Consider the following 1,153,433-nt stretch of genomic DNA (forward strand, 5'->3'; position numbering starts at 1 on the left):
CAACAACAACAAACCACAGTGGCTGCTCCTTATTTGGTGAGTAGTTGATATCTGTGATGTCTTCACTGGGAATTGTGTCCTTTGGTGTTATGAAGTGTCCTTCTTTGTCTTGTTTAACGCCTTCGGGCCTAAATTCAGTTGGCAGATACAAGATGGTGATCCCTGGCTTCTTGCTTGGACCAGCTTGTTGTCCCTCCACCCATTCTTTTGCTATAATTGTAGATGGTCATTCTCTCTTTTGAAAGACTAACAGCTGTAGCAGCTAGGTTTCCTTACGTTAGCCCCAAACCATGCCTCAGGTGATGCTGTGTCCTGAGCTCAGGGTGCCCATACCTGGCTCCAGAGTGTGGGTGTCGGAGCTCCCACTCCCCCACTAAACGTGTAAATGCCTTGGAGCACGCCGAAGCTATGCTTCTTCCTTTGTTTTTAGCCATTTTGCGTCACCTTGCTGCGGGTGTCTTTCTCGTGACAGCCCAGCACTGAGCTTCCCTTTGTGAGCTGATCTGAAGGTCTTCTTTTACAGGTAAATTAAACCTATTAAACGTTTCATAATATAAGGGCTATGTTTGTTTTCGGATCTGTCGTATTGTTTTACGTTGTATTTACTTTGCGTGTTTGTCACGTTTACCGGTTCTTTCACAATGAGATATTTTGGGTACTTTAAAAATACCTGTATTACTATTCAGCAAAATATTTTTTATTTTGCTAAATTTTACTTTTGCTGATTTCCTTTATACCAGTGTATTTATGCAATGTCCTTAGTCCTCTTTTTCTCTTCTTCCATCTTTGCTATTTTATCAACTTTGTATCAGTGGTTCTCAGTAGAGGAACAGTGTGTGTGTGTGTGTGTGTGTGTGTGTGTATGAGAGAGAGTGTGTGTGTGTGTCAGTTTTGCTTCCCAGAGGACACCTGGCAATGTCTGGAAATATTTTTGGTTGTTTCACAGCTTGGGGAGAGGAGTTATAAGCATCTAGTGGGTAGAGAGCTGGGATGTTGCTAGGCATTGTATATTGCAAAGGACAGCCAAGTCCTACAACAAAAAACCATTCTGCCTAAAATGTCAGTATTTCCGAGTTTGAGAAATCCTTCTTTATATAGCATCATTTGAATCCCACCAATTATCTATGTTGTAGTCAATGTGTTCATTGAACATTCCCCTTTTCTTCCCTTTCTCTATAAGTTAAAGACTTTTAGTTCTAGAAAATTTTCCTAGAGTGTAATTATAAATATCATTTCTGTTCCATTTATTTATATTTCTTCCTTCAGGGATTCAGTACACATAAACTAGTTTGTTTTCTATACTTATCCTTTTATTTTTTAATTTTAGGTTTTAAATTTAATCTTTATTTTATATTGAAGTATAGTTGATTTACAATGTGTTAGTTTCGGGTGTACGGCAAAGTGAATCAGTTATGCAAATGCATATATCTATTTTTTTCAGATTCTTTTCCCATATAGGTGATTAAAAAATACCGAGGACCGTTTCCTGTGCTATAAAGTAGGTCCCTGTTGATTATCTATTTTATATATAGCAGTGTGTATGTGTTAACCCCAAACTCCTAATTTATCCCTTCTCCTTTTTACTTATTTGATTTTTATTTTCTGAAGTGCTGTAAGTTTCTTTCTGTATGCCTTTATTATACTGTCCTTCTGTGTCTATCATCCCTCGACACTTTGCAACTTGGGCTTAATTTCTTAATGGCCTTTTTCTCATTTTCTTTCTTTCTGTTACATGTCCATTTGTATTTCACGTTTTTGAACTTGTGTTGCACTGTAATATTTGCAGTTTGTTTAATTATATTTAATTAATATTGGAGTTTTCTTCCTACAACACAAGAGATGGCTCTACACATGAACATCACCAGATGGTCAACACTGAAATCAGATTGATTATAGTCTTTGCAGCCAAAGATGGAGAAGCTCTATACAGTCAGCAAAAACAAGACCAGGAGCTGACTGTGGCTCAGATCACGAACTCTTTACTACAAAATTCAGACTTACATTGAAGAAAGTAGGGAAAGCCACTAGACCATTCATCTATGACCTAAATCAAATCCCTTTCAATTATACAGTGGAAGTGACAAATAGATTCAAGGGATTAGATCTGATAGAGTGCTTGAAGCTCTATGGACAGAGGTTCGTGACACTGTACTGGAGGCAGTGATTGAAACCATCCCCAGGAAAAAGAAATGTGAAAGGCAAAATGGTTGTCTGAGGAGGCCTTACAAATAGCTGAGAAAAGGAGAGAAGCAGAGAAAAGAAGAGAAGCAAAAGGCAAAGGAGAAAAGGAAAGATATGCCCATCTGAATGCAGAGTTCCAAAGAATAGCAAGGAAGATAAAGGCTTCCTCAGTTATCAGTGTAAAGAAACAGAGGAAAACAATAGGATGGGAAAGACTAGCGATCCCCTCAAGAAAATTAGAGATACCAAGGGAACATCTCATGCAAAGATGGGCACAATAAAGGACAGAAACAGTATGGACCTAACAGAAGCAGAAGATATTAAGAAGAGGTAGCAAGAATACACAGAAGAACTGTACAAAAAAGATCTTCATGACCCAGATAATCATGATGGTGTGATCACTCACCTAGAGGCAGACATCCTGGAGTGAAAAGTCAAGTGGGCCTTAGGAAGCATCACTACGAACAAAGCTAGTGGAGGTGATGGAATGCTAAATGAGCTATTTCAAGTCCTAAAAGATGATGCAGTTAAAGTGCTGCACTCAATATGCCAGCAAATTTGGAAAACTCAGCAGTGGTCACAAGGTTGGAAAAGGTCAGTTTTTATTCCAATCCCAAAGAAAGGCAATGCCAAAGAATGCTCGAACTACTGCACAATTGTACTCATCTCACATGCTAGCAAATTAATGCTCAAAATTCTCCAAGTGAGGCTTCAATAGTACATGAACTAAGGACTTTCAGATCTTCATGCTGGATTTAGAAAAGGCAGAGGAACCAAACTGCCAATATCTATTGGATCATGGAATAAACAGGAGAATTGCAGAAAAAATCGACTTCTGCTTTATTGACTATGCCAAAGCCTTTGTGTGGATCACAACAAACTATGGAAAATTCTTAAAGAGATGGGAATACCAGACCACCTGACCTGCCTCCTGAGAAATCTATATGCAGGTCAGGAAGCAACAGTTAGAACTGGACATGGAACAATAGACTGGTTCCAAATAGGAAAAGGAGTACGTCAAGGCTGTGTATTGTCACCTTGCTTATTTAACTTATTTGCAGAGTACATCATACAAAATGCTGGGCTGGATGAAGCACAAGCTGGAATCAAGATTGCCGGGAGAAGTATCAGTAACCTCAGATCTGCAGATGACACCACCCTTATGGCAGAAAGTGAAGAGGAACCAAAGAGCCTCTTGTTGAAAGTGAAAGAAGAGAGTGAAAAAGCTGGCTTAAAACTCAACATTCAAAAAACAAAGATCACGGCATCTGGTCCCATCACTTCATGGCAAATAGATGGGGAAACAATGGAAATAGTGACAGACTTTATTTTCTTGGGCTCCAAAATCACTGCAGATGGTGACTGCAGCCATGAAATTTAAAGATGCTTGCTCCTTGGAAGAAAAGCTATGACAAACCTAGACAGCGTATTAAAAACCAGATATATTACTTTGCCAATAAAGGTACTTCTAGTCAAAGCTATGGTTTTCCCAGTAGTCATGTATGGATGTAAGAGTTGGATGATAAAGCTGAGAACTGAAGAACTGATGCTTTTGAGATGTGGTGTTGGAGAAGACACTTGAGAGTCCCTTGGACTGCAATGAGATCCAACCAGTCCATCCTAAAGGAAATCAGTCCAGGATATTCATTTGAAGGACTGATGCTGAAGCTGAAACTCCAGTACTTTGGCCAAATGATGCGAAGAGCTGACTCACTGGAAAAGACCTTTATGCTGGGAAAGACTGAAGGCAGGAGGAGAAGGGGATGACAGAGAATAAGATGGCTGGATGGCATCACTGACTCAATGGACATGAGTCTGAGCAAGCTCCTGGAGTTGGTGATGGACAGGGAGGCCTGGTGTGCTGCAGTCCATGGGGAGGCAAAGAGTGACATGACTGTGTAACTGCACTGAACTGAATCCTGGAATTTAAAAAATTATTTATTATTTATTTTTGGTTTTGCTGGGTCCTCGTTATAGTGTATGGGCTTCTTATTGAGGTGGCTCATTTTGTTGGGAAGCATTCTCCAGGGTGCCCAAGCAGTTACAACATATGTACTCACAGGCCGTAGAGTGTGGGCTGAGTAATTGTGGCACACCAGCTCAGTTGCCCCTTGACACGTGGAATCTTTCCGGACCAGCGACTGAACTCGTATCGCTCATATTGGCGGACAGAGTCTTAACCATTCGACCATCAGGGAAGTCCCTGGAATGTGTTTTAAAGAAGATTCTTCTTTGTTTTTCAGGGGAGTATTTTCATGAACTAAAATATTTTCCTACTTACTTTGTTTTGTTCTTATAGAAGCATTGTACACACATTTGGTGTCCTTTTTCTGTTCATGATAAAATTAGCATATAGGGTTTTTCTAGACCAGGAATAACAGGTGATCTTCTTGGAGAGAGGGATGGAGTGACTTGGGTTCTTAGTTCAATGGCATGCTCTTTGGTCAGAGTTAGGTGATCTTACAGGAACAGCACAGCTTGTCTCACAGGCATTGTCCCTTTACATACTCAGGCTTACGAAATCCTGTCCACGCGTGGTGTTTGGAAGTGTTCCTCATCCTAAAGGGTGTTTCGAAATTGTCTGCAATTAATCTTAGAGTGTTTCTATGCTGGGTGAATGTGTTCTTGAGACTTGGATGTAATACTTGCTCCTTTGCTTGCCCAGTTCCTAATCCAGCAGTTACCTGTGTTTTACAACAGTCCAATTCCTGACCCTGAACCCCAGCCAAGCTACCCGACATCCCTGATGGGAGGGCTGGTTCCCTGTGGCTGGAAGATAAAAACAAGGCATTACATTCCAGATGAAATGCCATTTTTCAGACTGGGAAAGTTCATGTAAGTCAGGTTTCTGAGGTGATTGGGGGATGAAGGGAGCCAAGACAGTGGGCATCGGGAACTGAAGGTAGTCTGGATGCATTTTCCATGAAAATGATGATGTGTAATGCAGTAAACCCACTACATACAAGTGCATTCTAAGAGCATGTTTGTAAATTCAGTTTGTTACGTCCAACAAAGCTAGCCTAGCTACCCAACAATCACCTATATAGTACAGTACTGTAATACGTTTATAATGCTTTTCACACAAATAACACATAAAAAACTAACAAACACAAAAATAAAGCAAACATTTTAAATCTTACAATACAGTACAACTGCTGGCATACAGGGGAATGTTTGTATCTTTCGAAGTTCAAAACATGAAGGTTCCATATGTGGGGGACTTACTGTATGCATGTAGAGGAGAATGCTAGTTTTTACTAGCCTTTACTTTCCTTCCTCATGTCTCTTTGGGTGGCTTTTGCTCCTGGATGACCCTCCTGATTTGGCCTTTCTCTGCTATAGATTCCTGCTGCCTAAGCCACCTGCCATTTAGACTGTGGTCCTTAGACCCTCACCTCCTCAGTCTAGACCAAGCCCCATCCCTGAAGGGGAGCAGCTTCTTTGTCCCCAGGATCCTGTCCTGAGCTGACCTGGGCATCACTATAATTAAAAACATTATTATTTATGTCACTGCTTACGTACACACACATATAAATATATATAAAGGCAGTTTATGGAGCAGGAGAAAGTATTTGCAAATCATATATCTGATAAGGGATTAATATCCAGAATATATAGAGAGTTACTACAACTCACCATCTCCTCACATCTCCTTGAGGTGTGAGGAGATATATATATGTATATATTTAAATATACACACACATACACATTTTCTTTATCCATTCATCCATCGATCCATCAGTGGGCTCTTATTTTCATACCTTGGCTATTGTGAATAATACTGAAACTCATGGGAGTAAAGGTATCTTTTTGAGACAGTGATTTCATTTTCTTTGGACATATAGAAATGGAATTTCTGGATGATATGGTAGTTTTATTTTTAATTTTTTGAGGAAGTTCCACACTGTTTTCCATAGGGGCTGCACCGTTTTATGTCTCATCAACAGTGCACAAGGATCCCAATTTCTCTAGATTCTTACCAACACGTATTTTCTCTTTTTTCTTTTGATTGTAGTTATGCTAATGGATGTGAGGTGGCTCTCACTGTGGTTCTGATTTGCATTTCCCTAATGATTAGTGATGCTGAACATCTTTTCCTCTGCATATTGGCCATTTTACATCTTCTTTGGAAAAATGTCTGTCAGGTCATTTGTGTGTTAGTCATTCAGTTGTGTCCAACTCTTTGTGACCCCATGGACGGTAGCCCGCTGGGATCCTCTATTCATGAAATTCTCCAGGCAAGAATACTGGAGTGGGTTGCCATTCTATTCTCTAGGAGATCTGCCTGAACCAGGGATTGTACCCAGGTCTCCTGTATTGCAGGCAGATTCTTTACCACCTGAGCCACCAGGGAAGCCCCAGTCCAGTCATTTGCCCACTTTCAAATCAGGTTATTTGTTTTTGTTGTTGAGTTGTAACTCTTTATATATTCTGGATATTAATCCCTTATCAGATATATGATTTGTGAATACTTTCTCCTGCTCCATAAATTGCCTTTATATTCTGTTTGTCCTTTGATGTTCAGAAGTTTTAAATTTTTATGAAGTCCAATTCATCTATTTTAGTTTGTTGCCTGTGGGTTTTTTTTTTTTTTTGCCATACTCTGCAGCTTGTGGGACCTCAGTTCCTAGACCAGGGATTGAACCTGGACCAAAACAGTGAAAACCTGGTATCCTAATCACTAGGCCACCAGGGAACTCCCTTACTATTTGTTGCCTGTACTTTTGGTGTCAGATCCAATAAATCATTGCCAAGTCCAATGTCACAAAGCTTTCCCATGTTTTCTTGTAAATATCATATAGTTTTAGGTTTTACATTTAGGTATTTGATCCATTCTGATTTAATTTTTGCATATGGTGCCTCCACTCTCACTTCTTCTGGGTGTTCCCAACATATACCAGAGGCAACACAATGTCATTTAAGAAAGAGATTTCCATATTTTTCCCTCTTGGCTTTTAGTTTCACATATGTCTTTCCTCTCCTTCCCAAACACTTGCCCCTAAGCCATGAAAAAGTCCATAAAAAATATAAGAAAACCAATGCAAAAATTTATATTTTATTTGAATTCAAAAAATTTAAAATTGCTTTCAAATTCAGGAAAGTACCATAATGCAGGACCCCAGGGGGAAGCCTCATATACAGAGACAGATAAATTAAATGTATATACTGCAGACAAGCCAAGAAGGTGTGTAGATTACATATTTACAGCACTTGATGTTTTCTGAAAACCATATTTATACATTTTTATTACATTTACAAAAAAGGCTTCCACTACCATTTACCTACAATAATGAAAAAAAATTTACACCTTTTTTTTTCTTTCTTTTTTGGTACTGTACAAACTGTGTATAATAAAAATATATCTCTGTACAAAAGATTTTTTTTGTTTGTTTTTGTTTTACTTTTTTTTTTTTTTTTAACCTCATGGGATGGCGGTGGGTACATGGTGTGAATGGCGGGTGAAGGGCCTATTCTGCCCTGGTTGCTTCCAAGCCTCTGGAGGTGGAGAGAAAATGCCAGAGGTGGGAACAGGGAATGCAGAGCAGAGTGCTGGGCGCCCCACCAGCATGTGCTCCGTGGGCATCTCCTGGGGCTTCACAAGGGGAGGGGCGGAGGCAGGGCTGGAGGAGGAGTCCACTGGTTGGTTTCCCAGGTGTGTAAGAAGTGGGGAGGGAGCAGCCAAAGAGCTTCCTGCGTTTGCTTCCAGAGAAAGAAAGAGATGAGCGTATGGGGGTGTGTGTCTGAACTGGACCTCTCTGGCCAAGCCCAGGGATGCTGTGATCCAAGAGCAGGTGCAGGCATCTGGGCTCCTGCCATTGGCAGTCGTAGTCACTTCAGTCCATTTACACGTGAGTCAGATCTCAGGGTTCCGACTCAGAATCTGCTTACACGCCAGGCGTCCCTCCTGTATGTTTCTGTCATTCCTGGGTTCGGTCTGTGATCTGAACTTCTGAGGCCAGCAGGTCACACATGCACAGGGGCTTGAGCCCATGGGGTCCTTCCCGAGGACAGAGACAGTGACTCTTAAGTGCCGCAGTTTGATTTCCAAACTCATTAGCTTCTCAGCAATACTTAAACAGAATTCATCAATGACCCAAGCACAATGAAACGCGAAGTAAATCAAACCTGCTTGCAAGCAGCTGGAGAGGATGTGCCTCATTCACTGCATTCTTTTGATTTAGGAGCTTCTAGGGCTTCTGTCTGCTATGATGAGGGGCTGCAGGGAGCCGAGGGGCCAGCAGCAGCTCCAGGAAGCCTGGGGTACCATCCTTGCCCTGATGCTGCCAAGATGGAGAGGATGGAATCCAGAGAGGACACATGGGGCCCCTGTCTGACCCACCAGCCCTGGCCACAGTTCCGCTTGGAGATTCACCCACTCTTACCCCCTTGGAGACCTGGGTTTCTGGCAGCTGGTGTAGTGGACTTTGGAACCAGACCCACACTTACTAACCATGTGGCTTACATTTCTTCACTTTCTGCCTTCTCATCCATCCAGAATACTATTTCTTACCCTCCCTGGTTGCTGTACAGTCTAGAAATGATCTGCATAAAGTGTCAGGTGCAGAGGAAAAACTCAGTCCCTGGAAGCCATTATTTTTGAACCCTGGGCTAGGTTTGCTCTCCTGTCCCTTCCAGCACCAATCTGATGCCTGCCTCCTGTCCCTGTCTGGGCTACGCTTGTTTCTCTTCTCTTTGTCAGTTACCAGCCAGACTTGACCTTGGGCTTCTGGCTGGCTTCCTGCTCTTACCTCCCCATGACAGGCCCTACTTTTTCACTGTTGCCTTTGACCTAGGAGGACTTTTGAATTCACTGGGTTTGGAACTCAATAAAATTATGTTAGGAAAAAAAATAAAAGAAACTGATTTCCAAACGATTTCTTCAGATCGTTTTCTGCCCTGGGGGTAATCCTTGCTGTCTTTCTGCAGTTGGTCTCTGGGTACAGACCGCCAGAGGATGCTAACATCTCCACTGCATCGTCTTTCCTCTTCTCTGCGTTTGTGGGGGAAGCAGGGGCATCCTTCACACGCATTTCACTTTTTGAAGCTTCTGTGGTCTCTTCCATAGAACTCACATAAAGGAGAGGTGTCTGTTAGTGTGCGTTCAGGACCTACACACACGTGCACACCCGCAACATCCTTTGCTCTTTTCAATCCACAACTTCCTTCCTCCGGCGGCAGCCCCTCTTCTTTTAGGGCCCCCAGTCAGGGCAGAGTGGGCGTCCTCTCCAGGGTGGCAGGGGCAGATGGCGGCAGGGCGAGGGCCCAAGTCCCAGTGGTAGCAGACACGGGTGGAGAGACAGACGAAGATGGGCACTGGGCACTGTGCCAGGGGAGCTTACTTCCTGTCCCCTGGAGAACTGGGTGCAAACACGTGGCACCAGGTTTGCAAAACAAGAGGGGCAGTGGGTGGGGGATGGGAGCAGAAAAAAGGTGGGAGGAGAGAGGCAAAGCAGAGAAGGAATAAAGGGGAAAGAAGGAAAACAATTAGTTGCCTTGATCTTTACCTTTGAAGATTTTTAATCTTCCTGAACTGAGGGTGGGGATACAGGCAGGAAATGTACACAGAAAAATGTGTATCTTCCTAATGTCACATTTTCCCCAGGCAGGGCCGACTTACCTGTCAGCCACAGGATGCCCCGTGCCTATGGAGCTGCTACTCTTTTAGGGGCCGAGAAAGATGTTTTTAACTTCTTTCAAAATCAGAAGGAAAAAAGTAAATATAATAATAATGGCCATGTAATAATAAATTTATGGGCTTCCCTGGTGGTTCAGATGGTAAAGTGTCTACCTGCAATGCGGGAGACCTGGGTTCGATTCCTGAGTTGGGAAGATCCCGTGGAGAAGGGAATGGCAACCCACTCCAGTACTCTTGCCTGGAAAATTCCATGGATGGAGGAGCCTGGTAGGTTACAGTCCATGGGATTGCAAAGAGTTGGACACGACTGAGCAACTTCACTCACTCAATAATAAATTCAGCCTGGATTATATTCATCTTTATAATAGTAAAGTATCATTTTTAATATGTTTTTTTAAGCAGAAGAAGGGGTCCCTGAAAGTGATAGCATGGCCCTGCCCTCTTGTTCTTACTTGCTGAACCTATGGACCTCGATGACTTCCCTGTGTGGGGTTTATTTAATTGCAGCCGTTCTTGTTGGGCATCATTTGAATTTATCACTTTGTCACTCAGGTGATGGGTATGTGTACCTGTGCCTATTCAGAGTGGTTTTTGGCAAATCGCCTCCCTGAGCCAAGCAGCACCTTCTCTGCTCCAGCTCTAGGTAGGCCAGGAGGGAGTGAAGGGACCTTGGCGGAAGCTGTGGCCTGAGGCCCTGGACGCCAGCGAGGGGCAGCGTGAGGGCTGCCTAGGCTTGGAGCCACCAACCCCAGAGGACCCAGAGGCGAAACCTCATGCACGCGGGCACCTGGGACCCAGCAGAGCGCCAGCTGTGAAGCAGAAGGTGAGGGCAAGGGTGTGTACGGGTCACCGGACATCCTTGTTCCTTTCTCTCTCTCCGTTATTCTAAGGCATCAACGTTTTTTCTTGGGACACTTGTATTTCTGTCTCACGGATTTTGTCAAGGGGTCAGAAATGAAGCCGACTATCATTTCTCATGTGCTTGTTGAAATATATGTTACAGATATTTGGAATCTGGGCTTCCATGTAGTTTGCAACCTCAATGAGGTAAGCCAATAGTCTTTTTAGTCCCCAGTGAAGAGGGAAAGCATATAATTTACCACCTAAGTTAGGACACTTTCAAGAGCAGAAGGGGATGATATTAATTATAATGTTGGAAAAATCAGCATAAACTGTCCTGCCCAAATTGCAACAACCCTACCAGTGAATATAACCTTTCTTTTTGTTTCTCATTGTAAACACTTTTTTTTATATAGTTGCTGGGATATTCTTGTTTCTTTTCTTTTCTGTTTAATAATTCTGCAACTCAAGGTTCAGAGTCACTACGGATCACCTGAGTCAACTACACACTGGCACTTGCCATGGGGACTTGCCGTCTCCCTCTGCAAGGATGAAATCACATGCTGCTGCAGCTGCTGATTTTCAGCACTCCCAGAAAAGAGTTCAGGGTGGAGAGCGGACATGAGGCCCTCTGTGCTCGAGGAAAGCTGGCAGGACAGGTCTTCAGATAGCTATTTTCAGAAGCTGATGTTATGAGCCCAATCCTTGTATCTCCTCATATCTAGAGAAGTACTGAAGTCCTTCATGGTGACATTTGCTCCTTGCAACTAGCAGAAGCTTCCTGAGACTAGTAGAAACACTCTGGAAAGACGTGTGCTTGATGGCTTGTATCCCCGCTTCACCAAGATCACATGAATACTGTCCTTCCCCCTCCACCTCTTTGGAGCAGTTCCTCAGAGCTATCTGAGGTGCTTTCTCCCAGGCTGCAGCCCTCATTTTGCCCCCAATAAAACTAACCCACAACTCTCACGTTGTGCATTTTCTTTGAGTTGACATCTGTAAGGCCTGATTTATGTCATCAGAGGGGATTTTGCTTTTTTCTTCTTTACATTTGTATGAGTGGGGGAAAAGGCAGGAAAAAGTAAAGATGGAGCAGAAAGGTGAAAACTCAGGACTAATTTGGATGTTTTAAAATGATCTCACTGGAAGAATTTATCTTCCTTCTTTACATATGTGTTTTGGTACAGAAAAACTCAATAAATTAATTATTTGTATTAACAGTTGCCTTTATATAGTCTGAGGATTCCCTGGTAGCTCAGCTGGTAAAGAATTTGCCTGCAATGCAGGAGACCCCGGTTCAATTCCTGGGTTGGGATGATCTACTGGAGAAGGGCTAGACTACTCACTCCAGTGCGCTTGGGCTTCCCTGGAAGCTCAGCTGGTAAAGAATCCACCTGCAATGTGGGAGACCTGGGTTCAGTCCCTGGGTTGGAAAGGTCCCCTGGAGAAGGGAAAGGCTACCCACTCCAGTGTTCTGGCCTGGAGAAGTCCATGGACTGCACCGTCCATAAGTTTGCAAAGAGTCAGACACGACTGAGGGACTTTCACTTCGCTTATAGATTCTGAAAATAATTTTTATTTCTTTATGTATAAGTTATATTAATACCTACACTTTTAAGCTTAGGCTTAAGCAACAGAAATGATCTACAGGAAAAAAGTGGACCCAGAGAGGGGCAGGGAGGGTCAAGGGCACCTGGCAGAGAGCTTAAGGCAGGGAGGTTTGAGGGCAGCAGCCCTGACTGTGTGTGTGGGCTGGGACTCTGGCTGAAGTGGTGAAAATCCTCAGGAAGTTGCTGTGAGGACGAAAGGGAGCGACACACATCAGGGGGGAGGCAGTCAGGGCTGGGTGGACACTTCACAATCCCTCTCACTAGTCTAGCTCCCTTGGCATTTCCAGTCCTGCCATTCCTGTCAGCCTACACGTTTCACCCTTGCCCACAGCGCCTGCCCCCTCCAGGGATGGCCCATCACAAATGCTGACACAGACGGGGGCCTGGAAGGGAGAGCTGTCCCCGGGCGAGGCTTTGGTTGATGACTCCTGTGCCCTGTTGGAACCCTACCTCTCTGGAGCCCTGGGACGCTTCTCTCCAGAGCTGGGTGTGCTAAGGTTGCAGAGGCACCTGAGAGAGGGCCCTGCCTCGCCCAGAAAGCAATGTCTGCGGAAGACGACATAGCACACCTCGTGGGGGCCCTTCCTGCAGGTTCTCAGCCCCCAGAGGAAGGGATATCAGTGAGAAGGGACACAGCGGGGAAAGAGGACGCCTTCCAGATTCATCAGCTCCTCCTGGTCAGGCGTCGGTGTGTGTGTGTGTGTGTGTGTGTGTGTGTGTGTGTGTGTGTGTGAAACAGTGTCCAGTGGACCCTTAGGAGCCTCCGTGTGTGTCTTCCCCTCTGTCTATGTAACGGGGGCCCATCTGTCTTGCTTAATGCCAGGTATGGTGTTGATCTGTCTATGATGTTCTAGGTGATGGTTAATTATCTATGCCAACCTGCCTAGGCTCTGGGGTCCAGCTGCTTGGTCAAACACCAGTCTAGCTGTTGCACTGAAGGAATTTTTTTTAGATATGGTTAACATTTAAATCAGTAGACTTGGAATAAAACAGATTACCCTCCATAATCTAGGTGGACCTCACCAATTAGTTGAAGGCCTTAAGAGAAAAGACTGTGGTCTCCTTTGAAAAGATGGAATTCTGCCTCTAGACTGCCTTTCTCAAGATCACAACTTCAACCCCTGATGTAATTTCCAGCCTGCCGACCTGCCATGTGGACTTGAGACTTGCTGGCCCCACAATCCTGTAAGTCAATTCCTGAAAATAAATTTTTCCTTCTTTATCTGTATCTATGTATACAATATAAACACTATATATATACATACACACAGACACACACACACACATCTTGAGACTTTATATATATATATATGGACATACATGTGCATATATTGTATATATATATGTCTCTCTCTCTCTCTCTGGAGAGTTCTGACTAATACACTTACTTGGGTATTTTGCTGAGCCCAGTGGCTAAGAGCACAGTCTTGGAGCCCCCTGCCTGGGACTGAATTCTGATCCTGCCATCCTACTTCTTGCTAGCTATGTGATCTTGGCCAAGTTAATTCCTTTCTCTGTGCCTCAGTTTTCCCATCTGTAAAGGGGGTGACAAGGGTCCCTGTCCCAGGCGTAGGGAGGTGCCAGCCTCAGTGGCTGGCACAGGGCAGTAGCGGGCACTCCATGCCCCTCATGCTGGACACGTCTACCGGGGTGCGGGGCTTACCGGCTGCCGGAGGCGGGGCTCTCGGTGGCGGCGGCGATGGCAGCCAGGCCTGGGGGCTATACCGCTGTACACACCGTGCTGACTGTGAACTCCGCCTCGGTGGCCATGATGTCTGTGGGCTGGATGTTGCGGTCGTACATCGGGTTCTCAAATGTGGCCCGAACGTTCGTGTTCTCGTGGCCAGCGTAGCCATTGAACGGAACTTTGGGTCTTCTCCTGGGAGTGAGGTAGAGCATGAACAAGCTGTCAAGAGAGACTCAGGGCTCTAAGGGGGAGAGGGAGGCTCTGGGGTGGGGCGGGGCACCCGCTGTGGGGCCCTCTCGTCCCTACCCCATACCTGTGCTTGTAGAGATAAAGCACGAAGCCGGCAATGATGAGGGCGATGAAAGGCACCAGGATGGCGGCTGCCACTGAGCTGCTGTTGGAAGCGAAGTGGCGGCCAATGGACTCCGGGTCTGACTCCAGCAGCCTGAGGTCTGCAAAGTCCCAGAGCAGAAACCTCAGGTCACAGACACGGTGGCCGCTGCTGGGAAGTGGGGTGCAGCTCGGGGTGCTGCCCAGGGCCCACCGGCTGCCTCCCCCCCAGACTGGGCCATCCCCTGGAGAAGGGTGGTCAGTCCGCACGTGCTGGTCAGGCCTGCGGAAGCCAGTCTGCTGGAGAATCTGAAACTGTGCCCCAGAGCCTTAAAAGAGCGCAGCCCCTTGGAAGTTTTCAAGCTTCTTTTGGCCCTAGAAGCCTTTTATCATGTGAAACCTTCCGAGGAAGCCACACTACAAGGCAGATGAAGGTGGGCCCGCTCTGGAGAGTGGGAGACGGGGGAGGAGGTGCTCAGGGCCTCCCCCTCCTCCCCGCTCCCCCGCTCTGACTGGGAGGCCTAGGAAGACCACTGTGAGAGTGCCCCACCGAATGAGGGGGCTGAGGCTCCCTCGGAGAGGGGCAGGGTCTCTCCGGCTTCATCGGTGGTGCAGTCAGAACGAGAACTCGGTCTCCTGGGTCACTCCAGCATATGAAGGGACTACCCTCAAGTCTTCACAAGGCTGCTGTATAGAAGGGCGAGAGTTTTCACTCCTGCAGCTAAGAGGGCAGAGCTGAGAGCAGCTCCAGGGGAGGCGTGGGGTGGAGTGGGAGCCGCAGGGAAGCAGCTTTCCGCTGAAGACCAGGAGGAGCTCTCTGAAGATCAGAGCTGAAAACACTGCACTGCCTCGGCAGATGGGGGTCCCGGGAGACTGGAGTGTCAGCATCCTGCGGGGGTACAGAGCTGACCCTCAAGCACTGGGGGCTGCTTCCTGTCTCCCCCTGCACTGCTTCCCAGGAGCCAGGACCCCTCTCCCTATTAGAGGCTCTGGGTCCAGGCCAATCTCAGGGGTGAGGATGCTTGACACTGATGACGTGTGGTGCAGGGTAAAGATGCTGGGGAGGAAGTAGGGAAGGATGCCTCCTTGACGCTCAATATTCTCATCTGTAAAACGGGGACAGGGAAACCACCCTTCCAGGGCTGAGATGCCCCTGTGAGCCCCACGTGGTCACAATGCTCGGGGTGGGCTCAGCAATGCTTCAGGGCTGGCCAGGTAGTGTTGAGGAGGGGCACATCTGAGGCCCAGTGTACCTGAAGCTGGGGGCTCTCAACTACACAGCTGAGCAGGAAACTGTTTGGCCGTGGTTGCCTGTATCATGTACTGTGCTTGTTTCCGAAGAGGTATGTCACAGCTTTTATCAAAATCTCAAAGATATCCCTGACCCTAGAGAGGCTAAGAACCAACCCCCCCAGACTGTTAAACTTCACCCATCCCCTGCCGTCCACGCCAACACACACATTTCCCCATCACACGCTCGAGCTCACACTCCAGGGACATGTGCTAGTTACCAAGTCTTTGAAAGCCGAACTGCCCGAAGCCTTGGCCCTTGACAGAGCCTTGGTAGACGAAGGTGCCTCCAGAGGACTCTGAGGAGACCTGTGAGGGTGGGCACAGAGAGGGTAATCTGGTTTATTAACACACATACGCGCATTCATGTGGCTCCTCACATTCCACCTACACAAACCCTGGAGGTGTGCCAGAAGGAGCCAGAGGTCTTGCCAGCCAGACCAGAGCTATGCCCACAGGTGCCTGCTGCCAAACACGCTGGCTGGCGACACCCGCCCCTTGTCACCCCCGGGGACATCGGCTCTCTGCCCACAGCCAGGCGAGGGAGAGGCGCTGGGGAGGGGGCAGGGCTCCGACTGCTTGTAGGAGGGAGGGAGATATTTTTACTTCTCCTGGTCCAGTCGCTGAATCTGTTGGTGCCTCAGTTTCTCATTTTAAAAAGGGAACAATAACAGTCCCTATGTCATAGGGTTGCTGCGAGATTGATATGAGTCAGTGTAGATAAAGCTGGGAAAGTGCTGCACTCAATCTGCCAGCAAATTTGGGAAACTCAGCAGTGGCCACAGGACTGGAAAAGGTCAGTTTTCATTCCAATCCCAAAGAAAGGCAATGCCAAAGAATGCTCAAACTACTGCACAATTGCACTCATCTCACACGCTAGTAAAGTAATGCTCAAAATTCTCCAAGCCAGGCTTCAGCAATATGTGAACCATGAACTTCCAGATGTTCAAGCTGGTTTTAGAAAAGGCAGAGGAACCAGAGATCAAATTGCCAACATCTGCTGGATCATCAAAAAAGCAAGAGAATTCCAGAAAAACATCTATTTCTGCTTTATTGACTATGCCAAAGCCTTTGACTGTGTGGATCACAATAAACTGTGGAAAGCTCTGAAAGAGATGGGAATACCAGACCACCTGACCTGCCTCTTGAGAAACCTGTATGCAGGTCAGGAAGCAACAGCTAGAACTGAACATGGAACAACAGACTGGTTCCAAATAGGAAAAGGAGTATGTCAAGGCTGTATATTGTCACCCTGCTTATTTAACTTCTATGCAGAGTACATCATGAGAAACGCTGGGCTGGATGAAGAACAAGCTGGAATCAAGACTGCTGGGAGAAATATCAATAACCTCAGATCTGCAGATGACACCACCCTTATGGCAGAAAGTGAAGAGGAGCTAAAAAGCCTCTTGATGAAAGTGAAAGAGGAGAGTGAAAAAGTTGGCTTAAAGCTCAACATTCAGAAAACAAAGATCATGGCATCTGATCCCATCACTTCATAGGAAATAGATGGGGAAACAGTGGAAACAGTGTCAGACTTTATTTTTGGAGGCTCCAAAATCACTGCAGATGGTGATTGCAGCCATGAAATTAAAAGACGCTTACTCCTTGGAAGAAAAGTTATGACCAACCTAGATAGCATATTCAAAAGCAGAGACATTACTTTGCCGACTAAGGTCCATCTAGTCAAGGCTATGGTTTTTCCAGTAGTCATGTATGGAGGTGAGAGTTGGACTGTGAAGAAAGCTGAGCACCGAAGAATTGATGCTTTTGAACTGTGGTGTTGGAGAAGACTCTTGAGAGTCCCTTGGACTGCAAGGAGATCCAACCAGTCCATTCTGAAGGAGATCAGCCCTGGGATTTCTTTGGAAGGAATGATGTTAAAGCTGAAGCTCCAGTACTTTGGCCACCTCATGCGAAGAGTTGACTCATTGGAAAAGACTCTGATGCTGGGAGAGATTGGGGGCAGGAGGAGAAGGGGACGACAGAGGATGTGATGGCTGGATGGCATCACTGACTCGATGGACGTGAGTCTGAGTGAACTCCGGGAGATGGTGATGGACAGGGAGGCCGGGCGTGCTGCAATTCATGGGGTCACAAAGAGTCGGACACGACTGAGCAACTGAACTGAACTGAACTAAATATAGACAAAATGCTTGGAACACTTAATAGGCTCTAGATATGTGTTAACTATTTTATTGTGAAAAAAAAAATGAGTTTTAGAACATTGTGGAACAAACCAAACCATGATGAAAACTTACTTTGCAGACTGAACATACTTTGGGGAGTTCATCCCTGTTCCAATACGCTATTAATTTTGGAGGCGGGTAGCTGGGGACATAACTGCTTCTGGCTCCCTCTGCACTTGGCTTCTGTGAGGCTTGTGTCCCAGACACAGACATGCAAACTCTGAGGATGTTTGTCCTACTGGCATCCCTTCTGACTCCCGCTCCATCCCCAGGTGCAGCCCTCTGTCCACTGCGCTCCAGGCTGACCTCCCCTCCTGTCCCCTCAGATACAGCCTGGGTGACACAGAAGTGGGTCCAATGGTTGGCTGTCATCCCAGGCAGCGGCTCTGGCGGTTCCCGGCCCTCCAGAGCACCCCTAACACCTATTCCCTGGCCTGCACTCCAGCTCCCAAGTTTGACCCTTGTTCTCTCGCCTCTGGCTGCTCTCCTCTCAGTATGGGGGAGTCTCTTGTCTTGGCACGGCAGCTGGACTTCTACTATTAAAGCCAGCCAGGACAAGGATACCCAAGGGCATCCACAGAATACTCTCGAGAATCCCCAGGAACTAACCCCATGTGGCAGCTCCAGGAGAACCCACTCGCTTCTCCTTTAGTGTTTATCAGCAAAGTCACTCAACCATCAGCCCTCTACCAGCTGGTCTTGGCCGTGAGGGTGCCCCCTGACTCAGCTCTCTGTTTCTCTGGCCTCAGGACCTCCTCCTCCTTCCCGCCCCTCCCCTTCTAGCTCAGTAACCCAAGACAGGGAAGCTGACAGAGTGACGGGTGACTGCTCCACACCCCTGCCTATGAAACTGAAAGGTCTGGGCAGAGAAGTATCCCCACAGACCTGGATTCCACCTGAAGAAGGCCCGTGCAAGGAACAAGTCTTTCCCACAAGGGGATTTGAGGAGCCACCTCCTTTCCCCAGGTCCTGGTGACTCAAGCTGTGCTGAACCACCCTCAAGGGTGTTTAGATCCTTAAGTGTGCGAAGATATTTAGTGTGTGCCTGGGACTCACCACCTTCTCCCAGCTCCCACCACCACCTCGTGACCTTCAACCTGCTTGACTTTACTCTTGGGCTGCCAACCTCCCATTTCTTCTGTTCTTTTCCTTTTTCATCTTTAGCCAGTTTTTTTTTTTTTTTAACTTCTTACTTTGTATTGGGGCATAGCCGATTAACAATGTTATGATTGTTTCAGGTGGACAGCAAAGGGACTCAGCCATACATATGCATGTATCCATTCTCCCCCAAGCTTCCTTCCCATCCAGGCTGCCACAGAGCATGGAGCAGAGTTCCCTGTGCTGGACAGTGGGTCCTTGTGGGTTATAATTCTGTTTTCTGCTCACACTTAAGAATCTATCTCACTCAGATACACCAACCTCTAGACTCAGCCTCCTGGCCCTTTTTGTCTTTTCACTTCACTAGCAGACGGGGACACCCTTGGTCCCAGTCCTGGCCCCATAGAAGCCCTCCTCCCAAGTCGCCATGTCGATCCTAAGAGTTTCCACCCACTTCGTCCCCCTCCTTCCGGCCAGGGACATGGGAATCAGTTACAGGGCAAGGAGGCAGGGAAGTCAAGGCCTGAGAGAGGTTTTGTTGAACTTACATGTCCATCTAAAGCCCAGTGATCATCTTTGAACTTATTCACAAAGATCTCCACAGGCCCTGTAATCTGGTAAACTTGAAGGAAGAGATGGAAATCTTCTTTCTTATAAATTCCTGGGAAGAGAAAGTTCAGAGGGTACACTTGAAAGATCCGGTAAATTTTCAAAACGCAAGTTTGTGGGTATGTGGGTGTGAGTGTCTGAGCAGGATTTTTTTTAAAATTTATTTATTTGCTTTTGGCTGTGTTGGGTTTCCGCTGCCTTTGGGGCTTTCCTCCAGCTGCTGTGAGTGGGGGCCACTCTCTAGTTGCCGTGCATGGGCCTCTCACTGCAGCGGCTTCTCTTGCAGCAGAGCATTCTTGGTGCACAGGCTTCAGGAGCTGTGGTTCCCAGGCTTGAGAACACAGGCTTAACAGTTGTGGCACGTGGGCTTCACTGCTCTGCGGCGTTTGAGATCCTCCTGGAGCAGGGATCAAAGCTGTGTTCCGGTGTTGGCAGGTGGATTCTTTACCACGGAGCCACCAGGGACGCCCCCAAGCAGGATTTCATGTGTAGATATTGCTATAAACATCCATGTATAACTGGAGTTAGGTAAGTGCAGTGCGGCCTATGAGTTTGTGTAGGCTGAAATGTGAGGATATGCAAGAATGTGCATATGTGTGCTAATAAACAACTGGATTACTGGTCTGTGGTTGTGTTCCTGTTTAGACATGTGTGCTTGAGAGTAAAGGGAATAGGGTTTTGTATATGGTAAGGGTCAGTTAACACATGGTGTGCTTATAATTCAGTGGGTGCAGGGAATACATGAGGGCACGTGTACCAGAGCGTGCAGATGTGTTTAGGACTCCGTTTTAGAGCAACTGAGTGAATGTGAACACTAGTTGTGTTTGCGTGTGCACGCATGAATGAGTGTGACGCATGCTGGGCTGTGTATCCACATGTACTCATGCTTCTATTGATCTGCCCATCTATTCAATAAACTCTTGCTTTCCAAGACATTTAGTTTTTCTGATTGTATAAAATTTGAAAATTGGGGAAATTCTGGCAAATGCAGAGATGCATGAAGAAAGAAAATTCATTCCTGGTCTCATTTCTGAGAAATAACCACTGTTAACCATATAGGTGTAATTACTTTCAATTTTCTTTCTTACGAATATATTTTTTTCCCATTAAAAACTGGAGTCAAATTTTAAATGCATTATAGTGGGTGTACTTTCTCCCAAATTGGCATAATATTTTATCCAGCAGACATACTATAATTAATATATCCATTTCTTTTGAGACAATTTTCTATTCCCAGGTGTTATGTTATACAATTAGCCCATTCTTTTTTCACAAATGTTTGATTCCCTCTATAACTATTTCTTCTGATAAAAATTCTTAGCACTGTAATTGATGGGTCCACTCATTTTCATGGCTCTTGATACAAACTGCCAAATTATTTTGTTCAACTACACGCTTTCATACTTGGACCAGTACTACCTTCACTGGACTAGCACCAACATTTATGGCTTAAACAAAGTGGAATAAGCGGAAAGTGACATTTTCTGCTTCTTTTGATTATTGCTAAAAATATTTTTCCATTTGTTTATTAACTGTACTTTGGCTTCTGGGAGTTATCTGCCTCTATTTTAGGTTCGGTTTTTAGGGATATCTGTCTATCTTTCTTTATTTGTAAGAGTTTTTTTTTTTTTCCTACTTTCAATTTACTAATGTTTGCCATCTAACCATTTACCTGTAGTCGGTGGTGCTTTTACCATGTAAACAAAGATGAGTGGACATTTCCTCTTCCCTGCCTACCAGACCAATCTAAGCCTTGCAGGACAGCGCAAGAAAGTGACTTTTGAGCGTGTACCCATCGCCCTCACCATCTGGCAGGTTTCCCACAGGTGGCCTGCACCTTACCAGACAAGTGCAGCTCCACGCCGCTGTGGTCAATCATGGTGGCGTTGACCTTGCTGTTGATGGCCTGGAAACCAGTCACCCTGAGCATGGCTGGCTGCTTCTTCCCCTGGTACTCATAGGCTCCTTTCCATAGGGAATTCTTGGCAAAAACATCCCCAGGAACTACAGGAGTTAAGAAACAGACGTGAGAGGGACTTTCACATGTGCTGGCAGAACTGAGGCCCCCTGATGACTGACCCCAGTTCACGCCCTTAGACTGTCTTCCCCAGCGTCTAACATGCCGGGGTGGGGCGGGGCTGGAGTGCTCTGATCTCCTTGTGATGCTGTGTGTCTCAGAGTGGATGGGTGGAGGGAAAGAGAGGCAGAGAGGAAGTGGATGGAGAAAAAGGAAAAAATCAAAGTGTGTGTTTGAGAGAGAGAAGGAGGGAGTGAATGAACTAGAACAGAGAAGGAGAACAAACAAGAGGGAAGGGGTTGAAAAGATGGAGAAACGGAAAAAGAGAGGAGAGAAAACCAGAGTTAGTATTAAGCTGTAGATAGGAACATGGACAAAGGCAGTCAGGCAGATATGGACTCTCACCCTGGCCTCTCCCTTATCGGTTGTTTGACCACGTGTAAGAGCCTCCACTTCCTCACCTGTGCAGGCCACACCTGTAGCTCTGCAAATGGGGGCCATCCCACTTACCTCATCAGGGGTTAAATGACTGTTAAAACATAAACGCATAAAATGAATGACAGCTACTAAAACTGCTATTTATCCTTACAGTAATTTTCTAAGGAGAGTATCATGAATCCTATTTTAATGAAAGGTCAACTGAAGCTCAAGAGGTGAAGGTTATTTGTCCAAGGACTCAGCTGGTCAGTGACCAAAACGGAACTTGAATTGAGCTTGATGCCAAATCTAATCCTTTTTTTGTATAACACACACACTAATATGGTAAATAAAAGAAAATGGTTCAAAAAAGGATATGATAAGTCTAGAATAATTTTGCATTAGGCCCCACCTGTAGTTCCGAGCCCATTCTGGACATCACACTTGGAAAGACACAATACCTGTCTTAAAAACATAACCCTTTCCAGCAACCCTTTCCTCCTTCAGCAGGACCTGCGTCTGTATGGCCACACACTGCCTGGACCTGTGCCAGGAGGGGTTGGGGCAGTCTGTGGCTCCAGAGCTTGAAGCTCTGGACATGTTTCTAGAAGGCTTTGGTCTTTCTTCTGGATGTGTTTTCTGTTTCCCGCAAGCTTACTTCCTCCTGAGGTCCGCCTGGGGTCGGGAGGTAGACGGGGAACTCTGTTGGGCTCTGTAGACTGCTTCCATGCCTTTCCACTGAGTACTCAGAAACTCATGTGCATGTTCCTGGGTAACCAGATGAAGGAAGCAACACCAGTTTCTTGAGCCAAAGCTCTAGACATACCAGAAGCTTGGGTGAGTGGAGGCTCCCGGGCAGTGTTGATGGGTCTCCCACTGGGCCGGACCTCTGCTGGGGAAAGAGAAGGGAAGGAGACAGGTTCAGCCTCTAGTCTCTGCTCTATTAGAAAAAACAAAGGCCACCTCACTGACATTAGGTCAATGGGGTCTTTGAAATCTTGGACTTATCCTCTCAGACCAGGTGGTGGACTACTTTGATGATGCTAGGGACCCCTCTCAGAATGATACGAAGAGTTAGGGATTTCCCTGGTATCCACTGGTAAGAGTCCATGCTCCCAATGTAGGAGGCCTGGGTTTGATCCCTGGTTGGGGAACGAGATTCCACATGAATGAAGAACAGGAGGAGGGAGGTCTGGGACTTCTTGGTGACCCTGAGGGATAGGTGAGTGGGTGCTGTTTTATCAAGGTTATGATATGCATATATGCATAATGCATTATTCTAGTTTAGTGGAACACAGAGTTTTTCTCTGTCTGATGATTAAGTATAACCCTTAAGTAAGTAAGTAAGTGTTAGTTGCCCAGTCGTGCCCTACTCTTTGCAACCCCATGGACTGAAGCCCACCAGGCTCTTCTGTCCAAGAGATTTTCCAGGCAAGGATACTGGAGTGGGTTGCCATTTCCTTCTCTAGGGGATCTTCCAGACCCAGGGATCGAACCCAGATCTCCTGCACTGCAGGCAGATTCGTTACCGACTGAGCTACAAGGGAAGCTATACCTAACACCTGGGGGGAGTGTTCAAGCTCAGGCAGAAAGATAAAACTTGGGATGGCTTCACTATGAGCTCTTTAGATTGCTCTGGTTTCATCTCCTAGACTCAACACCTCAGAAAATCAGAAGCAGATTTTCCAGCCTCTGGAAATAACACTTCTTTCTTTTCTTTGGCCCTCTCACTCAAGCTCAGTTGTCCCCTTTGGCCTCCCACCCTGGAGAGGTTCACCGAGGGGGCACACGCACCCAGGCAGATGGGTGGTTTGCCTGTCCAGCTGCCATCTGCTTTGCAGGTTCGGTGCTCGGAGCCGCCCTTGAGGGAGAAGCCTTCCTGGCAGGAATAGATGAGCGTATAGCCCATGGAGGGCAGGTCCAGCGCCCCAACGTTGGCATGGCTTGGTGTCTCCGGCTGCTTGCAGTGGTGGGCTGGATGAGAGGGAAGACACTGCTGGGTAGGGGGAGATTGGGGTCTCCAGGAGGCCTCTCCCCCGTGCCCCTGTTTCTCAGTGGAACAGCCCCATCCTTTCCCTTATGGCCCCCTTCATGGCCAGCATCCCCTCCCATACCCCACCCCAGCCTTGATGTCTATGCAAGTGGTCAAGACGGGAGGTCATGTGGATAATGACTAAGTTGACCCTGAGGGAACCCAGGTACTTTTCCTGAGGGAGAGGGAGTAATTACAGTCAAAAGCCTGAAATTTTCCATCCTGAGGGTGGGCCTTGTCACTGTTGGTATCTGCAGCCATGGGAAAGTTCTTTCTTTTTCTTTGCTAAGGCATAGGAATTGCCTCTGAATACCAGAAAGGCTTTTGTGCAGAAATATCTTCTGGGGGTGGGGGCCCCAAGGAGTAAGGACTACAAAGAGATCACTAGAGTCCCAAGAAGAAGTTGTGAGCTCCCTGTCACTCAGAGCATTCAAGCACATCCTGGAGGCCCAGGTCGGGGAGGTTATGAGCTGCTGAGAGGAGTTATCTGGGAGCACTCACGGACACAGTCGGGTGGCGTTCCGCTCCAGGTCAGGTTGGGGAGACATGTCCTGGAGGTGGAGCCCTGGAGCAGGTAACCTTTCTGACAACGGAAGAGCACGGTGCTTCCAACCTGTGGCCGGGATGGAGGTTCCCAGGATCACCTTCCATCCGGCGATGCTTCACACCCATCCCTCGACTGCTCACTTCCCCACCACCCTACTGCTACCCACCCTTCTGCTTCTCCGCCTGATTACATCTTACTTATCCCTTGAGGCAGCTTACATTATGCCTCTTCCTCAAGGCTTCCCCCAACTCCCTGGGCCAGGTCAACGCTCTTGCGGGATATAACTCAGTCTGCTACAATGGACCGAGTACCTGACTCAGAATCAGAAGACCCTGGCTGTGAGCTCTGGCATCCACTGGCTGCACGAAACTCTCTACATCTCAGCCCCTCTGGTGCAGACTTGGGATGAACGGCCCCGCCACAACTATAGTGGAATGTTGGGACGCACAAACATGGGGGTGGGTTTGGAAGCGTTTTCTAACATGTGAGGAACTCTGGGAAGTAGAATGTTACTGGGCATGTCTCTTCCCTCCATGAACCTATCAATTCTTTTCAGGACATGTTCCCTGTAGAGTCTAGAGCTGTGCTTTGTAAATATCCCAAGAGCAGAATTGCCACCCTCCCTGTCATCTCTCCCCCTGCTCCACCCTCACCCTCCACTAGCCCCTCACTGTCTGACTTGATATTCCCTGCAACCACCAGCTCCATCTCTCCATTTCCAATTCACGGGGCAGAATGCTGCCAGCTCAGCTACCTAAAGTGCATCTTGGATCACATTGCTTTCCAGCTCAAAACCCTCACATGTCTCTATGATGCCTGGGAGCAAATCAAACTCAAGGTGAAACTTAACTTCCATGGCCTGTCTCTATGCCCACTTTTGTATTTCATCACTTTATTCAACAAATGGCACCTCTCTACACCCAGCTGGGCAAATAAAAACCCTCAGGTCATTGTTGCTTCCTCCCTTTCCTTCAACCCCTCCATCCAATCCATCACTAAGTCTTCTTGGCTCTACCCCCTGATCCCTTTGAATCTCCACCTGATCCCTTTGAATCTCCACCTGATCCCTTTGAATCTCTGTAGGTCCACTATGTCCACTCTGCGTCCACTGTTGCTGCCCCCGCTCAGCTCAGTCCCACTCTCATCGTTCTCTCGAGATGCAGAAGTACTGTCCTTTCTAAGTTCTTCCATTCCTAACCCCTAATACCTCAGGGTCCTGAATGATAGTTCAAATGATGGGTCACGTTAAGTCCCTTTTAAATGGTTTCCCATGACATGGAGAATAAAATCCAAATGCTTATCATGGTCTCAAGGCCTGACCTGACCCAGTTCACGCCCCTCTCTTTTTAAAATTTATTAGGTGATATTTGGTGTGTAAGAAGAATATATGGCAAATATATAGACCTGAATCATCACAATAAAATGGACACTTTAAGTGGAGCCCACTACTCAACTTATGGGCTGGAACAGCATCAGTAAGGTTGTAACTATCTAGGTGTTCCTTCTCTGTCGTGTTGCTCGCCTCCCTCAGTGATAACCAGTCTCTTCAATTTTGTGTTTTTCATTTCCTTGCATCGTTAGAAAGTAATTCTATCAGATATGTGCATGTGTGCATGCTAAGTCTCTTCAGTCGTGTCCAACACTTTGTGACCCCATGGACCGCAGCCCACCAGGCTCCTCTCTCCATGGGATTCTCCCGGCAAGAAGACTGAAGTGGGTTGCCGTGTCTTCCTCCAGGGGATCTTTCCAATCCAGGGATCGAACCCATGTCTCTTGCCTCTCCTGCATTGGCAGGTGGGTTCTTTACCACTAGCGCCATCTGGGAAGCCCACTATCACACATGTGAACATATATATCTAAAGAGAGTAAGTTTTTCTTGGTTTCAGTATTCCTTGAAATAGTATCCTTTGACATTCAGCACTGTTTCTGAGATTCATCTGTGTTGTGTGATATGGTTCCTTCCTTCTCACTGCTGAGGGATGAACCATGCTGTGGCCACGCCATGGGTTTCCTCATTTCCTGGTAACATGTGTGAGAGTGTCTCCGGGGTTGGTTCCTATGACTGGGGCCTCTGGGTCACAGGATGCGTGAATATTTAGCTTCACAGGGCAGTGCCAAGTGAAGTGAAGGAGGTTTTCAAACCCAGGCTAGCACTTGGGCTTCACATCCTTCTCCTCTCTCGTTATCCTCTGGACCTGCTGGCGGCCCTGCTTTCTAGTCCCGCAACCTGCCCTGGGGCCGACTCTGCCAGGTACGCCCGCCCTTCTCACAAGGGCACCACAGTCCAAGCTCAGGAAACCTCTCCCCTCACTATACTTCCTAAAACAGCACCCCCACTTCCCCGCCACACCCCTGTGTACTGAGCCGCGTGCAGTGCTTGCTGGTTGCAGAAATGATCTTGCTTATTTATCATCACTAGCCCTTAGAGGCACTTGGCTTGTTTTGTTCTCACTGTATTCCTAGTGCCTAGAATAGTTTACAGCAGTAAGTATTTGTCAAACGTGGTCTTTGTGAATAAATGTCATTGCTTGGCTAGATCCTGACCTGCCATTTCCGGTGTGGTCCCTGATATTCCCCTGGGCACATCGGGGGCTCCTGCTCATTGTCCTGCCTTGAACATACCCCCTCCTTTCCTGCTTCCTTCTGCTCAGAGGGGCCCATCCAGGTCCAAATCCTTTCCTTTTGAAGCTCCCTCTGAGATGTGTCCCTGGAGCCTGTATCTGGCTGGGATGGGCCAGCCTCCCGTGTGGCACCTGCTTGCTCTGAGCACGGAGTCTGGGCCCCATTAGGGTATGGCTTCCCTGGGGACAGGAGGTTTACCTGTCTCACTAATTTCTGTATTCCTGTAAACACCCTGTCCCCATCACACAGGGCTACTGAGCAGTGTCTATGGAGCTACATGTGAATCCTGCTCTTCCACACCAGCTCCTCTGATTGGTGGAAACACCTGCCCATTTCTGCGGGTGGGGGGGGGGGAGAGGGGCTGCCATGCTGCATGGCTTAAAGAGACAGGCTGCTTCTCTCTTCAGGTTCCCATGTCTCGTCCACGCCCAGTGCTGTCCTGAGGAAGGCCCCTGGGTCCTCTGAGACTGACAGTGACCGGAAGGGACAGGAGGCACAGAGACCTGAGCTTGGTGGACCTCATTACCTGGTAGCCTTGGGAGCTGTTCTGTATCCCGAACTGCGGCATGCCGGGGTCCACACATGTGGTCAGTGTGGGGTCTGGATTGCAAAAACAAAGAAACAGACCACGGTCACAGAAACTTTGGTGGTCCCTGCACACCCTGAGAAGCAGACATGAGAAAGGGGATGGAGGCATGTCCCGATGACCCGGCCTTTTGGACTCTCCCCTCGAGTCACCCCCTAGCTGGCTATGATTCCCCGCAGCATTTGAACGCTGGCTACTTCACATCTTGTTTTAAGGAGCTCAGAGGAGCACTTGATCCGTTTTGCAGATGAGACAGGGAAGAAAATTCATCATCTTGGGCCCTAAAGAAGGTTGTCCACCAGCAGGGCCACCCTGCTCCCGGTCACCTCTCACCTATGCAGCTGGGCTGAGTACCACTCCACGTCCCATCTGACTGGCAGAACCTCCGTGGAGAGCCCACCAGCACCAGAGGGGGCTGGCAGGAGAAGGAGACAGACGACCTGTAGGAGAATCCTCGGTCCTCTCTCCTGCCTCGGGCTGGGACGCCAGGATCTCCACAGAACACAGCTGGGGAGAAGAGGGAGAGAGGCAGGTCCAAGTCGCTGTCTAGAGCTCAGTCTGCTCACCCCCCTTCACCGCCACCCAGTCACTGGTCTTTGCACTGCTCTCCTCCTGGCTCCCCTTGAACTCTGGCTGTGGAGAAGCCCTGCGTGAGCGCTGCACCTGCCTCAGTGCCGCTCTGTGGCTTCCTCTCCTTTCCAGATTCAAATGCTTATTAGTCATCATATCCACCTAAAGGAGTAACATTACAGGAAGTTCAGACCATCGAGTGAAAATAAACTCACCCGACTACCCACAGGTTTTGCATTTTTGTGCTCCTTCCCTTCTAGCGTTTGTCCAGCTGTGTGGAAACACGTGTGTGCCTGCAAACCCGTGTCCAGGTGCTGTTGACTTTGCTTTGTCGTCTTGCTATTCTGTCAACATGTCCCGTGTTTATGTCATTATTATCACTTACCGGCTACACAAATCTGCAGTGAGATGCTGTACAAAATGATTACAGCTGATCACAACCCTCTTCTTAGGCATTTTCTATTATTATAAAGTTTCATGTGGCTTTTGTTTAACTTGTATTATTTCCTTAGGAGAATTCTCTAGGAGTGAACTTATTATCTTTAAAGGTTTGAATGTGTTTGCAGCTTTTGACCTGTATTGCCCAATGTCCTTCCAAAGACTGTGCACTTACCCTACAGTAAGCAGGGTCTAAGAGTGTCCATTTCATTTGGATCAGCAGAGAGGATCTTAAAAAACTGACTATGGAAGTCAGAGTTCCCTAAGACATCACTTCAAGCCTGAGGAACATTCTTTGTGCTATGCTTGTGTGTGTGTATGTGTGTGTGTGTGTGTTTGTGTGTGTGTGTACACAGAGTTAAGAGGTTGGAAATCAGATGCAAAAATCAAATGGAAGCCTGGTCCTGGAATCTGGAGAGCCTGGATGGACCAATCAGAAGTCCATGAAAGGCTGAGCTGATCAAAAGTCCCCACATTCAGGAAGCAGCAACTCTTGGATGACAAAGAAAGGGCAGCCCAGTTCTGCTAAGAAGCAGTGTGATGCCAATTAAAATCTTGCTGCTGCTGCTAAGTCACTTCAGTCATGTCAGACTCTGGGTGATCCCATAGATGGCAGCCTACCAGGCTCCCTTGTCCCTGGGATTCTCCAGGCAAGAACACTGGAGTGGGTTGCCATTTTCTTCTCCAATGCATGAAAGGGAAAAGTAAAAGTGAAGTCATTCAGTCGTGTCCGACGCTTAGCGACCCCATGGACTGCAGCCTACCAGGCTCCTCCATCCATGGGATTTTCCAGGCAAGAGTACTGGAGTGGGGTGCCATTGCCTTCTCCGAATTAAAATCTTAGATATCTTAAAATCTTAGACATCTTTTAAAAACTTCTCAGGTTGGTAAATAATATCGGCCAAATCAATTGTTTATGAGGGTGTGAGTCAAGAAATAGTCTCATCAACTGCAGGTGGGAGTGTAAACAGGAACACTTTTTCTAGAAGACACTTCGGCAGCATGTATCAAGAACAGTGTGCTGCATGGCCCAGCATCCTCACTCCCAGGACTTTACCACAAGGGTAAAGAGATGCTCCTTTTGAAGCTGTTTATTGCAGAACTGTTTGTAACATGGTTAAACCGGAGAGATCCAAATTTATCACTGGTAGGTGAAGATTAAAATGGCGTGGCGTCTATAATAGAGGAATTTTTTAAAGCCATTAAAAAGGATGATGTATAGATTAGTACATATTGACAGAGCAAGGAGCTGATGGCCTGTCAATGAACATTAGTTGTGAACAGCATGATTCAATACCATTTACAGAAAATTGCGTATATACTGCTATACATGCAAAAATGCTTAGTGATTGTGTGGAAGTGTAATGACAAGCCTAACTGGTTATCTTTGGGAAGTGAGGGTTCAGATGATTCTTTCATTCTTCTTTGTATTTTCAGATATAGGACATTTTTAGAAATGATAACCATGATTCATTGTTTAAAAGCAATTTAGCTATTTCCCAAGAAAATGCAAGGTGTCCAGACTGAACCCGGAGACTTGCCATCCTCCTCATGTTTCCTGGAAGGGATGTCAAGGCCAAAAGGCTTAACCATAAAACTCATGCTGCCTGTCCTGGGTCAACTTTTACTGGCCTTCCTCTCTGCTTAAATTTCCCAAATTGAAGTAAAGTTTCAGAGGCCCCCAAACAGTGTCGTGAGTTATGTCGACAGTTTTCTGCAGCATTAGATAAATGCCAAGCAGAAAGAAAAAATAGGTCCTACCATTTGTCCAAAGCATGGGCACAGAGAAAACCTTCCAGAGCCCGATTATGGGGTAAGACATGAATAAGTGACCTGGAATCTCCTTCTCTAGGGGATGTGGTAAGAAACGAGCCCTGGAAAGGACTTGGGGCTCTTCAAGACATAATCAGGGCAGGTAGATAAGAAACGATCCTCTTGCTGGAAAATCACAAGTGTCCCAGGGCAGGGTCTCATCCTTAAAGTCAGGCATGTCTCTAGCACTGCCCCACCTGCCCACCTCTGACTCCATCTTTGGGTTCTATCCCATCCAGTTAACAGCTTTTCCAGTTAGGAAGCATCTCCCGTATCTGGTTTAATTTCCCTCCACTGTGACGCCACCCAGTGACCGGAGCCAGGGCTCAATGAAGATACTCTCACATTCTTCCTTTAAGATCCCTTCCTTTCTTAATAGTGATCTTTGACAAAGCTCCCTGATTTGGAGAGGGGAGCCTCATTCTATGCCTTCCAGCAGCAGAGTTCTGAGCAGGGAAGGAGAGGAGCAAGCAAATGGGTGCCCTGGAGGCCCCCTGTGAGCGACTTACGGAAACACTGAGGCAGCTCTCCAGTCCAGGACCCGTTCCCCTGGCAGGTGAGCACCGCGGGCAGGGAGAGCTGGTACCCCTCCAAGCAGGCGTACGTCACGCTTGAGCCCCACATGAAGTCGGATCCCACCACTTTCCCGTTGGGGATGAGCTGAGGCGGCTTGCACATGATAGCTGGGGGAGACCAAGGTAGGCCGAGTGCTGGGGCTGCCCTGGGGAACCAGGGCTGCCGTCGGCACTGAGGCAACTGGCCTTCCGGGAGCCCGGGCTCAGTGAGAGCAATCAGGAGCCACCCCTCTTCCCTTGGGAGCTTGGTCTCGTTGCACCTTCCAACCATGCGCTCTTCCCTGCACCACCCTGTCCTCCATGTTCAAGGCCCAGGACCTTCCCACTGCCTCCCTGCAGATGTTCAGGGACCACTCCCACCTCACACACCCCCAGATAAGACGTTAGGGCTCTGCTTCATCACCCCCTCCCTTCCAGGTGTTCAAAGCTTTTGTACCCGCTCCAGCCCTGCGTCCACACATCTGTAGCCCCCAGACACACCTTTGCAGACCGGCTTGGTGCCGTTCCACGTCCGGTCCTTGGTGCAGCTCAGCACAGACACCCTGTGCGACTCCATCATGTAGCCAGGGACGCACTGGTAGGTGACAGTTCTGTTGTACCTGAAGTCACTGCCCAGCCGGAGGCCGTTGGCTGGAACCCCAGGGTCGCCGCAGTTTATGACTAGGACGTGGAGACAGAGCCTCGTTCACTCCCAGCACAGACTCCTTCCTCCTTAGCATCCCAACACCATCCCGATCACTCCCCACGTTTGGGAAGGAAAACTGTTAGAGAAGGGATGTCGCGTCTCCTCCCAGGTTCCCAGTTGGGGTGCCGTTCATTCTAACTCCTCGCAGCCAAGTCTCCCTGAAAGGGCTGTCCTACACCCCCGTCCTTGCGGCACCATCCTCACACACCCCAGCAACTTGGGCTGGGAAACCCATCTTGTTCATGTAAAGCCCATTCCTCTAAGAGGAAGTATTCAGAGGGCTCCCTGCATAAATGAGGCTGGGGACCAGAGGGAGGGACGTTTCCAGGTTGAAGAGCCTAAGATGTGTTGATGGACCACATGATGGACCTAAGATGTGTTGATAAGACACTTTGTCTGCTGGGAAGGGCATCTTACTGACTGCTCTTCTACCCAGGAGGCCTCCGTCGGCCCGGTGGACGAGGAGCAGGGCCTTGTGACTGACACAGTGGTCATTTCTGTGTTACGGTACCAAGTGAGGGTGGGGATTGGTGAGCTCTGACCTCGGAACAACAGTGAAGCTGACAGGGGATTTCAGATGGAGCCTGGAAGCGCAGCTAGGACTCTGAAAGGGAGAATGTTGTATAAGATTCCCTTTTATAATCACTTCCTTCCATCTGGGCCCCACAGTGATTTGCTTTTCAAGGAAAAGGGTCTGGAGTTGCTCTTAGGAGAAGCAAGAAAGAGGAGCCAGGCTGGGGCGGGAATGGACTGAAGGGAGAAATGGAGCTAACAAAGATGACAGATGGCAGCAGCTTTAAGGTAGAAAGAGAATCAGGTTCAGCACTGGGGGTTTGCCCTAAAAGAGAAAAAGAAAGCCCCAGGAACTGGCTAGAGCCTGGAGAATAGCAATGACATATTTGGAAGCTCTCTTGAGCCTCACTTGTCTCATATGGGAAAGTAGAGCTAATAGTGGCTCAGTTGGTAAAGAATCCCCTTGCAACGCAGGAGACCTGGGTTCGATTCCTGGGTTGGGAAGATCCCCTGGAGAAAGGAAAGGCTACTCACTCCAGTATTGTGGCCTGGAGAATCCCATGGACTGTGTAGTCCATGGGGGCACAAAGAGTCAGACACGACGGAGTGAGTTTCACTTTCCTAGTTTCACAGGGGATTGCGATGAGCATCAAAAGATCCGAAAACAAAGCACTTTGCTCAGGGGCAGTCCCACAGAACGTGCTCAGTAAACGGAGGCGATCTGTATGATCCTCATTCTGGGTCACGTCCCTTAGCACCAGCCAGTCTTCCCAGTCTCTGGTAGACGGCCCTCTCCTCTGGTGTGGAGCAGCCCCACTGCCATGCAGCCCAGAGGCTCTCACCTGTGCACTCCGGATCACTGCCCGTCCAGGTGCCATTGACTGAGCAGTGCCGGCTAAGTAGGCCTGTGGCATAGTAGCCTTCCCGACACTCATAGACGATGGAGCTGGAGAAAACCAGGCCATCACTGAACAGGACTCGGGCATTGCTTGGAGTCCCAGGATTCCCGCAAGAGATCACTAGGAAGCCGAAAGAACACATTACTCATCAGAACAATGGCAGGCATCCCCTGGGGTTAGGCTAAGTCCTGCCCAGAGTGGAGGCCACAGGTTACATCAGAAGCCTGTGGATTGAAAGCATCCCTGTTGGGATGCTCCCATGTCTGATCATCTCACCCTCAGAAGGGGAGGAGAGACCTGGAGAGATTTTTAAAGATTTCTAAAAGTTAAAGACCGTGTCTGTTTGTTATCACACCTAAAGTTTTAAATGATTCCTTCGTATCACCAAATAGCCAAGCAGTGCTTAGGCTTCCTCAAGACTCTGTCTGTATCTCTTTTTTTAAATAGTTGATTTGTTTGAATCATAAAGGTCCACATATGACATTTGATTGGCATGTCTTTAAGACTCTGAATCCAGAGGTTACTGGATTACCCTCTCCTATAATTTATCTGTCACAGAAATCAGGGCATTTAACTGGTAGAACTTCCCGCTTTCTGGATTTTACTAACTTGGTGAACAAGGCATTGTTCAATATGCTCCTCTATCATTACCGCAGTCAAGTTCTACTTCTTGACAAAGGTACTTCGCAAGTGGTTTTGTGTTTTTCTTATCACATCACATTAGAGGCACAGAATATCTGGCTGCCTCCTTATTAATGATGTTGAGGCTGCTCAGTGGGTCACGTCTGCCTGCCTCATCTGGCATTATTAAGCTCCTATTAGTTGCCATTTAATGGTTTCAGTAGAGAGTAAACATTGTTGACCAGATTCATCAGGGGATAGAAATGGTATCATTTTAACTCTACAATTCTTTCTAAATTAAAAAATTTTAAATTATTTGTTTAACTTTTTATTTTATATTGCAGTGTAGTTGATTATCAATGTTGTGATAGTTTCAGGTGTAAAGCACAGTAATTCAGTTATTCAGACACATGTATCGATTCTTTTTCAAGTTTTTCCCCACTTAGGTTGCCACATAATATTGAGCAGAGTTTCCTGTGCTAGACAGTAGATCCCTGTTGATCAATTCCACAATTCTTTCTGCTTTAGCTCGGGTTCTTTAGTAAAGAACTTGCCCATCATCAAATATTTGCTTGCCCTGAAATAGAGTTCACACAGGAAGGTTGGACTAATGCTTGATTAAAAAAAAATCATATATGAGAATAATTAGTTGGTTCCCTAGCAAGCTCCAAAGGACAATCATTTGAATTCACAGATTTAAGTTTCTTTGTTATGTTGCCTTCTGTTGTCACTTTTATTTTTGTTGACATTCAAATTATCCCATCTCTGATGAATGGAAACCCTTTCAAGTTGGCTCCTGAGTTCCTCTGACATGACCCAGTTGTGTTTCGTAGATTCCTTGCTGGAGTGACAAGAGTTTCCATGTTAATTTTGTGTGTTTCCTGCCCCAGTCCTGGAATCAGTCATTTCCCTAAAGAGCTCTGGTTCCTTTTAATGGACAATGGATTTAAAACCTACAGTCTGGGCATTAAGGGTACTCACTGCTATGGAGCTGGTCATTGATTCTAGACTTACATTGGGAAAATAACTTTTCAGATTGAAAATACATTATGAGTTTATACTGATATTACAAAGCCAAGTTAAGAAGAGTTTTTCCTTAACTTTTTCAACTTTTATTTTAAAATCTTCGTTCTTAATGACAATAAATAATTTTAACTTGCTTTATCCATATAGAGTATGGTATTATATATGTAACAGTTTCAGAATTGTCACTCCAATTTGATTACCAGCAATATGATTGCTAAAACCATACAGTTTTAGAACCAGTTTAAGATTTCATTGCAGTTCTTTGTCCTTAGGATATATATACCATATTCAAATTTCATTTTTTCAAGTCAACTGAAATAATTCTCTGGGTTATTAAATCACCAGCTTGACACATAGTTAAGTTCATTTGTTTCCATTTTGATAGTTGATAGAGATTACTTGTTTCGAATTTTTCACTTAATTTTATTTTGTAAGTATGTATGATATTTACATGGTCCCATAGTCCCAAAATGATAAGAATAATTTTGCAGAGCAGATAAGCCCTAGTACCCATTGACTCAACAAGTATTGTGCTGCGTAGGTATTGGAAGTGCAGTGATCACCGAGCCATGACCCCTGCCTTGGAGGAGCCCAGTCTCTCTTAAGAACCTACCTATAAACAGATGAATTAAAATATGATGTGGCAAGTGCTACACTTGAAGGGAAAGAAGCACTAAGAAGGGAGTGGCTTACTGGGGCTGGAGATAAGAATTTGAGTAGAACCTTGAAAGGTAACTGGGAGCTTGTCAAGGGAAGTCACAAAGAGTTGTGTACATGTTACAGACACACACAACCTCATTCAACAAATACTTGCTTCCAGGTTGAAACTCTTAGCCACCTACTTTCTGTTCCCTGAACCCTCCTGACATGGTGACTGATTCCATCCTGGGGTCTGGGGGGCAAGAAAGGGAACCTGGTCACAGCGGATATGTGAGAATATAGTAAATTCTTTCCTTGCCAATACACTCATTATCACAAGCTTACTATGCCTCTTACTATGCCTACAAAATCCTATAAAAACTAACTTTGCACCCCTAGAAAAGCAGGACTTTGGAGAGACAAGTGGGAGAGGGCACTGACCCCATCTGTGTCATTTCCTGGGCAGGTGTCCCCGAACATGGGCCAGAGCATCTCCCCTTGCTCTCCAGGACCATGCCGCAATCTCAAGTCCGTGTAGCCCATTCTCTAACCACTGCCGTTTATTTCTTTAGCTCACTCCCTCTGAATTTGTTTCCTGGTGATTGGGACCTATAATCCAATGATCTTGTCACCTTTTCATAGCCTCTTACTCCACTGATGATCCTATTCCCTCCATCCCCAGCCTAGAGCCTAACATCCATCACAAATCACTGCTTTGTATATATCCTCCTCTCCCTTGCCACTTTCTTTATGCCTTAGTCACCTATGCTTAATTACTAGTTACCTAGTAAAACCCTAACTACACATAATGCTTCACCTACCCTGTGTCCAAAACTATGTAGCAAAAGGTGCTTGAACAAAAACCCAGACTAATGCTGACTGTCACTTGAAGTTAATGGCTCTTACCTTAATGAGCCCTTGGTGCTGCCGCCTGGTAATTATATATTTCCCTGTTTCTCTAGTCCATTCCCACTTCTCCCTAGCTAGATGATGACTGTATATTGTGTCTTTCCTCTGCCCCTACTGAGGCCATCCCAGGAACCATCATTAAGGGCTTATATTACTTGTAAAGTGTTTTGTAAAATTGGATTTTGTATTTTTTTTTTTGGCACTTTGGACATTTGTTTAATCTTAAACTGTAAGCTCCAGAGGGGAAAGTGTGTCTGGCTTGGCCACCACTGTGTCTCTAGCATATACTATGTCATTTGGCACATGGCTGTTGAATGAAACTACATGGAAACAAGTGAGAAAATATGCAAAACTTAATTTATCCTGTATCTTCCCTTCTGAGGTTAGGGTGGGGATTATGTTTGCCTTTGGATTACTAATGAGACGAACATGAACTCTCTGTTGATGCCCACTCATCACCTGGCCAAGGGTTTAAATGGGGCCTTTGATTTTATTTGTGCGGGTGAGGGCAGGCGCTAGGGAGCAGGAAAACAGGGGAAGACCTTGGGGCAGGCAAAGGGGGAGAAGCAGAATGTTCACATACATTACCTCCACACTCAGGCTGCACGCCGCTCCACGAGCCGTTGAGTTGACAAGTTCGTTCTGATGACCCCCGGAGCACGTGGCCAGCTTCACAGCTGAAACGCATTAGGCTGCCCGGGGCAAAGCTGTCCCCCAGACGGATGCCGTGGGCTGGGATGCCAGGGTCACCACAGACTCCTATGCTGGTTCCTATGGACCAGAACCAAAAAACCCCATTGTTTTTAGCAGAGAAGGAAAGAGTGGCAGAGTGGGAGAAAGACGTTGGAGCTCTGTTATGGGAAGCAGGGGGCCCTAAGAAAGAGGGCAGTGAGACCGTGTGTGTGCCTGAGTCACCTGAACAGGCTCCTGTCTGAGTACTCAGTGGCCAAATGACACATAGATCTGAGGTCACGCGTGAGGCCCTGGGGCCCGAACCACAAGGGAGGAAAGAAGGCAGACGGAAGCCTTTGTGCAAGAGGTCCTGCCTCCGTTCTTGGCTGATGCCAGTGTGGTCCAAGCTGACCTTCTCCCTTTCACCTCTTCCCCGCCATCCGCTGAGCCGGTACCCTCTCCATTCCCCGTTCCACTGTCTTAGCTCAGACGCTCAACATCTCTAGCTTGAACTTTACTGCAGGAGCCTTGTAACGAATATTCCCTTCTCTTAAACTCTCCCTCTAATCTATCCTTACTTTCTCTTTAAATCTTAACAATGAACAACCATAACTATTTGATTTTTGTTCTCTCCTACTGAAACACCTCCTCTGGCTTCCCACTGCTGAGAGAATAAAGTTCAAACTTCCAGCAGAGTTGTTGCTCAATAGTCAAGCTTGAATTTTGATCCTGGGCCTTTACCTGAGGCTTTCTTATTCACAGATTATGCAATACAGGTAAACTCTGGATTAAATATTTTTGATCTCTCATTTCATTCTTTCTTTGTCCTCTGACTCCTGCCACATTTCTGCATTTACCTGATTTGTGATCTTGTACAAACCCACCCAAGAGAGTTTTAAGGACCCAAGAGGTGAAGGAAGGTAAAGAACAGGAGATAAAGCTATCTACTATCTGTGGGAGCCAACTCATCTTAGGATGCAGAAATTCATGGGAGACACCACTAGATCAGACTTGGTCATGGTGAGCTTGAGGAAGGAGAAAGACAATTGAGGGCTAAATGGTAACTGCATGAGAAGATAGTTTCCAAGTGATGTGGAATGTATCTCCTCATGAATCCACGTGTGTAGGCATCAGTAGAAACGTCTATCTCAATGACCACATTTTGGGGCTTCCCTGGTGGCTCAGTGGTAAAGAATCTGCTTGTCAATGCAGGAGACGTGGGTTCAACTTCTGGGTCAGGAAGATCCCCTAGAGAAAAGAATGGCAACCCATTCCAGTACTCTTGCCTAGGAAATCCGGAGGAGCCTGGTGGGTTACAGTCCACAGGGCTGCAATGAGTCAGACATGACTTAGTGGCTAAAGAATAACCGCAGAGACGCATTTGGTTAGTCGGTATAAATAAGCACTTAAGCCATGTACCTCGTCATCTACTGCTGCTGTTATCTGCCTCTCAGCTTTGGGATTATTTCCTCTCCTAGTCTAGTTTCAGAATATAAAAATACTGCATAACCCCATGTTCCCCATTCTACTACCTACCAAGGAAGGGGGATTCACTCAGCCTTTCAAAAATATGAGAAAAGAGAGCCCCTCATATTTGGCCAGGTTTTCTTATCTTTTGACATTTTCCAGATGTAGTTCACACAACAGGCAGTACCGGGGCCGCTTGAAGGCAGTCCTGATGGTGAATCGCTCTGATTCCCTCCCTGGCTAGCTGGCCTCAGCTGGAGGCAGCACTACTGTACAACAGGCCCAAGGGTGGATTCTCTGGTCCTGGGCATTATCCGACAGAACAGCCTCCACTGAAGTGTTCAGCCTCGTTTCAACAATATAAGGAAGTCTGGCATAAAATACTGCACTATGGGGGCAGGCGGCGACTGTTGACTCTTTACTGAAGAGGTATGCCAGCAAGATGACGCTGCAGAGATGGGCAGTTAACTTCCCTCAGTGTGTCTCAGGTGCCAGAAATCTCGGCAAGTCCTCGATGGCCCAGAGACGTATGACTTCTGCTTTGCATCATCCGGGTGCACTGACTGCACTGAGTGAGGCTCGAAAATTGGACCTTTGAACTCCTGAATGTGTGTGTGTGTGTGTGTGTGTGTGTGTGTGTGTGTGTGTAGGACTGACAGGAGATGCTGCTGCAAAAGATATCTATAAGTCTCAGGAGTGGAAGAACTGCAGTCTGCTCACTAGGGCACACCTAGCGTTACTTCCTCATCACCTAGTCTTGTCATCTCTCACTTTCTTATCTAAGGTATTTAAGATTCATTCATTCCTCAGCCGCAGTATTTATGGAATAACTTCTAATCTTGTCCTCAGAAGTCTCCAGGAAAGGTCTGCCTGTGATTCTGGTCTCCTAAGTCTGTCATCCTTGAGGAAGACATGGGAAAATGGAGATTGCAACTGTTCTTCAGAATGTTCAGGATCAGAGATCAAACAGCTTCATGAAACACATTCGCCAATGAGTGGGGTTCGCGTTTTCTGAAGGTTCCTTTCTTGCTTCTTACTTTTTCATGTTCCCAAGTGTCAGCCTGTTTCCAGTCTCCCCTTGACCTGTGATGTGGCCGAGGAAAAGTCTCTTCTTCCACATGCAGGATGAGGACTTAGGAAGTCAAAAAATTATGAAATCTGACAAGGCTTTTCAGAGGTTTTGAAGCTCAGTGATGTAGCTTTGACAAGAATTATTTTTATATTTCTATAAGGTCATTTCCCAGCCTTTGCAAACATAACTTCAGAGAAGGATAATTACAAATTAGGAGAAAGGACTTTGGATTCTGGGCTTTGGGTCAGGAGACTTAACTGTGGTTAGTTACATATGCTAGTAAGTAGGAGATGCTGAAGGCTTTCTGGTTTCTTCTTCCCCTACCTCGTACTTCATTTTCCCATGGAGAACAAGGATCCCTAAATAGATAATATAGACCCTAAGGACACCATTAGCTTTGTGTCCTGTAAAAGTGTTTAGAGGGAGGAGCTTTATGTAAAACACCAAAGAGACTGGGGCAAATGCATGTTTGGATGGTATCTGGATGCAAAATGCATGCCTTTCCTTTTTGGAGCATTTCTTCCTCCTGGAATTTGCTCTGTGGATAATTCAGGAGGCCTCAATATACATGATCCTTGACTTTCCATGCCAGCCTCCCAAGACACTTCCAACAGAGGTCCAAACACACAGAAGTCTGGGGCCTGGCTAACTGGCTAAGGGAGTCCCAGTGGCTCATACACAGTCTTGTCAGTTCATGAACTGGGCAATTAATGAGATTAATAAGGGCGAGAGGCCAAAGTCTTGGGTTGTAACAGAGTGATGTGTCTATGATTGTCCTGGGCAGCCCACAATCCTTTGAAACAAATTCTCAGTGCTTCAGGAATTTCTCTTTTCTTAGGAGACCTAACTAATATCTGGTGGGTATTCTGGTACCATCACTTCATGGCAAATAGCTGGAGAAACAATGGAAACAGTGACAGACTTTCTTTCTTGGGCTCCAAAATCACTGCTGATGGTGACTGCAGCTATGAAACTAAAAGATGCTTGCTCCTTGGAAGAAAAGCATATTAAAGGGTAGAGACATTATTTTGCCAACAAAGGTCCATATAGTCAAAACCATGGTTTTTCCAGTAGTCATGTATGGATGTGAGAGTTGGACCATAAAGAAGGCCGAAAGCAGAAGAATTGCTGCTTTTGAACTGTGGTGCTGAAGAAGACTCTTGAGAGTCCCTTGGACTGCAAGGAGATCAAACCAGTCAACCCTAAAGGAAATCAACCCTGAATATTCATTGGAAGGACTGATGCTGAAGCTTTAATTCTTTGGCCACCTGATGTGAAGAGCTGACTCATTAGAAAAGACCCTGATGCTGGGAAAGATTGAGGGCAAGAGGAAAAGGGAATGACAGAGGACGAGATGGTTGGATGGTCAATGGACATGAGTTTGAGCAAGCTCTGGGAGATGGTGAAGGACAGGGAAGCCTGGCGTGCTGCAGTCCACGGGGTCACAAAGAGTCAGACACGACTGAGCGACTGAACAACAACATGCTGGCAGTGCCCTCAATTTTGGAAGACAGGCTCATCTGGGAATCTCAAACTGCAGGAGCAGATGCATGTCTTATGGGTGAGGAGAAGCCAAGGAGAAGCCTTCTATATGCAGGAGGAGAACGGGGTGACAGAGGATGAGATGGTTGGATGGCATCACTGACTCAATGGACGTGAGTTTAAGCAAACTCCGGGAGATAGTGAAGGACAGAGAAGCCTGGCGTGCTGCAGTCCATTGGGTCATAAACAATCGGACATGACTTAGCGACTGAACAACAGGATCCTTATGTCTCGAGGGCATCTGTGATGGGAAGGGGTAGGGGTTAATTTCAATGCCAAAGTGGGCTTCTTGAGAAGCGTCAAGCCACATGAACAGTTGCCCTCTTCGGGTGACATCCTGTGTGGGATCCCTTCTTGAGGCCAGGCAAGCTCACCCCAAAGAAGCGAAAGCTGTGGGGTGCTAATTGTTTTGCCTTGGTGGCTTTTGTCATTACTAGGACAATTCAATTTCAAATATTTTCATTCTTTTATGACATTATGGAGGAGTATCTGGAAATATGGACTTGGGAGCTCTGTCAATTCCCTACATTTGCTGTGCTGATTACCTCTCTCCATATCCCCACAGAAACTAACAAGAAAATAAATTCATTCACAGGAAAAGTCTGGGGACTGGTGTGTTAAAGCTGAAGAGGAGAACTGTATTCACTGGGCCAGGAAGGATACAGGACAGACAGAAGAAGTGATGATACAGAAAGGGAAGCAGGCTGGGGTCCAGGAGTCCCACACAGGGAAGGAGAGAGCACCGGAGTGGGTTTGGATCTGAGCCAACAACAGGAAGGCTTGGACTGTTCCTGGGACCTCATGGTAATAAGTGTCTGGAGAGGATTCTGGCCATAGGTGACCTCAGAAACCATATCTTCATTGGTTCTGCAATCTCTTGGCTGTCTCAGCTTGGCCAGAGTCTAAGGGCATGAAGCTGGGCTTGGACCATCAAGGGATGAAGTCCCGTTGGGACCTCTGAGAGCCATGCTCTCTGACTGGGAGGGATGGGTTCAGTTCATTTCAATTCATTTCAGTTCAGCCGTGCTCTCTGCCTGGGAGGGATGGGATGAAGGTCCAAAAGCTCTGCTTCCCACCCCTCCGTTTTACTCCCACCTTGGAGCTGCCCGCCTCCCACCAGCCAAGTGTTCCATTGAAACCCCTCCCCCACACCAGCCCCTTACCTGAGCAGTGCGGGAGGGAGCCAGTCCAGTGTCCATCCAGCCCACACATGCGGGTGGCGTTTCCCACCAGGGTCCGCTTGCCGGTGCAGCTGTAACGCACGACTGCCCCCACTGTATAGCTGTCCCCGGACATCTGGGAATGGGGCGGGGAGCCTGGATGGCCACAGGACACCACTGTGGGGAAGAGCAGACATCTCAGCAACTCTGCACCGGGATGGATCATCCTCACAGGACACACGCTAGGCTTTTCAAGACGACAGGAAGAAGCTGGGGTGTCTACTGAAGCAAACCTCCTGCTGGCTCACCCACACGGTATCAGCAAACACTGACTTCCCACCTCACTGTCCAGTTTTCCATGTCTGTGAACTGAAGAGCAACGTCTGTTGTTTTAAGAGTGGAGTGAGATAATGGGAACGAAACCACTCAGCACGTGGTAGGGATGCAATAATAGCCATTTCTTCTCTTTCTTGCCTCTTGTGCATACTAAGACGTCTCTGGCAGAAAGGTGGGATATACAGTATACACAGTCAGACCAAGAAAGACAAATTGCATATCATACTGCTTTTATGTGGAATCTAAAAGATGATATCAATGAACCTATTTACAAAACAGAAATTTCATCACAGATGTAGAAAACAAATGTATGGTTACCAGGGGGGAAACTGGGGGAGGGCATAAATGGGGAGATTGGTAGTGACATACACACATTACTATATATAAGACAGATAACTAACTACTGAATAGCACAGGGAACTCTCTTTGGTGCTCTGTAATGACCTATATGGAAACGGAGTCTAGAAGAGAATGGATACACGTACATACACATGGTGATTCACTTTGCTGTACACGTAAAGTAACACAACATTGTAAATCAACTACACTCCAATAAAAAAATTAATTAAAAAAAGCACAAACGGGCGATCTCTCCTCCTGGGGCTGTTGGGACTGGCCACAGGATCCAGAGTAAGGGCCAGTTATAGTCCTTTCCAACTGCATCTGACAACTGCCCTCGACCGTTGTCTCTAACTTGCCCTCTTTAGTTGCGAGCTCCCTTTTCTGAGACAGCAAACTATGACTGGAAACTAGTTATGAGGTTAGAGTGTAGCACTGAGGTGGACGGGCCAGGGCGGACAATGCTGTCAGTGTTGCCGGGTTTGCCTTCCTGTTGTTCTTCCATGGGCTGATCCCAGGCTCCTTCATTTACTCAGCACATATGTATTGTGTGCCTGTTATTTGCGAGGCACTGCTTTATGCATCTGCGAGAACAAAGTCCAAGCGCTCGTGGAGCTGATATCTAGTGGGGAAGTGAAAGAGTTAGTTTCTCAGTCGTGTCTGACTCTTTGCAACCCCACAGACTGCAGCCCACCAGGCTCCTCTGCCCATGGAATTCTCCAGGCAGAAATATTGGAGTGGGTAGCCATTCTGTTTTCCAGGGGATCTTCCCGATCTAGGGATTAAACCTGGGTCTCCTGCAATGCAGGCAGATTCTTTACTGTCTGAGCTACCAGGGAAGCCCTGTGGGGAAGAGAGACCAGGAATAAGAAAATACTAGGGGTTGCTATGAAGGAAAATAAAGCTGCATCAGGAAAGGGATGCTCAGAGGTGGGATGGGGGAACTGTTTATGAGTAGGGTGGTCAGGGAAGATCTCCCTGAGGAGGTGATATTTGAGCAGTGGTCTGAGTGAAAAGACCAGCCACGTGAGATCTGGGGAATAGTGTTCTGAGGGAAGGGACATCTAGTAGAAAAGCCCAGAGGATGAGCCTGGGGTGTTTGAGGAACAGCAGGAAAGCCAGGGTTGCTGGAACAGAATGAACAAGGAAAGAACAGAAGTGATACGGGTGGGGAGGTTGCTCGGAGCTAGATCATGGCATATATATTGGGCTTTATTACAAGCAGGATGGGACCCCTCCTGAAGTGATATGATCTGACTTACATTTTAACAAGATCATCCTGGCAACTGTGTGGAGAACATTCTAGGGCAGGGTGAGAAAGAGGGGCTGTTGCAGTAGTTAAAGAAGAGATGGTAGTGATTTGGGCGGACTAAACCTTGGGGTCTGGTATGTAAAGGGGAAGGATACGTACTGTGGTGGCCAAAGGGCTGACCGCCTGTGAACATGCCCCCCCCCCCCCCAACTCTCCGCATCCTGGCCCAGGCCTGCCACTCCCCACCCTCCCAGAGGCGGGGTCTCTTATTTCTTTCCTCCTTGAATCTGGGCTGGCCTGTGACTCGCTCTCATCAATGGAATGTAGTGGCATGAGGTTTTAGGAATTCTGAGCTCTGGCTTAAGAGATCTTTTAACTTCTTTTTCTCTAGGAATTCAACCTCCAAGTAAAGAAGATCAAGTCAGCCTGCTGGAGAGATGCCACTTGGCGGAGAAGAGCCAGCAGCAAGTCCTCTAACAGGCTGTTATCATTCAGCTGCTCAGTCGTGTCTGACTCTCTGCAACCCCATGGACTACAGCACGCCAGGACCCCCATGGGCTACAGCACGCCAGGCTTCCTTCCCTGTCCTTCATTGTCTCCTGGAGTTTGCACAAACAAACTCATGTCCATTGAGTCAGTGATGCTGTCCAACCATCTGATCCTCTGTCACTCTCTTTTCCTCCTGCCCTCAGTCTTTCCCAGCATCAGGGTCTTTTCCAGTGAGTCAGGTTGGTGGGGCCATTTTGGACCCTCCAGTCCTAACTGAACCACGGCGGCACAGGTGAGCCAGCTCTGCAGGGATGGTCCACTGTATGTGTCAGCTTGAGTAGGCCACAGGATGCCCAGATACTTGGCCCAGCATTATTCTGGGTGTATCTGTGAGGTTTCTGAATGAGACTAACATTGAACTGGTGGACTGAATAAGGCAGATTGCCCTCCTCAATGTGGGTGGGCCTCGTTCAGTCTCTTGAATGCCTGAATAGAACAAAACGGTGGAAAAAGGGAGAATTCTGCCTCTGTCTTCAGTCTGGGATGTCAATATTCTCCTGCCTTTGGACTCAGACTTGGATGGGAATTGACATCATTGGCTCTACCTACTTCTCAGCCTTCAAAGCCAGACTGGAACTACGCCATCTGCTCTCCTGGATTCACAGCTTGCCCAGGGCAGATCAGGGGGTTTCACAGCCTTCAAATTTGTACAAGCCAATTCCTTATCATATAACTATATATTTCTATCTGTATCTATGTCTATAAGAAATTGGCTCATATGATTAAAATATATATTACATATATATATTTAGAAATAGATATGTAGATGGCTCATGATTTCCTTAGACACAGAAATATAGATATAAATCTTATATAACTATATCTATGATAGATATAGATCTTATTACACATCTATCTATAAAATACATGTGTGTATGTATATATATATATATATCTCCTATTGGTTACTGGTTCTTTTTCTCTGGAGAACCCAGACTAATGAGATTGCTAAGCCTCGTCTAAATTCTTGACCTTTAGAATTGTGAGACAACAAAAACAAATGCTATTATAAGCTTTGAGATGGCTTATTACATAGCAATAGATAACTGATTCAGTGAGTTTCGAGGTTTATACTATCCGTTTCTTAAGACAACCTTACGAAGTAGGTGCCATTTTTTTTTTTTTAATCTCCACTTCCTGATGACACAAATGAGGCCTAGTAAGGCAAAGTAACTTACTGAAGGTCCTAAACCTAATCAGCGGTAGAATTAGTTCTTAAAACCTGGCAGGTTGATTCCAGAGGCCACACTCCTGAGCACTATAATTGACTCCCTTTTGCAGTGCTGTTTGGAGACTACCAGTGAATTCTCTCCTTGTGGAAGGAATGGAGTCCCTGATTATAATTTAAAAGATTCTATGACTTTATTAGAAGTGTTTGGATTTTAGAAATTGCCCAATTTTAACTCTCTAATGACATTCTAAATAAATTCTTTTTTAAATGGAAATACAAAACCACAATGACTGTAAGTATAGAGCTTAATGAAGTGTCACAAAGTGAATACACTCATGTAGCTACTGCCAAGATTAAGAAAAGCCCCCCCCAGTGCCTCAGAAGCCCCCTCTCGCCCTGTCCCTGTCCCTGCCTCGTTTCCTCCCTCCTCACATTAAACTACTCCCTTCACTTTGTACATCATTAATTAGTTTGCCTGTTCTTGACTCTTATTTAAATGAAATCGTTTAGTGTATATTCTGCTGTACTGGCTCTTTTCACTTAACATTATGTCTGTGACATTTGTCTGTGCTCTTTTGTAGCAACAGTTCATTATCATTGCTATGTATCAGGAATTGGCAAACATTTTCTTTGGACCCTTTAAGGGTCCAGGCAGTAATCATTTGAGGTCTCTGTTGCATATTCTTTTGACTGTTTGTCTGTTTTTTTGGTACAATATTTTAAAAAATATTTTAAAACCCTCCTAAGCTGAAGGGGATACAAAAATAGGACATAGGCTAGATTTGTCCCAGGAGCCAAAATTTGCTGACCTCTGCTATATAGTACCATTTGTGTTAGTTATGTATTGCTGTGTAACAAATTGCCCCAAAGCTTAGATGACAATAAACATTTATTTTGATGATATGGGTCAGGAATTTGAGAGTGGCTTAGCAGGTGGTCCTGACTCAGAATCCCCCATGAGGCTATAGCCAGAGAGACAACTGTGGCTGCATTAATCCGAAGGCCTGACTGGCTTCCCCCAGAGCGGCTGATCCAGGAAAGCCTGGTGGAGATGGCATTTATTTTATAACCTAGCTTTGTAAATCACACCACCTCACACAGACTAACCCTGGTACAAGTTAGCAATATTCTACATAAAGGTATGAATACCCAGAGGTGGGGGTCATTGGGGTCATCTTCAAGGTTGACTGTCACAGCACTATGGAGATGTCTATCACATTTTACCAGCTATTTCCTATTGATGGATGTTTGGGTTATTTCTAGTTTCGTACTCTTATGGATAATGCTGATAAGAACATTTCTGTTCATGTCTATTGGTGTACATACATACACATTTATATTGGCTATCCATAATGATTTTTGTAATAGCAACTGATTGCTTTTTATGATGTTCTTGTTTGGTTTTAAAATGTTTCTTTGGGGAATTTGAGGATAGTGTCAAATTATGGTAATATTGAGTAATCTCTGAAAAACCATATACAGTGCCTAAAATTATTTTTTCTTTTGTTACTGGCTTGATCTAGGCTAGTTGAATGTCTGTAAAATTAGCAACTAGAGTATACTCTATTGTTTTATTCCTTTCCCACGATTTGTTTGTTTAAAGCAGGAAGAAGTGAACAGTAATAATGCTTGGAGAAAAGAAAAATTAATGCCAGTACAATTTGGCTGCTGTGGATAAGAAAAAAAAAAAAAAGAAAAGGACATATGATATAACAATAAAGAGAAATGACTTTCATTTAAGGTATGTTTGCATAAAAACCTAAGAGGTGAAGAACAAAGACAAGGTGAATAGATATTGCTGCATTTCTCAGTTTGTCAATATAAAAAATGAATGTTTTCAATATTCATGCCATGTCCAAATGGGGTCTCTTTGGATCATTCCAGTTTCTGCAGTGGCTCTTTAGCTGCTTACTATGTATTAAGCTTAAATGTGTATATAAAAATAGGCAAGATAGATATTTGTTACTCCTAATAATAGCAGATTTCCCTGCATTACACAGAATAACAAGGGATTAAGAAAATACAAAATTGCAATTAAGCAAAAAGCAATAGTACAAATCAGGAATTCATGCTTGGGTGTGGACTATGCTGAGTCCCATGGCAAAATGAAAAGGATCCCCCACACTGGTTCTTAAATCCTAAGAATGAAATTTGTATGATTGGTCAGCCACCTCCAGAGCTTCCACTTTTTCTAAAGCATTTTATCAGGGAAACGGCATATAGCATAGGCCCAGATCATGCATTTCCCTTGGTACCTGCATATCCACACCAATTAAAGCAGTTTGCTGTCACCTGGAACGAACAGGTTGACTAGGGGATATGTATAGTCGTCCATAGTTTGCCACAACCCTATTCACAGGTAACTGGATCTTCTAGGAGAAGGCAATGGCAACCCACTCCAGTACTCTTGCCTGGAAAATCCCATGGATGGAGGAGCCTGGTGGGCTGCAGTCCATGGGGTCGCTAAGAGTTGGATACGACTGAGCGTCTTCACTTTCACTTTTCACTTTCATGCGCTGGAGAAGGAAATGGCAACCCACTCCAGTGTTCTTGCCTGGAGAATCCCAGGGATGGGGGAGCCTGGTGGGCTGCCGTTGATGGGGTCGCGCAGAGTCGGACACGACTGAAGCGACTTAGCAGCAGCAGCAGCAGTAGAAGTGCAGTTAGTCCACTAAAAATGTTATGATGACCATGAGACGTCAGTGAAAATGGTTTTACTGAGAGTCACCTGGGATCTAGAGCCCTACAGTCGGTGGAAGTTCCTCAGGGCTCGTGTTTCTGAAATAGTCTTACAAAATCAGCAAGCTCCAGGAGGTGGTGAAGGACAGGAAAGCCTGGCATGCTATATAGTCCATGGGGTCACAAAGAGTCAGACATGCCTGAGAGACTGAACAGCACCAAATCACAGGGAAAACATCTAGATTTCCTCTCATCAACAAGTGAATAGCCTAACTAGGTTCTGATGCTAGTATATCCCTTTACTGGGAATCTTGCTGAAATTCATATTTAGACTAAATGATAAACATGGTTGTCTTTGAATGGGGCCTGCCTTGGAAAAACCTGCACCTGCTCCAAAAAGAACAGTCTGTCCCTTGGTTTCCATGTCCTTAATAACAATATAATGTGGCAGGCTTACTAATTAGTGTAAGTAGAGTTTGCTTGCTATTTATGCATGCTAAGTTGCCTCAGTCATTCTGACTCTTTGTGGCCCCATGGACTGTAGACCACCAGGCTCCTCTGTCCATGGGATTCTCCAGACAAAAATACTGGAGTGGGTTGTCATGCCCTCCTCCAGGGGATCTTCCCAACCCAGGGATTAAACCCACGTCTCTTGCATCTCCTGCATTGACAGGCAGGTTCTTTACCATTAGTGCCAGTTTAGCACCTTTTAAATCCCAACAAGAAAAAGAAGTGACCATTGGCTTTCTGTAATAAATATATATATATATATCAGCAACTGCTGGGCATTAGCCATTTTCCTTTTGAGAGATAATGCCTAGCTTGTTTTTAGACTTTGGCTTCTGTCAGACTGAGACCCTGGTTCCTGATTCCCACAGATTAAGAGCAGTCAAAAGATCACAATGTAAACATAATAAAACAATGAGAAACAAATCACCAAGAGTGAGGACAATTGCAGAATTAGACTTGAAAAGAAAATGATATTGGAAGTATCAGATATAGAATATATAGTAAGTACATTTAATATGTTAAATATGAAAAAGGAACAAGTTAATATAGGAACCATACCCTATGGAGATAAGTAAGCAAATGTGAAAAAACAAATAATGCATTTGTTTCTCAAATGCAAAATAAATAATTGGAAACAGGAACTCAGTTAAACCTCAGCTTAGACCTAGCTAAAAAGATAATCACTGTATGGTAAAAAACAGACCTTGAGTAATTTATCAGAGATGGAAAATATGAATGAGAATTTCAAAGACAAAGAGAAAATCACAAGAAGATCTAATGCTGGGGTTCAGAAATAGTAAAGGAGGAGAATGAAGCGGGAGACAATGTCTACTGAAACAGTAGCTAAGAATTTTCCCAGATAGCAGAACAATCCAGGAAGTCTAATGAATCTTAAGAAGGGTAAACAAAATATTTAAACATAATGCAGGAAAATTCAGAATGCCAGCAAAAGAGAGAGACGCTTGAAGTCAGTGAGGGAGAAAAAAAATGGACTACCTAAAATAATTTAGACTTCAGAAGACTTATCACTAAAAATGAAAGTCAACAATAGTGCCAAAAGAAAATGTGTCAGCCTAGACCTTTGATCCAGCAAACTTATTATTTAATAATTAGGAAAAATTCAAAACACCAAAGAGAGAGAAAGACTTTACAAAGGAGTGAATGACTGACAGCTGGTTTTTCAACAGCAACAAAAGGGGTCAAAAGATAATTAGATTCCTTTAGTGGGCTAAAAAAAATAACTGCCAACTTGAATTTCTAAACATATCAAAAATTATCTTAAAAAATGAGAGACAAATAAATGTATCACAAAAACTGAGAATGTTTGCTAACAGCAGATCTTCACTAAATAAAATTCTAAAAGATGGTCTTCAAACTGCAGGAAAATAATCTCATATGGAAGGTGAAGACATGAGAAGGGGAATGAAGAGCAAAGGAAGTGACAAATAAGTGAGTAAATCTAAGTGAACAATAGCTGCAGAGAACAACAACAACACATTGTGGGTTTTAAAAATAAAATAAAGAAGTAAAAATAAACTAATAGGCAGAACAAACAGAAAACATAAAATAAGATGGTAGATTTAAAACTCATCAGTTCAGTTCAGGTCAGTCGCTCAGTCGTGTCTGACTCTTTGAGACCCCATGGACTGCAGCACGCCAGGCCTTCCTGTCCATCACCAACTCCTAGAGTTTACCCAAACTCATGTCCATTGAGTCGGTGATGCCATCCAACCACCTCATCCTCTCTTGCCCCCTTCTCCTCCCACCTTCAATCTTTCTCAGCATCAGAGTCTTTTCAAATGAGTCAGTTCTTCATCAGATGGCCAAAGTATTGGCGTTTCAGCACCCCACCCCCCATACACCAATAATCTGACCTATTTACAGTGATGAAAGCAAAGACTTTCAACCATGAAATCTATATCCAGCAAAGCTATCATTCAAACATGAAAGGGAATTTAAAATATTTCCAGAAAAACATAAACTGAGAAACTGTGTCAGCAGCAAACCTAGAAAGAAATTTTAAATGATAAAGAAATTCTAAAGGAAGTCTTTTAGGCTTGAAATGAAAGAACTTGAAGCCATGTGAAGAAATAAAGAACACTGGAAAAGGTAACCACATAACTAAATACATGATATAGCATAAGCATACTTTTTATCTGTAACTCTACTTTCTTCCTGCTTGAGAAACTGCATTAAGCAATAATTAGAAACCTTTGTTGATAAGCATACAATGTATAAAGAGGTAATTTGTGTAACAATAACAACAGAAAGGATATAGAGGCAATGGAGCTATATAAGGACAATGTTTTTGTATACAATTGAAATTCAGTTGGTATTAATCCAAACTATGCTGCTATAAGTTAAGATGTTAATTGTAATTTCCAGAGTAACTATTAAGAAGATAATTTAAAAAACATACACAGTGAAAGAAACAACAAACATTTAAAAAGGCACACTAAAAAACATCTATTTAATGCAAAAGAAGCCAGCAAGAGAAGAGAGGTCCAACAAAAAAGATACAAGATACATAGAAAACAAATAGCAAAATGGAATATATAAAACCTACCTTATCAATCATCACATTAAATGTCGATTAAACATGTGAAAGGCAGATATTAGCAAAGTGGATAAAAAACATGATTCAAGTACATTCTCTCTACAAATGACACACTTCAGAGCCAATGACACAAACAGACTGAGAATAAAAAAGTGGCAAAAAGATATATCATGGATATAATAACCAAAACATAGCTGGAGTTATCCTAATATCTAACATATTTTGCCTTGAAGACAAAAACTGTGGCTAGGCACAAGAAGAACATTCCATAGTATAAAAAGACATTCTATCAAGAAGATACACAATTATAAACATATATGCATCTAATAACATAGCCCCAAAATATATGCAGCAGAAACTAACAGAACTAAAGGGAGAAACAGACAAATCAGCAATAAGAGCAGGAGTCCCCAACACCTCACTTTAAATCATGGTTAGAACCACCAGAATATGGATAGATCAACAAGGAAATATAATAAACAATACTAGAAACCAACTAGACCTAACAATCATCTGTAGGGCACTCTGCCCAACAAGAGAAGAATAAACACTCTTCTCAAGTGCACATGAAACGTTATCTAGAATAAAGTGAAAGTGAAAGTGAAAGTCACTCAGTCATGCCCGACTCTTTGAGATCCCATGGACTGTATTCTCCAGGCCAGAATACTAGAATGGGTAGCCTTTCCCTTCTCCAGGATATCTTCCCAACCCAGGGATCGAACCCAGGTTTCCTGAATTACAGGTGGATTCTTTACCAGCTGAGCTATGAGGGAAGCCTCACCTATTTAGCGTAGACCATATGTTAATCCATAAAATAAATCTCCATAAACTTTAAAAGACTGAAATCATATCAAGCGCGTTTGGTAAGCAAAATGCAAATGAAACAAGAAATCAACAAAAGAAGGATATATGGAAATTAAACAACACTCTCCTAAATAATCAGTAAGTCAAAGAATAAATCAGGGGAGTGATTAGAAAATACTTTGAGGTGAAAAAAAATGAAAAAATAGCACACCCAAACTTAAGAGATACAGTGAAACAGTGCTTGGAGGGAAATTTATAATTGTAAATGCCTACATTAAAAAGAAGAAAAATCTCAAGTCAACAACCTAAACTTCCCCTCTAATAAACTAGAAAAAGAGAGCAAAATATACCCAAAGCAAATAGAAGAAAAGAAATTAAAAAAGCTAAAGCAAGGATAAACAAAATAGAGAAACAATAGAGAAAATAAAATCAAAAGTTGGTCCTTTGACAAGGTCAAGAAAATTGACAAATGTGTCTAGTCTGATGTGTGTGTGTGTAAGAGAGAGAGAGAGAAAGAGAGGGACATAGAGAGGGAGAGAGAGAGAGATACAGGGATGGGAGAAGAATCAAATTCTAAAACCAGGAATGAAAGTGGAGATGTTACTGCCACCTGAATTTACAAAAGCAAAACACATTATAGGAGAATATGATGAACATGAATGGTTATATACCAATAAATTAGATAAACTAAACAAAATGGAAAAATTTCTAGAAACACACAAACTACAGAAACCAACTCAAGAAGAAATGGAATATCTGAAAAGAATTATATCAAATAAATAGAATCAGTCAATAATAATAAAAAAAAAACTTTTAACAAAGAAAATCCAGGGCCAGATGATTTTACTGATGAAGTCTACGAAAATTTTGAAGAAGAAATAATACCAGTCTTTCTGAAACTATTCCCAAAAATAGAAGAAAAGGGACAGTTGCCAACTCATTCCATGAGGTCAGCATTGCCCTGATATCAAAGCCAAAGATATCATCAGGAAAGAAACCTACAGACCAATATTCCTTATGAATTCAGTTGCAAAAATCCTCAACAAAAATACTAGCAAACCAAATCCAGTAGCACATTAAAATGAATTTTACCGTGACCAAATGTGATTTGTTCTAAGAACACAAGCGTTGTTCAACACATGAAAATCAATCAATGTAATACACCATCCTAATTGAATGAGGGGGAAAAAAGCACCACATGATCATCTCAATAGATGTAGAAAAATCATTTTAAAAATTCCAACACCCTTTCATGGGAAAAATGTCCAACAAATTAGGAGTAGAAGGGAATTTCCTCAATCTGATAAAGGAAAGCTGCAAAAATCCCACAGCTAACATTATGCTCAATGGTGAAAGAGTGAAAGCTTTTTTCCAAAGGCTATTTTTATTTGCATTCTCTAAACACAAGAATCTCAGCTGCCACTGCTGTACACAGGTGGTGGTCCATTTCCAAGCCCAGATGATTCGTCAGTCATAAATGGGGCTGGATGGCCAGGGTGGGGTCCTCAGACAAGGGAAGTATGGGCAGGTGAGTAGGTGAACCAGCCTCCTACCATACCTAGAGGCACAGGGGCATAAGGAGATGCAGTCATCCCGACTGAGGGGCCAAAGTATGCATGAGCCACCACAGATAGGTGGACTGCAGAATGGCCCAACTCAACGCCCATCAGCCCCTCTGGACTGCATCTTCACCTCTCCTATTAGGAAACGGAGGCTCTCAAATCACACGGCTTGTTTAGGGGCAGAGCCAGAGTTCAAATCCAGGTCTGTCTGCCTCCAGGGTCTGTTGCATTTCTGCTTCAGTCCTTTAAAAAAGGGGGGTCATGTGATGTCTTTCTGGAAAATCAAGGAGGGAGTAAAACGGGAGACAGGTTTCCACCAGGCAGCCAGGACCCCTGAAGGAAGGGAGCCTTGGAGACTGAAGGGGTCAGTGACGGCATTAGAGAGGAAAGGGAGTAAGCCTGTGGCCAGGAGAGAGAGTGAGAACCGGTGGGCCATCAAACCCAACGTGTTAGATGCTCAGTCGTGTCCAACCCCGTGGACTGTAGCCCATCAGGCTTCTCTGTCCATGGGATTCTCCAGGCAAGAATACTGGAGTGGGTTGCCATTCTCTTCTCCAGGGGATCTTCCAGACTCAGGGATCAAACCCAGGTCTCCTGCATTGCAGGCAGATTCTTCACTGTCCGATTCACCAGGGAAGGGAAGAGTTGTACACTACTGAGCACACACACACACACACACACACACACACACACACCCCTAACCAAAAGGAGCCCAAGATGGGCTCTGACATCCAGAGAGCAGTTTGAGTGACCATCTCCGTGACCACACACACACACACACATACACACAGGAGGGCTGTCCTTTGACATGGACCATCCTGTCAGTGTGCTCGGGTGATCACTGTGAGTAAATGACGTCTACTTACAGAGACACTGCGGGCGGGGGCGATCCCATGTGCCATCTCCCTGGCAGCTGAGCACCGGGGTGCCCAGGAGGTAGAATCCGTGGGTGCACTGGTAAGACACAGTCGTGCCGTAGCTGAACCTGTGTGGGCCGCTGGCGTGGATCTGACGAACGCTGTTTTCTTGGTGCCCAGGATCTGTACAGTTGATGACTGCAATGGAATAGGATGATTAGATGCAGAGACCTAGACATGAGGATTTTTTTTTTTTTATGCTTTTAAATGGGAATTCAGAAGTCCAAACAGGAATGTATTCCCAGTAGAGCAAAATTTCCAGACCAAGAGAGGCTACACAAAGCAGATTCCCCTCAACTTGGCCACCTGGGTAAGGGATTCATCCTTCTGTGTCCAGCTAGAAAGCCTCCCCACCTCCTCCCAGACTGGTTAACCTCTCCCTCCTTGGTGGTCCTGGCATAAACCTCTATTGCTTGATGGTGTGTCAAACTTCTATCGATATGAATCCCTTGAGGGCAGGAATGCACCTGTCTGTGAACCCATCCCCAGCACAGTGTGTCTCCCACAGTGGAGCTGTGGAAAGGGGATGGGCTTCTCTAGAAACTATTTTAATCACGTTTACGAGTTTTTCAGGGGGAGATCAATTCTCGGGGATCAATTTGACTTTTAAATGCTGAAATGGTTCCAAAGCAGCTTATCAAAATCAGAGTGAGGTTTGAGAGTCATGCTAATACTGTTCATAACCCATGATGTGAACTTGGACTTTTGAAACACTTTCATATCTCTTGTTAACCTGAACCTCCTATGAGTTGTATGAGGCAGGCAGGGTCAGTACTTGAAACCTTTGATAAGCTTTTAAAGTGCGAGCTATTTTTAACTTCTGATGACCCTCTCTGAGGCTAAGAGAGGTTGGAGTCACAAAACAGGTAAGCTGCGTTTATTCACTCACGCTATTTACTGTGATATACTGAGTGTCAAGCCTCGTGCTGGGCAGTAAGGACACGACAGAATTTACAGTCTGGAGTGGGGTTTCTCCGCCTTGGCACTGTGGATATTTTGGGCTGACAATTATTTATGGTGGGGGCAGCTCTGCGCATTGTAGGATGTTTAACAGTGTCTCTGGCCTCTGCCCACTAGATGCTAATAGGAACTCTCCAGTTGTGGCAACCAAAGACATCTTTTGACATCTGTCCCCCGTTGGAATAGTGGAGCAGGAAAATCACACCCAGTTAAGAACTGCTGGTCTAGAGAGAAAGGGACAAACCAGCAATGCTACTGTTTGGTAAGTGCTCTGATGGGGCAGCAGAGAATGTTCTGGAAGCACAAAGCAGAGCCTCTAGCCCAGTGCATGTGGCAGGGCAGGAAAGTCTCCCCAGAAGGAGCAACCTTTAGGCTGGCTCTTGATGACTGGGTAGAAGTCACCTGGACAAAGAAATGGTGGGAGGGGACAGAGAAGAATGCATTTGAGGAAGCTGTGTCTGGTGCCCTGAGGGGCTTACAGGCACAGGGCACCTGTGAGGAAACAAAAGAGGCTCGGTGTGGCTGGGACCCAAGGCAGAGGTGAGGCTGGGGGCCACGCAAGTGGAGAAGAATGAGGCTGGATCAGAGGCGGACACGACTGGGCGACTGAACTGAACTGAACTGGATCAGAAGCCGGGCCAGGTCCCATGGGCCCGTAAACCAGCCAAGGAGACTATCATTACCCTAAGGGCAGTGACAAGTCTTAGGAGGTGTTTCAAACAGGGAGTGACTTGATCAGATTTGTGTTTTAGGCAGGACATTCCATCAGGAGAATGAGCTGGGGCTGGGGTGGGGAGCAGGACCAGGGGCCATGATTTCTAAGATTTTACCCCAGTCTTCTGTTTTCCAAGACTGGCTCTTGAGCACAGCACCCTGGGAAGGGGCTGGGGTTTGGGGAGCTGAAGTTACAGGACAGAACATGCCTGGGAGAGAGAGCACAGCTCTTGAGGAGAGGGGATCATGGGATAACCATAGCCCAAAGCATCAGTCTCAACGCCTTCCTCCCTGGAGAGGTGATGGAAGCGGGGCACAACACAAGGTCATGGCAATTTCCCCTGCACTCCCTGGATTCTCCTCTCATTCACAATGGCACCTTGAAGTGTTGAGCGGAATGTTATTTTAAGGTTAGCTGTGAATGTATCTTGATTGATTCTAAAGCATCATTTGAAAAATTTGGTCCTTTAATATCAACTACAAATAAATTGTGACACATTGCACAGCCAATCGCCATGCACCCTCAACACTGGAGGAGGAGCCATCAACCTAGGGAGTCTAAGCCCTCACCCCTTACAGCTGTGAAGACTTGATCAGCCTCCACACCAGGGCAGGGGTTGCTCCTGTTCAGCCAGAATGACCCTCCACTCAAATCTCAGCGAGCTTACCAGGCCACTCGTGGGCAGAGGCAGACGGCCCCAGGGCCCCTCGTCGCCGGGTGTGTGCACGTGTGCTTTGTTGCTAAGTTGTGTCCAATCTGGACTGCAGCCCACTGGGCTCCTCTGTCCATGGGATTCTCCAGACAAGAATACTGGAGTGGGTTGCCATTTCCTCCTCCAGGGGATCTTCCAGACCCAAAGATAGAACCCTCATTTCCTGCATCTCCTGCATTGGCAGGCAGATTCTTTACCGCTGAGCCCCCTGGGAAGCCCTTCATTGCTGCGAGAAGCCTGTAAAAGCTTCAGGAGCTATCTCCTAAAGTCTGGGTGGGACTGGAATATCCTCCATCTTGGGTCTGCCTCTTGAGTCTTTAGTTTCTTCTCTTCTCCTCATCTTCATCCCAACCCCTAGATTCTGCTTTTCATGTCTCATTTCAACCCTTCCTTTTTTTCCTTCATTAAGAATGGGGCTCTATATGATAATGATGAATTATCGGTTCTATGAAAAGTAAACAAAAGACTGCTTTCCATTTCTGTTTTGAAAGATGAAACTTCCTTCGCTTTCTTTCTATAACCAGCGAAGAATTTTGACATGGCTCTATCTTGGGGGAGAGAAATGCTCCATCTGTGACCCTTCTCTGCCCCAAGTCTTCCCTATTTGAGTCAATGTAGCACCAGGAAAGAGTCCCCTGACTTCCGCTCATGGGTCACAGACACAGGTGGCAGTGGGACTGGGGGTGGGGGGATCGGGGGGAGGAAGGGTGGCTCACTTCGACAGGTGGGCAGCACGTCGCTCCACTGCCCACTGGCCAGGCACTGGGATCGAGCAGCCCCCTCAGCCACATAGCCCGGGTTGCAAACAAACTTGACCACGTCGTTGAGGTTGAACTGGTTGCCCTGGGTGAGGCCGTTGATTGGGTTGCCTGGGTGTCCACAGGTAATTGCTGCAATCGAAACAGATGAGAGTTCAGCCCTCCTGTTGTTCCCCATCCCCAGTCTGTCCTCTCCTCACCTGACCTCTCTCATGCCCAGCAGCGAAGCACAGCCCTAGGTCTGACTTTGGTTTCTTTTGCTACACAACTCAGTTTTCGTGACGTCAGCATGGGGACAGTCCCTTTTCCTTGAAGGTGTGTCCACAGCGTGGACCGCTTGAGAGAAGTTGTTCCAGGACCATAGGGCATTAGGGCGTATCATCCTTCTCCTTCACCCAGGCAGCTGGTCCTGCTTCAGTTCCTCTCCCCGATCCCTTCAGCTACTCATCTCCATTCTTTGCCAGATACCCTGGCGACTACCCTTCCGAAGAGTCAGACTAGCCTAAGTTCCTGGGCCAGTCTTGATGGAGCCAGAGTCAGTACAAACCACGCCTGTGCGGAGGGACTGGTCACCCCGACAGACCAGCGGGCATTGGAGTTCTTCGGAGGGCACAGTCCCTCCCCTACTCCTTCCATGTGAAGGGAGTTCAGCTCGTGGACTTCCTGGCCTTTCCCTGTGCTCTCTTCTCTATCCTGCCTGGGGTAACCGGAAGTGACCCCTCTGTGCAGTTTGGGAAGGATGAAGGCTCAGCCCTGCCTTCCTCCTCTTGAGATGGGTAGCCTGCAGGCAGCGAGGCTCCCCACAAGCCTCCAGCAGAGGCAGGTTCTCCCCTGCCTTCCCTCCCCCTACAATGGAGTCACGCCCAACGCAGGGCAGTGCTGCTCTGACTGTGAGAATCTACCCCTCCTGGGATTTATTTAGCAAGTTCTGTTTGGCTCTCAATTTAAGCTACGGCTCCAACTGAGACTTTATCAGGAATGAGGGTGGTATTCTGGTGTCCACACATGACTCTGTTTCATTGTGTAACTGGTTCAGCCCTGGGCAGGGAAGGGGGAGAACACTTGGTGCTTACAGAGCTCAGGCTCACCTCCTCCTCTCAGGAGTGGAGTTCACTCCACCAGCGGTACTGGTCTCTTCGACTTTTCTTGAATGTACTAAACAATGTCCTGCCCCAGAGCCTTTGGACTAGCTTCCTCTTGGCTGAAACAGTCCTTGGCCTCTGCCCTCATATCCTCAGGTCTCCCCTCAAATGCCACCATAGCAGTGAGGCCTGCCATTACAACCAGATAAACGGCCACCCAGCACCGCCAAACCTTCTTGCCCTGCTTGCTTTTCTATACAGCGATCGCCCACTCTGAGCGCACTGCTTTACTCATTGCTAGTCTTTCTCCACCTGAATAGAAGCTCTCTGGGGCAGGGACTCTGTCCCCCTCCTTGCTGTATCTTCTGTGTCTGGACTGGTGCCTGACATATAGGAAGTTGTTGTTCAGTTGCTAAGTTGTGTCCAGCTCTTTCGTGAACCCATGGACTGTAGTTGGCCAGGCTCCAACTACATGGGATTTCCCACGTAAGAATATTGCAAGAAGTCCATGGGATTTCCCAGGCAAGAATATTGGAGCGGGTTGCCATTTCATTCTCCAGGAGATCTTCCAGACTCAGGGATCGAACCTGCGTCTCCCGCATTGGCAGGCGGATTCTTTACTGCTGAGCCACCAGGGACATACAGGAAGACCTTGATAAGTAATTTCAAAGTGAAAAAAAAAATGGCAGAGTGAACTAACAAATGAGTGAGTCATGAACGGATAGAGGCCTGGCTTTTGCTCTGTTTCTGAGTCCTTGGTTCTATTTACTATCTGCTCGGTACCTAGTCTCTTTGGGTGGAAATCTGACTTGATGCTTTTGAGGCCTCTCCCTTGGTTCTGGCTTTTCAGCTGTGAGAGGCTGAGGAACCATGAGGAATGCTTTCTTATCCTAACACTTGGATTTATGAGGACCTCACCCCAAACCCAGGGCTTCCCGGGTGGCTTAGTGGTAAAGAATGCTTAGTGCTAATGCAGGAGATGCAGAAGATGTATGTTTGATCCCTGGGTCAGGAAGATCCCCTGGAGGAGGAAATGGCAACCCACTCCAGTATTCTTGCCTGAAAAACCCCAGGGATGGAGGAGCGTGGCAGGCTATAGTTCCTGGGGTCGCAAAGAGTTGGACACAGCTTTGAGACTAAACAACAACATCCCAAACCCAAATGGTATGGATGGAGGTCAGGGAACAAGAATAAGTAGGGTCCAGATTTTGCTGTGGACACCTCTGCTGTCTCTCTGGGCCAGTTCTCTTTTATAGATCTCAACAGAAGTATCCTTGACTCTAGCAGAGAGAGCTGGGCAGAGCAGAAGACAGGCTGTTAATGGGCTACAGGGGTTCTGGACAGCCTGGCGTGGTGGGATGAGAATGGATGAGGAGGCCAGCAGACCGGATTTACAACTCAGCTGTGTTCTTTCCTTATTTTGGACACCTCACTCTGAGCTTCAGTTCCTATATCTGTAAAGTAAGAATTTCAATATGCATTGAACAGGGTTGCTTTGAAAACAGACCCATACTTTTGCTCTTCATTAAATATTTACTGGATGCCTTCTAAGTGCAAGGCACACTGCTATGCACACTGATGAAACGCGAGGAGCTCAGGAGCTCATTTCTCAGCCTATCAGGAGAGCAGGCAGGGGTGTCCACTGTCACATCACTGTGGCTGGTGCTGAAGCAGGCTTCCGGGATGGGCACCTACCCTCCACCCGGGAGGGAGTGGTTAAGGAGGGTCCCCAGAGAATGTGGCATACCCTCAGCTGGGTCTCAAGGCTGAGCAGGATTTTCCAAGTCAGTGAAGTGGTGAGAGAGTGGAGGGAAGCTTCAGAGGGCCTGTGAATGCCCTGAAATTATGTGCAAAATATGGGGTGTTTCTGATCAGCTTGGGAGATGCATTGTTCCCACCAGACTTACAAAGGGTCACGATCCACCTCCCCAAAGGCTAAAATACCTTTGTATAAAGGTGTTTAATAACTTTGAATAAAGTTAGAGAGGGCTGAGGGCTAAACCTTTGGGAGTAGTAACAGCTTTTGAACTGCAGATTGACCGAAATGCCAGCACAGGACACAGAGGGGTGGTCAGCAAAATTCACAGGAGGTGGGAGTGTCACAGGCCCATGGGGACAGTTCATGACTTATCAGATGTCCCAGGGAGCTCTGTTTCTCTGGAGAGCTCTGATGGACTCAGACACAAGGGGAGAAGGGGAATACACTGATGGGAAAGAGAGAGGGGTCCTGCTGGCCTGGGGCACTCAACTAGACCTTGAACACATGTGCCAGCAGACCCAAATTTCCTGAGGGCCGAGATCGTGGTACATTTAACTCATCTTTATGCACAACACCATACAAGCACCTGGCACAAAGTAGGTGCTAAGGAAAGGTTTGCTGGATTCGGTCTTATAGGCCGAGGTAAATTAACAGAAAAGGAAGATGCGCAGTTCAGAGGAGAGAACTGAAAACAGACTGAGCTCACGAAGAAGACAGAAGGGAAGGTGATCCAGAGACTCATGGAGTGATTAGCCTTGGGCTTGGAGAGACTTCTTGATAGGAGGTAAGGGTCAAGGGTGAAGGTAGAGAAGGACAGATGGACATGTGGGAGGGGAAGCAGGAAGCGGAAGGGGTTATTGTCTGATGGCTTCTGTTCTCTCTGCACAGTAGAAAGTGAGATTATATCATTAACTAAGAATTATTGGGGTCTATATGCTTTATTGCACTTAATCCTTACAACCCCGTGAGATAGGCACCATCATTATCCTTGTAGGAAAAAAGAGGTTCAGAGGGGTCTGGGGACTTGTCCAAGGGGCACAGTTTCTAAGTGACCCAGCTGAGTTCTGAACCTGGCTTCTCTGCTTTCAGGCCATCCTCACTATGTTTTAACTATCTGCTGAAAATATAGCAAATGTGTCTCTGAGTAGGTAGACTGTGGGTCTTCAGGAAGTAGGTGAGATTATGAAACAGCTGTGTGGGCAATAGACAAGGTCGCTGACTGAGGAAGTGGAGACAGGCAGCTGGAAAGTTCCGAGTCTAGCTGATATTGTAAAGCTTGAATTCATAGGTGATGGCATCTAACATGGTACCCGCCACCGAGCAATTGCTTGTAAATGTCCTGTTATTCTTGCCTTCCTACCCCAGGTACTTCTTAAATCTCTGTGCTTCAGGAGAGAATGGAGCTTGGTACAAAAGATCTTGGATTCAGTGATGTAGTAGGGCGGTGGTACATCGCCCACCACACCACCATCAGGGCCTCTTCACAACAGCAACAGCAGCATCTGACCAGTTCCCTGCATTCTCTCATTTAATCCTCGCAGTAGTCTCTGAGGTACCTGCTTTTCATAAGTTAGGAAACAGACCTAGTGAGGTAAGCTACCTCATCTAACATCACACAGCAACAGGCTATGTCGTGGTAGACCTGGAACTGGAACCCAGGCAAGCTAGGTCTGGGGTTCAAGTGTCCACCTGCTTGACTCTGCTGCCTTTCTGTATGGACCAGGCATAAAATTAAGTATCTTAGGTTCGGCAGACATCTTCCATGAATTCAGAATCCAGCATTCTCTGTTACTTGTAACTCAAACCTTTTCACATGTGTAATGTGCCAATTTCTTGAAGGCATCTGAATTTTCATTTCCTGGATAAAACCAAATATATTTTGTTTAGAGACATCTACAAGACTGACTAAATGTGATAGGTCTGGCTTTCTGTAAACCTAGTACTTAAGAAGCTATTAAGACTAATTTTCATGCATTGTTTATTAAGTCTATTTCACTATTCCATCTCATATAGGGAAAGCCAAGTGAAGAAGAATTAAAAACAAAAGCCTGCCTTACAAAACTTAAGACCAAAACACTGTACTTTACATAAAGGCTCACTTTATGGAACTTTAGAAAGTGAAAAATTTTCCAAATCACTTGCAGGCTAATTAGAATAACAGTGGCCATCTAAATCCAAAAATGCAGACTAATAAGAAGAAATAAAACCGCAGAGAGCCCAGGCCCGCAGCATAACTAGAAGACAGAAAATGCTACAAACTTTAAATTACATGTAAGTAGAAAAACAAACACTAAACCTGGGCAGAACTATTTCTCATGCTTCTGTTGCAAGGCTTAGCAGAGAGCAAGGCTGTATGGAAAGGAGATGAGAGAAGCAGGGGAATACTGATCCAGAGTCACTGCTAGAAAGAGAAGGCCCATCTTAAAGGTGAACATATTGAAAAATGACCCTGGTATGTCAGTGCACCAACTATAGGAAAGAACATAAATGTTTACAACCTTTTCTGAATACCAATACCAAAAGAAATGAAAAAAAGAGCCAAGCCAAGCAAAAAAAGCAAAGAAAACATGTCATACAGAGAAAAAATATTGTGTGTATTATATTTTATACATAATAATTAAACAAAATTAAAACTAAACATATAAATAATAATATATGTGAATGAATTTGACTAACCTATTAAGAGAAAAGGATTTTCAAATGGACTCAGAAGGCAAGGTCCAACTCTATGATATATACGAGAGGCCCATCTAATTTGAATGATTCAGAAAGGCTAAAATAAAGTGATGGTTAAAGGCATACCAGGCAAACGGGAGAAGGATGAAAGTAGACAGTGTAAGCCTAATGGTATTAGGTACAGTACAGTTCAAGCTAGAAAATATTAAGGTGATAATGAAGACATTTTTAAAGGCTAAAACCACAATTTTCAATGTAGATATAACAGTTATGAATATCCATGTGCCAAGTAACACGGCAATTATCCTTAGGTAACACAAACTATGGGAAATACAAGGAAAAGTAAATAGAAGAACACTAATATGAAGCCAGGCTTCAACAGTATATGAACTGTGGCTTCAACAGTACGTGAACTGTGAACTTCCAGATGTTTAAGCTGGATTTAGAAAAGGCAGAGGAACCAGAGATCAAATTGCCAACATCTGTTGGATCATCGAAAAAGCATCCAGAAAAACATATACTTCTACTTTATTAACTATGCCAAAGCTACTGTGTGGATCACAACAAACCGGAAAATTCTGAATGAGATGGGAATACCAGACCACCTTACTGCCTCCTGAGAAATCTGTATGCAGGTCAAGAAGCAACAGCTATAACCAGACATGGAACAACAGACTGGTTCCAAATCAGAAAAGGAATACATCATGGAGTATGTGATATTGTCACCCTGCTTATTAAACTTGTATGCAGAGTACATCTTGTGAAACACTGGGCTAGATGAAGCACAAACTAGGATCAAGACTTCTGGGAGAAATATCAGTAACCTCAGAGATGCAGATGACAACCACCCTTACGGCAGAAAGTGAAAAACTAAAGAATCTCTTGATGAAAGTGAAAGGTGGGAGTGAAAAAGTTGGCTTAAAACTCAATATTCAGAAAACTAAGATTGTGGCACCAAGTCCCATCATTCCATGGCAAACAGATGGGGAAACAATGGAAACAGTGACAAACTTTTTTTGGGGGGGGCTCCAAAATCACTGCAGATGGTGACTGCAGCCATGAAATTAAAAGATGCTTGCTCCTAGGAAGAAAAGCTATGACTAACCTAGATAGCATATTAAAAAACAGAGACATTACTTTGCCAGCAAAGGTCCATCTTCAGAGCTACGGTTTTTCCAGTAGTCATGTATGGATATGAGAGCTGAACCATAAAGAAAGCTGAGTGCTGAAGAATTGATGCTTTTGAACTGTGGTGTTGGAGAAGACTCTTGAGAGTCCCTTGGACTGCAAGAAGATCCAACCAGTCCATCCTAAAGGAGATCAGTCCTGAATATTCATCTGAAGGACTGATGCTGAAGCTGAAACTCCAATACTTTGGCCACTCATTGGAAAAGACCCTGATGCTGGGAAAGATTGAAGGCGGGAGGAGAAGGGGATGACAGACGATGAGATAGGTGGATGGCATCCCCGAGGCGATGGGCATGAGTTTGAGCAGGCTCTGGGAGTTGGTGATGGACAGCGAAACCTGGCGTGCTGCAGTCCATGGGGTCACAAAGAGTCAGACACGACTGAGCGACTGAACTGACTGAATAATATGAAACTTTAAAACACACCTCTCAGAACAAAACAGGTCAGGTAGACAAAAAATGAGCAAGCAAACATTAAGACATAAACAACAAAATCAATAAGGCATATCTTATGATTATATATAAAACTTTACACACTAATGCCCTTTTCTCTCAAATGCACATGGAACAGTCATAACAACTGGTCAAATATTAGGTCATAAAGGAAGCATCAGTAAATTCCATGAAGCAGAAATACTGTATATAGTGCAATAAATTAGAAATGAATACCAAAGTAAAAATCAAAACTCCCTTCCATCTGGAAATAAAAACCACACACTTTTATTTAAAGAAACTTCTAAGTGAAAGGGGAAATTAACATCAAAAGGACAGAATTTCTGATACATAATAAAACACTAATTTTTATAATCTGTGTGATATAATTAGAGCAGTGATCAGAAGAAATTTTATAGCCTTACATACTTATATCTATAATAGTCAATAAAAATAAAAGACTGAAAATAAATGAATGAGAATTCTAATTCACAAGCAAAAAAGTGAACCAAAAAGTTAAATGCAAGGAAGAAAATAATAGAGGTGGAAGTAATAACGATTCAGAAAACTGAAAACATAGACGTTAATGATTGTTATGAACAAAATACAGGAAATCGTCCCATTAACCTCATAGAGACAACGCAAGGGGAAGTCCATTTTGCACTTGAGCTGGTGACTAGGGAGAGTGGGCACCATACTTACGCACACAGAAAGGGGTCTTGCCCGACCAGTGATGATCCTGCTGGCAGATGCGCACAGACATGCCGATCAGGCGGAAGCCAGCATTGCACTGGTACACCACGCTGCCCCGGTAGCTGAAGTTCTCCCCATTGACGTGCCCATTGACAATGGGCTCAGGGGTCCCGCAGTGTCCGGCTTTGGTGAGATGTGAGAAGAGAGAGTAAATTGCACGGGAGAAATACAGAAAATGAGGTGAGGCTTGGTAGGGGGAGGGGGAGACAGGCACGATGGGGAAAAGGACCACCCATTGTTTTCCCCTCCTCCCCCGACAGTGGCATCCAGGAGTGACTTCAGGAATCCTAGACATGATAGAAAGTGTTGAAGATTGAAAGTGAAAGTTGCTCATTCGTGTCCGATTCTTTGAGACCCCGTGGACTATACAGTCCATGGCATTCTCCAGGCCAGAATACTAGAGTATTTTCCCTTTCTCTTCTCCAGGGGATCTTTCCAACTCAGGAATCAAACCCAGGTCTTCCACACTGCAGGCGGATTCTTTACCAGCTGAGCCACAAGAGAAGCCTAAGAATACTGGAGTGGGTAGCCTATCCCTTCTCCAGCGGATCTTCCTGCCCCAGGAATCGAACTGGGGTCTCCTGCATTGCAGGCAGATTCTCTACCAACTGAGCTGATTTGGGAATCCCACATCCCAAGTATGCAAACAGCTGATTCACACTGTTGGACAGCAGAGACCAAGACAGTATCGTAAAGCAGTTATACTCCAATTAAATTTTTTTTTAAAGCCCAGAAAAGAGCTGGATGTTAAAAACAAATCCCAAGGTTGCATTCCAAATAGCTAGCCATCTTGAACTTTAGTTACTGGATCTGTTCATGGGTGAGAAATGATTGCTCTTATGGCCCTGCCTCTGGGATCACCCCTCTTTTTCTCATCAGCATTTCTAGAGCATCTGCTATACGGAGGGCACTGTGGCCTACACTAAGGCACTCAAAACTTGGTTGTGCTGAAAATGACCAAGTGAGGACAGGTAAATTCATCCTTCTTTCTCCTTGAGTGGCAAGGAACACAGACAATATAAACCTAGGTGAGTTATTTTCAGTAAATGGGATTTGGGTGGAGTATGTTCCTAGTGTTTCCACTAGCATTTGCTCTGTTCTGTGTAGACATAACTCACAACTGTGTCTCTAACAGAGGCCTGAGACAGAGGCAGGGCGTTCACACAGAGCTGTTCACTTCAGAACACACCGTTCAATCTATGTTGCTGGGTCTGTGTAGCTGGGACCCTCCTTTGGCTTTGCAGGATCCAAGAAAGGAGTAAGAGAAGAGACAACTTTAGAATCTAAGGTTTAGGCAGGGAATGGATTGCCCATGGGAGAAATGGCAACTTTGACTTTTATAAGCCAGGTAAGTCTTTATGCTTTTGTCCTACATTGACATATTTTTGTCATGAAACAAGCTAATGGCAAAAAATACTTCTATATTATAATATATAATGCAGCACATATAATATAGTGTTTTTATAAAATATTTATATCTGTAAAATTTGCTGTGTGTGTAGTCGCTCAGTCACGTCTGACTCTTTGCGACCCCATGGACTGTAGTCCGCCAGACTCCTCTGTCCGTGGGATTCTCCCAGCAAAAATACTGGAGTGGGTTGCCATTTCCTTCTCCAAAAATTTGCCAATATATAATATAAATGCTATTTTAGATGTGTTGCAGGGATGTGTCTCTGTAAGTTTCCCTGGAGGTAAAGACTGGAACTTCACCCATCATACAAGAGCCAAGAAGAAGGGAGTATCTTTTTTGATCAGAATGAAAGTCCCACAACTCTCATCAGACCTGAAGTTTTCTCATTCTTTTGGATGCTCCAAGGGAAGCTAGTTCAGCATTTTGCTTATGGTAAATAGCATCTGACTCATTTGAAAAGACCCTGATGCTGGGAAACACTGAGGGCAGGAGGAGAAGGGGATGATAGAGGATGAGATGGTTGGATGGCACCACCGACTCAATGGACATGAGTTTGGGTAGACTCCGGGAGGTGGTGATGGACAGGGAGGCCTGGCATGCTGTGGTTCATGGGGTCGCAAAGAGTCGGACATGACTGAGTGACTGAACTGAACAGAAATACCCAATAGCTAGAGTTTAGGTTAAGCATTTTATAATCATAGGTAAAATAGTACTGTTTAAAGATTGGGATCTAGCTTTGGAAAGATCTAACTTGTCCTGGAAAGGGAAAAATGGATGGGAGAGGCCCCGGGGCGGTCACTTACCCAGGCAGTGGACTTCGGAGCCACTCCAGAGTCCGTTGGCCATGCACTCGCGCACCCTGGAGCCCACCAGCGTGTACCCGGAGTTGCAGGAGAAGATGGCCGTCGCTCCATAGACAGACAGGGTTCCGATGCGGTGCCCATTGGGCGGGATGGAGAGCTCTCCACAGGAGATGACTGCAAAGACCACAGAACGTCAGGAAGCCAGTCCCGAAAGACGGGACATGTGCTGCTTCTCATTAGCAAGAATAGTGACAAAAGGAAGATGGGTTCAACCTACTCTAATGGGACTCATGACCAGAATACGGGTCACCATGGTGACTGTTGTGCTATTACACTGCACCCGTGATTCTCAACAGGGCTGTCGCCAGAAGCACCCCCCGAGGAGCTTTTAAAATGTCAAGATCTGCGGTGCGCTCCTCGGTGTCCAGGGCGGATGGCGGGCACTCCCCCGTCCTCTCTGCTGAGCCAAGCAGCAGCCTCACAGTCCTGCTCCACAGAGCTCTGCAGACACCACTGGCTGCACTGAGACGTAAGCCCCTGTTTGTAATGAAGCTGTCCCATGCCTGTGACCTCTACTTGGTCACAAATACACCGCTGAGTCTGTACTCGGAGGGACAAAGGCCACAGTGTCTTGCATCATGGGTGTTGGGAAGATACCACTCCTCATACCCAGTCTCAAAGATGCCCTTGAGCACTGACAAGTGATGTCCTTCCGTCCCTTCACAAACATTTACTTCCTCTAACACACCCTTCTGACTGAGTAAACAGCATCAGTATATCCCTATGGGTGGGCGCTGTGCTGACCCACTCAGAGCCCCCTTGAGGACTGAAGGGCTTCTTTCTCCAGATTGTAGCTGCTGGGAAACATCCCTTTGGTGTGAGCCCTCTTCAGATGGCCTTGGTTAAAGAGTCCCCACATCCAAGGTCATGCTCTCTTCCTCGGGCAGAACCCAGAGTTCGGTGAGTGTGGAGGTATAAAGCCCCCCTGCCTTAACTTGTGGCAATTCTGAAGGGCTGCCCAGATAGAGAGCTCTTAGCTGGGTCAGCTGAGGCATCACCATCATCATCAGAGGCCACCTTCTCCATCTTCCCAGTCCTATTTCCTCCCCTCCCCTCCCCTTCCCATTCCTTTCCTCTTCCTCCTTCTCCTACCCTCCCCCTCCCTTCCTCAGAAGGTGATCCCAAGAGCACTGCCTAACAAATCTCCACCTTAGAGTCGCTTCCCAGAGACCGTGACCTCTGAAACTATCTCAAAGAACCAAAGAAAAGCAATGCACAGTGGAGAAGGAGAAACAGGCACCCTTAGGTGGCCTGTCCCTTGCACTCTATTCATTCCTCCCACACACACTTCCATTATAGGTCTCATCACACTTTGGTATCCTTGCTTCTTTATTTGTCTGCCTCTCCAGTAGACTCTAAACTCCTGGTGGGCAGGAACCACAAGCTTTTATCCTCATACCTCTACACCAGGTACCATATACTACCTGGCATGAAGGCTGAATAAATGAATTAGTGCATGCTCACCTGGACAGAGGCAGCTTTTTAATAAGACGACAAGAGGCTGAGAAGTGCTTCCTTAAAGGAGTAGGCCTCTCCCCAGCTCCTGGTTCTAGGTGAGTGTTCAAAAAGAGGTTCACTGCAATCCCTGGCTATACCCTACTCTTCCCCCTCCCGAATTAAGCCCACGTTATGAGACAGTTCGAGTTGGAGGCACTGTGCCAAACTTGCCCACCCTTTCCTCCTGGGCTTACTTTGGCAGGTGGGCATAGAGTTGTCGAGGCTCCATTTGCCATTGGCCTGGCAGTGGATGACCCTTTGGCCGGTGTAGTAGTAACCAGGGTCACAGATGAGCATCAGCTGGGCCTGGAACTGGTACTGCGTCTCGAAGATGAGCCTCCATCGACCGTGTTCCACACTGACGCTGCTGATGTCAGGACAGGTCACAGCTGGGGAGGTACGAAGCAGAAAGGAAGATTCATTCATTAATTGTGGACGACACAGGCAAGAGCCCAGCGATGGGGACTGGGGGACCATAATGCAGTCATGATGACTCTCAGAACCTTCAGGCCCAAGGCACGTGTGGTCTAGAATGAAGTGAGCTGGGTGGGGAACGTGGCAAGCAACTGGGGTGGCAGATCTGCCAAATTAAAAAAAAATAGGGGGGAGCTGGCACTCTGTTGGTTTTGATTGTGGATGTGAGACTGCAAATTCCAGGTGGTCAGATCTACCTTTTCCAAAGGAAGCTAGAGATAGGATTTTTATGTAAAAGTCTTCTGATTAAAAAATGTTAGAAAGAAATTCAAACTATTAATTTTATTTTTAATCACAGGGTAATTGCAATATTGTGATGGTTTTCGCCATACATCAACATGAATTGGCCATAAGGTTACAAAATATTTTTATAAAGCACTGCACAGGCCAAAGAGCCAAACCAGACTGGATAGCCCATTAGGCTGCCCACTAGCCTTCAAATACCTCTGTTGTTTTGGAGAAGGAAATGGCAACCTACTCCAATATTCTTGCCTGGAGAAGTACATGGACAGAGGAGTCTGGCAGGCTACAGTCCATGGGGTCACAAAGAGTCAGACACGACTGAGTGACTGTCACTCACCCGTTCTGTTGTTTTAGAGTCTTGCTATCAAAGGACATTCACGTCAATTTTCTAATACTTTTTCGATCTAAGAGGAAGCGGACCAGTCATCCTGAGGTTCTGTGATGGTTTATGGATACATCTCAGGGAACAGTGGTCTGTCGATGTTTTGAAGCAGTTTCAAACGGGAACGCAAATTGGTAGATAGAGATATCCATTTGTCTCAGATCTGAGTCCCAGCCTCTATGGGCATGTTTTTCCTATTTCGCTCACTCCTTGCAGGAATCTTTTCAGCTGCTTACCCAGTGCCCCCCACATACCCGCCTCCCCTACCCAAGCACTCACGGACACACTGCGGGGGGACGTTGCGATTGCTCCACAGGCCTGTCTCCAGACACTCTGCTGTGGCTTCAGCACCTGCCTGAAGATGGTAGCCTTCACTGCAGCTGTATACAGCCTTGGTCCCCACTGTGTACTCTTTGCCAAACACCATTCCATTCTTGGGGGCCTCAGGAAGCCCACAGGAAAGAGCTGGCAGAGGAGAAAAATGTCATGAGCCTGTCTGCTTCAGGATGGTGTTTCTGAGAACATAGTTTTATTTTTCCTCTCCCTTGAGGCCCTAGTAGAAAGATAGTAAAGAGTAATAAAAGGGAAAAGCCTCATAACAAAGAAGAAAATGAGAAGATCATCAGCAGAGGAGATGGAAAAATAAACTTTGGAAGATGAAATACAGATAGAAATGTGTCAGTGGGTTAAACGGAGTTGAGAAGCTGCAGCACAAAATATATACAGGAGGGAGCTATGACGTGAGACCAATTCTCCATCCCTTCACACAAATACAGTGGAGACGCAGCCAGGCAGCCATCTTCCAAACTAAATAGAGATGGTTTTAAACCGACTTAAGAAAAAAAAAAGAAAGGAAGGAAGGAAGGAAGAAAAAAAAAAGAAAAGAACTCCTTTGAGAGAATTGGGGATGCTCAAGTAGGAGCAGGTATCCCTGAGTAAGCTCTTTTAATTCTTAGATATAAAGGCTCCCACCCTCAAGGCTGACCCTCTGCCTGTGTATCTCTGCCATATACTCAGTTTGATAGGGACAGAGTAAAGAGACATTGACTATGCTAAAGCCTTTGACTGTGTGGATCACAACAAACTGTGGAAAATTCTTAAAGAGACGGGAATACCAGACCACCTCACCTGCTCCTGAGAAATCTACATGTGAGTCAAGAAGCAACAGTTAGAACCAGACATGGAACAATGGACTGTTTCAAAATTGGGAAAGGAATATGACAAGGCTCATATAGCCTATGACAAGGTATATTGTTACCCTACTTAATTAACTTATGTGCAGAGTATATCATGTGAAATGCTAGGCTGGATGACTCACAAGCTAGAATCAAGATTCCTGGGAGAAATATAAACAACCTTAGATATGCAGATGACGCTACTTTAATGACAGAAAACAAAGAGGAACTAGAAGCCTCTTGATGACGGTGAAAGAGAAGAGTGAAAAAACAGGCTTAAAACTCAACGTTCAAAAAACTAAGATCATGGCATCTGGTCCCATCAACTCAATGGCAAATAGATGGGGGGAAAGTGGAAGCAGTGATAGATTTTGTTTCTTTATTTTCTGCAGACAGTGATTGTAGCCATGAAATTAAAAGATGATTGCTCCTTGGGAGAAAAGCTATGACAGACATAGAGTATTGAAAAGTAGAAACCTCACTTTGCTGACAAAGGTCCATATAGTCAAAGCTATGGTTTTTCCAGTATTGTGTATGGATTGAGAGTTGGACCACAAAAAAGGCTCCGTACCGAAGATTCGATACTTTCAAATTGTGGCACTGGAGAAGACTCTTGAGAGTCCCTAGGACTGCAAGGAGATTAAACTAGTCAATCCTAAAGGAAATCGACCCTGAATATTCATTGGAAGGACTGATGCTTAAGCTGAAACTCCTATACTTTGGCCACCTGATGTGAAGAGCCAACTTACTGTAAGGACCCTGAGGCTGAGAATGATTGAGGGCAGAAGGAAAAGGGGGCAACAGAGGATAAGATGGTTGGATGGTGTCACCAACTGAATGGACCCGAGACTGAGTAAACTCCGGGAGATGGTGAAGGACAGGGAAGCCTGGCGTGCTGCAGTCCGTGGGGTTGCAAAGAGTCAGAGATGCCTTAGCGACGGAACACCACCAGCAAAAGGGACTAAGTAGGTGATTAAATAGTTAATCCCACTAGAGGACTGTAAGTAAAGAAAAACACATGGGAGGCTCCTGTAAGTTAGTGATCATTCGAGAAAGCAGGTTTGCTTATCCACAAAACCATGCAACAGGAGTGTAGAGCATGCCCCCAAACAATAAAACTGGAGGCATGAGACCCACGTCCTGCCCAGTGAGCTCAGTGAGTTAATGATTCCAAGGCCATGCTCCTCTGGGCACACTAAAACAAAAATATAAAGAAAAGGTGGCAGTATACTACAGCCTGAGATGATTTACCATTTTTAGTATAGATGAGTGCCTTTTTGTTCCTTTCCATTGTGCCATGACAGTCCCAGCTTGACCACGTAAGGACGAAAAAACTCCCCTGCTCACCATGGAGGAAGAGCTGATGATGGAAACGTGACATCTACTCAAGAATGAGGAAGAAGGTGATCTTCTCGCCCTCCCCACTTTCCCTTTCATTATAAAACTGTAGCCCACTAAGTTCTTGGGGCATGGCATCTTCTCACCTGCCTGCTTGTAAGCCTCACAAGCGTGCTATTCTAATAAGTCACTTCTTATCTATCACTTTGCCTCTCGCCAAATTCTTTCTGCAGAGACATGAAGAATCAGAGCTCCTTGGAGCCCCTATGAAATGCCACCTCAGTTCAGTTCAGTTCAGTTCAGTCGCTCAGTCGTGTCCGACTCTTTGCGACCCCATGAATCGCAGTACACCAGGCCTCCCTGTCCATCACCAACTCCCAGAGTTCACTCAGACTCACGTCCATCGAGTCAGTGATGCCATCCAGCCATCTCATCCTCTGTCTTCCCCTTCTCCTCCTGCCCCCAATCCCTCCCAGCATCAGAGTCTTTTCCCATGTGGCCAAAGTACTACCTAGTGGTTTTAAATTCAACTTCTTATTCCTGGGAGAGACCTAGTGGGCAAGGATGGCTGTATATAATAATAACAAAGGTAACTCACATCTTTGTCTGGAAAAATCAACCTTGCCTTTAAAATATGAGCAAACATCACTATACGTATGAAGAAAACCAGCAGCGTGAAAGAGATAAACAAAGATAAGATTGAAAATAGAAAAGTCTCCTTTAGGAAAAAGAGCTAACTCAGGTAACAGAAGACTTATAGTCTTTAAACCCCTGATTAGCAGGATCAGATGCTCTAGAGGGAGCTCAGGATGGAGACCAATGGGCTGCTGCCTCAGCCACTGAGGCCTCCCCAGCAGTGCACCATGAGGGGATCCCTGATGGGAAAGAACAGGATGCTGGCCCTAGATAGCTACTGAGAAAGTCAAGGTGACATAATAACATGAGAAGAGTGCTTTGAAAAGAGAACAAGCTGAAAGTAAGCAAGGAAGGGCCCTTTTAAGTTAAAAACACCATCAACAAAATAAGCATTAAAAAGGAGTGGCAAGTGAAGACAAAGATATGGTTGCCTGGCACATCTGGAAACACAGGATGTTGTGGCCATCAAATCATCCACTCCTCCACCACTACAGTCACCCCCAGGGGTGGGCTCTGAGGACACTCCTGATGGAGACAAATAGGCTGACCCCTCTGCCCCTGCAGCCACGCCAGCGGTGCACCCTGAGGGGATTCAGGATGGGAAAGAAGAGGATGCTGGCCCTAGATAGCTAAGGCGCGTATCAAAGGAATGATTTCAATGAGCCCTGACTTCTGCATCTTCCCATATATAGAAGGGCTTCCTTCACCTGCCAACGCAGGAGACACAAGAGGCAGGTGCAATCCCTGGGTCAGGAAGATACGCTGGAATAGGAAATGGCAACCCATTCTGGTATTCTCGCTTGGAAAATTCCATGGACAGAGGAGTCTGGCAGGCTACAGTCCATGGGGCACAAAGAGTCAGATGCAATTGAGCATGCACGTATATAAAAGAACGCTAAACTTATTAACCTGGGGTGCTTGGTTTTCTTTAATTAACAGTAATCTTTTGATGTTCTGACTACCTGGTTTTTATTGCAAAAACTCATATATTTCCTGGCTCCTCCCTTGCCTCTTCAGAACAGTCCCTCAGAGCTATCTGAAAGGCTGTCTTTTGAGCCTAAGTCTGCCGTATAAAACATAATTCTCAACTTTCAGGTTGTGAAATAAAATTCATATTTTATGACAAGAAAAATGTAAAAATTTTCTCAGCCCTCTGGCTTCCTCTCTCCCTCCCCATCAGTGTGCACAGTGATCTGCCTTATGCATCAATGAAACCTCCCCCACTGCTCAATAAAGAGCAACATTCTCCTAGCATCAACAAGTTGCTGTTGTTCAGTCACTAAATCACGTCCTACTCTTTGTAACCCCATGGACTGCAGCACGCCAGGCTTCCTTGTCCTTCATTATCTCCTGGAGTTTGCTCAGATTCATGTCCATTGAGTCGGTGATGCTATCTCATCATCTCATCCTCTGCTGCCCCCTTCTCCTTTTGCCTTCAATCTTTCCCAGTATCACTGTCTTTCCTAATGAGTTGGCTCTTCATATCAGGTGGCCAAAGTATTGGAGCTTCAGCTTCAGCATCACTCCTTCCAATGAATATTCAGGGTTGATTTTCTTTAGGACTGACTGGTTTGATTTCCTTGCAGTCCAAGGGACTCTCAAGAGTCTTCAACACCACAATTCGGAGGCACCAATTCTTCGGCACTCAGCCTTCTTTATGGTCCTACTTTCATGCCTGCACATGAGTACTTTGGAAAACCATAGCTTTGGTCCTACTGACCTTTGTTGGTAAAGTGATGTCTCCGCTTTTTGGAAAAAATCAGAGACAAACTATGCTATCTATGTTTGTCATAGCTTTCCTTCCAAGGAGCAAGCATCTTTTAATTTCATGGTTGCCATCACTGTCTGCAGTGATTTGGGAGCCCAGGAAAATAAAATATGTCACTACTTCCACCTTTTCCCCATCTATTTGCCATGAAGTGATGGGACCGTGAAGGTGACTGGTAAATTTTTCTTTCTTTTTTATAATGCAGTACACAATGCTGAGAATGTGGGAGGACAGACAACATGCTGCAGTGGAATTATAAGAGAAGAAAAACTTTCTGGGTAGCAAGGAGTGTCAAAAGCTGTAGACTTTAGATAGGTATGATTCAATAATCTCATTTCTGGGAATTTATTTTAAAGAGATAAATATGGATGTCCCCAAGGATGGAACTGTAAGGATTTAAACAGCAGCACTGCTTATAGCAGCAAAAAGTACGGAAGTTCAAATGACCAACAATAGGTTGATACTTGAACAAGTGAGTTTTTCTACAGTGCTACAGATCATTGCAAATATTGATAACAAAGTGTATTTAATCATGTAATAAATGCTAACAAAATATGAAGAGCTTTGTACACCAACAATACCATTTTTATCAATAATTTATGAAAGACCAAAGGAAATGTTAAACGTGGTGATTTCAATCGATGGGGTTATAGGTCTTTTATACTTTTCTTTTGCATTATCTATAGTTTTTTTTTTCCTTCAGATTTCTAGTCTGAATGTATATTGCTTTAAGAAAAAAAAAATACCACAAATGACCAAAAGCGATGCATGTGAACTGCCTGGTATGTATCAGGTGCTTCATCACTGACGATTTCGCAGGTGATGCTCACTGTTCATTCTGGTTCCCCTGGCCGCGCGTCTTCTGCTACCTGGCATGCTCCTTCAGACACCATCAGTTGTGTGGCATATTTTGTGATCTCTCTCGTTGTCTGTGGTTTTGCAAATGCTCTTGCTGTTGCCTAGAAAGCTTTCCTTGCCAGTGCCTGGCTCTTGACTTCTCTTGTTCTATGAGCCCAAGTGACCCCTCTCGTGGGAATTCCCTAGCTGTCGAGGAGCAGGTAGGTCCCCTCTTACTCCCCCAACCCTGTTTGCACTCCTGATACAGCACTTCCTTCCTTCTTGCATTTCTGTGCTACATATCTGTCTCCTTAAAGAAATCAGTCCTGAATATTCATTGGAAGGACAGATGCTGAAGTTGAAGCTCCAATACTCTGGCCACCTGATGGCAAGAGCCGACTCACTGGAAAAGACCCTAAGCTTGGAAAGATTGAAGGTGGGAGGAGAAGGGGGCGACAGAGGATGAGATGGTTAGACAGCATCACTGACTCACTGGCATGAATCTGAGAAAACCCCAGGAAAGAGTGAAGAACAGGGAAGCCTGGCATGCTGTAGTCCATGGCGTCACAAAGAGGACATGACTTATCAACTGCACAACAACAATCCATCTCCTTCTCTGCTCTGAAAACACCGAGGCTTTGTTTCACACATATGTATTATCTCTCGGGCTTCAGACATTACGGATCCTCAACACGTTTGCTGAAAGAATGAATTAATCATCCATGAGTAATTCCACATTTGGAAGTGACTGGTCCTGGGACAAGCCCAAGTTGTGGGTAGGACCCAAGCACCCTGTCACCTCTCTCCCACCAGCTTCTTACCTTGACAGAGAGGAATGGCCTCACTCCAAAGGTGGTAGCCCTGGGGGTGCCGGGTACAAATGGCCATGCTGTGTCCCACCAAGCGGTAGCCGGCATTGCAGCCGAAGTGGATGGAGCCTCCGGGCTGGGTGGTGGTCTGGCCCAGAAGGAAGCCGTGGAGGGGAGCCCTGGGTAGGCTGCAGTAGGAAGCTGCATGGCAAGATGAGGGTCAGGGACCACGTGCAGCGGGAAGACAGAGGTGGTCCTTCTTCATGCAGCCCCCCGCCCTCCACCCCCTCCCCCTTGCTTCTCCCCCTCCTTCCCATCTTCACCACTGCCAGGTGGACTGCTAGTTAGGAAGTCGATACAGAAAAGCAATCAGTCTAGGACAGCCAAAGAAAGGAAAAGAGAAGGGAAGAGAAGGAAGAGAAAGAGGGGAAAGGAGAGGGATGACAAGAGAAGAGAGAAAAAAAGAAAGTTCTGTGAAGCACTGGGTCGCCTCTGGGTCTGGAGGCAGCACAGGTTGTGCAGCTAAGTTCAGGCTCTCAAATCCTGCTAGGTCCCAAAGAGACACAGAAAACAATCTGATGTGGCTGGTTTCAGAAAGATGTGACTGCAGGGCTGAGGCCTCTGGAGTCAGGGCTGGGCTTGAGTTCCACTTCCCAACTTTCCACAGGTCTGTGATGTGAGACAAACCTCCCAGGCTCTTTTAGCCCCACTTTCCTCACCTGAACGTTGGGACTGGCAATGCCTTCCTCATAGGTTTTGGGATCATTTAAACGGGATCTTGTCTGTAAAGCCCCTAGCCTGGTGCAGGGCACTCTGTGCTCAGTAAATGGTCCGAGTCCTGCTTTCTGTTGTGTAGGGGGCTGGAGGGGGAGAGGCAGTTGTAGCAATCCAGGACGTGAAACCCACAGTCCTCATTTCCCCTTGACATACAATCTCAATTTATTTCATTCATTTATCCAACAGACAGACATCAAGTGTCTCTTATATGTCAGGTGCTATTCTAAGTGCTGGGAATATGACAGTGAAGAGAAGAGAGAAAGAGCCCAGCCTCAGAGACCCTGCAACACAAACCTCTGCCGGGGAGCCTCAAGGAGAAGTTCTGTGCGGCCAGGAAAGAGGCCTGACCAAAGAAGTGCAAAGGGCAAGCCCGTCCATCTGCTTTCAGCATCCCTGGCGTGGGCTAAGTCAGGACGGAGGTGCCAGGACCCTTCCTGTATCCGCTGGCCTCCTACGTGATTACATCCCTCTGCTGGTGAAACTGATGTTCTCAAACCTCCCCTTCCAAGGCAGACACCCTCCTTTGCTTCTGCTTTGCCAACTGTGTCCTGTTTATGTGGTACCTACAAGTCTACCTCAGTCACGAACAAGAATCTCAGTTATAAAATAAACTTAGTGATAGAGGCATGGGCAAATTACAAGATTCTCCTCTGTTTCCATTAAGGACTCATTGTTTCACCATGTAATTAATTCACTTTCTGCAGCGGCATATGCATTATAAGTGACTCATTACCCACAAACATGTGATTAATCTTTAAAAACATCAAGCCAAGGGGCAACTCCTTAATGACTTCTAGTTCAGGGGGTAGCAATCGGCACAGTGAAATGCTACTAAATTGCTTTATTTCTCTTTTGTGTTAGTAGCTGCTAGGAAATCAGCTTGAATCTCCCTGACATTATCTTAAGGTTTCTTTTCCACCAAGAAGAACTGAGACCAGAAGAGGCTGAGTGACTTGTTTAAACATCATTCAACTAGCGGGTGATGCAGCCCAACTAGCTGAAGGGTGTGAAGGGCCACCCTCCCTCTTGTGTGTATGCGGGGGGAAAGCAATTGGGGTCTACTTTGCAGAGGAAATGGACTCTGAGAAAGTAAAGCTCCTCCTCCTCCCAGGCTCCCTTCAGCTTTCCTGGCTGGCCCTCACCTGGAGCCATCCCTACTCAAGAGTTTCTTAAGATTTTTAGCTTTATATAGCAATAAAGCTAGACCAGCTAAGTTTGCGCTGGTCTTCCCAATGGGCAGCCTGTGCAAAGAGATGGACTGAGATAAGAGGCAACTCAGGCTATGTTTTGACATCCCTCCTAATCAATATTCTTTGAAAATTTGCCCAACATTTGTTTGGAACACAGGCCAAATGCAGTTTCCACGGTGGCTCAGATGGTAAAGAATCTACCTGCAATGTGGGAGACCCAGTGTGATCCCTGGGTGGGGAAGATCCCCTGGAGGAAGAGGACATGGCAAGCTACTCCAGTATTCCTGCCTGGAGAATCCCATGGACAGAGGAGTCTGATGGGCTACCGTCCATGGGGTCGCAGAGAGTTGGACACGGCTGAGCGACTTTCACTTTCTTTCAGGCCAAATGCAGCCAGGGAGAGAGTGCTGTGAGAGGACCAGCCCCTGGTGGAACTGGCTATGGTCTTAGGTCATTCATTTCTGCCCCCAAGCTCACAGAAGTGGCCAGCAGTTCAATGGATAAACTACGCTGCAACATAGGCAGCAGGCCGTTTTTCACATTTTCTTCCCAGTGATAGACAGTAGACCCTAGATGGGAGCTCAGTTAGCCTTGATTTTCTCTGCCTTATTACCTCTCTAAGGATAGTTTTGTGTCCTGGCAGATAGTTAGCTGGCACGGCCCTCAATCTGACTCTGCCTATGAGACGGGGCTCACAGAGCACAAGGGAGGCTCCTGGACTAGGAATACGGCCCACTGTTTGCTGCTTGTCTAATATCTGCCAGTTGGAGACCCACATCTTTAGGAATTTTCAGTTTTAAGGGACTTTTACTAACATTTCAACAGTGTTAGGGACAGGACCACCTACAGGCATTATCAGCTCATATACGATAAACTTATCTAAAAGCCACAGGTTGGCAGTGGGAGCAGCAAGAAGGAAGAGGTTAAAACTGGGGAGGTAGGGAGGGAGGAGGTGGGATGTCAAGGATGCTCTGCAGCTACAGGTGAGAGAGACTCAGCGGAGGAGAAAGGCTGCGGGTCTCCAGGCTCGTGGAGAAGCTGCACCGCAGTCGAGAATGTGGCCCACGGCTTATTGTTCTGGGCGAGAAACTTAAGGGGCTCAGGGGCTGCAGCCCTTCCCATGAGTCCTTATGTTTCACTCACCTGAATACCGAATCTTAAAGCCCTTCCGGTTGTAGGCATGGTCAGACGACCAGCGCAGGTAGACGGAGTTGCTCGAGCTGGTGACAACCAGGGGAGCCGAGTAATTCCCACTGAGGGCTTTCAGCAGAGGACTCTGTCCCGAGGGCCCTGCGGGAAGACGGTGGACACAGGGTCACAGACTATTGTGGTTACCAGAGATACTAACCTTGATGCCTTAAACATAACCGCCTTCCATTTCCCCCTCCTCAAGTGAAGACGTGAAGATTCGAGACCGTAACTCAGCACCATCATTGGTCTGTGCACTCCTCTCTCGCATCCACAGGCCTTGCAGGAGGATATCTTCCTCCTGAACCCTAAAGCAGGGATCGAAGAAGTCCCTGCCAACGCAGAGTGGTTGGCAGGTGAGATGACATCTATTTGCCATCCTGGGACCTGCCCAAGGTCAAGAGGCTGGTTAATGGAAGAGCTGGTTTTTAACTTGGGAACTTTTTCTACCTTACCATCTTACTTGGGCCTATTAAAAAACAGCTCAGGGCCTGCCAGATAGGAAAAAAAAAAAAAAAGAATGAATATATAGCAATAAAGCTAGAGGAAACATCAGGTCTCAGTGTCATAAATAACACAGCTCCCCAATATTGCTTCCCAGGGCTCTTCCAGAAGGGCCTCCCTCTTCTTTTTTTTTCCCACCTTAAATGCCTGGAAGTGCATTCCCAGAGGGCCGATTCAAGGGCTGCAGAGTACAAAGCTGGATAATACCAAACACAGGATTTATTATCCTGCAAAGAGCCCTGAGTGATAGTTCTCATATGCTGCTGAGACAGCGCTTGGGAGCGTGGGAAAAGTAATGGACCGTATTACACATAGGAAAGTCATCAGAACTGCTGTGACAGCTCTGAAGGAAAGGGTCAAAGGGCTCAGAGAAATGGCATGCTGGGATAGGTCTGCTGATTTAGACCAGAACACCCACCAGCTGACTGTGACCTTCAGAAGGATCTGGGGGACACATCGTTTCCTAAAGCAATAAGAAATGCACTGTGGAGCGGGTGAGGACCAGCATCATCAACAACCTGAGTAATAGCTATCCTCTGTAGGCAGAAACTGATGGGAGGAGATGCTGTCACAGAGCTGGGCTTCCCAGTATTGCTGCGAAGGACAGGAGTCTAAATGCAGAAGCCAGGTGGAAGCACTGAACAGTCAGGAGAAAGGCTGCAAAGTTGGGATGGCAACCAGGAGGGCCTGATCTATAGGCTCTATGGAGATGGCTCACAGAACGTGATGTTCCTCAGGGCAAGATAGATGGACAGCCAAAAACAAATGAACATCTGAACAAAACAGATCATGAATATATAACCAAAAGGGCATAGCAAGTTCCAATCACTGGAATAATTTGGAGACTTGAGCCAGAACACTTTGGCTGAAGGAGAGGCTGGGTCCTGATAAACAGGTCCTTGCAAAACACCACCAATGTATATAGTGCTTGATTCCCCAAGTCTTTATCCCAAAAGACCTACCACTAGTAATTCAGATAACTGAATACTGGAGAAAAGGGAATGTCTGGATATTTAGAAGACTTCTGTATACAGAGCATGTGAATTCGATGCTGCTACCTGCAACCCAAAATACTCTCAAGGCTCCTTTGTTACAACAGGGGTATATATGGCTAGGATTGGTAAGAAATGGAGTCTTGTTTCCGCAACTTAACCCCATGGAAGCCTCAACTGCAGTAGCTATGCCAGACATAGTAGCCTCATTAGAGTAGATTATTGTCACCTTGGTTATATGGAATGCAGGTACTGATCTAGCAAGGAATTCTTTTCTATACCCACCAGGAAGGAGAATCGTAAGCAATTTGCATTTACATGAAACAGACAACAGTATACATCCGTGTCTTGCCCCAGAGCTATGTTAATTCTCCTGCTCTGTCGTAACGTAGTAGGAAGGTATGTGGACCATCTGGACTTCCTGCAGCATACAGCTTATTGATTTACTATGTGGATGACATTGTATTAACTGGATCTGATGTGCCAGAAGGAACCACCAGTATAGATGCCTTTGCAAGACAGGTACTCCAGAGGGTGAGAGAGAAATCCTATAAAGAATCAGGTGAACTTATTAGGGTCCTATGGCCCAGGGCATGCTGAGACATTTCCTCCAAATTAAAGAGCAGGTTATTGCACCTTTACCCTCCTACCACCAAGAAAGAAGCACAGTGTTTGGTAGACTTCTTTTGGTTTTGGAGGCTGCATACTCTTCACTATGACCCATTTACTGGCTAGCATTCAAGGTGCCAGCTTTGCGTGGTGGCTAGATTTAAGGGAGGGTGTTATAGCAGGTCCAGGCTGCAATACCAGCAGCCCCACTGTTTGGATCATATAACTCATCAACTTCTATGGTACTGGAGTTTCTGTGGTAGAGAAGGACCTTGCATGGAACATCTGGAAAGTCCTAACTGGGAGGCTGTGTCATAGATTCCTAGGGTTTAAGCCAGTCGGTACTGTGTGCAGCGGGAAACGATTTAATTTACTTACCATCAAAGATCTCAAACTCATCATACTGCTTCTCACTGAGAAAGTACTCCACTGTGATGGAGATGTTATATTCGGGCTCCACTCTCACCAGCCAAGAGCAGACCTGGAATTGGGGATAGCTGCCAGGGTAGCTCTGACTCAGGATCACACCTGTGGAATCCGTCAGAAGCTCATTCGTTGGGCAGTGCACTTGGAGAAAGAAAGAGAAATACCAGGTATGTGGGATGAAGGTGGAACAAATGCCAACACAATGGCTCGTCCCTGGTGTAGAGGACAACCACTGGAAAGCCAGCCGGCATTTGAGTACATCAAGCAAAATTCCGACAGCCCTCATTAAACTGCTCCGTGGTGTGAGTTGGTCTCTGATTCCGTGTCAGTGCTGCTACACTGCTGAGACTCAGGCTTGGCCAGTTGGCTGGAATCACTTGTTAACTCACATGTGGGGATGATACATACATACAGACAACAATAAGGCAACCTCAAACCCAAGAGTTAACTGGATTTGATTTGTACAGAGTATAGGGCAGAGGTGAGCACATGGGATTTTAAGTCTAGTCACGGCTATGGTTGTTCCAGTAGTCATGTATGGATGTGAGAGTTGGACTACAAAGAAAGCTGAGCACTGAATAATTGATGCTTTTGAACTGTGGTGTTGGAGAAGACTCTTGAGAGTCCCTTAGACAGCAAGGAGATCCAATCAGTCCATCCTGAAGGAAATCAGTCCTGAATATTAATTGGAAGGACTGATGTGAAGCTCACGCTTCAATACTTTGGCCACCTGATGCAAAGAGCTGACTCATTTGAAAAGACTCTGATGCTGGGAAAGATTGAAGGCGGGAGGAGAAGGGGATGACAGAGGATTAGATGGTTGGATGGCATCAATGACTCAATGGACATGCGTTTGAGTAAACTCTGGGAGTTGGTGATGGACAGGGAGGCCTGGCATCCTGCAGTCCATGGGGTCGCAAAGAGTCGGACATGACTGAGCGACTGAGCTGAACTGAGCACCTGGATTTAGACTCCACCTCTGTCAATTACTACCTATGTGATCTTGAACAAATTCCTACCTTTCTGTGCAAATGCCTCTCCATTTCCAGCCCAGAAAGAGAACTTGTACCTTACAGTGCTGTTGTATTACACCAAATGTCATATATATACATATATATGTTATATAATTATATATTAAGATGATCTATTATATGATATACATTATATGATACTGTGTGATTTCATTATATATTAAGATTATAATATACTATAAATTATAGTATTAAACTAAACAATATATGTAAAGCATGAAACATATAGCCTCCATAAACTGTAGCAATGATGCCTGTGATTATACCAGGAACAGAAGCAAACAGCCTAGCATGTGGGATCTAGTTCCCTGACCAGGGATGGAACCTGGGCCCCTTCACTGGGAGTGTGGAGTCTTAGACACTGGCCCACCAGGGAAGTCCCATGAACTTCTTTTTAAATTCAGATTCTTAGAGAAATAATTTACGTACAATAAAATGCACAGTGATGCTTAGAAAGCATCACTACGAACAAAGCTAGTGGAGGTCATGGAATTCCAGTTGAGCTGTTTCAAATCCTGAAAGATGATGCTGTGAAAGTGCTGCACTCAATATGCCAGAAAATTTGGAAAACTCAGCAGTGGCCACAGGACTGGAAAAGGTCAGTTTTCATTCCAATTCCGAAGAAAGACAATGCCAAAGAATGCTCAAACTATCGCACAATTGCACTCATCTCACATGCTAGTAAAGTAATGCTCAAAATTCTCCAAGCCAGGCTTCAGCAATACGTGAACCGTGACCTCCCTGATGTTCAAGCTGGTTTTAGAAAAGGCAGAGGAACCAGAGATCAAATTGCCAACATCCGCTGGATCATGGAAAAAGCAAGAGAGTTCCAGAAAAACATCTATTTCTGCTTTATTGACTATGCCAAAGCCTTTGACTGTGTGGATCACAATCAACTGTGGAAAATTCTGAAAGAGATGGGAATACCAGACCCCCTAACCTGCCTCTTGAGAAATCTGTATGCAGGTCAGGAAGCAACAGTTAGAATTGGACATGGAACAACAGCCTGGTTCCAAATAGGAAAAGGAGTACGTCAAGGCTGTATATTGTCACCCTGCTTATTTAACTTATATGCAGAGTACATCATGAGAAATGCTGGGTTGGAAGAAACACAAGCTGGAATCAAGATTGCCAGGAGAAATATCAATAACCTCAGATATGCAGATGACACCAGCCTTATGGCAGAAAGTGAAGAGGAGCTAAAAAGCCTCTTGATGAAAGTGAAAGAGGAGAGCGAAAAAGTTGGCTTAAAGTTCAACATTCAGAAAACGAAGATCATGGCATCTGATCCCATCACTTCATGGGAAATAGATGGGGAAACAGTAGAAACAGTGTCAGACTTTATTTTTTTGGGCTCCAAAATTACTGCAGATGGTGACTGAAGCCATGAAATTAAAAGACGCTTACTCCCTGGAAGAAAAGTTATGACCAACCGAGATAGTATATTCAAAAGCAGAGACATTACTTTGCCGACTAAGGTCCGCCTAGTCAAGGCTATGGTTTTTCCTGCGGTCATGTATGGATGTGAGAGTTGGACTGTGAAGAAGGCTGAGCACCGAAGAATTGATGCTTTTGAACTGTGGTGTTGGAGAAGACTCTTGAGAGTCCCTTGGACTGCAAGGAGATCCAACCAGTCCATTTTGAAGGAGATCAGCCCTGGGATTTCTTTGGAAGGAATGATGCTAAAGCTGAAGCTCCAGTACTTTAGCCACCTCACGCGAACAGTTGACTCATTGGAAAAGACTCTGATTCTGGGAGGGATTGGGGCCAGGAGGAGAAGGGGACGACCGAGGATGAGATGGCTGGATGGCATCACGGACTCGATGGATGTGAGTCTGAGTGAACTCCGGGAGATGGTGATGGACAGTGATGCCTGGTGTGCTGCGATTCATGGGGTTGCAAAGAGTCGGACATGACTGAGTGACTGAACTGAACTGAAAATGCACAGATTTTAGGTACACAATTTGCATTTAGGCAAATGTATACACCTGTGTAACCACTACCACAATCAGAATATAGATTATTCCCATTGCCCCGGAAAGTTCTCTCCTTTTGCAAACAGTATGATGTGCCCCAATGCTCCAGGGAATCAATGGTGCTATTTCTATAAACATAGAGGAGTTTTGCTTATACCAGAGCTTCATGCGAATAGAATCATATATGTATTGCTTTTTTGTCTGGTTCCTTTTGCTAAATGTAATTTTTGTAGGAGTCGACTGATGCTGATCTATGTATCACCATTTCCTTTGTTTTTATTGCTCTCTAGCAATCATAGGACAATTTGCTTATCGATTCTACTGGGGAACATTGGGGTTGTTTCCAGTTTTGGATTATTACAAAATTAATATAAAAGTCTTATTATGGATATGGGTTTTCATTTCTCTTCAGTAAATAACTAGGAGTAGAATTGCCAGGTGATAGGGTAGATGCGTTTATCTTCAGAAGAAACTTCTATCAGTTTTCTAAAGTGACCATAAGATTTTATATCTCAACCAGCAATATATGAAAATTCTAATTGCTCCACATTTTTTCTAATGCTTTGTATTGTTAGTCTTAAATTTAAGCTATTCTGATGGGTGCATAGTAATATTTCATTATGGTTTAATTTGCATTTTCCTTGTGATTAATGATGTTGAGCATCTTTTCATATATTTATTGGCCATTATTTTATTTTACAAAGTGTCTGTTCAAGTCTCTTGTATATATTTTCATTGGATTGTCTTATTACTCAGTTGTAAAAAGTTCCTTACATAGTCTACATTAAAGGCATTTTTAAAAATATGCATACTCTGAATATATTCTCTTATTCTGTAGTTTGTCTTTATTTTTCACGTTCATTCCTCTTGGCTTTTCCTTCATGTGTTAATTTGCTTTATCATCTGCATATATACTTATATATTTCTCTTAATGAAATTAGCCTATTTGTCATTTTGAAATATCTCTATTTTTGGTAATATTTCTTGCTTGCAGTATTATTTGAAATTTCTTCATGTTTCTTATGTTTACCATTTTTATGACGTAGCTTTTTCTCTTCTTTCATATTTCATATCTATCTGGTATTTAAAGTGCAACTTTTGTGGCAAATAAATAATTACTTTAAAGCCTCTAAACTTTGGCATGGTGTTTTGCAACAAAAATTCATTTATATAACTGTATTATGCAAATAATATGTTAATCGCTTATTCTTGGTCATTGACAGAGATGTTGAAGTCTACCACCGTAACTGTGAATTTGTCTCTTTCTCCCTGTAATTCCATGAATTTTTCCTTTATATATTTCAATACTATTGTTAGGTACCTAGACATTTATGACTCTTACATAGTCTTGATAAATTATGTTATCAGCATGAAATATTCCTTTATTCCCTTTGATGCTTTCTGCCTTAAATTCCATTTTGTCTAAGATTAGTTTTGCTGCACCAGATTTTAGAGGTTAGTACTTGCTATCTATTTTTAAAAAATATTTTGTTTCAGATCAGGGATGAGTGATACTCTAGAGAGGCAAATGAAGATATTCAATTCTAAGTTCATGGAAAGCCTATAACTAGACTTTGAAATTTTTACCAATCTAAAAATCTCTGATCCCTAATTAGCAGTTTGATTCAATTGTATTTATCATGGTTGCACATATATTTGCACTTAGTTTTGCTATTTCATTTTTCAATTTTTGTTAACCATGGTTTTAAAAAAAATTTCTCCTTTAATGTTTCCTATTGGATTAACCATAGGGCTTCCCAGGTGGCTCGGTGGTAAAGAATCTGCCTACCAATGCAAGAGCGACAGGAGTTGCAGGTTCGATACTTGGGTCAGGAAGGTTCCTGGAGGAGGAAATGGCAGCCCACTCTGGTATTTGCCTGGGACAATCCCATGGACAGAGGAGCCTGGACGGCTGTAGCCCACAGGGTTGCAAAGAGTTGGACATGACTGAATTACTGAGATGCACGCATTGTATTAATCAAATTTTCTTTACTCTCATTATTTTTGATTATGGATTTAGAATTTATACATATTGTGGGCATACATAATTTAAGAAAACTATGTATAAATTTAAACATTGTATTTAAATGTATATATTTTTAATAATATACATGGTTAATCAATATTTATGATTTTCCTCAGCAAGAAAGGGTCCTTAACTCATTTTTTCTTTCTTCTAAATAGGTTCTCCAGTGTAATTTATTTGTCCAGTTGTCTTCTGAGTTTTTATTTTCTACAGTCTACATAAACATATTTACTTCTATATTTTACTGATTTCTTGTTAGTGTTGTTCAGTTGCTCAGTCGTGTCTGACTCTTTGTGACCCCATGAACTGCAGCAAGCAGTCCATGCAGGAACACTGATTTCTTAGCTCACTGTTAATTTTTATATCTGAATCATTCTACCTGTATTCATTTTCCTGCTGAACACACACACACACAAAAAGTATAAATTGGACTTCATCAAAATTAAAAACTTCTGTGCTTCAAGAACCCCATTAAGAAAGTGAAAAAACAATCCACAAAATAGGAAATAATTCTGAAAATCACACATGTGATTAAGGACTTGTATTTAGAATATATAGATAAATCTTACCACTCAATAATTAAACAGATAGTTGCTAAATGTGGTAGAGATTTCTGGGGTTTACCAATATCACGTTTTCTTTTATTTCCTGAGCATATAAAAAACTTCACTTTCCCTCCACGTGCCTATTTCTGGCCAATGAGATGTGAGTAGAACCATGTGTGGCACTTTGGGGCTGAGGCAGTGAAAAGCCCTATGGGAATGTCCATTTCTGTCTTCCTTTGCTGCAACGGAGGTTGGAAGAGCGGGCCTAGTTTTCAGACAGCAGCACAATATTCAGGCAGCCTGGATCATGGAGTTAGCAGCTCTATAAAGTTATCTGGACCACAGAAAATTTTTTGAAGAAGATATAAACTTTTGTTGTGTTAAGCCACTGAGATGTGGGGATTGCTTGACATTGAGTAATGCACTGAAGTGTATCCTTTAATTCTGCTTTTAGTAGGGCAGTAACTTTACTTAGTCCCTGTGTATCTGAAGATTTCATTAATTCATTCTCACTCTTGACTAGGTTTATCACTTCAGTTTACAATTGTATTTCCTGCTGCATTTTATCTTTTGGTAGGTATTATTTTTGATTCAATAGTGCTGAGTCTGATTTAGCTTTTATCCATGAAAAGATAAATATATATTTAAATATAATGCTTTCTCTTTATCCTTGACATTCTATAATTACACTGTGATGTTTTAGGCTTGAATTTCACCAAATTTTTTATGTTGCCATAGCAAGCCTTCAAGATAACAGAAAAATGTCTGATCCTTGTCAGAGGAGAGTAGGACTTCATTGGAAAGGCATTATCTGAGGCAGAAAAGAGAAGAATAAGCCGAAACGTAAAAGAAAGTTGTACAATGAAGTGGTTATGAATGGAAAATCATCTCGGTTGAGGGACTGGAAGATAACATAGTTAAGATGGCAGTGAGACCCAGACTGGCCCATTGATTCAACTCAGTCTCTATAAAAATCTCAGTTCGTTTCTTTGTAGATATTGACAAGTTGATCCTAAAATTGAGGAAATTCAGCAGACTCAGAATATCCAAAATAATCTTGAAAACGAAGAACAAAGTTGGAGAACTCACACTTTTGGATTTCAAAACGTGTGACCAAGCTACCGGAATCAAGATGGTGTAGTACTTGCATAATGATAGATTCAAGAGAATAGAATTGAGGATCAGGAAATAAAACTTTCAATTTACTTTTCTGTGTCCCTGGGGCTAGCATGGCATGGTGGATCAACTATACTCCAATAAAAATTGTCTTAAAACCCCAATTCATAGTCAATTGAATTTGACAGGGTGCCAAGACAATTCAATGGGGAAAGAATAATCTTTCCAGCAAGTGACGTCAGGACAATTAGATATCTATATGCAAAATCATCAAGTTGGACTCCTACCTCACACTATATATAAAAATGAACTCAAAACAGATAAAGTCCTAGATGTTAGAGCTAAAACTATAAACTCTTAGAGGAAAACATAGACGTCAATCTTCTGACCTTGGATTAGGCAATAGCTTCTCAGATATGACACAAAAAGGACAGGCACCAAGAGAAAAAATATATACACTGGACATCATCAAAATTAAAAACCTCTGTGCTCCTAAGAACACCACCAAGAAAGCAAAAAGACAACCCACAAAATGGGAAATGTTTTTTAAAAAATCACACATCTGATGAAGGACTTGCATCTAGAATATATATAAAAACTCCTACAACTCAATAATTAAACAGATAAAAAACAATCAAAGATGGGCAAAGGATCCGAACAGACTTTTCTCTGTGCAAATGAACAATAAGCACATGAAAAAATGCTGAACATCTTAGCCATCAGAATATACAAGTCAAAACAATAATGAGATACCCACTACACTCACTAGGATGGCTGTAATTAAAAAGACAGATAATAACAACAGAGAGGACACGGAAAGATTGAAATTCGCATACACTGCTGGTGGGAATGGAAAATGGTTCAGCCACGGTGGAGGATACTCTGGCAGTTCCTTAGAAGCTTAAACATAGAGTTACCAGTTACCATATGACTCAGCAATTCCACTCCTAGATGCATACCTAGGAGAAATGAAAACGTATGTTTCACACAATAACTTGTACATGAATGCTCGTAGCAGCATTATTTATAACAGCTACAAGCGGAAACAACTCAAATACCCATCATCAGTGAGTGTATAAACAAAACGTGGTACGTGTACAATGGAATGTGTGTGCTAAGTCACTTCAGTCGTGTCTGACTCTTTGCGACCCTATAGATTGTAGCCCACCAGGCTCCTCTGTCCGTGGGATTTTCCAGACGAGAATACTGCAGCGGGTTGTCATGCCCTCCTCCAGGGGATCTTCCCAACCCAAGGACTGAACCTGTGGCTCCTGCATTGCAGGCAGATTCTTTACCACTGAATCACGGAAGAACCCCACAGTGGACTATTACTGGGCGAAAAAAAGGAATGAAGCGCGGATACACGCTGCAACATGAATGAACTTTTAGAAGACTATATACTACATGAAAGAAGTCGGTCACAAAGGACCACACATTGTAGGAATCCATTTACACTAACCCAGAATAGGCAAATTCATAGAGATAGAAACTGGTTTGGTGATTGCCTAGATCTAAGGGGGCTGGAAAGAAATGGGAACTGACTTAACTGACTGAAGGGTTCTTTTTGCGGGGGGTGGGGAGGTGATTAAAATGTTCTAAAGTGGATTGTGACAATGGTGGCAAAACCCTGAAGGTGCTAAAAACCATTGATGCATACACTTAAAGTGGATGAGCTGCAAGGCATATGAGTTATACCCTGATAAAGCTGTTATTACAAAAAAGAGACTCCGAAGGGTCATACTTTGGGAAGCCAGCACGACACCAAGTCCCAGAGGAAAGCATGAGGCGGAGAATGGGGAGTAAAGCAGGAAGACTGGAGCCACGCAGACACAGAAACAGAGCCAGGGATGATGAGAAACTAGGGCTGGAGCTAATCAACGGTGAAGACTAAAGTTCACTGTAATCGGGGGCTGGTCATTCGGTATGTGGGTGGGTCAGCTCAACCGAAATAGATCCTGAATTTCGCAGTGTATCAGCAGCCTAATTCTGGGGCTTGTGGTCCCTCTCTTCCTGGCTAACGATCCATATTACAGATTCTCCCTACTCTCGTTTTCTTAGAGCTGGAGGAGAAGCCGACCTGCTTCTCCATAGGCTACTAACTATCTGTTGGTGGCAACAGCACTGGAAGAAGCAGCAGAACTAGAGACTCTAGTAACGGCCCGCACCGAGCTGTTACTGCGTGCCAGGCATAGTTCAAAGCGCTTTACACTGCTGACTCATGTATCCTCATAACAAGGCCATGGCATTAGTGATATCCTTATCCTTATTTTACCAGTGAGGCCCAGGACAGTCAGGTATCTTGCCCCAGGTCAGACGCCTCATGAGTGGAAGGTATTGTTCTGGGGTGTTAGCTGGGGTGACTTGGTGAAGCGCATCCACCTTCAGTCAAGTCACTCCACTGGAATAAAGACGACTGCGATCTCTTGGTTGCCTAGCTCAGCACACAGGGTTTTGGACACACCTGTACTCCAGTAAGGCAAGGTTGGTGTGTGAGACTCGACTCCCACCAGAGGTCCCATGACCTCCTTCCATTTCCAGGGAGTGTCAGTTAGGAAAAAGGAAGGAATTTCCCTGGCAGCCCAGTGATTAAGATTCTGCGGGGTGTGGGTTCAATCCCTCGTCAGGGAACTAAGATTCCCACCTACCTTCCAGCAAGGCCAAAATTAAAAAAAAAAAAGGCAAAAAGGACAGAAATAAACGAGGCCTCTATGGCCAATTCAAAGGCCTGGATCTAGAAGCAGAGCAGAGAACCTACCTGGAACACTCACTCACTCGTTCCAGCATTTGCCAAGTGACCTCTTACTTCACGGGCAGGGGCTGGGAATACAGAGAAAGGCAAACAGGGGCTCTGTTTGGGAGAAACTCCAAGGCACGGTTCACTGCGATTACCTTCACATATCGGGGGCGGCCCTTCAAACTGCAGGTACGTCCCAAGTTTGCAGGTCAGGATCTCATTCCCCACTAAGGTAAACCCAGGGAGGCACCGATAGCGTACGATGTCACCTGTCAAGGAAAGATCAATATGGGGATTTCCTGGAGAAGACTGGGCAGGGCTGACTGGCACCCCTTAGTGCCCATTTGAACCCACTTCCAGGCAAGATGATCAGCGGCGGGGTGTGTTCTGTTGAGTGAGCAACTAGCTCATTTCCAATCGAATGACACAGATGACCACGGCTCCCCTCTCGCAGCTCAGCCTTGCTGAGCCTAAGAATGGTCCACGTCCCAGGAACTTTTTATAGTGTCCTGTATGGACTTATTTCAAAAAACATCCTGACTTGAATCATGGAAGAAAATCTCTTTTCTAGCTCCTCTGGCTATGTATGGCTAAAAGAAAGAGTGACTGTATTTTGAGTGACCCTCAGTTGACAGACTGTCAACCCTTTTGCATTGAGTCTATTGTCTCTCTTCATGGACAGAAGAGAGAGATGAGCCCCACCGGCCAGAGCTGCCCCCCACCCCCGTCCCTCCTCCACAGCCCAGTCCTTGCTGGCGCGGGAGATGTTACCTATGTTGAATTCTTCATTCTCTGTGACAACTTCAGCATTGGGGAGGATGGTGGGAGGAGGGCATTTGGTGAGTGGATAAGCTGAAAAGACAAAGGCAGACAAGTTGATGTAAGAGCATCGCTCTTGGGACACACGGTCATTCATTAGTTCAGTGCCTCGTGTTTTCACTCCTCATCTGTCCACATAGCAGATGTTAACGAGTATTTATCTGCACACAGGAGAAAGTTAGCCAAGTACTATCTTGCTTACCTGCTGCCATCTTTTTGTTGGTTTGTTTGCTTTTGATGCAAAAACCAGGAACCAAAATATCAGGACTAATGATAAAGGAGAGAGGATATAAGAAGTTGGTGGCAGGGCCCAGTGCTGAAGGGAGGGGAGAGAAGCATTGCTGAACACCTACTGTATGTCACTATGTTGTAGGTCTGTATAGTCAAAGCTGCAGTCTTTCCAGCAGTCATGTACGGATGTGAGAGTTGGACCATAAAGAAGGCTGAGTGCTGAAGAATTGATGCTTTTGAATTGTGATGCTGGAGAAGAATCCTGAGAGTCCCTTGGACTGCAAAGAGATTAAACCAGTCAAGGACTGATGCTGAAGCTCCAATACTTTGGCCACCTGATGTGAAGAGCTGACTCATTGAAAAAGACCCTGATGCTGGGAAAAATTGAGGGCAAGAGGAGAAGGGGGCGGCAGAGGATGAGATGGTTAGCGAGTGTTACCAACTCAATGGATATGAACCTGAGCAAACTCCGGGAGATAGTGAAGGACAGGGAAGCCTGGCATGCTGCAGTCCATGGAGTCCCAAAGAGCTGGACATGACTTAGCGACGGAACAACAACAACTGTATCTCAGGCACGTTCATGCTCTGCCACCTTGAATTTTCACAATAGCAGATTCCCCTGTGAGCTGTTCTCACTCTACTCATGAGGAAGCTGAGATTCAGAAAGGTTCAGTTACTTCTCTAGGGTCACACAGGAAGTAAGTGGCACAGGCAGGGTTTGAACCCAGGTCTGGCTGCTCTCATATCCCATGTTCTTTCCACCAGTCACCACCTAAATGCTGCGTGTGGTCTAGGTGAGGGCCAGCACGACTGCTTATTTCCCTTTTGACCTTGGGCCAAGTGCTGTGGCTTCAGTGGATTTTCTAAGCCGACAAGCATCTCCCTCTGGGCAGAGACTGGCCTATGCATGGAGGGTATCACTGAGGCCAAGTTCAGCGTGGGCTTGTAACAAGGCTGCCTTTCATTATCTGGCACAGAGTTGAGCGCTGAGTGTGTTGGTTAGCTGCTGTTGCCACCACTATTGCTGTTATTCTCTCCGAATCACTTCAACTCCTGCTAGGTTTTGAAAAATAGTACTCTCGTTTTTTTTTGAAATTTACTGCTGGCACCACTTGCGTGCTCAGTCACTCGGTTGTGTCCGACTCTTTGCGACCCCATGGACTGTCAAGCTCTTCTATCCCTGGAATTGATACTGCACCATAAACATTAAAGGCATGTTGCAAACTTTTCAGCTTGAGATAGAAACTCTAGGCAGAAATATGGGCTAAATATGAAAGATATAGCCAGAAAGTGCTGGGGACAGTGTTAGGTGGCGGGGTGCCCTTCATGGTGAACATCATTCTAGGATGGCGTCACTCAGAGCCCGAGGCACCTGAAACACGAGTTCCAGATGCTCACAGGGCCTTCTGACATTCTGCCAATGCAAAAGTAAGCGGACAGTCCTTGCCTCACAGAACTTAAGAGCCAGCAGAGGAAACAGTCACTAAGTTTTGGTGGTCCCAGTGCAGGGGACACGGGTTCAATTCCTGGTCTGGGAAGATTCCACATGCTTCGGAGCAACTAGGTAAGTGCAAACCAGCTAATGACTGAGGCTAAGGGCTGCATACTGACGCCTGGGTGTCCCAGAGCCCAGGGCTCTCCAACGAGATAAGCCACCACAATGAGAAGCCCGCACCCCTCAACGAACAGTAGCCCGTGCTCACGGAAACTAGAGAAAGCTGGAGCACAGCAATGAAGACCCTGTGCAGCACCCACCCTGCCCAAAAGCTACAAATTGTAATCCTCGTCAACTTGACAGACAACAACCACTTCTTTTCTTTTAGTTGGCATTTGACAACTAGTTAGGCAATATTAATAGACTATTTGCATTTTTATTTTTAACTCTCTGTTCATGTCCTTTGTTTCTATTTTTCCTACAAATCTGAAAAACTCTATGTATATTCAGGTTGATCTTTGCCTATTAAGTGTATTTCCCAATTTATCATTTGCTCCTGATTTGTTTATGGCACTCTTCTGGTGTGTACAAGCATTCAATTTTTATTTAGCCAGTTCTCAGTGTTTTCCTTTGTAGAATTTTTTAAAAATTGATACCTTCCATTCTCAGCCTCATGCTTACCTTTAAAATATACCTTCTAAAACTTTCTAAGACACACTTTGCTTTCCCAGAAAAGAAAAAAAAAATCTTTAAAAGAAATCTCTGCCTAAGCACAGCCTGGGTATTTTATAGTTTGTGGTTATGGTTTGATAGACAATCAATTTCTCATTACATTTAAAAATTAATTTTTTTAAATTAAAAATTTCTGCTCAATGCATAAAGCTGGTGGAATACTTAAAAACAATAAAACAATAATTCTCCAAGTTCCACTACCTGGGTATAACCATTGCTAGCATTTTAGTGTATGACTTTGGATCTCTTACAGACAACTCTCCTCTCCCCACAAACACACACTGGATCAGCCATGTTATGACTACAGAACTCGAGGGCAGGGGGACATTCAAAACTCCTCTGTTTCCTTTTGTCTGCATCCCCTTGTTCCCCTGGGGGGTGAGGCACTGACACGGCTTAGTCTCCAGTACACGTTAACATGCCAATAGGTAAGCAGAGCCCTCAGCTCCAGCAGTAGACACAGTGGGTCATTCACTGTATGCTGAATTCTTTCCCACTGATTCTCTTGATACATTCTTCCTTGGGCTGAATTGGCCTTACCTCTGATACTTTTGGGGGTTTCCCAGGTGACTCAGTGGTAAAGAATCAGCCTGCCAATGCAGGAGACCCAAGAGACTTGGGTTCGATTCCTGGGTTGGGAAGACCCTGTGGAGTAGGAAGTGGCAACCCACTCCAGTATTCCTGCCTGGAAAATTCCGTGGACAGAGGAGCCTGCTGGACTACAGTCCATGGGGTCACAAGGAGCTGGACACGACTGAGCAACTGAGCATGCACACTGAAGCTTTTAAAGCCTAATTAGCTTAGAGAGAAACGTAGTTCACATGGTTCAGTTCATTTTACCTGATGACTCTGGGCTCTGCACTTGGATCTGGGGTCCAAGCCCAGCTGATATTAAAATGCCTTCCCTTGCCATTGTTCCTTGTATATATCTCTTTCTCAAGAAACTCACAAAGATGGGGTGGCTGAGATCTGTTAGGGATCCATAATCATTGCATCCTTTGGCCATACCACCATCTGAAAATGTTAGGGAAGTGTCAGCTGCTCAGCTGTGTCTGATTCTTTGCAACCCCATGAACTGTAGTCCGCCAGGCTCTTCTGTCCATGGGATTCTCCAGGCAAGAATACTGGAGTGGGTTGTCACTTCCTTCTCCAGGGGATCTTCCTGACCCAGGAATCGAAGCACAGGTCTCCTGCGTTGCAAACAAATTCTTTAGCACCTGAGCCACCAGGCAAGCCCACCATCATCTGAGCCTTCCCTCCACCAAAAATCATATGCTTTTTCAATCAAACAATAGAAAATAAACATTTCCCTTAATCAGTGATTGTATTCCACATGAATGATTTTAATGGCTGTATTTTCCTCTATTTGCATGTATGTATCATAATCTGTACACCCAATCTCCTATTACTTCACATTTGGATTGTTTCTAATTTACCTGTTACAAATAGCACTTCAAGGAATACCTTTATACACAAAATTTTGCACAGTTCTCAGAATTAGGATTGGTGGGTCCTAGATAATTGTTAATTAGGAACCCTGGGTGTAAGTAACACAAATCAGCTCAGGGTAGAAGAAGCCTCTCAAGAGATAAGTGAACCCAAGGGTGGCTTTGTACGCAGACTTCATAAAGGCAGAGGACAAGCAACTGTAGGCCCACCAGGAGTCCAGGAAACTTTCCTCTGTGTCTGTCGCAGTGGGTCTCCTTCTGTACGTAGGAGTTTTCTATTTCTCAGTCTCCATGGACGGTAGAAGACAGGCAACCCACTGCACTTAGCTTTATACCCTCCCTCTTCAGCAGACAAGTCCAGGTAGAAACAGAATCTCTCAGGTTCAATCTCGAGTTTCCGAGAGAGAGCATCTGGTTTCTCTCTGCTGGAATCAGGGCAGGTACCCACCTTTAGTTTCAGTTCCCGTTCCTGGGGTTGGGGCCGCATGTGGAGGGGAGTCATGATGTACAAATACAGCCGACAGATGCCCGCGTGAGTGGGGAAGTTAAGGAGAGCATTATGAGCTGTGGAGATACCTGAAAATGCCTTGACTGTGGCTAATCACATTGTATTAATCTTTTGGAATGTATTCTCAGACTTCCCACCACTAAGTGGGCTGCTCTCTGCAACCTCCACAATAGGATTATCATTTTTAAAGGATCATTACAGATTATTCTTTAATATGAAAGAATCCACTTTTTCTACTGAATGCTTTTGCTTTGAATTTTCTTTGATTGTTATTATTGTGGCTATAAAATATATCACCACCAGCTTTGATTTTAAAGCTGTCACACTGTCTTAGTTGTACTCCTGATACGGAAAGCTCTATTATAAAGTCTACTTATATTGTATTCAGCCTAATATAAGAGTCTTTGTGTTTTTAATAGGGAGTTGGGCTTTAATAAATTTGTATTTGTCATAATAATTGAACTTTTTTAAACTTGTGCTTATTCTGTGTTTTCTATAGCTTAGTTTCTACACAGCTCCCTTTGTTTTCTTCTTTTTATCTGTGAATTATGCTTTGCTTCATTTTGTTTTTTTTCTTTTAGCAATTTGGAAGTACTGTAGTTGAGCTTTAATTTATTGATGGCTAAAATATATACTTGGAATCCTTTTTCTAATTATAAAATCAATAACTGAATAATATCTATTGATTCCTCTACCATGGAAGATGAAGACATTTACTTTTTCTTCTCCCTCTTCTAAAAATATCTGGCATTTGTTAATATGAAATGATTACTTTTATACTTCTGGGAATTGTATTTGGATTGTTTTGAATCTATATTTTCAATTATTATTAGACCTAAATCTGTGATTAGTCAATTCATCCCATTTTATCTTTTTGTTTATACAGTTTCTCTATAGAGTTATTTATAGTTATCTCTATATTGAGTATTTTGTTCATCCTTCGTTGGGTAGCTGCATCCTCGAGTTAACAATTCAAACTGAGACTTTGGTTGACACTCATTTTAAGCTCTTGTATATCTCATTTTAAATTCTTGGATATCTGCAGATGACTATCTCTCGCTGCATATATGAAGCTCCCAACAATTTTTTTTTCTTGAACAACTCTAAAAATATCTTTCCTTCATTTTTTCTGGAATCGAAAATTTCTGGAATTTTCACGTAATCTGAGAATTGTTGATTTTGGCTTCTTGTAGTTTTCTCAGCCTGGGTTCCAGTAGCTTTCTTCTACCCTTCACCCTGATAAATTGGAAAACTTGCCAGGCTGGTTTTGATTTCTCCTGATACACAGTGAACTCTTTATCCTATATGCACATATTTTTCCTTAATCTCAGAAGAGTTTTATTTTATTATTTCTAGTCCATCCATCAGGTTCTTCTCCTCAGAAATGCTTCTTGTCAGTATGTTGGTTCTTTGGCCACTGGGTCTCTTTATTTGCCATCTTCTCCTTTCTCATCTTCAAGTCCTTGCCCTTTTCTCTCTTCATATGGCGCTTTTCCGGTTTGGCTCCCACATCTCTGAATTGTTTTTCTATAGCGTCAGTTCTGCTCTTTGCTGGTTCGTATGCCAGTGTAAAGTGTGCAATTGCATTTCTTTAAAACCTTTGTTTTTTATAGCTGGCTCCCCTCATAAATAAAACTTTTAATTTGTAACAATCACAAAGGTGTAGGAAAAGTTGGAATTATAGTTACAAAACTTTCTCCATGAACCAACTGAAAGTTAAGTGGCCAACATGACATCCCATAACCACAGAACAGTTCAGTGTGTGCTGCTGCTGCTGCTGCTGCTGAGTCGCTTCAGTCGTGTTCGACTCTGTGCGACCCCACAGACGGCAGCCCACCAGGCTCCACCATCCCTGGGATTCTTCAGGCAAGAACACTGGAGTGGGTTGCCATTTCCTTCTCCAATGCATGAAAGTGAAAAGTGAAAGTGAAGTCGCTCAGTAAGTGTCCGACTCTTCATGACCCCATGGACTACAGCCTACCAGGCTCCTCCGTTCATGGGATTTTCCAGGCAAGAGTATTGGAGTGGGTTGCCATTGCCTAGTTCAGTGTGTATTTCCTATAAATAAGCACATTCTCCCACACAATCACAATACAAGCACCAAAGGAGGAAATTAACACTGATAAGTTACTGCCATCTAATCCTTACATTCCATTCAGTTTCTACCACTTGTCTCAATAAAGTCCTTAATAGCTAATGCATCCAGTTCAGAAACATGCATTGCATTTCATTGTTATTTTTCTTAGTCTCCTTTAGACCAAAACAGTTCTAAAGTCTTGCCTTGACCTTCTTTGACTTTTACACTTTCGAAAATTATACACCAGCTAACTTCTAGTATGTAACACTGTTATTACATTATCCTCAGTTTAGGCTGGTCTGATTCCTCATGATTAGATTCAGGTTGTGCATCTTTACAAGGAAGTGATGGGTTCTTCTCATTGTATCCTAACAGGTGGGTATGATTTCCCCTTCTATTAATCTCTCAGCCAGATAAATCTTACTTGGAGTCCACATTACCTAGACTATTATGCTAGAAGTAGATGCTTTCTAAAATTTGCTTCTATTTCCCAACCTGTATGTTTCTAAGGGCATTTTTCTCTGCAATTCAAATCCTATTTTGTCATTTTTGAAAATACTGTAGCATATTGTCATAAGTCTCCTTAAGGTACTTTTCTTCTTTTTGGTTCTTCTATGAATAGAAATTTATTTAGGGCTAATGTTTGCCTATAAAAAGGCAAACATTCTTTCCCCTGCTCCATTCCCAGTTTCTACTCTTTGCAAGTCTGGCTCCTTCCTTTTCTTTAGTTCTTGTCTCAAATACCACCTCTTAAGACATGTTTCCCTCAATTATTCTACATGAAGTAGATTCTCTATGCTTTTGTTTGCTATCTTATCTGTTTCTTTCATAGCATGTTTTATAAATCACAAAGATTTTGTCTAAACTTGTTTATTCCCTCTCTTCTTGGGGGAAGAAAGCTGTATGCGGAACAGACATTTCGGAGAGCAGGAAGCACGCATAGTCAATGATGATAAGAAAGAATGCTTACCCTCATCATCAACAGAAAAGTGAAATGCTATTCACCAGGCTGGCAAAAATTTAAAGTTCAGTAAAACCCAGTGTTTGCAAGAATACAGTGCTACAGAAGCTCTATCTCCATGACAAGGAAGAGTGGGAGGTGTTAAAACTTTGTGAGGTCGATTTGGCCTTAGCTAGTGAAACTGAGTATGTGAATGCTTACAACCTCTCAATTCCACACAGGCATGTACCCTAGCGAAACTCTTGTTCATAAGAAGGAAAGTGCAACAATGCTCATATTGTTTGAAATAAAGTAATTTAAATGCCTATTAACAGTAGACTAGATAAACCACTATTTTCACACAATGGGATACTAGACAGCATTGAAAAGTGAACCTAATCTAGTCACATGCATCAGCATGAATTTCTAAAGCTTAATTTTGAATGAAAAAAAGCAGGTCACAGAAGAACACTTACAGAACAATTCTACTCACATAACAGAAAAACCATGCTAAATGAAACAATATATATTTTTGGAGACAAACACCTATGGAGTAAAATCATAGTGAAAAGCAATGAAAGATCAGCAGAAAATTTAGCAAAATTCATAACCCTGATTAACTCTGGGGGGTTGGGCAGGGGGCGTATTGGAGGTGGTGCACGGGGCTTCAAGAGCACTGGTGATCTTTTTTGCAGGCTCCGCTGTGGGTGTTCATCTTATTTTTCTTCTTTAAATACACACATGTATGTTACACACTTTTTACATATTGCTAATATTCTACAATTTTTCAAAAACCCAAGGAGTGGGTGGAAGGTGCCTTCTTGTTCACTTGGCCCCTTGCAAAGAGTATCTCCCACCTGAACCTGCTGGCCTGCGTTGATCCTCTCACCCAGGCCCTTGCCTGCTCCTCTAGCCTGTGAGGCCTTGGTCTGAGCTGGCACTGAAGGGTCTCATGTCTCATCTGAGGGCATCGGGGGCACAGTGGCCTGGACACACAGAGGAGCAAGGGATGCCCTGGGCAGACTTACTCAGGAGAACTCGGGAACAAGGACAGCCCAGGGCAGTGCTGGGCCTCCTTCACCTGTGCCTGGACCAGGCGGGGAGAAGAGACAGGAGCAGGGATAAGAAACCTGGCTTTAGGAGGAGGTGACTTCATACAGATCCTGTTACTCTCCAAATACAATAAGAATGATGATCATGACAGCGATGATGATGATTATTAAAACTGCCACTTGTTGAGTAACTTTGCTTTACACAAATTTTATTTCTTAATTGAATTTTTTGAGACCATTGTAGAGTCACATGCAATTGTAAGAAATAATACAAAGAGATCTCATGCATTGTTTCCCCAGTGATTCCTAATAGAGAACATCTTGCAAAACTACGGTATAATGTCACAGCTGGGGTATTGACCTTGATACCATCAAGATGCAGAACATTTCCATCACTGGAAGGGTCCCTCATGCCACTCTTTTATAGTAAAGACATCTACTTCCTTCCCATCCCTAACCCCTCCTTAGCCATGGCAACGACAAATCTGTCCTCTTTTCATATAATTTTTCAAATTTCAAAAATGTTGTCCAAAATTATATATGGTGCAAGAATCATAGAATGATGGTGCTGTTCAGTTGCCAAGTTGTGCTGCAACCCCATGGACTGCAGCACGCCAGGCTTCTCTGTCCTTCACCATCTCCTAGAGTTTGCCCAAGTCCATGTCCATTGAATTGGTGATGCCATCCAACCTTCTCATCCTTTGTCACCCTTTTCTCCTTCTGCCTTCAATTTTTCCTAGCATCAGGGTCTTTTCCAATGAGTCAACTATTCGCACCAGAGATCAAATTGCCAACAGTGAATGAAATTTAACAATACAAAGGAACAAAGTCCTATTACATGTAACCATCTCATGAGATGGTTAGATAGCATCACTGACTCAATGGACATGAATTTGTGTAAATTTCAAGAGATAATGAAGGATAGGGAAGCCTGGCATGCTACAGTCCATGGGGTCGTAGAACTGGACACATCTGAGTGACTGAACAACAATTAGTACATGTAATAACTTGGATTAATCTCCAGGATTATATTGAGTGAAGAAAAGTCTATTCCCAAACATTACACATTATTGAGTATCTTTAATACTCTCTGCCTAGAGCTAAGCATTCCCCTGCATGAGTTCATTTAACTCATTTAGGCACTGATAAGATTCCCATCTTGTGGGTAATGAAGTTGAGGCTCAGAAAAGTCAAATGACAGCCTCATGATCATGCAGCCAATATATGGCAGAGGTCTGAACCCAAGTCTATGATGCTGGAGTCCACACTCTATCAGTCTGTGGGCAAGTTCCATAGAGTCAAAATACCAGAGCCTTCAAAACTGGGGTCCTGGGGCTTCCCTGGTGGTCTAGTGGTTAAGAATTCACCTGTCAATGCAGGGGACATGGGTTCAATCTGTGGTCTGGGAAGATCCCACATGCTGAGGAGCAGTGAAGCCTGTTCATACAACTACTGAGTCAGCAATGAAGATAAGACAAAACCCAAAACCCTGGGTTCTGTTCATCGGGTGAGAGGTGTGCCCAACCAGGGGGGTGTGGGCATGACGGCAGACCGAGAGGGCAGGGTCTCACCACCATGTCATGCTCACCCGGGCCAACACTCCTGGGAATGGTGCCTGGAGCTGCCCGTGCTCTCAACAGTGTTGTTGCAGTCTCTTTCTGCCTCAATTTCATTACCTCTCCTGAGGACTTGGGGCTGAATGCATTCAAATTTCGATAAATACACGTGTGAGGTGTTAGCACCATGTGGTCTCACCCCAACAGCCAGTGCAGAGCTGCAAGGGCTGGGTTCTCCTCCCAGTTCTAGCCGTGTGGTTCTGGGCAAGCCCTCCTGCCTTCCTTGGCCCTCATTTCCTTGTTTATAAAGTGGGGGTAATAATAGCTGCCTTACTAACTCACAGGATCCTTAGAGGTCATGAACTCCAAGCCCTTGGTTCTGCAGGTGAAGAAACTGAGCTAGGGAGAGACCTACACAGGTCAGACACTTGGCCTGAGGTGGAGCCAGGAATAAAGTCAAGTCTTCCTGATTTCCAGTTCATATAGATGTAACGTTCTGCAAATCGTAAACATGGGGGCTTATTTCTTGGCTGGGCACAAGTCCATGGAGAACTTTCTATAAGTTTTCCTAAGCTGTGTCCACTGTAATAAAAATGAGGAAATACCTGGGACCATAATCTTGGACTTTTACAAGAAAATAGGCTGTTGATAAGGACAGACACACCTTTCACTGTTCATGCTCCTGTACTTGAATTTTCCCCAAGTTCTTTTGTGCACAGTACTTCCTGTGGGGTCAACAGAGGCTCTAGATACCTTTGGAGTGAGACCATTCTCTAGAATGTGCTGAGGGATGAGGTGGGGCACAGGTAAATAGGTAAAACAACCAGGGAGCTGATATGTGAAAGATGAATAAGAAGACTCACCCTGCTGCCTCTGAACTTGAACTTGGCCCCAAGGATCAGCCTTGTGGGCTTCTCCACCCTACTAGTGTGGCAGTGAAGGAAAACTCACATTTATGGAGCCCTGTGCTGGGAGCTCTCACATTGCTACAGCTGAATTCTCATAACCCTGGGGACACTGTAGGTTTTCCTGGTGGCTCAGATGGTAAAGAATCTGCCTGCAATGCAGGAGACCCAGATTCAGTCCGTGGGTTGGGAAGATTCCCCAGGAGAAGGGAATGGCTACCCACTCCAGTATTCTAGCCTGGAGAATCCCATGGACAGAGGAGCCTGGCAGGCTACAGTCTATGAAGTAGCAAAGAGTCAGACACAACTGAGCAAATAACTCTTTCTTTCTTCTGAGGATACTGAGATGGAGAAGCTATGCCACTCATCCCCAAACCCCAAACTGGCAAATGCAGGAGCCAGGAGGCAAGCCCAGCCTGGACTGAAAAGTCTGGCCCTCTTGTCCTTCCTGGACCAGGCTTTCATACTGACCAGAGAAAGCTACGGCGAAGATCCCGCCCATGGCTGACTCGTGGTGGAACTTGAGCAGGGCCTGGTTGGAGGAGCTGTGCATTGTCTTCTTGGCAAAGCTCCGGCTGAAGGCTCCAAGCTGTGGGGCTGTCTTCTGCGGCCCATCCCTGCAAGAGGAAAGAAGACCCTGCATGTCATGCGTCACCATGCCTGCCTGTTCTAGCTGGTGCATCAGTGGCCTTCAGTGAGCAAAGAGACACACCCTGTTGCCTTCCTGGGCCCAAGGATTTCTTCCCTGGAATTTCACCTAGTCCCTTCCATCTGATCTCAGCCATTGTCTGGAAACTCAGTGAGAAATCCATTCAGGGCAGTCAGGTGACAGTCACCCATCTCTGGGAATTTTGAGAACAGAATGCTACTATCTCCTGCTGATTCCCAGAAACTCCAAACAAAGGAATTTTTAAAAGATATCTTTGTTCAGAGATTCAGCGGTTTGGAAAAAACTGTCGAGGAAACTGTACTAACCGACTAGTAATTCACATTCACGTTTTAAAATTAACACAAGAAACTCTAACTGTAAAACTCAGAGCTGAGCTGTCCAACTTGGTAACCACTAGGCTACACATGACTATTTACATTTAAATTATTCAGAATTTAATCAATTTAAGAAATCAGCTCCTCAGCCACTCTAGTCACAATCAAGTGCTCAAGGGCCACATGTAGAGAGGGGCTATCATATTGGACTGCCCAGATATGGAACATTTCCATCACTGCAGACAGTTCTGAGGTCAGCACCAGCTCAGCATGAGTTGCCAGCAGGACTTCATTAAATCCCTCTGCACAGCTCTTGCCTTAGGCTGGGTAGCTTATCCGGTAAACGGAGAATTTTGGTTTGGACTCTGGAAATACTGAGAAAAGTCTACTCGCTGATCCAGATTCCCACACCCACTGGTATTTTGACTGACCCCCAGCAGAACTCCAGGTGGGGAACCTCACTGCCTTGCTAATCCTTTCCCATCAAGGAGTCAAAAAGGCTAATGGAAGCTGAGTTCTTATGCCACTATGTTTGAGACCCAGGAGGCTGACAGCCATTTAAAACTATCCAGCCCTTGGTTTTCTGGACTAACAGATGGGTGACCCAGCTGAGAGCCCAGCTCGAGCCCCTTTCCCTGCCGACCCGGCAGCTGGCCCTACCAGACGGTGATGAAGTCTCCAGAGGGCTCTGCCTGCAGCAGGCTGAGGTTGAGGCGGATGCCGTGACCGATGGGGACGGTGATCAGCCAGATGCAGTCCTGGGAGCTGGAGTAGGGACTGGGGAAACCCGGAGAGTACACCGTGCCATTGAAGGAGGTGATGTTCCCGCCGCAGGGGACTGCCAGGGAGAGGACACAGACACAGGAGTGCTCAGATCACCTGCCCCGTGGGAATTCAGGTGGCTTCCCGCAGCACGAATCCTCCTGCTCCAGGAGGCTGGGTGGGATGGGGAGAGGAGGCGGGGCCAAGGATGGCCGGGCCTGGCTTTCCCTGCTGTTTCCAACACATCCCGAGAGGCCCCCGATCTTCAGCACAGGTGCCTCTGTGGGCCTGTCTCAGCCCCGAACCCTCTTTTCTCTTTCTCATGAAAGAGACCTGTCCAGGTGGAAGAACACACCAGAGCTGCTGCCTCTCCTTCTGTAGGAACGCTAGAGTCAGGGCTTCACTACACTTACTGGGAAGGGGTAGAAAATTATGATGCTGTCTCTTTATCTTATTATTCTGAGATTCTTGGATTGGTACTTTTGACCTCGACTTAAGAGTTGTGGATTCTTGGGACTTTCCTGGTGATCCAGTGGTTAAAAATCTGCCTTCCAATGCAAGGAACACGAGTTTGATCCCTGGCGGGGGAATTAAGATCCCACATGCCACGGGGCAGCTACGCCCGTGTGCCATATCTACTGAAGTCTGTGGACTAGAGCCTGTGCTCCACAACAAGAGAAGCCACCACAATTAGAAGTGTGAGCACCACGACTAGAGACTCGCCCCTGCTCACCGCAACTAGAGAAAGCCTGTGCACAGCAACAAAGACCCAGAACAGTCAAAATAAATAGCTATCAAAAAAGCAATTGTAGTGAGGTTAAGGCTGGATTCAAATCATGGCTCAACCATTAACTTGACTAGATAGCTTCAGGTTAGTAGGGCAGTCTCTCTATCTTCACCTGAAAAATAGGACTAAGACCCTCTCCTCACAGGATAGTGGTTGACCATCAGATGAACTCATGCAGATAAGATGCTCAGCCAGTGAGGGCATGAGATGCTCACAGAGAGGGCCTCTGCTACACAGACATGCGCCTCTCCCCATCTTCTGTCTCCCCAGAGCAACACCCACTCTTAGACTCAGTCTGATCCAGGCTTTAGGCTGGGCTTCCCTGGTGTTTCAGATGGTAAAGAATCCGCCTGCAATGTGGGAGACCTGGGCTTGATCCCTGGGTTGGGAAGATCCCCTGGAGGAGGGCATGGCAACCTACTCCAGTATTCTTGCCTGGAGAATCCCCATGGACAGAGGAGCCTGGCGGGCTGAAGTCCATGGGGTTGCAAAGAGTCGGACAGGACTGAGCAACTAAGCACACACACAAGCACATAAAGAGTCCTGGAATTCTCCATGGTATTTGGACTTGGTCACCGTGGAGGAAAACGAGAGATTCTGGGCAAAATCCCCCTGGTCCAGAACAATGAGTGTATTGGCTAGTATGGGTCATCAATCAGATTTGTGGATAGGGGCAGACTGACCTGAGAAGAAAGCGTTCCAACACCTCCAAGCAGAGGCCAGGGCTCTGGGCTCTGGCGAATGTGAGCACATCCTGAAAGTAGTGCGCACGGGCATGCCATCCCTCCTCCATGGACCAAACCACCACTCGCTGCCAGATGCAGCCAGGGAAGACAAAGGACAGCAAGGACACCACGGCATGTGATTCTGATCTGTGGCATCACAATCTCCCGGGACACGGTGGAGTGTACCGGTGTGGCCTCACAATCTCCCGGGACACGGTGGAGTGTACCGGTGTCTCCCGCCTAGGGTGGCGTGCTGTCAACATGGAGTGTCAAGGGAACATTTTGTGGGGAGCCCCTTATCTGATCCTGGGGAGGGGGAGGGAGTCTTGGCAGAATTCACTTTTAGACTCAGACCTGAGGGATGACAAGGGCTACACAGGTAAGGCAGAACAGGAGAGCAACGTTCTATGAGGAGGGACCAGCATGTGCTCAGAACCAGGGGCAAGAGGGGAAAAAATGGAAAGCATTTCAGCTGAGCTGGAGCGAAGTGTGAGAGTGGAGAACACGGGGAGGTCAGCGGGGTCCAGGTCCCGAGGCACCGCGTGCGCTAGCTCCAGGGGGCTGGACAGTTACCCCAAGGGAGGTGGGGACAGCTTGCTAGCTTCTTAGCAGGGCCGTGTCTGGAGTACAGTAAGTTCCATACATATGGATGAGTTCCATTCAGAGTGGGCATTTGTGAGTCCAATTTGTTCATAAGTCCAACAAAGTTAGCCTGAGTACTCAACTAACACAACCGGCTATATAGCACTGTTCTGTAATAGGCTTATAATACTTTTCACACGTAATACACTAACTAAAATGTTAAAAACAAACAAATGCAAAAAATAAAGAGAACATGTTTAATCTTACAGTCTAGTACCTTGAAAAGCAAAATAGTACAGTACAACAGCTGGCACACAGGGGCTGGTGTTGAGTGAACAGGCAAGAAGAATTACTGCTGGGAGGAGGGAAGGGAGGAGGTGGGAGATGGTGGAGCTGAAGAATCGTCAGCCACAGGAGGTGGAGGGCAAGCGCAGTGTCACTCTTGCCGGCTGCTGATGGCACAGGTTCTGGCTCATTGCTGGAATTAGATGCACTTTCGCATTTTTGAAAGTTCGCCGCTGTACATGAATAGCTTCAAAGGCTCACCACCCTCCCCACACTGTGAAAAGTGGACTGAGGAACACAAGACTGAAGGCTGGGAGCCCAGTGATAGGCCTCATCTAAGTGACCTGGATTAGGGTGGAGGCAATGCATACGGACAAGTGGATGTATTTGAAGGTACAATTAGGATGTAGAATTAGCAAGACTCAGTGACTAGACAGGATAAGTGAGAGGCAGGCTGCCCAAACTGAGTAATGAATAACCAGGGGACTAGAGGGGCCTTTCACTCTAGTGAGGATTTCAACGTAATGGCAGAAAGAGGATGGCTTCCATTTTAAATACATTAGGATTTCGGTGCTTCTGGATAAGTGAAGATATTTAGTAAGGAGTTGAATGTACAGGTGAAGAATCGGCAACGAGATAAAGGTTGCAGACACAGATAGCATTTGGAGATGTGAGGGAAAGAAGAGAAGAGAGGTGGGAAATAACTTCAAAGAACAAAAACACTCAAGGGACAAAGAAAAAGATGACCAAAAAGTTGGCACAGGCAGAAAGATAATTGGAAATGCAAGAGAAAATGATGTCCTCGTCTAAGCTAAGGGAAGCGCTGTCTTAGGAGGAAGAAAGGTTCATGGCTAAAGATGTCTGATGGGGAAACTGCTCTTCCCTCTCCTGTGACGCCATAAAAAGGAGCAAAAAGGAAACAAAAGTCCACAATGAAGCTTGTCATAGAGAGGGTGGCCAGCCAACAATTCCAGAACGGTAGACTGATTATGCATGGGGATGATTTTGAAAATTTGAAAATCTAACTGGGAATTTAATAGTTTTAGCGGTTATGATCTTATATTCTAACACCAGAATAGCTCAGTTGTGCAAGCAAGGTGTCTTTATCTATGGAGAGTTAATACTTTTCCAACTCATGGATTTTGAACCAGTTACTGTGCTGGGCACTTGACATGTGCCATCTTGGAATCCTCTCAGCTCTTATGAAGAGAAGCCCCATCATACTAAGGAAGAAACTGGAGCTCAGAGAGGTGAAGCAGTTCAGAGGTAAAGCCTAGGGTGACCTGATTCCAGAGCCGGGGCACTTTCTCCTGAATCATACTGTCCTCCTGCTAAACCTTGCCCTTTCCAGACAAATCTCAGCTTCTCCTCAAGGAAAAGGAAGGGAAAATGGGACGGAGGTGTGTAGACAGGGATAGGGACAGCATGAGCTCCTGGTCCTCCTCCACCCTGATTCTGGTTAATGAAGGCCCAGGAAAGTATCCCCTGTAGCTCTCTGATATCCTCAACTCAGATCTCTCTAGGTTCACGCAGGAGAAGGGGAATAAGTTGGGAGGTATGAAGAGAGGAAGAAAACTTTTCTAGAAAGATGCTTTCTTCTCTTCTCCCTTTAGGAAAGCACCATGATTGACTCTCTACCCCTCAGCGTACCAGTGTCTTCACTTCTGACTGGGATATCTAGCCCATGAGGTTGGCTGTTCCCAAGGGCTGAGAATGTATTCCTTTGGCTTTGACCTGTGTCTCCTCCAGGTCCTCCCTAGTGTTGGCCCAGAGCTCAGTCCCATCCATATGAAAACATGATGGACAACGTTTGCTAGGATCTCCTAGCATGGGTGATCCCACGGAGCAGGCACGTGCGTGAACCCTGTCCCGAGAAAGAATCACCAGGACTGACTGAGGAACATACCTTCACACCTGGGCAGGGGGTGGTCCCAGTTCCGGTTGGTGCCATGTTGACACGTGAGGACAGGGTGGCCCATCAGCTGATACCCTGGGAGGCATTCGAAGGTCACTGACTGTCCAACATTGTAGCCAGCTCCCCGAACAATGCCGTTGGCAAAGGGTTCTGGGTCTGGACATTCTTGGAGTTCATATGCTGGGAAAGAGTAAGAAAGAAGGTTTTTTTTTTTTTAATTCTCTCTGGGCATTTTCTCCCCATCCAGGTGTGCCAGGGAACTGGCAGGTAGCACTAGTGATAAAGAATCTGCCTGCCAGTGCAGGAGACAGACGAGATGTGAGTTCTTATCCCTGAGTTGGGAAGATGCCCTGGAACAGGAAATGGCAACCAACTCCAGTATTCTTGCCTGGAATATCCCATGGACAGAGGAGCCTGGAAGGATACCATCCACGGGGTTGCAAAGAGTCAGATACCACGGAGCACACAGGCACACAGGGAGTTAGCAGAGTGCTGGAGAACCGAGGCAGGGACTCAGACAGGCCTTTGTCATTTTCTAGTTGTTGGCTCTGGCCAACTGACTTCAGTTCTGTATGCCTTTGTTTACTTACTTAGCAAACAGTTATTGTGAGAATCTGATAGGATGATACATGCACACAGCTCTTCACACAGTCCTGGCACCTGTTAAGAATGCAATAAGCATGCTGTCTGTTATTGCTGCTTTCATGGGAAAGGGCGGCCCATGGAAGACAAGGTTAGATGGAACCATCATTCCTTGAGCACCTCGCTGGGGCTCAGCATTGACTTTGGCTCTTTTCTGTTGCTTATTTCATTCAGTCCCGATAACAACCAAGATCACAAACACAGGGAGCAGTAAGATGAGCACTTGAGTGGGGTCCTTCTGACTCTGAGCAGTTAGAACCTCTCAAGAAGGAAGAAACACGGGAGTAAGCCCAGCCTGTGGCAAGGAGAGGAACTTTTCTGAGGGAATCGTTGGGTTAAAAGGAATGTGTGGGGACTCCCTGGGTGGTCCAGTGGTTAAGAGTTTGCCTTCCAATGCAGGGCGTGTGGATTCAATCCCTGGTCAGGCAGTTGGGATCCTACATGCCTCGTGGCCAAAAACAAACAAAAAAATGTAGGACAGAAGCAACATTATGACACATTCAACAAGAGACTTTTAAAATGGTCCACATTAAAAAAAAAACAATAAAATAATAGGAATGTGTGATATTCGTACAAGGGAGTCCCTCCAAAGAACAAGAAAGTTGCTTCCCTGAGAATGAGTGTACCTGCCTTGAAAGGAGAAGCCTTAATGGGAGCAGCTGAGCCAACAGGGAGAAGTCACTGAGGGGTTTGCTGAGCACACATCAGAGAGCCAGAGCCCTCAATTATTAATAATCGGATCCACAGGACAGTAATTGGACCCACTCAGCAGGGAATCAGCAGAGGGAGCGTTCCTACAGTGGGAATTCTTGGGGGGAGTGGTTGAGACCAATGAATGCTAGATGCAAGTCGGTGCTTCATCACGTGCGATAACAATGTAAAGAACGATGATCATGAAGCAGCCCCTTCGCGTGATGTGTTTCAGTGCCACGCAGGGAGGTCCCTGTGGGCAGAACTGGGCAGGTTTCACTGGGAAGTCATGAAGGTAGGACTCCCCTGGGGGCCCAGTGGTTAAGAATCCATCTGCCAATGCAGGTGACTTGGGTTTGATCCCTGGCCCAGGAAGAACGCACATCCCGGGGAGACAACCAAGCCTGCGCACTGCAACCACCGAGCCTGCATGCCACAGCTACTGAACCCTCGTGCCCTCAAGCCCGCGCTCTGCAACAGGAGAAGCCATGGCAATGAGAAGCCCACACAGAGATGCAGAGCAGCCCCCGCTCGATGCAACTAGAGAAGGCCTACGCAGAGCAACAAAGACTCACTGCAACCAAAAATGAACAAATAAAAATTTTAAATAAGCAGAAGTTTTCTTTCTTTCTTTTTTTTTTAAAGAAATCATCAAGGTAGTTGGGTGCGTTGAAAAATCGAGCAGTTCTGGAGAGACTGGGTGGGCTGGGCGGCCAAAGGGGCATGGCTCTGTCAGCAGAATCGGGTTTGGGCGATTTAGCAAGTCTTAGCAGAAGTGAGGAGCCTGTAGGAAGGTGACTGAAGGATGAGTGGGGCCTTTAAGGAGAAGTCTCAGTGGGAAGAGAGGGACCCAACGATGTGGGCGGACCTGAAGACCGAGGGCTGGTGAGAGGTCACGAGCAGCCTGGAGGAGAGGGGCTGGGTCTCTCACAGGAATCGTTTCCAGGGGAAGGAGCTGGCTTTTCACAAAAAGACACTGAAGTGAGGGCTCCGGGACCGCTTTTACAGGGAGAGGAGTCTCAGAGTCTCTTCCACCAGAGGAAGCTTCAGAGGGAGAGGTTGGGCCTTGAGGGAAGACAGGACCCCTGAGGAGTGGAGTCATTAACTTCCCCAGAAAAGGGTTCTGCGGGGAGAGGAGCAGTGGAGGCTACAATGGGAGCAGATAGTTTCAAACAAAGACACATATTTAAAAAATCAGCCACAATGAGGCCTAACATTCTGGAAAAAGGGCATTTTGCTACATTCTTAGAAACACAATCTCCTGAGAAATTTTAACGGAAACATTAAGCCTATCAGGCTAGGAGACCTGGCAGGAGTAGCTTGTGCTGCTACTAAAAACACTTAAGAGATATTTACCTGAAGAAGGAGAAAGAAAACTCCAGGTTAGGAAGTCCAGAGTGTCTAACAGGAGGGATTTTGAGGAAAAGTAAGGAGTTGTATTTCTTCCAAAGAAAGTCTGGGGACCACAAAGAGCTGGGACTGCTGGATACAAATGGCCTGAGTGGAGATGTAGGTCTTTTCATAAAAGAAAAACCTAGGGCGAGTGGTCAGGTGAAACTCCACGGGGCCAAGAACATGGGTCTAGGGGGCAGGGAGAATTATTTGGGCCTGACACATGGCGGGGGCCTCAGTGGGAGCAGCTGGGCCACCGGAACTGGAGACCACCTCATCCGGAGGATGGGCCATCTTGGAGGAGAAGCCACAGGGCAAGTTTCAGAGGCCACGTCTGAGTGGGGGCAGCCACCCTGACACCAAAGGTGGCCCCACAAGCCCTGTCAGGACTGTGGCAGCGGGCAGGTGCTGAGGAAGCAGCTGGGCCTGTGACCCAAGGGGAACATCCAGAAATGTGCGTGAGTCGGGGGAGCTGGCCCACCACAGAGTGGGCATTGCTGGGGCTCTCATACACTTGGGGCAACTCAGGTCAAGCTGCTGGTCCTCTGAAGGTGAGCTCGGGACCCCTCCTTCCTCTTTCCACCCTTCGCCCCTGCCTCAGGTTCTTTAGAGAACCCGGCCTCTGAACACGTGGAGCCTCAGTGCGAGTGACGTTAATGCAGAGTGCTGGCCCGTGTCTGGAAGCCTCAGGTGAAGCTCCTCAGAGAAGAAGGCTTGGTGAGTCTGGGAGGGGCTGAGGTCAAGGCTCCTACCTACTACTTCTGCAAGGAAGCAGGGCATCCGAGGAGTCTGCAGGACTCAGAGGGGCAGCTCTGATAAGGACAAAGTGGGCTTAACACACGGGAACGCAGGGAGCCTGTGTGCTCTCACCACCTGAGCTCCTGGGCAGGGTTGCGCCCGTCACAGGGCTGAAGCCAGTGCACGGGGAGGCCCCAGAGCACGGTCCCCACCACAACGGTGGCGTCATCAGACCCTGCATTCATCCCAGAGGAGGAGCTCAGGGAGAGCCCTTGGGCCCAACTGTGTTCACCTCAAATTCATGTAGAAGTTCTAACCCCCTGCCCCTCCCCCACTCCTCAGACGTGATCATATTTGGAGACAGGATCTTCACCTACCTTTACCTAAATTAAAATGAGGTCTTTAGTTAGGTAGTCTTAGCCGTGCCTGACTCTTTGAGACCCCATGGACTACTCTGCCAGCCTCCTCTGTCCATGAATTCTCCAGGCAAGAATACTGGAGTGGGTAGCCATTCCCTACTCCAGGGCATCTTCCCAAACCCAGGGATCGAGCCCAGGCCTTCTGCTTTGCAGGCAGTCTTTACCGTCTCTACATTTCCTGTTTTCACAAGAACACCGGTGATATTGGATTAGGGCCCACCCTAATGACCTCAGACAGCCAGGCAGAACGCCACGTGAGGATGAAGCCAGAGATGGGGGTGATGGTTCCACAAGCCGAGAAATGCCGACGGTCAGCAAACCGCCAGAAGCCGGGGGAGAGTAGGGAACATACTCCTCCTCGCAGCCCTTGGAAGGAGCCAGCCCTGCCCACCCCCGATCTCAGGGCTTCCAGGCTCCAAGACTGTGTGAGAGTAACTCTGCTCCTCAAGCCCCAGTCTGCGGTATACTGAGAGAGCTGACCTCGGAGACCAGTACACGTGAAGCCTGAGAGGCACCCTGGCCTCGCATGTGGGCCTGAGTCTCTCCTGGGATAGACTGTGGCCTTGAGACGTATGGTGACCACTGGACAGGCCTCACTGCCCGCCGGAGTTGTGCACCCTTCTTAGGCACAGGCTTGCCCAGGTAAGGCTGACCGCTGCCACGAGCCCATCCACAGCCCGCCGGGGCGGCGGGGGGAGGGGCGCAGTTGCATTACCGCCAGTGAAGTGGCATTTACTGGGAAAGAGGCTGGGGCTTCTCCCTGCTCCTCCCTTGGCATGAAGAGCCCAGCTCCTTCTCCTGAGGCATCCCAGGAAGGAGATGTCGGGCTGCCCCAGGGCCCTGGGTACAGCTGCCCAGGTGGGCACAGCTACACAGGCACAGGAGAAGTCTGAGCTGGGGCGGATGGGGCTCGATTCAGGAGGAGTGGGCCAACCATAGGACTCCAGCTGAGGACGGGGGAGCCGCGGGGAGTGTGGTCCAGCCTCACACAGGGAAGCCCTCAGCGGGAGGAAAGGGACCTACTCCTGTCTCATTGCGACGGCTCAGCGGGCGCTCCAGGACTGTTACCAGAATTCTTACTGGAAACCTCCATCGCATCACAGGACGAGCTTTGCGGGGTGTAACTGACACACAGGGGAGGCCCTGGAGGAGGAAGTGAGGCTTTGGAGGCCCCGGGGCAGGGGGTAGGGGGTGGTTGGAGGGGGAACTGATGGGTCACTTGCTCTGAGGAAGCTGCTGACTGTTGGGTCTGGAGCCGAGATGGCGCTTTGGGCTGCTGCCCTGGGAAGCTCTTGTCCAGGGGGTTTGATAGCCTCTGTGGGGCCAGAGAGACATGTCACAGCGGTCAGGCCTGCCTTCCACTACTTGGCCTCTGCTGGGTCCCTTCCTCCCCTACGTGGAAGGCTGGGAAGACAGGTGATGGTGGGTTAAGAGGCAGGGATGGATGGACCCTTCCTGTCCTCACCCTGATACTCCAGCTTGAATCCCGGCCGGTTCTGGGAGTGGTCGCTGTGGAAATAGACGGTGGTCTCGTGTGACGTGGAGAGCAGGGCGCTGGGAAGCTCACTCCCGCTGAATCTGCCCATCATGCGGCTGGTCTCGTAGGGGCCATTCCGGATTTCTATGAAGTCGTGGTTGGGCTCAGTGGAGAAGTTCAGGAACTGGATGTGAGCTCCTGGGAGCAAGACAAAGGCAGACAGTGCCCAAGCAATAGAGTCCTGCATCCGACGTGCTGACTCCTGAGAGCGTGCTGACTCCTGAGAGCATCACCTGCCAGAGCCCACGTGTCCCCACCACCGACTGCCCACCCTGTTACGGGTCCAGAACACACATGGAAAATCGCTGGTCAGCCCAGTCTCTCATCTTCAGGCAGGACTGAACTTAAAAGTGTATTATTCACTCAAAATGAAAGGCATCAGTCATATCAGAGCTCCACCCCCACTCTATTTTATTTCATGGAAAATGAAGTTCAGAGTCAACACCTGACTTAATTTGGGATTCGCATGTCTAGTATCAGTATAAGGGCAGCTTTGATAAAATAATGTTTTAACTGAAAAATACTACCACTTAAACACAACTACACCTGATCAAAAGACATGACCTTCAATACTAGTATTCTCTAGAACACTTACAATAATTCAGAAATTAGAAGACTACATCATCCCATTGGTTCTATTAAGATGCCAAGTGAAGTTTATACTTTGGGGTCTTATTAATCAAGATCTAACAACGCAACAGGTTAAATGGATTTCATTAGGATCTTAACTTACATCTAAATATATTCTTTGAAGAATAAGTGGGGGACTATTGATATCAATTGATTGATAAGATTTCTCAAAATTAGATTACTATTAAAAACGATATTGAAGAAATATATTTCTGAGCATAGGAAAATGTGCGCAAGGTTAACTGTAAAAATCTGACTGCAAAGTAGTGTGTCGCATTCAATTCTAACAGTGAATGGAAGACTGTTCACTGACTCACTAACAATGTTTATCGAGCATTTGCCATGCCCCAGGGCTGTGCTAGGGGAGCGTTACACAGGGGGGAACAAGGTCTTTACAGGGCCCTTGTCTTCATGATGGTGAGGTCTAAGCTGTAAGTGATGATCTCTGCATGGTGGGGCTACAGATACATTTTTATAATTTGCTCATCTATACATTCGAATTTGCTTAGAATAAGCGCATAGGAGTGAATATTTTGCATCTGATTGTTTAAATAAAGACTTGACATATACTGTTGAAGAGACCCTTCATATCTCCTGCCCTCTCCCACTGCTCTTCTCCCTACAGAGGCAGTCGGTCTCTTGAATGCAGAAGATATCCTTCCAGTTCATGTGTTTAGATTCCTAAATGTATATCTGATTTGTTTTAAACATCTGCACTTATTATTATATTATATATATAGTTTTGCAAGCTTAAATTCAGCATGTGTTTTTCAAGGTCTTCCCTTGTCAATGCAAAGATACAGTTCATTGATTTTTAACTACATATTAATTAATTCCATTTAATGAATTACCCAACCACACTATTCATTCTTCTATTAACACGTAGATATTTGCCAGATTACAGATAACTTGACACGGAGCACCTCTGCACATATCCGCGGAAGCTACAGTCTACCTCCCATGCGTCATCCCCACAGAGGTTGCTGGTCCATTGAAGGGGCTCTTTAAGGACGGGCTTCCCTTGTGGCTCAGCTGGATGCCAAATTTCTGAATTGCACTGCCTGACTGCCGCCATCTAGTGGCAGACGTTTGTAAATGCGGTGGTTTTTAAACACGAGACCAGGGCGCATTAGGGACTGTTTGGAATCCAACAGTAACTCGAAAGCAAGGGATCTGGTCTTCTGCGACTGGTCCCTGCAGGAGGCTGACTGCCTGGAGGACTTAAAGATAGAGGTCTCTGGTGGCTGAACATCAGGCCTTACAGAGAAAGTGATGTGCCTCCCACTTAAACTTCTGTTTTCCTTTGGTTGTGGTCCTGCCTCCATCCATCATCTGAGGTTCTTCTGGTTCATGTCTGATGCAGAGTTAGAGGGTCTCCCAGCTCCTCTTCCCTCAATATCTCAAAATCTGGAGTTCCCGAGGCTGCCAAAGTCATCATCACTTTGCAGCCTGATCATACACCTCCGGTTTCCTTCAGAAGATGGTACTTAATATAACTCTAACTACTGAGGGAAGATTTAGAGACATCCAAGCAGGTTGCTTTCTCTTGAAAGCCTCTTCTCATTCAGAAGACCCACTTTAGGATGAATAATAAAGGACAAAAGAGGTGGTCTTGACTTCTGGGGTCACAGACTGGGGGATCACAGGCCTGTGCAGGAGTGATCCCCTTGGGACATTTCATTCCTAGGCACAGAGCAATGACTTGGATGACCTATGTGTACAGCCTATAATTTCCACGTCAACACAAATTCTTTGTCTCTTCAACAGAAATATTAGGGGTTAAATTATATTCCCAGTGCACAACACATGAACCTTCAGTAATTAAATTTTGTACCCAGATCAGTGTCCTCTACATCCACCAACCTCCATGTCTACACACACACACACACACACACACACACACACACACACACACGACATTTCCCAACCTCTAAGGCCAGCCAGAATGTGAGTATAAAGAATGCAAACTCAATTTCACATTGACCTTGGCTCAATTTAATTAGGATGAGAAATTGGATATTGGAGTTAAAAGCCCAGGTTGAAGTCCGATCTCAGTAAAATAGATTGTCTTTTTCTTTTTTCAACCATCCCCAAGCAATTTCTCATTCCACATTCCTGGATATTAGCTCACTGCTCTAATGATAAAAATAATAATGGTAATCCCTGAAGTTTTTTCCCTACTTTATGTTCCCAAAGCACGTTCATCTCTACCATTCCTAATTGATCCTCTGGACTGCACAGGAGCTCAACAGCTGAGGAAGCAGAGAGGCAGAGAGCTGAACTGACTCGGCCAAGGTTATGCTGAGTGATGGCGGCAGACAGTTGCTCTAAGCCCAGAGGCCTGGGCGTGAAGACTTACCAAAGCCCACGGGCAGCGCTATTTTCCAGGAGCAGTCCATGTTGCTGGGGTAGTTGCCTGGGAAGCCGGGGCTCAAGATCACCCCCTCCATGTCGTCCACTGTTCCCCCACACTGCGCTGTGACCGTGAGACCAGATTGGGGGTTAGCACAGCAACGAGGCAAGAACAAGTCCACGCGGCATTTGGACTTTCCTAAGTTAATTTCCCTTTGAGAACCCAAGGGAACCTTTAATTCATCTCCCTAAAAAACTGCACACAAGAGAAAATGGAGTATTACATCCAGGAAGGGAAGAAGTATACCCTATGTCTGCCCTGCTGTCCACAAACCCAAGTTATGGATGCTTGACCTTGAGCATGCCCTTCAAAGGTCAGTTTCCTTAGTGAGGTCATGCAGCAAAAATGGTGTGCCCCAAGAGAAGTGGGACGGTCTCCTACAGGATTCCCCAAATCTCCCTCTTTTCACTGTCCAATCAGCTCTTCTGGGACTGGAAAACAGGAGGAAGGAAGGGGACAGACAGCGACATGTTAAGTCCCTGCTCTGTGCCGGCATCAGCCCAGGCTCTTACTTCACAGGGCTGGGTGGTCAGCAGAGGGCCCCGCCATGAGCCCACCCTTAGAACGCTGACATGTGCCCTGAGCCAAAGTGACTGTGAGCCAACCACAAGGGGCTGGGGCATCTGAATCTCCAATCAAAATGACTTCAGAGTCAGAGTCGCCTGAAGTTGCAGGGCTGGGGCACAGCTGCAGCCTGGCCAGTTCATGTGGATTCTTTTTTTTTTGGCTTAGAGGGTAAAGCGTTTTCCTGTACTTTGGGAGACCAGGGTTCAATCCCTGCATCGGGAAGATCCCCTGGAGAAGGAAATGGCAACCTGCTCTGGAAAATTCCATGGATGGAGTAGCCTCATAGTCTACAGTCCATGGGGTCGCAGAGTCGGACACGACTGAGCAACTTCACTTTTCAATTTGTTAGGAAAGGTTGTGTGTGCAGAAAGGGGTTAGCCCATCACGGAAGGCCAGAAGAAGGAGCCGAGGGGAGGAGTATGTGCCGGGTCTATGTGAACCCCTTCTTGGGAGAGGGTGGCTGGAGCACACAGATCTGAAGGGAACAGTGCTGCATGCAAAGCAGGGGCTCCAGCACTGGTCCCCCCACCCCAGCCCCGGTCCCAGTGCCAGCGCTCCCACTTCCTGGGTGATTGGGGCCAGCTCTAAGTTCCCCCGCCCCAAACCTCGAGACCTGGTTCCCTGCCCCTCCCCAGCACTTGTGTCGCAGGGTGGTTATAAGGTTACAACAGACAGGACTTCACTTCACTTGGGACAGGGCCTGGCATGCACAGTAAACCCTCAGCCCAGGGCGGCTGTGGGGCTCTGAGTGGTTCCCTGGGCAAGGCCCTTCGTCATACAGGATGGGGAAAAGGGTGGACCAGTCCCATTGCTGACTGCTCTGCAGACGAACAGGCCCTGCACCCTGGAGAGAGCACAGAAGGGCAGGGCCATGTGCTCCAAGGACATGCCCTTGGCTCACCTTGCTTCCCACTCCAAGTTTAGCCTTGCACTTGCCAGTTGGCGGGCATCAGGGCATCCTGGTTTCTCATTCCTCGCTCTGCCACTTTCTTTTGAATCCTAAAAACCTTAGTTTTCCTCTTTGCAAAACTGAGGGTGATGACCCCTGCCCTGAAGAGCTACAGTAACGAGACATATAACTCAGGGTCTGGCACTTGGCAGACCCTTGATAAACAGACATTCCCCTTGCCCCGACCTGACTAGACGCTTCTGAGCATGGAGACTCTGTCTTTCCTTGTACCCAGTGATCTCTTCGTCAGTACTCAGCACAGAAACCAAACCAAACCAAGTCCTCCTTCCACGGGGCATGCTCAGCCTTTCTCCATCAGTGTTTTCCATCTGTCTGTCCCATGAAAAGTCACAGAGGGAAGCCCCCCAAATGCCCAGAGGTTCCATATGGGGTTTGGGGTTATATGGAATCAGAATGGTCATCACCAGGTTTTGGAATGGACAAGCCGCTGCAAATATTTCATTTGGTGGACAAATGTTTCCAAAAGTCGTGAAAAGCCTGGGAGTTAAAGCTTACAAAAACCCTCAGTCTAAAGATCCCACCTTCGAGCAGACCTGCAATACCAAACTTCCCTCGGATTTGAACTTGATCCCAGTGGGATGTCCCTGAACTCAAACCCCTGGTAGAAATGGATTTGAGTGAACTGGAGAAGTAGGTGTTCTCTTACCAATACAGAGAGGCGGAGGGTAGTTCCAGCGCCGCACGGTCCCGGGCATGCAGGAGATGTGGGCATGGCCCTAGAGGAATCAGGAAGAGGGTGGGCCAGCTGCCCACACAGGCACAGCTGCATGTACAGGCTGGAGGAGGGGCTTGTTCTTAGGCTTTGGGCTAAGGAGCAAGATACATGATCCACCGGGGGTTGGGGAGAGAGGTAGAGGGAGAGAGCTGGGGAAGGACACTTATTAACAGCCATTACTAAAGAAATCTCATTACTAAAGGTTCCTCATGAGACTCCTTTAATTACTAGATTCTTTCATCGCCTTCAAAGAGGAATTAAGTTTTCCTAGAGTCTAATCAAACCGAAACTGCAGGGACACATGTGAGGCTGGCTTGTGCCAAACGGCCAAAGTCAGCACTCTGTCTCATGCATGAACAGCTCCAGGAGGGGACAACAGTCCCTGAGGGATCTGGGGAGCTTCCCTCTGTTCTGTGGCGACTGCAGCTCTGATGGGAGAAGGCTGGCTGATCCCCGCTCAGGGCGGGGATCAGTCCTGAGGGGGCGTCAACGGAAGGTACCTGGAGGGCATATCCCGGCTCACACTGGAAGGAGACCACATCGTTCACCAGGTAGCGCTCACCAGTCTTCACCCCATTGCTGGGCACAGCAGGTTCTGGACAACTGCTCAGGCCCACCGCTAGACCAGACAGAGACAGACGACAGGAGAACGGACAAGTCCGTCAGGCTGATGCACTAGCAGGCTGCAGGCAGTGCTGGCAGCGAGGAGAAGCTGCCTCCAAGCTGTGTCCTCTCTGCTTTCTCTCCTCCCAACCTCTAGGCCCGTGTTTCCCAAGCCTTTCACCTCCCAGCACGTGGGAAAAATCAGAATGTGTATATGGCACAGAGGCCCAACAGATCAAAGCCTCCTGGAGCAGGTGGGTGTCATCTGGGAGCTCTGACTGTGCCTCCAGGCTCAAAATGATACAACCCTGCTGTCACCCCAGGAAGTTTCTTCGTCTCTTCCCATGCAACTCCGTGGGCTTTTAAAAAGTGGATGTGATGCTTAGAAATGAAAGCTGCTTGGGCCTGAATCCACAGATCTCAGCATCTGGGACAAAAGATTTCAAGGACAGTATTAAAACAATCCTCAGAGTGAACTGGAAGTGCTTCATCTCAGCTGTCATCTTGTCTCTTTTTTTCTCCACTCTTTCCCACCCTCCAAGTAAAAGGAAACTCAGTATTTACTGAGGTGATCACAAGATAGTAACCTGAGACCTACTTACTGGAACGGAAGTGGTGGACAGAAGGAGGAGGAGGGGCAGAGGGAAAAAGAGAGGAAGCAAGAGCAAAAAGTGTGGTAGGAGAAAGATGGGATGGAGAGAAAGGTCGAGACAGAGAGAGAAAGATGGAAGGACACGGAGAAAGTTCCATTCTAATTTCTTTAATTGAAAGTCCATTCTAATTTCTTTACATGGCAGTGGTGAATTTTATTTAAGCCAAGTTTACAACAAAGGAAGACTTTTTTAAAAAAAATCGTAAGAAATTTATTACTTTTGAAAGCAGACTGGTCATTTCCATTTCAATGAAATACACATCAAATATGAGTCATAGCAATAGACAGGACTTTTGTATCCTGCAAAACCCTTTGCCTCTACAATAGCAGTTAACTCTTCCTTTCTGTACTCTCTTTGTAAATGATCTACAAAATGGAAATGCAACTACAGGGTCCTGGCTCCCAGGAATTTCAGTCTCCAAATACTAACGGAGACCTCTGATATCCCCTAGCTTCTTCCACTGTGAGAGGACAGTGCACGATAAACACCAGCTACTGAGAAAACCACCAGTTGTCTTGAACAACAACAGCAGAAAAAGAAAAAAGAAAATTTCAAAGAGGTGAATTTTTCCTGGGAATGAGGCAGTAGAATAAAAAAGAGATTTAGGAAAGAAGTCTCTCTTTGGAACAAGAAAGAAAAGAGAACATTCAAGGGAACATTAAAGGATTCAATTTTAAATATTGGATAAAGAAACAAAACTGGAGAGAACAGAGGAGAGAGGGTGAAAGGCAAAATGTAAATTATTCAAGAGCCTAGGATACTGCAGCCCACCAGGTGACTGAGGTCTGAGAGGTCCATGGGAGGAAGGTCTCAGAGGTCCCTGTCCTGTCCTCCACCCTGCAGGGGCTTGGCTTCCAGCAGCCCTGCACTTTCTGACCAGCTGACCATTTCAGTTCCTTCAGGTGATGAGCATCCTAGGATCTAGCCAATCCCCTCTCCACTACCTGGATGAGACGCATTTGTTCTGACACCAGCTGGGTGATGCTGACACCAGCTGGGTGAAGCAGCAAGTGGGGCTTCCATCTGTCCATCCTGTTCAGAGGGTCCAGTCAAATACCCCTTCCCCCATTTCTTCCTTCTCATCCCATACCTGAGTCAGGCGCTCCTTCTGTAGAGTCTCACCTGGCCAGGGCCGGCGCCCCTCTTCTGTACTCTCTTAGCCTATCAGGTCACACTACAATGACTGTCTCCATGTCCCTCTCCCCCTAGACTCTGCGCTTTGTGCTTGTTCATGTTCGTTCTGTGGGCGCCTACCACAGCGCATGCCACCTGGCAGGGGTCCCGTGTTTCTTCAGGACAGTCACCTCCCCTCCAGCTCCGGGGAGAACTGCTGCCCCTCCTGGGGACACCCCTGAGAGACCTGCAGCTCTCATGCCCTTCTCTGTCCACATGCCTGCCTCTCTCCCACGGACTCAGAAAGGACTCCTCTCTCTTGATCTTATGCAATCCTAGCAAAACCAGCATTGCACCTGGCACACTGTAAATATTCAGTAAGTATTTGTTGAATGAATGGGTGATAGACCCTGCTGCCAACCCATTCCTGCACCCGTGCAGAGGGGAAGGGCAGCCAGTCTCAGGATGAAAGCAGCCACCCCAGCAACCTCTGTCTTTGTTGCCCCACAAGGCACATCTGCAATCCTTTTTCGTTTTTAAAAATTAAAAAAATTAATACAATTTTAAAGGTTACTTTTCACTTCCAATTATTATGAAATATTGGGTCTATTCCCCGCGTTGTACAATACACCCTTGAGCCTATCTTATGCCCAGTAGTTTGCACCTCTCTCTCTCCCTGTAACCCTTTTCTTCAAGGGTTTTTAGTTGTGATCACTTAGGGATGCTGGAAGCCAGGACGTAAGGTTTTGAGGATGGAGGGAGAAATCTGATGGGAGGGGAGTAAAGTCTGCAACGAGAAGAGGACATTCAAGGACAGCTGCATCACTGACCAGAGCTTAGAGAGGCCAGTTTTTAGACTGGAGCACCTTACACCTCCATTATTCTCTAAATAATATCCCAGGCCCCTTCCATTCCTGTGGGGACTCAGAGGGAGCACACAGGTTTCTGCATAACAGACCCTTGGGTAAGAGCCCTGGCTTCACTGCTTCCTGGCTGTTTCTGACCTTCTCTGAGCTTGAGCATCCTCATTTAGGTCTGTGTGAGGCTTCAGCAGGGTAGAGAATACACAGCCCCAGAACAACCCCCGGTTCCTCGTGGGGAACTCAGGCCCTGTCAGTTCCCACCCTGAACCCTGCACACTCTGAGACTCTGGATTCTCACTTTTGTACTCCAAGTGGAAGCCGGCTGCAGACACACTGATGTCTGAGTAGAAATGCAGGTAGAGCTGGTTGGAGGTGCTATTCAGTAGGGCAGGCACGGTTGTTCCTGGGCAAGGAAACAGGGACCAATCAGGCTTAGCCTCTCCCACCCCTGGGCACCACCCCTATTGCAACCTGTTGAGGTTCTCATCCCAAGGTCCCCATGTGTCCCCAGCTATCAAACCCACTGAATGACAAGTTAGCTCCCCTCAGAGTGCTGGGTTTCTAATACCTACAGGAGGAGAGACTCTGAACAACTTCTGGCAAAAGAGCAGTGAGCACGCCACACGCCAGCAGCAGGTGGCCTCCTTCGGGGGCCTATAAGGTGGTCCCTGCCAGGTGTCTTCAAAGCGATTCTGACATGAGTTAATTCTCTGGGCCATCCAGGCACTGTAGACGGTCTACCTGGGGCATGTGACTCATTCCTAGATCTTGGCAACAGGGAGTTCTGGGGCCTACGAGGCCCAGATAAACTGCCCTGGCCTTTGGGCAAAATCATACACTACACTTAGAAGCCCACTGCTGGAATGGAAAATGGTGAGGCCACTCTGTCGGCAGTCCTTCAAAAAAATTACACACAGAATCTCCATACGACCCCGGATTTCCACTCCTAGGTATACATATACCTAAGAGACTCGAAAACATGTTCCCGTGGAAACTTGTATGTGAATGTCCACAGCAACATTATTCATAATTAGCCAATGAGTGGAAACAACCAAATGTCCTTCAGCTGGTGAATGGATGAATGAAATGTGGTCTATCCACACAGTGAAGGGTTGACCCTTGAAAACATTACACTGAATGAAAGAAGCCAGACCCAGAAGGCCATATATGGTAGGACTCCACTTAGATGAAATGTCTGAAACAAGCAAATCCATAGAGACAGAAGGTATGTTAGTGGTTGCCAGGGGGTGGTGGTGAGCAGGCCGATGGGGAGTGTGTACAGATAGGTACCTGGTTTCTTTTGGGGCTGATGAAAATGTTCTGGAATTGGATAGTGGTGATGGTTGTAGAACCTTGTGAATATACTAAAACCCACTAAATTGTACGCTTAAAAATGGTAAATTTTATGGCATATGAATCCCATTTCAATAATGATAATAATAATTCTACTGCCGCCCTGCGAGTCCAGGTCCCTGGAAGCCCCCATCTCACCTGAGAAACTCCCCAGCATGGTTACAGTGTTGTCTGCACCGTCAAACACTTCCAGGGAGTCCCAGTTCTGCTCTGTGACAAAACTGATGACTTGAATCTGGGAAGGCGGGGGGGAGTGAACTGCTGGTTAGGCAATCCTCTCTTCCCCACTCTCTTCCCCCTCCTCCTTTCAGCTACTGAGCACCTCGTCTGGATCACACTGTGCTGGGAACTTTGATAAAAGGAAGACGCAGTCCCTGTTTCCAAGGAGTTCATTGAGGGAGAGAGAGGTGGGATGGTTATGTGACAGTGGGGTGCTCTGTCAGGCAGAGAAGCGGGAAAGGACAGTCCAGGGCATAGGGCTACTTCGGGGCGACTGGCCTTCTCCTCACCTCTCTAGCACTCCTTGAGTTTCCTCACTGTCCTGTCTCCAGACATCCTGCAGCTGCGAGCCAGTAACCCACCCCTGGGTGGACCTGTCCACCGGGAGTCCCTGTGGTTTCTCTCCGTCGGCCTTGGGGCCTGTCCCCCTCCTCCCAGGAGCAGCAGCTGTCCAGGGGGTCTTCCACCTGCTCCATCCGCACCCACCAGTCTGACCCCGATTCCGCTGCTGCCTCGGGCTGCGGGCGCAACACCCCCGATGTGTGTGAGCGGGTGCCTGTCGGTTTGCGCCTTCCCCTCACCTGCAATGCCTCCTCTCCCAACTCCCCCCAAAATCTTAAGAACAGTACCCTTCAAGTCACCTGAAAAACACCTCCTGTGACTCCTCCCAGGCTTCACACTCCACCTCCAGGCCCACCTCCTCCTCTCGGTGGCTTCCCCGACGGCCCAGCCAGCCCCCACACCTCATCTTTCCTGAGCTGGGAGCTGTTGTGTTTTTCTGATTATGGGCCTCCACTGCGTCCCTGCCCTGAGGGGCTGGAGACAGGCTGCGAAGTTTCCCCCTGGCTCCTACCTGGATGCCAGCGCCTTCTGGGACCATGATCTTCCACACACAGTTGAGGCTGTTGAGGTAGGGCTCGGGGAAGCCGGGGGAAAGGATGGTGCCCCTTCGCTCCGTGAGGTTTCCGCCACAAGGCACTGGGAGAGAGGCAGCTTACATCTGGGTGGGTCCGCGGGGAGCAGACCCCGCCCAGGGCTTCCAGCCTCGCTGTGACTCCGCCCCTGCTGGCTCCGCCCACTTGCACAGCCCCGCCCCCCTTCCCTGGGTGGTCCCCCTACAGCCCTTCCTCAGGGACCTGGACTCTGGCCCGCCACCCCCACCCCCCCAACCCCGATCAGCGGCTCCCACTGCCCCTTCATACCCACTCACGGGACACGGGTTGACCTGGAAGGGGCCACCCGCTCTCTCAAGTTACCCTGGCAGGCAGAGCTCGTGTGTCTCGCTGGGTATTTGCTGGCCACCCTCTCCCCCAAGCCCTGGTTGTCCAGGACTCACCCACACACGTTGGTGCTGAGACATTCCACTGGGCCAAGGCCCCAGGAACGGGGAGGCACTCAATTTCTGGGGAGCCCTGCAGGGCATAGCCAGAGTTGCATTCGAAGCGGACGATGGCCCCCACCGAGAAGTCACTGCCCAGCCTCCGGCCGTAGCGGGGTTCTGGTACTGAGCTGCACTGCGTGGCGCTGGTTCGGGGCACCGCTGCAGGGAACAGGGGTGCTGAGGGGCAGGCCTCACCCCTCTAGAAACGGGTCCGGGGATGGACACATCGTGGGGCTGGAACAGGGTGGGACTCTGAGAGGCTCTGGGTGCTTTCCCTTAGGGCGGGGGTAGGGGGCTTTCTAGGATGAGGCCCATCTTCCTGAAATACAGTTGGACACACCAGGTAGCACAGCTTCTGGAAACTATGGAAAGCAGTAAGAGCCTCAGGCCCAGCCTTTAGGCCCAGTTATGCTCTTCGCCTTCCCAATGAAGCCCCTTGCCCGGTAGGGTCCGATGTCCCCTAAGACCTGCCCAGGGCCCTGCTCTCACAGACCTGAATTTCCCTTCCCCACCTAAAGGGGGCGATAGGACCTTGGACCGCCCCAGGCCCAGAAAGGGTGTCTCTGGGGCAGGATTACCCCTACACAGGGCAATGCAGGTCGTTCTGGGCAGTGGAATATACAGGACCTCACTTGGAACCTGAGCCCCAGGAGAGTGGACACTCTCCTCAGCAAAGAGAGGCTGGGGCCTGCAGGGGAAGGCTAGGCTGCTCTGAGACTTGGCCTTTCAGGGCCATAAGGAGGGGAACAGACACTGATTACCCACTTTGTGCCAGCTACTCTGTGATGTGACATGGTCACCCTGATTTTATAGGTGAGCAAACTGGGGCTCTGAGATGGGGAGTAGCTGATGCCCAGTTAGACAGTGCCAGGGCTGGGGTTCAAATCCATGTCCAGCTCACTCTGAAGCCCATGTTTTTCCTGGACCTTTATAGGCCTTGCAGGCAAAGCCATACTCCATGGGAGAAGGTCTAGGTAAGAGGCCTGGGCTGATCCTCGCAATGCCACAAGGACTGTGCCACACAATGGGGAGTGGGGGAGGGCACAAGTTAGCTTCCCTTCTCTGATTTCTCCCTTTATCCAACATGGAGTTGGGTTCAAGAATTATCCATATTGGATGTATAAAATTCAACAGTATTTCAGGGAATTGCCCCACAAACACCGTAAGAATGAGGCTCAGACTGGGGGGGGGGGGTCAAAGGTCCCTGTTCTCCTTGATCCCCGAAGATGGAGACTGCCTTCACACCTCCCACGTCACATCCTGCATACCTTGGTAAACAAAGTGGAAGCCTCTGGCTGGTACTTGGCCTTTGGCACTGAACTTAACAAGGACTTGATTGGAGGTGGCCAAGGGCAGCGATTCTCCTGCCAAGATAAGGGGTGAGGAGAAGAGGAAGATGGTGAGTCCAGCAGTCAGTTGGGCAGGTAATATCCAGGCCAGGACAGAAGTGCTACCCACATCCCACATAGCAACCCCTTCCACCTCCCAGGTCTTCCTGAAATAAAACCTCACATTTATACTGTACTTTAAGGTTTACAGAAAGCTTTCACATCTATGGTCTTATGTTGACCTATATCAATGCAAGGTTAGCACTCAGTACCCACAGTCTATAGATCAAGAAAGAAAAGTTCAGAAAGATCAAATGACCTGTTTAGAAAGGAGAAAGCTTCTAAAGACATGTTGACCCATAGGGATGGGGAGAATGGCCATTACCAAAGTGACTGGTGGTTTACTTAGAAAACTGATGTCAATCTGATAAAAACAAACAAGCAAAAAGGCCCCAGTTCTGGGAGGGAGGGTGATGTGATCATCAGAGAGCATCCCAGGCTTTTCCCAGATGCCCTGTGAAATGACTGATAACCAGAGCGATCATATAATTTATTGCTCACACTAGGGCACTTCTGAGAGTCAAAGGGCATGTTATTAATAATTATTATTCTGCAACAACCAAATGAAAGCTGGGACTATACCAGGCAAAGCAGGGTGTATTGTCACCCAACCGATAACACAGAAACTGGGGAAAGTCTGCCCAGGCACAGGAAGCTAAGGAAGCCCAGCAGCCTCTATATCAGAAGAAAAAGGTGTGTCTTCTGCTTGATGTGGTCCAGATGGACCTGCATCTGTGAGGTGGAGTCCAGCTCACCATCTGCTTCCTGTCGAAGCTCTTGGAGAAAGTGGGCTGATGGGCAATGGCAAGGCCACTCTGCATGCTGCCCCTCCACAACCTTAGGGACCCCTGGAAATGTCTGCTGACCCACCCTCAGAAGGGCTGTAAACAGAAAGCCAGGCTATATCTCTACTGCAGCGAGGTCTGACGTTGGAACCAGCGAAGGAGGCTTTGGAAGGCACATCTGGGGCCAGCTGTGCTTCCAGAAAGCCCATGTGATATTCTTGGTTGTGGGGATTAGAGACCCTTTTTCACAACACATTTAGATTTACAGAGGTCCCAGATGGCTGAGCCTAGGAGTTACTTCCCCAGCTAACTTCTGGCTGCCAAAGCAAAAAGAAACACTTGAAGAAAAGCTTTTCTTGATTTTCACCACCATCTCTAAGTCCTCCTTTCAATAAATGTGAGCAGAACAAACTCAACTTTTCCATACTCCCAGCTGGATATATGTGAAGTGAAAGTGTTGTCGTTCAGTCATGTTCAACTCTTTGTGACCCTCTGGACTATAGCCCACAAGTTTCCTCTGTCTATGAAATTCTCCATGCAAGAATACTGGAGTGGGTAGCCACTTCCTTCTCCCGAGGATCTTCCTGACCCAGGGAATGAACCTGGGTCTCCTGCATGGCAGGTGGATTCTTTACTGTCTGAGCCACCTGGTATATGTGGCGTAGGACCTCATAATCTCTCCCAGATCCTGTTTCAACTTTCAGTCCTAGACATAGAAATCTCCATCTCCAGGGATAAACACACAGTAAAATCCCTGAACATAAGAAAAGATTCCAAAGGTGTAAGGGAAGAGAACTCACAGAAGTCAAAGCAAGTATCTTTATGTGAACTACAACAAAGAACAGGTGAAAAATCTCAGAAGGTTTTCAATCGCGGTTGTCACAAGATGAAATTCTAGTATTGTATCTCTGAAAGTAGAGGAGGAAATGTGTCAAAGGTCAGATCTGAGATCAATAAAGCCCGCAAAGAGATGAAAGCACCAGCACAAAGAACTAGATTCTGCAGAAATCAAACAGAAAAGTGGAGGTTAAAGTTGGGAAATTCTTCCAGAATCCACAGAAAAAAGATGGAGAGATTAAACTAATGAGAGGAATGACAAGTTACATGGAAGAGATATGGGAAAAAAAATCTGATATGCATATATTAAGAATTCTAGAGAGAGACGATGAGAAATTGAAGGAGAACAAACAATTTAAGAAGGACGACAACATTCTCAGCTTAAGAAAGATTTGAGGTTTTAAGTGAAGCTGTTCACAAAGTGCTGGATCTAAGTAATGAAAAGCGATTTCCACCACAATGCATCCTAGTAGCCTTTTCAATTTTAAAAATAAAGAAAAATATGAAAGGTTTTTAAAAGAGAAAAACATGGATTGCCTACAAGGACAAAGAATTAGACTGGACATCAACTCATCCATAACATTAACTATGGGAATAAAGTAACCACTGTGGTTTTGAAATAAGTTGGTGACCCATAATTTGATTTATAATCAAGTTGTCATTTATATGATACATCAAAGGAAAGGCATTCTCATACATGCAAGGTGACAGAAAGTACTGCAGTCAGGAGCCTGACTTTTAAAAAATGAACAAAAGTAGGGAAACCAAAAGGCATCAGGGATAAAGACAACTAGCAAAATGTAGTTCAACCCAATTAATTATTGTTAGGAAGGTAACAGCACTAAATGCAAGTGGAGAAACTTGTTCCTGGGAAAGAAGTCCATAATTGGAACATAATTACTAACAACATTGATAAGGCACGAATATATCCACAAAATTTGGGAATTAGCTGTGGGTCAGGTATGAATGGAAGGGTGAAGAAGCAAAAGCAAAACAAACCAAACAAAACCCCAGAATGAACCAAACAAGGGTATCGCATGCTTCACTGATAAAACAAGGAAACTTCCTTTTAAAAGAAAAAGACTCGCAGAGAAAACGAGGAAAGATAAGTGAGGCAAACATATACAAACACGGAAGACAAGAAGATCGCACAATTGTGCTCACTGACATAGCAAGTGAAGTCGCTCAGTCGTGTCCGACTCTTTGTGACCCCATGGACTGTAGCCTACCAGGCTCCTCCGTCCAGGGGATTCTCCAGGCAAGAATACTGGAGTGGGTTGCCATTTCCTTCTCCAGGGGATCTTCCCGAACCCAGGGATCGAACCCAGGTCTCCCGCATTGGAGGCAGACGCTTTAACCTCTGAGCCACCAGGGAAGCCCTTCTCATTGACATATCAAGTAGAAAAACAAAAGGAAGACTGTTGAGTAGCGATCCTCAAGCTTTTCTTTTCCTCCCTGACAACCTTAGGGACAGGGACACAGTTCACTCCCATCATCACCAATGGCTTCTCATCAGTTTTTCTCTACATAAGAGACAATCTGAGGATATTGATATTAATGTATACAGGTCCTATACTTCTTTCTATTAATCATGTATCTATCTATCTATCCATCCATCCATCCATCTATCAATCATCTATGTCTAACTCTATTTCTATTTCCACTGGTTATTTACATCTCTATCCATCTCTCTTTCTATATCTATGTTTATCTATAGGCTTCATATGTATACCTATCTTTCTACCTGTACCTATACTATACTTCTGGAAAAGGCAATGACAGCTCACGCTAGTACTCTTGCCTGGAAAATCCCATGGACGGAGGAGCCTGGTAGGCTGCAGTCCATGGGGTTGCAAAGAGTCGGACATGGCTGAGCGACTTCACTTTCACTTTTCACTTGCATGCATTGGAGAAGGAAATGGCAACCCACTCTAGTGTTCTTGCCTGGAGAATCCCAGGGACTGTGGAGCCTGGTGGGCTGCCATCTATGGGGTCACACAGAGTTGGATACGGCTGAAGCAATTTAGCAGCAGCAGCATACTATACTTCTCTATCTATGGTTATACTTTTATCTATCATGAGATTCTGAAAGCAATCCCAATTTGCCTTCCAAATCCCTCCCTCCAAAATCCCGATTTACCTTCTTGGTTGAGTGTGTGTGTGTGGGGTTGTTTCATCTCATTGAAAACCACTAATATATTGGATTTGAATAATAAAACTGAGTAAGACTGATCTAATGGCTACTACAAAGCTTATTTAATCCTAACAGTAACTCTAAGAGTAGAATGTTTGCTTTCTTCACTTTACCCTTGAGGAAACTGATGCTCAGAGTGGCCAAGCACTATGACCACAGGCACTGACCAAGCAAGTGGGAAAGCAGGGAGCAGAGACCAGGAAGTGTGACCAAACCAGCCTACCCTAAAGGAAATCAGTCCTGAACATTCACTGGAAGGACTGATGCTGAAGATGAAGCTCCAATACTTTGGCCACCTGATGCGAAGAGCCGACTCACTGGAAAAGACCGTGATGCTGGGAAAGATTGAGGGCAGGAGAAGGGGATGACAGAGGATGAGATGGTTGGATGGCATCACCGACTAAACAGACATGAATTTGAACAAACTCTGGGTGATAGTGAAGGACAGGGAAGACTGGTGTGCTTCAGTTGATGGGGTCTCAAAGAGTTGGACAGGACTGAGTGACTGAACAACAACAAGAGGGTGACCGTAGAGCCTACGTTCACCCTTTCCCTCTCTGCGGACTTTCTACATGACAAAGAACACACATTCTTCTCAGATACTTAGGGAATTAAAAAGAATGCCTTTGGCTACTGAGATGACCTCATTTAATCTCTAGAGTAGGGCTTCCCTGGTGGCTCAGAGGGTAAAGTGTCTGCCTGCAATGTGGGAGATCTGGGTTCGATCCCTGGGTTGGGAAGATCCCCTGGAGAAGGAAATGGCAGCCCATTCAAGTATTCTTGCCTGGAAAATCCCATGGACAGAGAAGCCTGGTAGGCTACAGTCCATGGGGTTGCAAAGAGTCAGACACGACTAAGCAACTTCACTTTCAACCTCTAGAGTAGAAATGGTACAGGCTGGCAATAAAAATAGAAATTAACACAAATGTTTAAATGTAAAAACAATAATGTTCAAGTTCATGGGGGAAAAGAAGAGATATCCTTAAATAACTCTTGTGCAGAAAGAATAAATCATGATCACAGATTATTAGAGAGCAATGATGATGAAAACAGTACATATCAAAATTTATGGCGTGGAGCCAAAACTATGTCTAAATGTGAATATATATGCTGTAACCTAGACAGCATATTAAAAAGCGGAGACATTCCTTTGCCAACCAAGGTCCGTATAGTCAAAGCTATAGTTTTTCTAGTAGTCATGTATGGATGTGAGAGCTGGACTATAAAGAAAGCTGAGCACCAAAGAGTTGATGCTTTTGAACTGTGGTGTTGGAGTAGACTCTTGAGAGTCCCTTGGACTGCAAGGAGATCCAACCAGTCCATCCTAACAGATATCAGTCCTGAATATTCACTGGAAGGACTGATGCTGAAGCTGAAACTCCAATACTTTGGCCACCTGATGCAACCAACTGAGTCATTTGAAAAGACCCTGATGCTGGGAAAGATTGAAGATGGGAGGAGAAGGGGACGACAGAGGATGAGATGGTTTGATGGCATGACCGACTCAATGGACATGAGTTTGAGTAGGCTCTGGGAGTTGGTGATGGACAGGGAAGCCTGGCATGCTGCAGTCCAAGGGGTTGCAAAGAGTCGGACACGACTGAACTGAACTGAAGTGATATGTTGTAAACATGCTTCTTTATTACATGGAGAAAATAACAAACAAAACTCTCAATTCAGAGAGTTAGAACAAGAAGAACAAAATAATCTGAAGAGAAAAAAGGAGAGACTTTATGAAACAGGGGTCAATTAATTAGAAAACAAGTCTACAGAAGAATTGGCACGTATTAATAGAAGCAATAAAAAATCAAATGAAGCAAATAAAACAAAACAAACTAAACACTATAAAACCTCTGGTCCAGTTGAAAAAAAAAAGGGCAACAATGAATATAGCATTCAGTCTGTGGTGTTTGTTATTATTTTCCAATTAATTATCCTCTGCTTTTGTTTTATAATATTTCTCCTGTTTTTCTTCAGATTATTTTGTTCTTGTGTATAACCACTAATACAAAGGAGACTAAACATTATCATAGGATGTTATGTAAGCTATGGTGTTACATTTAAAATAATTATAAAATGGATTTATTTTTACTAACATGAAATATCCATGTTGATGTTAAGGTAATATACCTGATTAGACCAATAATCATGGGAGAAAAGAAAAGAAAAACCACTTAGAAGAGATAAAATAATGAGACAAATTCATTTGCAGATGGTATTGCTTCTTGCCTAGAGGACCCAGGAGAATCGTTTGGCAGTGTTAGCATAATTATGGAAGGGTCAATAACTTTACAAGATGAATATACGCCAAATACCAGTCTTTTAATATACCAGCAAAGACCAGTTAGAAAATATAACGGCAGGGGGGCAAGGGGAAGACTCATTTATAGTAGCAACAACAAATATTTCCATGAAATTTCTAGGTATAAAGTTAACAAAAAATGTATACTGCCAAAATGAAAATGATAGCACCTTTCCAGAGTTTTTTTTTTCTTTCAGAAGATAATAAATAGAGAGACATACCATATTCTCGATGGGAAATAGAGTTACTATTATGAAGATGAAGTTCTCCTCCAATTAATCTATAAGTTTATTAGAATTCTAATGAAAATTCTGATGCAATATTTCTAAAAGTTATTTGGAGGCAAAACTAAGTAAGAATAGCCAATAAAAATTCCAAACCAAGAATGATAATAGGAACTTACAGTACCATATGTTTAAAATTATAGTGTTAAGCATTATTATAATCTTATACCAATTAAAGATTTTTGATACTGATAGAAGAATAAACAGACATAGTGGAAATACATAAAAAGTTTAGAAACATACCTTCAACTTTATAAAAATATATGTAAATCTGGCACTTTGAAAATTCCATTAGGGAAACTGATTAAATTTGTAAGAATGTTGGTTAAATATTCCTCATTTCAAATAATAATAATAAATTCCAGAGGTATTAAAAGAAACAATGAAACTAAACAAGAAGTAAAAGAAAACATAGAGGAATATTTATTTAGTCATCAGAAAGGTGAAGGAGAAACTTATAAAAGATGGATTGATCTTTGACCATTGATAGATTTACATGGTAAATTTAGATTTTCTGACATTTAAACATACCCTGAAGAAAATTAAATGGCAAATGACAAACTGTAAGGGAAGGTTTTTTGTATCATATACTATAGCTGCTGCTGCTGCTGCTAAGTCGCTTCAGTCGTGTCCGACTCTGTGCGACCCCATAGACGGCAGCCCACCAGGCTCCCCCGTCCCTGGGATTCTCCAGGCAAGAACACTGGAGTGGGTTGCCATTTCCTTCTCCAGTGCATGAAAGTGAAAAATGAAAGTGAAGTCGCTCAGTCGTGTCCAACTCTTCGCGACCCTATGGACTGCAGCCCACCAGGCTCCTCCGTCCATGGGATTTTCCAGGCAAGAGTACTGGAGTGGGGTGCCATTGCCTTCTCCGACAAGAGGTTTATATGGCATGTAATATATATAGCTTATAATAATATGGAACTTTACTAAATAAATACTGAAATAAACAAATGCTAATAGAAAAATCAACAATAACTTACAAGTATATTCACAAATAAAAACCATATGGGCCAATAGTTACCTTATAAAAGGTTAACCTAACTAGTGGTTTTAAAAGGGCAAATTAAAAAATGAGATACCAATTTTACTTTTCAAAATGATGTTTTCATTTTCTTAATTACCTAGTTTTTGTGAGAATAAAACATGCCTTATACGTAGATGAACAAAGTGGCAAGAACTTTCAAGAGCGATATTTAACAATCTTTATAAAAAGCCTTAAAGATCACATATTTCCTTTAACTTAGCAATTCCAACTCTAGATATTCTAAGGTAACAGATGTATACAAAAATATATGTATACTATATTAAATTACTATTCATGAGAGTGAAAAATAAGAAACAATCTAAATGTTCAATAATAGAGAATTCATTACATAACTTTTACATAACCATGATAGACTATTATACAGCATTTAAAAATCCTATTATAGAGGAAAATAAAGAGGAATGCTCACAGTGAACATTTTAATAAAAGTATGTACATTTTTATGTTCAGTAAAAATGTAAAAGATGAAGTAGATATAAAGACTGGAAGGAGATACACTCCATCTTCTCAGCGGTTCTTTCTGGGTGGTTTTTATTTTAATCCTTTATGCAATTATTTTGCCTCTATAAGTTTTCCACAATGAAAATGCAACGTGTTTATAATTAGAAAAACATGTTGGGTCTCAATGCCAACCCACAGGGGAATGCTACACCACTTGGCGGGGGTCAGGGTTGGGGGTAGACACATCCTGGGGTGAAGGTACCCTCTGAAGCGCCTTTCTGTTTTTAAATTTTAATTGGAGGCTAATTACAATATTGTGGTGGTTTTGGCCATACATTGACATGAATCAGCCATGGGTGGACATGTGTTCCCCATCCTGAACCCCACTCCCACCTCCCTCCCCATCCCATCCCTCAGGGTCATCCCAGTGCACCAGCCCTGAGCGCCCTGTCTCATGCATCGAACCTGGACCGGTGATCTATTTCACATATGGTAATATACATGTTTCAATGCTATTCTCTCAAACCATCCCACCTTCGCCTTCTCCCACAGAGTCCAAAAGTCTGTTCTTTATATCGTATCTGTTTTGCCATCTCGCATATAGGGTCATGTTACCATCTTTCTAAATTCCATATATATGCGTTAATATACTGTATTGGTGTTTTTCTTTCTGACTTACTTCGCTCTGTATAATAGGCTCCAGTTTCATCCACCTCATTAGAACTGATTCAAATGCATTCTTTTTAATAGCTGAGTAACTGAAGCTCCTTTCTACGTGGGGATTTTAGCAGCCGACAGACACAAAGGGGTGGTTCCCCCTGCGGCCATGCCCCATTCCCCTCCATGTCCCTGCCCCACCCTCACTGACTGCCCAGCCCTGGGTTACCTGTGTGGGAGCCCGAGAGGGAGCTGAGGAGCCTAGAGTGCTGGTTGTGGCCGTCATGCACCTCCACCACGTCGTTGAGGGCCGTGTGGAAGAAGGCAAACTGTCCAAACACCACTGTGGAGCAGAGAGAGACATGGTGTGGAGATCTCGGGGGGAAGACGGGGCGGCCGTGCTCAGGGGTGGGGGAAGCCCTGGTGGGCTGGGGGCTGTGGACCAGGGGCAGGGCCGCCTCAGTGGAGCTTGTTGGTTCATGGGGGCTAACTGCTTGCTGAGCCTTTCCACTGGCTGATTAGACACGGGGCACAGGGACACGGGGAGCTGGGAAAGGCCCAACCAGAACTCTCCCACAGGGGTCGAGATGATAAGGTGGACTGCACCCAGCAGCCAGGCTAAACCCTATTGCTTTCTCAGGCTGCAGCAGCAGCTACTCTAGGACACGGAAGAGCTCTCCGTAACATCCCCGTATTCCAGGTTGATCTCAGGACCCCGTATTTTCCTTAATTTCTCCTTCAAAGATCTAGCCTCTGAGGGCACCCCCTGGCTACAAGATCCCCCACAGGTAACAGGAAAGCATCGCAGCCCTCTCTGAGGAAAGAGCAACTGTCATAGGTTAGGCAAACCTCTCTACCTCATGTCCCTCTGGCAGATCCAAGCAAAGAAGCAAAGTGACTTTTCTGAAGCTCCTACTGTGTGCCAGGTACCATGCTTGTGATGCATACGATCTTCTTGAATCCTGACTCTTCCAGATACCCAATTTTAAGCAAAGAAACGGAAGCTCAGAGTTCCACAAGGCCACTCAGCTAGCTCATGGGAGGGGGCTGAAAAGCTGGTGGACCATGGCCTTGAGGAGCCTCTTTTCAGGTTAAGACCTAAGGACCCTGCCATTTGATGGCTACTACAGGCTCTTTCCTCAATTATCGAATCTCTGCCAGTCACTGCTAGAGGGGCTGGGGCTGCTGACACTGTGGGGCCATGGGGGGCACAGCTCCATTTCAGACCCTGGTACATTCTGCTGGCACTTATCTCCCAGTTGGCCAGGTGCATCTGAGAGCGAGTACCAGGGTGAGTCCTTCTCTATTTTGGTTCAAGCCTTGAGCATGTAGGAAGTTGGGTGTGTGTGTACATGTGTGTTTGGTGTGTCGCATGTTGGGCAGGGAGGGACTTGGGCCATGGGATTGACTTCCTGGGGGGAAAAAAGGCATTTGCAATGATGAGTGTAGCAGTGAGTGGTGTTAGAGACTCTGAGCTCCCAACTCACGGGCAGAGGAGCAAGAGGGAAAGCCTGTTTCAGCATCCTGAAAATGGACACTGAGCAAGGGGCGATGGCAGAAGCATTTCCATGCTCTCTGCTATGGAGGTGAATGGGATGGGCAAGGTTCACACACTGTGCATTCTAGTGGGAAGAGGCAGTCAAAAATGAAAATAACAACTCTTAAGCAAATAGATAAACAAGGTAATTTCAGATAGCGTTGAATTTTAGAGGAAATGGGGAAAAAAATGGCAGACCACGGCAAGCCACTTTAGATAGGGGATCAAAGGACTCGGGCTTGGGACAAATATTTCAGGCCCAAGAGAAAAATCTGCACTTCATCCCTGGGCTTAGCATCACTGACAAAGAGAAGATGCTCAGGACAGGTCATGACCCCGCCTAGAACCAGCTCTTCAGGTACAGGTTTCAGCTCAGGGAGACTGCTCAGCCTGGGGCTGGGTGCCTACAAGGGCACGAGCTCTTTATTTCTGGAGAAATTCAAGTATACTCTGCAAGCCCACCTGTCAAGGACTAGGCACTGGGTGGCAGGTGGGATTGGAGAAACTTCCAGTACGTTCCTAGCTCTGATTTTGCAGGTCACAAGCTCCTGCCACACTAGTGTGTTGGGGAGCGGGTGTGTACACACAAATGCGCAGGTCCTGGCGTGGAGCTGGTGGTGCCAGATGGTGGGAGCTGTGAGTAGGTGAGGCTGGGAGTTTACAGAGGGCGGAAAACACGTCTCTCTAAGCTCTGCAGCTCTGGTTCCCAGCAGAGCGTGAGGCCCCTAGGAGGTGTTAAATTAGTGTTTAGTGAATGATCAGCCTTGCCCCGTGCTTACTCCATCCTGTCTCTTGGGAGTAAGCAGCCAGTTCTCTGCAGGATGGTCAGGACATACAGATGCCCTTTACCTTACCAATGCCAACCCTGTTTAGAAACGGTTGTTCCTCTTCCGACAAGCAGATTCAGGGAGAAACAGTCCAGCTGGTCACTGATTGCCCAGGTACAACCAGCTTGTGCCCCTCAAGAACTTCCTGAATCCTCCAGGGCTGTTGGACTCCTAACTAGCCACTGCCAACCAGGTGACAAGCCTGGCTTCTTTCTGCCTGGGTCTCTTGGGATCTGGGGGCTCTTCTATCTTTCTAGGGCACTGACCCGCTCCTCCAGTTTTTTTCTTGCTCATCCTACCAATTGCTGCTGGACCAGCTTCTGGCTTGCGGATGGACTAGCAGGATAACGTGGCACCCAGCTTCCTCCCCTGTACTTTCAAGCCCAGCTCCATCCCACTCCTTTTCTTCTTGCCCCACTGTCACTCCTGGGTTTCCAGGCAGCCTGGGTCTGCAGCACCTCTATTCATACCCAGGCTGTGCTAGGGAGGCCCAGGTGTACCCCCTTCTCTCTGTCTTAGCTGCTTCCTCTCTAATCACCCCATCCCTTGGTTCTAGTGGGTCTCACTAGCCTTCAGACTGCTCTGTTCGTTTCCCAATAGGAGCCATGCAGTTGAGAGTGGGATTGCGGTGCAACTGGGAAGCGCTTGAGAATTGGAAGCAGCTGGAAAACATAAACAAACACACAAAACAAATCCATACCATAGTCCTTGGGCACGGTGACAAAATACAGGCAGATCTGTCCACTGGTGTAGTTCTGAGGGTAGTTGGGGGACAAGACCACTCCATCTGAACCCACATACTGTCCCCCACAGGGGGCTGAAAGAGAAATCAGGTAGAGGCCAGGTGAGCGTGGGGGCCTCTCACCAGCTGTCCCCCTCTGTTCTTCTCACTCCCAGCCTGAGCTTCTGGCCTAGTGGGGATGCTCTGTGGCCCACAGCCACTAAGGTGGGGGAGGGAGCTCTGGGAACATTGCCTGGTCCTGCCCAGGCACATCCATCTCTGGCCTGGCACATGGCCTGAAACCCACCCTGATGCTATCAAGGGCCCTCCTGTGTGCCTGCCAGTCCTTGCCCTCTAACCAGTGATGCTGGCAATGGTCCCTGGAGGCACAGCCTTAGGGAACTCTTTAGGAACCTCTGCTGCTGCCAGTGGGACCCGGACATGGTTGTTTGCTGCCCCTGTCTGGGCCTGGGTAGTCAGTGTCTCCATGGCTAAGGAGTGGAGGCTTCCCCGAAATAGACACCTGGGGACAGATAGCTCATGTGACCCAGCCATGGTGCCCACTCCCACAAGGGGTGGACTGCAGAGCCAGCCCTTCTCACCTGGGCAAGGGGCCTCCTTACTTTTGCAATTTAAATGGCTGCCATGCCCCCATCGTTCTGGCACTCCACCTGCTCCCTCTCATCAGGGTCCCATGGCTAACACAGATGCCCATGGAATTAGCCCACCCCACTGGCCTTAGTTCTAACCATATGAACTCGCAGGGGTTTTCCCTAGGACGGGGAACAATCTCCGGGTCATTTTTAAACTCCCCTTCCCTGGTGTCTCAGTAAAGAATCTGCCTGCAATGCAGAAGAGTTGGGTTTGATCCCTGGTTTGGGAAGATCCCCTGGAGAAGGAAATGGCAATCCACTCCATTATTCTTGCCTGGGAAATCCTATGGATAGAGGAGCCTGGCAGGCTACAGTCCGTGGGTTTGCAAAGACTTGGACACGACTGAGCGACTGAGCACAGCACAGCGCAAGGACACTGTGTGATCTGAGAGAGACGCCACATTGACAGGGACTGGTACACCTGGTGAATCTCCAGCCTCTCTCATTCACAGTGAGCCCAGGGAGCCCTCCTATGAGGACCATGTCCCGCCTGCCCCTTCCCCTAGCCCCTCCCGCCTCCCTGTGCGTCCTCGCTGCCTCTGCCCCAGCCCCACGTTCCTCCACCTGTGCACACTGGCCGGGGATGGTTCCACACTGGCTTCCCATCAGGCCCCAGGATGCAGCTCAGGGTTGAGGAGCCCTCCACCTCGTAGCCCCCATGGCAGTAGTAGGTGATGGAGGAGCCCAGCTTCAGGTCGGACCCTACTCGCGTGCCGTTCTTGATGGAACCAGGATCGAAACACGACTCTCGTGGGTTTTCTGGAAAAAAGAAAAATAAACACATTTACACAGAGAGCTGGCTCATCAGTGGCCTAATTCCAGGGCACAGCACCTGTGGGGAGACCCTGACATGATTAGCCACGGAGGATATGGGGACTGGGGACTGACAGGTCTGTTCAGGTCTGGAAACCTCTCTAAATTTGGTGAAAAACTGGGACTGGAGAGTGAAATAATGCCATTTGCAGCAACACGTATAGACCTAGAGATGATCATACTAAGTAAAGTGATTCAGACAAAGATAAATGCCACACATATCACTTAGACGTCAAATCTAAGAAGGGACGCAAATACACTTGTTTACAAAACAGACCCACAGACTTTGAAAACAAATTTATGGTTACCAAAGGGGAGGCGTTAAGGGGGAGGGATACATTAGGAGTTGGGGATTAACAGATACCACCGCTACAACTAAAACAAGGGGATGGCAACCCACTCCAGTTCTTGTCTGGAGAATCTGCATGGACATAGGAGCCTAGCGGGCTGCAGTCCATGGGGTCACAGAGTCGGAAATGACTGAGCGACTAGGCACACTGTAGAGCACGGGGAACTCCACTCAATATTCTGTAATCACCTGTAGGGAAAAGAAGCTGCAAAGAACGGGTGTATGTGTACGCATATCTATCAGCTTGCTGTTCATCTGAAACCAAGACATACTGTAAAATCAACAGTGCGTGCATGCTCAGTCACTTCAGTCCTGTACGATTCTTTGCATCCCTATGGATTGTAGCCCACCAGTCTCCTCTGTCCGTGGGATTCTCCAGGCAAGAATACTGGAGTGGGTTGCTGCACTCACCTCCAGGAGATCTTCCTGACCCAGAGATCAAACCCACGTCTCTTATGTCTCCTGCATTGGCAGGTGGGTTCTTTACCATTAGCACCACCTGGGAAGCCCATAAATCAACTATATTCCAGTATAAAATAAAAAGTAAATTAAAAATTAAAAAAAAGAAAAGTAGGGCTAGAAGTCCTTTTGAAGAGTGAAATCTCCCTTCTCTCCACTTTCTTGCCCTAACCCTCCAAGGAGGGAGTTCCTGCCGCCATTTCGAGGCCCTCTCTCACCCCTGACTCACTGCTCTCAGGGGAGGCACACGCTGCTCTGACTGATGGGAACTGACACGCCGTGGTTCATATCTCCGTCGTGACCAGGTCACGATGGTGAAGGTCATCCCTTTGCTCAGCTTTGAGCCTTCACCATCTGCATGGAGCCTCCTGGTTTCTAGAAGCTTGCATTTGTGCCCAGATGATGGGATGGCCCAGCTCATTGTCTCTGCCGAGGGCTTAGGGTGGAGCAGTTCCAGACACCCTGCTAAGTTTAAACTCAGTGGGATCCAGAAAGTGGCCCCTTGCCTAACAGAGGGCCCCTCAGTGGCTTCCTCATATGCCCTGTGTTGCACCTCCTTGGCCCCACATCAAATCTGTCCTTCCCCAAAGCTTAGCGTCTCTGGCCAGGATGCAACTGCCTACTGGGTGACCCGTTTGTGAATTGCAGAGATACAGGGAAACATCACCAGGGCTTATACTTCATCTTTTCTTTTATAAATTCAGAGTGGGTCAAATATTATTTGAAGTTCAGAAAACTTAAGTAACTTGGAACCAAGTTCACACAGCTCATATGAGGCAGAAAAAGCTGTGGCACCCAAAATTCATTCCTCCCACCTGATCCTTTTAAGTAATGGAACCCAGGGTTTATCCAGAATATCAAGGCACCAGCTAAGATCCATGCCTTCCAGGCTCCCAGGCAGCTAGATCTGGTCAAGGAGTAGTAAACACACTCAGGTCAGATCACTGCCTCCCAAATCACTCAGAGTAAAAGCCCAATCCTTGCAAGTCTCCAAGGTCCTGCACATCCTGCCCCAATCATCCCTCTGTGACCCTGATTCCTATCGTCCCCTTGTTAACTTTGCTCCAATCACACTGGTCTCTAGGTGCATTCTCCCATCCTCCTGGCTCCCTTGTCACTTCTTGCACGACTTAGCTCAATATTGCCTTCTCAGTGACACTTCTCTGACCAACTCTTATTGTTTCTTTTTAATTTAAAAAAGTTTAAACAATTTTTGGCTGCGCCACATGACATAGAGGTTTGAACCCACATGCCTTGCAGTGGAAGCACAGAGTCTTAACCACTGCCAAGGAAGTCCCCTGGCCAGCTCTTCAAAATGTGATATTCCTCTCCCCAGCACTCCCCATCACCCTTCCCTGCTTTATTCTCTGCACTTCTCTGTTTTATTCTCAATACTATCTCATACACCATATAGTTACCTAATTTCTTTCTATCACCCTCCACTAGAATGTAGGTTCCAGGAAGGCAGTTTTCCAGTTTTGTTCACTGCTGTTGTCCAGTGCCTGGCATATGATAGGCACTCGATAAATATCTAAGTGGAGAAAACTCTTGAGAGTCCCTTGGACAGAAAGGAGATCAAATCAGTCAATCCTAAAGGAAATCAACCATGAATATTCATTGGAAGGACTGATGCTAAGCTGAAGCTCCAATACTTTGGCTACCTGATGTGAACAGCTGACTTTTTGGGAAAGACCCTGATGCTGGGAAAGACTGAGGGCAGGAGAAGGGGGTGACAGAGGGTGAGATGGTTGGATGGCATCACTGACTCAAGACACATGAGTTTGAGCAGCTCTGGGAGATAGTGAAGGACAGGGAAGCCTGGTGTGCTGCAGTCCATGGGGTTGCAAAGAGTTAGTTGGACACGACTTAGCAACTGAACAACAAAGTGGATACATGTGGGACTTCTGGAAAGACTGCTGAAGGGAAGGCGACTCAGCTAAGAGAATATTCATTGACCCTTCTTTCTTCCCTTCCTCCTTTGCACAGTTTGGAACTCAGATGTGGTGGATGGACCTCCAGTCGCCACCTTGGATCCTGAGATAACCTTGAGGAATGGAGCCACATAGCCATGATGCAGCAGAAAGACACAAGGAGCCTAGATGGAGACACTTCAACAGCTTTGGGTGAAAATCTTCAGATTTCTTTCACATAAGAAAAATCGACTTCTACCTCATATAAACAACTGTACTTCTGGGTAACTGCCACACCGGCATCCCCAGCTGGATATGACTGCTCAGAACATTACTCTATGTCAGAGAGTCCTTTCCTCCTTTCTGTGTGTGGCAAATTCCTACACTTTTCAACGCCATGCTCTCCTGAGCAAATGTCCTGAATGTTGCCTTCTTTCTGGCAGAATTTCATTTTTCTCTTCTTGATTATCTTGGTAGGTCGGGTAAGTGCATTTCTTTCCAGTGGGTTCTGAACTCCTAAAGGACAGGGATCCACCATCTATTCTTCTCATAACCCCGCAACTAGCACAGAACTTGGCACTAGGGCTGACTCTATTTGGCACATAATAGGAGCTTAATAAATGGATGCTGAGTTGGTTGGCTGAACACCTCCAGACTTAGAAAATCAACATCAATGAGCCAACTACAGACTCTCTTCTCTCACTGCTCACATGTCAGAGCAAGAAGAACTCATCATTCCAAGCATTGTCACATTAATAATAATGACAAGGCTAACAATAATGATGATAGCCTCTTACACAGGAATATCGTTTTGTAATTTTCAAAGCACTTTTCAATCTGTTATCTTGCTTGTACCTCACAATACCCTCTGCAATAGCGAGGGTCAGGTATGCTTCTGTTCCGGTTATAGATGAGGAATGTGGTGATCAAGAGGCTAAATGAGTTTTCCAAGCCATTCAACTATTAAGAGTTAATACCAAACTCAGGTCTTCGGGCTGCCAAACCAGAGCTCAGCTGTGAATGATAAAACTAAATGACTAAAGCATCATGACGATAATAACAAATAAGCCCCAAGCCCTCCAAAATGAGAAAATTAAAAGAACCAGATTCTTTTTGTCCTAATAGATAAGGCCTGTTTCCAAATGCAGTAACACAAAATATTGAAAATGACAACCCAAACAGTAAGGAACTGGTTTAAGAAAGTTGGATTAGAGCCATCCACTGAAATGTAAGCAACCTTTGGAAAGAATAGCAATCACTTCTTGGCCTTTTGGCTAAGGTCAAGTAGAAAAAAATAGCAAAAGTCTTTGAATACTGATATGGAAAGGCGCCCAAGATCTATTGTTGGGCAAAACCCAAAACAAAGCTCAAAAAAGAAAAGCCAAGCCATATTACAGATTATGTACAGTGTGACCCCCTATTCATATAGACAGGGATCTGTAAGCTGCAGTCCACTGACTCGCTACTGCCTGTTTTTGTAAATAAAGTTTTATTGGAACACAGCCACGCCCATTTGTTTACATAGTGTCTATGACTGTTTTAGCATTATAACAGCAGAACGGATAGTAGCAGAGGCCACCTGGCCTGGTAAACCTAAAATATTTACTCTCTGGTCCTTTACAGAAAAGTTTGCTGACCTCTGGTATAGAATTTATATTTCTTTATATATATATAATATCTGGAATGAGATAACAAGCCATTTATACTGGTACTTTAGGGAATGGTAGTATTGGGAGATGTTAAGTTTTTAGACGATATCTTAAATGCTTCTGTGTTAGTTGAATTTTTCTAATAAACGTGTTACTTTTCTTATATATTTATTTTTGTAGAGCATCTTACTTTTATTGTTTTAATTCATTATCCTTTCCACCATAAAACTATACCTCAATGTGTCCTCTATTAGTCATAAAATGGCATTAAGGGCACATAATCCAGACAGAATCTCTGGAAAACATAATTACCCTAATTTTAATGATTATTCCAAATAAGATTCTAAAAGAGAGCATACATTATTTTATTTTCCAGAAATATGACATTGCTGGATCAAAAAGTTAGAAGGATAACATATTGTACACGTGAGGCCTCTCCTTTCTGACTTGGAAAAGGTATAGAAATATTCAACGTATTAAAGACATCAATATTAGTTAATGATGATATGATAGATTATCACTGAGCTCTGATTTCAAAGTCAGTAATTTCTGTCTTCTCCTTTAAATAGTCTTTTTTTTTTTTTAGTTTTTTATTTTTTAAATTTTAAAATCTTTAATTCTTACTGCGTTCCCAAACAGTCTATTTGTCTTGCTATCCAGTGTTATAATAGTTATAAGGAATACTGTATTCATTATTTGAAAAATGTTTACACTTAGAAAAATCTGAAGAAAAACATGTGTTAAGTTGAAAGTAAGCGTAAATGAAGAGATCTTGAATTTAGAAAGACCAGGGCAGAGCTGAGTGGAGGGAGCAGATGCGGAAATCTGGTAGGAAAACCTAGGCTTACAGCGTTACTTTTAAGGGCTTGAAAGAGAAAATAGGTACTTTTTAGTACATTTTGGAAAAGCTGACTCATCCTGGCATTTCCTGAGTTGTTTCAGATTCTCTGACCCTTGCTTTGAGCTCTTCTTCCCTCTGTCTGGAACCCTTCTCCACTCCTGCTCTTACGCAGCGGGCTTCTTCTCAACCTTTAGGCCTCTTTTCGAGTTTCGTCTGCTTGGTGAGGCCGTCACCATTCTCCCCGTTTCTCTTTCTTACGGTAGTTTGTTCTTCCGTCACTTCTTATGCTTCTCGCTTCTTGTTCGCCTCCTCATTTATTGTCTGTTTCCTCACCTTCATGTTCCCCTCAGGTTGGGACTGTGACCCTTTTGCTCACCGCTGTGTCCTCTGCATACAGCGCAGGGCATGTCATGAAGCAGGAGTTTAATAAACATTTGTTGAGTGAAGGAATGTTTTCTAGACACGTGCATGGGTGTCCTAGCCTGTCCCGGCCCAAGAGGAAACCACCACACGTGCTGGAAGATGAGAATAAAGGTCCCTCCCAACCACCTTACTGGTTTTTCTGGTCTGGAAAGATACGAAACCTCCCTGGGACTTGTTTTTCAAAACTGTGTTCAAAAGGCAGGATTCTCATTCCATCTGCACCCTTCAAGCAGACGGTAAAACTACCCAGGAGGCTGCCTTCAGATGAGAAGTGCGCCAGAGCATGGGATAATAGAGACCCACAGCTGACACGACTGCATTCACAATCATCTCTTAGAAGGGCTGCCCAGAGATGACTAAGACAGCACAGCCACCTTCCGGGAGCAACTGAACAGAGACACCTACAATCCCAGCCCACCCACCCATCTTCGCCTTATATAGGTGGACCTCCAACATTCCACTGTAGTAGAAATGCCTGCGAGCTCAGGATGTGAACTCCACGGGGCCTGGACTTTGTTTTGTTCCTTGCTCTGTTCTCAGCCTCTGTAGCAGTGTCTAGCACATAGGTGGTGCTCAAAAAATACTCAGTGAGAAAATGAATCAAAATGCCTGATGGTCCCTTGCTCTTTATGCAAAAGCTTAATCCTATGACACCACTCAGGGGACCTCTGACTTAAACTTGTCAATCTGATGGTTCCTTTGGGATACAAACTGGGAAGTGATTCAAAGCCAAGAGGGAGCAGCCCTGCTGTCCTAGGAGAATGGAAAAGCAAAGAAAACTAACCTACAAAGAAAAGTGAAGTAGCAAATACTCAGAAAGGAGCAGGGAGCAGGCCGAGTGGTTCTGCAGATGGAGGAGGATCATCCTCGCATTCAACCTCCGATTCTCCCACCTTGACTGTAATCCCCTTGGGACATCACGCTTCCTGCCCTTGGGGCTCTTATATTTTAAAAATGTATTCCATTTTTGATGCTAAGTGAGAGTGAGTTTTTATTATCTATATTGTTAAAATACAGAATGCTCTTTAGCTTTAATCAGTTTGGCTGTTAGTTTTCTTTTTATAATAAAGTCTTTCTGTCTCAAGCTGGTTTAAGTGTTTTTATTTTTCACCTTTTTATAATAAATTACTCCTTTTTCTTTTTAATAGTTTCTTCATAGGAACTAAATCATCCCTCACTAAGATTGGACCAAATTGTTTTTGCTTTTCCCTTAGGAATTTGGCAGAAAATAAGGAAAGACTCCTGGTCTGTTCACCCTGGATCAAAGAGGGGTTGACTTGGGTCAGAGAGTGGTTTTCACTGCCCTAAGCCCAGCTGAGTCTGGCAACCTCTCTTGAGGTGGATGCTCACACCTCCCAAAGCAGAACCATTGAAACCACAGCTCCATGGAGACCCAGATCCTTAGCATTAGTGGAGCCCTGGATCTCTCTAAAAGATAGGATTCTGCCTTTGGACAGAGATGGCTTCTAGATAGATGCAGCCAACAATTCTTTTCCTAGGAATCCACACCTGCCTCAACGTGCAAGTCCTCTGTGGGCTACCAACTCAACCTAGGGTGTTCTACGGATTCTCAGAGTGTAGAGTATCTAAATTCTTTGCCAAGGACTGGAGAAGTATACAGGACACATGCATGCCACAAATCACAAATATTCATATATTTTAAATATATGTCCCATTCTACCAGGCTAGTTCAATGAACAAAGGTTCTGTCTTCCAGACAAAGGCAGACCAAATGAAATATCTATCACACAGGAGGAGAAAGGCAATGGGATGGAAGAGCAAAGATCAAAGTGTGTGCCAACTACTATTGAGCCCACTGCCAGGGGCTGTGCCGATTGACCAGTCCTTACAACAACCTCTTCATAGAGTACCACTGTCCCTCTCTGACAGACAAGGAAGTGATTCTCAGAGAAGTTAAGCAACTTGTTTAAGGCCGTATAGGTGATAAGTGATGGCAATCTCCCTTATATAGATATTGAACGTGAGGGGATATCATCAAGTTCTTGGGATCCGGTAGCAGAGTAGACCCATTCCAGGAACCCAGGGATATGGAGAAGGAGACCATGGGATCTCCCTGGGTTCCACCAAATGGGCTACCTGTGCAGAGGGCTGGGACATAGTAGAGAGGTGTCCAAATTTGAAGGACTGATGCTGAAGCTGAAACTACAGTACTTTGGCCACCTCATGTGAAGAGTTGACTCATTGGAAAAGACTCTGATGCTGGGAGGGGTTGGGGGCAGAAGGAGAAGGGGACGACAGAGGATGAGTTGGCTGGATGACATCACCGACTCGATGGAAGTGAGTCTGAGTGAACTCTGGGAGTTGGTGATGGACAGGGAGGCCTGGTGTGCTGTGACTCATGGGGTTGCAAAGAGTCGGACACGACTGAGCGACTGAACTGAACTGAACTGAACTGAATCTGAGAAGGAAGGAAGGAAGATCCAGGTCTCACCAGGTACCTCCCACCCCAAGTAGACACATTCGCTTGGCACTTGTACCATGGATCCTCATAAGGTGGTAGACGGTACATGGGGGGCTGTGTCTCCCCCCTTGCCCTTCCCCAGTAACTGGCCCCCTTTGGCTGCTTGGCAGGCTCGGGTGGCAGCTTGGAAGGCCCTATTCCCTGGAGCTTTGTTTTGTATCTGACGACCCTTCCAGATATGGTCTTAGGCCAACAGCTGAACAGGGCTTCTTTGGGAATGAGGACCTAGAAGTGTGGCTCTAGCACACAGATTTGTAGAGAAGACCTGGGGGAGAGGAGACCACAGCCAGGTTGTCATGACAAGGGGACCAGGGAGGAAGCTGAGGGAGTTTCTACCCTGTAGCCACTGAGCCCAGGGATGATGAAATGCAGTCATCTTATAAGAAGGTTGAAAATGGTGACATTTGGGGTAAAATTTTAGAATTGCTGCCACGTAGAAGACTCAGGTGGGACAAGCTAGACGCTGCTCTGATTGTTGCGAAGGCCTGGCTGGGGTGGCTCCAAGCGCCACATTTGTGTGACGTCTAGCTGTGCTCAGCCACTTGACAGGGAGCTTAACAGAAGGGGCAGCTGTGCAAGGTTTATGCAGCTGAGGATCAGGGAGCAGGAAGATCGAGGGTACTGATGAAAGTGTAACTAAAGGGATGAATAATAAAGGGTGGAGATGATGACACGGCAGGGAGGACAGTGGTGGGCGGAGCAACGGGGGTCCAGGCTGAACCTAAGACACGCCTCCGGCTAGCGCTCCACAACCTGTGACTGCGTTCGTTCTGACATCAGCATGTGGTGACTGAGGGCAGGAGGTTTACCGAATGGTGGTTATCGAGAGGAAGACAGGATGGCAGAGAATCCAGGCCAGTCCCACGAGGAAGGACGACCACAGGCAAAACTTTCTCTAACCTGTGCCCCAAGCACCTTCGAGAATTGTATCTGTCACACAGCAGGCGACTGAGACTTCCAAGGATTTCGGTGAGTCAGTGGATGCAGACTGCTCAGGACACTGCTGGCTGTTGGCAGACGACTAAGTTACCCACTATTATGATTAGGATTATTTGTGAGCTCGTGTGAACTATTCCCAGGAGTTGCCACACATATTTAATGAAGGGACACTTTAAAAGGTTGCTGAGGTCCCACATTAAACAAGTGGGGGACGTGAGCCAGGAACTTTTTAAATTTTAACTGGTACTGTGACCCCATTTGTACACACAGGCTGATGAGTCTGGTGGAACTTGGGTTACAGTAGCAATAACAAAATCCATCATCTCTAGAGTATCTACCGAGTACTTAGTCCATCCTGGGCACTATCTTCCTACATTTCATTTATATGTATAAAATATCTTTTAATTTAACCTTCTGCAACATATCTATTATGATTACCACTTTATAGCTGGAGGAATGGGTTCCGAGAGATAATATCTAACCAAGTTCACAAATTAAGCAAAAGATGGAGCTAGGATCTGGATAATGGGGCCTGGGATCATTAGAGAAAAAGAAAAGGTCAAAAAGAGAATAATGGAGTAGAAGAAAGTGAAGTACCCGAGAACCTGGAATGTGTCTCCTGCTGCTGCTACGACTGGAATATTACAGAATTTTTTCAAGGTGCCAGGCCCCAGACCTGGGCTTTCATGCATGGATTCGTCAAGGACGGTTCTGTGGGGTAGGAATCATCATTTGTAGATGCAGAAATAGTTTTGGAGAGGTTAAATAACTTGCTCCAGGCCATACACACTATTGACCCGGGGATTTTTGCAGAAACAAACACCTGTGGCTGGTGATTTGCTATGTAAATGCCGGGAAGGATTGAGGGCAGGAGGAGAATGGGGTGACAAAGGATGAGATGGCTGGATGGCATCATCAACTCAGCGGACTTGAGTTTGAGCAAACTCTGGGAGACAGTGAAAGGCAGGGAAGACTGGCAGGCTGCAGTTCATGGGGTTGCAAAGGGTCAGAAATGACTGAGCAACAGAAGGACAACAACAACAAGAGGTGAACATGGAAACAATCCAGTCAGTGACACTTGGGTAACAAAAGACATTCATGCATCTCCAGTCAATGAGTCCTTAAGGAGTAAACACGAGCCCTGTATCTGGTTGATCTGACGTCAATGCTCTTGCCCGAGCAGGGACCGAGGCCTGTGTCCATGAGCAGATTTTTATGCGAACACAGCCATTGCCCATTCCTTTCTGTTCCATCTTTGGCTGCTTTTGTGCTATAGTGGCATCAGTAGCACGGAGGAACTGTGATATAGACTGCATGGCTCACAAACTTGAACTATTTACTGTCTGGCCATTCAAGAAAAAAAAATCTGCTGACCTTGGCTCGACCCCCATACCCTTCAGCTTGCTTTCATTAATCCAAAAGCGGAATGAGAACAAAAGGATGGGATAGCTGGAGGGATAAGAAAATGTGATCAAAAGGTGTCATTCTGTAGTGACCTACAAGGGAGGAGAGTCTGATAGGGAATGGACCCACATATATGGGTGGCTGAATCACTTTGCTGTGCACCTGATATTAACACAACACTGTAAATCAACTGTACTCCAATATAAAATAAAAATTAGATGAAAAAAGTGTCAGAAAATGTCCGGTTTATGACAGGGTGCCAGAGGATGGCCAGAGAGCGGCCCTGGGACAGAGATCCAGGCACTGTGACCCCAGGACTCGGGTGGGCCCTGCGTTTATCCAGGAGGGTGGGAGGCTTTGGGGTAGAGAGGGAGACTGAGCCTCACATCAGAACCCTCAGCAAACACAGGGGCGTGGCCTTGAAGATGCCAGCTGACCGCTTGGGCTGAAGTTATGAGACCGAAGATCTAGACTCGACCCTCGTAGAAAAGAGAGTAAGTGGGAGTCGTGATGTCAAAAGCAGGTGCAGGAGGAAAGCGAGGCCCCTTTCCTCCTGGGCCTGGGGCAGCTGGGTGTGAGGGCCCCCCCGCCCCCAGGGCCACAGAAAGGCAGGGGCTCTGCAGGTGACAGCAGGCTCCCCGTGACCCCGTCCAACCTTCTCCTCGCCACACTACGCCTCCCCCATCCCTGGCCAGGTGTGGTTGGCCCTGCCCACGTCGTCTCTGCCTCCCCCGGCCCCTTACCGGTGTAGTCGATGACAAAGCCGGTGTTGCTCACTGAAGCATCGCTGCGGAAGGCAAGGAAGAGACTGTTGCTGCTGCTCTCGATGCGGCCGGGAAGCTGGGAGCCGTAGAAGCTTCCTATGAGGGGGCTGAGAGAGTCCCGTCCATCGTAGATATGGAGGAAGTCATAGCCAGGCTCCAAGTTAAAGCTGGGGAACAAACACATCCCGACCCCACCCCGCTGAGGTCACATAAAGGCTGGTACCCAGCCTCGGGCTCAACCACAGGACGGGCCCCCACACACAGCAGGTCCTCCAGCCCCCTGGTGCCCAGTCCCTGAGACCTCCTGGCGGGGATGGAAGGATGAACCCTGCCCCACCCCCACCCCCCCGCCCCGACCTCCCAATGAGAGAGAAGATGGACAAGGCAGGCTTGGACAGAGCCGCCAGATTCTAGCATCAGGGTTCAGAAAGCTGGAGCCAAAAGCCTAACACCCTCTTTTTTTAAAAAGGTGTTTTAAAAAATTGAACTATATTTGACATGGCATATAAATTTGAGGGGTACAACATGCTGATTGACTACATTTATATATTGTTATATGATTTCCTTTGTAGCGATAATTAGCACCTCTGTCATATCATATAATTATCGCTTCTCTTTAGTGGTTGGAATAATTAAGATCTAGCCTATTAGCAAGTTTGATGATTATAACACAACGTTGCTGTCTATATTCACTACACTGTGCACAGAAGGGAAAATCAGTTATCAGCTCTACACATCGAGGGGTCAGAACCCACAGAGCAGGCCCAGAAGCCAGGCCTCTTATATGCCTCTATTATTCTTTACACTGTCCTAAGCTGCACCTACTTTTCTGAGGGGTGAGAGGCACCCAGGGAGCCATTCACTGGCAGGAAGGGGCTCGCTCTCATGAAGGACCCTCGCTTCATTCATTCCCCCCATCCCCCAGCCAGTTTTCAGCTCACCCCATTCCTGGCTCCCCCAGGTGTGTCTCTTTCTAAGCAATCCTGACCCTGGTCTAGAAAAAAACAACAACCCATTTTACAAACCTTCTTAGCTTAGCAAATTGAAACTTAGAGTTCTTGAGTGTCATTTATCCTACTGAAATGGCTTGAGTGAAAATGAGGGGAAATACCAAGGACCGGCAAGAATGTGGAGCCGCTGGAATGCTCACCTCCTGCCGACGGGGGTGTGAATTGGTTCAACCGCTTGGGGAGACCGTCTTGCGGTATCTGCTAGACCAGAACCTGTGCCCGCCCTACAGTGCAGCACCTCCACTCTTAGGCGTACACCCAGCAAAGGCGACTGGTGCCAACCAAGATGCCAAGATGGAAACCACAGAAGTAAATGGGTTTGTGGAGAACAGCGGTCTGATGCCAACGTGTTCACAGCCCAGGGTTGGGATATTTAGATCCTCCACTTGGCTGGACTGAGAACCAAATGGTGCTTCTACCCTTTAAGGCATGGCAGAGACAGGAGGCCATTTACTATCTAGGACATAGGTGGGGAAGAGTGGGCAGAGAGACCGGGGGTCTGGGAGGGCTAGACGTGGAGTCACACACGCACTGGTCTCCCTCCTGCACAGCGCCCTCTCACACGGCTGTCAGTTGTAGGGTCACCCCCATGGCTGGGTGGGATGGCCTTCTCACCCCCATAGTTCAGTTGCTCCACCTGCTCTTTCAAAGGTCTCTGAGGAAGGGTTTGGGAGTGAGTCAGTTTGGATTCATTTCCAAAAGCCCTCCATCTGCCCCCGTGTCTCTGCAACCATGGGGTTTTATCTGAGCACCCCCAGTATGCCGGCCCCTGTGCAAGATGCCCAGGATGCAGGCATGTCAGACACCATCCCTTCTTCAAGATGGTTCTGGATTTGAAGGCAGTGACGGACGTGAAGACAACAAAGTCTAAAGTCTGTGCAGGCTAGTGGGAACACAGCGCCAAGCTCATCAGGGAGGATGTGAGGGAAGTTTGTGTTGGGGCATTAGAAGATCCTCAGTGACTGCACAAGGAGGAGAAAGGAAGTCACAGTGAGGGGATGAGCAGAAGCAAAGTCACGAAGTATGAAATAGTCTTGGCAACTGTGAGCAGCTCAGTCTGGCTGGAGCTCAGGGTTAGGACCGGGTTGAGGAACTGAGGGGAAAGGCAGGCCGGGGCCAGATGGTTTGGAATGAAACTCAAAAGACAGGACCAAAAATAAAAACCCCAAACAAACAACCCCTCCCCACCCCCAAATTAAAACCCCAAACAATGTCTCCCTCTTACAGAGAAGAGGAAGACTTTGAAGTATTAAAAAACAAGGGATATATTTGTTTCTTTCTTTGTTTTTAAATCGAGGTATACTTTATACATGCTGAAATTATCAGCTCTTAAGGATACCACTCCTTCAGTTTTGACACGTGTCTATCAAGACCCAAGGTTTTCACCATCCCCCAAAGTTCCCGGGCAGCGGGGGCGGGGGGTGCCTTCTCAATCAATCTTCCCCACCCCCAGAAGATACCACTGAACTGACTTTTTATCACTGTAGATTGGTTTTGCTGATTCTAAGACTTCATTTAAGTGGAATCATACATGATGTGCTCATGCGCGTCTGTCTTCTGTCGCTCAGTGCGATATTTCTGAGACTCATCCACGTCGCTGCACGGGTCGGTAGCTCATTTCCTTTTACTGCTGAGTAGTATATCATTGTGTGTTAAAATGGTAAACGAGGTGCATATTTCAGCGTTTTCTAGTGACAGCATCACTCCGACACCGAGCTAAAGATGAGATTGGCACAGAAGGCAAGCTGGGGCAGAGGAACCAGTTAGGAGCCTGTGGCAGTAATCTAGACAGGAAGCAGTAAGGGCATCAACCAAGACAGTAGCTGGGAGGATAGAGAAGAGGGGAAAGCTAAGGTTAACACAGCTGAGGCTCTATGCCTTGGCCACTAACAGAAGAAGCAGTGAAAATGGACAGTGTGGTCGCCCCCAATTTTCAGAATAGAGATCAGCCAGGGGGAGAAGCAAGGGGCTTAGTTCTGTATGTGTTGTGATCACGAAGCCTGCAGGTATCAGACAGAGACCGTTCAATAGTTGGCTATGGAGCCCGCAGCCCACAAGAGAGTCTGCATGGACGGCAGACTGGAGTCTCCAGTTTACAAGAGGTGAGTGAAGTGTTGGAGTGGACGAGCTTGTCCAGGGAGGAGGTGTGGCAGGCAGACAGAGGGGCCTGTGACAGAGCCTGGCCCAGGGCGAGGGGCATGAGAAATAATCCAGAAACTCGCAGAAGAAGCTGGAGAGCCAGAGGGGGTAAGTCCACAAAGCCAAGGGCAAAAGCAGGAGAAGGATGCAGGGAGTGATAAAGAGATGTGGTTGGACGAGGGTGGAAAGTGCAGCTTGGTCTGGCAGCCAAGAGCCAGGAGTTGCCAGTGGGAGCAGGGAGTCAGAAACCGGATGTCAGCGATTTGAGAGTGAACAAGAGGCGAGGAGAGGAGAGGAAAGCAGAGACAATTCTTGTGAAGAGTTTGCTTCTAAAAGAAACCAAGGAGATAGTGTTGGAGCTTGGCGGGGGAGTGGCTAAGAGATTCCTGGGCTGTTCCTAAACTGGGGAGGGTGGTAGAAGAAGCTGGTGAGAGCAGAGGGGGAGAATTCAGAAGAGCAGAGGCAAAACGACCCATTTCTGCATCTTGGCATCTTCAGAGGTTAAAAAAAAAAAAGAGAGAGAAATCAAGAATAATAGCTACTTTATAAATTATCATAAGGATTAAATAGGGCTTCCCAGCTGGCTCAGTGGTAAAGAATCTGCCTGTAATGCAGGAGACGTGGATTCGATCTCTGGGTTGGGAAGATCCCCCGGAGGAGGAAGTGGTAACCCCCTCCAGCATTCTTGCCTGGGAAATCCCATGGACAGAGGAGCCTGGCCGACTGCAGTCCTAAGGGTTGCAAAGAGTCAGACACGACTGAGTGGCTGAGCACAAGGATCGTATACGAGAATACTAGGTATGAAGCCACAGCGCACAGTGCCGGGCACACAGGAGATGTTCAGGGAATGCTGGTGTCTCTCCTCTTCTGGACCCCTTCACCTCCCCTGGAATGGAGTCCTGTTCACAGAGGCCCGATGTACGCTCATCTGGACCCAGGTCTGCACCCCGACCTACACTGAGCCCTCCGTTTCCCACCTGGGGGAAAGGTACATACATGTTAAATACCAGGGCGATGACATAGTCTGGAGAGACGGTCACCTTCCAGTCACACTCCTTGCCCGGCGGGTAGGGTTCCGGGTAATTTGGTGATAGGATGACTCCTGATGGTCCTGTCAGGTCTCCCCCGCAGGGAGCTGAGGAGAGAGGAAGACAAGGGTGAGGCTGTCCCTGGCACCTGGTCACCTTTCCACCAGCGCTGGAAGAGAGGGACTGTGTCTGATCGGCCTGTTAGAACTTGGTTCCGGGGGCTCAGGGGAGGGTGGCGTGCCATGGGGGTGAGGTCTCACGTTAAAGTGATGGAGCCGTTTGGAACTGGAGAAAGGAGGGGCTCGCACAACATTGTCAGAGCACTAAACGCCACCGAGATGTCCTTTTTTAATGGTTAATTCTATGTTATAGGGATTTCACCTCGCTAAGCTATTAAACAACAACATCAAAATACCTGGCTCTGCCACTTCCTGGCTGTGTGACCTCAGGGAGTTTATCTAACCTCTCTAGACCTCAGTGTTCCTCCTCTTTCGCAGAGGTAACACCTCTTTCATGGAGCGGTTGTAAAGATTTGGGAGGTGTCTGTGCAGGCACGTGGCATACTGGACCTCGTCCATGTATGAAGCCATTACTAGGCTTTCAGACATATGAAATACTCGGTCTCCTTTCAAGGCGGCAGATTCCACTTCCGGTTGAGCTTTATGGGTTATTTACCACTAATCCCAGTGCACTTGGTGTCAGGAGGAGCAGAAAACAACCATGTGTGTCTGCCAAGGGTGCCTGGGCACCTATGCTGCCAGCGCTCTTGGCACCTGCGTGGGGCTGCAGATACCTTCTAATTTTCTCAGCGGCCTTTGTCCAAGAGAGCATGTGCTCCTCCGTTGTATGGAAATATTACAAATCCCCAATTAGTCCACTGTGGTCCCCCTCCCCTGAGATGACAGGCCTTTCCAGCAGGTGGGGGAGGTGGGTGGGAAGGTGGCCGGGAATATAGCAAGCTGCTCATCCGGAGCCCTTGCGGGGGGCAAGTCCCAGATCCTGAATCTGGTTCTCCCCCAAAGGGCTGGGTTATTGGACCATAGCACGAGGCTCTGATAAAGTGAAGGTTGGGAGGTTGTATGGGGATGTTAACAGGAAAAGACGGCTGAGACTGCAGACATGGCTTGGTCTGAAAACCTCAGGGTACCACAAGGTTGGCGGTAGAGTAGGCAAGCAGTGAGCCTGCAGAAGGGCCAGGGCAGGATGTGGAGGTGGGAACTGAGGGTACATCCAGGACTGGACTTCAGAGCAGCCATTTGCTTGTCCCAGAACTAAGCTTTGCTGCCTCAGTGTAGCTTTTAAGAGGGGTGAGCCTAAAGGGCTGGATCAATCCCCAACGGGGTCTCTTTAAAAAATGGTAGGTCTTCAGATGAGGCCATTAAAGCCCTAATGTGGCTGAACAGAAAACCTGAGGGGTCATGAGTAGTGTGGGCTTTTTCTTGTGGGAAGTATTTCTCAAGTCCCAACTTGAGTACCAGACACACTCCAGCGGACACCTGTGGAAACACATTGGTACTGCCAGGAAGAGCAGAAAACTCTGCTCGGGGCAGTGGTCCCAGCTCCTGGGGCATCTTCCCAGTGCTCCCTCCGCTCGGGCAAGGGCTACCAGGCTCCACCGTCCTTCACAGCCCAGAGGTTCCTTCCCGTAAGTTTGCACAGATGAGGTGAATCTGCGTATTTCAAAACTGCTCCCCCTATTTTTCCACCAACCCCCCAAATGCTCTCAGTCTATTTGGGTTTGAGGCCTTGCTCTGCCCCAGCTCCCTGCGTGATGGCGCCCCAATATCAGGCAGTCAGGCATCTGCTTCCCACCCAGGACCCCGGCGTGGGCCTTGTCGCTCTTGGCCAGTTGTTCTCAAGGCTGTGGCTGGACTCCTGGGATGCCGCACCTGCAGGGTGGTCGGGTCCTGCCACTCGGGTGGGGCTGGTTGAGGGGCACAAAGTCCCCCTTCCCCTTCTGCTGCTGCTGCTGCTGCTGCTAAGTCGCTTCAGTAGTGTCCGACTCTGTGCAACCCCAGAGACGGCAGCCCACCAGGCTCCCCCGTCCCTGGGATTCTCTAGGCAAGAAAGCTGGAGTGGGTTGCCATTTCCTTCTCCAATGCATGAAAGTGAAAAGGGAAAGTGAAGTTGCTCAGTTGTGTCCGACTCCTAGCGACCCCATGGACTGCAGCCTACCAGGCTCCTCCATCCATGGGATTTGCCAGGCAAGAGTACTGGAGTGGGTTGCCATTGCCTTCTCCGCCTTTCCCTTCTAGGCCCAGGTATTGGCCAGGAGGACAGCTGAGCTGCTGGAGACTAAATGAAGCCTTGGCGACAAGCCAGGGGCACCCCATCCTGTCGAGTCGGTACTCAGGGCTGGGCTTGGGATGCCAAGCTGGACCCAGGAGCCAGGTCTCCCTTCCAACCCTGGGCACGGCCTCACTCTGGCCCTGTCCACTTCCCACTATGAGTTAGAGACAGAAGACAGGCTCTGCCCTCAGATCCAGGCTTGATCTTGTGAACCACCATGGCCAGGTGTGAGTCGGGGAGACAGGCACTGGTCACTCCAGGTGGCTGAAAAGTGGGCCAGCTGCATCGAGGGGTGAGAGCTGTGGAAAAGACCATTGACCTTGACATTATACAGTCCTGGGTTCAAATTTTGACCTGGCCTCCTCCGAGTTGTGACTTTGGGCAAAGCTATCCCACCTCCCTGAGCTCGTGTTTTCTTATCTATACAATAAAATTTAAAGAATAATGTCTATAAAGGCCTCTGACATACACAGTGTTTACTATGAACCAGGCATGGCTCTAAGCGCTTTATAGCATTAGCTTATTCAATTCTCCAAACAACCCCAGGAGCTGGGTACTATTATATTCCCTGCTTTACAGGGCAGGAAACTGAGGCATAGGGAGATGGTATGATATGTCTAAGGCCACACAGCCTGTCCTCGTGAAGCTGACTTGAACCAGGCAGCTGGAATCCAGAACCCAAGCTCTAAACTCACTGCACAGTGATTTCACTCATGAAAATGTAGCCACATCCACGGAGAAGGCGATGGCACCCCACTCCAGTACTTTTGCCTGGAAAATCCCATGGATGGAGGAGCCTGGTGGGCTGTGGTCCATGGGGTCGCGAAGAGTCGGACATGACTGAGCGACTTCGCTTTCACTTTTCACTTTCATGCATTGGAGAGGGAAATGGCAACCCACTCCAGTGTTCTTGCCTGGAGAATCCTAGGGATGGGGGAGCCTGGTGGGCTGCTGTCTATGGGGTCGCACAGAGTCGGACACGACTTAAGTGACTTAGCAGCAGCAGCAGCAGCAGCCACATCCAGCCCAGCGCCTATGGTGGGGAGGATGCTCACAAACGCTTGTTACCTTCCTTTGCTTCCTCCCTATAATGAAAGGGCATGAAGGCCAGCCAGACCCATCCTGGCAGACGGCCAAGGGAGCTGGAAATGAGGAGGGGCTTGTCATTTCCAGAAGAGGCAGACGCTCATTTAGTTGCGAGGAACATTTCCCCACGCCAAGCAGAGGAGAATGGGTAATGAAAGCCAAATTAACCTCTCTGCCCTGCCGGCTACACATGCACTGCTCTCGCCGGCTCAGCTCGGGGCCTCCCCCTGCTCCAGCCGGGGCAGCCTTGTGTCAGGACCCGCTTTTCCGAAAGACAAACTGAAGGAATCCCAGCCTGAGACAAGGCTGAATTTGGACGGCACCTCAGAGGTCGTCTGACCCCCTCATCCCCCTCGCCTCATTAGAATTCCCTCCACCAGATGGAAGTCTGGTTCGGGAAAGGGAAGGGAGTCCAAAAAACATGAAAGAAGGGAACAAAGAAGGGAAGGAAGGAGAGCGGAAGGAAGAAGGAGGAAGAGAGGGCGGAAGGAGAGAAGTGACTATTTCTTGAGGTCAGGGTTAGTGCTGCCCCACCCACAACGCCACGAGGGAAGTGTGTTTACCTTCACTTTACAGATGAGGAGACCGAGGGTCAGAGAGTTGAAGCAATTTCCCCGCAGCCACTGAACTAGTGAACAGCAAAGCCCCGAACCCCCCCGACCTGTCTTCTTCAATATCCTCTGCTCTCTCGCGGTGGATCGCAGCTGCGGTTGACAAGCGAGCGGGCTCTGAAACCCAGGCCTCGCCTTCCTGTCCACAGCACTTGCACTGAGCTCCTGCCACACACACCCATGTGAGTCCTCGCTGCCACCGAGGGTCAGCACCCAGTGCTCGCCATCAACGCCAGGCCGCAGGGCACGGCCGGCAAAGGCCAGTCCTCAGCTGCCTGGACAGCACCTCCCACTGAGGCTGCATGCAAAGAGGGGGCTGGGCATCACTGGGGTGGGCACTGCTGGGGAGCATCTCAGGAAGTCCCTGGAAACCACTCTGGGGTGGGCGTCAGCAGCGTGAAAGGCGTCGCGTTCAGACTGATGTGGGGGTGACTCTTGGCACTGCCGTATCCTGGCTCTGATTTGAGATAAGATATTCAAAGTTCCCAAGTTTCAGTTTCCTCTACTGTAAGATGAGGGGATGGTGCTCACTACAGAGAGCTGCAGGGAATGCTAAGTGAGGTTGGTGAGGAAACGTCCAGTATGGGGCTGCATGCAGGAAGGAGCCCACGACTCCTGGTCTCACCTACCATCCATTGGCGACACAGTACAGAGCTACACTCTGTGTTTTGCCTGAGGAAAAGAGCCATGTGGCCCTGGAATGTCTGTTTCTATAGATTTCTCTTTCTTTCCTGTCCTCCTCTCCTTTCAAGTTCCTTCCTCCTCCCAGCCTTCAGGAGCCAGAGAGCAGGACTGATTACTCAGGCCCCAACCTGCACGAGCTACGTGACCTTGGACACACTGCAGACCCTCCACTTCTTCATCTGTCGAGTAAGGAAATCTAAGGGTTAAGGACAGAGCTGGAGAAACAAAAGCCAGGTAAGCAATCATTTCCTTGTGAAGAAGAGCAAAGGTCTTCCCTTTACATCCAGGCCTGTGAGTGCCCTCCCAGTGCTTCAGGTAATAGAAGGGTCATTTCAGAACCTGGGGACCCTTGTTACCCGAGGTGACTCATGGTCCTCCTCCCAGTCTATATGGATTGGGCCAGGAGAAAAGGGACAAACAGAAAATTTGGGGACCATTTTGAAGTGGAAAGAATTTGTAGTGTGTAGAGTGTGAGTGAGGCTTCCCACGTAGTGCTAGTGGTAAAGAACTCGCCTGTAAATGCAAGAGACATAAAGTTTGATCCCTGGGTGGTAAAGATCTCCTGGAGGAGGGCACGGCAACCCATTCCAACATTCTTGCCTGGAGAATGCCATGGGCAGAGAAGCCTGGCAGGCTGCAGTCCATAAGGTCACAAAGAGTTAGATACGACTGAAGTGACTTAGCGCACACAGAACACGCACAGACACAGGGTGTGAGTGTATGACTGTGAGTGTGTGTGTGTGTGTGTGTCTGTACATATGCAGGCAAAGCAGAGTAAATGTGGAGGCTTCTGCAACTTTTAGCTATTCTGACTCTCCTGGACAGACTCCAAATGCAGCTGCCACTTGAGGGGCTGGGAGACCTGGAGGATACAAGTGGTGGGACCAGAAAGCGGGGGTCACACTGCAGTTGCTCCCTACCGATGCAGGTTGGCGGGCTGGGCTGCCAGAAGAATCTGTTCTCGATCTTCACGCAGCTGATCTCCGCGCTTCCCTGCAGCGCGTAGCCAGGGTCACACTGGAACACCGTGGAGTCGCCGGCTTCCCAACTGTCGCCGCTGCGGCTCCCATTCTGGGGGACCCCAGGGTCGTTGCAGGATGTTGCTGTGGACACTGGGAGAAGAAAACAGAGGAGAAAGTTGCCTAGGTGTCTGCCAGACAGCGAGGCTCCCAGCTCACCATGCTCACTGATGCCACATTTCCATCGCCAAGGTCTCTGCCAGAATTTCCATCGCCTCCTGCCAGTATCAGCAGCTGCAGCAGCAATGCCACCACCTCTGTTCTCACGCCCGTTCCTGCCACCTCCACCACTGCTCCTGCCCGTCACCTGTTCTACCCGTAACTTCACCATCACTATCATCCGTCTGTCATGAGACACTATGCTACGAGTTAAGCGTGACTGCCCTGCTACGGCAGTAGAACTGAGTTCAGTTTGATTTAACGACACAAGCCTTGTTACAGGGAGCTTTCCAATTCTGCAAAATGTCGCTAACATGGTCCGTATGAGGGAGTGACAAGGTAATTAAGAGTAAACTCTAATAATGCAATCAGAAAGGTCTGCAAGGGAGTTTGGGAGTTGGCCTGCCTGCACGCTGAGTCATGGTTGAGAAGATGCTGGAGTTACTAAGGTCAGACGAAGGTCATATTCTCCCTTGCATGGCAACCAACCCACCACTCATCAGACTGAAACAGAGAGAAATCTGGTGTTTACAGCAAGTGGCATGGTAGAGTTCAAAATAAACATTACTAGCTGGAATGTTTTAAAAATTCAATAGACCTAGGAATCTGGGAGATATTTGTAGCCTAATATCAGACAGCATAATATAGAGAAGCCCGTTTATTTTAAACGCAAACATCAAATAAATGATGGAAAGGAGGAGCAAATGAATAAAAGCATGACTGAAGGGATAAATGGACAAAATGCAGGTGAGAAAACACAGCAAAGGAAAGGGTATGAGACGAAGCCCAGAGAGAGGGTTCTGGGGCAGCTGCATCAGCCCCTGCTCCTCCAGGGTCCCCGCCTGTGTCCCAATGCATAGCCTGTGCTCGGCAGGCCCTGGGAATAGGGGACTCTGGGGCACGCAGGATCAATACAGTCATTGGCTTGGAGGTCATTTTTTCTCAGAAATTCTGGGAAAAATAACTTTTACATGAAAACAAACGAATTTATTATGGAATAAAATGTAAAATTCACAGTAGTTCTTTTTTCAAAGAAGATTTTAAAAATGTGGACCATTTTTTAAAGCCTTTATTGAATTTGTCACAATGCCGCTTCTGTTTTATGCTTTTTGGCCATGAAGCATGTGGGGTTTTAGCTCCTGGATCAGGGATCAAACCCACACCCCCTCTATTGGTAGGCAAAGTCTGAACTAACCACTGGGTCACCAGGGTAGTTCCCACATTAATTGTTAAGCAAACCAGGAGGCCTTAGAGAGAGTTTATGCTTTCTACATCCTCCAGATCTCCTGGGATATGCATCCACTCTCTTCTGTTACTCGGTGCAAAAGCCCAGGGCAACTGTACACACTGATATCATTAATTATAAGGTCTAGGATTGCATGGGAAGGTCCTGGAGTTGGAGTGTCTGACAGTACACAAAAAACTGAGGCCCACAGCCAAATCTGGCTGTGTGCCTGTTCTTACAAACAAAGTTTTACTGAAACACAGGGGTGCTCACTTGTAAACATGTTGTTTATGGCTGGTTTCATGCTCTGATGCCAGAGTTGAGTTGTTATGACAAAGATCACGTGGTCCACAAAGCCTGAAACATGTACCACCTGGACTTATACAGAAAAAGCTTGCCGACTCCTGGTTTACAGTACCTTAAAGTCTCCTCTTTCAAAAGCACATATTAAAACCTGTCCTTTTCTTTGATCCAGCTTTAATCATTAACACCCTCAATGATCTGCTATCGCTGTGTTTCAGCCACAGTTGTAAAATCTCCCTCCAGCACAGCCAGCTCAGTGCTCTCTCTCTCTCCGACATCCCCGCCCCCAGGGCCTTTGCACCTGCTGCCCCTTCTGCCTGGAACGCTCTTGCCATAGATTTTTCTATGCCAGCTCTGTCTTGTCATTCAGTTTTCAGCTCCAATATCCTCTCCTCAGACAGGCTTCTTTGATCACCTTCTTCTGGGCTTACCCTTTAACCCCTTTCCATCAAATTTGTCATATTACCATGCTGTGTTCCCTTCATAGCACAACCTGTAATCATCTTGCTAGTTCACATGTTTTCCTCTTTATTGTAGCTCATTGTGCATTACGATGGGAACAGAGACCTTGGCTGTTTTGCTTCTAGCTGTATCTCCAGGGCCTAGAGTGGTACCCGGCACACAGTGGTGTTCAGTAAATATTTCTTGGGTGAATAAATAAATGAACAAACCATCACCATCAGACACTTACTGAATTTATTTATAAAGCCAAACAAGAACCAATCTTCTCCCTTCCCAATTAAAAACAGACTTAGCTTTCAACTCCAGCTTTACAGCATATACATGTAAATGATTCTCTGGAAGAAAAATAGCTCACTGTTCTGATCATACAGGGGAGGCAATGGAGTGCGATGATTAAGGGCCTACGTTTCAGAATCAGACACAGGGAGTTTGACCCAGGCTCTTCTACTTATTAACTCTAGATGACTTTGTATGAGAAACCTCTCTGGTCCCCACAGCCCACATCTGCAACAACATGGATTAATGATGATGCCCGTGCTTTATGGGTTTTGTGAAAATTATAAGAGATAATGTCGCAGAGAGTTTAGGGTGGTGCTGGCTCTATAGGTGGCCATGATTATGCGTGCCTCTCCTTCAGGGCTCCCTCTCACCTTTTCTTCATTTTCACTTTCTCCCTTTAATGCTCCTGAATGTGAGCTGCTCAGCAAAGCCCCCAGGGAGAGGCTGGATCCATGTGGTGCAGACAGGATGTTAGATGTTACACAGTCGTGTTTACTCAATAAAGCCAAGCCTGCACTAATCATCCCTGGCATTTCTGTACAATCCCCTGTCAAACACACACGATAACGTTAACGTGGGGTTAGCCGTTCCCTCTTCCCTAGAGCAGTGCTGGTATTTGCTAAGTGATGACAGCTACAGGGAAGGTGACCTTTCCCAAACCTCGGGTATACCAGCAAGCCAGGCCAGGTTGGCATGGCCTTGCTGGAGCCTAGACCAGGTAGTTCTGCCCACTCCTCTCTTTGTGGACCTAAGTGATACTCAAGGTGACTTGCCTGTGTTAAGAGAAAGCCATCCATTGTTCATGTCTTCATGTACCCAGTGGTCCATTGAGTAGTGAGTGGGCTCCTGCTGCAGGAGTCTGATGAGGGGCACAAGGCGGCCCCCACCCCCTAAGAGCTTCCTGTGGGCTGGCAAGTAGGTGGCCAGGTCCCCAGCAAGGCCGAGTGCCTAGAATTGGCAATGTGCTGAAGAAATAGAAGTGCTGGGGGTCCAGGAGTGACAGCAATCTATTCTGAATGGGGAGCTCAGGAAGAAGCGGCATCTGAGATGAACCATGAAGGAGGAAGAGAGCGTCTATGAGCTGAGCAGTGCGTGAGAAAGTAGCTGGAACTGCTGGGTGAAGGCATGGCTCACGGCGCCCAGGGACTCCAGCCCACGTGGCAAGCCTGAAGACACGCTGGAGGTCAGATATCGCAAATCCGTGGGGGAAATCTGCCAGTACAGTGATGGGCCTTTTGTAAAACCATACCCATCAGCTTCAACACAGAGAAAATACATATCTGGCTTAATTATTCCTAATTCTCCTTTCCCCAGTGAATGGACTGAGCTGTCTCTTTAGCATTCCACTTGCCTTGCTACTGGGAGAGCTTTCTATGGCGTATGCCAGCAATCTCCAAAAGTTTGTTTCATGAAATGCTAGTCTTTTGAGATAGCCTTAGAAAAAGTCGCGCACGATTAAATATGTTTGAGAACTGTGGCCTGCCCGACACCTTCAGAGTTCATCTGCATTAGCAGAACAGATGTTCTCAGAGGCTCCAAATTACAGATAATCTCTTTAGGTCTGCCTCAACCTAAGCACCTTCCTGACATAATTTGATCAGGCAGACTTCCTTTTTCTGCAATACCAATGAACTGTCCATGGGCCTCATGGGGACAGATGTCGGGAAATGCTTATCTAAAACGACTCTTGTGGCCCCACAGTGGGACTCTAATCTTAGGTCAGTTTGGTGTTACTGGGTGATCACCAGGGGCCCTCCTCTCCCTGGATAAGTGGGTGCTGGCTTTCCAGTAAGAAGACTCCCAGTGAATCCCACAAGGAGCTATTTCTCATGAGGCTGGCAGCCGGCATGAATGTTCAGTGGGCAAATTACTGAGTACATAGAAACCTGGTCCTGGAGACCCTCATGTGTTCCAGCCCCCCACCCCACACTGCTAAATGCTGGTCTCCACGGGGAAGACAGATGCCTAAAAGAGCTGGAAATAGGCTCTGAAATGCCATTACAGTCTTACTGGTGCTAGAGAAATGCCCAACCACCCTTAGCTGATCTACCTACCAGGTGAGAAAGTGGAGGCAAAGCCACGGCCCAGGTGCCACACAGCCTTGCTCTGGCCATCACCATGGAAACCACCCCCTCACACCCACCGTGGAGTAAGGAGATGGTAATGAGACAGCTGCTGTATACTAAACATAAGTGTAGACACAGGCGGAGTCACCCGTGCAGGCAGGTGAGTGATGGAAGAGGCGCTTCAGAGGATACGAGATGATGCATCGCAGGAGAGGCAGGACCAGCACAGACGCGAGCTCTTATCGGGACTCGGATGTCTGAGCACTGCCCATTTTTGGTAGCTGTCTGTGATGCTCCTCCATCCTTGGCTACCACAGTACATAAGTAATTGAATTTAGATTACTCGTATTTGGCTCCCAGTCCCTGCTGAGACCTGCACTAAACTAAGAATCAGAGAGTGGGGTGTGTCAGGTCAGTTCTTCCGTGACTGCGCCCCAACCACTGTCAGCTTGTTCCTGCCCTGCCTCCCTCCACACACTCCAGGTTTCAGCCAAGGACAACCCTCGACATCTGGAGCCCATAATCCTGCCTCTGCTCCTCTCCACATGCCCTTCACACCCAAGATGCCCTTTTCTCTCTTACTCATCTGATAAGGACCCAGGAATCCTGCAAGTCCAACTCCACGGCAACTCTACACCCATGTCATAACTGACCACACTCTCCTTGAAATACTGTCTATTCTTCCGTAACTTTTACTCATCATTTGGGCCAGAGCTTGAGCATCGCCTTTCCTGGAACAGCTTCCTTGATGTTCCAAGGTGACCACCGTAGTTCACACTTCTCTCTCCACATACTCGTCGATTGGCATGTCAGTGTCTATTTGCCTGCCTGTCTTCCCTTTAGAGTAAGCTTGGCATGGGTGTTAGTACCAGCAATGCCCATAAACCAGGCACAGAGCAGATGCTCAACAAACTTCTTTACCCGAGCGGAGAGATGGTGGAAAGAGGGGACCCGAGGGAGGGGGACGGGGAGCCGAGGCAGGACTGATGGAGGCAGGTGGTGGAAGGTGGGCACAGACCTGAGAACTGAATGGCGAAACCCTGCTTGCTGGTGAAGAAGTCGGTGCTGAACTGCAAAACGACGGAGTTGAAGGTGCTCTGCAGGTCCTTGGGCAGGGCCGGGCCACTGAGCTCCTTCAGCAGGACCCCACTCTCCACCGGCCCATCCCAGATGCGCAGAACGTCGTGGACCTCCTCCGTGTCGAACACCAGGAAGTGGAGCCTGCATGGAGAGAAGAGGCAGGTGGTCACGCAGGGCTCAGCCCCTTCTTTTTAGTGGTTTCCGGTCAGGGCAAGTCATACACCGAAGAAAGACTTGCAGGAAGGAACAGGAAGCGGTGTCCGGCAGTTATGCTCTCAGCTTCCATCTAGACTGCTCTGCCCACTGGGGGTCACTAGAAACGGGGACAAGAACGAGGGAGGCTAGATTTTGTGCATCTGGTTTCTTATTATGGAGCCTCCTGTTTCCATCTCCTCAACTCTACACAGCAGTCCCCAGACCTCACTCCTGAGTCTAGTCTGGAAAGGGATGCTGAGAAGGCAAAGTCAGGGAAAAAACAAATACTCAGTCAAAATCCCAGCAGGTTATCTGTGGATATTGACAAACTGACTCTAAAGTTTATATGGGGAGGCAAAAGGCCTGGGAGAGCCAACACAGTATTGAAGAACAGGTCTGGGGAACTGACACTCCCAGACGTCAAGACTTGTCAGCGAGCTGCATTAATCAAGACAGTGTGATGTCAGTGACATACAGACAAATAGATCAAAAGCCCAGAAATAGACCCATATTAATGTAGTCAACTGATCCTTAACAAAGGAGCGAAGGCAATACAATGGAGCAGAGAGCGTCTTTTCAACAAATGGTGCTGGAACTATTGGACATCCACGTGTAGAAATAAATCTACACACAGACTTTATACCCTCCACAAAAATGAACTCAAATAGATCCCAGACCTAAATGTAAATGTAAAACTATAAAACTCGGAGAAGATCACATAGGAGAAAACTCAGATGACCTCGATTAAAATGATATAATATTAGATACAACACCAAAGACAAGGTCCATGAAGAAAGCAGGTGATAGGGTAGACTTCATTAAAATTAAACATTGCTGTTCTGCAAAAGATAACAAGCTGCCAAAATCCAAGGATGTTCAAGTTCTTCATACAGAATGGCCTAGTATTTGCATAGCACATCCTCCTGTGTGCTTTGAAAACTTTTAGATTACTTGCAATACTTAATACAATGTAAATGCCGTGTAAATAGTTGCCTGTGCAGGGCAAATTCAAGTTTGCATTTTGGAACTTTCTGGATTTTATTTTTTGTTCTTTTTTTTTTTTTACCATATTTTCCATTTGAGGTTGGTTGAATCTGTGGATCTTGAATATGTAGATATGGAGAGTCAAATGTATAAAACTTAACAGTAAGAAAACAAACAATATGATTAAAAATGGGCTAAACCTTACCAGATACCTCACCGAAAAAGATATATGAATAAAAATGGCAAATAAGCACATGAAAAGATGTTCTACATCACAGGTCATTGAAAAATGCAAATGAAGACAGAAGCAGTAAGACACCACTACACACCTATTAGAATGTCTAGAATCCAGAACACTGACAGACACTGATGAGGCTGTGGGGCAATGGGGACTCTCATCATTGCTGGTGGCAAGACAAAATGGTACAGCTTCTTGGGAAGATAGTTCAGCAGTTTCTTACAAAACTAAGCATACTCTTGCCGTATGATCTCTGGATTGCATTGTGCCCCTCAGTATTTACCCAAAGGAGTTGAAAATTGATTTCTACACAAAACCATGCACACTGTTGTTGGAGCAGCTTTATTCATAACTGCCAAAACCTGGAAGCAACCAGGACGTCCTTCAGTAGGTGAATGGGTAAATAAACTATGGCGATCCAGACAACAGCATAGTTTTCAGCCCTAAAAAGATATGAGCTATGAATCCATGAAAAGACATAGAGGAACCTTAAATGCATATTACTAAGTGAAAGAAGCCATTCTGAAAGGGCTACATATTGTATGATTCCAAATATAGAATACTCTGAAAAAGGCAAAACTATGGAAATAGCAAAAAGATCAGGGACTGCCGGAGGCTAGGTCAGGGAGAGGGGAAGAACTGGTGAGCACAGAGAATTTTTAGAGCAGTGGAAATACTCTTATGATACTATAATAGTGGATACATGTCATTACACATGTGTTCAAATGTTTAGAATAATGGGTATGAAGAGTGACCCCTAATGTCAGCGATGGACTTTGGGTGATAATAATGTGCCAGTGTAGGCTCATCAGTTGTAACAAATGCGCCGCTCTGATGGGGGATACTGATAACGGGAGAAGCTGTGCATGTGTGTGGCAGAGGGTCAGTGGGGAATCTCTGTATCTTCCTCTCAGTTTTTCTGTGAACCTCTGCATGCTCTGTTGCTCGGTCGTGTCTGACTCTCTGCGGCCCCATGGACTGCAGCCTACTAAGCTCTTCTGTCCGTGGGATTCTCTGAGCAAGAATACTGGAGTAAGTGCCACTTCCTTCTCCATGGGATCTTCCCATCCCAGAGGTTGAACTCTCATCCCCTGTGGCTCTTGCATTGGCAGGGAGATTCTTTACCACTCAAGCCGCCTGGAAGCCTAAACCTGCTCTAAAAATCTAAGTCTTAAAAAAAAGTGTGTGGTGGGGAGCAAAGGTCATAGGTAACGTTAGCACCTTTGGGAAGCTGGTCCAGATGCAGTGGGGGCAAGGGTGAGCCTACATCTTTGTATCCCAGAGTAAAACTTGGATACCAGCCTGTCTCTCTGTTTCTCTCTCCTAATCATTTTTTTTTAATTTGAAATAATTTTAGACTTACAAAAAAGTTGCAAAGATAACAGAATTCTTACAGACCCCTCACCAGCTCTGCCACTGTTAACATCTTACATTTCCCTGTGTACATTGTCACAACTAAGAAACCAACACAGGTACGTTACTGTGATCGCAACTCCAGGCTCGATCTGGACTTCAGCACTGGCACTGATGTCCTTCTGTTCCAGGATCCAATCCATTCATCACTGTTGGCGGTTTGGCTGCGAAGTTGCGTCTGACTCTTGCGACCCAGGGACTGCAGCCTGCCAGGCTCCTCTGTCCATGGGATTTCCCGGGCAAGAACACTGGAGTGGGTTGCTATTTCCTTTTCCAGAGGATCTTCCCAACCCAGGGATTGAACCTGGGTCTCTGCATTTGCTTATGGATTCTTTACCGCCGAGTCACCACAGATTCTCTCCACTTATCACTATATCTGTTTAAAACTGTCTTTTAAAATGATAAAAATATGACATGCTTGAGGCAGAAAAAGGCTAACAATATACAGATGTCCTGAATTTTTAAAAAGTCTCACATCAACCAATCTGTTCTCTAGAACTTTCCACGTGATTTTAGGTTTGCGGCACATTCTTCCAGATTTTTTTCAATGTGGATACATTCCCCCACCATGGGGACTATATTTTACATAGTTTCGTGTAACTTTCTTCACTTAATACTATATAATAGAGAGCTACATCTGCTTCATTTTTTTCCTATAGAAAGGTATATGGCTATATTTCACTATTTCGTATAATACTGCAAGGAACATACCCATCTTTATGCAGTGTTTAAGATTTCAGTTGGATTGTAGGAATAATTTGGGGGTGAATGGGTATATATTTAAAATTATTAATAAAAAACCTGATAAATTATTCTTTTAAGTAATTGTGTCAACTTACATTTCCACTGAACAGTGTTCATATGACTCTTCTCTCTAAACCTCCCCTTACAAACATCAGATATTACAATGTAAATATATTCTATATTAAAATACTTGCCCATCTGCTAAACTGAAATGGAATTGCACTAGAGTTTTAAATTTAGATAATTTAGTAAGGTTGCATCTCTTTGCATATAGTTATTGGTCATTTGTATATATTCACACCTCTTGTCCATCTTAATTGAGTTATTTGTTTTTATAAATTCTGTTCACACATTATAATTTCTAAATATTTATTATCCTTATATACATATATTCCTTTTTGTATATTTGTTGCTAACATTTTTTCCTAGCATCTGGTGTCCCCTTTTCCTTTAAATTTTGCTTGTGGTGTCCTTTATGGTATAGGAGTTACTCATTCTATGTAATCAAGTATGTTAATATTTTCCCTTAAGGATACTAAATGTCATGATAGGCTTGGGCAAACCCTCTTCTTCTCCCAATGATTAAAAAGCAAAACTTTAATATTTTCTCAAAAGTTGTATAGTTCAATTTTTCAGGGGTTATAGGTTCATGATTTTCCCAAATGGGCTACCTACTCAGAGTAACCTCTTCCATATTCTATCTAAATGCTCAGCTTACTTCCTTCTTAGTATTTGTTACAAACAAAGGTCTGTCTAGTCAAGGCTATGGTTTTTCCAGTGGTCATGTATGGACGTAAGAGTTGGACTGTGGAGAAAGTGAGCGCCGAAGAATTGATCCTTTTGAATTGTGGTGTTGGAGAAGACTCTTGAGAGTCCCTTGGACTGCAAGGAGGTCCAACCAGACCATCCTAAAGGAGATCAGTCCTGGGTGTTCATTGGAAGGCCTGATGCTAAAGCTGAAACTCCAATACTTTGGCCACCTCATGTGAAGAGTTGACTCATTAATGGGAAAAGACCCTGATGCTGGGAGGGGTTGGGGACAGGAGGAGAAGGGGACGACAGAGGATGAGATGGCTGGATGGCATCACCGACTTGATAGACATGAGTTTGAGTAAACTCTGGGAGTTAGTGATGGACAGTGAGGCCTGGCGTGCTGCGATTCATGAGGTCGCAAAGAGTTGGACACGACTGAGCGACTGAACTGGGCTGAACTAACCTTAGTTTGTTGATTTGTTCACCACCCCTCTTCCCAACAAGAACATGACTTTCGTGTGTGGGTCCTGTTCACCATGGTAGCCCCACTACCTGGGCTAGGTCTGACCCTTCCAAGGATGCTCACATGTACCTGAATGAAGAACACCTGTGACTGGGTATCCGGGCTAGCTCTCTCAGTGGGTTTGAAACCTGGACCATGTGGTCTGAGTCTAGACTCTTCTCCATTCCTGGGCTCCCTTCTTGGCCGAAACAGAATTCAACTTGAGGTACCTGGAGCACAGCTCCTTGGCTGACCTCAGTTTTCAGTCTCAATTTTGATAATTCTTACAAGGCAAGCTCCCCTTCATATTTCCTCCCCTGCTCAAATTTCTTAGCTAATTTCCCAGATTTACCCTTTCAAGTTTCTCCCAATCCCATGGATACTATCGTTGAAACTACACACATTTGTTGATGGATTTGGGTGAATTGCTGTCCTTACTTATTTTCCCAGCCGAGAACACTGTAGACGCCCTCACTTATTTAGGGCTTAGTTTATGTATTCTGGTCAGGCTTCACGGTTTTCCCCTTTGTACCCTTCCTCTTAAATTCATTTTTTCAGTTTTCAGCTCCATTGGGAGTAGAATCTAATTACCAGTTATGTATTTGTTGTTGGATATGTGTGTGTGTTTCTCGTGTAAGTTCCAGCAGGATTCAAGCTAGTTCTTGGATTTCCGAGATAAACCCTTTCATAGGTACAAGTGGAGCTTCCTCAGTACCAGAGCTGTGGGGATTTCTTCAATGGCCATGTTCTAGGCCCCTGGCAGGCCTCCCCTCCAAGGGCTTCTGACGGAGTGAAGACAGAGGGGCTTCTCTTCACGGTGTTTCACGGGCAACAGGTCAGCAGAATGGGGCCCCACACTTGACTGAATGGGAGAAGGAGCCCCCCAGCAGGCAGAGCAGACAAGTGTCCTCCCTGCTGTGCTGAGCTGCCCCTGGCTTCTCTGCTTCCTCCGTGGTCCGTGATGCCCTGGGAAATTGACACCACCCACCGGGGCAGACCGTGTGCTAGCCGTGTGGTACTGCTGCATGCTCTCAGGGAAGGGAGGTTCTCATGGACCAGGCATGTCAGGGGATGGAGGAGGAGATGAGGCTAGGAGTCTGGGTGACATGAAAGGGAGGGTGTCTTCTTTGGATGCAGTAACGCAAACAAGACCCAGAGGGGAGATTAAGGTGCCTGGGAAGAACGGGGACTCCCACACTGGACTTCCGGCGGGGTGAGGATGTCACGGGGACAGAGCTGGACTGAGAGGGACCCCAGGATTAGCTGGCAGAGTTTGGGTTTAATCCTTCTCTGGTTAGAGACCGACTGAGGTCCCTGAGGGTGAATAATGGAATGAATGAGTGAGTGAATTGAAGAATCAATAAATGAAGCCTCAGGGGGGCCAGATTGATGGGACGTGTGAAAGGAGAGACTATGGAGACTAAGCAGAAATGAAAGAAAATGTATTTATACTACAACCGCTGTGTCCAAGGCAGTTTCAGCTGATCCCATCTAGTCCTCACGGGTACCTTTACTTTGCAGGTAGCATCACATCCTCTTTAAAAATGAGAATACTGAGGTTCTGAGAAATTAAATAACTCACTCAAGGTCAAGGGCTGGTCAGAGAGCAAGCCAGAACCACATTCTATAATTACAGACCAGGTCAGAGCTTGGCACTTGCTCTCTTTCCCCCGACAACACCACCTGCACCTTCAGAAGGAAGAGGCTGTGCCGAAAGCCAGGCCTGGCCCCGTCGGTGATCAATAGTTTACATGTGAACCAGACATAAGGTTAAGGCGCTGATATGTAAGACCTGGAATTAAAAGTGCCAGTTCATTGCATTCAGCTTAACTGGTGTGATAATCAGACAAAGTCAAAGGCTTGGCATTGATGAGGTCAACAGAGGTGAGAGGAGGAGACCCGAGGCGGAGGAGGGGCCTGAGGTCCTTTGCAAGCAGAAGCCACGCTGCTTGGCAACGGAGAGGAGAAACTGAAGTTCCAGACCTCTTGCTGCTTTTGTTTATGTAAACACCTCCTGGATGCTGGGTGCTGGAAGATAAAGGCAAAGAGGACAGACAGGGTGTCCTCTTCTAGTTGTCTCTGGAAATAGGCAGTCCTCCCGCACACACACACAGCCCCACAGAACGGCTGATGGCACACGAAATGGAGGAAGCAGCGGAGCACCGAGTTAGAGTCATTGGGTTAGACAGGCTGGCCGGGAAGACCTCTCCAAGGAAGTGACATTTAAGGAAGAGGAAAGGCTCAAAGGGAGGCAGCCACGTGATGAGCTGGCCAGGGCAAGAGGTGGGAGGACGCTTTCAGTGGATAAAGGGCAGCATGGGCAAAGGCTCCGAAAGGGAAGCAGCTTGGAGCATCAGAGCAGCAGAAAGGCCATCGAGGCTGTCCCTGGCCCAGGAGAGGCAGGCAGAGGCCAGGTCTGCTGGGGCCTGTGGGTTGGAGAAAGTGTTAGATTTTATTCAGTGGATGAAGGAATGTCATGGAAGGATTTTAAGCGGAGGCCTTCCAAGGCCCCATTCACATTTGAAGATCACTCCTGTGGCTGAGCAAGAACAGCCTGGTAAGCGCACCATTGGATGCAGGGAAATTAGCTCAGGGGCTACTCCAGGTGCTGGTGACCTCTTTCATGATACATCCTTGAAGCTAGTCAGGGGCTTGGCCAAGCCAACCGCCTGTATTAAGACTCTTATTGAAGACATTTTTCATCCCATAGAAACCCAAGTCTAATAAAATGCTAATTAGAGGTTGTTATTGATAAGGGTACTTCTGGACCCAAGCAGACATTTGGGTTTGCCTAAGCAGTCCCCCTGCAGGTGACCATCCAGTCTCCTGGCTTCTTCCGTACTGAAAATCGTCTGGGGATCCCATGCCCACCAAGCTGTGGGAAGGTGATCCTTCATCTTGACACCTTGCCCGTTTGTGCACTTGTTTCTTTGGGCCTCAGACACAACACCCGGCACGGAAGAGGGAGGGGCGTGCACATCACGCTCTGGGCTGAGAGCTGCCAAACTGTGGAAGGCTGTGTCTTTGCCCTGGAGGCTGCCGCTGTTTATTGAAAGAGACACCCACAACATAATAATACATGCAGGAGGTGCTAAGTGCGTGGGATAAATAAAGTGCCATCGAAATAACCGGAGGAAGAAAAGAGCTGATCCTGTGCTGGAAATCTACGTGCCAAGTACTTTGTGCGTATTGTCTGACGTGCTCATGGCAAGCCTGCACGCTGGAGCCCGTTTTTTGCCGTCTTGCTGAAGCGGGAGCTAGAGTCCCCAGGGGTAAACTGGGATGACTTGCTGAGGGCCAGGGGTGCATCAAACAGCTCATAGTGTCAGAGGTGGTATTCACACCACGTCTGTCTGGTACCAAAGGCCTTTCGTTGTCTTCTCCTAATTGAGAGAGGCAAGGGAAACTTCAAGGAGGAGATGTCTTTGAAGCCGTTTTGGAGAAAGAAAAGCAAAGCACAGGGAAAGTGAGACAGGAAGATGACTGGGAGAGTGAGAGAGAACGGTGTCACAGAGGCAGACACACACAAGCTAGTAATTGGCCTTCCTGCACCCAGACGCTTCTCTGCCCTTTCAGTCCACCTTTTCGACCAGGGCCGGCTGGTTTTTCTGGACCGCGTATCTGACCAGTCATTCGCCTTTGCCTACAGAGTACAGGCAGGCTTCCTAGGGGGTAACTGCCTCCTCCCCTTCCTCTCAGTCTTCACGCATTTCTTTTCCTTCTCTGGCTCTGGGGACTTCCTGCTGCCCAGATGTTTCCAACACCTGCATGTTCCCTCACACCACCTGTAGTGGCTTGCATGGTCTCCCACCAAAAGACCTGTTCAAATGCCAATCCCCCGTCCCTGTTAATGTAACCTTATTTGGAAATAGGGTCTTTGTAAATGTCATCAACTTATGATCTGGAGTAGGATGGGACCTGAGTCCAGTGCCTGGTGCCTTTCTAAGAGAAAGGAGAGGGAGATTTAGAAACAGAGGCATCGAGGAGACGCAGGGATGACACCATGTGAAGATGGAGGCAGAGATCGGAGGGATGTGTCCACATGCCGAGGAAGGCCAAGCATCGCTGGCAGCTAACTACCAGGAGCTGGGAAGTGACACAGATCCTTTTCTAGACCTATCAGAGGCAGTGTGACCCGATGCACGCCTTGGTTTTGGACTTCTAGGCTCTAGAAGTGTTTGAAAATAAATTTCTGTTGTTGTTTAGTCTGTTACAGCAGCCCTAGTGAACTAATACACCATCTGACTAACGTGTCTTAGCAGAAACCCCACCTCCAGCCAGGGAGCTCTTCCACTGGCTTCTCCATATCCTCCCCGGGGCCCCAGTCTGGTGGGATGCTCCCTCCGTGTGCTCCTGTGTATCAGAGCCAGCCTGTCTTACTCACCTGTCTTGCTGAGTTCCTTACCTGTTGTGTTAGCGTCTCCTTCACATCTGTATCCTTAGTACCCAGGACCAGGCCTCATCTACACTAAGCTTCTGGTTTGGTTGAACTGATGAATTCAAGAATGAATGGCTCATCAGCGTTCAGAGACACCCACAGTTCAGCCAAACTCACCCACGGCCCTTGCTGTGTGTATCCCCTGATGAGGGGCAGCTTTGGTCCGGTATGCTAAGGAAGATAGTTCTTTCATTACAGGCTCCGACATCGCCCTTTACCACCCACATCCAGCCCCTGGAATCTCACAGCTATGTCTTTGGCATCCCGTCACCACCAAAGAGACAGGACCAACTGCATGGACCCTGGGCCAGAGCTGACTTTGTTTAGAACCAGGAGACACACAGAGGCTGCAGCCATGGTCTCACACTCTCCAAGTGCAGCTCTACAAGCCTTCTGACCGATACGCACACTTCCAGTCAACGGATAGCAGCTACTGGGTGCATATACATGCCGGGCACTGGTGATACAGGCAAGAACATGGCTTGTTTCTGCCCCTAAGTGTGGTGTGATAAGCACTATGGTACAGATAGGCAAAGAGAAGGCCCCTACCTCAGGCCGAGGGGTGAGGCAAGGCCCCTGGAGGAGGGAACAACTAGGCTGAGTCTTGCAAGATGAACAGGATGTGTCCAGAGAAGGGGTTGTCAAGGACTGTGACAGGAAAGGGAATGGTCAGGCAGAGAAGAGAGGCTGCTCAAGGACTTGGATGGGATGGGGAGAGGGGCACGCCCAGGACACTGCAAGTTCTCTGGGAAGACAAGAGCATGCGTGCAGGTGGGTGAGACCTGAGGCTGTGGGTTAGGACAAACCCACCCAGTGAGGAGGCAGTGTGAGCAGCACCCAGGGAAGGGGGTCCTGGAGATGCAGGGTGTTAAGGATGAACAGAGGAAGAGAAACCCATGAAGGTGACCCAGAATGAGGAGTGGAGGAGGTAGAAGGTAAACCAGAAAAAGGTACATCCCGGGGAGTCAGGAGAGGAGACAGTGTCAGGGCAGGACAATGCTGTCTGAGCTGTGAAAGAAGGCAAGGCAGGCATGGCCCCTGGGGTCCTGTAGAGAGGAGTTTCCATGGTGCTGGGGTAGGGCTGGGGGTAGGGACCTGGGAGCCCCGTTCCCACAAAGGAGGGCCTTTGGCATGCAGCCTGGGCCATCCTGAAAGCCGCCAAGTACACCAGCTCAGCTCACCAACCCCGCGGGTCTCTTTCCCATTCCCCTGGGGGCTGCCTGGAAACTGCTTGCTTTCTCTCTGGGGCTAGATCTTCATTTCCAATTGGCTGACACTCTTAACTCCAGGCTGCCAGGACTGCAGGACCAATCCCGTTCTGGGTTTTTTTTCCTATGGAGTCGCACTTTCCACCACAGTGTCCTGACAGCAGGTCCCCAGGTGAGGGGGTCCCCACCTGACCCCCACTCCCTCACCTCTGCCCACCAGTCTACCACTGAGACTCCCCCTGGGCTTTGTGGGTAAGGTTCATGACACTCAGCTTCAACCCCTGCCAGAACTTTCATCTCAAAAGCTAGGAGAGCATCGAATTGTCATTGTAGGAGGCTACTCTCCTCAGATGCTGTCTGCAGGCAAACTCGAGTCTGAACTTCAGCTCTCAGTTTCTGAAGCAAACTTGAAACAGTGGGCGTTTCTTGGGGACTTCCCACCTCCATCATTTGTATCCATCACATATTAGAAAGATGCATAAATGAGAAAAGACTAAAAAAAAAAATAATCACAGCATCTTTATGTTGATTTCACTTGCCGTCCAACTAGCCCCAGAATACAAAAAGGGTTTCGGGTGCTTTCAAGTCATCACCACTGCGTGAACTCAGTGGATGCTGTACCAAGAACAGTCATAACAGCGGGTTATCAGGGGAAAACAGCATGAGAAAGAACAGCTGCTGCAGGGGGAAGGGGGTCAGAAATCACTCCTGTCCCCAAATGAGAATGCAGCTTAAATGATCCTCAGTGACATTGGAAATTACAATAAGAAAATAATACTTGTTTTACAAAATGCCCCCCTCTGAGCTACGGCACTGCAAACCAACAATTAAACCATGATGATAATAGCAGACAATAATAATTAAAGCATTGTGCCATCCAAAGAGCAAAGGCTGAGAAGACAGACCAAAGCCCAAAGCATGCATTGGTGTCTAGAGCGAAATCAGAGGCCCTCCTTTCCTGCTGCCAGCTGGTCTTCAGCAGACACAAAGGTTCTTCTTTTGTTATTTTCCGAAGTGAAAGAACAGGGTTTAGGTCACTGAAGAAGCTGCAGTGACTGGTGTTCTGGGAGGTCAGGGCTGCGTGCAAATGCAGCACTTAAGCTACTGCCTCGTGTTTCACTCTTCCTTGCCAAGTAACCTTGGACTTGTTCTCTCGTCATCGTCACCCTGTAAATGAAGGCTCCGCGACTGCCCATCGTTAACCAGAACCTGCCCTGGAGGCGTCAGGGATTCTTTGAGGGCTGGAGCGTCTTTGTCCTTCTTGGAAGAAACGTTTTCCATGAAACGAAGTTCTGCTTTCTCAAGAGGCTCTAACAAAGTGGCTATGGAGTCAAAGACTTGGGTTCAGAGAGTTGATACTAGTACTTGAGAGTTAATTGAGTGACCTGGCAGAGCCTCAGTTTACTCCTCTGTAAAATGGCAGTAACATTATCATGAAGTACCTAGCACTGTCTGATATAAGCATAAAATCAAAAAATGGTAAAATCACCTCAAACAAATTCCAGTTTAGTTCTATTTATTTATTGGACGCCACTAAGAGAGATGCATTAAAGTCTTCTATGATTGTCAATTTCTTCCAGTTTTTCTGACAGATTTTGCTTTATGTTTTCTTGTTAGGTTAAGCGAAAGTATTAGTCGCTCAGAAGTGTCCGACTCTTTGCGATCCCATGGCCCGTAGCCCACCAGGCTCCTCTGTCTGTGGGGTTTTCCAGGCAAGAATACTGGAGTGGGTTGCCATTTCTTTCTCCATCTTATTAGGTTATTTGGTGCATAAAGATCCATGACTGTTGGCATAATTGTGGACTAAGCATTTTATCATATTTTATTCTGTGTGTGTGTATGTGTGTGTGTGTGTGCATGTGCGTGTGTCTCCTGCGTTAGCAGACAGATACTTTACCACTGAGCTACTAGGAAAGCCCTATATGTAGGCAGCCCCTGTCTGGGGTCCCCGTGTTATACAGCAACTTCTTTATTTATGCTTGTTTTCAGGCTATTCCTTTGCCTCAAATTTTACGTATTTTATATTTATTCTGTTCAGCGGCATCTTTCTCCTTTACGTAACTTGAGAATCTTTTTCTTACAACATGGAAGCTTAACTCGTGGGACCAGCTCATGGCTCCTTGCAGCTCCCTCCCTGCCCACAGGCTGGTCAGCAAACGCTCCCCATGTAACTGTAGAGGCTTCCTTTTCCTGGGTACCTTCCCCTTGGGGCCTGCCTCTGGGACACCCACACGTCAGTTTGCCCACTCCTTTGGCAGACTCTTAGCTCAGCATTTCAATCTCACACCCTGCTCTCCCCCCTGACCTTGCTTCTAGGCTGATCCTTCGATCGCTCCCCACTCTCTCCTCCCATTCCTGAGCTCCTGCAGCCTTGACCTCTCCAGGGACCGCCTCTTCTCTTCCCATCTCTCCTACCTCACATCGTGCAGTGGTCAGACGGGAGGGAATTCAGACTCATTATCAGAACTGATACGCTTGCTCTTTAAGCAGTGATGGTGTTATGTGTCCGTCGACTCATGCTTCTTCTTCCTGCTGGGCACACCTCTCTTATGATTAGGTGAGCTGGGAAATGTCTTCTGGTTAATGGGAAATGGAGGAAGAGCTGACTCTTAAACAAATTTGTTCCACTCTCTAATGCTTTTTCTTCCTTTGCTCCGTCGGCCAGATTTGAGGGTGCACTGGAGGATGGTGAGGCTGTCATGTGGAAGGAGCCTAGACCCTTGAATTACTCTGTGGAGGAGGCATCCCCGCCCACACATACCCACGGCCCTGCTCCCTGCATGGGATTGTGAAATGAGTGAAAAATGAACCCTAATTGTGTTAAAACACTGAGATCTGGGGGTTGTTTGTTACATCAACTAATTATTGGGCTTCCGTGGTGACTCAGATGGTAAAGAATCTGCCTGCAATGTGGGAGATCTGGTTCAATCCTCAGGTCTGGAAGATCCCCTGGAGAAGGGCATGGTAACCCACTCCAGTATTTTTGCCTGGAGAATTCCATGGACAGAAGACTGGTGGAGCTCAGTCCAACACTGAGATTTGCGGGTTATTTGTTACATCAGCTAACTATTACTGCTGACTAATACAGGTGTATTTCCATCATTCTATTTTACGCTTTTTGTTTATTATGTTTTCATGCTATTTCCTTTTTTCTTGGTAACATGTCTTGGTTTTCACACTTCCTTCAGAGATTTGCAAAATATACATTTTGTTTTCAATTCTACTTTAGGCATCTTTAAACATTTTCAAAATTATCCCTAAACTGGCATTTTCTCTAATTATCAAATTGAAGAAAAATAATACAACATTTAATTCTCCTTTATGTAAGACAAAAAGGCTAAAAAGACTTTACTTTCCTCTCTGATTTCCTCCACTATCAAACCACTAATAATACAAGCAGGGACTAGAGACTCAAATTAAATATCGTCTTTCATGGTCTTCAATTCTGAGTATAGTTTTTCCCTACTCATCTCTAGGCCAAAAATTACATCTGCTTTAGTTTCTCCTGCAGCTGCTGTAAGAAAGTACCATAAATGTGGTGACTTAATGGGAATCTGTTCTTTCACAGTTCTGGAGGCCAGAGGTTTGAAATCAGTACCACTATGCGGAAATAAAGGCTTCTCAGGTAGCGACAGTGGTAAAGAACCACTTGCCCATGCAGGAGATATGAGACGCAGGTTTGATTCCTGCGTTGGGAAGACCCCTGGAGTAAAGCATGGCAACCCACTCCAGTATTCTTGCCTGGAGAATCCCCATGGGCAGAGGAGCCTGGCGGGCTGCAGTCCATGGGGTCATGATCAAGCGACTTAGCACACATGCTGAGATCAAGGTGTCAGCAGGGTTGCACTCCCTCCAGTCTCTGGGGGAGAATCTGCTCTTTGCTTCTTTCAATTTCTGGTGGCTGTCAGCATTCCTTGGCCTGAGGCTGCATCATTCCAATCTCTGTGTCTGTCTGTCTTCACATCACCTTCTCCCCTGTGCATATAAAATATCCTCTGGTCCCTTCTTATAAGGATATATATGATTGCATCGAGGGCCCATCCAGATAACCCATGGTAATCTCCTCATCTCAAAACCCTTGATTTAACTACATCTTGCGCAGATCCTTTTTCTCAATGACGTAATGTTTATAGGCTCCAGGATTTAGGAACTGTTAACTTTGGCAGTCTGCTGCCTTGTCTTCACAAGTTTTTTCAACAACTAGGGTGGGCAATTTTCTGTCGCTCTTGGTCATATTATATCCTGGCTGAATCAGTGATTCCTCAAAGGCTTTGGCCTTTGATGTTACAGAGAAGAAACTTTGAGAGGGCTGGAATAGTTTTGACTGTTTGTTGTAAATGGCTGCTTTATCGGATGAGGGCTGATTGCGTGCATGCCTGTGTGGCTGTGTTTTGTCAAATGCTTGTAGCTATTTATTTTTATTTTTTTTGAAAAATAGAAGTGTTTAATTTTTCATCGAGTTGTATCTTACCCATTTTGCCTGGAACTCAGTGAGTCTTTTCGATTCACCAAGGATAAGAGGAGTTTGCTGTCATGTTGTGTTTCATTGCAACTTTCTGTTAATAGTTCCATTTGTTGATTACTCTTCATCTATGCTGCCTGGACTGTGCTCTGTCTTCAACATTCAGCAACTTTTCTTTCATTACTTCCCCACCTTCATCCATTTTCTCTGCAGTTTCAGAGAGATTCTCCAGCTTGTCGCCTATTTCAATGCCTCTATTTCTTATAAGACAAATACTGTGATTACAAATTTTAATTTTTATTGTGTATTTAGTTTCTTTTCATTCTTCACTTGTCTTTGTCACTGTCTTTCCAGCTCAGGAGCTTTCCTCCTCCATCTTGCCATTCATTTTCTGCTACTTCTCCTCCCTATTTCTGATGCTTAAACAAGAATATTATCTCGGACTTTCCCGGTGGCTCAGTGGTAAATAATCCACCTGCCAGATCAGAAGATGTGGGTTCAATCCCTGATCAGGGAAGATCCCACATGGCGTGGAGCACCTAAGCGCATGCACTACAAGGATTGAGCCTGTGCTTTAGAGCCTGGGAGCCACGACTACCGAGCCCACGTGCCTAGAGCCTCCGCTCTGCAATAAGAGAAGCCACGGCAATGAGAAGCCCGTGGACCAAAACTAGAAGGAAGCCTCTGCGTGCAGCAATTACAGGAAAGTGCACACAGCAACGAAGACTCAGCACAGCACCCCCACCCCCACCCCCCCGCCAAATACAGCATTATCTATACACCCATTTAAAATTTCTTCTGCCTCCTACGGTAAAATCTTTTCAGTGGAAAATGGTTCTCTTTTTAAAAGAATGGTATGTTTTAAGTGGCATCACAAGTTTTTAATTTAATTTAATTTTTGCTTATTTATTTCTTGAAAGGGAGAGATATATACTGGTCCAATGTGGCACACCAACAAGATTTGCATTTCTTTGGTTGAACTGTTTATTCTCTTCCTAAGAGATGCTGGAATTCATTTCTGGGCTTGTAAACTGGCAGTTAAATTGATGTATTCTGGCCAATTCAACTATTCAGTGAAGCTCAGCTGGATTATCATCTTTGGATAATTTGAAGTAGTTTGTATTTCTTTTTCCAGAGGTAACCTATGAGAAGCTAAATTGCCAGAGAGCATCACCATTCTGAAAGCTATATTTATACCTACCAGGTTACCTACATCCTCTCCTTCAAACACTTTTGAGCTCCTTTTGATTATTCCGTGGTTTGCTGAAACTGTAAATCTGACAAAGCAATACCCCATTGTGTTTGTGCTTATCTGTTCAGTTCCTTCAGGAGGTCAGCTCTTGCAGTGTGAGTACATGGACCTTCTCTGTTTAAGGTTTGACTTACTGTCCCCACATGAAAATAAACCTTCTGGAAGCTGCTAAACCAGCAGCCACGATTCCTGGCAAAAGCTGTGAACAGAAGCTTGACTTCTCATGCCTCTGCCTCCTTGGGGCCAGCTGCCCGCTTGTTGGGTAAAGGGAAACCACGCTGACCACAGTGGGGGATTGCTGCTCTCTGATTGATACGAAACTGCAGTGGGGGCATCTGGGCTTCAGGCACAGCCAGATGTTTCGTCTAGTCCAGCATCCTCCCAGGAAGACAAGCTCCACTGGGCAGCAGTAATGGGTAATCAAAACCATGGCCCCCTCTCTCAGTAATCCCACTGATTCATAACCAACAGCCAAGAACAGAGTTTCCAGGTTGCCCTGGCATTAATCATCAAGAAGCACATCCATAGTTAAAAATTAACAAACTAGGACTATTAGCCAAATAAGAACTTTATGACTAAATGGGCATTAAGAGCGGAAATCAGAGCTTCCAGGAACAAGGGGTTCCTCCATCCTCCAAGTGCCCCAGATCTCCTTATGGAAAGCATACCAGCAAAGGACTGTGTCTTATCCCTGCGTGCCTTCCCTTCTTAGAGCCAGCCACACAGAGCTCTCAGCCTCAACTTATACTCAGTTCTTCTGAGTGTAACCAGGACGCCTCGGATAGTTACACTCGATTCCTGCTTGGTTCTCCAGCTAATGCATCCTCCGCACTGCTGCCACTGAACCTCCAAAGTGGAGAGACTATCATGACCAGCAGAGGATGAGCTCTTTCAGAAGCAGCTGTGCACACCCACCCCTTCCTCTCTTTTACATGCCTGGAAGCGCTTTACTTCCACGCTGCATGGTGAACTACTACTGCTCTGTAATGTGTGGCTAGAATAGCACCTCCTCTCTGTAACACCTTGCCCCAAGCTGCCACCTGGAATTATGGACTGACCTTGTAAAGGCTTTCTATTGCGCTTGTACATACTTCTACATTAGCATTTATTTCATTATATAAGAATCTAAGTAGGCACTATAGGCAGGCTTACATGTATTCCATTTCCAAACCTCTCATCTGTCTTTACTATTAAAACTGTAAAAGCCAAACGAAACAGATTTCAGCCAGGCACGGCAAGTTCAGACTAACGAAATGTAGGACGGCACCTGTAGGTGGCGCAGAAGTAAAGAATCTGCCTGCCGATGCAGGGGAAGCCGCGCAGGAGGGTTTGACTCCTGGGTGGGGAAAATCCCCTGGGGTAGGGCAACCCACTCCAGTATTCTTGCCTGGAGAATGCCGTGGACAGAGGAGCCTCGTGGGCTACATACAGTCCAAGGGGTCGCAGAGTCAGACACGACTGAGCACGCATGCGCGCGCATGCCCGCACAGAAGAAAGTTCGCTCCCTTTGCTCTTCCCTCTTCTTTTAGACTGGAATGCAGACACAATAGCATCGTCAATGGACGTGAACCTGAGCAAACTCTGGGACATAGTGAAGGACAGGGAGGCCTGGCATGCTGTAGTCCATGGGATCGCCAAGAGTCGGATACCGGATACGACTGAACACCTGAACAACAGCCGCAGACACAATGCCTGGAGCTGCAGCGGCTGACTAGGTCACTATGAGAATGATCGCCTAGGGATGCAAGGGCAAGAAGAGAAGCAATGGCATCCTAAGCAGCTGCACTAGGTCTGGATGGGACCATCAGATGCTTTTTCCAGGAGAAAAGTGAACCCCCATCTGCTGAAGCCAGCTTTAGTCAGTTTTTCTATTTCCATTCTTAATAGAGAAATTTTCTATCTGTAAGATCGAGATCTTCAAGGGAAAAGACTGTTTCTTATTTATATTTATACCCTCAGCACCTGGCAGGATGCCCAGCACTGAGTAAATGTTCCAAGCTTCTAAATGAACTGAGTGTTGTTACTGTCTTCAGAATATTCCAGTAGCTCCTCATTATACTGAGAAAGCCATTCAGAGTTCTCATCTTGGCATTCAGGGTCCTGCAGAGAGCCCTCTTTACCCACACATCTTTATCTCCCCACATCCATCCACATCAGTCGAGTGCCCTTTCCTCCTTTGTGGACATCCCCTAATGTCACTCCCCTTCCCCTCCATTGGAATGTTTGCCTCTCCGCGTCCAAGCAAGCTCTGCTTGTCTTTCTTTTCTCCATTACTGAACTTGACTTGCAGTCAATTACAGCACTTGGCTTGTCTTCGAGGTACCAGTTTATTTGCCTGATTTCCCACTAGACTGTGAACCCCCAGCAGACAAGGACTGGCTGTTGTCTGGTCTTCGTGTTTCCCACTGCACGGCACCACACCGTCTGTGGCACAGAGAAGGTTCATAATGTCCTGCTGTGCTAAATGGAACCAAGCCAGGGTCAGAATGGTAGACCAGGGCCAGACGGGACGGGCTTGAAACCTGTACCACTGGGTTACCGTGAGACATTTGTCACTCCTGGGCCTCAGCGATCCCATCTATAAAACAGGGACCATCATAGCTGATCCAGAACCTGGTGTGCTGTAGAGACTGGAGACACATTAAGCAGAGGGGAGGATCAGGAGCAAAAAGGCTTTGCCTCCCTCTCCACTTGTCATCTGAGCTGGTCCACTGATTATAAAAAGGAAAGCTGGAACCCAACATTGCAATCTGAGAAGAGGCCCCACCCACGTGGGCTGAGCTTTCCGCCCTCTAGGCGCCGATGGCATACTTAGGGGTGACGTGCAGGCCGCAGCTCACAGGTCTGCTCTCCGGCGGTCAGCGGCCAGGCCTGGACAGAGTTCGTCAGCCAGCCTCTCCCGTTCTTGGCTCTCAGGGAGAAACATTCTGTCAAATGCCTCCCCCATCCTGTGCTCAGGGGCCGGTATGACCACCAGCCCACTCCTGTGCACATCCAGGAAGGGCCCACTTTCCTGCTTGGGTCAGCCTGACCATGAATCCCTGCAGCCACCTACAGGGTGTAGTTCCTCCTGGGCACTCCCGGAAAGGGACTCTCTTCTCCCAGCTTGCTGGGGTAAGGTGACGATGGATTCCTCTGGTCACCTCCAGCGCTTGGTTGAGGCAGGGGCAGGGTGAGGAGAGGCACCTTCAGGCCTCTGTCTGAGCCCCAGGGACAGTCTCATGGGCTGGCATACCCAAGGGAAAACCTGTGTGACACCCACCCCCACCAACAGCATGGCACCTGCCATCTGCGACTCTCAGGGGTGACCTGTGCTCCTATTGTGCCACCTGGGTCAAAAGCACAACCCCCCCCACCAGCCTATGGAGGGGGATTTTCTCCATATTTGGGATTTTTGCCCCAGGCACTATTCTAAGTGTTCGGACACATTAGCTCACTTCATTCCCAGAGGAGGCTTAGATGGTAGGTGCTATTTTAGTTGCCAAGTTACAGATAAGAGAACTGAGGCACAGGGTGCCTACTTGAAGGACTTCACAAGCTACAGCGCGAGTAAAGAGTGGTAGGTAGTTTGGTGGCCGAGTCTGGCTTTCTGCTGCAACTCGATACCAAATGCAAGACAACTGGGGGGACAACCGGGACATAAAGATAATCAGCTCTTCCAAGGAACGCAGCTGAATGATCAGCCCAGATGGCCCAACTGCAGAACGCAGCTGATGTAGGAAAAACAGGAGCCATTGTAAAACAAAACATAAATAATGTTCTCCGAGAGATGCAAGATGACAATACACTGATAAAAACAAAAGTGGGCTGTCAAGAGCAATCTGAAAACAGAAAGCGCACTTTTCTTGAAATAAAGATGGAAACAAAAACAAGATTTCCAAAAGAAAGAGGCAGGAATAACAGAATAAATACTGTTGAAAACAGAATTAATGGAAACACAAGATCACTGGCAGAATGAAAATGGGATAGAGATCTATCAAATCGCTAGAGGAGAAACAGAGCCAATTAAATCAAATCAGCTAACGATAGAAAGAGTTACAAATAAAACAATAAAAAAGCATTGTATATTTTGTTTGAAAGAAAGCATAATACATAGGATGTAAGGGAAATGTATAAAATCCTTTCTTTTAAAGGGTTTCTTTCTTTTCCCTTTCTTCAAATATACACAGAACACAAATAAGAAAAAAATTCAAAAAGTAACAAGGGCACAATGTAGTAAAAGTGGAATTGATTTACAAAATCGTACAAAATGTGTAACTTAATAACTTTGAAACATTGTTAAATACTCAGCTTATAAAGAAACCTAAACTGAAATTATAGACTAGACACAAAGCCAGATGAATAGTCTACATGGAAAAAAAACCTTCCTCAAAGAAAAATACACAAAGAACTTGAAGCAGCAAAAATAATTAAGTACCATTTTCTCCATTAAACAGGTAAACACTGTCCGGATCGACAGCATCAAGAGACGCAGAGCGGGGAAGCAGACTTCTGGCAGATATATACATTACTGTAATAGCTGGAGGGAAATTTGAGGTCATGCATAAACATTTGCCTCCTGAGAATCTATCCTAAGGAACTAATTGGACGACTGTTCAAAGATTCATGTGTAAGGGTGTTTACTGGAGTGAAAAAGTGAAAATATCCACTTTATCAATAGCAAAGTAGTTAAATAAATTATGGTTGTATAGACAATAGAATTCCCTATACCCATCAACCAGGATGGGGTCGATCTATATATATTGACATAATAAGATGATGATATGTGGGTAAATGGTAAAACAAAAAGCAAGCTACTGAGCCACTCGAAGAGGTGATCTTGTTTTAGCAAGCACGATTATTGCCTCTGCTCTCTGTATACATCGGCATACAAAATGCCTAAAAGGGGAAGTCAAACAAGAGGGTCTCAATGGCTCTCCTATGAAGGGTGTACGGAGAACAGAGTAAGATGATGGGGACTTTTGATTTCTACTCTGTAAACTTTATACTTTTTTAAAATGAGTATTTTGGGACTTCCCTAGCTGTCCAGTGCTTAAGACTTTGCCTTCCAATGCAGGGGGTTCAAGTTCAATCCCTGGTTGTTGAGCTAAGATCCCACAAGACTCATGGCCAGAAAACCAAAACATAAAACAGAAATAATGTAACAAACTCAATAAAGACTTTACAGAGTGGCCCACATAAAAAATCTTAATAAGTATCTCTTTTTTTTTAATATATAAACGTTCTATAAAGATATTTTCACTTAAAAAATAATGATGAAGCCTTGGGACTTCCCTGGTGGTCCAGTGGTTAAGAATTCACCTTCCAGTGCAGGGGACGGCATTCAATTCCTGGTCGAACTAAGATTCCAGATACCGCAGCTAAGCCAGCGCGCCACAGCTGCTGAGCCTGCGCACTCCAAAGCCCATGCACCAAAAACAAGAGATGCCCATGTGCCACATGAACACCCAGCACAGCTCCCCTAAAAGATAGTAATAATAAGGAAGTCTTCCTCTGAGTAAGGGCACAAACACCAAAGGGGCTGTTTGTGTCCGTCTAAAGGTGGTCTGCCTATGAATTCCCTTAACTTGGCTGCTGGTGGTTCCAGGGAGGGGTGGCGGGGTGTGGGGGTCAGTGAAGGAGAGAGGCGGCGAGGGACTGAGAGCAGGCGAGGGGACAGGCGTGGTGGATGCTGCAGACGCCTGGCTGGGACGGCAGGCTGGGCGGAGGAACGGCAGGAGGAAGGGAAAAGGGGACCATTGCTCCGTCCCCATCTTCCACCCGCTCTCAGTGCAGCTGGGAAGGAAGCCCTTCTCTTCTCTTCTCCTTTGAGGCTGTGAAGCACCAGGGAGCCTTTCCAATGGGGACTGAGGTCACATTTATCCTTTCCCAGCCATTCCCCACCTCGGCGTCCTCACACACCACCCCAGCAGGCCCCTTCTAGAGCTCCTGCTGTCTCTGGAGAGATTATTTCCTGTTTATCTGGATTCTCTCTTTTGGAGAGCTAGGAGAGGATCCTCTGGTCTTCCCCCCAGCCCAGCTCATGCCCGCCATTCCTCTGAGTGACAACAGTTCTCACGTCTGCCCAGAAAGCCCATCACTGATTTCTGGCGCTCTGCTTGCCAAACTCCGTGATCTCTCTGCTCTCCTTCCAGCCTCCTCCTAAACCTTAATACCTGGGAACTAACAATGCATGTCCTGGGGATGCTCAGGTTACAGTATCATGGAGGAGATGCACGCCCCAGTACTTAAGAAGCATCAGGATGTCTACAATTACCTTCGTGTGATTCAGCAAAAGCAAAAATGAGGACAGAAAGGAAAGAAAACAGAGAAAATCTGGTGGCATATTCACAGCAGCTGAATCCAGTGACAGGGACAGAGGTGCTCAGCAAACTGTTCTTTCGACTTTTCTATTTTATGAATTGTGTGCTACATAGCAAAAGTGAGGAAACAGAAGCCTCAATTTCCACATTTCTTGAGGAGAGTAAGACTGGCTGGTGCAACTCCTTGATGAAGGTCCCCTGAACTCATCCCTTCCTCTCCCCCATCGCCACTGGCGGGGTTCAGGCCTCCTCGCCCCAGTGACACTCTGGAGAGAGCCAGCCTCCTCCTCACTGGGCTCCCAGCCCCCGTCTGTCCCCTCTTCCACAGGCTGCCAGAATGGGACCACGGACCACAGCACCCATGGACCTCCACACCGGGCCACGTGCAGCCCGCTCCGCCAGCTTCATTCCCCTCCACAGCCCACCCCTCCACCCAAGTCTCTGGCCATGTGGACCCGTGCCCAGCCCCTTGAGTCCACCCACCATCCGGTCACCTCTTCTGCATAGTAGGCCCTTCTGTCCTGCCAGCCTTCCTCCTTGGCTACGGGACCACCTCCTCTCCACCTGACACCACTTACTCCAGTGTCACCGTTTCCAGGATGGGACCATGTCCAGACTCTGGCCTCCCGTCCTGCTGTTCAATCCCCTGCCCACTCCTCTACCACCTCTCACCACGTACACGCGCATCTCCTCTTTGGGACTCCAATACGCAATTCCTATTAGGCACAGATGCGGAAAGGATGCTATATTTTGAGGAAATATGTACAAAGTGCCGGACAGCATGCTGGACTTTTGTAACTATTCCCTCCACAGTCCTAGAGCACAAGCATTTTTGTTGCCATTTTACAGATGTGAAAACTCAGATTGAGAAAGGGAAGCGATGTGGAGTGAGACTGAAGTAGTAGGCAGACTCTCACTACCATCATAGAACCATGGTTAAATATTTACTGTGTTTCAAGCACTGTGCTGAGCACATGGCCTACAATGGCTAATTGGGGTTTCCTGTCCTGAGAAGCCAGTATTATAGCCCATATACCCCAGAAGGAAAGGAGGAGAGACTTACCCAAAGTCCTGCAAACGGTAAAGGGCAGAGCTGGGATTCAAGCCTGTGCCCTCAGCTACTGTGTGGTCACCGTGTCACCTCGGCCAGCGCCTCGTGTGAACTTGGATTGCAGCCCTGTGATGCTCAGGCTGGCCTTTTCTGGTTTTCCACAGGCTCTGGCCTGAGCCTGGGGTCATAGCGATGACTGTTTATCACAGGGGCCTTCAGGTGAGGTGGGCAGGGCCAGCCACTGGCTAGCGGACTGGTAAGGATGCTGGTGATGAGTCCCTTGAATGGCTGGCAGTGGTCAGTTTGCCGGCCCTGACACTTACCCAATGGTGCAGCCGGCATCAGCCTCGATGGTCCAGACGCAGTTGAGGTTGTGCTCGTACGGAGCTGGATACCCAGGGGACAGCACCTGCCCCAACACTTCTCCTCTCACTGTCCCTCCACACTCGGCTGAAAGAAATCCCAGAAGAGTGAGTTTCAGGGGGCGACCTGCGCTCACAGGGGCACCCCCTGGCTCCTCCTGCCTGTGTGCAGGGTCCCTCTTGTTTATCCCAGGTGGCTGAGCACAGCATAGAGGAAGGCTCTTGGATGAGACTTGTATCTGGGATCTACAAAAGACCCTATAAGTCAACAATGAAGAGACAAATAGCTTGGTTAAAAAGTGGGCAAAGCATTTGAACAGACATTTCTGCACAGAAAGTATACAAATGGCCTCTGAGCACATGAGAAGATGTGTAACATCACAGTCATTGGGGAAATGCCAATCAAAACCACAATGAGGCCCCACCTCACAGTCTCTAGGATGGCTGTAATCAAAAAGACAGACTAACTAATGTGTAGGTGAGGATGTGGAGACACTGGAACCCTCAGCTTCTGGTTTCCAGCTGGTGGGAACACAAAACGTTGCAGCTGCTTTGGAAAACAGTTTCCTAGATACCTGCTCAAAATGTTAGACATAGCTGCCCAAGGGAAAGTGAAAGTGTTAGTTGCTCAGGCATGTCTGACTCTTTGCGACCCCATGGACTGTAGCCCGCCAGGCTCTTCTGCCCATGGAACTCTCCAGCAAGAATATTGGAGTGGGTTGCCATTTCCTTCCACAGGGTATCTTCCCAACCCAGGGATTGAACCTGGGTCTCCTGCAGTACAGGCAGATTCTTTACAATCTGAGCCACCAGGGAAGCCCCAAAGCTACCTAATGACCCCAGCAGTTCCGCTGCTGCATACACACCCACGAGAAATGAAAATGTAAGTTCAAATGAGAATTTGTACACAAATGACCATATTATCATCATTCATAAAATCCCCGCCCCCCCAAAAAAGGGAAAAAACCCAATGTCCATCGACTGATGAACGGATTAACAAATAAGGTATATCCATAAAACAGAATATTATGTGTTCATAAGAAATAAAGAAGTACTGCCACACAGTACAACATGGATGAACAGAATGTTGAAAATATTAGCTAAGTTAAAGAAGGCAGGCACAAAAGGCCACATACTGTGTGTTTCTATTTATACAAAATATCTGGAACCGAAAAATTTACAGAGACAGAGAGCACGTTTGTGGTTGCCAAGGCCTGAAGAAGAGCAGGCAGTGGGGAGGGATTGCTAATGGGTTAGGGTTTCTTCTGGGGAGACAAGATAGTCAGGAATCAGATTGTGGTGATGGCTGTACAACCCCATGAATATACTAAAAGGCAACTAAATGGGCCAACTCTATGGTATGTGAAGTCTATCTCATTAAAGTTATTTTAAAAAGGTCCCTGGGGGTTTGGCTGATGGCCCACTCTATGAGCAAACTCCTTGAAGCTTCCTGGAGGATGTGCAGGAACTCAAATCTGGTCATTGACAAGAACTGGTCATTGACAAGATGTTGCATTCTTCCTCCCAGAGAACTTGTGGTCTAGAGGAGGAGATGGCCGCAGTGTATGCCCAGGGCCCCAACTGGGCCATGTTCATGCCAAGTGGTAGCACAGAGGTGGAGGTGACCAGTTTCCTCGAGGGCAGGGTCGGGAGAGGTGGGGCGGGTGGGAAGAGTGGAATGGAGAGGCCCTGGAAGAGGACACTGCTGACAGGGAAGAGCACCGCAAACCTCCTGGGGCTGTGAGACAGCACGGCGGCTTGAGAGACAGCATGTGGGATGGGGCATGGTGGGGAGACGGGGCTGAGGAGCTGGGCGAGCATCCTGCATGGAAGGGCATTGCACACTCGGCTGTTGCCCACTTCCTGTGTTAGGAGAAGAACCGCAGGGCTTATGCACATGAGTAGAGTCATCACTTTTACACAGTTGCCTATTAGAGAGAACACGCTGGGAGCAGTGTGCTGGAGCACAGAGGGGTGGACCTGGAGGCGGGGACCCAGTGAAGAGGTCCGCACTTGCCATCAGAGCAGCCCACTGGGTCAGAAGCGGGGACCCCCCAGCCTCCTTCCTCCCCATCGTCTAACCCGCCTCCGAGCCCCTGGGTCAGAAGCGGGGGACCCCCCAGCCTCCTTCCTCCCCATCGTCTAACCCGCCTCTGAGCCCCTGGGCCTGAACCTCTGTGATCCTTTCACACCTGACCCCCCGCCCCCATTGTTAAGAGTGGCGGCTCCGTCCCTTACCATCTCTGGGGGGACAGAGTCCCCAGCCCCCAGCAGTGCCACCAGAAGGATCCTTGTAAAATACAGAGTAGCCACATCCCTGCTTAGGTTAAACCCTCCTTCCCAGGGTGAAGTCCATACTGCTTAGGGGAACCCATTAAGCCCCCAGAGGGCTCCCTTTGGCCTTTCCTGGCCCTCTCCTGGCACCTCTTGGTCCAGTCAAGTATGACGAACTCCACAAGCCCAGGCACACTGAGCCTCTCCTTGGACTCGCAGCTTGACAGCATCTTCCGCATGAGACTCTCCCCGCCCCACGTGGAGCTGACATTGTCGTCTTTGGTGTCTCCATTATAACCTGAGCAGGATCTTATCATAGCCTATATATTGTCACCCTGCTTATTTAACTTCTATGAGTACAGAATATGAAATGCCAGGCTGGATGAGTCACAAGCTGGAATCAGGACTGCCAGGAGAAATAACAACAACCTCAGATATGTAGATGATACCACTCTAATGGCAGAAAGCAAAGAGGAACTAAAGAGCCTCTTGATGAAGGTGTAAGAGGACAGTGCAGAAGCTGGCTTAAAACTCAACATTCAGAAAACTAAGATCATGGCATCAGGTCCCATCAGTTTATAGCAATAGATAGAGAAAAAGTGGAAACAGTGACAGATATTATTTCCTTGGGCCCCCAAATCACTGCAGGTGGTGACTGCAGCCACGAAATGAAAAGATGCCTACTCCTTGGAAAGCTATGGCACACCTAGATAGCATATTAAAAAAACAAAGACATCACTTTGGCCACCTGATGAGTAGAGCCCATTCACTGGAAAAGACCCTGATGCTGGGAAGATTGAGGGCAGGAGGAGAAGGGGGTGAGAGAGGATGAGAAGTTTGGATGGCATCACCAACTCAATAGACATGAGTCTGAGCAAACTTCAGGAGACAGTGAAAGACAGGGAAGCCTACTGTGCTGCAGTCTATGGGGTCATAGATACAACTTAGCAACTGAACAACAATCTCCTTTACAAGACTATACACTCTCTGGCAGTAGGGATCTTGTATTACTTATCTTTGTACATCAAGTGCCCAGCATGGTGTTTGGCACATTATGTGCTCAGGTGCTCAGTCATGTCTGACTCTTTCTGTGACCCCATGGACTGTAGCCTGCCAGGCTTCTCTGTCCATGGAATTTTCTAGGCAAGAATACTGGAGTGGATTGCCATTTCCTTCTCCAGGGGATCTTCCCAACCCAGGAATTGAATCAGTGTCTCCTGCATTGCCAGGTGGGTTCTTTCTCACCAGTGCCACCTGGGAAGCCCTTGGCATCTTACAGATACTTTAACAAATGTTTGTTGAATGAATACATGGGAAGATAGAAGATCAAGTGAATGACAGAAGCTTATTGCTTTCCAGGCAAATGACTATGAAGGGTCTGAATCAAGGGAGCATGAGTCAAAATGAAGAGGAGACTTGCTGCAAAGCTTCTTAGGAGAGATCTGATTAAGCAAGACCTTAGAAGAGATAGGGTCAGGGCCACAAATGGGAGACTGACCTTCATCTGTTGCTACAAAGGACCCATGAAGCATCTCCTGGGCCCCATGGCTTGGCACGAGCCCACTAAGGCAGGGCAGGGGAGGGGTCCTTCTGCAGTGAGCCTGCTCAGGAGACTGGACCCTTTCTTTCAGCATCACTACCCTTGCGATGATGTTGGGATGGGTTATGCCAACCCAACTGAGAGATGCAGGGCTGACAAGCCTGGAACAGGGAGTAAGGTGTGGGTGGGAGGATGAGCTCAGAGGAAGCCTGTCCAGCTTCACAAGTAGCTCAAAGGGTGGGCAGGACATTATCCATGTTCTGGGCTGGAGCTTCCTTCCATATTCCTGATGGAGCAGCCCCTCCTGCATCCCAGAGCCACATGTTTGGAGGCAGCGGCACCAGGAGCATTTCCTCATGGACACAACTGCCTCTTTCCTCAGGGGTCACTTTATCTGGGGACTGGAAGGGGGCAGGGGCTGAGCCTGGGGGCCAGCATGAAGCAGATTTACCAACAAGACCACAAGACTCTGGTCTTCCTGATCTTCTCTCGGATCTCCATCCTAGAGCCCCAGCTGCTTCGTTTGGGCTGTAGCATCCACCATGGACCAAGAAACCATCTGCGTGTTGCCGCTGTAGCAGTCATTTCTGACAGGCCACGATCAAGTCCACACAATAGGACATATGCAAAAATGTCCACACACAATTCCAAACACACAGCCTCCCTCCCCTACGTGGTGCCTGAGGGAGTCTCAGTGCGGCAGGCCGCTGGAGGTTCAAAGTATAAATATTTTTCCAAGCACCGCTTGAGCAGATCCTCTAAGTTCCATCCGACTGGCAGATTAGATATTCAGAAGGACTTTATGGGGGAGACTTTCTGCAAAGCAAATAATTGCTTTGCAGTGTGAATCATCACCTCCTTCACATTTCGTTTGCTCTGGCTTGCCTATGGCCTCAGACAGTTGTCTGTTTATGCCTGTGTCTTCCTTTCTGGCCTGGGACCTGCTTTTCCTTGTATTCCCAGGGCCTGGCAGAGAGCCTGGCACACGAATGAAAGAAGGAGATAGAAACAGGGATGTAGGGAGAAAGGGACAAGGTGTGCCTGCACTTGAGCACAAAGAGAGAGGAAGACTCCAGAGGCCACTGTCCTGTTCTGTCCATAGTCAGGTTTAAAATCCTTGCCTTTAGACCCTCTGTTGTGTAACAGTGTCAAGATCCTGTTAACATACAGTTTTCTGGGTGGTGGTGGGGAGAGTATCACCCTTACCACCTTCCCCCCATGCTGGTTCACACCTCCAGCTTCACACTGGCTCAGGCTGGAATGTGCAACTCTTCTCCCTTCCCCTCTGGTGGGTGATGCTTACCCATCCTTTCAAGTCTCAATTAAAATATCACCTCCTAAGCACAACTTTCTTGTATTCCCTCCACCCTCTGGCACCTACTCTTGTTACAATGCTTATCTTGTATTGTGATCTGTTTTGGGTCTCTTCTCCTTGCAGGGGTGTGGGCTCTCCAAAGGCAGGAAGAATGCTTTATTCTTTCTTTTTTTCATTTCTCTGCTTCTGCACACACCCAGACATACACCTGCACCAATTCTGCCCCTTGGCACTCGGTAGGTGCTTACACGTCCTCCCGGTGGAGGATTTGCTTTTATAAGATCAGCCAGAGCTGCACAGCCATGCTGAGGTTGTGGGCCATGGGACAGGGAAAGGGATGAGGGAGAGGCCTGAGGATGCAGGACCAAGCGGCATGGTAGGACTCCTGCTCAGCAGGGAGGGTCATACACGCAGTGAGGTGGGTGGGCCAGACAGACAAAAGGACGAGCGTGACCTGTTCTCCACTTCTGCCTTGGACCAGGTTTCTCTTGTCCTGTGACATGTGGATGGAGCCTCCCAACAGCCTGTGTTGACATTCTGGAAGCACCACAGGGTTAAGAAGGCGCTAGTTCATCATCACATTCTTAAGTGTGACATGCATCTAGCTCATGATCTGAAACTTGAGGACAAGACAGATATTAATTCATCCTCCTACTTTCTCTTTTAGCATGTCCCCAGAAAAGGGAGCATGAACCCCATTTTGTCTATGGGGAAACTGAGGCCAAGAGTGAACTGGAGATTTATTTAGTCATGGTGTGGCAGGAACCCTTGGAACCAGGCAAAAAGTTCTTCTTCCTCTTAATTGACTCTCCCACCTCTCTGTTGTTACCAGGATTACGACTCTGAGAGCAAGACTTGGCCCTGGTGCCACTCACTAAATGTGTGATGGAGGCGAAACACCGCCTGGTGACTGTCGTGCAGGTGTGATGAGGTTGAGAGTGAGGGCGTGGGTGGCAGAGATGCAGGGCCAGTGATGGCTCCCATGAATAGGAGGGTTCAGACAGCCCCAAGGCCCTGGAGCATGGGGACCAATGAGGGACCCTTAGTGAGCCCAGAGCTTGGAACTCTGCATTAGGGGACAACCAAAGTGGTAAAAAACAAACAAACAAACAACCACCAGCCAAAGCAGGAGACATAAAAGATGTGAATTCGATCCCTGGGTTGGGAAGACCCCCTGGAGGAGGGCATGGCAACCCACTCCAGTGTTCTTGCCTGGAGAATCCCCATGAACAGAGGAGCCTGGCAGGCTGCAGTCCATGGGGTCGCAAAGAGTCGGACACGAAGGAAGTGGCTGAGTACGCACGAGGGGTCACCTGCAGAGCAAGAGGCCTCCTACCGACACAAGTGGGCAGGGGCTGGTCCCAGGCCCTGCGCTCCCCGCTCAGACACAGCAGCTCCTCACTGCCCCGCAGGCTGTACCCGGGGTCACAGCTGAAGGACACGGAGCTCCCAGCGAAATGGCCTCCATCATGAACCTTGTAGCCAAACTGGGGGGTTCCTGGGTCCTCACATTTGATGAGTTCAAAACCTGGGGAAAAGAGAAAAGAGTGAGCATGATAGGCCTGGCACAAACCACATCCTGCAGCCCATCCCCCCCATCCCAGAGTGTGCAGGTCCTTAAGAAAGCCACCGGCACGTGTCTTACAGAGCACTGCTTCGGGGCCACATGACTGTGCTCAGGTCAGGGTCTCTGTTTACAGAGTGTCCCCCCTTGCCTGCCACTGTATATGAACGACTTATTTCTTCCAGGACAGCTTTTAATAGTTTTCAGGTGTAGGGTCTGGATTTTCTGGGTTTTTCTGGTTTGTTTGTTTGAGCCATAGCATTTTGCTAGCAGGAGCTGCTTTTCCCACTTTGCTCCCTGAGACATTCTGATAGGAAATATGGAAAAGTCACTTTGCGTATATGTTTCACAGCTCAGCTTCATCCTGCTGAAGTATATACTCTATTGAATGAGCCTGGAGAAGGACACCTCTGTGAGCTTACACAGAGCTCCTCAGGCACAGTCACCTGGATCACCTCTTGTGTTTTATTCACAGGATTCCTTTAGGGACGAGTGACTATGCATTCCACAGCTGAGAATATTGACTGCGGAAGGTCACACAAATTGCCTCAAAGTCACCCAATCTCAGGTGACAGAGATGGAATTGGAAGGCAACTCTGTTTAATCCTCTTCCATCGATGTGCCTGCAGTGACAGGCACAGACCCCATGTCCAGGCAAGAGTCATTTTGGGTAGACTCATTGTGGGTTTTTTTTAGCACTTTTATAGAGGTATAACTTACATACCAAACACTTGCCCATCTACAGTGTACAGTGCAGTGTCTTCTCGTCTATTCAGAGTTACGCGACTCTCAGCACAATCTACTTTTAGACACTTGCATCACCCCAAACGGAAAATGAATTTTCCCCAACTTCTTCATCCCCAGGCAACTAACAATTTTCCTCCTATCTCTGTGGATTGGCCTATTCTGGACACTTCACATAAATGGATCATGCAGTACATATGTCTACACGTCCTGTGACGGGCTTCTTTCACTTAAAATCCTGTTTTCAAGGTTCAATCATGTTGTAGTATGGGTCAAAACCGGATCCTTTTCTATGGCCAAATAGTACCCCATGGTATGGATGGATATATCACATTTTACTTACCCACTCATCGGTTGATGGATACTCACTGGATTTTAAAGTAGCCTATAAAAAGCACATTTCTTTGTAGCAACTGGGCAAGTAGAAGCTCAAATCAATGAATAAAATAGCTGTGAAGCCAAAGAATGGAGATACCACCCCAAGTATTCTGTAGCTGTGGACAAACCTCGGGTGATTTTTCTTTTTGCAATCTCAGGAATAAGGGAGGGAGTTACAGTCAGGAAAAAAGGGAATCAACACTTGACTCTTCAAGGAGTGGTAAAAAAAGAACATAATTATACATTAGTGTTTGCATTTTTTACATCTGACTATAGCTGAACATTATTTTATAAATGTCATGATTAGGAGAGGCTATCTTTGGTTGATTTAATTAAAAGACTCAGCGCTTATTATTTTTAGTGAGTTAAAGGTGATGAGTGAGTAAAAGGTGTACTGTAACTCTGAGCTCAGCTAATCACGGGTGTAACCATGGAGCTGTATACCAAGTGGCAACCTATTCACATCACGGGCACAGGGTCTTAGGGGAAACAATCAGCTAATTGTGCACCAGTTAGAAAAAATCAAACCCACTAATTGACGGGTGACATCCCGGAGCCCAGCCTCCCAGTGTGCAGAACCAGGGAGAGTCCGATTTCATGGTCCACTCAGAAGTGAGAAAGACTTACTGGAAAAGTGCAGCTCAAAGCCCTTGCTGGTGTTCTCAGCATCAGTGATGAAATCAAGCCACAAACTGCTGGACGTGCTATTCAATGTCACCCCCAGCATCTCGGTGCGGCTGAACACCCCAAGCAGACGGGCAGAGTTGTTATTGCCATCGTAGACCTGGGCACAGGAGAGACCCCAACCCCATGTTATCAGCATGACCTTATCTGGAACATGAGCTCCCGAACCCACAGCCCACATTCCCAGAGTTCAGCACAGATAACAACTGTTAGAAGGGCACTGAGCTCCTGGATGCAAGGAAGACAGCAGAGTGGAGTTGGCCACCATGTGGTTATCAATCTGTCTCACCTTCACTTGGTACCAGTTTTGTGCTCAGCCTATCTTGGTGTGAATCCGATCTCTAGGAACTGGTTGCTGTTCTAACCTTTCCAGGGGAGTTCTGGTCTAGTTCCCCCAACTATGGCACCAGCTTACTCTTCAGCAGCTGGGGGAGGCCAGGTTGGGGCAGCCAGCCTGACTGCCCAAGCCAACTGTTTCTGCAGACACATAGGCTGCAAGCAGAGACATTACTTTGCCAACAAAGGTCCATCTAGTCAAGGCTATGGTTTTTCCAGTGGTCATGTATGGATGTGAGAGTTGGACTGTGAAGAAAGCTGAGTGCTGAAGAATTGATGCTTTTGAACTTTGGTGTTGGAGAAGACTCTTGAGAGTCCCTTGGACTGCAAGGAGATCCAACCAGTCCATCCTAAAGGAGATCAGTCCTGGGTGTTCATTGGAAGGACTGATGCTAAAGCTGAAACTCTAATACTTTGGCCACCTCATGTGAAGAGCTGACTCATTGGAAAAGACTCTGATGCTGGGAGAGATTGAGGGCAGGAGGAGAAGGGGATGACAGAGGATGAGATGGTTGGATGGCATCACCGACTTGATGGACATGAGTCTGAGTGAACTCTGGGAGTTGATGATGGAGAGGGAGGCCTGGCATGCTGTGATTCATGGGGTTGCAAAGAGTTGGACATGACTGAGCGACTGAAATGAACTGAACTGAACTGAGGCTGTAAGCATTTGGCATTTCTGCACTGCAAGATATGCTATCTTGATCTGAGACACCCAGGAGATGAGATAGCTGTCCTCCTCCCTAATCCCACCCTGGTAGCTCAGTGGTAAAGAATCTGCCTGCCAAAGCAGGAGACACAAGAGATGGGAGTTCGATCCCTGGGTTGGGAAGATCTCCTGGAGTAGGAAATGACAACCCACTCCAGTATTATTCTTACCTGAAAAATCCCGTGGACCGAAGAGCCTGGTGGGCTACAGTCCATGGGGCATCAAAGTCAGACACAGCTGAGAACACACGCACACTACCCCCACCCCACTGTGGCAGCGGCCTCGGTCTCACACTCTGCAGGACCAGGGCCCTGGGATCTGGCAGGATGGAGTTAAAATGTCCAGGGTGTCAGATGTCACATATCTTCCCATTCCCCAAACTCGGCCTCTGCCCCTTTCCCTCCTAAAATGAGGGCTCCAGCCAGGGCCTGCTGGGCTAGCCAGGGGTGGAATCATGCAGGCATCTGGTTTCCCTGACTCCCATCTGTCCCCTGAACTTCTGAGCACCAGCAAAGACAGCAGTCATCAGAATAATGAACTGGCTCCCCAGGTTCTGAGGTTGCCGCTCCTTTCCAGACAATTGTGCAAATAACAACAGAAGTTGTGATTGAGTGAAGGACCCCCTGGTGCTTTGGTAAATATCAAAGATGGGATCTATGGGTGGGTGATGAATATTTGTGCATGGCACAGGATGTGGTGCCAGCTGCCAGCAAATTGGAACAATATTTCCATCCTACTATTTATGAAGCAAAGCTTTCTAAAAGAAGTCATCCTTCAAGCTAACAGTGCTGTATATTACAGAGATTTGTTCAGGCCCCTGGGAGCCTCAAAAGTCTGTTTCCAGATCCTGTATGCAATTGCTTTATGTCATGGATAGACTGGGAGAATTCTGGAGTGCCAACAGATATAGAGATGACACCAATTCAAAGAGTTTTGCTCACTGTTACATCCAGATTGCTATAAAAATATTTTTACCCATTAACACATATATTTTCTAATTGACTGATCAAGGAATTAGTCATCAACATTTGCCAGCATCACAATCAGAGAGACAGCTAGTCACCATATGTTTCTTAATGGAAGACACCAATAACTATGGGGTCATTTTGTCAAAAGAAAAATTAAACCTGACTAAGATCAAGCTACTGTATCGAATTTCCAAGTTACAGGAAATATGGAGGACAGAGGAACATATAAAATGAATAAATTACAAATAAACAAACAAGTCACAAATAAATAACAAGTAAATTATTCCCAGGTGGCTCAGTGGTAAAGAATCTGCCTGCCAATGCAGGAGATGTGGGTTTGAGCTTCCTGGGTCAGGAAGATCCCCTGGAGGAGGAAATGGCAGCCCACTCCAGTATTCTTGCCTGGGAAATCCCATGGACAGAGGAGCCTGGCAGGCTACAGTCCACGGGGCACAAAAGAGTTGGACATAACTTAGTGGCTGAACAACAACAAAAAAAGAAGAGATGGAGGTAGAAATCTAAACACACAAAAAATACTTGAGGCAACTAATCTAGTGGGTAGATTTTATTTGGATCCTGATTCAAATAAAGTGCAAATTTAAAAACTATTATGATAATATTTAAAAAATTTAAAATATAATTATGAATTATATTTAAAAATATAATTGTTGGCATATCATTGTCCAGAATATGTGGAAAATTCCCTGGTACATAAGAAGCACCTAATAAATGTATGAAAGAAGTAAAAGGGTTAGTCACTCAGTTCAGTTCAGTTCAGTCGCTCAGTCGTGTCCAACTCTTTGCGATCCCATGAACCGCAGCACGCCAGGCCTCCCTGTCCATCACCAACTCCTGGAGTCCACCTGAACCCATGTCCATCGAGCCGGTGATGCCATCCAACCATCTCATCCTCTGGTGTCTCCTTCTCCTCCTGCCCTCAATCTTTCCCAGCATCAGGGTCTTTTCAAATGAGTCAGCTCTTCACATCAGGTGGCCAAAGGACCGGAGTTTCAGCTTCAACATCAGACCTTCCGATGTCACTCAGTTGTGTCCAACTCTTTGTGACCCCATGGACTGTAGCCAGCCAGGCTCCTCTGTTCATGGGATTCCCCAGGGAATAATACTAGAGTGGGCTGCCATTTCAAATAAATAATACAATAGCTTCTTTTAGTAATTTTGCCTTTAAATCCACCTGGAATTTTGGCATATGGTAAAAGATAAGATGGGCTCCCTAAGGGCCACCAGTGGTAAAGAACCTGTCTGCTAGTGCAGGAGACCTAAGAGACATGGTGTGATCCCTGGATCAGGAAGATCCCCTGGAGAATGGCTTGGCAACCCATTCCATTATTCTTGCCTAGAGAATCCCATGGACAGAGGAGCCTGGTGGGCTACAGTCCACAGGGTCACAAAGAGTTGGACACAACTAAAGCGACTTAGCATGCACAAAAGATAAGATACATTTTCTTCCTTGTTGATTAGCCATTTTTAACTAATTAACTCTGTAAATATTTCGCCCATTATCAACTTTAAAGCCACCTTTATCACATATATAGTTCAACAAATTTTGGGGGTCAACTTTTATGCTACCAAAGTTATTTCTTTGTCTATTCCTGCATGTGAGCTGGACTTCTGAGGTGGTGCTAGTGGTAAAGAACCTACCTGCTAATTCAGGAGACATAAGAGATACAGGTTCAATCCCTGGGTCAGGGAAATCCCCTGCATGAGGGTCTGGCAAGCCACTCTAGTATTCTTGCCTGGAGAATCCCATGGACAGAGGAGCCTGGCAGGCTACAGCCCAGTCAGACATGACTCAAGCGATTTAACACGCATGTACATGAGCTATACTGTTTTAATTATGATAGCTTTGTGATGTATTTAAATATTTAGTAGGGCAAGTCCCCTCTCATTTGTCTTCTTTTAACTTAAGAAATTCTTCTCTCATATTTATTCTTTTAGATAAACTCAAGAATTTTCTCAAATTAAGAAAAACAACAACTCTCCGTACTCCCCTCAAAAGACCCAAAATAATTTCTATAATTCTCACTGATTAACATTAAATATACGGATTGATAACAGAGAAAACATATATCTGCATGATATTAAGTCTTCCTATCCATATATATGACATCTGATTCCACTTAATAAAGTTGTCTTTTATATCTCTCAGTAAAGTCTGTACTTATTCCTGGGCACTTTAATATTTTTTATTGATTTTGGCATTTGGGTCTTTGTATGCATTTATTTCCTAACAGAATATTGCTTGTCCATAAGAAAATGGCTTTGATGGTCCAGTTCATCATTATATATAGGTGATGGATTTATCCCTGACAAATCTGAGAGAATCTGTACACAGCCAGTACATCTAACCTTCTTTTTTCTGTATTAGATGCTTCCACTTTTTTCAGCTTTATTGAGGTGTAATTGACAAATAAACTTGATTTTTAATATGCATGAAACCACTACATCTAATAAGACAGGTCAGCAAGATGGCTGCCTTCAAAATATGTCAAGTGGATCGTGTTTAGCACACAGTTACAATGTAACATTCCTACGAACATTGCCGCATGCATATCTGCTCACACACCTTTTCAAGTTTCTCTATGGCATACACGTAGAACTAGAATGGAGAAGCAGGTCACGCAGGGAAGATACATCTTCAACTTTGTTAGACACTGTCAGTCTGCTCTCCGAAGAGTACACCAATTTAATCTCTCTACCAGCAGCGTAGGGCAGCTTTCATTACTTTATATCTTGGCCAACACTTGCTCTTTCCAGGAACTCTAAAATTTTCCAATATGATGAGTGCGAAATGGTTTCTTGTTTTAATTTTTATGTCCCTGATTATCACCAAAGTGGAACATCTCTTTGCATGCTTCTCAATTCTTCACTCCTCTTCTGTGAATTGCCCGTTCATAGACTTTAGCCAGCCCTGAATATGAAACCTCCCTGCATTTATTTTAGTTTTATGTCCTTCAGAATAAAGTTTTATAATTTTCTCAGTTAATGTTATACGCGTTTGTTAGGCTTATTCCTAGGTGTCTGAGCAGTTTTTGTTTCTATTATGAGAACTCTTCCTCCTCTGTTATTACGTGTTTGAATCGGTTGTAGAAACATCAGTGGCTTTGCTAAATTGTCTTATTGGTTCTGATAATTTATTGGTCGGTTGTTTCGTATTTCCCAAATAAGAGACAATTAGGATATTCCGTTCTAATTGTTACGGTTCATGTGTTCTTTTCTTTGTCTAATTGTAGTGGCTTGGATCTGAATACTATTGATGGTAGCAGAACAGCTGCTCTTGTTCCTGACTTTACCGGTAATCCTTAGGAAGTTTTGTCATTAAGTATAATGTTTGCCACAGGTGTTGCTAGAAATTTTTTTTTATCTGATTGAGAAAGTTCTGTCCATAGCTTTATGAGATATTTTTGCAAATCATGAACAAGTACTGACTTTCATCACATGTTTTGGGATATGTTGGCAGGATCTTATATTTTTCTCTGCTAATCTGTTTATGGGCTTCCCAGGTGGTGTTAGCGGTAAAGAACCCGCCTGCCAACGTGGGAGGCATAAGAGATGCACGTTTGCTCTCTGGTGCTGGGAAGATTCTCTGGAGGAGGGCTGGCAACTCACTCCAGTGTTCTTGCCTGGAGAATCCCATGGACAGAGGAGCCTGGTGGGGTATAGCCCATAGGGTTGCAAAGAGTTGGACACGACTGAAGCAACTTAGCATGCAAATCTGTTACTAGAATAAAATTGCTGATATTTGACAGCCCTTGACCTACAAAAAAAGGTAATTTCACATGGGTTACCCAGTAAATAAAATTAGGAACTCTTCTAATATTGACACATTCTTATATTCCTGGAATCCATCCCATTTGGCTATTTTTGTTTTAATGTGCAGCTAGATCCAACATGATACTCTGTTAGGACTCCTGGTCTATGATCATAAGTGAAACTGGCCTCATACTTTATACTGTCCTTATTCAGTTTGATATAAGTATTTTCACTTGTCCCATTTAAATGGGTGGAGATATGAGTGCTAATTTTCCTCTTTTTGAGACAGTTTGATTATTGTAGGGGTTAATCGTTCCATGAAGTGTTCTGAGTTTATCTGTAAGACAGTCTAGGCCTGTGCACTTTGAGAGAGAATATGGGAGAATTCCCATGTTTTAAATGGCTATTGGTTTATTCCAATTTGTATTTTTTCCTGATATCAGTACTTTTTATCTATAAAAATTTTCCATCCCATTTAAGCTTTCTTAGTTTTTGGCTTATGCTTTTCCTAAGCATATTCAAAAACAGAGACATTACTTTGCCAACAAAGGTCCATCTAGTCAAGGCTATGGTTTTTCCAGTGTTCATGTATGGTTGTGAGAGTTGGACTGTCAAGAAAGCTGAGCGCCAAAGAATTGATGCTTTTGAACTGTGGTGTTGGAGAAGACTCTTGAGAGTGCCTTGGACTGCAAGGAGATCCAACCAGTCCATTCTAAAGGAGATCAGCCATGGGTGTTCTCTGGAAGGAATGATGCTAAAGCTGAAACTCCAGTACTTTGGCCACCTCATGAGAAGAGTTGACTCATTGGAAAAGACCCTGATGCTGGGAGGGATGGGGGCAGGAGGAGAAGGGGACGACCAAGGATGAGATGGCTAGATGGCATCACTGACTCGATGGATGTGAGTCTGAGTGAACTCCGGGAGTTGGTGATGGACAGGGAGGCCTGGCGTGCTGCGATTCATGGGGTCGCAAAGAGTCGGACACGACTGAGCGACTGAACTGAACTGAACTGAACTGAACCATTTTCTAATTGTTTTCATAATCTGTATCTTATCTATGACTATGTTTCTTTTTCATTATTAAAATTATACATTTGTGGCTTCTTTGTTCCTTGATCAGTCCGGCATACTCTGTCTAGAATTCTGTCTATTCTATTCTGTTTTTTTTTTTTTTTTTAGTTTTCTTTTTTCAGTCATTTTTCCTTTTATCTTTAAACATATCTTTCTTCTACTTTCTTTGGATTCATTCTATTATTCAAGTACCTAAATCCTTATTTATTTTTAATCTAGATGATATGCCAGAGAGTAACAGATGTATATTAAATCTTCTACAATGACGGTGACTTTATTAAAATTTTTTACATTTCTAGCAATTTTGATTTAATTTATTCATGCTATGTTATTTGGCACATAAAGTTTTACTGTGGATTGATTGTACATTTTATTAATATAAAAGAACTCTCTTTTTCATTTCATTATGAGATGAGTTCTCAAATTTATCTTATAATAAAGTGATTTCATTTTTCTGTGGTTTGCCATCTTCTGTTCATTGCCTCCATTCCATTTTTAATTGGGTGATCATGTTTTTCATCTCTGTTTAATCTTTCTTCATCTCAGATTGCCCTGTTTTCATTATTGCTTATTTTTGTGTCATAAATATAATATCCTCTCATATCCTGCTAAGAATACAAATTAGGAGCTTTTAAAGTATTTTTTTTTTCCTTTGTTGCTTACAGAGGGGGCGATTAAGTCTGACTCCTCAGACAGGTCCCGTCTTCTGATCTACTGAATGTTTGTACATATCTGGTTCATTTTCCTGTTGGCAAATCACCACAGGGGGAGAAGAAAGGGCAGTGGGAAGACTCAGTCATCTCTAAGGGGGAGAAGAAGAGCTGAGCCAGAAGAGGCCGTAACAGAGCAGAAGCCTCTCCTGGTACTAAAGCGCGTGTGTGTGAAGGAGTGCGCGCGCGTGTGTGTGTGTGACTGCGGCAGCCTCTTCTCTAATAAGCCTGCCCACTCTTGTCAGGTGCCAGCCAAGGCAGTGCTCTGCTTTATCCTGCTTGCCAAGGACAGCCAAATAAACTTCAGCATGTTGTGTTGTGAGGGAGCTTGGCTCTGGAGGTCTCTCTGGCCAAGCGCAGTTCCCAGAAGCACTAGTGGGATTGAGACCTGGCTCCTGCCAACAGTCCCCTGGTGTGTCCTTGGCTCCAGGCCGTGCTGCTCTGTGTGGCCTTCGATGCCTTTGTCCTTGAGGTTTCTAGCACTGCATCCACAGGAAAAACTTCACTTACGTGAAATACAATTTGATCAGGCCCTTTCTCAATCTGGACCCTCTTTGGCGAGTATTCCATTTGGCAAACATGTCTTTAAGTTGTATGTGAAAGGCACCCTTACCTAATTTCCCCTGTTTCATGTCCCTTTAGTCATTTTCATGGAAACCTACGTGTAGTTATATACATGAGCTTCCTGTGCCATCTTGAACCGGGAGTTGTCTTTCCACACTATGACACTGAGAGGCCCTTCCTGTCCTGCAGATATCAGAGGTCAAGATTTTGGTGGGAACCTATATAGGATTAATCAGGAAGTTCTGGGAGACAAGCTGGAGTATGTGCAGGGTGAGGCCTAAGAAACATTCAGTTATTAAAGGTAAGGAAAAGACCAGGAGAGGGGAGGGTCACAAGAGCCAGAAAACAGTCATTCCGCAGGTTAGAAATACGAGCGTCTATGACAGGTTTAGAGGGTTGATCAGACGCATGTGTTTGGGAGATGATGGGTCTCCTTGGGCAGGAAGGAGTCCAGGTACATGCTGGGGCTTCTTGGGAGGGTCAGGTGTGTCCTCGGGACTGGAAATATACCAATGTTCTGGCAGATTACACAGGGCAAGGGCAGGATGCTTCTGGGGGTGACTTGAGGTGCTGCTTCCTTTGCGTCAAGGGAGATCAGAGTGACAAGGGTAAACGGCCCTGCCGATGCAGCTGACGGCGGCTGCAGGTGGAGACTGTCATTGTGTGTTTCCTTTTGTTCCCACACCGCTCGTGTCCCAGGCTCTCCTTTGGGAGGGCAAGGGTTCTGAGGCAAAGAGTTAGAATGGGAAACCACATGACCTCCTGGGGCCCTGCCCTCTCCCTTCGCCAGACCCCCTTCTCTGTGGAAGCTCTGGTGGATACAAGATCATGTGACTAGTCCAGAGCCACAGTCCAGTCTCCTGAGGAGGACCCTACAGAGGCCTAGAAATGGGGGAAGAGGCTCTTCAGCAACAAGGTCAAACTCAGTATTAGAAGGCTGGTGGCAGGGTCCCTGGATAGGCGGCTACAGAGACCAAATCTGAAGTCTTGGGAAGATCTCTCCAAGAAGCACAGAAAATCAGCCCTTCTCTCCATAGCCCCGAAGAACCATCTGAGGTCCTGACGCCTGCCTGAGCCCTCCCTGACCTCTGGCCTGGGGATAATGCCCCAGGTCCCTTCCTTTTGACCTGAGTGCATTCAAATGTCTCCCTGTGGTCTATTAAGCTGCACCACTTGACCCTCAGGCAGAATCCAGACAGTGCAGTGGGGTATGCATGCCTGCTGACCATGTCTTAAGTGTGCCTCTGAGTCCAGACCCCCTGGAGAGGATGCTCGGGCCCTGATCAGGCTCCACATGACCTCCAGCCACCAAGGAAGGGACCCCTCTGCTGATCCCCGCAGGCCACATGCACAAAACTGCTGCTCACATTCCCTTCAAAACCTGAAAATTACGTTATGCCTCAAAAAGGCCTTTTCCTGCATGGTGAACAACAGCTTTTCTTTAAGATGTTCTCCGTATTGTCCAGCTTTCATCAATTCCATCTGGAGTGCTAGAGCGAGGAAGTCACCCTGGCCTTGCTGTGCCTGGGTGTGTTCTCCAAGGCTCTGCTGTAGGTGATGAAGAAATGAATGGAGGGCACTGAGGTCAGGGGGTGCCTGAAGACACCGCCCTTGGAAAGCACAGGGCCTGGGTATCGCTCACTTATGGGGAGAGGCACTCTGCTTTTCTGTGTCTGGGGAGCTCAGAGGTTGAAGAGCAGAGCTGAAGGGACCAATGATAGGGCCCCATTCCCTCCTGGGCCACTACCATATTCTGTTCTATTTCAGGCATATCTGGTCCCAGCTGGTCATCTCACAGTATGGCCTCTTGGATTTAAGAATAATTAGATAAGGTTGAAAAAAACCTTCCGAACACACAGACACACACATGCCCCAGACGGGAGGGTCAAGAGTATCATCTCTATATACAAAGCACAGTATACTCATATCTAGAGAGAGTCCTAAGGGGTGGGGATTGCTTAACGGTTTCTCTCTGGATTTTCTAGAGCTGTGACCTTTGGCTGTTGCTAAAGTCTAGACTTCTCTAGTTACAGGGAATAAAACTATTCTAGAACACGCACAAAAACAAAAGTTCTTAGCCTAGGATGAAAATGAACCTACTCCATGTGAGATTTTCCTTATAGTCCCTTTTAATAAGGTGGCTCTTTGACAAATTCTCCAGAGTCAAGGCTTTGGTTACACACATACACACATCATGTACTACTGGAAGTACACAGTTAACCACACACACACAAAGAAATGCAAGTCATATGTATGTTCAGCGTCTTAACAAGGCCCCCTCTATAAGCCTTTCTTTAGTCCAAGTCCTTTCACCTCTTTCTCTTATGGAGATCCTGAACTCACCTTCTTTAACCCCACTGCCACCTGTAGACCGCCACCATGGTGCACTGAAGCTGCTGAAACAGCCAAACCATTTACTGAAACATAAACTCAAAACATATACAGATGCGCCCACACAAAACACAAATATGCATAGACGCAGATCCCTCAGACCAAATACACACACAGACACAGATGCACACACATCAAGAAATGTACATATAAACATATGTATTTATGATTTCTTCTTATCCACATTGATGGTCAGAGTTCATAATGGAAAACCTGATCCACTGACCTGCTACCCCTACTCCATCACATACATATTTGAGAGCAGTTGGCTCCTAAGCAAACTCTAAATCCACGTTCTTTAGAATACATGCATTCTACCCTTCTCTCTTGGGTTCTCACTTCTCCCGGATGAGTGAGGACAATATCTTGGGACTCAAAGGGGAAGAAGAGAAGCTAAGTCCTTCGCACAGAGATAAATGGGCATGGTGACCACACTTTTGCAGCCCGTAATGTGTGTACACTGTGACATCTCTCAGTGTTACCTTGAGGACATCTCCTTCAGAGAGTTCAAATGCCTTGGCTTTGAGCTGAATTCCCTTCCCTGGCTGGGTCTGGATGGAGTAGATGCATTCGTGGTTGTTACTGTAGTTCACAGGAAAGTTGGGGGACAGCAGAGTGCCCTGAGTGCCCGTGACCGAATTCCCACACTCAGCTGGAAACGAAATCACAATAATAACAGATTAATGCCGGCCAGCTACATCCGGGATGCAACGCACAGCGCTGGGGAGCCTCAAAAGACGACAAGTCGCTTGCCTCTCTACCTGCCGACGCGCCTGCCCACCTGCCCATTTGTCTGCCTGTCTATAGGACTGCTAATCAACGTGTTTGTTTTTTTTTTTAACCCCAGACTACCTGTAGTTCTGCTTGGTCCCTTTACTTCTCTCCTTCAGTTTGTCTGTCTTTCTTCTTCAGGAACAGAAACGAACCCACCAGTCACCCTTTACTTTTAAAGTGTCATGAAGCAGCTACTCTCCCATCTGCCCATATAGTATCATAGCAACAGAAATGACCAAGGAGGGCATCAGGGGAAGCTGGGGGCCACCAAGTGAGGAGGGATGCAGCCTTTCCATATCAGAGGAGAGCAACCAAGAGGGGACGCATTTGAATAATAATCACTAGCATCTCCCAAGCTTTACAAAAAACGTTTCAGCCATTAATCACAAACTGATTATCATTCCTGTTTTAAATATAAAGACTCTGGTACTTAGCAGTTTAGATTGTCTCTCAATTCAAGAAGAGGAGGGGGCTGACAACTCAACCCTCTTGATCCTAGAATTTAGGGCCTCCGAGGCTCTGGAGAAAGGTTTGGCACAGACCCATGGAAACCCTGTTTCGTGCAACAGCTAATGAATTCACACCTTCCTCTCAAAATCTGTCTCTTCCTCCAGAATTAGTCATTCTTTCCCCATTGTTCCCATACCTTTATTTTTAGTTCTTGACTTGTTTGTTAACATTTCTCTCTCCTCCACTTCACTGTGGATGCTTCCGGACTTGGTCATATTTCTGCACCCTCAGCACCCACCCATTCACTTGGCGCTTGGGCAGGACAGGCAGCAGTGAGGAAAGGGGAGGTATCTCGGGGCAGGCGTGTGCTGAAAGACTCTGCAGTCGGCTCCCTAGGGGCTTCAATAATTAGGAAGCCACTTCCTAGGCTTCCCTGTGGCAGAGCATCTACCAGACTGCACCCTGATAGCTTGTTACTTGCCTGTACCCCCTACCCAAACAGTGAGTTACTTGAAGGTCAGGGTCATGCTTAATGAATCCATGAATTTACAAGGCTTGGCCCAGATAGTCTATAAAATAAATATTTGCCAAATAAATGAATGAATAAACATGGAGGACGCTGACCTCAGAGGATGGACAGCTCTAAAAATAATTAGATTCTGGAAGGATATAAATACACATCCAGATGGCAGGCCCATTATTTGTCTGGACATATAGGGAGTCTGGAGCAAGGCTTGAATCTCTGAAGTTGATGGTAGCAAGTCTACTTCCTCCAAACTACTCCTCAGCGTCCCTGTTCTAGGCACAGTCATTGGCTAGAAGGGCCCTGAGGTCAACCAAGGGGCTGCTGACCACACATTCAACTCTGCTTGTCTAAGCCGGGAGTATCCTAGGCCACAGCAGTGTGGAGGAAGCATGTGATGCAAGAAAACTCAGAGTGGAGCCTCTTGTGGGCTTAATTGTACCTTTGTGTGTTCTCTTGTCCCCAGGTCTGCTCCTTATGATCATGTTCCACCCACTAGTCCCTACTTTTTCATCCAGCCCTACTCCCTGGGTTCTTTTCATTTCAGGACCAGCTTCAGTTTCCTAAGACTTTTACCTTAATCATTACTGTGGACTGTGTGTTTGTGTCTCCCTGACAAATTCCTATGCTGAAGCCCAGATCCCCAGGTATGATGAGGTGAGAGCCCTCAGGATGGGGTCAGTGCAAGAGGAACAGCAGAGGAACTGAGCAGAGCCCACAATACAGCAAGAAGGCCGCTATCTGGCAGCCAAGCAGAGGGCCTCCACCTCACACTGAACCTGCTGGCACCCTCATCTGGAATTTGCTAGCTTCTGGATCTGGGAGTAAGAAATGTGCATCGTTGAGGCCACCCACATGCTGGTATTTTCTTACAGCAGCTCACAATGAAAAAGCCATTATCTCTCTTGGAGGAGAAATCTCACTTTGCAGGACTTTCATCTCAGCCTGTTTGCAAAGCGTTCAAACCTGCGTAATGAATGTCCTGGGCTGGGGCATAAAACTAAAGTGGGGGTGGTAGACAGGAACCCTGGGGGCCGCTGATACTTTAGGTGGATATTATTTCTAAAGTGTGGATATATTTTGGGTGCCCTCCGATGAAGGTGGGTATTTGGGCAGGGTGTGTTGAAGGATGTGCGTGTTTAGACATGTATTATTCCTCAGTCCCATCACGTGGGCAGCCCTCTGAAGCAGCTCTCCATCATCTCTGGGGTCACACGGTATTCCCTTCTGTCTAGGGAATGGCATGTGGTGCACTGGGATGAGCACAGACTTTAGACACAGACAGACCAGTTATGTCAACTCTCTGAACCACTGTCTCTTCATCTGCCTCCAGCTGGACAATAACAGCATCCACATAAAGCTAGAGAGGACTCGGCTATGAAATTTTATGATGAAAAGGGTGAATATGTGGGCTTCCCAGGTGGTGCTAGTGGTAAAGAACCTGCCTGGCAATGCAGAAGACATAAGAGATGAGGGTTCAATCCCTGGGTTGGGAAGATCCTCTGAAGGAGGGCATGGCAATCCACTCCAGTATTCTTGCCTGGAGAATCTCATGGTCAGAGGACCCTGGTGGGCTATGATTCATAGGGTCACAAAGAGTGGGACACAACTGAAGTGACTTGGCAGCAGCAGCAGGTGAGTGTATCGGAAGTGGTTTGCACCTGGCTGCAAATGTAACCACAGCCATGAAATTAGAAGACGCAAGCGCTCCTTGGAAGGAAAGCTATGACAAACCTAGACCATGTATTGAAAAGCAGAGATGTTACTTTGCCAACAAAGGTCCTCAGAGTCGAAGCTATGGTTTTTCCAACAGTCATGTACGGATGTGAGAGCTGGACCATAAAGAAGCTTGAACACCAAAGAATTGATGCTTTCGAATTGGGTTGCTGGAGAAGATGTCTGAGAGTCCCTTGGACTGCAAGATCAAACCAGTGAGTCCTAAAGGAAATCAACCCTGAAAGTTCATTGGAAGGACTGAGGCCGAAGCTGAAGTACCCATACTTTGGCCACTTGAGGCGAAGAGTTAAGTCTTTGGAAAAGACCCCGATGCTAGGAAAGATTGAGGGCAGCAGGAGAAGGGGGTGAAAGAGGATGAAATGATTAGGTAGCATCATCAACTCAATGGACATGAGTCTGAGCAAACTCCAGAAGATAGTGAAGGACAGGGAAGCCTGGTGTGCTGCAGTCCATGGGGTAGCAAATAGTTGGACATGACTTAGCAAACAACATAGTACCTAGTAGGCCCTCAACAAGTATTATTCCTTTCTCTTCCCATCTAACCCAATGAATCTGCATAGCTTATCTACTTTCACTTGGAGCCCTAACTGCCTGGGCTCTGGGACTGTCAGGAAGCCCATGAAGCTTCCTGGGAAGCAGGTGTTCATTGCCTGACATTCACAGCGCCCTCACTGTTCCTGATGCCTCTTGCTCACCACCTAGCTCCTGAGAGTTGGTTTTCATTACACGTGGGCCTTGGTATAGTTTGCCACTTCATTCCTGCCCCTGGCTTGCTGCACAAGAGCAAGGCTCTCTCCTCTGTCCCACATGCCAAACTCCTCAATAAGGAGGGAAAGGGGGCCAACAGCTTCAGACGGACCCCTCTGCCAAGGCCTTTTTCCAGGGCACCAGCGAGTGTCCAGGAGGTAGAGGGACATGGCGCTGGCTCCTGGGAGAGCTTCTGAAGTATTAAGGGAGGTGAGCAGATGCATTGAAAAGTGAAACACAAGCATAAATGAAAACAAATAAACATTCCAGAGAAACACAGTCATCTGTGCTGGCAAGCGCTGCAGCTGATTCAGGCATCTTCGACTTCTGCCATCCCATCAGAAGAGGTCTCATTAAGGGCAGGGGCATGTCATGTCCCTCAGTCTGGGGCACCCCGCAAGGTGGAGAGTTAGGGCTGCTCCATCACACGGGGCTCCCAAGGACAGGGTCATTCTGCAGAATGGGGTCCTCTGGGGTCAGGGCTGTCCCTTCTATCTCCAGTTTAGGGGACCCTGAGGTCAGGGGCTGCTGTGTTGCCCGCCACACCATGAATTAGAGCCCAGAGCTGTTTATCTCCTTCTCAGGGGGGCATGTTCCTGGCAAGCCATCCAATTTACACCTCTAGTGCACACGGCAACCGGGAGCACCTCCCGAGTGGGCATTCCCATGATGCCTCCAGCCTGAGGCTCTGCTGTGGGCCTGGCGGTAATTAGAGGTGATTATAATTGCTATGCAGTATTAATACATACAAAACAGAAGACAAATGGAATAATGAAAATATTGTGAGGTGCCATGAACAAACAGTAATTGGAATAATAAGTTACAGAATGAGTTTATGGAACGAGATCGATGAGGTGAGAGCTAAGGGCGTGAGCACGTCTGCGGTCCTGGATAATCGCATTCAGGAAAAACTCCCCTCAGAACCACTGAGCTGAAGACATTTTTCCAGAGAAGAAAAGAGCTGCTAGCAGCCAGGTTGAAACTGAACCTTCACAGTGGGAGCTACACGTGTGTCTGCACGTATGCACAGGTTAGGGTGGCCGGATGCTCTACGGCAGGGGTCCCCAGCCTCCAGGATCTAAGGCCTGATGGGCTGAGGTGGAGCTGATGTAATGATAATAAAGTGAACAACGAATGTAATGCATTTAAATCATCCTGAAACCATCTCCTGCACGTCAGTCAGTGGAGAAACTGTCTTCCACAAAACCGGTCCCTGGTGCCAAAAAGGTTGCAGACTGCTGCTCTGGGGGGGATGAATAAAATTTGAGATCACTTAATTGATCAAAAATGGGATTCTTCATCTATTTGTCTTAATGCTTCCCCTCTGAGATCGTGCAAGGGTGTTGGTTGTTGGTCATCGATAAATAAGGATTACAATGTTATTGGCCAAAGGATGATAATCATATGGCACCCTCCTGCTTGATGTAAACCATGCCTTCTAATCTGGAGTAAAACCTGTGAGCTGGGTACTGCTATCTCTGCTTTATAAATATAGAGAAGCTGGGGCCGATGGGATTGGGTGGCCTGCCCAAGATCCAGTGGCTGGTAAATGGCAGAGCAGAGAACTGACCTTGGGCCCATGTGATCGGCTGGCCCGAGCCCAGCCCATCTTGCCATCCTGTTTATGACGGTCTCCTCTAGAGCCCCCAGGGCTCTGTGGCATTGTCCCAGGCAAGGCTGACCTCATGGACCCTCAAGACGCCAACAGCTGCTTCAGTCAGTGCAGTGCTGTCTCGATCTGGTTGGTATTTTGGGTTTTCTTTAATATTGAACATGCGTTCCTAGTGGCTAACAGTGAGCATGGTAAGCACTCCACTGTGCCAGCCTGTGTCCATCTACCCCATGGTATGAGTATCGAGCAAGCAGCGCATGACCCTTATACACATGGGGCAGCCAGCAACTGCCCCAGCTCCCTGGAGTATCACCCCATTTCTCTGCACCCTTTGGGCCTAGGGCTCTGAAGAGTCTTCTCCCTGGCAAGGAGGCCGGCAGGGCCTGGGGTCATAGGGGTCCTGGTCTCAGCTCCCTCAGCTACCTCTTCCACCTCATTATCTACTGTTTTTCCCACCGCTCACTCCAGACTGGCCTGCAAGCTGTTCCTGAAGCAGTGAGCACCTCATGGCTCAGGGCCTTGGCACTTGGCCCCCTCGTCTCCCATGAAAGCCTTGGGATCTCCTTGGATGCCTTCAGATCCCTACTGTACATTGTTAACCCATCAGAGAAGCCTTTCCCAATCACTTTTTATAAACACTTCCCACACTTTCTGAGCTGACTTACTCTTTCTCTCTAACCCTCAACACTGCCTGCCACTACACATCCACGTGCTGGTAGCCCATCTCCCTCCACCAGAATGTGAGAGCAGGGGTGGAAAGGCTTCCTCGTGACGTTCAGTTTTATATTCCCAGCATCTAGAAGCATGTCTGACCTGCAATGGGTGCTCTAGAAATGAACTTAGCTCTTGCTTCCCTCTGCCCTCTGTCCTCCCCAGTTGAAAGGATGGAGCCTTTCTGGAAAGTCTCAAAAGCTAGCACACTCACTGAACTAGTAAAATCAGCCCTCTCTTCCACCATATGGGGACTCTTCATGGGCAAAGGTCATACCTCCTTCCCACAGGTCCACCCACGCCCCACCCAGATTTCCCTGCAAGAGGCATCCAGAAGCCATGGGGACGTGCGTTAAGGGTGGGAGTTGATGGTACGGAAGTTGATTTCATCCGAGTGCCTCCTGTGGACTCACTTTGCAAAGGTCAGCTGAAGCTACCAAACAGCCCATGAAGCAGGTGTTGGCTGCCATCCCTCCTGTACAGATAACGAGGCTGGAGCGGAAGGACGGTAGGCCACCCACCGAGGTCCCACTGCAGGTCACCGTGTGCTAAGACACTTCTCAAGCCCAGTCCCATTGGCCTCTTGGCCCATGTGTGTTCCACTACCTCACAGCAATTGACTAAAGTTCGGCCAACCCCCTTAGTGAAGCAAAATGAAAGCACGTGACCACCTACCAACACACCTTGGCAGAGGCGAACTCCACAGGCGCCGTCTGCCCCCCAGGCACGTGATGCGGGCCGTGCCCTCCAGGCGGTACCCGGGGAAGCAGGAGAAGGTCAAGGTGTCGCCTACGCCAAACTGCAAGCCCTTCCGGATGCTGTAGGCTGGGACCTCGGGCTCCTCGCAGGGTTCCAGGTCATACTCTGGAAGGGAGGCAAGAGAGCCGGGGTCAGAGACAGAGGAGGGGCACACAGACAAAGACGCCAGGGAGAAGAGGGCGAGAGAGGAGGACAGACAGAGGCACAGGATATGCAGGGATCCACGAAAGGCAAGGAGAGGAGAGAGAACTTGAGAGGGACAGAGGCAGGGGAGAACAGGCAGGTTGTGCTCTGGGCGGTCTGAGCGCTTCCCAGCCCGGAGGAGTGGGAGAGGGCACCGTGTTTCTGGAGGCTGGCTTCCCAGGGGGATTTATGAGGCTGACCTGTCCCTCCTCTAACCTTCATCTCCACATGAAGCCCAGCTTCAGGCCTGCAGACCCTCCTGCCCCTTTCTCCCTGGATACCGAGCCAATTCAATTCAATTCAGCCTGGTTCTAGAAGGGTCAGAATGGAAGACCCAGCCTAGGGCAATTTACATTTGGAAAAAGAACCTAAGAGCTGAATTTGGTTAAAGCTGTGCCTCAGGAGCACAGACACTTGAGGCAGATGGCAAGTGTGACGGAGCGGCGTTGCTGGACCAGGGACCAGCCTCTAGTGACTTTACGTCTCTAGCGATGACACAGAAGTACTTCTCTCCTTGTCCTCATGGGCAATGCCCTTCTGGGACACTGTACCCCAGGGCTCCGTGTGGTTGGAAAAAACAGACGGGATAAGGCAGATGGGGATGCCTCAGTGGTAACGAACCCTTCTGCCAATGCAGGGGCCACAGGAGATGTGGGTTCTATCCCTGGATGGGGGAGATCCCCTGGAGGAGGAAATGGCAACCCACTCCAGTATTCTTGCTTGGAGAATCCCATGGACAGAGGAGCCTTGCAGACTGCAGTCCTTAGGGTTGCAAAGAGTTGGACAAGACTGAAGTGACTTAGCATGCACACAGGCACAAGGCGGGCCGGCTGGATATGTCCCATCAGCCAGCACATGGCAGAAGGCATCTGCTGGAGGGACGTTGCGGGGCTGAGCTGGGCCACGTCCCATTTCCTAGAGGTCAGATATCTCTTGCACATCCCAGGAAAATCTACCAGCTACCTCTACTCCTGGATGGGAAGGAGGGTGCTCTGGGAGCAAGTGAAACGAGCCGCAAAGAAGCAAAGGGTCCTCTTTCCTCCCTGAATGCAAACTGAAAAGCTTTCGTTTCAGGATTCCTAAACACAGTGAAAATTATCCATCACTACTAAATTAGCGTTGGTGAAGCAGTCTCCGAATGAGACCAAAACACTCCAACGTGTTAATTTCCATCTCCCTTCTTTTTCTTTGTTTTTGGAAATTGCTGTGGTTGTGAAGTAGTGGAAGTGGAATCAGAAGAAGGATCTGGACTTGCTAGGGCTGCAAGGGACTTTGGTAAATGGCAGCCCACTCCAGTATTCTTGCCTGGAGAATCCCATGGACGGAGGAGCTTGGTGGGCTACAGTCCACGGGTCGCAAAGAGTCGGACACGACTGAGCGACTTCACTTTCACTTTCACTTCACTAGTTCCATCAGTTGGGCCGGTCACATTCAGAGAGAACCCTGAACACCTTCACAGAAGGAGATCCCCCCACAGATCTGCTAATTCCTTCCAACCCGCTATAAGCAATGTTCATCCTTGTATCTAAACACTACCTTCTGCCACATCACTGAGGTTCCCCTCCTAGAGGCTGGGGAGCGGACCAGCGCCACTTGCTGGCTGACAGTGGGGGTGGGGTGGAGGCACAGAGTGCCCTTTTGGCCTGAGGGACCCTCAAGTGCTGTACCTGAGAAGGTGATGTTGAAGCCTTCGTAGGACACAGAGAAATCGGAAATGAAGCGGACCTGGGCGGTGAAGTTGCCATAGAGACCGGCGCTGATGGGGGCCGGCAGCCGTGAGCCCGTCAGCTGGCGCAGGGGCTGGGTGAAGCTGCCATTCTCCGTGATGAGGAGGTAGTCGTGGCCGCTCTCCAGGTGGAAGGTGTGGAAAGTGAAGAACACACCTGCCGGGAGCCAGAGGGTCAGGGGACAACGGTGAGAGGGGGCCCAGCTGCACGCGGGGGTCTGCTGAGCATTCCCCATTTGTAAACATCTATTGGTGTGCAGAAGTCTAAGCAGCAACACGCAGAGGCCAAACTGACCGAAGGGCCCAGGTGAGCCGGACACCCTCTTGCCCACAGGCTCACTCAGGGAGGAGGACTCTGCTTCAGGCTTGTCCCAGTTTGAAAGGGAGATTTATGGTTAGGGCATTCATTCAATCAACAGGTTTTCGTATATTGTTGGGTGTTTCCTGGGCTAGGACTCAGGGCTAGGTGGGTGCAATGGGATAGAACCACCGTGCAGAGTGACCAACATTGTCATCAATATAGGTCAGACTGCATTGGGGGACAGAAGGGAAAGAGGGAAAGGCAGGATGGCCTCACTAAAGAGTATTTGTTTGGGGTCTTAAAAGGAGGCAGGGGAAGTAACCGGCTAAGAGTGGAGAGGGTGCCCCAGGCAGGGGACAGAGCTGCTGTGGAGTCCAGAGCTTGGTGAGCCGGGCCGCGCTGTTGGACGTACTCAGCTGGGAATATCCAGAAGAAGAGCTGGACACGTAGGCCCTCTGGGGCCAGACTGGATATTTTTTGAGAGCTGTTGAGGGCCTATCCTATCCAGAGTGTACCAGATTTCAGATTAGCAAGATGTTGGTGGCTTTGAGAAGGAGGAAGTGGAGTGAGGGGAGGCAGAGAGAGCAGTTAGAAGGATGTCAGCCATGCACTGAGAGGGGTGGATGGGGTCGGCCAAGCGGACAAAAGCAGGAAAGGGACGTGGGACACGGGAGGCGAGGTGGACACGGATCAGAGGCAACAGAGGCAATGGAGGAACCAAGGGGTGACAGGGAGGGTCTTGACCTGAAGGACAGTGATGTCTTTCGTGAGCCGGGGCTGGACACATAGGAAGAGGAGCAAGTGGTGGCAGGGTAATGACTTTGGCTTTGAACACTCTGCACGGTCAGCATTCAAGAAGCACCAGCTAGCAGGAGGGAACTGGACGTTCAGATTGGAGTTCAGGGTTAAGGTCGGACTACAGCAGTAGATCTGGCGGTCACTGGCAAACAGGTGCTAGCTGAACCCCCAAACACGAAGAGGAAGGGAGGTGGGCAGGGCAGTCATCAGAGAAGCGTAGATTGGAAGCCTGGGGGAAGCGGCATCACACAGAAGACGGGAGGAAGAGGAGCGGTCAGAGAGGGGCCAGGCAGCCATCTGAAAGGGAGAAGGGGGAGGGGCCATCCGCTGAGGGGGAGGGGCTGAGAGCACCCACTAATGAGAGTAAATTTCAGCCCTCAGTACGTGTCACTGTTCTGAGTTGCTCTGTAGTTGGCCCCTATCAGTGGGAAGGGAAGATACAACAGCATTTCATCCTGCTGCTAACCCTGCAACCTGGGTACGATTCTTCTCATCTCCATGTTACACCCGAGGAAACCGAGGCACAAAGCAATGAAATCATTCGTCCAAGGTCACCCAACCTGTAAGTGGGAAAGCTGGGTTCTGAACTGAGGCAATCTGGTGGCAGAGGCTGTGCAGTAAACCACCTCAGGATGCAGCTTCTCCTGCGATGAAAAGAGATTCGAAGGTGGGTGGGTGGCAGGGCAGGTGGTGGGAGGGGCCAGGAGGTGAGCAAGGTAATAGAGCAGCAAGGTCTTAGCACCTAGAGCAACGCTTCAATTTATCCAGACGGCAGCTGAGTTTGGGTGGACAGATGTACAATGCATGTCCGCCCACGAGCGAGTGTGCCTACGGGAATACACCCCATGGATGTGCCAGGGCAGGAACGCGGGGAGGCAAGGAATGCTGCGCCCACGTGCTGTTCAAAGTTCATGGACCTCGGCAGCCTGGGCATCGCCTGGGAGCTTGTCGGGAACGCAAAATCTCGGCCTCCACCTCAAACGTCCTGAATCAGCACTCGCATGCTAACAAGATCCTCCAAGAGATGTGGAGGTACATACAAGTGTGAGGACTACTTCTCTAGATATTCACTGATGTGTTCAGGATAAACGGTGGTTAGATGCAAGGTCTTCACGCTAAAGCATTTTAGCTGTTTTCACTACTTTGCCTCTCTGTTGATAGAAACTGGCGATGCAGAGGACTTGGGCTTCTACGGGCGGGGGTTGGGAGAACAGAACCCCGCAGAGGTGGCGGAAGCAGTTTGTAAGTGTCCTGTGCTCAGGCAGCTGACACGCATCCATGTATCTATTTACTCAGAGAAATAGAGCCTGGGCTTCCCTGGTGGTCCAGGGGTCAAGAATCTGCCTTGTAAGGCAAGGGAGGATAATCTGATTCCTAGTCCAGGAAGATCCCACATGCCGCACAGCACCTGAGCGCGTGTGCCGCAACTACTGAACCAATGCTCCAGAGCCCGAGAGCTGCAACTACTGAGCCCACATCCTACAACTACTGAAGTGTGCTCACCTAGAGCCGGGCTCCAGAGCAAGAGAAGCCGCGGCAATGAGAAGCCCACAGACTGTAACGAAGAGTAGCCCCCGCTTGCCACAACTAGAGAAAGTCTGCATGAGGCAACAAAGACCCATTACGACCAATAAATAGATCAATCTTAAAGAAAGAGAGAGATCTCGAGTGCCTGCTAAGTGCCAGATCTGTGCTAGGTACTGAGAAAGATCTCCCAGCCTGGTGGAGGAGACAGACACACCAGTAGTGAGATCCAGAGCGGGGGGCACAGAGGGAGAGCGGGTGACTGTGCCCCCGGGGTTGGGAAGGTGTCACAGCAGTCACAATCTGTGACATGAGGGGTGTAAGCACGCGTGAAGTCCCACAGGCACGTGTGCCTGCAGGAATCCCATACTCCTGACACGCAAACACATGTGCATACGAGAAGACCATTTTCCTTCTGCAGAGCTTGGCAAGAGGCTTGCTGGAACAGAGGGCTGCGTGGAGGCCGGGTCAGACACAGTAACAGGTGGAAACAGAGCTGAATTAAGCACTGTGCTTTCTGTTTTTCGAGCGTGCAAATACAACACCCCCAAAGGAGGAAACACTTGGCAGGCATCCTAAGGATGAGTAAACAGCGGAGATGAAACCTCTGGCTTTCCCAGCTGTGTTGACCGCTCGGGGCTCCTTCGGCCATTGTGTGAAAATGAAGACATTGTCACAGAAATAGAGAGGCAGTGTTGGAGTCTGACTCCAGATTTGGTGTGACAGATGCAGAGTGAAACGAGGACTCCACTGGAGTGAAGCGTGCAGAATCGTGTGAATCTCTCACTGGAGCCGAGAGAGCAGGGTGCTGGGAGAGGAGCGGGTCTGGAGGAAGGCGGCCCCAGACCCAAAGCTCATCTACCGGTGGAAAGGTCTGGGCTGCAAAAACATGTGCCGATTAATGTAGTCTGATGTTTTAAAAAGCAGTCTAATTTGAAAGTGTGAGATAATTATAATTTTCCAATTTGAAGATATGTGTATATATACATACACAGGAAGTCTCAGTACTTTTTAGTATATTCTGTACTTCTCCTTTGGAGAAGGAAATGGCAACCCACTCCAGTATTCTTGCTCGGAGAATCCCATGGACGGAGAAGCCTGGTAGGCTACAGTCCACGGGGTCGCAAAGAGTCGGACACAACTGAGCAACTTCACTTTTAGACCTCATTTATAAGATTTGTCATCCTAATTAATTTATCAATAATAATAAAAAAGCAGAGACATCACTTTGCCAACAAAGGGTGCAGACAAAGCTATGGTTTTTCCACTAATCATGTATAGATGTGAGAGTTGGACCATAAAGAAGGCTGAATACCAAAGAATTGATGCTTTCAAACTGTGGTGCTGGAGAAGACTCTTGAGAGAGTCCCTTGGAGAGCAAGGACATCAAATCAGTTGATGCTAAAGGAAATCAACCCTGAATATTCATTGGAAGGACTGATGCTGAAGCTGAAGCTCCAATACCTTGGCCACCTGATGCAAACAGCCGACTCACTGGAAAAGACCCTGTTGCTGGGAAAGATTGAGGGCATGAGGAGAAGGGGCGACAGAGGATGAGATGGTTGGATGGCATCACTGACTCAATGGACATGGGCTTGAGCAACTCTGGGAGACGGTGAAGGACAGGGAAGCCTGGTGTGCTGTAGTCCAAGAAGTCATGAAGAGCCAGACATGGTTTAGTGACTGAACAACAATGAAGATTTGAAAAAAGAAGGGTCTGGGCTAACATCGCTCTGTACCTGCAGTTCAGTTCAGTCGCTCAGTACCTTTAGGTGACATTCAGTCCCTGGAGAGAGGAGCCTTGGGGCAGCACGTGCAAAGCCCGCAGCACAGTGCCCAGCACACAGGAGGCATCCTCTGTGCTCAGTTCATCTGACTTCCTGATAGTCTCGTGGGCTTAAAGCTGTCAGTCCCGGGGTCTTAGCGAGGACATGTTATCTGGACTCCTGAACTGGCTCTTCCCTTGGGCTGGGCATGTGGCAAGTTGAACAATCCTGACTTTCACAGAGTTTTGAGTTCCCCAGTTGCACTTTTACTGGTGGGGAGCAATCAAGTGTCAGCAGCCTCACAGTTCTGTTAACTGAAGATACTGTTACAAGCAGAGCCTGAGGGGTGCCTGCCCTCTGGGAAGGGTCTGAGTTCAGTTTACTTCGATTCATAGAGCTATTTCTTGAGTTTCTTCTGTGCCAGCATCAAGCCAGCAGTGGGGAAAACAAGGCAGACATGTCTTTGGAAGAGCTGAGTCAGTCCGGGAGATGATGATGGAGATGCGAGTTCCGTACAGGCGGAGTGAAGACTGACATTGGAAAGGGAAGGATCACGTGGTGGCCCGTGGGAGGGAGCACCCCCTCAGACCCAGGGCTGAGGGCAGGGGGTCTGGAAGGCTCCTGAGAAGGATGAAGGAGCTGGCCGTACGAGGGGAATGCTGGAGATGGTGCGGGGAGAAGCAGTGTTACAGAAGAAAAGTGCCCCATTGTGCAAAGCTCTAGAATGGCGTCCCCCAACCCTTTTGGCACCAGGAACTGGTTTTGTGGTAGACAATTTCCCCACAGACCAGTGTAGGGATAGTTTGAGGCTGTTTCCAGTGCATTACATTTATTGTACATTTTACGTCTATTATTATTTTATCAGCTTCACCTCAGAGCATCAGGCATTAGATCCTAGAGCTTGGGGACCCCTGCTCTAGAGGGCAATGAAAGCCTAGGTACTGAAGGAAGTTCCATGTAGCTAGATCTTAGCTTTGTAGAGGGCTCACAAGGAGGCTGAGAAAGGTACATCCAGGGCCATAAGGAGCACACTAGCTATTTCACCATTTGGGGCTCAATGCTAAGGGCTTGGTGACGCTTTCCATGGTTCTAAGGAAGAAGTGACCTGGTTATACGCTAGCGACCTCTTGATGATCCCAGCTAATTCCTGTTCACCCTTGGAGACAGGCCTAAGTCTCCACTCCAGGACTCCTGCCTAACCCCTGGGCGAGCCTCCGATGCTTTCCTACCTCTGCCTGCTCTGTGCCAGCTTTGGGCACCATCTATTGAGAGGTCTCTCAGGCTGGATCTCTGCCTCTAAACCACAAGGCAGGCAATGCCACAGGGCTTGCTCCACTGTGTCTGTCTAGGACCCACAGTGAGCGCACTTGTTAAAAATTTGTTGAACTGTGTTGACTTCTAAGCAAAAACACACACAGAGGCACGGATGGACCTAGAGTCTGTCACACAGAGTGAAGTAAGTCAGAAAAAGAAAAACAATTATTGTGGATTAATGCATATGTGTGGTATCTAGAAAAACAGTACTGATGGGCCTATTTCCAGGGCAGGACTAGAGACGCAGACGTAGAGAATGGGCGTGCGGCCACAGAGAGGGACGGGGAGGGTGGGACGGACTGGGAGCTTAGGATCCACACATATACACCACCGTGTGCAAAGCAGAGAGCTAGTGGGAAGCCGCTGCACAGCGCAGGGGGCTCAGCTCAGCGCTCTGTGATGGCCTAGAGGGGTGGGTCGGGGAGCGCCAGGGAGATCTAAGAGGGAGGAATGTATGTGCACACTGAATTGATTCACTTCACTGTACAGCAGAAACTAACACACAGTGTAAAGCAATCATATTCCAAGAAAAATAATTGTTACAAAAAAGAAAGGCGGAGAGGAACATATACCCCTATAACTAGAGACATCAGACGCAGAGAGAATCAGGACTACAGGGGGTCGCTCCTCTAGGGATCACGGGGGGACTGCTATTCTCTCTCTCTTGATGCCCCAGAGTAGCTTCTGGCTCTGACAGTGGTCAACCCTGACCCAGGCGTGGTGGAGACAGCTCTGCAGGATGAACAAGGACACTGCCTCCACCATCCCTCTTCTCCTTGGGAACAACACCCTGGAGAGAAGGGGCCAGCCCCATCTCGCCCTGACTGCTGGGGGGTCCTGTCTTGGCCAAGAAGCCCCAGGCCATCTTAATCCTGGCTACATTAGGCCTACTGAAAAATGAAGTTGCTCAGTTGTGTCTGACTGTTTGCGACCCCATGGACTGTAGCCTGCTAGGCTCGTCCATCCATGGGATTTTCTAGGCAAGAATACTGGAGTGGTTTGCCATTTTCTTCTCCAGGGAATCTTCCTGACCCAGGGATTGAACCCAAGTCTCCCACACTGCAGGCAGACTTTACTATCAGCAAAGTGAAAGTTGCTCAGTCATGTCAGATTCTCTGCAACCCCAAGCACTATACAGTCCATGGAATTTTCCAGGCCAGAATACTGGAGTGGGCAGCCTTTCCCTTCTCCAGGGGGATCTTCCTGACCCAGGAATAAAACTGGGATCTCCTGCATTGCAGGTGGATTCTTTACCAACTGAGGTAAGGCAGCAAAATGGTTAAATAGATCCGGTGGGATTATATGTGACTTTTCTTTTAAAGATTTTTCTTTTTGACGTGGACCATTTTTCTAACATTCACTTAATTTGCCACAATGTTGCTTCTGTTCTATGCTTTGGTCTTTTTGGCCACCAGGCATGTGGAATCTTAGCTTCCTTACCAGGGATTGAACTCATGCTCCCTGCATTGGAAGGCAAAATCTTAACCATTAGACCACCTAGGAAGTCCTCCCCTTTTATTTAAGATTTTTTTTTTAAAATGTGGACCATTTTTATACTTAGTGACTATTTTTAAAAAATTTTCTTTTTAAATACCGATAGTATAGTTTACATGGGATATATATTTATTGTTCAAAATTAGTAAAAGGTCAAAAGATGAAAATAAGAGTGGACTAGTATTAACCTTTGGGGGTATAGCTTTTCAGGCTATTTTTTCTCGGTACATATCCTTGGTAATTTTTTAAAACTAAATATATTATTTTGGCAAACTTCTTTATTTAGTCAATAATGTATTACAGCCACTTGTAAAAATTTTAAAATATTCTTTCACACCATTCCTTTAGCTGCATGGTAAGTTTTCATTATTTGGCTATACCATACACTGACTTAATGTGTCCTTACTGATGAACATCTGAGTAGTTACTAGTTTTTCTTTTTCTTTTTTTTTAAATGAATAAAGTATTTTAGGGGATATCTTGGAGAAGGCAATGGCAACCCACTCTAGTCCTCTTGCCTGGAAAATCCCATGGATGGAGGAGCCTGGTAGGCTGTGGTCCATAGGGTCACGAAGAGTCTGACAGGACTGAGCGACTTCACTTTCACTTCTCACTTTCATGCGTTGAAGAAGGAAATGGCAACCCACTACAGTGTTCTTGCCTGGAGAATCCCAGGGACTCGGGAGCCTGGTGGGCTGCCGTCTATGGGGTCGCACAGAGTCAGACACAACTGTAGCGACTTAGCAGCAGCAGCAGCAGGGATATCTTTGTAGCTAAATCTTGATATAAAGTTTATTTATTTTCTTGAGATGATAAATTCCAAGAAGCAGAACTGCTGGGTCCAGAGCACATACATTCTTAAGGCTTTTGATTCACTGCTTAATCATCCTCTGGGAAGTTTGAATAGTTTCACACAACATCGGCATCAAAGAATAGCATGCCTGTCTCCACATGGTCCCCACACTGTTATGATATTCTCTGCTGACTTGAAAAGAGACATGGTATTTTGTTACTGGGTGAAGATGCACTTTTAAAATTGTTAGTGGGGTTGAGGTCTTTTCATTTGTATTTCTTCTGTTATGAAGTGCTAGTTGATAGCTTTGCTATATCAATAACCTCAGATAGGCAGATGACACTACCCTTATGGCAGAAAGCAAAGAGGGACTAAAGAGCCTCTTGATGAAGGTGAAAGAGGAGAGTGAAAAAGCTGGCTTAAAACTCAACATTCCAAAAATGAAGGCATCCAGTCCCATCACTTCATGGCAAATAGATGAGGAAACAATGGAAACAGTGACAGACTTTATTTTCTTGGGCTCCAAAATTGCTGTGTATGGTAACTGCAGCCATGAAATTACAAGATGTGTGCTCCTTGGAAGAAAGGCTATGACAAACCTGGACAGCATATTAAAAAGCAGAGACGTCACTTTGCCAACAAAGGTCCATATAGTTAAACTTATGGTTTTTCCAGTAGTCATGTCTGGAAGTGAGAGTTGGGCCATAAAGAAGGCTGAGAGCCAAAGAATTGATCTTTTGAGCTGCGGTGTTGGAGAAGACTCTTGAGAGTCCCTTGAACAGCAGAGATGAAACCAATCAATCCTAAAGGAAATCAACCCTGAATATTCATTGGAAGGACTGATGCTTAAGCTGAAGCTCTAATACTTTGGCCACCTGATGCGAAGAGCTGACTCATTTGAAAAGACTCTGATGTTGGGAAAGATTGAGGGTAGGAGGAGAAAGGGATGACAGAGGATGAGATGGTTGGATGGCATCACCAACTCAATGGACATGAGCTTGAGTAAACTCTGGGAGATGGTGAAGGACAGGGAAGCCTGGCATGTTGCAGTCCATGGCGTCATGAAGAGTTGGACACGACTGAGCAACTGAACAACAACAACAACCCAGACCTGTAGATCAGGTGTATTTTTCTCTTAAAAATTTTAAGAGCTCTTTTTAATATCAGGCTAGCAGAGAAGGCAATGGCACCCCACGCCAGTACTCTTGCCTGGAAAATCCCATGGACAGAGGAGCCTGGTAGGCTGCAGTCCATGGGATCGCTAAGAGTCGGACACGACTGAGCGACTTCACTTTCACTTTTCACTCTCATGCACTGGAGAAGGAAATGGCAACCCACTCCAGTGTTCTTGCCTGGAGAATCCCAGGGACAGGGGAGCCTGTGGGCTGCCGTCTATGGGGTCGCACAGAGTCGGACACGACTGAAGTGACTTAGCAGCAGCAGCAGCAGTGGTCCTTAGATGATTACATAGATTACAAATATTTTTGTTCATTAACTATTTAAATATTTTATATGAATATTTTAAATATTTATACACTTAGCTTTAAAAAAAAACAACCCTAAATCCATTTAAAGTGTTATTTAATCAAACATAACAGTCCATGCCTTTATGGAGTCTACTCTTGCTGCTGTTCTTCAAGTACATCCCACCTGAGGTTAGACTTTCATACCCTTCTATTACTAGAATTTGTGGTTAAATGTGTGAAGTATGATTTGGTTTTTTCTTGTTTCCAAATGGTTAAGCCCACGGTTTCAAAACCATTTATTAAAAAATCCATCCTCTCTTTAATGGATTGGAAATGACACATTAATCATACACTAAAAACTGTCTCTCTCTCACAAACACACATTCACACACGCACACACTTGCTCTCTCACACACACATGCACAAACACAGGGGAATCTATTTCTGGATCTTTATTCTCCCCCACTGATTTCTGTGTCCGTTCCTATATTTATACTGCATCATTAAAAGTATTTGAGCCCATAATAACATTTTAATATCTGGAACAGTTACTCTTCCTTTTAAGTTTTTTCTTGACTTTTTTACATTTAATTCTTCTAGATCAGAGGTTCTTATTTAAGGGCACGTATCACAGCAGTGAAGTGTCCTGCCTGGTTTCCACCTCCAAAGTAGAAAATCTAAACCTCTAGGGTAGGGTCTAACATTGGAGTAGTTGCCAAACTGCAGAGAACCTTGGCTCATGAACTTCAGAGGAAGCTTCTGAGGGTAGAAGTCATATCTGCCTGATTAGCGTATATTCCCAGCCCCAGCATCTACCACACAGGGGGCATTCAATCAATATTTGCTGAATAGAGACTGGCATAATGTGTCTCCCAGCCAAGGAACACTATGGACTGCTGGCAGTCACCAGATACTAGAAGAGAAGCAGGGGACAGTTTCTCACTTAGAGGCTCCAGGAGGAACCAGCTCCTTGATTCTGGATTTCTGGACTTCTGAACTGTGCAAAGAATAAATTTCTGTTGTTTTAAGCCTGCCTCCCCCCAGCAAAACCAAAACAAAAAATATTCGCTGAATAACAGAGTATATTAATTGATGTTTATTTATAGCCAGCATCTTACTTTGAACTTGGGCTCCCAAGGGTCATTTATGTCAGGGAAGGTGGAGCAAGAGGCCTGACTGGTGAAAGACATACCTAAAGACACTCATCTGAGGAACACTGTGAGTTCTGTGAGAGGAAGATGGCTCCAGACAGTATCTGAAGATTGGGTGTAAGGGGCAGGGAGCAGAAGCAGCCTACGTTCTGTCAGCACTCAGTATAAAGAGCTCAGTCTCAGGTTATCAGGAGGGGTCAGGCCGATCAGAAAACGAGAACAGGTAGCCCTCTGCTGAGTGGGCTGGCCACCTCTCTACCACCGGGGGTGTTTACCCAGAAGGTGTGCTGCCATCTTGTAATATAGAGAAGATTCCCTCATTAAGTAGGTTTTGAGAGCTGGTATTCTCTAAGATCTCTTGCAGAATGGAAATTTTTAGGTTTGAAAAATATTTGCTAGAGGATGAGTTCTGTGATTCGAAGAGACAGGAATGTTCTTAGAGTTTTCTGGTTGGTGAGAAAAATCCAGACTAAGCTCAGAGGTCACTGCAGAGGGGGAGCCTCGTGGAGGCCGTCGGATGTGGGGACTGTAGGGCCCTGGCCGCGTCGCATCCCAGTGCCTGCCATGGGCCTAAACACTCACCCTTGCCATGTGATGTTTCAATAATCCAGGTGCAGTTCAAGTTGTTGGGGTAGAAGTCCGGGAACCCTGGTGACAAGATGGTCCCACTGGAGCCTTGAATGAAGCCACCACAGAGAGCTGGAGAGGAGGGAGAGAGGACCCTGAAAGACTGAGGTGGCCCCGGGAGCTTCCCCCAGAATCCCCCTAGGATCCTAGCCCCTCTCTTGTTCGAACCTCCCACTCCTCACTGACAGAGGGTCTTGGAGTCCGTGCCTGGGTTTTCAGGGCAGAAAAGGCGCCTCTACTTTAGCGCCCCCTCCTGGTGAGGCTCACCTTCACAGCTGGGCAGGGCCCGGCTCCACTGGAAGTTGGGCTCACACTCCAGGGGCTCGCCGTCGCTCAGGGTGTAGCCCGAGTCGCAGCTGAAGGTCACCAGGGCACCCACGTAGAAGTCGTTCCCATGACGTTGCCCGTTGACGGGGATCCCTGGGTCCAGACAGTGGTCTGACTGCAGTGTGATAGCTGGAAAAGAGAGCCCACGGCTGGAACAGACAGTTCCCTGCAACCACAGGGGGACCCCAGTGACTCACAAAGGGAGGGAGAGAGAGTCCTAGCTGAGAGAAGGCTGGAGCTGTCATCCGCCCCCTCCGCAAATGTGGCTGTCGGTACTGGGTGAGGGTATCTGAAGACCCATCTGTCAGGGACAACCAGTTGGCTGCAATGATTCGTTTGCTCATCATCCATTCAGTAAACATCAGCGGAGAGACACACATGGCTTGGACACCATGCTAAGGGTTACAGATAGGATCACAGGTAAAAAAAACAACCCTCTTCCTGGTGCGCTCGGCCATAACTTTCTGCAGTGGTCTGCAAAGAACTCAATCAACAGTCTCTTTCAGAATGGATATGTGTATATGTATGGCTGAGTCCCTTTGCTGTTCACCTGAGACTATCGCAACATTGTTAATCGGCTACATCCCCATGCAAAAGAAAAAAGTTTAAAAAAATAAAATAAAATTGACTTTGTCTGATATTAATGCGGATATATCAGCTTTATCTTGACCAAAAAAAAAAAAAAAAATCTCTTTCAATTGAGGCACCAGCGATGAACGCAGGCGATGGGAGAGGGTGACGGAGAGTGAGATGACATCTCACTTCAGCATCACCATCCGTCAAGCACTCTGTTCCCAGGGTGCCCAGCATGCTGGTGCCCAGTCATCTGCACACAGAAGGGGACCTTTCATTCTTTCTGACATTGAGCTCTGAGAGATGCTGAGAGCAAGGAGGACCTCCTGAGGAGTGCAGCCTAACTGAGAACTGCCCTGGGGACATGGCAGAGCGGGTCCTCCTGCTGGAGCTCAGCCCTGAGTCCTCCCCGGCACCCAGCTGGCCCCATCACTGCCGCCCTGAGACTCACTCTCATAGCGGAGCTGGAAGCCGATGTCCGAGTGGCTCTTGTCGGTGGAGAAGAGGAGGTAGAGGTGGTTGCTGGTGCTGATGAGGAACTGGGGGACCTGGGTGCCGTGGTAAACCCCAATCAAGGGCGCCGAGTACGTTCTTCCATCTCGCACTTCCAGGGTGTCGTAGTTGACCTCGGTTTTAAATCTGCCGAAGATGGAGACGAAGACTTCTTCAGAAACCCAAGGCTTATTAATTTGCAAATGACAAGAGGCCCTGCTTGACCCAGGGCATCAGAACAACTGGGTTTTGGCAGGTTGGGGTATCTTAATATAATCTGAACACTTTCACTGGAGATGCGGGAGAACCCTCCCTACTGTGTTGAACCTTCCTCCTTCTTCTCCTGTGGTTGGACGCAGCTCTCCCAATCTTCTCTGCGGCCTGGGCAGTGATCCATCTTCAGAGCTAGAGGCACAGTGCCTTGGCTCAAGGGAGTCAGAATGTTCCAGGCCAGGGGTCAGCCAGCTACAGCCCCAGGGCCAAATCTGGTCTAGAGTCTGTTTTTGTATGGCCTAAGGGCCAAGAATGGTTTTTGCATTTATAAAGACTTTTTTTTTTTTTTTAAAGCAAAGACTATGCAACAGATATCTGTAAGTGTCCCAAAAAATCTAAAATATTTCCTGTGTGGCCCTTCACAGTAAAGTTTGCAACTGCTCTTCTGGGCCATGGAAGCTTTGTCTAGAAGAAGTTTACATTCATACTTGGGTGGCTGCTTTCCCCACCAGAGGGACACAACCAGGCTGGGAGTAGAAGTGGGCCACATGAGCAGGATTTGGGTCTGAGGTGAGGAAGATCACCTTCCCACACCGAAAATGTCAGGGTAATGGTCCTCAGATGCTAACAGTCCCCTACACAGCACAAACCCCACTTCTGAATCAAGGCCAAGAGCAAAGCCAGTGCAGCCTGTCCCTGCCCAGAGCATCTGCTCCAGTGCCCTCTGACCTTGTTGACCTTGCAGCATCGGTGCTGCTCCCCCACCCATCCCAGCTTCCCGGCCACCCCACAGCAGAGCTATCACCCCTCACCCCCACCGCCCAGGCTGTGGTTACAGGCACCTGTCGAAGGTGATTTTGATGGGGTAGCCTGGCTGGGCTTCGATCACCCAGGCACAGCTCAGGGCATCCTTGTAGAAGCCAGGCCAGCCAGGAGACAGGATGGTGCCACTGGGTGAAGTCAGATGACCGCCGCAGGGAGCTGGGGAAGAAGGGAGACAGGCAGTTTTCTTGGGGGAACAGTGAATAAAGAAAAGTCTCTCTATAAAATGTGTCTGCCAGCAAGTATTTTTTTTTTTTTCATTAATGGAGAATTACATAAACCATCTAAACTGTGAGTTCTGTCTTTTGGGACTTTTATGGAAATGTCCAGTTACATCACTTGGAATTTTATGAAGGGCTGGAGGGGAGGAATGAAAAGAATCCTTTAAACAAAGTCCTCTGCCATTCTAGAAGGGTTGAAGTACAGCTAATATTGGGTCATACTGGTTCTTTTTTTGTTCTTCACTCAATTATCAGGCCTCTGACAGAGGCCTGAGCCTGGCTCCCACCCTGCACACACAGCGCTGGCCCTGGACCGCGGTCGGAGCCCCAAGCTCAGCTCAGAGCCTCGCACAGTCCACTCCACCGTGAGTTCTCCAAGGGCGGGGGCCGTGTTATTTGTCTTGAACAACTCGGAGTCCCCAGCCCCTAGCCTCGTGCTTGGAAGATGGGTGTCACACTGAGTGACCGCTGCTTGAATGAATAAATGAGTGGATGGAAGCATGCTCCATCCAGGAGCATGTAAACCATGCAGGTAAACCACAGGCCCACAGGGTCCAGGCACACGTCACAGCTGGCTCTGAGCTTGCAAACCTGTCATCTCAGCCCCCAGTCTCTCTCCATCCGTCTTCCCACTCTCTCCCATCTTTCCCATCACTCCTGCCTTTTCCTGCCATCAGACCCTTGGCCCTGAGATGGTGATTAGAGCTAGTCCAGAGCTCCACCTTCAGGCCACATGGTTGGACTTCATGGTCCACCCTTTGGGTTAGGCAAGGTCACGTGACCGCCTTGACCAATCAATCGAGGGCAGAAATGATGTGTGTCATGTCCATGTGGGAACATGAAGAGCCAGCGTGGGATGTGCAGCTGTGCCTGTGAAAGTGAGGGTCTAGACGGAAGTGACCTTGAAGAGTAGAGTCCCATGACCCCATTACACATGTAGCCTGCGTAGCCTGTCTTTAAGCCACTGAGATTCTGGGTTTATCTGGTAGCACAGTCTAACATCAACCACCCTGATAAGACACCTCCCTCCCTGGGACCGATGATGAGGGTGTTGGTCACGACCAGCCCCAAAGCCGCTCCCACTGCCCCCATCGCGGCCACGGACTGAGCGTTACACGCTGAGCTTCAGGCTATGTCCACTCTTCACAAACACAAACACTTCTCTCTATCTTACAGCTAAGAAAGCGGAGCCTTAAGGAGATTGAGTAACTAGGCTTTGCTAACTAACTAGGATTAGCAAGTGGTAGAGCTTGGATTTAGACCTAGGAAGACAGCATAAATCCAGAGACTTTACCCTAAACCGCCTCCTCGTTTTAAAAGAAACTCTGCTTCCTTAGGCTCCCCTTACCATGGTGCTACCAGCTGCCAAAATGTGCTGAACAAGACTGGAAAGGAAAGGGGATAAAGAGCTACACAACACTCCTATCTTTGCAAGTTTTTGCAGATTTCCCCAAGTAGTCAAGACTCATAAAATAATAGCCAAATGTACCACAGCTTTCCTCTCTCAGTTCTAGAACCCTTCGGAGAAATTTAAAATAACCATCAGGCATTCTTCATAGTAAATTACATTAGAAAGTTCACTTAACAAAGAAGATAAAGAAGAAGAAGAATTATGAGGTTAATAGTAGACAACTCATACTGCTGATTTAGGATACTAACTGCTTTTACGTGTATTATCTTATTTAAATGTGCACACCATTCATGAAACCACCCCCATTTTACAGAGGAAAAACTGAGGCTAAGAGAGTAGGTCAAGAGCTAATAGAGTTAGAGCAGGAAAGTGAAAGTCGCTCAGCAGTTATGTCCGACTCTTTGCAACCTCATAGACTGTAGCCTGCCAGGCTCCTTTGTCCATGGAATTCTCCAGGCCGAAATACTGAAGTGGGTAGCTGTTTCCTTCTCCAGGGGATCTTCCCAACCCAGGAATCGAACCCAGGTCTCCCACATGGCAGGCAGATTCTTTACCAACTGAGCCACCAGTTAACTTCAAATTTTCTGTCTCCAAATTCCCCTGCAGCGCACAACAGCACGACAGCCGCAGCCAACTGGTATGAGCTCCCTGGAATTGAGTTTACTGTGTGTTGGGTTTAATGTGGATTATCCTCCTGACAACTGCAACACTAAAAGGTAGATAAAACCATTATTATCCTGATTTTATAGGCAGGGATTATTATCCCATTACCAGGCAGTTGAGGCTTGGAGAAAACAAGAAATTACACAGCACCTCTATCAAACGCTGAAAGAACAAATTGCCCATAGGTATTATTATTTCCTGGGTAACCCGTTTTCAAAACCCATCCATTCATGTCGCTGAAATGACTGTGTTGTCCTCTGCTTTCCCAATGGACTTGTGAGACCCCTTGGAGGAGGGGAGGGGCCTGCCTCCTGCTATATGCCTGGGTCCCCAGGCAGGTAATGAGTCTCAGGAGAGAGCGGGGACTCCCTCTTGGCTTACATTCATCACAGGCCCAGCCTCTTTGGTGGTTGGACTGTGACGTCCTCACTTGCTTTGCGGGAAGCCAGAGATCACAGAGCCACTATTGCCTGCCAGGGCCACTCTTGATTCAGTGGTACACATCAACAGAGCCCAACCTCCACTCGCCAGAGAGGGAAGCTCAAGCCTTTTCTTTGATGGTCACTATTTTGTTCTCTTTCTCTGCTATACTGTTTTATGACTTTGGCTAAGACCTCTCTTCTCTGCTTTAGGTGCTTGGCAAACAATCTCTCCATTCATTCAGTCTTTCATTCTCTCTAGTTCATCTTCATATCCCAAGGTGGCAGTTGCTAGGCAGGGAGAGGGAGGGGAGGATTCCTAAGTACAGTGTCTCTTTAACATTTCAGAAGATTTAAACCTCGCTCTTACCAAGAAAATACAAATCAAAACTACACTGAGAAATTATTTCTCATCCCTCAAGTAGGGAAAAGGCAAGGTCTGACAACACATGAAGTTGAGGGAAAGCAGGAATTCTAGTACTCTGCAGCTAGACACGCAAAAGAGCACAATCCCTAGGCAGGGAAATTTGGTAGCATCTAGCAAAATTCAGTCATTTATTCTCTCACCTAGCAACTCGACTTCTAGAACTCTATCTCAGAGATGTGTGTGTGTGTGTTAGTTTCTCAGTCAAGTCTGGATCTTTGCAACTCCACAGACTGTAGCCTGCCAGGCTCCTCCATCTACGGGATTTTCCAGGCAAGAATACTGGAGTGGATTGCCATTTCCTTCTCTAGGGGATCTCCTCGACTCAGGGATCAAACCTGGGTCTCCTACATTACAGGCAGACTCTTTACTGTCTGAGCCAACCATCCTAAAGATACACTGGCAAAAATATGAAAGGACATATATATGCACCAGGCTATGTAAGGCAGCACTATTTATAACAGCCAAAGAATGGAAACAAGCCCAAATGTTCAGTGATAGGGAGCTGACTGAATGAACTGGAGTAATCAACAAAAATGGACTATTTATGCAGTTATGAGACAAGAATGAGGAATATTATATGTAACATCATGGAGTAGTCCCCAGGATATTTTATTAAGTGAATAAAAGCAAGATACAGTGGTAAAAGCAAGGGTACAGTATGATTCCATTGGCCTAAGACAAGGGTAGGAGACACACACGCATTTACTCACATTAATGGTCAATGAAAGTGCAAAACCCAAAGACAAAAGATGACCTATGGATGGAGGGAGGGGGTTGGGGTAGAAAGGAAAGGGATTGAAGCTGGACTTTCTTAGAATATGCCTCCTTTTAGAGGTTTCACTTTGGAACTATGTCAATATTTTACATAAGTAAAAGACGACATATGTGGAATCTGGACAAATGGTACCGATGAACCTGTTTGCAGGACAGATAGAATAAAGATGCAGATGTAGAGAACAGATTGTGGATGGGGGGCAGGAAGGGGAGGGGATGATTTGTGAGATAGAAACTGACATATAAGCACTATCAGGTATAAAATAGTGGGAACCGGCAGTATAGTGCAGAGAGCTCAGCTTGGGGCTCTGTGGTGACCTAGGTGGGTGGGATGGGGGTTGGTAGGAGAAGGACTCAAGAAGGAGGGGATATAGATATGTATACATACAACTGATTCACTTCTTTGTACAGCAGGAACTAACACAACATTGGAAAGCAACTATACCACAATAAAAAGATTTAAGTTTGATAAGCTATTTCTCAAAACTTAACAGCAGTGTACAGTGAATGAACAGAATACTGTATCAGTTGGTAGCATAATTATACATAAAGAAACTAAAGAGATTTTTAAAACACAGTAATTTGATAGTCTATCCCTAGTAGGATGTAGAGACAAGAAGAATTGGAAGGAGAAGCACGAAAACAATTTTCAATAATCATACAGCTGTCTGCGGCATTGGTATCACAATTCTGAGACTCGGGTGTATATCAGGGGATGGGAAGCTATATTGGTGTTGGGAACTTGGATTACCAGCAAGAATGAACGGAGACACAGCTATGATATCAAGGAAGTTCAATGAAAAAGAAAAATGCACTTACATTTGAAATGAAATGAACCCATGATGCATTTTAGCATTTAAAAAATATTTCTTAGCTCTGTTTGTTGAAAAGGCTTAGAAACAAGGACCTACTCAATGGTAATAAGCACTGCCACTGCCCAGATTCTAAATATCATTTCTCACTAAAAGGAACCAGGACTCCTTGGAGAAATAGCTGATTATAGGTCAGCGACAGAAAATGTACAAGATGAGTTTGGGCCAATTTCAAAACGCTCCCTCTGGCCAACGGGACGATTTGAGTGTTGAGCAGAGTGGATTTAAATGCACACAGTACGTTTAAATCCTTTGGATTGCAATGATATTAAATTTTTTTCAACTTAGGAAGATGCTAGAGTCAACCCATTAAGATGAAAAGTGGTAAATAAAGGAAAATAATTAAGTATTTCTCCTGTCTATCCTTTATCAACTATACCTCAGGGTAACCAAATAGTTGGTGGGGGCAAGTTTTCTGTAAGTGTTTCTGCATATAACAGAAGAGATAAAATGCTACCATTTTGTAATCTCTAGGCTATGATCGTTGATGTCTCCTATTAATAATAATATCACCCAAAGAGTAACAACTAGACATTACATGCCTCTGATGGAGGCGCAGAGCTCTGCTTATAAAACATTTTGGCCAAAAACCAGAACCTGAATCTGATTAGGCTTCTAGATCTTACTGCCAACTAAAGGAAATGTAAGAGAGAGAGAGAGGATCATGTTAAACAGTCTCCTAGGGACATAATCACCAGAATTCAGACTGCAGGAGACTCCTCAGGGTAAACAACCTGCCTTCCTCAACAAAAATACCACAAGGGAGTGGGGCTGCCCCCTACAGAGGACTCGAGGTGCATCAGCCAATGGTAACGCATAAACCTCACCAGGGTTCTGACTTAAAATGCTGTGAAAGAAAGTTTAGATAGAGAATCAAGGAAACTTGATTGTATTAAATAACTAGCTCCATAATGTTGAAGATAATCGTATTGAAGTTCTGTTTTAGTGTTCTTTTCATCTATTAGAGATATACACTAAAGTGTTGTTGATTACATATTATGCCTGAAATTTGCTTCACAATAATCCCAGAGGAGGGTAATGGTGGGAGATGCTGGTAACTCTGGGATATGAGTGAAATGAAATAGGCCATGAGTTTATAATTGCTGCAGCTGGGTTATGGGCACATGGGGTTCACTATACTACTCTCTGTGTTTGAAATTTTCCATTAAAAATGTTAGGCTGATGACTTCCCTGATTTCCCAGTGGTAAGGAATCCTCTGTGCAAGGAGGGGACACAGGTTTGATCCCTGGCTGGGGAACTAAGATCCCACATGTTACATAGCAGTGAAACCCAGGCACTGCAGCTACCAAGCCTGAGCACCACAACCAGAGAGTCTGTGTGCCTCATTGAAAAGATCCTGTATGATGCAACCAAGATCCTGTGTGGTGCTGTAACTAAGATTCAATGCAGCCAAATAAACAAACAAAATAAAACTTAAAAAGAAAGAAGACAGCCCTTCTTCCTTTTAACAAAATGTTAGGCTGAAAAGAAGGATATGCACATAGGCACACACACATGCATACAAGGAAAAAACAAAAAAGAAAAGAAACGAGGAAAGGGTTCTGCCTTGAACAGGGAGAAGGATTCAGCAATAAGAGGGACCCAGTGCCTTATCCCAGTGCCCAGTACAGAGTAGGTGCTCAATACATTGTTGATGGAAGGAATACAATACTGCATTAGGACCCTGCAAAGTCATAGGTTGAAATCTTAACTCCCACGTGACTGGTTTTGGAGATGGGACTTGAAGGACACAATGACGGTGAAATGAGCTCACAAGGTTGGGCCCTGATCCAAAAGGACTGCTGTCCTTAGAAGGAGAAGGGAAGGAGTGCACGCACACAGAGAAAAAGGGCGCGTGAGGACAGAGCAAGACGGCGGCCATCTGCCAGCTAAGGAGAGAGGAGTCGGGAGAGAGCGGCCAGCCCTGCTGGCACCTTGATCTTGGACTTCCAGCAGCCAGAACCGTGAGAAAACACATTTCTGTTGTTTATATCACCTGGCTTGTGGTATGTTGCTATGGCAGCACGAGATGGCTAACACGCTGGGCTTCTGACGAGGGGCTGGGGTCCCCTGGGAGGGAGGCCCCACCTCTCCTGACCTCAGATGCTCTGGGGAGAAGAGCACCTGGGATGGGGATGAAGTAGAGGGACCCCAGAAACTCGGGCTCACTGAGCCCTCACAGGGCGCCAGCCGCCAAGCGATGTGCGCTCTGCTCTTCCTGGGTATTCACCCTCACAGCAGAGTTTAGGGTGGGTGCTGGTCTCAGCCTCATTTCCAAGTTGAGGAAATGGGAACAGAGGGCTTAGGTTAGTCTAGAAATACACAGCAGAATAGTGGCAGAGCCAGGATTTAAACTTGGGAAGTCTGGTTGGGTCTCCTTGCTGGACTCGCAAGGAGATCCGACCAGTCCATTCTAAAGGAGACGAGTCCTGGGTGTTCATTGGAAGGACTGATGCTGAGGCTGAAACTCCAATACTTTGGCCACCTCATGAGAAGAGTTGACTCATTGGAAAAGACCCTTATGCTGGGAGGGATTGGGGGCAGGAGGAGAAGGGGATGACAGAGGATGAGATGGCTGGATGGCATCACCGACTCGATGCACATGAGTTTGGGTGAACTCCAGGAGTTGGTGATGGACAGGGAGGCCTGGCGTGCTGTGATTCATGGGGTCGCAAAGAGTCGGACATGACTGAGCGACTGAACTGAACTGAACTGAACTGAGTTTGGCTCCAGAGCCTGCGTTTCTAACCATTGAGGGTGGACTCGAGAATGCCGACCCTGAGCACTGCCCTCACAGGGCTCTCCGTGTGACTCTCTAGAAGCCGTGGAAGCCTTTTCCTCGATTCCCTCCAACCCTGCCTCCCCATGGCCCCTGAATCCCTCACACTCATCCTCCACCATTCTGTGGTCAAACAAAAGGAGAGCGAACTCTGGAGTCAAACAGACTGCATTTGGTGGTTCAAAGCCATTGCTCTGGTATCAAAATATCTGGACTGGGATTCTCATCCTCCCGTTCACTGAGCTGTGTGGCCTTGGGCAAGTTCCGCGCCCACTCTGTGCTTCAGTTTGCTCAGTTGTGAAGTAAGGATCCTAACAGTGCCTCCCCCGTGGTTGTCAGGAGGACGTAACAGAACAGTGTTTGTAGAGCACCTGGCCTAGTATTTAGCGCATAATAACTGCTCAATTATTACTAGCTGGGCGATCTCAGGCAAGTCAGCTCACCTTGCTGCTGTGCAGATTCCTCATGCACAGAGAATGATAATCTTTCTCAACAAGAGTGGCGAGAAGATTTAATGAAACATTGTTAGAAACTCAATCACTACCCTCCTTCCTTAGAGGCCCAGATGACTTACCACCATCACTTAGTTTCCTCTTGTGGGAGTGGGGAGAACGAATTTTTCTTTTTTTTATAAGAAATTTTTTTTAAGTATAAAATGAACACATGAATTTTACATACAGATAGGAAAAAAAAAAAACGTAGACATGTCTACACAAAACTAATAGGCCATTTTGCTCGGGGATGTGGGCCTAGGAAATGAATATTTCCACTTTAACTTTATTGCACTCGTGTAGCATTTAAATTTTTTACAACCATCAAGTATGAGTTTAAACACGAAAATACATACTTACTGCAGATAATTTATCTCCTTTTCCCCCGTGCATGTCTTTTAAACAGCATATTTTTGAAAACCCAGTTTGAGAGTCTTCGTCTTCTAATAGGGAGTTTAAGTGCCTTTATTATCGTAACAGATAGGTCTGTCCTGCTGCTGCCATCTTTTATGCTGTCAGCTTACAACGCTTCCGTGTGTCTTGCTTTCTTTGTCTTTGCGATAGGCAATATGTTTCCTTTTGTTTTAATTTTCTACTGGGATATGGAAAGCAGAAAAGCTGCTTTTCATCCTGTTTGTAGGCGCTTTTAAGTCTTTTACAAACAAGTTTGAAATCACATTCTCTCTAGTCATATAACTCAAGAAAGATACAGTAACGGGGTAGCCAAGAACCTGGATTTGGATTCTGGTTCTCTCACTTACAAGCTGGAAGGACCCTGGGCAAGTGACTTAGCTTCTTTGTGCTTTAATGGGACAATTACAACACCTACTTCCTAGATTGGTACATGGCCAATATGAGGTGACACCTCTAAACACCTATCATAGTGCTGTAAGAATCGGTCCCTGCTTAAAAGAGAGAGGAAGAGATGAGTGTGCAGGTGAGAACCAGATGTTCCTTTGTGGCTGCTTCACTACTTGGAAGTCTTTCCTAGGAAATTTCTGATTTTAAACACACAGATCCCTTATGGCCTCTGTTCTGTAGATCAAGGGTCAGCAAATTACAGCCCAGGGACCAAAGCCGACCCCTTCATTTCTGTTTTGTCAAAGCTGCTTTCCCATAATGATGGCAGAGTTGAGCTGAGACCTTAGGGCCCTCAAAGCTGAAAACACTTCCTAGCTGGCCCTTTAAGACAAAGTTTGCCGACTGACTTCTGCTTTCTATCCGCCAGATGGTCGTCCTTCTTTCTAAATTTAGGAGAAGAAGCCATTTTCTCCCTTGTCCTATTACAGCCTCTCAAAAGCTAAGAGGCTCTCGGCATATATTAAAAGACTTTTTAAAAGACCATTAGCTTCCATGTTTAATTGTCCACAAGGTGGGGATACTTGATCAAAATCAAAACTAGAAAAAACGGAAAGACAAAGATGCTGGTTACAAAGCAGGGTTCTCCCAAGACTCAGCACAGGAGGGAAAAGTGCCAAGGAGGGCCAGATTCCAGGGGCTTCTTACCCGGTGTGCTCCACGGTTTCAAGTCCAGACCTGGCCAACCTAGGTGGTGTCCGGCTCTCACCCTGGCCCTCTGACCTGCTGCTCCCCAGGTCCCCGAAAACCATGGTGGCATCAAATGCCCATAATTCTAGGAAGACTGAGCAGACTCTCCCTGGTGCCAAGTCAGCCTCTTTCCACCAGAGTGCCCCTTATTTCTGGTTGCCCACTGTCCCCAACCCTAAGCGTTTCCCTCCCCAAGGACAGAATGAACAAGACAACTGTAATTTCAAAATTAAGACTCTGTGAAACAGTAATCCGCTTCAAGGTCCACGAATGAAGGCCGAGTTCTCTTGGGCATTCACCCGTGGTCTGGAGTAGCTCACTGCTCCAGCAGAACTGTGGTCTAGGAGCAGCTGATTCAGGAGAGTGAGTGGTGGAGAGAAGGCAGCCCCACTGGGACTGAGCCCCCACAGGCTCAGGGGTACTGGAGTCTGGGCTTCTGCCCCAGAACTCCCACAGTCTTGGTGGGGAAAGAGGACCAAGCCCCAGGGAACCAGTAAAGAAAATGTAGCCATGGTGAGGCCCAGTGTCTGACAGAGTTCTCTGCTGCTGGTTTAAGAGGAACAAGGGAACCAGGAGAGAAGAGAGACCAGGTGAACAGGAGACAGCAGGGAAGATGTCCTGGGCGAGACGGACCGGAGGAAAATTCAAGAGAGGAGGTTGAGGAGCACGATGGAGAATGAGGGGCCTAGCCTAAAGGGAAGGCAAGACCCCAGACCAACAAGCCCCCAGACCCTGGACTCTGTCTTGTTCCCAAAGACCATCATCAGACACTTGTGTTTATCCCCCTGCTGCCAGGGAGGGAGTTACCCAACCCATCAGGTCCACAGCTGGGTGGGGGCGAAGACAGGAGTTTCATGCTTCTCTGACACCAAAGCTTATACTGTTTCCAAAAGAGCTCACTCGCTGGGTAAAATGGCAGAGGGGGCATTGTGGACGGGGCTGGTGGGCTGTGAGGGCAGGACAGCACCTGTCTGCGTCATGAGCGGGACAGCACCTGGAAGGAGGAACCCACCACACGCTCCCCAAAGTGGACTGCTATTCTGCTGGGCCTGGTGAAGAAATGGTTAATTTCAGGTGAAAATCACACTCGCTGCCAACAATGACGGAGCACTGCCTTTCTGCTCATGACTACCCTGGGAGGGGGCTCCCCTTCTTAATTGCACTTTACAGATGGAGCAATTGAGGCACGGAGAAGTCAAGTCACTTGCCCCCCGGGGTGACTCAGTGGGTAAGTTTCAGGGAGAAGATACAAGGCAGTCTGATGAGAGTCAGGGCTCTGGAGGCCATTAGGGAGGCTCTAGCCTAGTTAAAAGGTCATTCATTCAGTCAGTGATTCATCAGCCAGTGTTGACTGAGCACCTAGCGGGTGTCAGACCATAATAAGCCAGCTGTGGGGATACAAGGCCGAGGAAGGTTCCCTAACCTCAGGGAGCTTACCAGCCAGCAGAAGCATGGCCAACACTAGGAGCTCAGCCTATGCTGGGAACTGCCCTTTACATGCGCATCTTACTATCTCCCCACTTTTTTTTCCAGCTGAAAATAAACAACAGAGATTCAGAGGGAAAAGGCAGCTTGCCATGGTTCCAGCGCAGGTCCTTCTGACCTGAAGGCCCCACCTTGATGCCAGACCCTCTGCTGCAGGCTCTGTGCTCTTGGGCATCTCCCTGCCCCCCGCCTGTCAGCTCTGGGGCTATGCTCCCTTTAAGGCACGCCCCATTCTTTGGGCTCCCGACCTTCCCTCTTGCTGGCTGGGGTGCTCAGAGTTGGGTCTGGGGACTGGGGATGGAGAGGTCCCTTAGGTCTCACCCTCTGTCCATCATGTGAGATGAGAGGAAGAAGCTTTCTGGCTCCCAGAAGGAAGGGGCCACAGCCCTTACCTCCTCCTTGGACACCATCACTGCTTTCAAGGACTCTGTGGGAGACACACTTTTCATCCGTTGTTCACAAGTATTTATCAAGGGCCTGTTCCGTGCCAGGTATTGTGCTTGATGCACAAGTCAAGAAGCTTTATTCATGTGTTCCATGACTGAAGCTGGGTAGACCAGATGGCTGCTCTCTGAAATGGAGTCAAAACCTGTCTGCGTGGCAAGGCAGGACTGAGGAGACACCACCACAATCCTGTGCCTGCGTCAAGCTGTGTTTTCTTTCTTTCTTTTTTTTTTTTTTTTCCTGGCTGGCCTGCCCCTAGCCTCTTGGAGATTGACTACAAAGATATCAAGGCAGTGTTTAACAGGGGCACCAAGGCCAAGCCTGGGAGACGTCCTAGGGAACTGAGGGAAACTAGCGTGTGGAGACAGAAAGAGTGGCAGGCATTTTGAAAGACATGCAGACTCACAGCACTGCCAGGCTGCTTCAGGCTGGTGGCGCTCCCTGGGCGGGAGCTGCAAGCAGGGCTCCTAACCACTGTGGTATTGAGAGCATTCCCAGTTGAAAGAAGAGGTGTTTTTTGATGCCTGACAGTCTAGATCCAGCGTTTCTCCAGTTTAATCTCTGGTTATAACTCAATTTTAGGTGCAATGTTGTTCTAGAAAGACTCGGCCAATCCAGGGTGAGGGTGAGAGGTTGGTCCCCAGTCCCGGGGGAGGAGGACCCCTGGGTTTCGGGCTGCTCGGTCCCCCCCTCCCCCCAGCGTCTCCGGCTCCAACTCCGCCCCCTCCCCCCCCTCCTGCCTGCAGGCACGCACCTTCGCACCGTAGCACCGCGCTGTTCCAGACCACACTGCCCTCCTTCAGGACACAGGTGATGGTCTCCGAGCCCTGAGTCCCGAGGAAGCCTTCGTCGCAGAGGAAAGAGATGGAGCTGCCCAGCTGGAGGCTGTCACCGAACCGCTTGCCATTCACTGGGACGCCAGGATCAGGGCACTCGTTGTGTCGGAAGGCTGTGAGGAGGAAGGTCAAGGATGTGATTAGACAGAGCTGGTGAGCAGATGGACTCCCAACCAAAAGAAGCTTCATTATGAAGGTCAACCCTAGACTTGCCCCGCTTCTCCAAGAGACTGGCATGCTGGGGGGAGAGCTGTCTGCCCTAGACCAAACTGGGTGTAAAGCAGGTCTTGTTGAACTTGATATCCTTCCTTCCTGAGCACCTAGTCCAACTTCATTCTAAAGCACACTTATAGGTCAGGCAGCGGGCTGTTTGTCCTGTCAGTTCATCAATATCAAATATCGATTCCGTGAAATAGGTATTATTACCCCACTTTACAGATGAAGAAACTGAGGCTCAACATGGTAAGGGAGTAGACCTGTGTCCTCAGTGTTGAATCCATTCTATGTGTCCCTAACTTCAGACAGTTAGGGGATCCCTTATGTTGCAGGTGAGCTGGACTCTAAATCCTGTGACAGTAATAGACATCGAGTACCATAAAGCACGTGCCCTGGGGTCAACGCTGTCTGAAGCCATTCCCTTCACTTTCTTGCCTCAGGCCGCCTCTCACTCCACCCACGTGGTTGATCATACAGTTGGCGAGTGGAGAGGAAAGAGAACGCTTGTGGGGTTAATCAAGTTCTGCCTGTTATTAGTTACATGGTTCTGAGCAACTGATATCATCTTTCTGAGCCTCTGTTTCCTGACCTATAAAATAGAGATCATCCTTCACTGGTCAGGTCATTCTGAGATAGCAGGAACGTGAAAGTCGGTTTGCATTCGCACGTGGAGAATGCTGGGTGCAGCACGTGACGGGTGGTGAGTCCTCTTAAATCTGGGTTCCCTTCTTTCTTCCTGTTCCCCACCTTCCTCCATCAGGGGTGCCCAGTTCTCACAGTCAGGTCTGAGGCTACACCCTATTTGCATCCTGGCTGTTTTAAGGACAGGGCCTCTCCAGTGAAGACCAGGCTCCACAGCTGCCTGGGCATGGGCCGTTTTAAAGAACTCAGTGTGGAGCCCTCTGAGATTCCCTAGTGACTGAAACATCTGCACAGTCAGAAACAGGAGCAGCCACGGAAGCTGTCAGATCATCTAGCTGGAGGCAGACCTGGCAGTCCTTCCTGTAGAGGCTGGGCTGCAGGAGCATCTGACATGGAGATGACCATGAGATCCCTGCTGAGCCCCGATGCAGTCCCCCTTCCCTCTGAAGTGCAATTTAAGTAAGCCTAGACTTCTGTCTCCCAAACTTTGCTTATCAGGAACTATGACCATGAGCTTGCCCTGACATTTAGAAAAAAGGGCTGGGGAGAAAAGTGGTGCGTGGGGCCCATAGTCCAGGCATTTGTCTACTCAGAACCCTATCAGTCACACACACACACACACACACACACACACACACACGTGTTCACACTGCACAGGGATATGGAGCTATCTCCAATGTCTCGGAGCAAATGCTCTACGTCAAAGAGTTAAGTACTGCCCAGTTTTGCCTGCGTCCCATTTCAATCTCAGCTTCCTGGCAGGTGAAAGGGGATGGATCTTAACCTAGGAAGCTGATGTCGTGGGGCTGGGTGTGGTGCCTGCAGGATTGCTCACAGAGTAGGTGCTCAGTAAACAGCAGTTACTGTCATCAGCGTTCAAAACACTCCACGTGGAACAAGGGTCAGTTTACTCTAAGGAGCTCTTGGGGTGGAAGCGGGATCTCTGAGCCTTGTTACAGGGACAAGGATTTCATGTTAGCGTGAAGGGAAGCCCTGAGAGCTCTCCAGCTGTGGAGAGTGCTGTCTGGGGGTGGGAAGCTTCCTGACACTGGGCACATTCCAACTGTGCCCAGATGATCGTTGTTGGGACGTGGCCAAGGAGACGCACACGCTGCGGGGGAGAACACTAGTTCATGAACACTTGCTCACGACTGTGGTTGCACTAGCTGCAACAGAATCATCTCAGAAGCCTGTGAAAAATGTAGATTCTACGGCCTCCTTCCTTAGACATTTTGACTCAGTAGGGCTGGAATGGGGCCCAGATTTTGTCCCTCAGACAGTAAGGAAATCAAACCAGTCCATCCTAAACAAAACCAACCCTTAATATTCATTGAAAGGACTGATGTTGAAGCTGAAACTCCAATACTTTGGCCACCTGATGTGAAGAGCTGACTCACTGGAAAAATGCCCTCATGCTGCAAAAGCCTGAGGATAGGAGGAGAAGGGGACGACAGGGTGAGACGGTTGGGTGGCAGCACCGACTCAATGGACATGAGTTTGAGCAAACTCTGGGAAACAGGGAAGTCTGGCATGCTGCAGTCCATGGGGTCACAAAGAGTCAGACACGACTCAGCGGCTGAAAAACAACAATCCAGCTCTGTCTGTGTAAATGCACAAAAAATTATCTGATGTTTGTAACAGTGTTCATCTCTGGGTGAGGGGGATCTGAGGTGGAGGTCAGCACTTCTTCCTTGAACTGGCCTGTTTTTGACTGTTGACATATTGGATGTGTATCACTTTTACATGGTGGAGGAATATTAGAGAGGAATGCAGGGTGAGAGTTTGATCCTCAGGTTAGGTTTGCTGTTTTCTGCCTCTTTCTCCCAAGAACTCAGGATTTGCTTCTCTCTTGGAAAGTGGGGACCTACTAGGATTTGGTTTTCCTTGGAGACTATGAGATTCTTGCCCTCCCCCCACCGCCCAGGTCCTCCATCAGTGTACCCATACTGCTTTGAGCCTGTAGGGTCCTTGGTCCTCCCCATCCTGGATAAGTAGGCTTCCCTGGGACAGCTCTTACTCATCTTCCCACTCCCACCAAGGGGAGGAAAGATCATTCAGCCGTTCATGAATCTTTCCACTCAATAAACATTTACTGATCCTCATGACCTACCAGACCCCATGCTGGGCAGAAGGGAGAGAGAGATAAGTAATACATATCCCTGTCTTTCCAGAGCTCAGGATCTCATGGGAAAGGGGGGATGAGGACAGATTGTCTGCAGCGCTAGACCGTGAAGACTGGGGAAGATAGGACTGGGCTGTTTCCTCCTGCTTACAGGTGATGGGAAGAAGAGTGCCCTGGGAGAGGTGCCCCTGAGAAGATGGACGGTCTCTAATCCAGTCCTGTGTCCCGAGGAAGGTGTTGAGGGAAACACCAGAGACGCATTCTAGCTTCAGTGGTCCCTTGGAGTCTGGGGTCTCCAAAGACCCCCCACTTGGCACCTATGGTCTTCAGCTCAGCTAGACTCTGGGGACAGGTGGGACAAGGAAGCAAGACCTCTATGCCAAGTAGGGCTGGGTGGAGATAAGTTCTATTAGGAAGTGCCAAAGGGACCAGCTCTGGGTGTGCTGCGCATCTGGGGCTGCTCTGGGAAAGGATCTGGTTAATTGCTCAGGGGGACCCAGCTTCAGCCCCCATCTGACAATTTTCCATTGGCCAAGTTCATCGGGTCTGGAGCTGATTCTACCCTGCTCAGCGCCTCTTGCTACCTCTGGCAGCTTGCTGTTTCCAGCGTCCAAACTTCTGCCTTCACCCCTAACCCTCTGAGGCACAGAAACGACAAGAATCGCTGCTTCAGTCTGCTTCTAGAGAAGGGCCCAGGGTTTAAACCAGAGGTGACAACTTTGGGACTGGGCCCGGGAGGAAACGCCCCCAAAGTGGGCTCGAATGAGTGTCAGAGCCAAACAGAAACACTGTTCCAGGCCCTTGTTTCTGATTTGACGGTGGGGATAGAAATTGGCAAAGCAAAGTGTGAGCGGCCTCATGGGGAATACGTGAAGTTGGCAGCAAGAAGGCGTCCAAGGACTTGGAGGAGGACAGCAGAGAGGCGTCAGTAACCAGGGGAAGACGGCGGGGCCCCTCCTGATTCTAGCTGGGCCTTCTAGGAGGGGGAGAGTGGGGAGGAGAAATGGAGCCCCAGGCTCCTTTCACATTACGTGGCACATCTATTAGAAATAAAGGCTCAAAAGTGAGTGAAGCCACAAAAAAGAGTGCTTTCTGTTTTTCTTGTCATTCTGGAGCCCCATGTCTGGCTTTGCAGTCCTTGGAACTGGTCCACCCACATCACCACTGGCCTATGCCCTGCACTGGACATCCTCAGAGGGACGGTCAGTGAGGGCCACAGGGCAGACTCACTGGTGAAGGTGATGTTGAAGCCTCTCTTCCCTGTGGAGTGGTCAGTCTGGAACTCGAGACGGGCCACGTGGCCACTGCTGGTAATGGAGGAGGGGAGCTGGTTTCCTGAGAAGGTGCCCAGGACAGGGGCCTCAGCCGTGGCCCCATCCTTGATGACCAGGAAGTCAAACTGAGGCTCTACGTCGATGTCATTGAAGGCCAAGTGGATGCGGCTCTCGGGCCGGGCGAGGATGAGCCAGACACAGTGGAGGTGGTTGCCGTAGTCCTCTGGGTAGTTGGGCGACAGGACGACCCCAGAGGGGCTGGTGAAGTTGAAGAAGCAGGAAACTGCAAGAGAAGAGCCGTGGAGGTCAGTGAGCATCCCTGGCGCTGTGCCCGGGCCACTGAGGGCAGGCAGGGGGGATGTCCTTAGTCTAAAAGCAATAGAGAGAAAAGGTGACTGGAGGGTTGGGCTGGACTGGCTGGGCTCTGAGCTCTAGGCAGCAGACGTGCTGGGTTGCATGCTGCGTGCAGTGCTGGGAAGGGTCCCTCTGGCACACTGTGGGCAAGGCAGAGTTGCTCTCCTCCTGGCCTTCCTGCCCTTGCGGTGAGCCCATCCCAGGAGTGTCTGCCTGCTCTCAGTCCCTCGTGTTGGGGAAAAACCACCATTTAAGTTGAAGTGGAGTCCCAGTGCCTGGTTCCTCTTAGCTGGTGGTGATCCCCTGAGTGGTAGCCAGGGTAGAGATAGTGCCACTCCATTTCTGTCCTTTAAACATTCTCGGTGGGGAAATGATTGTGCCCTGGGGATTCTGGCAACTGGGAAGCTACAAAACTATGCTAAGGAGGTGCCCAGTAGGCGCCATCTTTCAGAGACCAGAGCTTTGGAGGAAACTGGCAGAGAGAGGGAACAGCGCCTTATCTTGAAGCCCCACCTACTTTCCAAGGATCGACTCTTCTAAAAAATCTTGATTTTAAACCCTTGTCATGCCCGTAACTAACAGACTCTAAGAGTAAGCCTGAGGCAAAAGAAAGTGTCATAAATGGAAGCATAAACACTAAACCAATATTAAAAAGGAAAATAATAGCATGAAAAAAATGTTGCAACAAATATGCCAAAGAGCAACTCTCAATACTGAATTAGAGCTTTTGTAATTTATGCAAGAACATCACCAAGATGAGCAAAGACTATGCTCAGAGGATTCATATGAGAGAAAATAGAATTAATGTGAAAACGCAGTCCATTTCCCTAGGGGGAAAAATGAACAACTCATATTGCTGAGGCTTCATGGAAACTCATATGTATTTCTTGCCAGCTGCACAGTAAGGTTGATATAGTTCTTCTGGAAGGGAGTGAATGAGCTCTTATCAACAGCCACAAAACTATTCAAATAGTCTGACTCCATAATCTCCAGGACTTAATTCAAAAGAAAAGGAGCCACATGGACAAAGATGTTTACAGTGACATCATTTTATTATAGAGGAAAAAATGCGAGCAACCTACATGTCAGCCCAATACTGTGAGGTAAATTATAGCGTATAATGTGGTGCGGTTTGAATGCAATCATTAAAGTGATAAATATGATCCTGTAGAAGGAACAATGTTAAGCATTTTAAAGTCAAACAGTACATCATAAAATTATATGCACACTTTGGATTATAGCTAATAAATATTTACATATATATGGGTAAAGACTGGACATGAGCCCCCAAATAAAAACTGTATTAGGATGAAAGGTTTGGGGGTGATATTTTCCAATGTGAAAGCAATATTTGATATTTCTGATTGCAAAAATGATATATGGTCATTGAAACATTTCTAAATATGTAAAGTGTAAAGAAGGTAAAAACTAATATGGACAAAAATTTAAATGCCTTTATAGTGATGTTGGATATTAATAATATTGAAATTAAAGTATGATATTTGACTTATTAATTATAATGAAGTGAAAGTGAAAAATAATATTAAAATCATGTTTGCAAAATAAAAAATAACACAAAACAAAGGAACTGGCGATTCCTTCTGTTGAGTTTCTCCTTCCTTTCCCTGGCTACCCACCTTTCCCTTTTCTGCACTGGGTGTTACTTTTCCAACCTGCTACTCAAAGCCCTCCCATCAAATTTAGCAAAGTGAAACTGGTCCCTAGGACACATTCAGTCTCATTCCTGTAATCTCTGTATTTATAGGTATGGAAAGTTTGAGCCAAGGGGAGAGAAGGCCATAACCTCACTTAAAGATAAAAGACACTGCAGCTCACAGAGATTAGGTAACTTGCCAGGCTCACACAGCGAGTAGATGGTGGCAGCAAGTTCCAATCCATGCAAATCCTTGCTAGTTCAAATCCACCTGACTCCAGGGGCCAAGCCCTTAGCCACCCAGCAACACCGCCTCCCAGTATGAGAACAGTATTGCTCACAAGTCTAACAGATGAGTCCTTAAGGGTATTCTTAGAATCTGCTAAAGATCCGTTGACCCCAAGCATTATATCAGCCCTGAACTAGAAGCTCTAGGCTGGACACAGATGTCCCCCAACAGAGCTATCCCACCCATAGCTTTGTGGCAGTCCAGCTGGGAGCATAATACACATAATGAGGAATATGAAACCAATGGAGCCCGCTACCTGAAGACAGAGAGAGGGTAAAAACCACACGGCTTGCCTACTAGAAGAACAACATCAAGGTAGACCAAAAGCAAAGAAAAGCTCTACAATTTCAGAGGCACTGAAAGCATGAGCACACATGCATTTGCCGCAGAGGATTTAATTAATGCCTGCTGAGTCCCCATCCCCACTCCATCACGCTACCACATACTTTCCTTATACCCTTTATCCAGAGTTGCCAAGTGGTAAACCTCCAGGAGCACCACTTTTAGCAGCTCTATATGGTAGCTTATCCCATCACTCTTCAAAATGATCTTGTTCACTAGTTTCTTGATGTTTTGTCCTTCCCTCTCCCCAACACACACATATATACTCCGTGAGTGCAGAGATCTTGTCTGTTTGATTCCTCTGAATCCCCAGGGCTGCCACAATGCCTGGTACATTATCTGTGCTCAATCAATATTTGCTGAATGAATCAATGAGTATTTAATGGTTGATATCATCTAAAAATGGGTTTCCAGGGTGGCTCAGTGGTAAAGAATCCACCTGCCAAGCAGGAGATGCAGGTTTGATCCCCGCATTGGGAAAATCCCCTGGAGAAGAAAATGGCAACCCACTTCAGTATTCTTGCCTGGGAAATTCTATTGACAGAGGAGCCTGGTGGGCTACAAGTCCATGGAGCTGCAAAAGAGTCAGACATGACTGAGCAACTAAACCATCTGAAAAGATGGTGATGTGAGTATATATGCCTCATATCCCGATCCTGTTCCAAGTCCCAACCAAAAGAACTGACCAAAGTCTGTAAAGCGGACACCCGTGTCAGCTCTGGAAACAAGGAAAAAACACTATGCCGTGATCCTCAACACATTTCTGTTAGACACAGTGCAGATCTGTTCCTGGATAATTTAGAATAGAAAAGGGTATGACCAAGCCAAATTGTTAAACAGCAAAGACAACAGAAACTGCTGCCAGTATCAAAGACCTTGAAAAAATATATTATCCATATAATATATAAAAAAGAAAACACTTGAAGATGTTTTCTATCCAACCAAGAGATGAATCAAAATACAGAACTCGAGTATGGGAACGTTATGGTTAATAAAAAATGAAAAAAAATTGGCAATAAGCAAATAAAGCATATAGTAAATAATCTAAATAATTGCTATAAACATAGAAAATAGAATGCAAGTGTAGCAAATATTTGTTGGAAAAGAACATAAAAGATATTATTCCTGCCCAAACCCCAGGGTAAAGTAATGCAGATTATTCTGATGTAAAGCATAAAGTTTGAAGCAAGGAGATATGCTAATTTTCTCATTTTGCAAGAAGTTCTGTTATATGGTTTCTGTGGTTAATTACAGAAATATAGGTTAGAGCGTGTCTTTAAAGATGTTAAGTGTAATTAGTAATAGACTATAAAGTAGCTTATCTTCAAAATTGCCAAAGGGGAAAAAGCAAAGCAGTCAATTTAGCAAAAAAATGGAATTCAAAGGAAACAACAAGGAATCATAAAGAGGAGAAATGTAAAATAAGATGCTAAAAAGGGGGGGAAGAGGCAAAACATCATTTATGATAATAAATGTATACAGGTTAATCTATCTTAGAAAAATATAACCCTCATTTTGGGGAAAGATACACTTTAAAGAGACTCAGAACAGTCAAAAATAAGGAAAAGGGCCAAGATAGCTCAGACTTCAGATTAGAAGAGTGTTTCAGTCTACCAGTGCTCAGGCCCCAAGGGATCCTGTTTATTTGGTGATGGGCACCCAGTGCAACACAGGTGCTCAAAGCTCCCTGGGTAATCCCAAGGTGTAGCCGGGGTTTGAGAACTACTGGTGAAGGAAAATGCAAACTATAAAAAATTAGTTTTAATACTAGTATTAGACCCTTGGGGGTTATCATATCATAACAGGCTCTTAATGATCCCCCCCCCCGTTTTTTTTCAGGCCAAGAGACCCCTGAACAGCTATCAAAACATTTCCTTTCACACCTAGAGAGACAGAGGCGATAAACTGACAGATAGAGGTGACAAATAGAACAGAAACTTGGTCCTGAAAAGCTCAGCCTTCTATCCCAAGGGATAATTCAGACTTGTTGCAATAAATGCAGGAAAAAGGAGTGTGCAGAGTTCAACAAACGTCTAATCTCTCTCACTCTGGAAAATTAGGTTTACATGTTACATCAGAAGGTTTCTCTTGGAGAATTTTCTTCTCAGTGTGCCAAATGAGGATTAAAAAAGTGTATGGTGATTGGATCTCATCACTGTCAATCACCCAGGTAAAGGAGGGACGTGAAGTGCCTTCTCCCTTTGGAAGCAGTTACCAGGTTGTGCTCAAGAATCTTGACCTTGAATAAGCCTTTAAAAGGTTTGGACTTTCAAAAAATAATAAAGGTGGGAAACTCATTACCAAGTAGATGCATCATTTCTATGCTTAATATTGGATTATTATTTAATAGGACCTTGAGTAAGAAATAGAAGTTTTGTTGAAAAATGCGCTTTTACTCTCTTTTCTTTCGGTGTTGTCACTGCTAGTTTCAGTGCTTTTAAAATGATAATTCAATTACTAGAGACCCAGTGAGGCAAGACAAAAGCCAAAATCCAAAGGTGACATTTAAAAAATGGGTGATATGCACATTCCAAAATGAAGATATGACAGTTATGATACATTCGGCCCAAAGCACTGAAACAGACAAAATAAACCATTTTAGAAAACATAAGAGTTAGATAAAAAATACTAACCTGATGGCAAAAGTAAATAAAGATAAAAAAGATCTCTAGAATTCTATGAGTGGGTATATGTTAAATGAAACTTTGTGACCTGCAAACAAGGAACAGAACCTTCCTCACAAGTGCCCAAGGAATATTACAGAAATGACCTCTATACTGGGCCAGAAAGAACTCTCTGTAAATGCCTCTACAAAGCAAAAACTGCCAGGACCCATTTCTAGTCACAGTGCAAATAAACTAGAAATCAATAATAAAAGAATAAATAAAAATTCCTAGTCAGCTGAAAATGTATGAAATCCTTTCCTAAGTAAGTTCTTGAGTTCAAAAAGGAAACAAAGGCTATCAATCAATACAGATTACTTATAATAATGATAATGGTACTAGGCCAAAGCTGTGTTTAAGGGAAAATTAATAGCCTTATTCATTACTAAATAAAAAAGAAATAAGTGAAACGAGAGCTCAAACTAAAAACATGACAAAGAGAATAACCAAACAAGATTAAGGACAGAAGGGGGAATAAACTTAATAAAGATAAAAGCAGAGAAAAGTTAACCAAAGAGACCAGTAAAAGAAAAACTTCTCACTGGGGTCCTCAAGAAATAAAGAGAGAAGACATATATACATAGAGACTGGATAATAAAATTAAGGAGATATGCCAATTATAAAAGAATAGTATGTACAACACACTAATACAATGGAAATATTCACAAAACGCAGAATTTCCAAGGAAATCTTAAATTGAGGAGACCGAAAAATATTTAGGGAGTAGGTATTCTTAGGCCCAGAACTTTTAAATGTTAACCAAGCTGTAGTAGAAAAGCTACTTAATTAATCTTGATACAAATATTCCCATAAGATAGTATGTGATATACATGTTCACACTCACCTACTCACATATCGATACATCCACAGTGTAAACATAATCCTATATGCAAAGTGCTATCAAACCAAATTCAGCCCTAAAACACTAAACAAACATGAGCTATAATCAACAAGCCTTTATTGATAGGCAGAAAAGAAAACTAACAAATGAGACAAACTTTTTTTCTGGGTGACGAGTTCATATTGTTAAGATAAAGTGTTAGTTGCTCAGTAGTGCCCGACTCTTTGTGAGTCCATGGGCTGTAGCCTGCCAGGCTCCTCTGCCAATGGGATTCTCCAAGCAAGAATACTGGAGTGGGTTGCCATTCCCTTCTCCAGAGGAACTTCCCAACCCAGGGATCGAATCCAGGTCTCCTGCACTGCAGGCAGACTCTACCATCTGAGCCACCAGGGAAGCCGTGTTAAGATAAAAATTGTCTTCAAATCATTGTACAAATGTGACATTATTCCAGGCAAAATTTAAAGCAATTCCAGGCAAGATCCACGTTAATTTTTTTTCTGGAGTGATCGATCTGTTGGAATAAATAGGTAAAAAGATCCAGTCACTCCTTGAGAGAGACAAGGAAAAAACAGTATATGAGGTGGTAGCTGGCATTCTAAGATGTCATATGTCTTGACCCACCCAGCCTCACAATGGCTCTCTGAGATGAATATTATTATTATCCCATTTTATCCCATTAATTTTTTATCCCTTTAATATTATCCCATTAATATTATCCCATTTTAGAGATGTAGAAGCCAAGTTTGGTGGTCAAGTAACCTGCCCACTGTCACAAGACATGTAAGTGATGTAGCTAGGCTGTAAACCCAGGAAAGCTGGTTCTGGAGCCCAAGCTTTCAACCATATTACCTATTTTTTCCAGTGGCAGGGAGGTTTGTCAACTCAGATACTGAAACATACTACAAAGCTGCAATAACAACATCTGTATTGTTATCAAAAGAGAAATCGGTAAGAACCAAAAAAAAAAAAAAAAAAAAAAGAAAAAAAAGAAAAAGAAAATTCAGAAATGGACACAGACATCCAAAAATGTAGTATATGATAAAGGAGACTTTTTAAATTAGCAGGGCAAATGTTGCTTGATCAATAAGGGAGTCTTGGACAAATGGCTAACCAGTTGATGAAAAAATAAACCCACATTTCACTCAGCATACAACAGAAATACCAGAAGAAAATATAAGGAATATTTGCATAATCTCAGACGTGGGGCAGGAGTTGCTTAACATTATACTGAAGTTAGGAAATAGTATTTTAACTTACAGAAATGAAACCTTTTTGGATTTCAAAAATCACCAGGCTTTCCAGGGGGTATAGTGGTAAAGAATCTGCCTGCCAAGGCAGGAGACACAGGAGACACGAGTTCAATCCCTGGGTTGGGAAGATCCCCTCAGAGAAGGAGATGGCACCTCACTCCAGTATTCTTGCCTGGAGAGTTCCATGGATAAATCAGTTTGGAGGGCCAGTCCATGGACTCACAGAAGTTTAACAGTGAGGACCAAATGACAATCTCTTTAACAAGTGGTGCTGGGAAAACTGGTCAACCACTTGTAAAAGAATGAAACTAGAACACTTTTTTCTAATGCCATATGCAAAAATAAACTCAAAATGGATTAAAGATCTAAATGTAAGACCAGGAACTATAAAACTCCCAGAGGAAAACGGGCAAAACACTCTCCGACATAAATCACAGCAGGATCCTCTATGACCCACCTCCCAGAGTAATGGAAACAAAAGCAAAAATAAACAAATGGGATATAATTAAACTTACAAGCTTTTGTACAATGAAGGAAACTAGAAACAAGGTGAAAAGACAGCCTATGGAATGGGAGAAAATAATAGCAAACGGAGCAACTGACAAAGAATTAACCTCAAAAACATACAAGTAGCTCCTGCAGCTCAATTCCAGGAAAATAAACGACCCAATCAAAAAATGGGCCAAAGAACTAAACAGACATTTCTCCAAAGAAGACACACAGATGGCTAACAAACACATGAAAAGATGCTCAACGTCACTCATTATCAGAGAAATGCAAATCAAAACCACAATTAGGTACCATCTCACGCCAGTCAGAATGGCTGCTATCCAAAAGTCTACAAGCAATAAATGCTGGAGAGGGTGTGGAGAAAAGGGAACCCTCTTACAGTGTTGGTAGGAATGCAAATTAGTACAGCTACTATGGAGAACAGTGTGGAGATTCCTTAAAAACCTGGAAATAGAGCTGCCATATGACCCAGCAATCCCACTACTGGGCATACACACCGAGGAAACCAGAACTGAAAGAGACACGTGTACCCCAGTGTTCATCACAGCACTGTTTATAATAGTCAGGACATGGAAGCAACCTAGATGTCCATCAGCAGTTGAATGGATAAGAAAGCTGTGGGACATATACACAATGGAATATTACTCAGCCATTAAAAAGAATATATTTGAATTAGTTCTAATGAGGTGGATGAAACTGGAGCCTATTATACAGAGTGAAGTAAGCCAGAAAGAAAAACACCAATACAGTATATTAATGCATATGTATGGAATTTAGAAAGATGGTGACGATGACCCTATATGCAAGACAGCAAAAGAGACACAGATGTAAAGAACAGACTTTTGGACTCTGTGAGAGAAGGCGAGGGTGGGATGATTTGAGAGAATAGCACTGAAACACGTATATTATCATATGTGAAACAGATTGCCAGTCCAGGTTTGATGCATGAGACAAGGCACTCAGGGCTGGTGCACTGGGATGACCCTGAGGGATGGGATGGGGAAGGAGGTGGGAGGGGGGTTCAGGATGGGGAACACATGTACACATGTGGTGAATTCATGTCAATGTATGGCAAAACCACTACAATACTGTAAAGTAATTAGCCTCCAATTTAAATAAATTAGTAAAATAAAACAAATAAGAAAAAAAGGAAATACTGGCAAGTGAGTATAATCAAATATTTACTATGTTTAACATATGAGTGAAGTCGCTCAGTTGTGTCCAACACCTTGTGACTCCATGGACTGTAGCCTACCAGGCTCCTCCATTCATGGAATTTTCCAGGCAAGAGTACTGGAGTGGGTTGCCATTTCCTTCTCCAGGGGATCCTCTAGACCGGGTGATCGAAACTGAGTCTCCTGCATTGGAGGCGGACACTTTACCATCTGAGCCACCGGGGACGTCCTAACATACGAAGAACTACTCACACATTCAACGAAAAGATAAATGCTCAGAATAGAATTATAAGCTAAGGAAATTAAGAGACAAGGTTATCAAGTTGGCAAAGAAAAAACAGACAGCATGGAACATTGCAAAGCTGTCCATACAGATTACTTATAATAATGATAACAATACTAGGCCAAAGCTGTATTTAAGGGAAAATTAATAGCCTTATTCATTATTAAATAAAAAAGAAATACATGACATGAGCATTTAAACTAAAAACATGACAAAGAGAATAACCAAACAAGATTAAGCAGAGAAGGGAGAATAAACTTAATAAAGACAAAAGCAGAGAAAAGTTATGGGCAGGCCAGATGGAGACAGAGCAGTTGAAGGTAGGAGGGAAAACACAAGAGTGGTTTCCAGAAGCAGAGAAAGGCTAGCTGTTCTGAATAGAGTGGAGCCTCTGTGTAAAACCCATTGAGTTTTAGCAAAAGGAGGCTCATTAGTGACCTGGGTGAGAGCAGTTCCCAGGTGTGGTGGACACAGAGGTCAGAACGTATGTGGCAAGAAGGGACTGGGAAGTGAAGGGTGGCTACAGCAAGGGAAGACATCCCATCAAAGGGTCTGGAGGTGTTAAAGAACTTTACCTGTAAGAGAAGAGGGACCTGAAGAAATTCACATGTTGATGGGAAGGATGTGGCAGAAGGGGAGAGGCTTCTTTCACACGGAATAAAGAGGATGGGTGGCTAAGGCTCCCCATTCCCAATGCAGGGGACTGAGGTTCAATCCCTGGCTGGGGAACTAGATCCCACATGCTGTAACCAAAGGGTTCACACACTGCAACTATGACTTGGGTCAGTTAAATAAATAATAACTGAAATAAATATATATATATATATTTTAAAGAAGAGGATGGATTACAAGAGGCATAGATTCCTGAGAAAGCAGGAGGTGAGGGGGAATCAATAGCAAAATTTTTGAAATAGTGACTCATCGTGAAAGCAATATGGTGGGTCATGGTGCTAAAATAAAAGAAGAAAGGAAAAAACAAAAGGAAGAGAATGGAAAATACCTGAGTGCATTACAGGGTTAAAGGTAAATACTGTTTGTGAATCTGTTTCAATTATGTCCAGCGTGTGTGTGTGTGTGTGTGTGTGTGTGTGTGTGTGTGCGTGTGAATGTATTCCGTACTGCGTCTTACTGTTAGTTTAAAGGCGCTTGAATCCCTGATCTAGATCCCTGATCTAAAGCCTAAATGGGAAGTATAAGCTACAGGCACATTGGTTTTTTGATGGTAGAGAGGACAGAGCACCTCTGTATAAGATGTGGGAAGGTGAGAGGAAGGATGGGGATGGGATGGTGATGAGCTGCAGGCTTGGTGTCTTTTGAAATTTGGATTTTGAGCATGCTGCCTGCCAGGCAGAAGACAAGATGATCATTCTCCAGGGTAAGGTGAGGAGGTGGGCTGATCCCAGGATGGAGGAGGGTGGAGAAGGCTTGGCAGAGCTTCCACAGGGAAGAATAGAACAGACTGGCTTGAGGAACACAGATGGATGCCGGGCACTGTGCAGGCTTCATTGAGACTAGTGACCGTGAATGTGCAGCAGTGCCGATTTGCCTGGTTGGGCGATTTTCTCCAGCAGAGCTCACCCAAGCAGTAAAGGCCCAGTTAGATTGTTCTTGCTTCACTGTGCATCTCTGGACCAGTAAACTGAGGCATCCCTGCTGATGAACCAGAGCTGAGTGGGAGGCAGGGGCTTCACAAACCCACTAGTGAATTCCTTTCACTTCCTTCTGCTCAGAAGCTCAAGGTACAGTAGTTTTCATCGGAGTCATTTTGACATCTCTGGCACTGGAGCTGGTGAAAGTTATTAACTTCCTTTGGCCCTAGGCAGCTGGGCGAGGTCTTCAAGGTCACACACATGAGGCTGAAACTGGCTACCTATCTGGGCTCATCCTTATCGCAAACAAGATGAAGTTAGCGCTTGGTTTTCTCCTCGAGAAGAATCCTGAGAATGCTTTCTAGAAACTCACACGAGCATGCGCGAGTATGCGTGTCGAGTTAAGTCGTGTCTCACTCTTTGTGACCCTATGGACCGTGGCCCAGCAGGCTCCTCTGGCCCTGGGATTCTCCAGGCAAGAACACTGGAGTGGGTTGCCACGCCCTCCTCCAGGGGGTCTTCCCGACCCAGAGACTGAATCTGCACTGGCAAGTGGATACTTCACCCCTAGAGCCACCTGGTCAGCTCCTTAGAAACTCATATGCACACATTCCAAAAGGAGCATCAGACATAGAGGGATGACGCTGCCCGTGTATTTACTGAGCATGGACCATGTCCCCTTCGGTTAATATTTGATGTAAAGCCATGAATTGCGTTAAGTTGTTGCATTTCTTTGTTTTCTCCTATCCCCACCTCCTAGGCCGGCACGAGCACTGGCCCCCTGCACTATGTGAGTAGGGCCTTTGACAGAGCTGAGCCCTCTCTTGTTCCTGAAATGCTTCCCCTCTGTCTCCGATCACACCCACCCCAGGCTTTCCACTCCAGCTCCGACAGCCCCTTTGAATGACCTTGGAATGTCCTTACCAAGCTGGCATATTCACTGGGCATCTGCTGTGTGACAAAGACTAATTTAGACATGGTGGGGGAGGGGGTGGGTTACAAACCAGACAGATCGGCAAGTCCTCAGCCTCTTGAAGTCTGCATTCTAAATGGTAAGAAAGAACACACGGTGGAATGGGGGGAAGAGTGGATGGAGGGGGGATAGCTTGCTTTCAAGGCGGGGTCAGGGATGGCCCGTCTGAGGAAGCATCCTCTGAGATAAGGCCTGACGATACAGAGTCAGCCAGCCTAAGGGAAGATTGCTCCAGGTGGAGGCGATTGCAAGTCCAAAGGCCCTGAGGTGGGCACAGACTTGGTGACTGTGGTGGCGGGAGAGAAGGGAGGCCAACAGAGCAGGAGCAGGGTGAACCACGGAGCTAGGAGCACCAGACGAGCTGGAGAGGATGACGGGTCTTTTAGACCCAGGAAGAGGGGTCTGGATTTTATCAGAGCAAATTAAACTAAATATGGCCCAAATTGAGCTCCTAGTCTTCTTTCCCCAGCCTGGTTTTCCTAGAATCTTGCGTTTGGAACATTCCCTGGCATCAGGGAGTGACTCAGGCCTGCCCAGTTATGGGTTTTCCCTTGGCCCCATCTCACCCCATAGCACCTTCCTCATGCTCTCGCCTCCTAAACGACACTGGCAGCCCACGCCCGCCTGCGTGTTCAGACTTGGTGTGTAACTGTCTGACATGCTTCTCCACTGCAGATCCCACCAGCACCTCGGGTGCGTGTGCAGGACTGACCTCTTTATCTGTTTTCCTAAGCCTCCTTCATTCCCTATCACCATGAATGACAATGCCCAGTTGCTTAAGGGAAACATATCAACCCCTTTCCCTTGCTTCCAAATCCAGTCTGTAACTAGCTTCTGCTGATTCTCTCCCTTCACTGTCTCTTGAACTCGCCACATCCTCGTCACACCCTATTAAGGGAAGGTCTTCTTCCTACTGCAATAGCCAACTGGTTTTCTGTCTTTAAATCTCATTCTTTTTGAATCCATCCTACATGTTGGCTCCAGAATGGATTTTTGTAAATCACAAATTCTCAGGATGTTTCATCTTTGCTTGGAACTCTTGAAAGACTCCCTGTTGCACTGAGGATAAAGCCTGAACTTCTCTAAAGGGCACAAAAAGACCCCAACGACCAAAGGCCCTTGCCAACCTCTTTTATCTTTATTTTCTCACCTCCTACTGCCCATGACATTCCAGTCATATTGGACCACTGAAGTCCTGCAAATGTGCAAGTCAAATGCTAGGTCTTGCTCTGGCTATTTTTTTCTTTCTAGAGTGTTCTCTCCTTCTGTCCATCTGGAAAACTCTGTTAAGCATCTTTTCCATAGAGTGGTGTGGGCTCCCTCCCCCCATTTATGCTTGCTAGCTGCAGCCATAGAGTCTGTATGCCAGGATCATTCTGCTCAGAGCCCACTGTGGTCTGAATGTTTGAGTCCCGCCCCCCCCCCCCCCCAGATTCGTACACTGAAATCCTAATGCCCATGGGTGATGGTAGTAGCCAGCGAGGCCTTTGGGAGCTACTTCAATAGTGAGGATGGTGTTCTCATGAATGGATGCGGTCAATGCTTTATAAAAGAGGCTCCAGAGAGATCCCTGGTCCCTGTCCATCATGGAAGGATATAAGGAGAAGACTGAGACCAGCAGGAGGGCCAGGGGGAGGACCCTGGCACCCTGGTCTCAGAATTCCAGCTTCCAGAACTGTGAGCAACACGTTTTTGTGGTTTATAAGCTACCCAGTCTGTGGCATTTTACTAGAGCAGCCAGAAAGCACTAAGGCAGCACCCAAGCCAACCTTGACCATTACCCCACTGGCCTGAGAGGTGTAGAAACCCCACGTTAGGAGGCGCTGGCTGGCCAGGTATCCTTCAAACCAAAGCCTCTCTTATCCGTACCGTTTTGGCTTTGTCTTTATAATAAACCTGACACGAACATGATTAGTAATAACTATAATAAAACAGGAAACCAGTACTTACCAAGTATTTGCTATCTGATTGGTACTGTAGACACAATAGTGAATAAGACATATATTGTTTTAGGAAATTTACAGTGTCGTGAGGGCACAGGCAATCAACAAGTAAAAAAGCATTGCTTACTGTGCTCGAGTATATTCCCTGCCCTTCCTTGCTGCCTTATAGGCAGAGCCCTCTTGCCTACTCCATCGACTTTGGCCTGGTGACTTCGCCCCATGGAAGGTGAGAGGGCATGACATAGGGATGTTCAAGCAGACACCTCCAGAATGAGAGGCTATGTAGGGTTCCCCTGAGCCCTGCAGAGCTGCACCTGACCTACAGCCCTCATGGGATGCAGGTGAGAAATAAATCCATGTGGGATGCAAGTGAGAAATAAATATTTGTTGTTGTAATTCGTTGAGATTTTTGCACGGTTGATGCCATAGCAAAAGTTGACTCATACACTTAGGACAAGGGATGGAGAAATGGGAAAGTGAAGGATGGCTCTTCTGGATGGGGTAGTCAGAGAAAGCCTCTCTGAGGAGGTGACGGTGGTGATGAGAAGGATCCAGCTTCCTGAGGAGCATTCCAGCACGGTGAACCTCAGGTCGAAGGCACTGAGGTGGGAAAGAGCTGAGTACCCAGAGGTCTGCAAGAGGGCCAGGGCACCTGGGAATGGTGAGAGAGGGGAGGGGGCACGGATGATGGGAGAAGGAGAAAAGAGTCCGTCTCTGCACCTCTTAGATCTGTGGCTCAGAGACCACCTTCGGCATCCAGGGCGCTCAGCTGAGGCTCCATGCCTTTCTTGGCGTGGCGTCTGTCGGGTCATGGTTGGGGAGATCACAGAACATAATGCCCCAACTGGGACACTTTTGAGAACGAAAGATGGGAGCACTCAATAATTGCCTTAGGACGGAAGATGTAAACTGGGATGGTCCCAGGCAAATATGGATGGATGGTCATCCCACACGAGGCCTTTTACTTTCCTTCCACAAAAACATCTTTTATCCTGAGCAAGTAGTTCCTCATTCACAATCCAGTCCCTTCTGGAAGAAAATCTTAAACAAAAACTCAGCGGGAGGGCTCTGACAATGGCTAAACTCTTGTGTCCTGCGATTGGACCTTGACTGTAACCCCTTAGAGACTGGCTAGGTTCTTGGTATAAAGTGACTGCTTATCAGCACCAGGCCAACCTGTGGGAATTCCCTGCTGCCTAAAACTATCCTGTGTCGTGATTGACTTTTGCCACACCTATGGAAAAATGCCCACTCAAACCACTCCTAGAGCTTATTCTGGGGCTTAGATCCTCTTTAGACCTGCTCAGAGGTCCCTGCCAAGGCCAGGCTCTGAGCTGGAGGCTCATCCTGAGCTGATGACTGAGGATCTCCTATCACCAGCAGGCAGGACAGCTCTGGTCCCTGATGATCTCAAGTGTGAGGACGGCGCCTGCCCTGTACTCCTGGGAAGGAGCTCACTCTGCACTCCCCGGGCTCAGCTTTTACCCAGAAAAAAGACCATAAATTCTTAGGAAAGTATATGTAGACAGATCAAGTCCCTGGGCCCCCAAATTTGGGTTTGTCTGGTGTTGTGGAGGGGGAGAAGTTTCTGTACCTCACTTTCTACTTCCACATGTAGCAAAATTAAACTAATCACTCTGAAATCACACCTTGGTTGTGAGATGCATTACGATGAAGCTTCTGAAAGGCAAGGAGTGCAGTCCCGCGCCTAGGCACCCGGGTATTATACTACACATCAATTTTCGCTGAATTGGAAACAAGGGGCATGTCCCAGTGCTCCTGTTGGAGACCACATCTCCACAAAGGCCTCTGCTCAGCGTACCTGTGAGTCTCAACCAGCCTGCGGGGATGACAGCAGGGTCTCCCCACCTCTCCCCAGCATAGCCCAGTCCTCAAACCAGGGAGGCTCCAGACCAAAAGGTTTGCACTCTGATCCTCAGTAGTTCTTCACCTATTCTTCATTAATGTCATCAGCCAGACATGGCTATGAGCTGGCGAGAAGTCTGTGGGCATGACTAGCCCCAGAACCCAAGCCTTCCTATGAGTTCAGGAGAATGCAAGAAAGGGTATACTCTACATTCACAACAGCTCAGAAGGTGCTCCTGGGACCCTCTTGGAGAGCCCCACCAGCTTCTCCAGAGCATCTTCCCTCAGGGAGACTAGAGCTATCCATGGTCCTGGCCACTCTAAGCCCAGTCCTAACTGCAGACCAGCAGCCATTGCAAAGTGGAAAATCACACTTAGTGGACGTCCCTGGATCATAAGGAAGTGTACTCGGATCTTCTTCCAGGGGAATCCACAGTGATACAGGCGAGTTTATAGTTAGCCTGAGAGAGCTACCTTCAAGACCATGGTCGGAGCAGGTGGGGGTGCGTGCTTGACCTGTTTCCCTGAGTAAGATGTGAGTTAACGAGGTAGCCGAGGGGAGTAGTCCTGTCACCGAGCCCATCTCCGGAGACCCCCAAGATTGCCTTTGTTGCCAGGAAGGAAGGAAGGTCATTGTTCCCCCAAGAAGGGTAGCCCAAGGCTCTGCTTGAAGTCCAGTCCCTACAAAAGGCGAGCAGTGTCTTCCCCGAGAACACCCGCAACACCGAGAGCTTGATGGGGATGTGCTTCCAAGTGAGACGACAAGTCCGTCTAGAGGCTCACAGGTGGGGGAGGGTATTGGGAGAGCTTCGAGCCCCAGCCCCTGAGTCAGCAGCAGTGGAAACAGACCCTGATTAGAGAGGCTCTGGGTCTCTCCCATAGCTCTCTGAGAAGACATCACAGAGCACCGTGGAAAAGGCACAGTCTGCGCTGCTGCCTGGGGAATGCACTTGGTGCACACAGAAATTCAAACATTTTATAAAGGGGAAAGAACCTGTTTGCTCTGATCCCCAAACTGAAAGCTAAAGTGAGAAAAGCAGATATACCCACTTCCCCGGCCCCAACCCTCAAGGAGAGGTCACAATGCAGGATAAGACCCCTAAGGTTTAGTCAGTTTTACCAGCCCCCAGTATACCCAGGTGACTGTGGTGCCCAGATGCCTTGGCCCAGGACTCTTAGGTGTAGGAATACGGCCTTTGGTCTGGGCCTTGTTCTAAGCTGTTTTTGCAGTTTGGTTCTGGATAGATTCCTGGGTTTGACTGGGCTGAAATTTTGCCCATGATGCTCAGAAGAAATCTTCTGAGAATCTTCCAGTTGGAATGAATTTTTCTTCCTTACATACTGGCAGCACTTGGTGGCCACATCTCTAAATTGCAGTGGTTCAAAGATTGATTTACATAAAAGAATGTGCTTATCACACTCACTAGATCATGAGGTGCTGGAGGACAAGGACCACATGAGAATTATTTCCATCCCTGTCCTAGGGTCGAGCAGCACTGAGTCAGGTGTGGAGCAGGACCTCCCCTCCACATTTGCTGCATTCAGAGAAATGAAAGGCAGGTGACTGAAACACTGAGTTGTGATGTCACAATACTGAACTTTGCATCCCATTCCCCACCAGGATATCAACATGGAGGTCAACATTCCTTGAACCCCAGAAGGCCAACACCATCATAACCACCCACATTATGCCAGCCTCATAGCAACAACGTATGACCACAACATATGACCACATAAATTCTAAACCCATGCCCCAAGAGGCTGCCATCCTATCAGGGGACCAAGCCCCTCAGGAATGACCCCAAACACTCCTGTAAGCAATCAGCATGCAGAGGGTATTCCTTATTAGCGGGGTTTACTATTCTGATAAAGATCATCTAGGAAAATTTTAGAACAATAATTCCTGGCTCCCATCCCAGACCTGCTGAATCAGAATTTCTGGAGATGAGACCAAGATTCTCTATTTTTAAAAGCCTATGAGTGATTGTAATAATTAGCTGGGTTGGGATTCATTTTATATTGGGCAGGGCCACCAGAGATACCTTCTTCCCCCATAAAGTATCAATTTAAAAATAAAGGTAACAAGTGATGTTTGTGACCCACACTAGCCTGGTGGGAAAAGTGTAGATTTTACTTCTTTGGATGTGCTGGGTGCCTCCTTTGTGAGCCATCCCTGCCCATCCAGTCTTTGCCTGATGAGACCCTCCACCCCAACTCTCCAGTACACTGAATACCTTGGTTCTACAGGCTCAGTTCTTACAGCCAGATCCTGAGCCAAGCCCAGCCAAGGCTGACAGTCACAGGAAGTCCCATCCCCTCAAACATATGAGTATGGCTCCCCAGAGTCAGCATTTGGTGGGCTTGTGAAGAGCCTGGCACACCCACAGGTGCACAGAGCTTCCAGACCCTCCCCACCTGCCATCCCTGCCCTAGCATGCGTGCCCCAGCCCAGGGACTGGGCTGCTTTCCCGATTCGTGGTTTCCTCTCCAGTCCCTGCTGTGAGAGAAGCTCTTAATGAAAAGGCAGCCTCTTGCCCAGGCTGGGATGGCCTGCCTGGGTAGACGCTCTTCCCCTGGTGAGGACAAGAGGCTACCTTCCCCCATGAAGTATCTGCCTATTTAAGAACAACGGTTAACAAGCAATATAGGACCCACTCTAGCCTGGTGAGACAAGTGTTAAAGCTACTTCCTTGGATATTCTGATTGGAAATACTGGCAGGCCTCTTTATGAGCCATCTGTTCATCCAGGGTCAGTCCTCCCAGCCCCAGTCTCCCTCAACTCCAGGTTTCTCTCCCCAGGCTGCCCCTGTGGCCCCATCAGGCTTCACAGCCCTGACTTTAGTGCCCATTCCCCATTGCAGGAGCAGATACAGACCATTCCCACCTCCTGTCACTGCCAGGACTTTCTGCTCTGGAAAACGAACCCTTTGAGTTACTGCAGACCATCTACAGAGCAGGCACCCCCAGCTCCACCACAAGCTAGCACACGTCTTCAGTGTCCATGTGCTGGGGGACCGGGTAACAGAGGAAGGGGGCCTGAAACCATCTGGTTTCAACTTCTAGGAATTGGCCTGAAATTGACAAAGTTGGACCAAAGCAATCTCCAGGTTCTCTGTTACTCTTCCAGGGGCACATGAAGGTTCACCGGACCTTTATGGAAGCCCAGAGAAGTAAGAAGAACGTCGTATCAGCAGAGGGAGCTCACACCACCCTTATCGTGACCCCTACCCCGATTACAAGCAATTACCAGGAATATCATCTGTCATACTGACGCTGACACTTTCAAACCCCAGCTGATTCCAGTTCTCTCTGAACATTTGAAAGATGCAGTTTCCAAGGACTCTAGTTATCGTGATCATATTTTCTGGGATGAAGGAAAGGATGCTTGAAACTGCACTTGTCCTGGAAAACCTGGGGTTAAATATTTATGGGGAATGCGAGGATTCAGCCATGAAGAGCGAAACTGGGCATGCCTCACGTGTCAACAGGGCATTGCGGTTGAGGTGGGAGGGGAGTGAAAAAGCAGCTGCCTGTTTAAAAATACAGCTAGCAAGCGAAGTATGTGACCTATATGAAGAAAACCACAAAGCTGTTATATTTGGAAAAATGAAAGTAGATGAACAAAAGAGTGACGCATCGCGTTTCAGGATGGGAAGGCTGCGTACTATAAAAATGCCTATTTTCCTGAAGTTAATTTATAGTTTAATAGGAGCACACATACAAAATCCCAATAGGATTTTTTTTTACTATGACAAAATGATTCTAAAATTAATCTTGAACAGCAAACAGATGAGAATAACAATGAATATTCTGAAAGAGAAAATAATTAACGGAGGAAGGAGTAGTTTCCAGCTCTGCTAGATATTAGAACATATTATAAAACAACAATTAAAATTATTCAATACCGGTGCTAAGATAGAAATGAGCAGCGGAACAAAGCGGTGAGTCAAGAAACAGACTTAACTACATCCGAGGATTCAGAATGTGATAGAACAATTCATTTGCCTCAAATCAAAAGGGAAATGAATTACTTAATAAATTGTGTTGGAAAACTGTGTAATAGTTTGGACAATATCATACATTCATCTAAATAAACTCCAGATGGATTAACAAATTATATTAAAAAAATCAAATTACTGACAAATAACCAAAAATAGAACAGACTGTTCTTTCAGATCGGTGGCAGAATGATAACTCTGTCAGCTTTGAAAAGAAATCACAAATATCGAGAGATGTGTCTGCATAAATATGTAAAACAACTGTACAATGCAAACTAGCAAAACAGAAAGAAAGAAGAAAGAAGGCTGGAGACTGGGGAAAATATGTATGTCAAATGGAAAGAGCCTTCAAACTGAAAAGGAAAACACCAACGCGACACTCTCATAGCCACGTGTCAGGACAGACAGTTGCTACCCAAGGGCTGCAAACAGCAAATGCTCCAAGTCCCTGCGGGGCAGGGCTGCACCCAGGCCAGCTGGAGAAAGGCCAGGACCAGAGTCTTGTAATGAAATCCTGACACCTCGTGCTCCAACAGGGACATGCTTCCAGCCACACATACCCAGCAGTCTCTCTCTAGATCCTCCTCCATGGACCCTACCTCCCTTCTTTCTTTCACTCACTTTGGCAGCAGCCAACTCCTTTCGGAACCACTACACACCGAGTACGTAGAGACTGCGCGTGTGTGTGTGCACACTTGTGCATATGTGTGTCTATGGATCCAATGAACCTCCTCCTTTTGCAGAGCCCCAGACCCCCTGGCTTCTCTCAGAACCCAGTACTGCCATTAGAGTAGCTTTCTTCCCAGCAGGGCCCCCCCTCCATCCTCCCATCTTTGAGGCCCAACTATTCTAACAGCATTGATGAAAGTCTATGCTCTAGGAACAGACGGGTTGTTGCTCCCCTGTCACACACCTCCTGTGATGCCTGCCACATCACTGGACCTCAATGAATATGTGTCAGATAAAAGAACGAACCTTCAGGGGGCGGTTTCTAAACGCATCTGACTCACCAATGCTTTCTAGATGGAAAAGCAAACTTTGAACCGCAAGAGCCCACTTTAATTTACATAATTATGTCTATCTTCAAGTGAAAGCGGGCTCTTTGAGGTCAAGGGCTGTGCCCAGTTCACCTCTAGATTCGCAGCACTTATCATAACATTTGGCACTTCATGGAAGCTGACAAGGGTGTAAGTTGACAAGCTGAAAAGGCCACACAAGTACTTGAGATTTGGCGATGCTGGTAAAGATTGCAGGAGATACATGTGACCTATATGAAGAAAACTATAAAGTCGTTAATATTTAGGAAAATGGAGGGAGATGAACACACAGAGAAATCTATGCCATATTCCTGGATGGGAAGGACATGTGTTATACGAATCTTAGTCTTAACCTTCAAGCTTTCGTTACTGACATTATGACCTGGCAGAACATTTTGGGGGAATGATATGAGTATTTTTAAACGTTCCTACTCTGGCCCAACAACCTCATTTCTGGAAATTTACTCAAGGACAGAATTCAAGAAAAGATCTAAAAAGGTCATATGCTTGAGGATGGGGTTCCAGGTGGCTCAGCTGGGAAAGAATCTGCCTGCTAATGCAGGAGATGCAAAGGATGCAGGTTCTATCTCTGGATCAGGAAGATTCCCAGGAGAACGAGTGCCAACCTACTCCTGTGTTCTTGCCTGGAAAATTCCATGACAGAGGAGCCTGGTGGGTTATAGTCCCTGGGATCACAGAGTCAGACATGCCTGAGCACATGTGAGCACGCATGCTTGAGGGTGTTAAAAGCTTATAAAAAATAATTGAGCTATATGGCATTTCCCCCAGAGGATAATTGGCTAAGTCATGGTCCACTCACTAGACAGAATGTTCCATAGATTTTAAGACTGGTAAAGTACAAAAGACATGTCGTAACATGACAAGATACGCAATATAACATGAACTTCAAAAGACAGAATGCAAGACGGTATGTTCACTTTGATTAAAACCATATGAAATATGTGTGTGCCTGGGTAAAAATCAAAAAGGAATGGACAAATTGCCTTTGGTTGAAGGAAGTGAAATTAATATCTTATTTATTTAAACCTTTAAAATACTAGAGTATACCAAAAGCCTGTGCTGAGTAGAGGTCCTTGTACTCAAGATACTCCTTGAAAGAGTTACAGTACCTTGTATGGACATGGCATTAAGATCTCTCCCCTTCAGCCTGAGCAGGATCATTCCCAGAGGTGCCCCAGTTTAGAATTTTACCGGATCGGCCACACCTACTCATGCAGCTGGTTTGGTACATAGTAGGTGCTCAATACATCAAAATGGGTGGATAAATGGATGGGTAGGTAGAAAGAATGAGAAAAAAAGTAAAGATGAAAAAAGTGACTTCAACAAAGGTATATTGCAACCTGAATACTCTTCGGAAGGATTGATACTGAAGCTCTAATACTTTGGCCACCTGATGTGAACAGCTGAGTCACTGGAAAAGGCCCTGATGCTGGGAAAGATTGAGGGCAGGAGGAGAAGAGGGCAACAGAGGATGAGATGATTGGATGGGGTCATTGACTCAATGGACATAAACTCAGGCAAACTCTGGGAAACGGTGAGGGACAAGGAAGCCTGGCGAGCTGCAGCCCACGGGGTCGCGAGGAGTCGGACACGACTTGGTGACTGAACAAGCGCAAATACTGGTGTAGTCCCAACACGGGTCACGGATCTAGCCCTCGTGAATTTGTTTCACTCTTGTCAGTCTCTGTTACTTCATGACCACTGTTTGTTTCTCAGTCTGGACTAATGTTGTCGTCCTAAGCTTTCCATGTCCTTACTGACCTCTTGAATTCTGGAAATCTGGGGCAATAGAGAGAGTGTACATTTGGAACAGACGCCAATGCTGTCAGTTAACACTTCAAATTCCAACCCATCATCTAACGGTTCTATGACCTCTGAGCCTCGTTGAGCTTTGTTTTCATCTGTAAAATAAGACAGTAAATATTCCATGATGCTGTAGGGAAGAGTCCTATCTTCCCAATGACAAAACATGTAAGAAATATTGGCATCTTCCTTTGCCCCATGCTTCCTCACTGTCACGATTCAATAGTTTCTGATCATGACCTAATTTAAAATGCAAATACACAGATTTCATCATATTTAGAATCTGACAAGACTAGCTTATCCTATACTGGTGGTTCTCCATCCTGGGTGACTTCCCCCCCCCCCCCCAGAGGATACAGGCTATGTCTGGAGATGTATTTGGTTGTCACAATTAGTAGTGGAAGGGGTGTGTGTGCTTCTGGCTTCTAGTGGGTAGAAGACAGGAGGGGTGCAGCTAAAACATCCTAAAATGCACAAGAGCACCCCCCCATAAAAGAATTATCTGGCCCCAGATGTCAGTAGCGCTGAGGCTGAGAATCCCAATGATCTGAGGACTTAGTCCATTCTTCTGACCAGAAATCTGAGTGTGTGTGTGTGTGTGTGTGTGTGTGTGTGTGTGTGTGTCCATGTCCAGAGCGTGCACAGGGAGTGGTTGAGGGGAGTAACTCAGCGGAGAGAGGATGTGAGGGTGCTAGGAGAGGGCCATATTCTGCAGCATCCCTGTATGGAGCACCCTCCTTTACCTCCCAACCCTCCAGCCCCGTATCCTCTGTGACACTTTCCTTGAGCCCCTGAGGACCCACGTCTCCCTTCCCTGGTCTCTCAAGGACCGCTTGCTGATTTGTAACTCACACTGAATGCATCCCTGTGTATCCTCATTTCACACCTATGCCATATACATTAGGAACCGAGCAATTAGGATTCACGCCTTCTCGTGGTGGCTTACAAAATGGCCAAGGGAAGCCGGCATCTGCAAGGTCTTGGCATTCTCCTGGCGAAGGCTGTTTTGAAGCTTCTTCTGCAAGTGGCTGCTAATGGACCGATAATTGGTTTCCCGGCTTCCTTATGAGGTGTGAAGGGTTCTGCTAGCCTGTCAACAAAGCATCGCGTGTTGTGCAACCCACCATCAGTTATTTGTATCTTCCTTCTATTGTGTCTCTTGTTGTGGAGAAAGAAGGGGACAGGGTTATATGGGAGAGGCTCCCACATGGTGCTTTTGTAAGGAAGCCAGTGAAACAGGCCGAGTTTCTGGGAAGGTGAAGGGTGCTTGAAACCCGGGGGGCGCTTTCTCACCAGGACCCTGGGTTGAGTCCTGCAGGTGGAGCCCGGCACAGGGCAGACATGCAGTGAGAATACTGTTGAAGGGATGGGAAGTGCTATTGCTGCCGCCTGCTTTGGAGCAGCGATCCCTGGAGATGTGAATCAGCCAAGGAGGAGGAGCGCGGAAGAGAAAAGACGCCGGTTCCCTCTTTTCTTTCAGAATGCTTCTCACGGTGAGGAACCGAGATGAAAAAAAAGACCATCTACTGACCATCTACGACTGCGAAGGCAGCTCGCAAGCCAACATGATTCCAAAGTCCCTGCTCGCTGCAGAGAATGTTTTGGGACATGAAGGCAAGAGTGTACTTGTCTAGTCTCGGCAGGGCCATTCCCGAGTCAGTAACAGTTTTGAAGAAAATGTTGCAACAGAAGGACAATGCAAAGCTGTGCACTTCTCTGGACAAGTGCTCAAAGAAATCTGAGCCTTCAAAACACCCCCAACTTCAAGTCCTCTCCAAACCCTCAGAAGGAAAGAACGACATTGTTTGCTAAATATTGTGTTAATATTTACCGTGACTAACATGGAAAATTAGGGCACTGAAGCTGACATTTGCTAGAGGTGCTTTTCTGCATACATTTATGACCATATGATAAAGCAGAGACTGACTAGACTATTCTATATTGTTATAAATGCTTACAGATATTGTCCTTTTTTCTACGGATCACACACTATTATAGGATCACACATCTATTATAGGATCACACACTATATTATATATTTGATCTGGGGTCAGGAGGAGAATGCCACATTTTAACTTTATCCCTCGAAGAACGAGCTCTGTATAAATGACCCACTTTAGAAAGTGGTTTGCAAGTGTTCATGATGGAAAATGTGAGGACCGTCCGTGTCATAGTTGTCTTTTTCTGTAAATATGATCACAAAGGCTTAGAATTGGGGAGTACAATGCTGTAAGATAGATCAGCAAAGCAAACTTCAGAGAGAAGCTGCCCTGGTCAGAGCCAGGAAACTGAGCCAAGACTGACACAGGTCTCCAGATGCTGAATCCCTAATTCTCTCGGCGCACCCAGATCGTCTTAGTACCGTCTTTCACCATGAGTTAGACCGGGAGTTCCCTGAAGGCAAAGCCTGAGACCCAGGGATGCATCAGATTAGGGGCTGGGGTCTCAGTAGAAGCTGACAGATGGCACTCACTTGTGATCTTGCTCATGGTGCAAAGGCCTGGGGCCAGCACGTCCTCTCTGGCCTCCTCCACCAGAGCCAGCATCCCTGAGACTCCAGCCGTGTCTGCTACATCGAGACGATCAGAAAAACCTGAGTGGTGGCAGTACCTTGGGGATACCACCCCCCATCTCCCAGAATCATCTGGAAGAAGTGCCATCTTTCCCCCTCCCCCCATCCCCAGAGTGCCTGCTTCACAGTTCTCATCAATAAGCCTCAGGCTCCTCTTCCTTGTTTTAAACCACAGAGAGCACTGGCCTGTACCCGCCAGGACTCCTCTGCCCTCTGCTTCTTCTCAGCTGATTGTAAGCAGTGCTCAACATTCTGTCAGCTTTCCTCCTGGAAGCAGAGAGCCTGCTGAGCAGCACTGACTGAAGTTTTCAGAGAGATTTCCTGAAACTACTTCTAAGAGCCAAAAGGGCAAATAAATTCCTGGAGGGCTTGAGTGACAGACCCCCTCGCCTCCCGGAGGCAGCATTTCTCCCGGAGGCCTGCGTTTCTCAGTTTGTGGAGTAGGGAGCTTTATCCTGGTTCTGAGTTACTGGCTGGCTCTGAGGCACACTCCACTCCTGCCAGCTCTCTGCCCTAAAGTCTGACCCTTTCCAGTTCTCTCTGCTTTGTTTCTCCCAGATGGATTTCAGAGATGGAGCCCCCATGCTCCCTGGGACTCCTGCAGCCCAGACCTTTTGCCTTCTGAGGGCTTGACTCTGACAGGCTCTGCAGGGCTCCATTCGACCCTCCCATTCAGCCCTAGGCTCATCTCTGAACCTGCCCAGCCCTGGTCCCTGCTAACCTCCCCTGCCCCCTGCCTCACCCCCAGCTTCCAGGGTGCACGTTGTCAGCCACTATATTCTAACCACATCAGGCCAGAGATCCGTGACTGATTCCACACAATATATTTTTTAATAATTTGATTTGCTTAATGTGCATCTAAGAGCAATTTGATCTTTAAAAACCTCTGCAAGAATCTTTACATAAAACTCACAAGTCATAAAAAATGCTTTGCCAACTACACAAAGTGATTTTTTTCGTTGTTTGAGAAGTAGTCATTGTGGTATGACCCGGCTCAGCCATTCCCGAGCCAAACTCTCCATCATCACAGATATTCCTTATAGTCTCCCAGGTTACTCCTCTCCCCGCCACCAGGGGCCAACCTTGTCTGTGAGGCAGCACCTGAGAAACCCACTGAGAAGGGAGAAGAGAAGTCAGGCTGCCAGCCCTTCCCTGGGGAAAGCAGATTGTAAGAGACGGAGGGTGGCGGGGGTGAGCGTTGGGAGAAAAAGAGACGACAGCCCAGAGAAGGAGAACCTTTGATGCCTGAACAAAGACCAAGCCTGCTCCTTTACACACTGCCCCCTCACGCTAGCTGATTTCCCTGGGAGCCAGGACTTCAAGTATTATTTGCGCCGGAAAGCAAAGTCAGACCATCCCAGAGGAGGGAAGAAAAGAATCCTTGTTGTCCCCAGAGAACAGAGCACTCAACTCCAACCCCTTCTCCCAAAGATCAACAATTCAAAGACAGCTGGGTCCCAACCCCTCCCTACATCTGATGCAAGAGGAAGCAATTGGATGAAACCCGCATGTCCCGGCACGGCCATGGTATCCCACAGTACCCCCAGGCTGGCAGAGCGTCTAGAGTCTTACGAACTTTGCCAGCACCTTCCACCCTGACTCGACTGTGTGGTGTCACCGACAACTAGAATGGTGAGGAGGAAACGTCTGGGTTTGACAGTGTTTGCAAGGGTCACCAGGGAGAGGAAGGCGGTGTCGAAGAAGCCCCAGATGTCAAGAGCAGTCATGCTCAGAGCCACACCATCCACGTCACTGCCAGAAATGAGGACTCAGCCAGAGACGTTTCAAGAAAGAGAAGAAACCAGAGTGAAACTGTGGTTACAACCCTACGAGGTTCCCAAGGACAGGGCCCCCAGATAAGCTAGGACATGGGTCCCCGGCTTCTGAGTAGAAGCGACCCCCCTTCCTGCTCACTTACACACGCAGCCTGGCTTCTTAGCCGACCACTGGTTATTCTTTTGGCACGTGATTGCCTTCTGCCCCACCAGCTCAAAGGCAGGCTGGCACTCAAACTGGAGGGTGTCCCCGTGGCGGAACCGGGAGCCTTCCCGCCGGCCGTAGGCAGGTACGCCGGGATCTCCGCAGCTGCCCTGCTCGATCTCTGCAAGAGAGGAGAGGAGAGAACAGACAGACGTGGTGACTCCACACCGCCTGAGGCTGGGGCGCCACGCTGCACCTCCGCCACGAGGGCATGGCTCGGACAGACCCCGTGGGTGTCCGATGAGAAGCCCTGCAAAGTCCTGTTTAAAACAGCATCCTGGGAGGAATGGGCCCTCCGGCTCCGGGACTCTGCACCCATGAGGAGCCCTCCAGGTGCTTGGCTGTTTTCATTCTGGGAAGGTGGTTGTACGTTCCCTATGAGACACCGTCCTAGGGATTCACGGGTTCACAGGGTTTGGAGCCTTCTTTCCTGACTGGACTCTGCATTCAGATTATGCCTGTTCCCTGGTAGGTTTCAGGCTCAGTCCCTTCCTGAGCAGTGAAGGTAAGAACAAGAATGGGAGGGAGGCTGCCTTTGTGCACCCAGAGATGATGTGAGAATCAATATTCACTGCCTTCTGCCCTGGAAGCACTTTCACGAAGATATATTTTTAATTCTGTTTGAGACAGGAGCAGGTAAAATGGAAAAACACAGGACTCATCAGGTATGCTTCTAAAGTTCATGGGATCCAACAGTGGTGAGTCACACAGGCAGTGGGTGCCCCCAGACAGCTCTGGAGGTCTGGGCTCAGGGGCGTGATGGGTGGACGGCCTGGTGGAAGAGTCAGTCAGGACTGAGACACCCAGGGAAGTCCTCTGTCCTGGCCACGGCCCTGGAGTTTCCTCCAGAGTCGCCCCCCACTTCTCCAAGCTTGGTGCTGTGAGAGATGAAGAGCAGGAGCAGAGGAGGGGAGGCGGTGGGGAGGAGGAGCTCGGATCCCAGGGAGGAGGGCACCCCGCAGGAAGGACCCCGAGTCATGAAAGAAGTGAAAGATGGTGAGGCGAGGACCGTAGGAGTCCTGTGATTCAGGGGCCTGGGGTAGTGGGAGTGTTTGGACACCTTCCCAGGACTGTCAGGCCAAAGCGACCCTGCCTTTTCCGTGGGCACCGCTATGTGCTGTCGGAGTCACAGTCCCCAGCGTTGCTGTGCATGGCCTGACAGGGGTGATTCTGCAAAAAACTCTCTCGCCACAGCTGTTGGGTCCTGCGTGCAGATCAGGCGAGCCCCAGGCACTGCTGCCTTATCTGGACGGTGGCCGTGAACACTGCCACCGTCATGGTCCCCCTCCCCCAAGCCAGGGCCTCCAGCCCACTGCTGAGAGCAGGCAGAACAAGGTGCTCTTTCACTGGGATTGCGTTGAGTGTGTGTGTATGTGTGTGCAAGAGAGAGTCAGAGTGTGTGTGTATGTGTGAGAGAGCGTGTGTGTGTGTTAGAATCAAAGTGTGTATATGAGAAAGAGAGTCAGTGTGTATGAGAAAGTCATTGTGTGTGTGTGTGTGTGTGTGTGTGTGTGTGTGTGCATGTATGTGTGTGAGAGATAGATCTAAGTCAGACAGCTCTTGCTGTCCTTGGTTTCAGGGAAAAGAGGGTCTGTGTGACCAGGCATGAGGCCTGAGGACTCCAGTACGGGTCAGCTCGCCCTCCTCTCATCTCAGGCATGCCCCTGATGGCTCCCTCTGCACACGCTTGAAAGCACAAGCTAGCCCTCCCCTGAAGCCAGCTCTCCTGCCAGGCTTGGGGGAGCACGGCCATGGAGGTGCTCCCGGGAAGGTGGCCCCTCTGCTCCAGGTCGTGGAACCCCAGGAGACCTGAAGAAACGGAAGCAGGGGCCCCGAGACAAGCCAGCCTGGAGGAGTGAGCGGCGAGGCCCCCCTCCTCCCTGCGCTGTCCCCAGGCATGCTGTCTCAGGGACACGGGGCCTTGGCGAAGACTTTCACTGCGGGCCCTCTGAGAGCCGGAGGAAGTCACTCACGTGTGAAGACAGAGCTGGAACTCACTGTCTGGGAGGGGACCCAGGTGTGAGGCATCCTGGGGAGGCCCCGGTGTGCTGCAGAAGAGGTGAATGTGGGTCTGCCTGCCTGCGCCCCAGACCATACCAGCTAGTCTGGGGGTGTGATCAGCTGGAGAGAACAAGCATCCTGGGGGGAGGAGGGAAGTCACTCTGCTCTCTCCACTCTGAAGGCCTGGCCCCGTCCACAACCATTCCATTCTGGCTGCGGTCAGTGTGATCAGAAGCATAGAGTGAGCACCTACTATGTGCCAGTCTCTGTGCCAGACACTTGGGACCTGGACGTGGGCTCTGGTCCCAAAGACTAAACCGTCTGGACCAGGAAGCTAGTATTCGTGACACAGGTGCACACAGCTCACGCTGGGAAGGTGGGGCTGGAGATGGGGTGTGGGTGATGGGTGCAGAATTTCAGGGAGCAGCAGGCACTCAGCCATCTAGGCAAACATGATCTTAGTGCAGCGTCTTGATTTTTAGAAAATCAAGATTGATGCCTATAAATCAAATCCAACAGGAAGAGAGATACTAGAACTTAATAAAAAGACCAGACCTGACCAAGCACTTGATCACTCACCTTGCTTGCCTCATCCTAGTCCTGGGCATCAGAGTCACTATTGAATTTTTTTTTTAATTTGGATATTTTGCATTCATCTTGGTTTTTAAAGACTAAGAACAGTAAAATACTGAGCTGGCCAAAATTTTATTCACACTTCTCCATAAGAGGTTATGGAAAAACCTAACATGAATTTTTGGCCAATCCAACATTATTTATTGCTGAGTTCTTTGGTGCCCCCACGCCTCTCTCTTCTCAGCCCAGTCTCAGCCCAGGCATCAGGGGAGACTTCTTGGAGGAGGTGATGTCTAAGCTGAGGCCTGAAGTCTGTGCGGGAGCCAACAGGTAAAAAGAACAAGTGGGATTCGTTGCAGTAATATTCGCAACAGCCAAGACCTAGAAACAACCTACGTGACCACTGATGGATGAACGGATAAAGAAACTTCGGCATACATGCACATTGGGATGTTTTCAGCCACAAAGAAGGAAATTCTGCCGTTTGTGACGTGGATGGACCTTGTGGGCGTTATGCTAAGTGGAATAAGTCAGAGAAGGACACATGCCAGATGATCTCACTTATAAGTGGAATCTAAAAAAAAAAAAACTCACAGAAACAGCAGAATGATAATGATGGTTGTGGGTGGAGGGGTGGAAGTGTGGAAGTGGGGAAATGGGTACAGGTGTTTCAAAGACACAAAATTCCAAATATAAGATGAACGAGTCAGGGGAGGGGCCGCACAGCATGGTGATTCTGGTTAATGACACCGTTGTTGCATTCTTGTAAGTTACTAAGAGAGTGGATCTTAAAAGTCTTCAACACACACACACGTTGTAAGGTGATGCGTGATGGGTGTATTAACTAACCTTCCTGTGGTACTCCTTTCACAATATATGCACATATTTAATCAACACGTTGTTCACCTCAAATTGACACAATGTTAGATGTTAATTACATCTCAATAAAGTTGGGAAAAAGAGAAAGGCATTAGTGGGAGGGAGAGGAGAGGAAGGACCTTTCCTGTGCTGCAGGAGCCCAAGCAGAGGCACACAGGTCAGGCTGTTGGCAGGACTGCAACCCTAGCAGGGGCAGCAACTCATCCCTGTGATCACAACGGATCAGCAGTTCTGACGATGTGCTGGTGGCCGCTCGGAGCGCTTCACACACGGTTGACTCCTTTCATCCTTACAGTGCCGCTGTAAGCTAGGTACTACCACTCCCATCTTAAAGGCGAGGAAACCGCGGCACAGAGAGGTCATGCAATTACCCAAGGTCATATAGCCTGGAAATGGTGGATCTAAGGTCCAAACCCAGTTTGTACGGTTCCAGGGCTCTTAACCACCACGCCACATTGCCTTTCTATAAGTACGAGTACTTTCCACAAGGTGATGAGACGTGAGACGGGAAGAGGCAGGCAGGGCCAGCCCACAAAAGGGCCTGTGTGGCTGGCTGATGAGACTGGACTTCAGAGAGTAGGCAATGGCAGAGGGTGGGGACTCGGGAAAGGGTTTCATTTCACTAGGCATCTCATGATGTGGATTTTAAACGGTCACCCTGATTGCTGCCTGGAGAATGATCTGGGGGTAGTGATTCTGGAGGCAGGGAGATCACTCACTCACTCAACAAGCATTGGAGCGTCTACTTAGGGTGATCCTCTGCACTGGGCATTGGGGCTGGGCAGGGTGTGCAGAGCACATGGCAGACACAGGTCCTGCTGCCTGGAGCTTCCTTTCTAGAGGGAGGCTCCTGATCTCTGGGGGCTGTGTGGAAGTTTAGAAAGGAGTGGCCGCAGGGGAGTGGAAGGAGCTCACTGGTTACTGGCAGGAGGCTGAGTGTGACGACGGGGCCGGCACAGGGTGGGAGAAGGGGAAGATGATCCCCAGAGAGGAGATGACTAGAGAAGAAAGCGCTTCTTCAAAGAGAACAAATAGAGAGAAGTCAGGTGGCAACTTACGAGGACTGTGGACTTGAGGGGGCAGTGGAGCAGGGTTTTTAAGGTTGAATGAACCAGACTGTAATTACATGATGGGGAAGGGGAGAGAGGGAGAGACAGAGATGGAGAATATGACTGAGTGAGAGACACTGAATGGTCAGCTGAAATGGACAGTGACAGCGTGAGGTTCTGGAGAAGGCAGGAGGCCCGGGACCAGTGCATGCCTTAGAGATCAGGAAGCGCCCCTTCCCTCGTGACGCGGGGAGGGCAGAGGTGACCACAGCGACCTTTCAGGAAGGAGAGCAGGAGGCTGAAGGAGCTCTTGAGATGACACAGGCTCTACATTACAAGCGGAGGAGGAGGATGGGTCATGACGTTTGCTGAAGGCGGGGGACCGCGCATGGGGAACAGGAGGCAGCGCTGAGCAGAATGTCTGCCACAGTCCCCTGGAGAAGAGGATGCACGGCCATGGACCCCGGGTCCACGGAGGGGCTCAGCTCGTTTTCAGGGACACCCGTGAGCAGGGCTGTGTGGCTTGCCCCGGAGCCCTCGTATATTTGTTCACTTGCATGTGGAGAGAAGGAAGGGCAGTGGGCAGGGAGGTGAGGCTATTGATCGAAGCACAGCTGATGGGTGATGCCAGGGCCCAAGGCTGATGGTGGAAAGTCATGAACAGAGTAGGCGGGGGAGGGGATGGGGAATGGAGAAGCCAAGAGGAAGACACGAACGGAGTAGAGGGAGGAGGAAATGGAGGAGCGGGTGGAAGAGCAGAAGGTGAGGTGCAGAGAGCAAGGTCCTCACCCACAGGAGGTGAGGGGGCTGAGAAACAGAAAAGCCAGTGACGGTGAGACTCAGGATGGAGAGGAAGAGGCTGGTGACCTGGACGAGGAGGGAGTGAGCAGCAGAGGTGGAGACAACCGATTCAAAGCAGAAGGGTGTGCATGTAGGTGGAAGGCACGGGAGAGCAAGCACACGAGCCTGTCTCTCAGGGGTCTGCGGACAGGAGCTGCCCGCTCTGGAGAGGGCTCCTAGGACCGGTGACCTCGGCGGAAGTCAGGTTTAAGGGTGCATTTGGTGAAGAGGTCCCAGACATTGAAGAGAGGGAAGTGCAGGCTACAGAATCAGGATTGGGTGGGGAGAGAGGAAGAACAGAGGGGGTGGCTCGAGAGTGCCTTTTGGAAGACTGAGGGCCTGGGGGCTGGCCCTCAGACACCCCATGTCTTGATCTAGACCTTCCCTCCAAACCCAGGGTCAACCCCTGCTGGAAACACACGGGAACCAAGTCCCCATTGCCCTTCTGCCTGAAAAGGCATGTGAACCTGACCCTCCTGGCTGATGCCGACCAAATCTGAGGTTAGAGCCCAGAACTGAATCCCTAAGTCAAATTCTGACTTGGAGAAGATCATGCATGCAGATTCCTGTTATCTGGCTTAACAGAATTCTATTTTAAAAGTGTTTATCGTCTCCCTCCCTCCTTCTGCCGATCAGAAGTGAGCTGGCGAACACCAGATGTGAGCTTCAAAGATCCTCAGAATTCCATCTCCACCTGCGTATCCACTTTCCCTCTTCTCTGCTGTTTTATCCCTATCGTCTGTGATCAACCGTACCATCTTCTCCCCAGGTTTTCCCATTTCTAATACCAAATTGGAATCCTCTTTTATGACAGCATCTGTAGAAAAGGAGCTGCGTCTTGTGTCTCTATAAATTCACTATTTGATGAGCTCCAAGAAGGGAGCGCCACACAGAGGGAGAGGGGCGGTGAGTGTGAGCTAGGATTCATGGTCTTTCCAATGGGGTGGGACGCCATTCATGCCTTCATTGATTCACTGTCCCCTCGGCCTGGGCTACAGTGTCCTCTCCTCCCTGAGGTCCCAGGGCCCACTGCTCACGTGACAGACTTCAGCCTAAGACGGCACCTCCTCCGAGCTCTTTCCCTAACCAGGCTCCCGAGATGCCTAAGACGGCACCTCCTCCGAGCTCTTTCCCTAACCAGGCTCCTGAGATGCCTAGGACGGCACCTCCTCCGAGCTCTTTCCCTCACCAGGCTCCCGAGATGCCTCCCTTTTCCTTTGCTGTCTTTGCACTCTGGTCTTTCCTTTGCGCACTGATTTGTAAGTATCTCTTCAGTAGTTACTTTTCCAGACACCGCACATGTAGCAGGGAAAGAAAAGAGCAAAACCCTTCACCTTCCTGGAGCCTACTGTCTGTGGGGCATCAGGAACAAGCAGATTCACGTCACAGCCCCTTGGTGCCCCGCTGGCTGCCAGGTGGCCTCCTCGTGGCTCCTCTCCCCACCCCCTGGAACGTAAGCCCTGCAGAGGCAGGCATGGTTTATGCATTGTTGATCTCTTAGTACAGTGCCTGGAGAACAGAGCCCGCTGCTCAGTGTGTGAGCACAGCTGATATGTGTTGCACGGGAACGGTGCCAAATGCCAGGCTCAGTGCTAACGATGCAGAACTGCCTGACCCACGGCCCCCTGCCCCTGCCCACTCACAGTCAGGTGGGGCTAGAGATAGTCACAGTGTACACGTGGGATGCACCTTATCACACCACCCAAGCAGGTGTAGTAAGGCAGCTCCGACTCAGCCTGGGGCTGGGAGAAGCGGAAAGACTTTATGGAAGTTTCCCAGGCAGACAGGGGAATCAGCCCTTGCTGACCACTTCCTGGTGGTTCCTCTTTGCACCATCTGTTCTCCATCCCATCCCTCGTTGCCTCAGCCCACTTCTCCTAATTTCTCACCTGGGCATGTCATCAAGCAAAAACTGTTCCCTGCCCCTCCCCTGGACTCTGTACTCTGCAAAGCAGTGCGAGATCGCTAGTAACAAACATCTGATCATTAGTGTGCCCTGCTCATTGATTCTCCTGTGGTTTCCCATAACCCACAGATGAAAACCCTAACTTCTTAGCACGGCAGGATCTTTGCTAACCCCTCCCACCCTGGTTCCATCTTTGTCCATCTTCGACCTTGAGATTTAAACACCATAAAAAGGAGCCACCTGCAGGGAGGCAAAATAACGCCAGGATGACAAGCAGGGCTCTGAAGTCAGAAAGTCCTGGGTCTGTATCCTGGCTCTGACACTAAGGAGTAGGCCTTGGGTACCTTTCCTAATTCTCCCTGAGCCCTAGGTTTGTCACTTGTAATATGGAAATGGTAATAATAACAGCCACCTTGCAGCATTGTTTTGAGGATTAAATGAGTATAGGTATATCAGACAACTGTCAAAATGTCCAGCACGTGGCACGTAACCAGTAGCCAGGAGGGGTTTCCTCAAGGTCATTACTGGCCTGTTGCTGGCAGATTCCAGCCGGCTCACACAAGGCCCTAAGTTGGTACCTGCTGTCTGCTCGTCCTTAATGAACACCCCCTGCTTGTCTGTCAGACAAAGAATCTTCTTTCAGTGTCAGCTCAAGTGGTTCCCACTTGGGGATGTGCCCTTGAATCATTCAGGCAGACTTAGCTTGCCCTCTTGCTCTCTCTCTCTCTGTCACTCCCAGCCCCCCTTGGACAATTTATTTATTTCTTTATTTTGAAGAACAGAAGTTCAGTGTGGCAGGAAGTGAGGATGAAAAGAGATAAGCCTGGAGAGACAGACTGAGGAGACCATGAAGAGCCCAGATCGGCTCCTTACAACCAGAAATCCCACCCCTTCTGTTCTTTGTATCTTCAGAACCAAGCACAGTGCCATATGCATCCTGAGGGCTCCAGACCTGTTGTTCAACCAGCATAGTCTCCTGACAGGTGACCAGGACACCTTGGGTGCTTTAGACGACCTCTGGGCATGCCTGGATCCCATGGATTTCCTGGGAACCACGTCCCGCTCCACGTTTCTCCTGATGATGGGAAGGTCACAGTCAGGCAAGAGGCAGAGTGCGCCTGTCTGTGTGTCTCTGGGAATCTGGGCACGGTTCTCTGCACACAGTTGTCACAAATGGGATGGAGGTGTGGGTGGATGTGGTGCGTGACATTTGTCCCTCCCAGCTCCCTCCTCCATCACACTGTTACGGGTGTGTCCACAGGCTGAAGGACGCTGGGAAACGGGTGAATATGGTGAATACAGGTGAAGATAAACAAAGAATATCCAGGTTGCCCCATACTGTTTGCATCAGCCCCAAACTGGAGCTTGCCATCTGCAAAACCCCATATATTCAAAGAATATATTTCATTGGCAGACTGTTGTAGTTTAGTTGCTAAGTCATTTCTGACTCTCTGTGATCCCATGGACTGTAGCCCACCAGGCTCCTCTGTTTATGGGATTTCCCAGGGAAGAATACTGGAGTGGGTGGCCATTTCCTCCTCCAGGGGATCTTCCTAACCCAGGGATAGAACCCATGTCTCCTGCATTGGCAGGCAGATTCTTTACAGGGGAGCCACCAGGGAGGCCCCTGCTGGCAGATTACTTCCTGCCAAGTTTTAATGGGGCAATACCCTCTGCTGTTTACCACACCTAGCAAACCTCTGGGTCCTGGTGCCTGAGGAAGTGTTAAGGGTGCCATGGAAACTCAGTGAGCATCTTGGGACCATGCCTGATGTCATTCCTTGTTGAACCTGGAAAGTCTGGGCCTTTGAACTTGTGGGGGTAAAGCAAGAAGAGGGACAGGTCCCGAAAATTACAGACTTGGGGCTGAAAATGGCCACGGGCTTGGCACTCTGAAAAGGAAAGGCGGGGTCCAAAAAGGAGCAGAGTCAAGATGCTGGGCTGTCGCCCTCGGCCTCCTTTCAAGCTCAGCTCCAACGCCATCTCTTGCAGGGGCCCCCTGATGCTCCCGCCAGCATTCAGTTCTGGAGAAGGGGCTGAAGGCACCGCCTGCAGAGGGCTAGACTTGACCACCTCCTCCTGCTTGCTCTCAGACTTCATTCTGCGGAGGTTTCAGCTTCAGCCCTAGGCATGTGTCTGCTAAGTTAGCCTGTTCTCCCTTGGGGATGTCAGATCAACTGCTTTCCATCCTACAAGCAAGTTTTAGTTTCAGACATCATCTCCTCCAGGGAGTCTTCCCTGATGCCCTCGAGTATTGTTAGTGGCCCCTCCTGGCTACGTCCCATTTCCTCTGACTCGAGTGAAGACAGACTATGAATTGGGTGAAGGCACAGCTTGTCTTTTTACCCTTGTATTCCCTTGCAGTCTGAACAGTGCCTGTAACATAATAGGGGCCTAGATGATGCTCAATGCACAGATGACCTTATTTCCAATGTGAGTCCCCTGGACTATCTGGCATCCTTCCTACATGATTGCTACCGCCCTGATCCTCCTGATCTCTAGGGTCAAGGTCCCAGCTCCTTCCTCCTCTGGGCCAGTCTCCTAGATTCCCCATGAGGCCACCAGGTTCTAGGCTAAGTCAGGAGGCAAGGAGACTCCCAGATTGATGCTAAAACTTGTTAGCAAGTTGTATGTAATTTTATAATGTTTCTGGTAAGTGCTAATTGCCTGTTCCTTAAATATTTCTTGTTCTGCTTGGAAGCAGAGCATTTGCAACTGTGAATGCACTTCCTACAGCTGGCTGCCCTCATGGAGGGGGCCTGAGTTTCTAAGATCCAAGGATGTGGATATTGATGGAGTTGGAGGCTCCTCCCTCACCCCAACCTGGGATTGTGACAAACAGAACAAGAAGAATTTCTGGGAAATAAATCCCTCAACTTTTTCCACCCAGGGGCTTGAACTTTTAATGGGTGGGGATGATGATACTGTGGTACCACCTGCCTGCCCCAAGGAAGCTTCTCTCTACCTCAACTGGGGCACAAGCAGTATTGATGCTGATGGGGTCAGGTATACCTAGGGGAGGTTTCTGCCCTCAAATGCCCCATGCCACCTGTGGGAACATTTGTATCCCTGTCAACCTCCCATCCCTGAGCCAAGGTGTCTTGTCCTGTATGGAATTTCCTAAGAGTTGGGACAAAAGGAGGCTAAGATGGGGGTGGAGGTAATGCTGAAGCTTTGGGCCATGAGTGTAGGTTGGAGGGAGAGTTTCAGGACTGGGGAGGCAGAGGAGGGGAGCAGGCTTTTAAGCTGAGTGTTTCCTAAATGTTAGGCCCTATGCTGGTGGCGCAGTGGTAAAGAATCTACCTGCCGTTGCAGGAGGTGCAAAAGACGAGGGTTCGATCCCTGAGTCAGGAAGATCCCCTGGAGAAATGGCAACCCACTCCAGTGTTCTTGCCTGGAAAATTCCATGGGCAGAGGAGCCTGGCAGGTTACAGTCCAAAGGGATCACAAAGAATCAGACCTGAGTGGGCTACTGAGCATGGACGCGCGTGCGTGCAAGCACACACACACACACACACACACACACACACACATACACACACACACCCCACAGGCCCTATGCTGGGGGCATCACTGTATGGAGTTCTCTCAAGACTCCTGTGAGATGAATGCTTATCAGTCCTTCTTCACAGATGAGAAAGCTCAGGCTCAGGGAGGCTGATTGGCTGAAGGTCACACACACAGCCAGTGGCAGAACTCGATTGTAAACTGAGTTTGTCTGACCCCAGAGCCTATGGGGACAGTGGAGAATGTGGGCTCTTGGCACCTGAGTGCTGGGAGGTGGTAAAGCAGGCCAAAGGGAATTGAGAGGGTGTAGGGGAAGGGTGCCTGACTGTGCCAGGCCCTGGGCTAGGCCCTGTAGGACCGGATACATGAATAAACTGTCATCTGCCTAGAATGGGCTTTTATAGGAGCCAGCATTTGGCTTGGAATTATTATCACAGAGGGCCTTGGATGCCATGTGAATGAGTGTTCTTTATCCTGAAAGCAGTGAGAAGTTGTCATCTGGGACTTCCCAGGCGGTCCAGTGTTTAAGAATCTGTCTTGCAATGCAGGGCATATGGGTTTGACCCTCGGTCAGGGAACTAAGATCCTACATGCCGTGGAGCACCTAAGCCTGTGTTCCACAACTGCAGAATCCTCAAAGTGCAAGGAAAAATTCTGCATAATGCAACGAAGATCCCGTGCGCAGCACCTAAGACCCGATGGAGTCAAATAAGTAAATAAAAATTTTTTTTAAAGGGGTTTTTTTCTTTTTTTGTGTGTGTAGCAGGAACCATGCCAGATTTGGATTCTAGGAAGATCACTGAGCTGCCTGAGGCAGATGGCTGGGGCGGACGGAGAGGTGACGAAGGCCTCGCTCACATCCGTGACAGAGGAGCCAGGATGCTACAGAAGAACGGACAGAATCTGGGGACCGAGTCAGAGATGGGAGAAGGAGGAAGCGGAAATGAGGCTGCGTGATGGCGTGGATGATGGCACTGGGTGTGGAGATGGGGTGAAGGGGGTGTAGGCGTGGGGTGGAGATGGAGAGCTTGGCTTTGGATGGTGTTATTGGACTGAAAGCTCGTGTCTCCCCACATTCATATGTTGAAGTTCTAACCCCCAATGAGGCTGTATTTGGAGATGGGGCCTCTAAGGATGTAGTATAGGTTAAACAAGGTCATAGGGTGGGGCCCTGATCTGACAGGATTAGCGTCCTTGTGAGAAGAGACAGCAGAGAGCTTGCACTCTTCTTCCCCCTCCATAGGCACACATCCAGGAAAGGCCTTCTGAGGACACAGTGAGCAGTCACCTGCAAGCCAGAAAGACATCTGCAGCCATCTGAAGCCAGCCGGGACCAGAGCCTGTATCAGCTGGTGCCCTGACCTTGAACTTCCAGCCTTCAGAATCGTGACAAAATAGAGTTCTGTTATTTAGGCTCCCCAGTCTACGGGGTTTTGTTACGGCAGCCAGAACAGGCCTAAGCCGGATGTGTTGGGCTTGAGATGCCCGAAGGGGACGCTGCGGAAGATGCGTCACAGGTAGACTGATGTCTACTGGGGACCAGATCTGAAAGTCCCCAGGGTTCAGGCTAGGCTGAAGCCATGCGAGTAGATGTGATCAATGGTGGAAGGTTCTAGAAACAGGATGAAAGCCGAGGGCCTGAGAAGTGCCTGCCCCGAGGGAACCATGCAGGAGCTGAGAGGCAGCAGCCAGGGAGAAGGAGAGGACCCAGGAAGCTGCAGGGAGGGAAGCCCAGAGCAGATGGAGGGACCAGTCACACCAGGGTTCCAGGGAACGTGGCCACCCACCTCTTCCACAAAGAAGGCATTGACTCATCGTGAAGGTGTGAGACCCTCAAACACAAGGTCAAAGGTGGAAGGACAAGAAGGGAAAAGCAGGCCCATCCCAACATATAATCCTTCCTGGGCTCTTCTTCCTGCTGGACAAGTGCCAACTCTTTCTGAAACCTTGATTGAGGCCCTTGGAGACAAGGATCTGCCTTCTGCCACTTCTGCCTCCATAAGCTTCACCGTGGCCACCATGAATGACTTCCTCTCCCAGCCAGCTTAGGGAGTGAGGGGGAGGCAGGGACCCAGGACCAGGGCTATCTGAGGAAGCACGGGACCCCTGGGGGACAGGCAGGAAGACTTGTGTCCCTGCAGAGGAGGGTGTACCCCCAAGCGGAGGACAGTGCTCATCAGGGCCTTTCTCGGCCTCTGGGGCATGGCACCTCTGTGCTCCAGGCAATGTGCCAGGAGCCTTTAGTAATCTCATTTCACAACACTGCACAACAGTGTGATACGGTCGACTTTAAGGTTGCACATCTGGGGCTGTGCTGGGATTCACCAGCTCGGGTCCAAGTCCAGAGTCCGTTCTCTCTCCACAGAACCTACTCCCTCTGTACCCAGAACCTGGGTAGCTCCTGTGAGTTAGTGAGGTCTCTAGATGCCAGACTCTCTTCTCTCTTCCTACTTTGTCATGGTTCTGAGGAGAAGTCCTCCGGCCCACACTTAGTTTGCGATCAGCAGTCACATAGCATTATGTTTTTAGGTTAAGTCTACGTGCCCCTATTGTAACCTCAGCACCCAGCTTCATACAGGTCATGTATCAATTAATGCTGAGTGAAATGGACAAATGACCTCATCCAATCTCTAGTAACAAGGGACTGAGGCTCACGATCTGTGGCCCACTTGATTAGGGCAAAACTTTGGTTTCCATAAAGATTTTGTAAGGAATTGAAATTCTGCAACTTTGGAGGGCTCCTGGTATAAGAGGAAAATCATGGGCTTTGAAGCCAGAGAGACTGGGGTCGAATCTCAACTCTGCCAGATCTCACACTTCTGTATGACCCTGGGCAGGTCACTTACCCTCTGAGTCTCCAATTCCTCTTCTATAAAAGAGCAGCCATCATCATAGAGTTGCGATTATGGAATGAGATGAAGTGGTACTTTTCAAACTAGTGCTTAGCCACAAATCCCCTCTTAAAAGAGGGCTTAGAGGAGGAGATGGAGGTGGGGTCAGAGGCCTCCCTGCTGGGCATCCCCATCCCCACACGTGAGTGGCCCCCAAGGGATCTCAAGTCTTTGCCTGACACTGTTTGTGCAACAAACATTCAATGAGACAGTGAATGTTCAGCTTCTGTACATCACAGGCTCTCCACAAATGATGGGCCCCTTTCTTTTAAAAGGAAATCACACCAAATGAGCCCAATTCCCCTTTCCCACATAACAACCCTTCAGATATTTGGACACAGCTCTCAACTCTCCCCTGAGTTCACTTTTCCCTGAATAAGCATTCAGGGGGCTGTTAACCTCTCTCATGGGGTTTGACTTGAAGTCCTCTCCTTATTCATCTCAAGCTGGGGTCTCCACATCTCTGCCCATTTCTCTGATGCCTGATCAGAACAGAATCAAGAATCACTTACTCCCTGGGATAAATTCTAGTAGCCAATTTTTGAACTGTCAAACAGGACTTGATATTTCTCCCCATTTCATCTTATCCTGGTACTTTAGCCAACTGCTCCACCCTGTCGAGCTCTTTCTGCATGCTGTTTGCTGACTGTAGCGACCATCATCCATCTCAAACTCCTGCGACTTTGGTCTTAGTCAAGCCATGAATAAGATATGGAAAGATTTGGGAGTAAGATGGAAAGATCTGGGAAGGTGGATGGCACAGAATCATTCCTCCTCACCTTTGGTAACTGCTAACATCTACGCAACTTCCAAAATGGGGAAACCTAGAAACTTTGAGTCTAAATCCACTCCCATGTCCAAAGAAGTGAGTGGCAGAGCTTGGGCCTGAATCAAGGTCTCTTGATTTCTCGTCTGGGACTCTTTCCTGCAGATATATAACTTTCTGTGCCAGAAGAGCACATTCTTTTAACTACCTCTGTACTCACTCACTGCTGCTGCTGCTACTGCCGCTAAGTCGCTTCAGTCGTGTCCAGCTCTGTGCGACACCAGAGACGGCAGCCCACCAGGCTCCCCCGTCCCTGGGATTCTCCAGGCAAGAACACTGGAATAGGTTGCCATTTCCTTCTCCAATGCGTGAAAGTGAAAAGTAAAAATGAGGTTGCTCAGTCATGTCTGACTCAGCAATCTCATGGACTGCAGCCCACCAGGCTACTCCGTCCATGGGGTTTTCCAGGCAAGAGTACTGGAGTGGGGTGCCATCGCCTTCTCCAGTATTCACTCACTAGTCACTCGCTAACCACCTTATAATTTGCAACACTGTCCCCAATGGCCTGTTATTATCTCCATTTCACAGATGAAGAAACAGAGCCCTGGAGAGGCTAGAAAGGGACAGAATCAGGATTTGAACTTAGCACAGGTCACCCAGTAGGTGTTCTCTGTCTGCTGGTCTATCTCACTCAGAGGTGTGCTTCCTATGCTGAGGACAGTTCCTCTATCATCCTGACCCCAGTGGGCATCAAGGTGTGACAGTGTTCCTGCAGGAAATAAGGACTAGCCTGTTATGCGTTGAATCATGTTCTCCAGAAAAGTGTTGAATCCTTACCCCCTGGTCCCTGTGTATGTGACCTTCCTTGGAAATAGGGTCTTTGCAGAAGTAATCAAGTTAAGATGGTGAGTCCTTAATCCATTATGTCTGATGTCCCATGGGAAGAGCAGAGAGACTCTTGGGGATCTGCGACATGAGGGGCAGAGATTAGAATGATGCAGCTACAAGCTAAGGATTGCCGGCCACCACCAGAAGCCAGGAAGAAGCAAGGAAGGGGTCTACCTAGAATCTCACGGGGAGCATGGCCCTCCTGACATCTTGAGTTCAGACTTCCAGCCTCTAGAACTGTGACGGAATAAACTTCTGTTGTTGAAACCACCCAGCTGGTGGTGGTTTGTTAGGGCAGCCCTTAGGGGATGAATACGCTCCCTGTGTCCCAAGTGTGGTCACAGAGTCCAGTCCTCAGGAAGAGCCCTTGGTCCACAGGAGGTGTGAGGTACCCTGGGTGGAGTGGGAGCCCTTTGGGGTTGCTCCCCCTACAGGGTCCTGTGTGGGCTTCTCTGGTGGCTCAGCGGGTAAAGAATCTGCCTGCAATGCAGGGGATGTGGGTTTGATCCCTGGGTTGGGAAGATCCCCTAGAGGAGGGCATGGCAACCCACTCCAGTATTCTTGCCTGGAGAATCCCAAGGACAAAGGAGCCTGGTGGGCTATGGTCCGTGGGGTGGCCAAGAATTGAACACGACTGAAGCAACTCAGCATGCACGCACACACGCAGCATTCACAGGGTCCGCTGGAGAAGGACACCGTCTCTGAATGAGGTGGGGAAGGGTGCCCTCCTCCCCCACAACCGCCTCCTGTCTGGTAGTCACCTCGTCATTGTAGACTCACAACTCACTTTCTTGATAAAGCCTTTCTTGACACCCCAGAAAGGATGACCACCCCTTCTCTGTGCTCCCACTGGCTCTGTTGGCCATGATGATCTTGCTTTAATAATAGCTTATTTGTACAAGAAGCTCAGCTCCGTGCTCTGTGATGCCTAGGGGGTAGGATGGGGCTGGGGTGGGAGGGAGGTCCAAGAGGGAAGGGGATATATGTATGCGTATGGCTGACCCACTTCATTGTACAGCAGAAACTAGCACAACGCTATAAAGGAACTATAATGCAAATATATATCTCATTTGTTTTTCCCTCTGACCATGCAGGTCCTTTACGGGGAAGGTCTCGATCTGTTGCATCTGCTCCCTGAGTGCTAGTCTAGGGTCTGATACCTAACAAGGCCTTCTCAAAGACTTGGGGGTGTTGTGATGGGGATCTTTTTGTGGGGATCTGTGTCGGCAGTCATCTGCCATCAGGAGGTTTGACTGTATACAAAGGTGAATGATGGCGACAGTATCTCTTGGAGCCCAGACTGCTGTTCCTTTAGCGCCTATTCCCACCAAGCGATGAAGGTCACCTTCGTCTGCACCTCCTCAGGTCACCAATGGTGTGTGTCTGGCCCTAGCCCTGTGCATACAGTCACTCATCACCAGACAGCCAAATAGGGTAGCTTGGGAAGCTACTGTCTCCAGTCCAAAGATTTCAAAAACTAAAGTAAGGCTCAGAAACTTTATGAGGACTTGCAAAGGTCTACACAGGCCAGGTGTGAATCAGGGGTGGAACTGATGTTGCGCCTGGTGCTGTGAGCCAGCACTTTAAGTGACTGGCCCCAGATTATCCTCAAAACAGCCAAGGAGGCCCACTGGACCAAGGAAGAGGCTGGGGCTCAGAGAAGTTGAATAACATGTCTAAGGAGAGGAACCTAGTACAAGGCAGAGCCAGGATTCGAACCCAGGGTCTGCTGACTCCAAGAGACCCCAAGTGTCTGACTCATTGGCTCCCCCACGGCAGTCAGTTACCTTCATAAGAAGCCTTGAAGCCCAGGGAGCTGCCACTGCCATCCGTCTGGAAGAGGAGCCACATTTGATGGTTGGTGCTGACGATGAGATCTGGGACCGAAGTACCTGTCAGGCTGTCAGGAGAGAGAGATTTAGAGGTGTGAACCCACCGTGGAACCCCAACGGAAAGACTGTGTGACTGGCGGCATCTAAAGGAACATCGAGGATCCAGGGTCACTAGGGTGAATCCTGGGTCCCAGTGGTGCTGGCTCATGTGCTGGGAGACTCAGGACTGCTCCCCTCTGCACAGGCCGAGTTGCTTCTGCACCACGACTCCCCTCCCCAGACCCCTGGGCTCAGGGGAGATATCTGCGTCCTCACTTGCATAGGGAGGGATGGCTGGAGCCAGGTACCATCAAGGGGGTGTGTACATTCCCACAACCTCCCATCTTTCATGTGAACGGGACTGCAGGGAAGACACAGACAGAAACCCATTTCCCCAGTCGGAACCCAGCCACTCCTTTTAATGAAGCATCTCTTTCCACTCCAGCATCAGAAAGCGAGGCTTTAAGTGCAGCCCCCGCCTTGGGCAACACTCCTTTAGAAAAAACAAGTTTAGACATGGCGAGGATTCTGATTCAACTCGCATTCACCAGGTACCTACCCAAGCCAGACCATTTCCCTTCCATTATCTCATCTAGTGTCCCCACAGCCCAGCAAGGTAGGGGTTGTGTTACCCCCATTGTACAGATGAGAAGATGGAGGTACAAAATGGGCAGTAGCTTTCCCAAGGTCAGCCTGCTGGAGAGTGGCAGGGTCAGAGTCCACTGCGTAGGCTGGGGTACTCAGAAGAAACCTGACTTCCTTCTTCTGCTGAGACCAGACAAATCTCCAGCACAGATGGGGTGTGGGAGGCTAGGGAGGGGTGGTTAGATTAATGAGCTCTAATCTCTGCTCCACCATAGGGTCTCAAAACTTTAGAGGGGGCTGAGCTGATTGCAGAGAGATGATCGGTACAACATGAATGGGATAAAGCAGGGGTAGACTGCCTGGGATACACTAGCCTGGCCCATGTGCCATCCCTGGCCTGGGGACCCTGACATTCTTCAGTGAGTAAGGAATGACCCCAGGAGAGTGGTGAGTAAGGGAGAAGACAGGCTTCTGCTTTCCTTCCGCATGACCCTATGATGACAATGAGCAATCATTTTGCACTGTTTCCCTGAAGTTTTTTTAAATTTATTTTAATTAGAGGACAATCACTTCACAACACTGTGGTGGCCCCGCCACACACCGTTCCTGAGGTTTTGAACTTGACACTGGTCTAAAGAGATCTGAGGGTGGTGGGAGAGTCTCTGGGCTGCTGCAGAACTTGTTGGGATCTCATTCAAGCTAGACTGGTCCAGAGACCTGGGTGCAAGCCATGGACCTGCCATTCATTTGCTGTGGGACCCCGGGCAAGTGGCTGAGCCTCTCTGCACTTTTTCACTCCATATAAATGAGGGGTTGAATTGTATGATCCCCAGTCTTTTCAGCTCTGCTGTTCTAAGGTTTTCTCTATGACAAAGCACACTGGGGCATGAAGGAGACAGAGTGGAATCCTGGCATCTTGGGTACACTGAGCTGATGTATCACACAGGTCAGCACACCAGGGCAGGTGAGTGGTGGGGATGCACTGAGAAGAGGGGAGGTGTTGAGTGTGGTGGGTAAACTATATGACAACCTGATGGGGCCACAGAGAACCCAGATATCAGGCCAAACACAATTCTGGGTATTTCTATGAGGGTGTTTCTGGATGAGATTAGGATTTAAAGTAGAACTGAGTAAAGCAGATTGCCCTCCCCAGTGAAGGTGGGCCTCATCCAATCAGTTGAAGATCTGACTAGAACAAAAAGGTGTACTCTCTCCCAAGTAAAAGAGAATGCTTCCTGCCTGCCTGCCTTTCAGCTAGGACACTGTTCCCGCCCTGCACTTGAACTGAACCTCAGCTTTTCCTGGGTCTTGAGCCTGCTGGCCTTCGCTCTAGAACTCCATCATCAGCTCTTCTGGGTCTCCAGCTTGCTGACTCAGCCTGCAGGTCTTGGGACTTGTCAGTTCCCATTATCATATAATAAATCCTTTTCTTCATATGTGCATCCTATTGGTTGTTTCTTCAGAGAAGCCTGAATCCTGTTGGCTGTTTCTTTGGAGAAACCTGATTAGTACAGTGGAAAGCAGGCCGTGGGGAGGTTGCCCTTCAGGCTGGCATCCCATTCCTTTCTCTTAAGAGATTCTAAATCACCTAACATGTCACCTAACATGCCAGGGGACCTTATTCAACTACTCTAATAGGATCTTTCCTGGTAGATGTGGGGAAGGTATGAGAAGCACCCAGGACAGAATAGCTTCTGGACAAGTCAGATATTACAGAATGGTCATTTTTTGCTCAGCATTATGACCAGAGGGTGTTGGCTAGGAGGGTGTATGGCAATAGCATGGGTTACTATCCTTGACCAAAATCAAAAGACATGAACTCAAGCGCTAGTTCTGCCGCCAACCACCTTTGCACCCTTTGGGCCTCAGTTTCTCTACCTGTTAAATGGGATAACAGCACCTTCCTCACAGGGCTCCTGTGGGAATTAAATGAGATAACTGATGTGTCTGGGCACACAGTAGGCACCAAACGTATGTGAAATCTCCCCTCCTTCTTGGCAGGGGAGGTGGACGAGGTCAGGTCTGTCTATCTCTCTGACTCTGGGTCACACACACTGAATAGGAGCATACTCCTGCTTTTAAGTCAGGCTAATCATGGTGGACAGAGGAGTCAAATGGCCCCCGACAGCTGAGACCTGGTGTGATGAAACCCAGGACAGCCTGACACTATCCCCCACCTTGACTAGACCATGTCATTCTAACCTTTCTGGGCTCAGAATATGCGGTCACTATGTCCACGTGGTCCCAATTCCCGGAAACCATCCATTTCCCAGACAGTTCTGAGCATGCGGGGAAATTAGCAAAACACTTCCACTACCTCTGTCTGCAGTCGGGCCACCACAGATGTACATGGCCTTGAGGAAAAACTCCTGGTGGCAGAAGCAGGGTCTGCATAGACACACACAGCCAAGTGAAAGCCAGGCATACACGCCGAATCCCTATCACCCTGGCTCCCCAGGAGCCAGGGCGCATACCTTCCCTGGTCTTTCCTCCTGGGAAGTGCTCTGTTTTTCCTGGTAGGAGTAGAAAGCGATGGGCGGACTGCTGCTGAAGCCAGCAGCGCTGCAGGACACCTGTCCTGGCCATAGCAAGGTGGCAGGGAGTGTGGCAGGAAGACGCAGCGGGCCCATCCCCCTGCCCTCAGCAAAGGCACACGTGCCCCTGCCTTGCCCACCACATGCTCCGTGTCACTCACATGTAGAGCACCGTTTTCTGGTCCCCGTCCTGCCCGCCGTCCCCGACCGTCAGGGTGTCATAACCCCTCTCCAGGTCAAACTCCTCGAAGGCCAGCTTGATCACCTGCGGAGGGAGCAGGGATTAGGCAGCAGGCAGGGGCCACCGGGAGAGCCTTCCTCGGCCTTGAAGACAGCAAGAAGCTCCATGTCCCGACACTCAGAGCACCGTGACACCACCCCATGAAACCCTTCATCCACAGCGAGCACTTGTGGGCCACCTTTTAGAGTGGGAACTTTTTCTCTTCTGGGCCACACAGCCTCTGGGGTTCCCTGATGTTTTCCAAAGTGGATCACAGCACATCTGGCCAATTCTGGGGGCTGTCGTGGCAACCCCAGGCACATCTGGCCAACTGAGAGATGATTAGACTCTGCCTTCACGCTTTAATGCACAGAAATCCCTGCGGAATTGGTGGCAAATTTTCAGGCCACATGTGGAATCTCAGCTATGTGGTCCCCGGGGACCTGCAGAAGTTTCTCTCAGCCTCTCCTGTGCCCGCTTTTCCCCATGCACTTTGTCTATTTGTTGAATAAATGAATGCTCCAGGAAAGACATTTTGACAAGATTCTTCTCTCTTACTTGGTTTAGTCCTGCCTGCCACATGTATGTACTAAAGACCCACCACGTGCCAGCCTAGGAGGCAGGGTTTCAGTGGTCAGCACGACATGATCCCTGCTTTCGGTGAGGAGGGAGAGAGAAAAACAAACCGATAATCACAACCCCAGGTGACAGATGCTACTTGAAGCCGGCAGCTCACCCAGCCTGCGGTGAGGGGAGGAGAGGAGGCTGTTTGTGATGAGGATGGGGTAGGTCCTGAGAGTTCTGACAGCTCTGGAAGACTGTCAGGTCAAAAGGGGATGCTGGGAGAGGCAGGGGTCAGGTGCAGAAGGCCTGAGCTGTGGCTGAGATGGAACATTCCAGAACAAGCGCTCAGTGTCTATCAGTGCAGGTCTGGAAACTGAACATAGTGGCTGGGTGCCTCTCTCTGGGGGACAATGTGATTGGGCCTTCAGTGCAAGGAGGCGACCAGGAGCATCTAGAACTTGAGAAGGCTGCCTGCGGCCAGGTGCTCATAGCCTCCCCTGCCCCAGAGAGCTGCATTCATCTTGAGGGAGCAGCGGCAGGAGAGTGGTCCACAGTGGGTGACGGGGACACTCAGGTGTTGGAGGAGAACATTGGTCTGGCGGCTTGTGTGGAAACTGACACAGCAGCAGTGAAGCCCAGGTGGTGAGGATGGTTCCAGGCTTCAGGGGCAGTGAGGTGAGTGATGCAGCAGGGTGATGCAGATGGAAGAGAGAGTCAGGTCCTGGAGTGTTTAGGGTTTTATGACTGATGGATGTGGGCACTGAAGGAGGGGTGGTTTGGGATGACCCGCAAATTCCCGGCTGGGGCAGTTGGGGTGGTGGGTGGTGGTGCCATTCACGAAGACAGGACGCTCAGAGTCGTGTTGCCTAAGCGTCTCAGCTGGTCCTCTTTCTGTCTGTTTCAGTCTGGTTTCAATCTGAGGAAGATCTTCAGTCTCCCTGCAGGGAGGCTGAAAGTGCTTCTTTGTTTTCTCTTCTGCTACTCGAGGAGTAAAGAATTCCCGTGGATAGATTTTCCTATGGCTGTGCAGGCTTCTGCTGCCCAAATCAAACAGCGCAGCAGAGCCTCACCCCAGGGTGTTCTCAGGGTCCCAGGAAGGAAACCTCTGCTGTGCTTGTGTGTGAGCCCGGTACTGCCTGTGCAGGGCCCTCGGCACCGGGCCTGGGACCCATAGTGAGGAGCTGTAGACAGGACAGGGAGGAGGGGTAACGCTGGCTGGGAAGAGGCCACAGGAGGCTTCCTGGAGGACATGAAGCCCAGGCTGAGTTTGGGAGGTGGACTGGAGGAGTCCAATAAATGGAGAAGGAAGGGAAAGTGATCCAAGCAGAGAGAGGAGCAGGCGCAGAGGTGTGGGGTGCATGACTTGTCCAGAAACTCCGGGTGGATCTGGAGTTGCGTGGCTAAGAGGGAAGCAGAGGGTGGGGACATGAGACACGCAGGAGGAGCCGGATGAGGAAGCGCTGCCTGTCATATCACAGACTTGGGCTCTGTCCTCCAGTAAGAGATGTAAGTGAAGGTGTGGGGTGAGCTTTTTGTTTTAGGAGAAACAGCATTGAGGGCTGGTGGAAAATATCTGGGCTGTACAGAAGTGTGGGTAAAGGAGGATGTGGGCCTGCAGTGGTTGGGAGCTGTTGGAAAACAGGGGATGGAGGGACTAGAGGTCCTGACCTGGAGAAGAGAGACTCTAGGGCAGAGGCAGGAGCAGCAGAAGCAACCCTGCCTGGCCCCGTCCAAGGGCAGAAGGTGGAGACGAGAGGCACTGAAAACCAACCCTGTGACTGTCAGAACTGTCCCACAACAAAAAGGACTGTGTTCAGAGGTAGTGAGCACCCCAATCACTGGTGGTAAGTATCATGAGGAGGGGATCCTGCTTGGGACTCTCAGATAGTTTTAACAAAAATACTAGACCTTCCTGATAAAAATCCTCGTTGGCTATATGGACATGTATTCCAGGGAGCACTCTACAGTGAGTGGGGTAGCCTTTGTTATTGTTGTTTAGTTCCTAAGTTGTGTCTGACTCTTCTGTGATCCCATGGATGGTAGCCCACCAGGCTCCGCTATCCATGGGATTCTCCAGGCAAGAATACTGGAGTGAGGTGCCATTTCCTTCTCTATGGGATCTTCCCTACCCAGGGTGCGAACCCGCGTCTCCTGCATTGGCAGGCAGATTCTTTACCACTGAGCCACCTGGGAAACCTAGGGGGGAAGCCTTAGTCCCTGTAGCTTTCCCACCAAGTAGGCAAGCTCATTTCCCATATTCCCTGATGACCAATCATCATCGGATCGTCTGCTCAGGATGGAACCGGCTTCCTATCTCTTACTGTCTCTAATCCTGCCCTACAGAATGATGTTGCCATTTCCTAGCCTGGTACATAAGGAAGGACCCTTGGCTCCTGCTCCCTGCTGCCATCCCATCATACTGCCTATGTAGCATTCTCTCATACCAGCCCATTCATGACCCTGGCTTGCACAGTCCCCTCCCTCGCCCCCGGCTCTCCTAGCAATGTCTCCACATCCTTGAACTCTCGTCCAAGGGCTCCCCGATTGCCCTTCCTCTCCTTTTCATGTCAGGACTTACCTGCTGTACTGTGACTGAGCTGTTTACCTGGTCTCCCAGGTAAACTACTTCATGAACTTCCTGGAGGGCAGGGGCCAGTTCTCATGGCCTTTGACCTGCCAGAACCTGTCAGCGTGCCACGTACATGCCTGGCACTCAGACCACGCTGAATGGGAAAATACTTTTCAAACCTTCCCTCAGCCTCCAGCATGGATGGATCTCCAGGCTCTTGGGTGTCTCACAGGAGACACCATCTGGAACAAAGGTCGGCAGACTGTTCCTGTCGAGGGCTAGGTGATAAGTATTTGCACCTGAGCATCTTATATGAAGTCTGTTGCAACGACCCATCTTTGCTGCTGTAGCGTGGACACAGCCATGGCTGCGTATGTTTAGGCAGCATACACAGCCACGGTCCACGTACACTGACGTGTATGCCAATGAGCGTGGCTGTGTCCCGACAAAATTTAGTTTACGAAAATAAGCAACACACTGGATTTGGCTCAAAGGTGGTAGTTTCCAGACCCCTGGTCTAGGAGATTCTTTGAGATACTTAATCACAGTTTTTGATCATCTTCTTTTGAGATACTTCGTTAGCGCAAGAGCTGACACCTATAATGTGCTCGACTGTTCTGAGTATTTTACGAACATCAGCCTACTAAAGACTCAGGACAGCCATGGGCACTGTGAAGACCTCCATTTTACAAATGGGAAAGGCCAGGCGTAAAGACGTTAGGCAGCTCACCTAAGATCACACAGCTAAGTGGTAGACCTGGGACTCATCAGGCAGAGGCCAGGCCCTTACCACCCCACTCTACCATCTCATAGCCTCCCAGGGAGGCCTCAGGCCCATACGATAGGGGCCGTGACTTACCCTCTCAACCTTCCCTAAACTCCTTCTCTGGATCCCAGCAGCTCAGCCAACACTTGCTCATAAAATACTCTAAGGCTAGCTGTGCCTTCTGCAGACCCAGGGGCCTGGCCTCCGCAGGGAGAAATCAGGGTCCTGCCTGTACATTCTTGCCACCATCACCCCTTCTGGGAAGGCCCAGGTCACCAAGCCAGTGCCAAAACAGGGAGTATGTGATTACTACGTCCAGGATGGGAAAACATCGCCTTGCAGGCCAGAACCCAGCGCCATAAAATGTTTCACATCAGCGAGTAGAGCACCATTGATGTGAGCTGCATTTTAGAGCGCCTGACCCCAACGTGGAAGCTGATTACACCGAGCAGTCAGCACAAAACACTCAATGTTGAAGCCTTGGGATGGGCCCCCGGTGCGCAATGTGCCGGCGCTTTCATTTGTTTCCCTTTCTCTCTGGCCTTTGTTTAAAGATACGATCCTGTAATGATTCATTAACTAACATGCAGATGAGTGAAGCTGGCAAAGTGTCTTTCTAAGGCATCAGAGTGACAGCACATGAAACAGGCGTGATTAAAGAGGCACGTGTGTGCACGGCTCAGACACCCAATTTGCACCCATTAGATAAATGAATAGAAGAACCCTTTGCTAGGATGTAATTACTGAGCACTGAGCGCCCGCCATGTGCCGAGCACCGAGCTAGCTGCAGCCTGTAGGTTACCTCACTTGTCTGACGATGTGGAGCAGAATCTAAATGCCAAGGGCATGGTACAGATGGAGAGTGCTGGAGGATGGCAGAGGATGAAAGGCAGCCACACAGAGGAGGTGGGCGTGCTGGGCCCTGCAGGCAGAGAGGAGTGTGGGCTCCATCCTGGAGATGCTCGGGGAACGAGGACCAGCAAGGGCGGCTGGGGGGGTGAGGGGAGGAGACAGCAGCCTGGCTGAGTCTGCAGTTGGCTTTTGCCTGGCAGGCCAGAGCAGACAGCCTGGACTTGAGGGTGAAGATGGGGGGAGGCTGTCACTCAGCATGGAGGGAGGGGCTGGGGGCAGAAAGCCCTGCCAGGAGGCCGGTCCAGGATCCAGCAGCAGCAGGAGGGCTTCAGGGAACACAGCCAGCTGTGCTCACTGCAGGGTGGTGGAGGGAGTCGAGTCCTGGAGACTGCACCCCTCAGGACCTTGCTGTCTTTCCCAAGACCTGTGGCGGATGGGAGTGGAACCATGGAGGGTGCCCACCCTGGGCCCGGAGGACATTCCTTGCTTCCTGAGCATCATCCAGGACCAGCTAAAGACAGTCTTGTCAGCCTGTGCCCAAGGTTTCCGTGTGGCTGCAGAGGATCTGACCGCTCTTAGGCATGTTTTGGGAAGCGCCAAGAGATCTGGACTGAGATTGTTTTGTCCAGTGACTGCATTTCTATAACCGTCTCGTCTGCTGCCCACTCTTCACTCTGAACCCCAGACTCTGTGTCCCACGACCCTTTTAGAGTGAGGGTTGGGTAACCATGGCTCTTGGGTCAAATCAGGCCTGAGGCTTGGTTTTGTTTGGCACCTTGAGCTAAGATGTATTCTTACATGGGGAGGGAGGTGGGAGGGGGGTTCATGTTTGGGAACGCATGTAAGAATTAAAGATATTAAAATTTAAAAAATGAAAAAAAAATAAAATTAAAAATAAAATTAAAAAAAAATAAAGGGTTAAAAAATAAGTAAAGCACTACAAAGAAGGATGTGCAACAAAAACCTCACATAGTCCTCAAAGTCTGAAATATTTATGATTTAACTCTTTGCAGAAAGTTTGCTGACCTCTGACCTAGGGCAGTGGTTTTCCAACTGGGTTCTCAGGAACCCCAGGGATCCATAAAGATACTAAAGGGGGCACAAACAAAGGGGGGAAAAGACCAGAATGGCCTGGATCTTACTCCAACCAAAGCAGTTCCTTTGGATCTAGTTCATGGTTGGGATTCTGTGACAGACACAGATAATGGTTCACTCACTGTCCCTCCCACTGCTTAACATTCTTAATAGAATGCTGGCTGTTGAAATGTGGTAATGGACCTGGCTAAGTGCAGAGCTAAGGACAGGGAAGTGACAGGATTTGGGGCATAGGACATGAGCTGAGGAGTCCTCAGAGCATTTTCCCACCTTTCTCCTTGCTTTCCTGGAATACAGATGTGAGGACAGAGGCGGAGCAGCCTTTTTGTGATCATGAGGATAAGAGCAAAGAAAGGCAGAGGGGAAACTAGGAGGTGCTCAAGACACTGAGAAAACTGCTAAACCACTTCTGGAGTCTTCACTTCTGGACCCCTGGGACGTGGGGAAAATAATCTGTGTTTTGTGTAAGCTTCTGCGGAGCTTTCTGCTACTCACAGCCAATCACAACCTAATGACTGTGGGTTCTGAAGAAAGGCTTTTGTTACCACAGAAAAATTAATCAGCTCTTGACCCTCAGGATAAAGCTCAGTTTCTTGCATGGAAACCCTAGACTTTTCATGACCCGCTCTTGGCCCTTCCCACCTCGTCAGAGCCCCTCTGCAATCCTCTGCTCCGGGCCTGCTTCACTATTCCTCCTCAGAGCACCAGCTCCTGAGGGGTGACCTTGGTTTCCCCAACCCTCCGCCTTGGTGTCCTAATGCCGTGGGGCAGCCCGACTATTAGCTCCAAGAACGGAAGGTAATTCCCCTTCCTCAGGCATGGACTGCGTGGTGACTCCTGCAGGGGTCTTGCTGAGGGCCCAGGGAAGGGCTGGAGAACTGGTTCTTGGCAGCGGAGGAGGGGAGGTCGGTGGAAGGGCTGGCCTGAACCCTCAAGAGAGACCTCTCATGCAGAGAGGTCTTCAGCATCTTTGAGAAATGCTTTTGAGGAGTTTGGGTAAGAAAGCTCAAGGGCAAAGACTGAGAAGGCTCAGAGGTTGTGGGACTTTGGTCAGTACCTCAAATTGAATTTTGGTGGCTCTGAGAGTAGTAAGCCCTTTCATGTGTTCATTCACCCGTTGGTTGATGGATTTATTCAGCTGTTAATATGCCCTTGCCAAGTGCTAGGCTTTGAAGAAGCAACAGAGCCAAGACAAACATGAATACCACCCCAAGACCTCACAGTCTAGAAGAGACAGACGGGTAGATGGGGAACACAGTGCGGGGTGGGGGGTGCTGAAGTCAGGGCAGCTGGGGATGCAGGCACGAGGGGCACAAAGTCCCATCGAGATGAGGGAGCAGGCTTTGTCTTCACAGAGGAAGGCGCGTGGGGACCCGCAGCCAGCTCTAGGGGAAGGGGGATGCCAAGATACGCTGGGAAGTGAGGACAACTGTGGAGAGGAAAGGGATCCGGGTGAGGACCTGCAGGGACCTGAGCGGGTCCCTCTAGAGCCGCCCCCTCACGAGGAATGAGTTAGGGGGCGCTTAGGGAAAACCTCTCTGATCACCAGCTGGCATCCTGCATGGGGCCCAGCACAGAACACACAGGAGTAAATGTTTGCTGAGCGGATAAGTGAGTGAACAGTTGGGCCAGCACAGGGGTTCCTGACATTTGCACAAGAGAGTGACACCTGCCTGGAGAGTTCTTTCTCCGTTCTCCGGGTCTACAAACGGAACAGTGACACGGCTAATCCCCAAGGAGTGAGTAATCGAAGCACTCTTCTCTGCGGCTTCGAAGCTCATGAAATGCGCTTTCCTTTCCCTCTCCTCCCACCTCGCTCGTTCTCTCCTGCCTGCCTTTTACTTCTTTTCTAGCACAGGTGAATTAATGTCCTGGTCAAATGCACTGAGGATCGTTTGCAAATTGCCTCACATGGCCTGATTTCATACCGAGAAGCTGTGAAAGGAAGGCAGATGTATGTAGGCAGGGGGCACCGACTCAGGCCTGGGTTTCAGTTCCGACCATGAAAATTTCATCAGCCATGTTCTTTTGGAGGCTAAGCTGGAAGGTCCTAACAGGAGGAGGCTCTGGGGCCCAGCGTGGGTGGGGCCGTGCCTGAGGAGCTACCTGACCCAGGGACAGATCTCCTCCAGCACTTGGTAATGTATGCAGACACCTGTGGATCTCCTCCTCTGTACCGTGTGCTTTGCTAACTGCAGGAGAGAGAAACAGATACAGCTCCTGCTTTGGGGGCCCTCTCCTGAGCTATGGGGGAAAGAGATTCTAAACCCAGTGTAACGTCGCATGCACCAAACAAAAGAGGTTGATGAAGCGCTGGAGGGACAGAGGCAGCACTAAGACCTGGTGGGGTCTGGAAGGCTTCTCTGCAGAGCGGAAATCTGAGCTGTGTCTCAAGGGCGGATAGGAATTTGCATGGAGGAGAAGGGCAGATACTCTGGGATAGGATGTGCTGGACAGAGGTTTTAAAGGGCCAGCTGTGTCTATGATCCAGGAGCGCAGTATGGCTGAAGCCAGGATTGCCTGGGGAGAGGTGGGCAGCAGGGCCCTGTGTGCTTTGCTGGGACAGAAAGGGGTTGCTTTTTATCATACAAGCTGAGCTGGTCAGAACCACAGGGATGCTCTTTAAAAGTGTGAGTTCCAGGTTCTCATCTCACCTTCACTAATCAGACCTTTGAGGAAAGGATTTTGGAATTTATGTCTTCAAACTCTCTCCAGGTATTTCTGATGATCGACCAAATTTGGGAAATATTATTGTGGGCAGAATGACTGTAAATACTAAGATAGCGCAACCGGCAGAGGCAGGACTCCCGTTTCTCCAGACCATCCCAGTCCAAGCGAGACGGTGGAGCTGTGCGCGCAGCAGAGCGGGCCAGCCTCACTTGCTCTGAGCTGCCGCTCCTCTTCTCCCTGAATCTGCCCAACTTCCTGGAGGATGACGGGGTGGTGTTCGTTGCTTTATTCTTAGTTCACTGAGGAGAGACATACCCTTCACCGGCCTCTGCAATGAGAATGTCAGTTCTTGCTCCCACAGGGTAGAGCTGCTCAGCCCATCGCGCTCAGTCGAGGCTGGCATCGTGACACGGTTCTTGGCCATTGCCATGGCAGGTCATTGCTGGACCTTGTTTGGAGCTTCTGTTTGCCCTTGGAGGCCCTGGTCACTGGAACGTTCCCAGCTCCCTCTCAAGCTCAAAGGAGATGAAATGTCTACATATACACACAGGTGCCAGGGATGTGTAATCATTCCCTGATTATCAGGAGACCAAAGGGACGTGTGTCACACTAAGTTAACCTTAAAAATGCATCCCAATATAGGGTAGGTGCAGACAAATACTGCTTGATCTCATTTATGTGGGGTGCCTACAATAGCCAAATTCATAGAATCAGAAAGTACTCGGGTAGATAGATGTCAGCGGCCGGGCGTGGAGGGTGAGGAGCGGGAGTTGAAATGTAGAGTTTAATGGGGCCAGAGTTTCAGTTTGGGGAAGTGACAAATTTGGGAGATGGATGATGCTAAGTGATGCACAACCATGTGAATGTATTTACTGCCATTGAACTGTACAATATGATTAAATAATAATAAAACAAATATGATTAAAATAGTATATTTTATATTGTGTGACTTTTGCCACAATAAAAAAATTTTTTTAGAAGAGACATATGCCCTTTCCTACACATATTCTACAGGCAAAACTCTCAGCCCCTTTTCACGATGGCATTTTTCCTCACCTGCTCCTTGTGAAAGGAGCTGCTGCACTCTCAGTCCAATTTGCCTGTCACTCACTCCAGGTCCTTCACTCCCATCCTCTAATCCTACATCGTCACTCTCTTCCTCTGCGCTTGCTTTGCCCTCAGTCTACAACCACACTCAAAATTTCAATCTCCTAAACAATAAACATCGTAAGTAGCCCAGAGCTTTCTGTGCTCCCAACCTCCCTCACGTGCCCTTGCTACTTCCCTCCCTTTACCACAAAGTTGTCCAAAGGGCTGTCCACATGCCTGACCTCTATAGCAACCTGCTCCCCATCCACGCACTCCCCATCCACTTTTGCTCAGGTGGCCAAAGTATTGGAGTCTCAGCTTCAGCATCAGTCCTTCCAATGAATATTTAGGACTGATCTCCTTTAGGATGGACTGGTTGGATCTCCTTGCAGTCCAAGGGACTCTCACGAGTCTTCTCCAACACCACAGTTCAAAAGCATCAATTCTTCGGTGCTCAGCTTTCTTCACAGTCCAACTCTCACATCCATACATGACCACTGGAAAAACCATAGCTTTGACTACATGGACCTTTGTTGGCAAAGTAATGTCTCTGCTTTTTAATATGCTGCCCCACAAAGTGCCACTGAAAGATCTTCTTCCAAGGCTAAAGCCAACAGTCTCTTTCCAGTCCTTTTCCAACAAGATGTCTTTCAGCATCACCACTGTCAGACACATCCTGATTGGAAACCTCTTGCTTCTGCAACTCGATTCTCCTATCAGTGGCTCTTTCTCTGCTTCTTTCACTGGATCCCAGTTATCTGTAAGGATTGTGTTCCCAGACCCATTCTGAATCTTTGCTCTTTCCAAGAAGCGTTGTTCATTCCTTACGCTTGTTCCCTACTGCGTGTCGATGCAATGATACCCACATCTCTCTCCTGAACCCTGATTTATTCACTTTACAACCAGTGATTCCAAACGTCACTGGATGAAACACAGGCACTTCAGATGCACATGTTTCCCTCTTGACTGCTGCCAAGCTTGTTCTTCCTCTTGCATTTCCTTTGAAAGCCTCCTAATAGTCCAAGTGAGAAAACATGGAGTTGTCATGCATTTGGTCATTGAACAAATGTTTACTGAGTGTCTACTGTATGTCAGACACTATGGTGGTCAGTTGGGGGACAATGGTGAATGAGACCTCTCCTTCTCCCTCCTTCACACATCCAATCAGCCACCAAGTCCCATCTCATTCCCTAATGAGTGTGAAAGTCACTCAGTCATGTCTGACTCTTTGTGACCCCATGGACTGTATAGTCCATGGAATTCTCTAGGCCAGAATACTAGAGTGGGTAGCCTTTCCCTTCTCCAGGGGAATGTTTTCAACCCAGGGATCAAACCCAGGTCACCCTCATTGCAGGTGGATTCTTTACCAGGTTGAGCCTCAGGGGAAGCCCTCATTCCCCAGATTTCTCTTAAATCTGTCTTCCCCTCCATGTTTCCTAAGCCTTGGCTGATGACCCCGTTTTCCTTACTTGGGTAACTGCTTCAGCCTCCTAACTGGTCTCACTCCCTTCAATATCCCTCTCTAATATCTCCACTGCTGCCACAGTAATCTTTCAAAAATTCTTTCTGCTATTGCTCTGGTACAGAAGAAAGAGTGGCCCTCATCCTTCCCAAGGCTTATCCCACTTCTCCGGGTCCCAACCCCTCCCATCGACTCTGAGACCATGTTCCATCCAATTGGCACAGCACAGCTACTTAAGTTCATGGGCAATGGACCCAGAAAGACTGGCTTTAAAGCCCAGTGCTGCCACTTAATACTGATTATGTGCTGTGACCAAGTTTCCTAACCTTTGACTTGCCCATGATTCAGGTTTTTCATCCACCAAATGGGTATTTTAAAACTTAATTATTTGTGCTATGAAGAGAATGAAATAAAGTCATTTACACAGAAGGCCTCGCTCAGTTCTTGGCATATAATAGGCATAGAATAAGAGATAGCTATTACTGTTATCACAAATAGCCTAACACTTCTACTCTTAGAAATCTGTTTCAGAATAAAACCTAAGCCTCTCTGTCAAGCCTGTGGGCTCACCCTGATCTGGATCTTGCGGACTTTCCAGCCTCACCTTGATACAGGCATGTTGAGTTATTTTCAGTTCTAAGACACTGTCCCAAACCTCAGTGCCTCGGCACAGGTGTCTACTCTGATATCCTCATCCTTCAAGACCCTGTTCAAATGTCACCGCCTTTGTGCCAAGTTCCCCGGCCTTCCATTAGTGTGTCTTTTCTAGACTTCCCGTCACACTCTGGACACAACTCCATTAGCACTTGTCTGAACTCTAGCTTCATGTTTCTACCCATCCTCCTCTCCTGAGTGCACGTTCCTCAAGGGCAGAGATCATACCAACGATCAATGAATGAATAAATGCTAAGCTCATGAAACATACTGTGAATGTGGAAAGGCTGTGATTTTTGCTGAAGGAGAGGTCCCCAAGGTGACCAGACTGGCAGTCCTTGAATGCACTGAATCTCTCCTGTTGGCTGCTGAACAGCAGTAGGAATACACTATGCATTTTCTCTGCTGTTTGCAGGAAGGCAGCTCCTACCCTTCAGCCTCAGACTTTGAGTTTCTATACTTATACCCTCCTTTCTGCACTGTATGCTTCCTGGCTCTCCTCCTGGGTTGTGCCAGTGAGGCACCCCCTTCAGTCTTCCTGGGCTTCCCTAGCACTATCTGAAGCCCACTAAGAATGCATGAAGATCCCATGAAAAATGTCCTTCTGTATAACCTAACTCTGAGGCAGTGCCTTTCAGGGGGACTGGCTTCAGAAACCCAGGCTGGAGTGACCTCCTGCATGGCCTGTGGGGTGGTGACTAACATGGGGCCATTGACCTCCACACACTAGCCAAGGTTAGGTCTTCTGAGGGCAAATCAGACTGTTTCTCAAAAAATGTTCAGGACTTTCCTATGCTTCACCCTCTACCCCATCTTCAGATTCAAAAGCAAACATAGATAAGCATCTGGAGTTCTTTAACAATGCCCATGATATAGCCCTCTAGTCAGCAACTTAACAACTTCAAGGTCCTTCTTCTGGGTTAGCCTCCATTTCTACCCCTATGTGGCTGAAGCATCCTTCTCCACTGACTACGTTCATCCTCAGATGGTTTGATAAAATACAATTCTTCATTTGCAAAATGACTTGCAGAGGAAATCTGTCTCCAGTGTTCCACGTATTGTGATCCTAAGCACTTTTGAGCAAACAGTTTTAGAATGTTGAGTAAAATTTAAAAAGAAAAAGAAAGCTTTTTACAAGTTAATTAGTGTTATAAACTGAATTATATTGCCCTAAAACTCATATGTTGAAGCCCAAACCCTCAATATGACGATATTTAGAAATGGGACCTTTAGGAAGGTGACTAAGGTTAAATGAAGTCAAAGGATGGGGCCCTAATCCAGTGGGATTGGTGTCCTCAGAATAGAGGAGAAGATACCATAACATTTCTCTTTGCATGTACACAGAGAACACAGGAAGCCATGCTGAGAAGGAGGTCATCTGTGGGGTCATCTATGAGCTGGGAGTAGATCTCACCAGAAACCAAGTTTCCTGGCATCTTGATCATGGACCTCTAGCCTCTAGAACTGTGAGAGAATAAATGTCTCTTGTTAGAGCCACCCCATCTGTTATATTTTGTTACGGGAGCCCAAGAACACTAGGATGGCAAGAACTCTCAGAGTCTAAACCCCAGTGAATGTAGAGATGCAAAAGGTGATTTGGAGCATGAAGCACATTTTTAAAAACTGGTGAAGCAGAGCTTTGATTTTCAGGGTCTTGTGGAGAGGGGGGAGCAGGAGACAAAGGTCAGGGCCCCCCAAGGTTGGGAACTTCCGATGACATCCCCGAACAAGGTTGAACTGGTTAAAGTTGCACCCTTGGTGTGAGGTTGAGCTAGAAATAGGCCTCCTTCCTTCTCATACAGCTCTGCTAACCTCTGGGTAGATCTGAAGGCTGATTGTTTATTTCAGATTTTGACACTGAATGAAAGCAAATAGAAAACTTCCTCTGAGACTCTCTCCTGATAAATCTGTCTTCATATGGATTTGCAGCCTTCAGATTACTTGGGTGGTTTGAAACCTTCATACTGAGAATTCAGTCTGAAGAGGTTTCTGACTGTTAATGGCCCCAAGCACAGAACAGTAACAAATACACCAGTTTCTACCCAAATCTCAAAGAATTCCCCCACAGTTTATGATTCTAACCACATAGTCAAAAATTATACAACAAAGAAAGAAACATGATTCTGAGGGCAAGAGGTGAGAAACAGCTGGCAACAGAGTGAACCTTGCAAAGATTTCATATACTGAGATTAAGAGACATAGAATATAAAATAAACATGTATAATATCATGTGAATTGAATCGCCAGTCTATGTCTGACGCAGGATGCAGCATGCTTGGGGCTGGTGCATGGGGATGACCCAGAACGATGTTATGGGGAGGGAGGTGGGAGGGGGGTTCATGTTTGGGAATGCATGTAAGAATTAAAGATTTTAAAATTTAAAAAATAAAAAACTAAAAAATAAAAAAAATAAATGCCCTTAATATATTTAAATGACTTAAATATATGTAAGGAGCCAGAGACTATAAAATAAACTCAAAAGCAATCAAAAACACTAAATAGGCTTTCATAAATGCAAAATACTAAGATTTGAAATTAAAATGAATCTTCAGAGAATGAATTCAACAGAGGTTAGACATAACTGATCGAGAATTCTTGAACAGAATGAGAGAAAATGATAGACGTTAAGGAAAGAAGATAGAATGAGCCACATTAACTGCCTTGTCAGACTTCCAGAAGCAGAAAAGAGAATAAAGAGAGACAACAGTTGAAATGGCAATAGCTAAAAATTTTTCCAAACTGATGAAAGATGTCATCCATAGATTCAAGAAATTTAATGAAATCAAGTAGGATAAATACCAAAATATCCATAAGACATCTGATGATGAAACTGTAAAACACTAAAAACAAGTAGTAGGATAGAAAGAGATGAAAAAGTCTGAGTCATTTTATGAGGCTAGCAATATCTTGGGCTTCCCTGGTAGCTCAGAGGGTAAAGCGTCTGCCTGCAATGCAGGAGACCTGGGTTCAATCCCTGGGTCAGGAAGATCCTCTGGAGAAGGAAATGGCAACCCACTCCAGTACTCTTGCCTGGAAAATCCCATGGACAGAGAAGCCTGGTAGACTACAGTCCATGGGATCGCAAAGAGTCGGACATGACTGAGCAACTTCACTTTCATTTTAGCAATATCTTGATACAGAAATCTGGCAAGTGTGTGTGTGTGTGTGTGTGTGTGTGTGTGTGTGTGTAATGTACATAGAATATATTTTATTTTGTTAAATCTGTAATATATAACAAAACAGAAGCAAAATCACTATGTAAAATGCTAGCAATTCAAATATAGGTATATTTTAAAAATGATAATACTAAATGACCAGATTGGGTTTATCCCAGGAATACAGGGTTGGCTTAACATCAGAAAAATCAAAGTGGAGTTCACCACACAGGAGAATAAAGGAAAAAAATCCTATGATTATATTAATAGATGTAGAAAGATGCTCAATAAAAGTCAACATCCATTCACAATACAAGCTTTTAGTAAACTAGGATTAGAAAGGAACTGTAAATTAAAACAAAACTTCAGCAAACATCATACTTAATGGTGAAGAAGTAAAACAATCTGTTTGACATTGAACAAAGGCAAAAGTGCCTACCATCGTCACAATGATTTGACATTATACTGGAGATTCTAGGTAGAACATTGGGGCAAAAAAAAAAGGTTGATGAAAAGGTATAAGATTGAAAAAGAAGAAACAAAACCATCATTCTTTGCAGATTATGATTGTTTTATGTAGAATATGCTAAAAATTCATAGATAAATTACTATGGGATAGCTGAACATATAAAAATTAATTGCATATCTAACCACTATGCAAGAAACAGGTAGAAAACTAAATTTTAAAAGATATGATTTATAAAAGCAATAACAAAAATATCTAGAAATAAATGTATTATGAAATGTATAAGATTGATAATGAAAAAATTATACAAATTTATTGAAAGCTATTAAAGAAGCCCTAAGTAAAGATATACCACATTAAAAGACTGAAAGACTTGGAATCATAAAGGTACCAGTTCTTCTTCAATTTATCTGTATTTTTTGAATAATTAAAAATTCTAACAGGTTATTTTGTGGATCTTGGCAAGATACTTATCAAATTTATTAGCAAACAAAGGGTACTTCACAGGAAAAAGTACTAAATGAGGAAGATGGGAAAAAATGTACAGAGCAGTACAAAATGATACACGGCAATACAGAAAAACTTTAAGGACATAATTTTGGATAAAGCTAATTAAGACTATATATCAATACAACATGATTACGTTTACATGAAGTTCAAGTACCGGGAAGCTAAACATTGCATTTTGAGGGATACATACTTATGTGCTAACTATAAAGAAAAGCAAAGGAATAATAAAGTACACAGTTGAGGTAAATGGTGGCCTGAGGGTTAGGGAATGGAATGAGGTTACTGGGGGACAGATCACTAGGATATCTGTGGGGCTTTCTGTTTTCCCTTGAGCTGGGAGATGGCTACACAGTTGTGTCTTGTATTGACGTCCTTTATATTATATTTCACAAGTATGCTTTTGTATCAACTTGATATTTAATAGAAACAATTTCTAATAATTGTCTTCAGAAAATCTATGAGGACCAAGTTCTGGGTTTGAAATCCCTGGTAGAACAACGGTCTCCAACCCAGTCCTGCCCATAGGACACGACCCGCCCCGCCCTCCCTGCGAGCCTTACCTTGGCGGGGTTGAGTGCCGTGATGATCCACACACAGTGTGCGTTGTTGTCATACTGAATGGGGAAATTGGGGGAGGTGATGATACCCGAGGGGCCTCGAAGGTGGGCATCACACATGCGGGCTGCAGAGAGGAGACGGAAGACAAGCATTGTAGTTTAGATGAGGACCAGTTCCCATCCCCACCTACCAGCCCCGGCCCGGAAGAGCTTCAAGTCTGTACGTCGTATCCCAGATAAAACCTTCTACTTCCTATTTCCTTCCTCCATAGTTCCTAGTGGGCTCAAAAGTAGTCACAGTTCCCAGAGCACTGGGGGCAGGGGTAGACCCCACATGCCCTGGCCTGCTGCTCTCTAGGCAATGATGGACTTACATGGTCCAGCTCAGCAAGTCCCCTTGCCCGGAATCTACTGTGACCCAGCACCACATCTCTACTGAGAGGATGTGGACTAGTACTCCTCACCTTGACCTCAAGCTAAGCGGATCCCAGACACCTTCTCACCTGCTAAGCTTTTTCCTTCTGCTCTGCTGACCTTTCCGCATTTTCCCATGTGCTCTCAGGTCTGCTGAAGGAGAATCTCAGGGTGTCCTTGTCAAGGCCACCCCCACTAGGTATCAGAATGTCTGTGCCCAAGAACTCTGCAAGGCCCCTGGCTTAGCCTGGTGCCAGGCACCCGGAATGATTTCAGGGACAGTGAAGTACTTTCCCAACCCTTCCCCACATTTAGCATGTGCCTGAAATAGGCTTTTGACTGGAAGCATAAAGATTCAAGGTGAATTAGAAGAAGTGCTCTCCTCAAGTAGATATAAAGTGTTATCAATCACAGCTTAATTTAATTAAGCTCTTTAAAATAGCTTCTAAACTAATTAGATTAAGTAGTGATTGATACCAGTTAAGGTACTACATTGTATCTAGGTGTTTGCCTTCTTTAAAAACGCGTTCTTTAGTTCCAGCCACTTCATTCTTCAATGTTAGCACTCAGCTATTTTAATAAAAAGTTCTATGAGCCTGTTCTGTTGCTGCCCACATGGCAATTTATCCTAATTGTAGATAAAGTGCCTAACAGTAAAGAAATAGTGAGCAAACTCAACAAGCCTAAGTATATAAAATGAAAGTGGCGTCAAACCTGGTTTCCTCTGATGGGACAGCATATCCTAGAACTGCTCTCTGTGTGCGGACAGGGCCCTGATAAACCTTTCCCAGGAAACCCTTCCTAGGAGGGCCTGGGAAGGAAGCTCCCCAGTTCCCGGACATAATTAATCTCTTCTCATCTCACATACTCATTTCTGTGCTCATTCATTCCCACATACATTGAATGCCTATTAGAGGCCAGGCTGAGTGCGGGAAGAGAAAAATGTCTAAGGCACAATCCCTCTTCTCTAAAGAGCCGCTAGCAAGCGGAGAGAACAGATGTGAAAACACTTACAACTGAGCAGATTGAGTGTTGTTAGGGGGTTACTTGCAAGAGACCCTGGGTCAGAACTGCCCCTCCTGTTCTATGAGCTCACACACTCCAGTGGGGAAGTTCCTTCCGTCCTTCCGGTTACTCATCCCAGTCCTGAACCTGAAGGGTATTCCTCTTCATCCTGAGCTCAGATATTGTTTGAACCAATTTCTAGGGGAATCCCCTCCCCTACTCCTCCCTGTGCATCTGATTGCTTTGTAATTCTGTCTTGAGAAACACTGACATTCACTGGCTGGACTTGATACAACTCCACCTGAAGTCAGATTGGCATGGTGAGGAGACAGCAGGCTATGCATCTCGGGCTTGGCACTTCGGGTTTTGTTGGCTAAGCCTGAAGTGAAAGTTTAAGTGTCAGTTGCTCTGTCATGGCTGACTCTTTGCGACCCCGTGGACCGTAGCCTACCAGGTTCCTCTGCCCATGGAATTCTCCAAGCAAGAACACTGTAGTAGGGAGCCATTCCCTTCTCCAGGGGATCTTCCTGATCCAGGGATCAAACCCAGGTTTTCTGCATTGCAGGCAGATTTTTTACCGTCTGAGTCACCAGAGAAGTCCTGGTAAGTTAGAAAACCTCTCTGATTCTACTTCTTCACCTGTAAAATGGGACTAGTGATATTGACCCACTGAAGCATGATGAGGGTGAAATTCTATGAGATCTTGGATATGAAGGCTCACCCAGGACCTGGGACATTGTCAATATTTAACAAAGGGAAGCTGGGACGGTGGACTCAGATGCCATGTTCATTCCGTCTCACAATCTCCAAGATTTCCCAAGGCCGAGGATCTTTTATTCTACCTTTTGTGAAGTTTCTTTATAGGATTTTTTTCCCCCCACGACCACATTTGAGACTGACATCATCACTAAACAAATTAGAACAAGATAATCAAAATCAAAACTCTAATGCTAGCCCACCATTGCAAAGCGGGCCTGAGGTGTCAGAATGCTAGCCCTGCAGGGGATCCTTACAAGCCTCTACTGGTACCACATTACACCTCTTCCGGAGATTCAGGTTTTGCTGCCAAAAGCCCTCAGCTTCAAACTTAATTTATCTTGCACTTGTTTCCAAAAATTAGATGGTATTTGCAGTTTGTTGAAACGTGGTGAAGGTAATTAGGGAGAAGAGGTCAAAAAGCCATTTACCACTTTAAGGGCTTAGAGGGGTTTAATTAAAATATTATACTTGGCAGCTAGTTAGCATGGAGCACCTAAAAATAGATTCGGGATGAAGAATCAGCTTCTTTTCTCCTCTGCTGTCTGGGTAAGGTCGGGAGGTCTGCGGACAGACAGACTTCCCTCTGAGCAGCCAGCCCCTGGGATCCCACCAACAGATGGATAGTTCATTGCTGCAGCCTACATGGCCTGGCGAAATGGTAGATACTCAGACAGTGACTGAATAAATGAATAGACACCAGCTTATGTTTCTGTATTTGCCTTTTCCCACCAAATAAATGCCCTGCTGGATAACTTTCAGGAGGTTTTTTGGGACCTTCCAAGCCCAAGCTCTGTAGCCAATTCCATTGTTTCTCTGAACATCACTATACCATGGAGCAGGGGGCAGTGCTCCAGGGGACTTTAGGAAGAATAATTTAGACCCACAGCCATTGCTGGCATCAAAACAACTTGGTACCAAAAAGAAAACTGCTCTAGATGCAAGTGCCTCTGGTCTTTTATCTTCTCCACAAACCTTATTCCCAGCCTGCTCCATGCCGGCTTCACTACCTTCCCCTACTATCGACCTTCCCCCCCATCCTTTCCACAGCATTCTCTCTAGAACCACCTCCTGACCACCAGTCCTAGGGCAAACAAACTCTGTGTTGTAGCTGTAATGTCTTTAGGGGCCGCCTGCTTTAACTCTGCCTGGACTGAAGCCCGTCTTCCCCTTGCAGGTCCACCCACCACTTCCTCTGCAGCGCTCGGCGATGGAGGGTTTTCTTCTCCCTCTGGTGTTCCCTTCCACAGACAACTGCTAATGCCCCGGAGGACATTTTCTTTGACCTTCATCTGTATCTCACTCCACTGACACCAACTTTCTACCATCAGCTCCCTGTCTTCTCTTCCCAACTTGGATCTCATGGTCCACTGTTAGGATCATTTTCTCGCAAATCCATCTAAGTCCTTTAAATGGTTGCCCGGAAGACATCAATTGTGGATGAAGCTCTCCACCTACATCCTCCAGCCCTTCCCCAGTGCGGTCAAACTTTGCTGGAGAAAAATCACCTGAGTAGGAGGATGTCACTATGAATTCATGATCGCTCACCTCAGAGAGTTGTGGATATTGTCCAGCAACTCTGCCATTTAGCTCACTCCCCTACTCTGTTCAAAGCCCTTTCATGCATCTTGCATGTCCCTTTGACCTCTTGCCCTTCCCTCACCTCCCTTACACTCAAGTGATGACCTTGCTTCAGTTTTTGTGGGTGAACCAGAGGACATTTGGCAGGCGTGCCCTGTCTCTCATCCCTCAAGTCTGCAATCCCGTCTGCTTATGTTCTCTTCTTCTTCCTTTTGGTTCCAACGGAAGAATGGTTCCTTCACTTTTCAGAGGTCAGCCCCTCCTCCTGAGATCAGGTGCTCCTGCCGAAGACCAACCATGTTCCTACCATATCCGGAGCCTGCTGTTCTGGGACTGGGAGAGTCCACCTGTGAGATCTTAAACCCCATCACCTGGTTCCTCCTCCGGCTGCTTCCTCATCCAGCAGAGTAACTTTGGTCTCAACGCACCCCCTGGTGTCCTGAACCCTTTGTCTCTCCAGACTCCTGGCTCCCTCAGTTCTCCCCATCTCTCCACCCTCTCCTGACCCTTCCTCTCACTACTTAGTCTGGACCGCAAGACCCTCTCCAGCAGCTCCCACCACACTCTCCTGTCTGCCTTTGATGAATTCTATTGTCCGTCTTTATCCCTGATCCTGGGTGCCTCGGGGCTGCAGGAGAATGGTGGATTCGCAGACAAACTCATGAGTTGCCATCGTATCGGAAGCTTTGGTCCAAGTCCGCCCTCTCCCTTGCCTTTTTTCTGCTTCCTTGACTGTTCCTTACTGGCAACTCCAAGCACCCACCACTTAGTGGAGCCACTTAACCCCGGGGGCTGCCTTCAGGTTTTTGTTGTATTTGACCTTTCTAACGTGTCTGACCCTTCTGACTCTTCTGTCTCTGTGAACCTTACATTCATTGGCTCCCATGATGCCTCTGGCTCTTCTCCAGTACTCTGACTGATTCACCTTATCCAATAACTCCCTAAAAGTAGTTGTTTAAATCTGTGCAAAGAATATACAATATTTTGCATAGTTTTTTGCAAATTTTTTGTGAGTTCATAATGAGACCAATATGTGTTTTAGTTGCTCAGCTGTGTCTGACTCTTTGTGACCCCACGGACTGTGCCCGCCAGGCTTCTATGTCCATAGGATTCTACAGGCAAGAATACTGGAGAGGATTGCCATTTCCTTATCCAGAAGATCTTCCTGATCCAGGGATCAAACCCTGGTCTCCTGCATGGCAGGCAGCTCCATTTGAGCTATAGGAAAGTCTCTGAGATCAAAATAAAGGTTACCAGAAAGTGTGTGTAGGGGCAGTTGTTCTGTGCGATTCTATCTAGTGTGTTGACTCTGAATTGGTGTTCAGGTGAATTTTTCAAGTAGAAGTATGGGCCTTTGGTCAGCAGTGGAATTACAGTTCAAAAGATGAGCTTTGTGTCCTTGGGCAAGCTGGCAGACCATTCCAAGCTTGAACTAAACATAAAATATGGATATTACCTCTTTCCTTGTAAAGAAATTATGAAAAATGCTTATTGTACTGCTTCATACAAGTATAAATAACATAATAAATGGAATTTTTAAGCATTAGCATATATGTATGGGTCAGGGACGCAGGGAATAATGGGACATGTATTCTGGTGCAGTCAGTATATCACCCAGCAGAGAATAATGACAGAGGGGTGACATGCGGGAGGGGAGAGGGAAGGGGGGAAGAGAGGAGGGGAGGGGGATGAAGAAAGAATTCTGAACAACATTAACGTTTAAAGGGGAAGCCCAGGAAGCTGATCCAAAGAGAAAGACGATCACCTGTAATTTTCATGCATTTAATTCAACGTGTGCATACTGCTATATTTACAATGGATAACCAAGGACCTACTGTAGAGCACAGGGAACTCTGCTCAGTCTTACATGGCAGCCTGGAGGGGAGGGGAGTTTGGGGGAAAATGGATACATGTGTATGTATGGCTGAGTCCCTTCACTGTCCACCTGAAACTATCACAACATTGCTAATTGGCTATACTCCAACATAAAGTAAAAAGTTAAAGAAATAAATAAAATACTGGGTTCCTTATGTAAAACAAGTTTGACAAGCCCTATATTATAATACCTGTCTCTGGGCCTGAACTGAATTAGTATAATGGTATAACATCATTTCATGTTGTCCTCAGTCTCCTTTGGATGATCAAAATTTTCTAGTTGTCAACTGAGAAGCTTATTTCTTCTGGTCAAAGGGCAAGAAAAAAATAAGGCCTGTGAATTCTTAATTTCAAATTCCAAAATGAGGGCACAGTTCCACATTGTTCATTCATTTCAATCACTGATTCATTCAGGTTGTCCGCAAACATTTGCTGAGAACCTATCATTTGCCGAGCCCCATGTTTTAGTAGAATTAATTGTGTGGAAAATGAATGTTTAAAATCAAATCATATTTTAAATGCATTAGACAAAAAATAACATCACTATGTGTGGTGGTGAATCCTTTTCAGACTGTGGTCTTTTGGTAACCTGCTTATTAGTGGAACTATCATGGAATTCTGAGTCTTGTCCCTTTCTATTTTTAAAGTGGGTTTAACTTAAACTCTCCATTAAAAAAAAAAAAAACAAAAAACACTTGTAGAATAGTGAAAGTCAAAGTTGCTCAGTCGTGTCTGACTCTTTGCGATCCTACAAGGGAAATCCAAGAATACTGGAGTGGGTAGCCTATCCCTTTTCCAGCGGAGCTTCCTGACCCAGGAATTGAACTGGGGTCTCCTGCATTGCAGGCAGATTCTTCACCAACTGAGCGAAAGTAATTCTGAGTAGTAAAAAATAAGAGATTTTGAAAGAAAAATGTTCAAAACTGCCAAAATTAAAGGACTGCTGAATTTAAGATCTATCTCAGCCTTTGGTTTTCAGGGAGGACCAGGACAGATTGTCCAAGTCCAAACTCAGGAACCTCTGCCGCTTTCTTCCTCCCTCACAATGACCTTGGGAAAGAAAGCAGGAGAGAGCGACAGGAAGGTGAACATGCTCTGGAAGCCCCTCTCCACTACAGCTGGTGCTGGTCGCTTTCTGTAAAATGGCTCGTTTAAATCTGGCAAGCACTAGGCAAAGGAGGTTTTGTTTCCCCAGTTCACAAATGAGGGCCCTGTGGCTTCAAAACATGAAGAAACCTGCCCAGAGTCAGCAAGCTAACAGGTGGCAGAGCAGGGCTGTAAGATCAAAGCCAAGGTGGGCTTTCCTGGTGGCTCAGATGGTAAAGAATGCCCCTGCAATGCGGGAGAGCTGGATTCGATCCCTGGGTTGGGAAAATCCCCTGGAGAAGGGAACGGTGACCCACTCCAGTATTCTGGTCTGGAGAACTCCATGGACTGAATAGTCCATGGGGTTACAAAGAGTTGGACATGACTGAGTGACTTTCGTCTTCACTTTCACTTTCAAAGTCTGGTTGCCTCCCAAGGTGTGTGACTGGACAGGACGGTGGAGATCTGGGACCATAAGAAAGCTGGAGCCATGAGAGGCTGTGGGTGCACTCCAAGGCGTGGGGAAGCTACATCCCCAAACAAAAACTGAACAGGCATGCGCACAGACTCGCAGATCCGCTGGGTTCATTTCTAAATTAGGCCTTCCGTGTTCACTGCCACAGTAACGCTGTAAAGCAGTGCTCTATAGTCACTGCCTTTTATTTATTTTTTTAATTTTATTTTTAATTGAAGGATAATTGCTTTACAACATTGGTTTGGTTTCTGCCACACATCAACATGAATTAGCCATAGGTATACATATGTCCCCTTCCTCTTGAACTTCCCTCCCACCCTTTCCCACCCTTCCAGGTTGTTACAGAGCCCTGGACTGAGTTCCCCAAGTCGTACAGCAAATTTCCACTGGCTATCTATTTTACATACGGTAGTGTAGGTGCTTCCATCAGTCACTGCCTTTTAGCCAAAGCAAAGAGATTCAGAGGGGTGAAGAGATGGGCCCAAGGACACCCAGTTAAACAATGGAGATGACTGGATTTACACTCAGTTCTGTGTGGCTCTGTTTTCCGGGATTTTTCCCCACTTCCCAGGGATAGAGGATGGGATGGGAATGGATGTGACAAAGCTCAGCCTGATGCTTAGTCAATAATGCGGCAGAGAATGCAGAATCCAGTGGGTCAAAATCACTGGAGGGGCTTGACTGGGGCACACAACACATCTGGAGAAAAAGATGAGCATGTTACTCGACTGTGAACTTTCTTCTGAAACACCAGCCTTCCCCCACCCTGGGCTTCTGGGTGTAAACACCCAGCATTACTAAGAGAACAAGCTGCCTCCAATGAAAAGGTTTTGGGGAGAGATCAGATCCCACCACCGCCTGAAGGCACTGCTGTTCCGGCTCCTCAAAAGGAATTTGGAAATGACCAACTGGCAAAGCGTCCCTTGATCCTCAGACTTGATGATTCTATGCCTGTCTACTCGGCGGGTGTCTCGGTTCCCTGGAAACGGAGTGTTGTGCTATTCATATTTATTCAGTCATCATTCAACACATGCTACTGAGCACCTACTATGTGCCCAGTCCTTTTCTAGGCAGTGAACAAAACAGATGTCCTTGATCTGCAGAGACATTGCTCGAGCACAGGATGTTTGTTTTCTTGTCCAGCACTTCCCAATTCATAAAGTGTTTCCATATCCACAACTCCATTTGATCTTCACCTTAGTACAAGATGGGTTACCCTGGTAGGAGCCATGAGCTACGTTTACAAGTTTAAAAAAAAAAAAAAAGCCCAGGGAAAATAGGGGCTTTGCTGAATTGCCTGTGGCCAGCTGGTGGCAAAGCTGAGAGCAATACCCAAGAACTCTTCTTTTGTTTGAGTTTTTAGATAAAAATCAGCTAAGTGGAATTTTTGAAATAACTACAATCAGTCAGGGTGCAAGGCACACTATTAACGGTGGATTGCAGGCACCCCAAAGCTGAGTGGCCACGAGTACATCTAAGGTTTATTTGAGAGATTTCCATGACCCGCTTCCAGAGCTTGTTATCAACACAGTAAAAACAGTGGGTCTCAGCTCCAACTTGCCCACTGCTCAGGGGTGGCAGTGATCTAAGTTCTCATCCCAGACCCCATCTTGCCCTGCATGAATTTCATTTTCATGCATGAGCCTGGAGAGAGGCAAAGGATCTCCTTAAACTGGAAGGATTAGGAACGCAGTTTGAGCAGGCAGCACACTTTCTCTTCCAAGGGGGTATGCAAAGGAGTAACTGTTGTCCGTGCTCACAAACTCTAGAATGATTCCTTCCACTTGCACCCAGAACCCCTGAGTCCTGGTCATGTGTGCAAACAATGGAAGAAGAGAGATACATGCAGTGTGGGAAAAGAAAAGCTGTCTAGTGGAGCCCTGGGGAAAGAGGCCAGGGGCTTCTCTACCCTAGCAGCAGCTGCTGTCCTGCCCCAAAGAAGAAATACACCCAGGTCTGCTATTTTAAGATCATGTTGGGGAGGGGGACTCAGCCAGCCCAGATTTGGTGCTTGTGATTCCTGGGACGGCAAGACCCTTGAGAACAAGATGTTCAGGTGTGGGGCTAGAAGAATCCCACAGAGAGTAGCGTGAGGCCCTGGTGCGTGTTACTCCTGCAGAGATCAGAGGATTCTTTCAGAGGTGAAAGGTCTGCTTATTGCTGAGTATATGAAAAGAAACAAAGGCACTGAAAGAGAGGTTCAGGATGGCTATGTGCTCTACGGGAGGGATTCCAGGTGACATGATACACTCTGACTTCCCTTCGCATCTAGGTGTAGCTGTAATGTCTTGGTACAGTGGGCCAGGAGCCTGCTCACGTCTGACTGCCAACTAGACTGTCAGGTCCAGGCAAGGTAGGAACCATGCCTCTCTCCCCCATCTCTGTATACCCTGCTCCTCTATAGGCCTAAGGGGTACAAAGGAAGTGCTAAATAAATGTGTTGATTTCATTGGTCAATGGGTGTCGAACCTGGGGCCTGGACAGCAGTGAGAGGGAGGTAAGCCAGTCCAGATGAGAGCCAGGACCCTGGTATCGGGAGCTGGGCTCCATCCCTCACGCCCCACCCAGTTTGTTGGCCAGCCTCCCTTTCCAGGGACCTGCTTACCTCGGCACACTGGCCTGTGGTCGCTCCAGGCTGCAAACATGTCACTGACTTTCATACAGGTGATCCGCTTGGACCCTTGCAGGTCATAGCCCTCGTTGCAGGTGAACTGAACACTGGATCCTAACCTGGGAGACAAGGCATGTCCGTGAGCCCCACCCCTAGGCCTCCCAGGCCCACCCCTGAATCCTTCCTAGTTCCACGAAGAGCACCACGCCAAACTTAATTTCTCTCCTGGCCCTTGATCTCTGCTCCACCGTTTATCAGTTAAAACTTTCATTGGTGCTCTTCATCTCTTTTTTTTTTTTTGGACCATTTGCTTTTAGGATTGAGTTAAAGGTGACTTTGTGAGCAAAACAGCAGTCCTCTGAGATAAGCATCAATTAGGACAGCTAGGCATGGGTGGATGACACCCAGAAATCTTCACGAAACTGGACGATTATGAGAAGATGTCTTGTTAGTTAGAAACTTTACAAAAGGTACCATCTCAGTGCCCTGGGGTCTCTGAGATGATTGGCGGTGTGAGCTGCCTGCTGCCTCATCATCACTGATCGTGGTGGCCCTTCGTACCCTGGGTATAGGTCTGCCGGGTGACACTGGCAGTCTACAGCCCGCCCCTCTCCCTGAAGGTGCGGCACTATTCCCAGGATTGGACAAGAGAGAATGTTAAAGGTCAAAGCTCTTCTCCAGGACGTGTGCCCATATCCACATGGTCCCCGCTAGTCCATCTCCGGGAAGGCCAGCTCCTGTCTGACCCCTGAGCCAGGCCACCCGCCCTCCCCCCTTTCTACAATTAGAATGTTTCCAAACAGATCTTACCTGAAATCCGAGCCTAGTCTTTTGCCCCTTTCAGGTATGCCAGGGTCTGGACACATATTATGCCCTTGGGACACACCAACCTGAGTTACTACAAGGCAAAAAAACAGCACATACAGAGGTGGGTAATCACGGGAAGGCACCCGCTGGGGCCGTGTCTCAGGATGGGAGGTGGACGCAGAGACAGCAGGAGGCCCGGCTCTGCTCAGGCCTGCGGGGCTGCTGGGATCTACGGGGCTTGGGTTTCCTGAGTGTGCAGATGGGGAGCTGCTGTTGACAAATTCCTTTGGGAGCCAAGTCCAAGTGAAATTCATCAAGAGCATGTGGGCTCAGAGGCACCCCAACCCAACAACCACCCCATCCCTTTGCCCTAGACCAGCGACCAGAGGTGGACAGTCCACAGCCCCCGGTGACCTCCCCCATCCTTCCAATCTGCTGATGGCGACTCTAGATGAGATGAGTCCCCCAACCTTGCCCCCAATGGATAAATGACTTAAAGAAAGTTAAATAAAAGGTGGATGCGTGGTCAGAAACGGTAAAGAATGTAAGAGAAAGCTGCAGTCTGAAGTTCGAAGCAGAGACTTGAGCTAAAACACGGGAGAGAAGCCTGCTGAGAAACCTCTTCCCACCAGACAGTTCTCAACACAGAGTAAGTGGTAACCAGAGCATTCCCAGCCCAGAGCACTGAGGTGGCACCTGTGGCGGTTCTGGCAGGTGCTGCGATGCCTTCACGTTGCCAACACCAGAGTCCTGTTTTTAAAAAGCCACATGTGCGTCCTCTAGGCTAAAGGAGAAGCTTGGTCAAAGGCGGCAGATGCATACAAAACTCAGTTTTCTCCTGTCTCCAGTGGAGAAGGCAGAAACTCTCGGGCCCCTGCAGTCACTGTTCTTGAGATGCTGTGAGATGAGAACTCCCTCGCACCTCTGGAGTCCTGGCCTTCAATGACCAGGAACTGGAGTTCCAATCAAACCCTCGCCAAACCCACGATCAACACAACCACATCTAGGCTGATGGGGAGTCTGGAGCAATGCTCTCTGAGTTGGTCCATTATCCTCCCACCCACTCAATATCCCATCATATGAGCAATGTGCTCCATCACTCACCCACTCACTCCTACACATGGTACACAACACGCATTCAGTGAGCTCCTACTGTATACAAGACCCTACTTGGATATGGTGGGAGATGTCAATGTCAGGTATCAGATATGATCACTTCACTGTCTTCAAGGAGTTCCAAATCCAGTGAAGATATGAACTATGGAAAGAAACTACGGAACCACAGTGGGGAGGTAATGAAAGATGCAGCTACAAGGAAGTTCAGAGAGAGGACCTATCTCATATTCCTGAGAGAAGCATGGAAGGCTGCCTGGAGGAGGTGGCATTTAACATGGCTCTTCTGAGATAGTAGAATTTAGATACATGCTAACAAACAAATGGCATTTCAGGCAAACAGATGGGCCTGGGGAGCAAGGTGGAGACATGGAAACAGAATTGCAAGTTGTGCCAGAAAAGGAGGGAGGGTAGTGAATGGCCTGGAAGAGTGAAAGTGAGGTTACAGAGGTCAGACTTTGAAGGAACTTGAGTCTGATCCTAAAGAAGATAGGAAGAGACCTGAGTGGAGAAGGGCATTGTAAGAACTGGATTGCTCTGGATTGCTCAGGAGGAGGGCAGTTACTGAAAAATGAATTAGGAAGTTTTGTGTTTGTTCAGGTAAAGGACAGCAAGAACCTGATAGTGGGGACAGACGTGAAGTGATGGGAACGTCTGTGGCAAAGAAAGAGTTACCAGGGCTCACGGCAGAGTAGGGCATGGGGAGAGGGGCCAGGGGCCTCCCTGGCCTGGGAACCTGTGAGGATGCTCATGAGTGATGGAAGCGGGCAGGGGGAGTTCCACTTTTGACTCATTTGGTTTCATTTCAAGCCTGGTTTTGAAGCTCATTTTTACAGTTAGAAACCTGTTCGAATCTTCAGGTAGCCCAGGGCGTGGCTGGCCAAGGTAACCTCGGCGACTGGACGGACTGCGTGCTCAAGCCAGAGACCGGATGCCCTCCTGGTTGTGGGGCGATGAGCACAAGGCCTCCTGGGCAGCCTCCTTTTATCCAGCGTTCCACACTGCCAGATTAAAGCCAGTCACTGCCACTGGACGCTTGTCCCCTGCCCCCATCCCGTTCCCCACCAAACCTCTACTTCCAAAGCTTTTATATCCTCAGCTGAGCTGCATCACCATCCCCTCGGACCAGGACCCTTCAGGCTGGGCTGATACCATGGAAGTGTCATCTCCAAAAGCTGAGCAAGCCCCTGCCTCCTGGAGTCTCCTGTTTTGCAATTAGGAGAAAGGCAAGAGAAAGGATCTTGGATCCCCAGGGGGCAGGAGAGAGAGGGGAGCCCTGAGCGGTACTTGCTGGTTCATTTGCCGGCAAGCTGGCCTCACCACTGATCCATCCCTCCTGAGGGCTTCTGAGCTAAGTGTCCACATTCTTTAGGCCCTGTCTCCTCCACCCTGCACACCAGCCACTCTCCTCCCAAAGTCCCTGCTGCCTAGGAACCACACTCTACCTTCCAGCACATTCCAAACGCACTACAGGTTCTTGCCTCCTTCTCTCGCCCTCTCGTTCAGTACTGACACCACTCAGCGAGCAGAGCTGAGGCTGACAGATGAGGATGTGGCTGGATGGTAGAGCCGAGGTCACGGTGAAACCTACCCACCACACCACAACCCCTGACATGTGAAGGAAACCCCACTGCAACCCCTTTAATCAGCCAGCCCGAAATAAGGCTCAGGTGCCATGCGGGAAGTTGTGAGCCCAGCTGTGATCAGGCCCCTCCTTCCCACTGCACCCTCCCCCCCAACCAGTGCTCTCTCTCTTTCTGGGAGGACTAAGCAGGTGACAGCATCCCTATGTGAGCCTTCAAGGCTCCCCAGAAACAAGCAAACCCAAACCCCAGCCACCAGTTTACTGTCCAAATTACAGAGGCAAAAACTTTCCTCCTCTTTCCTGAGTTTCAGCCTCCCCCGCCTGCTGAAAACCAGCCCCTAGTGCTTGTAGCATGAATTTGTTGTTGGCTACAGAGAGAAAAGATGGGAAGGTGGTCTGTGCCCCGGTCTCTATGACGAGGAAGAAGCCACAACACACTCAGAAAGACAATGCCTCCCATCAAAAGGGAAGGAAGGCGCAGATGCGTGGTGGTGAGAACCAGCGGCCGGGGTTCAGGGTGCCCACAGTCTCTCCGATGAAGGCAGTAAGTAGGAGCTAGGAGATGTAGGTGTGGCCCACGCCTCCCCTGAAGTTCAGAACATCTGTCCACAGGGAATCTGGGCAGAACACAAAGGGCCAGGGCCCTGCACACACTCGGGGACCTGATCATGGCAGCTTAAGCCACACACCCATCCCCCTCTGCGAGAATCTCAGAAAGGAAAGCAGCACTTTGTTGAGAATGGTAATTTTTTAAAAGAGCTTTTGCATTATTTTATTAAAATAGGATTTCTTCATCTTTTGGAGGGAGTTTTGGGCTCCTCTGAGAACTAATGAAAACCACAGACCCTTCCCTGCCATCCCCAAATGCACCCACAACATCATACGTGATTTTCTTACGAGTTCATAGACCTCTTGAAGTCCTGGGTCAGGAACGCCCATCTCAGATCTAACACCATCCTTAGGGGGAAAGAGGGTAAAGTTTTGCTGCCCCATTTTACAGATGTGGAAACCAAGGCACTAGTTTAGTACCTGGGGTAACACAGTTACCCAAGGATACAACTGGGATAAAAACTTGCTCCCCAAATCAATTTCCTTAAAGTTTGCCTGTGGACTCAAGGCCTGCCTTGGTTCCTCTGGTCCTCTGTGGCTGCAGAAAGAGCTTATGCAGGCCCAGCCTGTGTCTCGAGTCTTCTCTGCCAACTCTTGATCTGACCCTCTGCCCCACCCCTCAGGCCCCTAGTCAAATGCAGAAGCAGGGCCTCCCAGCTGCCCTCTGCCACCCAGTCTCCTTGTGGCAGGCTGACCAGACACACTCATATCCAGGGGTGAGGAGTGGTGCCCATCTCCAATTGGAGGACTGGAAAGACTAGAGAAAAGTCACAGTCAGGCTCGGTGTCGTCAGGACACTGGGACCAAACTGCCTCTTCCCCTGCTCCCCACTGCCAAAGCACGGCGCTCTGGAACCACCCACGCCCGCTCTTTGCCTCTCTCCAGCAAGTACTTCTAGCATCATGGGAAAAGTGAGCATGTGGAGGTGAAAGAGAAATGGAGGGGTTCAGCAGGAAGCAGAGTAGAGAGAAAGAGAGGGAAAAGCAGACTGGGTGAAGGGAGAGGAAGGCAGAAGGAAGGAGGACAGTGGAGGTGGAAAGTGAGGGAGAGAGAGACAGGCATGAGACAAATAGGCAAAGGGAGGGAGGAGGCAGACCAGAAGGCCAGGCTCCGAGGCGCAAGGGAGGCTCCTCATCTCTACTTCCAGAATGAAAAAGGAGTGTTTCTTGGAAAAATCTGCTCTGCTTTCAAGTCCAGCCTCCTGGAGTGGCCCAGAATCTTCCAGCAAACCTTCCTATGCTCTAGATCAAAAGCCCCCTTAGCACAGGCTCTGATCAGGTTCTTCTGGGGTGACGACATTCCAGACCATTCCCCAGCATTGGACATCACCCTTTTGATCTTTCAAATACCAAAGGCAGGAGCATGTGCTCAAGGACAGAATCCACCCAGTGTCTAAGCAGAGAGCCCCCCCAGCACCGCCCCATCGGCTCAAGACGCCAAACCCCCACCCTCTAGTCCACACTTTGCCAGCCAGGTCCATAGACCATGGTGGGAGGTTCTAGGAATTCCCCTCTCTCCCCTTTCCAATCTTGCCTTGGGAGCTGGAATCAGGGCCCTGAAGCCTCCAGTATCCCAGCTGGCATTCACTGACTCCTAGACGAGGAGCCAGAAAAAGGATTGTTTTAGCAGGTGGAAGTGATTCAAAAGGAAAAATAAAGAAAGAAATGTAGCAGTAATGACTCCCTGGACTGTAGTTAGAATGGGAAGTGAGGGAGAAAGAAGAGGCGGGACGGGATGTGAAGGAGGAACTCGAGAAGACAAAGGGCAGGCCCCGGGGCTGCTCACTGGCCATGAGGTCAGTGTGCGCATGCGCAGACCCGGGCCGCGGGCAGCGGGGCTGAAACGACACCGGTTGCAGCAGCATCTGGCTTCCCCGCGGTCGCAGCGCCGGCGGGTCTGACCTCAAGCAAGAGGCTCAGCAAGGCGGACACTTACACACAGATGTCTTCTGGCTGTTGTCTTTGCTGGGCATCAGCTTCACACCTCGAGACTTCAACTCAATTTGCTTCTTGACTAGAAAAGAGGTGAACAAAAGAAAAATCAGGTTAAGTTTTCGTCTGGGACTGGGGATAGGTCCCTCTAGAATGGTCCCTCTCTTAGCTTGGGACATTCCATGATGGGTCACAGTCAGAAGCCTCTATGTGCAGAGATATGCCAAGGGTAGGGTTCAAGTGCAGCAGGGTCTCAAACATGGAGAAAGAGGTGCTATAGAGGCTGGCACTTTATAGCACCCTGGAGGCAGCCAGGGTGATCTACCTGCAAACTGGTAGTGAGCGACATGGGAAGCCCTGCAGCCTGCCCTCTGTAGCTCTGTTCAGCTGATCCAGTCTGACCAGTTTCTGAATCAGCCCTGGCCAGGTGTTACATTGGATTAGGTCCCCAAGTTGTCACCCTCGCTGTATCCACACCCATTGCAATGTGATGGAAAGAGGTGGAGTGTATTTCATCACCCCGTGACTTTGGGTTTGGTCATTATGGAGGCCTTGACATGTCCAAAGACTTGTAGGGTGCCTGACAGATTAGGCGTGCCGGCTTGAATCTTAGCCATCACTGGGAGGAGACGTGGCTGGCCCAGGAGCATGAGAACATGAGGAGCAGAGCCAGTCTGCCTGGCCAAGCCCAGCCCATAGCAGCCAACCTTGTGGGCAGGAGCAGCTGAGCCTGGGAGGTCACTGGATGGTTTCTGGCACAGGTGGTGGCCTGATGGATTGAATTGGTTTTGATCAAATACTGAGTCCAGTCCATAGCTCATCAGGACTTGGCCAAATAGCACACAAATAGCCCCAGAGCCAGAACTCCACAATTTCAAAGGTCATTCCTCTGAATCCATCAATCTCCTTTGGGTCTCAGTATCCCTGTGGACCCAAGGCATTCTACTGGTTACCCAGGGCTTCATCCTGTCCCTGATTATATGGCTTGGTTTTCTGCTGAATCCCAGACAACCCCCACCAGACAGCTCAGCTCTGCTCTGACTGGTACCAGCAGTGGAAACAACTGTGACCGTCACTTCCTACATACCAGGCCCTGGACTGAGGACCTTAGCACTTAAATCACTATCACTGACCTCTCTCTTTCTCTTGCGCCCATACATGATCTATCAGCAAACTTCCAAATACATCCCCAATGCAGCCTGCACATCTATCTCCCTGGTTCAGATCTCTGAGACGTTTCCTCTTGTTGCCACAGTCTTCCATCATCCACGCTTGCCCCCGTCTAATCTAGTCTCAACATGAGATCCAGAGGGATCTTGTTATAACAGAAGTCAGACCAAATTACATCTCTGCTCAAAACTCTTTAGGGACAACCCAACTCTTCTACAGTAAAAGCCAAAGTCTTTTAAAGGGCCTGCCTGGACTAATCGGCCCTCTCTGAGACCTCTCTGACCCCATCTTCCACCTCCATCACTCTTCTCCGGCTGCAAGTGCCCCACTGATGTTCCAATAATACAACAGCTGCTCGCTCCAGCCTGCCAGTTCCCTGGAAGGCTCTTCCCCAGATATCTTCATAACTTGCTCCCTTTTCTCCTTGAAGCCTCTGAAGCAAACACTACTTTCTCCTCGAGGCCTTCTTTGACCACTCACTTAAAACTATACCTCCAAACCCATCTCTCCCTATCCCCTTCCCTAAAGATAGGGACTTTATCCCTAACTTTCGGTCATACATATCATTTTCTTAGTGGGTTTTGTCACTCTACGTTGCAACGTAAGCTCCATGAAGGCAGAGATTTCTGTCTGTTTTGTTCATTTGTCCTCAATGCCTAGAACAGCGCCTTGTCCATACTGGGCCCTCAATAATCATTTCATTTGGTCCTTACATGTTTAACAACCCTAACCGGTAGTTATTATATATACTGGGTCGATAATAAAATTGGGGTGCACAGCGGTTTAAGTGACTTACTGTGGGTCACATAGCCAGGAGGCAGCTTTGCTCTTGGTGGGACCTCAGCATCTTCTCGTGTGACATGTTCCCAAAGTTATCCCAAGGGCATGGTCAATCTCTTTCAGCATCTGCCCCCTCCCCAGCTCAGCCCTTGGAGACTCAGGGATTCACTCTGCACCTGAGATAACATGGCAATACAGGAACTGAAGCCCGCAGTGTGGTGTGCAAAGCGGTCCATCTCCCTGCAGCCCCCACCCCCCTGCTCATCCCTGCTCTGCATATATTAAAAAGCTCCCCAGAGGTTGGTATCCCAGCTAGCTGCTGTCTAAGCTGAATGCCTGATAAAATTCAGTTACTACCACGGAGTCACCACTTCTCAACATGCATTCAAATTCTTTTTATAAATGTGCATTACTCTCCATGTGTATCCAGCAGGAAAATTTCCAATGAACACTAACGTAGGTCCATTATCAAACAGAGTGTATTAGCAGGGAAACATGCATTATTCAAGCCTAGCTAATAATGATGCAGCAAGGGAAAAATATCCTCTGATTCAGCATCCCTAAGAAAATAGGAGGGGCTCCCCAGGTGGCGCTAGTGGTAAAGAACCTGTCTGCCAACACAGGAGATGTAGGAGGCGCAGGTTTGATCCCTGGGTAGGGAATCCCCTGGAGGAGGGCATGGCAACCCACTCCAGTATTCTTGCCTGGAGAATCCCATGGACAGAGGAGCCTGGTGGGCTACAGTCCATGAGGTCACAAAGAGTCGGACACGAAGTGACTTAGCATGCACGCACACAGGAGAACAGAAGTGGTCCCAGCACTGGGCAGGGGTGGGGAGAGGGGTCTTTACGACAAAGGGCAGCCCGTCTGAGGGCAGGTCTGTAGAGATGGCTCAGGGCATCTGGTGAAGGAGGAGGAGGCAAGCCAGTCCTCCCATGCCCCTGGTTTCAGGTTCTAGTGTCCACTGGAGGAGGGGGAGCAGAAGGAAGCCAGAGCCCCGGGATGCCTTTCTCAGGAAAAACACTGCTTGAGTTTTCCTTGTAGCTGCTGAAGGGGGACCTTGAGATGCCGGTGGACATGAGGGGTGTCAAAGGGGGAGCCCTCTTCCTCTCTTCCCCAGGTTGCTTTGAGAAAGAGGCTCCTGCCCCTTCCCCACCTCCAGGCCCCAGAGGGCAACCTATGTCCATTCTGTCCACTGGTCCTCTCCAAGAAAGACTAACTGATACATCAGTGCTTATAGTCACTGGATGACACCATCACACCTTGCACCAGGGACTAACTCCACTCTTCCTCTCGTGTCTTGCTGCTCGCCACAGGTTGGAGTTTGTTAAAGCGATGGCAAGAACCTGTGAAGAAGGAATCTGAAAAGCTGGAGGGAGCTCCTTATACAAACTTTGGGACCCTCTGCCTGTCTGAGCCAGGTCTGAGAGGCTGGGTCACTCCCGCAGTCGGTGGGCCTCCCACGTAAGCTTGGGAAATGCAGGGGCCGCAGCTCTGTAGGCAGAGGATCCTCATACCAACAATACAACCTCTCAGAAAAAGTATGTCCAGGCCCAGCTGGCCCTGGCCCAGCCTCTGGGGAGGTGGCGCCTACAGGTGGCCCAAGCCATCGCCAGAACTGAAGAATGGGTCAGGAAAGTGACCTGGCTGGGGGATACCACTCGACCACGTCACCAGGGATCTTAGCCTCCAGAAACCGCCTCCATATGGTGGGGTCACAGTTTTGGGACAAGCCAAGGGAAGCAGGTACACCCTGGATTATAGACAGCTAATCTGTCTCAGCCTGACCAAGTGTGTGGTGGCTGACTGAATGAGCTAGCTGGACAGACGAGGGCAGACCTAGTGTGAAGGATAAGAGAACAAGGGCGCCCTTCTCTCTAGGTCTCCACTGCTGAACCAGAACCCAAAGGCAAAACAGCAAGGACCTGGAGAATTTCTGGGGTGCATTTGGTCTTGTTCGAACATTCATTCATTATAGCGCCCACTAGCGTAGCACCTATGACATTACACTGAAGCGCTGGTCTCAAGAGGATTCAGTCATCATTGGTGAAAGGGAGAGAAAGTGAGCCTGGGGCCGGCTCCTTGGTCCCAGCAACACTTGAACGCACAGCCCCCGTGCACACGTGCATGCCACACACCCATGTATATCCGTCTACAACCAGCGTACACACGAGAACACCTCTGTGCTCCTGAGTATGCGTGGCTGCAAACATTCACATACAAATATAATTCACACTTCTACCTGTGTTTGCACTGTTTGTGAACAGAGTCAGGACTCCCAAGAGAAAAGTGCTGGCTTTAACTGGTTGATGGAAATCTTGGTAGGTACATTCGTCTCCTCTGAATGATAATGACTGCAGGAGACTGCCAGGCTGCTCCATTCATCCTTTATATTCTGGTTAATTACTAGACATTTTTCCCGCTGTTGTAAAGGTTAGCGGGACACATGGTACACATTTAGCTAGAAGAATCTGGCAATACAAATGCCTCTCTAGTCGGCGGCATCAGTTATCGGCTGAACTAGGGGAGACAAGGACCTGCTGGGGAAGGAGACAGGGGAGGGTGCCCTAATCTGCCACCACGGCTCTAGGAACCCAGAAGTACATGGAATATACAGCTCCTCATTCCAGAGCATTCAGACTTCCCTGAACAATAGGGAGCCCCTGCACTCACCTGACCACTTGTCTTTCCCCAGCACCTGGCTGTCCTGCTGGCCGGCCCGTCCCTTCATCCACACTAAATCCAGCCCATTCAACCTCAGAAAATCTCTCCAATGTGTAGCCTTCTATCTTCTACGCCACTCCTGCCCTAAACACACCCTTTTCTGCTTGGTTTTTGTTCACTGAGTCACTGTCTCTAGCCCATCTTTAAAAAGGTTACTTAAAGATGGAAATCTGAGACTCCCCTGGTGGTCCACTGGCTAAGACTTTGCGCTCTCAATGCAGGGGACCTGGGTTTGATTCCTAGTCAGGGAACCAGATCCCACATGCAACAACTAAGAGTTCCTATGCTTGAGCTAAATCTCCTATGTGCTGCAACGAAGACCCAGCAGAGCCAAATAAATAAATAAACAAACATTTTAAAAAAATGTGGCCTGCTGACAGGCCATAATTTTTTTTTTTTATAATGGAAATTTGATCACCACTTTGGAAACTTGGGTGTGCGTGCTGTGTTCCACCTCTCCCTCCTCACGGAGGGCCTGCCTCGCTGCCTGGCCACCAGCGCCCTGCAAAAATGCTTTCAGTACTCTCTGTCCCTTGCTAGACCAAGCCAGGGTCTGGCACACTAGCTCTTCATCTCACGGAGATTCATGCCAGAGATACAAAATTTGGTGAAGATGCCTAAGGCCTAATGCGTCAAGGTGTAGACCTTTTAGCAGATGGGGAAATCCTTACTATGAAGAAGAGTGGGAAGAATGATCACAGAACAGGGCTGGGGACACCTCGAAGTCACAAAAGATGAGGTATCTGTTGCCAGGTCAACTGACTTAAAGGATATAAAACTATCACGTCAGATGTGATCGGGATGCTGCCAACACACAAATGAAGAAGCTGCGATGGCAAGACCAATGAGAGTGCATTGGCACGCTTGATTGCCATGGAAGGCTTTGAGATTAGCAAAGGTGCTAATCCGGTGGAAATCAGGAAAGGTGTGATGCTGCGTGTGGACACTGTAACTGTTGGGCTAAAGAAGCGGCCCAAACCTGTGATAAACCCTGGAGAGACTGCTCCATTTGCCACAATTTCTACAAATGGAGACAGAGACCAGCAACAGGATTTCTGCTGTAACCACAGAGGTTCAAAGGGCGTGCTTACAATAGAGGACAGGAAAACACTGAATGCTGAATTAGGAATTGAAGGCGCAAGAACTAAGATTACCTACCTCCTTCCTTGACTAATACATCAAAAGCTAAGAAACGGGGATTCCAGGATACTGGTGGCTTCCAGTGTCCAGTCCATCATGTTCACTTTGGAAGCTGCCAATGCCCAGTGAGTCTTTGGTTGCAATGACTGAAAATGCTCTCCGTACACTCATTTGAAATAGGAGGAAAGTTGACTTTGGGGTTATAACAGCCCAAGCTCCACGCTGGGCTGGCCATCAATGCCCTGCAGAAATGCTTTCAGTACTCACTGTCCTTTGCTAGACCAAGCCAGGGTCTGGCACACTGGCTCATCTCACCAAAATTAATGCCAAAGATACAAAATTTGGTGAAGATGCAAGCGAACTCTTATTTGGTGCATGTGGGATCTAGTTCCCTGACTAGGGATCGAACCCAGGCCCTCTGCACTGAGAGTGTAGAGTCTTAGCTCTGGACCACCAGGGGAGAACCAGATTTTCGTTTTTAAGTAATGAAGATCATGGCATCTGGTCTCATCACTTCGGCAAACAGATGAGGAAACAGTGGAAACAGTGACAGACTTCATTTTCTTGAGCTCCAAAATCACTGCAGATGGTGACTGCAGCTGTGAAATTAAAAGCCACTTGCTTCTTTGAAGAAAAGCTATGACCAACATAGACAGCGTATTAAAAAGCAGAGAAATACTTTGCCAACAAAGAAAGATTCATCTAGTCAAAGCTATGGTTTTTCCAGTAGCCATATATGGATATAAGTGTTGGACCATAAAGAAAGCTGAGCACTGAAGAATTGATGCTTTTGAAATGTGGTGTTGAAGAAGACTCTTGTGAGTCCTTTGGATAACAAGGAGATCAAACCAGTCAATCTTAAGGAATTCATCCTAAATATTCATTGGAAGGACTGATGCTGAAGCAGAAGCTCCAATACTTTGGCCACCCGATGTGAAGAACTGACTCATTTGAAAAGACCCTGATGCTGGGAAAGATTGAAGGCAGGGGGAAAACAGAGGATGAGATGGTTGGATGGTATCATTGACTCAATGGACATGAGTTTGAGCAAGCTCCAGAAGTTAGTGATGGATAGGGGGGTCGCTAAGAGTTGGACACGATTGAGTGGCTTCACTTTCACTTTTCACTTTCATGCATTGGAAGAGGAAATGGCAACCCATTCCAGTGTTCTTGCCTGGAGAATCCCAGGGATAGGGGAGCCTGGTGGGCTGCCGTCTATGGGGTTGCACAGAATCGGACACGACTAAAGCGACTCAGCAGCAGCAGTTGCAGCAGGGTAGCCTGGCATGCTGCAGTCCATGCGGTCACAAAGAGTTGGACATGACTGAGTGACTGAATTGAACTGAACCGAAGCTCCAAGGCTTGGTGTCATAGAATGAACCCAACAAAGCTGCTGCTACTGATGGTACAGGGTTTGGAAAATAAGCCAAACCCTCAGTCTTTAAGATGTTTTGCTTCATGACCTAGGAAAAGGTGGAGAGGTTATTGTGACCAAAGGTGATGCCACATTCTTGCAAGGAAAGGGTAGCAATATTCAAATTGAGAAACATATTTAAAGAGTCACTGAGCATTTAGAATGTTACTATTAGTGACCAGGAAAAAGAAAAACTAAGTGAGCATCTGGCAAAACTTCAGATGGAGTAACTCTGCCGAAGATTGCTGGAACAAGTGACGTGGAAGAGGATGAAAATAGTCCCAGATGCTCTGAATGCTGCGAGAGCTGCTGTTGACAAAGGCATCACCTGGGTGCTTTGCTTCAGTGCATTCCAGGCTTGGATTCACTGCTCCAGCTAAATGAAGAGCAAAAAACGTACCAAAATCATGAAAAGATCCCTCAAAACTCCGGCAATGACCACTGCTAAGAATGCAGGTGCTGAAGGATAATGGATAGTTGAGAAATTTTTGCAGATTCCCTCCAAAGCTGGGTGATTTTTAAAATATGGTGGGAAAGGAATCATCAACCCAACTTCGACTGTAAGTAGTGCTCTGTTGGGAGCTGCTGGTTCAGTTTCTTGGTTAACACACAAAACTCACCATGCTGCTGGAACTCCTAAAGTAGAGAAGGACTCTGGCATAGTAGAAGGGGGATGGCATCAGGGGTGGCCCATGGTTTATGGGTAACAGTGTAAGAGGGGACATGTTCTAATTCCTAGGGGAGTGCTTTGCTATTTAAAAAATTTTTAATTTTATATTGGAGTATAATTAACAATGTTATGTTAGTTTCCGGTACACAGCAAAGTGACTGTCTCACACACACACGTGTCTAACCCTGACCCTATTTTGTAGCACAAGGAACTCTGCTCAATACTCTGGAATAAGATAAATGGGAAAAGAACTTGAAAAAGAATAGATAAATGCTTTGCTATTAATAATGGGCTGTGTAGCCATCTTCATGAGTAACTTCCCAGAAGTCAGCTGGAGGAGATGACCGGAAGACGGATGTTTCAGGGAATCACTATGGCCACGGGTTATTGCTTTCAGTCGCCTTTGTGATGCTGTCGTTTCTCCCTGGAACATCCTTTCTCCTCTTCTCGTCCTGGCTCCATCTCGCTCAGAGGTTATCTTCTCTCTGTCTCTATGTCTCAGGGAGAAGGCAGTGCCCTCTCCAGGCTTCACTTGGACCTCTGCTGAAACCCTCATTACATGGCCCCATCAGATCTGGTTCTAGCAGTTTGGCGCGTGGGCTCCTAAGTCTGCATCCTGGGGCAGACACAGAGCCAGGCACATAGAAGGTTTCCAAGGAGTCTGATGACTGAGCGGATGAATGACCCACTGTAACAGAATTTGTGCTTTGAATTCACTTCTGGAAAAAGGAAGGCGTGGCATTTGAAGCCTGGTAAGGAGAGGGGGTGTCGCATATGTGTTCACACTCACTTTTCACTTTAGGCTCACTATTGATTGAACTCAGGAGCTTGGCTTTGTGAGTCCTCAGCCCCCGGGATCCTGAGATTCATGCTGAGGACCCCAGAGGCCTAAACTTGGAAATGAGGCCACCAAGGGTCTGGCAGCAGTTCAGAGGGCCGACAAGAATAGAGCAAATAAGTCGGATCATGGACCACGGGGTGCCGGAGGCACTGGCCCGGGACTGTGGATCAGTCACAAGCAAAAACTCAATGTGTGTATGTGAAAATCAGAAGCTTCAGCTTGTTTACCATAAAAAGCCTCCAGCATCTCAGAAAATGCCAGTTGTTCTCAAATGGAAATGTTTCTTGGGCAGACAGTTGAGACTCAGCACGGGACTTCTCGAGAGCAGAAAACCTCCCAGTCTCGCAGTCACTAGGCTGGACTTGAGAGAAGCAGTGGGAGGGACTGTGGGGCCAGGCTAGGATCTGGCTGCAGGGAGGTATCAGGTCAGAGCAACAGCAAGGGGAACATGTGAAAGCAGCCAGAGCCACCAGCTCGCTCTCACTGCTTGAGGGTTTCCCATAGAACAGGGGTCAAAGTGATGAATTGGGTAGGAAGCTTCAAGTTCCCATTTCAAGAGCGCCTGCCAAGTGTCAGGCATTTTACCAGGAGCTCCTTTAACTTCTAGTCACCTTGTGGGGTTAAAATGACTATTCCCTCTTCAGATGAGGAAAGCAACAGTGAAGGGGGCCGCCTTCCCTCCAGGGTAGCCCCTCACCCCTTGTGATCAGCGGCCACTGTGGGCATTTAAGAAAGGCTCTTCTCACTGTCATTCCTTGTAGGCTTAAAAAAAGAAAACCAAAACCAAAACACCCAAGGAAACAATGAGAAGGACTGGAAATATTCCTCACCTGGAGACAGATGGTTTGAAGACACAATCTCAGTGCTTTTCCAGAACAGGAAGGAATTTTATAGAACCTCAACTCTTGGGCTTGCCAAATACTTTAGGTAGAGGAACTTATTCTAACCTGCTTAGGTACATGCCTGCTACAAACAGATCAAAGAGAGACTGCTCTAGGTGAAGTTGGGGTGGAAATTCCACCTGCTCAGCCGTTTGCAAAACAGCTGCTGGGAGAACCCCATGGTCTCCAAGGAACCCACTTGGAAAGCCCATTCTTTTGACCCACTTCTCTCCTGCTACATGCATGGGAGGACTCATGCCTTAAGATGGGATTGGTGACCTCAGCCTCTAATTTGCCTGAAAGTTTTTACATCTTTTTCTCTAGCCAAGACCCTTCTTCTCTGAGCTACAGGTTGACAGAAAAGACAACTGTCTATGAGATAGTCTCCCAAACCCTGGCATCCCACACTACCTCAGAATCAATGCATCCCAAGCAAGCTCCGTCCCCCATCTGCCTCTGCCAGGGACCATCTTGGTTAATATTGTCATTTATTTCACTCACTTACTCAAGCTAAAAACCTAAGATTCATCTCTGACTCATTCATCTTCTTTCCCCCATCCCCTCTCACTCCCAAGCCTGACACATACTGAGTCCAGGGTGGCCGATCACAGAAGGAGCTCTTCTGGTCTATCTCCCCTCTCCATTTCCTACTGCTTCTGCCTAAACTCTGGATCTTCACTGTCATCATTTAAAAAAATTTTTTTTTGGCCATGCCATGAGGCATGCAGGATCTTAGTTCCCCTTTCAGGGTTTGAACGTGTTTCCCCTGCGTTGGGAGTGCAGAGTCTTCACCACTGGACCACCAGGTAAGTCTGTGTCAGCTTCTCATCGTCCAAAAATGCGTATCTGTCTCCCATTATTTTCATTCTAGAGCAAAGATTTTTCAAAAATGAAAATGTGATCATGTCTCCGCTCTTGTTAAAACTTCTGATCAACGTCTCACCACTATGGGGGGCTTCGCCCCATAGAGGTAAAGAATCTGCCTGCCAATGCAGGAGATACAAGGGAAGTGGGCTTGATCCCTGGGTCAGGAAGATCCCCTGGAGAAGGAAACGGCAACCCACTCCAGTATTCTTGCCTGGAGAATCCCATGGACAGAGAGGCCTGGCGGGCTACAGTCCACGGGGTCGCACAGGGTTGGATATGACTGAGCGCTGAGCACGAGCACAAGCACCACTCTGGGATGGAGCCCAGCTTCACGGCAGCTTTTTATGACCTGATGTGACTGCCTACCTCACTTTCCAGCCTCGTAACTCTAGCTGCCCATCGCCGTTCGTGACTGCAGACTTCACTCTAGGTCAGCAAATGTTTCCTGTAAAATGCCTCATCTCAGTTGCAAACTATCCAACTCCGGCAGCACTCAAGCAGTCATAGAAAATTTGTCTATTAATGAGCGTAGCTGAGTTCCAATAACCTTTCATTTATGGACACTAAAATTTGAATTTCATATAATTTTCATGTGTTATGAAATGTTCTTCAACTATTTATTTTTTTCTTCAACTATTTAAAAATGTGAGAACTCCCCTGGTGGTCCAGTGGTTCCAATATATGCTTCCAATACATGCTCCATGCTTCCAATACAGGGAGTGTGGGTTTGATCGCCGGGTCAGGGAACTAAGATCCTGTGTGCCACGTGGTATGGCCAGATTTAAAAAAAATAAAATAAAGTAAAAAGAAGCGTAAAACCCATTTTTACCTTGAAGACCACATGAAAACAAGCAGAGAGCTGAGCCTGGCCTGCAGGCTGTAGTTCGCTGACCTGTGCTATAGACACTCAGGTATTTGTGGTTCCGTAGACTTAGCACTTTCCTGTTGTCTTGCTTGAGCTCTACCTGGAAGGCTTTTTCCCATTGTCTGTCTGGCCTCTTTTTGAGACTCACACTGAAGTCTGGCTTTCCTTAAGTGTCTCCAACAACATGAACTGCTCCTTTATCCACTCCCAGAACCTTTCATCAGGCCTCGATTATAGCTCTTCTCATATAGCACAGAAGCGACAGACTCATGTCTGCCCCTCTCTTTAACCTGCTCTCTTTGAGAGCAGAGACTGGTCTGGTCATGTGGGTCCTTCTGTGCTATCATGCGGTAATGTCACAAGGGACACATTTCTCAAAAATGAAATGCGACTGCCCACCTTCCGACAGTCAGCTCCAGGCAGCACCAGCCTAGAACTCAGATCCTCTGCTACCACGTGGTTTTGGTTAGAATTGTGTGCAGCCATGAACAGCCCTAAATTCTGATGGGATTGAGACAAGAAGGGAATGCGTTGTGTTGTAGGTTCAGTTCAGTTCAGTCGCTCAGTCGTGTCCAGCTCTTTTGCGACCCCATGAATCACAGCACAGCAGGCCTCCCTGTCCATCACCAACTCCCGGAGTTCACTCAAACTCATGTCCATCGAGTCGGTGATGCCATCCAGCCATCTCATCCTCTGTTGTCCCCTTCTCCTCCTGCCCCCAATCCCTCCCAGCATTGGAGTCTTTTCCAATGAGTCAACTCTTCACATGAGGTGGCCAAAGTACTGGAGTTTCAGCTTTAGCATCAGTCCTTCCAATGAACACCCAGGACTGATCTCCTTTAGAATGGACTGGTTGGATCTCCTTGCAGTCCAAGGGACTCTCAAGAGTCTTCTCCAACACCACAGTTCAAAAGCATCAATTCTTCAGTTACATTTATTTATTTTAATTTTCTTATTGTTTCTCTGGGACAAAACCTCCACTGATAACAGGAGTTGGGAATTACTGGCTCTGAAGCGCCCTCCATCCCTTGAGATTCCAAGGCCATAAAGCCGAGCACGGGTGAAGCTGGTCCCACGCGGATGACTCCCTAGACCCATTCTTCTCTGCCCTGTCCTGTGCCCCAGAGCCGGACCTTTGTGGACAGCCAGAGAACAAGGAAGCCTCCCAGTCCAAGTGGCCAGCTGCCTAGGGTACAGAGTAGACCAGGGCAGGCCCTCTGTTCCCTTGTTCCTGGTTTCCTGTTGGGTTGGCAAGTGGGAAGCACAGCAGATGTGATGGAGGGAAGGGCAGGATCTGGTTAGTGACTCCTGGGGTGCCCTCCTGCACTGGTTACAGATTCCCAGCACCCCCTCCTGCCCTGGAGGTTGGCAGTGGTCAGTCTCCTCAGCTCTGCCAGGCAGCCCCTCTTCAATGGCTCCAGCTCCTGCTCCCCCTCCCCTGACTCTTCCCCTAGTGTGGTAAAGGCTGCTCGGCTGTTTATTCCCTGGGGACCTCATCATTGCTCTGGGTTCCTTTAATCTCACCCTCCTCTTTGTAGCTGGACCGTTCACTAAACCTTCAGTTACAGCCACGCAGGAAGTACGCTCCCGTCTCCTCCTAGACCCCTGACTGAAACCTACCTCTGCTATTCTTTGGGACTGAATTTACAAGTAGCAAAACTTAGAATGTTCTTTAGCGGCTCCAAAGTTTTTGCTCCTTTAGAGCAGTGGTTCTCACCTGGGGGTGATTTTGTGCTCGGGGGACATTTGGCAAAGTCTGGAGAATTTATGGTTGTCTTAACTCTGTGTGTGTGTGTGTGTGTGTGTGTGTGTGTATACACATACATGTGTGGGTGCTGCTGGCATCTAGCATCTTGTGGGTAGAGGCCAGGGACGCTGCTAAACTGCCTGCAGTGCCTGAGGCAGCCCCCTACCGGAGGGAATTATGCAGGCTACAATGTCGACAGTGCAGAGGCGGAGAAACCCTGCTCTACAACGTTGTCAATTAAGTCTCCAAATGATTGCTGTAGACCCTTGCACTATGTACGCACAGTCCGGAAAACACTAGAGAAATTTCCCAGGGGAGAATCATGTATTAATACAGGTGGCACACACCGCAGTGTATTAGCATGCCAGATCCAGATGAGCTTGGCTGGCATTCAAACCTGGGCTCCAACTTTCCATGGCTGAGACCCAGAGCCACCACGGAACCTTCTCTGCAGCTCTCAGTCCTCATCTGTAAGATGAGGCTGATAGTAGTACCTGCTTCACACAGCTGCTGTTAGAACTGAATAAACTAATATTTATTAAATGCCAAGTTCTTGAAACACTGGTACACTGGTGCATACCAACGTGCAAATCCTGTTCTGGGCTATGCTGTGGGAGGATAAGGGAGGACAGAGAGAGGATATGAAAGAGCCTACTTTTGAGAAGTTCATAACTAACACCATTTTTCAGACTATGGGTTGTTCCTTGCTACAGACTTGTGAAATCGATTTAAAAGTTACAACTAATACTAAAAATTGGAAAAGAAATTTTCAGGGTGCATCATACTTACTAAGGGTAAATAGCACCTGGTGACATTTTCCTTTTAGGTCTACAGATATATATGTGTGTCCAGGTTGTAATAGAAAAGATGTATTTTTTTTTTTTTTATGGTAGGATGAGATTAACAAAACAAAGTTTAAAAGCTACCAGTCAAATGAGAAAAGTGAGGCAACCATAGCCCCATAGGAGAAGGCCTTGTGATTTTGCAGAAAAACTCACATAGGCCTGTGAATGAATTTGAGCTTCATCACTGATATGCTGAAAAAGCAGAGACATCACTTTGCTGACAAAGGTCTACATAGTCAAAGCTATGGTTTTTTCAATAGTCATGTACGGATGAGAGAGTTGGACCATCAGTGAAGGACATGTGCCCAAGAACTGATGCTTCTGAACTGTGGTGCTGGAGAAGACTCTTGAGAGTCCCTTGAACAGCAAGGAGATCAAACCAGTCAATCCTAAAGGAAGTCAACCCTGAATATTCATTGGAAGGACTGATGCTGAAGCTGAAGCTCCAATACTTTGGCCACCTGATGTGAAGAACTGACTCATTGGGAAAGACCCTGATGCTGGGAAAGACTGAAGGCAGGAGGAGAAGGGGACGACAGAGGATGAAATGGTTGGATGGCATCATTGACTCAATGGCCATGAGTTTGAGTAGGCTCGGGGGTTGGTGAAGGACAGGGAAGCCTGGCATGCTGCAGTCCATGGGGTCACAAAGAGTCGGACACGACTGAGTGACTGAACAACAGCAGCTGATAGTCTGTGTGATCTGTGTGTGCGCAGGGCCTGGTGCAGGCCTGGTGCAGGGCCTGGTGCAGGCCTGGTGCAGGCCTGGTGCATGGCAGGCACGCAATGGATGCATGCTCCCGACCTTCTCGAGACTGCCTGGTCGGTGTTCTCATTGCCTGTTGTCTGGCAGCAAACCCTAAGCTATGACCAGGGCACATGGGTCCTCAGAAACTTGACTTATATAAGAAACACCTGGAACCTCTTTAATCAGATGAGACAACGACGTTCATTTCTGCTTCTCTGTTTTGGAAAACATGACAGGAAGAGTCGAAGAGGTGCTTCACTCCCACAAAAGCCCGACCTCAGGTACAGCAGAAAACAAACAAACAAAAATGTCTCGAAGAAAGTTCTTGGAGCCAGAGGTTGCGAAGCTTATCAAAGTTGGCTTCCTGTTCATTTTTTAAAAATAATTGCAAGGGAGTCCTGCTACCCAAGGCTAAGGATGAGGCTGTGTATAGAAGATTCAGATTCTAGAGGTCATGTTTCTGCTCCCAATGCTGCTTTTATCCCAGTTCCCAGCCTGAAAGCCTGGCCCTGGGGGCCCGTGCCCTGCCGGTGCCACGTCCGGGGTGGGCAGGGTGCTCAGTGTTCAGGCCGAAGCATCAGCGCCTCCGAGGTGGGGCATGGGAAAGACAGGCTGCCCGGCTCCTCCCCAGGAGTTGGGGCTCCCTCCTAACGGTGGTGTGGCCTTGATCACAGCACCCTCTTCGTCAGGCCTGTGTCCTATGCACACTGATTGAAACACGTACTCTCTCACTCCCAATATAGCCCACTCTTTATTCCTCAGGGCCTCTTACAGGGCCTCTACTTAATAGGTGGGCAAGACAAATTCACACTGAATCTATCAGTACCAGCTTCCGTTTTTAATTGGTGATTTTTGTTGTTTAGTCACTCCCTTGTGTCTGACTCTCTCGGGACCCCTTGGACTGTAGCCCACCAGGGTCCTCTGTCCATGGGATTTCCCAGGCAAGAATACTGGAGTGGGTTGCCATTTCCCCCTTCAGGGGCTCTTCCCTACCCAGGGATAGAACCTGCGTCTCCTATATTGGCAGGCAGATTCTTTACCACTGAGCCACCAGTGTGTGCACGCATGCTAAGCTGTTTCAGTTGTATCCCACTCTTTGCGACCCTATGGACTGTAGCCTTCCAGGTTTCTCTGTCCATGAGATTATCCAGGCAAGAATACTGGAGTGGGTTGCCATGCCCTCCTCCAGGGGATCTTCCTGACCCAGGGATCGAACTTGAGTCTGAGAAGCCCATAACTGGTAATAGCAATGGGTTAATGAGCAAGTTTGAAACCAATCCTTACGGTTTATCTCCATGGATAAATTCTGTGTATTTTGGACAAACTCAAGGTTGAAACAGAAGGTTGTCATCTACACCTATCATCCACTGGACTTTGCGATCTCCTGCAGGTGTGGAGGACTCCCTGCCTTAGGATTAATGCACTCCTTTTCATGGGCAACTCTCCTCTCAGAGTTCGGAAATTCATCACAGATGGAGCAGAAATCTGCTTACCTGCGGTTTCCACCTGCCATTTTGGGTCTGATCTCTTGCCCTCAGAAAGCTCTTCCCAGATTTGAGCATCTAAGCTGGAGAGCTCCCTAAAGTTTCACCTGTTGTTTGTCAAAAATTTGTGTCCTACATGAAATGAATGAGAGGTAAGATATGGGCAGCTCTCCTACTTTACCCTGAGGTAGGCTAAACTCTGCCAGTAGGAGGGTGGGCTCTGGATTCGAGCAGCAGGAGTTCAGATAGCCTTGGGAAACTGGTTTAATTTCTCTGAGCCTCGGCTCCCTTGTCCATCAAATGGAGATGGTGACAGTATTCGCTTCACAGGGTAATGACAAAGATTAAGTGAGACGATGCTGACCAAGTGCCAAGCACAGTGCCTGGCTCTCAGGAGGCCTCTGATATAAACTGTCAAGATTCCACTGGTCTGAAGAGGGGCGGCTCAGGGCACACAATTCTACACAATTCGAGAAGTGCCCTCCCTTGGGCAACAGAGCACAAGAGCAGATGCAGAGATGCTGAAATGCAGACCTCTGGGTCTGCAAGTAAGAGCAGGACCACAGAGGCAAGTACACCCAGTCTGGGGACATCTCTGCCGCTCGGCCCTACCTACCTTGGTACTGGGCACTGAAGCCGCGCTGGCGGTGGTTGCCATCCGATGTGAAGTGCAGCCGTAGCCAGTTCTTGCTGCTGATGACGGGGGCTGGGAGGCTGGCTCCAGTGAACCTGCGGGGACAGGAAGTGGGGGAGGGGGAGGTGAGGGACCACAGCTGGCTGAGACTGGGCACCCGGGAGTCTCTCCACTGCCCACATGTGCTGGGGCCTCTGCCCTGGCAGAAGGGAGGGCCATGCTGCCCCAGCCGTGCTACAGCAAGGAGCCTGGGACCTGGGTGGCTTGAGCTGGCTCCTCCAGGGCTTCTCTCCACTGCTGAGAGGCTGGGCACATGTGCTTTGTTGCTTAGTCATGTCTGACTCTTTGGGACCCCATGGACTGTAGCCCACCAGGCCTCTCTGTCCTTGGGATTTCCCAGGCAAGAATACTGGAGCAGGTAACCATTCCCTTCTCCAGGGTATCTTCCCAAGCCAGGGATCAAATCCGGTCTGCTGCATTGCAGGCAGATTCTTTACCACCTGAGCCACCAGGGAGATGCTGAGGGGAGGGGGCCGTGCTTCAGGCCAGGAGCAGAGGACTATTTCTCCCAGTGAGGTCTGGCCACCCCAGAGAGAGACCCAGCCCTCCAAGCAGAGGCCCACTGTTCCCCCAGCAGATGCCCACACACCCACCTCCAGCAGAGCTCCAGATGCCCCACCAAGTTCCAGCCCCAGACAGAGGACCAGCCCCAGCTCTCCAGGAGAGGTTCAGCCCGTGCCCCCACCATCCCCCCTGTACTCAGGGGCAGAGGTTCAACCTCCCCAAGTAAGCCCCTCAGGGCCTCCAAGAAGTCAGGAGAAAGGGCTCAGGCAGCCACTGTGTGCAGCATGCCCTTCCCAGGTGTGAGAGCCCATTTCGGGGTCACTCATTAGGCCCTGGGTGTCCTCTGCCTCCTGCCCCATCCCTGCTGCCTCCACAAGAGGCCTCCCCCCTGCCCCTCACTACCCCTCCCGCTTCCAGGCTGCCTCTCCTCCCTTAACGTAGCCCCCTCCGAGTTCTAGCCAGTCCGGCTCAGTGGGTCGACACCAGCATATGCCCCCCTGCTGCTGGTCACAGCCCAGCTGCACCCTGGGCCAGCTTTCACATCAATCAGATCTTTCCTTCTAGAGTCGCTCAGAGCTCAAGAACCTTCTGTGGTTCCCCAGTGTCCACATAAAACTGGCCTTCCAGACTTCCTATCCTGTCTCCTTCTTGAAAAGGAGAGGCTTACCACGGGAGGGTCCTCTCCCCTCGCCACACTCAGGCTAAGCCCCCAGTGCCCCTCCTCTCTCTGCTCATTCCCCCCGCCCCGCCCTGCACCCTGGGAGCACCCCCTTCTCTCCTGGACCCCACAGCCTCCAGCAGCCAAGAACCAGCATCTCCCTGTTCCTCCTCCCTGTGTCTGAATCAGGGACCAAACCTCCTGACACGTCCTCTTTGGTACCATCCCTTCTACCCTGCCCGAACACCCTGATCACACCTAAGCATTCCAAGCTTTCTCCTTCCCCATGTCTTTGCCCTTTCATTATTATTATTTATTTGGCTGTGCTGAGTCTAAGCTGCAGCATGCGGGACCTTCACTGAGTCATATGGGAATTTCCCTTGTGGCATGTGTGGGTTTAGAGTTGCCCCGAGGCATGTGGGATTTTAGTTCCCTGACCAAGGAGGAACCCACGTCCCCTGCACTGGAAGGTGGATTCTTAGTCACTGGACCAGCAGGGAATTCCCACGCCTTTGCTTTTTCTGCCTGGAATATACCCACGAGTAACCCTCTCCCCTGCACCAGCTGTGTCACCCGAGACGACTCTGGCACACCCGCAAATACCATGTCCCCACCCAGGAAGGTCTTTCCTACTCTCCTGGGCTCTGATACCACACAGATTTAGGTTCAGGTCCAGGTTTCACCACGTCCAATCAGCGTGACCAGGTACTCCATCTTTCTGAAGATGGAACGATAACACCAGCCTGGAGAGTCCACGGGAATAAGTGAGGGGACTTCCGGGCACAGGACCTAGCCCAGTGTTTGGCACGTATTAACTCAAAAAACATAATTCCCTTTCCCCTCCTCCATGATGCCACAGCAAGTTACTCAGATTCTAATTCCTTCATCCAGGTGTGTGTCTCCCTAGGATGACGCCTCCAAGAGGGCAGTGCAGACAGGTGGGTGGCTGGGTGGAGCGGGGGGAAGCTGGGGCTCTGGAGGGATTGGCTGTGTTATCTTATGAAAATTACTTACATTCTCTGCGACTTTATCTGTAAAATGAGGATAATAATCCCTCCCTGAAAGGGTTGCAAGGACTGAATGAGATAATACACAAAAAAGACTTTAGCACCATCTCCAGCAAACAGAAAGCTCTCGGTAAGTGGCAGCTGCTGTTTTATTCTCCATCACCTTTGTTCTTCATCTTTGTACTGAGCACCTAACACAACGCCTGACACAAGCAGGTGTGTTAGGATTCCAGCAGAAAACAGGTGGCTCGGTCATCTGAGAATAATTCTGGGTGAATGAATGTTCGCTTCACCATCAAGGATGGGGCAGTATTCTGAGGCTGGTAACAAGGGTATGGCTAACCCCTCAGAGACCTGGACAGAAATGGTGAGCCCTGAAGCTTAGAAAGGACCCAGATCTTTGGCCAGCTGGGACTACAGCCCATTTGCACAGATTCCCCCCAGGACGGAGCAAGGAATGAGTACCCGGAATTCACTCTCCTGCCTCCCCTCCTCCCATCTACTGCTGATGCTTCTGTTGATCTAGCACAATTGGAAGCCAGAGAGCAAGGAAGATTACTGATGTAGTCTGACAAGTAAGTCTTCCTAAGCATGGAACAGGGTAGAAAAGGCAGGGGAGATGATCTGGAGGCGTGAAAGGGAGAGAGATCCAGCAGTGGGTCTCCATAAATGTGTATTAAACAAAGGAACTAACCAAGGAGCCTCTCACCCTGAAAAACTGAGTTTTTACTATAATGAAAATGCTGACACACACCAAACTCCAGGAATATCACCCACACTGCTATAGTAAGAGCTATAACAGAAACCAATTACTGTATTTTACCAGATCCCATTTAAAATAGTTTATTACAGGCAGAGTCATTTAAGTTTACTAAGGAGCCACAAACAGTATTGTGGGTTTTTCCTTCCCCAGGCCAAATTCAATTCTATCTCAATGACAAAGCTTGGAGGCTATTTACATAAGGAAGTAGAAATAGGGAGAATTTACCTGAATAATTCAGAACCAAAGGCTGTTTATTGCAAAATGGAATAAGGGGAGAGTGCCGGGGTTCCAAGAGCAGGATGAGAGTAATGATCTGGGTTGTAACTGGAATACAGGAAGTCAGCGACTCTTCTCCAGCCCTGGGATCAGCTTTAACCCCCAACTGTACAGACAAGAGGAGCCTGAAGGGACATCACTCCCTCCCATTTCTCCCACATCTTCACCTGCTCCCAGGAATCTTATAGCTGTTCATTCTCAAGGCTTCAACTCGGGGCCCTGTGTATCTTTAGTCTGTTCTGCTCCTGCCTCCTAGGACATATATGCTTACTTGAGAGTTTTCTTGGTATCTATCAGAGAATTAGGGACTTAAATGTTGGAATTATCACATTAAACTTTGCCATTGCGATGGTGTCATGCCTTACTCAAAACTCTAATAAAAAAGAACTACTAACACCTACAACATGAAAGATGCTCAAAAGCATTATGCTGAATGAGAGAAGAGTATATAGGTATGAATCTGTTTATATGAAACTCTGGAAAAGACGAATCAACAGTGAGAGAAAGCACCTCAGTGGGTGCCCGAGTTGGGGGGGAGAGGATTGCCTGGGAAGGAATACAGGGAACATTCTAGGGTGCTGGAAATGGTTTTATATATAAGATGGTCTTGTCTTACATAATAAAATATGGTTCTATCTTGTATGATAAGACATGGTCTTACCTTATATTACAAGATGGTGGATATACGGCATGCACAGATTTGTCAAAGCCTCCAGAACAGTACATTTAAGATGGGTCATTTTTAAATTGCTTCCTGCAAAACCTGTCTGCAGGTCAAGAAGCAGACGTTAGAACCGGACATGGAACAATGGATTGGTTCCAAATTGGGAAAGGAGGACGTCAAGGCTGTATATTGTCACCCTGTTCATTTAACTTCTACGCAGAGTACATCATGAGAAATGCCAGGCTGGAGGATGAAGCACAAGCTGGAATCAAGATTGCTGGGAGAAATATCAATAAATTTAGATATGCAGATGACACCATCCTCATGGCAGAAAGCGAAGAGGAGCTAAAGAGCCTCTTGAAGAAGGTGAAAATGGAGAGTGAAAAAGCTAACTTAAAACTCAACATTCAAAAAATGAAGATCTTGGCATCCGTCCCATCACTTCATGGCAAACAGATGGGGAAACAATGGAAACAGTGTCAGACTTTATTTTCTTGGGCTCCAAAATTACTACAGATGGTGACTACAGCCATGAAATTAAAAGACACTTGCTCCTTGGAAGAAAAGTTATGACTAACCTAGACAGTATATTGAAAAATAGAGATGTTACCATGCCAAGAAAGGTTCCTAGAGTCAAGGCTATGGTTTTTCCAGGAGTCATGTATGGATGTGAGAGTTGGACCATAAAGAAGGCTGCACATCAAAGAATTGATGTTTTTGAACTGTGGTGTTGGAGAAGACTCTTGAGAGTCCCTTGGACTGCAAGAAGATCAAACCAATCAATTCTAAAGGAGATCAGTCCTAGGTGTTCACTGGAAGGACTGATGCTGAAGCTGAAACTCCAGTGTTTGACCACCTGATATGAAGAGCTGACTCATTAGAAAAGACCCTGATGCTGGGAAAGATTGAAGGCAGGAGGGGAAGGGAACGACAGAGGATGAGATGGTTGGATGGTATCATTGACTCAATGGACATGAGTCTGAGCAAGCTCCAGGAGATGGTGCTGGATGGGGTAGCTTGGCATGCTGCAGTCCATGGGGTTGTAAAGAGTCAGGCATAACTGAGTGACTGGACAACAATTTTTAATAAAAATTATACATTTTTTGTTGTTCTTCGATAGCCAACTTGTGTCCAACCCGTCGCAACCCCATGGATTGCAGCATGCCAGGCTTCCCTATGCATGCATTAAATTATGCACTAATAGAGTTAATTAGGGCTTCCCGGGTAGCTCAGATGGTAAAGAACCTGCCTGCCAATGTAGGAGGTATAAAAGATGTGGGTTCTTTCCCTGGGTCAGGAAGATCCCCTGGAGAAAGAAATGGCTACCCACTCCAGTATTCTTGCCTGGAGAATTCCATGGACAGAGGAGCCTTGTGGGCTACAGTCCATGGGGTCACAAAGAGTTGTACATGACTGAGTGACTCACACTTTCACTTTCAGAGTTAATTAAAATCAAACCTTCAATGGCTCTAATTCTTACAGCCAAAGGCTTCACCAGAGTCTCCAAGTCTTAAAAAGCCAGCGTGTCTTCACCTCTCCTTTCCTTGTTCCTTATTCCTCATAAAAGCCAGCGTGTCTCCTCTTTTCCTTATTGTTTATACTCTAGCCACAAGGGCCTCCAGGCTGCTCAAAACCGGCCACACCCACTCCTGCCTCGGGGCCTTTGCATGGGATCGTTTCTCTGCCCGCTGACTGGCTCTTCTCCCAGACTGCCATCTGGTTCACCCTCTCACTTCCTCAAAGCCTTGTATCAAATGTCACCTTCCCAGTGAAGTCTTCTTGGCCTGCCTTCCTTCTCTGAGTACGTCACACAGACAGATGTAGACACACACACACACACATAGACACACACACACATCACTGTGCACCCAAACAGAAGACCTTATGTGCACTGCTTTTTTTTTGTGCCTCTCTGCCTTTGTACAGGCGGCACAGTGGTAGAGAATCCACCCGCCAAAGCAGGAGATGTGGGCTTGATCCCTGGGTCAGGAAGATCCTCTGGAGAAGGAAATGGTAACCCACTCCAGTATTCTTGCCTGGAAAATTCGGGACAGAGGAGCCTGATGGGCTATAGTCCATGGGCTTGCAAAGAGCTGGACACAAAGAGCTGGCCTTTGTACCTGCTGCTGTCTGTGCCCTTTCCCGCTGCACCGCCTGGCTGCACAGAGCCGTTACGAAACTGGCACAAGTTCACACAGCTAGTAAGTAGCAGAAGTGGGATTCAAACTCATCTCAGACAGAGCCTCTGTACTCAGGGAAGGCAGTGGAATTGTTGAAGCCGAATTCCATTCTGTTCCTTTACTTTCCCTCCCTCCTCCCCGCCCAGGATCCTCTTTAATTTTGCTCCCTGTTAGAATCATAATTAAAGGAGAGAACACACAAAGAGAGATCCCCCCCCTTCAAATCTTTCTGTCCACATTAACTTCACCATGGGGGGCTTGGGGAATTCCAAGTTCACCCAGTAAATTGCTACCATAGTACAACATAAAATGTATTTAAGCAATTATGCTCAATTTTTTTTTTCTTTTTGGTAAATTGACTTCAGTTAAATGGGGCTTCATTAATGGAATCTTGCTTGGAGAGAATGAAAAAAAAAAAATCACTCCCTCTAATGTATGTAGTTGATTATGGAAAAAGTGGCTTTGAGTTCCTCAGCAGAAAGCTCTAGGTTGTGCTTCTGGTAATAGAGCTCAGAGCAAACTGCGTGGAAAGCATTTCTTCTTAAGAAGCTTCTCATACAGTCCGCATGTGGGGTGCTGAGAGACGCGCCCCACAAGATGACAACAGTAATCTGCAAGGAATTGCTGCCTAATTTTAAACTGAGAGGGAGGAAGATGAGGAGGTCTTGGTTTAAATCTCAGCATCCCTGAACACGGACAGCTTCAGGGGAACATCCATTCATTCATTTACTCACCAAGCACATACTGAGTACAAGGCACCGTGCTTGCCGGAGGTACCACTTGCACCACGGTTCCCTAGATACAGAAGTTCCTGCAAAGCCGGCTATCTACAAGGTTTGGCTTCACCGGCTCCTTCTCTGTGCAGCCTCTCTTCCTCGGTCAATAGTCTCTGGCTTCTGTGCTCCTAGCACACCTTCTGTGGGCTTTATCTCTTACCCAAGCTACGTGCACAGCCTGGATCTGATTCAGGCTTGAAGAATCTTTCCAGGCCACGCATAAACCACCCTTCTACTGCTCAGGCTGAGCGGGGAGAATGTGACATATGGGATGTGCTCTCTACTGCACTCCCAAGCCCTCTACCCTTCCCACCCGCTGTCTGCTCCCCTCCCTGGGGGATGGCGAGAACACCATGATGCAACCAGGGAACCCTTGTGGGAACGTCCTGGCGAAGGCAAAGGGCACCAAGGCCCTCCTTGGAGGCTGCTTCCCACTCCCCTGCCCGAGCTCCCTCTCACCTTTGAAGCAAGCCTTTATTGACTCAGCCCTGACATCCAGTCTCATCACAAATGATTTCCACATTGGTTTTTCTTTAGCCAAAAGCCTAGGACTCTTGCTGTATTGAGAAAAAAACCTTTTCCCAAGACAAATCCACGATGTTACTTATTTTCCAGGAACTAGGTGAATGCCTGGGGTGAGTACAAGTCCCTTTGGCTGCTGGAGTCCCCCAGCCTCTAGACTTGTCTTTGGACAGGGGCCGCTTGGCTTCCCCAGGCTCTGGATCCCAGCAGCGCCTGTCCCACCGTGGGTGCCCAGGCAGTTCTGAGACGCCTGAGCTACCCTATGAAGACTCAACTCCTGGATCCCTAACTATATGCCTGGGGGTTGTTTACTGTGCTCTGAACAACCCAAAGCTTCCCCTCCCCATCACTCCTGCTCCTCAGGGTTTCCTCTCCCGGTGGTCCCCACCGCACTCCCAGCCACCACACCCCGGCACCATCCCAACTCCTTCCACTCCTTCAGTCCCGTGGCCAACTGCGGCCACGTCTTTTCCCCCTTGTGACCGTATCATTCCTCACCCTCGCTACAGAGACAGCCTTCTGATGGGTCCTCTGCCCCCATCCATCTTCCATCCTCTGTGACGGCATCTGCTCAAGTAACTGCCTCACGGGAAACCCAAGGTCCACCGGCTCCAGGACAAGGGTCTGTCGCTCAGTCATGTCCGACTCTTTGCAATCCTGTGGACCTGCCAGGCTCCTCTGTCCATAGATTTCTCCAGGCAAGAATACTGAAGTGGGCTGCCATGTCCTTCTCCAGGGAGTCTTCCCAATCTAGGGATCAAACCCGGCTCTTCTGCACTGTGGGCAGATTCTTTACTGTCTGGCTCCAGGATAAAGCCTAACCTTTTTTATGTCTTCCTTCTTCCTTTTGTGACACCTACTTTGAGCTCCAGACACTTTCCAGTCTCTATGTCTTTGCATTTGCTGTTCCCTCTGCCTAGAATGCTGTTCCCTGCTGCCCCATCTGACTACCTGGGAAAATATCACTGATCTCCTAAACCTAACCAAATCCCTCCTGTGCTCTCCTCCCCCTCTCCCTGCCCCCATGGGAGCAGCAGTGCCCTGCGCGTTTCCCTCTGCACCTGGGACATGCCTCGCTGTTGTTCTGAGCACAGCAAATAGTAATCATCTTCTGACTCGATGACCACCTCGCTCACTCAGAGGCGAGCTCCACAAGCACCAGAGCAGAATTGTCTGCTCCATGTGTTCAGCAGCGCAGCAGAGTGCCTAGCACACGGAACAAACCAGTCCCCGAGAACCGGGCTGATAAGCTACGCTGAGCTGTCTCTTTTGTCAGTGAAGTTTCACTGGGTCACAAGCGGGCTCGTTCATTTACATATCATCTGCTTTCATGTTACAAAGGCAGTGCTGAGTTGTGACAGCAACTAGAATCCGCAATGCCCAAAATATTTATCTTGCCCTTTACAGAGTTTATGGACATTGACTGTAGAAGCCTTGCAAATGATGCATTTGGTTTATAAGAAATCATTTCTAAGTGCATACTAAGTCGCTTCAGTCGTGTCCAATTCTTTGCGACCCCGTGGACTGTAGCCCATCAGGCTCCTCTGTCCATGGGATTCTCCAGGCAAGAACACTGGAGTGGGTTGCCACGCCCTCCTCCAGGGGATCTTCCAGACCCAGGGATCAAACCCACGTCTCCTGTGTCTCCTGCATGACAGTTGGGTTCTTTACCACTAGTGCCACCTGGGAAGTGGGGGATAATAAAAGCATACTTTCATAGCTTAAACCTTTCATTACAGTATAAAGATACTTGAAGGTACATTTTTTTTTCCTTCGGCCAGTCCATGTAATGCCAGAGCAAGGTCTTTCGTTTGACCAGAGGTTTCTCCTTTATCTTATATAAACCCCACCCACAAGGCATCGCTCACCGGTTTCAATTTTGCCACCGCTCATCCAGTCTACACATATTTATGGGGCACCTGTGATGTGCCAGGCATTGTGCTAAGCCCCGGGAATGCAGCAGCGGGCAAGACAGGCCTGGCCCCCACCCTGATGGAATCGGTTCAGCGGCATGCTGTTCTCTCCCTCATTCACACCTAATATTTAGGAAGCAGTTCTTTTCAGAGCGTCTCCTTCATGGAACTATGCCAAAGCATTCAATTTAGTTTCTAGAGGCGCAACTCTACTTCCTTTCACACTCATATTTCATCAGTTTATGTGATGTTTAATTTAAGTCACATAATTACAATAACAAGTATGACTGGCACCAAGAGAGCTGGCAACGAACCTATCCGATTCTCAGAAAATCCCAGGCTCAGCTGGTGGGAGCGTCGGGTGTGCAGGCGTTGGAGGTGGGGGTGGGAGTCGGCCCTCAGGCAGCGGGTGCTTGGAGTGCCGTGGGGCCTCGAGGAGGAAGGTCTGTCAAGCCTGAGAGTGCCAGCAACCCCGGGAGCTGCCTGGGGGGAGAGGGTACAAGCACTTATGGCACAAGTTTTGTGAATGATTGAATGAATGAGAAAATCATGCAGATGGCAATCTCTTGCTTTCCACAGTGCGGTATCTTTTCTTTTTTTAAAAAATATTTGTTTTATTTATGTACTTGGCTGCACCAGGTCTTAGCTGTGGCATGCAGACTCTTAGACACTCTAGTTCCCTGACCAGGCCCCCTGCATTGGGGGTGTGGAATCTTAGCCACTGGACCACGAGGGAAGTCCGGGGGCATCTTTTTGAATGCTGTCCCCTTTGTGATCAAGAGAATGTGGTCAGCTAGTCTTTTGTGTTTGTTTTTGGCCACATGGAGAGGCAGATGGGATCGTCCCTGACCAGGGATGGATCCTGGGCCTCCTGAAGTGGAAGCGTGGCGCCCTAAACACTGGACAACCAGGGAATTCCCCGGAAACAGCTAGCCTCAGAACTCGGAGAATTTCAGAGGCCTCCCAGGCCCACTGCCTGGCAAGGCACAAATCCCAGCTCCAGCATTCTGGACACAGGGTCAGTCAAGGTCTGTTCTTAGTGTTTCTAAAGACCAAGAACTCACTTCCTGGCTAAACTCTCCCTGTCTACTTTGATGCACCCCCACTGTTTTTCTAGCTACTTCCTTTCGACGCACCCAGGGCCATCTTATAGCCACTGGCTCTAGGAAGCCTGGTGGGCTTCTCCTGGGTCTCTCATTTTCTCTTGCAAAGAATCCTTGCACTTTCTCCATCAGAGCGCTTGTCTCATCACACATCACACAAGAATCTGCTTCCCCACAAGGCTGCGAGCTCCCTGAAGACAGGAGCTATTTCCTTCTCACTTAGTTCTTCTCTCAGTACTTCGTGAGTGCCTGACACATGGGAAGGGCTCAGGAAATGCTGCTCACCGGAAAAAGGAACGCTTGACTCAATGACTGAAAGAATGAATGAGGTCCTGCTGGAGGAAGCAGCGGGCACAGGTGGGGAAAGCAGAGGAAAAGGCAGATGGGCAGGGAAGCCTGGGGACACTGGGGAGCGGCTCGGGGGCATGCAGGTTTCATCTTGGTCTCCCATGGAAATGTGCTGCTCCCTGTTCAGCCCCTCAGACCTCGCTGTGCTCTGCAGGCTCCTGGCAGCTGCTGGTACCTTTTGGGGAAGCTTTTCTCATGGTGACACGGCCCCGGTGCAGCAACAGTGGAGTTTGGTAATTGACGTGGGCAAATGTGCTCTCTTCCCCAGAAGCAACTCAATAAACTCGACAAATTACCAGGGTTCTTCCCTGCTCAGCTGACTGTGAGCTCCAGCGACCCACACAAACTACAGCAGGGAAATGCACTTCCTCCAGACGCTCCGCTCCCTGGAAGGCATGTGGCTGAGCCACCGAGGGCTGGGGGACAGGACCCCTGGCTGTGTTTGCTGCTGGGATGAGAGTGCCATCGCAACGGGCTGTGAGATGAGCGAGGAGCACACTGAGAACGTCCGGGGACTGGCTTGGGGTGTCAGTTCCTTCTACCCTTAGCTCAGCTGACCATTGGGCATGGCTTCCTGGTGAGGGTTCTCCTGCCTCTGGGGAGAGGCTGTGCCCTTGAGGCTAACGTGAACAGAATGGGGTTGGGTCTGGAGATGGGAAGTTGTGCTGGGTACCAAGATCCGGGCATGAGGGTTCATGGTGGATCCCCCACAGCTTCTCAGGGGATGCTCAACTCTCTTTTTCTGTCTCCAGCTCTAAATCAGGCAGCTCTACTCTTTTCTGAGTAGAAGCTTTGACGGTCAGTCTCCCTCCCTCGACCCACAGCTCCTGGAAGGGGCAGCCTCGTGGCCCTGGGCCATAGCTGGATGGATTGGGGGTGGCCATGTGACCCACACTGGACCGATCAGCTGTTGGGACTCTACACGCATGTTGGTTACAGAAGGCCCCACAGGCTTGGCTCTCCTGGTAGAGACTGGGGAAAAGCGTGTTCCAGCATCATCTCTCCCACCTCTGTTGCTGCCTCTCCCACCTCATTGCATCACTCTTATAAGATGTCCTAAGCCTCACACGTCTGCACGCCTCCATCCGCATGTGCTCTGGTCTGACTGGGACACAATCTAAGAGAAGTCTGGGCCCCGGCCCCCAAGGTGACCACTCCCTGCCCCCAGCTCAAGTCTCTGTTGCTGCAGATAGACCTGAGATCCAGCCTGGAGACCTGATGGCTCCCATACCCGAAGATGCTAAAGTCAGCTCCCACCAGGCTTGGCCCAGAAACAGGGCACCGGCTTCAGGAGCTTGGTGACCAAGGCGTGCTCACTTGCTACCTAGACCCTCCCTCCTTCCTGGTTCCAGTCTCCGTCTCTCCCTGTATTTGAATCTGGGCTCAACGGTTAAGTAGCTGTGAAATGTAGGCATGTGCTGGCAGTTCTCTGAGCCTCAGTTTCTCCATCTGTGCAATGGGATACCTGTGCTCTTGCATATAATGTGTCCAGGACTACTGACACACAGCAGGTATCTTGCAAATGGGAACTATTTTACTCCCTTGCTTAGATTCGAGAAGAGAGAAGATGGGGTCAGTGCCTTGAACCCGATACTCCAGAGAACACTGGGGGATTAAGCAGACCCCAGCACAGCCTGGCCTCATCTCCCTGGGGAATAAGGATGCCCGCATTTACTGTGGTGATAGCATGTGTAGGGCCACTCTGTGGCCCCCAGTGTCACCAGGACACTTGGCGGTCACCTCCCACCGCCACCTCCGGCAGCCCCAGCCTGGCCTCCATCAGCTCTGCCTCCTCAGCCTTGCCCAGCTTCTGCCTGTCACTGCAGACAGGACTTGGGAGAAGGGACCTGCCCTCATTCCAGGGAGGGAGGCAATGCCTGACTTCTGGAGGCCTCTGGGGATTACATTTGGATAATGCTTCTCATCCAGAGGCAATGTTTGCAGATAGCTGATGGAGGAGACTCCCACGCCAGCCTTTGCCTGCCACTCGACTGCCATTCTGAGTCTGAGCATCCTCAACGCTCCTTCTCCTCCTCCATGAGGCAGCTAGCCAGCCCCGCCTGATGGTTCAGCAGCTCTGAAGCCATAGCTGAGGGAGTGAGTGTCCCAGGTGGCTGGAGAATGGGTGGGCTAAACTGTCCTGGGGATTGTGATGCTAAGGTCAGCAAGGAAGCTATCCTAGAGTCAAATGAGCTGGATTCTCATTTTGCCACCACATGCATGGGCTCTGTGACCTAAAGGATGTTGCTTTCCCTCTCTGAGCCTCTCTTTCCCCAGGGTGCATCTTACAGTGCGACTGCGGTGATTAAGGTGACGCTCATAAACTCCTGCTGAGCCTCCAAGACACAGCAACCATCATTCGTGGCCAGGTCATACTTCCGTGCAGCAAGGGAACTAACATTTACTGAATCCAGCACAGTTTGGGGCAGAGTTAAGCATGTGGGCCCTGGAAGGCACTTAACTGGGTTCAAGTCTCAGCTCTACACTTCCCAGCTGTCTAACTCTGGGCTAGTAACTGACCTGCTTTGCGTCTCAGTCTCCCCATGTATTTAATATGGATAACAGCACCCTGCTCATAGAACTCTAGGTGGTCTACATGAGATAATGGGCTTACAAGCTCTCAGTACAGGATGCGGCATGTACTAAATGCTCAAGAAACATTCACTCTGATGGATGAGCCAAGAGGTGCCAATGCTGTCCATATACTCTCTGAACAGCAAACCAGAGACCCGGCCATGATGTAGAGTGCCGGGAGCCAGCGTGAGGAATTCCACCCGTGACAAGGTCATGCGGCAAGAGCTCTGATGGCAAGACTAATCAGACCTCAGGTTTTCCCCCTGGAATTTTCCTGAGCATCCACACCCCCCAAAATAAGAATCTGCCAGCCTCTGTACTCTGCTTTTCCACTCTTCTGATATTCTCTGGAAAAAGTCAACTCAGGGCTTTAGTCTTCTGCATTTGAAAGGGATGTTTCAGTTAAAACCCCCTCTGATAGCTCTCTAGCTTGCCTAACAGGTTCCCCAGACTTCTTACAGCCTGTGAATTGCTTACAGCCCCCAACTGCGACAGGCACAAAGCTTAAAAGCATCTTAAAGATACAGAGCCTTTTCTAAAGTTAAAAATCATATTGGTGACGGGTTTTCACCGTTGGTTCAAGGATTGCTGCCAGACCTCCATATTCTTTATCTTTTAGGCACTTGGAAGGATGCTACTCAATGTAAGCAGGATGTAGAAAAAGATACATAGTAGTTTTGATGTTAGCAACACTAGACTTTTGAATTAATTGCTTCTCTTTTGCTGTAAATCACTGTACTCCCTCTATTTGTTATAAGTTGTTGTATCTTTGCTGTGTAAGAATGTAACTTTATTTAGTGCTTTCTGAGAGTGGCACCAGACTTCGGGAAGATCAAAACAAATAAATCTTCTAGTTAACAAACCCTTATCAGAAAAAAGGTTGTAAAATGCTAATTGGCCCTTTTGGCTGGAAGATGATGTAAATTACCTAAGACTTGTGTATACAATTAGGTATGCAGAGAGAGAAGCCTGGTTTTGATAAGAGTCTGGACTGCTAACGCTGCACAACTTTGTGTTACCCATTGATCCCCATGTTTTATCAAAAGTATAAAAGGCCTTCTGAACAACAGGGGCCGGAGCTAGTTGCTGGACTGGTTTCCCCCATGTCTCTCTCTCTTTCCTCTCCTCTTCACTAATTTCAGGCTGAATTCCCATCTGGGGCACGGAGGCTCGCCAAGTCTACTTACTTGCCCTGGCTGTTAAGACCTGCGCGAAAGGGAGCCTAAGGTGAGGCACCCTTAGATATTCAAGCGAGCGCCGGTGGCCCAACGTAGATGGTGCAAATTCCTTGTCTGGAATTTTATTGGTCTTCCTCATAATCCAAGTTATTCAGCCCTCTTCCTCCACTTAATTCTCCTACTACACTATTTCTTCCTAATCTAATCTTATATTTCTTATATCAATCAATAAATAAGTTTTTCTCATGCCAACGCTGTCCACCCTTCGAATTCCCTGGATCCACTGGGGCTGGACCCCGGCAGTAGAGCAGACACAAGGAGACAGGGGAGAGGAAGGAGACAGGAAGGAAGCCTTGGAAATGGGGGAGGGAAGGGTTCCTGGGTTATATCACTCACCCCCATCACACCTAAGCTGATGCCTTATATTCATGGTTTCAAGCGGCCGAAGTCCAGACCAAATCAGACTGGGGCAGAGAAGAAATTACTGGGGGCTGTCGTCACACCGTAGCTGGCTCCAGGGATGGCAGATCCAACGACTCAGATGCCATGGGCCCCTCTTCCTGGGCCCATCTCTGCTGTACTCTGTCTGCTGGCTTCTTCCACTCTTGCAGACGGCAGACTAGAGGCTGGCACTACGGCCACAATTACCAGCTCCCTGATTTACCCTCCTGACTTCACCTCCAGAGAGATAATCTCTTCCCTTGGGTCCAGTTAGAACAAGCTCACTGGGAGCCTCTGAGTAGTCTAGCTGGGGAATGTGTCCACTCCTGGGGTCTGGGGCATGGGCTCCTGCTGGAACCCCCAGGACTGGTTTTGGGGACCACTCTCCCAAAGAAGGAGTGTGCTTGAAAGAAGGTAGCCAGGCACTGTGGCTGGAAGAGGCAGGGGCTTGGATGGAAACAGGGGCCAGGCTTCTTACTCCAGGTGTCAGGAAGGGCTTCTGTCAAGGCCAGCGAGAGGTACCCACAGCTGGCTGGGGGATTAACTCCCCAAAGTTGGTCTTGTTCTAGATCTCATCGTCTCCCCCTTTGCTGCATCCAGCCAAAGGTGAGCAGGGATGCCTGCCCCCACCACGCTGACCCTATTCTTACACCTGATCACCTGTCCCATTTCCTGTCCACATAGTCCACTGGGCTGGATGCTGACCCTGTACTTTGGCCAGCCTCGGCCCTGGGAAATGGACCCAGGCTCTGTGTGTACATGCAGATGCTGGTAGGGTTCAGCCATCTATGTCAGTCCACCTGCTGGACTCAGGGCATCCTATGACCTGGAGATAACCTCACCAGATGTGTCTGCAATAAGGATCCACCTGATGGGAAAAGTCTCCCTGAGCTCCGTAAGTGCTGAGATGTTGACACCTTCTCTTTCCACCTGCTCCCCTCCTGTAATACTTGGCCTTATTCCTTCCCAGCTCCGCCTTCTCCCTGGCCTCAAGGAAGTTCCTAGACCACCAGCAGAGGCTAAACACACAGACTTCAAACAAACTTGAGTGTGAGAACTGACTCTTCCTCTCATTGCTGTGAAATATGAATAGTTGCCAAGACAGTACAGAAATTTCCTGGACACCCCTCCCCCAGCTCCCCCTAATATGAGCATCTTACATAACTATGATCCATGTATCAACCTAAGAAACCAACATTATGAAGTATGCATGGGCATAATTTTCTCTCTGGGCTTTTGGAGGTGATCTACCTAAAGCATTATCATCATTTTTATTGAACTATCACAGTCACATATGATTGAGTAACATTGCTTGGCATGAGGTCAGCACCAAAGAGCCTAGATCTACCTACGACCCTGCCTCCTTCGCCATCTGGCTTCCAGGAAGTGGCAGATGCTTCTCTCTACCACCACCTTCCTTCCTGAAACATATCCGTCCCTCAAACATTGCTCATTAATCGCCATGAAAGCAGCAGTCACACTGCTCCAGCAACTCACAGCCACTGATTGAGGGTGTGTGTGTGTGTGTGTGTGTGTGTGTGTGTTGTGTGTGCGTGCACGTGTGTGCACATGAGTGGTGAGTGAATGAACTGAAAGACTGTAAGTGTGAATTAACTGGTAAGCCAATGAGTGAATTAGTGACTTAATGAGTCAGCCAGTGAGTGAAGAAGTGTGTAAAATTGAGTAGATCACGCTCCCTGCTCCCTCAACTAATCCAACCAGCAGTGGCATAAATTTCTCATCTTTATTAACACAAGCGGGGGTTAGAATAGCACCGGGATAGTTACGGACCTCTAGCTGGGCGCGAAAGATAACTGTGTTCATTTTCTAGTGCAGCTTTCACAGATCACTGCAGATTCAGTGGCTTGAAGCAACAGATTTATTTTCTGACGATTCTGGAAGTCAAAGTGGGCATCGCTGTGCCAAGGTCAAGGTGTCTGTGGGGCTGCACTCTCTCCGGAGGCTTTAGAGGTGAAATCTGTTGGCTTGCCTTTGCCAGCTTCTAGTAAGTCACCTTCGTTTCTCCTCCTGCAGTCTCTTTCCGTACCTTCAAAGCCACCGGTGCCGCCTCTTCAACTCTCTCTGACCCTCTACGTCTGTCATCGCATCTCGGTCTCTAACTCTGAAGCGCCTGCTTTCCTCTTACAAGGACCCATGTGATTACATCGGGCCCACACGGATAATCCAGGATAATCTTCCCATCCCCAAACCCTTAACATAATCCTATCTGCAAAGTTCCCTTTGCCATGTAAGGTAATGTATTCACAGGCTTTGGGGCTTAGGACATGGACCTCTTTGTGGAGCCAGTTTTCCATGTGCCACAGGTGCCTTGCTCAGAGGGCAAGAGCAGCATGGATCCTCACCCCCCAGGAGGAACCGCGGCAGGGGAGGCAGGAGAGCACATCACAGCAGTTACCACGTGCCTCTGCCAACTACTTTTTTGGGTTGCTGTTGTTGCGACCTGGGATTTTTTAAAGTTCCCCAAAGCTGAGGCTTGCCCCCAAATTTGAGAAACGCTGTGATGAGATCTGCCAGGAGCATACAACTGCTGCAAGTGAGGGTGAAAGGTGCTCCTAGGATTCCCGGAGAAGGATTAAGAACAGGGTGCCTCCACCGAGGAAACCAGAATCGAAAGAGACACATGTGCCCCAATGTTCATCGCAGCACTGTTTATAATAGCCAGGACATGGAAACAACCTAGATGTCCATCAGCAGATGAATGGATAAGAAAGCTGTGGTACATATACACAATGGAGTATTACTCAGCCCTTAAAAAGAATACATTTGAATCAGTTCTGATGAGATGGATGAAACTGGAGCCGATTATACAGAGTGAAGTAAGCCAGAAAGAAAAACACCAATACAGTATACTAACACATATATATGGAATTTAGAAAGATGGCAATGATGACCCTGTATGCAAGACAGCAAAAAAGACACAGATGTGTATAATGGACTTTTGGACTCAGAGGGAGAGGGAGAGGGTAGGATGATTTGGGAGAATGGCATTGTAACATGTATACTATCATGTAAGAATCGAATCGCCAGTCTATGTCCGACGCAGGATACAGCATGCTTGGGGCTGGTGCACGGTGATAACCCAGAGAGATGTTATGGGGAGGGAGGTGGGAGGGGGGTTCATGTTTGGGAATGCATGTACACCCATGGTGGAGTCATGTCAATGTATGGCAAAACCAATACAGTATTGTAAAGTAAAATAAAGTAAAAAAAAAAAAAAAAAAGAACAGGGTGCCTCAACCCTGGGCACACATTCCTATCAGCTGGGGAGATGAAACCGAACAGCAAAGACGGTACAGAAATGTCCTGTGTACCCCTCCCCCAGCTTCTCCCCAAACTCGCATCTTACATGAAACCATGGGCCATGTAGCAAAACCACATTGGTGCAGCGCTATTGGTTCAGTGGAAGACTTCATCCTCATCTCCCCCAGGTTTCCCACCAAGGCCTCCTTTTGCTCCAGGATCCAGTCCAGTATTTCTTGGGCACAGAGTCATCCTGTCTCAGGATCTCCTCTAGTCTGTCAGTTTCTCAAGCTTTCCTTGTTTTCTCAAGACTTTGACACTTTTGTACTGATCAAGTATTTTGCAGACAGACCTTTAATTTGGGTTTTGATATTTTCCTCCTGATTACACCAGGATTATGGATTTGGGGGAAGAATACCACTGGGTGAGATGCTTTTATCACATTGTAGAAGGCGGGTATAATAATCAGTTGGTCTATTACCAAGAGCCTTCAGGTGGATCCTTGGTCACTGGAGCATCTGCCCCCTTCCTCCACTATAAAGATGTCACCTGTCCCTGTCCATACACTACTGATTAGAAGCGAGTCCCAAGTCTTGCCCACACTGCACGGGAGGGGCCGTGTCAGACACGCTACACCCATCCTCTCAGTTAATCCTCACCTTGATCATTTCACTCCACATCCAGCCAAGACTCTAACAAGCCAGACTTGCCAAAAGTCCCCCAGCTGCTACGTGGCAAAGCTCGCGTTGGAGCTCGGTGTCTGTCTGGCTCCAGAGGCCATGCTCTTTCCACTTCATGTTATCACTGCTGAGTGAAGAGGCTCTCACAGCCTCAGGTGGGGGCTCCATCCCAGCCTGCCTACACAAGTGTTTTTCAAATCTATCCCTGGATTGTGACCCAATCACAAGATCAGACTGTGGGGTGCATTTTATTTTTATTTATTTATTTTTGGCCAGGCCACGTAGCATGCAAGAATTTCCCAACCAGGGATCAAACCTGTCTGCCCTGCATCGGAAGGCATAATGTCTTAGCTACTTGACGGCCAGGGAAGTCCCAGGGGTGCATTTTAGAAAAGAAAAGAAAGTACGGGAGATTACAAGAGTATAGAATGGAAGAGAAAAGAGTACATCACACATGTAACTAGTTTATTTTCATAAAACTTTTTTTTTTCCTGAAAACTTTATGTGCTCAGAGACTTTATAATGGGGGAAAAAATAGCACCCCTACCCCCACCTCCCACGCAGGGTGGTCACAAGGATGAAACGAGACGATGTAGGTGATGTGCTTAGAACAGAAGCACCCACTAGCGGCATTGTATGTGTGTGCATGAATGGGTCATGGTATAGAATACATCGGGATTCCCTTGTAGCTCAGTCAGTAAAGAACCTGCCTGTAGTGCAGGAGGCCCAGGTTCGATCCCTGGGTCGGGAAGATCCCCTGGAGAAGGAAATGGCAACCCACTCCAGTATTCATGCCTGGAAAATCTCATGGACAGAGGAGCCTGGTGGGCTGCAGTTCATGGGGTTGCAAAGAGTCGCATACGACTGAGCAACTAACGCTTACTTACTTATAGAATACATTTCCTATTGTAGACTGCAATCCAAAAGTCTGCAAATACTGCACTCACATCTCTAGACTGGAGTGGTCAGGCTGATGACCCTCAGCCCACACCGCCTGTGTTTGTGATGTTTTATGTGGGCACAGCCACTCATTCGTTTGGGTGTGGTCTCTGGCTCCTTTTGAGCTATGACGGCAGAGTTGAAAACTGACTTGCAACAGAAAATGTGTGGCCCATAAAGCCTGCACGTGGCCTCCAGAGCAGCGCCCCTGTCTGGAGGTCATCTCATAATACAAAGGACATTAGATACTTCTTCCTAAGCCACATGGCCTTGTCCTGCCTGCTCCTGGCTGGCACAGCAGCCCCTGCAGGCCCTTCTCCACTGTGGTACCGCCCAGCACACAGGCCTCCAGAGCTCCACACCCTTCTGCTTTGGAGGAATGCCTGCGCTTGCTTTATTTCTCCACCTCCACGGCTGTTTGCTGTCCACGTGGAAGGTTAGAAGCATGGCATACAGGTCAGGGGCCCAGCAGGCAACAGATGGCCACTCAAATCAGGATAATTTGAGGAGTGTTTAACAAAGCGGCTATTTACCAAGGGAAGGGCAAGGTGCTGGAAAGCCACAGGGGAGAGCAGAGGCCTCAGAGGCTAGTAAAGGTGGAGCTCTTACCCCCTCAGCTGGAGGGGGCAGGACAGGGAAGCTGGAAGGAGAGGGTCATTTAGAGAGGATGCTTAAGAGGAGTCAAGACTTGCAGCCCAGGGATGAGGTGCCAGCTCCAGGCAACCTTGCAGGGAGGGAGCCAGATCCCTCGGAGATCGCCTGTCGGGGTCCCATTGGCCAAACTGAAATGGAAGCCGGAGGGCGCAGGAGCCACTGATATGGTCCATATGGGTCAGCTTCCCAGGACACGCAGCAGGCAGGAAAGATGGAAAGGAACAAACCTCAGATACCCGTGCACACGGCATCAGTTGAGAAAGTCAGGTGCATTTACTCTTCCTGCGGCTCCACCAGACAAAGGAGTCCCCCGCTTCACCCAGCCAAGTCAGGAGTGTGGCCCCACCACCAAAGGCCACACTCCCTTCTCTTCCTAGATCTGCTGGGCTCTGGCAGACGGTTATCATGGGGCTGATGTTTCTAGATCTTAGCCTGATGGTGATGGGTGGAAGGTTGTGAACGGAGACAGAGATAAGCTGCTGGGGTCTTTGGTGCATCTGAGCTGAACCTGAGGAACATGTATGCACATTAGACAAGCTCTTCACAACCCATCCACTAAAGTCCAGCAAACAGATGAGCCAACCTCTAGCCTTGGGAGAAAGAATCAGAGTGGAAAAAAAGCTCCCTAGACTAAGAAGTGTCCCCAGAGTAACCTGTTCCCACAGGCCAGACCTCTCTGCCCCCACTGCTGGCCTGGATTGCTGGGGCTGGCATCTGGCATCCTACAGCCCTCCCACTCCAGCCACAAAATTACAGCAAGTCACTGGGATGGTGCTGCCTGGCCAGTAGAACACATTGACTCCACATTGCTGATCCCACAGATGAGACGTCACAGGCTTGGGAAGGGACTGGCTGAAGTAGCCCAACTATACCGTGTTGCAATTTCGGGCTAGGAATTAGGCTTGAAGACTCTAGTCAATTTTACATAAGATGGAACTTGCAGTCAGTCATGGAGTCCTGGGAAAAGTCTTGGCAAAAATCCAAAATGTGCTCTAGGGACCTCCCTAATGGTCCAGTGGTTAAGAATCTGCCTTCTAATGCAGGGGACTCAGGTTCAATCCCTGGCCGGGGGACTAAGATCCCACATGTTGTGGGGCAACTGAGCTCACACACCACAACTAGAAAGAGCCCACGCGCTGCAACTAAGACCGACACAGTCAAATAAAGAAATAAAAATAATTTAAAAAAATGTGGTGGTCTAGTCTGAGGCAAGTTTGTCAGGCTCAGCTGCTGAGGCCAGGCACCAGACCCCCGGCTGCCAAGGCTGCAGTATCTGGGCAGGCGCCATGCAGCACAGGCTTGAGCTGGGCTAATCGGTTCAGATCCAGACTCCAGCCTGTTAGTGGCTGTTCCACCTTAAATACGTTAATGTTTATGTTAATGAGGCTCAGTGTTCTAGCCCTGTAAACTCGTAAACTCGGTTCTATCAACAACCCCCGAATCATAGCAACTCCATGACCATTCAAGGAAGTACCCTGCAGTGTCCAAAGGTCAAGAAACAGCACTCTTCTTTTCTCTTCCCTCCAGTTGGAAGACGACTGGAATATTTGCAGCTTTTTTCCAAAACGCCAGAAGCTGACTAGGTTGAGTGTAGCTGCTAGAGCTTTGTGCTCTAACCCCAAGAAACGGGGACCCCTGGGATGAGAACAGGGAGCCTCCTGTTAGGCCAAGGATTTTCTATCTCATTTTCATGGGCTCTGGTGTAATATTAGTAAAACCTTAAGGCTCTCCTCCCTTCTTCCCCAATCCCCAACCCCATCCCCACCCAATTCATTTCAGAGAAAGGAAGAGTTCAGACTTAGAGGCCAAGTGCTTGGGTTTTATTTTAGGTAACTTTGCCCTGACAGGAACCGAGGCGCAGCTGTCATACCTGATTATTTTTAGAGTTACTACTAAACTCTTTGTATGGTAGGAGCTGCCCCTGTTCAAGGCAAATGGAAAAACTTCACATTTTATCATGACAGCTCTGGAGCCATCCACCTCCTCATGTTCATTATTTCCAGGCTGTCTTTGGAAAGGTTGAGGAGGCATCTTGACAACTGTACAGCGAGGAAGGCAGACCCTGTGGTTCGTTACTGCATCCAAAGGATGGAGAGCTCCCCACCTGAGCCCAGCACGCTGCCCCCAGGAAGCCAGGGAGAAAGACTGCAGGGGGCACGGTTGCTCTAGAGCCTTCCGTGGATAACCCATCATCTTCCATGGGAAGCGAATGTGACCTCCAAGTACCCAACCAATAAGAGCACCTGTATGCAAATGCCACCAGCACTGGCCTGGAGTGGCTGGCCTGTGAGTGATGTCACAGTCCCCTCTGACCCAACAATGCCACCACCACTGAAAAGGCTGACCCCTGCCCACAGCTCAGACAGACAGAAAATTTCACCGCCAGCAGAGCAGCTACTAAGTACTTCTGGAGTGTGGGGGACAAAGGTCTCTGCTGTTTAAATTACTGCGTCCAGAAAAGAAAATGAATTTATGAACATGGGAAAAAGAGATCACCTAAAGCCTAAGGCAAATGTCTCTTCTTACATCCACTTTTTGCTGAATTACAGAAACAAGTTCAAGGAGCAGCAGCCCAATACCTACCTTGGCTTTAAAGAGTTTTCTAGAAAGTGTTCGGAAAAATGGAGATCCATCTCAAAGCATGAAAAGGCCAAATATGAAGCCCTGGCCAAGCTCGACAAAGCCCGATACCAAGAAGAGATGATGAATTACCTAGGCAGGAGGAAGAAAAGGAGAAAGCGGGACCCCCACGCACCCAGACGGCCTCCATCGTCCTTCCTACTCTTCTGCCAAGACCATTACGCCCAGCTCAAGAGTGAGAACCCAAGCTGGTCAGTGGTACAGGTGGCCAAGGCCTCGGGGAAGATGTGGTCTGCAAAGACGGATGTAGACAAGCAGCCCTACGAACAAAGGGCAGCTCTCCTGAGAGCTAAGTACCGAGAGGAACTCAGCGTCTACCGTAATCAATTCAAGCCCCGGAAGACGCGCTTGCAAGAGTCGGCTACGAACCAGTGCAGAGGGCTCGAGCAAGCTGAGTCAGACACAACCGACGGATCCAACTAGAAATAAAGGGCCATTCCGTGGTATGCCTGTCTCTGGTCTTGTGTTCGGTGTTAGAGTGGCCACGGCTGCCACTTTGGGAAATGAGTGAGTGGCAAGGTGCAGTCGAGATTGGGGTTTGGGAACTGACCCTGGGAGGGGATGGCTGTGGGAGAAGCAGCTACAGTGTCTGAAGAGGTGTGTGGCCAGTGTTTGCTGCGCTTGGCTTGCAAAGGTGGGGTGGGGTTTGGGGGTCTCCAGGTGTACAGAAGCTAGGAGTCCTAGGGGTAGGAGCATCTGGGTCCCAAGTGGTTCTCCGGGGTAGAGGACCTTGCTCACAGAGTGCAGTGCCCAATCTCCAGACCTACTGCCCTCCTCACCAGGAGGGCAAAAGGGCCTGATGTCCAGGCCAGGTTTCCAATTCAGGCCCCAGCAGAGGATGGGAAACTGGAGTTTAGGTGGGCCTTAGGGGAGTCAGTGTCTGCAGGGATTCCAGAACTGGTCCTCCAGCAAGTCTTAGATACTATTTGTGGGCCAGGATGAGACCTCAGGGGTGGTCCCCATTCTGTTCACTAGGGTGAAGCTTGAGGTTGATTTTACAAAAATAGCTTATCTGACTCTGCCTGAGTACTATGAGCTGAAGAAAACCCTTTCCTTGACATTTTCATGGGCATCTACTGGGTGAATCTTCTGTGGACGCAAGCATAACCCACAGGGTGGACACTTGTTGCCTTTATGATCACTCAGAACCCTTTTCTTTTCCTCCTGCTCACAGCACACCACCTCCATCCTGATCAAGACTGGACACAGTGATTGGCTCACTGGTGGGCACATGATCCAAGTTGGTCCAATCAGAGCGGATCTCAGGACTTGTATAAGGAGTCCTAGGGGAGGATGCTGTCCTGGGGGCTGTAGGCAGTCATTTGCCTCATTCTTAGGCCAAAATGTTAGTCCCTTTGGCTTCTCTTTGAGTGAAGATAAGCCCATATGTTTTAGTTTTTATCTAAGATGGTATGAGTTAGGTTTTCTGCCACTTAATATGAGTCAAGACTGGTCCTTGAATACAAATGGGATTGCACTGTGTCTAACTGTATTTTCCAGGCGGCAATACACTGTGGGCAAAATTTCCTGCCAATCTAAGTTGATATGGGTTGTTTTGAAACGGTCCTTGACTTCTGATAGCAGAGACCACAAAACTGCTGCTTTTGTTGCCAGGTCATGCACGCAACAGACTTCCCTAATTCCACCTCTAACCCCTATTCCATGAGGGATTTGTATCTTTGTAACCTGCTGTTGTTTAAACTTTTACTCATGGAACAAAAGTAAAAATACATATTTTGGAATAGTCTTTTCAAACTGGGTCATTTCTCACCCTTTAGAGGGTAAGAAGTAACACGGTGGAGTGACTTAGAAATTCAGGGTCTGGAATCAGGCCGAATTATTTATGAAGGGCTCCCCTGGGCCAGACCCTGTGCTGGGGACCAGGTGGCCCAATGCACTCTACTGTTGAGTTCCTGCCTTCACGGGAGGGCTGGACACAGGCATAAACCCCAGGCCTGCAAGAGACTGCACAAAGAGCTAAGGGCGGCGGGACTGAGGACCACTACCAAGGCAAGTGCTGAAGTCTGCCCAGAGGAAGCAGCTTTCTCCTCCTCAGCAAACTTATACTCGGGCTGGCAAATTTTCCCATCCCCCCTTCCCATTCCCTAAGCTGCTGTTCCAACTTGGCTCTGCTCCCCCTCCAGCCCAACCTCCAGTGTCTCAGGAGACACCCTCATTTTCTGCTTCACTGGCAAAGTTGAGACTGTCAGTTTTCTTCTTTCTCAACTTGAAAGCCACAGCCATTGTTTCTCCTGGTCTTAAGCCTCATAGCAAGAACCTTCTTGCTTGCCTCTTCCCCTCCCTGCCTCGGGCCCTTGCTCCTCATTGTAAAGATGCTGACTCTCTAGCCTCTAGCTTTAGTGTCCTGACACAAGTGGTTTCGATCACTGGCAGGACCTTGGGCCAGTAAGTTCTCCCCCTTCTGTCTCAGATTTCTCATCTGCGCAAAGGGGATGATGCCTGCCTTGCAGGCGGTTTTAGCGATTAAATGATGTAATGCATGTAAAAGCATTTGGCATGGTCCTGAGCACACAATAGGTTCTGTGGCAGATCCTCTAGAGTGGCGGCTATTCCATGATTCCCCTCTCCTGGGGTTCATACCCTGGTGTGACCCCTTCCCATGAAATGTGGGCAGAACCTGCGACTTGCCTTTAACCAACAGAACCAGGGCAGAGAACATGGGATGTGACTTCTGAGATTATGCCATGGTATGTAAAATTCTATCCTGCGGGTTGATTTGCTCTAAAGATCTTCTTTGCTGGCTTGATGAAGCAAGTGGCCAAGCTGGGAAAGCCCGTGTGGCAACAGGCTGTGAGGAATCTCTAGGACCCGAAGGTGCCACAGACCAGCAGCCAGCAGAAAAATCAAGAGTCAAGAAACTAGTGCAGCAACCTCATGAACAGAGTAAGTGTATCCTTCCCCAGGTGAGCCTCCAGAGGAGAACTCAGCCCTGGCTGACACCTCGAGAACTTGCTTGGCCTTGTGAGATGTCAAGCAGTGGACCCAGCTAAGCTATTAGGAGATTCTGACCCACAGAAATGATGGCATAATGAATGTAGGATGTTTTAAGGCAACAAGTTTGCGGTAATTGGCTATACAGCAGCAGATAATCAACACAGTACTCATTAAATGACAGCCTCCTTGCATTCTAAAAGGAGCCATCTTTAACCTTCTTTCTCCTTCCAGCCTCCACCCTACTTGTTTAATTTCTTTTCCTTTGTTTCCAAACTCTTGAACGGGGAGGAGGGCCCCCCAGGGCTAATTAGATCCTGACCTGTACCACTCTGCTGTGGTTCCAGTTAGGCTGTCTCGTTTCCAGCCTGGTTTGTGGGCTCTTGGTGGGCAGTGGCTGTGCGGCCCACCACGGTCTTCTCTGGGAGGAAAGCCCCCGCAGAGCTGGGCCCCAGCCCTCATGCCACCCTGTTCTGCTTTCCTGTGTGATTAATTATGTGAATGAGGGTGGCCAAGTCAGAGCTTTGACAACGGCTTGCAGTACTCCTGCTGAAAACTAACTCTATTAACATTCCTTTATGAAAAAGCCGGCAGGAGGGTGTGAATCTGCTGGCTTCTAATGACTGGAATGGAATGACAGTGTAGGCAGGGAGGGTAGAGGGGGAGAAGTAGGGGGAGCCTGGGCCTAAGATTATGGGGGAGAGGAAAAGCAGACGGAAAGCCTGGTGTGGTGCTCGCATTCCCCTCAGACCCTCAAGGCTGGACTCATGTGCCCCTGCCCTCTGCCCTCAGGAAGAAGGAGACCAAATCTTTGGGCCCATGGCTGTCTAGATGCCTGAATCACTCCACTCTGAACCTTCTCTCCCAGAGCATTTTCGTTCATTTATTCAGCAAATATTCACATAAATCTTATGCCAGCGACATACCAGGAGCTATTCTAGTGCTAGAAGCAGCAGCATCCCTGATCTCTCATAAATATGTAAACAAGTCAACAAATAAACACACCAGGTCATTTTTTTTGAGAGTGTCAAATGCTCTGAAGAAAATAACCTAGGGTAATGAGATAAATCATGACAAGTGGGGTTGCGGCCACTTTAAATGGGTGTTCAGAGAAGATGACATCTGTGTTTGAGAGAGGAGATATATATATATATATCTACACACACACACACACATACACACACTTATGGCCGATTCGTGTTGCTGCCCAGCAGAAACCAATAAAACAATGCAAAGCAATTATCTTCTAATTAAAAATTTAAAAAATAAAGGACAAGAAGGAGCCAGGCTTGTCAGGGTCTTAGGGAAGAGCTCTTCAAGTAGAAGGACAGCAAGTGCAAAGATCCTGAGGCAGGAATGGGCTTGGCATATTGGACAGAAGGGAGGCTAGAATGACCAGAGGGGTGAGTGAGTGGGCAGATGCTGTTGGAGAGGGACAGGCCTTGGCAAGGAGTCTATGGTGAAACCTCAGTGCAAAGAGGAGTCAAAGAGGCTTTCCTGCTTCCATTCCACTTCTGGCTAAGTCATTCTGGAGCTTACCAAGTCCCACTAAGGGGATGCTGGTCCCTCCAAGGTCTGCAAGAGAAAGAGGCAAGGCCAGCACATGCCAAATGTATGGCACCCCTCCCTTTCATGAAGTGAAAGTCACTCAGTCATGTCCAGCTCTTTGCAACCCCATGGACTCCACAGTCCGTGGAATTCTCCAGGCCAGAACACTGGAGTGGGTAGCTGTTCCCTTCAGGAGCCTCCACCTGCTCCTCCTGGGAGAGTTCTCAGCTAAAAACCAAATGTGGAAGCTATGAAACTTCTCTCCTATGATTCATTTTCTCAGAGATGGGAGGAAGGGCAGACGAGGATGGCAAAACATTCTAGGGGAACACTGCTTCCTAGGGCTCAGATTTTCAGGTGGTGCAGCTCCGACTAGACCAGTGGTTCTCAGCTTTGAGCCTTCATCAGAATCACCCCAGACCTCATTCAGACACAGGATGCTGGGTCCCACCCCTAAAGTTTGAGTCCATTTTTCTGGGAGTGGGGCCTAACATGTGCATTTCTGTAAGTTTTCCGGTAATAGGATGCTGCTGGTCCCAGGATCACGGAGTTCTTTTCTCTCATGCAGCCCTGGCATTTACGCTGATGAGGAGGCATCACTGATCTGCCAAGTGAGTCTTAGAGGAAGGGCTGACCTGCTCTCCTCTCTTCTCCCCTACCTCCCTGTCCCACCCCTTCAACCCTGGCTGCAAAGTTTACTCAGGTCTCCTCTTCAACGGGTTCATCAGTAACAAAGGTGAGAGGCTAATCCTCATCTGTCTGTCTTCTTCATCTGCCAACTGATTCTGAACTTGGCAAAAGAATATGTATGGGTGTCGATGTGTACACAAATGTATGGGCTTCTCTGGTGGTGTAGCGGTAAAGAATCCACCTGCCCTGCAGAAGCTGCAGGAGACAGGAATTTGATCCCTGGGTCGGGAAGATCCCCTGGAGGAGGACATGGCAATCCATTCCAGTATGCTTTTCTAGAGAATTCCATGGGCACAGGAGCCTGGCAGGCTACAGTCCATAGGGTCGCAAAGAGTCAGACATGACTAAAGTGACATGACTAAAGTGACATGACTAAAGTGACTTACACGTGCATGCACACATATATACACATACATACATATAGATTGGGCTTCCCTCAAACCACAACAGAGAAGTTGATCCCAGTTGCAAACAATGATCAATTAGCACCTGGGCCACACAGAAGTATTGGGATCTTAGCATTAACTTCAGTCTTCACTAAAGCATCAGCTGCTTGGGGACCAAAAGGTCCAGTTTCTGGGCCTATGGGACTGAGGATCAAGTCTGTGGCCAGGGTGAGGTCACAGAGTGAAGTCACAAAGCACTGGCACCCTTCTGTCCTGTGCTGCACCTCTAGTCACAAACCCACAAACAATCAGAAACCCACAAACAACACCTGCACCTCTAGTCACAAACCCACAAACACCACCTGCACCTCTAGTCACAAACCCACAATCAGAAACCCACAGACCACACCTGCACCGCTAGTCACAAACCCCAAAACAATCACAAACCCACAAACACCACCTGCACCTCTAGTCACAAACCCACAAACGATACCTGGAGAATAAATGAAATGTCTGGGACACCGCTGTAAATGAAGCCTGGTATGTGACAAGTGCCCAGTGGATGGGGTTGCCTGCCCTGGTCTCTAATGAATGGCTTAAAGAAGGAGAGAACAAAACACAGAAGAGCTGCTCAGGCAAGAGAAAGAGCTCGGCTAAAGGCCAGAAGGGGGTCATGTGATCCTGCAAACTGGCCTTGGCCTCGGGTGGATCAGCAGCGATGCAGTGAGCACTCTCAGGCGGCCATCTGCTCATAAGGGTTGCCTTGTACCAGCCCCGCTCCTCTGCTGCCCTCTCCAGTTCCTGCACTGCCCCACTGGCTGAGAGGTGGCTGGACGGCGGGCGGTGGGGGGGTGGTTTCGGCGGCTGGGCGTCCCGACGGGAGGCTGGCGTGGCATAATCCAGCCACTGCCACCTTGCTAGTGCACTTTCGCCCACATTCAGCTCCTGAAGTGGTTCCCGGTGAGCCCTGCCTCTTCGCGTTCACACCCTTGTGTGATTCCTCCCTTTGAGTGTGGGCTGGACTGAGTGAGTCCCTTCTAATGAACAGAACAGGGAAAAAGTGATAGGATGTCACTTCTTCAGAAGGGACTAGACTATAAAAGACTCTCCTGGTCTCTCCTCTCTCTCTCTTTCTCGCTTACTTGAAGCAACTGACATGTTGAAAGCCACCCTGTAGAGAGGTCCACATGGCAAGGAATTCAGGGAGGCTTCTGGCCAGCGCCCAGCAAGGAACTGAAGCCCTCAATCAGACAACCTGCAAGGACCTGAATCCTGCCAGTAACTGAGTAAGCTTGGAAGTGGATCACTCCCCAGCTGCCATAGATACCTTTATTGCAACTTTGTGATTGGCCCAGCTAAGCTGTACCAGGGTCCTGACCCATAGAAATTGAGATAATGCATGTTGTTTTATGGCACTAAGGTTTGGAGTAAATTATTACAAACTGAAATAGATAATGAACACAGATTTTAGTGTCAAGAGAGAAGCAGTGTCATGAAAAATATCTCAGAAAGTGAGATGGCTTTGGAACCAGATGGTGGGCAGAGGCTGGGAGTATTCTGAAGAGCTTATTAGAGAAACCAGAACTTTGAGGATGCTGCTGGGAAAGGGTCAAAGGAAGTGAGGAACATCTTACTGGAAGCTGGAGAAAGGGGACCCTTGTTATGCAGTGAAGGAAACCTTGGCAACAATGTCATCTGCAGGGATATGGAAGGGCATGGGCCTCATCAACTTTGTGATCTGGCTTAAAGAGATAGCTAAGCAAAGGGGTGAAGGTACTACCTGGTTTCTTCTTGCTGGTTATGGAAACAGTGGCAGATTTTATTTTCTTGGGCTCCAAAATCACTGTGGATGGTTACCGCAGTCATGAAATTAAAAAAATCTTTGTTCCTTGGAAGAAAAGCTATGACAAACCTAGACAGCATATCAAAAAGCAGAGACATCACTTTGCCAACAAAGGTCTGTCTAGTCAAAGTTATGGCTTTTCCAGTAGTTGTGTATGGATGTGAGAGTTGGACCATAAAGAAAGCTGAGCACTAAAGAATTAATTTTCAAACTGTGGTTCTGGAGAAGATGCTTGGACAGAAAGGAGATCAAATCAGTCAATCCTAAAGGGAATCAACCCTGAACACTCATTGGAAGGACTGATGCTGAAGATCTAATACTTCGGCCACCCGATGCGAAGAGCCGACTCATTGAAAAAGACCCTGATGCTGGGAAAGATTGAGGGCAAGAGGAAAAGGGGTGATAGAAGATGAGATGGTTGGATGGAATCACCAAATCAACGGACATGAGTTTGAGCAAACTCCAGGAGACGGTGAAGGACAGAGAAGCCTGGTGTGCTGCAGTCCATGGGGTTGCAAAGAATCAGACACGACTGAGCAACTGAACAACAGCAATGTGAGAAGAGAGATAAAATGAGGGAAAGGTGGTGGGGAAGGAGCCAGATTTGATAGTTTGGAAAGCTCTCATCCTCCCAAGACAGCAAAGGATGCTAAAATTAAGAGATGGCTTTGAGCACTGTCAAGAAAAGGTGGTCTGGAGATAAAGCCAAGGGTGTGACTGTGCAACCTGTGGCTAAGATCTCAGGAAGATCAAAGGATTATAGTATTATTCAGCCTCACAAAGGCCCTTTAAAGAGATCAGGGTGGGCTTTACAGATTCTCAAGATCAAACAGTAGGGCCTCTGGGGAGAGTATTAGCGTTGTCCCTTGGCCATCAAATGGACACCCAAGGTAGAGAATTTCAGTTCAAAGACATTTGCAGTTGTGGTTTTTGTTGTAGTAGAGTGAATCTCAAAGAAATTTACAGAAGACCCACGAAATTTTGGAGAACACTGTCATCAGAAGTATCACTGTCAGATCGGAACAGAAAGGACAGAGAGGGTGCAAAATAAAAAGAGGTCATTGGGCTCCCCAAATTCTCAGCAGGAAGCCGGCTGAAGAAAAGCAAGCTTCAAACATACATTTCCTTTCATGAAGAAAACAGAAGGACGACTCAGAGGGAGAAACCAAAGGTAGAGCTGAATACTCTCAGATTTTGAAACTAATCAAGAAACTTCCAATATGTTCATTGGTGGATTTCAGAATTGTTATGGGCCAGGGACTTTTCTCTGCCTCACTTTCCCCTCTTGTGAGTAAGAATGTCCAAACCCATGGCCCTGTGCTTGTTCCACCACTGTGTGTCCCGTGTGTGGGGACAGAGAACTTGTCCATCTGGTTTTGCAAAGCTATAGCTCTAGACTAACAATATTCTAGGACCTGTACTTAAGGAACTACACCACATCCATCCATACCTGAACTTGATTTAGATGGTGCGATTCTGGACATTGAGCCAATGCTTTCATGGGATGAGGCTTTTGGGGCGCCTTGGGAAGGATTAACAGTATGTTGCATGTGGAAAGGCCATTAAATCATTGCAGGATGGGGGCAGCTTGCGGTAGGCAGCTTTCAGTTCAGTTCAGTCACTCAGTCGTGTCCAACTCTTTGTGACCCCATGAACTGCAGCACACCAGGCCTCCCTGTCCATCACCAACTCCTGGAGTTCACTCAAATTCATGTCCATCGCGTCTGTGACGCCATCCACCCATCTCATCCTTTGTCGTCCCCTTCTCCTCCTGCCTCCAATCCCTCCCAGCATCAGAGTCTTTTTCAATGAGTCAACTCTTCGCATCAGGTGGCCAAAGTACTGGAGTTTCATTCCTTCCAACGAAATCCCAGGGCTGATCTCCTTCAGAATGGACTGGTTGGATCTCTTCGCAGTCCAAGGGACTCTCAAGAGTCTTCTCCAACACCACAGCTCAAAAGCATCAATTCTTCGGCGCTCAGCTTTCTTCACAGTCCAACTCTCACATCCATACATGGCTACTAGAAAATCAATAGACTTAACTACACGGACCTTTGTTGGCAAAGTAATGTCTCTGCTTTTGAATATGCTATCTAGGTTGATCATAACTTTCCTTCCAAGGAGTAAGTGTCTTTTAATTTCATGGCTGCAATCACTATCTGCAGTGATTTTGGAGCCCAAAAAGATAAAATCTGACAGTGTTTCCACTGTTCCCCCATGCATTTCCCATGAAGCGATGGGAGCAGAGGCCATGATCTTTGTTTTCTGAAGGTTGAGCTTTAAGCCAGCTTTTTCACTCTCCTCTTTCACTTTCATCAAGAGGCTTTCTAGTTCCTCTTCACTTTCTGCCATAAGGGTGGTATCATCTGCATATCTGAGGTTACTGATATTTCTCCCGGCAATCTTGATTCCAGCTTGTGCTTCTTCCAGCCCAGAGTTTCTCATGTACTCTGCATATAAGTTAAATAAGCAGTGTGATAATATACAGCCTTGACGTACTCCTTTTCCTATTTGGAACTAGTCTGTTGTTCCATGTCCAGTTCTTTAGAAGTGACTAAACGATTTTTGTCTCCTGGCTTTCACACCCTTGTATAACCCTCTCCCCTTATGTCTATGTAGATTTCAGAGAAGACAGGGCTGGTCAATTGGAGGTACAGGTACACACCAGTTTTTTCCAAAGGAGGAGCTCAGTGCTTCTCATAAGTAGAATACAGCAAAAGTGATGGGCAGCTGATTCTGAGATTAGGTTATAAACGATCACGATTTCTGTCTTTCTCTGTCTTGGACTCCCTCTGATGAAGGCAAAAGCTGTGTTGAAAGCTGCTCTGTGGAAAGGAACTGAGGCACTCTCTGGTCAACAGCACTGGGGACATCAAAGTCCTTCAAACCACCCCGACAATAAGCTTGGAGCAAACCTTTTCCCCCAGCACAGCTTTGAGATGATCAGCACCCGGGAAGGCTCACTGTTGTGAGAATCTGGCTGAACCACACCCAGGCTCCTACCACACAGACAAGGGGAGATAAGAAACACGGCTTCAAGCGGTAAGCTTTGGGGTAATTCGTTACACAGGAAATAGATACTTAGTGCCCCCACCCCAAGGTCCTGTGCTACAACACTTCCTCCAGAAACACTCTCACACTCTCCTCAGGACCTTTGCACATGCTGCTCCAGGCTGAACTCCTCCTTCCTACCTTCGAGGTCTGGTAAATTTCCACTTGTCAGACAAGACTCAGCTCAAATGCCCCTTCCTCCAGGAAGCCCTCTTGGACCCTTTCACCCTACTCGGTGCTCCCATATCACATCCTCATCTCGTTCATATCACATCTAGTGTTTGCCTCAACTTGTGCAGGAGAGTGGGGGCCTTGCCTTATTCAGCCTGCTACTGAGTTGCTTCAGTCATGTCCAACTCGGTGTGACCCCACAGATGGCAGCCCACCAGGCTTCCCCGTCCCTGGGATTCTCCAGGCAAGAACACTGGAGTGGGTTGCCATTTCCTTCTCCAATGCAGGAAAGTGAAAAGTGAAAGTGAAGTCACTCAGTCGTGTCTGACCCTCAGCGACCTCATGGACTGCAGCCCACCAGGCTCCTCCATCCATGGGATTTTCTAGGCAAGAGTACTGGAGTGGGGGTGCCATTGCCTTCTCCATTATTCAGCCTAGTGCCCTTAAAAATCTCACAGTGCGTCACATGCAGTAAAATAATAATATAAAACTGTGATTTATGCACCTGTATGTACCATGCCTGGTAGTGTTTGAGGTCATTTGCATGTAATGTGTGAGTGTGTGCTCAGTCGCTTCAGTTGTGTCCAACTCATTGTGACCCCATGGACTGTAGCCCGGCAGGTTCCTCTGTCCAAGGGATTCTCCAGGCAAGAATACTGGGGTGGGTTCCCTTCTCCAGGGGATCTTTCCGACCCTGGGATTGAACCCAGGTCTCCTGTGTCTCCTGCACTGTAGGCAAATTCTTTACCCACTGAGCCACCTAGAAAACCCTTATATGTAACAATCTTACTTAATAATAAACTCAATCAGGCAGAAACATCCCCATTTTGCAGATGAGGAACTGAGGCTCTAGGCGAGGTGCTCAGTGCTGGAAAACAAGCAATGGAATCCTGAAAGGTTCCTCCTTCCCGGGCCTGCTGTCAGTCACCTCCTCTTTTTGGAGCTGGACACACAGCAGACTTGGGCCAGGAGGCCTCCTGAGACAACACCCTCTGCTTGACTGCTTACATAATTTGGCATTTCCAGAGAAACACCAGTATCTTTCCCTCGGCACCTCCTCTGAAGGGCTTGGCTCTCACCCAGAGAATTTGTTGGGCACCAGAAATCACACCTTCCAGCTCTCTGCTCACAGCTGCGCCTCTGGCCCGCAGGCAGAATGAGCATGTTCCTCCCCTCACACCCTGTCATTATGAACCACGTAAATTCCTCGATACTCGTGTTGAAATGAACAGATGCGGCTCTGTATTTTTAATGCGTTATCTGCAATTAGCGGCAGTGGGCATGAAAGAACCCTGTGGTCCCTGGGGCTGCCCCTGGCGGATGCAGCTGTGAGTACATTTGTACTGAAGGATCCAGCCTGGCTCCTCTGGCCCACACAGCTCTGGTGAGTGGGTGAGGGAGCTTCCATTTGCATGGCGTCTGCCTGGCCAGGAAGCAGAAAGGGGCTGCTGCTGACTGATGGTGACTCCACTGCCAACCTGGCCCCTCGCCATCCCTCCTAGGCTGTCTAAATACCCTGAGAGGAGGTCCTCCACCCAGATGTTACAGGTGATAAAAGTTTTCACAGGACTGGGGTCTGTGAGAAGATGCAAAGGGGCTGTCTGCCGATTTCCATGAAGACAGGGCTGGTCGATGGGATGTACGGGCGCACACCAGTTCTGTCCAGAGGAGGGCATTTATGCTCATAAATATAATGCTAACAACTAGCATATAGACTGTGGTCTAGTGCATATACTATAGGGGCCACATATATTTGTGGCCATAAATATAATGCTAATATGGAGGAGGGCATGGCAACCCACTACAGTATTCTTGCCTGGAGAATCCCCATGGACAGAGGAGCCTGGTGGGCTACAGTCCACGGGGTCACAAAGAGTCGGACACGACCGAGCGACTAAGCACAGCACAGCACACTATGGTCTCAGCGCTCTGCAGGCACCATCAGGAGGCAGCGTCGAGTCCTCACCCCTCCACTGCCCCCGGCCACAAAGCACAGCTGAGAGCACCAGGAGTCCACCCGCAGTTGAGTGAAGTTGGGATTATTGGCTCTGGGCCATGAGGGAGAATGCACAGCCCGGGGAACGGTCAGGCATCTCAGTAAGTGGAGGGCTTTTCTGGTGGCTCAGATGGTAAAGAATCTGCTTGCAATGCAAGAGACCCGGGTTCGATCCCTGCATCGGGAAGATTCCCTGGAGGAGGGCATGGCAACCCACTCCAGTATTTTTGCCTGGAGAATCCCACCGACAGAGGAGCCTGGGGTTGTAAAGAACTCACTGTAGGAGTTAGGCTTTCTGTTAGGCGATGTGGGGGAGGGTTCCAAGCAGTGGACTGGTTGCTATGAGGAAGTGAATATACTTCTGTGAATGGGTACTGGTGGGAGGAATGAAGCAAGACTAACGTTGTAACTGGTAAGTAAGCAGCTGTTGAGAGTTCCCTGGTGGTCCAGTGGTTAAGAATCCGCCTTGTAAGGCAGGAAATGCAGTATCCATCCCTGTCAGGGAACTGAATTCCTGTGTACTACAGGGGAACTGGGCCCTTACACCAGAACTACTGAGCCCATGGGCCACAACTAGAGAGACCTCACACTGCAACAAAAGATCCCACATGATGCTAAGAACACCAGACGCAGCCAAATAAATAAATAGAATATTTTTTACAAAAGAAGCAGCTGTCACTCGTGTTAGCCAAGATGCAAAGGGAGGGGGAGGTGGGGTCATGGTCTTTTGGTGATATCCTCATTTGAGTCTGAGTTCAGACGTGATTATGAAGTGGCCTTGTTTTGTCTTGCTGCACTGCGGTCACGGAGCTCTAACAAGAGGACGCCAAAGTCTAGGTGCTGGGGGGCCAGGCCAGCTCCCACCACTCAGTCCGTCTCTGGCTCTCAGGGGGCTGCTCTTGTGGCAGCTTTCAGAAACAGAGAAATGCCAACTCAGAGCTGCCAGAGCTGAGAAGTGGAGCTGTGAGTCTACCATCACTGGAACCGGAGTAGATGCCGAGAGATTCGGAGGACAAGGGTGCAACGGGTAAGATTATGGAAGCCAGGCTGACCACGAATGACGGTGAATCAGAGAGAACACAGGATTTGGAGCGAGAGCTCTCCACTTGAGAAATCTGTCTCGGCCACTTACTAGCTACTTGGCCTTGGGCAATTTACTGAACATCATAGATTCAATTTCTTCTTCTGCATAATGGGGATATAGAAATCTGTTTCCCACAATTATTGTGAGAAAAAAATGAACAGACTCATATAAGGCACCTACGCAACTTCCAGGAACAGGAGAGTCCCCTCTGAGCACTTCCTGTGTGCCAGCCACTGTTCTGAGTATCTCACCTGTACTGACTCATCTCATAGAGCAACCCCTCGAGGCAGATTCTATTATTAGAGTCCCTGGTCTGCAGGAGAGACGATGGAGGCACAGAGAGGTTAAGCAGCTTCTCTGAGGTCACACAGCCGTCCAGGAACAGAACTCAGGCAACCTGGCTCCAGCACCTTCACCTTTCTGCCTCCTCGTGGCTGCTAGATCACTGCTCCTCCCATTTCCTAGGGCTTCCCTTGTGGCTCAGAAGGCAACGAATTGCCTGCAGTGCAGGAGACCTGGGTTCAGTTCTTGGGTCAGGAAGATCCTCTGGAGAAGGGAATGGCAACCCACTCCAGTGCTCTTGCCTGGAGAATCCCATGGACAGAGGAGCCTGGCGGGCTACAGGGCATGGGATAAGCAACTAAAACACACACCCCTTTCCTGCTGCAGGGACTGCAGCCTCAACGGGTCTGGTCACATCTCGATGGTGACTGCATGCTCTGGAACTCCCCGGGTCCTAGACGTTTGCTTGTGGAAGGGTCCAAGCTGCTTGCTTGGCTCTGGTTTGGAGAGCACTTGTTTCCTTTTAGAAGGTCAAAACACTCTCAGCACGATAGATGATATAGATTCAGGTCGCTGCAGCGGATAGATCAAATAAAACATAGTATTGCCTTGTTGGTATTTCTGAACCTTTCAGTAAGTCCTGAAGGCAGAGAAACGAGTAAAAACGGAAAGGGCTGGAGGTGGGGTGGGAGGAACAACTCAGTGCTGCAGCCAAAGCCCTCCTGTGCCAAGGCTGAAGGGCAGCAGAGGCTGCCAGAGAGGAAAAGGGTCAGAAGTGACCACGCGGTGCCCTTCCATACCACAGCAGCAGGAAGCTCTTCAGCGGCTACAGCATCACGGACCAGGGCTGAGTCAGCGCTGGTTAGCTCTAACTGCTCGAGTAGGTGTAGAGGTTGTGTGTTGGTTCTAGGAGACTGGGGGCGAGGACTCCTCGACCCAGGGATGCCAGTAACCAAGGTCCTTCCTGCCACTGACCCCGCTCCAGGCAGTGTTCCGCCACCACTTGGGGGAGATGAAGTCCTAGAACTCCCATCAACATTCCTTTTGCCATTTCATGCAACCCCAGATCACAGTCATCAACCTTCTTGAGGCTCATCTGTTCTTAATTATATCTCTCAATCCCAAGGCATTACAACTGTGTGAATTGGGGAAATTTAGCTGCTTAGAGGATTCACAATAATCACAGTAATCTCTGGTATTTACAGAGCTTCCTTTTGTCGACTGTGAGAGCCAGACAGACAACACTGTAGTGGTGAAGACACCCTGAAATTGCTCTCAAGTTCTCTTCACAGAGTGCCAAGCCCTCAGTTGGTCTCATTTTACTTTGCTCAAGGAGGGACGCAAGAAAAGTAGTTTCCTCCATTACTCCTTGAAGGAGAAGGAAGAGAAGATGGAAAGGTGAGCCCCACGGAGAAGACAGGCCTTGGGCTGCATGCTCAGCCTGCGCCCCCTCCCCTGCCCGCCTGCCCCCTCCCCTGCCCGCCTTGGGAGGGGTGGGCTCCTTCTTGCAGTTATGTTGTTCCAGTTGAGCACTTCTTTCCTTGGTAGCAGTTGACTGGACAAAGAGCTAACGTCGACTGAGGAGCTGAGCCAACCAGATTCCCTTTTTCTTTTCGTGGCATTGGGGAAAAGAATTCACCTGCCATACAGGAGATGCAGGAGATGGGGGATTAATCCCTGGGTTGGGAAGATCCCCTGGAGGGGGAAATGACAACCCACCTCAGTATTCTTGCCTGAAAAATCCCATGGACAGAGGAGTCTGCTGGGTTATAGTTCAAAGGGTTGAAAAGAGCTGGACAGGACTGAGCGACTGGGAATACAAACACAACTTAATTCCAAAGAATTTCTACCTGTAATTCTGGAAGTTACATAAATTTGAATTATATATAATTCATTTATGTGTGTGTACACAGATGAATTTCTGAAAACATTGTTAGTGCTAATTCAAGACAAGAGGTATAGAAACTGGGAGCCAGTCAGTTGGTTCCTATAGCTAGAAGGTCAGGCAGACTCAGGGAGTGGAGTGGCCGTCAGCGACTGTGCACCGATTCACAGTCAGAGAGAAGGGGAGGAGGCCGTGAGACCCGAGAGGACTGCTCTCCAGCACTGTCTGTCCCGTGTGTTTATTCAATAAGCCCTCTGGATTCCTAAGCCAGGAGCTGCCCCCATGAGGCTGTTACTGCACGAAGGGGAGGCACTGGCAACAAACCGAGACTCCTGCCCTGCTTCTCTGACGCTCACGCCTTCCCTTCAGCTTCAGCGGGACATGGGGCCAGGTCCTGTGGGTACATTAGATGGAACAGCCACACTTCTTCCCTAGTGGGGACAACACAGAGGGGTGGGGGCCAGATTGGGCTCCATCCCAGAGACTCCTGCTGATCCTTATCAGAAACCAACATGGGGCTCCCGGGAGTGCTGGGGTGTGGGGCACAGCTGACCCTGACCTCCACAGCTTGACAGAGAAGGATACAAGAAGTCCCTGCAAAGAAGCCGTTGTCATGACACAGCACAGCCATCTGGTCCCCTCGCTGATCTGACAGCAGCGGCAGGGGCAGAAGGAAGTACACGTGGAGGCCCCAGGAGCACAGGCCTGTGGAGAGGGGCATTGACTCGTGTTCCCGCCCGATGACGGGCCAGACTCTGTGTTTAAAAGACATTCACGCAAGGTCAGGGCTGGAAGGGCACCTTAGGGAGGCCCCCAGGACAGTCCAACATTGTCACAAGTGGGAAAAGCAAGCCCCAAAGACACTGCTGAGATAGGACCTTTCCATTTCAATCAAGAGAGTCCAAATAGCTCCCATTGTTTATCGGGCAGTTTTGTGGGCCAAGGGGGATGTTGTTGTGCTTTGCAGCCCTATGTAGTCTTCCCAGAGGGAGAAAAGCAAAGAGAATATATATTTATGTGGAGTCTATAGGACTGAATCATAAGCACTTGGACTAAAAAACAACAAAACACAAACATAAAAAGCACAGTTATTACCAAGGTAGACAATGGGTGGTCACTAATTCAGAAGCCCCATGCCATCACTCACCCCCACTCCAAAGGACATGGACAAGCAAACCTGAGATTTATCCCAGCTGGCGGTTCTGAGTATGTGGAACAGCGCCCCTGTGACACCAGCATTTGCCCAGCCACAGAGTCAGTTTCAACCTGCCCCGTCCCAGTGCCAGTGAGTCTCTAGAAGAAATCCATCCTGAGCTGCCATCCTCAAGTGAGGTGGATTCTGGAAATAGCCTGCTGCCCTCCCGCATACCACCCCACCACCCCCAACCCAAGATGTCACGGGCTCTGTGGGACTCAGCCCTCGGGGCCCTTCAGCCTTCATATTTGTACAACCAACTTGTGGGCCATCTGCCCGACTGGTCTGCTCTAGTCTCTGCTTCTCACCCCTACTCCCTTATAGATCTGGCACTTCTAGGGTTTGGCCCCATTCTCCTGAGGGCTGGGATTCATCCTTCCCCTCTCCACTCACCCACAAGTGCTCCTGACCTGAGTCACACAGGCACCTGCTCCACACGGCCACAGCACTCTCTCAGAATTTGCCTTTCTAAAGCTTCAGGCCCAGCTGGGGGCTGAATTTGTCTTTTTCCCTTGATTGTCAACTCTGGAGGAGGAAACGGCAACCCACTCCACTATTCTTGCCTGAAAAATCCCATGGACAGAGGAGCCTGGCGGGCCCCAGTCCAAGGGGTCGCAAAGAGTCAGACACGACTGACGGACTAAGCACACTCACACTTGGTTGTTAAGATGGATAATCCAACTGTTTTCAAGCGGCATCATCACAGTTATGAATGTTGGCTCTCAAGTGAAAAGAGCTGGCCCTGAATTCTGTTCACATTACTAACCAACTTGGGCAAGTTACCAGATTCCATTCTTCTGAGCCTCATTTTCCTCACCTGTGTAAAGTGGATGTTAAAACCTGTTCCACACGACTGGTACAGAGGAAATGAGAGCATAAATGAAATAATGGATAGAAAGAACTTAGCATAGTTTAGTATACATAACACTAACATGTAACATTCATTGAGAGCTTGCTGCTAAGCTGCTACTGCTAAGTCGCTTCAGTCGTGTCTGACTCTGTGCGACCCCATAGACCGCAGCCCACCAGGCTCCCCCGTCCCTGGGAGTCTCCAGGCAAGAACACTGGAGTGGGTTGTCATTTCCTTCTCCAATGCATGAAAGTGAAAAGTGAAAGTGAAGTCGTTCAGTCGTGCCGGACTCTAGCGACCCCATGGACTGCAGCCTACCAGGCTCCTCCGTCCATGGGATTTTCCAGGCAAAAGTATGTTAAATTCTTGGCAAAGTGCTTTACAAGCATTACCTTAGTTAATTTGCGCAGTAATCTTTTGAGATCCTATTTTCCCAAAACTTTAAATGAGAGATCTAAGGCTTAAAAGGTTAAGTAAATTTCCCAAGGTCAACAGTTGGGTAGTGGCTGAGCAAGCACCAATTGTGATCTTGAGGAGACCAAAGATTATGATTTATCTCACTTAATGTTCTAGTACAACGCCTGGCGGGCTTCCCAGGTGGCTCAGTGGTAAAGAATCTGCCTGCAGTGCAGGAGACAAGGGTTTGATCCTGGGTGGGGAAGGTTCCCTGGAGAAGGAAATGGCAACCCACTCCAGTATTCCTGTCTGGGAAATCCTGTGGACAGGGGACCCTGGAGGGCTACAGTTCATGGGCTCACAAAAGACTTAGCAACTAAACAGCAACGCCTAGTATGTAGTGGTGATGTGGTGATTTAGTTGCTAAGTTGTGTCCGGCTCTTTGCAGCCCTGTGAAGAGCAGCCCACCAGCCTCCTCTGTTCATGGGATTTTCCAGGGCAAGCTACCAGAGTGGGTTGCCATTTCCTTTTCCTGGGGATCTTCCCCACCCATGGATCGAACCTGGGTCTCCTGCATTGCAGGCAGATTCTTTACCAACTGAGGCACCAGGGAAGCCTGCTTAGTATATAGTAGGCGCTTAAAAAATGTGTGTTGACTTCATGCATGGCTCCCAAGTCAGTGCTCCTTTGCACAACTGGGTTGAGAACTCACCTTTATCAACTTATTTTTTCTTTTTCTGTCTTTTTTATTTTTGCAATGGGGGACAGAAAGCTGTTCATTTATGTTTTAATACATCCAAACCTTCTATCTGAATGGACACAGAATTTCCATACCACCTACTCTTTAATCAGAGAGTACTCACAGGTTCAGCACTTTGGACAGAGCCAGGATTTTTTAGCTAATGTGCAGTCAGTATTGTATTGCATTTAAAAAGTATTTACAATAAGTGTGTGACCCACATATCAGAAAATACTGCATTCCCCACTTCTTGCTCAGTGGTTCTGGCTTCTTCTTCCTTTTCAGTCTATCAGATGAGAAAAGATGGCCATAAAGATTTTATAAGTCCAAGAGAAACATTACTCAAACAGGATTTATTACAAAGGCATCATTCTGAAACTGTGGCATGTTGTCTAAAAGAGAATCAAAGCTCATATTGGTGGGGTTTTTATACTCAAATGAAGTCCAGAATGTTGCAGAAGTCTCAAATGTTGCAGAAGATCCTCTTAATGCCTACCAACTGAGCAACTTCTTCAATTTGGTTCGATTCAGCAGACAATTTATAGAGTATGTATTTTCAGCAGCTCTGGGCCCACACTTGAAACCAGTGATAAGAGACAAGAATATGATCTTTGCTCATTTGCACTCAGATAAGGAGAAAGGTAATTATGGGATTTGTACTTTCAGACCTTCACTCTGGGACAACAATATTTTTGTGATGCCCAGTATGTGTCAGGCACTCTGCGGGACATTGCAAGGGAAACGAGGCACAGTTTCTACGCTCAGGGACCTACTGTCTGGCTGGGGAGACACACATGCCCTGAGGCAGCGCACTATGCAGTGAGATAAGGGTTATGCTGGAAACAGGCATAAGAGCTTGCCAGCAGGGAGCTTGCTCTAGAACCGCGTGAGATGTCCACTGTTCTTTGTCTAGTTGACAAACCCCTATTCATTCTTCAAGGAGCTAAATCAAATGTCTTCTCCTCTGAATGCCTTCCTCACTCTTCAAGAAAGAGTTGGCCTTCCCTCCTTGGGGTTCCCAAAAAATCTTGAATAAAGGGAAAGTGGGAGTGACAGACACTGTATAAGTATTTAAAAAATGCACTCACACATTTCTGCAGGAGTAGAGAGCAGGAAATAATTAACTGTCAAGGAAGAGGTGGAGATACTTGAATTGATTCTTGAAAGATGTGGAGAAGGTCATTACAGATGGAGAACGCAGGAAGGATAAGGGCGTGACAGGATGCATGGTTACGATGTATTTATAGAATGGCAAGTAGCTGGAGTGGCTCAAGCAAGGCACTGGGGAATGGTGTGGGGAGCCGGTGACAGTGGGGAGAGGTGGCAGAAGATGAAGCTACTGCATTAAGGATGCGGTCAGATTATGAAAATCCTCTGGTAAAAAGTTTGCTCCTCATCCTGCAGGTGGTAGGAGCTATCAAAAGGCATTTTAACTTTTATTGATTTTTCTGCACCCAGGAAGTAATATGTGCTTGTTATAAATCTTAAAGAGAATACAAAAGAACATAAAAAATACATTAGCATCCCATCCTAAGCTCATAGTGTTCATATTTTTTCCTGTCTTCTTTTAATGACTACTATGTATATATGTGGAGACGCCAATGGCACCCCACTCCAGTACTCTTGCCTGGAAAATCCCATGGGTGGAGGAGCCTGGTGGGCTGCAGTCCATGGGTTTGCTAGAGCTGGATACGACTGAGCAACTTCACTTCCACTTTTCACTTTCATGCATTGGAGAAGGAAATGGCAACCCACTCCAGTGTTCTTGCCTGGAGAATCCCAGGGACGGGGAAGCCTGGTGGGCTGCCGTCTATGGGGTCACACAGAGTCGGACACGACTGAAGAGACTTAGCAGCAGCAGCCACAGCATGTATATATGCATGTAAAAATTTTAGTTCATACTATATATATTTAGTTCTGTAGGTTGATTTTTTTCACTTCATATCATATTAAAGCATTTTCCCATTTCCGTGAACATCCTTTGAAGTTAATTGTTCCATGGTTTATCAGCCACATGTACACAGTTTATGGAACCAGTAATTCTGGACATATACAGTTTCCTTTCCCCCACTGTAATAAATGTTACTTCAAGGAACATCCTTGTGTATCCCATTTAACAAAGACCTCTTGCTATTTCCTCAAGATAAATTCCTAAAAGTGGCACACACTTTTTACATTTTAATCACTATATGCTGTCAAACTATCTTCCCAAAAGGTTGTGCCAATTTATAAAACCACCAACAGGGCATGAGGCTCAAAGAGGTTACATGACTTGCCTAAGATTAAACAGCTGGGGAATAGAGGGCTGGAATTCAAATGTGGGCACTGGCATCCCCAGGGCTATGACAGAACTTTTGTGGGAGATGGGGAATGGGGTGGCCAGAGGTAACTGAGTCTGGAGCACTGAAGCTAACTTGGGTGAAGATGGATGGTCTAATGAGACAACTTCAAAAGGCAGGCTGTTCAGTGGACAACACTTGCCATTTCATACTCTGTATAAAGCTGCCAAGGTCACGACTCTTCCCATTTGAGAGTGTTCAGACCAAAGAGAAATGAAACACATCTCCCTTTCTCTCGACTGCTATGTCTTTGTAGACTCAGCCCTCGGCTGGATTTAGTGAGCGTGGCACGTGTGAAAACGTGCCTGGTCACCTGAAGTGGGATTCCAGGAGGATTCCTCATTCATGCCCTGAGTTCACTGAACAAGTCCACGCTAGGTATATCCTTCCATCAACCATAATGAAGTCAGAGGCATCCATCTCGCTGGGGACCCAGTATATCTTCTCAGTTGTCACATAACTAAGTGGCTAGATGAGGGATAAAAGAATCAAGGTCCTGGCTCTTTCCATCCACATATCTTGATCTCCTAGCTGACTTCTTTCCCGACTCCCTCCCACTCTTTCCCTTCATGGCCACAAACGCAATAACGTAATTCTAGGCAGAACATGAGGACCAAACTCAGAGTCATCTCATCAAAGCACCGTAGGTTAGACATTACAGAGTTGAGAGGGATTCAGAGTTGCATGGCAGTGGACTCCATCAATCCCCACTAGGACAGCTCCAGCTAGTGTTTGTCCAGTATCCACTTAACTCCAAGAGTCCTCCTGCAGGAAGCTGTTCTCAGCTAACTACTAGGTCTTACGCAGAGTCAAGGTTTGACTCTTGCAACTACCCACTGCTTCAGTTTCTGTCGATGGCCTAAACTTTCTTCCATATGATGGACACTGAATTATCTGAAACCAGGTGCCATTTTCCCCGCCGTAGTGAGGTGTTGAATCATAAGTGTTTTAGGCTTTGGAGTCAGACAGACCTGGGGCTCCACCTCTGACTCTAGTAAGCAGCTGTTCTTCTTTGGGCAAATTGCTGAACATCTCTGATGGTGAACATCATCTCAGTCTCAAATTATTTCCTGGACCAAAAATAATGATGATCACTGGAGACTGGTGGGGACTTAATAAAATGTCAATAGTGTGGCAAGTGGTGGGTGGTTGATAGGTGTTGAGTCCCCTCACAATTGTCTCTTTCGAAGCCAGTATTTCTCAAAGGCACTCTCTGACTTGTTGCATCGAGACGGCCAAGGGTGGGTATTTAAAATGTAGATGTCTGGGTCATAGCCCTAATCTATGAGTCACATTCAGTGAGAGTGCTCTCTGGAAATGTATTTTTTAGTTCAGAGAAGTATCCATATGCCAAGAGGTTGGAAGGATTAGAACCTAGGGGAAGTCTCCAAAGTTGCCCAGGGGTGCACATTCAGAGGCCTGTCTGTCTGACCCCTGGGTAAGACGCTCCACTGAGGACACGCACCATCACTCCCTCTGCCACCTCCTGTCATCCACCAGCCATGCAGAGCAAGAGTGGGGGTCACCTCTCCTCCTCCTCCTCCGTCCCTCAGGTTCACTGGATCACTAAGCAAGTGATGCTGTGTGTACCATCCTGCAGACTCTACAATCCACCCCTCCACTCAGTTTCTGCTGTTACCATCCATGTTCATTCAGACCTCACTATTTCTTTCCTGGGCTACGGCACCTCCAATGGGCAGCTCGAGTCTGGGCCTGCATCCACGCCTGCATCCTTCCCTCCATCCATGCCTGCATCCTTCCCTGCATCCTGCTCTCCAGCAGCAACCAGAGTGATCTTTCAAAAATGCAACGCTGATTGTGTCACTTGCCTGCTATGAACCTTTCAGTGTCTCCTTTTTGGCCCCAGAATACCATACAAATAATCTGGCTTCCACCTGCCTCTTTAGGCTCATCCTCTCTCCCTTTTTCCATATCCTTCAGCTGCATTTCCCAGAACCTGGGAACTCCCACCTCCTCCCAGAGCTCCTAGGCTGACCTGTCCTCCCTGAAGACCAGGCTTCTGATTACCTGCGCTGCCCTTTCTTTGCAGTCACTGCCCTCAGTCCACCTCACTATTCGGCGCAGCACACACAGGAGAGGTGGGGAGAGAAGAACAGCTATTATAATTATTATCAAAACCTGTGAGTTCTTCCTGTGCAGCACTGTGGATATAGTGAATGCTCGACACGCAGTTTCTCGTGGTAATCCTCACCATATGCTGAAGGGACAGAGACACACGAGGAACCAAGGCTCAGAGAGGTTAAGGAGCTTGCCCAAGGCTGTGCATCAGTACAAGTGGCGCGGATGATCCCTCAGCCCCGGGTGTCTGACTCCTGAGCCTTATCAGGAAACTGCATCAGAGGACACAGCTCAGATCCATTTCCCATGGTCTGTGTGGAAAAATTTACCCTGCCTGAACAGAGACCCCTTAAGATATACTATCCTCGAACACCTAAGTGCTTAGCCTGGCTTACAGAGGAGGCAGTGTTATCTACCACAAGATGATTAGGACAACAATGAACTTAAATCCCAGCCACTGCTGGAGAATATCTGCTTCTGAATTCAATTTGGTTCAATTCGATCCAATTTAATTCAGTGCAGTTATCGAGTGCTCGCTATTCACCCAGTAAGGGCTGGCTACGGAAGGCCCAGAGAGAAAGGCAGAGGTTCCATTCGGGAAATCATAACTACTTGAGGCGTGGGGCATTACATGAGGACAGGGGACCTGGGGTGTTGAATATAGGGAAGATTCTACCAGTTTAGTCTAATAGGAAGTCTCAGGCATAATACATATGAAAGAAATTGGGATTAATGAGTGCTTGAGGGCAAGACTCCAGTGACGGAGAACTTGGCTCTATTACTTCTTAGCGGAGTCAACTAGGGCAGCTTATTTAGCTTTCTGAGCCTCAGTTTCCTCGTCTGTAAGAGGGGAATTAAAATAATACCTGTCTTACAGATGGAAAGGGTTAAGAGAGATGATTCATATCAAGTGCTTCTTAGCACAGCACCAAGTGCCTGGAAAGAGTATAAAAAGTGTTAGCCCACACAATTCTTGTTCTGGACTAGATATCTTGAAACAAATCATAATTCCAATGCCTGGCCTAGTCCCTGATACATAATAATGGCTCTTAAATAAGCAAATGCATGAATGGAATGCACATCTCAGGAGTGCGAGGCAGCTGGAAGGGCCTTGGATGCTATGCTCAGAGTTGGAACTATACTCTATGGGGAACAGTAACCCCTGAAGGTTTGCAGCAGGGAGATGGTGCGGCCAGACAGGACCACACTGGCCAGAAGAAAGGGTGATGGGGGGAGAGGGAGATACTGGCGACTGGTGGGAGCAGTGTTCCCGGTGTGAGAGCACCTGAGCGAGGTGGGGATCTTGGTATTGCACTGAAAGGGACAAACTGGAAAGACATTTGGGAGGTAGAACTGGCAGGACTTGGCCACCAAGAGATGTCAGTGGATGACAGCTGCCCTGCTGCTGAGCGGGTTCATTGCCCATGAAAGAGATGATCCGGTTAGTAACTTGAGGAGAAGCAATGTCCTCCCTGGAAGCCCCTGGCCACTGTTCCCACTGGGAATGCTGGCCTTGTTGCACTTTCTCATCTGCAGGATCACGAGGGGCCCATTCTGAGTGGGGCATGGTGGGCCGTCCACAGGAAGTCCTCTTACAAAAGAGGCTTGGGATTTCCGGTGGGGCCAGAGGCCTGCAGCAGGAAAGGACTGCCCTCTTAGCAGATGGGAAGGGGCAGAAGTCACTCTAATTGCAGCCCATTTGGCAGGGGATGTCTCCAAAGCTGGTAAGGAAAAGTAAAACCTCTCAAAATGGTCCAAAGAAAAGGAAAAGCACGCTCTCATGTTTATAGCTACTTGGTGCAAGCACCATCACTGATTTCTTCTCATGCAGCCTCTAGCACGGCTGCAGAAAGGATTAGCTGCCTATTTTACAGGGAGGAAAACTGAGGCTCACAGGGCTTTTCTTATATTGTACACCTGTAATTTAAATATTGATAATATTGTACATCAACTATACTTCAATAAAAAAATTAATCAAAACAAAAAAGGTAGCAAGGATATGAAAAAAAACTCTGACCCAGTTTGTCAATGGAGGAACTAGGATTCAAACCCAGCTCTCTGACTCCACAGCCCATTCTATTTCCTCCATGACACATTTCATAATCTTTAATTTTAAAAGTCCCATTTCTTCAGACATTCACATACTGCTGGTGGCAGTGCAAAATGATCGAATGCTTTTAGAAAGCAATTTGGCAATAAGAATCAACAGTTTTTTAAAAAAAATATTCATCCTGGGAATTGCTCCTAAAGAAATCATCATAAATTCAGAGGGAGGAAAAAAAAAGCTTTACACCCTACAATGTTCTTCATAGCAGTATTTATAACATGAACAACTGGAGATGATCTAAATATCCATGGAAGGAAGAATGGTTAAGTAAGATTTGATATATTCATTTAACGGAATATTTGGGGGCTTATATTACGGTTGCTGGTGGCTCAGACGTTAAAGCGTCTACAAGCAATGTGGGAGACCCAGGTTTGATTCCTGGGTTGGGAAGATCCCCTGGAGAAGGAAATGGCAACCCACTCTAGTACTCCTGCCTGGAAAATTCCATGGATGGAGGAGCCTGGTAGGCTATAGTCCATGGGGTTGCAGAGAGTCAGACACAATCGAGTGACTTCACTTCACTTTCTATATTAGGGTTTATATTAATAAGGAAAATACCAATGTTACAATAGGAAAATAACCAGGATGCAAAATTACACACACTGTCATCTAATGATGGTGCCAGAGAGCCATGTGAGGCTCCATTATCGGCACCTCCCCCTCCAATCTCCATTGGCCCCTTCTGAATCACTCTAAATTTTAAAAATTAATAACATTATTTGACATGGACAATGCATGATTGTCCCACTCTGCACAATGAATCTTATGCAGAGTGGAAATATAATCATCTTTAGAAATTTTGCTATTTGTGTTGATCTGTAATTCAGAATTTAGAAAAAACCATGCTTGCCTTTTCTGCATATAAGTTAAATAAGCAGGTTCAACAAATATACAGCCTTGACGTACTCCTTTTCTTATCTGGAACCAGTCTGTTCCATGTCCATTTCTAACTGTTGCTTCCTGGCCTGCATACAGATTTCTCAAGAGGCAGGTCAGGTGGTCTGGTATTCCCATCTCTTTCAGAATTTTCCACAGTTGATTGTGATCCACAGTCAAAGTCTTTGGCATAGTCAATAAAGCAGAAATAGATGTTTTTCTGGAACTCTCTTGCTTTTTCCATGATCCAGCGGATGTTGGCAATTTGATCTCTGGTTCCTCCGCCTTTTCTAAAACCAGCTTGAACATCAGGAAGTTCACGGTTCACGTATTGCTGAAGCCTGGCTTGGAGAATTTTGAGCATTACTTTACTAGCTATGCAGAGTACATCATGAGAAACGCTGGACCGGAAGAAACACAAGCTGGAATCAAGAATGCCAAGAGAAATATCAATAACCTCAGATATGCAGATGACACCACCCTTATGGAAGAAATTGAAGAGGAACTAGAACGCTTCTTGATGAAAGTAAAAGAGGAGAGTGAAAAAGTTGGCTTAAAGCTCAACATTCAGAAAACGAAGATCATGGCATCCGGTCCCATCATTTCATGGGAAATAGATGGGGAAACAGTGGAAACAGTGTCAGACTTTATCTTTTTGGGCTCCAAAATCACTGCAGATGGTGACTGCAGCCATGAAATTAAAAGACGCTTACTCCTTGGAAGAAAAGTTATGACCAACCTAGATAGCATATTCAAAAGCAGAGACATTACTTTGCCGACTAAGGTCCGTCTAGTCAAGGCTATGGTTTTCCCAGTAGTCATGTATGGATGTGAGAGTTGGACTATGAAGAAGGCTGAGCGACGAAGAATTGATGCTTTTGAACTGTGGTGTTGGAGAAGACTCTTGAGAGTTCCCTGGACTGCAAGGAGATCCAACCAGTCCATTCTGAAGGAGATCAGCCCTGGGATTTCTTTGGAAGGAATGATGCTAAAGCTGAAACTCCAGTACTTTGGCCACCTAATGCGAAGAGTTGACTCATTGGAAAAGACTCCAATGCTGGGAGGGATTGGGGGCCGGAGAAGAAGGGGACGACAGAGGATGAGATGGCTGGATGGCATCACTGACTCGATGGACACGAGTCTGAGTGAACTCTGGGAGTTGGTGATGGACAGGGAGGCCTGGCATGCTGCGATTCATGGGGTCGCAAGGAGTCGGACACGACTGAGCGACTGAACTGAACTGAACTGAACTGATGCTTGCCTTTAAGCCTCCTCAATGGAGAAATCATGGGACTGCCAACTCTATCATTTTTCTTTAATACAGTTCTGGAGGCACTGGGCATATAAGAAGCCAGGGGAACAAAAAGCAAACATATTGTAAAGGAAGAAGCAAAATCACATTACTTGCAGCTAATATGGTTGTCTAACCTAGAAAATCTGAAATAATCAACTTTAAAACTATTAGGGCTAATGTGAGAGTTCAATAAGATGGTCGATTATGAAAGAAATGTATAAAAATCAATGGGGTTTTTATTTACAAGCAATAAACTATTAGAAAATGCAATGGAAAAATGACACTATAACAGTAAAAGCTATAAAACTACCTGGAATAAACCTAACAAGAAATTTACTAGGCCTAAATGATGAAAACTATACAATTTTATTAATGAATGTAAACAAAGATCGGAAAAGTGAAAGTTATACCATGGTCCTGTACAGGATTATTCACTGTTGCAAAAATGTCAGTTCTTTTCAAATTCACCTAAAAGTTCAGTGAAATTCTAACCAAAACGACCATGGAATTTCTTAGGAGAAAACTGAAAACATTCTAAAATTTATGTGGAAAAGTAAATGCACACGAATTGCCAATAAAATGTTTTTAAACTAACAGTAAGGAAGGATTTTTCCTACTAGAAAACCAAAATTACTATATAACTATGGCAATTGAAACTACGTGATTTGGGCACATAAATAGAAAAATAGATAGATGAAATAGAAGAAAAAAAATCCAGACACAGAACCATGAATAGATATGAACTTAGTCTATGATAAAAGGGCCATTTAACAATAGAAGGACAGGCTTGGGAACAATTCATTATTCTTCTGAAACTCAAGTTATATCTATATCTCACATCTGGCACAAAATATATAATTCAGGCAGATTAAGGGGCTACCTGCAAAATATAAAACTCTGAGAGTTCTAGAAGAAATACAGAAGGCTTTATTTGTAATCTCCAAGTGGGGAAGTATTCCCAGCCCAGACACAAAACCCAGGAGTCGCAAAGAAAAAGGACTGATTTGATCATAGAAATGTAAAATGTCTACTCTGAGGAAAAACAAAACAAAGCTGAAAGACAAGCTATGCAATGATAGAAAAGTTTTATAACACGTTGAACAGACTGGTATGACTATATGTTTCTGTCTCCCCAGATTCATGTATTGAAACCTAACCTCCAATAATATTGGGAGATGGTGTTTGGAGATGGGTCTTTGAGGGTTCATAAGGTCCTGAGGGTGGATCCTTCACAAATGGGATCAATACTGTTATCAAAGAGGCCTTGGAGAGCTCCCTTGCCTCTTCCATGATGTAAGGACACAGCAAGGACATGGCCAGCCATGAACCAGGAGGCAAGCTTTCACCAGACACAAAGTCTGCAGGCACCTTAACCTTGGACTTCTCAGCCTCTAGAACTGTAAGAAATAAATTCCTGTTGTTTACAGGTCACCAGCCTGTGGTATTTTTATAATAGTAGCCTGGACAGACTAAGACATAGTATTAATATCCAAAATATACAAAGAGCTCCTAAGAATCAACAGAAAAACACATACAAGCCAATAGAAAAACAGACAAAGAAAATAGATAATTCAGAAAAGAAATAAAAATGAAAAGATTATCAACTACTAATAAGTAAAGGAACAGAAATCAAAAGAAGAATGAAGTGTTATTTTTTACCCATCAAGATGTATAAAAATAACAGTTTTAATTTGAGAAGATGTAGTGAAAGAGGAGAGTGAAAAAGTTGGCTTAAAGCTCAACATTCAGAAAACCAAGATCATGGCATCTGGTCCCATCACTTCATGGGAAATAGATGGGGAAACAGTGGAAACAGTGTCAGACTTTATTTGTTTGGGCTCCAAAATCACTGCAGATGGTGACTGAAGCCATGAAACTAAAAGACACTTTCTCCTTGGAAGAAAAGTTACGACCAACCTAGATAGTATATTCAAGAGCAGAGACATTACTTTGCCGACTAAGATCTGCCTAGTCAAGGCTATGGTTTCTCCTGTGGCCATGTATGGATGTGAGAGTTGGACTGTGAAGAAGGCTGAGTGCCAAAGAATTGATGCGTTTCAACTGTGGTGTTGGAGAAGACTCTTGAGAGTCCCTCGGACTGCAAAGAGATTCAACCAGTCCATTCTGGAGGAGATCAACCCTGGGATTTCTTTGGAAGGAATGATGCTAAAGCTGAAGCTCCAGTACTTTGGCCACCTCATGCGAAGAGTTGACTCATTGGAAAAGACTCTGATGCTGGGAGAGATGAGGGGCAGGAGGAGAAGGGGACGACAGAGGATGAGATGGCTGGATGGCATCACGGACTCAATGGACGTGAGTCTGAGTGAACTCTGGGAGATGGTGATGGACAGGGAGGCCTGGCGTGCTGCAATTCATGGGGTCGCAAAGAGTCAGACACGACTGAGCGACTCAACTGAACTGAACTGAGGGAAATATCCAGTCTCATACACGGTTGATGAAAATGTCAAATTGGCATAGCTTTGGGGGGAGTATACTTAGGCAGAATCTAAATTAAAAAGACATACAATATGACCCAGAAATTCTACTTTAAGGAAGTTATGCTATAAATGCTCCAAAATGTGAACCAAGATATATACATGAAGGTGATAACCACAGCACTGTTTGAAATGATGAAAAATGATAATTATTAGGCAATTGTTTAAAAAATAGTGAGGCAGATATAGGTACTGACATGGAAAAATGTCTAATAAGTGCCCTTAAGAGGATAGAAACAAACTGTAGGATGACGTGTTTAACTCCCTGTGCAGAGCGTGAGTGTGTGTTGTATGCATGTGTGCGTGTGTTGTGTGCATGTGTGTGTGTGTGTGTGTGTGTAAATGCATAAAGACAGGTCTACAAAGCTACGGAACTCGTTAACAGTGTTTGCCTCTGGGGAAGAGAGGAGACTTCAGGTAGGGGGTTGACAAACAAGATGTGAATATTTTATTTTGCACCCTTGGGTATGTTTTGCATTTTCCAGAATGAGCATGAATTGCTTTGGTAAATAACAAAAAAGGATGGATATATAAACTCCCAGAACATGACTCTTTAAGTGAAAAACAAAACAAAGCCAAGCCTAGAAAAAACAGAAGGAAATACATCAAAATGTTCACATGTAAGTTAATTTATCAAATTTTTCTAAATTTTCTTTAATGACTTTGTATTATGTTTATAGTGAAAACAAACAAAAATGAATGCTCTGTAATTTTTGAAGTCATTTTCCTTTTTCTGGAAACCAGTTCAGTAAAACAAGTGTGTTTTCACTCTTATCCACTGAGGCTGGTCAGGAGATCGGACCAGAAAGTGGGAATTTGGAATTCCTGGGCCACACGCACGGGCTTGAGAACACTTGGTGAATGACCAAATGCAGACAGGAATCAGAGCAAACACAATAGGCAGAGGGGTTATGTCATCCCCTTAAAAATGATTAGTGGAGTGTTCCTTGTACCCTAGTCAGTGTGCAATAAGTTAGTGAGTCTGTATCATGATGTGAATGGACCCTCACACTATCCAGCCAGCCACTCCCCACATCAATAGAAACACCTGGATCACGTCTCTGTCTGGTACAAGGTGGCTGGCCAAGGTAGGAAGAACAGGAAAGCAAAAAGAGAACTCAAGTTACTTGTAAGGAAGGAAGTGGGTGAAAAGTAGCACTCACTGAGCGTCTACCACATTCCACTTGTCTCTTGAGCAGCATTTTTGGCTGTTTTACACCCACTTTGCAGAAGGGAACACTGGGAGATTAGTCCTGCCCAAGGTTGCCCAGGAGAACTCTGTTTAACTGATTCCAGGTCCTGGCTCTGCCCACCAGCCTCCCAGCCAGAGGGTCGGAGGGGAGGACGGATGGAGCAGTGAAGTGGGAAGACGCTTTTGCTCACAGACTAGAGAAGAGTAAACACATGGACCATGGATGTGTTTGGTCTCTGAGCCCTTTTCCTGCTCCCTAGGCTGAGTTCTGAAACTTCTCATGCTAGCTCCAGGAATGAGGCAGTGAACACTGGGGCACGTCTAAATAAAGCCCCCACGTGGGTGTCCCTGCTCAACTATGCATGAGCTCTCCGTGACTTCACCCCCAGTGCCTCCACCTTGTGGAATGAGCACAACTTCACTCAGTGCACAGCCAGGAAAAGCAAAACTTCCCAAAAATACTTGAATGTTGACAGGAGATTCTTGCATCCCAGTGAATAATTGGTTTGTGTCAACATGTCTGTGTGTGGATGTAACCTAAATTCACAGAACTTACAATTCTGTAACTACAAAACAGGCTTCATGGCCCCAGTTTTCCAAATCTCAACGGCTAACTGCCAAGCTAGCAGGCAGCCTAACCTTTCCCAGGACCCTCAGGTGGTTGGTACTGGTCCCCAAAAGGGTCTTCTTGCATGCTGGCTGCAGCCTGCAGAAAGGGCGGACCCTGATATTGGGTCTACCCCTCCTCCTGTCCTGAGAGGTCTCCATCACTGTTGTCTGACAGATGTCACAGAAGTGGGGCCACCTGCACAATGGGGTCCTGCTGTCCCCTGGACCTGCTCACCAGAGCCCCTGCCTCCTCTGCAGACTCCTCTGTGTTTGCCCAGTCTCAGTGGTTTCTCATGGCTTAATGGAAGATGCTCCTTCCCCAAGGTCATGCCCAGTGAGCTGGGTCCCACCACAAAGCTACCTAAGCCTCAAGTGTTACAGCTCTTTCAGTTCACCCCCACATTACCCTGGGATACCTTTAAACCAATAGCAGGTGCTGCCCTCTGGCCAATTATCCTGGGTCTTTCAGAGTGGGCCAGTTGAGTGCCAACTGGCTGAACAGTACTCCTATGCCCAAGGGCATTTTCCCCATGGAAGGCCACTCTGCCCATGTGCACAGTAGGCTGGAAGGACCAAGCACTATTCATTCCCCAGGAGCAGCCCTCATTCAGTGACTTTTGGGAACTGGTGTATAAATACCCTGGCTCCCTTTTCTTTGGGTGGGATAATTCTAAGGCCTGCGTTCTACACATCTGGGTTTCCCAGAGTATTCCTGTGGGGTTATGCCCCAGGTCCTCCCTGTGACAACTGATGTGATCATATGCCCTTTATCGGCTACTGTCCCTTCCTGTATTATGTCCACCTCCTCATCTGGTGTTACCTGCATCTCAGAAAACCACCTGCCCTTGAACATCTGTCTCAGGTCTGCTTTTGGGAAAAACAAAATTAGGTCAAGACTCTCATACCAGGGGCATCAGAATCCCAGCATCAGACACAAATGTGCCAAGAAGCAGCCCTCCTCTGCAGGGACCACCATCTTGCTGGGTGGTCCAGGTCATTGACCGGGTCGCCATCGGCTGCAAGGCAGGTCTCCTCTTGGGAACTCCCATTTTCTGCAGGGTCCCAAATCCTTTTCTCCCCAAGGCTCAAGGTACTTCTGTGGAGAAGAGGCGCTGGCTTGCTCCCCTCAACTGCATCCCAACCACAGCATCTTTGAGCTTTCCATTTCTCCATCACGAAAGTGGGCATGCCTGTCCACCTCAGTCAGTGGCTATGAGAATGAACAGCAGTAACAGCTCCTGCCCAGCTGAGTGCTAGCTGCACGCCAGACCTGCTTCTTAGCGCCTTAAGCAGTGTCAACGATTATCGCTGACGGCCCCATTTTAAAACTAAAGAATCAGAGGCTGAGAGAGGTGAACTCCCTTTCCCAAGTCCTGGAGCTAAGGTGTGAATGCACCTCTGACTCTAGAGCCCTCTAGGCCTGAAGTCCGAGGCCACAGTACCTGGCAGGAGACCCTATGGGGTGTGGGTGCGCCTGTGGGTTTGTGGGTTAGGGATGAAGAGGGTGGAGAGAAGCAGGCCAGCCCTCCCTGGGGGTGTGAGGCACTGACTGAGTCCAAGGAAGCATAGCAAAATTGGTACAGTCTGGGCCCCCAGCAGAATCTGAAGGGGGAGGGACAGATTGCATGGTGAGCAGGGCCAAGCAGGCTGGGGGCAGGATCTTAAGTGGAAGGCATCTCAGAAATGACAAGAGAGGAGCCGCAGCAGGGTGGGCTCCAGGAGCCGGAGCTGTGAAAGGGAGGCTCGAGGCTGCTGGGGGAGCCTGAGTCTCTCCTCTGCAGAGGCGTGGGGACTTGGTGCAAGGACCAGGCTTTGATGGCCCTGGCTGGGAGGTGGCTGGACACACAGGCTCTACAGAAAGGCTCAGAAGGGGGCTGCTGTGTCTCCCACAGGGTCCCAGACATGCAGGCAGACTCTCCCCAGCCACTGGGAATCGTAGGGTCGTGAATAATGGACAGCTTTGCAGCCAGGGCTTTAGGGTTGACGAGGCCGCAGGTTGGGGGCTGAAGTGCCATGCATCCCGGGGCCTGACCCTGAGCAACCAGCACCCTCTCAGCGGAGGTGCCTCCTGGCACCTTGACTCATCTGCAACGAGCGACACAGCATCTCCTGCACTCTCCAGAACCCCCGAGGCTGGGAGGCACGCAGGTCCCTCAAAACCAAGCTGGGTTTTCTCTTGTTAAGTCACAGGATAAAGCACTTTACATATTAATCAGGTTAGGAATCCGAGAGCACATATCAGGGGATTGAAATATGTAGATTTTGATGATGAATTCATGCTCATCAGAAAACCAATGAATCATCCTAACTTCATTATCAGGAATTATTTGATGGGGGAATCGGCAGGGGGGCTGGGGGAGCGAGGAGGGGAGTGCCAAGGGGGCGAGGATTTCTTGGTTCTCAGCCCAGACTGTGTTCTCTTCTAGAAACAGACTTCTGCAGCAGAACCACTTGTTTCCAGGATGGGTGTCCCCACCAGGGCTGCCTCTGGGAGGCCTCAGCAAGGTTCAAGGGCATCGCCTACTGAAGTCAGACCCTGAGGACCCAGGCGAAGTATGCAGACAGACACAAATAACCCTGAGAACACAACTGCCTGTACAGTTGCTTTAAGAGACCGGCGCAGCCACTTCTGTAACACGAGCCCCCTCAGGGACCTGGGGTAAGTCTGCTGCCTCTCTGGGTCTGTTTCCAGAGATGGATCCAAGGACTAAAACCCCCAAATTCCAGGCCTCTTTTAGACATGGGAATCCAGCTGAGAAAAATACAGATGTTTTAAAGAGTAGAAAGAAGTGCTCATGTTTTTAAATAGGGGGTCGGGAAGTCCTCCCCAAGAATGTGACCTTAAGGTGCCACCTGAGAGGCATGGAGGAGTGGGGTGACATCTGGGAGGAAGAGCGTTCAGGTAACCTGAGGCACTGAGTGCCACACAGCAAAGGGGGAGTCAGGACAGGCAGTCGGCAGAGGAGCGTGGTGTGAAGCAGGGTTTGCATGGACACACGTCTTATGGAAGATGACGCTGCTGTGACTGTCTCACGTGAAGGCTGGCACACGCTGGTCCAGGGGCAGGGGGCCTGGAAATACCGAGGTGGTGAAACAGGGCTGCATCAGGCCTGGAGAGCCTGCCTCCATCCTGGCTCTGGCACGTGCCTGCTGAGTGATGCTGGGGCTCGGGGTCATTACCCACGGAATGAAGCAGGGGAGCAACAGCATGCTTCTTCCGAGCTTTCTGGAAGCCTCAGATTCTGGTGCTCCTCCTGGCCTGCTCTTCCCTGGGATCCACGGGCTGTGGCTGTTCTCCTGAACAATGCAAATAAAATGTCTTGGGGCTTACACCGAGCATGTCTACATCCTATGGTTGGGTGGACTTTGGGCATGGGGGCCCAAGCTGGGGGGCGTGGGGAGCAGGATGACCTCTGAGGTTGAGAGGTGACCCCTCCCCTCTCTGGACTGCTTTCTTTGAGAGCCACAGAGCATCAGCCCCGGTGTACTTTAGAAGCACTCAGGGAACTTAACATCCATGCCCCACTCAGGACAAAATGGAACTTCCTTTTCTCGGGGTAGGGGGTTGGGAGCAGGAACAGCTCTCTCCAGGGATCCTCATGGGGCTTCGAGAGAGAAATACAAGCTGGGTTGATTCCGGTTTGACAAACACATATTAAGTGGCCTCCCTGAGCAAGGTGCTTTCACCTGCTCTCATTTCCCAGTACCTTGGGGGAGGGAATTCTCTCCTGTTTTGCAGATGAGAAAACCAGGGCTCAGAGGTGAACTGGTCAGAGGACTCTGGCTGGTCTATGTTGATGTTGGGCCGTCGCAGTCAAAAGCTTAGTCACTTTATTATATCGCACCAATTGACTCCTAATTCTCTCCCTGGCCCTGGGAGGTAGATTTAGAGAGGAGGAGATTGAAGATCAGAGAGGTTAAGTATCTGGCCCAAGGTCACAGGGACAGAATATGGCAGAGCTGGCATTTCCTGCCAGCCCATGAATCAGGATGCTGAAAAACACTGTTTCTCTTGCAGCCTCCTAACCAAACGTCCCACTCCCCAAATATCCATCTGGGGCTGTAGTTCTTACTAAAGGGATACAGTGGAGTCATTACCAGACTCTGAAGAGATAAAGCATTGCAAATTGAACGAGAAAATCTATTTTCACATCCTGATGAAGACATAACTGACACTGAGTGAATTGTTCTAGAGGAAAACACAGCCCCTGGTTTCCTTTAAAAAAAAACTTGGAGTTATGGCTTTAGAAAAATAGGAGCAGCTGACTATCACAGATAAAAATGCCCTTTTGCCTAATTGGATCTTTAATAAGGAATCCTAATTAATTCCCCTGAATAGAGAACTTTTACACTGGTGTTATCTCAGCCCTGAGCTGATGGGCCTGGTTATTTCCAGATACGGAATAATGAATCTTTCCCAGCCGGACTGGAAGTCGCCAGAGATTTGTCAGCTTCCCTGTGAAAGCAATTACTTGCCAAGGCACCGGGGGAGGTGGAGCTGGGGGAGGGGCTGGGGGAGGGTAACTACAAGCGGAGGGATTGAGGGGGATGTAGGGGAGCTTAAGAGGGCATCGTGGGGCAAGGGTTGGGAGAAGACGGGCAACCGTGAAGGAACCCACTGGTGCAAGGATGGGGGCCATGTCAGCTTCTGGGGTACCGCCTCCAGCTCCGAGCGCAGCCGAAGGGACATTTGCCTTCATGCGGAAAACGTCGCTTGATAGAGCTTGACAGACACGGATAACTGTGAGGGCTGAACGGGCAGCACGTGGAAGTCAGGAAGCCGGCCTGTCTGCGTCTCCTCGTGGCCGGGGCAATGGCTGGGCTGTCACGGCCCGGGGGCCTTCGTGGCATCCGTCAAGCCAGCATCCAATGAAAAGGGTTATCTGGACAGCTCAGGCCACAGACCAGCGGCGGGGAGAATGTGGCTGAGTGACACGGGCCGTTTGTCTGTGATGACAGGACTCTCTTGCAGGAGAAGTCTGGGGGCAGTCTGTCCTGTGCTCCCGGAGCATCTGCTGGGCTGGCTGCACGTGGCAGTCGAGGTCTGGGCAAGCTGGAAAGCCAGCCTGAAGCTTCTGCCAAGCACAGCTCAAAGGAGAAGAGCCACACCAGGGGAAGGAGTAGGAGCCAGGGTTGGAGCTTCTGGGGCCCCCTTCAGTCTCCTTCCAGCTGGAATTCCCACCCCAATCCAGGGCACGGGTGGGGGGCACAAAGACCAAGAGGTTGGAAGGAAAGGGCGCTGGCTCAGCCTGCGGCTCGCCAGCTCTGTGACCCTGGCCTGGTGACCTTGCTCACTCTCTATTTCTCACAGTGACTTGAAGATGCATAGGAAGCAATGAGTGGAGACGCCTGGCACATAGCTGATGCTCTACCAAGAATGCTCGTCTTTTCTTCAAACCCTCCCAATGCCAGAAAAATCACCGCCACGGGCAGCTCCTGCTCGAAGGGAGTCTGTGGTACTGTGTTCACATGTGAAGAGTTAGGAAGTCTGTGCGCAAGGCTGGGGTCGGGGAGGGAGAGGGCGAGGGGAGACTCACCATCCGCCTGATAAAACTGGGGCCGCTGAAGTTCAGAAAGCTGAGCGCCCTGCTCAGAGCAAGGGTCAAAGCCCTGTTGTTCATCCCTGTCTGTCTCCATGCGCCCTTGAGGTTACTGCCAAATGGCCTTGGGACCTCAGAGCTGCCTGGCCCAGAGGGTCATGACAACCTCCTACTGTGGTCTCCCGCTGGAGGCCAGTCTGCAGCTGCCGCCTGACTGATCAGCTGCGGAGGCTGAGACCCAAGGCTCCTGAAGGGAGGTGTGCAGCTGTCCGTGTGGAGCACCTGCTGGGAGGCTCCGGGAGTGGGAGGGTGGTGGGGGGAGAAGGGAGGGGGCCCTTCCAGGTGCTCAGCCATGCAAGGTCAGAGGAAGGACACAAGCAGGATCTAACAGCTGGGAAGCTGGTCCCCTTCAAAGTCTTTCTTGCCACGTGTTTCTTGCAACTTTCTGCAAGGCCCCGAGATGGTGAGTAAGTTAATTGAGGTCACCCAGCAAGTTCGCAGCAAAGCTGGTATCTGAATCCAAGATGGACTTCTAAATCCATGCTCTTTCTCTTGTTCAACTCTGCCTTTCTTGAGGTTCAGGGGTGAGCAGGGAATCCTGGCGATCTTTCCTGGGATGATGAAGGGGAGACCCTGCTGCATGGTCCCTCTCTCAGCAAGGTCTGCAGACCTGGGCTCGGAGCCCTTGCTACCTCCTTCCTGACTTGGGTCATGGACACCTGGAGCTGAGACTTCTTGGGGAACAGCCGGCAGCATTCACGTAGGAGAATCAAGCCTACTGGGGACCCAGCACGGGGCTGGGGGTGCTCAGCACCAGCTTGGGAGTTAGCAACCCAGATGCCCTTTGGACAAACATTCTCCAGGTTCGCCTGGCACAAACGTGTTTCAAGGAGGTCTCACAACATAACGGAGCTGGCAGAAAAGACCGCAGGAGGGAAAACTGAGGGAAGGGAGAAACGTGGGGGCAGAAGTCACATTACCCCAGCTCTCTACCCGGGAAGCAGCCTGTGAGCCTCAATAGCCTGTTGCAGGAACAGAGCCCTGGAATTCCCTGGTAGTTCAGTTGGTAAAGAATCTGCAGTGCAGGAGACTTTGGTTCGAGCCCTTGGGTGGGGAAGAGCCCCTGGGTGGGGAAAATCCCCTGGAGAAGGAAATGGCAACCCACTCCAGTATTCTTGCCTGGAAAAATCCCATGGTCAGAGGAGCCTGGCAGGCTACAGTCCACTGGGTTGAAAGAGCTGGACACGACTTGGCAACTAAACCAAAAAAAAAAAAAAAAAAGAAAGGAATAGAGCCAGTTCAGTTCAGTTCAGTCGCTCAGTTGTGTCCGACTCTTTGCGACCCCATGGGCTGCAGCAGGCCAGGCCTTCCTGTCCATCACCAACTCCCAGAGTTTACTCAAACCCATGTCCATTGAGTCGGTGATGCCATCCAACCATCTCATCCTCTGTCATCCCCTTCTCCTCCTGCCTTCAATCTTTCCCAGCATCAGGGTCTTTTCAAATGAGTCAGTTCTTTGCATCAGGTGGCCAAAACATTGGAGTTTCAGCTTCAGCATCAGTCCTTCCAATGAATATTCAGGACTGACTTCTTCTAGGATGCCAGACTCCAGTATAATTCTAGGCAGAATTGAATGCTTAGTTCAAGAGCCGGGGACTTGCTGCAACGGGGACTGTCCTGGGACATGAGAATGGGGTGGGAAATGCAGTCCTGGAGGATCAGTGGTGCACAGTGGGCAGGGGCCGCCCTCTGCTGGCTGGGACACAGGACTGAGTCTCTACAGACCCTCAGAGAGAGGACAGAGAGGACCTGAGACTCAAGAAGAGCGAGCCAAAAAGCCACTTGAACGATGCAGTCAGGGCAGAAAATGAATCAGAGCTCAAGGAGCAGAAGAGAAGGGGTAGACCAGAACTCAGAGTCTGGCGGGGACAGTGTCCAATTCCTGGCTCAGATGCTTGCTAGCTGTATGACTTTTCACAGGTGTCTTTACCTCGTGGAGTCTTAAGTTTTTCCACCTAAAAAATAGGGATGATGGTATATTCTTTACAAGCGTTTTGTAGGGAATGAATGAGATAATGCATGTGAGACCCTTGGCACAGTGCCTGACACCCCCTAGCACATAAAGAGCATGCACCCCTGAAGGTGTATTCAGGCAGGAAGGAGAAGATAATCAGAGACTCCAAGAGGCCAGACAGAGCGCACCAGAGCCTGCTCCAAAGGCAAGGAACACTCCCAGGAGTGGTGGCCTGGGGGGAATGGATCGGGCAGAACCCAGATGCAGAGGAGAGGAGAGGGTGCAGTGGGGAGGATGCTGAGCCTCTGAGGTTCAGTGTCTTCTACAAGACATGATTCTGCACTCATAGATGCTGATGAAGATTCAGTGAGGTAGTAAGTGCAATGACATTCAATTTGCCTGCAATGCAGGAGACACAGGTTCCATCCCTGATCCAGGAAGATCCCACATGCTCTGAAGCAACTAAGCTGGTGCGCCCCAGCTTCCAGAGCCTGTGCTCTAGAGCCTGGGAGCCACAACTATGAAAGCCCAGGCACCCTAGAGCCTGTTCTCCAAAACAAGAGAAGCCACTGCAACGAGATGATCGTGCACCACAGCTAGAGAGTAGTCCCCGCTCGGCACAACGGGAGAAACGCTCCCGCAACAGGGTAGACCCGGCACAGCCAAAAAATTATAAATAAATAATGGTAAGTTAAAACAACTAAAGGTGATGTCAGTCAGCCCAGGAAGCAGCTGGCTCACAGAGGCAACCAAGACATATTTGGCTGCTAATTTATCTTGATATCTGTCCCCTTGCCAAAGGGCTCTGAGGCGAGGCGAGGTGGGATGAAGTGCTACCTGCCTTCCTTTCTGGTGGTGGTGAGATGGGGCGGTGAGGAGGGTGCTGAGACTCTAAGGTGTCAGAGGCTCCATGTATTCAACAAACTGTCAGCAAACGTTGATGCCTGCCTGTTGCTAGGACTTTGGCTGAGCCCTGAGGATTCGGGGATGCTGGATTCAGTGGATGCTCTTCGAGCGTTCATGTTGGGAGAATGCTAGAGAACCATGGCAAGTGCCAGCTCAGCAGGACCCAGGCGGTGGAGGGGCAGTGCAGGGAGCTGGAGGAGGGGAGGCAGAGATGCTGCCACAACTCAGTTTCAGAAAGGAGACAGCCTTTGCGTGGGCCTCCACCAGGAGACAAGGAGAGAGGCTAGCCTTCAAAGTCCCAGGGTTGAGACTTTCTAGTTCATCATTGTAACCACAGGGCATATCACAGAGCAGGATAAGAACCTGGCACAGAGCAGGCAGGCAAAAAGCTCTTGTTCAATAAATTCATAACGTCCGTTTAGGAGTCAGCGAGCTTTGTTTTAGGAAACAGATGTGCTTGTCCGGCCTTGTGCCTAAACTAAAACTAAACATGTAAGTGAAATATAATCTGGGAATTTCTGTGCCAAGGAATCTAATAATGGAGCCATTCATAAGAAGATTGAGCATTTCTTAATGAGCAAAAATCCACCCCTTCCCTATTATTGCCCTGGCAGGAATTTTGTTCAGGCCCAGTGTGGCTCTCAAACTTGCATCTATTTCAGAACACCTGAGAGAATAGTTACAAACACTGAATTTGGGCCCAATCATCAGAAATTTTGGAGCTAGTCCTCTAGGGTAGGATTGAATCTGCATTCCCTACTGCCTTCAAGGCAAGTCTTTTGATTCAGGGAATTGGTTGGTGCATCACAATTTGGGAAACAAAGGCTGCATTCTAGAGGGTGTTCTTTTCAGTTGTTAAAAACATTTATTAGGCTGCGCCAGGTCCTAGTTGTAGCACATGGGATCTTTAGTTACAACAGTGCAAACTCTGTGCTGCATGTTGGATCTAGTTCCCTGACCAGGATTGAACCCAGGCTCCTTGCAAGGAGCACAGAGTCTTAGAAACTGGACCAGCAGGGAAGTCCCTAGAGGGTATTTTTTTTTAAATTGGGGGTAGAAGTGAGAGAGAGCAAGGGTTTAGGGGCTCCTGGAAGCTGCCATTCTGGCCACCTCTTCCGCCCTCACCATGCCCATCACAAGACCGATGTTCCTCAGTTTCTGGGGAAGACAGTCAACTTCTGAAAAGCCTGCTTCCCTCTTCACTGTCTGATGGCCTTCATCATCTCTTTCCCCAAAGCCACTCACCCTCCACCAGTTTGTGGTCCTCCACTTTAGGGCACGTGGGGACCCCCTGGGAGCTTTACAGACTTCTGGCTCCCACCCCTGGGCATTCTGACTTAACGGATCTGGGTGTTGGTTCTAACGGGCATCGGGGTTGCACTAACTGCTCTTCATCCTATATCCCTGGCTTCCCTCTGGCCCAGAGATCAACATCGACGGATCACTCTGCTTTCTCTGAATCTCCCCCTCGGCCATGTCACCAGTGACCAGAAGAGGGATCTGGAGGAGAAAGATGAAGCTATATGGAGGACCAGACTTGGAGGATGGAGGTTGCAGACTGAGGACAGAAAAGAGGGTCCTGGAGGTCGCAGAGTTCACGCCTACAGTGGGGAGCCGGTTTATCACCCTGATTGCCTTTTTCCCTGTCTCCCTGGGGTTGGTAGGCAGGAGGCAAAGAGCACTAGAAGGACTCCTGGTGGGATAGGTTGCTGGCAAATTGATTCTGCCCCAACCCTGGGGCAGGTGGAGTGAGCAGCACTCATCAGACCTCGCGCCTTCTTCCTGCCAGGCCCAGTGTGCTGCTGCTCAGAGGAAGGAAGGGGAGGCTGAAACTGACATCAGGCGCCAGACAGGCATTTGCTTAACAAACTGGCTAATTTTAACCTCTGTCTCCCAGACCAAAACTCTTTTGAAGGGAGAAGGAACAAAAAAGAGAGTGATATTTAACGCATTTCTATTTCTGTGCTACATAATGTCTCTCTGAGGTGGCAAGTTTGAGCCTAATTGATTTCTTAGTCAAAAGGGAAAAAAAAAAAGACGAAAAGGAAAAACAACAACTGAGAAACCTAACCTCACGTTGCAATCAAACCTCTCCAAGTCCGCCGACTGCTGAGCTTTTTTATTTTTTTAAGACTGGCCAAGTGACTTGCATAATTTAAGATCCTTTCTAGCACTGATCAGCCTGCTCTGGCCAAGCAGTTTGCTGATTAATTATTAATCAGACTGAGTTTAGGATGAGTAATCAGCAAGAGTCAGGGCTAATTTGCAAATGTCCCCCAGGAAGGTTATTACTTAAAATACTTGGTGGAGAGGCTCCATGTTAACCTTTGTAATTAGCCACAGGACATTGTTACTGGTGAGGCACCAGTAGGCTTCTCCTCCCAACAAACCACTCCTGGACACCTACTAAGTGCCAAGTCCTGCCTTTGTAGCTTTCCAGGTTCTGTATGCAGTGGCGGGGAAGGGAGAGGATAGAAAAGAGACAAATACAGAAGCCAGAAAACACCAGGGCTTCAGAAATACCTAAAATAAAACAAGATGTCACGATAGAGCGAGGGGTTCCTTTAGGTTGCATGCGAAGAGAAAGTCTTATTTTAAGGAGGGGAAATTTAAATTGAACTCTGCATTTCAAAACTGCAGAGGTCTTTGTGTGTGTGTGTTTCTTTGTTCTTTTAACTATGAAGAGAGAGGGTCTCAAACCCTGGAAATAGCTAGTGCAGAGACCCTAGAAGGGAATCTGCTTGGCCCATCCAAGGGACAGGAGGAAGGTGAGTGTATCTGGGGCAGAGCGAGTGGGTGTGGGTGACTGGATGGAAGTCAAAGAGGTGGGCAGGAACCCAACAGTGTAGATCTTGTAGGATTTGGTTCTAAGTGTGATGGAAAGCTGTGGCAAGCCTTAAATAGGGGGGAGATAATGTGATATGTAAACATCAGCTCCTCCAGTTGCTGTATGAAGAATGGATTACAGAAGGGGTAGAAGCTGGGAAACAAAGCCCTTGAGCAGACAGATGCTGGTGGCACAGAAGCAGAGCAGCTTCCTCTGGAGATTAAACAGAGGTGGAGAAGGCTGGGAGAGGACAGATTGGGAGTGGGGAGGAAATGTCCTATGTCCATAGACAGATGAGTAAGTAAATAAAATGTGCCACATACAGACCATGGAATATTATGCAGCCTTAAAAGGGAATGGAATTCTGATACACGCTATAATAGGGATGAGCCTTGAAAACATTATGCTAACACAAAATGTATGGATGTGAGAGCTGGACTCTAAAGAAAGCTGAGCGCAAAGATTTGATGCTTTTGAACTGTGGTGTTGGAGAAGACTCTTGAGAGTCCCTTGGACTGCAAGGAGATCCAACCAGTCCATCCTAAAGGAGATCAGTCCTGGGTGTTCATTGGAAGGACTGATGTTGAAGCTGAAACTCCAATACTTTGGCCACCTGATGCGAAGAGCTGACTCACTTGAAAAGACCCTGATGCTGGGAAAGATTGAGGGCAAGAGGAGAAGGGAATGACAGAGGATGAGATGGCTGGATGGCATCACTGACTCGATGGACATGCGTTTGGGTGGACTCCGGGAGTTGGTGATGGACAGGGAGGCCTGGCGTGCTGCGATTCATGGGGTCACAAAGAATCGGACACGACTGAGCGACTGGACTGAACTGAACACAAAAGGAACAAATATTGTATGATTCCTCTTGTATGAAGTGCCTAGAGTAGCTGAATCCATAGAGATAGAAAGTAGAAGGGTGGTTACCAGAGAATGGGAGGGGATGGGGAGTTACGTTTAATGGGTTCTGAGTTTGGATTTGGGAAGGTGAGAAAAGTTCTGTAGGTGGACAGTAGTGCTGATTGCATAACAATGTGAATCTACTTCATGACACTGAATCGTACACTTAAACATGATTAAAATGGCCAATTTAGCGTTATTTTACCACAATTTTAAAAAGTCTGCTTTGAAGTGTTCATTTTGAGATTCCATTAAGAGTTTGAGATTCCTATTCATACATATGGATCCCAAAAAGGTCCTTCAGGGCTGAATATTTACACTGAGAGTCACTGGCGTGTAGGTCATATTGAAAGTCAACCTGTGATTCATCGAGATTACCTGGGAAAGAGGGTGAATGGAGAAGAGGAGGGTCCCAGGACCCCCAGCACAGTCCACGTGTAAAGGGTGGACAGAGGTTGAACCGTGGAGAAGACAGCAGAGGTGATAGAGAAGGGATGGCCATAGGCAGCTGGCTACGGGGTTGAAGGCAGCCAAGAGAAGGAACTAGTTTCAGGGCAGATGGCCCGTGTTGGATGTTGCCAAGAAGCCAGGTCACATGAAGACGGAGCAGTGACACTGGTCACTTCCCAAGGCCAGCTTCAGTGGCAGCTGGGGCAGATACTGAGAAAGGGATCTGTCTCAGCAGGTGCGGTAGCCGGATGGAGCTGAGTGATGGGGGAGTTCGGGGCTTGCTGGTTTTGACTTCAGATGGTAGATACAGAACACGTCTCTATGTTCTTAAACATTAAACAGTGTTTGATAGGAAAGAAAAAAAAAATGACGAGTGCAAAAAAAAAAAAAAAAGGAGATGATTCCAGCAGGGAAATCTTTGGAGAAGAACAGATCTGCAGCATAAAGGAGAGGCTGTTCTTTGACAAGAGCTACGGCGTTTGTCTCCTGAAATTTGAAGTGTGGCAGAGAGACTCGCTCACCAGTCATTTCATCTGCTATCACATTCCCAGGCTCCCTTATGGTTAGGTTGAACCATGTGAATATTTCTTTTTTTTTTTTTTTTAACTTTTTATTTTGTATTGGAGTATAACTGATTAAAAATGTTGTGACAGTTTCAGGTGGACAGCAAAGGACTCAGCCGTACATATACATGTATCCATTCTTCCCCAAACTCCTCTCCCATGCAGGCTGCCAAACAATATCTAGAGCAGAGTTTTCTGTTCTATACAGTGGGACCTTGGTGGTTATTCATTTAAAATATATCAGTGTGTACACGCCCATCCCAAACTCCCCAGCTATCCGTTTCCCCCCTCCTTGCCCTCTGGCAACCAAGTCTGTGAGTCTGTTTCTATTTTGTATAATAAATAAGTTCGTTCGTATCTTTTCTTTTTAGATTCCTCATATAAGGGATGTTATGCTGTGTTTCTCCTTCTCTGTCTGACTTACTCCATATGACTATTTATGGCCAATGAAGTGTGAGTGAAAGTGATATGCATCGTATCTGGGCTGTGGCCGTGAAAAGCCCATGTTAGATCTGCCACTCTCTTTGCCTGCTATGCCATTGGACAAGGCCACATATTCCAGATAGTGGAACTACAAGATTCTAGATCCTGGATACTCCTGGGTATGACTGTGTGGATTAGAGAGACTCCCAGAACAGACGTGCAGCATAAGCAGGAAATAAACCTTTGTGGTGTGATACTACTGAGTGTGAGGGTTAATGGAGTTCAAAGAAGGAAGTGGCAAGGGAAGAGGCTGGGGTGGCAGGTAAGGGCTGGATCAAGAAGGGCCTATCAAGGGCTGGAATTTTGTTCTGTAGACAATGGAAGATGATTGAAAGCTTTTGCCTGGGGCTTAGCATGTCAGATCTGCATTTTAATTAAACCCTTCTGGTAGCAGTGGGGAGGATGAATTGGAGAGTGCCAAGAAGCTGAGTGATCAGCAAGGAGGCTATTATAACCCACAAAGAAGAAAAGATGATGGGCTGAACTGGGGGAATGGTAGTCAAGACTAAAGATATGCCACGGGGGGTTCATTGGGGGGAACTTCCCAATTAACTGAATGTGACTGGTGAGAGAGAGGGATTAGACAGGATGATTCCCAGAGCTGTGGTTGACTAGGTAGAGGGTAGTGCCATAAACCAAGAAAGGAAACAAACCCTGCCCACGTTAATCATCAGTTATGAATGAAGTTGGGATCCGTTGAGTCAGAGGCATTGGTGAGACATGAAGGGAGAGTTGTCCAATAAGTACTTGGCTCCAAAGGCTGATACCCAGTGGGAAGGATGGGCTAGGGAGCCACATTTGAGAACTGTAAACAGACAGGTGGCTTATCTGAAGCCACGGGAGCAGATAAGCTAACCCAGGAAGAACATGGGGGAATGGGCAGCGCAGTTAGGTGAGAACAGAATCCTGTGGTCATTGAAGAAGACAGAGAAGGAATGGTCAGAGAGGTTAAGAAAAATCATAGCGAGCAGCCTCAGAAAGAAAAAAAGAGAAAAGGAAAGTTCTGGAGGGAGCAGTAAGCAACAATGTAAAAGAATGCAGAAGTATCCAGTAGGGCGACACCTGAAGATGACCTTTCGGCTTTGGCATTGGAAGTGGTAGTGTTTGGGGTTGGGGGCTGGTTCTCTGATGATGACCTTAATGGGAATAGTTTCAGGGGGAGGCTGGGGGTAGAAGCCACAGTGAAGTAGGTGGAAGTTACTGGGGCCAGAACCCTGAGAGGCAAGCCGGGACAGACTGCTCTTCCAAGAACTTCTATGAGATTTCCCAGAGACGCTGGAGTTCTAGTATCCCACGAAGTCTCTCCATTGTGTTCAAACCAAGCCTGCCTTCTTCCTTCCCAAACGACAAAATCCACTGAGTCTAACCATGTCATTTGCCACTTCATCAGATTATCAAATGCTAGCTTCCTGCTTGCATCTTGCTTCTCTGGCGAGTTGTGGGTATCACACATCAGTGACTGGGTGCGGAGGAACTGGGGTTACAAGAAGTATAAGCTCAGGGACAGAACTAGGTCAGTCTTAGGGAGCCAGGAGAAGTTGTGAAAGCAAGGGACAGGCAAAAACCAGAGTGAAACATGGGCTACGCGATGCCAAGGGCACGTAGAACAAACATCCGTGGCCAGGTGGGAAGGAGGAGACCAGGACTGGGGGCTTGAACATCGTTCTGGAAGGCGGATGGTGCCAGAGCGAGGGGCCTCTGGAAGGGCCCAGAACAGTACCTTCCATCTGTCTTCGCGGCTCCATCGGGCATCTGGCAGCTCCTCCAGAGAGGTCGACAAGAGCATCTCACTGTCTGGTGCCCTTCAAGGTCCTGGCACGGGCTGCCACGCAGACGCCGTGCTTATTACCAACCTGTTGCACGCAGTCGGACCCACGGGGCGCAGGCCAGCTGCCCGACCTCGGCTTCCCACACACAGAACTTGGCCAAGTCGCCAGCTCTAGAGGAGACGCTATGCCGAGAGCGGACGACCCCGGCTTGCTTCCTGCCCCGTCCAGCTGCAGCTCGTGTTCTCTTTCTGAGAACAAGTTCTCAGCGACGCAAACAAGAAAGTCATGTGGCGCGTGCAGAAGCCCCAGCCTCGCGCTCCAGATCTGCGGGCCTGGGCTGCCAGCAGCATGCCAGGGCTCTAATCCTTTCCCACTGCTCAGCTGCAGAGCCCTTAATGCCACTTCCAACTCCGAGAGATACGGGAGATGAGATTTTAAAGGGCTGGTTATTTATGGCCTGGCTCCTGATGGAAAGAACAGATGTAATTTCATGGGCTCCATCAGAAGAGAACAGCTTCTCGGGCTAGTATAAAGCATTGTGATGTGGTAGGAAAGGAGAGGGAAGTGAGGTTGTCACAGACCCACAGGGAGGCAGGAGGTTCTGAGTCTAGGCTGGAACAGGCCCATCCCCTTGCCAGTTCCGGGTGCCACTGGGCTTAACGGCCTCAGTCATGCACCATCTCAGCTGTTTCATGAACATCTTTGCCAGCCTAAGACCTTGACCCTGCCTTGCTCCTGATATTCAAACAGACTGAAACCACAGAGAACAGGCATAGACCTCACACCACTTGCCTGTATGAAGTTCAAAGGAAAATAGGGCATTGTGACGTGGGTCTTCACACGTGTAATCTCCTCTGCCTGAAGTGCTGATCCTGAGCGCCTCCCACGGCGGCTCCTTCTCAACAGTCAAGCCTTAATCTTAGATCCCGTCCCCTCAGAGAGGCCGGCCCAACCCCCTTTACTTAAGGTCTCCAGAGCTATTATTCCTCATCCTGTTCATTTCCTTCATGGTACTCATCACAGCTGTATTTTACATATATTCTGTGATTCTTTTTTCCATAGCAGTCTCCCCGGAGTAGACCAGAAGTCCCACAAAAACAGAGACTTCATTTGTTTTCTCCACCACTGTATTCCCCGATGCCAGGCTCAGTGTCAGACAATGGAAGGGCTTAAGTCGTTTGAATGAATGAATGATGACAGACGCTGGCAGGGAAGATGGAGGTGGTACGGCTGACAGAGGTGCTGAAAGCAGACACTGCTGATAATGCTGCTGGTGCTGATCCCTGAGGATGACTTCTCAAGGCCCTGCCAGAATACATACTTAAACACCAAACTTTTCAGCCATAGTCATTCCTGTCCCACGGCCATCTCCACTCGTCTCATCGCAAACAGTGTGTATCAGTAACCCTGTCCCTGTATCTTCTTCCTGGCTGTGGCCTTAACTTCCCTCTCTGTGCCCATTTCATGCTGGGGAGGCCAGCACCCCCTGGCCCGGCTCCTTCCTCTGTGTTCCTCTGCTGAATGACCCCACCATAGCCATCAAGCCAGAGACGGGATTCACCCCAGACTCCTCCCCTGCCTTCATTACTCCTTTCTAGTGAAGCCCCCAAAGCAGCCGACTCTGTATCTGAGGTGTTTTCTGAGGTCGCTGTCTCGCTCCATCCCTTTACAACTACCATACTTCAAGGCTGGATGATCTCTCGGCTGAGTGGTCACCGAGTTTTACAGTTGGCTTCTGAACCTTCTATGAACCCAATTAAGATTCAGGGTGATCATATTCCTTCTCTGCTTAAAATACTTCAATAGCTTTCTTTAGTCTACGGACTCCTCTCCCCGTTTATGAACATGGGGACAAGGTTCTTTACGACCCTTGCTCTTCCGGTGCTCGTCTCAGACCTCGTATCCTGCCCTTGCTCTCTTGCACCCTGCACCCCACTTGCAATGCTGCAAACACAGCAGGGCTCTTTCTGGCTCCACGTCAGTGATCAACGTTTGCTCACCCCTCAGTTCAACTCCAAAGTCACACCATCTGGGGCTCATTCATCTGGGTCCTCCCAGGAGCCCCTCTATTGTGAGGGAAGACTGAGTCCTTTCAGGAGGACGCTTTTTGCTTCTGTCTTCCTAGTGACCTGGTATTCCTTTGGTGAACCACTTCTTTTCCACTCCCAGTCAGAGGTTTGGGTAGAACAGATAGCTATGTGACCCGGGCCTGGCCAGTAAGAATATTATCTAGCTATATATCGATGTTGAAGGCAGAGCACATGATTCAATTCTGGTCCAATCAAGGACCATCTGAGGGCTTTTGTGGGAACCTTTAGGAAAGACACACTGTCTTTCTGCTAGGACTGCTAAATCAGTAGGATGGGGGAAGCTGATGGTGGTCAGCTCTGCTACCTCACGGGGAAAGTTGGCCCGAGAGTGAAGCCAAGACCCAGGAAGACAAAGCTGGGTGAGGGGGAGAAGCAAATACAGGTGACCTTATCTACACGCCTTGATCGAGCAGTGCCTGAAGCCAGTTGGACTTTTCAGTTATAGAAGACAACATATTCCCTTTCTAGCTTGAATCAGCTGGAGATGAGTTTCTATATCTTGAAAAAAAAAAAAAAAGAATTGTAGCTATTACATTTCTTTTTTAGCCCCAGGGGAACTTCTGTATACCTCTAAGAAAAGTACCTAACACATGCTATTGTAAAGCACTTAATTATATGCTTAATTATATGCCTCTCTGCCCTGATTGTGAGCTCCAGGGTCCTGTACAATGCATGCCTATTACATAAACATCTGTGGAGTAAATAAATATCTCCCTGGGGATGGGACTGTGTTTCTGTCTCCCTAGCACCTAGCAGAGCCTAGTTCATAGAAGGCTCTCAATAAATGATTACTGAGAAAAAAAAATAGGGAAAAAGTAACAAAGAATGAAAATGATCTAAACCAATGGTTTGACAAAATATATGTGAATGAATAAATAAGTGAATAGTTATTAACAAATCCCCATTGGCATGCTGTTTTCATTCTAATTATATCTGAATCTAATGACTCTTGAATGAAATATCTAGTTAAAAGTCACTGAGATCAAATGGTTCTAGTTGGCTCAAATTCCATGGGCAAAATGCTTAATAATTAAAACTCAGTGTTTCAAAAGGAGAAATTGTTACCAGCAAAATTTCAAACTGAATGTCTGTATAGTAGATGGGAGTTTTTGTATCCCCACCTATAAAAATAAAAGCAAACCAATGAAGGGAAACAAAGTAAAGAAAAATCCTCAAAGCTGAATCCAGAGAGTAGGTTGAACCTGCTTTCCAGAGAAAGTCTCTTTTCAAAAACAGCTGAAGGGACTTTCCTGGTGGTGCAGTGGTTAAGACTCCACACATCCATTACAGGGGACACGGGTCTGATGTATGGTTGGGGAATTAAGATCCCACATGCCTTGGAGTATAGCAATAAACGAAAAACAAACAACTCCCCCCACCAAAAAAACCCAAAACAGCTGAAGTCTATTGGGCAGCCCTGGGGGCAGGACCTGGGAACTCTAGGCGTTGGTGTCGGCTTTCTCCTCTTTTTTCCCGGGTGGAAGAGGCTACTGAGGCTCAGAGGTGGATAGCAGAGTCTCCAGGGTGGGTGCATGCTGGAGAGAATCCTCCCTAGAGAATCCCTGGGACCAGAATTCCTGGGCCTGTGTCTCAGGGGTCAGGAAGGGTGCTCCTACATTGGCCAGGAGACCCAGGCAGCAGCCCTAGAATGATGCCCTCCCGCCCCTCATCTCCCTCTCTCATATCAAAACAGCACCCACCTTCAAGGCCCAGCTCGAATGCAGGCCCTGCCTGGCGGCCCCAGTCTCCTGCCCCAGGACAGCATCCTCCTCTAAAACCCTGCAGCGTGTTCTCCTTTCTTTTCTTATTTTGCATGTTCAGTGGAGGCAAGGTTGTCACACAGAGGCCTGCGGGGGGCTAGACTTGAGGGCACAGAGGGAATGGGCAGCAGATCCCAAATGACCGCAGTGAAACGAAACATGAAATCCAAGTAGACTGAAGGAAGCGAAGAAGAGAGGCTGAGGGGCTGCGATTCCCGGTACAGGCGGAGCCACAGAAGATGGGAGAGTGGTCTTGAGTCTACACAGAAATCGCGGACAGGAAGGAGCTCTGAACTCCCTCTACCATGCACTCCCCCGTGACACACCCCTGTGGCTGGCACTTCAGCTGGCCCCAGAGAAAGGGTGGCTTCCACCCTGAGTGCAGGCCAGGCCTTGCCTGCCCTCCCTGTCACAGGAAGAAATGGCCACAGGGGTGGAAGAGGCAGCGGGAGAGGAGCCAAGGAGGAAGGAAGGCCCAACAGATTCTGCATCCTCATCAATCCGAGACGGCGAGAGGGGCTGTGCCTCCCCCCTCTCTACAGAATGTCTTCTCCACACGCTGCCCCTTCTTCCCAACCCTGCAGACTCCTTAGGGCTGCTGGGGCACTGCCCCTGCTGCAGGGCGGCTCAGAGCAGCCATCAGCGCTGAATGAGTTGAACTGGCCAGCCCAGGGCCTGGGTGTAGGCAGAGAAGAGTTGCTGCTTTTCACAGTGCGCTCACAACATGCAGCTCTGAGAAGACAGTTGCAACCAAATCACCCCCATCTGCTGACTCTGCAAGGGTGTCCTCCTGTCTGACTCAGGGGTTCTCTGCCAGTTCCCCTCACCTGGTGCCCAGCTAATTCCCCAGAGCTGGATCAGGCAAGTGTCACTCTGCCTGGTGAGATGCCACTGGGCTTGCAGGCTGGGCCATGGCTGTGGTGGGGTCACCAAGAATCAGGCGAAGCTCAGAGTGGCCTCATCATACCCTTTTTCCCTCAGAGAGTGAGCACCTTGCTTCTAGTCCCCATCCCAGGACTAAGTCAGGCAGCAGTTTACATGTTTATCCCTTCCAACATGCCTTGTAGGTTGGTACAATGAGCCCCATTCTTCAGATGTGGAAACTGAGGTTCAGAAAGGTTAGCAAATATCCCAGGATTCCACAGCGACGAAGAGGTGGATCTGGGTTTTGAGCTCACGTCTGTCTGAGTCCCAAGTCTGCCATCTCTTCAGTTAGATGCCAAGGGGCAGGCTCAACACCTAAGGTTGGAGACACTATGCAGACCTCGCCCCTGTTCTCGGAGGGGTGTCTGGCTTTCTCTCCTCTCATACAGCCCAGGGGAAGCTCCTGCTGAGATGCCAGGGGACAGAGTTCAGCATGAGGCAAAGGGGAGAGATTCTGGGTGGATTTTAACTCACTGATTTTCTCCATGATGGAGAGGCCGCCTCTGTAATGGCCTGGCAATTACTTCTCCTCGTTATGATAACATGATCCTAATTCCCTCCAGGGACCCAGAAGCCTGGGCTTTAAGAGACTCTTCTGCATCCCTTAGTCCCAGCCCTCCGAAAAATCCAGGAGCCTCATGAGGAACTGGAGCCGTGGTGAGCGTATTTTCATAGAATTGGAGAGGAAGGAATAGGGCTCCCTGAAGATCACTGCCAACAGATGGGGTCAGAGCAGAACAAAGACCACTATCCACCCCTGAGAAGGATCAGTGAGCAAAAATTGGTCCCTAAATTGAGTTCAGTGAACTAGAAGTATGTATGTGTCAGGGGGGTTGACTTGGTGATGTGTATATGGCAATGACTTGGAGGAGAGTGTGTCCTTTGGCTGTGTGAGAGAGAGAGAGTGTGTGTGTGTGTGTGTGTGTGGTAGGGGAGTAATACCAAATCTGCTATGTGGATTGTAACTCTCAAGTCAATTCAAGCCCAATTTGGCTCCTGGTCAATCACACACACAAAAAGACAATTAACTTTAGGGAGAGCAAGTCTAAGACACTTGGGACCCCCTCAGCATGGCAGGGTTGCAGGGTTCAGTGCTCACTACAGTAACAACATTTTCTCACTCAAAACATGTATGGTCGGATTCTCAGAAGCCAGGGATGGACAAGCACAACAGGAAGCGGTAGTCCACCGATTAATGTATATGCATCACAGGACTTTACGGTTACAGGCAGACACCATTGTTATGTACCCCTCCCACCCCCGTCTTTCAGTATGTCAGTGCCATTGATTATATCCTGCCACGTTTTTGGCTTTGAATTGTCCTTTGTTTCATGCAATCATGTCCTGAAAAGTTGGCAGGGTTTTTTATTTTGTTCTCTAATATCCTTATTTGGCAAAATAAAAAATTATCAAGCCTATGTTTTCCCAATCATTTGGAACTTGAAGTCCATGAAGTCCAAACCCTAATTTAAACTCTCCTGCTTACATCCTCCTTGGAGGGGGAGGAGAGTGTGGGAACTGAGTCAGGGACAGTCCATGTTACCATCCTCTTCTGAATCATCACAAATCTGCCACCTGATAGAAGAGGTATGATTTAGTCGCTAAGTCGGGTTTGATGCTGCGAACCCATGGACAGGGGCCCATCAGGCACCTCTGTCCATTGGATTTTCCAGGCAAGAACACTGGCGTGGGTTGTCATTCCCTTCTCCAGATAAAGGAGATAGTTCCCCCCCCCCCCCCGCCTCTAAAAGGTGTATCTGTTTTCTCAATAGATGAAGGGATGTCTAGCTATTCAAATTCATCTTTCCAGATGTTGTCTTTCTCTGCTTGGTAAAGAACTCAAGCTGCTACTGCTGCTGAGTCGCTTCAGTCGTGTCCGACTCTGTGCGACCCCAGAGACAGCAGCCCACCAGGCTCCCCCGTCCCTGGGATTCTCCAGGTGAGAACACTGGAGTGGGTTGCCATTTCCTTCTCCAATGCATGAAAGTGAAAAGTGAAAGTGAAGCCGCTCAGTCGTGTCTGACTCTTTGAGACCCCACGGACTGTAGCCTACCAGGTTCCTCTGTCCATGGGATGACTCAAGAGAACATCCTAAAGTCCTATTGCTTTTATCCGCTGATAAAAGCAATACACTCATAAACCAGGAGCATCCCATTTTCACGTGAGTCCAGGGATCCATAAAGGAGAGGGGCTGGGGAGGGAGCGGGTTCTTTGCACAGACTTCCTGAGCCTGCAGCTTTGTTCATCCGTAACTGCTATGCAGGTATAAATTAGAACAAAAAATGCATCCTGCCTGGCAAGGGTGACACAGACCCTGTAAATGATTATAATTTAATCTTACAGCAGAGTTCTGAATGACTCCCTTAACGATTTCCTCTGCTTAATTCCTTCCCCACTGAGTGACTTAATAGGAAAAGGAATACTCTTTCACGTTTGTTTCCCTCCAGAAGTTTGGACAACCGCGTAGATTCACACCTCGGGGTGAGGGTGGAGGCTGTGAGAGACTATTTGGCCTACGGATAAACAAGTGCATCGCAGAGGCCTTGGGGCTGGAAGAGAGAGAACCAGCAAGGCTATCCATCTAGGTATCTGTTTGCAGAAGTGGGAACTTGGATATAATCCATCAAGAGACCTGATGGAGTGAATTGTGGCAGTCTCACAAGGGAATGCACCACAGCTGCCACAGTCCTTCACAAACATTGCATGACGTAGTGTGCTGACGTGACTAAGAGGATGGGCTTTCAAGTCCAGCTAACCTGGGGTTGAATCCCAGTTCTGCTCCTTACTACCTGTGTGACTTCAAGCCAGTGACCCAACCACACGGGGCCTCATTTTCCTCATCTGTAAAAGGAGGAAGATTATGCTACCTACTTCATAGAAGTCTAAATGAAATACAGCTGCAAGAGCTTAGAATCAGCCTGCCACATAAAAGCTCAATAAGTACTGTTTATTTACTAAATAAATTCTATTCTCACACCTATTACATTTAGGAGACATGTGTAATGATATAGGAAAAATTTTCATTATATAATGTTCAGTTAAAAATGTATAGTTACTGACATTTTTCAGATCTTAATTTTTTAATATTAAACATATATATATAAATGGCCAGCTAGCTTGATCTAGGCAAAGCAAAAAGGCCAAACGGGAATACATCAAAACGTTAATCCTTGTGGGACTTCGCTGGTGGTCCAGTGGTTAAGAATCTGCCTTGCAGCCTAAAACAGGGGGGAGTCTGGGGGAGAATAGATACACGCATATGTATGGCTGAGCCTCTTTGCTGTTCACCTGAAACTGTCACAACACTGTTTATTGGCTATATCCCAATACAAAATAAAAAGGTTTTTTAAAACATGAATCTGCCTTGCAATGCAAGGGACGTGGGTTTGATCCCTGATTGCAGAACGAAGGTCCCAGATGTTGCTGGGCATCAAAGCCCACAAGCTGCAACTACTGAAGCCTGAGTGCTCTGGACCCTGAGTGCCACAACTGGAGAGCCTGTGAGCCATAAGGAATGATCTCGAATTCTGCAACTAAGACCCAACGTAACCAAGTACAAACAATGTTAATACTTATTATTCATTTCCCTATACCTTTTAATATTGTCCAAGTTTTCTATAAGGAGCATATGTATGACATAAACGATCAGAAACATAGGTATTTTACAAAAAGAGGGCAGGGAGACAGAAAGTCTTCAGACTGGGCAGGTCACTGGGAGTGTGGTTCGGTGGACAGTCATCTAGACTTTCATCCCAACTCCGAGCACCAAATGTCCAGTCACTGCCCCTGGACCAACCTCCACACAGCAATCAGCCATTGGCTCACGTCTGCCTGTCTCAACACCCCATCCAGGGCAGTAAATGACCTGATTTGGCCAAGTTTTTGCAACACGCTTTTGACACCAAGGTCTTCTGACCCCCGGCTCAGCACACCTTCTACCACTACATGAAATTTGAGTTTCTTGGCCCCCAAAGCTCAAAGTCCATATTTGGCAGGAGTCTGTTCCCATTTTATCCCTCTCAAATAGTCATGCTTGGGGCCTGTGGTGGATTTGTCTGTTTTCCTCACTGTCAAAGGGCCATGTCTTACTCAACTGGCCTTTCTACAACAAAACCTGGTATAAAAGAAATGTTCAACATCAGCCACTCTTTTTCCTCCTCTCCCATCCTTCCTCCCCTTCCCTGCCCATGTCTCTAGCCCCCTGACCACTATGTCTGTCTTCCCAAGGGACTATCCATCCCTGATGCTTGCAGCTGCCACTTTCTGCTTCACTCAGGCCCCTCAGTGACACCTCCTCCTCCTCAGTCCCAGGCAGCGAGCCCCACCTTTCCCGGCACCACGCAGCAATCAAGACTGCAAAGAAACACGCCTGAGCGCATCCTTCTATTGGCTCCCGATGTTCTGACCCAGGTCCCCCCGCTGCCCTCGTCCTGATAACAGAACCACCAGAACACAAGAGCACATTACGAATGTCACACCACCATTCTCGAGGCTTGTCACCCAAACAGAAAGCACGTTACTCCCTAAGCCAGCCCCAGCTAGGGCCCACCCCATGGGTCCAAGCCTGGGAGACCACACACAACCAAGGCCGGTAAGCCTTCATCATCCGTCTCCTCCCAAACCTGCCGACACCAGAGTCTCCATGGCAGCAGAACACAGCTCACAAAAGCCCTGCTTTGTGGTGAAGCCAAACAATAGGAAGTAGGTTAGCCCTTCCCGCAGGAACCAAGACGTGATAATGCCTCTCCCGTCTCAGAACCCTGGGCATGGGAAAAGCAACTGCCACTCAATGTTCTAGGCCCTTTGTTGGATGCTTCCAGCAATGGGACAATATTTCACATCATTTCACTGAGACCCTATCCACGTCCTGATACCACTGTTAGTCTTAATGCAAGTTCCTTGACCAAATCCCATCCTGATATTCTTCAGCGAGGACATGCTTCAAATCAGGTACCAAAATCACCGTGAAAATTGACCCCAGCTCTGCAAATACACAGTGACTTCTCATTATGAGGAAAGGAAACTCTCCAGCAGGGGGCAGAACAGGTGGCAAAGGGACCTCTGGCTGCAGGTCTAGGCGCCGAGGGGACCGCATCCCGGGAAGCCACAGCTGCAGGGACAGGGGAGGGGGAGGGGCGGGGAGGCGTGCTTACCAAAGGGAGGAGCCTTCAGTCCCCGTGACTTCCAGGAAGTCGTAGCCGTCCTCCAGCTGGAAGTCAATAAAGACCAGGGCGATGGTGTCCCCCAGCTCGGCCAGGATGGTCCAGGTGCAGTCGGCGTTGTTGTGGTACTCCGAGGGGAAGCGTGGGCTGGAGATGATGCCGCTCTGGCCTCGCAGGGTCCCGCCACACGCATCGTCCGCTGTGGGCAGAGACAAGAGGCTCCTGTGAGTCCAGGTCCTGGTGCTTAGCTGTGTACTTCATGCATGAGAGGCAGGGAGGACCCTGGGGCATGACCTGCAGAGACGATGTGCTACAAACTTCCAGAGCCCTGATCATGCCCGAGGCCCTGCTCCGAGAATTTCAGTTCTTCTTCTTCTCATTGAACAGATGAGGAAACCAAGGCACAGGGAGGTAAAGCAACCTGCCTGAGGTCCCACAGCCAATGAGCTAGGTCAGTGAGCTGGGTGAGCTCTGCCTGTTGAGTATGTTTCTAGCTGCTACACCACACTGTTGCGCAATGACCAAGAAAAAAGGAGAAATCAGTTATCACACTTATTCCCACGGTCATGACTGTGGTGACCAGGACCTTGTTTCCTACCAGACCCTAGGAAACTTCGGATGTGAAAGTGAAAGTGTTAGTCGCTCAGTCACGTCCGACTCTTTGGGACCCCATGGGCTGTAGCCTGCCAGGCTGCTCAGTCCATGGGATTAACCAGGCAGGAATACTGGGGTGGGTTGCCATTTCCTTCTCCAGGGGAATCTTTCCAACCCAGGGATCGAACTTGGGTCTCCTGCATCTCAGGCAGACTCTTTACTGCCTGAGCTACCAGGGAAGCTCTTGGATGTAATGGAACAAAACGAAAGCTCATCACAGTTCCCTGAGGGCAAAACTCAAAGGGCATTCACAGCCTGGCCAGACCTCTGCAATCTTCCCTCCTGCTCCTCGGGCCCAGGTCAGCTCTGTTCCAGTGCTGGGCATGGTCACACCTCCTGGGCTTTGCTCACACCGCTCCATCTGTCTAGGATGCCCCTTGTCCAGAGGAAGTCTTCCAATGCTTTGAGATCCAACTCCAGCGCCACTTCTCAGTAAAGCCTCATTCCCCCGTGCTTTTAATAACTGCTCCCTTCTCTGCGCTCCTGCAGCAAAGTGTGTGACTTCAGACATCGTACTTGGCACCGTGTGAACGACCTGTCACATGTCTGTCTGCCACTCTAGGTTCTGAACTTGCTGGAAATCCCAAGGGCAGGGACCGTGTCTTCCTCATCCCCACAGCACATCCTGATGGAATCACTGCTCCAGCCTAAATCCCAGCTGAGACTTGATATGCAGAAACAATGATCCCAAGACCATGCTCTGATATATAATAGTTAAGAACACTGGCTTTCCGATTTTTGCACACGTCAGTGTGCACCCCTCCCCTGCAGCTTACAGCTGAGTGGCTTAGTGGAAGTTATCCAGATTTTCTAAGCCTGCCCTCCTGGAGCTTGTATGCAAGTGGTGAGGGTAGTTTAGTTGCTAAGTTGTGTCCAACTCTACTGACCCCATGAATTGTAGCCCACTAGGTTCCTCTGCCCGTGGGATTTCCCAGGCAACAATACTGGAGTGGGTTGCCATTTCCTTCTCCAAGCGATCTTCCCCACCCAGGGATCAAACCTGCATCTCCTGTATTGCAGGCGGATTCTTCACCACTGAGCCACCAGGGAAGCACCTTGTGTGAGAGTAAGGGATAGTAATCCACTTAGCAAGAGCTGTATCACAGATGTGGACTAAACTATAAAGGAAGGAAAAATGTAATATCAGGGTTCAAATGTGTATCAGAGGCAGCAGAGTAACAGTAACCAAAGTTACTATTTATTAAGCACGTACACGGCGCCAGGTGCTATGCTAACTACTCCACAGATTTCATGACTCTGTGAAATATCATTCCCATTTTACAGGTAAAGAAACCAAGGCACAGAGAGTTTCAGTTATTTGCCAAAGGTACAGCTGATAGTGGACTTCCCTGGTGGCTCAGACGGTAAAGTGTCTGCCTACAATGTGGGAGACCCGGGTTTGATCCCTGGGTCGGGAAGATCCCCTGGGGAAGGAAATGGGTAATTAAAGGAGCTGGGATTTTTAAGCCCAACAGTCTAATTTCAGGGCCAGTGCTCTTAACCAACACTCCCTTATCTTGCAGAAGTACAATTCACACTTTGAGGACAGAGATGAAGTAACACGTTACTTTGCTTGGGTGAGTCAGTTTGGGCAAGTTTAACAGAGGCAGTACTGTCAGGGCAGGGTTTTGAAGAATGAACTGGAGTTCACTACATAGAGAAGAAATGGAAGGGCATCGAAAAGAAAAGAGAACCAGAGGTCATAACCAAGGAAGCACAAAACCACAAGGCAGACCTAAGATAAGCCATTCGAGATGGTCTGTCTAGAACAGAGCGAGCAGAGAGGAGTGATGGGCGGTGGTGCTGGAGATGGAGGAGCCAGACGACAGAGGACACTGGGCTCCAGAAGATCGGAAGCAGTGGGCTGTATTGGAAAGAAACTGGATTTTCGGGTCAGGAAGGTCTAGACTTGAATTTGGGTTCCACAATTCTCCAGCCCATGGGACCCTGGGTGATTTATTTCTCTAAGCTTCATTCTGCTTCTCTGCAGAATGGTTTCTTGTGACAGCTGAAGGGAAAATGAATATGACAGTACCGAGCATTAGCCAGGGACAGGCGTGTGCCTGATGCCCAACTAAAGGCAAATCCTCCCTTTCCTTCCACTTCATCTTGAGGATCAAAGACAGTGAGGAAACAGGATTATATCTGCATCTTAGACCACTGTGGCATAGACGAGGTCTGAGCTGGGGCAGTGGGCAGGATGCTCTCAGTAGCACAGAGTCACCACAGTCAAGGTAAGGCCAGATGCGATCCGAGCTAAAGGGCCTGAGGAGGGTGGGAGTTGGACCTGCTTGACAGCTAGTGAAGAAATAGAATCTACAGGACTAGCAGTCGGGAGGCATGAATGAACCCCAAGCTTCAGGCACGAGCATCTGGAGGAACAAAAGCTGCCACTTCCTGTGTCAGGGGACCCAGGAGGAGGGGGACGCCTTGCGATGTGGAAGGCAGGCAGTTTGGGACACCACGGGGCAGAGTGTGTGCAGGGGGCATCCCAGTGGAGAGACGGAGCTGACAGCTGGATACACAGAAGCAGTGTGGGATGGGGATAAAAGTGGGTTTATTCAGAGGTCCTGAACTATCCTTACTAATGTCATTCTACAGGGGTAAGGTCTATTCAAGACAATGAGCCCATTTCTTCCTTCTTTTTCTATTTTTTTTTGGCCGTGCCATGCAGCATGTGGGATTCTAGTCCACTAACCAGGGATCAGACCTGTTCCCCCTGCAGTGGAAGTGTGGACCACCAGGGAACTCCTAAGAATGAGCCCATTCTTAAATGTTCAGCTCCTCGGTATGTATGAGCACAGAAATGAAGGCATCTCACTCAGCAGGTACTCAGGAAAGTTTCCTTCCCACACTCACTAGGTGAGCAGCTGCTGTGTGCCAGACACTGGGCCAGGCCCAGCACTACATCACGAAAAGCATGATCTCATCCCTGCCCGGAGAGTTTCTCTGAGTGGGGGTAGCCAAGCAAACACGCAGTGGCTCCCAGAACTGTTATAACCAAGGGGTCAAGGCACAGTGACAGCTGAGGGGACTTGAGAAGGCTTCACGCAAGAGGCAACATTTGTGTTGAGATATCCATTCATTCATTTAACAAACATTTACTGAGTATCTCTTATGTGTCAGGCACTGTTCTAGGTACAAAGGATTCATCTGCAAATAAAATTCCTACCCTTGTGAAGCTGACATTCCAGTTGGAAGAAAACAGACAATACTCAAGATAAATAAGTAAACTTCTTCCCTAAGTAAACTTATTTCCCAGCAATAAAGAATCCACCTGCCAATGCAGCAGATGAGGGTTCAACCACGGGTTTGCTCCCTGGGTCAGAAGATTTCCCTGGAGAAGGAAATTGCAACCCACTCCAGTATTCTTGCCTGGGAAAGCCCAGAGGAGCCTGGTGGGCTACGGTCCCTGGGATGGCAAAAGGGTCGGACACGACTGAGCGACTAAGCAACCAAGAATGATAAGTGAAGTGGTGACCAGTGCCGGAGGGGGATGGGAGGACCTCGCACTAAATGGGGTCAGAGCAGGCCTCGCTGAGAGGCTGACATTTACCAAGACCAGGGGGAGGCAGAGGGGAAGCGCGGTGATTATCTAGAGGAACAGCATTCGAGATACAACAGCAGATGCCAAGGCCCTGGTGTGCAGAGGCCTGGCACTGCTAAAGAGCATCAGGAGACCCAAGCGGATGGCACCCTGGGAGTAAGGAGGAGAGGGCAGGGATGGGGCTCCATGGACGACCTTCGAGGCCACTGCTAGGTCTTGGGGTTCTATCGGAATGAGATGAGAAGTCAGCGGCAACTTCTGAGCAGACCTCATCTGACTGGTGTGTTAACAGGATCCCTTGAGCTGCTGTGTAGACAACAGACCAAAGAGGAAGAGGGCAGAAGCAAGGGGCTTGTAGAGGCTACTACAGTGATTCAGGAAAGAGATGTTGTTGGCTTGGGCCAGGCGGTACTGGGGAGATGGAGTCAATGGCTGGCTGTGTTTTGAATGCTGAGCTGGTGGGATTGAGGGCTGACTGTCTGGTAGGATCAGGCCAAAGGGTGTCCTAGGCAGAGCAAAGGCAGGAGCAAGGCGGCTGCAGGGGCAAGTGTAGCATTTAGAGGCATAGTCAGGATTGTCGGAACTCAAAGGGCAACACAGAGATGGCAGAGCTGGGTGGGTGGGAAGGACGGGCTGCCTGGTGAAGGGCCTCGGATGCCATGTGAAGGCCTGCGGTTCTGTTCTCCTCATTTCCTCCCTTTTTTTTTTTTTTCCTGCTGCCTCCAATCCAGGTGACCTGCCCCCGTTAAGCAGGGTGGGAGGAAAGGTAGACACATTTGCTTTGCTCAGTTTTAAATTGAGTTTTCCTGGAGCTGTTTGTTATATCCAGGTGCACAGCCTTTCCTGGGTATCTCTCTGGCAGAAGCCTGTGAAGTCTGACATCCAAGGCAGTTTGTCTCCTTAACTTCACCGTGACCAGTATCAAGGAGATAAGCCCCAGGAGCCAGCCAGCAAGCGGGAGGTTTGTCAGTGTCGCTCCCAGCAAGCGCAGGGCCTGCAGGCTGCAAGAGTCCCACACTGGCCCTGTCTATCCCAGGTGGAAGTGTCTACACTCTTAGCCACAGTAGCTTCATCTTGACTCCACTGAAGGTTAGGAAAGTCACGGTCAAAGAAGAGACACTTAGCCTGGACCTTGAGAAAGGAATAGGCAAGTGTGGAGGGAGAGAAAAGAAAGGGCTTCCCCGCAGAGGAAACAGCATTTGAGGGCGAGGGGGACCCTAATGGGCTTGGTGCGCTTGGGAAGTGGGCCACTTTCCCTCCAGGTGAAGGTGTAGGATGCATGAGATGAACGGTGGGGTGGACGTGGAAAGGGAGGTGGAGGTCCACTCGGACAGGCCTCGGAGGGCTTGCTAAAGGGAGCGATTCTGCCCTGCTGGTGCTGGGGAGACTTTAGGACTGTCAGCAGGGAGTGAAAGCTGGATCTGCTTTAGAAAGTGACTCTGGTCCCTGCATGATGGATGGATGCTGTGGTTTGGGGGGTGGCAAGGGTGGCAGGTGGGGAGAAGCAGTGAGGAGAATGGTGAAGAGGCCATTCCCATCATCAGAGCCTGAACTCTGGGCCATGTGAAAGAGGAGAAGGAGCAGAAGAGATTCAAGAGCGAGTCTGGGGGAGAAACAAGAGGATGTGGTCTCCACCCCGGAGTGGACCACAAAGGGGAGGAGGGAAAGCAGACCCGGAGGTCTGTAGCGGGCCAATAGCGCTGATGATGGCAGTGATGGGGACGGTGGGGGAAGGGCGCTTCCCCACCCCCACGCCGAGGGTGAGTGCAGAGGAGGCTGAGAAGTGGCCATGCACATGGGCTGGCGGCACCGTGGAGAGGACCCGGAGCCTGGAGCCCAAGAGGCTGGGAGTGGGCCAGGCTCCATGGGAGTGGAGAAGGCTGGGAAGGGAAGCAATATTTAATGGGCAGCAGACAGAAGCAGGGGCTCCTGAAAGGAGGCAGAGAAGGAGCAACGGGGTCGATGTTAGAGGGGAAACCTACAGATGGAAAGGTGAGGGAGCAGGGTAGGAGTGCAGGGACCTTGAGCTGGCCCCAGGGGTGTGTGGTCTCCAGCCTCCCTCCTGTCTCCAAGCATCCCTCCTGCCCTTGCCCACCCATTCCTCACACAGAGGCCAGTTCAGTTCAGTAGCTCAGTTGTGCCCAACTCTTTGCGACCCCATGGACTGCAGCATACCAGGTCTCCCTGTCCATCACCAACTCCTGGAGTTTACTTGTGATGCCATCCAACCATCTCATCCTCTGTTGTCCCCTTCTCCTCCTGCCTTCAATCTTTCCCAGCATCAGGGCTTTTCCAATGAGTCAATTCTTCACATCAGGGGGCCAAAGTATTGGAGTTTCAGCTTCAGCATCAGTCCTTCCAATATTCAGGACTGACTTCTTTTAGGATTGGCTGGTTGGATCTCCTTGTTGTCCAAGGGACTCTCAGGAGTCTTCTCCAACACCATAGTTCAAAAGCCTCAATTCTTTGGTGCTCAGCTTTCTTCGCAGTCCAACTCTCTAGTGATCCCAGTAAGAATAGACCTGGTGACACCGTGCCCCTCCACAGGAACCTTCGATAACTCCACTGTCCTTCAGGAGAAAGCAGAATCTCCGGGGGCTGACAAGCACCTCACAGGGCCTCCCCTCATACCAGCCGCTCCCCCACCTACTTCCCATAACCACACTGGCCTTCTCCCAGCTCTTCTGCACCAAGCATCTCCCTGCCCAAGAAGCTGTGAAAATGCTGTCCTCTCTTTCTGGAACCTTCTTCCCTACCTCCTTGGGCCTGGTTGGCCCCTCCTTAGTCTTTAGGTCCCAATCTAAGAGTCATTTCCTCAAGAATGTTTCCAGATACAGAATACCCCCTCTCTCCCCATCATATATTTTCAGAGTACCACATACTTTACCATAATTAATTGATCAACTGAGTAATTTATTTAATGTCTAGACAGTAAGATCTGTGAGTGCAGGGTCCATGTCTGTTCTGTCCCCAGAATCTACCACACTTCCTAGTATATAGGAGGCACCCGGTAAATACCTGTTGAACAAATAAATGAAAATAGGAAACTGAAGCTCAGAAAGATTCAGTAACTTTCAGAAGATGATACAGTAGGTGACCAAGCTAGGATTCCAGCTGCATCTCTCTGGCACCCGGACTATGGTCTCCTCTACTGGGGAAGCTGGTAAGGAATCCGCCTGCAATATGGGAGACCTGGGTTCCATCCCTGGGTTAAGATCCCCTGGAGAAGGGAAAGGCTACCCATTCCAGTATTCTGGCCTGGAGAAGTCCATGGACTATACAGTCCATGGGGTCACAAAGAGTCGGACACGACTGAGCGACTTTCACTTCAGTTCACTTCACTACATCACACCTCCTGAAACTGAGCAGGACCCTGCAGGGGTCCCTTTTCAGGGCAGAGCCTGCAGGGGTCCCTTTTCAGGGACAGAGCCTCCTCTCTACCCTCCCCCGCCCCACCCTCGGTATCCCCTCCCTCTTGTTTCCTTAGCCTCCTAGGTTTTCCTCCAATTCCAAAGAGTAAATTTAATGAGAAAAGTGAGAAAATCCAAAAACAAAGAAGAGTTAAGGCAGACAAATTAATACGTCTACATCTGTGTCTTCATTTCTTCTCTGTAAATAGGTTCATCCATACTAATTTTCTAGATTCCATATACATGCATGAATATATGATATTTTCCTCTTTCTACTCTGTGTAACAGGCTCTAGGCTCATCCACCATACTTTTACTGCCTCAAATTCATTCCCAAATGTCCCAGTTTTAGTCAATGACTTCTAGACTGTGCCGAGCTGAGGACTCGGGAGTTTGAGACCCTCTAGAGGGTAGAGGCTCAAGTCTGCTCTGACGATGGCATCTCTGCTGTTGGAGTCTTCCCTGCCTCTTAGGCTCCTCTGACACTCTTGCTCCTGCATCACCCAGTTTTGATTGAAGATGCTGTAAAAGTTGTTTGGAGATTCTCTCACACTTTAAACAAGGCATCATATTTCATGGTTACAACCTCAAGTCGTAAAATATAACCTTCAGCTGACACCACACTCCTAAAATATTAATTTACACCTCCTCCTTCTCTGGCAATGGGCATTCTCCATCGCCATTAAGTCATGTCTATTCTAGGGTGCAGGTGTGTTATGCTGATAGTTGCCTTTCCAAGTTTATGAGTTTATTTATGACCATCTTTAAATTCCACCGAAATTTCCTCAATTAACTATAATTTCACAGAACTCTCCCTTAGCCCCCTTTGACGTCTGCTAACTCTCTGGTGACTCACAAATTTCAGGTAGGGATGGAGGAACTTGCATCGTGCCCCTCCCCACCCTCCACCATCTGAAGCCAACTCCCGTGCACTCTCTTGCATGCCTAGAAGCTCTGAGGTCTTCCGCACTGGGGTTCTGTCCATGTCTTCCCTGCTCAGGGGTACTCAGCTTCTGAGAAAAGGAAAATCTCAATTGGCCCCTCTTGGAGAGAAGCCGCCATCTGACAACTCAAGTGCAAGGCTGAGAGAGCCAGGGCATGAGAGCCCCAAAGCCACCAGCAGTGCCCCCCTCTTTCCTTCCACTGTGAAGCTCAGTGTCCCTCACCAGTTCCCTTTTCTGGGGGCTCAGAATTCTGCCCTTTTTGTTGTTGTTGTCCAGTGGCTCAGTTATGTCCGACTCTTTGTGACCCCATGGTCTGCAGCACGCCAGGCTCCCGTGTCCTCCCCTATCTCCCGGAGTTTGCTCAAATTCATGTCCGTTGAGTCAGTGATGCCATCCAACCATCTCATCCTCTGTCACCCCCTTCTCCTTTTTGCCTTCAATCTTTGCCAGCATCAGGGCCTTTTCCAATGGGTCAGCTCTTCACATCAGGTGCCCCTTTATCCTTGGCTTTATCAAGGACACCCCTTCTTTTTATTTAGTGGGAGTATAACTGCTTTACAATGTTGAGTCAGTTTCTGCTGTACAACAGTGTGAACCAGCTGCCCTCTTGGCTGCCCCCCCCGCCCCCCCCCCCAGATCAGGGGGAGCACCGAGTTGAGCTCCCTGTACTGTGCAGCAGCTGCCCTCTCGCCAGCCACTGTATACATGGTTAGTGGACCTATATCGATGCTTCCATCTCAATTCATCCCACAAGGACACCTCTTTCTAAAATGAAGAAACTGCCAATTGCCCAAGAGCATCGCTGTTTCTGCCACCCCCAGACTCCTTCCATAGACACTGCCCCCGAGGTGCCGTTCCGAGAGGATGACGTAGACGGGACACGGCACTCAGTGAGGTGCCGCTTCTTTGCTGCACTTTCTTTACAGGCCAGATGTCACGGCAGATGCTTCCCCTGCATCTGCATTTTCTCATTTGATTCTCTAACAGCTCAGAGAGACAGGTGTTATGCCATCCACACCTTCAGCTCAGTCCAGTCGCTCAGCCGTGTCCGACTCTTTGCGACCCCATGAGTCACAGCACGCCAGGCCTCCCTGTCCATCACCAACTCCCGGAGTTCACTCAAACTCACATTCATCGAGTCGGTGATGCCATCCAGCCATCTCATCCTCTGTCGTCCCCTTCTCCTCCTGCCTCCAATCCCTCCCAGCATCAGAGTCTTTTCCAATGAGTCAACTCTTCACATGAGGTGGCCAAACTACTGGAGTTTCAGCTTCAGCATCATTCCTTCCAAAGAAATCCCAGGACTGATCTCCTTCAGAATGGACTGGTTGGATCTCCTTGCAGTCCAAGAGACTCTCAAGAGTCTTCTCCAACACCGCAGTTCAAAAGCATCAGTTCTTCGGTGCTCAGCTTTCTTTATAGTCCAACTCTCACATTCACTCATGACCACTGGAAAAACCACAGCCTTGACTAGACGGACCTTTGTTGGCAAAGTAATGTCTCTGCTTTTCAATATGCTGTCTAGGTCGGTTATAACTTCCAAGGAGTAAGCGTCTTTTAATTTCATGGCTGCAATCACCATCTGCAGTGATTCTGGAGCCCAGAAAAATACAGTCAGCCACTGTTTCTACTATTTCCCCATCTATTTGCCATGTAGTGATGGGACCAGATGCCATGATCTTTGTTTTCTGAATGTTGAGTTTTAAGCCAAGTTTTTCACTCTCCTCTTTCACTTTCATCAAGACGCTTTTTAGTTCCTCTTCACTTTCTGCCATAAGGGTGGTGTCATCTGAGGTTATTGATATTTCTCCTGGCAATCTTGATTCCACCTTGTGCTTCTTCCAGCCCAGCGTTTCTCATGATGTACTCTGCATGTAAGTTAAATAAGCAGGGTGACAATATACAGCCTTGACACACTCCTTTTCCTATTTGGAACCAGTCTGTTGTTCCATATCCAGTTCTAACTGTTGCTTCCTGACCTGCATATAGGTTTCTCAAGAGGCAAGTCAGGTGGTCTGGTATTCCCATCTCTTTCCGAATTTTCCATAGTTTATTGTGATCCACACAGTCAGAGGAGAAAACTGAGGCTCAGAGAGTTTTTAAAACTGGCCCATAGTCACATGGCTACTAAATGTTGGGTCCAGGATTAGAATCCAGGATGCTCAGACTCCATGCTGTTATCCACCTCTTTCTCTGCCACTCGGGTCTCGGCCCCTGCGATGCCAGTCCTGACACAGGCTCCTGGAAGCCCCAGACCCCAGAGGCGGGTTTTGCAGGTGGGAGAGGTCTCCTCCTACTCTCCTTCTCTCCTCCTGAGGGGCCTGAGGCAGGGGCTGTGTGCTCTCTCCACAGGGAGAGAGGGCCCCCCACCCATGCTCAGGTAGAGCTGGGTGAGTTCTTGGGTCAGGTTTCTTCATGGGAAACTCTGGTCCCTCAGACCCAGGCCCCCACCCTCAAGCAGCAATGCCCAGCAGAAGCACCTCAGGTGCTTCCCTGAGGTTTCTCCTAAGGAGCTTCTGGGACAAGTTCAAGAGGAAGGTCAAAGGGAAACCATGGAGACAGGGCAGCCCCTGGCCTGGCTGACCTGTGTAGGGGATATACCTCAGCAGGGACCAGGGTCTTGGGCTCTGACCAGGCTGCAGCAGCTCTGGAAGGAGCAATGCCCCCATGAGTCTCCTGCCATGGGTCATAAGCCCCTGTCCTCATCTGCAGTAGACAGGGGTGGCCAAGATCATGGTCGGTTGGCACACAGACTTGGGTGGAATCACCTTCTAGCTGTGTGACGACCAGCAAGCTCTCCAACCTCCATTGCCTCACTGTAATATCTTAATATCCTGAGGTTTTTTTCGTGAGGATTAGATAACACGGGGTCTGGCACCCAGTCCGTGCTTGATAAATGCTGGCTAGTGGTAGCCATGGCTATCTGAATCATGACAGCTAACTGCCACTGAGTCATTACTGTGAACAAGGCCCTGTGCTCCATGTGGAGTGTTTATCAACTTGAGCCTCCCTTCGCCTTAGGAGTTAAGTACGGCTCTTCTTATCATCCATAGGTGAGAAGGCTGGGGCACAGGAAGTTGAGTAGCTAGCCCAAAGTCACTCAGACAGGATTGGAATCCAGGTGACTGGACTCCAGAGCCCACGTGCTGAGTGGTTTCACTACAGTAACAGTAGTGATGGGCAATAAAGTGAAGTGAGCGTGTCAGTCGCTCAGTCGTGTCTGACTCTTTGCGACCCCATGGACTGCAGCCCTCCAGGCTCCTCTGACCATGGACTTCTCCAGGCAAGAATACTGGAGTGGGTAGCCATTCCCTTCTCCATGGGATCTTCCCTACCCAGGGACAGAGCCCAGGTCTCCTGCATTGCAGGCAGATTCTTTACTGTCTGAGCCACCAGGGACGGCAAAGACGACAGAATTAGGACCAGCGGTCCCAATGGCAGTGGAGGGACACTGTAGTTAGGGAAGCTCTCTGGGAGCCACGGTCCCTGCCGAGGCCCCATGGGCAGAAACACTCGGTGTTCACGCTGCCGGTCATGGCATTGGTGCCTGCTGTATGTCGGATAACTGGCTCAGCACAAGGGGCCCAGCATGCAGTGCCCAGGCCCTCTAAGCTATCTCCATCACCATGCTGGCTCTCTTGCCCCTCTCCTGATCTTTCTAGCTCTGAACTGCCTCTAGCCATAGAACTGATACCCTCTACTTGGAGATATCATAGGCTTTTCAAACTTGACCTGGACAAAATGAGTTCTCTTGACTGTCCTTAGGGTACACACTTCCTGCTCCCTGCCCCAGTCACCCCCATTTTGGTTACTGGCATCCCCACCCTGCCAGCACTCCAGAAAGAGCCTAGGAGTCAACCTTGACCCTTTGTTCCACCAACACCTGCATTCATTTCATCACAAGGCTGCTGGCTGTGCTCTAAACCCAATCTGCCCCCTTCCCGCCATCTCTGCCATGGCCGCCCTTGACTGAGATGCATCAGCTCCAGCCCGCACACCTGCAATGGCTGCCTCCTAACTTGCTTCCCAGTTTTGCCTCTTGCCAACTAAAATCCCTCTCCTTTATATCATCCAAACTTTTTTTTTTTAAAGTCAGTTCAACTGTGCCACTCCTCTGCATAAAGCTCTTCCCTGGCTACCTCCTGAACTTTGAATCAAAGCCAAACTTCTTGTCCCAAACTTGTCCACAGCCCCATCTACTCCCTCATCTCCTGCCCTGACTCTACATTGCCCCATGGACTGGTTTTCTCTTCTTCTAACATGCCAAGCTCTCTCCCACCTGAGGGTCTTTGCATCTGAGGTTCCTTTCCCCAGGTCTCCACACAATAGGCTCCTTCTTGTCATTCAGGCATGCTAAGTCACTTCAGCCAAGTCCGACTCTATGCAACCACATAGACTACAGCCTGCCAGGCTCCTCTGTTCATGGATTCTCCAGGCAAAAATACCACAGTGGGTTGGCATACGCTCCTCCAGGGGATCTTTCCAACCTAGGGATTGAACCCGCGTCTCTTGATATCTCCTGCACTGGCAGGCAGGTTCTTTACCACTAGCGCCATCTGGGAAGCCCTGTCACGCAGGACACAGTTCAAATGTCACCTCCTGAGAGTCCTCTCCTGACAGCTCCCTCCCTTGTCACTAGCTATTTCATCTCCCTCATAGTTCCAGTGGTAATCTGAAAACTGTTTCTTTGACTTTTGTCTGTTTCTGCCTCCCAGATGCTAAAGGGTAAACTCTATGAGCTCATGGAACTTGGTCTGACTTCATCACTGCAGTTCTCTGCATCTAGAACAATATCTGGCACTTTACAAGAATTTACTAAATAAAGATTGAGTTAGTGACTAGCTAGCACAGAGTAGGTACTCAATCAGAAGTTGTTAAATTAATTCCTGGGACTTCCTTGGAGGTCCAGTGGTTAAGACTTTGTCTTCCAACACAGAGAGTGTGGGTTCAATGTCTGATTGAGAAGCTAAGGTTCCACATGCCTCATGGCTAAAAAATCAAAACATAAAAAAGAAGCAATATTATAGCAAATTCAATAAAGACTTAAAAAAGGTCCATGTCAAAAAAAAAATCTTTAAAAAAAGTTGTTAAATGCTGAGTGAATATGTACACAATCACCCTTTAAGGCTAGTACTCATGTCCTGGCTTTAAGATTCGGGCTTGGTGGCAGGCCGGTGAGCCACAGCTCTGAGCTGGCATGGCTCAAGTTGAATGTAGGTTTGAATCCATGCTCTCTCCATGCCTGACGTTCTGCTTCTGTCTCATATTTTGCAGGTTCCTCTCCCTGGATCCAGAACATTTGGAATACAGCTGAGCACTAGCCACCCAACTTGCTGCAGACCAAATGCCCATCTCCCTGGGTTTAGGGGCAGCCTGGACTTGGACCTCAGAGACCAAGTCTTTCTTGTTCAGACTGCTTTCTTTCCACCATCTGCCTCTCAGTCCCTAGAGCATATGAACCCCTTTCTTTCCCCCAGGCAACCTTTTTTGATCCAGGGCAATGCACCTCACAAGTCAGAGGCCCATTACTGAAATCCACATGGCCTTCCTTGTGAATCAGAAAGGTTCAACAAGTTTAGGGCTCCCAAGGACATCTGCCTTTGAAAAGATGCCCCAAAATAACATAAACTGATGGGAAATCTTGCCTCCTTCCCTTTGCCAGCTGGGCCAAGCCTTGATGGACTAGTAGCCTCGGGATGGGCCTCCCGAGAGGCCAGACTCACACCTGCTCTGCCCCCAGGGCCCGGTTGGTCCCTGTTCCCTCTTGGTCTGGGCTGTGTCTCCAAGTCTTCCTTTCAGCCAGGCGGGTGGCATATACTGTTTGAGGCAGAGGTACACCACCCTTCAACACGCTCTGTGAAGCCTTGGACCCAAAGAGCTCGTGTCACTCCAAGCTGCTGGGCAGGTGGGCTAACCCAGGCCAGTAATTTCTCCTTTGGGCTCATAGGCCTACATAATTCTGATGGTGAATTAGACCCATCCAGCCATCCATTCACTCAGCAAGTATTTACGGACCACTGCCCAGTGGATGAAGTTAACCCACTCACAGATGCCATCCCCCAAGAGTTCTATGAGAAAGGAAGAAAGGCCAAAAGGCTTTAATCCTCCCCAAGTCTGTGCACACGAACACCCTTCTCTGTTCTTTTGGTTTGGCCTCCTAAGGAAGGGCAGTTTGGAAAATGACTTTCAGAAAATCATGGACGTTATTGGGAATGCTTCTTAGCTCTTCATGCACCATGTAGTGAATAAGAATAATGGACCCTGAAGTGTAGGGAATGGGGGGCTCTGAGGGCTCCGAGAATGGGACAGTGCTTCGGCCCCACCCCAGTTTTGAACAGAACCTTATCTCAGCCCCCTTGGGCCCTCAGGAATCTCTAAGGCTTGAAGCCCTCCTGAAAGTAAGATTTCACGTGCTTGGCTGACTTCCCTAGACTGTGTGTTCTGGAAGGGAGCATTTCTGATGTGGCTAATTGCAAGCTACCTAGAAATGACTTAGAAAGATCGGTCTGGGACTCCTTCCAGAAGGGTCTTGTGCTCCATGCTAAGGAATGTGAACTTGACCCTGTCAGTGATAAAGAGCCACTGGCAGGAATCTAAGCATGAAGTGATGCTGTCAGATCTGTGTCTTAGGAAGTTCACTCCTGCAGTGGAGAATGAATTGGGATGTGTGCGGTGAGAGGGCTGGGGGGCTGGAGATCCTCTGCAGTGAGACGGTGAGAGCTGAGAGAGCCTGGACCATCAGCAGCGGGGTCCCCTGAAAAGCGGCAGAGGTGTGGAGGGGAAGGTCAGTGCAGAGAAGGATTTGTCAGGACATGGAGACTAAGGATGCTGGGAGCAAAGAGGGTGAGGAGTGTCAGATGCCCCTGGCACGTCTGATTTGGCCACCTTGAATGGTAACACTCATCACCGAGTTGGGGAGGGCAACACAAAGAGCAGGTTCAGGAAAATAGAAAGTGTTAAGTTTGGACATGCCTCATTTGAAGGGAGGGCTTCAGGAGAGTTTGATATAATTGTGGGCCAGGCACTTAGGACAGAGGGAGGGTTGGAGATCAAAGTGTCACTTCAAGCAACAGCGCTAGTGGGCTTTCCCAACGGCTCAGTGGGTAAAGAATCCACCTGCAATGCAGGAGGCGGGAGATGCAGGTTTGATCCCTGGGTTGGGAAGATCCCTTGAAGAAGGAAATGGCAGCCCACTCCAGTATTCCTGCCTAGGAAATCCCACTGACAGAGGGGCCTGGTGGGCTATAGTCCATGGGGTCACAAAGAGTCAGACACAACTGAGCGACTAAGCACGCACAGCAAAGTGGGTGAGAAACTCCAAGAGATGCCAGAAGTTCCCAGTGAAGAGGCCATGCTAGACTCTGGCATTTAAGGGGAAGATGGGGGGAAAAGCCAGTGGAAAAGGAATGGGGGGTAGAATTATCATCATCTGAGAGGCTGAACAGGAGTCAGGAGTGAGCTGGGGGAGAGTAGTGACCCCTAAAGGCTCCGCACACCCATGAATTACTGCTGTGATGTGAGCACTGGGGAGAACCATCACCCCAGCCCACTCCATCCCCGGGAAGACCAGCCAAGAGTTGGCCATGACTGAGCACGTACACACACACACATAGGAAGAATCTAAGACGAGTGATAAGAATGAACTTATTTTCAAAACAAAAACAGACTCACAGGTGAAGCAAACAGGTTTAGGGTTACCAAAGGGGAAGCCAGGGGTGGGGGAGGATAAATTCAGAGTTTAGGATTACTGGGCATACACTATTACCTATAAAATAGACAAATAACCAGGTCTTACTCTATAGCACAGGGAACTATTAATATGTTCAACAGCGTGTAACAACCTATAATAGAAAATCATCTGAAAAGGAATCTATATAGATATATGTACATCTGAATCACTTTGAAAATGAAAGTCGCTCAGTCGTGTCTGACTGTGACCCCATGGACCACACAGTCCATGGAATTCTCTGGGCCAGAATACTGGAGTGGATAGCCTACCCCTTCTCCAGTGGATCTTGCTGACCCAGGAATCGAACCGGGGTCTCCTGCACTGCAGGCTGATCCTTTACCAACTGAGCTGTCAGGGAAGCCTGGATCACTTTGCTTTACACCTAAACCTAACACAACATTGTAAATCAGCTATTCTTCCATTTGGAAAAAAAAAAAACAAACAGGAAGAATATGGGAAGGGAATATTTGAAAATCATGGTGAAAACAGGGAAATTTTGTTTCTTTGGTCTTTTCTGTATTTGCTAAGATCACTTAAAATGATCATGTGCTATTTTTGTCATCAGATAAGAGGCATGAGAAATTATCTTAGAAGTAAGCTTGATTATTGTGGGGAGAGGGAGAAATAGGCTGGGAAAAGAGTGATCAACTGTCTCCGTTTGTCTGGAACTGAGGGGGGTGTCCATGATGCAGGACTCTGGGAGCTAAGAATTGGGAATGTGCTGGGGAAACCAGGACAAGCTGGTCATCCCAGCTGGGAGGCTGAGGTCGACGTAATGCTGAAGGGAGGTGGGGCTTCCTGGGGGGCAGTGTTGGGGTAAAGAGGTTCTGAGCATATTTGAAGGCTGAGAGGGGAACACCATAAAACAGAGAGAGGGGCTGAATTTAAAGAAAAGAACTGCCAGGGTGAGGTCAGGGGGAAAGCAGCTGGGAGAGAGCCATTCATGGGAGACACGTCGGTAACAGGAAGAGAAATGATGTCTCTTCTAAGACAGGAGGGCATGAGCGGAGGGCAGACCAGCTAAAAATAAATTTGCTGGTGTGGAGGAAGGAGGCTGAGAGAGTACACATCTGAGGACTAGGAGGTCTGATGAAACCTAAAAGCCCCCAGAATACGTGGGGCCCCTGAGGGCCCTGGGTGGCTCCAAGACACATACTCCCCATGGTGGGGACCCCATGCCCTGCTGGAGCAGACAGAGACCAGCTCCCACTGGAAGGTCCACCAGGCCTCCCAGGGGCCATCCACCCCTGAGACCCGCCCTGGCCACCTACCTCGGCAGGAGGGCAGCGGGAAGTCCCACGTGGCACTGTTCTCGGAGCCAGCGTGGCAGGTGAGCACAGCGTGGCCCTCCAGGAAGAAGCCGGGGTTGCAGCTGTAGCGGACCTTGTCACCGAGGTTGAAGGTAGAGCCTTGCTGGACGCCGTTGGGCAGCCGCCCGGGGTTCCCACATGTGTGGCTGGGGAGCACTGTGAGCAGAAAGAGAGACGCAGCCCGTGAACGGGGCTCCAGGCCTGACCCCCTGCCTCCGAGCGCCACCTCCCTGGGCGACCCCCCTCCCCAAGCCTCCTCTCTTCCCTAGGACAGGACTGTGCCCTCCCGGCTGCCTGGACCCTGAGTACTCACAGGGGTCACGTGCTCAAAAGGAGCCCCAAGTGCGATTTATTCCCGGACATCCAGGTTTCCTGCCCTTTCTCATGAGCAGCCCTGGGTGTGAAGTATGTTTGAAGCTGTGGATCAGTTCAATCAGTCACAGCTGTATCCTGCCTTCACCACTCAGGGTCATTTTATCTGTTGCTACAAAAGGTCTGCATGTCCTCCTCCAAGGAGCACAGACCCCAAACCACAAACGCCTGCCTGAACTGTTTTCCAGGAATTTGTCTCTGGTTGAGCTAATTAAGACTAAATAACACCACCCACTTTCTCACTGGGCATGTGTGAGTGAACACTCAGTGACCATTTGGTATCAGAGGGCTGAAAAACTATACCCTCAGAAGGTGCTAAGTGCCCTCAAAATGTGCAGAGGCCTGTAGCTTAGTTACACGTGTACAAAAGGGTGATCACTGCACCTTTACCCAAGCACCTTTCCCCATGCTCCCCAAGCCTCAGACCACCTTGCTTCTCTAGTCTCTATCCCACAAATATCCTGAGGCCCTTGTCTTTGAATTAAAAGATGCTTACTCCTTGGAAGAAAAGTTATGACCAACCTAGACAGCATATTAAAAAGCAGAGACATTACTTTGCCAACAAAGGTCCGTCTAGTCAAGGCTTTGGTTTTTCCAGTGGTCATGTATGGATGTGAGTTGGACTATAAAGAAAGCTGAGTGCTGAAGAATTGATGCTTCTGAACTGTGGTGTTGGAGAAGACTCTTGAGAGTCCCTTGGACTGCAAGGAGATCCAACCAGTCCATCCTAAAGGAAATCAGTCCTGAATATTCATTGGAAGGACTGATGCTGAAGCTGAAACTCCAGTCCTTTGGCCACCTGATGTGAAGAGTTGACTCATTTGAAAAGACCCTGATGCTGGAAAAGATTGAAGGCAGGAGGAGAAGGGGATGACAGAGGATGAGACGGTTGGATGGCATCACCGACTCAATGGACATGAGTTTGAGTAAACTCTGGGAGTTGGTGATGGACAGGGAGGCCTGGCGTACTGCAGTCCATCGGGTCACAAAGAGTCTGACATGACTGAGCGACTGAACTGAAGTGAACCAAACTTCCCTTTGGGAAGGCAGATCCGAGACTTGTTCTCCCATCTCCTCACTTGGATACTTTGTGACTAAATCCTCTCTTTGCTGCAAACCTCAGCATCTCAGCCCTGTGGCTTGCTGCGCGTTGGGCAAAACGAACCTGGTTCAGTAACATGTATATCCCATCACTTGAGATGCCCCAGGGAAATCACTTTAATCTCTTGGGTTTGATTGCTCTGATCTCAGACTCCACAGTCCTTCCCACTAAACACCATGGCAGGGACACAGACAGTGGCATGGAGTAGGCGCTCATTCAGCCCGGTGTCCTTTCTTCACGCGTATCTTCCCTGGCAGCCAGAAGAGGAGTTTGGCCCAGTGGGTTTAGGGAAGTTGAAGGGGTAATTAGTGCTGGAAAGAGGCAGTGAGGTAGGGAGACAAGAACCTGAGTTCTGATCAGACTGACCCGTTTCAAGGGGAAAATGGGGAGCTGGAGAATACCACACCTGAGCCAGAGCAGCAACGGCCAGCTGCCAACGTTCATTCATTATGCAGAGGAAATAGTCTTGCTGAGGGTGCTAGAGCATCGTGACTGCCAGTCAGGAGGGAGAAAAGGAGCTTGCATCACCTGTGTGCCTGAGTCACACCTTCACCCTGACTCAGCTCCCCCTACTCTGTGCCTTTCTTCCTCAAGGTGGAACTGCCTGTGCCCAGAAGGTCCCACCTCTCACCATTCCACACCTCCCCACAAGGTGAAGACAAGTGGTCACAGCTGCATCCAGACCGCCATCCAAGTGCATGCATGCTTGCTCAGTTGCTAAGCCATGTCCAACGCTGCAACCCCATGGAGTGTAGCCCTCCAGGCTCCCCCATCCATGGGATTCTCCAGGCAAGAATACTGGAGTGGGTTGCCATTTCCTCCTCCAGGGAATGTTCCCGACCCAAGGATCAACCCCACGTCTCCTGCATCTCCTGCATTGGCAGGAGGATTCTTTAGCACTGCACCACCTGGGAAAACTTGCCTTAAAAGTACTTCTCCATTACTTCATCTGACGATGGTTTATGGACACCAGCCTTGAGAGGCCATAGAGTAAGACAGTGGAAAGTAGAGGCCTAACAGCCTCAGTGCTTGGGTTCACATCCCACCCTGGTGGCTTACTACCTGTGGGACCCTGAGCAAGTCTCTTCACCTCTCTGGGCCTCAGTTTCCTCGGCAATTCACAACAGTACCTTCCTCTGGAGTTGTTGTGACAATTAAATAAGTGGAGGTATATAAAGAGCTTAGAGCCTGGATACAGAGAGTACCACACAAGAGAATCTGAGTTCCCAGTCCAGTGGGACATGCGTATGTTTAAAGGTATACTAAGTCCCTTACGATGAGATAGGAACCAGGCAGGGGACCAAACCCTGTCAGGGGTTAGTCAGAGCCAGCTTCCTGGAAGAGGAGATGTCTATGCTGAACCTTGCGAGATTAGTAAGAATTGGCTAGGTCAAAGAGTGTTCCAGGCAGAGGAAATACCATGTGGAAAGACCCTGAGGCCAGAGACAACCTAAGAGTTCAGGGAGCCTGGAGTAAGAGGGGAGGGGTGGCAATGACGAGAAATAAGGAAATGGAGATAACCAGCCTGGATTCTAGAAAGCTTCCCTGGTCCTTGATGTACCCTCTTCCAGCCCATATTGCTATTTTTCAGGACCATCTCAGCCATCCACACTGATCTCAGAGCCCTCAGAAAGGAGGCTTTCCCTCTGCCTTCTCCTCTCCTCCCTCCTTGCAGAAGGAAAGGGTAGACTTTGGTACTAGCTTAATCTGGTCTGAAGCCAGGTGCTGTCACTGTCTTATTCCCTGGCCTTGAGTCACGTGACCTCACTGAGCCTTACTTTGCTCAACTGAAAAAGGACAGTAATGTCTAGGGGTTGACCAGGTTACTGACCATAGCCGATGCATGGCTGGCACAGTGCCCAGCACAGAGTAGGTGCTCAAAGATGGCAGATGTTGTCCTTCCACTGTGAGGTAGGGCCATGCAGTCCCTGTGAGCCTAACACAGTGTCTGGTACTTGTAGGGATATATTTGAGTGTCCATTAATTAGTTGTTTGGAAAAATTCCTCTTTGATGCATTAACTCCTTCATGCAATGAAAATGTGTGGGCCTGCTGCACTCTATGCTGGTAATAGACCAGTGAACTGGACAACAGGGTCTCTGCCCTTAAATGGCTTATGTTTTTGTGAGAGAACTATCTTAAGGGCTAAAGAGCTCTTCCCTGCCTATTTTCTACCTTTGACAAGTGAGATGACGCAGACAAAATGACTGACCTCATCACCCTATTAGCCTAGCTAAGAATGTAGTCTTTAGGCTGCTGGATACCTTAGCATTTCCCATGATCCCATGCTGCTGGCTTCCTTGGCATTTCCCATAATCCCTTGCTGCCAGCTTCCTTGGCATTTCCCATAATCCCTTGCTGCCGGCTTCCTTGGCATTTCCCATAATCCCTTGCTGCCGGCTTCCTTGGCATTTCCCACAGTCCCAAGCTGCTGGCTACAGCGGAGGGAGAGACTGTGATGTGAGTGTTTGTGAGTGCTGGGGGTGCAAGTGGGTGGGTCAGGTAAACATTTGGAGAAGAAAGCAAGCTAAGATTAGGGGAGGGAGCCGACCTGGGGAAATGGGCTAAGAACTGGTGTAGAACTAACGTTTCATTTTCCGCAACAAGATGCCAAAACCCCATTTAATTAAATTACTAATGTCAAATTTTTAATGAACCGACTTCTGCTTTGGGCTTTCTTCCTTTGAAATTAATGACTGAAACATCACTATAAATAAAATTCTATTCTTTTAAAAAAGTCACTCTCAAGTGCTCACTGCTCTTTACTTAATGAGCTGTTCATAATCAGACCACTCTGACCTGGCACCTCCACTGGGACTTGGGTGTGATGAGTGGGGAGCTCATTTCCAACCCCACCTCCTTTTTTAACTTGAGCTTTGCTCCTGAGAGGCTACACAGGGCATAGAGAGAGGGCAGATGTTGGTCCCAGAGAGGCCTGGATTCAAATCTCAGCTCATCCACCTCTAGCTGAGTGATCTTGAGCCATAAACTATACCTCTCTAGGCTTCATCATTCAGTTATTCATCTGAAATTGAGGATACTTTCCTTTTCTTCCTCTAGAGTGAAGGGGTGGATTGTATTAGCTTCCCAGGGATGCTACAACAAAGTGCCACAAACTGGGTGGCTTAAAACAACAGATACTTACTGTCTCACAGCTACAGAGGCTAGAAGTCCAAAATCAAGGTGTCAGCAGGGTCATGATCCCTCTGAAACTTGTAAGGGAATCCTCTTAGCTTCTGGTCATTATCTAGAAAACTTTACTGTTCCTTGACTTGTCCAAGCTTCCATCCAACCCTTCACCTTCATTGGGCATTTTCCCTTTGTTTCCCTGTGTCCAAATTTCACCTTGTTAAAAGGATACCAACCATACTGGATTAGGACACACTCCAATGGCCTCCTCTCAACTCCATCATCTGCAAAGGCCCTATCTCCAAAGAGGGTCATATCCACAGGTCCTGGGGTTAGGTCTTCAGCATCTCTTTGAAGTGAGTGTGAAAGTCGCTCAGTTGTGTCTGACTCTTTGTGACCCCATGGACTACACAGTCCATGGAATTCTCCAGCCAGAATACTGGAGTGGGTAGCCTTTCCCTTCTCCAGGGGATCTTCCCGATCCAGGGATTGAACCCAGGTCTCCTGCATTGCAGGTGGATTCTGTACCAGCTGAGCAACCAGGGAAGCCCAAGAATACTGAAGTGGGTAGCCTGTCCCTTCTCCAGCGAATCTTCTCAACCCAGGAATTGAACTGGGGTCTCCTGACAGGGCTGATGAACAGATGAAATAAAGCTAGATTTATAATACCCACCACTGAGTCCCTGGTATGTTTTGGGCCCAAGGCTATAAATTTATTTTACTTAATCCTCAAAACGATCATGTGCGATATTTATTATCCTTATTTTATAGATGAAGAAATAAAACAAAACCAAACTGAGGCACAGAGAGTTTAAGCAACTTCCCCGAAGGCCACAGAGCTAGAAATGGGCAGAGCTAGGTGGTGAATCTAGGTCTTTCTGGCTCCATCATTCAACACCCTTCATTGTGGAATACAATACTGCTTCTGACAGAGACAGCATCCAGTACACAGTAGGTGCTTAATGACCAAGAGTTCCCTTCCTCCCTTCATTATTCTAGACCCTGAGACAAAATGAAGGGTGATTACCTGACTGTCCAGATTTAATTGTCTGTCTTTTTTCTCCAGTCTGATTTGCCGATCTTGTACTTTTTAATAATGTCAAGGGCAGCATTTAAAGTGTGGTCTTTTGTAATGTGTCTGATGCACAACTTGCTGGACAGACAGAGATTGGAGATAAGCCACAAAGCCAGACTTTCTAAGGCACAGTGTTCTTTGATTTTTGGATTTTGCCCGTGTGTTTTTTTTTTTTGGCACAGATATTATAACTGTTCATGCTCTCCTGTCTATAAAACTTCCCTTTGATTGCTTACAAAATGAAGAGTGGGATATTTACATCCAAGGCAGCCGAGAACAGTATTATTAAAGCTGTGCCTGACATTGAACAATTCCATTGTAGATTAGCTGTGGGGAATTTTGTCCCTTCTACAAAGCCAGCCTCTTGCCAATCAACATGATATTCTCAGTGATTGTATGACAATGAATCTCCTTTGTGGTTGGAGTGCAGCAAAAGCTACATCATGCCTTCTTTTATTTTTAATTTGAGACTTTAGTTGCGATATTATAATGAAGAGTCGTTTATGCTCTCTGGACAAGCACCCTCCATATGTTTGATTCCTTATCTTCCATCAGGTAGCTTGTTGGATCTTCATGGCCATACGGTTGATACAAACTGACAGGGTGGCTGGGAGAAAGGATGCAGGAAGGATTGCTTCTTCCCCAGCCCTCAGCATGGACAGGGGAGATGGTGGTGTGTGTGTGTGTGTGTGTGTGTGTATGTGTGTGTGTGTGTGTGACAGAGAGGGGCAGTGGGCATGGACAGGGCAGGAAAGAATAAGATCCATTACCTTCTGAGTGCCTATGCTAGGCTAGGCACTTCTTCATCTCAATTATATCTTAGTTAACATTTGCAACCCCCCTTGCTTTCAGCTGTTTGGCCTGGTAAACACAACTGCACACTTACTATGTGGTATCCTCACCGTCAAGCGCTCCGTATATTGTTCTGTCTCAAAGAATTATCTTACTTGTCTCCACTTCCTCTCCTCCCATCTACATCTGATACAGTAGGTAGCTGATGCATTGTTTATTGTTTGTCTCACTCGGCTACAATATAAGCTCCATGAATACAGGCATCTTTTGAATCTGTTTTATTCCCTTTTGTATCCTAGCTCCTTGAACAGCGCCTGATGTATAATGACACCTTGATGAAAGTTTATTGAGTGACTTAATGATCTTATTGAATCCTCCCAATAAACCACTGAGGGAAGGGCTATTATGCCTTGTTGAGATGAGTATGATGCCCAGAGAGGCAGGAGCACATTTCCCGAGACCCTGTAGCTCGCTGGGGGTGGAGCCGGGGGTCCACAGCAATGCCTGGCTGCTGAGCCCCTGTACTTTGACCTGTGCTAGGCCGTGCTTGCACTGATGGCTCCACATCGAGCTCATGGTAACTGGTGTACCTTGAAACGTCCTCATAGGAGACTCACACTCATTCTCCTCATGGGAATGACTTGGGGTGAAAACCAGGCAAGTCAAACCCTAGTTCAGTGTTAGGCACTCATTCATGTCCGACTCTTTTGCGACCCCAAGGATGCAGGCTCCCCTGTCCATGGAATTCTCCAGGCACGAATAGTGGAGTGGGTGGCCATTCCCTTCTCCAGGGGAGCCTCCGGTCCAGGGATCGAAACTGGGTCTCCTGCACTGCAGGCGGATCCTTTACCGTCTGAACCACCAGGGAGCCTGGTCCTGTACATTTCCTGCTACCTGTCAATCAAACGAAGGCAGGGGTGCCAGGACCTCAGACAGGGTATGCCACTCACACGTCCACAGGGCCCCTTGGCCCCTGCCAAGCCTCTTCCTGCCCAGCATCTGGCATAAACTCTCCCCTGTGAGCCTTTCTCTTGGCTCATGTTTGTAATTTTGCAACCTTCGGCATCAGGAGCACATGGGGAGTTTTATAAAAATACCAACGCCTAGGCCTGTCCCCGCACCTATTGAACTGGAATTTCAGAGGAAGAGCCCAAGCTCCTCTGGGTGACTGGAGAGCGCAGCTGAAAGTGAGAACCACTCGCGGTAACTTATTCATGTCAGTTATTCCATTAGCCCGGTTGGGTTATCTCTCTGAGCTATGAACTGTTCAATTTCCAGAGCCTTTCTTGTTACTGGGCTTTGACTTCCGGGAGCAGCAAGCCTGGCTTCTCCCCGGGACATCGCTGTCCTCCGTAAGTCACACTTGCCCTCTCTCTCCTTCTCATTTGAGGATCCTCATCATCTCTCCCCTGGGCTCCTGCACCCAACTCTGATGGCCCTGCCGCCAGCCCTGCCCCCTCCGGTGCATCGTCTGCACTGGCGCTGCAGTAAGCTTTCTAGAACGGCAGGTTCACCACGGCCCTGCCCTGTTCTCCCTTTCGGACCCACAAGGTGGGTCCCCTACCACTGAGAGACACAGGCAAACGCAGGTCCTCAGTCCTCTGCATGATAAATGTACGAATAAATAATATTTGAAACCATCAAAATTAATAAAAGGAAAGAGAAAAGAAAACCACAAAAGCCCTCCTATTGCTGTCAGAATAAATCAAATCTTAGGCTCAGGCAGCCCCTCCTTCTATAATCTGACCCCTGCTGACCTTTTCTACCTTATCTTCTGCTCCCCTAATCCTGCCCCCCTCCACTTCCTCTGTGAAGCCCTCCTTGATACCCTTAGGGTCTTGTCTAAACTGGGAAACTCCAGGAAAAGACATCCTGATAGAATGTAAATTCAGGTTTAATGTCATTGGCAACCAGCTCCCAGAATCCTGGAACTCCCAGCCCACTAACTACATAGGCTCGTTCCGGTCATTTGGTTAATTTTGCAATCTCACAGGCCCACATTTTACATGATTGGATTTTTTGGACCCACTTGCAGAATTAAGTCGGGGTTTTACTTGCACTTCAATCCCTGCACTTGTCATACGACATTACAATTCAATCATTCATTAATTTACAACACCCTGGCTTCCAAACGGGAGCTAAGCCTGCCTGTAATTGTTTGTTTAGGTGTCTATTTTCATCTCTGGACTTCCCCGAGGGGCAGGAATGACGCATTCTTTATTTATCTAGCATTTGATTTAATGCCTGGCAGGAAGGGAGTACCCTAATGGAATGTGTTGAATATATGTGTATATATATATATGTATACTATGAGCATATAAAATGTGCATTATATATAGGGAGCAACAAAGCAAAGCAAAGGGTTGGCACACTTTTTCTGTAAAGAACTAGAGAGTAAATACTTCTGGCCTTGCCTAATGGTCTCTGACCCAATGATTCAGCTTTTTTCACTGTGCTACAAAAGCAGCTGTAGACAGTACCTGATCCAACCAAGCTTTACTTATACAACAGGCCCCCAGCCCATGGGCCACAGTCTGGTACCCGTGAACTCATGTCTATTCAGTTACAGTCTCAGGAACCTCCTCTCATCTCCCACAACTGAGAAGGAAAACTAAGCAAAGATCAGTTTTGCTGGGAGTCCAGGATGGGAAGGGGCTGTGAGGGGAGCAGGCTGTAGGTGAGAGACCTTGACAGAGGTGACTGGCAGGAAGAGGGCAGAGAGAAGACAAAATAGGCAGTTTGTACCTGAGGACTGAGACCAAAATCCCATTTCCATTCCCCATCAGTGTGGCACTGGGCAAAGCGGGCATTGTGCTGGCTACAGGATAAGGCTTGTGTGTGTGTGTGTTCAGTCACCACTCTTTCCCATTAAAATAGAATTTATGTTAGTGCTCAGAGCTACTCTTTAGGTTGGTATTATGAACCTGGTTTTACCCCAAAGAGCTGAGTTTAGAGAGCTGAAGGGTCATGCAGCTAGTTGCAATAATAACAGTCACCTTTTGGGTTTCTAATATGAGCTGGGCACTCTGCTCAGTACTCTACCTGGCTCTCCTGTTTCATCTTACCTGTTGTGAGGGGCTCTGACTGTTCCCTTTGGGGGGACAGGGGAATGAGGAACAATGGGGCTATTCTGACTCAGTGTCACGTGGCTGGTTGGCATCAGGGCAGGGGGTTGACACTTGAGCCCTTTGACCTCAGTGTGTGTGTGTGTGTGTACTAAGTCACTTCAGTTGTGTCTGACTCTTTGTGATCCTATGGACTGCAGCCGGTCATGCTCCTCTATCCACGGGATTCTCCAGGCAAGCATACTGGCCTGAGTTGCCATGCCCTCCTCCGGGGGACCTTCCCAACCCAGGGATCGAACCCGTGTCTCTTACGTCTACTGGCACTGGCAGGCAGGTTCTCCACCACTAGCGCCACCTGGGGAGTCCTTGACCTCAGCACCTGCGTCTTAATCAGGCTGCAACCTTGACCTTCAAGACCCGTGTTTGTTTCACTGCGTTCCCAGCATGGAGGCAGTGCTCCGGACACCTGCACAATTCTTCTCCTTGCCAGGCGTAGAACACGCCTGACCTGCACCCAGTCAGACCCCTCAGCGGCCCTACCCCCGCCCCCCCCCCCCATCACTACCTGGGGCTTCACAGACATCCCTCATCCCACCAGCAGAGGGTGCAGAGGGGCTGTCAGTGGGAATTCTCCATGACGCTTCATAACCATGGGGCCCCATGGCCTCCTGTGTCACCTGAGATTCTTTAGAAGCAATACCAAAAAGGTTACATCCCAGGCCCCAGAGTAGAGCTGCCAGTTAAAATCCAGGACTCCAAGTTAAATTTGAATTTTAGAGAAACACACAAATCTGTTTTGTTTTTTAAGTATAAGTATATCCCATGCAACATGTGGGATATACTTATACTAAAATCTATTTGAAATTCAAATTTAACTGGGCACCCTGGGTTGTAATGTGCCAGTTTTATCAACTCTGCCCCAGAGGGGAGTCTTCTCTCCATCAGTGGCTTCAGCTTCTTAAGGTACTAGGGGTTTCTGTGCAGAAAAGGGGATGAGGACAGGAGAGAGCGAGCCTGGCTTTAAGGAACTCGATACTGAACCAGAAGAGGGGTTTCAGGGGGCAAGCTCAGAAACCTCCTGCGTGGGACCTGTGGAGGTTTAGGTACAGCAGGATTACAAGGGAGGAGTGAGCTGTTCAGCTTTGCTCCTTCCCCTAATCACTCTCTAACAGAAGTTCTGAGTCTTATTCTGTACCCACTTGTCCCTTTCCTGTTTCAGGAGGCTATGGCATGCCTTAGCCTCTCTGATGAACAGCTTTAGGCTGGCACAAAGTCCCCTGTGATGCAGCCTCTGTTTGTTCCCTCTTCAGCCCGCCCTGCCCCATCACACTCCAGCACCGGGATGCTCCGCCTTGTCTAGACAGAGCAATGCATGCAGCATCAGTGGTACCCTATGGGGAAAGATGGCAAAATACTACTGTGTTAGGCTTATAATAGCCAACTATGCAATTTGGGGTCAAATTTGGTTAATTGCAGAATGATGCCTAGAAATGCTTCCCAAAGTATATTCCATAAAACACAGGCTGAGAAATAAATTCCATGAGAAGAGCATTCAACTTTGAAAAATGCTACAGAAATTCTCTCCTCTGGAAGAAACCAATGCTTATGCATTTATCTCAGAGGTGCTGCAGGAGAGAAACCTGTTTAACCTTGCTTTAACCAGAATCTCCACAAATTTGATGACAGAATCTCTCCTCTCTTCCTTTTCTTTTTCTCTCAGAAATACCTATTAGCTTCTGAATTGTTCTGTGGAATACACTTTGAGAATTGCTAGGTTCTAGGTACTAGCAAACACCCTCTTCCAACAACATAAGAGAAGACTCTATACATGGACATCACCAGATGGTCAACACCAAAATCAGATTGATTATATTCTTTGCAGCCAAAGATGGAGAAGCTCTATACAGTCAGCAAAAACAAGACCAGAAGCTGACTGTGGCCCAGATCATGAACTTCTTATTGCCAAATTCAGACTTAAAGTGAAGAAAGTAGGGAAAACCACTAGACCATTCAAGTATAACCTAAATCAAATCCCTTATGATTATACAGTGGAAGTGAGAAATAGATTTAAGGGACTAGATCTGATAAATAGAGTGCCTGATGAACTATGAACGGAGGTTCATGACATTGTACAGGAGACAGGGATCAAGACCATTCCCATGGAAAAGAAATGCAAAAAAGCAAAATGGCTGTCTGGGGAGGCCTTACAAATAGCTGAGAAAAGAAGAGAAGCAAAAAGCAAAGGAGAAAAGGAAAGATATAAGCATCTGAATGCAGAGTTCCAAAGAACAGAAAGAAGAGATAAGAAAGGCTTCTTCAGCAATCAGTGCAAAGAAGTAGAGGAAAACAACAGAATGGGAAAGACTAGATATCTCTTCAAGAAAATTAGAGATACCAAGGGAACATTTCATGCAAAGATGGGCTTGATAAAGGACAGAAATGGTATGGACCTAACAGAGGCAGAAGATATTAAGAAGAGGTGGCAAGAATACACAGAAGAACTGTACAAAAAAGATGTTCATGACCAAGACAATCATGATGGTGTGATCACTCTCCTAGAGCCAGACATCCTGGAATGTGAAGTCAAGTGGGCCTTAGAAAGCATCACTATGAACAAAGCTAGTGGAGATGATGGAATTCCAGTTGAACTATTTCAAATCCTGAAAGATGATGCTGTGAAAGTGCTGCACTCAATATGCCAGCAAATTTGGAAAATTCAGCAGTGGCCACAGGACTGGAAAAGGTCAGTTTTCATTCCAATCCCAAAGAAAGGCAATGCCAAAGAATGCTCAAACTACCACACAATTACACTCATCTCACATGTTAGTAAAGTAATGCTCAAAATTCTCCAAGCCAGGCTTCAGCAATACGTGAACAGTGAACTTCCAGATGTTCAAGCTGGTTTTAGAAAAGGCAGACGAACCAGAGATGAAACTGCCAGCATCCATTGGATCATGGAAAAAGCAAGAGAGTTCCAGAAAAACACCTATTTCTGCTTTATTGACTATGCCAAAGCCTTTGACTGTGTGGATCACAATAAACTGTGGAAAATTCTGAAAGAGATGGGAATACCAGACCACCTGACCTGCCTCTTGAGAAACGTATATGCACGTCAGGAGGCAACAGTAGAACTGGATATGGAACAACAGAGTAGTTCCAAATAGGAAAAGGAGCACGTCAAGGCTGTATATTGTCACCCTGCTTATTTAACTTATATGCAGAGTACATCATGAGAAACGCTGGGCTGGAAGAAGCACAAGCTGGAATCAAGATTGCCAAGAGAAATATCAATAACCCCAGATATGCAGATGACACCACCCTTATGGCAGAAAGTGAAGAGGAACTAAAAAGCCTCTTGATGAAAGTGAAAGAGGAGAGTGAAAAAGTTGGCTTAAAGCTCAACATTTAGAAAATGAAGATCATGGCATCTGGTCCCATCACTTCATGGCAAATAGATGGGGAAACAGTGTCAGACTTTACTTTGGGGGGCTCCAAAATCACTGCAGATGTTGACTGCAGCCATGAAATGAAAAGACACTTACTCCTTGGAAGGAAAGTTATGACCAACCTAGATAGCATATTCAAAAGCAGAGACACTACTTTGCCAACAAAGGTCCATCTAGTCAAGACTATGGTTTTTCCAGTGGTCATGTATGGATGTGAGAGTTGGACTATAAAGAAAGCTGAGCACCAAAGAATTGATGCATTTGAACTGTGGTGTTGGAGAAGACTCTTGCGAGTCCCTTGGACTGCAAGGAGATCCAACCAGTACATTCTGAAGGAGATCAGCCCTGAGATTTCTTTGGAAGGAATGATGCTAAAGCTGAAACTCCAGTAATTTGGCCACCTCATGCAAAGAGTTGACTCATTGGAAAAGACTCTGATGCTGGGAGGGATCTGGGGCAGGAGGAGAAGGGGACAACAGAGGATGAGATGGCTGGATGGCATCACCGACTTGATGGACGTGAGTTTGAGTGAACTCCGGGAGTTGGTGATGGACAGGGAGGCCTGGCGTGCTGCGATTCATGGGGTCGCAAAGAGTCGGACACGACTGAGCGACTGAACTGAACTGAACTGAACTGAGGTAAGATAAACCTGAGTTGCTTTGTTTTCCTTATTTATCATTATCATCACAGAACAACAGCAATGATACGTGACATTTATGCAGCCCTTTCCCAGTTACCATGCACAGTTTTTACAAACACATTCTCCCACTGACACCTCCAGACTTACGTTTTCTGTGGTTTAGGATGGTCCCTAGCTTTGGAGATTGGAATCAATTTTTACCTAAGCAGCCACCATCGCTTCCAGTTGAGAGCAGCTTGTGATCGTGGGTGCGTGCTCAGTGACTAAGCGGTGTCAGACTCTTGCAATGCCATGGACTGTAGCCCGTCAGGCTCCTCTGTCCATGGGATTCTCCAAGCAAGCATACTGGAATGGGTTGCCATTTCCTTCTCCAAGGGATCTTCCCGACCCGGGGATCGAACAGTGTCTCCGGTACTGGCAGGCGGATTCTTTACCCCTGAGCCACCTGGGAAGTCCACAGCCTATGTTACAGAAGTGCAAAGGCATAGATTCTTCCTTTTCATCTGATAACTTTTATAGCAGGGCATGGCCTGCTTGGCTGGGGAAGAATGCCCCCTGACCTGCTGAGACCAGATTTCCGGAGGTTTGTGGCCAGGGCTAGCCAAGTTTGGTCCTCATCCGTGCCCAGCTACAGATGGGAAGTCATGAATGCTGAACCAATCCTAGCAAAGGGTCTAGAAGAGAACGCAGTGACCTAGTTCATCTGGGGGTCCTGTGGTGAGGCTGGCACTTCTAACCCTGGTTGAGGCGGCCCATACGAAAGGTTACCCTATCTCAGGCTGGGGCTGCCCCTGGCTCCATAACTGGCTTTGCTTTCTCCTTAACTGCCCCCAGACTCTACAGCTCCCTCCAAGTCTGGGCCTTAGCCCCCTATATCCTACCAGCCAGCAGGGAAGTGCTATGCATCATTTGGGATGCCATGGTGATATCCTCCCTGCCAACTCCAGCCCTATAGAATCCTGGAGCCCTGTCCAGGGCTAGGAAGCCCCCACATACCTTGCACCCCATAGGAAGAAGCACAATATTCCAAAGGCTCCAGACCCCTCAGCTTCCCACTGTCTAAGAAGAACTAGACAGAGGGGCCTGAGGAGGAGCTGGGATATGAGGCTTCCAGCCACTCTCACCCATTTCTTGTACCTTCTGCAAAGGATGGGGGAGTCGGTGACTACAAAGGGCCCTGAGTAAAAGCTGCCTCTGAGTCCCAGTGGGATCATTGTAAATCTTCTTCATCAGCAGCACCATCACTTACTGACCACTTGTATGGACTAACTCTATGTTGAACCCTGTCTCATTCAATCCTCATTACAACACTGTGAAGTGGGTACCACCCCCATTTTACAGATGACAAAATGAGGCTCAGAGAAGGTAAGGCGCTCCATTCACACGACTAGAACTGGGGGGGCTGGGGTGCCCGCCCAGTGGACTGACTCGTGCACCTTCTTTCTTAGCTACTGCATTCCAGCGAAGAGGCCGAGGAAGGGCTGTTGAGACTGAGAAACTGGCTTCGAGGCTCCATTTCCTGCAGGTTCATCAATGGGGCCAAGTAAGGTGCCCAGGGAACATTTTGCAGCTTGAGAACCAGGAATGGGGCGGGAAAGGTAGACTTGTTTGTCTGTTTGTCTCTTCTTGTTTGTCTGCTTGTTCTTATTCATCTCTGAAGCCCAACGACTTCTCCAAAGGCTTCATGGAGGCCCCAGTGCAGGTAGGGACCCTCAGTCCAGGTCCTCCAGGGTCAGGAGGCGGGAGGGTGGACAGGGTCTTCCCGGGGGCAGCTCCTTACTTGGGGGGCACCACACTCTCTCACATGGAAACAGACGTCACAGCCCAAGGGCACAAATCCGTCCATTCAGATACTCGCCTTTCCACACACACATCCACACGTGTACACACGAGTATATTCTCATACACAAACATGCACGTCTAAAACCAGACCTCCAGAATGTGCTTGTCTGAGCTCTTGTGTTCACATGTATGACAACAGACACAACGCCTTCTCCCACACACACCAGTGAACAACCTCCGTTTCTATAGCAAAATAATGATCCCCTTCTGATTAGCCTCTTCTGGGCTAAAGACCTTCTCTCTCCCATGTCCCCTTCTATACCCAGAGCTCCTCTCGGAAGCCTGGGTCACCGTCCCTCCCACGCAGGGGCCGGCCTGGCCCCTGTTTAAGGTCTCATCATCCTGGGCACAGCATGGAATGTGGGGGTGGGGTGGGTGCCATCTCACCCTGCAGGCGCTTCAGGCAGCTGTCGGCTAAGGCCATGGTCTGGGAGGGGGCCTGTCAGGGTCTGGGAGGCACCGAGCGGCGTGGCTCAGAGAAGGGCTCTGGCATCCTGCAGACGTGGGTTTGGACTCGCCTGTGCCCCTCCTAGCAGGGGGTTAGAGGTTGTGACAGGAGACAGCAAGGTGCGCTGGTTAGCAGAGGGGACTCTGCAGACAGATGGCCTGGGTTCAAACCCAGCTCTGTTGTCTCACAAGCAAGTCACTTCGCCTCTTGCACCTCAGTTTCCTCACCATTAGAATGGGGGTCATAACAGCACCCATTTCAGAGAGCTGTTGAGAGGCTGAAGTAAGATCAACCAGCAGAGGGCTTACCTCAGTGTCTGCACATAGCACATGTCGGATACATTTGGGAAAGTCATTATATATACGTGGACTTCTGCAGTGGTTCAGATGGTAAAGAATCTGCCTGCCACACAGAAGACCCGGGTTTGATTCCTGGGTTGGGAAGATCCCCTAGAGAAGGGAATGGCTACCACTCCAGTATTCTTGCCTGCGAAACCCCATGGACAGAGGTGCCTGGAATGCTGCAGTCCATGGGGTCGCAAGGAGTCGGACACGACTGAGTGAATAACACAATATATAAATACCTCGAGCTCTCTGGGGGAAGACGCCAGGGCGATAAGAAAGAGAAAAAGCTGGAGAGAGCAGAAGGGCCCCAGGAGCTGGAACACGGGAAGCCAAGCAGGGGCCTGCTGCTTCCGGTCCAAAAGGCCTCCTTTAATCCCAATAAGAAGACTTCAGGGGACTTCCCTGGTGGTCCACTAGTTGGGGTTTCACCTTCCGATGCAGGGGGCACGGGTTTGATTCCTAGTGGGGGAGCTAAGATCCCACATGCCTTGTGGCCAAAAAAACCCCAAACACAAAACAGAAACAACACTGTAAAAAATTCAATAAAAACTTTAAAAATCGTCCACATTAAAAAAAAAAAAAAAAAAAAAACTTTAAAAACAAGAAAGAAAATTCGTGAATGGTCCTGCTCAGCCCCAAAGCAATGAGAGAGATGCAGATGACACAGAGGCCCAGGAGTGGACTGATGCCAGCCCAGGACCCTGCCCCTCTCGTCCGGATGCTGTGCCTCCCTGCCCGCCCACGGCACCCAGCCTCAGGGATGATGGGAAGGAGTAACTCAGAGCCATTTCCTGGAAGAGGCCTTCGGGGTGGTCTTGGCAGGGAAGGGAGGGTGTTCCAGGTAGTGAGGCTGGCACAGGTCCAGGAGCACCAGCCCCCATGTGAGTTTCAGGCTCTTGTCCCTCGTGTGACTGATTCCTAAATCTGTCTCCATCAGAGTCCCAGCCTGGACTCTCCTCCACACCACGGATCCAAGTCTCTGTGCCTCTGGGGGCTCCCCATGGAAGGCTGACTCACGTCTCCACCCTTCTGCAGCCCACCTGGACTCCCGGTCTCACCCCCAGCCTCCTGTGCCCTGGTGCCTGGAGCCCGGCACTGGCCTGGGGTCCATCCAGTCCCACTCGGTCTCTTGAGTCTGCATCCTTTCATCTCTCCTGTCTGACCCCCTCTCCAGCCCTGCTGCTAATGCCCAGGGCCACCCTCCTCCCATCTCACCTCCTACTGGGGGACTTGGAGACAGAGCCCTCCTCACTGTTCTGTCTGTAGACTTGCCCCAGTCCACTCCATTCCCCTGGGACCATGGCACTTCTCTCTGAAGGCCCTGTGGTGACTCCTGTGTCTTACAGGTGGGGTTCAAATCCCTGGGATGTCACTCAAGCCCTCCACAAGCTGACCGGGCCCCTGCCTCCATCCTTAGTCCCACTGTCTCCCCTCACACCTTGCATTCCCACAACCCTGAACTCCTCAGGTTTCCTCCAGCACACTGTCTGTGGTGTGTGTGTGTGTCAATCGAGGCATGTGTGACTACAGCCGAGCTACTGTGTTGGTGTTACATGTGTGCACATGCATATGTGCATATGTCTACATGTATTTATATGGAAGAGCCTGTTGAGGATGGGGACCAAGGAAGACAGAGTTGGGAAGCCAGTGGTTGGCACAACTAGCTGGCGAGACTAGACACTGACAGCAGAGATGGGCTACTGACGGCCTCAGGGGAGGACTTCCCAGCCCCCACCCTTCCCACGTGAAATCAGCAGAGCTGCGCGTCCTCCAGACCTGGCCTGGGGCGCAGGGCACGACCATGGAGCCAGATGGTGGGTCCTTGTGCACCATCCAGGGAGGACGAAGGCCAGAGTCCCCAGGGAGCCTGCTGTGACTGCTCCCCAAGGGTGGACAAGCTCCTAATTCTGGATCCAGCCTCCTAGTGCCCAGGGTCACAGCTTCACCCAGAGGCTCCAGGAATTTTCTAGACACCAGAGGACTCCAATCACTCCTCCTTTATCCTTTGTCTGAACTTGACCCACAGTCACTCCTACTTGCCCCGGGAGGGAAGGATTTCTGACCTTCCCACCCCCTTTTCCTTAAGCCAATCAGAGAGGGCTGGAGGAGAGTTCTGGAAGCAGGGCTAGTTATCTGCCCAGCAGAACAAAGGGACAAGAATCTGTCTAAAGGCTAGAGTGTGATTCCACACTGCCATCTCCCAGGAGGCCCACTGGCTCACAGTAAGAGCTCTTCATTCATTCATTCCACCAACGTCTTCACATGCAGGTGGCATGCTACGGGTCCCGCTGATGAGCACCCTCCTGCCCTCATTATGCTTACACTCTGAAGATGCTGGACTTCTATTTAAGAAACTACCAGAGCCCACCCCAGGCTGCAGCCCTACAAAGAGGTGAGGCAACGGCATGTGAGGGTCTGCTCTGAGTCAGGCATTGTGCTATGCTTCACATACCTGACATCCAAGAACGGTTCTCATTCCAGGCGTTCTCTGCCAACCCACCCAACCTCCACGGCAGGTCCCCTGCCGCCCTCAAGCTCTCTCCAGCCCCCCACACTGCTTTCACCATCACCTGCTCCCAGGCACCATCCTCAAGCTTTCTGTGGCTCCTTGAGGCTGGTGGAGCAAACTTTTCAGCAAAACATTCAGTCCCTCATCAGGACTCAGCCATCTGTCTAGGCCTTGCTCCCACACATTCCATCCCTTCCCCGCCGTCAGCCACGCTCACCCCATCCCTTTGGAATGGTCACCTCTCCTTCCCTGACCGCGCCTTTGGGGCTCTTCATGCTCCTGGCCTCTGCACTTGCCATCCCCGCCCTCTGCAGTGTCTCCCATCCTTTCTATCTGGCAACATCCTAGTCCGCCTTTTAAGACTCAGTTAGAAGTCTTAGAAGTCTTGAGAAGTCTTCTTCTCAAATGTCCCCTTCTCCTTTGTGTAGGCAGATAGTCCTGCAAGCTTGGCACTGACCTCTGTGAAGACACGCAGCACAAGAAGCTGGTTGGGGCGGGGGTTGGGGGGGGAGGGCGTGGAGCTACGGCAGCAAAGGCAGAGAGGACAAGAAATTTGTACAAGTAGGAATGGGCGGGCCAAGGGGACCGTGGTGCCTAGAGGATCTCTAGACTCATCTTGGCTAGCAAAGCATGAGTGCCACTGACAGCTCGAGGCAAAAGGAGAATGAACAGAGCTCTTGAATTTGGTGGCCCAGCTGCAGAAGCATTCAGCAGAGGAGTCGCAGCGGAGCATAGAGTCAGAGGTCTGAATAAGCATGATCGAGGCGGTAGTGGATGATTCTTAAGTACATAGAGCTCTTTGCTGCCCCAGGACCTTTGCACAGCTTTCCCTGGCCCATAGGTGCTCTGGTCTCTGCTCTTTGCATGGCTTATCCATGCTCATCAGTCAGATCTCAGTTCAAATGCCACCTCCTTGGAGAGACCTGCCCGGACCCCTAAACTCAATTATCCTCTGTCTCACCACCCTCTGTGTGACCTTCAGAGCACTGACTGAAAAGTGTAAGCATTTTATCTTAATTGTTTCTGTTGTTATTTTTCCTCCCCACTTCCTCACGGAAGTTCTGTAAGAACTGGGACCTTATCTGACATTTTCCACTTCTGTATCCTAGCACGCACCACACAGTGACCAAGACAGGCACACACTCAGAAACCCTGCTTTGAATGAATGACTCTACGGATGAATGGATGAATAAATGAGTGGATTGTTGGCAACCTCCACGTCCCCGGTTTTCTGTGCCCTTATCATGCACCCCTTTTGACTGAGCTTGCTCCAGTGGGCTTCTGTTCCTTAAAGACTTCCTAAGGCAACAGGCATCAGAAAACGCTTATCAAATTGGCTGCCTGTGACCAAAAAAAAAATTAGCTAGCTGTCCACAAAAATTCATTGTCCCTTCTCTGGAAGTATGATACTTCCCAGACTTCCTTGCAGTGGGGTTCTCTCTGGTGGAATATGGGCAAACGTGATATATACCACTCCCAGGCTTGGCCCATAAAAACCTCCACTGCCTCCTCTAGGCTCTTGCACATCGGTTGGATGTGGGTGATCAGACCATACGAGGGAGCCTTCTCCAAACAGAAGGAGGCTTCATCCTTTAATTACCACAGGGAAGAAGCTACCCCACCAAACTGAACACCTACCCAGGACTGATAATCGGGGTAAGAAATGAGCTTCTCTATTTGCTGGCCATGGAAATCTGAGTGTCTCTTAAGTACCATGGTCTCCTCTACCACCCTCAGAGCCCTAACCTGGTCATCCTTATAGTCAGGACTAGCTTCTCCCACATGACCTGAGTCCTGACTAGTTCTGTCTGTCCTGTATCCATGACCTGTGCTGACTGCCCGTGTTTCCATGACGACTGCAGCCTGGCTGACCCAGGAGCTTTCCCCCTCTCTGAGCTTTCTGCATAACATCACCTCTGGGATCCATGGGCTGAGAACCCAAGGGGATCTCCACCACTCTGGAATCAGGAACCTTTTGAGAAATGATGAAACACATGGGTCCTCCCCTTCCCAGGATCACAGGACTCACAGGTCCCTGAGATCAGGGATAGATCTCCAGGGCTTTTGCTCAGCATGGCAGACCTGTCAGCCTGAGTTCAAGTTCAAAATGTTCAAACCAAACAACAGTCTTGCCTGATAAAGCCAACTCTTCTGCCTAGAGGAGATGAGTTGATTCTGTCAAACCAGGAGCCAGTCATGGCTGTGTCCATGATTTGTCAGACTGGACCTCGTTTGCTGGCCACTTCCTGTGGACTAGACCCTGTGCTAGAGGCCTTCCATGTAGAAGGGGCAGGGTAAGGTATTAGACAAGAGTGCAAGCCCAGGACTCTTGCCTGGAAAATCCCATGGATGGAGGAGCCTGGTAGGCTGCAGTCCATAGGGTCGCTAAGAGTCAGACATAACTGAGCGACTTCACTTTCCCTTTTCACTTTCATGCATCGGAGAAGGAAATGGCAACCCACTCCAGTGTTCTTGCCTGGAGAATCCCAGGGACAGGGGAGCCTGGTGGGCTGCCATCTGTGGGGTCGAACAGAGTCAGACACGACTGAAGTGACTTAGCAGCAGCAGCAGCAGCAAGCCCAGTGCTCAGAAATCCCAGCATCATCCCTTACTGGCAAGGGCATCACCTCTCTGAGACTCAGTTTCTTCATCTAGAAAGGAGACAACTTTGCAGATAAAGTTATACTAACTTTAATTAAGGGGATAACTGCTGCATAGCATAGTTATGAGGGCAGATAATCCATGCAAAGCACTAACACGATGCCTGGCACAGCATAAGGGGCTAGTACCACCTTCTCTTAGCTGTGAGGCAGGTACTACTATGCTTCCAGCTCTACAGGTGAAGAAACTGAGATCACAGACATGAAGAACTTCCCTGAGGTCACCAACCTGGTAAGGGACAAGCCGAGACTCAAGTCACTCCAGCTGACTGCCTTTCACAGATGACTGACACAGGGTCACCATGGAAACCTGTAGCACCTGGGGTGAGCTCTGGTGAGGAGAGCTGAGGGGGGTGTGGGGGCACTGTGCAGGGTAGCAGTTCCTGGGGGGACACTGATGTAACCTGGGCACCTCAGTACCCTGAACATATACAGTTATGATCAAGCCTGGGGTGAGGAAGCAGGAGGCAAGTTCATGGAAGGATTCCCCCAGCAGCCAGAAGGCGGAAATAATTTGAGTGTCCATCAGTGGATGAATGGATAAACCAAAGGTGGTATATCCATACAATGGAATACTATTCAGCCTTAAAAAGGTAGGGAACTCTATAACATGCCCTAACATGGATGAACCTTGAGGACATCATGCTAAGTGAAATAAGCTGGTAACAAAAAGAAGAATGGTGCACATTCTGCTGACATGAGGTCCCTAGAGAAGTCAAATTCACAGAGAAAGAAGGTAGAAGGGGAGTTGCCAGAGGTTGAAGGAGTGAGCAATGGGGATTAGGATTTTACGGATATAGTTTCAGTTGGCGAGAGGAATAAATTCTGGATATGGAACACAGTGATGCCTGGAGAACAATGGGAATACACTTGATGCTCCTGCTATGCACCCTTGAAAATGGAGCACTTTGCTATGTCTATGTTAACATAGTTTAAAAAAGTGATTTTTTAGAGGAGGAGGCAAAGATGCCTGCTCACCCTCCAGGGACACCAACTCCCTGGCTGCTCCAAGAAGAAGCGAGGGTGATCCCAAGTGGAAGCGGTCTGCTGAGCCGCTCTGCTCAGATCACCATGCGCCTCCCTCCTGCCTCATTTCCAATTCTAGAACTATTTATCATCAAGGAGCTGCCGGAGATGGAATGCGAATTAGGAGCTCAGCATGATTTTGTTTTATCTTGTTTCTCCCGTGAGGTACTGCCTGAGCAGGGCAGGGCGGGAGTGCACCCATCCCTGTTGTGACTTGTTGCCAAGCAAAGGCGGTGTTGGCTTCCACGTGGGAGGCTGAGTGTGGAGGATCCTGGAGTCTGGGCAGAAGATGCTCGTTACAGGAAATAATTACTCTGTGTCTCTTCAAGTTGGCCCCAAAAAACAGAACTCTGAGAAGCAGCATGGATATAACCTTCTTAATTAGTCTCCTCATTTAACCTGGGCTATTACTAGAACAGCATCTGGAGACAGACAGGCCATGCTTTACAGTTCACTCCTGCCGTCTGGTAGGCGGCTTTGAGTGAGTCTCTGAATGTCGTTTGTCTCCAGTCTTCCCATCTGTGGAATGGGGATAACGCTAGAGCGCGCATTAGGTCATGGGGCGGGCGTGGCACACATGCATTCATGTGAGGGAACTGATGTTTCATCGCTTTGTCTCTGTCATCGTCACCCTCACGGCCACCTGGAGTAGCATCATTCCTAAAGGGCTGCGTTGGAAAAAAAAAAAAAGACACGCAAACACAAGCGCACTATTAGACAAAATGAAGTCTGCTTTCTGCTGTTGCCCTCTCCACTCAAATGTCCACAAGAGGCACCAAGCCATCCCCACACAGGGCTCCCGTCCTCCCTTGGTGCCCACACAAGGTGTGGCCACTATCACCTGGGCGCTGGGGAGGCGGGTGAGCTTGCACACAGGCTGGGGCCCTGTGTTCCTGGAGGCAGTTAAATGCACCAGATGTGGAGTTTGCTGGGCCCAGATCAAAACCTGGTTTGACCTCTTTTTAACAGTGTGATCCCTGGCCTGCTTTCCTTTTTTATTTTATTTTTTTACAAATTGTGAAAAAATATGCATAGCATAAAATTCACTGTCTTTACCCCTACTAAGGCACAGTTCAGCAGTGTTCAGCACATCCACGTTGTTGGACTATCCTCAGCAGCATCCATCCACCACATTCTTCATCGTGTGAAATGAAGACTCCATAACCGTTAAACACTAGCCTTATCCCCTGCACTACCCACCCCTGGCAACCGCCACTCTCTCCTTCTATGACATGACTACTTGTTATCACTTAGCATAAAGTCTTCATGGGCCATCCACACTGTGGCTGATGTCAGGTGACCCTGGGCCTGCTTTTGTGACTTATGAAATGCAGCTAACAGGCCACCTCAGAGTTCTCACAAGGATGGCATCTACCCTGCTGCTCGGTCCAAATTCCTAGGAATATTCCAGAATCCTCTTCTCCACCTCCATATCCCAATTATCAGCCATCCCTGCTAATGACACCTGAATGCATGCCCTTCCCTCCAGCTGTGGGGCTGCCTCCATGGCCCAGGCCACCAGCATCCTTCCCCCGGTGCCCACAGACGTCTGCTAATCTGACCCCTGACTCCACTCTTGTCCCCGCCCAGCCATTCTTCATGGACCAGCCAGAAGGATCTCTTAAAACACAAGTTAGAGCATGCGCCTGCCTTAGTGAAGAGGTACGTAAAAGCCATGCTCCTCACCCAACCTACAGTCTCCTTGGTCAATGTCCACTCCTGCCCTCTCTGCCTTACTTGCTGTCCTCCAGACATGGTGGCCTTTCCTTCTGTTCCTCAGGCTCACCAAGCCAGCTCCTCCTGCCCTAGGGCCTTGGCATCAGCTGTATCTTTTCCCTGGCACAGCCTTGTATTCTGACGTCTGCTTAACTTCCACCTCCTCAGAGAGGCCCCCACTCACCACACAAATGAAAGAAGCCCCCAGGTCCTCCCTCCAACTGTTCTAATTCATTTATTTTTTAACCTTTCATCTCATTTCATTTAAGGCTGCACTGCACTGCGTGCAGACATTTAGTTCCCCAACCAGGGATCAAACCCCTGCCCCCCGCAGTGGAAATGCCAAGTCCTAACCACTGGACGACCAGGGAATTTCCAAAACTGTTCCATTTTAATTCTTTGTGAGGCACTTACCACAATGAGTCATTTCTCCCCTTTCATTTACTGTCTGTCTCCCCAGACTAGAATATAAGCTCCATGTCTAACCACTTCACACATGGAGACCCGGAGCCTGGAACAGTCATCACACAATAAGTATTTGTTGAATGAATTGACAAATGAGCAATTAGACACAATGGATACAAAGACCCACTTTGCGTATGGCCCGATGAGAAGTCACACTAGATGGCAGTCATTATGAATACCACTGCCAACATAGTTACTACTCTGGACCTCCAGTCTCCTAGATCTATGGGGACAGCCCTTGCTTCAAGATTTGGGAAGAGACAAGTTAGTTTCCAGGGCTTTCTGCATCTCGATGGGGGCTGAACTCATCCCAGGGGCTTAGTGAGCAGCACGTTTAGAACCTTCCTGAGTCCTTTGGGCTTGAATTCTAGGAATGCTACACTGGCCTCACTTTCCCTCTGGTTGATCTATGGCAGCAAGACAACTGCTATGAGAAGGCCCAGGAAGGGCGTGGCCTGGATAGAGCCAGGAATGAGGTCTGGTAGAAGCAGAGAAGGGAGCAACTGGGAGCCCAGTTCCCTCTGGGCCCATAGTCAGTGAAAGCTAACAGAACCCAAATAGACCCCTGGATCTGAGTTTCCTGCAGCAGAGGCACTGACCAGCCCCGACTGTGCCAGTGAACATCTTCCCTTATCAATTGACCTTCCGGAACTCCTCCCATGTACCTGGAGTTTGACCCATGCACTCAACCACAGTGTGTGTGTGTGTGTGTGTGTGTGTGTGTGTGTGTGTGTGTGTGTGTGTGTGTTGGTGCTGCTGCCTATGTGCTTGCAGATGCCACCCTGAAAAAAAAATCAAATAGCTCTTTAAGTGATGCTTCATGCAGGGTTTCCATGGCAATGCTTTATGAAACAGCAACGGGAAGTTTGGCAGGTTCCCTTCCCCTCCTTCCCTGACTGCCACAGGCCCCTGGCTCCGGGAGACTGTGCTTTGCTAAAGCACCGACTCCTCCTAGTTGTGGACCTCAGACTTCTTACCCTCTCTTGGCCTCAGTTTGTTTACTTGTAAACTGGGGACAATAGCAGTATCCATCTCATAGGATTGCTTGGAGAATTAAGTGAGCTGATGTGCGTAAACTTCTCAGGTGGCTAGTATGGGAAGCAGAATTCTAAGAGCCCCACCCTCATAATGCCCTCCCCTTGGTGTGGGTAGGACCCTGAATATGGTGGGGGGTCACATCTGTGATTAGGTATCTGGAGAGGAAAAGTAGAGGAATATATATATATTTGGCAGATGTAATTAAAGTCCAACTCAGTTGTCTTTGAGTTAGGCAAACAGGAAATTCTTCTGGGTGGGCCTGACTAGATCAGGGGAGCCTGAGGGTTTGGTGGTCCGAGACTGAAGGCCGCAGAGATTCTCCTGTTGATCTTGAAGATGCAAGCAGCTGTGGCTCTGGGCTGCAGGGAAGTGAACGCTTCCCTCAGTCACGTGGGCTTGCGAGAGGACCCCGAGCCTCTGAGAAGACGCCAGACTCAGCTGACACCTTTGTGAGACCCTGAGTAGGGAACCCAGTGGAGCCGTGCCCGACCTTCTGACCCAGGGAGCTGTGAGGCGCTGGCCGCGTTCTAAGCAGCCATGTGTGTGGCGGTGCGTGGCGTGGCAGCGGGAAGGACGCACAGTGAATGCTTCAGAGACCTTCCCCATTGCTGGTGTGACAGCGCCCTGCCCACACTGCCACCACGGCCCTCACCAGGCTGCCCTGGGTGTCCCCTTGTCTCCGTCTCCTGCTGCCCTGTGACCTTCCAACCCAGGTGTGCAAAGGGAAACAGGGTGCGATTTCTCAGGTGATCTGGGCTGCAGCGTGAGATCAGATAGCAAGCATCCCTTCCCTGTCGTGATGAAATGTCTGGAAACGGTGTCCCGGTGATCCGGATGGGAAAGGAGGACGCCTGCTCTGCTGGCTACAGCCGAGCCTTTTCCTTTGTTTACCTCAAGCCTGGCTGGAAAGGCCGAAGAGAAAACGCGCGGTGACAGGGGCTGCATTCCCGGCGTAAGAGACCACAGGAGCTCAAAATCCACGAAGGCAGACTGCGTGCCTGCCACTCCTGCTCGCAGCCAGCGCAGCTCCAGCCGCAGAGGAGGCGCTCGGAGACACTTGGCATGTCAAAAGGGAGTTGCTCTCTTCCGTTCCCATCAAATGTAGAATAAAGCCCAAACCGCTCAGTACAGCTTCAGAGGTGGCCCCACGTGTTCCGGTCCTGTCCTCCTCTCTGTTCTGCCCGCCTCGAGGTGACCAGTTTGGTCCCAGTTTGCCTGGGCCCAGGTTTAGTACAGCAAGTCCCATGTCCCGGGAAAGCGGGGTCAGGACACAGCCGCCCAATGGGTCCCCTGCCTCCTCTCTTCCCACCGAGCCCCTGACCTGGGCCATTCAAGTCTTCTGGCATTTCCTCAAACGTGTACAACTCGGAGCCACCAAAGCAGACACGTTGGCATCCTTCAGGTGTCTGCCCAAGGGCCAGCTCCTCGCAGAAGCCCTTTCAGACTGGCCTGTTCACAATAATTCAACTCGCCACGCTCTTTCCCTGACCCTGTTTCTGTGTGCCGCTTATCCCAATCTGAAATTCGATTATTTATCTGTTGACCTGCATCCACACTGGAAATCCACCTCCATAAGGGAGACCACTGTCTTCTCACTGCTAGGTCCTAGCGCCGAGCACGCATGTCAAATGAATGAATGAAGGCTTATCTTCTAATAGGACTTCCGGCCCCCTCCAAACACTGGTCGCCGTAAGACGGCAGCCCTCTGGGCCTCAGGGTCCACCTGCCCTGCCCCTGTCCTCTTCCGTAGTCCCTGGTGCTCCCAGCGCCAGGCTACCCTGCCCTCTTCCTCCATCTGAAACCCCTCCCCCTCCCCTTTCCTCCTGAAGAACCCCCCAGGGAGAGTCTTGACCTCACCCCTATCCCCTCTGTACTGAAACTGTCTTTTCTTTGTTAGGTCTGCAAAACCTCACATCAGCTCTGCCTCTGGCCTCCCTTGCTCAATTATTCAACATGCAGAATCCGCGGGAGCCTGTTGCACTCACAGAGACATTATCAGGCCACTGGCTCGGAACCCTGGTACTCTCCGGCAGCCGCTTCTTCCTAATTATTCATAAATTCATTTCATAACTCTACGGAGAAGCCCGTGCCAGGCATCGGAGACAGGACCACGGTTCAGACTCAGACCCTGCCTTCCAGGGGCTCATGGCCTCATGGGGGAGACGGATGGATAAGCAAATAATTAGAGAAAGAGGAAAGGGGGACTGGAGCATAAGCCTGCCCCCAGTGCCGGGGGTGACTGGGGGCCACAATCACTTCCCAAGGAAATGGAAACTCATCTGCCCACTGGTGTGAGCTCAAGAATCAGATACTTCCTCTCCCAGCTAACACTCTCTGGAGGATGAGAGTTTTGCAGTCCTTTTCTGGTGTTTTGCAGAATCTCTGCATAGGTGTTTAGAAATCACCCTCTCATTGGGAATAAATCTGATTTGAAGATGACTCTGAAATTAGTAAAGGGCTTTCCTGATGGCTCAGATAGTAAAGAATCCACCGGGATTGGTTAGGTATTGCGAGGCAGCACTCCAGGGTGCGTACCCACTGGGAATAGGGTCTGGAGGGGGCTGTATCGCCCCTCCTTTCTCTGATCTCTGTGCTAGCCCAGACAGCCCTGGGTCAGGGTTTCTACCTCCATCTCCTGTCCTTCTCTCCCATTCTCAGCGAGCACTGGACCTTGAAATAAATCCAGTCTACCAGCGTGACAGAGAGCATCACTGTCTGCCAACACCTCTCTGGCCAGCTGAAGCCCTACTTTCAAAGGACAGTACCCAGAACTCCCTGGCTTGAGGCATTCCTCTGCCTGATCTCACCCACTGTATCAGACCCTGCAGATGGAACACGGAGGCTTTGGGGCTCTGCAGTGATGCCGTTGGGCACCTTCATTCATTACGATCAGCACTGTGGTCCTTTTCCCCAGTTCAAGCTTAGCCTGGACCCCAAACTCACCCCTTCCCCACAGTTTGCCACCCACGTCCTGTTATGCCATGGACAGCTGTGCTAAGAATGGGGTCTCCTGGCCTGGCGTGCCCTCTCCTGTTTGGAAAACAGTGGCTGCCAATGTTTCAGTGGCAGTTGGGAAAGGGTGGCAACGTCCCTGGGGCAATGTCAACCCCAGGCAGGGTTCTGGAGTCTAGGCTCCAGTTGAGCTGTGTGACTTTGAGAAAGCCACTGCACTCTCTCATCCTCAGGTGCCTCATATGTGAAAGAGGAGTTATTAAGACTCAGAGGTGTTGAAAGAATTAAATGAGAGTTCATATAATGCACTTATCGCCGATCCTGGTACCTAGTAAGTGCTCGGTAAATGGTACGTAGCTGTTTAGGCTGAGATGGAAAACTTTCAGCAAATGCAGGTGGGCTGGGCTAGAGAGGGAACGTGCAGGCTCCTTTGTTAGGAGCTCTGACCACAGTGCCTAGGAGCCTCATGCTCACCATTCCCATCTTCTTTGCATCTTTCCTCCCCTCTTTGCCGGCTTCATCCACTTTTAATGAGAGTAAGCGGAATCACCTGGAAGCAGTCCCAAGGAAAGAGCGGGTGCTGTAAGTGGGCAGTGTTGCTATTTGAGGGGCTGGTTTTCTTGTTCAGGGGAATCGGCGGGGACATAAAGATTTCAATTGGTAAAAGCAGGTCTCTGTAAATGCAACTGTTCAGTGGGAACCAGCTACCTGCAAGCAAGGAACGTTAGGTCAGCTTGGTTCTCATAGGGGACTTGAAGCTGGACTCAGCTGATTTCCAAACAACCCTGCAGGAATACATTTATCGCCACTCCTCTGCTTGAATACTCCAACAGCTTCCCCTCTCAGAGTAAATGCCAGAGTCCTTGCCAACGTCCCAGACAAACTCTCCCTCCTCTACCCCTCCCCCCACTCCCCAGCCTCAGGGCCTTCGCACTTGCAGTTCCCTCAGCCTGGAACCATCTTCCTCCCAAAGATGAGATGGTCCACTCCCTCATCTCCATCAGCTGTTTCTTCAAAGGTCAAATTCTCAGTGAGATCTTTCCTGACCATCCTGTTCAAAATCGCAAGCCCCACCCCTCATCTGACCTCCTCCCAACTAAGACATCCTGTAGTCCTTTAAATTCGGCATTTATATTCTCTAGAATGTGCGCTCCTTTGGGGCGGAGGTTTCCGGTTTGTTCATTCCTGTCCTTAGAACAGTGCCTGGCACATAGTTGGTGATCAGTATCTGCTGAATGAATGAATAAGTGATGGAAGGAAGAAAGGGCAGGTACCACGTGCCCAGATCCTGCCATCACACGGTGAGGGCTCCCACCCTCCAGCCTTCCTCACCATGGCTCCCAGAGTGATCTCTCAAATGCACCCCTGACCATATTACTCTCTTCCTTAAAGTCCTTTATTGAACCCCTCACCCAATAATCCATGCTGCACCCGAGCTTTCCCAGGAGACAGAGAGCAAAGTCTGGGATGCACTTCTCCTCTCGTCCATCAAGGAGACCTTCAAGATAAAGGCCAAACTCCTCCGCAGGGCCCGTGCCCAGCCTCTGTGGCCTTCCCTGCATTCTTTGCTTTACACACCCACGTTGTAGGCAATGAGCCACCCGGATGGGTGTTCCTGCTCAAAGGCTGTTCTCTCCATCCTCTGTGCCTTTGACCCTGGGGCTGCACGTTCTGTCTGGACCAGGCCTCCTCCACCTACCCTACCCTTGAAAACTCCTGTTCAGGCTTCTAAGGGCCATTGTCCCATTCATGATCAGCTGTCACCTGGCTAAGACATTTTCCCTGACCGCACCCATTGCATGGGTGCGTCTGTAGCTTGGCAGCCCACTGGAGTCTTTGGGGAACTTTAAAAACACCCATGTCTGGGTTCTACTGCCAGAGCCTGATTGACTTGCTCTTAGATCAGGTCTGAGCATGTGTGTTTTTGTGTTCTTTTTTACAGCTTTGCTGAGGTATGATGGACACACGATAAATGGCATATATTTGAAGCATACACTTAGATCAATCTTAACCTGTCTTACAGGTTAAGACCTGTAACCTGCTAAATCATCACAGCTGGGATAAGGAAGATATCAACAACCTGTGACAGTTTCCCTGGAACTCCCTAACTCCCCACAGTTCTCTATCCACCCCTCCCTTCAGGCAACCATGAATCTGCTTTCCCTCCCTCTAAATTGATTTATAATTTCTAGAATTTAATGTAATGAATTTAATGATCCCATATAAAGGTAATCATACGGTAAACTCTGCTTTAAAAAAAATCTTTTTTAACTGTGACAAAAGTCACATAACATAAAACGTACTCTTTGAACTATATTTAATGGTACAGTTCAGTGGCACCAAGCACACTCACATTTGTGTGCAACCCTCACCATCATCCCTCTCTCAGATTTTTCACTTTCTAAGCTGCATTCTTTTTTCTCAGCTTCTTTCACTCAGGACAATTCATCTGCAATACATACAAGCTGTGTCTCTCTGTCTTGGATTGTCTATCAGGTGCGTGCATGCTTAGTCATGTCTGACTCTTTGCGACCCCATGGACTGTAGCCCACTAGGCTCCTCTGTGCACAGGATTATCACAGCAAGAATACTGGAGTGGGTTGCCATTTCCTACTCCAGGAGATCTTCCCAACCCAGGTTGAACCCGTGTCTCCTGCATCTTCCACACTGCAGGCAGATTCTTGACTGCTTAAGCCACTAGGGAAGCCTGTGTCTCTCCGTAGTTCACTACTTACTGCTGAGTAGTGTCCCATGGGATGGGTATACCAAAGGTTGTTTAGTCATTGTATCCAACAGGCATGTTGATGGACATTCGTATTATTTCCAGTTTTCAGTTCTTACAAGCAAGGCTGCTAAACATTTGACTACAAGTCTATGTGTAAATATAAGCTTTATTTTTTTGAGGGGGTAACATCTGGGAGTCAAATGGCTGAGTCCAAGGGTAGATGTGTGCTTAACCTTTTAAGAAATTGCCTGCAAATGGCTTCTCAGTACCCCTTTTCTAGGTTATATATATGTTAATAAACGGTATTTGTTTTTCTCTTTCTGACTTACTTCACTCTGCATGACAGACTCTAGGTCTATCCACATCACTATGAATGATGCGCTTTCATTCTTTCTTATGGCTGAGTAATATTCCATTGCATTTATGTACAGTGGAAGTAACAACACTGTAAAGCAATTGTACTCCAATAGGAACATAAAAAGGAAATTTCCCAACTTCTTCCCATAGTGATTAAACCATTTTTGTGTCCTCATCCACAGTGTAGGAGAGTCTTAGACTGCATGAGGTTTTTTAAAACTCCCTGCTGCTGCTGCTTCTGTTTTGTCCCTAAGTTGTTTCTGACTCTTTGCGATCCCATGGACTGTAGCCCGTCGGGCTCCTCTGTCCGTGGGATTCCCCAAGGAGGAATACTGGAGTGGGTTGCCATTTGCTTCTCCAGGGGATCTTCCCAACCTAGGGGCTGAATGGTGGCTCTTGCTGCACCTCTTGCATTGCAGGTGGATTCTCTCCCACTGAGGCCCTGGGGAAGCCCCCAAATTCCCTAGGTACTGCTAATGTACAACTGGGGCTCTACGCAGATCAAAATGCTCTTGGAGATCGAAGTGCTGCCATGTGGGGATTGAGAAAAGGCTCTGGGGTAAGACCCCCGTGAGTTCAAATCCCAGCTCTGCCACTTACCCCTTCTGACACTCACCCTCTCTGTGCCCCAATGTGTTCATTTATAAAATAAGGATGATGAATAACAGCACTTACTCAGAGAGTTGCTGTGAGGATGTACATAAAATGTATTTACAATAGGCCCTGGGGTGTGGTCAGCACCTTCCAAATATTTACAATTACCTTTTAATCTCTGCACTTCTGGTGCTGAGTAAAACTTGCCCAGCATGTGTGGGGCTCTCTGGAAATGTCTGCGGGATGGACAATTAAGCAACTGGAGTGAGGCAATGGCAAAGTTTCTAGAATTCTCCAGGTGCTCACATTCCAGGCTCCCGAGGCCCTCTGAGGTAACTGTGGGTCTCACTGCTCCCAATCCCACCAAGACTTCTGCTTTTATGTTTCTGAGACTGGGGAACCAAATCTCCTCCCTCCTTGGGTCCTGCCCAGGAAGACTGATGCACAACCCATTCCCCTCCTATGAAAGGTCCTCCTCTGGACCCAAGGCCACTGAGACACAGCAGGGGCTTCCTGGCCCCTGGGGGAGGGCCATTGAATTGCAGCACCAGATGAGTCTGGTTTACATCCTTGTTCTGCCCCCAACTAGCTGGGTGACTGTGTACAGGTCATCAGATCTCTCTGGGATCCGTCTCCTCATTTAGAAAACAATGACACTCCCAACACCTCCCCCAAAGGATTGCAGAGGGCTGAATCAGAACTGGTACTTTCCACATAAGCATTCAGCACTGTGACAAGTGTCACAGGGAAAGAGTTCAGGACACTATTATTCTTTAACCTCCAAGAGGCAGAAGGGAAGGGCAGCTTGGTCTGGACACCTGCTGTCTCTGCCCCCTTGCTCACCCCTATTCAGGGAGCATCCCCTTGGTCAATCTCATGAACTTGAATCAAAGTGGCCCAGGATGGAGGCAGAATGCTTCTCCCCACTTATCCTCTTCCCTTGACCCTGGAGCTGAGGTGCCCCGCTCCCCACTTCCCCCATGAGCCCTCTTGGGACAAAGCCTGATAAGGAGTTCCGACTTATGGTGAGGTGTCCCAGCTGATTTTTGAGGCCTCATCAGAGCCTGTCATCCCTGGCTTTCCACCGTCTGGCTTTGAAATGATGCCAGAGGACAAATGCCTTCCAGGACCTCCCTGGTGGCCCGGTGGCTGAGACTTCAAGCTCCTAATGCAGGGGCCCAAGTTTGATCCCTGGATCCCACATGCCACAACTGCCAATCTCCTGTGCCACAGTGGAGAGCAAAGATGCTGCGTGCCCCGACAAGACATGGTGCAACCCAATAAATAAATACATTTATCCCCCTCCCCCTCCCCCTCCCCCCACACAAAAAGAAATGCCTTCCTTGCTTAGTGCCATGAACAATCCTTAGGAGCAGGTCCAGGGTTCCCATTATAGAGTCTCCTTGGGTGCAGGGAACGCTCTCCTCATTTTCAACTTGCCCCAGCCAAAGCCAGGGAGTAAAGACCACGGTACCGATGCCCCTGTGCCTAGGCCAGTGCTGGGTGCTGTCAGAAAGTTCTGGATAACTGTGGTCCCTTGACCCGAGGGATTCTCATCTAATGTCTAGGCCTAGACTAAGCCTCCAAAATCACTTCCTGGTCATCAGTGCATTATGCATGCAGAAACAGCTGTATAATTTGTAAAGCCCAGTGCAAAATACAGAGCCCTTTTTTCAAAACGTGGTTAAGAATTGCAAGAGGGCATGAAACCAGGCATGGGGCCCTGGTGCCCTACCTGACTGCAGAGGCCTTATACCCCCGAGGGTGGTCCTAAATGTAGGGGGCTAAAAAATGGCACGTCCTCTCCACGAGCCATGGAACGGCAGGATGAAGGTCAGGCTGAGGAGGACGAGAAGACAGTCTTGACCTTCAGGAGTTCACAGTCTCATGGCAGATGCAGAGAGAAGTCAGTAGGTAAGCCTAGCACTGAGCTACAAGCCCAATGGCAGAGGCATGATGGGAGTGGAATGAACTTATGGGAGGCAGCTTTCCTGCTGTGTAGAGGTCAGGGATGACTCCTAGGAAAAAATTATTCAAGATCTAGATTTTATAGGGTAGGAAACCTATGAGGGATCCTGAACTCCCAGGGATTCCCTGGTTCATGAAGTTACACCTTGGATCTCTCATCTTGACCCCAGGCTCCAGCCAGTCCACTAGCCATGAAACCTAGATCTCAACTCCAGGCCAACCTTGGTCCCACCTGCACATCTCAACCAGAATCATGGGAGCTGACTGTCCTTATGGCTGCAAATCCTTGAAGACTCAGTCTCCATAAAGTGAACTTTGATTTGGGCCATCATTCCTAATGATGCCGAGGCTTAGATGTGAATTGCATGGAAGGGAGACACCCAGCTAGTGAGCAAATCTAGGTGACCACTGGACATCTCTGGCTCTCTGGGGTTCTCTTCTTGGGTTTATGCAGCGATTCCTTTGAAGTGATGAGAATCTTTATTTTATTGTGAAAAAGCATTTCCCAAAATAGAGCCAACTGCCCGGGGTGGTAATGGAAATAGAGAGTAAGTGAGGAGTCTAAGGAAGTAATGGGTTTTAGCTAGAAAATAGAAACCGTGGGTGAATTAAGGAGTGGATGTTGAATTTGATGGTAGCTTTGATTCGTGAGTGTTTGAAAACAACGAAAAGATGATTTATGAAATCATTTCAGCAAGCGCTTCAGCCAGGGCAAAAATTGCTCATTGAGTAGGAATGAATACTTTGGTGACAGCTCAAAAGGCAGTTGAGGTTGTAAGAATTTGCCCAGGGAACCCACAATTCTCCATGAAAATGCTCTTGGAATACAGCTGGGAGCCCCATCAACATTTCCATAAAAGCACTGGGTGGTGGAGGCAGTTCTGCAGCAGTCGGCTGACCTCTGAGCACAGGAGAGTCTTCAGTGTCCTACAGAGTTTTTTCCCTTTGCTGCAGAAGTTAATAGGGGTGTGGCACTGTCATCCAGCACGATGCCATTTCTGCTCAGAAGCTTTGCTGAAGCTCCACATGAATGCTGGTTGAGGAACGATATGAGGCAATGCAAAGGGAAGTTTATTTTAGTGGAGAATTAATTTTAATATTTTATAAATGGCTCTGGTCTTTAGTTATGGAATCATTAAAGATATGAAGAGGACATCAAAATACTTTTTTTCAGAAGTACAAACTCTACTAATTTACCGGAGGAAATGTCCCAAGCTATCGGAGGACTTGGGAATGTCAAGTTCTCAGAATATACCCTACCCGAATTTCAAGGATCTACCAACAGAGGGGTGCTCGCCCATCCTAGTGGGAGCGTATCTGGGCAGTGTGTGGGCGTGTAGGCATTCAGTCATTCAGTCATGTCCAGCCCCTTGTGACTCTATGGACTGTAGCCCATCAGGTTCCTCTGTCCACAGGATTTTTCAGGCAAGAATACTGGAGTGGGTTGCCATTTCCTTTCCCAGGAAATCCTCCCATCCCGGGGATGGAATCTGCATCTCCTGCATTAGCAGGCGGATTCTTTACACGGAGCCACCTGAGAAACCCTTGAACATACCCAGCTATATATATTCTTGCTTAATGACTGAGCACATCCGCACTCACAGAGGACCTCAGGTTCAAGTGTGCACACCCTTTTTCCCCCTACATCACACAGGTATCTCCACAGACTTCTTTCTCTTTCTGTGTGATGCCACTTCCTCCCCTCACCACTTCTCAGGTCAGATCCTAGCCAAAGGTACATAAAAGCCACTCAATAGGTGTTCCAGAGGTATCACAAGGAAAAAGCATGAACCTCTTGTGACCACCCCTCCCCCGCCCCCACCACACACACACACACACACACACACACACACACACACAGAGACAGGTGCTAGCCCTGAAGTCAAGGCTTCCATGTTGGGAAGAAACATCCCAAAGGGCCTGCCCAGGGAGACTGGGGCCAACTGGCTTAGAGTAACCTGATCAAATGCCTTATTCAGTGGGTGTCTCAGAAAATTCTAGGTCGTACTCTGCTTCGTTCCTATTATATTTCCAGACCTCTGAGCTGTGAAAAAGAGCCTTGGAGCAGAACACTCTTGAAACAGAGGGAAGAGGGCTGATTTGAAGGACTCCATTCTCTAGGATGACAGAAACTCAGGGGACACCAAGTGTTCCTTGGACAGTGTTCTGCAAGGAAGTCAGAAACCATGAGACCACTCCGTGGGAGCCTCCCTGGATGCTAAAGCCTGGGACCGGTGCACACCTGCTATCGTTCCACCTCCTGACCAATTGTCACATGCAAGGTAAATGTTATGGGACATATACTGAGTCCACTCATGCTGGCTCAGCACCTAGACGCTCTCCAGCTATGATATTAACAGCCTACTCAACTTTCTCTTAGGTGGACTTAAGGAATAGCCACAGATACAAATGAGAGGAAGGCTGAGCTGCTCTGCACTGCTCTTCATCCTGTGGCCAGCGTGGGGGACTAGACGGAGAAGTGGGAAACCTGGCTTCAAGGGCCAGTCATGCAACAAGCAGCAGAGTCACGTGACTGCTCAGACCTTCAGCTTTCTCATTTCCAAAATGGGCACGCTAGTTCCTGTCTTGACTGTTGTTATCAAGATCCAGTGCGTCAGTGGCCATGAGTGCTCAGGAGACTACAAACTCCACTGCACATGTGAGAGGTTATTTTCTATTATTATGTAGCAGTGGGCATGGCACTTCCTGCTTCAGCATAATTGTCAATTCCTTTTACGTTTATTGAGGGCAGGTCCTTATCTCTTTTCTAAAGAGGGGGGGACATATCTGGCTTCTTTCCCTGCTCTCTCATTTCTTCCTCTCCAAGAAAAGAGGAGCACAACTGATTACTTACAGCCCAATATTTATCAGGCCATATTTTCAAGAGCAAAAAGGCTGACTCTCGTGTTTTGCTCTGATTTAATCTGCCTTCTAGAAGAAAGCACCATTCTGCCTCATCCACCCTTTCCATGTGTGACTGGGTGGATAAATCTGGTCAACCTTGCCCCTTGTGACTGCCAATCTTTTCTTTGAGAGGAAGATGGGCAGTTCTGTCTTATTCCCCAGTCTAGCCCTACCCAAGTCCCCCACTTTGGGGAGCTTGTCAAATAAGAAGTTAATAAAGCTGGCTCTCTGACTCCTGTTTTGGCAAGTGATCTTTGCAATATTTATTTCTTTGACTTTAAACTTAAATGGGAAGAGGAATGTCTTAAGCCACCTGAACTCTTGTTACTCATCTCTACAGTGTTTTGCAAATCCCAGGTGGCAGAGGGACCCCAAGATGATATCCTCAAATTCCCCACCTTTTGATGTCCCTACCTTTGTGTAATACCATGCCCTGAAGTGTGGGTGAAGCCTATGGTTTGTTTCTAACAATAGAACATGGAAAAGGCGACAGGATGTCACTCTCATGATTATGTCATATTAGAAGACTGGATATAGAGACTCCCCTTGCAGTTTCATGAACTAAAATGCCTTGCTGGAGAAGCCCGTGTGACAAGGAATTAAAGTGACCTCTAGGAACTAGGACCGAGGGCTTCCTCTGGAACACAGTGCGGTACCCAGCAATCTGACAGAAAGCTGGGACTCCTCAGTAATAGAGCTACAAGGACACAAAGTCTTCCAGCAACCTGAATGAGGGGATTCCAACCTTGGAAGGGGATTCCTCCTCAGTCAAGCCTCCAGATGAGAATGCAGCCCAGCTAAGACTTGACTGCATCCTGTAAGACCCTGAGCAGAGGATTCCGTTAACCCATGCCCAGCCTCCTGACCCATATAATTGTGTTAGTATTATTAACTGTGAGATAATAAGTGTGTGTTCTTTTAGGCTGCTGTGGCAACATAATACTTGTGATAATCTCTACTTGTTATCACTGATTATTGTGATGATAACTATTGCATTCATTTTCTGTTGGGACTTTACCTTCTGGAGGCTACATTCTTAGGCCTCTGCTAACCCTCGCTCTTGTTGGTTGCATGCCCCTCTTGGAGAGTTCTGTGCACATCCTGTCTATTCCCTGGAGAAGGCTCCGTAAGGCTCTCCCATCATCCTTCACTTAGAGGTGATAAATCAAACTGTGGGGATCAGTGAGATCATATGAGAAAGAATGGAAAAGAAAGAGCAGAACAAGGACCAAACCTTGGGGAACGTTCCCATTTAGAGGTGACTGATCCAAGTTGAGATGTGTTATAAATATAAAATACATGCCCAATCTTAAAGACTTAGTATGAAAGGAATATAAAAATACATCCATGCGAAATATACCATTAATATTTTTTACAATGATTAAAGAGTAATATTTTGATTGTGTTAGCTTAAATAAAATACATGATTAGATTTAATTCACCTGTTTCTTTTTACTGTTAGAAATTTAAAATTACTTATATGGCCCTTTCTGAGGTTTACATTGTATTTCTATTAGATCTATCACTAGATATTTTGGAATTATTTTCTGGTGCTTGGTGCTGTGCTAAAGATTTATGACACTATGTCATCTGATCCTCATGGTAACCCTCTATCATTTCTATTTTACCAATAAGAAAGCTGAGGTTTGGAGAACTTAAGCGACTTTCCCAATATCGCGCTAGAAGTTCATCAAGAGACAGAAGTTCAAAATCAAGTCTACTGGACTCAGAATCCCTTGCTGGTAACCACTATGCTGACTCCTTAGATAAATGAATGAGGGAAGGAGTGAATGAAAGAGTGTGTACGTTTCTGATGGCGATGAGAGGTGGCATGATTCCAGCTCTTGCTACCAGACTCCGCAGGCAAAGGCAAGCCCTGTTGCAGACATGGCACCCCAGGCTTCCTCCCTCCCACCTCCCCATGTAAAACTGCCACGCAGCCAGCCTCCCTGGGGAATCCCTATGCCTGCAGTCATTGATGTGACCATAATTCCAGATCTCCCCCAACCCGACCTCTGTTCCCATCAAGAGAGCCCAGCTTTGCAGAACTACAAGGTGATGTCAGATGGCATCTGACATTGAGCTCAGGCCTGGCACTTGGGAGAGGGTATTTCTATAGAGGCTCCCGTGGCACACACTCTCACTCCTTGCCCTGCCTGGCAGGGGAGAGCAGATGCCCACTGCACAGAGTAGCCATGCCTGCCAGCCCCGGCCTTCCCACGAGGGAGGCAGCTTCCTGTAAACCTGCAGGGATGGTCCTCACACGTGTGGGTGCAGGGCTGAACCCCCGGGGAGGTGGATTGGTTCGTGCCCAGCCACTTTCTCCCGCCTCCCTGAAATCCAGAGCCAGGAAATGACTTCCCGGATCCCTTAACTGGTGAGTGGCAAACTCTGGATTCTAATCTGTATCTGTTGAACTGCAAAACGTGTGTTATGTTTTTCACAACCCATGCTGCCTCCCGTGTGCGTCATCCGTGGCTTACGTCTCTACGCGTGTTTCCTCGTCAGTAAATCGGGATGGTAATAATTGGGCTGCTGGGAGGATTCACTGGAAAATGCATGTAAGGAGCTCGCACAGGCCCTGGCATAGCACAGACACTCTGGAAACCAGTGCAGTTATCATCGTCAGGATCACCACTGTCACTCTGGCAGCCCCTCCCCCGGTGTCTACGGGCACACTGGGGACACCACTGGCCGTTGAGAGGATCTCCTTCAAGGCTTCTGGTGCAGCCCAAGGATGCCTTTCTGTACAGCATGACTCAAGATTAACATGCAGGGGATGAGCACAGTGTTCGTCCTCCCTGGAGGCCCTGCTGGGGCCACATCAGCCATGACCTCCCGAGTCCCCGCAGGCCCTGAGACCGTGGGTGAGCTGGTGTCAGCGGCCTTGTGGACACTCACGACTGATGCTCCTCCAGCCCCGTGGATGCGGTGGCCAGCCAGCCTGCCTGAGTGGGGCTGCTCCAGGACAGGGGGGTCTGCAGACCCCTGGAAGCAGTGCACCTGTCTTGGGCTTTCCTCCTGACCCGATCGTTTCAGCTTCTGAGTGATGCCACACATCTGACGTCCTTTCTATCATGTGCATGGGTGGGAGCAGGGCCACCAGCTTCCAGCAGCTCCGGGAGATGCTGGTGTGAAGTGTGTGAAAGCGGGGAGACTGATTGCTCCTTTGCCTTTTCCAGAAGCTGTGGGCAGGCCAAGTGGCATGCGCACGTGCCCTCAGCAGGATAGCTAGGCTTTACTCTGGGGGCTGAGTGAGGAAGCCTGTCTCCAGGATCTCAACTCCAACCCTCCTCACTTTCCTGCCCAGCTCCCCTGGGCCCTGGGGAGCCCTCAAGGCCTGGTGCTAAGACCTGCTCCTGGAGATCCTCCATAAAAGACAGTCTACTGTTCACAGAGATGTGAGGACTCTTTTCCAGAGGATTTGGATGGATTGGAGGCAGACAGCACAATTTGCCAAATAAATCAGAACTTGATACTTCTATCAGCCCAGGAGACAAATATTTATACTATTTATATCACTGACACTCCCTAGGGAAGCTGATCTGTATAGAACCACATGCTGCTTAGGAGGTAAAAAACATTTTAAAGTTCCTGAGGGTCACTTTCATGGTTTAGCAATGCTTGTGGCTTCCTCAGTCAGGGATGGGGTGGTGGTGGGGGAGTGGGGGCAGGGAGGGGGTGGGAAGAATGGGGATGGATGGAGCATGGATGCAGAGATGGACTCCCTGGGGACTTTCAAGTGGTAAACTGTGCAGTGAGAAGTGACCCAGCTTGAGAAAACATGGGGGAATGTGGCCCAGCTTTCACTGCCCCCCATTAGACCTCTCACAGAACAGAGAGGGTAAACCATCCATCCAAGGTTGCACAGCTCTAAGTCAGTCTTGGCATCTGATTCCACATCTTAGCTCCCAGGCACCCATCCTGACCCAGGCCTTGTCTGCTTCTAACTCTCTCCTCAACCAGACTCCAGCCGTGCCAGGCCCCACTCTGGCCACGCTGACTGCCTCCGGATGCTCTGGGCCTGCTGCCTGGCCCTCTGGCGTGGCCCCAGGCATCACTGCCAATGGCACCAACGTGTCTGCTGCAGGAAGGTCTCTCCAGCCAGGCAGGAAATGGACCCAAAGGAGGGAGCAGAGAAGCCAGCCAGCAGGGGGCCGTCCCTTCCTGGGAGGCTGGCCAAGGGGGCTGCCAGGCAAAGGAGATGGGGTCTGAAGTGCTTCGAGGGGTCAGCAAGGAGGCTGAAGAAGAGATTCATTATTCACACATTCATTCAGGCCGTCTTGCACCCCACCAACACCAACTGAGATCAAACCAGTCAATCCCAAGGGAAATCAACCCTGAATATTCACTGGAAGGACTGATGCTGTAGCTGAAGCTCCAATACTTTGGCCACCTGATGTGAAGAGCCGGCTCACTGGAAAAGACCCTGATGCTGGGAGAGACTGAAGGCAGGAGAAGGGGGCAACAGAGGATGAGATGGTTGGATGGCATCACCGACTCGATGGACATGTGTTTGAGCAAGCTCTGGGAGATAGTGAAGGACAGGGAAGCCTGGCGTGTGGCAGTCCAGGGGGTCACAAAGAGTCGGGCTTAGAGACAGAACAACAACTGTCCCAGGCCCTGAGTGGGGTCAGGTGGAATGAGACAACTTCCCGCCCCTGGGCTCCCAGGTCAGTAGGGGAGGCAGCTGTGAGAAAGGCAGTGAGGAAGTGAGGAAAGGCTTGGCTGCCTGAGGACAGTCCCCCTCTGCCCTCTGCCGCCTGTTGCATGCAGTTAACTGCGCTCCCGGGAGCTGGGGGGAGGCCCTAGAGGAATGGCCATGCCCCCTGCCCTCGGGGCCTCGGGACCTGGCTGGGGAGACAGGACTTCTGCTTTGGAAGAACCTGGGCTCCCAGGATGCCGGAGCCCAGGGCAGATGCTCCAGTCAGAGGCACACAGAGCAAGTTCCTCTCTAGCTCAGGGAGGGGGCAGACCTCAAGGAAAAGGCTGGGTCTTTTATAGGAGAAAAGCTTAGACCAGCCGAGAGGAGCAAAGAGAGAAGGGATGGCTTAGAAGGGGCTGCTGCAGTTTTAGCAGGAACCGCCCCCTAGCTGGCTGTTGCCTCTGGTCCCCTTCCTCTGCCCCGCCCCCTGCAGAGCTGACAACCCTGAGCACAGGCTGGGACACTGTAAACACACATCATTCATTTGCCTACCTTAAGGGAGGCTTGTAAGTCTTTCTTTGTGTGTGGGTTTTCATCAAGAAGTAATCTTTACAACCACAAAAAATGTCCAATAACATTTCTCTCCCTTGGCAAACATCTCCCCGTATATCAAAGGCTCAAATACACAGTGCGGAGGCTCACGGGGACAGGAGCTGGAGAGAGCTTTACAGCAGCCCACAGGAGCCGTCTGAGGGTCACGTGGGCTCACCAAAATCTCACGTGGCTCCCGGAACTGATAACTGGCCCGCAGGAGAGATTCCTCCCACGTGTGTTCATTCTGCCTCTCTTTTGGAAACACTTCTCTGGGGCCAAGCACTGGGCTGGGCGCAAGAGACACAGGCATCACCAGGTCATGCTGCTTGTCCCGGAGAAGGTGGTTTTGGCTGCTATTTTAAGTGCTTTGTATATTGTAACTCATCTAACCCTTGCAAAAGCCCTGAAGGTACTCTGACTCTCCCCATTTTACAGATGAGGAAACTGAGCCCCAACACAGTTTAAGGAACTTGCCCAAGGTCACAAGGCTGGTCAGTGGCAGAGCAGCTTTGCTTGTATGTTTCATCTATCGGACTGTGAGGATCTCAAGGTCAGGGCTGAGGGCTGTTCGTCTTGGCACAGGGCCCAGCATAAAGGAGTTCTCGGGAAAATGCTGGCAAATGTGTGAGCATGAATAAGACAGCCAGAAGGGCACACAGGCCCACCTCAGAATCTAACTTCTACCTTGCACAGTGAAGCCACCAAACCCCAGAGAGCAGAGGAGCCTCTCTAAGGAGGGACCTTCTGAGGACCAGTCTCCCAGCCCCTTGCACACCGGCGTGCTTGGGTGTTTGCACACTGTCTGTCTGTGAGTGCCCCAGAGGAGGATGCCTTCTATGGATAAAGCAGCCATTGTGAGCCAGATACGACATCAGCTGATGGATGTGCCCACCCAGCTCACCTCTCCAGGGAGGAGGGGGCTGGACTGACTCAGCTCAGGGAGCTCTGAGCTGGGGTGCTTTCCACTGTACGGAGCTCCACTCAGCCTGCCTCTCCCTGGGCAAGCTTCACCCCACCCTTCAGGAGCCTGGCACAAGTCTAGGTGCAGGAAGGAAGCTCTAAGAGGTCCACTCCCATCACCAGAGGACATGGCTTACAAAGACAACTGGCTCACACCTGCATCTGTTCTGCAAGGGGCAGTAGGTCCAGGGACGCACTTCACATGGGCTAGAATCGCCTTTGTCTCCATCAAGGGCTTCTGATGGTTTGGGGTCACACACCCATTAGCACTATTATCAACCCCTCTCCATTTTCCTTACCTAGCTCTATTCTTCATGACACAAAGACCCGTCAAATACAGTACTGATGTGCTTGGCGAGTATTTGTTCTATACTCTCAGATTTATTCATATTTTATATAAATTTATGTTTTATACTCCCGGATTAGAACAGCAACACACTATTCACTGCCATATTCTAAATGCCTACAACAATGCCAGGTTCAAATTATTTTTTCAAAGTAAATGAAAGACAACAAAAGAAAACACAAGATATCAACAAAAGACAAAACCACACGATCATCTCAATTGCTGCAGAAAAAGCATTAGATGAAATTCAACATCCATTCACGGTAAAAAATCTTACCAAAGTGGGTATAGAGGGAACAGATCTCAACATAATAAAAGCTATTTATGACAAACTCATGTCAACATAATACTCAACAGTGAAAAGCTGAAAGCCTTCCTGATAAAATCTTGAACAAGACAAGGATACCCTCTCCTAACCACTTCCCGTCAATATAGTATTGGAAGTCAATTAGATAAGAAAAAGAAGTGAACACTTTCCAAGCTGGAAGGGAGGAGGCTAAACTGTCATTATGTGCAGATGTGTGTGCATCAGCTCAGTTCAGTTCAGTCGCATCGACTCTTTGTGACCCCATGAACCACAGTACACCAGGCCTTCCTGTCCATCACCAACTCCCAGAGTCCACCCAAACCCATGTCCATCGAGTCGGTGATGCCATCCAACCAACTCATCCTCTGTCATCCCCTTCTCCTCCTGCCCTCAATCTTTCCCAGCATCAGGGTATTTTCTGATGAATTGGCTCTTCGTATCAGGTGGCCAAAGGATTGGAGTTTCAGCTTCAGCATCATTCCTTCCAATGAACACCCAGCACTGATCTCCCTTAGGATGGACTGGTTGGATCTCCTTGCAGGTCAAGGGACTCTCAAGAGGCTTCTCCAACATCACAGTTCAAAAGCATCAATTCTTTGGTGCTCAGCTTTCTTTATAGTCCAACTCTCACATCCATACATGACCACTGGAAAAACCATAGCCTTGACTAGACAGATCTTTGTTGGCAAAGTAATGTCTCTGCTTTTGAATATGCTGTCTAGGTTGGTCATAACTTTCCTTCCAAGGAATAAGTGTCTTTTAATTTCATGGCTGCAGTCACCATCTGCAGTGATTTTGGAGCCCAGAAAAATAAAGTCAGCCACTGTTTCCACTGTTTCCCCATCTATTTGCCATGAAGTAATGGGACCAGATGCCATGGTCTTTGTTTTCTGAATGTTGAGTTTTAAGCCAACTTTTTCACTCTCCTCTTTCATTTTCATCAAGAGGCATTTAGTTCTTCTTCACTTTCTGCCACAAGGGTGGTATCATCTGCATATCTGAGGTTATTGATATTTCTCCTGGAAATCTTGATTCCAGCTTGTGCTTCTTCCAGCCCAGCATTTCTCATGATGTACTCTGCATATAAGTTAAATAAGCAGGGTGACAATATAGAGCCTTGATGTACTCCTTTTCCTATTTGGAACCAGTCTGTTGTTCCATGTCCAGTTCTAACTGTTGCTTCCTGCATGCGTGCATGCTAAGTCACTTTAGTCGTGTCTGACTCTTTGTGACACTATGGACTATAGACTGCAAGGCTCTTCTATCCATGGGGTTCTCCAGGCAAGAATACTGGAGTGGGTTGCCATGCTCTCCTCCAAGGGATCTTCCTGACCCACATGTCTTATGTCTCGTGCACTGGTGGGCAGGTTCTTTACCACTAGTGCCACCTGGTAAGCCCATATGCAGATGACATGATACTGTAGAGACAGAAACCTTGGAAACCCCACACCAAAACTACAAGAGCTGATGAAGAAATCATCAAGGTAGTTGGATGTAAGATTAACATACAGAGATCTGTTGCATTTCTTTGCACTAACAATGAAATGTCAGAAAGAGGGGGAAAAAGTCCCTTCTGAAATTGCATCAAAAAAGTAAAACACTTAGAAAGAAACCAAACCAAGATGGTGAAAGACTTATATGCTGATAAAGGAAACTGAAGGTGATTACAAGGAATAGAAAGATAGCCCATGCTCCTGGACTGGAAGAATTAATATTGTTAAAATAGCCATACTACCCAAATCAATCTACAGATTTAATGTGACCCCTTCCAAATTACTGTCTGGGGTGGTAGTTAAAAAGGATATATAGAATTGTCAAAAACTCACTGAATTGAACACATAAGACCTGTTCATTCTATTGTAAAAATTATGCTTCAATTAAAAGAGAAATAAAAGTTATGAAAAAAAAAATGAATGAACCCCTTTGAGAATTTGAAGAAATCCAACTGATCTATGGATCCTCCCTCTCCCAAGAGTACACACACACACATACACACACACACACAGCTGCATAAGTATCTAAGGGCCATGGGTTACAGAATTCACCACAATGTCTGGTCATCTAGGTTCTTCCCTGATACAATTCCTGGCAGCCAAAATCTGATTTACTCTAAGCAGAAACAATGCCACACAGGTGCCATCTTTAAAGGAGCCAGCTGGGGGTCTCCTCTCCCAGTGGGACAAGGACATTGTGAAGCCATGTGGGTCTCCTTCTGATGCTCCACATGGCCCCCGGGGACCTTCTCTCCATGCCTAGCCATGGACCTGCCTAGTGGATGCTGAAATGAGTCTGAGCTTTGCTTCTCTCCTCATAGGGAGAAACACAGCTGGTGGAGCCCATTTACTCTCCATTGGCCTTGCCGCTGCCTCTAAGCGCGGCTAATGAGTACGCTTGACCTCACATGCTCACCCCAGCAGCTCTGCAAATGTCACTCAAGATCCCGCCTGACATCCAAATGCAGAGGGCACAGTATTTTAAATTAAAAGTTGTATCCTCACATGTTCCATTTCTCTACTCTTCCAAAAACAACTTGTTGATCATTCTGGGCCCTTTGATGCCAAGCTAAGGGAGCAGGGTCGCTTGCTCACCTGAGTAGAAGGTACTAATTTAACTTTCAGAGGAAGCTCAGGCTGCGGATGGCCCAGGGTTTCTGCTGGCCACGGCGAAGCAGAGAACAAAAGCATACCCGTCCTGATCAAGGGGGCTTCCCAGGGGGCACCAGCAGTAAAGAATCCACCTGCCAATGCAGGAGACTTGAGAGATGTGGGTTCCATCCCTGGGTCGGGAAGATCCCCTGGAGGAGGACATAGCAACCCACTCCAGTATTCTTGCCTGAAGAATCCCATGGACAGAGAGGCTTGACACACTACAGTCCATAGGGTTGCAAAGAATTGGACATGACTGAAGTGACTTAGCACAGATGCACGCACATGATCAAGGGCTGTGACTGAGGTGTGGAGACATAAATAGGAGCTAGGGTAAGAGATGACTGAGGACAGGGTGACATGGATCCAAATGGAGGGCCTGCTACAAGGGGATCTCAGGAGCCGTCAGGGCATCCCTGGCATAAAGGTGTAGCCTTAGGCCCATGCTGCATCTCTGGGGTCCTGGCCCTGACCTCACTGCTACTCTGGCTCCAACACCACCTTCACAGCTCTGCTTAAGTCAAATGTTCATCCTGTCTGGGGTACCCTCTAACCCAGGGGAGCTGATGGTCTATGCCGGGCTCAGACCAGGCCTTCCCCTGACCCAAAACAGCAAGAGAGGCATCATAGCTTGGGCGTGATCTTGTGAGTGATCTGGGAAGGTCTCCCTGCTCCAAAAGTTCTCTCAACTGTCCCGTTATGAAGCCCAAAGTTCCACCACTATAGACATTTTCTTTGGATGAAGCCTCTGGCTCTGCCATAACGAGACACTGGACAGTTCTGAACTGCTCTGACTCTCACTGATAAGATGGAGACATGAATATCTGCCTCCTTGAGTTGATTTGACAATTAAATGGAGTAATCCATGTAAAGTTTCTAGTGTGGTTCTTGGCAGATAAAATTGATGTTGGTTCTTTACACTCTTCTTCTTTACCTTCCTCAAGTGTGTCTGGGTTCAAAACTTTTTCAACAAAAAGGCGGCAGGAGATGGGATGAGAGGAGACGGGGAGGGGAAACAGGAGAGAAATAAGTTCATAGTCCAAGCCATTAATCAAGGAAAGAGGTAAAAAGGGAAGAAGGATGGTAAGGTTGTGAGTTAGGAGGAAAGAAGTTAGGAAGTCAGAGAAAAGGAAAGAAAAGAGGAAGGAAGGAAATACCTTGACTTCCTCTGGGCCAGGCTCTGTCCAGGGTGCTGAGGGAAAGAGGCAGTAATGACCTGCCCTTAGAAGTATCTATCTGGTGTTAGTGGATTTTTTGATGATAGCCATCTGACTGGTGTGAGGTGATATCTCATTGTAGTTTTGATTTGCATTTCTCTAATAACTAGAGATGTTGAACATCTTTTCATGTGCCTGTTGGCCATATGCATGTCCTCTTTGGAGAAATGTCTATTCAGGTCTCCTGCCCATTTCTGGAGTGGGCTGTTTATTTTGATGTTGTTAAGCATAAGCTGTTTGTGAATTTTGGAGACTAATCCCTTATCAGTCACATCATTTGCAAACATTTTCTCCAATCTGTGGGTTGTCTTTAAATTTTGTTTATTGTTTCCTTTGCTATGAAGAAGTTTTTGAGTTTAAATAGGTCACGTTTGTTCATTTTGCTTTTTATTTCCATTATTCTGGGAGATGGATCAAAAAAGATGTTGTTGTGATTTATGTCAGAGAGTGTTCTGCCCATGTTTTTCCTCTAGGAGTTGTATATGTCCAGCCTCAATTTGATAGGAATTGCATTGAGTCTGTAGATTGCCTTGAGTAGTATAGTCATTTTGACAATATTGATTCTCCCAATCCAGGAACATGGTATATCTTTCCATCTGTTTATGTTTTCTTCTATTTTTTTCATCAGTATCTTGTAGTTTTCATAGTACAGGTCATTTGTCTCCTGAGGTAGGTTTTTTTATTTTTTTTATCCTGAGGTAGGTTTATTCCTATCTTCATTTTATTCTTTTTGATGTGATGGTAAATGGAATTACTTCTTGAATTTCTCTTTCTGATTGTTTGTTGTTACGGTATAGGAATGCAACAGATTTTGGTATGTTAATTTTGTGACCTGCAACTTTACCAAGTTCATTGATGAGTTCTAGTAGTTTTCTGGTGGCGTCTTTAGGATCTTCTATGTATAGTATCATGAGTGCTGGAGAGGGTATGGAGAGAAGGGAACCCTCCTACACTGTTGGTGGAAATGTAAATTGGTGCAGCCACTATGGAGAACAGTAGGGGGCTCCTTAAAAGACTAAAAATAGAGCTACCATGTGACCCTGCAACTTCACTCCTGGGCATATACCCGGAGAAAATCATGGTCCAAAAGCATGCATGCACCCCAGTGTTCCCTGCAGCACCGTTTACAGTAGCCAAGACACGGAAGCAGCCTAAACATCAGCTGACAAAAGAATGGGTAAAGAAGATGTGGGACATACGCATGGTGGAATATTAGCCACTAAAAAGAACGAAATCTTGCCATTTGCTGCAACATGGATGGACCTAGAGAGTGTCACACTGGGTGAAGTGAGTCAGAGAAGGAGAGACATGGTATGACATCCCTCATGTGTGGAATCTAAAAAGAAATGATACAGATGAACTTACTTACAAATCAGAAGGAGACTCACAGACTTAGAAAAGGAACTTATGGTTGCCAGAGTGGAAGGAATAGTTAGAGACGTTGGGGAGGGCATATACACACTGCTATATTCAAAATGGATAATGAACAAGGACCTATTGTATAGCACACAGAACTCTGCTCAACGTTATGTGCCAGCCAGGATGGGAGGGCGGTTTGGGGCAGAATGGATACATGTATATTCACTTCGCAGTTCAACCGTAACTACCATAACAATGTTAATCGGCTATACCTGAACAAAAAACAAAAAGTTTAAATTCCAAAAAATAGAAATCAGGGCCCCCACAGGTGGGCCTCATGACCACTCCCCTCAGAAAAAGAACTACGTGTCTGTTAAGAGGGCTGGGCGGGGCGTTGCCAAGCAGCAGACAGGCCGGGCTAGTGTGGGGCAGGGAGTGGTGACTAGGGAAGCAGGAGACGCGACCGGGCTGCTCAGAGACCACCCCGGGGTCACCCCCACTCAGGATGATCGCCGGGACTTCCCTGCTTAGTCTTCCGTGGCACACTGCTGCCTTCCTATGGCATTCCCAACCCCCACCATGACCCGCCGTAATCCACTCTGCTGGGGCCCCATCCACCTCTCAGCCCCTCCTCCTGCTCCCCTGACAGCAACAGGACCACTGAGCTGCGCATCCTACTCACACACTTCCCAAACTCAAGGTTCTAACCCTCTGCTGGCTCTTGTGCCTAAAATCCCTTCCCCAACCCAATCCTCCAACTTGCTGACCCTATGGAAGAAGAGTTCAAGAAACAGAACCTATTATTGTGGGCCTGGAAGTCTCAGCTCAGATACTCCCTCCTCCCCATGGCCTTCTCTGCTGTTTCCTCTGCTCTGCTTCCCCGGCACCCCAATCACCTGCCATTAATCCCATATCTCACTCACCATTGAATCCACCACAACCAGCTCCATGCCTAGTAGTTTCTAGCAGGGGCGCAAAGAAAGTGTGTTGATGATGAGCACTGGCTGGGCTCTGGGATGAGTAAGCAGATCAGGCCTTTCCCTCAGGGGGATTCCCATGAAGTCCAGTGGGTAGATATGGCAATCAAATAAAAATGCTAATTGATTAATGGCCTGCCTGGCTCCTCTGTCTATGGAATTCTCCTGGCAAGAATACTGCAGTGGGCAGCCTTTCCCTTCTCCAGGGGGTCTTCCCAACCCAGGGATCAAACCTGGGTCTCCTGCACTGCAGGCAGATTCTTCACCACCTGAGCGGCCACGGAGGCCCCAGTTAATCATTGTAAGCAATGGTAAAGCTGATGGAGAACAGATTCTGGGAACCATGGGAATGGGCATCAGGGAAACTGTATCTAGTCTTGGGGGTTTTCAGGGTATCTCTGAGGATGTGAACTTTGAGCTTGCAGCAGGATAAGAGGAGATGAAAGAGGAGGGGTGGCAGAGACACAGCATTCCAGGAGGAGGGAGCAGCACTGCCAAGGCCCTGAGGAGGAAAGGGGGCCTTCCAGAAGCTTACTGAAGGTCAGTGCGGCTGGGACACAGAGAGCAAAGGGAGCAAGTCAGGAGTGGGGGCTGAGCACTGAGCGCAGACCCTAGGTCTCTGGGACCTTGACAGCCACATCGGCTTGATTCTGAGTTCTAACCTTGATGGGTGTGGCTTTCAGGCAGGTCTGGCCCTTCATGGGAGCTGGTGCTGCTTCCAGATCTGACCTGGGGAGGCATTCATGCCAGATTTGGGGGCAGTGTGGGGCGGAGAGGTTGCCAGATTTATGCCAGAGGAGGCTACGATAGCAGCTGAAGGAATGGAGAAAAGATCCAGACCAGAGGAAGGGGCTGGTGAGAGCTACTGGGACCCAGACAAGCAAGCTAAAGTTTGGAGGAGACAGCCTCAGCCAGAAACCAGCTGAATCAGGAAGTCCAGGAATAAAGACTGAAGTCACATGGCGTGGGGGTTGGGGGCGGCGGCAGGAGGCAGGAAAAGCGATGGCATGGCTCACCCCTCCTTCCAAGACACACAGAAGCCAGCATTTGTTCACAAGGCATCCAGCTGAGGACAGCCTGGCCAGTCCACAGCCTGGTAGGCTTGGGCCTTCTTAGCCAGCCTGAGATGCCTGAATGGGGCTGTCCTGGGCCCTGGGGGGCTGGGGACTGGACCTCATCAGAAGCAGCAAGCCCAGCCACCCAGATGGGGCCCAGCAAGCTTTGTCCCACGTGCTGTGCTAAGTTGATTCAGTCGTGTTTGACTCTGTGAGACCCTATGGACTGTTGCCCACCAGGCTCCTCTGTCCATAGGATTCTCCAGGCAAGAATACTGGAAGGGTTGCCATTTCCTGCTCCAGGGGATCTTCCTGATCCTGAGGATCGAACGTGCATCTCTTGTGTCTCCTGCATTGGCAGGCAGGTGCTTTAACACTAGCGTCCAGGGCTCAAATTTAAGATCCTGCCCACTTTAACCAACGTGGCTTTCATCTCTTTTTTGAACCTTATACATTTTCTTGTTTGCTTTTGGTTTGGACATAAAAGGATACCAACATTGAATTAGGAAAACCGTAGCAGCTTCCACAACCTACTAAAACAGTCAACAAAAGAGGGAAAGGGGCCCACATGGGGAAGACACGATTCCCCACATGGGCTCGGTTCCCCATGTGGGCTGGGGGTGTTGAGTGCAACGTGTCCAAGATGACTAACTCTGAGCTTACTCAGAGCTCATTCTGGGCCAGCCCCATTCTAAGTAATTTTAGTAGACTGGTTTGTTCATCTTGCCAACAACTCTTCTTGTTAATGGTCTGTGGATAAGGAACTTAAGGAAGAGAAAGGTTACGTGACTTTCCCAAGGTCACTCGGCTTCTAAAGGAAGTACAAATTGGAGTCCACAGCCTCTGCTCTTGACCACGTCATGCTCGGCATCTCAGTGTGTCTTCAAGATGCTAAGAGACGTGCCAGTTTGGTCTTTGAGAGCACTCAGGTTTGATGGGACAAGATCTGACTTGAGTGGTTCTTCCATGCAGTTCCAATATACTCCTTTAGCACTCACTGTAGGAACGAATCTGGAGAAGAACCAGGGAAGAGTGCTTAGGTGGAGGGAACAGCACACGCAAAGGCCAAGAGAGGGCAGCAGGTCATTTAAGAAAGTGCAGGAACTCGGGGTGGCTGGAGTGATACAGGGGTGCTCAGAGCCAGCCGTGCCTGGGCACAGTACCTTCTATCCCTCTTTCCCTGCATCCTGCATCTATCCCTGTATCTATCCCTCTTTCCCTGCATCCTGCATCTATCCCTGTATCTATCCCTCTTTCCCTGCAAACTGCATCTATCCCCGCTTCCATCTCTCTTTTCCCAGCTGCATCCCCATCATCACTCATATTACCATAATAGGAGCTAACATCCATTGCTTGCTGAGGACATGCCATTTAAGCTCTTTGCAAGATGATCGCATTAAATCCTCTCCACAACCCTTAGGGGTGAGGACTATGGCCACCTCTATGTCACAAGAGAGGGAACTAATGCACAGAGTTAAGTCACCTAAAGCCAAACGGCCAATCAGTAGAGGAGGCAGGATCCACAGCAGTCTCCCCACCCTCCCTTCAGTCTTCACCGGCTGCACCCTTATGACAGGTATGTGCCCTGCTCTAGAAGCACCTAGCCCTCATCCTCACATTCCCATCACTCTGTGCGCCTGTCTGCCATGCTCCCATCCCTTCCTCTGGTTTGCTCTGCCCCTTCTCAGTCCTGCTCAGGTTCCCCCTGCACCCCCTGCCAGGCCCTGCAGGTCAGACGCTTTGCCTGGCAAGAAGCATGCATCTCCCAGCCCCCTGGCTTCCTGCCTTGCTGGGTCTGATGCAGGGTAGAGGAAGAGGTGGTGGGCGGTGCAGAGAGCCAGAAGACCTATTGTGTTTTCTTCCTAACAGGTTTCCTAGGCATCTTTGAATTAATGGGACAGAGATAAAGGAGGCATTTTGGCTATTACCCAAAGCAGCAGTCAAGCCAGGCCAGGGACTGGCTGAGAAATAGCTCTGCCCCTTCCCCTCCCCCACCGTGGGTACCTGTATCCAAGGGAACTGCAGCCTCGGTGCTTTCAGAGCCTCACTTCCAACCTGGCTGGCAGAGACACTGGGGAAGCCAATCCATCTGAGATAGGAGCCTCCTGGTAACGAGGGTCCCTTTCTGGCTTTGTGCAGAGCTGCCAGCCAGCAGAGCCCCAGTATGCTTCAGGAGAGGAGACAGGAAGCAGGCGGGAGCCATTTTGTTGGTTTCCCTGAAAAACCCTGTGTGTGTTTCATGTGTGTGTGTGTGTGTGTGTGCTTTCCCCTGGTGGCTCAGAGGTTAAAGTGTCTGCCTACAATGCAAGAGACCTGGGTTTGATCCCTGGGTTGGGAAGATCCCCTGGAGAAGGAAATGGCAACCCACTCCAGAATTCTTGCCTAGAGAATCCCATGGACGGAGGAGCCTAGTGGGCTACAGTCCACGGGGTCACAAACAGTCGGACATGGCTGAGCGACTTCACTTTTCACTTGTATCTGGCAGTGGGTGTGTCTGGGTGTCTCAGACTATGATGCAGGGATCAGGAGGAAGGGCTCTGGAGCTCACCTGCCTCAGTCCAAAGCCCAGCCCTGTTACTTACAGCTGTGTGACCTTGAGCAAGTTCCATAGCCTCTCTGAGCTTCCAATGAGAGCATCTTGCTAGTGTTTTACCAGTTGAGTACTATAATTATTTTTCCAGTAGTCATGTATGGATGTGAGAGTTGGACCATAAATAAGGCTGAGAGCCAAAGAATTGATGCTTTTGAACTGTGGTGTTGGAGAAGACTCTTGAGAGTCCCTGGGACTGCAAGGAGATCAAACCAGTCAGTCTTAAAGGAAATCAGTCCTGAATATTAATTGGAAGGACTGATGCTGAAGCTGAAACTCCAATACTTTGGCCACCTGATGCGAAGAGCTAACTCATTAGAAAAGACCCTGATGCTGGGAAAAAATGAAGGCAAAAGGAGAAGGGGACAACAGAGGATGAGATGGTTGGATGGCATCACTGACTCGATGGACTTGAGTTTGAGTAAACTCCAGTAGGTGGTGAAGGACAGGGAAGCCTGGTGAGCTGCCGTCCATGGGGTCGCAAAGAGTCAAACATGACTGAGCGACAGAACAACAACAAAGTACAATTATTTAGGGTCTTATGTGCCTGAATCTGGGCTCTGTACCTGATTCGTAGATCTGTGGGATTCTTGCAAGCAACTCAATGCCTAGAACCTGTGGCCTGAAGCCAGGAGAGCTTTCACAGCAGACCCTTTCCAGGCTGAGGTCATGGGCATTGATGGCCAGACTCTTTCTTGGGAAGACCTGGCTGGTTCTAGGATGAATGTGCAGGGAGCTCTCAGAGAAATCAGTCCCCAGTTCAGACTATCACAGCTGGCATCGTCCTCAGGGATCACCCAGGAGTCCAAATCCCTCTCTTAATGATGGGAAACTGAGGCACGGGGTCCTGGGTTCCTTCCTTGTTATGTCTGAAGAAGGGTGAAGGGTGGTCAGTGCAGAGGGTCGTGGACCTATTTTGTTCTTTCCCAGCAGATTTCCTACCAGGCCAGGTCTTCAGTGAAGCAGTGGCTGAGTCAGGGTGGGGATCAAAGGTTTCTGCTTCCTGGAAGAAAGATGCATCTTCCCCACTAATGAGAAGGGGATAACTTCTGCCAGGGCCAGGTATACCCCAGGCACTCCATACATAGCTATATATTTTTTGCCCCCAACTTCATGGAATTCTCTGTTCCTTCTCAGCCACCACTTCAGTCCTTCCATCCATCCCTGTATCCATCTCAGAGTTAAGAGCACCTACTGTGTGCCAGGTTCCAGGGCTGGGTGGTGAACAGCAAGGGAGACGGGCATGAATTATAGCCGCTCACAAGTCTATGCAGATGAAGGAAGGGTAATTACAATTCTCACTGTGGAGGAAGAAGAGGGGAAGACACAGGAGGAGAGCCCAATCTCGTCCTTCTGATAAAGTGATGCTGGAACTCGGATCTGAAGGATGGGCTGGGTGCCTCCAGGGGAGGGACCGGCACCCGCCGAGTGACTGAGAGTGGACGGCTTGCCTGGGACACAAGAAGGATGGGAAGAAAGAAGTCACTCAGGTGATCAGATGTGCACCGGACTTGTCTGTGTCCTCAAAAGGGACGCCTGTGGGGTCTCAACCCACTCTGCATGGAGGGAGGAGGATGTGCGTGTGTGTGTGCATGTGTGTGTGTGTGTGGGCTGGCCACTGGCAGAAGGAGTCTGTGGCTGGTGCGGGAGAGCAGCCCACCCCTGACACACACTTGCAGGCGCACCTGTCCACCTGCTGTTCTGTTCCCCAGTTATCTGCAGCCTCCCGTCCGTTTGTTTGCAGCCCTTGCTCCCAGGTGTTTGCAATTCAACACTCCAGCTGTTTGCAGTCGCTACCCGCTTATTTGCAGACCGTACCCTCAGGGGTGTGCAATTACCACCCCAGCTGTTCACAGCCAGCACCCTTAGACAGTTGCAGTCACTACCCCAGCTGTTCACAGTCACCTTCCCAGCTGTTTGCAGCTACCACCCACAACTCTTGGCTAGTAATCCCTCTCCAGCTGTTCACAGCTGACACCCCAGGGATCTGCAATTTCCACGCCACACGCCGTCCCCCTCACCCCCGGCTTTGGGCATCAGGTAAGGCTTGCTCAAGATGAGTTCTAACAACAGCAGTTACTATCAGCTAGCAATTGAGCGCCTGTTTTACGCGAGGGAGAGTACCATGTGCTTTTACATGCTTTCTCCAGTCTGATCTCAAAGCAACCCTGTCATTCACTCATGGAATATTTCTGAATATTTCTGGCATGTCTGCTAAACACTGGGCACTGCCAGGTGCTAGGTACAAAGTGAAGAGCAGAACTAGCAAGGACGCTGTCTTCCAGGAGCTTTAGGTCTCATGAAAGAGACAGGTGTTAATAAAGTAATAACACTCATAAGTGCATAATCGCAAAGTGAGACGGTTCCAGTGGGAAGCAGAGGTATTGGAGCTGAACAGGCGATCCGAAGAAGTTCTCTGGGTGATGAATCTTGAGCTGGGAGCTGAACAATGGGCGCAATTAGATGAGACACAGCTAGGGTGGAGGGGGGATGAGGGATGAGCAGAGCCGCCAGGCAGACGGGGCCACGCGTGCAGATGCCCAGGGGCAGGGCTGACAGATGGGCAGGTGGCGGGAGCACAGGCAGTGAGGGCGACACGCGAGGCTGATGGGAGCCCCGCTGCAGTGACCTGGAGTGAGACTGGCTGTGAACTGGTTGCTCTCGGTAACGAATGATGTGTAGGGCTCAAGACTGAAAGAAGCAATAGTCCAGGTGAGAGACGAGGCAGCCTTAGACAAGGAGGCAGCAGGGACTGGAGAGAGATTTTAGGAGGTGACGGGCAGGGCCGGGTGATGGGGAGGGCAGAGGTCAAGAGACAGCTTCCAGGTTTCCTATCTGGGCTACTGGATGCCCAGCGGTTTGCTCCTCTGTGCTGGGAGTAGGGAAGAGGACCGGGGCAGGGGAAGGGGCCACAGGAGAACAGGGGATGAGGAGCTTCATGCCGTTAAGAAGAGGCCCTGGCAACAGGGCTGCCCAGTGGCAGGCGCCTATACCTGGGCTCCAAGTCAGACTCTGCATTCCAACCCTAGACTTCCCGCCTGTAGTTGTTTATCCCGAGCAGGTCCTTGGACCAGTCTGCCACTGCTTCCTCATCAGTGACATGCAGGGAGTGGGTGAGGAGAGATTATCCCGAAGCCTACTGGTCTGTGGATGCTTCAGTTGTTGCCATTTACACCCCAGACTCTAGCCTGGTGCACGGCACACGGTAGGAACTCACTGATTTCCTGCTGAGTAACTGAATGAATGACAGGCAACGAGGTGGGTCCTGGGGTGAGTTGGTTTAGGAGACCTGCCGGTGGGTGGGGGAAAGTATATCACTGGAAGAAGGAAGAGCAAGTGCACAGAGACACACGGAGGGGCATGGTGAACTCAGAGCGGGAGACAGAAAGTCTTCTAGTGGAGCCTAAGACACCTGGGGGACAGGCAGACTCAGGCTGGGGAAGCAGGCAGGTCCTAGGCAAGTCCTGCAGAGGCATCTGAATTGATCGTGAGAGTTCCAGGGAGCCCCAGAGGACTCAGAGCAGGGAGTGGCAGGGCTGGGGGCCCGAGGAAAGATGCATTAAAGCAGGAGAGAGGGCGTGAGGGCTCATTAGGAGTCTTCTACAAACATCCAGGGCTTTTCAATATTCATTAGAGGTTTTGTGCACTCCTGTTGCTGTTCAGTTGCCAAGTCATGTCCAGCTCTTCAAGAACCCAAGAACGGTAGCCCACCAGGCTTCCCTGCCCCTCACCATCGTTCAGGGCTTCACCCCCCAGGATGTGGCTAATCCAGTTTGTCTGATCACCTGTCTCTCCCTTCCCTCCCACCTCCGCTGGGACACCATCTCTCTCCTTAGGAGCACTTTTCCCTGTGGGAAGATGGGAGCAGAACAGGAAGAGCAGGGAAGAACCTTGGTGAGTGGGTTATGGAGGATGTGATTCAGAAGAGTCTGTGGATCTGGTCCAAGACCACAGCTGCTCCTCTTGGGGCCAGGCCTGGTCCCCAGAGTGTCCACCATCAGTCCTTCTTTCTCTGCCGCTGAAAAACGTCTCCACGGTCAAGGCCAAAGGGAAGAACATGCGAAGCTGTGGGCCGCGGGTGAGTTTTTCCCCAACTGAGCTTGAAGAGGCTGTCACCCATTCCCCAGGGGTCAAGGACCTCAAGGGAGGAAAGAAAGGAGTTTCAAAGGAAAGCTTGTTTCTCTATACTTGCTCACCCACCAGCCTGCCTTCCTGATGCACTTAGCAGAGTGTGAACAGCACTATCTCTGGGAGCAGACAGAGGGCCTGGACCGTGGCTGGGATGCTCGGAAACACCTAGATTGCTTGGACCTTGCCCTACTTCTGAATTACAATCTCATGGAGCCAGGCCTTTCACAAAGGCAGTCTCATGAGTCTGCCTTTCGCAGGCTCCCCCAGTTTGTGAGGTATGCTAAGGCAGTGCTAATAGCAGAGAACTTGCCTATGGGTTTTCTAAAGCACAGGTTCTGATCTGCTCAGTCTGGGACGGTGCCCGAGATTCTGCATTTTAACAAGCTCCCAGGTGAGGTCCATGCACCACACCCTGAGTACCAAGGCTGAAGCTTCTGATTCCCCAGCTTTTTTCTTTTCAGGGAACAAACCCCACTCAAAGAAAACCTTGCATGGAATTTCAATATATGAAACAGATGACATTAATATGAAAGTACCACACACATACAAATGCGTGAAGCTTGCTTATAACAAAAGCTGTCAGTGCAAACAAGGCAGTTTGGATGAAGACAGAAGTCTGCTGTTGAAGATTTCAACTGCTGTTTTACACAGAGCTCATCATCCATCATATTCGACCCAAGTATGTGCAGCAGTCCCAGAGCCACGGCATCGAGACTGCACCTGCGGGTGATGGAGGGGAGGCTGGCCTGGCACTCCCTCTCAGTGTGGGGACTCAAGGCTTCAGACTTTGCCTTCCCTCCTCTCTAGCCGGCCCACCCCTCCCTGCCAAGTAGCCGCTGCTAAATATAGCCTGCAGTGGCCAGGCTTTCTCGGGGAGGTATGATTGGAGGTAAGCTGCAAGAACCATCGTGAGCACGCATTGGAGTCTGTGATGCCAGGCCCACTAATGAATGGTTTGGCAGCTGGGGAGGACAGGAAGGACTGGGATGGGCCAGCCCCTGTGGCTGCCTGTCATCCTCTGGTGGAAGGCAGGACGACGCAGCCTCCTCTTCAGGTTTGGCAGCGGCGTGGGAGTGGCCCATCTGTTGGGAAGACATGAGGCTGGTAGAGGGGGCATGTGGGAAAGATTAGGTTGGCGGAGCCGGAAGGGCCCCAGTGGGAAGCTTGGCTGTGCCACTTGCTTTCTGCATAGCTCTAGGCAAATTACTTGACCTCTCTGGGCTTTGGATAAAAAAGGGATATGTTAAGGGATCCTCTGTACATTCAGGGCAGGGGGGATAATGTTTGTGAAAGACTCTGCTCCCCATAGATCTTGGGATCTTATGTTTCCCCAGGTGGAGGTCAAGGTTCTCAGGTCGCCACCCAGCTCAGTCCTGCTGGCACAAACCCACACATGCTCTCTTCTTGGCATCGAACCCCTGACCCTTAGGAGAGCACAGGGGTCTCAGTCCTCCTGCAGGTGGCCAGGCCACAGCAAGCAACACATTGATGGAAGCACCAGACAGAACCAGTCTGCTTTCTCCTGAGCTCTGTGGCCCTGGCCCAACCCCTGCTCATTACCTAACACCTTGGTTGGAAATGCCCCATTACTTCGTCTTATCACCAGGAAGCTCCTTGAGGGCAGAGGTGGCACCTCATTCACCCTGGCGCCACTCAAGTCCAGCCCCAGGCCAAGTCTACAGCTGGCGTCAGTGAGGATTGATAAGCTGGCAGTAGCTGGTTCCTTCCCTCTTTCTGTGTGGATGGCTATTAACCCCTCCAATCACAGCACCCTTTACACTGCTAATGCCCAGGGCTGCAAGGCCCACACCGTGAGCAATACTGTCTTCACGAATCTGCTCTCCCAACTCACAGGCTTCCTTGTCTTCAAAATACTGCTGAAGGCTTGCCCTCCGCAGGATGTCTCCCTTCCCTGGAGAGGCAGGGGCGAGGGAAGGGAAACCTACCAGGACCTCCCATGGCACCGCACAGAATTCTCACAGCAACCCAGGGAGGGCTGTACCAGAGTCATACCCATTTTACAGTTGAGGAAACTGAGGCTCAGAGAGGTTAGGCATCCTGTAACAGAGCCTGTAAGGGCTGGCTGTCCTCCTGTTCCCCACTGGGCCGTGACTCAGCCGGCTCCTTAACCCTGGCTCTTGTCAGAACCCCTGGCCTCTATTTGAGCTTTATTTGCTAATAGCTCCAAGTCCTCCCAAGTCTGCTCTCTGGCTGCAGCCCCAGGCTGCCACACTCTCTCAGTCAGGGCCCCTGACAAGCTCTCTTCTCCAGATGGGCACCCGGAGCAGAAGGCTGGCCACTGGGCATGGAGAACAGACTTTCTGCGGCACTGGCACAGAGGCTCCTCCGTCCCTCCATCCTGAGACTGAGGGTGGGGACACGCAGCACCTGACTCGGACACCACACCAGGTACAAGAGGAGCATCATGCCCTGGAGTGTGAAGGTTGGCCACGTGCACACAAGCCCCTGGGGAGTGGGCTGGGCTGCCAGAGCAAGGCTGCCTACAGGAGGGGTGCTCCTGGGAACTGCAGTGGCCAGGGCAGGCTTCCTGGAGCTAGGGCGGGGGGATCTGGATCCTCAAGAGTAAGGGCAACTGAAGGAGGCAGAAAAGACAGTCCTACTCATGTAGGCAGAAGGCCTGCAGACTGGTCTGCTGGGTGGCTGGCTCCAGGCGGGGGGCGGGAAGAAGCTGGTGGCACAGTGCGGCTGAGGGCTCAGCCAAGTGTCAGAAATCCTCTGCCCAGATTCTTGCACTCCTGTTCAGTTGTATCCGACTCTTTGTGACCCTGTGGACTGTAGCCCACCAGGTTCCTCTGTCCATGGGATTCTATAGGCAAGAATACTGGAGTGGTTAGCCAATCCCTTCTCTGGGGATCTTCCTGACCCAGGGATTGAACCCACACCACCGGTGTCTCCTGCATTGGCAGGCAGATTCTTTACCACTGAGCCAACTAGAAAGTGCCCCTCTGCCCAGAGGGGCTGAGTTATTCAAAAAGTCAAGGAACGCCCAGGCCTTGGTCCATCATGGGAGTTACATTTGCATGGTAGACTCTAGAGCCATGCAGACCTGATTTCATATCCTGGTTTCACTTCCTGATTCTATGACCTGGGGCATGAACTTGTCAGACCCTGGATCCCCCTATCTGTAACGAGGGAATGATAAGTCCTATTTAATAGGTGTCTTGTGAGAATTAAAGGGCATTATGGAGAAGGAAAAGGCAACCCACTGCAGTATTCTTGCCTGGAGTATCCCATGGACAGAGGAGCCTGTCGGGCTATAGTCCATGGGGTCACAAAGAGTTGGACTTGACTGAAGCAACTTAGCATTAGAGATACCAAGGGAACATTTCATGCAGAGTTTCAAAGAATAGCAAGAAGAGATAAGAAAGCCTTCCTCAGTGATCAATGTAAAGAAATAGAAGAAAACAACAGAATGGGAAAGACCAGAGATCTCTTCAAGGAAATTAGAGGTACCAAGGGAACATTTCATGCAAAGATGGGCTCGATAAAGGACAGAAATGGTATGGACCTAACAGAAGCAGAAGATATTAAGAAGAGGTGGCAAGAATACACAGAAGACCTATACAAAAAAGATCTTCATGACCCAGATAATCATGATGGTGTGATCACTCACCTAGAGCCAGACATCCTGGAATGTGAAGTCAAATGGGCCTTAGGAAGCATCACTATGAACAAAGCTAGTGGAGGTGATGGAATTCCAGTGGAGGTATTTCAAATCCTGAAAGATGATGCTGTGAAAGTGCTGCACTCAATATGCCAGCAAATTTGGAAAACTCAGCAGTGGCCACAGGACTGGAAAAGGTCAGTTTTCATTCCAATCCCAAAGAAAGACAATGCCAAAGAATGTTCAAACTGTTGCACAATTGCACTCATCTCACACGCTAGCAAAGTAATGCTCAAAATTCTCCAAGCCAGGCTTCAGCAATATGTGAACCATGATCAACTTCCAGATGATCAAGCTGGGTTTAGAATAGGCAGAGGAACCAGAGATCAAATTGCCAACATCCGTTGGATCATCAAGAAAGCAAGAGAGTTCCAGAAAAACATCTACTTCTGCTTTATTGACTATGCCAAAGCCTTTGACTGTGTGGATCACAATAAACTGCGGGAAATTCTTAAAGAGATGGGAACACCAGACCACCTGATCTGCCTTTTGAGAAACCTGTATGCAGGTCAAGAAGCAACAATTAGAACTGGACATGGAACAATAGACTGGTTCCAAATAGGAAAAGGAGTACGTCAAGGCTCTATATTGTCACCCTGCTTATTTAACTTATATGCAGAGTACATCATGAGAAACACTGGGCTGGAAGAAGCACAAGCTGGAATCAAGATTGCCGGGAGAAATATCAATAACCTCAGATATGCAGATGACACCACCCTTATGGCAGAAAGTGAAGAAGAACTAAAGAGCCTCTTGATGAAAATGAAAGAGGAGAGTGAAAAACTTGGCTTAAAACTCAACATTCAGAAAACTAAGATCATGGCATCTGGTCCCATTACTTCATGGCAAATAGATGGGGAAACAGTGGAAACAGTGTCAGACTTTATTTTTTTCAGCTCCAAAATAACTGCAAATTGTGACTGTAGCAGGGTAATTAAAAGACACTTGCTCCTTGGAAGAAAAGCTATGACCAAGCTAGACAGCATATTAGAAAGCAGAGATATCACTTTGCCAACAAAGGTCCGTCTAGTCAAGGCTATGGTTTTTCCAGTGGTCATGTATGGATGTGAGAGTTGGGCTATAAAGAAAGTTGAGTGCAGAAGAATTGATGCTTTTGAACTGTGGTGTTGGAGAAGACTCTTGAGAGTCCCTTGGACTGCAAGGAGATCCAACCAGTCCATCTTGAAGGAGATCAGTCCTGAATATTCAGTGGAAGGACTGACTCTGAAAATGAAACACCAATACTTGGCCACCTGATGTGAAGAAGTGACTCATTTGAAAAGACCCTGATGCTGGGAAAGATTGAAGGCAGGAGTACAAGGGGACAACAGAAGATGAGATGGTTGGATGGCATCACAGACTCGATAAACATGAGTTTGAGCAAGTTTCAGGAGTTGGTGATGGACAGGGAAGCCTGGTGTGCTGCAGTCCATGGGGTCGCAAAGAATCAGACACGACTGAGTGGCTGAACTGAACTGAAATACTCCCACAGTGTATATTTATTATTACTACTCTTTTGTAGACAAGAAGCAGAGGTGTAGAGAGGGGAAGGGAGTTGGTGGTGTTTGGAAAGGCTGAGGTATGAACAAAAGGAGTTGAGTGTCAGAACCAGATGTGTTAACCTCTATACATTTAGTAATGTGCTGGATGCTGAGGTTGACACAGAGTAAGTAACTATATAGATTCCTCCTGGAATGATCTGATCCTCCCCTGGCATCAACCATGATCTCCATGTGGATGGCTCGAAAGACTTGACCTCCAGCCCAGACCTCCATCTTGAGCGTTAGACCTTCAAGTGCAGCAATGCTCTAGACATTTCTACCAGATGTGCCCTACTCACAGCAGCCCTGAAACGAGCGCCTCTAAATGAGTTCCTCCTCGCCTCAGCCACCCATTCCAAACCCAGTCTTCCTCCTGTGTTGCCTAACCAATCTCTGGTACCATCAGCCCCCTCCATTCAAGTGAGAAACCTGGAGTCTTTCTCCCCTCCTCCCCACTTTCATTGCTTTAGTTCATACCTGCAGCCTAGCCCACCTGGCCTATGGCAACACCTCCCAGGCTCAGCCCTACTCGTTCCCCATTCCCTCCACCTCCCCAAACCCCAAATCTGATAGCCGCACAGCAGCAAGAGCAGTCATGGCCTCAGCCATTTCATGGAGCTCCCCTGCCTCCAGGGGACAGACCCAACGTCCACACATTTAAGACTCTTGTTCAGTTGGCTCTTGCTGAAGCCGTGACTTGGGCCCCTTCTCCAGCCTTCTGCCCTTTATCCATTCATCTCTGTCTCCCCAGCACCGAGGACAGTGACCAGCTCGCTTAGTGTGCTTCAGACTTGGCCTTTGGTTATAGAAATGCATGAGGGAGTGCAAGCTGTTAAGGCCATTCCCAGCAGACTGGGCAGCAAAGTCACTGCTTTAAGATGCCGCTTTGTGAGAAGTGGCTGAGCAGGCACTAGCGGGGGAGTGGTGTTTGGAATGAGGCTTTTTTCTCTCTCAGTCTTTTTAAATACTTATTTATTTGGCTGTGCTTGGTGTTAGTTGTGTCATGCAAACTCTTAGTTGGCGGCATGTGGGATCTATTTTTCCCAACCAGGCAACAAACCCAGGTCCCCTGCAACGGGAGCGTGCATCTTGGCCACTGGACCACCAGGGAAGTCCTGAGACTTTTCTCTTAAGTGACCATCTGCAGAGAGCCCCGGCCCTGCTCCTTCCACCCCTCTCACTCCAGCATGTCCTGCTCCTTTCTGTTCCTGGACCCTGTTTGCTTTTTCTTTCTAGTACTTGGCTCACTATAATTATTGTTGGTTAAATTGTTGATTATCTGACTCCTTCCTCTAGACTAAGATTTCCATGAGATCAGGGTTTTTTCCCACCTTGTTTACCACTGATGTTCAGCACTTAGAACAATGTAAGATATGTAACAGAAACTCAACAGAGGTTTGTTGATTGGAAAAAAAAAAGGTGAAAAATTAAAGGGCTAGTAAGGATTTAATCTGGGCCTCCCAGGTAGCTCAGTGGGTAAAGAATCTACCTGCAACGTAGGAGACACAGGTTCCATCCCTGGATCGGGAAGATTCCCTGGAGGAGAGCATGACAACCCACTCCAGTATTCTTGCCTTGAGAATCCCATGGACAGAGGAGCCTGGGGGGCTACTGTCCATAGGGCTGTGCAGAGTCGGACATAACTGAAGCAACTGGAAATGCACATAGGGAATTAATTATGTTGCATCTTAATAAAAACATGATTTAAAACAGTCTTTTCAACCAATGGTGCTAGAAAAATTATATATATATACATTTATTACATATTATGTGTATTTATTCGATACTTATATATACACATACATATATTTTATATGTATTATGAATATGTGTAAAAGTTTTATAACTCATTCATAAGACAAACAACTCAACAAGTCAATTAAAACATGAGCAGAAGACAGAAGACTTGAACAGACGATATCCAAATGGCCAATAAGCACATGAGGGGATGTTTGCCAGCACTGGCCACTGGGGAAGTGCAAATCAAAGCCTCGGTGAGACACACACTTATTAGAGTGGTTAAAAGTCGCAGACAGAGAATACCAAGTTTTAGCAAGGCTGTGTCCACAGGTGGCTGATGGGAATGTAAAATAGTAAAACTGCTTTGGGAAATCATAGAGCAATTTTTTTCTTTTTGGTCGCACTGCTGGGCATGCAGTATCTTTGTTCCCTAACCAGGGGTGGAAACTGTACCCCCTACATTGAGTGTGCAGAGTTGTAACCGTTAGACTGCCAGGGAAGACCCTGAGCGATTTTTCAATAAAGCTAAACATACTCCTCCCATGTGACCTGGCAATTTCATTCCTAGGTATCTCCCCAAGAGAAATGAAAACATGCAAAGACTTCCATACAATGTTCATCCATAGTTATTTATGAAGGCTCGAAACTTGGAATAAACCAAATTTCCATGAACAGGTGAATGGATAAACAAATTGCAGTATGATAACACAACAGAATATTATTTGGCAGTAAAAATGAGTGTACTACTGTACAGGTAGCAACAGGGATTAATTTCAAAATCGCTACACTGAAAGAAACCAGGAGTACATCTGTTGTATGACTATACTGTCTCATTATATTACATGAGACTCCATTAAGACAAATCTGATCTGAAGTCAGAAAACTGGGTTGAGAGAGGGAGGAGAATGACTGAAGAAGGGACACAGAGGACCTTCTCCTGGTGATGGAGGCATTTGTGTCCTGACCGTAGTGGTCAGTGAGGCAGATGAACAAACTTGTCCAAACTTGTCCAACTGTACACTGAAGATCAGTGCATTTCACTGTATGTTAATTATACCTCAGTAAAGGTAATTTGGGGCTTCTCAGATGGTGCTAGTGATAAAGAATCCACCTGCCAATGCAGGAGACATAAGAGATTCAGGTTCCATCCCTGGGTGGGAAAGATCCCTTGGAGGAGGAAACAGAAACCCACTCCAGTATTCTTGCCTGAGAAGTCACATGGACAGAGGGGCCTGGTGGGCTACAGGCTGTGGGCTTACAAAGATTCAGACATGACTGAACGTCTGAGCACAAAGGTGGTTTCAAAAAAATTTATAAAAAGTATATTTAAAAGAGTGGAAAATATATAAAATTCAGAGGCCCAGAGATGCATACATGGGCTGTGAACTCACTCCTGGAAATGGAGTCAGAGTCAATTAAATACTTACTTAATTTGAATTAATGCAGATTCACTCCATTTAAGGTGATAAGAGTCTTGAAGAAAACACACATTACTCTCTCTCCATCAGTCCCCTCTGCATTATAACTACTCTGTCTCCTCACATCTTTTGCTGCTCCTGGACCTTCTCTTGTCCTGCAAGGTGAGAGGCCATTAAAAGGGGACTTGCACTCCCCCAATTCAGTGCACATGGGAAAAGTCCTGGGCTCTTGTCTCAGAAACATCTGATCAAAATCTCAGCTCTGCCATGTCACTTGATTTCTTTGTACCTTAAATTTCTAAATCTAAAAGTCGAAGGCATTTAAGGTGTCACCTTTTGCAAAATATTCTCTGACATAATTGTACCCATGTTTTCTTAGTTCAGGGTCCCAAGGCAATAGTAACAACCGAAAAAAATAAACAAACGGGACCTAATCAAACTTACAAGCTTTTGCACAGCAAAGGACACCATAACCAAATGAAAAGACAACCTATAGAATGGGAGAAAATATTTGCAAGTGATGCTACCCACACGGGATTAATTTCCAAAATATACAAATAGCTCACACAACTTAGTAATAAAAAATGCAATCCAAAAATGGGCAGAAGACCTAAACAGACATTTCTCCAAAGAAAACATACAGATGGCCAATAGGCACATGAAATAGGCTCCACGTAGCTAATTATTAGAGAAATGCAAATCAAAACTACAAACCACCTCACACTGATCAGAATGGCCATCATTAAAAAGTTTACAAGTAACAAATGCTGGAGAGAATGTGGAGAAAGGGAACCCTTCTACATTGTTGGTAGGAAGGTAAATAGGTGCAGCCACTATGCAAAAAAATATTGAGGTTCCCCCAAAAAACTAAAAATACAGTTGCAATATGATCCAGCAGCACCAGTCATAGGCATCTGTCCAGAGAAAACTATCATTGAAAAGATACATGCACCCTTATGTTCATAGCAGCATTGTTTATAATAGCAAAGATATAGATGCAACCTAAATGCCCACCCACAGATGATTGGATAAAGAAGATGTGATATGGAGAATATTTAGTCAGTTCAGTTCAGTCGCTCACTCATGGCCGATTCTTTGCCACCCCGTGGACTGAAGCATACCAGGATTCCCTGTCCAACACCAACTCCCAGAGCTTGCTCAAACTCATGTCCATCGAGTTGGTGATGCCATCCAACCATGTCATCCTCTGTCATTCCCTTCTCCTCCTGCCTTCAATCTTCCCCAGCATCGGGGTCTTTTCTAACGAGTCAGTTCTTCCTATCAGGTGGCCAAAGTACTGGAGCTTCAGCTTCAGCGTCAGTCCTTCCAATGAATATTCAGGACTGATTTCCTTTAGGATGGACTGGTTGAATCTCATTGCAGTTCAAGGGAGATGAATATTAATAAAGAATTGTTACTCACCCATAAAAGAATGAAATAATGCCATCTGCAGCTGCAAGGATGGACCTAGTGATTACCAGACTAAGCGAAGTCAGTCAGAAAGGGGAAGACAAATACCATAAGATATCACTTGAACGTGGAGTCTAATATATGACACAGATGAACTCTCCTATGAAACAAACAGACTCAGACATAGAGAACGAAGAGTGGTATTTGCCAAGGGGTAGTTGGGTAGGGGAGGGATGGATTAGGATTTGGGACTAGTAAACCATTGCATATGGAATGGAGAGACAACAAGGTCCTACTGTGGAGCACAGGGAACTATATTCAGTATCCTGTAATGAAATACAATGGGAAGATGCCACTCATTGCTTGAGCCTGGGGCTTAGAGAAGGGATCCTGAGCCTCCTCAGGTGCCTGACCTTACCCACCTCTTCCAGGTGAGGTTTGCCACAGAAAACACATGTCCCAGGTAAGTGCAATTTCAGATCAAAAGTGAAATGACTTACGGTATAAGTAAACATTGCATGGGGCATTACAAATACTAGGATATCACCTGGGATGGGACTTATAATTAAAAAAAAAAACACGCTGTGTATCTGAAATTCGTATTTCAGATGAATTGTTATTTTTATTTGTAAACTCTGGTGGCCCTATTCCAGGTGGCACTGATACACTAACCTCGAGCCTGTTGGGCTCCAGCAGGTCCCAAGCCAACAGGAGCTGTGGGTTGGTAAATCTTTGAAATTTTTCCATTGGAATTTAGAAGGGAGATGGAGGAGGTGGAGTGGACCTGAGCAGGGGCCACCAGCATGGGTCTCCCTGCCTCACCCAGTTCTGCAGCTCGATAACACTGTGTGTTCAACTTTATACATCTCCCCAAACGGGGGCCAGGAGGACACAGCCTTGCCATCTGCAGAGGGGTTCTGGATCTGGTGGAACAAATGCTGGGAATCTGAACAGGTCTGGGTAAGTCACTTAAAATGTCTCTCTCTGACTCAATTTCTTCATCTCTAAAATGGGCTTTGGGAATTCCCTGGTGGTCCAGTGGTTAGTTCTCTACACTCTCCCTGTTGAGGGCCCAGGTTCAAGCCCTTGTTGGGGAACTAAAACCCCATAAGCTGCATGGCACTGTCAAAAAAATAAATAAAAGTAGAAATCTAAAAAATAAATAAAATGGGACAAAAACATTAAAATACAAGTTATAGAAAAGTAGCAGAAACAAGTCATAATGTGTATAAAGGACAAAATAGTTTTGCCCAGAATATATCAAGAGCTCCACAAGATAAGAAAAAAGCAAATGTCCCAACATGAAAAAAAATGGGCAGGAGATACAAGCAGGTAATTTACTGGGGAAAAAGTACAAATGGAGGACAAGCATATGAAAAGAGGCACCTGATTAATAACCAGGAAAATGCAAATCAAAACTACAATGAGATAGCACTATTTGGCAATCAGATGGGCAGAAATGAAAAAGCCTGATAAAATCTAGCGTGGGGAAAGGGTAGAGAAATCAACTGAGGTCACTGGTGGGAATGTAAATTAGAATGGCTCTGGGGAAGACAATTAGAGATATAAAAGTGATAGGCTGCCTACTCTTTGACCAGGCAATTCCACTTCTAGCTGTGCATCCAATAGACATTCTTACAAATGCACACAAATCCACGTGGGCAACAGCCCGCCCTGCACCATTGCTTCTCACAGACGCCACTGCAGCAACCTCAATGTCCATCAATAAAATAGATAACTCATGGCACAGAAATCCTTAGAGCCACCACGAAGAATGAATATGAATATAGAAAGAGGTCTAAAGACATATGACCTCTGAAAAAAATAGCAAAGTTTCAGCAGAGTACATTTTGAAATACCCCACTTACACCAAACAGTACAACTATATCTGTGTCTATGTATCTGCACCTATGTGGGTGTATATATTGGGTGTATAGACCCTCATCTAGGTATCTGTACAGTGGCATAAGTGTTTAGAGAAGATGTAGAAGATTGCAGATCAAACTGAGAAAATCGTCAAGAGGCAAATGGGGGAGAGTTGGTAAAGGGGGAGACTTCTGCACTGTTTGAAAAATTTACAGCAAGATATTATATCCACATATTTACACGGATCATTTAAGAGCTTGGCTTGCAGAATTGGGCAGGGTTGTCTCTCCCTCCCTCTGTCCCGTATGTGGCTGACTTCTGCTCGTCTCCTGTCTCAGAAAAAGCCTCACTATCGAGGGTGAAACACTGGCCTTGGGGCCTGCAGCCCATCTGGGCCACCTCTGTCCCTTCTGCTTCTTCTGAGCCCTTACCTAGCAGACTCATGCATCCTTAGCACCCCCCCACCACTTCCTTCCCTCACTGCTTCTGCTTCATCCAGCTGCCGCCTGGCTTGCTCCTCTTTCAGATCAGACCTCTGAAAGAGGACTCCCTCCCCTTGACTCCCAGTCACACGGGATCTAGTTTGTATTCCTGCCAAAGAAGGAAACACTGCTCTGAACATTTCCCGAAGTTGCCTTCTCTCGAGCTCCATGCTTCCGGAGCCACTCAGCAGTGTTTAACATCACTCTGTGTCCTCAGTGGCCTCCTCCAGCCACCACTGAAAGCCAGGAAACCCAGCCCCTTCTCCCTAGTAAGTCCCATGGTCTCCTCAGTGTCTGGTTCATAACCACCTCTCAACAGGCAACTGAATAACAAATGTCTTCTGCAAAGAAGGCTTTTGACAATAAAGGGAGGCAAATCCCTGCTTCTAGGATGTGTGAATGAATGAAGGGAGATGCTGGAGGGCAGTATGTCAAGGAAGGCATCCTTAGAAGAAATTGGAGGCGAGGTATAAAGATGACTATACCGTGGGGGGAGCAGATGAAAAGGGAGTTAGATTGGAGGGACTGTTGGGAGGCAGAATAAACATGATGTGTGGCCTACACACAGGTCTGCTTTGGGTTAAGAGAGTGAGGAGGTGAGGAGGAGGAAGGGGGGATGCGTGATGGGAGGGTGTCATCATGGAGCTGGGAATGCCTGCCTGCCCTGGCTGAACCCCATGTCCCTCCAGCTGTGGGCTCAGCCATCCCCACCTTCCATCAGGCTGGTTCCACTGGCCTCCTGCTCTAAGCCCCTGGGCTCTGCCTGTGTGTCCTTTCCACAGTTGTCATGGACGTGTGTTTGTGAGTTCTTGCGTAATTTCTGCTGTAAGATCCACCCAGAGAAGGAAGGCACCTCTTTTTGTCTTTCATTATATCTCCAGAACCCAACCCAGAAACCAACCCACCAGGCTCCTCCATCCGTGGAATTTTCCAGGCAAGAGTACTGGGATGGGTTGGCATTTCCCTCCTCCAAGGGATCTTCCTGACCCAGGGGTCAAACCCGGGTCTCCCACATTGCAGGCAGATGCTTTACCATCTGAGCCACAGGGGAAGCCCCCAATAGCCAACACATGGTAGATATTCCATAAAGAGTCAGTAAAAGAAATGAATTTAGTCAGTGGCTGGTTCACACTCCCTTTATCCTGTAACTTCTTCCTCAAACCACATTCATATCTCACACACTGATACCACCAGGAATCTCACCTTACGGACCCGATACCCCAAACAGCTGGTTCAAGCCCTTAAGATATACCTCCCGCAGCTCCCATCACTCCTGAACTGATAAATGTATTTCCTGACGATGAAAAGAAAGAGATGAAAAATTCTCTGGTATGGCAAGCTCATCATGGATTCAGGTAGACTCCTTCAAAATTCACAGAACCAGTGCTCTGAGCCGTATACACGCAGCAGGGCTGGGGGTGGCCTTGACGTTACCAAGGCTGGAGTCACATTCCTTGAGCTCACATCTTCAGGACTGCTATGCGGCCACCATCAGAGGCTGCCAAGTAGCTGATTCAGGCAGAGCTGGGGGCCTCAGGGCTGGGCTCCAGGACATCATCCCTGGTCCTTTTGGATGTCACTCCTTACTAACCCAGAAATCTGGGACCAGAAACCACTGACCACCTCCTGCTGTGGGATTTTGCTTCTGCAGTCAGCCTCTTGATCAAGATCGCAGACCCATGTAGAGTCTTTGTGTCCCCAAAAACCAGATGTGAAGCTTGGCTCTCAGGAAGTAGGAAAATGTGGTAGCTCTCTCGCCAACACCCCCTGCCTCGATTATTTTCTAGTGATTTTGTTTCCACCTGGTTCTCAATCACAACAGGATGGAGAGAGCTCACTATGTCTCTACTCCCCTGACACCTGGGAAAGAAACCAATTTTTTTTCCAAACAGGAACATCAGTGCTTTAGAAATTCCACGTATCATTGGAAAGCAACTATACTCCAAAGAGAAATTAGTGAAAAATAAAAATTCCAAAGTTCCTATTTGGTCATTTGGAACGGCAGTTAATTTAGATTTTCCTGTTGACGTACACCTGACAGTTCTTATTCCCACATGTGACCCCAGCTGTTCAAAGGTGCATCTGTATCCACCCTGGGGCTAGTGCATGCCTTACTGAGATCCGTGGAGTAAACTGTGTGGTTAAAAACACAACTGACCAAGTCAGGATGAGCAGCCAGCTGGAAAAAAATATGCATGATGTGCGTAACAAAAAAGAATGAATGCGGGAATATTATTAAGAGCTCCTGCAAATGACTGAAAAGGGAAAAGAAATTCAAATGACCCAAGAAAGCAGGCAAAGGAAATGCACAGAAAATTCACAGGAAATGTATTACAAGTGGCCAGGCAGCACAGACAGATGCTCAGGATCAGTGAAATCAGAGCAGCATGTAAGGACCATATCCTCTGGCTAGATGACCTCCCTCCCCTCCCACCCCGAACCAGACACATACTGTTCTCTGAAACGAAACGAGGCACAGAGGACGAAAATATGTCTACCGATAACGAGAAGCTACGTTCTGTCAAGCTTTGAGTCCCTCTCTCCTAGTTGGTAGCTTTTCCACAACAATCTCTTTGCCCACAGATCCTGGCACAGGCGTGAGGGTTCTGTACGTATCAGCTGTCAGGGCACAAAACGCGGGGAGTAAACAGAACGTCTTGGCAGTGGGGCCTCAGGGTCCTGCCGTTACTGAGAGCTAGGTGGACAAGAGGGCTGAGCCAAGCACACACGCCTCCACGAGAAAGGAGACAGAGAAGCTTGCAAAGGGTGTTAGTAAGAGGGGTGCCACCCTTGGGGCGGCTCCAGGCAGGCAGTCTCTGAAAGGCACCCTCTCTGAGTAGGATCGATTTGTGTACCTCCTCTGGATGATCAAATTAGAGAAATCATGCAGTTATTTTTATGAATCAACTTAGAAATCGATTCCATGAATCAGGAAAGAAAAAGGAAGGAAGGAAATCATAGCTAATATTTACTGCATCTGACACTATGCTTTGCATGTATTATCTCATTTAATCCACAGAACCACCTTTGGAAGACGTTATCCTTAACCCCTGCAGAAACTGAAGTTCAAAGCAATCGAGTCACTCTCCCAAGGTCATGCAGTGGGCCTGGGAGAGCACCAGTTTATCAGACTCTGGGTCTTGTGCTCTGGATCATCCCAGATCACCCTGCATCTCTCTGAAGCCTGGCCTGTGTGCAGCACTGAGCCCTAAGTATCAAGGAGACGGTGAAGAAATCAGAGTTGGATTTCCTGCTCATTGGTGGCTTGGAAACTGCCTGAGCAGGCCAGGCTCAGTGGAAAGGCAAAGCAGGGATCAATTGATGGATTTGGACCCGGCTGAATGGCTGGGTCATGACCCATTGCCCAGAGATGATTTCCAGTCCAAGTCCAGCTCCTGTGCCTCCCTGCGGGTGCCCCTGTGTCCTTAGTAACGGCATTGTTATTCTCCTCTTTCTGAGCCTAGTCTGATTAATCTAATTTGCACATGTGAACGAGAAACTGCTCTGATCCATTTAATATGTTGGGACTGCGTCCCAGCTCATTTGCATGGTGGGTCTGGCCAACAGAGGTATCTCCTGTTCCCTGCCTTCCTCCCTTCCCTCCTCCCCCCCTCCCACCAGGCAAATTCTTGCTGAGCAGGCAAATGGTGATCCTTGCTGTTGCTTTTAAGTCTTAAAACCCATTAGGAGTGTATTAGCAGACGTGCTGAGAGCTCATTTGAGTAATAAAAATCTTTTTTTTTTTTTCCTGTGCAGCTAATAAAACAGAGGAAAGAAAAGAGATAAGGGGAGAGACTTGGACAGGGAGCGAGAGGGAGGCTGTCTTCTAGCCTGTTAGGTAGGAATGCTGGGATCTATCTGCACAATTATTAAAACTGGCTCCTTTGTTTTGGTGATGCTACTGGTGACGGGAGAAAAGTGAGGGAAAACCCAATGAAAAACTTCTCTCCTAGTAGCCTCCTTCAGCAGGCTGCAGTCCTGGCAGGCAGAATAGGCATCTCGTCTGCCCTGCTGGTGCAGCCCTAAGACACCCCCCACCCCAGCGGTGCTCTTCACAATATGACCAATGGTGGCTACTGGGCCAGAGGATGCTCCCCTTGCCCAGGTGTTCCTCCATCTGCATAGCTGTATTAGCCTCCCTTCAGTTCAGTTCAGTTCAGTCGCTCAGTCGTGTCCAACTCTTTGTGACCCCATGAATTACAGCATGCCAGGCCTCCCTGTCCATTACCAACTCCTGGAGTTCACCCAAACTCACATCCATCAAGTCGGTGATGCCATCCAGCCATCTCATCCTCGGTCGTCCCCTTTTCTACCTGCCCCCAATCCCTCCCAGCATCAGGGTCTTTTCCAGTGAATCAGCTCTTCGCATGAGGTGGCCAAAGTACTGGAGTTTCAGCTTCAGCGTCAGTCCTTCCAAAGAACACCCAGGACTGATCTCCTTTAGGATGGACTGGTTGGATCTCCTTGCAGTCCAAGGGACTCTCAAGAGTTTTCTTCAACACCACAGTTCAAAAGCATCAATTTTTCGGCACTCAGCTTTCTTCACAGTCCAACTTTCACATCCATACATGACCACTGGAAAAACCATAGCCTTGACTAAATGGACCTTTGCTAGCAAAGAAATGTTTCCGCTTTTGAATATGCTGTCTAGGTTGGTCATAACTTTCCTTCCAAGGAGTGAGTGTCTTTTAATTTCATGGCTGCAATCACCATCTGCAGTGATTTTGGAGCCCAAAAAAATAAAGTCTGACATTGTTTCCCCATCTATTTCCCATGAAGTGATGGGACCAGATGCCATGATCTTAGTCTTCTGAATGTTAGCCTCCCTACTGCTCTCAATACCAGCTCACCTGGACTGCGCCTGCAGGATTTGAGGACTCCCAGCCCAGCAGCTCTCAGATTCAGGTCTCTGCTGCTTTCTACAATAGCCTACCCAGGTGCAAGAGCTCGGTATAGTATCTGGCACATGAGTGACCAACTACAGATCAGTGTCCAGTGCAAAGTGAAAATATAGGGTCCCTTGTTCAAACATGATTAATAATTTCAAGCAGGCAATAGCAGAGTATTCAACCAGGCTAGGACCTTTCTAAGGGCAGTGCCTGCTACAATGGACAGGTGGTATGCCTGTGAGGCTGACCCTGGGTGCCTGTTAGGTACTCAATTACTTGTCATCCGTGTGTGAATGCCCACTAAAGAGTTTATCCTCAGTTTGAAAGTGAAAGTGTCAGTTGTTCAGTCATGTCTGACTCTCTGTGACCCTGTGGACTGTAGCCTCCAGGCTCTTCTGTCCACGGAATTCTCTGGGCAAGAATAACGGAGTGGGTAGCCATTCCTTCTCCAAGGGATCTTCCTGACCCAGGGATCAAACCTGGGTCTCCCGCCTTGGGGGCAGATTCTTTTCTGTCTGAGCCACCAGGGAAACCCATCCTCAGTTTAAGAAAGTCCAAATACGAGGATCACACAAATTAGCCTAGACTCCTGGAATCTGGTCGTTAAAGAGGAGATTGAAGAAGAGGCTTTGGAAGGCCCTTCCCAGGTGAGTCCCAGCCTCCCTGACTCCTCCCTCTGGTTAGAGTTGGTCCCAGATTCTCCAGTCTCCCCTAAAGGCTCATTAAGGCCCCGTAAGCCAAGACTTATCTAAGTCCTTTTGTGTGAATCCAGGAGAAAAGCTGCACAGAAATCCTCTTACAGTTAATCCCTCTGAGAACAGGGGTTAAGTCTACAAGAGTGTGGAGCCAGAGGAGGAGACAGTGAAATGTGAGAGGGCGGGCAGTGGGAAGGGTCTTTGCTGGATGAACAGAGATGCGGACTTGTGGTGGGTGGACAGCTTCAAATGGGTTCTCCCAGCTGGGCTTACATTCGCAGGTCCCACTAGGAACTAGATATTTGATCTTGGGTGAACCTGCTAGCCTCTCTGAGGTGTCCCCACAGTTCTTTACAATGGGATGAGGCAAGTAGACAGCTATCCAAGGATATTCATTGTGACTTTGTTTATATCAAAGAAACAAGATGAAAAGGCATTATAAATGGTCTCCAACCAAGACTTTAAGTAAATTAAATGTTGCTAATTGGCAGAGTGGAATTCTATGCAACCATTCAATGATGCCACAGAAGATTTCTTTTTAAAGATGTCAAGCAAAGGCACTTACACTTTTTATTTCTCTTGAAATCCACTGACAACAGAAAGAACAAAACTAGAGGAGAATAAAACCTGCATCTTCAGCAAAGAAATGGTCTCAGCACAAGCCATTAGCATATTGGCCAAATACTGCAGAATTTGGATCTAAATGAGGCGGGAATGTTGACAGCATCCTCAGACCTTCAGCCAAATGCAGATTTCCCTAAAGTCACACATCTCAGGCCCCTAAAAGCTTCAATGAACTTTTGATGAGAATGATAAGGTGTTGGAATATGAACCGGCCAGGGAGTGTCCTGCAGAGACCCCATCAATATATGAGGCAGGAAAGGAGGTGAGGAAACTGAGAACTAGACCCTGCTGCCTTTCTTAACAACCAAGAGCCCCACCCCTGTCTTAGAGAAGCTACAGAGTAAGTCAGCAAATGAACAAGGCATCCATCTCTAGACCATCACACAGAGAAGCTTTGGCTCAAAGTCAGCAGAAATACTGAGAGGATATCTGAGCCACAAAGCCTGACCTGCAATGCAGAAGCGATCAGTTCACAATCCCTCCTTTTTTCCCCAGCCCCAGAGTTCAGCGCACTATTCTTCAGCAAATATCTGATCCTATTCAAAAAACAGAGATAATTAGTAGCAGACCAGCCTGAGGAGTACAAGTAGAAATTTTTTAAAAAATGAACAAAATAAAGAAGGAAGGAATTAATGGAGGGAAAGGTTATGGAAAACATATACTTCAGTAGGAATTGCCAAAAGAAACAATATGGGCTCAGAAAACCAGGGTTCTGTAGTCTCAGAGAAATTACAGATTTAAAAAAAAAATAGATTCAAAGAAGAGTTTTAAGAATCTGAAAGGGAAATTATAAGATGACCAAAAGACAGGGAAGTGAGCTTGTCAGTCAGGTCAGTTCAGTTCAGTTCAGCTCAGTCGTTCAGTCGTGTCCGACTCTTTGTGACTCCATGAATCGCAGCACGCCAGGCCTCCCTGTCCATCACCAACTCTCGGAGTTCACCCAAACTCATGTCCATCGAGTCCGTGATGCCATCCAGCCATCTCATCCTCTGTCATCCCCTTCTCCTCCTGCCCCCAATCCCCAAATCAGAGCTTTTCCAATGAGTCAACTCTTCGCATGAAGTGGCTAAAGTATTGGAGTTTTAGCTTCAACATCAGTCCTTCCAAAGAACACCCAGGACTGATCTCCTTTAGGATGGACTGGTTGGATCTCCTTGCAGTCCAAGGGACTCTCAAGAGGCTTCTTCAACACCACAGTTCAAAAGCATCAATTTTTCGGTGCTCAGCTTTCTTCACAGTCCAACTTTCACATCCATACATGACCACTGGAAAAACCATAGCCTTGACTAGATGGACCTTTGTTGGCAAAGTAATGTCTCTGCTTTTGAATATGCTGTCTAGGTTGTTCATAACTGTCCTTCCAAGGAGTAAGCGTCTTTTAATTTCATGGCTGCAGTCACCATCTGCAGTGATTTTGGAGCCCCCAAAAATAAAGTCTGACACTGTTTCCACTGTTTCCCCATCTATTTCCCAGGAAGTGATGGGACCAGATGCCATGATTTTAGTTTTCTGAATGTTGAGCTTTAAGCCAACTTTTTCACTCTCCTCCTTCACTTTCAAAATGGGGTAAAGAGAGTGAAAGATTGCAATGAAAACAGTAGAAGAGGAAGCAGGGTGGTGGGGGGCGGAGGGCGGGGAGGGGGGGGTGGCGGGGGGAGAAGGAGAAGGAACCTGAAGGGAAGGAGGGAAGGAAGAAGAGTGAATCAAGCATGTCTGGAAACCCAAACCACAAACTTGGCAGACAAGTCTGAGAAAAGTAAATAAATAAACGACAGCAAAGGAAATCATAAGCAAAACCAAAAGACAAATTACAGAATGGGAAAAAATATTTGCAAATGATGTGGTCAACAAGGGACTATTTCCAAAATATACAAACGGCTCATACAACTCAACAACAAAAACAAACAATTCAATCAAAAAATGTGCAGAAGACCTAAATAGACGTTTCTCCAAAAAAGGCATACAGATGGCCAAGAAGCACATGAGAAGTTGCTCATCATGTCTAATTATTAGATAAATGCAAGTCAAAACTACAATGAGGTACATTGAATGGTCATCATTAAAAAGTCTACAAATCACAAATGCTGGAGGAGGAAAGAGAACCCTCCTATACTGTTGGTAGGAATATAAATTGGAACAGCCACTATGGAAAACAATACGGAGATTTCCTCAAAAAATAAAAGTTGCTATATAATCCTGTAATCCTACTCCTGGGCATAAATCTGGAGAAAATGCTAATTTGAAAAGACATATGCACTCCAATGTTCACAGCGGCACTACTCACAATAGCCAAGGTGTGGAAACAGTCTAAATGCCCATCAACAAGTGGATGGATAAAGAATATGTAGTATATATGTTCAATGAAACACTACTCAGCCATAAAAAAAAATCCACAAAATAATGCCATTTTCAGAAACATGAATGGAACTAGAGGTTATCATACTAAGTGAGTAAGTCTGAAAGAGAAAGACAAATACCACCAGATATACTTTTATAGGGGCTTCCCTGGCAGCTCAGCTGGGAAAGAATCCGCCTACAATGCAGCAGACCCCGGTTCAGTTCCTGGGTCAGGAAGATTCCCCTGGAGGAGGGATAGGCTACGCACCCGAGTATTCTTGGGCTTCCCTGGTGGCTCAGATGGTAAAGAATCTGCCTGCAATGCAGGGGAACTGGGTTTGATCCCTGGGTTGGGAAGATTCCCTGGAGGAGGGAATGGCAACCCACTCCAGTACTCTTGCCTGGAGAATCCCCACGGACAGAGGAGCCTGGTGAACTAAAGCCCATGGGGTCACTACCAGTCGGACATGACTGAGCGACTCAGCACAGCACAGCATACTTACATAGAAATCTAAAATGTCACACAAATGAACCATCGTGAAATGAAGGAAGCTCACAGACATAGAGAAAAAGCTTGTGGTTGCTAAGGGGGGAGGCGGGGTAGGAATGTCCTGGGAGACTGGGGTTAGCAGGTGCAAGCTATTCCATACAGAGTGGATAAACAACAAGTTCTTACTGTATAGTATAGGGAACTGTAATCAATATCCTGAGATAAGCCATAATGGAAAAGAATAGTTAAAAGACTATCTGTGTATACATAACTGCAACACTTTATTGTGCAGCAGAAATAACACCTTGGAAATCAACTATTTAAATAAGTAAATGGAAAAAAAAATCCACCATGTTAACATGATTATACAGATCACAGATATGAAATAAGTGATCCAACATATCCATAGGGGAAATATCCAAAGATACAATCAGTGAAAACATCCTGAAATAGACAGAGCTGAATCGGAAGATCAAAGGGTACATGATGTGTCCAAGACTCCTGTAGATAGCAATCATCTGATAGGGTCAATTTCAAGGGAAAAAGTGTGAATCATAAGGACTGTGTCATGTTGCACTAAGTTGCTCAGTTGTGTCTGACTCCGTGTGACCCCATGGACTGTTGCCTGCCAGGCTCCTCTGTCCATGGGATTCTTCAGGCACGGATACTGGAGTAACTTGCCATGCCCTCCTCCAGGGGATCTTCCCGACTCAGGGATCAAAACCGCATCTCTTAAGCCTCCTGCATTGGCAGGCAGCTTTTTTTTTTTTTTAACCATTAGTGCTACATGGGAAGCTCTGAATCAAATCGACATCCAAGCTAAAAAGCAAGCCAAACAATAGAAAAGGAAGTCTGGTTAGCCTTACAGCAATTTATAATTGAATTCGAAGGAGAATGATGGCTTAAGAATTGTATACACAGTGACGTTATCATCTAAGCATTTAGGCAACAGGCAGACCTTCTTGAGCATGTAGGAATTCAGAGACTACAGCACCCTGGAGCCCTTCTTGAAAAAGGAATGTGTTAGGGGACTTTAGTAAACCAAGCCACCCATCAGAGCACAGAGCTCCGGGATCTATAATAGGAGGTCAGAAGGTCGGTGGTGAGTGTTAAACCCATTTATAAATACAGACTTTTAATGAAGGTTTTGTTTAAGATTACTGTACAGAAAAGAATATAAATGTTACAGACCTTACCAGGTAAAGTAATTTTTACAGAAAACTTACCCAAGAGCCTGAGGGAACAAGAACAAGAACAAATGCACTAACCTCCTTATCTTTCAAGGCAGGAGGTTAACAAATATTGCAAAAGAATAATCAGACAAACAATAAACGCTGGAGAGGGTGCGGAGAGGAGGGGGCCCTCCCACACTGCTGGTGGGCACATAAATTGGCGCAGCCACTATGGAAAACAGGACGGAGTTTCCTTAAGAAAACTAAAAATAGTGTTGCCATATGACCTGTTCCTGGGCGAATGTCTGAAGAAAACTCTACTCTGAAAAGATACATGCTTCCCAGTGTTCACTTGCACACTACTTACAACAGCCAGGACATGGAAGCGACCTGAGTGTCCATCGACGGATGAATGGATAAAGAAGATGCGGTCCGTATATAAAATGACACGACTCATAAAAAGGAATGCAATTGGGTCATTTGTGGATGAGAGATGTGGATGGACCTCGAGTCTGTCGTACAGAGTGAAGTCAGAAAGAGAAAAACAAATGCTGTATATTAACACATAAAAGTGGAATCTGGAAAAATGATAAAGATGACCTTATTTGCACAATAGGAATAGAGACACAGACAAGGGGACAAATGTATGGACACCAACTGGGGAAAGAGGGGGAGGTGGGACAAGACTGGGATTGGCATATATACACCATTGACACTAGGTCTGACATAGATGACTAATGAGAACAACTGAATAGCTCAGAGAACTCGACTCACTGCTCCTTCCCTAAATGGGAAGGAGACCCAAAAAAGAGGGGATATGTCTATACATATAAACAATTCACTTCGCTGCATGGTAGAAATGAACACACCATTGTAAAGCAATAACACTCCAGTAAAAATTAATTTAAAAAGAATAATAATAAAAAATAACAGTAACAATGACTGCAAATCTCAGTGTGTCCTTTAGTCTCTGTTCTTTAGCAGTATATTTTAGAAACTAATGTCTATTTATCTGAAATTTAACAATTCCTTTCAGTTTTAATTTTTTCTCATCTGTTAAATTCCAGTAAATTTTTCAAAAAGTAAAAATAAAATGGAGAGTAGGCAGCAATTTTATTTTTCTGCAAAATTCTTTCTTTCCAGCAGTCTCATTAGCTGGTTTTCACCCCCCAGGTGGCTGGATGTTCAGGATGATGCCCTCAAAACGTTAACAATGCTGTACTTTCGGATTGTTGGAATTTTGTGCAATTATAAAACGCACAGTTGATACGTGTTTATAAAGCTGCTGTATCTCTTGGCTGCTCATAAGAGGCATGAATCATTTAAAAGGAATAAAATCACGGTTCCTTGTTACAGGCTGATGAGGTGTCTCCACACCTGTTCCCACTTTAGGGCAGTGGCGGGCACCAGCTCTGAAGTCAGACTATCTGGTTTCAACACTCTGCTGATCTATTAATCTCTTGGTGTCTCAGTTTCTTCATCAGCAAAATGGGGACACTAATAGTGTATAGCACGTAGACAATAATGGTCTGTAGTTTGGAGAGGCCAGTAAGATAATGATAATAAAGTATCAGGCAATGTAAGCGCTTAATATTAATAAATGTTCTATTCACAGCAGCCCCACAGTCTCCCTTGTATGCTAATAAGAGGTGATTTGTATGCTTCCTTCTATTCTCCACATAAATTTAAAATGTCCCTATGTTCTATGGGGAGCAGTGGCTGTCTTTCGGTCTTCAACTGTTGTTTGGCAGAGCTGTTATTAAGCAAATAATTAGCAAAGGACCTAATCTGACGCATGGGGACTTTGGAGCCACTTGGAATTGCTATGTGGGTACTGCCACATCAATGTGTTCTTGCCAGCTCTGTTAACTGAAAATATAATGATTTACAAAATTGTTTTAAATAGTTCTAAGACAGTGTATGTCGCTAGATGGCAACGGGTAATGGGCCATGATTTCGTCAAATAGGTCCCAAGTCATCAGTCTAAAGGGGGCCAAGTGAGGTAGCTGAAGGCAGGGGTGGCTAGGGAGGGGAGGAAAAGGAAGAGGAGTGGGCAGGGTGGTTTGGCCTTCCTAAATCAAAAGGAATGGATTCCCATGCACATCATATCTGGTCTTTGCCTTGAGTCTGTAAAGGTAGAAAAGTCGGAGTCAAGTCCTAAGCGGTCTCCAAGGGGACACTTCTGCCTCTGCACACCGATGCCCTCTTGATTCTCCAACTTCCATTCTCTCCCATCTGCAGCCTCCAACACACACACACACACACACACACACACACACACACACACACACGCTCCCAGGTACCTAGGGGCTGGAGGAGAATTATCCTAAAAGCAGCAATGAGATCTGTGGGAATTATATCCCCTCCTTCCCCTGGAGGTCTTAACAGAGGACTTGGATTTAACCTCTGAGAGTGCTCTTGCTTCCTAGTGGAAGAAACAGCAGCTGTTGATTCCCATGAGGTAAGATCCCTCTGTGGTGACATAGTTTTGTGTTTTTCTGTCATTGCCTTTTATAAGGTGACTAACAAATAATCCCCATTACACAAACCCAGCCTGCATCCATCAGGCCCAGGCTGCAGGTGCTGAGGGATGGTCTCTAATGGGTAATAATAATAGCTGCCATTTATTGATTGGGCGTTGGGTGCCAGGCACTGGACTAAGCATCCCCAGGCATTATCTTCATGGAAGATGCAGTCTCCCCTCTGCCTCTTCCTTCTTATAGACTCAGCTTAAGCTGCCGTAAGCCTCTCCAGCTATTCGGCTTCTCAATAGACACTCCCTATAGACACTTTTCTTGGGCTCCAAAATCATTGCAGATGGTGACTGCAGCCATGAAATTAAGACGTGTGCTCCTTGGAAGAAAAGTGATGACCAACCTAGACAGCATATTAAAAAGCAGAGACATTAAAAACGTCCATCTAGTCAAAGCTATGGTTTTTCCAGTAGTCATGTATGGATGTGAGAGTTGAACTATAAAGAAAGCTGTACACTGAAGAATTAATGCTTTTGCTGTTAGCTTTTTTTTTTTTAGTTTTTTATTATTTAAATTTTAAAATCTTTAATTCTTACATGCATTCCCAAACATGAACCCCCCTCCCACCTCCCTCCCCATAACATCTTTCTGGGTCATCCCCATGCACCAGCCCCAAGCATGCTGTATCCTGCGTCAGACATAGACTGGCGATTCAATTCACATGATAGTATACATGTTAGAATGTCATTCTCCCAAATCATCCCACCCTCTCCCTCTCCCTCTGAGTCCAAAAGTCCGTTATACACATCTGTGTCTCTTTCCCTGTCTTGCATACAGGGTCGTCATTGCCATCTTCCTAAATTCCATATATATGTGTTAGTATACTGTATTGGTGTTTTTCTTTCTGGCTTACTTCACTCTGTATAATCGGCTCCAGTTTCATCCATCTCATCAGAACTGATTCAAATGAATTCTTTTTAACGGCTGAGTAATACTCCATTGTGTATATGTACCACAGCTTTCTTATCCATTCATCTGCTGATGGACATCTAGGTTGTTTCCATGTCCTGGCTATTATAAACTAGATCACTTTCTAACACCGCACACAAAAATAAACTCAAAATGGATTAAAGATCTAAATGTAAGATCAGAAACTATAAAACTCCTAGAGGAGAACATAGGCAAAACACTCTCAGACATAAATCACAGCAGGATCCTCTATGATCCACCTCCCAGAATTCTGGAAATAAAAGCAAAAATAAACAAATGGGATCTAATTAAAATTAAAAGCTTCTGCACAACAAAGGAAAATATAAGCAAGGTGAAAAGACAGCCTTCTGAATGGGAGAAAATAATAGCAAATGAAGCAACTGACAAACAACTAATCTCAAAAATATACAAGCAACTTCTGCAGCTCAATTCCAGAAAAATAAACGACCCAATCAAAAAATGGGCCAAAGAACTAAATAGACATTTCTCCAAAGAAGACATACGGATGGCTAACAAACACATGAAAAGATGCTCAACATCACTCATTATTAGAGAAATGCAAATCAAAACCACAATGAGGTGCCACTTCACACCAGTCAGAATGGCTGCGATCCAAAAATCTGCAAGCAATAAATGCTGGAGAGGGTGTGGAGAAAAGGGAACCCTCCTACACTGTTGGTGGGAATGCAAACTAGTACAGCCACTATGGAGAACAGTGTGGAGATTCCTTAAAAAATTGCAAATAGAACTACCTTATGACGCAGCAATCCCACTGCTGGGCATACACACCGAGGAAACCAGAATTGAAAGAGACACATGTACCCCAATGTTCATCACAGCACTGTTTATAATAGCCAGGACATGGAAACAACCTAGATGTCCATCAGCAGATGAATTAATGCTTTTGAACTGCAGTGTTGGAGAAGACTCTTGAGAGTCCCTTGGACTACAAGGAGATCAAACCAGTCAATCCTAAAGGAAATCAGTCCTGAATATTCATTGGAAGGACTGATGTTGAAGCTGAATCAGCAATATCTGGGCCACCTGATGAGAACTGACTCATTGGAAAAGACCCTCATGCTGGGAAAGATTGAAGGCAGGAGGAGAAGGGGACGACAGAGGATGAGATGGTTGGATGGCATCATCGACTTGATGGACATGAGTTTGAGCAAGCTCCAGGAGCTGGCAATGGACAGGGAAGCCTGAGGTGTTACAGTCCATGGGGTCGCAAAGAGTCAGACATGACTGAGTGACTGAACTGATAGACACTCACGTCCCCTCTGTGGGGACATGCCCAGTGGGAGCTGTGACCTGGGAGGACACCAAAGCAATGCCACCCTCTGCTTCCTCCTCTCTGCGTCCTCTGTCACTCTGATGGGCTATGCCAGATAGGACTTTCCTTGACCAGAGGTGCTAAGAGTCAAGTCTCAGATGAAACTTGGGTGGGAGAACTCTGGTTCTAGACCCTCAGGCTGACCCAAGAGTGGACAGCTATACCTTTTATCTCTCTCGTCCAGCATCTGTCTCTTCCCTTTGAGGAAGAGATCTGCTTCCATCCCCGGTGGCTTTCTGCAGACCGTCAGTCAAATCACAAAACCCTGCCTGACTTCTGGCCACATGTGGCTCACCAGTATTGCATCTCATCTCCATTCTATTGTGATTTCTTTTGAAGGTGGTAATGACCCAGGCATGGCCAGCAACTGTTTTTCTGTATAGATTCTATATGGATGTTGGGAGAAATGGGATTTCTGTCTTTCTCCAGTATCTTTTAAGACCAAAGCTCCCAGAAGCCATTCTGTTGCCACATAAAAGACATAAAGCAGAGCTGAAAGATCAACAGGGTCCCAGTAACTGGATCCAGCTCTTCCTGAAATCATTCATCCTTCAGACTTCTTTGGAACCCAACCCAATAGATTCCCTTCCGCGTTCAAGTTTCTCCAACTTGGCTTTCTCTCATGGACCACCAAAAGAATCAGGGAAATAAGCTAAAGACAGCTTCACTGGAATCCAGTCAGTTCACAAGAGCATTTGGAACCAAGGATTTATTTGCCAGCTTCATTCTTTGTATATATACCGTAGTTCCTTGATTCAAGCCTGCCATCAGTAATGACATGTGCTGTCAATTGAATTATAGCTTTTTTAAAAAAAGAAAAAGACAACATGAACTGCATGTGTTGACTGTTTCAAGTTTTGTTTCGATTTCAGAAGGATTAAACTGTTGGGTGGAATGTAGATGGAGACGAAGTACATCTTAGGATCAAGGAGAGAGAAAGCTTTCCTAGAGGATTTTTGAGGAAGGGGTGGTCTCAGGTAGACTCCAGGTAGTCCTGTGACCTAGGCAAGCACCATCTTAATTCCATTCGATTCCATTATTTCCAACTCTCTCCTAGACCTGGGAGCGTGGCATCATTCCAAGGTGGGTTCCCTGTCTGCTTCACTAATCCTCACTCTCCCTCCCTCTTCGACAGCAGACATGTCTGCTTCCATCCTTTCCGGGCGAGGCAGGGCTGCCCAGGTCCTGCTGCTATTGGTCATTCCCCAATTACCATGAAAACAGGGCACACGGTGAGGCTGCTGAGGGAACACGATCTCCTTCCACTTTCCCTCAATGGCTTTTCCCACTGACATGGGCAACCCATGAGCCGAATCCCCATTTAGGGAAAACGATCTCTCAACAGGGAAGCTAATCAGATCTGAGATGGAGAAATCTTCCCGGAGAAATACAACATGATCAGACATGCTCCGACAGAAGCACTTTCTGGCTCGGGGTGACCTCTCTCAATAGCCAAGGGGCAAAGGGAGAGGGAGAGAGCTGCTTCTTGGACAGAGATAGGTCACGTGCTCATTTCTGGTGTGGACATTCTATGCGACCACCTCTGATGGTGGAAATGTAGGTGGAGCTTGGGATACAGGAGAGGGTTTCCTTGGGGAAGAAAAGGAGACATAGTTTTCTTCTTTTTAAAAAAATATTCTGCTATTTTTTTTAAATTAGAGGATAATTACTTTACAATATTGTGATGGTTTTTGCCACATATCAATATGAATCAGCATTGAGTATACAAGCCCACTCCCTCTTGAACCCCCCTCCCACCTCTCTCCCATCCCACCCCTCTAGGTTGTCAGAGAGCCTTTGGGTTCCCTGCGTCATAGCCATACACTGAACTCCCACTGCGTATCTATTTTACATATGGTAATGTGCATGTTTCAAGGCTATTCTCTCGCTATCATCCCACCCTCTTCTTCCTCCACTGTGTCCAGAATGGCTCTGTGGAAAAGCAGACTTTTAAATGCTCCTCAAACCTTACTTGCCAGAACTACTTCTAATTCCCCCAAATATGGCTGATCCATGACCTGTCTGTGATCAGATGAAATCCATGCAGCCCCAGTGGGCTCAGTCTCACCCAAGTCCTGATTTGGCCCTGAACAGGGCAGGGAGATCCTTAGAAGGTAGAGTCCACAGGCCCACCATCATAAGCCAAGGGAAGCCTACTGACTGGAGCCTTCCCTGCCCTCACCAGATTGGCCTGGTGCATATGACTGGGCTCCTGCCTCAGTTTCCCTGGTGTTTCAGCTCCCTTAAGACTGGAATCTTATCTGAATCTGCTCACCAAGCCCGGGACCCTGATGCTCTGCTAAACTCGGACAGTGTTTCTTCCATGGATGGCTCCTGCTCCTCTGCCACCTCTGATTGGTATGTCTGTGGAGCCAATGCAAGCTCCTCCTCAGGAACTAATGGAAATCATGACACTGTTCTCTTTGCCATCCAGAAATAGCTTCCGTGGATGCCTGAGATCAGGGATGACAAAAATAGCATACACGCCACTATTCCTCCCATTCATTCCCATTCAGACATCACTAGTTGATCTCCACACTCTTCTCAGTGAATCCAGATGTGGCCCCAATACATGGTCCCTGGCAGCCACCACCAATTGATTGATACTGCCATTCAAGGTGAGACCCATCTGCCCTCTCTGCCAGACTCTTCTATCAGCCCATATGTGGCCCTCTGTCTTTTAGGCTCCCACTCATCTTGGTTCATCACTAAGCCCATCCTGATTCCCAGGCAAATCAGACACGTAGGGGCAGTTGTCCCAGGTCACCTGCACCTGATGCCCTCAGTCCCTCACTCAGAGGCTAATACCCTGCCTCCTAGGAGGGAAGCCTTCCACACCACACCTGGGGAATTCTGTGGCCTCTAGGCCCTACTCAGACATCTCTTAAATTCCAGGAGCTTCGACCAAGGGTTGCCAACAGGCCAATTGCTCATACCTGACCCATCCCACTCCAGTCCTCATTACCTGACTCTGGTTTGCCATCCCACATTGGCTTCCAGAGGAATGCTATTTCCTAAAGCACAAATAGCAGGTGAAAAAGATAGGAGGGTAGCTGAGCCTCCAGAACCTCAGGAGGTTTTGGGCTCTGGGCTCACCATTCATGCCCATGTTTCTTATTGCTGGCACCATTCATGCCCATGTTTCTTATTGCTGGCTATGGACTTGTCTGTCTGTCTTGGTTGTGAGCTCCTATGGGCACCAAAGGACCTGGCCTTTGAAAATCCTTCAAAGAAAAATCTTCATTTTTCTCCTGCTCTCAGCTTGAGTGATGGATAAATGAATGCTCCCCAGTTCATTCGAGGGTACCAATTCAAGAAGTTTCCATTCTCTGCCTCTGCTTCTCCCTTGGGCCTCCAGGCACATCCAGGGTGGATACATGACCATTAGTAAGTGCAGCAGGGCACTGCCCCAGCTGTGGGAGAGTGGAAACCCCCAAGGAATAACAAGAAAGCACTCAGGAGGAGGAAGGTGAGCATCCTCCAGGGAACGAGCCGGCCAGACTCTCTCCAGCAGAGGCACTCTGAACGCTCTGCAAGCTCGCTGCCTCCAGAATGTCTGCTTCTAGTCTGGAAAGGGGTAGGCTCTGTGAACAATAGAGCCTGCTGGAGTGTGGGTGGAGCCATACGACCATCATAGCATGCGAGTCCAGAAGTACATTCAAGAAGATACGCAGGGCATCGCCCCTCTCCCTCCTGGCATGCTCTCTCTCACTCTGCCTCTTTCTCTCCCCACTCCAGGACTCAGACACCCCTGAGCCTTGTGACCCTGTCAGGCCTGACCTCAGCCTCTCTAGAGTGTCCCACTCTGGGCCAAATGCAGAGATACACTGGCTTGGTCCTCAGTGAATGAGTGGCGGGCCCAGAGGTCCAGGCAGTGGCCACAAAACTACAAGCTCCTGAAAAAGCAGGGGTTCCTCTGTGATTCCTGCAGCTGCTGGATTACAGGTGACCCCTCAGGACTGGCCTCTTCTGACCTCCTGTTGGTGAACCATCTTCTACCTGTCAGACTGGCAAATCACTGTTTAAACATGTTAATACTCGAGTGTCAGGGAGGGTGTGAGGAAACGGGTATACACTGCTGGCAAGAATATAAATCTTTCTGGAAAGCAATTTGAAACCGTCTACCAAAAGTCTTTGAGATGGCCATGCCATTATGGATTTATTCTGAGAAGATAATCAGATGCACCCAATGATTTATGTATAAACATTTTTCACTGCGGCATTATCTATCATGGGGGAAAAGTGGAAACAAATTAACTTTTAAACCCAGGGGATTAGTTAAATAATTATACCTATATATATATATATATATATATATATATAAATTCTAATTTTGTACTCCATATACACACAATGCCTGGAAGAATAAACACCAACATATTAATTATGGTCCTATCCCAAGCGTCAGATCATATAGTTGCCTGTAATTTTCTTTGTGCTTTTTGCGCATTCTCCCATCTTCTCCCATGAACATATAATAGTTCTATAATCTGTAGAAGCAAGACATGTGCTCTTGCAAAAAAGACGAGCATCTCCAAATCTGGCTGTCAAGCTGTAGTTTGAGTATAAATTGTTTGACTCTTTGAAAAAGCTTAGAGATCTCGCTTAAACTAACAAATGCTCATGCTTTATAAAACATACAAAACCAAATCAGGGCCCTGAAGTGTGCAGGCAGTTCTCTGCACTTAACTTAGTCAGTGGCTCAGACTCCAAGAGGGCACAGGAGAGAAATAAAACCCACAGCTTGATGTTTTACCAGGTATCATCCGACACGTTCTCCATTTAACGTTCCCCAATACTGTATGAAAAAGTCATGGCAGAAAAAAAAAAACAGTCATGGTAGGTATTAGCCCTAACCCCATCTTTATAGAGGAGGAAATGCAGGTCCCGCAAGGTTAACTGTCTCATTCAGACGAGTCACTCTAGCAAGAAGCCAGGCTGGGGCTTTAACCCAGGCTTCCTGCCTCCAGCTCCCAGACTCAGCTGAGCGGATGCCTCTTAGCATCTGGAACACAGGATGGCCAGACGTTGCTGCGAGGAAAGACGGAGAAATATCATGCCTCAGGACTAGGAAATTGACCTAGGGTTTAGTCAGCTGACTTTCATCCATCTGAAGGCAGTCTTCAGTGCCGCCAGGCCTGGTGGCAGATTGTTGAACGGGAGAGCTAAGTAGAACAATAGGTTTATTAGGTACCAAAAAACCAAAATCTTTCTCAACTAACCACCCAGGATTTTGTCATCCCTCTCTCTCCTTTCCAGCAAGTCTCAGTTTTCAAGCCCATTCATGTCTCTCCTATAGCAAAAACAGAGACAAACAAACCCAGAACCTTGCTTGGCCTGACATCTCGCCTTATCATTCAAACATCTCTAAAGAGGTGCCAAGACCCTCTTGTCTCTCCTTCCTCACCGCCTCTTCTTGTCTCAGCTCTCTGCTTTGGGGGTGAGGGAGTCCTGCACAGCTAACTCCACTCAGCCTGGAATGTCCCCAGAGTCAAGTCCAGCAGACACTGGGTAATCTCCATCTTCCTGGATTCCTGGCTGTACTAACCACTACTGCTCCCCCTTCTCCTGGAAGGCCCTGACCCCTGGAATCCATGCACCTGCCTCTCAGCTCTTCCAGGACCTCAGCAATGGTCCTTCCATGTAAACCTCTCCTCTGCACACCCAGGCTACCTCCCAGGTTCCCAGCTCTGCCTCCTGCCCTCCCCACTGTGACTGCCTCCCCCAGGTGACCTCACACTCTTTCATCATGCTGCCTACCACGTCATGATGATTAACTTTACGTGTCAATTTGGCCACAGAGGTGCCCAGATTAAACATTATTTCTGGGTGTGTCCCTGAGGGCACTTCTGGAGGAGATTAGCATTTGTGTTAGAGGGCTCAGTAAAGCTGATTGCCCTCCCCAGTGTGGGAGGCCTGACTACGCCAAAAATATAGAGGAAGAAGGAAGGCAAGCTTTCTCTTGCCTCACTGTTTGAGCTGGAACATGACATCTCAGACTGGCACTGACATCATCAGCTCCCCTGTTTCTCAGGCCTTCGGACTCAGATTGCATCACGCCACAGTCTTTCCTGGGTTTCCAGCTTACAGATGGCAGATTCGGGGGTTCTCAGTCTCCAAAATCACATGGGCCAGTTTCTCATAAGAAATATACATCTGTCTCCTATTGGTTCCATTTCTTTGGAGAACTCTGACTGTGTACCCACTGTGAGCCAGATTTAAGGTGGGTATGTCAGAGAAGGTCTCCTATAGGAAGCAGAGACCCAAAGGGTAAGAAGACGGACAATATCAGGCCTTCCCAAGGTAGAGGGAGGCTTGTAAACAAGTCAATGAGAGCCATGTGGCAGGCTCTGGTGGTTTAAATGGATACCACACAGCCCTGGTCACTGTGTAATGACTGGTCCATCCCTGAGCAATATGAGGTTCAGGCAAAGGCTGCTTTGGGTTACCGGTGAATTCCTACTGCCTTGCACTATGCCGGCGATTCCTGATCAAATTACTACAGGCTTTACTTCTTGTCCCACTGGAGGCTGAGCCCTAGTTAATAACTCCATCTAATAACTTCTAGATATAAAGGTGGGTGGAGGTAAACTTGAGTCAAAACTGTCAAGAGTCCAGGAATCAGTCTGGGAAACGGGACATCAGAAGTCCCCATTTCCATTTGCTCTGGGGTGATGTTTTTCAATGCTTTCATCAGGATGGGACAGATAAACAGTCAATGAGCACCCTCTCGTGAGAGTCCATCCTTTCCCTACCCTTGTTTTCTGGGTCTCTCCATCAGTTCTGCACATTGTTTATTTCCGCTCGTGAATGAAATGTCTATAAATGTTTTCTAAATGATGAAGTGAGTTGAATGAAAAGGAATAATCTGGGATGTCAGGGAACCTGAGTGTGAGAACCAGATCAGCTCCTTAAAGTGAAACTATGGACAAACCACTTTGCCTGGTTGGGGTCAGTTTCCTCATCTGAAAAACTGGGAATTTAGGTGGAATGGCTCAAAGTTTTCTTCTGGTTGTAAAACATTCTATCAGGGTCTGTGTCATCCATGGCCTCTCTGATTCTGCCTCCTGTTCATCTCATGTCCGCTCACCGCCTCCAGCCACCCCTGACTCCCTGCTGTTCCCTGAACATCTCAGGCCCACCCCAGGGCCTTTGCACTTGATATTCCTGCTGCCTGGAACACTCTGCCCAGACATCCCCCTTGCTTCCTGCTTCCCCTCTTTCAGATTTTCCCGCAGTGATCACCTTCTCCAGAGGCTTCCTGAGCTATCCAGTCTAAGACTAGAACCTTCCCACCCTGAACCTGTCTTGCCCTCTTTCCCTTTTTAGTTTGCTTTGCACTCATCATCATCTATATAATTCTATTTATTTTACTCATTTATTTTGCCCATTATTTGTTCCATATTCTATAATGTAAGCTCCATAAGGGCACTTCTTTTGCTCAAAGACCAAAATTTGCTTTAAGACCAAATTTCAGATGGTGCCTGGCACAGAGTAGGTCCTCAGTGTGTATCTGTTGAATGAATAAGTGATTCTCTGTCAAAGATGCACAGTCCCATCAATGAAGCCAGCAAATCATCGCCGAATCCCAAACGGCTCTTTCATCACAGCTGTCAGGCTTCTGGAATGAGGGTGATGCATCTGCCTCTCCCGAGCTCATGTGCATTTCTCTGTAACCAGGACCAGCCATCACTTTCCAGCGGCCAGACCTGTGAGGTGTCCCCAAGGCCTCACTTCTGCAAACCAATGTTTAGCCTTGAGAAAAAGTCCAACGCCCAGCCCCAGCCCCAGTTTCATTAATTGTTCTCGGCAGGCTCACACCAGCAAGCTGGCTGAGCATTTGGGGACATCTCCAAAGGCACAGCTCTAGAAGCGAGGCTCAGATTGGCATTCCGGGGACTGTGGCTTTGAAAGCCGGCGTCACAGATTTCCTTTCAAGTATTATCACTCACTGTCACACCCGTGATGGATTTTTCAATCCAAAGTTCCCCGGGCAGCAGGTGCCCGCCAGGCAGAGAAGAGCTTTGGCTTCCTGCGCTGCAGGCGATCCTCTGTCTGCACTGCCCCAGCCCCCCAGCACCCACACAGCCTGCCTTGCTGCTCTAGGGGCGTCTTCTCAGCACCACGGGCATCCTCTCTGGACCTGGAGGTAGAACCCACCATCTCTCCCACTCTCCCAAGATCCTGTATCCCTCTGCTCAGCCAGCATTTCCTGAGCGCCTGCTGGATGCTGAGTACTGCCTCCAGAAGAGACAGAGGGAGCTGGTAAGCCCTCGGGGTAGAGACCAGCTGTCCTCTGCCAAGGCCAACACCACCCTTGGTCCACAGCCCTCTGCAAGCTGCCCTGCCCTCTCCCAGATTTATGGGAGGAACTGAAGCAACAGCCACTGAGAGAACCAGGAAACAGACATAACTGGGTCCCACAGGCATGCCTGGGGAAAAGGGGTGATGGGCCCTCTCTAAGTATCATGGACAAATGCAGTTTGGGGAGTAAAACAAATCTCTCTTTTCTCTCTCTATCCCTTCTCAAAGTCATCTCATCTACCTCATAGCTTTATGTGGGCAGAAGCTCCAGCTTATACCCACAGACAGGCTCTCTCCATTCACCTGCCTAAATACCAGGTCTTCCTGATGCCACACAAGCATCTCCTACCTAATAGTTCCAACAGAGCTCCCCATCTCTGCACCCCAAGCCTGTCCACCCACGGGTTCCCTGTCTCAGGGAAAAAAAGGGTTAGGGTTAGGGGTTAGGGTTAAGGGCAGTTAAGGGCAGCTCCACACTTGCCAGCTGATCTGGCCAAAACCCCAGAGCTACCTTGATTTCTCCCTAACACCCACATCCAATCCACCAGCCAACTCTGCGGGCTCCACCTGCAAAATCTACCTGGAACTGGCCCCCTCGTCATGCCCTTCACTGCTACTACAATTGTCTAGGGCCCCTCATCTGTCATTTGCATCACTGTAGCCAACTCCTACCAGTCTCCTTGCCCACACCCTTGCCCTCATTTGTAGGTCAGATCAGGCCATCCTCTGCTCAGAACCTGCCAGGGAGCACCATCACGCTCAGAGTAAAAGCTGAGTCTTTCCCATCATGCAGAACCCATGCCTGATCTGGCCCCTTCTTCTCCCTGACTTCACTAACTCTTACTTCTCCCCACCACCTGCTCTACTCTGGACACATGGCCTTATCTGTGTTCTTCAAGTGCACCAAGCAAACTCTCGCCTTGGGGTTCGCGGGTGGAGGGTGCTGGTGACTCAGCCTGGTGGTCGGCCAGTAGGTCCCTGGTGGCTCAGACAGTAAAGAATCCGCCTGTAATACAGGAGACCTGGGTTTGATCCCTGGGTTGGAAAGATCCCCTGGAGAAGGGACTGACAGCTAGTATCTCGGAGAATTCTCTTGTCCTGGAGAATTCCAGGAGGAGGAGCCTGTGAGGGCTATAGTCCACAGGGTTGCAAAGACCCAGACATGACTGAGCAACTAAGCGCAAGCACAAGGTGGTATGGAACCTGCCTAGAACCTAAGCAAGCAACCACCGTGCCCCAGGCCCTCAATTCTCAGGCAGTGATCGCATCACACTGCATCACAGCTGTTTGATTTCTTATCCGTATCCCCAACTAGAGCATGGTTGTTCAAGGTCAAGGATTGGGTCTTGTCCACTTGTTTTTTCCCAGGCCCCATTCAGAGTAGGTATTCAAGGCACGTTTCTGGTTGGATAAATTTGGCCTTGGAGTATAGAATGAACCCAGATAATCACGGAGGTGTGATCACTCACCTAGAGCCAGACATCCTGGAATGTGAAGTCAAGTGAGCCTTAGGAAGTATCACTATGAACAAAGCTAGTGGAGGTGATGGAATTCCAGTTGAGCTATTTCAAATCCTGAAAGATGATGCTGTGAAAGTGCTGCACTCAATATGTCAGCAAATTTGGAAAACTCAGCAGTGGCCACAGGACTGGAAAAGGTCAGTTTTCTCTCCAATCCCTAAGAAAGGCAATGCCAAAGAATGCTCAAACTATTGCACAATTAGACTCATCTCACATGCCAGAAAAGTAATGCTCAACATTTTCCAAGTCAGACTTCATCAATATGTGAACTGTGAAATTTCAGATGCTCAAGCTGGTTTTAGAAAAAGCAGAGGAACCAGAGATCAAATTGCCAACATCTGTTGGATCATTGAAAAAGCCAGAGCATTCCAGAAAAACATCTACTTCTGCTTTATTGACTATGCCAAAGCCTTTGACGGTGTGGATCACAATAAACCATGGAAAATTCTGAAAGAGATGGGAATACCAGACCATCTGACCTGCCTCTTGAGAACCTATATGCAGGTCAGGAAGCAACAGTTAGAACTGGACATGGAACAATGGACTGGTTCCAAATAGGAAAAAGAGTATGTCAAGGCTGTATATTGTCACCCTGCTTATTTAACTTATATGCAGAGGACATCATGAGTAACGCTGGGCTGGATGAAGCACATGCTGGAATCAAGATTGCTGGGAGAAATATCGATAACTTCAGATATGCAGATGACACCACCCTTATGGCAGAAAGTGAAGAACTAAAGAGCCTCTTGATGAAAGTGAAAGAGGAGAGTGAAAAACTTGGCTTAAAACTCAACATTCAGAAAACGAAGATCATGGCATCTGGTCCCATCACTTCATGGCAAATAGATGGGGAAACAGTGACAGACTTTACATTTTGAGGGGCTCCAAAATGACTGCAGATGGTGACTGCAGCCAGGAAATGAAAAGATCCTTACTCCTTGGAAGAAAAGTTATGACCAACCTAGACAGCATATTAATAAGCAGAGACATTACTTTGCCAACAAAGGTCCATTTAGTCAAGGCTATGGTTTTTCCTGTAGTCATGTATGGATGTGAGAGTTGGACTATAAAGAAAGCTGAGCACAGAAGAACTGATGCTTTTGAACTGTGGTGTTGGAGAAGACTCTTGAGACTTCCTTGGACTACAAGGAGACTGAACCAGTCCATCCTAAAGGAAATCAGTTCTGAATATTCATTGGAAGGACTGATGTTGAAGCTGAAACTCCAATACTTTGGCCACCTGATGTGAAGAACTGACTCATTTGAAAAGACCCTGATGCTGGGAAAGATTGAAGGCAGGAGGAGAAGGGGATGACAGAGGATAAGATGGTTGGATGGCATCACTGACTCAATGGACATGAGTTTGGGTAAACTCAGGGAGTTGGTGATGGACAGGGAGGCCTGGCGTGGTGTAGTCCATGGGGTCGCAAATAGCTGGACATGACTGAGCGACTGAACTGAGCTGAACTACGGTTGGATGGATGGATGGATGGATGAACCAAAAACCTTGGTTTTCCATAACTACACCATTTGGGACATTTTCTTCTGTTTGTACTTGACTAGACAGTGAGATACCAAGAAATCTACTCTGTGTCCCAAGAAGCCTCAGGCAGAAGCCAACCAGTTCACGTGCTGCCTCACAGCAGAGTCCATGCTGATCTCCAAGACAGCTGAGTATGCTGCATAGAAAAGAGAATGCTTTCCCCAGTTCTCAAAGGGTGGAGCTGCTGCAACCACAGCCTCCCAGACATATCTCCCGAGGCAGGAAGTGAATCGTCCCACACCTCATCCTCCATTTGAGATGGACAAGGAAGCCTTAGAAGACTTGCATGTGGTCATGGGGTCCCAGAGCAAGAAAGGGCCTTGGAGAAGGAGCACACTTTACCGCATTTGAGCTTAGCTACGGATGAGCACAGGCGTTCTCTCACTGCGTTCATATGTTAACTCCATTCTACAGATGAGAAAACTGAGGCTCTGAGATATTATCAAGCATTCCCTAGATGACACGCGGTGCATGGCAGGTTGACCCAAGAACTCTTTGGTTGCAAAATGCAAGCTCATTCTCCTGTCCTGGCAGTTTTCTGCTTTCCTCTGTCTCCAGAAGAGGGTGGGAAACTGGCAAAGTGAAAGGCACAGGGTCTAGGCTTGCCTGTGCCTGCACAAGGCTGATGCTCCAGGCGAGGCCGCCCTGCCTTGCCTTCCCAAGCCCTTTGCAGCCTCTAAGATCACATAAGGCTGCCACACTTCCACGGGTGCTGGAATGTGGGTCAGGAGAGGGCTGTGGGATGGGGGTGCCGGGCATGTGCCTGTATCACTGCCATCTCAGAGTCAATGGGACTTGATTGGCAGGGGCCAGGCCAATACCAGAAATTAGAAAATGCTTTGCAATCAAAGTCAATTGAATTAATAGATGGTGAATTGCTGATTTAAAGTAGTGAGTTACAGAACCACAGAGCCATTGAATTAGTGACTCTTAGATTTGTCAAGAGTTTTAGAAGGCATTTAGGGAAACACACTAGGCAATTCAGCCAAGCTGCTCACACCAAAAAATCTCCATTAGGAAACGAACATGTGTGCGAGCATCTGGGACTAGGTGCTGAAGCTAGCTAGTGTATAGGTCACCAGCAGGACCTGCCTCTGAAGTTTCCTGTTTTTTAAAAACATCCATTTGCATTTGACTCACTCTGCCCCCCTTGTGTGTGTGAATGCATAGGCGTAAGGGTATTTTTTGTTTCTCAGTGGTACATAAAATAATAGTGTATCTTACCACTGATGGGATATTAAGATGAAATCCAATGCACACTCTACTTTGAGAAGTATGCTAATAGCACCTCTGGCAGATCTTGATAAATCAAACCCTTGTTTGATTACCTCCAGAGATGAGGAACTCATTCTCTCACAAGGCAGCCTAATCGAGATTATGGTAATTAAGGCAATGTAAAATTTCTTCTTGATTCTTGGCTGAAATTCACTTACCTCTAACATCTATGCATTGGGCATTGCTTGGCTCTTTGGAGCAATCCAGAAAAAAAAATAAATTGCTTTTTCTGTGGCTAGTTCCCAAGTCACAACCAGGCCTTCTCTTTAATCATTCTTTGTGGGATCATCACTACTCCTCTCATTCATTCCTCCGAAACACCTACTGTGTGCTGGGTATTATGGGACTTACGGTCCCAGACCCTCAAAAACACCTCATCCTGATCACCGCTTTATTATGCGGGGAGTCCGTATCTCTATCCATCCAGCCATGTGATATTTGGCTCACCTCATTCACAGCCAGCTAAAACCTGTATGTCGTTTTCACATAAACCAGGACTTCACTGCTGTGAATTTTGGTTTACTCTTTGATTTTGGATTTTCTCCCATTTGTTCTTTATCACACAATCACACTAGAGCAGCCACAAAGAGGTGATTTTTAAAAAAAACTCACCCACAATCTCACTGCCCTCCCATATCAATTCTTTCCTTTTTAACTTCCATCTAGTTTCTGTCCACACAAGACCTACTTTCCACAGTTGTAATAAATATGGGGAAACATTTTTGCGTTCTGCTTTTTTCACGGAAAAATAATATCATAAACATCTTTCTAGATTACTAAATAATGCTATTGTAATTGTAAATGGCTGCATAAATCCATTAGGTAGATATACCATCATTTTCTGGGTCGTTCCCCTATTGTTGGATGTTTTTACAGTTTCCAATTTTTCATCATTATAAATAATGCTGAAATCAACACTTTCATGCATATAACTTTCTTCTGCTGCTGAATTATTTCTGTAGGATATAATCTCAGGAGGAGAATTACTGGGTCAAACGACATGAGTACTTTATGACTGTTGACACATGTTGTCAAGTTGGATCCCCAGAGGACTCATTTCCATTGCCACCAGCAACGTGTGAGCATGCCCGCTTCTCTGCAAACACCCCAGCACTGTATCATGTCCTCACAAGGCTTTTTGAGCTAATTGACTAGGGATAAAGGTTTCCCTTGTGGTTCAGCTGGTAAAGACTCTGCCTGCAATGTGGGAGACCTGGGTTTGATCCCTGGGTTAGGAAGATCCCTTGGAGAAGGGAAAGGCTACCCATTCCAGTATTCTGGCCTGGAGAATTTCATGGACTGTATAGTCCATGGGGTTGCAAAGAGTGGGACATGCCTGAGAGACTTTCACTTTCACTTTCTTCTAGGTGTTGCTTCATTGTTTTAACAAGTTTGACATGACTTTCATTACTAGAGAGACAAAATTGCTTTCCTGTGTATTGAGTTGCTGGCTTGATTTCCTCTGAGATGAACTCCACATATCTGTCTTACCACTCTGGACAGGCTGGTTACATAATATCGAGATTAACCCTTTCTTGCCCTAGCCGGCATAATATTCAACAGTCAACTGTGTCTCTTTCCACTGCTAGATTTTTTTTTTTTTTTTTGGCTGCACTGGGTCTTGGTTGCCACATGCAGGCTTTCTCTGCTTTGGAGTGTGGGCTTCAGTCTAGTTGTGGGTCCGGGTTTCTCACCACGGCGACTGCTCATGTTGCAGAGCTCGGGCCCAGTCTTGGCGGCACACAGGCTTAGTTGCCTGGCACACGGCATCTTTCAAGATCAGGGATCGAACCTGGGTCTCCTTCATTGGCAGGTAGATTCTTAACCACTTGGACCACTAGGGAAGTCCCTATTCATATAGATACACTTTTTATTGTACAGAACTTTTAACATTTGAATATAGTCAAATTATCGCATCGTTTTCTTTTTGTTAGATTCTCTAAAGTACAAGGACTTTCCAGGTGGCTTAACGGTAAAGAACCCATTTGCGAATGTAGGAGCTGCAGGAGACATGGGTTTGATCCCTAGGTTGGGAAGATCTCCTGGAGAAGGAAGTGGCAACCCCCTCCAGTGTTCTTGCCTGGAAAATCCCATGGACAGAGGAGCCTGGCGGGCTACAGCCCATGGGGTTGCAAAAAGTTGGATGTGAATAAACACACACACACACTAAAGTACAAATCTTGGCACTGCTCTCTATAGTAGTGGAATATTTTACTTTGATTCAATAATCTCAACTGTGTGAAACTATCTTATTCTTTTTTTGCAGGCTGATGGCCAAATGCCTGGGGTCAAGCCCACGTTCTACCTCTTAAGTAGCTGTGTGACCTCAAGCAAGTTACTTAAATTTTCTGTGCCTCAGCAAAATGGGGATAATAATGGTACATACCTCATAGGATTGTTGTAAGGACTAAATGCTAAAATGTAAGGCACTTATGAGAGTGTCTGGCACCTGGTAGGAGCTGAAGCAATGTTAGCTTTCGTTGTCATCCTTACAGTCCTCATTGTCCAGTGCATTGGCTTGGAATCGTCTGCCAAATTTCCAAGTATGATCTTAAGGGCTTCATCCACATCACTCATCACTAGAAACCCCCACCCTTGAACATTCATCTCTTCACTGGGACTCTTAAGGTGAGCTTGTTCAATGAGCTACAGGCACATCAAGAATGTCTGCAGAACAGACAAGAATATAAATGTTTTTGTTTAAGCTACTGGGGAAGCCGAACTGCTCCATCTGTGGGTCATTCCTTCTGCCCCGGCCAGCTTAGATGCCCACCCACAGGGAATGTGGGCAGTGTGATGTGAGCCCTGCTGGCTCCCTCTCTGTCCCGGTAGCCTGTCCAGGCATATTCTGTGCAGGACAAAGGCCCCTGCCTGTGACTGGCTTCCTCGCCTCCAGTCATCCCCCCACCCTCCTCACCATCTCTAAAGCAGGTATCTCACGACATCACCTCCCTGCCTAAAACTCTTTGGTGGGGACTTCCCTGGTGGTCCAGTGGTTAAGAATTTGCCTGCCAACTCACGGGACATGGGTTTGATCCCTAGTCCAGGAAGATTCCACATGCCTCAGGACAACTACTGAGCCCGCGCCCTCTAGAGCCCATGTTCCACAAGAGAGGCCCCCGCAGTGAAAAGGCCATGCCCCGCAACAAAGAGCAGCCCCTGAAAGCCTTCATGTAACATTGAAGACCCAGCACAGCCAGAAATAGAAAACACTTTGGTGAAGAGCTGGCTGTCTCTGTGAATTAAGCCCAAACTCCTTCCGGCACCTCCCAGCTCCTGCATGAACTGAACCCTGACCCACATCTAGCTGCTGCCCTAGCTTCTCGTCCTTTATTAATACCTTTCCATCCATTAGGATTTCTTGCAGGAAATCAAATACTCACATTCTTCCTTTCTTCTGGCCTTCGATTTCATTCATTCACCAAATATTTATTAAGCACCTAATATGCATCAGAACCTGTTCTAGGCACTGAGGTTCATCAAAGACCAGCAACGGCAATGCAGAAGAGACACAGACCCTGGCCCCAGGGAACTCACATTCTGGTAGCAGAGACAGACAGTAAGCACATAGGCAGATAACTGTATTATATGTCGAGGCGCGGGTGACAAGGAGTGGTGGAGTGGGGGCAGCTGTGTTATACAGTGTCATCAGGAAAGGCCTCTTTGATATGGGATGTTTGACCAGAGAACTGAACACGAGGACAGGCAGAGCCATGAGGTCACTGGACTGGGGCAGTACAAGCAAAGGAAACAGAGTGTACGGAGGCCCTGAGGCTGGAGAGTGCTTGGCTTGCCATCCCTCTGCACCCCTTCACATCACAAGGCCAGCTCCTGGTAATTTATCACATGATCAAGTCTGATCTGCATCACTCCTAGTCTGGGGCTGGATGCAGGTCTTGTGGGAGGCGCGGGACGTAAAGAGCTGGAAGGGAGGCGAAGAGCGTGGAAGTGAAGCCATCCCCCACAGGACAGGGTCCCTTGGTAGCAGCAGGGTCCTCAGCAAGGCCCGGCAGAGGAGAGTCGGCCCTGGAGGTGCTTCAGCGTCATGGGCTAGCTGCCCCCGCCCCCCACCTCTCTATGGCCCCTCCTTTCTCTGGGGTCCGGAGACATGGGTGGGATAGACTCAGAGAACTATATGGCAGCGGCCCCCAATCTGTTTGGCTCCAGGGACCTGTTTCATAGACTAGGGAGGAGGGGATGGCTTTGGGATGACTCAAGCAATTACATTTGTGCTGTGCTTAGCTGCTCAATTGTGTCCGACTCTGTGATACCATGGACTGTAGCCTGTCAGGCTCCTCTATCCATGGGGATTCTCCAGGCAAGAATACAGGAGTGGATAGCCATTCTATTCTCCAGGGGATCTTCCCTACCTGGGATTGAGCCCAGGTCTCCTGCATTGCAGGTGGATTCTTTACCATCTGAGCCACCAGGGTCTTAAGATATTCCACCTTGACTTTGGGGTTAGGGCTCAAGCTCCTGTGAGAATCTAATTCTGCTGCCAATTCGGCAGGAGGCAGAGCTCAAATGGTAACGCAGGTGATTGGGATCAGCTGTAAACAGAGATGAAGCTGCTCACCTCCTGCTGTGCAGCCTGGTTCCTAACAGGGGGCAAGGAACCCTGCTATATATGGGGCTTATCTGGGGAGGCAGCATCAAGTAGAACGAGGTGGGCTTTGGAAACAAACCAATTTTCAAACTGTGCATGACCTTTCAGTCCCGTTCAGTTCAGTCGCTCAGTTGTGTCCGACTCTTTGCGACCCCAGGAACTGCAGCACGCCAGGCTTCCCTGTCCATGACCAACTCCCAGAGCCTACTCAAATTCACGTCCATTGTGTCGCTGATGCCATCCAACCATCTCATCCTCTGTTGCCCCCTTCTCCTCCCGCCTTCAATACAGCATGACCTTCAGGTGCTGTATAACCTCAGGCAAGGTAACTAACCTCTCTGGACCTTCTTCGCTCTGTATACAGTGGGAATTCCTAAGGTCTTGCTTGCCAGTGGTGTAGCAATGTCTTCAAAGCTCCCACTGCCTATTTGGACCTGTCATGTCGAGGGCGCTCAAGAGCTGGTCCCTTTGTTTTCTTCATCTCCACAGTTGAGCCTGGGCTCAGAAATCCAGAGCATGTACAAGGAAACAACACTCATCAATCCACAGAGTGGAAAGGGGAAGGAGAGAGGTCATCCGTCCACCACCAAATCTCCAGATCAGAGCCCCAAGTGCTTTTCTCTCTTGCTGCTCAATGAAATAGCAATGGGTCTAAACCTCAATTATCCACACTAATGAAGGGTAAGGCTGGAAAGAATAAGTCAAATCAGTGGCTAATCACACCCAAATTATCAATTAATAGAAAGCCATGGGATGGGAATATTCAGTCCTGATACTTCTATTTGGAAGTGTTCTCTCCCTGCTGTTGACTGACTCATGAGTGGGAGATAGGTTTCCACAAGCAAGAGGCAGTAGAAGGGCATGTGTCCCCTGGCCTCCAGGACAGAGGTCAGTGGAGGAAGCTCTGATAGGGCCACCTGACCCAAGTCCACAGGAAGGAGACAGGTGAGGATATCTAGCTACAGTCACGGCCAGAGGAGCAGCTGAAGGCTGACACTCTCATCTCCCATCCAAGAGGGAGCAATCAGGTTCTGGTCCCCATCCAGTGGTATTCCTGGTGCCTTGGGAGCCACTATGGGACGGGCTGGCAGGGGGCTGGCGGTGGTCCTGAGGCACCCATGTTTGGGTTACGTGGGTTCCCCTGTCTTCAGCATAGATACAAAAAAACAGGATCAAGACTGGGGCATCCCACTGCCTCCCACAAGAAGGTCATTTATCAGCTCAAGACCTGTGCTAATAGGTGTTAAATAGAGTTCAATGCAGAAAATTGAGAAGTAATGAGACTTGGAGCTGAGAGAATGAATTAAGAGGTGATCACATGTCCAGTGAGAGCCATCACCTGAATGCTGAAAAGGAGGAGCCTGATGGTTGGAGAACGGTGGGTCAGAGCAGAGGTCAGAGTGATGAGTCCACCCCAAATGGGGTGAAGGGTGGTCAAAAGCAATTAAGCCGTTATCATCCTTCATCAGTTCCAGGGAGCACAATTTTCCATGTTTTAATATCTTTTAAATTAGGATGTATCTTAAAATCAATGGCATGTCATATTTCAGTCGGGAGCATTTTTTTTTTCTTTCTGAGTGGTACATACAACAACACTGAATCTTTCACTGAAGACATCTTGAATTCGATGGGACACAGTCCCAGGTGGATGGATGGACGGTGTGAATGTTCAGTCATGCTCAACTCTTTCCGACCCCGTGGACTGTAGCCCGCCAGGCTCCTCTGTCCATGGAATTTTCCAGTCAAGAATACTGGAGTGGGTTGCCATTTCCTACCTCAGGGGATCTTCCTGACAGTCCAGGGTACCTTAAGCAAATCTCCTTCTGTTACATTGGGTGAAATGACCCCTATCCACTCATTTATTCCATCATTATTTACTGAGCATCTACCAGACGTCAGATCCTGGGCTAGGTGCAGCTGTGAACAGTGATCACACATCTGCCTTCTCAGTGTTTATCCCACACCAGGCACCGTTAGGAACCCTTGACATGTGTTGTCTCATTTGTTCCGGGCAATGATCCAACAGAGTAGGGATTACTATTATTATTATCCCTATGACAGTAGAGGTCAGAGGAGGTTAAGTGACCTGCTCAAAGCCCCACACTAGCTCCTAACTGGCTGAGCCAAGAGTGGATATTTCCTCTAGACCCCGAGCTTTTGTCTCCGTTCTCTCTACTGTCAAGGAACATACACCAGAGGGGAGAAGGCACACACGGGACAGGGAATACACAAGGCCACTGGTGATTGGAGGAGATGCATGGGGGCTAAGAAGGAAAGTAAGGGAGTATTGTGCACCAGGGGCAGTCTCTGGATTTGGTGTAAACAGACTAGAAGGAAACAAAGAGGCAGAGAAGAGTGGCTGGGTGGGTGGGGAAGGCTCAGTAGAGGGACTCAGCATGTCTGGAGGATGGGTGGGGAGACGGAGCATGGCGTATCCGAAGACCAACAAAGCTAGTGTGGCTGGAGGAGGAAGGGGATGGAGGTGCAGCTGATGCCAGGTTTTAAGGGCCAGGTAAGGAGTTTGCACTCCATCTGGGAAGTAATTAGAGCATTTTAAGTGAAAGCTCCCTGAGATCCTTGAATCCTGCCTCTAATGACTCTTTGAATCTGCTGTTGGACAGCAGGTAACTGTAGACTCCTAAGAGGACAGCCTTGGAGTAAGGGCGCCATGTGCAACCACTCAGGTTGAGTACTGCCAAAGGGTGCCCAGGCAGAGGGGCGATGGGAACTGAAACTCAGCCTCTAGTCCACCCACTAAGCTGTACACTCAGATGACCCCTCAGGGTGGCCAGTTGTGCTAGTTTGCACAAAAGCCCGATATGGACTCGCAGAAACTCAGGTTAGGACAGGCAAGCAGTGGCTAGTATTGCAGCATCCCTACTGTGTGCCAAGCCCCAGACTAAGGCTTTGCAGTGACAGAAGAAATAAAAAAAAAATAGGAGACATTCCTTGCTCTTGGAGATCCACAAAGCTTGACAAAAGATTTTGTCACAGGAAATAATTTTTTTTTTCATCCCTACAAAACACATCAGGCCCTATTATAAGAGAGTCCTTTGATGCAGCACCTACTGTGTGCCAAATGTCATGCCGGGTACTTTCTGTACCTTACCACAAATGCCCACTCCCTCCTTGAAAGGAAGAGAGAATGATCTCATGTCCCACAGGAGGAAGCTGAGGGGCTCAGAACCTTGTCCAAGGTCACACAACAGGGACACAGCAGGACACAGACTTGAGACCCAAACAGCCAACCAGGCGTGAGAGCAGTGTTCTCCACTTGGTCAAGGAATGCGTGTTTCTTGACTAGAGATGGTACTGGACACTTTCCAGCCATTAAGCTTTCCTTTTCCCGGGGTATGGTTGCTTTATAATGTTGTGTTAGTTTCTGCTGCACAGCAAAGTGAGTCAGCTATGCGTATATATACAGCCCCGCTCTTTTGTATTTCCTTACCATTTAGGTCACTGCAGAGCGTTAAGTAGAGTTCCCTGTACTACACATCAGGTTCTCATTAGTTATTTATTTACATATATTAGCGTATGAGCTTCTCAGGTGACTCAGTGGTAAAGAATCCACCTGCCAACGCAGGAGATGCAGGTTCAATCCCTGGGTCAGGAAGATCCTCTGGAGTAGACAGTGGCAACCCACTCCAGTATTCCTGCCCGGGAAAATTTCCTAGACAGAGGAGCCTGCTGGAGTACAGTCCACGGGGTCACAAAGAGTCAAACACTGCTGCGTGATGGAGCACAGACACATGCATATTAGTGTCTGTATACATACATACACATACATGTATATATCTACACACACACACGCACACACACACACATATATCGATCCCAGCCTCCCAACTCATTCCACCCTTTCTTTCTCCCCTTAGTGTCCATATGCTTGATCGCTACATCTGTGTCTCTATTTCTGCCTTGCAAAAAAGTTCATCTCTACCATTTTTCTAGATTCCACATTTATACATTAATATACAATAGTTGTTTTTCTCCTGTTGACTTACAACTCCTTTGGCCCTCATTACAAATCACTGAAGTGGATGCTGCCATTTCTCTTTTGCCAGAAACCAGCTCAGGGAGGTTGGGAGATGCACAGGTGTCAGAGCTGGCCAGGGTTGAAGCTACCTGTTCCTGGATTCCCTTCCTCCGCTCTTACTCACTGTAGGTCTCAGAGCTCCTTGAAGATGAGGGCCACTTATTATTCACCCATATTCCTTAAAGTCTACCTTAAAACCTGGCAGAGAGCAAGTGTACAGTAAATATTTGTTGAAAGAATGAATGAGTGGACAGGGCCAGAGAAGTAAAGTGGGGGCACCTGTCACCTGCGAGTCATCCGGCCACCTGAAAACCATCTTCTCCTTCATCAACCTGTCTTCCGACACCTTGACACAAGAAGGGTCAGGGCACTAGAATCTGGTATGATGTCATCTTCAAGCCATGTTAATATCCTTCCCCAAAGGGGTAAAATATCACTGTGCATGATGAACTGTTTGTGGGATTATTGAGGACGTGATATGAAATTCATCCTGACTCCCCACTTACGGAGAAGTGCTGCCCAATTTGTCTCAAATGTCACATCTCTGTGTATTAATTTGCTACTCCACTGTATTGATTAAAAGGAATGTTCTCCAACTCCCAAGGCAGAGCCCTTGGAAATGGAGCAAATTCACTCAGGAAGCACACACACCATCCCCTCCCGGGCAGAGGAAATGGATATTCACCACCTCCCCTCAACCGATGGCCCAAATGGTACAAATTGCATATTCAGTGTATGTATGTATATGGTCAAATAGCTTCCATTAGCCCAATTTTGAGATGCCTGCAGAATGCCCCCAAATTGGGGAACTCTTTCAAAATGAGGAAATTGTCGGAAAGGCCAGGAGAGGGGAATCAGCAGGTCTAATTACAGGAGTGTATAAAACCAGGAAGGGTCCTTTTTTCTGGACCTCAATTTCCTGGTGTGCAAAGTGACATGATCACCTCCACTCCACTCCCCCTCCAAGAGCCAGGGAAGCACACTCTGTCCCAACCTGCCTCTCCTGGTATAGCCACAACAGGAGCTCCATTTCTATCCGTCTGTCCCTCGCGAAGTGTCAGAGTGACTGCTTATGAATGATGCTGCTAAAATGCCAAAGGAGCCATCAGGATTAAGCATCAAAACCTGCAGAGACTCTAATTGACATTTTGATCTGCTTATAACTCTTGTCTGTCTGTTGATCAGCCTATGAGAGACAGAAGCAATCCCCTACATCTCTGAGAGTCATATGTGGGAAAGGCGTGAATCTCACGGGCTCAGCTGGGAGAAGCCACGTCGAAAGGGCAGTAAGACTAGAAGTGTCAGGGAGAGACACCCCGGGGGCTGGGCAGGAGGGAGGCACACCAGGGAAGCAAGAGGCTTCCACACGTTGAAAGGCAGACAGAAGGACACAGAGAACATTGGAGAATCAGAGACAGACTCCCTGAAGGCAAGACAAACACAGCTGAATTCCAGAGGGACTTAGAAGTAAAATAGGAAAATAAAATGCTGAAAGAATTGGAGGAATGTCTCAATGACGATTCAGCTGCTGTTGGCATGGAAAGGGCCTTTCTAAGCAGAACACCAAAGGTAGAGCATCAAAGAGAAATTAAACATTTAAAAATTGGTGACATAAAAATTAAAACTGCTGCCCATCAGAAGGAAACTCATAAAACTCATAGCCTTAATATGCAACACCACTTACAAAAAGGAGAAGAAAAAAATACTAACACCCGAAAAGAAAAGTAGGCAGAGACAGGGACAGGCAATTTACAAAATGATCTACAAAAGGCCGGAAAGTGATGACAGGTGCTCAACCTTCCCTAGCATCAGAGAGACGCAAATTATAACCACAAATGTGATCTCATCACACCTATTTTAATCAATGGAACTAACTTAAAACTCCCCAACGTGCAACGTAGGTAAAGAGCAGGGATGGGCCCTCTTACAGCCTGGTAAGATCTTCCTACAGATACCATGGGATTATGCATTAAAACAGAAGATCGACACACTCTTTGACCCGGCAACTGCACTTTGAAGAATTTATCCTAAGGTAATTAGATGAGGGTTTAAGTTGTATGTACAAGGATGTTCTTCACTTAAATGTCCCCAGAAGATGACTGGTTAAATACCTGGGGTATAGGCAAACCACACTGGCTCCTTCACTGATATTCATTAGAAAGAACAAAGCAGGGCTATTTTATTAACGCAGAAAAGTGTCAGCCTCATTAACCAGACTACAGAACTACACACACAGTGTAACCCCAAGTGCACATGGATCCGCATCTGTGCACACAAGCGTGGAGGTGCAGAGAGCTGTCAAATGCTCACTCACAAGAAGGGAGGAAGGGAAGCTACATCCTCTGCAGCAAGGGGGCGGCCGTGCTGGGCAGACGGGGACGTGGGCAGGTCTGGGCAGGAAGAGGAGTGAGGGGGAGGAGATGAGTGGGGTTAGAACTCCTGGGGGTCAGTGCTGGGAATGAGGCTGCCAGATAGCAGATAAAAATACCAGACACCGGGACTTCCCTGGTGTCCCAGGGGTTAGAGCATCTGCCTGCAATGTGGGAGACCCAGGTTCAATCCCTCGGTCAGGAAGATCCCCTGGAGAAGGAAATGGCAACCCACTACAGTACTCTTGCCTGGAGAATCCCATGGAGGGAGGCGCCTGGTAGGCTACAGTCCACGGGGTCGCAAAGAGTCGGACACGACTGAGTGACTTTTCTTTTGCAGTGCGAGGGACATGGGGTCAATCCCCAGTCAGGAAACTAGGATCCCACATGTCTCAGGGTTACTGAGCCCAAGTGCCACAACAAAAGATACCACAGCCCACAACTAAGGCCCCATGCAGCCAAAAAAAAATTTTTTTTAATATAGGACACTCTATTAAATTTGAATTTTAGACAAAGAATAGGCAGCTTTTTTAGTATAACTGTGTTCCATGACCTGGTGCTCTGTGACAGCTTAGAGGGGTGGAATGGGATGGGAGGTGGCAGGGACATTCAAGAGGGAGGGGACATATTAATATGTATACGTATGGCTGATTCACATTGGTGTATGGCAGAGACTAACACAATATTGTAAAGCAATTATCCTCCAATTTAAAAAAAGTATGTCCCATGAAATACTTGGGATATACTTATGCTAAAATAATGTTTTTCAAAATTTTAAAAATTTGAATAATATAAAATACAGATTAATTGGGCATCTTGTATTTTATCTGAAACTTTAGCTGGGTCTGGACATATCTCTTATTGCCTCTCTGAGATGACCCAAGCCAGACAGCAGGAAGCTGAATCCAACGCAGGCTTCCTGTGTCCACTCTGCTTCTGACTTAGTTCCAATCTACCTGCCCACGAGAGAGAGTCACCCATCTCTGCTTTCCTTCAGAAGTTTTGTGGGGATTACAGTGTAGGCGATGAGCATAGTCTTTAGAGCCAGAGAAGTTACTTTAAAACTCCTGGTCATCAAGTAGCCTTAAGCGGAACACAAAACTCCCGAGTCCCAGCTCCAACATCTGTAAGATGGAGATAGTGAGGTCTGTCCATGGGGCTGTCTTGGGGATTAAATGAGATAATGTATGTAAAGTGCCTGGCATACAGTCAGCGCTTAACACAAGTTGATCCCCTCCCCTCCTGTCCGCGGCCACAGCCCACACTCTTGCCCCCGGGGATTACGAATCAAGCATCTCCTGTCATCTCGGGCTTTGACGATTGGCCTTTTGGATCTTTTCTTTGAAGCGGCAGCAGCTCTGAGCTGACACCCTTCACCTGACTTCACCTTTCTCCCAAATCCCTAGCAACAGTTCAGTTCCTTATCTGTACTTTTCACTCTCCCGAGGAGGGTGGAGGAAGATGAGACTGCTTTTGATAGCTGACTTTCGGGGATGTCAGGCAGGGTAGCTACCGAGAGTGGGGCCCTGATGGCATTTAGAAAGGGCCAGCGATGTCCAAAAGAGCGCAAGTGAGGAGGCTGCCCGGGCTGGGGGCAGCCTGGGCTGATGTTGGGGAGGCGAGGGGGTCTCTAGAGCCAGTCTGTCTGCCTACATGTTGTCTAGCACAAATGACTAAGGGGGCTCTGCGTGGCAGGGAGGGCTCACTTCTTCCCCAGAGAGCCAAATCTTCAATGTCTTTTGGATCACTGGATCACCCCCTCCCTCCAACGAGGCTCAGAGAGTTTAAAAATCTGCCCAGCATCACCCAGTTACTCACTTCCAGAGCCAAGCAGCTAGTATTAATCAGCAAATCTCTAAACAGGGGGTTGTCTTATGTCTTGCTGAGAAGTCCAGTGATAGAGTGGACCTCTGACCACTGTGGATGTAACATGTCACGTGGTTCATCCGCAGCTGTGGCTGTCACTGCCGGTCTCTGCCACCTGCCCTCCTGACCCCTCCACTTTGGATATCTCAAAAATCAGCACAACTCATACCTTCCCGGATGCACAAATTGCCCCGTGGTCCAGTCCCGAGCCAGATCAGTGAGATCAAGCCACAGCCTCGGCTTCCCTCCTCTTGCCTCTCCTGTTAGCACAGACGCCTGCATGCGAGTCACTCTGCTGGGCACAAAGACAGAGCCACACAGACAGTGGAGTTGGCGGAAACCCTGCCCAGGTGACTGCAGAGTCGCTCAACCACAGCAACCTGTTTGCATCGTCCAGAGTCTGCCCGGGCCTCACCTGGAAGCTTTGTCTTCTCAATGCCGGTGACTTAGTGATCTGGTATCATTATGCAAGGGCTTCCCTGCTGGCTCAGTGGTTAAGAATCTGTCTGCAATGCAGGAGCCACAGGAGATAAGGGTTCAATCCTGGGGTTCAGAAGATCCCCTGGAGGAGGGCATGGCAACCCACTCCAGCATCCTTCCCTGGAGAATCCCCATGGATAGAGGAGCCTGGCAGGGTACATACAGTTCATGGGACCGCAAAGAGCTGGACACAGCTGAAGTGACCTAGCACAGCATAACACAGTACCATTATGCAGCTGAGATAGGGCAGGCCCTTCCTCCTGTACCATTTATCCTTTATGTGTCTGGGCTGCTACCCGCCAGGCCAGGCAGGTGGGAGGAGGGACCTGCTGGCCTCCACTTTATCTTAAAGTGTAATCTCATTGAATCACAGACACTTTGTGAATCTGATGGAAGTCCGGCTCGCCCTGTCTAGGAATCTAGAAGCATTCTCTGCAGTGATACAAATGTTCTTGTATTGCCCAATATGGGAGCCACAAGCCACACATGGCTACCCAACACTTGAGAGGATGCTGGTGCAACTGGTAAAAGGAATTTTTAAATTTTATTTAATTTTGTCAATGTAAATATGAAAGTGGCATGTGGTTAAAGGCTACTGTACAGGATAGCACAGTTCTAGACTGCTGCTGCGGCTAAGTCGCTTCAGTCGTGTCCGACTCTGTGTGACCCCATACACTAGGGGTCATCAAACATTTTCTGTAAAGGGCCAGATAGTAAATATTTTCAATTTTGCAAGCCATGTGGTCTTTGTGGCAATAACTCAAGTTTGGAGTTGTAGTACATACAGTCATACACAACAACAGCAAAAGGGCTTGGCTGAGTTCTAATAAAACTTTTTTCACAAAGACAAGCCAGAAGCTGGATTTAGCCAGGTGGGCCATAGTTTACTGATCCCTCTTCCGGACACTTTTAAGAAAAAAAAAAATGCACATACCCTTATATTTTCAGAATGTGGCTTCTAATTATAAGGGGTTTTCACACCTTTGATGCCCCTGTAGACCTTCCCATGAATTCCTGGCTAGAACCTCTGATTTTTAAAGGGCTCTGGCTGGTGGAGAAGCACTTGGCATTGTTTCTCAGAGCAGGTAGTATGGTCAGGGATCAATAGGACCCTTTTTCCCTAAAACCTCATGAAAGTCCAGGCGTCATGGATCCACAAACACTGCTGAAGGAGGACACCTCGCACAGGTCACCCCGGGCGTCAGCCCCTCCTGGGATCCCTGCAGCAACCAGCTCTAGTGTCCATGACTCATTCCCTGCACCATCCCCAGACCCCGCCAGCCTCCCCAGAGCTGAAAGACTGTGGATGAAGCTTCTGAAGACGTCCCTCTTCATCAAGAGGTTATAACTGAGACTCACAGAGACTTAGTTTGGGTTAACAGCCAAAGGATCTGGCTGAGGACACAACCAGGATGACAAAGATCACAGTCTTGCTTTGGGGACGAACTGAGTGTTTGTTTCAAAGAAATTGGGATATCCCAGGACACTTCACTTTAAAGACAGGTAGGTCTTTTCAGGAGCTCTCAGTTAAAGCAATCTGGAGTTATGTCAGAAGCCCTCAGTTAAAGGCATGTGAAACTTTCTCTGGAGCCTTTTTAGAATCATTAGTTAAAAATAACTGATACCCCTCCTCAGGTTCCTTCTCAGCAGCTCGAAATCACTTAAGTTAAAGCACCAAACCGTGTCCCCTCCACCCAATACCATCAGGCATGAATTTTGCCAAGGGAGGTAGGATTTGCCCTCTTTCTGACGTGTATTCCTAGCCAAGACAAAGGTGGTATCTATTTCTATATTCCTATAATTCCATTCAAGAAAGCATCACTTATTAAGTTCTTAGAGGCAAGAGGAAGAAAGCCTTCGCATAACTGGCATGCTTTACTAGGGTGTTATGTCATGACTGTTATTAATTATCATTAGCCGTCTTAAAATATGCCTATTAATGATCTCAACACAAAATAGCAGTGTGGGTCTTAGCCAAGAGCAGCATAATTACCTATTAATGAGATGTAAATTTCACAGGGAAATGACAGCGATCTCGATGTACCACCTTCTGAACTAATATAATAAAGTTAATAATAATAATAGTGTATAATCTGAGGATATTAGTGTTAATTTGAATGCTAACACCATAGTTAAACAGGCTGAGAGAAATGGAAATTATTTGCATAACTCAAACCAAGAAACCCTAATCTCTGCTATTAAAGAAAAATTGATTGTTCTCCCCTGAATGATATAAAGCTAGTGAGCCAAAAAAAAAAAAAAAATTCAAGCTACTTCTTTTATGTCTTCTACTTAGGGTTTATATCTCCCTTATTTCTAAAACCAAGTTGAGGTATTTGGTAATACAGTGAAGCCCAGGAGAAAACAGAATTAAAAAAAATAGAAACACAACAAAACCCAGTTAAGGGGAGAGAGCAGATGTTACCAGACCCTCAAGATAAACTATTGCAGCTCAGGTCTGATTTCAAGTCTCAGCTTCCTAGAAACACGGCAGGAGCAATTTAAGTAACTGAGTTACTGGTTAGTAAGCAGCCTCCTTAGGACAGGCACAAGCTTTGAATCTGAAGAAGCCCTTCTCGGCAGGTGAGAACCATGCAACCCTGCCTGTGGCTATTCGAACTTCACTCCCCAGGCTCCCGTAGGCCAGGCCGAGACACCTACCCTCATAGCTGGCGCGGAATCCCTGTGCGCTGACCGCATAGTCACTGATGAGGCGCAGAGAGAGCGTGGTGGCCGCACTGACGATGGTGGCTGGCAGCTGAAAGCCTGTGAGCCTGAAAGACAAAGAGGTGAGCTGGAGGGAGGATGAACCCCCGGGAACCGCACATCCCTGACGCATTTATTGAGTACATGCTGGATGCATGATGCCGATCTAGGCACAGGGAAGGATATGAAAGCTGAACACCAGGCACACGCAAGGTGTTCCAAGATAAAGTAATTCCCAGCAAGAGTGCTGGAGACCAGTCACAGAAATATGGAGGCCTACTCTCCCAAGCCATGGGCCACCCCTAATCTGCAGGTCTGCCTCATTTGTGCCTCCTCTCTTTCTCCTCCTCCAGTTTCTTCTCCTGATGTACCCAAACAGGATCCTATGTGGCCTTCCTAGAACAGACTCCCTCCACCCATGCCCTCCGCCTGCATCTTATCTGTAGATAAACTGCAGCCTCCTAGGCCTTCCCAAAGTTCCAAAGGGTAAATTCAGTTAGAGAAGCGAGAAAATGCAGAAAGGAAAACAGTCAAGCAAGAAAAAATAATAAAAGTTTAGCCATTAGACAAAGTCAAGGACCTTCAGTTCCTCCTCAAGGGCTATAAATGATATTCTGCTGCTGCTGCTAAGTCGCGTCAGTTGTGTCTGACTCTGTGCGACCCCAGAGACGGCAGCCCACCAGGCCCCTCTGTCCCTGGGATTCTCCAGGAAAGAGTACTGGAGTGGGTTGCCATTTCCTTCTCCAAAATAATATTCTGAGCCACGTCCTTTGAGCTCTTTTGCAGATACTGAAACACCCGCCAGGTGGAAGAAGTTAACTGTATGCAGCCTACCCAGCACATAGATCCCCAGACTGATTGCAAACAGAAGCTTGATGATGCTGACTCCCAGTGACCTCACCACCAACCAATCAGAAGAATGTCCACTGATCACTTACTCACAACCCGTCTCCATCACCCTGTCTTTAAAAGCCTTTTGCTGAAAGCCTTTGGGGGTTTGGGGCTTTTTAAGCACTAGTAGCCTGGGCTCCTTGCTTGGTGTCTTACAATAAACCACAGCCTGGCGTCAGTGGCATTACCACATGTGGGCACCAGACCCAAGTTTGCTTCGGTGACGCTGACTCCTCCCTTCCTGGCTGGGGTCCTCTGAGGCTCTGGGTAGACTTTGCCACAAATTTACAATGAATGATCGCCAACAGACAGTACTTATTTATTCACATACAGAGGAAAATATATCCAGCTCTAAGTAGCAGAATGTGGATCCTTCTTACCATAGACTTTATCCTTTAAAAGGAATAGGTCTACTGCTTTTATAGAAATGATAAGTGCTTATTATTTTTAAAAGATGAAAGCAAAAAATAAAAGCCCAATGCAGTCTAGAAACAATCATTCTTGACAGTTGACACACAAAGAGATGGAAGGATCCTTAGTTCAGATCATATTCAATGAAATAATTTCATACAAATGGGATCATATTGTACATGCTTTTAAAATTAAAATGCGTAATTTTTTCCCCCACTAGTTAAATGAAGAAAAAGAAACAGGGGTGAAACAAAAGGAACTGTTGAATCTGAAATAGCATGCTTTCAGCACAAGAGAGTCATCTTTGAAAGAGTCTTCTAACGTTAAAAAGATAAAACAATGGAGCCTTCACTGAACACTTGGGGACACATTTTAGGAAAGAAGTCTGCTTCCAGACATCCACACAGGTTGGCCCCCACAGGCGATGAGATTGTGCACAAAGGTGGCAGTGGGGTGGCCAGGCTCCTGTTCACCTCTGTCTTTTGGTCCCTGTCTGAGGCTCATCTGCACACACTCATGGAGGAATTCAAGGTACAGCTTTACCTCCATTTTCAAGCAGTAAGGGATGCTTGTGGTGCCCCCTGGTTCACCTCCGTTCCTCCCATTGCTATACTATCTGGACACCCAGATGTCCCCTGAAGGGCATGGGTATTGGGTTCAACCAAATTAAGTCAGCTGTTTGTAACACCCACCGTGAAAAGCCCTGTGGAGGGTGAAGCCCTTGTCTTTCCCACCATCCTAATCTTATAGGATTCAGGTTAACACAATACATTGAAGGAAAAGAGAAGGCAAAGTCACCAAACTAAAATGGGAGGCCAAATACGTTTCGAGGTCATCTTCTTTGCAGGTATACAAACACCCAGCAAAGAGGCTCTCCATCATCCCATATTCTCTCCCTATCCCTGCCCCTGTCTTTCTGTCTCTATCTCCCCCATTTTCTCACAAGGGCAAAAAATTCATATGTCAAATAATGAAGCCATACACATTAGAAGAAAACAAACTACTGTTTAACCTACTTACCGAGGAAGGTCTTTCTGAGTATGGTTAGAGGGCTGCTTTGGCTTCCACCCGCCCGTCATTCTTTGAGACAGCTGTCACTGCACTGGGTTCCGACAGGTACCCTACCCACTCACTAGCCACAGAACTGGGCAAATGACCAATCACGGCAAATCCTTCATCTTTATGGAGTGGTTCAAGGCATAGGGAAGGAGGAGGAGGACACCTAATCCAAGCAGAGTCGTTCTGAGTCCTTCCATGGGATGTGATATACAGCCTTCAAGTGTCTTTTATCTGGGGGCTCTAAATCATTAGATTGTTAGCTCAAGACTGCCATCAGTCGTGTGTGTCATTACACAGGCACTATCTGCTATAGAGAAAATGATGTCTCGTACAGATGGAGACGAAGCTGAACGGTGAGGAGAGGGACAGAGTCCTACGATGCCTCGTGGAGACACTTCCCGCAGCCATGCAGAGTGACCCACTTCTACCCGAGCCAGCATTCTTTATTCCTTCCTTTTCTTTCCCCTTTTTTCCTTTTCCTTTCTTCTTTTTTTTGTTCAAGTTAGTTTGATTTGGGTTCTATCTCTTGAAATTGATTGAATACTGCTGGATATAGCATGAAACCTCATATGCGTTAAAGGAAAATACTGATTGATTTAATTACATGAAAATTCAAAGCATGCATGTGAAGCAAAAAACAAAAACAAAAAAACCTGTAAAAAAAAAAAAACATAAGAAGCGCAAATTTGGAAGACTACATATATATGACAGGAATTCATTTAGTATTCATAATCTATAAAGAATACTAACAAATCAATATGAAAAAGAAACAGGAAAGGAAGGAAAGAGCAAAGGATATACACAGAAACAGAAAGATGCTCCACCTAAATAATATAAAAAATAGGAAACTCAGTCCCAAAGCCTCATTTTTCATCTATCACGTTAGCAAACGTTGAGGAAAACAGAGCCTATAGTTATCAAAATGATAATAAGAAAATACCACAAATTACACACATACAACTGACAAATTGGATGAAATGGACCAGTTCCTTGAAAAGCACAAACTACCACAACTTTTCAAATGAAATAAATCATTTCAATAGCCCTATGGCTATAAAGGAAATTGAATTAGTCATTTAAAAATTCCCCCAAAGGAAATACCCAGACCCAGAAGGTTCCAACAGAGAATTCTACCAAATGCATAAAGAACTTACACCAATTTTATACAATGTCTTCCAGAAAAGAGAAAGAAGGAGCACTTCCAAACTCATTTTATAAGGCAAATATTACCCCCCGATACCGAAACCAAAGGTAGTACAAACAAAAAAGGTTCAGGACTAATACCCCACAGAATATAAACACAAAATGACTTAACAAAATATTAGCAAAGAGAATTCAGCAACACAGGAAATAACTATACACCGTAACCAAGTGGGGTTTAATTCCGAGGACACAAGGCTGGTTCAATTTCTGAAAACCAAAGCAATTCACTATATTAACAGGCCAAAAGTAGAAAAATCACATGATCATATCAACAATGAAGAGAAAGCACTTGGCAAAATTCAACACTCATCCATAGTTTTAAAAAAAATATATTTTATAGACTCACAGAGTGCAGTAATGCGGTTGCCAAGGGGAGAAGGTATAAATTCAGAGGTTGAGGTTAACATACACACTGCTATATGTAAAATAGGAAATCAGCAGGGACCTAGTGTATAGCACACAGAACCCCACTCCATGCTCTGTACTAACCTGTATGGGAAAAGAATTTGAAAAAGAATAGACACATGAGCGGTGGTGGTGGTGTAGTCCCTAAGTGGTGTCGGACTTTTGAGATCACATGGACTGCAGTCTACTAGGCTCCTCTGTCCATGGGATTTCATAGACAAGAATACTGGAGTGAGTTGCCACTTCCTTCTCCAGAGAATCTTCTCAGCCCAATGATTGAACCCAGGTCTCCTGCATTACAGACTCTTTACCACTGAGCCGAAAGGGAAGCCCCCAGATACGTAGGCATGTATAACTCACTCACTCCCTGTACACCTGAGACTAACACAACACTGCGAATCAATTATCCAGTTCAGTTCAGTCGCTCAGTCACACCCAACCCCTTGTGACCCCATGAATCGCAGCACGCCAGGCCTCCCTGTCCATCACCAACTCCCGGAGTTTACTCAAACTGGTCCATTGAGTTGGTGATGCCATCCAACCATCTCATCCTCTGTTGTCCCCTTCTCCTCCCACCTTTAATCATTCCCAGCATTAGGGTCTTATCAAATGAGTCAGTTCTTTGCATCAGGTGGTAAGTATTGGAGTTTCAGCTTCAATGTCAGTCCTTCCAATGAATATTCAGGACTCATTTCCTTTAGGATGGACTGGTTGGATCTCCTTGCAGTCCAAGTGACTCTCAAGAGTCTTCTCCAATACCACAGTTTAAAACCATCAATTCTTTGACACTCAGCTTTCTGTACAGTCCAACTCTCACATCCATAAATGACTACTGGAAAAATCACAGTCTTGACTAGACCTTTGTTGGCAAAGTAATGTCTCTGCTTTTAAATATGCTGTCTAGGTTGGTCATAACTTATCTTCCAAGGACCAAGTGTCTTTTAATTTCATGGCTGCAGTCACCATCTGCAGTCATTTTGGAGCCCCTCAAAATGTAAAGTCTGTCACTGTTTCCCCATCTATTTGCCATGAAGTGATGGGACCAGATGCCATGATCTTCGTTTTCTGAATGTTGAACTTTAAGCCAACTTTTTTACTTTCCTCTTTCACTTTCATCAAGAGGCTCTTTAGTTCTTTACTTTCTGCCATAAGGGTGGTGTCATCTGCATATCTGAAGTTATTGATATTTCTCCTGGCAATCTTGATTCCAGCTTGTGCTTCTTCCAGCCCAGCATTTCTCATGATGTACTCTGCATATAAGTTAAATAAGCAGGGTGACAGTATACAGCCTTGACGTACTCCTTTTCCTATTTGGAACCAGTCTGTTGTTCCATGTCCAGTTCTAACTGTTGCTTCCTGACCTGCATACAGGTTTCTCAAGAGGCAGGTCAGGTGGTCTGGTATTCCCATCTCTTTCAGAATTTTCCACAGTTTGTGGTGATCCACACAGTCAAAGGCTTTGGCATAGTCACTCTAATATAAAATTTTTTAAAAAAGAAACTTTCATAAAACTAAGGATAGAAGGAAACTTTCTGACTTGATAAAGAGCATCTCCAAAAACCCTATAGCTAACATCACACTTAATGGTGAAAGACTGAACGTTTTTCTCCTAAGACTGAGAACCAGGCAAGGATCTAACAATCCAATTGGAAACCTGGCAAAAGACATGAAAAGACATTTCACTAAGAGAGGATACATGGATGGGAAATAAGCACATGAAAAATGTTCAACAGCATTAGCCATTAGGGAAAGGGAAATTAAGCCCACGATGAGATATTACTATACACCATTAGAACAGGTGAAAATAAGGACAGCAACAACACCGAAGGTTAACTACGAGGCAGAGCAGCCGGATCATTCATGCGTTGCTGGCAGAATGTAAGACGGTGCTAATATTCTGGAAAAGAGACAATTTCTGTTTTAAAAATACTACACATATACTAGTCATACAATTCAGCAATCACAACCATGGGCATTTATCCCAGAGAAATGAAAACTGGTATCTACATGAAAACCTGCAAATGATTCTTCAGAGCAGCTTTGCTTGTTTTTGTAATAGCCCCCAACAGAAAACAACCAAATATGTCCCATAAAGTGAAAGTGAAGTCATTCAGGTGTGTCCAACTCTGCAACCCCATGGACTGTAGTCTGCCAGGCTCTTCCATCCATGGGATTTTCCAGGCAAGAATACTGGAGTGGGTTGCCATTTCCTTCTCCAGGGAATCGTCCCAACCCAGTGATTGAACCCAGGTCTCCTGTACTGCAGGTAGACTTTACCATCTGAGCCACCAGGGAAGCCCCCAAATGTCCTATAATAGGTGAATAATTAAACCAACTGCAGTACATCCTCGCTCAGTCATGTCCATGGGACCCCAGGGACTGCAGCATGCCAGGCTTCCCTGTCCCTCACTATCTCCTGGAGTTTGCCCAAGTTCATGTCCACTGAATCAGTGATGCTATGAAACCATGGTATACTATTCACTGATAAAAACAAATGGACTATTGATACATATGTCTGGGATGGATCTCTGGGGCATTATGCTTAGTGAAAAAAGAAACGCTTATCTCAGAAGATGATGTAGCAGATGATTCCATTTATATCAACAACATTTTGGAAATGACAACATTAAAGATATGGAAAACGGATGAGTGGTTGCCAGGGGTTGGGGATGGGGAGCGGGGTGGTTATAAAGGAGCAGCACGAGGGAGATCTTTGTGGCAACAATTCTGCATCTCGATTGCACTGGTGGTGACAAGCAGGATAAAATGACACACAAGTACGCACACACATTGCACCAACATCTGTTTCCCAGTTTTGAGACTGTACCACCCACACTTTAGATGCACCTGTTGGGAGAACCTGAGTGAAGGGTCCGTGGAACATCTCTGTATCACCTTTACAACTTCCTGTGAATCTATAATTACCTCAAAATTAAAAGTTTTTAAAAATTGGATATGTAGCTCACATTATATTTTTATTGGCCAGTCTACTTAGTTTGAACCTTGGCCTGCTACTTGGTCCTCGGTGGGATCCTCCCTTCAGCTACCTCCTGTTCATTCCAACCCCTACATTGTCCCTGCCCGCCCCCAACCACCAGCAAACACACACACCTGCACCCCTGGCTGGGTCCTCGCTGGAAATGGGCTGACCACCAGAAGCACAGCCCCCGGCCCCCAGGCCGCCACTGTCTTATTCACTGACTTCCCACGGACTTGCCCACGCACCTTCTCCACCCCCAGATGTTCGTATATGATGTTGCCAGACTGCTGCTCCCAAAGGACCCTTCTATCAAAACACCAGAACATCCCGCTAGAGTTCAGACCTCTCTCTGGATCTGACCCTCAGGCCTCATCTCAGCTGGCCCTCTTTATCTCTGCCTCCATGTGGGCCCAGTTCAGAGCACCTGCAACTTGCCTCCCATCACGTGCACCAGAATTATGCCTCAGGCACTCTTCCCAGACCCTCGACCACACTCGGCTTCACGGAGAAGTCTCACACCTCACCACGGCTTCTCCCCTGAAGTCGTCTCTGGAAACGGCATCCTCCCCACCGAGCAGAACATGTTGATTTTATTCCCCTAGCTCGTTCCATGTTTTTGAGCTGCCGTTAAAGATTCCTAGACCCTAGTTTCTTAGTATTATATTGACACAAGCTGTGGAGAGCTAATGTACACTGTCAACAAACAATTACAGTTTTATCACTTACAATATATGGAATTGCAGCTTTCTAGGCATTTTCTCTAATCAGATATTTACCACTGTTCCGCTCTTTCCCAGGCTTGGGAGATAAATTCTAAGATGGAGAGTTCCTCAGTGGCGCGAAAGCTGGAGGGGGTGGGAGCTCAAGTCTCCCCACCTGGAGACCTGACTCATCATGCTTCTGCCCCACTGCCTGCTTCTCCCTCACCTGCTTCTTACCACTGAATCGATCTCAGACGTGCTGACGACCCCCTAAGTCAGGAGGAGTTATCACGTTGCATGTCGGAATAAGCAAATAAAACTTTCAGACTTGCACATCTTTTATCTGACAAGCCTAAATACTATATTGAAAGGAGTGAGGTATTGTTCACTAGTGCAATCCAGACTTATTAGAGAAACGGGGTACAATGATGGCAAGAAGGGCAACAGGCTCCTGCTGCCGCTGCTGCTGCTGCTAAGTCGCTTCAGTCGTGTCTGACTCTGTGCGACCCCATAGATGGCAGCCCACCAGGCTCCCCGTCCCTGGAATTCTCCAGGCAAGAGTACTGGAGTGGGGTGCCATTGCCTTCTCTGGCAACAGGCTACTACTATCATCTTGTTGACTATCGAATGTGCAGAGAACAGCTTTTGCAAACAGGTGGCATGGCCACAGATGTAAACTAATACTCTTCTTTCACTTTACCAAGGCTTCTTGTCTTTCCCACTTCTTCATGAACCTTCTCTGGGCTTTTTTCTCCCTGCTCAGAGGAACCCAGAGTCTTGGAGACTGGTGATGCCATGACCGCAAATTTCTCACTGTCACAATTCAGAATCCATCAGTGGCTTCCAAATGTCCTTACGACTAAGACTTCCATAAGGAGGTCCACAAGGCCTGTCCCACTCAGCCCCTGCCCACTCTGCCCTATATCCTGCCTGGCTCCAGTCTACTTTGGTCAAGGGAAGGGGCAGCCGTACACAGAGGGCAGGCAATCAGGGGTACATTTCCTGCTGAGAACTTGAAAACAGCAATAAAGCAGACTTGAAAAGCCCATGTATGATCCCATGAGTCTGCTCTCCCGTGCCAGTGGTAAGATCTTTTCCACACCTCTCTGCCTGATACACTGCCGGCTTCCATCCCGTCATATTGGCCAACCCATCATCTTTAGGCCTTTTCACACATTATTTCCTTTTTAGAACACTTTCTCACATCCTCTCCACCTATTTGTCTAATTAACCCCTTCTCATTATTCGAATCTCATCTCAAATGTCAACATTATTTTCAGAAAGGTACACTCTTTATCTCCCAGACTAGTCTATCTATTTTGCATTCTTGAAGGTCCCCATGCAGGTCACTGCTGGTCTTCATATATCTCCAGCTTTCCTTCCAGACACTAGTGCAATGGCCCTCCCCACCGCTGCTGAGCTCATGATTGGCCCCGGCACTGGAGTTGCCAAAGATGCGCAGGTAGCAGTGGAGTGTGCTGTTTCATGGAAGGAGTCTCGAGGAACCTGGGCTCCTTTGGCCCAGTTCCCCTTCCTTTTTCCCTGCTGCAGTGAACTTGGATCCCAGTCAGCCAGGGTCTCTGAGTGACTCCCCAAGCAGGGAGCCCCTGCAAATATTTTTTGTGTGCATTGGGTTGGCCAAAAAGTTCGTTCCAATTTTGCCATAAAAGCTTGTGGAAGGAATGAACTTTTTGGCCAACCCAATAGAAGAGCAAGAAAGAAACTTTTAGTGAGATTTGAGATTTCAGGGTTGTTTGTTACCCTCAATGTTTCAAAATGTAGAGTTTTATTACTCTTCAGATACAGTGAGGGCAACACATGAGGAGGCAATTGTCACTGGAAAATTAGTTTGTTACAGTTCCCAAAGTTGGGGGAGGAAGCATGCCTTTTGCAACACAGGGCCAAACCAGGAAGTGCCAGGGTAGGTGGGGATGTAGAAGGGACAGGAGCCAATCGTGAGCAAGGGCTGACTGAGGTTTTCATGGGGGAAGGAATGGGTGAGGAGGGCTGCGAGCGGGTGGGTGGCCGCCCTTAGTTGCCTGACTCTGGGGTGATTAGCACAGGGGACGGCTACTGGAAGGGTGAGAGCCTAGTAGAGCACCTGGGTGAGCTATGGATTGGTTGATTTTCATATCAAAGGCTCTCTCCCAGAAGAATAGTTCTCTACATCAGACTGGTTCCAAATAGGAAAAGGAGTACGTCAAGGCTCTATATTGTCACCCTGCTTATTTTACTTCTATGCAGAGTACATTATGAGAAACGCTAGGCTGGAAGAAACACAAGCTGGAATCAAGATTGCCAGGAGAAATATCAATAACCTCAGATATACAGATGACACCACCCTTATGGCAGAAAGTGAAGAGGAACTAAAAAGCCTCTTGATGAAAGTAAAAGAGGAGAGTGAAAAAGTTGGCTTCAAGCTCAACATTCAGAAAACGAAGATCATGGCATCTGGTCCCATCACTTCATGGGAAATAGATGGGGAAACAGTAGAAACAGTGTCAGACTTTACTTTTTTGGGCTCCAAAATCACTGCAGATGGTGACTGCAGCCATGAAATTAAAAGACGCTTACTCCTTGGAAGAAAAGTTATGACCAACCTAGATAGCATATTCAAAAGCAGAGACATTACTTTGCTGACAAAGGTCCATCTAGTCAAGGCTATGGTTTTTCCAGTAGTCATGTATGGAGGTGAGAGTTGGACTGTGAAGAAGGCTGAGCGCTGAAGAATTGATGCTTTTGAACTGTGGTGTTGGAGAAGCCTCTTGAGAGTCCCTTGGACTGCAAGGAGATCCAACCAGTCCATTCTGAAGGAGATCAGCCCTGAGATTTCTTTGGAAGTAATGATGCTAAAGCTGAAACTCCAGTAATTTGGCCACCTCATGCTACGAGTTGACTCATTGGAAAAGACTCTGATGCTGGGAGGGATTGTGGGCAGGAGGAGAAGGGGACGACAGAGGATGAGATGGCTGGATGGCATCACGGACTCAATGGACGTGAGTCTGAGTGAACTCCGGGAGTTGGTGATGGACAGGGAGGCCTGGCGTGCTGCGATTCATGGGGTCGCAAAGAGTTGGACACGACTGTGTGACTGAAATGAACTGAACTGAACTGAGGAGGGGCCACCTCTCTTGGGTCAACAAAGCCCCAAATTGTCAAAGCATCAAAAATATAAAAAGTATTGGTATTATTTGTGTGATTAATACACATAGCCATACATGGTCCATCCTGACTGTTACCTTTTTTATTTTCTTTGCTAGCATTCATCACAGTTCCAAGATTTCCCAGGTGGTGTAGTTAGTAAAGAATCCACCTGCCATTGCAGGAGATGCAAGAGACGTGGGTTCGATCTGTGGGTCAGGAAGATACTCTGGATTAGGAAATGGCAACCCATCCGGAATTCCTGCCTGGAAAATTCCATGGAGAGAAGGGCCTGGTGGGCTACAGTCCATGGGGTCACAAAGAGTCAGACACAAGTGAGCACACGCACTGCACCCAGCACAGTGCTGTTATTAAAAAGCAGTTTCTAAGCAGACGTTTATCAAAGGAGACGTCTCTTAGTTTTTGTGTTTGATTATTCTGTTCAGATCTCCAAGAAGACAGTGGCTTTGTTTGCTTTGCCCATCCATGTCCAAGCCTCTGCATATTTATTTTTGAGTGAGTGAATGGAGGGTTATCTGTCACTTCCAGAGGCAGCCGCACGGTGTCACAGTTCATCCTGCCGCTGCCAGGATGGGCAACAGGACGGGGAGAGAATAGGACTTAGTTAAGAAACACTTACTGACTTTGGTGACCTCCCTACATACCCACAAACTGGAGTGAGACACAAGGGAAAACCAGCCGGTTCTGAATATCTTCAGGAAGCAGAGAGGCTTTTACAGGGGCTGTCAGTAAGAGGGGACAAAGGAAGGTACGGGGAGGGTGGAGAGGAAGCGAGGTGAGACTGCCCCCCGCTTGGACCCACACCCTCTGCACTCGGTGGAGGCTGAGGAGGTGGTAGACCCTGAGAAGGGAATGGCTCCGTGGGGTACCAAGCAAGGCTGGACTGCCCACCAAAGGGCTGGTACTCCCCTACGCAGGTCAGCACGGATTCAGCTGAAGGGTGCTGTCCACCTGCAAGAAGCTCTGAAGCTTTGAGCAGATCAGCAGTGGCCAGTATGGCCTGAAGACCGGGGGCCCTTGTGGAATATTAGAATCTGTGCATGACTTTGTGGTAACCACAACATGGGCTTAAACGGAATTTTTCACCTTCCTGAGTGGGGACTCTAGGTCGATTTTTTTTTAATGCAATGATATGATACTTCTTTCACCCAAGGGAAGCATTTGCATATTCCTTTCTGTAAAAATAAATAAAATAGTCTTCTAACTCCAGAAGGTGGTACCTGTGTTTGAGAAGGCTCTTAGTTAACTGACTATCCACTACTTAGGCTAGAGCCTCTGGGCTCTGAAATGCAAAGGTTGGAATAAGACCATGAAGGGAACCCTGTCAGGTGAGCAACAGTTGAAGGAAGTGGGCATGAAAAGTGAAAGAGAACTGGTCAGAATGAGAACAGTCTTCAAATCCTGGAAAGGCCATGCCCGACACATCACGTCCTCATGAAATGATGAGCCAGAACCAGAGCCACCAGGACAGAGGCTCGGGGGTAGGGGCGACTTGGGTCCACAAACAGAAGAACGTGGGCAATCACATATGCTTGGGGAAGGAATGGGCTGCCTCTCAAGGTCAATCCAATTTTAATTTCTCAGTTACTTACTGAGTGCCAATGGGTCTCAGATGCTGAACGTCAGAGGCAGGCCAGAGCCGTGGGCCAAGCTCACCAGGACGTGGCTTTGCTTCTACTGGTCAGAGGACCCATGGGGAAGATCAGAATGGAATTCTTATCTTTACAAACTCCAGGCTAAAGCCTTGGAATCCATTATTACAGAGAAGTGACTCCATTACTGGCATATGTGTAAATCCTGATCCCCAATGTCTAGAGAAACAGGTCACTCCTAAAGGAAATCAACCCTGAATACTCATTAGAAGGTCTGTTGCTAAAGCTGAAGCTCCAATATTTTGGCCACCTGATGCAAAGAGCTGACTCACTGAAAAAGACCCAACTCACTGAAAAAGACCCTGATGCTGGGAAACACTGAAGACAAGAAGAGAAGGGGGCAACAGAGGATGAGATGGTAGGATGGCATCATCAGCTCAATGGACATGAGTTTGAGCAAACTCTGGGAGATAGTGAAGGACAGGGAAGCCTGGTGTGCTGCAGTCCATGGAGCCACAAAGAATTGGGAAATGACTTAGCAACTGAATGTCAAGAGAAACAGAAGGATGGGAGAGATGGGAGAGTAAAGATTTGTGCAAATGTCTTCCAAGCACATGGTGGCCTTCTGAGGATAGGGGACAATACAAGGAGTTGCTGTGGCTGGACCTCTAAACCTCAAGTGAAACCAGAGATCTGGTCACTTCCCAGGGCATGATGACTGGGAGTGACAGAGACAGACCATCCCTTGGGTGATGGAGCTCAAGGCTTTGCCTCTGTAGTACTTGGTCTGCATCGACACTGGCCTTTACACTTCCCTTGAATGTGCCCCAGGGCCTTTGCATGTACTGCCCCTAGGGCTGTGAGCACTGCTGTCCCCCTGAGCCACTCAGGCAGCCACCACCTGACCTATCCATCTCCCACTAACTTCTGGGGGTCTCTGTTTGAATGCTAGTTTCTCTAGGAAAGAGTTTTGGAACCTCTGATAAATGTTCTCCAAGAACAGAGTACTTCTTTATAATATGCATTCCAATCATAATGAATTGATTTTCTTATTGAATTGCTTGAGATGTATCTGTCTTTCCTTCTTGATAGGAAATCCCTTCCTAATTTCTCCACATTGCTAGCACAAATGAGGTGAACTATGCCCCTCCCAAATTCATATGTTGAAACCTAAATACCTGCAGGTAACACGATGGTATTAGTTTGTGGGGCCTTTGATTCCTAATTAAGGAATCAAGGAGGTTGGGAGGGTGGACTCCTCTTGAATGGAATTAGTGCTCTTACGGGAGTCACAAGAAAACTTGCCTCCTCTCTGCTCTCCATCCACCACGTGAGGATACGATGAGAAGGTGGCGCAACCCAGAAGAGGGTTCCTCATTGGAGGATCTGCAACACCAGATCTTCGTTGTGCTGGCAGCACCCAAGCATGGGAAATGAATCTCTGTTGTTTATAAGCCACCCAGTCTAAGGTGTTTTTGTTCTAGCAACCTGAGGTGATTAAGACAAATATGTAAATGAATGAACAACCGTCAGAGAGTAGACAGAAAAGGCTTGACTATTATCCTGTGAAAGGCCAATCTACAAGGCTGGCCCTTGGCTGGGGTCTGGGAAGACGGACTTCAGGAGGGTCCCCGTCTTTCCCAGAACTGTTAAGAGGGTCCTAAACTATCTGTACAAACACAGTGGTTTCTCCTGAACACCTGTTTTCCCTCCAAACCTGGAACTTCGACACATGCCAGGCAGAGGGTGCCCATGCAATCTGCCCCCAATAAAAAACTCTGGGCACCGAGTCTCCAGCTGAGCTTCAGTCTGTGTGTTCCCACTGGGAGAGGACTCTTGGAAGATTGTGCCTGGTTTCTGCCCCCAACCTTCATCCCATGAACAGTTTTCCTTTGCTGTTTTGCGCTGTATCCTTTCACTGCAATAAATCATAGTCAGGAGTGTGACTATATGCTGAGTCCTCTGAGCCATCCTAGTCAAGCATTGGACCTAAGCTAAAAGAAGCAGTCTTGGGGCCGCGCAACACAGGGAGTGCTGAACAAACACAGCTCAATTCTCCTGCAAAGTACAGATACTAGATTATTTTCCAAAGGATATTCCAGGTGTTTAGTGGTTAAATAGAAATGGGAAATGCAGGGTTAAACAAAGTGAAGCAAGAATTTTTCAGAAAATAGAAAAAAAAAAGGTTTATGGGGGCTTTTAATAAGCTAATAGCAAACTTCCAAGGCAGGAACAGATTATATAACAGTTGCCCAATACATTCAATCATAAACCCTTTCATTCTTTTTTCAATACAATATTGTAATTAATCTCCAATTAAAATAAATAAATTTGTATTTAAAGAAAGAAAAAAGAATTAATTTGAATTCTTTTTACAATTAATTTAGCTGCCTCGGGTCTTAGTTGCAGCATGCAGGATTGCATTTGCTTCACGTGGGATCTTTCTGATGCCACACGTGGACTCTCTCGTTGTTCCACACGGGCTCAGTAATTGTGTGGGTGATCCATGCACGTCTCTTCCTTGCAGTCTTAAAGAGCCCAACTAATACAGAATTATTGGGGAATAGACAGTAAAGGAGTAAATTGGGCCTTTATTAAGTGGCTCTCATTTAAGGCACTTAGCACGTCAAACAATGATATTAAAAAAGAGACATGGCAATTGACCTTGGGAATAAAAGAGTAAATGTAAGCAACATTTGTCACACTGACAGGCTTGGCAAACAGTGTTTTGATTTGCCAGCAGCTCTACAGACAGCAGCCACTAGTTAGATAACATAAACCATTAAGCTAAAAACAGAACTATCATTACAGGCATCATCCAGTAATTTTCAGGTAATTGATGGACATTAGTCATAATCACACTTAATACACAGACACACACAGACACCCCTACTGAAACATGTTCTCACTGATACCTTCTATTTGCATTTCATCAAGAGCTCCTAAAACTAGGAAACTTGGGAAAATTGGGCCTTCTCTGCTTTTAAGTATATGTTATATGTGTGTGCTAAGTCGCTTCAGTCATTTCCAACTCTTTGGGGACCCTATGGTCTGTAGCCCTCCAAGCTCCTCTGTCCATGGGATTCTCCAGGCAAGAATACTGAAGTGGGCTGCTGTGCCCTCCTCCAGGGAATCTTCCCAACCCAGGGATCAAAGCTGTGTCTCTTATGTCTCCTGCACTGGCTGGCAGGTTCTTTACCACTATGTGTATATGCTGCTGCTAAGTCACTTCAGTCGTGTCCGACTCTGTGCGACCCCATAGATGGCAGCCCACTAGGCTCCTCTGTCCCTAGGATTCTCCAGGCAAGAACACTGGAGTGGGTTGCCATTTCCTTCTCCAATGCATGAAAGTGAAAAGTGAAAGTAAAGTTGCTCAGTCGTGTCCGACTCTTAGTGACCCCATGGACTGCAGCCCACCAGGCTCCTACGTCCATGGGATTTTCCAGACAAGAGTACTGGAGTGGGGTGCCATTGCCTTCTCCAGTATATGTATATATGTATATACAAACACACATTTTTTTCTCAGAGTATCCTGTAGGTTGGGATTCCATGAAGCCTTCTAGGATATGAAATGCCCAGAGCAGCAGGTCACAGAGGTCGTGTTGCTGCTACACTGGATATAAGAGCACTGACCCCCCTGGTCTCAGAAGTCCTGACACCCACAGTAACCAAAATTCTGCAGAGATGGTTCTTGTGCTGCCAAGATCTGGGCATCTTTGTAATAAACTTCCATTTCTGGGAGTGACCCAGCAGTAGTCAGATAGCTGTTGAAAAAGCCTAGCTTAAGTCCAAAGGCTCTTCTCTCAAATGTTTCCATCTCTCCAGAGAACATCCACGGGCTGTACAAACCTCTGTTTTCAGCTGCCCAAGTCCATTTCTTTTTGGAGGCCAGAATATCTGTCTTAAGTACATGTCTGGGTGGGAACAATGCTAGGCTTCTACGTCTTCATATATACTTTCTAGGAGGCATGCAAGCTGTAGAAGCAAGGTCCGGAGTCTTAATAGGACCTCCTGCTGAGGTCTAAAATTAGGCTAGCAGCAGCTATATTGGAAATGCAAATCCTCTCAATACAAATACTCGGTCAACACCCAGGAGCATTTCCCATAGGATTGTAGCTTCTGGTTCTGCAGCAGGGAATTCTGGGTATTCTCTTCCAGCTCTCTCCCAACAGTTCCCCAGAGCAATCCATGGAATACTATCCGGTGTTATATTAATAGCTTTGCCTGCGGCTAAGTCACTTCAGTCATGTCCAACTCTGTGTGACCCCACAGAGAGCAGCCCACCAGGCTCCCCCATCCCTGGGATTCTCCAGGCAAGAACACTGGAGTGGGTTGCCATTTCCTTCTCCAATGCATGAAAGTGAAAAGTGAAAGTGAAGTCACTCAGTCGTTTCTGACTCTTCGCGATTCCATGGATTGCAGCCCACCAGGCTTCTCCATCCATGGGATTCTCCAGGCAAGAGTACTGGAGTGGGGTGCCATCGCCTTCTCCGAGGTTTTCCTGAGACATGTGCAAATAATTTTGGGAAATGCTACACTCAAAGCAGCACCATAGTGTGCCAAGGTACCCTGGGGTGCTGCAGGGAATTTACAAGCACTGCTGCTATTGCTAAGTCGCTTCAGTCATGTCTGACTCTGTGCGACCCCATAGACAGCAGCCCAACAGGCTCCCCCATCCCTGGGATTCTCCAGGCAAGAACACTGGAGCGGGTTGCCATTTCCTTCTTCAATGCATGGAAGTGAAAAGTGAAAGTGAAGTCGCTCAGTCGTGTCCGACTCTTAGCAACCCCACGGACTGCGGCCCACCAGGCCCTCCGTCCATGCGATTCTCCAGGCAAGAGCACACTGAGGGATATTTAAAATTTCCCAGGGACACTATGATAGTCAGTATCTGTTGGAAACACAAAGGATTAGCTGAAAGTATTTACAGTTTCAACATGAAGCGACATTCCATGAAATGATATCATTTCTTTGCAGATGGGTGTTTGATGGTTGCTGTGATAGAAAGTAGGTGCCGTATGACAAGCAGTATGGAATAGGTGAGCTAGTGTCCAATCTTTTGTTTTCTTAATTTATTTGGCTGCACCAGGTCTTAGTTGTAGCACATGGGATCTAGTTCCCTGACCAGGGATCGAACCTGAGTCCCCTGCAGTGGAGCACAGAGTCTTAACCACTGGACCACCAGAGAAGTCCTGAGAGTGTCCAACTGAGAAGTTCTGTAGAGCCCAACAAGTGCACATTCCATTAATTACTTGCAGTTTTTAAAGGATGAAATAAAAGTATAATTTTTTCTTTCAATTTACATTGATTATTTTTCAAAGAGCTACAGAGTTGTTAGGGTGTAAGTACTTATTCAGCTAGTTAGACCTTGCTTCTTCACAGATGGAGCTGATAGGTATTTCTTCCAGCCATGGCGCACAATGGAAAAGTTACTGAAGCATTTAATGGCTCCTCAAACTAAGAAGTGTTGGGATTCTGAGCATTACGGTATTGAAGGCTCTGAGAAGTCCTGCAAGAAGAAAAGCAGAGTTGGTGCCCCACACTTCTCAGTCTAGCACACCCATGAATGGCCTTCTTTACAACATTAGCTTAGGAAATCTAGGTGGATATTACCTGAGATTATGATTCTATAAGCTCAAAAGAGAGACCAGAATTTGACTTATTCCCACCATTAACATTGAAAAAGTATTTCTCCTCAATCATTCATTTAACAAACGTCCAGTGTGTGCCCTATTACATATCATGTACTATGCTTGGTTCTGAGGATAGATATTTATAAGACCTGGACTTGGCCCTCAAGCATTCACATTACTTTATCTGGAAACTCAGTCACTCTCATCACCTTCATTACAGTCATCCATCTTGTGTATGGATAGACACATATGCCTCTTGCCCCATTATTGCAAGAACCTCCTAACTGGTCTCCTCATTTCCCCCTCGTCCTCCGACAAGTCATTCTCAACAGAGCAGCCAGCACGATTAAATCCAACCGTGTCCCTTCTCTGCTTAGAATTCTAGAAGTGTCCTAGTTTCACAACAACCTAAAAGCCCTGGGCAGTCCTCTGCTACCACTACCCACTCCCACCCCATTACTTCTCTATCTCCAACTCGTCTCCCTCTGCTCAGTCATTCCGGCCTAATGGGTCCTTACTGTTTCTCAAACACACTTGGCAAAGTTTCTGCCTCAGAGCCTTTGCACATGTTGCTCCTGTAACTTTCTCCAGCTATGCCATCTCTTCCCCCAACATGTGCAAGGCTGGTTCCCTCATCTTTTTCAGGTTTTCGTTCACTTTTACACTGAGGTTTGCAATGAAAATGCCATTTAAAATTGCAACCCTCCCCACCACCACTTCCTGGTTTCTGATCTCTGTCCTGCATTTTCTCTCCGTAACGCAAATCACCATCTGACACATATTTGATGAATCCTTGTTTATTAAATCCATCTCTCCACAACAGCATGTGAATTCCATGATGGCACAGATTTGTATTCATCGGATTCCCTGGACTATACCCAGCATTAGAGAACAGCGCCATGTACTCAATAGGAGTTAATAACTAAGTTTATTATTGCCGAAGACACAATGATAATGCAACATAGTAAGCGCAGCGATAGAGACGTGTCAGGGGATTCTGACACCACCAGCCTGAGCTGATGGAAAAGATAAATTATTAGCCAGTCATGCAAAGGATATGGATGGTAGTGAGAGGACAGGAAGGTCAGTGGAAGCAAAGAGGACGGCATGAGCGGAGGAAAAGATAACACCCAACTTCATGCGTAATTTATGAAATTGTTCTCCAACCAGTGCCAGAACAAATAGAGACAACCAGCTGCTCCTCCTTCACTTCTTTGCCATGACTGCTTAATTACCAGTCTCCCCGAGAGAGGGGGTTTTTCTGGAGGCTGCTCAGGCACAGACTTTATTTGCTTCTATGGGATGCTAGAAAACCCTGGCCCAGCCTGATCCTCCATGGCAGAGGTTGAAACATCCAACTTCAGGAGGGCGTGGTGGGATGGACATGGGGAAGGGGGCTTGAGCAAGAGGGGCCATCGTGTTCCAGATGACTGCTGCCTCTGTGGCTACCTCCCCCAAATCGGGCCAGGGACTTCCACCAAGGCTGCCCTCCAAGTCTGAACGCCCTCAAGGGGCTCCATGGAGCAACTAGGATCTACCTAGGGCCTGAGATAGCGCCGTCTGAGAACAGGCATTATCCAGAAGCGCTATGCATTTCCTGCTCCTTGCACACCAAGGAGACAAAAACAATGGCTATTCAAATACAAGTGACCAGCCCAAGTGTCTCTCCCTGGAGATTCTCCATCCTGGGGGCTTGTGCCTGCCTAGCCTCTGGTGGGTGCTGAGGCTACCTTGGGAAGAAAGCAGGCAAGGTCTTTGTGAGCTCTGGGTGCGTTGAGATGCTGAAAGTATCTGCAAGAGGGCGGGGAGACTGCACTGAGAATGGGGTGGCCCACCTGACCTGCTCCTGCACCACCATGCTCTTCCTGTTGGCCCCCAGAGCTGGCTCTGCGCCTGGCATCTGGTCTGCAGGGTCAGGACTCCATATTAGAGACAGAACTTCCAGGGTGCCGCACTGTGCCAGGAAGGACCACTGTGATCATCACCAGCTGCTGCACACCCGCCTCCAGCAGGTGACAGGTAAGAAGCCGAGGAGCTCAGACCCTCTCCATCCCTGCGACTGACCTGGGCACTGAGGCCCCTTGGACACAGTGGAAGGCAGGGCAAGGCCCAGGCCACAGGGCCACATCTGCTGTTTTCCCATGGTCCAGGTAACCAGGTGCACAGAAGCCTCCAGAACCATGGCCTTTGAGAAGCAGTGCACAGACTCCCTTCCGAGCAAAGGAGTAACAGGGCCTCTGCTCAGGCTGGGTCCCCAGGCCAGGCTGGACTGTGGAAACAGGGCAAGCGGGGCCCACAGCTGTCCAACGTGAAGCACAGCACTGAGGACCAGGCCACAGGTGACGGGTGATGGGGCAGTGAACGGCGGCAGATCAACCTGAATTATCACATCCACGCCAGAGCGAGATCGTGGTTGATAGTAAAACGTCCCTCCCTGTGTCCTCACCTGGGGAGACCCGAGAGGAAGGAGCCGCAGGGGCAGTAAGTTGGTCACCCGGGATTTTTTGCAGGGGGTTTGGGGCTCTGCCAGTGTCTGTATGATTCTCTAACTCTATCTGCTTTCCAGGGCCACCCTGGGGCACAGCTCCTAGGGGTGCCATTCATATGACGCTCCAGCCCTGGACTCAGAACTGCCTCCTTAACCCTGAATTCTGTCTCCTTATCTAGAGCATTAGACTAGGTCAACTGGCAGCTTGAATTTGGAACTAGGTTTTACCCCCCTGGATGCCATCTTTTTGGTCATCTTTGGTGCCACACTTTGCAAAGTAGAGACTGACCCAGAGAAATCCCTTGGTCGCCAAGACCCTGCCCAAGTCTATGGAGAGTGAGATGATACATGGGAAGAGGTGGGAACCTGGAGACAGCGGCAGGATGTAAGGGACTGACGTGTGAAAGTGATGGAGGTACCATGTCCAGAGAGGCTCCCGTTGGCCTCACTTCCCATTTGACCCCACCCTGTCATCATCCTTCATCCGTCACTCAACGTATTTTCTCATACGCCTCAACGGCTTCTTGATATGCATTTATTTGCTGACTGCCTATCTTCCTCTGCTTGAATGTAAGTTAGAGTAGGACTTTGTCCATCTTGGTTAACTTTATGTGTTCAGGGCCCAGCACGGTGCCTGGCACACAGCAGATGCTCAGTAAACACGAAATGGAACAAACAGGTGAGGAGTTGCTGGTGTCAGAGAAGCTAGAAAAAGCAAGTGTCTCAGGACAAGGAGGTGAATGGCAGCAAACACTTTTGACGGGTCTGGTGAGGGAGGGTCAGAGGGTCCAGGGATATGGCAAATAGTGCCGTGGGGGCTTTTCCCAGAGCAGTGTGGTGGAGCAGTCAGACTGAAACTGGGTTACAGTGGGGAAGCCATCACTAGCAAGGAAGCGGAGGCACTGAGCCTAGACGGCTGTCTCAAGAAAAGGACTGAAAGGAAGAAAGCTATTTTTAAAGACGAACCTTTTTTTTTTTACCGCCTAATCAGAAGATGCTCATTTCTACCTTCCTCTCCTGCCCATCCCTTCCTGTGGCTCCTCTCAGGACACACACCATTAATCATCTCTCATTACTTTATTTTTTAATAGAATAAACAAGTTCATGGGCCTTTGTTTCAGTCTAATAGTCATTCTCTTGGCAGGATAATAATTGATACCTTAAGTGACCTCATTAATCAGCAGGGACAATTAGAACAATGTAAGGACGAGTTGCCATGTCGCCCGCCTAGGAAAGATGGAAAGGCCCCCACTATCTCTAGGTCAGAATGGGACACCTCCATGGGTGACTAACTCCTCATCACTCTACCTACCTGGGTCCCTCCGAGCAAAGCAGAAACAAGAAATCACCAAGGAAGGTACACGGAGGCTCACAATGGGTCCCTTTCATTACTGGGCTCTGCCATCCTTGAAATCCTCTTCCTGTCTTTCTTCCTTGGGGAAAACAGGTCTGCTCTGCTCTAGAGATTTCTGAAAAGGTCAATGAAAAATAAATCTTTCATAGATTAACTTCTAAAAATGTGGCAAGAAAGCATGCCACTTCAAGGCAACCTCTGATGAACTTTTTGATCCAGTGGTTTTCTCTCTCCAAGAGCACCCTCATTACCGTCATTCCCATCTCAAAAGAGTTACCAGTTGGGAAAATCAGGAAAATGTGACAGGTATGGAGTACCCAGGTTTCAGTGAGGTATAAACGCACGAGAAGAGGAAAGGTGGGCTAGACAGAACCACAATACCGGCTCAACGACCGTGCGCAGATGTCAGTTGGGAATAGGGCTTTACCTTAGAGCCCAAGCCTCGGTCCTGTAACGTCCACCATAACTTTTAAACAAAGACATTGTTTTGGAATAATTTGAGGTTTATGGAAAAGTTGCAGAGATAGCACAGAGGGTTCTTGCACATCTTTCATCCGGTATCTTCTAGCACTGACGTTGTCCATATCCACAGAACTGGCCAAAATGAAGAGCTGAACAATGGCATTTCACTCCAAATTTCACCAGGGTTTCCACTTCTTCTGTTCCAAGACCCAGTTGATGACACTACACTGCATTTAGCACCATCATTTTCAAAAACTACTTATTATTTGGCTGTGTTGGGCCTTAGTCATGGCACAGTCTTCACCGCGTCACGCGGGGCCTCTCCTTGCAGTGCCCGGGCTCTCTAGTTGTGGCATCTGGACTCCAGAGCCCATGGGCTCAGTAGCTGTGGCACAGGCCTTAGCTGCCCTGCAGCATGTAGGGTTTTAGTTCCCCAACACAGGGGTTGAACCTGAGTAACCTGCATCGCAAGGTGGAATCTTAACCACTGGGCCACCAGGGAAGTCCTTAGTACCATCGTTTTTAATTTCCTGGATGGGAACATAGATGGTACCCTGGTCAATTTATGACTGGTATGATGGAGACCCAAATCCAAAAGGTCCCTGCAGGCTTAATTTAGGGGACTTGAAGAAGGGTAAATTTTTGTGCTTGGGTCCAGACCCAAACTGTAAAAGTAGTTGCCAAACATTCCTAGAGTTCAAGGTTGACTCTGATTGTGTGTCCTGGTGCCAGGAAAGCTTATGAGACTTTGGGATACTTTTGCAGGGCTAGAGTGTCTGTGGGACGAGAGTAAAGATTCTGGTCTATCCAGGTGGGTTGTTTACTTCCTAATTGCTTTTATGTTTTTAAATCCTTTTTATTTTTTTTTCCATCAGAATGGATAGTTCTAATATACCTCTCTCAGTAGTTGATAGGTCAAGCAGACAAAAAAAAAATCTATAAGGACAATGGAATTAACAAGCTTGACTGAACATATATAATCCTGAAAATTAATAAATAACAAAAGGGATATTTTAAGTTAATATAAGATATATGTAAGAGAGAGACATTATCTCTAACTTCCAACATTTTCTGCTATACAAAATCTTTTAAAAGATTATCCTTTAAATGATCATCCATGCCTTGCTTACAAGATGTGAAGAAATCCAAAAGACTCTTAGAGAATTCTCTCCCAACAGTGATCCTACTGAAAGATGGAAGTTTCAGGTTGTTTTAAAGTCACAGCATCAAATATAATGTACCTTGCCAGCCACAATCTTTTCCAGCATCAGGGTCTTTTCCAATGAGTCAGCTCTTTGCATCAGGTGGCCAAAGTATTGGAGCTTAAGCTTTAGCATCAAGTCTTACAATGATATTCAGGGTTGATTTCCTTTAGGATTGACTGGTTTGGTCTCTCTGTTTTCCAAGGGACTCTCAAGAGTCTTTTCCAGCACCACAATTCAAAAGCATCAATTCCTTGGCACTCAGACTTCTTTATGGTCTGACTCTCACATCCGTACATGACTATTGGAAAAAACCATAGTCCAATGACTAGACAGACCTTTGTTGGTAAAGTGATGTCTCTGCTTTTTAATATGCTGTCTAGGTTTGTCACAGCTTTTCTTCCAAGGAACAAACATCTTTTAATTTCATGGCTGCAGTCACCGTCTGCAGTGATTTTGGAGCCCAGGAAAATAAGTCTGCCACTGTTTCCACTTTTCCCAATCTATTTTTCATGAAGTGGTGGGACTAGATGCCATGATCTTAGTTTTCTGAATGCTGAGTTTTAAGCCAGCTTTTTCACGCTCCTCTTTCACCCTCATTGAGAGGTGTTTTAGTTCCGCTTCATTTTCTACCATTAGAGTTGTATCTAATGGAATCTGAGATTTTAGAACTGTCTGCAAAATATTTTCTTATGCCCTAGACCACTGAACATCCAAAATATTTATTTAGATGCAGATTCCTGAGTCTTCATGGGAATTAGCTCCTATGTTGCTCCAAATAAGGGATTTTTCAGAAAATTTTCTCCCAAACTGGGTGTGACTTTCAGTACTCAAATCTGGTTCCATACTTTGATGCTGTGTGACATGTCTCTTTGCTGCAGTCATATGCATAACATATGAGAACTAAGACCTGTGTCTGAACTGTAGCTCTCTAAGCAGGAAATCTAAATTCCAACCTCAAGACCCCTAGTTAAAAGGGGAATTTTACTAACAATATCTGTTAAAAATGAAGCTTTATAAATTGCTAATCCAGTTCCTGGGTGATTGCTTCAAGTTCTACAATGAAAATCTTCTAATCTTCCAATTTATAGTAGAAACATTTGTTTCTAAACTGTCTTCATGTACCCCTTTATTTTTAAAAATTTTATTACAAGAATATTTCCAGGAGGGAATATTAGTACCTCTATTTTACATATAAAGAACAATGAAGTATCAAATTATAAAGTGATAAGAAGAGTAACATGTTAGAGTAAACATTTTTTTTTAGTTCTTTTATTTTTTTTAATTTATTTTTTACATTGTTGTGTTGGTTTCTGCCATGCTGCTGCTGCTGCTGCTAAGTTGCTTCAGTCGTGTCTGACTCTTCACGACCCCATGGACTGCAGCCCACCAGGCTCCTCCGTCCGTGGGATTTTCCAGGCAAGAGTGCTGGAGTGGGGTGCCATCGCCTTCTCCAGGTTTCTGCCATACAACAATGCAAATCAGCCATAATTATACATATATCACCTCCCTTCTAAATCACTTTTTTAAAGTAGGAATCTTTCAGTAATATGAGAAAGGCCAGAGAAGAATATAATATAATGAGCAGCCTTGTGTCCAACACCCACAAAAGAAATGAAGCATGACAAACACAGTCAGAGCCCCGGGGAGCTTTCTCTCCCCTTGGCATGGCAAAAGGACCCTCCATAATCTAATTTCTGCCTCTTCTCCCATCAGTCACCAGTACCCACCTTGAACAATAATCACAATAAACAAACAAGCAAAAAAACCAACTCACTCCTGCACTACAGCCATACAGAATACAACCATGTTGGACACTGGTCCCTTTAAACCGACTGTTTCCTCTGCCCGGTCTCTTCCCACACATTCATCCCCTGCCATCTTCCAGTTCCAACTTCTCCTTTAAGATCAGACTCAAGTGGCACCTCCTTAGTCGCGCCTTCCTGATTCCTCTAGGTGCTCTGCCTCTAAACTCTCCCTGCTCTGGACACACCTCCCAAAACTGCATTGACTTGTCCATTTCTTGTATGTTTCTATTTTGACCTCCCCAAAGTTAGAGTCCTTGCCTAATTCACCTCTAGATCCCAACATACAAACACAAGGCCTGAAATAAAGAGGTACTTGGGGAATATCCGAAAGGCCTGCAATTTAGTGTGATGATTAAACTGGGGCTTCCCCAGCGGTTCAGTGGTAAAGAATCCACCTGCAATGCAGGAGCTGCAGGAGATGAGGGTTCGATCCCTGGGTCAGGATCCCCTGGAGGAGGGCATGGCGACCCACTCCAGTAGTCTTGCCTGGACAAGCCCATGGACAGAGGAGGCTGGCAGGCTATAGTCCCTAGGGTCTTAAAGAGTCGGACACAACTGAAGTGACTTGGCACACATGCGTGATTAAGAGACTAGTCTCTAAAGTAAGCAATGCTCTTGGCTCTGCTACTTCCTAGCTGTGTGACCATTGTTGGATTCCTTAACATCTCTATGTCTCTTTTTCCCCTTCGTCAAATAAGGATTAAAAATGGTATCCCCCCTATAGAGTGTTGAGATGACTCAATGAAATCACACTCATAGACTGCTGAGATGACTCAATGAGTTAATACAGGTGAAATGTTTAGAATGGTGCTTGGCACATTGTAAGTGCTCAATCAGTTCAGTTCAGTCGCTCAGTCATGTCCGACTCTTTGCGACCCCATGGACCCCTGCACGCCAGGCCTCCCTGTCCATCACCAACTCCCAGAGTTCACTCAAACTCACGTCCATTGAGTCGGTAATGCCATCCAACCTTCTCATCCTCTTGTCCCCTTCTCCTCCTGCCTTCAATCTTTCCCAGCATCAGGGTCTTTTCAAATGAGTCAGTTCTTCGTATTGGAGTTTCAGCTTCAGCATCAGTCCTTCCAATGAATATTCAGGACTGATTTCCTTTAGGATAGACTGGTTGGATCTCCTTGCTGTCCAAGGGACTCTCAAGAGTCTTCTCCAACACCAGAGTTCAAAAGTGCTCAATAGCTATTACTATAATCATTTCTATCAAAGTTTTTAGCACCTGGTAGCTATAATCACCCAAGTTGGATTTCCACAAAAGCAAGACCTGCCTTAAGGGTTCAAGTGCAAGTGAGTTGATCCCAGGAAGCACAGTGAAGGAGAAGGGACATGAGTTGGAAAGGAAATGTACCCCCTAAAGGGGTCCTAGTCACACAAGGTGCCATGGTGAATCCCGCTGGGGGATCCCGCTGCAGGTATGGAACAGGCAGTGTCAAGTAGTCACACTTGCCGGGAGAGGAAGCCGGAGATTGACCAACCCCCTTCCTTTGCTGGTTGCTGGTTGCTCCTAGGGACCCGGGCTCTAATCAGAGAGCTGCGGTCAGGGATCCACTGGGCCTGCTGCATCTCCTCCACTCCCACTGGACACTTAAGCGCTGGCTCTGTGTGGAGGGTGGGGGTCAAATGCCCAACAGGACTTCCGATTGTGCCCCTGGCCGCCTGCCTTCCTGCTCTGCTCTGGTCTGTGGGGTGCTGCTGGCCCCCTGCCCATCTCTCCCCTTGATTCCATACTGCTTACACCTTCCCAAGGGCTGCCACTGCAGATACGCAACAGCACTGGAAACGATCAGGTTAACCACCCAGCAAGCCAGGCCATCCTCAGCACCAGGCTGACAACTAGCAGAAAACATCGCTTCTCCCTCTCCTGAACCCCGCATCCCTGGGCTTCCCTCGCCAGCCTCATTCTGACTTTTTTTTTTCCTGCAGCTTTAGTAGCAGCAGCTCCTGGCACTCTGGCAGGACCCATAGCAACAGATACAGCCCATTATGGTGATTTGTGGCCAGGTCCCCACCCTCCCAGCAGGTGGCTCAGAGGCTGGGCCTGAGAGAGGTGGGCTGAGAAGGGATCCAGCTGCCCACTCCTGCCCTCCGCCCCCTCCACCACCTCCTGTCTGGCTGCTGGCTTCCTGTGACTCCCTTCCACAGCCCCATCTCTTGTTTGTCCCTGGTGCCTGCTAATTAGGCTGTGTTTATTAAACCATGGGCTCTGGCTCTGATCACCCGCACTCTGCTTACCGTAGATTTTCCTACGAGGACTGCAGAGATCGTAAAAACAACAACCCACCTTGTCTCTCTGGCTTATTTACTAACCTGGCCATAAATAATCAGGGTGATTTGCATATTACTACTTGGCTTTTTATAGCATCACACATCTGAGCAGGCAGGCAAGCTGGGGGCTGGGGAGAGGAGGGGAGCAGTGCTCTAGACTGGCAGTGACTGGCTGGAGCAGCTCCGGACTTCCTCCTTTAATCTCGACTGTCTGGCAGGCCCGGCTTCTCCTGGCCTGAAAGCAGAGGGGGACCCAGTGTGGGGGTGCAGGGGTCGGGGGAAGCCAGGCAGAGCTACTTGATCAGGGGCAGAGGTGGGCACAGCAAAAGAGTAGGAGGTGAGAATTCCCAGAGGAATTCCCGCAAAGGACATATGGCCTTTGTGCTGAGGGACAGGACCCCCCATCCCGCAGGAGCTGATCCAAGCCCAGCACTCGCACACTTGAATCAGACCCCGGCTCTGTCATTTAGTCCCTGTGTGACCTGACACAGGTTGCTTCCCCTCTCTGATCCTCATCTCCTCACCCGCAGAACAGAAAGAATGATGGAGCCCTCCTCGGAAGAGCTTTGTGATGACTCAGTGAGTTAATATAGGGAAGGTGCTTAGCACGATGCTGGCAGCGAGTAAGTGGTCGATATGACGATGATAATGATATAAAAACAAATCGTCTACATTCCTACAGCCATAGAACACAATTTATGGAGAAAAATAAACCAAGATGTACTCTCAGGAAAGAGAAAGAATTAGCTGTCAGGCCACAGTCTGCAAGGCTGTGGATCAAGACGGAAATATGCGAAGGGCCCAGAGGAGAAGAGGGATGCTGTACTCACCAAGGCCGATGGGACAGGGAGAGGCCGGGGTGAGCCGTAACTGCTGCCTAGGTTTGCTGTCTGGGGGCATGCCTCACACGCCCATGGACCACCCTGCCCTGGTTCCCTAGGCACAAACCTGACTTTCAGTCCTGCTCATCCGGCCTCACTAAGCTCTGATCGGCCCTCTTCCCCTGAAAGATGGGACTCTGCTCCCTACACCCCAGCCCTGAACGGGATTCTTATTCCACCCTCTGCCAGATGGGAAACATCTTACAAACAGGATGCTATGCCCTTAGATCCCAACTTGTTTTGAACCTTAGGGTGGGGGAACCCCAGCCTGAACCAGCTTTAGGACTGTCTGCCTCTTGGACACTGGTCAGTGAACATCCCAGGCAATGATACCCAACTCTCCACCCCAGCTTCCACCTGGTCCCATATTTGAGGTCCCTGCACATCCCGAGACTGGGCTCCTGGCTCCTCCCATGGAGGTCAGGCATGACACAAAGAAATGAGTGACCACCAGAGTACTGCGTGGCTTAAGTGCTCAGAAACAGTGTGGACACCCGGTCAGGTCACTGCTACACATGTCAAAGGATGAAGCTATCAATATCACTAGGAGCCAAGGTGATTTCAGCAACCACAATGGCTATGCCCCAAAGGCTGGGGCAAGAGGGGCCTTCCTTCTGGGCCTTTTGCCACATGTGTCTCTGCCTGGGACCCTCTCCCCTCTGCTCTGCCCACCCTACCCTTCAGATCCCTTCTGGGAAAATCACAACCACATTGCCCCTCCCCTGCCCCGTACTCTCGGCTAGCACCCTACTTTTGTCCATCAGAAAGCTTACTGAAAGCTGTGATCGCTTTGTTGTTTGTCTCTTCGTTTGCTTAATAATCTCTCCAGCCACAGGCTAAATCCGGGCAAGATGGGAATCTGTGTGCTTTGTGCCCCCACTGTTTTCCCAGTCCCTTGCTCGCCCCTGCAGGGTGACCACATGGCCAGCGTAATTAACACATTACATGGCGCCCCTGGTGCCTGGCCCTGATAGGTGCTCCATGACTGGGGAGTGGATGAATGGATGAGAGAAGACAGGCAGTGGAAGCCACTACCATGGTTACGGCAGCTCACCCCTGGTCTTTGGCCGGGATGGGGTGGCTCTTGCTTTCCCAATCCCCCTACCCCACGGTCCTGTGGTGCAACTCTCACCCGGCTGGTCCCATCTCTTCTGCTTCAGTTCACACATCCAGCCTTCCAGCCCCCCACCATGCTGGACCATCAAGCATCTTTTCATCTTCACCCCTGGGTGAAGCCACAGGCGTGGCTGGAATAGACCCCTTGGGTTTCGCCACATCTGTGAGATGGAAGGGAGGGAGCGAGGAAAGGTGGAGAGGGGTGCCAGGAGCTGAGGATGAAGACCAGCAGGAAGGCTCAACAGACATGATGCCTCGGAGGGCAGGGAGCGTGGGCTAAGAAAAGACCCCTGCGTCAGGGGCTTGAATGTCTGCAAAGAGGATGTGCAGATGGGGGGAGGGTGCGGGGCTCAGAAATAAGACTTCAGGAGATGACACTGACAAGGACAAAGAGAACAGAGATTTCCTAGGGGACTGTTTAGAAGTGGAGGGAGAAGAGAAAGAGGGTATCGGGGAAGGAAAGGGTGGTAGCTATGCAAGAAATGTATTTTTTAATTTGCCTTTGAAGAATGGCAATAACCTAGCCTCTGTGTAGAAAATAAAGGAGCAAGAAGAGGGTGAATGAGAGCACAGAAAGAGACAGTCAGTGGAAGCAGTCCAAGTGGGCCTGACCACTTGGGAGAAGGGTGGCCTCAGAGCAAGAGGGACAGACGGGAACCTGCTGGGTCTCCGAGGCAACGGGGCCTCTAAGACAACCTTCATAAAATGAGAAGTGAGGCCTTCTGCTGAGTGAAGGACCAGCCACATAATGCATGGGGCCCCAAGCAAAATGAAAATGCAGGCCCTGATTCAAAAATTCTTAGGAATTTCAAGACAGTGACAACATCAACCAAGTGTGGGCTCTTTCCAAGCTCAGGAGTCCATGTGACCACCCAGATCACCCACCATGAAGTGGGCACTGGCTGTGCACCAAGATGAGAAGGGTAGAGGGTGTCAGGAGGCCAGAAGAGGCTTTGAGAGGCCAGCTAAAATACGTGATCCTGGATGCAGGATGAGGTAACCCAGGCAGTCTAGACCACAGGGAGGACACAGGTAGCCAGTGCAAGACTGAAATGGAGATGCCCGGGCCGTGGCTGCAGATCCAAGGATGCGGAAGGCAGATGGTGGGAATTATCCAGGAACTGTTCATCTTCATTGTGGTCGGCAGGACAGAGGGCTTGTTTTATGGAAGCTCTGTATCTTATGTACTTCTCAAGGTCCCTGCAAACCTACCTGGGCTGTCCCCAGCCCAGTCATTGCTCACACCACGTCCGCTCCTTGGCAGGCCCTCCCCTGTCCCATCCTTCCAGCCAAATCTGAGTGATTCTTCAAAGAATCAGTCCATCAGTCATTCAAGCCTGGGTCCCTCCAGGAAGTCTTCAAAGATAAGACGCCGTCTGTGGCAACATTCAGGCCATCAGTGGTCCTGTATCCCTCCCCAGCCTGGGAGGGCTCCGGGGAGTTAGGGTGGGGCTGGGGGGCTCTGGTCCTCACTCATGTCTGCCCCCACAACACTGAGCACCAGGGAGTTCCTGGTTGATGGGATGAACGGCAGGGGGCCCCCAGAAAGGCTGGATTCCTCCCATTGGTCTAGGACAAATTAAATGGGGAAAAAAGCAAGCTGTTATAAAATAGGATATACAGTATGATCTAATTTAGGTAAACTCAATGCCAAAGCATATGGGGGTGGTATTGGTGGTTCTTTTGGGGGTGGCAACATTACAGCTGACTTTTTAAAAGTTCTCCTTTATAATAATCTGTATTTCCCAAGTTTTCTATAATTAGAATATATTTATATAATGAAAGCCTATGTATCAAAGGAAGAGAAGAAGGATGAGGAGGCAGAGTGTGGAAAGGCCCTGGAGAAGGGGAGGCGGGGAGGCCTGGAGGGAGCTCTGAAGGGCAGAGCCTGCCCCCTGCACCCGGTGTACAGAGCCAGCCCCTGGGGAGCTCGGAATTCCTTCTCATGGGATGCCACACTGTTCAGCTCCCAGGCAACAAAAGTAGGGTTTGTGCAAGTCAGGGGGCTCCCTGTTTTTATTTTTTTTCCTCTCTCTTCCACTTTGTATTTTGTAAGAATCTAATTTTAGGCTCACCAGATGCCATATTTTTTATCGTTTCAATCGATTCTTTACAGAAATGGAGTAACAGAAGCGCCATGCATCTGGCTAATAGAGGGAGGCAATCACTGCCTAGTGCCCATCGCAGCCAGGCTTCACCTTCGTGCCCTTAATGCACTTCTGCCTCAAAGTTGAGACCCACAGAGGCACTCCCCACCTGCATCCCAGGGACCAGAGAAGCCGGCTTTTGGCCACAGTTGCAGTCAGTCAGTTGCATGAGAGACCATAGACAGTGAAAATGAAGTCGCTCAGTCGTGTCCGACTCTCTGCGGCCCCATGGACTGCAGCCCACCAGGCTCCTCCGTCCATGGGATTTTCCAGGCAAGATGCTGGAGTAGGGTGCCATTTCCTTCCTGAGAGACCATAACCCACAGGTATAGAAGAGACCTTGAGACAGAAGGAGGACTTATTCTCTCTGACCCCTAGACTGGTGGGCCTCAGTCAGGGGTAATTTTGCCTTCCTCAAAGGAATTTGGCAATGTCAAGTTGGATATATTTTGGATATATATATATATATATATATATATATATATATATATATATTATATGTAGTCTTGTCTAATGGGGAAAATAATAAACTGTGGAAAATTCTGAAGGAGATGGGAATAACAGACCACCTGACCTGCCTCTTGAGAAACCTATATGCAGGAAGCAACAGTTAGAACTGGACATGGAACAACAGACTGGTTCCAAATAGGGAAAGGAGTACGTCAAGGCTCTATATTGTCACTCTGCTTATTTAACTTATAAGCAGAGGACATCATGAGAAACACTGGGCTGGAAGAAGCACAAGCTGGAATCAAGATTGCCAAGAGAAATATCAATAACCTGAGATATGCAGATGACACCACCCTTATGGCAGAAAGTGAAGAGGAACTAAAAAACCTCTTGATGAAAGTGAAAGAGGAGAGCGAAAAAGTTGGCTTAAAGCTCAACATTCAGAAAACAAAGATCACGGCATCTGGTCCCATCACTTCATGGGAAATAGATGGGGAAACAGTGGAAACAGTGGCTGACTTTATTTTGGGGGGCTCCAAAATCACTGCAGATGGTGACTGCACCCATGAAATTAAAAGACGCTTACTCCTTGGAAGGAAAGTTATGACCAACCTAGACAGCATATTAAAAAGCAGAGACTACTTTGTCAACAAAGGTCTGTCTAGTCAAGGGTATGGTTTTTCCAGTAGTCATGTATGGATGTGAGAGTTGAACTATAAAGAAAGCTGAATGCCGAAGAATTGACGCTTTTGAACTGTGGTGTTGGAGAAGACTCCTGAAGAGTCCCTTGGACTGCAAGGAGATCCAACCAGTCCATCCTAAAGGAGATCAGTCCTGGGTGTTCATTGGAAGGACTGATGTTGAAGCTGAAGCTCCAATACTTTGACCACCTGATGCGAAGGCTGACTCATTTGAAAAGACCCTGATGCTGGGAATGATTGAAGGCAGAAGGAGAAGGGGATGACAGAGGATGAGATGATTGGATGGCATTACCGACACAGAGGACATGGGTTTGGTGGACTCTGGCAGTTGGTGATGGACAGGGAGGCCTGGCGTGCTATGGCTCATGGGGTCGCAAAATGTCAGACACAACTGAGCAACTGAACTGAACTGAATGGGGAAAAGGGTGCTACTGACAGGGCTTCCTTTGCTCCTCTGGCTTAGTTGCTCAGTCGTGTCCAACTCTTTGTGACCCCATGGACTGTAGCCCACCAGGCTCCTCTGTCCATAGTGATTCTCCAGGCAAGAACACTGGAGTGGGTTGCCATGCCCTCCTGCAGGGGATCTTCCCAATCCAGGGATCAAACCCAGGTCTCCCACATTGCAGGCAGATTCTTTACCATCTGAGCCACCAGGGAAGCCCATGAATACTGGAGTGGGTAGCCTATCCCTTCTCCAGATGATCTTCCCAATCCAGGAATCGAAATAGGGTCTCCTACTCCTACTTACTAGCTGAGCTACCAAGGAAGCCCCTATATATTGTCCTTTCTAATGGGGAAAAGGGTGCTACTGGCAGGATTGGGATGGCTAAATATCCTAACATGTGGAGGACCGCACCGTGCCCCCCCCCCCCCCACACACACACAATGAAGAATTACCCAGTCCCAAACGACAGTGGTGACCCCATGGAGAAAGGCTCCAGACAGGTCCTTTCAATGTGCACCTTCTCATCCTGGCAGCAAGGCCTCTATCTCTGCTCATCCTTGGGTTTTTCAGACACTCGTCAAGGCTCTCACAGCGGAAGACAAGGCCCTGGCCTCGCCTGGTTACCAATGGCCTCTAGTCATGGCTTCTGCACCAACTCACTGGAAAGCATGGGGCTCAGGGGATGCCCGAACTCAGTGTCCAGCACCACGCCTTACAAGTCACTTAATGTCCTTGGGCCCAGCTCCCTCATCTGTAAAGTGGGGATGCCTACTTCACAGAGTTGTTGTAAGGCACAGAGTTAATACAAGCGGAGTGTTTACAGCCGTGCCTGGCACCCAGCACGTGCTCAGTCAAGAGTAGCCACTGGTGTAACTCAGGTGAGTGAAACTGATCACGAGGTGCCACCGCTCACCATGACCCCAGAGCATCCCCACCACACACACACAGTGACAGACACTCTGGCTCTGCTTCCCACAGGCCTCTTTGCGGCCTTGCAGCCTATTACTATGATTGATGCCCATATGCATAGCCCAAGTATTATCCTTATTTTGCCGGTAGGAGATGGTTGGCTCGGTTGGGTGAGGGGACTTCTCCCAGCCTCTCCATGTCTGGCTGTGGGATCTCTACAGCAGGGATCAGGGGCCAGGATGAGACAAGACCCATTTCTGGAAAATCTGCTGGCCTCCCCTCCAGTGGAAGGGCCTCCCAGGTGGCGCTAGGGATAAAGAACCCGCCTGCCAATGCAGGAGATGTAAGAGACACAAGTTCAATCCCTGGGTCGAGGAGATGCCCTGGAGGAGAAAATGGCAACCCACTCCAGTATTCTTGCCTGGAAAATTCCATGGACAGAGGGGCCTGGTGAGCTACAGTCCATAGGGTCGCAGTGAGTCAGACATGACTGGTGATTGAGCATGCACGCACGCAATTTCAGTGGGGAGTCCACCAGGAAATACGCAGCTCTTAGGACCTTCAACTCCTGACCTTGATGAATCTGAAATCAACCAGAGCACCTTCTAGCACACCCTCTGACCCCACCAGGACCTAGGAGCTGGCCACGGCTCAGGACCTGACCCAGAAAACATCCACCAGGCCCTCCGAGACTCTGCAGTGGCATTTTCAGGCATTGACATTTAGACTCAGCCTAAAAATACACCCTAAAACTTTTAGTTATTTTTATTACCAAGTAATGACTGTCATTGGCATCTACCAAGGGTGTCTATGGCACACATGCCTGGTTACAAAAGAATGGCCTGTACTTTCCGTCAACGTCACTTTACTGCGGATGCTTTAAAATGGCCACACCGGGAAGTCCTGCTGGGGCCGTGTTTCAGGATCCACATCTGAGCTGGCCTGAGCTAGCCACGTGGAAGACAGGGGATGCAGAACACTGGGAAGATGGACAAGAAAGCAGAGGGAGGGGGTGGTGGGAGCATGACCATGAGCACGAGAACAGAGAATCAGGACCTGTCCCAAGGTCAGGGCGGCAGCCAAGGCCAACCTCCAAACTTCTGCCTTTGAACCTCGCCCCACTGGCCTGTCCTGCCTCATGGTCCCCAGCCCCACCCTCGCTTCTGCTGGCTTTTAAGACCCTTCTCTGACTCCACAATTCAGTCACTGGAGAAGAAAGCTGGAAGCAGAAACCAATGCCCCAGCCCTGCCCTGCAAGCACACAAAACCCTTCCCTTGCCCACGGCCCCCCTCCTTCCTGATGTTCTGTCTTCTGCCAGTGCCCTCTTGATTTCCTGGAACAAACCTTCCTCCTCTCTCCTATGCCCAGTTGTGTCTTGGGGTCTCCCAATCCTTGCTGTCTTCCCTCCTGCCATATTCCTGCTCTCAAGGATGCAGCGAATTCTGCAGGATTATGTGCAGAACCCACAAGGACCATCAGGCCTGGGTTGGGGTCAAAATATTCGAGGATCATCTGTTAGAGATCATCCCTCCGAACCTCCATGCCTCTCCTGCAGGTCTAGGTCAGCTGGGGTACAAGGGCATGGCCCAGTGCCCTACAAGGTGCCTGCAGGGCACATGGGCCCCAGTCAACAGACCTGGGGTTAAGTCCATCTCTGGGGCTTACCAGCTGCTAGAGCTTAGGGTGGTGACTTGATCTCTCTAAATCTCAGTTTCTTTCCTGCATAATAGGGGTGATAGTTCCTTCTGGAATTACTATGGAGAGTAAAGGAGAGCATTCCCAGAAATCCTTAGCACTGTGCCCAAAACATAGTAAATGCTCACAAAGTATCCATTTCTGTTACTACTCCCATTCACGTGCACGGCTTCTTATAGCAAGAGTTGTGAACCCAGGGCTCAAAGATGGGGCCCAAGGGGTTTGTGTCTATACATGAAATTAAATGCACATGGTTAAACGATCATGTGGGCACATCTAGCAGGAGAGTAGAGTTCATAACTACCATCAAGAGTTCAGAGGGGTCCATGATCCCCATCCTGCCAAACTAGGAACTTGGGACAGTATCGCACAGCATGGCATGGCAGCTTTGACTCCATCGCTTCATTCTTTCTGGAGTTATTTTTCCACTGATCTCCAGTCGCATATTGGGCACCTACTGACCTGGGGAGTTCATCTTTCAGTGTCTGATCTTTGTGCCTTTTTATACTGTTCATGGGGTTCTCAAGGTAAGAATATTGAAGTGGTTTGTCATTCCCTTCTCCAGTGGACATTCTGTCAGAACTCTCCACCATGACCTGTCCGTCTTGGGTGGCCCCACAGGGCATGCCTCAGAGTGTCACTGAGTTAGACAAGGCTGTGGTCCATGGGATCAGATTGATTAGTCTTCTGTGATTGTGGTTCACAGTCTGTCTGTCCTCTGACAGAGAAGGATAAGAGGCTTGTGGAAGCTTCCTGATGGGACAGACTGACTGAGGGGAAAATTGGGTCTTGTCCTGATGGGCGGCACCATGCTCAGTAAGTCTTTAATCCAATTTTCTGTTGATGGGTGGGGCTCTGTGCCCTCCTGTTATTTACCTGGGGGGGAGATAATGAAGATAATGGCAACCTCCTTCAAAAGGTCCTATGCAGGCACTGCTACATGAGAGATGGAACCAAAGCAAAAACAACGCCCAGTTGTGGATATGACTGGTGATGGAAGCAAGGTCCAATGCTATAAAGAGCAATATTGCATAAGAACCTGGAATATTAGGTCCATGAATCAAGGCAAATTGGAAGTGGTCAAACAGGAGATGGCAAGAGTGAATGTCAACATTCTAGGAATCAGCAAACTAAAATGGACTGGAAAGGTTAAATTTAACTCAGATGACCATTATATCTACTACTGTGGGCAAGGATCCCTTAGAAGAAATGGAGTAGCCATCATAGTCAACAAAAGAGTCTGAAATGCAGTACTTGGAAGCAATCTCAAAAATGACAGAATGATCTCTATTTGTTTCCAAGGCAAACCATTCAATATCTCAGTAATCCAAGTCTATGCCCCAACAACTAACACTGAAGAAGCTGAAGTTGAATGGTTCTATGAAGACCTATAAGACCTTCTAGAATTAACGCCCCCAAAAGATGTCCTTTTCATTATAGGGGACTGGAATGCAAAAGTAGGAAGTCAAGAAACACCTGGAGCAACAGGCAAATTTGGCTTTGGAGTTCAGAATGAAGCAGGGCAAAGGCTAACAGAGTTTTGCCAAGAAAATGCACTGGTCATAGCAAACACCCTCTTCCAACAACACAAGAGAAGACACTACACATGGACATCACCAGATGGTCAACACCGAAATCAGATTGATTATATTCTTTGCAGCCAAAGATGGAGAAGCTCTATACAGTCAGCAAAAACAAGACCAGGAGCTGACTGTGGCTCAGATCACGAACTCCTTATTGCCAAATTCAGACTGAAATTGAAGAAAGTAGGGAAAACCATTAAACCATTCAGGTATGACCTAAATCAAATCCCTTACAATTATACAGTGGAAGTGACAAATAGATTCAAGGGATTTAGATCTGATAGACAGAGTGCCTGAAGAACTATGGACTGAGGTTCATGACACTGTGCATGAGGCAGTGATCAAGACCATCCCCAAGAAAAAGAAATGCAAAAAGACAAATTGGTTGTCTGAGGAAGGCTTAGAAATAGCTGTGAAAAGAAGAGAAGCAAAAGGGAAAGGAGAAAAGGAAAGATATACCCATTTGAATGTAGAGTTCCAAGGAATAGCAAGGAGAGATAAGAAAGCCTTCCTCAGTGATCAATGAAAAGAAATAGAGGTAAACAATAGAAACAGAAAGACTAGAGATCTCTTCAAGAAAATTAGAGATACCAAGGGAACATTTCACGCAAAGGTGGGCATAATAAAGGACAGAAATGGTATGGAACTAACAGAAGCAGAAGATATTAAGAAGAGGTGGCCAAGAATACATAGAAGAACTATAAAAAAAAAGATCTTCACAACCCAGATAATGACAGTGGTATGATCACTCACCTTGAGCCAGACATCCTGGAATGTGAAGTCAAGTGGGCCTTAGGAAGCATCACTACCAACAAAGCTAGTGGAGGTGACGGAATTCTAGTTGAGCTATTTCAAATCCAAAAAGATGATGCTGTGAAAGTGCTGCACTCAATATGCCAGCAAATTTGGAAAACTAGGCAGTAGCCACAGGGCTGGAAAAGGTCAATTTTCATTCCAAAGAAAGGCAATGCCAAAGAATGCTCAAACTACCGAACAATTGCACTCATCTCACATGCTAGTAAAGTAATGCTCAAAATTCTCCAAGTCAAGCTTCAACAGTATGTGAACCATGAACTTCCAGATGTTCAAGCTGGATTTAGAAAAGGCAGAGGAACCAGAGATCAAATTGCCAACATCTACTGCATCATCGTGGAGAAGGCAGTGACACCCCACTCTTGTACTCTTGCCTGGAAAATCCCATGGACAGAGCAGCCTGGTGGGCTGCAGTCCAGGGTGTCGCTAAGAGTCGGACACAACTGAAGCGACTTAGCAGCAGCAGCAGCAACTGGATCATCGAAAAAGCAAGAGAGTTCCAGAAAAACATCTACTTCTGTTGTATTGATTATGCCAAAGCCTTCGACTGTGTGGATCACAACAAACTGCGGGAAATTCTTAAAGAGATGGGAATACCAGACCACCTGACCTGCCTTATGAGAAATCTGTAAGCAGGTCAGGAAGCAACAGTTAGAACTGGACATGAAACAACAGACTGGTTCCAAATAGGGAAAGGAGTATGTCAAGGCTGTATATTGTCACCCTGCTTATTTAACTTATATGCAGAGTACATCATGAGAAACGCTGGGCTGGTTGAAGCACAAGCTGGAATCAAGATTGCCAGGAGAAATATCAATAACCTGACATATGCAGATGACACCACCCTTATGGCAGAAAGTGAAGAGGAGCTAAAAAGCCTCTTGATGAAAGTGAAAGAGGAGAGTGAAAAAGTTGGCTTAAATCTCAACATTCAGAAAACTAAGATCGTGGCATCCACTCCCATCACTTCATGGCAAATAGATGGGGAATCAGTGGAACAGTGCCTGACTTTATTTTTGGGGGCTCCAAAATGACTGCAGATGGTGACTGTAGCCATGAAATTAAAAGATGCTTGCTCCTTGGAAGAAAAGATATGACCAAACTAGACAGCACATTAAAAAGCAGAAACATTATTTTGCCAACAAAGGTCCATTGTCTCAAAGCTATGGTTTTTGCAGTGGTCGTGTATGGATGTGAGAGTTGGACTATAAGGAAAGCTAAGAGCCAAAGAATGGATGCTCTTGAACTGTGGTGCTGGAGAAGACTCGAGAGTCCCTTGGACTGCAAGGACATCCAGCCAGTCCATCCTAAAATAAATCATTCCTGAATATTCATTGGAAGGATTGATGTTGAAGCTGAAACTCCAATACTTTGGCCACCTAATGTGAAGAGCTGACTCATTTGAAAAGCCCCTGATGCTGGGCAAGATTGAAGGCAGGAGGAGAAGGGGACGACAGAGGATGAGATGGTTGGATGGCATCACCAACTCAATGAACATGAGTTTGAGTAAACTCGGGGAGTTGGTGAAGGACAGGGAAGCCTGGTGTGCTGCAGTAGATGGGGTCGCAAAGAGTCAGACATGAGGGAGCGACTGAACAGGACTGAAGTGATTGCATACCAGTGAAGACTCTGAGCTCTGAAGTTGATCACCTGGGTCCAAATCCTGGCTCTGCCACTTACGAGCTACACGACCTACTCCAATACCACTCATTCCAGTCTCCATCCATAATACAGGATAGTAATAATAATTCCTCCCTCGAGGGGCTGTTGAGAGCACCAAATGACATGCTGCATGTCAAGCTTGGAAGAATGCCAGGTACATTATGTCTGTGATATGTGTGTGCAATTGATACAAAATTATACATATATAATTTTATTGCTATGTTTTTATTATTAGAAAGCACTGTCCCAATGCCTGCTTTTTTTTAAATATAAATTTATTTATTTTAATTGGAGGCAAATTCCTTTACAATATTTTAGTGGTTTTGCCATACATTGACATGAATCCACCACGGGTGTACATGTGTTCCCCATCCTGAACTCCCCTCCCACCCCCCTCCCCATCCCATTCCTCTGGGTCATCCCAGTGCACCAGCCCTGAGCACCCTGTATCATGTATCAAACCTGGACTGGCGATTCATTTCACACATGATAATATACATGTTTCAATGCCATTCTCCCAAATCATCCCTCCCTCACCCTCTCCTACAGAGTCCAAAAGACTGTTCTATATATCTGTGTCTCTTTTGCTGTCTCGCATATAGGGTTATCGTTATGATCTTTCTAAATTCCATATATATGCATTAATATACTGTATTGGTGCTTTTCTTTCTGACTTACTTTGCTCTGTATAATAGGCTCCAATTTCATCCACCTCATTAGAGCTGATTCAAATGCATTCTTTTTAATGGCTGAGTAATACTCCATTGTGTATATGTACCACAGCTTTCCTATCCATTCATCTGTTGATGGACATCTAGGTTGTTTCCATGTCCTGGCTATCATAAACAGTGCTGCGATGAACATTGGGGTACACGTGTCTCTTTCAATTCTGGTTTCCTTGGTGTGTATGCCCAGCGGTGTGATTGGTGGGTCATATAGCAGTTCTAGTTCCATTTTTTTAAGGAATCTCCACACTGTTCTCCATAGTGGCTGTACTAGTTTGCATTCCCACCAACAGTGTAAGAGGGTTCCCTTTTCTCCGCACCCTCTCCAGCATTTATTGCTTGTAGAGTTTTGGATCGCAGCCATTCTGACTGGCGTGAAATGGTACCTCATTGCGGTTTTGATTTGCATTTCTCAGATAATGAGTGATGTTGAGCATATTTTCATGTGTTTGTTAGTCATCTGTATGTCTTCTTTGGAGAAATGTCTGTTTAGTTCTTTGGCCCATTTTTTGATTGGGTCGTTTATTTTTCTGGAATTGAGCTGCAGGAGTTGCTTATATATTTTTGAGATCAATTCTTTGTCAGTTGCTTCATTTGCTATTATTTTCTCCCATTCTGAAGTCTGTCTTTTCACCTTGCTTATATTTTCCTTTGTTGTCCAAAAGCTTTTAAGTTTAATTAGGTCCCATTTGTTTATTTTTGCTTTTCTTTCCAATACTCTGGGAGGTGGGTCATAGAGGATCCTGCTGTGATTTATGTCGGAGAGTGTTTTGCCTATGTTTTCCTCTAGGAGTTTTATAGTTTCTGGTCTTACGTTTAAATATTTAATCCATTTTGAGTTTATTTTTGTGTATGGTGTTAGAAAGTGTTCTAGTTTCATTCTTTTACAAGTGGTTGACCAGTTTTCCCAGCACCACTTAGACTGTCTTTACTCCATTGTATATTCTTGCCTTCTTTGTCAAAGATAAGGTGTCCATTTCTCCATTGTATATTCTTGCCTTCTTTGTCAAAGATAAGGTGTCCATAGGTGTGTGGATTTATCTCTGGGCTTTCTATTTTGTTCCATTGATCTATATTTCTGTCTTTGTGCCAGTACCATACTGTCTTGATGACTGTGGCTTTGTAGTAGGGACTGAAGTCAGGCAGATTGATTCCTCCAGTTCCATTCTTCTTTCTCAAGATGGCTTTGGCTATTCGAGGTTTTTTGTATTTCCATACAAATTGTGAAATTATTTGTTCTAGTTCTGTGAAAAATACCCTTGGTAGCTTGATAGGGATTGCATTGAATCTATAGATTGCTTTGGGTAGTATAGTCATTTTCACTATATTGATTTTTCCAGTCCATGAACGTGGTATATTTCTCCATCTATTAGTGTCCTCTTTGATTTCTTTCATCAGTGTTTTATAGTTTTCTACATATAGGTCTTTTGTTCTTTAGGTAGATTTATTCCTAAGTATTTTATTCTTTTTGTTGCAATGGTGACTGGCCATGTTTCCTTAATTTCTCTTTCTGTTTTCTCATTGTGGTGTATAGGAATGCAAAGGATTTCTGTGTGTTAATTTTATATCCTGCAACTTTACTATATTCATTGATTAGCTCTAATAATTTTCTGGTGTAGTGTTTAGGGTTTTCTATGTAGAGGATCATGTCATCTGCAAACAGTGAGAGTTTTACTTCTTCTTTTCCAATCTGGATTCCTTTTATTTCTTTTTCTGCTGATTGCTGTGGCCAGAACTTCCAAAACTATGTAAATAGTAGTGGTGAGATTGGACACCCTTGTCTTGTTCCTGACTTTAGGGGAAATGCTTTCATTTTTTCACCATTGAGGATAATGTTTGCTGTGGGTTTGTCATATATAGCTTTTATTATGTTGAGGTATGTTCCTTCTATTCCTGCTTTCTAGAGGGTTTTTTATCATAAATGGATGTTGAATTTTGTCAAAGACTTTCTCTGCATCTATTGAGATAATCATATGGTTTTTATCTTTCAATTTGTTAATGTAGTGTATTATGTTGATTGATTTGTAGATATTGAAGAATTCTTGCATCCCTTGGATAAAGCCCACTTGGTCATGATGTATGATCTTTTTAATATGTTGTTGGATTCTGTTTGCTAGAATTTTGTTAAGGATTTTTGCATCTATGTTCATCACTAATATTGGCCTGTGGTTTTCTCTTTCTGTGGCATCTTTGTCTGGTTTTGGTATTAGGGTGATGGTGGCCTCATAGACTGAGTTTCGAAGTTTACCTTCCTCTGCAATTTTCTGGAAGAGTTTGAGTAGGATAGATATTAGCTCTTCTATAAATTTATTGTAGAATTCAGCTGTGAAGCCGTCTGGTCTTGAGCTTTTGTTTGCTGGAAGATTTCTGATTACAGTTTCAATTTCCTTGCTTGTGATAAGCCTGTTAAGATTTTCTATTTCTTCCTGGTTCAGTTTTGGAAAGCTGTACTTTTCTAAGAATTTGTCCATTTCTTCCAAGTTGTCCATTTCATTGGCATATAGTTGCTGATAGCAGTCTCTTATGAGCCTTTGTATTTCTGTGTTGTCTGTTGTGATCAATCTCTCTATTTTCATTTCTAATTTTGTTGATTTGATTCTTCTCCTTTTGTTTCTTGATGAGTCTGGTTAATGGTTTGTCAATTTTATTTATCTTCTCAAAAAACCAGCTTTTGGCTCTGTTGATTTTTGCTATGTCTGCTTTTGATTTCTCACCCTCTTCCTCACCTGTTTCCTCCTTCACCCCACTCTTTACCTTGGAATTGCTTCTCCCTCTGCATTCCCTGCTTGTTGGCATAAAAAAATACCCCCTAAATTGGCATTGGGAAGGGGCAGAAGGTGGAGGTGGGGGGATGGAATCAAAGCTTGAGGATCAGCAACCAGCCTGGGGGGAGGGGGCAGGAAGGGTGGCTGGAGGCCTGGGTGCAGGCAGGGCCCTGGGGATCCTGTCCTACATGGAATCAGGAGTCAGGACCAGAGTCCAGCCTCTGGGAGAAGTGGGTTAGCAACTGTCAAGTGGAGTTGAGCCCCTGGCTTATGGAGCCAGGGCTCAGGGCAGATTGAGGCCCAGCAGGTAGGGGACCAGCCAGGGGGCTTGAGGCACCACAGCCCAGCAGGTACCAGAGTGTCCAGGATGCTCAGCATTCAGGCACCTGCCAGGAAGGTGGAGGCCTCTCCACAGTCAGACTGGGCAGGATGGGTTGGGGTGTGGGCACCAGCACTGCCTGCAGCTGAGCAGGCATGAGGACAGCAGACAATGATACTAAATAACCAAATTAGAAACATCACAAATTCCTGGAAACAGAGTGCAATGACTCTGCTCTGAGGGACCAGAGATCGATGCTATTGGCAGGCCTATCGAGCCCGGCTGGATTCATGGAGGAAGCCACACTGACTGTGTCTGCCAGCAGCAAAGGCACTCTGGACGACGAGCAGGCTCGCCCCCACGGGGTCCTGGTGGGCAGCCAACGGAGGCTGGCACGAGGGGATGGTCTCCAGAAAGCGTCTCGTTCCCTCACACACAATTTCTTCCAATGACTCACAGCCCCGGGTAGCGATTAGAGGGGAAGATATTGAGAAATATATGTTTACTCAAATTCTACACTGGATCAGAATGAAACACACATCATTAGCCATAAAAGCAGGATTAAGACAACAGAGCATTATTTGCAAATGATCAGCAACCATGGGCACAGACATAAACATGCGCCGAAGATGTAAATCTAAGCAATGAATGCCTAGTTCTATTGCTACTAGAACACATTTCTTATGCCCCGCCCAGATTCATTCGCGCCTGGGTCTTCATTCTTATTTGGTTCCTCTCCATTTAACAGACTCTATAAAGGATGGACCAAGGACTCGTACATAAGCAACCAACATGCTGCTGTTCTAGGGAGCCAGGGCCCCTGGAGCTGCTGGGAAGGGTTCAGAGACCCTCCTGAACAGACCACGAGCCAGCAGCACTGGTTTATCACCTGGATCCTCACTGGGAGAGGCAGAGTCTTGCCCTGCCCCGCCCCCAGACATGCAGAATCTGAACTGGCACTTTTCTCAAAAACCCAGGTGACTTGCATGCACATTAAAGTTTGTGAAGCACCCATCTATACCACAGTATGTCAGTCTTCTGACACCCTGGGGCCCCTGGTGATCCACATAAAATGATCACTTCCTTTTTTATGTGGTGTAAAATTTCAAAATAAAGTGAATACAAATAAATCAAAGGACTGGTTATTCAAAAGATGCTTTTAAGTTGCATGTATACCTCCCCTGTGGCTCTTTTCTAGAACATCAGATGCAATAGCCACTCCCCGCCATCCAAGGGTCAGGGTTGCGGAAGGCACATTGCCACGTGGGGCATCACTGATCTACAAGCAGAGCAACAGCCCCTTCAGTACCGGAGCGGCGGCAACTATGGCTCTGAGAGGGGCAGCGCTAGAAGCACCAAATTCTGCATGGATTCTTCCAGAAGCCAGAAGTTCAGTGCCTCTTGGGGCTGGGAGTCCCTTCCATGTCACAACCTGAGTGCCATCATCTAATGTCAGCTTTTGAGTCCTTTCCCCAGGCCTTTGACAACTGCCATCATTTCCCCTAAAGGTCTCCTTCCTCCAAGTAAACACCCCTGAGTCCTTCAACTTCCATCCTGCAACATGAACAACATCCCTCTTCATCCTGGTCATTCCCCTTTGAACCCACTTTGGTTTGTCAATATCCCTCTGTGGGTACACGTGCATAGTAATAGAATTACGTGTTTCCTTTTCTTCTATGCTGAACTTTGTATTAAATGAAAATGCATTCTTATTATAAAAATAACATCACTATATTACTAAAAAATTTAAAGATTAAAAACAATCTATAAGCAAGTCATACTAATACCTATATTATTAGCATGCTGGTTTGTTTTCCTCCAATTGCTTTTACCTGTGTATATCTTCTTAAATAGTGGTATTTATAATGTACAGGCAATGCTATAGCTTGCCTTGCTTTTTTAACACCAATATTTTTAAATGCTGTAACAGATGACCACAGATAATCCTTAGCATCCCCTTCCAGGCTGTAATGGAGAAGTAAACTCAGTCTCCCAGCCTGGCTTGGCTAGTTCAAAAGGAAGGAGGAATCACTCAAACAGGGGTGCTGTATCAACGTAGAGGGGTAGGATGGGGAGGGAGGTGGGAGGAAGTGTCAGAAAGGAGGGGATATATGTATATCTATGGCTGACTCATGTTGAGCTTTGACAGAAAACAGCAAAATTCTGTAAAGCAATTATCCGCCAATAAAAAATAAATTAAAAATAAAAGAAGAAAAGAGGACAGTTTCTCCCACCGATGATTCCAATGGCAGCCCCAACCTCACGCTTTATACTGTGTCCAGTGGGTGACCAAGTCCCTTCAAAGTTTCAAGAATGGAGCCTCTTTGCTACTCTGTCCCAGTGTCCCCTATTTGGCGGGGGGTGGGGGGTGGGGAGAGGAGGCAGGGGAGGGGGGACCTAAATGCATAGGGTATTCATTCATTCATTTGTCCACTGAACAAGCATTTGTTGAGACCACCCATATACATGCAGTGCACCAGGGGCTATTTTGCAGTGGGGAGCAAGATGGTTCTGGTCTCGAGTTCGCAGAGCTTCCGTGGTGGTACCTCAAAGAGGTGACAGAGCACAGGAAGAGAGAAGAACTGACATTTGGTGCAAACCCACTGCAGCCGGGCACTAGATACGCATTCATCGGCTCATCTGTCATCAACAACTGTCCCGTTTTACAGATGAGGGGAAAAAATGGTGCTTAGCCACAATCACAGGCTAGATTCAAACCCAGGGACTGTCTGACTTCAAAACTCCTTCTGAGTTCCCTAAATTCACACCGAGAGGCTGTCGTTCTCTCCTGACCCTCCATGGGTTCCTGCAATCTCATAAGGCCATTATAAGCCACTCCCAATCGTGTGCTTCAATTATTTCACAAAACAGAATATCGTCTGATCTTGGGGATGTGATTACATTTTTAGAAGGGAGGGGAAAGGGAACTTTTCTACGGAACCACATCAGCCAGCAGCACGATTTAGATGAAAGTGTAATTTAGGGACCTTATTTTTCAGCCAACCAGCTAGCAAACATTTGTGCAATTTAAACCTTTTCACAATCCACTTTGACAACCGAGTATCCAGGGGTCGACTCAGTCTGCTGCTTATCGCCACCAGACTGAAACTTCTACTTCCCCCTTCATAATTACTCTAGGCAATCAGCACCAACTGATCAATCAAACAAAGAAAATTGCAGGTTTGAAGCTTTAATTAAATCTATCCGGCACTATCTAATTAAAGAAAATCTTTACACTTCTGCATACTCCAAAATAGAAGGAACCCGCTCCTTTGAGGTTCTACAAACAATTCACCATGTCGAGGTCTTCACCTAGTTTATGTTGGAGGAAGACCACAGCAGAGAAAAGACAGTCATCCCACCCTCCTGTTTTTTTGGCCCAAGTTCAGGTAAATTCTAATATCATTGCGGGGTGGGAGCTATGGGAGAGGAATCAGTCACATCTCTGGTCACTTCTCTTTCATCCATCGAGGCCCTTGAGGACGGATGACTCTCTGTTCAGGCTGCCTTTCTCCCATCCCCCACTGCACTAGTCACCTAGGCAGCTGAAGGACGCTGAAAAAGAGCAGGGATAAAGAGCTGGGAACTTGGCTACCTCTGGGGCCACCTCTTGTTAACACAGTGCTTATTTGCCACCTGGAACCTCAGCTTTCTCCTCTGTAAAATGAGGCCAAAAAAAAAAGACACTTTGGGGATTGTTGAGAGAAGCAGATTAACACAATGCGTCTGGGAAGCTTAAACAACCAGAACCAGGAGGAGCAACACTCATCACTCAAAGCGGATGATTCCAAACCTTGCCTTAGTTTGCAAGAACTCCTCTGGCATTTATTCCTCCACCTACCAAGGGCCTTGACAGCCTTCTTGCTTTCTGCAATTATCTGTGGACAGTGATGAATTCTTGTTATGACTGAAATAGAGCTAGACTCCTGGAGCCAGGACCTGTCACCTTTCCCCTTTGCTGGGTAGGGGTTATGTAAGCCTAAGATACACTTAGCTGTGATGTGTTGCTTCAGGGCTTTGGAAAAGAGGGAAGTTGAATGTGCCTCTGTCAACTGACCAGGGGATCACGAAGCCCCCAGACCACTCATCAAGAGCGCTTTGAGACAAAACAATCAAATTGGAAAGGTAGAGTCAAAGGTATACACTTTCTTCCTTGATTAGACTGTTTAATAAGACTGCCACTGCTTGTTAAGGGATGAGAGTTGCCATGGTGATAGGGAAGACTAAATCAGGAGGGGACAGGGAAGACCTCCCAAGGTGCAGAGGAGAATGCTGATATAAACGGATGGGCAGGATTTAAGACACTGCCCTGCCAGTCTCCAAGATGCTCAAGGACAACATGAGGTCCTATGACTTCACCAGCCAGAAACAGTCTACAATTGACTTCACTGCCTTCACTGTGTTATCCTGGGAGCCTGGGTCAGTGCAGCTCTGGGGAACAGGTGCCATAAACATGTGCCTATGTGTCTATCACGTCACTTGAAGCTACTAATGAATATGTTTCCTCTCCCTCGAATTTCCATAATAGAATCTGCTAGGCCCTGAGAAAGGAGACACATGTTAAGAAGCACAGTGCAACACAGCAGGTACCACGGAGCCACCTAACAATAGGTGGGGACACCAAGCTCATCTCAGGTTTTCACCAAAAGTCACCTTCTCAGTGCGGCAGCCCCCTTGGCCACCCTGTTAAAATCTCACCACGTGCACTTCACGTGCTTTCTCTGATGTGCATTTCCTTCATGTGCTCATCTAAGTAACTTTCCAGATGAGTGGAATCCCTAAGGCTAAAGGCAGAAGCAGCTGCATGTGATTACTGTACTCTAGCTGCAATATTGCTTCCCATGGAATACAAGTCAACAATTCTGATATCACTCTACATGCTAGAATTGAACTATTCAGTCAATGGATGGCGGATGGTGGGAATCAAGTGTCTCACTGCTGGAGTGGAAGGTTCCAGATAAGTAAACGGAGGAGGCTAGAATGATCCATGTGGTACTAGACTAGAGTTGGAGACTTCAGTATGAACTCTCATTTAGCGATGATATATATAAAAATATTTACAGATATGTGCATAACATGACTTAGGATGCATACACATATTTCCTTGCTCTGTCAGCTGAGAGGGCCGAGAAGCAATGATAGCTCAATAGTAATGAGCACATCTAGCACCAGATCTTGGTTTCTAACACCAAGGATGCAAAGCTCATTTCTTCAAAGAGCTTCAGTGAAACAATAACAGCAACACAACATCAATGGGAAAAACTCACAATGATGGGGCAATGCCAAAGAAAACAAGAGGCGTCAACTGAAAGAGTCCCCCCGTGGACAAAAACTTTCCAGCTTGAGCAAACAAAATAAATAAACTAGTATTGGATCATAACCCAATGTAAAAAGTAAATATCCATGCATCCATCTGATATAAATAAATTAAGAAGTGTAGGAAAATAGATTTCTCCTGCAGAAGAATTCCAAATAACGTATGCAGCTACTCTGCCCTCAAGATGAAGCTGGCTCTCAACTCTGTCAGCGTGGGTTGCACACAGGGACTTCCTTCCGAAGAGGATAGCACTCCACAGTGGAGAAGACTGACACCCTGAACTCAGCCAGGTGGTCAAGGCCAACATCAACGTAGGTGAGCCATGTTGACGGTATGTATTCTTGAGATGATGTGAAGAAAAGGGAGCCCTCCTGCCGACAACACATTCCTCCAGTCTAATCATGAGAACATCAGACAAATCCCAACCGGAGGACATTCTACACAGCACCTGATCAGTATTCCTCAAAGCTGTCGATCATCAAAAACAAGGAAAGGGGGCAAAATTGTCATGGCCAAGAAAGCCTAAGGAGATGCAAAGACTAAACATTATGTGGTTTCCCTGGATGCCATCCTAGAACAGAACAAAAATGTTAGCTTGAACACTAGTAAAGCTAAAGCATTAATTGCTCAGTCGTGTCTGACTCTTTGTGACCCCATAGACTGTAGCACAGCAGGCCTCTCTGTCCATGGGATTCTCCAAGCAAGAATACTGGAGTGGGTTTCCATTCCCTTCTCCAGGGGCTCTTCCTGACCCAGGGATCAAACCCGAGTCTCTTGCATTGCAGGCAGATTACCATCTGAGTAACCAGGGAAGTGATCCCTGGGTAGGGAAGATCCCTTGGAGAAGGGAATGACAACCTACTCCAATATTCTTGTTGGAGAATCCCATGGACAGAGGAGCCTGGTGGGCAACAGTCCATGGGGTTGTACAGAGTTGGACACGACTGAGTGACTAACACACCCTTCACTCAGATTCCCTTATTATTTAGACAGAGACTCCTGAGAAACCTGTATGTAGGTCAAGAAGCAACAGTTAGAACCAGACATGGAACAACGGACTGGTTCCAAATTGGGAAAGGGGTATGTCAAGGCTGTATACTGCCACCCTACTTATTTAACTTATATACAGAGTGCAAAATGTGAAATGCTGGACTGGATGAAGCAAGCTGGAATCAAGACTGCAGGGAGAAATATCAATAATCTGAGATATGCAGATGACACCACCCTTACAGCAGAAAGCAAAGAGGAACTAAAGAGCCTCTTGATGAAAGTGAAAGAGGAGAGTGAAAAAGCTGGCCTAAAACTATTCAAAAACTAAGATCATGGCATCCGGTCCCATCACTTCATGGCAAATAGATGAGGAAACAATGGAAACAGTGATAGCCTTTACTTTCTTGGGCTCCAAAATCCCTGCAGATGGTGACTGCAGCCATGAAATTAAAAGACTCCTGCTCCTTGGAAGAAAAGCTATGACCAACCTAGATAGTATTTTAAAAAGCAGAGACATTACTTTATCAACAGAGGTCCGTCTTGTCAAAGCTATGTTTTTTCCAGCAGTCATGTATGGATGTGAGACTTGGACCATAAAGAAAGCTGAGCACCTAAGAACTGATGCTTCTGAACTATGGTGTTGGAGAAGACTCTTGAGAGTCCCTTGGACAGCAAGGAAATCAAACTAGTCAGTCCTAAAGGAAATCAACCGTGAATAGTCATTGGAAGGCCTGATGCCAGAGCTGAAGCTCCAATACTTTGGCCACCTAATGCAAAGAACTAACTTATTGGAAAAGACCCTGATGCTGGGCAACACTGAAGGAGGGAGGAGAAGGAGGCGACAGAAAATGAGATGGTTGGATGGCATCACCGACTCAATGGACGTGAGTTTGAGCAAACTCCAGGAGATGGTGAACGACAGGGAAGCCTGGTGTGCTGCAGTCCATGGAGTTGTAAAGAGTCAGACATGACTGAGCAACTGAACAACAACTTCAAAGAGCAGGGAGACTGGGATGGAGGCTGTTGTGACAATCAAGGCAAAAGATGATGGTAGCCTGGATCACTGTGGTGGCAGTGGAGGGAGCTGGAAGGGATGGGCTTTGGAGAGGACTAACATTTACCCAATGCTTACTATGTGTTCAGCATCTTCTGCACACTTTATGCCTATAGGGTAGTTGAATCTTCACAACTTCCCTAAGGGTAGGTACTACTTTAATCCCAACTTTGTTGATATAGAAACTAAGACTGAGAGAGAAGTGACTTCCTCGGCATCTCATCACCATTAAGAGGCAGAACTGGGACTCGAACCCAGGCCGGCCGGCTCCAAAGCCCCTTTCCTAACCACCATCCCACACGTGCATGCTCAGCTGGGGCTACAGGCAATAGGAGAGAGAGGACGACAACCAGAACCACATTTGGTGCCAAGAAGAGTCCAGCAAAATTCAAAAGCACAGATAAAGTTGCTTAAAAAATACTGTATTTTATCCATCAGTGACCTAACTTTTAGGCACAAAGGCCAGGCCACCAGGAGCTTCATTTCCCTGAAAGCAAGTGTCAATTCTGGAAAGCTAGTGGACACTGCTATCTAGAATCCTCACCTACCTCTTCTAAAATAAATTCCAAAATGCCAAGACAGAATTTGCAATGGCTAAGGAAGCACTGGCTACTGTGACAGATAAACCCTGGACTCTGGGAGGTCCAAGTGTGTGCACAAGTTTATGTCTCACTTTTGTAAAATCCAGTCAATCAGCAGTCAAGGGAGGGGGTGGGTCCTACTTCATAGGACCCACCAGGTATCCAGGCTTCCTATATCTGTTTCCAGGGAAAGAGACAGAGCAGATTACAAGGGAGCTTCTCTGGGCCATGCCAGGGGTGAGGGGGGTACCATTACTTCATCCACTTTCTACTGGCCACTAAGGTGTACAGCTCCACCTTGATGCAAAGAGGCTGAGAAATATTGACGCAGCCTGGCAGCTGTTTCCCACAGACAGCACTGCCCTGTGGAAGAGAAGCAAGAATGATAGCAGACAGTTAGCCTTCTCTGCCACCCTGCTTAACAGGCCACTGGAAAATAAACCCTTATGCCAAAGACAAATGGTGAAATTGTTGAAAAAGCCAAGAGCAGTACCTGAATACGGCAGAAATAATCCAAGAAGATCAGGAGTATTTTATAGCCCTTCCACATACATCTCTAGTATCACTCAATCATACAATTTCAGCACTGGGAGAAGCTTCAGAGTTCTCTTGGACTTAAGTCTTCAATTTATAAGTCAGGAAAATGCAGCTGGTCCTGAGAAAGGACTTGGTGAAGGTCACAAGCACACCAGTGGCTGTGCCGGGCCAGACCCCCTGTCTCCTCACCCCAGCACTCACTAAAAGTGGCTCTCTGTTCACTTAAGAGACCAGGAATTGGTTTTCTTTTATGTTTGCTTTACGTGAATGAGGCGCGCAGTGCTTCGGAGATGCTTACTTGGGTACCATTTCTGCTGACCAATGGAGTAAATGCTAAAATTACCAAACCTGCCTCCCCCTGAAGACAACATCCCAGGGTTACCAGGGAGCCTTGTTCCTTGATTTCTGCTGTCCCAAAGTTTCAGGGAATGAGCTGAGGATACAGAAGGGGATACACTCCTATCTCAGCAATACCCCTATTGGCCACCACTTGCAAGAAACAGGCAAAGGAGGGTCAAAGGGAAACCAACTCCATTCTGGGTAAACTCACATCTTCGACAACGCTTGGTGACGCTGTGGGCAGGACTGATCACGGCAAGGGAGGCAGGCAACACAGTCTTTTGGTCCAAGACTCGGGCTGCATGGGGCCTCATATTCTGGCTGCTATTAAACAGCAGACTTGGCGAATGAGCAAGGCAAGGCTTTGCCACAAAAATTCACTTTGACCTTGAACCACAGGGCCCTACTGTGTATGGAGAGATTGCTCAGGACCCCGACACTGCTGCCCACCTGGCTTTGTATATCTCCCGCTGCCAACCCCTCCCCCACCACGTCTGCCCAAACCCACTCTCTGGCATTAGATGATGGAGCACACGGCTGCCCACGGGCCACCACCGTTGCAGACCCTGCTCGCTCCTTTCTGCAGTCCCCTTCAGCCTCGGTGTCGTTGTACAGACCTGTGTGAATATGTGTTTAAAAAGATTTTTTTTTAATTGAAGTGTAATTGCTTTACAAGGTTGTGTTAGTTTCTACTACAGCAAAGTGACCCAGCTATACGTATACACAAGTCCCCTCTCCTTTGGATACCCTTCCCATCTAGGTCACCACAGAGCAGTGAGTCCCCTGAGCTATACAGTAGGTTCTCGTTAGTTGTCTATTTTATGCACAGTATCTCTATAGATAATATGAGCTTTTGAATACATCCTCCCCAAGGCACATAGCCTCTTTGAGACTCGGCTTCCTTAAAATGGAAAAAAAAAATGGATAAGAAAAAATGGAAAAATGGATACAAATGGAAGTAATCATTCTTACCTATGGGAAAATTGTGAAGAGTGGATGAGCTGTGGGACTTCAAGCACTTGGCACACAACAAGTAAATGTTCCAACCACTCTGATCCTCCTCTGTGTCCCTCTAAGTCATCAGAGCTCATCGTCCAGGGAGATAAACAGAATGCTTTCTCCAATGTTCTACGGTGTTTCTTGGGCCAGAATTGTTCCGCAGCTGTCTGGGCCCATAAGAGGGGTCAGTGGTTTCACTGGGGGCCTTAGCAGGTCCTCCCCCAAAGCTGGCTTGGGGAAAGGCCATGTACCAAACCGACTGTGGTGACCCAGACAGGCGGCTGCCCTGTTCCAGGCAGCCCCGTCCAGTGGCATTCGGAGGCCTTGGCCTCTGCACACTTCAGCTGACTCCATGTTAATCAGAGATAACTTCTTCGATTAAATGTGAAGCTCCTACCAACAGGTTTGCCTCTGGATGGCAAATTTGCCCGCATTTAGGATGAATCAGACATATTTACTTTTCAGATGTTACGGGTTTGATAAAATCCATAATGCCTTTGGCCTCAAGCCCTCTTCCTATTAATTATTAAACCCTTGTGTGTTTCGAGGGTAATTGAATCCATGTTTCTAATTAGTTTACACTTAATTCATCAGAACAATTTTTAAGGGGCTGATGGATGTCCCAATAAGCCTCATGGGCAGTTTAATGAATCTTTATTTAAAAAGAAATTGGACACACACCAAACTGCTAACAGCAGTGACCTCCAGGGAGCAGGGTTGGGACAGGGCCTGGGAAAGGAGGCACTTATGTTTTTTCATTCTATACACTGCTGTACAGCTCAACTTTTTTTTATTTTTTTCTTTTTAAGTACTGAGTTCCTGTTACTTTTACTATTTTAAAGAAACTGCTTAAAAAAAGAAAACAGAATGAATTTTTTAAAGGGAAGTGGAGTAAATGCAAATGAGTCCCAAGCAGTCAGAAGGCATTTGGACATGGAAAAGCAAGCCCGGCTTCTACCAGGAGACTTGCGGCCCTTTCCTCCACTAGCCACTCTGTATCTAAGAGACCTTAGCCACATATACTTACTTCACCTCGGCAAAGAGAATGAATACTCCTCCTCTCCTGGGGGTATTGTTGAATTTTCACATATAATGTGTAACGACTGCTTAGGACCTTTGGGCGTGTCCCCATTTCCATCCTGTGAGCTCCCCAGCATGCACACAGGGCCCCTGGTGATCCGGCCTGACCGCACCCCAACCTCCCACAACACTCCACCCCTAGCGAATTCTCTGCACCTTGCCTCTCTCTTGATTTCGCCTTGACTTGAGCACATATTATTCTCTCGACTTCAAAGAGTCTCCCCATTCCTCCTTCGATGCCCCATTAGGGGATACCTTTCTCCAAAGGCCATTCACTCATTCACCCCATAAATATTTGTTGAGCGCCTCCTATGGGTCAGGCCCTGGAGATGCAGGGGAGAATAAGACAAGTCTCTCTAGTCAAGTGGAGCAGGCAATGGCACCCCACTCCAGTACTCTTGCCTGGAAAATCCCATGGGCGGAGGAGCCTGGTAGGCTGCAGTCCATGGGGTCGCTAAGAGTCGGACACGACTGAGCGACTTCACTTTCACCTTTCACTTTCCTGCATTGGAGAAGGAAACGGCAACCCACTCCAGTGTTCTTGCCTGGAGAATGCCAGGGACGGGGGAGCCTGGTGGGCTGCCGTCTACGGGGTCGCACAGAGTCGGACACGACTGAAGTGACTTAGCAGCAGCAACTCTAGTCAAGGAGCCTACAATCTTGCGAGGGAAATGGGCAGAAATCTAAGAATCACAGAGCACGCACATGTGAAGCCGTGAAGGACAGACACACAGCAATCTGAGGGATATCACAGGAGGTTTGGACCGGATTGAGAAGGAGGGGTGTCACAGAGGATTTGCCAGGTGAGAAAGTGACGAATGAGTTGAGATAGGAAAAATGAGTGAGTGCTGACTCAGCAAAGGGGTAGAAGCAGGGCTAGCATCCCAGGCCCACAGATCAGTATCTGTGCAAGTATCTCCCCACGACTACGTACATCAGGTTCCCCAGCCACGGCCTCCCGGACTACCTTCGCCTGCTTATTTATCTGTTTCCTCAGAGACTGTAAGTTGCTTGAAAGCAGAAGCTGTCTTGTTAACTGTTGTATCTCTGACACCTGGTATTCCTGGTGGGCATTCAATAAACGTTGAAGAAATGACAAGCGGATGAGCGTGTCTAGCATGGTTGCTGGCCCACAAGAGGTGCGCGGCGTCATCGCTTCTCCTTTCTCTTTTCCAGTATCCTTCCTCTGCTTTAATCTTAAACAGGAATGCTCCCTCATCCCCATGGGTCCTCCCAGCCACCTCCTGACCACAAGAACACATTCTCAAGGCATTCTAGGGATACAATCCTCCAAGGACAACCGTATTGGTGTGCAGGCACACTGTTAAGAAATCCAGTAGGCAGGTCCTTTAGCGGGCCTCTGCTGCAATACACAGTCATAAGGAGACAGTAAATCTGGCAAATTTCTGGATTTTTTACAACTTCCAAACAGGTGTCTAATGCCAGTTGAGTGAAATCTGCAACAAGCCCCAAATGACTAAAACTGCATTGCACCTTAGGCGGATGACAGAATGTGTATTGCCAGCAACAGAGGGAACCAGTTGCAGTGTTTCCCATAACCGGAGCCCAAATGTCTAAATTAAGGGATGCTTAGCTGTGCTTAACTGGTGCACTCATCACCAGTGCCCTATAAACCCTCCAATTCACAGTGATGTAGTTTATTAGCAGCAGCTCCATAGATTATGTTTGCTCATGTTCCATTAGGAAACTTCATCCCACATTAAAATGCAATGCAACAGGATGTCTGCCAGCACAGAAAGGCCATCTAATCGTGCAAAAGCAGAGACGTGGGGACAGTTCCAGTAATTCATCCAGGCAGGGCTGACACTGCATCGTCTAGGCGGCTTTTGGTTCTTTCCTGGCTAATTTCTAAATTCCTACAGGCTCCTCAGACTTCAGGACCAGTTCCTACTCCCATTTCCCACCCTGATCCATTATGAGAAGAATCTGATCAGCTTCTATTGTCAATTTAATTTCAAGCAGCCAGACGCTGCCTTCTGGCACCCTGGGATGCTGCTTGTGAATAGCTCTAGATGAAATGTGAGATGCTTTCAAGAAGATGGCTGTGAACTCCTGGTGGAGAAGGGGAGTGGTTGGGAGAAGAAAGACATCTGCATATAGAACAAGCTGTGTGCAGTGTTCCTACCGGCACCTCTTCATTAGCGATGCTAGGTGCAGCTGTCAGTACAGAGCATCACTTTAGAGGTCCCCATTTTGCAGAGGAGGAAACTGAGGCTCAGATGGGTTGACTTACTTGCCCAACATCACTGACACAGAAAGAGGATTCGTACCCACGTACAGCTGATGCTAAAAGTCTAAACTCCTCCTTAAACGCCTACCTTGGGATTTCTCAGCCTCAGCACCACTGGCATTTGTGGCTGTCTTGTGCATGGTAGCACTTAACAGCATCCCTGGCCTTGACCCACTAGATGGCCCCTCTCCAGCTGTGACAACCCAAGATGTGTCCAGACATTGCCAAATGTTCCCTTGGGGTCCAAATCGCCTTCAGGTGAGAATCACTATTCTACCTCGCGTCTTGTACATTTATTGGGTTCATGTGTGTGTGTTTGCTTAGCTGTATTTTCTAATTTTTTTCTACCAACATACAAGTATTTCTTTTGTTTACATCTCGTCACAATTTAAAACAGTTTACACACATTATTTAATGAAATCCTTATCAACCAACCTACAAAGTAGAAAATGATACACTCACTTCATGGATGAGAATACTGAGGATAACAGTCAAAGTGACCTGTCTATGCCAAGCAGCTAGCAAGGAGCTGGAATTCACTTCTTGAACGTGCGTGGCTCGGCCACAGCCAAACGTGGTGGGAGGCTTGATTCCCAGCCTCCAAGAACTTGACTCTAAGCAGGAAGGAAGTTTGCTGCTCACGACACAACCCATGAGCTAGCAGCTCGAGAAAGATGTGTATCAAGAGATTCAGAATTGGGGTGGGAAGGTGACTCCAGTCTTTTGCTGGAATGCATCCATAAACAGAGTGAAAAGGATTGAGAGAAAGTAAGGGAAGAAAAGAGAAATGCATTAAAATGCACAAAGGGCAGAATTATGAAACTTATGCCTGTCAAATCTGAGACAGAAAACCCCAAGCAGTGCAGAGAGAACCGTGCAGCAGGCTTCTTGCCAGTCCCCCAGGCCCACTGCCGGGCCACCGTGGGATCAGCAATGCCGCCCACAACGAGTGACTTCCTTTGAGCCCAGTCTCTCCTTCAGTGCCCGTCCTCCACGTCTGCAGCCCCCCAGTGTAAACAGTCTAATGGTGGGCCACAGGCACCAAAGCGCTCTAGTGCAGTCTGAGTTCCTAAGAGAAGGATGCGAATAATGCGTGTGGGCACTAAGGGCCCTACCGCAGGCGACTCGGGCACAGCGCCCTGGGAGGCGGGTCAGCGTCACCACCATTGTGTAGGTGAGGCTCAAAGAAGCCAGACCTGGCACAAGGCACGGCACAAATAAATGCAGAGGCCAGCTGGCATAAATCTGGGCTCTGTCTCCCAGGAAAATGCAGCGAGAGAGGTGGCCTAACTGCTCTGGAGGACGAATGAAGACAGACAATGCCCACAAAACCCTCACCTCTCCCAGGACGCCACAGAACATTTTCCTGGAGCCTGGATTTCGCATTAGGCTGATCTGGCTTGCTTTCTGCGTCCGAACCAGACACTGCACACATATCCTCTACCCCTTCCTTTTTCATACTCCCACCATACAATCCCTACAAACCCACCCTTAACGCCGAGGACCACACTTTCCCGTAGCATCATACAAACCCGTGCCTTCTTTTCTATTCATTATTCTAGCTCAGGTCACCATTGTCTCTTGCCCGACCTGGATGTCACCAGTCTGGCCCCCAAACCAATGCATTTTCCACACTGAAGCCAAACCATGCCAAAATCCTCCACGTAAAGACCTTCATTTGAAGGGCATCTACCAAATACCTACAGCCAATATCACACTTAAAACGTGAAAGGTAGACTATTTTAAGACCAAGAACAAAATAGGGATGTCCACCCTCACCACATCTATGCAATATTGTATTGAATATTGGATATGTTCAACATTCTACCCAATGCAATTAAGCATAAATAAATAAATAGCATCCAGATTGAAAAGGAAGAACTAAAGCTGTTTTTATCCATAATTATTAAAAAAAAAAAAGAACTATCAGCAAGGTCATGGGATACGAGATCAATATACAAACATCAATTGTATTTCTATATATTAACAATGAATCATCCAAAAATAAAATAATTCTATTCACAACAGCAAATCAAAAAGAATAAAAATCTTAGAGATTTCTAGTTCAAGATGGAGAGCCAAGACAATATGTTAAACTCTTCTTCAATCTGACCTCCTAAATTGTCAAGGAGATAGTCCAAGGTATAGGGAAAGAAAGACTATATACATCCACGTGGAAACGAGGAAAAAGAGACAGACACCTACATGCTACAGGCTCTAAGGAATTTCTACAAGATGTAGTGCCGATGAGACCTGACTAAGAAAAGGCTCACGAGCCCACTAGACAAGATGGTGATGGGGAAATACAGCTTAAAAGGTGTTCTCAAGAAGCACCTTTCACCGTCAGTGGAATAAAAATCAGAGACGAGGCAAGGAAAACTTGTGCTTAAGGATGGAGAAATGGAAAAAAATAGTAAGGAAGCTTAAAAACAGAAAGTAGTAGCTATTATACAAGAACAAATAAACAGTTACCAACAAAGAGTGTGAGTGAATGAAACTTTTCCGTTACAGAATAAAAATTCTTATGAAAGATTTTAAAAACAAAAATCTAAGAGATACATGAAACAATGATATAGAAATATGAAAATAGAGGAATTGGCAGATGGTTGATAAACGCAAACCTAAAATAAAACAAGTAACAATACTTGTATCACAGTAGAATTTAAGGCAAAAAGGGGGGCATAAATATAACTTTTATATTGGGAGAATTATAATTGACTCTGAATATCTGCTACTTAAAAATACTGACATGCTAAAGAGTATACATCAAAATATATAAAATAAAAACTTAGAAATAAAAGGAGAAATTGATTTAAAAAAATAGTGAAAATGTGAAGACATTCACTTGCACTTAGGCAACAAATAAGAAATCAGAAAAATTAAGCAATATTAATAACATGAATTTCTTCAGCCTTCCACCATAGAATATATGTTTCTTTCAAATACTCAGAATGTTTACCAAAAATGATCTTATACTGAGAGAAAAAAGTCAAAAATTCTCTAACATAGAAATCATAATCTGAACATAAAGCAGTACAATTTGATAATAACTGAAGTATAAAAATATTACTTGGAAATTTTGATGGAAAAAAAGAACTTGAGAGTCAAGGAAGAAACAAAACTGCAATTAGAGACTAGTTCTAAAATAACAACTATCCATCAAAATTTATGGGATATGGTCAAAGCTGTGCTTAGGGAAAAATGTCTCTTAACGTTTTTCATATCAGACAAGAAGTAATGGAACTAATTCAATGCATGAAAACAGCAAAAGAACAACACCAGCCTAAGGTAAGAGGGAGAGAAAGATGAGGAAAGATAGAAGCAGAAATCAATAAGTTAGGCAACAGGAAAGGAATAAAATTGATAGCCCTAGAGTTGGAGCTTTAAAAAGACCAATGAAATAGGCAAAATTCTGGCAGGACTGAGTGAAAAAAAAAAAGAAAATGCAACTGCAGAAACCAGAAGCAAGAAAGGGGGTGTGATCCCATAGAGTGAGGAGGTAGAGAAGCTGTCTATGAAAACTACAGGCAGTGAAAATGAACCAAAGCGAGCACAGGAGGACCACAGGGATGAGGAGCCAGGGCAGGGAGGACCTCGTGAAGGTACCAACCCCAGGAGCCTCCTCCTCAATCACGCTGCTTGGTCAGAGTGAACACATCCAGGGCGCCCCCCCTTCCCTTGCCAGGACTGCCTCCTAGGTCCTGGAAACCCCCACCCTTCCCTGCCAGAGTCATCCCCACCTCTGGGGGTCTTCTACACTTCGCTCGCAGAGCCAGAGAACCCAAATGTCAGAAAACAGAGTTTTGATCACCCGCGTGTGCATCCTGCTTTAAGAGTAAAGAAAGATGGAAGAACTTCAGGATGCAGAATCTGCCTCCAGCCATCTGCACCCCAACCAGCCACTCCACTGGCCTGATCTGATTTTCTTCTTCTTTTTTTTTTTTTTAATAATTATTTGTTTTTATTTATTTGTTTGGCTGCACTGGGTCTTAATTGCAGCAGGCAGGATCTCCCGTTGTAGCATGTGGGATCTTGGTCCCCAACCAGGGATCAAACCCAGATCTCCTGCATCGGGAGGGCAGAGTCTTAGCCACTGAACCGCCAGGAAAGTTCCCAATCTGACCATCTTGCAAACCTTCCCCGAGAGTCTATGTGGGTGTCCCACCAGATGGGATCACCTGAGCTCAACATCCGACAGTCCAGGCTTCTGGTTTTCGGCTCTGCCCAGTCCCAGTCTCCTAATTCTTTATCTCTAGCCCCACCCGATGTCCTTGAACTCTAAACTCACATATTCAAGTCCAGGCCTACCTACCCTTTGCCCCCCACCCCTGTGACCAGCATGTAACCTCCACAAAGACAGTGGCTTTGTTTTGCCCACGGCTGTGTCCCCAGCACTTGGGCCAGTGTCTGGAACATAGTCGATGCTCATGAAATATCTGTGGAATGAATGGGCGGAGAGGACTCCAGTCTCTTCACCCAAGTTCAGTGAACACCTACTGTGTGCTAATCCCTGTGGAATGTCAAGGGCGGATGGACAAGCCTGGTCTTGTCAGGAAGGACACTGAGTCAGGGGAGCCCCAGAGGCCCACCCCTGTGGCAGGCGTGGTGGCCTCGCCTCTGCACTGCCCTGAGAGGGCTGGGAGTGAGCAAGAGGGCCAGCACTGTCCTGGGGGTGCTGTCTGTGACTCCTCTCCAAGAGCATCTTAAACAATGGCAGGGAACCTCTCATCAGCGCACTTCCAATTAGCATTCTGACCTCCCCAGGGCTTAGCTGACGTGCCATTGACTCTCTTTCTCCCTGGGAGCCCACAGTCCTTTGGGCAGAACCAGGAGGAGTCTTTCGGGGCAGCACAGCAGGCCATCAGGTCAACAAAACCTGGAAAGCTGTAACTCTGGGGCCTTGACCTTGTCCCACCAAAGTCTGCTCTTTCTGCAGAGGTGGTACGCTCCCTCCCTGTCTTCCTCCTTGATGTGAACTCTCCCCTCGGGAGCCAGGTCAGCAGTACCAGAAAGCAGTCTCATCCTCTCCAAGGTTTTCTCTTCCATCAACTGTGATGGTGTCTAAAATCTGGGAACTTCTTAAATTCTCAATTCTATGCTCAGAGCCAAAGCCATGCAAATGCAAGGCCATTTCCAACAAAGTATAGATGGTTTTCAAACACAGGATGCAAGACACAGTCACTACTGGCCTTCAGCTCATATCTGCTGGGTCCCAGGGAGGTATGTCCTGCGTATGCATGCAAAGTCAGTTTCAACAGAAAGACTTGACTTGCTCTCTATGTTTTCTATCTAGTCTTCCCCAATGCCCTACTCATCCATCCTGCCTATTGGAAACCTCTAAGCAGGAGAAAGAGCTTCATAAAGAGCTTTATAAAGAAAGAGCAATTGAGGGCAGGCCTCATAAAAACAGAGGGCTTTGTTGACTACTGTTCACCCTGCCTTGTTCTTCCTCCCAGTCAGCTTGGCTCAGGCCCAGCTGTTGGCCACGGGCAGGAGGGGGTGGTACCTGGTTCGCAGGTTCTCTGGCTGGGGTGGCCCATCAAACACCGACAGGACGTCAAAGTCCTCCTCCAGGGCAAAGGACTGGAACACAAGCTGGATCCGGTGCTGGTCCTCTGCAGTGATGGTCCACGTGCAGTTGGCGTAATTGGGGTAGCCATACGGGAATCCCGGGCTCTCAACGGTGCCATTGGGACCCTGCAGTTGGAAGGTGCAGTTCTGACCTGGGAGAGAGAAAGGGAGCCATTCAGTATGGCCAGCAGTACTCTGAGACTCTGCCAGAGGGATGGGCGCAACGTGTTAAATGATCGTGAAGCCCCTTTTCCAGATGCTCCCTCTCGCCGCAGAGGGAGGGGAGTGCGGTGACTGACCCCGAGTGCAAGCTAGCTTGTGCTGTGCCCTGTCCAGCTGATAAAATGAGCATTGTTGGACTCAAGCCCCAGAATGATTCTGTGAGGTAGGAAACAAGCCTCAGAGAGCCTGAATTAAAAGCCAGCAGACCAGCAGAACTTCCTCTTCACAACACTAAATGCCAGAATGCTGTTTTCAATTGCTCTCCATTTTCCATGGCCCCTTGACCCTCCAGTCCCTCCGCTCCGCTCCCACCCTCTCTTCCCATCTCTACAGAAAATAAAAGCCATCAGCGGGGACCCCGTTGTCTTCCCAATTCCACCCCACCCGTCCAGCCCACCCCACTTGGTCTTTCTGCCTCCTGCAGATGAACCAGCCCTCCTTCCATCTAAAGACATTTCTCCCCTGTGCCCATTGCCTCCTATTCCTCCCTAATCTTCACGAACCTTATGCATGTTTCTCTCTCAACTATATTACACGTGTTCAGCTGTTTCCTCTCCATCGGAAGGATGGAGCTGTTTTAAATGTGCTCGAGAATCTATGACTAAGGAAGCACCTCCGCATTCCACTCCTCTTTTCCCTCCAGCTTTGTCTCTCTCTTCTCCTTCACAGCCTAATTTTCAGAAAACACAATCTGTCTATTCTTTCTGTCTCCATTTCCTTCCTATCTTCTGATCCTATCGATCCACCCGAGCAGATCCACTAAGGTCACCGATCGGTCCAGTGGATACTGTTTAGTCCTCATTTCAACATACCTCTCTCTCAGCGGCCTCTAACGCTGTTGCTCACCCCTCCCATCTGGAAATGCCCCTCTCAGAGCAAAGCATCTCAGACTACACTGAGCATGAGCACCGCCTGGGGGCCTGGCTCATGTGGATGTGGAGGAACAGCTCCCGGGTGGGGAACTCATCTACCTGGAGCCCTGGCGATGCAATGATGCTTTGAACAGCGTGGTCTCCAGCTTCTGCCCACATCACTCACTTTCCATCTTTCCTCCCACTGAGCTTTCTCTGCTCCTTTCCAGGGTCCGTGTTGGGGTCTCTCCTCCTTTCTGTCTATTCTAGAGGATTATTCTCACTTGTGCACTGATGACTCATACACTCCATGTCAGACCTCCCTCTGAGCTCCAGACCTGACCTCTCCTTTGGAAGATGCAGGCTCCCAATGTCCTCCATCCACCCTTTCCTGATGCTTTCCTCTTCTTCACAGCCCCATGGACAACTTATCACCCTGTCTCTATCTCCACTTCCCTTGACCCCAAAGCATCTCTCCCCTAGACCACCGTAATAACCACCTCCTAACTGGTCAACCAGAGAAAGCAATGGCAACCCACTCCAGTACTCTTGCCTGGAAAATCCCATGGACAGAGGAGCCTGGTAGGCTGCAGTCCATGGGGTTGCTAACAGTCGGAAACGACTGAGCGACTTCACTTTCCCTTTTCACTTCCCTGCATTGGAGAAGGAAATGGCAACCCACTCCAGTGTTCTTGCCTGGAGAATCCCAGAGACAGGGGAGCCTGGTAGGCTGCCATCTACGGGGTTGCACAGAGTCAGACACGACTGAAGTGACGCAGAAGCAGCAGCAGCAGCAGCAGCAGCAGCAGCAGCAGCAGCAACTGGTCAACCACATGTACCACATTTACACTGCAGCCGGGGATGTCTTTTCAAAAGAGAAATAAAATCAGGTCACCTCCCCTTCCCCTCACCAACATCAAATCTCCCATAGCTCATCACTGGTCTTCAGTAAGGAAAAATTACTTGTAGACCTATGAGGGTCTCTGCATGGTTTGACCCTTAATGACCTCTTAGCCTTGTGTCCACTAGCTTTCCAGCCAAACCCCATACCTCTAACGGGCTTGAACAGATATTTCTCCAAAGAAGATATGCAAAGAGAAGACCAATAGGTACTTGAAAAGATGCTCAACATCACCAGCCAGTCATTAGGGAAATGCAAATTGAAACCACAAGGAGGTATCACTTCATACCTGTTAGAATGACCATCCTCAAAAAGATAAGAGATGACATACTGGCAGGGACATAGAGACAAGGAAAGCTGTGTGCACTGTTGGTGGGTATGTAAACTGGTACAGCCACTACAGAAAACAGTACGAAGGACCCTCAAAAAATTAAGATTAGAACTACCACACGATGCAGCAATTCCACTTCCAGGAATACACCCAAATGTAACAAAAGCACTAACTTGAGAAGACATCTGCCCCTCCATGTTCGTAGAAGCATTACTTACAATAAAAAAGACGTGGAGACAATCTAAATGTCCATCGATGCATGAGTGGATAAATTACTTGCGAGATATACACAGAGGAATATTCAGTTCAGTTCAGTTCAGTCCAGTCGCTCAGTCGTGTCCCCCATGAACCGAAGCATGCCAGGCCTCCCTATCCCTTACCAACTCCCGGAGTCCACCCAAACTCATGTGCATCGAGTCGGTGATGCCATCCAACCATCTCATCCTCTGCAGAGGAACATTCAGTTCAGTTCAGTTCAGTTCAGTCGCTCAGTCGTGTCCGACTCTTTGCGACCCCATGAAACATAGCACACCAGGCCTCCCTGTCCATGACCAACTCCCAGAGTTCACCCAAACTCATGTGCATCGAGTTGGTGATGCCATCCAGCCATCTCATTCTCTGTCGTCCCCTTCTCCTGCCCCCAATCCCTCCCAGCATCAGGGTCTTTTCCAATGAGTCAACTCTTCACATGAGGTGGCCAAAGTACTGGAGTTTCAGCTTCAGCATCAGTCCTTCCAGTGAACATCCAGGACTGATCTCCTTTAGGATGGACTGATTGGATCTTCTTGGAGTCCAAGGGACTCTCAAGAATCTTCTCCAACACCACAGTTCAAAAGCATCAATTCTTCAGCACTCAGCTTTCTTCACAGTCCAACTCTCATATCCATACATGACCACTGGAAAAACCATAGCCTTGACTAGACAGACCTTTGTTGGCAAATTAATGTCTCTGCTTTTTAATATGCTATCTAGGTTGGTCATAACTTTCCTTCCAAAGAGTAAACATCTTTGAATTTCATGGCTTCAATCACCATATGCAGTGATTTTGGAGCCCCCCAAAATAAAGTCTGACACTGTTTCCACTGTTTCCCCATCTATTTGCCATGAAGTGATGGGACCAGATGCCATGATCTTAGTTTTCTGAATGTTGAGCTTTAAGCCAACTTTTTCACTCTCCTCTTTCACTTTCAAGAGGAATATTACTCAGCCATTAAAATAAGGAAATGCTAACATTTGCAACAACATGAATGGACCTTGAAGGCATTATGCTAAATGAAACAAGTCAGAGAGAAAAAAATAAATACTGTATGCTATTACTTATATGTGGAATCTAAACAAACAAACCTCCCCAAAAACAAATTCATAGAAAAACATATTAGACTTGTGGTTATCAGAGGCAGGGGACGGGAAAGGGGAATTGTAGGAAGGTCGTCAAAAGGTACAAACTTCTGCTTATAAAATAAATAACTACAGGGGATGTAACGTACAACAGGGTGACTATTGCTAACTCTGCTGTATGATATACAGGTAAATTGTTAAGAGAGTAGATCCTAAGGGTTCTCATCACAAAGAGAACTGCTTTTTATTTTCCCTTTCTTCTTTTCTCCTTCTCTTCTCATTGTTTCTGTATGAGAAAACGGACAGTAGCTGAACTTATGTGGTAATCATTTCACAACATACCTCAATCGAATCATCATGCTATATGCCTTACATTTGCACGGTGGTATGTGTCAATTATATTCTCAACACATCTGGCGGAAAACAAACACCCCACCCTTCTCAGTCCTTTGTACTGACCACACTCTCGCTGCTCAGCCACAGGACCTTCGCATATGCTGTTCTCTCTTCCTAGAATACTCTTCCCCTCCTTCCTGGCATATTTTGTTTCAGCTCCCAGTCAAGGGTCTTTCCTTGACTAGTTCAAACCCTTTATTATATGCTTTCCTGAAACCATCACCTCTCCTTGGCAGCACTTATCATAGAAGCAAATGTCCATGCTTCCAGGTGACACAGTCTTAAGTATCTGTCTTCTTGCCAGGCTGTAAGCTTCATAAGACAGACCATACTTGAGTTTTCCCATATGTGAATCCATACCCCAAGCTCAGTACCAGACACACGGTAAGTTCTCAATACTTTAATATGGTGCTTGTATTTAGTGAGCGTTTGGTTAGACACTCCTCTAAGAACTTTGCATATGTTAACTTGTTTGACCCTCACAACAGCCCTAGAAGGTAGGTACTGTGCTTACCATCTCTATTTTACAGATGAAGAGCTAAAGCAAAGGGAAACGAAGGAAGGGAGCCCAAGTCACGCCATTACCCAGAGATGGGATTTTAATGTCAGCAGTCCACTTCAGGTCCACTGTCTCAAATACCAAGTTGATGAAAAAGTTCATTCGGGTTTTTCTATAATAAGAAAAACACAAACAAACTTTTTGCAATCCAATATAATGCTGATAAATTGACTCAACGCTAATTTCTTTAAAGCCCACTTTAGGGATTAGCTAACAAAGGGCAGTTAATCTCTAAAATGACTTTAATATTGAAAAATCTCTTTTAATACAAAAGAGGGATAACACAAAGTATCCCATTTTAAAAGGGGAAAAAAGCTAAAGTCTTCTGAATAAATGCTAAATGAACATTTAATAAAATTAGACATGTAACCCTGATTCAAGTAAGCATTTGGAAGTAGGAGAAAGACCGCTTCTTTAGCATGACAGAGCATCCATTTTAAAATAATAACCTACCTCCTACTTACACTGAAACATCTGATTAAGATCAGGAATGAGATACAAATGCTACTACCACCTCTGAGATTTCATTTCTTGTTAGAAGAGCTAATCCATATGAGGCAAGAAAAAGAAATGAAAAAAGAGCAAGCAAAACTATGGCTTGCAGGTGAGGTGCTAATATAACCAGAAAACCCAGGAGACTCAGTTAGAAAGCTATCAGAACTAATAAAATATTTCAATAAGGTAGCTGAACACAAGTAAACGAAATCAATGACATTTCCATATGTCAGTGACAGATAAAAAAATAAAGAAACAAAGTCTTATTTATGATAACTACAAAACGCATATAATGAATGGAAATAAACTTAAATAGGCAGTCACTCTACAAAAATAACTTTTAGAGAAGGATAAAAAAATTTGAATAATTGGAGAGACATATGTAATCTTGAGTGGAAGACTAACTTCCGAAAGGTTAATTTGGAATATTAACCTTTTGAAAAGTTATTGAAAAGTTCATTTATAAGCTTAATGCAATTCTGATCAAAAGCCCAATGACCTGCTTTAAATTTAGTAAAACGGATACCTAAGTTTAACTGGAAGAAATTGACAGTCACAGACAATGGATACTTTTTGAAAAGGTATTAAAAAGTAGTATTCTCATTCTACAAGATACTAAACAGAATCACCAAATGGTGCTTATGAAAATAGCGTGAAGGTGGCCCAAGAGTGGACAGGCAGAACATGGAACAGCATTATAGGAACAGCCTTAAACAGACATAAAAATTAAAATATGTATAAGACAGCATTAAAAATCAACGAGAAAAGAAAATCATTTTACAAGGTCAACTAATTAACTGAGAAAAGAATTAAGTTTTATCTCAATTCACACCATATAGCAAACTAAGTTTTTAAAAAAAAAAAGTCAAAAAATAATTAGAAGAAAACATGCACAAATAATTATCTGCCTGATTTTTCTGAATGTAAAGCTGTGGAAGATACTACAAGATTGACAGTTTATACAAAAAGCATGTGTAGGTCAAAAATAGAAACAAAAGCCACAGAAAAAGATAGAAAAGTAATATATGTAATACAGAAAGAACCATTACTAACCAGCAGGAAAACAGCAAGCACCATAGTTGAAAAGCTGGATAGGGTCTTGAATAAGTCAGTTCGCAAGGAAGACATAAGCGGCCCAGAAACCAGAAAAGTATTCAGCTCCAATAATAATGAAATAAAGCTCCTAGCTCCACAGCTTTCCCTTGATTCACCTTCCTGAATTTCACCCCACGAGCACCAGCTCTACTCAGCTCACCCCTCGGGCACCAGATCTACTCAGCTCACCCCTCTAAAACCTGTCATGTCATTGCACCACATCACTTATTCATTCATTTAGACCCTGTGATGGGTCTTGGGACCTGGATCACAGACCAAACATAAGCAAATGCTTTCATGTGGCAGTACTGTGCCACAAGGGTGCACGGAACGATCCTCGAGTATAGACCCCATGGGGGTTACACGTTGAGGACCACCCTCACTCATGTCCCAGACAACCACTGAAACCATCCTTCACAACTATCCCCAGCATCCCACTCAGACCTGTGTGGGTCTACAGTTTCTAGTTTAGAATTTGCGTATGAACAGTACGTCCTGTTGCAGAGAAAGAAATTGGGGGTTGGGGGAGGAGGTTCAGAACAGAGCCCGTGGGAACATTTTCCATGCATGGGGACGTGAGAGGTGATAGAGTAGGAGGCGTGAGAGGTGACAGAGTAGGAGGCGGGGAGGAAGGCAGAACAGTGGAGAACCGGAGGGCAGGCCTAAATAGGAGGTGACTCAGCGCACTGAGCGTCACAGAGAAACTGAGGTGAGGGTCTGGGAGGAGCTCACTCGGTTTGATGTCTAAATGGTCCCTCCGGAAGTAAGGATGCTGAGAGTGGGCACTCTGTCCCGGTTTCTGCTGCACCCACAGTGCCTAGAATTCAATAAGAATTTGCTGAATGGATACATGAATTTCAGCAAAGACAGGTGGCAGGTGGCACAGGGACAGAGGCCAGACTGTCATAAGTAAAGGCGAGACGGGCTGGTGAGAAGGTAGAGGCCATTGTATTTTAAACAATAATGTAAAACAATGTGTGTACCTGTCAGTTGCTCAGTCATCTCTGACTCTTTGCAACCCCATAGACCATAGCCCACCAGACTCTTCTGTCCATAGAATTCTCCAGGCAAGAACATTGGAGTGGGGAGCCATTCCCTTCTCCAGAGCATCTTCCCCGCCCAGGGATCGAACCCAGGTCTCCTGCACTGCCGGCAGTTCTTTACTGTCTGAGCCACCAGGGAAGCTCCATACCTTTTGCTCATTATAGAAAACTTGGAAAATATAGACAGGAATTTAAAAAGAGGAAACATCACCATTTCACCTTCCTCTCAGAGGCAACTGTTGTTAATATTTTCTTTTCTCTTTTTTTTTTTTTGCTAGATTTTTCCATACACATTTCACATCATTGAGATAGCACTGTATATTTAATTTTGTGGGCTCTTTTTTTCAGTAAATTATTCTTCAGTCTTTAGTTACAAAAGGCAGTGTCACTTCTAATATGCACGGCTATGCATAAATGCAACATCAAGACGTATGAAGACAAAAAGGCCCCCAGTCTCTCTCCTTTCTACCCACCCCAAAGCTACCAAAGTTAACAGGCAGGTAACTCTCTCCTGTACAACCTTCTCATCCCTCATGCAAACAAATGGACACATTCCGAGAGAATTTTTATTATTTTGTTTTAAAAATGAAATCGTAGTTGTGTTCAATTCTCCACAACCTGCTTTCTCATTTAACAATACATTGGGGACACCTTCCAGGTCAGTAGATCCATATCTAACTGATTTTTTATATAAATGTGTAATATTCCACAGCCTGGATGTATCTCAATGTATTCAACCACTCCCCTGCTGATGGGCGTTCAGGTCATTTCTTGGTTTTCTTTTGCAACAATTCAGTAAGCATTATAACATGAGCTTTTCCCCCAAGATATTGAATCTGTTCACCAACAGCATTTTAAATGGATGTGCCACATTCCGTATATGGTTATACTAGAATTTACTCAGCCATTCTCCTATTCTCAAACCCTGAAATTGTTTCTGGATAATTTTTTCTGTTATAAATAAGACCTGGCCTCTTAGTGAAATCTGGTGACAGCATGCTGATCAGTGCAGTGGAAAATGCTTTTCCATGGCCAGAGTCCCAGAACGAATGTTCACTTAGGCGGTGACTGCGTTCAGCTTAGGTTTTGGGGGCGGGGGGGTCACCATCCATAGGAGACTGGCTGACTTCTGTGGCAGGTGCTGTTGGAGCTCGTTAGACAGGGCTGGAAGCCGGACTCATTTGGAAGTTTCCCTGGAGTTAAATGTTGGTTGGTGAGTTGACAAAGTTATAACCCACAGCGGCCACTCCAGATTGATAGGCTAGTAGAGTGGGAGGGCATGGCAAAAGGGCCCAATGTTCCTTCATGTCTAGAAGGTACTGAATTTCACCCAAGGAAAGGACTACCTGTTCTTCACTTTCAGGGACCTGCTCTAGAGACAGGACCACTGCTATCGACTTTCATCCAAGGAAATCATGCTTCTCCTTCTCAGGAAGAAGCGTGGGTTGCCTTCTCCCATCCCTACCTCCTTCTAGTCAATGGAGCTACCAGACATAGCCAAGACCTGCTTGGGCTTCAAGAACAATCCTGGAGAACATGCATTTGTTTTTGGACAACTTCCCTAGATAGATGCAGAGACTGCCAAAAGTGCAGGTTCCCGGGTCAAAGGGTAGGAATATTTCTGCTGCTTTAGCTCTGGATCACACAAATACTTTCGAGAAAGCGCCCACCAATTATGTTTTGTTTTTTAATTAAAGTATTTATTCATATTATCACAAATAACAAGCTCTGTTAAATTCAACCCTTTCATTTTTATTTTACTTATTTTTGGCCACACTAGACAGCATGTGGGGGCTTCCCAGGTGGTGCTAGTAGTGGTAAAGAATCTGCCTGTCAACGCAGGAGACCCAAGAGATGCAGCTTTAATCCCTGGGTCTGAAAGATCCCCTGGAGAAGGAAATGGCAACCCACTCCCATATTCTTGCCTGGGAAATTCCACAAGTAGAGGAGCATGGCAGGCTACAGTCCATGGGGCCGCAAAGAGTCAAACACGACTGACCACTCAAACACACACACAGACAGCACGTGGGATTAGTTCCCAGGCCAAGGATCCAACCCTCGTCCCCCACACTGGAGGCACGGAGACACCCGCTGGGCTGCCAAGAAAGCCCCTACCAATGATGCTTTTAACAGGCATGTCTAGGCATGCCTATCTTAATGTATGTTTACCAACACTGTGTATTATCTTATCGAAAAGTTTTTGCCTACTTGATAGGTGCCAAAAGATGCTCTCTCGTCCTACTTAGCATCTATCTCCTTATCATTCAGCTTCAACATCTTTTCAACTTTCCCCAGTAAATTTAGTTCCTCCCTTGAGGAATTAAAGCACCTGTGGCATGCTTTTCTGCTTCGTTTAGATTTTTCACGTAGAATAAAATGTTTGGTTTCTATGAGCAGTCACATTTATCTGTCTTTTCCTTGGTAATGTGTTTCTCTTTACTGACATTTAGAAAGATTTCTCTCTGGCTTCTCATTCTACACAGCATAAAAGCCAAATTCCTTGCCACAACTCAAAAGCCCTACCTGAAGGGCCACCTCGTTACCCCTTGACCTTCCCTCCTGTGTCTCACCCCTTTATGCTAGTGATCAGCCATGCTGCTTAAGCCCATGTCATGCCACCCTGGGACCCTGCATCTGCTCGACCTTTGACCCAGGAAGCTTTTCCCCAAGAGCCGTGTGACCCACTCGCTCACTTCCTGAGTCAAGTGTTACCTCCCAGAACCCACCCCTCCTCTCAAATGAGTGCTCCGGGTTCCTGCTTTATTTTTTCCCATAGCACTGAGTATCGTCTGGCATCTAATTTCCTGTTTATTTTCAGTAACCTCTCACCCCAACAAAACACCACCTTTATTAGGGAGTGGAGCGACTTTGTTCCTACTGTCTCTCTCAGGCTTCCAGACCTGTACCTGGCACACAGCTGATGCTCAAAGAAGAGCTGGTGTTGAATTACCAATTCGTGCAAATTAATTGTCCACCCAGCTCTCTGCGCTTGGAATGCTCTCTGTCTAGTTCTCCCATCCAGCTGACTCCGAGCACTTTAAGACTCATTACCTCCTCCAGGAGGCCCTCTTGGACCTCTCAAGATAATGGCAAGCATTCTTCCTTTGGTTGCTTATCCTTAGTGAATGAATTAGAACAACAGTGTCCGACCTTTTTGGCACCAGGGGCTGGTTTCACGGAAGATAATTTTTCCACAGACCAGGGTGGGGGATGGTTTCGAGCCTTCTCAGGTGCATTTCATTTATTATGCCGCCACTCACCTGACAAGAGGGGGAGCTCAGGTGGTGATGCGAGAGAAGGGAGCTGCTGTAAATACAGAGAAAGCGTCCTTCCCTCGCCTGTTGCTCACCTCCTGCTGTGCAGCCCAGTTCCTAAGAGGCCACAGCCCTGTACCAGTCTGTGACCTGGGTGCTGGGGATCCCTGAATTAATGAATATCACTGCCTTCTCTAATGGTGATAGAACGGTACGTAAATGCGGCTTCTCCAGCCATAGACTCCTCAAGGTCTTATGCACACTTTTATCTCTAGGACTTGGCTCAATGCTTGTCCCTAGTAGCCCTTCATATCTTTTTCTGAATGAATGGATGAGTAAAACGGATTAACCTTTTGTAACACCCAGACAACACCTACCAACCTACCATTTGTGATGCATGGTGTATTCTGAAGGTGGCTTCGTGAAAAGGTTAAAAGCTTGGGTTTTGGAAACAAAAAGCCTGTGGTTCAAATTTCAGTTTTGTCACTGAATACTTTGTATTAATACTTAACTGTCACTTAATACTTAAGTGGCAGTTTATGTAGACTCTTTAAACCCTCATTTTGACATCTTTAAAATAAATACCCGCTTCTAGGATGGCTGCATAGATTAATGTGATAATATCTGCTAACTTGCTAAATACTCAGTACCATACCTGACACACTATAAGTGATCAAAAAATATCAGCTAATCTTCCAGTAAAGGGTTCTAGTTTTCTCTGTATAGGTCTTAGTCACATCATAAGGTTATTCCTAGACATTCTATGCACTTTTTCTTGCTTTAGTAAATGACATTTTTTCCTGTTATTTTTTTCTAGCTGGTTATTACTGATAAACAGAAAACCTATTGATTTTTATATATTCATCTGGTATCCAACTGGGTTTTTGAACTCTTATTAATTCTAAAGATTTCTCAGTTGATTCCCTTGGGTGTTTTAGGTACACAATCATGCTGTCTACAAATAATGATAATTTTGAGGAGATAACTCTTTTGAGAAGTTTGGCAGGGAAATTCAATTGAATTCTGCAAATATTTATTGGCTGATAAGGTCAATTTTGGACAAATTTAGTTGCAGAAGCCAGTGGGACAGCCAGAGATGGCCAGAAGGCAATTAGGGCAGTAGACTGGAATCTAGGAGTGCAATCTGGGCTGGAGATATGGATTTGTGGAAGCCATGCAATTAATGAGACTGCCCACAGAGGAAAAACAGAGGAGCATTGCCGATGCCGCTAAATCATGCCCACTGAAGACGTCTCACCTGCACATGGGGAGTGCACTGTACACCTCACATCTACGATGGGACCCTGGACCATCTCTGTGCCTGCCTTCTGCAGGACCACCTTGTCTGGACAGATGGGAGGAGCAAGGGCCAAACAGTATCTCTGGCCTCTTCAATCATCCTTTAGTTGCAAACAAGAGGCCAGGGTCATAGAGATGCTGGCACTGGGCCTCACCTTAGTCCCTCTTCCCTGCACATTTTATGCTTGTCACACTAAATAGCTCATCATCTACAAACACCCCAGGATCTCTGAGGCCTGTGTGATGCTTGGCCCATTGCCTGGAATGCCTTTCCCCTACCTCCTCGACCTAGCAAACCTTACTCACTGTTCCAAATTCAGCTCATACAGCACCTCCTCTGAAGAGCCTCCCTTGGATTCCTGGGCAGTTAGTAAGGTTCCTGTCTCACACACACACACACACACACACACACACACTCACACTCACACACACACTCTCACACTCACACACACACACACTCTCTCTCTCACACACACACACATACACACACACACAGAGCAACAGCCATCCACCAAATTCCATGCCTCGTCCCTCCCAAACTATCCCTTTCAAAAAAAACAAAACCAAACAACAACAAAAACTTGGTATGCCACTTTTGCTTAAAATCCTCCAATGGCCCCTCTGGGAAAAGCCCCCAATCCTGAATATGGTGCACAGATGCGCCCTGAGCCAGCGCTGCTCGCCCCCAGCTTCTCCTCTTGCCATTCTTCCCCTTAAGTGGCATGCCAGGCTCTCTCTGCTTGGTTCCTCTGATGCTCTGCGTTCTTTTTCCCTCTGTCTTCAAACTTGCTGCTCTCTCTGATTGAAGCATCCTTCCCACTTTCTCTGGTCTGGCCAACTCCTATTCCTCTTTCAGGCCTCAGATGAAACTTCAGCACCCCCAGAAGACCTTACTTACCACTGCACTAAGGTGTGATCCCCACACCCAACACACGCCCCAGCACACATCCCGCTGCCTGTCCCCTGCATCTCTGTCATCACTCCCAGCACACGTCACGGCACCGTTTAGCGCCTGTGTTCCCTGAGACGTGTGGATTCCATAGAGAAGAGGCTGTGATCGGTCACATTCACACAGATCCGTAGCACCCAGCACGGTGCCTGAACAACAGGTGCCCCGTAGAGATCTGCTTAATAGCTGCACCTCGCACTCAACTCTCCTGGGTCACACGTCCTACTGAACAGCAGATCTGGAGCTTTTCCAGGGTCATACTCCTCCCTGTAACCTTAGTGCCCGATGCCTGGTATATACCGCGGATGGACATTCAATGTTGGAACAGAGAATTATCCCAGATCTTTCTGATGAAGTTGTGCATTGATTTCTTTCCCTAGAAGTCTTAACAATCTGAGCTATCTCCATTAACGTGTGCTCATCCAGTCCAAGGTTTCTCAACCTCAGTACCGTTGACATTTGGGGAAGGACAGTTCTCTGTTGGGAGGGCTTTGCTATGGATGCAGGATGTTTAGGAGCATCCTAGGCCTCTACCCTCTGGATGCGAAGCCGCATCTCCCAGTTGTGACAACCAAAAATGGGTGACCCCATGGACTGCATAGCCCGCCAGGCTCCTCTGTCCAGGGAATTCTCCAGGCAAGAGTACTGGAGTGGGTTGCCATTTCCTTCTCCAGGGGAGCTTCCTGACCCAGGGATCAAACCCAGGTCTCTTGCACTGCATGCTGATTCTTTACTGCTTGAGCCGCCAGGGAAGCCCCAAACTGTCTCCAGACATTGCCAAAAGTCCGCTAGGAAGGAAAGTCACATATATATAAGAACCTGGCCTCCCACTTTTTTTCTTTCTTTTAAGGGATTTTCAGGCCAAAGAAGCCCATCCATGGACTTCATAGACCAGAGTTTCTTCACCTTTCCCACACCGTGTCCCCCTCTGGCAGCCTGGTGAAGCTGTCTCAAATGATCTTTATAAATGCATACAACAAAATCCATAGAATTATGAAAGAAATTATATTGAAATATAGTTTTCAAAATATTTCGAAAATTTGTCATGATAAGTGTCCCTTCGTTAGCATATTATTAACAAGATCCAGCAGTGGGCCTGAGAAACACTGCAGTTCAAAGCATAAATGTTCTTTCTAGATAGCTGCAACTGCTGTAATGTTCTTATGAAAATACTTCTGATCTTATCAGTGACAAATTCACAGGTACTGCTAATACTGCTGTCCTTTGTTGCCTACATTCATGATGAATAGAAATGCTGGGTTTCAGTGGGAAACTAATGAAAATAAAGATACAACTTTCTCCATCCAAGTTAGAAATGCCCTGGATTCTATCCAGAACCCCAGAGGTCCACGCCAAATTCAAGCTTTCATTCAGCAAGTCTGGGGAGGCCAGGCTGTACATGTGTGTGGGGGTGAGTGCATGGGAGTCTCCGGGGGTGGCGGTGGGGAAATGGGAGGGATAGATGGTGTATAGTATGATACATGCCCTCAAGGAGTTCACATGGGAGTATCGAAAGACAGATCCATCTGACTAACCATGTCTTCACTTGACTGTCGAATCCCAGGGGAATAGCAGAGCGCACACATAAACACACCCTGAAACACTTTGGTGGGGTGCTTTTGCACAGGTCTAAGCAAAGAGTTGGACACGACTGAGTGACTGAGCACGCACGTGTGCAAAGAAGGGCACTAACATTATCCGCGTGCTTCCCCTAAGATGATCTCCCTAACATCAGCAACGACTCTGAAGATGGCTGTCGTGCCCCGACCTTCACCACTTTACAAGAGAAGAACCGAATTTCCTCAAGGCTTAAGAACATGCTCAAGGTCAAACAGGTAGCAGTGAAAGGGCCGGGGTTCACACCCAGATCTTTGTGAAAGCAAAGTTCAGGCCCCTCCCTCTGTCAGGCTGCAAAGATTCACACAGCATCTGGGGACACACTTCCAAAGCACCGGTCCTGTTTCCACTCTGCCCCCAGCTCTCGCGGCAAAGCCTGGGATTTATTGAAAAGAGCTTAGTGTGGTTGCTGTGCCGCAGGGACATGGAAACAAAGCAGGGTCTCCTTCTTCCTCTCAAGCTGGGGAGGCATGCAGCGAAGGCCCGGAGCAAGGCACAGCAGACGGGGTCAGGCAGCAAGCCTGGCTCCGGACCACATCCAACCGCTCTGTGGGAATAATCCCATGCCGCTCAGCTTTCTAATTCTCACTCCAGGCTCTCTGATTCTCCAGGACATGCTGAACACAGAAGCCACCACAGTGGACCAAATATGATTTTCCCTGCCTGGTGATACAGATGTAGCTCGTTTGTCATCATTTTCAGGCAATACCAGCCAGGGGTTGTTTGTTATGTTGACAGAGAATCCTGGACCGGCAGGCGTACCTCTGCATTGCTGACGCAGAGCTTTTCATTCTCAGGATGTGCTACGTTCCCAGATCATCACCAAGAGAAACGACCCGGTGGAGCTGGGGACAGACACCTTTTCTGGGCTAGTACTCCTCCTCCTGGGTGTCTCAGAGCAAACACAGGGAGCTACCACTGAGTCCTCTCAGCTGAGAATACCCTTGAGCTGTGGCTTTGGATCAAGAGATGGTGCCTGAGCACAGGGGCTAACACACAGAAGTACAGGTCTTAGCAAATTCATTCATTTACTTACTTAGAAAACAGGACTGAGGGACTCCCCTGGTGGGCCAGTGGTGGAGAATCCACCTACTAATGCAGGGGACATTCACACCCCTGGTCTGGGAAGATCCCCCATACTGCAGAGCAACTAAGCCCATACGCCGCAGCTATTAAGCTCACGCTCTAGACCCCAAAAGACGCAACTACTGAAGTCCGAACACCTGGAACCTGGGCCCTGCAACAAGAAAGGCCACTGCAGTGAACAGCCTGCGTGCTGCAATGAAGAACAGGCCCCGCTCGCTGCAACCACAGGAAGCTCACAGGCAGCGACAAAGACCCAGCACAGCCAAAAATAAAGAAAGAAATTAAAAATAAAGAAAAGCCAAAATGAAACAAACAAACAAATGGTATTGAGCACTCACTGTGTCCCAGACACTATCCTGGTCCTCATGGAGCTCATAATATCACTAAACATTTTTCCATGCAAAGGGCTGTTTTATGCACCTGCATCTAATAACTCATTCTATCCTTACAACTGTATTAGATAAGCACTATTATAATTCCTTTTTCACAGGCAAGGAAACTGAGGCTCAGGAAGGTTAAGTATTAAGAGCTGCCCAAGGTCAGACAGCTGATAAATGGTAGAAACAAGATTCAGCTCCAGGCCATTTGGTGACAAATCCTATCTTCTTAACCACTACTCCATGGATGGGTCGATGGATTGGGGGTCAGGGGGTGACTGGATATCTATTTTGGCCAATGTAGTAAGCCATATCTCTTTCTAGAGCACTCTGATAGACAGAGAACGTTGCCTTGGGGTGCTCCTTTCCTAAGTGTCAATCATCTCAGCTCAAACGCCTAGGTTTTTGCCCTATTGCCTGCCTTTTGGAGGCACCACTATGCTGAGTCTCAGTGTAGCATCAGAAGGGAGGTCACATGCGGAATTCTTCATACACTGGGCTTCCCAGTAGGAAAAAAAAAATAGCTTGAAAAATGGGAGTGATGGTCAAAACTCAGCTTGTTTTGAGAAACTGTAAAACCAAGGTTACATCTCTGTCTCTCCCACCCGCCTGAGTGCCTCCTGATGGCAAGGACCACATCTGATTTACTATTAAACCCCCAGCACGGCGTTCGGCATTTCACAGACACTCAGTTAATATTCGTCGAGTAAACAGATTAACATGTCCAGTTGTCGTTTGTGCTTCTTTGTTTTGTCTTGCTTTTCACTCGTTTCTTTATCCATCGAAAGCTCACGGCTGCTATTCTTTTTCTACTACTCATACTCATGGTAGAACTGGCCTCATCTCCAAGGGAGAGGCAACGTCAAATCCTTTATCGCAAGTAACACATATTTGAAAATTAATTAAAAGTGGTGTTGGCGGGGGAACCTAACATGGTGCAATGGAAAGAATCTGAAAGCCGAGGTTCTTAGTTTTGCTCTATCACTTCATAGCAGAGAATATGGTCAAGCCCCCTTAGTCACTAAGGTTCCCCACCCCTCCTTGTAAAAGGGGCCTCAAGGTCACCTTCATGTAGATGTCCTGAGTCAGCTGACCCAAGTGAATGATTGGTGCCGAGTGGAGCAAAAGAGCCCTATCCATGGTCCTGAACCATTACTGCTCTCAGAAACTGTAAACTGTTGTTTCTCCTGACTCTGGTCCACTGAGGTGCCTGTCCAGCCTCTCCCGGGATTTCAGCTCAAGGTGAGAAAGGAAGAAGGGAGTTGGCAAAGTGGAGAACCAGAGGGAGAGAGGAAGAGCTGGGGTAAGGGGCTGATGGCACAGAGGTGAGGGCAGAGAGCCCTGGAGCGCCACTCAAGTCCCAAGTGCCTGACAACATCCTCCAGCCTTAAGCCAGAGAGAGCTAGACGCCACACTAGAGATGGGCTGCTACAGGTTGCCTGGGGTGAGGTGGGGTGGTCCCTTAGGAGTGTATTCCTGAGATGTTCCTAAAACTGAATCCTCAGCAACCAATAAGGAGTAGGATAAGTAGCTCTCTGGAGATGAAGGGTGGGAAGGCTTGAGCTACAGAGCAAGAAAGAAACTCAGACCAGACTAAAGCCAGCATATGGGAAGATGTGCTGTGTGGTTACCGGCAGCTGAGTGCAGGCTCTTCTTCCTCCTCCATAGATGGCCCACCCCCCTCATTCCTCCAGCAGCTTCAGACCAGACATCTGTCAGGGATCCAAAACGCTCCTTCATGGAGATTGTCACAGCAGCGACAGGGAAAGTTCATTCCAGAATTTTCTTTAAATTAGGCGCTCAAAGGTCATCTGTAATTTCATTCTGTTCTCCCCACTCTTCAGCAGATGTGCTGTTCTTTATACACACTAAGGAAAGGCCATTGTGCTTTGATGCCCCCAACTGCACATTTGAATTTTATATGAGCTCTGTTGGTGATCTGAAAATTATTCCTATCAGAGAGTTTAAGCCAGCTCTCTTTGTTAAAAAAAAAAAAAATGAGTGATGGGTTAGTTGTGGCCTGGCCCAGCTCAGATCAGCCTAGGTGCCAGTAAAAATTCATCCAACCAATACTCACTGTACCTGTACCACCTGCCAGACACAGGGTAGACAACGTCTCTGTTCTCATAGAGCTTCCCTGTCTGGTTCATCCCTCCCCAGCCGTGTCTGCCTCCCTCCTCTTCCTCCCACAAGCTGGCATGCCCTCGCGTCATGACCTTGGCATTTACTGTTCCTTCTTGCAGAGTTATTTACCCCACATAAGGCAAACCTCTTCTCTTCCTTTAAGTCTTTGCTCAACATTCCCTTCTCAACGAGTCTACCCTGACTACTCTTTAGAAGATCACATCCCACTTCCCCACCTCCACCCCCGGCACCTCCAAGCTCCCTCATCTGTTCGTACAGCCTTCCTCCAGTAGCGTGCATCACTCCACAGCATCCTACGAGTTTACTTATATGCTGTGTTTATTGTCTACTTCTTCCTGCTAGAACATTCATCACATCACAAGAGCAAAGTCCCTGTTTTATTCACTGATGGTCCTAAGTACCCGGAACAATGCCTGGCACAAAGTAGGGCAATAAGTGTTCAGTGAATGAATCGCGGACCTTCCAGGACACTCACAAATGCACAGCTCATACAAACCCCATTCGCCTAAAGGCTCAGGAAGTCGGACCAGCTGGTGTGGCTCTGTCTTAAAGCAGTCTGGGATGAAGGAGCCTGAAGATCCAGCCCAAGGTGGAATTAGAACTGGGGAGGGAACGCCGTTGCCCCCAAGGACTCCCCCAGGGGCTACTGCCCGCTGCTTCCAGGCCACCTCCCCACCTGACTGAGCTGCTTGAGGGCTGAGAACATAGTCTGCCTTTTTCACCAGTACATCCTTGAAGACCCAGCCCAGAGCTGCCAAGGAAGTAAATGTTAGTAACCACAAGGCTGAAGGAATTTCAGTCATCACTGATCAAGCACTGACTATGTAGCCCACACAATACTGAGCTCCTTACTCACATTACTTCTTACAAACCTCAACACAGACCAAAGAGGTAGGTATTATGTTTTTAACCCTGTTTAACAAATGAGGTTTAGACTAAATAACTCACCCAAGTTCACATATACAGTAATAGACGGCAAAGGAGATTGTCAAACACAGGCTTGTCTGACTCCTGAGGTTAAGATCTGAAAGTATATGTTCTGCCACTGTACTGGGATGAAAAAGTGGGAGGGGGGAAAATAAAGAGAGAAGAGAGAGAATGAGGAAGGGAGAGAGGGCTAGAAGGAGAAAGAAGGAAAGATGTGGACAGGCCATATGCCAGGTGTAGCATGGAGGTCTAAAAGAGCTGACCAGAGCTAAGGAACCTTCCGTCTTGGCTGGACGTGACTCCACTGTAGCCCTGTCCCCCATCTCCATACCCAGAGAAAACAGAGATGATACACCTGTCCTAGAAGAGACTTCATTTTAATTCTTTTATATCCTCTCTCTCTTTTTGTCTCTCTGAACTTGAATAAACTGAAGGGTAAATATATCTTAGTGGGAGACAGATAATCTAAAAACTGTGTTAGGGAGTAACAGAGAAATGTACTTCCTCTTAGAGTCTCTATAAAAGGAAGTCACAGCTACATTGTTACTCCTCACCCATACATATGCAAGCAACGATGAACCCCACGATGAGGCTGGGCTGGTGATCTCAGACTTCTGCTTGGAAGACATCCCTATAGCTGTTCTCCCAGATGCCCAGTGCTGACCTTAGAGGTCTTCACTCACTCTGGGCCTCCTCCAACCTGGTCACCCACAGCCCTGGCCTATACACCTGCCTGCTGTCCCAGGAGCACCCGTGCTCCAGAGAGCGCCCCACCCACAAATACTCAGCACCCAAGGTCTCTCAAAGACTTCCCAGAGGACTTCCCTGCAGAGTTTTATGGACGAGAATCCTGGAAACACAGTAGGGCCTCCAGAAATGCTGCCAGTGTGCTCCCTTCTCCTATAGGCACACTAAAATAGTGTTAGGAATTCCCAGGGCCATCTACTTAGTGGCCTTGAGAAAATCAAAGTATATGTTGAATAAATGGAAAGTCTAGTAGGGGCCTCGCAAATCTACTTGGCCCCAGTGCTGGGGATATGTGGGAGGAAACACACTGGCTGGAGGCTATGGAAAGAATGGAATTCAAGCCCAATTCAGTGGATATTTACTAGGGCCTTCTACAAGGCAGTCTGATCCTTCCTTGACAACACTCTTGGCTGAGCAGCAGCTGACAAGCATACGTTTAACAGGGAAAGACAGAGAATTTACAGAAAGGAGAAAGAGAGGGATGTGGAGGGTGGGGTAGGAGTCAGCTTCATCCTCACTGCTGTGAGCTAAGCTCTGCTCTGGCAGGGCCAGTCCTTTGCTCCAGTCTCTTCGCATAGGTTTGGAACCTGCTTTGTCCTTGCTTGCTATGCCCTCCTGGTGCCACTTCCCATGTGGATTCTTGGGATCTAGAGGTATGCATCTCCTTGTGCCTCCCAAGAGGGAAGTGTGGGTCTGATCATGCGTGACTAGAGAGAATCCAGAAGTGTCACATGTACCAGGGGAGGCAGAGCTGATGCCCAGGACCTCTGACTCCAGACAGACCCCACAAATACAGCATCCTCTCAAAACACATCTGTGCCTGAAATGGCTAAGAGCACACGTTCACCTGCAGCATGAAGACTAAGCAGAGTGCACTTGATCAGACAAAGCAGAAATACACTCATATTCAACACGCCTCGTGGTCAACGGCTGGATGGGAGAATGTTTACTGCGGCTCAGCAAAGACTTTTCCCCTTTGCAGGGAAAGTGGTGTCGCCAAATGCTTTATAGTCCAGTAGCCTCTGCTGAGGGGCAGTGGGGAAGGTTGCCTGGACGAGGTGCCCTTAAGAAAAGGCTTGAGGCACGACATTAGCCAGATGGCAAAATAAGAAGCTCTGGACTTCACTTCCCCACAGAGATGCCAAGTTAACAATATATAGCCCCAAAAGTCTTTATGAGAACTCCAGGAACCTACTAAGAAGTCACAGTAGCCCGGGCAAGTTCAAACTCAAGAACAGTCACATTGAAACAGGTGAGGAAAGCCATTTCACACCAACCACGATAGCTCCAACCCAGCAAACCTCAGCAAGACTAAGAAGAATAGCCCAACTAGCAGCTTCTCTCTTGGGGGGAAAGAGAAGAAGGGAGCATAAGTCCAGGGTTCCAGACTTTCAGAGACCTGCCCAAGAAACTGGTTTCTATCTTGTTGAATCTGAAGTGCAAGCAGGGAATCAGTACACTTTAGATGCCTCAGAGCCACAGAGAGCAAAAGAGAGCTCAGTGCTCGCTGAAGTACCAGGGAACCTGCAGTGACACAGACAGACACCAGAGGGCGCAAGAAACTATAAGCTCTTGGAAAAGGAAATGGCAAACTTCTCTAAGAAAGGATAGGCACAAGCCCAGAGGAGACATGTCCTTGGAAAAGGTTTGCGTTGCCTCCAGAGGCTATAGCCAGACTAACTGATGGTCTTCCCTATATGAAACCAGTCCATAAAGATGAGAAGGAGTAGCTATTTTTTCAAATGAACAAATCATAGCAAAAAATAAACAGGTACATGGAGAAATAGGGAAATACGGTTCAATCAAGGGTCAAAATAAATCTCCAAAAGCTAAACTTAAAGAAATGGAGATCCATTTTCTACTAACAGAGAATTCAAAATAATCATGTTAAAGAAGTTCAGTGCACTACAAGAGAACACAGACAACTAAATGAACTCCGGAAAACGATGAATGAATAACATCCTAACGTTGGCAAAGAGACAGAAAGTATTAAATAAAATTTTTGTTGTAAAAAGCTAAAGGATACAATAAATCAATTAAAAAAATTCACTAGAGGAGTCCAGCATCAGACTTGATCAAGCAGAAGAAATAACCAGTGAACTTAAAGATAAGTCATTTGAAATTATCAAGTCAGAGGAACAAAAAAGAAAAAAGAATAAAATGAAGAAAACCTAGGGGACTTAGGGGGACATTATCAACTGGACCAATATATACATCATAGCAGTCCCAGAAGGAGAAGAGAGAAAGGGGGCAGACAGCTTATCTTAAGAAATAATGACCAAAAGTTCCCAAATCTGAGGAAGGAGATGGACATCCAAATTCAAGAAGCTCAAAAGATTCCAGCTAGAATGAACCCAAAAAAGCCCACACTAAGATGATGATCAAACTGTCAAAAGTCAAAGAAGGAAACAATCTTGAAGGCAACAACACAGAAATCAACTTGTTATGCACAATGGAGTTCATAAGATTATCAGTGTTCATAAGATTATCAGCAGATTTCTCAGCCGAAATGTTGCAGGCCAGAAGGGAATGGAAAGATATAATTAAAAGTGCTAAAAGAAAAAAACTTGCCAACCAAGACATTTCTGGCAGAACTGTCCTTCAAAAATGAAAGAGAAATAAGAACCTTCCCAGATAAAACAAAGGCTGAAAGAGAAGATCATCACAGCTTTATAAGAATTGCTAAAGGGAGCCCTTAAAATTGAAATGAAAAGGCACTCCACACACGCACATGCAAAAGGACAGTACAAAGCAATGCTACACAGAAGTACAAAATTGTAAACCTCCCTGCTGCTGCTGCTGCTGCTGCTGCTGCTGCTGCTGCTGCTGCTGCTGCTGCTGCTGCAAGTCGCTTCAGTCGTGTCCGATTCTGTGTGACCCCATAGACAGCAGCCCACCAGGCTCCCCCGTCCCTGGGATTCTCCAGGCAAGAACACTGGAGTGGGTTGCCATTTCCTTCTCCAATGCATGAAAGTGAAAGGTGAAAGGAAAGTCGCTCAGTCGTGTCTGACTCTTAGCAACCCCACGGACTGCAGCCCACCAGGCTCCTCCATCCATGGGATTTTCCAGGCAAGAGTACTGGAGTAGGTTGCCATTGCCTTCTCTATAAAGCTCCCTAGTAAAGACAAATATATACAAAATAAAGAATACTGTAATTTAAAGAAAATAAAGAATCTTGCATTACCATAACAGCAGTTTAAAAAATCAGTTTTAATTCTCATATAGAATTTAAAAGATAAACATGAAAATAACTAGGACTATAAAAATGAGTTAATGGATGCAAAATATAAACAAATATAATTTGAGACACTGATGACAAAGTTGGGAGGAGAGATGTAAAGGAGCAGAGTTTCGTGTGTGATTGAGGTTTGTCAATTTAAAACAGATTGTGTTAACTATAAGATATTTTGTTATCCCCACTGTAACTACAGAAGATTAACAAAATGAAACGAGGAAGGAATGAAAATATATCACTGCAAACAAATCAATGAAAAACAAGGACGACAGTGAGAAAAGGGCAAAGTAACTGGCAGCACACATAGAAAGCAATGTAAAAAACGGTGACAGCAAGCCATTCTCTCACCAGCAATTACCTCAAATGTGAATGGATTGCATTTCCTAGCTGAAAGACCGGAAGCGGCTGAATAGGAAAAACAACAGTATCCAACCATATGCGGTCTAGGAGACTCACTTCAGATATAAGGACATACATATGCTAAAAGTATGGAAAAATAGATTCTATGCAAATGGTAACCAAGAAGATCAAGGATGACCATACTTATACAGACAGAATAAACCTCAAGTCAAAGACTCTCGCAAGACACACACACAAAAATGACATTATGTAATAACAAAAGGGTCAATTCACCAGGAAGATAGAATAATTAAATATATACATACTCTGTACCTACCAGCAGAGCACTCAAATATATGAAGCTAACACTGAAAGAACTGAAGAGAGAAACAGACAATAATACAGTAATGTAGGAGATTTCAATACTCACTTTCAACAATGGATAGACCAGCCAGAACAACGTCCAATAAAGAAAGTACTTAATTACAGCACTATAGATGAATTAAGCCTGGGAAACATATATAGAACACCCTACCCAACAAAAGCAGAATAAATATTCTTCACAAGCACACACAGATCACTTTCCCGGATAGATCACATGTTGGGCACAAAGCAAGTCTTAACAAATTAAAGAAAATCGAAATCATACTGAGTATCTTTTCTGACCACAGTGAAATGAAATTAGAAATCAATGGCAAACGGAAACTGAAAAATTAACAAATGTGTGGAAATTAAATAATACACCACTGAACAACCAACAGGTCAAATAAGCATCACAAGGGAAATTATAAAGCATCCTGAAATAAATGAGAATGAAAACACAACACACCAAAACTGTGGGAGGCGGCAAAAGCAGTGCTAAGAGGGAAGTTTTCAGGAGTAAATGCCTACAGTGAAAAAGAAGATTTCAAATCAACAGCATAACTTTATACCAGAAGGCAATAGAAAAAGAATAACATGTTAAACCCAAGATTAGCAGAAGGAGGAAATAATGAAGATTAAAAGGTAATTTTAAAAAAATAGAGAATAGAAAAACAGTAGAAGAAATTGACAAAACTAAAAATTGGCCTATTGAAAAGGTCAGCAAAGTTGTCAGAACCTTAGCCAGACTAAGAAAATAGGGAGAAGACTCATATAAAACTCCAAAATGAAAGAGGAGACATCACAACTGAAATAAAAAGGATTAAAGAGACTTCTGTTAGTAATTATGTCAGCAAATTGGATAGCTTAGGAAAGAGGAATAATTTCTAGAAACATACAGCTACCAAGATTGAATCATAAATTAAAAGTCTAAACAGACCTATAACTAGTAAGGAGGGTGAATCAGTAATCAGCAGATGTCTCATCAAAGAGAACCCACAACCCAGCAGCTTCCCTGGAGAATTCTACCAAACATTTAAATAAGAAGTAACATTAATCCTACTCCAATTCTTACAAAAAACTGAAGAAGGAACTCCCACAAACTCATTTTATGAGGACCCACTATGATTTTGATTTGATGTCAAAATCAGATAAACATACTACAGGACAACAAGAGCAATCTTCTTGCTAAGTATTGATGCAAAAAATGCTCAAAAAAAATACTAGCAAGCTGAGTGAACAAGACATTAAAATGATCGTATTCCATGGCCAAGTGGGATTTATTCCTAGAGCACAAAGATGGCTCATACAAAAAAATGATCACTGTACAAACATACAAAAAATGACCACGTAATACCCCACATCAACAGAACAAAGGTTTAAAAAAAAAACTGATAATCTAAGCTACTGCAGAAAAATCATTGCCAAAATTCAAAATTTCATAAGAAAAACACACAAATACCTAGGAATATAAGGAAATTACATCAACATAATAAAAAGCATGTGCAAAACTTGACAGTAAGATTATATTCAATGGAGGAAAAATGAAAGCTTTCCCTCCAAGATCAGGAACAAGGCAAGAATGCCCTCTCTCACCACTTCTGTTCAACATGGTACTGAAATTCCTAGCCAGTGAAATTAGACAAGGAAGTAAATAAAAGGCATCCAAACTGAAAGGGAAGAAGCAAAATTATCTCTGTTCACAGATGACATAGCGTTTTATGTACCAAAGCCCAGAGACTACAAACACACACACACACACACACACACACACACCTGTTACAGCAAATAAACAAACTCAGCAGAGTTGCAGGATACAGAATCAACATACAAAAATTGTTTCTATACATTAACAATTACAATCCAAAAAAAAAAAGAAATTAAGAAAACAATCTCATTTACAATAGGACCAAAAAGAATAAAATACTTAGGAATACACTCCAAAGAGGAAAAAAAAAAAAAACTTACACACTGAAAACTAGAAAACATTGCTAAAAGAAATTAAACACAATGAACAGAAAGACATCCTATTTTCATGAATTAGAAGACTCAATATTATTAAAATGGCCACACTACTCAAAGTGATCCACTGATTCAATTTAATACTTTATTTTTCTTCAGAGAGCTTATCCCTACCCAACACGATGGTATGCATCTACTTAACTTATCTGTTTATTGCCTGCAAATAACCAGGCATGCAAGGTACCTGTGGGCAGGAATTTTTTTTCTTTCTTGTTTATCACTGGATCTTCAGTCTAGAAGAGTGTGTGGTCCACAGGTGCACAACGGATACTTGGCGGATGAATGGATGAATGACTATGGAGATGGGGGCCCCAGAGACGGGGCATCTGGAGCCTGGGGCATCTACCCTGCATCTGCCAGTCTTCTTGGTAAAGAGAGAAGAGGAGAAGAAGGAAGACAAGAACAGCCTAGGATGACCAGAAGGTGTTTGGTTAGGCTTGTGGGGACAACCAGAGCAGCGGGCAGTGCATGAGGGATCGGGAAGACCCATCCCCTAGAGGGCCTCGGCCCTGGTCCCTTCCGGTTTATGAGAGAACGGAGACTATGTCCACCAGCTCTTGCCAGTTTGGTTGAACTGCTTTTCCTAAAGGGTGCTGAATCAACAGACTCACCCACTAGAGGGTCTCTGCCCTGGTCCCTTCTGGTTTATGAGAGAATGGAGACTATGTCCACTAGCTCTTGCCAGTTTGATATAACTGTTTTTCCTAAAGGGTGCTGAATCAACGGACTCTACTGGCCAGACTGAAAAGTTGTCGGTTCTCCCACTTTTCATAGCCTACATCACTCCTTCTCAGACTTTCAGCTATGTGCAAACCACTTGGGCAACCACAAGGGCTGTGTGTGGCCTGAGAATCTTCATTTCTAACAAGCTGCCAGGTGATATTGATGCAAAGCCTAGATTACGGTGGCTGGTTCTCAACTTCATGGTACTTGAGAAGCTTTGTGGACTTCCAGTCAATGCCCAGACCCACCCCACCCCCACCCCCAACCCAGACCATGTAAATCAGAACTCTGGAAGTGGGACCCCAGCAGTGGTTCAGCCCAGGCTGAGAATCAGGGCTCCAAGGACTCTCCAAGGGTGCTAACTCACATGGAAGCAGAGCCACTGCTCTCACGCAGCCGCTGTGCCCTCCCTTGACTGCCTCCGGGCCACTGAAACTTCACTACTGCTGCAGAGAGTCTGCTGAGAGCCTCGTGTTGACACTGGCCCACCCTGCTCTGGCATGTGCGAGAGTGTGAACACTCCTAGACAGCTGGAAGGAACCTTCCTGTGTTTCCCCATCTCCTGACTTCCCTTCTCACTTCTCTTTCCAACTGGGAGAGAGCTGTCATCCTCTCCAGGTCTAGTAGAACAATGGTTCTCAGCTGTGGGAGATTTTGCCTCCCAGAAGACATTGACAAAGTCTGGATATGTATTTGATAGTCCCTGATTCAAAACCCCTGCTTTCTCTTAACTCTCAAGCTACGGAGCCCTGTCTGGCCCCTTACTCATTCAAAGTAAATTTTCTCTCTGGTGCCACTTTATCTCACCCAGCACTTTAATACTCATGAAGGTCCCCCCACCCACTGGACTGGGGTCTACATATATATAAACCCCATCTGTGCTCAGGATTCAAATTCTTCCTCATGAAATTACTAAACCCCGTGCAAACCAGGATGTGGCAAGTAACCCCCAAAACTCCATGAGACGTAAGGAAACATCTGAGCAGGGGACAGAACGCCCTATTAGAAAGGGTGTAGCCTGGCTCCTAAATACTTTTATGTCAGAATCTCAGCTGCGATTCAGCCAAGATGCTCTGTCACACATGACCTGGGCACCCGCTATATGCCGGTTCCTGCTTTAAATGCTTTGTCTCATATAATCCTCCCAACCGCCCTGAGAAGTAGGCACCACTCTCACTCCATGTACGTAGACTGATATACAGAGACTAAGTAGCCCAAAGTCACACAGCTAGGAAGTAGTCGAGTAAGAATGTGAACCCAGGCAGTTTGAGTCCAGAGTCCATGCGTTTAACCACTCCATACTATATGACCCCTCGTGCATTTCACCTCAACAACAATGCAGGCAGGCTTGGATTCTATTCTTGATATTATAGATGGAAAAGAACCTTCGAAAATCACTCAGCTAGTGAGTGGGGGACCTAGGATTCAAATCTAAGATAGACTCAACAGTCCATGCTGAGGTCGGAGGAGAAAACAACAGGCTACAGAAGACAGAACCATTCATTCATTCACCCGACCATCACGCGCTCGGCACACACGCGCTGACGCTTCTTGAGGTCACAGGTTGCATGTTAAGGATCCAGGGAGAAATCAGCCATGATCCCTCGGTTCGAAAGCTCACATCAAGCTTGGAAGACGTGCTGCAGACTCATGGGTGGACTGGGGAGGGTGGAGAGGACACAGAAGGGCAGGGGAGTCCTCTAGAAGACTAGGCAGCTGTAGGGAGGAAGTGTGGGGACATCTAGGTGGGCACTGCTTCTGTCCTCTGATGCCACCTGGGTCAGACGATCCAGGTGACACCCCTCTCCCAGCACAGTCATCCACACATGCTCACGTGGCCACGTGGCCTCCCCATCCTTCCTGCCCTGGCTTGCTCAGGACTCCAAATTCATAAGCACACCAGAGGGAGAAATCCAAAGGGGCTGTACGTTCCCCCCATGGATCAATGCAGGCTTGGCATCCCAACTTATCATCCTGAGGTCCCAGAGAGAAACCAAATCGTAACTGTCAGGAACACGACAGAACTGTCAAAAGCAGACAAAAGCAGCCCCGTAAATTGTGAAACCGAAGTCACAGTTCTATTTGTTCTGCGAGAGTGAACACCTCACATTTTTTTGTCAAGATGGAAAATAAAAACAAAGACTAGGAGCCCAGCAAGTGTTCCATCTTTGTGGAAAGGCCTACCACCCCCAGCTCTCAGTCCCCAGCCCCAGCCCCGTCCCCATACATCTAAGTCTACTTCCGTTCAGTAAACACTCGGGGGGCCTTGTTATGGGAGCGGATGGGTCCATCATCAGAAATAGCTATGAGTGAGTCCCTGCCTTTAGATAAATGGGCTTCCCTGGTGGCTCAGTGGTAAAAGAATCCACCTGCCAATGCAGGAGATGCAGGCTCGATCCCTGGGTCAGGAAGATCCCCTGGGGAAGGAAACGGCAACCTACTCCACTATTCTTGCCTGGGAGCTCCCATGGACAGAGAAGCCTGGTGGGTACAGTGCACGGGATCACAAACGAGTCAGACATGGCTTAGCAACTAAACAACAGCTGCTCAAAAGACAATCCCATCTCCAGCTAACAAAATTAGAACATAGTGCCAGACCAGAACGAAGCAGAACAACTCAGCAGGTGATGAATGGCGCTATGCTGGAATCAGAGACGGCGTCTTGGAAGAGGTAACATCAACACTGAGCCTTAAGAGATGAATACAGTTCCACCAATTCCACCTGGAGGAAAAGGGAGGGAAGGAGACTCCAGAGGCAGGGGAAGGAAGCTGTGAAGGCACAGAGGCTGGAACAAGGTAGAGAAATGGACAGAGAACCAGGCAGTCCTTTGGAAGCTGAATCTCCGCTCTGTGACGAGGCTAGGTAGAGTCACTCCTGCCGGGGATGCTGGGCCATCGGGCATCCAGGGTGCCCTGCTTTGGCGAGCGGGGGCAGCCCTCCCGGCCGCTCCCAGGCTCATGCATATAGGCTGTGCACAGGCGGTGCGCACATCCTTCCCATCAGCCCCCAGCCATGCCCACGTGTGTGTGCGTGTGTGTGTATATGTGATGGTGGCGGCCTGGCAGGCCATGCTGCAGAAGCCCTGCCGCACTGCTACTGCTCACCGAAATAGCATCGAGCAATTTAGGTCAGGAAGTAAGGACTGTGTTATTATTACTAGTTACGGGTGAAGTTATTTAATAAGAATGTCACGTGCAATTGAGACCATGGTGGGAACTGTCAGCAGGGAGAATGTAATTACACTAACTGGAGGAGCTCCAGGCCCCTGCCGTTTGCTCACCTCCACAGAGCCACACGGAGATGGACTTTCTCCCAGCCCCACTGATGCCTGGAGGGCACTGCCTCCGGCGGGAGCGGGGGACACCGTGCCAGGTCCCGGAACAGCCAGACCTATGCTGCTCCTGTCCAGACCCCAGGAGAGGCTCTCAAGGGGGCATCTCGGGGCCCACTGGGCCCCTCGGCATCACACCATGTATGGCCCGATACCCCAGGGGAAGGTAGAAAGACAGAAAGACAAAGAGAAAACCAGAGACTCAAAGGGAAAATGGGCAGAAGAGGGACGGGCAGATAGAAACACACACACACAGAGGCAGTCCCGGTGAGAGAGCTCAAGAAAGAGGCAGACAGAAGAGGAGAGGGAAAGAGAGAAAAAGCGGCGGCAGGGACAGAGGCAGACACGCGGACCGAGACCAGCTCAGGGGCAGGAGAGGCACCAGTAAAAAGAGGGACGCGCCTGGGAGCCTAGAAGAGCCGCGCGTCCCCAGCCTCGTGACGAAGGCCGCCAGCGCCACTGGTCACTCAGGCCCCGCGCGGGTTAACTGGGAAGAAGTGGAGACTGAGGGTGGCTCCTGGGAGCAGCTCAGACTTAAATGGAAGAAGGAGAGGGGAGGAGCCAGAGGAGCTCCTGGCCCACAGAGAGCCCCTTTTTTATTCGGAACACAGTTTAAAGAGTAGTCAGTGGAGAAGAGAAATAACATGGGAGCAATGGAGGGGACAGAAGAACCGACCCCATGGGTGACAGGGACAGAGGCAGGGCAGGATCAGAGGCCTGGGACTGGGGACCCCTGGAGTGACCCCCGTCTGCTCCCCCGGGGAGCAGGGGGACGGGAGGAGTGGCCGCCGAGGCAGGTGACAGGCAGGAAGGGATGCAGGACTTGGGAGCAGCCCACTCTTGGCATCTGGATGTTCTCAGTGGGGTTCCGGTCGGGTCATCCATGTGACATACCTGGGAATCTGTGTCTTGGAATGGCCACTCTCAGGATGAAGTCAGGGGCTGACCTGGCAGTCGAAAGGATAGCAAAGCTGGGCAGGTCTTAGGACGCAGTGGCCGCAGGATTTACAGCCCAAGAAAGGAAGGGGCAGCTTACCCTGGGCCGACTGTGGGGAGCTGGGGCAGCAGAGGACTAAAGGTGGAGGGTCCCAGGGAACACTTATTCAAGGGGTGGACCCAGAAGGAAGGGGCTGCTGGAACGGGAAGTCTCCAGTTTCTAAAGAGGACTTGCCCGGCTGGGCATTGCTATTGCTCTATCATCAGCCTCCTCCACCTTCTGGTTCCCAGGCTCTCCTCTGCCTGCACTCGCCAGCCATGACCTCAGCTTGCCCTTGGCTGCGTTCTTGGTTTGTGTCTCTGGAGAAACAGCATGTCCCACCACCTCCTCAGCTGCTGCCTGGCTCCACGTTTGCTCCACACCAGGGCATGGACAACGTTTCTCCCGAGTTCTCTTTGGACTTGGAGCTCAGTCTAGACCGGCTCAAGGGCTTCTCTGCTCGAGATTCAGCACTGATAACTCAAGAGGCAGAAATAAAGTCCAGGCAGCAGACCCCTCCCAGAAGCTCTGGAAGCTTCTGAGAGTGAAGAATCTGAGGCCTGAAAAGCTTTTGAAACTCATGGAAACTAGGGCATCATGTCCTCTGAAGCCTGGACCCACAGGCAGGTCTGCTTTGCGGGGGTCTGAGGGTATCCCCTGCCCCCTCCTCCCCCAGCAAGCACCCACAGTGTGGGCTCCAAGCCAGCAGGTTAGGCAGGGGCTCCACCGAAAAGCCAAAGCTCTGGTGTTTCCAGTAGTCACGTATAGATGTGAGAACTGGACCATAAAGAAGGCTGAGTGGCATAGAATTGATGCTTTTAACTCAAGTGTTGGAGAAGACTCTTAAGAGTCCCTTGGATTGCAAGGAGATCACATCAGTCAGTCCTAAAGGAAGTCAGTCCTGAATATTCATTAGAAGGACTGATGCTGAACTGAAGCTCCAATTCTCTGGCCACCTGATGTGAAGAGCCGACTCACCGGAAAAGGCCCTGACTCTGGGAAAGATTGAAGGCAGGAGGAGGAGGTGGTGACAGAGAATGAGATGGTTGGATAGCATCACCGACTCAAGGGACATGAGTTTGAGCAAATTCTGGGAGATAGTGAAGGACACGGAAGCCTGGCGTCCTGCAGTCCATGGGGTCACAAAGAATCAGACACAACTTAGCAACTGAACAACCACCCCCACCACTGAAAGAGAGGTCGTATGTTCCAGGAGGGCTGAAGCTCAAGCAGAGGCGCATAGACCCGGTTCTGCTGAGCTCGGTGCACCAGGCCCCCACTGTTCCGAAGTACCCAGGCAGCCCAGTGGGCTCTGCGCAGCAGCTGACCTGTTGGGCCCCAGCCATTGCCAGGCATGGTTGCCGCACACAGACTCCCATCCTGGGTCACTGAATAGCTAGCTGGAGGTAGGACAAAAGCCCTCAGGTGTGTCTGGGAGGGCAACTTCAAGGTCAACACTTGATCCACTGCTAGAATTGAGAGCTGGGAGCTGGGACCCAAGCTGTGCAAGACCCTCTGCACACAGAATTCACTGGCACAACTGGCATCTCCAGACACAAATGTCCATGTCCACTACATACACACGCACATTCCCTCACCCATACACACACTTGCTTACATGGCTCTACCACATGCAGAGCTCTTTGGTACCGGGGTGCGTGCCCCACACTCCCAGGCTGTCCCTCCGCCATCCCGATGGAGGGCTCAGTGGGCCCCCTCCCTCCACCAAGGCCCTCGCGGTCTCCTGAAAGAATCAGTGCAAGGTTCTGAGTGTCTCTTCCACCTGGTATGACGTTTGTAAGTGGCAGACTATTGTGTGTGTCTGGTGAAACTCTGCTTACACACAGAGCTGAGAATCCACAGAAGGATGCATGTAAGTATGGGGGAACTTAGAAGAGCCCAGGAGACCTACAAAGAGCTGACTCACTGGCAAAGACCCTGATGCCGGGAAAGACTGAGGGCAGGGGGAGAAGAGGGGTGACAGAGGAGGAGATGGTGGATGGCAACACCAACTCAAAGGACATGAGTTTGGGTGGACTCCAGGAGACAGAGAAGGACAGGGAAGCCTGGAGCGCTATAGTTCGAGAGGTCCCAAAGAGTCAGATGCAACTTAGTCACAGAGCAACAATGAGAGCTACGATCTAATTTGCACTGCCCCACTCTGACCACTGCAGACACACACTTTCCAGGGCCACTCAGACCTACTCCCTGCTCCCAGCATACACACACCAAGCATCCCATAGCACAGGGGTGAGGACAAGCTCAGCCTAGGAAGTCAAAAAGACCTGAATTCACTACCTCACTCTGCCACTTGCTGGCTGTGGGACACTGGGCACTTTGCTCACCCTCTCTGAGCCTCAGCTCCCTCATCTGTAAAGAAGGATAATAATAGCTCCCTCACAGGCCTGCTGGGAAGGTTAAATGAGATTATGGATGTACAACACCAGGCACAAGGGACTCAATAAGCATTGATTACCACTCACTTTTTCCCTTCCACTCACCCTTGTGCCTTTCATTCATGCAGTGGCTAAGTATTTACTAAGCACTGTGTGGCAGGTCTGCTGTAGGCACTGGTGGTGCAAATCGCCTGTGACATCCTCACACAGCTCGTTTTCTAGTGCTGGGACAGATGGAGACAAGTAAACGGTAAGCAAAGGATGGAGGGAGCGTGATCAGAGTGAGGAAGAAGGTGGTGGGGCAGAGCTTCATCTGGGGTGCTCCACCTCCGAGGGCATCACACCAGAGCAGAGACCTAATCAAGGAGTAAGAGTCAGCCATGGCACATCTCTGGGGAGAAGAACAGGCAGAAATGCCTGGAGACAGGAACAAGCTTGTTGTTTTTCAAGGTAACAGCAAGAAGGCCAGCACTCCTGGCGGAGAGAAGCTAGCCAGAGTGGTGGGAGACGAGATGGGGTAGATCTCGTCTACCAGATTAAATCGGGATGGTTTGAACTGCGTGCGCGTGGGGGGAGGGGTGACCTCGTCTGATCGGATCTGCATTATTTCCGGCGCGCTCTCTGGGTGCTGCGTGAAGAAGCAACGCTGGTGAGCACAGGGGAGAAGTCGGCAGAGCAACCAGGGAGCTGTTTGCACCAAGGAGAGACAAAGAGGGTTTTAAGGACTCACCCTGCTCCACCTCTACCCTAAAGCCCTCTCTGCTGACTACCTACCTCCTACCCCCCACCCATCCATGGGATCCTCTCTCAAGAAGCCTTCTCTGTGACTCCAGACTACAGAGGCCACGTTTCAGCTCTTTGTAAGCAATGTTTTCAAAGGCCAGTGCCCCAGGAGATCCTCCCTGGCCGCACCTCTGTGAATCCACAGCTCTTGACTCCTGGTTTAAAGGACAAAGCATCCTACCTAAGACGCAAGAACCAGTGTGGTTTGATTCTCCTTTATGTACCTACCCACTAGATACAGCACATAGTAGGTGTTCCATCAGTGCATACCTGCGAGATGGCACCTGTCCTTTTCTGCCCAGAGTTTTGCACCCTTTCCCCAGGGTCTCCCTACCTCTGACATCACCAATGGATGCTTCATGTTAGCAAACATTTTAAGCACTTGGATGTGCTAAGTCTTTCCAAGTACATGTTCTCATTTCACCTTCCTGACCATCTTGTGACAGAGGGGCTGTTATAACCCCACTTTATAGATGAGGAAACTGAGATGCAGAAAGGCAGTAACTTGCCCCAGGTGGCACAGCCGGCTAGTGGCAGTACCGGATGAGAGCCAAGTGGTACTTGCACGTGTGTTCAGCTACTTCAGTCGTGTCTGACTGTTTGTGACCCATGTACTGTAGCCCTTCCGGCTCCTCTATCCATGGGTTCTCCAGGCAAGAATACTGGAGTAGGTTGCCTTGCCCTCTTCCAGGGGATCTTCCCGACTCAGGGATCGAAACCCTGTCTCCAGTGTCTCCTGCACTGCAGGCATTTTCTTCACCACTGAGCCACCGGGGGAGGAAGCCCACAGCTGTACTTGACCTGGAGTCACAGCTCTGCCTGCTCCAGTGGGGCAGTGGTGGGGACAGGGTGGGCAGGGAAGTGGTGGAGAGCATGTCTTCAACTTTCAAATAAATGAATGGGTGACTATATCTTGCAAGGTATTTACACAGGCCAGCCTGGCCTGGGGTTGTCTCTATCCTGTCTTCTTCGAAACTAGGTACAGACTAGGCAGAGCCTCAGCATCCTGAACCTTCTCCCTCTACTCCACCCCAGCATCCAGCTGCCCACCTCCAGGAATGGCAGAAAGTGAAGAGCAGGTTGGAATGGCAGACTCACCCTGCTCCTACTCATAGCTGCCCAGCCCAGGCCTCCTTGGGAGTGAGCCCAGAGTGGGGAAAGGTGTGCCCAGGGAGCCCACCATCACCAAGCTGCTCATTCCCTTCCAGGCCTAAAACGTCCTTCTGAGTTTTAGATGGGCCAGGGTGCACCTCTCAGTCTTCGCACAAGCTCAGCTCTCAGTCTACAGTACCCTTCCCCAATATGACACAAGCATCAGGATTTTCGTGGCTTCCCAGGTGCAGCTAGTGGTACAGAACCCGCCTGCCAATGCAGGAGACGTAAGAGACGTGGGTTCAATCCCTGGGTCGGGAAGATCCCCTGGAGGAGGGCACTGCAACCCACTCCAGTGTTCTTGCCTGGAGAATCCCGTGGACAGAGGAGCCTGTCCACAAAAAGCAGGACATGACTGAAGAGACTCAGCACACATGCATGCATCAGGATTTTCTGACAATAGCTCTGGGTGCTCATTCACGGTCCTCTGAAGCATGAGCTAGCAGGAACCAGAAGCACTCAAGCTCGGCTTCCCAAGGGACAAGGGACACTCCAACTTCCCATGGGCTGCAAATTCCCCAGGTATGGGACAGTTGACCTTCCCAGACAAATCTTATAGTCAGCCCACTCCCAAGCAGCTTGTCCCTTCACTGAAAAGGCAGCTCGTGTGCTTGGCCTGTAAGAAAGAAGAGCAACAGACAGGGTGCCCCACTTCTGGAATACAGACCCCCACTGGTGTCAGACACAGCACCAAAATTAGACACGGCCCCTCTTGCTGACCCTGACTTTGTTCTCTTTCCCCAGTACAGTCTACACCTTCACCCCTGCCAAGTGACATTACGGAATTCATCCTGAGCCCCAATGAGCAGTGGGTGACACCCACAGAGACTCGCCTTGCTTATTGCCCACTTTTTTCTGTAATACTTCTTTCTGTTAAGACTCAAATATCTCTTCCTCTTTTACCTCCCTGAGCCCCAGTACTTGCTCCCTCCTCTTCTCCCTCAAATTCACTCATTCAATCATCAGACATTGGTTGAGCCCCTACATGTCAGGTTCTGTGTGCTAGGTGCTGGAACAGAATGATAGAGATGACGTGGTCCTTGCTCTTGTACAACCTAGCATCTTCCTTTAGCTCCTCTCTCCCTCATACATGTACCACTCGTGACCATATCGAGCTGTCCACTAGACTGGCAGTTCCTCTGAAGCTGGTACGATGGCTGGTTTAAGGATGCTGTCTCAGCATCCAGGACCTCCAAAACCCTGTGCATGAAGTGGAATAATAGAAAAGGCAAGCCTTTCAAAATCATAATGGCTCCATTAATTCAGTCAGCCCACGTTTATCGATGCATACTTTATTACAGGTTGTATAAAAAGGCTGCTTCAGTATTCCTCATTCCCAGTCCTCTTTTCCAATGGGAAGCAGATCAGTGGAACAAGGCATGTCCAGGGGCAAGAGTGTGCAGGGAAGCCTGGGTGGCTCTGGCGTCAGACTCTCAGTTCGGGAGGGAGATTTGCTGGCTCTGGTGCCTCATGCCTGTGGCCTCTACAGTTCTGCCTGTGCCCTCTCACTTTGCAAGCATCTGTTTGTCTGAAAACAGCCTACACACTTTGCCCTCAAACTTCAAACTCTTTTTTTTTTTTTTTAATCTCAACTCATCATAGCAATAGCCCGAAGAGGAGGAAATCATCAAAGGAGAGTTTCTTTTCCCTCTTACAGGCCCGAGGGATATAGAGGCTGAAAAGATCCCTTCAGGTTAATTCAGAATGTGAAGACTTCACATTTCCATTTTCAATTAAGTGATTACGACACTGCCATAGTAACACTTGCTGCCCTATATTAGATTAGAAGTAAAAAAAGAACAAGCATTAACACAGATTCATTGTTAACGTCTATATAATTTCAAGTGGTAAAGATCTTTCTCTAAATATAACACAGAATTAGAAGGCAAAACAAATGGACAAATCTGATTGCATTAAAACATAGAACCTCTGAATGTACAAGCAAAGAAAGGAAGGAAGGAAGGGATAGGGAAGAAGGGACAGATGAAGGAAGGAATCACAGAGCCTAAAGACAAACTCCGAATGGAGAAAAAGGTTTGGCATACGACCACAAATAAAGAGCCAATGTCCTTTATATGCAAAAAGTTCTTATAAATCAAAAAGAAAAACACAAACAATGCCTTAAAAAACAAGCAAGATGAGGAAAGTTCATGAACAGACAATCTGAATGAGAAGAGATAAAGTAACTAAGAAACCTGAAAAATGATCAATTTTATTTATGATTAAAGTAATGCATTAATGAGATACCTGATATACATCAGAATGGCAATTTTTAAAAAGCTGTTGAAAAGGTATAGAGCAGTAGTTGTTGGACCAGCTACCAGCCTCACCTGTGAACTTGGTAGAAATGCAAATCCTCTGTCTTATACCAGACATACTCCATTTCAGATCTACTGAATCAGAAAACTTCTGGACCCAGAAATCCGTACTTTTGCAAGCCCTCTTGGTGATTCTGGTGCACTCTAATATGTAGAGAAACCAAAAACTCTCCAGTTCTATTGGTAGCATTTAACGTCATCTGGCACTTTTATGAGCATAAATGTATATATCTGTTGAGGCACCAAATCCATTCTATATAGACTAGTTCATTCATTTTGAAATCACTTTCTCTCCTGCACCTGCACACACACACACACACACACACACACACACACACACACACACACACAACTACTTTACCGTGGTGTTATTTGGGGGAGCCAAAAGCTAGAAAACGCCTAAATAATATGGGACTGATGGAGTCATTTCTGGTAATTTGTGAAAATCTATTCAATCATAAGAAGAATGAGATGAATCAATACATGCCAACCTAGAAAGCTGTATAAAGAGATACTGTCAAGAGAAAAAGCATAGTGTAGGATAGTATACTTGATACACAGAATAATCCCATTTGTGTGAGATGTAAAGAATTTACATCGTATTTCTACTTATGAATTTGAAAATCTCTAGAATAAGCAGGACTGGGGACCTGCAGTGAGCAGAAGACCTTTTTCGCCAGATGTCCTTCTATGTTGTTTGAATTTCTGCCCTGAGGATATACCACTTTCATAGTAATGGAAAGTAGTTATAACTAATTAAATTACAGCAAACAGAGCAAGTAAGCAGCCTGGTTGAGAGAAGAGGAAATGCAGACCATCTAAGTAACTGTATCCTGGGGACTATTCAGTCCCCGACCTGAGATCCCAGGAGGTATCTTCTGGGTTTTTTCTTCAGCCCTCCAGGTTGCTTTGATAAAGAACAATAAAAACTCTGTTGCACTGAACTGGTGCCCCTCAAAATATTTTACTCATTTAATAAAGAGTAAAAATCCCACATTCATTGAACAAGGCAAGGGTCCCTGGGCCACTTGATTTTCCTTTCTGTTGGTCCATCCCAGCCGGGTGTGCTGTGGACCATTAGTCACTGAATCTCATTCTGTTTCCAGCAGAGAACAGACAGACCATCTCCATTACAAATTACAAAGGAGTGTCAGTGCCAGTGTGGACATATCTCGTATTTGCATGTCAGAGGCAGTAAAGACTCCGTGTGCGCATTAGAAGAGACACAGAGGCATGTGAAGGAGTCTGTATCGGTGTCTAGACCTGATATAGAGTTTTCACAAAGGACATCATGGGAATTGACAAGGAGAATGATGCAGAGGAGACCAGGTTCCTATCCCCAGGCATTCCCTCTAAGAAGCCAAGATATTTGATTCTCCCCGTTCAGCCTGTGTCTCCACTTCTGACCACACAGTCTCCACATGGGTTTGCTTGAACAATAAATTACCAAAGCCCTGATCCACCCATTATCTAATCATCCTTCTCTCCATACATCCCTGGGTGCATTCTTGTATACATTCATCTATCTAAACACTCTTGGTTTAGTCACTAAGTCGTGTCCAACTCTTGCGACCCCATGGACTGTAGCTCACCAGGCTCCTCTGCCCATGGGATTCTCCAGGCAAGAATACTGGAGTGGGTTGCCATTTCCTTCTCCAATCCAAACACTCTTAAATCTACCCACTCCGCTAGTCTCCTCATCACCCAATCCCTCAGTCTTTTCATCCAACCATCACACGTCATCTGTGTAATCTACCAAGTCAGTCCTTCCATTTATTCAACCATCTTTCCATTTATTCATCTAATCCATTCACCAACCCTATCTGCCCCAGCTCTCCTTCCACTTTACCATCTGGCAACCAATCCCTGTCTTTCTATTCTAGCCATCTGCGCATTCACCACCACCTCCATATAGTAGCCCACCCCTCTGTTCATCCATCCCAAATGCCTACCCGGCCCATCTAGCTTTCCATCTCACCCACCCATCCACCAACCATCACTACTATCCTATTCATCCATCCTCTCATCCATTCATCAATTGTATCTCTTCATCCCACTCCACAGCCTGGACCTGGTTATACCTCTGGAAGTAAAGACACTAGGGCAACCAAGGTCAAATGACTTTACAAGAAAAAAAGTGACTGAAACCGTGCTACTTTCCTCAAGGCCTGCTAAGCTCCTTTCACCTGGGATGTATCTGAGCACTCTTAACAGCAAGTCTTTATCCAAACCTCACATCTCTCCTTTTTATCTTTCATGCCCAGACTCTCTTACTGGTCTTTTATCAGCTATGACCTCTAGGTACCACCAAAAGCAAAACATCAGCCTCAAAACCTGTCTGCAATCTTCCATGCCCAACCTAGGCCCACACTGCTTTCCCGGCCACCCCACATGGCACTTTAAATTCTAACCCGGGGTGAAGTCCCAGCCATGATGTCTGCACCCCAGCCCTGTTTACAGCTTGGTACGGCCTGGTCCAACCTGGCCTAAAGCCGCTCACAAAATAGTGCCACTCAGCAAGGTTTCAACTAAAGAATATACCTTCCAACTGGAAAGGCAAGCACCCTAACACTTAATAAATACCTTCTGCAACATAAGAACTATGTTAAGCACTTATTACCTGACATCTAGTTTCACCTTCACTGCAAATCTGCGACTCAGGCAAAGAGGCTCAGAGGAGAAACTGAGGCTCAGAGAGAGAGTAATAATTTGTCTGAAATCACACAGCTGCTGAGAGGCAATACCAGAATTCACACTCAGATCTGTCTCCAAAGCTTTGGCTATTTATGCTCCCATATGCTGCCACTGAGAGAGCAATTTCCCAGCTAACCCAAAGAGAAGATATTGGAATCACAAAGAAGAAAAAGACCTAGTTTTCTAACTGCTTCTCTAACCAAGGAAAAACGATGATGTGACTTACAGTCTATAGTTTATTGTGAGTGCTAACTCTGTGCCATCTGGTGCTGGCTTAAGGCTTCTGTATACTATTTTGTGAAAAAGAAAGTGAAATCATTGTGATGATCCTTCAGGGGCTCCTCCACTCGCTATGGTCCAACAGGTCCCAACTCAAGGTGTCAAGGGTTTGGAGCATGCGCTGTACAACTTTCTCCAGAAGGCGAACTTGAACAGCAGATATGCACCCTGTTGGCAAGTATACCCATAAGGCAGGAACTCTCACGTTTTCGCGAGTGCATAGGGGTTGGAAACCTGCTGCACCACTTACTTGTCAGGTAACTATGGCCAACTTGCTTCCTCTTCTTTTTTAAAAAATATCTGTTTATTTTATTTCTTTATTTGGGTCTTAGTTGCAGTACATGGGATCTTCAGTCTTAGTTGCAGCATGCGGGATCTTTAGTTGTGGCATGCAGACTCTTAGTTGTGGCACATGGGATCTAGTAACAGTTCCCTGACCATGGACTGAACTCAGGCCCCTGCACTGACTGTGCGGAGCCTTAGCCACTGGACCACCAGGGAAGTCCCTGCTTCCCGTTTTAAGCTTCCGTTTCCTCCGTCTGTAAAATGGAGATGCTAAGAGTCATCCTGTCTACAGAACTGTCGTGAGACTGCAATTGAGTTTCCGATAGAATGTTTTGTTTCACCTCTCTCTTATTGTTAGCTATTTAGTTTATTCCCGTTTTTCCCTCTGTTATCAAGAATGCTATGCATCTTATACATAAATGGTTGACTGCAACTGGTTGTTTCTTCAGGGTAAATTCTTTGAAGTGAGTACTCGAGTCCAAACACATGAATATTTTTAAGGCTGTTGATAATGTATTGCCGAGTTGCTTTCCAGAGAGTTTGTAACAATTTACACTCCCACCGGCAGTTTACAAAAGTGCCCATCACACTGCACCCTTGCCAGCATCTAGTACTTTTTTCTGGAACAACTTTTAAGTTTCTTTTTACATACACCATCTTGCCTGAATACGTAAAGTACAGTCTTATTATGCATGCCGAGTTTTAAAGTGCAATTTTACGTTCTACTTTCCCCCTTTTCACTTGCCTTTATTCCCCCCCCTTCACCACCTCACCCACCCAAACTTCCCACTAGCCAACACACACCCCTAGGTAACCCATATTAACAATCTAGTTTATATCTTTCCATATCTTTATTCTTGCTCATAAACCATATGTAAACATAAAATTACACACTCCCATACATACACATTTACATATAGAGTGGGGGGTTGACATTGTTTATCTTTTTTAAATTGGATTGGATTATACACATTTCTCGGCTTCTTGCTTTTCTCACTCAATAATAATGACGTTTCAATTAAATGAAGTAATGTCTACATAGTACTTAGCATAGCAACTAGAGCACTGAGTATGTGTTATTTATTGTTGCTGTTGCTGCTGTAAATTTAAAAAGAACCGGCATCCCTCCTAAGGCTGTGAGGGTCACAGTTAAGGCGCCTCTCTCAGTCTTCCCAGTCTTGTTTGGGGAGAGACAGGGTAGGACTGAGACAAGGTCACTACAGTGCTGTGTGTCTCCTCTACCTTCACTGAGTCACTCTTCCTATGAATGGAGACCTTGCTATTCACCAGGGACTGTCTACAGTCCAGAGACAAAGCAGACACAGCCGCTACCCTGCTGAAGCTTACAATCTATAAGGAGAGCTATAATAATACGTTAATGACTATGATTGATGCACAGTCATTACCTGAGATAAGCAAAGGTTTCCCAGGTGGCTCAGCGGTAAAGAATCTGCCTGACAATGCAGGAGATCCCAATGCAGGAGATGTGGGTTCAATCCCTGGGTCAGGAAGATCCCCTGGAGGAAATGGCAGCCCACTCCAGTATTTACTGCCTGGAAAATCCCATGGACAGAAGAGCCTGGTGGGCTACCGTCCATGGGGTCACAAAGAGTAAGACAGGCCTGAGCAGCTAAGCACACACTCATGAGATAAACTATTCAAGGTCAAGGAACACACTTCTTTGAAAATGATCTAGACGGAGGGTCCAGAAGGAGGAAGTGAACCTTGAGCCAGGATGAGTCTCAGTTAATGAGGTGAAAGAGGCAGGAATAGTCCAGACAGGGGAGTCGATATGTGCAAAGGCCCAGAGGCAGGAGGGGGCATGGCCCTCCAAGGACCTAAAGGAAGGAGCCGGCTGGAGGAAGAGTCTCTGAGCAGAGGCACGGGTCCTGGCAGGCCAGCAGATGTCTGGAGAGCCCCTGCGGCCCGCCAAGAGCTTAAAGAGCAAGTTCCCTCCCAACAGTCCTGATGCCGCTGGATTCAGCAGGCTCGTTGCCTTGACAACCATGACCGAGTACCAAGCCAGACCTAGGTAAGTGCTTCACAGACATCGTCTCACCGCATAGTTACAAAGATATTGTGAATTAGGGATTATTGTTCTCATTTTAGGGATGGGAACTGAGGCCAAAAGAGATTATCCGGTGTCTTGTGCAGGCTGGGGCCTGGGAGGACCAGGATTGAAGCCCGAGTCTCCCTGGAGCACCAACTTGTGTTCTGGAAACACCCCCACGCGGTGCTCTGAGGTCCCGTGTGATGGTTTTACAGCACCTCAAATGGTGACTTGCAAGGTCTGCTATCAGGGCTGGGATGTGAACCCAGCTGGGCTGGCTCCAGAGTCCAGGCTCGTAATCACTTCACAGGGAGCAGCCCGCTCTCCCCCTCCGCCACCACCTGCTTCTCTCCCAGCTCCCAGCTCCCAGCTCCCAGCTGGATGAGTGGCCCCAGTCACAGCACAGGGCACTCTCCCTCCGCACAGAATTTCTCCTCCGCTGCCGTCAAAAGTGGGCCCCTGGCGGTCTAGGAGCTCTTCCTGGGACTACATTCCCACTTTCTTCCCCTGAAAACTGCCTGCTCCTCCTGCGTGTCCCACTTCCCATGTCACCTTACCCAATGACCCTTACCCCCGACCCAGTGACCCCCTACTCACCCATCCACACATGGAACTGTTGGCTCCGTCTTTTGGGTTTCCATCAGCCTTGGTTCTCTCTATATATATCCATTCACTCCATGCCCAAAGAGTCACTGAGTCCTGACAATGTTCAGACACTATTCTTTGTTGTTTAATCGCCAAGTCACCCCCAGCTCTTTTCAGACCCCATGGACTGTAGCCCACCAGGTTCCTCTGTCCATGGGATTTCCCAGGCAGGAATACTGGAGTGGATTGCCATTTCCTTCTCCAGGGGATCTTCCAGACTCAGGGACTGAACAGGTATCTCCTGCACTGGCAGGTGGATTCTTTACCACTGAGCCACCAGGGAAGCCCAAAACACTCCTCTAGAGCTGGGCAAAACCAACAAGGTCCTTGATCTCCTGGAACTTACTTGAGGAGGCAGACAGTGAATGGGGAAATGCATACACAATACACCAGGCAATTGAAAGGACTATGCAGAATCCTAAGCCAGCATGAGCAAAGGAGGGTGTAACTGTGGATAAAGGATTCGGGGAGGCCTTTCCAAGGAGGTGACATCTGAGCAGGAGCTGATGAAGGTGATGAACTGAGCCCTGTGGCTATTCTGGGAATGTTGAGCCCAAGACCACTGACCTACAGCCTGTTTGTCTAACAAATAGCAGGGGAGCTGCTGGCCGAAGTAAAGCAAGCCAGGCAGTTCTCAGGGGAGATGAGGTCAGCGAGGAAGCCAGGAGCAAGAACGTGGAAAGAACTTTGATTTATTTGTGAATGTGATTGGCACCACTGGAGGGTTCTGTGCAGAGGAATGAATGATCTGATGGCTGCTCATAGGGCTCCCTCCAGCTGCTGGGCTGGCAAGAGTGGGAGGAGGGAACGCGCAGAGGGGTGTCTGCAGGAGCCCGGGCAAAGGAGATGCCGGCTCGAACTCCAGGCGGTGATGGAGGTGGTAAGAGGGGGTGGATCTGGAATGTATTTTGAAGGTTGAGAGTGGTGAGGGAAGGAAAGGAGAAAGGGAAGCATGTGTTCCATTCACACCTCCCCATGGCGATGTGAGCTCCTCAAGGCAGGAACAGCATCTGTCACCTCAGTGACACTGAGCAGAGCCAGGTCCACTGGCGTGAGCCCTGAAGCATCCCCAAGAAGCCTCTCTGCCCCTTCTGGTGCTGCCCTGGCCTTTAGGGAAGAGCCAGGGGTCATCCTGTCCCACCTCCCCCGTCTGCCTCCAAAGATGCTCTAATCCTCCCCCTCCCCCATCTGCCTCCAAAGATGCTCTAATCCTCCCCCATCGGGTGTCCACATCCAAGAAATGATGCATCTGAATGATCAGATCAGACAGATCAATCAGACGACTCATCCCTGGAGCCGAGGCCCACGGTGGCTCATCTCCAATCCCTCAGTCTCTGCCCAGACAGACACCCAGCCCTGGGGAGATGCTCAGTTCACTCAGTCGTGTCTGACTCTTTGTGACCCCACGGACTGCAGCACGCCAGGCCTCCCTGAGATGAGAGCCCTACATTTCAGCTACAAGCGTCTTACGAGTCCAGTGATATTGGCCTTTACAAGGCCCTGGTGAACCTGCCACCATTTCTGTTCAAGGCAGGCAGGAGTGACAGATGAGAAAACTGAGGCTTAGACAGAAGGAGGAACATGTGCCGGGGGTGAACAAGATAAGAACAGCCCCTTCCCTCCATTCTTGTGTGAAATCATAGAGGAGGAAGTGGATAATGAGCTGCTTAGCACCATGAGCTCGGGGGTCCTGTAGTTTCACATTTTCATCTAGTTCTGAACCTCAGTTTGCCCACCTGCAAAATGGGGATAATCATGCCATCTATCTTACAAGCCAGTTGTTAGACTTCTATTCAATGGTGAATATAAAGTGGTTGGCACACTGCGTGCTCAGTCGCTTCAGTTGTGTCCGACCCTTGGCAATCCCATGGACTGTAGCCCGCCAGGCTTCTCTGTCCATGGAATTCTTCAGGCAAGAATACTGGAGTGAGTTGCCATTTCCTTCTCCAGGGGATTTTCCCAACCGAGGGATTGAACCCAAGTCTTATGTCTCCTGCATTGGCAGGCAGGTTCTTTACCACTAGCGCCACCTGGGAAGCTCTGGCACAGTGGCTCAAAGTAGAAACTGAAGGCATAAAGATAATATCATCATCATTATTATTATAAAAACTGTTTGTGATTAGTGCCCATCTGGACTCTCTCCAGGGATCCTAAGCTGTGTGCCACAGTGGAAACAGCTGTAGAAACAGTGTCAAGAGACTCTGTGTGGGTGGTAACATGTGGTAGCAACAGTCCCAGCCCCATAGTCTACCTGCTATGTGATTTTTGGACAAGCAATTTCATTCCTCCAAACCTCAGTCTCTATTTCTACAAAAGGGGAATAACTATATGACTTAGCTCAGTGGGGTCCTGTGGCCCAGTGACTGGGCGCAGTGATGTGCCCAACACAGAGTCAGAATCACACGAGGTCCTACCCAGGCTACGCACGTGCACCCCAAGAAGTGTCCTCCCGGCCATCACCAGCAGAGCTACCAGCTGAAGAAGCCACGGGTTACACTTCTCTGTCTTCCCTGATCCCCACCGGGCACAATTGGTTCTACCTTCAAAATCTATCCAGGAAGTCATTCCTGGTGGCCCTGGCTGAATTTCTGCCCTTCCTCTGTGCTCCCGTAACTCCCATCCCCGTCCCATGCTAAGCTCTATCGTGGTGTGCGTCACGCTGCATTTAAGTTATGTTTAGTCATGTATCCACCCCAGTGGTGATGCATTACAGAGAATGAAAGCTTAGTGGGTGGGACTGGGGAGAAAATATCATGCATGCCATCACGTCTAGGTACCAGACTCCTACACAGAGTCCATTCAGCACAGGGCAGGAGTTCAGCACAACACGGCTGAACGGATGCACAGATGGCTGGATACCTGGAAGGAAAGGGAAAAAAGAAAGAAGGCAGGGAAGGAAGGTGGAAGGAGGGGACATGCTAAAAGGAAAAAGTCTCGGCATTGCTACTGTTAGGCTAGGAAATTGTCCCATCATCCCCCACCTGCTCTTCTTGCCCTACCTTGCTATTCCAGTCAATTGCGGTCCTTCATCTGCAAAGCAAATGTATGGTGCCCGGCCCTAATCTGACATCAGTTTCTATCAAGGAGTTAACCAAGGAGAATCAAGTCTGACTCCAGAGCACCGGCATTTTAAACAGCAGCCCTATTTCCTAACAATTCTCTTGGATGAAGCACATTCTCATCTACTCTTCCAGGGGACAATGAAGGGAAAAGAAAAATGAACAATTTATTTCTTATTTAATATGTCATAGAGATAAGCAGGCCAGACGATCAATGTCTTAGTCAACATCTCCTCTGGGTCTGGGGAAGGGCTTTGAAAGATCTCCAGGGTTGGCTGGCATCTACAGCTGCACCCAAGGTGGGTGGGGCTCTGACCATCCCTCCCTGGTTGAGAGAGGGTACAGGTCATGCCCGCTCCCCTCAACTGCAGGTGATGCTGACCCACTCTGACCCAGATCCACCTCGGCCAGGTGGGAGAACATGGGCTGGCCCCACCCCCACCCCCATCTCCATAGAAGGAAGAGCATTCACACTCCAGGCCCCAGAGGACAAAGACCTGCAGACGCAGGTGCATTCCTCTGGTCTCCCTGACCCCTCACCCTCTCCCCGTGCAGGAGGGGAGGTCTAAACAGTGAGTTTGAAGGGAGAACTTGGCAAGACCAGCTCAGGCTTACCCACCCTGCAGCTCCCTAAATTTAGTCCAACAGGCCTGGCCCCAATGAGGGAGGCTCCAGGTTGTTCCCTTGTGCTCCTGAATGGGTAGGTAAGTTTCTTCCACTCAAGAATGACATTTTAAAAAGCCAATCTGGCCAGCTATCTGAAGTCACATCCTCCAACCAGCTCCATCAGTAATGTGCTGACATTTTGATCTCTCCGTTTGACTCCTCTTGTGTTTTTCACTCGATTGGTTCCAAACTTGAGAAGGAAAGAAAGGTGTGGCAAGGAGCATGCAGAGGGGGAATTGGACAAGATCAGGGCCCTGCCCCGGGTTCTCAGACCCCTGCGAGTCTTCAAAGGCACTAATGAGAGTTTGTGAGCTATTTTCAATACTTCAAAGGGCCTAACAGGAACTGCACTCATCCACAGTCAAAATGCACAGGCAAATAAATGCCAAGTGTCTGCCCGAGGCTGGAACTACTCCCACTCAGTGAGGTCACAGCGCCCTTTGTCCATCCTGATTGGTGAGATGGAGCTGAGGCTCTCATGGGGCCCCACAGGCTTGACAATTAAGGGATGTTGGTTTTCCCAGCCCCTCTGCTTGCTGCATGAGAAACATTAGCTCCTTGGCAGGGCTGTCTGCTGCTTTGAAAGGGAAAATGCAATGAGGTGCATTTGGGAATGAATGGAAGCACCTCAACCTTGGATAAAGGAATAACAGTGAGTTCCCAAAAGGATGCCTTTTCCCAGGGGCGAAGATCAGAACAGCCCAAGTCAGGAAAGTGAATATTTAACGAAAGGCCTGCACTCGGAGAATAAGAAACAAGGAAGATTGAGGCCAGAGGAGGTGGGAAGAGGATGGGGCCCTGGGGACACAGAAAGGAAGAGAGGCTCCCAAGAGACCGGCAGCGACTTTGCCTGCCTTTGTCCGTGGGCAGATCTGAAGGGAACTGGGATCTTGAGTGAATTTTCTCCCACTACTTGGCACAGTCTCCCCATAACTGTTCCCAGGCAGGTGAGATGTGGGGAGAGAGTTGATCAGGGCCAAAAGAACTGAGATGAGATGGTTGGATGGCATCACCCATCCAATGGACATGAACTTGGGCACACTCTCAGAGACTGTGAGGGACAGGGAAGCCCGAGGGTCAAGAAGAGTCAGACACGACTTGGCGACTGAACAAGGAAACAGACCTGAAACAGCCAGCAGTTACATATGTCTTTCAGGGATAAAAATGGGAAAATGAATCCGTGCTCCTTTCGACAAACGCAGACGGGCGGAAACTGTACCTTGAAATACAAGTTTCTTGGGAGGATCTCAGAGAATGGGAGTGTCCCCAGTCATAACATGGTTGGGCTGTGCTGAGGGAGGGAGACATTTAGGAGCCTCCCCTGCCTTCCACCACTCAGCTTCAGCCCGCAGAGAAGGGGAGACCTCCCTGCCTCCTTCTGCCACCTGCCGGCTCCTTCCTCATCCCTTGTTGGACTGTGATTTACCTGTGGGCAGGGGCACTGGACTGAAAGCAAAGTGTGTCCACCAGGTGCCCCCCATCCCTCCTAAAATCGTGGGTAGAGCATGTCTGCTGTTCTCACGCTGAGAGCCGGCTGGGAAAGGGGGCACAGAGTGCAGTCTGTAGACCCAGGCCTGGTCCCGATTCTGCAGATGGTCCTGAGTGCTCAGCTCCCAAGACTCACCCCCACAGCGGCACGTGGACAGCACCACTGGCCTCAGGCTGGAGCCACGCTCTTCAACATGACAGAACCAAAGCCTGTGCCTGGGGCGGGGCGGTGGGGGGGGTGGGGTGTCAGGCACACACCCGGTCTGTCCTAAATGAATTGCAACTTTCCCGTCCTCTCAGCTGGCATTCTCTTTCTTCCAGCCCATGAATCCGAGCCCCAGAAGGAGTGGGTGACAGGATCAGGTATCCATGGCACGTCAGCTTCAACTCCTCCCCAGCCTCCCTCTTATCCAAGAGCCTCAGAGTCTCTGCCACTGCTTCAAGGGAATGCCAACTTCTCACTGATCTTTGTCTTGCCTTCCCCTTCCATCCTGAGAGGAAAGCCACTCTCCTGTATTTCTCTGACCAAACCTTGTAACCATCAGTTGCAGGAAGATGAGAATGGCTGTGAGAGACCACACAGTTGCCACTGCCGAGGCCAGAATGCTAGGTCCCAAGTGTCCAGGAGCAAAGGGTAAATAAAGCCTAAGCTTCAGCCATACTAGTGAGAATGTGGGGAGGCTGGAGAGTTATTTGGGAGGCAGAATCCACTAGATCTGATGACTGAAAGGGTGTGGGTGGGGGTGGAATTCAAGGATGGTTCCTAGATTTCTGGCACAGGAAGATGCATGGAGATGGGACACAAAAAATTATGGGATGGTGAGACTGCTGGGGGGTAAGGGGTGTGACACGGGTAACAACAGAAAGGAAGAATTCGGTAGATATCCTGCTGATGGTGAGGCCACGGACCAGAGTGTGGCCTTGGAGTTCAAAAGCAAGGTCTTCCTCTAAACATGGAATGAGGGGATTACCAGCATTTGGAGAGTAGCATAAAGCCGCAGGGAGCAATGAATGTAGAATAAAGAGAGCTCAGCTAAGGCCTGGGAGCACCAGTTCAGTTCAGTTCATTGCAGTCGCTCCAATACAAGAGCAAATTTTATGCAGGAGGGAGTGATGAGCACCGTCAGATGCTGAGGAAGGAAGAAGGCAGATGGAAGGGTGAGAGGCAGGCGGTGGCCAGTCTGAGAAAGGTCTAGAAGCCAAAAGAGAGGCTTGGCTTTGGAAAATAGGAAGTCATGTGGCACCCGGGGCTGGAGCATTTGCCCAGAGTGGGGAGGGTGGAAGGCAGATGACAGGGGCTGAGAAATACGTTGGCAGACACTCTCCCAGGAAGCAAGAGCAGGGAAGGAGAGAGACGGGGTGACAGCCAGAAGCGGGTGCAGAGTTAAGAAGGGGTGTTGTTTGCTGTGTTTTTAAGATGAAAACAAAGTGTGTTTCTGGGCTCATAGAAAAGAAACAGAAGAGAGAGGGGTTGGAGAAATGGGGAGCGGAGTCTCCAATTAGCCCATCACAGCAGGAACGTTCCCAGGCAGCAGGGCACGGCACCCTCAGGGCTTTCCACCCCGAATTCGGCAGCAACGTTCACACAGCTGTTTCCTTTCGTGTCCACGTTCTGTGAGGTAGGAAACAAGAGTGTTTGGGAGAACAAGTAGGTGAAGCTGCCCCAGAGACGAGAACGGTCCCGAGATAGAGCCTGTGGCTCAGAGTGACATGGAGCCGGAGGCAGGATACGCCAAGACTAAGCTGAGTGGGAGAGGCCAACAAGAACCAGATCAAGAGCAAAGAGAGGAACGAGGCTGGGTCAGATTACCTTCTAGGTTCCGGACTTCTCTGATGGTTAAGACTGCCTGCCGGTGCACGGGACATGGGTTTGGGGACGGGAGGATTCCACACGCCGCGGGGCAGCTGCACACCCCGTATGCCACAAGCCCTGAACCTGGGTGCCCTACAGCCCGTGCTCTGCAACAAGAGGAGCCACCACAGTGTCTAGCCACCACTAGACAGCAGCCCCTGCTAACCGCAACCAGAGAACGCCCATGCGCAGCAACAGACCCAGCGCAGCCAAAAATAAAACCTACTAGCTACAGCCTTAAAAAAAAAAAAAAAAAAGGAAATGTGAGTCAAGAACAAGCTAATTCAGTTAAAAAAAAAAAAAAAAAAAACTTCTAGGTTCAAACTCTGAGGCCTGGGGACATTGGGTGGGTCCAGATCACACAAATTTACCCTTTACTACCCCATATGACCCTAATCTCTCCAGACTGATCAGTTCTCTTTTTTTCTTTCTTTTTTTTACTAAGGTGTTAATGGCTAACAGTTCTCAAAATACTGAATTTTTAAACAATGCCTTCCAACTCAAAGATTCCAGCAACACCAGGATCTTCCTGAAACACAAGCTGACCCAGAGCAGCTCTTCCATTGCTCTGCATCGAAAATTCCCACCACCTCCCTGCCCAGCCTCTCAGCAGTGTTTCACCCGGGAAATGCGCTGTGTCTGGCGCAGCAACAGCAAACAGGAAGGAAACCTACACTGTGTCTCTGCTGCTCAGAAAGTGGCTTCCAGCGGGGTTCAGCTAGACCTGGCCACCACCTGGTGAGCATTCACTCATTCAGTCAGTACTGACTGAGCATCTACCAGGCTCCAGGCACTGTCCTAGGTGCTGGGGACCCAGCGGTGAATAAAGGAACCCAACCCTTGTCAGTGGGGCACAGCTTTATGTGGACACAAGGCAGGAAAGCTGCATGCTGAGAGCTGGGCCATCACAGACCTTTGCAGGCAGGACAGTGAAGCTGCAATTCTAGGAAGCTTCCTGGCAAAGCCTTGGAGCACACATTGGAAATCAGGGACCTCATATTTCCCAAACTTACCTGATTATGAAGTCTTTTTCTCCCACTTCCTGAAACTCAAGAAACCTCTGGCTAAATGAATGATGCTTCCCCACCTCCCAGAGAACTTCCTGTCTTAGCCTCCCTGTTTGCATAACTGGCCCTCTGCCTTGGTTTCCCTGCAGAGTCCCTGACAGCTCACAGGGACCCACAGACTTCCTAAATGCCCCTCCACTGGGTTAAGGCCCCTCCGCCTGGCAGCTGGGTCTCCTCCAGCTAGAAACAAACCTGGACACCTTGGCCCCACCCTTGGGAGCTTCCTCTCCAGTGTGCCCTGACCCTGATCCTGACCGCACCTGGCTGCCTGCCTTAGCCTACCTGCCTTGCCTCTGTCCTAAATTGAAGCTGCCTTCCACCAACAGGCCCCAGGACAAAGGCATTTAGGTGTTTTGTGTCCGCTCTTCAAATCAGGAATAATAGGAGTTAGTACAGAAGGAAGTCAAGGATAAGACTCCCCCGAGTGTCCTGCTTTCTCACCTAACAGATCAGGGACTGGCAGAAGGACACGGTGACTCAGGAGCTCAGAGCTGCCAGGCCCATCCTGACCAGCGGGCCTGCTGCCACGTGCACTAAGCAGTTCAGAAGTGGAATGCAAGCCTGTGGGGCTAGGACGCTTTCCCAGTCCCCCAGGGGGTCTGCTGAAGCACCGCAGCACTAATCTGGTCACGTCTGGGGTCCCTGCTCCATCAGGGCTCAGCTGAGAGGAAAGGAGTCAGGATGGGGAGCAGGAAGCCCTTCCTCTGTTGATTCTTGGGCGAGGTCAAGGTCAGGATCATTGCAGAGGAGTGGATGGTTGAAGGCCCATCTCCTCTGGGTTCCACCTTCAGGCTGGGGAGCTACATGTTTTAAAGGTTCGTAGGGGTTGCTAGGAGTCAGACACGACTGAGCGACATCACTTTCACTTTTCACTTTCATGCATTGGAGAAGGAAATGGCAACCCACTCCAGTGTTCTTGCCTGGAGAATCCCAGGGACGGGGGAGCCTGGTGGGCTGCCGTCTCTGGGGTCACACAGAGTCGGACACGACTGAAGCGACTTAGCAGCAGCAGCAGCAGCAGACAGACTTCATGTGCAGGCTTTCTTCCTTCCTAGCTATATGATCTTGGGCAAGTAACTTGATCTCCTTAAATCTGTTTTCTCAACTGCAAAATGAGTGCTTTCTTTGAAGGGCCAGGAGGTTTAGGGAGGGGAGTGTGCTGCGCTCAGCATCTCCCGAGTGCTCCTTAAAGGACCACTTCCAGCTTCCAGGAAGGTGGTGCTGATGGACAGGATGATGATGCAAACTCGACATCTCCCAGTCACAGCTTTCTGCCTCGAGCCTTACTGCAGGCTACTCCCTCTGCCTAGGACCCCCTACCCTCATATGGAAAGAAAGTGAAAGTGGGACGTCTGCTTACTGTTGGAGAGCCTGCTTATTCTCTTGGGTGAAGCCTGTCCTGCCGCCCGTCCCCCTCCTACATTCTCTTTGAGTTCCCTGGGCCTTTGGGAACATGTCCTTGTCCTTGGGAAAGGCACTTGGTTGTAAACGCTATTTGTATCCCTGACCCCTGGGCCAGAGCCACTACACTAAGGGCCCAGTGAATGTTCCAGTGACCCAGTCCGCAGGTCCTAAGCAGATGGGAGCAGCTAAAGGCCTTGAAAATCCTCCTTGTTGACAGAGATGCTGGGCCAAAGTCTGGCTAAAGGAAAGGCCATGGAGATGGCAGGTCCTAGGTGGGGAGAGGGTAGAGGTCAAAGGTCTACCCTTTGAGGGGGTAGAGGCAACAAGGTCAAAGGTCAGGAGGGGGCTCAAACTGATTGTGAGGCTGGGAGTGTGGAGGAGGATGACTCTACAATGAGAGTGAAGAGTCTCAGTGTCAGGAAAGTAACAGGGCTGGGAAAAAAGGAGGGAGCAGGAAAGGAAACAGGCAGGAGAAAACTGGAGTTTGGAAGAGGAGTCAGGAGGGAACAGAGGAGGCAGAATGGCGAAAATGCACGCGGCACACACGACTTGGACGAGGTGGAATTCAGCAGGTGTCTCCAGGAGATGGGGACGTTGAAATGGCCTGCGATGCCATCCCCAAGCAGGTGGATGAACTATTCTTATTTTCTTTCTTGAAGAAAGCTGTGGGATGTTCTCACTGGGGCAGGATCAACAGAACTGTGATTCACAATCCACAATTTATTACACGGGCTTTGTGGACTTTGGACAGTTCTAGCAAATGTTTTACCCTCTCTGGGAAGGCGGGGAACAGGGCAGAAAAAATGAGGAAGGCAGAGGATGCCCTCATCTCCTCCTTGCTGACCTCTCCCTGTGGGGCACCAAGACCTGCCTTCCCCAGCAGTGCCCTGGTACCATACCCGCCCTTGTCATCACCTGCGTCAGCCCACCTAGCTGACAGTGCCACGCTCCTGCTCCAGACTCCTCATTTGGTTAGCTGACCTCCATGTCACACTGAGCTTCTTCCAGACCGTGAACATGCCTCACTGCCACCCAACCAAGAACTTGTGCTGGTGCGTTTCCATGCTGGAATCCTTTCCCCTTCTCTTCGTTTGCTCTCTGCTCTCTGTCCTGCAAGTCTCAGCCTAAACATCGCTTATTCTAGGAGCTTCCCTTATCCCTTGAGTCTGGGTGGTTGTTTCTCTTTTTTTTCTGGGGCAAAATATATATAATATAAAAGTGACCATATTAGCCATTTTTAAGTGTACAGTTCAGGAGTGTCAAGGGCATTCCCATTGTGTGTGACCATCACCACCATCCATCTCCAGAATTCTTTTCATCTTGCAAAACTGAAGCTCTGTTCATTAAACAATAACCGCCCCCATTCCCCTCAATCCCTCAACCCTTAGTTCCAGTGACCACCATTCTACCTTCTGTCTCTATGGATGTGACTTCTCTGGATACTTCATATTAACTGGACTCATACAGGTTTTATTCTTTTGTGGCTGGATAATTCCTTGGTGGCTCAGCTGGTAAAGAATCCACCTGCAATGCGGGAGACCTGGGTTCCATCCCTGGGTCGGGAAGATTCCTTGGAGGAGTGCATGGCAACCCAATCCAGTATTCTTGCCTAGAGAATCTCTATGGACAGAGAAGCCTGGCGGGCTATAGTCCATGCAGTTGCAAAGAGTCGGATACGATTGAGGGACTAAGCACAATTTCACTTAACATAATATCTTCAAGGCTCATCCAAGTTGTAGAATATAGAGTCTCTTCTCTTAAGGCTGAATAATATTCCACTGTATGTAGATGCCACATTTTGTTTACCCATTCATCCATTAATAGATACGGGTTATCTCTACCTTTTGGATATCATGAGCATTGCTGCTATGAACATTGGATAGTTATCTCTCTTATGTTCCCTTATCTTTGAAACTTGTCCATAGCCCCCAGTGCATTCAAAAGCTGAGGCCCGGCACACATGCTTCAAAAACACCCCCTGAAGGACTGAGTGAAGCTTCACATTGTCTAAGTGTGGTACACATCAAGTAATTAAAGTGTACTTTAACTGGCACCTTCCAAAACACAGGGCCTTGAGCCAAGAGAAAGACCTCTTATAGGATTTGAGAGCCCAGTGTGTAAAGGAAGACTCTAGGATTCCTCAAGCCCTCCATACAGGGCACCAGCCCGCTAGGAGGACGGACCAGGTGGGCCTGCAAGCCCACCCAGACACTTGGCTCATCAGGGCCCCCATATGTCCCAACTTCTGCCTTCCACAAAACACTGATGGATCTGACTACCTCAAAACAAAGCTTCTCTGTCCAAAGAAAAACATCATAAACAAAACAGGCAGATGGAAGATTGGGAGAAGTTATTTGGAATCTATAAAACTGACAAAGGGCAATATCTGGAATATAAAAGAAACTTCTACAAATCAAACCCAGGTTTTTCTTTAAATTAAGACAGGAAGTCTAATTAAAAGAATAGGCAAAGGACATGACTAGGCAATTCACAAAAAGAGAAGCTCAAACAACAAGCATATAAGAGATATTCACATTTGTCATAAGAGAAATGCAAAATCAGACAGTGAGATGGCACTTTAAACTCATCAGAATGGCAAAAATTAGAAAGGTGGACAGTGTTAAGTATTGGTGATGATATGGGAAGACAGAAACTCTTGTGCACTCTTGGTGGAAGTGAGCCCTAGCTCAGCCATTCTGTAAAACATTATGATAGAACATAGAAAATTAACATGCTAACTCAGGGATCCCAATTCTCCCCTTTGTTTTGCCCAGAGTTATTCTCATGCAGGGTTCCAGGAGAGCATGTACGAGGATGCTCTTCAGAACTGCAAGTGTAGCCAGGAGCAGCTACAGGCAAGCCAAGGGTCTGTTCCCAGGGGAGCTGATACAGGAAACGTGATGGATGCACAATTCATAACGCAGTCAGGACTAGACACATACAAGGAGCAGGGCTAGATCTGTAAAATTATAGTACTAAGTAAATAAATCAAGAAACCGAATGAAATTTACAGCTCACTATATTTGTATAAATTTACATAGGCACACAAAACAATCCTACATATTTTATAAGGATCCATGCATATTTCAAGATATATATAAAATGTATTGGGCTTTTCTTGCGGCTCAGCTGGTAAAGAATCCGCCTGCAATGCGGGAGATCTACGTTCAATCCCTGGGTTGGGAAGATCCCCTGAAGGGAAAGGCTACCCACTCCACTATTGTGGCCTGGAGAATTCCTGGAGAAGTCCATGGGGTCGCAAAGAGTCAGACATGACTGAGTGACTTTCACTTTCACAAAATATATTAAGAGTTGGTACTGATGGAGGAAGGCAACAATAGCCTTGGGATCAGGGATAAAGGAAGGAAAAATTGTTTAAAAATAAAACCAGACGGGAGCCTCTCATAGACCGATGATCATAAAGTGTCATGATCTGAGGGTAGGTCAATTCCATGTTATGCTCAAAAAAAAAGGAAAAAAAGCAGGAAGCAGAAAACCCCCCAGCTGTTCCTTCTATATGAGCAGGAAAACTATCCTTGCAAGCACTTTTCCTCTTTCCATGCTTCTAGTAACAAAGTGTCACAGGAGATGTGAGCCCCAGTGGTTGTCGAACACAGGGAATTTTTCTTGCTAGAATTAGAAGGCCTCGGGGTAAATCTTGTCCCTTGGATGGATGTGTTAGTGAAAATGAAGCCCGAGCAGTCACCTCTCCCAGACTGAGCTCAGGAAAGCTGCCCCAAGGTGGGTGGGTAGGTCGGGAGGAGACCGCAGTAGATTGTCTGAGGAGCAGTGGACGGGAAGTCCTGCGTCTTCTCTTCCAGTTTCTCAGGATCAGGGCCGGGAAGCTGAGCGAGTCTGCCCTTCTTCACCCCCTGCCCCCACCCGCTGCCGCACAGCCAGGCAGGCCACCTGCAGAGACAGGGAGACGCATATCCCTGGGATGCCGAGCCAACCCGGCCCCTCAGCAGGGTCTCCCACTGGGCGAGGGGTACACTAGTGACCTGTTCAAAAACCTCTGGACCTTTCTTGTTTTGTTGATTAAACAACTTCCAAGTCCAGCATTACATAGACATGGTGGGTATTAATATCCTCCTTTTACAGACAAGGAAATCAGCCCTAAGAAGGAGAAGTGATATGTAGAGGAATACCCAAAGCTAAAAAACTAGTTTCCTGACTCTTAGGCCAAATTTCAAGAAGCATATAAAATATTAATATACCAGAACATCTTCCTTCCAGCTGTGAACCTCCCATAGGTCAGCACTTCACAAACGACCAGGCCAGGAGGACAGGGCCACACAGGTCCCTGGGAGGAGGGAGGCCACCCTTGAGGTGGCAGTTTTCATGCTAGGAACATTCTATTTTCTTTTTAAATTTTTATTTTATATTGGAGTAGAGTTGATTAACAAGGTTGTGTTAGTTACAGGTGTACAGCAAAGGGACTCAGTTATCCACAGACATGTAGCTACTCTTTCCAAGTTCTTTTCCCATTTAGGTTATTATAGAACACTGAGCATAGTTCCCTGGGCTATACAGTAGGTCCTTGTTGGTCAGGGATTGAAAATAAATCATTAAACTTTCACCTCCTTTTTGTTGCTGAGTAATGATTCCCAGGTGGCTCAATGGTTAAACTGAATAAATAAATAAATCCGCCTGCCGATGCAGGAGATGCAGAGGACGCGGGTTCAATCTCTGGGTCAGGAAGATCCCCTGGAGTAGGAAATGGCAACCCACTCCAGTATCCTTGCCTGGAGAATCTCCTGGACAGAGGAGCCTGGCGGGCTGCAGCCCATGGGGTCACAAGGAGTCGGACACGACTGAGCATGCAGGCCACAATGTGCCAGAGCCCACACACCATCACCACCCTCAGCCAATCTCTGAGCCTCTCTCCACCCTGGGCTCCCACCCCCGACACGGCAGTGGAGGAGCACTGAGGGCCAGGAGGTGGTAAGACGCCAGCTGGAATGGAGAGTCAGGCAGCAACTCACATACAAACCTCCTGGGCCCTGAGTCGACTCTACCACACTAGCTCATCTCAGAAAGGACCATCAATCACTCCACACAAAATGCCTGCACATCCTCTGATAATTCACTTGTATCTCAAATGGTCTAACTTTCAAAGTCTCTGCTTCCTCTCTTTCAAGTTACAACTGTCACACTTGCTTTCTTTCAATCAATAAATAGATGTAGCTACTTAATAATGGACCTTATTCTATTTCCTATTTGAAAGCCAAGAAGAGGGACACATAATTTTTTGAGGTTTCTAGATTATAATTGCACTTAATTGAGTATAAATGAGACATGGGCAGGGAGCAAGGCTATTTGTGCCGTAATATGAACCCTTATTTTCTGCTCCAGACCACACAGAAGATTCTCAAATAAGTTTCTGGTGCTGTCAGTAATTTAACTATACATACATTATTTTTAGCATCATAAGAGTTCCTTATAATGATGATTTTCAAGGATAAAATTGACATCCCCTAAGAGATCAATTCAGTTTAAAAATTTTTCCAACAATAAGAAACAAATAGGGAAAAAGTGAAAGGCAGTTTCCGGAGAGGGGGCCTCCCAAAAGAGGACATCAGAGAGGTGACCCCCTACGGCACCCAGAATTTTGCTTTCTGTGGGTATAGCCACCCCACCAGCTCTGTGGTGAGCACAGTACCTTTCTCTGATGCTGGGTTTGACATGAGCTGCACTGGGGCTCCTACCATGTGCTAGCACATTTCTCTGATAGAGTTCATGGTGGTGGCTACGCAGGACCCCCACTTTCTCCCTTAAGATTGACCCCCTAACAGTAGACAGTGGTGTCAGCACCCTTTTAGGATCTACACCAAGGTGGAACCAAGGGCTAATGGGGACTTTCTATCTGCTAGAATTTCAGGGTTCAGGCACATGAGGCACTGAGGGGTTCTGGGAAGGAAGATGAAGATGCTACAATAACAGGAGGCAGGTTAGGTTGTTTCTGGTCCCCTCCTTAATTTCCCATTTCCTCACAACGCCCACCCAACTGGCTATATACTCCCGTCACATCTCACAGCCCTTCCTTCCAATTCACCCAACCCAAGCCACTCCAATACATCCTAACTCCCCCATCCCACCCCATCCCACCACAACACAGTCACTCTACCACATTCTGACTGTCCCACTACACCCCAACCCAACCCCACCATCCCATCTTATCCCATCCCATCCTGGTCCCCTCTGAGTCAGTCTTTCCCACTTCACTCTATCCTACCCCAGTCAATTTCCTGAACACTCTATATCTCACCCACTCAATCCCACTTCAAACCATCATATTTTACTCAGTCTTATTCCGTTTCATTCCACCACCCATCCCAGTCCATCCCAATTCTTTCGCTCTATCCCATCCCAACACATCCCAGTTTACTCTTGATCCTACCACAACTCACTCCTTCCTACTTCACCTCAGTCCATCTCAAATCCTCCTGTTTCTTCAGTCCCACCTCCATGACATTCCATTCCATCTACTCCCCTCCCATCTCCCGCTTGGCCAAAGTTCTCATTTCTTAACGTACACAGGGTATGACCATTCTTCATGTCACATGAAACTACATGAGAAAAGCCAAAGGACCCCGGAGATCTAAAAGTTAAGTGTATATTGGGATAGAGGAGGGGAAAAATATATAGAATCTTATCCTTATTTTTTTCAAACTTCCAAAATGCCTACTCTATCGATAGGGAATCAAAAGCATGCTCTAAAAAGAATATGTAATTCTTATTATGTCTTGAATTTGTACAGGCAAAAAAAAAAGAAAGTATCTCATCTTTTAAAATGGGGTATGAAAGGGGAATTGAGCTCCCGAGCCCAGAAAGGAAATAAGTATGAGCTTCATGTTTCCTTTAACTTACAAGAACTAGGGAAGAGCCTTAAGAAACACACCATCGTTTTCTAGTTGAGAATTCCCCACACTGTAGAGCCTACCGTTTGCTTTCTGTGGGCCCAAGGGGAAGCCAAATTCTGTTTAAAGTCACTGAATCTTGAGACAGTGTCTCTGTAATGCGGAAAACTCTGAGATAACCCTGCATTTGCAGGTTCACCCAGATGTTCCCCTGTTGTCACGGAAAATCTGTAGCAGGTAGAGCAGAGAGATTGGGAAGCCATATCCCAGGGGGCACTCAGTTCAGTTCAGTTCAGTCGCTCAGTCGTGTCCGACTCTTTGCAACCCCATGAATTGCAGCACGCCAGGCCTCCCTGTCCATCACCATCTCCCGGAGTTCACTCAGACTCATGTCCATTGAGTCCATGATGCCATCCAGCCATCTCATCCTCGGTCGTCCCCTTCTCCTCCTGCCCCCAATGCCTCCCAGCATCAGAGTGTTTTCCAATGAGTCATCTCTTCACATGAGGTGGCCAAACTACCGGAGTTTCAGCTTTAGTATCATTCCTTCCAAAGAAACCCCAGGGTTGATCTCCTTCAGAATGGACTGGTTGGATCTCATTGCATTCCAAGGGACCCTCAAGAGTCTTCTCCAACACCACAGTTCAAAAGCATCAATTCTTCAGCGCTCAGCTTTCTTCACAGTCCAACTCTCACATCCATACATGACCACTGCAAAAACCATAGCCTTGACTAGACGGACCTTAGTCGGCAAAGTAATGTCTCTGCTTTTGAATATACTATCTAGGTTGGTCATAACTTTTCTTCCAAGGAGTAAGCGTCTTTTAATTTCATGGCTGCAGTCACCATCTGCAGTGATTTTGGAGCCCCCAAAAATAAAGTCTGCCACTGTTTCTACTGTTTCCCCATCTATTTCCCATGAAGTGATGGGACCAGATGCCATGATCTTCGTTTTCTGAATGTTGAGCTTTAAGCCAACTTTTTCACTCTCCTCTTTCACTTTCATCAAGAGGCTTTTTAGCTCCTCTTCACTTTCTGCCATAAGGGTGGTGTCATCTGCATATCTGAGGTTATTGATATTTCTCCCGGCAATCTTGATTCCAGCCTGTGCTTCTTCCAGTCCAGCGTTTCTCATGATGTACTCTGCATATAAGTTAAATAAGCAGGGTGACAATATACAGCCTTGACGTGCTCCTTTTCCTATTTGGAACCAGTCTGTTGTTCCATGTCCAGTTCTAACTGTTGCTTCCTGACCTGTATACAGATTTCTCAAGAGGCAGGTTAGGTGGTCTGGTATTCCCATCTCTTTCAGAATTTTCCACAGTTGTAAAGAAACCGCCTGCCAATGCTGGAGATATTAAGAGACATGGGTTCATTCCTGGGTGGGAAGATGCCCTGGAGGAGAGCCTGGCGACCCACTTCAGTACTGTTGCCTGGAGAATCCCCATGGACACAGGAGCCTGATGGGCTATAGTCCATAGGGTCACAAAGAGTTGGATAGGACTGAAGCGAGACAGCATGCACACCACGAAGAGGGAAACCAAAGGAAGGCAATGTCAGTGATGCGCTCCAACCTCTAGGAGGCGCTAGAGAGCCTTCCCTTTTCAGCCCTCTGCTGCTGCTGCTAAGTCGCTTCAGTCGCGTTGGACTCTGTGCGACCCCATAGACGGCAGCTCACCAGGCTCCTCTGTCCCTGGGATTCTCCAGGCAAGAACACTGGAGTGGGTTGCCATTTCCTTCTCCAACACATGGAAAGTGAAAAGTGAAAGTGAAGTCGCTCAGTCGTGTCCGACTTTTACGACCCCATGGACTGCAGCCTACCAGGCTTCTCAGTCCATGGGATTTTCCAGGCAAAAGTACTGGAGTGGGGTGCCACTGCCTTCTCCATTCAGTCCTCTAGGGGTGGCAAAGAGTTAGACACCACTGAGCGACTAAGCACAATACGGCACAGGAAGAGATATGATGACCTGGGCTGATGGACGGACAAGAAAGCCAGGTTCTAATGAGCGTGCTTTCAGTGGGAGGAACAAGAAGAAAGACTCTTGCTGATGCATCTAACGGCATCTTAGAGTGGTACAGAATCAGACCTGTTTCTCACAATTCTAAGAGGCTGGTGCAGAAAGCCCAAAGACAGTAGTAGCAGCAGCAGCAGTAGTGGCAGCATCTAACATATGAAACACCGAGTGCTAACCACAGGTCCCGCACTGTGACAGATCTTTCCATGAATTAAAAGAATGAGTCCTAGAGTCAAGTTGGCTCTGAGGTTCAGTCTTGCTTCCTCTCCTATCTGCTCTATAACCTTGGCCAAATTGCTTAATTTCTGAGTCTCAGCCTCTTCAAACATGATATTATAGCACCTAAATTGTTGTGAGAATTGAATAGTAATGTCTGTAAAGCACTTAGCCAGCACTCAGTAAAAGAGAGTTATTATTAGTAATATGCAGAAGGACCTAGCGCTATCTCCCACACAGGGATACACCTTCAATGCTTCCCACTCCTCCAAGCCCCTTGCCTTGGAAAAGTCCAAGAGTGCAGTCAGAGAGAACGAGAGAAACTTGGGCTCTAGAGAGCCTGCCTCTGATCCTTTCAACAAGTGTTGACTGTCTGCTCTGTGCTGTGTGTTCACAGAGCCTTAGGGAATAAAGGCGGACATTGTCTCATTAAACAGGAAATTCCAATATGTCCTGATGAGTTTTACGATACGAAGGGTTTTACAACCTGGGGAGCTGTGAGAGCTCACAGCAGAGTTCAATTGAAAGGAACTGAACTCTGGGACTAGAAGCAAATCAAGGATGACTTTGCAGTCATCCCCAAGGAGCTGTGAGGGAGATGGACGGACCACAGCTGCTTGAGAGGCTGGAAGTTTGGGATCCGGGCCTCAAGTGCCAAAGCAGCAGAACATCACTGATGCACAAGCCCAGACGGAAAGGCAGGACAAAGACAGGCCACCTGTGTGGAAGGCTTCCTGGGTTGTAACATTTCTCCTTAGACCCCAGATAACAGCGTGGTTGCCAGTGAAGGATTCTGGATCAGGCAGACCTGTGTTCAATCCCTGGTTGACTGGTTATGTGCGTAAGTTATGTGTCCTCTCTGAACCTATTTCTTCATGGATAATAGAGGGAGAATGATATTGCCAGCCTCACTGGGTTGCTGTGAGGGTCGAGTTAATACACGCAAGTGCTTGGGTTGCCATCAGGACTCAGCGGACCCTGGCTGTTAGCGTCACTCCCCTGGGTACCCAGAAAATTTTCTGAGCAGGGTGAGTGGAGGAGAATACAGACTTCCTAGCAGAGTCTTTTGTCCTCGGTGTTCTTGTTCCAGGCCCATCTTCCACGCCATGGGCACAATGGATATGTATATGCTGAGTCTGTTTCATCTCTGGTTTTTCTAATCCCTTCCACAATGCAGTGATAACTTGGCCCTTTTGCAGGTGGGCAGCCTGAACCTTGGGGAGGTCTGAGTCTCAGCTACTTCTCTAGCAAGGAACAGCTGGCTCTGCTGAGCCCTCAGCGTCCCTTAATCCTGATGGTATGACAACGATGATAAAACAGAGGCAGGTGAGATGCCTGAGGCGAGATGATGTCTCTGAAGCCACCTGCTGGACTCTTCTAGACACACCCAAACCTTGCAGTGTCCAAGCTCTGGCAATCCAGTTCTCTAATGCCATTCCACATCTCCTTAAACAATGGTCACCTTGAACAAAACGACACTGTCACCAGCCCAAGATACGGTCAACTCTCTCTGCTATGGTCAGCTTATTTTTTAAACCATAAACCCACAGCTTAATCACACATGGAATTTCAAACCTATACATCACTGCCTTTCCTGGGCGGGGTGGGCAGGGTATATGCTCAGGGCATGTCCTTGTGTTGGTTCTAGAACCTAAGGAGCCATCTTATCAATCTCTGACATTGGTTCTGGAGGGAAAGCAACTGCAGAACAGGTCTTTGTCATCTCATCACCTCTGCAAACCAGCTGGCTTCTTTGATCCCTAAAACTCTTGATTTAGCCTTATCAGACCCTAGAAAACTGTGCACAAAAGAAATATTTTTAAAAATCATCAGCCAATTTAACAACCATCTATCAAGCACCAGTTCTATGCCAGGTCCTGAGCTGGGTGCTGGCGATGCCAGGAGAAATAAAGCACTGGCCCTGCCCTCAGGGAGCTCACAGTTCCCCACAAGAGGCAGATGAATAACTACTTTGAATATGATTCCATGGGGATGGCCAGCGCTCCAGTTTTTAAGAGGCAAAGCAGGGAAAATTCTGTTTTTTTTTTTTAATAACGATGTTTGATTTCTTTCAAAGCAATGAAGTGGTTAGCACGGGAAAAATCAGAACTTTGTAGGCATGTCTCATATTTACGGTTTAACATTGCCTTTATTTTAAATTACTTATTAAGGAAATGGGAAGCATAACAGCCTTTTCAGTGCTCAGAGCTGCTTAATCCAGAGAAAAGTAGCTGGGTTTGAGAACAATTGAGAGAAATGAAACTGACAGAAAGTGATGGATAAGGATGGATTTGAGGATGATCCTAAGGTTCCTGGCTGGGTAACTGGGAGGCTACAGGTACCAGCAGCCTCCATGGGGGATACTGGAGTTTGGGTGCAGAGCTAATGAGTTTCCTTTGGAAGAGAAACATCCAGGTGAAGATGTCCAAGAGTCAGCCGGATATGCAGGCTGTCTAGATCCAGAGCTTCCGTGGGCTCGGAAGCCAACAGACATATATCGGGAGAAGCATCTTGGCAGGGCAAATCTGTCTGGAAGCTTCAGAGTGTGGCAGAGGAAGAAATGGGCCTGGATGAGCTCACCCAGGGAGGAGTGAGAGGAAATGAGGAAAAGCATAAGAAATGGAACACCGCAGGAAGCCAGATTTTCAGGAGGGGCATAAGTGCTACTATTAGAAACTGGGAAGGAACAGCCAAGAGGTAGGAGGAAAACCAGCCAAGCACGGTGTCCCAGAAGCCCAAGGAAGGGAAATTTTCAAAGGAGTAATCCAGAGTTCACAGTCACAGAGAGGTAAAGGAAGAGAAAGGAAAAGTTGATGGGTTTGGCAATTAGAGTGGTCGGCGGTGATCTTTCCTAGAGAAATCCAGTCCTGGGGACAGAAGCCAGACAGCAGGGAGTGAACAGTGGCACAGAAAGTGAGCTCAAGACCGATTCTAAGAGAGCTGACTTGTAAATCAGAAAGATGGGACGGGAGCTGAAAGGTCAACAGGACCAAGAAGCCAGGTTGGCCTGTTTTCAGTTAAATTGTTCAGGGGAAACACAAGGCAGGAGAGTGACTGATCTATTAGAGGGAGAGAGAGGACAAGGGTTGGAGGGTCTCTAGGGAGGCTGGGGGTGGGCTAAGTGTGGGGGCATGGCTGAAAGGGTCAGGGCAGTTAAAGGCAGATAAGGAGGTTCCCCCTTTCAAATCCCATCCTCATTCTATCCAGTCATCACTGGGCCAAGGAAGGGAGAGAGCCCAGTCCTGAGCGTCTTTTAAAGTCAACAGTGTGACGAGAACACAAAATAAATGTGCTTCCCTCTAATGTGCCAAATCCTGCCATCATTTGTCACCGAGTCCGTTTCCAAATCTCTGCTGCGCGCAAGGCCAGCAGCACATCTGAATGCGGGAAGGGTTTAAAAAGAAATGCATTTGGAAGCAGGGGAGGCCAGAGCAGGCAGGCCAGAGAGCAAGCATCCCCTCCCCCAAGCCACTCAACACCCCCACCCCCAGCTTCTCTGGCGACCCAAGAGCTGCACGCCAACAGTTCTCCAGCACAGCCCAAGGGTGCAAGCTCCGGTGAGTTGGCCTTCTTCTTTCCCTAGGGGCATGGCATGCCCAAAGGGCAGGGACAAATCTAGCTGGAAAAACAGCTGGATCGTATGAAGGGTCATCTCAGGTCTGCCAAGCCAGAGCCGGGGCTGCACCTGGTCACACTTCTGAGAGGCCTGAGAGCCAGGTAGCAACCCAGCCATAGCCCCACCGCTCATGTGGCAAGTCTGGGTGACCAGCGGCGTCGTAGTGAACCGCGCAGCCACCCAGCGGGTGTGGGTGTGCACGAGGGCTGAGCTCCTAGGCGCGCGCGCCGCGGGCGCCCCTCTCTGGGTGTCGGCGGCTATGACTCTTCGGAGGAACTGACAAAGTCCGGTCAAGTAGGGATGGGAGAGCTAGGGCTGGCTCCGGGCGCCCTTCCTCACCAGCAACCCTATCATTCCGTGCTAAGGAGCTGGCGACACGGTCTGCGGAGACCGGCTCACCAGATGCTGGAGCCCAGCGTGGACCAGAGAGCTCCCCGGGGAAGGGTCGCACTTTCCAAAAAGGGAGAAGAATCTGGAGGTTCGGATGGCCGAAGCCAAGCTTTCAAAGGTTCAATCGGTGGTTTAAAAAATAAATAAATAGAAAACCAACACGGCTCCAGGCCGTAGGGGCCCTCCGTCAAAGCCTGGGCAGCAGGTGTTACCGGTCCCCCCACACACACCCCTCCCCGCCCGCCACACACACACACTGTGGGTGTCAGCCTCCTGGCTAAATGAAAATGAGGTCCCAGGCATCGCCGGTTGGACCCGTCCCCACCCGGGGACGCAGAACTTTCTAGGCTGTGGCTAGAGCTGAGCCTCAGAGGGGAGCAGGGGGGGAAAGTGGGATGGCATTAGTTGAGGCTAGTGATCCTCACTGGGGACTGGGTTCTCTCGAAGGTCCGCTTGCCTTCCCGGTCCGCAAGCCTCAGCCAGATATCGGCGAAGTTCGGGGACTCGCCGCGCCCGCCAGGTCGGTCGCCCTCCCCGACTCGGACGCCAGGAGCAGGTCCCGCCGCCCGCGCCGCCGCTGCCGCAGCCCCGGCACTGGGCTGCAGCAGGGCGCGGGAAAGGGCACTTTGGCGCGGAGTGGGAACCGCGGGGAAGGTGGCGGCGCGGAGCCTGGCGGCGACACTCCCTCCCCCGCCCCCGGGCACAGCCCCCGCCACCGCCGGCCCGTCTCTCAGCACCCTCTAGCCCCCACCTGAGTCCTCCGGCTCGGCGTGCTCGGGACCCCCGCCCACCTGACCCCCCGCTCCCAGCGCAGAGCGCGGAGCAAGGGGGGACACTTGGGGAAGGGGGGAGGCGGCCGCAGTCTCCGGGCGGCTTCGGCGGGGGCGCGGGCTTCCGTGGCGAGAAAATGGGCGGGGGCAGGGAAGGGCAGACCCTGCAGACGCGCGAATGGGGAGGGGGCGCGCCGTTCCTCTCCAGCCCCCCAGGACGGGTGTGCCAACCAGGATTGGGAGGCGGGGAGGGCTCCAGGAAAGTTTATCGGGGAAAAGCCTGGCGCCTTGGGGGCTGGGAGGCTGAAGAAACTGAAGCCACGGTCCGGGTGCCCCGCAACGCCGGGCGGGGATGTCTGTCTCCCAAGGCCCCCCACACCGGCCGGATCCGGTCAAGTTGCGGCTGGGCTTGGGGATAGCAGGGAGGGTGAGGGTAGCGCGGAGGACCGCTGAGAATGGGGGTGAACGGGGGGCGACCGAGGCGAGGCTGAGCAGGAGGTTGGGCGTTGAGGGGGGCGGGAGGTTAAGGAGAGGGCGGAGGAAGGGACAGGGACCGGGTCGGGGATGGGTGGGCTCAGGGCTCGGGTGGGGTGCTCGGGTGGCCGGACTTACCCGCGGCGGCCGAGACGCTGAGCAGCCCCCAGCCCAGCAGCAGCAGCAGAGGCGGCGGCGTCAGCAGCGGCGGCGGCGGCGGCTGGCGGCCCCAGCGGCTCCCGGCGCCCGGCACGAGCGCCGAAATCTCGGCTTCGGCGCGAGCCCTCCCCGCGGGGCAGCCGCAGCGCCCCAGCTCTAGTCCCCGCGAGCGCGGCATGGCGCGGCCGGCAGCGCCGAGGGAGAGGCTCCGCTCGCCGCCGAGGAGAAAGGAGGTCAGGAGAGCTCTGGAGCTTTTTTTTTCTGCTCGGAAAAAATCCCGGTACGAGGGAGCCCTGAGCTTCTGCGGCTGGAATGAACCAAGTGTCCGCCCGGCCGGGGAGAGGCGCGCTGCGCTCTCGGAAATGACTCGCTCCAATCCCGCTTCGCGGGGTTCGCGCCGGGGGGCGGGGGGGTGGGGGTGAATTATCCCCGGATTAATCACTCCGGAGCCGCTTCTCCGCCGCTCCAAATGCTGGGGGTGGAGGCGCAGCAAATAAGAAAATATTGGGGGGTGGGTGTTCCTCTTCAGCGCCACCTCCACCTCCAGACAAACCACAAATTACATCTAAAGGGTTGTTTATTCCTGTTTGTTTTACAATTGACCAGTTTCTTTTAAGTTCAGTTCTTTCGTCTCCATTTATAAGATCACCCATTAATACACCCCCCCCCCCCCCGCCATACACACACGCGCGCACACACACGGTGATACTGACACACAGGCACTCACACACTGGCGCGAGCGCGCGCGCACACACACACACACACACACACACGCGCGCCTCTTTCACGTTTGGAAATTAGAATACTGTCTGGGAAAAGGTAACCAAAGAAGGATGCAGTTCCCCAAGTCACAGCTCTCACGAGCTGATCTTGGGTGGCGGCTTTGAACTTGAAATCTGGGGCGGGGGGCGATGCTTAGCAGCCCCATTGGCAGCAGCCTGCTACCCATCCCAGGAGAAGGGTGTGTGTACATAGACCCAAGATTAAGAATTGGGGGGCGGATGGGGCGGGGGCGGGGGTGGGCGAACCCGCGGGTTCGGCTCCCTACGGTCCTTCCCTTACCCTAAGGCAAAAATCTCGGGCTGGAGGGAAGACTGAGTTTGTCTGCTGGGGTGGGGGTGGGGTGGGGGTGGGGGGTTGCAGGTGAGCTTGGTAGAAAGACGGTGCAAGAGTTACTTGTACAATTTATCCTCAAATTAAATAACAGGACCCGGCTTCTTCTCGTTCTTACCCTCCCCCTCCCGGCCTTGGCCCCAGACCAGACGAGCTTCTCCCAATGGCGTGAGCCCCTCCCCACGTCCTCTCCGCCGCCGCGGCCGCCAGGCCCCAAGGGCTCAGCGCCGGTCCCCACCCCATCCCCCACCCCCACTCCATCGCCGTCTCCGTCTCGTCTCTCCGAGGCTCCTCCGTCAGTCACGATGGCTCCTTTGCTGTCTACGCCAAACTCTCAGCGAAAGGGAACAGACGCTGGTGGCTTGGGAGTGGGGGGTGGGGGCGGGGGACCAGGGAGGGCAGAGCCTGGGGACGAGGCCCCCGCCGGCGGGCCAGGTGAAAAGGCACTAGCTGCTGGGCACCCACCTGCTTTGCCCGAGGCCCCCGGGAGAGGCTGCGCTAGCTCTAAGGGGTGGCTAGCCTGAGCTCTAGCATCTGCGAGCCCGGGCGTCCGTGGCCCGCGGCCGGTGGGAATTCCCCGGGAAAGAACGTGGAAAGGGCTTCGGGGCTGACGAGCCGAGTAGGGAAAGCGGCCGGCAGGGCCGGAGGAGTGGATGCTGGCCCTTGTCCCCCACGCAAAACTTGCTCCCCAGAGCCACGACCTCCCAGCTCCCTCGATGCTCGGCTCCCTCCTCCACCCTGCGTCGTTCCGGCTTCCAGTATGAGCTCATCCCGCAGCTGGGGAGCCAGCCCCAAGGGCCCAGGTCCGGTGAGCGTCCTCAGAATCGCAGGGCCCCGTCCCCACCCCCTAAATGCGCTGGCTTTCTCGCCCCTCCAGACGCCGCCTCGCTGGGTGCCAAGAACCGACCGAACTCCACAGTGAAAGGCCTGCTTTATGTCCCGGGAGCGGCGGGGCGGGGGGGGGGGGGGGGGGGGGCTTGTCGCTTCCCATTGTCCAGGCCCAGCCCCCCAAAGAGAGGGCTCAACTCAACCAGCCAAGCTTTGGCCTTCCAGCCTGCGCCAGCGCTGGAGAGAAGGGAGGGACTGGCTGGGCCCTAAGTGGGGGTTCTGCTGGTGGGCTCTTCCCTGGGGTGCGGTGGGGAAGGGGGGGGGAGCCCTGGTTCCTAAACTTGGGCCTTCTCCTCCCCTGCGGGAGGAGTCCGCTTCCAAAAAAATATAGAGGCTGGCAGAATCCACCCGGCATCCCGCAGCTGGTCAGGAAAGAGTCTGGGCTGTTCTACAATTCTGGGGCTCCAGGCCAGTAGGCTTCCCCCACCCCCTTTTCAGCCCCAGAACTCTGCTGCAACCCACAGCTGATGTTTACCCCAGAAGCCTCCTTGGCAACGGGACACTTGCCATCCTCCTCGCTGGGGGCAGGAGCACCCTTTTAATCCCTGACACCCGCCCAGCTCCCGACTTCCTCTGCCATTCCTCCCTCTCTCTGATCTATCTGCGTCCACACACATTTCCTGAGGCCTCCTGAGCTCTGGGCCCTGTGCCAGCCTGTACTGTGGGCAATGCAGAGATGCACAGTGTGTGGTCCTGCCTGGGAAGATGTGGGGCAGAGATAGAAACCCCCCACCAGCCCATACAGTGGGGGCCGTGTTGATTGCCAGGATGGAAAAGTCACATTCCAGGTTACAGATAGTAACAAAAGACAATAAGCTTTTCTTGGACTTAAGGGATCATAAGGCTAATTTAAGGAGGGAAGTAGGATTTGGGCTGAACCCCGAGGCCTGGATAGAGACTTGGACAAGGTAAAGATTGATTTCCTCAACAGATATTAATTGTGTGTCATTCCATGCCAGACTGTGCTGTATACACAAGAGTAAACTATCCCAGGCTTGATGAAGACAGTGATAAATAAACAATTATATATAAAGTTACTAATTAAATATGCTATTTTTAAAAAGGTCATAGTTGCTGTGAAAAAGAATACACAGGGTATACCTTAATAGATAGATGGTCTGGGAAGGCCTCTCTGAGGTGGTGACCTTCAAGATGGCTTTGGAAATTAGGCAAATAGCCATGCAAAGAGTTGGGAAAGGGAAGGGCAAGGCCCTGAACAGGGAGGGGAACCGGGGAAGGAGACTGGGTCTGGGTCAAGGTGAAGAGCAGGGACACCTGTTATTCACAGAGGTGAGGGGAGGATGAAGCCAGAACCGGATCCTGCAGCGTGTCGCAGGGGATGGTGAGGAGACTGGAGTTCTTAGGCAGGGGGAAGCACAAGGTGAATTCGTTTGCTAGGGCTGCTGCCATCATAAAGGACTGCGCACAGTGTGGCCGGAACAACAGAAATGTATTGTCTCAAAGTTCTGGAGGCTAGAAGTCAGAGATCAAGGTGTTGACAAGGTTGGCTTCTTCTGAGTCCTCTCTCCTCAACTCGTAGACAGCTGTCTTTCCCCTACATCTTTATAGTATCTTCCCACTGTACATGTGTGCGTGCTAAGTCGCTTCAGTCGTGTCTGACTCTGTGCGACTCCGTGAACTGGTGCCCGCAACGCTCCTCCATGGGAGTTTCCAGGCAAGAATACTGGAGTGGGTTGCCATGCCCTCTTCCAGGGGATCTTCCCGACCTAGGGATCGAACCCACATTTCTTATGTCTCCTGCATTGGCAGGCAGATTCTTTACCACTAGCACCACCCGGGAAGCCTCAGGGAAGCCACCTGGGAAGCCCTCTGCACATGTCTGTGTCCAAATTTCTTCTTCTTACAAGGACAGCAGTCATACTGGGTTAGGCCCCGCCTTATAGATTTAGTTTTAACTTAATCACCTCTTTAAAGCCCTGTCTCCAAATAGAGTCACATTCTGAGGTCCTGGGGGTTACAGTTTCGACGTAGGAAGGGACACAGTTCAGCACATCACAGGAGGGGAGGACTGTTCAGGTGGAGGAAAGAGAGAAAAGGAATGCAAAACAGTCAGAAAATATATTTAAAGAGAGGTCCATTAGGTTGCATGGACTGCTTTATCAAGAAGGAGTCTGCAAAGGTGGATGCCTCTGAAGACCAAAGATGGGGACCCTGGGAACATCTGAAGTCCAAGGGAGAGGCAGGGGTCCAAGAGATGATAAGAGGTGGGGTCCAAGAGCTAACTCCTTCTAGCCTGAGAATGTGACTCAGCCCAGCCCCTAGGGCTGGCTCCCTGCCCACCCCTTCCAGTCTCTCCAGGAGCCAGAGGCAGCCATGGGTCAGGGTCTCTCCACAACATCAGATAGCACAAAAAAAAGCCCAGTGTGTGTGGTGACTCATCAAGATAAGTCTCGTTCCCGGATAAGATCAGGGTTTGTTTCAGAAAGAAAACAAGGCCCGGCTCTGGAGAACTCAGCCTGACTCAAGTATAGGGGCTGCACCCTTGATGCCCTGCAAGTTTCATTCTGACCAAGAAGAGGATAAAAGACCCTTCTAAAGCCAAAAGACAGAAAACGAGCAGGCAAATGGATGTCGTGGTAATGAAGGCAGAAACGGAGGCTGAGGGGGAGGCAGGATGGCAGATGGGCTGCAGAGCCAAGACCAGCTCAGAGGAAATGTTTGAGGTCTGAGCGGAGGGTGGGAATTTTTCAGTGAGTAGCACACTCACACAGAAGCTAGTATTTCCCAAGAGTAAAGTTGTCACCGTAGAGATGACAGCTTCCCAAGGAGAGGTGACAGGGTTCAGGAAGAAAGAGCCCAGAACAAACTTGGGGGAGGCTGTGGACCCCTTGCAACTAGGAGGGAAATGTGAAAAGGGCTCATAGTCTGGGCCATCCCTCCAGTTCTAGCAAATGCTGGGGCCACCGAATCTTGGCATTTCTCGCAGAAAATCCACAGTGAAACAAAGAAAGGGACAGAACTTGAGTTAGTGGCAAAATCAGTCCAAGTTCCCTCTGCTTGTCAGAGGCCATAATCCACAGGAGAGGAGCTATGCTAGGCTCTCATCTCTACTTGAAGTCCCTCCCATCAGCTACCTTATCATAGCCCCCAGACTTTCACTCAAGCTGCTTCCTGACTGCAATACCGTTCCTTGTCTCACTGTGCAGAATAGACGGTTCCCAGTCACTCAGCTCAAGTGTCACCTCCTTCAGGTAGCTTCTCCTAACTAGCACCCACCCCCACCAACAAACACACACCCTCTGCTTACTTAGAAGACCCTTGCTGCATGGTCAGCTAGCAGAACATCCAAACGGAATGCCTCCCGTTCCATGATATAGGGCAATCACCCTGGTTCTCCTGGCCCTCAGGGGTCACTGGACAGTGTCTGCAGACATTTTTGGTTGTAACCACTGGAGGATGCTACAGGGTAGAGATGATGGCCTCTAGGGGGTAGAGATGATGCTAAACATCCACCACCCAGGAATGCTTCCCTCCACCCCAAAGGATCATCTGGCCAAAAATGGCAGTAGTGCTGAATTATCACTGAAAAGTGGCTGCTCAGCCAGGACTACATTTTCTAGTCCCCTTTGCAGTTGAGTGCAGTCATAAGACAAGGTTCTAGTCCAAGGAATTTAAGCAGAAGTTGTGTGTGTGTGTGTGTGTGTATGTGTGTGTGTGTGACTTCAAGGCTTCTCCCATAAAATCCTCCAACCCTTATTCCATTTGCTGGCTGGACCCGGGGCATCTGGAGGTATCTAGGGGATGGCAGAACCATGAGATGGGGGAAATCTGGATCCCAAACCATGGAGAGGAAAGTCATCCACCATTTCGGGACATCTGAATTGGACTGTTAGGTGGGAACTGACCTTGAACAGCAAAAAGCCAACAAAATCTTGCAGTGTATTACAGCAGCTAGCAACAACCTCATACACTCCACCATGTTTTTGCTGTAGTATCATCTGCAATCATTTGCTTACTCCTCACTCTTCCCTTCACTTGTGCCAGCCACAGACGTTAATCTGCATGCCGGGCCCCAGTGCTAGGTGTGGAGTAAACAAAAATAAAGCAGGATAAGACATCACCAGTGGTCCTTGCCCTCAAGGGATGGATAGTTTATTAAGAAAAGAGTTAAACAGAAAGCATAATGACTCTGGGAGAACTGCAGCATGTTACAGAAAAGAGAAGGGCTTCTAGCTCAGCCTGGGGAGAGGGTGAGAAGTGGCACCTTCCAGAAAGAAAGCAGTGTGGGCAGTTGTGGGGAGGAAGATGTGTCATGTGAAGAATCTGCTTGTTCACAGCCATCCAGGGTGTTGGGGAGAGGGTGGGAGGAGACCTCTGTCCTGCAACCCCCCAGTCTCTCTGTACTTGATGGCTTGATGACTTTCTCATTTGCCACACCCTAGTGAAGGCAGTGGCACCCCACTCTAGCACTCTTGCCTGGAAAATCCCATGGGCGGAGGAGCCTGGTGGGCTGCAGTCCATGGGGTCGCTAAGAGTCGGGCACGACTGAACAACTTCACTTTCACTTTTCACTTTTATGCATTGGAGAAGGAAATGGCAACCCACTCCAGTGTTCTTGCCTGGAGGATCCCAGGGACGGGGGAGCCTAGTGGGCTGCTGTCTATGGGGTCGCACAGAGTCGGGCACAACTGAAGCGACTTAGCAGCAGCAGCAGCAGTGGACGAGGAGTTCCTTTTGGTAGAAATCTTCTCCTGGAGGTCTCCTGAGTCTTAGTGCCTGTGGAGTGTCTGGTCTTCTCTGCAGGAGGCTCTGCCTCAGCCTGCTCACAACCGAACTCACCCACTTTTAACCCCACCCCACACCCTGCCCCTCTGCTCGCTCCCAGCGTCGACATCCACCCAGTTCCTGAGCCAGAAACCCGGGGGATCACGCTGGACTCCCCTCTCACTCAGGCCCCACGTCCAGACAGCTCCCAAGCCCTCTAAATTCTGCCTCCTTAAAGTCTCCCAGGTCCTAGCCAGGCCCCCACCTTCTCTCTTCCAGATTTCTTAGAGCAGCCTCCCAATAGGTGCCTCCAACTCCTCTCTTGTCCCACTCAACATACCTTCTCTTTTCCATTGGTTATCTTTTAAAACACTAACCTGATTTCACAGCTTTCCTGCCTTCCCCGGATGTTTCTCCAGGGCCTGCAGAGTGAAACCCAAGCTCTCTGCCAGACCTTCCCTACCTGCCCCTGCCTGCCCTCATCCTGTGCCTCCTGTCTCCCTGCTCTGCGCCCACCACACTCGCTCCAGCCATTCTGAGGCCCTTGCAGTCCTGAAATGAGTGACACTTTCTCTCTCCCTTCCCTCTAGGCCTTTATGCACCCTGCTCCCTCTGCCTTCTATGTCTGGCATTCTCCTATTTGTCCTTCAAAACTCACTCCAGGCGTCAGCTCTTACAAGCCATCTTTACCAATGCCCTTCAGAGTGCTTGGTACATGGTGGGCATTCAGTAGATCTTGGATGGATGGATGGATGGATGGATGAGTAGGTGCTCAGTAATGTTTATGGAATGGACCCAAAGGTATCTCTCTAGACTCCATTATGTGAATTCCTTAAAGCAATGCCTTCTCTGACTTATGATTTAATGTTATGCTCTCTGTCTTCAGAGAACCCTGATGTGAGAAACTGACCAACTTAATGGCATTTCTGTCTTTATGAAAACAGAATTGAATATATCGCCCACTATGCCACTCAGTGTCCTTTATACAAGGACTCATGATAAATTCATGCTTGGGGTTATTTCCAGGAAACACTTTGTCTCTGCAGATGAAGATGTGTATTTTCTGCTGTCAGAAAATAAAAACTCTGCCTTCCGACGTGTTTCCATTTTTGCTTTAGCTGACAAATAGGGACACCAGTTTTATTACCTTGTTAGCTCCATGCATTCTGGCCAGTTCAGGGACCCGAAAGCGGCAACTCTTTTCTGCTTTCTTTAGATGGAGTCAGTCCTCGTTTTCTTCTTTGATGCTGTGATTTTTACTTTTTAATCTGAACACTGCCTCAAATCATCTCAGCAGTAAACTAGTATGAATCTTAAATGAGTGCCTACCGGTCAGTGTCCAGGCCTGGAAGTTAGGGGTGGCAGGGCAGAACCCCAAGCTTCTCGTTGAGAAGGAGCCCATACAGGGCCTTGCCAGGGATTCTTAGGGATCCTGTCAGGACAGGAGTCTAGCAGGCAGGCCAAAGCAGAAGTGAGAGGCCAATTGTATGCTGATCCTGTCTGTTATCATTTTATGGGCCGCTGCTGACAAGATATATTCTTTTGCTCCACAAACTATGGCCTTCCTCCCCTCACTTTGAATGGAGATCTCATTGGCTGCCATTTTTACATTAATAGCTAATAACAACAATAATAGATGATATCACTCCCATGGCAGAAAATGAAGAGGAACTAAAAAAACCTCTTAATGAGGTGAGTTGGTCCAAAAAGAAGGTTGAGCGTTGAAGAATTGATGCTTTGAATTGTGGTGCTGAAAAGACTCTTGAGAGTCCTTTGGACTGCAAGGAGATCAAAGCAGTCAGTCCTAAAGGAAATCAAGCAATCAGTCCTATTCATTGGAAGGACTGTTGCTGAAGCTGAAACCCCAATCCTTTGGCCACCTGACGTGAAGAGCCAACTCACTGGAAAAGACCCTGATGCTGGGAAAGATTGAAGGCAGTAGGAGAAGGGGATGACAGAGGATAAGATGGTTGGATAGCATCAAATTCAATGGGCATGATTTGAGCAAACTCTGGGAGATAGTGGAGGACAGAGGAGCCTGGCATGTTGCAACCGATGGGGTCACAAAGAGTCAAACCCAACTTAGCAAAGTATATTTTATGGAGGTTGCAACCATGTGCCAGGCACTGTGCTGAGAACATTCATGGATGTCTCTCTTTGAATCTCTCCCCCTTCAAAGTGTTTCCATCCATTTGCAGATGATGAAATGCCAGAAAAGTTGAGCGTGTGCAAAGCCACCCTTCAGTAAGTAGCAGAGCAAGAATTCAAATTCAAGTTGTGTCTGCAGCCACCGTCCAAGCTGTTACCAATCTCCTCACAAATGGGCAAGAGTTTTAGGCAATATAAGGAATGAAACACCCGGGGAAGTGGTAGGCAGGGATTGCTGATGGTACTGCCAGGAGAGAGGAGCCCCTGAGTCACAGCTTTGCTTCTAGAACCCTCCAGTGTCCTTTACAAAGTCGTGGAAAGGGCGAGCTACTCTGTGTTTTGTTTGTTTTTCTTTTTTGGCCATGCAACTTGTGGGGATGTTAGTTTCCCGACCATGGATTGAACCTGAGCTCTCATAGTGAAAGTCTAGAATCCAAAGCACTGGTCCACCAGGGAATTTCCCAGGGTTGGATCCTCTGAAGTCAGGTTCAGTTGGAAAAAAACATCCAGGGGAGGGCCATTCACCCGACAAACAGCTGCACCCTCCACTCAATCCTGTTCTGAATGTTTGTCGCTTAAGAAGCCTGCCTGCAGTCTCTCTAAGCTTGGGGTCCCCCTCTGGGCAGTTTGACCCTTTAGGCATAATCTGCTGTTGGCATCACGCCTCCGCAGTTTTCAGGGTCCTGCAAAAAGTTTTAGGCCTGGAAGTGTTATTAGCTCCATGATACAAAGAAGAAAACCACAACACTGAAATCAGTAAATATTAAATTAAATGTAAAATGCACCATTATGTCAACTTCATTAACTGTTGAATTTAGTAGTCATAAAAATTTCATTACATCTGATAACAGTCTGTAGGTTGGAGTTTTCTCGCTGCACAAGATCTCCCAAGTAGGCACCAAGACTGGTGAGAAATCATAGCCAACCGTAAATTAAATAAATTACTCATGGCCAAAAATTTGCAAAAGCAAAATGACAAAAAAAAAAAAATCTTTCAATTTTCTTATACAGCCAAAAAGTTCTATTTATGGTGAGAGGTGGGTGTGTTGAAAATATGCTAGCAGAGGAATAGGGCCTCCATGAGGAAGCTATGAATTGAGAAAGAACATAGGCTGGGCCCACCTTTCCGAGTTCTCCATCCTGGCCATGTTTGTCTCTGTGATGGAAGCAGGCGAGGGCAGGATTTGGCTTGAGAATAGGTAAGGAGAGTTGCCTCCTCCTGAGGATTTCCTGGTTTCAAATAGAAAAACCAACATCCCAGAATTGTAAATTATGATAGCTAACATTCCTCGGGTACATAGCATGTGCCAGACTCACTGTTATAAGCACAGCTCTTGTAATATCTCAGCTGCCACAAAGCAACTCTAGGAGGTCAGTATCTTATTATCCCTATTTCACAGATGAGCAAACTGAGGCATCAAGAGGTGAAACAACCTGCTCGGGCTAATAGGGGTAGTAATGGGTACCCTTTCTCGCAAATTAAACCCACTGTTCAAGGTACTGAAGATGCAGTAGTGAAGCCTGTGTATGTGCGTGCTGAGTCACTTCAGTCGTGTCCAACTCTGCAGCTCTACGGACTGCAGTCTGCCGGTCTCCTCTGTCCATGGCATTCTCCAGGCAAAAATATGTGAGTGGGTTGCCATGCCCTCCTCCAAGGGATCTTTCCAACCCAGGGATTGAACTCACATCTCTTACACCTCCTGTACCACCAGTGCCACCTGGTAAGCCCAGTGAAGCCTAGTGCCCACCTATTTTAGAGCTTGAAGTGAAGCAGTCAGTGGTCTTGGACACCATTTCATGTGCTGGGCACATAGATATTTATCAAGTTTCCCCCACATGTGCTGTGTAGCAGGCACTTCTGGAAGGCTTTGCTCCCTTCATCAGCCTGTGACAGTGTGTAGACTTAGAGGTTGTATTCATCTCCTAGCCCAGCCCTGTACCTTGCACAATCAAGAAAAGCTTAGTTGATGATTCGAGTCCATTCCTCCATCACAAAGCAATCTCCCCAGCACTTCTAAAGCTCTCCCTCTTTACACGTAGCACAGAAGCTGTTACTGAGAAACTCCAGTGTCATGCACTTCAATGTAATCTACAAGGAAAGTGATACGCAGCGCTGCTATGTGTCTCTTATGTGCCAGGCATTGTTTTAGGGACTTCCGTGTGTTAAGGAATTACTTAGTAATAGAACGTGTACAGTGGTTCTACAAAATAGGTGTTCTTTACTGTCATCCTATTTTACAGATGAAGAGATCAAGTGTTATGAGCTGAATGATGTCCCTCCAAATTCAAGAGTTGAAGTCTTAACCCCTAGACCCTCAGAATGTGGGGTATTATTTGGAGATAGGAAGTTTGAAGAGTGGATAAGGTAAAATCAAGTCTTTAGGGTGAGTCCTAACCCCACGTGGCTGGTGTTCCTATAAGAGGAGGAGATTAGGACATAGACACAGAAGGAAGACCACATGAAAACATGGGACGAGGACAACTGTATGTGAGGTGACGAGAGAGCATCAGGAGGGACCAACTCTGTCCACACCTTGATCCTGGATTTCTAGCCTCCAGAACTATGGGGAAATACATTTCTGTTTTCTAAGCCACCCAGTGCGTGATACTTTGTTGTGGCAGCCCTAGCAAGTGAATACACCAAGGCACAGAGTCCCTGAAAGCGTGAACTCGCAATTTGAATCCAAGTAGACTATAAAGGAAGCTGAGCACAAAAGAATGGAGGCTTTGAACTGTGGTGTTGGAGAAGACTCTTGAGAGTCCCTTGGACTGCAAGGAGATCCAACCAGTCCATCCTAAAGGAGATCAGTCCCAGGTGTTCATTGGAAGGACTGATGCTGAAGCTGAAACTGCAATACTTTGGACACCTGATGCAAAGAACTGACTCATTGGAAAAGACCCTGATGCTGGGAAAGATTGAGGGCAGAAGGAGAAGGGGACGACAGAGGATGAGATGGTTGGATGGCATCACTGACTCAATGGACATGAGTTTGAGCAAACTCTAAAAGAAGAAAGTGGAGGACAGGGAAGCCTAGTGCACTGCAGCCCATGGGGTCACAAAGAGCCAGACATGACTTAGTGACTGAGCAACAGCAACAAAATTGAAATAGCCACAAGGGGCTAGTGACTAGCAGACTGGACATAGCTTTCTTTTCACTGGCTCTAAGTATTCCACTGAAGTTTTTTTAAATTGAAGTACAACTGATGTACAATATTGTATAAGTTACATGGGTACAATATAGTGATTCATAATTTTTAAAGCCCCTACTCTATTTATTGTTGTTGTTATTTATTGTTGTTAAGTCACTTAGTCTGACTCTTCACAACCCCATGGGCAGCAGCATGCCAGGCCTCCCTGTCCCTCACCATCTCCCAAAGTTTGCCCAAGTACATGTCCATTGCATCAGTGATGCCACCCAAACATCTTATCCTCTGATGCCCTCTTCTCCTTCTGCCCTCAATCTTTTCCAGCATCAGGGTCTTTTCCAGTGAGTCAGCTCTCTGCATCAGGTGACCAAAATATTGGAGCTTCAGCTTCAACATCAATTCTTCCAGTGAGTATTCAGGGTTGATTTCCTTTAAGATTGACTGGTTTGATCTCCTTGCTGTCCAGGGGACTCTCAAGAGTCTTCTCCAGCACCACAGTTCAAGGGCATCAATTCTTTGGCACTCCGCCTTCTTTACGGTCCTGCTCTCACAACCTTACGTGACCACTGGGAAAACCATAACATTGACTATATGGACCTACGTTGGCAAAGTGATGTCTTTGCTTCTCAACACACTTTGTAGCTTTGTCATAGCTTTCCTGCCAAGAAGCAGTTGTTCTTATCTCGTGGCTGCAGTCACCATCTGCAGTGACATTAGAGCCCAAGAAGAGGGAATCTGTCGCTGCTTCCAATTTTCCCCTTAGCTTTGCCATGAAGTGATGGGACCAGATGCCATGATCTTAGTTTTTTTAATATTTAGTTTTAAGCTGGCTTTTTCACTCTCCTCCTTCACCTTCATCAAGAGGTTCTTTAGTTCCGCTTCACTTTCTGCATTAGAGTGGTATCATCCACATATCTGAGGTTGTTGAGGTTTTTCCCACCAATCTTGATTCCAGCTTGTAACTCATCCAGCCTGGCATTTCTTATGTCTCATGCTGTGCTCAGCATATAAGTTAAATAAAGAGGGTCATAACAAACAGCCTTGTCGTACTCGTTTCTCAATCCTGTTCTGTACAGGGTTCTGACTGTTGTTTCTTGAGCCTCATACAGGTTTCTCAGGAGACAGGTAAGATGGTCTGATATTCCCATCACTTTAAATACTCCATTTATAGTTACTATAAAATGTTTGCTCTGCTCCCCATGTTGTATAATACATCCTGGGAGCTTATTTTATACCTACCAGTTTGTTTCTCTTAATCACCTGCTCCTTTATGGCCCCTCCTGGCTTGCCTCTCCTCACCAGTGACCACTAGTTTGTTCTCTGCATCTGTGAGTCTGCTTCTTTTTTCTTATAATCACTAGTTTGTTGTATTTGCATTTTTCAGATTCCAAATGTAAGAGCTATCATGCAGTCTTTTTCTTTCTCTTTCTGACTTATTTCACTTAGCATAATGCCTGCTGCAAGTGGCAAAATTTCGTCCTTTTTTATGGCTGAGCATTCCATTGTAGACATGTGTGTGCTGTGTATGTGTCTCCAATCCTCTTTATCCATCCATCCATTGATGGACACTTAGGTGACTTCATACCTTGGCAATTATAAATAATGCTGCTATGAACACTGAGGGCACATGTATCTTTCTGAATTAGTGTTTTGGGTATTTTTTGGATGTATACCCAGGAATGGAATTGTTCAGTCATATGGTAGTTCCGTTTTTAGTTTTTTGAGGAACCGCCATCCTGTTTGCTACTTAAGTTTTTTGCAGACTCCTCTGCCAACAAAGGTCTGTCTAGTCAAGGCTATGGTTTTTCCTGTGGTCATGTATGGATGTGAGAGTTGGACTGTGAAGAAAGCTGAGCACCGAAGAATTGATGTGTTTGAACTGTGTTGTTGGAGAAGACTCTTGAGAGTCCCTTGGACTGCAAGGAGATCCAACCAGTCCATTCTGAAGGAGATCAGCCCTGGGTGTTCTTTGGAAGGAATGATGCTAAAGCTGAAACTCTAGTACTTTGGCCACCTCATGCAAAGAGTTGACTCATTGGAAAAGACTCTGATGCTGGGAGGGATTGGGGCCAGGAGGAGAAGGGGACGACAGAGGATGAGATGGCTGGATGGCATCACGGACTCGATGGACGTGAGTCTAAGTGAACTCCAGGAGTTGGTGATGGACAGGGAGGTCTGGCGTGCTGTGATTCATGGGGTCACAAAGAGTCGGACATGACTGAGCGACTGAACTGAACTGAACTAGGCACCTCAGCTGTGTGTTTCAAGAAACAAGCCCCTGTCTTTGTTCCCTATCACTGTTGTATTGCTTTTGGTTTTGGCTTTTTTTTTTTTTTTTTGCAATCCTTGGCCCCTGCTGCCTGGTCTCCTGCTGAAAAGGAGACAGAATAGAAAGAATGAGTAAACTGGCTAACTTTCCAGAATCCTGCAGCCTGGGCAGTGCAGAGTTGACAGTGTTCTGCTCTAAGCATAGGTGTTAGCCAACCAAATGCCAAGCAGCACAAACACTGAATGACATTTTCAGAACTATTAATATTTCATCAGAAATGATCACTTTTCCTTTAAATACACTGTCCTAAAAGGTTTTCTACATTCTTAACTATAATTTTATTCAGTCTAGGTCCTCGGAATTTTCCCCTAAGGAACACATCTTCAATTTTATAATGAAAATCAAAGGGGAATCAAGCTTGGATTTCAAAATTTAGAGTCAACATTTCCAGGAACTCAGGCCCTCTGTAAAGAGCAAGACTGTGTATTGGGCACCTACTGTATACCAGGCACTTCATATAGTATCCCATAACTTCATCCAACACATATTTATGAAGTACCTACAGTGTAGCAGAAATGTGATCTCCCTAATTATTTTTAAACACCATTTTACCAAAAAAAAAGGACCCTTTCTCCATCCTTCTGTTTCATCTCCAATGTTACCTTACCTATACAAAGAGGCCTGCCTGGACTGGCATCTGAGGCTGCCACCCCTCTTCTCCCCAGCACTTCACTTGGTTGGCTAGTTTCCATCGGAGCCCCTATTTCATCTACAATTATGACTTATTTACTTGCTCTGCTAGTTGGTGATCTCTCCCCCTCCACTAGAATACAGGCTTTGTGAAAGCAAGGAACGCGCCAGTTTTTTTCATCTTCATCCTTCCCCAGTGTCCAGCAACTCACCAGCAGAGGGGAGGGCTCCAGGAATATCTGGGGAATGAATGAAGGAGGGGAGACGTGGAGGAAGTTGTTAGGGTCACACAGCTAGGAAGGCGCAGTGTCAGGACCCAACCCTATACGCTTTTGGCTGCCATCTCAATTCAAGCCCATGCCTCTTTCTTCTTTTGAGGGCTCTTGATCATCCTTTACTGGGGAAACACCCGGAGGAACAATTATAGACTCCTGGGGCCAGAGAGCCCTGTAGGTTGCTTAAGGGAGCTCCTCCAGGGAGGGGAGGAGCCCACCGAGCCGCAAACGGCTTAGCTCCTCTCTGCACCTCCGCCCACCCCGAGGACCACTGAGCCCACCGCTAGGGGAACTAGTCTTTCTCAGTAGCCTGGGGTGCCTGGGTTTGAACCCCAGTTCCCCACCTCTGGGTGGGCCTTGGATACACTCCTTAGAAACTCGGTTTCCTCAAATGTAAAAGGAGAGGACGTAATGGTACTAACTTCATGAGGTTGTTCGGAGTGAATAGGACACAGAAAAAGCCCAGCGCCAGGCACATGGTAAGCCCCCGATCAAATGGCAATGAGGGGTGAAATCAGCGACTCAGGGGCAGCGCCCAGGTGGGTGCGGAGGAGCGGCGGGCCAGGCGGGGGCGCGATGTCCTGGACTTCTAACGAGGGCAAGCGTCCTGGGGTCCTCCGGACCCCGCCCCCACCCCCCACCCCCACCCCGGAGGGCCTGGGGCACCGACCGAACCCTGGGCGTCCCGCGCACCTAGCCGTTGCGTTTGAAACCCACCAAGGAATTCCAGCGCTGGACGGGAAGCGTCCACAGGCAGGGAGCCACAAGCAGGCAATTTGGCCCAGCCGCCCCGCGGAGAAAGCGACCGTTTAAGGCTTAGGGACCCTTCCCCGACAATCCCAAAGCCTGGCGAGGCGGGGAGGGGGGTCGTAGCTGGTGTCTGCTGGGGTCAGCGGGCGGGCGCTGGGCACTCGGCGACTGTTCCTGCGGGCGGGCAGCTGAGCGGCAGGGAGAGGGAGACCAGAGGGGCTGGTGGGGCGAGCAAAGCGGGGCTCAGCCGGGCGGGGGACCTGGGAAGACGCTCTCGGGAGAACCCGATGGCGGGCTCCCAGCCCCCGGTGCCTCGCACGATGCCAGGCCCTCACCCCCGCACCCCCAGGCTTAGCGGGCACTGATGGACTGAGCCTAGGGCGGCGTGGCAACGGGTGAGGGCCAGGGACTGTGGGGAGAGCCAGCCCTCCCCCTCCAGCTGTTCCCAGATGTCATTCTGCCCACCCAGGCGCCTGGTTCCTGAGCTCAGGGGGATTCCACGGTTACTAAGCTACTGGTTTTTGTTGACTTTTAAATATTTTCTTCTACGGGAGAGGGGGAGGGGGGCAAAAGTCAGGAAAGAGCAACTAAAAACAGATAAAAATAAGCTCCCCCTCCCCGCAAGAAAGCTGTCCATTCACCTTTCAAACACAAACCAAGGGCCTCTGAACGCAGTCACCTTTCTGGACCAGCGGTCAGCCAGAACTGACCTCCTTCCTCCCCATCCTCACTGCCCTTCCTGGTGAATGAGGGGTGGTGGTGGATGGTCACCCTGTCTTCGAGCCCTGGGTGGACAAAGGGGCTTCTGGAAAGAGAGGAAGAGGATGGCCAGTGGCAATGGGCTGGCTTCGTCCTCGGCCCTGGTGGCCAAGCGCCCCTCCGCCCTAGGCCCATTCCCCAGATACATCTGGATCCACCAGGACACACCCCAGGACAGCTTAGACAAGACTTGCCATGAAATCTGGAAGAGAGTTCAGGGCCTGCCAGAGGCCCTGCAGCCCAGGACCTCCAAGGAGCAGCTCTCTGCCCCCGTGGCTGGCACTCCGAGAGACGGGCTCAGCTTCCAAGAAGAGTGAGTGTGCCCTTACTTCACGCAAGGGAGGAGGGAGGAGATGAGGGCTGACTTTCGGGGTCTGGGGGAAGTGTTTTGACCTGTTGTTCTGCCTGGCTAAACCCTAAAGGCTGTGTGTTTTCCCCCACTCACCACGACCCTTTGACAGTCTTTACAGGAACAAAATGATTGGGGTCCTGAAGTTACCTGGGTGAGGGGCCAGAACAGAACTATATTTCTGCTGCTGTACCAGCCCACTTCGAGGACATTTCTTGTGCAGAGGCATAGACAATACCAAGGTAGATCCGAAGACCTTGAAAAACCACCCTAGCCAGGGAGAAGGTTAGATGTCTGTGGCTTTCCCCAGAGGCAACTAGAATATGCTTCTCCCCTCCCGCCCTGTAAAGCTAGGCATTGGCACAGATGAATTTGGTGGTTTTAAACCACATCTGGAATTCCCTAATACAGGGAGCAGCTGTCCCATTCAGCCTCCACAGAAGCCGCTGCAAGAGCGCACATCAAAATATTTACTGGGAAGGCATTGACATATTCAGAGGACATAATAGAAAATTAAAGTGCGGGAAGATGGCTGTAAATAGCCCGTTTCCTGGATGGGAAATCCTGTATCTGGGAAACACAGAGCTAAATGTTTCTCCACCAGGGCAAATTTGGGCAGATATTGTTGGGGATGGATATATTAGAAAGGAGAGGGAGGAGCAGAGAGGAAGAAAGGACCTTGTTAGGAAAAGCGAATAAATCCACCGAGTTATTAATGTCACCTTTGAGCACGTGTTCACTGCTTTGCATCTTCAAAGTGGGCTGCAAACATTAATTAATCCTCCCAGAGTCCCAATAAGGCAGGTATTCGTGTCCCCATTTTACAGATGGATTAAGTGTTAATAATTAAGTGGTCATTAAAGACTAGGTGATAACTAAGTGTTGCCTGTTCCAACACATGCTCCAGCTCAGCTCAGAGATGCTCTGAAGTGGGGGAACCCTTCAGGCAATTATCAACTGTTTCTGGTTTCAGGGATTTCTACGCAAGAGCTAGGAAAGGCAAAGTGTAACTGCTTCCCAGTTCACACTCCCTGAAGTCTGGTCCTTTTGGGGCTCATTCAGTTACTACACATAAGGAAAGAAGGCACTTTGGCTATTGCTGCCTCTCTGCCCCTGCTCAGCAGGACATGGCTGGGATGGGAATGGCCTGTCTATAGCCAGATTCCTGCTATCTGGCCCTCCGGTGGCACTGAGACCCACTGCCATCTGCTCTGGGACAAGGACTGGGCAGGGGGCCTGTGGGGCTGTGCTCAGCTCTCAATGGCCAAAGAGCTGATTGTTCCCTTTGTGAACCAAGGGTCAGTGGCAGTTTCCAGTAGCTGGCACCCTCTCTGCCAGGACTCACGGAGTTAGTGGAAACAGACTCTACTTCCAGTCTGCACTTGGCTGGAAAGTGAACCTGGCAAACCTTTGGCCGGTCCGTTTGGCCTTGATTTTCTCATCCGCAAATGGAGGGTGATATGCCCTGCCCTGTCCACATTGAGTTGATAATGAGGATCAAATGTGATGGGGACAGGAAACAATCAGCTACATTATCCCAGTGAGGCTGTCCCTAAATGCAGTTCTCAGGGCTTGGAGGTGTGGGTTGTTTTTTGTTGCTTTCGATCTTGGGTTTTCACATGATGCTGATAAATGCTAGAGTACTTCAGAGGCCACCTTCAAGTTGAGTGGCCTGATTCTGGGTCCCAATCCCCACCTCAGCCAGAACTGTTCAGCTTTTATGGCTTTTGCTCACTGGAGTTCAGAAGTAAAGTCGCCAGTCCAGGTCCGATGCATGAGAGAGGGTGCTCAGGGCTGCACTGGGATGACCCAGAGGGATGGGATGGGGCTTCAGGATGGTGAACACATGTACATCCATGGCTGATTCATGTCAATGTACGCCAAAACCACTACAATATTGTAAAGTAGTTAGCCTCCAATTAAAAAAAAATCATTAAAAAAAAAAAGTAAAGTAAAGGCTGCACTGAAATAAAAGATTCTGCCATAAGAAAAGAGCTGGGAAACCATTGCCGTAGCTGAATAAACGATATCATAATTGTGCAGATATCAACCAAGTAGAACACAATGAGCTATTCTTGAAATAAAGGCAGCTGCGATGGTGGAGTCCGATAGCTCTGGTTTCAGATCTCATTTCAGCCCTGTGCCAGCTGCGGGATTTGTTTAATTGATGTGAGCTTCAGTTTCCTCATCTGCCAAATGGAGATGATTACTATGCATTTCATGGTGTTGTTGGGATGATTAAATGGGATATTTAAACATTTCCAGTAATAACTAGGATTTGTAAAAATTCCTTATAATGATGATGGTGATTTCTTTAAGCCCTACAATTATTACATGAACTGGGGACTATTTTTAAACTCCCCTTCTTTTGAACTTTTTGTTATGCAAATGTTCAAACATGTAAAAGAGAATGGTATAGTGAATGTCTGTCAATCAACTTCATTAATTACTAACTTTGGTCCATTCTTGTTTCAATTCTTCCTCCCCTATTTTTCAACCCTTTTTACAGATGAAATAACTGGTTTGGAGGGCTTCATTTCTTCTTCTGTAGGCCTGAGGTCCTACAGTTAGGAAGTGGTGGAGTTTCAGAAAACAAACCTAGGACCATCTTACCCACTATGCGCTGGTGTTGGCTCCAGGAACTGAGACATCTTTTTGGAAAGTCAAAATACTTGGCAGTCTCATGTTCTGGGTGAGCAAACATAGCTAACAGAGTTTATATCCAGGGAGCTGTCCAGCATATTTGTCAGATGGCTTCAGGCCCACAAGATAACCTCTCACCCTCTCAGCTAATCTGTCTAGTGTTTCATTTGTAAACCCAGTTTGGGTTTTGGTAATGTTAATTGCTATCAAGGCAGCTAGACAAGTAAGTTCTAGAACTCTTATTAGCCAGAATTTTTTTTTTTGGTCCCCATTTATCATGGAAACCCAGACATCTCAAGTTTGAAAGAGAACTTGGAGGCTGTTTTCTGTTGCTTGAATCCTTTCCTTGACATCCTTGCTAGATGGTTATCCACTCTCTTAGATGAGAAGCTCACTACTTCCTAAGGTAGCTCCTTCCCTCGATATGATCCCTGACTATCAAAAAATCATTTTCTTTTAGTGCTGAAATCTGTCTCTATCAAACCCATTGACCTAGATTCTGCCCTTAGGGCTCCAAACCGAACCTACCCCCCCTTCCTCTCAGTAGCCCTTTTAGTTATTGAAAGATGGTAACAACATCTTCCCTAGGATTTCTTGTCTTTGTAAGCTGAGTGTCTTTGTTTTCCTGAGCTTCCCTTCATGTTTGGTCAGTTTCCTGCCCACGCTGCTGGTTCTTAGGGCAGCACAGCAACCAGAACCAAGTACGACAATCCAGGTATGATCCAGTCTGAGCAGACTGGATTCTCCTCTTCTATAGCCTATATTCCTGTTCATGGCAATTAACACCACATTCACTTTTCTCCCCAAGCTGACTTCAGCCTATGAACACACTTCGAGTTCACTCATCCAATTATTCATTCAACACATACTTATTAAGCCATCTACTGTGTGCCTGGCACTGTGCTGAGAGCTAATGAAATAGAACTGTAAACCAGACAAGGCCCTCCTTTCCTAGAGCTTGCGTTCAAGTAGGGGAGAGAAACACAAAGCAAGTAAATAAAAGAATATAACTTTAGGATGGAAAAAGGACTGGTGTTCTAGTTGGAAGAAACCAATTGTAAGCACATTAAAGTTAAACCAATAATTTCAGCTTGGGAGGAATGAGCTTATGGAAACAAAACTGACTAAAGTACTAAGGGGACTTTCTTTAGATGGAGTTGTCAGGGAAGAACTCTCTGAGCAGAGGTAGTCCTTTGAGCCAAGACCTGGATGCCAAGAAGGAGCCAGCCAGGTGAAAATCTAAGGAAGGATGTCCAGGTAGAAAGGAAAGAAACCACAGACTCTGAGGTGTGAGTGGGCTTGGAGAGGGACAAGGCTGGGGTGTGGTAAGTGATGAAATGTGGCATGAGGTGATATCAGAGACAGGCAGGCAAGGTCTCAGGGGCCTGGAGGACCTAGTGGGGAGTTCAGATTTGATTCTTCATGATATGAGTTATGGGACACCTTTGGAGGATTTTAGGAAGTGGGTGTAACATGATAGCATGGACTGGTTTTTAAGGATGCCACCAGCTGCTGTGTGGAAATGGGGCAGGTGAGAGAGCAAGCGGGGAGGCCTCTGGAAAGACGTTCAGTAGCCCAGGGAGCACAGTGGTGATGGCGACTGGTCCAGAGTGAGGGCAGTTTCAGTGGACAGAGGGGGATTTGGCACATATTTCGAGGGGGACCAAAGGAGCCTGCACACAGACAGAGACATCAAGGCTGAATTGAGGTTTTTGGCTTGAGAACTGGTTGGACAATTTATTGAGGAAGAAATGGAAAGAAATGAGCTGTGAGGGAGAAATCTGTAGCTCTATCTAATGTCAGTTTAACTCCAGAATCTCATTCAGTCATCTTTTAATTAGTTTTAAATTTGGGCCGAAAGAATTGTGGCAAATCACTTACTGACTCGTATTCTAGAATTCCCTATTCATTCAGTTTCCCTGTTACTAACACTGCACAGTCTCGGGATGGGGGTCTGGAGTTTGCTGTTGACTCCATTGGCTGGCCCGTGAAATGGCGTTTGCTCATGCCTTCATTTATGGAGTCAGTCAACAAACACTCGTAGTCGCCTTCTGGGTGCCAGGCCTTGTGCTGGGTCCCTGGGATACACAGATGACTAGGACAGAAGGCCATCTCTCTGAGAGCTGCCAGTCCAGGGGGTGGGATGGACACAGGTCCCCGTGGCAGCAAGGACATTCAACAGATACTTGTGCGTCTACTGCTTCCCTGGTGGCTCAGCTGGTAAAGAATCCACCTGCAATGCAGGAGACCTGGGTTCGATTCCTGGGTTGGGAAGATCCCCTGGAGAAAGGAAAGGCTGCTGGAATACTCCAGTATTCTGGCCCGGAGAATGCCATGGACTGTATAGTCCCTGGGGTCGCAAAGAGTCGGACACGACTGAGTGACTTTCACTTCATTTACTGCTTGCCTGACAAAAGTGGGAAAGGAATACAATGGCGAAAAAGATGGGGAGAATCTATGAACTCCCACAGGGATCTTCAGTGTCTTGAGAAAGGCAGATCACAACATAATAGAATAAAGGTTCTGGTGAATTGCCAATTCCAATGGGTCACCAATGGGTGACCCGGGCTTGGGGTTCAGGGAAGGCTTCCTGGAGGGCGGCTGCGGGAGATGAGCTGAAAGGTCATCCTGAGCCAGACCCAAATAGGAGGATAAGTCTACAGAAAGAAAGGAAATCCAAAGGAAAAGAAAACCTCTGGCAGACTTCAGAGGTATCTGTTGCAAGAAGAAATAGGGCTGTTTTGCACTTGCTCTAATAAATCTTCACTGTTTGCACCCATCGGCCAGACCTCCAGGTAGGAGAGCCACTGGGACTTGGAACCCAAGGCACTGCCTCCTTTGAGCTGCTCTCTCAATAAACCAGTCCTTTGTCGCTGCATGCATGCTCAGCAGCTCAGTCATGTCCTACTCTTTGCCTCCCTATGGACTGTAGCCTGCCAGGCTCCTCTGTTTGTGGGATTTCCCCAGCAAGAATACTGGAGAGGCTTGCCATTTCCTCCTCCTGGGGAATCTTCTCAACTCAGAGACTGAACACAGGTTTCCTGTGTCTCCTGCATTGCAGACAGATTCTTTACCGCTGAACCATCAGGAGGCCCCGTGGCTTGTTGCTACTGTTATTTAAACAATAAGACAGCCACCTTTCCACTCCCATTCCCACACAATTTCCCATCACCCCGAGGGAACTCCCCATCTTTCCCTGCATTTACAGGACTCTTTTTGGACACTTTCTTCTCAAGACCCAGCTCAGGAAAAAATGGGATGAATCTTACCTTTCTGTAACAGTTGTTTGGAATATATCCCCACTTTTATTTATTAATTTTCTTAAAAAAAAAAAAAAGCTTGAAAACTAGTGATGGGAGTGATGAGGACGAGACTTGCACATGAGAACTCAGACTGTTGCCCTAGAGCCAGTTCTGCTCCTGGGTACCATCCTCTTCCCTTGAAGAGGTCAAAGTCCTCTTTGAAAATCTGAGGAAGCTGCCATACACCATTTGGCCTGAAACACATCCTCACATCCCTTGACATTTTGGAAGGTGAGAGAACCCCCGCTCCCAAAGTTGGAATCCTTTTCTCATGGACACTTGAGTGTCCCCTCCCTTAAGCTTCCCAGGGCTTTGTCTCAGCCACTGCTGTGATCCCCATCCCACTGACACCGATGCATCCTCCAGCCTGGTTGTCAGGTGAATTAGTGCACATCCGGTGCTGCCGACAGAGGTTCAAGGGCCTCAGCCCTCCAACCTCCTTACGCACCTGTTGGTCGCCTTCATGATGGTTTTTGATTCCTTGCCTCCCTGCAGGCTTCTCTTCCCCCATTTTCAGACCATCTTGTCTTACTGTTCCTGGTTCCTTTCCCTCTTGGATGTCCTTCACCTTTTGCCAACTTCATCTTCCTGAAACACATCAACAGCACTACTCAGGCATCCCCATGTATTCCTCCTGGTCTTCTGAACTGCCTGACCTGGTCTTGAAGTGTCTCTGTAGTTGGCCCTGCCTACTTCTCTAGGTGTAGCCCTGAATGCTCTTCTCCAAACTCCCTGTAAACCAGGATGTGCCATGAGCAGGCATACAACTCCCCTGCCGTCACTCAAATTATTCCTCTACCAGGAATGCCTTTCTTCCCTATGTCTACTGAAATCTTACCCATCCTTAAAGACCTGGAATTAGCATATCATCCTCTAAAATTCTCACTGCTGACCCCATTTAACATTTTTCCTTTCTCCTTCTTCTATGTTCCTTTTTAAAAAATTTTAAATAAGCAATTATATCCCCTCTCTTTCCTAAGAGTTTAAAGGTGGCTCAGATAACAATAAAATGAGGAGACAGGTGGATTTAGAATCCCAGTATACTTCCCAGCTGTTGCCAAGTTGCTCACGATTTCTATGCCCCATTTTCCTCATCTGAAAGGTGGAAAAAATCATAGTGACCACCTAAAGGACTGTTGTGGAGGTTAATGAAAGAATGTATGCGAAGTTTGCACAGCACCTGGCAGAAAATGGTGATTCCAAATTCACCATCTTCGTTGTCACTCTGCTATCATGAGTATGAAGGATAAAGTGACAGGGGTTAAGTAATCAACAATAGTGTGGGAGGAGGAGACTTATATACCAGAAAACCTAAGCCCAGGGAAAGTGTTCAGTGGAGGCCAGCATGTTGGTCTGAGACTCTAGGCAGGTGGAGCCAAAAGCGGGAATATAACAGTTGGTTTCTGTAACTCATATCATCTCATAGGAGAAAGCAGGATGGACAAGTGCTTCCTTAGCTCTGAGGACCAAATGGCAGAGGTCTTTAGATAAGGGTGATGGGACAGAAGAGTCAGTTTAAAACCAGCTCTTGGGCTGACTGTTGGCCAGAGGGGAGGACACAGAGCTGCAGTGAGATGCATCAGCCTCATTCTGGAGCAGGGTTTCTGATGAGGTGGCCCTCTGGCAAGTACTGTACTCTGCCGGTGGCAACAGTCTCCCATCCCCCACTTGACCATGGCTCCTTAAGGGCAAGGGCTGTGTCTTACTCATCATTGTCTCCCCAGTGCCCAGCCGAGTTCCTGGCACTCGGTGGCAATGCAGTGTGTATGAATGAATGAGTAAGTGAATGACGGATGAGCCATAAAAATGCCACTGCAAGGAGAATGAGGCCCAGAGGTGGCCAGGGTCCAAGTGAGAGGTCACAGTCATCAGAGGAAACTTTGAGTGATGTGGGGACAGGATGTCAGGAAGCCAAGACATTGCGAGCTCTTTTCTTCCATCTGCCTTAAGCCTAAGAAGGGAACTGACGTTTTCGTGAGCAACTGATACGTGCCAAGCTCTGTTGTTTCCATTTTCTGTTTATCTCACTGTCTTAGCAACCCTTCTCCGTCGATGGTTAATATTATTCCCGTTTTACAGGTGAGGAAGCCAGGGCTCAGAGAAGTTAGGCAACTTGCCCAGAGTCATCGAGCTCACAGGGACCAGAACAGGGATAGGAACCTGGTGAAGCTTCAAGGCCAGAGCTGATTCCTGGCACCAGGGGCCCTTCAGAATAGCCCTTGCGTGTCTGCTTAGTACCGGGAGCCATGAACGATGAAGGCCAAGACGAATCATGATTAACATCCCACGTCCCGTGTCCCCCTTTTTAATTTAATTTTATGGTTTCAGGAGCCGTGTCGCAGGTTCTGGGAGCCTGCAGAGATGGGCCACCAGTGGTTTGGTTTAATCCCCTTTTTAATATCTTTGTTGCAACGTTCTTTCCAATTCAGCTCCCAAGTCACATTAAAAAAAATACCTCTTCCTTAGGGTAAGCCTCCTCTTATTAAACAGATTCAAATGAAAAGTTTTAAAGATAATTTGAACAATAAGAATCACTCTGTAGCTCCCAGCCGAAGCTCCTTTATTGCTGTATTTATTCCCCAGTATTTCTTGTCTCATTCCCCAGCTCACTGAATCCGTCATTCCCCACCCCGCCACACACCCTCACCCTTCCTGTCCAAGGCCGGACTTCTGCCCGCTAGTCTCTTCCTCTCTACTCCCTTCTTTCACCTCCAGGGCATGGCGGGTCAGGTTGAGGGCAGAGTGGGAGGTCTCACTTATACCAGCCAATCTGCTTTTTAAGACTGTCACACCTGCCCTGAGGGAGAGGGGGAGGGTGCAGATGGGGGAGCTGCAGTGTCTGGAGGGAAATCCTTATCTGCGCATCCTATTGCATTGTTGTTGTTCATTTGCTCAGTTATGTCTGACTCTTTGCAGCCCCATGGACCGCAGCACGCCAGGCCTCCCTGTCCATCACCAACTCCCGGAGCTTGCTCAAACTCATGTCCATTGAGTCAGTGATGCCATCTCCAACCATCTCATCCTCTGTCATCCCCTTCTCCTCCTGCCCTCAATCTTTCCCAGCATCAGGGTGTTTTCCAAGGAGTCAGTTCTTCCCATCAGGTGGCCGAAGTATTGGCGTTTCAGCTTCAGCATGGGTCCTTCCAATGAATATTCAGGACTGATCTCCTTTAGGATGGACTGGTTGGATCTCCTTGCAGTCCAAGGGACTCGCAAGAGTCTTCTCCAACACCACAGCTCAAAAGCATCAATTCTTCAGCTCTCAGCTTTCTTTATAGTCCAACTCTCCCATTCATACATGACTCCTGGAAAAACCATAACTTTGATTAGATGGACCTTTGTTGGCAAAGTAATGTCTCTGCTATTTAATATGCCATCTAGGTTGGTCATAGCTTTTCTTCCAAGGAGCAAGCATCTATCAATTCTGTGGCTGCAGTCACCATTTGCAGTGATTTTGAAGCCCAAGAAAATAAAGTCTGTCACTGTTTCCATTTTTTCTCCATCTATTTGCCATACAGTGATGGGACTCTTGATGAAAGTGAAAGAGGAGAGTGAAAAAGTTGGCTTAAAGCTCAACATTCAGAAAACAAAGGTCATGGCATCCGGTCCCATCACTTCATGGGAAATAGATAGGGAAACAGTGGCTGACTTTATTTTTCTGGGCTCCAAAATCACTGCAAATGGAGATTGCAACCATGAAATTAAAAGACGCTTACTCCCTGGAAGGAAAGTTATGACCAATCTAGATAGCATATTTAAAAGCAGAGACATTACTTTGTCAACAAAGGTCCATCTAGTCAAAGCTATGGTTTTTCCAGTGGTCATGTACGGATGTGAGAGTTGGACTATAAAAGCTGAGTGCCGAAAAATTGATGCTTTTGAGCTGTGGTGTTGGAGAAGACTCTTAAGAGTCCCTTGGACTGCAAGGAGATCCAACCAGTCCATCCTAAAGGAGATCAGTCCTGGGTATTCATTGGAAGGACTGATGTTGAAGCTGAAACTCCAATACTTTGGCCACCTGATGGGAAGAATTGACTCATTGGAAAACACCCTGATGCTGGGAAAGATTGAGGGCAGAAGGAGAAGGGGACGACAGAGGATGAGATGGTTGGATGGCATCACCGACTCAATGGACATGGGTTTGGGTGGACTCCAGGAGTTGGTGATGGACAGGGATGCCTGGCGTGCTGTGGTTCATGGGGTCGCAAAGAGTTGGACAAGACAGAGTGACTGAACTGAACTGAACTGAACTGATGGGACTGGATGCCATGATCTTAGTTTTTTTAATGTTGAGTTTTAAGCCAGCTTTTTCACTGTCCTCTCACCTTTATCCAGCGGCTCTTTAGTTCCTCTTCGCTTTCTGCCATAAGGCTGGTGTCATCTGCACATCTGAGGTTATTGATATTTCTTCCAGAAATCTTGATTCCAGCTCGTGCTTCATCCAGTTTGGCATTTCTCATGATGTACACTGCATGTAAGTTAAATAAGCAGAGTGGCAGTATACAGCCTTGAGGTACTCCTTTCCTAATCTGAACCAGTCTGTCGTTCCATGTCTGGTTCTAACTGTTGCTTCTTGACTTGCATACAGGTTTCACAGGAGGCAGGTAAGGCGGTCTGGTATTCCCATCTCTTGAAGAAATTTCTAGTTTGTTGTGATCCACACAGTCAAAGGCTTTAGCATAGTCAATGAAGCAGAACTAGATGTTTTTCTGGAATTCTCTTGTTTTTTCTATGATCCATCTGCATCCAAACCGAGGCCTGGAGGCAGAGGGTGGAGGGAGGGAATCCTGGCTCAGAATGCAGATGCCTGGGTCCCATTCTGGACCAACTGAACTGCCATTTCCACAAGGGTGCCCAGGAATCTGCATTTGAAACAAGCACCCCAGGGGACTCCTGTGCATAGCTATAGAAAGTTCTCTCATACTTTGAGGGTCAAAAATGAGGGAACCTCAGGCTTCAAAGGGACACAGCTTTGAGAAAGAGGTATTCCAAAGAAAAGCTTGAAGGAAGGAGATTGACTCTTTTTGCCTTCTAAGCGGATGCCAGGGATACTGTAGAAAAGGCACTCCACCCTGTGTGAAGACCTTTGTTGAGAAATGAGATAAACATGGAGTCCAGGCTCGGGCAGCTGAGGGATTCCACAGTGCCACCTCCCTTCACCCCGGGTGGTGTCACCATCCCCTCGGGACAGATGACCAAGATTTCTGTGACCTCCTACCCCCAGTCAGCCTGGACCCTGGGCTGTGAAGGGTCAGCAGGCCGCTCCCCGCACTGCGGGTCTAGAGGTCTGAGCCGCTAACATTTGCATAGCGCCGTCACAGTTTACCCAGTGCTTTCACTTTCATCATCTCGCTTAATCCTCGGGCATCCTGGAGAGTGGAGGAGGGGTGGGAGTCAGTTTCTGCAAGCCTGTGGCCCACTCTGCCCCCTCACTAGGGAGGGCCCCAGAGATGCAGATTCCAGGTACCTTTGGGATGCAGGAGCATGGGCCCTGGGTGGCAATGGAGTCTGTAGCTTCTCTCCACTCCCCTCTTCACCCCGCAAACTGGAAAAATCGGCCCAGTCCTCTCGGCTTGTAAGGGGGGAGCCCGCCCTCCTTCCCCCTTTCTTCCTCCTGGGTTTCTATGAGCTATGGCAGTGTTGTGTGCACGTGTACGTGGGTGTGTCTATGTGTGTACATGGGTGTGTGTGCACAGTTGTGAAGTATGTGTACATGTCTGTGCTATGTTTACCTGTGTAGGTGTGTGTCCGCCTGTGGTGTGTGTGTGTGCATGGTTGTAGCACATGTGTGTGTGCACGGCTGTGGTGTGCATGGTTGTCGGTGTGCACACAGCTGGGTGTGGTTGTAGCATATCTGTGTGCCTGGGTGGGTGCGTGTACATGATTATGCTTTGTGCGTGTGTAAGTATGGGTTAGTATGTATGTGAGTGTGACTGTGGTGTGTGGGTGTGTGCATAGATGTGTGTGGAGGGGGTGGTGGCATGTGTGTTTGCACGTATGGCTTGGGAAACGTGCGTGTGCACATATGTAATGCTGTGTGGACATGCATAGGTTGGTGTGTGTGTGTGTGTGTGTGTGTGTGTGTGTGGGAGGGGGGACTCAGGGCAGATCGGTGAATCCTAGGTCTGGGGAGAGGAGAGATGAGGACACAGGTCACTTTTGACAGAGCCTTTGTCCACATTGGACAGAGGCTGCCTTTGGTGCTGTGATGTAGGCTCCAGGGGAAAAGAAGATGGGTCCTTGCTCCCCAGGCAGACGAGAAGACCCAGAGTGTCCAAGAGCCTTGGTCAAGTGAGGGTGGGGCCAGACGGGGAGTGGGGCCCTTGACCTCTTCATTTAGAAACTGGGATAATTGTATCTCCGTGGGCTTTTGATAAACAGTCCTTCTCCCTCCCCCTCGTATAAAACGGCCTTGTATTTGCACATAATCTACATGCACCTTCCTGTGCACTTTAGATCATCTCTTGATTACTTACAACACCTAGTACAATGTAAACGCTATGTAAGTAATCGTAAAGTACAACATAAAAGCTATCTAAGTAGTTGCCAGTGTGCAGCAAATTCAAGTTTTGCTTTCTGGAATTTTCTGGAATTTTTTTTCAAGTATTTTTCATCCATAGTTGGTTGAAGCCGCAGATGTGGAACCTGTGACTATGGAGGGCCGACTGTGTAACAAACTACCTCAAACTTTAGTGGCTCTAAACCACAGCTTCCTACTCAGCTCTCCCCAGCTGAGCAATCTAATAGGCTGGGTTCTGCCAGTTGGTTCTTCTGGGTGGGGCTGGGCATGCGTGGCAGGATGTGGCTCATCCTTACACACATGTCTGTGGTCATCCAGGCCTGGCTAGTCAGCTGAGGATCTTGGGGTTTTCCTCCACGGGATGTGTTATCCTCCTGGGCTTGTTCATGGGGAGGTCGCCAAAACCCCCGAGAAACCAGAGGTTAAGCCCTAATGCCCAAACGCTTGCCACATCTCTGCTTCCTTATTGAACCAACCAAGCAGGCGCTACCATAGGGTCAAAGCTATAGCCGGTCTTCACACCACCCCGTTGCAGTTGTTGTGAGGATTCAAATAAGAGTTTTTCATGGAATGTGTTTAGTGCTGTGCCTTGCTGATTAGTTCATCCTCCATAAATACTCACTCTTCTGATTTTGTGAACTGGAACCAGAGGCTTAGACATATTCGACAGCTTGATGGAGGTCTGGCCTCCATGCAGCCGTGGAATTTGAACTCAGCTCCTGCCTCCTTCCAGGCAGCGAGCTCTTAGCCACTCTGCTGCTCTGCCCACGCAGACACACAGAGGAGTCGGTCTCACCTGCCATCACGAGGCTGGTCAGTCTCTGGATGGAGCCTGAGCCCTTCACTTGCTTCCATCTTCAGTCAGCCATGTTCCCCGGGCACCAGGCCTGGGTACCATGTTTTGTCATCGATCTGAAATGCCATGGTGGGAAGAAAATATTTGTTTTGGTGTCCTCTTCCAGCACTAACAATTTTCTGCTTGCATTTTTCTGTTGTTTGGCTCAGATGAATAGCAGTTTTCATCTTTGCTCTGTGTTATCATGTACACAGAACTGCTGTCGGGGAGCTAACAGCATGCTTGCTTAGTCATTATTCTGGGAAGGGGTGCCAGCCAGTCAATAGCCTTTATTTTTATATGACTCTGTACACTGCAAATGCTGAAATGTCACGCCGCGCCCGCGTACAGAGTCACCATCAGACACCTATCATTTCTGGAGGCGGGCGGAGCGGAGGTGGTGGCCACCGTTGAGGCCAGGCACCAATTCTGACTGGCTTCCTCTGTCAGCACCCGGGAGCTGGGTTAACCGCCCTGAATGATTCACTGTGATAGAGTCTGTGGCAGATTTTATGGTTTTTACCCACTCAAAGGAGAAAGCAAATAGCACCTGAGAGATGCCAGCCTCGGCAAAACTTCTTAAGGAGAGAGGAAGAAAGATAGATGCAGGCAGGCAGGCTTGGTGTGGGACCTAGCACCATCGTGGGAGAGGGAAAATTCTTTCTGGGAGCCCCACCGTGGGCTCTAAGAGGTGGGCAGGATCTTTGTGGGGTCTGCAGTGGGACTGCCTTACCGGGGTTGGGAATTCTTAGGACGAGGTCAAATAGGCTGGTCACTGTCATCCCTTCAGCTCACAGGGGTGCCAGGCCTGCAGTAAGGAAATGAGACGGAAGGCCAGAAAAATGGAATCAAAACCAGGGAGTCTGCAACCAGTAAAAGGAGCTGGGTGGTCTTTGGCAACACAGCTCTTGATTTCCAGAGTTCCAAGAAATGGACGAGGATAAAGATAAATTCATGAGCAAGTTCACTTATTTATTCAGTAAATACCTATTTAGCTTGGAGGTGGTGCCCAGCACAGCTCAAGGTCTTGAGGCTTCCGTGGTGGACAAGATACAATTCCTGCCCTCAGGGAAGATGTGTTATTGTCAGAAATAAAGACATTAAAAAAATCTACTTTGCGAGGGTGACAAACACTAGGAAAGAAATAAACAGGTTGATGGAGCAGAGAGTGCTTCGTAAGAGTTAGTCCAGGGATGGACTAGCATCCAGGAGGTGCAAAGACCCCGGGTTATAGTGAACTCGATATGCAAAGGAATATTTCTAAGACCAGAGGGGCTGGAAGAAGAGGAATCTCAAAGCAGGAAGGCATAACTGGGCCACTTAGTGGGGTGCCCTGGGGGTTAGAAAGGGGTCTGGATTTTTATTGTGTGCAGTAAGAACCCACATAAGGATTTAAGTGGGGGAATGGTTTGATCTAAGTTCTGAGGATGTCTTTCCTCGGCCGGCATGCAGTTTTCTAAGGAACAAATGAATCATGTTTTCTTGGGGGTGGAAAGGGCAGGAAGGGGAGACCCTTGCTTAGGGACTTGTACCTGTGTGCTGAATCTTGATTGCAGCAGGTGTTTGATAGAGGCTGTCTAGGAGAAATGGAGACGGAATGATAGTGACTGGATTGATTTATTCCCCCAAAGTGTTGATCCAGGATTACTGTCAGGTGGGGAGGGTTTCCAGCAATGTCCCTAAGGTTCTGGACTCTGGACTCTCTCACCTTCAACATTCCTATCCATAAATTGGCGGGGGACCCAGAAGGCAGACTCATCAGACATGCAGTTGACACAGAGCTGTCAGGGACAGCTAAGGCCACGGATGACAGGCTCAGGACTCACCATGATGATCCTTCACAGGCTGGAGTGATGGGATGAGCCCAGCAATATCCTTGATTACATTCAGACTGGGGAACAAAGCCCAGCCTTGGAGCAGGGAGACCTCGCTGGAGAACTTTCCCTGAAAAGGAAGCTGGGGTGGGGCAGGAAAAGGTCAGAAAGTCAGCTGGACCCAGGAGCATCCCCACAACAGCCTCTTCACTTCCTTGGTGACAGAGTCCTTAGCCTCTTAGCAGTTCACTTTTCTCATCTGTAAAGAGAGAATGATTTTGTCAATCGCCTAGAGGCATGGAGAAGATTAAACAGAAGCGTATATGTGGATGCCTGGCTTCTAGTCTGGCCTTCAGATTCATGGCAGATGCAAAGGAAATAGGAGTTTGTAGAGACTGTCCCAGGGAGTGTTGGGTGCCCTGGGCCAGTCTTTCAGAGGAACCTGCAGCCCAGGTGAGCCCCTCTGTTCTTGGCACAGACTGTTCTGGGAATGCAAGCTTCTTAAGAGGCCCATTGATCCCCATGATGTTCCAGAAAAGAATGGCCAAGGAATATGAGAAGGAGTTTACACTCAGCTCCTTCTGGGTCCTCTCCATCAACCTGGCTCTGGGGTGTGGGAGGGGTAGGAGTGTCCTCTCAGGTGCTGAGGAGGGACCACCTGCAGGGTGGATTTGGTACAGAGACCTCAGGCCTCGTGGGTCTTTTAAAAGCTGCTTTGACTTCTCCTTGGAGCTGGTGCTTTGAAGGATACCGTGGCGAAACTTGTGTGTCTGTCTATTGTAGCACTTTTTTATTTTCAGAAAAAAAAAAAAAATGAGAAGCCAAACAGACAAAAATAGAGCTAATAGTACTTGGTGGACCCATGTACCTCTCACTAAGCCTTAGACCCGGTCAACATAAGGCCAGTCTTGCTTTATCTACTTCCCAACCCCTATCTTTTCCCTCCCCCTGCTAGATTAAGTTTAAAGCTAACCCCAGATGTAATGTTATCTGTAAAGACTTTAGCATGTATCTCTAAGAGATAACGCTTTTATTGTTTAAGTATAACCACAATACCATTATTCTGACTTTTAAAAATTAACATAATTGTGATGTCTTTCTAATTCAGAAGATCTATCTGTATACAGCTTGCTTTGCAAGTTTTGGAGGGGGACAGTTCAGTTCAGGTCAGTCGCTCAGTCGTGTCCGACTCTTTGCGACCCCTGGCACGCCAGGCCTCCCTGTTCATCACCATCTCCCAGAGTTCACTCAGACTCACGTCCATCGAGTCCGCGATGCCATCCAGCCATCTCATCCTCGGTCGTCCCCTTCTCCTCCTGCCCCCAATGCCTCCCAGCATCAGAGTCTTTTCCAATGAGTCAACTCTTCTCATGAGGTGGCCAAAGTACTGGAGTTTCAGCTTTAGCATCATTCCTTCCAAAGAAACCCCAGGGCTGATCTCCTTCAGAATGGACTGATTGGATCTCCTTGCAGTCCAAGGGACTCTCAAGAGTCTTCTCCAACACCACAGTTCAAAAGCATCCATTCTTCGGTGTTCAGCCTTCTTCACAGTTCAACTCTCACATCCATACATGACCACAGGAAAAACCAGAACCTTGACTAGACGGACCTTAGTCGTCAAAGTAATGTTTCTGCTTTTGAATATACTATCTAGGTTGGTCATAACTTTCCTTCCAAGGAGTAAGCGTCTTTTAATTTCATGGCTGCAATCTCCATCTGCAGTGATTTTGGATAAGTCTGACACTGTTTCCACTGTTTCCCCATCTATTTCCCATGAAGTGATGGGACCAGATGCCATGATCTTAGTTTTCTGAATGTTGAGCTTTAAGCCAACTTTTTCACTCTCCTCTTTCACTTTCATCAAGAGGCTTTTTAGCTCCTCTTCACTTTCTGCCATAAGGGTGGTGTCATCTGCATATCTGAGGTTATTGATATTTCTCCCAGCAATCTTGATTCCAGCTTGTGTTTCTTCCAGCCCAGCGTTTCTCATGATGTACTCTGCATATAAGTTAAATAAGCAGGGTGACAATATACAGCCTTGATGTACTCCTTTTCCTATTTGGAACCAGTCTGTTGTTCCATGTCCGGTTCTAACTGTTGCTTCCTGACCTGCATATAGGTTTCTCAAGAGGCAGGTTAGGTGGTCTGGTATTCCCATCTCTTTCAGCATTTTCCACAGTTTCTTGTGATCCACACAGTCAAAGGCTTTGGCATAGTCAATAAAGGAGAAATAGATGTTTTTCTGGAACTCTCTTCCTTTTTCCGTGATCCAGCGGATGTTGGCAATTTGATCTCTGGTTCCTCTGCCTTTTCTAAAGCCAGCTTGAACAGAGAGGCAAAAACTGGTCCTTCTAATGTCTGGTTTCTGTGACTAGAGATTCCCCTGTTCCCTTTGAGGGTGATAATGAAGAATATGGGGAATCAATATCTTGGGACCATGGATTGGTAGCCTCTTCATTCCAAGTGTTCCCAGGGACACAGCAGGAAAGCGAAGTGAAATGAAAGTGTTAGTCGCTCAGCTGTGTTGGACTCTTTGTGACTCCATAGACTGTAGCCCATGAGGCTCCTCTGTCCATGGAATATTCTCCAGGCGAGAATACTGGAGTAGGTAGCCATTCCTTTCTCTAGGGGATCTTCCTGACCCAGGGATTGAGCGCGGGTCTCCTGCGTTGCAAGCATGTTCCCAGGGACATAGCGGCAGAGGCGTCCAATTGATAGATTGAGTCTAGATGTGGGGAGGAGGAAAAATGGGAGTAAAGAGAGAGAGGCGGGAGGAAGGGAAGAACCGAGTGAATGGCCTTGCCCCTTCCATGCGCCCATGGCCAGCATCCAGCACCAGCCTGCTCCCGCTGCCAGCCACCGCGTGCCCAGTGCTCCTGTGTGTGTGTCTGTCCAAGCCCACACAGGGGTCACTGCACCAAGTGCTCATCCCACCCAGGGGCTGGGTGCTTGTAGTGCCATAGGTGTCGTACTTTGTCACAGGGGAGTCCCCAGGGTTCCGGGATGTGGCAGGAAGTGAGCAGTAGTGCCCGATTCTGATCTCAGTCTGTTTGACTGGAGCCTGCTTTTCCCTGGCACAGCTCCCAGCCTCCAGGCCTGGGGAGACCACATGCAGGGCTGGTGTTCAGGAGGTGGTGGCTGTCACCGACATTAGAATAGTGACAAGCTCCCACGTTTTAAACTCTTCCCTAGGCCTCCCAAGTGCCCTGGCCAGCCATGACCTTTACCAGGACCCCTTGGGACTCACCAGTAACCATCAGCTATGGGATTAACGCCGGCACAGTAGGAGCGCCTGGGACTGTAGCCTGTGCTCATTCTGACTGGTTGTCAGATACAGAGACCATCCCCTGGTTTTATGTGTGATGACTGTGAGTCATTTTATACGTGTGCGTGTGTGTGTGTGTGTGTCTGTGTACATGTGTTCATATACAGAGCATTACCAGGAAGGAACATCCTTGCTGGGAGCATTTGCTAGTCATTGTTTTGAGGGCTCACTGCATCCACAGAATGGGCTGTCAGGGCAGGAATATACTCTGAGCCTGCCCAAAGATCCATTCACAGGATGCTTTAATTTTCCCCTCTGCCTCTTTTTTCACCATTTTCACCAGCGGTAGAACTCTGAGCAGTCTCTAGAATGCTCTATGTAGGCCAACTTATCCACCCTTCCTGGGAACCCACCCAGGAGGGAGAGCAGGGTGGGCTGCCACAGTTCCTGGGAGTACCAGGGATGAAGGTCCTCCCTTACCAAGGATGCTGGTGGGGCAGTGTGGGCCCAAACCAGTCCAGCAGGATTGCTACCCTCTCCCACGCCTGGAGACAGCCAGCATCTAGGAGCTTAGAGTCCATGGGACCATTAGGCCACATTAGAATGGTACTGGCCACCAAGGGTGCAGTTGGAGGTCCCAGGTCTCAGGTGCAGGTAGAGGCCAGTGTTTAGATACAGGAAGATTATTGTGAATCAGCGCAGGGATCGAGCAATTGCTGGTGCTCCCAGGCAGCCCAATCTGTGATCTGGTCAGAAGGCCATGCCAGCCAAGGTGGACACGGGTATCTATGGAGCCACTGTGCAGATTTCAGGATCCAGAGGCCCAGCCCAGCTGACAGAGGTGTATATAGACTGGTTGTCCCTTTAACTGCCTTTACTGTGCAAGACACGGTCTGAAGTGTTTCTGTGATACTCCGCTTCACCAGGAAAGAAGACAGCGGTACCATGATGCTGAGCAAGGGACCAGGATCACATAGCTGGGAAGTGACTGAGCCAGACTGTGAGCTCCAGCTGCCACCTTGCTGTCCCTGCTCTGACTCAGACCATCCTGCAGTGCCTGGGGCCCCGGCACTCTGGACGCCACGTCCAGAGCTGTTGACTCAGACCTGTCCCCTTTGCTGCTGGTCTTTTAGTGCTTTGGGTCCTGAGCACCACCAAACAGGGAGCGATGGACAGAAATCAAGACTCGGCCCACTCAGCAAGATGGAGCACTGGGAGAGGACCCAGGGGTCCCGATTCCCAGAACCAAGCTCTTAGGACTATTGCCTGTTCAGTTCAGTTTAGTTCAGTCGCTCAGTTGTGTCCAACTCTTTGCGACCCCATGAATCGCAGCACGCCAGGCCTCCCTGTCCATCACCAACTCCTGGAGTTCACTCAAACTCACGTCCATCGAGTCGGTGATGCCATCCAGCCATCTCATCCTCGGTCGTCCCCTTTTCTACCTGCCCCCAATCCCTCCCAGCATCAGGGTCTTTTCCAGTGAATCAGCTCTTCGCATGAGGTGGCCAAAGTACTGGAGTTTCAGCTTTAGCATCATTCCTTCCAAAGAACACCCAGGACTGATCTCCTTCAGAATGGACTGGCTGGATCTCCTTGCAGTCCAAGGGACTCTCAAGAGTCTTCTCCAACACCACAGTTCAAAAGCATCAATTCTTCGGTGCTCAGTTTTCTTCACAGTTCAACTCTCACATCCATACATGACCACTGGAAAAACCATAGCCTTGACTTAGACGTAACTTGGTTGACAAAGTAATGTCTCTGCTTTTTAATATACTGTCTAAGCTGGTCATAACTTTTCTTCCAAGGAGTAAGCATCTTTTAATTTCATGGCTGCAGTCACCATCTGCAGTGATTTTGGAGCCCAAAAAAATAAAGTCTGACACTGTTTCCACTGTTTCCCCATCTATTTCCCATGAAGTGATGGGACCAGATGCCATGATCTTAGTTTTCTGAATGTTGAGCTTTAAGCCAACTTTTTCACTCTCCTCTTTCACTTTCATCAAGAGACTTTTTAGTTCCTCTTCACTTTCTGCCATAAGGGTGGTGTCATCTGCATATCTGAGGTTCTTGATATTTCTCCTGGCAATCTTGATTCCGGTTTGTGCTTCATCCAGCCCATTGCCTGTTGGTATGGTATAAAAACCCTGTGGGTCCACATATGGCCCAGTTTCTCTCGTGGAGAGCAATAGGCTTCTCACCTTGGCAAACGTGTTTTCTCTAGCCCCTTTTCCTGGGGTCTGTGCCCCACTGCAGAGCCACTCTCAGGGAGCGGCCCTAAAGCCATCTCTCTTTCTAACCTGTTTGCAGGGCTCTGGAGCTCACCAGTGGCAAAGACGAGATCTCCTTGTTGGTGGAGCAGGAGTTCTTGAGCCTCACCAAAGAGCACCTCATCCTGGTCACCAAGAGCTCGGGGGAGCTGGAGGCACCCAGAAGCAATGCTGAGGGGCCCAGACAGCCAGCCCCCTGCCTTCTCATGCCTTCACTGGTGTCCAGCAGCAGTGAGCACCCAGGAGCCTCCGTCATGGCTGGTGACAAGCTCCTGGAGCCAAAGGTGGCCGTGTCAGTCGTTGGCAGCCGGCCAGACTGTGATTCTGCCACGTCTACGGTCACGGGCATCCTGCGTGCTGCCAAGGTCAAGAGTGCCAAGGGGACAGAGGACAGGAGTCGCAGCCTGGGGGCCTCCAGCTCGGAGATCAGCAAGCTCCTGGCTCAATTCCCATTGAAGTCCACAGAAATGTCCAAGGCCCCCGACAGCAAGATGGTGTTGGAGGAGACCAGGGTCATCAAGGACTTCCTGCAGAGCAGCATGTTCAGTGGCCCTGGACCCAGAGAGCCCGCGGGGCTGGGCCCGTTCCTTCTGCTGCCTCCCCCGCCTCCGCCTGTGACTCCCAACAAACTCCCCGAGCTCCCTGCTCAGAAGAAGCAGCTTCCAGTGTTTGCCAAGATCTGCTCCAAGCCCGAGGCTGACCCCATCGTGGAGGGGTACCAACTGATGGGTGAGTGGGGCTGGGAGCAGGGCTAGGAGGCATGCTTGCTAGGAGGAGAAACTTAGCACGTGGGCTGCATCAGGCACACAGAGCATCGCTGTGCAAAGTAGGGCGAGGTAGCCTTGCTGATGAGCATGGTCCCGGGGTGCAGGCTGTTTTCAGCCCCCACAGCCCTCCTCTGCCGGATGCTCATATACAGGGCACGTCTCATGTAACCAGACATGGTGGCCCTGAATCCAATACACTTTGGGAAGAGGGAGAGGCCTGTTTTGTAACCGACTGGGTTTTTAAATCCATAGGCACCTGAGGACATTGAACGAAGCATTTACCCTTGCTGGATCCAGGGTGAAAGTGCAGCCAGGGGACTCTGAGCTGAATAGGAGGGAATTTAACTGGCTTCTGATGGAGGCTCCTGTCCTGACCATGATGCCTGGTCTCCTCTCCCGGGGATAGGGGGTGAATGTGTAAACTCTCCGGGTGCAGGCAGACTGCTGGCCCTGGGGTTTGTTCCCGGGGACTCCAGGGCTTTGGCAAAGTGCATTCCCACTCCTAAATCGAGGAGTCCGCACCCTCCCCGGATTGCCTCCCCAAATTCCAGGATTCTGCATTTTGTGTCTGTTCTGATCCAGCTACTCAGCCTGGATGGTTCCAAGAAGGAAGATTGGCAGCAGTGACACTTGCTTGCCATCAGCAGTCACTGGGAGGAAGCTGGAAGAAAAACTCCCCCCAGGTTGTGAGAGATGGGTAAAGGAGAGATGCCTGTATTGGGAGGGCCCAGATCCATCTTCCTAAGAAAACAGGGACACAGTCACCCTAGAGAACATTCTGTAGGAGCATTTTAAGAACCCAAGGACTCCAAACTGTGGATGGCATGCTGGACTCTGGGTCCTGGGCAGGCCTCCAGGGGTCCAGGGGCTCTGGGGACGATAAGCTGTGTATGTGAGATGATGGGGCATACCCGGGGGAGGAGATGTGCCTCCCACCTCCTTCTCTCCTCTGTCAGACAGGGCTGCTGGTTTGGAGACAGTTCTGTCCCACACCCCTTCCCACCATTTGCGTGTGTGTGTACAGGTGTGTGATTGAAGGTGTGCTGAGAGGAACTTTGCAGATGGAAATGCAGTCTGGGCACATCTGAGTGTAACCCTTCTGTGTGTGTAGCTGTGTATGTGTGTGAGCACGCGAAAGGAATGGCAGGAAGGGATGTGTGTGTGTGTGTGTCTGTGTATATAGCCTTTGGAAGAGGGAGCGTTGGAGATGAGTGAGTGGCAAGTGTGTTTCAGGTGGCTGGGGTGGGCTGTGATGGCAGGTGTGTGGGCCTCTGGGGAGAGGGCTATTATTAGTGGGTACTGTTATCTCAGCACTGGCTGGGGGCCACACTCTGCAACCAGACAAGCTCTAGGAAAAGACACCAGGGACATGTTTTGCTAAAAACTGTCATTTTCTTCTGGCTCAGGCTAGAGCAGCTTTCTCCTTTGCTGGGATGGCAGTAAGCAGGCAGGCCCCATCCTGTCCAGACTCAGCCCCAAGGCCATGGGCTAGTGGGACTAAGAGTTGGTGGGATCGTGTCCACTCCCAACAGGTGATTCTGGGCACAAGCCCTCTGATCCTATTGCTACCAGCATGATCCACTGTGCCCGCCATGTGTCCAGTGCCATTTCACAGCCAAGCTCCATGGAGACCAGGACCTCCAAGCTGGGAGAAGCATGAAGGTGCTGAGAGCAAGGCCCTCTTCTCTGCTTCAGCCAAGCAGTGCCTTAAAAAAAAAAAAAAAAAAATATATATATATATATATATATATATATATATGTATATATATTATACGCTTCTCTGGTGGCTCAGCAGTAAAGAATTGGCCCGCAATACAGGAGACCCAGATTATTTGGGTTCAGTCCCTGGATCAGGAAGATCCCCTGAAGGAGGGCATGGCAACCCACTCCAGTATTCTTGCTGGGAAAATCCTATGGACAGAGGAGCCTGGCAGGCTACAGTCCATAGGGTCACAAAGAGTCGGACGTAACTGAGCATACACGAACCATGTATTTACGCTTGCAGTATGGTGCATCCCCCTGCCATACTTTGTTGGAAGAAAGAGTTTTGTTGGAAGAAAGAGTTCCATTGCTCAAAAGGAAAATCGGGTGAAAAGCCACTGTTGTAGGGGGATCCTTGGTGGTCCAGGCAGTGTCCTTGCACAAGGGAGACTTGGTCTGTTTGGAGAGAGAGAGCTGAGCCTGGCACCGGCAGCAGCCAGTGGCTCACTCGTGCCTCTGTGCCTTTGCCTGCGGTCACCCATGGCTCTGGGTGCAGGGCCTTGCTGCAGACCTCCTCCTCCTGGAATCCCTCCGGTCCTCAGACAGAAGCTGTCTCAGCCGCCCTCTTCCCCCGCTGTGTCCCTCCATCACCTCACGGTCCCCATCTGCCTTGTCCCGGAGCTATTTCTGGGTCTGTCTCTCTCTTCCTCCGTGTTGTGAGTTCCTGCTGGGCCAAGTCTGGCTCTGACTCATCCAAGTGTCCCCAGGACTCAGGTCAGAGCCTGGCGCTGATGAGTGTGCTGAATCGCCACGACGACTTAGCAAGAGGAGAGTCTCTGACAAGGGACCAGCTGCGTGTTGTGTGGGAATGTGTCTGCGCCAACCACCCCCCCCCCCACACCGCCACTAAGCCAAGTGTGCTCCCTGAAGACAGGAACTATCCGGAACCTTTGTGATCCAACCTACAAATGGTTAGCGGGAAGGAAGGGAGGCAAAAAGAGGGAGAAAGGAAGAAGCGGCAGGGAGGAAAAGAGGAAGGAAGAAAAGAAAGAAAAGAAGGTAAGGAAAGAGAGGGAACTAAAAGGGAGGAAGTTTTTTAAGGAGGAGAGAATGGGATTAGGGAAGGGAGGATGGATGAGTGGATGGAAGGAAGGAAAGATGGATGGGTGGGTAAAAGGATGGATGGATGGGTGGACAGACGGAAGAAGACAAGAATGGATGAATGCACTCATGCATGCAAGGGTGTGAGACCGTCATGGGCGCTGGTCAGGGAAGGCTTCAGGGACTGGACTTGGACTGAACTTGGTTGAGAGAGAGCCCAGAGTGGTGGGAGTCTCAGGTGTGCTGCGGAGGATCCATGACTTTGTCCACAAGACCATGCTCCCCCCATCCAGCACGTGGTCTTCCAGAGTCACTGACTCAGCTTCTCTCCTGCTCTAGAACGGAACCCAGGTGCCAAGGAGCTGACCAGGGGCCGAGAGAGCCTCTTTCTCAGCCAGTGGTCCCCGAGCCGGAAGGACACCTGTGGTGAGGAGGGTGGCAGTGACCCCGTGGCTCTGCTGGCCAAGAAGCCTGCCTGGCAGGCTGAGAAGAACCTGCTCTATGAGGTCCTTGGGGCCACCAAGAACCCAAGCGGGCAGCTGAAACTTCGTGGCAAAGTGGAGGTGGACAGGCTGGAGCTGAAACGTAAGCTGACCCTGCCCAGATCTCTCTATGCAGGAAGAGAGTCTGTGCAGGAAGGGATTTCAGAAACCCTCATAGGCCCCTAGAGTAGCTCTGTCCTCAAATGGCTGTCATCCATGGGCAGGTCACTGTCTTTCCCTAGTCCTGTAAGATGGGGAAATGGCTTTCTTCCTGTGTCACCCCTACAGGGAAGAGCTCAAGAAATCTAGCTGACTTTCAGGGGTCACATGGGCCTTATTGGTGGTTAATTTGAATATAGCCCTGACTCAGCATGTCTTATGTCCCCTCAAGTTGCCTGAGCCAAAGAAAATCCCGTGCTTTAAGATTATTTCTACATTTTGAAAAAAAAAAAAAAAAGATTATTTCTACATTTCGATTATTCACGTCTCAGCTTTCTCTCCCTTGTACATCTAAAACTGTTTTAGTAAAACATTCTCCCCTCAACAAAAGGTGCTAAAAAGGGGACACTGATACCCCATCTCTAACTCTTAATCCCACAGGACATATTATAGAAGGAAAGAATCCAGGATTCATATCCTGAAACAACTCCATCAAATATCATTCATTCAGACTAATTTGGGATCTTACCAAAGGGGATTATATAATATTTTTAAATATTTTTAAAAAATGACTCTGGCATAGATGCAACACCTACATAAGGTCCTCGCTGTTGCCAAGTACATGTCCCCAGTGGGGTGCTTTAACAATTTGATAAGAATGGCTTCCCACAGCGTAGCAATTGTTTGTATCAAACTGGATTTTTCCGAAGCACTTGAAGGAATATAGTTTTGCACGTAGGTGAGACAAGCTGGTTGATTGTATCTCTTGCTAATCTGCCTCCTTACTTGTGAGTCGTGAAGGAGATGCTCCATGGCAGACCATGCTGGGCCTCTCACCCCTTCCACGTTGGCAAGGTGTGAACTAACAGTGTTTTCCTTGAGCTTTGAAGAACGCTCTGGGAGCCTTAAAATACCTGACCTGTGAGAACACTAACCCTGGGGGCAGTCATGGAGCTGGGGCAGGCTGGCCTCTCCCTTCCTCAATCACGAAACGTTCTACCTCTCCTGTGACTTACAGTTAACCCACCTGTGACCGGGGCCGACAAGAACAACCTCAAGTACACGGGGAACGTGTTCACCCCACGCTTTGCCACCGCTTTGACCTCAGCAACCCTGAACCAGCCCCTCTGGCTCAACCTGAACTACGCACCTCCGCCCGTGTTCACAAACCCCTCCACCTTCCCCCAGTACCAGGTGAGTGAGCAGGTCCGGGCCCAGTTATCCGGTGGTGGCCGTCCAGGGAGGCGCTGAGGCTCACAAGGAGCCTCATTCACAAAGAGCCGTGGGCTCATTAGTTACTTTCTTCATAGGGACACCATCAGACCGACTGCCAGATACGTGTGCGCATGCATCTCACACACACACACACACACACACACGCACACACACACGCACACGCACACACACACGCACACACACGCACGCACACACACGCGCGCACACACACGCGCGCACACACACACGTGCACACACACGCACACACGCACACACGCACGCACACACACACGCACACGCGCACACACGCACACGCACGCACACGCACACACACGCACACACGCGCGCGCACACACGCGCACACACGCACGCGCACACACACAAGCGCGCACACACGCGCACACACGCGCACACACACACGCACACACACTCACACACACGTGCACACACACGTGCGCACACACGCGCACACACGCACACACACACGTGTGCCTGTTTCTCATTTTCCTTTGTCTGGATTCCGGCTCACTCTGTGCTGTGTCTTTCAGAGCCGCTTGGCTAATCCTGGGCTCTGAAGTACCTGGGCTCCCAGGGAAGCCTGACCGACGGCACAGTCCTCGTTTCCCACCGCCTCCTGGGGCTTGCTTTGTAGTCGGATGACACGTGTCCTGGATTACTTGGGACAGTCCCCGTTTTGGTCTTTTGTCCCAGCATAATTATTCATTGTACCCCCTTTCACTCTCAAGTGTCCCGCTGCAGATGACAAATTATGTGGCCGTTTTATTTCAACTGCAACCTAGCAATCTTAGCTTCTACCGGCTGAGGTGGCTTGGCACACAGTCTTGGTCTTGGACTGAGAGCTAAGAGGCGTCAGACACAAAGGGGTGGGGGAAACGCTTGCAAGGCTGACGGTTTTACTCACACAACTTATTTACTCCGGGAAAATGTAGTTTCTTTCGTTCGTCTATTTAACTTAATCTCCTGTAAGAGCTGCCACCCACTGGGTAGAGAGATGAAAAAAAAATCAAATAAATGTCCATTCTGATTTAAACCATAGTCCGAACCAAGAGCTTAAATAGTCCCTCCAGGTAGTGTTCCGTTGCTCCACGACAGGTGCTCAGCGCCTAAGATTTCTCAGTCTTCTCTCCCCTCCCTGGCTGCTTGCCAGAATGGCGTGCAGGTGTACAGAAGGGGCAGGCCCCTGGGAGCCTGCTGCCCCAGCCCAGCCTGGCCGAGCCCAGGGAGGGCAAAGAGAGAAGGAGATCCAACCTGAAGATCTTCTCGTTCTGCCCCTGTGCCCCTCCCCCTTCCACTGCCCCTGGGCTCCCAGTGGTATTTCCTCCTCCTCCACTGCAGCAGGCTTAGCATCCTGCATGAGAGGTGGGTCTTCTCTACTCCATGTGAAGCCCCTCTGAGCTGGCCCGCTGGACTTAGCCCCTGATTCTTAAAACAGGAACTGAAGTAAAGGGGTTTAGCATGGTCCTTTCTCTCCAAAGTTCTCTCCACCCTCTTTCTCAAGCCCCACCTTTGAGGTGAGACGGTGTAAGGAAGCGTGATCCATGGGAAAACCCCAGGTGCATCCATCCTGAATCTACCATATGCTCTCCTGGAGAAATACCCTGTTCACATCCTCATTGGTTCACCAGCTCCTTCACTGAAGTTCCTCCACCCTTGCACATTTGTTATTGAGTCATTTATCCCCGATGTACTCATTTGTATGTATTTATTTTCTCATTTAAACAATTAAAAAAAAAACCAAACTCCTTGCTTCACACTGACTGCAGGCTGGGGATTCCAAGGTGACTAGGAAGCTCGGAGTCCAGTATGAGTCAGGGACAAATCCAAGGCCAGCACGGTGTGCCCCTCACCTCTGAGAGAGAAACAACTGCATACTTTTATTTAGTGTAAATTGATTCACTCTCAAATGCACTCACTCACGGGGCTCACCATGTAAAGCTAATTTGCAGTGGTTTGTTTTGTAAAGAGGTGACAGTCTCTCTGCTATGTTAACTTCTTCTGACTTGACTTTTGGCATGGGTGAGATTTGGAAGTATTCTTCTAGCAAGAAGGTCGTTTGTCTTCAGAGATGCTGGTGTTTGCATCACAGGGCTGACGCTGAGCTTCCTGGGCCTCTGGGCAGAAAGGCCCTGGCTGGTAGGGCCCCTTGCTTCTGTGCAGCACTTTAGACGCTGACTGAGCCCAGCCGAAGTCACTTGTACACGCCGACCCTCCCAAGGGGTAACAACAGACAGCGTGACTTACCTTTTCCCAGCTTCTCATGATTTCATGATACCAACCAGCTTCAAGACAGCTGATCAAGGGGTCTGATATAATCAAAAGAAGCCAGGTTTTAGAATCATCAGAATTGGATTTAAGGGAATTGTGCTACTTGCGAGCTGTGTGGCCTTGGGCAAGTTAGCCAAATGTTCTGAGCCCTGGTCTCCTCACCTATGAAATGGCCTCATAATAATTACAGCGGCAGCAAATAGTTGAGTCAATTGTAAGGTTAATTGAGTCCATGGATGGGAAAGGGCTTTGTAAAATCTCAAGTATGATACAGATGTTGGTTCTTATTGTTGTTCAGCCCTGGTCTTCCTGGGACACGGGGTCAGGGAGGTCTGCAGACCTTGAGAAGGCACACAGGAGAAACAGGGAACAGTCTATCCCAGTCTCTCTTTCCTGCTTGACGTTAGGAATAAAGATGAGGTCCCAAATCCAGTTTACTCAGAGCTTTGCAGGGGACGGACGAAGAGCCGTGGAAGACTAACTCCCCAGCACCCAGGAGCTCCAAAGAGAATCCCAGCTGCTTGGCACAAAGGAATTCTGCTCCCAATTAAGGAGGGCGGACGCCTGCAAAGAGGTCACAGCCTCAAGCAAAGAGGAATGGATGTGTATTTCCCTTTGCTTGTGATTTCATAGAATTGCAATTTGAACAACTAGAAATCCCCTTCAAGTCACTGAGGGCTGCTCGTACTGATGAATATGGCATCGTCTCCTGAAAACCTACCCCATGATGGAGCAGGGACGAGTGGTCACATATCCTAAGGGTCGCCTCGCCCAGAAAGGCGTGGGGAGGACGGTGGCCCAGGGGAGTTGGCTGTGGAAAGCAGGGCTGAGCGCTGATGGGGAGGTGGTGAAACAGAAGAGGGGAACTTAGAATGTGGCCTTGGAGCCCACTGAGGCCTGGGCACGGGCAGGGCAGCCCCATTAGCTGACTTCCCTGCCCTAGTTCAGACCATGCCCGGGCTCACAGGCTGGTTGTGGGGGTAAGTGGGGCTGCCCTGGGCCTTAGAGCTTGAAGAAAAGGCAAGCTTGTGCACTGGATTCAAGTGATGGAGGGGTTGGTGGATGTGGGGAAGCCCCGGCCACGGTCAAGTGCAGGTGCATGGGAGCAGAGAACAAGGAAGGCCCTGAGAGGATTTGCGCCTAGGAGAGCTGGGAGGCCTTCCCCAGAACCCCACATCAGGGATTTGGAGCCTTTTACGAGCAGTCCAGGGGCCCTGAGGAAGTCATCAAGGGCAGCTCAGCCATCAGCGCTCTGATGACTGGCTCTGCGGAGTGCATGATGGAGGCAGCATCTCTGGTGTGGAATCTTCTGGAAAGACATATTCTGGTCTGAGGGGTGCCTTGGGTTTTGAGCCGCATCTTATGGATTAACTCTGTATTGGCAGGTAGGGGCAGCCTGGGCCTGGACGAGTCATGAGCCGACCCCACCCACAGCAGCAGTTCTGCTGTGTGTGTTTGTGTGTGTGTGTGTGTGTGTGTGTGTATGCACAGGGACACCAAAGGCCACTCTGGACAGAGTTGTGAATAAAATTTCTACTTACCATTGGGCTGAGCTGCCAGGCAGCTTCTTCAAGTGGTGGGAGCAGTGGGGATAGGGGGCAGACAGTGAGAGATGGTAAAAGCACCGAGCACTGGCAGAATCCTTACTACATGCTGGGTACTATTCTGGGCCCTTTAGACAGATTAGCTCATGTATCTTCACGACAGTCTTTATCATCCGGTACAGACACAGGCATACTTGTGGGCAGACAGACACCCAGCAACAGAGACCCAGACTAACACACCTGGGTTCACAGGCGCACATTTGCACACAGAAACACATGGCCGCAGACACAGATGGAAGCCCACAGGCCAGCGTGTTTAAACAAACATGAGGGAACCTAGCACACACGACACAGACAGCCTCAGCACCTCCTGCCTTGGGCCAGGAATGGGCTTTGGCGAAGGGCGCTTAGAAAAGGGCATAGACACCAACAGAGATCATCTGGCTACCTTTACAGGCTTTGCAAGCTTAAACACACATAATTTCAGACACAAGGGAACAGAGGCTCAGAGAGGTGAAATGATTTGCTCAAGGTCACACAGCCTAAGGAGCAGATCTGGATTTCAAAAGACAGCAGGTCCCTAAAGCTCATGTCTTACATATTCAATCAAAAGGCTGTGAATCTTGCTAACCAGGGGCTTCCTGTGTGGTGTGAGGCATGCCCGCTCAACCTGATTCCAGCTGGACTAAGCAACTGGGGGTCATGGGTGGTGGGCTGGACTCTGCTGTGTCTGGAGATCCAGGCAAGGGAGCTGGAAGCTGAGCTGAGTGGCTGCCATTCTCTGGCAGGGAGCCTATCACCCCATGGCAGTGAGTCCCTCCGTTCTCTCCCCAGGGCCTGTATCCTCAGCGGGCAGCCAGGATGCCCTACCAGCAGACCCTGCACCCCCAGGTGGGGTGTTACTCCAGACAGGTGAGTCGATGACCTCCTCACCTCTGTCCCAGCCCATGGAGGCCTTCAGGTCAGAAGGATGTCTGCCCCCTTGTCTTTGTCCAGCTGGTCACCAGCCATGCTTTCTGGCCCCAAGTTACATTTGACCCCAAGTTACAGACACAAGCACCAAAATGCATGCGGCCACAAAGCAGTGTCCCCAGGAGACAATGCTGGCTGGTGCTTACAGAGCCATTACTGTGCGCCAGGGCCTTACCTGCGTTCGTTTATTCCTCAGAACCACCCTACGAGGTAGAGTCAAGATGAGGAAACGGAGACACAGAGAGATGAAATAATTTGCCTGAGTTAGCCTTTGCTGTGGCAACAAACAGCCTCAATGTCTCAGAGGCTTTAAGCAATACGATGTTTAATTTTCACCCAAATATCTACAGGTTGACTGAGCTGCACTGGGGTTGGGTTCAAGCCTTTTTTAAGTGTCCCCCTTCTGGGCCCAGGCGGAAGATCACTTTTGTGCCTGCCATGCTGGATGGGGGTAGTGTGGGAGGGCTCAGAGCTGGGACGGGATTGTGTTCGCCCACCTTCCACCGGCCTGAGCTGATCACACGGCCTGGCCCCGCATCGCTTGGGCTGGGAGTCACAGCCCTCCCATGGTCTCCTCAGCTAAAATACAAGACACCTCAGTCCAGTTCAGTCACTCAGGCATGTCTGACTCTCTGAGACCCCATGAATTGCAGCACGCCAGGCCTTCCTGTCCATCACCAACTCCTGGAGTTCACTCAAACTCACATCCATTGAGTCGGTGATGCCATCCAGCCATCTCATCCTTTGGTGTCCCCTTCCCCTCCTGCCCCCAATCCCTCCCAGCACCAGGGTCTTTCCAGTGAATCAACTCTTCACATGAGGTGGCCAAAGTACTGGAGTTTCAGCTTCAGCATCATTCCCTCCAAAGAACACCCAGGGCTGATCTCCTTTAGGATGGGCTGGTTGGATCTCCTTGTAGTCCAAGGGACTCTCAAGAGTCTTCTCCAACAACACAGTTCAAAAGCATTAATTCTTCAGTGCTCAGCTTTCTTCACAGTCCAACTCTCACATCCATACATGACCACTGGAAAAACCATAGCCTTGACTAGACAGACCTTTGTTGGCACAAAGTAATGTCTCTGCTTTTGAATATGCTATCTAGGTTGGTCATAACTTTCCTTCCAAGGAGTAAGCGTCTTTTAATTTCATGGCTGCAATCACCATCTACCTGCTCCAGGTAGCAGGTCATCGAGTGAGTTTGGAGCCCCCCAAAAATAAAGTCTGACACTGTTTTCACTGTTTCCCCATTTATTTCCCATGAAGTGATGGGACCAGATGCCATGATTTTCGTTTTCTGAATGTTGAGATTTAAGCCAGCTTTTTCACTCTCCTCTTTCACTTTCATCAAGAGGCTTTTTAGTTCCTCTTCACTTTCTGCCATAAGCGTACTATCATCTGCATATCTGAGGTTATTGATATTTCTCCCAGCAATCTTGATTCCAGCTTGTGCTTCTTCCAGCCCAGCGTTTCTCATGATGTACTCTGCATAGAAGTTAAATAAGCAGGGTGACAATATACAGCCTTAATGTACTCCTTTTCCTATTTGGAACCAGTCTGTTGTTCCATGTCCAGTTCTAACTGTTGCTTCCTGACCTGCATACAGGTTTCTCAAGAGGCAGGTCAGGTGGTCTGGTATTCCCATCTCTTTCAGCATTTTCCACAGTTTATTGTGATCCACACAGTCAAAGGCTTTGGCAGAGTCAATAAAGCAGAGATAGATGTTTTTCTGGAACTCTCTTGCTTTTTCCATGATCCAGCGGATGTTGGTAATTTGATCTCTGGTTCCTTTGCCTTTTCTAAAACCAGCTTGAACATCTGGAAGTTCACGGTTCATGTGTTGCTGAAGCCTGGCTTGGAGAATTTTGAGCATTACTTTACTAGCGTGTGAGATGAGCGCAATTGTGCGGTAGTTTGAGCATTCTTTGAAATTGCTTTTCTTTGGGATTGGAATGAAAACTGACCTCTTCCAGCCCTATGGCCACTGCTGAGTTTTCCAAATTTGCTGGCATATTGAGTGCAGCACTTTCACAGCATCATCTTTCAGGATTTGAAATACCTCCACTGGAATTCCATCACCTCCACTAGCTTTGTTCATAGTGATGCTTTCTAAGGCCCACTTGACTTCACATTCCAGGATGTCTGGCTCTAGGTGAGTGATCACACCATCGTGATTATCTGGGTCATGAAGATCTTTTTTTGTACAGTTCTTCAGTGTATTCTTGCCACCTCTTCTTAATATCTTCTGCTTCTGTTAGGTCCAGACCATTTCTGTCCTTTATCGAGTCCATCTTTGCATGAAATATTCCCTTGGTATCTCTAATTTTCTTGAAGAGACCTCTAGTCTTTCCCATTCTGTTGTTTTCCTCTATTTCTTTGCATTGATTGCTGAGGAAGGCTTTCTTATCTCTTCTTGCTATTCTTTGGAACTCTGCATTCAGATGCTTATATCTTTCCTTTTCTCCTTTGCGTTTCACTTCTCTTCTTTTTCATAGCTATCTGTAAGGCCTCCTCAGACAGCCTTTTAGCTTTTCTGCATTTCTTTTTCTTGGGGATGTTCTTGATCCCTGTCTCCTGTACAATGTCACGAACCTCTGTTCATAGTTCATCAGGCATTCTATGAAATCTAGTTCCTTAAATCTATTTTCCACTTCCACTGTATAATCATAAGGGATTTGATTTAGGTCATATCTGAATGGTCTAGTGGTTTAGTTAAACTTAAATCTAGGTAAATGGTGAATAAAATTTTAGTAGAGCTATGTCCCAAATACTGCATGGACCATACTTACACTAAAAAAAATTTTTACTGTTATCTTAAATTCAAATTTATCTGGGTGTTACCTATTTTTGTTAGCTAAATCTGCACCCCCTACTCCCATGGGTAGGTCGGGGGTTGACATCTGCTTGACAGTAACGCAGTGGCAGGTTGGGGTTTGACCTCGAGCCGGCTGGCTTCAGGGCCCATGTTCCCAGTAACTATGGCTTACTGCCTCTTGTACACAGATTCGTAAAAATATAGTATCAAAGTAAAGCAGCAGAGGGACTTCCCTGGCAGTCCGGTGGTTAATTCTTCACCTTCCACTGCAGGGGATGTGGGTTCGATTCCCTGTCCGGGAGCTAAGATTTCACATGCCTTGTGGCCAAAGAGAAACAAAACACAAACAGACACAATATTGTAACAAAATAAAGACTTTAAAAATGGCCCACATCGAAAAGATCTTTAAAAAAAACATCAAGCATCAGAGATGAAAATACAAACACACACTCAGACACAAATAAAGATGTGTTTCCGTACGTGCCACTGGACTGGATGTGTGTGGGCCTGAGCACACACAGGCAACACGAAACAGCACTTCCAGAGGGTCTGAGTGTCTTGCATGAGGGGTGGGCTGTGAGGAGAAGAGCTGAGAACAGCCTACATTCCCAGTCTGGCCTTGCACACTGCCCCCTGCAGCGCACACAGCCAGGTGAACAGAGCCCACCCTCAAAGCCATGGACTCCTCGGCCTCTCCCTCTCTACCCTTTCTCTTCAAGCTGCACCTCTGCCCTGAAGGATGTTAGAATGTTCTAGAAGATAGGGAAGGGACTATAAGTATGGGTCACTTTATCACGTGGGCCAGCGCTGCTCTTTCAGCAGTAGCAGCTTTGCATCCTGAGATGAAGTCACAAGGGGAGGCAGTCAGGCTCACAGAATCCCAGTCTTGTCCCTTCCACCCCACGAGCGGTGATTCTGTCCACCTAGCTCCTCAGCAAATGCTTTTAGACGAAGTTATGTGTGTGCATATATTTGAACCAGTAACATTAAAAACCTGGTATCAGATTTTAAACACCTTAGAGGCGATCACTGTGGCTGGTTTCTTAGGTGTCCTCCCAGTGATATCTGTCTATACAGGCATTTTTGTATGAATGTGGCATTCTGGGCACACTGCTCTATCACTGCTTTTGTCAGCAAAGAGATGACAAAAGATGTCTTGGAGATGGTTCCAGAGCCCTCTACACAGCTCTGGTTTATGGTTTTTTCTCAGTGACATGTAGCTAGGGCACAGTTTTGAGTGAAGCTTTTATCAGCTCTAAGACCTATGTCTTCTTTTTCACGTCCGTTTCCTCTCAAGTCCCGGGTCTGGGACTCCCACCCCCTATACTGGAAAAACCAGTCGTTTTTTTTTCCTGCCATGCTGACTCCTGGGGGTCTGTCCTGGGAGGTCCCTTCCTGGATTCTCTCTGTGAGCTCTTGGCACTTTATGACCTTCAGCTCATCCTCTTGGGGGTTTGGCAGCCACATCCAGCATCACCGGATCCTGTCTGTCCACTGGGGGAAGGATGGGGAGGGCCAGGAGGGATGGGCCCAGACTCCCAGAAGGAGCGAGCGCAGTGGTGGAGTCAAGGGACATGGGGACTCTGACAAAACTCGGACACTTGAAACACTTGCTAGGCAAATTCCTTAACTTCCCTGAGCTTCGGTTTCCTCGTACCTAAAATGGGCATCCTAATGGTCCTACCTCACGGGGGCTATTCGGAGTTTAAATGAGAGAATCCACATGGAGGGCCTGGCACACCCTTATTATCACTTAATGACCCCTAGGCTTTATCATCTTTTTAAACTAGATAAGGGTGTGCAGGGTGAGAGCGGGCAGTCAGTATGCTGAACAGCTGAGCAGCTTGGACCCCACTCTTGCTGTGAAAGTGGAAATCCAAGAATTTCCCTAGGTTTGACCAAAACACACAGGAAGGTGGATATCAGCTCCACATACGACATTTGGAGCTGTCAGTGGTAGAATACAGTGCTCATAGTGTAAAGAGCTCCCCATCATTTTAGGTATTCAGGTGGACATTGATCTTTTCTTTCCTCCATCCACCGCCTCTTTCTTTCTTTACTTTTTTTTACTTATTCGCTTGACACATGTTTATTGAGCAGCTGCTATGTGATGGGCACAGTCTTAGGGCTGAGGATAAATCAGTAAATAAGACAGATGGGGCCCCTGCCTTGCCAAGAAGACAGTGGGAGCCCTGCTTCTTGGTGAGTCTGATCTAGGTGGTCTCCGAAACCCAGTGGATTCCTACTTTTCTCTAGGGTTTGAACTGAATCCCATTTTCCCTTTTTGGCCTTTCTCTTGCACTCACACTGTCCAGTAATGTAACCAGCAGCCATGTGTGGTTATTTACATTGAAACCAACTAAAATTAAGTAAAATTTAAAATTCAGTCCCACTAGCCCATTTCAAGTGCTCAGTAGCCACGCTTATGTCTGGTGGGTACCATATTGGGTGGTATCCAGTGGAGACCCAGAAGATTTCCATCATCCATCACGAGAATTTCCACTGGGCAGGGCTGTCTCAGACTTGGGGTTCTGTTGAGATCCTGAGCTAGAAGCCAGGGATGTGCATATCTCCACAGCCTTGACTGAGATTGTAAATGACAATGAACCAGGGGCTTTTGAGATGTTATTGACTGAGGGAAAGTTAGGGGACAGGGAAGAGAAACAATAATGGAAATAATATTCATTTGTTGTGTGCCAGTCTCTCTACTTATACCAACTGGCTCAGTCCCCATACTAACGGGCATAGTGTTTGCCCATTTTATGGATCAGGAAACTGAGGCTCAGATAAATTAAATACCTTGCTGGTCTCCCATAAATAAGCTGAGCCCCGTGCTTTTCCCAGTCTAACACATTGTCTTCTGTGAGGGGCCACAGGGGCTGAAGGGTGGGACCTGGGGTTTGGGTCAGGGCTGGGGGACTGTGGTGTTTAGAGGCAGCAGGCTCTGCTGGACTCAGCGCCTCTCTCCTCTCTGCCCTGCAGGTGACGCCATACAACCCCCAGCAGATGGGACAACAGATTTTCCGCTCTTCCTACACCCCCCTGATGAGCTACATCCCCTTCGTCCAGCCCAACTATCCGTACCCTCAGAGGACACCTCAGAAGCTGGCCAGCAATCCCCGAGACCCTTCCCCCATGGCAGGAGACGGGCCGCAGTACCTCTTCCCCCCGGCATACGGGTGAGTCTTCAGCCCGTGCCGGAAGCCCACCTGCCTTCCCGAAAGCTGCTGGAGAGGGGAGGTGGGCGCTCTGGGCCCCACTCGTGCTTCCTTGATACGTACGTTCCCTGGCGGGGAGGAGGGGAGACCCTGGGCCTGCGTTCAGAGGCTGTGTGTGTGCTGGAAGGAGCAGGTGTGGAGGTGAGCCTGGTGGGCCCCCTTCAGGGCCCAGTTCGGGGCCGGAGTCCTCAGTCTGGTGCAGAAAGGCAGCTGTGTGTCAGCAGCAGAGGGACACACTGCCTGCAGCAGGCAGCAGGCGCTGGAACTGGACGCATATGCCTTTCCCCATTTGCCTGGTGTCTAGCAGGCTACAGCCTGGTAATCTCCTTGCAGCTCTTTCCCCCACTTACCACATCCCGAGCTCCTTGCCAGGTTCATCTCTCCAACAGCCCCGTGAGTTCGCAAGTGGCCCTGCTGAAGCTTCTCCCACAGCTTATCGGACTGCTCACACTTCCCCCCCAAAACTACCCCAAGCAGCAGAGGAGAGGGGCTTAGCAGCCAAGAGCCAACGCAAACTCAACCTTTTTCGCTGACAATTCCACGCAAACTTTACATGCCAGTCAGTAAGAAATTTGTGTTTGTTGTTTTAACACAACACAGTTGCTCGTTTCCGCCCACCAAACCTTCACTTCCATGAGGCAGCAGGGGCCGGGTCAGTCCTGAGACTCCAGTCCTGGGCACCCCCCGGGGAACATGTGTCCCAGGGCGCAGGGAATGTGTGCCCCACTGTGAGAGCCTCCCTTTACAGAGTCAGGGCCAGACTCCCCAGCCCAACAAGGATTCCCTTCCTCCCCATCACGGCCCCTCCCTGTCGTGTCAACGGGTGTTTCCTGGACTCTGACGCTTTCAGTCGGCATTCCCCTTGAACTCTTGTTGTAGAGGGTGAATCCTGGAAAGAGGTGTCCATAGTCAGATCTGTTTGGGATAAGAAAGGTAGAAACAAAGATAAAAAGGTTTCTCAACTGTTGGAATTTACAGATCACTTAATTTACCAGGGTGCATGGAGAACATTCAACAGGGTGATGGTCAGTAGTGCCAACTGAACATAAAGCCCATGGCCGTGGCCTCTTCTTTCTTCTTTCTCCTTATTCTTCCCCTCCCGCCCTCGCCTCCCCTCCAGCCTCCCTTCCTCCGTCCCTCCCTTCCTCCGTCCCTTCCTTCCTCCCCACGCTTTTTCTCTTCCCCTTTCCTCATAGCGCAGTGTGTTCCACCAACACACCCGGGGAAGCGCTGTGTCGGTTGACGCTCGTAGTGACGATGAACTTAGCCTGTGGGGCCCCGCCAACGAGTAGGACATGGCTCGTCCCTTCAGAGATGAGCGTGGACGAGGAGGGGGCGCAGTGATGTTAGCGCCGTGACAAAGTGCCATCAAAGTGGCCCAGGGACAGAGGGAAGGTCCCTGCTGGGTGGGCAGTGAGGGCTACAGAATGGTGTCAGTTCGGTTGCTCAGTCGTGTCCGACCCTTTGCGACCCCATGAGTCGTAGCACGTCAGGCCTCCCTGTCCATCACCAACTCCCGGAGTTCACTCAGATTCATGTCCATTGAGTTGGTGATGCCATCCAGTCATCTCATCCTCTGTCATCCCCTTCTCCTCCTGCCCCCAATCCTTCCCAGCATCAGGGTCTTTTCCAATGAGTCAACTCTTTACATGAGGTGGCCAAAGTACTGGAGTTTCAGCGTCAGCATCATTCCCTCCAAAGAAATCCCAGGACTGATCTCCTTCAGAATGGACTGGTTGGATCTCCTTGCAGTCCAAGGGACTCTCAAGAGTCTTCTCCAACACCACAGTTCAAAAGCATCAATTCTTTGGCACTCAGCTTTCTTCACAGTCCAACTCTCACATCCATACATGACCACTGGAAAAACCATAGCCTTGACTAGACGGACAGGATGGGGAGGGGGCAGCAACCTGGGGAATCAGGCCCTTGGGTGGGAGGTTGCATGGCAGACTTGAGACCTGGGGAATAAAGGCACCTGGCTGAGGTATGAGATTTACCCCTTGAATGAGATGGAAAATAGGAAAGGGAAGGCCAGACTTGGATTATTAAAAGCTCTGACTGGTGGGCCTGGGGGTCCGATGCAGAGCTGTGAATGCTGGAATGAACTGATGGGCCAGAGGGGAGAGAGATGGGGGAAGAGAGGTGACTGCAGGGTCTGTAAGAGAGGTGAGAACAGATGAGAGTGCAGAGGGCGGACAGCCCGCCTGCTGGCCAGCAGATGCCCCTTCCACGCTGTAACTCTGGGCTCGGGGGAAGAGAGACTCGCCCAGAACTGGCCACGCGGAGGGGCGGTGTGCTCCCATTCTCGCTGGCCAGCTCTTGGGAAGCACTGGTGGGGAGCAGAAAGAGGGCGGGTGGAGCCCTGGTCTTGAGCTGTCTTCAGAGAGACAGGAAGGGGAGGAGACTGAGGAAGGAGCGGCCTTAGAAGCGGGCGGGAGCCGGGGGCCAGCTGGGGACACTGTGGGCAAGGGAGAGAAAACAGAGGCTCAGCGGTCAGCAGGCTGCAGGGGTGGCCTGAGAGGCTGGCTGGAAAGAACGTGGGGTCAGAAAGGTGAAGCGAGGAGTGCAGGCCTGCATCCCTCAAAGGGATGGTTCATTTATTCAAAAAACCACCTGTGGCCTCCTGCGTGTGCCTGTCTGGCTCTAGGCATGGGTCAGGGGAGCGAGCAAGGCAAGCGTGTTTCCTTCTGTCATCCCAGGAGGATCGATAGACACTGCAGAAATAAACAAGCGTCATGCATGTCAGGTGCAGGGAAAGCGGGGAGGTCTGAGTGCAGCGAGAGAAGGAGCCGTGTGTATGTGCAGTCGATGAGCACTCTGGGCAGAAAGGACAGAAAGCGCAGTGGCCATGAGGTGGGAAAAGCCGCCGGAGCACTATTGGTGGGGGAGGGGCGGACTGGAAATCAGGGAAGTGGCAGGCCCAGGCTAGGGAGGGTCTGCGGGGCCAGGCAGGAGAGAGACGTGGGCGGCCTCGAATGTTCTAGTTCTCTGGGTAAGAAGACGACGTGGGCCAGTGTGCAAAGAGAGGGCTGTGGAGTAAGAGCTGATGGAGGGGACCAGGCTGGGCGCCTTTATAGTTGCCCAAGCAAGAGGTGCTGGAGGCATAGACGAGGCAGTAACCCTGGAAAGGAGGCGAGAAAAAATCTGAAACGTTTATCTTCTTTGTAGAATTGATGGGACGTGAAGGTTGGGTATGGAATAAGGAAAAGAGAGGAGTCAAGTGTGATTCCTAGTTTTGTTTGTTTAACTGAGCTATTTTATTTATTTTTAATTGGTGGAAAATTGCTTTGCAATTTTGTGTTGGTTTCTGCTGTACAACAACATGAATCAGTCAAATATATATATATATATATATACACACATATGTCTACACACATATATATACCTACATCCCTTCCCTCCCTCTCTTCCCTCTCCTCCCCTCGTCTCACCCCTCTAGGTCATCACAGAGCTCCAGGCTGGGCTCCCTTTGTTATTTAGCAACTTTTCACTATTTCTTTTACACATGATAGTGAGCAAGTAGCATTGATTTGTAGGGTTTTGACTTGCGTGTCTGGATAAGGGGCAGTACCAAAGTCCAGATGATCAGGAATTTTGTTTTTGCATATGCGGAATTCTTAAAAATAATTTTATGGATGTATGTATGTATTTTCGGCTGTGCTGGGTCTTCACTGCTGCGTGGGCTTCTTCTCTGGCTGTGGCGAGCAGGGCTCCTGTCAAGCTATGACACAAGGTTTCTCACTGGGGGAGCTTCTCTCGTTGCACAGCACAGGCCCTAGGTGCACGGGCTTCAGTAGCTCACAGCCAGTGGCTCCCCGGAACCACCAGGGAAGCTCTGCTTATGTGAAATTTGAGATGCCCATTAGATACAGGAGTGGAGCTGTCGATGGGCAGGTGGGTGTCTGCATCCAAAGCTCAGGGGAGAAGTGGTGGCTGATAATATAAATTTGGGGATCATTAGCATACAGACGATGTTTAGAAGCATAAGGTGGGACAAGATCGCCTGGGAGCACATGTACAGAGAGAAGAAGAGAGGCCCAAGGATCGAGCCCTGGGCCTACCAGCATGTAGAGGGGCTGTGGGGATGGAGAGGCGTAAGCAAAGGATCTAAGAGATGGGAGAACAGGAGAGTGTGAGCGGAGGGAGCCAGAGGAAGAGACGGAGGGGTGGCAGTATGGCAAGAAAACCTGGGCACCACAGGGTGCAGGTAGGGAGCCCTGGGCTCAGGGGCGGTGTTGGCGGTTACTTGTCATGCTGGATGGAATAAGGTCTGGAAGACCCTGTCCTGGGCAGGGAGGGGTACAAGGGCCTAGGTGGAGAGAGTTTAGTTTGGGAGACAAGGAGGGTCAGTGTTTCCTCTGGCTCAGGAGCAAAGACGAGAACCAAGAGACCAAACTATATGTGGTGGGAGAGGAAGGAGCAGGTGGCCTCGGTGTTCTCAGGGAAGGAGGAGGGGAGCCCTCTCTGACCTCTGCTAAGTCCAGGATCACCATACAATGTATCTTTCAAGCAGTAATAAGCTTAAGAGTCAAAAGAAGGCAAATAATAATTGCACTGTGAATGCCAGTGGAAAAACTGTCCCAGGCAAACCAAGACCTTCCAACGGTGCTCGGTGCTCGAGAAGCAGTTCAAGCTCCTCCACTTCCTCCAGGAAGCACTCCGGGATAACTATAGTCCACATGGATTAGCCCTCTTCCTGGCTCTCTAGGGTACGTCCTGTCCAGAGCATGCCCTTGGCAGCTGACCCCATCAGAACTTTTCAGCCGGAAGGGCTCAGATGCATGGAGTGTGACAACAGATATGAGGTGTGTTATAACTAATTTATTGCTGGTAATTGTTAAGTACTGAAGTATGTGTTATGGCCTTTATTTTACAAACCAGAGTGGAATTCAGAGTATCCTTATAGTAGCATCGCTTCCAATAATTTCTTTTCCAATATGATTTTTGAAAAAGAGAAAAAGAAACAAGGTTACCACTGACATTAATTGCTTATCCAGCACCCTACCACATGCCAGGTCCTGGACTGGGTGCTGAGTGTAGAATGATAAACAGTCCAGACAGTGTCCCTGTTCTCAGAAAATTTATTGTAGTGAGAAGAGATGCGGACCACCCAAATCCTCAGTTGTCCACGGCTGCCCGCTGTGAGCGACGGATACCGACACCAGCTGAGGCATTACAAATTAATGCGCTGGTTCGTCCCATTGCTTCTCCCCTGCTCTGCCCCCTGCTCCTTTTCTGTTTCATCAATTCATGGGAGGGCGCCACGAACGTGAGCATCTTCTGTAATATGCATCTGCCCAGCTGAAAAGCGACCGAGAATCCCTGGATTAGACTAAATCTAGCCATTTGCTCTGCTGTGATTTGTCTTGAGCTCTGTTCCATTCATTCAAAGTATCCTAGCAGATGGGCAAAGAAATTGCAATAGGATACCAGAAGTGTGAGTAAATGATTCCATCTGGAGAGGTCAACGAAGTCTTCACACAGAAGATGGCTTTCGAACTCTCTTTGGAAGTATGACTAGCCAGGGAGAAAAGGCAGAAGAGTGTGTATTTCTGTTCTTGGAGGTTGAGGCTCAGGTCTTCTCGGCTCTTCCTTCCCTGGGGGTCTAGCAAAGCTGTGGGCAGTCAGGGGTGCCTCTGGGCTTCCTTGCCAGATTGGGCTTGAAATGCAGGGCCTGATTGAACGTGGTGCTGAGAAGGGGATCGGGAGCCCTGGGGTGGGCGGATTCTGAAATCTCACCCTGGGACGTGGGTCTGAGTTCTCTGATGTGAGATTTCTTGAGGGGCACACAAGATCCTCTAAGGCGAGGATAGGGGCTATAGGCCCACAGGTAAGGTGCTCCGATCCAGAGAGGCTTCCTAGGCTGTGGTCCCGGATATGGAGAAAGCATAGGCTGGGCAGAGCCCCTACAGGCTGCCAGAACCTTCCTGACCTAAGGGAGTGGCCGGAGAAACTCTTTGTTGTCTTCCAATAATATCATTTCAATATTTTGTTTTCTCAGAGCCAAAGCTCTCTGTATTACTGCTAACGCTTTCTGTTTCTAAGCCTCTCATGATCTTCCCAGTCTTTGACAGCCCCCACATTAACATATTACTTTCCCTAATATCCCAACCAACATCAGGAATCCCGTCACAATGCCTTTTTTCTCTTTTAATTTTTAAAAAATGTATTTGGCTGCGCTGGGTCTTAGTTGCGACACGCAGGCAGAATCTTCATTGCCACACATAGGCTCTTTAGTTGCGGCATGCGAACTTAGTTGTGCCCCGTGTGATCTGGTTCCTTGGCCGGGGGTTGAACCCGGGCCCCTTCATTGGGAGGGTGGTGTCTTAACCACTGGACCACCAGGGAAGTCCCATCACGACGTCCTTTTCTTTCTCCTCCAGGTTCGGCTCAACGTCCGGTGGGCCCCTGATGAACAGCCCCTACTTTTCCTCCAGTGGGAATGGCATAAATTTTTAGATCTCCTTCTTAGCTCCCTCCTCCCACCTTAGCCCCTGGAGCAGGGCTAAGGACTCTGGAATTCTGGATTCTGCAGCAGCTTGGTATGAAGTTTGGAAAGCCAAGGTTCCGACCAGGTCACAGACAGAAAACAGCAAGGCCAGAGGCATCTATGGACCAACACTCATACACGCACACAGTCCGCCCTCAGGCAAAGTGCAGACCACACACTCCCCCCTTGGATTCATATGTACTTGCTCATCCACGTATGCATCTGTAGTGATTTTTGTTTTTGTTGTTATTGGTAAAATAGAAGTAAGACACTTAATTTTAGAAAGTTTGTATTTTCCGATAAAAGTATGAGCTGCTTGACATAGAGTGTGCCTGTTTATTTTCTGTAATGCTCTGGGTAATCATCACTGCTCCTTCCCCTGCCTCCCACCCCGGGAGACTCAAAGTTTACTGAGGACATGGGCTACCATCCTCCAAGTGCTTCTCTGTAAATGAGGGACCCCAGGGATCGTACACTTGAGGGCTTACCTATTCTTTTGTGTGTGATCCACTCACTTCTCAAGAGCCCAAATTAAGCATCTCAGGAATGGATGAAGAAAAAGGGCATCCTGCTGTGCCCTGTCCAGGTGCCACTTACAGAAAAGGCTCTCTTGGATACGAGATGGGAAAATGGGTCCTGAAAATCAGTTCTAAAAGTAATCCTGAATATCATGATAGACAAGATGATATCTGATGGTTGGAGATCAATGCTGAACTAGAGGTCAGTCTCAGAACTGCCCCTCATGGCAATGTCCCTGGATCATTCTCAATTAGCTGTTATCAGCGACTTGGATAGGGACGCTGAAAGCACTTGGATCATGTGGATGGAAGGCACAAATCTGAGAAGAGGAGGGGTCCTGAGTCAGTGACACGCATATATTTTAACTCTCCTATTCGATACCCTTGGCAGGTACCATTAGGCTGTTCCTCTGAGCCTGGACAAAGCCACAGGACCATTCTCCCTGTGGTGGTCCAGGCAGCCATCACTGATCAGGGATGGTCTATGAAATGAACTGTTTTTTGGCAAACCATCATAAGATGAAATTAAACAGAAGGTTAAGCTAAGGACCTCCACCTCCTGGGTTCAAAAATTGATCCACGTACATGCAGATGGACCAACACTGTCAGCTCTGAATTGCCCTATTCCCGGTCCTAATACTCACCCGAGAGCTTGGCCTCACCTTGGCTGAGGTCAGTGAGGGCCAGGTCTGGGGGATGTTAGGAGCCCAGTCCCGACTGCAGTGAGACGCTAGGGATATGCAAGTCCCCGGTGTCTCAGGATGGGCTTAAGTCCAGGATGCGCAAGAGCATTTCTCCTGCCTTCAGTGTGTGACACAGCTGACCTTTCTTCCTGGGTCCCTGGAAGTCAATTTCTTTTCCAGGCACCACTCAGCGACTAAATAACAGTAATAACAAGGAGACTAACAACATTTATACCAACTCCATTCTGAATGAAACTGAGAGAAGCCAGCGATTTTATCTGCTATGTTCAAAGGCAGAAGTAGGATAGAGTAATGGTGAACGCCTTAGCAGAGGAGGGAAAGATCAAGTTGAAATGCCTGCCAATCAACAAGAAGCAAACCATTTCCCCCTGCTGAGCCTGAATAGAGATGAAAGCAAGGGGCTGATATATAATAAGAGGTATCTCCTATCCTGGCCCCAAAAAGCCAGGGGCCACAGACAGTTTCATAGGCGACAGGATGCAGTTTTTCTGGAGAAACAGACAGAGCATGCATAAGGATGGTGGAGATGAGGGTGCAGATAGAAAATGGGCATTAGGTGAAATAGACAGCCACAGCCAAAGCCAGCAGCTGGACTTTACCCAAGAGGCAGGGATTCGGAGAGTTCTCTGAAGAAACTGAAATGCCCCATAGGCACTTGGAGGTACCAATGAAAATTACCCTGTGATTATGCTCTTTCACAAAGAGCTTCCAATCAACTTTTAAGGTCTTCATGCTTAATAGGAACGAATAATCTCCATCAAGAAAGACAAAGGTAAGGGAGTTCCCTGGTTGCCTAGTGGTTAGAATTCTGGGATGTCACTGCCATGGTCCAGGTTCGGTCCCTGGTCAGGGGACTGAGACCCCACGAGCCACCCCTCACCAAAAAATGTAAGAAGAACTAAGAGGAAAAAGCATAGCATTCTCAGGGAGAGAAGAGAAGACAGTATATTTTAAAAATAAGACAATATGCTGTATGATTATTTTTAAAAATCGGAACAAGAAAGCGCTTCTGAAATTAAAACAGTGATAGCTGATTTAATTTTTTCAGTAGAAAGGGTTGGAAGCTAGCATCAAAGAGAACTTCCAGAAAGGAGAATTTTTAAAACATACAGTGACGGATTATAGGAGATAAAAGGTAAGAAAATGAGAAGCCCAGTCCAGGAGACCAAGTACCTGGTTAACAGGAGTTCTAGGCAGACCAATGTAAAGAGAGGGGAGGAAAGTACCAATAGGAATACAAAAGAAATTCCCCAGATTGAATGGCCCAGACTTGTGCTCAGCAAAATGAATGAAAAAGATCTACATCAAGCCACATCATTGTGAAATTTCAGCATATCAAGGATAAAGACAAAATCCTAAGGTTTTCAGAAAATCCTACTCACATACAAATGTTCATAAATGATAACGGCCTCATATTTCTCAGCAGTAACATTGGAACCTAGAAGAGCCTGGAACAAAGCTGTCACCACTTTGATTTTCTTTCTTTTTTTTTTTTTTGTCACTGAATTTTACACTTTAAAAAATATTGGAGTAGAATTGCTTCACAATGTATCAGTTTTGGCTGTACAACAAAGTGAATCGGCTATATGTACACATATGTCCCCTCCCCTTAGGCCTCCCTCCTACTCACCCCACCAAGCCCCAGCCCTCTGGGTCATCGCAGAGCGCCAGGCTGAGTGCCCTGTGTTACACAGCAGCTTCCCTCTCGCTGTTGTGCACACACGGTATATACCCGCCAACGCGGATCTCTCAGTGCGCCCCACCCTCTGCCTCTCCCCCCGTGTCCACACGTCCACGCTCACGCGGAAACGACTTCTAATGGAAAACTAGACTCTCATCCGTGGAGGTAGGATGACGGTGTCTTCAGATATGCAGAGCCTCAAAACTTTCCCTCCTTGAACCTTCATCAGGAAGCCATGTGCCCCATAAGACAAGTGGGCAAACCAGGGCAGAAGACGTGGAATAGAGAAAACAGGTACCCTCCGTGGGAGGGAGGCTGAGGAAATTCCTGGGACGATGAAAGAAGATCTTAGCTCAAGAACCATGAAGCAAAACCTGGAAAGCCACACCATTGCCAGCCCAGGTTAGGGCAGGAAATTGGAGGCCTCAGATAAGAGGTGTGTGGGTGGTGGTGGTAGGGGTGGGTGCTGTGAGGGGCTGGAGAAGAAGAAAATGACTGATCATTCTGACAGAGTTGACTGTGTGGAAAATTGTATTGAGAATTGTTTTATAGCGGTTTGTAGGGGAGGGAAGATTTAGCTATAAATTCAAATAAGAAATGAAACAATTGTTATTAACTCAGCAGTGAACAATATTTACGTGATCATCATAATAAAAAAACCCATATATGGATTTAACCAAAATTAGTGTGATAACTATAGCGGGAGGATGGAGGTGAAGAAAGGGGTGTGAAAAGAGCTGAAATCTTTTTGTCATCATATGAAATCAGTAGATAATATCCAAAACGGATGATTTGAGAGAGAGTGGAATTCCCATAATTCTCTGGAAATCTGGAAGTAAACCCCAGAATAAAGAAAGCTCCAGGAGCATTGAGTTACCTATGAGCAGCAGTTACCTATGGATGGGTTTGTAAGGGATGGTGGTGTGGGGATCACGGCCTTGTTTATGATTCTTTGAACACTATTTGGCTTTTTATTTGTTTGTTTTTTTGTACTGAAGTATAGTTGGGGCGATTCCCTGGTGGCTCGGACAGTAAAGAATCTGCCTGCAATGCGCAAGACCCCATTTTGATCCCTGGGTCAGGAGGATCCCCTGGAGAAGAGAATGGCTACCTACCCCAGTATTCTTGCCTGCAGAATTCTACAGACAGAGGAGAGTAGTAGGTTATAATCTATGGGGTCACAAAGAGATGGACACGATTGAGCAACTAACACATAGTTGGTTTGCAATGTTGTGCCCATCTCTATAGTACAGCAAAGTGACTCAGTTATACACATTTAGACATTCTGTTTTTAATATTCTTTCCCATTATGGTTTATCAGAGGATATTGAACATAGTTTTTGGTGTTATTCAGTAGGGCCTTGTTGTTTATCCATCCTATGCATAATAGCTTTTGTCTGCTAATCCCAAACTTGCAATACTCTCTTCCCCCACCTACCCCCTCTCCCGGCAACCACAAGTCTGATTTCTGTCTGTGAGTCTGTTTCTGCTTCCTAGATAGGTTCATTTGTGCCATACTTCAGGCTCCACACGTAAATGATATCGTCTAGTATTTGTCTTTCTCTTTCTGACTTGCTTCACTTAGTGTGATAATCTCTAGCTGCATCCAGGTAGATGCAAACGGCATTATTTGGATCTTTTTTTTTTTGACGGATACGCCTCTGTGCGCATGCGCCGCGTCTTTGCCCACTCACGTGCCGCTGCGCATTTAGGTTGCTTCCATGTTTCGGCTGTTGTGAATAGCATTGTTTGGCTTTTAAAATGTGTGTGTTTAACTTTAATAAAAATAAGTATTCGTTTTTTAAAAAAGAAAAAAAATGCATGCAGAACAACATCTGGTGTGGTGCCTGGCACACAATGGTTATCAAAACACACTTGTGAAGTTGTGTTGAGCTACAACTCAATACAGGGCTCCAGTCCCCATCCTGGCATGTCTAGGAATCAGATTCTCAGAAGCCTCTATGGATTTTTTTTTTTTTTTCCCTAAGAAACTCTTTAGGAGGAAACTTAAGGAAGGGCTGGAGCCAAAGCCCAAAGTCTTTCCAACACGTTGTACTCCCTGACTCTGCTCACCTCTCAGAGAAATCCAGAAACGGATGCAGACTGATGGGAGCTGGGACTCAAGAGTTGGGATCCTGAAGTCTGCGAGGGGATTGAAGATCCCCATGTCCTCCTCGTTCCTTCCAACCAACTCTCCCCTCTATTCAGCATACAATCACTGAACCTTATTCTTAAGGATACATCTTAAGATGTATCTTAAGGTTAAGATGATCATCAGTGAGGAAGACAGACATAGCACCTCTCCCATGCATTTTGCACTTAGACATGAACTCATAGTTACAATGAAAGGTTTATTAACAGGATATATGAGAGCAAGATAGCCACCTCAGTTCAGAACATCAGATAAGTGACATGTGACTTTTTACATCCCTGGACTCTCAACTAATGCTCATCTAATACATTTTCAAGTGACAACCCCCTTAGACTCTTTCCTCAGAACATTCTTTATTTGCAAAATTTAAAATTAATGATAGTCCATGTGTGGTTTAAGTGAGGAGTAGCAAAATTGTGGGTTCCTGAAATATTTAATAAAATAAAAACAAAAGGCACTTGCTCCTTGGAAGTAAAGCTATGACAAACCTAGACAGCGTATTCAAAAGCAGAGACATCACTCTGCAGACAAAAATCCATACAGTCAAAGCTATGGTTTTTCCAGTAGTCATGTACGGATGGGTGAGTTGGCCATAAAGAAGGCTGAGCACCAAAGAACTGATGCTTTCGAACTGTGGTGGTGGAGACGACTCTTGAGAGTCCCTTGGACAGCAAGGAAATCAAACCCGTCCATCCTAATGGAAATAAACCCTGAATATTCACTGGAAGGACTGATGCTGAAGCTGATGCTCCAATACTTTGGCCACCTGATTCGAAGAGCTGACTCACTGGAAAAGACCCTGATATTGGGGAAGATTGAGGGCAAGAGGAGAAGGGGACGACAGAGGATGAAACGGTTGGATGGCATCACCGACTCAATGGACATGAGCTTGAGCAAACTCTGGGAGATAGTGAAGGACAGAGAAGCCTGATGTGCTGCAGTCTATGGGGTTGCAAAGAGTTATACACGACTTAGGAACTGAACAACAATAACAGCTAATCATTTAGCACTTATGCTGGAACAGGCACAATGCTGGATACATCACATTTATTATCAAATGTACACTCACAATAACCTGTGGTAAATAGAGCTGTTACAACTGTAGAAATTAAGGTTCAGTGTGATTAAGGATCTTGTTTAAGGTCACGTGGTAAGTGACTCAAAATCAATATTCCTACCCGCTTTTCCTATCACTTCCCTGTTTCTAGTAACATGGCCCAGAGTGAATGAACTTTGTTGGCACAGATATCACATGGTTAATGACTGTTAAGTTTTCAGGCAGCTAAGACCTCTAGGTCATTTTCCAGGATGAAACCACGGAGGGAGAAGTGGGAGGCAGGGCCTGAAGACTCGGGGTAAGCAGCTCTACAGAAAGGGAAAGGAGTTCATCCGGAGCAGCTCCTCCTGGACTTCAAGTTCTCGTCTCCTTCCTTCGGGAGGGCATCCTCAGGTCTGTGTTATCCATCCCTCCCTAAGACAGGAATTTCCAGTTGGCATCAAATATATATTTCCCCCTTCTCCGCTTTGTAACAGAACTCCCCTTTTCAAATTGGCACATGACCACCCAGAAAATGTGACTTAATTCTGGTGGATGAGATGAAATGTAGGCAGAAGTGTTATGTGCGATTTCTAGAAATCGGAGATATATTATGAAGTTGATGGAGCAACAAGAGAGAAGAGTGAGTCTCCAAAGACTGTGGTGGTGCCAGGCCAGCACGCTGTCCCTGGACTTTGCTTACATGAAAAGAAAACGAACACTTTTGAAAAGCCACTGCCATTTTGAGTTTCTGTCACATGTGTGCATATGTGCTCTGTCTCTTCACTCGTGTCCAACTCTTTGCAACCCTGTGGACTGTAGCCTGCCAGGCTCCTCTGTCCATGGCTTCTCCAGGCAAGAATACTGGAGTGGGTTGCCATGCCCTCCTCCAGGGGATCTTCCTGATCCAGAGATTGAACCTGCGTCTTCTGCATTGCAGGCAGATTCTTTACCCACTGAGCCACCTGGGAAGCACTTCTTTCACACATAACCAAAGCTAATCCTATGTGACATGCTCAAAAATGAAATAACTCCATTCTTTCAAAAAGACTTCTTTCTACTACTAGATATTCTCAAGATAACATCATCTTTCCATCTGCCAATCCATTTATCCATCCATCTTTCAATTTATTCATCACGTAGTAGACATTTATTGAATGCCCCGCCTTGCACCAGACATTGGGTTAAGTCCTGAGCTACATAATTGGATAATCTTATTCTCTGCCCTCACAGAGCTAACTATAAAGAAAAACTTTTGAACAAGGAAGGTTTTGCTTGTCACAACCATACTTCCCAGCTGCCACTGAAAGAAAAGGGAAATATTAGCTTAGTGGGATCAGTCTCACCCATGAAACATTTACCCTTTGCTTCTCTTTACAGGGAGAGAAACAGGCCTAGAGAAGGTGAGAGTGGCCTATATATATTTTGGGGGATTGCATCTTTCTGTCAAGTCCCCATTCTCAGTCACTAGAAGACAGAACCATGTTAGTTATTTTAACAGAAAAAATATTAATATAAATTAATAATTTTTAACTCTACATTGAAAACCTGAAAAGAAAAAAAAAAAAATCCAAGGGTGACACAGAAGTAGCAACTGCAAAACAGCTGCCATCCAAAGAGAAGGCAGACTTATTCATATGTAGAAGCCTAGAGGAGGAGCGGAGAAGGCAATGGCACCCCACTCCAGTACTCTTGCCTGAAAAGTCCCATGGATGGAGGAGCCTGGTGGGCTGCAGACCATGGGGTCACTAAGAGTCAGACTCGACTGAGCTACTTCACTTTCACTTTTCACTTTCATGCATTGGAGAAGGAAATGGCCACCCACTCCAGTGTTCTTGCCTGGAGAATCCCAAGGATGGCAGAGGTTAGTGGGCTGCCATCTATGGGGTTACACAGGGTCGGACACAACTGAAGCGACTTGGCAGCAGCAGCAGCAGAGGAGAAGACGTGAGGAGCTGAAGCTCAGACATGTGAATCTGGGGAGCAGAAAATGTCTGGGTGGTGCTAGTGTCTCTGGACTCAGAAAAGGCTCCCTGGGAATAGGAACCCATATCTTTAAGGAGGAGGCATCAGATTACTGGTGTTAATGTTCTAAGATGCCTCAGTGAGACTGGTTCTGCAAGTATTGGAAAAATAGTAAGCTGACTGCAAATGCTACTACTGAGCAAAGTTGTCATTGTTAGAGTGATGCTGATCAGAATAGGAGCCAAACAGGAATGAACAAGTCCCTTCTTCCTCTTCTAGCCTGGGGTCTCTCTCGAGGGCCCCTGCTTCACAGAGCCTAACAGATCCAGCAGACAAAGTAGAAGAAATGTGGTTTGCAAGGTTTAGGATTATTAGGCAATGAAGTCCTAATAACTGGTACATGGCTACACTCCAGTAATTCTTTCTTGGAGAATTCCAGGGGCAGAGGAGCCTGGCAGGCTACAGTCCATGGGATGGCGAACAGTCTGACATGACTGAGCCACTAACACTTTTTCAAGCCCTACTATGGCCTGAATGTCCATGTAACCACCACATCCGTATGTTGAATCCCTAGTCCTCAATATGAAGGTATCTGGAGATGAAGCCTTTGGGAGGTAATTAGGGTTAGGTGAGATCAAGAGAATGGGGCCCTCATGATGGGATCAATGCCCTTAAAAGAAGCGACATCAGAGAGCTTGCTCTTCTCCTCCACAAGCACCCAAAGGTGAGGTCATGTGAGCATATGGCCAGATGGTGGCCCCCTACAAGCCAGGAGAAGAGGCCTCAGAATGAAACCTATCTGGCTGGCACCTTGACCTTGGACATTCTTGACTCTAGAACTAAAAGAAACACATTTCCGTTGTTTAAGTCACCTGCTGTTGTTCAGTCACCTAGTCGTGTCCAGGTCTTTGCAACTCCATGGACTGCAGCACGCCAGGCCTCCCTGTCCCTCACCATCTCCCAAAGTTTGTCCAAGTTCATGTACCTTGCATTGGTGATGCCATCTAACCATCTCATCCTCTGTCTTCCCTTTCTCCTCCTGCCCTCAGTCTTCCCCAGTATCAGGGTCTTTTCCATTGAGTCAGTTCTTCGTATCAATTGCCCCAAATACTGGAGCTTCAGCTTCAGTATCAGTCCTTCCATTGAGTATTCAGGGTTGATTTCCTTTAAGGTTGACTGGTTTGATCTCCTTGCTGTCCAAAGGACTCTCAAAATTTTCTCCAGCATCACAGTTTGAAAGCATCAGTTCTTTAGTGCTTGGCCTTCTTTAGGATCCACCTCTCACACCCCTACAAGCTGGGAGAAGAGGCCTCAAAATGAAACCTATCTGGCTAGCACCTTGACCTTGGATGTTCTTGACTCTAGAACTAAGAGAAATAAATTCCTGCTGTTTAAGTCACATAGTTTGTGTTTTGGGTTTTTTTTTTTTTGTTATGGAAGCCCTAGCAGAATAAGACATTCCACAATGACCTTGGTGTAGAAGTTTTCAAGGTTGGTGAGGTGCTCTAAAGTCCAATATGGAAGTGACCACATCAAGAGTTATTTTCTGAAACTCACGTCAATCAATTTTCCAGAACCTCAAGAAGAGTGAGTGTGTGGGTCGTCATGGAAATTAATCTTCCCAGGACAAGACATTTTTACAATGTTTCTCCAAATCTTCATTCTTCAGAACTCCCCCATTGTCCTTCAGGAATCACCCCCAGGAAGCACGGGGGGTGGTTGGGGGACGATCAGAAACTATTAATCAACAGCCAAGTCGTCTTCTTTCTGCTTCATAAAGTCTCAAGGCTTAGCTTCAGCAGTTTATTAAATTACCAGAACGCCAAGAAAAATAGCTTTAATAACACATTTCTGCCTATCTATTATTTTTTTATAACCCAGAGTGGAGAATTAAAAGGCTCCCTACCATTTAAAATAGCATTTTTGAAATTAAAATGAACATGTTAGAGGGATCTTTTTTTTTTTTTTACTCAAAAAAAAAGCCATTGATTCAGGATGTGATTACTCTAAGCTGAAATTTTATAGCTAAATCTTTGTTTGGTGTAAAGGAAGGAGGAGAAATGGTTTTTCCTGAGAAGCTTAAAAGTATGTTAATTAGAACAGGTGGATGGGCAGGTCACTTTGTCCTCTCATGCGGTTTAGTGTCACAAACACTAGTTTCAAGAATTACGATGTTAAAGGAGTTGAGATGAAATTGCCGTCTAGGGGACCAGCTGGCCACCCAGATGGGACCTCATGGGGGGCAGAGCTATGGTGAATGAACAGCCCACAGTTCAGACTCTTGTTTCTGAACTTGAAAATTCAAGAACATTATCAGGGCTCTTAGATATGGCCAAAGTCCTAAGCTGATGTATAAACTCAACTACAATTTATTTCTAATGAGGTAAATTTTTGACAATCACACACTGAGCTCCACCATGCTATGAAGCCTAGATAAAATGGTAAACTAATTATATACATTATATTATATAAATATATGATATAAATTATAGTATATATTATATAAATATATACATATATAAACTAACTAATACAGAGGGTTATAGTATTCCTTTCCTATGGTAATGTTCCTATAACAAATCATTCCAACACGTGACTTAAAACAACCTAGAGATTGTCATACTGAGTGAAGTAAGTCAGACAGAGAAAGACAAATATCATATGATATTGCTTATTTGTGGAATCTTAAAAAAAAAAGCATAAATGAACTAACCTATAAAACGGAAATACAGATGTAGAAAACAAGCTTATGGCTCTCAGCAGGTGAGAGATGAGAGGGATAAATTAGGAAGCTGGGACTGACACATACACACTGCGTTGTGCTGGGCTTAGTTACTCAGTCGTGTCCGACTCTTTGCAACACCATGGACTGTAGCCCACCAGGCTCCTCTGTCCATGGGGATTCTCCAGGCTAGAATACTGGAGTGGGTAGCTATTGTCTTCTTCAGGGGATCTTCCCAACCCAGGGATTCAACCAAGTCTCCCACATCGCAGGCAGATTCTTTACCATTTGAGCCACCAGGGAAGGCCAAGAATGCTGGAGTGGGTTGCCATGCCCTCCTCATAAACACACTGCTGCTGCTGCTGCTGCTGCTGCTGTTGCTGTTAAGTCGCTTCAGTCGTGTCCAACTCTGTGTGACCCCAGAGACGGCAGCCCACCAGGCTCCCCCGTCCCTGGGATTCTCCAGGCAAGAACACTGGAGTGGGTTGCCATTTCCTTCTCCAATGCATGAAAGTGAAAAGTGAAAGTAAAGTCGCTCAGTCGTGTCTGACTCCTAGTGACCCTGTGGACTGCAGCCAACCAGGCTCCTCTGTCCATGGGATTTTCCAGGCAAGAGTACTGTACACACTACTGTATATAAAATAGATAACTAATAAGGACTATTGTATAGCACAGGGAACTCTACCCAATATTCTGTAATAACTTATATAGGAAAAGAATCTAAAAAAGAGCAGCTATCTACGGGTAGAATGGATTCCCTTTGTTGTACACCAGAAGTTAATACAATATTGTAAATCAACTATATTCCAATACGAATTAAAAAACAAACAAGTAAAAACACTTATGATCTCACAGTTTCTGTGGGTCAGGAACTTGGGCATGGCTTAGCTGAGTCTTCGCTTCAGCATCTCCTACAGGCTGCAACCCAAGTGTCTGCCATGGCTGCAGTCTCATCAGAAGGCTTAACTGGGAAGGATCCATTCCCAAAGCGAGTAGGCATGTGTTTGTCGGCAAGGTTCAGTTCCTTGCAGGGGCCTCCCTTGGTTTCTTTCCACGTGGACCTTTGCATACAGCATTTCACAAAGGCAGGAAGCAAGCAAGAAGGCAAGAAAGAGTGCCAGCAAGGGTCCACCAGCAAGATGGAAGTCACAGCCATCCTGTCACTAACCTAATCACGGAAGTAGTGAGTGAAAGTCACTCAGTCGTGTCCAGCTCTTTGCAACCCCATGGGCTATAGCCTGTCAGGCTCCTCTGTCCATGGAATTCTCCAGGCTAGAGTGGGTAGCTATTTTCTTCTTCAGGGGATCTTCCCAATCCAAGGATTCAGCCCAAGTCTCCCACATTGCAGACAGATTCTTTACTGTCTGAGCCACCAGGGAAACCCAAGAATACTGGAGAGGATAGCCTATCCCTTCTCCAGCAGATCTTCCTGACCCAGGAATTGAATCAGGGTCTCTTGCATGGCAGAGGGATTCTTTACCAGCTGAGCTACCAGGGAAGCCCAATCACGGAAGTGGCATCCCATATTTTTGCCATATTCTATTCATTAGAAGTGAGTTACGAGGTTGAGCCCCCACTCAAGAGGAGGGGAGTACACAAAGGCCAGGGGGTTCCTGAAACAACGAAGCCAGAAAGCAGAGCATTAGAAGCAGTTCTAGAATCATTTGGCCTGAATTTAAAGCCTGGATTCAAAACTTACAGTCTTTTCCTAAGACTGTTCTCCAAAATGGACGTACTTTATTCAACACGTGTTTATAGAATACCTACCATGTGCCAAGTCCTGTTGAAAGATACAAGGATTGGTAGTGAATGGAACCAAGTCCCTGCTCTGATGGAGTCTGCAGTCCAGTGAAGGAAGGAATGGACCTGACTAAGGGGTCATGCAGAAAAGTAAAACAGAGTAAGGGATGGAAAGCGGGTAAGTAATCTATTCTTATTCTGTTTTCTTTGCTTTTGGCAAATTTTATTTTAAAATTATTTCAAATATGCAAAAGTTGCAAGATTAGTTGACAAGGAACTTCAGTATACTTGTCCTGCAGTGTTACTAACTGTGAACACTTTACAATTTTATTGTATTATTTATTTTCAGAACCATTTGACAATAAATTGTGGATACAAAGCCCCCTTTTCCCCTAAATACTTCAGCGTATATTTTGTAAGAGCAAGCACATTTTCTCCACACATTCACAACTACCAAAATCAGGAAATTAACTTAATACTATTATCTATTCTGCAGACCTTATTACATTTTTAGCAGTTGTACCAATCATGTCCCTTATACTATGTATTTAAAAAAAGCTCTTTTTTTCTGGTCCAGAATCTGATCCAAGATGACATATTCCATTTGGTTGTCATTTCTCTTTAATCTCCCTTAATCAGGAATAGCTGCTCAGCTTTTTCTTTGTCTTGACATTTTTGAGGAGTCCAGGCTAGTGATCCTGAAATTTGGGCCTTTCATGTAAGACAGGAAAATCATAGAAATAACATGGCCTTCTTAGCGCATCATCCTAGGAGGCACATGAAGCAGCTTTATCCCTTTACTGGTGATACTAACTCTGATCATTAGTCAAAATGGTGTTTACAAGCTTTCTCCTTCACAAGGGCTCCAGTTTTTCCTCTGTCATTAATAAGTATTTTGTGGGGGGATACTTTGAGCTTGTATTAGCTATACTGTTCTTCATCAGAATTTTACTCACTGATTTTAGCTCTACTGATGATTCTTGCCTTCATCAATTACTAATATGATGGTTGCCAAATGGTGATTTTCTAAGTCCATCATTACTTCTCTATTTATTAGTTGGTACCCTACCATGAACTATTTTTAGGTAGAGTCATCAGGGAAAACATCTCTGAGGAGGTGATGCTTGAATGGAGGCCAGGAAGAAGTAAAGAATGAAGTTTATCTGATCGCGTGTCAGGCAGAGGGAACTCTAAGTGCAGAGAATAAAAGCAATATATCCTTCATATGGCTGCTGTGAAAAGTCAGTACAGAACTATATGTACAGGATGGTGCTCAGTGCTCAGTCGTGTGCTGCTCTTTGCTACCCCATGGAGCCTACCAGGCTCTGCTGTCCATAGGATTTTCCAGGCAAGAATACTGGAGTACCACTGTGCCAGCTGGGAAGCCTCATAAAAGGGTAGTGCACAGACTTTAGAAATGATCCGTAAAAGAAACTACTATTGTTATTAGATAGTGACGTCTAACGTAATCGATCTAAAAGGCAAGAGGGCTCGTGTTGTGAAGTGGAAGGGGAGTGGGGGAAGTCTGACTATGGTGGGCAGAATTATAAAATGGTCTCCAAAGAGCCCCATCCTTGTATAATCCCCTCTATCGTGAAGTGGGAGGAACCTGTGGAGAGGATGGGATTTTGTTTCTGTGATTAGGTTATGTCACCTGGCACAGTTGACTGAGAACATGAGATTATCCTCACGGAGCTTGACCTCATCACAAGAGCCCTTCGAAGGGACAAGTTCATTCCCGGAGAAAAAGATCAAAGTTGGAGAGATTTGAAGCAGGAGGGGGATTGCTGTGTGAGAAGTTCTCCATTGCTGACTTTGAAGATGGAGCTGCCCTTGTAACAAGGACAGGAGAGTGGCCTCTTGGACCTGAGCGTGACACCCTGGGTGCATAGTCAGCAAGGAACTGAGCTCTGATAACCATCTGAATGAGCTTGGAAGAAGACCCCAGACCGCTGATGAGAATGCAGCCCACTGACACCGGATTTCAGATCCATGAGAACTTGAGCAGCAAGCGTGTGCCTGGACTTCTGACCTACGGAAATCAGGAGATGATAAACGGATGTCATCTTAAGTTGCCACGTGTATGGTAACTTGTGATGCCCCGATAGAACATCAGCCCCCCTAGGGAACAAAGGTAAGGAAGATCCCAAGGAGAAGGAGAGCATGGGACCCCTGGGGACAGGAAATAGCTCAGCACAGTCAAAACGCAGTGGTGGAACAGGAGTGGGCTGTAGAGGAAGACAACCCAGGTGTTCACGTGACTCCGGGTCCACATTTACTGAGGAGCTCAGTGTCAGGTCTTGTGCTGAGAAAGACTGGAGACCCAGAGACAAATAACACACAATGGTGCTGTCAAGGCGCTCACGGTCTGGTGGAGAAATAATCTCAGTGGAGCATCAGAGGCATGACGACCGGCAACTCTCACAGAGATTTTATTCACTCAGGCAACCCAGGGCCTAGAACTGTGCCTAGCACATAGTGGGTGATAATAACCCTTCATTGAGTTGAATGAAATTGAAGTGATATTTCATCTCAGCCAGTGGCTTTCATCCAGGAGCAAATTTACCTACCAGGGGCAATGTCTCCAGACATTTTTCTCTGCCACAACTAGGGAGGTCCTGCTGGCATCTAGTGGGAAGAGGTCAGGGATGCTGCTAAACATCTCACCATGCACAAAAAGGCCTCCCTCCCCCAACTAAGACTATCTGGTTCAAAACAGTGCTGAGGTCGAGAAACCATGATTAGACAACGGTGAGATCTGATGAGCCCTTGCTCTTCACTCAGAAAACAGTTCTTTAATGCTTGTTATTCTAATGCCCGTGTCCTCTCACTTGCGCAAGATTGGATAAACAGTGAAATTCCCCTTTTCTGGATCCTCTCAGGACTTTGTGAAGTTCAGCTTCCTTCCATCGGCCTTCCTCCCAATACGATCAGTGTCACTGATTAGAACCCAGTGCCCTCTTTTGCTCTTATTCTCAGTCCCTTGCTTTGGCCTAGAAGGTATTAAGTGGCACGCTGCTCAATGTTTAAACAACCAGCTCTCAAAAAAATATGCATATCCAATGCATACGTACATGTATATATTTTTAATATTCTACTGATATAAAGGATGTTTCACATGATTTGCAGACAGTTTAACATACAACATTAATTATCATGACTCCCATATAGCCAACTGATCCTCATAGGATGCTTTCACTGGTTTTTGCTGAACACTTGTATATACAGCCAACCTAAAGCTTTGGTGGATGGTGTAGTTCTGACATGAATGTTGACTGCTATTTTCTTTTATATTAACAAGTGAGATGAAAGTGAAACCAGAAAGGCATGCTGGAATGCCATTTGTTTGTCAATGATGTATCTGCTTTGTTGAGCCAGATAATTGTTTTCAAGTAATGGAAGAATATTTTCTCAATTTTTGTGCCATTAGCAATGCAACATTTGCAGATAGGACAGGCTTTTAAATTTAATCTGCATTGTTAACATTTTCTTCATCACTTTCTTAAGTATAGACAATCAACAGAACAATACATCGAGTCCTGATGTGTAGCACTTTCTGATTCCCTTGGTGTAAATACTCCCACCTTGACAGATGTCAAACCACCAGTGTGATGTCCCTGAACACTGGGTTTGGAAGAGATGGTTGTTGCACATCTTTATATGGTATTTCCACCATACAGGTGTAATAGAAATAAGTAACTTCCAAGAGAATAGATGATAGTAAAATACAAAATAATGGGGAAGTATGAGTTCTGAGTATTTTTATCTTTGCTTTTAGTAAAAAAATGCATTTAATTGTAGTTTAGAGATTGGATTTTAAACAATGTCAGTGCTTATCAACTGGTTTACAAAATTCCAGAAAATTTAAAAATTGACTCTCGAAAGCTGGTATATTGGTGCTAGCACACCTCTGTTTTACCTAGTTAGCGCCTTGTGCTAACAGTCAAGCTTACTCTCTAGTTAACACTTTAAACAGATACACTCATAAAGAGTTACCTTACATCTGAGTTCTGGGGATCATACACTGACTGTGCACGCATAGTGTGAATATAGGGATCCCGTAGGAAATCATCTTGTCTTCATTTCATGTCTGCCGGCCCTATTGCTCTTATTAGCATAATAGGGAAAATGATTTTGTTGTTGTTCAGTCGTTAGGTTGTGTCTGACCTTTGTGACCCTGTAGACCGCAGCATCCCAGGCCTCCACTGTCTCCCAGAGTTTGCTCATGCCCACTGAGTTGGGGATGCTATCTAACCATCCCATCCTCTGTTGCCCTCTTCTCCTTTGGCCTTCAATTTTTCCCAGCATCAGGGTCTTTTCCAATGAGTTGGCTCTTGGAATCAGGTGGCCAAAGTGTTGGAGCTTCAGTTTCAGCACCAGTCCTTCCAATGAATATTCAGCATCGATTTCCTTTAGGATTGATCAGATCAATGGGAAAAAATCTGGTAGAGACTATTGACATTTCCTTGCCCTGCTTCCTGAGGGATTCTCTTCTAGGTAGCAGTAATGATGAGTGGGACAGAGGAGAAAATGTGACTTCACAAATTCTTAATAGACAAACACTGGCTGCCTCATGCTTGCAGGGGAAACATGCAATAAAATATCTCCTCAAGAGCCAGACATCCCGCATAGAGAGGCCAGGCAGGCCATCCTGGCTAGACAGCCAGACCCTAGAGCCAGATATCCTGGAATGTGAAGTCAAGTGGGCCTTAGGAAGTGTCACTATGAACAAAGCTACTGGAGGTGATGGAATTCCAGTGGAGCTATTTAAAATCCTAAAAGATAATGCTGTGAAAATGCTGCACTCAATATGCCAGCAAATTTGGAAAACTCGGCAGGGGCCACAGGACTGGAAAAGGTCAATTTCATTCCAATCCCAAAGAAAGACAATGCCAAAGAATGCTCAAACTACCGCAAAATTTCACTCATCTCACAATCTAGCAAGGTAATGCTCAAAATTCTCCAAGCCAGGCTTCAACAGTACATGAACTGTGAGCTGGATTTAGAAAAGGCAGAGGACCCAGAGATCAAACTGCCAAAATCCGCTGGATCATTAAAAAGCCAAGAGAGTTCCAGAAAAACATCTTCTTCTGCTTTATTGACTATGCCAAAGACTTTGACTGTGTGGATCACAACAAACAGTGGAAAATTCTTCAAGAGATGGGAATACCAGACCATCTCACCTGCCTCCTGAGAAATCTGTGTGCAGGTCAAGAAGCAAGAGTTAGAACTGGACACTGGACAACAGTCTGGTTCCAAATTGGGAAACGAGTACATCAAGGTTGTATATCGTCACCCTGCTTATTTAACTTATATGCAGAGTACATCATGCGAAATGCTGGACTGGATGAAGCACAAGCTGGAATCAAGATTGTTGGGAGAAATATCAATAACCTCAGATATGCAGATGACACCACCCTTATGGCAGAAAGCAAAGAACTAAAGAACCTCTTGACAAAAGTGAAAGAGGAGAGTGAAAAACCTGGCTTAAAACTCAACATTCAGAAAACTAAGATCATGGCATCTGGTCCCATCACTTCATGACAAACGGATACGGAAACAGTGAGAAACTTTATTTTGGGGGGGGGGGGCTCTAAAATCACTGCAGATGGTGACTGCAGCCATGAAATTAAAAGACGCTTGATCCTTGGAAGGAAAGCTATGACCAACCTAGACAGTATATTAAAAAGCAGAGACATTACTTTGCCGACAAAGGTCCATCTAGTCAAGGCTATGGTTTTTCCAGTGGTCATGTATGGATGTGAGAGTTGGACTATAAAGAAAGCTGAGTGCCGAAGAATTGATGCTTTTGAACTGTGGTGTTGGAGAAGACTCTTGAGAGTCCCTTGGACTGCAAGGAGATCCAACCAGTTCATCCTAAAGGAAATCAGTCCTGAATATTCACTGGAAGGATTGATGCTGAAGCTAAAGCTCCAATACTTTGGCCACCTGATGCGAAGAACTGACTCATTTGAAGAGAACCCGATGCTGGGAAAGATTGAAGGCAGGAGGAGAAAGGGACGACAGAGGATGAGATGGTTGGAAGGCATCACTGACTCTATGGACATGAGTTTGAGTAAACTTCAGGAGTTGGTGAAGGATAGGGAAGCCTGGCATGTGCAGTCCATGGGGTCGCAAAAAGTCGGACACGACTGAGCAACTGAGCTGAACTGACCTCCTCAAGACAATCTCAAGCATACATGCTCAATATATTCTTTTATTCATCATGCCTCAGTGTCATCTGATGTAAAGAGCATTGGAAAATATTCTGATGCTGGGAAAGATTGACGGTAGGAGGAGAAGCAGGCAACAGGAAGAGATGGTTGGATGGCCTCACCGACTCAAGGGACATGAGTCTGAGCAAACTCTGGGAAAGGAAGCCTAGTGTGCTGCAGTCTATGGCGTCACCAAGAGTCAGATATGACTAGCAACTAAGCAACAACAACAAGAACCTCAGTCATCCCCATATTATGTTATGTTTTATTCTCACTCTCAACCCCTCTTATTTCCATGCAAATTCCTCTTTGGAGTGGAGCTAAAAACTTGAATTCTTATTGAACCATTTGAAGGATTTTTCACATTCTGATGTAAATAGCAAGAGGAGCAGGGCAAGAGGCCACACTACAGAACTTTGCTTTAAGGTCCTCCTTTCTGCTTATTTGTTTTTTTTTTTTTTTTTTTGGGAATCCACTCCAATATTCTTGTCTGGAGAATACCTTGGACAGAGAAGACTGGCAGGCTAAAGTCCATAGGGTTGCAAAGAGTCAGACACAACTGCAGCAAGTGAGCATGCATGCACACTAATCAATGATATTCATTATTTTAATAGGCCTGATGAATTTATTTATTTATTTATTTATTTTTTTTTAAGATAAAATATTTTAGTTTTTTATTTTTTAAAATTTTAAAATCTTTAATTCTTACATGCATTCCCAAACATGAGGAATCCAGCCATGTCCATGGCTCACTTCACTCCCGTGGCCTCGAGGAGGCAAACACAGCATCCTCTGAATTATCCTGCCTGATTTGTCCATGGCCTTGGCGAACTCTTCATGTCTTCTTGAATTCCCCGTCTTAACAGATTTTAAAATTTTCCACCAGCTAAACACAAAACACAATCAATCCTAAACATTTTAGCCACGTAATTATACCTTCTCCACTACCAAACCTCTTACCAAACGTATTCAGTACACTTAATGCATAACCTACAAAATCTCTTCTTCTAATGCAATGCATTTCCCTCTTAGCCAATTTTAGACATTAAGGACATTATTTGCTTTATTTGCTTTATGAGAAGTATTTATTTATGCTTTTTAACAAACATGAATGAGTGCCAGGCTCTGGGCTAATTGTGGGGGATGTTATCAGTGAATAAGAAGGATAGACCTGCTCCCTCCTCTTGGGGAACTTTTAGTCTGATGGAGGAAAATGACATTAAGCAAACACACATGCAAATATGTATTCATGGTTAAAAAGGTGAAAAGTGCTATAGGGGCAAAGAATGGAATTCTGTGATGAGGGGATACAGTTTGTGCTGGGGGCCAGAGAAGGCATTCCTGAAGGATTTGAAAGAACCAGCCAGAGGAGAGATCGGGGCAGAAAATGGGGACGAGGCCTCAAGGGACAGGGAGCCACTTCATTCAGGACCCTAAGAAAAGGAAGAAATGTCCAAATCAGGGATGGAGGAGGTGCGGAGAATGAGATGAGCAGTGAGGTGGACTCAGGTCCAGATGACAATCAGGTGAGCTTTGCAATATTTTTTGGTCAAACTTCAATAAGGCATTCAAGTCTTAACACAGGGGAGTGTTCCAATTCACTTTCTAAAAAGATCCATCTAGATAATACATAGAAAGTGAGTTGGGGAACACTTCCCTGCTGGTCCAGGGCTAAGACTTTGCACTCCCAATGCAAGGGCCCGGGTTTGATCCCTGGTCAGAGCATGAGATGTCACATGCTGCAACTAAAAATTCCACATGCTGCACCTAAAAAAAAAAAAAAAAATCACATGGACTGCAACTAAGATCTGGTGCAACCAAATAAACAAATAATTTTTTTTTTTTTTAAAGAAAGTGGGTTGGGGAATTAGGGCAAAAGGAGAAACAGAGTGATAGCCAAGAGGCAGCTATAGCAATCCAGAATGGAGATAATGATGGTGTGAACTATGGTGATTGGAGTGGGAGGAACAGAAATGGACAGATTTGAGAAAACCTTCAAGAGATGGAAATGACGGAATATGCTGGGGAAACTGACATGGTGAAGGGGATGAGTGGAAAAGACGTGTCAAGGATGGAGGCTGGCAGAAAGAGGGATCATTCACTGAAAGGATGGTGTAAGCACCAGCCCAGAAGGACAGTGCCCGACACAGGAAGGGCAGCGCTGCAGGAAGCAAGGAGAGAAACAAAACGACTTGGGCTAATTCCTTTTATGTTTCATCAGACGAAGAGGTAATTTTCTGTTGATAAAATGTGCTGCCTGTTTTTCCTCCCAACTCCCTCACTAGCCAACTAGTCCTCAATCTCTCTCTTTGGCCATCCACTCGACAATTTTGACCAGGTTCAAATGCTCCAAAACAGTAGTCCTCAAAGTGTCAGGCCAGGAGTTGTAGGGGTTTACCAGACGGTTGCAACTGGCATGGAGAATGACTTTTCAATGCTCTATGGATATGGCAAGCCATCACATTGAATCAGAGGGTGAGAAAGTAATTTCCTTTTCAATTCTTTCTTAGGCTTTTTGATTACATCAGGGAGAAAGGCTCAGTTTGGTGTTAGTATGTCTTTACACCTCTCTAACACTTGATAATCTCTCTTTTTAACAAAGAGAACAAGACCGCAATCTCAAAGCATTTTAGCAGGCCGCAGTCTCTTTCTGGAATTTAATAACATTGTTTTGTTTTTCACTGTCAAAAAAGTTTGAGATTACCTCCTATTTATGGCAAGTAATATTGATTTTCCATTTGCGGCAGTGATATAAATACATTTATTTAAAAATAAGGGTGTGAGTACAGAAAGGGAGTGGTGATAATGCAAGTTAAGTCATAGTGCACGTGATGCATGGAAATGGCAAGTGTCACCCAGGAGCACAGTGATCAAAGTCTGGAAAACAGAGCATGACAGTGAAATGGATGTTTGTTATTCTTGCATCTGCTTTTCTGACTTGGGGCAACATTTCCTGATTTACTTTGGTGAATCATCTCTCCCCTACTCTCAGACCACCATGCTCTCTGTAAAGCTGATCTTACTCCTGGGTCCCAGGGGGCAGCGCTGGGTGTTCCATCACTTGGGCCAGTGATTGGCTTATTGATGGACACCTGATCAAATCAGGCCAATCAGGCCCAGAGCTGGGATTTGAACCCAGACAGGGACCATGACCCAAACCACTGCACTCGCCCTCTTTCCCGCATACTGTGCCTTTTGAACTGAGAACTGAAGGACGAGTAGCAGAATTAAGACAGCAGACAAGGCAGGAGGGAACAATGTGATGAGGCTACAGATGTTCTCAGGACCAGACTGCAGATGCCTTGCAGACTTGGGGAAGAACCCCATTTTGAACTCCATCCTAAGAGCAGTGGAGACTTTCCCAGGTGGCACAGTGGTAAAGAATCCACCTGCCAGTGCAAGAAACAGAAGGGATGTGGATTCCATCCCTAGGTTGGGAAAATCCCCTGGAGAAAGAAACAGCAACCTGCTCCAGTATTCTTGCCTGGAAAATTCCATGGACTAAGGAATCTTGCAGGCTACATACAGTTTGTGGGGGTCTCAAAGAGTCAGACATGACTGAACACACACACACACACTAAGAGCAATGGGAAACCCTCGATTGTTTTTCTGCAAGAGGGCGGCAGACCTAGATTTGTTTGTTTAAAAACTGCTGTGGTTTTTGTACAGCATTTAGCATGGAATCCAGCACCTAGTAACTGTGAATATTAAATTGGAGAATGCCCAGTATTTGCAGCAGGTACAGAACTGGGGCTCAGTAAATGTTCATCTCTACCTCTTTTGCCCTCTGCTTATTCCTGAGGCTGCTTCTTTAACAAAGAGCCTCCAGGGAAAGTGGAGTCTTAAGTAGGACGTAGCTTTGCCCAAGGGCACTGACGTTTAGATGGAGCCCGTTAGATGAGGCCAAAGGCGGAAAGCAAAGTCGTGTGCTCTGGGTACTTTTAAACCTTTGTAGCCACTGAGTTTCTACAGTGAAAAAGTGGGAGATGGAGTGAAGAGTTAATGAGGCTAATAGAAAATTAAAAAAAGAAAGTAAGAGGGAGCAAACCCAGTGACTGACGGTTAAGAGAGGAGGTCTGACTTAAACACAGGTTACTAGACTCAGGAGCGCTCCTTTTCTGGGTCACGGCCAACAGGCGGACAACACGTTTGGCCTGCAGGAAGCAAGGCTTGTCTGCTTGCCGTCCCTGTCTGCATGTGGGAATGAATCCACAGCTACAGGAGGAAGATGAGAGTGTAATTTGGAGACAGAAGTAGTCAAAGGAATTCAACTGAGAAATAACATCCTGGCACAAACTTAAGACATAAAAATAAAATCAATTTCACAAGACCCAGAAAGCCTGATTCTTGTGAAGTGTCCTCGTGGAATCTCAACAAGCTTAGGCATCTCCAGCCTCTGAAACCCTCCCAAAACGGCACCTTTGCTCCAGCCCCTGTGGAAATTTGCAACCTCTCCATCCCTCACCTGCCTTTGTCCAGACCAGGCTGGGGCCATCAATCCTGCTTCTGTACCCCCCCGATCCCAGGCCCCCTGAGTCCAGGGGTCCACCAGGCCTACCTCACTAAGCAAAAGCACCTCCCCTGTGCCATCCCACCCCTCCTGGCCTCTGACTGCCTGGAACTTGGACTAACATCACTATCTTCCTGACACCTGTGCACCCTCCCATGTTGGGACAGTATGAGTAGTTAAGTACAATATCTCAATCAGTGTCTGGAGTTGGATAGACCTGGAGTCTTGAATAGTGGCCAACAGAGCAAGTTTTGGTGTCAAGTTGCAGGGTCTAATTCATAGCTTCCCCCACTGACCATGTGTGCTCTCTTGGATAGGTTATCTGACTTCTGTGGGCCTCAGTTTTCTCATCTGTAACATGGAGATAAAATATTACCTACCTCAAGGAGCTAAGGGGTTAATTACACAAAGAATTCATATGTGTTGTGAATAGAGAACAGTTTTTGACAGGACTGCCAGGAGATCCAACCAGCCCATTCTAAAGGAGATCAGTCCTGGGTGTTCTATGGAAGGACTGATGCTGAAGCTGAAACTCCAGTACTTTGTGAAGAGTTGACTTATTTGAAAAGACTCTGATGCTGGGAGGGATTGGGGGCAGGAGGAGAAGGGGATGACAGAGGATGAGATGGCTGGATGGCATCACTGACTCAATGGACATGATTTTGAGTGAACTCTGGGAGCTGGTGATGGACAGGGAGGCTTGGCGTGCTGCAATTCATGGGGTCACAAAGTGTCAGACATGACTGAGCGACTGAACTGAACTGAAGTGTTTCATGCGTGTTAGATACTAGTGTTTGAATCCTCTCCCTGCCAGCTGGGAAAATTCATGAACGTGGTTTAATCTAAGTCTCAGAGTCAATACTTCCCTACTTGTTCCCCTGCAGCCCTGCAAACAAGCCTTTCACTCCCATGAGCAAACAGAAGTGGTTAACAGACAAGTCTTGTTCTCTAGGCCCGGAATGTTTTCTTTTGGTTGGGTCAATGACCCAGATAATGACCACACCTGTATTTAGTAACGTGTCATTCGGTCTCTTCTCTCCCTGAAGGATTCATTAGTAGCTACACTTTTTTTTTTTTTTCACTTCGCTCCTTTTGCCTCCTTTTGCCTCCGACGTTTGGTCAAGTTTTCATGCTTGTTTTTTTTTTTTTTTTCAAAGCAGAGTTCAGTGATTTGCAAATGCAGAGCCCAGGCTGTCTCAACAATGAGGTTAATCATAAGATCACCAGAGACATCGCAGGTAGCCTGGAGATACGGCCTCAGCAGCTATGAGAGCTTCAAACCTGGAGCCATCCAGGGCTCCTCCTTCACCTCTGACATCCATCCAGTCACCAAGTTCCCTCGACTCTCTTTTTCAATGTAGCTTTTTTTTTTTAATATGCATTTAAAAAAAATCTGTATCGAATTCACTACGATATTGCCTCTATTTCTTAATATTTTGGCTCTTTGGCCACGAGTCATGTGGGATTTTACCTTCCCAACCAGGGATCAAGTCTGCATCCCCTTCATTGGAAGGCAAAGTCTTGATCACTGGACCCACTAGAAAAGTCCCTTCATCAATTCTGACTTTTAAACATTTGCAAATTTTGGAGATAATTTTCAAGAGCAGTTTACAGTTCACAGCAAAATTGAGAGGAAAAAACAAAGATTTCCCATCTCTCCTCTGCCCACTCGCCATTATTGTCTCCCACTAGAGTGGTACATTTATTACAATTGATGAACCTGTATCGACAAATTATAATCACCAGAAGCTCATAGTTTACATTAGGATCCAGTCTTCTGGGTGTACATTCATGGCTTTGGACGGGTATTGAATAACATATATCCATCACTATGGTGTCATGCAGAGTATTTTTATTATCCTAAAAATCCTCGGTGGTGCTCTCCACCCCTCCTCCAACTCATCTGACATTTTAAGCCCTCTTGCTTATGCCTCTCTCTGCCATCTTCAACACCGTCCACCTGTGTCTCTCACTGTATCACTGCGAGAGTCCCCAAATGGATGGCCCTGTTTCCAGTGGGGCTTCCGCTCTGTAATCCATCCTGCCTCCTTGGTGGTCAACGTGACCTTTCCAAAACAGAGACTTGACTCTGTCCCTAGCCGACTTAAAACTGTCTCATTTCTCCTCGTTGCCTCAGAGGATAGAGATTTCAATGAGGAGGATCTTTCACACTGAAAATGTCTCTAGACACCTCCTAGCACCCCAACCCATGACAGAGGTTGTACTTCTAGTTACTGTCAAATGGGAAGATGCATAATGCCCAAACATACTTTGACTATTAAGTGCATACGAATTTTAAATATTATGGCAATATTCATTTACATTTAAAAGTAGTATTGATAGGATATGTATTTACTCCATATATTCAACACGCAATGTCTGGTGTGCATAAGAATTTAATCATTCCTTCCACATAAATTTATGACCCCCTAAAATTCTCTGGCAGCTCACAGGAAACTTAAACTCTAAACTCTTTTTCCCTCCTGCTCTCCTTAAAGTCCGCTATGTACACTACCTTCCCACGTACAGTCAAGCTCCAGCTGTGGGAATCTCATTTCTTCAGCACACCCCACAACCTTCCACACTTTCTCAAAGGGCCTCTGTGCCCACCCTTTCTCGCTGGCAAATCCCAACCCCTTTAAATGGGATTTAAATGTCATGTCCACCTAAAATGTCATGTTCTCCAGTGAGCCCAGGAGTTTGCTACTTTTTCCTCTGTACAAAACTCAATTAGCATCAAGCTTAGTGTGTTGGAATCACATGTTGATAAATGTTTTTCTCTCCTTATAAACTTTTCATGAGAAAATCCCTTGTCTGTCTCTTCGTCCTTGCACCTCATCCACTGCCGCAGCTCCTACAATTGGTAGGTGCTTAATAAATGTTGGGCTAATAATGAGTGGAGGGAGGAAGAGTCTCTAAAGAGATTTGATTTCATCGGAGCAGATGTGCTAATGGAAGAGAGCCAAACAGGCTGTCCAAGGTAAAGGGTATGCATTCTGATACAGTCCTAGAGGAGTAACAGATAATAGGTCTCTCATGCCAACTAGGAGGGTAGGTGGCCCAAGGAAACAGTCTTTTCCAGAGACAATCATGAGCCCTCTCTTTTATCAGAGGTGATTTTCTGACTGTGGCTACTGAAGGGAGGGATCCCAGTGGTCAGCTCCTCATCTCTTAGAGAGCTTGCACCTGAGATCCCAGCTGCCTTAGGATAAAATGAGCATTTTGAAGTGCTGGTACCCAGCAGCTTCACTATCCAATACTTTCACTAGGAAGGAGAAAAATCCCCACGCATCAGGGATTTAACCTGTGTAGGATCTAATCTATTTTCTAATGTCACAGGAGATATTTGATGGAGAGAAGAGGCAGATGATATTAACCATATCCATGGATGTTGGGCATAACAAGGGGGAATCAGTTTCCCCAGCCATTACTGCACTGTTTGCCTCCCCCCAAATTCAACTTCAACCTAGAAGCAGGATGATAAAATCTACTCTGCTCAGTGTCCATAGCGTCAGAGGTTTAGGTTCAAGTCCCAGTTCTGCATTGGAAAGGCTATGTGATTTAAAATTTTTATATTCATAAATATATTTGTACAAAAGAATAGTTCAGGCAGATTCTTTACCAGCTGAGCCACAAGAGAAGCCCACAATTACTGGAGTGGGTAGCTTATCCCTTCTCCAGCGGATCTTCCAGACCCAAGAATCAAACTGGGGTCTCATTCATAGAAGCAGATTCTTTACCAGCTGAGCCACAAGGGTAGCCCACAATTACTGGAGTGGGTAGCTTATCCCTTCTCCAGCGGATCTTCCAGACCCAAGAATCAAACTGGGGTCTCATTCATAGAAGCAGATTCTTTACCAACTGAGCTATCAGGGAAACCCTAAAGAATAGTCATAATGTGTCTAAAGATGAGGAAGAAAAATCTATGCTACCACCATTCAGCATAAGAAATAAAATATTGCCAGCATCACTGACTGTTGCTTCGTGCCTCACTGTAAACCCATATTCCTCCCTAACCCTCCCAGAGGTAACCAGTCTATTGGATTTTGCATTTACCATCCTCTTGCTCTTCCTTATAGTTCTCCTACTTTAATAAGCATGTAGATGATATATAGTTTGTGCACTTTACACGTGGACTTTAATCTGTGCCTTGAATTTTCTTTTTTATTTGACTGCAGCAAGTCTTACTTGTGGCACATGAAATCTTTAATCTTAGTTGAGGCATGTGGGATCTTTAGTTGAGGCGTGTGGGATCTTTAGTTGAGGCGTGTGGGATCTTTAGTTGAGGCATGTGGGATCTAGTTCCCTGACCAGGGATTGAACCCGGGTCCCCTGCATTGGGAGTGTGGAGTCTTAGCCACTGGACCACTAGGGAAGTCCCTGTCCCCCTTTTTCCCCCCAGTTGATGTTATTCATTTATGTTGATGCCTTTAATAGTTATTCATTCATACTGATGTATGAATATACTACAATCTTCCTGAAGCTGGGTCTTTGGGATGTTCCTAACTAGGGCTATTGGGGGCCTTCCCAGATGGTGCTAATAGTAAAGAACTCGCCAATGCAGGAGGCATAAGGGATGCAGGTATGATCCCCGGGTCAGGAAGATCCCCTGGAGGAGGAAATGGCAATCCACTCCAGTCCCATGGACAGAGGAGCCTGGCAGCCTATGGTCTGTAGGGTCACAAAGAGTTACGCATGACTGAAGTGACTTAGCAGGCACACGCATGCACATGGATAAAGCCGCTATGAACTTTTAAGTATCAGCCTTTGTGCAGACAAATGTGTTCATGTCTCTTAGATAAATACATAGAAGTGGAATTGCTAAGTTTGTGAAAAATGTAGGTAGGTTTAACATTATAAGAATCTTCCAAACTGTTTTCCGCAATGGCTGTACCATTTCACATTCCTACCAGGAATCTTCAAGGGTTCCGTTGCTGGTTTTCCTTGTCAACACTTAGCATTATCAGTCTTGTTAGTTTTAGCCATTCTAAAATTGATGTCTAGAGGTTATGATACTCATTTTATTTTCCTAATGACTAATGATCAACATATTTTTATGCATCTATTTTTCATTCATATATCTTATTTAGAGAAGTGTCTATTCAAACCATTTGCCTATTTTTTAAACTGAATTTTTTGTCTTTATGTTATGGAGTTGTAAGAATAATTTATATACTCTGTACACAAACCTTCTGTCAGATACAAAAATGTGAATATTTTCTTCTAGTCTGATACTTGATTTTAATTTTTCAATAGCATCTTTGGAAGATCAGAGATTTTTAATATTGATACAGACCCACTTGTTTCTTAATACTTTGAATCTTTTGTGTCCGAGGAAATCTTTGCCACCCTTTAGATCATACAGACTTTCCTCTAAATTTTTTATAGTTATGATTTTAATTTTTAGACATATGATCTTTTTCAAGATAATATTTGTGGGTGAAATAAGGTAATGGTCAAGGTTCTTTTTTCTTTATGGATATCCAATTGTTCCAGCATCATATGTTGAAAAGACTACCTTTGCACCATATAATTACCTTAGCATCTATGAAATAATAATGCCCCTCCCCATAAAAGAAGTTCATATCTTAATCTAACACATGAATATGTTAGGTGACAAAGCAAAGAGAAATAAAGGTTATAGATGCCATTATATTTGCTAATAGAGTGACCTTAAAATAGGGAGGCAGAGGGCAGCAGAGGATGAAATGGTTGGATAGCATCACTGACTCAATGGACATAAGCTTGGGCAAACTCTAGGAGATAGTGAAGGACAGGGAGGCCTGGTGTGTTGCAGTCCATGGGGTCATGAAGAGTCAGACATGACTTAGCTACTGGACAACATCAATATAGGAAGATTATCCCAGATTGCTTGGGTTGACTCCGTGTAATCACAGAGGTCCTTAAAAACAGAAGAAGGAAGCAGAATAAAAGTTAGAGTCATGCAATGTGAAAAGTACTTGAACAACCACTGCTGAGTTTGAAGACGGAGGAAGACACCACAAGCGAAGGATTGAGGACAGCCTTTAGTAGCTGGAAAAGGCAAGGAAACATTCTCCTCTAGACTCTCTAGAAGGAACATAGCCTTGCTGACACTGTGACTTTTGCCCAGTGAGACCTGTGCTAGACTGCTAATTTATACAATGGTAGAATAATAGCTTTGTATTGTTTTGAGTCAGTAAGTTAGTGGTGCTATTGTTGTAGCAGCAATGAAAAATTAATATAGCACCGTTAGTTGACCATATATGTAGGTTTATTGCCATACTATTCCACTGATCAATACATCTCTCTGTCTTGCTTACTATACCTTTATATTCAACTTTATAGAAAATCTTGAAATCAGATAGTATGTCTTAAAAATATAGTCTTTGATATTCCAATTCCTTTGCATTTTCATATACATTTTAGAATCCCCTTTTCACTTTCTGTATAAAAGCATACTAGAGTTTTTTATTGGGATTGCACTGAAACTAGAGACCAGTTTGGGGAAAACTGACAAATGTCATAACAATTTTAAAAACTGATTTTGTGAACATGATATATTTTCATTATTTAGTCTTCTCCACTTTCTGCCTTGGTTTTGAAGTTTTCAGTGTATAGGTCTGAATACGTTTTATTAAATTTATCCCTAAGTACTTCATGTTTTGTGATATGACTGTAAATGGCATGATTTACTTATTCCAAATTCCAGTTGAATGCTTGCAGTGAAAGTAAAAGAGGAGAGTGAAAAGTTTGGATTAAAACTCAACATTCAAAAAACTAAGATCACGGCAACCAGTCCCATCACTTCACAGCAAATAGATGGAGAAACAATGGAAACAGTGACAGACTTGATTTTGGGGGGCTCCAGAATCACTGCAGATGATGACTGCAGCCATGAAATTAAAAGACTCTTGCTCCTTGGAAGAAAAGCTATGACCAACCCAGACAGCATATTAAAAAGCAGAGACATTACTTTGCCGACAAGGGTCTGTCTAGTCAAAGCTATGGTTTTTTCCAGTAGTCATGTATGGATGTGAGAGGTGGACTGTAAAGAAAGTTAAGGGCTAAAGAATTGATGGTTTTGAACTGTGGTGTTGGAGAAGACTCTTGAGAGTCCCTTGGACTGCAAGGAGATCAAATCAGTCAGTTCTAAAGGAAATTGATCCTGAATATTCATTGGAAGGACTGATGCTGAAGCTGAAGCTCCAATACTTTGGCCTCCTGATGCGAAGAACTGACTCACTGGAAAAGACCCTGATGCTGGAAAAGATTGAAGGCAGGAGGAGAAGGGGACAACAGAAGATTAGATGATTAGATGGCATCACCGACTTGATAGACATGAGTTTGAGCAAGCTCTAGGAGTTGGTGATGGACAGGGAAGCCTGGTGTGCTGCAGTCCATGGGGTCCCAGAGTGGGACACAACTGAGTGACTGAACTGAATTGAGTATCAGTTCAGTTCAGTTCAGTCGCTCAGTCATGTCCAACTCTTTTCAGTCTCATGAATCGAAGCATGCCAGGCCTCCCTGTCCATCACCAACTCCTGGAGTTCACTCAGACTCACATCCATCGAGTCCATGATGCCATCCAGCCATCTCATCCTCAGTTGTCCCCTTCTTCTCCTGCCCCCAATCCCTCCCAGCATCAGAGTCTTTTCCAATGAGCCAACTCTTCACATGAGGTGGCCAAAGTACTGGAGTTTCAGCTTTAGCATCATTCCTTCTAAAGAAATCCCAGGGCTGATCTCCATTAGGATGGACTGGTGGGATCTCCTTGCAGTCCAAGGGACTCTCAAGAGTCTTCTCCAACACCACAGTTGAAAAGCATCAATTCTTCGGCACTCAGCCTTCTTCACAGTCCAACTCTCACATCCATACATGACCACTGGAAAGAAGTACAATATAATTTGCATATTGACCTTGCTAAACTTGCTTAATAATACTGGTGACTTTTTTGGGTACATTGCTTAGAATTTTCTACCTAGAGCCTTTTAAAATCTTCCTGTCATTTTGTACTGCCTAGGACTGCCAGTACAATGTTGAATAGAAATGGTGATAGTAGACATCTTTGTCTTTTTCCCAATTTAGAAGCTAAAGCATTTAGTCTTTCACTACTAAGTTTGATGTAGGGAGTTTTTGTCCTGTAGAGTTTTTTGCAGATGTCCTTTTTCAGGTTGAGAAAATTCCTTTTTAGTCCTAGTTTGCTGAGAGATTGAATGGGTCTTGAAGATTTCAAATGCTTTTTTTCTGTTGAGGTGATAATAAAGTTTTTCTTTTATTCTATTAATATGCTCAATTACATTGATTGATTTTTAAATGTTAACCAGTAATGCCTTCCTGGAATGAACCCCAATTAGTCAAGATGTATTTTTTTTTCCCCTGGAGAAGGGAATGGCTACCCATTCCAATATTCTTGCCTGGAGAATTCCCTGGACAGAGGAGCCTGGTGGGCTACAGTCCATGGGGTCACAAAGGATCGGGCATGACTGACTGACTAACACAACTGCAATTATCTTTTTATATACTGCAGGATTAAATTTGCTAATGTTTGTTAGGGATTTTGTGTTTAAGTTCATAAAGAGTTTGTTAGCATATAAAGTTGTTAACAATATTCCCTACATGATATATAGTGAGGGTCCCTCTTTTATTCCTGATTTTGATAATCTTCTGTATTTCTTGATCAATCTCACTATGGTTTTATCAACAATTATATATATATACACACATATATATATATATAGCCTTTCTATACTGTTCATGGGGTTTTCAAGGCAAGAATACTGAAGTGGGTTTGCCATTCATTGTACTATTTTCTCAATTTTCCATCTGTTATTTTACCATTTTCTGTTCTCATCTTAATTGTTTCTTTCCTTCTACTTGCTTTGTTCTTAATATATTATTCTTTTTGTATCTTCTTAAGATGAAAGCTTAGGTAACTGATTTTAGAATTTTCTCCTTTTCTAATGTAAGCGTATAAATTATACATTTTTTCTTGAAGAGGTCTTTTATTTTCATTTCACAGATTTTGATATGTTTTGTTTTTGTTTTCATCCAACTCAAAATATTTTCTGATTCCTCTTATGATTTCCTCTTTGATATGGATTATTTAGAAATGTTGCTTCAATTTTCAAATATCTATTAATTTTCCAGGTACATTTTACTAACATGCTTAATTCCCTTATATTCAGAGGATATCCTTTATATGATTTCAATTATTTTAAATTTGTTAAAATTTACTTTATGGTCTAACACATGGCTTAGACTTGGTGAAAGATCCATGTATACTTGAAAGATCGTGTGGTCTGCTGTTGTTGGAAAGAGTGTTCTCTCTTTAATAAACGTTAGTTCCAGCTTTGTGATCGCATTCGTCAAGTATTCCATATCCTTTCTGCTTTTCTATTGGTTCTGTCAGTTACTAAGAAAGTAACTGGTGCCCGCTCCATTGCCGATTTGTATCGTGCATCTGCCTCTCTTCTCTGTTCTCTCGGCTCTTGTCTCGCGTGTTCTGAAACTGGTATTGTGCGCAGGCACACTGAAGATGCTATGGCTCCTTATTTAATGCTCCCTTTACCTTTATGAAATGATCCTTTTTATTTTTGGTGATTTTTTTGTGCCATGCCTACTTGGTCTGATAGTATTTACATGGTGTACCTTTTTCTGTCATTTTATTTTTAACCTATTTTTATATTTAAGTTGTGTGAGTGGCATACGTGCATGGTCTCCAGCTCTGCTGACAGCAGGGTTTCTGAAGCGCACAGAGGGAGGAGGGTGCACCACTCGCCAGACTGAAGGCCAGAGGCAACTTGACGTTCAATTAGTCAACATCTTCCCTCCCCAGGCCCCTTCTCTTCTGGACCTATTTACTCTCGAATGGCCTCTCAAGGCTGAAGGATCTGTTGCCTTAGGCAGGCGGAGAGCTTAACTCCCAGTTTCTACACCAATCTCAACCCTGCGGTTCCTCGGTATCTATTGTGTGGGCTACTGGCTTGACATCTTCCTTCCTCTGGCTGAAAGCTCACCTAGCATTTTTGGATTATAGCATTCTTATCTCCTGCCTTGAAACTTTGGGAATTTTGAATTTCTTTGCTTTTGTTTTTAAGAAATAATCTAAAATTTCCTACAACACTAAAATGCTACTACCTTTCAAAAATAAATAAATAATTTTTCTTATAGACAGCATATGACTGTGCTCTTTATTTTTAATAATTTTCCACTTCTAAACACCACTTTGTCAAAGAACAATTGATATTCAAAATGCCATACATGTTTAATAAATGTAACTTGATGAGTTTAGAAGTAAGTATATTTATAAAACCATCTTTACAATCTATGCTGTAAACATATCCATCACCTCCAGAAGTTTTCTCTTTGTTATTGCTATTATTTTCTTTTAGTGATAAGAACATTTAACTTACACTCAAAATTCTGAGTGTTTATACATTATTGTTAACTCTAGGCTCTATGCTATCTGGTAGATTTCTAGGACTTATTTTTCTTGCATAACTGAAACCACACCCTCTGACTAGTATACCCCTGCCCCGTTTCCCTTCTTTGCAGCCCTGACATCCACCATTCTATGTTCTGCTTCTGAGGTTGACGATTTTAGAGTTCTCATACAAGTGGCATCATGTAGTATTTATACTTCTATATCTGACTTATTTCACTTGGCATAATGTCCTTCATCCATGTTGCAAATGGCATGATTTTCTTCTTTTCTAAAGGCTGAGTGATATTCCATTATAGGTATACATCATTATTCTTTCCATTTGTCTGTCAACAATCATTTAGATTGCTTTTACATCTTGACTATTGTGAATAATGCTGCAAGGAACCTTGGAGTGAAGAGATAGCTCTTTCAGACCTTGATTCCAATTTCTTTTTTTTTTTTGGTTTATTAAAAACTTTTTAATTTTAATTTTACTTTTTATGTTATATTGGAGTATAGTGAAATGAAAGAGGAGAGTGAAAAAGCTGGCTTAAAGCTCAACATTCAGAAAACTAAGATCATGTCATCTGATCCCATCACTTCATGGCAAATAAATGGGGAAACAGTGGCAGACTTTATTTTTGGGGCTCCAAAACCACTGCAGATGGTGATTGCAGCCATGAAATTAAAAGACGTTTACTCCTTAGAAGGAAAGTTATAGCATATTCAAAAGCAGAGACATCACTTTGCCTCCAAAGGTCCATCTAGTCAAAGCTATGGTTTTTCCAGTGGTCATGTATGGCTGTGAGAGTTGGACTGTGAAGATGGCTGAGCACCGAAGAACTGATGCTTTTGAACTGTGGTGTTGGAGAAGACTCTTGAGAGTCCCTTGACTGCAAGGAGATCTAACCAGTCCATTCTAGAGGAGATCAGTCCTGGGATTTCTTTGGAAGGAATGATGCTAAAGCTGAAACTCCAATACTTTGGCCACCTCATGCAAAGTGCTGACTCATTGGAAAAGACTCTGATGCTGGGAGGGATTGGGGGCAGGAGAAGGGGATGACAGAGGATGAGATGGCTGGATGCATCACTGACTCGATGGACATGAGTTTGGGTGAACTCCAGGAGTTGGTGATGGACAAGGAGGCCTGGTGTGCTGCGATTCATGGGGTCACAAAGAGTCGGACACGACTGAGCGACTGAACTGAACTGGTAGTGATTTACAATGCTGTGGTACTTTCAGGCGTGTAGCAAAGTGATTCAGTTATACATAGCTATGAATCTATTCTTTTTCAAACTATTTTCCCATTTAGGTCATTACAGTATATTGAGCAGAGTTCCCTGTGATATACAGCAGGTCTTTGCTGGTTGTCAACCTTAAATATAGCAGTGTGAACATGTCAGTCCACAAATCTCAATCTTTCCCTCTCCTCCACCTTTTCTTCATGGTAACCATAAGTTCATTCACTAAGACAGTGGGTTTGTTTCTGTTTTGTAAATAAGTTCATTTGTATTTTTTTAAGACTGTACATATAAGCAATATTATATGATATTTGTCTTTACCTGACATACTTCACTTAGTATGGTAATCTCCATGTCCATCCATGTTGCTGTAAATGACATTATTTCCTTCTATTTAATGACTAAGTAATATTCCACTTTATATATATCCTTTTGGAAAAATACCCATATGTGGGCTTGCTAGATCATATGGTATTTCTATTTTTACTTTTATGAAAAGTGTCCATACTGTTTGCCATGGTGGTTGCACCAATTTGTACATTGTCAACTGCATTTATTTTTATTATTATTGTTTTTGTATTTATGTCCAACTGTTTTAATATACAGGTATTTTTAATCTGGTTTTGTTTTTTTGTCTTTTCTCTCTCTCTCTTTTTAATTTTACTTTACAATTCAACTGCATTTAATACTTATCCTTTTTTAATATAATAGCTATCCTAACCATACATGGTATAAGATGATACCTCAGTGTAGTTTTCATTTGTATTTCCTTGATGATTAGTGATTTTTAGCACATTTTCACATGTATCTGTCTCCTTTCAAGAAATGTCTCTTTAGTTCCTTTGCTGATTTTAAAATTGGGTTATTTGTTTTTTTTCTATTTCAGTTCAGTTCAGTTCAGTCGCTCAGTAGTGTCCAACTCTTTGCGAGCCCATGAATTGCAGCACGCCAGGCCTCCCTATCCATCACCAACTCCTGGAGTTCACTCAGACTCACGTCCATCTAGTCCATGATGCTATCCAGCCATCTCATCCTGGGTCATCCCCTTCTCCTCCTGCCCCCAAGCTCTCCCAGCATCAGAGTCTTTTCCAATGAGTCAACTCTTTGCATGAGGTGGCCAAAGTACTAGAGCTTCAGCTTCAGCATCATTCCTTCCAAAGAAATCCCAGGGTTGATCTCCTTCAGAATGGACTGGTTGGATCTCCTTGCAGTCCAAGGGACTCTCAAGAGTCTTCTCCAACACCGCAGTTCAAATGCATCAATTCTTTGGCGCTCAGCCTTCTTCACAGTCCAACTCTCACATCCATACATGACCACAGGAAAAACAATAGCCTTGACTAGACGGACCTTAGTCAGCAAAGTAATGTCTCTGCTTTTGAATATACTATCTAGGTTGGTCATAACTTTTCTTCCAAGGAGTAAGTGTCTTAATTTCATGGCTGCAATCACCATCTGCAGTGATTTTGGAGCCCCCCAAAATAAAGTCTGACACTGTCTCTACTGTTTCCCATCTATTTCCCATGAAGTGATGGGACCAGATGCCATGATCTTCGTTTTCTGAATGTTGAGCTTTAAGCCAACTTTTTCACTCTCCTCTTTCACTTTCATCAAGAGGCTTTTTAGCTCCTCTTCACTTTCTGCCATAAGGATGGTGTCATCTTCATATCTGAGGTTATCGATATTTCTCCCAAGAATCTTGATTCCAGCTTGTGTTTCTTCCAGTCCAGCGTTTCTCATGATGTGCTCTGCATATAAGTTAAATAAGCAGGGTGACAATATACAGCATTGATGTACTCTTTTTCCTATTTGGAACCAGTCTGTTGTTCCATGTCCAGTTCTATTTAGTTTTTCTATTTAGTTGTATACATTCCTTATATATTTAGAAATTTTTCTCTTTATCAGATATATAGTTCGCAAATGTTTTCTCCCATTTCACAGCTTGCCTTTTCATTTTTTTTGATTGTTTCCATTGCTGTACAGAAGTGTTTTAATTTGATATAGTCCCATTTATCTATTTTTGCTTTTGTTGCCTATACTGTTAGCATAATTACCAAGAAATCATTGACAAGACCAATATCAAGAAGCTTTTTCCTGTTTTCTTCTATAAATCTTATGGTTTCAGGTTTACAATTAAGTATTTAATCCATTTTGAATTAATTTTTGTGTTTGGTGTAAGATAAGGATCACATTTCATTCTTTTGCTTGTGGACATCCAGTTTTCCCAACACTATTTATTGTAAAGACTATTCTTTCCCCATTGCATATTCGTGATACCCTTGTCAAAGATCAGTTGTACATGCATGGGTTTGTTTCTGGGCTTGCTGCTGTGTTTGTTCATCTCCACGTCTGTTTTACCGCCAGTACCATAGTGTTTTGATTACTGTAAGTCTGTAATATTTTGACATCAGGAAATGCAGTGGTCCCAACTCTGTTCTCCCTCAAAATTGCTTTGGCTATTCAGGGCCTTTTGTGGTTCTATATGAGTTTTAGGATTGTTTTTTTCTATTCCTGTAAAAAATGCCAATGAGATTTTGATAGAGAGTTCAATGAATATGTTGATCACTTCAGACAGTACAAATACTTTAACAAGATTAATTCATGAACATGGTAGAACTTCTTTCCATTTATTTGGGTCTGTTTTAATCTCTTTCTTTAGTTTTAGTTTCTTCCAGTTTTATTGAGACATAATTCACATACAGCACTGTATACATTTAAGGTGTATAGCGTAGTCATGTGACTTTTATACATCATGTAATGATTATCACAATAAGTTTAGTGAGCAACCATCATCTCATATAGATACAAAATTAAAGAAATAAAAGAAAAATTTTCCTTATGATGAGAACTCTTAGGATATACTCTCTTTACAATTTTCATATATAGCATACAGCAGTGTTAATTATATTTATCATATTGACATTACATATCTAGTACTTATTATCTTATAGCTGGAAGTTTGTACCTTTAAACTGCCTTTATCTAATTCTCCCTTGTCCCATCCCCTGCCTTCAGTACCACAAATCCAATCTCCGTTTCTATGAGGTTTGTTTTTGAAGTATAGGTTTTTACCTCCTTAAACCTTTGTATTTCTGTAGTGTCAGTTTAAGTTTTGCTTTCATTTCTGATTTAATCTATTTGAGTGCTCTTTCTTTCTTAAGTTTGTTGATTTTATCTTTTCAAAACACAGCTCTCAGTTTTGTCAATTTTTCTATTGTTTTTCTATTTAATATTTCATTTATTTCTGCACTAATCTTAATTATTTCCTTCTTGTGTTATTTTGGACTTACTTTGTTTTTATTTTTATAGTTCCTTGCAGTATAAAGTTAGACTGCTTATTTGAGATCTTTCTTCTTTGTGAATATAGGTTTTTATTACTATAAATATTCTTAGCATTCCTTTTTTGTAACCTACAAGTTTTGGTATGTTGTGTTTTCATTTTCATTTGTCTCAAGATATTTTTCTAATTTTCTTTCTGACTTCTCATTAGCACAGCTCAATAGTTTGTTATTTACTTTTCATGTATCTGTGAGTTTTTTCTTTTTTTGTTACTGATTTCTAGTTTTATACCATTGTGGTTATGAAAGATGTTTAGAATGCTCTCAATCTTCCTAAATTTGTTAAGCCTTCTTTTGTGACATAGCATGTAATCGATCCTGTAGAATATTCCATATGCTCTTGAGAAGAATGTGTATTAACACAATACCTTTTCCACCCTGTGAGAAAGAAAAAAAAGACAGTTTTGCTGACGTGAGCCTTCTGATTTTGCAAATTTTTCTTTTAACACAATACACCATCCTATTTTTTTCTGATCTGGAAGGTTTCTTCTCAGAAATATGCCACTTGTCTTACGGAGGGGAGCCCTCTGTGCATGATAAGTTGCTTTTCTCTTGCTGCATTCAAAGTTTTCCCTTTAATTTTGACTGTTGACATTTCAATTACAATACATCTTGGTGTAGACTTCTTTAGGTTCAACCTATTTGGAGTCGTTAGGTTTCATGGGCCTGGATGTCCATTTCCCTCCCCAGATTTGGGGACCTTTCAGCCACTGTTTCTCTAAATAAGCTTTTTTTTTTTTGAAAGTTTCATCCTTTTTTTTTTTTTCTTTTCCCTTTTTTACTTTACAATATTGTATTGGTTTTGTCATACATTGACATGAATCTGCCACTGACCCTCTCCTTTTCTCTTTTCCTTCTGGGACTTCCACAATGCATATAATGGTTTTCTTGATGGTGTCCTCATAGGCTTTTCTTCTCACTGGATAATTTCAAATGACTTGTCTTGAAATTCACTGATTCTTCCTTCTACTTGATTAAGTATATTGTTGAAACTCTTGACTGAACTTCAGTTTAGTCATTATGTTATTCAGAAATCAAAATTTCTGTTTCATTTCTTTAGTGATTTCGATCTCCTTTAACTTCTCATTTTGTGCATGTATTGCTTTCCTAGTTTTACTTAGTTGTCTGTGTTTCCTGTAGTTCATTGAGCTTCAAGATAATTACTTTGAATTCATTATCGGTCAGTGATAGATATCCATTTCTTTAGGGTCAATTACTGATGCTTTACTTTTCCCCTTTGGTGGTGTCATGGTTCCATGATTTTCATGATTCCTGTGTCTTCTGTTGGATTTTGCACATTTGAAGAGGCAGCAGTCTCTTTCAGTCTTTACACAATGGTGTCAGCAGGGAAAGCTGTTCAGCAGTCAGTATAGCCAGAGATTCTGGGTGGGCCAGGTGACAGAGCCCATCGGGAAGGTGGGCCCATAAATGGGGTCTATAGGTAGGTAGGACAGGCACAGGATTCCACATGTGACTTGCTATCTATTTTCCCCATGGGAGGACTCTTGAGTCAAGGGGATCTTTCTTGGTGCTTCTCTGTACGATGTTGGGGGAGAGGTGATGTGGGTGAACTGAAATCGTTTTTACCCCTTTCAATCATCTTTTCTCATTCTGTTTCACAGGGGTGCTATAATCTCTCATCTGGATTCCAGAGCTCTCATAAAGGTATTTTCACCTGTGGATGGCTAATTAAATTGGCATTTCTGTGGAGAGACAAGGGCTGGGACCTCCTACTCCTCCATCTTCCTGATGTCACTCTAGAATTTGCTTTCTAAATCCAGTCTGACACTTTCTGTCTTATAATTGGAGTGACTAGACTATTCACACTTAATTTAATTATTGGTATAGTGGTATTTCAATTTACCTTCTTGCAATTTGTTTTGTTTGTCCCGTCTGTTGTTTATTTCTTTTTCACCTTTTCCTATGTTCTTTTATATTGAGCTTTTAGAAAACTGTTCCACTTTGACTTATTAACTATACATCTATGTTTTTATTTATTTTTTTTAGTGGATGCCCTGGCATTTGCAATTTACTTCTTCAACTTATTACATCTGATTCAAGTAGTACATAGCCCAAGACCTCGTGGGCTGATTGACTTAAGGAGACTGTATAGATAGATAGATAGATAGATTTTCCTGAGAGCTCAGAAAGAAAAGAGGAAAGCTGAAGAGAAACAATCTATTGTCTTAAAGAGTACATATAGCATCATAAATAGAATTTTGCTAGAAATATGAACATTAAAGATGCTTTGGGTGAAGTCTAAAACAGAAATGAGGGTCATATTATTGAAAATTAGAGGAAAGGTAAAGGATTTGGCTAAACTATGCCTTGCTGGATGGAACAAAGCACTTCTAGGTAATAAACCTGGATAGTTAGCTGAGGTGATTTCTAAGCCAAGTGCCGAAGGTGCAGCAGGATGTCTCCTTGCTATTTGAGGAGAGAAATACATTGAAATAAATAATAGGCAACAATAAACCAGCACTTGACAGTTGAGAAGAATCTCAGCCTATCCAGATAGCATGCTCTGGAAATGAAGACAAGGGTGTGGCTAGACAACCATTGGCAAAAGAGACTAGACATGTGACTCATGGATCCAATCTTTTATCTCATCAGAATCCAGGAATGCAGTTATTCAGGAAGGATATGTGAAGTCCGTTAGTCTAATGATTTGATCATTCATGGATTTCATGTGAGACCAACACAAGTCCTGAGAATTTTACATCAAGGGAAACACTGCCAGCCTGGTCTGAAAGGCACAAGTGATGAGATGAAATGCAAGATTTATTTCAAGGGAAGAGCCACACATGCTAAGACTCGTGAGGTTGCCACTGTTCTCATCTAAGGCTCAAGGCTGAACAGAGCTGCCACCCAGGACTGAGGTTGGGTCTGAAGGGCAAAGCACCAGGCCAAACAGGACTGTTGACTAGTCTCAAGTCATGAAATTTAATGGAATTTTCCCTACTGGTGTTCAGACTTGATTGGGACCCATGATCCTATGTTTTTCCTTTCAATTTTACCCTTTTGGAATGAAAATATCTAGCTGATGTCTGTGCCCCCATTGTAGTTTGGAACCAGATGCTTGGACATGACTGAAGGACCAAACGGCGGCAGTAACAGGTAGGTCCACAGATGGAGAGGAATTGTGTACCAGGATGAATTAACTCTTCAGTTTCACCCACAACTGATTTAGATGATATTTAGATGAGAGTTTAGATTTAGATTGTGGAGTGGGATGAAACTTCTGGAGATGGGGTGAATGTGTTTTGCATGTGCTCAGTTCAGTTCAGTGACTCAGTCGTGTCCGACTCTTTGCGACCCCATGGACTGCAGCATGCCAGGCTTCCCTGTCCATCACCAACTCCCAGAGTTTACCCAAACTCATGTTCATTGAGTTGGTGATGTCATCCAATCACCTCATCCTCTGTTGTCCCCTTCTCCTCCTGCCTTCAATCTTTCCCAGCATCGGGGTCTTTTCAAATGAACCAGCTCTTCGCATCAGGTGGCCAAAGTATTGGAGTTTCAGCTTCAACATCAGTCTTTCCAATGAACACTCAGGACTGATCTCCTTTAGGATGGACTGGTTGGATCTCCTTGCAGTCCAAAGGACTCTCAAGAGTCTTTTCCAACATCACAGTTCAAAAGCATCAATTCTTCGGCTCTCAGCTTTCTTTATAGTCCAATCTCACATCCATACATGACTACTGGAAAAACCATAGTTTTGACTGGATGGACCTTTGTTGACATAGCAGTGTCTCTGCTTTTTAATATGCTATCTAGGTTGGTCATAGCTTTCCTTCCAAGGAGTAAGTGTCTTTTAATTTCATGGCTGCAGTCACCATCTGCAGTGATTTTGAAGCCCTCCAAAATAAAGTCTGACACTGTTACCTCATCTATTTCCCATGAAGTGATGGGACCAGATGCCATGATCTTAGTTTTCTGAATGTAGAGTTTTAAGCCAAATTTTTCACTCACTTCTTTCACTTTCATCAAGAGGCTCTTTACTTCTTCACTTTCTGCCATAAATGTGGTGTCATCTGCGTATCTGAGGTTATTGATATTTCTCCCAGCAATCTTGATTCCAGCTTGTGCTTCATCCAGCCCAGCGTTTCTCATGATGTACTCTGCATATAAATTAGACAAGCAGAATGAAAATATACAGATTTGACATACTCTTTTTCCTATTTTGAACCAGTCTGTTGTTCTATGTCCAGTTCTAACTGTTGCTTCCTGACCTGCATACAAATTTCTCAAGAGGCACGTCAGGTAGTCTTGCATTCCCATCTCTTTTTTTTTCCACAGTTTATTGTGATCCATACAGTCAAAGGCTTTGACATAGTCAATAGAGCAGAAATAGATGTTTTTCTGGAATTCTCTTGTTTTTTTGACGATCCAGCGGATGTTGGCAGTTTGATCTCTGGTTCCTCTGCCTTTTCTAAAACCAGCTTGAACATCTGGAAGTACATGGTTCATGTATTGGTGAAGCCTGGCTTGGAGAATTTGAGTGTCGGCTGTGCCATGGAGCGGCAAGTGGCCGAGAGGAGATACCCCACATCCAGGGTAAGAGAGGCCCCAGTAAGATGGTAAGTGCTGGGAGGGGGCATCAGAGGGCAGACAGACTGAAACAACAATCGTAGAAAACTAACCAATCTAATCACATGGACCATAGCCTTGTCTAGCTCAGTGAAATTAAGCCATGCCATGTAGGGGCACCCAAGATGGATGGGTCATGGTGAAAAGTTCTGACACAATGTGGTCCACTGGAGAAGAGAATGGCAAACCACTTCAGTATTCTTACCTTGAGAACCCCATGAACAGTATGAAAAGGCAAAAAGATAGACACTGAAAGGTGAACTCCCCAGGTTGGTTGGTGCCCAATATGCTACTGGAGATCAGTGGAGAAATAACTCCAGAAAGAATGAAGAGACAGAGCCAAAGCAAAAACAACACCCAGCTGTGGATGTGACTGGTGATAGAAGCAAGATCTAATACTGTAAAGAGCAATGTTGCATAGGAACCTAGAATGTCAGGTCCACGAATCAAGGCAAACTGGAAGTGGTCAAACAGGAGACGGCAAGAGTGAACGTCAACATTCTAGGAATCAGCGACCTAAAATGGATTGGAATGAGTGAATTTAACTCAAATGACCATTGTATTTACTACTGTGGGCAAGAATCCCTTAGAAGAAATGGAGTAGCCATCATGGTCAACAAAAGAGTCCAAAATGCAGTACCTGTATGTCAACTCAAAAACAACAGAATGATCTCTGTTCATTTCCAAGGCAAACCATTCAATATCACAGTAATCCAAGTCTATGCCCCAACCAGTAATGCTGAAGAAACTGAAGTTGAATGGTTCTATGAAGACCCTTTAGAACTAACATCCAAAAAAAGATGTCCTTTTCATTATAGTGGACTGGAACGCAAAAGTACGAAGTCAAGAAACACCTGGAATAACAGGCAAATTTGGCCTTGGAGAACAGAACAAAGCAGGGCAAAGGCTAATAGAGTTTTGCTGAGAGAACACACTGGTCATAGCAAACACCCTCTTCCAACAACACAAAAGAAGACTCTACACATGGACATCACCAGATGGCCAACACCAAAATCAGATTGATTATATTCTTTGCAGCCAAAGATGGAGAAGCTCTATACAGTCAGCAAAAACAAGACCGGGAGCTGACTAGCTCAGATCATGAACTTCTTATTGCCAAATCCAGACTTAAATTGAAGAAAGTAGGGAAAACCACTAGACCATGCATGTATGACCTAAATCAAGTCCCTTACGACTATATAGTGGGAGTGAGAAATATATTTAAATGACTAGATCTGACAGAATGCCTGATGAACTATGGATGGAGATTCATGACATTGTATAGGAGGCAGGCATCAAGACCATCCCCAAGAAAAAGAAATGCAAAAAAGCAAAATGGCTGTCTGAGGAGGCCTTACAAATAGCTGAGAAAGGAAGAGAAGTGAAAAGCAAAGGAGAAAACGAAAGATATACCTATTTGAATGCAGAGTTCCAAAGAATAGCAAGGAGAGATACGGAAGCCTTCCTCAGTGATCAGTGCAAACAAATAGAGGAAAACAATAGAATGGAAAATACTACAGATATCTTCAAGAAAATTAGAGATACCAAGGGAACATTTCATGCAAAGATGGGCTTAATAAAGGACAGAAATGATATGGACCTAATAGAAGCCTAAGATATTAAGAAGAGGGGGCAAGCATACACAGAACTGTGCAAAAAAGATCATCATGACCAAGATGATCGTTATGGTGTGATCACTCACCTAGAGCTAGACACCCTGGAATGTGAAGTCAACTGGGCCTTAGGAAGCATGGAGGTGGAGGTGATGGAATTCCAGTTGAGCTATTTCAACTAAATTAATTGAAATGACTCCAGTTGAAATAACTCCTAAAAGATGATTCTGCACTCAATATGCCAGCAAATTTGGACAACTCAGCAGTGGCCACAGGACTGGAAAAAGTCAGTTTTCATTCCAATCCCAAAGAAAGGCAATCCCAAAGAAGGCTCAAACTACTGCACAATTGCACTCATCTCACACGCTAGTAAAGTAATGCTCAAAATTCTGCAAGTCAGGCTTCAGCAGTACGTGAACCGTGAACTTCCAAATAGTCAAGCTGGTTTTAGAAAAGGCAAAGGAACCAGAGATCAAATTGCCAACATCCACTGGATCATGGAAAAAGCAAGAGAGTTCCAAAAAAACATCTATTTCTGCTTTATTGACTATACCAAAGCCTTTGACTGTGTGGACCACAATAAACTGTGGAAAATTCTTCAAGAGAGGGGAATACCAGACCACCTGACCTGCCTCTTGAGAAACCTATATGCAGGTCAGGAAATAAGTTAGAACTGGACATGGAACAACAGACTGGTTCCAAATAGGAAAAGGAGTACGTCAAGGCTGTATATTGTCACCATGCTTATTTAACTTATATGCAGAGTGTATCATGAGAAGCGCTGGGCTGGATGAAGCACAAGCTGGAATCAAGATTTCCAGGAGAAATATCAATAACCTGAGATATGCAGATGACACCACCCTTATGGCAGAAAGTGAAGAGGAACCAAAGAGCCTCTTGATGAAAGTGAAAGAGGAGAGTGAAAAAGTTGGCTTAAAGCTCAACATTCAGAAAACGAAGATCATGGCATCTGGTCCCATCACGTCATGGGAAATAGATGGGGAAAGAGTGGAAACAGTGTCAGAGTTTATTTTGGGGGCTCCAAAATCACTGCAGATGGTGACTGCAGCCATGAAATTAAAAGACACTTACTCCTTGGAAGGAAAGTTATGACCAACCTAGATAGCATATTGAAAAACAGAAATTTACTTTGCCAACAAAAGTCCATCTAGTCAAGGCTATGGTTTTTCCAATGTTTGTGAGAGCTGGACTGTGAAGAAACCTGAGCACCGAAGAACTGATGCTTTTGTTGGACTGCAACGAGATCCAACCAGTCCATTCTAACGGAGATTAGTCCTGGGTGTTCACTGGAAGAAATGATGCTAAAGCTGAAACTCCAATACTTTGGCCACCTCATGCAAAGAGTTGACTCATTGGAAAAGACCCTGATGCTGGGAGGGATTGGGGGCAGGAAGAGAAGGGGATGACAGACCGTGAGATGGCTGGATGGCATCACTGACTAGATGGACGTGAGTCTGAGTGAACTCTGGGAGTTGGTGATGGACAGGGAGGCTTGGCATGCTGCAATTCATGGGGTCGCAGAGTCGGATACGACTGAGCGACTACACTGAATTGAATATTCCTCTGCAGAGGATGAGATGGCTGGATGCCATCACCGATGCAATGGACATGAGTTTGGGTAAAGTCCAGGAGTTGGTGATGGACAGGGAGGCCTGGTATGCTGCGGTTCATGGGAGACATGACTGAGCAACTGGACTGAACTGAACTGAACTGAATATTCCTCTGCAGAGGATGAGATGGCTGGATGACATCACCGACTTGATGGACATGAGTTTGAGTGAACTCTGGGAGTTGGTGATGGACAAGGAGGCCTGGTGTGCTGTGATTCGTGGGGTTTCAAAGACTCAGACACAACTGAGCAACTGAGGTGACATGAAGAACCCTAGCAGATATTTGATCATTTTAGTTATTTTAGTCTTTTTTAAGCATTTACTTTGGACTCTCCTGATTATCTCTAGTGCACATATTTCTAATTTTAGTAACTTTGTTCTTCTCATTATCTCCTCCTTTTTACTGTCTTTCAGTTTATTCTAATTAACAAAGTTGGAGAAAGCATAATTCATAATTTTCAACCTTTATGAATATAAGCATTTTACTATAGATTTTCCTATAAATACCATTTTTGCTGCATCTGACAAGTTTTTATATGTTATATTTTCAATATTATTCAGTTCTAAGTATTTTCTAATTCCCATTATGTTCTACTTTTGATATATGGATTATTTAGGCATGTGATTTTTGGTATTCAAATGGATTTTTCTAGTTATGCATTTGTTATTGTTATCTAACTTAATTGCATTTTGGTCACTAAACATAGTCTATGCAATACAAATTGTCTGAAATTCATTCAGAATTTTTTTTGTGTTCTTTATTTATAAGGGAAGATTATTATTCTCCAACAGTTGATATAGATTTCAATTATACCAAACTTTTAGATTTCACATTTACATCTTCTATTTCCTTACTGAATTTTTTCTTGCTTTGAACATTTGTTACTACAATACAAGAATATTTTAAAATATTCCATTATGAAGACATTTATCAGCTCTCCTTGTGGTTCCACTGGTTCTTGTTTCATTTATTTTGAAGTAATATCATTATATTACATGCAAGTTTAAAATAGTTAAATCTCCCTAGTGAATTGAATTTTTACCAATATGTAGTGACTCCTATCGGAGAAGGCAATGGCAACCCACTCCAGTACTCTTGCCTGGAAAATCCCATGGACGGAGAAGCCTGGAGGGCTGCAGTCCATGGGGTCGTGAAGAGTCGGAAACGACTGACCGACTTCACTTTCACTTTTCACTTTCATGCATTGGAGAAGGAAATGGCAACCCACTCCAGTGTTCTTGCCTGGAGAATCCCAGGGACAGGGGAGCCTGGTGGGCTGCAGTCTGTGGGGTCGCACAGAGTCGGACACGACTGAAGTGACTTAGAAGCAGCAGCAGCAGCAGTGACTCCTATGATCTCTAGTAATACTTTTTATTTTAAAGTCTATTTAATTAGATAATACTAATAGAGCATGAGCATTCTTTTATTTAGTATTTAAATGATGTACCTTTTCCCATCTTTATATTTTAATCTTTGTTTACCTCTATATATTTTTGTCGTAATTACAGTATATAAGACATTATTTTTTCTGGTAAGCTTTTATTACTCTGGTAACATTTTTAAAATTCTGGTAACTTTTTAATTTTAACTGGAAGATTCAGTCATTTTATGTTTGGATCACAGGTAGAGTTGGACTTATTTTACCATTTTATACTTTACATTGGTCTTGTCCTTTTGTCTTCTCCCACTCAGTTTGGCTCTTTTGCCTTCTTTTGGATTGAAAGTTATTCAAATAGTGAAGGACAGGGAAGCCTGGCATGCTGTAGTCCATGGTATCACGAAGAGTCAGACATGACTTAGTGACTGAACAATGAAATATGGAGTTTACACATATTATTTTTGTTCTTTTAGTGTTATGTTAGAAATTATATTGTGCATCTTTAATGGACTAAATTAAATATATGCTTTCCACCAAAATGATTCAAAAAATTTAACAACATTTCGTTTTAACTATAATTAATCTCCTAACTAAAAGCTACTGTTGTTCAGTGTTTTCTAACACCCCAAATTAGACTTTATTATAACGATTTGTACAGCCAATATTTACTTGGGTTTACCCACATGTTAATATGTTTCTCTATAATTCTGGGAAATTCTAAATTACTATTACTTTGCATATTGCCACTCTTCAATTCTGCTATGAAAAAGGGCCAGAGGCAGAAAACCCATGGAACAGGTACAGTATATACTGTAGGGTCTTCTCCCTGGCATTTTATCCTCATAGGCAGAAAAGAACCTCACACTCCAGGAGAGAGGCTCAACCTTAGCCTATGGGAGCTGGGAAGTTCAAAGGACAGGGGTAAGGTGAGGGTGGTGGTCATTTTGGGCTGACTGGAGGCTGAACACTCAGAGAGAGAAAGACACGAGAGGGACTATGAGACTGCCGAGAGAAAGAGCAAGCTTGGTCTCCAACTGGCCAGTTTCTGTCCCTGCAAGGATGAGCTGAACTCTGGGGCCAGGACTTTTCAGTCCACTCGCTTGTCCAACCAGAGCTAGCTTGAGTGGTTTTTGGCTTTTTGAACCGAGAGTCCTAGAACTAGAACACACCTGAGCCTTACCTTTCTGTATCTGTAAAATGGGACAGCATCTGCCCAGCCAACTGCATGAAACAAAGTACAGTGGTGAGAAGTAAAAACACAAACAATAACTAAGAAAACATTCACAGCCCAAGCAGGACTAGACTGTCCACAGGAAGCCACATCACAGGGCTTGGTGGCCATGGCAACAGTACATCCCTTCCCTAAAACAGAGGGACCTAACTAGTTGTCCATTATCTCTTTGAGACTACCGCCACTCATATCTGTTAGCTAATCGTCTCTCTGTATAATTATTACATGCACCCAGTATTCATGTTCTGTGAGACCGTAAAGTAGATAGGACTTTGAAAGGAAGTTAAAACTTACTGAATATTTTATAATGCCTGGCCTGCTTTTTTACATACATGATCTAATCTATTCCATCCTCATAGCAACCTATCAAGATCAAATTAATATACCCATTTTATAAGTGAGGAAACAGGCGCAGAGAATTGTATGACTTTTAGCTAGAATTTGAGTCCAGGTCAATTATATCAATGGCCTGAACAAAACTGTTCACTGGACTTTAGGGATACCAGTCACTCTGGTCCCAAAATCTTTATGTGACCCTCTCAACACTGAACTGGAAATTTGGAAAAGAAGGGTCACTCTTTTGCATTGTTCATGAGGAAAGTCAACGAACAAGGAGAACAGTTTTTATAACAGTCCTTCATTCACAGTAAGTGAAAGTGAAAGTGAAGTCGCTCAGCTGTGTCCCACTCTTTGCAACCCCACGGACTGTAGTCTGTAGACTGTAAACAGGCTCCTCGGTCCACGGGATTTTCCAGGCAAGAACACTGGAGTGGGTTGCCATTTCCTTCTCCAGGAGATCATCCCAATCCAGGGATTGAACCCGGGTCTCCCGCATTGTAGGCAGACTCTTTACCGTCTGAGCCACCAGGGAAGTTCATTCACAGTAGACACTTATTAATAATAAACAGGAGCTTCCCAGGTGGCTCTAGTGGCAAAGAACCCAATTGCCAATGCAGGAGACATAAGAGATGCCTGTTCGATCCCTGGGTTGGGAAGATTCCCCAGAAGAGGGCATGGCAACTCACTCCAGTATTCTTTTTTTTTTTTTAATTTATTTATTTTAATTGGAGGCTAATTACTCCAGTATTCTTGCATGGAGAGTCCCATGGACAGAGGAGCCTGGCAAGTTGAAAACTACAGGAACCCATGGATGCCATATGCATATGAGTGAAGCAGGCTGGAATGCGTAGTAGGTACACACTCAGATGCTGGGGGGTTGCTCTGCCCATCTGGAGAACACAGCTTATGTCCTAGTTAACAAGGGCAGCCATCGCTCAGCTGCACAATTACTCAGTGCTCTCGAACCATTGCCAAGTGAAAAAGCAGGCTAACCTTGCTTCATCTTCCAATCTTTCTAGGCTCCAGACATCTGGAAATTTGAGTTACATCGCCAGTTTTTTTATTTTTGCCTATCATACTAGGGATATGGCATAAGCTCTCTTGGGGGAGGTTGCCATCAACCCCACCATAGAGCCATGAGAACTTACATGGGACTAGGAAAACAGGCCTCTGGAGGGCAAAAATAAAACCTTGTGTGCACCAAGACCCAGGAGAAAAGAGCAGTGACCCCACAAGAGACTGACCCAGACTTGCCAGGGAGTGGTCAGGAGTCTCTGGCAGAGGCATGGGTCGGCTGTGGCCTACTGCAGGCTTGGGGCATGCATGGGCCCTTTTGAAGAAGGTCGACATTATCTTCATTACCTCCACCATAGTTTGGCCTCAGGTCAAACAACAGGAAGTGAACACAGCCTTGCCCATCAACAGAAAATTGGGTTAAAGATTTACTGAGGACAGTCTTGACCATCAGAACAAGACCCAGTTTCCTCCTCAGTCAGTATCTCCTATCAAGAAGCTTCCATAAGCCTCTTATCCTTCTCCATCAGAGGGCAGACAGAATGAAAACCACAATCACAGAAAACTAATGAATCTGATCACATGGATGACAGCCTTGTCTAACTCACTGAAACAATGAGCCATGTGATGTAGGGCCACCCAAGACAGACGGGTCATGGTGGAGAGTTCTGACAAAACATGGCCTTGAGAACCCCATGAACAGTATGAAAAGGCCAAAAAGATAGGTCACTGAAAGATGAATTCCCCAGGTCGGTAGGTGCCCAATATGCTACTGGAGATCAGTGGAGAAACAACTCCAGAAAGAATGAAGAGATGGAGCCAAAGAAAAAACAACACCCAGTTGTGGATATGACTGGTAATGGAAGCAAAGTCCGATGCTGTAAAGAGCAATATTGCATAGGAACCTGGAATGTTAGGTCCATTCAGTTCAGTTCAGTTCAGTTCAGTCGCTCTGTTGTGTCTGACTATTTGCAACCCCATGGACTGCAGCACGCCAGGCCTCCCTGTCCATCACCAACTCCAAGAATTTACTCAAACTCATTTGAGTTGGTGATGTCATCCAACCATCTCATCCTCTGTCATCCCCTTCTCATCCCGCCTTCAATCTTTCCCAGCATCAGGGTCTTTTCAAATGAGTCAGTTCTTCACATCAGATGGCCAAAGTATTGGAGTTTCAGCTTCAACATCAGTCCTCCCAAAGAATATTCAGGACTGATTTCCTTTAGGATGGACTGTTTGGATCTTCTTGCAGTCCAAGTGACTTTCAAGAGTCTTCTCCAACACCACAGTTAAAAACCATCAATTCTTTGGTGCTCAGCTTTCTTTATAGTCCAACACTCACATCTCCACGAAGTAAGCATCTTTTAATTTCATGGCTGCAATCACTATCTGCAGTGACTTTGGAGCCCCCAAAATAAAGTCTGTCACTGTTTTCACTGTTTGCCCATCTATTTCCCAAGAAGTGATGGGACCAGATGCCATGATTTTAGTTTTCTGAATGTTGAGCTTTAAGCCAACGTTTTCACTCTCCTCTTTCACTTTCATCAAGAGTCTCTTTAGTTCTTCTTCACTTTCTGCCATCAGGGTGGTGTCATCTGCATATCTGAAGTTGTTGATATTTCTCCTGGAAATCTTGATTCCAGCTTGTGCTTCATCCAGCCCAGTGTTTCTCATGATGTACTCTGCATAAAAGTTAAATAAACAGAGTGACAATATACAGACTTGATGGACTCCTTTCCTTATTTGGAACCAGTCTGTTGTTCCATGTCCAGTTCTAACTGTTGCTTCCTGACCTGCATACAGGTTTCTCAAGAGGCAGGTCAGGTGGTCTGGTATTCCATCTCTTTCAGAATTTTCTACAGTTTGTTATGATCCACACAGTCAAAGTTTTTGGCATAGTCAGTAAAGCAGAAGTAGATGTTTTTCTAGAACTCTCTTGCTTTTTCGATGATCCAGCATATGTTGGCAGTTTGATCTCTGGTTCCTCTGTCTTTTCTAAAACCAGCTTGAAAATCTGGAAGTTCACGGTTCAAGTATTGGTAAAGCCTGGCTTGGAGAATTTTGAGCATTACTTTACTGGCATGTGAGATGAGTGCAATTGTTCGGTAGTTTGAACATTCTTTGACATTGCCTTTCTTTGGAATTGCAATGAAAACTGACTTTCCCAGTCTTGTGGGCACTGCTGAGTTTTCCAAATTTGCTGGCATATTGAGTGCAGCATTTTCACAGCATCATCTTTTAGGATTTGAAATAACTCAACCAGAATTGCATCACCTACCTTTGTTCATAGGGATGCTTCCTAAAGCCCACTTGACTTCGCATCTAGGATGTCTGACTCTAGGTGAGTGATCATATCATCATGATTATCTAGATCATGAAGATCATTTTTTGTATAGTTCTTCTTGCCACCTCTTCTTAATATTTTCTCCTTCTGTTAGGTCCGTACAATTTCTGTCCTTTTTTGAGCCCATCTTTGCATGAAATTTTCCCTTGGTATCTCTAATTTTCTTGAAAAGATCTGTAGTCTTTCCCATTCTATTGTTTTCCTCTATTTCTTTTCATTTATCACTGAGGAAGGCTTTCTTATCTCTCCTTGCTATTCTTTGGAACTCTGCATTCAAATGGGTATATCTTTCCTTTTTTCCTTTGCTTTTCACTTCTCTTCTTTTCACAGCTATTTGTAAGGCCTCCTCAGACAGCCACTTTGCTTGTTTGCATTTCTTTTTCCTGGGGATGGTCTTGATCCCTGTCTCCTGTGCAATGTCACGAACCTCCATCCATAGTTCATCCAGCACTCTGTCTATCAGATCTAGTTCCTTGAATCTATTTGTCACTTCTACTGCATAATTGTAAGGGATTTGATTTCAGTCATACCTGAATGGTCTAGTGGTTTTCCCTACTTTCTTCAATTTCAGTCTGAATTTGGCAATAAGGAGTTCATGATCTGAGCCACAGTCAGCTCCCAGTCTTGTTTTTGCTGACTGTATAGAGCTTCTCCATCTCTGGCTGCAAAGAATATAATCAATCTGATTTTGGTGTTGACCATCTGGTGATGTCCATGTGTAGAGTCTTCTCTTGTGTTGTTGGAAGAGGGTGTTTGCTATGACCAGTGCATTCTCTTGGCAAAACTCTAATAGTCTTTGCCATGCTTCATTCTGTACTCCAAGGCCAAATTTGCTTGTTGCTCCAGGTGTTTCTTGACTTCCTACCTTTGCATTCCAGTCCCCTATAATGAAAAGGACATCTTTTGGGGGTGTTAGTTCTAGAAGAGACCCTGATGCTGGGCAAGATTGAAGACAGGAGAAGAAGGGGATTACTGAGGATGAGATGGTTGAATGACATCACCGACTTTATGGACATGAGTTTGAATAAGCTCTGAGAGTTGGTGATGGGCAGAGAAGAATGGTGTGCTGCAGTCCATAGGGTCACAAAGAGTCAGACGCGACTGAGTGACTGAACTGAACTGATCACTAATCAGAGTCTAGTTTGCAAACAAGCATTAGTCCTTCTGTCACTTTCTTCTTTTCCCCAGTTCCTTGGGAAATCAGAAAGGCATCCAGATACCACAGGGGATATGAACAAGCAGGACATTGAGAGAAGAGGGAAAATCAGGCCCATATTCCTGAGATGTGTCTTCTTTCAGTTGGAAAATAGTTTCATAATCTTGGCTTGAATTGTAGGTGCTCACTCAGTACAGCTTTTTCTAATATTGCTTTAGATTTGAGGCTCATAAATGCAGACTTGGGAATAGATGAGCTTATGTTGCCTGTGTTTCCCATTATTTCTAGAAGCACTGTGTTTTAAGGACATGATTCTTAGAGGAGTAAGATAATGTATGATTCCATGAAACATGAGAGGATTGCAAAAGTGAACTCAGTTATGAAGTTTTGATTCTACTTGGGCCATGATGGTGTAAATATCGCCAATTTTTCATCAAGATGGAGAACAAAAATAGCTTTTTCAGAAAGATGTCATGAGGATTCTTTTATACGTTTCCCTCTCTATATCTGGATCCCTCACTTTTCCTTATTTTCTAAGGGTTAAGCCTAGGGAGGGGTCTTCTAAGCTAGAAGGCAGGTGCAAAGCAAAGACAGGTCACTTAGGAGTCATATAGTCCTGGTGTGGTAGACCATTTCATTCCACTTAAAGATTCCCTGAAGGAGAGCTGGATATCTCCCCCATCCACCTACTCTGGGCTTTGCCATGGTTTTGGCCAATGTAATATAAGCAAACGACATATAATACGCCTGAGCAAAAGCTCTAAGTGTGTGGTTCGTGTTAACTTCTTGCTCATCACTTCTGCACTGAGAATGAGGGTGGCCCACACAGAGGAGGCTTCTTTCACTTGGGTCCCAGAATAAGTGGATCCACAGAGCAGACGCACAGCTGTCTTGCAGCTGCTGACATGCAACGTGATTGTAAAGTAAATGGATGTTGTTTTATCCTGGAGATAGGGAGTTTGTTATACTTCCAAGTTAACTCATATACCTGGCTCTATCACTTCTCAGATGTGTGATCACCAGAAAGTTGCCTCCTTTTTTCAACCCCGTGGCCCCCTCCCCCCAACACAATTCACTGATGCCTGTGTGATCAGTCTTGTTTTAGACCCAGGAGATCAAAGAGGAATAAGACAAGTCCCCGCGATGGGGGAGCTCAGTGTAGAGTGGAAGATAGTGAGTTAAGGGCTGTAGAAGGGGCCAGCATGAGAGTCAGGGGAAGGATCCCTGACCCTGTGAAATCAGGTAACCATGCAAAATCTTGAGGAACAGATAAGCCAAAGGCAGGGTGGGGGCGGAAAGAAGGGTTGGGGAAGTTTTTCTTGCAGAAGAAACATCATGGGCAGAAGTTTGTGACTTCATATGTGAACCTCACTGAGAAAATGCAGACTTGCCTCCCAAGTCAGTGTGGTCCCTGGTTTGTACCTGGGGCTATGTCCAGACCTGGAATGGCTCCCGTGAAACATGAATCACTTCACTTTGGGAACTGGCTGAGAAGCAGAGTGGCAGTTCTCAGGACTGAACAATTTTGGAGTGGCCCCACTACTAGGCGCCAGGCACCAGGGCGGGAGAGGGAGAGGCTGTTGCATTCTCACCACGGTGACAAAGAGTGACTGAGTCCGAGTGAATAATTTACTTGTGTTTCCACATTCATCAGCCCAAATGAAGAGTTCCCTCATCTGAACAGAACGGATTGCCCAAGTTAATCCCAGAGTCTGTCTGAGGGAAGTGAAGCATGGTAGAAAAGTAATATGGAAGGCTTGCTGCTGGGAAATATATTGAGTCCAAACAGGAGAGAGATGAGAGAGGGGTGAAATAACAGTCCAGAAGAACAAGGTTCCTAAGTGCTAAATCCTGTATTAGCTCCAAACAAGTTCAAGCTATTTCATTACAGTCCTGACTATACTCAGTTACACCTTTTTCTTTTTTTCTTTTGTTATAACTGAGGGCAAAGGATTTCAGCAGTATTAACCCAGACTGTTTTGTTTTATCTCTGTCATTTTTGGCTAATAACAAGTAACAACACTTGGGTTTCACTGGCTACTTCACCTGGGTTTTGAGTGCCTATGCTGTGCCAGTCACCGTTCTAGGCACTGGGCAGACAGCAAGGATAAGACCAAGTTTCTGCTCCACGGAGCTTGCACCCTTCTGGACAGTCTTTGTCCTTTGAAGTGACATCGGTTAACATGCCCACCAAGACAGCATCTGAAAACCCTGTCCCTGCTCCAAGACTGTAGAGTTTCTCTGTACCAAGTCAGCTTCAAGAATGTTCTCTCATTTGATCCGGACAATACCTCTGCAAGGTGGCAGTTACTGATCCCATCTCAGATCAAGATCAGCAAGACTCAATGTCAAGGAATTTCCTTGGAGTAAAGGATATAAAAGGGTGTGGGGACCGTTGCTGCTCTGAGCTCTTGTGCCTCTCACATATCCTCACTTTTTGTTTTCTTTTCCATTACAGTTAATTACAAGATATTGAATACAGTCCCCTATGCTGTACAGTAACCCCTGTTGTTTGCCTATTTTATATACAGTTGTGTGTATATGTTAATCCCAAACTTCTGATTTATCCCTCTCAAACTTTTCCCTTTGGTAACCATAAGTTTGTTTTCTATGTCTGTGAGTGTTTCTATTTTTCTAAATAAGTTCATTTGTATCTTTTTTTTAAGATTCCACATGTAAGTAATACTATATTTGTCTTTCTCTGACTTTCTTCACTTAGAATGATAATCTCTAGGTCCATCCATGAAGCTGCAAATGGCATTATTTCATCCTTTTTCATGGCTGAGTAGTATTCCACTGTCTATATAACCACATCATCTTTACCCATTCATCTGTCGATGGACACTCAGGTTGCTTCCATGCTTGGCTATTGTAAGCAATGTTTCTATAAATACTGAGATGGATGTATCTTTTCAAATTAGAATTTTCTCTAGGTATTTTCCCAGGAGTGGGATTGCTAGAATCCTTACTTTTCTAACTCCTGCTGCTCTTGGCTGTGAAGTAAAGTCTACATGGGTCCCAGCACACTCCAAAAAGTCCCTTCATAAATGGGACAGTATGGGTGAACATTGAGAACATTATGCTAAGTAAATACAACAGTCACAGAGGAATAAAGACTGTGTGATTCTACTTATGTGAGATATCGGCAATAGTCAAACTCAAGATCCAACAAGTGGAATGGTGGCTGCAAGGGCTGAGAGGGAAGGGGAATTGCTGTTCAAAGGGCATGAAGTCTTGGTTTTACAAGATGAGTAGGTTCTAGAGAGCTGCTGTACAATATTGTTAACTTACAGTTAACAATACTGTCCTGTACAATAAAGATGCGTTAAGCAGGTAGACCTCCCACAACTTGTTCTTACGACATACACTTCCCTTGTGGCTCATAGGGCTTCCCTTCTGGCTCAGCTGGTAAAGAATCTGCCTGTAATGCAGGAAACCTGGGTTTGATCCCTGGGTTGGGAAGATCCCCTGGAGAAGGGAAAGGCTACCCACTCCAGTATTCTGGCCTGGAAAATTCCATGGACTGTATAGTCCTTGCAGTCGCAAAGAGTCAGACACGACTGAGCAACTTTCACTTCACCACATGCACACAGACACACAGGGGCAAGTCTGATCAGTTCCACCTCCAAAATGTATCTCAGGTCTTTTCTATTATCCTGTGAGCTGGAAATGTGAGCCAAGTAATTAAGACCCGGAGTCTTGAGTGAGTGGGGAGAAGGCAACGAAGAGGAGGGCCACTGGCCTCTCCCCTCATATGTTGTTACTTATTCAATCAATCAGTAACTATTGAACACAGACTCTGTGCCAGGTTCAAAGCAACGGCAGAGCACACCAACGAAATTCCTGTGTCCCTGGAAATCAGATCCTAGTGAGAAAGGCAACAACGAGCAAGTAAACAAACATCCAAAAAGATGATTTCAGACTAAGATAACGGCCCAGAAGGAAACAGGGTGGTAGGCTGTAACTGGGGCTGGCTTGTAGATACGGTGGCCTCCGTGAGCAGATGCACTTGGACTGAGACCTGAGGGGTAAGAATAAATCAGTCATGCAAAGAACAAAGAATCCAGGCAAGAACATTCCAGGCAGAGGGAACAGCAAGTGTAGCCTCTAGGCGTTGGGGAGGCCCATTGTATTCAAAGAAAAGAAAGGGGCAAAGCAGGGAAAGGAGCCTTGTGAGCAAGGAGAGTGTTGCAGGATTGGGCTGGAGAAGTGAGCTGGAGTCAGGTTATTCCAGGCCTGTGTGTTGCATCAGCACTCTGGGCTTTCTGCGAAGAGCTATAGGAAGCTAAGGGAGGATTTGAGCAGAGGGCTGAGGGATAAATCATGAGCCCATCTTCCTCTTTTAAAAAAATATCACTCTAGCTGATGAATGGAGAGTGGGCTGTAAGGGGGAGGAGAACTGAAGAGAATACTTTGGAAGCTATTGCAAGGGACAACGGTCAGACTTGAGCTCTGGAAGTGGGATTGGGGAGGGAGGCAGGAGAAAAGACCTGAGATACATTTTGGAGGTGGAACTGATCAGACTTGCCCCTGGATTGGATATACGAGGTAAGGGAGGACAAGGATTCCTCAGATTTAGGTCTGAGCCATTGAGTAATTGAAGGTGATGTTTTAATGCCGTGGAAAACTGGGGGAAGAACAGAGCGCGGACCCGTGGGGAGTGGAAATCAAGAGATGCTGACTGAACACCCACTTGCAGACAATCAGCTATGTGTCCAAAGCTGAGGCCAAAGGCTTTGACCAGACCCTGTGGTGTGTCTGGGAGAGATGCTTAGTATCGAAGTGGTTGGGCATTGTTAGAAATCTACCTTTCCTTGGGGGAAAGGATTTATTTCAGGATGGTTAGAGTCAGAAGTAGGTTTCTTATTCTCACAGATAGTGGTTTTTGTTTTATTTTTTCTTGAATTGTCACCATCTCCCCTCACCTTTGGAAGCTGGTTTTTGTTTTTTTTTTCCCCCAAAGGCAGAGGAGCTGTTACTAGAGGCAAGGCTCTGGACCCAGGCCCTTTGTCATCCCTGAATCCCCTCATTACCAGGCTGTCCCTGGGATCCCCAGAGCTGCAAAAGACTTAGAGACTGCAAAGCAGATGAAGAAAGCGACATTAGCTAGAGCCTAATGCTCCGACTCTCCCCAGCTGACCCCTCCACCACCGTCTTCAGCTGCTTGCGTGCAGGAAAGGCATTCAGTGAGCTGCGGGCACACTATCCTTGAGCTGCCTATGGGCAAGTCACCATCTGGTTAAGGGACCTGATGTCCCAACCCAGAGGTCAGCAGACTATAGCCCATGGGCCCCATCCAGCCTGTGCCTATTGTTATGAGTGGCGTTTTGTCAGCTCACGGTCATATCCATGCGTTCACACATTGCCTATGACTGATTTTAAGCTGACTCATTGTGACAGACTGTTTGGCCCTCACAGCTGCAAATATTTGCTATGTGGCCCTTCATAAAGAACATTTGTCGACTCCTGGCCCAGCTGATTAGACCGGGAAGCGTATCTGTAGAACTTGGCGCTCACTTCCCTCCTCTGCAGGCTTCCCTGGTGGCTTAGCTGGTAAAGAATCCGCCTGCAACACAGGAGACCCTGGTTCGATTCCTGGGTTGGGAAGATCCGCTGGAGAAGGGATAGGCTACCCACTTCAGTATCCTTGGGCTTCCCTTGTGGCTCAGCCGGTAAAGAATCCGCCTGCAATGTGGGAGACCTGGGTTCAGTCCCCGGGTTGGGAAGATCCCCTGAAGAAGGGAACGGCTACCCACTCCAGTGTTCTGACCTGGAGTATTCCAAGGACTGTATAGTCCATGGAGTTGCAATGAGGCAGACACGACTAGGCGACTTGCCCTCCTCTGCAGCTTTGGCATCCCTGTCCTAGAGCAGCTCCCTGGGCAAAGCTTCTTGTCCTTCCAGCAGACCCTAGGTTATAGGAACGACCCTAGGAAACACCTCCAAACAAGGTACCCTAGGACCAGCCATATGGCCTCACAGCTTCTAGACTGGACAATAACTTGGGAGTTGGAAGATCCTCTAGGATCCAACACTGCTTATGTGTGTGCTGTATGCTAAGTCACTTCAGTCATGTCCAACTCATTGTGACCTTATGGACTGCAGTCCACCACGATCCTTTGTCCATAGGATTTTCCAGACAAAAATCTTGGAGTGGGTTGCTCTGACCTCCTCCAGGGGATCTTCCCAACCCAGGGATCAAACCCGTGTCTCTTACATCTCCTGTGTTGGCAAGTGGGTTCTTTACCACTAGCACCACCTGGGAAGCCCCCAGTCCTGCTTAACCACAAATCATTTTAGTCTTACCCGTGTGTCCTCAGAAAAAGAGTGTGTCCAGCGCTTCACCATAACGGTGACAGGACACACTCTCATCTCAGCTCTCCCTGTGTGTCCTGCTGCTTCCACCGTTGCTACCCCCTGTCTAATCTCTGCCTTGTTTTACTCCCCCCACTACAGAGAGTTGAGTTTAACTTGCAAGATGACATTTTCCTTTGAGTAGAGCTTTCTGGCTAGACTGAGTCAGAGGCTAGCTCATCTACCCCTTGGCTTAGGTGCTTGCCTATGCTGGCATCTGTGGGGGTTGGGTAAGCATGGTTGCATAATACCAGCATGACAATTTTTGTCGAAAGACTCCAGAGTCATGGGCTAATGGGACTGCCTATTTGGAGACTGCATCTGCTCTGTATTTTGAGGAATATTGACATAGGTATTGTTTCTTTCAGGTGGATTGGAACAGTCCTCAGAGCTTCCCATGTTCAGAGGTAGGGGTCCATAGGACCTGGCTGGACAGTATACCTGCCCCATAAACCCAACATCCATCACCAGTAAACTATCTGCTCCCCAGAAGCGATGGTTCTCACGGGGACCTGAGATAGATGTAGAGGTGATGTACCAGGGCAACATCTTTCATCTGACTTGCTTGGGAGCCTGTTTTCACTCCCTCTCATACCTTTCCTCAGTAGGGCATTTCTCTCATTCTTTCCCACAGACTTTCTACCCAAGTCAGCTTCTCCACAAAGCTCACAAGCTATTCAGAGAAATCTGAACTCCCCGTTCCTCAAAGCCTTCAGTGAAGCATGTAAAATTCAGTCATTTGGCTCATTCAGACTTTCCAGATGTCTGATATTGGGCAAGAGATGCATACCGCTGATGGATGGCACGTTTTTACCTTCTACCCACATGTTTGACATGGTGCAGATGTAGGCATTTGAGAAAGAAGATTGATTTGCTTTATTAATGAAAAAGTGATGAAATAACACAGGGGAAAGTTTTGACAAGCCACGCCTAATCCCACTGTTCTAACACAACCACCATTTCCACTTCTGCACATTTCTTTCCGGTTTGGTTCATCTTAGATGTGTGTAGAAATAATTGCAAATACAATGGTCCCACTGTTTAGTGATCTGCTTCTTTCCTTCATTATTTCATCATATATATTCTCACCCCCTGTTTTCACATTATCTGTGAAATTGTTGCTCTTGACTTCATAATAGTCCTTTGGAGTAGATATACCATTTCCTTAGTGTAATGATTAATGGTCTTTGGGTTAGCCTGCTTCATTCAAAACCGTGCTCTGGGATCTTGGGAAAATAAGCAATTTAACCTCCCTGAGCCTCAATTTTTACATCTGTAATGTGAAATCAACATTAATCTTTGAAGGACATTGTCAAGGTTAAAATGAGATGATGTGTGTGTATTAGTATCAGTCAGCATAAGCTGTATGTTGTGTTAACAAACAACCCCAGGTCTCAGTGGTTTAAAAAACAAAGGTTTGGGACTTGCCTGATGGTCTAGTGGTTAAGACTCTGTGCTTCCAATGCAGGAGGTGCATGTTCCATCCCTGGTCGGTGAGCTAAGACCTTACATGCCTCGTGGCCTAAGAAACAAAACGTAAAACAGAAGCAACGTTCAAATAAAGACTTTAAAAGTGGTCCACATAAAAAAATCTTTAAAAAAAAAAGTGTATTTCTTCTTCAGGTTAATTGGTGATGGGAGGGGTTGGTGGTGGTGTGGTTCTGCTCATTGCAGTCACTGCAGGACTCAGAATGGCGGGGTAACCACATGTCTGCTGTTTATAACTCTCTCCACAGAATTATATGGCACCACCTACCAACATTGGAAAAGACTCTGATGCTGGGAGGGACTGGGGGCAGGAGGAGAAGGGGACGACCCAGGATGAGACGGCTGGATGGCATCACGGACTCAATGGACGTGAGTCTGAGTGAACTCCGGGAGTTGGTGATGGACAGGGAGGCCTGACGTGCTGCGATTCATGGGATCGCCAAGAATCAGACACTACTGAGCGACTGAACTGAACTGAACCTACCAACAAAAAGGATCAGAATGATAATCTTACCTTGTTGGAAAGGGAGGAAACTAGAAGCATTTGATAATTTCCCCAACAAATGACTGTGGGATTATATGTTATTATGCTTATTTCCACAGCATATAATTAAAATGGAAACATACATGTAAAGTTCTCAGCACCGTGTCCTAGGAGCAAAGGGAGCACTTTCGTAACTGTTGCTGTGCTTGTCAACTTTCTTTGCAATAACAGTAGTATTTTGATGAATATCCTTATGCAGAAGTTCTTTGCTCCTACTGAATAGTTACCTAAGAATGAATCATCAGAAGTAGTATTAAATGACTAAGCTTTGGGGTCAGGCAGAGGAGAAGTCAAATTCTGGCTCTAAAACTTAACCATACGGGGAACCAACACCAGAAGGTATGTGAAATCAGTGGGAACTAAACCACTGCTTCGGTTTCATTGCATAATCTGACTTAGATTTTTTACCCTTAACATAATATCTCCTGTTCGTGTGTAAAATTGTCTAATTTATAGCCTTCGGTAATAGCCAGAGCTAATGAACTCTTTCTGTTCTGTATAGCGTGCCGCCCTCTCTACAGCTCTAGTTTAATTTCTGTCCTGTGATGCTAGTGTGTGCAGGTGGCTTTGTGTATCTCACTGAGGGTGAGCTCGCCCTTGCTGTATTCTTATTGGTCAAATGTACTTGAGGTCTGCCAGCTGGTGATGTCATTCACAAGACATGAGTTTAAAGAACTTCTTTCGTGGAAACAAGAGTGATGTGTACACTTAAAAAGGAAGCATATCCTTATTTTCTGCACTGGATATTGGTCGTGGCCCGTAGGCTCTTCATGGCGTTGTGTGGGCTCTCTAGCTGTGGGACACGGGCTCTCTAGCTGTGACATGCAGGCTTAGTTGCTCTGCAGCATATGGGATCTTAGTTCCCTGACTAGGGATTGAACACATGCCCCCTCATTTCAAAATGGGTTCTTAACAGCTGGACCACCAGGAAGATCCCTGACGTGCACATTTTACAGGGCATGCGTTGCCGTCATCTAGCCCAGACACAGGGTCTGGCCTGAGGCCCCAGGTTATGACCTGCTCTTAGAGTCTGCCTTGCGGTGGGTGAAAAATTTGCTTCTGACTTTGAACAAGCTGCTTAACAAAGATATGCCTTCATTGAATCCTTGGTAAAACAGACACAGTAACATGTTGGCATCTAATATTAATAGATGCAATGAGCCTGACTTCCCTTCTGCTGCACAGAGACAAAATATCTTCGTGGCTTTTGCTAAGCACATTCATGCTGGAAAGAGGATGTTTGTGGATTTGTTTATTAAATATTTAGATCAGTGGTTCAGAAACCTCAACTTCTATCAGAATCACCTGGATGAACTTAAAAACCTAAAGCCTGTTCCTCCCCTGGAGACATTCTGATTTAATTGGGCTGGAATGTGGCCTGGCCATTGGGATTTTTAAAAGCTCCCCAGGTGATTCTAATATTCAGTGAAGTTTGAGAACTGTTGACTGGACCAGTGGTTCTCAAACTTGAACATGCTGCAGAATTCCACAGAGGGCTTATTAAAACCCAGATTGCAGGGACCCACCTCCAGAATTTCTGATTCAGTGTTTAGTAGATATGAGGTGGAGCCTGGGAGTTTGATTTCTAACAAGTTCCCGGGGAATGCTGATGTTGCTGGTCCAGGGTCCACTCACTGACAGGCATTGATGGATGATACCATTTGCTCTCTGTGCATTTCTCTCCTGTGAAGGGCTTTGAAAGGGAAAATGGGGGCAGGCCTTTTGGAAGCAGGAAAAACGGACAGAATGTCCTCTGCATCTACCCCAGACCCGAGGACTGTGGGACTCTTTCCTGAGATGCTGTCACGACAGGCAGCCTGGTCCACTGCTTTTTTCTTTTAGAAACTAGCAGCTGGCTGAAGAGCTCAGCCCACTTGGCTCAGCCAGCCTGAACCACCAGCCCTCTTGTGAACTAGAGACATCAGTCTCCCTCCTTCCATTACCTCCATTAGCACAGTTATTTGCAGCAATTCCTCTTCCTGGCTGCCTGGGATATAAAATGCTGACTGTGAAGCCACACTTGCTGTATGAAGCTTCCAGGATGGAAAGGAGGGATAGGATGGTCTCTGACCCAGGGGACCAGAGTGGCATGAGGCAGAGGGGGGAAAACAGGATGTAGTTGTAGCCCCTGATCAGGGGGGTGTGTGTGGGTGTACTGCAGGCAGAAGAGGAACCTGGGCAGAGTCACTCTGAGGCCAAAATATTCCCAGATTAGCTGGCCTTAAGATACCTGGGCAATTTGAGGATAGAGCAGGGGATTTATTTCTCTATCACTCTCCAGATAGTTGTGCGAAAGTGGTGTGAGAGCATGTCTTGGGGGTAGGGGCTAAAATGTGGGGAAATAGTGGAGAAAAGATAGGGATGGATATACGACATTTCCGCATTTTATTTGAGTGATGAGTGTATACATTCTGTGGCCTAGCTAAGGGATAACTTAAATCATCCTCAGTTTACAGAGGGAAGACGCTCAGTCCTACAAGCCCGCTGCTTTGGCAGACAGAAGCATCTCCAAATGAACAATAGCGAAAGCAATAGTAATAGCTACACTTACACGGCGCTGTCTCTGTGCCAGGGGCTACGCTGAGCGCCTTCCGTAGGTTCACTCATTTCATCCTCACATCAACCCTAAGAAGGTAGCGACTCTTATGGTTCCTACTGTATAAATGAAGAAAGTGAAGCACAGGGAGATGAACTGATTTGCTCAAGGTCACAGCTAATACGGACTTGGTCCCAGAGTCCCGGTTCTTTGTCCTGGAGTGGCTGCTGGAGAGGGATTCCAGCACCTGTAGGGATGTCCACTGTGAGTTCCATTTGAAATATGTGGTCAGTTTATATGGACTGGGAGAAAGAACCCGGCTCCTTTCTGGCCATGCCACTATAAATCAAGTGTGCAGGCTGAATTTCACTCCTTTCTAAGTTTGCTTCTTTTCCTGAAGTTTCCTCCTGTCATGTGGTTCCTGGTGTAGCTTAGGTAAGAGTCCGGAGCTTCTGTGTGAGCAGGCAAAGTTACCCCATTATCTCCTCTTTCTGCATCCCATCCATCCTCCTCTGGGTGCCCTCAGGATGCCCCAAGCCCCTATCATCTTGCCTCCCCAGACATCCCTCCCACAACCCTTCCCAAAGCAGCTTCTCCTGACTGTCTTCCAGAGACCTCATAATACCCTCAAATAAGTCCAAAGCATCTATCACTAGAGGGAGAAAACAGTAGTACATTTTCCCTCCCAAAGTCTCATCACCTTAAGCACAAACCCACTCTGCCTTTCACCTCTCATGCTCCCTTTTTCATTTTTCCATCCTCTTGTCATTGCTCTTTTCTACTTGGAAGACTCAGGAGAGAAAAAATGGGTAGTTGATCAAGCCAAGGTCTGGTCCAGCTCTGACATTTATCAACCATGAAACTAACAACAAATCCCACAATACGATTACAAGCAGTGACTGCGGCATCAGACATAGGCTCAAACTCCGGCTCTGTCATTTTGGGGCCTGGGGTAGTGACTGAATCTCTCTGTTTCTCTGGTCCCTGGTCTGCATGGTGGGGCCAATAACTCTGATCACGTGGGATACGGGGAGAAACAAATGCCTACCCACTGTGGAGTGCTCAGAGCAGCGTCTGGCATGGAGCACAAGCTTTCAATTAACGGTAATTATAAGAGCTGTTAAAATGATTACTCTCTCCCTGGCCTCAGTTTCCTCAGGGTTGGACTGCTTGATTTCCCAGGGCCCTCCCAGCTCCGGCATCCTCTGACTCATTGGCATCCTTCTTGTTTCGGGTTTTTTATTAGATTTCTCCAACTGACTCATCTTTTTCCATCTCTCTCCCTTATCATCGCCCTCCATGAAAAAATGAACCTTCCTCCCTTTTGTGCGCAAGCCACTGCCCCATCATCTCTGCCCGGGGGAGGGGTCTGGGGTCGAATTATCCAAGCCAACCAGCCCCCTGTGCACCACCACTGCTTTGAGTCAGATTCCTTTGGATTTATAAGGCACCGGAGGAGTAGGTAGTCGATATGAATAACCATTACATCGGGGAGGGCTTTTTCTTCTCCCTCTGACTGATGACAGCTAAATTACTGCTAAATATAGGCCCTGAATTTGCATGAATCTGCAGCTTGCCACAGCCAGGCTGGGGGTTTTATTGACAGCCAAGGCGCTGGAGGCAGGCAGGCACCTGCTCTAACTCACCTCTTCCAGAGGAAGCGTGGAGTCAGGCGGAGCACCCTCCCTCACCTCCTCTCCAAGGCTTGAACTCTTCTCCCCTAGCCTCCGGGCCTCTTGGTTCCCAGGGAAGAGCCTGGGCTTTGGGTTTGAATCCTAGATCTGCCCTCTAGCAAAATGTGATACTGAGCAGATGATTTAACCACTCCTCACTCCCCCTCTGGGGCTTCCCAGGCGGCGCTAGTGGTAAAGAATCCTCCTGCTAATGCAGGAAGCTCAAGAGACTGGGGTTTGATCCCTGAGTCGGGAAATTCCCATGGCAACCCGCTCCAGCATTCTTGCCTGGAGAATGCAATGCACAGAGGAGCCTGGCAGGCCCCAGTCCATGGGGTCTCAAAAGAGTCGTTCACAGCTAAAGCGGCTGAGCATACACACACACACCCCTCCCCTGGCCTCAGTTTTCTTGCTGGCACAATGAGTTAATTATAGCATAGAATGGCTAGTCCTTATCTCAAATGCCTAGTTTCCTGATCCTAGTGGCTCAGATGGTAAAGAGTCTGCCTGCAATGCGGGAGGCCTGGCTTCAATCCCTGGGTCGGAAAGATCGGATGGAGAAGGAGATGGAAACCCACTCCAGTATTCTTGCCTAGAGAATCCCATGGATGGAGGAGCCTGGTGGGCTACAGTCCACGGGGTCGCAAATAGCCGGACACGACCAAGTGACCAGTACTGTACTAAATCACGTAAAGAGACGTTTGGAACTAGGCTGTTCTAAGTTTCTATCCCGCAGCTGTACCAGCACATTTGTGTTTTTGTCCTTAGGTCACTGTTTCAAAATTCCAACAGAACTTCCCAGGTGGTCCAGTAGTTAAGGCTTTGCCTTCCAATGCAGGGGACTCAGGTTCAATTCCTGGTTGAGGGGCTAAGATCCCGCTTGCCTAGAGGCCAAAAAATCCAGAACATAAGCAACAGAGGCACTACCATAACAAATAGAGACTTTAACTCAAATCAGTCAATCCTAAAAGAAACCAACTCTGAATATTCATTGGAAGGATTGATGCTGAAACGGAAGTACCAATACTCTGGGCACCTATTGCGAAGAGCTGACTCTTTGGAAAAAAAAAAAAAACAACCTGATGCTGGGAAAGATTGCGGGCAGGAGAAGGGGTGACAGAGGATGAGATAATTGGATGGCATCACCGACTCAACGGACATGAGTTTGAGCAAACTCCAGGAGACAGTGAAAGACGGGGATGCCTGGCGTGCTGCTGTGCATGGTATGGCAAAGAGTCAGACATGACTTAGTGACTGAGCAACAATATAGACTTTAAAAATAAAGATTTTTTTTTTAAAGTCCATATTTTAAAAATCTAAAAAAAAAAAAAAAAAAAAAAACCAACATGGCAGGTCCAGGTATCAAATCTTATCACAATCCAATTCAAAGCAGAAAAAAGGCAGCTGCTTTCCTTGTCACCTCCCTTTTCATCAAGGAGCATAGTCTTGCATAGAAACTCCCAGGAGACTTCCCTGTTGTAGCTCATGGCAACCGCAACAATAATAAGCATCATAACAATAGTTACATTGATGGAGCACTCGGGCATCTTCTAAATACTTGCATGGGTTAACTTGAAAGTAAAAGCATTAGTCACTCAGTCATGTCCCTCTTTGCGACCCTATGGGTTAACTTACTTAGGAAAATAATCCCAAGAAATAGGTGCTATTTCTAAGATACAGACAGGTTTAAAAATCTTGCCCAAAGCTATTCAGCAGATAATTGTCAGAGGTGAGATTTAAACCTAGGGAGTTTATCTATAGAGCTCAGGCTCTGTCACTGGGGTTGAGTGAAGGTCTTGCCCAATTGTTCAGTCTTAGACTCTGACTGGTGAAAGCTGAGATGCTGGAATGGAGAAGGAAACCACTTCCCTGAGCACATTAGACTTGCCAAATACAGAGGCCAAATAAGGGTTCTAAAAGCGAAGGATGAAGTGGGGAATGGCTTGGTGTACCTACCTTCCTATCTCACAGGGTTATTAGAGAGTCAGAAAGCAGAATGCCCCTGTTGTAGTTCTGCTCAGTCTGCCATAAGCAGGTACCCCAGACTGGGTGAGTGAAAAACAGACATTTATTGCTCATGGTATTGGAATTTTGGTAAGTCCAAGGTCAAAGTGCCAGCAAGGTAAGTTTCTCGTCTTGAGCGGTAAGCAGCTACCCGCTTGTTGTGTGCTCACAAGATGTTTTCCTTTGTGTGTATACACAGGGAGAGAGAGAGAAAGAGAGAGAGCGCTCCCTGGTGTTTCTTTGTATTAATATAAGGGCACTAATGCCATTATATTAATGGAGGTGGGGCCTCATGACTTCATCTAACCCTAATTACCTCTCCAAGGTTTCATCCACAAATACCATCACATTGGGGTTTAGGGCTTCAACATGTGAATTTGAAAGGGGACCCTATTCAGTCCATGGAAGTCCTTTAGTGCCTTTCTCAAAGTTGATGTCCAGTAAGACAGAATTTCCCTCTCCTATTCCTCCAATCATTGATTCAATTTGTTATTTTGAAGACATAGTCTGAGACCAGCCTTAAGACACTACAGTCTAGTTGGACAGAGAAGATAAGCAATGAAGTCACCACTCATGATGGTATCAGTGTAAGGGCTGAATGCCTGGGCTTGTTCAGAGATGCGCCAGATGGAGCAGCTGGTCCAGCTTCTCCTGTTGACCACAATGGCCAATCTGCTGAGTGTCCAGATCTATCCTGAGCTGAGATGCAGCAGAGCAGGCCTCAGCTAACTCAGTGACAGATTTCTGGACATCTTGGTCTAGACCATTCGGAGACACAGAATCTCAGCTGCCAGATAAGAGTTTTGGAGAAAGATGATTTTCTATGGCAGAGAAAGCTGAACTAAATGTGGGTGAAGCTCTGGCTTATGCCTCTGACATCATCAGAAGATATTTATGGAGGGATCACAATGAAGGGGACACACAGTGAAACGGGATCAGGGCCAGCCAGCCTGCCTGTTGTGTCTCAGCGGGCAGGGCTGTGGGTGGGCTGATACTCAAGTGAGGATTAGGCAGAGCAGTAGCGCTGCTGTGAAGTTTGGAAAAAATTGAAAGAGGAGCTTTTGCATTAAGGGTCCACAGCATGGAGGTGCCAGTTGCCAGGTGGAAGAAGCCAGAGCAGGAGTGGAAATGTGGGGGTGCCAGCTGCCTGGTGCTACCGCTGCCATCTGAGGGAGAAAGCCAGAGACCTGACCATCCAGAGGCGGAGTCCAAATCCTCATAAAGAGTGTGGTTGCTGTATTTATCCAAATGCCAGAGTATGAAAGACTGTGAAACAACATGCCCCTAGGGCATCGATGGAAGGGCCAGGCCAGGACTAGTGATAGGGGGCAGGGGTGCCCAGCAGTGCAGCTCCAAGACTGACTGGGCCTGAATCCCAGCTCTACTGCAATTCACTTGTGGTCTCAGATGATGACTGAAACCCTTCCCCTGGCTCAAAAATATGATGATAGCCAAGGATCATGGGAGAGGTGTGTGCGAAGTGGTCAGAAGCATCTGGCATTTAGCAGGAGGGACACTCTGGGCTCTGTCTTTTTGAAGCTGATGGAGAGGTGGATGGAGACAGCTTGTCTCCATCCTATGGGCCTTTCTGCCAGTGAGAACAGCCACCCCTGGCTTTCATGATGAAAGACTGGTGCTGGAACAACGTCACCCAGGGAGAAGTGCTTTGAACCCCTTCTTTATGGAAGATGAATCAGTGGTCAGCTTCTCGTTGGAGGCAGACCCTCTAATCTCAACTTCTCATCTAGTTTTCTGCCGCCTCCATGGTCTCGTCAGGGAGGGTCTCAGCCCCTTTGTTCTGCAGGGTCCCAGCCCTCTTTTCCCTGCCATGGCCTGGACTGACCCTGGAGCTTGGATGCTAGTGGCATTTCTGAGGGCTCCAGGCAGCATTGCCCATTCAAGTTGCACCCCTCTGGAGCCATGGCCAGCCCTGACCTCCCATGGTTCCCCAACAGCAGGAGATTTTGTCCTGAAAACAGCAGTGAGTTAGAAATAGTTTTGACTGCTCTTGGCAGAGCAAAGACAGAGAAATCCCTGTGGGAGACTGGAGTCGCTGCCTGGCTCTTCTCTGACCAGATCCTATAGATTTTTCTACCCCCTTCATCTAATCCTTCAAAGCACTGGTGGGTGACTGAGGGTGCTCTGCTCTCTGCCTGCGTCCTCACCTTTCCCCTCAGCCATAATGAGCCTGGTTTTACTTCTGGAATCCCGAGAAAGCCTCGACTCTGCTTCTCCCTCTCCCTTAGTCCTTACCCTGTACTTCAGAAACATCTTTTCCTGCTCATCCTGCCAGGAGCATCCATTCCTCTTGGGCCCTGATCTGCTGGAGCAGGGCTGCTCAGGCCCTCCTAGCTCTTGGATTCTGTTGCCCTGGCAGGCTTCCCTGATCACCAGTTCAGTCCGCAGTTGCTCTGCATACCTGCTACCTCTGTATTCTTGTCCCCAGATGTGTCTGCCATCTTCCCAGCCTGGCCAGCAGCTGGGCAATCCCTGCTCAGCTGAGTGGGCCTGGGAGCTAAGAGGTTGGAAGCATGGACCCTAGGACACCATCTCTCACTCCCCTGTGGACTTCAGATTTGGATATAAAATATTGTGCCAGTGTGCATAACCAAAGGTTTCTTTGAGTGGTACCTGACTCCCTAAGAAGTTAAAACTCGGCGAATAAGAGTTCTTCTGAGTACCCCTGATGTCACAATGCACCTGTCAAGGGGAGGACAGTGTCTTATTCATCTTTGCCTCAGTTGTTCCTAGTTCAGTGTCTGACACACAGCAGGTTCTCATAAAATCAATGGTCAGTGAATGAATGGACTAAGATGTGGTACATCCTGAACCCCTTGGAGAAAGAAGGAGCTTCCTTTCCAGGGCACCTCTAGATCAACGTACATTTCTGCAAAGATGCTTCCAGTTACAGGGAGCTCCCTCTTTCCCAAGTTAACGCTCTCCATTGCTTTTCCTCTGCAGGGCTGGGTTCTGTCCTTCTTCAGCTTTTCCTCTCGGCTCATGCTTCAGCCTGAGAGGCTGCCCAGGATTCATTCCACCTTTGGGGCCCTTTAAAGGACCATCACATCAGAAGTGCAGGCGTCACCTTCTCAGCCTCTGCCAATGGATGTGACTGATGTTTGCTGTACCCAACCGGTCCCCTCCCAAACAAGCAGAGGGGTAGTTCCCACCCTCTGGGAGGTGTCAGCCTCAGACAGATCAATCCATGACAAGTCTCTGTTCCCAGATGGAACATAATTCTCTTGATACAACAAAGAGTGTCAGAACAAAGGAGAGCTTTTGAGCTCATATCAACTAATCACCTTAATATACAGACAAGAAGACTGATGTCACCAGAAGGGAAATGATGTCCTGTGGCTCACGTGTCTGGAACCAGGGCCAGTTCCCCTGGCTCCCAGCCCTGTGTTCCTCTTTCCGAGCTCTGCAGCCTCCTTCCTGCAACACACAGGAGTGACCAGAGTCTTGCGCTTTCTGATTGGTTCCAAATATACGTTCCTACTGGACTGCCGAATTTTCCTGGATCTCCCAGAGTCGGGGCACCTTCTCGCTTTACTGAAGTGAGGAAGGTCTTGGGGGTTAATCTTCAGTTGTTTGTGGATGTATTCATGGCTGCCAACTTCAGATACAGTTGAGAGTAGTGTTTACGACACAGTCTCAGGGGACATCCCTGGTGGTCCAGTGGTTAAGACTTCATCTTCCAGTGCAGGGGCTGTGGGTTTGATCCCTGGTCAGGGAGCAAAGATCCCACATGTCTTGCAATCAAAAAACTGAAACATAAAACAGAAGCAATATTTTAGCAAATCCAATGAAGACTTTTCAAAAAGGCATAGCCTCTGGAACCAGACTTTCTGGGGTTTATCCTGATTCTGTCACCTGGTCCTTCCTAGCTTTGTGATCTTGGGCAAATTGTTTGATGTGCCTGCACCTCATCTATAAAATGGGGTAAATTTTCACTCATAGGGCCATTTGGCACATAAATGAGGAAGAAGGGTTTAACTCAGCACTGGCTACGGGGTAGCTCATGAGTCCTGATTTCCCTGCATTCGCTGGAGCCAGTTTACCTGTTTACCTCTACAAAGGACTGATCTTACAGGGACCCCCTTCTGTGCCACCAAGAATGGCTCCAGGCATATTTGAAGTGGAGCTCCCCAGTGTTGCCTGTCTCCAAAGGAACTTGGTTTGCAGTGTTGCTTCTAGCAAACCCTCCTGAGGAGGCTGCTTCGCTAGGCAGTGGAGTGTGGGGTTTAGAGCCAGAAATGGCTCTGACCCCGCTGCCTGGGTTTCAGCCCCACCACTTTAGAGACATCAGACCCTGGCCAGGTTGCTTTGCTTCTTTTTCCTCAGTTTACGTATCTGCAGAGGGGGGTGGCCATGCCTCTGAGCACTGGATGAGAATCAAGTACCACATGCGAAGGACAGTGTTTGATATTCAGTAGATGGTTGTTAGTAGTGATATTGGCTAATATTTATTGAGCACTTAGAGTGTGCCAGGCACCATTTTAAGTGCTCTTAGATAGATTAATTCATTTAATCTTTCCAACAACCCCATGAAATAATACGAGTTTTATCCTCTTTTGCCAGTGGAAAAAAAATAAGTCATGGAGAATTAAAGCAACTCATTTGTGAGTGAGGTTTCCAGCCAGGTGCTCTGGCTTTGGTACTCACCCACTGAGTTACCCCTGAACTCCATGGGGTGGGAGCACCACACATAACAGCTGTGGCTACAGAACTTTCCACTTGGTGTTATAATTTGTGATGTATCCCATTCAGGCCTGAGTCTACCTGGAGCCATCTTTCTCCAGAAAGCCTGGGTCAGCATTGGTATACAGATTAGCATGGGGAAGGAGTGGGAGAGAAAATGATCCCTGGCAGAGAATGACTACTAAATTTACTGTGTACTAAGCATTGACCATGTGCCTAGGTTGGCAACCCCGGGGCAAACCAGCTGTTGATGCCATCTCCTAGGGTGCACCTGGCAAAATCTGCCATGATGACTTGGAACAGTTTAATTATAGCTGTGACCTAAATTGTTGGAGGAAGGGGTGGACAGTGCAGGGGCCAAGGTGGGGGGAAAGACAAGGTCTTGGATATTATGACTGAGCCTAGACTCCCCACTCTGTGGCCTATAGGACACTCACGGGTTTCTTTGACCCACACTGGAACCAACTTCCCATGTCTTGGGCTCCAATCTATCAGCATTCACAACCAATCTCAGATCTGCTGGCTTCTCCTGAAATGAAGTCAATCCATCTTTCTAACCTCAGCTTTCTGGGAGCTTGGCCAACCAAGATCTATATCCTGGTTGTTAAACTCACTCTGAGCAGCTCAGAAAGCTGCCAGACCGCCTTGCACACATTTAGGTGAAATCTGGTCAAGAAAGCAGATCCTGTCCTTCGCCGTTGCTGCTAATCCTGTAAGGTTTCCACCGTACTTAGCACACAGTCAGTACCAAGTTACCACCATGCCCTGCACATAGTAGGTGTTCAATAAATATGTTACTGCAGTTGCAGGGTAGAGCTACCCTGGGGAAGATGCTTAACAGGAAGTCAGAGGGCAGGAAGAAACACAATCTGGTCTGAAGCAGTAGTGGCTCATGATGAGGTGGTAGGGGTGGTGGTGGGCATCCCTCCCAGTTTCCAGACACAGTGATCACATCTCTAAGAGACAGTGCTCAAAACCTTCAGCACACTTGACCCTGAGGTCCATGCATGTAGTTCTCAGCCCTCGGGAGCCCTGCTCAGCTTCTCAGCAGCAAGTGCTCAGGACTTGCTGAAGCATCCTGAACTTCAGGCAAGTAGTGCTCTGTGATCCAGACAGAGGGCCATCAGCAGTCCAGGCAGAGAACTCAGGACCCCTGGACACAGCACTGGGCACGGCAGACATCTGCTGGGGCTGATGAATCTGGAAGCTGGTACCTAGCTCACTTGAGCGCAGAGTCTAGCACTCCAGGAAGCAGTGTCTGGCATTCCAGAAGCAGCTGCAAATATTCCAAGGGGGAAGCTTTCATGCAGGAGGTATTACTTAGGACTCTAAGAGCTGTGCTGGGTATTCCACGCAGACTGCACTCCACATATCAGGGGTATTGGCAATGGAGACACGTATCCTGGGAATGGGTTTCTGCCTCAAGGCTGTGAGTTAGGATCACTGCACCTGCCCCATGCAGCTCCTTGCATCCATCCTTGCTGCGGACCTGGTTGGTCAAGCAGATTTTGGATGACATCTAGACCTTCCATTCTCTAGGTAGGGTTGGCCTGCAGGGGATCAGAATGATCCTTTTTACTGTGTACTTTTGGTCCTGGCAATTTTTCTTCTAGATATATTCCATGCATATATAGATTTTTTGCATCAATGTTGGAATATTCAGTAAAAAATTGATATATTTTGGAGGCATCTATATCAGCTGCCTCAGTCGTTTTCATTACTGCCTGATTGTCCATGGCATGATGACCTATAATCCACCTAGTTCTCTATCTACTGATATTTAAAATATTTCTGTCTTTTGCTAGCACCATCAGTCTTATCCTCATGCATGTCTTTAGCACATATGTGAGCATATCTAAAAGATAAATTCCTAGGATAGGATGCTGGCTTAAAATGCATATTTCTTTGGGGAATGCTATAAGATTCCCTATGTAAAGACTAGTGGAAATACTCAAAGAAAAGACGGTGGATGTTTGGTACAGCTTACACACGGTGGAGAGATTAGTTCCATGTTCGTCCTGTTCTTTGATGGATAACGAGGACCCATCAGGTAATGGACCTCAGAATTTGTGAATCCTCAGGATCATTTGGGTTAACAGTCTGCCTGTGCAGTTCCTTTTAAAAGCAGAGTCACAGTCTTGTTCAAGTGAAATGCACACTTCCTTGCATTCCACCCCACTCTCATTTGCCGCGGGCTGCTTTCTGAAGGAGGATGGCCACATTGTAGCTCCCTCAGGGTTTTTGACTTCTAAGCATGTTCCCTCCCATAGTGGGATTCGAGAAGAAACCCTTTGGCAGAGTTCTCTAAAGCCACTTCATCCTTGTCCATCTGGTAAACCACGGACAGTAACGTCAGGAAGTGCAGAGCTCCAGGTCTAGGGTGGAAGGAGGCCTCCCAGTGCTCATGGTCATTCAGGGGGATGTGAGGTCCTGGCAGGTGGCTGAGGAGAGGTGGCCTTGGGGACCTGAGGGACTGGCCAGGGATTAGCTCAACCATTGCTGAACTAGCAATCTGCATTGACTGAACCTCTGATCCATGATTTTCATTTTGATAGATGTCACCAAATTCCCCAGCAGAATCCTGAACCAATTTAGTTTCTCCCAACAGGAATAAGAGTGTCTCTTTCCCCACCCCCTGCTACCACAGTCTCATCAAATTTCTGAATTTTGCCCATTGAAAAGTGAAAACCAGTTTAAAATGTGCATTTCTTTCATCATGAAAGATGCCATAGACACCTTTAAAGAAGATTATCAGTGGCCTGTGGGTCTCTTTTTCTGTGTTGTCTGCTTTGGGTTTGGGTTTGTGTCTTGCACACGTTTTCCCGCCCCCACATTGGGTTGTTGTTTTCTTATTGATCTACAGGAACTTTTCATATATTAAGTCAGCCAGGCCTTTGTCATATAAGTTACAGATATTTTTTCCCAGTCTGTTTGAAGACTTTTGAGGTTATTTACAATATTTTTTGAAGTCCTGAAAATTTGATTTTTCTATTCAAATGAACCCATTCTTTACTTTTTCTCTTCAGAGCTGGTGTCGTTCTGAGAAAGGCTGTCTCCACTCCATAGTCATAAAATGTCTTCCGCATTCCTTTCTAGTATTTTTTGTGAGTTTATTTTTTCTGTAGAAATCCTTGTTCCATCTGGAATTTGTTTGGATGTGAAAAGTGAAGACAAGATCCAATTTTACTTTTTTTCCCAGATGGCAAGCTAGTATTTTCAACACCCCTTGTTGAATAATCCTTTTTTGCCTAACTGATTTGAAATGCCATATTTATTATGTGCAAAATTCCTGTGTGATTTTGGATTTTTATCTGGATTTTATCTTCCTTTATTTGACTGGTTTATCTCACTCTCAAACACTTTTAAATATTAACTTTTTTATTATTTTTAATATCTTATAAAGTTTGTCATTTTCTTTGGTTCTGTTTTTCAAATTTCAGAATCTTTTTCACCAGTATCACGCATTTATTTCTCTAGGTTAACTTTAAATCAGTTCCTCTGTTCCTCCTCTCTCTCCAGGTCTCACAGATATATTCATTGGGTTTACATTGCCTCATGAGTATCTCCCTCTCCCAAAGAGAGAGAAAACTCTTTGGGCCAAGGAGGAGGGGGAAGGTCTGACTCAAGCCAGCCTCAGGGAAACCAGTGTCATCAGTCCAGCTCGTTGGCAGAGACCCCCAATTTTCCCCAGATCTAATGTTCTCAGGTGCTATAGGGGAAGGTTTAACAATTAAACAAGGTTGACCAGGGATAAGGGAGGGGGAAGGACAAAATTAGGAGATAGGGCATTAACATACAGATACTACTATATATGAAATAGATTACTAATAAGAATCTGCTCTATAGCAGAGGGAACTCTATCAATACTCTGTAATGGCCTATACAGGAAAAGAATCTTAAAAAAAAAAGTGGATATATGTATAAGTGACTCACTTGCTGTACATCTGAAGCTAACACATCATGGTTAACCAAAGAGTCCAAAATGTAGTACTTGGATGCAGTCTCAAAAACCACAGAATGATCTGTGTTCGTTTCCAAGGCAAACCATTCAATATCACAGTAATCCAAGCCTATACCCCTACAACTAATCCTGAAGAAGCTGAAGTTAAATGGTTCTATGAAGACCTCCAAGACCTTTTAGAACTAACACCCCCAAAAGATGTCCTTTTCATTATAGGGTACTGGAATGCAAAAGTAGGAAGTCAAGAAACACCTTTGGGTAACTGGCAAATTTGGCCTTGGAATATGGAATGAAGCAGGGCAAAGGCTAATAGAGTTTTGCCAAGAGAATGCACTGGTCATAGCAAACACCCTCTTCCAACAACACAAGAGAAGACTCTACACATGGACATCACCAGATGGTCAACACCGCAATCAGATTGATTATATTCTTTGCAGCCAAAGATGGAGAAGCTCTATACAGTCAGCAAAAATAAGACCGGGAGCTGACTGTGGCTCAGATCACGAACTCCTTATTGCCAAATTCAGACTGAAATTGAAGAAAGCAGGGAAAACCACTAGACCATTCAGGTATGACCTAAATCAAATCCCTTATGATTATAGAGGGGAAGTGAGAAATAGATTTAAGGGACTAGATCTGATAGATAGAATGCCTGATGAACTATTGACAGAGGTTCGTGACATTGTACAGGAGACAGGGATCAAGACCATCCCCAAGAAAAAGAAATGCAAAAAAGCAAAATGGCTGTCTGAGGAGGCCTTACAAATAGCTGAGAAAAGAAGAGAAGTGAAAAGCAAAGGAGTAAAGGAAAGATATACCCATTTGAATGCAGAGTTCCAAAGAATAGCAAGGAGAGATAAGAAAGCCTTCCTCGGTGATCAATGCAAAGAAATAGAAGAAAACAACAGAATGGGAAAGACTAGAGATCTCTTCAAGAAAATTAGAGATACCAAGGGAACATTTCATGCAAAGATGGGCTCGATAAAGGACGGAAATGGTATGGACCTAACGGAAGCAGAAGATATTAAGAAGAGGTGGCAAGAATACACAGAAGAACTGCACAAAAAAGATCTTCATGACCCAGATAATCACGATGGTGTGATCACTCACCTAGAGCCAGACATCCTGGAATGTGAAGTCAAGTGGGCCTTAGGAAGCAACACTACGAACAAAGCTAGTGGAGGTGGTGGAATTCCAGTAGAGCTATTTCAATTCCTGAAAGATGATGCTGTAAAAGTGCTGCACTCAATATACCAGCAAATTTGGAAACCCAGCAGTGGCAACAGGACTGGAAAAGGTCAGCTTTCATTCCAATCCCAAAGAAAGGCAATGCCAAAGAAGGCTCAAACTACCACACAATTGCACTCATCTCACACGCTAGTAAAGTAATGCTCAAAATTCTCCAAGCCAGGCTTCAGCAACATGTGAACTGTGAACTTTCAGATGTTCAAGCTGGTTTTAGAAAAGGCAGAGGAACCAGAGATCAAATTGCCAACATCCACTGGATCATGGAAAATGCAAGAGAGTTCCAGAAAACATCTATTTCTGCTTTATTGACTATGCCAAAGCCTTTGACTGTGTGGATCACAATAAACTGTGGAAAATTCTGAAAGAGATGGGAATACCAGACCACCTGACCTGCCTCTTGAGAAACCTATATGCAGGTCAGGAAGCAACAGTTAGAACTGGACATGGAACAACAGACTGGTTCCAAATAGGAAAAGGAGTATGTCAAGGCTGTATATTGTCACCCTGCTTATTTAACTTCTATGCAGAGTACATCATGAGAAACACTGGGCTGGAAGAAGCACAAGCTGGAATCAAGATTGCTGGGAGAAATATCAATAACCTCAGATATGCAGATGACACTACCCTTATGGCAGAAAGTGAAGAGGAACTAAAAAGCCTCTTGATGAAAGTGAAAGAGGAGAGTGACAACGTTGGCTTAAAGCTCAACATTCAGAAAACGAAGATCATGCCATCTGGTCCCATCACTTCATGGGAAATAGATGGGGAAACAGTGGAAACAGTGTCATACTTTATTTTATTGAGCTCCAAAATCACTGCAGATGGTGACTGCAGCCATGAAATTAAAAGATGCTTACTTTTTGGAAGGAAAGTTATGACCAACCTAGATAGCATATTCAAAGGCAGAGACATTACTTTGCCGACTAAGGTCCGTTTCTAGTCAAGGCTATGGTTTTTCCTGTGGTCATGTATGGATGTGAGAGTTGGATTGTGAAGAAGGAGCACCAAAGAATTAATGCTTTTGAACTGTGGTGTTGGAGAAGACTCTTGAGAGTCCCTTGGACTGTAAGGAGATCCAACCAGTCCATTCTAGAGGAGATCAGTCCTGGGTGTTCACTGGAAGGACTGATGCTAAAGCTGAAACTCCAGTACTTGGTCCACCTCATGCTACGAGTTGACTCATTGGAAAAGACTCTGATGTTGGGAGGGATCTGGGGCAGGAGGAGAAGGGGACGACGGAGGATGAGATGGCTGGATGGCCTCATCGACTCAATGGGCATGAGTTTGAGTGAACTCCGGGAGTTGGTGATGGACATGGAGGCCTGGTGTGCTGCGATTCATGTGGTTGCAAAGAATCAGACACGACTGAGCGACTGAGCTGAACTGAACTGAAGTGAAGCTAACACAGCACTGTAAACCAAATATACTGCAATAAAAATTTTAAAACATATTAAAAAAACAGCTAAATAAATTTGGAAAAGCTTGGATTGAATAAAGTTAAACAGTTTTTTCTTAATCATCCATTTAGCAGATATCAATGGATACTTGCCATGTACCAAGTGCTGGGCCCAGAGCTAGGAATTCCACAGGGAAGAAATCAGACACATCCTACCTGTCATGGAGCTATGGTCTAGTTGAGGGAAAAGACATTAAACAAAAAACAAACTCCAACATTCCTTTCAGCAGCTTATAATAGTCAAGACATGGAAGCAATGTAAATGTCCTTTGGATGGATGCGGAAGATGTGGTGTACATACATGCAAAGGAATATTACTCAGCCATGAAAAAGAATGAAATGCCATTTGCAGGAACAAGGGTGGACCTAGAGATTATCATGGTAAGTGAAGCAAGTCAGTGAAAGACAAACATATGACATCACTCATATATGGAATCCAGAAAAATGATACAAGAGGAACTTGTTTACAAAACAGATTCACAGACACAGAAAACAAATTTATATTTTGGGGTTTGAGAAAAGGAAAGGTGCGGTGGGGGGCGGGGGGGAGGAGGGATAAATCAGGAGTTTGGGATTAACAACATACACATTACTATTTTGAAAATAGATAATCAATAAAAACCTACTGGATAACATAGGGAACTCTACTCAATATTCTGTAATAACCTACATGAAAAAGTAGTCTGAAGAAGAATAGATATATATATATATTCACATATAAGTGGTTCACTTTGCTGTACGGCAGCAACTAATACAATATTGTATGTCAACTATACTCCAATATAAAATAAAAGTTAAAAAAAAACTCCAAACACACATTTACTGGGGCTTGAGATTTTTAAGTGTGAAGGAGGGAAGTGGGGAAGGTACAATGAGAAGGAACAGCTGGGCTGAGAGAGTGAGCACAGGTCTTGCTGAGGAAGTGAAGGTTAAGTGGGTTTCACTGAGCTTCACCGCATATGCCGGCAGAGAGGACCTTCAAAGCAGGGCCCCAGCTTTTTGACTATGGGATTCTATTTGGTGGGCCTTTCTGGATGCGTCTTGGCAGGTGCTCTTTGGAAAATCCTAACCTTTTGCTTCTCAGGATCTATAACCCAGATCTGTCTCATCCGAGCCAGATGTCCTTAGAGAAGTTGTTCACCCTCTCTGAGCCTCCTTTTTCTCATGTATAAAATAGTGTAATAGAGAGAAAAGTAAATATTGTATATTAATGCATATATGTGAAATGTAGAAAAATGGTACAGATGAACCTGTCTGCAAAGGAGAAACAGAGACACAGACGTAGAGAACAAGCTTATGGATACCAAGGGCAGAAGGGGAGGTGGGATGAACTGGGAGATTAGAATTGACATCTATACACTGCTATGTATAAAACAGGGTAACTAATGAGAACCTACTGTGTCGCACAGGGAACTCTTCTCAAATGCTCTACGGTGACAAACAGTGGGTATATGTACACACACAACTGATTCACTTTGATGTGAAAATAACACAACACTGTGAATAAACTCCAATTAAAAAGTTGCTGCAAAGTTAGTGGTTTAAAACAGCAGTAACTTATTCTCTCATAGTTTGACGAGGCCAGAGAGTGAAATCTAGGTGTCAGCAGGGCTATTCCTCCTCTGGAGTTTCTAGGGGTGGATCCTCCATCCCCTCTTTCAGTTTCTAGTGGCTCCCAGAATTCCTTAACTGTGGCAACATCACTCCAGTCTCTGCCTTCATCATCACATGGCCTTCTCCACTGAGTCAGCTTCTCTCCTGTCTCTTATAAGGACACTTGGCATTCAATTTAGGACCCGTCTCATAATTCAAGAAGACCTCATCTCAAGACCCTTAACTGAATTAAACCTGCAAAAACCCCTTTTTCCCCCAAATAAGATCACAGTGACAGTTCTAAGACATACCTGATGGGGGACCGCAATTTAACCCACCACAGGTGGGAATCCGAGAACTTGTCTTAGAGAATTGTTTTCGTGGTTTGACAAGACAGGGTCTGAGAAGCTGCCTGCCTCAGAGTGGGCTGGATGATGGTGCTAGTTTGCTCCTCACTTCTCCATTTTCAAGTGTCTCTGCCCTCAAGAGGGTTCAGTTCAGTTCAGTTCAGTCACTCAGTCATGTCCAGCTCTTTGAGACCCCATGGACTGCAGCACACCAGGCCTCCCTGTCCATCACTAATTCCTGGAGCTTGCTCAAACTCATGTCCATCGAGCCAGTGATGCCATTGAACCATCTCATCCTCTGTCATCCCCTTCTCCTCCTGCCTTCAGTCTTTCCAGGCATCAGGGTCTTTTCCAATGAGTCAGTTCTTCACATCAGGTGGCCAAAGTATTAGAGTTTCAGCTTTAGCATCAGTCCTTCCAGTGAATATTCAGGATTGATTTCCTTTAGGATTGACTGGTTAGATCCCCTTGCAATCCAAGTGACTCTCAAAAGTCTTCTCTAACACCACAGTTCAAAAGCATCAATTCTCTGGCACTTTCTTTAAGAGTCCAACTCTCACATCCATACGTGACTACTGGAAAAACCATAGCTTTGACTAGGCGGACCTTTGTTGGCAAAGTAACGTCTCTGCTTTTTAATAAGCTGTCTAGGTTGGTCATAGCTTTTCTTCCAAGAAGCATGTGTCTTTTTAATTTCATGGCAGTCACCATCTGCAGTGATTTTGGAGCCCAAGAAAATCAAGTCTGTCACTGTTTCCATTGTTTCCCCATCTATTTGCCATGAAGTGATGGGACAGGATACCATGATCTTCATTTTTTGAATGTTGGGTTAGAGAGTTGAACACGACTAATTCACAATGAAGCAGGAGGGGCCGTGGAGTTTCTTAACCCACCCACCTCCATTGGAGGGAATTTTCCTTTTAAATGAGGAGTCAGGGGGAGGAAAACTACTCCTCCTCTTTTTCTCAGAACTTCCCCTTTCTGAATTCTGAGTCCCTGCAGGAGTCATTTATTATCTTTCCTCCCAGGGGGTCCCTGCCAGCTGCTCCTATGCAGTGCTGGTTATCTCCAACCTGGACTTAGCCTTATCAAGACATCTCTCAACAAGACATTTCTTCTTATCAAGACATCGCTCCTTATCAAGTCATCAGCACAGATGTTTCTGGAGCTGAGGGTGGGGGAGCCAGCAGACCCTGCCTGAGCCATTTCCCACTTCTCTGACAGCTCCCAGGAGACTCCCATCTTCAAAGAGCCCCTCAAGGCTTTTCTTCCCGTCTCCTGGGTTTTCACTGCAAAGCAGAAACTACCTCTCTGACCTCTTCCTTATTCTGACTTGCCGTGTTGAGATGTGCTTGTCAAGCTGACGTTGAGGAGCGTGAGCCAGATCCTGTTCAGGGGGAGAGAAACAAATGTGCCAGGAAGCCGTTTAAAGGCTTCTGTGCCTGTGGGATGTGTTAATGGCCTTGCGCGGCATTCCTGTTCTTCCAGGGACGCTGACGTCTCCAGGCAGCCTGCCTCCACAGAGGCAGCCCCTGTACTCCTTGGTGCTTGGGTTGCTCTGTTCCTGGGCTCTTCTGCACCTCTGTCTCTCGGCTCCACGCCCTTCCTCCCATCCTCCCCTCATAATGACGAATCGATGGTAATTGCTTAAGTGCAGCTGTTCAATCCTTGGACTGTTGCAAGAGAACTTAATGTCCAAAGAAGTCCCCAAGGAGCCACATGCTGCTTAAATTATGTAAAGGTGAGCAGAGAAAGGTGAATTTCACATGCAGAAATCCTTTTCAGCATTAAAGTTTCGTGGGAAAAACTGAACCCTTGGACTCGTATTTCTGGCCAAAGCTTATCTTCTTTCATTCTGAACATATTTGTTGGTCTCTTGTTATGTACAAGGCCACACAGTCTAGGCAGCATAGAAGGAAAAAAGAGATTAATTAATAAATTTCAGATCTTTCCTTCGGGATCCCTTACTGCCACATGAAATACCTTTCAACAAGCTAGGGTATCATATCATCCATCTGTATATCCGTCCATCCCAGCACCCATCCTCCCATCTATTTACTCACCCAGCAAGTATTTGTGACAGGCTCCAGAAGTACCCAGCTAGGTGAGAGGCAAGACATCTGTTAAAAGGCAGAAGTGATGAAGGTATTAGGGATGGTCCTATAAAAGAGCTGCTGTTTAAGCTGGATTTTGAAGGGCAAGTACAATTTGGGCAGAATACTTATGTCCATGCCTGTAAAATATGAGCAAGGTCAAGCCTCTCATCTCATTTCCTTTCTTCCCCAGAATTTATGTGCATTCTCAAGGGTTATGTTCACTCTCAAGGTCAGTTCCTGCTCCCTCAGGAAACTCAGCCCCGCGGGCTTTTCCTACCTGTGGCTCTGCTTTCTCTCTGCTTCACATTGACCCCAACATGGCATCAACCTCTTGCTCTCAATTTCCACAAGAGTTATCTTGCCTGGAGAATCCCAGGGACGGGGGACCCTGGTGGGCTGCCATCTATGGGGTCGCACAGAGTCAGACATGACTGAAGCGACTTAGCAGCAGCAGCAGCAACAGCACCAACACAAAGCATCTGTGTGCAGGTAACAGTGGGTCCCTCAGACATTTCTGGCTTATTCAACCTCCAGCCCAACTTGCACATCCAAAGAGAGGTAGGAATACCATCACTGTCTCATCCTCAGCGGATCTCAGTGAGACAGCTGAGATTCATCTTCCAGTTGACAGAAATGCAAGCCTCACAAGGGTGGGGAGTTGGCCTTTTCCACTCACTGCTAATATTCCCAGCATCAGGTTGTTTTTTTTTTTTCCAGTGAGTCAGCTCTTTGTATAAGGTGGCCAAATATTGGAGCTTCAGCTTCAACCCCAGTCCTTCCAATAACTATTCAGGGTTGATTTCCTTTAGGATTGACCAGTTTGATCTCCTTTCTCTGATGCTGGGAAATACTGAAGGCAAAAGGAGAAGAGGGCGGCAGAAGATGAGATGGTTAGATAGCATCACCGACTCAATGGACATGGATTTGAGCAAACTCCGGGAGATAGTGGAGGACAAAGGAGCTTGGTGTGCTGTAGTCCATGGGGTTGCAAAGAATTGGACATGACTTGGTGACTGAACAACAATATTCCCAGAACCTAGACTGAAGCCTAGAATAGTGCCTGGCACATGGTAGGCACTCAAGATATGTATGTTGAGTTTGTTGAATGAATTATTCCTGCCCCAGCTCCCTTAAAACACTTAAACAGAGACTACGCAGAGGCGCAGCTGCAGCAGCAGCAGCAGTGGCTACAGCACAAAGCGCGCCAGCGTTATCCCATCATCTTTGGAATAAAACCCAGAAGCCTCCGCGTGACCTAGATACTCTCCTTGGCGCACTCCACTCCGGCGGCACAGGTCTTCTTGAGTCTTCCTTGACCACACCGAGCATACCACTGCTCCAAAACCTGTTACAGAGGCCGTTCCTATACCCACATTGCACTTCTCCATTAACCACAAGGCTCACTCCTGCACCTCCTTCAGGTCCCAGCTCAGACTTCACCTCCTGCCTGAATTTCCCCATTGCATGTGTTCAGTTCAGTTCAGTTCAGTCGCTCAGTTGTGTCCAACTCTTTGCGACCCCTGTGGACTGCAGCACGCCAGGCTTCCCTGTCCATCACCAACTTCCAGAGCTTACTCAAACTCATGCCTATCAAGTCGGTGATGCCATCCAACCATCTCATCCTCTGTCATCCCCTTCTCCTCCCACCTTCAATCTTTCCCAGCATCAGGGTCTTTTCCAGTGAGTTGGTTCTTCACATCAGATGGCCAAAGTATTGGAGTTTCAGCTTCAGCATCAGTCCTTCCAATGAATATTCAGGACTGATTTCCTTTAGGATGGACTGGTTGGATCTCCTTGCAGTCCAGGGGACCCTCAAGAGTCTTCTCCAGCACTACAGTTCAAAAACATCAATTCTTCGGAGTCCTGTAAAGGCAGATGGATTAGCCCAAGAGCAGCTGTCCAGGATGGTGGGAAGTTCAAGACCTCTGCGGGCCCATGTGATGCCCTGGTGTAAATGAGAGAAATGATGTCCCTTCCTCTAGCTGGATGTAGCCTTGGGCAGGGGGCACTTGCATAGTGAGTGCAGCTCAGACCAGATTTCAGGTGATACCCACCCCCGTGTTAGGCATAAATGTGAGCGTCCACAATGGCATCTCTCTGTTGTTAAGTTTGAAAAGAAAAAAGTAACCACCACCCTGAATTTGAGCTCTGTGAGGATTGGCATGAAGTCACACAGCTGCTAAAGGGCCGAACTGTGACCTGGGAGCCTTCCATTCAGTCAGCTTGGTGTGTCGATTTGCACTGTCCTCTTGCTATTCAGAGTGCACCCCAAGGACCAGGTGTATTGGCATCACCTAGGAGCTTTACAGAAGTGCAGAATTTCAGGCTCTGCCCCAGACCTACAGACCAGAATCTGCCTTTTTACAAGCTCCTCAGGTGATCTTTGTAGGTGCTGAAGTTTGGGAAATACTATACTGCTCCTGGATCTCTGGCTTATATCTCTATTATCTTTCTGATTCACTTGAGGGTGAATCAGAAAGGGTCACCTTACTTCATCTCTCTGGCCTGCCACTAGACGTTACCCATAGGGCCAGCCAGCCTGGAGTTTTAGAAAGAGCCCAGGGCATTTGGTTGTGTTTCAAATGCTGTGCGATGTTGGACAGATATTTCACTCCTAAGAGCACAGTCTTCCTACCCTGAAGAAAGGGGGGGGGGGGGGTGGTATGTGTGTGGATAATGATCCAGCCCTTTTATGGAACTCAAATGACATGATGGATGTGAGTGCCCTTGTCAACTGAAAAATTCTATCCAAACACACAGTATCACTGCTCCCATATAATGCAATATGAAGGCCCTCAGCAGAGACCTCTCATTCTAGAATGCTACGTCAACAAATTAGAGGGAGGGAGAAAATGAATGGTCCGGGGTCAGTAGACTCTGATTAGAAGACTGGGACAGACACAGGAGTCCACAGTTTCATTTGGCTTACACAGGTGACTAACTGATGCCTGGGAGTTTCACACAGGGCTTTGGTCATAGGCTTAGCTCTAGTCCAGGGAAATGATGAAGGTGGTAAAAGTTAGGTGGGGTATTTTCCAGAGTGAGAGACTTGTAGGGGTGCTGCGTGTGGTGAGTTACTGGGAGGGGAGAAAGACTCCTGCAGATAAACGGCCTATACCCCAGCACGACCAGGGGACACCTTATCAATTCAATGATCGACCACTGTCTGAGTATCACACTTTTCATGCTGCGTCTAGATGGAAGTGCCATGTGGAAGTGGTCAGTAGCATTGCAGCCACTTAACTGCTTATGAGCTTGGGGAATGCCATTTGTTAGGGGAAAATCGCTCAGACCACGGTGGTGCTCTTGGGATCCTTGAGAGAGATGGCTGGCTTCCCACTTCTATCAAAAGAGTGGACACTGTAAGTGGTCAGTAATTTCTCAATGAATGATGAAGTGGAAACCTTTGCCTTTAGGAAGCTTTCTCAGTCTCAGTGAGACCTCCTTTAACCATTCTGTTTTAAACTTCAGCTCAGCCATCCATGCAGTTCTCCAGCCCCCTAATCCTACGTTATCGTTTTGTTTGTTTTTATCCATAGCACTTATTCACTCTTAACATACTGTATACTTTGCTTATTCATTATTCACTATCTTTTCCCCACTTCTTAGAATGGAAATCCACTAGAGCATGGCTATTCATCTCTTTGAATTTACTGATACATCCCTAGAACTGTGCTTGGCACAGCATAATATATGCTCAACAAATATTTGTTGAATCAAACTGAATTTAGTGAATTAGACAGAGGGGCCATGTCAGATTTAAGTTCTTGTCTGGTTCTGCCACCGAATTATTGTCTAACAAAGGGGCACGCCTTTTGCTTCCTGAGCCCCAGTTTCCATACCTGTACCATGAAGGGGTTTGGATCTATCACTGAGGACAGCTCTCATTCACTTGCCTTTCAGGATGGCTTTGGAAGCTTATTTGCATGAAGTGGTGAAGAGAGTTCTATAAAGGAAATGAACAGACCTGGGTGGGAGTTCTGCTCTGACACTTCTGAAGTCCTGAGACTTTGGGTGCGACATTGACTTCTATTCCGTATATGCTGCTCCTAGCGCTGTCTCTGGCATGTCTTAGAAATTGACTGAACGTGAGCTTCTGCCTCCTTCTCCCCATCTGGGCCCAAGTGTCTTGTTGCCAAGTGAGTCTCAGCTCACAGTCTTGTAACAGGGGGCTGAAAGGACTTCGCAAACTGTAAAGTCTTCCTCAAGAGTAAAGGGGTTCTGAGGGTCACATACACACCCAAGCCCCGACCTTCCTCCACGCAGATGAGACAGAGACTATCACTGCTATTTATACCCAAGCCACCTCATGATTCGCGGGTCTCACTGCTGTCAGAAATGTTGCACCTGATGAGATCAAATTCACATTGGGTTTATCAAAGTCTAATTAAAACTTGATCATCGTGTCTCACATGTTGCCTTATTACGTTGGCTTAATTAGAGTGATGAGAGGAGGCTGAAAGCAGCAATTCCGGCCGTGCTCTGATGCAACATCTGGAGAGGAATGGGCCTCAGCCAGATGAGCAATTAAGTAGGGCTATACACGTAGCGAGGATCTTTGCATCTGACAGCTGCCTGGCCAGCCCCTCCTCAGTACAGGGTTTGTGAAAGATAGACCCGGGTGGTCTTCTCCACCTTGCTCAAGTATCAGGATCTAGGCAGACCCTTTGGAGAACGTGGTGGAAGAGCCACTGCTGTGGGGAAGTTTCTACTGTCTTGGTTTTTAGTCACGGGGGGAAGGAAAAGGGAGCATCTGGCAGCTAGGAGGAACCAATTCATCGTTTGGCCTTGGATCTGGTCAGCTGTGGTCATGATGCTGCTCTGAATCATGCCAGGTGAACTCAGGCCTCTCTGAAATGTCATCACTCATCTATCCAGTTCTGAAAACCTGAAATTGGGCGTCTCTGCCTCTACTCCCAGGAATAGGCAGGAAGTATGGGTAGAGTGTTTGGTATTCTGCAATAATTTATATAGGAAAATAATCTGAAAAAGAATATATATGTATGTGTTTGTACGTGTACACTTGGATCACTTTGCTGTACACCTGAAACTAATACAACATTGTAAGTCAACTATAGTCCAATAAAAAGTAAATTTAGGAAGTCTACTACTTTAATCATTTTAAGTATATAATTCAGTGTCACATTTTTGTGTGCCCATCGCCACCACCCATCTCTAGGGATGCTTCATTTTGCAAAACTGATGGACAAGAATTTTAAAGAGCCAGACCTGGAAGTAGTGCACATCATCTCCTCTCCTATTTCAAGGGCTAGTATGTGGTCTAATCTGATGCTGCTGCTGCTAAGTCGCTTCAGTCGTGTCCGACTCTGTGCTACCCCAGAGACGGCAGCCCATCAGGGTCCCCCGTCCCTGGGATTCTCCAGGCAAGAACACTGGAGTGGGTTGCCATTTCCTTCTCCAATACATGAAAGTGAAAAGTGAAAGTGAAGTCACTCAGTCATGTCCGACCCTCAGCGACCCCATGGACTGCAGCCCACCAGGCTCCTCTGTCCATGGGATTTTCCAGGCAAGAGTACTGGAGTGGGGTGCCATTGCCTTCTCTGATGTGGTCTCATCAGTTCAGTTCAATTCAGTCGCTCAGTCACGTCTGACTCCTTGTGACCCCATGGATTGCAGCACACCAGACTTCCCTGTCCATCACCAACTCCCAGAGCTTGCTCAAACTCATGTCCATCAAGTCAGTGATGCCATCCAACCATCTTATCCTCTGTCATCCTCTTCTCCTCCCGCCTTCAATCTTTCCCAGCATTGGGTCTTTTCCAATGAGTCAGTTCTTCACATCAGGCGGCCAAAGTATTGGAGTTTCAGCTTCAGCATCAGTCCTTCCAATGAATATTCAGGACTGATTTCCTTTAGGATTGACTGGTTGAATCTCCTTGTAGTCCAAGGGACTCTCAAGAGTCTTCTCCAATACTGCAGTTCAAAAGCATCAATTCTTTGGCACTCAGCTTTCTTCACAGTCCAATTCTCACATCCATATATGACTACTGGAAAAGCATAGCTTTGACTAGACGGACCTTTGTTGGTAAAGTAATGTCTCTACTTGTTAATATACTGTCTAGGTTGATCATAGTTTTCTTCCAAGGAGCATGTATCTTTTAATTTCATGGCTGCAGTCACCATTTGCTGTGATTTTGGAGCCCAAAAAATCAAGTCTGTCACTGCTTCCGTTGTTTTCCCATCTATTTGCCATGAAGTGATGGGACCGGATGCCATGATCTTAGTTTTTTGAATGTTGAGCTAATAAGTCAGCTTTTTCACTCTCCTCTTTCACTTTCATCAAGAGGCTTTTTAGTTCCTCTTCCCTTTCTGCCATAAGGGTGGTGTCATCTGCATATCTGAGGTTATTGATATTTCTCCTGGCAATCTTGATTCCAGCTTGTGCTTCTTCCAGCCCAGCGTTTCTCGTGGTGTACTCTGCATATAAGTTAAATAAGCAAGGAGGTAATATACAGCCTCGACGTACTCCTTTCCCGATTTGGAACCAGTCCGTTGTTCCATGTCCAGCTCTAACTGTTGCTTCTTGACTTGAAAACAGGTTTCTCAGGAGGCAGGTCATGTGGTCTGGAATTCCCATCTCTTGAAGAATTTTCCACAGTTTGTTGTGATCCACACAAAGGCTTTAGCATAGTCAATGAAGCAGTTTTTCTGAAACTCTGTTGCTCTTTCTATGAGCCAACAGAGGACGCCACTCCTAACTCAGAGGGAGACTGTAAAATGTAGTCTCTCTGAGTATGCAAGAGGAGAGGAAACCATGCGGTTGCGGTGAGAAACTGTGTGCCTACGTACAACGGTATCTACATTCCAAAATAATACCAAGCCATTATTAAAATGCCCACACCACTAACTCAAGGACAAACTAACCCACAGCCCACATGATTACACTCCACAGTCCCTTACTGATGTGCACTTCATTTCAGTTCATTTTTGAATAATTTCGCTTTTGTATTTATCTTGGCCGTGCCAGATCTTTGTTGCTGTGTGCACTTATCTCTTGTTGCGGGGAGTGGGGGCTACTCTGGAGCTGTGGTATGTGGGCCTCTCATTGTTGGGCCTTCTCTTGTTGCAGGGCACAGTTTCTAGTGTGTGGGCTTCAATAGTTGTGGCTCCTGGGCTCTAGAAAGGGAAAGTGTTAGTCGCTCAATTGTGTCCGACTCTTTGGGACCCCATGGATTGTAGCCCACCAGGTTCCTCTGTCCATAGAATTCTCCAGGCAAGAATACTGGAGTGGGTAGTCATTCTCTTCTCCAGGGGATCTTCCCAACCCAGGGATCAAATCTGGGTCCCCTGTATTGCAGATGGATTCTTTATCATCTGGGCCACCAGGGATGTCCCCCAGGCTCAAGAGCACAGGCTCAGGTTGCTCTGCAGCACGTGGACTCTTCCCTGACCAGGGATCAAACCTATGTCTCCTGCATTGGTAGGCAGATTCTTTACCACCGAGCACCAGGGGAAGCTCTGCACTTAAGTTTAGAATCAAAGATATTTAGGAGGCAGTAAAAAGGTAGGTGGCAGAAGATTCCTAAGTGTTTCTCTGAGAAAGTTTGCAAACTATTCTAGACCTGTTATAGCACCTTATCACCGTTCGCACCCTGCACACTTCCAAATGGCTTTTTTTAAATTGCTTGGGACACATACTGGAACCCAGGATTTTGTTCTCGAAAGACTCTCCTTTCCTGAAGGCAGCATTTTTCACCACTGTCTCATCACATCAAAGTTGGCTGAAGCAGAGTTGATGGCCCCGCACCGTATGATGCCTCCCCTTCCCCAGCAGGATGATGGCAGCCTCTGAAATGGGGCTCTGGGGAAGCCCTGCCCATCCAGAGAGGGTTTGCTTTCACTGTCAAAAGCGAAGTGCCCTTTTGGGGCTATTTGAATTTTGCATTGCCTGAGATATGGCCAGAGAGATGGATTCCATTCCTTAAATCTCTCATTTCCAGCACCTTTTAGAGTCTGTTTTCCTGAAAAAGTGTCAAGCGATGAAATAAAGAAAAAAGAGCATGAACCCTGTAATCTCTTGCAGTTTCTCTTCAAGCCCACATATTAGAGGTTGGGGTGAGTGACTTTGCAAATTCCCTGACTGTGAAAAGTTCATTTTTAGGACCCATTGCCTTGGAAATTGCCAAATGGACTGAAATTTCCATTTCTGGATGAATAGCTGGCATTTCAATCAGTTTTAGGCATTCCGGTTCTACTTGCCTCACATTGGGTAGTGCCATGGTGATATCTTTTTGGTGCATATCGGCTTTGGTGCCTGGCTGGGTGAGCTGAACCTTGCACCCAATGACCCCATTCCTGGGGCCAGAGTTCCTGTCTGCAGGAGTTTACAGTCTGTGGAGGGACACAGTTTCAATACAGTGCGGTGGAGTAGGTAGAGTTTGCAGGGGATACTGCGGCGGGAGAGAGGAGGGTCATCTAGTCCATTCTGCGGGAAGAAGGGAAAGTCAGAGAAACTTCCTAAGGAGGTACTATCCAATCAGGCTTCTAAAGGATACGTAGGAGTCAGCCAAGAAGAGCCCAGGGAGGGAATGTGTAAGGAAGAAGAGTCAACATCAGTGAAGTTAAAGAGGTGAGAGTGTAGACGTACTTGGAACAGCAAGCAGTGAGGAAAGGCACCCGAGCGGTGGACGCAAATCCTTAATCTACCAATCCCTGCTCTGTGACCATGGGCACGTCACTAACTTCTCTTGTCTAGGTTTTCTCACTTGTAAGATGGGGTAATGGAAAAATCCACCAAATAGGGTGCTTGAGAGAATAAAGAGAGAGATGTGTGTGGCACCTGGACCACACAAGAAGCAGGATAAATGCTGTGGTCTAGTAGCATAGTGTGCCTGCTCAGTCGTGTCTGACACCTTGTGACCCCCTGCACTCTAGCCCACCAGACTCCTCTGTCCATGGGATTCTAGGCAAGTATAGTTGTGAGTCTGGCCTTCAGATGGTGTATCTATGCTAGCGATAGCATCTAGCAAATGACCAACACAGAGATGATCATTGCGACATGAGGAGGAAGTGGAACTCTATCAGTTAACTTTGGCTTATTGCAAATTATCCCTGAGTGTAGTGACTTCCATGAGTTTGTAAGTTATATCATCTTGGCCAGACTTGGCTGACCTCAGACGGGCTTGTCCATGTGTCCATGGTCAGCTGGTGGGTTGGCTGAGGCTGGTCTCAGACAGCCTCACTTACCGGCTACTTGATTGGTAATTGGCCGAGGTGACTAAGCCATAGACTCTCATCATCCAGGTGGCTAGCCCAGGCTAGAATCTGGTACAGTTTTGCTTTGCCATCTTGTATGGGCCAAAGTAAGTCAAGGCCAGTCCAGACTCAAGAGGTTAAAAAAAAACAAATTCTACCTCTTGAAAGGAGGAGTTGCAAAGTTACATTAAAAACAACATAGATACAGGGAGGGGTAGAAAATTGGGATCATTTTGCAAATACCCTTGGATACACAGAATGCATCCAAGATTCAAGTACACAGGGAGAAGAGAAGAAAGCCCAGCACAGAACTCTGTCATCCAAGGTCAAGAAGAGGAAGACTAAGTGATATCCTAAGTATTCATACAAAGACCAGGAGAGTGTGCCGAGGGGAGGAGAGGGTTTCCAGGAGGAAGGAGTGGCTGACAGCGTCAGGTTGCCAAGGATCCAAGGTGCATAGTGATTGAAAGATGACAACCAGGATTTTAATGGAGGTCATTTCAAGCAGGGAACTATGATGAGGGCAGGCTCACCATGAAAGCAAGACTGTGGCAGTTTATGAGACAGTGCTCGGTGAAAACTGGTGACACATACAGTGCTGACAGTATTTTCAGAAAGTTTTAATAAGAAAAAAGGAGAAGGGGACTTTGCTGGTGGTCCAGTGGCTAAGATGCTGCCTTCCAGCGCAGGGGGTGTGGGTTTGGTTGGGGACTTAAGATCTCACATGCCTCGTGGCCCAAAAACCAAAACATAAAACAGAAGAAATATTGTAACAGATTCAATAAAGAGTTTAAAAATGGTTCACATTAAAAAAAAAAAAACTTGAAAAAAAAAAAAGGCAGAGAGATCTGGCAGTCACTAGTTAGGGGAAGAAGATAAGGTTCTTTAAAGAATTTTTAAAGATAGGGGGAGGGTGACCTGACAAATTTCAGTGCAGTTGGGAAGGAGCTGGTATAGGAATGGGCAAATAATATGGGGAATAGAGGGGATAAAGAAAGATTTCTGAAAATAAAAGGGAATGAGATCCTAGTAGAAGCATTACTTTTACACAGAAGAAGAGATTTGTAACCAGAGAGAGGTAAGAGAGAATAGTTCTAAACTTAAGTGAGGTTGCTAGAAGGCCGAGGTAGTTCTCCTTTTTGACAGCTTGTATATTCTCTGGGAGGCAGTTGTGAATTAAGCTGCTCAGAGAGAAGGGAATGTGGCGTCTAAGAGAGGGTTAAAATCTTCAATGGCCACTGTGGAGAAGGAGAGCTGGCAAGGGAAACAGGGAAGGATTGCCAGGCAGCGTTGAGGGTCCATGTGAAGTCGAAGACCATAAATTCAGAGCGGCATCAATGATTTATAGTAACACCGATCGGTATGGATTTCCAGCAGTGCTTAGCAACCAGAGATGAGTGATAATTGGATTCATCCAAAGTTGATGCTTTGCCAGAAGTTCCACTGGGGGAACACTGGGGCACGGGTATTGGCAAGAGTATGATAAGAAATAGTATCTATGCTGCGTAGGGAAGGAAGGAAAGGAAGAGGGGCTGGTCTACAGAGAGGAGTGAATGCTCGTGTTATGGTCCAGCAAGGCTTAACACTTCAGATTCATCTCCAAGGGGTGATTCTTACAATGCTTTCTATAGGCCATGCCCCTCAGTCTTCTCTATACTTTGGCATCTTTCAGTTTGCTCCTGATCAAGCACTCTACACCCCAATTACTTTAGCAACTCACATCCCACAAATAGCTGGAAGGGCAGGTGGTCAGTAAAGATGGGACAATATGCCTCCATACCTGAGCCTTCCACAGGCTTTCAGTAAATGAAGGCAGCACCCACTCAAATTGCTCAAGTCAGAATCTTAGGGGTCATTCTCAATTCCTTCATTTCTCTCACTCTCTGTCACTGAATCCATGACCAAATCCTATTCGTTCCAGCCCCCGCTGTATCTCTACGTGTCTATTTCTTTCCATCTATAGTGCCATAACGTGGGTCCAAGTCACCATTATTTCTTACCTGAATCTCAGAAATCTCCTTCCCACAAAGGTCTCTGCTTCACCCATTGCCCTTGTCTATTTACTATTCACTAGTAGCCAGGGTGCCGTTTTAGGAATGTTTCAGATTGTATGCAGTCACTTTCATGCCTAAAAATCCTTCAGTGATTTCCCATTGCTCTTAAAATGAAATCAAATTCCTTACCAGTGAATTTAGGCCAAGGAATCATGTGAAAATTTCTCATGATGAGCGAGTAATACAGGGTACTGTGAGGCCAATGTAGGTGAGAGAGGAAGGTATCAGCAAATGAGGGATGCTCCATGAGGCAGGAGAGTTGGAGGCTGGAACCCTGGAGCTGTGGAGGTGGTGATAGCAAGAAGCTGGAGGAGGAGTCACAGTCAGAAAAAGCTATTCAATCTGCAGTGTGGAGACCAGACAGATAGGAGGCAAGAATGAGCACAGCTAGACCAGTTATGAGGACATTACAATATCCCGGCAGGAGCCGATGGCAGCTTGAAGGAGTTGGTGTTGAAGATGGAGAAAAGCAAATGTCTTTGAGAGATAGTTTAGGAGGAAAAATGAAAGTCTGGGAACCCCATCCTATGCCTTGTTCCTGCATCTGCTCCTTAGAGCCCACTCATTGTTCTGAGGTCAGCTTCCACATTCTCAGCGGGTCTTTTCCTGACATGCCAGGCAAGGTTATACAGAAGCCAAATAAATGTCTGTGGAGATGACATGATGGAGAATATTCCTGTCAAGATGAAAGAGACCTGAGCATTATATGGACTAAAGGGAAAGATCTGGTAGACAGGAAAAGAGTAAAAATATCAAAGAGGAGAGGTAAGTGGTGGGGTGAGGTCCCCAAGAAGGAGGGGGGTGTGGAATCTAGAATCCAGGTGAAGGGTTAGCTTTGGACCAGAGTCCACTTGCAGTGAGCTGGGATCGCACTGGGAAACGATGCCATGCTGGTGACTACACCTGTGGTCACCAGCTCTTCCTTATTTTAAGCTCTTTTTGAACTTCAAAATACTTCCTGGATTCCCAAATGCAGCTATACTTTTAATATCCGTTGATTGGGAAAATACATAATGACAGGAAGCTACATGAGTTCAGAAAATCTTTTAAATGAGCTTTCTTTCTGTTGGTCACAATTTTATCCAGTCTCCTTTAAAATAGCACATACATATGTGAAATGACTTTTTGTAGAAAATGCCTAGCACAATAAAACTTTGCCTTTCTGAATGCCCTCTGCCCCAGGCTCCTAAGTCTGCAGGTTGGGAATCAGAATCTAGTCTAGACCATGTTCTAATGGGCATTGATGCCATCTTTGACTGTCTGTCTTCCCCCTTAACTGGGAGATCCTTAGGGAGAAGAGTCCTGCCTTTCTTAAGTTCCCAGGAACTAGCATTAGACATGAGACAAAATAGGTTTTTGAAAATTATAGTTAAATAAATGAAAATAGAATTATCTCCATAACGATTTTATCATTATTTAAAATGAGCTGCCCAGATATTCTCCTATATTCTATTTCTTTCTTTCTTTAAGTCTTGATTTCTTTCCTCCTGGTGATTAAGATCATTCCAATTCAACCCACCTCCTTTAGGTCCTCGTTCTGGGGTTCCTGTCTATTTAAGCTGAGGGAGCCTGCCCTGGTTCAGGTTCCTTCTTGTTTTTCGACAGTCTTCAGCAGTGCATCATCTTTCTAAAGTGCCTGGCTCATTCCACGGAGTAAAATGTACTAAATGTGCAGGCACAGCCTGTCCTTTAGATGTTCCAGCTCAAAACTCAAATGTCTGCATCTGCACGTGCTTATTTGGCCAAATGTATCTTGTGGAATTAGTTTAAGCCACGGTACAAGCTGACTTTTTATTTTGAACATTAAAGTACAAATCTGAAGGGAGCAATCACCTGACCTCACGTGAATGAAATAAAAAGGCATTTCAGCCTTTGGCACTTTAATTGGATCTTTTTGATGAGAAAGACCAACAGAGACGCCAAATCCCAGGATATGATTCTTCAGCTTCAAGCTGTCTTTGGAATAATGGAGAGAAAGTGGGTTATGTGTGCTCTTGGGGGTACTTCTCACCAGGAACAAATTGACACATGGATTTGAAATTTCAATCGAAAAGTCACCTGCCATTTCATAAGTGGCCCAGTCTTACCACTGAGTAACTGTGGTTCTTCCAACCACCAATTTAAAGTGGTGCAAAGGTCTCACAAGGATAGTAGACAATGAGAAGTATTGCTTTGGTGTTGGGGAAACCTGAATAGTGGCTTTGATAGAGATGGAACTTGCACGCGGGCATACACACATGCAGAGATGCCGTAGGGATGGGGCCCAGACACTGCTCGTGTAGACTTCTGCTCTGGTGGGCAAACTCCCCAGAATCCTCAGCTTCTTCTCCCAATATCCCGTCCACCTCTTGCCCTTGTGGAAACCTGGCTGGCCCCTGACACTATCACGGCTCAGACAGCCTCTCAGGAGGAAATTGCATCTTCAGGTTTGTATTTCCAAATGCCTCTGGACCAGGGATGGAGGCCTGGTTGTTCTTACTCCTCATGGCTGCTTCCCAACGACCTCACTCTTTTCAGAAGCCGCTGTCCTTCTGAGACGCAGCTCCCCTCACACACACCCCTCCATTGCTGTCGCCTCCGGCCTGGTCAGGCCTCCATTCGCTGACTGCTTAGGCCCTGGTCTCTGGCTTCCTTTAGGTCCGAGTTGCTGAGTACCCTAAAGTCCACAAACAATTCTTCATTGCCACCAGGTGAGCTGTGCCCCTCTAGCTCACTTGTTGAAGTGCTAACCTCTAGGACCTCAGAATATGACTGTAAGCAGATCAAAAACAAAACCAGCAAACAAAAAGAACATGGCTGTACTTGAAGACTGTTAAGAACTTATTCATGACACTTGTTGAAGAACACGAAGGCAGACTGTTTAGCAAACTATTGCAATAGGTACAGGGACTCCCCAGCTGGAGTTTTGCGATAGAGGAGAGACTGGGCTCCACTCCAGATATGATAAGGAAAAGTGGGGGTTTCTATAGCCAAGGAGCCAGGCAGGAGGCTGATGGATAGACTATTACTAAGGTGAAGCATCAGGGACATAATGAGATTCTTGCTTAAGGCAGGTCAAGGTGATCAGACATCAGCTGGGGCATGCGGAAGGATGAGGAATCTGATTAGATATCGAGGAGATTTTGGTTAAAATGACTTAGCAGGATTCTTACTAAAACTGAGTAATGCATGAAAAGCCAAAAGTCAGGACCTATTTAAGAAGAGAGCTCAGAGGATCCTGACTAGAGTTTGGGCAAAGAGAGAATCTTTGTCAAGTTAGTGCCTTTAATGAGGTAATTAAGGCAAAATGAGTACATGTGGGTGGGCCCTAATCCAATATGACTGGTATCCAAGGACAAAAAGAAGAGATTAGGGTACACAGAAGAGTGAGGGACCATTCCCTCAGCACACAGTGAGAGGACAGCCACCTAAACACCAAAAAGAGAGAGCTTGGACAAAATGAAACCAAGCCATTAAAGTTTTGGACTTCTGGCCTCCAGAATGCTGAGAAAATAAATTTCTGCCAAGTAACCCAATCTATGGTACTTTGTTATGGCAGCCCAAGAAAACTAATACATCCCTCCTTTTTTCCGTATCTTAGATACAATTTATTCTCATTAGCAGCCCAAAAACAAATGGAAGTCATTTGATCTTGTTCATTACACACATTTAAAACCATTCTACTTAAAGCAATATAATAGACTTACAGAACTAAAAACCAAGGACTTTAATTTCAAATATTGTCAAAATGACTGAATGTGTTTATCTTTTTTTCCCTTTGCTGTAATACCACCATCTTTTAGGTTTTTGTACCTCTGCATCTCCAAGGACACTTTTCTTCCACTCAAAAATGATGCCCAAGGCTTTCCTCTGGACTCTAAAATATTACCCCAAATGGTACTGCTAGCTCCAAAATTGTAATTCCAGCACCTTGCCCTCTGACTACAACTTATCCATACATTCACTTTTTCAAGTACACCCACATTGTATTTTGAAATATAATACAAAGTTGATTCTCATCTCCCCCAGCACATATACTTTCCCACCCTCATCAGCTCCCCTTTGTCATCAATTCCCTTCTTTTATCACTGAGATTCTGGGGTACGTTGCTATAACCACTGCCTTGTGAAGAGCCTCAGCCCCCTTGCTGATCTCTTCATTTATCAGTTCTTCTGAAAAACTCCAGCTGTGGATAGGCTCAGTCATTTGTCTCCTCCATGCTTGCATCCGAGCAGGTTAAATACACCACATATCCAAGCAGATCAGCTTCTCTCTGTGTCATTTTTTAATTTAACTCCTTTCTTCACCAAGACCTACGCTAAGAAATCTCATACTGAATGCACATGGAAATTAGCCTGTCTGTAGGAGGACCCTCATCACTGGCCAGCAATCCCTCTTTCATCATGCTTTCCCTCTCAAAAACCTTCTTCTACAGACCAATTCTCTTAAGTCCCTTCACAGTAAATATTCTAGAATGGGAGGGCCACATCTACACTATCCTTGCTCGGCTTCCAGGTTTGATTTTATTCAGTGCAGTCTGGACTTAGCTTCCACTGCTCAAGCTTCCAGGTGGCACTAGTGGTAAAGAGTCCACCTGCCAAAGCAGATGTAAGAGACACAGGCTAGATCTCTGGATCAAGAAGACCCTCTGGAGGAAGCCATGGGAAGCCACTCCAGTATTTTTGCCTGGAGAACCCCATGGATAGAGAAGCCTGGCAGGCTACAGTCCATGGGGTCACAAAGAGTCAGACACAACTGAAAACGACTTAGCAAGCAAGCACACTCAATCTGTAAATGATTTGTCAAAGGTGAAAGTGAAAGTCACTCAGTCATGTCCAACTCTTTGTGACCCTATGGACTATACCATCCATGGAATTCTCTAGGCCAGAATACTGAAGTGCGTAGCCTTTCCCTTCTCCAGGGGCACTTCCCAACCCAGGTCTCCTGCATTGCAGGTGGATTCTTTACCAGCTGAGCCACAAGGGGAGCCTAAGAATACTGGAGTGGGTAGCCTATCCCTTCTCCAACGGATCTTCCTGAGCCAGGAGTTGAACCAGAGTCTCCTGCGATGGGGACGGATTCTTTACCAGCTGAGCTATCAGGGAAGCCCTTTACTGCCTCAGTTTACTCTTACATGATCTCTCAGCTTCTTTCAACAGAGTTGACGCAACTCTTTGGACACAGGTAGGCCTCTCCTCCAAGCACTCCTGGCGCCCCTGTCGCCTGTTGCTCCCGGTCCTCTGGCTACTTGGCTCCCCACAGTGCCCTCTCCTGCGTCCAGTAGCTCTGCACTGGACTCCTCTGTGGGCTTCTCTATGTTCCTCCAGGAGGCCTGGGGACTTTTGCTCTCTCTTCACCCTCATACACTTCCAGAACCTTGAGTGGCATCACAGCTTGATGACGCCTGAATCCATATCCCCAGATGAAACTCTCTTCTGACTATTACACAGCATGTAATTGACCTCTCCATTTGATTCTCAGATTTAACGTGTCCAGATGTCCTCAGGCTCCTCTCTCTCCCCACACAGGAACTTCTCCTAATCTTTCCCACCTTTGTGAATGGCACCACCTTCTACTCAATTTCTCAAGTCAGAAACCTGGATGCCATACTTGTTTCTCCCCACCCCTTAATCCCTTCCTCCATATTCAATCCATCTCAAGTTCAATTATTTTCATCTCCTATAGCTTGAAACAAGATACTTTCCTCTCTCTACTATTGCTAACTCCAAGTCCCACTTTCATTTCTTGCCAAGATGACTGCACTGGCCTCTTCTAGTTTCCCTGGTTTGGCTCTTGGCTGCTCCAATTTATTCCCCACATGATGGCAAGAGTAAAAACTGGATCAAAATGTTTCCCTGCTTAAAACCCCAATAGCTTTCCATTACACTTTTAATATGCCAGCAAATTTGGAAAACTCAGCAGTGGCCACAGGACTGGAAAAGGTCAGTTTTCATTCCAATCCCCAAAGAAAGGCAATCCCAAAGAAGGCTCAAACTACCACACAATTGCACTCATCTCAAATGTTAGTAAAGTAATGCTTAAAATTCTCCAAGCCAGGCTTCAGCAATATGTGAACTGCGAACTTCCAGATGTTCAAGCTGGTTTTAGAAAAGGCAAGAGGAACCAGAGATCAAATTGCAAACATACGCTGGATCATTGAAAAAGCAACAGAGTTCCAGAAAAACATCTATTTCTGCTTTATTGACTATGCCAAAGCCTTTGACTGTGTGGATCACAATAAACTGTGGACAATTCTGAAAGAGATGGGAATACCAGACCATCTGACCTGCCTCTTGAGAAACCTGTATGCAAGTCAGGAAGCAACAGTTAGAACTGGACATGGAACAACAGACTGGTTCCAAATAGGAAAAGGAGTATGTCAAGGCTCCCTGTATGCTCCAAGTATGTATCGTCACCCTGCTTATTTAACATCTATGCAGAGTACATCATGAGAAACACTGGGCTGGAGGAAGCACAAGCTGGAATCAAGATTGCTGGGAGAAATATCAATAACCTCAGATATGCAGATGACACCACATTTATGGCAGAAAGTGAAGAGGAACTAAAAAGCCTCTTGATGAAAGTGAAAGAGGAGAGTGAAAAAGTTGGCTTTAAGCTCAACATTCAAAAAACTAAGATCACGGCATCTGGTCTCATCACTTCATGGCAAATAGATGGGGAAACAGTGGAAACTGCATCAGATTTTATTTTGGGGGGCTTCAAACTCACTGTAAATGGTGATTGCAGCCATGAAATTAAAAGACGCTTACTCCTTGGAAGGAAAATCATGACCAACCTAGATAGCATATTAAAAAGCAGAGACATCACTTTGCCAACAAAAGTCCATCTAGTCAAGGCTATGGTTTTTCCAGTGGTCATGTACAGATGTGAAAGTTGGACTATAAAGAAAGCTGAGCACCGAAGAATTGAGGCTTTTGAGAAGAGGTGTTGGAGAAGACTCTTGAAAGTCCCTTGGACTGCAAGGAGATCAAACTAGTCCATCCTAAAGGAAATCAGTCCTAAATATTCAGAAGAATTGATGCTGAAGCTGAATCTCTAATACTTTGGCCACCTGATGCGAAGAGCTGACTCATTTGAAAAGACCCTGATGCTGGGAAAGATTGAGGGCAGGAGGAGAAGGGGACGACAGAGAATGAGATGGTTGGATGGCATCACTGACTCGATGGACATGGGTTTGGGTGGACTCTGGGAGTTGGTGATGGACAGGGAGGCCTGGAGTGCTGCGGTTCTTGGGGTCATAAAGTTTCGGACACAACTGAGCGACTGAACTGAACTGAACTGACACTTTAAATAAAATGTACGCTCATTCTGGCTTAGCTGGGCCTGCATGATCTGGACCACATCTAGCTCAATGGCTTTCTCATTCCATGCTTATCAGCTTTTCTGGTCCTGTCGACCTTTTATCCTCTCAAACAGAACACGCATTTTGTTAGAATCAAGATTTATGGATGCTGTAATGTTTGTCTTTGACTTTCTCTCCCTCTCTACACATGGCTGGTTCCTTCTTATTTTATATTTTATTTATATTTTTAAAAATAGTTTATTTTGAAAATAACATTCATATATATATTAAAATAAATGTAAGCTGTATAGTTTTTTTAACTTTTCATTTTGCATTGAAGTCGAGCTGATTAACAATGTTGTGATATAAACAGCAAAGGGACTCAGCCAAAGCATACGCAAGTGTCCGTTCTCCCCTAAACTCCCCTCGCATCCAGACTGCCACGTAACACTGAGCAGAGTTCCATGTGCTGTACACTAGGTCCTTGTTGGTTATCCATTTTAACTATATCAGTGTGTATATGTCCATCCCTGTACTATCCCTGGACAATCTCTTCCCCCATGCTTCCCGTGGCAACCAAAACTCATTCTCTAAGTGTGTGAGCCTGTTTCTATTTCTAAATAAGCTCATTTGTATCATTTCTCTTTTAGATTCCACATAAAAGGGATGTCCTGTAATATTTCTCCTTCTCTGACTTACTTCACTCTGTATGGCAATCTCTAGGTCTGTCCATGTTGCTGCAAATGGCATTATTTCATTCCTTTTGAAAGGTTTAGGAACATTCTATGGTATACATGAACCATATCTTTGTCCATTCCTCTGTCGATGGACATCTAGGTTGCTTGCATGTCTTGGCTATGTAAACAGTACTGCAGTGAACATCAGGATGCCTGTATCCTTTCCGATCATGTTTTTCTCTGGATGTATGCCCAGAAGTGGGATTGCAAGGGGTCCTATAGTAAACTGTATAGTTTTGACAAACAGGTACATCTTTGATACATCTTTGCTATCCGCATCTCCATCAAAAAATTCCTTCATGTCTTCTCCAAGTCAATTCACATCCACAACCCAAAGGCAAACCTTTTTTCACCATTGGTTGTGTGTAACAATATAATATGAAAACTTTTGTGTCTGGCTTCTTTTGCTCAATATAATACCTGTGATATTTAACCGTGTGGTATGAATCAATGACACACCTTTTTTTAATTGCTGATCAATATTCCATTGTATGAATATATCATAATTTTAGAAGCCCATTCTCATACTAGTGGAGGTGATGGAATTCCAGTTGAGCTGTTTCAAATCCTGAAAGATGATGCTGTGAAAGTGCTGCACTGAATACGCCAGCAAGTTTGGAAAACTCAGCAGTGGCCACAGGACTGGAAAAGGTCAGTTTTCATTCCAATCCCAAAGAAAGGCAATCCCAAAGAATGCTCAAACTACCGCACAATTGCACTCATCTCACATGCTAGTAAAGTAATGCTCAAAATTCTCCAAGCCAGACTTCAGCAATACGTGAACCGTGAACTCCCTGATGTTCAGGCTGGTTTTAGAAAAGGTGGAGAAACCAGAGATCAACTTGCCAACATCTGCTGGATCATGGAAAAAGCAATAGAGTTCCAGAAAAACATCTATTTCTGCTTTATTGACTATACCAAAGCCTTTGACTGTGTGGATCACAATAAACTGTGGAAAATTCTGAAAGAGATGGGAATACCAGACCACCTAACCTGCCTCTTGAGAAATCTGTATGCAGGTCAGGAAGCAACAGTTAGAACTGGACATGGAACAACAGACTGGTTCCAAATAGGAAAAGGAGTACGTCAAGGCTGTATATTGTCACCCTGCTTATTTAACTTATATGCAGAGTACATAATGAGAAATGCTGGACTGGAAGAAACACAAGCTGGAATCAAGATAGCCAGGAGAAACATCAATAACCTCAGATATGCAGATGACACCACCCTTATGGCAGAAAGTGAAGAGGAGCTAAAAAGCCTCTTGATGAAAGTGAAAGAGGAGAGTGAAAAAGTTGGCTTAAAGCTCAACATTCAGAAAACGAAGATCATGGCATCTGGTCCCATCACTTCATGGGAAATAGATGGGGAAACAGTAGAAACAGTGTCAGACTTTATTTTTGGGGGCTCCAAAATCACTTCAGATGGTGAAATTAAACTGCAGCCATGAAATTAAAAGAAGCTTACTCCTTGGAAGAAAAGTTATGACCAACCTAGATAGCATATTCAAAAGCAGACACATTACTTTGCCGACTAAGTTCCACCTAGTCAAGGCTATGGTTTTTCCAGTAGTCATGTATGGATGTGAGAGTTGGACTGTGAAGAAGGCTGAGCGCCAAAGAATTGATGCTTTTGAACTATGGTGTTGGAGAAGACTCTTGAGAGTCCCTTGGACTGCATGGAGATCCAACCAGTCCATTCTGAAGGAGATCAACCCTGGGATTTCCTTGGAAGGAATGATGCTAAAGCTGAAGCTCCAGTACTTTGGCCACCTCATGCGAAGAGGTGACTCATTGGAAAAGACTCTGATGCTGGGAGGGATTGGGGGCAGGAGGAGAAGGGGACAACAGAGGATGAGATGGCTGGATGGCATCACGGACTCAATGGACGTGAGTCTGAGTGAACTCTGGGAGATGGTGATGGACAAGGAGGCCTGGCGTGCTGCGATTCATGGGCTCGCGAAGAGTCGGACACGACTGAGCAACTGAACTGAACTGAACTGCTTCTTATACTGATATACGTTTAGTTGCTTTTGGTTTTGGCTTTAGGACTAAAACTGTCATGAACAATTTTTGTGATTGGACATTTGCTTTTATTTCTCTTGGGTAAACACTTAGTACTGTAATTAGTGAGTCACAGGGTAGCTGTAGGCTTAACTTTATAAAAACCAGCAGAATGTATCCCAAAGTAGATGTGCTATGGGGTACCCCTATGAGTAATATAAGAGAGTTCTGGTTTCTCCTCATCCTTGGTGATACTTTGTTGTCAATCTTTTGAATTTTTACTGTCCTCATGAGGATGTTGTTGCATGTATCAGATGTTAGACATTTTGTTGTTGTCCTACAGGTTTCCAAGGCACTATCCGTTATTTTTAAACTCCTTTCCTTCTGTTGTTTGGATTAAATCATTTCTTTATTGATCTATCCTCAAATTTCTTTTTCCCTCTGTTGTCTCCATTTTGCTGTTGAGCCCTTCCACTGAAGCTTTTTATTTCGGTTACTGTGTTTTTCAGCTCAGTTTTTTTTTGCTGAGAATTTTCATTTTGCCATTTGTTTCAGGAGTGTTTACACTGCTTGTTGGGGCATTTTAATAAGAGCTACTTATAGTCTTGTCATAATCTGAACATCTGTGCCATCCTGATTTTGGCATCTGTTGACTGAGGGATAGAAGTTGAGCTTTTCCTGCTTCATTGTATGGTGAATGATTTGTAAATTGTATTCTGGACATTTTGAATATTATGTTATGAGACTTTGAGCCTTGTTTAAATCCTATGCAGATGTTGATATTGTTGTTTTAACAGGCAACCAACCAGGTTAGCAACAGGATTCAAGGTCAGCCCTTCTGTGGATTGTGGTTGCAATGAGGGTTCAACTTTCAAAAGATTCTCAGTGCAATTTTAACCTTTCCCACATGCGTGCTACCTAGAGAATAGGCTTGGGTTTGGATGTTGAGCTATCTGTTAGTTTAATTCTCAACTTCTTTGATATGTTGATTAAGATTGAAATCGTACATGTGCAGCTTGAGGGTGAGCCCAGAAGTTCAAAACAACCTTATGGAATTGCTCTACTTAATTCCTCCAAATACTAGTCTTTTGCTTGGTGTGTGTTTTGCAAATATTTTTTTCAGTCTTGTATTTTCATATTTTTCATCTGACCTCTCACAGAACAAAAGGTTTAAATTTTGATGAGATTCAGTTCATCAGGTTTTTCCTTTTAGAAATCATGCTTTTGGTGTCAAGTGTTCAGACTTCTTTGCCTGCCCCCTATTCCTAAGATTTTCTCCTACGCTTTTTTTGTCTTATCTATTCTAGGTCTTTTGCCTCTCCACAGCAGATTTAGAATCCCTTTCTCTACATACATAAAATAATTTGATGTGATTTTGATTGGCATGGCACTGAATCTATACATCAAGTTGAGAAGAACTGACATTTTGACAATATTGAGTTTTCCTTTTCCTGTATGTGAATATCTCTCCACTTACTTAGATCTCCTTTTATTTCTTTACTATAGTTTTATCATTTTCCTCTTGTAGATCTGATACATATTTTGTTAGATTTACATTAAAGTATTTCACTTTGGGGGGCTTCCCAGCTGGCTCAGATGGTAAAGAATCTGCCTGCAGTGCAGGAGACACTGGTTTGATCCCTGGGTCAGGTAGATTCCCGGAGAAGGGAACGGTTACCAACTCCAGTATTCCTGCCTGGAGAATTCCATGAACAGAGGAGTCTGACAGGCTACAGTCCATGGGCTTGCAAAGATACGGACATGACAGCCACTAACATTTTCACTGGTGATAATGTAAATGATACCAGTTTTAAATTTCATATTACAATTTTCATTGCTTGTCTTTATAAAAGCAATTAACTTTTGTATATTAACCTTGTAACCTGAAACTTTGCTATAATTACTGGTAGGTTACAGGCATTTTTGTTGTTAGTTCTCTGATTTTCAGTCAGTCAGTCAGTCAGTTCACTTGTTCAGTCATCTCCGACTGTTTGCGACCCCATGAATTGCAGCATGCCAGGCCTCCCTGTCCATCCCCAACTCCTAGAGTTTAGCCAAACCCATGTCCATCAAGTCGGTGATGACATCCAACCATCTCATCCTCTGTCATCCCCTTCTTCTCCTGCCTCCAATCCCTCCAGTTTATTCAGACTCACGTCCATTGAGATGCCATCTAACCATCTCATCCTCTTTCGTTCCCTTCTCCTCCTGCCTTCAATCTTTCCCAGCATCAGGGTCTTTTCCAGTGAGTCAACTCTTCACATCAGGTGGCCAAAGTATTAGAGTTTCAGCTTCAACATCAGTCCTTCCAATGAACACCTATGATCTCCTTTAGGATGGACTGGTTGGATCTCCTTGCAGTCGAAGGGACTCTCAGGAGTCTTCTCCAACACCACAGTTCAAAAGCATCAAGTCTTCAGCGCTCAGCTTTCTTCACAGTCCAACTCTCACATCCATATATGATCACTGGAAAAACCACAGCCTTGACTAGATGGACCTTTGTTGGCAAAGTAATGTCTCTGCTTTTTAATATGCTGTCTAGATTGGTCATGATTTTCCTTCCAAGGAGTAAGTGTCTTTTAATTTCATGGCTGCAGTCACCATCTGCAGTGATTTTGGAGCCCCAAAAATGAAGTCTGACACTGTTTCCCCATCTATTTTCCATGAAGTGATAGAACTGGATGCCATGATCTTAGTTTTCTGAATGTTGAGCTTTAAGTCAGCTTTTCCACTCTCCTCTTTCACTTTCATCAAGAGGCTTTTGAGTTCCTCTTGACTTTCTGCCATAAGGGTGGTGTCATCTGCATATCTGAGGTTATTGATATTTCTCCCAGCAATCTTGATTCCAGCTTGTGCTTCCTCTAGTCCAGCGTTTCTCATGATGTACTCTGCAAAGAAGTTAAATAAGCAGGGTGACAATATACAGCCTTGACGTACTCCTTTTCCTACTTGGAACCAGTCTGCTTTTCCATGTCCAATTCTAACTGTTGCTTCCTGACCTTCATACAGGTTTCTCAAGAGGCAGGTCAGGTGGTCTGGTATTCCCATCTCTTTCAGAATTTTCCACAGTTTATTGTGATCCACACAGTCAAGGGCTTTGGCATAGTCAATAGAGCAGAAATAGATGTTTTCCTGGAACACTCTTGCTTTTTTGATGATCCAGCGGATGTTGGTAATTTGATCTCTGGTTCCTTTGCCTTTTCTAAAACCAGCTTGAACATCTGATTTTATCTACATAAAAAAACCATATCATCTGTGAACAAACACGGTTTTTTAACCTTCCTTCCCAGTGTGTATACATTTTTAGATAGGACTTCCAGTATGATGTTGAAAATGAGGAGCAAGAGGGGGAATTCTTTCTTTGTTCCTGATGTTAGCAGAAAAGGATCCAGTTTCTCACCATTAAGTATGATGTTAACTATAGGTTTTGTAAACCTTCTTTATCCAGTGGAGGGAGTTTCCCTGTGTTTATAGCTTTCTAAGAGTATGTGTTGTAAATGGATTTGGGATTTTGTCAAATGTTTTAACTGCATCTACTTTTTAAAAACTTTTAATCTTTTTAAATAGCTTGTTCATTTGGGGCTGGGCTGGGTCTTCGTTGCTGCACACAGACTTTCCCCAGATGGGTTTTGCAGGCTTCTCGCTGCAGCAGCTTCCCTTGTTGCAGAGCGTGGGCCCTGGGGTCCGTGGGCTCAGTAGTTGCAGCGCGTGGGCTTTGTTGTCCTGAGGCACTGGAGTCATCCCAGAGCAGGGATTGAACTGTGTCCCCTACACTGGCAGGTGGATTCTTGGCCACTGGACCACGAGGGAGGTCCTTTTCGGCATCTATTGATATGATCATATGATTATTATTCTTTAGCCTGTTGCTGTGATGAACGTGAAAGTGAAGTAGCTCAGTCGTGTCCGACTCTTTGCGACCCCCGTGGACTGTAGCCTACCAGGCGCCTCCATCCATGGGATTCTCCAGGCAAGGATACTGGAGTGGGTTGCCATTTCCTTCTCCAGGGGATCTTCCCAACCCAGGGATCGAACCTGGGTCTCCTGCACTGCAGGCAGACATTTTACCGTCTGAGCCACCAGGGATAAATAACATCAATTAATTTTCATCCTGACAGTTGTTTAAATTAATTTATTTATCTTAAATGAAACAAAGATGAATATTTTTAATGATGAAATGTATGATCCACAAAGAAGATAGACATCATAAACCATTAGATACCTTAACTTACAAAGATACATAAAGCAAAAATCAGAAGGAATATAAAGGGAAAAAATGTATAATCTTAGTGAGACATATTAGCATTTCTCTGAGAATATTTTATCAAGTGTAGAAAAAATAATAGGAGCATCTTGAATGATGTCACTCATAATTTAATATAATAGATTTATAATTAATTTACATTAATCATATCCTGCTGCTGCTACTGCTAAGTCACTTCAGTCGTGTCTGACTCTGTGCGACCCCATAGATGGCAGCCCACCAGGCTCCCCTGTCCCTAGGATTCTCCAGACAAGAACACCGGAGTGGATTGCCATTTCCTTCTCCAATGCATGAAAGTGAAAAGTGAAAGTGAAGTCACTCAGTCGTGTCCAACTCTTGGCGACCTCATAGACTGCAACCCACCATGCTCCTCCATCCATGGGATTTTCCAGGTAAGAGTACTGGAGTGGGGTGTCATTGCCTTCTCCATACATAAGTATATTTAAAAGCTTGTATTTCATACATTGTTATTAGACATCCATAAGCCATTTAAAAAACTGGCAAAAAGATAAACATTACCAAATTTCAAAGAGTAGAATTCTTTCTGCATGTGTGTGACTCAGTTATACATATATACATATATTACAGATAGTTTTTAATAGCATTTATCACTAGTTGAACAGGCACACTTTCGTGTTCATTTTTTTTTGTTCTCTGTTATCTCCAACAAACTGTAGACTTGAGCACTTAGTTTATTATATATTCAATAAATATTAGTTTGGTGAATGAATTACCCCCACTTTTATTTATGTATATCTATGGAGAAGCTATGGGGAGGATGGCAGTGCATTGGACTCCAGGTGCAGAATAGAGATGAAAAAAAAAAAAACTGAGAGAAGAGATGCCATGATATCTACTCTTCCCTAGCTCCAGATGCTAAGTTTAAGCCTCACTGGTTAAAGGGCTAAAGCCAAAAGCTGATTGAGTTGTTTTGTTGAGAGATATCATGGACTCGAGGAACAAGCAGAACTGCTTTGGGCCCAGGAGACAGAGTGTGACAGGGTTGTAAAGAAGACTATGGTCATGTTTTATAAATGTTGTAATCCAGCAGGTGGGAGCTTGGCGTTATGGTAATTCAAGCATTAAGAGTGACCTCCTTTGCATCTGCAGTCTGCGTCTGAGGCATATACAATGCACAAAAGAATCAGAGCTCTGTTTGATATGCCTTAAAATATGTCTAGATTAAAAAAAAAAATCCAACCTGTTTCCCTTCAGAGCAACTCATCTTTCTGAGTTCTATAGTCCCTGCTGCTGCTGCTAAGTTGCTTCAGTCGTGTCCGACTCTGTGTGACCCCGTAGATGGCAGCTCAACAGGCTCCTCTGTCCACAGGATTGTCCAGGTAAGAATCCTGGAATGGGTTGCCGTGTCCTTTTCCACCTATAGCCCTAGAAACCTTAGTTCCATTTGTCTGGTTTCACAGTTTCAGATGTATGAGCCAGAAGTATCCAACTGTCAAGAAGATCCCTTTCCTGAATCCCATGTTCAGAAGACCTGAACTCCTATACTCCAGAGCCCTTGCAATCCACAAGGAGTTCTCCAAAAAGCCTGTTTTCTTCCTCTCTACTCATAATTTGGCTGATTTCACAAAATTAATCATCTAGACCCTTGTCTGCTTGCAACAACTTTTACTCTTTGTTTTCAGAAAATCTTCAACTTGTGGGCTGGAAGGATTCTGATTCTTGTTCCATGTTTCTACCCACAGCTGCCTGTAGTGAACATCTCTGGGCTCCGCCTCTTAATATCTACAGGCGCTTCCCATGTGGCGCTAGTGGTAAAGAACCCACCTGCCCATGCAGAAGACATAAGGGATGTGGGTTTGATCCTTGGGTCAGGATGAGCCCCTGGAGGAGGAAATGGTACACCAGTATTCTTGCCTGGAGATTCCTGTGGACAGAGGGTCCTGGTGTGCTACAGTCGCAAAGAGTTGGACATGACTGAAGCAATTTAGCATGCAGTATCTATTGGCTCATCTTCTGATTAAACAAAAGAATCTTGGGTTTCCTTCAGGGAGTTACTTTTTCTCCACTAAATTCTAAGAGTTTGGGAGGAGCTGAGGCTTACCAGCTCTCAGGGTAAGCTCTAATCAGTTTAAACCAATCAGTGTATTGTATAATTTTAGGCACTGGGACTGATCAAGTATGATCAAATGGCCTAACTGGACCAAAAGGAATCAGACCCTGGAGTTCGTATACACTGTTGAAAGAGGAGCTCTCTCTTCCTTCCAGGTTTACACTGCAGCAGATGAAAGATCTGATGCAATTGTAGCTTCTCATGCCTGGAAGGAGAAATCTGTCAATGACAACATCAAGGAGCGCAAGGCTGAACTGAGACTCAGAGCAAACTGGGTCCTGGTGACATTGCCGCTGCATAAAGCCATGCCTTAATCCTACTCCATGAATTTCCAGTTTCGTGATCCACTAAATTCCCTTTCAGATTAACTCATGCTAGAAGGGGATTTTCTGTGATTTGCAACCCTCAAAATCCTGAACACACCATTCACATTGTTTTTAAACATCTTCAGAAAAATGGTTCCTGCTGGCTCTATTCTGTCGTGTGCTAGCATTGGTGCTGACCATGGGTGCGTGGTCCTTGACTCTGATTTTCCCATTGACTTTAAATTTATAGTCCTTTGATGGGCTCGATTTTGGTGTCCTTTCATGGAAATGCCTGGTATTAATTCCACAGTCCCACAGTCCACCCACAATGCTGTCTCCTGGGTTACCAACACTATCTTAAGCCATACTCCAGATTTTGGTTTCTAACCTGGTAGAGCCTACATTCCTTTTCTGGAACAAATTTCATTCAGATTATTAAAATTCTTTCAGACCTATGCACAGGAATAGTTTCACTCCATTCAACACTTATACTGATTTCTGTGTGGTCAGAGGAGGCAAACAACTCCAAGCAACTTTTTCCAGAAGGACCCAAGAGAAAAGAAGAGAGGACCAGGGTGCATGTTCCAATAGGATGCTTGGACTTTGTTTAAGAGATGTGATGGGGATTGCCCGGGAGTCACTTTCATCAGTTCCATCTCAACTTCTAATATTAGCTGAAAATCTGTATGTTCACATATGCTGATAAAAATCAATGAATTATCACAAAGCCAGCATCTCATGGTGTCTATTCCTGCTGCATAGACTCTCAGGTTCTTAAAAGTATCTGGAAGCAGAGGTGCCACTGAGGAACTAGCACTTCATCCTTTTGGATTATCCTGTGAGACAGAAAGAACCGTGACAAATTTCTTGCTTTATAGATGAAAGTAGCGGAGGCTGAAAATCATGAGAGTATAGTACATGTCAGAGCCTGAAGGGCCTAAAATGAGCTAAACTTGCTTTTTCAATATACAGATTAAGGAACCAAGGTCTAGAGATGTCAAGTGACTTGCCCACAGCCACACAGTCAGTTGGTGACAGAGTCAGGATGAAGATTTGCTCCGAAAGCAGTGCTCTTTCGGTCACGGGCTTCCCTCATAGCTCAGTTGGTAGAGAATCCACGTGCAATGCAGGAGACCCTGATTCAATTCCGGGGTCAGGAAGATGCACTAGAGAAGAGACAGGCTACCCATTCCAGTATTCTTGGGCTTCCCTGTGGCTAAGCTGGTAAAGAATCCACCTGCAACGTAAGAGATCTGGGTTTGATCCCTGGGCTGGGAAGATCCCCTGAAGAAGGGAAAGGCTACCTACTCCAGTATTCTGGCATGAAGAATTGCACGGACTGCATAGTCCATGGGGTCACAAAGTGTCGGACGTGACTGAGTGACTTTCACTTTCACTTGGTCGTATCCCTCTGTGTGCTTTATAATTAGCAGTAGAATTGAAGGCAGGAGGAGAAGGGGGACAACAGAGGATGAGATGGTTGGATGGCACCACTGACTTGATGGACATGAGTTTGAGCAAGCTTCGGGAGTTGGTGATGGACAGAGAAGCCTGGAGTGCTGCAGTCCACGGGGTCACAAAGAGTCAGATATGACTGAGCAACTGAACTGAACTGAGAATTTCTTCAGGGTCCTGCATGGACATCTGATTTCTAAGGACATATTGCTTTCAGTAGAAGTTCAAATTTAGTCCTTCATAAGAAAGTACATCTGTTAGCTACTTTAAGCTGAAAAAAGGTACCTTAAACTTAGTGACTTTAAACAGCAATCATTTGTTATTATTCACAAGCCCATTAATTGGCTAGACAACTCTTCTGACCTGGGCTGGGTCAGGCCACTTGCTGCAGGATTCCCTGATGTATCTGCTGTCTGGTGGGAACTGACTTGTCTAGAAGGGGCTCAGCTCGCATGGCTCATCTCTGCCCTCTGGTCTTTTATTCTTCATCAAGAAAACCTGAGCTTTCTTGATGCTGGGCAAGTTTTTTTTTTTTAATTTTTATTTTTACTTTATTTTGCTTTGGGCAAGTTTTAAAGAGAAAGAACGGGAGTGTTCAAGTCTTCCTGAGATGTAGGCTTGGAACTGGTACTTTTTCATTTTCATCCCATTCTGTGGGCTAAAGCAATTCATAAGACCAGCCCAGATTCCTGGGATGAGGAAAGAGGCTCTACTTCTAGATGGGAAAAGTGCAAACTCACATTTCAATAGGCAAGGACACAAGAAAGAAAATAATTGTGGATTTTCAAACAGCCTACCCCAGGAGATATGATTGCCTTTTCTTTCCAAAAAAGGACCTAAACCATCCTAGTTCTTGGCATAAATATTGCAGGAGTTTAATGCATACATATTTGGCCACCTCTCTATTCATGAGAGTATGTGTGGATGAGTTTATGATGTATATGTGTCTCTAGGGCAGTGTCTGTGCATGCACATGTGAATTTGTGTTCTTTGGGGGCTTTTGAGATGCAGCCTTCTGCAAGGACACATTACAAAGACAGTTCATTTCAGGACCAAGGAGAGCAGCCTAAACTGAGTGAGCAGATGATGGCAGGCCCCCAGCAGAGCCCATCTCAAGTGTCAGACCATAAATCAGACTTTGTTTCTGGTAGCAACAGCACACTGGGTGATACAGTTTTCATTTTGTGACACCAGAAAACACTCAATTCGGGATGGTGGAAATGGTTGAGGCAAGAATAAAAGAGGTTACTGGCAGTACACACACACACACACACACACACACCCCACACACACACACACGTGTGCACTTCCTCAAAAACCAGAAAACCTTCTCAAACACACTAGGGAAGGAAGATCACTTCATATGCAGCCACTTTCAAGAGGTCTTGACCCTCAGGAATAAAACCCTTTCAGTCCTATCCCATAGGTTCTGAGGGATCATGGCTACCACCTCTCTCAACATTCCAGTAAGTTATAATTTATTCTAGCTTTATGGCCTTAGGGTGGACAAAGTTCATGTCCTTTAGCTCAATGTCACTGAGGTTACAGGCTTTCCCACAGCTAACATCTTGAGGGGCTTCCAGGTGGCTCAGTTGTAAAGAACCCACCTACCAATTCAGGAGACACAGGAGATATGGGTTCAAATCTTGGGTTGGGAAGATTCCTTAGAGTAAGAAATTGCAACCCACTCCAGTATTCTTGCCTGGAAAATTCTATGGACAGATGAGACTGGCAGGCTGTAGTCCATAGGGCCCCAAAGGCTCAGACATGACTCAGTGACTGAGCACACTCAATATTTACCAAATAGCCACTTGAGTACCAGGCACTTGTCTAGGTGATGGGTATATAGAGTAAAAATAACAGTCATGGCACCTGCCCTTAAATTTCTCATGGTATAGTAGGAAAGTAGACAATAAACAAGAAAATGTTCCAACAAATAAATAAATATGCAAAATTGCAATAAGTAATATGAAGTGAAACAGCAGGAGAAAATAAGAAGGGGCACTCAGTTTGGATCAGGTGATTGGGAAAGCCCTCTTTGAAGAGGCGATGCTGCAGCTGAGAGCTAGATAATGAAAAGGGTCCAGCAATGTAGAGGGAGGGGGAAAGGACCTTTCTAAGCAGAGGAAGCAGCAGGTGCAAAGGTCCTGAGGCGAGACAAGCTGTGGTGCTCAAGCACCTGAACATAGTTCAGTGGAGCTGAAGTCTAGTGAGTAGAAGAGAGAAGCTCAGGAAGAGTGTAGAGACGGCAGAGGTCACATTGCACGCATCTAGTAGGCTATGTCGTGAAGGTGGATTTTAGTGTAAGAACAATAGTAAAATAATGCAGTGTTTTCTCAGATCTTAGGAAATTCAGATATGTCCACCTTCATCTCCTGTTGGGAATTCCTGGGTTAAGAAATGCTGTAGGAAACCAAGAGGGAAACACCTCCAGTCCATCTCTTGTCCCCTAAGTGAACAGCTTTGCAGGTCAACTTCCTTCTCCTCTGGGCCTCCCAGACACAGGTCCACATGATCCAGCCTTCATGGACCATCCTCCACAACCGTGAACTGCATGTGGTTCCCCTACCAGGCCTGGTGGGCTCCTTTTCTCTCCTAAGACTTCTACTCTTCTCATGCACTGATAGCGCAGAATGTGCTGCTCTACCTTACCACGACCTTATTCAGTCCTGGGCATGTTCTCACCTCTTCCTGCCTGGTTCCTAGAGTTTATTCTAGATTGTTCCCACTCCCCTACTTGGAGGCAGAGTTTAGTTCTCTGCCCTTGAAACTGGCAGTGCTGTGACTCATTTGTAATCAATAGAATGCAGTGGAAGTGACAATGATTTCTGAGCCTCTACCCTAGAAAGGGGTGTAGCTTTTTCTTTTTAGCTGACACTCTGTTTTGAAGCTCTGAATTGCAATGAAGAAGTCCAGCCACGAGACTGCCCAGCTGGAGAAGCCATTGTAAGCACTCCAAGGAGCAGTCCCGCTGTGTCTGTAGCCAACAGCCAGCACTGACTACCAGCCACAGGGCAAGCATCATGGATGTCCAGCTCTGTTGAGAATTCAGTGGCCCCAGATGACATCTGGCTGTGATCAAAGGAGAGCCTCCAGACAGATCTGCTCAACCTTGCTTTCCCACAAATTTAAAAATGATTGTTTTAAACTGATACACTTGGGATAGTTTGTTACAAACCAACAGTAATCAAAACAACAGATATTGGTATGGCCCTGATCTACAGTTGAGGAGTCTGAAATCAAGGTCAAAGAACTGACAAGGGATGGAATCTTGGGTCTATCACACCACTTGGCCTGTGCGGTTAACCTGTGTGGTATCATTGTCCATCTATTAAGCAATATCTGTGCAACCTGGTTATAAGGATGCTTACCAAGTTTCCTAACTTGTGGACCCATTCAGGAATGGATTCCAAGGCTAAGAGCTCCTGTTCGGGGCTCATATTGAATATTAACTTTGGGGATTGCCCTCTGGCCCCCAAAGTGGACCCACATGCCGTGGATGGTCTATGTACTATACCTAACCTCTCCTGTAACTAGCAAAGCTGTTCTCTTCTCCTTTCAGAAGGCAGCATGAACTGCTAAGAACAGCTAAGAAAATGGACTGGGTTCTGCCATTAATTGCTGTATGACCCTAGAACGAACACTTTCCCCATCTCTCTGAGACAGGTTTCTCAGCCAGAAAGTGGGATGGCGGTACTGTTAATTATTAGAGAAAGGCAGATCAAAACTATATGAGTGAGAAGTATCACTTCTCACCAATCAGAATGGCCATCATTAAAAAGTCTAAAAATAACAAATGCTCAGCAGGATTTGGAGAAAGGGAACTCTTTTACACTGTTAATGGGAATGTAAATTGCAACCACTATGGAGAACAGTATAGAGGTCCTTAAAAAAACTACAAATAGAGTTACCATATGATCTAGTAATCCCACTTCTGGGCATATATCCAGAGAGAACTCTAATTAAAAAGATACATGTACCCCAATGTTCATAACAGCACTGTTTCATAGTCAAGACATGGAAGCAACCTAAATGCCCATTGACAGATGACTGGATAAAGATGTGATATATGTATTACTCAGCCATAAAACGGGGTGAAATAATGACATCTGCAGCAACATGAATGGGCCTACAGATTATCAAACTGAGTGCAGTAAGTCAGACGGAGAAAGACAAACGTCCCATGATATCACTTATTTGTGTAACCTTTTAAAAAGTGATATGAATGAACTTATTTACAAAACAGAAATAGACTCACAGACATAGAAACACACTTCGGGTTACCAAAAGTGAGAGCAGAGGGAGCGGGGACGAAGAGATAAATGAGGAGTCTGGGACGAACATATGCACACTGCTTACACAAGATCGAGAAGGCGATGGCGCCCCACTCCAGTGCTCTCGCCTGGAAAATCCCACAGCGGAGGAGCCTGGCGGGCTGCAGTCCGTGGGGTCGCTAAGAGTCGGACACGACTGAGCGACTTCACTTTCACTTCTCACTTGCATGCATTGGAGAAGGCAATGGCAACCCACTCCAGTGTTCTTACCTGGAGAATCCCAGGGATGGGGGAGCCTGGTGGGCAGCTGTCTATGGGGTCGCACAGAGTCGGACACGACGGAAGCGACTTCGCAGCAGCAGCAGACATAAGATTAGTAAACAACAAGGGCCTACTGTGTAGCACAGGGAACCATATTCAATATTTTCGAATCGCCTATATTGGAAAAGAATCTGATAAATCATATATCTGAATCCCTTTGCTGTACCCTTGAAACTAACACAACATTGTAAATTAACTTATACTTCAATTAAAGAATAAAAAGAAAGTGGGATGATGATAGAATCTGATTCATAAAGGGTGCTTGAAGTGTTAAATGAAATAATGTATATACTTGTCACATTTCTTGGCATTTGATATGCTTCATTTAAATATTCCTCCAGGCTAGAGACAGATACCCATTGTGCCTGGTGGAAAAAACAAGCCCCTCTCCCCACTCTTACTACTCCATGGAGCCTCTCGAACAGTACTTAATTCACCCGGTTGTCCTCACAAAAGCAGTGATTAAAAGTATAGCATCTTCCCCAAGTGGTAAAAAAAAAAAACACCTAGAGTGAGAAAGGGTCTTGGCACAGGGTCCCACCTCCTTATTCCGTCGCCTGAACACTGGATTGTCTTAACCGAATGATTGAGAATTTGGGTACCCAACTTCTCTGGCTCTCAGTCTCCTCAGATAGGGGATGAAAATGATATTGATGACCTCATGGTGGATGTGAGCAGTCAATGAGATGATGAACGTCTGACACCTGGAACACAGAGCTTAGGGAAGAATAATATTTCTCACCGCCCCCCCCCACTCTTCCTGGGCCACTCTAAAGCTCAGCCAAGTATGACACCTCTCACTCCCCTCTCTCACTGTTGCCAGAAAACTGCAGGCTTGTGGCAAGGGCTTCGAGGGGCTGAATTCTTTCTATAGAAACTCAAGCTAAGCTGGGAGCACTCTCCTGCTCCATCCTTTCTGAGGCACTCAGAGAGCCCCCTTCCCCTGGGGGACAGGAAGATCAGCGTTTGGACATGGACTTTGGGAAGGGCATGAGAAAGGAAATGGATGGGAGCACCTTGGGGTCATGGGAAGAGCTACTGTCTTTGAGAGTCTTTCCTCTTTTATCCATCTCTCCTTGGCAATGACGCCGAACTTCCGTTTCTTCATCTGTAAAAATGGAGACAATAGCATGCCTGTCTTGCCAGTACTGCAAGCTTATTGTGAGGCTTGCAGAAAAGAAGCGAGTATGACAGTCTCTGCTGATGCCCATTATTGCTGTTAGTCTCGGGCAGGAAGCTAGCCTGCTTACAGGAAACTAAGAATCTGCAGGAGTCCTCAGAGAGATGCTTAATTCTGTGCACTGGGTACCACTTCCATTTTCCTAGAGGGGAGTAGACTTTTTGGAGGATTCTCAAATTTCTTGCCCCTGGGAATGGCAGCTTGCTAGCCAGCTCTGTAGAAGCGAGTTGAGACTCAACTCCTAGCTCACTGTCCACTCGCAATCATCACAGGTCTAATGGATTAAATGAGAAGAATCAGTAATTACAGAGCATTTGCAATGCACCAGCGGTGGTTCAAGTGCTTTACATGGATGAATGCATTTCATTCATAGAACAACTACAATGAGGTAATTGCTTTTATTATCCTTAGTTTACGGATGAGGAAAGTCAGGTGCAGAGAAGTTAAGTAACTTGTCCAGGATCACACAGCTGGTAAGGAACCTAGGCAGGCTTTGAATCCTGGAGGTTGACTCCGGAGCCTTTGCACATAACCACTGCACTAATGCTCTCCCGTCATACCTGCCATTATCTTGCCAAGGTCCCTGCAGCATCTCTTAGGTGGTGTAACTGCTCTGGTCTTCCCCATCTGTAAACCAGCCCCACATAGCTACCAAAGAACTCTTTCCAAAAGACAGTTTTGATCACATCACACTTGGCCAGAGCCTTTCAAGGACTCCCCCTTTCTCCACTGGATGGAGTCCAGGCTCCCCCAGCAGGCCCATAAATCCCTGCATGGTCTGGCTCCCAACTGCTTCGCTTCAGCTTGCTTCTCACTGAACCCTGTTCGTCCTATACTCAGGGATTCTGGAGTATTCTCTGCTCTCTCATCCTGCAACATTGTGGTGTACTCATTCCTTACTCCTCCTGAAATGCCTCATCATCCCCGGAAAACTCCTACTCATCCAACCCATATATGAAGCCCTCCCACCCAGGGCCCTCACCTCTCCTCTCTGCACATCCTGGGCCTGTTCCCACAGTGTCGTTGCCTTGGAATGCAACAATTTCTCTGCAGCTCTATCTGTCCCAACAGCCCTTGTGTTCCTGGAGACAGGAGCCTCGTCAGCTCCTCCACACCTCCCACAAGGCCAGTATAATAAGGCATTAACAAACAAGTGTTTAAAAGTACTTTTCGGTGTGAAAAACTGTTATTATGCTGGCATAATACAAGTAACAATGACCCCAGGACCTCAGCCTAACACCTTGGCTTCCTACAAGAACACAGCAGCCTCAGCAACACTGATTGTGTCTATCTGCTCTTCCTAGGTAACACCAAACCCCAGAAATGCGTGGGTGTCAGCATCCAGAAACATCCTCACTTCATCTTTTCATCTGTCTTTCTCTTCCCACTATCCCAGTCCCCCAGGCTCTTTTCAATCCTGGAAAAGAGTTTGCTGCTTCCACTACCAACCCAGGACAGGCAGGGTCCACCTTTAGGACCTCTTGCTTTCTCGCTAGGTTTAGTTAAAACAGGAAACAGTATTTGCAAGAGAGGTGTTTAAGAGAATTCCGTGGTGGTCCAGTTGTTAGGACTCCATGCTTCCACTGCAGGGTGCATGTGTTCGATCCCTGGCCAGGGAATTAAGAGCTAATATGCCACTTGATGCAGCCAAAGAAATAAAAATAAAAAGAGAGAGATGCATTTAAAACTAATGAGAGTTAATTGATCAGTTGAATCTGTCTCTTTGCAACCCCATGTACTGTAGCTCACCAGGCTTCTCTGTCCATGCAATTCTCCAGGCAAGTATATCAGAGTGGGTTCCCACTTCCTCCTCTAGGGGATCTTCTTGACCCAGGGATTGAACCTGAGTCTCCCACATTGGAGGCAGATTCTTTTCCGTCTGAGCAACCAGGGAAACTTAAGTCCTAGGTGGTGCTAGTGGTAAAGAATCCACCTGCTAAGGGTTGCCCACCTTCGCAGGTTATTTGGCTCAATGCTCTTATCAGGACCCTGCTAAGGGCAGCCCTGCTGATCCCTGTGGGAGGGTCACTGGAAAGCACTTTGCACTTCATGCGAGAAGATCCAAGAGACACAGTTTTGACCCCTGAGTCGGGAAGATCCCCTGGAGGACCCACTCCAGTATTCTTGCCTGGAAAGTTCCATGGACAGAGGAGCCTAGTGAACTATAGTCCATGGGGCCGCAAAGAGTCAGACATGACTGGGCATAATCACTTGTCATGAGAAGTCTTGGTCAAAAGGAGGCTGGAGTAACAAAACCCTGATTAAATCTTAAGTAAGCTTTGGGAGAAGAAATACAAGGAAGTCATTCAACCTCAAGCACCCCCTTGTATCTATTTTAAAATATATTAATTATCTTGTACTATCTTATTCTATTATCACCATTACCTTAATAAAAGGGAAACAAAGAGATGTTTTTATTGAGCAACAAGGGAAAGCAAAGAAGAAAGAGGTGGTTAGAAAAGGTAGGGTTTTGTGGACCCCAGGTTTCTGCTTGTGTCTGCCCTTCACACCAGGCTCTGAACTTCTCCAGGGCATCTTAGAACCATGGGGGATATTTGTGGAGTGAGTGAGTGAATGAATGACTTGGCTTGTCCATCTTGGCGGATTATTCAGCCCTGCTGGGTCCCATGTGTGAGAGTTGCTGGAAAGCACTTTGCACTCCCTGCAAGATTGTTCCTTCTAGACTTCCCAGGGCACAGGATGCTTCAGAGCCATCCCAGTCGGGGAGAGGAGAAGCTGGAGAAACAGCAACATTTTCCCACAGCCCCAGACGGGGACTCCTGCTCTACCATTTGAGAGACCAACATCCAATGTCTTCCTGCTCCAGCCCTCAGGGTAGACCCACCAGAGGCAGTCAGGGAACCTGCCAAGTGCTTTTTTTTTCCTCAACAGTGTATAAATGACGTCTCGCTGCCTTTTCGGCCAGAGGGAGGCTTCTACTTAATTCAGACTCCAGAGAGACGGCTCCGGCATCCTGCAGCCCCAGCGGGGAGGTTTATCTAATTGCACACGCAGGCCCACCTTCATGTTCTGCTTCAGGAGTCTCTTGCTCTTTATTGCACACCCCACAACGCACGAGCTGTCACCTCTTCTGTGAAGTCTTCCCAGCCACGTGGCTCACAGCGCCCACTGGAGTGCCTCCACCCCCACCCCAGACTGCATCGCCTTCACAGAACCCATTCAGGCACCCATTAGTCTTTGCTGTGTAACAGCCAGCCCGCAACCTGTGGGCTTTGAACGCTAGGCGTCGTGAGCTCACAGCTGGGTGGGTGCTTATGATGGGCTCCTGTATTTTTGGTCACTTGCCAGGCAGTTAGGTTCTGTGGGCTGGGGATGGGGCCACTCTCCAATATCTTGCATCCTCCAGGGGGCTAACCTGAGCTTGTTCACATAAGCAAGGTTCCCAGATGAGGGCCCTCTCAAGACCTAAGGGTGGAACCGGGGCCACATGCCTTCTGCCCCATCGTAACGGTTAAAGCAAACCAGGATGGCCAGGGCTGATTCCAGGGTCAGGGAAACCCATTCTGCTCTCAAAGGGAAGCGTTTCGAATCCCCATCACACAGAGGTGTGCGTACTAGGGAGGAAAGTAGAATCTGCCATCAGCGGTCTATTACTGCTGTTCCATTATTTCAAGTTGAACCTGATAAGGTCTGAGGTTGAAATCCTGGAACATGAAGCTGGTGTAACTTTCAAGAGAAGATCTAATGTTTGGCCTAGACCTTGTTTGGGGGAGTCTTTAGGTGGCTGTTTGAATTCTGTCTGCCACATACCTACAGTGTGACCTTGAGCAAGCCACATGTGCTCTTTTTGAGCTTCCATTCCCTTCTCAGCAAAATAATAGTTGTTAGTCACTAAGTCATGTCAGCCTCTCTGAACCCTACAGACTGTAGCCCGCCAGGCTCCTCTGTCCATGGGGCTTCCCCGGCAAGAACACTGGTGTGAGAATATCTCACAGAACTAGTGTGTAAAGCCCTTAGCACAGTGCCGGGCACAAAACATATGCTTAATGTAAGTGGCTTTTATTATCAGTATTTTCATTAAAAACAACTGGCATCATTTTCTCCCCTGCCATACATGAAAGTGATGGTATCTCTGTCCCAGTTTCTTGTACTGTGAATTCCTCAAGGGTGCGGATGGTGTGCACAAAAATATTCACTGTAGCTTTGTTTATAACAGGAATAGATTTGAAAGTAGCATAAATAGCCAACAACAGGGGCTTGGTTAAATGAATTTTAGAATATTGACCCAAAGGATTGCAATGTAGTCATTAAAAATGGTGTAGAGCTGGGTGTGCTGACATTGAAAGCTGAACACGAAGTATCGTGAAGTGGAAAAGAAGGTTACAAAATACTACACGTAGCACAAACCCATCTTTGTAAAATATATTTGTGTGAAGATAAACACATGGAAATCTTGGTGAAAAGGTAAAAATGTTAATGTGTCTCTCTGATGGGAGTGGGAATATAGGATGTTTTTTCCCTTTTAACCCTAGTTTTTCTAATTGCTCTGTAATGAAATGTGTTACTTCACTAAACTTGTAAAAAAAAAAAAAAAAAAAAAACTGCAGCAGCAGGAGAGCCGCTCTGGGTCACCATGAGGGCAGGCTATAGAACCACAGCCACATGCCAGGCTTTGAACTTGACACTGCGGGTTTCTGAGCCTGTTGGTGTCAGGCCCTGTGCTGAGGGCCTGGAAGGATGAAGCTGGTGGCTCTGTGAGGCTGTAAGGTGTGTTCGCCAGGAGCTCCTCAAGGGCAATAGCAGTTCACGCCTGACCCTCCCTGTGGGGCTTTTTCTGAGGGCGCCTACAGATGCTAATTCCTCTTTTCGCTCCTTGCAGCTTCACAGTGCCTGTGAAGTCAGTGCTGAGGGAGAGATGCTGTGGCTTTCCTCAGGGGCTGCCCCTTCCCGACCCAAGCAGCCTGGGACTGGAAGGAGGAGGGCTGCACTCAGCTGCCCAAGTTTGCAGCCCAGGCCATGGTGGTGGATGGGAGATGGAGGGCTTAGAACATACTGGTGGAAGCCGCCAGCTCCCTGCCCTACCTTCATGGCTGATTAAGAGCAGCACTACCCATCCTACAGGTCTGAAAGGAAGGGGGAGACAGCACCTGCCACTGTACAGAGAAGGGCTGAGCTATTTACAAATCAAGATGTCCATTAGCCACCATTTCATCAGGAGAGCCCTCAGGCCCTTGGGGAAATGAATGGTCCTCCCTGGCAATGGTCCACTCTCTCCCAGTCTCACCTAATCCCCTGCTGACTCTGCGCCACGGTTCTGTGCACTCTCCTGGGCCCCGAAGCATCCCCCTTAGGTCTTTCTTTTACCAACAGACCTCGCTTCTCCTGGAAGAGCCTTGTAGGTCAGTTTGTCCTCTTCAGAGTTTGCTGAAAGCAAAACTAACAATTCCGACCATTGCTACAAAAGAAAACCGGATGCTTTTTACCATAAAGCTATTTGTCACGTGGGGAACACACACGCACCGGTAAACGGTGGATTACCTTGATGGAGCAGCTGTGGCTCGGTTCTGGCAGCCGAGAAAGGCTGAAACAGCTGCTGAAATGGCAAAATGATTGGGGGCTCGAGAGGCATGGGAATGAGGGGATTAAGATGATCAAAGAGAACAGGGTTTAGGGCAAGAATATACTGACATTTAGAACACTTAGCTAAGGCACTTCCTGAAAATCTCTGGGTAGATCAAGATGTCATTTCCCTGGTTAGTCACCAGGAAGCCTGGTGGATGTGGCATCCACCCTTGGAGTGCCAAAATGCAGACGTTTGTGGGCGTGTGTGGATGTGCTGCTGAGTCACAATATTGTTAATTATGAGGAAGTTTAGGAACTGAGGCAAACTTTCTCCCACCCCCATTTGCTGACAATTAAGGCAGGCTGGCTGTGAATTACCAGCCATCATTCTTTCCGTTTCCAACTCCCGTAATTGGGTTAGAACGCCTATGTGAAACAAGCATGCCTCCAGAACTTGAGCTAAGTTAGAGCCCTTTATAAATTAGGCAATAAATTGGAGTATGTTTCCCCATCTGGTACCCAGACGTAGGAAATCTGCGATGTAGCGTGAGACACCAGGATCTACAACAAAGCCCTGTGGTGTTTACGTTTTGGGGTGGCATAGAGGAGTGATAGAAAGTCTGGGGTTCATAGAGGAGTGCCGAGATGCCACTTCCCACCCTGCCATTTATTACCTACCTCACCTTGGACAAGGGTTTTAAATCTCTCTGTGTGTCTCAGTATTTTCATCAGCAAAATGGGAATAATAAGAGCACCTGCTTCATAAGGTTGTCGCAAAGTTTAATAAGATCATCCGTGCTGAGTGCTTAGGATGCCATCTGGCAGAGAGGCAAACATTAACAAGCTCTACTGCTACAATTAAAGTTCATAAAATTCCAAGAGCACAGAGGCATTCTGGAGACCTTTCAAACAACACAAGGCAAAAGTGGCATCAGTGAGCTCTTTCTCAGACAAGGTAGCCGCCCTGCCACAAGCGTCCACCCTAACCAGCTCAGGCGAAACCCGATCTTCTGCCCAGTTTCATGGCTCTACCCTTATAGCTGGATGAGTCTGGAGAAAAGCCCCACACCATCCTGACTGCTCCCTTTCTCAGGGTCTGCCCCAAAACCCCAGACAAGCCTTTTGTGCAACCTGGTAATTATCCTGCATGCGCCGGGCTCAGTCCCTTCCCCCACTTCTAGAAAACTGTTTCTGTTTCATGCTGCCTCCCTCCTCTGCAACCTTGGCTTCACTTCCTAGTAATCTCGCTTCCTAGTTCCTTCAGAAAATGGAAACACTCAGAGAATAACTCACAGGTTTCCAGCACCTCAGCTGACAGCTAGATTGATACCTGTGTCTGCCCATGAGAGCTACCTGTCCTCCTGCTGACCCGCACATGCTTCTGTTTCCGGCCACCCTCCCACCACCCATGTACTGAGTCTCATCCCCTTCTTGCCTCTGAAGAATGTCTGTCAATGTGAAAATATCTCCTCTGTTTTCCTCATATCAATTTCCTTTTTCTTTTGGATCGTTCTCATAAGCATCCAAATATTGACTTAAAAAAAAAAACAAAACCCTCTTGATTACAAGTGCATGGGCCTAGATACCGCCCCATTCCTCCACCCTCCTAGGTCAGCGTAGCTTTTCAGAAGCATTGCCAGTTCTGGCTGTACCCATGGCCTTTCCTTCTGTTCTCCTTGAACCCACTTGAATTTGGTGTTCCTATGGCTCCACCAAACAGCTCTTGTTGTGGGCACCAGCGGCTTCATGCTGCCTGATCCTAGGTGGGGTGTCAGACCTCACCCTTCTTGGCTTCTCAGCAGTCATTGGCTCAGCTGATCGTTCCCTCCTTCCTGAAATACTTTCTGCTCTCCGGTTCTGATTCTTCTCGTTCCTTCTTGGGCAGGAAGTCTTCTCATCCTCCTTTGCTGGCTCGTTCTCAGCTCTCTTGCCTTTCAATGTGGAAATAGAGTTTAACTCAATCTCAGACTTTCTCTCTTCTCTGAACTAGGCTGTCTTATCGTGTCCTGTGACTTTGAATTGACCATCTCTGCTTGAATATCTAATAGACATCTCCAACCTAAAGTAACCAAAACCTGAACTCTTGATAGCTAACCCCACACCAGCTTCTCTTGAGGTCTTTCCTGTCTAAGAAAATGGCAATGATATTCTTCCAGTTGTACAAGCCCCAAATCTTAAAACTATCCCCACCTCTCTCTCTCTACCTTCCATATTCAGTTTGTCAGTCCATTCTTTCAAAACTTCTACCACCAGTGATGCTTTTACCCTGGCAAAAGACTGTATCATCTCTTACCTGGACTCTTTCAATAGCCTTTTCTATAGACTGGATATATGTTCCTGCAATGCGTGGAACTGTAACAGCAGGAAGACCGCGTGGGGCCCTTGGCGGAGTCAGGGGAGAAGGTCTTTCCCCATATCATCCGCTTTGGCTCCTCTTTGAGGTGCCTTCCGTGCGTGCTCAATCGTGTCCGACACTTGGTGACCCCATGGACTATAACCTGTCAGGCTCCTCTGCCCGTGGCATTTTCCAGGCGAGAATACTGGGGTGGGTTACCATTTCCTCCTCCAGGGGATCTTCCCAATCCAGGTATTGAACCCACTTCTCCTGAGTCTCCTGAATTACAGGCAGAATCTTTACCACTTGAGCAGCTGGAAAGTATCTAGACAATAGTGTTTGATGCACATTTCCTGAGTCGTTTTGCAGATGTTAGAAAACCTCCCCCCTCCAACAAATGCAAGATGTTAACTACTTGATGACCATGAGCACGTAGCCCCAGGCCTCCTGGAGCCTAACGACAGATAATGTTCATCCCTGTGACACCACCCTGCTCCCTCACCATTAGCCCATCAGACAGTTGTGTGCAAGCTGACCACAGACCCTGGGACCTGCCCCTCCCTTCGCTTGGCTTTTAAAAGAGCTTTACTGAAACCCTTTAGGGAGTTTCAGAGGCTTTTTAGTAGGGTTTGAACCACCTGTCTCCTTGCATGGTCTTGCAATGAACCTTTCTCTGCTCCAAACTACAATGCTTCAGTTTGTTTGGCCCTACTGTGCATTGGGCATATGAACTTGCAAACTTGCGTTAACAAAACCAAACACCCAAAGTGATGGTAGCAGGACAAGGGGCCTCTGGGAGGTGATTAGGTCATAAGGGTGGAGTCTTCATGAATGGGATTAGTGCCCTCATAAGAGGCTTCTTCCATCTTGTTAGGACACAGTGAGAAGATAGTTGTCTATAAACAAGTAAGTGGGCCCTCACCAGTCACTGAATCTCTCAGTGCCTTGACCTTGGGCTTCCCAGCCTCTAGATAATAAATAAATGTTTGTTGTTTATAAGCCATCGAGTTTATGGGTTTTATTTATTTATTTATTTATTTATTTATTTATTTATTTGTCATAGTAGCCTTTTCATCAGTCCTCTGGTTTCTATCATCACACTCCTACACGTATTCTCAACATAGCAGCTCAGTAGATTTTTGATCCTTTAAAAATGTACATCAGACCACATTACTTCTCGGCTACAAACTCTCCCTTAACTTCTATTTCACCTGGAGAAAAGGCCAAAGGCCTTGCAATGGCCTATAAGGACCAAATGTTTCCGCTGTCTTTCAGACTTCAGCTCCTGTGACTTTTGTCAGCATTGACTATTCTTTTTCTCTTAAAGTTGACTTACAATGTTGTGCTAAATTTTGCTGCACAGCAATGTGATCCAGTCACACATATATAGATAGATACATTTTTGAAATATTCTTTTCCAGTATGGTCCATCATAGGATATTGAATATAGTTGCCTGTGCTTTGCAGTCGGACCTTGTTGTTTATCCATCCTATATATACCAGTTTTCATCCGCTAATCCCAACCTCACACTCCATCCATCCCCCAACCTCTTTCTCCTTGGCAACCGCATTCTGTTCTATGTCCACGATTCTGTTTCTGTTTCACAGACAGATTCATTTGCGTCGTATTATAGATTCCAGTAACATGAATGCACCTAGAGATTGTCATACTAAGTGCAGGAAGCCGGAAATATAAGTATCGTATGATATCACTTATGTGTAGAACCTAAAATATGACACAAATAAACCTATCTGTGAAAGAGACCCAGAATCATGGACTCTTCTCTCCATTCTGCCCTCTTTGCTGTTCCTCGAGTGCACCCAGCAAGCAAGAGTCCACAAGGACGCTCAAATCTTTTGCACTTACTTGTTCTTCTCTCTCTCCTGGAACCAGAGGAACCAGAGGAAGAGCTTTCTTTCTCTGAATGTCCATGATTGGCTTCACTCAAGTCTCTGTGCAAATGTCGTCTCCCCAGAGAGAACTTCTCTGACCTCTCCGCCCCTGTTCTCATCACCACTCTCCACATTACTTCTTCAACAGCAAGGCTTCTAATCTGTTTTGTTCATTGAGATAGCCCCAGAACCCAGCACCCTTAGTCATTCTCAGTGAATTTTTGCTCAATGGATGAATAAATGAACCTACCCTCCAGCCCCTTGTCATGGGTGTCCAGAAGTTAGTGTTAGGCTGGAGGAGTGATAGGGTCCATGGGAAGGAGCTGGGAGGTGGATATAATTTTGTAGCTTGTACCTTATTTATGACAACCTCTTTCACAGGGTACAGTTTGGCCCAGGCTATGGAGACAACCAAGTCTTCCAAGGTTCTACCATTCCAACATTCCTGTCTTGATTTACATAACTCCTGGGCCATCATGGCTGAGATTGGAAAGGATCCATGAATGGTGTATGTACCAAGCATTTGCTACAGGTCTCCAGACCACCATGGAATGTCAGTCTGTGGGCATGTTACGTGTCCCTTAGAAACTCCTAGTGGGCAGGGAGAGATGATTCCTCTTTGTGTTGTCCTCCTCTGAATCTTAGGGTTATAACATGAATTGGGCATATAGTAAAGGATTATTGAAAAAATGACTGCTGTAAAATGTAGGATCTATGAAAGGCTGAGAGATGTTCTGTCATGGGGTTTACCATCTGACTCTGCAACTAGCACTTTATCTAACTGATTGCCCTTTGCAATTATGGTGAGCCTGCTTACCTATATTCTTGTCCCAGCAGAGACATGTCAGTATCACCCCTAAATTTCAGTGGCTTAAAAAAAAATAAAGCTTATTTTTCACCCATGAAAACTCCAATCAAGTGTTTAGACAGTGGCCTTCCATGAAGGAATTCTGTGACCCAGATCTGTACATCTTGTGGTTGTACCACCTTTTAGGGTCTAGGGGTCCTCTGTTAGACCCTCTGCTGTCAGGCAGGGAAAGAGAACATCAAGAATGGGAGGAGTGTGTGAGTCAGGCTTAGACATGTGAACATACTCACACTCATTCCATTGTCCACAACTTAGATCACATCTAGCTCCAAGGGAAGCTGGGAGAGACTCTCTATCCGTGTGGCCTAGAGAGCAAGGAAATGGTTTTGATGAGTAGCAGTTTAGTCACTGCCACAAAAGGAAGACTGAAGGTCAACATTAGCCTGCCCCAGGCCACATACTGACAAATTCTGTTTCTTGGATAACCTTGGCTAGTTAAAGTCACTATGCTTCACTTTTCTCTCTCCAAAATGTCCTCTTCCCCCATTCCCTTTTCTCCTAATCCTATACCTTCCATGAGGGTAAAGAGTTTATTATTTATTTGACCACTACTTGGCTGTTTTTCAGTTTTTAAGTTTCTTCTGGCTGGCCTAGTTCACAACCCAAGCTGATATCTGAGATCTGGTGCATGGAAGAAATGTCCATCTTGTGACACTGCTGCTGCTGCTGCTGCTAAGTCGCTTCAGTCGTGTCCGACTCTGTGCGATCCCATGGACTGCAGCCTTCTAGGCTCCTCCATCCATGGGATTTTCCAGGCAAGAGTACTGGAGTGGGGTGCCATTTCCTTCTCCAATGCATGAAACTGAAAAGTGAAAGTGAAGTCGCTCAGTCATGTCCGACCCTCAGTGACCCCATAGACTGCAGCCTTCCAGGCTCCTCCATCCATGGGATTTTCCAGGCAAGAGTACTGGAGTGGGGTGCCATTTCCTTCTCCAATGCATGAAACTGAAAAGTGAAAGTGAAGTCATTCAGTCATATCCGACCCTCAGCGACCCCATAGACTGCAGCCTTCCAGGCTCCTCCATCCATGGGATTTTCCAGGCAAGAGCAGTGGAGTGGAGTGCCATTTCCTTCTCCAATGCATGAAAGTGAAAAGTGAAAGTGAAGTCATTCAGTCATATCCGACCCTCAGCGACCCCATAGACTGCAGCCTTCCAGGCTCCTCCATCCATGGGATTTTCCAGGCAAGAGTACTGGAGTGGGGTGCCACTACCTTCTCCATCTTGTGACACTACTGTTTTGTTATTGACAGTGTCCTACGCAGAAGCTTCCTCCAGCCCAGCGTTTCTCATGATGTACTCTGCATAGAAGTTAAATAAGCAGGGTGACAATATACAGCCTCAACGTACTCCTTTTCCTATTTGGAACCAGTCTGTTGCTCCATGTCCAGTTTTAACTGTTGCTTCCTGACCTGCATACAGGTTTCTCAAGAGGCAGGTCAGGTGGTCTGGTATTCCCATCTCTTTCAGAATTTTCCACAGTTTATTGTGATCCACACAGTCAAAGGCTTTGGCATAGTCAATAAAGCAGAAATAGATGTTTTTCTGGAACTCTCTTGCTTTTTCCATGATCCAGCAGGTGTTTGCAATTTGATCTCTGGTTCCTCTGCCTTTTTTAAAATCAGCCTGAACATCTGGAAATTCACAGTTCACATATCGCTGAAATCTGGCTTGGAGAATTTTAAGCATTACACTACTAGTGTATGAGATGAGTGCAATTGTGCAGTAGTTTGAGCCTTCTTTGGCATTGCCTTTCTTTGCAATTGGAATGAAAACTGACTTTTTCCAGTCCTGTGGCCACTGCTGGGCTGGAGGAAGCACAAGCTGGAATCAAGATTGCCGGGAGAAATATCGATAACCTCAGATATGGAGATGACACCACCTTTATGGCAGAAAGTGGAGGAAAACTAAAGAGCCTCTTTATGAAAGTGAAAGAGGAGAGTGGAAAAGTTGGCTTAAAGCTCAACATTCAGAAAACTAAGATCGTGGCATCTGGTCTCATCACTTCATGGAAAATAGATGGGAAAACAGTGGAAAGAGTGGCTGCCTTTATCTTTCTGGGCTCCAAAATCACTGCAGATGGTGATTGCAGCCATGAAATTAAAAGGCTCTTACTCCTTCGAAGGAAAGTTATGACCAACCTAGACAGCATATTGAAAAGCAGAGACATTACTTTGCCAACAAAGGTCCATCTAGGCAAGGCTATGGTTTTTCCAGTGGTCATGTATGGATGTGAGAGTTGGACTGTGAAAAAAGCTGAGTTCTGAAGAATTGATGCTTTTAAACTGTGGTGTTGGAGAAGACTCTTGAGAGTCCCTTGGGCTTCAAGGAGAGCTGACCAGTCCATCCTAAAGGAGGTCAGTCCTGGGTGTTCATTGGTAGGAGTGATGTTGAAGCTGAAACTCCAATACTTTGGCTACCTCATGTGAAGAGTTGACTCAGTGGAAAAGACCCTGATGCTGGGAGGGATTGGGAGCAGGAGGGAAAGGGGACAACAGAGGATGAGATGGCCGGATGGCATCACTGACTCGATGGAGGTGAATCTGAGTGAATTCCGGGAGTTGATGATGAACAGGGAGGCCTGGTGTGCTGTGGTTCATAGGGTCACAAAGAGTCGGACACGACTGAGCAACTGAACTGAACTGAACTAGGCAGAAGCAACAACATATGCAAAGGCCTGGAGATGGGGAAGGGTTCAGGGTGGCTGAAGAGCTTCTCTGTGAGGGCTCCCATATCAGTCGAGCCTGGAGTCTAGCACTCAGCTAGCTGAGTGAGCTTAGATGGGTTATATGATATCCAGGGCTGTTTTCATTTTTGTAAACTAGGATAATAGTGGCATTGATCTGGTAAGCATATTAGGAGAAGTGAATGAGATGACACAGCTAGAGCACTTAGGAAGGTGTCTAGCATGTTAGCTGTCATTATAGTTATTATATCACCAGTGTGTGTGTGTGTGTGTGTGTGTGTGTGTGTGTGTGTGTTTGCTCAGTCATGTCTGACTCTTTGTGGCCTCATGAACTGTAAGCCCACAAGGCTCCTCTGCCCATGGACCTTTCTAGGCAAGACTACTAGAGTGGGATGCCATTTCCTACTCCAGGGGATCTTCCCAACCCAGGGATCAAACGTCTCTTGAGTCTCCTGCATTGGCAGGCAAACTCTTTACCACTGGGGCCTCCTTGGAAACCCAATATTTTATCATAATTAACAGCCATTCTTTGTCTGGATCCTTGGTTCAGAGAACTATTCCTCCCAGGCAGTTTCTACCTTTCTAATCCAGTGCCCAAATGGCATAACTACAGCTCACTGAGGCAGATTGCATTTTTCTTACAGATGCTGCTGCTCAGTTGAAATCTAAGCTCTAGCTTTGTGACCTTACGTTTCAGGTAGCATGTGTCCTGAGTGCTTGAACTTTGATCAACATAAGATTCATCTGTCTACTCCTGCCCTGCTTTTCCATAATTGCATTTGCTTTGTGCAGCTTGGGTCAGAGTTACATTCACTGGATTGGCCATTCTAGAAATCCTGACTTTGCCAGGAATTTCATGTTCATCTGTGCTGCAACTGTGTTGAAATTTCCACTCAGAGTCAGAGCCAGTATTGTCTCTGAAGCCCGTCAGATTCAAACCTTTGTGAATGAGAAGAGTGTGGCCAGGCTCTCTGATGCTGCCCATTGGCCCTCTTCCCCAGGCACCCTCCCCTGCTCCTTGAGGGCTAGCTTCAGATAGACAGGGTTCCATAGGATTGCCAGAAATTCTGCTAGGTCAGGCTCTCTGGAAACAAGAAGTCTCTGTACAACCCAGGGAACCTCTAGCCCCCTATCTAATGGCCTTTCATTCTAAGCAACAGGCAACAAACAGACGTTCCAACAGGACAAAGGGATTCTGACAGCTTGTGGAGTTCATTGTGGTGAGGCTCCAAGCCGCAGAGAGCTCATTTGCTACTGACATTGTCTACAGAATTCTCCTACACACACACACACACACACACACACACACACACACACACACTCAAACCAGTAAGGTGTAACCCTTCATGGAGACTCTGTAATTTAGCTCAGGAAGAATTTGATTAACTTGTATTATGTTGGCAAGTACTAAGATCAGCATTAAGAACATGAATATAAGTAAGGCTGCTACTTTCCTTGAGGAATCCATAGTCTAAATACACAACAGATTACATAATAGTATACAAAATGCTGCAGTGAGAGTGAGTTTTAAGTATGATGAGAACACTTAAGAGAAAGGGGACACATTTTTTTCCTGCCAGAGGAGAGCGAGTCAGATACATCTTCATGGAAAAAGGGACACAGCCGACTTGAAGAGAAGGACAGAAAATCAGGAAAGTGTTGAATGAGGTTATTTTGGTTGCAAGTAACAAAAATGAACTAGTTAGTTAAAATAAAAGTGGGTTATTGAACGAGTCCTGATTTTTTCAAAGAATCCAAGGGAGAGAGGAGCAAGTAAATGTCAAGAATGGCAAGAACCCAGAAGCTTGGGAGACCCTGGCAGCAAGAATCTATAATCTACCTTTCTAGAAGAGTGTATCCAAACATAACTCTCCTCCATCAGCTCCTAGCCTCTTGGCGTCTTAGTCCAAAATTCCCGATTCTTAGAAGAATCTGATTGGCCCAGCTTGAGTCACAGCTTGATTCTCGGTTTATTTACCTGAACCTGAAACCTGAGTTCTCATAGTTCAGAACCAAACATTGAATCCAAGGCACTTCCCAAGAAGGGGTCATCATATGGGCTTAATGTCCACCCCTGGAGATGGCATTATCAAGGAGAGAGAACATTTGCTTCGAGAGGGCAGTGTCTGCAAACTCATTCAAGCATGGAGGTAAAAGGGTATATGGTGTGACTGTGGCAAAACAGTGACTTTGTTGTTGTTTCTTTGTGCCGCCTCTGTGACATGACATGTACACGGAATATCCATTGATCATATCACAATTGGTATGCACAAAAGGAACCTGCTATTTACAATCCTTTCAACTAAAGTTTGTGGGCTAACTTAAAAGGGCATTTATTAGAAACCTATTAGGGGTAAATGGGTTGCAAATGGAAAGGAAAGGGATCAGGGAAAAAAGCCACAGTTGAAATTAGCAGCATCTGGACACCTCTTTGCAGCCAAAGATGGAGAAGCTCTACGCAGTCAGCAAAAACAAGACTGGGAGCTGACTGTGGCTGAAATCATGAACTCTTTATTGCTAAATTCAGACTCAAATTGAAGAAAGTAGGGAAAAACCACTAGACCATTCCGGTAAGACCTAAATCAAATCCCTTATGATTATACAGTGGAAGTGAGAAATAGATTCAAGGGACTAGATCTGATAGACAGAGTGCCTGATGAACTATGGACAGAGGTTCGTGACATTGTACAGGAGACAGGGATCAAGATCATCCCCATGGAAAAGAAATGCAAAAAAGCAGAATGGCTGTCTGGGGAGGCCTTACAAATAGCTGAGAAAAGAAGAGAAGTGAAAAGCAAAGGAGAAAAGGAAAGATATAAGCGTCTGAATGCAGAGTTCCAAAGAATAGCAAGAAGAGATAAGAAAGCCTTCCTCAGTGGTCAATGCAAAGAAATAGAGGAAAACGACAGAATGGGAAAGACTAGAGATCTCTTCAAGAAAATTAGAGATACCAAGGGAACATTTCATGCAAAGATGGGCTTGATAAATGACAGAAATGGTTTGTACCAAACAGAAGCAGAAGATATTAAGAAGAGGTGGCAAGAATACTCAGAAGAACTGTACAAAAAAGAGCTTCATGACCCAGATAATCATGATGGTGTGATCATTCACCTACAGTCAGACATCCTGGAATGTGAAGTCAAGTGGGCCTTTGAAAGCATCACCACTAACAAAGCTAGTGGAGGTGATGGAATTCCAGTGGAGCTAGTTCAAATCCTAAAAGAAGATGCTGTGAAAGTGCTGCACTCAATATGCCAGCAAATTAGGAAAACTCAGCAGTGGCCACAGGAATGGAAAAGGTCAGTTTTCATCCCAATCCCAAAGAAAGGCAATGCCAAAAAAGGCTCAAACTACTGCACGATTTCACTCATTTCACACACTAGTAAAGTAATGCTCAAAATTCTCCAAGCCAGGCTTCAGCAATACGTGAACCGTGAACTTCCAGATGTTCAAGCTGGTTTTAGAAAAGGCAGAGGAACCAGAGATCAAATTGCCAACATCTGCTGGACCATCTAAAAAGCAAGAGAGTTCCAGAAAAACATCTATTTCTGTTTTATTGATTATGCCAAAGCCTTTGACTGTGTGGATCACAATAAACTGTGGACAATTCTGAAAGAGATGGGAATACCAGATCACCTGACCTGCCTCTTGAGAAACCTATATGCAGGTCAGGAAGCAACAGTTAGAACTGGACATGGAACAACAGACTGGTTCCAAATAGGAAAAGGGGTACATCAAGGCTGTATATTGTCACCTTGCTTATTTAACTTATATGCAGAGTACATCATGAGAAACGCTGGACTGGAAGAAGCACAAGCTAGAATCAAGATTGCTGGGAGAAATATCAATAACCTCAGATATGTAGATGACACTACCCTTATAGCAGAAAGTGAAGAAGAACTAAAAAGCCTCCTGATGAAAGTGAAAGAGGAGAGTGAAAAACCTGGCTTAAAGCTCAACATTCAGAAAATGAAGATCATGGCATCTGGTCCCATCACTTCATAGGAAATAGATGGGGAAACAGTGGAACAGTGGCTGCCTTTATTTTTGAGGGCTCCAAAATCACTGCAGATGGTGACTGCAGCCATGAAATTAAAAGACGCTTACTCCTTGGAAGGAAAGTTATGACCATCCTAGACAGCATATTGAAAAGCAGAGACATTACTTTGTCAACAAAGGTCCATCTAGTCAAGGCTGTGGTTTTTCCAGTGGTCGTGTATGGATGTGAGAGCTGGACTGTGAAAAAAGCTGAGTTCCGAAGAATGGATGCTTTTGAACTGTGGTGTTGGAGAAGACTCTTGAGAGTCCCTTGGACTTCAAGGAGAGCCGACCAGCCCATCCTAAAGGAGGTCAGTCCTGGGTGTTCATTGGTAGGAGTGATGCTATAGCTGAAACTCCAATACTCTGGCCACCTCATGCGAAGAGTTGACTCATTGAAAAAGACTCCAATGTTGGGAGGGATTGGGGGCAGGAGGAAAAGGGGACGACAGAGGATGAGATGGCTGGATGGCATCACCGACTCGATGGACATGAGTTTGGGTGGACTCCGGGAGTTGGTGATGGACAGGGAGGCCTGGCGTGCTGCAATTCATGGGGTCACAAAGAGTCAGACATGACTGAGTGACTGAACTGAACTGAACTGAACTGATCTGGACACCTCTAGGAAATCTTAGTGGTAGACGCCTCCCCCGCCTTCCTCTGATCACCTCTGCTGGGGTGAATAAAGTTAAACAGGGCACAGTGTATGTGATAAGGCTTCTGGTGAGCTGGCAAATTGAGGTTTTGTCATGACTTAGAGGGTGAACATGAAAGAGTGAGTCATATATCTCCTCTGTATATGACACCTCCCCACCCCCCTCTCTTCCTTGCCTAGCATTCATCACCCTTTTCTAACACATTCTCAATTTTTTTTTTTTTTAGTATTATCTCCTTCTAGTGGATCTTTCCCCTCAGGGCTTTGGAGCAGTCAGAAGTAAACCGGTGAATAAAACTTACTTCTTCAGACTCTTGTCTCCCTGAACTTTGAATCATGAACAAGGGCACAAGATAGAACACACTGTTCTTGGTGAGATGTTGAGTCCAGATGTTAGTGATCCAGCAGAGAAACTGAGAAGAGTCCCAGGGGAAATGTGGCTGTGGCCCGTCTTCCTCTCTCTGCCCTGGTTCAGCCAAGGGCAGGCCTGAGACTGGGACTCCATGTTCAGATCCCTCGTCTCCGTCTTTATTGAGAGCCTATATTAGGGAAAGAGGGAGGCAGAAAATTACCCTCACTCAGCAAAGCAGGTGTCTGTTCTTACTGACTATGGTAAAGAAATTAACTGGAACATGTTAGAGTTTTCAGAGAAAGGGGCAGAGCAAAATTGTTTAGGAGTTCATGCTAGCCAGTCACTGCTTATTAAACCACTGTGAGAGTTATCGGGAGAACCCAAGGGTGTTGCTTTGTAGGTCTGTTTGGGCAGTCTTCCATTCTTATTGGACGGGGCTCTGTTCTGATGGGTCAGTGCATCTGCTGTGACTGGCCAACGCAACATGCATTTGCTGTGATTGGCCAATGCAACGTGCTGACTGGTCGGCAGGAACGCCATGTGTGCATGTGTGCTAGCTAAGTCGCTTCAGTTGTGTCCAGCTCTTTGCAACCCTGTGGACCATAGCCCACCAGGCTCCTCTGTCCATGGGACTCTCCAGACAAGCATACTGGAGTGGGTTACCACGCCCTCCTCCAGGGCATGAGTGTCTTCAGTTCAGTTCAGTCACTCAGTCGTGTCTGACTCTTTGCGACACCATGAACCACAGCACACCCGGCCTCCCTGTCCATCACCAACTCCCTGAGTTTACCCACACTCATGTCCATTGAGTCGGGGATGCCATCCAGCCATCTCATCCTCTGTTGTCCCCTTCTCCTCCTGCCCTTAATCTTTCCCAACATCAGGGTCTTTTCATATGAGTCAGCTCTTCACATCAGGTGGCCAAAGTATTGGAGTTTCAGCTTCAACATCAGTCTATCCAATGAACACCCAGGACTTATCAGCTGGTAAATATGTTGGATCTCATCTGTGCTTACTATGTATAAGGCACTCTGCCCAGTGCTTTACAGACATCATCTCTGTACAAATCTCATCATCTGTACATCATCAAATCTTTACAGATTTCATTAAACATTTATTAGGTATGGGCCTTATTTTTGTGAGTTTTATTGATTCCCATTTCATAGATGAGGAAACAGAGATTCAGAGAGGCTGTTTCCTTGTCCCTTAGTAGAACAACTAGTGAGTAGTGAACTGGGGACTTGAACCAGAGCCCACACTCTTCACTGCTCAGCTATCCCACCCCAGTTACCTAAGATTACTCACTTCTGCATAACAGTCTCCTCTCTGAACTTACGACTCTTTGAGCCATGTCTTGAAGTATTATTACCTTGACTTTCATTTATCAGATTGGCAAATGTTGGGAACACAGGTGCAGGGGTAATTTGAGACTATTAGAGAAAATGGCCTTGTCTGGAGATTTTCAACCTTTATTCTTAATGAGCAGGACATGCTGTCCAAACATGATCTCATATGGAAACTCGGTGCTGAGAGCCCAGGGACTCTGGCTGAAGAGGGGCTCAGAATTGCATTGTGAGAAACACTTGCCCAAGAGACCACTGAAATCCTCCTGGCTGGGATGCCCTCTGAAGTGAGGGAAGCCAAGGTGGCATGTACACATGCCAGTCTGCCTGTGCACATTGCTGGGCAAGAGCTCTGGGGCAGGTATCTGCTATCACAGACTTAGCACTGCTGCCTGACCCAGGCTGCAGAGGCTCTGGGCACCTCAGCCACCAGGAGGTATGGCCTGGAGTTGGTTTTCTTTCTGGAGAGCTGCAGACCCCTTGGGAACCATCCCACTCCCACAGTGGCCCAAGAGAACATTGGTAACTCCAGTACTGTCCCTATTCTTCTCCTCGAGCTTTTGCCTCCATCTACTTCTTTCCTCCACTGCTACCTCTGAGCCAGAGCCTTGTCCTAAATCCCAGCCTACTTGGTGGGGCCTCAAGGTACGGCTCAGGCATTTGTGTGACCCAGCCTTCACCTTTTGTTATATGCTCCTCTGAACAGACTACTTGAATCACACTACAGCATGGGAGGTTGCATCCTCCAGAAGAAGATACCAAATATTACTATGAAAGTGATTCATTTTGAGTGGTTTTCAGTGGGGGAGTGGAACAAATGATGGAAGAAGCCAGGCAAGGTGTGCTCTCAAGCTAAATCCCACATAGGGTAACTTGGCCTTAATTCCATTAGGGAGCTTTGAAGACAATCCAAGTCAACTTCAGAGTTGTTCCTATCAGAGGCAAAGGAGGCCCCTGGCTCTCTGTGAGCACAGGCAAAGTGAGCTCCTGTAGCCCATGGCCACCCTCCAACAAAGGGACACAGGATCCGTGGAAGGAGTGAAAGCTGGAAGCTGGGTGCACAAAATGAGTTAAGAGTCCAGGGAGGTGGGGCAGAGCTGTGATGGCATGCGTCTTGCATACGGGGTTTGGGGTGCAGCCCCTCATTAGCCATCCATACATCCAGAGAAGAGTGTATCCACGCTCCCGACGATTAACTTTCTTGGATTTGAAGGTGGGCAGACTGTTTATTGCCTACTCAACATCCATTCCCTCCTTCCTCCTTGCCCACTGATCCCTGATTTTGTTCATTTCAACAATGTGCCCAGCCTTTGGAGATGAGCCATGATTAATCGTTAACCTGAACTTAACAATAATAGCCCTTGATTTTCTGACAATTAAAGCTAAACTTTTGACATTTGGGGGCTATGAAATTACATATAGATAGATAGATAGATAGATAGATAGATAGATAGATAGATAGATAGATATATGCCCCCAATTCCTGTGATAGAGTTTCTAAATACCTTGGAATTTACTGGTTGATACAAGTGTCTTTTGTTTTCATGAGGTGAATCTTAGTGGAACCCTGGATAGCTTCAGGATGGGGGCTGGTCACCAGAAAGGGTCTCATCCTCTAGGATGGGCAGAGTACCTGGAGATTAAGCAAATGATTGATCATGTCTATGAGATGGAGTCTTCATAAAAAGTATGGGGTTTGGAGAGCTTCCAGGTTGAAGAACACATTCATGTGCTGGAAGAGTGATGTGCCTCAAATCCAAGTAGACAGAAGTTCCTGCATTCAGGATACTTCCAGACTTTACCCAGCATATCTGTTCAACTCTATTCTTTATCATATCCTTTATTAGATAAATCAGTAAATAGGAATAAGCATTTCCCTGAGTTCTGTGAATCATTCTAGTGAGTTATCAAACCTAAGGCACCCCTAAATCAGGGAAGCCTGATTTATAGTTGGTTAGAAGTACAGATGACAACCTAGGGCGTGTGATCAGTATCTGAAGTGGAGGAGGACAGCCTTGTGGGACTGGGCACTGAACCTGTGGGATCTGGTGCTATCTTCATGTGGATAGAGGCAGAACTGAGTTAAATTATTAGACACAAGGCTGGTGTTGGAGAATTTCTTAATGTATGGGGGTGGGTATATTTGATGACCATAGGTGGGTGATGTGTGCTAGTTCAGCTCAGTTCAGTCACTCAGTCATGTCCGACTCTTTGCGACCCCATGAATCGCAGCACGCCAGGCCTCCCTGTCCATCACCATCTCCCAGAGTTCATTCAGACTCACGTCCATCGAGTCAGTGATGCCATCCAGCCATCTCATCCTCTGTCGTCCCCTTCTCCTCCTGCCCCCAATCCCTCTCAGCATCAGAGTCTTTTCCAATGAGTCAACTCTTCGCATGAGGTGGCCAAAGTATTGGAGTTTCAGCTTTAGCATCATTCTTTCCAAAGAAATCCCAGGGTTGATCTCCTTCAGAATGGACTGGTTGGATCTCCTTGCAGTCCAAGGGACTCTCAAGAGTCTTCTCCAACACCACAGTTCAAAAGCATCAATCCTTCGGCACTCAGCCTTCTTCACAGTCCAGCTCTCACATCCATACATGACCACAGGAAAAACCATAGCCTTGGCTAGATGGACCTTAGTCGCCAAAGTATTGTTTCTGCTTTTGAATATACTATCTAGGCTGGTCATAACTTTTCTTCCAAGGAGTAAGCGTCTTTTAATTTCATGGCTGCAATCACCATCTGCAGTGATTTTGGAGCCCCCCAAAATAAAGTCTGACACTGTTTCCACTGTTTCCCCATCTATTTCCCATGAAGTGATGGGACCAGATGCCATGATCTTCGTTTTCTGAATGTTGAGCTTTAAGCCAACTTTTTCACTCTCCTCTTTCACTTTCATCAAGAGGCTCTTTAGTTCCTCTTCACTTTCTGCTATAAGGGTGGTGTCATCTGCATATCTCAGGTTATTGATATTTCTCCCAGCAATCTTGATTCCAGCTTGTGTTTCTTCCAGTCCAGCATTTCTCATGATGTACTCTGCATAGAAGTTAAATAAGCAGGGTGACAATATACAGCCTTGACGTACTCCTTTTCCTATTTGGAACCAGTCTGTTGTTCCATGTCCAGTTTTAACTGTTGCTTCCTGACCTGCATACAGGTTTCTCAAGAGGCAGGTCAGATGGTCTGGTATTCCCATCTCTTTCAGAATTTTCCACAGTTTATTGTGATCCACACAGTCAAAGGCTTTGGCATAGTCAATAAAGCAGATAAAGATGTTTTTCTGGAACTCTCTTGCTTTTTCCATGATCCTGCGGATGTTGGCAATTTGATCTCTGGTTCCTCTGCCTTTTCTAAAACCAGCTTGAACATCTGGAAGTTCATAGTTGACCTATTGCTGAAGACTGGCTTGGAAAATTTTGAGAATTACTTTACTAGCATGTGAGATGAGTGCAATTGTGTGGTAGTTTGAGCATTCTTTGGCATTGCCTTTCTTTGGGATTGAAATGGAAACTGACCTTTTCCAGTCCTGTGGCCACTGCTGAGTTTTCCAAATTTGCTGGCATATTGAGTGCAGCACTTTCACAGCATCCTCTTTTAGGATTTGAAATAGCTCAACTGAAATTCCATCACCTCCACTAGCTTTGTTCGTAGTGATGCTTTCTAAGGCCCACTTGACTTCACATTCCAGGATATCTGGCTCTAGATGAGTGATCACACCATCGTGATTATCTGGGTCATGAAGATCTTTTTTGTACAGTTCTTCTGAGTATTCTTGCCACCTCTTCTTAATATCTTCTGCTTCTGTTAGGTCCATACCATTTCTGTCCTTTATCAAGCCATCTTTTCATGAAATGTTTCCTTGGTATTTCTAATTTTCATAAGAGATCTCTAGTCTTTCCCATTCTGTTGTTTTCCTCTATTTCTTTGCAGTGATCGCTGAAGGCAGCTTTCTTATCTCTTCTTGCTACTCTCTGGAATCTGCATTCAGATGCTTATATCTTTCCTTTTCTCCTTTGCTTTTTGCCTCTCTTCTTTTCACAGCTATTTGTAAGGCCTCCCCAGACAGCCATTTTTCTTTTTTGCATTTCTTTTCCATGGGGATGGTCTTGATCCCTGCCTCCTGTACAATGTCATGAACCCTATTCCACAGTTCATCAGGCACTCTGAGCACATTTTTCATATACATCAGCCAATTGGACCTGCATGGAAGTCTTCTGAATGGTTCTGGGAAGGCTCTACTACCTTGACTAAAAGGGGAGAAAGGCAGGGTTGGAGCAGGCTCTCCATTTTCCCTATTCCTGCTTTTTCCTGCCTTGAGCATGTTTCCATGTCCAGAGCTGTTAGCAACCATCTTGTGACCAAGAAGCAAAATGCAAAGATAAAGTCCAAGAGCATGTCAAAGGCCAAGTGCATCTCAGAGATGCCAACTCTGGCATCATTCAGTTGCTGAGCCATTTCCAGAAGCCTCTTGCCTCTAGGCTCCTTGTGGTATGAGAAAAACAATTCCATCTTTGTTTAAACCACTTTTAGCCAATTTTCCTGTTAATTGAAGCTGAGTATATTCCTAAGCAACACAGAAGCCTGTGGGAGGCCAGTCTGACCTCTCCATGCCCCTATGAACACTACATACAGGATGGATGGCAACCTCTGTGGGAGGCCAGCCCCAGAGTACAGCCACCTGCTCAGTCCTGGTCCCATCTGGTCTTGTCTCCTTCCAACTCCGGGTGGATCATAAAAATGCAAATCTCTTGTGATCAATCATACATAAGGAACAGGCAAGTTGGACCAGCAGAATCAGGAAGCAGAGCTTGGGAAGGTTCCCAGAGGAATAGTGAGAGAAACCTTTTTATGGGGTGTTTGTTTTTAAGCCCATAGGCAAAGAGAGAACCAGCACAGACACTTCTAGGCATGATAGTAATACTGATATAAAAATACAACTGTAAATACCACTGGCATTTATTGAGCATCCACTATATGCTTGATGCTTTATCAGTTCAGTTCAGTCACTCAGTCATGCCTGACTCTGCGACCCCATGGACTGCAGTACGCCAGCTTCCCTGTCCATCACCAGCACCTGGAGCTTGCTCAAACCCATGTCCATCGAGTCAGTGATCCCATCCAACCATCTCATCCTCTGTCGTCCCCTTATCCTTCTGCCTTCAGTCTTGCCCAGCATCAGGGTCTTTTCCAGTGAGTCAGTTATCCGCATCATGTGGCCAAAGTACTGAAGCTTCCGCTTCAGCATCAGTCCTCAGCATCAGCATCAGAATATTCAGGACTGAGTTCCTTTAGGATTGACTGGCTTGATCTCCTTGCAATCCGAGGGACTCTCAAGAGTCTCCTCCAACACCACAGTTCAAAAGCATCAATTCTTCAGTGCTCAACTTTCTTTATGGATGTGGTCCAAATCTCACATCCGTACATGACTATTAAAGAAACCATAGCTTTGACTAGACAGACCTTTGTCAGCAAAGTAATGTCTCTGTTTTTTAATATGCTGTCTAGGTTGGTCATAGCTTTTGTTCCAAGGAGCAAGTGATGCTTCATACTTGTCATCTTTGCACAACTACTCAATGATATGATTACTGTTGTATCCATGTTTCAGATGAGAGTAATGATGCTTAGAGAGGTAAGTCATTCACCTAAGGTTGATCAGTTAGAAAGGAGCAGAGTCTGAATGCATGCCCAGACTGCCAAAGTCCAGTGCCCACGGATTTAACCTCAATGGAACAAGCCAACAGTAGGTGTGAGGTAAAACATGGGTAGGGCAGGAAAGGGGATGCCTAACCCGGTATTGTCTGCAGTTCACTGCACACTCTCCAAGCTCTGTAGGGCTCTTGGCTCTTCCTCAACAGCCCTGAAGCAGTGACCTGTCCCAGTGATAGTCTGTCTAGATACTCTATATCAGTATAAGCCTTTTGGTTCTTAGAACACACACTCCACTCCTCCACAAAACACATGTTTCTCTAATATTCGCCCAAGCCAGGCCTTGGCAAGCTGTTCACCTGAAGAAATCTGAGTCTTTCTACCTACCATCATTCTTGAGGTTCTGCTGTAGAGCAATATTTATGGGAATGAGAGAATTCTTCTCCCCCACCGCACCCCGCCCCCATCCCCATTGCTTCCTGTCTGTCTGACTTGCATGCCTCTAGAGGCATCCTCATTAGGTTACTCCAAGCATCTCTTGAGAGAAAAGTCAGTTTTGACTACAAAAGACCAGGACCATGGAGAGCTCCTTCCTGACTTGTAGCCAGTTCAGATCTCCCGGATCCCTTTATTTCTCCCTGAGCTGCTGCAAGCCTTGTGGCTAATTGATGACTTATGGCTGTGACCTTCTGTGGAGAGCTGGCTACTAGGAACACCGCCCCAAGCCTGAGAAGCCAAGGAAGTTGCATTCCCTCCCCCAAGAGCATCCAATGCCTGGCTGACATGAAGGAACGACCACCTGCCCCATTGTCTCACTAAGAGGCCACTCTACAGCATGACTTACACCCTGGAGCATCCCTTGGGTGAGACAACACTAGGCTCCACCTGAGGCCACAGCCTTGCTTGACTCTCCCCTTTCTTATTCTGCTTCCCTCCTTCCTTTACAGGTTTTCGTCAAGAGCCCTCCCTCGACAATCCATGCGGATCCAACTCCTCAGACTCTGTTTCTAAGGAATCAGACCTCAGACAAACACTGTACTGCAACCAATTTTTGAAAATGTCATTAAACCTTGGGTACCATTCAGAGACTATTGCCTGAGATCCATTTGAACTGGGTAGCCAGGCAATTCCCCATCTTTGCAGCCTTGTCATGTATGACTGTTTACCTTTCAGATGAAAGACTCTCTCTCACCTCCTGTCTCTGTTTTCTGCTGCCCTCTGTTTCCCAGGCTTCTCTCTGCTCCCTCAATCCTGATCCAGCCTCATATTTTCCAGTCCTTCCCAACCAGATTCCCAAACAGATTTGCCTATATGCTCAGACTATTCTCAGAACACTCCTTTCACTCCTGCCTTAAGTGAGAATGAGATTCTTCCACCCCCACCACCACTCCCCAGAGGACACTGCTGTCCCTGAGATTTTCTCAAGCCCAGGCTGCTCATTCTGCCAAGGTACAAAAGGTCAGCATTCTCCTTGCTCCTCATGACCACTTCTCAAGTCATTATGCCTCCACCCTCATATTAAAATACATCTCCTTTGTTTCTCATGCCGTCTGGCAATATCACTTAAATCGACCAATTGCATATCCTTTGACAGAGCAATTTCTCTTTATACAAAAATATTAGTGTGAAGTGAAAAGATATATGCAAGAACACTTGTAATGGCATTGCTTGCAACAATTTAAAAAAAAATAGAAACTGGAAGTAATCTAAATATCCATCAACAGGAATCTGACAGAAAATTATAGAGCAACTGCACAGTGGGCCACTACACCCCTCCTAGAAGGAAGCGGTAGAATTTTTTGTAGTGACATGGGGAGATATGCACATGATATGTAACTATGTCCAGCAGAAAAGTTGCTTGTGGACACATATAATATCATCTAATCTTAATAAAGAAAAAAAAACACATATTTTTATAAGATTAGGAAGATTGTCAAAGGCTGAATGAGCCTTAGATAGAGATGTCCTTGCAGTTGTTGCTACAGTTGTGGTTATGGTTATGGACGTTCTCAGAAGGGCCACACAATCTTCAAAGCCCATAAAATGAGACTAAAAAACATAATGTTCTTGATACAATATGCTGATGATTGCTTTGTCCTCCTGGCAGGGGCTTACCAGGTCATAGTGATATTTAATGGCTCTGAAAGCCCCATGCTTAAAACTCTTTTAAATATACTGTGAAGTTGTGTATACAATGGAGTCCCCATCTCATTCTTCCAGACAGGAGAGATCCAGGGGGGAGGATAACAATTCTGAGTGCCAAAAAACTGTAATTAAATTCAAGCTTTATTGTTTTCTCTTCCTATAACAACAGCAACCCCCCCCCCAAATAATCAGCAAGTCAGCCTAGTATTGTCACCTCCCCTCCTATTTCTTGTCAGTAGGGCACTCATGGAAGCATGTGGGGCAGAGACACCCATAAGGATGAATATAAAGATGGGGGAGGTTAGGAGAAAACTTTGGGAGTGTTTGAATTTGCTACTAGAGTATATCTCATCTTTTAGTAACAAATAAAGATTAAAATTAAATTTTAAAAAACCACTTGATCCATCATACCACCACGCACTGACTGAGGAGAAATCTCTGATAAAGAGAGTCCCATCAAGTACAGGGGTAAAGAACAGGGGCTCTAGAACCACATTTCCTTGGTTATAAGGGTTGCAACCTTGGATAAGTTACTTAACGTCTCTGCAGGCTGACTATACGGGCTTCGCTGGTGGTTCAGGCAGTAAAGAATCTGCCTGCAATGTGGGGGACCTGGACTTGATCCCTGGGTTGGGAAGATCCCTTGGAGGAGGGCATGGCAACCCACTTCAGTATTCTTGCCTGGGAATTCCCACGGGCAGAGGAGCCTGGTGGGCTATAGTCCATGTGGTCACACATGAAATCAGACGGAAGTGAGCGATTAAGCACAGCATAGGGTGACTGTACAGTTTGTGCCCTGTATACCTCCAGGGGGTACCATGTGCATAGACCAAGTGAGAATGACAGGCATCCTTGGAGTTGTGTTTTGTGGCACAGCAAAGCCCTGAACCTCTGAGGTTTCAGCTTCCTCATCTGTAAGATAAGGATAATAACAGTCTCCACCTCTTACATTTGTTCTGGGCATTTGGTGAATTAATCCATGAAACTGTACCTGGTACACTGTAAATATGCAATAAATGTTAGCTATCATAATTATTACCATCTCCATCACTACCGTCAACATCATCATCATCAAGATAAGTCCAGGGAAGGGCTCTATGTCCTCATGGACCAATCTGATCTCTTGAGCACGGACTCCAAGCCAACCATTAACTCTATGGAGAAGAAACACCTTTGCATTTTATCAGGAATGAAGACCTCGATGTGTAATTTCTCTGTTAGAGAGCTCTTCTCCAGAGAGGCTGATGGCCAGAAGGCAATGGTCCTGCAGGAAACGGAGCTGATCTGGAAAGCTCCCTGAAAGTACTACAAAGTGGGATGGAGCTCTCCGTGGTCCTGGACTTAAGAATTCAAACTTTGCTCTCTCTACCCCTCTGTGTTCTGACTATTGGCTTTGCCACAGGCAACCTCACCCAGAAACTTCCCCGTTTAAAGTTTGCCTCAGCTCTGATAATGTATTATCCTTATTTATTAGAAACATTTGCACTTTAAAGGATTCTTAATTCAAATTAAAATATCTATGATGGTGGAATTTGTAGACCTTTAATAGACAAAAGGAAGTATTTTGGGCTGAAGGGGTTTCCTAAAAGTTCATCCTGCAGGTGGTTAACCCTGAGAGATATGCGTTCCTGTTATCCTTACAAAGGTCTTTCTGTGGGCCCATGTCAGCTTGAGTCAAACATTCAGGAGCAGAGAGGAAGGAGATGTGTACCTGTGCAGAATCTGTGCAGAGAAGCTGTTCGTACTGGATCACACTCAGTGTGTTCTGTTCCAGAATGCTGCTCATGGGAATAATAGACAGGATCCTAGTCTTACAGGACTAAACGATACAAGGGGAGGAAGTAGTAGGTTGTGGGGAGACTTGGAGTTGTGCCACCTAAGACTTATCTCCGCCACAGTGACTTATGGATCTGGTTGGTTACAAAGAAGACTTAAAGGAAACATCAGAAGATTAAGTTGCAGACTGTCCTTATATCCCAGGCTAGGAAGTGGACGTAAACTTTGTATTATCTTGATCATGGTTGGAAGTGGTGGCAGTATGGTACAGGGAAAGCTGTCCCATATCCTGTCAGGTCCTAGCCCTGCAGCAGCTTCAACTCACAGCCTTACAGAATCTGAGATTCATCTCCCTGGGGATAAGCTGGCGTGTTTCATATCACCTCCTTCCCACCCTGTCACTCACCCTCTCCCTCACTTACTTACCCATACTCCTCCAATGCCTACGAATTCACTGGTCACACCTCTTCTATCCCATATTCCAACTGTCAAACTACTGGGTCACCACCCACCCCTCCCACATACCTTCCTAGTACTGGCAGCAAATAAATAGACACATTTGGGTTGTTTTCTGGAGACTTCTCTATTATCTTCCACAACATCGATGTGCCTGGAATTATCCCATACCTTGCTTAGTAGCTGGGTTTAGTCTTCATAGCAAGTCAGTGAAGTTTCTTATTGCACCCATTTTAAGGCTAAAGAAATGGAGGCCCAACACTCTTCATCTGTAAGATGGGGAGACTAAGATCTACCTTGTTTGGCTACTGTGCAGTCTAGAGATAATGCTAAGTGGTGTGCACAGTATAGGATAAGTTGCTCCACACACTTTATCACACACTTGCACCGTATCCAATTCCCTTTCTAGACTATAAGCTCCTTAAGATCTGGAAAAATGTTTTTTTAGTTTTGAATTATTTATTTAAAGGAGATTTTGCTTCTGAATAGGGTTCCTAATAAGCTGCAGGTGAAGATAAACAATTCATAGAATAAGTCTCTTTTGAGATAATTGCTTGTTATGGTCCCCCACATCAATGTGCCAACTTATTGGGGTAGAATAATCATCGTAATCATCACCATCATAATTATTATTATTTATTGAGCATTAACTATAGACCTAGGACTGTGTTTTGCATTTTAAAAGCACTGTGGTATTTAATTCAAGCAATGTAGAAGTCAGCCCAAGTTCAAGGTTGCAGAATAAGTAGGTTACATCTGCATACCCCTAACCCCTTCCTCATATACAGAGGTTTATCCACCCTTACCTCCAGGCCCCATTACTCTTGACGTGCATGCCTGAAATATTCTCACTATTCTGATTTTCTTGGCAGCTTAATTGCCCAGCAACTTATTTGGAGCCTGGAGAAAATCAAGGTCTCAAAATGCTTCTGCTTCCCCTCCTTCCTCTCCTAGCATCTCTAGCACTGAGTCTGAAACACACTATCCAACTCTTGATTATCAAATCAATCAAGATATTGACTTCTAGAAACCAGTAGTAGTACTAACAGTGTTACTGTTGATTGAACCTTTACTACATTAGTGCATTTGGCACCATAACTACTCTGAGTTGTTACTATTACAATTCCCATTTCACAGATGTGCAAATTAGAGGTTATGGCATTTAATTAAGGTCGCCAGAATTTTAAAAAATGGCAGAGTCAACTGTTGAATTTTTATGCGCCTCGCTTTATAAACTAAGCTCTTTCCATTGCGGTTGAACCATTCTACCTTAATGTATGTCTCAATATTGCTGCCCCAACAAGAGTAGACATGCATGGAGGACATGGATGTTTCCATGGAGGTAGTCTAATATTCAGGAAAAGATGTGAGTTTTCCTTTTGGAAATAGTCATGGACTTGGAAGATCCTCTGGAGAAAGAAAGGATAGGCTACTCACTCCAGTATTCTTGGGCTTCCCATGGCTCAGAAGGTAAAGAATCTGCCTGTAATGCGGGAGACCTGGGCTTAATCCCTGGGTTGGGAAGATCTCCTGGAGAAGGGAATGGTTACCCACTCCAGTATTCCTGCCTGGAGAATTCCTTGAATAGAGGAGCCTGGCAGGCTACAGTCCATGGGTTGCAAAGAGTCAGACTTGACTGAGCAACTTTCACTTTCATGGGCCTGAATCATAGTTTTCAAGTTACTGGCTGAGAAATATGTCTCGTGAAGACAGAGGGGTAGATTGTGAATTAAGTTTGCATTAAAGGAATAAAGATGAGATATAAGAAGATGGGCTATGACGAGTTGAAACTTTGGGGCCCCAGGTAAGAATGTTTATAAATAACTCCCCTGTTCAGAGACTGAGGCACTGTGACAGACGTTACTAGAACTTTTAAATATCTGGTTCTTTTTTTCTTGCTGGGTATTTTTTAAGTTGGGTGGTGAAAAGTGAAGTGAAAATGTTAGCCATTCAGTTGTGTCCAACTCTTAGCAACCCTGTGGACCATAGCCCACCAAGCTCCTCTTTCCATGGGATTCTAGGCAACATGACTTGAGTGGGTTTTCATTTCCTTCTCCAGGGGATCGTCTCAATCCAGAGATCAAACCTGGATCTCCCTTCAGTTTAGTTCAGTTCAGTCGCTCAGTCATGTCCGACTCTTTGTGACCCCATGAATCGCAGCACGCCAGGCCTCCCTGTCCATCACCAACTCCCGGAATTCACTCAGACTCACGTCCATCGAGTCTGTGATGCCATCCAGCCATCTCATCCTCTGTCGTCCCCTTCTCCTCCTGCCCCCAATCCCTCGAAGCATCAGAGTCTTTTCCAATGAGTCAACTCTTCGCATGAGGTGGCCAGAGTACTGGAGTTTCAGCTTCAGCATCATTCCCTCCAAAGAAATCCCAGGGTTGATCTTCAGAATGGACTGGTTGGATCTCCTTGCAGTCGAAGGGATGCTCAAGAGTCTTCTTCAACACCACAGCTCAAAAGCATCAATTCTTTGGTGTTCAGCCTTCTTCACAGTCCAACTCTCACATCCATACATGACCACTGAAACAACCTTAGCCTTGACTAGACAGATCTTAGTCGGCAAAGTAATGTCTCTGCTTTTGAATATGCTATCTAGGTTGCTCATAACTTTTCTTCCAAGGGGTAAGCGTCTTTTAATTTCATGGCTGCAATCAACATCTGCAGTGATTTTGGAGCCCCCCAAAATAAAGTCTGACACTGTTTCCACTGTTTCCCCATCTATTTCCCATGAAGTGATGGGACTGGATGCCATGATCTTTGTTTTCTGAATGTTGAGCTTTAAGCCAACTTTTTCATTCTCCTCTTTCACTCCAGTAAGATCTCCCTTACTGGAGGCAAATTCTTTGCCATCTGAGCTACCAGAGAAGCCCAAGTTAGGTGGTACAATGTGGATTCTGGCCAAGACTGTGAGCAGAAATAATGTATAGCATTTGGGGGATCAATACATTAGAAAGGTCCTAAATGGCTCTCCACTGCTCTCCCCTACCACAGCAAACAAGTGTTAAGAGACTAGGGTCACAAGATGGAAGCTCACCAAATCCCTAAATCACTGCTTAGAAGGGAACTGCCTGGAAGAGCCACTGAACCTGCTTCAGACTTTGCACAAATAAGAAACAAATCTTTCTTGTGTTAAGTGACTCACTGGTAAAGAATCCACCTGCCAATGCAGGAGATACAGGTTCAATCCCTGGGTTAGGAAGATCCCCTGGAGAAAGAAATGGCAATACACTCCAGTATTCTTGCCTGGGAAAATCCCATGGAGAGAGGAGCCTGGTGGGCTACAGTCTATGGGGCTGCAGAAGAGTCTGACATGAAGAGGTGGCAAGAATACACAGAAGAACTATACAAAAAAGATCTTCATGACCCAGGTAACCACAATGGTGTGATCATTCACCTACAGCCAGACATCCTGGAAGGCAAAGTCAAGTGGGCCTTAGGAAGCATCACTATGAACAAAGCTAGTGGAGGTGATGGAATTCCAGTGGAGCTGTTTCAAATCCTGAAAGAGGATGCTGTGAAAGTGCTACACTCAGTGTGCCAGCAAATTTGGAAAACTCAGCAGTGGCCACAGGAATGGAAAAGGTCAGTTTTCATTCCAATCCCAAAGAAAGGCAATGCCAAAAATGTTCAAAGTACTGCACAATTTCACTCATCTCACACGCTAGCAAAGTAATGCTCAAAATTCTCCAAGCCAGGCTTCAACAGTACATGAACCGTGAACTTCCAGATGTTCAAGCTGGTTTTAGAAAAGGCAGAGGAACCAGAGATTAAATTGCCAACATCTGCTGGATCATTAAAAAAGTGAGAGAGTTCCAGAAAAACATCTATTTCTGCTTGATTGATTACACCAAAGCCTTTGACTGTGGATCACAAGAAACTGTGGAAAATTCTGAAAGAGATGGGAATACCAGACCACCTGACCTACCTCCTGAGAAATCTGTGTGCAGGTCAAGAACCAACAGTTAGAACTGGACATGGAACAACTGACTGGTTCCAAATCAAGAAAGGAATATGTCAAGGCTGTATATTGTCACCCTGCTTATTTAACTTATATGCAGAGTATATCATAGAAATGCTGGGCTGGATGAAGCACAAGCTGAAATCAAGATTGCCAGGAGAAATAACAATAACCTCAGGCACACAGCTGATACCACCCTTATGGCAGAAAGTGAAGAGGAACTAAAGAGTCTCTTGATGAAAGTGAAAGAGGAGAGTGAAAAAGTTGGCTTAAAACTCAACATTCAGAAAACTAAGATCATGGCATCCAGTCCCACCACTTCATTGCAAATAGATGGGGAAACAATGGAAATAGTGACGGACTTTATTTTGGGGGGCTCCAAAATCACTGCAGATGGTGACTACAGCCATGAAATTAAAAGACGCTTGATCCTTGGAAGAAAAGCTGTGACCAACCTAGACAGTATATTCAAAAGCAGAGACATTACTTTGCCAACAAAGGTCCATCTAGTCAAAGCTATGTTTTTTCCAGTAGTCATGTACAGATGTGAGAGTTGGACTATAAAGAAAGCTGAGCACTGAAAAATTGATGCTTTTGAACTGTGGTGTTGGAGAAGACTCTTGAGAGTCCCTTGAACTGCAAGGAGATGCAACTAGTCAATCCTAAGAGAAATCAGTCTTGAATATTCATTGGAAGGACTGATGCTGAAGCTGAAACCCGAATACTTTGGCCACCTGATGTGAAGAACCGACTCATTAGAAAAGACCCTGATTCTGGGAAAGACTGAAGGCAGGAGGAGAAGGGGATAATAGAGGATGAGATGGTTGGATGGCATTACTGACATGACGGACATGAGTTTGAGTAAATTCTGGGTGTTGGTGATGGACAGGGAAGCCTGGTGCACTGCAGTCCCTGGGGTCACAAAGAGTCGGACACGACTGAGCAACTGAACTGAAATGAGGTATGTGTGTGTGTGTGTGTGTGTGTGTGTGTGTTTGTGTGTGTGTGTGTGTGCGTGCATGCACTTAGTTGCTGAGCCGTGTCCAACTCTTCTGTGACCCCATAGACTGTAGGCCACCGCGCACCTCTGCTAAGGGGATTCTCCAGACAAGACCACTAGAGTGGGTTTCTATGCCCTCCTCTGAGGGATCTTTGCAAACCAGGGATCAAACCCAGTTCTCCTGCTTTGCAGGTAGATTCCTCACCATCTGAGCCACTAGGGAAGCTCACGAATACTGGAGTGGTTAGCCCCATTCTCCAGGGGATCTTCCTGACCCAGGAATCAAACCAGGGTCTCCTGCATTGCAGGTGGATTCTTCATCAGATGAGCTACCAGGGAAGCCCTAAAGTCACTGATATTAGGGGGTTATTTGTTATTGCAGCATAATCTAATCTATCCTGACTGGTGCCTCAGAATGCCTTATAGAACTCACCTGGGATGATGACTAGAGGGTTGGGGGAAGAATTGTCTGGTGAAAATCAGTAACTGGGCTGAGATGGAAAGATAGGGTGTAGTCAGATTCCAAGAATGGAGACTAAGCAGCCTCAAATGCCTCCTGAAGAAGGAAAGGATATTTGAGAGTGAACACCAAGGGTGAGAGCCAGGTTTACCCAAAAGCCAAAATCATAGGCAGATCACCAAGGATGAGAGTTGATTTTTCATACATCCCATTCCCCCACATAAGGTCCTATGCAAGCAGATGCAATTGCTATAGTAACTGGCTTTTCCATTTGTAGTGAACTTCTGAGAGAAAGGCCCCACCTCTTGTCCTGATTGGAGGTCCCCTCAGTGCTTTGCTCTCTTCATTGTACATCTTGAGTTGGGTAGATCAGAAAAGCTTGCTGAGTTAACAAAGGAAAGCTGAGTCTTGCTTGATCCAATTCTGATTTCTGCCCTGAGATTCATTTCTTGGTCCTTACAGTTGACATTTTTCACAGTAAAAATTTTTTTCTCTAGGAGGCTATTTGGTTAATATCTATTGAACTCACATTTAACTCCACCAAACCAGGGCTCATGTCCTGAATATTTCTAGATTCCACAGTGGGATCTTCAATAAAGGTGATGAATGAATGACGGATACCTGATTTGTGAACTCAAGGTGGAACATTTCTGCTTCTTGCCAGGTGGATCTGTCTCCTAGGCCTTCTGTTTCCAGTCGTGTTCTTTGCCAGGTCTTCAAAAGAGGTCATCCAATTCTGACCCTCTTTGTCTCTGATCTGCTGACCTCATTGACTTATGAAGAGAGATCTTCATCTGAAAATTCTTTGGCTTTTCAGGACAGGAGCAGTGAGAAATGGGCCCTTCACTTAGCTGACTGAACCAACAAAAGGGAAGTTTGAGACAGAAAATGAATATAGATCTAGCTGCAGCAATTAGAGGGGAAATCGATAGAACATCATCAACAGCGTCAGACCCGTGTACGTTGGCGTCTCCAGGGATGGAGTGGCAAAGCCCCGCTCATTTCGCTGTTGTTTTCCTAACTTAATCCTCAGCAAGTGAAGAGGGCCAGGTGTGGTGGATGAGGCGGCAGAGGAGAGGAAACAGGGAGGATGAGATGGAAGAGAAGCTCAGCGTTGCTTCTCACACCACTGCCGCTGACCATGGTACCAACGTGATAGGAAGTCATCCCTCACACAAGACCAGTTTGAGATTCAAACAGGCCTGGGTTTGCATCTCAAGCCCCTATGTGCTAGTATGTCAGTGTCTACAGACAAATGACGGAGCCTCACTGAGCCGCACTTTACTCAGCTGTAAAATGGGGATTTTGAGGCCGCTCCACACATTTCTCATGACGAGGAAACGAAAAACATATGCCGAGTCCTGAGAGCAAGTGCTGTTGAGCCCCAGTAGATACCATTTTTCCTAATGCTCCTTTACCTGTACTTTGACCCAATAAAGCTATTTTCCCTTTTTTTTTTTTTTTTTGGTTGGGGGGGGGCTTCTTCTTTGGTGAAATTTTATAGTCTTTGTTGGGTCATAAGTATCTTTGAGACTTTAATAATCAAACGTGAAGTTTTGAGATTCACAAAGATCTGGCTTTAAACACCAGTTCCACGTCTTGCTGGCTGTGTGATCTTGAGTTATACTACTCAATCTCTCAATGCTTTAGTTTCTTCATGAATAAAATGAAACTAACAATAGTGCCTGTCTTGTAGGATTATCACCTATAGTGATAAGGATTAAAACAGTTAATATATGCAAATGCATCAGTGATTAGAACAGTGTCTGGTACATAATAAGTTTGAGTAAATGTTTGCTATAATTAATAAAAGTCATAGAAATGCCTCTATTAAAATGCACACAGGCACACACATATGCATACAATCTCGTGAAAGTAATCTCCAATCCTTGTTTAGTGATTCTTGCAGGGTGGAGTCCAGATGCTATCCTGGCATTGCTACTGTGCATTTTCTGGCTCCAGTCTTCAGAACTGGGTCTGTAAATTTACGGAGGCCCCACTTATGCCACTGTAACAGGACGCCTCCAAACTATCCCACTGGAAATCAATTGCACAGCTTTCAGCTCTGTCCACGTAGAGGTCCAAATGGGGCCTCTGCCAGGCAGTGATTTAGGGCCAAGGCTACTCAGGCTTGAGAGAGGGTCCAGCAGTCTAAATTCCAAAGTTCAACCAGTGAACTTTGTCTGATCTTGGCCAAGATCGATACCTAAAGTGTTGCTCTAAGAAGCAGGAAAAAGGCAACCATAGGTGGCCCTGATTATCTCAGGCTGAGAATATACTGTAGGAGCCTGCAGGCAGAAGTATCAAGGCCAGTCTGGAGAGAGGCATGGAGGAATCTTAGCAGATGGGAGGCAAGGCCCCAGTCAAAACAAGCTGCTATAATTAAGGAGTTTAGAACTGAAGGGGAAAACCAGGGGCTGGGTCAGAAGCTGTCAGTAGGGCAGGGCACATATCCAGAATAGGGGGACTGTGCTGTGAGACTTACAGGACCCGTCTCAGCTCATGTGGTGGCATGACTCTCTTGCTAGCGGGCCAGGAAACTGATCCCAAAAGGTCCTGCTCCACCAGTGGCACTGAAGCCAAAAGGCCAACCCATCTTCTCCAGAAGCTCTGGAGACATTGTTCAGGACTGCTGTGCCCCCAAATCAGAGAGAGCTGGGAAAGTATGTGGCAGCTGGTGAGGTCAGGAGGACTTGCAGAACAGCACTGACCTCTCAGATATAGATCTGTGAGTGGTGGGTGAGCAGGAAAAACCAGGCTCGGATGATAGAGCTGTCCTCTCCCAGAACAGGCAGGCAAGCCAGACACTGTGGTGGACCATCCTTGGGGACCTTTAGCCTGGATTGGTTATATCTAAAGGTACAATAGGGAAGTAGGCAGTGTCAGCATCGTCTGGGAGGCCCTACCCCCCAGCAGGCACCACGGAGGTAGTTCCAGCACAAGGTAGAATCAGCCACCTCGTTAACCACAGGCCCAGTGTCTTTCTGTGGAGATAGTGGAGTGGGAAAAGGAAAGGATTTGAGTATCAGTTAGTCCTGGATTTAAATCCCAGCTCTTCCCCTTGTTAGCTGTGTGACTTTGAACAAGTGACTTATCTTCTCTGGGCCTCATTTTCTTAAACCTGTAAAATGAAGGAGAATCATACCAGTCTAACTAATAAGGATGCAGACTTGAGTCTATGAAATCCGGATATATGTAGAGGGGGCTCGCCAGAAACTATTTGGCATAAGAACTGATTCAGTATTTTATCCGTTTAACTAACCAATCATTTAACAGGTATTTACTGAAGGCCCACTCTCAGCCAGTTAGGAGAAAGTCCTGAGAAAGGAGAATCAGACACACAGGACTTGTCCCTGTGAAACAGTCTTTGAGTTGAGTTTATGGAGTAGAGGGAAGAAGGAGAAAGAGAAAAAGAGAGAGGGCAGGGAGGTGTGCTTCTTGAGCTCAGCGTGGTTTCTGTCGCTTGTGCCTTTTTCCCAGCCTAGTTCCCACTGGTTTCAAACCAGCATGCAGTGGTTAAGGTGTGTGTGATGGAGTATACAATTCAGTCTCTGTATTGTATCTGTGTCGCTTGAGTCGTGTCTGACTCTCTGCAGCCCTATGAATTGTAGCCTGCCAGGCTCCTCTGTCCATGGGATTCTCCAGGCAAGAATACTGCAGTGGGTTGCCATGCCTACCCCCAGGGGATCTTCCTGACCCCTGAAGTTGGTCAAACCAACTTCTCTTATGTCTCCTGTGTTGGCAGGCAGGTTCTTTACTACTAGTGCCACCTGGGAAGCCTGCTGTATTGCATATTAGGGCACAAACAGACCTGCTCTAGGGCCCCACTAACAGTACACGGCAGAGCAGAGAGGAGAAGCGAGGCGTCGTCCCCAAATGTGCCACCACGCAGTGGCAGGAAACACAGCGCCTCATGGCTCAGTGGCAAGGACCTGGGTGCAACAGAATGGAGACCATGGAAATCTTGGCAGAGCCTGTGAGCCCATATTAGATGAGAACCCACAGATACATTTGCAGGGGGTGGAAGATTATGCCCCAGAATTTGCGGGCAACAAGTCTGTGAAATCTGAGTGGTTGTTAGTAAAGTGATCCCATTTGGATATAGAGGCGGGCAAAGACTGTGGTGGGCTCAATTACACTATACTGCAAAGCTACTGTGCAGACATGTGGTGATTCAGTTAAAGGGTTTGGTCCATTGTAGACCTTTAAAGTGGAAGTTGGTTTCATAGCGACTGTTATTGCTGTTAGTGGGATCATTATTACTGCACAGATCTGGGCAGTAGTGTCAGTGACTGCCAGTTCTGGCTGGCTGAGCAAAATCCATGCTGGGAAGAAGAGGAGAAAACCCAAATCGCAGTTTTCTAGGTTTGCATCAATTTCAGATATGTGTGGCCCAGAGCTCTGGAATGAGGAGGAGTGGGCTGACTTGCTGACAGCTGCCAGGACCGCATGAAGGAGGCACAGGAAATCTTGGGGAGGGGCTGGTAGATGAAACTCAGGGACACAGAGCCCCTGCTGGGCTGCTGAAGTCTTGGAGGGCTTCCATGACAAGCTTACACTGTGTGCTCTGTCGGGGTGGGGTCCTGGAAGTAGCAAGTACTGATGACAACTATGTGCCAGGTGATGAAGAAGACATGGTCTGCCATGGGCATCTGTCCCTTGTGCAAATCAGCATCCTCACCCTTCTTCTAAGATACCCAGCCTCTCTCTGGGCAAAGACCTCTTTCCCAGTCTAAACGTAAGCCAGTCAGAAAGCTCTGCCTTCATCTGGCCACAGTGATTGGCTCAGGAATAAGCACAAGGTCCTATCAGAAGCTGAGGATGAAATAAGGCTCAGGCAGTGAGGGGAGGGAGAGCTGATTCTAGAATGTTTCCTTGTCTGAGCTTAGAGCAGAGAGGATGTGATTGCTGGAGCTGGTGCAGCTCTTTTGCTGCACAAGGGAAATGTCTGTCTGAGAACAGAGCCAACCTGAGAGAAAGCAGCCCAGGCATGGAGAGAGAAACCAGGTCTTCCTTGGTGAAATTGCCTGAACCCCTGAACCAAACTACACCTGAAACCAGTCCTATCCTCTGGTTCGTAACAGTTATAAGAGACATAAATTCTCTTGTGCTCAATCCAGTTTGGACTGGGCTTTCTCTAACCTGCCCCCGAAAGATAACTGACTGAATCAAAAATCACTGTCTTCAGAGGATTCCTTGTCTAGAAGGGGAGGCAGATAAGCACATATACAGGGCACGCAATGGCAGCTTCTCCGTGGATACAAAAGACGGCAGTGAGAGCTCCAGGCACTGTGGTCGGGGTGGAGGTCACTCCTTCCTGAAGAAAGAGGGAGGGCTAACAGCGGACATCAGGGAAGGTAAGAATGAATGGAGAGCAGCTCAGTTCACATTTGTCAATATTCGCAGTCACTCCCAGCCTTACCCTACTTCCCAGTTTCTACCTTTCCTACTCCCTGCTTTTAGCTAAGTGTGACTGACCTGATATCCATCCATCCATTTGTTCATCCATCCACCTGCCCACGCACCCAAGCTTAGCTACGGTTTCACCATCTATTCCAGTAGTAAAGCTGAGTCGTCCAATGTGTACTAGGGGCCCTCAGGAGTTTCATGCATCTGTACCTGGGGTCCAAGGTTAATACAAAACCTCTTTGTGTAGAACAGCCAACTGTCTCTACAGTGAAAGACGCAGAATTAGACAAGAGTGGGGATGGGGGGACAGACATGGGGAACAGAACTGGAGTGGAAAGTGGCCTCCATCTGGTCTCAACCTCTGCTCAAAATCGGGATATCTTGGTGAAAAGAACACTGTTTCCCACAGGAGCAAGGAACAAGCTTTCTTATGCAGTAAACTTCTTCACAAGAGAGGAGGAATAGAAGGCAGGCCTACTCATTGTGCCAGTCATTTGTGCCTTCTTTCAGCTCATCGCCTGTTCTGGTCACAGAGATGCTCAGGAATCATCCTTGGCAATCAAGCCACCTATGGTCTTATACCATCAATAACTTCACACTGGGCATCTTTCATGGGATTCAGGTGAGCTTCCCTCTGGCTGTCGGTCCTCATCTTCAAAAGTGAGACAGGTCCAGGTCTAATCCACCTTGGCGTCCGGGGTCCATTCCTGATACTCATAAAACTATCAATTACATTATTTTTACTAATTTAACCAAATTCAGTTATTTTGTTCTTGACATTTTATTTCCTAAGTGCAAAAGTAGTTCTTTACTAATAGAGAAAATTTGGACAGCTCACAGAGAAACACAAGGGAAATAAGACTGGTAATCTACTGCCAAGTGAAAAGTAAATATTTAGAAAATAAATGTTTCTAGGTACACGCACACACAAATACACACACAGTTATGGTGTTATCTATATTATTCTATAGCCTGTTTTTTCCACTTACTAATATATTACAAACATGTCAGCAAATAATCTGTAACTTCATTTTAATGGTTCCGTAGCCTCCCACAGTATGGATATTCCATAATTTAACCAACTGCTTATGGATATGCAGATTATTTCCAGGTTTCACCAACATAAATAATTCTTTATGGAATATACTGATCCACATATAAACAGTTGCACATATATTTGCTTCGATCACTTAAATTCCTAGAAATAAAACTGCTGAGTCAAAGATCTGCATGCAATGTTTTTAAGACTTTTGATAAATATTGCCAAATTGCCCTCTAAAAAGGTTGCACCAATTTGCACGCCCTCCAGCAGGGTATAAGAATGCCCAGTTCCCCACACTCATTGTTGATTTAATTTGCATATCTTTTGTTTCCAGTGAGGCTGAACGTTTTCTCATATGTTTATTGTCTGCTTGTAATTTTTCTTTAGTGAATTGCCTACTTATGTCAATTGCCCATTTTTAGGGGGGTGGTTATCCTTTTCTTTTTGACTTCTGAAAGCTCTTCATATACATTAACCTTTTGTTTATAATATATGTTTATTATATTTCCCCCAGTGTGTCCCTTGCCTTTCAGTTTTGCTTATGGTGGTTTTTTAGGTGCAGTGAAAATTTTCTTTTGAAGTAATCAAATTCATCAATCTTTTTCTTTACTGTTTTTGCTTAGAAATACTTGAATGCTTAGTGACACTTAGTGATACCTATCTAAGGCCTAACCAACCCCAAGTTTATATAAGCATTCTTCTAGAATGCTCCTCTAATGTTTTTATGATTTTAATTCCTTTATATCTAACGCTTGAACCACCTGAATTTTATTTTGTTGTATGCTATGCAGTAATGCTTTAACTGCCTCCAGCCCCCAGCCCCAAAGAGTTGACAAACAATCCCAGCCAGCGTGGTGGCTTCCCTGATTTGAAGCAGATCTGTGCCATTTAAACCAGGTCTGACAGCTTTGGAGGTAACAGTGATCTCTCTGAATGGGGAAGTAGTTTAAAAAAGAGGGTAAAGCATGATGTTTTCATTGTTGCTCCCAGCTGGTCCTGCATGTCCATCATCATTTAGCCAGCAATATTTACAAAGTGCCAACAATGTGCAATCTGGGAGCTGCTGGGAATAGGAGTAAGACAGCATTTCTGCTCAGCACCTTCCGGTATCCACATCAGATGTGCAGCAAACGCTGTGCTGTGCCACACAGAGCTCTCCTGCAGGACTAAGGCATTTACTCCCCAGGTGGCCCGGAATGTTGCTGCTGACAGCCCCAAGTTACCTCCCTGGGAGTTGCCCTCTTTCCTTCAGAGGCTGCTGCCCTGCCAAGTTATATGCCTTCCCAAGGGACAGTCCACATCCCTAGTCTATGAGTAAGTTCAAAGGCCCAGTCCCCTTATTTTAATTCAGGGCAACTCTGAAGGGCCACCCCAGTTCCAGAGCTCCCTGTGGGATCTGCTAAGAGCTGTCGAAAGTACTACATCTCAGGTCAGTCTCTCTCGGCTTGACCCTGTCTCTTTCATTCATTCCCTTTCAGGGGCCCCTGAGAGCCCCCCTCCCTGCCCCCACCTTACCCCACTCTGGGACAACTAATTTCTTGTGTGCAAATCTCTCTCTCTGGAGAAAGATGCAAGACTCTAGCTTCTGCTTTCCTGAAAACGAAGGATAGATGCAAAGGTGACTCCTGAGACCCCAGCATGGGCAGGGCTCAATTCAGCAGGCTTGGCACCATCTTCCTCATAAGAACTTTATACGTCAGATATTTTGTATCTCTTGAATTACAAAATGAGCTCTGAACAGAAGGACCATTTAGCATCAAAATTATGAGTTTCAGTTTTAGCAGCAGAATTATGGTTGCCAAAGCCCTCTTGTAGAAAACTTGCACCAATTAGTCCCTAAGCTCAAGGACAAGATACTAACAAATGCCACAATTTAATTGGCTTGTTCTCACCCAATCCCACCTGGTGGTGCTTCATTTCCCTGATCTGAGCAAAACTGGGCCCTTGTTCTTGGACTTTAAGCATAACCAGGTTCTTCTTGTAGGAATATTCACATAATTACCTTCATTTCTTGGCTGATGTTGACAAGTGTCTGTGTGAGTGGCATGAAGCTCATGGGTGTGTGTGTGTGTTTACAGGAGGCATAGCACTTGACACTGAGGCCCGGATCTCTCTTTAGATCAATCACCATAAAGGAGACAGGAGCACCACAGCCCCTCCTGAGATGTCTACATCTATTCATGCATTTTGCTTTTTCCTTTTTGGCTGCAGCAAATGCAACTCAACATCTCCAGACAATGGGAAGATTTATTAGCTCATGTTACAATCAGTCCAGAGGTAGGGCAGCTCCCGGGTTGATTAATTCAGTGGTCCATAGATGTCATCAAGGATTCAGCCTCCTTTTATATTTTCCCTGACACCTAAAACATCTTAGCTTTGTCTTAAGTCTGGTTCTTCCCATAGCTGTGACCATTTCCAGCACCACATCAACACGATGAGAAAAAGACAATACCTTCTTTACCAAGGGTCTGTTTTCAGGAGCAAGTTAATCCCTCTCAGAAACTCCCCTGCAGGCTTGAGGTTCAGTTTTCCGTGGTGCAAATAGGAATAACCAAGAATGGTTTAGACTCAGGAGGCACCTAAAGGCTGTATCCACTCCTCCCAAGGCTCAGGGCAAGAGGAGAAAAGTTAATAGTCAACAAAATAGGCTCCTCTGGGAAGGGGAAAGTCTGGGGAGGGAATGGAGGTTGGGAGTGGGCAACCATGATGCCTGCCACACTTAACCAGCTCATCAGGCAAATAGGGAATAGGGATGTTTTCCTTCGAGGCAGTGCAGGGGAGAGGAACACGGCATGGTGGGGGACAGGTAAGAGGAGGGGATGAGACTCACACTTCACAGGTGTGTGGGCACCTCGATGCCCTCGTGCCCAGTGAGCTGCAATCCCGTTGTTCCCAGAGCTCTCCCATCCCCCTCTCTAGCTGGGATCCAAGGCCTGGTCTGTTCCACATCAAACACTGAATGCATTCCCGTCTGCCTCTGTTCTTAAAGATTCTCCTATAGTTAAGTGATGGCAGAAGAAGGGGCTGGCTGGAAATGAGATAAAGAAGGCCCTCCACAGCGGGGTTCTCTGTGAGCTGCCCACAGATCTTCAAAGGCCTTAGGGCTATCACACACGGCCCCCAGTCCTTTGGACAGATCTTTAGCATAGTCTTTAGACTTGTAAAGGTTAGAGCAAATATTAGTAGGGATAAAAGACTTCCGAAAGAAGAGGAAGAGGTCACTACAATCCAACACTGAGTTACTATGCTTGTCGCTTGCCTCTTGGCCCAGACGAATGACGTGCTAGGGTATTTAAAAACACTTGCAAAGGCAATTGCCCGACCACAATTTGTTGACCGTTGAGGGACTGTGCAAGTCTGGTTGGGACTGCAAGTCTGAAACAGGCAAGAGTCATTTATATTTTCAAAGCCTTGGAGATAATAAGTCTCTGAAGCCATTGTCTGCACCCAGGAAAGCACCCAGGGTCTGAAGGGGCTGGACGCTGAATGCCCAGATGTGGGCTCAGGTGCGCTCCCTGGCTGCACAGGCACATTTAGAACAGATCGTGTCAGACTGACCTGGTTTCTGCCTCTGTCAGGACACTCGAGAGTGAGGGCAGGGACCCACTGAGATCACTCTGAGAGCAGAGTGGTAGACATGAGGTCAGGCCCTGTAGGCCCCAGCTCTGCCCAGTTGCACAAAACGGCAAGTCTCAAGTCCCTCAAGCCAAGCTCACTTGATCTGGACAGTGACTTAGGTGCTGCGGAGGCATCTGTCTGGATCACCTGTTTGTCTCCTGCTGGGATATCCTAGCTCTCTTCACTGAGGTCCCCAAACAAGACAGAGTTCGGAGATCCGTAGTCACCCATTCACGCATTCACACACTCAGTTACTCATCCATGCATCTCTCTGCTGATTATTTACGAGTGCTCACTATGTGGGAGGCAGGATGACAAGAGCTAAGGATACAGTAGAGAATAAAACGCACAGTCCCTGCCTGCATGGCACATACAGTCCAGTGAGGCCTCAGGGGAAGGTTGTGGAACCGCTTCCCCCCACCCCCGGCGTGTAGATAACAAGTGAGGTGAAGTGAAAATCTCTCAGTTGTGTCCAACTCTTTGTTACCCCATGGACTGTAGCCTCCCAATTTCCTCTGTCCATGGGATTCTCCAGGCAAGAATACTGGAGCGGGTTGCCATTTCCCTTCTTCAGGGGATCTTCCCAACCCAGGGTTCTAACCCGGATCTCCTGCATTGCAAACGGATTCTTTACCAGCTGAGCTGCCAGGGAAGCTTTAGATAACAAGAGTGCTTCTCAAACTGTAATGTACATAGACATCACCTGGGGGGTCTTATTAAAATACAGATTCTGATATAGTACATTTGGGACAGACCTGGGATTCTGCATATCTGATAAACATCAGGGCTGAAGCTCATGCTGTTCCTCCCGGGACCATGCTTTGAGTAACTAGAAACTACAAATGCCTCGTGTGACAGGATGCTCGTTCTCTTTCGTAAAAAGATAAATGTGAGCCATCTCGGCAGCAGCCTGTATCGGTAACCATCTACTGGTGAGCCCCACCCTCCTGGATGTCCAGAATTTCTTCCTATCACTGATCTCAATCCAGGGAATTATTTCATTCCAGTCAGCTTAATGCTAGTTTCCTGGAGCCTCCTTTGCATAGACATAGCATCACAGCTCCAAGGACAGTGAAGGGAAGATGATCCAGAAGTAATCAGTTCAACCAATGCCCATCTCACTTCCCTCCCTGAAGCTGCCCACATCACCATCATTGCCATCATCCATCAGTCTCATGATAGCAAACACTTACATGGTACTTAATGTAAGCCAGGCATTGTTCTTAGCATATTAACAAGGTTATTGACACATTTTAACTCACCAACAAGCCTATGGAGTAGGTCCTATAATAGGTAGGTACTTATTAGTACTTCTGTTTTGCTATGCTTAGGAACCTAGGCACAGAGAGGTTAAGTAACTTGCTCGGGTTCACACAGCATAAAATCCAGGTTTCCAACCTCCTGAGCCCATCCTCTTAGCCATACTATGCAATATATCAGAAACCCTGAAGACTTTGCATTCCTCCATTATGAGTTCCAGTAGAAGGTGCCAGAGCCAAATGTGGGAGAGCCTTGGATCCCTCTAACAGGTCTCTGCTGTGATGCAGCTTGGGAGGAGGAGAAGGACGGGCAAAGAAAAGCAGAGTTAGGGTGTGTTGACTGGATGGCTTTGAAATTTTGGTGAGATTAGATCTGCCTGTTAAACTGCCTGCAACTTGTGGGTGGATTTGGGGAGCCAAGGGGAGGCAGAGGTGTGGAGGCGGGATGGAGCTGTGCTTGCATAAAGAATAGGCACTAAAGGAGACCATTTTCCTGGTTTTTGCTGCAGAATCTGGGGAGTGATACAGTCTGGGCTTGCCGACCATGGGCATCTAGTGACCCTGCAAGATGGGAGGGCCCCTTCCTAGCTCAGTGTGGGAACCACTCTCTAAAGACAACCTGTGGACTGGTCTAAGTGAAGGAGAGCCCTCAGGACCCCAGACATAGCATCACTTTGTTCCCAGCTTCATCCTTTCCCTTCTAAACCTTTGCTCAGTTTAGGAATGAAGCCATGAAGGTGGAGAGGGGACCAGAGATAAAAAGAAGAAGAAAAAAAAAAAAACATGAACAATGAAATGAATTCATTTAAAATGTATTAAAGAGCCTGCTTGTTTACATTATTATTGTCCCCAAACTATCTCATAAGCTTAAACTGACTTTTAAATTTAGCCTCGGGTTTCCCAAACCAACTTTGATCCACTGGAATAATTGACAATTACATGGAAACAAACTTCACTCTAATTGCACTGTCCCTGGTGGAAGCCTCAGGAAGACGAGGCTGATAAAAGACCCATTCGATCATCCAGGCCTCAGAGGCTGGTGCCAGATGACAAGTGAGCACAGTGGGGAGGGCCATCTGATCCCTGGCTATTGCTGCTTTGCATGACCGGGAGGAAGTCCAGCACAGCCCCCTGGGCTACTTTGACACGAGTGTCCAGTGCTTGCTTATTTTGTAGGTAGGTGGGATTTCACAAACAAAAGAACCATGATTTTTTCCTCTTCTTCTAACTTTCCATGTAACCTGAAGTTTGTGACTTCATAATTCTGGGATTCCCTTTTCCCCCCTCTGCAAAATGGGTGAAAATTTTGACCTTGGAGTTAAGTGAAATTGTCTTGAATCAAGAGACTCGGGCTCTCCTAGTTAAGCCATTCTATGGTATGTGAACATGAGTCATTAATGTCTCCTCTCGGATCCGAGTGTCCCAATCTGTGAAACTAGGGAGTTGGTGTCCAAACATTCACCTTCAGTGAATTAGTAAGAGTATATCAGGTGGCAGAAACTTAGGATGGGGGGCGTGGCAGGAGGTAGGATTGGAGAGGTGGGGTGGGGTTGAATGGGAAGCTGGAATATGGACAGTGCAGGCACACAGGAGAGCAACATGGCAGGACTTCATCAACTGAGGGGGCAGATGCCCCACGACTCCACAATTCTGCAGAAAAATTCTCACACCAGTCCACAAGGATATGCCAGGAGTACTCATGGTGGTATGACGTGTGGAGAGGGAGCTGGAGGTAATTCAGCTGTTCTGCAAAGCAATGGAAGCAATGGAACCAGACGCAGGCCCAACAGAGTGGGCAAGAGTTAACACAGTGCCGAGTAAGGAGAGAAGAAACAGGGCAGGTCCTGAGCTCCGATCTGTTTAATGGCGATTAAAACAGTCCTTACTTCCCAAGGATACATACAAATGAAAGAATATACATTTTAATGAAGTACACTTGTGCGGCTGTCATAATAAGAGGAATAGTGAGAAAGGAGACTGCACATACATAAATGAAATTCGAAGGGGTCTTGTACAGATCATGACACGAGCATCTTTCAGAACAAGGAGTGTGATAGCCTGACCCTTTGTACCTGAGATCCGAAAATGACCCCCAAGCAAAACAAAGCAAAAAACCCACATTCACAACAAAAGGCATTCCTTGCTTTACCCTGTAGGTAATAGGGAAATTGTTTTGTTTTGCTCTTGTTCTTTTTAAGCAGGAGAGTTCAGTTCAGTTCAGTTCAGTCGCTCAGTCATGTCCGACTCTTTGCAACCCTGTGAACCGTAGCACTCCAGGCCTCCTTGTCCATCACAAACTCCCAGAGTCCACCCAAACCCATGTCCATTGAGTTGGTGATGCCATCCAACCATCTCATCTTCTGTTGTCCCCTTCTCCTCCTGCCCTCAATCTTTCCCAGCATCAGGGTCTTTTCAAATGAGTCAGTTCTTCACATGAGGTGGCCGAATTATTGGAGTTTCAGCTTCAACATCAGTCCTTCCAATGAAAACCCAGGACTGATCTCCTTTAGGATGGACTGGTCAGCTCTCCTTGAAGTCCAAGGGACTCTCAAGAGTCTTCTCCAACACCACAGTTCAAAAGCATCAATTCTTCTGCACTCAGCTTTCTTTATAGTCCAACTCTCACATCCATACATGACCACTGGAAAAACCATAGCCTTGACTAGACAGACCTTTGTTGACAAAGCAATGTCTCTGCTTTTTAATATGCTGTCTAGGTTGGTCATAACTTTCCTTCCAAGGAGTAAGCATCTTTTAATTTCATGGCTGCAATTACCATCTGCAGTGATTTTGGAGGCCAGAAAAATAAAGTCAGCCACTGTTTCCACTGTTTCCCCATCTATTTGCCATGAAGTGATGGGATCGGAGTAATACAATTTTATTTACATTTTAGAAAAATTGTTCAGATGGCTGTATGGAGAATGGAGTGGAGAGAGAAGGTCTGAGGCCTAGGAAACCACTGAGGAGGCTGCAGCCAAGTCTAAGAATAAATGGTAAAGCTCGAATGAAGGTCACAATTTGAAGAAGGGGAGGGGCAGCTGAGCCTTTAAGGAAGAGACTGGCTTATGAGCTGGTGCCATACCCAGTGGGTCACAGAGAGAATGCTAGCTCTGGGGTAAGGAAGGGTATGAACCTGTAGATTCAGGGGCAGAGGTGCTAGAAGGGGCAGAGCCTGGGAGAACTCACGGGGGACCCCAGGGCTAGGTGGGAGTCTGGCAGAGGTTGAGCTAAGGGGTGCCCTCCAACAGGATATCTGGAAACCAGGATGGGTAGGGTAGGCACAGCATGGAGGAGGCACTGGTGTGCTGGAGCCAGCTCATACTGGCTCAGGAATTTTGCAAGCCATTGGCAGCTTGAAATGGCCAAGGTGGAAGTATTTATACAACCAAAATCAGCAAATATTACTACTCAGAGTTCAGAGCTGGTTAGCCAACATACCACTGGGGAGTAAAAGAGAGAGGCTGACCCCAGACTGATCTTCCCAGAGGCCCAGTCTCCTCCACTCATATTCAGAGGCCCTGGAGCCAGCCTGCACCCAGAGAACAAGGCCTGTGGGGGTCGGGGGAGAGAGGAAAGAGGCCTGGGAAGAGCTTTCAGCAGCAACCAGACTCTGGTACAGATGGGGTGTTCAGGACCAAGCTTTGCCTTCCACCTGGAGCTGGAGGAGATGCTGAAGGAGCTAGGTTGGTGCTCATCAGAAAGATGAGAGAACTTGGCTGAGTAATATCATATGTCAATTTTTTAATGGGGGGAGGAAGTAACACCAATAAAATGGACAGCAACTTTTATTTTGGCATAGGATGGACAGTCATTAATAATTACACTATTGCAGAATCTATGGAATGATAATCTCTGCTTTGCAATTTCTGCAGCAGGTTTACTATACTTAGGACAATTTTCATTATGTTCCAGACACTTAAAAGCTATTTCTTTCTGGGAGCTTGGGAACAAAGGGGACATAGGTCCCTCTCTCCATCCTAAGTCTTATTTATAATAATGAGAATAATGACATTTTATAAATCCTCCCCATATACCCGACTGCATGACCAATACTTTACAAGTGTGACCTCTCTAGATTTTTTTTCCCTGTGGGAATTATTATTCTTGCCCTTTACTCTTTTATTCTATGAGAAGTAAAATGGAGGCTCAGAGAGGTTAAGTAACTTGCCCAGGGTCACAAAGCAAAGAGGAAACAGAACTGAATTAAACTTGAGTCAGCCTGCTCTTAACTTATATGTGCTATTTGCCTCTTTTCCCAGATGCTCCTCACTTGGGGAGCAGGCTAGAAAGTCTCTGTCAGACCAGCATCTATCCTTCTATCTCTTCTACATGCCCCTCTTTCCAGCCCTGAAATTCTCCTTCTTTCCTTATTCCTCTCATTTGAACAACAAAGTCTAGGCTGCAGTTTCCTGCAAGCTTCTGGGAAAAGATGGTGTTACTTGAGTTGTAAAGGAAGACTCAAGTCTGGCTTCACCCATAAACATTTATGCACCTAATCCAGGGACTGGCAAACATTTTCTTGTGGAAGGCCAGATAGAAAATATTTTTGGCCTTGTGGGTCATACAGTCTTTGTTGCCATGACTCAACTCTGCAGTTGTGTCGTGAAAGCAGCTACAGACCGCATGAAAGTGGATGAGCATGGCTCTGCCTCAATAAAACTTTATTGACAAAAATAGACAATGGGCCAGATTTGGTCTGCGGGTCTTATCTGCCTTAGGAAACCAGAGGAAGAGCATCTGCTGAAAGGGCTGCTGATGGAGAAGGCTTTTGGTTGGGTTGCTGCCTAGGGAAGATCAATTTTGGCCACATGTTGTGGGAGACCTGAAATGGCCAGGAGTCTAGTCGAGGGCTCAGATCACTGAAGCAAAAGAGAGTCATTGCAATTTGATTCTTATGTCCTTTGCCTGATTCATATTCTTCTGACTCAGCCCATTTATCAAGCCCTCTGAGACAGGGCTTTTCATCCATTACCCCATGTAATCCTTATGCCATCTTTGCAGGATTAGTCACAGCAGTCAACCTTGACCCTGGGCTTTTAAACCAGATTTTCCCGCTTCAGCCAGGTACAGCTAAACTTGGATCTTGGGCATGCCAGAGCCTCTTCCACGTGTCCTTCCCGCTCCAGCAAGCATAGAACTCTTCACCTGGCCCCCTGCCTTTCTCACTCTGTACCTGCCTCCACCCCTCTTTCCCTGCTTACTCCTTGAACTCTGCCCTGGGAAATGCTGGCTCTCGCACTCTGACTCCAGGTCCCACGGACACATCATCAGGCTCACCCATCCTGTCCACTTACCCCTGACCTTCAAGAACTCACATTGGTACCTCCTGGACAGTGGCTGACGATAGTCACACAGGTGAACGAAGCTCACCGAAGGCCACATAGGCAGTGTAGCAGGTTGAGCCCAGGTACAGCCACTCCAGGCTCAGCTCTTCGGACACCACTTGGCTCTGGGGAAAGAGCAAGGACTGGCCCCAAGGTCAGGCTGCTCATCTCCAAGGACATTGGTTTGCTCCCTGCCAGGAGCCCGGGGAACCACTGGAAACAGGAGCGCAGGGGAAATGACTTTTCTGCAGCAGAAATGAGCCTCAAAGTTGATTTCCCAGGAGGAATCCAACAAGGCCCTTCAAACGTGGACATCAAGGAGGAAAATCAATCGTCTTTTAAGTTTTCACCTTGATGATTGATCCACTGCTTCCAGCCCCTTTTTTCTCTCTCTCAAGTCCATGGACGTGGCCTCTCTCTCACTTCCACATATTTCCTCCTTCTTATCTTTAAAGTGTGGGGTTTCCTGGTTCTGATCTGAAACCAAAGTACATTGCTTTATGCCAACTGACCAGGTATCTGTCCCGTGCTATCAAACTTTTTATTCTGTCTAAAAGAAAGAATCCTTGGGAGCCTTCTAGGAGGGAAGAGAAGAAAACTAGCATTTGCTGAGTGCTTCTCTACTCTGGAGCACCTTGTGACATCGCCGGAGTTAATTCTGCCCCCAGTCTTGTCCAGGCAGATTTTACTGGCCCCGCAACTCAGATGAGGACACTGGATTTAGGGCAGAGAAATAATTTGTAAACATGGTTTGCAGACAGCAATGAAGAACTGAAATGGGGACTCTGCTCTTCTGCATCCTCTCTGCTGGGACTGGGAGTGAGGACCCCCAGTGGAATGGGAACCCCAACTGGGCAGCATTAAGACCTCTCTTGATCTTGACCACAAACAGGTAGAAGTATCGAGGAAACTAGCTTCTGAGTAATATAGGGGCCTCAGAGTGCTGTTTATTCATTCAGGAAACACTGAAAACCACCTCCAATTCCAGGCACTGTGCTGGTCCTGGAGGGAAAAGAAGTGAACAAGACAGATGTGACCACTGTCCCTCTAGACGTTACAGCCTGGTAGGGAACCTGAGATCACGATCCTAAGAGATCGTGACGAAGGGTAATAAGAGATACAATACAATAAGTGCAGGGTGCTTGGGGACACATACCCCAAGCATCTCATCTGAGAGATTATTGGAAAAGACTTGTCGAAGAAGGAGACTGAAGGTCTAAGATCACCAGTTTGCTCTAGGATGGGTGAGAATTAGCCTGGCAAACTGGGGTGGTGAGGGGGCTGTGGGGCCATTGTACCCCAGTCGACGGGGAATAACATCGAAACTCCAACATCTCCCGCCAAGGACCGTGTCAGTCCCTTAGGGCAGAGACTGCTTTCAAAGCACCTTTTGTGTGTTAATTCATTTACTCTTTGCAGGAGCAAGTACTGCAGAAGAAAGGGAGGGAAGGAAGGGGTTCATTAGACCTGGGGCAGAGGCTTAGTGAGAGTGGAGGCTGCAGAGGAAGGTGGGGCTGGGGTAGAAGCCTGTGTAAACAGAGCAGGCAGAAGCAGTTCAGGACACCCAGTTTGAATTTCAGATAAATAAATTTTGATTTTCAGTTCAGTTTCAGCTCAGTCGCTTAGTCGTGTCCGACTCTTTGCGACCCCATGAATCGCAGCACGCCAGGCCTCCCTGTCCATCACCAACTCCCGGAGTTCACTCAGACTCACATCCATCAAGTCCATGATGCCATCCAGCCATCTCATCCTCTGTCTTCCCCTTGTTCTCCTGCCCCCAGTCCCTCCCAGCATCAAAGTCTTTTCCAATGAGTCAACTCTTCTCATGAGGTGGCCAAAGTATTGGAGTTTCAGCTTTAGCATCATTCCTTCCAAAGAAATCCCAGGGTTGATCTCCTTCAGAATGGATTGGTTGGATCTCCTTGCAGTCCAAGAGACTCTCAAGAGTCTTCTCCAACACCACAGTTCAAAAGCATCAATTCTTTGGTGCTCAGCTTTCTTCACAGTCCAACTTTCACATCCATACATGACCACGGGAAAAACCATAGCCTTGACTAGACGGACCTTTGTTGGCAAAGTAATGTCTCTGCTTTTGAATATGCTATCTAGGTTGGTCATAACTTTCCTTCCAAGGAGTAAGCATCTTTTAATTTCATGGCTGCAGTCACCACCTGCAGTGATTTTGGAGCCCTCAAAAATTAGTCTGACACTATTTCCACTGTTTCCCCATCTATTTCCCATGAAGTGATGGGACCAGATGCCATGATCTTCGTTTTCTGAATGTTGAGCTTTAAGCCAACTTTTTAGCTCTCCACTTTCACTTTCGCCAAGAGGTCTTTTAGTTCCTCTTCACTTTCTGCCATAAGGGTGGTGTCATCTGCATATCTGAGGTTACTGATATTTCTCCCAGCAATCTTGATTCCAGCTTGTGCTTCTTCCAGCCTGGCGTTTCTCATGATGTACTCTGCAAAGAAGTTAAATAAGCAGGGTGACAATATACAGCCTTGACGTACTCCTTTTCCTACTTGGAACCAGTCTGTTGTTCCATGTCCAGTTCTAACTGTTGCTTCCTGACTTGCATATAGGTTTCTCAAGAGGCAGGTCAGGTAGTCTGGTATTCCCATCTCTTTCAGAATTTTCCACAGTTTATTGTGATCCACACAGTCAAAGGCTTTGGCATAGTCAATAAAGCAGAAATAGATATTTTTCTGGAACTCTCTTGCTTTCTCCATGATCCAGCAGATGTTGGCAATTTGATCTCTGGTTCCTCTGCCTTTTCTAAAACCAGCTTGAACATCTGGAAGTTCACAGTTCACGTATTGCTGAAGACTGGCTTGGAGAATTTTGAGCATTACTTTACTAGCGTGTGAGATGAGTGCAATTGTGCGGTAGTTTGATTTTAGTATGTCTCAAATATTTCCCAGGACACACTTAAACGCTAGGAAAGTATTTGTTGTTTATTGGAAATTCACATTTTACTGGGAGTTCTGTATTTTTAGTTGTTAAATATGGCAAACCTCCTTTGGAGGCCACTTGGAAGGATTTAGACTTCAACCTCAGCGCAATGGGGGCTCTTGGGAGGTTTTTAAAAGGGGAGTGATGTGGCTAGCTCTGTGCCATAGAGAATTGTGTTGGCTGCGTTACAAATCGAGCTCAGAGGCAGGAAGGAAGCTTCGAGCACACACTTTCATGTCCTTGGCAAACCCCTGTCACCCAAGGAGCACATATCAACCAGATGTGTTGCTGCCTTTCCCATTCCCAACCCCAAATGCCTGGTGCCCATTAAACAGGCGTTGGGCACCTACAATGTACCAGGTGCTATCTGGGGAATGAAAATTACATGACAGGTTACCTGGCCTCCTCCTGCCTCCCAAACTGGGTTCTTAGACCTGGACAGTCCAGTGATGCCAGAGTGCAGTAAGTCCCTTGAGGGCCCAGGTTTTGAACAGCAGGTGGCAAAGAAGACCAAGGAAGGCTGGAGGAGGTGAGGCTTGAGTTGGGTTTTAAAGGATGCATCAGGAATTTGGGTCTCTCTGTGACTGCAGTTAAAGTGAAAAGTGAAAGTGAAGTCGCTCAGTCGTGTCTGACTCTTTGCGACCCCCTGGACTGTAGCCTACCAGGCTCTTACGTCCATGGGATTTTCCAGGCAAGAGTGCTGGAATGGATTGCCATTTCCTTCTCCAGGGGATCTTCCCAACCCAGGGATCGAACCCAGGTCTCCTGAAGTGCAGGTAGACTGTTTACCATCTGAGCCACCAGGGTTAAACTAGATTCTAAATAATGCCCCTTTGGACTGGGCCTGCTGCCGTATCTCTTCTCTGTGTGGTTAGTTGTATCCTTTACTTTATATTAAAGAAATTAATTTCCTCTTTCTGCGACTGTTAAATTCTTCTCGTCAATCATGTCACTGTCACCTTGACCATCACATCCCAGGGAGCAGGGGAGAGCACACAAGGGATATATAGCAGGAGCATTAGTGAGTGGCCGCAGGATGACTTGGGGAGCTCCAGGCGCTCTCTAGAGTCAGGGGCAGAGGCGTGGGGAGGGGAAGCTGGCAGGCGCAGCAGAAGCCAGATCAAGAAAGGCCTTGTGGATTCAGCTAAGAGAGGGGAACTTGCGCTAAATACTTACAGAGAGCGCTGAAGGCTTGTGTGCATGAGGCTGACATGGTCAGTTAAGATGCTCTGAAGAACAGCTAGAATGACAGCTCTGGCTCCCTTTTAGAGAGTAGTTTGAAAAGAATTTTTGCTGGTGAGAGAACACAGAAGCTGCAGGTCCTGGAAGGAGCTGGCCCGCAGATCAGATGAAGGAGGCACATCCAGGCAGGTGCCGAGCCCACTCCTTTTATCTTTCAGGAAAAAGAGGCTTCAAGAGTCAGAGCCTCCCAGAGGAGAGGCTGGGTCCCCACTGTCCCTATTCATGGGCCTGAGTTCTTGTCCAGTAGATTTGATTTTTCCACCAAGGACTTAAGAGATGCTATAAGGCACAAGTGGTGTTTTGGGGGTATTGGTTTTAATTGAAATAATGATACATTAAAATCAGCCCCCAAATCTAGTAGCTTAAAATGGGACTCCCTTATTTTCAAGCCCACAGTTCTATAGGTTAGCCAGGAGGGGCTCTGCTTGTTGACTGGAGAAGCCGTCCTCCATGTGTCTCATTGTACCCAGAATGTTTTTGGTATAAGTTGGATATTCCCACAGAGGTGAGCAGGGTGTGGGATACCTGCTAAGACCACTCATCCTAAGACACAAACCGCACACAGTGTCACTTCTGCCCACATTCCGTTGGTCAAAGCAAGTCACATGACCAACTTTAACATCAACAGGGTAGGGAACTATACTCCTTTCATTTCAGTGGAGGTAGCAGGGAGAAATTACCTATGGAACAAATATTTAAGTCTCTAAGTTCTCATAGTTACTGGGGCTTCCCTGGTAACTTTCCTCTCAGACACTAAAGAATCTGCCTGCAATGCAGGACACCTGGGTTTGATCCCTCAATCAGAAAGATGCCCTAAAGAAGGGAATGGTTACTCACTCCATTATTCTTGCCTGGAGAATTCCACAGACAGAGGAGCTTGGTGGGCTACAGTCCAGAGGCTCACAAAAAGTCAGACACGACTAAGTGGCTAACACTTCACTTTCATAGTTACCACCGAGGAGCACAAGTGTGACCCAAGGACAAGTTCGTCTGTTGAGCACAGAGAAAATTACCACACATGGTCCTGCTCCTCAGTGCCCCATGAGAGTCCAGCTGGAGGAGACTCACCTAACTGCAAGAAGTCTACCAACTTCTCAGTCTTTTTAAGGGGCCATCTCAAAGGAAGACGAGAAATGGGGTATAGATCATACGCATTTTACAGGGAAAAGAGTAGGTTAGAAATCATGACTCGATCACGAATGGTCTTCATCCTAGTATTGAGCTTGGGGCTGGTTCACTGGGGGCCTCTTCTGATGGGAGGCAGAGGAGCCGATAGGGAAGTGAGTTCCCACAGGAAAGACTGGGTCAAGGTGCATGATGTGGGGAGAGTTCAGGGGGAAAGAACAGGAAAAGGAGAGCCTAGCAGAGTGCTTCATCCGTTATGCGACATCACTCAGCTTCCATGAGCTTTCGTCTGAGCACAGGACAAAGGGATCTCCATGGACAGTGAGAAAACCTCAGAGACCTGTTGCTGTATAGTTTCCAGAAGCTTTGGGACCAGGGTTCCCAGAGCAACTGGCATGTATCACCATAGGTTTGACTGCTTATAACATAAAGGCCCAGTGAAATAAGTCAGACAAGAAAAGCAAATACTGTATGCTCTCATTTATGTTTAGAAGATAAAAAATAAAAACCAAAGCCAAACTCATAGATAGAGAGAACAGATTTGTGCTTGCCAGAGGCAGGGGTTGAGAACGGGGAAAATGGGCTCAAAAGGTATAAATTTTCAGTTATAAGATAAATAAGTCCTGGAGATGTAATATACAGCCTGGTGACTCTAATACAATGCTGTTGTTGTATACTTGCTAAGAGAATAGATCTTAAAAGTTCCCATCACAAGAAATTGTAACTAGATGTGGTGATGAATGTTAACCAAAACTTATTGTTTCACAATATATACATATATCAAATCATTATTCTGTACATCCGAAACTAGTGCAGTGTTACATGTCAATCATATCTCTCTTTAAAAACATGAAGATGATGTTTCACATTATAGGAGACAATAGCTATTTGCATTTTCTAAGAACTTATTTAATAAATATGAAGGAAATTAGCTTGGCTTCTATTAAAAAAACAAAAACAAAGACTTAAAGTAAAAGTGGTATAAACAAGCTGATACGGTGGCTCCATGGGCTCTTTAGGGAGCAAGTCTCCATCATCCTCAACCTGTGGCTTCTATTCTAAGGCCATCTCATGATCTAGGCTGCTAGAGCTCCAACCATTACATCAGCTACATTCTGGGCCAAATAAGAAGGAAGGGGAAGGGAAGTACCTTCATACCTCCGTCATTATAAAGGAAGTCTCTGAAGTCTCCCACAGTATTTTGGGTTAAACTTTATTGGTCAGAACTTAGTTTCACAGTTACATGTAGCTGCAAGGAGTTGGGAGATAGTTTTCCTGCTAAGTGAAAATATGTCTAGCTAAAAGAGTTTTTTTACTTAGAAAAAATATATGTAATTGGTACTGGAGTCCACAGTCATCCTCTTCCATAAGGAGAAAACACCAGTGTAGATACCACTGATGCTGGGCAGCATCCACTACGATCTTGAATTGGCAGCCATCCTGGTAACTGTTGCAATGTTGGTGTCCTCAGAATCCTTTCCAGTATGAACATGTTTGCTGTTGTTGGTGACAGAAGTCATTTCCACAGTGACCTACATGGATAGGAGGAAGATGATGAACTTTGATTGCTGCCAAAAAAAGAATATCTGGGGCACACATGGACCATGGCAAGAGACCACCAGGGAGTCCCATAAAGTCTATGAAGTCCAAACTTTGGAAAACCTGCATGGGCCTGAAACTGTGAGCTCTTCCCTATTCCTGGTGAGATAGCCCAAGAGACAAAGGCTACAAGCCATTGCCTTGCCCTATTAATGCTTTTCTTGGTCACATGGCATCCCATGCCCTTGGTCTCCCTCTGTGTCAAATGGCTTTGCCCCTGCTTCCTGGCTGCCTGGGTAACCAAGCTATGGAAATTTTATTCTGATCCACAGGGATTTCTTAAAGATAAGAGCTGCTTGTGGGACCTGAAATTGTCTTCACGGTGATTTCATTCAAAGTAATAACAGCATCTGATGCTATAGAAATCTCATCCTCATGATCATAAGCATGTGTAATAGCCCATCATCGAGCAAGTGCTTACATTGGAGAGGAATTTCCATGGAGAAAGTCAATCTTTTCAAAAATGTTAATTTTTTTTGTGAGGGAATCAAATGAGATGCCAAACTGTCTCTGTCATCATGTTGCCCTTCCCTCCTGAGCACTTATTGCTCTGATCAGTATCATATTTTCACATGCAGCAATGCAGATGGGAAAATTTACCTCCTGATGGAGACCCCTCATTTGCCCATTCATCACCTCTCTTTAAGCAGCCATTGCCTATTCTGGCTTTACAGTAGGTGGAGCATAGAGGCAGTGACTCCCAGACTGAAGGTTTGCCCATTCTTTGGAAGAGATATAAGAGAACTCTCCCCACAATAAAATCAAACCTCTGAGAGACAGTGTTGGAATATGTGAATGAGGAGATTGGGGACACCCAATTCTTGATATGTTTTCCTTAAGATGGTGGAATAGAAGGACGTGTGCTCATATTCTCCTGAAAGAACTCCAAAATTGCAACTAACCACCGAACAACCATCGAGAGGAGAATGTTGGATCCCACCAAAAAAAGATACCCCACATCCACAAACAAAGGAGAAGCCCCAATAAGACAGTAAGAGGGGCAAAGTCACATTTAGAATCAAACCCCGTACCAGCCAGAGATGTTTGAAGGGCTCAAACAAAACCTCGTATGCACCAGGACTCAGGGACCCCACAAGAAACTGAGCCAGACCTGCCTTTGAGTGTTTGCGTGTCTCCTGCAGAGGCACAAGTCAGCAGTGGCCCACCACAGGGACAGAGGTCCAGCTGCAGCGGACCTGGGAGCCAAGGTGTGTGGCATAAGTCCTCTTGGAAGAGGTCGCCATCTGCCCCACCATAAAGCCACTGAGCAGATGACCGACAAACTGGAGAACAATTAATTCTACAAAAGAAGCTCTCACACTGTTGCAAAAGTTCTAGGGCCCATAACAGATTCCCCAACCTGAGAATCTGGCAAAGGGACTGAGAACCTCCAGGGAATTTGACTTTGAAGACCAGTGGGATTCGATTACAGAGCTTCCACAGGACTGGGGAAACAGACTCTTGGAGGGCACAAGCAAAACCTTGTGCCCACCAGAAACCAGGAGAAAGCGGCATGACCCCACAAAAGACTGAGCCAGACTTGCCTGTGGGTGTCCAGGAGTCTCTGGCGGAGGCTTGGGTCAATGGTGCCCTGCCACGGGGTTAAGGGTATTAAATACAATAGTCCTGGGAACCGTGGCATGCTGGCATAAGTCCTTTTGAAGGAGGCCGTCATTACCACCATTACCCCTACCAGGGAGGAAACACAGCCCCACCCATCAACAGAAAATTGGATTAAAGATTTACTGAGCATGTCCCTGCCTGTCAGAGCAAGACCCAGATTCCCCCACAGACAGTCCCTCCCATCAGGAAGCTTCCACAAGCCTCTTATCCTTATTAATCAGAGGGCAGACAGAATGAAAACCACAATTGTAGAAAACTAGTCAAACTGATCACATGGACCACAGCCTTGTCTAATTCAAATGCAACTATGAGCCATGCCATGTAGGGCCACCCAAGATGGATGGGTCATGGTGGAGAGTTCTGACGAAACATAGTCCACTGGAGGAGGGAATGGCAAAGCACTTCAGTATTCTTGCCTTGGAAACCCCATAACAGTTTGAAAAGGCACCAAGATAGGACACTGAAAGATGAACTCCCCAGGTTCGTAGGTGCCCAAGATGCGACTGGAGAAGAGTGGAGAAGTAGCTCCAAAAAGAATGAAGAGGCTGAGCCAAAGCAAAAAAGATGTGCAGCCGTGGCTGTGACTGGTGATGGAAGGAGAGTCCACTGCTTCTGTAAAGAGCAATATCGCATAGGAAATTGGAATGTTAGGTTCACGTATCAAAGCAAACTGAAAGTGGTCAAATGGGAGATGGCAAGAGTGAACATCAACATTTTAGGAAGCAGTGAACTAAAATGGATGGGAATGGGCGAATTTAATTCAGATGACCATTATATCTACTACTGTGGGCAAGAATCCCTTAGAAAAAATGGAGTAGCCCTCATAGTCAATAAAAGAGTCCAAAATGCAGTACTTAGGTGCAGTCTCAAAAATAACAGAATGACCTCTGTTCGTTTCCAAGGCAAATCACTCAATATCACAGCAATCCAAGTCTATGCCCCAACCACTATTGCCAAAAAAGTTGAAGTTGAACAGTTCTATAATAACCTACAAGACCTGCTACAACTAACATTTTTTAAAAATGTCCTTTTCACCATAGGTGACTGGAATGAAAAAGTAGGAAGTCAAGAGATACCTGGAGTAACAGGCAAGTTTGGCCTTGGAATACAAAATGCAGCAGGGCAAAGGCTAACAGAGTTTTGCTTAGAGAATGCACTGTTCATAGTAAACACCCTCTTCCAACAACACAAGAGACGACTTTACACATAAACATCACCAGATGGTCAATACAAAAATCAGATTAATTATATTCTTTGCAGCTGAAGATGGAGAAGCTCTATACAGGCAGCAAAAACAAGACCAGGAGCCGACTGAGGCTCAGGTCATGAACTTCATATTGCAAAATTCAGAGTTAAATTTAAGAGGAGGGAAAACCACTAGACGATTCAAGTATGACCTAAATCAAATCCTTTATGATTATACAGTGGAAGTGACAAATAGATTCAAGGAATTAGATCTGATAGAGCCTGAATAACTATGAATGGAGGTTCATGACACTGTACAGGAGGCAGTGATCTAATCCATCCCTAAGAAAAAGAAATGCAAAAAGGCAAAATGGTTGCTGAGGAGGCCTTACAAATAGCTCAGAAAAGAAGAAAAGCAAAAGGCAAAGGAGAAAAGAAAAGATATATCCATCTGAATGCAGAGTTCCAAAGAATAACAAGGAGAGATAAGAAAGCCTTCCTAAGTGATCAATGCAAAGAAATAGAGGAAAACAACAGAATAGGAAAGACTAGAGATCTCTTCAAGAAAATTAGAGATAACAAAGGACTATTTCACGGAAAGATGGGCACAATAAAGAACAGAAATGGTATGGACCTAACAGAAGCAGACAATATTAAGAAGAGGTGGCAAGAATACACAGAACTATACAAAAAAAAAATCTTAATGACCTGGATGACCATGATGGTATGATCATTCTCCTAGAGCTAGACATCCTGGAATCGAAGCCAAGTGGGCCTTAGGAAGCATCGTCACAAACAAATCTAGTGGAGGTGATGGAACTCCAGCTGAGCTATTTCAAATCCTGAAAGATGATGCTGTGAAAGTGCTGCACTCAATATGCCAGCAAATTTGGAAAACTCAGCAGTGGCCACAGGATTGGAAAAGGTCAGTTTTCATTCCAATTCCAAAGAATGTTCAAACTACTGCACAATTGCCCTCATCTCATACACTAGAAAAGTAATGCTCAAATTTCTTCAAGCCAGGCTTCAATAGTACATGAACTGACAATTTCTAGATGTTCAAGGTGGATTTAGAGAAGGCAGAGGAACCAGAGATCAAATTGCCAACATCTGCTGGATCATTGAAAAAGCAAGAGAACCAAAAAAACATCTACTTCTGCTTGATTGACTATGCCAAAGTCTTTGACTGAGTGGATCACAACAAACTGGAAAATTCTTCAAGAGATAGGATACCAGACTACCTTATCTGTCTCCTGAGAAATCTGTACATAGGTTAACAAGCAACAATTAGAACCAGACATGAAATGACAGACTGGTTCCAAATTGGGAATGGAGTACATCAAGGCTGTATATTGTCACCCTGCTTATTTAACTTATATGCAGAGCACATCATTCAAAATGCCGGGCTGGATGAAGCAAATGCTGAAATCAAGATTGCAGCGAGAAGTATCAATGACCTCAGACATGCAGATGACATCACCCTTATGGTAGAAAGCAAAGAGGAACTAAAGAGCCTCTTGATGAAGGTGAAAGAGGAAGAGTGAAAAAACTGGCTTCAGTTCAGTTCCATTGCTCAGTTGTATCCGACTCTGCCACCCCAGGGACTGCAGCACTCCAGGCTTTCTTGTCCCTCACCAACTCACGGAGCTTGCTCATACTCATGTCCATTGAGTCGGTGATGCCATCCAACCATCTCACCTTCTGTCATCCCCTTCTCCCACCTTCAATCTTTCCCAGCATCAGGGTCTTTTCCAATGAGTCAGTTCTTCATACCTGGTAGCCAACGTATTGGAGTTTCAGCTTCAGCATCAGTCCTCCAGTGAATATTCAGGACTGATTTCCTTTAGGATTCACTGGTTTGATCTTGCAGTCCAAGGGACTTAAATTTGGCTTTAAACTCAACATTCGGAAAACTAAGATCATGGCATCTGGTCCCATCACTTCATGGTAAATAGATAGGGAAACAATGGAAACAGTGGGAGATTTTATTTTCTTGAGCTCCAAAATCACTGCAGAGGTGACTGCAGCCATGAAATTGAAAGACACTTGCTGCTTGGAAGAAAAACTATGACCAACCTAGACAGCATATTAAAAATCAGACATTTTGCTGTCAACAAAGGTCCATCTAGTCAAAGCTATGGCTTTTCCAGTAGTCACATATGGATGTGAGACTCAGACCATAAACCTCTGAAGAATTGATGCTTTTTAACTGTGGTACTGGGAAAGACTCTTGAGAGTCCCTTGGACTGCAAGGAGATCAAACTAGTCAATCCTAAAGGAAATCAGCCCTGAATATTCACTGGAAGAATCGATGCTGAAGCTGAAGCTCTGATACTTTGGCCACCTGATGCAAAGAGCCAACTCATTGGAAAAGATCCTGATGCTGGGAAAGATTGAAGGCAAGAGAAGGGGAAAACAGAGGACAAGATGGTTGGATGGCATCACCAATTCAATGGAGATGACTTTGAGAAAGCTCCAGGAGATGGTGAATGACAGGAAAGCCTGGTATGCTGCAGTCTGTGGGGTCACAAAGAGTCAGACACGACTGAGCAACTGAACTGAATTGAACTGAGCTCCTGATCAAAGATTGCTTCCTTGGTGGCTTAGTGGTAAAGAATTGCCTACAATGCAGGAGATGTAGGTTCAGTCTCTGGCTCGGGAAGATTACCTGAAGAAGGAAATTGCAAACCACTCCAGTGTTTTTGCTTGAATAATCCCATGGGCAGAGGAGCCTGGTGGGCCACAGTCCATAGTGTCACTGGCAGGCTACAGTTTATGAGGTTACAAAAGAGTCAGACATGAGTTTGCGACTAAACAACAATTTTTGACCAGTTTTGTTGCCTTTATAAAAGGCCAGCCCTGGACTATGACCCTTGTCTTCTTAGCTATGATCCTGGGTCCCTCTTTATGACCCATTCCAACTCCATGCCCCAGTATCCTGAATCAGACTACCTTGGGAAATACCCATCTTGGGGACTGTGTTGAACCTGGTGGCCAGGCAGACTCCAACTCTCCCACCAATCACCTCAAGAGTGAGTATAGGCATCCAGCAGGGAGTACTGGGTACTGGCTATTCTACCCCTTACACGCTCAAGTCATCATCTCTAGTAGGAACTGCAAACTCCTCAAAGCCCTACAAAATTTATCTGATCCAAAAAAGACAATTATGGGCCTCAATACACAAAAATAAAGAAACAAAATAAAAATTAATAGGTGTTTGCTTAAATATTTGTGAGGTGCAGCATTGGTTCACATTCATTAATTGTCAAATTTCATTTTCATAAAAATGTCATTACTAAATTGATATTGCTACTATGGAGAACAGATATGAAGTTCCTTTAAAAACTAATATAGAACTACCGTATGACCCCACAATCTCATTCCTGGACATTCACCCAGAGAAAAACATGGTCTGAAAGGATACATGCACCCCAGTCTCCATTTCAGCACCATTTACAGTAGCCAAGACATGGAAGCAAATTAATGTCCCTCAACAGAAGAATCAATAAAGAAGATTAAAAACTCAACAGTGGCTACAGGACTGGAAAACGTCAGTTTTCATTCCAATCCCAAAGAAAGGCAATGCCAAAGAATGCTCAAACTACTGCACAATTGCACCCATCTCACACCCTAGTAAAGTAATGCTCAAAATTCTCCAAGCCAGTCTTCAGCAATACGTGAACTGTGAACTTCCAGATGTTCAAGCTGGTTTTAGAAAAGGCAGAGGAACCAGAGATCAAATTGCCAACATCCACTGGATGATGGAAAAAGCAAGAGAGTTCCAGAAAAACAACTATTTCTACTTTATTGACTATGTCAAAGCCTTTGATTGTGTGGATCACAATAAACTGTGGAAAATTCTGGAAGAGATGGGAATACCAGACCACCTGACTTGCCTCTTGAGAAACTTGTATGCAGGTCAGGAAACAACAGTTAAAACTGGACATGGAACAATGGACTGGTTCCAAATAAGAAAAGGAGTACATCAAGGCTGTATATTGTCACCCTGCTTATTTAACTTATATGCAGAGTACATCATAAGAAATGCTGGGCTGGAGGAAGCACAAGCTGGAATCAAGATTGCTGGGAGAAATATCAATAACCTCAGATATGATATGCAGATGACATCATCCTTATGGCAGAAAGTGAAGAAGAACTAAAGGGCCTCTTGATGAAAGTGAAAGAGGAGAGTGAAAAGGTTGGCTTAAAGCTCAACTTTCAGAAAATGAAGATCATGGTGTCTGGTCCCACCACTTCATGGGAAATAGATGGGTAAACAGTGGAAACAGTGGCTGACTTTATTTTTCTGGCCTCCAAAATCACTGCAGATGGTGATTGCAGCCATGAAATTAAAAGACTCTTACTCCTTGGAAGGAAAGTTATGACCAACCTAGACAGCATATTAAAAAGTAGAGACATCACTTAGCCAACAAAGGTCCATCTAGTCAAGGCTATGGTTTTTCCAGTGGTCATGTATGGATGTGAGAGATGGACTATAAAGATAGCTGAGTGCTGAAGAACTGATGCTTTTGAACTGTGGTTTTGGAGAATACACTTGAGAGTCCCTTGGACTACAAGGAGATCCAATCAGTCCATCCTAAAGGAGATCAGTCCTGGGTGTTAATTGGAAGGACTGATGCTGAAGCTGAAATTCCAATACTTTGGTCACCTCATGCGAAGAGCTGACTCATTGGAAAAGACCCTGATGCTGGCAAAGATTGAGGGCAGGAGGAGAAGGGGATGACAGAGGATGAGATGGCTGGATGGCATCACTGACACAATGGACATGGGTTTGGGTGATCTCCAGGAGTTGGTGGTGGACAGGAAGGCCTTGCGTGCTGCAGTTCATGGGGTCACGAAGAGTCAGACACAACTGAACGACTGAACTGAACTGAACTGGTACATATATACAATGGAATATACAATGGAATATCACGCAACCATCAAAAAAATGAAATAATGCCATTTGAAGCAACATGGATGGACCTAGAGATTGTCATGCTGAATGAAGTAAGTCAGACAGAGAAATGAAAATATCGTATGACAACCTTAATATGTGGAATCTAAAAATAAATGATACAAAACGACTTATTTACATAAAAGTAACAGGCACATAAACTCAGAGAACAAATTTTCATTGCTGGAGAAGAGATAGTTAAGGAGTTTGGGATCAACATGTACACTCTACTATGTTTAAAATGGGTAACCAACAAGAACCTACTCTATAGTACAGGGAACTCTGCTCAATGTTATATGGCAGCCCAGGTGGAAGAAGAGTTTGGGAGAGGATGGATACATGTATATGTATTGCTGAGTCACTCTGCTGTGCACTTGAAACTATCACCAGATTGATCTGCTATACTTCAATGTAAAATAAAATGCTTTTCTAAAAAGTCATTACATTTACATACTTTTTGCCTGTTAAATTGTCCCACTTTGTGAGAATTCCTGACTTTGCATGATGACTGCTGAGAAATTATAGTCAATCACAAATTAAATTAGTCAGAGCCAAATAATTTATAAATCAAAATTATTTAAAAATCCTCTTAACTTTTTACAATAAAAATGTATATGATATGGAATGTGGGTGTACTTACATATGTTTGATGATGATGTCAGGTAGACATTCCAAAAATGAGTTTCACAGGCCTATGAAAATAATAAAATGCCTGTCAGTGTGTGGCCTTGGGAGAAACGATTAACTATTAAAGAATCTGTTATACACTAAGATATCTAACTGCCATTATGGAAGAGGTTATAGAAATTGTGGTAAATATTATGGTGTATTATTATAGAAATTCAGTCCATGGGGTCGCAAACAGTCGGACATGACTGAGTGACTGAACTGAACTGCTGGTAAAATTATGGACTACTGTGTGTGTGTGTGTGTGTGTGTGTGTGTGCACATTCAGTCGTGTCCAACTCTTTGCAACTCCATAGACTGTAGCCCGCCAGGCTCCTCTGTCCATGGAATCTTCCAGGCAAGAATACTGCAGCAGGTTGCCATTTTCTACTCCAAGGGATCTTCCCAACCCAGGGATTGAACCCACATCTCTGGTGGATTTTTTACCACTAGGGCCATCTGGAAGCCCTATGGACTACACTCCCTCCCCCACCAACTTCCAACCCCTCATTTCTGATCTTCAGAGATAAACTATTGTTATTTCTGTAGATTTTTTTCAGAATTTTCTACACATAAGCTGCGATACAGTTACGTATTTGTGTACATACACAAATATTTTAACACAAAATTAATTGTACTATAGATATTGTGATATAGCTTACTTTGTTTCTGTACAAATATATATCTTGGTCCTCTTCTCCTACTGATGCACATGAATATATTTTGTTCTTTTTGAATGTTTGCATGGACTATTATGCACATTCTGAAAAGATCCACAGATATAACAGGAGAAGATCAGAAGTGAGGGGTTGGGAGTTGGTGGGGGATGGAGTTCTATTTTCATGTTCTAACACTCATCAAGATTGCAAGAAAAATATTGAGTAAGCGCATTGATTAACTTATAATTCTGAGAAACAACAACAAAATTTCAGAAGAGAATAGTCTGCGTGCAGACGTGAAAGGAGATGTTTGCAAACAAAGAATTCGCTTTGTTAATCTGGCACTGTCCATGGGGGCGCCATGAAAAGGGGCAGGCCTGAGTACTCATCACTACAGAGGTGGGCAGAGGCAGGGTTCAGGATAGTTCAACAGACTCTCCACAGCCTGCAAGCAATAGCCCTCTGGACTCTTGTCTTTCCTTCCACACTTGTAAAGCAACCTTCCAGTTCAGTATAATCTCATGATTCAACCAGTATGCGAGTGTTGTTTGTCTTAGTCTCTTGTTGGTGCTATGACAATCACCACAAACCTTTGTGGCTTAAAACAATGGAAATTTATTATTTTACAGAAGTTCAGAAGAGAAGTCCTAAGTGGGTCCTACTGGGCTAAAATCAAGGTGTCAGCAGGGCTGTGTTTCTTTCTGGAAGCTCTAGAGGAGATTGTCTTGCCTTTTCCAGCTTCTAGAGACCACCCTTATTCCTTGATCTGTGGTCTCTTTCCATCTTTAAAGTCAGCTGCATCTTCAAATCTCTTTCTGATTCTGGTCTCCTCTTCCACTTTTAAGGACTCTTGTAATTACATGTGGATTACAAAATCCAGATAATCTCCCCTTCTCAAAGTGAGCTGATAAGAACTTAGCAACCTTAATTGTACCTGCTACTTTCATTGCTCCTTGCCTTGAAACCTAACATATTCATGGTTTCCAAGTATTAGGACATGCATATCTGGGGGCGGGGTGCGGGGAGGGGACATTATTCTGCCTTGTTGTTCATTCACTAAGTCATGTTCAGCTCTTTGCCACCCCATGGGCTGCAGCACACCAGGCTCATCTGTCCTTCACTGTTTCACAGAGTTTGCTCAAATTCATGTCCATTGAGTCGGTGATGTCATCCAACCATCTCATCCTCTGTTGCCCTCTTCTCCTGCCCTCAGTCTTTCCCCAAATCAGGGTCTTTTCCAATGAGTTGGCTCTTCACATCAGGTGGCCGAAGTATTGGAGCTTCAGTATCAGTCCTTCCAGTGGCATATTCAGGGTTGATTTCCTTCAGGATTGACTGGTTTGATCTCCTTACAGTCCAAGGGACTCTCAAGAGTCTTCTCTAGCATCACAAGTTGAAAGCATAAATTCTTTGGCTCCCAGTCTTCTATTATGGTCCATCTTACATCCGTACAAGACTACTGGAAAAACTATAGCTTTGACTACACAGACTTTTGTCTGCCGAGTGATGTCTCTGCTTTTGAATACACTGTCTAGGTTTGTCATAGCTTTCCTTCCAAGGAGCAAGCATCTTTTAATTTCACGGCTGCAGTCACCATCTGCAGTGATTTTGGAGCCCAAGAAAATAAAATCTGTCACTACTTTCACTTTTTCCCCTTCTATTTGCCATGAAGTGATGGGACCAGAGGCCATGATCTTAGTTTTTTAATGTGGAGTTTCAAGCCAGCTTTTTCACTCTCCTTTTTAGTTATTCTGCCTACAAGACCAATTAAATGGTAAATGCAGCTTGAGGAGCTGAGTTGTTCACAGTTGTTAAAAGACACAATCCCTGTCCTCAGGAGATCTCGGTTTGGAAAGGAGGCAGATGCTTGAGCACCCATACAAGACGTATAAACAGGAAGGCATGGCCGAAACCAGTTTTGAGAATGTTAGTTTATCATCCAGGTCAAAGATATAAAGAATTCAATTTGAAGTGTTGTAGGGTGAGAGCTGGAGCAATTTATTGGAGAGGGCAGTCACTGTGTGTCCATCACAGCCCAAGGGGAGGAGAACATCCCCCTTACCTTAAGCCAAGTAGAGTAAGGGGCTTTGAGGGGATCTCTTAGAAAGCTTAGTATGTGTCCCTTGGAAATAAAGGAAGACAATGATCTGCTGTCTGACACTCATCTGAGAAACGTAAAGCAAGAGATCAAGGCTTGGCTGATGAGGTGAAGGAGAAAGGGAGAGGCCAGGCTGCACTGAGCCTCGCTACATACCTACCAACCAGGCAGAGTGAAGGGATGGCCAGGGTTCCCATGAGCCAAGAGGACCCAGGGAAAGAATTAATCTGGTGCCATCTTCGAAAGGAATATCCCCAGGAAGGGTTTCTGTGTTACACTGAATGTCATCAGTCAAGCTCAAAACAAGCACAGGAAGTCCAGTAAGACCTTGTCTGCCCCAACCTTCTCTCTCCCTTCCTGCTTTATCCCCAGAGGAGCCAAAGACAACTTGGTGGGGTAGATGAGGTGGAAGAAATGTGCAGAGAGAGGAAAAGAGAAGAAAAGACAAGCTCTTGCTTTTGCCCCTCCTGTGCTGAAGCCCAGCCAGGGGAAAGGGAAGAAGCTTTGCATTTTAATGATTGTACAGGATTTGGGAGTTTAATTGCTAAAGAGAACTCTATTATAAAAGAGTGACCAGTCCAGACTAGGCGATCACCCCAGAGGTGGGAAAGGACAACTGTGAGAAAACAGTTGTTTTCTGCTTTTGCTGGGGTCCTGCTTGTTCAGCAGCAGCTAAGTACTCCACTTCTGTTACGGTGAGAAGGAAAAGAAGAGAAATGAGTTTTTTTCTTTCCCTTTCCTGAGAACAAAGAAGATAAAGAGAACAGTGAGCAGGCCTGACTATTTCTAGTTTTCTTTTTTTCTTTTTCACTTTAACTGCTCCTAACTTTGCATGTCTGAAACTAAGTTTGCTTTTCTGCCCCCTAACTCTGCGGGAGCTACACTTTGCACCTGTCTTCCTCTTCCTCTATACTAAATCCATCCTGTATCTGGTGTTTTACCCTTACAGCACCCTTCCCCTTGTAGTTACATGTCGGAAAGAGGCCACAGAGACACCGAGTTTCCAGACTCAGGGACTTGCTGGGTTCCTGATGCCAGCCTATGACTGTCTTTGAAACAATGCAAGAGGAACAAATCAAGATTTGAACACATTTGTCCCTCATCCCTGACTCCTGGTTGTGAGCCCTCATCTTATATCAGCCCCTAGACTCCTTATGGAGTAGGGGGCACAGTTCTTGAGGCAGGAGACTACTGTGTTCCCCTCTCCACCTGCTGAGAATTAGTCACCTTTCTATTACCTCCAAACTCTGTCTCCGTATTTTTCACTCAGCTTCAGTGGGCAGAAAAAGCCACGATTTTGGCCGGCAACATTTCCCCACCAACTGAGCCCATGTTGAGTTCCACCTGGCTGGGGCCCTGGCATCCAGGCAACTACTTGTCGATGCCGCCTTAGGATTCAGGTCCACAGTCTGGAATTCGTCCTGCTGAGTGGCCACTCCCATTCCAGTCCTGAAGCCATCTGTGCCTTTTCCTTCAGCCTTAGTGACCAAGATGAGGGCACGTGAGGCTGATTCCTCATCTCTGGAGGGCAGGCCGAGCCTGCTAGAGATGGCCAAAGCAGGGACTAAATCTGAGGCTGAGGCTCTGAGAGAGCTTCCATTCCACAGGTCCAGGATACAGGCATGTGTAAGCCATCCCTTAACTGAGCTGCAGGTCTTCTGCTTCTGAAAATTCACCCAAGGAGAGAAGGGTTGAAATCTTAGCTGGGCCTGCCATTCCCGATCTGGTTCCAGTTTCTCTTTGTGATCTCTAGTCTGACTACTCATCTACCTGCGGTCTCACAGAGTCCACACTGGGCAACCCATCAAAGATGATGGCGATAAGAACAATAAGCAGCCGTAATAGTAATAACAGCTAATATATCTATAAGGCTTCCTATGTGTTTGATCCTCTTCTAAGCAGTTTATGTATATTAACTTTTAAGATTGCCACTCCAATCATATGAAGTCAGTACTTTTATTATCACCTCTTTCATAGCTGAAGGGACTGAGGCACAGAGAGGTTAAATATTTGCCTGGGGCCACACAGCTAGTAAGAGACAGAGTCACTTAGTTCTTCCAGTCTAAGTGCACAGTCCATTTATTTGTATCATGTTTGATTTCCTTCATAAGTGCTTCATAGTTTTCAGAGTATAGGTCTTTCATCTCCTCGGTTAATTTTATTCCTTTTGATGTAATTTTAAATGGGATCAGTTTTTTTGTTTTTTTTTTTGCTTGTTCTTTCTGATAGTTCATTATTAGTATGTAGAAAAGCCACAGATTTCTGTATGTTAATCTTGTATCCTGCAACTTTACTGAATTCATTTACTAGTTCTAATAGTTTTTTGGGTGGATACTTTAGGATTTTCTGTATTTTGTCATCTGAGGCTGTCTCTCATCTTCCTAACTCGAAAACCCACATCCTATGTTTCCTGAAGCTCTGCCCTTCTGGAAGGAACCCTCCTGCCCGTAGGCCTTGGCCCTGGGCAAAGCTGTGACCCACCCATCTGTGGTCATCGAGGTGGCTGCAGTCCTAAAACCAGCCGGACCTGACAGACACCCTAACAGCCCTTCCACACTTCAGCCCTTGCTCTGCAGCCCACATCGTCTTGCTGCAGTGACTTGATCAGGAACTCTGAGGATTTCTTCTTTCCAGTCAGTGAAAAGCTTAGTTTGCAGAAATTCAGATGACAATGCAGCATAATTTGTCACTTCATCCGGGCCAGTATGGAGCTGAAAGCTTGCAGACATATCAGTATGCAAGCATGAACATCAGTACATATATATTTAGCTGGAAAATGAACAGAAATTTCACCCTCAGAACAAAACCCTTAGCCAGAGGGAGGGCTTAGTGATCTAAGTAGTGTCTTTTAAGCCAGAATCTCCCTGGACCAAAAAGTGGAATTATTCCAAGGTAAATAAATCAGTCCTATTCTTCCAGGGTCAGGTAGCTTTGTGAACTTTAGTGACCCCAGCAACTTGGATAGACTATTAGGGCTCATCTGTAAATCTGAAAAAAATCCTTCTTCCCTATTCAAAAGAAGACCTTTGAAATGACATTGATTATTGTCCCCCCTCCCTTAAATAACATTCTATTTTATTCTTAAATTGTGTGTTTATTGAAGAAAATTTGAAGGCAAAGGATATGAAGAAGAAAATTATCACCATTCTCTAACCTAGATAGCAAAACCACTGTTTACAGACTTCTTTCTCTCTTCCACACCTCCACCCTCCCCATCCCCCTACTCTGCTTCTCTCTTTCATCATCTATCCTTGTTTTCCTAGGAGAAGCATATGTTCTATATGTTTTTTTCATGAAGTCATGTGGGCCACATATTTGGTACCCTGCTCACGCTTATGCTTACAAATTACTATGAGCAAATATTTCCTGCCATATCAGTAAACAAGGATGTCACAGTCATCAGTGATTACTGCCCTCCAATGTGAGCTGGGGAGCCCTAAGGGAATTCAGGAAAGAGAAGAATACCTGCCATTTAGCAGGCATCAGACCGCAGCCACTCCTTATGGTGAGTCCTGAGGAAAGGAAACTCAGGAAGTGAAAACACAGGAAACCGGCCCCATACAGCCAAGGTGCCTATCAAAGGAATGATTTCAGTGAGCCCAGACTGTTGCATCCTCTCATATTTAGAAAAGCATTAAATTCCTTAACTTGGGGTATCTGGTTTTCTTTAATTTGCAAAAAAAGCTTTTGACATTTATACTACTTGTCTTTGTTGCAAAACTTACATGTAACCTGGCTCCTCCCCTTACTTCCTTGGAACAGTTCTCTCTGGGTCACTTGAGATGCTTGACGCCCTAAAAAATCCCACTTTTAGGAACTCTCAACTTTTAGATGGTGAATTTTTTCAAGTCAACAATATTCTCTGAGAAACATACTTTTCCATGACTCTGCTACATTCATATTATTTCTGTTCTACGACATGTGTAGCCATCCTTTTTTGCTGGGCATTTGAGTTATTTTGATCTCCTATTTCTTTATCCATTAAAGCAGAGATAATAACAGGATAGACCTCACATGGCTGTCTGAAGATAAGATGAAATAATGCACAAATTTAGATTTATTATCATCGGTTTTGACCTACTTTTAAAATGCTATAAAATTCATCCTTACAGGTAAGGATGATGCACTTCCTGCATGCACTTAGTACATGTTTCCTTAGCATAAATTCCTGGGAATGGGATTTATACACTGTAACGATTATGAACACTTTTCAGGATTTTTATGTATATTGGTAACATCTCCACCCATAGGTGTGTAAGAGTGTTTGCTTCCTGCGCCCTTTCCAGCACCCAGTGATTGTGCATATGTTATTTATTTCAATTTGACAGTCATGTTTATTGAATTTTAATATCTTTTTTTTAACTTATGATTTGAACATTTTTTGTATGTTGATTGGTTACTTGGGTTTCTTCGTTGAAATTCATCAATTTGTGCATTTTGCCCAGTTTTCCCAGTTGAGTTTTTTTTTCTAACTGATATTAATCTCTATATAATCAGGACATTAACCTTGTGTGTGTGAGAGAGAGAGAGACAGAGACAGAGAGAAAGAGAAATCAGTTTCTACTTTTGCTCATCCTCCTTTAAATTTGATTTATGGACTTTTTGGAAAAAAAAAAGGAGTTATTATTATTTTAACATTTATGTAGTCAAGCCCTACATTTTATGCTGTTGTGTTTTTTTATCCTTTTGCATTTTGATCTAGAAATACCTCTCTGCCCAGAAATCAAGCAAATATTTGGCCTTATTTTATCTTTATTTTATTTCAGTTGTTTTACTATTTTATCTTTTATGTTTAACATTTTAATTAAGTTGGTCTTCATTTAGGTATATGCTATGATATAGCGATATAATTTTATTAATTTCCAATAATTAGCAAGTTAACTCACCACAAATATTGAACAATCTATTTTTTACCCAGTAGCATGAAACGTTGCCTTATTTATGTGGGTCTATTCTAGTGATTGCCAACATCTGCTGGATCATGGAAAAAGCAAGAGAGTTCCAGAAAAACATCTATTTCTGCTTTATTGACTATGCCAAAGCCTTTGACTGTGTGGATCACAATAAACTGTGGACAATTCTGAAAGAGATGGGAATACCAGACCACCTGACCTGCCTCTTGAGAAATCTGTATGCAGGTCAGGAAGCAACAGTTAGAATTGGACATGGAACCACAGACTGGTTCCAAATAGGAAAAGGAGTACATCAAGGCTGTATATTGTCACCCTGCTTATTTAACTTCTATGTAGAGTACATCATGAGAAACACTGGGCTGGAAGAAACACAAGCTGGAATCAAGATTGCTGGGAGAAATATCAATAACCTCAGATATGCAGATGACACCACCCTTATGGCAGAAAGTGAAGAGGAGCTAAAAAGCATCTTGATGAAAGTGAAAGAGGAGAGTGATAAAGTTGGCTTAAAGCTCAACATTCAGAAAACGAAGATCATGGCATCTGGTCCCATCACTTCATGAGAAATAGACGGGGAAACAGTGGAAACAGTGGAAATAGTGTCAGACTTTATTTTGGGGGCTCCAAAATCACTGCAGATGGTGACTGCAGCCATGAAATTAAAAGACGCTTACTCCTTGGAAGAAAAGTTATGACCAACCTAGATAGCATATTCAAAAGTAGAGACATTACTTTGCCGACTAAGGTCCATCTAGTCAAGGCTATGGTTTTTCCAGTGGTCATGTATGGATGTGAGAGTTGGACTGTGAAGAAGGCTGAGTGCCGAAGAATTGATGCTTTTGAAGTGTGGTGTTGGAGAAGACTCTTGAGAGTTCCTCGGACTGCAAGGAGATCCAACCAGTCCATCCTAATGGAGATCAGCCCTGGGATTTCTTTGGAGGGAATGATGCTAAAGCTGAAACTCCAGTACTTTGGCCACCTCATGTGAAGAGTTGACTCATTGGAAAAGACTTTGATACTGGAAGGGATTGGGGGCAGGAGGAGAAGGGGACGACCCAGGATGAGATGGCTGGATGGCATCACTGACTCGATGGACGTGAGTCTGAGTGAACTCTGGGAGATGGTGATGGACAGGGAGGCCTGGCGTGCTGTGATTCATGGGGTTGCAAAGAGTCAGACACGACTGAGCGACTGAACTGAACTGAACTGATTCTGGTGCTATGTAGGATTTGCTGTGGTATTTTATATCCATACCAGACTCCTTCTATTAATGTACCTTTAAAATATATTTTAATGTCTAAAATTAAGAGCCTTTTTTATTCCACTGCTTCAATTTCTGTTTCGATTCTCCTATGTTTATTCTCTCAGAATAACTTAAAAATCATCTTGCTAACTTTTAAAAAATTTATTTGAATATTTATTAGAATTGTATTGTATTTAAGAGTCAATTAGAAATAAATTAAACCTTTAAAATGTTGAAACTTCTTATCAAGGAACATGGTGTATTTTGACCATGTAATTCACTTTCTTTCATGTCGTAGAGTTTTAACTTTCCTGTGATATAAACTTGATGGATTTCAAGTCATAATTTAATTAGAGTCTTTTAATGTTAACGAGGAAGCTTAGCTCATTCACATCTGTTTTAACAATGAACTCTAGGCAGCTTTACTTCTGTTAAGTTTTTGTTTTTATGCTTACTTGTTATCTTCTTTGTTCTTCTTTTGTTGTTGTTGCTGCCTAGAAATGAATTTTCTCTGTTCTTCTTGTCTGATGAAATTGAACTTTAATATCCTGTTATTTTTTCTAAAATATTGTTTTTAAATGTAAAAAATGACTCTCCTTCAAGTCAGAAAAAGAAACTATTATCAATACTTCTTTGTGAAAGAGGAGAAATCTAATACATTTTAAATTCACTACCATCATCCCCATTTCTCAATTATAGAAAAAATCAGTTCAGTTCAGTTCATTCGCTTAGTCGTGTCTGACTCTTTGTGACCCCATGAATTGCAGCACGCCAGGCCTCCCTGTCCATCACCAACTCCCAGAGTTCACTCAGACTCATGTCCATCGAGTCAGTGATGCCATCCAGCCATCTCATCCTCTGTCATCCCCTTGTCCTCCTGCCCCCAATCCCTCCCAGCATCAGAGTCTTTTCCAATGAGTCAACTCATTGCATGAGGTGGCCAAAGTACTGAGAGTTTCAGCTTTAGCATCATTCTTTTCAAAGAACACCCAGGGCTGATCTCCATTAGGATGGACTGGTTGGATCTCCTTGCAGTCCAAGGGACTCTCAAGAGTCTTCTCCAACACCACACTTCAAAAGCATCAACTCTTCAGCACTCAGCTTTCTTCACAGTCCAACTCTCACATCCATACATGACCACTGGAAAAACCATAGCCTTGACTAGATGGACCTTTGTTGGCAAAGTAATGTCTCTGCTTTTCAATATGTTATCTAGGTTGGTCATAACTTTCCTTCCAAGGAGTAGGCATCTTTTAATTTCATGGCTGCAGTCACCATCTGCAGTGATTTTGGAGCCCCCCAAAATAAAGTCTGACATTGTTTCCACTGTTTCCCTATCTATCTCCCATGAAGTGATGGGACCAGATGCCATGATCTTAGTTTTCTGAATGTTGAGCTTTAAGCCAACTTTTTCACTCTCCTCTTTCACTCTCATCAAGAGGCTTTTTAGTTCCTCTTCACTTTCTGCCATAAGGGTGGTGTCATCTGCATATCTGAGGTTATTGATATTTCTTCCAGCAATCTTGATTCCAGCTTGTGCTTCTTCCAGCCCAGTGTTTCTCATGATGTACTTTACGTAGAAGTTAAATAAACAGGGTGATAATATACAGCCTTGACATACTCCTTTTCCTATTTGGAAGCAGTCTGTTGTTCCATGTCCAGTTCTAGAAAAAATAGAGCATATTAGAATGACTATTATCAATAAGACAAAAAATAACAAATGTTGGCCAGGATGTGAAGAAAGGGGAACATCTGTACTCTGTTGGTGGGGATGTAAATTGGAACCACTATGAAAACAGTATGGAAGTTCCTCAAAAAATTAAAATTAGAGACTTCCCTGGTGGTCCAGTGGTTAAGAATCCACCTGCCAATTCAGAGAGGACATGGGTTCAAAGCTTGCTTAGGGATAATTGCATTTGCCATAGAGCAACAAAGTCCATGCACCACAATTACTGAGCCCAAGTTCCAGAGCCTACAAGCCACAACTACTGAGACCCCATGCCTAGAGTCCTTGCTCTGCAACCAAGGAGGCCACCACAACAAGGAACCTATACACTGCAACCAGAGAGTAACTTCCGCTTGCTGCAACTAGAGCAAGCCTGGGGGGAGTGATGAAGACCCAATGCAGACAGAAATAGATAAGAAATAATTAAAGAGAAAAGAATAAATAATGTTTAAAGAATAAGGTTTTCAAAAATCTAAAATCGGAACTGCCATATGATCCAGCAATCCTGCTTCTGAGTATTTATCCAAAGAAAATAAAAATGCTAACTTGGAAAGATATATGCACCCCCATGCAGCATTATTTACAATAGCCAAGACTTGGAAGTAACCTAAATGTCCATTAGCGGATGAATGGATAAAGAAAATGTGTGTAATATATATATATATATATATATATATATATATATACATATATATATATATATATATGTATATATATTACATTTAGCCATAAATAAGAATGAAATATTGTCATTTGTGACAACATGAATAGACCTCAAAGGCATTATGCTATGTGAAAGAAGTCAGACAGAGAAAGACTCAGGACCTCACTTATATGTGGAATCTAAGGGAAAAAAATACACACACAAGCTCATAGATATGGAGAAATGATTGGTAGTTGTGAAGGTGGGGTTGATTGGGAGTAGGAGAAGCAGGTGAAGGGGATCAAAAGGTACAGAGTTTCAGTTATAAAATAAATTAGTCATGGGAAGGGTATATACAACATAAGGACTCTAGTTAATAATACTGTACTGTATATTTGAAAGCTGCCAAGAAAACAGGTCTTAAAAATTCTCATCACAAGAAAAAAAATTTTGTGATTATGTCTGGTGACAGATGTTAACTAGACTCATTGTGATTATTTCCTAATGTATACAAATATCAAACCATTATTTTGTGCACTTGAAACTAATTTAATATTACATGTCACTCATACTTCAATAAAAATATTTTTTAAAAAGAAATGCAGGGTATTGGATCTGGGTTTGTATTAACTTACTTCAAGGTGTTTTTTTATTTTTGCACATTGTAAAACTTCATTAAAAATAATCATTTGGCTTTAGCTTCATCTTAGTTCTCTAAATCTGAACTTCACTCATTTCTTAAGCAGTAGACCGTATCTTCAAGTGATTTTTTTTTTCATCACCCTCATGGCCCCATGGGAAGTGTACTTCTGAGCACTTTTGTGTAAAAGAAAACCTTTCTGCTGCCCTGAAAGGAATGATAAATAGTCGAGAATGACAATCAGAATTTGCCATCATGCTTTCCCTGTCCTACTGCTCCTTCTCATCTGGTGTTGGTTTCATGGAAAGATCCAAAGTTAACCTGATGTTCTTCCTTTGGAATGCATGGTTGTTTTCTCTTGCATCTGTCAAATCATTTTCCTTATCCCTGTGATTCGAAATTCTCATGAAGCTGTTTCTAGTTGTTTCTAGGTGGTCTGTTTTCCTTTCCCGTAGCTCAGTCCGTCCTTCTGATTTGCAGAAAAACTAGAAAATGACTTCCTATGTTTTAAAAAATAATTAATCCAATCACATTTGCTCTAATTTCACCTACTTCACTTCCTGCCTTGAATTTATTGCCCCGGTAATATACGCCTCTCTATTTTTTAAAGCCTTGTTATTTTCACTTCTTATTTCTTTTCTTTTGAAATCAAGGAGACTTTCCCCAACTTGATTTCCACTGTCTCTCGCATTTCCTGAAGAATCTAACCTGCTGTTCGTTGCTTTCATCGCAATCTTTAAATTAGGCAGTCACATTCCATTTTCACGCACTTTCTCAAGAAGAACAATGCATGTTGGGTACTTCTTGAGTGCCTGGCATCGTGCTAAGTATTGATCGTACACTGGTATCTTGTTTAAGCCGTGCAACCTTCTTGGAAGAAGCACTCTTTTAAATTCCCCTTTTATAAGAAATTGATGAGCTCTAGAATTTGCCCAGGACCACAGTACCAGCAAGTGTAGAGCCAATATTTAGCCAAGTCTTCTCGTCCTCACCCTTGTACTCTTCCAGTCTAGTTTGTCCTAATTTGTCCTCCCTTCATATTTTCAGGGCTGCCTTTCTGATTTAGATTCATAGATGCAATGACATTTTGAATCTCATCGAGAGGAATATTAAAAGTTGTCTAAAATTATCTCCTGCTCCTTCCCATAATTTTCCTATTTAGGAAGACATATTCTCCAATGTCAAAGATGGACCTCTTCTTTTGAACTTTAACTTTTTTTCCAGTGTCTTGTGATTTTCTGTCCCTTCATCCTCCCAGGGCCAAGGTTGGTTCACTCAGTATTGAAAGTTGACATTAGTTCTGGCTGAGATGGTCAGGATGGGCCCCTATTCTTATCTGTCAGGTTCAACAAAAGGGAGAAGAGTGATCAGAAGAGTGATTTATAATATATTTATATTATAAATATGCCATATGATTAGAGATCAAGCACTTTGAGGGGAGGATGGAGAGAGGGAGTCAGGAGCTTCAGGACGTTGGGCCTAAACACAAAGAGGTAACCTGGCTGTTTCTGGTGGGGGGCCCTGAAGCAGTGGGACACTGGCTCTAGTTTCCATGGCCCAATCTGATGTCACTGATGAAACATGTGTCCCTAGCATGCTTCTCCAAGCCCTGGTTGAATTCATACATGCCCCTGAAATGCCCATAGTCCATGCTCACCACCAGGCCTTCCATTTGAGATGAGGGGAAAGAGCTGATAAGAATGGAGCTCTGCTAGGATCTCTTTCTTAGCTTAGGAGGGCCCTGAAGTCCATTCTTCAGAGACTGGGTATTTCATAAAAAGTGTAAACCAGCTTGGTCCATAAAGAAGGCTGAGCACTGAAGAACTGATGCTTTTGAACTATGGTGCTGGATAAGACTCTTGAGAGTCCCTTGGACTGAGAGATCAAAACCAGCCAATCCTAAAGGAAATCAACCCTAAATATTTATTGGAAGGACTGTTGCTGAAGCTCCAATACTTCGGTCACCTGATAAAAGAGCCAAATTGGTGAAGGGCCATCTCATTGGAAAAAAACTGTGATGCTGGGAAAGACTGAGGGCAGGAGGAGAAGAGGGTGACAGAGGATAGGATGTTTAGATAGCATCACTGATTCAATGGACATGAAGTTCGAGCAAACTCTGGGAGATAGTGAAGGACAGGGAAGACTAGCATGCTTCAGTCTATGGAATCACAAAGAACCGGACATGACTTAGTGACTGAACAATGATAACATAAACCAGTTCATGTTATTTTACATGAACCCTTCAATATGTCCCCACCACTCATCACGTAAAATCCAGACTCCTTCCCAAAGCCTGCAGGGCCTTCATGATTTGCCCTTTTTGCCTTCCTGGCCTCCTTTCACACTATTCCAGCATTCTCTGTGCACACCCCAGCCACTCTGCCCTCCTTCCTGTTCTTCCAGCATGCCAGGCTGCTTCCATTCCAGAACCTGGTGGGAATCTCCTTGTGAGCCCTCCCACAGCTGGCTCCTTCTTATCATTCAGGTCTTAGCTCTGAGCTTGCCTCCCCTGAAAGGCTTTCCTGACCCCTGTGGAGATAACTTGCTGCCCCCACCCACACATGGACACCCTCCATGGAGTCTCACAGCGGTTCTTATTCTAAAATATCTGGTTTCTATCTATGTTTATTAGGTTTCAGCCTCCCGTGAGAACAAGGAGTGTGCCTTTCAGGTTCTCTCCTCCATGTTCCCAATACCTAGAGTGATGCTTGGCACTTTTTAAACGCATGAATGGATTGTAAGCCATTGCTTTGCAGGAAGAGGCAGCTCTTCTTCCATCTGGGCCAGTCTGCCTTCTCTCTCTCAAATATCCCCTTACATCCCCATCTTGCTGCCTGCTTTACAGGGCCAGTGCATGCTCTTCCTATGTTTATATTCCACTGGTGATTTTAACCTGACCAGGGGTGGAAGGAGGGAGGTGGGGGTAGGTGGAATCTCCAACGAGAGCTCTGGCTTTCCTGCAAGTTCAAACTGAATCTAAATCAAATCCTCTCCCTCTTTGCCTGACCTCAGAGGTCATGTTCAAGAAGCCAGTGAGATCTTTGGGGAACTGGATGAGGCACAGTTCTGCCTGGACCGACACCTAGTGGACCAGGTGACTTCTTGGAGGGGCCTTCACACCCGGGCTCCCTACCACTGTTCCCAGCGAGGAGGGTTCCATCAGCTGCTGCAGAGAGTCTCTGGGTCACTTTGAGGAAATCAACTCTCATTGCACGGCAGGGCATCCCTTTGGATGTGCCTGTTGTGTAAGCCATCAGTGAGAAGTTGATGCAGCCCCTACTCAGTACCCTCCCTACCTGGAGAAACCTGTCACACCATTTTCTGAACAAGGACTCCAGGGAGGATGCAAGGTCTCCGCTCTGCCCAGCATGCACAGAGCAGAGCTGGGCATGCGTGGATGACAGCTGAATCCCAAGTTCGTAGATTAATAAACTCTGAGCTGGAGGAAACATAACCATCTTACCTAGACTCCTCACTTTATAGATGAGGCAGTTCCAGCCAAAAAAAAGGAAGAAATTTGCTCCCAGGCTCATATGATAAGCAACTGGCAGAACTCCCACTTCATCCCTAGTTTCCTGATTGCAATCCAGAACATTCTCACTCCCCTGTGCCTCCGTTTCCCCAAAGGTGCAGGATTCCAAGCTAGGGAGAATGGAAAGCAGCAAGTGTCTGTGACCCCGTACCTCGAGACTTGCCATCCCAGAGTTCATCCCCCAGGAAGCAGACAGGCTGCACTAACTCTGTCCTCCTCTGCTCAGGGAGGCCAGGTCCTTAGGCAAGAAGGGGGAGAAACCTGCTAGGACACTGCAGAAGGCCGGAGGGAGGGCATTGGTCAGCATCGAAACAGGTGTAGCCTAAAGCCTCGCCCGGGTCTGCTGATGTGAGGGGCTGACTCACAGAGGCGGGGAGCTCTGGACTTGACTCTGGGCAGAGTGCGATTAGCTCAGTTCTGACTCATGCAATGATGTCAGGACAATTCCAGGGCACATAATCAGGCTCTCTGGAGAAGAAAAATGGCCATCATTACCAGTCGGGGAGGAATATTTCAAACACCTTAAATCGATAAGGCTTAAAATTGGGGGCTGTTTCTCCTCCTTTCTCAAGGCAGAAACTGTCATGGAAAACCCCAGGGCTGTAAAGCCTATCCTTCTTTTAGCAGGAATATGTCCAAGGGCCTCTGAGGGAGAGGCGCCCTGGGAGGAGCCCGGGGTTAGGAAGCTTTGAATTTTAAGTGGGGTCTGACTTCTCACCCACAGTTTAGCAGGGCCCATCCAAGGAGTGCAAGCTGCCCATTAATCTCCATCACAACATTTCATTTGGGGGTGCGCTAAAGAAAACCACCTGATTGGCAAAAAGTAAACTCACTTAATAGGCTCTCTCCCTGCCAGACATAGATTAAAAGTGATTTTTTTTTTTTTTTGCCTAAATTACATTTTATTTTCTCACCAGCTGCTAACTCTCTGAGACAGATTGGGAGATAAATTATCACAGCAGTGAATGAATCTAATTTTTCAATATAATTCACGGTAATTCTATATTTTCCACACAAGATGGAAATAGAACTGGCTCTTTGCCAAGAGCCAAACTTTCAAAAAAACAGAATATCCTGGACTCCCAGAAGTCTGTGAGTTTGGAAGGTATAGACCGAGGAGCAGACAGAAACTGAGCTGACGGGGAGGGGATCAGGGAGAAGGAGGGGCGTAGAGAGAAGGACAGAGCAGAGGGAGACACATGTTTTTAGGTGCTTCCATCCTTCCCCCAGCTCATGACAACCTGACCCCACAAGCCTCCTTTCATCCTGCACAATCTTGGCTTCTCACTTCTTTCTGGAATGTTCTTTCCCTGATTTTTTCATATAGCTGTTTCCTGTTCATCATTCAAGTTATGACTCAAAAGTCACCTCCCCAGAGAGGCCATGCTTGACTGCTCAATAGGATATAATCTCCTGCCCCCATCACCTTCTGTCCCACGAGCCCGCTTTGTTTCCCTCACAGCACTTCCCATTGTCTGAAATGGTAAATTTGTTTTCCTTTGTTTGTGTCTGTGTCCCTCCACAGAATATGAGCGTCACATAGAGAGGGCCCCTCCCAGTCTCATTCACTGTATACCTGGCACAAGGTGGACACTCCATAAATATTTGTGGACTCTGAATTATGAACAGTAAAGGAAAGGAGAAGAGCAGAATTTATTGCAAACACCTCATCAGGTGCTTAGTCCCAACAGCACAGTGAGGGTGTCATGTAGCAATTTGTTATTGTTAGCGGGTTATTGATGGGAATTTGGGAGAGGGAACGGATAGAGCAGCCCTTGCTCAAGCAACCTGGCTTGGCTGTGAGCATGACTGCCCCTTGTGTCAGTGAATAATTTCTCAAGGTTCATTTTTCTTCCACGGGGCCTTCTCCTGCCAATAAAATTAAAAATGGTAACTTTTAGGAAGGTTGTTTACTAACAAGTCTTTCCCAATAAGAATCAGACTGAACACAGCTGGGGCCAGCCTGGTGCTGCCTGACCTGCCTTCCCGTCGCCCCTGGTGACCTGAGGCATGGGCCTGAGTACCTGTCTGGGCAGCTGGTCCTCATCATTGGGTCCAAATGAGCTTAAATAATTGAAAGAAGCAGCATCTGCTGTAAGGGAGAGATGTGGCCGCTCCTGTTTGCTTTAAAGAGGCTGAGACCAGATCTGCCTTGGATCTGTAGGGAATATAAATGATGCAATTAATTCCCTGTAATTTACAAGTCGTCATTTGCACAGAGCTCTGCAAGAAAGGGGTGGAAATAATACAGTGTATGCTGTGGGCTCTGGGGCATCCCCATCACTCTCTCTACCTGTGGAAAATCAGCCCAGTCTCGAGGGCTCAGCTCAAGTGCCGGGTCTGCAGAGCCTCCCTAGCGTGCACTCCTCCACCCCAGTTTACCTGCTCTCCTCAGGTCATTTCACCTGCATTTAGCCCTGGCTTCAGTTTTGCTTTCAATTATGGTTGTTTGTTTCTGTCTCTTTCAGTGAAAACTCACTCAAGGGTGAGACCACATCTAAAACCTCTTGATGGCTTCCCTTTCCTCTCGAGCACCATTGCTCTTTCTTTGTCTAATGTACATAATCAATAAATATGTACCACATGGTGTTACATGGAAATGAGGCTGGCTAGCCACTCTCTGCTCTGCCCAGCCAAGGACCATGGGTATTAGAAAAAGAGTCCTTGATGAATTCAGTGAACCAGAGAGGGTGAGAGAAAGAAGGGTTATTTATTTATTTCTTTAGTGGTGGAAGTTTCAGAGAAGGCAATGGCACCCCACTCCAGTATTTTTGCCTGGAAAAATCCCATGGATGGAGCAGCCTGGTAGGCTGCAGTCCATGGGGTCGCTAAGAGTCAGACACGACTGAGCGACTTCCCTTTCACTTTTTACTTTCATGCATTGGAGAAGGAAATGGCAACCCACTCCAGTGTTCTTGCCTGGAGAATCCCAGGGATGGGGGAGCCTGGCGGGCTGCAATCTATGGGGTCGCACAGTCGGACATGACTGGAAGTGACTTAGCAGCAGCAGTGGAAATTTCCCATTTTTGCACCAGTGTGATAATGGTATCTCAATGTTCAGCTGAAGCTCCCTGCTTTCCTTCTCCTCAGTTCATTTCAAAAGAGGCTGACCCTAGCCCTAGTCCCAGGGACAGACTGTGTGACTCAAAGCCAGGCCAACAAGAGCCCTACACTCCTGAGGCCTGGCTCAGATCACAGAACCAATGGGCTTCTGGTGTGATTTCTGGGCAGGGCAGGGTGTATTTGTCAGCTGCATCTGACACTGAAAGGAGTGAGCTCTGGAGTGGCTGCCACTACGAAGTTATCAATAGGAGCTTGAGATCAAACACACAACCCAGGACGAAGAGGAATTAAGGATGACAGTGAGACACGAAGCCCAGAAAACATCCTTTGGGCCTTGAATCCAATTACACCTGAATATGACTTTTCTTCCCCTGGACTTTTCAATTATGTGAGATGGGTTATTTGTCACTTGCAATATAAATGCCCCACACCCTGACTAGTATAGCCTTCATGCCAGCACAGGTGAACTGTGGCCACAGTAATGACTTGGGAAGAGTCACTCAATGCAGTCAAGGAAATGTTCAACCTCACTTATCATCAAAGAATAGCCAATTAAAACAATGAGATAACACTGTTTGCCTGGAAACCTGGCAAAGATTAAATGCAAAGATAATGCTCCATGGTAAGTAGATAGATAATGTTTAATAAGACTGCTGTGGAAAGGGTATTCATAAACTGCTGGAGGGAGGGTAATTTGGAGAATGATTCATAAGTGCATATTAAAATCCTTTAGAACATGCAAACCCTTTACCTGAATCTAGGAAAGTATGGTAAAGAAATAAGAAAGTGTGTGCTTGGCTAACAGAATAAACATATACAGTAGGTGTTTCTAAAACAGTGAAAAATGGAAAATAATTTAAAAGTCTAACAATAAAGAATGGGAGAAGTAATTCCGATGCATTCCATAACCAAAATTATGTATTTATTAAAATTCTGTTTTACAATAGAATTTATTTTGGGGAAAATATTTTTAATATATAATAAAGCAGCAAATAAAATATTAAAACACATATAAAAAAACAAGATAGACCTTCTGGAAGAAGAGATTAGAAGTATTTATAATTTTTCTTCTTGTTTTTAAATTTATTTATTTTTAATTGAAAGATGGTTGCTTTACAATTTTGGTTTGGTTTCTGCTATACATCAATATGAATCAGCCACAGGTGTACATGTGTCCCCTCCCTGTTGAACCTCCCTCTCACCTCCCACCTTTTTCAACCCTCTGCTAAGTTACTTCAGTCGTGTCCAACTCTGTGCGACCCCATAGACGGCAGCCCACCAGGCTCCCCTGTCCCTGGGATTCTCCAGGCAAGAATACTGGAGTGGGTTGCCATTTCCTTCTCCAGTGCATGGAAGTGAAAAGTGAAAGTGAAGTCGCTCAGTAGTGCCCGACTTAGCAACTCCATGGACTGCAGCCCACCAGGCTCCTCCATCCATGGGATTTTCCAGGCAAGAGTACTGGAGTGGGGTGCCATTCCACCCTCTAGGTTGTTACAAAGCCCCAGTTTGAGTTCCCTGAGTTAAATTTTTTCCTTCTTTTGTATTTTTCCAATTGGCTCAGGTTTCCAAAGATTGCAGTGAAGAGAAAAAAAAAAAAAAAAAAAGGAATGAGTGTTTCCCTTTTCCTTTCCTAAGAATGAGGAGGATGAAGAGAATAGAGAGCAGGTCTGAAGTTCCCTAGTTTTTTTCACTTTGAGTGCTAAGTCCCTTCAGTCACGTCCCACTCTTTGCTACACTATGGACTGTAGCCCTCCAGGCTTCTCTGTCCATGGGATTCTCCAGGCAAGAATACTGGAGTGGGTTGCCATTTCCTCCTCCAGGGGATCTTCTCAACTCAGGGATCAAACTCACATCTCCTACGTCTCTTGCATTGGCAGAAAGGTTCTTTACCACTAGCGCCACCTGGGAAGCCCCCAAACTGAATCTACCGACAGTGAAGCAGATTAACTTCTCTCAACTCCGAGTGTCTGTGACTAAGTTTGCTATTCTGTCTCCTAACTCTGCGGGAGCTATAATTCACATTTTGCCTTTGACTCTGTGCTATCCCCTCTCTGGCGATTATGCTTACAACACCCTTCCCCTTGTAGTTACATATCAGAAAGCAGGCCGCAGAGCCACCAAACCGCCGGACTCAATTACTACGCCAGTTTATGACTGTCTTTGAAACAACGCAAGAGGAAGAAATGAAGATCCTACCATCTTTGCTCCTCATCACCGACTCCTGACCGCCAGCCCTGACGGGTTTCCCAGGTGGCCCTAGCGGTAAAGGAAAGTGAAAGTGAAAGTCGCTCAGTTGTGTCTGACTCTTTGCAACCCCATGGACTATACAGTCCATGGAGTTCTCCAGGCCAGAATACTGGAGTGGGTAGGCTTTCCCTTCTCCAGGGGCTCTTCCCAACCCAGGGATCAAACCCAGGTCTCCGGCATTGCAGGAAGATTCTTTACCAGCTGAGCCACAAGGAAAGCCCACCTGCCTGCAAATGTAGGAGACATAAGAGATGCGGGTTCAATCCTGGATCCGGAAGATCCCCTGGAGGAGGGCATGGCAACACACTCCAGTATCCTTGTCTGGAGAATCCCATGGACAGAGGAACCTGTCGGGCTATGGTCCATAGGGTTGCACAGAGTCAGACACGACTGAAGTGACTTAGCACCCACCCACCCTCTCTCTCTCTCTCTCTCTCTCTCTGTTTCCTCTTATCCTGCTTTAGGGCACTTAGCAACATGTGGAATCATAATTTAAACAAATATACTTTGGTTCATCATGCACCTTTCCCATTTAAATTTTAGTTCCTTGAGGATAAATGTGATTTTTAATTTATCATTGTCTCGCCAGTACCTGGGCTTCCCTGGTGGCTCAGCAGTAAAGACTCTGCCTACAACGCAGGAGACATGGGTTTGATCCCTGGATCAGAAAGATCCCCTGGAGGAAGAAATGGCAACCCACTCCAATATTTTTGCCTGAAAAATCCCATGGACAACTGAGAACTCACACCGGTACCTAGAATTGTCTGGAACCTAGTAGACACTCAGTAAATACTTGTTGACTAAATGAATGAACCAGAACTATTTTTATCTACTTAAATTTTTTTTCTTTCGATTTTCATGGACTATATACATTTAAACATTGTATACTATATACTTTTTAATCATTTAAGCATAACGTTAAAAACCAACTCAGGGACTTCTGTTTTCCACTCCAACACATTAAGAGCTTGGAGGTTGCACTCATCTCACAACAAGAAAAAAGCTAACAAAACTGAAGTCAACAACTCTTCTTAGATCAAAAAATTATGATCACAAGCAAAATGATCCCCCTTCAAATCTGGAGAGACAAGGGAATAAAAGAATCACAGCTTACTGGCAGTGGAAATTGTGGGAGCCAAGGAAAAGTAGGGGAAAAACAATTCTGTGATGGATACACTGCTTGAAGCTTCAGTTCAGTTCAGTTCAGTCGCTCAGTCATGTCCGACTATTTGCGATCCCATGAATCGCAGCACACCAGCCCTCCCTGTCCATCACCAACTGCTGGAGTTCACTCAGACTCACGTCCATCAAGTCAGTGATGCCATCCAGCCATTTCATCCTCTGTCGTCCCCTTCTCCTCCTGCCCCTAATCCCTCCCAGCATCAGAGTCTTTTCCAATGAATCAACTCTTTGCATGAGGTGGCCAAAGTACTGGAGTTTCAGCTTTAGCATCATTCCTTCCAAAGAAATCCCAGGGATGATCTCCTTCAGAATGGACTGGTTGGATCTCCTTGCAGTCCAAGGGACTCTCAAGAGTCTTCTCCAACACCACAATTCGAAAGTATCAATTCTTCAGTGCTCAGCTTTCTTCACAGTCTAACTCTCACATCCATACATGACTACTGGAAAAACCATAGCCTTGTGGCAAAGTAAAGCTTAGTGGGGTCTAGTTTGAGAGTTAAAACTCCTGGGAGCCCAGTCTTATGGAGCTCCCACACATTTGTGTTTTCAATCCAGGAGCCCCACCAGGTTTTCATTCTGAAGATCATAGAAGAAATTCCCTCTGCTTCTAGCAGGTGGGAGGGGAAGTAATTATTTTTAAATATGCCTAGAATTTTTTTTTTCACCTGCCCTCAAGGGAAACTACCTTAATAGAGCCTCAGCTGCCTTGTAACCATCTAAAATGAAGAGCCAACTCATTGGAAATGACCTTGTTCCTGGGAAAAATTGAGGGCAGGAGGAGAAGGGGTTGAAAAGGATAAGATGGTTGGATGGCATTGTCAACTCCATGGACATGAGTCTGAGCAAACTCTGGGAGATAGTGAAGGATGGGGAAGCCTGGTGTGCTGCAGTCCATGGCGTTGAAAAGAGTCAGACACGACTGAGTGACTGGACAACAAACAACCATGGTTACCTGGAGGAAGGAAAACACCCACCTTAAGCCACTGTACACTCTTTGTCTTGCGTAAGAGTGGAGAGGGTATGGAGAGGCACTTGTGAAGGTCACAGCCCTGGGACACAGGCCCCTAAGGCACTGTGACCTAATCACAGGATTATGCTTCTCTTTCCCCTGCACATCATCACCACGATAGAGTTCCTATATAACAATAGAGGATTACAGAAGAAACATTGCAAGCTTTAAACCCCATTTAAAACACAAAGACAACGGTGGAGACAAAAGCAAGGACTAGAGACACTGAAGGCTTAACTCCCACAATTACAGCAAATATTAAACACAGTACAACTTGATAAAATAAACTCCCACACTAGAAGTTTATTTACCTCCGTTCCTGTTACCCGCCTGTATGGGTACGACCAGCTTTCAGCAAAAAATTAAGTCATGGTAAAAGGCAAGAAAAAGGGGTTTCTGTGGTGGCTCAGTGGTGAAGAATCCACCTGCCAATACCGGAGACGTGGATTTGATCCCTGATCCAGGGAGATACAATATGTCACAGAGCAACTAAGCCCACGTGCCACACCTGCTGAGCCTGCGCTGCAGAGCTGGTGAGCCACAAGTACTGAGTCACATACGCCATGTGTGACCGCATGCCTGCATGCCCTAAGCCCGCGCTCCACAACAGGGGAAACCACTGCAATAAGAAGCCTGCGCCCTGCAACTAGAGAGGAGCCCCCACTCTTTGTGCCTAGAGAAAAGTCTGCACAGCAACAAAGACCCAGCACAGCCAAAAATAAATAAATTTTAAAATTATTTTTAAATAAATAAATAACTTGTTCTCTCAGAAAGCATGAAATAAAAATAAAAGACAAGGGGAAACAAACAGTCCAAAGAGAATAAAGCAAGCATCAAAATTAGAATCAGGTATGACGGAGATTTTTGAATCATCAGACCAGGAATTTTAAATAACTAAGATTAACATGCTAAAGACTCTTATGGGAAAAGTGTATATTATGTAAGAACAGATGGTTAATATTAGAAGGTAAACAGAAATTCTAAGAATCAAAAAGTAATGCCAAAAATAAAAAACACATTACAGCGTTTCTATTACAAGAAATTTTTAAATGCTTTTAATTGTCTCAGCAATAGATAAGACATACCTGAGAAAAGAATAGGTAAACTTTAAGAGAGGCTAATATAAACTCCCAAGATTGAAATGTAAAGAAGAAAAAGAATGAAATAGATTTAACAGAATACCAATAACTGTGGGACAATAACAATAGGTGAAATATATAGGTGATGTAAATCTAAGAAAGAGAAGAAAGAGAGAAAGGAACAGAAGAAATGTTTGAAGCAATAACTGAGAATTTTCCAAGATTAATGACAGGCATCAAACCACAGATCCAGGAAGCTCAGAGAATACCATATAGGATAAATACCAAATATCACACACACACACACACACACACACACACACACACACACACACAGAGGCATATCATATTCAAACTGGAAAAAAAAAAAAAAACACCAAAGGCAAAGTGAAAATCTTGAAAGAAGCCAAGGGGAAAATGTAAAGTGATAGAGAAAGATATGCCATGTTAATCAAAAGTGAAAGTCAAAAAAGCTGTGTTAATTTCAGGCAAGAAGACTTCAGAACAAGGAAAATTACCAGGGATAAAGAAGGTGACATTACTTAATGACAAAGAGGTTAATTCTCAACGATGACACAACAATATTTAATGTGCATGCCCTAACAACAGAGTATCAAAATACATAAGGCAGAAACTGATGTGAGTGCAAAAAGAAACAGACAAAGACACTGTTATAGTTGGAGACTTCAACCTACCTCTAACAGCGATTGACAGATCTTGCAGGGAGAAAAATCAGTTAAAAATAGCTGAACTGAATAGAACTATCAATCAACTATCTTTAATTAATATTTATAGAATATTTCATCAAACAACACCAGAACACATATTCTTCTCAAACTCACGTGAATACTCATCAGGATAGACAACATTCTGGTCCATAAAACCTATCTCAACAAATTTAAAATAACACGAATCATACAAAGCATGCTCCCAAAGCAAAATACATACCAGAAAGATAGCTGGAAAATTCCGAAGTATTTGGATACGAAGCAATACAATTTTAAATAACGTATGGATCAGAAAAGAAATCTCAAGAGAAAAACTGCTCCTCATGCAAATCCCTGTTAATTATGAAAAATCTAGTTCATGTCACATTTGTCTAACATTCACGAATTATTGCTTTTATGACCTTAAAATTCAAGGATTTTAGGGATGATTTTCATTAAATTTAATGGTGTTCAGAAACTGATTTGTTTCTTTAATATAAATTTATTTATTTTAATTGGAGGTTAATTACTTTACAATATTGTATTGGTTTTGCCATACATCAACATGAATCCGCCACAGGTATACACGAAGATGAGAGTAATTTCCCATTGAGTCCTGAATATTCATTGGAAGGACTGATGCTGAAACTCCAATATTTTGGCCACCTGATGCAAAAAACTGATTCATTGGGAAAGACCCTGATGCTGGGAAAGATTGAGGACAGGAGGAGAAGGGACCACAGATGGTTGGATGGCATCACCAACTCGATGGACATAAATTGGAGTAAGCTCCAAGAGCTGGTGATGGACAGGGAGGCCTGGTGTGCTGCAGTCTATGGGGGTGGCAAAGAGTCAGATACGAATGAGCAACTGAACTGAATTGATACTGAGTTGATTTTATTTAGATGAGACACTTCATTTCTTTCTACTTAATTGGACAGGAACACTGTGACAACTTTGTTTAGTTATTGTATCTTTCCCTTCTTTTAAGCGATATTTTTAGATTTATTAACTGTGACAATTTGATCAGGTGAAAACATGGTGAATTCGTAAGTCATTGGGTTGTTTATATAAAAAAGAAAAAGTTTAATATGAATGAATTAAACTGAAAATATAGCACCATAATTTGTGGAATACAGCAAAATTCATGCTTAGATATTTAAAGCATTGTATGCACATTATACAATAATAAATATCTAAAATCAATCATCTAAGTTTTCACTCTAGAAAACTAGAGTAACAACATAAACCTTCAGTTCAGTTCAGTTCAGTCGCTCAGTCATGTCTGACTCTTTGCGACCCCATGAATCACAGCACGCAGGCCTCCCTGTCCATCAACAACTCCCAGAGTTCACCCAGACTCACATCCATCAAGTCAGTGATGCCATCCAGCCATCTCATCCTTGGTCGTCCCCTTCTCCTCCTGCCCCTCATCCCTCCCAGCATCAGAGTCTTTTCCAATGAGTCAACTCTTCCCATGAGGTGGCCAAGGTACTGGAGTTTCAGCTTTAGCATCATTCCTTCCAAAGAAATCCCAAGGCTGATTTCCTTCAGAATGGACTGGTTGGATCTCCTTGCAGTCCCAGGGACTCTCAAGAGTCTTCTCCAACACCATAGTTCAAACGCATCAATTCTTCGGCACTCAGCTTTCTTCACAGTCCAACTCTCACATCCATACATGACCACTGGAAAAATCATAGCCTTGACTAGATGGACCTTTGTTGGCAAAGTAATGTCTCTGCTTTTCAATATGTTATCTAGGTTGGTCATAACTTTCCTTCCAAGGAGTAAGCATCTTTTAATTTCATGGCTGCAATCACCATCTGCAGTGATTTTGGAGCCCCCAAAACTAAAGTTTAACACTGTTTCCCCATCTATTTCCCATGAAGTGATGGGACCAGATGCCATGATCTTCGTTTTCTGAATGTTGAGCTTTAAGCCAACTTTTTCACTCTCCTTTTTCACTTTGATCAAGAGGCTTTTTAGTTCCTCTTCACCTTCTACCTCCTCTCACCTACTGCTATTCAATATCAGTAGCTAGGAATTACAAGCAATAAATATTAACTAAAGCAATAAAAGGAAGTAAAAATGTATACAGATTGAGAAAGAAGAAATAAAATTTCCATTGTTTATAGATGACATGATTGCCTATGTAGAAAATCCCAAAGACTCAACAAGAACTAGAGCTAACAAGTAATTATAGAAAAGCCTCAAGAATACAAGGCTAACATACCTAAGTCAACAGCTTTCATATATGTAAGCAATGAACAACTAGAATTTGACATCTAAAATGCAATACAGCTTACATCAGTACCTTCCCAAAATGAAATGTTGTTGTTCAGTCACTAAGTCGTCTCCAACTCTTTGTGATCCCACAGATTGCAGCATACCAAGCTCCTCTGTCCTACACTATCTCCCAGAGTTCACTCAAATTCATGTCCATCGAGTTGGTGATGCTATCTAACTGTCTCATCCTCTGCCACCCCCTTCTCCTTTGCCTTTAATCTTTTCCAGCACAGGGTCTTTTCCAGTGAGTTGACTCTGCACCAGGTGGTTAAAGTATTGGAGCTTCAGCTTCAACAACAATCCTTCCAATAAATATTTAGGGTTGACTTCCTTTAGGATTGACTGGCTTGATCTCCTTGACATCCAAGTGACTCTCAAGAGTCTTTTTCCAGCACAATTTGAAAGCATCAATTCCTCATGGCTCAGCCTTCTTTATGGTCCAACTCTCCCATCTATGTGACTACTGGAAAAACCATAGCTTTGACTGTATGGACCTTTGTTGGCAAAGTGATGTCTCTGCTTTTTAATATGCTGTCTAGGTTTTTCATAGTTTTCCTCGCAAGGAGCAAGTTTCTTTTACTTTCATAGCTGCAATCACCATCTGCAGTGATTTTGGAGCCCAAGAAAATAAAATCTGTCACTGCTTCCCCTTTTCCCTTTTATTTTCCATGAAGTGATAGGACCAGATGCCATGAAATTAGTTTTTTAAAAGTTGAGTTTCAAGCCCACTTTTTCACTTTCCTCTTTGGCTCTCAACAGGAGGCTCTTTAGTTCCTCTTCACTTTCTGCCGTTAGAGAGGTATCATGTGTATATCTGAGGTGGCTGATATTTTTCTCAGCAACCTTGATTCCAGCTTGTGCTTCATCCAGCCAGGCATTTAGCATAATGTACTCTGCATATCAGTACAGTTCAGTTTAGTTCAGTCGCACAGTCATGTCCGACTCTTTGCGACCCCATGGACTGCAGCACAACAGGCTTTCCTGTCCATCACCAACTCCCGGAGCCCACTCAAACTCATGTCCATTGAGTCAGTGATGCCATCCAACCATCTCAACCCCTGTCATCCCCTTCTCCTCCCACCTTCAATCTTTTCCAGGATCAGGGTCTTTTCAAATGAGTCAGTTATTCCCATTAGGTCGCCAAAGTGTTGGAGTTTTAGCTTTAGCATCAGTCCTTCCAATGAATATTCAGAACTGATTTCCTTTAGGATGGACTGGTTGGATCTCTTTGCAGTCCAAGGGACTCTCAAGAGTTTTGTTCAACATCACAGTTCAAAAGCATCAGTTCTTCAGTGCTCAGCTTTCTTTATAGTCAAACTCTCACATCCATACATGACTACTGGAAAGATCATAGCTTTGGCTAGATGGACCTTTGTTGGCAAAGTAATGTCTCTGCTTTTTAATATGCTGTCTAGGTTGGTCATAATATTTCTTCCAAGGAGTAAGCATCTTTTAATTTCATGGCTGCAATCACCATCTGCAGTGATTTTGGAGCCCCCTAAAATATAGTCTGTCATTGTTTCCATTGTTTCCCCATCTATTTGCCATGAAGTGATGGGACTGGATGCCATGATCTTAGTTTTCTGAATGTTGAGTTTTAAGCCAACTTTTTCACTCTCCTCTTTCACTTTCATCAAGAGGCTCTTTAGTTCTTCTTCACTTTCTGCCATAAGTGTGGTGTCATCTGCCGATCTGAGGTTATTGATATTTCTCCCAGCAATCTTGATTCCAGCTTGTGATTCATTCAGCCCAGCATTTCTCATGATGTACTCTGCATATAAGTTAAATAAGCAGGGTGACAATATACAGCCTTGATGTACTCCTTTCCTGATTTGGAACCAGTCTGTTGTTCCATGTCCAGTTCTAACTGTTGCTTCTTGACCTGCATACAGATTTTTCAGGAAGCAGGTCAGGTGGTCTGGTATTCCCATCTCTTTCAGAATTTTCCACAGTTTGTTGTGATCCACACAGTCAAAGGCTTTGGTGTGGTCAATAAAGCAGAAGGAGATGTTTCTTCTAGAACTCTCTTGCTTTACAATGATTCAACAGATGTTGGCAATTTGAGCTCTGGTTCCTCTGCCTCTCCTAAATTCAGCATGAACGTATGGAAGTCCACGGTTCACAAACTGTTGAAGCCTGGCTTGGAGAATTTTGAGCATTACATTGTTAGGATGTGAGATGAGTGCAATTGTGCGGTAGTTTGAGCATTCTTTGGCATTGCCTTTCTTTGGGATTGGAATGAAAACTGACCTTTTCCAATCCTGTGGCCACTCCTGAGTTTTCCAAATTTGCTGGCATATTGAGTGCAGCACTCTCACAGCATCATCTTTTAGGATTTGAAATAGCTCAGCTGGAATTCCATCACCTCCACTAGATTTGTTTGTGACGATGCTTCCTAAGGCCCACTTGATTTTGACTCCAGGATGTCTAGCTCTAGGAGAATGATCACACCATGATGTTTATCCAGGTCATGAAGTTTTTTTTGTATAGTTGTATAGTTCTGTGTATTCTTTCCACCTCTTCTTAATATTGTCTGCTTCTGTTAGGTCCATACCATTTCTGTTCTTTATTGTGCCCATCTCTGCGTGAAATGTTCCTGTGTTATCTCTAATTTTCTTGAAGACTTCTCTAGTCTTTCCTATTCTATTCTTTTCCTCTATTTCTTTGCATTGATCACCGAGAAAGGCTTTCTTATCTCTCCTGGTTATTCTTTGGAACTCTGCATTCAAATGGGTATATCTTTGCTTTTCTCCTTTGCCTTTCACATCTTTTCTTTTCTGAGCTATTTGTAAGGCCTCCTCAGACAACTCTTTTGCCTTTTTGCATTTCTTTTTATTAAGGATGATTTTGATAACCACCTCCTGTACAATGTCATGAACCTCTGTCCATAGTTCTTCAGGCACTCTGTCTATCAGATCTAATCCCTTGAATCTATTTGTTACTTCCACTGGATAATCATAAGGGATTTGATTTAGGCCATACCTGAATGGTCTAGTGGTTTTCCTTACTTTCTTCAATCTAAGTCTGAATTTGGCAATAAGAAGTTCATGATCTGAGCCACTGTCTGCTCCCAGTCTTGATCTTGCTGACTGTATAGAGCTTCTCCATCTTTGGCTGCAAAGAATATAATCAATGTGATTTCAGTATTGACCATCTGGTGATGTCTATGTGTAGAGTCATCTCTTGTATTTTTGGAAGAGGGTGTTTGGTATGACCAGTCCGTTCTCTTGGCAAAACTCTATTATCCTCTGCCCTGCTTCGTTTTGTACTCCAAAGCCAAATTTTCCTGTTACTCCTAGTATCTCTTGACTTCCTACTTTTGAATTCCAGTCCCCTATAATGAAAAGGACATGTTTTTTGGGTGTTAGTTCTAGAAGGTCTTGTAGGTTTTCATAGAACTGTTCAACTTCAGCTTCTAAGTTCAACTCTGCGTATAAGTTAAGTAAAAGTAGATAGCGTGGTATCGGGGAAAAAATAGACTAATAGATCAATTTAACAGAATAGAGAGCTCAAAAGAGAGCTCACACAAATATATGTAACTCATCTCTGACAGTAGAGAAAAGAATAAGAATTTTAAAATGTGTTTCTGGAATTCATAGGGCAGCAATGGACAAACAGACATAAATAGACTTTGGACGTGGGAAGAGGGGAGGAGAGGGTGAGATGTAGGGAGAGTAACATGGAAACTTACACTACCATATGTAAAATAGGTAGCCAACGGGAATTTACCGTATGTCTCAGGAAATTCAAAGAGGGGCTCTGTATCAACCTAGAGGGATGGGATGGGGAGGGAGATGGAAGAGAGGTTCAAAGGGGAGGGGATATATGTATACCTATGGCTGATCCATGTTAAGGTTTGACAGAAAACAGCAAAATTCTGTAAAGCTATTACCCTTCAATTAAAAATAAATGAATTTTAAAAAATATGTTTCTGGAACAACTAGGCATCTAAATGAAAAAAAAAAGAATATAGACATAGGCTTTACACCTTTCATAAAAATTAGTTAAAAATGAATCATAGGCTTAAATGTAAAACACAAAACAATAAAACCTTTTAAAAGATAACACAAGAGAAAATCTAGGTGGTCTTGGGCTTAGAAATGGGTTTTTAGATAACAACACCAAAAGCACAACCCATGAAAAAAATTTTTGATAAGTTAAACTTCATTAAAATTTAAAACTTCTGCTCTGAAAAGATAAATCATAGACTGGGGTAAAACATTTACAAAGCATGACCCTGATAAAGGACCGTTATTCAGAATATACAAAGAATTCTTAAAACTCAGCAACATTTTAATTTATCATAGTCTATTTCAGATTAATACCAGTCTAATTCAGGTATAATATAGAAACTTTGCTCCAATAAGGCTCCATTCTCAGCCCCTTTCTTTGTGCCGTCATTGCCACACATATTGCATGCGTATTTTGGGGGCTCCAAAATCACTGCAGATGGTGACTGCACCCATGAAATTAAAAGACGCTTACACCTTGGAAGGAAAGTTATGACCAACCTAGATAGCATATTCAAAAGCAGAGACATTACTTTGCCAACTAAGGTCCGTCTAGTCAAGGCTATGGTTTTTCCTGTGGTCATGTATGGATGTGAGAGTTGGACTGTGAAGAAGGCTGAGCGCCGAAGAATTGATGCTTTTGAACTATGGTGGTGGAGAAGACTCTTGAGAGTCCCTTGGACTGCAAGGAGATCCAACCAGTCCATTCTGAAGATCAGCCCTGGGATTTCTTTGGAAGGAATGATGCTAAAGCTGAAACTCCAGTACTTTAGCCACCTCATGCAAAGAGTTGACTCATTGGAAAAGACTTTGATGCTGGGAGGGATTGGGGGCAGGAGGAGAAGGGGACGACAGAGGATGAGATGGCTGGGTGGCATCACTGACTTGATGGACGTGAGTCTAGGTGAACTCCGGGAGTTGGTGGTGGACAGGGAGGCCTGGCGTGCTGCGATTCATGGGGTCGCAAAGAGTCAGACACGACTGAGCAACTGAACTGAACTGATGACAAACCCCACAATTCCATGTTATAATTATTTCTTTTTACAGTCATTTATTTTAAGAAATTAAGTATAATGAGAACATATTTAAAGACTTTATCTGTTAAATTACATATTTCTCATTTCTGGTGCTCTCCGAATCTTTGTGTTTTGCTGTCTGCAGTCATTTTCTTTCAGCCTGAGGTTTTTCTTTACTATATTTTATAATACTGCTCTCATTCTTTGCTTATACAGGAATATCTTTATTTCACTTTCATTTTGGAAGAATGGTTTTGTGGGATATAGAATTCTTGACTGATGATTTTTTTTTCTTTCAGAACTTTGAATATATCATTCTACTACCTTCTGGTCTTCATTGTTTCAGATAAGAATCCAGTTGTTAGTCTTACTGTTATTCCGCTGGACGTGATGAATCATTTTTCTCTTACTGCTCGCAAAAAATCTTGAAAAAAAAAAAAAGAGATTTGTTGTGGATTTCTTTGTATTTACCTTTTGACATATTTTATATATTATATTATGCCTTTGTGTTTATATTGATATATTGATAAATTCTACCTGGGATTTGTTGAGCTCCTAACTTTGTAGATGAATATGTTGTGTTTTTGTTGTTATTGATGTTACACATGGTGTGTTTGTGGTTTTTTTTAACCACTATTTCTTCACATAATGCCCTTTTCTCTCTCTCCGCATCTTCTGGGACTCTCATTACAGATATGTTGTGTATTTGATGCTATTGCATGCGTAGATCACTTTGATTTATTTTTGAATCCTGGGTTAACTTTGTATCGTAAACTTCACCTTGTCATAGTGTATAGTTCTCCATAGTGTATAGTTCTCTCTACACATTGCTAAATTCTGTTTCCTAATCTTTTGTTAAAGTTATTTGTGCTTCTATTCACAAGGGATATTGGCCTATTTTTTTAATGCTGTTTTTCTCTGGTTATCAGCTAGCTTCATAAAGGAGATGAGAAGTGTCCTTCCTTCTTCCGTTTTCTGGAAGAGATTGTGAGGACTGTTAGCTATTCTTTAAATGCTTGGTAGGAGCCTCCAGTGAAACTGGCTGGGCCTGAAGATCTCTTTGGGGGGAAGTTTTAAAATTAAGAAGTCAATTTCCTTGGAAGCAATAGGCCTATTCAAGTTATTTTTCATTTTGGGTGAGTAGTGGTAGTTTCTGTTTCTAAAGGAATTTGTCCATTTCATAGAAATAGTCAAAATTTTGTTCACAGTATTCACAGAAGTGTTCATAAGTATTCTTTTATTATCCTCTTGATGTCTATTGGGTCTGTAGTGATATCCTCTGTTTCATTCCTGATATTAGGACTGTGTGTCTTTGCTGTGTTTAAATTTGTCAGTCTTGCTAGAGATTTGTCAATTTTATTGACATTTTCAAAGAAGTAGCTTTTTTCTTCCATTATTTTCACCATTCTTTTTCTTTTTTATTTAATTGATTTCTGTTCTTTATTACTTCCTTTGTTCTGTTTAATTTGGGTTAGCTTTGCTCCTTTTTTCCATTTGGTGGGAAAAAAGTTTAGATTATGAATTTGAAAGTTTCCTCTTTTTCTAACATGTACATTTAATGTTATAAATTTTCCTCTCCCATGGCTTTGTGACCACTCAAATTTTGATATGCTGTATTTTCATTTAGGTTAGTATTTTTAAAATCTCTTCTTGAGCTTTTCTCTTTGATTCATGAATTATTTAAAGTTTCCAGTGTTTGCAGATCTTCCTTTTGTCTTTATGTTAATGATTTCTAGTTTAATTCAGTTGTGGTCAGAGAATACTCTATGCACGACTTCAATTATTTCAAAATTTTGAGGTTTGTTTTATGGGCCAGGATATGGGCTATCTTGGTGTGGTTCTGTGGGCCCTTGAAAAGAATGGATATTCTGTGCTTGTTGGATGGTTGCTCCATTAATGTTAATTAGTATTCGGTAGTATTGCTGAGTTCTATATTCTTGCTGGTTTTCTGTCTAGTTATTGCATCAATTATTGAGAGAGGAATGTTAAAAGCCAGCTATAATTGCGGATTTGTCTATTTCTCCTCCCAGTTATATTCATTTTTGCTTCACATATTTTATGGTTCTGTTGTTCTGTGCATACACATTACGAATTGGTTGTGTCTTCTTAGTGGATCAAGACTTGTTTCATCATTATATAAGGTCCTTCTTTGTCTCGGGTAATTTTCTTTGTTCTAAATATATTTCATCTGATATAAATATAGCTACTTCTAGTTTCCTTTAGTTAATTTGCAAGATATATACTCTTTTACTTCTAACTTTCCTATGTTATTATATTTGAAGTTTCTTATGAGTGAGTGAGTGAAGTCGCTCAGTCGCGTCCGACTCTTTGCGACCCCATCGACACCAGGTTCCTCCGTCCATGGGATTTTCTAGGCAAGAGTACTGGAGTGGGTTGCCATTTCCTTCTCCAGGGGATCTTCCTGAACCAAGGAATCGAACCCAGGTCTCCCACACTGTAGACAGACGCTTTACCGTCTGAGCCACCAAGGAAGTCCAAAGTTTCTTATAGAAGCATGTAACTGGGTCATACTTTTTAATACATCATGCCAATATCTCCTTTTTAATTATCACACTTAGACTATTCACGTTTAATATAATTATTGATCTTCTAGGGCTTAGATTTGCCATTTTATTGTTTTTTGTTTTGTTTTGCATTTACCTCTATTCTTTTTATTAATCTATTTTTATTTTTTCTATCTTCTGTTGATTTTTTGGACATTTTTCTAGGATTCTATCTTCATTTATTTATACTTTTTCAAGTGTATGCCTTTGTATAGACTTTTTAGTTGTTGTTATAGGCATTACATTGTATTTACATAATATATTCTACTGGTATCATTTTACCAGTTCAAATGAGGTATTGAAGTCTTACCACTCTCTATATCCCTTTACTTTCTCTAAAGTATCTTAAGTATTTCCTCTATATAAATTTTGAATCATATAAGAAATGTTTAAATTTTTTCCTCCAACTGTCAAATATTATTTTGGAAATTCAAGGGGAGAAGAAAGCCTATTGTATTTATCCATATATTTTGCTGATTTTTTTTCTTCTAGATATTTCAGAGCTCCTTCTTTTATTAATTTTCTATTTCTTTTTTTTTTTTTTTTTTTTAATTTTTAGTTTTTTATTTTTTAAATTTTAAAATCTTTAATTCTTACATGCATTCCCAAACATGAACCCCCCTCCCACCTCCCTCCCCAGAACATCTTTCTGGGTCATCCCCATGCACCAGCCCCAAGCATGCTGCATCCTGCGTCAGACATAGACTGGCGATTCAATTCACATGATAGTATACATGTTAGAATGTCATTCTCCCAAATCATCCCACCCTCTCCCTCTCCCTCTGAGTCCAAAAGTCCGTTATACACATCTGTGTCTCTTTCCCTGTCTTGCATACAGGGTCGTCATTGCCATCTTCCTAAATTCCATATATATGTGTTAGTATACTGTATTGGTGTTTTTCTTTCTGGCTTACTTCACTCTGTATAATCGGCTCCAGTTTCATCCATCTCATCAGAACTGATTCAAATGAATTCTTTTTAACGGCTGAGTAATACTCCATTGTGTATATGTACCACGGCTTTCTTATCCATTCATCTGCTGATGGACATCTAGGTTGTTTCCATGTCCTGGCTATTATAAACAGTGCTGCAATGAACATTGGGGTACATGTGTCTCTTTCAATTCTGGTTTCCTCGGTGTGTATGCCCAGAAGTGGGATTGCTGGGTCATAAGGTAGTTCTATTTGCAATTTTTTAAGGAATCTCCACACTGTTCTCCATAGTGGCTGTACTAGTTTGCATTCCCACCAACAGTGTAGGAGGGTTCCCTTTTCTCCACACCCTCTCCAGCATTTATTGCTTGCAGATTTTTGGATCGCAGCCATTCTGACTGGTGTGAAGTGGTACCTCATTGTGGTTTTGATTTGCATTTCTCTAATAATGAGTGATGTTGAGCATCTTTTCATGTGTTTGTTAGCCATCCGTATGTCTTCTTTGGAGAAATGTCTATTTAGTTCTTTGGCCCATTTTTTGATTGGGTCGTTTATTTTTCTGGAGTTGAGCTGCATAAGTTGCTTGTATATTTTTGAGATTAGTTGTTTGTCAGTTGCTTCATTTGCTATTATTTTCTCCCATTCAGATGGCTGTCTTTTCACCTTGCTTATATTTTCCTTTGTTGTGCAGAAGCTTTTAATTTTAATTAGATCCCATTTGTTTATTTTTGCTTTTATTTCCAGCATTCTGGGAGGTGGATCATAGAGGATCCTGCTGTGATTTATGTCTGAGAGTGTTTTGCCTATGTTCTCCTCTAGGAGTTTTATAGTTTCTGATCTTACATTTAGATCTTTAATCCATTTTGAGTTTATTTTTGTGTGCGGTGTTAGAAAGTGATCTAGTTTCATTCTTTTACAAGTGGTTGACCAGTTTTCCCAGCACCACTTGTTAAAGAGATTGTCTTTACTCCATTGTATATTCTTGCCTCCTTTGTCAAAGATAAGGTGTCCATATGTGTGCGGATTTATCTCTGGGCTTTCTATTTTGTTCCATTGATCTATATGTCTGTCTTTGTGCCAGTACCATACTGTCTTGATGACTGTGGCTTTGTAGTAGAGCCTGAAGTCAGGCAAGTTGATTCCTCCAGTTCCATTCTTCTTTCTCAAGATTGCTTTGGCTATTCGAGGTTTTTTGTATTTCCATACAAAGCTTGAAATTATTTGTTCTAGTTCTGTGAAAAATGTGGCTGGTAGCTTGATAGGGATTGCATTGAATTTGTAAATTGCTTTGGGTAGTATACTCATTTTCACTATATTGATTCTTCCAATCCATGAACATGGTATATTTCTCCATCTATTAGTGTCCTCTTTGATTTCTTTCATCAGTGTTTTATAGTTTTCTATATATAGGTCTTTAGTTTCTTTAGGTAGATATATTCCTAAGTATTTTATTCTTTTCGTTGCAATGGTGAATGGAATTGTTTCCTTAATTTCTTTTTCTACTTTCTCATTATTCGTGTATAGGAATGCAAGGGATTTCTGTGTGTTGATTTTATATCCTGCAACTTTACTATATTCATTGATTAGCTCTAGTAATTTTCTGGTGGAGTCTTTAGGGTTTTCCATGTAGAGGATCATGTCATCTGCAAACAGTGAGAGTTTTACTTCTTCTTTTCCAATTTGGATTCCTTTTATTTCTTTTTCTGCTCTGATTGCTGTGGCCAAAACTTCCAGAACTATGTTGAATAGTAGCGGTGAAAGTGGACACCCTTGTCTTGTTCCTGACTTTAGGGGAAATGCTTTCAATTTTTCACCATTGAGGATAATGTTTGCTGTGGGTTTGTCATAAATAGCTTTTATTATGTTGAGATATGTTCCTTCTATTCCTGCTTTCTGGAGAGTTTTTATCATAAATGGATGTTGAATTTTGTCAAAGGCCTTCTCTGCATCTATTGAGATAATCATATGGTTTTTATTTTTCAATTTGTTAATGTGGTGAATTACATTGATTGATTTGCGGATATTGAAGAATCCTTGCATCCCTGGGATAAAGCCCACTTGGTCATGATGTATGATCTTTTTAATGTGTTGTTGGATTCTGATTGCTAGAATTTTGTTGAGGATTTTTGCATCTATGTTCATCAGAGATATTGGCCTGTAGTTTTCTTTTTTTGTGACATCTTTGTCAGGTTTTGGTATTAGGGTGATGGTGGCCTCATAGAATGAGTTTGGAAGTTTACCTTCCTCTGCAATTTTCTGGAAGAGTTTGAGGAGGATAGGTGTTAGCTCTTCTCGAAATTTTTGGTAGAATTCAGCTGTGAAGCCATCTGGACCTGGGCTTTTGTTTGCTGGAAGATTTCTGATTACAGTATCAATTTCCGTGCTTGTGATGGTTCTGTTAAGATTTTCTATTTCTTCCTGGTTCAGTTTTGGAAAATTGTACTTTTCTAAGAATTTGTCCATTTCTTCCACGTTGTCCATTTTATTGGCATACAACTGCTGATAGTAGTCTCTTATGATCCTTTGTATTTCTGTGTTGTCTGTTGTGATCTCTCCATTTTCATTTCTAATTTTATTGATTTGATTTTTCTCTCTTTGCTTCTTGATGAGTCTGGCTAATGGTTTGTCAATTTTATTTATCCTTTCAAAGAACCAGCTTTTGGCTTTGTTGATTTTTGCTATGGTCTCTTTTGTTTCTTTTGCATTTATTTCTGCCCTAATTTTTAAGATTTCTTTCCTTCTACTAACTCTGGGGTTCTCCAACTCTTCCTTTTCTAGTTGATTTAGTTGTAGAGTTAGGTTATTTATTTGACTTTTTTCTTGTTTCTTGAGGTATGCCTGTATTGCTATGAACTTTCCTCTTAGCACTGCTTTTATAGTGTCCCACAGGTTTTGGGTTGTTGTGTTTTCATTTTCATTAGTTTCTATGCATATTTTGATTTCTTTTTTGATTTCTTCTGTGATTTGTTGGTTATTCAGAAGTGTGTTGTTCAACCTCCATATGTTGGAATTTTTAATAGTTTTTCTCCTGTAATTGAGATCTAATCTTAATGCATTATGGTCAGAAAAGATGCTTGGAATGATTTCGATTTTCTTGAATTTATCAAGTTTAGATTTATGGCCCAGGATGTGATCTATCCTGGAGAAGGTTCCATGAGCACTTGAAAAAAAGGTGAAATTCGTTGTTTTGGGGTGAAATGTCCTATAGATATCAATTAGGTCTAACTGATCTAATGTATCATTTAAAGTTTGCGTTTCTTTGTTAATTTTCTGTTTAGTTGATCTGTCCATAGGTGTGAGTGGGGTATTAAAGTCTCCCACTATTATTGTGTTATTGTTGATTTCCTCTTTCATACTTGTTAGCATTTGTCTTACATATTGCGGTGCTCCTATATTGGGTGCATATATATTTATAATTGTTATATCTTCTTCTTGGATTGTTCCTTTGATCATTATGTAGTGGCCTTCTTTGTCTCTTTTCACAGCCTTTGTTTTAAAGTCTATTTTATCGGATATGAGTATTGCCACTCCTGCTTTCTTTTGGTCTCTATTCGCGTGGTATATCTTTTTCCAGCCCTTCACTTTCAGTCTGTATGTGTCCCTTGTTTTGAGGTGGGTCTCTTGTAAGCAGCATATAGAGGGGTCTTGTTTTTGTATCCATTCGGCCAGTCTTTGTCTTTTGGTTGGGGCGTTCAACCCATTTACGTTTAAGGTAATTATTGATAAGTATGATCCCGTTGCCATTTACTTTATTGTTTTGGGTTCGGGTTTATACACCCTTTTCGTGTTTCCTGTCTAGAGGATATCCTTTAGAATTTGTTGGAGAGCTGGTTTGGTGGTGCTGAATTCTCTCAGCTTTTTCTTGTCTGTAAAGCTTTTGATTTCTCCTTCGTATTTGAATGAGATCCTTGCTGGGTACAGTAATCTGGGCTGTAGGTTATTGTCTTTCATCACTTTAAGTATGTCTTGCCATTCCCTCCTGGCCTGAAGAGTTTCTATTGACAGATCAGCTGTTATCCTTATGGGAATCCCCTTGTGTGTTATTTGTTGTTTTTCCCTTGCTGCTTTTAATATTTGTTCTTTGTGTTTGATCTTTGTTAATTTGATTAATATGTGTCTTGGGGTGTTTCGCCTTGGGTTTATCCTATTTGGGACTCTCTGTGTTTCTTGGACTTGGGTGATTATTTCCTTCCCCATTTTAGGGAAGTTTTCAACTATTATCTCCTCAAGGATTTTCTCATGATCTTTCTTTCTGTCTTCTTCTTCTGGGACTCCTATAATTCGAATGTTGGAGCGTTTCATATTGTCCTGGAGGTCTCTGAGATTGTCCTCGTTTCTTTTAATTCGTTTTTCTTGTTTCCTCTCTGATTCATTTATTTCTACCATTCTATCTTCTATTTCACTAATCCTATCTTCTGCCTCCGTTATTCTACTATTTGTTGCCTCCAGAGTGTTTCTGATCTCATTTATTGTGTTATTCATTATATTTTGACTCTTTTTTATTTCTTCTAGGTCCTTGTTAAACCTTTCTTGCATCTTCTCAATCCTTGTCTCTAGGCTATTTATCTGTGATTCCATTTTGATTTCAAGATTTTGGATCATTTTCACTATCAATATTCGGAATTCCTTCTCTGGTAGATTCCCTACTTCTTCCTCTTTTGTTTGGTTTGGTGGGCAACTCTCCTGTTCCTTTACCTGCTGAGTATTCCTCTGTCTCTTCATCTTGGTTATATTGCTGCGTTTGGGGTGGCCTTTTTATATTCTGATAATTTGTGGAGTTCTCTTTATTATGGAGCTTCCTAACTTTGGGTGGGGTTCTATCAGTGGCTTGTCAAGGTTTCCTGGTTAGGGAGGCTTGTGTTGGAGTTTTGGTGGGTGGAGCTGGGTTTCTTCTCTCTGGAGTGCAATGGAGTGACCCGTAATGGGTTATGAGACATCAAAGGTTTTGGGATAATTTTGAGCTGCCTGTATATTGAGGCTCAGGGGAGTGTTCCTGTGTTGCTGGAGAATTTGCGTGGTATGTCTTGTTTTGGAACTTGTTGGCCCTTGGGTGGAGCTTGGTTTCAGTGTAGGTATGAAGGCATTTGATGAGCTCCTATTGCTTAATGTTCCCTGAATTCAAGAGTTCTCTAATGTTTTCAGGCTTTGGGTTTAAGCTTCCTGCTTCTGGTTTTCAGTTTTATTTTCACAGTAGCCTCTAGACTTCTCCATCTATACAGCACCGATGATAAAACATCTAGGTTAAAGATGAAAAGTTTCTCCACCTTGAGGGACACTCAGAGAGGTTCACTGAGTTACAAGGAGAAGAGAAGATGGAGGGGGTAGTTAGAGGTAACTGGAATGAGATGCGGTGAGATCAAGAGAGGAGAGAGCAAGCTAGCCAGTAGTCACTTCCTTATGTGCGCTCTATAGTCTGGACCGCTCAGAGGTATTTACAGAGTTATACGGGGAAGAGGAGAGGGAGGAAGTAGACAGAGGTGACCAGGAGGATAAGAGAGAGGAATGAGTAGGAGAGAGACAAATCCTGCCAGTAACCAGTTCCTTAGGTGTTCTCTACCGTCTGGAACACACAGAGATTCACAGAGTTGGATAGAGAAGAGATGGGGGAGAAAAGAGACAGAGGCCACCTGGTGGAGAAAGAGGAGAGGCCAGAGGAGGAGAGAGTGGACAAGTCAGTAATCTCGCTCTCAGGTAAACTTGGGTAGTGAAGTTTGGGTTTTTAAATGTACAAAATTGACAACAAAGATTAAAAATCTGTTTTTGAAGACAATGGTCTGCTTTTCTGGTTGCCTGATGTCCTCTGCCAGCCTACAGAAGTTGTTTTGTGGAGTTTGCTCGGCGTTGAAATGTTCTTTTGAGGAATTTGTGAGGGAGAACGTGATCTTCCCTTCCTATTCCTCCGCCATCTTTTTCTGTCTCTCAATTTTCTATTTCAAAAACATCCTTTAGACATTTTTTAGGGTATGTCTGCTCATAACAAACCCTCATATTTTTCCTTCATTTGAGTATGTCTTGATTTCTCATTCATTTCTGAAAGATAGTTTCACTGGATATTCTGGGTTAATGCTTCTTTTCTTCAGCACCTGAAAAAATACTATGCCAGTTCTTTTTTGGCTCCCTGGTTTCTACTGAGAAATCCAATGTCATTTGAATTTTTCCCCTTATATATAAGAGATTATTTATTTCTCAGTGTTTTCAATTTTTTCTTACTTTCTAGAACTTTAGCTCTGATGTCTTGGATATATCTTGTTTGGGATTTGATTGACTTCTTATGTTTATGTCTTCTGTCAAATTTGGGAAGATTTCAGCCATTGTTTCTTTGGGTGATTTTTAGTACTGCCCTCTTGCTCTACTTCTTCCAGGACTTTGCTGATATGAATACTATAATCCCACAGGTCCTTACGGCTCCACTCACTCATTTGTATCTTACTTTTTCTCTGTTGTTCAGACTGGGTAATTTCCAGTGTTTTATCTTTCATGTCCCTGATACTTTCCTCTGTCACTTCCATTTTTCTGTTGAGCCCATCATGAGCTTTTAATTTTGGTTACTGTATTTTATGGTTCTGAAGTTTCCAGTTGATATATCACCCATCTCTTTGTTGAAATTTTCTGTTTTTCACTTGTTTGAAGTGTGTTCATAATTTCACAGTGAAGCACTTTTTTATGATAGTTGCTTTACAGTTTTCGTCAGATGATTCTAATCTCTGTCAGTGTGATCATCTATTGATTGTCTTTTTTCATTTAGTTTGAGCTTTTCTTGGTTCTTGGTATGACAAGTAATTTTCTATAGAAACCTGTACATTCTGGGTTTTACATGATGGATCTTATTTAAATTTTCTGTTTTAGCTGGCGTCTTCTGAAACTGTTCTTCCAGAGGAAGGGGGATGGGGCAAACTCACTATCATCAGGTAAGGATAAAAGTCCAGATTCCAAACTGGGCCTCTATTAATACCTGAGAGATATGTTCTTCATTGTTGCCAGGAGGGGTTGGCGTCTTGGCTCTCCACCTGGCTAATACCTTCCTGACCAAGAAGGGTAGAAGTGCCTGTTACAGCCAGAAAAAGGTGGAAAAGTCTAGACATCTCATAGGTCTTTGCTGTTATATGCTGGTTGGGACCACCCCTTTTTCTGTGGTGTTTGACAAGAATATAGTGGATATTGTTTAAAAGTCTTGCTAGCATGACCTTCTCATGGTCTTTTGTCAGAACCTATTTATGAGTTGCTTGTCTTCTTCAGCTCCAATTCAGGGATCTATGAGCTAAAACTTTAGAAAATTAAAGACAATGAACTCAGCATTGTGTCATACCTCAGGTCCTGAGCCTTCCCTAGCCAGCCTCACTCCTCTTCACATTTTAGAGTTTTCTTAGACTTGTTTTATATGTAATGTCTAGAGTTTTTAGTTGTACTTGGTGGAAAGAATTGGAAAAGTATACGCACTCCATCTGCCCAGAGCAGAAGTCCTGGAGCTCTTTTTAATACATAAAACAAATCATGTCACTTTCTTGCTTAAAATGTTCCAGTGGTTTCACATCCAACATAAGCCAAAATCCACACTTTTTTCACTGGTTTGCACCTTCCTGAACTGTCTCATGTCCACTTCTCTGGACTCATCTTTTACCACTGTTCTTGCCCATTCAGCCAAGCTGACCTTTATCTTATTCAAATGTCTGAGCTCATTCTGCATTAGAATCTTCACACCAGTGCCCTTGCTGCCTGGGGTGATTTCCCTATATTTTCAGACCTTATTATAAATATGGTCACTAAGAAGTTACCTTCCTGAAAACCCAAGCTCCGTTATATTCCAGTTAAGCAATTTTTTTCTGGGTGCTCTTATTTTTGTATGTTATACTCAGATTTATGTGCTTGTCTCCCCCATTAGAATAAGCTCCATGAAAATGGGTTTTATGTGTCTTATCCATTTCTGAATCCTCAGACCCATCGCCAGGCATGCTGTAAGCCCCACATAAATAATGGTTGAAAACAATGAATGAACAAATGTATCTACATCAACCATTTATATACTACCAGTGCCAGGGAAAGACAAGTCAGAACCAGTAAAGAGAGCAGATGCAGAGTTGGTGGTAACAAGTGTTAATGATCCAGTTTCCTCCAGATCTGGTGGTCAGGTAAATAATGCTCTTTCAATAATATAAGTTAAAACAGTCAAAACATTTTTAAAGCTTATAAATGAACAAATCCTTCCCCAAACGGCCTTTAGATCAACTAATAATAAATGCAGAAAATAAAAATAAAAACACTATATATAAAAACCTCTCTAGTACACAGACTGAGAAAAAATTAATTCTTTATTTTTTAGTATCATATAATTGCATTTATCTGATTATAAAATAATGCCCTCTCGTTGTTTAAAGAAAACAAGCAGGAATAAACAAGGAAAAAACTGCTGATAATCATGTCTGATTTATTCCACCAAAATGAGGAAATGCATTCGTATCAACCATACTTGGCATAACATGTGCTGATTTAGAAGATCTTAGTAGTTATTAATATTGCCTATTTTATCCATTCATCTGTCAAAGAACATTTAGCTTGGCTTCCATATTCTGGTTACTGTAAATAGTGCCGCTTCATATATGGTGGCTCGGACGGTAAAGCATCTGCCTACCATGGAGGAAATCTGGGTTCAATCCCTGGGTCGGGAAGATTTCCTGGAGAAGGAAATGGCAACCCACTCCAGTATTTTTGCCTGGAAAATCCTAAGGATGGAGGAACCTGGTGGACTACAGTCCATGGGGTCGCAAAGAGTCGGACACAACTGAGTGAATTCACCTTCACTTTTCACTTCCTGGTACATATATGTAATGGAATATACGTATACTCCTTAATATACTCAGCCTTAAAAAGGGACAAAATTGGGTCATTTGTAGAGATGTGAATGGACCTAGAGACTGTCATACAGAGTGAAGGTAAGTCAGAAAGAGGAAACCAAATATTATATATTAATGCTTATATGTGGAATCTAGAAAAATGATAGAGATGAACCTATTTGCAATGAAAGAATAGACTCAGATGTAAAGAACAAATGTGTAAACATGGTGAGGGGAAGGAGCAAGATGAATTGGGAGAATGAGATTGAGATTTATAACTACCATGTGTAATCCAGTGGGATCCTGCAGTATAGTGCAGGGAGCCCAGCTTGGTGCTCTGTGATGACCTAGATGGGTGCAATGGGGGGAGCATGGTGGGAAGGAGGTCCAAGAGGGAACGGGTATATGTATATACGTACATATATATATATATATATATATATGTAGCTGATTTACTTCATTGTACAGCAGAAACTATCACAACATTGTAAAACAGCTATACTCCAATTAAGAAAATGTTGCTGTTTTATTAATTATGCACATATTATACTGTAAATGAAATTAACAACCATATTTCTAGTGCATGCATGCTCCGTTACTTCAGTCGTATCTGCCTGCCAGGCTCCTCTGTCTATGGAGTTCTCTAGGCAAAAATACTAGAGTGGGTTGCCATTTCCTTCTCCAGGGGATCTTCCTGACCCAGGCATTGAACCTGCGTCTCTCATATCTCCTGCATCGGCAGGTGGTTTCTTTACCATTAGTGCCACCTGGGAAGCCATATTATATACATTTCATGATTTCCGGAGAAACCTCTTCAGAGAGTCATGCAGTGTCGCCTGTGACTAAACACAGGTTTCCAACACTACAAGGTGATTCTGTCAAAAGCCCGTTCTTGTAACAGGCACAGAACCACACACAAGAAATCCTTTTAAGTTTCAGTTCAGTTCAGTTCAGTCGCTCAGTCGTGTCCGACTCTTTGCGACCCCATGAATCACAGCACGCCAGGCCTCCCTGTCCATCACCATCTCCCGGAGTTCACTCAGACTCACATCCATCGAGTCCGTGATGCCATCCAGCCATCTCATCCTCTGTCCTCCCCTTCTCCTCTTGCCCCCAATCCCTTCCAGCATCAGAGTCTTTTCCAATGAGTCAACTCTTCGCATGAGTTGTCCAAAGTACTGGAGCTTCAGCTTTAGCATCATTCCTTCCAAAGAAATCCCAGGGTTGATCTCCATTAGGATGGACTGGTTGGATCTCTTTGCAGTCCAAGGGACTCTCAAGAGTCTTCTCCAACACCACAGTTCAAACGCATCAATTCTTCAGCGCTCAGCCTTCTTCACAGTCCAACTCTCACATCAGTACATGACCACTGGAAAAACCATAGCCTTGACTAGGCGGAACTTAGTTGGCAAAGTAATGTCTCTGCTTTTGAATATACTATCTAGGTTGGTCATAACTTTTCTTCCAAGGAGTAAGTGTCTTTTAATTTAAAATAGGTGAAATATTTAACATTACACCTTACTGAAGTGCTAAACTAATTTTCAGTACAGTTCAGTCACTCAGTTGTGTCCAGCTCTTTGTGACTCCATGAATCCCAGCACGTCAAGCCTCCCTGTCCATCACCAACTCCCAGAGTTCACCCAAACTCATGTCCATCGAGTCATGATGCATCCAACCATCTCATCCTCAGTCGTCCCCTTCTCCTCCTGCCTCCAATCCCTCCCAGCATCAGGGTCTTTTCCAATGAGTCAGCTCTTTGCATGAGGTGGCCAAAGTGCTGGAGTTTCAGCTTCAACGTCAGTCCTTCCAATGAATACCCAGGACTGATCTCCTTTAGGATGGACTGGTGGGATCTCCTTGCAGTCCAAGGGACTCTCAAGAGTCTTCTCCAACACCACAGTTCAAAAGCATCAATTCTTTGGTGCTCAGCTTTCTTCACAGTCCAACTCTCACATCCATACGTGACTACTGGAAAAACCATAGCCTTGACTTAGACGTAACTTTGTTGACAAAGTAATGTCTCTGCTTTTTAATATGCTGTCTAAGTTGGTCATAACTTTCCTTCCAAGGAGTAAGCGTCTTTTAATTTCATGGCTGCAGTCACCATCTGCAGTGATTTTGGAGCCTGGAAAAATAAAGTCTGACACTGTTTCCACTGTTTCCCCATCTATTTCCCATGAAGTGATGGGACCAGATGCCATGATTTTCGTTTTCTGAATGTTGAGCTCTAAGTCAACTTTTTCACTCTCCGCTTTCACTTTCATCAAGAGGCTTTTTAGCTCCTCTTCACTTTCTGCCATAAGGGTGGTGTCATCTGCATATCTGAGGTTATTGATATTTCTCCCGGCAATTTTGATTCCAGCTTGTGCTTCTTCCAGCCCAGCATTTCTCATGATGTACTCTGCATATAAGTTAAATGAGCAGGGTGATAATATACAGACTTGACACACTCCTTTTCCTATTTGGAACCAGTCTGTTGTTTCATGTCCAGTTCTAACTGTTGCTTCCTGACCTGCATATAGGTTTCTCAAGAGGCAGGTGAGGTGGTCTGGTATTCCCATCTCTTTCAGAATTTTCCAGTTTATTGTGATCCACACAGTCAAAGGCTTTTTGTGATCCACACAGTCAAAGGCTTTGGCATAGTCAATAAAGCAGAAATAGATGGTTTGTTTTTTTTTTTTCTGGAACTCTCTTGCTTCTTCAGTGATCCAGCAGATAATTAATTTTCAAATATTATGTAAGTAAACATTTAAATACATTAAATTCTTTTAAATACTCATCTGTTGCCAGTCTGTCCATGTCAATGTTTTAAAACTAGTAAGAGTGATTTCAAATCATCACTTGGGCCTTGTTCATTCACTGGTTGGAGTACCCAGAGGAACATCATCTAAACTTTCCTACCCTTTAATGTATGTATGGAGGCTACAAGTAGAGATAGGAAATGACAAGAATAAAAACCCAAAGGAAGAGAATAGCAATTAAATGGTGAGATAAGGAAGCTTAACCTAACAGATCTTAGTAAGAACAAATGCTTAACACTTCAGAAGTTAAGCAAGAAACAACACAGTCATTTCAATGGGTGATACAGTTGGTGTATACAATTGGTGTACAAAACATTTGATGTTAAAAATGTTAAAGAAAAGGACAGAAACATACACTTTTGTATAAAATTAATATTCATTGTATATAAAACCCAACTGAACATTTAATGATAATTCTAAAAATACAACTTTAAGATAAGCAACAAAACAGTTTTGCCAGATACTCTTTTAATCACTTGTCATTGTTGTGGGAGTTTTAGATAAAGCAATAACACGTGAAATTGAATTACATGAAAAGATTTATTCTCAGATTTTGGTCAAGATAAAGTGTACTGCAGAAGAATTAAGATGATAATAAAACATAGACCGCTAACACATGTAGTACTTATTTAATTCTCATGACAAACCTGTGAGCTAAGATTACTATCATCCCCGTTTTACAGGTAGCACAGAGGGTGTAACTTCTCAAGGGTTATATAGCTAAAATGGGATTCCAAGGCAAGAAGTCTGAATCCAAAAATAACGCTCTCCACCAGTCCTGTGATATGCTAGACACTGGGCTAAGCACCCCATGTACATATAACTCTCCTAACAACTCTGAGAAGTGGATATTCTTTCCATTATGGGTTGTGACAGCTGTGAAGTAAAATATAGTTTATAAACTCAATAGGCTTTTGTGAATCTCTTAAAATTATGATTACAAAGATATAACTATATAGAAAGATTCTGAAAATAAATTTTAAATTAAAAGGCCAGATATCAAATAGTATACTTGGTATAGTTACAAATAAGGGAAAATGTATCCATTTGGGCCAAGACTAAAAGGGATTACACTAAAATGAAGATAGGTGTTGGGGCAAAGAGATGGGAATATGGTAATATTTTTTTCTTTACCAATTGCCCACAGTGAATATTTAATAAATACTCTGGGACTGCAAAAAATGGTATGTAAATGATGAAATTAAAAAATACTGTACGGATTTGTGTTGAAGCATCTATTAAAGCAATAAGTCAGCATAAGGAGATGTTTAATTGTGGAATTTCAAGTATAGATGTTGGAGAGGGTGGAGAGAGATGGAAAAAGTTACCAATGCAAGCAATTGCTTCCTCTGTTACTCTGGGGGTTGTCTGTCTTTGCTCAAAGCAATCTCATTAAAGCACTGTGTCCAGCTCCCTAACCCAAGGCAAGACTGCACCTGAAGCAGACCAGATGGATTGGGAGTTCTCTGGCCTCCAGCGTTCAAAATTCACTTCCTTCCTGGCAGCCACACTATTGGCCATCATGGTTTATACTAAATTGCTTCATACACACGTTAAACTTGGGTGAATTCAATTCTGTCCACAAGTTACCAGAAACAAAATGTTTGAGTGGGAGAGGAAAAATTAAGCATATATCAAAACATGCTTTTCAAAATAAAATTATTAAATATCAGTTCTCACCAAGAGTTCAACCAGAGATGCAGTCAATGTTCAATGCTGAAAGAAAACACTACTGCATTGGACTTATTGAGAGTATTAAAATGTGTTCTGAATATTAACCATTTTTACCTTAAAGCTTAACCTAAGAAATTAATCCCAACTTAAGATGCAATTTCACTCTATAATCAAGAGTGAAACAGGGATGGGAGAATAATCCAGTTTGTAATCCATGCAGTTAAAAATCAAGAGTCATTCCCTGAAATAACATTAATCCTTTTGCAAGCATAAAACTGAGTAATCACCCTCTTGTTGTGAGCATAGTTGTATTAATTAAGGTAAAACTATGCAGCTTCCTCAGTAAAAACACCTGGAGACAGAGTGGCTTAAGTAATGAAGAAACTTATTTCCCACTCTCATGACAGTCCAGACAGTCTAGCCTGATGGGCAGCTCTGCTCCATGAAGTCAGTCAGGAGCCCGTGCCCTTTCCATCTTGTTGCTCTCCTATTTCCTTGGATGTTCCCCTGATTTGTACTGTTGAAGCCAGGTTCCCTGGAACACCAGCATTCCAGGTTTCTGGAGGGGAAATACAGTGCCATAGCCAGGAAAGGCAGCTTGCCTTCGGCTGGAGATGACCCAGGAGCTACACACATCACTTCTGCTCACATTCCACTGCCCTATACTTGGCCATGTGGTCATACCTACCTGCAGAAGAGGTTGGGAAGCTAGTCCCTGAGTGCATTTGTGTTCAGGAAGGAGTGAATGAATTTGGGGGAGGGGCAATGAAGTTTTCAGGGAGAGGACAACAGATTTAGGGGATACAGCTAATAATCCACATCTTTGGGGGAACCTAAGTTGCCATTTAAGATCATTTCCTTCCTGATCAGGAATGGGATATTTTCCTGGCCCTCAAAGCTGCCACTGCCAGGAAAGTTTAATACCCACTAAAGTCTCTTCATTCATACACAGCCCTACTCCTATCCCTCAGCTTCATCAATAGACCGAAGACCTTCAGAGAGCTCCATGCTTGACACTTTAGGTCAAACTCAGCCACCAGATGTGGGCTCACAAAGGAATCAAGCACTCACATCTGTGCATGCACTAGCACACTCACACCACACATATACACCAGACACAAGTATCTAGGAACATGCTGATCGCAAGCCCTCAGAATCTACTTATAGGGACCCTCTGAGAGTTGCCCCCTCATAGGAGAGGAAGCACGCCAGAAAGTCAGCAGCAGCGGATGGAGTTGGGGAAGAGGTCTTCCATCTTCTTCAGGCACAGTTGTGTTTGCCTGGGGATATCCTATCAATATGCATTAATAACACCAAGTGCATGTTCCTCTTTCAGCAATGACAACAGATAAACAGAACCCAGGTATCTCTTGGATATGAGGGGATGGGATTCATGGGGGCATGTGGCACTGACTGGAGTGAGGAGAAGGAACAGAGATGAGTGGTATGAAAGGAAACACTTTGTGGCCATGTTCTCAGGAAGTTGTCATAAAAGAAGCAGAGATTATTTTTTTTCAGATCACATGGTTCTGGGATAGAAACCATTGCTCCAAGACAAATCATTTAGCCTTTCTCAATTTCCTCCTCAGCAAAAGAGAAGACAACCATACCTGGGTATATGGTTAAACCGATTCTTTGAATGGAGTCTAGAACCAAAAATAAGGTCTCAATAATAATAAGTAGTTATTATTATTACTCCCCTCTGCGGTGGGAAGCTTAAATGAGTTACCATGTGAAAGCACCGTAGGCAGTGCCTAACATGTTATAAATGTTATTTTCTGTGGTTAGGGAGCCTAAGGGATCTATTAGACTTTTTCACATTAGAACCTATATTAGGAAGTTTCTCCTTTGATAGAACCTAAAGAAAAAACCAAGGGGTCAGCAGGGGATAGACTGAAAATGGTGAGACGGGGAAGAGTAAAGGAGAGACATTTGTTAAATGTCTAAACGTGTGGACTCTAAGAGGGGAAAGGGACGGCAGGATGCACTGGGAAACTGGAATTGACATGTATACAGTCGTTTGTTTAGTTAAGTCATGTCAGGCTCTTTTTTGTGACCCTGTGTGCTGTGGCCCCCCAGTCTTCTCTGTCCGTAAGATTTCCCAGTCAAGATACTGGAATGGGTTGCCATTTCCCTCTCCAGAGGATCATCCTGACCCAGGCGTTGAACCTGCATCTCCTGCATTAGCAGGCGGATTCTTTACCACTGAGCCACCAGTGAAGCTCTATGCATGCACGCTTAGTCACTTCAGTCATGTCTGACTCTTTCCGACCCTGTGGACTAGAGCCCGCCAGGCTCCTCTGTCCATAGGGATTCTCCAGGCAACAATACTGGAGTGGGTTGCCATGCCCTCCTCCAGGGGATCTTCCTGACCCAGGGATCGAACCCATACCTCTTATGTCTCTTGCATTGGCAGGTGGGTTCTTTACCACTAGGGCCACCTGGGAAGTCCAAAGCCACCCCCCACTACACACACACACACACAGACATACAATAGCTAACTAATGAAAACCTGCTCTGTAGCACAGAGAACTCTGCTTAATACTCTGTAGTGACCTACATGGGGAGGAAATCCGAAGAAGAGGGCATGTGTACATATAACATATTCATTTCACTGTGCAGCAGAAACTAACATAACATTGTAAAGCAACTACACCCCAATTAAAAATTAAATTAAAAAATCAAAATTTAAAAAAAATATATCTACTATACTGTCTCAAGTATGTGGGGTCATTGAGAGGGGAGCTTTGCCCTCTCAATTTTTTCTAATTTGGTTTTGTTTGTTAGTTCCTATTGCTGCTATAACAAATTAACACAAACCTGGTGACTTAAAACAACATTATTATTATCTTACAGTTCTGAAGATCAAAAGTCTAAAACAGCAGGGCTCTGTTCCCTCTGAAAGCTCTAGGGAAGAAGGTTTCTTTGCCTTCTTCAACTTTTACAGGCCTCCTGCATTCCCTAGCTAATAGCCCTTCCCTCACTCCAGCTGTCTTCTCTGACTCTGGCCCTTCTGCCTCTTTCTTATAAGGACCTTTGTGATTACATCAGGCCCACCCAGGTAATTCCAGATAATGTTTGCATCTCAGAATCATTAATCACATCTGCAAAGTCCCTTTTGTTGAGTAAGATAACATATTCACAGGTTCCAGAAATTAGGAAGTGGATGTCTTAGAGGGGTCATTAATCTTTCTACCACACTTATTTATCTAGTCTTTATACACAAAAAAATCCACGAATCTCGGGAGTAATCAAGGTGGATGAATGCCAAGAACAATATTTGTGTCCTCCAACACATTTACACGATGTATTCAGCATAGGTAAAATCCAACTTTGAGACCAACAGCTAGCAGAATTGAGGGTGTACACACCCTACAACTCCATTCCACACTCTTAGGGGAATCCACCAGAAGTTTTGTGCTCTGGGACACTGGCTCATTGATCTTCAGAGGAGCATTCTTTCTACTTGTGGAAAATTACAGTGTGTTTCTCCATGAAAATGAACTTAGAAATTCCCACAATGGAACACCACATGGAGCCGAAAGATCCCAAGCTACCTAAAAGAGCCTGGAGGATTCTGAGACACATAACAAAGAAAGCAAGTCACAAGAGAAAACATACAATATCATCTACACGTACACATAAAATGCAAAAAATTACATATTACTTCAGTTCAGTTCAGTCGCTCAGTCATGTCCGACTCTTTGTGACCCCATGAATCGCAGCACTCCAGGCCTCCCTGTCCATCACCAACTCCTGGAGTTCACTCAGACTCATGTCCATCGAGTCCGTGATGCCATCCAGCCATCTCATCCTCTGTTGTCCCCTTCTCCTCCTGCCCCCAATCCCTCCCAACATCAGAGTCTTTTCCAATGAGTCAACTCTTCACATGAGGTGGCCAGAGTACTGGAGTTTCAGCTTTAGCATCATTCCTAAGCACAAACTGGAATCAAGACTGCCGGGAGAAATAGCAATAACGTCAGATATGTAGATGACACCACTTTTATGGCAGAAAGTGAAGAGGAACTAAAAAGCCTCTTGATGAAAGTGAAAGTGGAGAGTGAAAAAGTTGGCTTAAACCTCAACATTCAGAAAACGAAGATCATGGCATCTGGTCCCATCACTTCATGGGAAATAGATGGGGAAACAGTGTCAGACTTTATTTTTTGGGGCTCCAAGATCACTACAGATGGTGACTGCAGCCATGAAATTAAAAGACGCTTACTCCTTGGAAGAAAAGTTATAACCAACCTAGATCACATATTGAAAAGCATAGACATTACTTTGCCAACATATTACTTAGGAATACATTTTTGGGTGACACTATGAAAAATAATGCATAAAAAGGTAAGTTGAGGGTACTAGTTTCTCTTGGGGAAGAGAGGAAGATTCTGTTTGGGGAAGAGACCCATTTATTAAGTGGAATGTACATCAAGATGCTCATTAGATCACTCATTTTGTAGGTCTGAAGTATTTCATAATAAAAATTGTAAATGATGATCTTGAAATTTTTAAGCAAAATCATAAACAATTTCATCCAAGTACCTTTAACACTTGAGAAGGGATTCTTGACAGGGGTGCAGGAATGGGCAGGACACTATTTCTAAAAAGCGCTAGAAGGAGGCCGAAGAGTAGGTTTGTCAATATACCGAAGAGGAAATCTGCTAGGCTGAGGAGGGCTTGGGAGAGGAAAGAAGGGGTGGCACTGCTTTTGAAAACTGTCAGTCAAGATTCTTTCCATCTCAAATCACAAGAAACCGAGCTCGAACTGATCCAACAAAATAAAAGAAATACATAGGCTCAAGTAATCGAAAAGTTCAGATATAGTTGGGGTTTTCAGCTGATTCTCTACAAGCACTACTGAACTTTTGAGCCAAGGAATTCTTTGTTGTGAAGGGGCTGTCCTGTGCCCGGCAGGATGTTTATCAGCACCCCTGGCCTGTACCCCAGATGCCAGTAGTAAACTCCAAACTGTGACAACTAAAAATGCCTCCAGACACAGCCAAATATCCCCTGGGTGGGGTGGGGATTGCCACCCTCACCTCCTCATTGAGAACAACTGCTTTAGAGAAAGCTGACCTTGTGACTCAAATGATGTCCCCAGACCTGGTCTCTCACGATCAAGGCACATACTTTCTCTAGCCTCAGCTTCATCCTCATGGCTCACGTTATGGTCCCCAGCAGACCTACACCATCACCTTATGGTCGCAAACTGGCTGTCCCAGCTCCAGCCCTTTCAGCCTCATACCCCACTGTACAGATGGAGAAAGGTGGTTTCTCTGGCCGTTATCACAGAACAGAGACCACATTTCTCAGAGCAGGAGAAGCAGTGTGTGTCTCCTCTCCCCTCCCTGCTCTGATTGTTTACGTGTCTGTAGCTGAGCCAGTCCCTGTGGTGAAAAGGACAGAAGAGGCTGATAAAGTGAAGCCCAGAGGATCTACCGTGGAGCTGGAATGAAGTCAAGACACATGACTAAGGAGAGAGGTCGGATTGTGGTTCAGCCACTAAGTCATGTCCAGCTCTTTGCAACCCCAGGGACTGCAGCATGCTAGGCTTCCCTGTCCTTCACTACCTCCCTGAGTCTGTGCAAACTCATGTTCAGTGAGTCGGTGATGCCATCCAACCATCTCATTCTCTGTCACCCCCTTCTCTTCCCGCCCTCAATCATTCCCAGCATCAGGGTCTTTTCCAATCAGTCGGCTCTCCGCGTCAGGTGACCAAAGTATTGGAGCGTCAGCATCAGTCCTTCCAAGGAATATTCAGAAGTAGGTTGACTTCCCCAAATGTCCATGCCCCATTCCTCAAGCAGAGCATGCTGGCCTGGAGCTGACCAGATACTGCCAAGGGACCATCTAGACCCAAGCAAAGGGGCCCCAATGAGCTGATGCTATATGGTCACAAAACCAGAGGCTAGGGGTTCTACATGAGGCTGGGCAAACTCCCCTCACCCTGAAAAACCATTCCCTCCCCTCAATCCCACCACCCCCTTGAGCCAAAAGGATTGGAAACCTCAGAAATTTCCAGTTCAGGTGGAAGAGGAGGAGAATTCTGGGTCAGACACTGGACAAAGACCCCACCCCTTCTCCAGAGGTAGAGGGCCTCTTTCTCGGGACACGTTGTGACATGGAGGGAGAGGAAGCTGACAGTGAAACCAGTTCAGAGAATTTTTATTATCTAGGACTAGACCACTTTAATTACTGCATTGAGACTGCGTTTGTAGTGTAAAGTGACCAGAGATCTTTTTATTACCGAAAAGCCAGGAGAAAATTATGGGGCCTGCCTGAGACGGAGATTTCATCCTCAGGCAAGGGAGGAACGGCCCTCACTGAATAAATTTTAAAGGGCGAATGGGAGCAAAAATGAAGCTATACTTCAGTCATATCCGTGCGTCTTGCTCGCTCAATACCCCATTTCCATGCCTCTTAATGGAGCCCAGGAAGGGGGATCCGGAAGCACTGTGGACGTACATGAGGCCCTGGGAGGCAGACAGTCCCTGCCCCCAGCCCTTGCCAGAGAATGTGGCCTGACCCAAGGATCTGCAGAGCCCCTGGGAAGAGGCCGCAGCAGGAACCAGAGAAGCAGTGGGTTTAGGGGCAGCCCCTAATGGCAACCCCAAGGCTGGGCAGGGGCAGAAAAGTGTCATGTCACCGAGAACAGCAGTCCCAGCAGAAACACTTTAAAGGCCATCCTGGAACCTCCATGGAACTATAATCTCCCTTCTCCCCCCAGGACTTCCACTAGACGACAAAGCCAACACCGTTATTATTTGCCATCTGTCCTGATTGTCTTGCTTCTGTCACAAAGCACTGTGACCCGTGAAAACAGAGCTTTCATCAAGTGCTTCTAGGCCAGGGGACTGAGGGATCCTGGGATGGGACACTCAGTTACCTTGTTCTGAGGAAAAAGGCAGGCAGACATTCAATTCTTCTCTCTCCCTCGCTGGACACAGATGCTCAAGGGCCGGGCCATGCTGCTCACAAATGCTCTCCACTGGCTTACTGTTTATTGTACTGGTTTGGCCCTTGATGGGACAGAAAGCCAATGGAATTGTACAAATCAGCCCAGTATTAAAACTGAAGCAACACAGGGCTCACAAAATCTTCTCTTGCCCTGACGACTGTATGCTAGTTGCTCTCTGTCTTCTTCTTGCAAATTACAGCAATTCCTTGGGTTTAAAAAAAAAATTGGATATTTCATTTTGGTTGCAGCAACTTCCTGTCTCCTGGAGCACTGGGAAAGTGGAGGGGGTGGACAATTGAGGGCAGACTCTGACCTCACAGCAGGGGACACAGGTGCTGCCTTAGGATTCAGGGTCTTTGACTGAAGTTAAATTCTTGAACCCAGATGATATACGGGGCCTTTCTACTTCTGGCAGATTTACACAAAGAGGATCCAAACCTTCAAATTTCACAGCTTCTATATGGACTCAGGGCCTTTCCTGTAATTTCTGCAATTTCTCGACCATGCTTCTTCCTAGGTTTTGCTCCTCCGGCCAGGTGAACCATTCTGACTTGTCTGCACACCAACTGATACACGTGTCTCAAGAAACTGGATCACAGTTGTGATTGCATCGTTCAAGGCCTTGTCTGAGGGCCTGAGGAGTTACTTCAGGAATTCCATTGCGAACTCCATTCTATGTCCCTCATTCAGAGGTTCTGCAAGTGTGGTCTAGGGACCCGTGGGATTTCTGAAATCCTTTCCGGGTATAACCACACTAGGACATCATTTGCCTTCCCCTGACACTCCGTCTGCAGTGTACAGAGAAGTTCTCCAGCATCTACATAATGTCTGATGATGTCACCCTTCTGAGGGTTTGATGGAGGGTGTGCTTGTGTCTTCCGGTGTCTTAAAATGTTCTAACTTTGAATTTCTGACATAGTCAATATCAGTAAATCTAACTCACGTAGACAAAGGTTCTTTGGGCTCCACAATAATTTTCAAGAGACCAAAATGCTCTGGGGTTTCCCCTCAAGCCCTGCTTTCTTTCAAAGCTGCTATTCCTGCCAAGAGGCCTTCACCCTTCCACGCAGCCTCTGGGGAGATGGGGTCAAGAGAGCTCTGCTCCAGTTACCTCCCAAACCAAGAGCAGCGTGAGGCTGATCTGCCTTCCACAGCCCACTGGAAGTGCAGGGAGTTTCTCTACCTCAGTGCAAAGGTCTTCAATCTGGCAACTCGACAAGATCCATGACATTCTTGGGAAGGAAAGGAGGTCTTGTGGAATGATCACATTCTTGCGATTATACCTAAGTCCTTCGTGGGGAAGTGCAGAGAGAGGGTTGGGGAAGAGTTTGCTGCTGCCCATTTTACAGAAGGCAAAACTGAGACTCTGGAAGCAGATGGTGGAGACAGGATTAGAACCCACTCTCCTGTGATTGTTGGTTTGAAGGGCTGCACCACGGGCATTCAGCCCAGAAATATCGTCTCCTCCCTGGTGAGCGGCTTCCCGACCTTCTTCTGCCTTTCCTCTTGCCCCTCTCCCTCCTCCCTTTCATTCTCCTTCCCTCGCTTTCTTCCTCCAACTTGTTTCAAGTGGTGCTGTTTGTATTTTTGTCATTCTTTCCTTGGAAAGAACAGTGAATTTCAATAAATGCAAATGGTAGCGAAATCTGGACAGTAATACTTGGACAGAAGCAGGGGGTGGGCCAGGCAGAGCTATTTCATCACTCCCCTGGCTCCGGGCAAAGCCAGAGTCCTAATATGACTCTTCAGTCCCTTAAGTACCTCTGGCTTTCAGTGGAAACTCAACTGCTGCTCCCTGTTCAGTCCATATGGGGGCTCATCCAGCCCCCCTCTAATTCTATTTCCACCCTGATCCAAAGAAGGGGTTTTCCAACAAAGGCGACAGATCCCCGCACTTTTTCATTACTCCCTTTGAATCAGGATCTGAGGAGAGGAAGTTGTATAAGATGCAATCTCTGCCCTGGAGGAGTTCACAGACCCAGGAAGAGACAGAGACACAATCAGATAAAGACCGTGCAGTAGAATAAAAGAGTGAAAGAAGCCTGGATGGCTTGTTGCCGGGCCTGTGGACTTGGCTGTGGGAGTCACTGGGATTCTGTGGTTCCTGGGGGCTCTGATGGGGTGGGGAGGGGAACTAGGATGGCAGCAGAGGATAAGGAGGTTGCCAGGTTAGTTGAGAGGCTCCGGAGCCCAGTTGCAAACTTAGAGTTACCACAAACTCCAAACTAACAGTAATAACTATATATTAGGGATCTGAAGGGGCTTCCAAGGTGGCGCTAGAGGTCAGGAACTCACCTGCCAATGCAGGAGACGTAAGACTCGGGTTCAGTCTCTGGCCCAGGAAGATCCTCTGGAGGAGGGCATGGCAACCCACTCCAGTATTCTTGCCTGGAGAGTCCCAGGGACAGAGGAGCCTAGAAGGGCCTGGAAAGCTACAGGCTATAGGGTCGCAAAGAGTTGGACATGACCGAAGTAACTTAGCATGCACACACACAAGGATCTGAATGTGTGTCTGGTATTGTGTGTGTGTGTGTGTGTTTGGGGAAATGGAGGTGGCGAAAAATAGAAAGAGAAACAGGAACTTGTAGGCTGTTTTCATGGAGTTAATACAGGGTAGTGGTAAAGGGCACAGCTGTGGAGTTAGATGAACTTAACCGTGACTCACCAATTTGTATGACTTTCGGCAAGTCCTTTAAACTCAATTTTGCCATCTCTAGCGTGGTGATGATACTAGTGCCTCTTCTTAGACTTTTTCTTTTTTTTGGTTTCATTCACTTTTTTATTCTTAGACTTTTTATAAGGATAGCATAAATTAATATATGCTAATTTTTTTAGAAAGTGCCTGAAAAATAAAAGGTCATAGGTAAATAGCACATCAGTTGCTATTAGAATTATATTAAAAATTAACTGAAATAATCTATGCCAAGCACTCAGCACAGGACCTACAGCAGGGAAGGCCACCCATAGTGGGGACGGAGGCGCAGCTTGATGCTGTTGTGGATATCAGGAGCTCGGTTCCTCAGGGACAACAGACAGGAGGCATGATGGGAACAGGTTCCCAAACCCCTTCTCTGGAGGGTGTGGGGCTCCAGACAAGCAGGTATTTGATGTCTGATGAGCCTGAAGGCTGGCGGGGAAGGGTAGGTGACGGAAGGCCGAGGCAGGCAGCAAATGCCCGTGTTTGAACATCACTCATCACTGGTCATCCTCAGATGAAACACAAAATCAGGCCCAGGGAGATCAGAGCAGCCCTCACCCAGGAGGTGACATTTCATTTAGATGTGAGAAGGTAAGTAGGTTTTTTCCAAAATTATGTAGAAAACAATTCACATCAATGTCACTTCTCCCGCATTTCTTTAAGTAGTTTCACCTATCTTTCTAAAATGCTATGTTATCCCTTTCAAAGTTGAGATCTGTTATCACGTTGCTTGAACTTTTTATTTTATATTGGAGTATAGCCGATCAACAATGTTGTGATGGTTTCAGGTGGATCTTGAAGGGACTCAGCCATAAATATGCATGTACCCATTCTCCCCCAAATCCCCGTCCCATCCAGCCTGCCGTATAACATTGAGCAGAGTTCTTTGTGTTATACAGTGGGTCCTTGTGGGTTATCCATTTTAAATACAGCAGTGTATACATGTGGATCCTAAACTCCCTAACTGTTCCTTCCCCCTTCCTCCCCACCTGGCAACCATAATTTCCTTCTCTAAGCCAGTGAGTCTGTTTCTGTTTTGTAAATACGTTCATCTGTATCATTTCTTTTTAGTAGAATCTGTCATCTTAACACAACTACAGATGACTGGTAATATGTAAGGAGCACCAGTCTTGTCAGTGAAGACATTTAGAACTGGAGGCTGGTGCTTATAAACTGATTCATAATCTTTATGAGAAAAAAAAGTCCGATACATCTGTACAGAGCATTACAGCTTACAGGTCATTGCCAGCTCATTTAATCCTCAAAAACACCCTCTGAAGTTAAGTATTAGGATCCCCATGTTACACCGGAGGCACCGCAGAGCTCAGTTCTTTGGGGCTTCTGCCTGGAGGCTACATAAATCCTTCTATTGAAACTTCTGGGAAGATTCGTAGCAACCATCTGTGCTTCCTCAGTTGGGCTCTTCCTTAACTCAGGTGGAAGTTGATAAAAAGCCAGTTCTGGAGCTTGTTCCATATTGTGGCCACAAACAAGGCAAAGCCAAAGGCTTCTGCAAGCTCTGTTCTCTAGCGAGTCTTCTGAAATATCAGAGTCTCTGGAATAAGCAAATAGAAAAAGCCCTTTGGGATGGCCAATTTTACATGTCAATTTAACTAGACTACAGTCTCCAGTTATTCCATCAAACACCCAAGGTGTTGCTGTGAAGATATTTCATAGATGTCACTCAAGCCCATAATCAGTTGACTAGAAGTAAGAGATCAACCTTGATTATTCACTGAAACTCCAGTACTCTGGCCACCTGATGTGAAGAGCTGACTCATTGGAAAAGATCCTGATGCTGGGAAAGATTGAGGGCAGGAGGAGACGGGGGCGACAGAAGATGAGATGGTTGGATGGCATCATCAACTCAACGGACACGAGTTTGAGCAAGCTCTGGGACGTGAAGGACAGGGAAGCCTGGTGTGCTGCGGTCCAGGGGTCATGAAGACTCAGACGCGACTTAGTGACTGAACAACAAGAGCAAAAAGATTACCCCAGATAATCTGGGTGAGCCTGGCTCACTCAGTGAAAGGCCTTAAGAGCAGGCAAGGCTTCCCTGAGGAAGAAGAAAATCTACCTGAGGGCAGCGGCTTCACCCTGGGCCCGCAAGCTTAGCCGGTTCTTCCCTGTGCTCAGTTCAGCAGCTTTCAGACTTGCATCCTTCACACCCTTCCAGGGGGCCCATTCTAAAACACAGATCTGATGCTTCTTGTCTTCAATCCTGAGACCCTCTTACCATAGTCATGATCAGGGTCGCCAGGGCCCATGTAGAAAAGACTGAATCCTGTGGCTTACAGGCCTCAGGAAACTTGTTAAGCTGCATGCTGCTGCTGCTAAGTCACTCCAGTCATGTCCAACTCTATGACCCCATAGACGGCAGCCCACCAGGCTCCCCTGTTCCTGGGGTTCTCCAGGCAAGAACACTGGAGTGGGTTGCTGGTGATTAAAACCACTGTTCGCTCACCTTCCTCCCTCTAAATTCTAGGAAAGGGACACAAATTGCCAAACAGAGAACCAATCGTCAGCTTTATCTGGGGCTTTCTGATAGCAATGGCATTGAAGAAGACGGCTTGGACCTGAGGTCACAATGAAACAGGCAGCTCTGCAACCTGTGAGCTGAAAATAGCCAGGTCCCCAGGTCCCCAGGTCCCCATTGTAGAACCCATCTGACTTCTTCTGCTGGCTCCAGAAGGGAAATGGCATTCCTTGAGGGATAGACCTGCTGTGCTGAGCTGACAGCACGTAGGGGGATCAGAGGAGGCCCTGGTTCTTCACACTTCTCTTTGGGGCAGGCCGTGAGTGTGTAATATGGGATGAGAGCGAGATCAGCACTGCTGTGTGAGGCAGCGGCCCTGCTCCCTGGTCAGCATGGCCAGCAGGTGTCAAAGTCACAGACAGAAAGGACACAGTTCCCAGAGGGGGCACGGTGATGTGGGGCAAAGGGAAACCAAGAGTGAGTGCTTGCTCCGACACTCACCCAGCTTGGGATCCGGGAATTAAGGCCCTCCCTCCTCAGTGGGAGCAGAACACAGGCAGGCTGATTAAGACTCCCCCGGTAGGGGCTGCCATCTGTGAACACACCTTCGTCCCAGTGCAAACTCCTAGGGACTCCACGTTGACAAAGGTGCCGCAGGTGGAACACTTCCAAACTCTGCAGTCTCTCACAGTTCCTACCCATCCAGCGTCCTCCCGTTATGTTGACAGGAATTATCTAGGGAGTTGGGAGATGGCAACTTGAAAACGCAGTTGTACATGCTTTTTTTTTCAGAGACATCTGTCCTCAGAAGTTTCATTGTCAACTCACATCGCCCCGCCGTGACTTGTGATTACAACCCTAACAGGGGCCCTGAGAACGACCTCCAATCCATTTGGATCCCCCAAACTCTTGGCATCAACCGTATCATTCATATACGTGGCCGCCAAAGTCCGACAAAATCACGGTTTCATTCACCTTAAGAATCCCAGCTCAGACTGTCTAACTGCACCCCCGTCACAACAGCAGGCTTTTAAAATCTTTAAAATAAATCCAGGCCTGGGTATTACAGAGTTATAAAAAGCATTATCGAGGGAAACAAAGATAACGAGGGCTGAGGCCAGCTGACGGCAGGCCTTTGCCTGGGAAGCCGAGTGCCCAATATAGCTCTCCCCAAACCCCCCCAAGGATTTCTGTTTTGAGCATCCCCGGTGCTGTGCGGCTGAAAGAGGCCGGCTGCCTGCACAATGCTGAAGGATAAACTCCTAATTCCCAAGCAAGCCTCACAAGAAGCTTCCCAGGGCGGCCACCTCACTCTCGGCTCCCTCTGCCATTCACCATCCTGGGCTCCAACTCAGGGGTTCCTAGAGCGTGCCTGACATCTATAGGTCTCCAGGAAGCCAGTGAGCCTAGAACAGCCTTCTCTCTTCTCCGCCTCATTGCTTACTTTTTCTTCAAGTCCCATCTCAAGATTTTCCTCCTCTGCAAAGTATTTCCAACATTCTGTGGCAGTCATCAGTGCCATTCATCAGATGTTTCATTTTTCCACACTCAGGGCACATGATAGGGTCTCATTTCAGGACCTCTTTTATTTGAGGCCATGTGACTAGTTCTGGCCAAGGGGTCATAATTAGGTATGACACTTGTCCATCCTGGCCTGAGCATCTGCCCACCATGTGAGGCCATCCTGCATCTTCCTCTCTCTGTGGCATGGCAACCAGCATCATATCAGATGGCGGCTGCTCTGATAACCTGGATCCCAGGATAAGAATGGTAATTACAGTCCTGCTAACCTACAATGGAGAAGGAAACCTTAGTTTTAAACCACTACGACATAGGAGTTGCTTACCCAATTGAAAAATGAGCAGGTGACTGAAATAGACATTTATCTAACATACAGATGGCCAATAGGCATATGAAAAGATGCTCATGATCACTAATTATTAGAGAAATGCAAATCAAAACTACTGTGAGGTACTACCTCAAACCGATCAGAATGGTGATCATTAAAATGTCTACAAATAACAAATGCTGGAGAGGGTGTGGAGAAAAGGGAACCCTCCTATATCGTCGGTGGGAATGTAAAGTGAGGCAGTCACTGCGGAAAACAGTATGCAGGTTTCTTAAAAACAAAAAATAGAGCAGCCATATGATCCAGCAACCCCACTCCTGGGCATACATCCAGACAAAACTATAATTTGAAAAGATTCATGCATCCCTATGTTCATAGCAGCACTATTCACAGTAGCCCAGACATGGGAACAAACTAAACGTCCATGAGCAGATGAATTGGTAAAGAGGATGTGGTGTATATGTGCGATGGAATATTGCTCAGCCATCAAAAATAATGAAATAATGCCATTGGCACAAACATGGATGAACCTAGAGACTATCGTACTAAGCAAAGTAAGAAAGAAAAAGACGAATACCACATGATAGACCGAAGACAAATACCAGCACTCATGTGTGGAATCTAAAATATTACACAAAAGAACTTATATATGAAACAGCAGCAGACTCACTGACATAGAGAACAGTTTTGTGGTTGCCAAGGAGGAAGAGGGTCAAGGAGGGGAGGAAGTATTGGGAGTTGGGATTAGCAGATGTAAACTATTATGTATAGGATGGATAAACACCAAGGTCCTACTGTACAGCACAGAGAACTAAGTTCAATATCCTGAGATAAACCATAATGGAAAAGAATATGAAAAAGAATACACAGATGCATCACTGAATCTCTTTGCTATACAGCAGAAACTAGCACATTATAAATCAACTATACTTCGGTAATTAAAAATACATAGAGAGAGGGGCTGCTTGCTGCTGCTGCATAACCTAACTAGTGCTAGCAGACACGCACTCCCTGACCACACTGGTTGGTCTCACCTCTCTAGATTCCAACAGCACTCATCATTGTGTATTTTGTTTATATGCTTCCATGTGCCCTTTCAACCTCAACTAGACCAGGACTCGTTCAGAAACCACATCTCACGTGCTTTCACATCCCATTATGCAGCCCAGAGCCTGCCACGTAGCAGGCATCAATACACAATCATTGTGTTGTTATTGGCTCGTTTTTTTCTTCTCTTCCCTGTTGTGCAGGTGAGAAAATGACCTTGACAGTTTCCCGTTACTCTTGCCGGCTTTCTCCTGCTGCTCAGGTTACCAGAATTGATTTCACTTCTCCTGTTGCCAGTTCAATGGGGGGTCAGGGAGTCAAACTTGTTCTGGTTCATACATCCTCATCACCCATAAAAGTCCCAAGGATCTGGCTTCTGAGCAGTTGTTGTAAGTGAGGGATAGGACCCTTGGGACCACCAATAACTCTGCAGCAGCATTAGCAGGCAGCAGAGGCAGCCCAGCCTGCCTCCATCCTCCTAGGACGTGGGAGGAGGGGAGGAAGTAAGAAGAAGCTCTCTTCTGGATATCCAGACCTCCTGATGCTTGCTTTTGCAATACCTACCTGTCCTAGGCTCACTAAAGCATGATGATCAAAATAAACACACACATGTAAGCTCCACCCCAGGGTCCTGGGCCAGTGGGAGCAAGGTCTGGAAGGAAATCAGGGGCTGCTCCAGGACTGGGAATCATGTCCTGTCCCGTTTCTTAAGCCTGGGTGAGCAAAGCATCAGATCCTTACGGGGGCTTGGAACTAGAGCCTCTCCTGCTACTACTTCCGCTGCTGTGACTGCCCTTTGGCACGGACCTGGTGCTTAACTCCTGTGCCAGCTGTCTGTTGTACTGGGGCCTGAAGCTGGCCCCCAATTTGATCTTCTGGATTCGACTCCTGGTCTGCTTCCCAACAGTCCCTCCTCCTTCCATGAGACAAAGATCCTTTTGGCATCCTTCACATTGGCCCCTACAGACTCCCGGTCTGGCAATGTAATTGATGCTGAGAAGTACCACACCCAGAAGCCCTAATGCTGTGCCCACCGTACCCCAGCTCTGCAGACAACCTCACTGAAGGCAGCTCTAGATGGGAGAGGTAGAGAGTCTGCAGATTCCCTTGAATGTGGTGATTTGGACAAGTTGCCAGGGACAGTCCCCCCTTCCTTGGCCAAATGAATCACTTTCTCCTTATCAAGAGTCTAGGCTGTCTTGAGCAGGAGCAATATCATATGACATCCCTTACATGTGGAATCGAAAAAGAAATGATACAAAAAACTTACTTATAAAACAGAAGCAGACTCACAGACTTAGAGAATGAAATTAGGGTTGCCGGAGTGGGGGGTGGGGGGATAGGGAGTTTGGGAAGGTCATGTACACAACTGTTATATTCAAAATGGATAAGCAACAAGGTCCTACTATGCACCATATGGAACTCTACTCAAATTATGGGCCAGTCTGGATGGGAGTGGGGTTGCAGGGGCGGGCGGCAGGAGGTGGGGGGGGGGGGGGGGAGAATGGATACACACACACACACACACACACACACACACATATATATGGCTGAGTTCCTTCTCCATTCATGTGAAACTACCACAATATTGTTAACTGGCTATACCTCAAAACAAAACAAAAAGCTTAAAGTTTGAAAAATTTAAGTAAAAAAAATAATTTTTTTTAATGAAAAGAGTCTAGGCTGTCTTCTGGCCCCAGGTTTTCTGCCACAAGAAAGAAGATGCAAAGAAGAAGTTATGTTAGTCACCAAACCTATATTTTAAAGTCTTATCTTGACAGGAATTATTTCATCATAAGGGGAGAAAAACCTATTTAAATAAACTAAAATAAAGGGAGTAAAGGGAGTACCACTGAGTCTCAGAAAAATGGAAGGTTTCAGCGGTAGAGTGCATTAACGACCCCAAATCTTCACTGCTCCTTCATTTCCAGGCCCTTTGCCATCTGACTTGCTTTGACCCATGAAATGACAACAAGCATCTTGTGCTCACAGCTTTGCACTGGGCTTGTCTTGTGCTTCCCCATCGCCATGAGAAAACATGTCTGGGTTGCCCATTTGTCCCTGGAGGAAAACGAGAGCCAAGTAGAACTGAACCACCACCCAGCCTAGATCAGCCGATCTCCACTGATCAAAAGAATCAACAGGCGAAATGAATGCTTGTCATCTGACACTGAGATTTGGTAGCAATTTGAGACAATAGTCCAGCTGCCGAGCGGTGGTTCTCCCCACCTCTGTTTCTGCTTTCAGATTCCTCATGTTCTCTCACCTTTGCTTTCCTCTGCTCTTCTGCTTCTTCTAATTTTTTTTCCCCTAAAGATCAGCTTTTTCACTTTCTCTTCCTCTTATCATTGGTTTCCTCATCACTGGTTCTCAAGAATCTGCTATCAACATCAGACCATCCTTTTCAGATTCTGAGACACAGAGGACTTATTCCACCTCTTTACTCCATGGTGGAACTTGATGGCCCATGAGGAAGAAAGGCAACCTCAGAAACATAAAGGCATGGTCCATGCTTGCCAGGGAGTAGGGTGGAGAGTGAGGGAGCGCTGTCTCTCCCTATGAGTCCACCTCACCCCTGGGGAAATTTAAGGAAATGTCTTGTACAGCAGTGAAAAACCCAAAGCAAGTTCTCAACAGGTTACTCTGCTATTCATGGAAATAATTGTCTGTTGTAGGGAGGGGAGCATACTGGGACTTCTACCTTAGTAGGCTGATGTAGGGGTGGAATGGGGTAGCAGCTGGAATGAAGAGAAATAGGGAAGATGAGACCACTGTAGCTCTGGCCCTGAGGGACAACACTGTAAAGAAGGCAGGAGCTACATTTGGAGGAAACTTAGAGAGGGCCAAGAGGAAGACTGATATGGCGGGCACGTCAGCCAACACAAGAACAGCACCCCTCCCTCTGGGCCCTACTCAGTGCTGATGGGTGAGTTTGCTCAATCAAGGCTAGATAAGTCAAGACAGGCAGAGAATGGGGAAAATTCACAGGTGCCACAGGGAAGGGAGGGGCAAGGCCAGAGCGTGGCTATGTCTTAAGGCCAGCAGCAAAGGAGGAGCTGCCATCCTGAAGCAGGAGACTGGCTCAGCCCTGTGGTCTTGTAATTCCCTCCCTTGGATGGCAAGCCATTTCAAGAGAGCTCCACCATTAAACAATGGAAGGAACAAAGTGTTGGAGAAAAAAGTAGAGAGAGATGGGAACCCCTTCTAATTGGTGGAGGCATTTTGCAACATGTAATGGAAATATTTAATGAAACTCAGTTTGTTAAAACCTATAACCTAGCAATCCACAAGCCTTCACTGGGTGTAGAGCCTGAAACACTCCTGAACAGATTCAAGAGGCCCGTGTACCAGAATGATCATTCTGGTGCTCTTTCTGGTTAGCTGAAGCCTGGTGGCATGGATAACAAAAAGGCAGCGGATGCATCTTCAGCAATGAGCTAGCTATGTAAAGACCAGCAGGAATAGATCTTAAAAACAGAGTGCAGGGTGGGAAAAAAAAAAAAGGTAAGAAACAGAACAAGATTTATAGCACAATACCATTAGTGTAAATTAAAAACACATACACACCACAAAACAACATCAGATTTTAATAAGGATCCATGAGTATGTGAGGCCATATATCAAACACACTGAAGCGAATAGCTAGAGGAAGAATGGAGCAGAAGTGAAGACTGAGAATGCAGGATTCAGTGGGGAAAAGCCCATAAAACAATGGAAGGCCTTCAGCAGACAGGTAATGAGTATGACATGAAGACTCTGATTAACATAATTTCTGTTTCTGAGATCTGGTTGTTTTATTTTTATTTCATTCCAAGTGAGCCTGCTGTGGCACTGATTGGAAGTAGGACCATCTCATCTCTGACCATTGGGGTCATAAGGGGACAAGGTGCCATGAAGGTCTCTGGGGGAGATAGTCACACTCAAGTGTGTGAGGGCAGGGAATGGAGGGGTCTTCAGCACAGGCTTTACATCAGACAGACCTGGGTCTCAGTCTTGACTTTGTCACACACTACTTGTGCAACCTTGATCAACAGGTCACTTGATTCCCCAAACCACCTCATCTGTAAAATGGAGATAATGATACCCGGATGGTGGAAATCAAACAAGATGATGCTTTCGAGGTTCTTAGCACAGCACCTGGCTTCATAAATAGCAACTCTTATTCTCTTAGGTTTTTCACCCAAGGCCCCCAAATCCACTACCTCCCAGAATCTAAAATGTAACTTCATTCCCATATCTCTGGTCCAACCACTTTCAGCTGGGGGTGCTGCTGGACCAACAGCTCCCAGGGTCTCTAGTGGGATGGGAAGGAATGCCCATGACCAGGTTGGGGGGCCTGCTGGAAGCATCCCAGGAGCTGGAGGCTCTGTCCAGATCTGGAAACTTCTGTCCAGAAGCAGACAGGTGAGGTCAACTGGGGACAAGGGCACAGAGAACACCCACCAGAGGACTGGCAAGGAGGGGGTTGGGGTTGGGGGATGGGAAGATGTCATATGCTCAAGAGAACTAAGGAAGATCAGGTGAGATGGAGACCCAGAGCCCCTTCTTCTTATCCCTTGCCACAACCCCTCTCCATCTCTACCTGCCCATGCAGAGGCCCCTAGCCCCAGTCTTAAAGGCACGTGCACTGGGCTACCTTCCTTTTAAGCTTCCTTCTTTCAAATAATGGAGAAGGAAATGGCAATCCACTCCAGTACTATTGCCTGGAAAATCCCGTGGACAGAGGAGCCTGGTAGGCTACAGTCTATGGGGTCACAAAGAGTTGGACATGACTGAGCGACTTCACTTTCACTTTCTTTCAAATAATGTCACAATTTGTGTTTTTTTCCCCCCCATGTTGCAGGAAAACCCGACTACAGTTTTCTTTGAAGAAAGACAGAACCCTTGCCCGCTGGGCATTTCACTCCACACCGTGTAAATGCTCTGTGCGTTTTACATCAAAGCCTGAAACACCTTTGTACATTCCTTATGTGGGAGACCCTCCTTCTTAGCATAAGCTCCCCTGGGAGGCATGGTCTATCCTCTCTGGAAATCTCATGGGTCAAAGGCCTGCCTTAAATCTTTGTTTGCCCCTCTCCTTCATCCCCATATCCCTTCTATCATACAGCTGCATCATTCCAATTCATAAATATCTCCTCATTCTACACACCTCTCTCCATTTCCTAAGTCAACATCCTTACCTTGGACCATGACAACAGCTGCCTCTCTCCTCTCCTGGGCCTCAGGCAGCTGCTGCCCCATCAGTTCTCCACGTAGCAAGAATGATGTTTCTATAATATAAACACAGCTATGTCAGTCTCTTCCATAAAGGTTTTTAGCGTCTTCCCATTACCCTGAGAACAGAACCAAACCCTTAACAGGTAACGCAGGGCTCTGCACCATCCAGGCCCCATCCAATTCCATCATGTCACTCCTAATGTTAATCAATGTGCCAGCCAGACTGCACGACCTTTACTGCCTGAGATGTTTCTAGCTCTCTCCTCTGCCCGGACCTCATACATATTGGTCCCTCCTCCTTCTCTTCCTGACCAATTCCTACTTGCTTTCAAAAGTTAATTTCATTTCCTCCGAGAAACCTGCCCTGATGATCCAAGTCCATGTTAATGGTCTTGTTGAGTTGAATTGTATCCCCCAAAAAGATATGTCCTAAAATTCCCAGTATCTATGAATGCAATCTTTTTCTTCTTTATTTTTGGCTGGGCTGGATCTTCACCGCTATGCAGAGGCTTTCTCTAGTTGTGGCGAGTGGGGGCTACTCTCGGTTGCCGTGTGCGGGCGTCTCACTGTGGTAACTTCTCTTGCTGCAGAGTACAGGATCTATGGTGCTGGCTCAACAGTTGCGGCCCACAGGCCGAGTCAGTCAGTGGCCTGTGGGATCTTCCTGGACCAGGGATCGAACCTGTGTCCCCTGCATTGGCAGGTGGATTCTTAACCACTGGACCACCAGGGAAGTCCTGAATGCGATCTTATTTGGAAATACAGTCTTTGTAGATGTTAACAAGTTGAGAAGAAGTCATGACTTCTAACCCAAAGCAGGATACGGTCATCAGAAGGGGGAGATTTGGACGCAGACACACAGGGAGGATGCCGTGTGACCATGGACGGAGAGATGCAAGGAACACCAGGGATCACCAGCAACTAGCATGAACCAAAACGCAAGGAAGGATCCTCCCTTAGAGCCTTGCCAGGGAGCATGACCCTGCCATCACCTTGATGCTGGACTTCTGGCCTCCGAAACTACAAGAGAATAAACTTCTGTTGTTTTAATCCACCAAATCGTGGTTATGTGTTACAGCAGCCCCAGGAAATGAAAGCAGGCCCAGCTAGGCACTCCCAGAGCACCCTTCACTTTCTCATCAGAGTATATACACTTTATGTTTTTACTGGTTTACTTGTCTGCTGCAAATCAGTAATAAGCACATAAAGGCAGGGACCTTGTTTGACCTATTGTAGCCCCGGTAGGTAGGTAGAATCTATATGCTGCATTTGTTGAGTGAATGAAGAATGAATGAAACAGCAGAGTGGAGAGAAAGCTCAGGTGACAAAACAGGAAGGGGATGGGAGGCAGCAGGCAGGTCAGGAAAGGCCTCACGGTTCTCCAGGGAGTTCTGGACCCAAACAGGGCGGAAGCAGACCAGTAGGAGGGCAGGGCCAAGGAGGGGACATCTCAGGACAGCTACACACGGGTGGCCCTGGATGCAGGAGAAAAAAAACCCTCTCATAAGCCTATAGGGGTGTCTCCCCCTGGTACTTGTGAGAACTTAGGTCAAGAGACTTGTGAGCAAGGCTGTGTTTCAGCATTAACACTCCCCAGGGCCCTGCACCCCGGCATGGCTGTTTGCTTGAGAAAGCTGCCCAATATCCAGACCAGAGCAAGCCCCGCTCAGCTCCCTGCTGCACCTCTCCTCCACAGCTGCTGCCCTCACCACAGGAAGCCGCCCCAACTCAGCATGTGGCCCCACCATAGCTGCTGTCAACCTCTGCTTGACCTTCTTCCCTCCTGGGCTCAAGAAACCCACACTGAGAGTTCATTTGGCACATCCTCTCCGCCTACTCCAGGCTCTGCCCCCCTTACCTTCATGTCCTCAGTTCCCGGCCTGTCTCTCTCTCCACAGCAGTAGTGCAGGGGCTCCCGCGTGGAAGTGCCAGAGATGATTTGGCAGATAGGAAACAATGCTCCTGAGGTCTGATGCACCTTCAAACCTAGAGTGTGTATTAAAAAACAGAGACATCACTTTGCCAAAAAGGTTAGTATAACCAAAGTTATGGTTTTTCCAGTAATCTAGTATGGATTTGAGAGTTGGCCATAAAGATGGCTGATAGCCAAAGAATTAATGCTTTCAAATTGTGGTGCTGGAGAAGACTCTTGAGAGCTCCTTGGAGTGCAAGGAGATCAAACCAGTCAATCCTAAAGGAGGTCAATCCTGAATACTCATTGGAAGGACTAGTGCTGAAGGTGAAGCTCCAATACTTTGGCCACCTGATGCGAAGAGCCAACTCATTGGAAAAGACCCTAATATTGGGGAAGACTGAGGACAAGAAGGGAAGGGGATGACAGAGGATGAGATGGTTGGATGGCATCCCTGGCTCAATGGACATGAGTTTGAGCAAGCTGAGGGAGATAGGGAAAGACAGGGAAGCCTGGCATTCTGCAGTTCATGGGACTGCAAAGACTCAAACATGACTTAGTGACTGAACAGCAGTAACTAGCACAGGTGACCCAGCCCTCGGTTAGAGTAGGTGTGGGTTGGGTGAGGGGTGTGGAGTGGCTTAGGAGTAGAGAGGGGTCTTACACAGCTGCTCCAGGCTCAGGGAAACCTTCTGAGTCAGTAGAGTGAAGATGGCTGAGCTCCTCCTAATCACATGTTCATGACATGGAGCAAGCTCAAGTTCAGCCTTGGCTTTAAGAATTCTGGTCCAAGGGGCATGAGATGAAAAGGGATGTTGAGTGGCCTCTAGAGTTCTGAGCAAAGCGTGGGCTCATTGTAGGGTAGGAGGCTGCCTCCACTTTGCTAAGTGTGTCCTGGGAGATACTGGAAAGTCCTGAAAGCAGATTCCAGCTCCAACAGAGGGGCCACCAGGATCTGGAAGATGGCGAGCATCCCAGTTTGCACTGGGTAAGACAGGGAACAGGGGAGTGCAGGGGCCCATTCCTATGGGAGGCCGAAGGCCCAATGGGCATCTCATAACTACTCTAAGAGGCTAAGACTTAACAGCAAATGGGCCCAACCACAGGCACTTGGATATTCCAGAGCTTGCTTGCTAGAAGGGATGAAGCCTCAGCTACCCTCTTGGGTGGGCTGAACAGGACTGTGTCTGGCTCTGGCAGGCAGCAGGGGCTGGGCAGCAGCGTGGTCATCCATAGCCCCTAGATGTGTGGGCAGAGGAGGTCTGAAAACTCCTTTCCCAAATTGCCCCTCGGGGGCCTTTTCCTCTGTCTGCTCTTAAGAGAAGACCAATCCCCACTCTTATTGCCTGAAAGGGGAGAGGGCACGTGGTCAGTTACTTCTGATGAATCATGTGAACAAGATTTTGACATCTTGGCATATAAGAGCTTTCCCAAGTTCCAGCGGATGGAGCTCAAACTCAATGCTGAAGGGCAGTGACTTTACAGGCAGACCCAGGCTATAAAATGCGGGATGGTGGGTGCAATATTTATGGAAAGACCATCATTCCCAGTGCCCAGAGCTTGCCTTGCCAATGAGGTTTTACAGATCTCAGAATGGGCATGTGTCATTTTAAAAGGCACCTCAGTTCTTGCAGCCTTTGGCAGCCCAGGCAGAGCAGAGAGTGCCAGGAAAAGGTAGGTTCCATGCTTCGATGTGTGCTGATCTCGTCATTTCACTAGGACCTCAAGTCCATTTCTATCAGGAAGCAAATGGAATTATGCAGAATTCTTACATAGGGCCAGAGATGCAGGCAGCCTAGGGAAGAGGTTTTGAATAAATCCCTGACACCAGAAGTGGCATCGAAGGTCCACTCTTGGTCAGGTTTGGTGCTTTACAGGTTTTCAGCAAATATCAGCGAAGTGCATGACTCTCCCTCTCACCCAGACATCTGCCAGCTCCAGCATCTTGGCCTTGAGCCAACCCTCTAGATAACGGGTATTGAAAGAAGTGCTTAGGATGGAGATGAAGAAGTTGTTTTAACATTTGACAAACAGTCCAATCCCCAAACTGCCCTAATCTGCTGTGCTATGACTGTTTCCTCGTTAGACACCCATCAGGTTGACTACCATCGAGTGATGTGTAAACAACAGATGGGAACTAACTCTCATAGGAAGGCTGAGAATGCAGAGCAGGAGATGCAGGGGGTTCGGACAGAACCTCGGGAGTGGCACCTGTAGTCAGGGAAGGGGACCTCACACGCCACTGATTTCCTCTCCTCTTCCTTAGAACTGGAGTGTGTTAAGACCAGAAGCTCCATCTGAGATGTCTTTGGGAAATACACACTCCTTTCCCCTGATGTTAGAATTACACATGGCCTGGGACTTCCCTGGTAGTCCAGTGGTTGATAATCTGCCTTCCAGTGCAGGGCATGTGGGTTTGAACCCTGGTCAGGGAACTAAGATCCCACATGCCTTGGTGCAACTAAGCCCTCTTGCCACAGTGAAAGATCCTGCACCCCAAAAGTAAAACCTAATGTAGCCACATGTAAATAAATAAATTCTTTTCTTTTTTAAAAAAGAAAAGAATTACCTATGATTTGATTCTGCTTGCTGTTGACCATGAGTTGGTGATTCCAGGAAGATATCCCAAAGAAGGAGAACATAGAAGGACTCAGGGACCCCTTTTTCTCATAATGGCCTTGCATTGTTAGCACACTCATTTAAAAGTCATGCCAACCTACCTTTAACCAGGCCTTCTCTGGCTGGTCTGCATACCACACCTGGGCAGTGTAGGATAGTGGGTGAAGTATAAACAGGTTTGGTTGTTCTAAACAACCAGAAGCGTGGCTACACCATTTCCTGGTTAAATGCGACCAGACCACTCTAAGCTTCATGCCCTTCTCAGTAAAATGAGTACAATGGCACTCACTTTAAAGAGACCCTCCAAGTTTCCTGTGGGAGTTAAATGAAGACAAGTATGTAACACACACACTCTGTAATCAGAGCTGCCTGGTCTGTAATAGGAAGAAAGAAAGAAAAGAAAATGAAGTTACTCAGTTGTGTCTGATTCTTTGCGACCCCATGGACTGTAGCCCACAAGGCTCCTCCGTCCATGGAATTTTCCAGGGAAGAGTACTGGAGTGGATTGCCATTTCCTTCTCCAGGGGATCTTACTGACCTGGGGATCGAACCCAGGTGTCCTGCATTGCAGGCAGACACTTTACCATCTGAGCCACCAGGGAACAGGATCTCAGTGTATTCTAGCTACACACTTGTGAGCTAAGTTGCTTCAGTTGTGTCCAACTCTTTGTGACCTTATGGACATAGCCCACCAGGCTCCTCTGTCCATGAGAGTCTCCAGGCAGTAATACTGGAGTGGGTTTACATGCCCTCCTGCAGGAGATCTTCTTGGCCCAGGGATTGAACCCGCATCTCCTAATGTCTCCTGCATTGGCAGGTTGGTTCTTTACCACTAGCACCACTTGGGAAGCCCATCAAACCAGACTTAATGAATGACTTCCTGCTAGTCAGGACCCTTTTGTTTGACCAAAGGTGATAGAAACTAATCCAAACTAGCTTTAACATAAGAGAGAATTTGTTGGCTTCATGTAACTGGAAGTCTGGAAACTCCAGGTCCCAGCAAATGACATTGTCATCATCAGTGCCATTCTCTGCCTTTATCATCCTCATTCTCTCCCACCTCCCTGCCTCTCTCTCTCTCTCTCTCTGCTGCAACTTTCTGAACACTTGCTTCACTATTGTCTTAGGCAGATGAGTCTCCGTGATGGCGGCTTGCAGCCTCACTCTGGTTGCAAGCAGTCTTAGGCTTACACCATCCCAGCTACCCCACTCCACAGTAAAGGGCAAACTTGTCTCTTCTGTTTCCCGTGCACCAGATCCCAAGGAAGGAGTCTAGGTGACTCCCCGTCTCGGGCCAACTGCCGTGGCAGTGCAGGTGGGTATGCCAGTATTAAAAAGAAACTTTGTCCACGCCTGGGTCAGTTGTCCATCTCTGTGGCTAGGGGGATAGTGCTCCAATTGGCAGCCGCAATTTCTTTCCAAAGGAAGGTATGATAGACTCAAAGGATCAAAACTCCTTTGGCATACCTCCCACTGAAAGGCGAAGTGTATGTCTTCTCCCCTTGAATCTGGGCTGGTTGGTGACTTTCTTGGACTAATAGAATATAGTCAGTGTGGTGCTATTTGACTACCAAGGGACTTAAGAAAGCTACAATTTCTGTTTTCATGTGCTTGGAATGCTCACTCCTAGAACCCAGCCACCCTACTGGGAAAAACCTAAGCCACACAGAGAGGCCTGTGGAGGAAAACAGAGGTGCTCAGTTCAACAGCTCCAGTGAGTCCCAAGAGCTGGCCAGAACCAACCACCATATGAGTAAGCACTTGGACACAGCAGCCTAGTCAAGCCTCAGATGACCACAGCCAGCTAATACCAAGATGAATAAAAGAAAGACTTAGTGGAACCCAGTCAATCCATAGAATCATGAGCAATAACATAAAATGGAAATGTGAAGCCCCCAAGTTTGGGAAGGATTTGTTATACAGCAATTAATAAGTGAAAAGAAGCAGATTTGGTTATCAAAAGAAGGAAAGGAATGCTAAGCAGACAAACACAATGGATTCCATTATGTCAGGTAAAGAAAGCCAAGGATCCATCCTTCTCAGTCCTATTGCCTACTGAGGTGAGTGCTGGACAGCAAAACAGTGGGGTTATCATATAGGAATGGCATTCCTCAAGTACCCACAGGAGGCAGAGTGCTGTGCCTGGTCCCTAAGGCAGTAAGGAGGCATAGCCTTGCTTCAGGGTCAAGCTCATTCAGCTCCCAGATCTAGGCTCTTTCTGCTACTGTAGCGGCACAGAAGTGCCATGTACCACAAGTAAGATCCTGTGCTACTAAACAAATTAAAAATAATAATAATAATAAGGTTAAAACTGAAAGACTGTGCAAAGCCTTGAACAAAGCAAAAGCTGAATTCTGAAACACAAAGAGGGAGATGGGAGGAGCCATCAACTTCAGGGCTCAAACAGGTGTGAGTGCTGGCAGCCAGGGGCTGGGATCTGTGATCACAAGTCTGAGGGCACCAGGGGAGGGGCTCCTGCCAGCCCAGGGTCCCCTTGTTGCCACCGACAAGGCATCCTCCTTCCTGTCTGTCCACTGCCTACCATGCCTGTTGGGGGGGAGTCTCCTGGGAGTTCAGTGGACGTGCTCCAGCTGAGCATCTGACTCCAAAGACAGGACACACTTTCACATCAATGACTTATGAGACCTCGTGTGTTAGAGAGATGAAATGCTTGCACTGGGCTGCTGATTGTCATATTGAGTTAAATTTGATCACACTAGTAAAAGGATTTGTATTTTTGTACCAGAAAATGGACACCTCCAGAATTAGAAGACAAAAAGATGACTGGGAATAAATTCAACCAACGCAGTCTGTCGAGTTCTAAGCAGGAAGGAGTCTGGGATGACTCCCTCGTGTCATGAGGATACGACATGAGGTAAGTGTTGGCACAGGCCAGGATGGGAGGGGTTGCTGACGCCTGCTAAACCCACAGGGTCACACTGGAATCATCAGCAGGCGGGTCTGCTGCCTCTGGTTTGGCCCCTCCAGCCCGCCATCTTATCTTTGACTCAGAATCCTGCAGGCTTCGCCCATTCAGGCCCTCAGCAGAGCCCACCCTGACCCAACCCAGCCTGGGTAAAAACCCCACAAGCAGGTGGATCCACGGCTAGTCACTCTGCCATCAGCCCAAGGACCCTCAGTGCCTAGGGTGGATTTTGAATCCCAGAACCCCCTTCGGAACTCAGGGAAGGTCATGGAGACTGGAATTTGTTCCCCACAAACATGAAATGAAATGCACCAAGAGGCACGCGTGCCCAGGAGCCCCACAGGGTCCTGCTCAGTTTCTGTGGGATTCAGAATCAGGATGGGTCAGCATGGGCTCAAAGTCAGTGTGCACATTGCTGGGAACAGGTCATCAGAGTCTGCTGCTGGTCAGAAAAGCGAGGAGCAGGAACCAACAGGAACCTCTGCTCGTGGAAGGGTGACCAACAGCTCCCAGTCGGGACTTCAGGGGCTCCAGTCACTCCTCTCTCCCAGTTGGTTGCTGACACTTGTCATGCTGGCAACTCCTTCCCCTCTGGTAGGATTGGTTAGGTTTTTTATCCAGTAATCGTTTCCTGTGTTTACTGTGTACCACAAAGATGTGACTCTATTTACCAATCTGTTCAATTTCCACTCAATGCTGCAATCATCCTGGGAGGGGCAGGAAGGCTGGAATCCTGAGGGGAGCACAGTGAGATCCCAACTGAGTGAACATCAAGAGTAACTTTAACACAATAGGTTTGGTGTTTGTTTTTTTTTTTTTTAAGGCAACTGAAATGGAGAAGGTAGAATTTTTCATGGAACAGTGCATTTTCTCCACTTCAGTAGCTGTATTGCAGGATTTTTGCCTGAATAATCTGGGTAATTGCTCCAGGCTGGGTGAGGAGGGGGCCTCCTGCCGGGTTCTCCAGGGGAGGGGATCTGATCTTGTCACACTGCAATCAACAAACAGAGAATGAGTCTTCCACGTTTCTTGCCTTAGACTTTCTGCAAACTGCCATGTCGGAGGCAGAGTCTATCCAGACACACTGCCGGATGCCAGCCAGCATGAGATTCAAGCATTTGAGTTCATAAGTTGAGACTGGAAGGTGAGAGGTGTGCTGAGGATGAGGCCACCCAGGAACATGAACCCATGGCTGCCAGCCAGGCCCAGAGAGTGAGTGCTGAGATTCCTTGTTGTTGTTCAGTCATTCAGTTGAGTCTGACTCTGCGACCCCATTGACTGCAGCACACCAGTCTTCCCTGTCCTTCACCATCTCCTGGAGATTGCTCAAACTCATGTCTATTGAGTCGGTGATGCCATCCAACCTTCTCATTCTCTGTTGTCCCCCTCTCTTTATGCCTTCAATCTTTCCCAGCATCAGGGTCTTTTCCAATGAGTTGGTCTTTGCATCAGGTGGCCAAAGTATTGGAGTTTCAGCTTCAGCATCAGTCTTTCCAATGAATATTCAGGACTCATTTCCTGCAGGATTGACTGCTTTGATCCCCTTGCAGTCCAAGGGACTCTCAAGTGTCTTCTCCAACACCACAGTTCAAAAGCATCAGTTCTTCAGCATTCAGCCTTCTTTAGGGTCCAATTCTCACATCCATGCATGACTACTGGAAAAGCCATAGCTTTGACTATGTGGACCCTTATCAGCAAAGTACTGTCTCTGCTTTTTAATATGCAGTCTAGGTTGGTCATAGCTTTTCTTCCAGGGAGCAAGCATCTTTTAATTTTAAGGCTGCAGCCACCATCTGCAGTGATTTTAGAGTCCAAGAAAATAAAATCTGTCACTGTTTCTATTATTTCCCCATCTAATTTGCCATGAAGTGATGGGACCAGATGCCATGATCTTAGTTTTTTGAATGTTGAGTTTTAAGCCAGCTTTTTCACTCTCCTCTTTCACCCTCATCAAGAGGCTCTTTAGTTCCTCTTTGCTTTATGCCATAATGGTGATGTTGTCTGCATATCCGAAGTTATTGATATTTCTCCCAGCAATCTTGATTCCAGCTTGTGCTTCATCCACCCCAGCATTTCACATGATGTACTCTGCATATAAGTTAAATAAGCAGGGTGACAATATACAGCCTTGACATACTCCTTTCCCAATTTGGAACCAGTCCATTGTTCCATGTCCAGTTCTAACTATTGCTTCTTGACTTGCATACAGGTTTCTCAGGAGGCAGCTCAGGTGGTCTGGTATTCCCATCTCGTTAAGAATTGTCCACAGTTTGTTGTGATCCACACAGTCAAAGGCTTTAGTGTAGTCAGTGAAGCAGAAGTAGATGTTTTTCTGGAATTCTCTTGCTTTTTCTGAGCTTCTTTACGTCACCATGTCTGCACCAGGCCCATGACTCTTGGGACCTCAGCCCATGCTGTGCATGTTGACCTGTCAGGTCTTAACCTCCCTGCCATCCCCTTGGCTAGGGCCCCGTGAGAAGCCTGACCTCCACACAGCATCCTGATTTCCGTCAGGAGGAGTCGAGGGGCCTTGGCCCAGATCAGGGGCCTCCCCTCCAGCCTGGGTCCATATCATGCCCTCTCTGACCTGTGTCCAGATCGGTGGCCAGGCCTTTGCCTCGCCTGGTGCCCGAGCAGCTGGGCGCCATCCGCAGGAGCTGGGAACGCACACGTCGCATGAGGCCCACGCTTGGGTGCAGAGCCCTCAAGCTGCCCCTCTGGTACCCTCACCCACTCTTTCTTATTTCAGCTCCTTCCCTCTGTTGACTTAAAAAATAGTCACCACCTAAAAGTTGAGAGTTATGTTTTATTCGGTGGGAATTTTTAGGACTTCAAGCCTGGGAGACAGCATCTCAAGTAACCCAAGGAGCTGGGGGGAGGAGTCAGATTATACAGAAGTTTTGCAACAAAGGCCAGGTGGTCTGAACGTCTAAAGTATTTTATGAATTAAAGAAAACTAGATATCCCAAGTTAGGGAATTCAGCACTTTTCTATGCATGGGAAGCTGCAAGAGTCTGGGCTCACTGAAATCATTCCTTTCATATGCATCTCTGCTATCTGGGGCCAGTATCCTGCATTTTTCACCCCCTGAGTTCCTCCGTGCTCACCATAAGGAGGGGCTGCAGCCTGATGGATGCCCCTGTACTCTTCTTCTTCCTGAGTGCCCTTGGGCCTCAGGAATTCACATATGAAGGGCCAGAATCACTAATGACTGTGAAATCCTTGTTTACTGATATGGCAAGAAATACTCCATTTCTCACCTCTGCTCTTGACAGCCGCCTTCAGCACACTTGCCTGCTGACTCATGTGGACATCCGTCTCTAACCTTGGCCCTTTCTTTCAGGGACACCTTTCTGGCACTTATCCCCACCTCCAAAGCTCCTCCTCACCTTGGCCTGAAGGACTGTACAGCTGGGTCTGTTTTCTCTCTACTTCCCCATTGGGAAAGAGCACAGCCTTCTTTTCAAAGAAATTATCCCCTGACCCACTCCTTAATGAGCCTGATAAGTGATAATCCCATCTGTTTTTTGCATCAAGACAATGAAGTCCACTGCCTTGGCTGGGAGTCCCACAGACTGACCACCATCATCCTCACTGACATCAAAGAAAATCTCTTGGGGCAGGAGCTGCTTCTGCTCCTTGATCCAAATAAGAATGTCTTTGGAGGTACTGACTGAGCTCCCTGTTCAGCAAGGGCATCAAACTGTTATCTTAAACCTGACGGAGGCAGCAGAGATAAGAAGGTGCTTGATTCTCCAAGGAAGGGGGGGAGGGGCACGTGACACTCAAGGACCACTGAAGATGGCACTGAGATATACACAGCCCACAGGTGTGAACTCTGAGCCATCCATTCACAGAGCTTTCAAATGTGGAAACACTCCTTATTTCAGTCACAGATCACATCTGCAACAGTTAAAACCAGCTTGCTAAATTGGGTTCCCTCCACTATCCTGACGTGTGCCCTGGCATATGAAATCAATCGCTTAAAGGCAAATCAATGAGCCAAATGAGGTCTCCAGGCTCAGGAATTAGGCTCACTGCCTCTGCCTCAAAATTTCAGATCGCAATTCAGCTAACATTTATTGAGCAACTATATTTGCCAGGCAATGAGCTCAGTGCTTCCACATATGTTATTTTACGGACAGTTGTAAAAGCTCTGCCAGGGAGTAATATTATGGCCAGAGTAAAGATGAGGAGGGTAAGTGACGGCCTCAAGGTCATCCAGCTGTCTGTGACAGATCTGTGGTTGGAGCCAGGAGTTTTTCCATCATGCTCATTGTGCTTCCTGAGACTGGTTTAAAGGATGGAATATATGCTTCTTATTAAGGCCTATGGCTTCTGCTGATGCAACAGCTCTAGAGTAAAAAGTACCTAATGCAGTTCAGCTCCTTAGGCCAACCTGTCCATACTCACCAGGGAAATGCGTCCAGAAGGCAGAGTGCGCCCCTAGCGGTGACCACTGGGAGGCACCCAGCTCCTTGGGAAGAAGGAGCTTTGGAGACAGACCCCGGCACTAACCCAGAGCTCCTGGTGACTCAGTCTCTCTCAGCGCCAGTTTTCCCACACTGAGAATGAAGGTATCATTCCCATCACCCCGGGGGCTGTTGACGGATAAAACTGTAAAAAGGGCATTTTAACAGCAAAACTAGGAGGAGCTATTATCGGAGTAAATACAGTTTTTTGTAAGAACAAACAGCTGGCAAATTTAGATTAACATATTCCTCACCACCACCCCCCTCAAAATTGGGCTTTCAATGCTTTTGAAAAATAACAATGAAGAATTTTGTTTTATGATATCACAAGGCAATTTTTTTTCGTGTTAGGAATGTGTCTGCTTGAGGCTCTACATTCAAAACACAGGGACAAGTGTAATGATAGAAAATATTCCATGAGTATTAACTAAAGACTGACATGCTTGGAAATTTTCAAAATCTACCTCCTTAAAATACAATCTGTGAAGTGAAAATATGAGCCCTGACATGGAAATGGGGAAACTGAGGCTCCTGCCTTCCCCTTGGAGGAGATGGGGGCTGCTGCATATGGTCTCATGAGGGCTGCAGGAAGGGGCTCTCCCAGTTTACACTCAGGGAAGCGTCTCTTGGAGCCCAGATCAGCCAATCCAGAACAGTCAGGGGTGTATCAGAAAAGTATAACTCACCTACTGCTGCCATGGAGACATCATTCCAGCCCCACAAGGATCTACAGAGGGCAGTGAGGACCCACTGCTCTAAGTCAGCCCATCCACAAAGCAAGAAACCCAACAGCACTCTTTGAGACCTTCAGAACAAGGTACGTCAAGGCCCAAGTCCCTCACAAGGTTGAAATATCACTCTGAGGTATCCTGAGATAAAAGATAATATTTATTAAGGGAAAACTGATCTAATCTCTAGGAAAGGTACCACAATGGGCTTATTGATTTTTTAAAAGTTACATTTAAAAAAGAAAAATATCAATTTCACAAGCAATCTCCAGCCAGATTCTGGGCCCTTGGGATAGCTCACAGCAATTCTGGTTTAAAGAAAGAAGAAAAATCTTGAAAGAAGAGGCTTTTCATACAGACATACAAGAAAGTAAATAAAATCAATGGAAAATACTAACAGAGAGTCATTAATCTTGTTAAGTGTTATAAAAATGCCCAAAAGTTCATCCTTATTCCTAGGTTCTAGGGCTTAGGACATTCGCTTCTCAGAAAACTGACATCTATAAAGAGAAAAGCACAAATAAACAAAAAAAAATGAACATTGATTATGAACTGAATGATCGTGAAATGACAAAGATGTAACCACATGAAAGCTGTGTGTGTGCGTGCTCAGTCATGTCTGACTCTTCCGACCCCATGGATTGTAGCCCACCAGGTTCCTCTGTCCATAGAGTTTTCCAGGCTGGGGCGGGTTGCCATTTCCTCCTCCAGGGATCTTCCCAACCCAGGGATTGAACCAGCCTCTCCTGCATCTTTTGCACTGATAGGTGGATTCTTTACCACTGAGCCACCTGGTGCTGTATCAGGGTCAAATTTTCTTACAATCTCAGCCACTGGAGGCACAGGAGCAGTGACCTTTTTATAAAGAATCTTCTGGAAGAAACAGTGTCCTCCCTGGGACTCAAGATTGTGTCCCATGACTGAGACTGTCAATCAGTCAAAATATCTGGATTCTGAATACCAGTTGGGGTCCCAGCAGGTAATAGGTGCCACGCTCCACCTGGGTGAGTGAGGAGAGTTTATAAAGGGTTGGGCAGGGTGTAAGGACACCATAAAGGAAGGGGGCTTTGATTTATACAAGACTTCAGGTTCTACCGAGGGCCATTATCCCATGTTTAGGATGAGAAAACAGGCTTGGAGTAACTGAGCAAATCTGATTTCTGTCCCAACTCCTGATCTATGGCTCCAGAGCTCCCATTAAAATCAGAAGAGGAAGACTGACCCCAGTTCCCACGGGCTCTGTCATTCTGACCTCCCAAACTAATGAGAATTGGAATACTTCTTGCTATATCAATAAAGAAGGATGTCACAGTCATCAGTGATTGCAGCTCTCCAATGTGAGCTGGTGAGCTATAAGGACACCCAGGAAGGAAAAGAATACCTGCCATCTAGTAGCCGTCAGACTGCAGCTACTCCCTGTGGAGAGCCCCAAGGAGGCTCAGGATGTGAAAAACACAGGATACTGGCCCCCAGATAGCTGGGGTGCTTATGAAAGGAATGATTTCAGTGAGAACAGACTCCTGCATCTTTCCATACATAAAAAGAGCTAAATTCCTTAACATAGGATATCTGGTTTTCTTTAATTATCAGTGATCTTCTGATGCTCTTTGTTGCAAAATGTCTATATCCCCTGACTCCTCCCCTCACTTCCTTTGAGTAGTTCTCTCAGAGCCACTTGAGATGTTGCCTCCCAGGCTTAAGCCCCAACAATTTCCAAATAAAACATAATTCTCAACTTTTAGGTTGTGAATATGCTTTTAAAGTTGACACTAAGTACAGTGGGGGCTTCCCTGATAGCTCAGCTGGTAAAGAATCCACCTGCAATGTGGGAGACCTGGGTTTGATCCCTGGGTCGGGAAGAAGTATAGTGGAGGCTGGCACAGTGTTCTCAAACTGCTCAAACTCTTTCACCCTCATCTTTGCACATCTTTCATGGACCCCCTCAATCAGATGTGAACTAGAATTTCTGAGACAAGGGTAACGGGGAGCACGTTTGCATCTGTCCTTTGCGGGGTAAAGTGGCTTCCCTCTCTGACAGCACAATGTCCCATGGTCCCTTTCAACCCAGGAACGGAGCTGACAGGTCCTCCATCCTTCCGCATTCCCAAGAATTTGCCAGGAGAGAAAAAGGCCAACCCCAATGGGTGACCTGAGAAGTCCTGATGGGCAGCCTGAATAAGCGCAGATGGATGGGGCTGGGTTCCCCCCAGAACCAGACCCTGAGACAAGAATTTGAGAGCAAGGAGTTTGCATGAGGGCTGATTGCAGACAAAAGAGCAGGGAATCACACAGGAATGGAAAAGGAGGCAATGTGTTTTCCCTCATAAACAACGAGGCCTCCACCCTGCAGGGACCCTCTAGGAGACTGTGTAGAAGAAGGCTCTGAGTTGTCACACCTAAGGACAAAGAGCTGAGGATGTATCTGCCAATCCTTTCCAGTGGCTGGTTGAGGGCTGGTTGAAGGAGGGGTGGTAACTCCTGGGCAGTCCTGCCCTCTGGCTAAGCATCCTCCAACTAGAGAACACCTTTGGATGGAGCAAGCAGGGGCTTACAATGGAAGACACTGCCTTTATCATGAAAGAAAATGGTGACTGCCAGGGGATGAGATAGGGCTTCAGCTGTGTTTGCTACCCAGCGTGTTCCATTCCAGCCTCATTAGTTCCAGGTCTGGGGGAGCAAAGAGAGAGGCGGGCACTATGAAGACCAAGGTAGAACTATCTGTCCCTTTGGGCAGGAAGTTCACCACCTCTGAACCCATTTCTCATTTGTTAAATAATAGTAAGAGAATTAGACATGCTATGAGGCTGGTGTGGGATTCCACGAGTTAGTATATGTGAAAACACTTAGAACACTGTCTGGCACATAATAGCGTTCAATAAATTCAGCTCTGTCTGGGCCAAGGTTGAGAATATATCAGAAGCCCATCCCCACGCATGATGTCGAGACTGGAATCACCCTTAACCCCTTCACCCTGGATCACAAGAATCCCTGGAGACTCCTGCCTCGCTGAGCTGGACAAATGTCAAGCCTTTGAAAGGGCCTCACCTACTGAACATCTCCTGATCACTTTCCCTCCCTTAACACCACTCCGGTGGGCAGGCTTCAGGATCAGCTTCCAGCTTGCTATCCTTCCCAGAGTTTATACCTTTCCCCTGAGGCCAGGGCCTTGCCCTGTAGTCCTACCCACAACCCAACTGACAGAACCCTGAGCTCTGCCAGCCCCTCCACTGCAAGGTGGACCCTGAATCCTGCTCCAAGGAGATCACACCCATCGACATTCAGTATCATGCAGTAGTGGCCATCTCATTTGTTCATATCACCCACCCTGGTCCCACTTTCAGGAGATCCAAAAGGAATAGATGAACATAGATTAACTGAATTTAGTGCAAGAATGATTAACATGGATTCACTAGTTTTATACTTCGGCCCCAAACCTCGAGCACACAAGCAGGATGGGAGGGAGATCAACAATGATCTATGACTTGGCAAAAACAGGCCTGGATGGTGTGGAAAGCCCATGGTGAGGATGCTGGCTGACCCAGTCCTAAGCCAATCCTATGTCACCCGGCTCTGCCCACCTCATAGGGCCCAGGGTAGCTGGGGCAGCCTGTCAGGCGGAAATCATTCACAGCTCTCTGGACGTCAGCACTGAGCCTTAGGAAGCTGTCCTCCTTGAAGAGGTGAGACCTCAAGGGGTCAAGGTCTTGAGGCACCAGTGGCAAGGCCAGGATATGCCTTCCTGGGATGCCCACCCCAAGGAGCTGGGAGAGGGGGGCCCAGCATGAGCCTCTGAGCACCAGCTTCGTCCTCTGATCCCATGACTAAAACCCCCAACTAGACGAAGTCCACCTGGGCCTTAACTGTGATGCCTTGGGTCCCGTGAGTCATTTGGCAGCACCGGCCACTTCCTGCTGTGAGTGAGTCACACTTGACAAGGTCCAACTTTATTCCTGGCATAGAAGTCCCCTCTATTTCACCTCCCAAGTTATCACAGCCCTGAGCCTACCTGAGTTGGGCTTCCCTGGGGTTGATCCTCTCCTTAGGACTTGGGCCACCCAAAGCAGCTCTTCCCAGGACCGTGGCGGCAGGGAGGCAGGGGGGCAAAACTGGGGCACTGTTACAGAGTGCTGCTTCCAGTTTAGCAGTCCTCCTACTCATGAATACATGCCTGCTGACGCTAGTCTTCTCTGCAAACACATTCCCATTTGCTGGAACATGATAATGGACTGAAATTAGCTGCAAAGTTGGCTGTTGGGGAAATGTAAAGGGTGATGGATTCTCCTAAAGGCACATGGCCAACCCACACCACCTGCATTTAGCATCTTTATTAAGGATCTGGTTGAAGGAATATGAGCAGTGTGGTTCATCATCTTTTAAAAAACTTTTTTAAAATTTCACAAATAATACATGTTTCTTAGAGAAAAAGCAGACAGGTCAAGGGAAAATTAAGAAAAATTACTCTCCATCCCATTCTGAAATAATCACTCTTTTTAACATTTTTATGTCAACTTTTTATATCTAGACAAACAGATATAAATAAACGTCTAGCCGAAACTCTGGACCTAAGGGTTGTTTTTCTTTTTTTTTAACCTGGATGGTTAAAGCTCTGATGTAAAGAATTTTGCGCTGAGAATGACAGAGACAAGCATCGACCTGAGGAATAGATTGTTAATTTTGTGAAAACTCTTTGAATGGACTTTTTGTTACAAACCGTTAAGCAAATACCTCCCTTCTGCAGCTCTGGGGGGATATTGAACAACTGTTCTAGGTGCTGTTGTCCACCTAGACAACAGCTGTTGGAAGCCTTTAGGTAGGGCCCCTGCACACCCCCAGTTCATGCATGCTGTTGGCCATGGCTGGGAAAAAAGGATGATCCCAGGCAAGCAAGCAAGGCCAGGGCAGGGGAGCCTGAGGGAGGGAAAAGAAATTCCTGTCACTCACCAAGTCCTGTGGCATCTGGATCAGACCTCAGAGGCCCAGACATCTCTGAAGATTTCTGGTGAAAAGTTGGCCTCCAGCTCAATAGAGATGCTGTCAAGGTAATGAGGGTCCCCAGGTGAGCCCCTGGACTGGGCCTGGGATTGGAGATTCCAAAAGCAGTCCTTTCAGGTGGGATTGGTCAGTTTTGCTCTAGGTGGTACTTTCCTTCATTTGTCCTCAAATCTAGTGACAAGGCAGTACTAGTACCCAGGTACCCAAGTGAAGATCCTCTTTGGCATTTAAATCAGGATGGTGAAGAGGAGAGCGTTAAAGCTAACCTGGAGGTGCCCGTTCCAGCTGGCAGAAGGTCACTGGTTCTGGAGCATCATGGGCCACAGAGTCTGTATCCTGACATTTGCTTGGGAGTGGAAGAAGGACAATCAGAGCAGACAGTGCCCTGGAGGACTCTCAGAAATGACCAGACTACCCTCTGAGAGAGGCTTTGTTCCTATGCTCAAGCAGCACCAAGATACAGAGCCTTTGTAATTTATGATATTCATTGAAATATGTTCTCACAGGCTGGTGACATCTGAGATATCCTGGTTACAAATAGACATTTGACAAAAGTAGAAATGTGCTCCATCTGCCGTTTTGAAGTCTGCTTCCCCATCACTACCTCAATAATATATTGTGTGTCTCTTTCTATATCAGTAGAGATGGACACTGTCACTTGAATAGATGAAACATATTCCTCTTCACACAGTATAACATAATTTATTTATACATTCCCTTTTGGTGACTCAACTCGAAAGGAGAGTGGTTTTGTGATAAGCGAGGTAGAGAAAGGTGAGCCACAGCCTTGAAATGCAGTAATTTTAGGGCTCCTGGTCAGCACCCATTTGGCTTGGTCTCAGAGACACAATAAAGGACAGAAATGGTATGGACCTAACAGAAGCAGGCAATATTAAGATATTAGGAAGAGGTGGCAAGAACACACAGAAGAACTATACAAAAAAGATCTTCATGACCCAGATAACCACCATGGTGTGATCACTCACCTAGAGCCAGACGTCCTGGAATGCAAACTCAAGTGGGCCTTAGGAAGCATCACTATGAACAAAGCTAGTGGAGGTGATGGATTCCAGCTTGGCTATTTCAAATCCTAAAAGATGATGCTGTGAAAGTGCTACACTCAATATGCCAGCAAATTTGGAGAACTCAGCAGTGGCCACAGGACTGGAAAAGGTCAGTTTTCATTTCAATCCCAAAAGAGGGCAATGCCAAAAAATGTTCAAACTACCACACAATTGTACTCATCTCACACACTAGCAAAGTAATGCCCAAAATGTGAACCGTGAACTTCCAGATGTTCAAGCTGGATTTAGAAAAGGCAGAGGAACCAGAGACCAAATTGTCAACATTGATGGATCATCAAAAGAGCAAGAGAGTTCCAGAAAAATATCTACTTCTGTTTTATTGACTACACCAATGCCTTTGACTGTGTGGATCAAAACAAACTGTGGAAAATTCTTCAAGAGGGGAATGCCAGACCACCTGACGTGCCTCCTGAGAAATCTGTGTGCTGGTCAAGAAGCAACAGTTAGAACTGGACATGGAACAACAGACTGGTTCCAAATAGGAAAGGAGTACATCAAGGCTGTATATTGTCACCCTGCTTACTTAACTTTTATGCAGAGTACATCATGAGAAATGCTGGGCTGGAAGAAGCACAAGCTGGAATCAAGATTGCCGGGAGAAATATCAATAACCTCAGATATGCAGATGACTGAAGCAGGGCAAAGACTAATAGAGTTTTGCCAAGAAAATGCACTGGTCATAGCAAACACCCCCTTCCAACAACACAAGAGAAGACTCTACACATAGACATCACCAGATGGTCAACACCGAAATCAGACTGATTATATTCTTTGCAGCCAAAGATGAAGAAGCTCTATACAGTCAACAAAAACAAGACTGGGAGCTGACTGTGGCTCAGATCATGAACTCCTTATTGCCAAATTCAGAAGAAAGTAGGGAAAACCGCTAGACCATTCAGGTATGACCTAAATCAAATCCCTTATGATTATACAGTGGAAGCGAGAGATAGATTTAAGGGTCTAATTCTGATAGCTAGAGTGCCTGATGAACTATGGACAGAGGTTCATGACATTGTACAGGAGACAGGGATCAAGACCATCCCCATGCAAAAGAAATGCAAATAAGCAAAATGGCTGTCTGGGAAGGCCTTACAAATAGCTGTGAAAAGAAAAGAGGCAAAAAGCAAAGGAGAAAAGCAAAGATATAAGCATCTGAATGCAGAGTTCCAAAGAATAGCAAGGAGAGATAAGAAAGCCTTCTTCAGAGATCAATGCAAAGAAACAGAGGAAAACAACAGAATGGGAAAGACTAGAGATCTCTTCAAGAAAATTCGAGATACCAAGGGAACATTTCATGCAAAGATGGGCTCGATAAAGGACAGAAATGGTCTGGACCTAACAGAAGCAGAAGATATTAAGAAGAGGTGGCAAGAATATACGGAAGAACTGTACAAAAAAGATCTTCACGACCCAGATAATCATGATGATGTGATCACTCATCTAGCCAGACATCTTGGAACGTAAAGTCAAGTGGGCCTTAGAAAGCATCACTACGAACAAAGCTAGTGGAGGTGATGGAATTCCAGTTGAGCTGTTACAAATCCTGAAAGATGATGCTGTGAAAGTGCTGCACTCAATATGCCAGCAAGTTTGGAAAACTCAGCAGTGGCCACAGGACTGGAAAAGGTCAGTTTTCATTCCAATCCCAAAGAAAGGCAATGCCAAAGAAGGCTCAAACTACCACACGATTGCACTCATCTCACATGCTAGTAAAGTAATGCTCAAAACTCTCCAAGCCAGACTTCAGCAATATGTGAACCGTGAACTCCCTGCTGTTCAAGCTGGTTTTAGAAAAGGCAGAGGAACCAGAGATCAAATTGCCAACATCTGCTGGATCATGGAAAAAGCAAGAGAGTTCCAGAAAAACACCTATTTCTGCTTTATTGACTATGCCAAAGCCTTTGACTGTGTGGATCACAATCAACTGTGGAAAATTCTGAAAGAGATGGGAATACCAGACCACCTGACCTGCCTCCTGAGAAATCTGTAGGCAGGTCAGGAAGCAACAGTTAGAACTGGACATGGAACAACAGACTAGTTCCAAATAGGAAAAGGAGTACGTCAAGGCTGTATCTTGTCACCCTGCTTATTTAACTTATATGCAGAGTACATCATGAGAAATGCTGGATGGGAAGAAACACAAGCTGGAATCAAGATTGCTGGGAGAAATCTCAATAACCTCAGATATGCAGATGACACCACCCTTATGGCAGAAAGTGAAGAGGAGCTAAAAAGCCTCTTGATGAAAGTGAAAGAGGAGAGTGAAAAAGTTGGCTTAAAGCTCAACATTCAGAAAATGAAGATAATGGCATCTGGTCCCATCACTTCATGGGAAATAGATGGGGAAACAGTAGAAACAGTGTCAGACTTTATTTTTCTGGGCTCCAAAATCACTGCAAATGGTGACTGCAGCCATGAAATTAAAAGATGCTTACTCCTTGGAAGAAAAGTTATGACCACTGAAGAATTAATGCGTTTGAACTGTGGTGTTGGAGAAGACTCTTGAGAGTCCCTCGGACTGCAAGGAGATCCAGCCAGTCCATTCTGAAGGAGATCAACCCTGGGATTTCTTTGGAAGGAATGATGCTAAAGCTGAAGCTCCAGTACTTTGGCCACCTCATGTGAAGAGTTGACTCATTGGAAAAGACTCTGATGCTGGGAGGGATTGGGGGCAGGAGGAGAAGGGGATGACCGAGGATGACATGGCTGGATGGCATCACGGACTCGATGGACGTGAGTCTGAGTGAATTCCGGGAGTTGGTGATGGACAGGGAGGCCTGGCGTGCTGCGAGTCATGGGGTCGCAAAGAGTTGGACACGACTGAGCAACTGAACGGAACTGAACTGAACTGATGCAGATGACACCACCCTTAAGAAGAGCTAAAGAACTTCTTAAAAGTGAAAGAGGAGAGTGAAAAAGTTGACTTAAAACTCAACATTCAGAAAACTAAGATCATGGCATCCAGTCCCATCACTTCATGGCAAATAGATCGGGAAACAATTTGGGGGGTCCAAAATCACTGCAGTTGGTGACTGCAGCCATGAAATTAAAAGACACTTGTTTCTTGGAAGAAAAGTTATGACCAACTTGGGCAGCATATTAAAAAACAGAGACATTACTTTGCCAACAAATATCTGTCTAGTCAAAGCTATGGTTTTTCCAGCAGTCATGTATGGATGTGAGAGTTGGACTATAAAGAAAGCTGAGCACTGAAGAATTGATGCTTTTGAACTGTGGTGTTGGAGAAGACTCTTGAGAGTCCCTTGGACTGCAAAGAGATCCAACCAGTCCATCCTAAAGGAAATTAGTCCTGAATATTCATTGGGAGTACTGATGCTGAAGCTGAAACCCCAATACTTTGGCCACCTGATGCGAAGAACTGACTCATTTGAAAAGACCCTGATGCTGGGAAAGATAGAAAGCGGGAAGAGAAGGGGACGACAGAGGATGAGATGGTTGGATGGCATTACTGACTCAATGGACACAAGTTTGAGTAAACTATGGGATTTCATGATGGACAGGGAAGTCTGGCGTGCTGCAGTTCATGGGGTCGCACAGAGTTGGACATGACCAAGTGACTGAACTGAACTGAACAGAGTCCTGCCCGGGTACTCAGGTCCCCACTTGCAACCAAGCCCCTTCCTCACTCTGATTCTGATCTGCTGGTCTATGGCTAGGTAGTATGCCAAACTCTGCCTGGTTTCTTCTTACAGTGGGGAGATCAGCGCATGCCAGCTGCACCTGACATCCCTGACTGTTTGCCAGCTTTAAGGATATCATCTCTTCTGCTCATGGAATACTCCATACTTCCTACAAAGTAAGCTTCAGACCTTCTCCTGTTCTCCTGGTTCTCTCTTTCTCTTTCTCTGTCTCTTTCCATGCTTTCTCCACCCTATCCTCACCGCCCCCCACCTCCAATACACACGCATTCTCCCTTGTTTCACTTTAATGAGCAAAATGTGGCGTATCATGGTATCTCTTTCAACAACATGCATGTTGAATTCTTTCAGCTGAAGACAGTGACTTGACCACCAAGTGTATCTCTTCTGCTTCCCCTGGCTCCACCAAAATAAGAATAAAGAGGCTTTTTTTTTTCAAGGACAAAGAAAACAGGGAGAAAAACAGTCACAGACAAGAATTCGCAACAGTTTTCAGAAGATGCAAAGCAGGAGGGGAAGTGTGGTAAGTATTTTACCAAGGAGGAGAATATTACACCTTCCAGAATGGATACTGATGAGATGAGGGAGAAGAAAGACTTTCTAAGCTTCAGAGCCCCTTGAGCGTTCAGAACCAGAAGGCACTATATTCTGTGGCTTGCAGGAATGCAGCTCAGGACTGCCGAGATTCAGGTCGATAAACTGGGTGACCAAGCTCTCTAGTGGATTGTGCAGACTGTCCATCTCCCTCCGTCCTAGAAGAACACTGTCTTATTATAGTGTGAACCCCTCCTCTACATCATATGTGCTTAGGGGAAGACCCCAGATCAAGCAAGTATGCAACAGTTCATGTGGACTCTAGACTAAGGGGCTCATGGCCCAAGTTGATCCAATCAGGGAGAAGAAAAATACAAGAGGGATTTTCTCTCTCTTTTCTCAGCTGAATATGGATCTGGAAGTGTATGTAACCTGGTGCTCTTCAAATTTTCACGTGCATGTGACTCTCTTGGGAGGGGGCTCTGATTAAAATGCAGATTCTAATCAGTAGGTCCGGGATAGGGCTTGGGATTCTGCATTTATGACAAGCTTTTAGGTGACACTGATGCTGCTGGTCCAAGGACCACACTTTGAGTAGTAAAGGTGTAGCTTCATTCCTATTGGCATAATTCTGTGGTTGTGAAGAAAACCAGTTTATTTGAATTATGCGATGAAAAGAGCAGAGCAAAGAGTCTCTGAACTCTTTATGAACCAAAGAGTTGGGTTCATATTGTTGCTTCAGTTTAGTTCAGTTCAGTTCAGTCGCTCAGTCGTGTCCAACTCTTTGTGACCGCATGAATCACAGCACGCCAGGCCTCCCTGTCCATCATCAACTCCTAAGTTTACCCAAACTCATGTCCATCAAGTTGGTGATGCCATCCAGCCATCTCATCCTCTGTCATCCCCTTCTCCTCCTGCCCCCAATCCCTCCCAGCATCAGGGTCTTTTCCAATGAGTCAACTCTGCACATGAGGTGGCCAAAGTATTGGAGTCTCAACTTCAGCATCATTCCTTCCAATGAACACCCAGGACTGATCTCCTTTAGGATGAACTGGTTGGATCCTCTTGCAGTCCAAAGGACTCTCAATCAAGAGTCTTCTCCAACAATACAGTTCAAAAGCATCAACTTAAACCACTAAAATTCAAGGCTCTGTCAATTACAGCTATCCCCTGGAGGGCACAAGGATTATCCTTTGGAGAAGGAAAATGGTAGAGGATCAGGATTCAGGACCATCAGGTACAGGAGAAGCTGGGAGCCAAGTAGAAGACCAGAAACAGGAATTAACTGTCTGCATAAGAATGAGGCATGAAGAAATTTTCAAGGTGGTGGAAATATAAAAATTCACTTAATCTAAAATTCTTTTACATTTTACTATGCATAAATTATACCTCTAATAGGAAATAGTTTTTGAAGCTGCCTATGGAAAGGTGATAGTCCCTGGCTCCCTCCCATGCCCAGTGTTCAACTTTTTAGAAGCCAGGATTATGCCAGCCAGGCAAGAGATTGATAAGTTCTTTTCTGGGTGAACAGAATGGCCCCAAAGAGAAGATGTCACACATTGCTACTTGAAACCCTTCAAATGAAATAGTCCATTTGGCATCTGATCACCCTAAAGCAAAACCTACTGCCCCAGCCTCCAATACGGGAATTTCAATCATCTACTAGTGCCTAATTCATGAATGGGCAACAAAGGGTCACTAGATTTTGAGAAAAAAAAAAAAAAAAACAAACTCAAACAGAACATAGAAAGAATAAAATAAAATAAAATACCGATATCAAAACAGGAAGAACAAGAACTAAAAAAAAATAAAGGATAACACAGGATTAAGAAGAAAACCTGAAAATAACATTGAATGAATCCACTCCAAGTTGTAAGAGAAGGTAATGCTTCCATTAACAAAGAATGCTTCATCAGAAAATAAGAAAACAAGGAATATTAGAAAGTAAGAATAAGAGAGAAAAAATAAAACAATAGAATAAAATATTTGGAGGATGAAGATAATGAAATCTGCTGCTGCTGCTGCTGCTGCTACTGCTGCTGCTGCTGCTGCTGCTGCTGCTGCTGCTGCTAAGTCGCTTCAGTCGTGTCCGACTCTGTGCAACCCCATAGATGGCAGCCCACCAGGCTCCCCCATCCCTGGGATTCTCCAGGCAAGAACGCTGGAGTGGGTTGCCATTTCCTTCTCCAATGCACAAAAGTGAAAAGTGACCTAGGAAGCAGACAAAAAGCTAGTGGTGGAAAATATGGAAGAAAATCCCACAATCTTAGATAACCCACTGAGAAATCCAAAGTCCAACAAACAGGAAAAAAAAAAAATAACAGAGCAGAAAAGAGAGGAAGGAAAGTCAGAGAACAGATTTAAGGATATTTTCTGGAATAAGACTTCATCTTCTACTTCAGAACTTGTATCAGCTTTCAGAACATCAGGGATAAAGAAGAGATCTTAAAAGATTCCAAGGAGAAAAATAATGTTATGTGCAAAAGAAAAATAGTCAGAATGGCATTCAACTTCCCAGGAACAGAACTGGAAGCTAGATGACAATGAAGCAATGAGTGCTGTGACATTTCGAAATAAAATCGTATTTACAGCCTCGAAATTTATATTCAGCCAAAATGGAAATTGTACGGGGATAAAATTAAAATATTTTCAAACAGAAGAACTCAGAGAAAATGACTTCTATGTATTCTTCTTTCAAAAGCTACTAGAAGATGTGCTCCAGCAAAACTAGAGAGTAATCCAAGAGAGAGGATGACAAAGGATCAAGAAGCAGCGGATCCACTTCAGGACTGGGGCAAAAATGTCCCTGCAAAGAGCTGTTCAGGAAGTCCATAGATTAACCAGGAAAATCAGAAGTGAGAGGAAAGAATTCGCACTGGAGGTCTCCAGGAGCAAAAAGAGGGGAAAATGATAAAATGTAAGATATGATGGAGTTTTTGCAAAACTAATGTTAGAATAATGATAGATCTACTTGATTCAAGAAAAACTTTAAAGACATGTATGTAGAAAAACATGCAAGTGAAATAACTAGGCATGTGTTAACTCTAAGGAAAAACAAAGTCTGTTCAAGAAGGGAAATGCAATTATATTTCAAGTGTATTTTAATATATTAAAAGTAAATTAATATAAAATTAATTATAATTTTATTAATTATATTTTTATAAATAATATAAAATATTTTATATTAAATATAAAATATATTTGAATATATTTTATATATTAAAGTATATTTTTACTTCAGTATAGTTACATATTGAAGTAAAAATGAGAATAGGACTAAATGGGATGATGGGGTGAGGTGCAGCCAGATGGGGAGGGCTGTTGTAAGAAAGCTACATTCTCCCATTTCACAAATCAAGAAACAAATCAAGAAATAGAGTATAGACATATATGTAGAGGTACAGAATTAAAGTCAATACCAAAAAAAGAAAAACCTAAAATAGTTTAAAATTATCTCCTTTAGGGAGATTGTGGGGTATACCGGTCAAGGACTACTCTTATTCTTTATAAGCCTTTTGTCATTATTTGATTGTTTTTAACCACATACATATATTATTAACTTTTTTAGAAACTGAGATAAATGATTTTATCAGTTTTTAAAACTGAGATAAATTTTTAAATGAATGAATGAATGAATGGGAAGATTACCAGGTTATGCACATGGAGGTTTGGGTTCTGTTTCAGCTCCCCTGCTAATCACCAACTGGTCATCAGCAAGGCACTAGATCTCTCTAGGGTTAAGCTCAAGGCAGAACTCTCTGAGCTTTCCTGTCTCAATGACCTACAGGCCCATGGGACTCTTGTCTGGACTCAACCCCCAGCCCCATGAGTGGGTCACCTTAAACAAATGACCTCACTTCCTCCTCTCCCCACCCCTGCTTCTGCAAAACAGAGCTAGTGATACCATCTTCAAACAGGGCATCAAGGGATCACATGTGGAGTGGGCCCACCCTGGGGTCTTCTAGGTGCTCATTGGATATCAATGGCTTGAACCACATGGACTGGAGGGAAATCAGATCAAAACAGGCTGGACAGGGTCGGGTTTCAGAAAGCTGAGATGCCAAGACAGCCAGAGGCCGAGCATCTACATAGTGGAGGGTTCTTGGGCGTTACGACAGTGACCATGCCCAGGGACCCTCCACTGATTGTCTAGGACAGAGGAGGGGCCTGACGGCAAGGCATTCCCTTGGGCTGGACCTACGTAAGCCCACTGTAGCTGTTATATGGACCCCAGAACTGCCTAAACTCGAAGGAAATTTTCAGCTGCCCCTTCATTTTCGTAATCAGCATTTGCTTAACAAGAGCAGAAAGATTTTTCTTTCTGAAACTTTCAGAAACAGTGGGCTCTGGAATCCCATTCTGCTCAGGCAAGGCACTCTTTTCAAGCTGTCGGTAGGGGAAAGATGACAAGGCTTTAATGAAGTCAAGTCATCATTTTTTCATGGCACAGAGCTGCACGCTAGCTGCTGGGCTGGGGAGGGAACACGGGGGTGGTTTTTCACCTCGCTCTCCTCTCTGATTCCCCCACCCCACTACATCCTGTCCCCAGCCCTCTGGAGCCGCTTCACACAAACCCAGTGCTGCAGGGCTCCCTGAGGCCACTGGCTGGACCGCTAGAGAGGGAGCCAAGGTCTGATGCCATTAATCAGCCAGACATGCACTTGCAGATTCTTGGCTCAGCTGGGAGCTCCCTCTCCTCCCTGCCCCCAAGAGAATGAATCTGTCGATTTTCTCCCTGTGATTCAAACTGTTGCTAATATTAACATGGCTTAAATCATCAAGACTCCCAGAAGTCAAATTTTTTGCTGGTTTTCCTACAAATGAGCCACCAAATTTAGCCAGAAATGCTTTCTATTTAAATAAAGACTACACATCCACTTGGAAAAAATATATTTCAAGGTCTAGTTAATATCTGATCCCCTGAACTCCTCCCACAGTCTGTATAATTCAAAAGCCCCAGTGAAAGGAGATACTCATCTGCTGATAGGAACTCACATCCCAGAAAGGAGGGGGAAAAGGCTCCTTTCACTCAGAGAATTGCTTTGGATACAGCTGTTAACATCTTTGGAAAATCTGCCACTTGTGCAGCATGAGATGGGGGTGGGAAGAGAAGAAAATGCATAGGATTGGGTTATGACCCCAGTCTTCCTAGGAGAACCAATGATGTCCCAGTTGGTGGCCTAGGCCAGTTGTTGGTAAACTTCTGCATGGATCAGCGTCATCTGGAGGGTGTGTTAAACCACAGATTGCTGGGCTGCTGCTCCAGAGTGTCTGATCCAGTAAGTGTGGGAGGGGCCTGAGGATTTACATTTGTTAACAAATTTCCAGGTGGTGTTGAGACTGCCCATCTGGGGAGCACACTTTGAGGAGCAGCACCCTGGACCTTCCTGAATGGTCACACCAGGAGTTCCCACTGAGGGGACTCTGTTGCCAGCCTGGTACCTGCCCACCCTCTCCCTGCCTACTTGTTTGCAGCAGACTCTTCTGAGTTGGTCTTGAGCACAGCTAGGAACCCATGAGAAACCTCAGCTTCTGCCCCTTCCTTGCAGGCTGAGCTTGCTGCTGAACTTGGCTGGGTACTCGAGGAGTCTGGTGGGGTGAGAAAAGCCCCGTGCATCTGCCTTGCCAACTGAGTCACAGCCTCCCCAGGCCCTGCAGAGGGAATTTGGTCCAAGTACCTGGGTTTAGCCTTGGTTTGCTGATCAGCGCTGGTTTCCTTGCCACCAGAGCCCTGTTCCCAGCCCCACAAACATGGCTGAGGCCCTGACACCTCACCCAGCCCTTGCCTGCTCGCTCCCTTACCAAGTGCTTGGATCTGGCATCTGACCTCCTTCACCCTTCAGGCAGGGGCCGGGTAATGCCCCCTCTGGAGGAGGAGCTCTCTACCTGTCTGACTTGGAAGGCTACAGTCACACGTATGCCCATCCCATCTCATGATGGACTCTCCCAGGGAATAACACCTTTATCACTAGCTCAATCATGACTGAGATGCCACTGAGATCTTTATATTTGGCACCTCTATAAGGCGTAGCAAACTCCAGATCAGCACTTCTACGTGTGGCCTCACTGCCTGCACGCCCCTCCAACTGCCTCTGCTTCCCCATGGCTGAGCTCCTACCACATGTACCTGAGAACCTAACTCCCACACACTTCTCCCCACCCCCTTGCAACATCCCGATTATGACGCCCATAACTGCTCCTCCTCCCTCCTTTCTAGTGAATTCTTTCATGACAGTGGCCATTCCCCAGGACCTCCACTAAGTAGCCTCAGTCACAATTTTTAGTCCTGCCATGATTTTTAGTCCAGCCTTGCAGAAGCTTTCCTGTTCCTTCCTACCTTTGCCAAGGTTGATGTTGAGTTGCAGCTGCAAATCACAGAGATTTGTGGTGAAGAACATGAGCTCAAGAGATAAGACTTGAGTTTAATTTCCTGCTACTTGCTGGCTCTGTGCCCTTGTGCAAGCCAGCTGTCCCTCTGAGCCATGGTTTCCTCATCCATGAATAGAGATCATAATAGCACCTACTTCATAGGATGGATGAGGATTAAATGAGCTAAGGTGTATAAGGTACTTCATTCGCTTCCCGTTGCTACTATGACCAATAACCCCCAAATTAGTGCCTTACAACAACAGAAATTCATTCTCTTACAGTCCCGGAGGCCAGAAGCCTGAAGCAAATCTCTCAGAGCTGAGTCAAGGGGGTCATCAAAGTTGGTTCTTTCTGGGAGCCACAGAGGATAATCCAGCCCTTTCCTCTTGTCACTAGAGGAATCTAGTCCTCTTCCTCTGGTGGTTGTTACCATTCCTTGGCTTGTGGCCACATCACTCCAATCTCTGCTTGTCATACTTCCTTCCCTTCTGTGCCAAACCTCTCTCTGCCTTCCTAAACTTGGGACTGCACTTAGGGCTCACCCGGACAATCCAAGATAATCTCCCCATTTCAAGATTCATGATTTTGTCACATCTGCAAAGTCGCTTTTCCACATAAGTTGACGTTCACAGGTTCCAGGGATTAGGACCTGGCTATCTTAGAACGGTGAGTCAGCCTGCACAGGTGCTCAACACAGAGCCTGGCAAACAGAAGCTCCATAAATTACTGCTACTATACTTATTACTATTGTTATTCATGACAGCGGGTCTCCCTGGTGACTTAGCAGTAAAGAATATGCCTGCAAAGCAGCAGATGAAGTTTCAATCCCTGGGTCAAAAAGATCCCCCGGAGAAAGAAATGGCAACCCACTCCAATATTCTTGCCTGGGAAATTCCATGGACAGAGGAGCCTGGCAGGCTACAGCCCCTGGGGTCACGAAAGAGTCAGACACGACTTAGCAACTAAACAACAACTTTCATGACAATGTTTGTTTGTCCCCTTATTCTGCCCAGATGTGATTCCTATGATTGCTACTCAGTCAGCATGGGGTTGGGCTTCCATAGGTCCAAAGAGCACGATTATGTGAGGCTAGAATTAACACTTAGAAGGTTCAGCCATTTATACATCTATTCAATCCTTCCTTCCCTGTGTGCACTTCTAGCAGGAGGTAGGGATTCTCAGTGGGGTGCAATACAAGTCCCTCCAGGTGAACTTTTAACTAGCAATTTATCAGAGCAAGATGATGTTCTAATGAGTCCCCTGGGCTCTCCGGATGCATCCCTGAGCACGGCTTCCTCTGGCTATTACATCTGAGGTGCCTGTCAAGAATGTAGCTGAGCTCTGCTCTCCTTCCAACGGGCAAGACCCCCGAGGCTCTCACCTGAGGGGACATCTATGAATAAAAAACCGCTGTCCTCACATATGTCCACGTCTGTCCACAGAGCATGTCCACAGGCTGCGTCTTATCGGCTCAAACTTTGCCCAAGGCGCTCTTGGCACCCTCACTGCCTTGTTTCTCTTTGGACACTGGACACCAACGGGAGTGAGTTTCAAGGGCAATGACCAGTGCAAAGCGTGTGCAGAGCCCCAGCGTGGGCGAACCACGCCCGCATGAGAAGTGGCCAACTCTGAACCAGATTCAGTTTATGAAAACAGAAACGGGAGCCACAGAGCCACCAAGGCCAAAGAGAAGAAATCACTGGAGAGAGCGATACCAAGGGGGGCACCAATCAAGGCCAGGAGCCAGTGGCAGTCCCTGCAAAAAGAGCCCAGACAGACTGGACTGGGACACAGGAGAGGGGCCACAGTCCTCTGACTTTCTGGGCCTTTCCTGACGTGTCAGTTTTTGCTCCTAAGAGTTTCAAGATTATGAACGTGTCATACTGAGCATTCAGTTTCAGAGTGCCAGGACTCTTCTTATTGAGAAGTCTGCCCAGGTGGTTCCCTGAGGTTGGAGGTGACAAATGGTCATTCGTGCCAACATAAACATCCCTCAGTGGCTCTGCTGTTAATGCTCCTGAAGGGGGCTTCCTTCCTGAACTACTAGCCTCCTATATTCCACAGGGTCTTGTCTTAGTCAACCTGGGCTGCTATAACAAATACTGCAGGCTGAGTGACTTAAATGACAATTAGTTATTTCTTACAGTTCTGCAGCCTGAGAGTCCAAGATGAGGGTGCCAGCATGTCAGGGTTCTGGTGAGTGCCCTCCTCCTGTCTGCAGACTACGCATTTCTGGTTGTGGGATAGATCGTCCCTCTAGGGTCATCTTCGTATATGGGCACTAACCCCATTCACAAGGGGTGCATCCTCGTGACCTAATTACCTCCCAAAGGCCCCACCTCCAGATACCATCACATTGGGAATTAAGACTTCAACGTATGAACAGGATGGAGGTGCACAAACATTCAGTCCATAGCAGTCTCTTCTTGGTGTGGAGCCCCTTTTACCCATCAGATGCTCTCAACCCTAAGTTGGGGCCTCCAGGAGGCTCACCAGCTCTCACTGTCTGAGACTCAGAACCACATGAGCTCCAACTCAGGTCCATCATCTTTGTTCACCTTGAAGGGAACCTCAAGCTATGATAGTTGTCAGGGAAATTTCAATTGGGTCTTCCTTTGTTTTGTCCCTTAGCCCTACTCAACTTCTGCAGTGGGTTCTCTATGTCTCATTCATGCTGTGGAATTCTTACCAGCTCCATTCCCCCTTAGCCTATCTCCCCAAGCCCATATCTCCAACAGATTATCTCACCTCCATCTTCAAGGCAACAGCAAGGCCACTAGATAGGAGCACCCCACCTCTGCTCCCATCTTCACACTACGCTCTCCTTTTGAAAATAAAGGGCAGTGAGTGAATCATGGGTCAGTGTTGGGCTCTGGGTTCTGTCCACCAAAGTCAAGAGCAGGTTCTGCCTCGTACCAGCTATGTGACCTTAGGTGATTCAAGTCATTGCAAAATGGGGTAGCAGTAGTATCCTCCACCTTATAGGGCACCTGAGCAGTGCATGAGCAGTCAGCACACACAGAACAGAGTCTAGCACAGCGTATGTACTGGGGAATGTAAGCCACGATGATCACTTTTGGGTAAGAAGCACAACACGTAAACAAGTGTAAAGCAGTGTTGGGAACACAGACTCTAAAGCTACTGGCTGTGTCACTTTTTAGCTCTGGGGCCTTGAGGAGAGTCACTTAACCTCCTTGACATTTGATTTTTTCACTTGGAAAATGAGGACATGACAGGGCCCGTCTGAGGCATGAAAGGGCACAGTCTGTGTGAAGTTCCCAGCATGGTGTCTGGGGCCCAGTGAGTTCTACATAAATAGGGCTTTTTATTAGCAGGGAAGGCCTGCCTTCCCTTTCCCTCTGCAGAGCGGGCCTTAAGCACGTGCACCCTGGGTCCCATCCCCCACCATGAGGAAGCTCATGCCTTGATCACCCCCAGCCCCACCCACGCATCTTCCCTCTCCCCTGTATGCTGGCCCTCAGTCTCTAGACAGGCTCAAATCTCCCCAAACAAAGAAAACCTTCTTTAAATTTATTTATTAAAACATCACCTTCCTCTCCTCCTCCTTGCACTAAGGAACTTCTGGAAAGGGTGGTCTACCCTTGACCTTGAGGCTTCCCAGGTGGCTCTAGTGATCACGAACGCACCTGCCAATGCAGGAGATGTAAGAGATGAGCATTTGATCCCTGAATTGGGAAGATCCCCTGGAGGAAAGCATGGCAACCCACTCTGGTATTCTTGCCTGGAGAATACTGGACAGAGGAGCCTGAAGGGGTACAATCCATGGGGTCACAAAGAGCTGGACGCGACTGAAGCAACTTGACATGCACACACTCCCTTGAGCACAGGCTTCTTGTACTGACAGTGCGGTGATTGCAGGCTTTCACTGTTCGCTACCAGATGTCATATCTCTCAGGGAGATCTCAGGATAAGGAAACACTTGAGTGTTGTGAGCTCTCTGGAGACATCTTCTTTCTGTTTGCTTATGTGGGTGGTCTAACATCCCATATTTTCCCCATAAATGGAGGTAGCAATTTAGCACTGGTAGTTAAGGCCACTTTGCTTGGTGACTGAAATCAGCTCTAAGGTTGGGTCAACTTTCTAAGGCTCTTTTGGAAGCCTTCTTGAAAGTCAACCAGACCATGAATGGGATCTCAGGATGGGCGGGGGGCGGGTGGGAGGTGAAAGAGAAGTGAACTGACTCAAGACATAAAAAAATGGCCAGGGAAAGGCAAACTCTGGAAATGGGCCAGATTTAAACCAGGAATAGAATGGAGGGGCAAACAGTAGTCATAGTGTTCCCCAAACTTCTGAGAATAAAAACACAAACAACCTCTAGGGCCTGAAGCTTCAACAGAGATGATGAGTAGCAGATACAGGAAGCCCTTTTCAGGGTTGGGACTGAGTGAGAGCAAAGATGGAGAAGCACCTGTCTGTATCCCTCAGAAGAAAATCTTGACGAAGAGAGGAGCTCCATACTGGGCTAGCAGAGACCCCCACACCAGGTGGGCACTAGCCCAGGAGGCTCCATCTCTAAACTCCTATGAGTGACACCAACATCTTTGTGAGATTATTCCCTCTGGCCCCTGCCAAGCAGGATGCCATGTTGCTTGAGGTACCATGACATGCTCACAGGGGCTGAGGAGGGGCCTGGAGCCCTGGGGACACTGTTTCATGTGTACACAGCTGAGAGTTGCTTCCCTATCCAGCCCAACCTCCTGTCACAGACTCAGGGAACCCACTACCTTCAAAGATGCCTGGAGGACAGGACATAACTGAGATTTCCCATCACAATCCATGCAACAGCCCCTTGTGCAACACTCCGGTGGGCTGGTACACTTGCCTCCATTCACCCGGCTTACAGACACCCACACTCACCCCTTTGAATGGTCTGAGTCTGCTTGCCTTCATACTGGGAGCTCCAGAAGTTTCTCAGCCATCTTTGATGCTTCATAGGGCCCTACACATAGTAGGTTCTTAAAACCAGTGGAAACAGTGGCTGATTTTATTTTGGGGGCTCCAAAATCACTGCAGATGGTGACTGCAGCCATGAAATTAAAAGACGCTTACTCCTTGGAAGGAAAGTTATGACCAACCTAGACAGCATATTAAAAAGCAGAGATATTACTTTGTCAACAAAAGTCCATCTAGTCAAGGCTATGGTTTTTCCAGTAGTCATGTATGGATGTGAGAGTTGGACTATAAAGAAAGCTGAGCACTGAAGAATGATGCTTTTGAACTGTGGTGTTGGAGAAGACTCTTGAGAGTCCCTTGGACTGCAAGGAGATCCACCCAGTCCATCCTAAAGGAGATCAGCCCTGGGTATTCATTGGAACGACTGATGCTGTCACTGAAACTCCAGTCCTTTGGCCACCTGATGCGAAGAGCTGACTCATTTGAAAAGACCCTGATGCTGGGAAAGATCGAGGGCAGGAGGAGAAGGGGACCAGAGGATGAGATGCTTAGATGGCATCACCGACTCAATGGACATGAGTTTGAGTGAACTCTGGGAGTTGGTGATGGACAGGGAGGCCTGGCGTGCTGTGGTTTATGGGGTTGCAAAGAGTCAGACATGACTGAGCGACTGAACTGAACTGAACTGAATAAGTGAATGATTAAACAGTTCTTTGCCCATAATCTGTGTATACGATATAATAGCAAACACTGATGGAGTACTTACTGTGCGTTAGATCTTCTTTGTAACATTTTACATATATTGACTCACTTTTTTCTCACAGAACCCCTAAGAGCAGCCACCATTATTGTCCCTGTTTTATAGATGTGGAAACCAGTCCCCAGAGAGGTGTATTATCTTCCCCTAGAAAGGTAATGACAGCTAGAAAAAGGCAGAGGCAGGATTTGAACCCTAGCATCTGACACCAGAAGGTGAGCTGATAACTAACACATTAACTGCTCCTTAAAATATTTAAAGCAAGTTTTCTCACTGGGCTTGCCAAAAGCACCTGTGAGCAGATTAGTTGAATACATTAGATGTTGGCAGATCAGATTCTTGTCTGAAATGGCTAATGGTGCAGAGAGGTCTGGTCCAAAGCTGCTGTGAGGAGGAGGGGAAATGGATGGTGAGGATGGTTTATGGTCCCAGGATGCTAGAGGGCCAAGGAAGTGGACAGCAGGCTTGACCCAGACTGAGCAGAAGAAAGAAGGATATCAGACCCTGCCAGGCTCAGAGGGAGGCTCAGGAAGGAGACTAATGATGAAAAGGGGATGCCCTGAGCTATGTAGGCTCCATACCTAGGTGGGCTGATGCCTCAGTGAGTCACTGACAAAAGGGGAGTGGCTGGACCTCCACTCCCCTGGACTCCAAATAGGAGAAGAGGCTAGTATCTTGGGTGCCCAACTTGGCAGGCAGAGGGTGACAGTCGGTCCCAGTGCCGAGACCTGCAGGAATATGGCAGACTTGGGCTGGAAGTGTTTATGTCTGATAGATCTGACATGCTGCCTAGAGGGCAGGGGCAAGGTGGTTCCAGAGGGCTCAGCCAGCAGCTGGAATAATGGAGGAGAGGGTTCAGTCCTTGAAAGAGGGAGCTAGGGGAGCCAGGAGGGGTGAAGATTCTAAAAATGCAGGCAGGGATTCAAGGCAAGCCCCAGTCCTTGCTGGGGACTGGCAGACATTCAGGAAACTGAGGCAGGCATGAAGTCATACAGAAAAGGCTTGGCTGGAGGAAGCATGTAGAATGGATAAGGAGAGGGGCTGCAGTTCAGGATCCATGGGGACTCGAGACCATCCACTGCTTCCCCCTCCAGACAACCCACTGGGAGCAGCAGAGCTCACCCTGGATTCCACTGCAGGTGTGACTGGGCTCCTTGCACACAGCCTGGTTAAGTCAGGAGGATGAACCTGCATGTTTCTGCAGCTGAGCAGGCCTGGGGCCAGCACAGTCAGGCAGGAGGGCAGGGAGTATCTCATTCATTCACTCACCCACACTCTCATTCATCCACCCATCCAACCATCCAACATTTACTGAAATCTAAATGTCAGGCGCTCTGCTGGGTGCTACAGAAATTAAGATTTTTAAGATCCATTCAGTGCCATCATGGAGCCCCTGAGCAGCAGACTCCTGACACTGAGTTAAATTGACAATGTGCCATAAGCTTGAGGGCATTTATCGATGAATGATGGGGAGATGCAGATGGCAGTGGTGATGATGGTGTGTGTAACCAATAGGAGACAGTTTAACAAGCCATCTGCATGGTTATTCGATATGAGTTGTATACAGATCAGGCCGATGGCTGCTTTCTAAAATAAGCCACCAAGTCAGGCCCCCTTACCTGCTACACCTGTGAATGAGTTCAGTGACATAGCTCACTAAGCCATTTCTTTTTATGCAGGGAATATCCGATGAGCCTTGCCCAGACCCAGCCAGACTCCCATGACCCAGATTGCAGCTGACCAAAGGACAACATGCATACCCCTTAGTCTGGAGGGACTTGTGTTGGGGGTGAGGGTGATAAATGCTAATCCCAAAGCCCCTATCCACTGTACCTGGGTTCTGCCCAGGGGTTCCTGTCCACTGAGCTCAGCTGGGAACATCAAGGGTTAATTGAAGCCTGCCTGCTCCCCAACCGGAAGCCCCTCCTCAAACCCATAGTGCCAGACAAAATTCACATGCATTCTTTTTTAAATTTACCAGCTATTGTCTCTCTCCACCTTGAACTTCAGCTCCTTGTAAGCAGCCCCCTGCTCTGTCTTGTTCATTGCTATGTCATTAGGACTTAGAACAGTGCCAGTAACATGAAAGGTATTTACTGTATTTTTGTTAAATGTATGTTATGTATGTATGCATGTATACATGAATGAATGAAAGACTATTTTGAGGCCTTGTTTGGCTTGGATTCCAGTCCCAGCTCAGATACTTAGTAATTCTACATTATGTTTCCTTGGGCCAGTTACCTAACCTCAGTTTCCCTGCCTGTAAAATGGGAAGTTATAGTGCCTTCTATATAGTCATTGGAAGGATTTGGGAAGACAAGTCCTGTAAAGCATTCAGTACTGTGTCTGGCTTATAACAAGGGGTCAGTAAGAGAAGCTTGACCATGAGCATTATTTTAGTTGAAGTTACTAAGTGCTTTCCTCTTGGACTCTGGATCCCCTGGTGACAGGAGAAAAAAATCATCAAGTTGGCTCAAGAATGGGAGGAGAAGCAGCCTAGAGCAGGGCCCTGGACCAGCAGCTTCAACATCACCTGGGAACTTATCAGCAATGCACATTCCCAGGCCCATCCCAAATCTACGAAACCAGAAACTCTGGAGGTAGAATCCAGAAATCTGTATTTTAATGAGCCTTCAAGGTGATTCTGATGCACACGAATTTGAGCATTCTGGACGTAGAGCACAGAGCAGATGGAGAAGGCCAGATTCCCAGTTGGAATGCCAATTGCTTGTTCTGATGCAGAGAGAAAGGCAGAGAAGGAATGTGGGCAGCTCTAGGCCCGGTGCCAGCAAAGCTCCCCACTTTGCAGCCACCAGCCTGGCCTTGCCCTCTCTGTGGCTGGAGAAGTCTGGCCTCCATCCATTGCAAGAAAAGTGCCGTTGGCTGCGGGAAGAGCAGTGTTTGCTCAAACACTGTCACTGGGGCTGCTCCCTGCTCAGCATCCCGTGCACCTGCACTGCCCAAGGCCAGGGAGGCAGGGGAATACGGTGAGAGGCAAAGCAGAAGCAAAAGGCAGAATACCATGGGACCAACTTTGCCTGAGCATCTGTGTGCGGGGACACCAGGGCAGAGGTGGAGAGACCTCCATTTGAAGGTGGTGAGAAAGCCCTCGTGGTCCAGCAGAGGAGTTACAAGGGTTGGAAAAGCAGCAGCCACAGGCAATTTGCAACCACCTGCTTAATAAACAGCCCTCAGCTGCTTCCAGAATCTCCAGAATGTCTATGGGAGAGAAATTTGGAGCTGCACCTGGAAACAAATGATGTCAGAGAGGGGTCTGTTGGCAGACAGACTGGGACATGGGAACCACTAAGGCTCCCCATGGAGGCAAAAGAATATGTGAGACTTTTTTGGGAGGTGGGGCAGCTGCTTGTAAATCACTGTAGAGCTTTAAAAATTACCATTGTGGTGACCTACCCTGGTGGATTCTGATTCAGTTTCTAGGACCCAGGCAGCAGTGTTTGTAAATCTTCCCAGGTGATTCTTATGCCCAGCAGGGGTTAAGAAATGCTCTTCTAGGGACTTTCCTCATGGTCCAGTGGTTAAGAAACCACCCTGTAATGCAGGGGAGGTGGGTTCGATCCCTGGTGGGAGAACTGAGATTTCACAAGCCACTGAGCAACTAAGCCTGTGCGCCACAACTATTGAGCCCTGGTGCCACATCTACTGAAGCCCAAGTGCTCTGAATCCCTCAAGCCACAGCAAAAGATCCCACATGATGCAATGATGACCTTCTACACACCGCAACTGAGGCTTGTGGCTTATCTGACACAGCCAAAGAAATATTTTTTAAAAAGAAGTGCTCTTCTAAACATTCCACCTTCACTCAGGAGAGCAAATGTGCCATGTCATTTATGTCCCCATGTACCTTTGAACATGTCTCTGTTTTCTATCAGTGGGAATGTTGGGTACTGGGACTAGGGAAAAGCTGACTTTTGAAACCAACTGAGAAATAACACAGAAGGTGGCCATCAGAATGTCAACTCTACAAAGTAAAGTCAAGCGGAGAATGCTGCTTTAGATCTATAACCAAATGGGTTTGCATTCCTTCACCGTTGCATTAGACAGATATTCAATTGGCCCTGATCATAACAGACAGCTTTCTAGAGGGGCAAAGTCAACCCTAGGAGGCTATCCAGTCCCAGAGAACTGGCAAGGTTTCCCTTCTGAAGGCAGGCAAGTCAGACGGGGAAGCTCTAGAAGGGGCCGAGTTGAGGATGTTCAGCTCTTCTCCCGGGCTCTCCAATCTGAAAAATCCCTCCTCCTCTGGGAAGAAATAGGTGAGGGGGAGGACAAAAGCAAGAAGAGCTCCTTCCATGCTCTTCCCTCCTGGATGGTGCAACAGAAATGTCCTCCCCTCCGTGGAAACAAGAATCGTAGGATATAAATGTTCCTCCCTAACATCTGGGCATTTATCCAAGCATTTTAGTCTTTCTCTCTGAATATCTGTGAAGTTTGTCCGTGAATGCGGCTACATCTGTGGGAGTGTATTTGTATCAAAACAGTCTGTGTGCCTGCGTGTATCTGTCTGATTCTTTGTGTGGTGAAGCCTGAGTCTGCACCCTTCCTGTCGCTCACCCCCTCAACTCTCAGCTGCTCCACCTACTCCCTAATGGATCCCCATGTGTGCCTCTCATGGGTCCCAAGCACTCTCACCGATGTTCCCAGCAGTCACTGTGCTCCGAGACCATGCTGTCCCAAGCGGTGATGACCGTCTTCTAACCAGCTCAGATTAGTCATCATTCCTGTCAGTAACACACAAAAATGGCAATGAGATTGCTCTTCCCCCAGATGGACTTGTATGGATGATGCTTATCTCAGGCACCTGGTTCATGAGTTCCTGAAGGGAACGATAGAAGGCAAGAAGAAACTAGAGTTCCATCCCTCAACCCACAGAGTGTTGCAAACCCTGGTTTGCAATCTGGTTGGCTCTCCCATGTGCCTGGCCCCTAGCTAAGTTTGGGTGCAGGAATTAGTCCTTATACCCCAAGCAGAGTCCCCTGAAGGGCTGGCCCTGGCTCTCCCAGTCTAGACCAGTCTCCCAGTCTCCCAGATGCTAGACCCTCTGTATCTTTAGGGGGTTATTGTTCTCTCAAGGTTCCCATGGAAACCTGACTTCTCTTCTTTGATAGCTCCTTCTAGGAACCCCCCAGGAGCTAGGTTTTCCAAATAGGGATACTTTCAGAGCACTGACTCTGGAGTCAGAACAATGGTGGAGGCCCTATTCTACTACGTATTAACTGTAATTCTGGGCAATTTGCCACTCTCTGAGCCTCATTCTTTTCATCTGTAAAATGGAGGTATTAATAAGAAAGACAGTTAATATCTATTGAAGGCTCACCAGGCAGTAGATACTGTTCTAAGAATTGTACATGTATTATATTAGCTACCTATTTCTATCTCACAAATTACTCTAAAACGTAGTGGCTTAAAACCACAACATTATCTCATAGTCTCTGCAGGTTAGGAATAGGAGCATGAATTAGCTGGTCTTCACTTTAAGGTATCACAGAGGCCACAATTAAGGTGTCAGGCAGGGCTGCAGTAGTCAAATGGGTTTTCAGAGGTGTCATCTCGGTTGGTGGAGGATCTGCGTCCAAGCTCACTCAGGTGGCTGTTGGTAGGATATAGTTTCTCAGGGGCTGTTGGACTGAGGACCTCATTCTTGGCTGGCTATTCCTTCCCAAGAGAGCTTCATTGGGCAGCTCACATGTGCAATTGGCTTCCATCAGAACAAGCAAAAAAGTGAGAGAAGGTAAGCAAGATGGCAGTCATAGTCTCTTGGACCCTAATCTCAAAGTGACACCCTACCAGTTTTGCCATATTCTCTAACTAGGAGCAAGTCACTAGTCCAGCCCACAGCTAAGAAGCTGCTCACCATGTGCGCTGCCCCTTTACCTTCACAGCAACACTATGTGGAAGTACCATTAATATCCTCCTTCATCACCAGTCTACAGATGAGGAAACTGAGACACAGAGACTTCCCCAAGGCCATACAACAGTCATATGAAGCAGCCTGGAAGCTGCCCCCAGAGTCTGCGCTCTTAACCACTAAACCTGAGGTTGTTGGCAGGATCAAATGCGCTGCTGTAAATAATGACACCGTGGTCCTTGTGAATACAAGCTCCTTTCTCCAGTGTCTTCCTCCAGTTCTACCTCACTCTGCGTCTTGTCCTGGAGGAAAGAGCGTAAGCTCCCAGGCAAGTGCAGCTTTTCATAGGCTGGGGAAGTTTACTCTCAGACTAGCCACACCCTCTCTCATTTCCGATTGGTCACCATGTTTTATTTCTAACTTCTGATTGGCTGCAGGATGAACAGAGCATCCAAGATGAGAGAGGGAAGTGTAAGAGGGCAGCTGGTTTTGCACAATGAATTCAAGTCTTCTGACGGTACAAGCTCCGTCTAAGAAGGTGGTGAGCATATGCAGATGAACTCAGCCAAACACAGGTGACTTTGTTCTGTTGGAAATTGGTGAAGGCTGGGGTTAGCATTTGGGATGGAGATAAGATGTTGCCCATCTGGACTTAGCAGCAAGAGAGCTGTTCCAGGCATGCTAGAAATAGCCTGATGCTCCATCTGTAGCAAGTGGCATAGAGAGGCCTGTGCCTTCTGACTCAAGGACGGCCCCTTCTAGGTAGTACCAGTCCCACTTTATGGGTCGTTAGAGCCAATCTTCCTTCCTCCCCACCTCCTGCTGATCCCAGCAACAGAAGCAGCTTCTCTCTCAGAGGAAGTGGGGAACAAGAGGGATGACACCACCTTTCCTTTCACCCTTGACTCCCTCCTTCATGTGGGTGGAGGAGAGATTGGCATGACTTTTAAGATGGCAAGAAGCCTATACCCATTAATCCATGTTTCTCTAATATGTAAGCATACCTCCTAGATGTGGCCTCTCTCCTGGCCATAATTCCCCATTCATTTACCTTAACGTTGGCTAGGAAGACCCAGAATTGCCCTCAGGTGGGCTCCAGAGTTCAAATATAGAGGAAGGTGTCAAATAAACCAGTTTCAAGGCCAAGCTGTCCTCAAATTCAGTTCTGCCAGTTATAAAGTCAATATTTCCATCCCAGTCAAACTTCCATGTATAATTCTAAGTTGGTCCAAAACTTTCAGGAGAGAGATATGTGATTAATTATGGCTCTTATGAACTCCAACACTAAGAGGCAATAAAGGACTTGCTAAATCACCTATCTTGCACATGGCAGAGCCAGGATTCATGGCTATGTCTACCAAGCTGTCCAGGTGCTTCTCATGTTACTATATCCTTCCTTCAGGGCTCTTCTGAGGAACATAAGGCACCCAGAGATGTCAAAGGAAAGTTTAGTTCTTCAAGACTCAGCTCCATTGTTATTGCCTCTGATAGACACAAAAGACACAATTCCTAAGGGTTTGGAGGTACCTAACCCAGTTGCACAGAGTTGGACACAACTGAAGTGACTTAGCAGAAGCAGCAGCAACCCAGTGCCTGAATTAGGGATATGACCACAAACCCTCTCTGCTATCACATGTGGTTCCTCAAACATTGGCTCTCTTCCTCTCAACCTCCATAGGAGAAATGCACTTTCCCACTCCACAGACCTTGGGCTTTGTCATGAAACTTGTTTTGCTCATTGGAACACGGGTGGATGTAACTGTGTATGATTCAAAGTTTAAGCCTTAAGGCAGTCCTATCCTAAAGAACTTGCCCAAGGTAGCTCCTGGCACCAGAAGAGAGACATGAAGCTAATCTGGAGTAGATCTAACGGCAAAGCTCAGCATACATTGGCCAAACACCAGCTGACCTGAAGGAATGAGGTGCTGCAGGTTATAATGCTTATTGTTATTTGCCATTGAGGGTTTTTTCTGGGGTAGGGGGAGAGTTCTTATGCAGCATGATTGTGACAAGAGCTAACTGATACACTCCCCAAAATGATCATAGAAAAGTTACTGATGCCTAAGTGGTCATGGGAGACCTCAGCAGGATAAGACTGCCCTGAGTCCCAAATTCCGGGATAGACTTAGAGGTTAGGAGCTTTGAAAGTGGACTTCTGGTAGTCACATGTGTGGGTATGTCAGTGAGAGCGTGTTGTAGCACACACATGCAGACACAAATGTGCTAAAGTGTACTGCACACATATCTCCAGGACAGCGTGGAGTGCAGTCCAAGAGAAATCCCCTTTTGCAAGTCTCAAGTGTTGAATTCTGTTTAAGCCTAGGCCATTTTTTTTTCAGTTTTTCACCCAACAATTAATATTCTGTATTATTATTAATTATTGGTTTATCTTGAGTGAAATGTGGGTATGAATATTATCTGTAGCTTGAGACATAATTGACAAATTCAAACACTGGAAGAAAACATTGCTATCAGCACGCCTTGCTGGAAAGGGACACGGCACCCACGTGCCATCCAGCACACAATGCTTCCTCCAGTGTCCTCTCCTCCAGTGAGCTTATCACCTTGGCCACTCGACTGAGGTTATTTGCCCAATTTAGGAAATCATTGCAAGCTGGCAAAGTGGCTTTTCTGCCACTGAGCCTGACTGGTATAGTCATTCAACCACAGGGCAAGAAGAAACACAGAGGGTGAATTCTACTGAAGTTTCCCCCACGTGTCTAGTGGAACAGTTTACTGTTCCGTAAAATGTTTAGAAGTGTTACTTTTTTAAAAAATGCTCAATAGTCAAATAAACATGGGAAACACTGGAATTACGAAAGTCAAACACTCATTTCTTCTGCAGAACTTAGCTCTCAGTGGTTAACTAGCTAACGCATGAATCATCAAGATGGAAAAATGCATCCAGCTTCTTGAACCATTTGATAGTGGAATTCTCCACCCTGTACTTTTTTTTTCAGATATATTATAAGTCTAGCATTTCCTGGAACACAATTTTTTTAAAATTTATCACTAACATCCATTGATTCCATCATGCACCTGCTTTTATTGTTGGAAAGTTCTCACAATGAGTTAATGTCCACTGGCTCATGTTTCCTCCCATTTACTAAATATCTATGAAAACAAACAAACAACTGAACCAAAAACAAACAAACAGGCAAAAAGATTCTTCCTTCCACCCACACCAACTCTCAAGCATTCAAATGCAAGGATTCTGCCTCTCCAATCAGATTGTCTCAATTTGAATTTCTAGTCTACAGTTGTGTTATCAATGAGTCAATGAGAAAAACAGGGCAGAAAAATGCTTTCCTTTGACTCCATCATGTATTGAGTTTGATATCCAACGAATTACTTAACTTCTCTGAGGCCTCAGTTTCTTCATCTGTAAAGTGGGGATGAGAAGAGGTACCTGTTATGGGCCTGGCTGAGAAGCTGGCACATAGAGGCTCCTATAAAGCAGTGCTATTATTACTGTTACTCTGGAAATCTATCTTCCTGTCCCTGCCCCTCAATGTCACCCACATGATTTCCAAGAAGAGTCCCCTCTCCTCAGATCCTTGCTAAATTCAGTTCACATCAACATTTACTGGCACCTACCATGTGTCAGGCCCTGTCTGAGGTTCTGGGAACACAGTGCTGGATGAGATAGGATGATTATCCTTAAAGCTGTCCCAGTCAGGTAGAGGATACAGAGAGGAAACTGCAACTCAGAGTTCTTGGGAAAACTGGGCCCAGGCTTGCCATTGTCTCAGGTTTGGAGGAATAGAGGAGCCCAAGCTTGCAAGGACAATTCAGAGGCATAGATACCTATGCACTGAGACACTCTCATTGTCCCTCTGCAGCCAGTGTTTTGTCTGGAAAGGATGTGACTCAAGCACCCTCCAGCGTTTGTAACACCCTGTGTGCTATGTCCCTGGAGACTGAGCTGCCCAGGAGGGCACAAGCTCAGGAATCTGTGTTTCCAGCCACTTCAAGAACAGGAAGTAGAAAGAGATGCCAAGGACTTAATATGGAGATCTTCTCATTCCCTTCCAAGTGCTGATCCTGGGTAATATTGAAAGCACAATATCTTGTTCAAGAGCAAGAGGACACTTCCAAGCTGAGTCAAAACATTGTCCTCTGCTTTCTCCTTAAAGAGAGATGCGCAGAATTTGTTTTTCCTGGATCATACTTGCTTGGCTCTGAAGCGCTGCCTCCTTACACCAGAACCACCCTATTTTCTCAAGTGCTATTCTTCCCTTGACCTGGCCCCGAAGACAGGAGCCAACGTGATCCTGCACATTCAGCAGGTTATTTTTCAGAGGACACCAAGAGCCTGCTCCCAATCGCTCATCTTCCCCAGGAAATTCAAGTCACACAGCAGAAGCGAGGTTCAATGTCCGATATCTGAACGAGCTTTGCCAGTGTCAAGGGCAGGAAACACATTAAGGTGCATCTGGCGGAGATCACACGGTTATTCAGTAAATGTTTATTGAGCATCTACTCCGTGCCTGGCCCTGGGCTCAGTCCCAGGGACACTGCCAGCAGCAGCAGGAGGAGCTAACTCTTGCGCATGCTAACCACATGCCTGGTACTCATTAATCCTTCCATCCTCACCAAGCCCTTGAGGCAGAGACTATTCTTTCTTGATTTTTATGCAGAAAGAAACAGAGGCATAGAGAAGCAAAATCACTCCCCCAATTCACCCATCTAATAAGTGGCAGAGCCAGGATGGGGCCCCTGCCGTCTGACTCCGAAGCTGGGGCACTTAACCACTGCCCTCTACCATCTCTCAGTGTGATTGAGACAGATTGTGCTCCTAAATTGCCCACAGGCTCATAGGAGGGACAATCAGGTAAACAGGCTAACAGAGGGGGATAAATGCAGCGTGGAAGGTGCTGTGGGAGTTCACAGGAGGGTACCATCTAGTTGTTGTTCATTCTCTAAACCATCTCTGACTCTTTGCAACCCCATGAACTGCAGCACTCCAAGTGTCCCTGTGCTTCACTGTCTCCTGGAGTTTGCTCAGGTTCACGTCCACTGAGTTGGTAACGCTATCTAACCACCTCATCCTCTGCCGTCCCCTTCTCCTTTTGCCTTCTTGGATCCCCTTCATGGATCACAACCTTGTCGTTGACAAAGGAACTTGCATCACTCAACGAAGCTATGAGATGAGCCTTGCTGTGCAGGGCCGCCCAAGACAGACAGGTCGTACGTAGCGGAGAGTTCTAACAAAATGTGGTCCACTGGAGGGAGGAATGGCAAACCACTCCAGTATTCTTGCCGTGAGAGCCCCACGAACCCCATGAACTCTCATAGCGTGTGCCAGAAACTAGCGTGTCCAATCCTTCCCTCTGAGTTTGTCTAGTTCAGTGCTGAGCAAGAGTTAAGGTCTGCTCCAGCACCCAGGGATCTTACTAAAATGCAGATTTTGATTTTGTAAGTCTGGAGTGGAGCCTGAGAACCCGCATTTCTAAAAGCTCCCCATTTCTAATAGCCACTTATATAAGGCTCTAGATAAGGGCAGTAAACTTTTTTGTTTTGGTTTTTGCCTCTAGAACATTATAATGAGGACATCTGGCCTCTCCCTTCCTGATGCCAAGCCTAGATAATAGCATCTAAGACAATGATTCATAGCTGCTGTTACACCTGCCATCTATCCCGCTGCACCAGGCATGTTAGGAGATGACTAACTTGGCTAAACTCAGAGTTTGCTAGGCACCAGCCTCTATGCTAAGTGCTTTGCAGACATTTAAGCCCACAAGGACCCTAGGAGAGAGGTACAGCTCTTTTCAACCCCATTTTACAGATGAGCAAACTGAAATCTTAGAGAGTAAGTGACTCGATGACTTTCCCAGGGTCACACCACTAATAAACGGCAGGAGTGGGGGAACTCTGCCAGGTTTTGAAGCACCAATACACCAGGCCCTTCTGGAAACTTGCCTCCTTAGCCTCATTTTATCTCCCATTTTTCTAATAAAGAACCTCAGGGTCAGAAAGTTAACATTGTTTGGGCAAGGCCACTCAGCTAGTGAAGGGGAGAGCCAGGATTCAGGCCAAGTGGGCCTGATCCCAAGTTCATTCTTTTAACTGCTCTATAGCAAAATAAGAATTTGAATTTCTGCTCACACCCCAGTTCTCAGCTGTAACAAGTTAAGGATCCTTTTATAACCACAAAATAAAGTTCACAGACCTATGGAGGATTTAGGTCACAATACGAACCCCAAGCTCCCGAAGCGGGGTATGTCCCTTTCGACCTCTCTCTTGTCCATTTCAAATACCTGAATGAGATTTCATTATCTCTCATCAAAATGTGTCTGTTTTCCTTTATCCATCCTAGGAAAGAGAACAGGAGTCATTTTAGAATCATCATCCCGTGAAGAAACTTGGGGGAATGGAGTCCCCACTGAGGCCATGATCGCGTGATTCCCGGGGACCTAGGAAGCAGGTGAATGCTGTGCCTCTCCTTTGGACCCCACCCCACGCCCCAGGCCCATGGCCAGCTTCCCAACCTAGCAGCTCTGCAGGCCTCGGCTCTCTTTACCCTCCTGAGGTGAAAAGATGCTTCTTATCCACTGCCCTTCCTCCTCCTCACCCCTGCCCCCTTGCTGTCTGAGAGCCAGCCCCTCCAAACTCACCTCCAGGCTTCTTGCCGTCAGCACTCCTATTGCAGTACCGATTGCTAATAAAAGCAGTACAATTGTTGGTTAGGAATTAAAAGAAAAGAAAGGAAAAAAAAAAAAACACTCAAGCTGACCAGCCAGTGTCAGGCCGTGTTTCAAGAATGTCATCTGGAAGTCAAGGAAACAGGAAAAATTGCTGTCAGCTCAGATCCACTCCCAGCCGCCCACCCCACCCCCACAAACCAGTGTCTATCACTTCTTTTCAAAGCCCTTTCTCCTTCCAGTGCCCGCCCCCTGTGCCTGCCTCGGCGCCTAGACCTCACGCCCACCTCGGCATCCTAGGCAGGTTATGCCTGTCGCCATCATCAGCACCACGAGGAATAATGTATGTTCATCCACAGTGAGATCCTACAGGGCCTGAGGTCGGGGTGTGGGGGCAGAGGGGGAGGAGGAGTCTGGAACCACGGGCGTTGGGGGGGCGGGTGCGGAGATGGGGAAGGGGAGAAAACACAACATCTCAGGGCACAGCAATATCTAGCCATGGTTCACTGTGTCCAGGAGCATCGGGCAGGGGTCTGGAGACACCCACACAGGCACCCTCATCAGGGGGCTCAGTCCCTGTGTAGCAATCATATGCACAGTTCAGATTCAGGGTCTCAGGTCAGGCCCAGCCCCTGTCCTCTCAGAGCCTGGGGAACTGGGAAACCCCTGGAAACTTATTTCTTGGGAGCACCAAACTGAAGCCTGCTTGGACATGATAGTGATAGAAGGCCATGTTAACTATGGGCGAGGACGTGGGGTCTCCAGAGCAAGTGACCTGTCACTCTGGACCATTCCAAGGACTCTGGATGAACACTGTGAGTCAAACTAGAAAGTGACTTAAGAGCAATTAAAGTGATCCCTATCCCCCTACCCTAGCCCCTCAACCAGGGAGTGAGGAGGAGTTGCTGCTGCTGCTGCTGCTGCTGCTAAGTCACTTCAGTCGTGTCTGACTGTGCGACCCCATAGACGGCAGCCCACCAGGCTCCCCCATCCCTGGGATTCTCCAGGCAAGAACACTGGAATGGGTTGCCATTTCCTTCTCCAATGCATGAAGGTGAAAAGAGAAAGTGAAGTCACTCAGTCGTGTCCGACTCTTCGCGACCCCATAGACGCCAGCCTACCAGGCTCCTCTGCCCATGGGATTTTCCAGGCAAGAGTACTGGAGTGGGGTCCCAGAGGAGGAGCTGAGTCTTCTTAAATATTTTGTGCTTCAGTTTGGACTGGCCTGGACCCTTTGGGAGAGGTGGGGATCGCACCCTCAGGAGAGGGGACCAGTGGGCTCGGCTCTTGGTGGCGAGGATGGAGGCAGACACACAGAGGAGGAAAACGACCTCCCCCCTTTGAATCTTTCCTGCTTGGTTTACAAGACGCGTATTATTTCCTCGTGGATTCATTGCCATCCATTTGAGTAAAATAGTGCCGTCAGTGTTTTCCAGATCATTCCTTCAGAGATTTTGTGATGTACCTGGTGATAAATAATATTCACTACTATTATAAATATGAGATTTTCTCGGATTAGACAAGTTTGGGTCACATACCATTTTTGAATGACGATCTTAAAGAATGGGATGTGCCAATGTAAATGAGATCATGGTATTAGTTTCAGCCAACCAGATCCCACTCCTCCAGCTGGGAGTTTGTCCACCCCAAATGGACAAATGGGAGAGGTGGGGTCCTTTTAAGAAGAAGGGAGGAAGAAATAGATGCTGGGGAGGGAGCCACAAAGGCCAGATATTAAGGGCCTACCTACCGTGCGCCAAGGATTGTGTGCTTTATGTGAGCTCTCATTGGATTATTAGCTTTACAATGGCCTGTAGAGATGATTTGGCCCAGAAGTTCTCACGAAGTCAGCACTCCACTTTAGGAAGATATGCAAGAACCCCTCCGGGCAGTGAGTGATTTGCATATCTAACAAAAAGGGGCAGTGGGTTTTTAAAGACTGAGAATCGCGGCCCTCCTTCATCATGGTGTTGTTGTTTAGTCTCTAGGTCGTGTCTGACTCTGCAACCCCATGGACTGCAGCATGCCAGGCTTCCCTGTCCTTCACTGTCTCCAAGAGTGTGCTCAAACTCACGTCCATTGAGTTGGTGATGCTATCCAACCATCTCATTCTCTGTCGCCCCCTTCTCCTCCTGCCCTCAGTCTTTTCCAGCATCAGGGTCTTTTCTAATGAGTTGGCTCTTTGTATCAAGTGGCCAAAATATCTGGAGCTTCAGATTTAGCATCAGTCCTTCTAATGAATATTCGGGGTTGATATTCACTGGTTTGATCTCCTTACAATCCAAGGGACTCTCAAGAGTCTTCTCCAGCACCACAATTTGAAAGCATCAATTCTTCGGCCCTCAGCCTTCTTTCTTTTATGGAATTCCCTGTGTCTCAGATGGTAAAGAATTTGCCTGTAATGTAGGAGACCCAGGTTCGATCCCTGGGTCAGGAAAATCCCTTGGAGAAGGAGAAGGCTGCCCACTCCAGTATTCTTGCCCTGAGAATTCCATGGGCAGAAGAGCCAGGCAGGCTACAGTCTACAGGGCCTCAAAGAGTTGGACATGCCTGAGTGGCTAACACTTTCACTTTCATCCTTCTTTATGGTTCAAGAAATAACCTCCCAAAGATTTGACCCATCAATCTGGCATAGTGTCAAAGCATTTACGCCTCTGAGAACAAACTTGAGATTGAAGAATTCTATTTGTTACTTACCACCATCTGACTGTTATGAACTGAAGGTTTGAATCTCCCCAAATTTGTATGTTGAAGCCTAATCCCCAGTGTGATAGTATTCAGAAGTGGGCCTTTGGGAAGTGATTAGGTCATGAGGTGGAGCCGTCATGAATGGGGGAGATACCCGAGAGAGTTGATCCCTCTCCACCACATGAGAATAAATGAGAAGACAGGCAGCCTGAACACCAGGAAGTGAGTCCCAACCAGACACTGAATCTGCTGATGCCTTCATCTTGGACTTCTGACCTCCAGAACTGAGAGAAATAAATGCGTATTATTTAAGCCACCCAGGCTATGGTTATAGCAGCCTGAACTGACTTAGACACTGATCTTGGGCTATTTAATTTGCTGAAGTCTCGGGATTTTCATGTTAAAGTGGAGATGATGACGGATTCTCTCTCTGAAGGTTGCTGTGTTATTAAATGAGTAATGCTCTGTTATTAATGTCACCTCGAACAAAGGAAGCACTCAACAATGGGTAGACCTTTGACTATTATTATGTGAGTATTGAAGATTAGTGTCACACGTGCCACTGGGAAGAAAGAATAGAAAGCCATCAACACAGCCCAATGCCCTCATTTTATTGATGAGAAAACTCCAGCTCAAGTTGGAGAACAGTCTATCTAAGTCCCCACAATGAATGGGTGATTGAGCCAGAACAAGAGTATATACTAGCTCAAGACATGCTTTTGATGTTCAGTCCAGGGCTCACCCCTCCCATCAGGTTGTGTCTAATCACCTTCATCCATATCCTCCCCACCACGAGCCCAACATGTTATCTGACACATAGCAGAGGTCTACTGCCCTTGCCGAGTACCTGTACATTAGAGGAAAGGAGACAGATTTGATGACTCACCAAGACCCTTCCAGGAAATGCATTTCCAAGAATTCAGGATCAACATCTGACCACCTCTTGTCCACTCTCTTCAGCCAGGTTCTCTTTTCAACTATCATTAATTGCTTTGGGCAGGAGTAAAACTGCTAAACAACAGCAGACAAGAATGGTTCTCTGTGCTGTTAAATGATTTCAACTGGGTGATTCTATTACCAAGAGATGAGACTCTCAAAATGATCACCCCTTGTAGGTATCTTTCTAGTTGGGCTTTCAGGCACATGGCAAATATGCCTTAAAATATGTCTGCAACTGCCCTAACCTCTCAGCTACATATACGTGTGCTCACACACACATATAAACACACACACACACACCCTACAGATTTCCTGCATGTTTCTGTTTCCTTCCAAGATGATTCTCACTGCCTGATAGAAAACACTTCTAGCCTGATGCACCACCATCAGTCCTACCTGATGCTTAATTACGTGAGTCTCTGCCAAACTGATTATAATAGACCCCTTCATGTACCGCTTTAGATCTTCCTGGCCTTGCTTGTCTCTGATTCCAGCCTCTGCTCCTGCAATCAGCTGGTACAGGCTTTGGCCAGCTTTATGCAGACACCTAATGACATATCAGTGGAGAAGGAAATGGCAACCCACTCCAGTGTTCTTGCCTGGAGATTGAATCCCAGGGACAGGGGAGCCTGGTGGGCTGCCGTCTATGGGGCCGCACAGAGTCGGACACGACTGAAGCACCTTAGCAGCAGCAGCAACAACAGATCAGACCACACCGTGCCCGTCTCACCTGCCTCCCTTGAGCTTCTCTAGGACACGCTGGCCTGGGATACAGTGGGGAATATGCTCAGCATCATTCACGTGCACAGGCTTGAGATGCAAGGAAGTTAATACCCCTTGAGGTGAACTTTTGACCAATGGGTGTCAGAAACCATAAATAAATTTCTCCCTACCACCCCTCAGAACACTGTCTGGCCACATTTCAGAGGGCTTTACGTATGGTTTTCTGGGATAAGCAGCCAGTTGCTCATGGCAGTAGCCAAGATAATGCCTCCTCTCCTACCCTGTTCCGCTTCCTTAGACTTCATTGTCCTTCACTTCTGCTCCCTGGGATCATATTCCCCATCAAGTACTTGTACATAAGTCTTGGTCTTGGGTTCTGCCTTCAAGGATCCCAGGCTAAGGTGATTGTCTCCCACAGTGGCCTGGAAGATGAACCCTCAGGTCGGGATGTTAGGGCTGGATCACTCATCAGTCACATGGCAATAATGACCCTCATGCTGGTGGTAAGTGGAATACTCATATGGAATATCCCTTAGCCACAAGAGGAAAGAAAATACTGCCATTTGCAGAGACGGGGATAGACCTAGAGAGTAGACTTCCTACAGAGTACAGGAAGTCAGGAAGAGAAAAACAAATGTCATATGCTAATGCATATATGTGGAATCTAGAAGAATGGTACAGATGAACCTATTTGCAAAGCAGAAATAAAGACAGACATAGAGAACAAACCTATGGAAACCAGTGGTGGGGGGTGGGTGGGATGAATTGGGAGATCGAGATTGACATATGAACACTATGTATAAAACAGATAACTAATGAGAACCTGCTGCATAGCCCAGGGATCTCTACCCAGTGCTCTGTCATGACCTAAGTGGGAAGGAAATCTGAAAGAGAAGGGATATATGTATACATAGAACCGATTCACTTTTCTGTGTAGTAGAAACTAACACAACATTGTAAAGAGACTCTAATAAAAATTTTAAAAGAAAAATAATAGAATACACATATAGAAGCAAGAAAGGAATAATACAAACAGGAAAATTAAGAAAGAAATCAATAGAGATGATTAATGATCAAAACGTCATCTCTTTGAAGAGATAAAGCACAAATATCTGATAAAGTTGATCAACCAAATAAGAGACTATAAATTAAATTTTAACCTGCCCCCAGAGAATTAACTATAACTCACTGCAGATGGTGACTGCAGCCATGAAATTAAAAGACACTTACTCCTTGGAAGGAAAGTTATGATCAGCCTAGGCTGGGATAGCATATTCAAAAACAGAGACATTACTTTGCCAACAAAGGTCCATCTAGTCAAGGCTATGATTTTTCCAGGGGTCATGTATGGATGTGAGAGTTGGACTGTGAAGAAAGCTGAGCACTGAAGAATTGATGCTTTTGAACTGTGGTGTTGGAGAAGACTCTTGAGAGTCCCTTGGACTGCAAGGAGATCCAACCAGTCCATTCTGAAGGAGATCAGCCCTGGGATTTCTTTGGAAGGAATGATGCTAAAGCTGAAACTTCAGTACTTTGGCCACCTCTTGCGAAGAGTTGGCTCATTGGAAAAGACTTTGATGCTGGGAGGGATTTTGGGCAGGAGGAGAAGGGGACGACAGAGGATGAGATGGCTGGATGGCATCACTGACTCGATGGACGTGAGTCTGAGTGAACTCCAGGAGTTGGTGATGGACAGGGAGGCCTGGAGTGCTGCGATTCATGGGGTCACAAAGAGTCGGACATGACTGAGCAACTGAACTGAACTGAACTGAACTGACAGAAATAATAGAGATTTAAAAATAACAAAAGCAATAAATTATACAACAACAGCAAAAATTCTAAATGAAAAAAATATTTTCTGGAAAAAAATTGGACTGAAAAGAAATAGAATGCTTGGATAATGCATTAAGCATGAAAGGGATTTCTAATCATTCACCAGGACTCCAGTCTAAGTAAAAGTTATGGTCAGGTTCTTAATTTTAATTAAACAAATACACTCTAGCTATTATACTCTGAAAATGGCTTATTGCTGTTGTTCAGTCACTCAGTCATGTCCATCTCTTTGTGACAGTCTCCTCTGTCCATGGGATTTCCCAGGCAATAATACTGGAGTGGGGTGCCACCTCCTTCTCCAAAATGGTTTATTAAGAAGTCACAAAATTGTTGGAAAGACTGAAGTAACAGACTGTGACTGAGCTTTTGAAAATGATCTCTAACACTCAGCAGAACTGAGCAACCAAAAGAACTGTGGCCACTATTATGATCAGGAATTTGCTACCAGCATTGTTGGCTTTAGTCTAACACCACCACTGCCAAAATCTATACCATAAAAACAAATGTACAAGGTTACAATTCTAAGATAAATTAAGGACTGGGGATGCAATGCACAAAATGAGAACCATAATTAACACGGCTGTATGTTACATATGAAAATTGTTAACAGAATAAATCCGAAGACTTCTCATCACAAGGAAAAGAATTTTTTCAATTTCTTTAATTTTGTATCTATGTGATATGATGGGTGTTCACTAAACATATGTGGTAATCATTTCATGATGTATTTAAGCTGAATCATTATGCTGTAAAACTTAAACTTACACAAATTGTATGTCAATTACACCTCCAATAAAACTGAAAGGAAGGAAGGAAAAAAATACTGATATACATAAATCCATATACCAAGGTCTAACTCTGGAAAAACCAGACAGGGTGACTGACTTCTCTGGGATAGAGAATGATGAAAGAGAACTGTTTCCTCTTCTGTGACCTTGTTTCTTTGATTTGGGGAGAGAAACAAAGGAATCCTGGAGTTGGGAGATCCAATACCACTAGAAGATTCAAAGAGTAACCAGCTCACTCTAACAGAGATAAAGAATTTAGTTAAAGGTAAATAGGAAAAGGAGTACGTCAAGGCTGTATATTGTCACCCTGCTCATTTAACTTACATGCAGAGTACATCATGAGAAATGCTGGGCTGGAAGAAGCACAAGCTGGAATCAAGATTGCAGGGAGAAATATCAATAACCTCAGATATGCAGATGACACTACCCTTATGGCAGAAAGTGAAGAGGAGCTAAAAAGCCTCTTGATGAAAGTGAAAGAGGAGAGTGAAAAAGTTGGCTTAAAGCTCAACATTCAGAAAACGAAGATCATGGCATCTGGTCCCATCACTTCATGGGAAATAGATGTGGAAACAGTGTCAGACTTTATTTTTTGGGCTCCAAAATCACTGCAGATGGTGACTACAGCCATGAAATTAAAAGATGCTTACTCCTTGGAAGGAAAGTTATGACCAACCTAGATAGCATATTCAAAAGCAGAGACATTACTTTGCTGACTAAGGTCTGTCTAGTCAAGGCTATGGTTTTTCCAGTAGTCATGTATGGATGTGAGAATTGGACTGTGAAGAAGGCTGAGCACCAAAGAATTAATGCTTTTGAACTGTGGTGTTGGAGAAGACTCCTGAGTGTCCTTTGGACTGCAAGGAGAGCCAACCAGTCCATTCTGAAGGAGATCAGCCCTAGGATTTCTTTGGAAGGAACGATGCTAAAGCTGAAACTCCAGTTCTTTGGCCACCTCATGCGAAGAGTTGGCTCAATGGAAAAGACTCTGATGCTGGGAGGGATTGGGGGCAGGAGGAGAAGGGGACGACAGAGGATGATATGGCTGGATGGCATCACTGACTCGATGGACGTGAGTCTGAGTAAACTCTGGGAGTTGGTGATGGACAGGGAGGCCTGGCGTGCTGCAATTCATGGGGTCGCAAAGAGTCGGACACAACTGAGTGACTGAACTGAACTGAACTCTTTTTAGGAAGGAGGAAGCCACTTTTCCTTTGGAGGTTCCGTGAGAGGTGGAGATAGTTACAAACAACAAGGAGTACACATCAGCCGGTTTGTTTGATCCGCAAGCAGTCATCTCTATAATGCGATTTTAGGGACCAGAAGTTTCCCTTTTCTACTGGTGTCTGAAGTGTTTCCCTCCTGGCTCAGATGGTAAAGAATTCACCTGCAATGCGGGAGATGTGGCTTCGATCCCCGGGTCGGGAAGATCCTCTGGAGAAGGGAGTGGCAACCCACTCCAGTATTCTTGCCTGAGAAATTCCATGGACAGAGGGGCCTGGCAGGCTATGGTCCTTGGGGTCACAGAGTCAGACACGACTTGGCAACTAGGCATGCACACACCACTGGTGCCTGAAATGCCCCGTATAGTAGTTCTCTTTCTTAGATTAAGCACTCCCCCTTTTAAATGCACACCTCTCTAAAGCAGACATCACCAACTCAAATGCCTGATGGGTTCAGGCAAGTAAATCAAGAGTGCTGGGTTGACCTGGAGCCTGCATGCCCCAGCTACAGGAAGCAACAGCTTGACAGCTCCAGCTGATGCTGCCCTAGAGGAATATGGATCTAGTTGCCTGCTTTTCTGATTTTTTCAAAAGAAATTGAAAATCCAGACATTTCCACAGAACTCCAAATGTTTGAAGTTAGCAGCTAATTAAAAATTTTGGAAACATTATGAAAGCAAAGAAGAAGCATCTGTGGGCCCAGGGTAAATCTCTCTGTTTGGAAGGATTTGATCTCAGGTATTTCCAAACTCTCCTTCCAATCACCCCTGTCAAATTCTACATGGTTTATTCAAAAGTACTGATAGAATACTTTCTACAAGTCAGAAACAAAAGTCAAACACCAGTTCTCTGCCTTCTATGGTAGTCAGGCAAGAGCTCTGGAGTGGGTTGCCACTCTTGCCTGGGAAACCCCATGGACGGAGGAGCCTGGTGGGCTGCAGTCCATGGGGTCGCTACGAGTCAGACACGACTGAGCAACTTCACTTTCACTTTTCACTTTCATGCATTGGAGAAGGAAATGGCAACCCACTCCAGTGTTCTTGCCTGGAGAATCCCAGGGACAGGGGAGCCTGGTGGGCTGCCGTCTACGGGGTCTCACAGAGTCAGACACGACTGCAGTGACTTAGTAGTAGTTGTATAGTAGTCAGAGCAGCACACAGACAAGTAAAGAAACAATTGCAAAACAGTGTGATTAGAGCTATACTGTAAACAGGACAAGGGCTGAGGCAGAACCTGCCACCCAGTGCTAGAAATGCAAGAGACGCAGGTTCGAGTCCTGGGTTGGGAAAATGCCCTGGAGAAGGAAATGGCAACCCACTCCAGTGTTCTTGCCTGGAAAAATCCCTTGGACAGAGAAGCCTGGTGGGCTACAGTCCATGGGGTTGCAGATTTGGACATGACTGAAGTGACTTAGCATACCAAGAAGAGAGGTACCCAAGCCAGTTTGGTGAAATCAGGGAAGGTTTCTTGGGGCAGTTAATAGGAACTAAGATTTGATTAATGGAATATGTTTGACTTAGGCCGGTAAAGCTGATCATCCTTCACCATGCTGCCAAAGGCAACTGTCTAAAATATTAACTTGTTCACATCAGCCTCATATGTTAGTCTCCTTAAGATGTCCCATTCCTATAGAAGTCTCCAAATTTCATGATCAACACCCCATCAATAAAAAGTTGTTGAGGATGCATTTGCAGTATAAATATATTTATTCATTTTTCTACAAGTTATGTACTTGTAGGATGTTAATGTATTATGGAAATTTTGCACAAGAAGAACATTTTCAAGGATGAAATATGTGAAGTGGAAAACTATAAAATATATTTTACATGTAAAAATCTTGGACCACAAAATAGAACAATTAGAGCAATGTAATTGTTCATTGTAAATGCTTTGGTGCTTTTTAAAATCTTTGTTTAGCACTTTTTAATATACTCATTTAAGTTGAAAATATGTTTATTTTGTACGTGGTTTTAGTGACTTGACAAACTGAAAGACAAGCACCCTATAGACCTGGCAATCAAAACGGAAGAAGTATATTATTGCCTGCACTTTCTACATATCCGCTTCATTTTCCAGTCTCACCTACCAATTATGCAGAGGCTCTCTTAGGCATTTGGCTGGTAGATTTCCATATTCCACATAGAAATCAGTTGCTTCTGCAAACAAATCAGAAGGTGTGGCATTTTTACATTTTGAACAAGTGTGTTCATAACCCTCTAGAATTCTTTATCTGGAAGATTTTTTTTAACATTTTAGATAATTCTAAGTTTTTATAAAATGCAGATATGACAGTTTTTTGTAAGTGACACATGTCAATATTTTAGGCAATAAGATCACATAATGGTGGAAACACTTCAAACATCCACTTTTACATGTTCTTTTGTGGAAACCTTTTTCAAAAAACAGTTCTTTTCTCACTCATTGTTAAAAATGTCGCTTTTGTCTTAAAAGGGCGGATTACAGATGTTTACTTTTTGAACATATCTAATAGCAATCGCTACCTGTCATCACTGAAAAGGTCAGCAAATTTGGAAAACTTGTTTTTTCATAAAAGAAAATAATATCTCTCATCGTTAAATTCAGTGAGCCAGCGGGAGACCCTCTAGGTGGCACAAGATTGCGCTCTTTCTCCTTGCAGAATACTGAAAGATTCTACCACTTAAGATATTACACTCTGCCAGCCCACGTCAACTGCTCTATGGATCATCAAGCTGAAAGTGATAAGGGGGATGCCTTCGCAGCCTTCAGCATGGAGAAACTCCCACTCCTTCCTCAGGAGACCTCATGCACCCCAGGAGCCAAACAATTATTTGATGAGTGGATGAGGGAGAAAAATGATGTCACTCCATTTATTAAACTCTAGTGAAGCTTAGTTTCTTTGTCATTTTCAAAATGAAACATAAAACAAAGCACAGCATGGTTCTGCTATTTTCTTCGCACTCTCCAGGGAACATCTGGTGCTTTGGAGACGACTAGCCTACAAGGGGAGAAGGCAATGGCACCCCACTCCAGTACTCTTGCCTGGAAAATCCCATGGCTGGAGGAGCCTGGTGGGCTGCAGTCCATGGGGTTGACTGAGTGACTTCACTTTCACTTTTCACTTTCATGCATTGGAGAAGGAAATGGCAACCCATTCCAGTGTACTTGCCTGGAGACTGCCAGGGACGGGGGAGCCTGGTGGGCTGCCATCTATGGGGTCACAGAGAGTCAGACATGACTGAAGCGACTTAGCAACAGCAGCAGCAGCCTACAAGGATGTGTTCCTAACTGTTAGGGACCTTCCTCACTTACTTCCCTACTCAATGCTCCATCCGTGATAATAATAACTAACATAATGAATGCTGGCTGTGGGCCAGGCACTAATTCATATCCTTGACGTGGATTAATTCATTCCCTCTCCACCGCCATTCTATGGGATAAATCCTATCAATGTTGAGGCATAAAGGGTTGAACAAGAACCCCAGGTTCCAAAGTTAGCAAGTAGCTGAGACAAGATCCAAACCCAGACAGTTAAAGTTAGGGTGCAGAGTTTATACAGCACTGGGTTGTGGTAGCTCCTGTAATATAGAGGTATGCAGAACTCTACACATCTGCCATGATCTATGATTCTTCCAGGATTTTGCACGTACTATTTGTTTTGCCTGGACCAGTCTTGCAAAGTTTAATGCTAGTGGAAGAATCTCCAACAGCCTTCTCTGATTCTGCAGAGAGCAGTAGTTACTGCCTCTCTTCACTTGTGATGGCTGCCTTACCACGATGGCTCTTCCTCTGGAAACTGCTCCAGTATAAAGGGGACAAACCCTGAGTCAAACTAGATCAATCAGATTTCTTCTCCTGGGATTTGAAAATTTAATGGAGTGATGTGGGGATTGGAGGAGGGAGGAGTCATTGGAAGAGAATACAGATGTTGCAGCTCTCTTTAAAAAAGTGTGGGGTTTTTTTTAGTTTTTTTTTAGTTTTTTTTGACATGGACTATTTTAAGTCTTTATTGACTGTGTTATAAAAATTGCTTCTGTTTTATGTTTGGGCTTTTCGGTTGCAAGGCATATGGGATCTAAGCTCCCAACCAGGGATCGATCCTGTGCCCCCTGCATTGGAAGGCAAAGTCTTCACAACTGGACCACCAGGGAAATCCCTAAAGAGGAGTTCTTAAACTCCCTTTGTTGAGTTCCCCAGAGCCATTCTTCCCTATGAGCTTGATGATCAAGTTTCTCCTTGATTTCCAAAAGATACCCCTGTATCTTTCACGGACTCCACCCAGCATGTTTCATTTCTTTCAATGAATAAAGCCACCTTAGTGAATCCACTGAGCTCTCATAGCGTTTTCCCACACCTCCACCAGTACACGCATTTATCTATACAGTGATCTTTGTTTATGTGTGGGTCTGACTGTCCTGGGCAGCCTGAGGTTGTCTTGACGGTACAGGCAGCTCCCATGTCTCTGGACTTCTGGTGGCCAGCACTGCATGTGACCCAAAGCAATGTCAGCAAACTCTTGCCCAGTGAAGACGCAGATGAGTGTGTTTCCCCAGGATGAGGTAGGCACCTTCAGGTGCCACCCCGGTTGTGATCCATTCTCTGTCTGCTGATACTCACAGCCAGAGTCTTGAAAATACTGTCTCCGGAAAGAAAATCCAGGTTGGAATCATTAAAAGTATTAAAAAATGACCTTTACTGGCTAAAAGCATAATCCATTAATAATGTACCTTGTACTAGAGAGATAATGGGAGTCTCCCACTGGGGAATTCAAGAGGGACAGGAATTTAGGATCGATACTCCTTCTTTACAATTGCTTTATTCCCCGAGCTGCAAACAGCAGGGTACACATTGCCCTCCCACGGCTGAGGCTGGGAGGAGGAGCTCCAGAATGAGAAAAGGACTCAAGTCAGCAAGGAAGCCCTGTCCAGGCATTTGACTCACCATTTCCTTTAGGACAGTTCTGCAGGGGCTCGGGCTCGCCCCACTTTGCTCTGACCAGGAGTCAGGAACTGTCTGCCTCTGCCCATGGGCAGTGTGGCCAGTTACTGACAGCAGCGAAGGTTGTGAGTGGAAGTGGGCATGGAGTGACTCTAGACTTTGGGGCTGTGTCTCTTTGAACAAGCTCAGCTGGAACCCATGCCTCAGACACAGCTAAGTCCCCAACACACCCAAGGACGGAAGGAGGCTGCACCATTCTGATTCATGGAGTCACTGAGTCCCCAAGTTGGAAAGACCTTAAAGGTCATCTTATGCTTGAGCACCTTTCGTGACAGGAGATTTACTGCTTCCTGAGGCAGCCCACTCCATCTTGGAGAGCTCTGACAGTTGGAACGTGCTTCCCTACCCTGAGCCCAAAGTGAGCTCTTCTTTCCATCGGGGGCCCCACTCTAATCAGAGTATCTCAGGGGTAGTGTTGGGGGGCAGTTTGCCCCAGGTGCAGACAGTAGAGGGAACATTGCCTATAGGAAGAAAACAAACAAACAAAAAAACATAAAAACAACAAAATCCAGTAATAAACAGTAAAAAAATAATAATAAAATTGACTAAAAGTTGGTCTGCATTTTATTATCACCACTCACCAGCAAGTCTAAACAATGTAAGTGGTAAAATACGCCCCTTTGACAAACTCTTCATTGGTCAGGTTCTGAACAATTGTTATGCTACAGTTGAGCTTTAATAATAATGATATATATGCAATAAGCTTCCATTTAGCACATTTTTATTACACATACTTTAAGAAACATTGTGTTCTACATGGCACTAATTTGGAGAAGCTCTGATTATACAAATGGCCCCCAATGCAAACAAGTTTGGCTCCATGTGTTCACTTCAGGAGTAAATTCTTAGGATCTGAACTCATCCCAGCTTTCTTCAAGCACATTTCCTGTCTCCAAGCCCTGAGGTATCTCATATCCCTGTATTTAAATGGTAAATTTTTAGAAATAAGCAAGGAGATGGAAAAGGAAAAAAATGGCATTACTTCAATTCTAACATTCTATATGACCACTTGAAGTATTACTTGCATTTAAATTTTAAAACAGTGAAAAAGTGAAAATTGCAAGGTGCAATAATTTTTGTTTGGTATGTATAATTTTTACATCATCTGTATTGCATTTGAATAACATCTTTAAAATTGAGATTCATCTTTTTCTTTTAATTGTTAGTTGTCTTTGAACTAAAGAATTAATCAGGAAGATAAAACCATAATGTTATTATTTGTTACTGCAACATGGTAGATATTTGTTTTCCCTTTCTCAAATGTTACGCCAACATCATAAAAATATTCATCTATTACTTTTCTCCTTTTTTATTCTGTTATATTTGTTGTAAATATTTCTTACTAGTATGGTTATAGATATGAAGTTTATATTGAGCCAAGGCAGAAAATTAGGTACGTGTTCCAGCAAAGCCCATCGTCACGGAGGTTCAGCATGGAGAGAAGTACCTCCTTCATTCCAGAAGCTGTGCTAACGTTACTTCTCAACACACTAGTTTCATGGGCAGCCTCAGCAGACAGAATGGTCCCAAGAGGATGCTGACCTGACACATGGGATCCAGCCTATGATATCTAGAACCCATCAGGTCTACAAGGGGAGGAGAAAGCCAACACTGAAATGAAAGAAGGGTTCTTCTGTGCTGTCCCAGTGAAGGGACCAAAACTCCAAGCCCCAAGAAAAGGGCCATGCACAAATCTTCAACTGCAGTTGAACAAGTTCAGTGTCAAAGAGCATGGAGGCAGAGGAGCAGAACCTGGGGCAAGTCAGAGGAGACCAGAGGCAAGAAGCAGGCCCCTGCCTCTACAGCAAATCTGCATGAGTTAAGGGAGGTCTGGGGAAAAGTTGGGAAACCCTGGAAGAACAGACCAACCCTGCTGAGTCTGGAATAGAACAACAGTTTGGCTTCCACCCTGGGGTCAGAGGACTAGGCTGATGGACTCCAGGTGCTCATGCCAGCCCCTCCTCCACCCAGTCCCTTTGGGAAGGCCCAGGGAGATGCAGTCAGATGCCCCTGCAAGTCCTTAGGCCCTTGACTCCATTATAACCACATTCCTACACCAAAATAGCCGAAAGCGTCTTCTCAAGGCCACTTGGGCTAGAGGACAGAGAGCTTTGGGCAATCTGCTAGGTGAATCCTTCTCCCATTTTCCTTGATGTGAGGAAGGTAGAGTCTGGAGCTGGTGGATCCATTCCAAGCAGCTGGACACACTCAGGTCTGAATCAGCTTGTTCTTGCATCCTGGCCTTGGGTTGACTTCCAATCCTACCTTTGTCTTTTGACTCTGAATCTTTTTATCTTAAGCATGAGCATTTGACCTCAGTGCAAGAACTGACATGAACTTTTGTTCAAAGTTACTTCATTCAGCCTAGCCATGGATCCAGGCTGTGGAAGCATTTAAGGTCCCAAATAAGTCATGTTCATGCAGTCGGTGGGGCACTGAGAAACAGCTGGATTCACCAGCTTCAGGCAATACCAAAATGTGGGCAGATGCTGTCTTTTCAGGGCAGACCTGCATCCCATGGCCAGGAACAGAGGACAAGTTCTATCCTCCAGGGAAAGAAAGAGAGCCAGACAGAGAGCCAGACAGGGCCCCTGAACCCACTCTGGAAATCAGAGGCTGATAGGAGCCCCAGCCTTCAACAGGCTTAGGGCACTAGCCAAGTCTCCAGATGGAAGCCAGGGATGAAGAGGGGCAGTTCATGGGCAGGCAGTAACTTGGCGGTTCAGAGATAACCAACCCCCCTACCTCCAACCCCCTGCCTCCTAGACCCAAGGTCTAGGGCCATGAGACTAGGCTTTCAATGTGCAGACGTGGGCAGGGTCTTAGGGAACTGAGGCTGGGGGTGAGCACTCCTGGGGATTCTGAACGAGCAAGGAGAGGACGAGATTGAGAGGTGCCTGAACACTCTTAAGCACCACTCCATTCAGGACACCGACATCCCCTCTACGGGGTCTGGCATAATGCACCAGGTGAACTTGGACTTCCCAGCCCTGACATTGCATCTTTCTGGCAACGTCCCTACCATTTCCTTTGATTAAATGTGGAGAAATGAGAGCACAATGATAAACACTGATTAACTGTAGCTCTAGCAGGGGAGACACGTTTCTCTTTCCTTTCTCGCTCTTCCTCCCTCCCTTCCCCTCTCTCTCTTTCTCTCTCTCTCTCTCTCTCTCTCTCTCTCTCTCTCTCTCTCTAAGAAGCACTGCTCTTCATCCTAACCTAAGGAACAGTGGGTTAATTGGCTTACAGAGCTACTGAATATGGAACAGAGCCTTAATGGAGATTTAATCAAAGGAGACAGTTGTGTCGAGTGAGGTGTAAAAGCCATTGAAGATGAATGGAGACGGATACAATTTTCCCCCCAGAGTTATTCAGAGCAATTTTCATAAAGTGCAAGTTTAACTATAGAATAGACTGTGTGACTAAGTGTCAGTTTGCTGTAGGGCGCAGCAGGGCAGGTGAGAGAAGGACTTAGAAAGTCACTTAAAGAAGGTGGAGCTTCCCTCTGCCTCAGACAATAGGCCTTAGGCCAAAGTTCAATGCTCCCATCCGAGCCTACCTGTTGTCCAATGGCCCATCTATGGGCCTCATTTCAGTGATGTTTTCTGCATCCACTGTGGCTAGTGGCCTGTGACCCGGTGTTTAGAGCAGAAGATCTAGGTCATGGCTATGTTTCGAGGCCCATGTGTGAAAGTGGTAGTCACTCAGTCGTCTCTGACTTTGCAATCCCATGTGCTATAGCCTGCCAGGCTCCCCTGCCCATGCGATTCTCCAGGCAAGGATATTGGAGTAGGTGGCCATTTACTTCTCCAGGGAGTCTTCCTGACCCAGGAATTGGACCCACGTCTTCTGCCTTGTAGGTGAATTCTTTACCATCTGCCAGGGAAGCCCAAGGATCCAACCGTTTATCAGACACCTCTAGTTGGGTCTCTGCCTCTTCCTCTGCACCCTTCAGTTCCCAGCTTAACTGTCACTGTTTAGGAAGGCTTCCCTGGGCCCCTTAGATGCTCTTTCCTACATTTCTCTAATGACTTAGAGACCATGAAATCCCATATTGGGGCTGGCGGGTATTTCTATCTACCATCCCCCCTAGACTGGGAGCTTCCTGAATAAATGTATATATATCTGAAGTCCATTATTGGGATTATCTTAGACAACCTATGGTGTAAATTGCTTCTTTACTCAGCAACATGGCGTGGACATCTTTCTATATTAATTCATGTTGCTTTGTAACGAGCTCTTTAATGGTTGCCATGCATTCCTTTGTATAGATGCCACATAAATTATTTAACAAATCCCATATCTTTTTCTGCTATCAGTAACGTCATTGAAAGGAGCATTCTCTTACATGTATGTGTTTGAAAATTTGCCCAATGAACTCCCTGATAAATTCCTAGAAAGAATATTGTTGAGGTCAAAGTTCCAATACATATTTTCAAGCTGCCCTTCAAAAACGGTAGAGTTGTGTTAATATTCCCTTCCACAAATGCTTTCTGAAAGCATCTGTTTCCCTACACCGTTTCTGAGCATTGTCAATCATGTTCATTTTTGCCAATCTGATGAGTAAAACTTGTCCTTGTTAAATCTGACAATTTAATAGTCCAAGAAAGGCTCTATCTGAGGAGATGAGATGACTATCCATCTTGGCGGGGCCATGAGGCGTTCTAAAAGCCCGTACGGGTGTGGGGGTTGGGCGGGGGGGAGCTGAGAATTTTCTTGGAGAAACCACCCAAGACAAGACAGTTGGTTCCCTTAAGGAAGAGGCTACCAGCCCAAATCCAGGAGACATAGTCAGATGTCGTCTGGCTCATATGATATCACTCAAGGGGTCTGGGTTGATTTCCTAGGTGGCAACATTTTCTGACATATGACCATAATCCAAGTTATCGATCTGAAAGGGCCATCTGAGTAAGTGTGAAGGCTCACAGAAGTATCACACAGATCAGAGAGATGGTGGATATAGAATGTGCAAGACACAGCCATAAGGGCTTGAACAGCCGGATCCAAGGTAAAATCAGGAACCAGGGAGCTGGACAGGGGACAGTTGGATTCAAGGCGCAGGCTAGTGAAGCTGTAGTCTGATGCTATGCTGGGCACCCAGAGAGCTAAACACCCCTGTGCCACGGGTACACAGTTGTAAGGGCAGCATGATTTAAAGCCCTACTGACTACTGAGTAAAGGCCACCTGAATGCCTTCTAGGCTGAGTCCTCACTGACTCAAAAGTTAAGGAAGTGGGGGAGAAGAAGCAGGTCTGGACTCTACTCTTGGGAACTGGATTTACTAAGCAAAGAGCAAGGACATAACTTCCCCCAAAATATTCAGATCACTCCTCCTAGTCAAGTTCTTCTCTAGTCTGGAGGTGGGAACTGACGGTGGGCACAACAGTGCTCTCTGCACGAATCAAAAATGAGGAATCCGGATTCTGAAGGGGATGAAGTTGAGCTAATGTTATTCCCACATGGATTGTCATGAGGTCCAGGCTGTGTTCCCCAGATTATCAACGATCAGGGGAAGCCTCAATGAAAACCAGCAAGGGCACCAGAGTGGAGCAGTATTTGGCCTGCCACAACCAGGTCAGCCCCAGGGGCGCACACCAAGCTTGTTGATGCTTCATGTTGAATCCAGAAGGTGACTCCCAAACCACATCCATGAATCAAATCAAATTAAGCCCAAGCATTTCTTACATATAAGGACTGAATGTAGGGTTTGGGAATTGAAATCAAAAGGTCAGGAGCTGAGTAAACAAAGATGCAGAACACGGAGCAGGAAATAATTGGTGAGTTGACAACAGTGGGTTAAGAATGCTTGCTTTCAGCAAGACCAGGATGACCAGGGCACCCTGTTAAAGGTCCCAGGGGGCATGAGAGTGTGGGCTGGCCTCACTTACAGGCTCAGGTTCAGTGAGAAGTCTCTGTTGTCATTGTTCAGTCACTAAGTCTTGTGTGACTTTTTGTGATCTTGTGAACTACAGCACACCAGGTTCCTGTGTCCCCCATTATCTCCCAGAATTTGCTCAAATTCATGTTCATGGAGTCGATGATGCTATTTAACCATCTCATCCTCTGCTGCTCCCTTCTCCTTTTGATTTCAATCTTTCCCAGCATCCGAGTCTTTTCCAATGAGTAGGCTCATCACATCAGCAGGCCAAAGTATTGGAGCTTCAGCATCAGTCCTTCCAGTGAATATTTAGGGTTGATTTCCTTCAGGATGGACTGGTCAGAAGTTTGCTGTCATGCTTATCATCAGTTGCTGGGGCTCCAAGTGGATGGTCAACTCTTGGTATAACAGAAGGTGATGAAGAGCTTCACTGGCTGAAGTACCTCTGGCAGTGTGACCAGCTCTCCCCTTTTGTTGCAGATGTCAAAGCCAACTTGGGCCTGCTGGGATGACAATATTGTCACCTGTCCTGGGAAAGGGGAGTGAGATACTTCCCAGAAAATTTTTCATCTTACTACCTTGTGTGCAGACACGAACAAAATAACCACAATCTTTCCCAGCAAAGAGGAGTGGAATCTCAAAGACCTGCCTTCCAAAAGGCAGCTGATCTACCTGGAAAGCAAAGGCTGGGGCTTCTGAATGGAAGAGAAACAAAGAGACACCCTCCATTCCAGAAAATCTACCTTACTTCCCACCTGGGTTCACATTCCACTTGAAATGGCTAGAGGCTGAATCCCACAGATTCTGCATCTTACTCTTGCCTAACCCCTCCCCCACAACTTCTTTATTTTATATCAAAATTGATAATGAATCCAGATCATTCTCCAAATTTTCTTTCAGTCTAATAAACTAGACGTGGCTTAACATCCATAGGCACATAGCTTTCAACCCCACCACTACTCTGGCCAATTATTGGCTACCAACTAAGCTGACAGGCAGAATAGTACAATGGTTAAGAGCACAGATATTTTCAGCTGAGCTGCCTGGGTTCAGATTCTAGCTCTGCCACATATGTGGCTACAGACGAGACACCTGTCTAGCTTCCTTTCCTGTGTTTCCATTTGCTTAAATTCTATCATCTTTTAAACAGCGCCTTTCATGCAGTAAGTATCACATGACTGCTAGCATTAGCTATTACTATAGTTCCCTAACATCCTCTGGCCAAGGACTAAGACCCAGATTGGGTAACTAGGAAAAAGCAGGAGACATTTGGGTATATCTAAGTTATCTATTTTGATGAAAAATAATTTATTCACTTCTCTGTACTGATAATAGTAGTACCTGTGATCTGCTGAATGCCTACCATCTGCCAAGTGCTGTGTAATCCCATTTAATCCCCATAACAACCATTCAAAATCCACGTTATTATCCTCATTTGACAGATGTAGAAACTGAGGTTCCGAGAGGTTAATCAACTGGCCTGAGGTCACACAGCAGTAAGACAAGGAATTCAGGTTTCAGTTCATGTCTGGCTGACTCTGAGCTGGCACCTACTTTTGTTCTTTCAGGTAACAGTTCAATACAATACGAGGAGGGTACAAGCAAAAAGCTAACTCGAGTCTGAGATTGTTTCAACATTGTAGCAGCTTCTATTCTTTTTTTTTTTTTTTTGAGATTTTTTGATGTAGACCATTTTTAAAGGGGTTATTGAATTTGTTACAATATTGCTTCTGTTCTGCATCTTGGTTTTTTGGCCCCAAGGCATATGGTATCTAAGCTCCCCCACCAGGAATTGAACCCACCCCCTCTGTTTTGAAAGGTGGAATCTTAACCACTGGACCACCAGAAAGTCTCTAGTCTTTGTTTATAATTGTCTGTTTCCTCTCTGTCCTTGTCGAGCTTCCCTGTAGGCAGGCTTACTTCTTCTTTGACATTAGACTGAGTCACGTGACTTGCTTTGCCCACTTATGTACCAGATCTGACTTATCCCACATTGGAGCAGAACCTTTCCATGGGCTTGCTGGTTCACCTCTTCCTCCCTTGAGCTTCTGCCCTGGGCCGTGAGAGCATTATGCTGCAGGTGGGGGCTACCCCTTCAGGCAAGGTCCCAGAGTAAGAGAAGACCCATGGAACAGAGAGTCTCACAGGTGGTGCAGTGGTAAGTAAAGAACTGGCCTGCCAATGCAGGAGACACAAGAAACGTGGGTTCAGTCCCTGGGTCAAGAAGACCCCCTGGAGTAGGAAAGGGCCACCAACTCCAATATTCTTGCCTGGAAAATTCCATGGACAGAAGAGCTTGGTGGGCTACAGTCCATGGGGTCACAAAGAGCTGGACACGACTGAGCATCTGTGCACACACATGGAGCTGAGCCAAGCCCAGTGGAGCCCCAGAGCGTCCAGCACAGCTTCTGGTGACCAGCAGCACTCATATACTGTGAGCAGGGAGTGAATGTTTGCTCGTATAAGCCACTGAAATTTGGCAAGAGGGAGTGAAGGCTGTTGCCACAGCAAGAACTGGCTAATTCAGACAGTCCCCAGGGCAGGAAGATAGACCAAGCAAGCTCCATTCTGATGGAATAGGCAAAGGAGACGAAATTCCAAGCTCCCTGCTTTACAAAATATTAATCCACTTGGTTATAAAGAGGGGCTTTATACCAGCCAGTTGCGTTTTTGCCCATAACTGGTGATTTAAATATGTTCTTCAAGTTAAGATCAAAATAAGGAAGTCACAGAGGACTCAGGACATGAGGGAGGAAGGAGAAAGTGACCAAGGTCTTTTGAATTTCCCACGGGAAAAGACAGTGGTGGCTCCAACAGATGCAGAGAACAAGCCCTGGAGGAAAGTGGGTCCACAGAAAGGGCTTTCCTGCAGGGAGGTTGGAGGAGGAGCCAGAAGAGCCTGCACAGCCCTGTGGCTTCCACGGTGTCCTAGAAGCTTATGGGGGAAACAGGACTCTCCATGTGACATGTATGGAGTGAAGCTCCTGGTTACCCAGCAAGACTGGGAACAACCATTGATCTCCTAAATTCTGGCTGGGACCTCTTTCAGCGAGACAAAGTGTTCGGCAAAGAAAGGTTTTGATCACAACTTGGGCCTTAGCTGGGGGCTAGCCAAAGTCAGGTTTATGGAGATTTCTGTGCACAGTTGGGTGCTGGGGGTAACGTTTTGTTTTTTGTTTTTTGTTTTGTTTTGTTTTGTTTTTCCTGTATTGTACCTGAATTTGTTCAGTAGACTGGAGGGTGGGGTTGTGGTGGTGGTGAAGGTGACCACTGCCCCGTCCCACTCTCAAGCTTGCCCTTGAGCTCTTGATAACCCTTTGTTTTCCTGCCCTCGGCCTTTCTAGGGACAGCTGACTGGGGCCTTTGAGGATGCAGGGGGGTTCTGGGGTCTCTGTGAGGAGGAGACAGAGGAAATCCCGGAGCCACCCCATCATCCTCTCTTGTTGGTCCTAGGCCAGCCGAGAGCCAGGAAAAGGCTGCAGCAAGGCTGAGGGGTTCCCATGGCAACAGCAGGCAGCTCTGCTCTTTAGGCTTTGAGTTGGTGGAGGAGGAGGTGGAGAAGGAGTAGGAGATGAAAGAGGTGATGAAAGAATAGGAAGGGGGTAGGGAGAGATCATGGGGGGATGAGGAGGGGAGAGGGGACAGAAGAGGAGAGGAAAGGACAAGTCAGAGGAGGTTACGAAGAGGAGGAGGGTGGAGGAAAAGGAATAGGGGAGGAAGAGGAGGAGGCATCCAGAGAGGAAGAGAAGGAAGGAAGGGGCGGGAGGACGAGGAGGGATGAGGAAGCAGAAAGAATGAGAGAAAGACCAAGACTGCTGGCACAGCATTCGCTGCTTTATGTCCTGGAGGCACGGCTGCCAGCCACCTCGGACACCAGGAACCCCCCACCCACCCACCACACACACACACACACACCCTGCTCATCTCATAGGACATGGTGTCAATGGACAGAACACAGCTGCGAAGGCCTGGACTTGAGCCCAGTTTTTCCCTCCAAAAGTTGTGAGGTGGGACAGAGAGAGGTTTCCACAACAAGTTTCAGCATCTCAAAGGCCCTGCCTTTGGCCACTTGAGCTTGGGCAAATTATTTACTAATCTCTCTAAATTTCAGTCTTGGCATCTTAAAAAATAATTGGAAATAATGGCTGCCTTGCAAATTTGTGAAAACTAAGTAACAGCCTCAAGATGGTGCCTGGCATGTGGTAGGCATTTAATAACTAAGTTTTTATTATTTTAGTGTGTGACTCGGTCATCATTCAACATCTCTGCACCTTCACTTCCTCATCCATAAACTAGAGATCATACCCACCTCAGAGGGCTTTTTTAAATTTATTACTGTAAAGGCTCAGTGAATGCTAGCTATTAAAATTATCTTCTTAATAACAAGAGTAAGCATTATGTAACCCCCAGTCCTTGTTTCATAGCACCATCTCCATTTTCACTTCCTCTAACACTTGAAACAACTGTGTTCAGTAGACAGGGCGGTATCATGTCCCTTATTGTACCTGCTATTTCTCTGTAAGCCCTGTGCAAAGTGCCTTACAGCTATCACCTCTTCGAATTCTAAAAACAGCCCTTCAGCGTATCATGCACATTTTACAGTTGAGAAAACCAAGGCACCAAAGGGTAAAGGAATTCACCTGCTGCTTGCTAATCATTGTCAGAACTTGGACTTAAATGCAGAATGGCAGGTGGAAGTAACACAACTAATTTGAAACAACCTATTTAACTCAGCGTGTTTGCCCCAAACCAACTTCTAATTTATGCTGTGACTGTACAGAGCAGAGTAGAGGTAAGAAATGTTAGATCTGAGACTTAAGGCATCTCATCCACATGAGAAAATTCTTAGGACATACCTGGCACGACCCGGTCACTGGGAGGCTCCTTTGGGAGCTCCGATAGCTTGGTCCAGAGCCTGGAGTAGAGTGAGATTCTCCAAAGAGCAGGCACCGAAGTTGTCAAACAAGGCCAGACCAGAGGTCTCCTGGCCCTCGAAGGGCCTCACCCAGGACCACAGAAAGAAGAAGCGGGGATTCTTCCCCTCTTTTGATTTTTAAGAGGGGGCAGATTAAGGGTATTTCACTTTCATTCTGATAAAATTTAAAATATTTGTGTTTGTTTCAAGAGATCTGTGTGTGTGTGTGTGTGTGTGTGTGTGTGTGTGTGTGTGTGTGTGTGTGATTGAGAGAGAGGAGAGAGGAGAGGAGAAAGGGAAAAGAAAGGAGAGGAAGATAAACAGAAGTAGAGACACAAACCACAGAAGGAAACAGAAAGACAGATGTCAAAAGACGTGACAAGAGAGAAACACAATGCCAGGGAAAGAGGCACGGAAAAGGGGCGGCAAGCAGGTAAACAGCCTGTGACGAAAAAGCACCCAAAAGAGACAAGCAGGGGCCAGCAGACACTACAGGAAAGCGAGCAAGTCAGAGGAGAAACCTGCCTTTCCTTCTCATCAAAAGAGGAGCACACGTGCTCCGCAACATACGTGTGACATGCAGTTATGAGAACACACTGCTTTTCAAAAGCTAGAAGAGAAACCTCTCTCTCTCTCTTTCTCTCCCTCCCTCCCTCCCTCCTTCCTCCTCTTCTCTCTCTCCCCCACTCTTTCTCTCTCTCTGTCTCTTGGTCTCGCTTTGTGTGTGCTCTCTGCCTCTGTCTCTCTCCTTTTCTCTCACTTATCTACTCCTCTTAGGGAGGGAGGGCTGAATCAGCTCTCCACGTTCCAAAAAGGCTACACTCAGCTAGAATTTGTGACAAAGGTGTTTTAAATCAGATCTAAAATTTGGCAGCACAAATGTTCTAGAACTCCTCATATCATTGTGAAAAAATAAAGAAAACTTAATTTCATATTCTGGGAATTGGGATCATCCCATCTCATCTCTCAAAGAAATAGGTTTTTTTTATTGTCAAAAATCATCCCTATAGTCACTAACCCTTTAAAATATTGGTGTATTTTGACTCTGATGGTCCTGCTTCTGGTAGGGCCCCAGTGTTTGCCCAATAGGCATTAGTTATGTGCCTAGTAGGGGCAGAACCAATGCCCTGGGCAAATAGTAAGTCTTGCCTTGGCTATAAGCTATGTATTAATAATTGTATTGCACATAAGAGTTGGATCAATATACCAGTGCTTCCAGATAATTCACACCAAGGTGATGTTGCTGTGGCCCTCAACTGTCCCCAAGGTCAGCCTGAATGGTGAGCTTTCCCAGAGTATGGTGGAGCTTGGACTCAGGGCACCTTTATATCTGTCCATCTGTCTTGAGGCCTTTGGTCAACAGTAAAAGCAGGCATACTCCTAAGCCTTGGCATAAGCTCTGAAACTGTGCCAAGTTCTGCCAGGGCTAATGAAACCATGGGAGGTGGAGAGGGGACAGAGTTCGTGGAAGTAGCTTTTCTCTGCATTGACACTTCACCAAGAGCCTTCTCTCAGTAGCGGTCACTGAAGGAGTCCCCCCCACCATGGTTTAGTTTATGCTAAACTTCCTACCCCCTTCTGCCTAAGGAAGTTCTCTGGAGACTAGAAAGTGAGTGCTTGAGAGGTGACGTTCCAGAAGTGACCTTCAAACAATGAGGCAGTTAGTGAATAAATAATCCAACTTCTTCAGCCCTCAGTTGGAAAATTCTGTTATGTTCTACTGAGCTGAAGCTATTTATAGTGGTGACCCACTCAGGGCAACTCACCTTCCACTGGTTTTACTCACTCCATTGTTCCGCTCTCCCAACTCCTGCACCGTTTAATTAATAATTTGGATCAATGACCAAATACATTTATTGTGTCTAAATCCTTGTTTTGGAGAGGTTCAAACTAAGACACCCTTGTATTGGCTAATTTAGCCCTCACAACAACTGCCTAGAGGTAAGCATCATTGCTCACAGTACTAGAATCCATTCCTCTTTGCCAAAGACTATGCTAGGCACTAGGAGTGCATGGTCCTTGCCCTCATGGAATGTGTATTCTAGACTGAAAGAAAATGCTAAACAAATAATCGCACAAATAAATATAAGGTTATGGCTGTGGCAAGTGCTACAGGTGAGAAGTACCTGGGCTCTAAGAATGTAAAATAGGCATATTTGAGCTAGTCAAGGAAGTCATCCTTGAAGAAGCGACATTTCATATGAGATCAGAAGGAGGAGTAGAATCTAACTATGGAAGATGGAAAGGAAAAATATTTAGAGCAATAAGAAATTGATGTATGGCAAAACCAATACAGTCTTGTAAAGTAAAATAAAGTAAAATTTAAAAAAACAACTTGAACAAATGATGAAACAGGCAAACAGAAATTGAGGTCACACACATATGAACTGGTTGGCAGAGGGTTTGATTACAGACCTATCTGACTCCAGCGTTAGAGTCATCGGTTCGAATGGATTTGGGTGTAGGAGCCAGGGGTGACTTGTTACTCTCATTACTCATATTATGAAAGGATTAACTACAAGCTTCCTTTAAATAGAAAACTCCCACAGGGCATTCAACAATTAACTCAATCACAAAAGAGAGAATTATAAATTTATGTAAATGTATCTGTTGGGTATAAAGGGGAAGTGTCTGAAAGGGTACAAAGTGGATGTTCTGAAATCAAGGAGAGATTAGGGATCTTCCCAAGCTAATTTCATAGCACCTAGCACCACGGTAGCAGCAGCCACTGCAGGAAGACCTGGAGAGGGGAGTAGGGTTTTCCTGGGTGACTGACAGATGGGAAGGAAATGATCTCTAGGTGTCCAAGGTCATAGGCCTCCTTTCCGTTTCAAAGCAGAAACCCAAAGAGTGTTGTACCAAGGAAAAACGGCACTCTAGAATGAGGGAGGTCATTCTTATTTCTGGTTAGTATGTAAATGTATGTAAAAGATCTATAGCTCCATGGTAACAAGGGAAAAAAATGAACAAAAAATAAACTATGAAACTATCAAGAGCAGTAAATGCAAAGAAGTCTTGATGCACTGAATTCCAGAGAGGAATGAGCCTTTCACAGGTGAGCAGAAAGTAATGCTGGTTTCCATACCTGAAGGCATGGACCTTGTCTTAATGTGAGTGGATAGAGAGCCAAGTCTTCCAGAGACAGAGAGAATTTTCAGGGATGACCAAAGGTCAGCCAAGGGTGATAAAGCAGAAAATATTGGAATCTAGGGAGAGACCCCTAAACATAAAGATAAATTACTTGGTCCCACTTGGGAATTTTGCTGAGTAACCAGCATAAGAAATGAAGCTGGAAAGTAAAGAAGCCTTTGTAGTCTTGTGGTTCTTAAACTTTGAAGACTTGGAGTTTAATCAAAAAGTGATTCAAATTTATTTGAACTTGAGTCCCAGCTACCTCTCCAGTGAAATTCTGAAATATCAAATAGATCAGCCTCTTGGGAGGTCAAGGAGACAAATGAAAGGCATAAAAACATGGTCAAAATTTGAAACAATCTATGGCTGACTCATGTGGAGGTTTGACAGAAAAAAACAAAATTCTGTAAAGCAATTATCCTTCAATTAAAAAATAAACAAATTTTTAAAAAGTGAACTCAATCTAATTAAAGTTGTATCCCAGCCCAAGCTCAATTCCATTCTTGGCAAAATCAGAATTTTATTGACAGAGGAGAAAAACTTGCACGCTCTACCATACATACATATACATACTTGCACATATACATACATATAAAAATTGTACTTAATATCTGTTTTGTGTGTAATATTTGGCACAAAATTTTAAAAATTACAAGACATGAAAAAAGGAGGAAAATATGATAAATAATCAAGAGAAAAACTGTCAATAGAAGCAGACTCATAGAAGACCAATATGTTGGAACTGGTAATCGTGGAGTTTAAATAACTGTTATAAATATGTGAAAGAATTTTCAGGGAGTAAAATAAACACAGTGTATGAAGAGAAGCAGAAAATCAAAAAGAAATTGAAATTCTAGAATTTTAAAAAGAACCCTATATAAAGTATAGACCTGAAATTTTATTTATTTGAAATTCAAAGTTAACCTTATGGGGTTAACAGCAGATGGGGTACAAAGGAAGAAAGAAATAGTAAATTTAGCATCAAGGCAGTATTTAAAAAAATACCACAAATAGCGAACATAACAAAAAAAGAAGCAAAGTCACAGTTATAGAGAATAAACTAATGGTTACCAGTGGGAGGAGGGAGAGCAGGTATAGGCAACATAGGGGGAGGGGATAAAAAGGTACAAACTGCTGTGTATAAAATAAGCTATAAGAACAGATACTACACTTGCTCTTAGCCAAAATGCCGAAAAGTAATTAGCCTCCAATTAAAATAAATTAATTAATTTCAAATATATATAGCTAATATTTTATAATAACTATAAATAGATATAACCTTTAAAATTATGAATCTCTATATTGTAATCTGTAACATATAGTATTATACATCAACTGTATTCCAATCTTTTCCAAAAAATTTTAGAGATATAAAATCAAGTCCGCAGAAATTACCCAAATGGAAACACAGAGAGAAAAAGAATGAATTGAACATCAGTCACCCATGAACTAATATAAAATGATCCAACACACATATAAACGGAGTCCCAGAAGCAGAAGTGAGAAGAGATAAAATAAATATGTAAATACACAATAACTACATTTTCTTTCCGATTTGGTTTAAAGAAGTCAGCCCAAAGATCCAAAAATCTCAACAAACTCCAAATAGAAGAACTATTTTTAAAAGCACATATGTATACCTAAATATATCACACACCAAAAAGAAAAAAGAATCATTAGAGCAGCCAGGGAAAAGACACACACACACACACACACACACACACACACATTTATGCATGCACTCACAGGACTTCCGCACAGCCAGACTGAGATATTTGAAATTGCTTATCCGCACCTGCCTCCCCAAGCTCGCCAGGCCTTTGAGTATGCTACCTTCTGTGTTTACCATATCAAAACCTTAAAAGTCTGACACACTTCTAAACTTCCTGCAAAACTCAGTCACAGGGTCATACTACAATAGAGGTGTGTCATTATTTGGGCTGACTAGGGCACTGTCACTCCAGTACTCTTGCCTGGAAAATCCCATGGGCGGAGGAGCCTGGGGGACTGCAGTCCACGGGGTCGCACAGAGTCAGACACGACTGAAGCAACTTAGCAGGAGCAGCAGCAGCAGCAGGTCACTGAACATCTTTTTTTTTTATGTTGGAGAGTTATTCATCTTCCAAATCCCCTAATAGAAGCCATATTTTTCTCAGCCTTCCTTGCGGCTAGGACACAAGTATATGACATTGGTTTCACCTATCAGACTCACCTTCACTAAGCGTTGAGTAAGAAACTTGTGACTTGTAGAACAGGGTAAGGTGGAATCTAACATCAGCAGTAACATCTGGTTTCCAAAGAGGTCAACAGCAAGGAGTCTCATGATCGCGTCCAATGCCTTGCATCAGCAGAGTTGGTCTTGGGCTGCCCGGTCCATGCCCAGACAGGCCCCCATGATGTCACTACTGAACTAGCTCTGCAGTGTGATTTTGAGTGTTGCTTTTGAATGTAGCCACCCCCTGGAAGTTCTCCAAGCTTTCTAACATCCTCTCTTGGATTTATTTCATGTATAACTGGCCAGGATTGGTTTTTGTTGTTTGCAATGAAGAGCTCTGACGGACACACCTGGCCTACCCTGAAATCTCCAAAACTTCTTTTCGTTATCTCCCACCAGCCACGCCATCTATACCCACACAAGCAGAAAAGCTGCTCCCAGTTCTTAGCTCCCACAACACCCTGTGCTGTACCACCTCTAGTGACCTCATCCACTCTTGACTACCTGGCTCTGATTCATTAGAAAAGGTTTTTCTCAGCCTGTACTAAAGAAAGGAAATTGGAGGCTCTAAATAGTTGAGAGATTTGTCCAAGGTCATCCTGCGAACTTCTGACAGTGGAACAAATAAAAGTAAAGGTGAAAATTGGGGCATGCCTACCACATGTCAGGCACTGTGATCAGTGTTTTGCACAATACAGTCAATACTCACCACAACTCTGTGGAATGGGTCTTATATTACTTCCTTTCTTTCATTTATTTATTTGGATGCCCCAGGTCTTAGTGGTGGCACACAGGATCTTTTGTTGTGGGATGTGGGATCTAGTTCCCTGACTGGGGAACAAACTCTATTTTCTCAGCTGATGACAATAATAATAATAATAACTCAAGAGGAGTTACATCATTTTCAAGGGCACACAACCAGGAGCACTGAAGTCAGGATCTACACTGAGGGAGTCTTAACTCCAAGCTCATGCCCTTCACAACTGTCTCTGTGTGCCTCAGGCTCTCTGACTTAGCATCACACTATTGCCTCTGTCAGTTTTGCACGAAAGTACCTACTTACTTTCATAACGTTAACTTTACTCTGTGCCTGTTGGGTCATCCCATGCCTTTTGCTAAAAGCCTATTAGGATCATGCTTTTTTAGTTTTCCAATGGACAGGAGAAACTTGCTCCCAATCATCATAATCCATTAGCAATCAAAGACCTCCACTTTCAAAAAGATCAGAACTAGTACCCAGAATGGAACCCATAACCATCAGACAAGCTGCTTGCTTCATGGAACTGGACTCTGTAACACATGATATTTATTCATTATTTGATTTCCTTAATTTATTAATTCATTCATCAAATATTCATGAAGAACCCATCATGTGCCAGACATGGTGTGGCATTTCTAGGTCTGTATAATCTATTAGACGCTATCAGAGCAGTTTCCAAGACCCATGAGCTTTTCAAGCATTCGTGGAAATATTTGAGAGCTGAAAATAATTAATATCATCTCAATAATACAAAGAGTGAAAAATTAAATCAACAAGCATCTACTTGAAAGTCTACAAAGTATAGCCTTATGTCAACCTGTCAACTGCCTTTCGACACAACTGTTACATGGTTATAAAAAATTATATTTAATGTGGCAGTGGCATAATATATTTGATTTTAAACAAAACAGACCTCTAAAACTAACAGCATCTTAAACCTATGAAGATCAGGAAAGAACTCTGAGGTGCTAGGAAACAAAGATGGGTAAGACTTAATTTCTGGCTTCAAGGGAGACTAACCTTATGTTTTGTTTGATTACTTGTCTATTTTTGTGTTCTAATCATGAGTTCCCTGAAGGCAAGGATTTTGTCCTCTGTTTTCTTGTTAAACTTGATATTCACTGAGCCTACAGCAGGGCTACATTTAGAATAGTATCTAACATGTTGGCTAGACAAATACAATCAAGTTAGTGCTGTGATCTATACTCTAAATTTTAAACAACCCACAAAGACATAGAAGTCATTTTCTTATATCCTCTTGCAAGTCCACAGAAACACACACACACACACACACACACACACACACACACATATGCCCACTAACTTCCATGGGTGGAAGGAAAGGACAAAACCAACATTAGTAAGTGGCTACAAAGCACCAGCTATCCAGCCACTGTGCTAGGTACTTTTATGCATCAAATATGCAGCACGTAAATATTCCCCTGCAGTGGGCATTGCAGATTAGCTAGGAATTTGCAAGCAGTTTTTCTTGAACTGCCTATGCTTTTCCCAACTTCTGTTTGTGATCCCTTTTACATATCCTCTTGCATGCCAAGTACAAGATGCCTGGTCATAAAGGAGAGTGAGAATTTCTGGCAGATTATAAAACAAGCAGGCAGTAGTCACCAGAAGAGGGGCTAAATTTCTTGAAATTCAATCTGCTGCTCACATAAATGAAATGTTTATCTCTTCCACACTTATCATCAGTTCACTTGGATTCCTGGACCAATCTTTCACTTCAGGGAGCTTTAATGGCTTTCATTTATGCAAGCTCAAGCCTGCCACTTCTAAACTGGCTGTCCACCACCAGGCACCCTTAACCTTCCTCATTCTTATGGAGCCAAAACATTCCCAGGGTCCAGAGAAATCACACTGTGGGGAGCTGCATTCCTCTCCGGTCAGCATTCCACGGACTGAAAGTGATTATTTCAGAGGGATGGACTTAAAGCTGCTTAATGCCCAGGAGAAGATAAAGAGGAATGTGAAGGTCTCGGGGACATGGGAAAATGGTCTATAAGGACGGAGTCCACCTGTACCATTCCAGACTTGACCCACATAACACCACAGAATTAGTTCAAGAAATATAGTTTTAAGAAACAGTTGCTTAGCATTACATAAATATGAATTTAAGTGTACCACTGAGGGCTTTTGCTTCCTTGACTTGAAGGTTAATTTTTTTTTTAATTTAGCACTCATTGGCACTAATTATGATGCCAGGCACTGTGTTAAAGAGATTTCTGTTCATTATCTCAATTGAGCCCATCAGCATATCTATGCAGGAGGTAGGAATATCCCCATTTACTAATTAGGAAACTAAGGCTCAGGAAAGTAAGGTGACTTGCCCAAAGTCACACATCTTGTAAATTAAACTGGGTGGGAACCCAGTTTGTGTTTTTCCAATGACTTGCTTTTAACACTTGAGAAATATTATTGAGCCCCCTTGTAGGGCCAGCAGGAACAACAAACACGTAAACTCGTATGTTCCAGAGAGTGTGTGTAACTCCTGTAGAGGAGATATAAAGAGGGTTCTGAGGGAGAACAAGGGGAGATTGGAGGGAAGGGACAGAGGGGCTTCACAGAGGAGGGAGCTGCTGATCTGGACTTAATGCTGGGGTTTGAGTTTTCCAGGCGCAGAAAAAGGAAATGGCATTAAAGAGAGAGGGAAGATAACGCGCAGTCAATCTGAACATGGCGAAAGGAACTGGAATGTTTGGAGAAGGGATGAGGTTGGGCATGAAGATGGCTTAGATCCAAGGTAAGTGAGGAAGTCTCATAGGCAGGAGGCGGGACAGCTAAACAGAGGAGTAGTTTGATTACTTCTATTAAAAAAGGATTCACTCATAGCTTCTTTTGAAGAGAGAGCCTCCCCAAAGTATGCTAAATCGTGGTGATTTAGCATAAGGGGAGGCGGTGGGGGAGGGGACAGTGGCTGGTAGAGGAGAGATGAAAGAGGGAGGACCAGTAAGGAAGCCAGAGTCCAGGTGACTAATAGTAAGTCCTGAACTAAGGCATTAAGGTAGCTACCGTGGAGACAGAAGGATGGACAAGCTTTGGGAAATGGTACTTAAATGGCAGTGTTTTTTTAATTGCCTGGGAAATGATCTAAAATTACAGATTCTGAGACCACCCCCAAGACAAGAGAATTCCCTTTATCTGGAGTAGGACCCTGAAACCTGCATTTTAACAAGAATCCCAGGAGATTCTGATGCAAGAATGTGCAGGTGTGAGCTACTTGTAGCAAGCGTGGTGGTGGACTGGATGTGAGGGTGACGGAAAGGGAAGAGCTGCATTTATGGCACCCTGGCTGACGTTGTTCCCCACTTCTCCTAACTGCCTGACTGTCTTCTGGTAAGTGCCATTTCCCTGCTCTCTACCCATGTGGTTTGCGTAGAGCCCCGTGTGACCAGGCCTACGCTAATCAGTTCCTCACTCCCTATTCATTCAGGGATAGGCAGGTGACCCAATCAGAGCCAATTCTGCATCTGCTGGGAAAAAAAGCAAGCAATATTCATCAGTGGCCTTGAACCTGGCAGGTAAGATGCTGCAGCTGCTTAACCCAGGTAGAGCCTGAGAATAATGCCAAGAGGAGGCAGATGCGAGAAACGGAGAAAAACAAAATTCTATCGTCATTGTTTGGGTCCTGAATTCAGCCATGTCTAAAGCCACTATGCCCCTAAACTTTTCATTACACACATCTGTTATTTACTTGCTGTTGTATTCCACTTACACCATACTGTGTTAGGTTTTCTATCATGAACGAAAGAAAACCACTGCTGCTCACTTTAAGAAAATCTGATATATAAAAATCTCACCTTACAAATCAGATAAATGAAGAGCTGATTACTTCTATTAAAAAGGGATTCACTCACAGCTTCTTTTGAAGGGAGAGCCTCCCCAAGGTATGAAGCGTAGAATTTGATTTATTAAATTTGATTTACACATGACCTTTTCAGGAGGACAATCTTAAATGCAAAGTAAGAGCTGCTCTACCAGGATAATTGCTCTCAAAGCCACTCCAGTGTGACTTTCAGGGGCCAGCAAGGGTGGCTCCCCCAAGCACTGGCTTTCTGCCTTACCTTTGGGGTCCAAATTGGATTTCACAGCTCCACGGTTCCCACAACTGTAAAATCAAACGCACCTATATCAGGACCCAATCTAACAGTCACACAGTCTGATCTGATGTATAAGTTGTTCCCAAGTATAACCTGATGGTATTTGTATTGTTCTTCTTAGGCCCCCAGTAGAAAAACTCAAAACATGGTTCCTTAATGTATTAATTAATATATTCATTATTCTTTATCAGCAGCACAGATGGAGAGGCTTCCTGTTAAGGCATGTGTTTCTCATATTGACAGTGAATGCACCACTGGGGTTTCTAATTCTATAAACAGATGATCCCCTGCTGTCAGGGAGAAAAGAAATTCTGCACAGCTCAGTGTTTAGGGCAAAGTTAAAGATGTTTTCAGCATCTACAGGGGCCACTTCTTAAGCCAGGGATTGGCCTCACTCTTCTCTGCACACTCACTGCCCAGCACACGGTAGAGAATCATTGCACAGCTCTTCATTGGATGATTCAATGATTAGACCACTATCTAGAGACATCTGAAAAGGAGACAGAGTCAGTTTCTAATGGGGGAATATCGTTTCTCTCTGGAAACTCCTTTGTTCTGAAACTCAGAGTGTTAGGATCAACAGCCCATCCCTCACCTGGTTTAGAAGTGACATTCCTGAGTCTGCAGCATAAAACTCCCTTCCAGATCTAGAAGGGCAATTTTCAGTTCCAGTTTTGAAATCATTCCCACTTTATTTCAGGAATTTTGTAAATGCCTTTATTTCCAAACTAGCAAGGCTTTTCATTTCCTCCTGAAATCCTTTATAGGGAGCAAACCAAGCCTGATTTTGCTCTCCAGCCCAGGGCAGGTTCCTGGTTCCCAAGTTCTCATTTTTCGGTCCAGCTTCACCTGCTTCTACTGTAAACCAGTCAGGTCTCACTCCCCCTCCCTCTCCTTTTGCTCTCTTGCTTCACTTTTGGAAAGAGCAGAGGGCTAAGCTCATCATATTCCTCAGTTCACAGCACATACCACCAGCATCTGCCTGTTTCAGGTTCTGTTGTTGCTAAATTTTGTTTCATTACTTTTCCCCTTTAACCTCTTTCATCAATTCCATGTCCCACAACCACTTACTGTACTGTGTTTGGTAAATGCCCTTGGTAATAAATGTATCCATGAAAAATCTCTAATAGTGCTTCATGAATTAATTTAAGTGTATTTATGCTGTTTCCTTTCTTCTTTCTTCACTCTGGTTTACGGTTCTACTCATGTTGCTGTGTATATACCAATTTGATTGTTCTAACTTCTATGCTGTATTCCAAAAATGCATCTTATGTTTATTAATTTTTTTAGTGATGAGTATCTTAATTACCTAAAACTCCCTGCCACCACCAACCATATCACTATGAAAATCTTTGTCCATGTTCCTAGACAAACCTGTACCTGAAGTTTTCCAGGTATATATACAAAAATGAGATTGCCACGTCACAGGGCATATACACATTTAACTCTGTTAAAACGACTCTGGAACTAGAACAGCTGCACCAGAATTGAAATCCTTTCTTTTGTTTCTCTTCCAATCATATACTAATGCTAAGTATCTTCGTATACAATTCTTAATATTTACATTATTTTTCTTAAGTTTTTGTGATATACTTTGAGATAGATAGGGCAACTATATTGGGGGGAAATGAGGCTGCAATGCTGGGCTTAGTGATGTTTATATTAGAAATCAATAAGCTAGAAATTCAGTTCAGTCTATGTCCCAACATAATCATGAATAGGAAGCTGAGATCAACTCTGGGGTTTGAGGGACATTAGGAGGTAGAAAGGCCCATCTCCAGACCAGTGGTTTGCAACTCTAAGTTGTACATTAGGGCTGTATATTGTCACCCTGCTTATTTAACTTATATGCAGAGTACTTCAGTCCAGAGAAACATTGGACTGGAAGAAACACAAGCTGGAATCAAGATTGCTGGGAGAAATCTCAATAACCTCAGATATGCAGATGACACCACCCTTATGGCAGAAAGTGAAGAGGAGCTAAAAAGCCTCTTGATGAAAGTGAAAGAGGAGAGTGAAAAAGTTGGCTTAAAGCTCAACATTCAGAAAACGAAGATCATGGCATCTGGTCCCATCACTTCATGGGAAATAGATGGGGAAACAGTGGAAACAGTGTCAGACTTTATTTTTGGGGCTCCAAAATCACTGCAGATGGTGACTGCAGCCATGAAATTAAAAGACGCTTACTCCCTGGAAGAAAAGTTATGACCAACCTAGATAGTATATTCAAAAGCAGAGACATTACTTTGCCGACTAAGGTCCGTCTAGTCAAGGCTATGGTTTCTCCAGTAGTCATGTATGGATGTGAGAGTTGGACTGTGAAGAAGGCTGAGTGCTGAAGAATTGATGCTTTTGAACTGTGGTGTTGGAGAAGACTCTTGAGAGTGCCTTGGACTGCAAGGAGATCCAATCAGTCCATTCTGAAGGAGATCAGCCCTGGGATTTCTTTGGAAGGAATGATGCTAAAGCTGAAACTCCAGTACTTTGGCCACCTCATGTGAAGAGTTGGCTCATTGGAAAAGACTCTGATGCTGGGAGGGATTGGGGGCAGGAGGAGAAGGGGATGACCGAGGATGAGATGGCTGGATGGCATCACTGACTCAATGGATGCAAGTCTGAGTGAACTCTGGGAGTTGGTGATGGACAGGGAGGCCTGGTGTGCTGTGATTCATGAGGTCGCAAAGAGTCGGACATGACTGAGCGACTGAACTGAATGCTCACAACAGCCAAGACATGGAAGCAACTTAAATGTCCAACAACAGATGAATGGATAAAGATGTGGCATACACACACACAGACACACACACACATACACACACGGTGGTCTATTACTCAGCCATAAAAAAGAAAGATAAAATAATGTCACTTGCAGCAACTAGATGGGCCTAGAGAACATCATGCTAAGTGAAGCAAATCAGAAAGAAAAAGACAAATGGCATATGATAGCACTAATATGTGGAATCTAAAAGATTCTATAATTGCTTACTTACAAAACAGAGACTCACAGACATAGAAAACGAACTTATAGTTACCAAAGGGGAAATAAGGTGGTGGAGGGATAAATTAGGAGTTTGGGATTAGCAGACTATATAAAACAGATAAACAACAAGGTCCTACTGGATAGCACAGGAAACTATTATATTCAATATCCTGTAATAAACCATAATGGAAAAGAATGTGAAAAAGAACACATATATATATTATATATTAATATATGTAATATATATATATAACTGAATCACTTTGCTGTACACCAAGAAAGAGCACAACATTGTAAATCAACTACATTTCAACTAAAAAAATTTAAAAATTAGTTTAAATTTTTAAAAAGAAACACCTCACTCAAGACCAATTAAATTGTGTTCTCTGGGGGTGGGACTTGCATAGGCATTTTAAGAGTTCCTGAGATGATTTAAGTATGCAGCCAGGACTTACCCTGGACTAATGGCTGGGCTCAGGAGAGGAGCATCTATTTTTTATCACTGAGCACATGGGTGTGATGATTTAGATACCTGATGGCAAAGAGGAAGTCCTGGAGGAAAAAATACACAGGGACATGATGAGAAAGGTGACTGTAACTACCACTACCCACTATTCACAAGAAGGATAACCTGACAGGAACCTGAAACCATGAGCTCTCAGCCTAGAGGGAACTGAATTACAAAGAATATTTTAATTCAAGCCTAATAATTAGAAACTCAAACTTCCAAATGATGGAATAATTACAGAAATATGTGAAGCCCTAAGGCCATTAACAAGACTGCTACGGATCATTACCCAGCCTAGTGAGTGCCCAGCTGACAAAACTGGTCCCCTGGTGCCCTGTCCAAGGTGCTGAAGTTCACCATGTTTATTGCTGGCTCCTCTTGTCTGTGGGGAGCAGATTCCCAGGAGCACCCAGCACTGAACCAGCAAGCCTCCTGCCGAGTCAATTTCTCTCTGCAGTCTGTAGGTAAATCCCTTACCACACTGATGTTCTCAAGCCACCAAGGAAGTTTAATCTCTAAACTAGCAGCAATGATGCTGACTCTGAAAATGATTCTCTCCTGCAAGCCTGGTTTTCCTTCCAAATACATCTCAAAATAATCATAGTGTCCAAAGATAAAAGCTGACTCTATTACAAGGAGCAGAATATTTTAGAAGGGAGATTTTTTAAACTTATTTTTTTAACTGAAGGATAATTGCTTTACAGAATTTTGTTGTTTTCTGTCAAACCTCAACATGAATCAGCCATAGTTATACATGTACCCCCTCCCTTTTGAACCTCCGTCCCATCTCCCGCCCCTTCTCATCCCTCTAGATTGATACAGAGCCCCTGCTTGAGTTTCCTGAGCCATACAGCAAATTCCCATTGGCTATCTATTTTACATATGGTAATGTAAGTTTCCATGTTACTCTTTCCATACATCTCACCCTCTCCTCCCCTCTCCCCATGTCCATAAGTCTATTCTCTATGTCTGTTTCTAGAAGGGAGATTATTAACATTGGTGTATCTACCATTATCAAGACAAGGTGCTGAGGATTTTGTACCTTTTATCATGCTTAAAATTTACAAAAGCCCTGATAATCTCTATTTTATGTATATAGTACCAAAAGCTCAAAGAGGTTAGGTGAGTTATCCAAGACAAATTATCTAAAAGAGAGGCACAGACATTATTCAAACCATATGTTCTCTGATTCCAAATCCCAAACTTAGTCTACATTGAGGAACATATAACTTGTTTCCTGTTTTTGCCCAGCCATAATTTCCCTTGTGTTCCCTGAGTACATTCTACAGTTTTTATTATTCAGTAGATTCTTCTTGGTACCTAATCTAAATCCTTCCCAGGATAATTTCAATATCCCAGGAAGATGGAAATGATCCAATGAGCATTACATATATACATGAATCTATGAACTGGTCAATTTAATTGAGAAGGGAAACCTCAGTCTACTACAGGTTGATCAAAACATTAAATTCCACTGATTTGGGCTATAAAACCTCATTCATTGAAGGCAGGCCTCCCTAGGAAAAGGAAATGTCTGGCTCTATGTTAAGGTGAATCTCTGAGTCCCTTTGTGAGTGAAGAAGATATGATTTTTCTCAGGGACTCCTCATGAACCCACGCTGCTGTTTGAATCTCAATAATGAAGAAATTTCAAGGCATTTATGATTCTTTAAAGCAATAGCTCTTCAAGTGTCCCTGGTTCAGCATAACCTGGGAATTCGTTAACTATGTAAATTTCCAGGCCCCCTTCAGACTTACTGGACCAAAAACTCTTGGGGTGGATCCCTTTAATCTGTATTTTAACAGACCACACACACACACACACACACACATACCTGAAAAAAAGTCTGCTTTTAAAACTGCTTTTCAAAAAACAAATGGTAAGTGTGAATGTGTACATATGTTTTAGCTGTGGAAGTTCAAGAAATTAGTTGCTTTGTCTGATTAGAGCCATCTGAAGACAAATAGAAAGCATACTATCATTGCATTACATTTCTGCTTGAAAACCACACATGGTTAGCCATGTCCCACTGTATTTAACCTGAATGCTTTGGCCTGGTTTTCCAAGCAATTTTGCCTGGCTGTATACCATCTATCTAGCTTTAACCCTTTCTCCTTCCCTTCAGGTACTGTGTTCTCTAGATTGAGATGTAAATATTTGGGTGGGGAGGGGTTGACAGAGAGAAGTGAAAGCAAAATATTATTTTTCTGAAGAATTTTTGTTTGTCAAGAAATAACACATTTCCTCCCAATTTTTTTTACTCCTTTATAAGCTCTTACATCCCTAAATATACAAAACATGATCATTTTCTGAGCAGACTAAGTCATACATAATGCATTTTTATTGGCACCTTGAATAAAGACATGGCAGATATGAATATCAAGTGTGCAGATGAAAAAGCTGAGAAGAGCACTCACAATGGGTGCACAGGGAGAAAGAGAGCACCTGGCTGCTCTTGCAAAGCCAAAAAAGATTCAGCTGGAGCAACTGCATGCCATAGTCCTGGGAAGACCTGCAGATGCCGTCACTAAACCGCTGTTCATTTTCTATGAGATATCAAGGAGAATAGGCAAGATGCCGATGACTGCAGATGGAGAAAGGCAGTTGATTTAGAAAAGGAGGAAAAGGTGAATTCTTCAAACGACCCACCAGTGAGAAGTTTTATGAGTAGTTTGGAGATATAGTAAAAAGCCTGGGAATCATTGTGGATTTACTAAACATAAGAACCAGCGATGTTTGGCTTGAAAGAGACTTTGTATCTAAGATGGTCCTTATATACCTGCAGATCTGTTATATGAAGACAAACTTTATGCCATGTGTCTACCTAGGGCTGCTGCTGCTAAGTTGCTTCAGTCGTGTCCGACTCTGTGCGACCCCATAGACAGAAGCCCACCAGGCTCTTCCATCCCTGGGATTCTCCAGGCAAGAACACTGGAGTGGATCTACCTAGGGGAGAAAGTATTAAAGCTGTGGTGACCTCAGAGATCACTAAGTTTTTTCGTTCACCCATAGGTAGACATCAAAGCTGAAAGAGGTAATGTGACTTCAAACTGAAGTTTAGGGCTCCTGAATCCTGTCTCTTTTCATCATACTGAGCCACTCATAAAGAAGAAGTCATGAAAGATGAAACTCATTTCCTATTTCACCAGGATCTATAAACTGGCTGAAGCTCTATAAAACCTGTAAATTTTATATAGATGTAAGTTATTATTATCATTCACAATATCGAGCTGCATTCTTAACTTCTTCCCACTCAACAGCTTTATGAAATGTCTGAAGAATTGCATTGATTTTCTGACAATAAGTCATTGGGACAGACAATGAGTGTATTTGGGCGGCTTGAAAAATGAGGCACATCACCCTACATGATGAAATCTAACCAGATCACAGTTAAGTCAGGCACTTAACACGCAAAGCCAATGGGCTAGCATCCAAAGTTATGAGAAAGTGGGTTAAGTTATCTTAGAAGTTAATCTAAGTCAAGAGCTGCCAAAGATTAGTCTTCCGTTGTAATATTATGAAAATAGTGTCAATGTAGCCAGTGAGGCAACTGTCCCACTGCTGAGTCCAGTGCCCACCATGCTTCACTGTGGTGTTACATTCTGTTCTAGTCAGTACACTTCATCTAATGGGCATTTCTGCTCCAGTGAAGAGCAGTTGAACAAACTGGAGCCACTGACTTGAATAAGAGAAGACTACAAAGCGCTCTCACTCTTACCTGAGGAGTACAAAGACCGTGTCTTAATCAGCTCAGCTGCCATTAAAAAAAAAAAAACACACAGGCTGGGTGGCTTAAACAATGAGCATCTATTTTCTCACAGCTCTGGAGTCTAGAAATCCAGGGTCAAGGTACCAGCAGGTTTGGCGTCTCCGCTCCCTGGTTTGTGGATGGCCACCTCCTTGCTATCTTCTCACACGGGCTTTTTGTCTGTGCATGCACTCCTGGTTTCTCTTCCTATTTTTATAAGGAGACAACTTCTATCTAAGGTCTTACCCTTCTGATCTTATTTAATATTAAGAACCTCCTTAAAGACCCTATCGCCAAGTGTACTCAAGCTGGTGTTAGGGTTTCAACCTATGAATTTGGGGAGGGGATATTATTCAGTTCGTTACTGACTGTTAGCTGGGAAAGAAGTTTAGGCTCACTCTGGGATGTTCCAGAGAGCAAAACAAGGCCCATTAAATAACCAATTCGAGGCAATTTGTACTCAGAATAAGGAATATGTTTCCAGTCATTAGTCTTCTAAAATTTAAACGGCCTTCCTCGTGTGAGAGTGAGTTCTCCATCATTCAGTATTTTAGAAGGCACCATTCAGTTTCATGGATGCCTTAAGTAAATAATAATAATAATATGAAGGAGAAAAAGTTGCTTCAGATTTTTGGAAGCTTAAAAGAAATCAAGCATTGCACATAGCTCACTAATATCACACTTTTCTAAATCCCACACTCAAAACCTTTAAAATCTGATTCAGTGTTTGCAACTATTTCAGGAGTATTCTCACTCTCCCACAGAAATGCCCTACTTTTCCCATTACCACACATTTGTCAGCACTCTTCCCTCTTGCATCTATCTATCCTAATCCTGCCATGGCCCAGCTACACAGTCTGTGAAAACTGCAAGCAAGGCTAGCATTTCCCCTCTCTGATTATCCACTGCTCTTCCAACACTATTAATGTAGTCAGCTCTAACAGGAGTACTCTGAGAGACTGTGATGATGAGAAACCAGGATCTCTAAACCTTCCTGACTCTGCCAGATGTTTATTAAGATGAAGCTCCAAATCCTCCAACAGGTACCTAGTGCTGCCATAGGTTGGTGAGGGAAGCAAACGAAGGTTAGAAATCACCAAAATCATGGTCTTTGTTAATGACTCTGGACCTCATTTTGACCTTCTGATAAGTTCATTTGGACCAAGGGCTGCTATAAGAAGCCATTTTTCTTACATAGGAGCAGCCTTTGGGCACCTGTACTAAAATAAATGAATGGCCTGATTTCACTAATAGACTCAGCAGGCACTTACTGTGCCATGAGTGATTCCAAGTACTGAAGGTATAGCAGTGAACATGAGAGATAATAGCCCCACTCTCAAACTTACAATCTAGTAGGAGGAAGACAGTCAGGAAAACAATAGCATGATCTATATCAGATAGTAGAAAAGATGCTATGTAGAAAGGTAAAGTAGAATGATGAGATAGAAACCAGATACCTAATTTATATTTAATGGATCTCTCTAAGTTGTTGACATTTAGACTAAAGTCAGAAGGGAAGATGGAACTTGTCACGATAAGACGGGTGAAATCATTCCAGGCAGAGGGAAGAGCTAATACAAATGCCCTAAGTGGGAACCAGTTTGTCAAGCTTGAGGAAGAGAAATCAGACCAGCATGGAGAAAGCACAATGGAAAAGGAGAGAGGCAAGTCACTCAGAAAGATAAGCGGAGTTCAAGTCACATGAAAATTTTGAAACCAAAATGTCAAATGTTGTTCTCATGCCATGGGAAGACATAGAATTTTTAAAAGAAGGACAGACATGATCAAATGTGTGCTTTAAAATTTTAAGTCTGACTACCATGGAGACTAGTTATGAGATCCTTGCAGAATCCAGGGAAGAAATGACAGAGGATTGGAACAGTGGGAGATAACGGAAATGGAGAGAAACAGGTGGAAGGTAAAGTCTACAGAACTTGTTTAGTAATTGGATTTAGGGATAAAAGAAAGGACTTAAGAATAACACTTCAATTTGGGACATGAACAACTGAGAGACATGCTGCCATTTTCTGATATAAGAAAGAAGAGAAAAAGTTTTAGGAGAATAACAAGAGTTCTATCTGAGCAAGTTTAGTTTGAAATGTCTTTATTAGACAGCTATTTGGATAGGTAGGCAGTTGGATATAAGAATTTGGAGTTCTAGCAAAAGTACAGCACTCCAAGTAAAGATGTATAGGTCATCAGCATTTAGGTAAAATTTAAACCTTAGAACTGAATGGGCTCACCTAGAGAGAGTATGTAAATATAAAAATGAAGAAGCATATGTCTCTGATGTTCCAACATTAAAAAGCAGAATGAAGAACTAATCAAGGAAATCAAGGTATCATGGAAGGCAGCAAAAGAAACTGATTCGAGGAAGAGAGAGGATCAGCTGTGTTAAATGTTGCTTAGAGGAAAAGATAAAAAGAACAAATAATGACCACTGAATTTTACTGATGACTTTTTCGAGCACCACTGCAGTTGAGAGGTGGGGGCAGAATGCTGGGAGGTGCAGGTTGAAAGGAAGAGAAAATAAGAAATGGAGGAAGTGGTCATACTCAGCTCCTTCAAGAAGCTTTCTGTAAAAGAAAGCAGATAAATGGAGTATAGTTGGGAGAGACCGAGGTCAAATGATGGTTTTGTAAATAACAGAGGAGATGGAGAGGGAGGAAATCTACTCAAAGAGAGGAAAATACTCTGAATGTTACATCTTATCCTATATTTAAATCCTAATCTTGACTGTGTTCCTCACAGTCTAACGACTTAGGTAGACTCATGGAAAAGAAAGCTTTCTTGGTCTTACTTGGTGGCTCAGTGGTAAAGAATCCATCTGCCAATGCAGGAGACACAGGTTTGATCCCTGATCCAAGGAGGGGTGGCTGCGCGGGTGCAGGAGGGTGGAGAGGAGCCACTCCATGTTCAAGGTCAAGAGGGGCAGCAGTGAGAAGATAGATACCCCTCGTCCAAGGTAAGGAGCAGCGGCTGTGCTTTGCTGGAGCAGCAGTGAAGATATACCCCACATCCAAGGTAAGAGAAACCGAAGTAAGACAGTAGGTGTTGCGAGAGTGCATCAGAGGGCAGACATACTGAAACCATACTCACAGAAAACTAGCCAATCTAATCACACTAGAACTACAGCTTTGTCTAACTCAATGAAACTAAGCCATGCCGTGTGGGGCCACCCAAGATGGGCGGGCATGGTGGAGAGGTCTGACAGAATGTGGTCCACTGGAGAAAAGAATGGCAAACCACTTCAGTATTCTTGCATTGAGAACCCCATGAACAGTATGAAAAGGCAAAATGATAGGATACTGAACGAGGAACTCCTCAGGTCGGTAGGTGCCCAATATGCTACTGGAGATCAGTGGAGAAATAACTCCAGAAAGAATGAAGGGATGGAGCCAAAGCAAAAACAATATCCAGTTGTGGATGTGGCTGGTGATAGAAGCAAGGTCCGATGCTGTAAAGAGCAATATTGCATAGGAACCTGGAATGTCAGGTCCATGAATCAAGGCAAATTGGAAGTGGTCAAACAGGAGATGGCATGAGTGAACATTGACATTCTAGGAATCAGCGAACTAAAATGGACTGGAATGGGTGAATTTAACTCAGATGACCATATATCTACGACTGTGGGCAGGAATCCCTTAGAAGAAATGGAGTAGCCATCATGGGCAACAAAAGAGTCTGAAATGCAGTATTTGGATGCAATCTCAAAAACGACAGAATGATCTGTTCATCTCCAAGGCAAACCATTCAATATCACAGTAATCCAAGTCTATGCTCCAACCAACAACACTGAAGAAGCTGAAGTTGAACAGTTCTATGAAGACCTATAAGACCTTTTAGAACTAACACCCAAAAAAGATGTCCTTTTCATTATAGGGGACTGGAATGCAAAAGTAGGAAGTCAAGAAACACCTGGGGTAACAGGCAAATTTGGCCTTGGAGTACGGAATGAAGCAGGGCAAAGACTAATAGAGTTTTGCCAAGGGAACGCACTGGTCATATCAAACACCCTCTTCCAACAACACAAGAGAAGACTCTACACATGGACATCACATGGTCAACACTGAAACCAGATTGATTATATTCTTTGCAGCCAAAGATGGAGTCAGCAAAAAGACTGGGAGCTGACTGTGGCTCAGATCATGAGCTCCTTATTGCCAAATTCAGACTTAAATTGAAGAAAGTAGGGAAAACCGCTAGACCATTCAGGTATGACCTAAATCAAATCCCTTATGATTATACCGTGGAAGTGAGAAATAGATTTAAGGGCCTAGATCTGATAGATAGGGTGCCTGATGACGGAACTATGGACAGAGGTTCGTGACATTGTACAAGAGACAGGGATCAAGACCATCTCCATGGAAAAGAAATGCAAAAAATCAAAATGGCTGCCTGGGGAGGCCTTACAAATAGCTGAGAAAAGAAGAGAAGTGAAAAGCAAAGGAGAAAAGGAAAGATATACACATTTGAATGCAGAGTTCCAAAGAATAGCAAAGAGAGATAAGAAAGCCTTCCTCAGTGATCAATGCAAAGAAATAGAGGAAAAGAACAGAATGGGAAAGACTAGAGATCTCTCAAGAAAATTCGAGATACCAAGGGAACATTTCATGCAAAGATGGGCTCAATAAAGGACAGAAATGATATGGACCTAACAGAAGCAGAAGATGTTAAGAAGAGAATACAAGAATACACAGAAGAATACACAGAACTGTACAAAAAAGATCTTCATGACCAAGATAATCACAATAGTGTGATCACTCACCTGGAGCCAGACATCCTTGAATGTGAAGTCAAGTGGGCCTTAGAAAGCATCACTACGAACAAAGCTAGTGGAGGTGGTGGAATTCCAGTGGAGCTATTTCAAATCCTGAAAAATGATGCTGTGAAAGTGCTGCATTCAATATGCCAGCAAATTTGGAAAACTCAGCAGTAGCCACAGGACTGGAAAAGGTCAGTTTTTATTCCAATCCCAAAGAAAGGCAATGTCAAAGAATGCTCAAACTACCACACAATTGCACTCATTTCACATGCTAGTAAAGTAATGCTCAAAATTCTCCAAGCCAGGCTTCAGCAATACATGAACCGTGAACTTTCAGATGTTCAAGCTGGATTTAGAAAAGGCAGAGAAGCCAGAGATCAAATTGCCAACATCCACTGGATCATTGAAAAAGCAAGAGAGTTCCAGAAAAAAAAAAAAATCTATTTCTCCTTTATTTACTATACCAAAGCCTTTGACTGTGTGGATTACAGTAAACTGTGGAAAATTCTGAAAGAGATGGGAATACCAGACCACCTAACCTGCCTCTTGAGAAACCTGTATGCAGGTCAGGAAGCAACAGTTAGAACTGGACATGGAACAGCAGATTGGCTCCAAATAGGAAAAGGAGTATGTCAAGGCTGTATATTCTCACCCTGCTTATTTAACTTATATGCAGAGTACATCATGAGAAACACCAGGCTGGAAAAAGCACAAGCTGGAATCAAGATTGCCAGGAGAAATATCAATAACCTGAGATATGCAGATGACACCACCCTTATGGCAAAAAGTGAAGAGGAACTAAAAAGCCTCTTGATGAAAGTGAAAGAGGAGAGTGAAAAAGTTGGCTTAAAGCTCAACATTCAGAAAACGAAGATCATGGCATCTGGTCCCATCACTTCATGGGAAATAGAAGGGGAAACAATGGAAACAGTGTCAGACTTTATTTTTCTGGGCTCCAAAATCACTGCAGATGGTGATTGCAGCCATGAAATTAAAAGACACTTACTCCTTGGAAGGACAGTTATGACCAACCTAGATAGCATACTCAAAAGCAGAGACATTACTTTGCCAGCAAAGGTCCATCTAGTCAAGGCTATGGTTTTTCCAGTGGTCATGTATAGATGTGAGAGTTGGACTGTGAAGAAAGCTGAGCACTGAAGAATTGATGCTTTTGAACTGTGGTGCTGGAGCAGACTCTTGAGAGTCCCTTGGACTGCAAGGAGATCCAACCAGTCCATTCTAAAGGAGATCAGTCCTGGGTGTTCTTTGGAAGGAATGATGCTAAAGCTGAAACTCCAATACTTTGGCCACCTCATGTGAAGAGTTGACTCATTGGAAAAGACTCTGGTGCTGGGAGGGATTGTGGGCAGGAGGAGAAGGGGACGACAGAGAATGAGATGGCTGGATGGCATCATGGAGTCGATGGACGTGAGTTTGAGTGAACTCCGGGAGTTGGTGATGGACAGGAAGGCCTGGGTGCTGTGATTCATGGGGTCGCAAAGAGTCGGACACGACTGAGTGACTGAACTGAACTGAACTGGGAAGATCTCACATGCCCTGGAGGAACTGAGACCCATGCCACAACTACTGACCCTGTGCTCTAGAGCCTGGGAGCTGAAACTACTTAACCCATGTGTTGCAGCTGCTGAAGCCCACTCACCCTAGAGCCTGTGCTCCACAAGAGAAGCCATGGGCATAAGAAGTCCGTGCGCTACAGCTAGAAAGAAATCCCTGCTCACTAGCAGAGAGATCCATGCAGCAACAAAGACCTAGTACAACCAAAAATTAATAAACAAAATTTTTAAAAGAAATTTCCCAGTATTGGCACACATTTTTAAACAGGAGGCACCTCCAAGTCCATCTTAGTGTACCATCTCCACAGGATAAATACTCAAAGGCAAGCCAAAGGGAGGTGATATACCCATTTGGTATGTGCTATAGATGCAATTGTTTTTAAACTTTATCTACTCTTATGAATAGCTACCCATGTGTACCCCTCCTATAGGTTCCTGAGTTTCCTATTCCACCAAATATCCTAGCTTTTCTTTGGCTGAGGTACAAGAACTACAGAAAAGCCTTGAGTTCTCCTTTAGAGGTCAGACGATGATGTGCCATCTTATATAGTTGCTGCTCCTTCACGTAAATACACCTTAGGTGCTAATAAATGCCAGTCAGTGTGCAGTGGGCTTGGAATATGGCTGCGAGCAAGAAAAAATAGCAATTCTGAGCATCCAGCACATCTTTCATTCTAATGGGGAATAAACATGGAAACAAATAATTGTGCAAATAAATATTTATTATAGTTGAGAGAAACTAGAGGAACAAGAACCAGATATTTTAAAACAATATAATAGGTAAAAAACAAACTAAACTTTTATTTAAAATGTTTGATTAAAATAATTTATGGCTGTGTAGTATTAGCTTACAAGGGATTGCCTCTCTCATGAAATTATTAAACCTAAGAATAAATAATGGAGAGATTAACAATAACATAGCCCATTTTTATGGACAAGAAATCTAAGTTTCAAAGAGGTCAGGTGAAAAAATCAACTCTTTTTTATTTTTGAATATGTTTCCCTTTGTCTATTGGCTAAATCTATCAGCCAAGAATCTAAATTACAAGGGATGAAAACTCAAAGTAATGAACATACCTGAAAAAGACCAAGAATAATAACAACATACAGTTTCCCCTTCCTCCATCATAAGTAATTTTAGCTGGACACATGCTCAACTCTCTTTCTAACTAGATGTTATTGTGTGACTAAGTTCTGACAATCAAGTGTTAACAGAAGTTAATAGATAGGCAGCTTCTGAGTTCTGCCCATGAAAGTTTTTTCCCTGGAGTACTTATGCTTCTTTTATATAAAAATTGCCTTCTCAACATCAACAGCTAGAAAAACAGACAAAATTCATAAGACAATTTTTATAAGACATTTGACAACAGACACCACAGGATTGTGATCTCTGAGAGAAGGGAGATAAGCAAGGTTAGCATAATGGTGGCATTTACTTACTGCCTGGAAGCATTTGCTAGGATATAGCACAGGGGGGAAGAATCAGAATGAGCCCAGTGGTCCTGCTGAGCTGAGAAGATAGAGCAGAGATTGGGAAAGCTGAATCAGCCCAAACTTTTAAGGCACAGTACCAGAAAGGAGGTTGGGTTTCCCTGGTGGCTCAACAGTAAAGAATCTGCCTGCAATGCAGAAGAGGCAGGTTCTATCCTGGGGTCAGGAAGACTCCCTGAAGAAGGAAATGACAGCCCATTCCAGTAGTCTTACCTGAGAAATCCCAAGGACAGGGGCGCTTGGCAGGCTGCAGTCCACGGGGTCACAAAGGAGTCAGGCACAACTTAGCGACTTAACAACAGCAACATCCAAAAAGAAGTAAGCTTCACTCAGAGCTCCAGACATTGGTAAAACTGTCCTTTTCAGTTTGGGTTTGAACACTAATCTGAGAATCTATGGATTAAGACTAATCGAGACTAGGAAAAGAACCACTAGTAATCAACAGGCCAACAAATGGTCAGAACTCACACAGGCTTGGGAATAGTTTACATTTCCAAAAGCCAGAGAGGAAAAACCATGGATAGCATCCTCAAAAGTGTCAGGTCTTCACTGTGAGATTGAATCAGTGCTAGAGTAAACCTATTCTGGGCTTTCAACAATAAAGCTTAAAGGCAGACCTCAAAGAAATCAAACAGGTCCTCAATAACTTAAATTTGCTTCAGAAAAAAATCTAAAAGCTTTCAAAGGAAAATAGCAAAATCTAGCACTCAAGAGTAGTATAGCCAACATCCAGAATCCAGTCAAGAGTTACCAAGCATGTAAATAACAAATAAGTATAACTCATAACAATTATTATAAATCATAAAGCTTATAATAGCATGTGCTCAGAGATGCAAAGGGAAAGATGCACACAAAAGGAGAAATAGAAGATATAAAATAAATTCAAACAGAACTTCCACAGATGAAAAATTTAGCATTTGAAATTAAAATATAAAATAAATAGGATTAAAAGCAAATTAGACTGCAAAAGAAAAAAATCAGTGAACTTGAGGATACCAGTAAAAAACTACCTCAAAAGAAGCAAAGAAAGAAAAAATAAAAGACTAAAAAACCCTTAGGTGAGTAGCCTGAAACAGCAGCAAACAGCCTAACATTCTAGACTCAGTAAAAAAAAGAAAAGAAAAAGAGGGGGGGGGGGGAGTGACAAAAAATATATAAGGAAATTATAGCCTTTTTTTTCCATTTGACAAAAAATTCTATAGATAAAGAAGGTTAGCGAACATCAAGAATTATGAAGAAAATAGTACCAAAATACATAATAATCAAATTACTTACGTGAGAAAGAGAAAATCTTAAACTCAGCTACAGGAGGAAAAAACATACTATGTGTATAGGACCAAAGATAAGAATAACAACCAACTTCTCAACAGAAAGATACAAGCAGCAAGACAGTGGAACAACATCTTCAACATACTGAATCAATACATCACTGAACCCTTGTGAAAACAGCTTCCAAAAATGAAGGTAAAACAAGTGTTTTTCCAGGCATGTTATTGGTCAGTCACTAAGTCACACCCAACTGTTTTGTGACCCCATGGACTGTTGCCCACGGGTCTCCTCTTTCATTGACATTTCTCAGGCAATACTGGAGTAGGTTCCTGTTTCCTTCTCCAGGGGATCTTCCTGACCCATGGATCAAACCTGCATCTCCTGCATTGCAGGCAGATTGTTTATCACTGAGCCATCAGGGAAGCCTTTGCAGGCAAACACAGCATAAAAATTCATCAGCATATGAGCACTACAAAAAATACTAAAGAAAGTGCTTCAGACAGAAGGAAAGTAACAGAAGTAAATCTGGATCGACACAAAGGAATGGAGAGTCCAGAAATGGAAAATATGCAGCTAAATATAAAATACTTATTTTATTATTTAATACTTATTATTTTTACTTTTTAGTCACTTTAAAAGATAACTGTTTAAAACAAAAAATAAAAATGAGTTTCCGGTTCATAGCATACATAGAATATATAACAACTGTGGCACCAAAGCCAAGAGTTCCTATACTATATGTGAAGTGACATAATATCATAAATTACCTTGTGATCAGTTTAGTTCAATTACTCAGTCGTGACTGACTCTTTGCAACCCCATGGACTGTAGCACGCCAGGCCTCCCTGTCCATCACCAACTCCCAGAGCCTACTCAAACTCATGTCCATTGAGTCAGTGATGCCATCCAACCATCTCATCCTCTGTCATTCCCTTCTCCTCCAGCATTCAATCTTTCCCAGCATTAGGGTCTTGTCAAATGAGTCAGCAAGTTGCATCAGGTGGCCAAAGTATTGGAGTTTCAGCTTCAGCATCAGTCCTTCCAATGAATATTCAGGACTGATTTCCTTTAGGAAGGGCTGGTTGGATCTCTTTACTCTCCAAGTGACTCTCAAGAGTCTTCTCCAACACCACAGTTCAAAAGCATCAATTTTTCGGCAGTCAGCTTTCTTTATAGTCCAACTCTCACATCCATACGTGACTACTGGAAAAACCATAGCTTTGATTAGATGGATCTTTGTTGGCAAAGTAATGTCTCTGCTTTTTAACCTGCTTTCTAGGTTGGTCATAACTTTTTTTCCAAGTATCAAGTGTCTTTTAATTTCATGGCTGCAGTCACCATCTGCAGTGATTTTGGAGCCCAAAAAGATAAAGTCTGCCACTATTTCCACTGTTTCTCCATCTATCTGCCATGAAGTGATGGGACCAGATGTCATGATCTTAGTTTTCTGAATGTTGAGCTTTAAGCCAGCTTTTTTATTTTCTTCTTTTACTTTCATTAAGAGGCTCTGTAGTTCTTGTTCACTTGTGATAGGTAAATATATACACTGTTGAAGCAATCAGTAAAACAAAATAAAACACAGACATATACTAATAAGTCAAAATTAGAAATAAAATAGAATTATAAAAATATTTTATCTAAAAGCAAGCAGGAAAAGAATAATGGAGAGCAAAAACTAGATGGGATATACAGAAAGCAAATAGCAAAATGGCAGGTCTAAATCCAACTATATTGACAATTATATTAAATTTAAATGTCCTAAGCAGAGATTGTCAGCTTAAGTAGAAAAGTAAGACCTAATAAAATGCTACCTAAGACAAACTCACTTTAATTGTAAAGACAAAGATAGGTTGGAAATTAAAGATGGAAAAAATTAGACTTGAAAACTAATCAGCGGAAAGCTTGGGTGGCTATATTAATAGAAGATAAAAATAATCCAGAGCAATGAATACTCCAGGGACAAAATGTGACAATTCACAGTAATAGAGGGACCAATTCATTAATACAATATAATATTGAATGTTCATGCACCAATTTGTTGTGCTTCAAAATACATGATGCAAACAGATAAAACTGAAAGGAGAAAAAAAAAATCCATAGTTATAGTCAGAAATTGTAGCACACCAAGCTGAGTCATTGAAAGAATAAGACCACATAAAAAGCATAAAGATTTAAACCTCACCATCAACAATTTTACTTAGTTGATGTTTATAGAATACTCGAACAGCTACATACACATTCTTCTCAAATTAACAATGAATATTCAAACTATGGACCACAGACTTCTACTCAAGTGTTCACAGCAGCTTTGTTAATAACAGGCAGAAACTGGAAATGGCCCAGATGATTATCAACTGGTAAAAGGAAAAATAACTTACAGTAAGTGTTTACAATGGACTATTGCTCAGCAATAAAAAAAGACAAACAATGAATGATACTTGCAATAATATGGCTGAGTCTCAAAAGCATTCTGCGAAATCAAAGAAGCCAAACAAAAAGAATACATATCAGGTGATTCCATTTATATGAAATTTTGGAAAACTCAAAATTATAAAGAATGTTTTTGTTTAGTCACTAAGTCGTGTCTGACTTTTTTGCAACCCCATAGACCTTAGCCTGCCAGGCTCCTCCGTCCATGGGACAGAGAATAGGTTGTTGTTACTCAGGACTGGGGTTGGGGAATGAGATTGACTGTAAAGAATGGAAATGTTCTATATCTTGATTGTAATGGTGGTTACATGACAGTGTACATCTGTCATCTTAGATCTGTACACTTAAAGCAGGTTAGTTGTACTGGGTGTAAATTGAAGACAGGATGAGAAGGGGATGATAGAAGATGCGATGGTTGGATGGCATCACTGACTCAATGGACATGAGTTTGAGCAAGCTCTAGGAGTTGATGATAGACAGGGAAGCCTGGCATGCTGCAGTCCATGGGGTTGCAAAGAATCAGGCATGACTGAGCGACTGAACTGAACTGAAACATTTTTAAACGTTCCCCTGCCCCTTTTCTGGAGAAGGCAATAGCACCCCACTCCAGTACTCTTGCCTGGAAAATCCCATGGATGGAAGAGCCTGGTAGGCTGCAGTCCATGGGGTCGCTAAGGGTGGACACGACTCAGCGACTTCCCTTTCACTTTTCACTTTCATGCATTGGAGAAGGAAATGGCAACCCACTCCAGTGTTCTTGCCTGGAGAAGCCCAGAGACGGGGGAGCCTGGTGGGCTGCCGTCTATGGGGTCGCATAGAGTCAGACACAACTGAAGTGACTTAGCAGCAGCAGCTGCCCCTTTTCCCTTTCCAACCAGGGAGAAGACAAATACTGGAGCAGCTGCCTTGGGCCTAGGGAGAGAATCCAGGAATTGAGGATGGCAGAGCCGTCCTGTCATCCCTGGGTCACTTATCTCTCAGCTATGACCTGAGAAGGGAGTGTATTTTGTTGACACCATTGCATAAGTCAGCCTCTTTATTATAGCACCTTAGTTTGCATTCTAATGAATATGCCAGCTCAGGTTCAGTATAGCTGGTTTCAGAGGCTCCACAATGCCAGAACTTGAGCTCTGTCTCCAGCCTGACTCTGGCCTTCCCCATGCATTGGCTCTTTTCTCAGGATCCATCTGGAGGCAAACTGCTCACACAGCCCCAGATTCCCACTCCCTCATGGTTCATAAATCCAGTACCTCCTTCTGAGAGTTCCATCCAAGCCTCCTTACCTCTCACTGGCTCTGCATGGGTCACATGACCATCCCTAGGCCAGTCTCTATGGTCAGTGAACACAGTACGATTAGCCAGGTGTGAGTCAAACCCTCTTTCTAAAGTGTCAGGGGATAAAGCACCACAGAGAGTGCCATATGGAGAGGGACGACTGAGTTTTCAAGGAAATCTGGGGTGTAGAAACGAAGGAAAGGTAGCCGCCGGAGAGCCAAAGTAACAGATGGTCCTGTCAGAGAGTGAGAAAATGAACAAATGACCTACCCACTGTCACCCAGCAAGAAAGCGACAGGTGTTTGAGACTTGCCTCCTGCAGCAGGTCATAAACAAAGGCTACACTTTTGTTTCTTTTATATCACACCGCAGTACCTGGCACAGAGCAGGCCCACAACAGCCATTCCATCAACAACTCCTGACTTGACTTTTTGTCTTGATTTGTTTGCCCTCAGTTGGAGTCAAAAGCACCATGGCTAAGGAGAGATGCCCAAGGGAAACGTATGATAGAAGGAAAGACCAGGACTTGACTGTGGGTGTGTCTGTGGAGGAAGAGCACTGCAGTGCCAGTTACTAATGACCTTTTACAGACTACCTAAGGCAGAGACCATCCTCCAGCTTCACCCCCCTAATGCAAATCAGTGTCTTATTCCTCCAGATTGACATCCGCTCCAGTAGTTCAAAGCTGTGTGGCCTTGAACAAGTCACTTAACCTCTCTGAGTCTCAGATTTGTCACCCATAAAATGTGAATAGGGACTTCCCTGCCGGTCCAGTTAAGACTCTGCACTTCCAATGCAGAGTGCACGGGTTTGATCCCTGGTCAGAGAACTAAGATCCCACTTGCCATGCAACACAGCCAAAAAATAATTCAAAAAAAAAGAAAAAGAAAAAAAGTGAACAATGCTGCTTCCAAGGATTGTTGTGAGACTAAAATTTGATGATGTGTATAAAATCACTTTATAAGCTACAACTACAGCTTGAGGAACAATTGCTGCCCAGCTGCTCCTGTGGGCACATACCATGCATCTCATTTCATCATTTTCCTCCTCTCCAGTCTTTCCGTCTGGGATTTCTCAAAGTCGCCTCAGATTTGATCTCCGATGCTCTATCGGATCTATAGAATGGAGAAAATGCCCCTCCTTTGGAAAACACTTGGTCTGTTTGCTGTGCCCAGCCTGTTTGCAACATACTAAAATGCTTTAGTACATTGCAAAAAGTTGCAGAGCAAGAGAGTGGTGATGGAGGGACAGGCCCCCAGGCTCAGCCTCTGGTGACCAGATTCAGAAGGAATCTACATAGACCATGCTGCCTTGTTCGCTGAGAGTACCAGCTGAGATGTGAGATGGGCATCCTTCCTAGATGTGCTGTGCATAGCGGCTTCCCAGGATGAGAGCCCTGGCGGAGGGCTTCTGAGAGCACGCTGGTCAAGTTAGGGGCCGAAATTCAGTTGCACAACCATGGGGCTGGGATTTAAGAAACTTGTGGCCCATCTGTCAGAGTCTTGTGCTGAAAGGCCTTGTTGTTTGGGCATCATTGAAACTGTGCCCGGGAGGCTTGGTCGTAAAACACCAGGCTCTGCAAACAGGAGCTGGAGAGACAACCTTGAGTCTGTTTAACCAGGAGCGTGGAGATGCAGAGCACTCCCCTGCTCACCCCCACCATTGCACACACACATAAGCTCACACCTGGGCATGCTCGGTCCCATAAACCCTTTCACTGCACAGGCATGTGCTCTCACTCCCAGAAGCATGTATTTTTACTCTACCCCACTAGTCACACATGATATACCCTCACCTGCCCTCATGAAAGCATTCTCATCACACACTCAAACACACCCATGCACACACTCACAAAACCATTTGCCTACTCAGAGGGTCACAGTAAGCCTCAAAGTTCACCCACCTCACAATACACAAGTAGTCATACAATCCACCTGTGGTCACACAGACATATTCCAACACATACAGTCAAGTATGCGTTGCACACACTTAGACACACATGCACTAGAAATTCTATGTTTGGAGACTGAGGGCTCTTCTGTGCCTATCCCAGTCCTTAGTTCTTTGCTGACTTATGTTTTCAATCGAAATCTTGGTTCAGAATGGGTCCCCACTGAGCATGTTATCTGAGGGTTCCCAGCCATATGCTAGCTACAAAAATTCTGCCCATGTGTCAGATTCTGGCATGAATGAAATGCAACCCACACATGTGTATACACTGCAGCAAGAGCCAGAAGGTAGTTCTCGCTGTGGGATGGTTGGGAACCTCAGAGAGAGCCCTGGCACCTGGCCAGGAAGGGCATTCTGGTTAGGCATTGCTTCAGGAACCCCCCTGAGGCTGTCCTCTGTGCTTTGCCTGATAGGAGGTCCGGCATACAGGCAGAGTGAAGTTCCTTCTTCTATAGGCAGGAAGGACTCAGCCGGGACCACTGGGGCCTGAGCCCCCACCTCTGGGAAAGGCCCCAAAGCTAAGTTTCCTCCAGGGCAGAGAAGAGATGATTAGAATGGAGCACAGAATGTGCAAGGCTTTGGCTTGGGCCATTTGGCCCCTGCAACAGGCAGAGCTTTGCTGATAGAATAAAACAGGAAGAAGGAAGCACAGAAGCTTTGCTGAGGATACTGAAGGGGCAGAGGTGAAATGTGCAAAGGCAATCCTCCTGGGATAAAGAGTGAGTCCAGCCCTGTGAGATAAAGCTTAGAGCCAGAAGGCAAATCCAGGCTCTCTGCCCCTTGCTCGCTGTACGATCTTAGGCAAGTGACTTAACCTCTCTGTGCCTGCGTGTTCTCATTTGTAAAAAGGACTTAATAACTGCACTCAGAATAGGGTTGTTATAAGGATTAGATAAGCGATAAGAAATAATGGATAACTTTCTACAGGTAAGGCTCTTTGAACAGAGCCTGGCATCTAGCAAGTGCTGATATTTAGTTTCCCATCGCTTCTGTAACAAATGGTCACACCTAGTGGTTTAAAACAACAGAAATTTATTCTCCTTCGCTGTTCCAGAGGTCTGAAGTATGAAACGAGTCTTACAAGGCTAAGATTAAGGTGTTGCCTGTACTTCTTCACTCTGGAGGCTCCAGGGAAGAATCCATGCCTTCCTCACCAGTTTCTAGAAGCTGCTTACATTTCTTGCCTCATGCCTCATCACTCCAGTTTCTATTTCTGTTGTTACATAACCTTTTCTCTCTTGGATGCTCCTACTCATAAAGATTTTCATGAGTAAATTGTGCCCACCCAAATAATCTCCCCACTCAAGATCCTTAAATTATTCACATCTACCAAATCTCTTTTGCTGTAATAAGGTAGCATATTCACCGATTCTGCAGATTGGCAACTGGACATCTTTGATGATGAAGGGGGCATTATTCAATCTACCACAATACTCAGGAAATGTGAGCAATTAAGACAAAGTCCTTCCAGCTACCTTGCCCAAAGTCACCAGGGTGGTAGCCCAGATCTCTCTGATCTCAAGTCCACTAAGCTAGTGGGCTTCAAACTTGAGTATCATCAGAATCCCTCAGAAGGCATGGTTTTGGGGCCTGCCCCCAAAGTCTCTGATGCTGGGGTGGTGCCTGAGAATTTGCACGTCTAACAGATCCCCAGGTGATGCTGAAGCTGCCATACAAAGTTGCACGTTCAGTAGTTTGAGAAGTATCACGCTACAGCATGCTGCCCGCTGGGAGGAGTGAGTTTCCCATCTTTGCAAACATTCAAGCAGATTCAACATAGGAGGCAGATGGGCAGAGTCCATCAAATACTCTCTACAGAGTTTTCCCAATAATGGGCTCCCAAAGTCTGGGCACTTGGTGGGAAGTGTGCCCAGAATCTTACTGGGACAGGTGAGCTAGCTCACCTATTAATTGAAGGCCCATTTGAACTCAGGTCTCTCTACCCCCTTTGGAGGCAACCTAATATCGTAAAAAGAACATGGACTCTGGGGTCTGACCAGCCTGGATTCCAGACCCCTTGCTCCCTGACTCACAACAAAAATCACTCAGCCTTTCAGAACTCAAGTTCTCTCCTCTGTAAGATGAAAACCTCAATGCCTGCCTCCCAGGGTGGTTGTATGGATTAGAAAAAAAAATAATGATGGAATACAACTTACACAGTATCCGGCACATGGCACCAGCCTTAGAAACACTTTTAGGTCCTCTCACCTTGAAAGAAAGAAATGGCATGTCCAGTCATATCACAGGGAATGAGACCCCACATACAGCAGGGCAGAGGGTGTAGAACACAGGAGAAAGAATATAATGAGGTGAGCAAAAGGGACACTGAAGGTGAAAACCCAAAATCTATTGGAGGAGAAGATGCTTGAAAAGAGGGACCCCCTCAGCCTCTGGTGGCACTTTCAAATTCTTTTCAGTTGGCATGTTCAAGTGGCCAGATCTAACCCAAGGGATTCTTAGACTTCTCCTTCCTCTCTTGAAAAAACATCACTGGTTCCATCTTCAGCCTTGGGATGGGTGGATGTGGAACTATTATTTATTAACAGTCTATATGTTCCAGGCTCCATATTAGATGCTTTACATGTGGTTTACACATAAACCACTCACCCGATTACGCATCAGATGGCTCTGAAAACCTCATTTCCCTTCCCTCCCTGTTCCAGGGACTCCTGCTCATCCCAGCAGCCTTTAACCTTCCAGTTGTGAGACCCCTGGGACAAACGTCCTCAGCTTCCTTCCTTTGTGCCCATCTCTCCAAGTGCTACGTTTTCTATTTAGATTCTTGCAGGGTTGCAGGAAGCTGAGTGTTGGAAATGGTGGTGAGGAGGGTGGAGAGGTGTTAGTGAGTCTATAGCCATTCATCAACCACCTTCAAAGACCTGTCTCCCTTTTTGCTGCTTATTATTATGATTATTTTCCAGGCTGCATTGCCCACAATGGTTATTGCCTCCAACTCCAGAGGGCCACATCAGCTGCCACTGACTTTTATTCCCACCAATAAAAATGTAAGCTCCACAACAAGAAAACCGCAGGCTAAAGAGACAAAGCCCATAAACTCAAATTTTAACTGTGGAAAGATGATGCTAATAATTCTCTGGGTGCCATCTCCCACATCCCCTTTGCACCCATGGCAATGTGCACGATTCTCCTCCAAAGAGAGTCCCTCTGAGCTCAGAGGAGACCCTCAGTAGGTGAGTGGGAAGGATAACAAATTGGGAAGAACTAGGATGAGCTTGCAGTGGTTTCCTCAGTCCCCTCCCCCAACCAATATACACAGCTCTAGGTAAACCTCCTTCTGGTACCAAAAAAAAAAAAAAAAGTCAAATAAAAACCATCTTGCCCTCTGGATATTATGTCTTTGTGCATTTTCTGTGTGTACAGACATTTTCAACTAATTTCCTATTTATTGTCCTTCAGTGTTCTTGCCTAGAGAATCCCAGGGACAGGGGAGCCTGGTGGGCTGCCATCTCTGGGGTTGCACAGAGTCGGACATGAGTGAAGCGACTTAGCAGCAGCAGCAGCAGCAGCATTGGGAGTCTGGTCCCCTCCTAAAGCAGGATGAGTTCTTCCAGCTGCTGGAGGTGAGAAAAGCAGTTGTCAGGCTGGGAGTGGGGGCTGAAGAGGCAGAGACCATCTCCAGGCAGGGGGTGACTTCCCTGGAGACAATTCCTAATGATTCGCCCTCTGTATCCTCTAACCCCCAATCCAGCTCCTCCCATTACCCAATATTATTCTCATCATAGCCTTTATCCTCATAACAATATCTTGGCTTGCTGCTGCTGCCTGTCTCTTCTGCTAGAGTTTAAGCTCCATAAGAGCAGAGACCTTGTTTGATTTGTTTAGACTTGATGTTCTTGGCATGTCATAGGCACTATTAAGTGTTGTTGGACGTCCCAAAAGACTCAGACCATAAAGAATCTTCCTGCAATGCAGGAGACCTGGGTTTGATCCCTGGGTTGGGAGGATCCCCCGGAGAAGGGAATGGCTATCCACTCTAGTATTCCTGCCAGGAGAATTCTACAGATAGAGGAGCCTGGTGGGCTACAGTCCATGGGGTCGCAAAGAATGGGACATGACTGAGCCACTGATACTTTCGTTGCTGGTAGTAGTCATAGTAGTACATCCACCTGTCTCTACACCTAGAACACTGCCTGCCCTATAGCAGGCCCTGAAGAAGTGCTATTTGAAAACTAGAATAAACAGAGGAGGAAGGCCCCCTGAGGTTTGCCGGAGGAAGGGATTAAGCACTTGCCTCTCTTCAGGGCCATAGAATGAACCCAGGTGAACTGGAGGAAGAAGAAGGACTCACTGACTTTACCCTTTGGCACGAGAGGACCCAAGCCTCTTTCAAAATCTCATTTCTGAGCCCAAGAGCCACAGTGATTTAGAAATTGGAAGGAACTCCCCCACTCCCCCACTCCAGCCTAACACCCCACCAGTGTGTCCCGATTCACAGCTACCCAGTCTCCTCTCTCATGTCTGCAGGATGGGGAGATTCCCCCTCACACAGAACCTCCCACTCATCTGCCTAAGGTCCTAAGAAAGAATGAAAGTGAAGTCGCTCAGTCGTGTCCAACTCTGCGATCCCATGGACTGCACCCTGCCAGGTTCCTCCGTCCATGGGATTTTCCAGGCAAGAATACTGGAGTGGGTTGCCATTTCCTTCTCCAGGAGATCTTCGCAACCCAGGGATTGAACCCGGATCTCCCACATTGTAGGCAGATGCTTTGTCTGAGCCACCAGGGAAGTCCTGAGCCCAGTGCTAAAACCTGGGCTAGCCCTGGGTGCTCAGAGATGAAATCAGTCAACCTGTCCCTTCTGGGCTTGCTCTGGCTTGCTCTGGCTTGCTCTCCCACCCGATGATGAAATGGACAGCTCTCTTGAAGAGCCCTCTTGAGTCCTAATGTGTTTCTTCTGTGCAGATTAAATATTTCTGTGCATGCATGCGCGGTCGCTCAGTCGTGTCCGACTCTTTGTGACCCTGTGGACTGTAGCCCGCCAGGCTCCTCCACTCAGGATTCTCCGGGCAAGAACACTGGAGTGGGTTGCCATGCCCTCCTCCAGGGGTCTACAGGAATATCACCTTCCTTTCTCTATTCACTAGGCTTGTTTTAATGTTCCTCTGAGACTAATTGAAATTATCAAAGGAGACTGATGAGATGAAGAAAATAAAGGAGCAGTTCTTGGAGAAAACGCCTCATTATGGGATTGGCTTATGAAGAAGGGTTGGAGAAAGAACTGAAAGGGAGCAGTCAGAAGGCGGGTGGAGAGTACACTTTCTCAGATACAAGATGGGAGAATGTCCTAAAGCTGCAGGTGGCAAATAACCGCATAGACGCTGCAGGGAAGTGAAGAGAATGGGAAGAGATTGTGGACTTTGGCTGACGATTATCTCATCATAACCTTCAAGGGAGATTTTCCATGATGTAGAAAGACCAGCGTGGGACTGCAAGGTGCAGAGGAGAAAAATGAGGAGTAAAGACACAGAGGCAAGTGGTGTAGACAACACCTCCAAGCTCCAAGGGCAGCACATGGTTGCTGGGAGCAGAGGCAGCCAGGGACCAAGGCAAGAGCTCAGACACTGTGGCACACATCACAGCTTATGTGTTCAGACTCTTCTTTCTTCTGGGAACCACATACCCTCTTTTTGAGCCCAGAGTCTCTGCTCAGCCAATCAGAGCCCTCCTCTGGGGTGTCTCAAGTTAGAACCAAGGGAATAGAGGCTTTTCCTCTCAGTGTTGCAACTTGGGTTTGTGAGTCCGAGAGTGGCCAATGGTCCCTGCGGTGGTCCCTGGTGGAGAAAGCCCACGTGGGAGAATTCAGGTGGCACTGAGAGAAACAGTCTTGTCCTGCGGCATTTGAGTGCCTGACACTCGACTCTGCCCGTTTGCTTGGCCTGACATGTGATAACTCGAGTTAATACAGCCAGTTGGATTCTAGACTAAATCAAATTGGGTTTCTGTCATTTTCTACCAGAAGAATTCTCATCTCATAACTAGAGACCAAAGGGCAAGTTCACAGTGAGTCTGGTACCCAAGATGCTTGAAGCTAAAGTCATTCACATACAGAGCCAGGGCAGCCCTCGGGGGCCACTTGTCCCTCTTGAGTCTGATGTCCCAGCCTGGCAACTAGAGCTGGTCATGCCTAGCATCTGTCCCAGCTCTGATAACGGAGCTGGCCTGGCGGCCTGTGAAGAAGGTTATTTATTTGCTTCATAAGCAGGAGGGCCTGAGGCACATCATGGCAGGGCCCGAGCTTGCCTCTCTTTCCTGTTTCACTTTGTATTTCACCCTGGCAAGAGTGATTCTTCTTGGCCAGGAAATTGATTTTAAATCACCCTTCTTGCTGCTGACAGCCCCATGAAACCCTCCCTCCCTGGGGCCTTTGTCCTCTCTCTCTCTCTCTGAAAAGCCCACTTCTCAGTCCCATGCTCCAGCACCCCGTCTACACACACACACAAACACACACATACACTGCTCTGCTCCATGATGAGGATTTTATTTTTCCCCAATTCCATTTAGTGATGCACTTTTATAACCAACTCCATCTGTGGCACTGAGACCAGTCTGGAGTGATGGGCCCCTGGGAGAGGAAACCAGGAAGCCGGATGGAGGAAATGTGAACTTTCATTCTTGGCACTTGCCTAGAGGGAGCGAGCTGGCACCAGGCAAAAGGCGGCAGACTGATTCTTGCAGAAGGAGCTTGAGAAGGGGATGGAAATTCTGATGCTGAAGCCATGAGCTCTATAGCCCACATCCTCAGCTAAGACCAGACACCAGGCAGGGAGGAGAAAACACAGAGAAGGGGGGAATGAAGAAGGCGCGATGCTGCTGACGGCACTCCGCCTGGGCCCTTGCCTCTCAGTGCAGGTTGCCTCTGTGGTTATCTATCCCAGCACTTGGTTGCAGGGGACATGCCTTGGAAATGTCCAAGCACAAGCTTTGGAGTCTAAAAGGTTTTCATCTCCCAGCCAGCTCTGCCTCTTAATAGTTGTATGGGCTTCTCTGATGGGGGTCTGCCAGCCTTTTCTTAAATAGCCTGATGGTACTAGCAATATTTTAGGGTTTGCAAGCCATGAGGTCTCTCACAACAGCTCACAAGTTCTGCCATTGTAGAACCAGAGCTGCTAGAGACAATATGTAAATGAAGGGGTGTGGCTCTGTCCTAATAAAACTTTATTTACAAAAACAGGCAGCCTGCCTTCAAGGCATAACTGCCCCCTCCCTCCCTTTGTCCTCCCAGTCCAGGTGCAACGCACAAAATTCTGATTACAGCCACAGGGGCTCAGCCCAGTTGCTCAAAGGAAAACTGCAAAATTGCCAGAAAGGAAGACTCTCTGCTATTCCCTTAAATATACATGGTACAGCCTAATGGTCAAAACCATGGGCTAGCTTCAAGCCTGGCTTTGTCGCCTATAATCTTGGTAAAGTTGCTTACCTGTTCTGCTCCTCGGCATCATCACCTGTAAAATGAAAGTGCTAAACAGTGGGTGGGTGTGAAGATTTGACTATTCAGCTCCTGTGCTAAAACAGTGTCTGGTAGGTAACATGAGCCTTATTATCAAGGAATCTGGTGAGACTGCGAGATGGGTAACAGAATGAGGTTTCCATGTGATGGCAGAGGAAGTCTTCTTAATCTAACTTCAGGAGGGCTTCCCAGAGGAGGTGATGCTGAAGCGGAGGCACTGACAACAAACAGGATTGACTCAAGAGAAGAAGATGGAAGCATGTTTGAGTATCTCATTGTAGGTGAGAAAAACTAAGTCATATTTAAGGACTCATAAGGAGGGTTGGGGGTTTCCTGGTTGCAAAGCAACCAGGGAGAGACCAGGCTGGAGAAATAAGTAGGGGCCAGATCATGCAAGACTGTGAATGCTATGTGGCAGAATGTGGGTTTTATCTTCATGACACTGGCGGCTATGGAAAGGTTTTAATTGGAGGAGATTTGTACTGAGATGTGTGCCGCAGTCTAGAGGACGCATTGGAAAGGATGAGAGTAGAGGCCCAGGGGCCACCAGGAAGCCCTTGCCTTAGATTAGGGCAGGGAGGAGGCGGCTGCCCTAAGGCAGGAGCCCTGGGAGGAAAGAAGAGGCCCAGGCAGGAGTTGTTAGGAGAGAGAAGCATCCAGATAGGGATCTTGTTGGACATAGGGAATAGTAAAGAGGGAGGAGGCTAGAGTGACTCCCAGGTTTTGACCTAACTAAAATCATGACCAGCAGAAGTAGCAGACATGACCACTGCGTTTACAATCTGACACAGCAGAGCTTTATCACAGACTGATTTGGAGCCAGAAATCAAAAACCAAGATTCTGACTGCAGTCCTTTTGGGTCTGTACTAAGAACTGAGATTGCTGGATCATAGGGTAGTTCTATTTTTAGTTGGACGAAACCTCCATACTCTTTTCATAGCTGCTGTACCATTTTGCATGCCCACCAACAGTGTACAAGTGTTCCAATTTCTCTACAGCCTTGCCAACACTAGTTATATTTTGATTTTTTTAAATAATAGCGATCCTAACATGTGTGAGTGATATCTCATTGTGGTTTTCAGTTACGTTTCTCTGATGATTACCAATGTTCAGCACCTTTTCATGTACCTGTAGTTCATTTGAATGATTTCTTTGCACTCTTGTGTTCAATGCAGCTTTCTACACAGTAACCAAGGTGTGGAAGCAACCCAGTGTCCATCACCAGACAAAGAGCTAAAGAAAAGATACATCCAGTGGGATATTACTTAACCTTAAAAAAAGGCAAATGGTACCACTTGTGATAACATTAATGGACCTTGCAGACACTGTGCTAAGTGGAATAAATCAATCACAGAAAAGAGCTATTATAAGCCAGTTTCACATGCATGGGGAGCTTAAAGTAGCCAAACTTACAGAAGCAGAAAATAGATCGGTGGTTGACAGAGTGGGGAGGGGAGGAGGGAAAAATGGGAAGTTGCTCATTGAGTATAGAGTTTCAGATAGAGAAGACAAAGAAGTTATGGAGGTCTGCTGTATAATGTAGAGCCCGTAGCTAACAGGTACTGTATATTTAAAAAGTAAAAAGGATAGATCTCATGTGAACTGTTCTTATCACAAAAAAAGCAAAGGGGTACAAGGAAGCTTTTGGAGGTAATGGGTGTGATTTGATTGTGATTTTGGTATCATAGGTATAGGCATATGTCCAAATTTATCAAGTCATGTTAGTTAGTTCAGTCGCTCAGTTGTGTCCGACTCTTTGCGACCCCATGAATCGCAGCACGCCAGGCCTCCCTGTCCATCACCAGCTCCCAGAGTTCACTCAGACTCACGTCCATCAAGTCAGTGATGCCATCCAGCCATCTCATCCTCTGGCGTCCCCTTCTCCTCCTAACCCCAATCCCTCCCAGCATCAAAGTCTTTTCCAATGAGTCAATTCTTCACATGAGGTGGCCAAAGCACTGGAGTTTCAGCTTTAGCATCATTCCTTCCAAAGAAATCCCAGGGTTGATCTCCTTCAGAATGGACTGATTGGATCTCCTTGCAGTCCAAGGGGCTCTCAAGAGTCTTCTCCAACACCACAGTTCAAAAGCATCAATTCTTTGGTGCTCAGCTTTCTTCACAGTCCAACTCTCACATCCATACATGATTACTGGAAAAACCATAGCCTTGACTAGACGGACCTTAGTCGGCAAAGTAATGTCTCTGCTTTTGAATATGCTATCTAGGTTGGTCATAACTTTTCTTCCAAGGAGTAAGCGTCTTTTAATTTCATGGCTGCAGTAACCATCTGCAGTGATTTTGGAGCCCCAAAACATAAAGTCTGCCACTGTTTCCACTGTTTCCCCATCCATTTCCCATGAAGTGATGGGACCAGATGCCATGATCTTCATTTTTTGAATGTTGAGCTTTAAGCCAACTTTTTCACTCTCCACTGTCACTTTCATCAAGAGGCTTTTTAGTTCCTCTTCACTTTCTGCCATAAGGGTGGTGTTATCTGCGTATTTGAGGATATTGATATTTCTCCCGGCAATCTTGATTCCAGCTTGTGTTTCTTCCAGCCCAGTGTTTCTCATGATGTACTCTGCATAGAAGTTAAATAAGCAGGGCGACAATATACAGATGTACTCCTTTTCCTGTTTGGAATTAGTCTGTTGTTCCATGTCCAGTTCTAACTGTTGCTTCCTGACCTGCATACAGGTTTCTCAAGAGGCAGGTCAGGTGGTCTGGTATTCCCATCTCTTTCAGAATTTTCCACAGTTTATTGTGATCCACACAGTCAAAGGCTTTGGCATAGTCAATAAAGCAGAAATAGACTTGTTACATTAAATACATGCAAATTTTTGTATGTCAATTATACTTCAATAAAGTTGTTTAAAAAAAATATTTGAGGAACTTCCCTGGTGGTCCAGTGGTTAAGAATCCACCTGCCAGCTCAGGGGACATGAGTTCAATCCCTGGTCCAAGAACATCCCACATGCAGGGCTACTAGACCATGAGCCACAGCTTCTGAGCCCACTGGCTCTACAGCCTGTGCTCCGCAACAGCAGAAGCCACTGCAACGAGAAGCATGCGCCCTGGAACTGGAGGGCTGCCCTTGCTGCCCGCAGCTAGAGAAACCTGTGCACAGCGACTAGAGCCCAGGAGCAAGCACGCAGACCTAGTGCAGCCATCAGTTAAATAAATATATAGAATTCCTTTTTTAAAAACCTAAAGGAGTAACGAGCCTGTCCGAGGTCATTTCATCCATGCCTCTGCCTCTGGACCCATCTGCATTCAACCCATCTGAATAGTCAGCCGTGAGTGCAATGATGGACAGATGCTCTGTGAGCGCACAGGTGGGTCCTGCTCTCAAGAAGGAAGCTGCTCCCATGTGGAGGTGTAGGTCCTGAGAACCTGGAGAGTCAGAGCTTTTAACTGATAGACACACTGATCCCCCTACTTCCTTTTTCTTTCCTTTTAAAATTAGCCAGCTGGGTCAGTTTCCTTGCTATAGAGGGAGGGAGGGTCTGGCAGATAGCCACCCCAACTACATCAGTTAAGGCTCCACAGCCCTAGCCACGACAGATGCAATTTATCTACAGCCAAGGCAAAGAGGCAAAGAAATGCCTTTTCTTCCCTTCCTTGCTGTTACAGGCCATTTATCACCTTCATTATTTTTATAGCAGTGTGGAGTGCTGGCTCTCTCCTCTGCCCCCCAGGAAATGTGAACAAATGAGGAATCTGGAACCCATGCTATCAAGGAAGGCATCAAAGCACAGAGGGGTAATTAAGAATGGAATGTCAAGTGCCGGCCCCTTTACCCTCTCTTGTTCTTATTTTAACTCCCTCCCATGCCCCAGCATTCCCCAGGAAGGACCTGAGACTTTATCTGAGTTGTGGACTGGGAAGCAAGAGTTGCTCTAAAGCACCTGAAGCATCAGTGGACTTTTGAAAAGGGAGGTTGTCGTTAATGCTTATGCCAAGTGACCTCTGATTTAAGCTAACAGAAAAAACAAAACTGACTCAGGGAGAAAGTTGGTGTGAGGTCTGTAGGACTTCAAGTTTTGATGGAAAGGTAGGAAGATGGAGAAAGAAAGTAGAACATACTCTCATTTGGGTGAAAGTTAGTGTTGTTCAACTCAAAGCAGGAGTGGGGGCAATGAGAGATGCTGTTTGCCTTGCCACAGTGGGCAAGGCGTGGAGAATGGAGTTGTGGTGTTATATGAACCTGAATTTGAATCTCTACTTTTCCAGTACCTATAAAATTTATAAACTGGGAATAATTATATCCATATTATATGGTGGTTGTTTTTCTTTCAATTAAAATACCAGCATTATTTTTCATTGCTCAGATTGTTCCAGCTTTAGCCACTGGGATCTTCATCAGGTTGGCTCCTGTCTTCTTTCAACAAGCCTCCAAATGTTCTAAGCTCATCCTGTATTTTCCATTCCTCACTTCTGGAATCAACCACTTCTTCTAGGACCCCTAGTTCCTTTTAATGGGGAGAGGTGTTTAGAGACCAAGATCTGAGCATTACCTGTGCTTACTGTCACTGAAGTGTCATTGTTTACAGGCCCTCTTATCAGAACTAGGAAATATATGTATGTGTACCAACCCATGCATATACGCACATTGATACTTCTGTATCAATCTTTATCATGGCTTTGCAAGAAGAAAATGAGGTAGTAAACTTAAGAGAATGTTTTATCTTTGCGACTTTTCTGTTCACTTGAAATTAAACATTTGTAAAACATATTTAAAGAGTCCAGAATGTAATAGGCGTGCAATAGCTTCCAATTCCTTTCCATCCCTCCACTTCCTGGACTTGACTGCTCTTCCTACCGCAAGAATTTGTACATGGAATGAAAATATCTCCTCCACAGGATTGTTGCAAAACATACTGGATGTGTTTCAGGAGGTGAAACTTACATGTAGCTATGACAGCGACTAGTAGCAGGAACCCCTCTGGCCAAGTTCTTTGAGCAATTAGCTGGCTCTACCCAAAGTCTGAAGCAGAGTCTTTTATAGTATGGAGGGGGATATGGTTTAGGCTCCCCTAGAAGCAGACCCTGAGACAGGATTCAAGTGCTAATAACTTATCTGGGGGCACCAGGAATGCTTTATGGAAATGGGAAATGATCCAGAGAGAGGAAGGCAGCCAAAATGTCTGCATTAATAAGCCCGCTCCCACAGTGGGGGACCACAGCTTAATCCCATGAGGAAACTCCGGGGAATGCTGTGAAATACATGCCTCAGATTTATCCTCACACCCCCAACAAAGTAACTGGGGGATTTTCACAGAGGAATCCATATTCATCATTGGTGGAAGGCTGCTCCCAGGGTTGTTGCTTCCCCACTACACGCAGTGTGGCCTCCTATTTCTAAAGAAAGCCCCAGGACCAGCGCTGCAGATACTGTACACGCGTCTTAGCTCCATGCGCCAGACCCCAGTGGCCATGCTAGGCCCAAATTCAGTCCGCTTGTCTCCATTTCCTCAACTCCTCCAGCTCTCCTGAGCTTCCTTGAGAGAACCATGTAAGGAAAGAGAATTATGACCTCTCCTGAGGTTTTGGCTCAGGATGAAAAAATTTGTCAAGGAAGAGCCAGTTTCATCTAACCAAATATTCAATAAACTGTGACAAGGTAGCCAGGCCTACAAATTTCCTCAAAGTGATATAAAAATGTATTTATATAGAGAGCTAAGTGGCATTTCTCTATATATGAATATGTAAATTCCTGGGTTTGTAAGTTTCTGTGGTTGAGAATGAGACAGTGAGTACAGAGCCATGAATTCATAAAAATATTTTAAAGGAGCTCTTTCCAACCTTTTGGTGTGTTATGTTATTAAGGTACAGTAGACTTGCAAAGTATCTTGTAAATTTAAAAGTTTAATGCATCATTTGCAGAAGTTTTCCATTGAGTTTGCTTTAAAAAAAAAGGGGGGGGGCAGGGGGCAGTGATGAGAAAACGATGTCATCTCAACCTTTCCCCTTGAGAAGAGCTGTATGCTCGGCTTCCGCAGCCAGAGCCTCCATTCTTCCCTGCATCCTGAGGACCCAGAGCTTCTTGCATGGGCGGGCTCGCCGTGTGCAGAGGGAGGTTGAACCCAGTGCAAGCACACCCAGCCTAGGGTTGACAGAGCCCTGAAATCTCACCCACACTCCCTTCACCACTCCAAGCACCCCCATGGAGGGCTGCATCTGGCAAGAAGAGGCCTCTTTTATTAATCTGCACAAAAGCACCATGTGATCAGCAGCATTCATCTGTGCAATATGTACTGTGCACAAGCACCAGTGACCCGGAGTTATCAATTTAAGCATCATAAGAACAGGACACAGAGAGAAGAAAGACTTGTCCAGAGTTTCCTGTGGTCTCCATAACAAAGAGTCACAGATAGGGTGGCTTCGACAGCATTTATTTCCTCACAGTTCTGGAGGCTGCGAGTCCAGGATCATGGTGTCCACAGGGTTAGTCCCTTCCGAGGTTCTCTCATGAGCCTGTGTATGACCGTCTTCTCCCTGGGCCTTCATATGGCCTTGCTTCTGCACATGTCTGTGTCTTCGTCTCCTCTTCTTATAAGGACACCAGTCGTATGTATTTGGGCCCACCCTAATGACCTCATTTTAACTGATTCACTCCTTTAAAGACTATCTCCAAATATAGTCACATTCTCAGGTCCTGGGGAGTTGGGACTTCAACATATGGATTTCAAGAGGGGGAACACAAGTCAGCCCATCACACAGAGCAACATAGAAAGTCATTGATGATGCCAGAAATAGAACTTGATATTTGCTGACTTCCTTTCTATGAAGCTCTGGGGCTTATTCCAAAGCCATCGTGTCCCTGTCAACCCTCGTTTTTGACAGAGGTGTAAATGGAATTGCAGACACTAAGAAGAAGAAGAAGAAGAAGAAGAAAAAGCAGTTCTGCCTCACTGCTGTTTCTGCTTAGCAAGTCATGCTGCCACCCCTAAACGGAGCCAGGATCTCCTGTGACACCCACATAATACCCACCTCCGCCGGTTCCTTCAGCAGAAGGGAATGTCATTCCAGAGCCAAGAGCTCACAGATGCCTGTTAGACATCCACTCCCCTCCACTGAGCAGTCTCCTCCCACCTGATCTACACAAAGCATTTGTTTTTGTTGTTCAGTCACCAAGTCACGCCCAACTCTTTGCAACCCCATGAAACTGCAGCTCACCAGGCTTCCCTGTCCTTTGCTATCTCCTGGAGTTTGCTCAGATTCATGTCCATTGAGTCAGTGATGCTGTCTAGCCATCTCATCTTCTGCTACCCCCTCTCCTTTGTCTTCACTCTTTCCCAGCATCAGGGTCTTTTTTCCAATAAGTCGGCCCTTCACAACACATGGCCACAGTGTTGGAGCTTCAGTATCAATCCTTCCAATGAATATTCAGCCTTGATTCCCCTTAGGATTGACTGGTTTGATCTCCTTGCTGTCCAAGGGGCTCTCAAGAGTCTTCTCCAGCACCACAATTCGAAAGCATCCATTCTTCGGCACTCAACCTTCTTTAGGGTCCAACTCTCACGTCTGTACATAACTACTGGAAAAACCATAGTTTTGACTATACAGACTTTTGTTGGCAAAGTGATGTCTCTGCTTTTTAACATGCTGTCTAGGTTTGTCATAGCTCTCCTTCCAAGGAGCAAGCATCTTTTCACTTCATGCCTGCAGTCACTGTCCGCAGTGGTTTGAGAGCTCAAGAAAATAAAATCTGTCACTGCTTCCACTTTTTCCCCTTTTATTTGCCATGAAGTGATGGGACTGTCACTTCATAGCTTCACTGAGTTATGCAAGCCCCTTCGCCATGACGAGGCTATGGCCCATGAAGGGGACACACAGAATGAGTTTCCACAAACCTAGCTTCCAGACACATTTAGGTCATTTCTGCGTGATGAAGACATCATATAATGAAGCCCTTTCCATGTCAAACGTCTGCAGGAAAAAGGCTGTGCTCACCTCCATTCAGGGCTCTGGATGATCTATGTCAATAGAACCTCCTAAAATTGTGCAGTGCATAACCAGTGCAACTGTACTGGGCAGCCATGCCACAGCATTCATACCCCTGACTCCATAAGTTATTTCTATCTGTTCCCTCCTTTCCCCTCTTCTCAACTTCTTGTCCCTTCTTAGTCCTCTGTTATGTTAAAGCTGCTTTTCCCTCAAAATCAATCAGCCAAGGGACCACACTGTAACCTGTTGCCCAGATCTCCCCCAATTACAACCCCATCCTGGTGTTCACACCCTTGCACAGCCACCTCCCACACTGCACCAGGGTGTTTGATAGAATGCTACAGAAATGATGGCACGCCACTTCCAAGATCAGCTTATAAAGACACAGTGGCTTCAGCCTTGATCATTTTCTCTCTCTTGCTCACTTGTATCTCTCACTCTGGAGGAAGCCATGTCATAAGAAATCTTGCAGTAAGATCCACTAACAAGGAACTGAAGCTTCCTGCCAACATATACATGAGTGAGCTCAGAAACAGACACCCTCCCCCAGACCCAGGCAATCTTCAGATGACTGAAACCCTGGCTGACCCACAGCTAAGCTGCTCCTGGATTTCTGACCCACAGAAATCATGAGACAATAAATGTTTGTTGTTTTCAAACTGATAAGTTTGGGGTCACGGCAACAGATACTGAAAGTAGGCAAAGCACATGCCGGGTCAGGTCAAGTCAGCCCCTTACACTCACAGAATCACCTCCACTGAGCTGGGTTTGGATGTTCTTTCCCAAATTTCATCAGAAGAAGTTATAAGAAACAGCCATGGAGAACGCGCCACCAGTTTTGCAGCAAGCCTGCCATTAAGCATATCGTCTCCTGCTTCATTAACTTTGTGGTGCTCTTTGTAACGGGCATGTGAGAAATACTTTAAAACAGGATTTTCCTTCATTTATGTATTCATTATCGGAACTCCTGCAGTTACGAGTTTACCTAGAGAAGCAAAAATCTCCACTTATAATATTAGTCCTCTCTCTTTAATATTCATCCCCCATTCACACAAGGGTCCATCCCTTCCTTTTCTATCAACATTTTTGTTGTTCAACCTTTCCCTGGTTGACAGAGGATCAATATCCTAGGAACACAATGGAAAGTGATTGCAAAGTATAATTGCAAATATTATAGAGAAAGGAGGCAGGATTTCATAAAGTCTGCGAGAGTGAGGCTGAGGAGCTGCTGGCTTCATGTGCAAAGGGTTTGGGGAATATATACTGGGGAGCGTTAGAGCAGTTACCAGCTGAAGAGAGAAAAACAGCCAGGACGATGATACCATGAAGACTTTGAAAAGATCAGTTTGAATATCAAAGGAATAAGAGAGGCTCTCTAGAAAACTGATAAAGTCCTCAAAGAGTTTTTGCAAAAAAATAACACTTTTATGATCATGCTGCAAAAGTCAAACATGAATTTGAGAATGCCATTTCATTCTACCGTATACTTTTGTTGGGAAAATTCCACCCAAAAAGTCAGTCCTTGCTTTACTGTGTTCGTTCAGCGAGCAGACTGATAGTTGCATGTGCAAATCCAATTTTGTTAAGTGTACAATAAAATAAACTTGTTTTTAATGATTTTTGCTTTCACTTTTTAAGGAGCAGTGCAACAAAGTTCTGTTATAAATATTAACTGTGAAATGTTTGTCCCATCTTTGCAGCCAATTTAAAGTAGCCCTTTTCTACTTCCAAGTATACCAAGGTATCAAAGACTAAAGCTAGCAGAGTGGGGGAAAAAGAACCATTCTTCCTAAGGAACTGGACTACGGCCTCCTTCCTGATAGCTGAGCTTTGTACCTTTCACATTTGACTTTTTGCCCAGACTTCTGGGAAGCTAAGTATGGTTCTGCTCCCAATTCCAGGGTATGGGTTTTTCCCACACCACCAAGCCATTCTGGAATACAGTGGTCTGTCCTACAATGCCACTGAGTTTTGACACTATCTACCAAGTGGCAGCAGCAGATTCCCCAGGTTAAGGACTCAGTCTTACAAAACTGTCCCCAGCCCTGATGCCAATCACGAGTCCAGGTTGTTACCTCTGCTTCCAACTGATGAGTTATAGGCTGGAGGTTTCAACAACCCCTCGTTGCATGCGTGCTAAGTTCCTTCAGTCGTGTCCAACTCTTTATGACCCTATGGACTGTAGCCCGCCAGGTTCTTCTGTCCATGGGAGGATTCTCAGGGCAAGAATACTGGAGTGGGTTTGCCATGCCCTCATCCAAGGGATCTTCCCAACCCAAGGATTGAACCCTAGTCTCTTGCATCTCCTGTATTGGCAGGCAGTTTCTTACCACCAGCACCACCTGGGAAAGCCGACCTTCACGGGGTTCAATCAATTTGCTAGAGTGGCTCACAGAACTCAGAGAAACATTTCACTTACCAGGTTACTGATTTATTATAAAAGGCTGCTACTCAGGAACAGCCAGATGGAAGAGATCCACAGGGCAAAGTACATGGGAAGGGGCACAGAGTTTCCATGCCCTCTCTGAGCACACCACTCTCAGAACATCAACACAATTCACCAACCTGGAAGCTCTCCAAACCTGCCCTTTGCATTACAGAAGCATAATTGATTAAATCATTGGCCATTGGTGATTGATTCCACCTCCAGCCCCTCTCTCCTTCCAGAGGTCAGGTGACTGGGGCTAAAACTTCCAACATTCTGATCACCTTGTTGATTATCTAATCAACCAATGAATCCTATCCTTCAATGTAGTCCAATTCACCTCATTAACATAACAAAAGAGCACTTTTGTCTCTCACAGCACTTAGGAAATTCCAAAGGTTTTAGGAGCTCTGTGCCAGCAATGGGGACAAAGACAAAATAAATATCTCTTATTATAAATCACAATACGCTGAGGCAAACTTTGTGGCTATCATGTGTTGCTGTTTTTCAGTCGCTAAGTCGTGTCTGACTCTTTGCGACCCCGTGGACTGCAGCACGCCAGGCTTCTCTGTGCTTCACTGTCTCCTGGAGTTTGCTCAGACTTTATGCTTGGTCCCCAATTTTCTTGGTATCCATCCGTCACTAAAAAACAATTGAATATGTATGTTGTAGACAAGTGTCTCAGATTTTTTGTAGAGTGAGGCAGCACATTAATTATGAACAAGTTCTGAAGCGGCCCCTTGGAGGATCAGCACAGAGTCTCATCACCCTTCTCAGCCTCTTTATTGTCATTAACAGGGTTAGTCCCGTGCTGCTCCCCCCAGCCTCCTTTCTTATTTTTTCTAACACATGGTACTCTGGTTAATTTTCTTCCTACGTTTCTGTCTTTTCCTTCTGGCTTCCCTTTTTTCAATATAGAAATTTCCCTTCCTGGAACATTTGCTCTCCTATGTGTCCAGACAGTGTCCAGAAAGCTGTGCATGCTAAGTCACTTTAGTCGTGTCCGACTCTGTGCGACCCTATGGAATGTAGCCCCTCAGGCTCCTCCATCCATGGGATTCTCCGGGCAAGAATACTGGAGTGGGTTGCCATGACCTCCTCCAGGGGATCTTCCCGATGCAGGGATCAAACCCACATCTCCTGCATTTCAGGAGGATTCTTTACTTCTAGGCCACCAGGGAAGTCCCGTCTAGAAAGCTGCAATGGTCCAAAAGCCATATTGTCCAAGTCAACAGAGTTTATCTTAAGACCACTCTAGAGTTACTTATTTTGATGTCCATTCTCTCAGCCCACCAGACAGACACTCATTTTATTTTTTAGCCTATATTTAAGGTAGGCAAAAGGTGTAAAGAACAATGCAATGAATACCTGTGTGCCCTATCCAGCTTAAGCAATAAAACATGGCTACAGAGATAATGCCTTCTACCTTCAGCTCATTTTCAGTTATTAAAAGAAGCAGGCAGAAGGGTTGTATTTGAAGGCAGCCTGGGAATTGTTGCAATCACAAATAATGAACATAGGGACCATAATTTCTGGTTTACATGTACTCCCACAGGTATTTAATCATCCTTACATTCTGATGAGGTGTCTATTGTTCTTTCCATTTAGGGATGAATAAAAAGGTTAAGTTGATGAATTGGTGATGGGCAAGGAAACCTGGTGTGCTGCTGTCTATAGGATCACAAAGAGTCAGACACGACTGAGCGACTGAACGGAAAAAGGTTAAGAGATGATCTGATGTAATAGATGCAACAGGAAGACATGGACCACAGAGCAGATGCTTGGGTTTGAATTCTGACCCCAATATGTGCCAAGAGTGTAACGCAGGCCCAGTTACTTAAATATTCTATGACTCTAGATTTCTCATCTCTAAAATGGGGGTAATAATATTACTTACTTCCTGAGGTTTTCCTAAAGATTAAATTTATGCTTAGAAGGAGAGCCTGGCACATTATAAGTGATATGAGGTGCTGGTCCTGTCACAGCTACCATTATTTCTAAGATTATTATTATTACCTGATTTGCCAAGAAAGGAGAGCTGTATTCTCCTACACAATTCTCTATCTCCAAGAGCCTCAAATGCCTATAGCCAATAGGCAGCTATAGCCAATCAGCTTCTACAGCAGGTTTAGCTACACCCCAGGCTCAGAAGCCAGCCATCTGGTACTTAGGAGAATTTAAGTAGCCCATAGCCTGCTGTTGAAGATTCATCTTGTCAGCCTTGGTGTTTGGCTCCATTCTGATCTTGTGCCCTATGGACACTGGGGATCTTTCCTATGCCTCAGCATCGATTTTCCCAAGTACAAGGAATGGAGGTGCACAGGGTGTCTAGCAACCAGATCTTCCTAAAGCAAAACACCTGCTGAGACTACTCTACCTGGTACATCCTTGCCTGGCTGGAGTGACACCCTTGAGCTTCTGATCATACCACCATCAAGCGAATCCCCTTGCCCAATGAACATAATGGGTCTCTGGAACTGAGATCTCCTTGGTCTTTATCAGCCCACCAATAACTAGGTCTTCTTCCGACTAGAGGCAGTCAGTTTGGGAATCACTTCTTCATTTCTACCAACTTCCACTTTCCCTTTTAACTACATAATTCGATTTTCTTTTTCTTAAATCGATGGCTTCTTGCTAATCAACCTCCTGCCTTGGCATTTGCCCACTAAGCTTATAAAGCAATCCAAAGGACTGGGCGAGGTTAGGCCTTAGCACAAATGCAATTGCACTTTTATTGCTGCCATAATTTTGAGTTGCTGAGTAATGAGATTGATTTCTCAGAGAAGTGAAAGGCAAATATGTGGCCACTCAGCAGCCAACTTCTATTTCTTTATAATCTGGTGCTGCCAAGGACTGTGTCTTGTTTTTCTTCCTTTCTGGTCATGGCAACCTCAATAGTTGAGAACTGCTGGGTCGGGTTTCAACCCAAGCAAGCTATGCCTGGTCCTATTTATTATTTTAAAGATTTACGTGGAGGGGCAAGATTTCCTGAAATGTGCAGAAGGAGCTTGGCAGACTCTCTGTCCAGCAAAATAACTATTTAATTGGTGAAAATTATTTATTGAAAAGTATTTAAAGTCTCTAGAAATTGTCCTCAGGGTGTACAGCAATGGGAGAAACATCCATCCCAGGAACTCTACTACACCTCAGTAGAACAGTGGGAGCCTGTGGCATTTGAGCCACACCTCACTCCATTGTTCCCTACCCCCAGCCGCACATGACAGAAGCTCTGCCCCAAGTCACTGTGGCCAAGAAGAAGCTTCCCTCTCCTTCCAGCTGCCAGTGGAACTTCTGTTTCATCTTCGCAGGGGCAGGCTACTGGTTTTTCTCATCCCTCTCCCCAGCCCCAGGTTGCAGAAATTCTATTCCGGTTGATTCTGCAGAGAGGACAGGTCACAAAAATAGAAGAAGAAAACAGAAGACTTGGACAATGCTATAAACCAACTAGGACTAAAAGACATCTATAAACCTTTCAACCTAATGGCAGCAGAATACACATTCTACTTACAAACACATGGAACTTTCTCTAGGATAGGCCTTATTCTATGAACAAAACAAGCCTAAATAAGGATTTAAATTAGAAATCAATATCAGAAAGAAAATGGGAACTTTACAAATATGTGGCGATTAAACAAAATGCCACTCTTTAACCAATGGGGCAAAGAAGGAATTATAAGGAAAATTAGAAAATACTTTGAGATGAATGGAAACAAATACACAACATATCAAAACTTACGGAATGTATGAAAATAGTGCTCTGAGGGAAATTGACAGCTGTAAACACCTATTTTTAAAAAAATAAGAAAGAATGCAAGTCAATAACCTAGCCTTTCAACTAGGAAAATAAGAGTAAGCTAAAATCCCTTTTTAAAAGCAGAAGGAAAGACATAATAAAGATTAGAGCAGGGGAAAAAAATGAAAAAAAAGAATAGAAAAACAGTGTAGAAAATAAAAGCCAAAATTTGGTTCTTTAAAAAGACTAACAAAACTGGCAAACCTTTAGCTAGAGTGACCAAGAAAAAAGGAGAGGATACTTAATACTAAAATGACAGCATCACTACTGACCTTATAGAAATAGAAAGAATTATAAAGGAATACTATGAATAACTGTATACTAACATATCAGATAAAATAGATGAAATAGGAACTTCTTAGAAAAACACAAATTACCAAAACTGATCCAAGAAGACATAGGAAGTATGAATATACTTGCAACAAGTAAAGAAATTGAATTAGTAATTTTAAAACGTCCCACAAGCAAAAGCCCAGGCCCAAATAATGCACTAGTAAATTCTACCAAAACTCAAAGAATCAATACCAATCCTTCATAAAATCTTCCAAAAAATAGAAGAACACTTTTCAATTCGTTCTATGAGGTCATTACTACTCTGATATCAAAACAAAACAAAAACTCCAATAGAAAACTATATACCAATATAATTTAAACAACATATTTGGACAAATAGGTAACAAAATACTAACAAACTGATTACAACAACATGTGAAGGGTATTATATGCAATAAACAAATGAGATTTATGCCAGGAAAGCAAATTGGTTTAATATCTGAAAATCAATTCATAATGATTTGAGTAATGTACCACATTAATAGAATAAATGAAAAAAAAAGATAATTTCAAAAGATGCAGAAAAATCATTTGACAGAATCCAATACTTTTTCAATAAGGTATTGAAACTACTGTACAATTGCACTCATATCACCGCTAGCAAAGTAATGCTCAAAATTCTCCAAGCCAGGCTTCAACAATACGTGAACCATGAATTTCCAGATGTTCAAGCTGGATTTAGAAAAAGCAGAGGAACCAGAGATCAAATTGCCAACATCCGTTGGATCATTGAAAAAATAAGAGAGTTCCAGAAAAGCATCTACTTCTGCTTTATTGACTATGCCAAAGCCTTTGACTCTGTGGATCACAACAAACTTTGGAAAATTCTTCAAGAGATGGGAATACCAGACCACCTGATCTGCCTCCTAAGAAATCTGTCTGCAGGTCAAGAAGCAACAGTTAGAACTGGACATGGAACAATAGACTGGTTCCAAATCAGGAAATGAGTACATCGGGGCTGTATATTGTCACCCTGCTTATCTAACTTATATGCAGAGTATATCATGAGAAATGCTGGGTTGGATAAGCTGGAATCAAGATTGCAGGGAGAAATATCAATAACCTCAGATATGTGGATGACACCACCCTTATGGCAGAAAGTAAAAAAGAACTAAAGAGCCTCTTGATGAAAGTGAAAGAGGAGGGTGGAAAAGCTGGCTTAAAGCTCAACATTCAGAAAACTAACATCATGGCATCTGATCCCATCACTTCATGGCGAATAGATGGGGAAACAATGGAAACAATGACAGACTTTAATTTTCTGGGCTCCAAAATCACTGCCCATGGTGATTGCAGCCATGAAATTAAAAGGTGCTTGCTCCTTGGAAGAAAAGTTATGACCAACCTAGACAGCATATTAAAAAGCAGAGACATTACTTTGCCAACAAAGGTCTGTCTAGTCAAAGCTATCATTTTTCCAGTAGTCAAGTATGAATGTGAGAGTTGGACTCTAAAGAAAAGCTGAGCACCGAGGAATTAATGCTTTTGAATTGTGGTATTAGAGAAGACTCTTGAGAGTCCTTTGGACCACAAGGAAATCCAACCAGTCCATCCTGAAGGAAATCAGTCCTGAATGTTCATCGGAAGGACTGATGCTAAAGCTGAAGCTCTAATACTTTGGCCACCTGATCCAAAGAACTGACTCATTTGCAAAGACCCTAATGCTGGGAAGGATTAAAGGCAGGAAGAGAAGGGATGACAGAGGATAAGGTTGGATGGAATCACAGACTCACTGGACATGAGCTTGAGTAGGCTCCGGGAGTTGGTGATGGACAGGGGAGCCTGGTGTGCTGCAGTCCCTGGGGTCACAAAGAGTCAGACATGACTGAGCAATGGAACTGTACTGAACCGAACCGAATACCTTTTCATAATAAAATAATAAAAACTCAAGATACCCCAAATAGAAGGAAAAATTTTCACCTTGCTAAAAGGATCTAAAAGAATCCACAGCATCACACTTAATAGTAAAAGTCTGAGTGCTTTTTCCTAATATCAGGATGTCTACTCTTGCCACTTCTATTCAGTATTGCATGGGGGAGGAGGGAGTTCCTGAGATTTCAGCCAGTATTATTAGATAAGAAAGAGAAATAAAAGCATCCATATTGGAAAGGAAGATGTTAAAATATCTCTTTTTTGAATGGCATGGTTTTATATATAAGAAGTCCCAAGAACCCACTAAAAATAACATCAAAATAATAATTAAGCTCAGCCAAATTGCAACACAGATGATTAATTTATAAAAATGCTTTATTTATATACATTGGCAATAAATACTATGAGACATTTAACAAATCAATTGCATTTATAATAGCACTGCTATTTCATACTATAATAACATGAAAAAAATTTAGAAAAATAGTACAAGACTTGTACACTTAAAACTACAAAACATGGTTGAAAGAAATTAAAGAAGATCTAAATGAATATGAAGGCATTCCATGTTCATGGATCAGAAGGATTCGTATTAAAAGAGCAATACCCACAAAGTTAATCTACAGATGTAATGCAACCTCTATCAGAATCATAACTTACTTTTTTTGGCAGAAATAGAAGAGCTGATCTTCAAATTCATAAGGACATTAAAGGGACCCAGAATGCCATAAGAATCTTGTGAAAAGAAAAAGAAAAACTGGAAAACTCATGCTCCTCAACTTCAAAAATTGCTGCAAAATTGAACTGCAATCAAGACACTGTGTACTGGTATAAGGATAGATCGACAGAATTAAATTGAGAATCTAGAAATAAACTTTTACATTTTTAATCAGTTGCTTTTCAACAAGACTGACAAGACAGTTCAATAGAGAAAGAACACTGAACAAATGGAGCTGGGACAACTGGATATCCACATCGTATGTTATCAATCAAGTATACACAAATGCTTGATTTTTCAGATTAAGTTCTTGTTCTTATCTCTTTCCACAAAGAAACAAGTAAATAAAGTATAAAATAATAATAATAATTTGAACCAGAGATCAAATTGCCAACATCCATTGGATCATAGAAAAAGGACGAGAATTCCTGAAAAACATCTTTTTCTACTTTATCAACTATACTAAAGCTTTTACCTGTGTGGATCATAACAAATTGTGGAAAATTCTTAACGAGATGGGAATACCAGACCACCTGACCTGCCTCCTAAGAAATCTGTCTGCAGGTCAAGAAGCAACAGTTAGAACCAGACATGGAACAATGGACTGGTCCAAAATTGGGAAAGGAGTACATCAAGTCTGTATATTGTCACCCTGCTTATTTAACTTATATGTAGAGTACATCATGTGAAATGCCAGGCTGGTTGAAACACAAGCTGGAATCAAGATTGGTGGGAGAAATATCAATAACCTCAGATATGCGGATGACACCACCCTGAAGGCAGAAAGTGAAGAGGAACTAAAGAGTCTCTTGATGAAAGTGAAAGAGGAGAGTGAAAAAGTTGTCTTAAAACTCAACATTCAGAAAACTGAGATTATGGCATCTGGTCCCATCACTTCACGGCGAATAGATGGGGAAACATTGGAAACAGTGACCGACTTTATTTTTCTGGGCTCCAAGATCACTGCCCATGGTGACTGCAGCCATGAAATTAAAAGATGCTTGCTCCTTGGAAGAAAAGCTATGACCAACCTAGACAGCATATTAAAAAAGCAGAGACATTACTTTGCTGACAAAGGTCCCCCTAGTCAAAGCTATGGTTTTTCCAGTGGTAATGTATGGATGTGAGATTTGGACCATAAAGAAAGCTGAGTGCTGAAGAATTGATGCTTTTGAACTTTGGTGTTGAAGAAGACTCTTGAGAGTCCCTTAGACAGCAAGAAGATCAAACCAGTCCATTCTAAATGAAATGAGTCCTTAATGTTCACTGGAAGGACTGAAGCTGAAGCTCCAATACTTTGGCCACCTGCTGTGAAGGGTTGACTCATTAGAAAAGACCCTGATGCTGGGAAGAATTGAAGGCAAGAGGAGAAGGGGACAACAGAGGATGAGGTGGTTGGATGGCATCACTGACTCGATGGACATGAGTTTGAGCAAGATCTGGGAATTAGTGATGGACAGGGAAGCCTGGCATGCTGCAGTCTGTGGGGTCACAAAGAGTCAGACATGACTGAGTGACTGAACTGAATTGATCTGAATAATTTGTCACTTAATATTTTTAATACTCTGGGTAATCTATGGGTGAGCCATATAGTATAAACACTTACCTAAAAACTAGAATATCATCAGTATTGCTACATCCACCTACATGTTCCTCCGTATCCTGTCTCCTTTCTTGCATCAAAAGGAGTAATGCTTTTCCTGAGTTCTGTGTTTACCATTCTTTGGCATCTTGTGAAACAGCTTGGAGTTAGGCTGGCAGCCCAGGAACTTCATTGCCTAGATTTCTGCCATGGTGATAGGCAGCTTCTCAAATGACTGCCAGTGGTTCCAGCCAGCTGGCATATTTGCTCCTTTGTGTAATTTCCTTCCCTTGAGCAAGGACTGGACTTAAAGCCTAGATTCTATTCTAAGGAGACTATGGCAACCATGATGAGATGCCATTTCCAACACTGGATTACAGAAAGATTCTAACAGGCATCCTGTCCACTCTGTCCTGCTTTTTCTCTTGCTGGCCCTGATAGAAGCCAAGTGCCATGTTTTGAGCTTGTGCTATGCTAAGTCTCATATACCCTCAGTCCAACAAGTCCTCAAGCCTCAGTCCTCAAGCCCAAGGACCTGAATCCTGCCAACAGCCACACGAGTGAGCTTGGGAACAGATCCTCCTCTAGTTGAGCCTTGAGATGGCTGGCATCCCCAGTGGACAATGTGAGTGGAGACTTCTGAGGAACCCTGAGCAAGAGGACCCAGCAAAGCAACACCTAGATTTCTGACCCACAGAAACTGTGAAATAATTTTGTTGTCTTAAGTGGCCAGATTTGAGATTGCAGTAGTCTCCCCTTATCCACAGGGGATATATGCTAAGACCATCAGTGATTGCCTGAAACCATGAATGGCACCAAACCCTACCTATACTATGTCTTTTCCTGTATACGATACCTATGATAAAATTTAATATATAAATTAAGCACAGTAAGAAAAGAATGCTGGAGGGCATCACCAACTCAATGGGCATGAGTTTGAGTGAACTCTGGGAGTTGGTGATGGACAGGGAGGCCTGGTGTGCTGCGATTCATGGGGTCGCAAAGAGTCGGACATGACTGAGCGACTGAACTGAACTAAATAATAAAATAGAACAATTATGCTGTAATGAAAGTTTTGTGAATGTGGCCTTTCTCTCTCCCTCCTTCTCTCTCTGTATCTAAATATCTTACTGTATGCTGAACAGACAGACGACTCACACCCTAGGCAGGACAGACAGAACAGTGACAGATTTCATTACACTACTCAGAAAGACAGGTAACTTATGACTTATGAATTGCTTGTTTCTGGAACTTTCCATTTAGTATTTTTGGACCACGGTTGGCCATGGGTACCTGAAGCCACAGAAGGTGAAACTGCAAATAAGGGGTTACTATTGGTAATTTGTTATGCAGCAAAAGATAACTAACATGGGCATTTTACTCGTGATCTGAGACAAATGACAATTTCTGTGCCTCAGTTTCATAACTATAAAATAAGGTTATCTTCTCATTGTGTCTAGAGAGAATAACATAAGTTAATACAGAAAAGGCTTAAAATAGCTTGTGGTGCACAACAAGTGCTCAGTAAGTGTTAGCTATCTGTTTGGGTTGCATATGTATGGATTCCTCACTGAAGGTGCAGTCAAGACTTAACCTGTTCTCACTTCAGCATGAACACACTCTGCTGATGTTGGGATATTGGAAAGGAGCTATAGGTTTACAACATCTATGCCTGTTAAAGTAGTTCTTCCCTTTTTTTTTTTTTCCTGAGGCAGAGGACTGGTGTCAGGAACTGATACCCCACTGATAAGATACAATTTATTGAAGTGCAAGACAGATGCTCTGCTAGTCTGTGGGGTTCAATACCACATAAGTTAAGGGATTTTGGCTGGGATTTGAAGATTCATGCAGATCCCTCATCTAAATGTAAGGGTCTGTAGTCGTGTCGGCCTGGGCTCCCTCTAGGACAAGGGTCTGTTACTCTGGCGTCCTGCATTTCCACCTCTGTTAAGCAGGAATTCCCAGAAACCACCCTCCCTTAGAACAGTGCCTCCAGACTAGGCTGATGGTATTAGTCCCATGAATGTTTAGTAAGTACAGATCCCCAGTCCTCACTCCAGACCACTTGAATCCCAACCTCCTGGGGAAGAGTCTGGAATCTATTTTTAACAAGCACCTCCAGGTAATTCTTCTCATCAACCAACTTTGGGAAACACTGTCTCAGAACATTTTGCTTTCATCTTTCCCCTGGTTCTGGGCTGGTAAGTAACTGCCCATGGCAGGCATCACTAATTGATCACAAGACTCTTTCATACCAAACCTGGTTAAGACCTCAGAATCCTTAACAAGCACTTCAGGCAGCCTCTATTCATCAGATCATACTGGAGATGAAATGCAATTGCTGTCTCCACCCTGGTTAATGTAAACTCATATGATGTTGACACTTTCCCGATCTGCTGAAATTGGATCTGCAAGAAGTAGGTGTAAAGACTTTAGGAGAATGCAACTCCATCTGGGACTTCATGTTCACAACTGAGTGACACCTCTACAGACAGAACCTTCTGAGAGAGGTCAAAAGTCCTCATGGCGGACCTTATTCTGTTTCTCCAGATATGTCCACTATGGCTGTGAGGTGTGGTAGATAAATAGTGATGTGAGTATGACTGCTCGCCATCCTAAGAGGACATTAGGAAAGTGTTGGGTGGTTTTGTGGGCTTTTGAAAGTGAAGGCTTTTATAAGCCTTAGTCAAATATAGCCCTTCGAATTCAGCTTAGATGTCTGTGATGGTAACAGGTCCATAAAACTTCCTTGGTTTCTGAGAAGTGTCTCTATTTTCTTTGTTATCCCAAGATGCCAAAGTATCACTCTTGCTAAAGAAACTGCCTGGACCAGGATCAGGTAACAGAGTAGGAGAGTGCCTGTCCTTGATATACACTGAGGCTAGTGGAGGAGACAAACAAGCAATCGTGATACTGGGGCAATGGATTCCCACTGTGAGCCACCGGGAACTATTAGGCCAGATGGCAGGGAAAGGCCAACACTGTCCTGGAATGGGGAGTGGGAAATGAGTGCAGAGATGAAAAAAGGCAGCTCTAGGAGACCCTACTAGGTAAGAAAGTGTTTGTCCCCTGGAGGAGTCGGGGAGTGCAAGAAGGCATTCCAAACAAACACTTCCACATAGAAGCCTGTGACTGTTGTCTTCTGAGAGCCAGTGGGGAGTGCTGGTATGGCTGGAGAATAGTCTGTATGCTCAGGGAGGGGGAGGGATGAGGAGAGCAGGATATGGCTGCCCATGGAGCTGGAGAGGGCAGCAACTGACTGATCCAGAAGGGATTTTATGATATTTGGATTTATGGGTTCTTAATTGAATAACTGTGTCTTGCTTGACCGTCCTAGGAAAAGTCACCAGTCCATAAACCTATACACATGGAACTTCCATTGAACATTTTGGTGCCTCTCTTTTAAATATGAAGGGCAATCAGACTCATCAGATGTTTGAGGAACCACTCTGTCATGAAAGAGAGACTAATATAATCAAGCAGGGGGAAAAAATCAGAGGGAATAGAAACAATGTAGAGAGAAAAGAGCCCTGTGTATAATTAATCCCCAGAGATATAGGGGAAAGCACTGCACCCTTAAAACAAGAAAATATAATTGTTGAAGAGGAAATACTAAAAGAGCTCTTAAAAATTAAAAAATGTATAAAAACCGAGCAACTCGTTAGAATGGTATTAAGAATAAGTTAAGGGAAACTCCAAAGAGAAGCCCAGAATGCCAAAGAAATGGAAAATAAGATAAAGTATAATAAGATTATAACACCAATGAGGAGAGTCGATATTTGACCAACAGAAGCTCCAGAAAGAGAGAAACAAAAAGGGGAAATTATTGAAGCAATTAACCAGGACATGAATTTCCAGATTGAAAGGGCCACCAAGTACCAGAACAAAGAATGAAAAACATCACCCACCCACTGATTTTCAAAAATATTAGGAACAAGATAGCATCAAATTTCTCAGTATCAGCATTCACACAAGCTAGAAACAATGGAGAAATACCTTGAAAATTTTGAGTCAGGGAGAGATGATTTCCATTCTATAACTTTATATTCTGCCAAACTATTAATCAAGTGTGAGTATGCAATAGAATATCACCTCCCACATACAAGATTTCAAAAACATTGCCTCCCTTAAAACCTTCCTAAGAAAACTGCTGAAGGATATTCTCCACCAAGATGAGGGAGAATATCAAAAAAAAAAAAAAAAAGACCAGGATCCAGGAAATAAAGAATTTAATACAGGAGAGAGTCAAGGGAATTCCCAATTTGATGATGAAGGGAAGGAAGTTCCAGGATGGCGGCTGAGTGAGAGACCAAGAGGCAGCAGGAGGACCGAGAACAGAATTAACCCAATATACAATTTTTAGTATATAATTTTTATGTGTCAACATATTTAAGAGAAAATTATAATTCTGCCTGGGACCTTGGGGATAAAACAGTGACAGGTACATAAAAACCAAGTAAATGACGAATCAAGGCAATTATAACCCAAGGAAAACAACAAACTACATCCAGGAAAAGAAACACAATCGTGATACAGCATGTCATTCAAGCTGAGATTAATACAACCATCATAATATAAACATTGAATACTAATATTACCAAAAAGTGATAATATAATCATATTAGGAGGATAGAAAGAAATGTGTTTGGGAGGATAAGAAAGATAAATCCTCTTCTTACACAAAAAGAAGTTAATAACTGGTAAGTAGATTTTTAAAACACAGAGTAAGAATGTTATTTAGAAATATGGAGTTAATACTAGAAGAAAACAGCTAAAAGATTTGGAAATGGCTGCCTTGAGGGAGAAAAAAATCAGGAGAAAGGAAAAATTCTGCCTTCCCTTCAAAGACTTATATGGATATTTGTTCTTTTAAACCAAGTACATGAAATTTAAATATGGACTGCATATTAGATGATAGCACAGAAGTAACATTAAATTTCCTAGTTATTATTACAGTATTATTTTTATATAGGAGAATTCCTTTAACTCTTAGGAGATTCATGATGAAGTATGTAGGTATAAACGGCACAATGTAACATGTGAAGTGGAGTGTTACTTTCGTGTCCAACTCTTTATGACCCCGTGGACTACAACCCACCAGGCTCCTCTGTCCATGGGATTCTCCAGGCAAGAAGACTGGAGTGGGTTGCCATTCCCTTCTCCAGGGGATCTTCCCAACCCAGGGATCAAACCCAAGTCCCCTGCATCGCAGGCAGATTCTTCACTGTCTGAGCCACCAGGGAAGGTACCACAGTGTAATATACTTTTAAAATTTTCAGCAAAGAATAAGATAGGTAGATCACCAAGTAGGTAGAGATGAAAGACAGATATAGACAGATAGATAATAGATTATAGAGATGAGAAAATCAAGAAATGTGACAAAATGTAGTCGATGAGGCTAGATAAAGCAGATGTAGATGTTCACTGTATTTTTCTTTCAACTTTTCAATCATTGTTTAAATTTTTCAAAATGTGTGGTGGAAAATCAGATATATTGTTACTCTGATGAAAATAAAACACTAGGCCCAATGCTTGATTATGTATATTATACTTAATATATAACATGCATGCTAGCTATCATTAATATTTTTTATTATTATCATAATCATTGTTTCTGACCAAGTGAGATGCCATTTAACAGAAATGATAGTGATAGATCACTGATTGTTACACTTGGATAATAAGAAAAAAATCTTAGCCAAACACAATTTTTACTTCACCATTCACCCACCCACCGGTCTACCCAGGGTCTAGGGCTAATGTGTAGCACTGGAAACAAGCAAATATGCTCTTTCCTCCTATGTAATGTTCATGGGCCATACCTCAATGATGTTGAGAGAAACTTGTGGTCATTTCTGGTTTGTGATGGTCCAGAGAATGACCTGGGTAAAGAGATATGAAGGAAGTAGAATCACAGATCTTGAAAGGACTGGTAGTGCTTCTTGGGTGTTCGACTTGGTGGATCTGGGTGAACAACAGTATGTTGCCTAGAATGAGACCAGCCACCTGGACCTTTACAGTACCTTGCTCAGAGTCATTTTACACTGACTCCCAACCCCAAGAGCCACCCAAGACCTGGAGCCTGTTGTGTCATTACTATGCATTTCTAAGTGTATTACAGTCACACCCAGCCATATTCCCTGTTACCATTTTCTGTTCACTTGAGAAGAGTTGTAATGTCTTCCCAGAGTCTAGCCTAACAACTTAATGACTCATGTCCTAACAAGCTCAGCTGAACTGCAGATTTAGAAACTCCAGCATGCACCTCCCCACCCTGGTCACTTATAGCTGCTTGGAAATCCATTGTAATAATGAGACAACCTCGAAGGAACTCATCTTCACGTGTCTCTGTTCCAAAGCTTAAAGTCATTTCCAGTTGGTGTTTTCTGCCTCTAGTTTGAGTCCCTAGCCTCTGAATAACATGGGGTGTGGGGGTGTGTGTATGTGTGTGTGATTTAAAGACACACAAATATGTACTGTTGATCCTCTCTATTCATAGTTTCATGTCCATGAATTTGCCTGCTTGGTAAAATTTATTTGTAACACCAAAATCAATACATTCACAGTCATTTATGGACATGCTCAGAGAAGCTAAGCAAAAAGTCAAGTGGCCTGATGTGCACATTCCCAGCTGAGGTTAAACAAGGCCACACTCTGGTTTCAGCTATCAGACTATAAACAAGTGTCTCATCAGAAGTCTATTTAATGCCTTGCCCCATTTTTATTTTATTTTATTTTTTTGGCATTCTTGTGCTTTTTCTGGTGGTTTTGTTATTTAAAATGGACCCCCAAGGATAGTGCTGGCTGGTGCTTTCAAGCCCAAGAAGGTTGTGACAGGCCTTCGGGAGAAAATACATGAGTTAGATGAGCTTCAATCAGGCGTGAGTTCAGTGCTGTCGGCCATCAGTTCAATGTTAGTGAATCAGTAATATATATTAGATAAGTTTCTTTAAAGAGAAACACATAAAACAAGGCTATGCATTGATTGGCTGACAGTAATGTTTCAACCTGAGGCTTGAAAGAAGCTAACCCTACTAGGTTATTAAAAGATATTGAGTATAATTTCCTGTGCTATACAGTAGGCGCTTGTTGGTTATCTATTTTATATATAGTAATGCATATATTTTAACTTCAAACTCCTAACTTATCCCTCTCTTTGCCTCCCTTTTGATAACAGAAGTGTGTTTTCTATGTCTGTGAGTCTATTTCTGCTTTGTAAATAAATTCATTTGTATCCTTTTTTTAGATTCCACATATAAGAAATATAATATGATATGTGTCTTTTCCTGGCTTACTTAGTATGATAATAATAGTCTCTACATTGCTTTGTGGACCACAGCCATCATAAATAATAAGAATCAACTATGTAATATGTGTTTGAGTATCCATAGGTTTCTGTACATATGAAAATGAAGCTTGCTCAGTCGTGCCCAACTCTTTGCAACTCCATGAACTATACAGTCCATGGAATTCTCCAGGCCAGAATACTGGAGTGGGTAGCCTTTCCCTTCTCCAGGGCATCTTCCCAACCCAGGGATCAAACCTAGATCTCCCACATTGCAGGCAGACTCTTAACCAGCTGAGCCACCAGGGAAGCCCAAGAGTACTGGAGTGGGTAGCCTATCCCTTCTCCAGCAGATCTTCCTGACCCAGAAATTAAACTGGGGTCTCCTTTATTGCAGGTGGATTCTTTACCAACTGAGCTATCAGGGAAGCCCATGTACACATTTATGTATGTATATATGTATGTGTCTTTCCGATGGCTCTATGAAAAGTAATATGAACAGGTCCTACTTTGTCAATTTTTTTCAAGACAATCACCAAATATACTTCCTCCAGGGTCACATGGTAAAATTCTAAGATGTAGCTGAAACGCAGCAGGAATGCAAAGCATGTGGCTGACAAGGATTTAATCACTAATGTACACAAACAGCTTATACAGTTTTTTTTAAAAAAAATCAAAAAATAGGCAGAAGATCTAAAGAGACATTTCTCCAAAGAAGCAAAAGGATGGCCCATAGGCACATTAAAAGATGCTCATGATCACTAATTTTTATAGAAATGCAAGTCAGAACTATCAGGAAGAGTGGCCATCATCAAAAAGTCTACAAATATTAAATGCTGGAGAAGGTGTGGAGAAAGAGGAATCCTCTTTCACTGTTGGGAATGTAAACCCTCCTACGCTGTTAGTCGCTTAGTCGTGTTTGACTCTTTGCAATTCCATAGACTATAGCCTGCCAGGCTCATCAGTCCATGGCATTCTCCAGGCAAGAATACTAGAGCGGGTAGCCATTCCCTTCTCCAGGGATCTTCTCAACCCAGGGACTGAACCCAGGTCTCCTGCATTGCAAGGCAGACTCCTTACTCTCTGAGCCACCAATGAAGCCGCACTGTTGAAAGGAATTCCTTAAAAACCTACAATACCACTCCTGGGCATGTACCCAGAGAAAAACATAGTTCAGAAAGACACATGCACCCCAGTGCTCATTGCAGCACCATTTACAATTGCCTAGACACAGAAATGACCTAAATGTCCATCAAGAGACGACTGGATAAAGAAGACGTGGCATATATATATATAGCCTTCCCAGGTGGCACGAGTGGTAAAGAACCCACCTGCCAATGCAGGAGACATAAGAGACATGGATTCAATCTCTGATTCAGGAAGATCCCCTGGAGGAGTGCCGGGAGCCAGCGTGAGGAACTCCGCCCATGGCAAAGGTCATGAGGAAGGAGGCTTCGGCATATGCAAAGGCGGGATCGAGCCTCAGGAAACCCCCTCTTCCCGAGCATATACCCCCAAAACCAGAGTCTGTTTTATGCTCTCACCTACACCTCTGACTTTACGGGGGGCTCTCCCCCACCACCATTTCTCTCGGAGAAGGAGTTAACTTGCAGCTCCAGTTAATAAAAATTCCTGGGCGTGACAAGTGTTTCAACTTACAAACTCCTCTGAAGTTTCCCTAGCCTGCCTGAGCGGGTTCATCTGGCCACATGTGATTGTTTACAGCCTCCCAATCGTGCGAGGCATGAGATGCTTTAAAACTTTCTAAATACAGACTCTTTTGAGAAGTTAGAAAATTATTAGTATTGTATAGTAGATTGATTAGAAATTATGTTGGTAAAGGGTTTTCATTTGTTGAGCCAATATTTGCTGCTAAATCTCCATATTCCTTGCCCTTATAATGAATATAACTAGCATATAGGAAAAGTAAGTATTAACCCTTAAGATTAATCATGTTAAACTTTAGGCTAAGTAAATTCCTTTCTTTATTGAAACCCTCTACACCCTCACCCTATAGGAATGCAACTTTATTTGGAGGGTGGCGCCTGGTTTAAGAAAAAATCACCCCTGGAAAAAATAAGTTTTCTGGTTCACTGACCGTTATCAGAAAGGGCCATAAAATGTAAGCAGGCCTCATGGTCAGAAGATGATGTAAAACCCGTAAGACCTTTGTATACATTTATATGAAGAACCTGATTTTGACAAGGGTCAGGTCTGCTGACCCCCATGTGACTCTGTATTCATCGCTATGTATAACAAAAAGTATATAAGCAAACCTGAAAAATAAAAAAATGGGATCAGTTTCTGGAAAGACTGATTCCCCCGTGTCGTTCTTTATTTCCCCTTCTGGCTGAATTCCCATCTGGAACGTGGGTGCTTGCCACGTCTACTTACTTGCCCCGGCTTTTAAGTTCCACCCGAGAAGGAGCCCAAGGAGGGGCACCTTCTGATATTCAAGTGGCGCCGGTGGCCCAACGTAGATGGTGCCAATTCCTAGCCTTGGAATTTCATTGGTATCCCACATAAACCAAGTTATTCAGCATCTTTTTCTCCACTAATATTTCCTACTACACTCTCTGTTTCTAATCTCTCTATATATCTGTAATTAAATAAGTATTTTCCTAGGACGCCTACTCCATCTCCCCTTCGAATTACCTTGGATCCACTGGGGCTGGACCCCGGCAGAGGAGCCCATGGCAACTCACCCAGTGTTCTTGCCTGGAGAATCCCATGGACAGAGGAGCCTGACAGGCTACAGTCCTTGGGGTCACATGGAGTGAGACATGACTGAAGTGACTTACCATGCACGTGTGAAAGTGCACACACACACAATGGAATATTCAGTTCAGTTCAGTCGCTCAGTCGTGTCCAACTCTTTGCGACCCCATGAATCGCAGCACGCCAGGCCTCCCTGTCCATCACCAACTCCCAGAGTTCACTCAGACCCACGTCCATCGAGTCAGTGATGCCATCCAGCCATCTCATCCTCGGTCATCCCCTTCTTCTCCTGCTCCCAGTCCTTACCAGCATGAAAGTCTTTTCCAAAGAGTCAATTCTTTGCATGAGGTGGCCAAAGTACTGGAGTTTCAGCTTTAGCATCATTCCTTCCAAAGAGATCCCAGGGCTGATCTCCTTCAGAATGGACTGGTTGGATCTCCTTGCAGTCCAAGGGACTCTCAAGAGTCTTCTCCAACAGCACAGTTCAAAAGCATCAATTCCTTGGCACTCAGCCTTCTTCACAGTCCAACTCTCACATCCATACACGACTACTGGAGAAACCATAGCCTTGACTAGACAGACCTTAGTCGGCAAAGTAATGTCTCTGCTTTTTTTTTTTATGTTTTTGACTTTAATAATAAGCTTTTTCTTATATGAGCATTTCCATTACATTTTTTGGTAATATATACATTATCCCAAATATCATACTCAGAATGTTTTATTACATTGGATTTCTTTGGGGGGGGGGAAATCCCTTCTGTTTATAATGAAGATATTTGCTTATTGTGAAAGTTTGAAAAATATGGAAAATAGCAGAAAATCTCCATAATATCACCATTCACAAAACAGAATGAGCACTATGAATATTTTTATTCTTTTTCCTTCTAGTCTTTTTCTCTATGTGTGTGTGTGTGCAAATAAACATTATATATGTAAAACATTTTGGGGTTTATATAACTGTATATTACCAGAATTATCTCAAGATGATGGGATTTTTTTTTTAGTTTTTTTTTTAATTTTAAAATCTTTAACTCTTACATGCGTTCCCAAACATGAACCCCCCTCCCACCTCCCTCCCCATAACATCTCTCTGGGTCATCCCCATGCACCAGCCCCAAGCATGCTGTATCCTGCGTCAGACATAGACTGGCGATTCAATTCTTACATGATAGTATACATGTTAGAATGCCATTCTCCCAAATCATCCCACCCTCTCCCTCTCCCTCTGAGTCCAAAAGTCCGTTATACACATCTGTGTCTTTTTTCCTGTCTTGCATACAGGGTTATCATTGCCATCTTCTTAAATTCCATATATGTCTCTGCTTTTGAATATGCTATCTAGATTGGTCATAACTTTTCTTCCAAGGAGTAAGCGTCTTTTAATTTCATGCCTGCAATCACCATCTGCAGTGATTCTGGAGCCCAAAAAAATAAAGTCTGACACTGTTTCCACTGTTTCCCCATCTATTTCCCATGGAGTGATGGGACCGGATGCCATGATCTTCGTTTTCTGAATGTTGAGCTTTAAGCCAACTTTTTCACTCTCCTCTTTCACTTTCATCAAGAGGCTTTTTAGTTCCTCTTCACTTTCTGCCATAAGGGTGGTGTCATCTGCATATCTGAGGTTATTGATATTTCTCCCGGCAATCTTGATTCCAGCTTGTGTTTCTTCCAGTCCAGCATTTCTCATGATGTACTCTGAATAGAAATTAAATAAGCAGGGTGACAGTATACAGCCTTGATGTACTCCTTTTCCTATTTGGAACCAGTCTGTTGTTCCATGTCCAGTTCTAACTGTTGCTTCCTGACCTACATACAGATTTCACAAGAGGCAGGTCAGGTGGTCTGGTATTCCCAACTCTTGCAGAATTTTCCACAGTTTGTTGTGATCCACACAGTCAAAGGTTTTGGCATAGTCAATAAAGCAGAAATAGATGTTTTTCTGGAACTCTCTTGCTTTTTTGATAATCCAGTGGATGTTGGCAATTTGATCTCTGGTTCCTCTGCCTTTTCTAAAACCAGCTTGAACATCTGGAGGTTCACAGTCCACGTATTCCTGAAGTCTGGCTTGGAGAATTTTGAGCATTACTTTCCTAGCATGTGAGATGAGTGCAATTGTGTGGTAGTTTGAGCATTGTTTGGCATTGCCTTTCTTTGGGATTGGAATGAAAACTGACACCAGTCCTGTGGCCACTGCTGAGTTTTCCAAACTTGCTGGCATATTGAGTGCAGCACTTTCACAGCATCATCTTTCAGGATTTGAAACAGCTCAACTGGAATTCCATCACCTCCACTAGCTTTGTTCGTAGTGATGCTTTCTAAGGCCCACTTGACTTCACATTCCAAGATGTCTGGCTCTAGATGAGTGATCACATCATCATGATTATCTGGGTCGTGAAGATCTTTTTTGTACAGTTCTTCCGTATATTCTTGCCACCTCTTCTTAATATCTTCTGCTCCTGTTAGGTCCATACCATTTCTGTCCTTTATCGAGCCCATATTTGCATGAAATGTTCCCTTGGTATCTCTAATTCTCTTGAAGAAATCTCTAGTCTTTCCCATTCTGTTGTTTTTCTCTATTTCTTTGCGTTGATCGCTGAGGAAGGCTTTCTCATCTCTTCTTGCTATTCTTTGGAACTCTGCATTCAGATGCTTATATCTTTCCTTTACTCCTTTGCTTTTCACTTCTCTTCTTTTCACAGCTATTTGTAAGGCCTCCCCAGACAGCCATTTTGCTTTTTTGCATTTCTTTTGCATGGGGATGGTCTTGATCCCTGTCTCCTGTACAATGTCACGAACCTCATTCCATAGTTCTTCGGGCACTCTATCTATCAGATGTAGGCCCTTAAATCTATTTCTCACTTCCACTGTATAATCATAAGGGATTTGATTTAGGTCATACCTGAATTGTCTAGTGATTTTCCCTGCTTTCTCCGCTGTACAAAAGGGTGAAATAATGCCATTTGTAGCAACATGGATGGACATAGAGATTATCATGCTAAGTAAGCCAGAAAAGGACAAATGTATTTCTTAAATGTGGAATCTTTAAAAAAAAAAAGAGTATACATATGAACTTATTTACAAAGCAGAAATAGGCTCACAGACATAGAAAACAAACTTATGGTTATCAAAGGGGAGATGGAGAGAGGGATAAATTAGGAGCTTGCAATTAAAATATACACACTACTATATACAAGGCCTAATGTGTAGCACAGGAAACTATACTCATCATCCTGTAAGAACCTATAATGAAAGAGACTATAAAAGAAGAACATATATGTATTTATGTGTGTTAGTCACTCAGTCATGTTCCACTCTTTGTGACCCCATGGATTGTAGCCCTCCAGGCTCCTTTGTCCATGGAATTCTCCATGCAAGAATACTGGAGGAAGTCACCATTCCCTTCTCCAGCGGATCTTTCTGACCCAGGGATTGAACCCAAGTCTCCTGCATTACAGGCAGATTGTTTTTACCATTTGAACCAATGTATATCTGACTTAACTTTACTGTACCCCTGAAACTAATACAATATTGTAAAAAATTGTATTTCAATTTAAAATAATTTGAGGGGGCAGGAATGATTAAAAATAAAGTGTGGAAATGATCAAGCTGACTAGCTAGATAAGTAAGAAAACAGCCTCCTTTTGCAAACTGTTCAAGGCTTCCCAGTTGGTCCTAGTGGTAAAGAATGTATTGCCTATGCAGGAGATGCAAGAGACACTGGTTCAGTCCCTAGGTTGGGGAGATTTCCTCGAGTAGGAAATGTCAACCTACTCTGGTATTCTTGCTTGGAAAATTCCAAGGGCAGAAGAGCCTGGTGAGCTACACAGTCTATGGGGCCACAAAGAGTCAGATATGACTGAGCACACACACAGACACACACACACACACACACACACACACACAGATCCACTCCATGTGACCCCAATGGAGCCACAGCCCTTACAACCAGCACCTCGAAGAACCCCCTGGCTCTGGTCTGAAATCACTGTATTAATACCTACTGTGGTCCTTCACCTGCCTTGCAGTCTGAGCCCCTGTGGGTTAGGGGTGAAGATTGTTTCCCATGAGAAGAAAGGTCAAGGCAGAGCCTTCCCCACGCTTCTGGCCTTAGCCTTGGAGCATTCACTTCAGCAGGTAGTAAGTACACAAACAACGCCAGGTTATCTTGACCCCTGGTCATCTATTTTTTTTAATTTTATTTATTTATTTTTAAAAAAATTTTAAAATCTTTAATTCTTACATGCGCTCTGGTCATCTATTTTAAGTATGATTATTTATACAATGTCTAGCACATAGTAGGCATTCAACAAATACGAACAAATAAACCTCTTGGCATAAATATTCTTTCCCTTTAAAATATCATTCCAAAAGTTCTGGCCCATTCCTAGCGATGGTTTTATTACTCTTAAGGACATTTTCTTTTCTTCACACCAGAGAAACACATCTCCAATTCTGCAACAAAGTCGCTGGGTAAAGACTGTTTGATTCAATGACCTTGATTTATTGAAATTGCCTAAGGAGACCATCAGGGCGATAAACAGCAGCACACACAGTAAGCAAGCAGCTGAGACACCGTCCAGTCTCAACCTGGCCTGTGCTGGCACCCCTGTTTTCACAGCTGACCCCTGGTCCACACAGCTGGCTGGCATCCCAGTCCACATAGTGAGCACCTATGTTTACACAGCTGGCTGGTAATCCTGTCCACACCTGGCTGGCACCCCTATGCACTCAGCTGGCATTCCAGTCCATACAACTGGCTGACACTTAGGTCCTCACAGTAAGCACCCCAGCCCACTCAGATGTTGACCCAGTCCACCAACCTGACTGGAATCCAGTTCCTCCCAGCTGGCACTCACTCCATACAACCGGTGCCTCAGAATGGTTGCTGCACCCCTGAGAAGCTTCCTCTCGCTGTTCCTTGCCCTTGACAACAGAGTTTTCACTGGCCTCTGAACACAACAGAGACATCGCTGTGCCAACAGATAGTATAGTCAAAGCTATGGTTTTTCCAGTAGTCATGTACGGATGTGAAGGCTGAGCACCGAAGAGTGGATGCTTTCGAATTGTGGTGCTGGAGAAGACTCTTGAGAGTCCCTTGGACTGCAAGGAGATCAAGCCAGTCAATCCTTAAGGAAATCAGCCCTGAATATTCTCTGGAAGGGCTGATGCTGAAGCAGAAGCTCCAATACTCTGGCCATCTGAGGCAAAAAGCTGACTCATTGGAAAAGACCCTGATGCTGGGAAAGATTGAAGGCAGGACGAGAAGGGAGTGACAGAGGATGAGACGGTTGCATGGCATTGCCAACTCAATGGACTTGAGTTTAAGCAAGCTCCAGGAGTTGGTGATGGACAGGGAAGCCTGGTATACTGTAGTCCATAGAGTCACAGAGAGTCGGACACCACTGAGCAACTGAACAACAACAGGTGACTACTCTGTTCTCATTAAACAAAACAATCTTCAACGATACTGAAAGGGGGTTAGTTAGTAAGACTGCTGCTGCTACTGGTAAGTCGCTTCAGTCATGTCCGAATCTGTGTGACCCCACAGACAGCAGCCCACCAGGCTCCCCCGTCCCTGGGATTCTCCAGGCAAGAACGCTGGAGTGGGTTTCCATTTCCTTCTCCAATGCATGAAAGTGCAAAGTGAAAGTGAAGTCGCTCAGTAGTGTCCGACCCTTAGCGACCCCATGGACTGCAGCCTACCAGGCTCTTCCATCCATGGGATTTTCCAGGCAAGGGTACTGGAGTGGGGTGCCATTGCCTTCTCCGAGTTAGTAAGACACTTGGTTGATTTTCCCAGCCAGAAGAGTTTAATATACAACCACAAGGAACCTCTTTTTTTTTTTTTTTTTGAGGATTCCCAGAAAGGAAAGCACTTGGAAGTCTCTCAGATGGCATGAGTGCAATCCTAGTCTGGGGCCTCTTGGAGCCCCTCTGACCTGTGTTGGAAAGGAGGTTATTCTCTTCAAGCTATCAGTGCCACTCCAGGCACAGCAAAGTCAAAAGCACAGCTCAGACCTACATCCAGAGCAAAGGCCCTGGGAAGTCAGGCCCTGACTCTCATGGAGGTATAATGACCTGTTATGAGGACTCCATGTTGTCCAAAATCCCTCCAGGCAAGCCTAGCACAGATGAACACTGGAGTCAGATGCAGGTGGAGAAGAGCATCATGGGAGTCTGGGATGCTGGACCAGACATTGCAGGGTGGGTCTGGAGCAGTGTTCTTAGATGGAACACACTTTGGGTTTTTTTGGTTTGTTTGGTTTTAGGTGTAAATTTTCTATTAAAATATCATTGATTTATAATATTTTTTAGACTTAAGTGATGGCACAGTGATTCAATATTTTTATAGATTATATTCCTCTTAAAGTTATTATAAAGTGAAGTGAAAGTGAAGTCGCTCAGTTGTGTCTGACTCTTTGCGACCCCATGGACTGTAGCCTACCGGGCTTCTCCATCCATGGGATTTCCAGGCAAGAGTACTGGAGTGGGTTGCTGTTTCCTTCTCCAGGGGCTCTTCCTGGCCCAGAGGTCGAACCCAGGTCTCCTGCATTGTAGGCAGACGCTTTACCCTCTGAGCCACCAGGGAAGCCCGTTATTATAAAATATTAGTGATATTTTATTGTGCTGTACATTATATCCTTGCAGTTTCTATTATTTTATATATATAGTGGTTTGTAGCTCTTAATCCTATATCCCTATCTTGCTCCTCCTCCTTTTTCTCTCCTCACTGGTGACCACTAGTTTGTTCTCTATATCCATGAGTCTTTCTGTTTTGTTACAGTCCTTCATTTTAATTTTTTTAGATTCTACAGGTAAGTGACAACGCGGTGTTTGTCCTTCTCTGACTTCTTTCACTAAGCATGATGCTATCCAATTCCATCCAGGTTGTTGCAAATGACAAAAGATTTCATTCTTTTCTATGGCTGGCTAATATTCCATTATAGATATATACATCTTTATCCATTCATCAGATGGAACATACTTTGAGGGGCACATGCACAGCCATACCCAACTCTTGATGATCTTTAAAGTGACACCTGAATACAGCGCCTGTTGGAAACACATGGAGGGGGAAACACAGAATGTGCATCCCTACGCCTAGGCCAGGAATAGTGCCAAGAGAATATCTAGGGAGGGCAGCTCCCTTGAACTCACTGGCATGGCCACTCATCATGTGTGCTACCTTGGGCCTGCATCTTCCCCTCTATCAACCTTAGTTTGTTCAACCTGGACATGAGGATGATGGTGTATATCTGTTAGAAGCTACCTTTACCTCAGTCTAAGCTGGTCAGCCTGATTCTGCTTCTTGGGCATTTGAAAGTGATGTGGAGAGACCACTCCATGTAGGTAAATAAGTGGAAGTGGAAGGATTGATGTTGAAGCTGAAACTCCAATACTTTGGCCACCTGATGCGAAGAGCTGACTCATTTGAAAAGACCCTGATGCTGGGAAAGATTGAGGGCAGGAGGAGAAGGGGACAACAGAGGATGAGATGGTTGGATGGCATCATCGACTCAATGGGTTTGGGTGGACTCTGGGAGTTGGTGATGGACAGGGAGGCCTGGCGTGCTGCAGTTCATGGGGCCGCAAAGAGTCAGACATGATTGAGCAAATGAACCGAACTGGCTAAGCCATGGATATTCTCCATTTGCCCCTCCAGATCCACTCTCCGTCCTTCTCTGCCCTGCTGTGTGTCCTGAAAGGCTGACCTCTGTCTGCATTGCATTTACTGGCCTCCCAGACCTCCTGCATTCTAGCCTGCTCTGGCCAACACCAGCAGGAGATAGAAGAGTGGATGAAGAGAAAGATAGAGGGCTTTATTTCCACAGCTCCCTCTCTTCCAGGCTATGGTTTGGCAGTGGCTGAATTCCTCCACCGAAGGCCATGGCTCTTGTCAGGCAGCCCTCCTCCCACTGCCGCAGGCTTTGCCAGGCTCAGGGACACACTCCCTCCCCTTGCCCCTTCTGACCTACCAGAGGAAATGGTTTTCTAGCATGCCAGCCACAAGGTGCTTGATGGTCCCTTGTTAGTTTCCCTGAACCCTGCACTGGCAGGTAATCTCTGCCCTAAGCCATCTTTGACCATCCCTTTCAAGCAGGCCATCTGTGTCCTGCTGGACCCTTGACAGTATAGGAAGCCAAGCTGGAAAGGCTTAAAGATTTAATGACCTGAGGTCACAACTCAGGGGCAGTTCTGACGGCCCTTGTAGAAGCAGGATCATGTAACTGTAGAGAGCATCCAAAGGCCAGATGGCTGCTTGGTGATTCTCCAGGACCCACAGGGCCTGACTGTGTAGCCCACATTTCAGAGTCCCTTCCAACATCCTCTGTGGCCAAGCTAGCCTGAACAGACTTCTGATTCTTGTGCTTATTGATCCGAGATTGAAACATAGACCTATCTTTCTCTCCTCTAGGAGAGCTGCCTGCTATTTCTCAGTAGGACCAGAATTCCTACTGACAAGAAGGCCCATCTCTTCTTAGATACCAAGTGCCGAATGGGTGGGTTCTATGTCTGGTCTTGAGCAGTCTGGGTGATCAGCAGCCAGCCTAGCAGCTGGCAGAGTAGACACTCAATAATGTATCATATTGAATGAATGAAAAATAATCTCCAAGCAAAAGTATTTGTTGGATGTACAAGTACAAGTTCGTTTGAGAGAAGCTGAGAAAGACTGCTGGGCATTTTGCTAATTGGCTGAATACACATCAGAGTCCACTTTTCTCTTCCACCCAAAATGCCTTTGATTTACCCATATTCAAAAAAATCAGCTGCCATGGCTGACTAGGAATGCCTTCCCAGGCACGAAGGGACACTGAAGGAGGAAAAACTTGCCCCCACGCACACAAGAACTAAGCGTTTTGCTTTC

The 1,153,433-nt window shown here is 46.4% G+C and overlaps 3 protein-coding genes and 3 pseudogenes across 3 annotated transcripts; 4 read left to right on the forward strand and 2 right to left on the reverse strand.

The window, feature by feature from the left end:
- Window positions 1-7,227: 7,227 nt before the first annotated feature.
- Window positions 7,228-689,510, reverse strand: CSMD2 (CUB and Sushi multiple domains 2). The gene is made up of 71 exons (XM_069545242.1): window positions 689,312-689,510; window positions 622,011-622,227; window positions 559,472-559,584; window positions 445,633-445,827; window positions 428,070-428,277; window positions 347,470-347,582; window positions 330,682-330,759; window positions 325,443-325,530; window positions 324,627-324,751; window positions 314,833-314,954; window positions 298,362-298,465; window positions 294,998-295,110; window positions 277,849-278,031; window positions 250,724-251,050; window positions 246,432-246,626; window positions 234,163-234,301; window positions 233,067-233,254; window positions 231,983-232,171; window positions 231,671-231,787; window positions 220,423-220,638; window positions 218,489-218,677; window positions 211,742-211,911; window positions 200,683-200,839; window positions 198,706-198,897; window positions 192,202-192,328; window positions 168,275-168,477; window positions 162,664-162,855; window positions 157,042-157,180; window positions 152,876-153,063; window positions 141,428-141,622; window positions 140,190-140,306; window positions 137,355-137,468; window positions 128,458-128,553; window positions 127,145-127,348; window positions 126,662-126,786; window positions 125,728-125,824; window positions 124,535-124,639; window positions 121,505-121,623; window positions 120,936-121,005; window positions 118,699-118,815; window positions 115,638-115,847; window positions 110,283-110,471; window positions 105,896-106,073; window positions 104,723-104,868; window positions 93,320-93,400; window positions 92,704-92,817; window positions 83,073-83,261; window positions 80,545-80,691; window positions 77,447-77,635; window positions 71,151-71,336; window positions 69,967-70,161; window positions 68,216-68,389; window positions 65,951-66,124; window positions 58,071-58,244; window positions 54,917-55,105; window positions 42,295-42,468; window positions 36,967-37,149; window positions 33,127-33,303; window positions 31,567-31,746; window positions 31,021-31,194; window positions 28,025-28,198; window positions 27,632-27,705; window positions 24,438-24,549; window positions 23,699-23,878; window positions 22,731-22,793; window positions 21,313-21,474; window positions 19,410-19,522; window positions 15,796-15,883; window positions 14,268-14,406; window positions 13,931-14,146; window positions 7,228-9,539 (listed from the first exon to the last, which is right to left on the reverse strand). The coding sequence occupies exons 1-70, from the start codon at window positions 689,508-689,510 to the stop codon at window positions 13,987-13,989; spliced, it is 10,833 nt and encodes a 3,610-aa protein (XP_069401343.1). The 3' UTR covers window positions 7,228-9,539; window positions 13,931-13,986.
- Window positions 330,937-336,521, forward strand: LOC138428410 (60 kDa heat shock protein, mitochondrial pseudogene; annotated as a pseudogene).
- LOC138428416 (60 kDa heat shock protein, mitochondrial pseudogene) lies at window positions 336,588-338,420 on the forward strand (annotated as a pseudogene).
- On the forward strand, window positions 370,467-371,051 carry HMGB4 (high mobility group box 4). The gene has a single exon (XM_069569777.1). It carries the CDS (start codon window positions 370,467-370,469, stop codon window positions 371,049-371,051), a length of 585 nt encoding a protein of 194 aa, XP_069425878.1.
- A 16,573-nt stretch (window positions 689,511-706,083) lies between the features above and the next one.
- C1H1orf94 (chromosome 1 C1orf94 homolog) lies at window positions 706,084-749,807 on the forward strand. Its single transcript, XM_069569789.1, has 7 exons — window positions 706,084-706,409; window positions 727,132-727,820; window positions 731,000-731,245; window positions 732,320-732,495; window positions 737,181-737,258; window positions 743,113-743,309; window positions 749,732-749,807. Exons 1-7 carry the CDS (start codon window positions 706,084-706,086, stop codon window positions 749,805-749,807), a joined length of 1,788 nt encoding a protein of 595 aa, XP_069425890.1.
- Window positions 749,808-1,080,461: 330,654 nt separating this feature from the next.
- Window positions 1,080,462-1,080,543, reverse strand: LOC138431090 (U2 spliceosomal RNA; annotated as a pseudogene).
- Between the last annotated feature and the right edge of the window lie 72,890 nt (window positions 1,080,544-1,153,433).

Source organism: Ovis canadensis, chromosome 1 (genome assembly GCF_042477335.2).
Source record: "Ovis canadensis isolate MfBH-ARS-UI-01 breed Bighorn chromosome 1, ARS-UI_OviCan_v2, whole genome shotgun sequence".
Taxonomy (NCBI): Eukaryota; Metazoa; Chordata; class Mammalia; order Artiodactyla; family Bovidae; genus Ovis; species Ovis canadensis.

Coding starts and splice junctions, on each gene's coding strand:
- HMGB4 (XM_069569777.1), top strand. CDS start 370,467: ATGGGAAAAAGAGATCACCTAAAGCCTAAGGCAAATGTCTCTTCTTAC.
- CSMD2 (XM_069545242.1), bottom strand. CDS start 689,510: ATGCCGCGCTCGCGGGGACTAGAGCTGGGGCGCTGCGGCTGCCCCGCG. Junction 37,150..42,294: donor CTCCCTCCCGCACTGCTCAG/GTAAGGGGCTGG, acceptor TCTGGTCCATAG/GAACCAGCATAGGAGTCTGT. Junction 15,884..19,409: donor ACTGGGCTTTAGATGGACAT/GTAAGTTCAACA, acceptor CCACCCTCACAG/GTCTCCTCAGAGTCCTCTGG.
- C1H1orf94 (XM_069569789.1), top strand. CDS start 706,084: ATGAGGGGTGGTGGTGGATGGTCACCCTGTCTTCGAGCCCTGGGTGGA. Junction 731,246..732,319: donor GGACAGGCTGGAGCTGAAAC/GTAAGCTGACCC, acceptor TGTGACTTACAG/TTAACCCACCTGTGACCGGG. Junction 737,259..743,112: donor TGGGGTGTTACTCCAGACAG/GTGAGTCGATGA, acceptor TCTGCCCTGCAG/GTGACGCCATACAACCCCCA.